We start from the raw sequence: 1153433 nt of genomic DNA, 5'->3' as shown, positions 1-1153433 counted from the left end.
TCGTATTTATGATGCATATTTTCGGCTCGTTTGTCAAACAATGCAGGGTGGTTGTCTAGTGTCTGCCAAACTTGAGCTGAAAATATCCATCGTAAGCAACATGTGAATTAAACTATTCAATGTAGTTTGTTTTAGTTTGGATTTGTATGATTAATGGTACGTATTTGTGCCGACTTTGCTATCTCTAGGTTAGCACTAGCTAAATAGCATTTTGCACAGCTGATTGCACAGCTTACGAGCAGCGGTGCTTGGTTTTGCTACAACCATGAATGAATCTGAATACCTGTAATTTACCATCTTTCTGTGTAAATATCTGATGTTACAACATGAAAACCTGCAGTTTATATTCAAGTGCGGCGTTTATATGTACAAAATGTATTTCCTTTTCAAATTTAGCTGGCGTGACCTACATTCAGGTACACTTAATAGTCAGAAATTTATGGTAATTGATGTTTTTGTGACTTTTTAAAAAAACTGTAAGCCTTGGTTTAATACTTATTGTGATAGTATCGTTAATTGCGATTATTTTGGCAAAAATAATTATGAGTCTAAATTTTAATATCCTATTTTAATGTCCCATCCCTAATTTGGACTGTCTGCCTTTTAGGGATGGGCCAATCATCTGTACATGTGTGCGTGGACATTTCGACCCAGGCCTCACAACATTTGGTTAATTACAGATATTTGAATGCTGTTTTTGTGTAGACACTGGCCCTGGTCTGGTCCTGGCCAGGTCCTGTTCTGGTTAATGATCTGATTTGAATGTAGACCAGGTTTTTATTTGCGTAATTAGCGTCAGATGCAGATTTTTAACCAAATTGTGTCTAAATTAAACAAAATGAACCGGTTTTGGATCTCAGAGGGAGGGTTTAAAAGAGTCTCCCCAAAACCAGAACTCAACCCAGACTAGGACTGGACTGATGTTGGACTTTGCACAAGTGTGAACTGGACTCGTCATGTCAAGTGGGAAAGCATCTCTCCTGCTTTTTATCTCAGTCGGCATCTTTGGGGTCCTGGCTGAGATTCGCAGGACTTTCACTTATGAAGAGGACAAGCTGAACTGGACTCAGGCTGTGGCCCGGTGCTTAAAGCTGGACTCGGTCTTGGCCTCGGTTCTGGACCTCAGTGAGAACTTTGTGGCTGCTCCTCCCTCGGGGAAAGCCTGGACTGGACTGAGACGGGCCTGGACCTGGGCTCTGGAAGGTGACTCGCAGCGACTGAACTCTTCGTGGGTCCTGCACTGGGCGGATGACCAAAAGCAGGACATGGGGAACTGCACCACCCTGAGGACCAGTGACCAAAAATGGGTGTCTCGAGACTGCACCGCAAAACTCCAGTACGCATCCTGCTACAGCCAGGTGGACCAAATGCATCATATTGTGAAAGAGTTTATGGACTGGGGCACGGCGCGGGAGTTGTGCCGGGCGAACTTTACAGACCTGAGCTCTGCCCGGAATCAGAGCCAGATTTCTGAGATCCTCAGAGCATTCAATGACCGATTCCCCAGTACAACAACTGCCCACACATCCACCACCACCTCAAACTCTCAAACCACTTCGGACTTCATCTGGATTGGTCTGAGCTGGCGCTGGGTGTGGTGGGACCAGAGCCCTGTCTCATGGAGCGGTTGGGAGTCTGACCCTGATGACCCGGCTAAAGGCTGCATGCTTCTGGAAGACAGTGGCAAATGGACCCAAGAGGAGTGCGACAAGGAGCACGAGTTCATCTGCCAGAAAGATGAGGAGCAGCCGGAGCCAATGAAGCTGACCAAAGTGAAGCTGCGTCTGAATCCAGGATCTGCAGATCTCACCGATCCAATGGTCAAACAGTCCCTGCTGAAAGAGATTGGTCAGAGGCTGCAGAGGTCAGTGAGGACCAATGTCAAACTGAGCTGGGGTCAGTGCAAAAATGAACCCACTAAAACGGTGACCTCCGCTCCCTGTGTGCTGAAGGTGCAGCCATGAGGAGGAGCTCAGAACCTTAAGAATATGAGGGTTTGTTTTTTTTACAAATATGAATGTAGAGAATGGAGATGCTCAGGACTGAACCAGGACTGAACCGGGACTGCATCACGACTGAACCAGGACTGCATCGGGACTCGACCAGGACTGCATCAGGACTGAACCAGAACTAAAGTAGAACTGAACCAGGACTTGACGAACTGTGCAGATGTGTGGAGTAATTTTATATTGTCCAACTCTCAATTGTGTTTTTCTTTTGTCTTTTGTTATGTCATGTCTGCATGTATGTTAATGCTATTCCGGGGCAAATGTCTCCATGAGTACCAAGAGTTTAGCTTGAGTCCACTTACTTCATTTGTGATTATATTTTATTACTACTACTACCACCACTGTTCTTACGACTACTACTGTCAGTACTGGGCATTTTCTTGAATGGAGAATCTGGTGGTTTAACAAATTTAACAATTTTAGAATAAATGATTGAACCTCCTGTTTCCCAAGTTTGTACCATAGGGTTTACTGGATATATGGAATACTATATTATATTTATTGATACTTTGCAGTGATGTCATGCTGGGGGTGTTGTGCATGTATGCCTATGTTGGAATCTTCTTCAGTTACCATGGTGGCACAATGCACACAAAACGTTTTAAGATCATCTGAAAACACAAGAAAAAATACAAAATCGATTAAACAGCACATTTTGCAGTGCTTCTGATCACTGTGAGTGTTCTTGATCTTATTGACGTTTTGATTTTGAACAAAACGATGAGCCTGACTGATTGAAAAACTGTTGGCTAATACTAGCTAGGGTGTGACTTTAATGTTATTTAAGAGGGACATTTTTAACAGCACAAAATCCTCTGACCTGTTGTAGTTCCAGTTAAGACTGTTTTTTTGTGGTCAGATTCTGTTAAATTAAAGCTTAAAGTCTAACAAAGCCTCAGACAGAGCAGTGCCTACAGTTAGAATCACACCCCTAGGCAATGTTGATGACATCAGCTGCAAAGTATCAATATACATCTGTACATTATATTTGAAATTTTGAGGTTTTTAATTTGTGAGCTACACACTTAGAGGTTTATAGATGTTTGATTTCACAATATGTAAATTCAGATAGATTTGAAGTCTGCAATAATATGATGTGTGTGTTTGTCAAATTCAATAAAAGACAATAAAACATTTCTTTTGCGTTTATATGAGACAACAAAGTCATGGAGATACTTTTCTAGTTCTTTTCTGCATAAATAAGTTTCTGCATGATGTCCCGTGTGGTTCCGTCTTGTGAGTGCTACTTGGGTTAAATACAATACATACTTCAATTTCAATACTAAGAAATAGGCTTTACACTCAGTACCTTTTCCCTTACCACGATGATAAAAACATCTTTATTTAGACAATAGAATGTGATCAGAAAGGTTTCAATTTTGTCATCTGTCTTTTTTAGTATCAATACCTGCTCAAAAGAGTGTCCAGTTTTGATACTAGCTTTAATATCTGATTTTCGATACTTTTGACACCCCTAATTACGCGCAACTAAATGGTTCGCCAGTTTCATGCCACTGTCCCCTTTAGTCGACTAATGTCAGAGAATCAGGAAGCATGCGTTGTTGTTATTAGCTTTAGTGTGAAAAGTTGTGAAAGATGCTTATAAACTTATTGCCGTGAGTTATTAGGATGATCAGAATGCAACTTTGGAATGCTCATATCCCAATGCAAAGTCTCTGTCCAGCCTAAAAAGTTTCTATGGTTTATTATTGAGTTTAGTGACTGAGCAAAATTGTTTTGCTATTACTACTGAAAACAAAACTGGTCCATATTAATTACTGGTGAACATCAACTGATCATTTGAATTTGGTAGGGCATCTGGGTTTCGAATAAAATGAGAGAAAATAAATAACCTACATTCATGAGGGATCGTAATAATGAGTTGTTCCAGCTAATTCCAGGAAGGAGCTTCCTTCCCCAACACAATTTTGTTTCATATTGTTTTTATATCCTGCCAGTAGTTCTTAATTATCCACAACAAAGATGACATTTAATATCGCTTTTGTGTCAGTAATTTGGTTGCACTGTTTCGTTTTGTATTTTTGCGTGTATTTCTGCTCTGTGAATGAACATGGGACTGGGATGGGATTTCCAACTTCTTGCTAATTTATTTTAATGCATCTTTTTTGTGTGAGTCTAATCATGCAACACATAAAGCAGGTGTGTGTGTTGAGGACTGAAGTATTAGTGCAAGTTCATTGAAAGGTATCACACTGCCATCTGCTGGGGCGTTTTGAATGTTACAAAATGAGCAACGAAATGAATTGATCTGTTCTCTGTAGTTATTGGTTTATCTAGTATTAAACTTACTCCATCTGTAAGGAGAAAAACAGATGAAATCAGCATATTCATTTACAGCTCAGATCTGTGGAGTGATGACCCTTTTCACGGCAAGAATGCAGGTTTTTCAGGGCATTTTTGAGCAATATAACATCCAGAATTAAATAAATGTAAAATAAGTTTAAAGGAGTATTATGCAAAATATTTTTTACCATCTTATAGCGTTGTTCTCTCATCAAAAACATGCCTGAAGAGGTTTTAGATGTCGTCCATGCATGTTTCAGTATTATTGTGATCTTTCATGGGTCTTATTCAAACCCTCCTTATGATTAACTTCTGTGCAAGACTCCGCCCACAATCCTACGCCATCCATGCTCCTACATGACATCATTAAATATACAAAAAATAAGATACAAAACAGTACATAGCAACTTGACAAACCTGATACAATGTGCAGTTGTGGTAGCGCTCTGAAGGGGGAGTGACTTAATGTGGGGAGCAAAGGGAGAGGGGATTCAGAGCGTCAAAAATGAAAGTGAAACTAATAAACCATGTTAATGTTTTTGGGTGAATATGGCATTTTCAAAACAAAAAGTAGCATGGTGATCTGAATATGTTATGTGTTACCAGTTAATAAATACCATAATTAAAATTAATAAATAGCAATAAGTAAAATACCCCCTCTTTAATACCCCATAGAAGTAAAATATCCCCTCTTTAATACCCCATAGAAGTAAAATATCCCCTCTTTAATACCCCATAGAAGTAAAATACCCCTCTTTAATACCCCATAGATGTAAAATACCCTCTCTTTAATACCCCATAGAAGTAAAATACCCCCTCTTTAATACCCCATAGAAGTAAAATATCCCCTCTTTAATACCCCATAGAAGTTAAATACCCCTCTTTAATACCCCATAGAAGTAAAATATCCCCTCTTTAATACCCAATAGAAGTAAAATGCCCCCTCTTTAATACCCCATAGATGTAAAATACCCCCTCTTTAATACCCCATAGAAGTAAAATACCCCCTCTTTAATACCCCATAGAAGTAAAATATCCCCTCTTTAATACCCAATAGAAGTAAAATACCCCTCTTTAATACCCCATAGAAGTAAAATATCCCCTCTTTAATACCCAATAGAAGTAAAATACCCCCCTTTAATACCAAACTGTAAAAAATTCTAAGCAAATCAATCAATAATATCTTGTAGTGTATATCCCACGAATCATATAAATAACATCATATTCCCTGAAGAGCATTTAGGTGAATTAAATTAGCTTCCTGAAAACTCTAAATAGTCACATATGATTCTAAATATATATAACACAGGATATCTCTGCCATCAGTGACACAAATTGCAGGAAATTAACTTTTGTTTTTGTCAGGATAAAAATACATCTAAAAGAGCAGCTTGGAACAAATAATAAGTAACAATAATGAGAAGTAAATAAGTATGCACATGTGTTTGTGTGTGCAGTCACCGGCTGGAGGTCCGAGCTCAGGTGGCACAGGCTTTCCTCTCCAAGTTCCAGCTGACCAGTGAAGAGATGGCCATTCTGAGAGGAGCCCGAGACACGCCCATCACCAAGGTACAATTACACTGCCTGTTTTACATCGCTGAACACATTTAACTGTCTATTGTCTGCAAATGAGAGGGTTGGAGAATATCTACTCATAAGGCCTTAAAGAGGAGGAAGTGGAGAGTTGAGGTGGCTCATGCTTGTGCTGCTTTGGTGGAGCAGGGACAAAGTAATTACAAAGGGTTACTAAAACATTTGTGAATGGTTTGCAGCCAGTTGAGGCACCAGGAGGGAGGGGTAGAGTGTGCATTTATATGAATGCGCTGAGGGGGCTGACCGAGAGAAGTCACATATGGATACACAAGTTTATATTGCTGAATTTGACAAAGAGTAGAGAATGGGTTATTTCCTTGCATTCATATTAAATCTTTAAAAACTTAAAAATGCATTTTGATATTCGATTCAATTTTATACCTTTCCATTTTTGTCCCAACCCAGGATTTCTTCAAAGCTCTGCATCGTGTGAAGCAGATCCATGAAGACGTTAAAGTCCTTTTGAGAACCAATCAACAGACAGCAGGGTAATCACTACACTCCGTATTAGGGATTTCAAAATATCACAATTTAGTGTAGAACAGATAGATCCCCATTCCTCTATTATGTTTCCAGCTTTATGAAATAAGGAACTGATGAAAGGTATTGTGGCATAGAGAACCAGTAAAAAAATGAAAATTGTGTAGATTGACGTTAAATTCCCATATGTCTGCGTATTTTGTTTATCCTTACGATTATATTGTGACCTAAATAATCAAGATTTCAGCTTTGGTTTTTGTATCCAACATGTTCCCATTCAAAATATGTAATATTTTCCTTGCATTGTTTATTGCCACGGCAATGGTCCTAACCTTTGGATATAAAACTGGAATGTTATACAGTCCTTACATTAGTTTGAATTCATTCCTATATATTTTTTCTGGCACATTAGGTCACATTACATTACATGAAGAGGCCCTTGAGTTCGTGCTGCTGTGCTGTGCATCCTGTGTGTGTCCTATACAAAGTGTGTGTTCTGTGTGTGTCCTGTATGTGTCTTATATGAAGTGTGTGTGTTCCAGGCTGGAGATCATGGAGCAGATGGCTGTGTTACAGGAGACCTCCTATGAGCAGCTCTATCGCTGGGCCCAGAGTGAGTCTCACACACAGGGCGGACTGTGCACATGTTTTACTATGGGACGTGTACATCCCAATGAGCAAGTTGAAGTTCAAGAGGTTCTGTTCTGTTGTGTATGAAGAGTTGACAAAAAATGTGGAAACACTCATAATGACCAAATTCAATTCAATTTTATTTATATGACACTTTTAAAATGCAACTTAAGCTGTGCAAAGTGTTTCACATAAGTCAACAAAAACAGATATGCATAAAATATGATACACAGGCAAACAATAAAATAATAAAACACCAAGATATCCTGCCTAGTTAGAACCAAATGCCCAGGAGAAGTGGTGCATTTTTAGTCTGGTCTTAAACTGCGCTACAGACTGAGAGGATCTGACAGGCAGAGAGAGGCTGTTCCACAGGAGCTGGTCATCTGACCTCAGAGCTCTGGGTGAAATCAAGTAAATCAAGAGGACCCATAGAGTGCAGACATTTAAACACTATCAATAACATTTTGAATTTCCCCCGATATGAAATAAGAGCCAGTGCAGACTGCACAGCACAGACGTGTCTGTGATGTGTCTCATCTCCTCCGTTTTTGTGAGCAGGCAAGCTGCAGTGTTCTGGACATTCTTTAAGCGCTGCTAGGAGCCCAGGTCAAAATAGTTAATTAAGAATGAATCACATTTACTAAGTACTCAATGAATACCCTGGCCTGAAGTGGTTACTGACCCCGAATTAACCCTAACACTATATTTGTTCATCTAATTATTGAGGATTAGCTATTAGAAAGTGGTACTAACAATACCAGTTTTATGGCCAGTTTTAATTTATTTTTAATTTGTTATATTCGTCGTTATTGTATCAGGGATTACCAAAGTGAACGAATTATTATATATAGTGGCGGATTTTTTATGCCACCCGCCCTCTCTTATCAAACAGCCGCATTACACTGACTGGAGTGGACTTTATTTTTTCGCTCAGCAACATAACTACAGTATGTGCATACTGCGTCTATTAAGAATTAAAAAAATGTTGTTACACTGAAAAGAAAATGCATGTATTCCCTTTTTTTGGTTAGAGCACTTGTCCTCCAACTTGAAGGTCAGTGGTTTGAACCTCACTGTTACCATGGCATACTGTTGTTGTGTCCTCGGGTAAGACATTTCAACATTCCAACTTGAATCTGAGAGAAAGTTTTGAGCATGTCATTAATTAGCTAAAAGTTTTAAAAAGTTTAAAGACCAATGTCAGCTTAGGAAATGAAGTACAAACAAATTGACATGAAAGAACCATTTCTATAATTCTTACCATATTAACATAGTTTGGCAAGGGTTTAGTTTGAATTACACTAAAAATAGGCTCTATAACATTGTGCGTTACTTAGAATGGAATGCGTCATCAAATATATACATTTTCCCCTTCATAATGCACATAAAATTATCTTGTTTTGTAGTATGTTTCTAGTTCCACTACAGACAAAACACCAAGAGGAGGGAACGCTCTGACCCAGATCCTCATTGTACAAGAGTAGCCATTGTCTGAACAGATCCACCACTTTTCTGGCAGCCCTCATGGCGTTGAAAAGTTGTCTTCTATATGTCTGGCTGTTGTTTTGTTTCTGCTGCAGATGAGTGCAGAGGACTGACCCAGGAGACATGTGACATCAGCCCCGTGTTGACCCAGGCCATGGAGGCTCTGCAGGACCGACCAGTGCTGTACAAGTATGCAAACATCCAGCCAAAGTTCTAATCAAATACAGATCAATACATCATGATTCATATCGTATTCTATAGTAAAAATGTCCGCACTAAAAAGGACTGTGAAGGGTGATGTCGTAAACTTTTGTGTGATGTTCCAAGACTACATGCTTTTACGATACCTTACAAATTCATAGGGCTATATAGTCTAGAAACCTGCATTCAAACAAAAAGAAGGAGGGATTGGCTTTTTTGGTATTGTGCAGGATGTATTGTGCATCAAGTAGTTGATTACAGCACAGTGTAGTGTAAAGTTATTTTTATTTTTTTTATTGTATGTTTATTGCAAAAACATAACTTTTTGGGAGTTTTTTCCAGTCAGAGAGGAATGTAGTGCTTGCTTAGTACGCAATGCTGCAATTCCACATTCTGTCCTTTAGAGGGTGCAAACCTACTGCAAGTATGCTATGAAACAGCTCTTTAGCAAGAACCTCACAATAACAGCCCTTATATATGTTACCAGCACAGTCTCACAATGTAGAGCTGAGAACTGTCATTTCTAAATTCTCATTGTGAATTATTATATATGTGAATCATGTGTTGTCTGAAGTAGTCTGAATGAACTGACAGTGGCAAACCTAAAAATAATCCCTGAATTTCTGGGAAGTGCATCTGTCACTTTGCCCAGAAAGCATCCAAGGTCTCGTAGTGACCCTGGAGAGATGGCATTCCCAGTATCTCAATTCCGAGCTATCTTCCATGTGTTTAGTCTGACTGCGGGCCCTAATTAAAACAACCTCATCCATCTCCGTCTAGCGTTTTGTGATTGTCCCTGCCTCTGTACTGTGACTGATGTTGTTTAAAGGTACACGCTGGATGAGTTTGGCACAGCCCGCCGGTGCGCTGTCGTCAGGGGTTTCATCGATGCTCTGACACGGGGAGGGGCTGGAGGGGCGCCACGCCCCATAGAGATGCACTCACACGACCCAATGAGGTACCCCCCATACATGCATTCAGGCTGGGTTTAAGATGGTGTTCTTGAATTAAAAAGTACACCGCAAAATTATAAACTGGTTCAACAGATGCAAATAAATGTTTTACATAATTTCAGTTGGGAAATTTGTAGTTCAGTTGGGGCAACAGCATGTTACAATGTTATTCCTTCATCAAAAACATGCCTGAAGTGCTTTTATATGTCATCCATACATGTTTGTATTGTAATGTAATGTAACGTCATGTCATTTAGCAGTCTCCCCCTGGCACTATTCAAACCCTTCTTATGATTAGCAATAGGAGTCTGTCCAATGCTCTGCCCACAAGCCCATGCTCCCACACGACAATTTCCCATAAATATATGAAAGCATGATACAAAACTGTACACAGCAACTTGACAAACCTGATGCAATGTGCAGTAGTTTCATTAGCGGGATGCACGCTGATTGTGATAACGCTCTGAGGAGTGACTTATTGCACATTTAGCATTTTCAAAACAATAAAAAGTAACACGGGCATCTAAATATGTTCTGCGTTATGTATAAAAAATTAAGCCGAATAAAAAAATCTGCATCTCAACAGTTGGAATTATATAGAGTCAGTGGTGAATCTCACCATTTCCAGATGGGTGTGATTTATATAACTTTGATTGACATATCTTTATTTTTACCATATAATTTAATCTGTTATGTAAGTTTCATATGGCTGTTGACTCCAAAAATGACTTGTTCTTTTAAATCGTTAATTTATTTGAAATCACTCTGTCCTTGGGCAAAACACTTCTTTGACCTTGCCTGTGTTTATTTAACTGTGACTGGTGTTTTTCACAGAGGGTAGTGACTAGGGCTAAAACAAGTTCACCCATTAATCGAAACTTACCAGTTACTGAAATAATTTTGAACTAATTTAGAAACTGAATTATTGTTAAAACAGACAGACTTAAATAGAGTGCAAGTGTATTCAGGATGTCTTTAAGTTGCATCACTTTAGCCTTATCTGGGTCAAATGTGGTAAAAATACCCAATTCACAGACTTTTTACACTTCAGCAGTTGAAATAAGTAATTGGAATAAGCGTCAGAAATTGATTAGCAAAATAGTTAGATTGCAAAAAGTCTAATTGTGAGTTTATTAAGTATTTCATTCTGTTCACTTGTAAACTCCTCCTGGACCATTAACATTAACTAATACATTAAAACTATAAAAATACAGGATATTTTGTTCTTTTCAAAGGACATGTTATTATCTTGATAATTGTTTTCAATTTGATGACTGTGCCAACTCCAGTTGTAATTTGCATATCTACTATTGGCCTACTATTAGTGTTTCCATAAAACTAAAATTTCAAACTCGATAAACTCAATACCCCGCTTCAGTGTGGCCTTATATCTGTGTAATCCCTAAGTCGTCCAAGTAGGTCCCATAGTGGTCTATGGGCGTATACTAGTCTGTGGTCTTATAGTTGTTCCGAAACAGCTCAAGATCATTCTAAATCTATTCAGGAAAGGTTCATTTTTGTCCTTTGAATATGGCTTTTTTAGTATTGGTACTTGCTCAAATGAGTATCTAGTTTTCATACATGTTTTAATATCGATTAGTATCTGATTTTCGATACTTTTGACAACCCTACACACTATTACACCACTATTGGTTTACACTTCCATGTCCAGCATCAGTCAGAGAGATCACACTTTTCATAACACAATACAACAATTATTTAGCAGCTCATTCTATTGATGACATTTTACATCATTTGATATTAGCTTTTGCATATTTCTTAACGTACCCATGTACCTTTAGTCAAACCAATCTTATCAACAAATCCCCTCCTCCTGTCCTTCTGTGCTAAATTTGTAATGCCATTGTATCTTCATTTCCTGACTCACATCTGCAGCCATTTTGTGCCCTGCCTAGGAGCCAAATCCGATAGTTTCCTCGAAAAGCCTCCATTTAAAACCCCCATCATCCAACACTTCTGAGAAAGTCCCGCTTTGTCTCACTCATATATCACTCCTGTCGTATACTGGCCTGATGTGAGTACGGTACATGTGTGTGTTTGTGTGAGGGCTGATCCTGATTATGTATGTTCCAGGTATGTTGGGGACATGTTGGCCTGGTTGCACCAAGCTACTGCCTCAGAGAAGGAGCATTTGGAGGCTCTGCTCAAGCAAGTCACGATACCAGGTGGGTTTTAACTTTGAGGATTCAGCTATCACTCATGTCTACTGTCCATGCTTATAGTATTAGACACTCAGACCCTTGTATTACTAGTCTGAGATAAAAGACGTATAGTGTAGATACCATAGGGTTGCCCAATTCTACTTGAGTTGCATACTTGTGTTGTGTCTCTGGTTAAAAACACATCCCTATTGCCCACTTTAGTCACAGTAATATTGCTGGTGTGACAGGAAATTCATCCGATCTAACCATTTTTGACATATTATTTGTTTCATGTTTACTTTTTTTAAGTTCAGTAAGTATGTAAGTAAGTAAGTTTAATGTTATTAAACCTATCTATCTATATGGAGACAAGCAGTTGTTGCCATCAGGCCAAGTTACAGGTCAGTTCTGTGGGGAAGTGAGCCCGCTCAGAGTAAAGAATGCATGTTTTTTTTAGGTATTTTTCACAATAAAAACACCTGTAATTGGATAAGTTTAATGTCATCATACTGTGGAATATAGCAGGCATGCAATAAGATCTGTAAGGAGACACGGTGACAGACATAGTGTACCTTTGAATTAGGTTGCTTTAGTTAAAAAATTATAACTGTCTATTTTTTTTTATCCTTTGTCACTGAGAATAATAATCTTATTTCATATTATTAAAAGAGTATGGGTCTTATCTAGACCTATTTGCGAAAGAGGAAGTATTATGTAAAATTGACTTTTTGGAGCTGTTCCTTCATCAAAAACATGCCCGAAGAGGTTTTATATGTCATTGATCCATGTTCGAGTAATCTGGTGATCTATCCTGGGCCCTGTTCAAACCCTCCTTACGGTTAGCAGTACCATCCTGCACAAAGCTCCACCCACAAGTTTACATCACCCATGTTCTCACACAGCAATTATATATAACAAGCAGGATACAAAACAATACACTACAACTTCACAAACCTGATGCAGTGTGCAGTAGTTTTATTTGCAGGATACACGCTGATTGTGTTGTGATGTCACTCTGAAGGGGGAGTGACTTAGCACAGAGAGCTAAGAGAGAGAGGGGGACTCAGAGCATCAAAAACGAAAGTGAAACTTATTAAACATGTTAATACGTTGTTTTCAGCAAATATAGCACGTCATAGAAGTAAAGCACCCCCTCTTTAATCTAAATATTTTATCCATCATAATCCCCATTTTTTTGACTATATATATGTATATATATATATATATATATATATATATATATATATATATATATATATATATATATATATATATATATATATATACACACACATATCCACACATATCCACTCTCTCACATTATAGTAAAAATGGTTCATGTGAAATGATCTGTGTTCTAGGTGTGGAGGAGAACATGCAGGAGGTAGTTGGACACATTACAGAGGGAGTGTGCAGACCACTTAAGGTGAGACCAGAACATCCTCTGTCTGAAAGTCTCTACGTATGATGCTGTTGTTTTTATGCTTCTTTACTGTGACATGTGCAGGTGAGGATAGAGCAGGTGATTGTGGCAGAGCCTGGTGCCGTTCTACTCTACAAACTCTCCAACCTGCTCAAATTCTACCATCACACGATAAGGTACTCTTTCATTTGGCATATACAGGAATGCCAGATATGTTGTATAGTTAATAGAGATTTGTACTGAGAAAAAGATAGCATAGTGTAGCATAGTTGGTTGGACCGGTAGCGAATTGGTGGTTTTTATATTCTATGATGTGATGATAATGGTCAAATTTTTATATAGCGCTTTTCCACCTTCAAGACACTCAAAGCGCTTCACATCAAGAAACCACTCACCTATTCACGTACACATTCATACACCGGTGTACGCAGACATGTTGCGTAAGGGGTTAAGTGGCTTGCCATTCAACCTGTGGCTCAGTGGATCTGACCGCTCGACTGGTAAGGATGTCATACTTTCAGATGGGGGCAAGAGACAGTTTTTTTTCTTTTGATTATATTGTACTTTGCTATGAAATATCCAGAAAGGTAAATTCACAAATGTTGAGTCTGATCATTTCTTTTAGTGATTGGACCCTAGTAGTCACCACATTACCACAAAAATCCCCTCATCTGTATTAAATATTATTGACTTATAGAATGTTGTGATGTTATCTGAAATCCAGCAACACAGCAAAAGAGGGATACGTTTCCAAACAGGAGGTGTAGCAGAAGACATGAGAAAAGATTTACAGTTGTATAGCAACAGAAATAAAAACTGTTTTCCAATTTTTTACTTATTGTCCTAAGTGTAATTTTTCTGACAAGCTATATATTTTTTAAAATCCAGATTCTCTTCAGGCTGCACAATTCTAATCCCAAAGCATTTCAGAGAAAACTAAAATATGACTAAACCAATACAAGAACGTTAGTAGAGGTCTTAAAGGGACATTATTTTTACTTTTCTAATGGAAGGGCCGCCACCTGCTTGTTACCACAATGTTGTTGCTTTGCCTGGAATGTTCTACAATATAGTATTAAACAACTACCTATCTAGGGAGACAAGCAAATGACACTACCAGGCCAAGTTACAGGTCAGATCTGTGGCGAGGCGAGCCCACATATGGCAAGAATATATGTTTCTCAAGGTATTTTAGAGCAATAAAACACCTGTAAAGACATACGTGCATAATAGGTAAGTTTAAAGGGTTCATACTATGCTATTTTCAGATCTTTGTTATAATGTTGTGTCCTCATCAAAAACATACCTGGAGTTGTATTTTGTTTCATTCACACATGTATAACACACACACACACACACACACACACACACACACTGCATATTCAGGCTGAGTTCTTCTCTCAAACTGAAAGCATGCTGTTCCACCTTGTGATGTCATGTGGTAATACTCCTGTATTGTAGGGCTCCACTGTGTTTTTAAACTCCATACACCTTCATTAGAATATTTGATAATTCCAAGGCAGAAATCATCCAGTCTACTAAAAGATAGAAAGTAGTTGTTATCTATAAAACTACCACTGCATGAAATCACAAGGTGGAACACAACATTTTGAGCTTTGGAGACATAGACAGACTAATACTCCAGGAAGTATGAATGATACAAAACACAACTACAGGTATGTTTTTGGTGAGTTAACAGCATTATAACATGGCTAAAAGCTCTCCATTCCATTTTGTGTAATATAGGACCTTTAATACCATACTGTGAAACATTTCATCAACATCTCCATACCATTCACCAGAAAAATGTATATTAATTATATATATAAGACAATATATATTTTTTGTTAACAGAAGACAATTGCAACTAGTGAAAGTACCATTTCGATTAGATTGTGATTAATGTTGCTGCCCTATTCCAGGCCGGTGATTCACTAAGGCTTAAGAACTCTATATATTTAATACTTTAATATATATATTTATAAACCCTGTCAAATGCATCTCTGGTTCCCTGTTTATTTAATGACTCCAAATGGACCTCATTCATATTTGTTCCTGGCTGAGATACAGTGGGATATTGCTTCTATTTCAGTGGTGCATTAGTGATAAGTGCGCACTGTGCTGACTATGGCCTGTGTATGTGCAGCTCCATCATTGGGACCAGCGTGGCCTCCCTGCTCATGACTGTGGATGAGATGCACATTCTCAGCAAAAAGATGTTCTTCAACAGCCTCAGTCTACACGCCAGCAGGCTCATGGACAAGGTATTCTATGTGGTAGTAGTAGTTTGGTGAAAATATATGTAGGATTACTTGAATGTTATAGATATTACTTGGTATCACTATAGACTGTATATATAAATTAACATAGCTAACCTGCTAGCCACTGCATTCCAGAAGCTCGTCATTTTGATCTTAAAATGTTTGCACTGACCCGCTCTACATGATCCTGGTATTTTCATTTTGTTATTGTGTCCGTAACTCAAGATATGAACATTAATAAGTGTAATAACTCCTAGTGTTAGCAACAGGTTTGATTGACAGCGTTGCTAAGCGCCCACCCTCTGCCAAACAGAGGGAAAAGGCCGTTACCTTCAAAAGCCTTGCTCCGGATTGGCTCCTTGGCTGCTATGATACTTGCGGTCAGAATTCCAACTTGGCTCCAAATTTGCCCCTATAATCATTATCCTCAATGAGCTTCATTTGGCTGTGAAACATTCCATCAACATCTCCATGGAATGTTTCACCCATAACTTTTTCCATGGAGGGTCACATATTGAAGGGGCAAAAAACTACATTCAAACAAGTTTCTTTTTTCTTAAGTTTTAAAGTGCTGCTGCAACTTAATTCAGTGTCAGAACCTTTCCATCAGGTCTGTCTCACATAAAACTTGCAGTAAAAAGGACTTTGCAGGATAATGTTGTCCAATTCACCAAAAAGCCTGAGTGCCAAGGAAAATTGAGCCCCAGGCCATAGTTTGGATGCCTCTGGGTATTAATATGATCATTCTTGATACTCCTCCTTGTTCATTACGAATCAAATCTGTGTTTATGCTTTATTGGATCTAATTAAAGTGTAGTTATTTTAAAGATGTTATGTGATGTGACAAAGTGGGCCTTTGTCCCTTTTAATAGTTTTATAATTTGGTTTGTGCACATGTCTGTTCATTTTCAATAACTTTTCAATACTAAACTAAATAGAACTATCCCGGGTTTGTTTTGTTTAGTTTTCAATCAGTTAAATCACCACACACTAGTTAGTTAAAATATATTTTATTTAGTTATTCAGTTCAATACAGTAATTTCTCTTACCTGCATCTCCACATGGTCCAAACGAAGAGGGGGCGTGCCCTATGTCAGCCATTTTATGGGCTTGAGAGGGGTCGTGGGCCGGACCATGTGGAGGGGAAAACTAGTTTAAGTTTGTTTATTTCTTTGCGTTAATGTCTTGTGTATTTTTGTTTCAATGATGTAACTGTTTATAGTTTATTTTGTTAAACACTTTTAGTAAAGGGACTTGGGCCCCGAGAGATGGTTTTATATGGAAAATACTGCTCATGTTACACCCGCAGCCCCTGGAGAAGAGATGGAGTATACCGGGGGAGGAGCTTCTGGTGCAGGAGAGTAATTTAGCTGGGGTAATTAGACAGATGTGGGACATCAGTGTAGCCAGGGTACATGTGGCCCTTTTCCCTTAGTTGTTAAAGTTTTGGTTGCTTAGTTTTCGTTGAGCACTGACAATTTTTGTAAATACGTATTATTTTTGGGTTCACGGGGTACCACTACATGGGTAATAAATATTGTCTGATGGGACTTCTTTTGAGTCTGCCTCCTATTTGATCACTTCAGGCCAGCTTCCCCACATGTGATTTTAAAGATTTCATGTAAATCTTCAGATGTAATGGAAACATTTCAGTTCTTTATTTTACTGCTCTTCACTTTGGGTTGCCAGATCTTAGGCCTAAACAAGCCTATATCAAACTTTTTTAGTCAAGTTAATTCTAAGATACCAGTTACAAATTGAAAAATGTTGCATAAATTGGTAAAAACTGGACCTTTCCTGGGTAGTTTTGAAATGATCTTGATCAAAATAACAAAACCACATAGTAATTTTAAGGGTTCTCTATAAAACTCTGGTTTTTAGCCCCTCCCTGAACCGCCACCTTAACGTGGTGGAGGGATTTGAGTGCCCGAATGATCCTGGGAGCTATGTTGTCGGGGGCTTCATGCCCCTGGTAGGGTCACCCATGGCAAACAGGTCCAGGGGACGGGTCAGACGAAGAGCGTTTCAGAAGCCCCTTATGAACAGAATTAAATCAAGGCAAGTTACGTCGCCCGGACCGGCATTACCGGGGCCCCACCCTGGAGCCAGGCCTGGGGTGGGTGCTCGACAGTGAGCGCCTGGTGGCCGGGCCTTTTCCCACGGGGAGTGACGTGGGGCCGTCCTCATGTGGACCCACCACCCACAAGAGGATCCGTAAGGGGCCGGTGCATGAAGATCTGGGCAGCAGTCGAAGGCGGGGGCCTCCACGACCGGATCTCTGGACATGGAGACTGGCTCTGGGGACATGGAATGTCACCTCACTGGGGGGGAAGGAGCCGGAGCTTGTGCGGGAGGTTGAGCGTTACCGACTAGATATAGTCACCTCCACGCACAGTTTGGGCTCTGGAACCCAACTTCTTGAGAGGGGCTAGACTCTCCATTTCTCTGGCGTTGCCCGCGGGGAGAGGCGGCGAGCTGGTATGGGCTTGCTCATTGCCCCACAGCTCAGCCGCTTCGTGTTGGGGTTCACTCCGGTGACCGAGAGGGTCGCGTCCCTGCGCCTCCGGGTCGGGGACAGGTCTCTCACTGTTGTGTCGGCCTACGGGCCAAACAGCAGTGCAGAGTACCCGGCCTTCTTGGAGTCCCTGGGAGGGGTACTAGACATTGCACCGACTGGGGACTCTGTTGTTCTCCTGGGGGACTTCAACGCCCATGTGGGTAACGACAGTGACACCTGGAGGGGCGTGATTGGGAAGAACGGCCTCCCTGATCTGAACCCGAGGGGTGTTTTGTTATTGGACTTCTGTGCTTGTCACAGTTTGTCCATAACGAACACCATGTTTGAGCACAAAGGTGTCCATCGGTGCACGTGGCACCAGGACACTCTATGTCGGAGGTCGATGATCGACTTTGTTGTCGTGTCATCTGACCTCCAACCGCGTGTCTTGGACACTCGGGTGAAGAGAGGGGCTGAGCTGTCAACCGATCACCACCTGGTGGCGAGTTGGAATCCGCTGGTGGAGGAGGAAGCCGGACAGACCTGGCAGACCCAAGCGTATTGTAAGGGTCTGTTGGGAGCGCCTGGCAGACCCTTCTGTCAGAGGGGTCTTCAACTCCCACCTCCGGGAGAACTTCTCCCTGATCCCGGGGGAGGTTGGAGACATGGACTCCGAGTAGGCCATGTTCTCCACCTCTATTGTCAATGCGGCCGCTCGTAGCTGTGGTCGTAAGGTCTGCGGTGCTTGTCGCGGCGGCAATCCCCGAACCCAGTGGTGGACACCGGAAGTAAGGGATGCCGTCAAGCTGAAGAAGGAGTCCTATCAAGCCTTGTTGGCTCATGGGACTCCTGAGGCAGCCGATGAGTACAGGCGGGCCAAGTGTGCTGCGGCTCGTGCGGTTGCAGAGGCAAAAACTCGGGGTTGGGAGGAGTTCGGGGAGGCCATGGAGGAGGACTACCGGACGGTCTCAAAGAAATTCTGGCAAACTGTCCGATGCCTCAGGAGGGGGAAGCAGTGCTTCACCAACACTGTTTACAGTGCGGGTGGAGAGCTGCTGACCTCGACTGGGGATGTTGTTGGGCGGTGGAAGGAATAATTTGAGGATCTCCTCAATCCTCCCGTCATGTCTTCCGAGGAGGAAGCAGAGACTGGGGACCCGGAGGCGGACTCGTCCATCACCCTGGCTGAAGTCACCGAGGTGGTTAGCAAGCTCCTCGGTGGCAAGGCTCCGGGGGTGGATGAGATCCGTCCCGAGTACCTCAAGTCTCTGGATGTTGTGGGACTGTCTTGGTTGACACGTCTCTGCAACATCGTGTGGCGGTCGGGGACAGTACCACTGGAATGGCAGACCGGGGTGGTGGTCCCTCTGTATAAGAAGGGGGACCGGAGGATGTGTTCCAATTACAGGGGAATCACACTCCTCAGCCTTCCGAGGAGTAAGGTCTATTCCAGGGTACTGGAGAGGAGAATCGACCGATAGTCGAACCTCGGATTCAGGAGGAGCAGTGTGGTTTTCATCCTGGTCGTGGAACACTGGACCAGCTCTATACTCTCCATCGGGTCCTCGAGGGTTCATGGGAGTATGCCCAACCAGTCCACATGTGTTTTGTGGATCTGGAGAAGGCATTCGAGAGTATGGGTCCGGGGCCCTTTGCTAAGGGCTGTCCGGTCCCTGTATGACCGGAGCAGGAGCTGTGTTTGCATTGCCGGGAGTAAGTCAGACTTGTTCCCTGTGCATGTTGGGCTCCACCAGGGCTGCCCTTTGTCACCGGTTCTGTTCATTATATTTATGGACAGAATTTCTAGGCGCAGCCAGGGGCCGGAGGGGGTCTGGTTCGGGAACCACAGGATTTCATCTCTGCTGTTTGCGGATGATGTTGTCCTGATGGCTTCATCGAGCCAGGACCTGCAGCAGGCACTGGGGCGGTTTGCAGCCGAGTGTGAAGTGGCTGGGATGAGAATCGGCTCCACCAAATCCGAGGCCATGGTTCTCGACCGGAAAAAGGTGGCTTGCCCTCTCCGGGTGGGTGGTGAGTCTCTGCCCCAAGTGGAGGATTTCAAGTATCTCGGGGTCTTGTTCACGAGTGAGGGAAGGATGGAGCGTGAGATTGACAGGTGGATCGGTGCAGCGTCTGCAGTGATGCGGTCGCTGTATCGGTCCATTGTGGTGAAGAAGGAGCTGAGCCGGAAGGCAAAGCTCTCGATTTACCGGTCAATCTACGTTCCTACCCTCACCTATGGTCATGAGCTCTGGGTAATGACCGAAAGGACAAGATCGTGGATACAAGCGGCCGAAAGGGGTTTCCTCCGCAGAGTGGCTGGGCGCACCCTTAGAGATAGGGTGAGGAGCTCAGTCACACGGGAGGAGCTCAGAGTAGAGCCGCTGCTCCTACACGTTGAGAGGAGCCAGCTGAGGTGGCTCGGGCATCTGCTCAGAATGCCTCCTGGACGCCTCCCTAGGGAGGTGTTCTGGGCATGTCCCACCGGAAGGAGGCCCCGGGGAAGACCCAGGACACGCGGGAGGGACTATGTCTCTCGGCTGGCCTGGGAACGCCTTGGGATCCCACCGGAGGAGCTGGAGGACGTGTCTGGGGTGAGGGAAGTCTGGGAGTCCCTGCTTAGACTTCTGCCCCCCCGACCCAGCCCCGGATAAGCGGAAGAAAATGTATGGATGGATGGATTTTACTGCTCTTCACTTTGGGTTGCCAGATCTTAGGCCTAAACAAGCCTATATCAAACTTTTTTAGTCAAGTTAATTCTAAGATACCAGTTACAAATTGAAAAATGTTGAATAAATTGGTCAAAACTGGACCTTTCCTGGGTAGCTTTGAAATGTTCTTGATCAAAATCACAAAACCACATAGTAATTTTAAGGGTTCTCTATATAACTTTTCTGGTGGAGGCGCTGCCACCTGCTTGTCTCTGTTGAGATGGTATACCCTGAAATGCTTCACAGTATGGCATTAAACTTATCTACCTTTTGGTTTTATTCAATTACAGCTGTTGTTAACATACCTTGAAAAGCGTACAACCTTACTGTGAGTGGGCCAGCATCCACAGATCTGATCTATTCATGTCTAAAAAGAGGCATTAAAATTTTGTAAAGTCTACTGACAATATTGATCAAACGTTGAAAATATGATGAAGATGTCACCCATGCCCTTACACAGCAATTCTCCATAAAAATAAACAAAAGCATGATACAAAAATGTACACAACAATATGACAAACCTGATGTGATGTGCAGTAGTTTCATCAGAGGGAGAGCAGGGTGAGGATAAACTACATTCTAAAGATGCCAGTTTGAATAAAAGATGTACATAGTTGGCCTCAGATCATGTAAATTCAGCAAAATATTTCATTTTCAAAACAAACGGTAACGTCGTGATCTAAATATGTTATGTGCAGTTAATACCCCATAGAAATAAAATTCCCCCTCTTTAATATTATTTAAATTTTGCAGTATCTATTTGCACACTTCACTTTCTACTACAACATAAAAAAAACACAGCAGCTTAAATTGTCCTCCAAATAAAGGCGGGCACGAGCAGGTCTCCTCCCTAGAGCGCTGGCCGTGTTCTGATCAATAGCAGTTCCACAGATTATCTCTCAGATCAATGTTAATCAGATTGGAGCTCCTGTAGGTTTCACGCTCTATTCCCCTAATCCCAGGAACTCTCATTTGTGTCTATTAGGCGCTCAGAGGAGGCAGGGCTCAGGGCTGTGTCCAGGGCCCGGGAAATGAAGAGGACCTTCATTACAAAGGACTGCTCTTCATCAGAAATGGAAAAGTCTCTCCCTTTCACAATAAGTGGGAGTGACACAAAAACCCAGCAAGGCAAAAAAGGCTATTTTAATTATATTTAGACTACTAAAAGTCTGGACACACACTCTCATTCAATGTATTTTTTTAGTATTTCTTTATGTTTACTACTTTCTACATTTTATATACAGAAGACATCTAATATAAGGTACAAGGCTTCTGGAATTATGTAGCTAAGAAAAAAAGTTGAATAAATAAATTTAATAAACAAATGCAGAAAGTTGACAGGGCTTCAAACTCTTGGCCCTCTCTCAATAAGCTTCATGATCACGTTTCCTGAAATGGTTTTCACTTCACAGCTGTGCCTTGTTAGAGTCAAGAAAAATCAAACCTTTAACTTTCTTTTTCCTAACTATCCATCATGCCCACTTACAAAACAAAAGGTATGGACATTTTGCTTTTTGAGAGAAAAAAAATCAGGTCCCTATGAATAAGGTAAGGGTTTAGGCAAGTAGTGACTCTGGTTAAGATTAGAATCAGTCTCCAGGAAAAGAATGCAATTACATAAGAAGTTAATGTAATTTCCCCACAAAGCATTGAAACTTAATGTGTGTGTGCTGGTATGTATGTGTGTGTGCAGGTGGAGCTCCCCCCTGCTGACCTGGGCCCCACTGCCTCCCTCACACAAACCTTGTCTCTGCTCAGAGAGGTGCTTGCCTCACACGACTCCTCTGTGGTGCCTCTGGATGCACGCCAGGCTGACTTTGCTCAGGTAATTGAACATGTAGGAAAGTTCAAACACTCGATCAGCTTGGAAAAATGAAATTCTTTTAAAGGTTCTATATTACGCAAAGTGAGTAAGTCATGTTAGAATACTGTTACCTAATCAAAAACAGGCCAGGAGTTGTGTTTTGTTTCATTCACATGTTTGAGTAATCCTTTCTTATTAGTCTGTCTACATCGCCACAGCTCAAAATGCTCTGCTCTACCTTGTGATAATATTAAGTGGTAGTTTTCAAGTTAACATATACCTTTTACCTTTTGTTCAGTAGAGATGGGCAATTCCAGGGCTGAAATTATCCAAATGATTCCAGTGAAGGTGCCTGGAGTTTAAAAACAGAGTGGAGCACTTCCTGTATTATCACTTGTTTTCAGTTTGAGAGAAGAATTAATTTCCCCTCTTCCCCTCAGGTGCTGTCATGCATCTTGGACCCGCTCCTCCAGCTGTGCACTGTCTCTGCCAGTAACCTGGGCACAGCGGACATGGCCACCTACATGGTCAACTCCCTGTACGTCATGAAGACCACCCTGGCTCTGTTTGAGTTCACCGACAAGAGACTAGAGATGCTGGAGTTTCAGGTAAGCCACACATAGTACTGTTTACATGGACACCAAAAATCTGATCATTATCTGATTACTCTCATATCAACAGTTCCATCTGATCTGAGTAATCTGATTTTGTTCTGATTGTTCACAACTTTGCACAGGTTTTGACAAGGAAAAGTACTCAAAAAATGGAAAACTTATGTAGCCAAGACAAAAATGAAAGAAAATGTTAAAGATTGAAAGTTATGTTAAATGTAATTAGATTTTTAGAATAACTTTGGTACACAAAGTACATTGAATAACACTAGGTACTTTTGATCTAATTATTGGGTTATGAGATTTTTCTAGTTATCTGATTTTGTGGATGGTGATTGTGAAAAAATCTATTTTATAATATTACTAATATTGAGCCAATCAGTTACCAAAATGAAAAAAAAAAAATCTGTTTTAGAATGGAATGGCACTTTTAGTCAAATTATCACGTCAAGCAGTCACAAACTACAGGATCATTTGCCCGAATTGTCCCCATTTGCTTCTCCCTGACATTGATGACGTGTGATCAGAGTTTGGATCTTCGTGAGTGACTATGCTCTGCGTGTCGTAATCACAAAACATCACCTGCACCAATAAAACAGAGCATCTATTTTCCAGTAGAATAGAAGCTGGCTTGCCCTCTCCAGGTGGGATGGAGAGTCCCTGCTCTTGTTCACGAGGAGGAAGGATGGAGCGTGAGATTGACAGGCAGATCGGTGTAGCGCCTGCAGTGATGCGGTCGCTGTATCAGACTGTTGTGGTAAAGAAGGTCCTGAGTTGAAAGGTAAAGCTCTCGATTTACCGGTCAGTCTACATTCCTACCCTCACCTATGGTCATGAGCTTTGGGTCATGACCGAAAGGACAATGTGGTGGATACAAGCATTCCAAATTAGTTTCCTTTGAGAGGAGCCAACTGAGGTGGCTCGGGCATCTGATCCAGATGCCTCCTGAGTGCCTCCCTGGAGAGATGTTTTGGGCATGTTCCATGGGGAAGACCCCAGACATCCTGGAGGGGCTGTCTCTTGGCTGGCCTGGGAACACTGTGGGGGTCCCACCGGAGGAGCTGGAAGTGTGGGAAGTCTGGGAGTCTCTGCTGCTCCCGCAACCCGGCCCCCCGGATAGGCGGAAAAAAATGGATGGATGGAGAATTTGTACTCCTTTTTGACTTGCATCTAAACTAGAAATGCAAAGCTATGATATTTGGAACAGCTTAGAGTCTCAAAGTGAGTTGTTGTTTTACTGTAGACGCACTCACAACTTTTAACTTGTCTGGTCTCTTCGCTTCAGTCTTTGCAAATCTCATACAATTCTCCTCATGTTTGTGGTGTGTGCTTTTTGTTGCATGCTTTAAAAGTATTTAAGATTGAAAAATCTTGTAGCATGTGGCGGGCTTAAGATAATATTTTGGCTTTCCAAGAAGCACTGTATGTAAACATGATGTAAACCCAGACTTTACCAGACTAAATCAGGTCTAACATTAGACTAAACCAGATCTAAAATGAGTTCTAAATATTGATTAACCCAAAGGAGGACAAAACGTAAATAGATTTAGAGTACTTTTACTCCAAATTAATATTACTTGAGTAGAAGTAGTGTTCCAAGAAGTCACTCCTGTAAGAGTAAAAAGTATTTGAGAAAACGTCTTCTCAAGTAAGAGTAATTGTAAACATTTTTTAGAATTAAATCATATCTGAAGGAACATTTGTAAGAAACACAAATCATTTCATATTGTCAGCATAAAGCTTTTGTCACTTACTCACAGTAGGAATAGTACAAGTAGAAGTACTATTATTTCAATGTAAAAAAGTATTCTTAGTTAGTACTCTTTATCCTTTTTGCATACAATATCCAAATCATGCCCCCATTTCCCATCTACGCGAGGTATTTTTCGAAAACTATGTCAAAATCTTGAAGGCACAATTGTCCATTCTTGCGTATGTGGTATTTTTTCCTTCTTTTTATGCGGATCCATAATCTACCCAAAAGATTTCATTTTGCCTCTCCGAAAGCAGTGCGTCATGCATTGTTGTGGTTTGAAAAGCGCCATCTAGCTGCCTATTTTTAGCGACCCCTTTGTAATTGAGCGGCACAAGAGCAGCCGTGGAAGTAGCACAATGCTTCTCCATTAAGGCCCAGTACAATTAGCTCTCATAGTGCTTTCATACGACTCTGCTCTCATGGACCATTCTGTTCCAATCTGTGCAGATAGAGGCTCATCTTGACACGCTGATCAACGAGCAGGCGTCCTACGTCCTGACCAGAGCCGGACTCAGCTACATCTACAACTGTGTCCAGCAGCACAGCCCCGAGCAGGTTACTATGGCTACTATGTTATAAAGTTTGCATTTGGGAGAGGTCAGGAGATTAGAAAATTGTACTTTTAAGAGTGTTGTTACTTGTGAACAGTATTACTCAAGCAAACGTACAAATTGATTCAAGACATTAATCAAGTATAAGTAAAAATGTATTTGTGGGAACTACTACTCAACTTACAGTGGTGCTATTTCCAAGTGGAAGTACAAAGTAGTGGTCCAAGAAAGTGTTACTTGAGTAAGGGTAAAAATGTAATTGGGGAAAATACTACTCAACTAACAGTGCTATTACTTTCCAATATTATTACTCAAGTGGAAGTGCAAAGTAGTAGTCTAAGAAACTGCTACCCAAGTAAGAGTTACTAAGTAGTAGTTTCATTACTATGTACTCTTACTTAGATAGTAGTTCCTTGGACCACTACTTTGTACTTTTACCTGATTAATAATATTTGGAAATAACAGCACTCTTACTTAGGTAATAGTTTCTTGGAGCATTACTTTGTAGAGTGCTGTTATATCCAAATTGTATTAATCAAGTATAAATACAAATACTGGTCCAAGAAACTTACCCAAGTAAGGGTAAATAAGTATTTGGGAAAATGACTACTCAAGTAAGAGTAATTGAAAGAGGAACCATCTTGACATCTGATTTTATAATTTGAAGTTTATGTAAGAATAAAACAGTAATTAATGCCTCATAATCTGGTATTTTCAAAGCATAGAATAACAAAAATGATACAGATTTAATCGTATCTGAAGGATGCAAGAAATACAAACATTAAAAGCTTTATATTGACAATATGAAATGATTTGGTCACTTATAAAGTAAACTGAGTAATATTGATACTGATCTTAAATACTCACTTGATCTTAAAGACTTGATCATAGAAACTGGTACATTGCCTTTGGATTCAAAATCTCAAAACTGATGGTGGTTATGTTGATTTGGCTAAATACATCTCCTGTTTTAATGGCTTTCTAAAAAAAACACCTTAATAAACATTATCAGACTTAAAAAATAATAATAAAACACAAAAACGTAAAAAAGTATTCATATCCATCTTTGAATTTAGAAAGAAGCTTACCTTACCTTGTGTCACAAATATAAAAAAATGCTACTCTTTTCTCTCACCTCCTCTACTAGACCACTAATAGGCCTTCATGTCACGTTGTCATACTACCATTTATGCTTTTATAATATCTATCACCATGGCAACCTTATGAGCAAAAACTTAACAGCATTTCTATCAGCTATCTGAATGAAAAATACGAGATTGAACCTGTTATTAAACTCCATTAAAATGAATATCCTACACTGAATCATTCCTCTTGTACACTCACACATGAGATAGTTGTGGCGGACTTGGGTCATACCGGGACACACCACACCCAAAGCTGCAAACGCTGTCATTTAGGCACTACTTTCTCACTCTTTTTGGGTGGCCTTGGAGCCTTAAATAACATGGAAGTCGCAGTCACAGTCACTATTATACCTATTTGGGAGAATTCACTTTTAGAAGAGATTTGAGCGGAGGTAAAAGTCTTACCTAAGAAACATCCTTGGTGGAAGTTTTCAGAGAAGTACAAACACTCGACAAAGTTATTATTATTATTATTATTATTATTATTATACCACCTGGTTGTCGCCATGAAGATGTTATTGCTTTGCCTGAAATGTTCCGCAGTATGGGATAGATTTGTTCCATCTTTCCTGCCTTTATACAATTACATTTTTTATTGCTTGACCCTCTGGCTTAAAGGGCTAAAAAAATGCATTCTTAAAGTGAGCTGGCTGTCTTCTCCACAGATCTGACATTTAACTCAGCCTGGTGCTGTCATCTGCTTGTCTCCACGGAGATGGATACATTTAAAGCCATACAGAGGAACACTTCAAAGTGTTCTACACTACTACTCAAATCACAATTTCAATACTTGCAATCAGACTTTTGCTTTTTAAACTTTTTGCAGCAGCCCAAACATATTCCTCACTTTGCTAACGTATTCCTGGCGTAATAATTATTCACCACAATGAGTTTATAAGCGCTTTTCACACATTTTTGTAGCCAGAACAGAGTTTTGCTGTTGTTGTAAAGCTAACAACAACTAGCGTGCTAACACTGCATCAGCATTATTTCCTGGTTCGCCACTAGTAAAAATAATAAATGTAATTAGAAAAGAAATTTGGCATAGCCCCTTTAAATCAGCTTTACAGTCAAACCAAGATTTAACAAATTGCTCTTACCACCACCAGAGGCCACTGTTAGCCCATCCACACATGTTTTGTCATATTTCCCTGAAATTGTGGCTAACCTGAAATAGGTGTAAATGTCCATCTGAATAGGCCAGTCACTTTGTATATACTGCATTACTGCTTAGGGCCACATGCTTCATAAACCCATGTGTAAGTACTGCTCTGCTGCTCTGACCCTGCCCTTAATGTGGGCCATTTAGGTCTTAAAGCTCAGCCTAATGTGGCCATTCAGGTAATCACGCCTGGTTAACTGCCTTAAAGGTACTTACTCCTTTGCTTACAATGGTGTATTCTGTCACGCTACCTTCAAGACAGAGGGAGATTGGTTTAAAGTTATGGTTTGTTAAAAATCATAAAATTGTCATAAGCTATCATCTATACTTACACTGTTTTTGAGAATTACAGGAACCTTATGTAAATTGTAAACCATCCGGTCACACTTTACATCAAGGAACCACTCACCCATTCACACATGCATTGACACACCAATGTATGTAGACACTGGGGGCATTTTGGGTTAAGTGTCTTGCCCAAGGACACAACAACAGCATTCATCTGATGGAGATGGACGCACCGCCAACCTGTGGGTCAGTAGTCCTGACTGCTCAACCAATGGTGTTTATGTTAAGAGCAGGAATTTCAAAATGCCAACCTTCTGATCACTGGGCAAACACTCTACCAACTGAGCTACTGTGGCCCATTACCATGATAGAAAGATTTTTACTTTTAATAATGATTATTACTGATTAATAATGAGAGTTGCTTTTTTAGTTCAATAAATTGTATGATAATATAAAGAAATTGGTGAACACAATTTTTAATTATCTTGATGACTAACACTTTTAGGGTGCCCAAAATCAACCCATTGTAATTATTATTATTATTATTATTATTATTATTATTATTATTATTATTATTATTATTGTTATTATTAAATTAACTAGGACCATTTATTTACAATATTTTTTTACCATGAAATCAAGAGCTAAACTTTTACAACAATTACCACAATGAGAAGGAAAATGTGCAATAACAACATAACTAACCATATAAGTCTGCTATGAACAAATTGCTCCTTACTCTTTAAGAGTTCAGTTCTTTGCTCATTGATTCTGCAGAAATCCACCATGTTTTTCATCCCCCTGTGATTTTTTTTCCTTTTTTGTCATAAGCAGTCATGATTTTTTGATAGTTACTGACCATGCACATTCCTGATTGGCTAATCCACCTGTCAATCACATCCATCTGAACTCGGGGAGATGCACCGGTGACCTGACTCCCATCTTCATAAAGTATTAATTCTAGATCCCATTCCCAACAATGCTCTAAGTTGTTCTTCCGCTCCTCACTTGTTATCGCTGTTATAATTCAAGAGTTTTTACCTCTGCAGAGCCTTCACAGTTTATTCAACAATTCAAATTATACTTCAGGTTTGGTCATGATTAATTTTCCAGCACTAGTCTTCTCCACATTATCCACATAACAGACACCCTTTAGCTGATGTTTTTAGCTCCTGTAAGTTGTTGATCTGTGTGACCTACATGGCAGAACAAAGGGCCCTGCTTCAGAGGCGGCCTCGGGGCCCTAGTCGGTGGCCCCTCTTTTGTCACGGGGGGCCCTCAAGGTTGACAGTTAACATTATGTAACCACATTTCTCCTGGGGTTATCCTGGGACGTGTACCTTCTAATTTCATTTCGAGCTGTTTTTGGCGCACTTGAAAGTCTCGCTGACAGTTTAAACTGATTAGAACCAAACGAAAGCCTCACATATTTTATTACGAGATAGAAGTGACTTTAACTAGAGGGTTGCGGAGGTATTAACAGCATTCCTATGACCTAGTTTTGGCTCCTGACACTTCAGTTAAGATCAAGTTGGAAAGACATTCTCAATTTCACAATTTAAACGTGGGTCATTGGGGTTGAGGTGTGTCAAACTGCCACAGTAGACCACTTGTCACATGTATTCCAATTTATTGTTATAGCCCTGCATCTGTCTCTCTGAAGACCATGCCAGAAGAATGTTTCAGAATTAAGCATTAGCCCCGCCTACTTAGTCTCTTCTCTCACTCTGATGTTCATCCATGACAGAGAAGCAACTGTCTGGGGTGGTCACAGGCAGTTGTTTCCACGTGGTTCTCATCTACCAGTGACTGATTGAATACAAATTGTTTCTTCTTCATAGTTCTTCTCCAAAAATGCATTTCTATGTGTCTGTGAGTGTTTCCACCAAATAAAATTTTATTTGATATTTTTGATTATGTGTTGAACTAAAGCCGTACCTTTGGTTCCTAGGGCCCTCTGTCCCTTCTGCCCAGTATGGACAACTCATCAGTGAAAGCAGCTATGGTATGTATCACAGCTAACCTGGCTCATGACAGACTGATGCGTGTCACTCTGAATTGAGTTGTACACATACACATATAATATATACTGTCAGGCCTTATTGCACCAGTGGGGACACACCAAGATGGATTCTTTTGAACTCACAAATATCGTGAGAATCTATCTTGCTGTGCAAGGTTATTTAACAGTGAGCATTTTTTCATTTGTATAAATATGTTGTTCTATTTTTCAAGCTCATAAAAGAAATTGTATTGTGCCATAGCAGCTTCACAACTTCCTCACCATTATGTTTTTTTTTATTTTTTTGGTTTTTTATTCCACCTATATTTTAGCCTGTACTTTTGTGTGTTTTTTTTTGTTTTACTTTTTTTTTGTTTACATTTTCCATTTGTGTGCACAGGTCCAGTTTGATCGGTACTTGTCGTCGCCAGACACTCTAGTGATGCCACAGCTCAACTTTCTGCTCAGTGCTGCCATCAAGTAAGTCCTGCCTAATGTGAATTTTACATTCAAATATTATTAAGGACACTTTAGACCAAAATAATGGAAACAAGTAGTAGTCAGTAATGTTTAAAAATAAGATCGTTACTGAAGTATTCACGAAAACATTACAATAAAGTAATAAAAGTTAAAAATAAAAAAGTCAAGTACAGTACTGGCCCCATGTTCTTAAAGTGCATGTGTCAGCTTAGTCTACACTTTTCTTTAAAGCATAGTTACCCTGATTATTTTTGAAAAAGACTAATAATTTGGTACAACAACTGTACTGTAAACGAGGGACAAAGCTTGTCTAATTTGCACAAGAGTGATATTTGATTAATAAAAATAATAATAATAAAATTACATGACTTGTTAAATAAAGGTGCAGTCCCACCGATCCAACTGTCAATCTCACGCTCCATCCTTCCCTCACTCATGAACAAGACCCCGAGATACTTGAACTCCTCCAGTTGAGGCTTGAACTCTCTACCCACCCAGAGAGGACAAATCAGCTTTTTCCGGTCAAGAACGATGGCCCCGGGTTTGGAGGTGCTGATTCTCATCCCAGCCGCTTCACACTCAGCTGCAAACCGCCCCAGTGCCTGCTGCAGGTCCTGGTTCAATGAAGCCATCAGGACAACATTATCTGCAAAAAGCAGAGATACGATCCTGTGGTCCCGGAACCGGATCCCCTCCGACCCCTGGCTGCGCCTAGAAATTCTGTCCATAAAAACAATGAACAGAACCGGTGACAAAGGGCAGCCCTGGTGGAGCCCATTTGGTCACCAGGAACAGAGCTGATTTGCTCCAGTCATAGAGGGACTGGACAGCCCTTAGCAAAGAGCCCCAGACCCCGTACTCCCAAAGCCACCCCCCAAAGGACACCACGAGGGACACGGTTGAATGCCTTCTCCAGATCCACAAAGCACATGTGGACTGGACCCAATGGAGAGTAAAGAGCTGGTCCAGTGTTCTGCGACCAAGACAGAAACCACATTGCTCCTCCTGAATTGGTCGGATTCTCCTCTCCAGTCCCTGGCTGAGGAGTGTGATTACCCTGTAGTTGGAACACACCCTCCAGTCCTCTTTAAAGCGAGGGACCAGTACCCCGGTCTTCGAATCCAGAGGTAGTGTCCATAACCAATCTCCTTCCAGTTAGCTGTAAGAGCCTGTCCAATGCTTTGCCCACAAGCCTAAATCACACATGCTCCTACACAACAATTCTCCATCAATATACAAAAACATGATAGGTTGATTGTGGTGTGATAACGCTCTGAAGGAGGGGTGACTTAACGCGGAGAGCAAAAGGAAGGCGTTAATACCTCATAGAAGTAAAATAAACCGTCTTTAATGGTCACTCAAATTAACATGGTGTTCTTGTCAAATATTCTAAAGAGGGTTTTCACCAGGCTGAGTTAAACAGCACATGTGATAAACTGGCTTTACAGTCCCTTTCTTTCACATGAGTATTACCATTATTAGCATCCAAACAAAGCACTCTGCTGCATGCATACTACATGTGTGTACAGTATGTGTGCTGCTTGCTCCCCCACTCTGCTCTCAAAATGCAATGCATTTAGCCTCATTCTCTCTGTTTCTCTACCTCTTTCTCCATCCCTGTTCTGTACCTTTATCCGCTTATCTCCTCATCTTTCTCCATATAACACTCTACCTCCCTCTCCATACTTTCTCTCTCTCTCTCTCTCTCTCGCCATACTCTACCCCCATCACTCTCTCCCAACCTTTGTCCATTTATCTCTACATCTCTCTCTCTCTACGTCACGTTCTGTCTCTTTCCATACTTTCTCTACCTCTCTCTCTCCATACTCTAGCCCTCTCACTCTCTCCTAACCTTTGCCTGTTTATCTCCCCATCTATCTCCCTCTACGTCACTCAACCTACGTCTCTCCTCATGCTGTCTCTACCTCTCTCTCTCACTCACTCTCTCAACCTTTACCTGTTTATCTCCCCATCTTACTCTCTACGTCATTTTTCTCTACATCTCTCCCCATACTTTCTCTACTTCTCTCTCACCATACTCTACCCCTCTCATTCTCTCCCAACCTTTGTCTGTTTATCTTCCCATTTTTCTCTCTACATCTCTCCTTCTCCCCCTCTTTTTATTTATCTGTATTTCACTACATCCTCTCTCATCCTTTTCCTTGGCCTTCTGTACCTCTCTCTATTCGTCCTTGTCTCTCTACCTCTCTCTACCTCCTTCTCTGTACCAGTCTTTCTTATACTCTCGTTATCTTTCTTGTCACGTTTTTCTGTCTCTCTCTCCCTTTCTGTCCCTCTCTTTTCATTCTATCTCTTTCCATCCATCTCTCTGTCTATATCTCTCCAGCTATCTCAACCTCTCTTCTTTCTTTCTAACTCTCTCCTCATTTAACTTTCATTATCCTCTCCCTATCTCTCTTTTTCCCTATTTTTTTGCTTTACTTCTTTCCATATAACCGTCTATATCTCTATATCTCAACCTCTCTGTCTCTTCTGTCTTTCTCACTCTGTCTATATATTCGCTTCTCTTTTCACTCTACCTCTTTCCATCCGTCTCTTTCTATGTATTCGTCTACATCTCTCCAGCTATCTCAACATCTCTACCTCCTCTCTTTCTCCCTCCGTCTATATTCACCTCCCTTTCACCCCCCTCCCTGCCACTCTTCCATCTCTCTCTCCCTCCCTCTCTCTATATTAACCTCCATTTCACTTCCCCTCTCTTCCTCCCTCTCTGTATATATTTACCTCCTCTCTCTCTTTCTCCCCCTCTCCTTCCCTCCTTCTCTCCCTCTATATTTACCTCCCTCTCTTCCCCCCTCTGTCCCTCCCTCCATCTATATTCACCTCCCTTCCACCTCCCCTCTCTCCGTCCATCCCTCTCTCAGTCTACATTGAGGTCTACTTTGTGTGAGTCACGTTTGTACCGGGAAAGCGGCGCCTGGCTCTGAACATCAGCTTAATGTTCTCTATTAATGGACTGATGCGGCCCAGGACGCCATTTAATTAGCTTCTGCTCCATTTCGCACTCCCCGGAATCGCCCCCCCAACCTCGCCACGCACCTCCACCAACCCACCAACCAACAACAACCACCTACCTGCCTAGCTGTAGCATATCTTATCTTAAAAGCAGATGAAAAACAGAGCTAATGCAGTGTGCTATTGTGCAAGCTTGGTTCTCATGGGGACCAATTAGATCTATGGAGAGAAGAGTGGGAGAGTGGCACAGGCTCAACCCTCCCACGGTGAGTTTGCATGACAGGAATCTCAGGGGGCGAGCAGCATCCTCCGCTATAGAGATGTGAGTGTGCGGACATTGTGGAAGTCGGATTGGATATCAAAATGAATATATTTAAATGTGTTGTCCATGATTTTTACCATCTTAAAAACTTGAAAAGCAGAATTAGTTCATTTTAAATGGTTTGCTGTGATCCAGTGTTATTCCTCACTTACCTTATGTGTTAAGAGAATTCTAATTATTAAAATTTTAAATTTTAAGCGCTTATAAGCTCGCATAGGCGAGAGCGGAGTTTTGCCATGACAGTAAAGCTGTCACCGTGCACTCGATTATAAGACAATAAATTAATAATAATAATAATAATATATTTTATTTGTATTATTGGATTTGGTGCCGACGAGTAAGAGTTCTGTTTTATTGCCGTTAAGTTTGAGGAAGTTTGAGGTGAACCAGGTTTGTATTTCTGTGAGGCAGTCTGTCAGGGAAGAGGGTGGAAGTGTAGAGTTGGGTTTACTGGAAATGTAGAGCTGGGTGTCATCCGCGTAACAGTGAAAGTGAATGTGGTGTTTTCTAAAGATGGAACCAAGGGGGAGAAGATAGATTAGAAAGAGCAGAGGACCGAGGACAGAACCCTGAGGAACACCTGATGTGACAGGGAAGGGATGTGAGGTGAATGACTTGAGCTGAATAAACTGAGAGCGATCTGAGAGGTAGGAGTGGAACCAGGAGAGGGGAGTACCAGAGACACCAATGGAGGAAAGTCTGTCAAGGAGGATGGAGTGTGAAATGGTGTCAAATGCTGCACTGAGATCTAGCAGGAGGAGGATGGAGAGTGAACCAGAGTCAGCAGAGAGGAGGAGGTCGTTTGTGATTTTCAAAAGGGCAGTTTCAGTGCTATGGAGGGGACGGAAGCCAGATTGAAATTGTTCGTAGATGTTATTGGAGGAAAGATGAGTGTGGAGGTGGGCAGCAACTGTTTTCTCAAGGAGTTTGGAAATGAAGGGTAGGTTTGAAATGGGACGAAAGTTATTGAGGTCAGAGGGATCAGAACCGGGTTTTTTGAGTATCGGAGTGACGGAAATTACTTTCTAATTAGATGCAGACAGCACACAGCAAACTTATTTTGACCTCAAGAGCTACTTATACAATATATCTGTACATGCCCTTTAAGAATAATCCAACTATGATGAATTACTCATTTGTATAGATGAAATGATTCAATGTTATGTAGGAATGAATGAATACTTTTTGAAAACATTATCAACCAAGTAAAGGCTGAAACATGATGACGGAAGATTTCCAGATAGACAGTTTTACATTATATATGGGTGCGTGGGCGGGTGTGGGTGTGGGTGTGTGTAGGTGTGTGTAGGTGTGTGTAGGTGTGTGTGGGTGTGTGTGGGTGTGTGTGTGTCTGTATATGTTGTTGAGTCTGTGTTGTCCAGATAACGATTATGGTTACCAAACTGAGATTACTTTTAATACTCCACTATCATGGTTTCCCTGATTCATCATTGCAGCCCTAATGTTCTATTTTGGAACACTATAGGCTGTATATGCATTTATAATTGTCCTGGTTTGGTCCTGGTTTAGAACCCTGTTTAATCCTAATATAGAATTGGACGATAGTTCTGTTCTAGTCCAGTTTTAGTTCATAAGTGGTCTTTGTGCATGTCAATGCACCCTTTATAAGCAGAACATTATTTAACAAGCTCGTTTAGGTCATATTACTCAAATTGAAGTACATTTAAACAACTAAAATAGTTTGTAAAAGGACCTGTACCTGATTTCACATCATGAGTTAGAAACATGTTTAAGTTTGAGCTTTAAGCCCTGATCACTTAATCTTTTGAATATCAGTTGAGCATTATGCATTGCATGAGTATTCTAGCTAAATTAACTCGTATGTATGTTCAGTGTTATTCCTCACTAACATAACATAATATTGTCAGATTGAACAAGTGTTTACAAGATGCATGTTGTACTTCACCACTCATTTCCACTGGAGTGATTATTATCATTAATGTAATAAATCACAGTTGAACTGGTATCTGAAGTGGGACTGCCCTGATCACCTCCCAGTTTGCCAGTGGTAATTACCAGTTCAAGTTCCAGGGGATTTTTTCAAGTCTGAGGCATGAAATATTCCAGTTACCAGTTGTTTGGAACGCACAGTTATCTTTGCTTAGCAATGCTGTCAATCAAACCTTAACCTCCCTAGCGGGAGCAGAATTCAGGGAAAGAGGGCACCTCATTGGTCTGTGTTCATATCTTGATTTACAGGCAAAATAGCAAAATAAAAACAGCAGTATCACACAGAGCTGCTTAATATGAACATTTTAAAAGAGAGGCAATGATTTTTTGCAATGGCCGTGCCAAAATGGGACAAGTTTAGCCCACGGAGCCGCTCCCATCACCCAGCACCTGACACATGCTTCTAATGCTAATGCAAAAGCTAAAGCGAACCACATGCACCACACATACTACACACACGTGGATTGACTAAAAACATTATGCTCTATTGATCAAATAGTCTGACCATGAGCCCAAGATATTATAAAATCTTATGACTAAAAACACAAATATTTAAAACTAGTGTAACTTCTATAAATACTTCAGCTAAGATTTAATGAAACTACCGTTACTCTACAATTAAATGAATTTTTTTTTTTTACTTCTGCAAGAAATTAGAAGTTAATGCGCACGCTACATAAGGGACAGCACCACACAGCATGGGCCCTGATGGAACTATAGGTGCCCCACAGGTCTTCTACAGGACCACCTCCTGCTCAATGACCCTGGACGGGGGACAATGGAGACATAACCCGATGCACTTAGACCACTCAGTATGTCAGTATGTTTGTCGAGGACGACTCGGCTAGCTCTGTCCACTGCCCAGTGGGATTATGGGCCTTATGTTTGGTCGGTTGAAAGTCTGTCTACAGAATCATAACCTATAATGACAAACACATTAAGCAAGTTATAGAACTATTACAGGTTAGGCTGAAATTGGGTTAAAAAATATTCATATCTACTGGACATTTAAAATGAAAGTCAGCAATAATACACATTTGAGAAATGCTTATTTTTACCCTTTAAATTGTGATTTCAATTTGATCGTGATTCAGCTCGCAGCCCTCATTAATATTATTACAGATGAAACATGTCCTGTACCTCATGACTGGATCTGCACCTCTCCAGTGTAGTGTTAGGTTCACTTTGTCATCTGCATTTGACCCATTTCACACATTACCTGTATCTTATCAGCCACCAGTTCTGTGACCCCAGCAGTGTTTTCTGTCATACAGAAGGCTGCAGACAAGAAAAGAAAATTAATATCAGACATTTTAAACAGTTTCCTCATTATTATACGATTAGGTGTGATGGGCATAACAGACAGACACAGGTCTTTAGTCTCTACATCAGTGTGAACACAGCTCTGTTATATTACTGTCCGTCATAAATCTGACCAGTTGAAACAGTGTTCTTTACTCCTTCATTTAAAAATATTCGGGGATTTTAAAAAACAAATAAACCACTAAATTAAATACATAAATACATACACTCACCTAAAGGATTATTAGGAACACCTGTTCATTTTCTCCTTAATGCAATTATCTAATAAACCAATCACATGGCAGTTGATCAAGACAATCTCCTGAACTCCAAACTGAATGTTAGAATGGGAAAGAAAGGCGATTTAAGCAATTTTGAGCGTGGCATGGTTGTTGGTGCCATGCACAACCATTTCTAGGGTTTACAAAGAATGGTGTGAAAAGGGAAAAACATCCAGTATGCGGCAGTCCTGTGGGCGAAAATGCGTTGTTGATGCTAGAGGTCGGAGGAGAATGAGCCGAGTGATTCAAGCTGATAGAAGAGCAACGTTGACTAAAATAACCACTCGTTACAACCGAGGAATGCAGCAAAGCATTTGTGAAGCCACAACACGCACAACCTTGAGGCGGATGGGCTACAACAGCAGAAGACCCCACCGGGTACCACTCATCTCCACTACAAATAGGAAAAAGAGGCTACAATTTGCACGGGCTCACCAAAATTGGACAGTTGAAGACTGGAAAAATGTTGCCTGGTCTGATGAGTCTCGATTTCTGTTGAGACATTCAAATGGTAGAGTCAGAATTTGGCGGAAACAGAATGAGAACATGGATCCATCATGCCTTGTTACCACTGTGCAGGCTGGTGGTGGTGGTGTAATGGTGTGGGGGGTGTTTTCTTGGCACACTTTAGGTCCCTTAGTGCCAATTCGGCATCGTTTAAATGCCACGGGCTACCTGAACATTGTTTCTGACCATGTCCATCCCTTCATGACCACCATGTACCCATCCTCTGATGGCTACTTTCAGCAGGATAATGCACCATGTCATAAAGCTCGAATCATTTCAAATTGGTTTCTTGAACATGACAATGAGTTCACTGTACTACAATGGCCCCACAGTCACCAGATCTCAACCCAATAGAGCATCTTTGGGATGTGGTGGAACGGGAGCTTTGTGTCCTGGATGTCCATCCCACAAATCTCCATCAACTGCAAGATGCTATCCTATCAATATGGGCCAACATTTCTAAAGAATGCTTTCAGCACCTTGTTGAATCAATGCCACGTAGAATTAAGGCAGTTCTGAAGGCGAAAGGGGGTCAAACACCGTATTAGTATGGTGTTCCTAATAATCCTTCAGGTGAGTGTATATTATATAGCGTAATTTGCACGTCAATATAAGTTTGTTAGGCATAATTTAAACAGTGCCTTCGTGTTATCCAACCTCCAAGCTTGACTGGCTAAGTGTTTAGTCCCATGTCCATGAAAACGCGGTTGTTTCCTCCTTGTAGCTTATTGAATTACTCTGTGGACTTCTATGCTCCTAATAGTAAAAAGATGATTAGTTTTTGTTGATCATCTGTCCCAATACAATAGTTTGAGCAGACATTTCACCGCAGATTACCAGTCTTTTAGCTTAACTCTACAAGGCTTACTCTGTTAATAACAAACTTCTTTGACAGTTTTGCGGGCATTATGGCCTTACGACATGTTTACATTTGTGTTCGTAATGATTTCATAAAGTTAAAGGAGTGTACTTACATGTCTTCTCCGCTCTTCACTCCGAGCTTTTCACTCCGTGTTTTTCGAACATGGGATATTGGAGGCTGCTCAGATGTACCCTTTGTTCCTGGCTGATCTCTCCTGGCCACATTTATCGGCCGCATTCGTGAGGGTGTATGAAATGGGACAGGCCTTGTCATGGTGAAAGTGACGTAAGTGGACTTCAAATCCAGCCGACAAAGGGTGCAGCCGTTGAATTGGGACACGGCTCATGTCTGAAACCTGGCAATAGAAATATAAAATGTTGTGTTTTTTATTGAAATGTGATTTATTCAAAGGGTTTCAGCTTACATATTTATAGTAATTTCTCCTAGTTCAAATTTGGGGAAGGGGGGACGTAACAAAACAAAGCATATTCCCTAACTTAACTTTGAACAGAATCCCATTATTAAACATAAATCACAAAAAGCAATTAGATATTTTTCACAAATCCTCCCGTCCTACTATATATAAATAGCAAGCCTGTCTAGACCTTTGGCTCCATAAATGGCTGTGTACACCATAAGCTGTCACTCGCATTGTCATACAAAATGAATGGAAAGCTAATCGGTGCTATTACACACACGCTAATCTCCAAGTGACGTATGACTCATTTATTTCTATGTCAAAGCGTACGGCTCGGAGTATGACCTCAAATCATAGAGCAAACTTGTACCTCATTACCCATAATTCCACTGTCTGTCTGCTGTACGCAAGCCAAACAAATCAGGGTCAGTTATTTTAAAATCTCAAATGCTTTGACAGGGCACATATTTGAAAGAATGTGGACTGAGCTGTGGAGGTGTGGCAGGATTTCAGTGTGCTGAGGTCACAGGTGGTTGTCTATAAAGAGCTCATATTACTCATCAGAAGTACAAGTACGTAGTAGTGACTAATACTGTGACATACAATACACGCAGTTTCCAGTTTGGTGTAGGATATTTGTTTTAAATTGCAGTCATTTGATGTATTTAAATTTGATATGCGAGATGATAACAAATCTATTACTAGCTACATTCCGTCTGCAAACCCTAAGATAGTAAAAGCCAAAAGTAAAATCTGTCAACTGGACAAAAAGTTGTAGGAGAGAAGACATTTCACTGCTCATTCAAGCTGCTTCTTCAGTTCTGGTCAGATATTTCTATCTGAAGGGAGGAGCTAACTACCCTGAAGACTGCCTCAGATGTACTTAATATATTCATTCAGGTCTTAATGGGTGCTTCCACACCTATTGGCATCCTGGCTATTTCTTTTGTTCTCTTTGTTTCCTTAATTTTCTTTGGGTCTGCGGATGGAGTTAAAGTTGGGGAGAAAGATGATGTCTTAGTCCACCATTCCTGTTCAAGGAAGGGTTGTCTTTCCTAACAAAAATTGCTTCTTTAACTCCTCTTTCAAACCTTTTCTTTTCTCTGGCTAAGATCTGAACCTCACTATCTTCAAAGGAGTGGTTAGTGGCTTTGAGATGAAGATGTACGGCAGACTAGGGTCCCGAGAAGCTCTGCCAATACTGTTGCGAGATCTCCATCTCAAAGCTACTAACCACTCCTTTGAAGATTGTTGCACATAAACATTGAACATTTGTCATAAATCAGCCTCCTTTACGTAATATTTTGCTGCAGAACCTTTCCCAAATTATCCCTTGAAATGAACGGTATTCCCACTTAACCACAAGTGTTACAAAGAAAGCGTGGTTTTGTCACATTTACAGCAAAAGTGGGTAGGGCAGAATAAGAACAATACAAATACACAAACTTCAGTGCTGAAATCCAGTTAGTTTAAACCTAAGATGCCTCTCTCTGAGCTGAAAGGTCACTACCTAAACCCCAGCACCTGCAGCCAATCATGAATCAGTGCTAGTGCAGCCTCAGGAGCTCAGTGAGTGAATTCTGGGGGTTCGGAACATTCACAAATAAAGACTAAACTAACTAACTAACATGAGCCATGGCCTGTATATATACTGAGAAGGCTCTAGCAGAGTACTTGCACTTCAAACTAATATTATACAAGTAAAAGTGAAAGTACAGTGTCAGAATTAGGGATGCACCGATCTGAAATTTGATTGGTATCAGCGCTGATCCTGATAAATTCTGATATCGGCTTACAATTATTGGTTCAACTGCTATTCTGGTTTGACATTCAACTCGATGTAATAAGACTATTTACTGGTTCTATTGGCCCAGAAAGTCTCACAATTAATTTTTATTTACACAGAGCTGTTCTGTAAATAATAGTTAAATAACATATCAGTTTTGGCATATTTTATTTTTTGTTTAAAGGAAAAAATGCTGTTTTCAGTCTGTGCTCTTGTTTCCATTGTTTCGAAATCGGAACTGAGAACGATAGATCAGTGTATCCCTCACCATGGACATTTTAATTCTAAAGTGCTAAAATGGTTCCCCTGTGTGTTGCAGAGAGCAGATCTTCCGTCAGTCCACAGAGCTGGTGTGCAGGGCCTACGCAGAGGTGTACGCCGCTCTCACAAACCCAGCCAACGGATACAAGGACGCCGAGAACCTGGTGCCTCGGTCGCCCCCGCAGGTCCAGACCTTACTGTCCTGAGACTCTGCTCCCCCCTCCTCCACCTGCTCTTCTCACCACCACAGCAGCAGCAGCAGGAGAAGCCAAAGACACAAGCACCACGAGGTTATTTAAAGAGCAGAGTGGTCGGGATGGCGTCATGACATAAATGTATAAAGTAAGGCGGGGTTTTCTGTGGGCCAGAGGGAAAGTACATTACATTCAGTATATACAGTTGTGTTAGATTGGTGTGGCCTGCTTTTTTCCGTTCCTGTTGCATGTCTATAGGCATATGAGTTCTGTTGTGCAAAGTCCTGTTTTTATCACTTCTATTGAACATAAAGTGAACTCATTAATGTAGTTTTGAATGAGTTTTTTTTCTTAAATACTTCACATGTCTATTGTGTGGTGAGCTATATAAATTGTCATATTCAGACTTGTCACATTCAAACCCCCGCATTAGCTTACTGCAATGGTGATGTCTGTTGTCAACAAGATGCTACCACAATGGAAGTGTTGAAATGATCAGTGTGTGTCCAGTCAAGATGCATTGACTTTAAAGTGGAACTAAACACTTAAACTCCACCCACAAACACGAAAAAGAAAAGAGTACAGAGGGAGGAGGGGTGCATTCTGGTGGTATAAGGAGGAATAGTGTGATTGTTTTAACAGGTAACCACACTTCAAACTCAGCCCCTGCAGCCAGGTGTTTGTTATCAGAAACACCTCCTGTGTGATGTCACTAACTACTTGAAATCACAGTGGCCACTGAAGGCAGTACACAACCAGTTTTTGACCGTTTTTTAACCAGAAAGCTACAGATTTACCTAGTTTGCGCTACGATTGTCAAAAAAAAGGTAACTGTAGATGATACTATTAAAACATCATATACATTTTAGCAGCAAGGCAAGTTTATTTGTATAGCACAATTCCTACACAAAGTAATTCAAAGTTCTTTGCAGAATAAGAAGGACATTAAAATCACACAAATCAAAACCTAAATAACCACAAATAAGCGTCATAAAATTAACATTAAAACAGAAGAGTGCAGAATGAAGACCTTTCAGTCATACGCACAGCTAAACAGTTGCATAAAACGGAAACACTGATTCCCCATGTTTAGTCCTGACTCTGGGCACCAGCAAGAGGTCTGACCCTGAAGTCAGCAAAAATTATGTAAAAATAGAATCTGTCCCCTTTTAGATCAAGTTGAAAACATTTTTGTAACTTCATTTATCCAACTGCAATGATTCATGGTTACTACCAACAATGTAAAAATAAAAACTAAAAATGTTAAAAAGCCGTTTTCTCAATTTTGCTATTTGGAACGTTGGACCTGTGACTTAATCCAATGCAACCCTGAACTGTTATGAAAAGTGTTTCCTGCTCCAATGACATAACTGACCACAGACCTCAGATGACAGGGTGAAGCGGCTCTGAGACTGTGCGCGCTGCTTCTCTGCCCTGTGGGTGACACCGGGGTTCTGCTCCTCCGGCTCTGTGCTCTGGGACTGGCAGTCCTTCCAGCGGTCAGCACAGAGGTCAGGACTTCCCCAGCTCTGCTCCTGTTCCACTCCTCTTCTGCCGTATGTAGTCACTCATAATAGTTCTAAGCTTGAAAAGAACAGACGTTTCCAAAATAATCACTGAACTAAATCACTAAGTGTTTCAGCATGGAGGTTTTAGTTGGTCTTTTTGTTGCTGTTGCTAAGGTAAGGTAAAATATACTTTGAATTTCCCTCATGATGGATTAATAATCTGCATTTGACCCTTTTTAAATAGTGTCATAGAGGCAACCTGCATTATACCTATGATGCAAGGATTAGCCAGTTGTTTTACTCAAATTATTGCTACTTTAAAATAACAAATAAGTGGAAGTAAATAAAAAAAGTTACCAAAAACTATTCAGAAAAAAGGTGAAAATTTGTACTCAAAAAACAGGATGTGTGTTTTTGTGGTTGAGGGTCTGCCACCACTTCAAATACAAGTGTTTTTATTGCACCTGGACATCTTGAAAAACATGCATGCTTACTGTGAACGGGTCACCTCTCCTTAGATTTGACCTGTAACCTCACTTGGTGGGGTCATCTACTTGTATCCATGAAGACAGAAAGTTAAATTATATGCTGAACATTTCATACAAAGCAATAACATCTCCATGGAGACAAGCAGGAAAAATTCCATAGTTCTCCTTTAATCAGGGACATATGACACAAATGTATGCAACACTGGTATTTACAGACATGACCTTTAAGATTTTCTAGTGGATGTGCTCACAGTGGGAATAATCAAAACTTTTTTTTTTTTTTTTACTTTGAATTAATATTATTTGAGTACATTTAATAGCATGATTAAAGTACTGACTTTTTACGGTTATTCCTCACTTATCTTATGCATTCCAAGTATCATAATTATTCACCACGATTAATTTATAAGCTCTTTCCACAGTTCTCAAACATCAGTGTAGAATATTTATGTGACTGTAAAGTTAACAACTAGCTTTCTAATTAGATGCAGACAGTACAAAGTAAAAAACAAGTACAGATCTTTAAAGTACTATGATAGAAGTACAGTTTCTTCAAAAAGTTACTCAAGTAAATGTAACTAAGTATAATGTAACTCATTACCACCTCTTGCACTCTTTCTCCCATCTCCTCCCCTGGCTCTGTGGATGTCCCGCGCTGATCCCGGGCCAGGACATTGAGTTCTGGAATATCTGGAGTAGCACAGAGCAGCGCTGCATCTGGCTCTGGCGCTGCGGCCCTTTAAATAGCCCTCTCTCTTTGGCTGGAGCCTGGAGCAGAAGAATTCCTCTGTGTGTCCCTCAGCAGTGTTGACAACAGACTGATTGAGGAGAGGAGCAGGTGTAATTCATAGCCATGGCCTCTAGTGGGGGTTTGAGCTCTGTCAAAATGTGGAAGTAAAACTGATTTCTCAAGAAATTAAAGACTGGGTACATATCTGATTTTAAAGATAGGCAGAGAGGCATTTTAGGTTTAAACCAACTGGATTTCAGCATGAATCTGGCAACACAAATGAAACTCATGTTGCTCATGCTCATTCTGCTTTCTGACTGGACAATGATTTTGAGAACCAAGACACCAAATTATGACATAAATAAATGGTCCATCATGTCCAGTGTTTTGTAACTCGGAGAAAATCATTAAAATTATCAGTAAAAGCTATATGAACATAGACAAGTTTATGACATTTAAAATCAAACTCTTACAAACAGCTCCTAAGTATTTATGTAACCTACTCTCTGATCTGAATGGTTACTACCTAAACCCCAGCACCTGCAACCAATCATGAATCAGTGCTAATGCAGCTCAGTGAGTGAATTTTGGAGGGTCTTTCACATGAGGCCTGTCTATATACTGAAAATGAGGCAAACGTCTGTGTGTCCTCAATCTGCAGGTTAAGGTACACAGGTTCAATTGTAATTGTAACACCTTTTTTAAAACTGTAAGAGGGCAGGATACACACAGTTCTCTACATTATATGACAAATGAACTGGAACGCTAGTATAAAGTCTTAACTGCCAAACTCTGCATATAAAAAAACTGCTTATACACAGACCAAACAAGAACTATACATCAAAACATAACTTGATATAGAGGCAGTGGTTCAGTATAAGAACTCTCAGCCACATTCTCAAAACTTTGTAAATGCTGTCGTTGTGTCCTTGGGCTAGACACTTCAACCACTGTGCCTATGAAAAGGTACCAGAGTGGTATTTCTGCTCCCCTGTTCCTCTCTCTCCTCCTCTTATGTCATTGCTCCTTTCATCTCTAATCCACAGCTCCTCTCTCCTCTTGGTTTCTCCTTTTTACATCGATAAAATCTGTTCTGATCAGCTCAAACTGCACACAGCAAGGGTTTTGCACACTTCCCTAAAGCTCCGGTCTTGAGCACAAATGTTATGTTGTCTCCAGTGAGTCATCAGTGATTGGGCAAGTTCTGAGAGGCCGCACACTGCTGTCACTGTGCTCTGGGAGTGAACAAATGGACAGTCTTAAGTGCATTCAAGAAAAAAGGCCACAATGGTATTTTACAAGCTCAGGTGGGAATCAAACCAGTTACCCTGTGGTTCATAAGGAATGGTCAACCTACTACACCGCTGCTTCCATATCATGAAGCATCTACAATTTCAATGTAAAGTCTTGGAATACAATTTATGTAAAAAAAAAAATCCAACAGCAGAATATGTCTAACAAGAAATGAGTAGTTAAATTCACGCAAGTAACTTTTAAAAATATTGTTTCAGACACCGTATTTGTACTCCTACATGTGCAAGATATTGTGCAGTGTAACAGTACTTCTACTTGAGAAAAGGTTGTGGTTCCTCTTCCTACTATGAGTAAATTTACAAGTGACAAATTCTTTATGTTGACAATATGAAATGATTTGTACATTTGTGTTGCAGCACTCCTTCAGATATGGTTTAATTTGTCTCATTTGTGTCTCTTTGAACATACCAGATTTTGTGCATTGTTTCATGTTTTGTCCCTTACATTGCAGTAACTTCAAATTCTAACATCAGAGGTAATGTCCAGGCAGTTCTTCATACCTGACTGATTATAAGAACGCTCCTGCACACTGTCTCACTCACTGTTCACTTAAAATGTTTCAGTCCCGAAACATTGTAAGTGAACCAAGACTTACTTGAGTACAACTTGCAGCTACTCTCCAACTTTGAAACTGTGTATGTCTAATATTTCATGAGGAACAGTGTCCACACATCAAGATGGCTTTGTCAGATGGTACCTGACTAATCTGTGTGCTGTCAGGGAGTGGATAGATTACACAGCCATGTTTAAAAATACATAACCCAAAACAATATTTTGTAACTTATTAAAAACATTGTCTAAACAGCTGTCAGTGTTTGGAAGTGACCAACCATGATGTATTTTTTCTAAACTTATCTTCTGAGCTCACAAAAATATTCAACTGGCACAACAAAACTGGCAAAATTAGAACAGACTATATAAAGAAGTGGACTAAGTGAGTGTGATGTCACCCATAGCGTTCGGCTCCTGCCAAATGAAGCTCATCAAGGCTAGGAGTTATAGTTGTTGCTAACACTAGGTGAAAGAAGGTGCCTGATTTGGTGATATCTTGAGTTACGGGCACAAAAGCGAAATAAAAAAACAGAATCATGTAGAGCGGGTTAATACGAACATTTTAAAACCAAACTGACGAGCCTGACAGCAGAGGTTACAGAGAGAGGGGTGACAGTTTTTTAACGTAAAGTGAATTGAAGCCAGTGCTCATATGGCACCTAGCAGGTTAGCTATGTCGAATTAGATATACAGTCTATGGTTGCGTCACAGGTAAAATTTCAAATTACGCCAATTTTAAGGCAAGGCAAGTTTATTTGTATATCACATTTCATACATAGACTAATTCAACAAAATCAAAATATATAGTTTTATACTTTTGACAGTACACCTTTGATATCTGCAATGTTTTTAGATGGTAAAAAGCTGCAGATGTTATTGATTTGATGTGGCTGTTAAAGTTCAAGTCTGAGTCCATTATTACCCCTAGATTTCTAGCCTGATTTGAAGGTTTTAGAGAGAGAGAATGGAGGTGACTGCTAACACTTTCTCTTTGTTTCTGTGGGCCAAAGACGATGACTTCGGTCTTGTCTGAGTTTAGCTGGAGAAAGTTGTTTTGCATCCTCAGACTGATCTGTTGGATGCAGTGGCAGAGTGAATCCCCTGGTCCATATTCACCTGCCGCCAGTGATAGATCTGAGTGTCATCTGCAACGGAAGCATGTAGAGAATGAACAACAGGGGTCCCAGAATTGACCCCTGGGGCACCCCACAGGTCAGGGACATTTTATCTGAGACACATTTTTGCTATTTCAACAAAGTACTCCCTGTCTTCTAGATAGGACTTGAACCAGTTTAGTGTGGTACCAGAGATGCCCACACAGTTCCCTAGTCTCTGTAAGAGGATCCCATGATTGACAGTATTAAAGGCAGCACTCAGATCAAACAGGATCAAGACTAAGCACATAAATCCTCTCCGGACTCATTCTGTGGGCAAAACGGGTTCACAACAAACACATGGCTCTAATAGCTGAGCGTTCACTGGAATAAGGAGGCCCTTGTTTGTTTAATTTGCTGTTGTTCATTCCCATTGCTGACAGAAGAGGGAGCTCTAACGCGTAAATACCTAATTGGAAACAGGTGAAGTTTATAAAGTATATTGTCCATATGCAGAAATTATTTTAAATTAGAAAATGTGAAATACTGATCCAAAGGAGACCAAAAAGTTTAAAAGGGAATTAAAGACACAAGAATGCATTTGTGTTCTCAGAAGTTTTTCATTAAGCTAAATTAACTTTTGTTATGTTGTTGTTGGGATGTTGTTTCCTCATCAAAAACATACCCAAAGTTGTGTTTTGTTTCATTATTCACATGTCCGTTTTAGTTATCCTGGTCAAAAACACTCTGATTCACCCTATGACATCATTAGGTGGTAATCCAGGAAGCCCCTCTATATGTTTTTAAGGTTTCTATATTTTGACAGGACTCATTTTCATCACTGCAATTGTTAAATTATCTACACTCACAAGACATCTCACAGTTGAAGCTAGGAGTCATTGTTTTTTAACTTATTTCAGCTGCTTCTCTCCTCAGTGCATCAGCAGAGGGCCAGTCATCACTTCCTGTTCAAAACCTAACCAATTACGTACTTGTTTTCCATATATTTAACAGACCATGAAATGTGCATTATGTAACGTTTAGTGGGGAATCTGCCCACTGCTTGTCTCCATAGAGATGGTATTACTTTGCTTGGAATGTTCCACTTTATGGCATTAATTAAATGGAGACAAACCAACAAACACCACTTGACCAAGTCACAGGCCAGTTCTCTGGAGAGGTGACCCTGCTCACAGTAAAACCAGTAAAAAGATGTAATTTGGTAAATACATGATAGATACGTTTAATGCAATACTGAGGAACATTCCAAGCAAATCAGTAACATCTTCATGAAGACGAGCAAGCCAGAAAAGTTACATAGCGAATCACTATCTCTCTCTTTTCACTCTATTCTAGATTTCTGTACTTTTGCCCGATACTCGCACAATACTTTGAATACTCAGTAAATACAGTGTGTACTTTTCTGACTGTTGTTACTATGCTCCAGGTGAGTGTTTCCAAACGAATATTTCCAGAGATAAGCAGCCTGCGTCGGAAGTGCTGGGGAATGAGTGACGAAACATGGACTTCGACCCCATTTCTCCCTGTGTACTGCTCCACTGTCCCATGTTAACTCTATGCAACTCCCTGTACACTCGACAAGCCTCTTTCATAATGTGGACTGGAGTTGTGGTCACACAAAGTGATAAAAATACATTGTGTAAGCAGTTTTTTATCAGGTTAAAAATAGTAGCTGCTATTTTCAAAATTACAGCTGTGTAGTGAAGGAACACGGAGGAGCACTTAAAGGCTCCGTACCTGATTTTCCCATGTATTTGAGCGAAATTTGTCTTGCCCCCGTATAAATATATTTCATAAGCAGCTCTTCAGGTCAAAATGTGTACACTGTGTACTGTCTGCATCTAATTACAAAGTGTTTTATTGTCAGAGAATCAGGGAGTGCACATTAGCACACTAGTTGTTGTTTGCACTACCGTGATGGCCAAACTTGGTCACTGATATTTGAAAAAAACACGTATTAAGTCATCGTGGTGAGTAATTAGGATGTTCTGAATGCATAAGGTAAATGAGGGATAACTTTGGACCATTGCAAACTGATAAAAATAAACAGGTACAGCGCCTTTAATGATGTCATTCAACTGAATATGCAATGAAAGATATAGTTTTATGTACAATTAGATTCTTTTATTTGAAAAGGGATAGTTTTTTCATTTATTTTTCTTCTTTATTTCCATGATTATTGACACTGTAGATTCTCACTGAAGCATCAAAATGATGAATGGATGGAGTGAAGTAAAAAAAAAAAAAAAAAAAATATATATATATATATATATATATATATATATATATATATATATATATATATATATATATATATATATATATATATATATATATATTGCAAAATGTTTTATAGATTTTTGTTTAAATAAAAGTAGCCACCTGGTATTTCTTGACCCTGACACAGCTCAACTGTGAAGTGAAAACCATTTCAGGAGACTTCATCCAGAATCCAAGTATCTTGAAATACTGAGTTATTTAACTTTTTTTCTTTGCCACATAATTCTATATATCTTACATAAAATATGCAATGTCTTTTGTCAAATCAATGAATTTACCAATAATTATGTAAAGGTGCGCTGTCTAATTTTTTTGGAGGAGGTATACCTGCTTATCTCCATGGCGATGCAATTTTTTTGTCTGGAATGTTCCACAGTATGGCATTACTTAAACTTGTATATCTGTGCAAAGTGGAAACATAACATGCTTTTATTTGAGTCTGTTTACTGGCTAGAATGGTACATATTGTACCAGGCGGGGAGTACCTAGTTGGAGGATTAATGCACTAGGATCTGTGTTGGAAGTCAAACTACTGCCTGATCTTGTCCTAAACCTGAACTGCACTCTTTATTCACCTTTTGTCAAATCCTCCATTTTAATCAAGGCTCTCTGCTCTTGTACTGTCTCTCATTAGGCCCACTACAATACTCTCTTATGTAACTACCTCCTCTGCATTATAACCCATGTTTTTTTTTTTTTTTTCAACATCCCATATCTCTCATTATCTCTCCTTTTTGTCATGCTGAGGTTACTCTGTGTCAACCCCCTCTCATCCCGGCCTATTATGTCATTGCTCTATTAGCGCAGGACGTAGGCCACTGCCAAGTACTGACCCAAAATATTCTTTAATTAATTTTTCTTTTCATTCTTTTTTTCTGGTTCGACCTCGCCACTCAAAGCTCTAGAAACCTGCTCGGAGGAGATTTTGACACCTACTTATTAATGCGCGCCCATCTGTGCTACGGACTGACCAGCTGCAAGGGCCAGGTGGCTAGATAAACAAAGCGGCGCTAGTGTTTGGTTTAGCTAGCTAGCAGTGGGATGGGAGCGCAGAGGCTGAAGATGACTGGTTCTCCCGTGTCCAGTGTCCAGCCAATAGGAAGGTTGACCCCCCGATGGTGCCCCAGAATGCCGGTACAACGCGGGCCGATGCTACGTTGTGTAAACTAGCTAGCTCGTGTAGCACAAAGTTGTTTGCATTGACAGAGGTGGACATTTTGTACTGAAGGCGATCGAAAACATGGGAAAGTTTGGGGTTGTGTCATAGTTGTATTGGGTCGGACGCCCGCGGTGCTGTTATGGTCAGTGTTGACATCAGAGTTGAGTAGAGAAGTCAAGTGTATTTAAGTCAGAGTACAGCGGAACAATATTGCTCACGTAGAGATACAAAGTGACCCATAAACTTAAAAGTATTTGATGAAAACAGAAATAAATATCCTATTAAAATTCAAATTGATTAAAATAAACACTACTACTACTATTTTTTTATAGGTAGAATGCTTCAGTGTGGTGTTGTTTTAATACTCATTTTGGCTCAGAATTCGCATTAGCGTTAGCATTGAGACACAAATACGTCTCTTTCTAAACACAGAAGAGTCATCTGATGAAGTATTTTATATGTGTAGTGTTTAACATGTTGTCAGTGACATCCACCCTGATCGTTTTATAATTTTAGTTAGTATCACTACTTTCTGTCCAGTTTTATCTCTATGTGTTTTTTGCCGAGTCACGCTAACAGTGAAGTTGTCGGGCGCTACTGTATACGCAGCCTATACCAAAGACACGTTAAGGGTCCACCAACTGCTTGTGTGATGTTATTCCTTTGCCTGTACAGCATTAAACCTTAGACTGTATGTATAGAAATGGACTGAGGGCGTGTGACGTCACATTTAGCCAAATGAAGCCAATGGAGGCGAGCAGTTATAGCGGCTAATTTGTAGCAAATTCAAGTATTGTTGTGTTTTTTCTTCTGCAAAGTTATGATATCTCCATGGAGACATTCCGATGATGGACCCCTCCACCAGAAAGGTTATATAGTGCAGTAACATAAATAAGTAGGCTGTATAAATTAGTTGATAGTGCAGTCAGATCCACTGTCAAAGATTGGTGGTTCAACCCCAGCTCCCACATATGAAAACTGTTGTTGTGTCCCGGGACAACCCACTTCACTCACTTCCAGTGTTCAGATTTCAAAAACTTTCAATTTTTCCCCATGTATTTGAGTAAAGTGTGTCTTGTCCCAGTACAGATGTTATATAAGCAGCACTTCAGGACAGTATAACTTCAGTATAACTTCGCTGTGTACTGTTTGCATCTAATTATTAAGCGTTTTCTGGGCCAATAATCAGGAAGTGTGCTTTAGCATGCTAGTTGTTGTTAGCGTTGGTCTCTGAGAGTTGAGAAAAGCTCTTATTAACTCATCAAGGTGAATAATTAGGATATTCTGAATGCATAAGGTAAGTGAGGAATAACTTTGGTCTACAGCAAACAGTTTCAAATGAACTAGTTCTGTTTTTCACATTGTAAGGCTTTAAAAATCGGGTACAGGTTTAAGGTACGTTACTTCTACATGCAATCCAAAAGCTGTGATGTACAAAAATAGTTTCATAAGCCTGAAAATTGTATTCTACTGGGCCATGGTCACATAAGGCACAGAGCGGGCCATTAGAGTCCACTCATCATGACTAACGCTTCTGTGACTAATCTAACTGCTGTCAATCATTACTCACTCCCGGCTCGTCTGCGCTCTCATTGGCTGCTACATTGCCATGTTGTGCCCTTTTGTGGTGTCCCGTCTCGTGACTCTGAACAGAGGGGTTGAGGGTTCAATTCCACACTTTCATGGGATCAGGGGACGGGGTATCTAAACTACTTAACCCCACACCAATGTCCTGATTCAGGGACTGTCAACAATGTAAAGGGGGAGGAGTTATGAGTCAGTTTTGGTCGCTTTTTAGTAGTTTTTCAGATTTAAAATATTTATCCAGTAGAAGATATGGCATAGTGGCAAAACCCTTTCTCACTACAAGGTCCCTGGTTCAATTCCTGGGCTGTTTTTTGGTTGTTAATCTCCAACCTGAAACATACACTTGCCTGTCCTCCACCTAGGTATTCCTTTGCATGGAATGTTCTAGAGTCTGTCTTTATACCTATAAATCTCCATGGAGACAAGCAGGTGATGCTACCAGACCAGGTTACAGGTCAGATCTGTGTAAAGGTGATCCCATTCAAAGTAAGAATGCATTTATTTTCTGTACCTTTGCTATGCTTTGAAACATTCAGTTCATTATGTAAAATCTAATTTTATGATATTTTAACCGTATTTATAACCACACACTTTATTTGGATTGATTCAAAATGATTCATGCATTATAATAATTTTGAGTTATATGTGTATGGTTCAAAAATGTTACGTTTTTTCATTCTGACATTATATTAAGCTTTTTTGAATGAGTATTGCAGTTTACAGTAGACAAATATAAAATGACATATGTTACAGCCAGTGATGGAAGGTAACAAAGTACAAGCAGTAACTGTACTTAAGTAGAATTGTTAGATATCTATCCTTTACTTTTTTTAAATTTTTACTTTTATTTCACTACACTTGAGAACAGGTATCTGTACTTTCTACTCCACTAAAAAGTGGAAGTAAAAGTAAAAAGTACTTTTCATATGATCTGAGGGTTTATTTTTACCATGGTTGTGGTAACATCCTGACTAAAGTTTTCGAGTTTAAGCTTAACAAAATTCAAAAGTAAAATTAAAAAACTGATTTATATTGTTAATATGACCAAAATATTACTAATTTTAATCAATATCATTTCATTTAGAACTTTAACAAATTGACAACGCTTTATCAAAGCCTGTGTGGAATACTTAAACTTTTTACTCTTAAAGTACATTTTTAAACGGGTACTTAAATACGTTTACTTAAAGCTGACCTATTCTGCAAAATCAACTTTTCAGAGCTTTTAACCATGTTTTAGTTGTTTCCTTCTCATTTTCCCTCTGCAGCTGTATTTGGAGTGATTTTGCATGTTTGAACAATATTTAATCATTTATTTTTAAAATATCATATTTCTTTTATTACATTTTTTTTAGATGAATATTGTGATTGAAAATGTGCAGATCCATAGATTATAACTATAGAGCATGTCTTCTTTAAATAGATTTTTTTTCATGTGATACTTTTACTTGACTTTTTACTTAAGGAATCAAAATTGAGTACTTCATCCACCACAGGTTATAGCCCCCCCAAAACAATGTCATATATAAATAAACGTAAACAAATGAATGAATGTAAAATGTATGAATGATGTACATGGCCTCGTTAGCCATACTGCACTTAGCCCATTAGCAGTGTTAGCCACGTTAGCAGAGAAGTGGCAGGTGTTGTGTGCACATTAGCGCACATCTGCTGGTATCGTTGCCGGACACAGCTCTAGAGGCCCCTGTTACTGAACAACCAGAGCAGAGGCAAGCAGCAGGCCACACTCACCTTTACCCTGCTGGCCCTTCACCTCCAGCAGAGAGGAGGGGGCAGAGGAGAGGAAGGGGGGAGGCACGTGATACAGGTTGAACCCTGGTTTCTCCTCACAGAGCTTTCTCAGTCTAACCACTCCCTCAAACCAATACACTGCCAAGTATTTTACACAATGGTAAAGAGTTCAAAAAGTAGTAGTAGTATTATTATTATTAGTAGTAGTGGTAGCAGGTCATATGCATATATCAGGCCAGTTTTGTGATTTTTCAGTTGTATCTACCTATTTTGCACATTTCCAAATCCTCTTTTTTACCTTATTCACTTTTAACCTATGAATAAAACATCATCAGCATATGTCTTTACAAAGAAAATGCTTCAGGATCAATGTAAATGTATGTTTATTGGTTTCTTTGATATTTAAAGTCTAGTATGTATTTGCACAAACTTAGACTAAAATAAAACCAGCTTTTTCATGGATGGAGGTTTTTATTGCACTGAAAAACAGAAAAACATGGATCCTTACTGTGAGCGGGCTTGCATCTCCACAGACCTGATTCTTATATGTTATTTAGCCTTGGGGAGGGCCTGCTCCTGCTTGTTTCCATGGAAATTATGTTCCTTTGACAATAATATTGCACAGGATGGCATGAAACAGATCTATCTCTATGTGTTTCCATGGAATCACGCAGGTCCCACATCCAGAAAGTATAAATTATCTGCTATCACTGTACTATGAAGTAGAATTTTTAAGTTGTAGTACCGATGAGGAGTATAAACCAACATTCCATTGGCATTTGTGGCCAAATATACAAGAGTCTATCAAAATTAAGATAAAAGCTCCGAATGACAAATGAGTGTGAGTTCCCATAAGTGAGCACAACACCTCTCCCTCTGATTGTAATGACACATGTGTGAGTCGTGCAGGGAATCCATGACTCACCACTCACAATAATGATGAGATTTAACATACGCAGGCCCTGCTTAAGCTACAGTATACTGCAACTCTGTATTTACACTGTAGTAACAATCAGAGCAGGAGTGGCAGTGACATCACTAATCCTGCTGCTAATGGGACGTCCCGCTCACAGACACCCCCCATGTCTCTGGTCCCTGGTTTGGCACAGGACTGGTCCAGTGTCCTAGGTACTATTTGACCTTATTTTACTACCTAATCTTATAAATAGATCTGCCATATTATTTGAAAGTGCAATAACTTAACATAAGACATTTTAATTTCAGGCAAACTTAGAAGTGTGTGAGGTATGACGCCACAATGCAGATTGCTGGTGTCCCACGTCCTGTCTGGTTTGGTCCACTGTCCCAGCCTGGCATTCTAGTCCTGATCATGAATCCACTGTGGCCCATGTGTCAAAAAGTTTGCCCACCCCTGGTCTAATCACTGGTCTGGTCTCTGATCTAGTCCTTGGTCTAGTCCTTGGTCTAGTCTCTGGTCTGGTCCCGGTCTGGTCCCGGTCTGGTCCTGGGGCGTGGCTGCTTCATGCTTTCCTCTAAACCCTGCTCAAACAGACACATTCCCACACTGCAGGGTGCGCTCTCTCACATGTCACTTTCTTTGTGTAGAAATGAAATACTGTTGTAGTAGAAGCAGGAGGAGGAGTGTCTGTGGAGGGGAGAGTCAGCCTCATATGACAATAACACTGATCAAAACCTTTCAGAGCTCTAGGATTGTTTTCAGCCCCCATATCAAGTGAACATATTATGGCCTTTACAGCCTATTATTCATTCACTCCACACTCGGTGGTGGTAAACTACTACTATAGCCACAGCTGTCATGGGGCAAACTGACAGAAGTGAGGCTGTACGATCTGCACCCCTCAGACCACCACCAAAACTCTCACACCACATTTAGCAGGATTTGATCCTCCAACCTTCTGGTTTGTGAATGAGTGCTCTAACCACTGAGCAACTCTCACCAAAGCTATTACTGATAACACTTGAAATGTTGATTTATTATCAACTTTACATATAAACTATTCCAAATAATCCAATCAGGGAGCAACATGATCTCTACACTCTGGATTGTCAGATCCTACAACTTAAAAGGCACCCTAGGTTTTATTGTTTTAAACTAGGAGCACATTACCATATAATAGTGGAATAATAGGTATATGAAATTATTATGAGATAACCCAACACTTGGTAGATTCTGTACCTGGGCCGGGTTGGATTTTGACTTGGGGTGGGTGGTGTGGATCAGAAAAAAGGTGTATCAATCCGCATATCGCTCATCCCCGTGGTGAAAAGCAGGTGATGAACCCTCCACCAGAAAATATACACAAGCACCTTTACCTTTATACTCCAAAATATTATTGAAATCAGAGCCGTGTGACCTCTTCATCCATTCCATTCTCCAAATCTTGTACTCCCACCTACTTCATATTTACTACAAAATACTGTTGTTAAACTCATATGTCGTCGGTGTGGTTCTCTTCTCTCTTCTCTGGTTCACATTGGTGCGGTGTTGACTCAGAAAGTGGATCAGGAACCTGCGGAGAGCCCCGAAGATCTGAGCAGCTGTCCCAACAAGCAACACGGAGGTCTGGAGATGAGGAGAAGAGGAGAGGAGAAGGAGGGGAGGAGGAAGAGAGGCCTGAAGAGGAGAGATGGGGAGGACAGGAGAAAAGGAGGGGAGGAGAGGGGAGAAAGAAGAGGAGAAGAGGAGGGAAGGAAGGGAAGCCCTGAACATTTGAGCAGCTGTCCCAACAAGCAACACAGAGGTCTGGAGATGAGGAGGAGAGGAGGAGGAGGGGAGGAAGAGGAGAAGTCTGAAGAGGAGAGAGGGAGAGAAGGGGAGGAGGAAGAGAGGTCTGAAGATGAGAGATAGGGAGGAGAGAGGAGAAGAGGAGAGAAAGAAGAGGAAGAGAGGAAGAGGAGAGGTCTAGAGAGGACGGGGGGGGAGAAGGAAGAGAGGTCTGAAGATGAGAGAGGGGAGGAAGGGAGAAGAGGAGAGAGAAAGAGGAGAGGAGAAGGAGGAGAGGAAGGGAAGGAGAGGAGAGGAAATGAGAGAGAGAGAAGAGGAGAGGAGGAGGAGGAGGAAGGAGAGAGGAGGAGAGGGGAGAAAGAAGAGAAGAGGAAAGGAGGCAGAGGCCCGGAGAAGAGGAGCGAAGGGGAGGAGAGGAGGGGAGAGGAGGAGGAGGAAGGGGGCCCAAAGACGAGAGACGAGGAGGAGTGGGGAGAAAAGGGGAGAAAGAAGAGGCAAAGAGGAGGGAAGGAAGATGAGAGGTCTGGAGAAGAGAGATGGGGAGGAGGAGAGGAAGAGGGGTAGGAAGAGAGCTCTTAAGATGAGAGAGGAGGAGAGGGGAGGGAAGGGAAGGAAAGGAGAGGAGGGGAAATGAGAGAGAGAAGAAGAGGAGAGAAGGGAGAAGTCTGGAGAGGAGACAGCGAGGAGGAGAGAAGGAGGGGAGGGAATGGGAGGATGAAAGGAGAGGAGGATGGGAAAGGCTAAGAGGAAGGTGGGGAGTCTGTATAACTATGGTGTGGGTACATTTGACAAAACTGCTGTAGAGGAGAAGGAGAGGAGAAAGGGATCCAGACTGGTTTTCTCTATATATTCTATACAAAAGCTCTCAGTCTTCCTCAGACGGTCATCCAATCAGGTTTGTGCATTTCAGTGACACGTGGGAAACTGAGGAGCTCATTAGTCAGCTATGAAAATAAAACTTCTTTCAGCTTAGAATTCATCGTTTCATTCATTGATTCCACATCGATTTCAATCATGTGATTTTTTTTTTTCCTTTTTTCCTTGTAAGCAGCCATATTTGTTTTGATACGACAGAGCATATATGTCCCTGATTGTGGTGGTTTATCCACCTGTCATTTGAACTCGGGCAGATAAACCGGTTAAGTATTAGAGAAGTGTGGATTCTTGGCTGGCTATTAACCTGCACACTACCAGGCAACGTGCATCTCTATTGGTTTAAAGTGAATGTGGACAGTGAATGAATGGACTTACGATAGGAACCACAACCAAAATAATCAAACATAAATTTCACTTAGCCTATGCAGTATAGATGTCAAACTTAAAGTGGGACTAAACACCTCAACTCCTGCCCAAATAAAACTCTAAACTGGACAGTACCTGGAGTACTAAAGGGGAAAGTGAGAGGAGAGGAGGGGCGGAGTCTAGAGGTGTAAAAAACAGTGCGATTGGTCTAGCATTTATCCACATTCAAACTCCGCCCATGCAGCCAGGTGTTTGCAATCAGTAACACCTGGCTGAATTCAGGGAAGTCATATGTGATGTCACCAACTACTGGAAATTACAGAGGCCACTGAAGGAATGACAAATTTTGATTCAGGCATTCTTGACCAGTAAGATGCAAAATTGTCCTTTTGGAGGTCTTCAGCATAGGGACAAGTCTCAAATACCAAGCTGAAAAAAACGGAGGCATTCAAAAAGTACAAAATAGTTAAAAGCCTTTTGTTTCAGCCCTTCTTTTGCTGACTAGAAGCTGTAGACAATCAAATACCCCCATGATAATATCTAAACGTCAGATATTAAAATGTTTTATTTCCAGGAACGATCAATTCATTTTGGTGGTTATAAACATCTAACCACAGGCTCCAGCTGACAACTCTGGCGCATGTGCAGGTACATGACGCACCAACCTCCCATATCTGTTACTGTAAAACAAGCAAAACAAGAAGTGTGTAGCGTGTAGCTAGCCAGCGCTTTCCGTAAAAAACACCGTACCCGCGTCCAGTCACCATTGCACGGCTCATTATTGTTTCTGAGTCCGTGGCATCATGGTAACACCGCAGATATTTCCTCCCATTCATTCATCCAAAGGTCCCGACTTTCTCTTAAGTGAGATCTTGGCACGGACTTACGCGGTTCTCCTGGTCGGCCAAGAATCTGGAAGCTCTGACAGGAAGTGGCAGTAGGAAGTCAGATAAAACGTAAGAATGGGCTATGGCCGGTGACCCAGCACTCTGTCACTGCTCCCTGCTCATGATTTATGGGTTTTTTCCATATCTGCGCCCTCCCCTCGACCCCCGACCCTGGTACTAGAGGTAAAGTGGTATAACTGTGTTTGAGGTCTGAGCACCTGCATGGTTTCTGTTATTCCAAGGACTGTGTTTTCATGAAAAGTACTTGTGGGGTATTGTGGAGCCCAGTTCCAACCACAACAGGAGGTAAGGTAAATACAGGAAGTAGAAATATAAATGTTGCTGTTAAAAGTGCTGGAAAATGAGTCATATATGGTAATTCTTCACTGGACACATCCGGATCATTTCAGAGCTTACCTTGAATGCAAAACATCTACATCTAGCTTCATGATGCTAATAGTCATGTTAGAAAGTAAACATGTATCCTATAGGTGTACTTGCCAGGGACATAGGCCTAACTCAATAAATTGTACTTTTTTTTAAATGCAACAAGCATTTTATTGTAGCTTACTTCAGTATCCTTATAGGTCTATTCAACAATCATGTTAATTCCACTTATTTAATGTAATATTTTTTGGTTTTCTCATGGTCTAAAGATGAAGTTGGTGTCTACTTACACACATGGAGAATAAAAATGAGGCTATAAAAATATTATGCAGGTAAATAGTATGGTATTTAGTTGTATACTAGGACCTTAGCTGAGTTTTGAGTATGAGTCAGTATGGCTACATCCAGATTTGTCCCAATGAAAGTCCTGAATATCAATGACAAATCTTTATATCCAAAGTCATCAGAGGAGAGGGTGGGTCTGTGTCATCGGAGGAGCACTGGTAATACAGACGCTTGTATATGTTCCATGGGTTTCGGGCGGTTTTTCAGCGACTCGTGCGGGTTTGGATGTTGAAACTTAACAATCCAGGAATGAGTCCACATGCCAGGTTCTACTTACTACTTGTGTGCTTGATGAGAGAAAAAGTTGTTTTGAAGGCACAAATGATGGTTGTCGTGGAAACAGTGTGTGACTTTAGTTGGTGCACAGAGCCGTGGGTGGCCCATAGGGTGAGTCAGCAAGTGCGGGCCAGTCCGCTGCATCTGCTGTCACGTCTGAGGTGCTCCATCTGACCATCTATTTATTCTCCAAAGAGCAGCCGTATGTCCACCCTGAGAAGTCACATACACTGTACACAGGCAGGGTTTGGGCAACTCCTCATTTCATTGGTCAGTGAGTGTACACCTAGCTTTTACTGATCCTGTCGGGAAATGTGTCCTCTGCATTTGACCCGTCCTTCAGTGTCCTGTCAGGAGCAGTGGCCATAGTGGTTTGATCAGAACTATCTTTGCTTAAGAATATTACCTGCTGTGCATGTTTTAGGTTGATCTGGGAAATCATAAGAAACCCATCCAGACACAGAGAACATGCAAACGCTGCACAAAAGGCACTGGACAGGCGACCGATTTAGATAAGATTTAGGAAGATCAGAGCCAGTCCCTTGTATTTTTTTCCTATAGCTTGTAAGCATTAGTAAAAAAAAAAAAAAAAAAAAAAAAAAAAGCTGGTACCAACCAATTGACCACATCTACGTGAGATCATAGCCTCATTAAAAGACAATGTTGAGTGTGTAAACTGTTGGTGTTCTATTTAGATAATAATTAGCATGTAAAACTAAGCTATATACTAGCTAATAGCTAACAGACTTTCAGTTGAGATTTTGAAACTTGTGTGCTTCTGGCAAGCATCTAATGACCGCAAAACATCCTCCTTTACAGAGACCAGATAAATGACTGAAATATCTTGAAATAAACATGTTATATAAGTCTACTTTAATATGGGGATTGGCTTCACCATTCATTTTTATGTGAGGGAATGTTAGGAGTGACGTTTATTAACTATGGTTGTACGTCCTATCCATAGACTGTATATATAAATGGACATAGTTAACCTGGTGGTAGCCTCGTCATTTGGTCTTAAAATATTTGGATTAACCTGCTCTACATGACCCTGCTGTTTATTTCACTATTTTGTCCGTAAATCAAGCTATGAACATTAATAACAGACAAATCAGGTGCCTTCTTTCCCCAAGGTCACTCCCACTAGCGTTAGCAACAGGTTTGATTGACAGCGTTGCTAAGGGCCTGCTCCCTGCTAAAACGGTGAGCGAGGAAGGGGCGTTACATTCAGCAGCCTTCCTTCAGATTGGCTCTTTGGTTGCTATGATACTGCTCAAAATTCGCTCCTGTAATTTCTAGATGAGCTTCATTTGACTGGAGTCGAACGCTATGTGTGACTCACTTAGACAACTTTTTTTATACAGCATATGGTCCCATCTCCTGTCTTTCCTGCTTTCTCTCTCTCTTTTTCTCCCTCTCTCTCTCTCTCTCTCTCTGTACCTATCTCTCTTGGGGAATATTGGGCCCACACACACTTGTCCAGACTTGCAGATGGAGTAGAACCTTCCTATCTCTCCGGTCAGGCCTGTTTGTGAACGCTGTAATTAGCACAGTGTCATGAGTGAACAAGAGCAAGTTTAACAGTAACACCTGAGTCTCCTGTAACGGCCGCACGGGTGGGGCGGCCTGCTTGTCTCCATGGAGATGTTATTGCTTTGCCTGGAATGTTCCACTGTACATTAACCTCATCTATCCCATATTTCTTTCTTTCATTCTTTCAGGTGTTTTTACTGCAAAAAGCTAGAAAATCATGTAGTCCTATTGTGAGCGGCTTGCCTGCTCACTGATCTGACCTGTCAATGGCCTGGTAGCATCACATGCTTGTCTCGTGGAGATACATGTGTTCAAAGGTTGATAAAATACTAGAAACATTCAGAGCAAATGAACACTGCCAGATAGTTCCATAGTGCACCTCTAAATGCATCTTAGGGTTTTTGTATTTTTTATATAGTCCCGTTCGTTAACCACTTGTGTTCCTTTCTTTCACCTCCAGCTGATGTTCTAAGTCATCTCCATACCTCCACATATCTTCACACCTTCACAGATCATGAGGTCTGTCTGTACGCTACATCCAGGTTAAAGATATTCCCTAACAGCCGTGACAAACGCGAGCCTGTTCTCCAGCCTGGTGCATCAGCTGGGAAAACAAGCAGTGCACATTCCAGAGTGATCCCGGTGCGCTCCAGCCTTCTCACGCTGCGTTCAGGGCCCGGCGTGAGCGTGGGAGAGATCTACTGCTGCAGACAGGTTGGCGGTTTGAGAGCTGAAAACAATAACACGTATAGGAGTGCTGTGATTGGCTGCGGATAGGGAGGCGGGTCTGTTTTTAGTCATGTGAGGGGTGGGGTCTGGTCAGGGCTGTGTGGTGGGATGGATGCTGACAGTGAAGCACGATCCTTCACATTCCATAAAATAAGATGTCTAATGGCAGACTGATATGTATCACTCTGAAAGGGTTCTACACACGAGGAACATCAGGAGGAATTGGTTGAAGTCTAATTGATCGAAGCGTCACAACAGCAGAACAATTAATGATCAGGAAAATTAAATTTTTGTTGCATCCAGTTGAGAGAAAAGCACAGATATCAAAAGTACAAAGTGTTTACCTTCTGCACATTTTCCACAAAGTAAATGCTTCATATTTCTGCTCAATAGTACGTCTATCAGATTGCCATGTTTGTTTAGGTTGGTTTGGGTGCTTCACCTTTGACTCCGCAGTCCCAATACTACAGAGAAAAAGTAGTAATTATTCCATTACAATATATTGAACGATAAGTCAATACAGTGATTATCATGACAGGCCTATGGTTAACTGGACAATCGCAGTAACAGGAAGTGGGTCAGATGGATTGTGAACTTATGATCTCACAAATATGAGAATTCATCTTGCTGGCCAGGTTACCACTTAAAGGGACTGTACCCAGTATTTTTCATGTACAAAAGTCAAATCTGTTTTGCCCCAGTACAGTAGATATATTGAAGTAAAAATGAAACTGCTGTGTTCTCTCTGCATCTAATCATAAAGCATTTTTATCATCAGAAAGTTGGAAAACAAGCCTATAAATGTATTGCGGTGAATAGTTAAGATAGTAGCAATGTGTCAAAGAAATAATTGTGGACCGCTGCAAACAGGTTCAAATAAAATGTTTTTCATGTTTTAGAGTAAAAATAAGGCCCAAGACCTTAAAGCATATCTGAAATCGTATATTTTTGAAATTGCAACTGTCAAAGAGACACTTCACAATGACCCACAGGTTGCCAGATATCCTGTGTTCCCAGTTTTGTACCCAGAGCTGATAAATGGCACCTGCAGAGGCCTGGCTCAGGTGTGGAGGTGCAACAGGTGCTGTGCAAAGATCTGACAGCAATTAAATGTACAAGTCTTTGATGAAGCTCAGGGGAACAAATCATTAGCAACACTCAGGGAGCTGTCCTCCTCCTCACACAGCCACAGAAGAAGAGCTGCTGCCATCACACTGCAATCACACTGTTACACTACACATTACACATGCCCTCAGTCAGGGCAAACAGGTTGGATCTCATGTCCTCAGGAAGCTAACATTGCCTGGGATCCAGAATACACACTCAAATGGGCGTGATTGACAGGTGGATGACGGATCAGGGACATGCATGGTTCTGAAAAACATTGTGGATTTCTGTAGAATCAATAAGTGAAGCACTAATCTCTGTTAATCTGAGGTGAGATAAATTTAATTTCATTTGTATATCACAGATGACCAATGTGCTCCTTTGTTTCACGTGTCACTGAAAAAACCATCTGATTTTTTTTGACCGGGCTTGAGACACAATGGAGGACGTGGGGACTGATATCAATCTTTGTGAAACAACAGATAGATGCCATTCTGAGGCAAGTTTTGTCGTAAATGTAAAATTATTGACACAAATAATAAAGCAGCAAAAATAATGTAGACAAGGCCCTCCACAACCAGGTGTACCTCCATTAAAACTTGTTGAACTTGGATGCAGCGCAGTTAAGAAAACTCCTGGTTAAAACACCGCCTGAGTTATATTAAAACCTTTAAGACTCAGCTTTCAGTATGTCGACATGAGTTTAATGCACCTCAGATGATGCGCTCTAGTGTGCATTGGCCTTAAGGTACTAGACTATAGATTTATATGTAGTAATACAAAATATAGTAAAAATAAAATATATGTAAGCTGTATACCAGAGGTGGCTGGGTAAGGAGACACACTGCTAGAAACTTAGCTGACTGCTAACCTGATTCGAGAATTAAGCATGAAAGCTAGTGTAATTCTTTAAATGAGCTCACCTATGACACACTACACGACAGCTTCATCATGTGATGCTAGCACTAACGGGGACGCCATGTTTAAAGAGGATGTGGATGGGACCTAATTGTTTCAAATGCACATGGTTCTTCACTGGAGTCTTCAGTGATTATGTGAGGACAGACAGCTAATGATCTCCACAACATTTGAACCTTTGCTACAGCTAGCTGCACTGTCCTCAACTCAGAGCCAGATGCTTATTTCATTTGTTGACACAAAAGGAGAAACAAAAGAAAAGAAAAAAACTTCAGTCATATGATTTATAGATTTATACAAAAACAGTTCTTATTATAAGGTTGTCAACTTTTGTTTTGGTCTTTTCTGGCAAATGAAGTTAGCGTTACTATGTACGCTATCACTGTGTAGGTTTATAACTGGGTGGATGAACAAATGTTTTAGACTTTTACTTTATTTTCTCTAACAGCCAATATTAATGTACTTCTGCTCAAATATATCAACTTCAGAACTTTATTTGAGACATAGAGGTCCAAAGTGTTTGGAATAGAATACACACTTCTCCAGTACTTTGAGTGTTGAATCTCCCTGAGTTCAGTGGGTGTGATTGAGAGGTGGATTAGCCAAACAAGGTCATGCATGAAGACACTTACTGACTTTAACTGTCATGGCTATATCCTTTGTATTTATGTGTCCATTATAAGAATATTTATATATTGAATATTATTAGATATGCATTTATGTGAATCATTATATATTCCCCTTTTTTTTTTTTAAATTAAATTCCACGTAAAGCACTTTGAGTTGTCTGTGGGCATGAAAGGTGCTCTACAAATTTAAACTGACTCAAAATTACTCCATTTACAGTGTAGGTGTGTAGTTAACATGAACACTTTTTAATATGCATTTCTGTAGATTCTTGACAACCCCTTCCTCCACCTCCCACCTCTCCCATTCTTCCTCCAACACTCCTCTGTCCCCTGGGCAGGCCATGTGTTACCTTTGCTGTACACTTACCATACACCTAACAAGTCCCGTGGGCCACCCCCCCCTTCCTTCACTCTCCTCCCTGGGTACTACCCCTCTCCTCCTGTGTGTCCCCCCTCTTCTCTCTCCCTAGGGGGCGCCCTGGAGGTGATGCTCTGCTTTGTTCTAATGAGGCCACTGACCCTTCCTCCTCCATGGGCCCAGGTTCCAGCAGGTTCACCCTCATCCCTCTCCATTGTCACAAACAGAGGAATGCTGCAGTCTACACCTGAGCCCCCGTGGCTCAGAGGTCCTGTGTGCTTTTGCCAGTGCATTTACTGTTATATTGTATGCTGTTGTATGGACAAAATGGGGGATGAATGTGAGAGGGAACAGTCTGTCTTTGTCAACCCTGTTACCTTAAAATAAAATAAATTGTATTTGAATTTGAATGGAAAATAAAAGTTAAAAAAATCTGTCAAAATTAAGCAACAATACTCCAAAAATATTCTATTTAATTTATGTATTAAAAAAATTCTTGAATATTAAAATTTAAAACTTTTAACCTGGGGGGAATATATTGTTGTAAAGAATAGGAAAATAGAAATAGGAGTTAGCCAGTTATGTCACTCTGTGCTTAGTTGGTAGAGCACTCACCCCTTTACCTGAAGGTTGTAGGTTCAAACAAATGCTTCATGTTTCCAATATGACTTAAGCATATTTCTACTTTGCAATTTTATAGTAGTTCACATTTCTATCTCTCCGCTATAATAGTCTTCAGAGTGCTTCAGAGGCAGCACAGAACAGCTCCTTGTGTACTGTTGGGAGAGTTGCCTCATGGGAAAGTGTTGCCGTGGTGATACTCCGGCGCTCCAGGTCCAGGGGCCATGGGGACTGCGATGATCCCAGAGGGGCCGCTCAGTGCTCAGAATGACTCCAGTGCACTTTAGAGTGACATAATCCTCTCGGTCTGTATGTGACATAACTATCGCCTCTTTAATACTCGTCTTCTGCACTGCTACAGTGTTGTGATAGGTCAGTTAGCAGAACACAACATCTGTGATTAAAGCCATGAATATCATTCCATTTCTAATAGTAAAATATGATTATTTTTGTTTAGGTCGGCAGGTGCATAAAGACCAGGCCACATTCCACCAGTGTGTCTGAGCTGGCCTCATCTCTGCACCCACTGGACTTTACAGGTGAACATTTCATGAGTTTAAAGATTGTGTGATAGACAGTTCAACAGAGTGGCATTAGAATAACACAGAGTACTGTTACACACATCAGTGCTGGAATACACCTGCCGATGAAGCCTAAAGGATTTTGGCACAGCTCACAGAAGCTGAAAGATCCTCATGTCTCTTCAGGCTATGTCTATGGACTTTCTATAGGCTCATTTACAGCTTTAAGTCAGTTACATGTGTTTATGTGTTTTTAACTTTCTTAAAAAGTTTCTTACTTAGTTGTTTTTTTATTTTTTTTTAAATAAAAGTTTGAAGTTTGAATCCATTTGAGCTCTTTGTCTGTCTGTTTTTATGACAGTACATAGTGTCATTATATTCATAATTACAGGGGATTATTGGCAACAAAATTGCCATTTAATACATGTAAATATGCTGTAACCTCCAGAGCAGTTATACTGTATACTTCAAAGGAGTGAATAACTGTAAAAAAAAAAAAATAATAATAATAATAATAAATAAATAAATAAATAACCCAACAAAATCCTGTAAAGTTTATCCAGCTGTCACCTGTACATAGATATGATTTACAGTAATTTGCAGAAATAGTACAGTCATTAACTGGCAACAAAACTGCCATGTATTTTCTATAAAATTTACAGGAAATACAGGAGATTTGCTACAGTGTAGAGTTGTACTTTGCTTAATACATCCATTTTTCATGAATTGAATGAAAGTTTTTTTCTTTATAAATCTTAGCCAAACTTGTTTTAAGCATTTATGCAGTCAAATTGTGTTCATTACAAGTGTGGGCTTATATTAACATGAGGGGCATGTTGCTTAAATTGCTAGTTTTGTCATTCCCACCGCAAATGTGCTTTCAATACACAGGCATCATTTTAAGTTCTAACAAAGATGAGAGCATGTTTATAGGCCAATAACAGTACAATTATTGCATGTGTGTCCTTTAAGTGAACTTTAATTAGCACTCTCGCCTCACAGCAAGAGGCGAGAGTGCAAGGTCCCAGACACCCACACGGCTCCTGACAGGATACCCCAGTGACGTTGACGTTCAAGGATCAAGACGTCTTTTTTTTTCTCACAAATGCCACTTTGAACTTATTGTATTATGAAGTACTGTCACGTATTCCTTAGATTTTTTGGAACATAAGTGTATTGTCAATTCCACCAAATGAAAGTGCTTAATAGGTGCGCTAAATGCAGTTACTCAAAATTTGTATATATGTATGTAGATACTTCCCAACACTGCTGCTATGATGACAACACTTCACGAACAAGTAGCACAAAACAACTTTTTTTTTTCTTGCAGAATATCTGTCCTGATGGAGCCTTTTAATTTCTAAGGGAAACTAGTGAGCAAATATGATATAACCGCAACCTCATAATTATTTTCCGTCTGACTGCCCTAACTTCTATAAAATCAGGGTTGCAATCAGCCTTCACCCAGCGTTTTTGCTACTGCTGTTCACTTGATTCAACACTTTCTTTGACCTCACATTCATCCCCCCTCCGCTGTATGCTTTATTACCCAGCATTAAGGCCCTGTGTTATTCAATCGCTCCTGTTTCCTGCGGCCTTCTCCTATTGGCCGGTACACTGCCTCCCCTCCCTTCTTCTCAGAATACGCCGGTCGCCCTAATCACACCGACTGAGATGCATGCCTTTGCACATGGCAGCACACATTAAAACGTCGCCCTAATTCCCTGGCGCTGTGCCCGGCCCCGTCCCGCCAATTACCCGAGACCACCCCCCGCACGGAGCGACCAGTAGGGGGCAGGATGGCTTATTGACGCCGGCTCCTCTGTGCGGCTACAGAGCTAAACTGGTGACACTGGAAACAGTACAGGACATGTGAGGAGCAGCGAGGGTCCAGTCATTAGCAGGGTTTGTGTGGGATAGAGGGAGGGAGTGGGAGTTTAGGCTGGGTTAATCCATTCAGAACCGCACGGGAGGGTTTCAACAAGAAGCTAAAAGGCTAGATCCAACTGTGAAGGAGCTCACTGAGGATCAATGACTTTATAATCTGGTCTGCAGTTTGAACTGAGAGGATGGCTTGTGAAATGTATATCTTCAATGTAGTACAGGGGTGTCCAAACTATCTTCACCGAAGGGGTTTTGATAGGTGGTTCACAAAGCCATTCAGGTGGATGCATTTAGTTTGCCAGAGCCACTGTACCTAAGGCTCAGAATATTACTCTTAGGTCTATATCACAGTCCCATGTGATGTTATTGAGGGTTTAGTAGTACAATTACTTGCCACTTTCAGTCATTTAGGAGGAGGAGGCCTGAGATGTGATCATGTGTAAGTTTAATCTCTGTATTTCCAAATGAGTTCTAATTATTACAAAAGAAGGTAGTGGTAAGAATTGATCAGATTCAGAAAACACAGGGCAATTTTGTGGTGCTTTAACTTCAAGCCCATGTTTTGTGTGTGTTTGTGTGTGTTTGTGTGTGTTAGTTTTCACATCTACACCGTTCTCTTTGACCATGCTGGATCCACATTCCAGTATGGTTGCAAGTTGATGTGAACCTACTTTATATCATATTTTAGCGTCAAAACTTTCCCCCCGTCCTCCATTGATATGAAAGGCATCCCCACTTAACTTGAAGTACCACCACAAAGAAAGCGCAGGATGGTAGCATTTACGCCAAAAGTGGGCGGGGCAGAAAAAGGACAATAGACAAACACTTTTTCTAACTAGTTGATCCTTGCATTTGTCCCCCCTATTTGCTATGGAGCGCCACTTCAGGTTAGGCGGACGTTGTATTTTTTTTAAACTTCAGTTTGGTTGGTCCACACACTAAATGAACTAACAATGTTTTCATCTTTTATTCATTAATCAAACCAATTCACTGGACTAAGTAAAAGAGATTTTTGTACGTATGACTTAGTCTTAAACTTTCTTTTTAATCAATGTTTTATTCTCAAATGAAACAAACCAAACATTATTTATATGAAAATTGTAGACCCAATTTTTGACTCAAATGAATTTAGAACAACAGTTAACAGCAGTCTTCAGAAGTCCAAATTAGAACTCAGAATGAATGCTGCAGTGTGCACCACAACAAAGTTCAGCCCAAAATGTATAAAGATTCTATAAGAGTGAAAAAATGTGTGTGGTTTCCTGTGCTTTGGTCTTTGGCACATGCATGTTCTGTCTAAAGAAATGAGGCTAAAAACATGGTGGTTGGTTGTGTAATGAAGACCACAGCTACGCAAATGCTCAGAGGAGTGTACATGTACAGAAAGCCCCCAGACTAAACCCAGACTAGCACCGTTTATTATTTCTGCAAGCTTATGTTAAAATCACCAAGTACAAGATTCTATTTTTAGCCCACACCAGGACATGTTATTGTTATGCTTTTCTAAAAATTAGCTCATATGATATTCCTGTAAGGCTATATATTGTTATTGTTATATATTGGGGCCTTTCTATGTGGACTTTGCATGTTCTGCCTGTGTATGGGTGGGTTTCTTTTATAGTAAGTCTAGGTTCATCAACCTAAAACATACAATAGGCTAATAATCCAGCTAAGACCTTTTGATCAAACCTAGCTCTAAATCTGAGATGGTCTTTGTTCATCTACTCCTTAAATGTTGCCCCAGTTGTATTGAAGAGAGGTTTAAATGCAGAAGATACCCCAAGACAATAAAGTATTAAAGCTGAACTATGTAACTTAACCATGTGTTCTTCCTGTGAGCAGGCTAGCTTCTCCACAGATCTGGTCTGTAACTTGACCTAGAGGCGTTGCTCGCTCATTGTCATACAGATAGACTTACTTAAACCTAGCACTCAATCTCCTAAAACCTTCTCAGAACATCTCACTCTTCTCCATCACCTCAGAACATCTCACTCTCCACTCAGAACCAGCCATATGTTCATATGCTTGGATATGAATGGGTGGGGTAGAGTGAGATGTTCTTCCACCACCTTCTCAAAACATCTCACTCTCCTCCACCATGTCCTCAGAACATCTCACTCTCCTGCATCAGCGCCTCTGAACATCTCACTCTCCTCTGTCACCTCCTCTGAATATCTCTCTCCTCCATCAGCTCCTCAGAACATCTCACTCTTCTCCATCACCTCCTCTGAACATCTCACTCTTCTCCATCACCTCCTCTGAACATCACTTCCTCTGAACATCTCACTCTTCTCCATCACCTCCTCTGAACATCTTACTCTCCTCCATCACTTTCCTGAGAACATCTCACTCTCCCCCATCCACTCAGATCCAACCATATGCTTGGATGTGAATCTCATTGTCCTGCATCACCTCCTCAGAACATCTCACTGTCCTCCATCAGCTTCTCAGAACATCTCTGTCTTCCATCCCCTCTTTAGAACACCTCACTCTCCTCCATCACCTCCTCTGAACTTCTCACTCTCCTCCATCATCTCCTCAGAACATCTGACTCTCCTCCACCCTATCGCCACCTGTTTTCTCATAGAATCCAATATTCGCACAATTTTCTACCAACATTTATTATCTTCTCACACATTTTTTTCATTTTAAATTCATCCATTTCCCGTTAAGTGCTCTCTCCTCTGTAATTTGGTCGATCCACCTGTATCTCCACTCTCATGGTGTTGACGTGGTGATGTGCGGAGTGTTGTTGTAGAGTGGGTTGTTTTGAAGCCTCCTGCTAGTTTGTTCTGGCACACATGTTCTCTGAATGCAGTGTCAGGTAACTGATACGTCCAACAGCAGAGAGTAAACAAGAGCCAACACTACATGTACTGCACCCGTGGAACATGAATAAACTTATGAGCACTGCTATCGCTATCACCGACGCAGAGGATGGGGAACAAGTGGTAAATAAAAGCTCTAGTGATAGTTCTGTATTCTTTAATAATGTAGAAGCACTGCTTCTTCTGTCAATTGCTATCACTACTACTTGCATCACATGCATTACATGCAGATGGAAGGGTTCGCATGACAAGGCCATGTATAGTAGATGATTCTTGAAAAGTAACAACACTGATAATGCTAATATATAGATACATATCTGCTTTTGTTCCACCCATATAGTTACATAAATAACATTAATTACTCACGCGATATTAGCTTGGTAGAGTGTTTGTCTGCTGATCTGAAGGTTGGTGGCTCTAATCCTGCTCTTGACATAAACATCATTGGTTGAGTGGTCAGATCCACTGACCCACAGGTTGGCGGTGTGATTCCAGCTCCCACAGATGAATGCTGCTGTCGTGTCCTTGGGCAAGACACTTAACCCACTGCACCCCCAGTGTCTGCATACACTGGTGTGTGAATGTGTGTGTGAATGGGTGAGTGTTTCCCTGATGTAAAGCGCTTTGTGTGCCTTGAAGGTAGAAAAGCTCTAGATAAATACAGCCATTTATTTAACATAAATGATGATTGAAGGTTTGACTCCTCGGCCTTTCTGTTCAGAGTTTGCATGTTCTCCTTGTGTTTGGGTGGATTTCCCCCATCAATCCAAAAAATATATACGAGTAGAAAAATCTTCAGCTAAGATGGTCCTGACCAAGCCTAGCTCAAGATTTACTTTTGTTCAGGAAAACACCGGTTAATCTCAACAACATCATGAGAGTGAGAGAACAGTCTGCTGGCAGGGCTAACAGTTTAGCATGAAATATGAAGGCTATATATACTAAATGAACTTTGTGTGAAACTTGACAACATATGGAGCAGTAATCCTGGTGAGTAGTACTATTAATAGTACACAGACACATTGTGTTGATTATTGGCAAATTCAAGGAACTGGGGTTAAATTATGTCTCTAAGCACCAGTGGTGGAAAGAGTACTGTAACATGTACTTGCATGGCTAAAAATGTACTCAATTACAAGTACATGTACTGCTTCCTAAAATTTACTTGGCAGCATTTTGGATGAGTATTTGATATAAATTGAACAGTTCAAAAACCATTACATTTAAAGCTGAATGTAATGGTTCAGTTTAGAAAGAAGCAGATACAGTCATGGATTGGGACGATTGGGACTTGCTGGATTCTGAACTCATATCATTTTAAATGTAACAAAAAAAATCTACACAAAAAAGTACAATTACCTAAACAACCTACTTAATTACACTCACCTGAGTATTTGTCATCAGCTACTTTTGACCTACAAGAACAAAAGTATTGCACTTTCTGTTTATGTATGGTTTTGTTTGCATAGTGTTTGGTTACTCTAATAGGACCATTCTGATGTTTTAACGTCAAAGTAGTAGTAGCAGTGACTCATTCCTCTGCTTCTCCTCCTCTGTGTTGTTGTTGTATTTGAGTCTTTACTCTTTTGTCCTCTCCGTCCTGCCATAGAAACCCTGTGTTTACATCCTGTCTACTCTCAGCTGCAGCCTGTTTATTCTGCAGAGCGCCGCGTGTGACTCTGCAACTATCACTGGCAGGAAATACCAGGAGTGGCGTGCCAGTGGCAGCTCACCACAAACCCAAAGTGGGCGGAGATGGGTATTTTTCATATAAATCATGGAATATGGCTGTGGGCAGGTCTTTGCAGCCTCAGTGAAGACCTACAAATAGACCAGAGCATGTCGTAACAGCTCGGAGCTACACAAAGGCCGCTGTATTGACGCTAGCCTGAGGTGGAGCTGCAGGAAAAAGACAAAATTATTATTATCGTGGTGTACAAAGTCATGGATATTAATAAGCTCTAGAGATCAGCTAAAGCTCAAATTAAAGTAGTCCAAATGGCTGACCATGAACCAGTCAGGGCACTGGGAGTCTAAAAATAGAGAGCATTTACATTCACTGTAATCTTATCTGAAGGATAACATACAATGTTACATAAGTAACCAAGAAATTATTCAAATGATTGTTATTATGGTAATCGGTATGCTAGTTAGTGGTTCTTCAGCTTGATAATGCTCACTAAGATAACAGTAATTAGGGGTATAAATAGAATCAAAATGTCTGAATACTTGTAAGGCTAGAGACAAACACCAGCAATCATGTAATGAAGCACTTACAATATTTACAATTTCTTCAATGACTGCAGTGGAAGCGATAAGACTTTGTAGAGACTAGAGTAAGCAAAACAGGTGAAGTGAGTTGCCCAAGGACACAACAGCAGTATGCATTGGGACACTGCTGGGAATACCAGGTAGTATGGTGGGGCGCCAGTGCTGTTGTGTTCTTAGGTAAGACACTTTACCCAGATTGTCTAGAATGAATGCAGTGTGAGAGAGTGTTGGTGGTTGTAGAGGCTGATGGCACAGAATGGCAGCTGTGGCACTTCTGTCATTCTGCCCCAGGGCAGATGTGGCTAGAATAGTAGTTTACCACCACCGAGTGTGAAATAAATGAATAATGCACTTTACAGCAACTTTGGGTGTCCAAATAGTACTATACAAACCCAATGCAATGTTGTTGTTGTTGTTATTATTATTATTATTATTATTATTATTATTATTATTATTATTATTATACGCTATACAGGTGAGGGTTGAACTGCTGTTACTGTTAAGTCTCTCATCTTGGAATATTTTGGGCCTGAGACAAGAGTGGTGTGAATGGAAACGAGAAAAAAATGTACAAAAAACATACCAGGAGTGTGCTTTTAGACACAAGAAAGATCTACTTCAGTGTTTTAGCCCCTTTGAGCTTCGAGGGCCTCTCCACATTGTGTTTAATCCTCTCTGAGCAGGCATCTTAATAGAAAACCACAGGAGTACACAAAGTGGAGTGGTCATGAAAATACAACGTCAACGTGTGGGTGTAGGAATGTCAAACAATTCGATGGGCGAAGTCTCTCCCAAGCACAACACCTCCAAAAAGAACCTTCTGTGTAACAGCTTTCAACTGAGAATAGAAGAGGACAAGTATCATATGGTACACAAACCATATGGTATACAAACCATACAGTGTATCAACCATATTGTATATAAACCATACTGTATACAAACAAAGGCACTTTCATTGTTTCATTTAGTTGTTCAATATATTTTTTCTTGAAAAAGTGTGAACATTCCAACTGATAATTACAAATAATTATTGGTGCAAAGAAGTGAAAGAAAAACACAGTAGAAATGTCCACCTGGGGGACAGACTGTGGGGATGAGAGGAAGAGGGAATTGACAGGATGAGGTGGCTCAACATTATTAATGACACTCTACCTGATTGTTACTGTCTTAAAATGAAAAAAAAAAACAAAAAAACAAAAACAAAAACAGAACTAGTTCATTTGAAAGAGTTTCCAGTGGTCTAAAGTTATTCCTCATTTACTTCATATGTGCTCCCAGCATCCTGATTATTCACTGCAATATGCCTATTCACAACCTTTAGATACTAGAGGGGAGTTTTCTGTCATGGTAATGCTAAGAACAACTATATTGTTGTTTGTGTTTTATAATTAGATGCAGACAGCATACATATGGGAAAAACGGTAGTCTCATCCTTCATTTGTTACACTGTCACAGAAAAGTTTTATTTTTGTAGTTCGTAACTTGTTTTTAGTACCATTATTGTCCCTTTGAACAGTCCGCAGCCCAGTGTGCAGAGATGTGAGTGACCAGAGTAAGTAAGAATACAGTTGCTTTAAAATAATATTACTCAAGTAGACATATAGACATATTATTTATCTGGTTGTAAGCGAAAATCACCATCTCTGATCACAGTTTTGCACCTGTGAACACCCTGTATGCTTCAAGAGTTGAAAGCAGGCTTCAGACTCATTACACTGCCTACTGTATCTACTGCTGTCTGCAGCTCCACGGGGCCAGGAGCAGGCCTGGACTGGCCCGCTGCACCTCACTCTGTCAGGGGAGCATCTCCACGGATCACCAGGCCGCACAAATAGGTCCCCATGCGAAAACCAGCCCCAGAAGACACCAGCAAGACAGGGCGTGTAACTAGAGAAGAGTGCCCGGGGTGACAGGGCCCATGGGTGCTATACCGGCCAGGCTTAGCTCCACTCAGCAGGGCATGACGGAGAGAGCTGAAGTAATTACTACACTACAAAAAAGTATATACTAGGAATTACATTTAAAATTGAAGTTGTTTGGATGAATATAGAATTATCTCACTGACGACTTGTTTTCAATTATTTGAGTGATTTGAACATGTATCGCTATTATTCAAAAATAATTTTTAAAAAAATCACATAAATAAATACAAATAGTGGAATGAATTTTCAAATGCAGATTTAAATTTTTATTTCTTTGAATCTACAAAAAAAAAAAAAAAAGTTATAGCCATTGGGAAATTATATGACAGATCATTAACTTTTTTTTTTTTTTTTTTTTAGAAAATTGTGAAATAAATAATAACTGGACAAGTTCTACAAAGTGTTATAGATGATTGTTTACAGAGCTGTGTTAGTTATTTGTGAGGAATAGTTAAGATGGTTAAAAAATTAAATTAAATTATTGTTTTATTAAAAAAAAATATAAATTTCCACAATTTGGCCATTTTTTAGGTTTAAACTTTTACTTCCTGGTTGGAAATCATTTCATAATTGTTACCTAGCAACCATGTTAAAACTTAAAGTAGGCTCATAGACTGTATATATAAATGGACATAGCTAACTTGCTAGCCGTCATGTTTCAAATACAAAGTGAGGATGGACGTGCTTCTGACTCTATCGACTCCAATTCTCTTTGCATTGAGAAACTGTTGCCCCTCTCTCTGTAACTGCTGCTGTCAGGCTCATCGTTTTGCTCTTAACATGTTCATATTTACCCTCTCTACATGATCCTGGTATTTTTATTTCGCTATTGTGTCCAGAACTCAAGATATGAGCATTTATCCCAGACAAATCAGGCGCCTTCTTTCCCTGAGGTCACCCCCTATAGCATTAGCAACAGGTTTGATTGCAAGCATTGCTAAGTGCCTGTGCCCTGCTAAACCAACAGTGCGTTACCTTCAACAGCCTCACTCCAGATTGGCTCTTTAGTTGCTATGATACTCATGGTCGTAATTCCAAATATGGTACTGGCTCCAAATTTGCCTCTATAACTGCTAGCCTTAATCAGCTTAATTTGACTGGAGCTGAACACTATGGGTGACATCGTTCTCCTTTAGGCCACTTCTTTATACATCCTATGAGTAGGCTATAAGAAAAAACATGTTTCTTACCTGGAAATTGTGCCTAGTGTTTGGATAGAACTCTCTACTTCCTGTAATTGTTAATTTGTTTTTCAACTTCTTTTCACAAATTACTTTTTGATTTGTACAAAACTATAATTTATACTTAGAATTGGCATTAATTCGCCAAAGTAAGTTCAAAATTATGGCCTTTTCTCCATTGTGTGTGTCCCTTTGCTACTGGCCCACTCTTTTTACTCATAGTTGTCTGGTTGACCTAAACATGTCTAAAATAATAGTTCATTGCATGTGATTTTAGCAGCACTCATATCCAGACACAATCGCTGCTCATTACCTGTGATCTCGTATGACGCATGTGTAAATGCAGGTCAGAGCTGTGTCCAATCGTGTGGCCTCTCCCCTGATTGGCTCATGTGTCTGAATTGGTTTTAGTATTGACAGTAGTGTTCATTTGAGTCTAAACATATCTGTGCTCCAGTTCCATCCACTGTCTGTATAATGGTCTATTTACCCCATTGTGATTCTAAAAGACCCGAACTGATAGAAAGAACCTTAGAATTTAGAAAAAGGCTAATCTAAATGACCGAAATACAAACAACACAAAACCAGTGTTAAAAGCTATTTGGGAAAAGGGAACAGCCGATGATGATATCTGTTTGAACGCACACACTAGTTCAAAGATCACGGTGGACGAATATCGATATTGGCTGATATGGAGAGGATTTTTTTTAAATAAGTTAGTATCAGTGCAGATGTCCATTTTATTTATTTATTTGTTCATGTGGGAACTTAAAGGTGCACTACGCAATGCTTGTTTCCATGGAGATGTCAGTCCTATTCCTGGACTGCTCCACAATATGGTATAAGTAATTAGACTAAACTCATCCATTCACTTTAAAGCTGCATGATTTTCAAGATATTTTGGCTATTAAGAAACCAAACCAACCTGTAACGTAAATAAATAACTGTAATACATATATAGATATGTTTCTTTCCAGCCCATATTTCCGCTCTACTTCTCTACTCCTCTACTTCTCTGCATCGCTAACCGAACAAAGCGCGTCTTACAGAAAAAGCTCATGACTCAGAACACCACAGCTGACCTGAATGCAGCACAGGCAGGTTAAAGATCCTGACTTGACCTCTTCGATAACGGTGTCAAAACGCACCATTCTCTCAGTTCTTTTATCTGCTGCCTCTGCACACCCTTCGCCTGCCTCGTGAGTAATTTAAGCGTCGCTGGAACCGATTAGCCCCGTATGACTCCAGGTTCGAGGTTAGCTACATTCCTCATCCGTCTGTGTGCTCCCTGGAGTGTTTGGACTGTCACATAATGTAGCCCGGAGAGGAGCATTTAAACCCTTTCAGATTTAAAGGATAGACCATTGAGATATGCTGTGGTTAGGTGGTATGGTCCAGACATAGAATGAAGTGCCCGCGTCAGTATAGTATCTGGTTATTAAAAAGGGGGTATTATGCTAAATCTACTTTTTTGAGCTTTCTGCCATGTTATAATGTTGTTCCCTCATCAATAACATGCCTAAGTGATCTTGCGGTCTCTCCATGGCCCTATTCAAACTTTCTTTTCCGTTAGGTATACGAGACCATGTGTTCCTGAAGATGTGACTATGTTTAAATCCAGGCTCAAAATGGTTCTGTTTAGCTGTTCATATGACCCTAAGGTTTTTATTCTGGTGAAATAGTGCGTCTCAAAGCTAACGCTAACTGGACTTAAACTGAATTATTACTGCTAAAATAGCAACACGATATGAACTATTATGCCAACAGAAACTTGTGTAATTGCATTTTATACGTTTTTTAATGTATTTCACCTTTAGGTTAGCATTTGTATTAGCGTTAGCTTCAATACACAAACATTAATAGACATGTCTTTCTGTGAGGTTTTTACACCATACACAAAGGTCGGTTTGTCTGTAACTTGTCGTTTGTCCATAACTCGCCGTGAACATCCTCAGTTGTCTCAAACCATAAAGAAATATACTTTCTCCTTTTCAGTACAGTTAAAAATGTAGTGGAGTGGAAAGTCCACATGCCTGCTCTGAATGCAGTGCAGTAAAAGTAAAAAAAAAAAAAAAAAATCATATAAGTCAAATACAGTTACTAAGTAACTGTACTACTTTACAGTTACTAGGTATCTCCGTACTTCCCCTGACAGAGAAAGCTTAAGAATAACCACACTGAAGGACAGATCCTCGACTGACTGGCTGGACAAGTTATCAGGACAGAGGAGTATAGTGTCAAGGCCATAAAGTCTCTATTATGGGGAACAATATCTTTGGAAGAACCTGCTTGGATCACTCGCCTCAATGTTGTAACACAAAGTTCAAGGGAATTCCCGTTGCTATTTTCAGAATGTGGTGTCTTTGTGCGCCAGACATTTGAGCAATAATCTGTCACATGTCAACACAATCAAAACCACCAGTGATTCTGCGGTTTATATTCACACAGGAGTTTAGAAGGTCTACAGGATGGCTCAGCTCAGACCGGGCTAAACTTCAAAATGAGGGAACACCTTTCATTTACACTACACAAGGCGGGTGACCGATTAGTTTTTTTTTGTTTTTTCTTTAATTTAAACCAAACCAAGAATACAACAGTGCTGTACATAGCTGGTTCACAAATTCATATGCCAATATGCTTTATACCTTACCTGTAAACAGAAATGTGATTGGTGGTGGTTTGGAGATTGGCAAATTGCCAACCTTCAGGTTTGTGGGGAAAAGCTTAACCATTGAGAATAGACTGTATATATAAATGGACATAGCTAACCTGCCAAGCACTGCCTTTCAAATAGAAAATGAGCAGGGGCATGTTTTGGCTCTGGCTCCCATTCACTTTCTACTGAAAAACCGTTGCCCTGCTGTTGCTATCAAGTTAATCATTTTGGTCTTAAAATGTGTGTATTAACTCCCTCTACATGGTATTTTTATTATGAATTTATTGTGTCCGTAAATTAAGATATGTACATTAATAACAGATAAATCACGCATCTTCTTTCCCCGAGGTTGCTCCTTCTAGCAGTAGCAACAGGCTTGATTGACAGTGTTGCTAAGCATCCAACCCTTCTAAACCAGAAGTGCAATTGGGAAGAGGCATTACCTTCAACAGCCTTGTTATTGATTGGCTCTTATTATCTTATCTCTTATGATACAAAAGCTCTGATTTCCAAATCAGGCACTGTACCTGCTAGTCTCAATGAGCTTCATTTGACCGGAGCCGAACACTATGAGCGACGTCACTCTCACTTAGTCCACTTCTTTACACAGTCTTTGCCACTGCCGTTACCACTTTACATAAAACTTTATATTAACTTTATTAACAACAAATCAGACATTAAACATCACTGTTTCTGTCATAACAGCACACTGGTCATTGTTCTTTTGGCTTAGAGTTTTTGTGTGATCTGGGGATGACAGGGATAGCATTAACACATGCTAGCACCCCAGGCATTTTTGTCTAGTTTTGAAAAAAAATCTATATACCACAAGGTTTTATGATAAACACTAATATAAAAGGTAACCTAAATGCATTCATATATCATTTCTTCACACATTCTCTCCCAAACACCTATAATCACATGAACGCTTTAAGGACAGTAACTCACATTGCACTGACTACAGCCCATGGTATGTACAAAGTAGTCTTGGCAAATATTGACTCATCCAGGAATGAGTTTGAGGCTGCCTCGACAATTCATTTTAATCTCACCTTCAAAATGGTCCATTGTCTAGAACTGAAGAATTGCATTTTTTGTTTTTGTTTTCAATGCCTATACAAGGAATTATAGGCTACAGAGAGAAGGAAAATGTAGACATTGTTATAATGTGTCCTGACATAGCCCTAGCGCCTATGTCCTCAGTTAAAATCACATGGCCTTTGGATCTTTGCTAACTCTGTTTCTTTGTGCTCAAGTGCTAATTTATGTTTGGCTATAGCAGATATTCTGACCACCCATTATCAAGGTTTGAGAAGGCCTTCTTCTTGTTGTCTTGATAGGGAATAGGGTGACCACTTGTCCCTCTTTAAGTTGTCTATGTCCCTTGTCCCACTTAAGAATTGCATTGATGTCACATGAATTGTATAACAGGTGAGATTTACATATAAAACATTACAATATAATATGATAATAATCTCACACAGAAATCAAAACTTTTTGGGTGTACTGGCTTTCAAGGTTGTTATCATGTCGGCACCTTTTGGTATTTGAACCTCTCCCTGTACGTTCTGACTAGAGGTGGGCAATATATCAAAAAATGTATCTCAATTGTTGCCCTAAAAATAGATAGACTACTGAGATTATTGTCTATAAATGAACCCATTAAACATTATTATAAAAAAGCGGGGTTATTGTGAGTTCCAGTGAATTGTTCTTGTCCATATGAAACACTTGTGTTGTGTTTGATTTTATATCTATTGTTCAGAGGTGGGACCAAGTCGTTGTGTTGCAAGTCTCAAGTAATTCTCATGTCTTTGGCCTCAAGTCCGAGTCAAGTCTCAAGTCAAAGACAAGCAAGTCCAATTCAAGTCCTGAGTCAGTGGCCCACAAGTCCATGTCAAGTCCAAGTCCTCTGAACTTCAAGTCATTTCAAGTCTTTAGACCGAAATATCAAATACAGCTCGTATTTTTGCAATTTGTATGCTTTTTAAACTAAATTGTACAACCTAAAACAACTATGGCAAGAAATAGGGATGTAATAATATCCAAATAAAAACATTTATTGTGACATTTTGATGAGGCTAACAGGATTGAAGATATGGTACTTTTTCCTTTTTAAATGCCTTGACAAGACCTTAGTGTGAATCACTATTGTCATAATCATGAGCTGTGTAGTTCCTTCTTCTTTTTTATTTTATTTATTTATTTATTTTTAAGCAAAACAATAACTTTAGGCAAGGGAGCTTCTAATTCAATTTATTGTGACAGCCCCCAATGTTATTGTAGAACATTTGACAATACAATATCACAGTAATTCAGTTATTTTTACATCCTGATAACAGAGAGGTACTGAAAGCGTTAACCTTATCAAGAAAATTTTTTTCTAAAAACATAATAATAATTTTTAAAAAGCATCAAATCATCTCGAGTTAAGCCAACTCCGAGTCATTGGGTTTCAAGTCCAAGCTGAGTCCAAAGTCTGAGTCCATTTTATCAAGTCAAGTCTTGCAAGTTCCCACCTCTGCTATTATTAAGTCCTAATAGTTATTATTTATCTTGATTTTGATCATATTTTCCTGCTGTTCTTGAACTTCGCGTTGCAGCACCGTAATTTCCCCCATTTTGGGACAAATAAAGGTTTATCTTATCTTACCATAAACAGAAAATGAGCAGAAACAAGTGTTACAGAATTTAAAGTGATTTTTGTGGATTTTTATGGATTTTTTTTTTGGTCCATTCACGTTTCATACATTTGATCTTCAACCAAAACATTTACAGCCACATTTTAGCACATTCCTGATGCATTGATATACTACAATGCAAAAAAAGAAAAATTTGTCAACATCACTCACTGTAGTTACAATTAATCAAAAAAATTTAAACTCAGTAAGCTCAGTATTAAGAGCTTAAATTTCCTGAGTCCATCCGTCCACGTCCCACCACATTCAACGTATGCTTCCTTGTAAACTATTTGAGGTGGTCATGAACTGTCACAGGATCAGCAGTTTTGTAGAGACTCTGGTCCATCATGCAAATTAGGTCAGACATGTCAATATCACTCAAATTCAGAAGACTCATTTTCCTTTAGGGAAACGTTTTTCCATCCATCCACTCAACCTTCAATACTCCTGACCAGGTGAAGAAGCATGTAAGCTAGAGGTCAGTGAAAATTGCAATACAGTACTTTTTGTAGTATCCCAATAATTAAGTTCAAACTATATTCTGTCAATGCAACAGAAATGTGTCGTTAAATGTCTTGGGTCAGGTTTAAGTAGCAGACAATGTTCAATGACCGGGAAATGACTGTGAAATATTTATTCTCCTATTTGGGTGTAAGCACATATACAATGGGCAATATACAGGCTATTATCCAACACTTAATATGGCACGCCCAGCTTACAAGTCAAATCACCTGTCAACAGTCACCATGTGATGCCTGATTTACGTTTGCAGTTAAGCTAATCCTATCATAGTGGAAAAGGTTAGATGACACGCAAGTTCACAAAGGTTTGCGTGCTCTACATATATAGTTGGCCTTCCAAAGTACAGTTTATCCAGGGGTAACGACGTGCATTAGCTTCTCAGAATACAAAATGTTATGCTAATGGCAAAAACTCTCTTAAAGGTGGTGTAAAACTAAACTAGTTCATTTCAAATGGTCTCCAGCTGCTCAAAGTTGTTCCTCACTTACCTTATGCATTCCGAACATCATAATCAATCACCACAATGAGTTTATAATGTCTTTTCACAACTTTCAGACACCAGAGCAGACTTTTGCCATATGACGCTAACAACAACTAACATGCAAATGTAGGCTTCCTGATTATTGGAGAATAAAATGCTTTCTAATTAGAAGCAGACAGCACGCAGTGGACTTATTTTGACCTCAAGAGCTGCTTATACAATATATGTGTACTAAATTTTGCGCAAATACGTGGAAAAAATTGGGTACAGGACCTTGTAAACATTCTTTGTCCACATCAAACACAGAAGAGTCTTTAAAGAGGAGTTATATGACGTAAAAATGCAAGCTACGCTATGTAACAGTTTAGAGTTGAGGACACATGAACCCAATGACTTATGCTACATCCCTGTGCTAACCCAGTGTCCTGATGTGGCCCCAGCAGTCTAACCGCTTTTGGACTGAACACTCAGGGGGAACATAAGGATCGCATATGGCCCTTGGCAGCAGTCCACACCCACATTCCTCAGCTATGTGCTCACCAGCGTCCTAAGTTCCCTCCCTCCCTTTAGCTTCTTCCCCTCTCCTTGTCTTACCCCTCCACGGCACCAAAAGCGTGGCACACTTCTTTTTCCTCCCCCTCTCTGCACCGTAAAAGGGCACTGAGTCCTTGCTGCGGCTGTAAACACGAAGGAGTGCGGTATTTTAAATGTATTTATTGCATATGTGGGCTCAGGACGTATGCAAGAGGTTCAAGGCATTAGCATAGTTTAAATCAACAAAAAACATTGGATTTCAAGTGAGCATATCAGTATCAGTAGTTGTGAGTAAAATGGTATCAACAGGAAAACAGACATGAAAGTGTATTTTAATAGTTGTAAATGTTCTGAGTGGTCATGCTTGTCCATAAACCTAACTCTTATTTGGCTTCATCCTGCTTGTTAGAAATGTTGTTTCTTTAGCTAGCCTATAAGGTTGAACAGTAGGGCATAAAACAAATCTATCTTCATGGAGAATGTTTTTAATTTTCCTTCTTCATGGAATCATGCAAGTGACGTGTCGCCTCCACATTCAAAACATACATATACATTGCTGCATTTTATAGGAGTCAAGGCAAGTGTCTAAGATACTGAATAAAATAAATGGATTTTGTTCTGTGACTGTATTGTGGAGTTGTTATGTGATGGTCAGGATGATCCTACATAAGCAAGTTGCTTCAGCCCAATGCTTTTTTTGTTGCAATTGATAAAGGAAATGTAAACAACCACAATTAACGTCATCTTTTCATAGGTTACATAGTTACAGTGGTTGTGCTTATTTGATCAAATTTAGATCCAATCAGGAAATGTGTAGGCCCAATGACAACTTAGAACCAGTGGTTGTCAAATTGTTACCACCTTGCAAAATATAATTACTTTTCTATTTGTATTTTGTATCCATTTAAAGGACAGTAGTCCACTGGAGCATGTATGTTTGTTAGCTTGAGACATCAAATTGTCAACCTTAGGCTGATTATAGACCATAGACTGTATAGAAGAAGTGAGTGTGACGTCACCCATAGCGTTCGTCTCCAGTCAAATGAAGCTCATTGAGGCTAGCAGTTATAGGGGCCAATTTGGAGCCAAGTTCCATATGGAATTCCAACTGCAAGTATCATAGCAACCAAAGAGCCAATCTGGAGTGAGGCCCCTTCCCGCACCGCTGGTTTAGCAGGGAGCAGGGGCATAACAACGCTGTCAATCAAACCTGTTGCTAATGCTAGCAGGAGCGACTTCGGACAGAGAAGGTGCCTCATTGGTCTGTTATTAATGTTCATATCTTGATATACGGACAAAATAACTAAATAAAATACCAGGATCATGTAGCGTGAATTAAAATGAAAATTTTAAGGTCAAAATGATGAGCCTGACAGCAGCAGTCACAGAGAGAGGGACGACAGTTTTTCAATAAAAAGGGAATTGGAGCCAGAGATGATGGAGCCTATAATCACTTTCTATTTGGAACGCAGCAGCTAGCAGGTTAGCTATGTCCATTTATATATATAGTTATATGTTAGGTTTTTTTTTGTTTTTTTTTTCAATGTGCTTTAACTCTAGCTCACTGTTACCAGATTAATGTATTATTAAACTAAAATTTGAGCAGATGAATAACAGTTTGCAATGCCATGGCACTGTATAGGCAGGAAATGTCACCTTTAAGAAAACAGCAACAATTAAGGTGACCTGTATCAATTCACTCATTTAAGTTTCTTGCTAATTAAGTTAGCTTTGACCAATAGCAACTGTTAGCTTGGACTAACGTCAAAAGCCCATGGAAATTTAGCCAAATGTACTGAGTCACCATCTTTATGACTGTATTTTGGCAGTGAGAACTGTGTCTTGTAACATATGGAATAGAACATTTTGTCTTATGGACTGGTTTGAAATCAAAATAGGCTACATTTAGCCCCGGCATACATTTGTTAGCAATAAACACTGCTCTAAATTGACTGAACATTGGGTACAAACTTTAAGCCGCTTCTCCAAATAACATTACAACTCCTGGCATGGCTTTTTGTGGGGAAGATTTTCCTGGAAGACGATTTGCTTCACTATGCCATATTAATTATAGCTCTATACATCCCTATACGTGGAGCAAAACACATTCTTTTGGTTTAAACATCCCGAGCAGTAGCAACAACTCCTGTGTGCCAGTTCTTTAACCATTTTATGAGACAAGCCCCTGGTGGGTTGTGTAGCGAAAGGTTATCTGTTAACTTCCAAGTCAAAGTCAAAGACAGGGGGGCTGCACTTTGCTGTTTGGGGTGAGTGGGTTCATTGGTGGGGGTGGGGGGTGTGTGGAGCGGAATGTGGCTCCGAGGAAAAGCCAGGAAGAATCATTAGAGAACCAGTGAGACGCCAGGACCGGCAGAGTGGGGAGCTTTCAGGGACAGTTAAGGCAAGGCTATGTGAGTGGCTTCTTTCTCTCACTCCCTCTCTGTGCTCTTTCCATTTGTAGATAATAGATCATGGAAAAAGCAATACATTTGGTTCAAACGAAATGCATTGGATTTAACATGATTTATTTCCAAAAGGGCCTCCTAGTGAAAATGAGTTGACCCAGGCTTTATAAGCTCCTTTCACTCAAAAGTGGTTCTGTCAGTTCCTCCAATATTCATAGTTTAACCAGCATCATGGCCCGTCCACTCATCTGCATAAAGCATGTTAATGATGAGTAATGGGTTTTCATTAAACAAAAACTGCCACAAAGCTCAGTGTCTTCACTGACAGCACACAGGAACTTGTATCTTTTTTTTTATATCTTAGAGTGGATGTCTGCGTACACAGCCTATAGTTAATTGGAAAGATTACCAAACACATTTTATACACAGAAGTACATTTATTTAAGTTTTAATACATCAATATAGAACAAGTTACATATTCTTTTGATTGCAAATCACAGAACACAGTTCCAGTTATTTCTGTATATGAGTTAATGTAACAGAATTTTGTTTTAAAATAGGCAACGGGAAGTCATCCTCTCAGCACGAGGAGCACTTTGTTATAAAATGTAAGCAAAAGTGCAAGAACTTTCTACTCTGAAAAATTATAAAACTTGGTCCAAGATTTCTCTGACAGATTAAACATGTCTCTATTGTGTTAAAAATGCATTATATATCTTTACAAATTGCTTTTTGAGGCTATTTCTAAAAACTGTAGCTAAATACAAGAAATACAACAATGTCAGTTTACAAAAAGCTTAGCATATCAATCACTGCATCATCTATTTCATCTCTAGATAAACTTCATTTTTCCCCATAGAACAATCTGGAACGTAGAGTCTGACACAAACAATAACAAGACCATATATAAGACCATATCATCTCACAGCGCTATGTTACAATAAAAGATCTCTGCAAAACAAAATGATGATATACAATGCATAGATTTAATCATTGAAAATATGGAGCTATAATTTTAAGTGAACCCTGTGACACTGACTACATGGATTCATTACAGTTTATTCTAACTCGAGTGACCGGCACAAATATATATATATACAAATCTGAACATATCACGTGATAAAAGGCTATAGATATATATGAGTTTACTATAAAAAGGCTGATTTGGCTGCACCATAACAGGTTGTGAAGAAATGGCAACACGTGGCACCAAAGGCAGACAGCAGCTTCAAAATGGCTTCTCTGCAGAGCTGCTTGAAATGTTTAATCTAATCTACATTTTTCACAGCTTTGTCATGCTAAAGAGTATGAGTGTAATGGTACAAGAAAACAAAAGATTCATTTGGTACACCTTAAAAAGTTTAACTTGTGTAGAAGGGAGCAAAGAGAAGCTAATTAGCCTTTCAAAGTGGATACTAACCAGGTCTCCAGTTGGTATCAAAATCATAACAGCTCCAAATGTGATGCAATTGTTAACATTATTCACTCTTTCTAGGTCTGAAGTAACCGGAATATTTGATTAAATATGTTTGGAATAACTACTAGCACTATGTAATGATGATGACGCTATATGTGAATGTAAGTTTATGTACAACTTTAAAGAACACATTTTATGCTAAATGGCATTAGTGTAATCATGTTACACTGCTGTCCCCTCATCAAAATGTACCTGGTGTAGTATTTTTGCTTCATTCATGTTTGTTTCATTAATACATTAATTGCCCAAATTTTGCCTAGATTGTGATGTCATAGGTAAAACTCTGGACTTGTCCTGCGCAGTTTTTAAGTCCATAAACCATCACTGGACTCGTTCTGCAGTCAAATTGTAATTGAAAACTACATTTTCCATATGCAGACATTATTTTAAGTTAGAAAATGTGAAATACTTATCCAAAGGTGACTAATGGCATGCTTAAAAGTGAATTAGAGCCACAAAAATGCATATGTGTTCTTGAATGTACCATTATACTCATACTCAATGTGTTTACAAATAATAATAATAATTTGCATAACTACTGACTTTAATTTAGTTTCAATAGGTAGTTTTTCAAACTTACCAGTTATCTTCATGAGAAGCCATCTTTATTTTACACAATTTGTGACTCTGCATAGTAAGTCACATACAGGCCAGCAGTTAGTACAGCAGTAAGAAAAGGCAAGTCAGGAATGCATATTTACAAGCATGATGCAATACTTAACACTTAGTGGCGCTTTTAAAGAACAAAAGACAAAACAATTAAGACGATACATTATAAAAACATTGGTGCTGTGAAGTCACATGTTCATCCAAAGTGTCCAAAACATATAGAGAGAGGTAGGAGGGGCGGCATCAGAGAAACGTATAGAGAGGTAGGAGGGGCGGCGTCAGAGAAACATATAGTGAGAGGTAGGAGGGGTGGAGTCAGAGAAACATATAGAGAGGTAGGAGGGGTGGAGTCAGAGAAACATATAGAGAGGTAGGAGGGGTGGAGTCAGAGAAACATATAGAGAGGTAGGAGGGGTGGAGTCAGAGAAACATATAAAGAGAGGTAGGAGGGGTGGAGTCAGAGAAACATATAGAGAGGTAGGAGGGGTGGAGTCAGAGAAACATATAGAGAGGTAGGAGGGCTGGAGTCAGAGAAACATATAGAGAGGTAGGAGGGGTGGAGTCAGAGAAACATACATAGAGAGGAGAAATATAAAGCACATGCAGTTGTTCAGTGTGATGTCACTTCCGGATCCAAGGTGCATCAGCTGATTGAAAATAAAGGACATGTTTACAAGTACCCCTTTTTTTTAGCGACAAGACATCTTGTAATAAAAAAAAGGATTGCAGTCATTTAACGCTAGCAAGGTTTTACTGTGAGGTAAGAAGTTAGGCTAGGCTAAGCTAGCATTAGCGATGACTAGAAATTAGTGAGATATACATACTGATAATCCTATGTTATTCTAAATTATTACAACATACTACATATTACTTACATGTTTGATACAGTTTTTGGTTGAACATTCAGTTTCAAATTGTAATTGTCTCTTGTTTGATAAATAAAGAACAAAAATAAAGCTAGAAATCAGCTGTGAAGTTCCCTGTTGGACCTGGAAGTGACATCATGACGTAACAACCCTATAGAGGGGGTAAGAGGGGTGGAGTCAAAGAAAGACATAGAGAGAGAGGTAGGAGGGGCGTCTTGTGAAAAGCTTAAAGCTGAGCCAAGCACGGGTGCTTTTGGCCTTGTAGAATAAACCGCACTAAGACATAGTCAGTTCCACTGGGTTTTCCAGACAGATGAGACGTGTAAAGGGACAGGCTCACAGTGTCTGTATGAGGGCTCAGATGCCCCGCCCTCACCTCAACATTCACAGTGCCTCCAAATGTGAGAAAACCCTACTGTCTACTTTACACAGGCTTGGCTTGAGCTCTGAAGAAAAGGTGAAGCAGAAAGAGAATCAATTCACTGTTACTTCAAAACATTGAGGATCTTCTGGACCGCAGATATTTACAATAAAAAGCCTTCAAGCCTGATATCTGCTCTGTAGGCACAATAAATAGGCCCCTGTGGTTTTAAGGTTTACAGGTTGAGACAAATAATAATAATAATTAAAAAAAAAAACCTTTCTGTGAGCAGGTTATGCACCAGCATAAATCTACACAAATAATTTAGGTCTCAAATATATAATCAATCTATAAATGTCCACATTATTTTAATATACATTCTGAAATATGTACAAAATGTCTGAGCCTTGTAGAAGATTCTCAAAGATCTGTTAAAAAAGGCTTTGAAATAAATGCATCCAGTTGTCAATTCTGCTGCCTTGATTTTTGCTTCTGCTTTGTAAACACTATTTACAATTATGGAAAATACACCAAGAAATGATTCAGCTGACAACAATATATATACATTTAGAGGATGACAAAAATTACGTAACATCATCTCGTCATCCCATGAGAACTGCCACTTAACCTGACAACACCAGACCTGCCCACGCTAACAACCGCTAGCTCCCGCGCCATATGATTACCTTTAGAACGTGTCTGTAGAGGCAGTTGGCTCTACTGTACAGAGAAGTAAACAGCACAGACTTTGTGCACTTGTGGATTGTGCTTGATGCTGATGAGATGTAGCTGGTACTAGTTTCAAGCAATGTTTCCACCAACAATTCCAATATGGCTCTGCTTGGATTGTCAACGAGTGGCTAGAGAATGAGCTTTTTGAACAATTATGTTGAACTAGCAGAATTATAATTAGTAACAAAGTACCATGTTGTAATTTCAGATTGGAAAGCTCTGGTCAGCAAATAAATGATAATTATTGGTAGGATGATATTACTACTGTGTGGGAATAGCTATGAATTGAAGGGAATCTTAACGTATTCCATGCAGAGATCAATACCAAAAATTTTATGTTGGAAAGGACAAAACTTTCTAGATTTCATTAGCATTCTTTAGCAAATTATAGCAACATGCCAAAAATATTACAAAATGATGATATGTCTATAGTTGGTGTTGAATGTGTTTGAATATGATATGTAGAGATGTATGCAGAATCTGATCCCATAATTGACACACAATAAAGTTAACCATAGTGAAACTGGTGGAAACAAGGCTTTACAATTACAAATTCTGTAGTTTAATAAAAAAAAAAAGAAGTTATTCAACCCGTGAAGTAAGTTCAGTTTGGCTTTCTTTTAAGGCAAAAATGTTTGGCACTTAGTTTAGTTTACCCAAAATAGAATTCAAATTTAACAGTTCTGGGGCCATTAGGAGTCTTTGCCGAGGTGATTTGTGAAATGTCGATGACATCCAGAGAATTCCCAAACAAGTCCTGGTCAGTTTTCAGCCGGACACCCAGCTGTGCGTGGTGGTCTTCACTCCGTGGGGGAACCCTTGCTGACCGACCACTGGCTCAAAGTTAAAGTCCAGAGAGTCCCCGTCCATCAAAGTGTCATGGAGGACTGTCTCCATGTCAAACTCGAACCGCTCAATCGACATGTCGTCCAAATCGCTGGGCAGTTTCTCTGAGTGCGAGGGAAGCGGAGGTCCGGGCCTACCGTATCCATTGGTATTCAGGGGGCAAAAGCTTCCAGGAATACCCCCTCCACCATGATGAAGCCCGTAGGGCATGTGCATGGGGGTCTTGACTGAAGGCAAGCGATTTTGGTTGAGGGACATAAGCATGCGTCCGTTCATTGAAGGGGGAGTATGGGTGGGGGGCTGGCTGTGCATATTATGTTGATGAGGGTGTGGTAGGCAAGGATGTCCATTAACCCCCATGATTTTGTGCTGTGTGCTGTTGTAAGGCGGGAGCATGGATTGAGAAACCACGCTGTCCACCGAAGGCATGAGTTCCCCGTGTTGATCCGTGTCCGTGGTGAGAAGCTCCTTCAGTAATCCCGCTGTGCAACCGTACTGTCCCATCCCACCACCAAACCCGGACTTTGTCTCAGGAACAGGCTGCAATGGCATAGATGGTAAGCTACCCATCCCTGCCTGGCCATACCCGCACTTCCGGTAGTCCTGCTGCGATTGGGACACCATATTTGGCGAACTGTACGAAGGGTAACCAGGGCTCTGTTGCATCATGGGAGAAGGCGACGACTGGGAGGAGCATGGAGTCGTAGCCCCGCCTCCGACCTGGGAGTTATTGGGCGAGAGCAGATTGAGGTTGTCCAGAAGGTTCTCCATGACATTCTCTGTGCTGTGTCCCAAAGAGCCAGTCATCTCGGATAGGCTGGGGAGCGTGGCGGTCATCTTTGCAGCAGGGGGTCCCGGGTAGCCCATGTGAGCGTCGGCTTCACCCAGGTCATCCTCAGGGACAAAGGGGGACAGGCGGCCGCTCAGTGTGCTGGCGTTGGAGCTGGCCCGGGGTCTGAAGCTGTTCCAGGCATCAAAGTCATCGTTGCTGTGGGAGTTGGGGCTCCCGGGCCACTTGGAGTACGAGCCTGGACTGTCCGCTCCCCCATCTGGACCTCCCTGCATGGACAGCTGTGGACACAAAAAAACAAACAAATGTATACATGGACTCATCAATGACTTTAGTTTTAGTAATAATAGTGCAATCATGCATTTTAAATTTTCAAATGAAATGAGATATTTTGAGGTTGTATTTTCAATCAGTCAGTTGGGACTACACAGAACTTGAATTAGGTCTTGATAGGGTGTTTTTTGAGGAAAAGTTTAACATAGTAAAGCAACACAGTGCAACTTTCTGAAGGGGCCCCGTTACTTACATGCTTCCATGGAAATATAAAGTTAAAACCATACTTGGGAACGCTTTCAGTCCAATAAAAATATCCAAAATCAAGAACATGCTTTTAGTTTTGTTGAGTAAAAAGGTATACAGAGGGGCTTTAAAGTTACCATCATTAAGTTTATTTTATGGCACTGTTACTGTTACTGTTACCCCCTCACCTGGCCTGGGTCATGTGTACTCTCTGGTTTTCTTCTGGCAGACTGAAATAATGATGAAGTGGGAGAATACAACAGAGGTGGGTCGGCCAATCTAATTATAGATGGCCGAAGTGAAACTATGTATTTTATTGATTGTATACAGTGGTATAGTCATGAACATTTTCAGAATTGAGAAACGTCAATTTATCCTCATGGCTTCACTAAAACACATTTTAATCAACAGTTGAATTGTAAATATACTATATGAGAATGAAAACATCCCAATGCTAATGTTTCTGTTTACTATAGTTTAATGATATTTTAATTTTTGTCACTGTCTGGATTCTAAATAATGAGTTACAAGGTTAAAAGTAGTTGAAAGTCTGTGTCTAAACCCTGTTTTAATTACATGGTGATTATAATGACTTAAGTGTAGTAACTCATTTCTAAAAATAGTCAATTCTGTAAAAAGTGGGTCACAAAACAACGATTTGCAGAAAAACTGGGTCCATCCATCAGACCAGTTTAGAGCCATTGTTTTCATTATGTTTTTTTCAGCAGACAAAGACAGAACTCAAACAATTTGCGTTGTTTTTTTTTATCTTCTACAGACCTTTGACACACTTTGACAAAGTTTGGCTTATCTTATATTCGCATAACACCACAAAGTAATGCTATATTTATCTGCAAATAAGGCCATGATCAAGTTCTAGAAAGTGCACCAGAGGGAAGATAACCTGCAGACACAAACAACTTGAGAATCACTTGTTGACCCTGAAGCACCTTATTTGTCTTGTAAGGAATAATCTGCAAATATGTCCGTTTAAACTTGACAAATTGGTTCAATAATTACTATAGAGTTGTTAAGTGATGATGTCACTTCCGGGTCCAACCAGAAATTTCATAGGTTTTCTAGCTTTGTTTTTGTTCATCATTCATCAAACAAGAGCCATTATCTATCAAAGTGTATGTTTAACCATAAATTGTATCAAATGTGTAAATAATAATAGTAGTAATAATCTATTTTAACATAAGATTATCAGATGACCAGATCCATGCTTATAAATGTAATTGCTCCAAATGACTTCAATCTCTTTTTAATGTGAGGTGTACTGTTGTTAAAAAAGAGGAAACTGACATGTTCATTGTTTACATTCAGCTGATGGACCTGAGAGACATCACACTGAACAACTTTATCAATTGTGGTCTGACTGGGTAGATTTCAAAATATGTATTTATTTTTAAGCAAAATGAAATAAAAAATGAAAGAATGCAAATCAAATTTAAACGTGCAACATGTAAGATTTGTCTGAATGTTCCATAGTATGCCATTACATTTACTCAAATACGGTTCTTTTTATTGCTCAAAAAGTACCTTGAACAGTGAACAGGGTCACCTCTCCACAGACCTGACATGTAACTTAACTCCGATGACATCACCTGCTTGTCTCCATGGACATGCATACTTTTAATGCCATACGGTGGAACATTTCGAGCAAAACAATAACATATTCCTGCAGAAAAGTGACATAATAACTTAACATAATAAACTAGTTGATCAGTGTTGAATCCAGCCAAATAAGTCTTTAGATCTTTTGAATTTAGACTTCATAAAATGAAACAGAATTCTGTCAGCAACTAAAAAAGACAAAGGTTTATATTCACTCTTTCACATTTTGACAAAACTTTTGAATTTGGTATATTAATATTGATATTAATGATTAATATATCATTAATATATTCTGAATTCCAGACACTGAAATCAAACCAAATCGATAGTAAATGTTTGAATGTACCTTTTTCTTGGCAGCGCGGCCCCGGCTCTTGCTGAACTTGCTGTTGTTGTCCATGGAGGCGGCTCTACGGCGGGGGGACTTGCCGCTCTTGCCTCCCTCTGGGTTTAACATCCACCAGGAGCTTTTCCCTGTGCCCTCGTTCTGCACACGCACAAAGCGGCTGTGCAGGGACAGGTTGTGCCGGATGGAGTTCTGCAAGAAAGAAACAAGAACAGAGAAAATAACATTAGTGCCATTATGACAAGGTGAGTTTCAGACTATGGGTGTTCTTGAAAGTGAAGTATGAACAGAAATCTGCAGGCCTACTGTACAGAACAGCCTAAGCACAACCTCAATTATTTTATTAGATACAGTTAAAACCATGCTAACATTCTCAATGGAAATAGATAAATTTCAGCGCGTACAGAGAAAGATTATAAAACAAACAAGCAGAAGGAGGCCTACATTTTGACCAAATAAGAGTCAAGTTTGTTGAGATAAGGACGCATGTTTGTCTATGTTTTTGCAATTAAAACAACCATAATGGAAAATAAAATACATATATCTGTCTATTTTTGGATAAAAAATTATATACTAACTGCAGTGGTGGATGATGTACTCAACTCTGTTACTTAAGTAAAAGTACAGATACAGAAGCAAAAAGTACTCAAGTAAAAGTAAAAGTATCATGTGAAAAAAATCTACTGAAGTATTTAAGTACCCATTTAAAAATGTACTTTCAGAGAAAAGTATTTCACACAAGTGTTCTTAATTTGTTAAAGTCTAAATGTAGTGATATTAATTACAAAATGATACATATTTTGGTCACAGTAACAATATGAATCGGTTTCTTGATTTTCTTATAAATTTAGTGTATTTATTTTTATTTACTCAAAGCCGAAGCTTAAATTAGAACACTTTAGTCAGGATGTTACCACGAACATGGTAAAGATAACTTCTCTACTACTAGTAGTACTTCTAGTACTTTGTACTTTTTACTCCACAAAATTTAGAACTGAAAAGTAAAGATACCTGCTCTCAAATGTAGTGAAGTAAAAGTAAAAAGTATTCACTGTAAAATTTACAGGTAAAGTACAGATACCTAAAAAAAATCTACTTAGGTACAGTACTTTGTTACCTTCTACCGCTGACTAAAATTTATGGACTAGGGATGCAATGATATCCAAATCTCACAGTATGTTGTAGATACTTTCTTCTTCATGTTGTCTGAAATGGAGCAAAGGATCATGGTCTATGAAGTTACCTGTGATTTTTTATCTTTTGCTGCAATAAAACACAGTATTATTGTTACATCTCCTTCTGACAGTGTCTCCTGTTAGCCAATCACAGCCAAGTGCCCAAGTGTCTCTCTCCCTCTTCACAGCCTTCGCCATGTCCACCCCAGCAGAGCCAGCAGAGTTCACTACAAGTAGCTTGAACCCACTGTACCTATTGAAAGACTAATTTTAGCCTTCCTGTTTAACGCAGAGAAACCATGATTTTATTCATCCAGCAACAGCTGCAGGGACTAGAAACAACTATAAAGGCACACTACCTGATTGTATAGTCTTAAACTCGTGAAAACAGAACTACTTTATTTTAAAGTGTTTGCAGAGCTCCAGTAATTATTCCCCGCCATCAAAGTAATGCTAACAACAAGCATGCTAACAGCTCATAAATATTATTTCCTGATTGGATAGAAAAGGTTTTACAATTACATGCAGAAAACACACAGAGGTCTCATTTTGATCCTGAGTTGCTTTTACAATATATCTGTACTGGGGCAGGAAATATTTACCTTTATTAGTGGATACTGCATTTAAATGTAGTAAATACTGCAATCTACATCCTGGTTTATTCTATTGTGACAGGACTTAACCAGCAGAACCAGTCATACAGTCAGATATTGTGGTAATGTTGTGGTAACGATGTGGTAAGTGTTGAGTTCAGACAATCATCAATTAATGAATTTCATCATCACTTTCATCATCAATGTTATAACTTTCTTTTGTGCGTTTCCTACTAATAGTGTATATCTTGCATTTCTAATAAAAATATGGTGACATAATATACACAAATTAAGGGTAGTATAGATTAGTTTAGGGCCTGGTCTTGTCCTGCTTTAGTCCTGGTTCAGTCCTGATCTAGTCCAGGTTTAATGAAAGCAACACTTTGTAACTTTCTGGAGGGGGAACATCACCTGCATGATTCCATGGAAATACAAAGTGAAATGTTGAAACATTCTCCATGGAAACAGATATGATTCACAGGAATTATATAGCGAAAGAAATATTTCCATGGAAGCAAAAGGAGGCCCTCCTCCAGGCCAAATAAGAGTCAGTTCAAGTTTTGTGAAGATGCAAGAATGCACACAGTAAGGACACATTTTCTGTTCCTCACTATAGTAAAAACATCCAAAGTAAAAACAAACAAACATAATTGTAGGGCTAAAGGTTACATGGAGGGGCATTAAGAGAACTGTAAATGGTAAATGGTCGCACTTTTCCACCTTCCACCTGTGTTGCCAGTATCTTAACCTGCAGGTAGAGGACATATCCAAGTGTGTCTCATTCTCAGTATATGGACCTCATTGAAAGCTCTGAACCTCCAGAATTCAATCTCTTTGCTGATTAATGATGGGCTGTAGGTGCTTGGTTTTATGTGGATTCAGATCAGAGTAAGGCATTTTAAGTTTAAACCAACTGAATTTCAGCATCGAAACTGGCATTCCAAATGAGAGATTCATCTCATTCTGCTTTCTGAATGGGGTACAGATACGTCATGTTTATGATTTTTATTTAATGAAAATCTTACATGCTGTTCCTTTAAGTCCCAGTTTAGTCTCATGTGGTGTTTTTGATTGTGTATGCCCCCTAAATTGTAAATTAACCTCCAACTTGTTTTATATTTTTCCTCCAACTAAACCAGCTTCATAAGTGCAGTATGGCCCAAACAGAGGTGTTATCTGCACATACACTGTACATGTGCACAACAACACTGGGGCCCATTATACCAACAGCACATTCCAGCTGACTACAGGCTCTGTCTAAAGCAGCGCTCAAAGACGTGATCTGTGCTCTTCGCCGACACATCAGTACTGTACTAGAGTGTTGCTTGGTGACACCCTCAGTGGAAAAACTCATTTCTGTGCCAGAAGCTAGTGGAGCATTATTAAAAGAGTGCAAACAAGAGAGCTAGAATATACAGCAAACATGTGGTGCACGGGCACACTGCATGGGGAAAGTGAGGCGTCCAGTCTGTCGCTGTGTTTTTCTCTGCTTCAAAGTTTCAAACTGTCCACTTAGCTGACGAGGGAAGACGGCTTTACTGTGATGTTTAAATAGTAAAGTGTATAAATAAGAAAGGATACTATGAGGGAAAAAACAGCCACTTTGACAACTTAATGCTTGTTTGTATCCCATGTTTCATAGAGTTTATGAAGTGAGTCAAGTTCTTGAAGCTGTAAAAAGAAGCAGTACCCATTGGGCACTTTGCATCCATTCACACACTCACATATACAGACAGAGACAAGGGGGTAAAGTGTCTTGCCCAAGGTCAAATTGACAATAGGCCTATACACTGGAGATCAAACCATTCATTATTGCAAACAGATTATTCATGCATGAGTTATAGGGGGATTGATCCAATATATCTCACTGACTAAGGTACCAAAAAATAAGGATTCTCATGTATAAATATCAAAACACACTGTTAATAATATTATAATAATAATCATAAAAATATTGTTATATGAACATAAAATAAATACGATAAAGATGAGGTCAAACTGGGTTGGAGCAAAGATAACAGCACCAATGTAAACACTTTTATAGCAGAGGAGTTTCAGTGCATTTAACACAAAATGCATTAGTATCAGTGTTGGATTTATATTGTGATACATGGCCATAGTATTTACTTTGTGTCGGATTGAAACAAAAATGACCCGTACACGCCCACCACTAGTCTACACACACAGGACATAGCTCAAATTCCATCGACCAATGGCCATATAAAGGTGTCAGCTTGGCAAGGTTCACTGACACAGGCCTACTTTTGACAAACTTTTGACTGATATTTGACCTACTTTTGACCTACTTTAAAGAAGGTGTCTAAATGATAGTGAGATACTTGAGGGAACAAGTTTTTGAGACCGGTTACAAAGAAAATTCCAAAAAAAAGGGGTAGTAGTATTGCTGGGAGTGGAAGCCATTGCTAGTAGTAGGCCTACTCATTGTAACTATATATAGCTAGGATCTACTTCAAGCGTAGAAGCCCTTCTAAGTGTGTTCTGTGTTACTGTGCATGAGCAAGTAGAAGTAGGCTACAGGTAAACAAGAGGTCCAAATAGTTAGAGGAAGTAACGTATCATTTCAAAAGTTACCATCAATATTTCCAATAAACCATAATATGCTAGTCCAGAGCTATTATTTTAACCACGGCCTACTTTTATTTGAGTCACTTCTTCCACCTCCATCTTCGTCCCAGATAATTTACACTCGGCTGTTTGCTAACACGAGGTAATGATCCTTGCCCAGACATTACCGAGCCCGGGTAAAGCTGCTTGTTTTGAAAGAAGCTCTCAGAGTCCCCACAAGCACCCACAGTTAGCGTGCATTAGCGTGTGTTAGTGTGCGCGGCATGCTAACGTCATCACGCGCGCCCCTGCTGTGAGTCACCACTTCTCCACATCTGGTTGGGTCTATTTCGAACCCGGAGCCTGTCTGCCCCTCATATGCGAGCAGCCAGGCACACGGAACCATTATGGATGCTTCTCTACACATTCTTAGCCATAATCAATGTCTTGTTTAGTCTGTAAAAAGAGGAAAGGAGCTAGCTAGCAACATGTGTCTGGCATATGTATTGTGATGAAGCGGGCAAAAATGAATATTCAAAATACCACCAATGTAGCGAGGGTTGCTAACTGCATGGGTGGCAATAACATGATTTTTCAAAACCAAAAAAATTCTGTTATTGAGTTAGAGGTTTTGTTACTGGAGAGACCAGTAGAGGGTGGTACATTACAGCTGTGTTGTCATGTTCTTTATGTAAATGTTTGGGATTGATTGAGAACAATGCCAATTAGGGCTGCATAATATATCGCAAAAGTATCCATATCACAATAACGGGTAACACAAAATTGGATATCACGACAATTACACCAAGGTCCTCCACCTCACAGACATGTACAGTCTTTTAAAATGAAAGTGCATTAGCCTTGATATATTCTTTTTTTTTTTTTTTTTTTTTGAGTTTAATTTTTTTGATTGTAAACTAGGACATGCATGTTTTTGTTTTATTATTGCTAAAATGATTGCGTCAAGAGGCATATTCAATAATGAAATATTAACAATATTGCACTGGGCAAATAGGCAACATAGTCACAATGTAGATCTAAGAGAAAGAGGAGTGTCGATGTGTCCAAGCTTACAGCTTTATTTCAGTCAAAAAAGCTCAAAATGATATGCAGACTGGGTGCTCTTTCTTCTTTACAATGAACTGTCCGCCTCCTGACAGGTTAATGTGTAATGTGTCTTTTAGTCCACCTTGTAAATGAATGTATTTTTTTTTTTATTGCCAGTAAATGTAAATGCACAAGTGCTCCCTGCCACGTATAAAGTGAATAATGAATGAATCGTACGTAAAGATGGAGAAGTGGAAATTAGAATAAGAAAAACTACTTTACTATTTCGGCCTATGTATGTATGTGTGAGAAGCAAGTAACATACTTTTTTGGCCTAGGTAAGAGCTACATATAACATTATAACAAAGATCAAATATATTTTTCACATTGTGAGTGAATCAAACTATCTAATTGTTGGTTTTTTTTTGTGTTTTTAAAGGAATGAAGAAATGATTGGTTTTAGCCAGCTATAGTAAATCCTGTCTATACGCATATCTACTTATTATTTATTTACTTACTTTTGTTGCATATGATTGGCAAACATGAGGGTGCTTTAACCGACAATTACGTCTAACTATAGCACTAGCTAGCTCCCATTCAACAGCGGATACACTTGGACGACCTTAGGCTCACGTGAAGCAGCTCTGAATCCTTTAACAAATGAATGCAATTACCCTCCAATCAAATGAGCCCACCCCACCGGCCAATCGCGTCGTTTTGGTTAGCATGATCCGAGCGACGGGACGGCCCACCGCCTCCTGCGCGATTAGCCTAGCACGCATTGCTATTCCCGGCCCCCCTCCTTCGGTGTCATCATGGGGCTGTGATGACAAAAGTCTGGTCATGAGTCTACTTCTCATGACCATGGAGGAGCGGGTCACTTCAGCCTGAGCAGTGGGAGGAATGAGAGCAATGTGAGCGGCCGATATAAGTCTAATGACAGGATGCACTCAAGTGTCTGCATACACGTCCTACATTTCGATGCACTATTTATACACGATACAGATGGGTAGATTAGAGACATATGGATAAGAATGATACGCAAAATACTACTATGTGTACAAAGGATACACGGATATTAGCATTACAGCAACAACCCAAAACATACACAATAAGTAAAATGCTCCAGCTAAGGTAGTCCTGACCAAGATTAGCTTAAGATCTGGAGATGGGTCAAATGCAGAGGACGAATTTCCATACAGGGACATTAAAGTGTACCTTAACCTTCTTGAACTTATTACAAGTATTTGCACTATTGCTATTACTTTGCCTCCACTATTGCCCCTTCTACTTTTACTACTTCACTACGACTACTGCTTCTACTACTTCTGACTGTTAGAAGTATCACTTAGTACTTTCATAACTGCTTTCATTACTAATACACCTCCAGCCACTACTATATTACATTACTTTACTGGAATTTTGCTTACTACTCTTTTTTACCAGTATCACTAACCCAACAACAACAACATCAACAAATACTACCACTACTAAAATAATTGCTAAAAACTACATTGAATTGGTGAGAAATACTGCTTGAAAGAAACTACCTTTTATTTATAAAAAATGACCCACGTATTGAAATGTATACAAGTATTATAATACTAATCGGCCTACCAGTGCCACAGTACTATCACGCTACTACTACCCATAACGCTTACTCTGCACTCTTCTGTTTTAATGTTAATTTTATGATGATTATTTGTGATTATTTATGTTTTAATTTGTGTGAATATTTGAAGATGTCTTTCTTATTCTGTAAAGCACTTTGAATTACTTTGTGTACGAATTGTGCTATACAAATAAACTTGCCTTACATTATCGACAACTAAACTACCGCCAATGCAACTACAGTATTAAAATTATATTGCTATTTTTATTACTACTTTTCATTTACTAGTATTATGAACTACTGCAAAACTACCAAAATGAAACCATATACTCAGTAGGCTACGTTTTGAGTATATTCCCAGTTCTTACTCATGGGATAGACCTTAATGCTTGGCCTTGTGTGACTGTCCCTGTGTGAGACATGTGATGATGACAAAGTTCATAAAGAGGTCATAATCTAGACTAGCAGGGCTGGCTGGAACTGGCTATCAAACTAGGCCCGATGGAAAAGACCCACAATGCCACAGTGTATGACCTCAATATTATGACCAACAGAAATGAACACAGTTTTGTTTATAATGGTTCACAACAGCCAGTAATGGTGGGGCTGCAGAAGACACGCACATCCAAAGACTATATTTATCAAAGGAGCCAAGAAAGTATAGATATTTTGGTGTGTTGACGCGGTTAAAACCATTGATTTGCTCTGAAATGAAGACTGGTGACGAAGCTGGTTTAAAATGTAGACGAAGTAATATTATTTAAGAAGAAGTACAAAGTAGAAAAGAAAAATGTTAATCAAGTAACGCTAAAAAAGTATTTGGGTAAACTACTACGACTTTGAGAGTAAGTGTAAGGGTACTGTTAGAATGTGAAGTTTGCTTTATAATTTAAAGTTCAGGCAGTTCTGGTATTTTCACAGGATAGACTGCAAAAATTTGACAAATTAAATCATATTTGAAAGTTTGTGAAAAGTAAATCTTATTGTTTCATATTGTCAAGCTTTTGCCACTTGTAGACTTATAATAGGAAGAATTGGGAAGAGTGGCTAAAACTTTTACTCAAGCATACATACCGTTACTTCAAATAAAAAATCATGCAGTATGCAAACTACTCTGAGATGTTCAATTTCTTTAAAAAGTGACTCAAGTAAATGTAACTCAGTACTACCCACTTCTGAGGATAAATGTGGGCTCTTTCGTGACTGCAGCGTAGGCTAAAACTTTTACAGACTTTTTTCTGTTTTGATTTGAGTGAAAATGGAAGAAAAGTTGACAAGAAGTTTGTTTTGGGAATGACAAGGATGGACAGAATTACACATCAGTTTATCAGAAGGACAAGCGATGATAGATAGGCTTCAGCGTATCAGAGTGTACGTTAGCATAGCCAAAACACACTGGTAAATACAAGCCTGTGTGGTCCTCTGTGAACTTTGAGACATTTTTGCTTCTAAAATGAATCGTTTTTCCGTTGGACCTTCTCTGTGACACATTTTTATCTCTGCCGTTTGCATGCTGGAATCTTCACATTCCAGCTAATCACGGTGTGCAAAGTTCAATCGTAATCGTGGCCAAATGGTTCGTATCTCTTAGGAAACAGTGAAGGCGGGATTCCCAGCCAGGCAGCCGTCACAATCAACATTCCTCTGTAAGGTTAGCAAAGCGCCTCTCGCAAATCTAGTCCTGATTACCCGGCTGCTGCTCCACACTCTATCTCAGCTTGGATAAAAACATAACAACAAGCCTTCCTCTGTCGCCGGCACTTGGGTACACGCACACAACTGCTCAATTTCTAGAAATGCAGAGTATTTATTATCACAATAATTATGATTCACAATTTTTTGCTTAATATATGAAAGTTGGAACAATATTTTTTGCTGGTCAATATTTATCGTGTATACATTTTCTTTGCACTACTGGGCAATTTTTGGTTATTTGTTGTTTGGCTATATTTAAGCCATAAAAGGTTCAAGGATTTATTATTCATTGCAGTTGCAAACGAAGTACTAAAGTGCTTCAGTTTGCTGTTTATTTATTGCAGCTCATGATTTTTTAACAATACTGTAGATTTAGAATAGTTTTTGTGGTATAAATCTGCTCTTGGGTTATTCTATCAGTGGCATAAATTAGTTCCCTTAAGCGATATATCGAACTTCAAAATTTGGTATATTCAGAATGGCTGCAAAGTTAGAAAAAAAAAAATCAAGTATTGCAATTAGATTTGTGATATATGTTCAGAGTGTAGCTTTTAAACAACTGAAATATGAACTCATAAAATAATAGAAGAATCACATGAATTTCAGAACATTTGATAATTATTGCAACTCAAATTGCAACTGAGATGTTTTGTGCATTTATATAGTTCATAGTTCATTGCATTAACACCTACATAAAGTCACAGTTATGATAACGTGATACTGCTATGACTACACATCTACCCACTCAGTGGTAGTAAGTTAGTAGTTTTTGTAGCCAGAGTTGCCCTGAGGTAGACGATAGAACTGTTTATCAGTTGTCTCCATGGAGATAGACAGGTTTACTTTCATACTGTGGAACATTCAAGATAAAGCAATAACATCTCCATAGAAATGAGTAGGTTGCAAACCCCCAGAAAAGTTAAATAGTGCACCTTTGATGAGTGCATCTGTGCTATAGGTTATGTTTTTGATCCTTCTGATTGTTAGCAAAGATGTGTATTCTCAGTTTGTTGCATAGAATTACATAGAATTGCACTGTCCAACAATCCAGCTAATTTCCAAATAGTGCCCTCCAAGTTATGCCCTCCATGTCTCATTCCATAGGTATTTTGGCATTTGATACCCCTTGGTTCCCTGAGTCAACACGACACGGCAGGGCTGGCAAAACATGAGGAAGTGACCACATGAAAGAGGCCAGTGACAGGAAGCAGAGCGAACTTCCTGCCGCACAGGAAGCCCGGCGGTAGTGGAGCTGGAGGGAAACAGCCGTGGAATGCATCGTCGTCGGCCAAGTGAGCCAACAACGTAACAAGTTGGCACCCCCTCCGCAACACTTCAACTTAAGCAGCAAACACTAATCCTTATGCTGTGTTTATGAGATAGAGTTAATGCATAGCTTGGTCATGTGACTTGCTTGCAGGCGTCTTGACCTCATCACGGGTGCACTGTGGTAGGAAGGTGGGGTGAGAATGTACAGTGTTTATATATTAGCATCTTACTGGCAAATATTATACAGTTTTAGCATTATTCACTCACTACATAATTCAGTGCCAGTTAATGTCATGCTGTTGTAATTCATGAAGCTCCGCGATGTTTTTAAAGTCCATACGACTTTCAGTGCTCAAATTGCCTTCACCGTGAACGGTTAACAAATCGTGAAAAACAAAACATGAAAAACAGAACTACTATTTTAAACAATTTGCAGTAGTCCAAAGTTATTCCTCACTTACATTATGCACTCTGAGCATCCTAAATCTTCACTAGTTGCTTTTCACAACAGTCAAAGACCAGAGCAGATTTTGCGGTTACAGTAAAGCTAACAATAAATAGCAAGTGTAATTCCTGATTATCGGACAATAAAACGCTTTATAATAAGATGCACACAGTATGCAGCGCACATATATTAACCTCAAGAGCTCTTTATATCTGGGGCAAGGTGACGTTTTATCAAATACATGGGAAAAAATGGTGTATTTCTGCAAACAGCAAAATATTATAAATAAAACTAACCGCTAACCTTAGAGTTCAGATCTCCACTAACATGTTCTGAAATGCATGGGATTCTTGTATTTGATTAGTAGTTCATATTATTATTATTCTACTATTTAAAAAAAATTGCAAATATTATCACATTCACAATTATACAGGAATAATCTGTCCAAAACTACCATACATCATTACCTACATCACCATATTGGCCATATTAGTGAAAGCACTTTAAATGTGTTGAGTGAATACTGCTTGTGTGTGACAGGCAGGGCAGGGGGGCGGCAGAGGAACGGCGTGTACCCGGTCAAATGCTTTTCCCGGCTGGATGTCTGAAAGGCCTCAGTGTTCCCTCTCCTGGTGCATCTTTCCTGGCAGCGTTACCTCGTCTCACCTCCCTCCTTCACCTCCGTCGGTCCTACTCTTAATCTCTCCATTTGAAAACGTTACCTCGGAATACCCAGCTTTAGCGTGCGTGACGTACAAAAATAGACATTGAGGGAGAAAATGGATTGAGGTTATAGGGCAGGTTAGGTTGTTATTGGGGAAAAAATAGCAAATTAGCAATCGAATTTAAGGATTTACAATTTACAAAAGGATTACAATTGTTAAAGCCCCCCCCCCACCCCCAACTAAAATAAAACAGTTAATAAATCAGAAAGTTACAAGTTACATTCACATAAAAATGATAAGCAGGATTAAAAAACTGATTTGCATTTCACAAAACACAACAATTTTGTATTTTGATATAACACAAGCTAAAGTAAAAAGTTCAGTGGTTAGACATGGGTGGCTGGTCCCATTAACTACACTGTGCACTGCCAATGTGCCTCTGATGTGTTTCATGTCATTTCCACTCTCACCCTGGTTTCCTGCCAAACAAATGACTTCTTAATAATGAAAAAAGCAAATAAGATGATTGTGGTGGTGGTTATTTGGGTTTGCAAGTAAAAATAGCTCAATTGCTTATAGCCAGGAAATGGAAATGGCAGATTACAATTTGACATTTGACAGTAAAGTTTATCTTCACTCATTTAGATAGAAGTAGTGCCTCATTTTCAGAATTGCATCTTTCTTCATTTATATAAGTCTAAATAATAGGCTATGGGTGACTGGTCAAATTTAGTGCCTACATTATCTAGTATTTTAAACTAAATTTTTGATAAATTGAAGTCTCACATCATATTCTTTGATCAGTTTTGTGATTTTGATGAAAATAAAATATATTTCCTAACTATTCTACACCTAGAGGTCTCAAGTCTGCTTATATGTATACCTTTATCTATCAAAAAAAAAGTAAAAATTATAAAAAAAATATAATGACAAATTATTATTATTATTATTATTATAATAATAATAATAATAATAATAATAATAATAATAATAATAATAATAATAATAATAATAATAATAATAAAAACTTAAAAAGATTAAATACTACAAAAGACTACACAAATCACCAACATAATATTAAGCTATATCCCCTTGGTTTGACCTCTGCAGTAAGGTTTTTCCACTTTCCCAATGCTAACTAGCTGCTGACACTTGAAACTGCCTGGCACACTGACCTGAGAATTTCATCAACCGTTTCAAAAGCTAAACTGAGCGCTCAAAGTGAAAAGTGAGTGAGAAAAATCCGATTAACCCATGCACACCACCTACATGCATGCTAGGCGCTTCAAATGGTGCACAAGCCACATGCGAAACCACCGTTCTCAGGTAACTTCGCTTTTAGCTGCACTCTCGCCTCGCCCACAACACACGAATTCAACGCCAGCAAGGTTCACATGTAGGGAGACACATGGCCCTGAAAGTGAAAGTGGTTTTTCTGTACTGTTTCCACTGAAAAAATGTTGCAATAGCAGTGTAGACCTACAGATTTGAATAGTTGACCTCCCTTGGTATAATAGGGCTCAACGAAGTAGTTTCTTTCTGACTGAATGGGTAGTATCAGTTATGAATTATTGACTCAAATGTGATCACAGTAATAAGATAACTGAATTTGGCATAAATTTTATGAAATACAAAAATCCTACAACCAAATTTTATGGCACATTGGAATTTTGATGATTTTGTTTGTGTAGCTAATGATACTTGAAGGAAACAAAAATTTTTGTATGATTTTGTATGATTTTTACATCAATGTTGTTACATCTTGACATAAAGAAAAGTTTGCAAGTCAGACAAAGATCAGATTCAAGTAACCCAGTGTGTCACTAGCTAAACTTGAATCTGCCAAAAAGCTAATTCGCTAGTGCTAATATCAAGTAGTGACAATGATAATAATAATCACTTCCAAATTAGCTTCTTCGCCCACTGCGCAGCTAGCTATTTTCTGCGTAATGTCTGACCTATAGCTGTTATGCTATGCTATTTGTTGCCCGCAGCATGGAGTAAGCGGGCCTAAAGCTTCAGCTAGCTCATGTCTGGAGAGGCGATTGCTTTGTGCTGAGTTTGGAACTGCGGTTAGGGCCCCAACATGCAATTAGCTTAGCACTAGCTCAGCAGTCTGCGTTGGAGATACAGTTGGGGCAGGTAAGCTAGCAAGGACTTCAAAGAAAGGGGAACCACGCGTGCCTTTTTAGATCAGGTTTTCCCCTTTGACACCATGGATACTTTTATTATGTGGTGAGATCTGAATGTAGACACAAATTTGTCATCTATATTAAACATGTTTTTAACCAGTAGGCCTAACGCTACCAGAAGCAATGGTTAGCTGCATAAGATCTACTATTTCACAATCACCGAAGCAGCAGTGGCATAGAAAGTTGAGTGTTAGCCCAGCAACCAGGTACTAGCTGGTTCAAACTTCACCACTACAACATGCAGGCTACTGTTGTGGCCTTATCCGTGGGTTTCCGAGGTAAAATTAGGACCATTGCCATAGTGATCAAAAATTTAAAACTAAATATTATATCTTTTGAGTTGGAAAGCCTTATAGCAAAAGATAAATTTTACAAGAGCCCAGATAGCTCAGTCAGTAGAGCATCAGACTTTTAATCTGAGGGTCCAGGGTTCAAGTACCTGTTTGGGCAGCTGGAGTTTTAAACAAGGCATATTTGTAATTAGGCCTGTCATGATAATTACTGTATCACAGAACTGAAAAAGTGGTTTGGATGAGCAGCAAAACATCTTCAGTCCTACAATGACAGGGGTCATTTATAAGTCTTTATAATGAGGTACAAGTCTTCAGTTTCAGTCTCAGAGTTTCAGCTTGAGCTCAGAGTTTCATCTTGAGCAAAAGACGAACTTTAAATCTGTCAACTGGACAGATTTAAAGTTTGTCTTTTGCTATGGATCAGACCTGGATGACTGAGGGATTACACAGTCGTTCAAGTGTTGTATAAAAAAGGAAGCTGAAACTCTGAGAATGAAACTGAAGACTTGTAACTCATTATTGACTTATTCCCCTGTCATTGTGCAACTGGTGTTCTGTGGCAACCGACACCAACTATTCACCAGTGTGACAGTGGCATAGACAAGTGTTAGCCCACTAACCAGGTGCTAGCTGGTTCAAACCTCGCCACAGCATCTAGTCTACTGCTGTGGCCCTATCCATGGGTTTCAGACTGTTACCGTAGCAATTAAGAATTTAAAACTAAATATTGTATCTTTTCAGTTGGAAAAAGTACTCCACGTGTAACAGGAAGCCCAATCCCATGAATAGGTACTACTCATAAATACTTTTACATAATTACATACTCCAGTCATAATATACTTTGGTTGGTTGTAAGAAAGGCATCTTGCATAACAAACAAAAACTTGTTTGCCAATGTGCAACTGGTGTGTGGCAACCTTGACTGACAAGACTAAAGTATAATAATTACTACTTACTACTTATTTTCGCATGTGTATGAGATAGCCTTTGTGTACTTTCAAAATAACTAATATCTTGCTTAATCTATCCATAATTTGGGACTTTATAGGACAAGACTACGCAAGTCAAGTGGCGTCTTATGGTTAGAGCTCATTAGTCATCACTTGTATTAAATGGTCTGAGCATAGCAGCATGATTAAAACACTACAATTCTACACTGACTAATCGTTTCTCATCAGCACAAAGTGGTTTCATTGTAATCCATCTAAGAGCACTATTTCATCTATGACTCACTTTCAGTCAACTTTCTGTTACTAGTGCCTCGTTTTATTTCAAATGTTCCAAACAATAGGCTCAAAATGATACGACTATAAACAAAAAACAAGGCTAACGCACCAGCTAGCTATTCGCAAACAAGATCCTGTCTCAAGATAAGTCTGACAATGGGAAAATTTCAAAATATTCATATAAGATGCACTTTGTAACTTTTCCAGAGTAAAGGTCAGATCTGAGGAGAGGCAAGCCTGCTCAAACAAAGACTTTTCTTCAAGGTGTTTTTGAACAGTAAAAACAGTAATTGAATGCATGTGAGATAGACAAATTGAATGCCATACTGCAGAACATTCCAGGCAAAACATCATCTCACATCTCCACGGAGACAAGAAGTTACACAGTGCACCTTTGAATATAATGAACAAATTTCTGCCAATAATTGTACCCGCTTCTCTCCAGCATAGCGGTGTGTGTCCACTGCTGGGAATTAACGGCCGACAATAATTACATAATAGATTGCGTAACTCGTTTGATGACTCAGCACGTTGGTTCACATGGACAGACTTCTGCTATACTCAGGGACTTCAGCGGGTGCATATATACGTTATCAACTCTCAAGAATGTCCATTTAAACCAGAGCGCTTTGAATTTCAATGAGCTATAGAGATTTGTATGTAGTTTTGTGTTGACACCAGGTTTACTTCAAACTTAAAATGACTGCGCTGACGTTGTGAAGTCCTTTAGAACTGTTCTTGTTGCATAATACAATAACATACATAATAATAGTAGTAGTTTAGGTGCAAAGACTCTTTAATGGAAGCCAATACACGTGACGAGAGGCACTAGTAGAATGTAAATGTAAGTACAAGTGGTAAAGTACTGACACATTTTAGGTATATGTACTTTACGTAACAACATTTTAAAGAGGATACTTGTTGAACAGGACTGAAAAGTAAATGCATGCTTTATTGTTGAGACCTGAGGGTTTATTTTTTATGCAATATATAACTTTTTTGGTGGTGGGTATGCTAACAGTATATATTTGTGTCTATGTGTTCTTGAGCAAGACACTTTGAAAAAAAATAAATAAAATCACTAAAAAATCAATCAGTTTAAACCACATGTGTCCAACTTAAGGCCTGAGGGCCAAATGTGGCCCGCCATGTCATTTTATGTGGCCTGCAACAAGGTAAATTTAAATCTATGTCTTAAAATGTCATTTTATCAGGAGTTACGCAATTACACAGACATATTTTTTATATCTTTGCAAATTTGAGACAAACCATTTTGCTGATGTGGCCCTCGGTGAAATTGAGTTTGACACCCCTGCTTTATACTAACTACACTTGAATCATTCTTAATAAACAAATTGATAATTATGAATTAAAGCCACAATATGTAACATTTTAAACCAATAACGAAGCCGTACCCATGTTTTGAGTGCTTTTAAGAATCATTAGATAAACACATTAGACGAATATAAACTGTAACATTATAATGCTTTGCTTCTATTTACCAAGCGTGCCAGTATTAGCGTACATCAGATATGATATTTACTCTCTGATAGCTTATCCTGCCCACTCTTATAAAGCCTGTAATGCTAAAAGTCAATGCTGCAATGAGCACGAGCCACGGGCTAAAACTGCTGCTATATCTGCAAAACTATTTGCACTAGAAAAAGAAGACGATTGTTATCATTATTGATCATTATTGTTGCCATAGCAGCCACCAAACAGTCCATGGCCTAAGGTATGAACAACCCAGAGTGTATCAATGTGTCACTGTTAGCTGCAGATAAAAAAAGAACATGGTTTCAAGTCATTTCTGTTTTTAGATCAAACTGGGAGTAAAACTAGATGTGACCTGGGGATGTAGTAGTGGTAAGCACACATGGGTTGTCTTGTCTTACCCTGTCCACTTCATTAGCCTGGAATGTTCAGCGGTATAGCTTTAACAGTCTATATCTTTCATTTATTTCATAATGGGTGCTTGTCTTACTCAAAATACTTAAAACATGGAGTTGGCTGTAACTTGACTTGGTGCATGAACAGCTTGGAGATAAATAAGTTTCATGCTATACTATGGGACAGTAGCATTGTCATGGAGATAAGCACTTGGGGGAAATGTTACATGCATTATGTACGCCTTTAATAGAAATACATCTATTTCACTTGAGTAAAATGTTTGGACTATCAGTGGCAAAAGGTTTATGTGAGATTAAAACATGTTGCGTCTCCTGGAACATTCCACTGTATGGCACTTGTAATAGAAAGTTTGTTCAGTCATTCAGTTCAGTTGTTGTGCTAAAAGACAGACCTGCATCTTACAGTGAAAAAAAACATTGAGCCCGGTGTCCACTGCACCATTTTGTTCATCTTGTTGTTGGATGTTACACTACATGACTTGAGGAGTTGAAATCATACAACAGCGCACAGACTCACTGCGATGCTGCTCACGATTAAACGAAGCCACGACCAAAGTTTGTTTGAGTGAATATCAGGCTCTAATTCCAGTGTACAGAACATGAATTGTTCTACATTTTGACAAGTCAATGAAATGTGTCTACAATAATGATATGAGTTGCTCTTGCTCCTTCTTCCTATGTTTGAATGAATACAAAGCTCCTCTGACCACTGCTGCCAAGAGAGCAGCTCAAGCGAGATGTGCCTTTCCTCTGCTTCGTTCTGCCACAACCCCGAGCTGTCAATCAAAGCGGAGCTCTGTGTCCCTGTGTCCCGCTGCCCGGCTCCATGCAGAGCAGGAGTTCTGGCGACTAACTTTAATACCTTACCAAAGTGGCACGATGGGATTATTGTGGTCATGAAATGAAATGGAGTTGATGACAGAAAAAACGTGAGGATGTGAGGACATTAATAGGACTGCAGACAGGGTAAAGTCACATACTTGCGCCTCATGTGAAGCAGCAGTGTAGCTATCCAGATCAAACCAGATCCAGGTCAAACTAAACTACAGAGTAGTCAGGCTGGGCTGATATAGCGAGAGAGCAAGGGGAGGGCAACTTGTGTTTACTGTGGATCACAAAGATGACTCAGACACAGTGAGAGGATGGTACACTCCAAAATATCACACATGTTTGATATCAATCACTGCTGGTCTTTGGTCATACAATGGTTCTAAATGTAATCTTTGTCCCGCTCTCACTCTGAGACAAAAGGCCCGCCATTTATATCCACGACTCAAGACTCTCACCACCATCATAAATCTTGTGCTTTAGATAGAGCAGCTTTAAGTAACTCACAATTATTGCCATATAAAGCCATATTGTTGAACAAGCAAAGCATTTACATCTCCATGGAGACAAGCTAGTGGCCGTCCCTCCAGTAGAAAAGTCACATAGTGCACCTTTAAGCAACATTATTTTGAAGCAACAATACTCAATACATTTATATACTCTACCCACCACTTTATATTGAAACCATAATCAGAACTTGTGGGCTCTCTTGTACTGCAGGAGAAAGAAGGAGCCCTTGACTGACCAGGCAGGCTGACGTCAACCCACAGGCAGTAAGTGGATTTGGGGCGAGGAGCGGGCGAGGGGCTGGGTGAGGGGCTGGGTGAGGACAGACCAGCACAGAGCGGTCACTGTGCGGCTAACTCAATTGACTCGGGCCCTGCCTGAGCCAAAGGAGCACCCGATGACTTTCCAAGAAAAAGCTCCCCTCACATGCTCATTGTCCAGACTGTGGCTGTCATGGAAGTCACAGGGCTCAGGAAAATCAGGATCTGCGTAGTCATACTTAGCGCAGCTAAAGGAGAAAGGTTGAACCATTTGGGAAAAATATCTCATTGTGATTTTTCTGACAAGCACTGTGATTAGATTTGTAATTTGTTTTAATTATAGTTCAAATTTCACATTTTAAATGCATCAAGAAGAATTTACAAAAAGATGAATGAATCTAAGAATGACATTTCAGAACATGTTTGCACAGACCTAAACTACAAGGTTAGCAGTTTTGATGCAGAATAAGACCGGAGGGTTTTTTGTGTGTGGAGGAAATGATGGTACTTCAAAAACTGCACCCTTTGTGGTTTGCTAATTGTGTCCATTTCGATCCCTCAATGGAGACATATTGTGCTAAATTGACTTTTACGAGCTTTTAACCATGTTAGAATGTTTATTATTCAAAGTTTGTAACTTTGGATAATCATATTGTCCAGAATAATAGGCATATGATTTTAGAAATAATTCAAAAACCTTTGAGGCTTTAACAATGCTGTGTTGTCATCATTTACAACTCAAAACAGTGTATTAATATTCAGTGTTGGCTGTGTGTGAGGAAACAGCATTTCCCAGGAGCACAGCCCTTGGTCAGTTTGCCATTTAAACTGGATGACAGTGGTTTACAGAGACCAAAATGTGTAATACATGATCTCCAAATGAAATTTGGCATCATTTGTGCCATACCTGCTTGTCAACACCGATATCGTCAGATCTCAGAAGCTAAGCAAGGCCGGGCCTGGTTAGTGCTTGGATGGGAAACAGCAGGGAATACCAGGTGCCACAATAGGGCTGCAGTGGTTTTGGTAGAAACTGTTGTTGTGTCCGTAGGCAAGACACTCCAGTCCAGTGGAGCCAGCAACCAAGTTTATAGGAATTTCATATCATTATTGAGGAAATGGTGAAAAAAATTGCTTTAATATCAGACATGACAAAAGACCTTATCTGAGCCTCCACTACACCTGCTGTATTAGAGCTTCAGAGCTGGAGACAGACTGCTTACCTAACCTCCAAAGACACATTTTAAACTCTGTGGCTTCCTCCTTCAGCACCTCTCCATAGTACCAGACCAGCAGCACTAGACCTATTAGAGCCACTTCCCCTCCATTGTAGGAGCACAGGAAGAGCTCTGGCCAGTCCTGATACTGGCACCACTCATACAGGACCCTCCAAGCAAAAAAAAGTTCAATAGGGTGACCTGACAGGGCAAAAACAACAATGGAACACAGCTACTTTTGAACATTCCAGTTTAAATGTATCAGTAACAATATAATATCCAAAACTATGTCTATTAAAGATACATTATGTAACTTTTTCTGGTGGGGAATCCATCACCTGCGTGTTTCCATGGAGACGGTATTGCTTTGCCTAGGATGCTTTACAGTATGGCATTTAACTTATCTATCACCATGGAGATAAAAGGTTACTTGTTTTATTGTTGAAAATGAAGCTGCTGCTGTTGGACAGAAGAAAGAAGTCAGTAACCTTAGAAAAATCATACTTATATTTGATAAGGATATGAAATTCTGAGCAGGATGAAGAACACAATGACCTGTTATTCAGCTGCCACATAGACAGCGATCACTCAGATAAAATGTATTAAAAACAGACATCCATCTTGAGCTGTGCTCAAGCTCGACATAATGGGATTTCTCTGTGCCTTCTCAGAGGTGTGTAGAGTAGAGTAGAGTATCGAGAAATTACAATAAACTACTTATACTTAAAAAATAATCTTACTCATGTACATATATAAATAGTGTTCCAAGAAATGACTCAAGTGGGAGTCAACAGGTATATGGGGAAACTAATACTCATGTAAAAGTAATTTAAGAATCTCGACTGGAACATCAGGTTTATAATTCGAAGTCAATATTTCTTTAGCGCTCTGAAAGGGGAGTGACTTAGCACAAAGAGCAAAGGGAGGGGAATTACATATTTAATACATTGTTTTTTTGTGAATATAACAATAAAATAATACAAAGTAACATAGTGGTCTAAATATGTGATGCGTTAGCTGTAAAATAACCCCTCTTTAAATGCAGACATGGTGTACTGTCGGCATCTAATTAGAAAGGGTTTTATCCTCAGAGAATCAGGAAGTGCACTGTTAGCATGCTAGTTGTTGCTACCATTACCGTAATGCCGAAGCTGTGGCCTTTGAGAGTTGTGAAAAGCACTTACAAACTCATCATGGTGAATAATTAGGATCCTCAAAATGCGTGCAAGGTAAGTGAGGAATAACTTCACGTTCACGTTTCAGGCACTGTGACAAAAGTAAGTAATATAGATTTATATGTCAAAAAAATTGGCAATTTTTTGTAATTTGTAAAAACTAAATGTAATATTTTTTTCTTATTCACCTATAGTGTCTCGTCTTCAAAAAGCTGCAGCCTTAGTAACGCTTTGGCTCCTTTACCCTCCTCTGCTTGTGCACAATGCTGACTTGCTAGTGCCTGGATGATGGAGCCTGTTTCGCACACAGACCTGACTTGTGCTAGCCCGTTGCGCCATGCTAAAATATGTGCAAGTAGCTACGAACCTCACAATGTGCGTTTGTGCCATACACAGAGGAGCGACTGTGGGTATTTTCAACCCTGATGATTGCCGGGGTGAGAGAGGGCATAGGGCGCCCGTGGGTCCGCGCTCGGCCGGGTGTGTGATAGGGGGCGGAGAAAGCCAGATGCCACGGTACGACCTGACAAACATGGGATATCCCCGAAGTTTTTCCACAGCTTCCAACGATCAGTCAGCACTACGCCTGGAAGCAAAGAGCAATCCTGATGTGTGCTGCTATTACACAACAAGCGTTCAAACATTCCCCCAGTTTAGAGGTCCACTATGTAACTTTTCTGGTGCTTGTCTCCATGGAGATGTTATGGCTTTCCCTGAAATGTTTCGCATTGAACTTATCTAACTTGCAAATATTCGATCATACGTGTTTATATTGCTCAAAAATACCTTGAAACACATGCATTATTAGTGCGAGTGGGGTTGCCTCTCCACAGATCTGACCTGTAACTCGCACTGTGGAACACTCAAAGCAAGGCAATATCATTTCTATATACACAAGAAGGAACTGTAAAAAGTGATACAAGATGGCTTCGGGGTTAGGTGTTAATAAGTTTTGTGTTGTAATAGCCACCTTTGCGATAAATACAGAAAAAAACAAACAAACCAAAAAAATACATGATTAAAGTCCTGTTTCTTTGCTGGGAAAAAAAAAATGCTAAAAAAAGCTAAATGCTAAAAATCTACAACATTAAGACTCATACACTGTACCAGTTAAGGTTGTGTGATATTAGTAGTAGTAGTATTAATATGTAGTGTGAAAATCTACAGAAATATATTATTTTGAGTGAAAAATGCCTAAAAAGAGTGTGTTTTTATTGCTGTATTGTTCCTAGCAGTAGAGAACTACGAGATATTGGTTCTAGAGAGCGACCGATATGGGTTTTTCCATGGCCGATGCCGATAATGACTGTTTAGAATACAGAGCAACCGCTGGCCGATAATCTCTGCCGATATTTTTAGGTCGATATGTTATGATTTACTGTAAACTCCCCCAAGCTATTTTTTTACCACAACCCTATAAGAGAGCTGTGTGGTCACATTTTGTGCAGTTGTCTCTGTGTTAATATAAAGCTTTGTGTGAATGTTCTAAGCAGTAGTCTGATCCAGGGCTGATAGTCGATACGCTCAAAAGTCCAAATATCGGCCAACCAATATATCGGTCTATCGCTAATGGATTCCAAGTAAAAACACAATGAAATCTTTCCATTAAATTTCCGTCATTATTTGCTCCAGGTTTTTACTATTATATACACGTAGCTGTTTACCGGCCTAGAATCAGCCTAATGCTTTCTCCGAACAGTGGAAAACGGAGTGAGAGAGATGCTGTGAATGTGACCCTCTTACAAACTCACTGCTATCACATATAACTGATACAGATATAGGCCATGGTTTTCTTTGTAATACACTTTAAAAATATTACAAACTAACAAACCACACTGAGACTGAAAACTTAAAGGTGCAGTTTGGAACTTTTCTAGAGGAGGACGCACCAGCTTCTTTATTTATATTTATATTTATATTTATATTTATATTTATATTTATATTTATATTTATATTTATATTTATATTTATATTTATATTTTCGCGGTATGGCATTACCCTCATCTATCTCCATGGAAACAGGTGACGCCAGGCCAAGTTACAGGTCAAATCTGTGGAGAGGCTTGTCCACTCACAGTGAGAATGCATGTTTTTTCAAGGTGTTTTTTGACAATAAAAATAAGTGCAAGATAAGTTTAATGCCATACTGTGGAACAATATCCCTGTGGAACGAATTAGGTTTAACACATCATTGCTAAACCATATGTTTCAAATAAAACTGAGCTATCATTCAGTCACAGCCTTCTATCTTTGCCTCTCAACAAATCACCCTCCTCTGCCTCACCTCCACCGCAGCAGCAGAACTATGAGCATCCTCAGCCTCTCTATCTCCTCGTCTTCATCCGTGTTAGGCCAATAAAAATCTACCACGTACCATCACTTTGGCATTAGACTTTAGGTCAGGGTGACTTGTTAGCAAAGCTTTAAGAGATTAGCTTGTATCAGATAGAAGAATGTGCTTATGTCACATCGCATGGGAGCAGGAGTTAGTATTTTCATAAAGACAAACATATACAAAAGGGCAGTACTAGTTTGCAGTACAATATGTAGCCTGCACTCTTACTCTTTAAAAAAATTAACGGGATTACAAGCACAACTGACCGTGGGTTGGGGATACATGCATGTTTTTCTCATTCTCAGTATATGGACAGGCCTCATGTGAAAGCTCAGAACCTCCAGAATTCACTCACTTTGCCTATTAACGATTGGCTGCAGGATTGAGATCAGCACGAGGCATTTTAGGTTTAAACCAACTGGATTTCAGCACTGAAACTGGTAACCCAAATGAAACTCATGTGAGACTTGAGAACCATCAAGTCTAATGCTTTTGTAATCGAGAATAAATCAACATTTGAATTGTTATTAATAAAATCTATAAGAACAAACATTGGTCCTGTCCTTTTTAAAATCTTACATACCCTTTTAAAACCCAATTATTATCAGTATAGTAATAATAAGTACATTTTTTGTGTGAACAGTTTGTCGGCTGTGAGCAGATTGGAGAGAAAGAAGGGGAAAAATAGCGGAATCAAAAACGGGGGAAGCCAGTCTGTTGCTTCCTGTGTGACGTGTGCACCGCTCAGCACTTCCTGTGTGACGTAGGCAAAAGTCTGCAGTTCCGCTCTCACCGCTGCATTGTGCACTAGTGTAAACCAGAAGAGCAGGTGGGCAAAAGTCCACCACAGTTCGCACCATCCATTATGTCACAATCTATATGAAATGAAAACAAAATGCACTTCAGAAATGTAATGGCTCTTGAGCTGAGTTATACGGGCTAATGGTAAATGGTCACATGTTTATATAGCACTTTTCATCAAGGAACCACTCACCCATTCACACACACACTCATACCCCAGTGTACACAGACACTGGGGATGAGGTGGGTTAAGTGTCACAAGGACACAACAAGAGCATTCATCTGTGGGAGCTGGAATTTTAAGATAAAAGAAGATAAAAATTAAATAAAATATATCTAATAAATAAAGATATCTAAATAAATTTTTAAAAATCTAAAATTTAATCTAGCTGTTTTTATTGGCTTATTTGTTGTAACTAAAAAATGTAAATTATATTAAAAATGTAAATTATATTAATTATAAACCCTCAAGCTTTTCTGCAATTCTCAAACAATAATAAAAAATGCCTTTACTTTACAGTCCAAAATGTAGTGGAGTAGAAAGTACAGATACCTGCTCTTAGATATGGTGAAATAAAAGTTAGAAATATCCACTTTAAAATTGACTTAAGTACAGGACTTTACTACTTTCACTTTGTAACGTTCCACCACAGCTAATTATTTACCAGAGCTGCTTATATAATCCATCTGTACTGGGGCAAGACTCATTTTGCTCAGATACATGGGAAATAAATTGTGCACAGTTAATGCATTTGAATGTAAAATTGTAGCGAAAATAGAAATACACTCCGCAATAAACGTTTTTTTAATGCCACTTTTCCTGATCATTTTGTAGTCACTTCCATTATGTAAAAACAAAAAACAACAACAATTCCAGTCCAGCGTCGTGCCTTTCCTTGTCAACATCCGAAAGCTCTCAAAATATTCCTGAATCTTGTTTCTCACCGTTGTTTTGGGAAAGACTGCCTTGAGCTACAGAATGTGAAAACATCCTGACCACGTCCTCACAGCCAAACTCAAACACACCCAGAGCAGACTAAACACTCACATGGAGCAGGTCTGTGTGGCGGCCATGTTGGGTAGGTAGAATATGTTATATAAACGTGTATCAGTGTGTCCTTGAGCAAGACACTTCACTGTATTTGGTCTATGTGTCAGGGTGATTATGTTGTTTAAATGTTTAAAGGTAGAGAAGGGGAAAAAAATGTAGATTATTGTTTTAATAATTGACAACTTGAAATTATTTGAAACCAACTCTAAGGAAAAACTTGTAAATACATGACAAATGGATTACTCTAGCCTGTAAAAGTGGCTCAACATGATGCCCTGTCAGGAGCTATTGATACTTTGTAGCCAGTCCACACTGGGGGACCGCATGTATGTCTATGATGGAATGTTCAGCAGTTACCATGGTGACACAATGCACGCATTAGCAAGCACTGTTGAATGTTTAACAGTACAGTCAATAGCTCAGTTGGTAGAGGAAGATTGGCGGATCGAATCTTCACATGAAAAACATCTTTGGCTGAGCAGTCAGATCCACTGACCCACAGGTTGGTAGATGAATACTGTTATTGTGTCCTTGGGCAAGACACTTGACTCACCTTTCCTCCAGTGTCTGTGTACACTGCTGTATGAATGGTTGAGTGGTTCCTTGATGTGTAGCGCTATATAAAAATGTGACCATTTACCATTTACAGATCAGGTCACATGTTGTTGCAGCCAAGTTAGCTCCTTATGGTCAAATTGTGTTAAACCAAAGCTCAGACTAAAGTCCAGCAACTTGAGTAACAGAGCTTCAGACAGAGCAGTGCCTCTAGTCTCTCTACTGTGCTCTCTCTGCTGCGTGCTTTCTCTGCTGCTTGCTCTGGTGCGTGATCTCTCTGCTGTGTGCTCTCTCTGCTGTATGCTCTCTTTGCTGTGGTCCGCTGTGCTCTCTCTGCTGTGTGCTCTCTCTCCTGTGTGCTCTCTTTGCTGTGTGCTCTCTCTGCTGTGTGCCTCTTTGCTGTGGTCTGTTGTGCTGTCTGCTGTGTGCTTTCTCTGCTCTCTCTCCTGTGTGCTCTCTTTACTCTCTCTGCCGTGTGCTCTCTTTACTCTCTCTGCTGTGTGTTCTCTCTGCTCTCCCTGCTGTGTGCTCTCTCTGCTGTGGGCTCTCTCTGCTGTGTGCTCTCTCTGCCGTGTGCTCTCTCTGTGCTGTGCTACTACAAAAGCCCACAGAAAAACACCATGAGTCACTCTAAATGACTGTTTACCTGAGTATGCCGCCGCCGACTGATGAGATCTGTGCTGTATGTGGGTGGGCTCCAAGGGGGTGCACAGTGGAGTAGTAGTAGTGGTAGTAGTGTAGAGTTGGATGCAGAGTTTGCATGTTCTTCCAGTGTCTAGGTGGGAGTTTAAGTGTACCCTGAGTCTTGTGTGTGTGTAATATTTGTAGTTAAAGTAAACGATGGAGCAGACTTCAGCAGACTCTCCTCTGGACTCAGCTGTACCCAAACAGAGCAGTGCGGTTACCATGACGCGCTCTGGTCTAGCCTCAGCCTGTCTGCTCCTGCCACACTGACCTGCTTCTGCGGGCGGGCGAGGGGGCGACAGAGGGATGTCAACAACACCATCAGAGAGAGAGGGGGAGAGAGAGGGACAGAGGAGAGAGAGGGAGGGATGTCAACAACACCATCGGAAAGAGAGCGGGAGAGAGAGTGAGAGAGAGAAGAGAGAGAGAGAGGGAGAAAGAGAGAGGAAGGCATGTCATCATCATCAGAGAGAGAGAGAGAGAGGGGAAGAGGGAGAGGGGAGAGAGAGGGGGATGTCAACAACACCATCAGAGAGAGAGAGGAGAAGAGAGGGGGAGAGAGGGATGTCAACAACACCATCAGAGAGAGAGGAGAAGAGGGTCAGAGAGACAAGAGGGAGAGAGAGGAAGAAAGAGAGAAGAAGAGATATAATCAGAGAGAGAGAGGGGAAGAGGGAGAGAGGAGAGAGAGAGGGATGTCAACAACACCATTGGAAAGAGAGGGAGAGAGAGGTGAGAGAGAGAGGGAGAGAGAAGAGAAAGGAAGGGATGTCAACACCACCATCACAGAGAGCAGGAGAGAGAGACTGAGAGAGGTGAGAGGGAGGGATGTCAACAACAGCAACAGAGAGAGGGAAAGAGGGAGGAGAGAGGGAGGGATGTCAACAAAACCATCAGAGACAGAGGGAGGGGGGAGGGGAGAGAAGGAGGGATGTCAACACTATCAGGGGAGAGGGAGAAGGGGAGAAAGCGGGGGGGGGGCAGGAGAAAAATGAAGGAGAGAAAGGAGGGAGAGAGGCATGTCAACACCATCAGGAGAGAGAGAGAAAGAGAGAGAGAGAGAGAGAGAGAGGGAGAGGGAGTGGGCAAAAGAGGAGAAAGAGAGTGAGAAGGAGGGATGTCAACACCACCAGAAGGGAGGATAGAAGGGGAGAGAGATACGGGGAAGAGAGGGAAATGTGAGAAGTGAGACAGAAGGAGAAAAGGTAGAAAAATGGAGAAAAGGGAGAGAGAGAGAAAGACAGAGAGAGGAGAGAAGCTTGGGTAGAGGTGGTACACATTTGGGCAGGACAGCAGCAAAACAGGGTTGTGAAAGTGGGTTACTCTGTTAGTTAATCTGAGTTACTTGAAGTTAGTCGGAGTTGCTCAATCCCGAGTGGCCACAGTGACGTGACAGAACAGTGTGGTGCGCACAGGCTGAGGGACACTGCACCAAAACAGAACAAGCATACTCCACAAACGCACATGTAGAGGAGGACTTTTAGTTTGACTTTATTTTTGCTGTAAATTTAATATTGGGATTTGGATTGATGACATTGTCCTCTTATTCTTTTATCTCTTTGAGCTTTTTAATCTCCATGGTGATCTTAATCCCCAAAACTAGACTCAACAGCTTTTTATCCAATTGAAAAACTACTGATTATTTTATTAACCACCTGCTTGTCTGAGATGAAATTGTCCCGGTGATCTTAGTGGGGGTGTATGGAGTTTAAAAACAGTGGAGCACTTCCTGTATTACCACATGACAGAGTGTTTCTGTTAGAGAGAAGAACTCAGTTTAAATATGCAGGGTTTGCGTGTTAAACATGTGTGAATGAAACAAAACACAACTCCGGGTATGTTTGCGATGAGGAAACAAAATTATAACATAGATCAGATAATAGTGTAATATGGGCCCGATTACAGCTCACCTGCCCTCCCTTACCAATTTACAATATCGCTTATGCGAGGCCCCTCCCCTTCACATCTGCTTTGGCCCCTCCCCTAACCATGACTCAGCATATAAAAGTGTCTGCGCCAATCAAAACAGGACCACGGTGGAAGTAGGCTCTGGGTTCTAACGTCTTTGGCACTATAAGACAGAGAGGCATCTGCTCTGGAATGCTCAATGTGTGTGCCAACAGAGGGCTTTAATTAACGTAAAACACATGCACACGCACGCACACACAGGTACACGCAGATATAAAGAGCTGCGGCAGAGTTCCGCTGACTAACCCGAGGCTCCAGACTTTGGCCCGAGGCTCCATGGTTCCAGTAAACGTCTGTCTTATGTAACTCCCAACAGTGTCACCGCAGCTATCAGGCTGCGCTCACACACACGCCCAATGGGATGTGTGTAGCGTTCAAACTTAAACTCTATGTAAGATTTTGATTTTAAATAAACTTCACCTCTCCGTGCCCTTACATACGTGGTAATGTGCAAATCAAATTAAGCTTTTACTGATAACAATTCTAATGCTGATTTATTCTCAATTACAAACACACTGAGCATGATGTCCCATTCATTGATGTTGTAATCAAGACAATTATCCATTAGGCTCTTTTCACACTGTTTAGTTCCGGGTCTCTCAGAAAGTATGGATCCACTCATCCCACTCCATATATGCTCTATTTAAATATTTAAATACCAGGCAGATATTTAGATAGTACTAGCTTCAACACACAAATACCTGCTTTTATGAACACACGTTTCCTCCAGTTAAGCGCTTACATCGTCTTACATACTGTCTGTGATCATCTGTAACTTGCAGTCTGTGTCCTGATATTGATTTACTTTAGCGAGACACAGCTAAATCCTTATAGAGAATGACTGGTGCGGGAAGAGCAAATCCGGACTTTTGAGAGAACCAGAACTAGCCGGCAGCAGTCTGAAAAGGACCAATCAGAAAGCAGAATGAGCCATGGACGCCAGTGAGTGAATTCTGGAGGCTCTGAGCGTTCACATGAGGCCTGGCATTGACCTCCAAACCCGCAGCTAAAATTGTGTGTGATTGGTTTGTTGTTGATCTGACCAAATGGAACTGGTAACTAATGGCGTGTAGAGTGCCACGAGCCTGTGTCTAGTCTCACTGATGGAATTCCACAAGCCTCATTTTGAATGTGCCCAGTAAAACTCTCAATGAATTTATGCCACGCTGTAAAACTTCAAAGTGTGTCTAAAAGTTTTGATTGGAAAATTTTTTTCTTTTTTGCTCAGTTTCCACAATCATAGCCGTAATAATAGTGTTTAGCTCAAAGTGTGAAGAACGCTGCTGTTAGTGCTGGAATCTGGAAAGGAAAGAAATGAAAAACAGAAATACAAAAAAATCTTCTAAAAGTAAAAATATGAATTGGCAGCATAAGAATAAAAAATAAATTAATAAATAAACTAAAACATTTCTTCCATTATTTCCACACTATTTGAAACATTTTAAATTATAAAATTAAAAAAAAAACATTAAAATACAATACGTTCTCAAGTCCAAACTTCTAATGCAGAAGTCAGTGGACATGTTTCTTTTATTAAATTGTTTTAGATGAATATTGTGATTTAAAATGTGCAAATTATAATATAATGATCCACGGATGTCACAGATTATAACTGTAGCAGACATAGGCACAGTATGTCTTCTTTAAAACCATTCTCCGGAACATTCTCCATGAAAATAGATATGTTTTATGCCTTACTGTGTGAGGTTATAGCCAAAAGAACAACATTTCTATAGAAACAAGCAACAGAAGGCCCTCCTCCAGACCAGGTAAGAATCAGGTTTGTGGAGATACAAGTCCACTCACAGTATGGATGCATGTTTTTCAGTGCGATAAACATACCCAAATGAAGCAAATATTTCGGGTTTTTTTTTAAATATTTTCTTTCGGCTACATATGGCCCTTCAAAATGAGTTATTGAGACAGGCCTAGCAGGAGACAGGGAGAGAATTCAGGTTGGGGAGGGCATCTGAACACAGCTGGCTCTTATGTCTTGGGGTCATGCCAGGTCTGGACACGGAGCTTGCCCAGGGGAATGACTGATGGGTGTGTAGGAACAGAGGAGGCGGTGTTCTGGTTAGCTGCTAATAAACTAATTTTCCCCATGTATTTGAGCAAAATTGGTCTTGCCCCAGTACAGATATATTGCATAAGCAGCTCTTGAGGTCAAAATAAGTCCACTTTGTAACTGTCTGCATATAATTATCAAGCGTTTAAGTGTCTGATAATCAGGAAGTGAGCGTTAGCATGCTAGTTTTTGTCAGTATTACTCATCTTTGGCTTCTGCAAGTTGTGAAAGCTCTTATAAACTTGTCAGGATGATAATTAGGATGCTAGGAATGCATAAGTTAAGTGAGGAATGACTTTAAAATGGTAAAAATCAGGTGCAGGGATGATGGTGGTGATATGACATTAAAAAAAATCAAAAAATCACTGCTTTGTGCTTGGACTGAACAGCCAGGTCACATCTTAAACTGTTTTCCTAGATTGAGGACACAACAGGTTATCTTGAAGACATAAATATGATAAAGGAAGTATACTGTTACTATATGGCCATAAACAAGGGTGTTATTCAATACGATAAGACCACATCACAAAAACAACACGGCATGGGATGCTATGGTTACACAGGGATTGCACAATAGGCTAAAGACATCAAAAATACTTCTATAGTGTTTATGAAATGCATTTATATTACAATATTTGAACTGTTTTTCAGGTTCCTTCCTCCTGTTTTCAGCCCCTCAAAACCTGGAGCTAGGCCTGTCATGACAATTACTATATTGACTTATCATTCAACACAAGATAGATGGAACAATCATTTTTTGGGGGGAAATATTTATTGTAGGGACTTTTTCTGTGAACTAGTGGCAACATTTGTGTTATTTTTCTATACTACAATCACATTTGAGGTGTAGAAGGTTGCGTCATGAACTTCTATGACTCATTGTAGATAAAAATTAAGTACATAAGAGTGCTGCATTCTGGTATATGTTCATTGCTCATATTTTTAACACTTTTGTACATTCAGAGGACTTTTTGAACATAATGCTGTTTTATGGTTTGGTTTTAATAGTATTATCATTTATTGTCCATATGTATTTCAACAATATATCACACTTCAAAGTCACTCCTTGTCTAATATACAGTGGTTTTACATCTCCCACATGTTAGTGCCATATGAACCATCTCACACTAAGAGGACTTCAGGGACGGGCCTCCTGCTGGTGCCCAGAGTCAAGACTAAACCAGGACTAAACATGGGAAATATTTCAGTTTAATGCAGCTAAAGGCCTCTACTTTGACAATGTTTAAATCCAGGCTCCAAATGGTTCTGTTTAGCTGTGCATATGACTGAAAGGTTTATGATGATTATTTATATTTTGATTTGTTGTAATGTGATTTTAATGTCTTTCTCATTGTGTAAAGCGCTCTGAATAACTTTGTGTATGAATTGTGCTATACAAATAAACTTGTCTCGCCTAAGATTGAGACACAAGTCATTCATATCTATGCCCGAAACGTGCTATAATCCAGAACATCATTTAAACACCAGAATGTAACAATAAAACATTTGAGTGTTTTGAAGATTGTGAAAAAAACAATCAAGATTTTCAGATTGTTCATTTATTGCCCCCAAAATCAAATAGCAGTGAAACCCTGAAACCCTACAATCATATTCAGATTTGTCAAAAAAAAGGAAAGAAAAAACACTTTGAATGTATCACATAAATGTCTTTAGACTAAAATCTCTAAGCTTCAAAGGCTCAAGTAATACTTCTATATACCCACCCACGTGTTATGCATGTAAAACACTTTTCTTTTATGCTTCCTGTACATGCATTATAAACTCACACAAATTTCATGACATTAATATTCACAAAGATTCAAAAGTACAGATCCAATACAAAGCAGTTGCAGCACTGGCTAATAACAATAATGAAAGTGTATAGGCCCTTATAACTTGCTTCTATAGTGGGAAAATGTCGTATTTATGCTTTTTCTTACATTTGTGAACACTTGTACATTGCTTGTTCCTCTCCCCCAGACTTTTCCCTAGTTTGACCCCATACACAGAGACCCAGATACTTTTCCTTGTAGTTCGGGTAGTGTTTACTTCCCACTCTATGTCTGAATAGTTTCTGTATATTGCCAGGCAGTTAGGCTGTGGAATATTGGACACAATCATTCAGTTGAAGTAATTTACAGTAGAAGAATAGACAACTGGTGTGCTCTAAATATCCAACTTTCTCACGACAACTCTCAAAATCTCAAAATGATCGTCTTTTAGTCCCTGTGATTATCGTGTGTCCCGGAGGATCATGGTTATAACACAGACGAATCAAACTCTGGATAGATGCTAAAAATGACTAAACTGTCGCTAAAGGGAGAATTGTCAGTAAAAACTTGAATACGAACCAACTATCACCACAACTGGCCATTTTTATATACATTTGATTTGAAGAAAGAAATCATAGACTGTATAAAGAAGTGGATTTCAGCAAGGCTAGCATTTACGGGGCGAATTTGAAGCAACGCTATCAATCAAACCTGTTGCTAACGCTAGCGGGAGCGATGTCGGGGAAAGAAGGCAGCTGATTTTTCTGCTATTAATGTTCATATCTTGAGTAACAGACATGCTATGAAAGCAATCTAACTCTTTTGTAGCCACAGCTGCCCTGGGATAGACCGACAGAAGCAAGGCAGCCAATCTGCACCTTCGACCACACCCAAAAACACACACATCACTTTCATACTAGGCTATGAAGTGTCTTGCCTAAGGACCTTTGCCACTGCTGCTCTACTGATATTCCCAGCACACTCATATCCGAGTACGCTAACCAAAACACAACTTCATTCTCCAATGCCACCTATCGCCACAACATCATACCGAGTCTGTCCCGCCTCACCCTCATAGACCTACATGTTCCTTCAGAGGAGTCACCAGGTGCACCGTCCCATGCCATTGACCCCGGTGCTGTACATTTAGCCTGCTTTGTCCTGTTTTTGTCCAGCACACTTTGTTTCCTGGAGGCGTGGGAGTGTGTTTACCGCATGGGCCCTGCTATCCCGGGTCAAGAGCGCATACGCACGGGGGAAGCTCCATCGATTGGCTGCTCACATCAAAGAACCGCCTTGTGGTCCCATTCTACAGTGGAATATTTACCCAGTGGTTATGTGCGTGTAGTGGACAAATACAGGACAAGTTGTATGGGAGTTGTGGAGAATTTGGGAAGAGTACAGTGATGGTTCTCAAATGGTGGCACAGGGTCCAGTGGTGTAAGTGGGATTTTTCGGATAGTTCTAAGCAGTTTTGAGCTCATTCTGGCTAAGGTTGCAAAAGTCAAAATTCAGATGCTAATCAATGCTAAAACTTGTACTGAAACTAGATACTCATTTGAGCAAGTATCAATACTGAAAAAGTCTCATTCACAGGACAGAAATGAACCTTTCCATGGGAACTTAATAGAAAGTACTTTTATTCAATATTGAAAATAACATATTGTCTAAATAAAGGGTCTTTTTAATTATCATCGTGGCATATCAGAATCATTATTGAGTATCGAGTCTATTCCTTAGTATTGAAATCGAGTTTAAAATTTTTGCATAACATTAATTCTGGCATCTGCTAGTCTCCATGGAGGAAGGTGACACAGTATAGCATTAAAACTATCTATCATCTACAGTTGCTTAAATTTACCTTGAAAAACAGGCATTCTTAAAGTGTGTAGACTCACCTCTCCACAGCGTTGATCTGTAACTTGGCATATTGGTGTGACTTGGTTGTCTATATAAAGCTAGATAGCTTGAATGTCATACTGTGGCACATTTCAGGCAAAGCCATAACATCTCCATGGAGATAAAAAAGATATGGATCCTTTACAAGAAAAGTAACTTAGCACGGCTTAGGTCATTTGTTATTCATGTTTGCGCATGAGATATAAGTACATGGAGATCATGACTGCAGCCTGGACCAGTCTAATGTATGCACAGTGAACAAAAACTGTGAAAGAACTGAGCCACAAGCAACTGTATTAACCATCAGAGGCACATTTCACTTTGTACATGGAAATATATAGGGCCCATATTATGTCACATGTAAGTTTTAACCATAAACCATATAAAGAAGTGAACTAAGGGAGTGTGACATCACTCACAGCACTCGGCTCCAGCCAAATGAAGCTCGTCGAGGCTAGAATTCCAACCACGAGTGTCATAGCAACCAAAGAGCCAATCTGGAGCGAGGCTGTTGAAGGTAATGCCCCCTCCGTGCTACATGATCCTATTGTTTTATTTGGCTTTTTCTTTCACCGAGGTCATTAGCTTTAGCACGTTTGACTGACAGCGCCTGCCCTCTGCTAAACCAAAGGTGCAGGCACTGTCAATCAAACCTGTTGCTAACATTAGTGGGAGCAACCTCAGGGAAAGAAATAGCCAAATAAAAAAAACAGGCTGATGTAGCACAGATTAATACGAACATTTTAAGACTGAAATCATGAGCCTGACAGCAGGATTTACGCCCTCTTTCTCCAAAAAGAGCTTCCTAAAGATGCTCTAATTGCTCACAAATACCTTGAAAAACATGCATTTCTACTTTAAGTGGTGTTGCCATGAAAATAGATAAGCTAACTGTAAAACATTCAATACAAAGCAATAGCATCTTCATGGAGACAAGCAGATGATGAACCCTCCACTAAAAAGTTACATTTTTTTAAATCTGCGTTATACTAATATTAACAATTATGCCGTATGTTTTTGCAGCTACCATAGTTGTTAGTGCTAACAGTCTGCTTGGAAACACACTTAAATATAACTTTCCATGTCTGTACCAGCGCTGCATCACCGCTCCTCCATCTGCCGGCTCTTCCCCTGGGCGAGGGATGGTGCCAGGGCCGATGCCAGGGCCGGTGTCCAGCTCCGGCCGGCCCCACCTGGCACCTCTGCGGCCCCATCATGTGTGGGCGCAGAAGGCCTGAGTCACAACACAGCCACGCAAACACACTTAAACAGCACATGTTAATGTACCAAGCCAGAGCCGTGATATATGAATACTCAAAAGAAAGTACTATGATTTAGTGCTGAAAATCACAATCTATTGGCCAAAAAGTGAGTGTTTTTTAAATCATCATTGTGGTATCGGAATTGGTATCAAGTATCGAGTCTATTCCTAAAGATCGAAATTGTGTTTGAAATTTTAGTATTGTGACAACACTAGTACTTTTCTGAAAAGTAAGTTTTCTGGTCTACACAGAGATGTTTTTGCTTTGCCTGAAGTGTTCCACAGTATGGCATTAAACACACACACAAGCAGGTGACGCCACAATGTAGGGTAACAACTCAAATCTGTTGAGACGGAAGGCCCCTCAGAGTAAAGAATGCATGTTTCTCAAGGTATTTCTGAGCAAAAAAGACACTTGTAATTGAAAAAAGCAAGATAGATAAGTTTAATGCCATAATGAGAATCATTCCAGACAAAGCAATGGCATCTTCGTGTAAGCAATCAAATGGAGGATTCCCCATGATAAAAGTTACATAGTGCATTAAACACTATCTATCAATTACGCGTGTGGAAAGACATACATTCTTACAGTAGATAGAGTTGCCACTCCACAGATCTGACTTGTAACTTGCTCGCTTTTCTAATTGGTGATATAATGTTTATTACCATGGCAACATTCCGGGCAAAGCAATAACATCTCCATGGGAACAAGCAGGTGGCAGACTCTCTACCATAAAAAGTTCCACAGTGGAACTTTAAAGGGGAGATATGAGGCCTATTGTGGGTTCATTTGAGGAGAGCCTTGGTCACATGGATAATGACTTTATAGAAGCAGAACACAGGGAAACACAGCAGACATGTCAGCTGTGCCAATACGACGCGATCTGGATTTGTACAGTTCAACAGTTCACAGGAAAGAGAGAGGGCGGCTTAGGTGACTCTGAGTTAGTGGTATGGAAGGACACTAAAGCTGTCCAAAGTATAAAAAAATCAGATACTAATCAATACTACAACTATTACTGAATTTGAGCAAATATCAATACTAAAAATGTCACATTCACAGGACAGAAATGAACCTTTCTTGAACAGCTTTAGAATGATCTTGAGCTGTGTCAGAACAAGTATAAGACCACGTAGACTAGTATGCGCCCATGAACCAGTATGGAACCTACCTGGACGACTGAGGGATTACACAGATATAAGACCACATCGTAATACGCTGCCTGGCAAAAAAAAAAAAGTCGCCACCAAAAAAAGAAAAAGGTCACACACACTAATATTTCGTTGGACCGCCTTTAGCTTTGAACAAGGCACACATTTGCAGTGGCGTTGTTTCAATAAGCTTCTGCAATGTCACAAGGTTTATTTACATCCAGTGTTGCATTAATTTTTCACCAAGATCTTGCATTGATGACGGTAGAGTCTGACCACTGCGCAAAGCCTTCTCCAGCACATCCCAAAGATTCTTAATTAATTAATGGTCTGGACTCTGTGGTGGCCAATCCATGTGTGAAAATTATGTCTCATGCTCCCTGAACCACTCTTTCGCAATTTGAGCCCAATGAATCCTGGCATTGTCATCTTGGAATATGCCCGTGCCATCAGGGAAGAAAAAATCCATTGATGGAATAAGATGGTCATTCAGTATATTCAGGTAGTCAGCTGACCTCATTTTCGAGCACATACGGTTGCTGAACCCAATAATTATCCAATAGGAGGCTCGTACCTATTTGCTTTGTTAAATCCAGGTGAAGCCTTTTTTTTTGGCCAGGCAGTGTATAAAGAAAGTACTACCATTTAATGTTGAAAATCACACTAAATCGTCTAAAAAAAGAGTGTTTTTTATCATCATAGTATCAGAAACAGTATTGAGTATCAAGTCTATTCCTTGGTATTGAAATCATGTTGACATGACAACATTAAAGGAGACAGGTTTTTTGTAATAAAGTATATGCACGAATGTAAACACGATGGGGCAACAGTGGTGTCGGTTAAGCGCTCACTTGGCACCTATAGGGTAACCAGTTCAAACTATACTATACTATTGCCATGTCACAGGTAGACTACGCAAACACAATGTTTTATGGAAACAAACATTTGAAGTAGGAATACCTTATGACCCGATATCTTTTGCAATACTTCAATAATTGGTGCACTGAGTACAGGAGGAAGGGTTATGTCCTGAGGGATGTTACCTTCCTTAAACTGCCCTGAGAGACGACGACTCTGCCTAACCAGACTTACCTCTTGCTACACAAAACTGAGAACTTTGATTGATTCTGCAAAAAAAGAAAACATAGAAACTATTGACAATTTTGAATCAAATTTCTGAACATTTTATAATCCGGAATGTTATCAGTGCATGTAATACAAAACCTGAACAGTGAGTACAGAACCCAGCTCTACTAATGACTTTGTATTAGTTTAAAGCCAGCAGACAGGTGGTACTCCTCAGCTCTATTGACTCCAGGTGTGGCTCAGTCAAAGTGGGTCACTGGGGAGCATGATCCTTATACAGTATACATGTGTCCAGCATCCTGTCACATTTGAATCACATTACTTTATTTTAGCCACTATTATCTCAGAACATTATTTTTTTACAGTGGGAATTCTTTTTATAGTGGAAAAAAGCCATTTCTTGTACACTGTGGAATTCAATACACTATGAAAAATATATACGGAGAATGAGTTGAATTATTCTGACTAGGGCTACAACCATGAGTAGTTGGGAAAAACACATGACTAACAGAAAATTATCTGGACTATAAAGACTCTAAAACACATGCAAAATGCTGTTTCACCAGAAAGACAGTGGCATTATTAAATCAAAATGAAAAAAAAGAAATTGTCAGTTTGGTTTTTGCCCCCTGCCGCCATATTGGTTTTAGTCGCTAATGTAAACTCCAAAAGAAACCTTCATTAACTGTCCAAATATAAGTATTAAACAAGTTTTTAGGAATTTTTTTGTTGAATGTATCGACCCTTCCCACCCCACCACTAGTTTAGCAGTCAATCAAACCTGTTGCTAACACTGGCAGGAGTGACCTTGAGGAAAGAAGGCGCCTGATTTGTCTGTTATTAATGTTCATATCTTGATTTACTAAGACAATGGCACAATAAAAATACCAGGAACATGTAGTGTGGTTTAATACAAACATTTTAAGACAGAAATGACGAGTCTTACTGCAGCAGTTACAGAGAGAGGAGGGACAATTTTTCAATGTGAAGTGAGTTGGAGCCAGAGTTGATGGAGCTGGGATAGCTATATCAATTTATTTATAGCCTATGATCAATACATATTCACATAGCTTTGAGTAGTTGACTAATAAAAAAAAAATCAAACAAACAAAAAGTCTTAAAACTTTTCGAAATCTCCAGAATTCAAATATTGCCAATTCACCAAACAACATGACCATAAACACCATACTGCGCTGTCCTCGTCTGCCAGTGAGTAGGCTACATTGTACCAAACCCCCCGGGGAGAACCAGGCGGAGGGGGTCTATGAGTACCTCCGCACAGCCGTTAATGGCACTCCTCTTTCCCACACCATTACTCAGCCTGCACCCCCCCCCCTCTGGAGCTCCATCAGTAGACGCCCATCGCACAAAGCCCTGTTCAAAAGCATGGGCCATAATGACAGCCTATAAGATATACATGGAGTAATGCTTATGCAGAATAAAAATTAGGGGTGGTTGCTATAGTGTTATGGTATGAGCACAGCAGGGGGTTAAGTCAGACCACATGCACTGATTTTAAATGTGTAAAAACTGTAAGGAAATTGAAAAGAACCAAGGTCAGCTCGTCTATTTGTATTATGTGGATAAACCTATAATGGACATACACAAGTTTACCAATCTACTATATATAGACTAATATAGATGCATACTTATAAATACAGACCAGAGCTTTTAGAGGGAGAAGAAGGAGATATGATACAGCCCCTTGACTGACTATAGCACCATGCTGATGTGTTTTCTGTCACAATAAGTACACTTAACAATCATTTTTGGATTTCAGTATTTATCCTGTGTACTTTTTCTTTACGCAACTGGGAAATCGTTGGTGATGTTGTGGCTTTATCAGATTTGAGCTGTAGAAGTTTGAATAAATAACTTCTATGACCCATTACAGATGCAAACAGTCCACCTCAATGCAACTTTTTACATATGGCACATAACACAGCATTCTAGCTTGAACTGGTTACCCTCCAATTGGTGGGTGAACACTCACCTGCACTACTCCACTGTCCCGGAAAGCGCTGATTACGCAATACTCTTGGACTATGGTTCCCAGTAATCTATCAGTGTAACTTTATTAACATGGCACTTAATGAAAAAAACAAATAAACAAACTAAACCAGGTCTAAACAAGGATTACAAAAGACCTAAACCAAGTCTAACCCGGTATAAATAAGACTGCAGAGTACTACCACATGACGACCGCGCCTCACAGTTTGAAACCCCCCTATATAGACCCTCACTAACATGTAAATGATCTACCAGTGTAATGTAGCAAAGTGTTCTGCGTAGTGCCTTACCTTAACTACCCTCTCTCATGTAAGAACATCATCAGGCTAGCAAGGCAAACACCGAGCTCATTCATCTCAAAGGTTAATCTGTGTACAGCTCTGCCACTTCTAGGTATTGTTATTGTAAAGACCCATACTACTGTAAAATGAGAGGAAAAATTACAGGAGGAGGCCAAATTGGACTATGAATAGACTCTCAAGATCATATATGTATATATAATATGTTAAAATTATAGAGCAGGTGCTATTGACATTTAAGGAAAAATCTAATCAAGCTTAATTCAAGCTGTATTCAAAATCAATAGAAAAAAAATGCAAGAAAAATAATAATAATAAAATTACAATAAAAAAATATATATATATATATATATCAAAAAAAATAAAATAAAATGTATGTAAATTTATTTATTTAATTACAATGAAATAAAAGTACTACAAGATTTCTACTGCTAATCAATCCATTTTAAAAAAGGTCCAAGAGCTTAGCCTTAGCTAGCATCTCTCCTGTCAGCCCATGACAAAAATGCTTCCAGCTTCTTTCTAATAGCCACGGGCCTCCGAATGAGAATACACCATCGTAAATCTGTCTGTGAGCTCCATTCACACTGTCATCAGACGCCACTGCAGTGTGTGAGAGAGCGGAGCACGCCCAGAAGGAGGGGGGAAAGGGGGAGGTAAGGAAGGAGGGAAAGAGACAGAGGGAGGAGGCAGAGAGGAAGAGAGGGTGAAGAAAGAAGAGGAGAGAGGGAGAGAGAGATGAAGAGAGGGAGGGAGGGAAGGGGGAGGACGAAGAAAGAGAGGAGGGAGGAAAACAGAAAGAGAGAGAAAGGAGGTGGGAGAAGGAGAGAGGAGGGGAGAAAGAGAAAGAGAGAATAGGAGGGAGGGGTAGATAGGAAGAGAGAAAGAGGCAGAGCGAGAGACAGAAAAGGAGGGAGAGAGAGAAGAAAGAGAACACAACTTTGCCTTCCCAGCCGGCACTTGCGTAATGTTTTGGACGCTCTTCAGGAAACATGAATGCTTTTGGTATCTGTGCGTTTCCGTACACAAAGAAGCGGAATTCCAGTTACAAACATGAGCGAAGTCACAGTCACAATGGAAAAAGTAGCATGTCATCCAAGTGCAAGTGTGGGCCATGTCTCTCTACGTCAAATTCTGTAATAACAATAGAATTACAAAGACTGTATAGAGCACATTTCTGGATACTCAGATCGAACTATATATAAATCAGATACTAAAAAAATCACATTCACAGGACAGAAATGAACCTTTACTAAATAGCTTCAGAATGATCTTGAGCTGTATCAGAACAAGTAAAAGACCACATAGACTAGTATACACCCATGGGACACATCCTAGGGTCACCAGCGCCTGGGGACCCATCTCCAGATCTTGAGCTAGGTTTGGTCAGGACTACGTTAGCTGGAGGATTTGACCTGCTGTGCATGTTTGGGATGTTGATGTGGAAACTGGAGGGCTCTCTTATTGCATATCTTCATACAAGCAGGCAGAAGTGTCTTGCCAAATAACATAACAGCAGACTGCTACACGATCCGCACAACCACAAGTCTACTTAGCCCAAACCAGAACTAAACCAAGGACCAAACAAGGACTGAACCAAGTCTTAACTCTCCCACAACTTGAAAACCACTACTTTAAACCTATTTTAGCATCATTACCCAAAACCTAATTCTATCCACTCATCTGTCCCTCATTGAACTGAATAGTCCAGTCTTATGTCCAGTTAACAGAAGGAGTAGGGGGCGGAACTTGAGTCAGCTGACCTATCCAAATCACATCCAGCAGGCTATGGTCAGATGATGCTTAGGTCACACCGATGGACACTCACTCACTCTCTGCCCAACACAAGTAACCAGATGATTACATGCACACTGTCCCGGACATGTGCAGACATCGTTCACCTCTTTTATGTCTGAAATGCATGTTCCAATCAGCTGCCAATCAGTAACGCTCCCTCAATGTCACATGGTTTACATCAGGGTCGCTAATAATGATAACGATGATAATTAACTTGTTAGTAATTATGATGTATTAATTGAGTTGACAAATTAATGCTATTGTGCTTTTGAAATAAGAACTGTTTTAACGTGAGGTTTAAGTAAAATAAGTGAGGAGACATCAATAGAAAATATACTTTAAAAAATATATTCAAGTATTTTTTAAAGTATATTTTAAAAATCACCAAAAGATAACCTGTCATTTTGTTATGCAGATTGTATGGGGAATGTATGATGTATGATATTGTGTGGACCAGATGACCACAGGCCTTAGAAGACCTGGAGTGACCTGCAGTAAAAGTGAGTGTAGCTTGTGGCCCAAGCGTAAAGATGGGGTCATGTAGCAACTGTGAAATGCATTTCATACAAGAACATATTCGGAGTGTGTGCGCCTCTGAACACGTGCAGCTGCTAACAGTGCACTGTGTTCTCCTGACAGGTCACCGGTGGAGTGGAGACTAATGTGTGACACTGAGTCTAAAAATGAGGTCATAAACAGACTGTGATAAATAGTCGTAAAAAACAGAAAACGCACAGAAAGTGAGACCAAAGCAAGAGCCCGCAGCGCGTTACAGTAACACACACGCACGCGCACACTGAGCTCCCCGTGGCCTCTGCTTGCACGAGCTCTCACGCACACCATGCACCCTCCACTCAAGCTGCACAGAGCGTAAAGTTACAGTCCGGACGTACCTTCCAGCCCGCGGAGCTGTTGCTGTCCCCTTTGTCCTTAAAGTAAGGCACGCTCTTCACCATCCAGTCATAGATCTGGGACAGAGTGAGCCGGTTCTCCGGGGAGCTCTCTATGGCTTTGGTGATGAGGTCTGCATATGACATGTTCCCCCAGGCGTTCCTGCGGGACGAGCTGCTCTTCCTCTGGGCAGCGGCGGCAGCAGCGGCCGCAGCGGCGTTGGAGGAGGTCCCGGCCGGAGAGAGCAGGGGCACCTGCGGCTGGGGCAGCTGGGGGCTCTGGTGCTGATGGAGGTGATGCTGCTGGTGAGGAGGGGGCTGGTGTGGGCTCTCCTGGCAGTAGTCCGAGCACAGCAGCCCGGGGTCCTGCTCGGGGAAGTCCTCGCTCTCCTCCAGCAGGCTCAGGTTGTTGATGAATTCGCTCCCGCTGGGCTCCTGCTTCACTGACGACACCGGGGAGGACGTGTTAGAGTCGCCCGGGGTGAGGAACTCCGGTCGGGGCAGGGGCCAAGTGCATGAGCGCGGCCGTGAAAGAGGCTCAAACTCTGGGTCGATCTCCACCAAGTGTGGCTGCTGCGGGACCGCTTCCGCCATGGTCCAGGAGTGACGGAGCCGAGTGTCCAAGTGTCAACGTGACCAAGTGTCCCTCAAAAATCCGCTTCCTTTGAGGAAAGTCCACCGGCAGAAAACAATAAGTCAGTGTATGGAAAAAAGCGATGTACCGGGGCGGACGGTCCGGAGAGTTACATCCCGCAGTGACTGTGATCCGCGGGGACAGAGGTGACTTTGACCCGGTGTCGCTGCTGGTCTGTGTCCTTCAGTCGTGTTGAATGTCGGTGTACTTCGGAGCGGCCGTGTGCGTGTGTGACACTGTTCTGCCTGTTGACTCTGGTGTACAGCATGTGAGCACTTACTGGAACTATCATTCGGCCACAGGTCCCACCCTTTCTCTGACTGACGCACAAGCCGCGCCAATAAGCGGCTTCAACTCTACTCCTGAATGTTGTTTTCATTCTTGAGCTTGGACTGAGCGGGCAAGGGAACGAACTGAACTTTTTTTTACCCACAGAAATACAGCATTCCAAAAAAACTATGGTTCCAGAGTGGACTTTACGCATCAGACGTGAACCATAACATAGTGAACTATAGGTTACAGTTGCGCACAGGTTACGTGTACAATTTTGCCTAATTAAACTTGAGCCTGTACTGTTCACTATTCAGCACAATAGGCTGACCATCACTTTACAAAGCCTACTCATCCATCTTATTTATTCCGTACCTGATACAATAAAAACAGCATGGCGCATGGGCCTTTCCCTGTAGATCCACACTGTGTAGGGGAGACAATGTTCATGCCAAGTAGTGCGGCTATATAAATGAATGGCACTTATAGAGTTAATAAGGATATATACATGAATGGCATTTATAGTTAATAAAATTGTATAAATGAATGGTACTTTTATAGTTCCCTAGAACATCTGCAATATAGAGAAGTATAATACCCTTGACTTCGGGTATAGTCCTAACTGATTCATGAAAACTTGAAAGAAGCAATTTTCTCTTGAACTCGAGTCACGCAAGCAACCAAAACCCACAAGTATATCTATATGCACTTCAAACTCTAGATTTTGCCGCCATCTTCTGGAAATTGTAACGTATTACGAGTTAACCAACGCGCACGCGGCTGATCCCTGCCGCTTTTGCAGCTCTCTCAGGGACGTGCACAGATAGAGCCCAGGTGGTGGTGCAGCATCTGCCCCTTTGCCTTAAGTGCCCTTGTGGTCAACATATATTTAAGGTTTAATATTTGCCATATGAAGACAGCAGATGCGTAAAAGATGTTTTAAACAACTATACTATACTAAAAAGACTTTCACAGCTCCTTCCATTTCTCTCTGCCTGCCACTCACTCATCTTCACTTCCAGTCCACCTGTGTGTCTTAACCTTAAGAGCACACAGGGCCGGCTCAGCCTATAAACAGACTAAGTAGCTGTTTAGGGTCCCAAGGCCACCAGAGGGCCTCCAAGAGCCCATACGTTTATATTGAAAATAATATACCGGTAATATATCAAGTTTTATTGGACACAGGGCTTGTGTGTTTCCAGCAGCCTAAATATCCCTCTAAAAAAATTACATTTTTTTTTTATATCTATAGTAGCAAAATATCTACTGCTGCCTACATTTGTTTTTGAGCCAGGCACAGGTGAGGGCAGCTATGTTTTTACACTGGTGCAAGAACCGTTTATAATGAAAATTTAAGCCAGCTGTCACCAACTAGAACACAGTAAAATTCACCAGAAATGAAGAAAAAATGTCAAGAATTTAAAAAATCTTGAGGCCCCTTATATGTTTGTCTCTTGCTCTTGTGACTATGGCAGTTGTGACATTCTGGATGTTTTTAGTCGGATGTTTGTCATATAAATACAAATATAATTGGTCAAGGTGATGAGAGCAGAGTCATAATGTTGTCAAAACGTGAATAATCAATAGCTGAGCCAGGAGGCATCCGCTGTCGGGGGCCAGAGACAAATTCAGCTTAGGGCCCTGTGAGAAATGTTAGTTTCTGATGCAAGCGTCAAAGAGGACTAAGAGACTGAAGTATAAGTCAGAAGGGTTTAATGAGTTCATCACAGGTAAAGTTAACAATGGAGCACCGGACTCTCAGGAAAGGATAGGAAGAGAGTCCTGAGATGTTTGTGTTTCCAGCTTTTATAGGTCTCCCAGAGGCGGGTCTTCTTCTCGTCAACATGTACACATTAAAAACCTTTTGGCAAAATCCAACAGTGTGTGTTTTTAAGTCAAACAATCTCATTGTTTTATGACCCTCTCAGAGTGGGGGTCACTCAGTCCTTGGTGAACAGGGCTACAGATAAGAAGTGGCCCTGATCATTAGTGTTATCTTCTTGGCCCCAGTGCTCGCAGATTGCTTTATGACCCTCTCAGGGTGGGGGTCACACAGTCTTTGGTGAATAGGGCTACAGGCATCTGGGGTAGTATTACATTGTTAAAAAATACCTTACAGCCCCCTGAAAGCTAGGGCCGGCCCTGAGAGCACATAGTGCGAAATTAAAGACTGTAAGGACAGTTTAAAGGCCACAAAGTTGTTCTACACCACCTGAGCAAAACAGCAGATGAAATAATATCTCTAAAGATTGAACCGGTGAGTATCAGCTGATTCTCTTCTAAAAGCAACATAACACATAAGTCTAGGTATCTGGACAAAAGTACGTTTAAGGTCTGGAGAGTTTATCCACAGTTTGAGAGACTGCAGCTCACAGATACAGTTGAAGCCAGAAGTTTACATACACTATATAAAAGACACATACACTTGGACAAAATTGTTGGTACCCTTTGGTTAATGACAGAAAAACCCACAATGGTCACAGAAATAACTTAAATCTGACAAAAGTAATAATAAATCAAAAATCTATAAAATTTAACTAGTGAAAGTCAGACATTGCTTTTCAACCATGCTTCAACAGAATTACTTACTTATTAACTCATAAAACAGGCCTGGACAAAAATTATGGTACCCCTAGAAAAGACTGAAAATAATGTGACTAAAGGGACATATTAATCCAAGGTGTGTCCACTAATTAGCATCACATGTGTCTACAATCTTGTAATCAGTCAGTGACCCTGTATATAGGGCCACAGGTTGTCACTGTGCTGTTTGGTGACATGGTGTGTACCACACTCAACATGGACCGGAGGAAGCAAAGAAAAGACTTGTCTCAGGAGACTAGAAAGAAAATTATAGACAAGCATGTTAAAGGTAAAAGCTATAAGACCATCTCCAAGCAACTTGATGTTCCTGTGACTACAGTTGCACATATTATTCAGAAATTTAAGATCCATGAGACCGTAGCCAACCTCCCTGGACATGGCCGCAGGAGGAAAATTTATGACAAATCAAAGAGATGGATAATATGAACGGTAACAAAAGAAAGAAAAACTTCTAAAGAGATTAAAGGTGAACTTCAAGCTCAAGGAACACCAGTGTCAGATCGCACCATCTGTCATTGTTTGAGCCAAAGTGGAGTTAATGGGAGACGACCAAGGAGGACACCATTGTTCAAAACAAATTATAAAAAAAGCCAGATTGGAATTTGCCAAGCTACATGTTGACAAGCCACAAAGCTTCTGGGAGAATGTCCTATGGACAGATGAGACAAAAATGGAACTTTTTGCCAAGGCACATCAGCTCTATGTTCACAGATGGAAAAATGAAGCATATTGAGAAAAGAACACTGTCCCTACTGTGAAACATGGAGGAGGCTCTGTTATGTTCTGGGGCTGCTTTGCTGCATCTGGCACAGGGAGTCTTGAATCTGTGCAGGGTACAATGACATCTCAAGACTATTAAGGTGTCAGAAAGCTTGCTCTCAGTCGCAGGTCATGGGTCTTGCAACAGGACAATGACCCAAAACACAAAGCTATAAACACCCAAGAATGGCCAAGAGGAAAACATTGGACTATTGTAAAGTGGCCTTCTATGAGCCCTGACCTAAATCCCATTGAGCATCTTTCTAACAAGCTGAAACATGTCGTCTCGAAAAGGCATCCTTCAAACCTGAGACAACTGGAGCAGTTTTCTCATGTGGGCCAAAATACCTGCTGAGAGGTGCAGAAGTCTCATTGACAGTCAATTAGGATTATCAAAATGATTTCTACTTGCTAAATGCCAAAATAATAATAGAAGGATTTTTCATTGCTTTCTTAAATGTCAGAAGATTACAGATTTAAACAATTTGGGAAAACCCAGATGATGATGTTATGTTTCATGTCATCAACATTTGAGTTAGAGACACATCTGTGGATGTATATGGGGGCACACTTGAAACATACTTCTTTGTGTAACATCATGGGAAAGTCAAAAGAAATCAGTCAAGATATCAGGAAGAGAACTGTGGACTTGCACAAGTCTGCACAAGTATAAACACTATGCAAATTTCCAGCCTTCATACCACTCAGAAAGAAGATGGGGTCTGTGTCCCTGTGAGATGAATGTGCATATCAATCCAAGAACAAAAGCTAAAGATCTTGTGAAGCTGGTAAGAGTGAGTCATTATCTAGAGTAAAACAAGTACTGTAATGAAGTGTGCTGAACAGTCACTCTGCCAGGAAGAAGCCATTACTCCAAAAGAAACATTAAAAAGGTAGATTATAATTTGCAAATGCACTTAGGGACAAAGACCTTCAGTTTTGGAGATATGTCCTTTGGCTTGATGGAACTAAAATTGAACTGGCCATAATGAGCATAGTTATGTTCGGAGGAAAAAGAGGGAAGCTTGTAAGCCTGACACCATTTCAATTGTAAAATACGGGGGTGGCAGCATCATAGTGTAGGGTTGTTTTGTTGCAGGAGGGACTGGTGCACTTCACAAAAAAGATGGCATCATGAGAAAAGAACATTATGTGGAAAATTGACTTGGCTTAAGGATAACAAAGTCAATGTTTCTAGTGGTCGCCACAAAGCCCTGATCTCAATCCTATTGAAAATGTATGGGAAGACTACCATTTGTCAGGAGGAATGGGCCAAAAGTCTTGTTAACTGTTGTGAGATGTTTGTGGAAGGATATTCAAAACGTTTGACTCAAGTCATACAGTGTTGTAACGACTGACAGGAGGGACTAAAGAGACAGAACTCGGGGAAAGGTTTAACAGTGTTTATTTACAAAGTGCAATATGAAGGCAGATTGATCGGTGAGTTGAGAGCAGAGTGTTTGCCGTGGTCCAGGGGTAGAGTGGGAGGAGCAGAGTCTGAGACGAGATGAACTGTACCAGTAGAGAAGAGCAGGGTCGGAGACTGAAGAGCTGAGTGGGTCCAGGGAGCGGGATCTGATGAGGAGCAAAAGTATCCAATTCAGCAGGAGTCAAAAAGTGAAAAAACATTAACTGAGCTAAGCAAAGTGTACCACAAAAATACACGGACAATCTGGTGCTGCTTCTTGTTTTACGGCGGTTGGCAACCAGTATATAGGAGCATTACCGCCACCTACTGTTCCGGAGTATGGGTCAGAATAGGCTCACATTCTGATGCGAAAGCAAATAAAATCAAGTAAAATAAAATATAATGAAATAAAAATAATAATATAGTCTATTTCTAGATCCTATAATAAACACCGGTCTACTTTAAAAAGGCTACCACTGCTCCTAGTTGGCCCTTACTACCACAGCCCAGAACACTCCTCAGTGAAAATGCTTGACGTCCCCGTTTTTCCAGCCTCTCCTTCAGTGATTCCCGTTCTACATTGTAGCCCCTACACCTTAAAAACACATGCTCCACTGTCTCTTCCTCTTCTTGACACACCTCACACAGCCCAGTCCCGTGCTTCCCTATCATGTGTAATGTCCCATTAAGCGCATAATGTCCCAACCTCAGTCTTGTGATCACTATTTCATCCCTCCTACACCCCCCTTGCACACTGAGCCCTGTCACCTCTTTTAATTTGATACAGATGTCTGCCCTTTACTCCAGTATCCCAATGCCTCTGCCACTCTTTAGTGATCTGTCTCCAGATCAGACTCTTTGCCTCCGATTTGCTGCTCTTGATAGTCATCTCAATACTCATTTTGTTTAGGAATCCTTTAGCCAGTTTATCTACTTTTTAATTTCCTCCAATACCTACGTGAGCGCCCATAAAAACTTAAGACATCCACAATGATCATGTCGGCCGGGTAAGGCGAGTGGGGTGTTATGAAAGAATTAATACTCCATTATACTGTTTAATGTTATTCAGCAACGCCACCTAGAGTTAAGGAGTCTAGGGCTCCGTTCTAAATTTCCAGCAGGTCACAGGGGTGAGCAATGAGTTAAAACCACAATATCATTTTATAACCATTTATTCAGACAAGGATTAAAAACCATAAAATGTTTCTAATAAAATGTCCACTGGGAAAAGTTAGATTTCTGGAAGGGCAACTGCCAGTGAGGGGGGGGCCGACTCACCGAGCTGGACGGTTTTTAAGAGCCGTCCAGTGTTAGTATTCGCCATAGGTCAGCCTGTCCTCCGGTCCCCCGCCTCCTCCGGCCGCCACACTGTGTCATTCCAGTTCTGTGCTCCGGGTTCCTCCGGATCGCCCGATGCCGTCTCCACAGGGCCCGGCTTCAAGCCCACGACTCGCGCTGTGCCCAGGCCGTCCTCGTCCGCGCTTCAGCGCTGCGTCTCGTCCCCCGTACGTCTTTCCTTTCCCCTGTTGCACCTGTTTCTTTGTCCGGTGTCACCTCCTTACTTGGGCTCTCCTGCCCACGCCCTCAGGCCTCTCCTGCCCGCACCCTTCTGTCCCCCTCTCCCTGCCTCTCTTCTCTGTCCGTGCCTTTGTCTCGCTCTGGACCATTTATCAAGCCCTCATTAGCTCCATACCTGCCATCAATGTGTTTCAGGTGCGTAGCACCAATGTCCCTCCTCTTGTGTCTGGCAAGGGTGGGGGCACGCCCAAAACATGCAAAAAACAACAACTACAAATTGGAAAAAAAAACATGCAATATTACACACAAAATAATGAAATGGGCCACCTTCTCACAATTAAGTCTGGTTATACTTATCAATATATCAAACAATATGTCTGGTCTAGCATTTGACTGAAGAGATTGAATACTAGAAAGAACTGAAGAGGAGTCAGAGCACACTAGCACCTGTTTCACCTTCGCCATCTCTACCCACTTTAGTGCCACCAACACAGCAACCATCTCCACAGTGTAAACTCCCAGGGCATCTAAAGTCCGCCTGCTAATCCCAATGTTTTTGGAAGGGACAGCTACTCCAAAACCTGTCACATCTGTATCTGGGTTTTTTGTTCCATCTGTGAATATTTGGGTAAAGCTATTGTACCACTCCTGGATGTGAAAGTGAAATGCTGCAACAAGATCAACTTTCCCTTTTGTCTCCCTCTTCAGGTCAAGAAGGCACCAATCAACAACCGGGGACACCTGTAACCAGGGAGGCACAGCAGGAAAGACTAGAGCAGGGCATATGTTTAAATCAAAGACGCAGCACTCCTTAGCCACAAGGTTTCCCACCTTTCCAAAATGATCCCTCTGACATTTTCCATATTCCCAGCAGTCTAAAAGCACTTCCTTGGTAGGGTGAGATTCACCATGACTCCTGAGATGAATCTAATAGTTAACAGAGATTTGTTTCCTCCTCAGGTCAAGAGGCATCTCCCCCATCTCAACTTGCAGAGCATTAACAGGAGAGGTTTTAAAAGCCCCACAGCACACTCTCAAAGCTTGTGCCTGGAGTACATCCAATCGTTTCAACACAGAGGAAGCTGCTGACCCATACGTCACACATCCATAGTCAAACACAGATTTTATGAGGGCTCGATAAAGTCTTCTCAACGCTGAGCAACTAGCTCCCCATTCTCTCCCAGCTACACACCTTATGACATTAATTATCTTCTTGCATTTAGTTTAAATTTTGTCAATGTGGGCCTTCCACATCAGATGTGAGTCAAATACAACCCCTAAAAATTTAAATGAGCTGACTCTCTCAATTTCCTCACTGTACAGCTTAAGCTTTAAGGCCTCATTTACTTTCCTTTTGGTAAAGAACATCATCTTTGTCTTTTCTACTGAAAATTTGAATCCCCAATTGAAGCCCCACTCAACCACAGCATTGATCGCATTTTGGACCTTATTAACAATGTGCTCAATACACCTGCCTCTCTTCCACAGGGCGCCATTGTCTGCAAAAAGTGACCTGCCAATCCCCTCAGGAACTGCAGAGAACACATCGTTAATCATAATAACAAAAAGCAACGGACTAATCGCACTGCCTTGTGGTGTCCCATTGTCCACTATGTATTGACTCGAAAGAGTTGCTCCCACTCGAACCTGGATTTTCCTACCAAAGAGGAAGTCCTTGATCCAGTTGAAAGTCCTGGTACCTACTTCCAGCTTATGAAGTTTAATTAACAAGCCCTCCCTCCACAGAATGTCATACGCTTTCTCAGTGTCAAAGAAGACAGCTAGTACTGATTCCTTATTTACCTGGGCTTTTCTAATGACATTTTCAAGCCGAACAATTGCATCTATTGTGCTTCTTGCCTTCCTGAAACCACTTTGAAATTTGGCTAACATTCCTCGTTTCTCCAAATCAAAAGTCAATCTTTCAGTTATCATTCGCTCCATAAGTTTACACAGGTTTGAAGTGAGGGCAATAGGTCTATAACTAGCTGGTTTGGAAGGATCTTTTCCTGGCTTTCTTATTGGTACTATAACTGCCTCCTTCCAATTGGCTGGGAGTTCTCCCTGAATCCATATCCGATTGATGAGACATAGCAACTTTTTGAGAGCCTCTCTACCAAGATTCTTCAACATTGAGTAACAGATTTCATCTTTCCCAGGAGCAGTTGTCTTTGTTGTCCTAAGTGCCCTCTTCATTTCCTCCACAGTAAATAAAGAGTCCAAATTATGGCCTGAAGTAGTCTTCCTCTTTAGTGCTTCTAGATTTTGTGCTTTGGTCTGCTCTAATCTTGTTTTTGCCATCTGTGATAAATTGTCAGAGCTGTGGACTGCTGCAAAACTTTTAGCCATAAGCTCCCTCCACTGAAGTTAGAACAGGGTAGTCCCACTCCTGTCTGTCTCCACCCATCCTCTAAACCATTCCCCACACGTCACCCACTGGTGTAGTTCTCCCTATTTTTGAACAGAAAGTTCTCCAGCTCCCTCACTTTGCCTGCTTAACTGTCCTTTTGACCAGTTTCCCAGCCCTCCTGAATTGTAAAAGATTTTGCATATCAAGTGTCTTTTTAAGCAGTCTAAAGGCTTTATTGCGATCCTTTACTGCCTGTTGGCATTCACTTGTCCACTAAGGAACCAATACTCTACAAGGTTTATTTTTACTCACGGGGATAGAGGACCGAGCTGCTTCTAACATTGCCTCAGTTAGCTGATTATTCATAAGGTCTATGCTATTAGACTCATCTATGCAAACCATAGATTCCTCACACAGCCTCTGAAACTTTTCCCAATCTGCCATGTGAAAGATCCTTTATTAGTGCTGTTACTGTGTGTTACCTGTACCTTGTCCATGACTGAACAAAAGACGGGGTAGTGGTCACTCCCAAGAGTAGTATCTGTTCTGACGGTCCACTGGCTTACTCCTGCAAGAACATTAGACACTAAAGTCAAATCCAATATGGACTCTGTGCCATTTACAGCATTATACCGAGTTCCCCTTCCATCATTCATACATACATACAAGCTCACACTCATCCATTAAATCCTCAATCACACTGCGATTGGTATCTGTATGCAAGCCCCCCCACACTGTGCTATGGGCATTGAAATCTCCAGACCATATAACATTACGACGATCCTGGCCTTCAACACTAAGAAGATGTTGTAACTCTAATCTGAGACATGGATTATAAAAATTAATTATCACTGTTGGTTCATTTCTGTCCCAAATTTCCACTGCAATATATTCCAAGTTGCCGCCTTTCCCTAATAGTCTGTATGGGATATCTTGCTTAATAAATGTAGCACAGCCCCCGCAACCTCCATGATCTCTGTCCTTCCTTATGACATAATAACCATAAATCACAAAATCCAATGAGGGCTTGAGCCATGTTTCCTGTACACAAATAACATCAGGCTTAACAGTTAGATCTTTAATGAAATGCTTAAGTTCCTGGCCATTGGCCAGTAAACTTCTAGCATTCCACTGAAGGAGGAAAACCATGATTAGGAGAATAACCATTATATTTCCTGACTCGACTGATGATTGAGGTTATCCCTCACCATACCCCTCTCAATCCACCAGGTATTAAAGTCCTCTGCCGGACATCAATGAGCCGCTGGACAGTAAAAGCCGGGTGACCATCCATGACCCGTTTGTTTGGCATTTTTAAATTGCATTTTTATTTTTTACTTTTGACAGAAACTTTCCTACTCTTAATTGCAAATGCAATGCATGCTTATTGCTTTTGAATGCTCCTGAAATTAAGTGTTGCTTGACTAGCCTATATTGAGGTGATGTTGTAATGTGTAAGTGGGACGTCACTGAAGGCTCAAAGGGGAAATACACAGCCCGCCACTGCTCAAACATGTGTGAATGAAATAAAACACGACTACAGGTCTGTTTTTGATGAGGTAACAGCATTCTAACAAGCTTGGGATGCCACATGTTAAGGGGAGATGATAGGATTTGAGGATTTATCGCCACAAACTTATCCCTGACCTTTAGATAAGATTTTATTCAATTTAAAGCTGATGAGAATATGAGCTGGCATGGGCATGAATCAAGTGTGTGTGATACACTAGCATCTGTACGTTTGTAGGAGATTAGGGGTGTCAATGACAAATCTGTCAAATATAAATGAAAGATCCTTAGACTGGTCAAACTGGCTTTTATGTTTCAGGACACATTAGGAACTCCTACAGTATGGGAGGAGATATAGCCTTGTTTCCAAAGGGCTGGTGCTGGAGCGTTTCCACTCCATAAACATGCATAAACATGTTAACAACATGGACAACATGGTGTGTGAAGTCTAGATATTTGTATATTGTCCTGTTTTACTTTATTAATATCTTTTGTTATTTTACATCATGTGTGTCTGTATGTTAATGCTGATGAAGACTGCTCTGAGCCAAAACGGAAAGAAAACCTGAAAAACCTGAATCCTGAGTGCCCTTAAAAAGTGCGTATTTCTCACTCCAGGGGTGAGTAGACGACACGGATAAGCAGCCTACACTTGGCTAAGATAGACTTGGCTTAGACTACACTGAATAGATCTAGTTTGCAACTCTAAGTACTCATTTTGGTGATCACTCCAGTGGTGAAGAGACGTCGAGACAGGTAAGTAGCCTACAGTCTGAATGTATTTATTTTACTACTCTAGCTTATTTATTCAAAATCATTTCTAAATTTAAGCAATAAAGTGGATTAATAGCCCAAGGAACACACTGAGCTGCATAGGAGTGCATATGACAGGTGAGAGTACTCTTTTCTCTCAAATACAGTTTGAGATTTTACAAAAAATGTTGCCTAGTCTTTTCTAGTTTGTAATTTTGTTGAAGTTTATAATTTGATTTCCTTCTTGGACATTGGCAGCAAATATTACATACGTATGTTACCTTGCAACTATAATAAGTTAAAACTGCAAGCAGTGATAAAGGGCCCATGCCACAGTGGGAGAGCTGTATGTCAGCCTTAGCTTGATTTGATATTTCCAGTGTCATGTTAAAGATAAATGTTTACACCCCATTGTAACTTTGCAGGGGGTGCTGGAGAGCCATTTTTAAAGATAAAATTTTAATCCAGCTCATCAAACTATACAGACGGTAAATTAGGTTTGTTTGAATCCGACTATGTTTGCAACGTTAAGAGCTTGTTATGTCCACACCCTGGGACATATGTAAATTCTTTAAACAACCTTTGACCCCTGATGATACAGCACCAGTTTGGAGTCTATCAGATAAAAGCTGTATGACAAGTTTATTAAAGTACGAGGTCTAGATTTTGGACATCTACACATTTCAAAAAGGCTGCCTTCACATTGGTGTTAGGGTATGGTCCCCATAGACTTTTTTTTTTTTTGCTCAGGATCACATAAAGGGTGTGGATACCAAATTTCATTAGTCTACAACAAACTAAAATTTTCGGCCTCATTTACAACTCTGCAGGGGGCGTTGGGGAGCTATTTTTAAAGATATACGCTTAAGCTGCAGATCATTATGTCCAGCTCATAAAAACACCACATTGGGGTTTGAATCTGAAAAGGAATTTAATTTAAGGATTTTTTTACTTTCAAAATGGTCACTTCATTAAGAGCTCGTCCTGACCACACTCTGAGACTTATATAAATTCTTGTAACAACTTTTGATCTCAGATATGTCCTGATACTGCACCAGTTTGGAGTCCGTCAGATAAAAACCCTGGGACAAGCTTGCTAAAATGTGAGGGCTAGATTTTGGACATCTTTTGACTCTAAATGGCTGCCTTCATATTGGAGATAGGTTGTGGTGCCTGTAGATTATTTTGCTCAGGGTCAGATAAAGAATGAGTCTACCAAATTTCCTTAGAATATAACAAACTTTTTTTCACTTCTCATTGACTTTTTTCAGGTGTGACCATGCCAATGTGGATGTAGACAGGGTGTGGTCTTCATTGGCTTTTTTGTTCAGAATCTCATAAAGGCTGCCTGTACCAAATTTCATTTGTCTATGACATACTAAATTTTTCTGTCCCGTTTTAACTTTGCAGGGGGTGCTGGTGAACCACTTTTAAAGTTTAATTCACACATCATTGTTTCAGTTCATAAAAATACACAAATGCTACATTGGGTTCGTCCAGATCTGACAATTTTTGCAAGAGTTACAGGGATTTTTAAGCTTTCAAAATGGCCATTTCATTTAGAACTTGTCATGACCACACCCTGGCTGTGTCCCAATTTGGCAAATGCACTGTTTGAAGTACCCTTCGACGTACCCTTTGAAATACCCTTCAAAGTACCGTTCAAAGTACTTCTCATTGTAGCCGCCATCTTGCCGAAATGGAACAGACCTACACCACCGAGCATACTTTAACCACTGTCTGTGCGCTTATGTTACATACGTTATTATTATTATTTTTTTATTTAATAGAAGAGGAGTTAAGCTGTCATCGCAGGTGTTTATTTCTGTTTAGACTGAATGAAGTAAGGAATTAATCTTTCCCTTTGAATATTAAGCAAATAACATATAAGGTGATTTTTTTTCCCAATTATAGCTACTACGTAACATTAAGAAAATATATCTTGTTAAAACATGATAACAGAGACAGACGTAACAATATCATTTTTACATTCATAGTCTACAAACCAGAGAACACTGATTGGTTGTACATAAAGTGGGATATTGGCAAGGCAAGGCAAGGCAAGTTTATTTGTATAGCACAATTCATACACAAGGTAATTCAAAGTGCTTTACAGAATAAGAAAGACATTAAAATCATACAAATCAAAACATAAATAATCACAAATAATCATCATAAAATTAACATTAAAAGAGAAGAATGCAGAATAAAAACCTTTCAGTCGTGTGCACAGCTGAACAGAACCGTTTTGAGCCTGGATTTAAACATTGTCAAAGTAGAGGCCTGTCTCACATCTTCAGGAAGACTGTTCCAAGTTTTAGCTGCATAAAACTTAAATGCTGATTCCCCATGTTTAGTCCTGACTCTGGGCACCAGCAGGAGGCCGGTCCCTGAGGTCCTCAAATTGCGAGATGGTTCATATGGCACTAACATGTCGGAGATATACTTTGGACCTACGCCATGGAGAGACTTATACACAAGCAGAGCTGCTTTAAAGTCTATTCTTTGAGCTACAGGAAGCCAGTGCAGAGACCTGAGCACAGGACTTATGTGCTCATACTTCCTGGTTCTAATCAGGACCCGAGCAGCAGCGTTCTGGATGTACTGCAGCTGTGTTAAGGCTCGTTTGGAGAGGCCAGTGAGCAGGCCGTTACAGTAGTCTAACCTACTGGAGACAAATGCATGAATAAGTCTCTCTAAGTCTGGCTTTGACAGTATACCTTTGATTTTTGCAATGTTTTTTTAGGTGGTAAAAAGCTGCAGATGTTATTGATTTGATGTGGCTGTTAAAGTTCAAGTCTGAGTCCATTGTTACCCCTAGATTTCTAGCCTGATTTGAAGGTTTTAGAGAGAGAGACTGGAGGTGACTGCTAACACTTTCTCTATGTTTCTGTGGGCCAAATATGATGACTTCAGTCTTGTCTGAGTTTAATTCAATTCAATTCAATTCATTTATTTTTGTAACGCCCAAAATCACAACAACAGTTGTCTCGAAGGGCGTTTAGCAGAAGAAAGTTGTTTTGCATCCACACACTGATCTGTTGGATGCAGTGGCAGAGTGAATCCACTGGTCCATATTCACCTGCTGCTAGTGAGACATAGATCTGACTGTCATCTGCATAGTTGTGGTAAGACACATTATTGCTGCGTATTAACTGGCCTAACGGCAGCATGTAGAGATTGAACAGCAGGATTGAACCCTGGGGCACCCCACATGTCAGGGACATTTTATCTGAGATACATTTTCCAATTTCAACAAAGTACTCCCTTGTTTTCTAAATAGGACTTGAACCAGTTTTGTGCTGTACCAGAGATGCCCACCCAATCCCCTAGTCTCTGTAAGAGGATCCCATGATCCACAGTGTCAAAGGCAGTACTCAGATCTAACAGGATCAAGACTGAGACTTTGCCTGCATCAGTGTTCAGGCAGATGTCATTTGTCACCTTGATAAGAGCAGTCTCAGTGCTGTGGTGGGGTCTAAAACCTGATTGGAAGACATCAAAGGAGTTGTTCATTCCGAGGAAGTTAATAAGCTGTTGGTAAACAACTTTATCGAGGACTTTGCCTAAAAACGGCAGATTTGAGATTGGTCGATAATTGTTCAATATTGTGGCATTAAGACTGCTCTTCTTTAGGAGAGGCTTGATAACCGCAGTTTTCAAAGCGCTTGGGAATGTTCCAGATTGAAGTGACATATTAACTATGTGAGTGAGTGGTGACAGCAAACTGTTGAGCACAGACTTTAGAAATTTAGTGGGTAACACATTGAGGCAGCATGTAGATGATCTCTAGAGACCGGTGACAATCTCTTGGACAGTTTTGTCAGTTACAGGTGCAAAGTGAGTCAGCTCTAAGTGTCTAGGTGGGTGCAGGGTTGTTATTTGCGTTGTGGAATTTATGGCATTTTTAATGCCCTGAACCTTGTCATTAAAGAATACTGCAAACTCATTGCACTTAGATGTGGAAATTAGTTAGTAGTTAGTTTGTTAATCTGTTTACTGTTGCAAACAGGACACGAGAGTTGTTACTACAACTTCCAATAATGTCAGAAAAATACCTTTGCCTTGTTCTACATAAACTGTGGTTGTACATGTGCATCTTTTCTCTGTAAATTTCATAATGAACCTGGAGCTTTGACTTGCGCCATTCCTGCTTGGCCCTCCGGCACTCCCTTTTCTGTGCCCTGACCGAGTCATCATTCCTCCATGGCGCTTTCTGCTTATCTTTAACCATTTTAACCTTCATCGGGGCAATGGTGTCCAGAACATTCAAAACACTCGAAGTTACAGAGTTCAAGAAATCATCAGAACATGAGGCATTTTGTGTATCATTTCCATGAACAGTGCACCTGTTTTATCATTTATGTGTCTCCTTCGAACAACTGCAGGACCAGCTGCTGGTTTCGGAATAACAGACAGGTCAAAGAAGACACAAAAATGATCAGAGCAACATCCACCACACTGACATTTGAAATATTTACTCCTTTTGTAATGAGCAGGTCCAGAGTGTGCCCTCTGTTGTGGGTGGGCTCGCTGACCAAAGGTTTCAAGGACAGAACTGAGCTCTTTCTGTCAAACACATTATTCACATGTACATTAAAATCACCTGTAATGACTAAACCATCAAAGTCTGTGCATACGACTGAAAGCATCTCAGTAAAATCATCAATAAAACTCAGACAGTGCTGGGGAGGTTTGTATATGACTAAGTAGAGTATGGAAGGGGATTGTTTTAGCTCCATTTTGAATGAAATATACTCAAAAGATGAAAACACTCCAAATGACAATCTGCGAGTAACTAAATTATCTCTAAAAAATGTACACACACCTCCACCCTTTTTGTTTACTCGTGTTTCAGATTCAAATTTGAAGTTGGGTGGAGTTGATTCCACTAGAATTGCATTACCTGTGTTTTTGTCGAGCCATGTTTCCGTTAAAAACATAAAGTCAAGACAAAAAGAAGAAATAAAATCATTAATTAAAAAGGACTTGTTACATAAAGATCTGACATTGAGCACAGCAAGTTTCAGATTAGTTTCAGTAGGACTGGATATTATCGTCGTATCGTATTACAGGGGATGTGAATTAAATGTCTCTGATTGGACAGTCTAACTGTCCTTCTGTTAATCAGTCTACGTGGTGTAACTGTAGATATAGATATAGCTCCATCACAGGGCCTCAGCATGATATTATTTTTATCATGACTGTATGTCCTGAGACAGCAGAGGCCCTGTGTGTCGTAGCTCTTGTTGATAACAGCTCTGGGGGAAGGCAGGGAAGGGCGAGGAGGGGGGAGTTTGGGTGAGGGACCAGGTGAGAGAGCAGGGGGGAGTTTGGGTGAGGGTGAGGGACCAGGTGAGGGCCGAGGAGGCGGAGCAGAGGGGAGTTTGGGTGAAAGACGAGGGGGGATAGGTGGGTACGGGGAAGAGTTCAGCATAGTTGATGCCAGAACTCTCAATCGCTCTATATTAGTTGTGAGGGGAGCCATCTTAATTCCTGATCTGATGAGACTTTCTAGATGGTCGGGAAGGGCCATAGGTGAAGGTGGGGAGGAAAAGGAGAGTGAGGAGTCCCTAGAGGTAGTAGATGTAGCAAAGGGGACCCAGGGCTGGTCTGTGGGCAGGGGAGGTGATGTGGGTGCTGTTGCGACTGAAACCTCTGCTGGGGCTGTCACAGACAGGTTCAAGGCCTGTGATGTGGGCCCTGAGGGAAGTGACGCTGGAGATGCATCCTTCACTTTTGAAGGTGGTGGTGATGCTGATTTGTTCTCTTGGAGAGGTGGTGGTGCTGCTGAATCCTTCGCTGGGAGAGATGGTTGTGCTGCTGGGGGTGACTCCTTCGCAGGGGGAGGTGGTGGTTGTAGTTGTGGTGCTGCTGGTGGTGCTGACACATTGGCTCGGTCTTTGGTTGGTGCAGCAGGAATGCTTCTCTCATTCCTCTTTTCTCTCACTGGCCCAGGACCCTGTTCAGGCTGGTTTCTCAGAGCGTGGAGGAGGTTATCCGTCAACACTCTTACTCCACCTCTGCTCAGGTGCGGGCCATTTCCCTTGAACAGGTCCTCTCGTTTCCAGAATAGATCAAAGTTCTCAATGTAGTGCAGTCCTCTGGCTGCACATTCGTTGAACAGCCATGTGTTCAGTTGAAGTAGCTGGGTAAATTTGTTCATCTTCCTTCTGTCTATGGTAGGAAGAGGTCCACTGTTGAAAGTCTTAACCTCCACTTTATCAAGCTCCTCAAATAATTCAATGAAATGCTTTTTCAAGATTTCAGTCTGATTCATTCTGGTGTCAACTGCACCCACGTGCACAATCAGCTGTTTAGCTCCTTGGTATGTTGACAAAACTTTTGGGAGGAGTTTTGTAATCTCAGAGACAGTGTGACTGGGGTTCAAGCAAGTTTGGATTCCTCTGTGAGTCACATCTCTGACAGCACCGTCTCCTAGCAGCAACGTATCTCTGACCTTGACATTTGGCACAGACCGCTTGTCTGCCGCCGCTCTTTTGCCATCTTCATTGCTCTTTTTTTGCGACAAAAATCCATTTTCTGTTTGTATATTAACATCAACATCAGTCTGTGACAATGGTAAAAATCAGTTTGTAAGCTGTATTTTGGGTGATGTAACTATATTAGCATTGCCTCTTATCAATTGTCGCATTGGCTTGAAATTCTTGTCTTTACAAAGTTTTGAAAAAGACACCGTATCACTCAAGTTTAAGTTGAAAGTAGCAGTTTTTTCACTCTCTTCTCTGAAAGTAACTGTAGGCTGCTTACCACTGGAAGTCACAGGGAGCGTTCGGTGAAGTCCTTTTTCAGATTCTAAAACAAATATCCGTGCTTGTAGCTCAATAATTTGTTGTTGATAGTTCCGACAGGGTTCGCAGAAAGAATTCCTTTTGTTTCTTCCCGAGGACATGTTGGTGGCTCGTCAAAAATTTTGTTAAAAAATGTGAAAATGGTTTAAAAATCTAGAGAAAATCATAACTAAACAAACTCCCAGCAATGGAAGAGGTAAAATGATTTAAAAAAGCAAAGTAAGGAGGAAGCAGCAGGAGCAAGCAAGGTTTGCGTCTGCACTCTTCAGAAGCAGGAATTAGTATTTTGGTATTTTGGCCAGGTTTAATTTGATCTGTGGCTAAATCACTTTAATATCAGTAGAGGACTCTGTTTACCTTCTATGCTGTGTGCCAGTTTATTTCATCTTATTATTCTTATTATTGCAATAATAATTTCTAATAATAATAATAATGTATTATTCTTCTTATTGTCTGCAAATAACAATAACAGCCCAAAAGAATGTACTGCCAAATAAACCTGAGGGTGCCAGTGTGGGAAAGATTTTTAATAATCAAACACATGGCCTGTACATATCTTTATTCAAATGTTAACAGTTTCATGTAGTCCTGTTGTAGGTGATGTAAACCAATACGAACATTTGAACATGTATTGCATAGCGCACACCACTTTTTTTCTCTTTTTTGCGTAGGCACGGTGCATGATGGGATATAGCAGTGCGTAAAGTGTGCCTGGATGCACACTTCGGTTACGGCTGATCTCCATGGAAACGCTGGAAATGCAAGGCACATTTGTCACTCCACTTCGAACGGTGCATATAAGGGCACTTTGGAGAATTGGGACATGGCCCCTGAGACTTATGTAAATTGTTCTTTCTTTTTTTGACCCCAGATATGCCCTGATGCCGCTGCCTCAGGTTGGAGTCCATTGGATCGAAACTCTAGGACAAGTTTGTTAAAGTATGAGGTCTAGATTTTGGATGTCTCAAGTTTGACCTCATATTTTTAAAATATTTTTTTTAAATAAAATTTATAGGGGGCACTATAGAGCCATCTTAAAAGATAGAGCCCTAATTTGCATGTCATTACATCCAGTTCAGAAATGTGCATATGTGCTTCATTAGGTCCATTTAAATTCAACAGTGTTTGTGAAGGATAGAATTTTTTTTTTTTTTTTTTTTTTTTTTTTTTAAAATCACCATCACAACACTTTATTTTAAAGTTAATTGATAACATTTTATTGTGCATAGGTTTTATGTTGTTTGGCCAAGTTTGAAGCATTTTTGATGAAAACTGTTGGAGGAGATGTTAAAAGATTACGATGAGTGATTTTGTCAATCCTGAGTTTGATCCAATGTGGCTGACTTCCTGTAGGGTTTAGGGCGGGGCCATAATATAATTTTTTACATGTCCTGACGTAACTTATTTTTGAAGCTAAGTTTAATTTGTGTACGATGACAATTTTCTGGGTCAGGCTCCCATTGGTGCAATGTAAATCATTTTTTGAGGTGGCGCTACTGAGTGGTATTTTAAATATTTCAATATTTTTTCTCTGGGTCTTTACTCAAAGTTAGAGATCATTGAATTCTAATTTTCGACACCTCTTATTTGTCTAAACATTATAGCTTACTGCTTGATTTTTTATATTTTCCTCAAAATTGTACAAATACAATAGGGCTCTTGTACGAGTGAGAGGCAGACGAGTCCCTTACTCACCCTCCTCGCACATTCATGCTCGGGCCCTAACAAGGGTTAAAACATGTCTAAATTACACAATAGTTATGATTTGATGAATATAAATGAACCTTTATTTTGTTAAATGTTTAAACTGTCAAAAACCGCCTCTCTCACACATAAATTATCTCTGCATTTTGGATGGAGTTGATGACAGTTGAGGACAGACGTAGAGGGATTGTTTTACAACTCACTGCTACTTCCTGTATGTTACAACTTTTTTTTGTTTTTTCTACATTTCTTCACAAAGTGCCACCTAGATGCTATCCCACCAAACTAACTCATAATTGGAAAAATGAATCTGTCACATGCAGTTGAAACCAGAAGTTTATAAACACTATATAAAAAGACACATTGTCTTCAAATCAGACTAAACTTTTCCCGTTTTAGGTCAATTAGGATTACCAAAATAATTTCTATTTGCTAAATGCCAGAATAATGAGAGAAGGATTTTTTTAGACTATTTTGTATGGTGTTAAGGAGCCAAGTTTGTAGACCGCTTTACTCGCACCTGCCCATACATTTTCAATAGGTTTGAGATCACGACTTTGTGATGGCCACTCCAAAACATGGACTTTGTTATCCTTAAGCCACTTTGTAACCAGTTTGGCAGTATGCTTCGAGTCATTGCCCATTTTGACAACCCATTTGCACTCAAGCTTTAACTTCCTGGTGGATGTCTTGAAATGCTGCTTCAGTTTTTCCACCTAATGTTCTTTCCTCATGATTCCATCTATTTTGTGAATTGTACCAGTCCCTCCTGCAGCAAAACAGCCGCCATCGCCGTATTTCACAATTGAGATGGTGTTCTCAGGCTTGCAAGCTTCACTCTTTTCCTCCAAACGTAAAGATGCTCATTATGGCCAAACAGTTTAATTATAGTTTCGTCAGACCACAGGACATGTCTCCAAAAATGAAGATCTTTGTCCCTATGTGCATTTTCAAACTGTAATCTGGCTTTTTATGTTTCTTTTAGAGTAATAGCTTCTTCCTGGCAGAGTGGCCTTTCAGCCCATGTCGGTACAGTTCTCATTTCACTGTAGATAATGACACACTCTTACCAGCTTCAGCCAACATCTTTGCAAGGTCGTTTGCTTTTCTTCTGGGGTTGATATGCACATTTCAGACCAAAGCATGTTCATCTCTGGGACACAGAACCCGTCTCTGTCCTGAACAGTATGATGGCTGGATATTCCCATGATATTTATACTTGTGTATAATTGTTTGAACAGATGAACGTGGCACCTTCAGGCATCTGGAACTTACACCCAAGGATAAACCAGACTTGTGCAAGTCAACAATTTTCTTCCTGATATCTCAGCTGATTTCTTTTGATTTTCCCATGATGATACACAAAAAAGCAGTGTGTTTCAAGTGTGCCTATCAGAAGCTTCCAAAGACATGACATCATCATCAAGGTTTTCCCAAAGTGTTTAAATGTATAGTAACCTTATTGTATGTAAACATCTGACTTTGAAGAAAGTAATGAAAAATTTCTTTTAAAAATCCATCTTTCATTATTCTGGCATTTAGCAAATAGAATTTTTTTTTCTTTTCAATTTTTACGTTTTTTTAATTAAATGATTTCTGACAACACTGCTGATTATTTATTCCCAGTGTTCACATTTTCCTTCTGGTTCTCCTGCCAACATCACATTGCATTTACATTTTGTCTCTTAGTGTGTCCTGCTCACAGAGCCTTGTCAGTGCCTTTTGAGTACAGTGTAGAAATATATTGAAGATATGAACATGTATTATTATCTACTTGATATGTTTGTGTAAAGCCATATGATCTGTCAACAGAAGCCATGTCCCACCCAATGATCCAACCCATCATTGACTTCTCAGCAGGAGCTTTTGGTATGTGAATTTGATCCCAACCCCATGTTATTTCTTGGCCTGGAATGTTCCACTGTATGGCATTAACCTGATCTATCTTGCATTTATTCAAGTGTTTTTTAGGCAAAATAAATTTTGCAAAAAGTTTTAGACAAATCAGTACCATCTCCAGGGAGATCAGAAAAGTTACAAACTGCATCTTTAAGCAGACATTTCTTTTCACCAAATTATTATTAAACGTGTTGTTTGACCTAAAATGCTGCATCTTACGTTTATGAGGACAATGATGCAATAGGCCTATGTGTTTGTAACTACTTTTTTGAAAATAAACATGAGTTGCATAAGAAATGTATTCAGACATTCAAATATTGGTAACTGGTTATTTTTTTTGTTTTTGACTGTGAAGAAGAGCCTATATTACTAATTGTGTGATCAGAAAGGCAGAGCATGCTATTAAAGTGGAACAAATAGACTAAATACACTTGTTTTGCTACTAAGCCGTGTATATGACATTCTAGTACTGTCTACTCTGTTCCAGGTCATTTTTTGGGGCAATTTTAGTGTAAACTATGTCAATTTGCAGCTTTGTGGTCAAAATGCTTAAATCTTTGTCTTTCCTTAAGGGGCCTCTATAATTTTCAGTAGTTGACATCACAAAACACTGCCCTGATTACAGCAAGGTCTACCCCTCCCCCTTCATCCTCACTCTGCCCTTAAGTTCTTTCCAGTTTAGAAGATCTATTTTGCAATGCGGTTATGGGCCGAGGTTTACATGTTTAGTCCCACTTTAAAGAGGCTGTAGTCCCATTTTACATCATCAGGAACACATTCCTCATACAACACCTATGCACTACAAGTTCATTAACTAACACTCTGTCCACTGTAGGGGGCACTGCCTGCGTTCTGAGTGGGCAGCCGTTTGACACCACCAAAGTGAAGATGCAGACCTTCCCATTGCTGTACCGTGGCTTCCTTCACTGCTTTGTCACCACCTGCAGGACAGGAGGACTCAGGGCTCTGTATAAAGGCACCACCCCAGCTCTGGTGGCCAACGTAACCGAGAATGCAGTGCTCTTCCTCAGCTATGGGCGGTGTCAGGACGTGGTACGCTTCCTGTGTGGCGTGGACCAAGGGGCGAAGCTTAGGTCAGTTGGACAGAGCCCGTTTTGTTTTTTTCTCAGGGGTATAAAATAGGTCACAACATTATTATCAATATTTTTTAATTAAAATTTGAATTTGAATTTAATTTATTATCATATTGTTATATGTGGTATTAGGTGCAGGACTTTGCTCATCCCTATGCTATCTGGCACTTTAAATTGGGTGAGAGCCAGGTAGAAACAATTGCCTGTCTGTCATGTTCATCTGTCTTTATCGGAGTTGGAGAAGTGGCTAAGTCATAGACTGTATATATAAATAAACATGGCTAACCTGCTAGCTACCACATTCCGAATAGAAGGTGAGCATGGGCGCACCTTTGGCTCCATCGATTCTGGCTCCAATTCACTTTACATTGAAAAACCTTCACCCCTCTCTCCGTAACTGCTGCAATGAGCCTCGTCACTTATTGGTCTAAAATGATTCCTATTTTGTTTGTAAATAAAGATATGAACATTTATAACAGACAAATCAGGTGCCTTTGTCGAGGTCGCTCCTGCTAACATTACCAACACGTTTGATTGACAGTGTTGCTAAGTGCCCACTCCCTGCTAAACCAGCAGTGCATGCGGGAAGGGGCGTTACCTTCAACAGTCTTTCTCCAGACTGGCTCTTTGCTTGCTATGATAGTTACGGTTGGAATTCCAAGTATGGATTTTGGCTCTGAATTGACCCCTAAAAGTGCTAGCCTTGATGATCTTCATTTGCTTTGAGTTAAGCGCAGTTTATGAGCAAAGTGGGTGGAGTTTGATGAGAGCCACGCAGGGGAAAAACTCTCTCTATCCCAGACAGTTGCTTGTCTGTTATAGCTCAACATGAAAGTGAGAAGGTGGGTGGGGTTAACTATTAAAACTAAAGTAAGTTCTTTGATCTTTAGTCATGTTTCAAAATTGGTACAGTACCTCTGTCTCCATAGGTAATTTCACATGGCCTGAGTAAGATCCTAATACATGTCATTTTATTTACTCTCAATACAGAATGACATGTACTTGGAATGTCATTCTGAATGACAGAATGTTCTAAACTTCAAACAGAGGTGGAGTTAGGCTACATCCCTGCTGAGTGGAGCACTCAAGTTTTATAGTTTCAGATAAATTACCATTAATTTTCGAACCAATTGCATATTAATAATAATAACACACATGGTGTTAAAGACTATCATCTTGTTTACTTTTAGCAATTTTTGAGCAATGTAATCATTTTGATAATAATAATAATAAATTTGTTTAGTGCAATCTGCCAGTCTGTGCCTTTTACTCTTCTGGACACATACTAATCACACATATCACAATCATAATAGGCAAGTTTGAAGTTTTGCTTTTGTAAAATGTTTTATAATCAGATTCTCTATGGGTGCATTTTGACACAATATTAGTTTCTTATATTTCCCCAGGTGGGAGGGCTCTATATGTATCCCATAGGAACATGTATATGACTCTTTCCTCTCCTGTGCAGTGATCTTCAGAAGGCCAGTGCAGGCTCTTTGGCGTCTATCTTCTCTGCCACAGCCGTCACTCCGGCAGGGCTGGTCAAGTGTAGTCTACAGGCCATGCATGAGATGGAGGCTACAGGGAAGATCGTGACAAGACACAGGAGGTGAGGGCAACAGCACTACTGAGGCTATGTCAAAATATTTAAGACAACACAATATGCTAGATTAAGTTTCAAAGTGGACATCTCATACCAAAGTTGTTCTGTTATCAAAAACATAACTTAAAAAAAAGAAGTTAAGTCTGCTCAATATATCATTATCAAGTCAAAATCACAATGATCAAATCACAGTGGTTGTGATTATAGATGGTAATTGCAAAGAGCAAAATATCCTCTGTCCTGTCTTGTTTATAGAAACATTTTGTTGTACCTGTACAAACATGTTTTGAAAAGCATGAGATTCATGTATTAGTTCATCAGTTCATATTAAATATGACTGCTCCTGGAGTTGTTACCAAAGTGTATTGTAAATATAATCACAGTTGCAAATTGCACTTTTTCTAATATTGTGTTGCCCTACCTGGAGTTGTATTATGCTTCATTGACACTTGTTTACATGGTCATCTTTCTCAGACCACTCAGAAATCACATGCTCCACCTGAGCATGGTTATTGACCATTGCTGTCAGCAGAGGGAGCTCTAACACAAATCAAACAGCTTTGACATGAGCTATTGTGTTTAAAGTGGGACTAAGCACCTAAACTCCTCCCACAACAACATTTCAGATAGAACAGTTAACTTGAGCGGTGCCTGTGGATTAAAGAAGAGAATGAGGGGGCTGAATGGGCAGAGTCGGGAAGAATAAGGAACAGTGTTAAACTCCAGTGTTTGTAATCAGAAACACCTGGTTGTAATCGGGGAAGTGATGCTTGATGTCATCAGCTACTTGAAATTGCAGTTTACACAGTTTACTAGCAAAAAAGTGACTTTAGTGTTTAATTTCAAGCGTGTCTGATGGAGCTATGTGCTGATACCATTAGCTGTGCTGTCTTGCCTCTTTAACATGGTTCACCCCACTACTGTTGCTTGCAAATTGTATGAGAGATATGATGTCTGCGTAAACCCTCAGTCATCCAGGTATGAGCCATAGTAAAAGCCTTAAAGTAAAACCTGTCAACTGGACAAAAAGTTGTAGGAGAGAAGACTTTTCACTGCTCATCCAAGCCGCTACGTCAGTTCTGGTCAGAAGGCACAGTACACAGTTAGTGTAGCTCAATAGACCTAGCCTACAAACAGAAACTGTAAACAACAGCTGTTTCCAGTTTCAGTGTAGTTAGCTCCTCCCTTCAGATACATATAAGGCAGTGTTCACCAATAATCTGACCAGAACAGAAGAAGCGGCTTGGATGAACAGTGAAACGTTTTCACTCCTACAGCTTTTTGTCCAGTTGGCAGATTTTACTTTTGGCTTTTACTTGAGACATATGATCCAAAAAAGTGAATTGAATTTAGAAATATTATAGGCTAGCTATTCCATTCATGTATGTATGTTGTTTCTTTTCTAGTACCATGTGGACAGTGGTGCGGTCAGTCCTGAAAGAGCGTGGACCTCTTGGAATGTTTACTGGGCTCTCTTCCACCATCCTGAGGGACATTCCTGGATTTTTCTGCTTCTTTGGAGCCTATGAACTGAGTCGTTCTACATTTGCAAAGTACATGGGAACAGACAAAGAGAGGATAGGTACAGAACAAAGTGTACTTTCTTTTCTCAGTAGATTCTTGTCTAGATCAGCGATTTGATAAAAAGTGTATGTTAGGTGTATTCAGAATTTTTCAAAGACCCGAGATCTTATGGTAGAATCCTGGTCAGTTGAATCCATATTTGTAAATATCATGCACTGATAAGAGCGAGGCTATCAGAGGCCAGAAAACAGAATTGTTGCGGGGGATGAAATTTTGAACAAGTAAACAGCTTTATCCAATCACAGTGAAGCACTGTGGCAGGTATTTGTTGATAAATTGGGATTAAAATCTGCACAAACACTCATATCATCCTTTATCATTAGATTGGGGTGCCCAAACTGGGGCTAATGGGTGAAACTTGTCCCTCCTGGGGGTCTAGTGTGTCTCCACCATCTAAAGTGAACCATATCACCGTTTGAGGGATCCGAACCATGGAACACTATCTCCCAGAAGACTCTGAGGCTGGTACGGTAAGTCCAGCTAAGGTGTTGTTAAAACAACCAAACAGATGATTGGCAGGAGAGAATGCAGACTCAATCAAAAAGCAAATATAAACATAAAATAACAATTGATCACCAAACGCTGAGGTGATCTTGTGATAAATCACCATATTTCCATTGATGGCCATTTATATGTTGAGCTAACATGCTTCACAAAACTAAGCTAGCATGTTAGCAGTTTATCGATACACGACACTCGTAACAACCTGATATTTTCAGAGTATCATGGCTCTAACATGCTCCAAACCCAATGCATTACATAACAAGACTTTAAAATGTGAAATGAAATAAATTCAGAAAAAGCTGGTGACAAAACGAAAGTCGTTTTGTGTTTATGCTAGCTTTAGCCACATCTCACAGCACCACAAACTTGGAATTACTAAACATCTTTTTGTGAATCACTGAGATCAGCCTTATGATTAAAAGTATTATTCAGCAGGGGTTCTGATATTTTTATTATATTCTGCACTAAAATTAGTATTGCCACACTTTGCTTGAAATCATTTCCCAGGACTTTTCCAAGACGTTTTTAATTATGTAATCACAGCATCTACAAATACATTACCCCCATTTTTTCTAATAAAGATGTAGTCTAACTATACCTGAGGTCCACAATGATTGCTAATATACCTACATTTTGGCCCAGTATGGAAGTTTGGACACTGCTGCATTAGATTAACAACATCATTTAAAGTTCAGATGTAGTTTAAAATTGGTTAAGGTTAGGGTTGGGTTCAAGGTTGGGCAAATGGTGGCTATGGTTAATGGCTAGAATCTGTCTCACTTTGAAAATCCCTAAAAATACAAATCTATATTTGATGTTGCTTCATGCCATTCCCTCTCTTTCTCTGTCTTTCTCCCCATCTAACTAAATATATCGTCATCAAATCATCTTTAAAGATGACTTAGCTCGACTGCAAATATATAATTCTTACACCCCTTATAATCGTACTTCCTCCTATGCCCTGTCATCCAGGTATGCTGCCTCTCGTGTTCAGTGGGGGCTTTGCAGGGGCCTGTTTCTGGACAGTGGTCTTCCCTATCGACTGTGTCAAGTCCAGGATCCAGGTTTACTCTTTAGCTGGAAGACAAGAGGGCTTCATGAAGACCTTTAGGGCCATCATACGCCAAGAAGGTGAATAAAAAACAAACAGACTTTATGATTGAGGCAGTACTTTCTACAAAATAAAACACATAATTAAAGAAAGTAAAAAAATTGGCCAGATGGTTACTTTTATGTAGTCCAGGGTGCTATACATTAAAGCTACCAGCTGTAATTAGATTGGCTGACTCATCTCTGTTGCATTCTCACATATCACCACTAGATGCGATCTCCATTACTGTTGTCTGATAGTGTGCCTGCTTTGACCTGACAGGAGAAGACCAGAGAGCACAGGTGATTCTGAACAAAGGCAAAGTGAGGGGAGGGGGGAACAGGTTTCACATCTGCCATCTACTGGTGAATTAAAAAATCAAATAAATATACAGATGGTACCTTTAAGTCTTCCTGTGAAAAGATCTTACTGTCCCTTAAGAGTACTGTATTTCCTGTAAAACTGTATTTTAGTAATATAATGCACTCACTGTCATTCATGGTCCTTCTTTACAGGTGTGGCAGTAATGTATTCTGGCCTGGCCCCCACTTTGATACGCACCTTCCCCGCCAACGGAGCTCTGTTCTTGGCCTATGATTCCAGCCGCAAGTTCATGATGGACCATGTGGGAGGCTGAATCAGTTGTAGTGTTCATATTTGTATTGTTGTGTATTTTGCACCAAATAAATGCAAGTAAATCACAGTATATGCTGATAATAAACGATGAAGCCATGCATTTTTTAATAAATACAGTTTTAGCATTAACTAAGCATCAAGGAATTACCAGTTTGCGGGTTCTTTTCTCTGTGTCTGGGTTGGTTTCCTTGTTAATCCTTCAGCTGTAGGCTACTCCTTACCAAGATGATGGCTCCAGATCAGAAGGGGGGACACTGTACTCGCCCACAGCTCCTCACATGTCTAGTATTTAGTATTAGTACAGTATTTAGCCATACAGAGCCTCCAAAGCAGAGGCCTGGCACATTGAAGTTTTTCTTACCTATCATATTCAAAGTCTTATTACAATATAGGTCTAATAACATATGTTTTGACTACTTGTTATCATCAATTTACTGACAATGTGTGGAGGATTAAAAATGTCTTTATAATTTTGTATGCACATAATTAATTTTAGTTATTTGTTTTGATTTGTTGAATTGCGATTTTAATGTCTTTCTTATTCTATAAAAGCACTTTGAATTACCTTATGTACGAATTGTGCTATACAAATAAACTTGCCTTGCCTACTAATCCCCCACAATTCTACCTAGTCAACCCTAGAGGACTCTGCTTGACTCTAGGGCCATCTCGTGGACACTGTCATGCATTACATCTACACCGCACCCACAGACCTCAGCCCCATCCGACCTGGTTAAACGCGCCTAGAAAGCTCCTTTTCTTATCATGGACCGGGACGTGTGTCATCGTCAGCCACGACAAGGACCATCCGAACTGATCAGTGACGTTAGGAAGGCGTAGAAGTGCTTCCTTTCATAGTTTCTTTAACATAGGAACCTCGGAAGATTCTTAATCAGCGGCATCCCACAATTCACTGCGCAGATCAAACCGAAAGTTTCCAAATACAGGACTTATTTACATCATACATTGCATCAGACTATAAATTAAAATCTTCTGCATACATAAACTCAACTTTACAACATATTAAGCATAACTACTGTAGAAACACATCAGCCTCTTTGATATTATAATGCGTTTAATGCAGATTTACGCATATTTATTTACGTTTTAACAAAGCGAAACTTGCCACGTGGCTTATTTGAATAAAAGCATTCAGCCAACGCCACTGTGTACCTATCCAGGAACTACTAAACTACTGGCTGCAGCACATAGGCACAGATTGACACAACGCGGTTATTTGCTCTACTTCTGTTGTGATGGTAACATTTCCTGCTCCCTCGTGTGACCCGACCCGCCTCTTCTTGGGAACTGATCTGACTCATGTGCGCGCGGACCAGTCATAACGCCGTCCTGAAGTTTCATCAGCCGGTAGAGAAAATGGAAGTACAGTGAAAAGATTTCAAAACGGACTATGACCAAGTTTAGGGTAAAATGATCATGTGACAGCGATACTTTCATATTGTTGAAAGAGGAAACTCTGGTTCTGGGAAAGTGCGCGTTTTGGTTATCATTCCAGTGGTGAGGAGACTTCGAGACGCGTAAGTAGCCCACACAAGTAACGAGTGAAGCTACGTCTGTATAGGCTAATTACAATTAGGCTAGAATTCAGAACATTTATATAAGTGTAATATATAGCCTAATTAATCTATTTAGTTAATTTACTACACCACTATCAGACAGGTTAGATGGAAATGAAACATTTGTGAGAAAAAAAAAAAAAGTTGAATCCAGTCACAATAGGCTCTGGGGAAAGTAAATGTCTAATAATACCTTGTCAAATCAAGGTTATTGGATCATGTACGCATATGTGACGTCAGCATGAGTCCTGTTATACAGAGAGCGTCTGAGTAAAGTAACAAATGATCGAAAAAGCGCTAGTGATAACGGAAAACGAGGACTAAAGCAAGATCAAGCCAGGACTCTGCCTGCCCTCTATTAGGCTCATAGTGAGCAGAAAGGAGCAGCAGACTACACAGAACAGCCACAGGAATAAAGGATTTTGATATTTTAAAAAAATGTTTCAGCTTCAGATGTTAAATAACATTCAAATCCTATATTTGAATGTAGACCTTAGAAAAATAATACAATGGGCTAATACAGAGTCTTTTGAAATTATTGCAGATTATTTATTTCCAGTATTTATGTTTTCCTTTTGGTTTTCCTACCTGCATCATATTGCATTTATATTTATTTAGTCATAAGGCACTGATGATCAGTGTCTTTTGAGTACAATGTAGAAAATGCACTGAAGATATAAACATGTATTATTATCTAATTGACATGTTTGTGTTTAACCATATGCTCTGTTAACAGAAGCCATGTCCCACCCAATGATCCAGCCCATCATTGACTTCTCAGCAGGAGCTATTGGTACGTAAGAATTTTGCATTTCAAACTAGAAAATACACATATGGACCAGTTAATGGAGCACTATAGTCTAATTTACCCTGTTTCATTTTGGAGTGGATCGGTATGGGCCACAAGTCTAAAGTGAACTGTACTGCCTTGTCCAAAGCAGACCCTGGGGTTGGTATGGCTCCAGGCATGGTCAAAACGACCAAACAGATGACTGGACAAGAACGCAGAGTCAGGCGAAAACAAGAAAGCAAAAAGGAGATATATGCTGGGTAAATCTGAACCTTACAGCAAGAGTATGTTAAGATGGATTCTCAAAAGTTTGTGAACACATAAATATCATGAGGGTCCATTTTGTTGTGTAAGGTGACCTATGCACTACATATTGATTTTATTATCTAACTCTTTTAATTCTGTCCAATCATGTGTGTGCAGGTGGCACTGCCTGCGTGCTGAGTGGGCAGCCGTTCGACACGACCAAGGTGAAGATGCAAACCTTCCCATCGCTGTACCGTGGCTTCATTCACTGCTTTGTCGCCACTTGCAGGACGGGAGGACTTAGGGCTCTGTATAAAGGAACCACCCCAGCTCTGGTGGCCAACATTACCGAGAACGCAGTGCTCTTCCTCAGCTATGGACGGTGTCAGGACGTGGTACGCTTCCTGTGTGGTGTGGACCGAGGGGCGGAGCTTAGGTCAGTTGGACACACCCAGTTTCCCTCATTTCTTAACAGTATTACTATAACATGATTAATCAGTGTTTATATCAGTCGATCTTTATTTGTGTTTCACTCTTTATACATTCAAATTCATATACAGTGATTAGCAACAGAGAATCAACCAGCAAAAGAACAACAAAACAATAAATTAAAAATCTCTCGAAGCTGTAGTAAGAATAAGAATTTAAGTATTCAAAATAGACATAAAACTAGGTTGAAATACATGATAAAATATAATTTATGGCATGTAAACGTTTTAATTAAAAGCTAAGCTTAAATGATGTGTAATACATAGGACTGTTACAAGCTTTATAAAACAATAAACATATTTCCACAGGGAGGGTTAGTGTGATGCAGCCGTGCTGCAAAGTTTTGGTGCTATAGTTTTCTTTTCAAGACCAAGAACAGATCATAACAGTGAGTGATAAAGTCTGCTTTAATGACAGACCTAATCTAATGTGTGGCTCAAATATAAACCTTTAAACTTTGAACCTTTGCACGCAACTGCAGTTGTGATAATAACTGTAATTAATAACAATAATTCAAACCTGAGTTTTGCACTGGTGGAGCTGGAGGAAGTTTGCTGTAAGGACTTCAGATCTAAAATGCACTTAAAAAGAGTGTTGATTGGAGTCTATTCACACAGTGTTATAAAGTTGGGTATCATCAGCATTTCTAAAGGTTTACACTATGTCTCCTGGTAACCAGTTCAAGAGGTAACATGAGAATGTTAAAAATGTAAAAATGTAAAATAGACCCATGGGGAACACTGCACCCCATTTTACATCTTGTGGGAGAGTTCTCTTCAATACTAATTTAAAATCTTTACTTGTTAAATACAATTTGAACCGGTCAAAAGTGTTTGATGTAGTCTGTCTAATAAAATACAGTGGTTTAGTACCAGGACTGATAGCCTTTTCTTGTTCATATTGGATCTTTTGTCTTTACCAGTGTAGTGTCTGTGCTGTGCTAAGCTCTAAAGCCACATTGGTAAGCTTAAAAAATTATTTGTAAATAATACAATCATTTACCTGGTTAAAAGTAATTTTCTCAAATATTTTGCTTAAAAAAGACTGTTGGACATGAGGCTGTAATTGCTCAATAGGGAGAGATTCAAGTTAACGTTTTTGAACAGAGGTCTGACCAGTCATGGGTGCTTTGAGCAATTCTGTCTGCGGTCAATAATTTACAATGTTAAGAAGATCCTGATATTTTTTAAGATTGATTTCAAAAAGGGATCTTAAACGGGGAACTAAAAATGAAAGGAAGGAATTATATTTGATGGATTTAAAATATGTTTGATTTGAACATACTGTGAATCATGTGCAGTGATCTTCAGAAGGCCAGTGCAGGTTCTCTGGCCTCCATCTTCTCTGCCACAGCCATCACTCCCACAGAGCTACTCAAATGTCGTCTGCAGGCCATGCACGAGATGGAGGCTACAGGGAAGATTGCAGCAGGACACAAGAGGTGAGGTCAACAACACTACTGAGGCTATGTCTGAGACTCATCCTGTATTATGCCATATTCACTTTTAAAATGTTGTTTTGAGTTCTGTTTTATTTGTGCGTGCTTCAGTAATCCTGCATATCTTCCTCTCTCTCTCTCTCTCTCTAAATACTCCAAAAGTGACTTAGGACTGAAGGCTTCATGTCTGAACATCCTAATCGAGAAGTTCTGTGTTGTTTTTATTGACGAGACATCTTCACCTATTGTTCTGATCATTTCAGTGCTATTATTATTTGCCTCATATGTTTTTTTTTCTGTATGTCTGTGTTGTTTGTCTGCCCCAGTACCATGTGGACAGTGGCGCGGTCAGTCGTGAAAGAGCACGGACCACTGGGGCTGTTTGCTGGGCTCTCCTCCACCATCGTGAGAGAGATTCCTGGATACTTCTGCTTCTTCGGAGCCTATGAACTGTGTCGCTCCACGTTTGCTCAGTACATGGGAACAGACAAGGATGGCATAGGTGTGTACAGAGATTCTTTTCTCTCTGTCCCTTATAAAATGATTACCTATGTGCTTTCAAACTGGTTGTTGGAATTTTTGTAATAGATTTAATTGGAAGAGGACCAATTATTTTTCATCAAAAGAAATGATTGGTGTAGTCAACGAAAAGAGGGCTTCGCGAAAATGGTCAAAACTATTATGATTTCACCATGTATCTGACCCAATTTTTAGGTTAAAAAAGGTCATCAGCTAATTCACACCATATATTCTGTTTTCCACTATAACTCCTTAAACTCTAACAAAAAAAGTGAATGGACCAATAAGAAATAAAAACTAAAGACCTACGTTAGATTCTTGGTTATTAGCTCCTAGTTGGAGGATTCAAAAATCCAGAAAAAGTCTAAAATCAGTAGGTCAGGTTTTCTCTGAACATTTCTCTGACTTCTAGACAGATGACTCCCTCTGATTTCACAGAAGACAACAGTGAGTCATGCAAAAAAGTGTCCATGCTTCTGTTTTCAGTCTGGTGGGGGGTGTAATTGTATTTGATTTTTTTTCACTACTGGTGAAAAACAACTTAATACAAGTACAGACGGAAGCTTCAGCATCTTTGTATGGAGCTCAAAAGTGCGTATTTGAAGTCAAATTCTTGCAGCCTCTTCCCATAATCTTGAAAAGGGGTTATTTTACTTCTGTGTGGTACTGACTGCTATCACATATCATATTTAGATCACCATGCTACCTTTTATTGTTTGGAAAATGCTATATTCGCTGAAAACAACAGATTAATTAACTTATTTCCTCTGGTTAAAATGACTAGTGAATTGGCCCTTGTCTCTCAGCTGATGGCCCTCTGTGCCCTGTCCTCCAGGTATACTGCCTCTAATGTTCAGTGGGGGCTTCGGAGGGGCCTGTCTCTGGATGGTGGTCTTCCCCATCGACTGTGTCAAGTCCAGGATCCAGGTTTACTCTTTAACTGGAAGACAAGAGGGCTTCATGAAGACCTTTAGGGCCATCGTACGCCAAGAAGGTGAGAACTCAGTATTTTGGGTCAATGAAAAAAAAAATGCTGTTAAATATTTATAAACAAAACAAAAATTTGCATGTCATTATATTTCTGCTATACTTCTATTTTTATTTTTTTTTATCATTTTGACACCGACACTTTCACTCAGCCCTTCGTTTCATAACAGGTGATGAATTTAACCCATCACTGTACACTCTATGAAAAAGTAAGTTTGCCATCGCTATCTGTCAGAAGGCTGTGTGAAATGTGTTTATAAGGGACTACTTTATAGACTGCTTGAATATCTCACTTGTTTTTAATACGGGAACTTTTAATACAAGCTCAACTGGATACTGTGGTGCTATGAATGCACTTTGTTTGTCAATGCACTGACTAAATCAGAAAAAACAAGATTAAATTAAGACATCTGGATTTCAGCATTGAAACTCATGTGAGGCTCATTCTGCTTTCTGATTGGATAATTATATCATAAATCACATGTTCGATGTTTTTGTATCCAAGAATAAATTAGCGTTCCTATTGTTACCAAAATCTTACATTCTGTTCCATTAAGATCAACTTTTGATTTTTGGGTTTGCAATGTGGCTGCACAATTTCAAGTATGACATTTGTACTTCAAATTTTACTTTTTGTTTTCAAATCAAGTTTAAAGAGTAGTTATCATATTACATATACATCCAGGAGCATTCATATTTAAGATAAGACTGAAATAGTAACTGCTAATATAATCCAAGAATCCCATGCATTTCAGAACATGTCTGTAGGCATCTAAACCGGATTAGCAAGTTTTTGTTTTTTTTATTGTATGGCCAATTTTAACAGCATTTTCATGGTCCGCCTTTATAGGTGTGGCAGCTCTGTATTCTGGCCTTACCCCAACAATGATACGCACCTTTCCCGCCAACGGAGCTCTGTTCTGGGCCTATGAAAACAGCCGCAAGTTCATGATGGACCATGTGAAAGCCTGAACTGATCATATGAGAAGCAACTAAATGTTTGAGATTTTTTCGAATGCTTTTTATTTTGCATGTATTAATGTAAATAAATAAAACTGCTGCACATAATTGTTCATATTGATTGATGATTTATTTAAATGAAAACAAAAGGTTTTTAATTATCGCTATTTAACACAAAAATAGTCAGAATTCTTAATCTCCACAGTATGAACTCTGCTCCAAACCACTTGTTTTTACTGACAGAGGATTGGCTGTGGACCTCTCCATTCAAATGACCCAAACTGATCATTAATCTCAAAGATTCCACTGCACTCACACTTCACTTTTTTCACAACTTGTTTTTACAGTTTGATGAGAAATAAGTCCATGTGGTGCTTGTGGTAGAGCCCTAAAGTTAGATAGAGCGTACAGCCACTAGAGATGTGACATTTGTGACCGAGTCGGCTCTTTTGAATGGTTCCTTAACATGAATGATTGGAACCGGATCTCATTTTTTAAAAGAACCGGATCTTTTTCCTTTTAGTTTATTTTGCATTTTTACACTGGTTAACACTGAACCAACACAAGAATCAGAACAGAAGCAGAGCAGCCAACACGTAAGAGATTTGTGCACAAAAACATTTGGCATCATATTAATAGTTAGTTTTAAAATTATTATTATTGCAGCGCAACGTTTTGTTTAGATTATGTATAATTTGAAAGGGTAAACACACTCTCTCTCTCAGTTTGAATCACTTTAAACACATCTGACTCTTGGTTGTTTCTCTCTGTGATTAGTTTGTTGATAAAAGTTCTCATACTGGCTTCTGTCATGTAAATAAATATTAAATGAGCCAGTCTTTTGAACAGTTTTTTTTATTTTTTTATTAATGGATCCAAAAGATTCGGATCCCATAAAAGAGCTGAAAATCCCATCACTAGTAGCTACCATATTCACCCCCTCGCACTGTAGTTCAGTCTGGTTGGATTACTCCCACTATTTAAGGCTGCTAGTTAGTAGGAGAAAGTGCTATAGAGTGTGGAGGTACTGTCTTTTGAGAGTGTCTTAAAGGGAATGTGTGCCAAATAAAGGACATTGTCATTCATACTAAGCATCCAAAGAAACCCAACAATCCCCCTGGTTTCTCTATTTCTAAATATACAGTTATAGTCAGAATATATAGTAGTTAGTTCTAGTCTCTGACTTTTGACTTTCATGCAGACCATCAAACACATCTGTTTCCTCTTTTAAAATTAGTTGAACATTACAAAACAAGTACAGAAATTTGCTGATTCTTGCTTCCGTTTTCCAATAATGAATGTTGTGTAACATATTTGCATAATGCGTCTACCTCAAAATAAGGGAGTAGACAGTAGCTCCTTCCTCAGAAGTAGTTTAGCTGTGTCAGGAAAAATTACCAGAAAGTCGGTAGTGTTTGCCCACTGATCACAAGGTTGGTGGTTTTAATCCCGCTCTTGACATAAACATTGACATTGGTTGAGCAGTGTTATGCAAACCTTTACTTTCAGTGTTTTATCTAATTTGTGCTTCATACAATTGACAGCTCACTTATATTTGAACATCACATCACGGACATTCATAAAAGAAGTCAACAAAGACTATCAGTAATAAGAAAACTCAAAGGACTCTATGTTTCTCCACATCTGTTATTACTGTTGTATAAATCTATCATTCAGCCCATCCTACTGTACTGTTCCACCTGCTTCTATAGCATGCTTACTGTTAAAAACCGGACCAAACTCATAAAAGTAACACACATAGCTGCTAAAATCATAGGACTCCCCACACCCAATCTCACAGATCTAAACAATCGGGCTATTGGACGCTTTGCACTCGCCATAACACAGAACGCCACTCACCCCCTCCAGGACCATCTAATCCCTCTGCCCTCAGGATGGAGGTACAGGGCGATTAAGTGCAGGAGGGCTTGGTTCGGTAGAAGCCTGGTCCCAGCGGCCATTGCTTTCTTAAACAACAGGCCCCGCTGAGGCATAATGTCTGTTTTTGTAATGTATGTTTATGTGAGTGTGATGTTTGGTGTTTATCTGTGTATATGTCAGACGTGCTCTGTGTATGTGGAAAGGAATCTCCCCCCGGGGACAATAAAGTAAAGTCTAAATATGGATTGTATATTGTGGTCTGTAGTCCACTGTCTGATGCATATTAGACAAACTGCTTATCCTATGTCCCAAGAAATGTTTTGGCCTTGTTGCCCCTTCAACAGGTCTAAACTGGTTTTCTGGTTCCTGTAATTCTCTGTGTGGTATAAATATGCACCATGTACTGACACTGACACATCTTAGGGTCAGATAACACTCTGACAGGGACAGACAGGTCTTTACAATCATGCACAATTTCTTTCATAAATCACACTCTTTGATTCAAAACAACTTCTTAGTTCATTTTATTAGCCCCTATGGGGAATAGGTCCTATTATTTCCATAAAAATTAGTGCATGGGCAAAGCAGAAGTAGATGAGAACTAAACCAGGAATAGAACTAGAACTGCAACCTGGTCCCAGATAAAACGGGAGAAAATGGATGGATGTTTTTGGTTGCCATTTTGTTTGTTTTGTTTGTTGTTTTTTTTTACTGCTAATCTATAGTTCATTTCTCCACTGTGATAGTAAACCCAATACCGTCCTGGCTCAGCCTGACCATTGGTCCAGCCATCAAGAAGAACTCCCACCGAGAGCTCCAACCCAAGAAGAGACCCCGAGCACTCACAAACACACACATATTGATACTTTGCAACTGATGGCATCAACATTCCCTGGGGCAGTGATGCTAAGTGGAAACTCTGCTCTGTCTGAAGCTCTGTTACTTAAGTTAGGCTTTAGTTTGAGTTTTGTTTTAACAGAATCACACCATAAAAAGCTGAGTTATTTGAAACTACTGCGGAAGAGAGGATCTGTGCTCTTCACTTATCGCATGCATTCAGAGCATCCTAATTATTCATTGCAATGAGTTTATAAACGGTTTTCATAAGTGTCCGAGACCAGAGAGGAGACCACTAGCATGCTAAAGCGCACTTCCTAAATATTGGACAATGAAATGCTTCATAATGAGATGCAGACAGGACGCAGCGTACATATTTTGATCTCAAGGATTGCTTAAACAACATGTCTTTTTTGCTTAAATACATGAAAGACAATTACGTACAGGGCCTGTAATCTAAACTTTAACCTATTTCAACCCATATCTGAACCATGTTGTTGAACTAATAATGCTCATATATATGCTATAGGTAAAAACATCATGGATAAGGATAACCAAAGCTTCTCTGTTCAGTATCCACCTCCAAGCACAGCTGCCTTTTGACTCTCCATCACCAGCCGCACTTCTTCGTTGTTCCTCTGGAGGTCGCTCTTCTCCACATAACTGAGACACATTTTGCATTGACTAAATATTGAGAATTATTTTCACAATATTGGCTGTATCTGGCAATTACTACTGATCTTTTTGTTTTTGTTTCGAATGAATGAAGAATATCGCCCAGTGTATCGGTTCTTCTTTTGTTTTCAGAAATAATAGGTGCAGGCTGATGGATCGGACTTCCACAGTATGGCCATAAACGTGCAAGCCAAGTTACACCTCAGATCTATGAAGAAGTGAGCCTTCTCACAGTAAGAATGAATGTTTACAGGAAGCAATAAAAACGTATGTAACTGAATAAATGCAAGACATACAAGTTTAATGCCATACTGTGGAACATTCCAGACAAAGCAATAACATCTCCATTGAAACAAACACCTGATGGAGGAGATTTCTAGTAGGCCTATTAGACAACAGCAGCGCCAACTTTCAACATAAACGACCAAAATAACTCGCTTTTAGCTCACGTTTCTAGTGATTATATGTTAGTTATTTATGCAGGCAGTCATTTAATCAAAAAAAGTTAGCTAATTTCCGGGCTAGTTTGATTGAAATGGAGGAGTATGATGCAGCGTATTGTAATGTTGGTTTACATTCGGGATGACGCACGGTCAAGCGGTGCGTCGGTACCATAGCAACTATAGCGCACTATATATACACTTGCGTTCTCTCAGTTGCACTCTTTCACTTGAACGCTCAGCGGACAGCTGTATGTAACTTTGGTATTCATCTGTTATTAACCCTTCGCGGGTTGTAAAACACAGTTACAACACTTTCTAAGTCTCTCATTTCACTTTTTTTGAAGGTGAAAACTCTCAACACTGTGGCTCGCCGTTTCGCCCACACGCTCGCCGTCTCCTCCCTACGACGGAGTATAAGGGTCACTTAAAGTCGAGGCCAGAAAAACTCGTAATATTACGAGAAAAAAAGTCGTAATATTCCGAGAATAAAGTCGTATTTTTATGAGAGTATAGACTGCTGTGCGTGAATGAGTGACCAATGCGTTATGCGTTATGGAGAATTTGGAGCATTTTGTTTAGATAAACTTTCAACTGGGGTTTACACACGATGAAATACTGTGTCTTTTAGCCCACCATCACCACACTATCATTAGTATAAGTACTTTGAAGGGACACTGCAATCATTTGAGTTTGTTTAGTCGAAGGAACCAGACAGATTTGGAAATAATTGCTATATCTGGACAAAATGCTCCAGATTCTTCATAACGCACTGGTCACTCACTCACGCACAGCAGCCTATATTCTCATAAAATTATGTCTTTATTCTCGTAATATTACGACTTTATTCTCGTAGCGCCTGCATAATTTATTTTATTTAACTGACCCTTATACTCTGTCGCTAGGGGTAAAAGGTAAAATGAGGTAAAATCAATCAAATATCATTCAATTATGATAAACTATGATAAATATTAACAACATAGCCCAAATACTTAATGACTTGAGAACAGTTCAGTCCAAATGCTACGGGGTTAAGGTTGAGCTCCTAATATAATCTAGTTCTCAGGTTTATGAAAATTGATAGCTACATTAGATGGGTTGAGACTTTTACTGGAAGATTTCAGTTTGGATAATGATGAATAGTTGGTGAAACTGGTCTAAATATATCAGGACAGTACAAAGTCAAGAGTTATATTCACATTTATGGGAAATCAGGTGTGTTTTATTTTGTGGGTGTCAAAATTCATCAGGGCTAATGGCACTTTTGAAACAAGATGGCGCCCGCCTTCTAAATTGAATTTAAAAAAATGCTTTGCTATTATCTAATAATAATAATGGCTTACACTTGTAATGCACTTTTCAAAGCCTCTCAAAGCGCCATATAGTAGCACTATAGTCATTATTCATTCATTTCCACACTTGGTGATGGTAAACTACTATTGTAGCCACAGCTGCCCTGGGGCACCTCAAAGTTTAGTGTGTTGCTCATTGAAACCCACCAAGACACAGGCAGAAACATGCAAACTCCACACATAAAAGCTCTATGTGCATTGTACACAAATGCTACAATAGTGACCTGTTAATCATGAAAACCAGGTACTGGAAGTTAATGTGTTATTGGTTTGTAACTGTTATATATATTTCACAAGAACTATTCCACTGAACAAAGTGCATTGAACACAAAGGACAAAAACACTCAATTGGCATTTCACAAGAATCACAAAAACAACATGTATGCTTTAAGAAAATATTATATTATTTGAAAGATTTGAAAGGGGTGGGGGGGGGTGGCGGGTTCATGTTTTAGTTGATGGGGGAAACCAGAGTACCCGGAGGAAACCCATCCAGACACGGGGAGAAACATGAAAACTCCACACAGGCCTTGCTGTGAGGCATGAGTGTTGCCACCGTGCTGCCCAAACACAAAAACAGAGAAGAGGGGTTGGTCTGGTCTGCTGCAGGAGGAGCCCTCGTCACCACCAGCTCTGTGGGAACAAACAAGACACAAGAAGAGGGGGAGCAGAAAACACAATATCTGATCCCTAACATTTTATATATGTTTTTTTGTTTGCTTGCTTCACACTAAAACACAAGAACCACACTATTTACATGCTATTTACAACAGAAATCACAGAATGATCACTAATACACACAGCACTATACTTAACAGGCATATTTTGGCAGATTTCTTAATAGTTTTTTTTTTTTTTTTTTTATTTCACACTAAAACACAAGAATCACACTATTTACAACAAAACACTTATGTATTTTATAATACAGTGTCATAGTTAGTTGGCATCTGTGGAGTCAGAAATGACAGAAAACGGGACATGGATGATCTGAGGGCCCCTGCAATAGCAGCCGCAAGTGTAGCAAAGGGAGCAAGGAGAGCCTTAGCAGGAGGAGCAATGCGGGGTTTAGCATAAGGAACAGGGCGGGCCTTAGCAACACGAATATGGAGTCGCTTAGCGGGAGGAGGACGGAGGGGCATGGAGGGGGCAGCAGGGAGGGGCATGGCGGGGGCGGAGGGGGTGGGCAAGGCGGTGGTGGCGGGGAGGGGCATAGCATGAGTAGCGGGGAGGGGCATGGCACAAGCACCAGGAAGGGACATAGCGGGAGGTGCAAGGAGGACCTTAGCAGGAGGAGCAACACGGGGTTTAGCATAAGGAACAGGGCGGGCCTTACAAAGACGAATACGGAGGGGCTTAGAGGGAGGAGCAGGGAGGGGAATGGAGGGGGCAGCAGGGAAGGGCATGGCAGGGGCAATGGGGGTGGGCATGGCGGGAGCGGACGGGGTGGGTATGGCGGGAGCGGACGGGGTGGGCATGGCGGGAGCGGACGGGGTGGGCATGGCGGGAGCAGCGGGGAGGGGCATGGTGGGAGCGGCGGGGAGGAGCATAGCAGGACTAACAGGGAAGACCTCAGGAGGGGGAGCAACACGGGGTTTAGCAACATGAATACGGATCACCTGAGCAGCAGGGAGGGGCATAGCACAATGAGCAGAGAGGACCATATCACGATGAGCAGAGAGGACCTTAGCACAATGAGCAGAGAAGATCTTAGCACGATGAGCAGGGAGGACCTTAGCAGGAGGAGCAACGGGGGCCTTAGCAAGACGAATACGGAGCACCTTAGCAAGATGAGCAGGGAGGGGCATCGCAGAAGGAGCAGGGTGGATCTTAGCATGTGGAGCAACGCGGGCCTCAGCAAGACGTATACGGCGCAGCTTAGCACGAGTAGAGAGGCGCATAGCACGAGCAGCACGGAGGGGCGTAGCCGTAGCGGTGGGAAGGGGCATGGCGGGGGCAGCAGAGGTGGGCATGGCGGGAGCGGCGGGGAGGGTCATAGCGGAAGTGGCGGGTAGGGGCATAGCGAGGGTAGCAAGGAGGGACACGGCGGGGGTAGGCAAGGCGGAGGCGTGTGTGTGTATTTGTGTAAATGTGTATGTCTGTATGTGCAAGAGTGTGTGAGGACTTAGCTCCTGATGTGAGGACGTGTGCAGGAGGTCTGGACGTCCGGAGCAGAGCTGGGCTTTGTCTCACACAGATCTGTGGAGAGAAACATTTGTGTCAGACACTGATGCTACAAACAGGGCTCACATACACAAGAATACAGCAAACCCAACAGAAGGAACCAAAATGACAAAACTGTAGAGACCAAAACGCTTCTCATGTTGGTTTCTAAAATTTCAGTTTATGTCAAAAGCTGAACGCACATGGCAAAACAGCAATTGTTGAGCTCTTTGCATACATGTTAAATTAGAAGATACTGTTTTGTTATGTTTTAATAAACCCAAATGCATGTGAATGTTTTGAAATAATACATTGGTAGTTGGCTTAACCCAGTTATTCTGGCCTCTCAGTGTCTAACATGTCTGCAGTACTAGATCAACAGTGATTTTGATCAACAGTATTTTGATTATTTATCTAACTCTAATGTATTACCCTGAACTAATATAGTGAATTTGTCATGTTTTAGGTCAACTATATTTGCAGAGTGAAGACATGTTACAGTGCTTTTATGCACAGAGGTACCCAGTACCTGCAAAGAAACTGCATTCAGCGCATCCTCACAGCGCTCGCGAGCGGAGCACTGGTTTTCTCACGCGCACAATACTGACCTTTGAAGTGAGTAGGTCAAAGTTCACCTTAACTTATCTAAACTTCACGTATAATGAACATATGTTTAAGATATTGTCATTTTTAAATCTATATAAACGCAAGGGTGATTAAAAAAAATAGCAACAGAATAAAATTAAATTTTAGATGCAGCTCATTAGTGAGTTGTGCTATTGCATCATCTATAACAGCCTGTAAAATATGATCTATAATGATTTAGCAGTTTTTGTTTTTTTTAAGAAAACTAAGATTACATTTAGTTATCACAGGATTACTGTCACTACTAACTGCTTTTAGTCCACTTTCATCCAGACTACTGCTCTTTGCTCCAGTAGGCCCAGGTGAAAGTGGCGCAGATACATGCCCCAGAATGGAATAAATATGATCAGGATAATAAATAAACATAAATCAGGAATAATAGTACCATACAGTGAATAGATAAGAGGATTAGAGCTGTGACTCACGGGGTCAGGCCCTCTCCCAAAATTAGCCAAGTGCGTTCATCTGCTGATAGCTAACAGTGTATGTACCAAGCTAACAGTATATGTACCAAGCTAACAGTGTATGTACCAAGCTAACAGTGTATGTACCAAGCTAACAGTGTATGTAGCCATGGTAACAGTACATGTGCATTATAGCCACTGCACTGAGAATGGATTAGCCCAAAAGTGAATTCAACTTATGAGTAGGCCAAGTACGTTTTACATTAAAACTAAATTACTCAAGTTGTTGTAAAGATACATAAATAATTACTCAAGTAAATACAGTATTATTATCTGCTGTATTTGACTACTGAGCACTACAGCCTCTGCCTGTGGCCTGTACACACAGACTAATCGTTTTCATTTTGTATGAAAAGGAAATCAAACACAGAAGGGCACACATTTCTTTGAATAAACTCACTGTAAGCTTGATCTGGGTTTTGTTAAAATGCCATTTTGATATATTGGTTGTATTCTGTGTAAAACCCCATAACGTGAACATGAAAAGTGACAAACCTCACCTGTTTTCCTCACAAACGTCTCTATTCCCAGTCAGGAGGCGGTCAGTAGACGTCTGGGTGAAGTCTGAGTCCAAAGTTAGGTCTCCTTTCCGAAGAAATCGTCAAATGAAGTCAACAAATGCAGATTTTTGTCGCAGCCGAGGTTTGCAAAATTTGCAGGGATACGGGAGTGTTTGAAACACGCGCTTGGCAACGAGAGGACGCAGGTGCGCACTGACGTCCCCACGCGCGCGTCTTTGCGTCATCTATAACCAGGAGAGGATGAAACGCTCAGTTTTGTTAAGTAAAAGTCCACATATAGGAGCAAAGAAAGTACCTGTTCAAGATATACTTAAAGAGTAAGAAGTCATTTTGCGCATATGTTGAGGTCCTGTAAGTCTTCAAATGTATTGATTTTGATTAATAAAGATTTGTGCTGAATTTTGTTCAATAAGAACGACTCCATCTAGTTGTTTTTATTTGTATATTTTTGTTTGCTCAAATTATGAACGTGTTAAAAATAAACCCTCAACCTTTTCAGCAGGGCTCAAACAATAGTAAGCATACTTTTACTTTTCAGCTCAGTTAAAAAATGTAGTAGAGTAGAAAGTACAGATACCTGCTCTCAAAGTGAAGTACAGGTAAAAAGTATCTACTTTAAACTTTACTTACTTATTTTCCACCAGTGTATATAACCCAAAGCCTGTTAAATATGATCAATAGCTCCTATTACATGGCATCATAGGCCGACCTGTCTCGATGTCGGGACAGCAGACTCTCTTTGACAATTTGCTGAATGTCCCTCTCTGTTCAAAGTCCACTAGCTTAAAATATCCAGGCTGAAATTAATAAATGTGTCAGATTTCCAATGTGGCCTGTTCATCTTTGTTTCCCAAACTAAAATAATCCAATTTCCCTGTTAGTACTACTGACGGATTGTACTTTGCTCCAGTAGAGGTGACAGCTGTGCAGATACCTGCTCTGATGTCCTCTGTGCTGTGGACACCTGTGCAGATGAACATGTGGACAAAGTTGTTGGTTCCCTTCGATAAGGAAGGTTGTCCAGACTTCTTATATACGTTTATTTTTAAAATAGTTCTGTTGAAGCATGGCTGAAAAGTAATGTCTGACTTTCATTGGTTAAATTTCATAGAATTTTTATTTATTATTACTTTTGTCAGATTCAAGTTATTTTTGTGACCATTGTGAGTTTTTCCTTCATTAACTGCACCTTTCATTAACTTTCATTTTCATTAGAAAATGACAAAAGACCATTTTAGAAAACAAATACATTTCATTTAAATTTGAGAAAATACACAAAGAAACCATGTACAATCTATATAGTAGTAGATTTTTATTTTATTTTTTGTTTGTATCAAAATTACTATGTGTATCACTGATTAAGAAAATAAAATTGAAGGTTGAAGTAAGTACAGAGCAGTGGGTGTAAGCCAGTAGCGGTGAAAACGAGAGTTGATTGGCAAGATGGTGACAATAAATAATGAAAGTAAGAGATTAAAGACATGCACAAACCACTTCAAAAACAAATTTGAGAGGGGAAATGAGAAGGAGAAACAACTATAACATGATTAGAAGCTCTGAAAAAACTATTTTGCAGAATAGGTCTACTTTAAAGAACACTTTATTGTCCCCATAGAGAAATTTGTCCTCTACCTCTAACCCATCCATCTACACCTCTTATGCAAGCTTCCAGGAGCAGTGGGCGCACAGTGCAGCACTTGGTGAGCCATTTCCAGATCTCCAGAGTTAGTTTTCGTCAGGGCCTTAGCTGTGCATGTGTGTGCTCTGTGTTGATAGTGGAAACCAGAATCAAACCCATAACCTTCTTGTTGTGAGGCATGAGTGTGAGCCACTCAGCCACCATGACACACTACAGTTTGTCAGGCCGTGCTGTCACCTATCAATTTGAACACAAGGAAAATTCTCTCACCTCAAAGTTTAGTGTGCTGCTCATTGAAACCCACTGAGACACAGGCAGAAACATGCAAACTCCACACATAAAAGCAGTGCAGTGTACACAAATGCTACAATAGTGACCTGTTAATCATGAAAACCAGGTACTGGAAGTTAATGTGTTATTAGTTTGTAACTGTTATATATATTTCAAAAGAACTATTCCACTGAACAAAGTGCATTGAACACAAAGGACAAAAACACTCAATTGGCATTTCACAAGAATCACAAAAACAACATGTATGCTTTAAGAATATTATATTATTTGAAAGATTTGAAAGGGGGGTGGGGGGTGGGGGGTGGTTCATGTTTTAGTTGATGGGGGAAACCGGAGTACCCGGAGGAAACCCATCCAGACACGGGGAGAAACATGAAAACTCCACACAGGCCTTGCTGTGAGGCATGAGTGTTGCCACCGTGCTGCCCAAACACAAAAACAGAGAAGAGGGGTTGGTCTGGTCTGCTGCAGGAGGAGCCCTCGTCACCACCCGCTCTGTGGGAACAAACAAGACACAAGAAGAGGGGGAGCAGAAAACACAATATCTGATCCCTAACATTTTATATATGTTTTTTGTTTGATTGCTTCACACTAAAACACAAGACCCACACTATTTACATGCTATTTACAACAGAAATCACAGAATGATCACTAATACACACAGCACTATACTTAACATCAGGCATATTTTGGCAGATTTCTTAATTGTTGTTTTTTTTTATTTTTATTTTTTTATTTCACACTAAAACACAAGAACCACACTATTTACATGCTATTTACAACAGAAATCACAGAATGATCACTAATACACACAGCACTATACTTAACATCAGGCATATTTTGGCAGATTTCTTAATTGTTGTTTTTTTTTATTTTTTATTTTTTATTTCACACTAAAACACAAGAACCACACTATTTACATGCTATTTACAACAGAAATCACAGAATGATCACTAATACACACAGCACTATACTTAACATCAGGCATATTTTGGCAGATTTCTTAATTGTTTTGTTTTTTTTGTTTGTTTTTTTAATTTCACACTAAAACACAAGAATCACACTATTTACAACAAAACACTTATGTATATTATGATACAGTGTCATAGTTAGTCAGTCATATGTCATAGTTAGTTGGCATCTGTGGAGTCAGAAATGACAGAAAACGGGACATGGATGATCTGAGGGCCCCTGCAATAGCAGCCGCAAGCGTAGCAAAGGGAGCAAGGAGAGCCTTAGCAGAAAGAGCAGAGAGGGCCTTAGCAGGAGGAGCAACGCGGGGTTTAGCATAAGGAACAGGGCGGGCCTTAGCAACACGAATACGGAGTCGCTTAGCGGGAGGACGGAGGGGCATGGAGGGGGCAGCAGGGAGGGGCATGGGGGGGGCAGAGGGGGTGGGCAAGGCGGTGGTGGCGGGGAGGGGCATAGCATGAGTAGCGGGGAGGGGCATGGCACAAGCACCAGGAAGGGACATAGCGGGAGGTGCAAGGAGGACTTTAGCAGGAGGAGCAACACGGGGTTTAGCATAAGGAACAGGGCGGGCCTTACAAAGACGAATACGGAGGGGCTTAGAGGGAGGAGCAGGGAGGGGAATGGAGGGGGCAGCAGGGAAGGGCATGGCAGGGGCAATGGGGGTGGGCATGGCGGGAGCGGACGGGGTGGGTATGGCGGGAGCGGACGGGGTGGGCATGGCGGGAGCGGACGGGGTGGGCATGGCGGGAGCAGCGGGGAGGGGCGTGGCGGGAGGGGCGGGGAGGAGCATAGCAGGACTAACAGGGAAGACCTCAGGAGGGGGAGCAACACGGGGTTTAGCAACATGAATACGGATCACCTGAGCAGCAGGGAGGGGCATAGCACAATGAGCAGAGAGGACCATATCACGATGAGCAGAGAGGACCTTAGCACAATGAGCAGAGAAGATCTTAGCACGATGAGCAGGGAGGACCTTAGCAGGAGGAGCAACGGGGGCCTTAGCAAGACGAATACGGAGCAGCTTAGCAAGATGAGCAGGGAGGGGCATCGCAGAAGGAGCAGGGTGGATCTTAGCATGTGGAGCAATGCGGGCCTCAGCAAGACGTATACGGCGCAGCTTAGCACGAGTAGAGAGGCGCATAGCACGAGCAGCACGGAGGGGCGTAGCCGTAGCGGTGGGAAGGGGCATGGCGGGGGCAGCAGAGGTGGGCATGGCGGGGGTAGCGGGGAGGGTCATAGCGGAAGTGGCGGGTAGGGGCATAGCGAGGGTAGCAAGGAGGGACACGGCGGGGGTAGGCAAGGCGGAGGCGTGTGTGTGTATTTGTGTAAATGTGTATGTCTGTATGTGCAAGAGTGTGTGAGGACTTAGCTCCTGATGTGAGGACGTGTGCAGGAGGTCTGGAAGTCCAGAGCAGAGCTGGGCTTTGTCTCACACAGATCTGTGGAGAGAAACATTTGTGTCAGACACTGATGCTTCACATACAAGAATACAGCAAACCCAACAGAAGGAACCAAAATGACAAAACTGTAGAGACCAAAACGCTTCTCATGTTGGTTTCTAAAATTTCAGTTTATGCCAAAAGCTGAACGCACATGGCAAAACAGCAATTGTTGAGCTCTTTGCATACATGTTAAATTAGAAGATACTGTTTTGTTATGTTTTAATAAACCCAAATGCATGTGAATGTTTTGAAATAATACATTGGTAGTTGGCTTAACCCAGTTATTCTGGCCTCTCAGTGTCTAACATGTCTGCAGTACTAGATCAACAGTGATTTTGATCAACAGTATTTTGATTATTTATCTAACTCTAATGTATTACCCTGAACTAATATAGTTAATTTGTCATGTTTTAGGTCAACTATATTTGCAGAGTGAAGACATGTTACAGTGCTTTTATGCACAGAGGTACCCAGTACCTGCAAAGAAACTGCATTCAGCGCATCCTCACAGCGCTCGCGAGCGGAGCACTGGTTTTCTCACGCGCACAATACTGACCTTTGAAGTGAGTAGGTCAAAGTTCACCTTAACTTATCTAAACTTCACGTATAATGGACATATGTTTAAGATATTGTCATTTTTAAATCTATATAAACGCAAGGGTGATTAAAAAAAATAGCAACAGAATAAAATAAATTTTTAGATGCAGCTCATTAGTGAGTTATGCTATTTTTAGAACCGGTCTGCGGGCGACTCATGTGGGGCTTGGGGGTGACATGGCGCCCGCGGGCACAGTGTTGGGGACCCCTGCTCTAAAGTGTCCTGTACAACACTGTATTCTCAGCTGCTGAAAGGCAACAATGCAAAAAGCAGTAGGTGAAAACATATGGTCTTCTGGTAGTCCAAGGTTAAATCCAGAAGGTTAATAGTTTTGTTTTGTTTGTTTTTTTTAAAGATAAAATATTGAATAATGCATAAAAAGTGGTATTTTCAAATGACAGACCACAAAAATAGCACAACGAAATCATATCTTAAAGAGTAGTGCAAGAAACACAAATGTTCAAATAATGTAGTACTGTCAACAAAAGCTTGTAATCTTACTCACAGTGAGAAGATAAAGTAGCCAAAACTTTCACTCAAGTAAGAGTACTGTTACTTCAATAATAGGTAAAGTAAAAGTAAAAGTATGCTGCTAGAAAAGCACTGTGAAATAACTACCCCGAACGTGAACGTGGAAAGTCACAAACCTCACGTTTTTTTCTCCCAGAAGTCTTGTTGTCTAGAAGTCTAGGTGAAAATGTTCAGAAGTCTAGGTGAAAATGTTCAAAAGTTATCTCTCTTTCCGAAGAAAATGTCCAATAAAGTTCGTAAAAACAGTTTTCTTGTCGCAGCCCAGGTTTGCAAAGTTTGCATAGATACGCGAATGTTTGAAACGCGGGCTTGGCAACAACACGTACACACGTACGCACGTACGCACTGACGTCAGCACGCGCGCATCTTTGCGTCATTTATAACAGCCTGTAAAATATGATCTAGCGATTTAGCGTTTTTTGTTTTTTTAACCAAACTAAGATTTCATTTAGTTATCACAGGATTACTGTCACTACTAACTGCTTCTAGTCCACTTTCATCTAGACTACTGCTCTTTACTCCAGTAGGCCCAAGTGAAAGTGGCGCAGATACATGCCCTAGAATGGAATAAATATAACAAGGATAATAAATAAACATAAATCAGGAATAATAGTACCATAGAGTGAATGATAAGAGGATTAGAGCTGTGACCACTGTTCCCTCTAAACTGCGCGCGTGCGCAATTGCGCACTGCTGACACAGGCCGTGTCCCAATTCGCCCACAGAAGAGAGTCCTGAGACGTGCAAAAAAATCTTCATGAGTTCCGTACATTCCATACGTCTGCACCCCCTGGTGGGCACGTGTTATTTACCTTAGTGTTAGTAAATCAAGATACTAGCTTGATGTAGCGCTGCACTGCTAGAAAATACCTTATAATAATCAGATGGAAAGAACTGGCACGGCATAGAAGGGAAACAGTGCCCTCTACTGTTAATAAAGTGGTGTAGCCACTGGACAAAATACCGAACCATTAAACTGCAATATCCCACTATATGTACCACTAATCAGTGTTCTCTGGTTTATAGACTATGAATGTAAAAATTACATTGTTACCTCTGTCTCTCTTATTACGTTTTCACAAGGTATATTTTGTTTAAGTTATGAAGTAGCTACAATTGAGTAAAAAAATCACCTCAAACGTTATATTTGCCCATTGATATTCAATCTAAACAGAAAGAAACGGCTGTGACGACGACATCTTGACTTTTCTTCTATTAAATAATAAATAATTAAAAATAACGTACGTAATGTACGTATCGTACGCTCAAAGACAGCGGTGGAAGTGCGGTCCGTGGTGTAGACCTGTCCCACTTCAGCAAGATGGCGGCTACACTGAGGAGGGCAGATTCTCGACCGGAACCTTCAAACTACACTTTGAAGAGTACTTCGAAGGGACCCTTCAAAGGGTGCATTTGGCGAATTGGGACACGGCCTAAGTCTCAAATCTGACAAAGCACGTGGAATAAGGCCGCCCCCTACTGGCCAACAAAAACACAGCACAAGTGGCAGCTACATGGGGCTACAACAGTGACTAAACACAGGCCGCATTAAGGAGTGCAATAAAATTGAAACAGTGATTTCCCATGTTTCGTTCTGAACAACAAGAATCATTTCTTCCATCCAGTGGAATTTGGCTTTTGCAGCATTTATTCTACCAAAGCTGTCTGCTGCTACCTGACAGAGCATTAGAGCAAGCTGCTGGTCTCAAGCCAATGAGAGCGCTCTCAAACCTCTCACATCCATCTACAATCAGACAGTAAAGGCACTTGATTAAAAAAAAAAACCTTCATTATCACCACTGTAATATCTTAAGTAAATGTAAAATGTTCCGTAAAATTTTATTTTGTATTCAAATCTCAGAAATGTATTCAAATTTATTAATAATGCAGCTAATGCAGCTCCACCTACATTGAAAAATAAATTAAACTTTCTTCCAAACAATCTACCCGATCCACTCAGTCCTCTGTGAACCGAAATTGCATAGTTCCAAAAAGATCCTCGGCCTTTGCTCAGGCAGCCTTTTCATTTCAAACTATCAGATAGTGGAATCAGCTTTCAGACTAAAATTGTCTGTAGATTTGAATAATTTTACTAATTATTCAGAATTAATGAAGCAGGCTTGAATGAAACAAAACAACAACTCCATTGAGGACTATTGACTATAGTCAATGATCAGCAGATGCGTCGACAGAATTTTGGAGGGCCCCCTCAAATATAAATGAATAGGAAGAGGGTCCAGTTCTGGGCCCCTAAGACCCTGGGGCTCGGGATAACAGACCCCTTTGGACCCCACCCCTCCACCTCCCTGATGATCAGCCTGTGTCCATGTGGTCTGGTGCAGAGTTCAGACTTTGTAAGGTATGGCACTGATAAAAGGAAATGAATGTTTTAAAGCTGTTTTTTCATTAGTTTTTAATAAGACAAAATTAAATAAAATTAGAAATGTATACTTTTCTTTACGGTTTTTTTTTTTTTTCACCACAACTGCCACTGAACAGCTGTAAAACTATGATAAACATTGACCACTAGGTACTATCCCACCATCATATACTTTAAGTTAGAACTTTAAAAGAAACCTACCCCAATACCCTCCTACTGAACCCAGGGTTAAGTTTCCCCGCCTGAACACTTCCTTATCATTTATTCATAATCTACGCTCCACAGGTGTCAAAGCCATCTACCAACCTTTTGAACTAAACTAAATTATCAAAACAAGTGTTAGTATCGAAACTAGATACTCATTTGAGCAGGTATCACTACTAAAAAATCACATTCACAGGAAAGAAATGAACCTTTCCTGAATAGCTTTAGAATGATCTTGTGTTATATCAGAACAAGTATAGGACACATAGACTAGTATGCGCCCATGGACCACTATGGAACCTACCTGGACGACAGAAAATACTACCATTTAATATCGCAAATCAGATTCTATTGATTAAAGAAAGTGTTTTTATCATCGTTGTGGTATCAGAACCGGCACTGAGCATCAAATCTATTCCTTAGTATTGAAATTTCTGGGTTATTTCCCTACATTCTCCTTGTTTGTATAGTGGTTACCTTAGCAGTGAGTGGGTAGGAGAGTGCATGTCATTGTCATGGTATTGGTCATGTGGTTTTGTTGACTAGATGGCACACCCTATAGACAGTGGAGGGAGGTGAGAGAGAGGAGAGAGGGAGAAGAGAGGGAAGGAGAGAGGAAGAAGAGGAGTATGGGCTCTGTTACACTGCCCAAAGTCACCGACTCCATGATTTCAACCTCGTCCAGCACAGCCGAGATGGTGACACAGGGAAAGCTTCAGATCAGCTCTATAGAAAATGTGGAAGGTTAGTGGAATTACATGCTAAGTATTTCAGGTATTGATAAATATTGTAATGATCTGATATTTTGTGTTCAGTTCAACGTTGGCACCTTTTGTTGTTACTGTAACTGTTTGTGTTAAGGTAACTGCTTTTGTATGTGACACTTGGTTGCTATGCTGTCACGCGAAAATGAAATATCACGATAAATAATAATGTTAAAGTCCACATTATGCAACTGAAAAATTAACCCAACCCAATAATCTTAGTTTTAGCTTGTTTTTATGAGTCGTATATGTTAATTATTCAACCAGCAAAACAAACAAACTGGGTAGTACTCAGTTACATTTACTTTTTTAATTAATTGTACTTTTCAGAGTACTTTCAAGGACTTTTTCTCATATTTTTATTCAAGCAACAGTACTCTTACTATGTTTTGATTCCTCTTCCCACAGTGAGTAAAGTCTACAAGTGACAAAAGCTTTACGTTGACAATATGAGATGATCTGAATGTTTGTGTTTCTTGCATCAGATATGATTTGGTTTTTCTGTGTTTGAGTCTATCCTTTGAAAAAAAACAGATTTTGTGCTTTAACTAATGTTTTGTCCTTCAAATTAAAATAAAATTCAGATGTTATGTCTGATACTCTTACTTGAGTAGTAGTTTTCCAATATACTTTTTTGCTCTTACTTGAGTAATTGAGTGATTTCCTGGACTACTACTTTGTACTTCTACTTGAGTAATATTATTTAGAAGAAACATTACTCTGACTGGAGTACAATTTTTGGCTACTTTACCACCTCTGCTGGACTTTGGCCTCGTTTTGAATAGACATAGTTCTGGAAAAGCTGTTGTTTTTGTTCTTGTTCATGGTAAAATAAAGAGTTTTTCAGTTGTAGTGAAATGAGGGAACAAAACATTTACTTCTGGCTTTTGGAACTACTTTCGAACACTCACCCTGGGTATTTGACAGTTATTTGTTGGCTTAAAATATAAAACTTTTTTTTTTAATTCAATATGTGAGTGATGTTTATTGATTATTCTTTGTGAATTTGTTTATTTTAAGTAAAGTAACAGTGTTGGGTGAAGTATTTCAGTCTCACAGTATTTGGAGTTGTAATATTAAATTGTGTGGTTGAAGTAGTTGTTGTAGCATTAATAGTGCATTAGATCAAATAAAACACATTTATTTGCAATACATTTTTTTTTCATTTATTTTGCATTGAGTTGAAAGTCTCATGAACGAGTGGAGACTTAGTTATTGGTCTGGAAGGATCTTCGGTGGGTCCAGCCATTCTGGGCTGCTTTCCTGAACGTTCTACTTTTTTTGTAATGGTTTTGCTTGTCGACCGTCTCCCGGGCCATTCCTGTCCTCTCCGGGTGGTTCTTCTGGAAGTTCCTTTTGTCATATTGCCCTCTCCTGACCCTCCACTTGCTACTTCTCCTGGGACCTCGGACAGTGTGTCCAGTAGTTTCCTGGAACCTCACGCTCTTGTCTTGGAGGGGGTCCTGAAGTTGGACTTTGATGACCAAATCTCTGGGCTGAGCAGGTCTCTGTGGAGGCTGAGGCTGTCTCTGAGGCTGAGGCTGTCTGTGCTGAGGCTGAATCTGTTGAGACTGAGCAGGTCTCTGTCTCTGCTGAGGCTGAGACTGAGGTTGAGGTTGAGTCTGCCTCTGTTTGATCCGCCGCTTCTGGACTGATCGTTGCTTGTAGTGCTTCACGATGTCCTTGTTGAAACATCTATGTTTCCGTTGTTTCTTGTGGATTTGATTGGCTCGCGTCTGCTGGGGCTGAGTTTGAGGCTGAGTCAGAGGCTGAGCAGGTCTCTGTCTCTGCTGAGGCTGAGACTGAGGTTGAGGTTGAGTCTGCCTCTGTTTGATCCGCCGCTTCTGGACTGATCGCCGCTTGTAGTGCTTCACGATGTCCTTGTTGAAACATCTATGTTTCTGGTGTTTCTTGTGGATTTGATTGGCTCTCCTCTGCTCTTGGCGCTTATGGATGTAGCCTTTTTGAATCAAGGACTCCATGAAGCTGTTATGTCTCTGGTCTGGTTTCTGCTCTGTCACTGAGCAGGTAGGCACCTGCCAGTATCCCCTGCCCTTTAGACTGAGGCCTTCAGAAATGGTTAGGTTCTCCATCGCAGACATCAGTTCATCCATCATTTTTGCCATCTTCTCTTTCTGAATAATGGTAGATGGTTCATTAACCTGCATTGTGAGAGTCTTTTTTCCTAAACCACTCCTCCCAGTTGGTTTGGAGTATGGTTTTTGGGAAGCGGCTCTCTGGCTCCTCCACTGGTGAAAGGCAGACATCTTGTTCATTTGTTCCATTGTCTTTGTCTTACTGAGTCTCAGCTCTGTAGTTTGTGGCGATCTGCTCGAAGGCTTCTGAAGTACTTTACTGTCTGTCTTTGCCTTAAAACCTTGCATTCTAGAATCTGACATCATCACCGATGTAACAGGTGATGTCACATTTCCATGACGATGGCTCATGGAATGGGTTTGTGCTGATATTGAATCAATTAATGAAAAAACAAAACAAAAAAACAAACATGGCTACAAAATATATAATAATAAAATAATAATAAAAAACATATAAACGTGGATAAGGAAATGATTACAGGAAAGTTACAAGCTATGTTTAAATTTTAAAATCTGGTCTAAACCCAAAAATATATCAACAAATAGCTTTTAAATTTGAATTATTAACTTTAATTCATGTTCTACTCTGCAGTGTAGTGCTTTTTCTAGTGCAGATAGTTTGAGTTCAAATGAACCCGTTTGGTCTTTTCTCCCATTGAAACGACTCACTGTCAAGGTCATTTTGTGTGTCTATTGTGCATCTTAACAATGATGCTATTTTCTTTTAACTTAACGTCATTTTGTGACGTGTTTTACTTCCTCTTTAGGATCACTTTGGATCAGACTTCATTAATATTGTACTACACATTAGAATTCTTTCGCAATTTCCCGCACTACCTTAAACTATAGTCATCAGAATTCTGACCACTAAAAGATTGTTTGAAAAGTTCCTTATAAAGTTTCTATTGCTTTTCAGAGAACCCTTGAGTAAATGCCTAAATGTAACTAAACGACTGTTATCAATCTCTCCCTCACTCTTCCTGCGGCCATGTGGAGAATGGTAATGTGTTGTTTTCAAACTGCACTGACAGTTAAGTGTCTGTCTGATATTATGCACAAATATAAGGAACTGCCTCATCATCTTTATCATCTTTACCATATAGCAAAGGTGGCAGACTCCCCTGGCATCTAATGACTGCCCCAGGTACCACTCCATTCACAGGAAAACTGGAGCCTATGGAGCTCAACTATTTCAAAGTCTCCTCTCCTCGCCTGGCTCTCCTTCTCCTCGCCTGGTCTTCCTCCTCCTCGCCTGGCTCTCCTTCTCCTCGCCTGGTCTTCCTCCTCCTCGCCTGGCCCTCCTCCGCTCCCCTCCCTCCTCCTCGCCTGGCCGATTTTTCTTGTTTTGTCTGATTTTTCCTGTTGTTTGATTTTCCTCTTTGTTTTTGTGTGTAGGCAGCACGGTGGCTGAGTGGCAACACTCATGCCTCGCAGCAAGAAGGTTTGGTTTGATCCCCGGGTCGCCCAGGCCTTTCTGTGTGGAGTTTTGCATGTTTCTCCCCGTGTCTGGATGGGTTTCCTCCGTGTACTCCGGTTTCCCCCATCAACCAAAACATGAACGCCCTTCGAGACAACTGTTGTTGTGATTTTGGGCATTACAAAAATAAATTGAATTGAATTGAAAGTCCACCCTGGTTCCAGAAGTCAATTTGCCATAAATATTTCCAATGAACTTTTCTAAAAATGTAAATATTAAAAGTTTAAATACACAACGTGGACGCTAACCAGCTATGTGGTAATTGATAAAGCATTTTTTTAAGTCCAAAAAGCAGAGCCAGAGGGTGTGCAGTCACTGTTTAGTTCCATATTTGAGGATCAATAATCAGTGGTGAAAGGAGTTACTTAAGTAAAAAGTACAGATGCCATAGAAAAATACTCAGGTAAAAATAAAAGTATCACATGAAAAAAATACTTAAGTAAAAGTATGAAAATACCTGTTTAAACATGTACTTAAAGAGTAAAAAGTAAATGTATTTTGTGTTTTAATTGTACATTTTTGTTTGCTTGAGCATGTTAAAAAGTAAACCCTCAGCCTTTTCAGCAGGTCTCAAACATACTTCAGGCCTGTTCAAAAATGTAGTGGAGTAGAAAGTACAAATTTTAGGTATCTGAACTTTACTTAAGTTCAGTACTTTACTGTGTTACGTTCCACCACTGACAATTATATAAAAAAAATGTAGACATGATTATATTAAGTATTCTTGCAACCATAGACTGTATGTATAAATGGGCATAGCTAACCTGCTAACTTCAAATAGGAAGTGAGCTCCAATTCACTTTACATTAGAAATCTGTGGACCCTCTCTTCATAACTGCTGCTGTCAGAATTGTTATTTTGGTCTTTGCATGTTCGCATTGACCTATTCTACTTGATCCTGGTATTTTTATTTTGTTGTTGTGTCAGTAGCTCAAGATGTGAACATTAATAAGTGTCAAATCCGCTTCATTTGACTGGAGCTGAACTCTATGGGTGAAGTCACACACACACAGTCCACTTCTTTATACAGTCTATGAGTGAAACATACAACGTACCATACAACTAATATAAATGCATGCAGGGAACTATATCATCTATATGCGTCACATAGAAAGCTACATTTGAACTGATCAGTTCTTTGTCGTGTGATAACTTCAGATTTGCTCCTATCTATGAAAAACAATGAAAAACACCATTACCGCTCCACTGTCTGGTCCTGTACGTACTGTGACTAACCTCATTCTAAACACATTTTTCAGTCAGAACTGTTAATCGAGTTTGGGGGCTGTTTTCCCTGACAAAGTCTTTTAGTCCACCTTTATCCATCTGATCATGTTCTCCCACATCAAACCTCGGGGGAGTACTATGCTCGGTAACACTTTAAAATACGGTCCGGGACTTACGGTGGTAGTTAGTAGATACTTGACTAGTAGTTACGGTGGTACTTACAGTGGTAGTTTGTGGTACTTATAGTGGTACTTACAGTGGTACTTATAGTGGTACTTACAGTGGTAGTTTGTGGTACTTACAGCGGTACTTATAGTGGTACTTACAGTGGTACTTACAGTGGTACTTACAGTGGTACTTATAGTGGTACCAGAAGTGATACTTAGACTAATAACTACTGGTACTAGTACTGGTACTTACTGCAAAATCATATGAAGTGAATGGTATTAAAGAATATGGTGTTATTAGGCATATGAATCATTGATTTCATTATACGTTCATAGAAAATACACAAGACAAAACACTGTGAAAACACAAACACTTTATTATGACAAATTTCACATTAATACGACAATCAGATTTAAAAGAAATTTCCAATAATGACAATAACAAATAAATGACACGTTTTAAATGAACATGACAGTGATACATACTGTAAAATATCAATACTTTAACTGCTATTTTAAAGCGAGACATTATGGTACTTGCACTATTAATTACTGGTACTTACTGTAGTTTATACTGGTAATTACTAGTACTTTCCGTGGTACTTACTGCTGTATGTACTGGTAATTACCATAATAGTTACTATGGTAATTACCAGTACATACAGCAGTAAGTACCACGGAAAGTACTAGTAATACTATTTATACTGGTAATTACTAGTACTTTCCGTGGTACTTACTGCTGTATGTACTGGTAATTACCATAATAGTTACTATGGTAATTACCAGAACATACAGCAGTAAGTACCACGGAAAGTACTAGTAATTACCAGTATAAACTACAGTAAGTACCAGTAATTAATAGTGCAAGTACCATAATGTCTCGCTTTAAAATAGCAGTTAAAGTATTGATATTTTACAGTATGTATCACTGTCATGTTCATTTAAAACATGTCATTTATTTGTTATTGTCATTATTGGAAATTTCTTTTAAATCTGATTGTCGTATTAATGTGAAATTTGTCATAATAAAGTGTTTGTGTTTTCACAGTGTTTTGTCTTGTGTATTTTCTATGAACGTATAATGAAATCAAAGATTCATATGCCTAATAACACCATATTCTTTAATACCATTCACTTCATATGATTTTGCAGTAAGTACCAGTACTAGTACCAGTAGTTATTAGTCTAAGTATCACTTCTGGTACCACTATAAGTACCACTGTAAGTACCACTGTAAGTACCACTGTAAGTACCACTATAAGTACCGCTGTAAGTACCACAAACTACCACTGTAAGTACCACTGTAAGTACCACTGTAAGTACCACTATAGGTACCACTGTAAGTACCACAAACTACCACTGTAAGTACCACCGTAACTACCAGTCAAGTATCTACTAACTACCACCGTAAGTACTGGTAAGTCCCGGACCGTATTTTAAAGTGTTACCATATATATATATATATATATATATATATATATATATATATATATATATATATATATATATATATATATATATATATATATATATATATATATATATATATATATATATATATATATATATATATATATATATATATATATAGTGGACAGTAGTGAACATATAGGAGCATTTTGGTTTCCATGTTTGTCTAGCGAGCTACAAAGGATGCATACATTATGAACTGACAGACTATTTCCTCATCATAGCAGTGGACTTCATTATAATCAGATACATTCATTTTTAATATCAATCCCATTGGTGAAATATAAGAAGATGCAGACCAGACACATGTATTATTTTTTATTTTATTTATTTTTTTCATAAAAGTAGGCATTACCCCATTCTCAACATGGTACATTTGCTTTAGCCACCAAAGTCGTAGAGATATGTTCCACAGTATTGCATCAGACTTATATTTTGCATTAAGTAACAGGTGTTTTTTTTTTTTGTTGTTGCTCAAAAAATAGCTTGAAAAACACGCATTCTTACTGTGAGCGGGTTTGCTTCTCCGCAGATCTGGTGGAAAAGCAACCTACGTGTCTCCTTGAACATATATAAGTGTAATGCCATATTGTGGAAAGCAATAACATCTCAATCAGGTGGACCCAGCACCAGAAAAGTTACAGAATGCATTATTGTGCAAACTGATGCTCACTTTGGACTATGGCCATTTGATATTTTGCAGTGTAGACAAACTTGATTCAAGGGATTCAGTTTTCTGCGTCAGACTATGAAAGTTCATGCACTCGTCTGCAGAATCTCCAGCTATCAAAAAACATTTACAAATTTGCTCCATCGTAACTTTGAAGAATCACTACTCCTTAATCCCAGATGAGATCAGATAACTGTTTGTTTGGAGCGTTTGGGACACTCTAGCCAAATAACAGACCCCACACTGCACTGGGAGCAGGTCGATGTGAAACTACAGTCTTGTGCTAATTACTCTCATGATCATTACACTGATCTGAAGGTTGGCGGTTTGAATCCTGTTCTTGACATAAACATCATTGGTAGAGCAGTCAGATCCACTGACCCACAGGTTGGCGGTGTGATTCCAGCTCCCAAAGAAGACTGTTGTCATTGTGTCTTGGTCATGACACTTAACCCACCTTTTTCCCAGCGTCTGTGTACATTGTTGTGGGTGAATGGTTCCTTTTTGTAACGTGCTTTGAGTGCCTTGAAGGTGAAAAAAACATTCACCATTTAAAACCATTGCTGCAAGGTTCAAAGAATATAGAAACTACATACTCATTTGAGCAGGTATCTATACTAAAAAAGCCACATTCATGAGACAAAATTTGAGCTTGAACAGTTATATAAGTTTGAGCTTTATCAGAGTGAATATACCTCCTGGTAAAGTACTAGTATTATTTTGTGTATGTAAATAATGTTCTATTACTAAAAAGGAGCATGTTTTAAATTAATTGTTTTATCATAATCAGTAATGAGTATTGAGTAAATTCCTTAGTACTTAAGTCAAGTTTAAAATTTTAGTATCATAACAATGCTTTATTACAAACTAATAACCAAGAGGGCTTTTGGCTGTTTTGCTACACAAAAATGGAATAGACTTCAAGCTAAATTGGATACTTTAGTGCCACAGTCACAACTTAATAATCTGGTAACGGACTTTATACACACAACTGTACCTGTTTTTAATGTTTTATATGGGCTTAGATACTTATTTGTTTTTTTGTTTTTCTGTTTATATTGTACTTTGAACAGGTCGCCCATGAAAAAGAGAGAACAAGTGCTCTCATTGGGTTCCCCTGTATAAATAAAGATAAAGAAAAAAGTGATATAGCCAGGTCAATAATGTAGATAAACATTTGTTTTTAATACTCTGCCTGGTAAAAAAAAAAAATAGAATGGAGTGATTTAAACTCTCAGGAGGGAGATGAAGAGATGAAAAGGGAAGACACAAAACTCAACTTTAGGTACGTTTTTGAGGAGGTAACAAAATTATAATATTGCATTATATAGCATCTTTAAACATATTTAAATAAAGAATCAACATTATGACTAACAATCAAAAGAGTCAATTTTGGATAATATGCAAGCTTTAGAGTTAAAAGTTCACTATATTGTACAGGGGACAGGAGTATGTTTTGCACAGGAGCAAAAACATGGTGGTGTACATTTACATAAGACTGGCATAACTAATCAACCATTACAACGGCAGGCCTCAGGTTACAAGTGTGTCATAGGATCATGTGCGCAGACCAGGTTGTTTACATGTGCAATGAGATGTGGACTAGGCTTCATATTAACATAATGACAGTTGGGAATATTGTATCTGTATGGAAGTAAAGGACTGAGTCAGAGGCCTTTGGAGAATTTCTGAGCTCCTGGATACAGCACCCACAGCGCCAAGATACAACAAACGACTTTAGATAAACATGCTTTTAAGCACTAAACTGTAGCTAGCTCAAATCACTGAACGTTTGCCAAGTAGGTTCACAATATTTTTGTATTTTTTTATATACAGGGATATCAGTCTGGTCCCCACGCCCTCCACTGCGCCTCAAGCCAGGCTCAAACGCAGCCGTCCAATCAGATTACTTTATTTCAGTGATGCGTGCAGTGACAGAGCCAGAGGAGTAGACAGGTTGGTCAGTGGCACCTCTATAAATGCCCCTGCCACCCCTTGTGACACCCCACTAGAGACACTGACCATTAATATGTTATAAAGGGCTTTGTTGAACATTTGTGATCGCAATCTCCAAATGTCCGTGAATGCATTCTTATACAGCCCCAGTCCGTGAGTGTTTTCTGTTGTTTCAGTGAAATGTAAATTAAGTGAGGTGATTATCAGAGTGAGTGAAGAAGTTGGACTGTTTATTGAGAAGCAAGTTAACCAAGGTCAAAAGAGTAATCAAAATTATCATTTTATTACAGAAGCAAATATTGTATTTAATAAATTACAGAAAAGAAATAGTGCAAGCCACCTTCCTATCCGTATTGGATTATGGGGATGTGGTACATGCAGACTTCAGCCTCTGCTTTGAAACCGTTGGATCCACTATTCATCATTGATACTGGAACATTTAATACCACGTGACTGAATAAGGCTAAGGACGAGCCGCACCAGAACTGAGACGGGAAAGAGGCCTTTTAGCTGTTTTGCTTCAGAAAAGTGGAATACACTCCAAAGCAAAAGTCGAATTTAATAATCTGATAACAAACTTTTAGACACACACCTGAACTTGTTTTTGATGTTTTACATGGACTTATTTGTTTTTGACTGTTTTTATTGTATTTTAACAACTTCAAACTTGTGTTTAACATGCAATAATTGTTTGCTGTTTATTGGTGCAATGTCAACTGACTGCAGGACTGTGTATGCAATATAATTGTTAATATTACAGCAGTAAGATGTTTCAATATACAGAACAGATTGTGTAGCTAAATTAAATCATAAGAAATTGAGGCATAGTGTTTACAGATATTTGCTGATCGTCACATGAACATAAGGCTACATTATAAACCTGTATTGGACACTGAGAATCAGACAAGTTAAAATGGACAAATAGCAGCAAAGTCAACAACCCAGGCCAAATGCAAAAAAAAATTCAAAATACAGGAAATTAAAGCTGCTTTCTCCCAAATCTCCCAGACCACCCCCCGTGCTGGAATACACAACGTACCTGCCATCAAAGGTGTGATGTCTTGATAGAATGATAATGAATGACAGCATGTTCATGTTGAAAGATCCTCTTGAAAAACTTTGACAGCTCCTGGCCACCCCCTCACATAAAAGTCTAGCTCTGCCACTGGATAAATGTGAATCGAAGAAGCTAATTCGTCAGCCATCATTTTGAACAGTTAGCGCTTCTCTCATTCATTCTTCTGTTATTTAGTCCCTTCTATTTATCTCCTCTTTCTCCCCTTATGCAGCCATATTAAGCACAGGTTCAATCTTCCAGCTAAGGTAATCCTGACCAAGGCTACCATATTTGGAATTCCCACCGCAAGTATCATAGCAACCAAAGAGCCAATCTGGAGCAAGGCTGTTGATTGTCTGTTTATATATACAGTCCACGGACCAGACTCACTTCTTTGTAAAGTGTTTCTTTGTGAAAGTATTTCAATCACACACATTCTAAATCTAAAACAGCTTCCAATCATGTACTACAAACCAATCTCAAACCTGTGCTTTATCAACTTTTTTGAAATGTTGGTTTTACATGTCACATTCCTTAAACCCATGAAGGTTAGAGGTGATTTGCCTGCTAATTTGAATGCTTGTTTTTTATATTTTGAATTATTTTACATATTCACGCTCCCTCTCCCTTTCCATAAATGGCCCTTCTTATCACTAATCAAGCCCTACACAACTATTGGATGACGTGTCCCTTGATGACGTGAGTTTTTTTGAAAATGCTCTTAAACATTGGTCTCATTTTGCAGATAAAAATTCGGGACATCTGGGCTGTTGTGGCTGGGTGCTCGTCATCTTCTCCCTCCTGATGGTGGTCCTCACCTTCCCATTCACTCTCATATGTTGTGTAAAGGTACGCGTTCTATATATAAATCTATCCATAGGACTGTGGCCAATGTGATAAACAATTTAAAACCAATCTTTCGAAAGTTAAAAAGCTGAAAGTCACGAATAGAACGGGCCAGACTTCTTTATCTCATATGTCAAATATGTGTTGTCTTACTGCGTTACGTGCCTCCATTTGCAGATAGTGAAAGAGTATGAGCGTGCAGTTATCTTCAGACTGGGAAGAATCACAGACAGAAAACCTAAAGGGCCAGGTGGGTCCCTTATTTATACATGTATTTTCAAAGCCTTATCTCTTTGAATGCATTGACAATGTTGGTGAAGTCCTGTGAGGCTGTTGTGATACTGGACAATGGTAAAGTAAGTGGAACTGAAGTCAGCCCAGAGACAACTGTCAATTTGCGAGAGTTTAAAGCAGGGCACCTAAACTCCGCCCACAGACATATTTCAAATAGAACTGCTAAACTGGGCAGTACCTGGAGGACTGAAGAAGAGAATGAGGGGGGAGGAGGGGCAGGGTCTGGACATATGAGCAACAGTGTGATTGGTCTAACAGGTATCCATACTTTAAACTTCACCCCTGCACCCAGGTGTTTGTAATCACCTGGCTATAATCAGGGTAGTCCTACGCGATGTCACCAACTACAGGAACCCATGGTATTTTTGCAAATTTACTAGCAACAATACACACAAAAAGTAGATTTAATGCTTAGTTCTACTTAAAAAAAACCCAAAACCATAAAATAGTAAGTAGAGATTGGGGCTCATTAAGTCAAACGACAGACAGTATTTTTAATATTAAACAGCTTTAATAAAATTTCTAAGTATTAGTATTAGTATTCTAGTATTAGTATTATACAAGATATAAACATCAAGTCTCTGCATGTGTAAAATAAGTACCTGAATGACATGTGTTTTTCAATAGGACTTTTCTTTGTCCTTCCCTGCACGGACACCTTTGTCAAGGTTGATCTAAGAACCGTTTCCTTCGACATTCCGCCACAAGAGGTCAGTATGACGCATGTTTTACACCCCTCAGTTATGCTCCTGCTCATATCCATTGTGGCTTTACCTGTGCAGATCTTGACTAAGGACTCAGTGACAGTCTCTGTGGATGGGGTGGTGTACTTCCGGATCCACTGTCCCATCTCGTCTGTGGCTAACGTGTCCAATGCCCACTCCTCCACCCGCCTCCTGGCTCAGACAACCTTAAGGAATGTTCTGGGCACCAAGAACCTGGCAGAGCTGCTGTCAGACAGAGAGGGCATATCAGTCAGTATGCAGGTGAGGATGACAGATGCTTCTAAAGAATGAACCACCAGGATATATATATGGTTAAATTGTGTTTTTCTTGTTAAAGGAAGCACTGGATGAGGCCACAGACCCCTGGGGCATTAAGGTGGAGCGTGTAGAGATAAAAGATGTAAAGTTGCCTCAGCAGCTGCAGAGGGCCATGGCAGCTGAAGCAGAGGCCAGTCGAGAGGCCAGGGCCAAGGTAAAACAGGGCTAAACAAATCTAAGGACTGTATTTTTACTTTTGACGTATTCCTATAATTGACTTGGATTGCTGCAAACTAGTCAGAGCTCACCAGTTAGTCACGTTTTATGGCCTTTGTGCCACATCCAGACACACACACTTCCAACTGTTCCAGACAAAGGCCCAAAGTGAACCATACCCGTGGACTGGAATGGAGAAAGTATCCTGCCCCACCCAGAGGAAGTTCCACTTAATTGGTTGACTTAATTAAAAAGGTGTCTTACAATATTAGCATAGCTGATTCACTGTGGAAAGTTTAGAAACTGATGCAGGAACTGGAGCAAAGTCAGAAACCTAAACAACTAAATAATACACATGACTTATGGAGCCCTCTGGCTGCTAGGTGAACCCAACTATACCCATCCAGCCATCTTCTTCATCTATCCATCTAATTTCTTCATCCATCCATCTTCTTCCGATTTATGTTGCATAAAAAATGAAGAAATCAATTTAAACTGAAAAGGAACCATATATAAACAAATAAATGTTTTCAACCGAATCAATCAAAGTTACAATGTCTTAATAATCACAAAGCTATGATATCTTAAGCTAGGATATGAAAGAGAAAAAAACTAACTATATTTGAAAATTGAATAATTCACATGTAAGAGCAAACCCTTTCCTGCAGCACAGGTCAAAAAGCCTGAATTGACTTTTAAATTGTACCACTCCTTTTGATAACAAACCTGTTGTGGTTGGTGACTTGTATGTGTTGTGTCGGTGTTTCAGATTATCGCAGCGGAGGGAGAGATGAATGCCTCACGAGCTCTGAAGGAGGCATCGCTGGTGATCGCAGAGGCTCCCTCTGCTCTCCAGCTCCGGTACCTACAGACACTCAACACCATCGCCGCAGAGAAGAACTCCACCATCGTGTTCCCTCTACCAATAGACATGATCCAGGCCTTCATGAGCAAACAGTGAAGCTTTTACATAGCACTTAGATAACTATACTCATGTATCTACCTGAAGAGCATACATAGATTTGCCCATTGCTTGATTTAACTATCTGCTGTTGTACATATATGTCATAAGATACATATGGCAAGTTATGTTAAGTTCATTAGAGTACAAAGTGTCTCCTCTCACCTCAGCACCACACAGATAGCAATGTCACTCACACATCTGTGTGATGTTAGTCTGGTGTTCCACATGTCTCCCCGAGATTGGGGGTGTTGTTTTCACATGTTGGGTTCATACTACAGACATGCTGTATCATCATAATGAAAAAATATTGTACTTTTTTATCATACATTACATGTACAAAAAAGGGTGGGAAAAAATGCAGACAAACTAATCAATGTAGTTTGTGATTTAATACTTAAATACAGTGTGACATTGACACTCGAGACATAAAGTCTTAATGGGGCACATTTTAAAAGCCAGTTCAGCTACAGCTGCATTTCTGCAAGACAAATAAATAAATAAATATACACTTAACAACAATAATAAAATAATGCACATGACGTCATTAAGACATGCGTTCTTATAAACATATCTTAGTCTGAATACAATCTTTGCAACTCAGGTCTTGTAAACAAGTAAACAACAGTGACATTAACACTTGTAAACAAATGTGTTGTTTAGAGTGAATAAACTAAAGATTGAGTGGATGTGTCATGTCCACAGGACACAGTCAGCCCACTACAGCCTGATACTTTACAGTACATTCTGCCCAGGACATTTAAATGCATTTGCTGATTGTTATATATTTATACTTGTTATTTTGCACTGACTGAGGTTATGTAAACTAGAAGAAAATAAATAAAAGTCCTATTGTATGGTCCTTGACACCTGAGATGACTTGGTCACGGTAGTGAGGTAAGAGCAAGCAACCATCATGCCTTTAGTTTAGTCCAAATGCGCTATTCTTTTTACAGTTTCATTCACATTTATTTACAGTTTGAATGGGGACTTGGGGTTACTTTACAGTTGTAGAAAATAACATAGTAAATGATGTTTTGCTGCAAAAATGCACAACAGAATGCTGTTTCTTATGTATAGTATGTATGTTTATGTATAGTACTTTTGCTGAGTTATCCTCATGCTGATGCTAAACTGACTGGTTACTTTAAAAGATAACTATGTATCAGATATAATAATAGTGTCTACTGTGGGTCAGCTAATGACTTTCTACCTTCTACTCTATTAAAGTAGCACTTCTGTTCTTTCCCTGCGTACAAGAGTAAGAGGAGATAGCTGGAAGACAGATCATGCCAAGCATGAGGATTTCTACAGTTTTCTAAGAAAAGAAGCAGAGCCCACAGCCCATACTGTCTCAAAGACAGTGGGACCATCTGACCATGTGGAGTTTATAGTTTGACAGTACGGCAGTACGCAGAGAGAGACAGAGGCTACAAGTGTAGCACTGCCCTGTCCTGTGTGTAACACTCACAGTGACCTCATGTCCAGTGTCTCATATACATGTGCAGTAGGTAGTTTTAGGCTGTGACAGACGCTGCTGGTGGAGAGAAAGCACAACCAAAGGCTTCTTCTGTGTCTCCTGCTCCATCGTCCTGAGCGTTGATCCAAATGTTCCATGTGGATGGATACAATTACAGCAGATGAGGCACTGTCTTCAGGTTTAGTGATTCCCCTTTAACACAGGTGGACTGAAATGTCAGTTGAAGATTGGAGCAGTCTTTGGTGGTCACTGGTGGTAGGAGTGTGGGCGGGCGGGGGACCCTGGGGCAGGAGAGGCTCGGTGCAGGGGGGATGAGGAGGGTGACATGCTGGGGCTGAGCTCTCCTGTCTGCAGCCTCCACAACAGCTCCTCATTAGTACGACTCAGACGCTTCTTCTCCTTACTCTCCTGCTCCACATGCACCTGCAGATTGGCATTCTCCTCCGACAGTTGTCTGAAACACACAAGATGTTTTTTATTTATTCATCATTACAAATTCATATGGTCTATTTCACCTCTTCACAGAACTGGATTCACAGAACACTTTGGAGCTTTCGTAACTTTCATTTTCACATACTCCCAATGCCACTAGCCACCCCACAGCTCTGCAACAGATGCTCAAAAATATTGCATAGCAGTTTTCAAAAAAATGTAAATGAAAATCTACTGTTTGCTACAGTGAAATGCTACTATGAAGTGGCAGGCCTGCAGCAGAGAATCAGTCCTGCAGTTCAGATCACGCCATTTTAGAACAATACTGCAGTTTACAATGATCCAAATGTTCGAGGGTCATTCAATAAATAAGGTGAATTTTTCGGTATAAGGACTTTTAATACAGTTAGAAGCTTACTTTTTTTGTTTGTTTGTTTTACTTGTTTTTCACATGGATTTAATTTCTTTTGCAGATTAAAAAAAAACTTTGAGAGTTTTGGCGATTAAAAAGATGGCCAACCAAAAACCATGCTCCAGGATTGAACAGCGGTCAGTTATCAAGTTTTTGGTTGCTGAAGGGTGCAAACCCGTTGAAATTCATAGGAGAATGTCAACTGTGTATGATGCCACATGTTTCAGCCAAAAAAATGTCTACAAGTGGGCTAAATTGTTTAAAGAAGGACAGAGCAGTGTTGAGGATGAAGGCAGGCCTGGGAGGCCTACAGAAGTGAGGTCTCCTGAGGTGATTGAACCATACACAGTTGACATTCTCCTATGAATTTCAACGGGTTTGCACCCTTCAGCAACCAAAAACTTGATAACTGACCACTGTTCAATCCTGGAGCATGCTTCTTGGTTGGCCATCTTTGTTAATAGCCAAAACTCTCAAAGTTTTTTTTTTATCTGCAAAAGAAATTAAATCCATGTGAAAAACAAGTAAAACAAACAAACAAAAAAAGTAAGCTTCTAACTGTATTAAAACTTCACCTTATTTATTGAATGACCCTCGTAAAATCATGATTTTGTCACATTTTATATTGTCTTCCCTCTACCTATTCAAAGCAATAACAAACATGTCCAGATAGTCATCTTAGTGCCCCCACACACTGTAGTCTCATAGGCCTGACCTGGAGACAGCGAGGTTCTTGTCGATGCGTTCCTTTAGGTCTTCGTTCTGTTGTTGGAGAACCTGCAGCCTCTCCTCCAGATACACGTTCTTTTCAGCCTGCTCAAAGACACACAGCACCACAGTCCAACTTTACATGGCCTTCAACACACACAGCATTTTTTGGAATAAAAACATGAAGGGGGCACAAGGGTATATACAAAACAGCATTTTGGAGCATACTAGTTTCTCCAGCTCTGTAATCTTCAGCTCCTGTTGATGGATCTGTTGGTTCTTCATCTCCAGAACTTCCTTTAGACTTTTCAGATCCTCCTCAATGTGTTTATATGGGGCTAAGGCATCCTGGCAAAGAACAAGACAGTTCTTTAGTAATCTATTTTGTACTAAAAGCAAAAAAAGCTACTAGTCTTGTGCGTTGACATTACCACTATCTGTTCATCTGTACTTCTGCGCAGAGCCTCCTCAAAGCGTTTGGCTCTGTCTCTGAGGCTGCGGTTCTGGAATGTCAGTGTGTCCACCTGGTCCTAAGCAGTGTGCACATGTATTATTAACCTGCTTATCTGTTATATGAAATAACAAACAAGGACAGTGTGGACAGAGACAGTACCTGCAGAGACAGCCTGATCTTTTCAAAGTCCTCCTCCAAAGACTTTCTCTGCTGCTCATGGGCCATCTTCAGATCTGACACAAAACCACATTTGAAATTCACATACTGATCACAGTTGTACTGAATCTTAGATATGCCATTATTGTCGTACTCTTGACAGTTCTGGTGTGCTCCTCATGTAGTGTGGCCAGTGTGTCACTGTGGGCTGATTCCATCTCCATCAGGGACGCTTCGTGGCTTTCACTCATTTCTTCAATCTGGGGGAACAACAGCATGTAGTTTACACTACTATTGTTTTTAAATATAAAATACATACTGTATATTTCCATGCCTTTAGAAGGATAATAACATGTGCAACCACAATTATGGATTTGTTTATTTATAACTCATAGTAAAGAAGGGGGTTCAGTGTATTAGCTGCGTTGTCTTATTGTTGTAAGGCAATATTGAGGTGTGGCCATGCACCTGCTGCTGCTGCCTGTGCTGCAGCTCCTGTAGCTCTTGTCTCTGTTCCTCCTGGAGTCTCTGTGTCTCCTGTGAGTGAGACAGGTTCAGTCTGTCCTCCAGAGCTCCCAGCTCTCTCTGCTGCTGTGCCCGCAGACCCTCCAGCTCAGCCTCAAAGCTCTGCTCCACGTCCTCCTTCTCCTGCTGCAGCTGCTCCCAGTGCGCCACGCTGAATGCTGTGTACACAACAACACTCTTAGCAAAGAGCTAACAAGGTAATGTGCACACCCCAGTATTTGGGGATATATGTATTTATTAGCGATGTATCAATACCATTATCAGTATCAGGTATAGGTTTGATACCAGGTTCCAGTACTTGTACTCATGCTGCTGATACCACTGTAACTGTGCTGCATCTTATTTGAGCTCACAATTCGTTTCTGAGCTGAGCAGTGCGCTCTGAGTAGTGACCTCTTTTAAACGAAACAGAGACACAGCAGCTCTGGTCCAAAATACAAGAGATGTTGTGGGTTGCTAAACAAACAAGGCCAGATGTAATGTTTGACACATGTCACCTGGCGTCCAACATTAAAAATTACTGCCCAGTCTATTCATGATGTGAACAAAGTGATCCATAAACTTAAGTCAGAGATAGTGACACTTAAGTTTTAGCACTGCTGATTTAAGTCTCGTTGTCTTCAGTGATGCTTCTCTTGGCAATCTTCCAGACGATGGTACACAGGGAGGAGTTTTGATTGCTCTCTTGGATACAGGTGGCAAGTTTTCCACTCTGTTTTGGCAGTCTAAGAAGATCAGACATGTGGTGACAAGCACTGTGGCAGGAGAAACCCTTTCCATGTCAGATGGTATAGCTCGTCACAGCTTGCTGACTGTCTGACTAAAAAGGGAGCTTCATCCCTTAGGCATCTCATAGCTCTAGATGAGGGTTCATGGTTACTGTAATTTATTTTTTGTTTAACCAAAAACTGTTCTGTCACTGTGCCACTAATACTTTTGTGTGCAGTTATTGTTCAGAAAGAAGCGTGTTTCCTTACTTACGTTTAAGCTTACCTTATCCCGCGGGAGGCACGATTTCACTGTTTTACCTGCATGTGAACATGGTGGCTGAATAAAAAACTTCTCTGCTAAAAGTGCCTCATTAGCAGTTAGCGTGGAGCGCAGTCAACAGAGAGGATACGGTTAATATTCAAGCCAGGTGCTTATCTATATAAATGATATGGGAATGATAGCCAACTACAGTGATGAGTAGTAATTCAGCCTCTCAAATAAGTATTCTAAGATTAGAAAGTAGGCTATACTATAAAAATCCTATAAAATGAATTTATCACTATTATCGAACACCTGTAAAAATAATGTGCAGTATCAGTACTCAGTATCTCCATCGCCAAGTACTCAAAATGAAGTACTCGTACTCGTTTTGGAGTGCATCCCTAGTATATATGTATATGTGTATACATGTACTGGTATATGTGTATGTGTATATGTATAAATGTATACATGTATTGTGTATATATTTATAAATGTGTAAATGTATAAATGTATTTTGTATAGATGGACTGCACCATCAAGCTGCAGTTACATTTTTCACCAATTTCCAACAACAAGTCTTAGCTAGTGTTTGTGTCAGCTAAAACATAGATAAAACTGAGTGAACAAAATGGCAGGCTGCCCACACTCCTGACTAGTCATAGTATCATTTATAATGGATGATCTATTGGAGCTGGAGCTGCCAGGTCCCTGTGGAGGCACAGAGAGTGAACGCTTACCCACTTCATCCCTGAGTCTGTCCAGCTCGAGAGCCAGCTCCCGCTCCTTCACAATGGCACTCTCACTCTGGAACACACAGCAAAGACCACTCAATACAAGCACTAAACAAGCACAGCACAATTTTGTTTCTTTTTAGTATAACATTTTTGAATTGGCCATATAATATGGGTGTAAATAAACCTGTTTGAGTCTGGGTCTACTCTGGACACTCTGGGCAGCGGGGGACTGTCTCTTTATCAGTGAGAGAGAGCCAAGACTCGTGACACAATCATTTCTCTAGAAATTCATATTCAGTATAAGATAAATATTTCCTAAAACGCAACAGATGTGCTTCACTTGTGAAATAACATTTTGACAGTAATCAAAATACTGAACACTGAAAATAACATTTCCGAGAAAGGCAGAAAAAAAAGAAGTGAAACATATCTCAGTGTCTCACGAGAATGATGTCACCAGGCTGAGGTCCTACAGGAGTCATCAGAGACGAGCCTACAGCCACACCTATCCTTTTACCCACAATGCCCCAGTCCTCTCAAACACCTCCCTGTCCACATCCCCAGAGAATATGTGACATCCATTATAAAGAGTTATCTCTACTGTGTAATCCATACTATCACAGCTAATGACCTGAGATCAAGATGATTGGTTAGTCTATACTGTCATTTTACAGACTAACCAGACAGCAGACACAGATAATTAGAATATATCTTAGACTGTATAAAGAAGTGGACTAAGGGAGTGTAACAACACCTATAGAGTTCGCCTCCAGTTAAAGGAAGCTCTTCGAGGCTAACAGTTATAGGGGCGAATTTGGTGCTGAGTTCCATATTTGGAATTCATACCACGACCATCATAGCAACCAAAGAGCCAATCTGCAGCGAGGCTGTTGAAGGGGACGCTCCCCTTCCTGCTTAGCAAAACTGCCAATCAAACCTGTTGCTAACACTCGAGGGACCAACTTTGGGAAAGTGCCTGATTTGTCTGTTATTAACATTCTTATCTTGATTTACGGACACAATAGTAAAATAAAAATACCAGGATCATGTAGAGCGGGTCAATATGATTGTAAAGTGAACTGGACCAGAGTCGATGCTCATGCTCACTTCTTATTTGGAAAGCCGCAGCTAGCAGGTTAGCCATGTCCATATATATATATATATATATATATATATATATATAGTCTATGGAACACATACACAAATATTAAAAATGTTTCTACATACTATATCTACAAACTTTGTAAAACATGAAAGATGTGATTGCTTTCAAATGGGTTTGATATGTGTCTCATTCAAGCTGTCTTTTTCCCGACTATCACAATGACCAACTCAAGTCTGACTTATCTGTAGGGTTGTAAAAATATTTAAAATAAGAAACTACCGGTAATCATAAAAAGAAGTATCGAAAGTAGATATGCATTTAAGCAGGTATCGATAATAAAAAACACATTCACAGGACAGAAATGAACCTTTTCTGAATAGCTTTATAATGATCTTGAGCTGTATCAGAACAAGTATAAGACCACATAAACTAATATACACCCAAGGGCCACTAGGAAACCTACCTGCATGAATGAGGGATTACACAGATATAAGTCCACATGGTAATATAAAAGAAAGTACTATGATTTAATGTTGAAAATTACATTCTATTTCTAAAGAAAGAATATTTTTATTATTCTTGTGGTATTGGAGTATCAAGTTTAACATTTTTTATGGCGACAGCACTACATATCTCTACATCAGATTTTGGTCAGGCGTTCTGTTCTAATATCAATCAGTGACCACAAAGCTAAGAAACAATAACAGTCCAGGTAAAGCAGGAAAAATTACTCGGAAGTAGCAACAGGATTCAGTTCACTTGTACACCACCCAAATGTAATACAACAAAAATAGCCTCTAGCGCCTCAGTCTTGGAACATCACTTCATTAACCTCTACAAAGTCACCGCCAAAGTAATCAGTCCAACTTCTGAGGGATCAGGAAACAGCCTGGATCAAAGAAACAGAGCTGAACAAACACAGAACAAGAGTCATCCAGTTCAAATCTGTATTATTTTGCAAGTTGGCAAATTACTGAGTTGTAATAAGCTTTATAAAATGCAGGTGCTGAATACAGTACATTTACAAAAATGTATGAATTTAATTAAATTTCAATTTCAATTTAATCTCAACAACCACTGCAAGGTTTTGTTTTTTTTATATAAAATTTTGAATTAAGACATTTTGCTCACTAATAAAAACATGTACAATAGGCTAGGTTTGTCAAAAGTATGGAAAATCAGATACTAAGCGATATTAAAAGTAGTACTGAACCTAGATACTCATTTGAGGAAGTGTCACATTCACAGGACAGAAATGAACCTTTCCTGAATAGCTTTAGGATGATCTTGAGCTGTATCAAAACAAGTATAAAACCACAAGAGACTAATATACACCCATGGACCATTATGGAACATACCAGGATGAATGAGGAATTACAGAGATATAAGGACACATGGTAATATAAAGAAAGTACTACGATTTTATGTTGAAACTCACATTCTATTGTCTAAAGAAACAGTGTACTTTATCATTATTGTGGTATTGAGGCTTTCACTTAGTAATGAAAAAAAATGTTGAATCGTGACAGCACTACAATAGGCAACTCCCCTCTTGTGCCAGGACTCCTCTGAAAAAGAGATTCCTAAGCTCAGCGGGACTCTCATGGTTAAATAAAGGTCAATAATAATTTAAAAATGACTTGTGAATTTATCAGGCAGTGCAATACCTTCTTGTGCACCTTATCCTTCTAATGTAAACATGATGACCATATATGTTAGACAAAGGCTTTGAAACACGAAAACATTAAAAGGCCATACTAAAGAACAGAGCGTCCATCTCGTATAGTGTTACATAACGTTCCAGCATATTCTAAGCCATGACAAGTACAGTGTGAGACATGCCATCTTTGACTCAGCATCTCAATCACAGATTTGGTCTGCTCCAGCTCTGTCTCTAGGAAACAGCTGCCTGCTAACACACATGCGCACATCCACCTATCATAGCATTAGCGCTACAAGCCCCCTCCCTACACAAGCATCGTTTTACCGCTCGCTCCAGGAATGGGTGAGGCAGGACGAGGAGCCGGCAGCAGCGGGGGCCCATACTCGGCTAACGATGGGCAGCATCCCTCAGCCGTGAGAGCCTCCGGAAGAGAGAGGAGAGAGGGAGAAGGAGAAAAGAGGGAGCAGAGAGGGAAGCCGAAGCGGAGGAGGAGAGAACATCCTACATCCTCACCTCAGCCCTGGTGCTGCCGTTTGCACCAGAACAAAGAGTGAAGCCACAGCTCAGCTTCGTCTGCCCTTGTGAGCGTCAGCGTTGAACGTAACGCTAAGAACAGACACCCACACGCATGGACTGTCTATGAGGAGGAGGAGCTGGGATCAATAAACGGCCGGCTATGTCCTCTCTCACTGTGCTCACTCCTGTTCACATGAAGAAAATCTAGTTTGTTATTTATCTGTTGCCTGTTGCTGTATGGTGGACAAATTTTTCACTGCTGTGACAAGATATTGTATCATTATGATTGATATGATGAGATACTCCAATAATATTAATTTTCATACAAAAACTAAGATGTGTCTTGATGCAAACTATACCTATACAGCAGCATTAGCTCGAGCTAATTCATATAATGTATGTGCTTCCACATTACACTGTTAGCTCAGAATCTAGGTTAAGACTAGGAGGTTTGGATTGTTATTCACTCTAGCTATTTGGGGAAACACTCTCTTTGTATAAGTTACCGGTAATTATTCTAGAGGTGACAGGAGGCACTGCTAATCAACAGTAATCTCATTATTAAAAAGTGAAAACAAGCACAGAATGTTTGTAATAGCAGTAACTGTGGCAGAAACCTGAGAAAATGCCCAGAGACAGTCAACGACAACAGGTCATCTTCTATTTCTGCTAGACAAAATATCGACACAGCACGCAGGAGGTCCAGCACACAGAGGTAATCACATTACTGCCCCCTCTGAGGAGCTGTGGGGGCCAGGAGGCGGAACAGCAGAGGGCGCAGGAAAGACATTTAAGGAGCAGAAAACAGAAAACGGCCACCATGAACAAAAACAGCACCAAAAGTAAGGACCCACATTCTGAGATTGAACAACATGCTTCAGTCTCTTTTTCCCAGAGCCAGGCCACAAAATGAGTAAAGAGCATCAAACTAGACCATCGCCCTGTCATAGCATTATAGATGACTTGTTGGATGTTTTGTCTGTAACATTATTAGTGATACACTATATGTAGATTCCATTATGCTAGTTGAGGTCAAGTACTTGAGTTAGCATTTACAAAAAATGCTGAGTGTGACCATTCTAGAAATAGTGTTTCACTTATTAAAAACATCAGATTTCTGTGGGGTTAAACCATTTTATCTAACAGAGGACACAACACACTGCAGCAAATCAGACTTGCTGAAGTTCCCACATAATCATGTTTAGTTGCCTGAACAGCCAGTCTCTCCTACTACTTTAATGCAAGAATTATCAATGTTAAATGAGTCACAGCAGTTTAAGGAACAACATCACAACATTAAATCACTGCAGTGACTTCTATGTAAAATTAGCTAACATAGAATGCAGCATTATGGACCCCTGGACAGCGTAACAGAAAGTCTTTTGGACATAGATCTGTCCTGAGTTGTATGTCACACAGTAGAATGCCACAGTCTTATGGTGAATGCACATTACCTTGTGGCAGAAGTGCTGTGTGGTGATGGTGAACACGTCCAGGCACAGGGAGGCCTTGTGCAGCTGAGCCTGCAGAGTCTGCAGCTGCAGAGCCTGCTGCTGACAGCGCCGCTGCAGCTGCTCCATTAGCTGTCTATCTGTGTCCTGAGAGCGCAGGGAGCCGTGCACCACCATTGTTCGGGATCGCACTTAACACACACACACAAAAGGAGGGGTGGTTATTTGACAGTAATAGAACGAATTTATGTTTATTTGTATCTCTTTATTATGGAAATTCCATTTTAATAAACAAATGCAATTACAGTGTACATATGCCAGATTATAGGAGAGGTGCTATGTCCATTTATTGTCCTGATAGGCAGGTAAAAAAAGACAAAAAAAAAATAAATTGCAAAGAAGACAAGATGAACACTGCGGGGGGTATGCAAGCGTTGCAGCTTCTGTATCCTGTTGCTATGGTAACAGGAGGCAGGCCTGTAGCATGGCTTTAATCAAATTCTCAATGAGCCCCCAGAGTACAGCTGTGCAATTTAAAGGTACAGTGTATGTTTTTGTACCACACAGAAATAATCATGCGTACACATCATAGATGTAAAATCATCATTTTCTAAAAATAATTCCTCTAAATGGCCCAGACTCCCCTTCCACTGCATGTTTCGAAGACTCCCACATATGCTGACTACAAAACTAAATCATTTCAATTTTAAAGCATTTTACTGTACTGAAATGTAACACACATAAACTCACTGGGAGACTGGGGTTTGGGTGAAATCATTGCAAATCTCTTTGGGGAAGCCTTTGATGGCAGCGCCGCCTCAGGCTCCTCTCTTTTGGATGCTGCAACACCAGAAAAAAACCCTATGTCAGTATTATTCTATAAATTCAAACCATTAGTAAGGTCAAATGAATTACTTAAAACATTTTTTATACTAAGTACCACAAGTTTCATTTTTTATTTATATTTGCACAAAAAGATCCACTGCATTGCATTACAAAATCTATCCACAAGCTGGAGTTGCTCCTCCACTTAAAAAAAAATGTAGTTCTACTTGTTATTCCTTATTGTAGCCACTGGGTGATGCTCAAAATGTGGTATATCCCCTGGAGGAAGCCAGACTGTTAAGATGAAAAGTAACAACAAAGAGGCTGCATCAGCAGACAGCACAGTGTGGTCTGTAACTGATGCAACATTCAGCAACTTTTGAACAGTTAAAATGTCATATCTGTATCATTTTGAGATGAATATTAATATTATTACATCCCTAATTATTACCATAGGGTTCCCTGCTCCACAATTCCTTCAAAATTTTGTTTCCTCATTACAAACATATCTGGAGTTTGTTTTGTTTCATTCACTCAAGCCACAAGCCCTGCATATTTATAAATAATAATGACTTACACTTGTAATGCGCTTTTTCAAAGCCTCTCAAAGCGCTACACTATAGTCCTTATTCATTCATTTCCACACTTGGTGATGGTAAGCTACTACTGTAGCGGGACTCGATCCTCCGACATTTGGGTTGGGGGACCAACACTCTAACCACTGAGCCACTGTCGTCCTGTTTATGATGAGTTCTTCTCTCAAACAAAAAACACCCTGTTGCACCTTGTGATGACAAGTGATAATACAGGAAGTGCTCCACTGTGTTTTAACACAGGAACACTTCTTGGAACACTTGTGTTGTCCTGGGGTAATTTATGACCACAAAAGCAACTCGGTCTCACCAGAACTCAGTAATTTCTTCATTAAGTGGGCTGAAAATTGGGTCAGTTGGTAATCTGTATGACTTTTATCAATAATAAAAACTTAACTTAAAAATGTTGATTGTATAATAAGGATTGTATATTGCATATATAATTTGAAAATTAACATTTCTACAGGTTGAAAACAAAAGCCCCAAGTTACACCAATAATGGACTATGATTCTCATCCCCTAAATTTTAGTCAAATGCAAAACCATTTTTGAAACATCATATTTTTTGATACAAATTATAAATTATTATATATTATAATTACAATTATCCTTCAAAACAGAGCTTAGCATCAGAATTTATGATCTTTGATGAAATGATTGAATGAGCCATCTGACTGTGCAGGTAAAAGACCAGCTAGGGTTTAGGGCCGTGTAAATCTATGGACAGCAGGACTAGGCTTTGTCTAAAACAGGATCAGGACTTACACAGGAATCAAATATCACTCTAAATATGTGGCAGGAGCTTTACAACAACTAAAATGGACAAATGGAGAGCTTCCTCTAATCGACAGCTCTGTTTGAAAAAGAAAGCTCCAAACAGACCCAAACAGACATCAGCACACTTTTTTTTACAGGTTTTTATCCTGTATGATTTTATCATCATTTATTATGTTTTCATGTTATTTGTGCAGTGTTTTTGACCATAATTACACATTTTGAGCTTGTATTTGGCAAAGGAAGTGTCACTCTCACATGCACCAAAAACACTTTTTCATTTGACCTGAAGTTGGCAAACCAGAATCTCTGTCCACTGACAATGGAATTTGTTTTTCAACCTGAGGAGTCAATCAAAAGAAGGTTCATTTTCAACATAAAATACATATTTATATTTTATTTCTTATCATGTAAACAAAATGGACCTCTGTGAGCACTTTAACTTGTCACTGGGTGCACTGATGACAGCATTTTTCACTGCACTTTGTCTGTCAGTGGTTGTTGTATGGAGGTACAGGTCTCTGTAGGAGGCTCTGGCTATGTTTGAATTGTGTGTTTTTAGTTCCAAATATCCAGTCATATATTTATATTTAAAGTAATATTTTATTCCTGTGTTAGTCCTGATCCTGTATTATTGTATCAACCCCGTCACACCCTGAGGACTTCAGGGACCGGCCTCCTGCTGGTACCCAGAGTCAGGACTAAACATGTGGAATCAGCGTTTCTTTACAGCTAAAACCTTGGAACAGTCTTGCCGCTAAAATCTGATATAAAGTATGTTCATTTGTGTGAAATGTTTAATGTTCATGGTCACCAACAAGTCAACACTGCACCGATTCTCTGGGAGGCTCTATTTCATGGCTGAGTTATAAGATTGGGGTTAAATTGACCGATGAGGAACTTCACTGGGAAGACTCTACTGGGAAGAACACACTAGGGATAAACTCCATACACCTGCTCCCTGAAATTGCAAATTTCTACTAAACTAAAGGTAAAAGGCAGCTGTTAACATGAACAACTCCAGGTGTGTTTTTGAGGAGGTAACATAACATAAAACGGCTTATAGCTCACAAGGGTAATTTTACTATTAATATTATATGTATGTAGGTGCAATTATAGGACAGAAGCACAAGTCTTTCACCAAAAGTTGAAGTTTCCTTGGCCTACCTTGATATTATGCAATATGGCTGGTAAAAGTGACGTAAAATGCTATTGCAAGTGAAAGAAACAAAAACAAAATGCATGCTTGCACCCAAGGATTAAGAAAGTGGTGAGCAAGCTAGCTTTTCAAGGCTTACAGATTTGAATTTCAATCCAGAAAATATACTGTAACTCTACATTTTGCGACAGTAAGCTCTTCTTTGATAGTTCCAACACTTAATCCTCACTCCACTGACTTCACTGTTTAATAAGCTGTACCATTTCAACTCCTACACTCAGAGTGGAGTTATTTCTGGGACCACCTTTGGGAAATGTAGATTGTAAAGTGTCTTACGCAGAGGGGAACTGCACTGAGAAGGCAGAGAGCGCCGATGCAGGCTGGGGGCGTTGGGAGGATGGGGACGTCCTGCTGTAGGGGCCGAGTCACCAGGGGATGCTGTGGCTTTGTGGTGAGGGGTGTCATCACTGCCACTGCTTGGGTCTGCAGAGAAAGAACACAAGAATAGATGAGTTTATGTCACACTGAAATTTATTGTAGCTGTAAACACTCACTTGTTCACTCATAACCAGCACATTTTTCAATCTTTCTCCCCAAATGAAATCAATGAGGTAATCACTTTATGTCATGTGGTTCAGAGAATCAATTTTGAAACTGCATACAAGAGGGAAGGGCAATATAGTAGCCTAAACTTTTGATCACGATAGGGTTGGGCGATATGGTGACAAAAATAGGCTCTGTGGACAGTAGCACGCTAGTTAGCTCACTGTGTCACAAAGCTAAGTCACTTTTAGTGAAATCAGTAAACATAAAATAAACAAAAATAAAATTAAATTAATAAAGACTATTCTATTATTTTTATATGTACAATACTTCAGTTTGTGGTTTTGTTTAAATATTTATTATGTCTCAGACTTAACATTAGCATTAGCACTGAGACACAAACATTTCTCTTTCTAAAAACAGAAGTGTCCTCCAGTGAAGTATTACTTTTATTTATGTAGTTTACGTGTTGTCAGTGACATTCACTCACAGTTCTGTGTCCACTGCCTGTTCTTCAAATATTTATTCATTTTAGAGTGACTTGGAAAAAAACGAGTTAAAAAAGAGTTACAATTGGACAGGATGTAGTGACACTAACAGTGAGGTTGCGTTGTTGTGTACAAAGCCTATTGTGAGTTGTTCCCTGAGACGATATGCATTTTTGACAGTTCATTCACACCTCCTATTGGTCAGCCTCAGCAATGCTCTGAGTGAGTGACATTTCAGTCTAAATAGTCACAATGGCCTGTGAACTTACAGAAGATGTTTACATGAATCGTGATAAAATTAAAGTAATGATTAATACTGAATTATTTACCTGTCCAACCAGAACCACACACTTTGACAAACTTTACAAAGACGAGTGGGACCTTATCATGTCTCCCCAATTTCAGTTAGGAGTGACTGACAGGTGGATTAACTAATCAGAGATGCAAGGTCCATTTAGGTGAAAACAACTGCATGGCAGCTTATGTTAAAAAAAGAGAAAAGAATAACACAGAAGACTGAGAAACAGTGTGGATTTCTGCAGAATCAACAATCAAAGCCAAACTCTCATTTATCTAAGGTAAAAGTAGTAATAGATTTTGTTGATGATGCTGAATGATATGAGGATATTTAGAGACTTTTGAGAGACTGTCGTAACATGACAGAGACACAAGATACAAATTAGTGGCGGAGGTTTTTTACGCTCTATGACGATACATTATGAGTGATATGATATGGTTAAACCCTAGCATACAGTTTAAAGTTACACCAAGGCACAAAAGGAGCTGCTCTTTCAAAGCAAATTCACAGTGAAACTGTGCCAACATCTTAGTTATTCATAGTAGCTGTATTTTGCCTCTAGCTGCGGAGAGTGGAGGAATTGGAGGTTCATTAGCAAAAAGTTACATTCATATTCACTTTAAGAATGATAAGCAAACCTCCATTTAGTTTGAGGCTTACAGGTACTAATACTCATTTGAACAAACTGCATCAGACACAAGTGCAATATTCTGTGTTGTCACAAAAATTTCAAACTCTCTTTTGATACTAACAAAAATACTGATTCCGATACCACGGTAATATTTAAAAACACTCGTTCTTTAGACAATAGAATGTGATCTTTAACATTAAAGAATAGCACTTTCTTTTATATTCATCAAGTGGCCTTCTATCTGTGTAATCCCTCAGTCATCCAGTTAGGTTCCGTAGTGGCCCATGGGCGTATACTAGTCTATGTGGTCTTATACTTGTTCTGATACAGGTAAAGATCATTGTAAAGCTTTTCAGGAAAGGCTCATTTCTCTCCTGTGAATGAGTGAGTAACTGAGTATTTAAATTCGAAACCAAATTCAATACTAAATTTGTTTTCGTATTGATTAATATTTTTTCACAAACCTAGTTTCAAGAAAGGTTTAGAGTCAAAGGATTACCATCTGTGCTCTAAATCAGTTTGGGCTGTGATCACAGATACAATTTCCTGTCATTAATTATTCAGTTCCTCGTGGTGATACTACTCTAGCATGGAACAGTTCTCAGTAACCACAGATAATATTGTAATAAAGAATGAGATCTGTGTTGACTGTTTTGATATAGTCTGCAGCAGTGGATTACTTAAGAGTGAATGCCCTGGGCCTGTGCGAAGCCTCCTGTGGGATGCGTCTTAACTGTACTGCTGCAACATAGTCTATTCTGCAGGGACTAGAACAAGCTTTGCTCCACATGCGACTCACACAGAAGAGAGGAATGGAGAAGGAAAGAGGGAGAGGAAGAGAGAGATTAAGAGAACGAGAGTTAGCTAGTTGTAACCTCATGAACAAATCTATACTCTGCTGCCAGCGCTTTTCATTAAAGCACTTGTTCCAACCTGCAAGCAACAGCCACTATGGACTTGAACAAAATGTGAAATAAATTACCGGTAATCATATATGTAAATGGAAGAAATGTACAAATACATGCAAACATACACATGATTCATCATGGGATTGCATATTCTAGATTTCTTTTTTTTAAGACCGCTCAAAGGACCTTCCTATTAAACTTTACTCCATTTCTGGTTGAGTTGTACTTTCCTATCATGCAAAAATACTGATAACCACTGATAATCACCCATTACTATGGCAATATACAGTGCTTTGTTCAGGAGCTCTTAGTTTTAAAAGACATTACTATTATTCTAACAGGCTTCAGTTCACATTGTGGTGCAAGATTATACTGCTGTTGTTAGTGTGTTAGTTGTCCAAAATATATAAAGAAAAATTCTGAGTTAGTTAAGTGTTCTTATGTGTAAAGCTGCTAGGATAAGCTGTATATCCACTAACCGAAAGCAGGATAAGTTGATAAAAAAGAATCAATAATCTGTTATTGTAGATTCCCCCGGCGACAGAAGTGTGAAAAGAGATAAATGAATCAATGGAGCTCAACATGATGTCACTTTTAGATGCTACTGTAGTGAAGCTATCACAATGCTGAATATTGAGACATCAAACAAACAAGTTAACAGAGCTTATAATATTGATATTGGTAACAGCAAGAATGTTTCAGTGCAAGACAAATTTTAGAACTTGATATGACAACAAAATGCTAAGTAAATTACTAAGAAAAATGAATGCCCTGCCACGTGGGGTGTAAAAAATAAGAAAGGACACAGGGCACGCTTGTTCCAAGTCTCAACAGAATATGGCTTTGCGGGGAATAGTAGCGACACGGGACACACCTTGGCATATGAAATGTTAATATTAGGTCTGTAGAGAACACAAAACATGCACCATGACAAAATAATGTACACTACTGATAGAAATCACAATCAGATGAACTAACTTACATAATTGCTGGCTTGGTTCTTCAACAACTGGAAAAAACAATTTCAAAAAATTAACTATGTATCTGAGTAAAGTATAAAAAGTACTTTTTTGAATATCAAAATTGAAAAAGAGGTTAAAACTGGATAGTTTGGTCCAAATCCACATTATGTGTCAGAGGGATTCATCTGCAGTGCTCATCTTTTCAAAAATAAAGTGAGCTTGTTCTAAGCCTCAAACAGGTTTCACCTCAGTAGTCCCACCCATTTAGGTACAGATACAATTATGAACAGAGAGGTGGAGGTGAGTGGGGTGCATCTACACACACATACACACACGCGCGCACCCCCCCCCCCCCCCCCCCCCCACACACACACCCACACACACACACCCACCCCCCACCCCACCCCCACACACACACACACACACAATAAATCTGTCTTTCACTCTAGACCAAACATGTTTCTTAATATATATTGTTTTCATGCACCAGTGAATAACATCCAGGAAAAAATAAGAAAAAGTTGAATGTGTAATTTAAAAAGAAAATCTTGCAGTTACATGCTAAACAACTTAAAAATCAAAACATGTATTGGCATTGTTTTGGTTGTGGCACACAATAAAGTCATATGTAGTTCTGTAAAAAAAAATATCATGCAAAAGTAACACTTCTGGATTAAGCGCCAATAGACAGAAGAGAGAGCTTAATGTGCCAAAATTCACATGGGAACAGAAAAAGCACAGAGCAGATGCCACCACTGACTTATCACATCTGCCCATCAGCAGCATTCACTTAACACCAATTCTGTGTTTTATCGGAGCACATCTTAAACTAAAAGGGAAAATCACATCAGCATAGTGGCTCTAAAATGACATAATTTCTGCTGCTATATATTAAAACCACTATCATGTTAGCAGTGGTACAGAGCCACCATTGCCATATTGCTTCAACTAGGTGGTTTTGGTGGTTTTCTGAAATGTATTTTATATTGTTGCATTGTGTAAGAACCAAATGGTTTTGTCATGTTCAAATTGGAAGGAGCAGACTGATCCCCAGCTATTCTTGTCATTGCGTCACATATTTGTAAAACCTTTTTCTTCTCTATTTCAGATACAGATAGAGGTAAGTATTTGTCTTATGAGTGACCTTTCAGACTGTACAGTAAAACTATTCTCTTTTACAGTTTATGTTATTATGATGATTTATCTTTTGATTTGTTTGTACTGTGATTTTACAGATCTTATTCTGTAAAGTACTTTGAATTACTTTTTGTACAAATTGTGCAATACAAATAAGCTTGCCTTGTAGTGCCTGTATTATGTTCAGCTTCCATCTTCTGTTACTCATGGATTTCTCAAGATATTTTAAATTGCACACACAGCATTAGGCATAGAGATGCTTTTGGAGACAGTTGAGACAATATGGACAATAAAAGATGTTTAAATTGTGTACCACTCATAGCAAATTTGAATTGCATTAATAGTAGGTAATATAATATTGTAGTACCAAAAGCATTGGTGTTATCTTTAAATGAGCTATAAACCAACCACAGGGAGCACAAGACTGTATCTTTTCAGCTTGTAGTCCAAATCTCAGATATATGAAGTGGGTATTTGTTAGGATGGGGACCTGGAGTCAAATGTCCAAAAGACTGGAGGCATATCTGGTATGTAGTGTAGCAGAAGCAGTACTCACGCTGAGAGGGTCGAAGGGAGTCACTGTGGCCACTCTCATTGGACTGGCTACTGGATACAGACGAGACACTGGAACTCCGAGTGAAGCCGAAGGCGGCAAGGCGAGAAGGAGGCAGAGCAGAGAAGCCAGGGGGGCGCAGACCAGACTGACCCGGCTTCAGCACCATAGGCTTGTGGCTGCTGTCTGCTCCTGACCGCCTCTGATCTCCTGGTGCAGCGAAGAATACAGGTACATGCACGTTTTTAAATAGTATATTTGTTTAATTTCCTTTTACATATATAATTGGGCTACAAATCGCAACTACTCATTTATAGAAATAATAATTAATTTAGTAATCAAATGATCGTTTTTTGGTCGCAGACTCCAAAGCATGTCATGAGAGAAGAGGTTTTAGAGCAAGGAGGAGCAGGAATTACATGAAAATGTTCTCCATCAGGATGGCAGCAAGTGAAGCCACTTCAGTTCATGAGCCTATTGCGTAATAAACAACTAAATATAATCAGTTGAAACAATAATCGCTGGATTCACGAATTAGCAAAAATAATTGTTAGTTGTAGCCCTATAAGCATTTCTGCAACTGAATGATTTCTGTTGAGAAAAGGCCAGCAGCGTCAAAGACTCAAAATTCAAAAGCACAGTGTAAGCCTTTTCTAAATATTCTCCTAACACTTCATTATCTCATTATATTGGGAAAGAAAACGGAGTCTCAAAAGCATCACATGCTCTACACTTCAAAGAGCTGAGGTGTCAGAAGGCAATATATGAAGCTGCGAGGGAAAAATATTGCTCTGCACTCAGAGGTTGGTTATTATGATTACTACTAAAAAAAACAGCATTACAGGGCCATAAGCAAGTGTATATCAATTTATAATGCAGCATGCGAGGAGCCTTTTTGTTTTACATCGGCATGAAATTATTCATTAAAACTGATATTTCCTCACCAGCTCCCTCATGGTAGTCCTGTGTAGGTGCAGTGTGTCCCATGGTTCCGGGTCTCTGAGCAGCCTGTTGGACTCTGCTCTTGGTGGCGGGCTGTCGGGCCCCTAACCCCAGCTGAGGTCTCAAAGTTCTCGGGGAGCGGGACACACTGCTACTGCCATCTTGGGAAACAATCTGCAGGACAGATCCTATTATTTAGTCACGTCTTTAGAAACCATGCGGCAATTATAAATACTTTTTTTTCCTCTCACCTTTTGATTACACTCAGACATATCTTCATGAAAACTTCCTGACTTGCTGCCCAGACGACTGGCCGTGGTGCCTGCTGTAGCCTTGTTTCCTGTCATGGACATCCCTGGTGGGTAGAAGCCTGTCTTCTGGATCTCCTGCCTGTATTTATCAAAAAGAATATTGGAGGATGTGAGCGCTGCTGTAGCCTTCGCTGGTGCTCCATAGTTGGGCATATCTGGTTTGGCTTGAACGTTCTTGCGCACATAGGTGATGATCTTGGGCCGTACGTTTTTCTTGGGTTCTTCTTTCTGAGGTGGTGTGAGTGCTTTGGGGAGACTAGTACTGGGACAAGTTTTAGGGAGTTTGACCATCTGATTTAGAGGTGACAGGCTGCGTTCTAGACTTGGTGCTCTAACACTCTGAACTTTGGCTGGTGAATTGGGTGAGGGCCTTCTTCTTGGTGAACTGGATGCATTTCTTGTTGTATTAGTTGTAACATTCCGAACTGGGCTCCCCCATGGCTTCCTCCCCTCTAAACTTGAATTACTCATGACAGCTGTATTTTCCAAAGAGCCATTCCTTTTGATACTGTTATCAAAGGACGGAGGCTTTTTCATGGAATTCTCAAACGAAGGCTGCTTCCTAAACCCGTAGCTGAAAGAGTTCTGTTTTTTCAGTGCATTATTATAAGTGCTTTGCTTATTCGTGGCTTTTGGTTCCAGTGAGGATTGGCTGCGTCTTATCCCAGTTTTGGCTGGACTTGTGCTGTAGTGCTGTACTGCTGGCGTTTCATCGGCTTGTGTACCTTTGTCCATTTTACTGTGGCTTTCCATGCTTTCTAGATTTGTTTGTACCTTATGATCACTTCTTACATTACTTTCATTATTGTTTCTACAACCAACAGTTTTGTTCTCCTGAATCTTCCCACTGCTAATTTGTGCTTTAGAATGTGCTGCTGTGTTCAAATTCATGTCCACATCTTTAGCTAACATTGTACTTTTTACAGAATTGTGGGGCTGAGATAGCTTGGTCTTTTCTGATACAGATGCTAGAGTCACGTCATCTGAAATAGTATTAGGGACATGCCAGGACTCGGTTGTCTTCCCAGCGGTTTCTACGGCTGAGATTGTAGACAGACAGGTCAAGTAGATATCTGTCTCTGAGCTTATTTCAGACTGTGCATGTGACTTCTCATCTTTATTACTTGCTGCTTGTGCTGTGGTATTGCTTTTTGAATCCAGCTGCTTCGGAAGTTCTTTGCGTTCTGTCAGTCCCACAAAATCTTCTCCATCCTCAAGTTCTTGACATTCCAACATTTCAAATTCCGCCAACTCCAGGTCCTCGCATAGGGAGTTCTCTTCATAAATGTTGACTCTTTGCTGCACAGTGCTAGTAGTCTTGAAGTCAGACAAAGTAACCGTATCTCCAGTCCTGGTTTCATTGTTTTTTTGGATGTCATTAGCATTAGCATCACCTGCGCTATCTTTGGGCCCCACATGATGATGGTTGTTGTTCCTCACCTCCCCCGGAAACAGAGGCTCTCGCTGATCACACATTTTCTGAGTTTATAGATCCATGAAGTGCTTGGCAAAGTCAATCAATGCAGACATCTGGGAAAATCAACTGTCTTCTACTCAGGTTTTAATTACATGGATGATGCTTGAAAGACCATTTTCTCTTTTCTTTCAAAATTCCATAGGCTGATCTTGTTGATGAGAAACCTATACAGAAATGACAAAACACAAAAAGGTAAAATTAAATGTTACACTAGGTTCTGATCTATGACATAATGTTGCTTTCTCATCAAAAACATATCTGGAGTTTTATTTCATGCACACGTTTACCACACAAATTCTCACTTTTTTGGCTCTCTCAAATACTCTGTTCCACCTTGTGATGTTATGTGGTAATACAGGAAGTGCTCCACTGTGTTTTGAAGATTTCATGCACCTTCACCAGAATCATTTGGAGGATTTCAACACCCATTCCAGGGTTGAAATCTTCCAATCTGTACTGAACAAGAGATAGCTGTTAGCTGTAAACTTGAAAATAAAATAAAATAAAACCGTCATATTTACAAATACTGTAATAAATCAGATATTGATTGCCTTCCGTATAGTCCAACAATCAAACAGTCTCATGATATCACAGCGTGGGGAAAGATAGTACTCTTTGCTGTGTATGTTTTTGAAGTGACTTTGACCCTGTGGCTAATTCTGTAGAGTCAAGTCATAACATGCTGGTTTAATGGAGACTTACAGAACATTCTCATTACATAAATCCACAGCTCACTCAGTAGGAAACCAGACGGACTGCTCCTCCTCACCTTCACACTCTCGGAGTGATTGCAGAAGCAAGTGTCTCATTTCCATTCACAACACCCTGCTGCTGTTCAAGAAGCCACTCTGCTGCATTACAACACGACAAATCATCAAACCACCAGGATGGTACTTACATTTCTGAATGTGCAGGAAATACAAGAGGGATCAATGACTGTGACTTTTTTTCTGAGCAGACCAGGGACACAGACAGGAGCTGTGTCAGCAGCTGCACTGCAGAAGCACTCAATGCAGAACCAGTGCATCACTACTGCACTTCTGCTACTTCAGATGCACATTTTACTGGGACAGGACAACAGGGACAACAGGGAGGGTTTCATTTGAAACTGCATTTGCATATTAAGACCACAACCACTTGCCGGATGTATTTTAAATCTGTAATAACTGATTATATCTTGATTATAATGATGATTGATGATGAGAGAACATGTTTTAGACTGATAACCAAAGCAGTAACATGAATAGCTACTATGTCTGAAATGTTGCAAGGACTAGTCTAAAGTAACATTTGAATGTTACCCAAGTCCTTTCTGTTTCAATAACACAAAGGAAACTTGACCAAAGTAGTAATTTTTTAAGACTTACTATTTAGAACAGAATGAGAAGTATGACAACACAACTTCAACGATGTCTTTGTTGTGTAGGCTACTGTCAAACACTAAATATATGACGTAAGCAGAGATTAATAAGAGGGGTTTTTTGTTTTTTGTTTTTTTATATTATCATCATTTTAAAAACATGCTTCCAACATGGCTTAATGATTCCAGCAGAACGCAATTTGATTAACACATCAGTTCCCTCTGAAGCTAAACAACTGGAGATACCAGCAAATGACTCTATACACTAATGAGCATGACAAGGACAAACTGCATGTATTTCCTTTAAGTGTCACTTGAGGATCGATGTGGATGTTTTCTGCCCTAGCAAGATATGTCTCCTCCCTTTATTTGATCTGACTCTAAATCAAAGCCAAGCTACAGCCACAGACTCCACAGTACTTGGTGGCATAGATATGATGGATGTGGTTCATTTATAAGGCTTAGAGGCTTAGAGCCTTATGAATTTTAGTGAAAGAACAAAACTGAGCTAAAACTCGATAACAGGTGCCACAAATGATTCTGCATGTTGGGAATTATGTAAATATTACTCCATTATAGGGAAAAACACAACACAAAGGAATTGTTTAAGCAACTACATAATTTTTGTTATTGATGAAGGCAATCATTTCAAATTAATTGCGCTAATTGCATTTATTTACTACATAATATAATAAATTATACATTATACCATCTATTAGCTCTATTTCAAATACCATTTTCTTATCTGGGAGTTCTTGAACCTTATCTCTTTGTTAGCATATCTAGTAGGACAGGATGTGAGTGCACCGCTGAATGTTACCACTGAGTGTTCATTCTTGCTGAATTGTGATATTAGCCATTCCAATATCCAACCCACTCTTGTTCAACACAGCCACTATACCTGCTCCATTACAGAAATAAAAGCTGAACTATTAGTTCCCCCTTAGCGGATTTGTCCACTGACCTGGAGAATGTCTGACATCCTTTCAGTGTGACGAAATGAATGCCACAGATGACAAAATTTGAAAACAGTCCCACTAGAACTACAGCTCCTCAGTAAGAGCAAGTAGCCTGACTGACTACACCACCTTGTGTCCCACTAAGACCAGGACTGAATCATGCCATGTCAAATCTAAAACAGCTGTAAACCAGGTATAAACCAGGACGAAACAAGGACTAACCTAAAAACAAGCAACCCAATCAGAGGTACACCCAATGAACCAGAATCTGGTTAAACTAGGAATATATCACAAATCAATGATAAGAACCAGGACTTGATCAGGCTTAAACACAACCAAAACAACAAGCAAACCATAACACTGATTTTAAACAAGATTAAACGAGTACTAAACTAGGCCTATACTCCAAGCCAAGCTGCTAGTGCTAGTCTAAACCAGAGTTAAAGATGGACAAAACAAGAACTTGCACCAAGATAAAGGAAGTCTAAAGAAGGAAATGAAATGGATCAAACTAGTAGGAAACCAGATGGACTAGGATCAAACTAGGTCTAACTGAATCACAACATTTAAATCCATATTAAAGTGTACATGACAGGTTAGTCTACTCATTTCACTAAACCATAGTAAACATCACTATATTTAAGATTTTACAAAAAATCTTTGTGTGCAGTTTATAATTTTACTTCCTAGCTGGCCTGTCACCTACCAACGATAATGTCAACAAGAGACAAAACATGTCTAAATTGCACAATAGTTATGATTAGACTAATAAACACACCTTTATTTTGTCAAAACTGTTTTAACTGTCAGAAAAAAGCGCATAAATTGTCCCTGCATTTTGGATGGAATTTTCAGCATTGATGACATAGACAGAGGTATTCTGTTTTAAAACCCATTTCTACTTCCTGTATTTTTGCACTTTTCTGCGCATTTTTCCCCACAAACTGCCATTTAACTCTTATAAAACTATAATAAATATTTACCACCGGTACTACCCCACCAAACAAAGGAATAATTAGCAAAACATGAAAACCTGTCATATGCACTTTAAATATCAGAGCAATTTTGGAACTACATGTCTATAGAAGTTAAGTATAAAGGTTATGTAGATGACATCACAACATTTTTTGAATAAGTAGCAACATTACATGAGTGTCAATGGTACGTAATGACATTCACTCCTGTAAGAGGTCAAACACTAAATCGAAGATGTGGAAAAGCTGCTACAGCTTAATAACAAACATAGAGGTCTACAACAATTTTGTACCTGACATCTAAAACTAGAAAATCAAGTAAACAGTCGTAGAAAACCTGTTAACAGTTAAACCAGCAGCTAAACAACAGCAACACTGCAGACTACGCTCACATTTATCACTGATACAGACTTTGGATCAGGCACAGTTGAACTGAACCTTTCTCTCCTTAAATAAGATCTTTCTGAGTCAGTGTGTTGAGATGAATTGTTGTGGGATGCGTTGAGGTGTTTTTTTTAATCTCTCCCTCTCATTAGCTAGCTAAACTTTGCACAGTCACAGCAACAATGGAGAAACTGCAGGTTCTGTTTTGCAGCTTAAAGCTAATTTTAGCTAAAAAAAAAAAACCAAAACAAAGAAACACATTTATTCACTTAAGCCACGCATAGTTGAGGAAATGTTGGGCAGCATCTTTCAAATAAAAGATGTAAGTGCATAACCTCTATACAAAAATGTACCATGTGACTCCATATTTTCTTGGAAGCTTGTACCCTCCTACTCAATGCCTACCACTGCCACTCTCCGCTCCAGATGAATGTGCCACATGTTCCCCTCTCCACTCTGCTGCTACAGTTGATAGCTCCCCCACAGTGACACCATTACAAGGACAGGGGAAAATTTATGTTCTCACTAACAACATGCTTCTATGTGTCCCATCCTCGTCAGGACCTCCCAGCCAATGTTCACCTCACCTTTACCTCGCTCTAACAACTTGTTTTGAACCAGCAACAAAAAAGGCTTGATCAGAAATACATGTGTTACATTATGAAGTGTTTTTTATAGGCTTCAGACTAGGGTCATCAATTATTGAAAGAGAAAGTGGAAATGGAAGGCTCCAAATGAAACGCTTGACTGCTCACACATTCTTTATGGAACCTACAGTGCTATATAATGAAATAGAAATCTACCATTGTAATTACTTGGAGGCACTTAATAAAAAAATGAATTGGCTTTCAGCTAGAACATGTCAATATCTCCTGAATTAACATTAGAGATTAGAGATTAGAGGTTAGATTAGATTGGTAAAAGGCAAAATGTACCTACAACTGGCCCTTTAATAAATCCTCCAGCCATTTTTTCAGTTAATTTAAGTGCTTTTATTTGCCTAAATATCATGCTATGTTTTACTAGGCCTAAATGTCAATAGGATTGTCAAAAGTATCAAAAATCAGATACTAATCGATACTAAAACTAGCATCAAAACTAGACAGGCAACTCATCTGAGCCGGCATCAATACTAAAAAAAAGTCACAGGACAGAAATTAACCTATCCTGAATAGCTTTAAAATGCTCTTGAGCTGTATCAGAACAAGTATAGGACCACGTATATAGATTACTATATACCCGTGGATCACTATGCAACCTACCTAGATGACTGAGGAATTACACAGATATTAGGTAATGGTAATACAAAAGAAAGTACTGTGATTTAATGTTGATAATTACATTTTATTTTCTAAAGAAAGATATCATTGTGGTATTGGAATCAGTATTAAGTATAGTAGTCAATTCTTTAATATCAAAATCTAAATTGAAATTTTAGTATCGTGGCAATACGAGCTTCTATTCACATTGCTGAAGTGCAAAATGTGAGTGCAACTGACCCTTTAATGAAACCTCAACCAGTTTGTTCCGCTAATTCAAGAGCTTTTATTCGCCTAAATATCATGTTTTACATATCACGTTGGTATACCTAGCCATATGTGTGGTAAGCTCAAATCAAAACAAAAGGAATGGCCAATTTTCTATAGTCGTTTATGCTAGAGGTCAAACAGTATCTGCTAAAAGTTATGAATTGGAGGAAAAGCAATCATAGTTGTCCCCCGTTCACACCAATTGCGTTACATAATGTTAGAAATTATACAAACCACATTAGAGGGCAGCTCTCCAGCATGACGTCCTAGCTCTCTGCACCTGACGATTCTACATGTGATTCTTCTGTTCTGTTGGGTACTGCAAAACACACGTACATGGTTTAGTCGGTAAATAAATAAAATGTATTCACCTGTGAACGAAAAAAACAAACAAGTAAAACATGCAAGCAAGCAGGCTAACCCGAAAGCACATGACCCAACTCCCAAAGGTAAAATTATCAAAGGTAACGATATACGACGTTTTCCTCACGAAGAAAATAACTGAAGCTGGCAAATTTTAGCGGTTTAAAATAAATTGTGCCAAAACAATCAAGCTAGCATCAAAGGGATTCGTTCGCAGTGCGTTGGAGACATTATCTCGTTAAAAGCGCGTTAAAAATGTGAATGCTTACCGTTCCGAGCAAAAACAAATGTATAAATAATAATACATATAAAATGTGAGGAATTGGTGAGGAAAAGAAAGGTCAGTTGTGGTGGGAAGAGGAGGAGAAGGAGGTTTTAGTCCGCAGCATCACTGGAGAGAAGTGGGAGTGGAGTGAGAAGAGGAGAGAACAGAGCAGAGGAGGAGGAGGTGAGCACGGGGCCAAGGCGCGAGGACAGGAGGAGGTGAGCACGAGCGCTCTACGCCCATATGTGGCGGTGCGCGCGCGAGATGGTATAGGGCTCCCCCTGTCGACCATACAGTGGACTAGTTTATCACACAATTTAAAACAATTTCCTCCTTTGAGTCTTAATATCAATGGTCATTTTAAAAAATACTTATTGAGAAATCAGATCCAAATTGTTACTGAAGGTAATAAGAATACTTCTAAAATATACTAGAATATAGACAGTTGCTTATGATATTTCATATTTTTCTGGGAATACGACAGGCTGTATGCACTGTTATATGTAATCATTTAACTACAAAGATGTGTTTATAAGAGAGAGAGACAGAGTGAGAGGGAGATAGAGAGTGAGGGAGAGACAGAGACAGAGACAGAGAGAGAGAGAGAGAGAGAGAGAGAGAGAGAGAGAGAGAATATAATGGATATAAATCGTATACATTTCAAACTTGAAATGTGGATAGGCTCAGTAATTTCATATTAACCACAAACTTTATTTTTTTTGTATTTAACAGTACATTCTATTCTATTCTAACAGTAAATCTTGTATTACAAACAGAACAGCTGTGAGGTTTGTCTCCTGTGTGTGTTCTCTTGCGTTTTGTGAGAATAAACTTATGAGTAAATGCTTTCTCACATAAAGAACAGATGAATGGTTTCTCTCCTGTGTTACTTCTCATATGTCTTTTCAGATCGCCGCTCTGGGTAAATCATGTATTATAGACATGACACCTGTAAGGTTTGTCTCCTATGTGTGTTCTCATGTGTTTTGTGAGTGTAAATGCTTTCTTACAGACAGAACAGCTGAATGGTCTCTCTCCTGTGTGAACTCTAATGTATCTTTTTAAATAATTTTTGAATCCCGATCTCTTTTCACAACCAGAGCACTGGCGTTTCTTCTTTGTAGCTCTTTTGGCTGTTTCTGACATGTCTCCATTGTCCACAATGACCCTGTTTTTTGATGCAGATTTGTATTTGGGGGATAGACCTGAGTTTTGGTGAAGTGGTGCTTTTGGCTCTGATCTGGACGTGGTTGTATTGGTCTCCATCTGCCTCTGTCTCCATCTGTACAGCTGAACAGCCAAATGGAGCTGATGTCCTGTCCCTGTGTGCCGACATTGACTTGACATTTCCACTTAGAAAAAAGTCAATAGCAGAGAAACGGTGTCTCTAGTCTTCTAATTGATGGAGTGGAATGTAAAGATCCTAAAACACTTGAAAAAGAAGTTTACAGGATTTATTCAAATGCATACTCTACAAAATTTTCAGAAGGAGACTGTGATGATCTCTTCAGTAACGTTCATCACTTGATTCCAGCAATGATGAAACTTACAGAGAAATGTCTGTGGAATCCCTCAGTCATCCAGGTCTGATCCATAGTAAAAGCCAAAGCTAAATCTGTCAACTGAAAAAGCGGCTTGGATGAGCAGTGAAATGTCTTCACTCCTACTAGGTTTTGTCCAGTTGACAGATTTAACTTTGGCCTTTACTACTTACAGAGAAATGTGTGACTCTGATCTGAAAATAGAGGAGTTGGATGCTGCAATGAAGAAAATGGCTTTGAATAAATGTCCAGGTACAGATGGTCTTACGGTTCATTTTTAAAGATGTTTTTGGGATGAAGTGAGAGTGATGTTATTTGAAGCCTTAAAAGAGTGTATCAATAGATTGATGTCAAGCATAAAACAGCACAATAACATTCATTTCTAAACCAGGAAAGGATAAAAGAGAGTTGGGTAATCTCATTTACATTACTAAACACAGACTGTAAGATTTTTTTTCAGGTTCAGTAGAGACTTAAGAAAGGAATATCAGCTATAACTAAATAAATAAATGCAATATTTGCTTTACCCAAAGAAAATATAAACAAACTGTCAAGGTGCGCCCACAATCTCTGATAGATACGGTTCAAATAGATATGTGAAGGCCCCATCATCCTGTTAACGGGTGGGTCTAGTAATCAGGGCCGCCTGTTCCCGGTGTCCCTGGCTCCATACAGGCCAGTCACTAACATTCTTTATCTCTTCTCTCCTCAAGACACCAGACCGGTAACCTACGTAATCAACAATGCACCTTTGTTTTTGTAAAACTTTAAGCTTTCTTAAACTGTAAAAAAAACCCAACGTTTTTTGTAGGTGTCTACATTTGTCATGACTTTTGATCCATTATTCACTAAGGTTATCCCTGTCATGAGCAGTCTTCATGTTGATGGTGTTCATACAGTAGAGTAGTCTTCGTGTTGATGGTGTTCATACAGTAGGGTAGTCTTCGTGTTGATGGTGCTCATACAGTAGAGTAGTCTTCGTGTTGATGGTGTTCATACAGTAGGGTAGTCTTCGTGTTGATGGTGTTCATACAGTAGGGTAGTCTTCATGTTGATGGTGTTCATACAGTAAAGTAGGGGTTGGCACTGTGCTGCACCGAAGGAGCGGGTTCGAGCCCCACAGTTGCACAATCACTTGAACAGGTTGTGAATGACTTTGCCATTTGCCGTTTCTTAAATATATCCTCCTGAGTATGTTTTTCGTTGATTCATAATTAGACCTATTACACGAAGGGAGAATGTCCAAACAAGCTTCAGTAAGCAAGTTATAATATGCAGAAGCAAAGAAAGATACCGCCACACAGCCAGACCTTTAAGTAGGCAGACGGCGCCCTCTTGTGGACAAAATATATTATTGCTGTGCTTCTAAAAGTTTTTTCACCACTGCAGAAATATATTTTTTAATATTTAGTCAAGTACTATAAACCAGGACAGGTCTAAATTAGGACTATACCACGTCTAAACTAACTAGGACAATAAAGCACTATAAGACCAGGACTTGGCCTAGGTCATTCTGCTTTTTGATTGGATGAAATTATCAACAACTTGACCAAACACTTGAGCAACTAAACAATTTTCCAATTTTGATTTGACTTGCACCTATCATGCATTCCCCAAAAACTACTGTGCGCAATATGCCAGATAAAACACCAACCGCATGCATCTATTCTGATCCAAAGTGTTTATTCAAAAACTAATTCTTGCTTTTACCAGAATAAGAAGATTCACACATTGTTTTCATTAAACATAAAATGAATGCACAAAGTTGAATTTTAGTGTTCATGATTATAAACACAACAATTGTTAATTGTGCCAAAATAAAATTACTGTCAATTATATTGATACAGCATGAAATGTGCATATTCAATTTGAGCTGAAAGTAACACATTGTTCCAGTAGTACATCCAGAAGTCATTTTCAATTTGGTACTGGTCTGAGACACTATGGTTTATAATACACTGAGCTAAAACATAGTTTTAAAGTGAACCTGGCCTGCCTTTCTGTACAAGCTACTGTCATTATGGGTCATTGTTCCCCTATTGCAGTTTTCCTTATGCTTTTAAGTGCCTGAGTGGTGTTTTATTGGCTTGATCTCTCACTTGACTAGAGCTGGAAAGGTGTATCTTCCTTAACCCACAATTTATGTTCAAAGAGGGATTATCTTTTTTCGCCCCACTTTCAAACCAACCCTTAAAATGTGCACCTCAGCAATATGACACTAGCAACAATACCCTAGTGTCTCCTAATCCTAGCACAAAACTTGTGTCAGTGATCGCACATCCATGATACCTATTTGGAAACGTCTCCTAGATGTCTTGTTGTTCTTGTTGGTCCCACTGGTGTTGGTTTGGATCAGATATGGACAGACACATACCGAAAGAGCTCTGTCAGTGTATAATATAAAACATAGAGGTTCCATTAGTTGCAGTTCCTGGCAAGTTCACACAGGTGCCAAAAAGTGTACTTACAGGTGACAGCACAGATTATGTGATGGCTCACACCTAAACCCACCAGTGCCCGGACACAGTCTCACTATCATCGACGTCGTCTCATCTTTAAGGTTCTCTCCTCTAGCAAAAAAGGGAGTACCACAAAAGGAACAGGGACATTTCATAGGGTTAGTGCTCTGTGGTCCAAGGACATCCCCTGGTGCTGTAACACTAAAGCAAAGCATTAGAAACATTGTATGCATTTTAATGTATGATTTTGTGTAGAGCTTGTATTAGGTTTAAGGTGATATGCAACTTTATAATCTATGGCCTATAAAGGACCAATTTCCTGAGTTTGAGCATGTGATGTGTGATGGTTTCACATAACAGGACATTATCCTGTTATGTGAAATGCCACATTTTCATCATGCTTTTTAATTACGACCTTTAAACAATGCAATAAGAAGCTAAACAAAGGAAGATACCATTTTATAATAAATGAATATAACATTCTTAAATGTGTTACTTCTGCAGATTAGCGTATAATGCTTGTGCACTTAACCCACAGTCTAATAGATCCTGACCTGAGCTGCGTAAGGCCAAGTCCGTCTCTCTTCACTGCGCCATTACAGACACCTGCTGGAGCATTATGGCATTACATGATAACGCAAAATTCAATCCACAGGTCAATGTGAGTGCAATGTAAGAGCACACATGAATAAACCAAAATATCCCAAAACAACATATCCTAATGAAAAGCTGTTGGGGCGACTTTTAATCCTTTAATTGAATACAATTCGGCACGGTGGCTGATTGGCTACCAGTCACTCCATAGCAAGAAGGCCTTTCTTTGCGTAATTTGCATGTTCTCCATGTGTTTAGGTAGATTAACCCAACACATGCACAAAAGGGCAAATCCCCCAGCTAGATTGTCCTCACAGGAACGCGGAGATGGGTCCCTTGCGCACTGCTCTTGAAATGCCCCAGTGGCGTTAAAGGGTCAAATGCAGAGGACAAATTTCCCTACGGGACAATGTGTTCACACACCATATCACCACATCATGCAACATCCTAGTCTGCTTTTTGTACACACAACAAATGTGGCTTTTGTGTTGCAGTGTCTGCTCTGCCATCAGCGTGTCTCCATGGCCATGTTATTGCTTTGACTGGAACGTTCCCCAGTGTGGCATTAAACTCATCTATTTTATTTCTAAAAAAATACCTTGAAAAAAAAATATTTCAGGTAAGCAATAACCACGGGGTTAGGTAGGTGGCGGACCCTCCACCAGAAAACTTAGACAGTGCAGCCTTTAACTGGCTCACCTGCCCTGACAATTCCGTTCAGGCTGGGAGAGCGCTGCGTTGTAGAGTGAGTACGCGTGTGGCTGGTGAAGTAGCAGCGGAGAAACGGAAGAACCGTGACCGAAGAGATGGAATACAACTGAAGCGCGCATTGGATTGTACAGCCAAAGTGACGCACCAGTTACGCACGACAAAAACGCTCGTCTGTATTAATTAAAACGGCTTTCATTTGTTCTCTCTTGTTTACTTTCTTTGCGCTCCTATCTCCCAACAATACTCGGTCGCTGCACGTGTTCCAGTGTAGACCTATGGAGGAGGAGATCGGCAGGAGGAGTGGGAGCGCCGTCTCGTGGTGATTAGGGCGCGTTGGATTTATGGCACGCAGCTGTTGAGTGGCTGACAGTCAAACGTGTGAGGAACGGCTATTCAAGCGAGCTGGCTCTGCTTACTGTAGCGTAGAGGGGCAAGAAGCAACGGTGAGTAGCTTTTTCCTGTTCAAATCTCTTAACTAAACCTTGCTTTTAACAACTGGACTATTTGCTTAGCTCACTAAATCTGACTAAACTTTCTATTTGACCAAAACATGTTATATTTTGACACTATTACCATCTCGTTTGAAAGACTTAGACATTTTACTATTTATGGACAGGCAATTCTGAAAACATTCGTTTTTATTTAAGCCATTGCACCTCCTCAACTAGAGTAGACTGAATGATTAATTTAATTTTGGTTGTCCACTTGTCTATGTCCCCGTGTGGTCCATATATTTAGTGCATTGCCAAGTCCTATTTTTAGACAAGAGGGCATCACAGAGTGGAGACAGTAAGGCGGACACTTCTAACCAGACAAACATAGACTGTCTGTTCTGAAGTGTCATTCCTGTACACTCCTTATCAGACGTTCTCCTCTGGATTAAAGGTGCATTATGTAACTTTTTTGGCAGGGAGACCTTCACCTGCTTGTCTCCATATCCGTTTTACCTTGAATGTTTCACTATATTGCATTCAACTTATCTACCTTATCACCAAATCATGTTTTTGCTACTCAAAAGCACCTCATAAAACAACTAAACTAAAGAGAGAAACATGGATTGCTTCTCCTCAGATCTGACTTGTGACGTGATTTAGTGGCGTCATCTGTCTCCTTGGAGATAAATAAGTTTAAAGCCATACTGTGACACATTACTGGTTATGCAGTTACACCCTCCTGCAGTAACACCCCTACTGCTTGGCTCAAAACCCAAGTCTGGATTTTCAATTAAATTTGGATTTCAGAAGATGTAATCCTGTACTGCACTGCATTTCCAGCTTGGTCAAACTGAAACTTTTGTTCTGTGAATGAGAGTTTCCACGCTCTTAAAGTGTATTTGGGTGAAATTGCACCATCCCCAGACAACGAGTTGAACATTCCTGGCACTTGCTCAGCAGCTGTTTATTTGGGTTGCTATGGAGGAGTCGGACTGTGGCCTGGGTTGGAACAGGAGCTCAGAGATCCACCCTCAAAGCAGTGGCCGCCTCTGCTCTCTCTGCTCCTAATGTGTTCTTCTAAACTACTGCTGTTATTCTTAAGCAGAGCCATTAGTATTGCAATCTAGGGTTCGTTCATCCGTGCGGCTGATTGGCCACAAGCGCAGACTGAATCATGCTGCACAGGACATGAGGGAATGGAGTTATCAGCTAATTCAACACTCATTTGTGTCTTTCATCCCAATTTGTGGCAAAATGAGCAGTTTGGAGTTGGCTAGCTAACTATAAACTGTAGCTGTTTTCATTTACACTGTAATTGAAAAGAAAAAGCTTATGTTCAACCACCAACAAATGTTTAGAAAGAATGAGTTGGGGAAAAGCAGATAATGCATTGCACAAGTAGTTTGGTTTCTAACAGTGCAAGTTTTGTTGTATAGGCCTACGTTTATTTTCATAGATATTTCGAAATGGCTTAAAAGTACAGGATGCAACTTTCTGGAGGTGGCACATCTGTATGATTCAATGGAAAAAGTAAGTTAAAACCATACTTTAGAACATTCTCTGTGGAGACACATTTTGTGCCATATATTTTCATGGAAACAAGCAGATGGAGGCCCACCTCTAGGCCGTTTAAAAGTCAGGTTTGTGGAGATGCAAGATTGCTCAGAGTAAAGTATGCAGGTTTTTCAGTTTAGTATATAAGTATATATAAATTAGGTTTCAATGCAATGATAATAATAATTCATTATAAGATCTAGGGGTGGGCAATATTCCAAAATATTACAATTAATGTAAATGCGTATATTTATATTAAAGACGTAACTATAGTCATCTGCTTCCTCACACTCCATTACAATTGGTTAAATCCATTCAGAGCATTCTTAAGGCTGACCAATATCAGGGGTGGGCAGGTAAAAGTGTGTGGTTGACTATATATGAATTGCATTCAAAATAAAATTTGAGATCAAGATATGGTGATTTAAGACAAATAACATATCGTCAAAGAAATTTGATTAGATTAGATTTTTTTTTTTTTTTTTTTTTATCAGCATATGGCCCTTCCCTAATAAGATCCACCATTGCCATTTCTTTATCTGGGCACCATATCTAATGTACATGATCTAACATAAGTGGTTTTGGACAGAAAAGGAATCTGAAAGATGCTTGCTCTCAAAGTAAACAATTTGAACGTTGAATCACCATTAATACAGTTTATTACATTTAGGCTTTGGGCACACTGAACACATATTATGCTAAATTGACTTTCTGAGCTTTTAACCATTTTTATACTGTTTATACTGTCCCCTAAACATACCTGGAGTTGTATTTTGCTTCATTTATGTTTCTTTTGATCCAATCCAAAGTTGTCTTTGCCCGGATTGTGATGCCATGTGTAGACATAAAGTCACTCAACTTATCCTTCAATATATGGAAGCTGGAACAATATATTTTGGGGTCAATATTTATTGTGTGAATAGTTTCTTTGCACTACTTGGAGATTTTGGGTTATTTTTTAGCTATTCGATACGATTTAAGCTGTAAAAGGTTGAATAAATCACTTCTATGACACATTACAGATACAAACTAAGTATTGAAGTGTTTCATTCTGCTGTTGTTAATTTGTTAAATTGCAGCTCATGATTTTTTAACAATATTCTAGATTTAAAATAGTTTTTGTTTTTGTTTAAATTTACTCTTTGTTTTTTGTGTCAATGGCATAAAGTAGTTGCAAAATTATCTTTTATTGTATATATTTACTTCAGCAATATACTCAACTTCAAAATTTGTTATCATGACAGGCGTAGCATAAAGTAAACCATCACCAGATTCGTTATGTGCTCAGACAAACACATGGCTCTATTAGCATAGCATTCACTGGGGATAAGGACTTCATGTGTTTAGTTTTTGGTTGCCAATGCTGACAACAGAGTGAGCGCTAACATCTAAATGCCCCATTACATTACATTACATTACACTACATTACATCAGAGGTGGATGAAGTACTCAGTTTTGTTACTTGAGTAAAAGTACAGCTACAGAGGTAAAAAGTTACTCAAGTAAAAGTATTACATGAAAAAATCTACTTAAGTAAAAGTATTTAGGTACCTGTTTAAAAAAATGTACTTTAAGAGTAAATAGTAAAAGGATTTCACACAAGTGTTGTTAATTTGTTAGTTTTAAATGCAGTGATACTGGATAAAAATGATACTCTTTTTTTTTTTTTTTTTTTTTTTTTTTGCTCAAACAAAAAAAAGCTTGAATTAGAAAACTTTTTAGTCAGGATGTTACCACAAACATGATAAAAATAACCCCTCAGATCATATGAACAGTACTTTTTACTTTTCAGTCCAGTTAAAAAATGTAGAGGACTAAAAAGTACAGATACCTGCTCTCAAATATAATATCTGCTGTAAAATGTACTTAAGTAGAATTTCTAGGTATCTATACTTCACTAAGTACAGTACAGTACTTTACTACTTGTACTTCATTACCTTTCACCACTGCATTACATTACATATTATCCAAATACAGACATTATTTATGTTAGAATATGTCAAACACTTTCCAAGGTGAGAACCATGTTAAAAGGTAATTAAGTTTGCATAATATGTTTTTTAATAGCAAACCATATTGGATGCCATGTACAACTTCAGGCGAACTTCATTCCGATGGAACAGCTTTTGTCTTATCCTTTCATGCATTCCGAACATTATAATAAAGAAAAGTGATCAAACATCTGGAGCTGTTAGCCGTTAGTCTGAAAACGTAGCATTAAAACACAACATCTGTCCACTGCATAAATCAGTGGAGAATCCCGCCTCTGTCAGCGCTCAAGCTCATTTTGATGAAACTTTATTTACAACTATGGCTGTTCTAATAGAGCTATCAGAGGACGTAGCAGCAGATTGGTGCCCCAGGTAACGTCGTGTTATTCTTCCTGTTTGTATAGTTTTTATTGACTTTATTATCAACAACTGACAACATTTCCCCGAGGCTACATCCTCTGCCAGCAGGCCTGTCTCGTGCCCTGGGGCTAAGCACAAATGCAAATGAATCAATCGAAAAGCTGTTGCTGCCTTAGACAATATAAGGCTCTTAAAATGGATCGAATCAATTATAAGTATTGATATTGAGTAGATGAGTAGTTTTTGCTAATTGTACTTTTGGGCATTTTAAAACTTTTGTCATGAAGTATATTTTTAGCCACAGTGACGTACTATGTTACAGTAGCTTTAGCTCAGTTGGTTGGAGTGTTTGTCCACTGATTTGAAGGTTGGCGGTGCAATAAACATTGTTGTTTGAGAGGTCGGTGGTGCGATTCCAGCTCCCACACATGAATTCTGTCATTATGTCCTTTTGTAAGACTCTTCCCCACCTTGCCCCCAGTATCTGCGTACACTGGTAAGCCCTTTGAGTGCCTCAAAGGTGGAAAAGCGCTATATAAAAATGGGACCATTTATTTACGCTGCATTTACACTTATTTCAGTGGCCCCAATGCACTGCTTTCTCTGCTGCTTTCTTACTTAAAAAAACTGCACTGAGCTTAAGAAAAGAGCTGATGAAAAACACAACTAGTTTATTTTATACGGTCGGCAGTGGTCCAAAGTTATTCTTCATTTACCTCATGTGTTCTGAGCATCCTAATTATGCACAGTGATGAATTCATAAGCATTTTTTACAACTGTCAGAGCAACTTGAAGTTTTGCTGTGACTGTAAAGCAACAACTAGCAGACTAACATGCAGTTCCTGGTTATCAGACTATAAAACGCCTAACAAATAGCGCACAGCTGACTTATTTTGACCTCCAGAGCCACTTATACAATATATCTGTGCTTAGCCAAAACACTTAAACCTGAAACTTGAACTTCAATGTGCTTTTCCACTGACCTGATCTGTAACTTGCCTGGTCTCCATGGCATTTCAGGCAAAGCAATGTCATCTCCATGGAGACAAGCCAGTGGCAAACCCTCCACCGCGAAAAAAGTTGTATTGTGTAACTTTTAAAACATGTTTCACTGTGCAACTGTACTTTTACTTATGCACAAATCTTCAGTCATCTTTCCAACACAACTCGGCTCTGCCCAGCTTGCTTACAGAGGCGGCCTAACAGTTTCCTGGTATCCCGCTGTCAGATGGGCCAAATGTGCTGACTTGGATGCTCAATAAAAAGCTAGCCCTATATGGAGCCGTACGAGCTCCATGCCCTTTTGTACACCAGAAATGATCGCTGCTTGTGTAACGCGCTGTGGGCTCAAATATGCTGAGTGCCATTCTTTTGGGTTTCTAGTCATCGATAGCTACCAGAAAGTATTGCTTCCTCTTATTTTTCTTTACTAAGAGCTGTTTTCCTTCTAAAACTACTGGAATCAACTCACTTTTTCCATTGGTGCGCAAAGCCAGAAAGTCACTGTTAGTACAATGTTTAAGAGTTTAAAAGAGAAGAGGTTTTGTGTTGAAGTTTATAGGCTTGAACTAATGCATCTTATTCTAATATCAGTTCTTCCCTTCTGTCTTGCTTGCTATATCTTATTGTTAGGCTGTTACATAATGGTGGGCGATATTGACAAAAATATCTCGCTATATATATATCATTGGTTGTTATGTACATGTTTATAGCATATGGGCTATCTTTGGTTGATGTTTTGCCACGGACTGCGTTAACGTAAAGCTTTATTTTGAAAATGTGATGAGGGTACCACACTAAATCCTGATTCCACTGCTCCATTATGGGTTAGTACTAAAACTGATTATTCAAGTGTTGTTATGCTCAGCAGTGCACATAGTGAGTCTGTAGTCATTTCAAATCATATATATTAGGGAAAATGATCAAAATTGGTCCTATATAACGTTCCTAGAATATCAACAGAGCTTCTTGAAAAAACAAAACAAACAAAACACAATGGTCAGTCATATAATGGTATTCCAAGGATATTTTGTCAATCCAACAGATATGTGCTAAAATGTGTCATTACATGGTAGAGGTTTTGGTAGAGGTTTAATGATGAGACAAATGTGAAAAACATTTGAAGGTGTACGGCACTATGTAACGTTTCTAGGGAAGAGCTGCCAACATGCTTGTCCTTAGAGATGTTATTGTTTATCTATTTCCATGGACACCACTAGGCAAAACCACATGCTTATACTGCCACAGATCTGGCTTTAGACCTGTCGATTTAAAAAGGCTTGGCCAATAACTGCGATCTGCAGACAATTAGATCTCGTTTGGATTACGATTGGCTTAACTGGCCAGCCCTCCTCTGACATGTAGACTACTCTCTGTGTTCCAGGCAGCAGATGGTGCGGGAGCAGTACATCACCTCGGCCCCAGGCCTGGGTCCTCCCAGGGCGGGGCCCGAGCACGTCTACAGCATTGGCATTTACGGCTGGAGGAAGCGCTGCCTCTACCTGTTTGTTCTGCTGCTCCTTGTCATCCTGGTGGTTAACTTTGCCCTCACCATCTGGGTCCTCAGGGTCATGTGGTTCAACCCGGTACAACCCTTTCACTTGTTCACTAATTAGAGTGTCATGCATGCATTTTATCACAGGCAATGGTCCAAAGGCATCTTAATACTTACAATAAAAGGTTTAATGACCTTTAAACTATGTCATTGTTTTTTTCTTTCTCACCATTGGCTTACTCAGAGTTGTATTTGATTAATCTGTGTATGTTTGAGTAATCTCTGTTTTAAACCTTCATTTCTCTGCCTATTCACCAGAAAAACAGACTTCAAACAAATGGGAGTGTGAAATATCTGGAGTTCTTTATGATTTTGACCTTTCTGCTAATGTCGAATGTTTCAAACAAAGATGATGCCATCTGCTTTAGTGCACGTAATATTCTCCAGCACTTTTCCTTCTAGTCTTTCAAAAGTAACACAATGGCATGCTGTCAATGAGGCCACAGACCTAATGAAATAATGCTCAGTAAATCAAGGGGGAGGGCTGTCACACCTCAGTATTTTAGTCCTTCATACACAAATGAATGATGTAAGTGGAAGTGCCCTGCAAAGCAGCCTGTCGCAGAGGTTGTGGGTTTTGCAAATACTGTTGTGTCCTTGGACAAGACACTTCACACAGATTGCCTATTTATAAATGTAGTGCTGGCTGGAAGTTGGAGTGGCCATTGGCGCAGATTGGCTCAGTCAGGCAGCTGTTGCTACAGTAGGAACACGGAGTGAATGAAAAATGCAATTTAAGGTCACTTTGATTATCCAAAAGGTTGATACAATATTTAGTCCTGTCACAATAATTACTATATCCACTTATCATTCAGTATATGAAAGATATGTTCCTGTGTCAGATGCCCTCCCTGTGTCTCCATTGGGTCTTATTCTGTGTAAAAAGCTGCCAACCCTATAGTTCAAACCTATACAATTGTGTTCTGGAATGAGATTCTTGGATTAGTTTAAAGTTCAGATTTCAGTCTTCTCTCAGATGTGAATGCAAATGTTTGTCAGAAAAAAAATCACAATTAGATATTTTGCAAAAGTCGCTCAGCCCTAGTATTAATTAGTATTAGCGTTACAGCTTCTTTCCTCCATCGAGCTTTCCATGCCACGACTCCAAACCAGGGCTGCTCTTTGTTTAGTATTTGCAGAGCGATCTTGTCCGTAAGCGGATCACGAGCTGCCTGTCCAAACACAGCGCTCTCTGCTTTGCTTGTTTCATACAGTCCTGTCAGCTCTCTGTCTCTGGTCCAGATGGTCAGAGTGGATTTACGCCCCTGAGTAAGACTCCAGCAACACCTCACATGCTGCCTCTCTGCTGCAATGTAAAGTAGGAGTATGTAGCCTACTTTATATATATAACGTGATAATGATTTCCCCTTCTCATTTCCCCACCCAAAGTTGTATTTAGCGTGATTCATGCTTGGTTGACTAATCTGTATTCGAGACATCATGGCTCCAATCTGTCCTCGTTTTCACCGCCACCGGTATACGCCCACTCCTCTGTACTTACTTCATTCTCCAATGAAGCAATCCAATTTTTTATTTTAATCAGTGATATGGGTAGAATTTGACTGTGTCGCGTAGTCTTTTTTGCACAAATGAAAAGAAAAAAATGGTGCAGCTGACGTGATCTGCAGCTTGCGACAGCGCTGCTCTTAGTTGCATGACTTTTACGGTGACATCAGCTCCCATAGGGCTCAGCGGACTTCTTTCTTTTATTAAGTCATTTATGATGAATATTGTGATTTAAAATATTCATATTATAACATAATGATCCATTGGTTGTCATAGATTATAACTGTATAGCAGACCCGAGCACCATATGTCTGATTTAAGTACACTATGTAACTTTTCAGGTACGGATGACACCTGCTGGTTATTTCTTTATCTGGAATGTGCCACAGTATGGTATTAAATGTATATATCTTGCAGGTAAACAGGTGTTTTTATTCTTAAAAAAGTCCTTGAAAAACATGCATTCTTATTGTGAGGGGGCTCCCCTCTCCACAGATCTGGCCTCTATCTTAGCCCTGTCTCCATGGAAATGGATACGTTTTATACCATACTGTGGAACATTCCAGGCATCTCCATGGAAGCAAGCAGATGGCAGACCCTCCACGAGAAAAGTTACATATTGTACCTTTTAAGATAAAGCAAATCTATAAATTTCTTTGTGTTTCTATGAGGAGTTTGCTATGGAATATTCCTTATGTGTTGTTCTTCCCTCCCCACAGGAAGGAATGGGCCTTCTCCAAGTCAACTCAGAGGGCGTTAAGCTGGAAGAGGGGGAATCTGAGTTTCTGTTCCCAGTCTATGCCAATGAAATCCACTCCAGGGAGGTAATTACGGATGCTAAGCAGGGAGTGTTGTGCTGTTGGCGATAAAGTGTTTGTTTGTTGGCATGACAACTACAAAAATTAATTTTTAGCAAAGGGTAGCCATAAAGTAATCCCATGTTTGGTGAGTCAGGACCACAGTGTGGATCTGGCCTTGTTTTCTCATAATGAAGTGGTAAAAGCAGTATTCTTTGTGGATTGTTACTGTTCTGAGATATAAGGGCTAAAGATCAGTAAATGCTGGAGGGATCGTCTTTCCACAACCAGTCACATATTCTGAATGAGTGGAGTGGACCATGTGCTACGTTTTGCCCAAGGACACAACACTGTGTGGGCACAAGCCAGCCCTCTTATTGTGAGTGCACTGCTAACCCCTGCGACGCTCCAGCCCCTTCTGTATGATGGATAACATGGCAAAATAATGTGTTTGTGGAATCTGTCAAAGTTTCTCTTTCCCCATATAACTTTGGGAAGTGTGTCAGAGCAAAGTGGATTTGGCAGACCCACACAGAGCCCACACAGAGCCCATACAGAGCACGTGGTGCTGCAGTGAGCTCCCATTAACCTCAGGGAGATTGTGGGGAAAGTAGTTTACGGGCCGCCTGCTAGCAGCAGATGGGAACACTTTCTGCTGTTGTTTACATGTTATAGCATTTCTGCTCATAGCAGCAATTCTTCCGTACTTTATGACTCTAATTAAGAACAAAATGTATTCATCTTTTTTATGCAGTCAATCTACAAGGCTGTCCATTGATTTGTAATGACAATCTGTTCAGTCAATATATTCACTGCCCTGATGAAAAGTAGTCATAGTATTAGTAGTAGTAACAGTAAATACGACTTTACAGTTGTTATAAATTGAAACAGCAGATATTTTATTAAAGAAAGCGATGATTTGACCAGATGAACTTGTAAATAACTTAGTGATGAGCGGCTTCAATGGAGCTGTTCAGTTAACACTGATGAAATGTTTATGCTTGTGTTCATCTCAACGCTTGTAAATATGGAACTGACAGCCTACTACTTGTTGTCCTTTATCAGGATGCTTCTCTGGTAGCACATTCAACAGAAGGCGTGTCCTTGAATGCTCGTGATGAAAATGGGGACGTGACGGGGAGGACGTCTGTGGGTAAGAGACACATGTTCAAACATCACTCTCATCACCGCCTATAGAGTTTGGGATCAAACTTCCAAAACTAGAACTGCATTAGCAAAAAGACATTGTACAAAAGTAAACATTATAGTGTAAGAATACTTTAAATCTCAGTTACATTAAAGGCCTTGTACCTGACTTTTTCCCTATGTATTTTAGCAAAATTTTGTCCTGCCCCTGTAGATATATTGTATAAGCAGTTTTTGAGGTCAAATAAGTCAGCTGCACGCTTTCAGCAGAGTTGTGTCCAATAATCAGGAAGTGCATGTTAGCTTGCTAGTTGTTGTTAGCTTTATCGTCACAGCAAAGCTCTGGTCTAGTCTTTGAGAGTTGTGAAACTCATTGCAGTGAGTAATTAGGATGCTTGGAATGCATAAGATACTGTAACTGAGGAATAACTTTGGACCACCATTTAAAACAAACTAGTTAAGTTTTTCACTTTGTTTGTTTTCCGAGCTTTTGACCATGTTATAGTTGTTTTCTCTTCACCATTTATTCACCTGAAGTTGTATTTGGAGTGGTGCATGTTTGAGCAATCTTTAGTCACTTATTTTCAATATGCCATATTGCTGATCACTCTCTGTTTTCACCTCCATTGGCATACATCCACTGCTCTGTACTTTGTTCTCCAATTTTCTTAATTTTATTTTAATGCGGGTAAGATTCGGCAGTCATTTTGGTACAAATGAAAAAAAAATCTGCTACTCGCTAGCATGGTGTGCAGGTAGGGAGGTGCACAGTCTTTGTTATAGATGAATATTGCGATTTAAAATGTGCAAATTAAAACATAACGATCCATGAGTTTTATAGGTTATAACCATATAGAGCACACAAGCACAGTAGATTTTCTTTAAGACAGTAAAGTAAAGGTACGGTGCCTTTAATTTGTCTGTAGTATTAAAATGTATAAATATTTAAATAACAAAAAACCTAAAAGACTATAATGCTTTGGAGATGTGATGACACGATCCTAGTCTGTATAACTGCACTTATATAGTTTAGTGCATATAACCCATGTTAAGACACACAATGAGCACAATGAAGACACATGACTGAATGAAGCCATGGGCAGTGTTGTAACCTGTTCCTCATATAAGTGTACATTGTAATGAATATGAGCCACTATAAAATCAGTCATGCACTGGTCCTGAAGCCTCTGCTCTACCCACATCTCCAGTGCTAAAAGTCATCCACCCATTTATAATCTGCACCATTTCTATCTCAGAGCCATTACATGCCACATTCCTCTGCTCTCTGGTTCCACTGCAGTGTTCTGTGTTGCAATCAGTGTATTCTGGTATGGTACTCTTTCATTTGGAGGTGTTCAGAAGATAGTTACTTTCCTAAAATTAAATCAAGACATGGCAGTATTCAATCACACAAGGTAGGCTTCAAACAACACAGTATAGTAAGAAAAATATGCTCTTGTGGTGAGTGCATGAGCCATTTAGGGCTGAACAATCTGAGAAGAATATCAAATTGTGATTTTCTGGCAAACATTCCAATTATGATTCAACTTACGTAATTCAGTATTGTATTACTAGATACAAAGTACTTTTCCCATCACTCATTACAATGAATACTTGCAGGATTATTATTTTTTTTGTTTTGGCCGACCAATGGCTTCATCGAGGTACTTTCACATAACTGGTTGCATTCACGTGATATCATTTAAATTCCAAATGTTCATAGCTGTTTTTTTTAGCTCCTTCAGGTAGTACTTGGACAGTTCTTCAGTTTGTGAGTTCATAGCCCTAAATTAGACCTGGAATAGTCCTGTTATAGACCTGGTTTAGATCTTTTCTTTGCTGGTCAGATTGCAGATTTGTTGACCTGGTTTATTCTTAATATCTCTGTAAGTACGAGGCCTATCCACATGAAATAATGGATAGGCAGTAAAAATAAACAAAAGTTAAATAATTTTTTCACATTACTCTCAGAATGTGACAGAATTATTCAACACCGACGACGAAATTGTTGTCAGCCGAATGGAGATTAATGTGGCAAGCTTGTGAACCCAATTCTTTCAATGTTTGTTTTGTATTTCTATTTTGGATCTTTTTTCTCCCATAGAGTTATATAGGTCTCTGCCCACCATCTGAAATTAAGTGATCATCCAATTCTAGACGACGACAAATGCTAAATGCTAAAAACTAATCGCGGCGCTCCACCGTGGATCATTAAGTCATGGGTAAAATGCGAGAGCTTGTTAGGTAGTACTGCAGCTGGCAAATTGCAAAGCTTGCAATTTTTGAAGTAGCATAATTTCCTCCTCAAACCAAAAAATATTCTTCCTTATTCTGGATTACAACTACTAACCCTGTAGTTTAGATCTGTACAAAATTGTTCTATGTGATTGTGTTAGTTTGTAAGTTCATATTTCAGTGTTTTTCAGTTCTTCTTGACATGTTTAAATAGTGAACTTTGAATAGAATCCTGTTATTAAAACATAAATCAAACCTTCCACTATAAAAAAGTACATTACACACAGTTCCATATGGTTTAAAAACGGCTCAAAAGATGCTACATCGAATTGAAAATGACATTTGAATTCTCAGCCAAAGCAGGTGCTCAGGTGTTTTTTGTCGTTGGCAGGTCCAAAGGAGGCCCAGGGACAGACTCGGGGCGTGCTCATGACTACGCTTAGTGACACCATGCTGTTCAGTGCAGATGGTCAGCAGACGGTGATCGGACAAGACAAGCTCCGCGTCACAGGTACAGAATCAGAGCCCACTATGGCACCCACCTGCACAGGCCTGACATACTCAGGCACACAGCAGGAGTACAGCAAGGGCAAGTGTGGGAGATCGTGCTGCAAGTAGTGAATGAATATCTGTAGAGTTAAGATGAGTTGAATTTATGTTATTGGAAAGTTCAAGATCCTATATTATGCAAAATTGCCTCTTGTGAGCTTTAATCCATGTTATAATATTGTTAACTCATCAAAAACATACTCAAAGTTGTGTTTTGCTTCATTCAGGCATGTTTGAGTAACCCTTTATTATTAGTCTGTCTACATCTCCAAAGCTCAGAATGCTGTATTCCACCTTGTGATGTCATGAAGCAGTAGTTTTTAAGTTAACAATTACCTTTAGTTCAGTAGAGATTGGCAATTCCAGGACTGAAATTATCCAAATGATTCTAGTGAAGGTGTATGGAGTTTAAAAACACAGTGGAGGCCTTTTGTACCACATAACATCACAAGGTGGAACAGAGTATTTTCTGTATGAGAAAAGAAACCTAAATATGCATGGTTTGTGTGTAAAACGTGTGGGAATGAACAAAACACAACTCCAGATTTGTTTGTAATGAGGAAACATTATAATATAGATCAGAAAATAATGTAATATGGAACCTTAATGGATCTAGATTATATTATTATCCTTACCCCACTGGCATTTTTTCAAACTTATTTATTCAGTAAAATATTCTATGTAAACCTTAACAGAGACATTTAACTTTTAACAATGTTATAAGTATAGTTTGCCACACTTACTCCCCTGTATTCAAGACGTCATTGCTCTGGAAATTCCCTTGTTAGCCAGCCTCCCATTCTCGCCCACTGCTCTGTACTTTTTTTTATTTGTATTTTTCTTTTCAGTGATACATGTAGAATTCAGCAGCATCATGTCGCCATTTTTGCAAAAATGAGAACAAAATAAATACATAAAATACATTCACTATCACAATCTACAGATATCCATAGGCAAGGTCATCCAGCAGGTGCAACTCGGCTCTGCAGTTTTCAAACAGAAATTAGTAGACTTGTTTCTTTCATTAAGTTGTTTTGGATCAATATTGCCATGTCCAATTTAGAATGTCCAAAATATAACTCGTGCCATAGATTATTATAACTATATAGCAGACAAAAGCAAAGTGTGTCTTGTCAAAACTACAGAAAATACAATTCTGAAATCATTCATTCATATTCACTTTTTGCAGTGTGGAAATATTCGCGACAAGTTCCATCTATAATTCACATTCAACAGTTTATATTAACATCATTCTAAATTATGCGGCATTCTACCCCACAAGTCAAGCAATGCAGCTCACTTCACCGTAAAATGTAATGGTCAAAAATGGTTGCATGAAAGATTGTTTCTTCACTGTACCGTCTCAAAACAGTCTGAAAATCACATGAAATCTTAGGATGAATGTGGTGTAGTGGTGCGCGTGGCTTGCCCTCCAGCCCCAGTATCAGAGTGTGGATGGGGGCAGGGGCTACACACTGGGCTCTCTGATGAATGGTGAAGGCCGTGAGGCTGATGGCTTCATCGTGCCCGGGGTCGTCTGATCTGCTGGAGCTGTGGGCACGAGCACCAGGGACGCTTGTCTGGATTCCTTCAAATGATAAATTGTTCCCGCAGCCTGTAGAACAACCACACTGGGGCCGAGATTAAAAATATTACCACAAGGACAGCACAAATCATATCATGACTGTCGTATTCGATTCTCGTTCTTACTTTTAAAAATAAAAGGAATGGATGTAGCTTTTGAACTTGGGCTGCAACAACTTCAATAGTTAAATAGTTTCTGTTGTACGTTGACCTTCTTAAACCATAATCTGGTTGTAAATTCCCAAAAACACGAGGATCTTGTTGCAGAGAAAATTTTATTCAGCCACCATCTTGACACACAGGTAAGAACCGCCAGAACCGCGCCTCTCGTGAGGTCTCGCGACTGAACACAAACTCACATGGGAAGTTAACAATATATAATTTAATATTTTAAGTGTGCTTTGGTAAGTTAACACCCTTATTTCAGAACAATAACTGCACACAAAAGTGTTAGTGGTAAAATGGCAAAATAGTTTTTGGTTTAACAAAAAAATAAAAACAATTACAATAACCACGAACCCTCATCTAGAGCCTTGAAAAGCATAAGGGATGAGGCTCCCTTTTTAGTGAGACAGTCGGCAAGCTGAGACTTGGCCTATGACCAATGGACCTCTTTTATTTCCTTAGATTGTAAAAGCTCCTGGATGCTGCTTATTTCTAGCCTGAGCCTCTTCTCTGTGACCTGCTTAGTAGACTTAAGTGCATCAAAAAGTGAATGGTTGTCGGTAACACGGATAAGGGGAAGAGCATTCAGACTTACATTTCCAGTAGTGAGCTCAGAGAACAGTGTGGCCAGAAACATTGCATTGTCTATACCATCTGACATGGCAAGGGTTTGGTAATGTTGGATGCTAGGCTGCATGTGCCAAACATTACATCTGGCCTTGTTTGTTTAGCAACCCACAAGATCTGTCCTATTTTGGACCTGAGCTGCTCTGTCTCTGTTTCGTTTAAGAGAGTATCCCTCTGCACAGCCCGGGCGGCCAGTAAATGGACTGGTTGCAGATTTTGTACGTAATTGTGCTGATGAACTAATACTTTATGACCAACTGTGGTAATGTCCATCCCCACATAAGAAAAACTCTCACGTCCTACATGAAAGGTAGATTTAAGTACAGGAATCACATTCGTTATAAAGTGCTCGGATCCTGCCCAAAGAAAATCATCTACATGACATGCCAGCAAACCTGTGACCTCAGAATGGTCATTCAGCCAATAGAACACTGCAGGATCAACCTGAGACATTTTACCACCAGTGTTCAGCATCAGTTCTTTAACCTTGTTGTGCATACACACATTTCTTTAGTTTCCACAGTACACTGTCCACACCCACTTCAGGTGGGGTTCGAATGTAAATGTCTCTCGAGAGTTCCATACCCTGCAAGAAGGCAGATTTAATGTCCATAGAGTGAACCTTCCACTTGTTTTAACTGGCAACAGCTAACAGCAATCTAAGTGACTCAGATGCACATGTGGGAGAGTCTTTCTGTAAACTCTGAATATTTACCTCTTCAAAACCTCTTGCTACAAGCCGTGCCTTTGAGACAATACCATTTGGCGTTTCTTTTAGTGTACAGACCCATCTAGTAGATACACATTTTTGACCTCTATCTGTGACTTCCTCAAAAACATTATTGTTTTGCCAATTTCTTGCTGTTTAGCACTATCAAAAGAAATATCTTTAGTAATAAGAACATCATTGTCCACATTTTCAGACTCAATGTCAAGGTTGTCAACATGTGACATGTCTAATGCTTGCTTTTGCCCCTCACTGCCATCTGGCTCAAGATATTGCACATTGTACCAATCTTTGTACTGCCCTTTTGCTTTCCCTGCTCTGCTTAAGACTCTGGCAGTGTACTGAACACCGTCTTCTCTGTTAGTAAATGTGACTTTCTGCCCTGTTTTCAGTTTAAAATGAGAAGTTACATAACGATCTGTTTCAGGAGGTGTAACATTAATTTGTCTGGGGTTTTCTGTCATTTCACTTTCACTGTTGTCATTGATTTGTTCTTCTTCTTCTTCACCTCTTTGTTCACCATCTGAACTTTCTGACACATCAATCGTCACTGTGTTTTTATTTTCTTTGTTGTTTTCAGGAGTAGTGTGCAATATCTGTTTCTCTGCATCTTGTGCATTCACTTTACTCAACCTAGACTGGTGCACACGTACAATGATCCCCCCATGTCTGATAAACACCACAGACCCATCCTGACCAATAACTACACCTGGACCTTTCCACTCTGTACTGTCAGCTCGTTTATAGTACACTCTGTCTCCTGTCTCATACTTGTCATCTGTAGGCCTAAGCTGCTTGCGTAGTGCCCTCCTTATTCTTTCTGAGCATTCCACCTCTGTGAAAGCTCTCCTGGAGGCATGTAGTGTGCTGCCCTACTCTGGTGCTCATAGTTGTGCCCTCTAGAGAAGGTGGCTTATCAACCAAAACAGAAGGGAGATTAGGATTTTGACCAAATATTAGCTGATGTGGGCTGTAACCATGCACATTGATCATACTGTTCTTAGCCATAAGGGCCCAGTCTAAAGCAATTTGCCAACCACACCCATTTTCCTTTTTCACCTTCATGAGGATCTCGGTCAGTGTCATGTTGTGTCTCTCCAACAACCCGTTGCTCCAGGGACTGTATCCTGCTATAGTCTTTATCTCAATGTTGAAGTTTTCTGCCATGTCTCGTATCTCCTCATTGTTGAACTCTCCGCCATTGTCAGTGTAGATCCGTTTTGGTGCTCCATGGATGGATTCCACGAGTGAATGAAAGAGTTAACAATCTTCGAAGGCTTCTTGGTCCTCACAATGTTTCCAGTGCTGAAGCGTGTGAATTGGTCGATGATGTGGAGGTACCATACACCAGGTTCCAGCTCATGTAGATCCATTGCCACTGTCTCATTGTACTCTGAGGCTAAAGGCCCTGCTCTCTTCAGGGACATTTTGCTCAATAAGAGAGGAATATCAGCAGGAACTACTTCAGTTTCAATGTGGCACTTTGTAGGTCCTATTTTGGCTGGGAGTTTCATTTTCTGTTGGAGTACACAACTTGGCCATCTCCAAATCTAAATGGTTTGTGGCTGGGAGATTCCGTTTGCATCAGTTTGTTTATTTGTCTTTTGGTAAGATCCTTCACGTAACTGTCCAGCCACTTTTGACCACACACAGTACGTGTACAAGCCGTGTCAATGATGGCAGAGCCAAATGACTCTGTTAAGAAGATCTCCGAGTCAGTCATAGCCGCTTTAGTAAACAGGGTAAACTTACACTCCTCCACATTTTCATCTTCAGTCAACTTAACTTCATTCCTCCGATGAGGACAGTCTTTCGCCCAATGGTACGTGCTCTGACAAATGGCGCATCTCGTTCGCCTGCCGTATTTGTACAGTGGATTGGTGCCTTGCTGTGGCCGCTGCCGCTGATGTGCGCTCTGTGATGGGCCACTACGTCTGGATTTTTCGGTCGGTTTTTGCTCCATGAAAAACGCTGTATCTTGATTTTCGTTGTTGTTCGTTCCACCTGTTGTCTTTCCACCAAAGATCCGTTTTAACGCTGACTTCATAGATACAAAAGTGAGCTCAGTGCACGCAGTAAGCGCGAGTTGTCTGTTTTTCTCCTCCAGACACGCCGTAACCAGGAGCTTGAATGGAAGTACAGCGTCAGGCAGTGTCATGTTGTACTTTTTCATTCGGTTGTATCTCTGCTCAAAGTCAATGATATAGTCTGCCATGGACACCGCACTGTCTTTTGTTATCGAGTCAAAATAAGAGTACGCTTCGTAAGCGCGGTCTTTTTCTTCTCTCAAAAACACCGCATCCAATTTTGCAAGTAACGTTCCATACCGTTATCCTTGTTCAAATCCTCCGCGGAGGTCTCGCGACTGAACACAAACTCACATGGGAATTTAACACTGGTGAGTGAACACATCTAGATAGAGAAGGACTAAAAATCTTTGCTAAGAAACCAATTTCATATCACCACTGTCAAATTCTTGAAACATATAATTTATTGAGCTTTGAAAATTTCAAACACTTTAAGTATGCTTGTACAATATATAAAATCCTCCATGGACTCGCACCACCACCACTACAAGAATTCATTCAACAAAAACCTACCACTGGCAGGAATACCAGGGCGACTACTAGAGGTGATTGTGAGGTTCCTTATAGACGTACCACCTTCGCACAGTCAGTCCTCTCAGTCAGAGGCTGTAACATCTGGAATAACATCGCTCACACAATAAGAGAATCCTCTACGTATAACACATTTAAAAGTCACCTTAAAAAATGGCTCAAATCCAATCAACATTGCTCCCATTAGAGCTGTTCAGACCTCATGTACATGATACATATACGTATGTAGCATTACCATGATTGTCTGAACAGACTCATATTTTACTGTTGTTGTGCGGTGCATGCATACATGTACGCATGTAGGCATGCACCGCATACATGTACCCGGCAATTTTTTACTGTTAATATGTAAATATGAATATATGTATGCATGTTTTAGGACCTGAGGGCGCTCTGTAAACTCCAGTGTCTTGGTCGTCTCTGAGTGGCAGGAGACGACTAACACATCTGGACTGAACTGGCTTTAAACTAAATTAACTTATTTACACTACACTACAGCACTCTAGAATTACTGGAAGCACTTTAGCCACATACGCACTTTATAAATAGGCACTTAGACCGTATGGAGTGTGAATTTTTTGTGATCTGTGGAGTTGTTTGATTGTTGTTTGTGTTGTCCTGTCTCTTGTCTCGTTTTAGATGTTGAGGGACGGCGTATGAAAATTAGCTGTGCAGCTAACTTCGGCACATTTACACGCGTATTCTTTACTGGTGTTTATTAATGTGCATTGGTTCTTTTAAATAAATATTTACAAATAAAGTGTATTACTGATAAAAATAAAAAAAAATAAAAAAATTATTTTTTTGAAATATTGATTTAAAAGAACTTTATGTAAGATGTTGATTTGATTTGGGTTGCTAGTTCCAATGCTGAAATCCAGTTGTTTCTCTGATCTGAATGAACCTAAACACCAGCGCCTGCAGCCAATCATGAATGAGTTCTAGTGCAGCCTCTGCAGCTCAGTGAGTGAATTCTGGAGGCTCTGAGCTTTCACATGAGGTATGACCTGTCCATATATTGAGAAAGACTTATATTTGTATTCTGTCTGCAGGTTTAGGCATAGGCATAGAACATGAGAGATGATGGCGTTGATGAAAAGCCCAGATTTAGGTCTTCTGATTGTTGTCTTTCTGTTTAGGACCTGAAGGGGCGCTCTTCCAGCACTCAGTGGAGGTACCTCTGCTCAGGTCGGAGCCACTGAAGGACCTTAGGTGAGTTAATTCTCATAAAATACATGTGATATATTATTCATGTACAACCCCAATTTCAAGGAAGTTGGGATGCTGTGTAAAACTTAAAAAAAAACAAGAAACAGAATACAATGATTTCCAAATCCTTTTCAACCTATATTGAGCTGAATAAATTACAAAGACATGATATTTAATGTTCAAACTGATAAACTTTATTGTTTTCATGCAAATATTCACTCATTTTCAATTTGATGCCTGCAACACATTCCAATAAAGCTGGGACAGGGGCAACAAAGTTAAAGAATGCTTAAAATAATCGTAATAGTCCATAATATCATCAAAAGATTCAAAGCCGAAAACCAACCAATTGAATACCCGTGACCTTCGATCCCTCAGGCGGTACTATATTAAGAACAGACATGAATGTGCAAAGGATATTACCACATGGACTCAGGAACACTTCAGGAAACCATTGTCAGTTAACACAGTTCATCGTTACATCTCCAAGTACAAGTTAAAACTGTACCATGCAAAGTAAATGCCTTATATCAGCAACACCAAGAAACGCTGCCGGCTTTTCTGGGCCCGAGCTCACCTGAGATGGGCTGACGCAAAGTGGAAAAGTGTGCTGTGGTCTGACGAGTCCACATTTCAAATTGAAGCTTCAGCAGTTGGTGTCCTCAGTTCCCAAACGTTTCAACGCTTCAGACATCAAATTGAAAATGAGTGAATATTTGCATAAAAACAATAAAGTTTATCAGAACATTAAATATTATGTATTTGTAGTTTATTCATTTCAATATAGGTTGAAAAGGATTTGCAAATCACTGTATTCTGTATTTTTTTTTAATTTTACACAGTGTCCCAACTTCATTGGAACTGGGGTTGTACATACTTTCTGTGCGGTGTTTGCATGTTTCTGTGTCTGGGTGGGTTTCCTCTGGGCACTCCAGCTTTCCCCCCATCAACTCAAAACAAGCAATATACCTCCAGCAAAGGTAGTCCTGACCAGGACTAGCTCAGTATCATGGAGATTAGTCCCTGGGCGCTGTAGCTCACTGCTCCTGACATGCCTGACACGTGTGATCCGGGAGTCTGATTTAAAAAGAAATCTTCTTCTTATGTTCTTATGATTTCCTATAAATAACTGGAGCGCTGCTGGGTATAATAAATGAGGAGCAGTCATGGGATTAGATATATGAATGCAAATCCCTTCTAAGTTACACATTACACACACTGCATACATATAGTGTCTCTTTGGGCAAAGTACAATTTTCACTGCTACAAACAAATAAATGCACATACCTTTTCCACAGATGAGGACATACCCAACATTTGTACCATTTCTTTTCTCTATCGCTTTCATATGAACCATCTTGTCAGTACATGATTGTGTTTCAGGCTGGAGTCTCCCACCCGCTCCCTCAGCATGGATGCTCCTAAGGGGGTGCACCTCAAAGCCCAGGCCGGGAACATTGAGGCGGCCTCCAACATGGACGTGCTCCTGGAGTCTACTCTGGGGCTGGTGAGGCAAACATAAATTGGCTTCAGTCAGAAATCTGCCAAACACAGTCTAAGCCTTCTCTGCTTTTTTCCTTCTTTTTCTTTATCCTTCCCGACGGATAAAAAATGTGACTGTAATCTCCAAGTCACACCTGGGTACTACAAGAGCAAGTGCACTTACAGTGGTTTTACTTTTAACAGGTTTCATATCATCCCTCTACTGGTAAAGAAAATCAAGTAAACTTACACATGGTAGCTTTAAGAGGTGGCTGTTTGTTTACACAATCATGCATAATAGAACAAATTATATTATATCCGGGAATTTATACTTTGATTAACTTCATGATAAGTCTCTTCATGAAACTAACTAGAACTTAATTTGTATATGTTATCAAGAACAACAGCAAGGCAAAATGGGTGTCTGCTCTATATCTGACCATACCATCCCATTTTTAATAATGAGGCACCCCCTCTTAGAACTATAAATAACTACATCGTTCCAGGAATGGCTTTGAAGTGCTAAGGATAGATGGCCTAAACTTGTCCTGACTAATAGGAACTCACAAACCCAGTGACTCACTTCACTGTGTGTAGACAATAGATATTACATTACTAGTTATCATTTCCTTAGTGGGCTGGTCCTGGTAGGAGCACAAAATGGACTCCGTCTATTTTCTAATGTCACATGCTTGAACATGGAAAGAGGGGGTTTTACAAGGTCTTGCTGCGTTTTCAGAATACCAAAGTTTTCCAGGCTCCAACTAGATCTTTCCAACCACATCTACAGCTACTGAATGTTATTTTTTCCCTTTGTGGTTTTGGAAGCCAAAACAAAGATTTGCTGCTACTTTGTAAAAGTTCAGTGCAAGTAAATATGAGTAGCCTATCAGACTTTCTCGATCATATTATAATTTTAACAATAACGTTATTTATTACAATGTATGTTATCTAACTTAAACCTTAATCTTGAAGGTGCACCATTTAATAACTTTTCTGTCGGGGGTCCGCTACCTGCTTGTCTTCATGGAAATGTTATTGCTTTTCCTGAAATGTTCCACAGTGTGATATTATACATTTATGTTTTGCATGTATTCCATAACTTATTCCATAACTTATTGCTAAAAGGATGCATTCTGCTGTAACATATGTCATATGGTAGTGTATCAGTCCCCCTCCTTTAAATGCCCTTTGTTTGCACACAGCTGGTCCTGGATGCAGAGACGGTGCGCATGCCCCGTCTGCCCCTGAGCTCAGAAGGGGTTCCTGGGAACACACAAGGGCTCTTCGAGGTGTGTGTTTGTCCCAGCGGCAAGCTCTTCCTGTCCAAGGCCGGGGTCACCTCCACCTGCAGCGAGAACCAAGACTGCTGAATGCAGTAGGACGGATAATCAATGTCCCGTCTGTGAAGGTCCATCTCCAGTGAGGAAACGAGCACAATGGTTTCTACGTTTACTTGATTCACAAAATCGCCCCTAGCATTTAAGACTCGATCAGAAAGTGCCTGCTGGCAACTCGCTGGGAATGTCAAGGGAAGCATTCTTTTAAGGGCATCTGTGGAGTTTTAACTATTCTTCGAGAAAGAAATTGGCAACTGAATGTGTTACTTTTTAAAAACATGAAACCATGGCTGGGCAATGAGGAGCTGGTTTACAGCTTACATCCTATGCAATATTATTGTAGTGCAATAAATGATAGTAGTGAAGAAGGGCTTGAAAATATAAGTGTAAATAAATATTTATTTTGGTTTGTAGTTCTAAAGCCCTGGGTGTGAGATGTTTGTTATGCATGTCATGTTTTTACTTGAGAAAGTTATATTTCCTTTGGTCTCCAAGTCTGTTTCTCCAGCACTCTGCACATTTGTTTGTAGAACCAACACTAAACAGCTGACAAGCTTTAAAATTAAGACTTTTGTCTGTGGCTTTAAGTCTGGTGTGAGCATGTAAACATGCCAGAAATAAATTTACCAAAACAACATAAATCTCCAGTCTGAATTTAAAAACAACTACTGTTTACAAGGGTGTTTTTGTGTTACCAATAACGTCTGTTTAGTTTTTACTAACTATATGCACTTGTACAATATGTGAAAAGTCGCACATTTATTAAATTTGTACAGAAAATAAATATTAGTATTCTTGTATCGTCTCTGTCCCACTCCAATGAGGTTGTAGTCATGTCATTTTTAACAGTGTTCTAGTGCACTCTAGTGGTAAAGATACACTACTACTACTGCTACTTCTACAACTTCGTTCATTTGAAATGACAGCCTGGCATGGTCCTTTCTACAGTAATACACACACTTTTCCTTCAGGTTCATTTATTTGGCCAAGGCAACAGTGTCCATACAACTCATGTGACAGTCCTCTCACATACAGTTTGACCCAGGTAACCCCTCCCTCATAAAAGGAGTAATGCCACAATGCACATTTCAGATACAGTTAATTATGTAACATGATATAAGAATGTATTAAAACAAAGCCCTTTAATAAAAAGGTTTCACAAAAGCAATACAGTATTAAAGGCAGAATTGCACTAAACATATTATCTGTTAATATGGTATTGAGAGATGATTAAAGAACAAAAAGAAACATTCATAAATAAGAATTACATTCACAGTTTTGGCTTTTCACACCTTGAAAACATAAGTGAACCAGTGACAGAGTTTAAAAAGTGCTTGCTGTTGTTAATCAACAGTTCAACCAGTAAAAACCAGTAAAAATACAAATAAAATGTACAATGATTGCATTGTGAAATAACTTGTGCACTGCATATCAGATCACATGGTAATCCCATTCTTCATTTTCTTTTACTTCCCATTTTGAGCATTGTTACAGCCATTTCTGTTGCAAGAAAATAATTTCATATAAAAATTTAAAGTAAAAAAGCAGTTTATATTTTCAGTTTTACACAAGATTAAACAAAAAATAAATAAATAAACATGACTTTGGTAATGAAATCATATTGCTGGGCATTTCTATGTACAGTCATTGTCTTAAGAGCAGATCTACATGAGCCAGTCTATTTATGAATGAAGCCCTGTGCTTCAGGTATCACTGCACCATGAGTCACAGCAGGAACATGACCTGTCAGCCATTTGTCAAACTTTAAAAACGCTATTGCTTTCCACAGTCCTTTAAGGGTAAATTCATTCAACTATTAATTATTTTGGAGGAATTAGAGAAGCAGACAGGATACAATTATAGAGACAAAATCCTATCAAATATTTGTTTATTCTTACGGTAAACCCTGTGTCTATGAGAACTCAGAAATCCAAATTAACTGAATAATAACCAATCATACCAAATATTTGTGTAATTTTAGGTCATCTTGGTGCCCCACAGAAGAAACTTTATTTCTTGATTTTTCAAAATATATACTCAATGGACCCAATATTTTTAGGGCCATCTCTCCATTGCTCTTGTTTACCTCTCTAATTGGGGAGGGTCAAGTGAATTACTAGCTGGTTTTATTGGATCATTCAATTAACTATTCTTTTTCTACAAAAGTAATGCATCTTTTAATGGCTAGACTTTCGCCAAGTTACAAACTACTAAACTTTTTGTTGCACAAAAGTTTCAAGCTTTATAATGATCCGTGCTGTACACTCCATCACTCTCATTGCTACTTCAGATGTGAATCGGTCGTTGGGAATCTGTGGAAAAGGTAGGAGGTCTGGGTAGCGAGTTCTGAGACTGTCCACCCCATAACCATCCAAGATCTGGACATCACTGGTGAGCCCTGCTAACTGGCTGTTATATTCCTCCACCTTTTGTGCCAGTGCTGTGGGCTTCACATCTTTATCGGACTTCCCTCTCACAGCATAGTCTGCTGCTATCAGTGCCAGCTTTGTTGCTAGGTAGCATTTAAAGCACACCCACTCATTGGCATTTTTATGGAGATCATTGCGAGCAGCAGAATAGTTGGCTCTAGCTTGCCTTAGCCATCGGCGGGCTTCCACTGGGTTTCCCACTGTTTTGAAGGTAGGGGGTACAAAGAAGCGATGAGAGTGGGAGGAGCCTGCATAGCTGGGGTTATGCTCCCTGAAAGTTTGTCTTTCCGATCGATGGCTGGTTGCTTCTTGGTTCCATGTGGAGTAATATCTTTGATAGGAGAACTTATCTGACTGGAAGCGTGTGGATGATGATGAATAGGATCTTCTAGAAGTTCTGTCAGTGTTTTGTTGATCTGTTAAAGATTGCTTTTCCATTCGACTAATCTCATTTTGTAGGTGCTTGAAGACCTCTGTAGCAACGTCCAGATTCTCTGCATTTTTGTCAGGATGCCATTTAAGATACAATCGCCGGATGATCTTTTTTCTCTCTGTTTCTGGAAGCTTCCATGCCTGCTCAATAACTAAGGTCACTTCTTTGAGAATCTCAGGCAATGCATGAAGTTTGATCTTTTTGGGTGACTGTTTTTGGGGCGGGGGTCTGAGGTTTTCCTTGCCTGTAAATATTGGAGGCATCATTCGAAGCGTTGATGAACGGATGTCGGGACTTGTTGGTGTTGACGGGGAACTAGTGTCTCTTACTTGACTGTTTTCATCTTGTCTTGAGAATTTGTACAAATCAAGAGAGCTGACAACTTTATATTCACTGTAACCAATATCAATTTGAAAACATTTTCCAAGAACAGTACCGTTTTCCTCTTCTTCTTTTTCTACTTCCTGCACAATGATGGCGTATGTGTAAGTTGGCTGATATGAGCCGTAAATGTCTCCGCCCTCTGAATCTACCAGGTAGCCGACATATTCTCCAGGATAGAACACATTCATTGGATCCATCAGTAAAGTGTGGTGGATCTCCGCTGGTATGGGAGTTCCAGGAAGTGGCAACTCTAGTTTTGAAGGCTCAGTTGAATCATACTTCACTCCAAGATTGTCCAACTTCTCTGTTATTCGATAAATGTCATTGCACCCTAACATAGCAATCAAATAGGAAGTGTCTGAAATCAAGTTGTCAGTGGCAGACTTGAGTGTCATAGCAAGTGCAAGTAGAAAATTTATGTCTTTGCTATCTGAATGCTGGATGTAAAGATGAATGACAGTTGTGCCGTATCTTTTTAAGAAAGCTAAAGTTTCACTGCGGCTGTGAGGGATAGGAGCACACCCTTTAACTCTCAGTGTCGTCTGGAGTTTCTCAAAACAAGACACTTTCAGTGCTTCACTAAGTGCTTTACAGAGACGCAAAGCTTTTTCCTCATTCACTAAATAGGCATTCTCATTTTCATGTTTCATTATTCGGATCAATCCAGTGATGAACTGCTCAGATGAGAGCAACAGCTGCAGGCGGCCTTGGAGAGAACAGAGTGCACCAAACTGACATATCTTTGGAGAGTCTTCATCAAGTTGTTCTTCAAGGATACTGCTTAGTAATCGTGGTCTAAGTTTCTGTGGAAGCAGCATTATTAGCTTCGTGTGGAAAGCATAGTCTTTGCCTAGGTAGCACTGGCTCAAGTCTACTAGCATCTGAACACCCACATTACCCTGAATTCTGCTTTTGTAGTGTGGGGCATCATCAAACACCAAGCCATTAGATTTGACTAATCGTCCATCATGACTGGGAAGATAAAATATTAGATCCCGGAGATTCTCTAGATCTTTGCGGATTTCCACTGGATCGTTATGCAGAGTTTTGAACAATCCTGACACAGCCCTCTTAACAGTTCTCATTTCATTTGGGTCAAGCTGTTTTCCTTCTGAACTTCTGTAAATACGTCCAAGTACTTCCATGTACTGTTTGGTTGATACAACATCTTCAGTCCCTAAATGTTTGAACAGCTGATGAAAGGTCCCAAGCTCTAACGGTAATTTATACAAGTAAGGCTTGAAGTCAGATTCATTGTCCAAATTAATTACTACTTCTTCTGGTTTCAATAATTTCCAACCATCTTCAACAATGACAAAAGGGACTCCGCGAAGCAGGTAGCGGAAATCTCTTTTATCTGCACTGAGAAACTCATAAGTTGATCTCAAGATTTTGTTCCGGGTTTTCACCATTTCATCATCTGGACTGGAAATGCTACAAATGTTCTTACAATTGATTATCACTTTTTCCAATGGTGGCTCAAGGTTTACACCCAGCATACTGAGTACTTGGTCCAACTGTTCCTGCCCACTCAGGGTGTTCCCTTTTTGATCATTTATACTTGATGGCGTTGCTTTTTCGGGCAAAATTGGGCATGATGTCCAGAGCAAGTTAATGATATCTGTTTGCTTGAATTTAGGATTGACTTGAGACCCACTGAAGCGAATGAGAGGAAGTGTGCCACCCACCTCTTGATACTGTGGGTGAAGTCTGACCAGTTCTTTTGGGGCTCTCTCAGGACAGAGGAATGGGACCATTGACAGTTCTTTAAGAAAGCTGCCTTGGAATAGATCAACTCTGTCTTTGAAAATGTGGTTTAGAAGAACATCAACTGTGGTTTGAACCTTTTCTTTGGCCCAGTTCTCAGTTTGGGACTTGATGCTGATTTCTTTTGCAAACTGGAGAATCTGCTGCTGTGAAACTTCATGTTTAAGGCCAATTGTCCGCAAAAAGGTGATCCACGATGTTAACTGAAGTGCTCCATTTTTTGGCTTTGAAATCTGTTCCACCTTCCTGAAAAAGTCATTTGGAATGAAGGACTTTTGAGGAAGCATAACTTCAAAGACTTCAACCGTTTTGTCAAAGAAAAACTTGGCTTGTCTAAGACGGGTGGAACTGTCATAAATAAATGACAGTCCTTCCAGCTTTTCATAGAGCTGGTCTTTCACTTCAGTAGAATCTTCAATAGACATGAGCCGCTCTTTTAAATGAACAATGTGCTCCACTTTTGCACTGTAAGTCAGGCTTTCAAACTTTGGCAATAAATGTTGAAGATAAATTTCTAGGTCATCAATTGGTGTGCAGTCCAGAAAGGAATACAGTTCTTTTAGCTGTGGGTTGTCAGCAAGAAACCCACAGGAAGCATTATGTGCCCACTTGTCTATGTCTGCTGCAGGTATGTCTTTAGCAAGAACATAGTTTGCAGTCGTGTTTGCAATGTTGATGTATTTACCACTGACAGATTTAAAACATGGGAGAAGTTTTAGACTTGCAATGTCTTGTTGTGATAGATTAGCCAGGTTGCAGTTGAAATACAATAACAAGGCCTCAAAGTCTTTGTCAGTGAAATGAAGAGATTTGAATGCATTTGTCTGTATCATATACTCAAGAGCTTTCAAAACACTTGAAGGATTTTCAATGTTTGCAGTGTGCTGAATCAGAAAGGGCAAAATGGGATTGTCTTTGGCACATATTTTGTTGACGGCCAATTGAATGCAGCCTGCTTTCATCAGTGTATGGAAGACTTTATCATTTTGGCCTTGAGGAAATATGGCTATGTTCATCAAACTCAGAGGCAAAAGCAAATCATGCTCAGGAAGGACGAGTTTTTCTCTTGCCATGAATTTGACTCCAGGAAGTAGAGCCCAGTCTTTCAAGATGTCAACAACTGTCTCAAAACCAGGTTTCATTTGTACCTGATCTTCCTTTACAGCTGTATTCTCACTGATAAAGTTCCACACATTTTTAAGCCAAGACTCACTCTGGAAAGAGTCTCTCCATCTCACTGGAGCTTTTGTGCGATATTCTCTGGGGAGGACAGAGCCAACCATTTCACCAAAGCTGCTGATGTCAAATGTTTTTGCAGCCCCAGCTTTGATTAAAATGTCACTGTATTTGATATACATTGCGTGCATGAACATTTCTTTTCTTGGTGGTATTAGTTCATGGTGTGTTGTAAGAAACTTTGGTCTTTTTATCTCAAACACCTGCAGCATGTTGTCCATTGTTACCAGCAAAGGCAGCCCTTCTATCTTGAAGTCTTCCTCCTCAATGTCCTTGAAGCAGTAGTCAACAAGGAGTTTTACATTATGAATGAGCTTGTAATTTGACTGTTGTAGACGGCAGGGCAGTTTTCCTATTTGGCACGATGTATCTGGGGCTGAGAATGTGTGGAGAAAGTTGCACACATCTTTTGGAGTGACATACACTACTGGTATCCCAGCATCTTCTAAACCAAGGTAAAGGTTGGCAGATTCATCACAGCTGTACACCAGATTGAAACCAATATCCAGCAGCAATGTTTTGAGTCGGTAGACATTTTCTGCAACAGATTTTCTTGACGTGATGTTGTGCTCTGTGTTTTTCAGATAGTGGAGCTCATCTTGCAGCAAATTATCAAAATATGCCCTGCCTTTGTTTACAGAAGATGTATTTACCCATGAAATGTAAATGACAGAATGCATTTCAGAGTTGTCCATGTGCGGAGCCCTGAGAACTGGCAGCAGACGTTTTTGCTCGGCATGAATACACTGATAGACTGCTTTCACAAGGCAATACCAATCAGCCTGGATGTCCATTTTATTGACTGGGAAGAAAAACAGGTATTTCCGTAGAGTGTCTTTCACAGCATGAAGCGGTGTTGCCTGTATAATAGTCATAGTGGGATCAGGGCCTGGGAAGTACAGCCGCTTTAGCTGAATGAGCAGTTCTACAAATGCTGGGGCAATAAGTGACGTCATTAAGTTATTGTTCCAGTCACTTCTTACTCCTACTCCATTGTCATCTCGCCACAAGTTTCTTCTGGCAGAGTCGAGAGCAAAATGTCCATTCACATGAAAAGGCAAACCAGTCTCTAATGAGAGGGGAAGAAAACAAAAGGCTCTGTGAGTCTTTTTGTAATTGTGACTAACACAAGCTGCCACTCCTCCCCTGGGAAATAGGGTTATATCCTCATTTTTGTGAGCTGAGATGACACTTTTTGAGACCATTTCAATGTCAGGAAAGCCAGATCGATTGCAGATCATCCATGTTGTCAAGCTACCATCTGAATCCTCTATGTCCAGTGTGTAGGTTATCTGCTGGGCTGGGATGGCAGACAGTGGCTTCTTTTTGGTTACACTATCGATCACTGAAGCATGAAACTGTTTGCGCTTTAGACGATCTCCATCAGAAATTTTAGCTGTTACTGAATACAGCACTTTCAACTCTCCTGTTGAGTTTTCAATTTGACAAATTGATATCTTTTCCATGTGATTCAGAAACATTAGCAGTTCAGCACCATCTGTTTTGAGTTTATCCAGCAGGTTTTGGACCATTCTGTCTGATGCTGGAACAGGACTAATCTCGGATGTCTTTGCCATCTCTGTCGAGCGAATAGGAAAGCGGAACATGGTACTGCGTTCCAACTTGAAATGAGCCCCTAAATAGAGATTGAGCACATCTGAAAATTGAGATCTAAAGTCTGAGTCTAAATCTCTGAACATTCTCCCAGGACTAACTGAGGTGGCACCAGGAGCAAACTGGGCATGTGGGTCAAAGATGCACAAAATGTCATTGTTTGAGATGAAGGATGGGCAGTCCGTGATATGATAGACAGAGTTGAAACCTATGCCATACTGTCCGGTTTTGCCTGGATTGGCCTCCTTTGTGCCTCTTCCCAGGTTCTGTATTCCTCTGATGTCATCCTCTGTGAATGGCTGATTGTTGTAAACACACAGAGCAGGACCTTGCATGGGAATCCACTTATCATCAAAAATTCTGTCAGTGGGGTGTGTTCTTGGATCAAATACAAAATAGATCTCAGTGGCTTTAGCGTCATCTGCATTTTGAAGCAACTCTTTTAGCATTTCTTTCTCTGATGGATATGCATTAAGGATACTCTTAATCCTGCTGGTGAGCTTCTCTTTTTGCCCGAACTCACTACCCAGGGTACTAAAGCATACGTTTGACGCGTACCTCTCCAAGGCTTTGTGGCGTTTTGGGACTGCACCGAGTTTAACCGCAACTTCTCTTGGAATATCTGCGTGACAGTACTTTACAGAAGAGTCTCGTACTTTGATCCAGGGGCAGTCATTGTAGCACAGGGACTTTGATGGCTGCAGAGTAAGCCCCGAGTCAGGCAATAGGATTCCACCGTAATTGACCTGGCAGTATTCTTGATTTTTATCCCTGATCAAACTCCAGATACCTTCACTGATAATGCGGCGACTTAGCTGGAAATTCTCCTCTGTGAGTGACTTTCGGCCACATTGTTGCTTCAGGATTTCAAGAACAGATGAGAAGTCTTCCACTGAGAAGCTGGGCTGTACTCCCACATTCTCAAACAACTCACGGCAACTGTTCCTATATTTATTGGGTAGCTGGTAAAGATATGGAGCAGCATCAAAATTCAAGTAGAATGCAACCTTAGATGGATTTACATAGGTGTTTTCCACTAAGATAGAGTTGAACGATGTGAGCTCATCCATGATTTGCGCCTTTGCTATCTCATCCTGCAACATTTCTTCATGCAGATATTTGTAACAGGCATTTGTTATGTTTTCTTGATAAAGTGTGACACCATCAAACGACTGGGACAATTTATTGAGTTGTTGGATGACCAATCCAACTGAGGGCTTTCTTATTAGCCCAAGGTAATCTTTCACAGCTAGTGATATCGCACCACAGCCTTTAAAAGATGGGGAGTTTTCATTCAGAATGGGTTTGATCAAACACACAGTGTCCTGGTGCTCAGTTGTAAAGAGCTCTTTAGCAGAAAACATGGTAGTTGGGGAAAAGTCATTTCCATGCCATGGCAGAGAGAACCCTGCAGGTCTTGTTAGAAATGGAAGAAACTTTGTCTTCTGTAGCTTCTCCAAAAGCTTTGATTCTCCAAGGTCACCCATTTTCAGTTTCTCATCTATTAGGCTAAGAAGGATGCTGCTACGAATACATGCAGACATGTGGTTGCTTTCATTGAGCTCACTTACAGACTCTGTACGTTCAGTAATGTCTTCCCATGACAGATCATCTTTCACCATACCTAACTGCACAAGCTTCACCAAACACACAGGGTTGAGGTAGTCTTTGGTCGTCCCTTCAGGAAATCTGCCATCATCAGGGTTGTACAGCTTTGCAACTCTTCCCTCTGGGTGAATCAGTCTAGAAGGTAAAACCAGCTCCTTTTGGGGGCTGGAACATGGTATGCAAGGGGTGACCCTGAGAATTGGGGCAAAATCTTCTAGTTTCTCATTTAAGACATACTGCACCAATGGATCTCTGAGCTCTTCATCAATTTCCTGGATATGAGGAAAGAACACATCCGTAAAGAACTGCTTTTCAGTCAGGGTGTTTTCCATGAGCTTTCCTTTACAGCCAGCATCATCGAATCCTTCTTTTACCCAATCAGGTAGCTCAACTGCACACAGATTTTGTGATCCACTTTTCTTGAGGTATTTCAGGAATATTTTGAAAGCGGATGGGCCGATGTCTTGTCTGCCAAGTAGTGCATCATCGAGGAATCTCACAGATTGGATTGAGACCCAGGTATTCCCATCGGAGAACAGTTTAGCCTGTTCACTGTCTCCTCCTTTGGCTATTTCCTGGTAGACCCCTTGACTGATCAGTGTGAAGTCATCATGCACTTGCCCAGGATCGGGCCATGCTGCGTAATAGTTGTAGTTAAGCAGTTCTCCATTCTCTGCCATTATTCGCAGCATTGTGAGAGCTGACAAATAAGCTTGTACAATGACGTGTCTCATGAAGATGGAATTCCACTGGCCTTTAGTGTCAGTCTTCCAGATCTCTTTGCGGTTTGATGTAACAGCGAAACAGCCATTTATGTGGACCGGCAGGCCTGTTTTCATTCTGAGAGGCAGGTAGCAAAAGACTTCTCCAATCGCCACTGAGCTGGTCTTTACTATCCATTTTCGATTTTCTTCCTCTGACAGCAATACAGCCACACCACCACAAGGCACTAGTCCTAGTCTTTTCCCACTGTCACTGAGAGAGAACTTGAGAGCTTCATTTACATCCATGCATGATGCAATGAGCCAGTTGGTGACCTCAATAGCTTTTTGGGGCATTTCATCTGTGAGTCGTTTCGTCTGAATTCCCTTAGCAGCCATCTCAAAGTACTGATTCGGGTCTTCCTCTGAACCTCTGAACAATGGCGAGTGAAGATCGACAATCCGTTTGAACACATTATGAAACTCTTCCACCACAACTCGTATAATGCAGCCTGACTTGGGAGCATCAGCTGGTACCTTGTTGGTGCTTGCGGCCTTCTTCATGACTTTAGCTGCAGATTTCAGGATACTTAGAGGTCCGTATGAGGCTTTGGATGTCCATACACTTTTGTTGATTGTTACTACATCTTGTGCTGCAGCTGGATTTGGTTCTTCATATTTGAGATACTTCAGGACCATACTTCCAACATGCTGAGTGAACAAAATGAAGCGATGGCCACATAAGCTGAACTCGTCAACCAAGGAATAAACATCAGTCGTGTTGTAATAGAAGCTACTTATTTCACTGACTGAAGCTTCCTGCTCTGTTCTGAAAGGTAGTCGAAAAAGTGTACCATTGAATTTGTAAGGGGAGTCCTGAGCAAGGGGCAACTGACAGTTGAAGACATTGATGAAAGGTTTGAACTGATTGGGGAACTTCCTTAACCTCTTTTGCTGTTTGCTCCAATTGATTTTGATGCCTGGATTGGATGGGTCTCTGATGTGCTTGCTGATGTGATTGATATTTGGGTCAAACATAATCATAAATTCCCTGCTCATGATTATTGGGATATCGGTAATGTGATAAACAGAATTGAATCCTAATCCAAATTTTCCAACTTTATCTGCTTCACATCTTTTAATTGATCCCCCGAGCCTTGTGATGTTGAGGAAGTCTGTGTCGGTGAAGACTGAGTTGTTGAAAGACCACAGCGATGCTCCATGGCAGGCAATCATTCCAGGGTCGAGAAGATTTTCACGAATATCCATGTTCTTCCGCATGTCAATAAGGAAGCTGCATTCCGTTGCACTTGCATCATCTGCATTCTGGAGTAGCTCTTTGAAAATGTCTGCTACAGAAGGATATTCCTCTAGAATGTTCTTGATCCGAACTGTTAATGGTTCTCGTTGGCCTGATTGTTCAAATCCAAGGTTTTCTGGATTAATCAATCTTGTGCTTAAACATGGTACTTTCAACCACTCTGCAGTTTTCATTGGAATATCATCATGCACTAGTATGATAGGCTCAGATGAATCTTCGAGTATATCGTTCAAGTCGTCAACTTTGATGTCACAATAGGTGCATTCATGAATAGGCTTCATGGCTAATTTGTTTGGGTTTTTATAACAAAGAATAGGCACATGCATGTTGGTGTCCACAGGTATCTGATTGTTGTACAGCCATCTTAGGACGTTGATCAAAAGGAGAATATTGTGTTTGTTTTCTTCATTTGTCATGTCTCCTTCTTGACATCTTTTATGGACGCTGTTTATGACATCAAACACATGATTGGGAACAACCTCTTCAATAGAGCCACAAAATTTGAAAAGTTTATGGAACTTTCTGATTGTCTTTGGCAAGGAATACAGATATGGCTGCAAATCGAGATCAGGGAGGGGCTTGAGGACAGTTTGGCCAGGGACTGAAAATGTTTTTCCTGTCCACACCCAGTCAAAAGACAGAGACTTAAGTGCTTCTCTAGCATCTTCAAGATGAGCCTGCATGAAGCCATAAATCTCAAACAGAATCTGTTGGAACTGATACCAGTCTTCTGTAGTGAAGGCCTGGGACTTGTGCCAGTCGTTCACTGCTTTCAAATGCTGTAACACTTGGTCAACCTGAGGATCTAATTTTAACTTCAGTGACTTCTTCATTCCTCCAGAGGTGTGTTCAGCAAGTGCTACAGAAGAACCCACAAGGACTGCATGGGAAATGTCACACATTTCAAGAAAGGAACATATATTGAGATGGTCCCCTACCCAAGCTAAGGTTTTGGGGTATGTTGGGGGTCTTTCCTTGCAAACAGGTACCCATTTCAGTTTAAGCAGAGATGACTGGACATCAGCAGATTTGATGAGTTTGGTCTGCTTGTTTAGGATTTGCAAGAGGGTTTTAGCTTTTCGGGTGACAGCAGCCCAATCTGGTTCTTTCTTGCTTTGTAAATCCTCTATTTTCTTTGCAGTATGAAGTACATCTTTCTCACTTAGTTGAACCTCATTCCTCAGGCCCAGTTGTCGAAGTGAATGCAAAATATCAGGGGATGATGTATACATGTTTGAAGGGAACTTTGTTTTCTCCTCCATATAAAACAGATTTTGAAGAATCTCTAGGCCTGGGTCAAATAGGTCTGAGGCCGTGACTGATTTTCCACATGGCAGCTGAATGAATTTAATTTTGGAAAGCCATGTAATCACAGCCGAGTTTTCATTCTTGAGAAATGCCAGATGTTTAAGAGCCCACAGCATGATTTGGTTTATGTCATCTGTTTGATAATATCCCTTTTCCATATCCTGAACAATAACCTTGAGACATTCTGTTGTTTTCACCTGCTCCACATTCATCATCTTTAAAAGGCGGATAGACTCCTCATCACGGCAGCTCACAAGGTTAATGGATAATTTCACATCTGGTGGGTATTTGGCCCTGTGATGCAGCGCTCTAGCCCCCCTGAGCGATATATATTTTGCAGCACCTTCGGAACAGCTCCCCACCTTCTCGAAGATGGAAAGTTCAAGCAGTGTATGTTTTTCCCTCTCTGTGATATCAGATAGTCCTGCCAGGAAGTTCCGTAGTGCAATTTTATCTTTAACCGAGAAAGAAGATACCAGGCTTGCTAAACGCTGTGTTGATAATCTGTCCATGTTTTGAAGCAAGACGCTTGGGGAGAGAGGATGGATGTAATTCTTTAACTGAGGGTGTTGCAAACAAGAATCCAGCTTTTTGATTACTTTGATTCCCAGTTTGTCCATGATATTCAGCAGGCTCTCGGAGACACCAACCTCTCCGTCATTGACATAAACAATAGGAGATGGAGTTTTGAGGCGAAGTAGAGTCACAGATTTGATGTTTTCGTGAAGTGGGACAAGTGGAATCAATGGCATATCATCAAAGGTGCTGAGGTCATCTGCAAATTTAATGTACAAATGTTTCCAAACCATTTTGAGCCAGGACACGGTTGGATGCTGCAGCTCTTGGTTTTCAGGTTCCCATTGGACAGTAAAGTCTCTCGTTGACCAGGCCTTTGTTAGAATCTCTTTGATGAGTCGAGCTGAGCGTTCCGGGGTCAACACTTGCAGCTGAGTACAGGGTCTTCCTGTCAAAAATAACATTGAGAGGTCAAATATACACATTGTAACAAACGCAATCATGTTTAGCCTTTAAATGCGTTTTGCTTGGACAAAATGCATATTTGTTAATGGCATGTGACAAATATGCAAAATATTTTTCAAAAATCCTGAAGGAAGCAAATATTTTCTCTATATAATGCAGAAGTGGGAATTACTTACAGTAAATATTCTTAAATATTAATATAATAACATATCATATAATAATATTAATATAATATAATACATATAATATATTAATATATTCTTAAATATCTAACAGCACAAACAGCACTCAAACAGCACAAACATAGATATTATTAGCACACAAAACAGTAATATGGTTAATGAAATGGTAACATTGAAAACATTTACTCGAGGTTAGGTCATGATTAGGGCTACACATTGTTTGGCCTAAATAATTCAACTGGTCTGACTGAGGGACCAAGATTTAAGTCCCAAATTCCTGTTAATGTAATCCATTTTTTTCTGTTTTTTTATCTCTATCTGTTCATTATTATCATATCATGGCGACTTAGAAATGTGTAGTGCATATACAGTCTTGTGTAGCCCTAATTTACGTCATGCTGGAACATGTTAATTGTCACACCTAAAACATATGGAAATGCAGTTACAGTGATACATTCATTGAAAACTGCACATTAGTTTGGGTTAATACAGGAACTACACTTTTAAAACCTACCAGAACAACCCCATAGGTACTGCTGCACTGAAAAGTAAGATTATTTGGTTATTAATATCATCACTATCTAAACTGTATCATATTAATAGAGGTTAATTTTTACCTCTGCTTTTGGCTGCTTTCTTCAGTCTGTCCATTACTGAAGGTTTAATATTTTCTAAGACAAAGCGACTTTCCAGTCCAGGGTACAGGGACCTACAAGACAAAAAACAAATGACATACAGATTAGAATGTGTGAAATATTTTATGTCAGTAAATTACTGGAAGGAGCGGTTGCCACTATTCATTATTTATTATGATTATGATGATTATTATTGATTATACATTAATCTATTATATTGAGGTGATTTTTTTTTTTAAAGTAAATTTTTGTAAGGAATTTCTTTTTAAGATCAGTTTGGAGCTCCCTGTGACTGCCAACTCACTAAAACTGGGTTTTCACGCTATCATCAAACATAATTTCAACCACAGTAGACAGTGATAAAAGAGCAAATTGTATATTTTGTCCTAGTTTTATTTGTATCAATAAATAAGTAATAAGTAATTTCCTTTGTGTTTTAATTTACTAACTGTAACATTTTACTCATAACTTAAGGCAAAGCAAGTGAATTGTTGCAGACCAGACATACACTTGTGAATGCTCTGTCTTCATCCCACAGGAAACTCTGTGTTGTTTTACCTGTCTTCAGTAAAAGTTGACTAACCCATGGCTGTGAAACAAGTCACTCTGCTTTGACATGTATGTAGCTTTGTAATTCTAGTATAAATACTCAGATGGTGTAAACCTTTTTGTACAACACAAAGTTACAGATCTGTGAAGAGGCAACGTTGCCCACAGTAAGAATGCTTGAATGTTTTTCAAGATATTTTTCAGCAATAATTTAACACTTGTAATGAAGAAATGTAAAATAGATACATTTATGCCCCACTGTGGAACATTTCAGCCAAAGTGATAATATTTCCATGAAGAGAAGAGGTGGTGGACTCTCCACAGGAAAGGTTACGTAGTACAGCAATAAACTTGAATATTTACAACAGTATGTAAATAAGGGAAACCTTATAATGACTAAACTAACAGTTCTACCTGGGATACTCCTCTGAAGCGATGTAAACGGCATCCTTCTCTGTGACTGAGGATGTGAACGTGGTGAAGGACTTGTCTTGCAGAGGCAGTAGCTCCAGACCAATTAGATCACTGTAGTTAGCATCACTCAGTGCAAACTCCAGCATCAGCAGCTTTTCATCTGCAGAACCCTTGTGTCTATGCTTCCTTATAACCTGCCTCAGCAAACAAGGGGTGGCTTTCTTCACTTCAGTGCCTTCAGGCGTGTAGGCAGCTACGGCTGAGTCCACCGAGGCAGGCACCTTTGCCACCTGCATCCCTGAGCTTTGGAGGTAGTTAATCACAGTTTCTGCGATGTCCTTTTCTGTGTCCAGTTCTGAGAAAACCGTCTGATCAACTCTGACCCAGCTCTCACTCAGAGAATAAATGACTTTCTCTTTCAACAGTTCATTAAACAAAGGCTGAAGGATCGGTTTCCAGCGGGATTTGATGCGTTTAGGATCGGGCCAGGCAGCATAGGTTCCTGTAGGAGTCAGCGCTAAGTCTTGGTCCTTTTTATTCTGTACTCTTTTGACAGTTTCAATAATAAGGGTATAGTAAGCGTTAGGTATGATGGTCATTATAAGAAGCTCATTCCATAAAGCTGCCGGATCCCTCCACTGGTCCACTTCACGCCATTTAATACTCCTTCTATTGTCTGTGAGCCCAAAGAAACCACTAACGTGAACCGGCAGTCCTGTCTCGCTCTCCTCACCAGGCGGGAGAGGCAGGAAGCAAAAAGCACGCCCAGAAAATCCTGCTGCGGCTCCTTCTTCATTCTCTTTGTCCATGAGGGGCATGGCGATACCAATTGAGGGCATGAACTTTAAATCATCTGCCAAATTATCCAAATCGGTACACATTCCTCTTCCCCCCACACCGTTACACACGAGCCAAGCCATCCTCTGTGCCTCCTTAGATGTATTGTCCTGCGTTTCAATGCTGAGCTGGTACGTGACACAGGTGATGGTAGAATTAGGGACCCCGTTGCTATAACTGTCAATGGCTTCTCCTAAAGTCTTCAATGCTTCGGTTCGTTCCAGTTTATCGTCAGGGTTTTCAGATGCTGTTACCTGATAAAGCACTCTCTCTGTTCCGTCGGATTCCCTAACATGCAATGAGATCTTCTGCACACTTTTGAGAAAGAGGAGTACAGTGTCCGCGTCGGCTTTGAATGACTCAAAAAGCTCTAGGACCTTTTCTTTGCTGTAAATGTTGCCGCTGAGTTGGGACGGTGATGTGCGAAGGGGGAAGCGGAAAAGTGTCCCAGGGAAGTTGCCGTCTTGCATAGTTTTTTCAGAACTGCCTAAAATGCCAATGTAGGGAGCAAACTGGTCGGCGAGCTCTGTTATCTCTTTCATGTCCGTCTTGAGGTTCCAACACTGACCGGACTCGTTGACCCCGAACAGCGTCTGGTGTGGATCTAGCATAGCAATTTGGTCACCACTGAAAATGCTGGGGACATCTGAAACAGAGAAAGAAAAAAAGAAATGTATTCAAATATTTAAGGTGTTTCATGATAAGTTACTATTAACTTTATAGATTAAAGACAAATGTTAAAAATGCCATATATTATAACTCACTTTAGTTAGTGTTACAATTACCTAAGACATTATGATTATTCATGATTACACAATGAAACCATGACCAAACATTCTATAATCATTAGAATATATGTGAGCAACTATATGAAATCAAACTTTTTGAAAGAATGAAGAAAATGTGAGTGTGACATAAAAAGTACTCTGTTTAGATAGATTCAACTGAAATATTTTTTTCATTTTCAGAATTATTATGCTTTAGTCTTTATGTTTATATTGTGATTAAATAATCTTGACAGTCACATATTTTATTCAATTGAGCCTAATTTGTGTATTACTGTTGACAGAATGATTCTCACCTGTGATGTGGTAAACAGAATTGAAGCCAATTCCAAATCTTCCGACTTTCAAAGGGTCCTCTCTTTTCCTGCTTCGTGCAATCTCCTGAATTCCATTCCAGTCTTCCATTGTGAACACTGCATCATTATAGACATACAGTGCTGTACCTGAAATACATTTTCATGTACAATTAGTAGGTATACAATTGCATTATTTAATGAATCAAAACATATTACTATTTTGTCTAAAATTACACTGTGGGTTGATTATAACGTCCTTCAATATTCTGAAGAAGCCTTAAAACATCTGGGATTGAATCTGCAAATTGTTCGCTCATAACCATAAATTTTGTGTAATGATTGGCGCAGTTTTTGTTTTCATTCTGTTTGCTCTTCCTTGTACAAACTTTTCTTCTGTTTCTCTACAGCACAAAGAACACACTAGTTTATAGCCAATGTGGCTTGATTATAGCTAAGAACTGATCATTATTTACATTAATCTAAATTTAGAGATAAGCAGATCACTAATCATTCCTTTACCTTGATGCTGAGCCATGTCTGGTGACCACAGTGACTCCACTCCATACTCCGTCTCATCATACATAAACCTGACTTCTGTAGCCCCGGCATCTTCAGCATTTTGAATCAACTCCTTCAAATAAAATTAGAAATTTATTGTGTTTTATTTGTGTTTTCATGTGAGACTCCATACTTACTTTGAGAATTTGTCCACCTTCAGGATATCTTCGCAAAATATCTTTCAAGAATTCCACTAGTGGTGGCGTCGTCTGCCCAAATCTGCCTGGAAATACAAAGCTTTGTAAGTCTCAATGTTTTCTTTTATAGTATATTCACATTTAAGCTTACCTCCTCCTTTAAGTCCTCTGCTCTCCAGTTTAAATGACACTTCTGTGCATGTGGCTGACAGCAGGTCTCCAATTCGAATGCTGTCATCAAGCTGTAAATAGAGGACAGAGAAAATAAGTACACTTATTATACTGTATTATAGGCACTACACTGTAAATGGCCCTCAGCATTCTAACATTTAAAAGTAAAGGTAACAAAATAAACTTTTCCTAACTTTTTTTTTACCATTACCCAAAACAGTTACAGGTCAACATTTGAGGATTTTTTAATGAGAAACCTTCCTGCCTTAGTGAATGGTAGTGTTGAACTATTTAACAGCATGGATAGATTTATATTATGTTTGCCTGGCAAATCCAGAATGACATCTCTTTGTATGTTTTATATCAGTCTGGTCCCCTCTTTGCGTCTCAAGCCCGGTCGAACTTGATCATGCAATCAGATGTCTTTGCTTTTCAGTAACACCTGTGAGACAAAGGAGGTCATTGGTCTCCTATGATATACAAATAAAAATCAAATTGATCTCACTTCAGATGAACATTTTAGTGCTCCGCCCATTGATTCTGCAGAAATCCGCAATTTTTTTTATTTTTTTTTGACCCCTCTGTGATATTTTTTCCAATATAGACGGACCATGCCTGTCCTTGATTCGCTAATCTATCTTGTCAATCACACCCATTTGAAAACAGGGAGATTCACCGGTGACCAAAGTTCCCTCTAATTTTTCACGAGTCTGAGCAAACACACAAACTTCCTGAGCGGTCCCATAGACCACTGTGAGCAACATCAGACCTGTGCACTGTGGTCATGCTGCATCACATCCATCCAAGTTAAATGGTTTATTAAAAGAATCAAATTGCCGCATTTACATTTCTGTTATAAGACTTTTAACTAAGTGCTTTAGCCCACTTATACAATGAAAATGACAAAACTCTTGCTCATGACCTGTGTCGTATGTTAATGCTATTGGAAGTATAAATATTTAATTTTAACTATGGCAAAACATGAGCTTCCAACCAAACCAAGCCAACTGTAAACTCCAATGCTGAAAACACACTTAACATTTCTATGATAAAGCTCTGACTTGTATTATGAGTATAAGCCATTGTGTGAAGCTTTTGCTGTGCACTGAGTGAGATTGTCCTACTGTGGTCTGGGAGACAGTCCGTTAACTCTTTTTCAGTATATGACACGATCATTTGATTTTTACAACTCATAAACTAGTGACAGTTTCAATGACCAATACACACTGAGGAATCTGTATCTGCACACCCAGCTGCTCTATTACTGTACATTTACATAACATATCAAACACAATATATAATGTGTATTTGTACATAAAATATATTCAAAACAAGTAGTATGGGTCAAAATAAATATATATTTACAAACCACACACTGCAAACAGTGAACAAACACACACTTCAAAATGTAAACAAACACACACTGGAAACTAAAAATACACTATACATGTGACAGTGTGACACTCATTCTGTGACAGAGGTTGGAGGATCGAGTCCCGCTCGGACCAACTTCTGTCATTGTGTCCTTAGGCAAGACACTTCACCCAAGTGGTGTGTGCGTGATGATTGGTGGTGGTCGGAGGGGGGCGCAGATTGGCATTATCTAATACTCTAGCTAATGATTACACATAATACATAATAATTTGACCCACAATTAAGTCAATAGCAGAATAAACCCCGCTTACAACATCCAGTCCATCAGCACATAAGGTCCTCTACTCCTGAGTCCACCATGAGATCTTCACTCGGTTCCACGAACCGCTCCGGGTCCGAGATGCCTCTAGTTTAACTTGTACAAACATCCACAGTGTCCTCGGTCGCGTACTGCCTTTGTTTTGTCCCTTTCGTCATGTTTAAAACGCAAAACTGCTGCAAAACAGTGCATAAAATTACGCAATTACGCGTGCGTAATTTTACGTGCGGATCTTTGCCCGAGGGCAGGCCGTCGGAACGTTCAGGGGTTAAACAGCACTTACAATCATTAGTGAGTTTTCACTCCACGTCGGCTAAAACTCTGGTAGCGGCACATGAGGACATAAGGACATGAGGACGCCTGTCAATGACGTTGATAAGCTGCGCAAATACGTATGTGAATCACATAAGTGGCTGGAGCAGCTATTCACCGGTCACACTCACTGACTCACATTGAAAAATAGCGCACAATGAATTGTTGTGTGTTTATTTTCAATTCCGGTTCGATTTTTTTGTGCGCAGCACAAATTTTCTGTGCGCGGAGACCGTGTCAGCACTGCGCAATTGCGCACGCGCGCAGCTTAGAGGGAACAGTGCCGGTGACCAGACTCACATCTATGTACAGTATTGAAGAAGTGTGTATTCTGGATCACACTAAAATTATGTGTTAGAGAGTGCTTTAAAATCAATGCTTTAGTGAGCCAGTGTCGGCTGCTGTTTGGGGCTGTTCAAGGTGACTGTGCATGTGACCCTGTGCACTCAGAGTCAGCAGTCTGTTTGATGTGCTGAGCCCTCCTTGTGTGCCTTCTCATCACCTGCTCACATTGCAATAATCACAAGTCATGTAAGGTTGACTTCTTTTGACTGTAGTAATGAATGCTCAATGTGACTAACGTAGTTAATGAATTATGGCTTAAGTGATACTGAACAGTTTGAGTGCTTTAAGTTCAACGTATTGCTTGGTGAAGCAGCAACAGAAAAATAAAGGTCAAATGGATCAGTCTGTTTTATTATTTTGAATTAGGGCGAAAACTCCAGACTTTGTGCACAATTAGTTTAGCTGCAATTTGAGGCAGACTGTGAGGCTGAATGTCTAAAGCATTTACCAGAAAAACTAGAGAAGTTTGTGTTAAATGGTCCATACTTTTGCTAAGGTCTGCACTCTCTCTACATGTCTACTGAGTATATAGTACACATTTAGTTAAATTGCATTGGATGGACAAAATGAGTAGAACAAAACCTCACATGAGGTCATCCTTTGTTATACAACATATACTAAGACATTAAACTATAAGCGCTACAGAGATAGACATGAACCCTTGAATTCAATAGGCATATGCTGCACAAAAACTACTGGATAGGCTACAGTCCAAAACTAAATGGAAACCTTTCCAGCTTGTAGCAATTCCTGGTAACAAAAATGTTTTTTTTCTGCACAAACAGATAAATGTTTGTAAGTTAAATATAATTCTTCACTAGATGACATCCACAAACTGTAGCAGACATGGAAGTACAGCATTTGTCTACTAAATACAGTGTCTGGCCCAGTGCCCACAGTAAACCGCTGCCAATCTTTATCTCCATGAGTGGGAAGGAAATTTGAAATCCATACACGTAAAAAACAGCATACTTTACTCAAATTGAATTACGAGAAAAACGCAGATGGCTGCAGCAGGATTAAAGTAGAATTAAAGATGTACTGCACACAATCTGGTTCTGTTGGGATAGCTACTTTTAGCAGGCTACTGTTGTTTATTTAGGTGGGGCTGGCTCATCGCAGAGGGCTACCACCAACTGACCACCACCTGCTGTTTTCAGTCACAGCCTCTTTGAGCCCAGGGTCAGCCTAAGCCAAGTGAGAAGCCATACCCTCAGCATACTCACTAAAGCTGCACACACAAGCTTTAATCACTCATGTTAAATGATAAGAAATAATTTAATTTGATCACTGTACAAATATAGCTGGTTAATTTGTTTGTTTTGCTTTTTCAAAAAAAGTTCATTTAAAGGTGCTGTACCAGATTTGTAGTGTCTTAAAGACATGAAAATAGAGCTAGTTCATTTCAAATGGTTTGCAGTGGTCCAAAGTTATTCCTCACTTACCCTATGCATTCTGAGCATCCTAATTATTCACCATGATGAGTTTTACCATAAAGCTAACAACAACTAACTAGACACAACAAATTAGGTGCAAACAGCAACAACTTATTCTGAAATCAAGAGCTGTCCATTTTGCTCAGACACATGGGAAAAAATATTTTCAATGTGTTATTTTTATATAATAATGTTTTTTGAATCTCAGTCATAACCAATAAAATGTACAGAATTTCCATTAATACATTTCCTGCCATAAAATACATTTTACTTCCAACAAGATTAATAGGCACAGAATTACACTGGAATCGATCTAACAATGAGACTACTGTACTGTTGATAAATAAGTATTATTTAATTTGCCGTAAGCTGAGGCACAAGATCTGCAGATTTGGGTTAATTCTACAAACAGCTCACAGTAATGTTGATGTTTTCCTGTAAAACTCACCACTTTTCCATTGTGTGACAGTCGCTGCTCCTGGACAGGCAGGCGTGTCTCCTCATAGACCAGCTGCTTCACCTGTCGGACACATGTGCAGGGAGACACCTGGAACCTCTTTGAGCCTATGTACTCATGAGCCACTGTCACCCATGGCAACCTGTGACGAGGATAATATGGCATCAAACATAACGATATTTTCTTTATTTAATGGAGTTTTGATGCAAGTATGCAGTCTAAACACTGAACAGAATCTAAAATGTGATAGCAACACGTAGCTGAGCTGTTTTTTGGGGAAGTTGTATAGTTGTATCAGTTTTGTTTAGTTGGTTGAATTAGTGGTCTGTGAAAATTTGTAAAATCATTTAAAAAATGTTGTTTTTAGGAAAAACAGGATTATCCTTGTATGTGTTAATATTATAATAAGCATTATTCAAGTTGAACATTTTAAGCATCTTTCGATAAAGGAACAATCTTGTATCATATTATTAACAACTATAAAACAGTTTTGATTATATATTTTAAGGAAAGTATTTTTTTTATTTTGGATATTGGCAGATACTCAACACTCAAGTATGGTATCTTGACTACAAAAGGTTGGATTGGTGCATTTAATACCCATGTCCAACATGTCCATACTCCAACCTATGCATCAATCTTGAAACAAAAATAACAGAATTGGAAGGCTGAACAGTCAAAGGTACAGAAGTAGTAGAAGCATTGATTAGAGACCTGCAGAATCAGTGATTTTCCTAATAGTTCATTTGTAAAGGAGGTGTATACTTTGTGACCCTAAAGGGCAGAAGAATATTAGTTACAAATTATTGACCACATTTGGGTTTCACGTAATATGAGTGTGATCACCTCACCAGGGCTCTGTGTGGGAGGCCCATTACATCCAGAGACGACTATTCGACTGCATTCGCCCACTTGGATTTCTCAGCAAACTGACTCCATCCTAAATTACATCTATTGATCCCTACTCAAATCCTAGATTTTGTGTCCAATTCATTTAACTTTTTGCATGTTTTGTTTCCAATTTTCCAAGCTGCTCCTCATGTAGACAATTGTAGACTGTGGCATTATTCCTCTGTAAGTAGAATAGCCAAGATAAACAGCCCCATGAAAACACTAATTAAGCTAAATATTCCTGCACGTTCAGCAAAGCAAAGCCAAGGGGAGCTCTGGAGCAATACCTCTTCTTACAGCACAGTGAGGCTGAGGTGGGTGTGGCAGTGCACGAGATTATCAAATCAGGATGGAAAGGAAGAGGAAACATGCCATATATTCATGAGTTTCAGTTTCCTATTATATGCAACATTTTGAGGATTTTTCTTCACTGAAATAATATAATATTTTCTTTTTAATTTATTAACTGCTATGCCAATGGCCTTAATTTTTCATCATTCTGAAACCGATAGAAAGGCCTTGTTGTTTTCAAATTAGAATGATTGACTCTCAGATAAGGGACAGGAACTAATATAGCCCAAAACGTTAATATAATCTTTAATTTGGTGCTACTAGGGTTATACTGTAGCCATCTAAAACACAGCCAGTGAGCTTTTTGTTTTTAATGATGTGTATTTATTTTACAAGACCAGACTATTCACACAATAAAACATAATATTATAAGCATATAAACTTTAAAGCTGGCACTGACACAGCATACTCACCACGGGTCTGGACATTTGGCCATCTTGACGCTACTTTGTGCCAGAGTAGCCTCCTCATTCATAGGACTATCTTCTGCAAAGCGCGCATGGATACACCTCCCGGAAAACGGCTAAGAAAAACAAGAAAACCGTTATTATCCCCGGCACCTGTTTCTTCTTATGAAAGGATTGACAATGACAGTGCAAAAGATAGACACACTGTAACAGAATGAACGACAGGAAATAGTTAAAACACAAATACGGACACAAGAGTTGTTCGCATAGCACCGTGGTTTGGATGAGCTCCTTGGTGCGTTATCCCCCGTTGTCCCGTGTAAACCCCCGCTTACTTGTGTCGGTCCGGTGTGGTCCCTCCTCGGTCTCTTCAAAACGCTGATACATTTCACGGTGTGCAGAGTTCCTAGAAAGAACAACAACAACAATAGCAGGTGACATGTTGTTCTCCAAGCTGAACCATACCGACTCCTTCAAAGGCGATGTTCTAATAATAATGAATTACACCGGAGCGTGATCGTAAAGGCTCAGAGGGGCAAGAGATCTCACTCCCATCTACTTCCGTGCACATCTAAATTCTATATATTTGATAGAGAATGTCTACTTAGGCTATAAAACATCGAAACATATTTAAGCCACTACTGAAAAGGTAATAATTATTAAGAAGCGACATAATATTACCGAGAAGTTTTGAAAACATCTTAATTAACAGCAGTGCATGGTGTTCTGGTTTGCGCATGCGCACATTTAAAAGTTATTATAGGCCTTCAATAAGATAGGCCAGATGTTCCAGTGCAAAAAATTCAATTTATTTGACCAGAAGTAGTATATCCAAACATAAGTATTCAATTACGTTATTTGTCTGTGCTACATGTAGTTTGGATGAAGCGGTCAGCAAAGAGTGTGAATAGATAATGATGACTCACTATGTATAACATTTACCGGTAATAGACTCCTGTTTTAGACCAATAACTTTAATATTTGCAGTGTAGTTCAAAACATGTGCAAATTATGTAAACGATATAATTACATAAATCGGCCTGTTCTTTTCCAGGTTGAGCCAATGCGTAGAGGTTCTTGTTTTTGTTTTAAGAGTGAAATGCTGCAACCTCGTGTGTTCTTTCTCAAGTTCATTGTTTTAGAGTTAGGCCTTAATACGCAGTAATAAATGTGGAGTATTGCAGTCTATTGCACAGTCTATCCTTCTGCTATTACTACAGCATTGCCAACATTTCTGAAAACGAATATTTTGCAGAAATGCTCAGCAACTGCAGTGACTTATAACAAACTCTGTAAGCATGCGCATGATGCATAGAAATTTGCTATCAAGTCAAGGACGTCCATTCATATCTGTATGTTAGAGAAGCTATAGGAATTAAAGAGTTTTAAAGTCTGAATGTGACCTTCACTAAAATTCTCGTTATGACTGAAAATACATTTCCTTATCTAAATCTACAAAGCATGCAAACTTACTACCACACAGTTGGAAATAAATCCGTTGTTCTTGTGTTGTTTCTTTTTCACAATTGATTATAAAATCCTACAATGCTCCCGTTTTAAAGTCTCTTCAGCAGGGCTCCATCGCCTGCATAGCACACATCCATATGCCGCATTGAAGAGAGGGAGAGAGAGAGAGGATACCCAGAGGAGGACAGCCTGTCAGCATCACAGCCTCCGCTCACTGTCCCTGCGTCATCAGTCAATAACAGATGAGGCTACCATAACATCAACAACGAACATTAAATTCTATCTCCGGGATGATCATACTCTTTTTTTAAAGAAGAATCCGTGGTTTCAAAAAAAACATTTGATCGCACTCTAGAAAAATGTGGCGTATTCAGAAATAAAATGTCTTGAGAATGTCGAGAGAAGATCTTTTATTTCCAATCACAATGCTGATTTACAAAAAAAAAAAAAAAAAGAAAAAGAAAGAAAAGAAAAGAAAAAAGAAAAATACTTTTCGCTGATAATTTGTGAATGTAATTCACGATATCAACCACTAGATGGAGCCAAGATTGTGTCCTGTGAGAAGCGGCTCGGGTTGAGGAGCATGCCAATCTCAGTGTTCTTGCATTCTTCACATGATTAGTCAAAATATAAGGTAATTTGTTAGTAATTATGCAATTACAAACTAAATGTAGGCCTAGACTAGTCCTCAGTCCTATCATTTCTTGACCTAGCCTGTACCAATAGTATTTACATTGCTACCAGGCCTTAGAGAAAACAACATTTTCAACCACACGATATTTAGAACAAACAATGACTGTGAAAAGTGAAAGAAGAGTGAAGTTTGTCCTCTTTAGTGGTTACATTGATTTTCTGGCATTGATCCTGAACATGCCCCGACATGTCAGTAATTGGCCACGCTTTTACTGCTGTGCTTTTGAACTCCTCCTGTGCGTTAGTAGAGTCCACACAGCACAAGTGTTTATCACGAAAGGTGATAATGATAGCCTACTTAAAGAACACTGAGACTATATCATATTCTAAAAACGTTGCCTGTGTAGAGAAATCATTGCTATGTATATCCATTATACCCTATGCAACCCAGCCAGACAGACACAGCAGTAGCGTACATGGCCTGTTTTGACACATCAAAAACATTACATTGCTACCTACTGGCTTGTACTGTTGCAAGGACATCGATACTGAATTAAACCAATCGAGTCTAGACCTATCCAGGAAGACATAACCTTACAATAGTGTATTACTGTTTTATAATCATATTTGAAGTGGCATAAAAACGCAACGTCTTGGAACCAATGGGCTAAACCTTTAAACACAAATATAGCCTACTACAATAAAATGTAATTGATTAATATTGAATAGCTTGGCAGGCTACTTGGTCTACTGAAATGGCATTACTGTGGGACAGTGTAGATTTAGATTTGAAATTGATTGCCTGTTGGCAGCTGTTTTAAGCCATGTCCATCGTCATTGACAGTAGGCCTATGTAAAGGTCAAGAATAGTCAAAACCATTCAAGAAAATACGTTCATTCATTCGATGCAGGATATTGAAATAGAATGGACTGGAGTCTTTGATGTCCTGTAGTTTAATGAAATAACCTAAAATATAGTCTACATAGTATCATTAATAAGTCAGTCAGTGCAGATTACGGAGACAGTCGGCGCCATGTTGGTTCTATTAAACAGTTTTTTATATGGCTTTTTGGCGAACTTTAACGGGAAGATAAAACCGGAGAGCTCAGTTTCTGGTTTAATAATCCTACTGTTGTTTGAGGAGTTGATGCATGTTTCCTTTACCGTTTACGTTTGTTTACATTAGCAACTAGAACCAATATGGCGGCAGGTGGCAAAAACCGATAGAAATAAGAGCAAAAATTCAGACGTGGAAATTAAGTGGTCTTCATAAAAAAATAAAAATACACGCAACAAACAACAGATTGTGTTTGTTTATTGACATCACTAGATTTTTGTCACATCCTTAAATGTAAAGAAAAAACGTATATAAACCCATGATATTCATATTTCACGTTGCCTTTGATGTCGCTGCGGCGGATCACGGGCACATCCACGCGCTCCTCTCTTGGCCCCACCCCCCCCCTCTCTCTCTCTCTCTCTCTCTCTCTCTCTCTCTCTCTCTCTCTCTCTCTCTCTCTCTCTCTCTCTCTCTCTCTCTCCCTCCTCTTTGATCTCGGCGCCGCTGCTCTGTTTGTCCCAGTGCTCTCTTTCTCTCCCTCTCTCCCTCTCCCCTCTCCCTGCAGACTCTGTGGTGCTCGGAGCAGCAGACTGTAGACCGGAGCAGACAGAGGAGCAGACCCGGGCTGACATGAGCGGAGGAGCGGACCGGTGCGAGATCCGTGCACGCCTCTCACCGGTCTGCAACTGTGGACGGCTTCAGTCCACTTCATACTAAATACACACGGATTACTGGCTCTTTTTGTGCAGGTGAGAATGTAAACTTCGAACGAGACCGCTGCTCTTCTCAACTTTAGGAGAAGACTTCAGGAGTTTTATATTAGCTTTTCAATTAAACAGGTAGGCTATGGTTGTCTTAGACCCTAAACATTAAAAGGCGACTTCAGAGGAGATTAAAAAAAACAAACAAACAACTACAGATTGTTTTGTAAAACGTAATCTTAAATTAATCAGTGTGGAGCCTCAACCTGAAATTTGGCATCAGATAGTATAGGCTATTGGACTGCACTCAAATTTTTGTGGTAATCAATTAATAAATGTATGTATCAACATTTTGAGTTGTTGCATACTACCAATAGTAGACAAGCACATAGCCTACATTCCCTAAAGTTCTATTTAAGTTCTTTTAATTAGACAGTTTATCAGATCATTGCATATAGCTATAGCTTAAGCCTATTGCATGGATTCATTGCAATATTGTCTCTTTTCTTGCAGATAAGTTCACGACATAAAGCTTTAAATCAAAATGATTTTGATATTTGATCCCACCATTTCACTAGTGCTGACACTTCATGTGATGTCTTCAACTCTGGTAAGTCTATATTCCGCCACGACTCTTATAAACTGAATAACTGCTAACAACTTGTGGCTACTTTGATACTAACTGATTATCAAAACTATATGCTAATTGAACAAGTATCAATACTGAACAAAAAACGTCCTGAAACTCACATAAATACCGATAGATCTATACCAGAACTAATGTAAGACCACCTTTAAATATTGACAAAACCCTTTGTTTTGTTTTAAAAATCTTTAATTTTTGTCTAAAAGTGTGTTTTTGTGTGTTTTTGTATCAGTGTGATATCAAAATCAGTATTGAGTACTGAGCCTTTTGCTTAGTATTGAAATCGAGTTTGAAATTTTAGCAACTTGACAACAACACTACTCTCTAACCTCCACCTAAAGCAACAAGTACCTTCTCAGTGTAAACTCTGGATATTACTTTACCCCTCTGCACTGTTATTGTCCTAGTTTGTTGAATCTGATATCTCCATTCTTTTGTCTCCTTCTGACCATCCCTGTATATCATTTCACTGGTATTCTACTATATTGGACCCTGCTTCGACAGCTAAGCCCTCTCCCCAAGGACTCATTAAACTGTCTTATCTCACCCCACAGTATCAGACTCAGTATCCATGAGTTCTATTATAGGACTCAAATATGATGCTCTGGAATAACTCAGTGTTTATCTGTTATGGAGGAAAATGGCGATGAAATACAGGCATTTTTTGACTATCCCTCTCAGATTCCCGCGGGGGCCGGGGAGGAGATACGGGACTGCAAAGAACAGGAGTACAAGGACCGCATTGGGAACTGTAAACCTTGTAAGCAGTGTGATGCGGGACATGAGCTTTCAAAGGTGGGTAGATCTTGCATCTTCATACACTCAAGTAGAAAACACCTAGTAATTGTTGAAATAATGGACTGAAGTAAAATGGCAAAAATACTGCAAGGGCTGTAGAGCTTCCTAGGGGAAAAAACAACAGCTATGTGTTGATAACATCTAAAGTAGGGCTATACTCTCAAAATACTGACAAGGCAAAATGTACTTCTTGGCAGTACGCCTATTGATATGAGATGCTGCATTGTGATGCTTTTAGGCAGTGTTCCTTCATTGTCAAGTGCTGAATTATACACTAACTATTTGCTTACTACTGCATATACCAGTAGAGGGATTGAATTTTGCCATTATTGTTTAAAAAGAATATTAACATAACGCTCAATGTTGAGCTCAAAAAGTGAGTTATTCATAAAATAACTGATCAATAAATTCAGCACAATAAAAACATACATTTAGTTAACTTTTAGAGCCTGTTTTAACAATATGCATGCATAGGTAATCATGTATTGTGAGGTACTTGTCAATGCCCAGCTCTGATGTCGAGTGAGCCAAAACAAAATTTAATTAAAAAGCAAAGATACATCTAGTTTAATAGAAAAAAAGCACAAAGCTAGGAGTTACATAAACCTTAAGAATAAAAATAAGAACAAAACTGGTAACTACCATACACTGAGAACTCCCACACTTGGATGAAAGCAGAGCAGAATTATGTGTATCACAAGGAAACTCCATTATTTATTGCTTCCTGTCTTTCATGGAAGTACCTGCCAAGCGGCCATTAGATTTTGTAGAGCATTGACCCTTCTTTAATCAGTCGCAGCCGTACTCCTGACCTCCTGTAGCTCAATGCCTCTCATTGTTCCTCCTCATGGAACCTGGACCAACTTATTGTCTGCAGTGATCGCCTCTGCTCTCCAAACTCGGAGTACAGGTGACTTTAGAAACTTATGGGGTGCTTAATATCAACAGGAATTAAGAAATTATAGGGTTTATTTGAGAAGCAAAAGACATTCCAGAGGCACAGATGGGACAAGATATCATGACATAAAATTGTGCATGCATAAGAAAAATTATCTTTTTTACACTTTTGTTTTCCAGTACAGTAAGGAGTGCAAAAGTGACTTTACACTGACTCCAATACATGCTGAAAAAACAGTTTCACCCTTGACATGTGTTGCACACATGTATTTAAGTCCAGCTTCCTTTAATCTGCATTTGCACAGACATGCTCTCTGTGGTTGGCTGTATGCTTCAGTAGTCCTGGCGTTCCCCTGCCCGCTCTGTTGCAGCACCCTGGGGTCCTGGTTAATAATTGGCTGCCTCGTTCTTTCTGTGAAAGTAGCAGGATGTGGAGCAGGGAAAGTTTTGAGTCACTTCTGAGCCAGTCTGTGGATATTCTGTGGACCGGTTCCTGGAGCAAAGCAGACATTTGGAGTCCCTCTGTGCAGCTGCCATAGAGATCCTGGAGGAATGTGCCCCAGTTTGCTCTGGAAGTTTGCCTCTGGAGGCTGCTTAGGCCGGCTGACAAACATCAATTAGCTCCTCTTCGCTAACTGTAGCTAAAAGAACCACCCACACAGAAGAGACGGCCATTACAGTCACTTATTCTTCCTCTGTCTCCCATATTTCAGTCTGGGCTTTATTGGGTTCATGAATAGCACGTTGCTTAGCCTGTTGTGTTGCATGAAGTAGAGGGAGTGAACTGCTTTGCAGCGCCTTCTGGAAAAGTGCCAAGAGCAAAAGGCAAGAACTCTTCTTTGATGTGTCAATAAGTTGTAATATGTAGCAAGACTTTAGTGCTGTATTTCCTTTTTTGCAGTTTGTTTGTATTTTTGACACAAACCACATCAGCAGATAATACTAGGACATTGACTGTCGACCACCTGCTTTTCAAATGTGTTTGCTCTGAAATCACATCACCTACATCAAAAATTCATCAAGAGTCGCTTGTGTGAAACAACAGTAGGCGCTAGTAAACATGTTTATCAGCTTAAAGTTTCATCACATTCCCATCGTTGTGCACGTGGCTTCTTGTTTTATGATACAGACTATGGTTAAACCATTTTGCCTAGCCTAGGTTTGTAAAAGGTACCTTTGTTAGGCCTGTGTGGCTTGGATGAAAAACAAAGAGATGGGTGGTTTATGTGGCTGGATCAGAGGGCAGAAGTTGGCTCTGTAGCTCTTTTGTCTGCTCTGGCCCACTTGTGTATATGTGGCATCAGCTCCTGCCCTGCAATGCGGTGCCCCATGAGCAGAGCTGTGCTTGGCCTGGTAGGGATTAGCAGTGATGACTGGTCCGGGCCACCTCCTCCATGTGGAAGTGGGTTAAATTCTCTCTCTATCAAAAGAACACTGATGTCAGTACTTTGAAAGAGCCTGATTTAAAGATCTAATGTTTCTTCCTGTGTGATAGTAGCATGAGCATATCTAATTCCTGTCAGAAGCCCTATCCCATGTCCTGTGTACCTCTGTGTTCACTCTGTATGAACTCTGGTCTTTTTTCTGTGGACCTCTCCTTCTTCAGCTTCTGCCCCTGTTCACATAAAGTCTTCCTCCTGGCAGAGGAAAAAGCCTTATATGGAGATCTCATAACAACAGCTGCAAAAGTCCTCGTTCCAAGCCTGGCCTGGGAGTTTTAGTGTTAGGATTATATGGGTTTCACAACCAAATTCTTCACTTTCTATCCCAACCTTTTGATACCATCAAACACTCACATCTTTGCATCTATAACATCCCTTTTAATACCTGCCAAAATGATTCCACTCCGCCAGCCCATGTATCAGAGTCCAGTGCCCACATTCCAGTCTGACTGCATGCCCGGGCAGTGAAAGGGGACACGGGTGAAGAGAGAGCAGAGCAAAGGAGCCCCGTTTGAAGCCGACCTTCACTTTAATGATATATGAGCCCCCTCCCAAACACTGCTAAGGGCCTGACATTACAGAGGGGGCAACACTGGGCTACACCAGGGCAGCTGTCTCTGAGCTCATAAGACATGATCCATCTATGAAGTCACCTTGGCACACATTTAACCCACACCACATACAGTCCCAGTCTGCTACAGCAGCTCTGCCCAGGCGCAGTTTTCAGAGGCAAATCATAAGGGGGCATCTGGATGTAGTTTGGTGGAAGACGTTTCATGTCAGATCTGCATTCTGACAGACTGTTAGCTAGAGAAGGAAACATCATCCAGCCTAGCACCATGTCCATAAGCCTGATGTTTTTACTCTTAACAGCTGCCTTCATCTTTAACACTATTAGTGACTTGCTTGTTGACAAAGAGCCTGTAGTATTTACAGCACAAAACTACACAACATTTTTATAATAACAATGTACATGTTCATAATTTTCATGTAGTGATTTGTATTTCATTTACATGAGTATCCAATGGATCAAAGGTTTGTGTTTTTAAATGGTTGGTGCAGAAGGCTGCCCATGGGGTGTAGCCTTTAGATCAGTCTCAAGGGAGGAGGACTTAGCGTTTAAGAGCTCATACAATAGTTCAGCAGCAGCAAAGACTTCCCAATGCTGCCTCATAAGCTCAGCTCCTTCCTCAAGTGTTCCTTTGCCAACACTAGGCCTCTCAGTCCACAGGACACTTAGGGAGTCTGTTGGAGAGCTGCTCAAACAAAAACTTTGCAATAAACTAGCAATAATACAACAGTGGGTGTCCCCAAAGGGCTTTCTTATTCAAATGACTGGTCTTTCTGGGTCTTGCAGCGGAAGGCCACTCTTTCATACCGAGAGAGTCAGGCAGATTATTGCCTGTGTAAGATGGACTCTCCAAAGAGGCAGCCCATTGTTCTGGGTTGATCCCGTGAGCCAAGATCATTCTTTAATTCCAGACCCCTGGTAGTCCACATTCAAGCCCCCTTTTCACACATCTCCCCCAAAGCTGCCAGCCCACCTCTCACCGGCTCTACTTTCTCCATTAATCCCTCCAGGAATGTGGCTTTGGTTATGGAGAGGATGCCCAGTGCGTGCCCTGCCGGAGCAGTCGATTCAAAGAGGAGCGCAGTCTGCAAAAGTGTAAACCCTGCCTGGACTGTGGCCTCATCAACCGCCTTCAGAAGAACAACTGCTCCAGCACCAGTAACGCTGTGTGTGGGGACTGCCTGCCTGGGTCAGACACCCACTCGCAACCACACATGTATACATCATTTACTCTTAAACTTACAATAATGTCATTTCTTTTGTGTGCCTTACAGACATTACAGAAAAACTAAACTAAGTGGTTTCCAGGACATGGAGTGCATCCCCTGTGGTGACCCACCTCCTCCATATGAACCTCACTGTAAGCACTTCTTAATCTTATTTCACACCATTCATTTAGACTGTTGCATTTGAGGATTTGGAAATATGTATATGCCTTTGCTTTGAAACCTTTAGATATACTCTTTCACTCAGCCCTTTGTTTTATTACAGTTGATGGGTGTGTTGGCCATCACTGTATGTTAGAAGAGAACAGCACTGTATGAAATATAAGCCACTACTTCAAAACTGCCAGAATATCTCACCTACTTTTTAATCATTGATACCAGAACATTTAATACCAAATCACATGGCTGCATAAAACTAAGAACTACACACACCAAAACTGATATGGGCTTTTAGTTTTGCTTCACGTAAATGGAATACACTTCAAGGAAAAGCAAAATTGGATTCTTTGATGCCATAATAACAATTTAATAATCTTGTAATAATCTTTTGTACACACACCTGCTTCTGTTTTTAATGTTTTATTTGGACTTATGTGCTTATTTGTTTTGTTCTGAACAAGTTATTCCAGCTGTGCACATAGGGATAGGTCATATTGGCAAAAATGAAGATGTCAATCAGTTTTGGATTACCCCGATAACAATGGTCCTATGTCATTGTATTAGTAGGTGTTTAAAGGAACTGTACGTAAGATTGTGATTTTAAATTTCATAAACTTGACCTGTCTGTGATTCCAGATATCATGAAAACTTGTTTGGAATATGTTTTCAACTGAAGTTTTTTTCTATTTTAATTTTTAATCAGCTGTTTTTGCAGCTTTTTAAAATTATAAACGATATATACAATATGCAAAATTCACAATATGATCTACATTTTGATAGTCTGCCCATGTCTATGTGCACACACTCAAAAAATTGCATGTGAAAAATTGTTATGTGCCAAAGGGATCGTGAGAGCTAAGAACTAGCTAAGATTTACAGATTGCAGTTTTCTCAGTTTGATTATCATGTACCCCAGCTTTAAAACTGAAAACCTGATCAAATCTTTCTAAACTATTCTGTTAATATACAGTACCCTTATTCTTTTGATTATAGATGTCTTTATGCCTTTACTTTTCATCACAGTTGCACATTAGCTTTGAGCCGGGGCCAAACCAAAACTCCTACCACAGCCTTTGCCGAAACATGCCAGCACAAGGCCAGAGTGTAACCAGAAACACAGCCTGTGGTGGGTGGAGCTGGCTGCTCATTCACCACCAGCATGTGGCATAAGTGAGAATAAATGGTGGGATTTAATAGTGCAGTAGTTGAAAAGCTGAAATTGATAGCACTAACTGTGCAAACATGAGATTAGTGTAGAGCTTTGAAAATATGCTCCGAATAATTGAGACAACCTGTTGAACTTAAACCTTATATTGTCTCTGTTGTTTTAGTAAGCTAAATGCGGTCTATGAAAGGTAACCAGTGCAGAAATAGCCTCGTGTGGCAAACCCACAATGATATCTCTCTGGGTTCCTTATACAGAGGGATACCAGTCTGGTCCCCACGCCCTGAGATCTAAAGCCAGAATCAAACATGATCATGCAATTAGATTTTCTTTTTTGAAGTTGAAGTTTTTTTCAGTGAAGCATTTGAAACAAAGGAGCTCATCATGTCTTTCACCTTCTTTCACTCAAAGTTTAGTGCTTTGCTCATCTGAATTAGCATGACTTACCGGTGACCAGACTCATATCTTTGTAAAGTATTGAAGAAATGTGTATTCTGGATCCCAAGTGGTATTGTCCTCAGGAGTAGAACATTAGCACATAAACCCAAAGGTTGAGGGTTCAATTATGACCAATGTATAGCTCCGCTGTGTCCTCCTTGGGCAAGACATTTCTTTTATGTATGCATACATAATCAAAAGTTACCCTTGAGTATGGTTGGGCTTTATGGCAATAAAAAATCTAATAGTGATCCAGTTCTCTGATGATATGCTATTTTGAGAAGATTTTATTTTTACTCAAACAAAAGCACCGTTAATCGCCCACTTCTCCTACTGGTGACAGGTGGAATTACCGCCACGTCATTTTATGTGGCCTGCGAGAAGGTAAATTAAGACTTGACTGTAATTTTAAAATAATACTGCTTTAATGTTTGCATCGACAATAAACTAATGAGATTTTCCCAACAAGTAACACTGAGAAATATTTGCAAATAATCATCTCAAATTGTTCAGGAAGATGAAAATTGTTGGCGTGGAAGGCAGTTTCAAGAAAGGTGCTAAAGGTGAATACAAGTTTGTGCTTTAAGGAGAAAATCTGTATGTTTTTTGTGTTATCAGGCAGGGTCGGTACAATCTACGTCGACATTTTGACACCAAACATGGAGCTAAGTATGCAAAAGTCAGCCTTCAAGAAAAACAACAAATTGCCCAATAATTAAAAAGCTGTTTTTGAAGCAGTGCTCTGACCAGATACACACTTTTAAAAATGTCAGTTTATCAGGAAATACACAGATACACAGAGTTACACAGACATGTAATATTAGCAACTTGAATAAGTAATAAATACATAAACAGTTATTTAACAAGTTTAAAAGTAGTTACATTTGTTTACATTTAGTGACATTTATCCTGCCCCATAGTTACATCTGGCCCTTGATGGCAGCCATTTTGCTCATGTGGCCCTCAGTGAAAATGAGTTTGGCACCCCTGTCTTAAAGGCAGCAGATAGCTTTAGATACCTCTTGATGGAGGGTAAAAACACACCCACTGCTCTAAAAACAACTGTGATGTATATTTTTGTTTTGGCATATCACCCATCCCTATCCTTGAGGCTATAGACACATTTACCTATTGCCTGCCTTTTTAATTCATATTGTGCATGGGACAACTTGGATCTGGCCCACCTGTGGCGCTTCCCTGTTTGATTCTGTAGAAAGCTGAGGACACAACATGGCCATTGTGTAGCAGGTAGCTATTTCCCCCAGCTGTCAGTGGAGCATTCCCAAATGTTTAAAGTGCTATCCCTCTCTGCAGTGTTATCATGAGCTGGTGGTGAAAAGTGAAAGGCCAGAGTATAGTAATGGTCTGCAGTGGCCCGGGGCTGAGCTGCAGCTGTGTGGGGGAGGCATTTGGGGGTGAATAGTAAATCTTGTGCAGTCTCCTTTCTTCCCTTGCCTTTTCCCCAGTGGCTCTTTGACTGAAGTAAAATGAGATGGTGTTTTATGGATTCCTCTAGCCTCATGAATGTGTTTGATCTGCTGTGTGGCTCTGGAGGGCTTCTCACATCAGCTCACAGATGTGCCCAAACATATATACCATGCATGGACAGATAAAGCTTCACAGTGCACTAATGAGAATCCATAGTTGTGACATCAGAAACTCAACTGTGTATTATTTGACTTTTTATGTAATGTATTTTCACCACAAACAAGAGGCCGTAGTGTCACAAAACTAAAACTTCCAACTCAATTTCGATACTAAGACTCAATACTAGTAATAATAGTAGCTTTTTAATATTACAATGTGGTCTTATATTAGTCCTGATACAGATCGAAAGAAGTATTCAGAAAAATGTTTGGTTTATGTGATTTTTTTCCATATCCATACTTGTTCCAAAGAGTATCTACTTTCGATTCTAGTTTTAGAATCGATTCGTCTGATAATATAGATTTTTTACAACCCTAAGTGGCTATATTTTGAATAATGACTTACACAGAGAGATATGAAATCAGAGGTTGCTCTTTTTCATTGGTATCTTTCAGTTATTTACAAAATGCTTAGTTAATTTATTACTACACCACAATATGCTGTGTTGCCCCATTATTATTAGGTGAAGCTATTATGTATGTATGTAGGGCTGAGCAATCGTAAAATCAGTTTGGTTCTTTTTAATGGGGGGATCTACAGCCAGTCCTCTGTCTGCAAAACATGTGGTTTGGAGCAGAGTTCAGACTTTGGAGGAAGAAATTACATTTTTTGCATTAAGTTGTATGGATTAAACTTCCATGAAATTAGCATTGAAAGCTATATCTGTGTGTTTACTAATGAGAAAAAATGGCAGATCAATACAAGTAATATAATCTAGATCATTTTCATTTTCATTTTCATTTTCAGTCCAATTGTTTCTGTAACCACAAATACTTAAGTGCTTTTATGTAAACAGTTACAGAAAGTGAAGTCAACTACTGCAAATGTAATGCCAGAATTTCTACAGTATCAAAGCCCAAAGTTCATAACAAAGTTTGAACGACATTCACAAAGTGCTGAATAAAGATATAGATGTCTCAACATGCAACAGATGATAGACAGCTCCAGACGATATTTGCCAGGAATGGGTGCAGCCAGAAATGGCTTTCTCAGAGTGCGAGGAAGCCCAGAGCCCTTTTTGCTTTATGATCTCCCTTTTCCAGACCAAAGTTAGATCATTTTAAGAGGTGTAAGTCGTGGAACTAGTATTTGGACTTGTGGCATTCCTTGAAGTGAGCAGGCGAGAGAGGCGTGTGTGAAAGCTGTGGTTTATACGGCTGCTGTGGGGAGATAGGATCAGCAGGTGAGGGTGCTTCAATGAGCCACTGTTTATGTGTTTGCTGCAGCTGCACAGACCCACAGAACACACTGCCTTTGTCTGAGGACTGGGGCAGGTGATCTATTCAATACAGACGGTTTGACCCGACACAGACACTACACAAACAATGGAAGCATTAAGGGCAATATGTTTACACAAGGAACACAGTGTATTACATCTGAAGCTCACAAAGACCAGGACCACAGACATTTCAAATTCAACTTTTGTTACACTGACAGGACGTTTTAGGGGGAAGCTGGAAGGATATTGTTTAAAGATATGTTCATTGAAATGGTGACTTCATAAAAGATTGTTTTCACAAAAATTTAATGAAATAAAGGTGTGTACTTTATTATGTTCATTTTCATGTCTCCAAACAAATGTGAAAAACATACATCCTTACAGTGGGTAGGCTTGCAACTTGACCTGGTGGAGTGCAGATCACCTGCTTGTCTCTATGGAGATGTTCATGCATTGTCCTGCCCTGGAACATTCCTCAGAATGGCATAAAACCATGTCGGTATAGAACGTTTTAAAGTTTGGCTATAGCTTTTTATATCTATGGAGTCATGCAGGAGGTGTGCCTGCCATGAATATTTTGTGGGGCGGTTTTAAAGGTGCAGTATGTAACTTTTCTGTTGGAGGGTCCACCTCCTGCTCGTGTCCAAGGTTGCCTATATTGTTTCACAGTATGGCATTATTAAACTTATCCATCTCCATGGAAACAAGGAGCTTATGGCAATAGGTAAAAATTTGTGGAGTGATGGCCCCCCGACTCACAGTGAGAATTTATGCTTTTCTAGTTGTTTTTGCAAATTTTAGCTATTTGCTATTTATATAAATGAATAAACACAAGATAGGCAACTTTTATAATACAAAAATCAGCCAATCTAACCTCAGTTTGTAAAAAGTGATTATTACCACAAACATACTGCATGCTGGAATAAAGGTGTCTTTCTTCCCAAAAGAAATTCTAAACATCCCATATATTTGTGAATTAAAAGTGACCAAAGCAGGTAATGTTTATATTACATAATAAAGAACCATTAGCTTTGAAATTGAATGCAGTTCCTCTTTTATGATGGATAGTGTGAAAAGCAAACACAGGTTACAGTCTCAGGGGAAATATTTATTAGAGTGAGAGTTAGGCATGTTCAATGGCCACTACATTCAACAGGTTTAAAATACCTGCTTCAACAGTAAGAGTTATGTTTAATGTCAGATGAGTCATGTGTAGAAATATGCTCCACTGATCTTTCACAAAGACACAACTGTCGGTGCTTTCAATGTGATTCACATCTGCAGCAAATCCTCAAACGGAGTCACCCAGCATAGAAACTGCCAATAAAATGTTGTTTATAATCAGATGTTTATAATCTTAAGTCATTATAAATAAGATAATTATGGTGACTAATGCTTGTAAAAATGTATGTCACTATTTCAACACAAATATTTAATGCTTGGTTACCTACATATTTGAGTGGTGGCCAAAAAAGGTGAGCCTTGACAAACAGAACAGAAATAGACAAATTTGCAGAAATTTCAATAAAATTATAAATCTACCTGACCAACAGGCTATGATTACCCTAAAAATGTGAAGGTCATTTTCTGTCATTCACAATATCTTTACACTAAATTTTAATTTTAATGTCTTTAAAACCTTACTTATCTTCCAGTATTGTTTATTATTTCATTAGAAGTTGCCGTTGCTATTTATTTCAATGCCCTATATTATGCAAACCTGATTCTTGTGAGCTTTAGGGCATTTTAAAATGTTATTACCTCCTCAAAAACATAGCTGGAGTTCTGTTTTGTTTCATTCACACTTGACTGAGTAACCCTTTATTATTAGTCTGTCGACATCTCCAAAGCTCAAAATGCTCTGTTCCAGTTTGTGATGTCATGAAGCAGTAGATCAAGTTAACAGCTCCTTTTGGCTTTGTTCAGTAGAGACTGGCAATTCCAGGGCTGAAATTATTCTAATTCTAATGAAAGGGTATGGAGTTTAAAACACAGTGGAACACTTCCTGTATGACCACATGACATCACAAGGTCGTGTTTTCTGTTTGAGAGAAGAACGCAGCCTAAATATGCAGGGCGTGTGTGGAAAACATGTGCGAATGAAACAAAACACAACTCCAGGTATGTTTATCATGAGGAAACAACATCATAACATAGGTCAGAAAATAGTGTAATATGGTCCCATTAAACATTCTCCACAGAGATAAATTTATGCCATACATTGTAACATTTTATCCAAAACAATACAATATAAAAAATATAAACTGTTGTGTTAGACTACGAAGTTTTGCCTAAAAAGTTACAGAGTGCGATTTTTAAATATATTTGCCATATATGTTGTCATCATTTATATTAGTTTTTTGTGCTTTAAGCTGTAATAAAACTTATTTTTCTGTATTTGTGGGGACTTGTATAGTTCTAGTTCCGACATGGCACCGTGTGTGAAGGCTCTTGAGGGTGTTAGAAAAACTGATGTCATCTTTGCTAAATAAGTTGAATCATGACGCTGGCTAGCAGACTTTAGCAGTCATTCAACTTCTGCACAACTATTTCTCTATGGACAAATGTTTTTTTCTGCTCTCTGAAGACAAAAATATCTCTATGTTTGTACTTTAAGTGGGATTAAACTGGGCAGTACCTGGAAGGCTAAAAAGAGAGAGAGGAACAGTGTGATTTGTGTCATGGGTATCCACACTTCAAATTCTGCCCCTGCACCCAGGTGTTTGTAATCAGAAACATCTTGCTTCAATCATGGAAGTGTTGCGTGATGTCAACAGCTACTTGAAATTGCAGTGGTCACTAGAGGCAGCACAATTTTTGACTGTTTTTGATCAGAAAGCTGCAAATTTACTTAGGCTGCACTGAAATTGGCAAAAAAAAAAAAAAAAAAAAAACAGTAGACAATTCTATTAAAACACCATATACACAGTTTAATTGCAAGAAAAAGTTGATTTAGAGTCTAGTTTAACTTTAAGCAAAAGTCTAAACTACGCATTAAAAATACTACTCACAGTTGCTTTTTCATGTAATTCTAAACACATTTTAGATGACTTTTTATACAATTATATGGCTAAAATTATATCAATAAGAAGTACAACTTTAAAACTCTACTCAATTAGAGTAACATGAGTATTTGTAATGAGTTACTTTTCACACCTGGACTTAAGCAATCGTAAAAATCATGCACAACAACGTCTGTAAGGACACATGTTTTCATTTGCTCTCTGCGAAGACGAAAGTGACTATAGCTCATGTTTGAAAAGCCTGATTAGCTTGTTAGTGTGTGGAAGTTGAGATAGCAGAACTAGCATAGCATGCAGAGGGCCACAGGCAGGGGCAGACAGGGACTGTAAATCAATCACAAACGCGTTGGATGGGAGCGAGGCATCACAGGCGTTTTCCCTTTGAACTCCTCTGCTCTGTTTCATTAGATCCACAGCTCCGGGCCAATAGGCTAAATCTTTGTCAGGTTACTGTGTCCTGATTGGCTGACAGCATTTGAATCATATGTACCGTGATTATAGGTGTGAAAGTTCATATAATAGACTTGTTCTATGAGCACTGCCTACATCATATCCTGTTACTATGGCTTACGTGTGAGGTTTGTGTACCTTACTGTCAGGAGGGCTCTTTCATGAGACAGCGCTGCTTCTGTATTAGCTCATTTATAAATTTTCCTATGGCCACCTTTTTCTAAGCGAGAATTCAGCGGGACGGTAGTGGTGCAGTGGTTTAAGCGTTTGACTGTATACCAGATGGTGACTGGTTCATCACAACTAAAGAATAAAACAATGAGTCTCCCCATAATAATACTCACATTATATAATCTGATTATATATTCTGAAAACTGCTAAAATGTTGCTGTGAATGTCTTTGTTGTTGAGTTATTGAATAAAGGAGGCACGACATGGCAATGTCCAAAGCTCTCAAAATTGTTAGGATCTTGTGCAAAAAACTACTACTGATATATATGTAAAAAAGTACCATAGCAGCATCCCTATAAGTGCAAAGTCAGATTACTCCACTCCAAAAACTTAAAAACTCAATCCATGCTTTCTTCTTCCTGCTGAGTTCCATTTAAATCCTTATAATAAAATAATAAACTAATTAGCAAATTAATAAAAATGTAGTTGTCTAATACCCTAATTGAAATTAAAAATAAGTGTAAAACTATCACTTTAAACCTCTGTTTGAATGATCACACTTCAAAGTTATTTATTTGTTTACAGACTATATACAAAACAGCCATTTTAATATTATCTTGTTGACGATTAACCGCCTCTAGCTGCTTGAACGCCCATGTCCCATTATCGTCATAGGCAGCGCATCTGCCATAAAAATAAAGAACCTTTCCACCATGTGACTTTGCAGTAAACTTGCTTTTGTTCCTCTAAACTACTACATACACACTCATTTGCTTGATCTTTTGCTTGTGTTGCAGGCAGCGGACGTGTGAACTTGGTGCCCCTGCCTCCCTTGGTGACCAGCCCCAGGGACATGGCCCTGGCAGCAGTCATCTGCAGCGCTCTGGCCACTGTCCTGCTGGCTCTGCTCGTACTCTGTGCCATCTACTGCAAGAGACAGCTGCTGGAGAAGAAACCCAGTGGTGAGACAGGCAAAAGCACATTAGGGGTCTACCTATCCATCTGTCTGGCTAGCAATCTATCTACCTACCTATCTATCTATCTATCTATCTATCTATCTATCTATCTATCTATCTATCTATCTATCTATCTATCTATCTATCTATCTGTCTGTCTGTCTGTCTGTCTGTCTGTCTGTCTATATAGCTACCTGTGGGTCTGTTTATTTGTTTATTTATTTTATTTATTTAATATTAAAACAACTGTATGCCACTGACACAATAAACCTAAAACATGAAAATCCTACAGTAGTATAATTCAAAACGTAAGTACATGAAATAAATAAATATCACAATGAAGCACTTCCCACTTTTTCCATGTATTTGAGCAAAATTTGTTTTGTCCCAGTACAGATATATTCTATAAACAGCTCAAAATATGTCAGCTGCGTACTGTCTGCATCTAATTATAAAACATTTTAGGAAGTGTGTGTTAGCATGCTAGTTGTTGTTATGGCAAAACTCCGCTCTGTGAAAGTTGTGAAAAACGCATTTAGCGATAACCTGATCACAGTGAATAAGGATGCTCTGAATTCATAAGGCAAGTGAGGAATAACCTTGGTATGGAAGATCTTTTTTTTCTATCAGATTTAGAATTTTTTAAATGCCTTTGAATTCCTCATTTTTAACTCTGCAAAAACATGTTTGAATAATTGATTGAACTGATTTTTAAGAGGACATTTTCAATGTTTTAAAAATTAAAAAGAAAAAGGTCCTTCTAATATTCAGCACAGATATTTTGAAATTCTCAGATTCAACAGTCAAAATTCAGTGTAATATTCACAGTGAAAAAATTTGCAACAAAGATCCAAGATGCCAAGATGTAAGATGCAATCGATTGTGTGTGACTGAGGAGAACAGAGGCATGCTGTTTCCTATTGGCCTTTTTTCTGTCGGCGGGGCTTTTAATTAAAGAATCAAATCATTTTTGATCTATCTTGTATCTATAATGGGTCATAGAAATGATTTATTCGACCCTCAACAAAAAAATCGTATTGTATTACAAAAAATAACAAGAAGTTCCAAAGTAGTGAAAAGAAAAATGACTCACAAATAAACAGTCCAAAAATATTGTTCCCTTTATTAAGTATAGTAATGATCGTTACAGGTCTATAGTTGAGCTTAATTAGAGGAACAAACAACAGGAGGGCAGTTTGCGATAACAGATTTTGAAAGATTTTATAATGTTACTGAAAATATTTAACTATACTGTACACTTTAAAGAGGGGGTGTTATGCAAAAGCATTTTTTAAGCTTTCTACTGTGGTATAATGTTGTTCCCTCATCAAAAACATGCCTGAGGTTTTAGATGTCATCCATGCATGTTTGAGTAATTTAGCGATCTCTTCGGGCCTTATTCGAACCCTCCTTATGGTTAGCATTGTGGTAACTGAAATCAAGTCCCCATGATGTAACTTCAATTATTAGAGCAACAACATGATTTAAATGTCAGATATGGGTTAAAATCTGTTAAGGTGAGGGTTATAAGGTTAGGCTATTAGTGATTATGATTATGGTTATAATCAGTCTCCAGGAAATGAACGTATGACAGTGTTATGTCCCCAAAACCCTGGAAATCCAACATATATATATGTGTGTGTGTGTAGCGGCCTCCCTGCGCTCTCAGGACTGTCCGTACACTGGAGCGGAGCTGTCCTGTCTGGATCCTCGCTGGCTGCATGACTTCCACCACAGACCCTGCTGCCAGTGCCACCTAGGCCCCGAGCACATCTGTGGTACGTTCAACAGACGTGTTTGTTCAACTTTGAAAAGAAAGCTGTATAAAGTGTCTTTGGTCTCGAGGTGGTCTCCATGTTGTTTTGTATGTACTCACTTGTGCTGCTTGTGCGTGTGTGTGGCAGGCCCTGTGCACTTGATCCCGTCTCTGTGCTGTGAGGAGAGCTGCAGTCTGGGCCACAGCCAAAACACCCCCCTCCATTCAAGCAGGAGCATTATTAGTATGGAGTGAGTGTCTCTGCCTTTTACACACATGAGGTGTACGATATATAGAGTGTGTGATGTACATACACAACACAAGCCATTTAAACCTTGTACCAGCTGTTTCATGGTGTGTAGTTAATAAAAATGTGTATTCATGTGTGCACGCTATCTTAGTTTAAATGGTCCGAGTCAAACAAAGAGGAAGGATGTAAACATGAAGAGAAGCTGAAAAGAACAGTAGATGCATAGGCAGATCTGGTATTTCACTGTGGCTTGGCACCATACCTGGTTTCTGGGTTCGAGGTCAAGTTCACTACATATTGTTCCAGAGGGTTCAAAGTTAGAAAATTAAAGTACATAAAACAGCAGCTCTTAAATAAGTTGAGTAAAAGTACTTGATCCGTGTGCGTGCATCTTCAGTAAACAAGACCACAGGCATGGCTCCACAGAAATGATGAATGTGCTGAATACAGAGTGACAAAAACAAGATGACTAAAGAGCGTTTCACACCCTTATAGTGGTAATTGCTCCACCGCCAGTAAAACTGGGAATCATATTCACTGAATCACACGATGCCCCCGGGGAGCAATCTAACTCCGGGTCTAAGCAAAGAATCAATTAAATGTGCTTGATTACTACCTTTGAAGTGTAAAAACTGAGCATCACGCATCAGTACAAAATACATACAAGGTGTGTCTGAAAGTAAAGATTTATTATCATCATTATCATCAATATTAACAGTCACCTGTATCAGACACACAGAGGAGGAGGAGCCCATGCAGCTGGAGACCACAGAGGGGTCAGAGGTCACAGCACAGAGACAGAAGGACCAGGGGGATGGAGCAGAGCACAGTGTGGACCATGAAGCTGGGACAAGTCCATTGCAAGAAGGTATGACTGAAGTGCATTGTACAACTTTGCCTGAAGTACAGTATAATATCGCAGACGTAGAGTCACAGCAGTAGAATGTGTATGAGAACAGTCGGAAACATTTCCTCATAAAACTGAATGAAGGCCTAAGTCCGACCCCTAACCCAGTAGTGAAGCCCGTACTCATCATGCTGTCCCTGTCTCATATGTGTCCCTTCTGCCCTAGGATGACAAGGACGTCTGCCCGGTGTTCCTTTGAAGCAGAGGCCAGAGCCGTGTCAAATTCCTCCTGGTCCCCCTCCCCACTCCAGTGTACAAGTTTGCTGCCCTCACAAGACCTCACAGGCCTCTTATATACACAGCACACCTGAGGGCACACATGAGGCCAGACAGGGGCCTGCAGGGGGATGAATGAAGTCTGACCAGCAGGGACTTTCTATGGATCTTTGCCTGAGAATGTCTTTGAGCATCTTCATTTGTAGAAGAAAATCAGTGAATGAGCCGCTGGTGTGATGAAGCTTTGTGTGTCCATGTAAACAGGTGTGAAGAATGACTATGTTGCACATTGAAGACAATCGTGACACTTAAGACGTGGAATGTTCACTCTAAATAAATATGCTGTAGATATTGTAAGATAGTATAGGATATTGTAATATTTTTGTAACATAGACCTCACATACAGTGTTACCTTTACTTCTCTAGAGTTAGGTTTGATGGCTGTGAAAAGTTGTTCGCGTTTATTCATGCTACAGATTTGTAAATAAACATGCAAAATGACTTTTTACATTCAGTTTTTGTTTTTGATCATTAAAAAAAAACAAAAACATTTTGCCTCATGTTTTATGTTTTCAGAAATCTCAAAGCATTTGTTACACATTTTCAATATTTGGCACATACTAATGTACTTCCTATTTAGCCCTTCTCAAACTGCAATATAAAATGTGTAATCGCAGCCTCATCACTTTATAAAACTAATAGCCTCTGTACACAATAGCACCTGGCAACCTCACTGTTAGCATCACTACTTCCTGTTCAGGTGTATCTCTATGAGGTTTTTCCGAGTCACGCTAATATGTAAATATCAGGCAGTGGACAGGGAGCTGTGGGTGGATGTCACTGACAACATGTTTAAAACTCAACACTTCACCAGAGAACACTTTCTGTTCTGTGTTTAGAAACATTTTTGTGTCTCAATGTTAAGGCAAATGCTAATTTTGAGGCTTTGTAACTATTAAAACAAATTGTATTCTACATATAAAAATAATTGGGTAATCTTTATTTAATCATTAGAATTTTAATAAGTTGTTTATTTTATGATTTATGATTTTAATAAAAGTTTTGAGACACAATGTGCTAGCCAGTGTGCTGCTGTGCACAGAGCCTATTTAAGCCTAATGAAATTATTATTTTTGTCATAACATTTAGTGACTACAATAAAAGAGAGAGACTTTGCCTGAGGTGCCAATGGAAAAGATTGTTAATAGAAACACAGCTGTGGTTAGAGCCGCCTAATTAGTTTGCAGATGGCGTGTTTACTGTACAGGAAGAAGCCAGCACAGACAACAGCGTGGGCCTGCAGTCGAGTCATGAAGCAACTTAAAAGACATTGGCTATATCTGATCATTATCTCATTTCTGGAGCTATCGGCTTATTGAAAAGAGGTAAACGGTTGCATCTGATGTGAGTGATGTGATCGCACGCACAGGTTTTGACAAGGAAATATTTACAAAAAAGCCCAAACTAATGTGGTAAAAAAAAAAAAAAAAAAGGAATAGAAATGAAATGTAAACAACTGAAAAAAAGATATTTTACAATTCTTTGTACTTCGTCTACTAAATAGAACTGATACTAAATAAACAGAGTATCTGAAAAGTGATCAGATTTATTTTATGCATGTAAAAATACACCAAAATCAGACCTTAATATTGAGTTATCAGATTATTGTTTTTTTACTGGTCATGTAAAAGTACCCACTGTCAGCAAAGTAAAATGAATGTATTTAAAGCCAAAAGATGTAACACTGCAGTTGTTAAATGAATACAATTATTGACAGACACTCTATTATTCAGTTTTGTGTCTAAAAGCAGGCAACAGCAGCTCAGTTGGTAGAATGTCTGCCTTCTGAGCCAAAGCTTGGTGGTTCAAATCCTGTTCTCAACATAAACATTAGTAGAGCAGTCTGATCTGATCTAAAAGATGATCCTATTATTTTTATTTAATGAAACTTTCTTATTTTTTATTTTGTGCTGTGCAACCAAAACATTATTTACATTTAGGCTTATTATTTGTAAATCACAAAAGCAGAAATGTCAGTTTCCCATTTCCCATTAATGGTTAGATTAAAAACAGCAAGAATATAAAATTTACTTATGACCTATCTAACTTTTCTGGTGTCTCCATGGAGATGTTTGTGCTTTACCTTAAATGCTACACTGTATGGCAATAATCTTATCTTGTAGGTAATTTTATTTTGTTGTAAACTCTCAGAAATGTTGCATAGTGCACCTTTAAAGAACACACTTAAAACACCATCTTTACAGTGAAAACATATTTATTAGATTAACGCAACAAAAGTGTGATGGCTTTCAAAATGGTGTTACAATAACCTCATAGAAATGCGTTGGTCTCCCCTGTAAACTCCAGACAGACAAAATATGTGGGGCGGCATTAATACATAACCATAACACTGGTCACATGACAGGAAGAGCAGATTAGCCATTCTTTCACATGCTGATTTGACCAGGAAAAAACAATGCTCCACTACTCACTGAGCTGAAAGCTGTTAGTAGAGATCAGGCCAGACCCAGCAGGGATCAGAACAGGAAAGTCTCTAGCCAATCATTGTTTCATAGAAGATTATAGGGGCATACATTTGAGAGGAGTGCTCACCATCCGACAAATAAAAAATAAAAATGGGAATTTGGCTTGTTATATTTGGTATGGCTAATCATATTTAATGAGTTGATGAATGTATGTATAACTCTCCATTTGAGGCTCAAGTGCTAAAAGTGTTTTTGTTGGCAACAACTTTGGACACACGATCTCATCTACTTTCTACATTGTAAACACATACGGAAGACATCAAATATATGAAGCAAGATATATAAAATTATGTAGGGAAGACAAAATGTTAAATACTTAAATAAACTATATTCAAAATCCTCAATGTAGCCACTCATTACTTTGTTGACAGTGCTACAAACCCTTGGCCTTCTCTAAGTGATCTTTACAATGAAGTCTCCTAAAGAGTGCAAGAGTACAAAGCAGGTATCAAAGCAAAGGGTGGCTAAAAATCTAATATCTAAACCAAATTTTGCATTGTTTTGATTATTAATTTTGTTTACTACATTCCACGTGTGTCTGTTCATAGTTTTGATGAGAGAATCAATAATCATGGAAATAAAGAAGAAAAAGAAATGAAAAGGTGTGGCCAAACTTTTGACTGGTTGTGTGTGTTATAGTTGAATACTAAATACCAATATGGATTGTTGAAGTTGTAAGAAATACTAAACTTGAAATGATCTCCTTATCTGCAAATTTCTTGATCTTAAAGCAAATATATTTCTGAAATCTGAGTTGCACATTAATCACTTGAACAGTTTCTCAGACATAAGCAGCAGGACTGGAACAGCTTATCCATTTTATACGGCTTCTTCTGGCTTCTTCTGAGTTGTACTTGTCCATTGTTTTCAGAGGTTAAAATCATCAGAGGTCGGTGGTGTCATAAATGTCTTGAGGAGCAGCCTGAGGAGCAGCCTGAGGAGCAGCCTGAGGAGCAGCCTGAGGAGCAGCCTGAGGAGCAGCCTGAGGAGCAGCCTGAGGAGCAGCCTGGATCTTCAGCCCTCTGAGTCCATGATGAAGGTCTCAAAGTTGGGCTTGAGTTCTGACACCAGAGCATCCACAAAGTCCTCCAGGGTGGGCCGTCTCTGCAGCATCCCTGTCACACACAAAATGGCAGATTAGAAACAAGTTTTCAGTGGTGACCTTCATTTGATTTAATAATGTATTTTCAGCTCTACTGAACAGATTTTTAAGGGCCTATATTGTTATAATGTTGTTTCCTCATCAAAAACATACATGGACTTGTGTTTAGTTTCATTTACACATACTCAACACAGAAATCCTGCATATTTTGGCTGTGTTCATTGCTCAAACTGAAAACTCTGTTCCTCCTTGTGATGTCATTAAGTGGTAATACAGGAAATGCTTCAATGTATTTTTAAACTCCAACTTTGCCTTTGACTTTGAAGTCACAGCTATTGTTTTATTCTCATTGAAACAGCTTTACTCCTCAGTGCATCAGCAGATATTGGAGACTACAGACCACTGGTTCCTACAGGGATGCATGATGTGGAGTCAGCCTGATGCAGACAAGAGCGAGCGAGAGATGGTGTGACGGAAAAGATGAAAACTCCCAGCTGATTTTAATCTCTCAGGCTAATTCATTTTTTCAAAAGCATTATTGCTCAGATGCTAATCCTATATTGTCATCAGTTTAGTAAGCCTACTCTCGGAAACTTTTCAGACTGAATCAAAACTGTAGTTACCGGTAATAATGACATTGCATTTCAGTGCGCAGCCTTTTTAATGGACACGGGGCGGGATGCAGGAGGGTTCAAGTAATAGATGTCACGAGACTCGTGCCCCACAATGCACTGACTGGTTGTATATGAAGGCGTGAATGTGAATGACAGGCAGGAGAGAGGAGGTAAGAGGGAGCGTACACACTGAGAATAAATAGACATTTTATTTATATGCGGCGATATGGGACTGTTTTTAGCCATCCCTGCGATACACTGAGGGAAAATGCCCAGCCCATTCACTTGGAAACTTCACTTGGAGCTTTGGGGATGCAGATAGCCTATTAATTCAGGATTGCTCAACATGTGTGAATGAAACAAAACACAACTCCAGATATTTTTTTAAGGAGGTAAATTACAGCATCATAAAATGGCAACAGCTCACAGCTCACATGAATCAGTTCTGAGTAATGTAGCACCTTTAAGAGTGCATCCTTTGATCAGAGTATCTGAGAGAAACACTGAGCCCTGGGAACCGTTTTCTCAAGCCTGTTAGCCTGTTAGCATGTTAGCCTGCTCATGCGTGGACGAATCCCTTGCTCTCTTTACAATGGAGCTGCACCGCTTTGAAGTCCCTCATTTCCCCTTGTGTGGCTGCCAATGTAAACAGCCGCTCCCCTCCTCATTCTTGTACTGTGCGGGTCACCTCCAAACACGTACACGGTAATCCACAACTCTACAGATCTACAAATGATGCACAAACTGGAACAAAACGACAATGATTTAAACACAAGGAGCTTATTGAGAAAGTTTGTGGTTCAATAACAGATTACATTTGAAGTAGAAAATCTGAGGGATTATGGTTTCGTCTTACCCTGCAGTCGCACCCTACCCCTCGGCTACAAGCTGATACCCACATACAGGGGTCCTGCTAACTAGAAGCCCCTGGATCCTGGGAACTGGACCCACATGAAAGTAGTGAGACCGGAACAGGAATGAGAGCCACCAGAATATTTCAATTTATGGAAATACTGAAGTAGTACAGGACCTGGGGCACAAAGACATGAACGCTCAAGACATTATGATAGTATTATCCATTCCAGTCTAGCACAGCCCAGTCTGGCTACGCATCTGTTGTAGGGAGTATTATACCTCTGGTGACGTAGGCCAAGATAACATACTTTAAATATACTTTGCCTGTGTTAGAAATCCAGTCTTGTGTCTCTTTTCTCCAACTCTTATCTACTTCAATTTATTCTACAGCAGTATTGATTTTAGAAACACAGAAAAACACCACCAAGTGACATCAGCAGGTGGAACAGAGTATATTGATCTTTTCAGAAGGAGATCAGCTGAATATGCATAACATGTATGAATTAGGGGCGGGTGACACTGACAAAAATTTAGATACTTTTTTTTTTATCTCAAAAATGATAACCAGGAGTTTTTGGGGGGTTTTTTGTGTGCAAATTTTCAGAAATGTGCCTGAAAATGTGTACCTGTAAATGTTTAACGTATTGCACAATGGATGGATGGATAGATGGATGGAAAATTTAATTAAATTTAACATTAAATTACAATAGTCACCAGAGCTGCAGTCAGGTGATCAAATACACTAAATAACAGGTGGTAGTAGTAGTAGTAGTAGTAGTAGTAGTAGTAGTAGTAGTAGTAGTAGTAGTAGGCTGTAGTAGGCTGTAGTAGTCAGTAGGTGATAGTAGTGGTAGTAGGAAGAGGAAGGTGAAGCTGGTAGGTAGTAGTAAGTAGTGGTAGTAATAGTGGCAGTAAGTACGCTGTAGGTAGTAGTAAGTAGAGCAAGTAGTAGCTGTAATAGTAGTGGTAGGCAGCAGGTAGTAGTAGGTAGAGGAAATAGTAGTAGTAGGTGGTAGGTAGTAGTAAATAGGCAGGAGAAGTCAGTAGGTAGAAGAAGGTAGTAGTAGGTAGAGGTATTGATAGTGGTAGTAGTAATAACAGTAGATAGGCAGCAGATAGCAGTAAGCAGGGCAAGTAGTAGCAGTGCCAGATCAATGCCTGGGCCTAGCTGGTGAGGAGTGGAGCCTCTGTAGAGGGGAGAACGGCACAGGAATGCACAGATAACCTCCCAGTCAAAACAACAGAGGGGGCTGCTGTGAGGAGACACATACAGGAGGGGTAAACTGCCAAACCCATTCAACCAAAACAGAAGAACACATTTAAGAAGCATAGTTTTAAAGGTGCACTACGCAGCTTTTCTTGTGAAGGGTATGGCACCTGCTTAGATATCGCTTTGCCCGAAATGTTCCAATAGTATGGCATTAAAACGTCTCAATCTCCATGGAAACAAACATGTGACGCCATCAGTGGAGATGCAAGCCGGTTTACATAAGTCTGCGTGTTTTATTTATTTATAAATTAATTAATGTAAGATAGACATGTTTAATGCCATATTGTGGAACATTCCAGGCAAAGTAATCAAACTTTATCAATTCAAACTTTATCAATTCAAGAATTTTCAGAATTTCGGTCACATTCAAACTAGGGCTACAACTATGTGACTCATCGTGACATAATTGAACCATATAGACTCAGAAACAAATGTAAAAAAGACCTTTTGCCACATAGACCATGGCATTATTAAATCCAAATGGCAAAAATAGTATTAAAAATTATACATTTTCACTTTTTGGTAAATATTCTCTACCCTGAAACCTTAAGTCACCATATTCTGACAAAGGTCTCATCTGTACATGTTTCTTGACAGCTCTTCTCTTGCTGGATAAAGCATGGGCAGATTTGTTTATTTCTTCAGAGGGTGGTGGGAGATGTCTATCGATCAAATGACCTATGGCTCTGAGCTCGGTTTGATGACGACTCTGGGGATGAGAAAAAAACAGCTCAGCCTGCAGCTTTGGCTCAAATGATCTGATTTTCCATGTATTTGCGCAAAATGTGTCTTGCCCCAGTACAGATATATTGTATAAACAGTTGAGGTTAAAATAAGTCAGCCGTGTACTGTCTGCATCTATTTGTTGTATTGTTCGATAATCGGGAAGTGCACAGTTAGCATACTAGAGGTTAGCATTCTGTGATGGCCAAATTCTGCTCTGGTTTCTAAGTTGTGAAAAGCGCTTTGAACGACAAAGTTTAAAATGAACCAGTTGTGTTTTTCATATTTTTAAGATGGTAAAAATTAGGTACAGCGTTTAGTTGTATGTTTAGCTAAAAAGTAGTTTATGATCAGTTTAAAAGCTCTGATGCAAGTGCTGATTTTGAGGCTCCGTTTACACTAGTCGTGGTTTTAGTCCTGATGTAGACTTCATTCAGTCCTGTTCCAGTCTTGGTTTAGTCTTGGCGTAGTCCATTTCTGACAGTCTAGTATTTCTGATTTACAATATATGCTTTGTTGCTTAACCAGTACAATAACAAAATTGCACTACCTTCACTGCTAGATTCAAGGTAAAGTGCACTCATGTGTACTCATTTTCCTAAAGCACAGTTAACGATTACAATTAAGATTTTACTGAAAAATATATTCTCTTCCCTCATCTTACAATTTGGGTGACGTTTATCATTTTACTTCATGGTTGGACACAGGCAGCAGATGTGATATATGTAGAAAAAAGTGAATGTCTAAACTGTCAGAAAAATCTGTTGTACCATGTATTTTGGATGTAATTTTGTCTAATTTTCAACTTTTTTTGAAAACTGCCACTCAACTGAAAAACTACACGTACTATTCTACCAAACCATAGACTGTATAAAGTAGTGGTCTAAGTGAGTGTGATGTCACCCATAGCTTTTGGCTCCAGTCAAATGAAGCTCAACAAGGCTAGCACTTATAGGGGTGAATTTGGAGCCGAGTTCCACAGGTGGAATTCCGACCACAAGTATCATACCAACGAAAGAGCCAATCTGGATCTAGGCTGTTGAAGGTAACGCCCCCGCCCACACTTCTGGTTTAGCAGGGAGCAGGAGCTTAGCAACGCAGTCAATCAAACCTGTTGCTAATGCAGAGGTGACAACAATGTAAAGTGAATTGGAACCAGAGTCAATGGAGTCGAAAAACGAGCCCATGATCACTTCCTATTTGGAACACGGCAGCTAGCACGTTAGCCATGTCCACTTATATATACAATCTATGCACCAAACAAAGTACCGTATTTTCCGGACTATAAGTCTCACTTTTTTTCATAGTTTGGCCGGGAGTGCGACTTATACAGGAAAATTATTAAAATATATAAAATATATATTCACATCTTCGTTATTGTCACACCGTATTGACAACCGTGCAAGGGCACTCTAGGCTTGTGTACCAGTATGACAGCCACGCGGAAGCGGTGCTTCATCTACTTCCAGAGTTGACGGAGTTCAGAAATGACACCGAGGATGAAAAATTCAATGGATTCAGTGATTTGGAGTGTGACTGAGAGTAAACTTGTTACCTTGTTTTTTATGCTTTAGTTGTCTGATTAACTCTTAATATCTTACATTAACATATCAGACTTCAGGTAGCTGAATAAATATAAATGTGTTACGTTAGCTTGCTGTACTGTTATTCAGCCTGTTGTTCTCTATTTTATTATTATTATTACAACTTGCCTTTAAAGATAAAATGTCTGTTCTTGGTCTCGGATTTTGCTAAATAAATTTCCCCAAAAAATGACCTATAGTCCAGTGCGACTTATATGTTTTTTTCTTCATTATTATGCATTTTATGGCTGGTGCAACTTATACTCCGGATCGACATATATTCTGGAAAATACAGTAATAATTAGAAGTCATATGAACTTCAAATCAGATTACAAGTACTATGAGGTCATTTGTACATTTTCTTTTAGTGAAATACAGTGCACGCATAAGTGCTCTTGACATGTTAGGCGTTCACCCGAGATAGCTGCAGGCATAGCTCTTTAATGAAGGACTTTGAAGTAGAGGAAGCATCTCCGACAAATCGCACTTCAGACAGGCTGCAGAGGCACTGACACAGCCCCAGAGCCTGTGTTCAGACCAACACTAAACACAAAGCAGAAAGCAGCAAGTAGTCAACAGACCATTGTAAAGGGAACCAGGATAGCATACAGATTAAAAAAACAAAAACAAAAAAAAACAAACATGATATATTAAAGGTCCTATATTACACAAAATTGATTGATTGTGAGTTTTAGGCTATGTTATAATGTTGTTGCCTTGTGTGTTTTGTTTCATTCACACATGTTTGGGTAACCCTTCATTGTTAGTCTGTCTACATCTCCAAAGCTCAAAATCCTCTGTTTCACCTTGTGATGCCATGTAGTGGTAGTTTTCAAGTGAACCTTTACTTCAGTAGAGAGTGGCAATTCCAAGGTTAAAATCATTCAAATGATTTTATTAAAGGTGTATGGACTGTAAAAATGCAGTGGAGTACTTCCCGTATTCCCACATGACATCACAAGGAGGAACAGAATGATTTACATTTGAGAGTAGAACATAGCCTAAATATGGAGGGTTTGTGTGTTAAATGTGTGAATGACACAAAACAAAACTCCAAGTATGTTTGTGATGCAGAAACACCATTATAACATAGATTACAAAAAAACGTAATATGGGCCCTTTAACACACAGACTACATGCATATCATACTCCACAGCAGGGCTGCACAATATTGGGATTTTTTGCAATGCTATTGCAATATTTTAATATACTTTTTGACTCAATAATTTCAATTACAATAAAACCAAAAGTACTTACTTTGATTTAGTCCAGATTTTTTCCCCCTGAATTTCAGTACATTAAGATCAATTTAAGGACATTTAAGGAAAATCATGAATAAAATCAGTTTTATTTAACATATTCATTAAAAAAATTGCATTTTTTAAATCAGATGGAGTACCTTGGTGTTATTGTGATATAGTTAGTTTGTAGCGATATTATTGTACAGTACAGTTATTGCATCAGCCAATATTGTGACTTGTCAATACATTGTGCATCCCTACTCCATACAACTCACCCTTATGTCATAGATAACCTTATGTTATGTCAAAGCTACCATCTCTGCATATATGTTTACGGTCTTATAGACAAGCAAAGGACTAGTTCAGGTTTTTGTTTGCTCAAAAAAGTATTTGTGTGTAAAACATCCAATACTAATGCTACAGTGTCCACAAAACACATTTGACAGGTTCTTTGAAGTAATCAGTATTCTTGATGGTTACCCCTGTGTTCAGGGGCTGATTCTGCCAGCGTTTACAGATTTGAATATTAACTGAAAGTTGTATTAGTAAGGTATGCCTGATAAAATGGCTGTAGCATATCTGAAAGCGTGTTGGAGCAAAGACAAAAAATGCAAACATTGCATTTCCATTTCTATATGACATTCAGAATGGCAGAGAGTAGGCTAAATGGCTAAAACTTCAGCTAGGTACTCCTGGCTAGGGTTGTTAAAAGTATCAAAAATCAAATCAGATACTAATTAATACTAAAACTAGTACTGAAACTAAATACTCATATGAGCAGGTATTGATACAAAAAAATTGGACCACTATGAAATCTACCTGGACAACTGAGAGAATACACAGATATAGGGCTGCATGGTAATATAAAAGAAAGTACTATCATTTAAAGTTGAAAATCACATTCTATTGTCTAAAAAAGAGTATTTTTAATTATCATTGTGGTATCAGAATAGGTATTGCGTATCGAATCTATTGCTTAATATTGAAACCGAGTTTGAAATCTTTGTGACAACACTACTCCTTACCAGGACTCTGCAGAAAGGGCCCATTGCCAAACACACTTAAATGCAGATAAAAAAGCTAGGTCTTAGGTTTTAAGCTACTTTAAAGGTGCACTATCTAATCTCTGTATTTAATTGTTTTTTATTGCTTTGAACTTTAATGCCATGGTGTGGAGTATTCAAATTGTATCTCCATGGAGACAGATGATGCACTAAGCCAACTTACTGGTCAAATCTATAGAAAGGCGAATTAACTCAGAATAGGAATGTTTTTCATGGTATTTTTGTGCAATAAAAGTAACTGATTGAATAAATGCAGGATTGATACATTTCACAATCTGTGGAACATTTCAGGCAAAGCAATAACATCTGCTCTCGTTGCTGGAGACAAGCAGATGGTGAACCCTCCACCAGAAAAGTTTAAAAGTGGCACCTTTAACCACCTTTTCAACAAGACCATCCAACATCACCTCATGTTACACTTCTCAGCCTGACATTTTAGGGTACAGTCTGACTTGTCCTGGTTTGGTCGTGGTTTGAGCCCAGTTAAGTTCAGATGTAGACTTGGTTTGGTCCTGACCTAGACCTGGTTTAGTTGTGGCCTAGTTTCTGCTTAGTTCCAAGTTTAGTACTAGTTTTAGTCCAGATCATGGACACTGCTAGCCACAGTGTTCCAAATATAAAGTGAGCATGAACGAGCTTCCAGCTCCATCGATCAATTTAATTTACATTGAAACATTTTCACCCCTTTCTCCATAACTGCTGCAGTGAGCCTCATCACTTTGATCTTAAAATATTCGTATTAACCCACCCTACATGATCCTGGTGTTTTTATTTCCCTGAGGTTGCTCCGACTAGCATTAGCAAAAGGTTCAACTGACAGCATTGCTACGTGCCTGCTCCCTGCTAAACAGCACTGTGGAAGGGAAGGGGCGTTACCTTCAACAAATTAGCTCCAGATTGGCTCTTTGCTTGCTATGATAGTCACGGTCGGAATTCCAAATATGGAACTCAGTTCCAAATTCACCCGTATAACTGCTATCTTTGATGAGCTTCATTTGGCTGGGTGAAGTCACACTCACTTAGTTCTTTATACAGTCTATGGTCACGATGCAGACTTGGTTTGGTCCTGTTATAATCCTGGATTAATCTTAGACCAGGTCTAGACCAGACCAAGTTTAGTTCAAAGATTAAGCCCAATTTAGTCCAGATGTAGACTTGGATGGACCTTAAATCCATGTTTAGTCCCATTTTCCTTATGAGTGGACAAAGCTATTCAAGAACCAAAGCAGACTGCTACAGTAGACGTGTATATCCATTTTCGCTTTGCTGTATTTGTCTTTGAGAACATACAGGCCCATGAAAGCCCCCTCTGTCGCACTAGTCCCGCTTCAACTCATTCATTCCATAACCCCTTCGCCCTCTCCTCCACTGCTCTACAGTCTCCCCTCTCCCTCTTTCTACATTTCAGGTTTACATTTCAACACTCGGAACATCTAGAGGCAAGCAGCCAGCCATTCAAACAGCTCACTCCGATTCCCCAGCGATCTGTATGTAAAAAAAGAATTATTACCAACATCAATGTGATCTGAAATGATACAAAAACATTGAAAAAGTGCTGGTGTTCTGGAAAAGATAAAGTTTTGCGTGGGATGTTGTAATAGGGATTCAAGATGGTGGCGGTGAACCGTATGACCCCACTGCAGACAATAGAGAAAGGATGAATGCTTCTGCTCATGGGCTGGTGCTTTGATGAAAACACCGATAAATTACATTCAAAGGTTACAGGAAATTGTTGAAAGTTAATAGTTTTGTTTTTGTTGTAATAATATAGTCTGGTCTTATAAGAATTGTGGTTAAAGGTCCACCATGTTACTGTTGGGAGGTGTGCAACCTGTTTGTCTCCAAGGAAATGTTATGGCTTAGACTGATATTCAGTAGTATTATCTTTTAAGGATCTTCTTCTCTTGAATGGAGACACCTCTACACAGATCTGACCTGTGGTTTGTCAGAGGGCACAGAGCCTCGCTCACCGGATATGTTTTGTCTCCTCACGGCTGCACTGCAGAGACCGAGGAGCTTGCAAAGAGCATGCCCAAACCACGAGTTTGTGAAATAAAAGTTCCCATTTAAAACCAAAATTAATATTTACTGAGTTCACTCATGCTTAAATCATGAGTCATTATTGTCAGTTTACACTTGTTTTTATCCACCACAAGGGTAATCAAGCATTAACATAGTATCAGAAACAGTGCAAAATGTGAGCTCCAGACCACCATGGTATTCCTCGTATTAAAGCCTATTCAAACAGTAATCAAGGCAGATCACTCATTCTTTGTAATGAATTAACTCTGGCAGCTTTCATGGAGAACAGATACAGACTGATTATGGGGCTATAGGAGGTCTGTACTGGTGGTTTTCTCCATCAGAAGAGCTAACACCTGATTTGACTGTTCACCATGCTTCTCCTTCCTTTGTCCTGTGTGGGCCTGCCTCAGTCTGCTGTGTGAGGAGGAAGTGATGGGAGGATGAAAGGTAGAGCCAGCATTTGTCTGTCACAGAGGATAGGCCAGATGCACTCTGGGAAATACCCTGAACTAAAGTGGAGCACATCATTCAACATCATCGTACAACCTATTTATTTATTTGCTCTGTTTGTTTTCGTTTTGGTGCTTAGCCTTTTGTTTCTGCCCAAACCACAACGCTGGCCTAGAACAGAACCTTTCACATTGCAGATAAAGTGAAAAAAAGTTGCCTCAGATATTGCTCTTGATCAGCTGTAGACCTTTAGAACTCCCCCTGTCTGTTTAAAAACTCAGGTCATTTGATGAGTTCATCTCAGTCATGTGGACACTTTTCAAAGTGTGTCTTTTGTCTTCTGTGCTTCTGCACTAATCAAGGTCCTGTTTCAGACTCTAGCCTGTGAACGCACTGTGCAGACATGCTGCCACTCGCCCTCCTACAAGAGCCACAGAAGTATCGTCTTTGATTTTCATATTTTTTTCATTTCATATTCACCATAATTTTTGAGACTCTAAAGAACAGCTTTAGTTTGTTCTATACTTATGGACACAACAGACAAACAGCTGTGTGTTCTTTAGTGTGGGAGCTTGAGCTGGAGGACAGAGACGAGGAGGTGCCTCTACCACTTATCTAAACACTTAAGAACTATATGTGCTTTGACCATGTCTTACTGTCTCAGACCTGGAGGTCATGAAGAACCTCAGAATTTGGGAAGTTGTTTTTGAGGTCTCACCACATACCTCCCAGCTTCAAGTCTGGTTCTGTTAAAGAGTCCATGTGTTTGATTGAAGCTACAGTCATGTGTCTGTTACACAAACCTAAAGCTCCTGAAAACTGCTCAGAGCACAGTCCTGCTCTGGTTCATGAGATGGGAGGTGGTACTGGTAGTCCTCCACAGCCTAGGTAGACCCTCCTTTAGCTCCCCATCACTGAGCATGCCCTCCAGTAAACTGAGCACTCCCATGATGGGACTGACCTAGGCCGTCCTGGTCAACCACAGACTGGACTCCAACCCCTCCCTCCTCTCCCCTTCACTTGTATTGTGTGCTGATGTGTGGTACTTGTGGGTTACCTTCCACCATCAGCATAGGCTCTTTGGCTCCTCCGTGGGCCAGCATCTCCCGCCTGTAGTGCTCACCCATCTCCCTGCACATACACACACACACACAGATTGAGTTACACAGACCTGTACACAGCACACCCCTGTCCTATTCTGATCCATGGCCCCACGGCACTGTCTGCTCATGTGACAGTAGACAGACATCTGACAGGAGCAGGAGAACTCAGGAGAGCCCAGCATCCCAGACAATGATCAGAGAAAAATGAAATAGTGCTGCAGGGTAAAGTCTGAGAAAAACTGTTTTGAAAAATGAAGGCAAGAATAAAGGAAGTGCTTGAACTCATATGACACAACCAAAAAGTAATGGATTTTACACTTGATGTCATTATTATTACTGTTTCTATTTGGCTCTTTTAAATAATTTGTCATTTTGGCATTTCATGTATAAAGAGTTATATTTATACAAATGCCATTTTGCATGACAGGCCCCTTCCATTTGAACATTTGAAGCAGGTGTATGATGCGACAGTTGGGGTGACACTAGCTCACTCGGTAGAGTGTTTGTCCACTTTGATTCCCGCTCTCGACAAACATCACTGGTAGTGCAGTCCGTTCCACTGCCCCACAGGCTGACGGTGCAATTCCAGCTCCCACAGATGAATGCTGTCAAGATTCAAGATTCAAGATTTCTTTATTTGTCTCCCTTAGGAGAAATTTTTCTTGGACCAATGGGCTGCTCACACCACAAAAAACAAACAAAACCATACCCAGGGTGCAGTACATCTCTCTCAACACACACACACACTCATTTCTACATAATTTATCATTTAACAGTTCCACCGAAACAGGTACAAATTAATGTCTATATCTGTTATATTTCCACCGTGGTACCCTGTACCTCGGTGGAAATGTAACAGATATAGACATTCATTTGTGTCGTTGTGTCCTTGGACACCCCCACAATTTGACCATTCTGTCAACAGTGGGGAATAAAGTAAATTGAAATTAGCAAACATTGTCAACATAATGCTAACAAATATACTCCATGTCGAAAGACTTACTGCCAAAGAGATCAGAATCTTGTTAAAGGCTCTGCACCCCATTTTTCCCCATGTATTTGTGCAAAATTTGTCTTGCCCCAGTACAGATGTATTGTACAGCTCTTGAGGTTTTATTGTCCAATAATCAGGAAGTGCACACTGTTATTCTAATTGTTGTTAGCTTTACGGTCATGGTAAAACTGGGCACTGGTATCTGAGTGTGGTGAAAAACACTTTTAAACTCATTGGGGTGAGCAATTAGGAGGCTTGGAATGCATAAGTTCCTTTAAGCACAAGATTGAAAAGTTTGGTGTACGTAGGTGTTACTAAAATGGCTGTCGAAGTTACAATGTCTCATATAAATCTATAGATGCAATGGAATAAAATCATCTTTAGGTCGTGATTGGACAATATAGTTTTCAGTTGAATGTTAAATAGAGCCAACTGACCAAAAAAAAAGAGAAGTTTAAGACTTTTGCCTGTAGTTTCTTGCCTTAAAAAAGCACAAAAGCAGACTGAATGGTCAGAAGAAGCAAAAATGATCAGGAGAAGTGCTTGAGGGTAAAGTCTTTTGAACACAAGCTGGATTCATTTTTCAAAATAACTCCTAAGCTGTGTCCAGGGGTGTGCAGGGGCGATAAGGCGGGTCTCCTGATGGACTGCAGACACCTGCCAAGTCGACAGGTGCTTCATATGAACCTCATGTTGTGTGTCAGGGCCCAGTCTGAGGCAGACTTCTACAGTATCCAGAGAGGGGCCTGTTAGCATGCATCTCTCCCACAGGAGAAGCTAAACAGGTCGGCCCTCTAGCTCGCATGGCACTGATGCTAACAAGTCCACCGTGTCAACTGTTGCATTTAATCAGACTTTACTGCTAAAAGCTGTACTTCTATTGCCAGAATAAATTGCTACAAAAACACCATAAGCAGCTGTTTCTATAGAGTTAAAATGTTGCCCAAAACTTGAACAATTCGATTCCAAGTAGGGTTGGTAGAATTTTTTTGTTCCAAATTTCATGATCAAGTTGTTGGTGTTTTCAGTTTGTGTTTTGGTTCATCCAATCAAAAAGCAGAACATCCAGTCAATCATTAACCAGTGCAGCTCAGTGAGTGAATTCTAGTTCAGAGCTTTGTCCCTATAATGAGAATGAGAAAAACTTCTATATTTGACAAGGACAATAGGTTTCAGTATCAGTATCGATCAATAACAATACCCGATAGTAATATTTTTGATCAGACTCATGAGTAAAAATGGAAATAGAAGAGTGTTTTATGGCTATATGTTCACACAAATATGTAACTATTGTTTTATACCCCAGATAAATACATTTTGTTATTTTTACAAAAGTGAATTTGTGATCTTTATATCAACTAAAGATACATTCGTGGGCTTTGCTATGAATTTTAAAAGCTAAATATCGTTATCGGCAAATAACGGTTATCGTCCAAAGCAACAGGCTCAAAAAAATCCATATGGACCCACCCCACTCTGCAGGTTATGGCACTGCCAACAAGTTCATCTGTTATTGTAATACCCTTTTTAAACCAGTAAGAATGCAGGCTACATATCCTAACTTTAATGTGACTGAAAGTAAAATTTTCCAATAATGTTGTACTTTTTAGAACAAAACCTGAAAAAACGCTTTCTTCTTGTGAGGAAAAACAGATGTATTTGTAAAGCAAACCTGATGAAGAGGAGGGGTGATTGGTTTTACTGAGAGTGAGTAGAGAAGGTCACATTTTGGGAGAGGAGGCTGGAAAAGCGGCCTCACCTGTTCAGAGGGTCCTGGACAAAGCACTGCTTCCACACCATGGAGGCCACGGCGCGGGACATGAGGTAGGAGTAGTACTTGGCACCATAGCCAATTAGGTGACTGAATCTCAACTGCCAGGCCTGTGGAAAGAGTCACAACACAGATCTCAATGCCTTTTTTTCACTTCAAACTTTGATTGCGATTCCACCTCCCACAGATGAATGCTGTTACTGTGTCCTTGGGCAAGACACTTACCCAACCTTGCCCCCAGTGTCTATATACACAAGGGTATGAATGTATGTGTGAATGGGTGAGTGATTCCTTGATGTAAAGCCCTTTGAGTGCATTGAAGGTGGAAAAGCGCAATTTAAAAATGTGACCATTTACCATTAAGCTTAGTGTATATAAGACTACTTTGTGTTGCTGTAGCCGTACTCTTAAGTGTCACAACTTTACTTCATTTGCAGATGCAGTTTAGTGCAATGGTATAGTGCTCGGGATTGAACATCAAAAACTTTCTGTTACAGGCCAGATGAGCAAAAAAAAACAAACAAACAAAAAAAACAAAAACAAACAAACAAATGTATATATACACATACACACACAGAGCGGTAGGTACATACAGTTACACCTGCAACCAATTAGAGCTTATTCCAACCATTTATAAGTTATGTTAATAGCTTTTAAAAATAGAGGTGGAAGTAAAAGTAGTAAAGTACTGTACGTGAGTAAAACCCAAAAAGTAGATCACTACATTTGAGAGCAGGAATCTGTACTTTATAATCCACTACAATTTTTAACAGGACAGGAAAGCAAAAGTATTTATTATTATTATTGTCTGAGACCTGCTGAAAAGGCTGAGGGTTTACTTTTATGAACTTCATAATATGACCAAACAAAAATTTACAACTACATCCAGCCAGAAAAAAATATCGATTCAATTGTTTCTTTTGGACCAAAGTCAACACAGATCTGAAGGATTTTAAGCTTTATTATACATCTTAAAATCGGCAAGAAATACGTTTTACTCTGTAAGTACATTTTAAGTTCATATTTTTACTCAAATTAAAGTACCACATGAAAAAAAATGTTGTATTAGAATTAGAAGTATTTCTTTCCTCTGGTAACTATACTTTTTACTAAAAAACAAAATTACTTCTTCCACCATTGTTTAGAAATAAGACACAGGTACAAGTATATCCAATTTCCAGGAGGGAACAGTACAACTTAGTGCACTGGTCTGTCTATGCATTTCTTCAACATTACAAGTATTAGTGAGCAATACAAATTTTCCCTTAATGTAAAAAGAATATTGTAGCATCTCTTTCATGACTGTTTGAGGACTTTGCCTGGACTAGTTTTTCAATGAACCAACCTCACTGCTGCAGAGTCAGAACAGCTTTCATCTTCTCCCATTGTCTTTGTGGTTGCCATTATACCCACTTGGCAAATACACCTTTCCGCTGCCATTCTAAACGCCAGAAAACCCCTCTTTTATTCTACTCTTTTCTGTAGTGGTGCCTTGAGGGCCCCTCTCCATATCTGTAAAGATGAGCTCTTTATGATATGAGCAAGTGAGAGGGGACTCGGGGGAATTTCAGCTGGCAAACATCCGAAACAGCTGCTGAAACAGCCTTCCCTCCTCCTCTCCCCTCACCCCTCCTCCTCCTTCAAATAAAAGTTCAAACGGGATAATGATTAACACTTCGGTGGCAGGTCCACTGATTGTGCATCCAGAGCGTTAAAAGCATTACAAGCATGTATACAGGGGCTGAGCACTGACCTGTACGCTCCACTGCATGGGTCTTTAATGCTCGCAACTACTCAGAGGCCAACTTCCAAATGGAGACCAAATGTGAATGTTTTCATAAAGGGGTAAACACTACAGTGTCCAGTCAACATCAGCCAACCATCCTTCCATTGTTATACTGGACTACAAAATTATTCTTGTTAATAATTAAAGGTCGTGTATTACACAAAACTGACTGTTGCAAGTTTTAAGCCATGTTATAATCAATGAAATAATGAAATACCTAATAAAAAAACATACCTGGAGTTGTGTTTTGTTTCATTCAGACATGTTTGAGTAACCCTTTATTATTAGCCTGTCTACATCTCCAAAGCTCAAAATGCTCTGTTTCACCTTGTGATGTCATGAAACAGTAGTTTTCAAGTTAACAACTACTTTTCACCTTTAGTTCAGCAAAGGGAAAGGCTGAAATCATCCAAATGATTCTAATGAAGGTGTATGGAGTTTAAAAACACAGTGAAGCACTTCCTGTATTACCACATGAAATCACAAGATGAAACAAAGTGTTTTCTGTTTGAGAGAAAACTTAGCCTAAATATGCAGGGATTGTGTGAATGTGTGAATGAAACAAAACACAATCCTGGGTATGTTTGTTATGAAGAAACAACATTATAACATAGATCAGAAAATAGCATAATATAGGTACTTAGATATTAGTAATAGCAAAAATGAACAGTATGTCTGTGTTAATACTGTTTCTGGTGATATCAAAGGATTTATTTATATGAATCGTTAATTATCTGATATGGGGGAAAAAATATAATAATAAAATTATTTAATTTCCCAGTCTCTGCATGTCCTCAATACATCAGATGTGTTTTTTACAGACTAAAATGGAAATAGAAGAACAGTGAAGCTAAGCTATATGTTCACACAATCATTATAAAAAACAAAACAACATGCTGCATTATATCCCAGATACATGCATTTTGTAACTTAAAAAAAAAAAAAAAAAAGTCAAAAGTAAATTTAAATTCTAGTTTGTGAGTCTTGTTATAGATGTAATTCTTGATAACAATATCTGTACTCATTTGTGTAGACTCTGCACACCTGACCGGGTGACAGGTGTGTTGGAGGAAAGGCACTTAGCTGTGAAAGGTCAGAGGAAGTGACACATTATAGAACGACAAATGGGGTATTGGGTATCATTATGGCTATTGTGGTAATTACATAAAGGTATGTACAAATGTAAATATATTTGGCAGGTATTCTTTCTAAAATATATACATATGATATTTGAATTGCTGCCTTTCCCAGCAGTTTTGGACATAAAAATGTTTATCAAAACTGCAGTCAGTATTTTTTTCAGACATAATTTTATCTGACATCAAAATAATAATATAAATTTATCTGTTTATCTCAATATCAGCACAGTCACAGTTTTATTGTGCATGCCAATAAAATCACATATATTCCCCACACTTTTTTGTGCAACCTTTAACAAGGCACTGACAGAGAGCTGAAACAAACACATGGCCATAAGCGCTGGAGCCAAGAATCGCAGATTAGGGAAATATCAACAAAAGCCAGCGGAACGTCTCACTTTGTGCCGTATATTTCCAAATATTATCCTGTCTCAAGGGCCACATGTGGTCTGGATTACACACAGCTGATGTGCACTCACATGTAGAGCTCATCTCTGCGCTCTCTAAACTATACATGTGTCAGCACGGCCCCACTGTTTACAATCTGAGGCTCACGTCCACCCATTAACCACTCCACTGTACCGAGTTACCGTGGAAACTTTTCCTCAACTGGATTGCTATAAAGATACAGTCAAGTAAATGGTATAAAAGTGGGATTCTTTCTAAACAAATTGGAAGTAAGCCTAAAGGTACTATGTAACTTTTACACCACCCACTTGCTTTGCCCAAAATGTTATACAGTATGGCATTAAACCAGTGTTATATTTCATGTGTTTTTACAGGCAAAATATCTTTAAATGTACAGTAACTTTCTGGAGGTGGCCCGTCACCTGTATGATTCTACAAAAATGAAAAGGTCAAACCATTATTCCGAACATTCACCATGGACATATATACATTTTATGCCATCCTGTAGAATATTATAGCTAAAGGAACAACATTTCCATAGAAACAAGCAGTTAGAGGCCCTTCTTCAGGGCAACTAAGTCAGGTCTGTGGAGTTGTTCAGTGTAAGAAAACACTTTTCAGTGCAATAAACACATTTTTATCTGTCTAATACTATGGTTACATACTATAGTTTTTAAAAAACGTGTATTCTTATATCAGGATGTCTTCTCTGCGTACACCTGACCTGAAACTTGGCCTGGTGGTGTCTCCGTGGAGATAGTAAGTTTTATGCCATATTGGAAAGTATTCCAGGCAAAGCACTAACATCTTTATGAAGAAAAGCAGAAAAGTTATAGACTGTACCTTTAAACAAAGAAATGGAGGCAATGTGTGTTTATGTCAAATTAGAATATTGTCAATAATAAAAACATTTTTTAAAAAGATGATAAAAAACACGGAATCTTACAAACATTGCTATAAGTCCTATTTCTACACTTCTGTGGTTCATTTCTTGTGGTCTAATCATACGTTAAGTAATACTTGAGCCTCAACAAAGACATTTAAAAGCATATTTGAGTTAGACATTTTTTAAATGTATATTATTTTTTGTCAATATTGCCCACTCTTACTTACAACTTCTGCCATCCCTTTTAACAGATCAGATCCCATATCAAAGCTGCACCATATGAACCATAATTTTTAGTGCTATAATTCCTACTATTCCTTCTAATTGCACATTTGAAGGGAGGGGAAGAGTATATCTATATCATAATCCACAAACCCCTGAAAAGACAGAAACATATACCGGTATATAAAAACTCTGAGGGCTTGAATATGCGCAACCCAGCACTTCTTTAATCTGTTTTCAAGATGCCTCCCACATAATTACAACCTTCACTGCTCCATGCGCACCAATCCTGACCAAGTTATGAGTGGATTTTGGACTCCCCTCTCCCTCCACAGCTGCAAAAGTGGGAAAATAGCTTTTAGGAGTCAGCTCTTTTTTGTTTTTTATTAAAGAACTGGGATTTCAAAACATTCCCTCGGGGAGAGCTCATTCGACTTCAAAAAGACTTTAATCCACTAATGGTGGCTGCAAAATCTTTAAAAGTGATATCAAAGGAGGTGTAATTTTGAGTTACAAAAGAAGGAGGTCGGATGAGGAAAAGTACCGTGTTGGGGACGTAGGGCAGGCCGTAGAACTTGTGCTGCATATCTCGAATGATCTCTGTGGTGGAGCGGTTCTGAAGGCCACCGTGGTAAATCTGGTCCAGGACGGCATAGAAGATCTGACAAGAGATCAGAAATAAATCATTTGCGGTAGCATTGAAGAATTAAAGAGGGTGTATCCAATATTTCCCTGTAACAAAGTAAAGACATTTTTGCCCCAGTACAGCTATATTGCAAAAGCAGCTCTTATGGTCAAAATAAGACAGTTGTGTGCTGTCTGCATCTAACAGAACTTTTCACAGTTGCTAAAAATAGATTGTGACATCGCAAAGCATTATGGAAAAACCCTTTACACAAACAAATGCTAAAGCAAAGCCGGTATGTTCTCCTTTATCAAAACAACCTTCGCATTTCCACTTCTAACATTCTGTAATATTCACAAAGTGTGTAAATGTAGAATACGTGCCATGTGCCATCTCTAAAGTAGGCTATTATAATGTATTTTTATCATTCACAAACCAGGAAGTAACACTAGTGCGCTGGTAGCATAGCTTGTTTTTAGCATTATTGTGATGGCAAAACTCTGCTCTGGCCTCTGAAAGTTGAGAAAAGAGCTTATAAACTCATTGCAGTTATTAATTAGGATCCTAGCAATGCATTAGGAAAGTGAAGAATACATTTATACCAATGCAAACTATCTGCCTTTAAATGGCATCTCTTCCAAAGCTTGTAGCCAACTGATGTAGCCAACCAGGTAGAACCAATAGAAATGAACCATGACAAAAATAATTCTGTTAACAACCTAATGTAGGAATAAGAAAAAAAGGTTTGTTTGAATAAAATGAAAGAAAGACTAGAACTGCAGAAAACCCTACATCAGAAGCAGCTTCTGCACCACACTTTGAGAAACACTGTTCTCAGTATTGTGACAGAAATCTCATAGTATACACTCAGACATGTATCTTTTAAAATGAATAAGAATATGAGTAGAGGTAGAGCGTCATTTGGCCAAAGTAGAGGTGATATTTGACAACTGTATTGTACTGTAACAATATAATAAAAAACCTACATGTCTAAAATAAAAACTTAACAGAGACTAAACCAAGACTAACTCAAGTGGGACATAATAAGGAAAATCATGAAACAACACTACATTTCAATAAAATGGCAAACTTAATTTTATAGTGATATATGATTATTGCATCAGTCAATATTGCGATACGGTGTGCAACCCTGCATGATGTTTTGAATGTTTTTGACTCATAAATGCTGTACCTGTAGTTGGGTGTCTGCAGCGCCACAAACTTTCTTGGACTCGCACAGTCGGGCCACCATGCTCTCCGGCAGCGGCTGGGGACACATACAATGGCTGTTAAGTGCTGAGGCACATGTGGTGCACTAGGGGCTTAGAAACAAAGAATCAGAGCACCTGTCCAGTTTCATAATGACGTGCAAACTGGCTGATGACTCTGTAGTCTGTGGCAAAATACTCCATCAGGATAGAGGGTACTTCAGCAAAATCCGTCGCACATCTAGTTCCTGGACAAGAGAGATAGCACAACTGAATTTCAAAAACATATTATGCTGTCCTAACAGAGTGTAAAATGTTAGATGGTTCCAGCCTTTCTGTATCAAATAGAACTTTAAGAAAAACATGCACTTTCAGTCAAAAATGTGGGCACATCTTCTCATTCAATTTGTGATCTTCATGTTGATGTTAATAAATAAACGCAAAGGATAAAAACTATTTTTCAAAATCTAAAACGAGTTTTTATTATTTTGCATTTAGTTCACTACACATTCCACATGTGTTCATTCATAGTTCTGACATTTTCAGTGAGAATCTACACTGTAAATAACCATGTAAATAATAAGAAAGCAAAATTGAAAGCGTGACTCCAAACTTCAGCCTGTTCGTGTATGGCAGTGTATGCTGCAATTCATTTTACCATTTACAACGTGATTGTTTCAGAACTACTTTATCTAGCATTTTGTTATAATAACTTTGAACCACAGTCGCCTTAATTAAACTCAGCCATATGTTAAAGATGTGTTTTCTAGTTTTAAATCATGAACTATATAGATAATCATTTACATTGTGTAATGCTGCTGAATATATTCTTTACTGCTGAATATATTCTTTGCTGTTGGCTCTGTCTTTTTATAGTATCATTTTACTGTAGCCAATAGCAAAAATTCTTATGGTTACATTTCTGACCCGCAGTCTAAATGTTTTAAAGAGCTACAAGTAAGAACAAAACAGTGGACAAGTATAAGTGATGTGCAGAAACTCCTCAAATTCTTGACAATAGAGGAATACTTAAACATGGGATAAATAACTCATAATTTAACTTGAGCTAAATAAATAAGACAAACATTACAGAATAAAAAGTTGATTTGGCATTCAAAGTGTGGTTTCATAATAAGGTAATAATGATAAAATAGACTGGAGCCCTCACACAACCTGAACCGAGTCAGTATCCAATGACAAGTCTGACAGGAACAGCTTATCAAGATTCTGCCCCGGGGCTTACACGTCAACAACCCCACGCTTTATTATAACCACCTCAACGTTAGAATGCTGCTGCTGACAATATTAAATGACACACTAATCACTTTTACAGCTCATGTAATCAGCCAGTGCCAGGCCTGTCACGATAACGCATTTGAATGTTCGATATTTCGCTGAAGTAAATATAGACGATAAACAATAATATTGTAATAATACTGACACAACAACTCAAGAGCAGATTCATACCACCGAGACAGTTTTAAATATACAATATAGTTATTTATTGCAGCTCACTGCTTTTTTAAACAGCAGAATGAAACACGTACGTAGTTTGTATCTGTAATGAGTTATAGAAGTTATTAATTCAAACCTTTACAGCTCAAATCTTATCATAAAGCTACAAAATAACCAACAATTTCCCAGTTGTGCAAAGAAAAAGTACACATGTTAAATGCTGATCCCCAAAAATTATTGCTCCATTTAAAATATATTGTAAGTCTAGCCAGCATTTTACTTCTGTGGGGTATTAACTGCTAACAAATAACATATTTAGATCTCCATGTTACCTTTTATAGTTTTGAAAATGCTATATTTGCTGAAAACAATATATTAAAATGGGTAACTGGCTTAAGTTTCGTTTTTGATGCTCTGAGTCTCCCCTCCCTTTGCTCTCCCCCTTCAGCGCGCTATCACAACACAATCAGTGTGCATCCTGCTAATCAAACAACTGCACATCGCATCAGGTTTGTGAAGTTGTAGTGTATTGTTTTGTATCATGCTTTTGTGTATTTATGGAAAATTGTTGTGCCGGAGCATGGGTAATGTAAGCTTGTGGGATGAGCTTTGGACAGGCTCATATAGCTAACTGTAAAGATGGTTTGAATAGGGCCTGGGAGAGATCCCTAGATTGTTCCCTCATCATTCATGCATGTCTGAAATAATGTTTTAACATGATAGAATGCTCCAATTTTGCGTAATAACCCCTCTTTAATAATTCCTTAAAAGCTTGTACAAATGTAAGGACCTGTTACATGCTGGTAGCGGGTCCGTCCCAGCATGGAGTGCATAGCGTGGCCCATCTCATGGAAGAGGTTCTCCATCATGCCCGGGGTGAGGAGGGTGGGGGCCAAGCGGGAAGGGGCAGGCAGGCTCAGCATCAGGACCACCACAGGGAGCTGGTACTGTCCTGAGTCCTCACACCAACGCCCCCCGCGGATGGTGAAGTGACAGTCCTGAGAGTGAGGGACAAGAGATTTTAAAAAGCTCACATCTTTACTGTTAGTTTGAAATGAAAACAATTGTATGTTTTCTGTAAACATGATGTGACGTGTCCACAGAAATGAGGACAAGTTCAAATGAAATATGGATTTGATTTACAATATCATATCATACAAGTTTAAAAATGAATAAACCATATCTACTACTTAAAGTCACTGATACCATAACCCTATAAGATGATAGTCCAAGTAAACCATACCATAAAGAAAAGATAAACATCTGCAAACTGCAATAAACATGTAAACTTAAGTAATCTTTAGTTAGTTAGTACCTAAAATGAGACATAGATGGGATATTTTATATTGAAAGTAATACAAAAAAGTTAACCACAAAGGGTGAACCAATTAATATTAACCTAAAAATATATACACTCACCTGAAGGATTATTAGGAACACCATACTAATACGATGTTTGACCCCCTTTCGCCTTCCCAACTGCCTTAATTCTACGTGGCATTGATTCAACAAGGTACTGAAAGCATTCTTTAGAAATGTTGGCCCATATTGATAGGAGCATCTTGCAGTTGATGGAGATTTGTGGGATGCACATCCAGGGCACGAAGCTCCCGTTCAACCACATCCCAAAGATGCTCTATCGGGTTGAGATCTGGTGACTGTGGGGGCCATTGTAGTACAGTGAACTCATTGTCATGTTCAAGAAACCAATTTGAAATGATTCGAGCTTTATGACATGGTGCATTATCCTGCTGGAAGTAGCCATCAGAGGATGGGTACATGGTGGTCATGAAGGGATGGACATGGTCAGAAACAATGTTCAGGTAGCCCGTGGCATTTAAACTAAGGGACCTAAAGTGTGCCAAGAAAACACCCCCCACACCATTACACCACCACCACCAGCCTGCACAGTGGTAACAAGGCATGATGGATCCATGTTCTCATTCTGTTTACGTCAAATTCTGACTCTACCATTTGAATGTCTCAACAGAAATCGAGACTCATCAGACCAGGTAACATTTTTCCAGTCTTCAACTGTCCAATTTTGGTGAGCTCGTGCAAATTGTAGCCTCTTTTTCCTATTTGTAGTGGAGATGACTGGTACCCGGTGGGGTCATCGGCTGCTGTAGCCCATCCGCCTCAAGGTTTCGTGTGTTGTGGCTTCACAAATGCTTTGCTGCATTCCTCAGCTGTAACGAGTGGTTATTTCAACATTGCTATTCTATCAGCTTTAATCACTCGGCCATTCTCCTCTAACCTCTAGCATCAACAAGGCATTTTTGCCCACAGGACTGCCGCATACTGGATGTTTTTCCCTTTTCACACCATTCTTTGTAAACCCTAGAAATGGTTGTGCGTGAAAATCCCAGTAACTGAGCAGATTGTGAAATACTCAGACCGGCCCGTCTGGCACCAACAACCATGCCACACTCAAAATTGCTTAAATCACCTTTCTTTCCCATTCTGACATTCAGTTTGGAGTTCAGGAGATTATCTTCACCAGGACCACACCCCTAAATGCATTGAAGCAACTGCCATGTGATTGGTTGATTAGATAATTGCATTAAGGAGAAATTGAACAGGTGTTCCTAATAATCCTTTAGGTGAGTGTATTGCAAACATAGAATTCAGTCTAATTAGAACAGTTCAACATGTTTCTTACATATATGTTAGAAATCAATATAAATATGCTATTGGATAGGAAAGACAATAATTCATTTGCAGCATTATTCAACATAAAACATACAGAAAAGGTAGACCAGTGTAGAGCTACTGGCTCAGTAAGCTCACAGTTAAAGTGAAAGTGCTCCTGTTTGAGTTTATCATACTCTGAAGTTTGAACTAAATCTGTATCTTCAAACGGAGCTGAACTCCAAACTAAACTCTCACAATCTCTATCTGATGCTCTCAGTATAGTTTACTGTGCCGAGCATGTATGTGAAATCTGAAATGTGGACACTAGCCTCCTCCTCTCCACTGAAGCACCGGGTAAAAGATGGTGCACTCAGATGTACTGTTCCATGATCTGATGATAGCACTTCTGCTGGTGGAGCCTTCATGACTACCAGCCAAGTGTATGTGACTGGGTTTCCCATGACATCACACCATTCTATAGGCCAATAATATTTAATACAGATGTAATACAGTGAGATTTTGGGTCTAGACATCAGGTTCAATGGTATTTCTTATTAAGTATTTCATTTGATTTTTTAAGCATATCTTTTTAACTTTGTGCATGCCATTATTTGTATTTGTATTTATTCAGTGTGTTTATGTTGCACTTTTTCACCGAAGAAAGTTCCTAGTTTGTGAACTGTGTTCACAGACTATGGCAATAAAAGTCTTCTGATTCTGATTCTGATTATGAGAACACCATGAAAAAAATAGGAGAAACTGGCTCTTGCCCCCATCTGAGAGTATGACATCACATTACAGACTCTGAAAACCACCAAAAACAGCAATCTTTACTCAGAAATATATCTGTCAATAATTACTATTTTGACTTATCTCTGATGAATTGCTATGCTAACATCTGAACATATTCAATGAAACCATAAATAAAAACTCAATGTTTTGGTATCTGACTGCAACAAATAAATCTCATGACTGGCGGCATTCCCATGTAAACCTTTTTCCTCAAAAGTTGTTGCGATATCTAAAACATGTCTTACAAAACTGTTAAGCTGTTGAAACTCAACAGTTAGCAGTAATTTAAAGCCACAGTATGTAACTTTTCAGTCAAAAATAGACCAAAATAAAAGCATGTTTTTATTTTTCATTTTAGTTGTTTTTATTGCACTGAAAACCATATGTCCTTACTCTGAGCGGGCTTGTATCTCCAGAAACCTGAATCCTGCTTGTTTCCACGGAAATGTTGTTCCTTAGGTTATAATATTCCTCTGTATCCAATATATCCATCTCTTGAAGAATGTTCTGTAGTATGACTTTAACTTTTGATTTCCATGGAATCGTGCAGGTGATGTGCCACCTCCTGAAAGTTACATACTGTACCTTTAAGACATTGAGATTCAGTCATTTTGACCATCAGATATATATTTTTTGTCATGACTGATGCTGATACCGATTCTTTGGAATCTAGAGGAACTAATGGTCGATGAGCTCTGCTGATATTTTTGGCCGGATATTATTAAATTTGAATTAATAGTACAAATTCATCCACAACCTCATTTTACTTTTAACAGTTCTCTTATCCGGTAACCGTAGTCACATTTTATGAAGTGCCCTCTTCACACAGAACTGTTCAAATTAAAATATTCTTGTTTTTCAACAGCTGGTTGGCCCAAACTAAGTATCGGCCTCTTCTGGAGAGGCCAATAGCCGAAAGTGCTATCGGTACATCTCTAATTTCTAATGATCAAATTGGGTCTTTTTAATGAAGAGGTCTACAGCCAATGCTCTGTCAGTAAAGCCAGTTGGTTTGGAACAGAGTACAGGCTTTGTTTCACACAAAAAATGTGAAAAGCTTCTCTTTCAGTCATTTTTAAATGTCTTTTGTTTATGTTCAGGTCATTAATATTTATGATAAAGCATTGTATTTGTTTTGAATAGACAAAAATAATGTTCAGATTGTAATTGACATTTTTTGGCTTGTTGCCAGCCCTAGTTAGCAGTTGGTTATTTGCCTTTGAACCTCTTCCAGCTCAACCTGACCTCACAGTAAACTTGAAGAGCAAGGCATAATAAACTTCAGTTATTGCATGTTCCTGCCTAATTACAACTAAATGAGTCTAAACGGCTGCATAACTGATGAGGGCTAGGTTACGGCTAGCATTACCTGACATGCAGCTTTTAGATACACAGACAAGCTAAACAATTACTAAACACATGACATAGCACTGAGGTTAGAGAACAGTGGCACACCTGATGAGGTTTATCTTGCCGGTGAAAGAAGTCACAGTAGATGTATCCCAGTAATCCTTCGGTCTCGTGTACCACAGCCTTAAAGAGACACACACAAAACACAACATAGACAAAAGCAGTAACACAATACACCCGACGTCAAACTCCTATTCACTGTCCTGTAATTCACCTGGGATCACATGGTTTTCAACAAAACACAAGCCTTATTTTACAGTAAATATACTGGCTTATGGCTAGGGATGAGAAAGGCATGCTTTCAGTTACTAATGTCCATGGTGAAAATAGTCAATGGGAAATCAATTTCTTTCAGTGTGTATTAAATGAGCATATCTAAATTACACAATCAAGTTTAAAGGCGCACTTGATTTTCTTAAAAAAAGAACAAAATTTCAAAACAGTTTGCAGTAGTCCCAAGTTATTCCTCACTTATCTTATGCATTCCAAAAATCCTAATTATTTATTGCAATGAGTTTATAGGCACCTTTCACAGCTCTCAGAGACCAGTGCAGAGATGGTAAAAGTAACAATTAGCATGCTAACGAATACTTCCTTATTATCGGATAATAAAATGCTTTGTAATTACATGCAGCTCCTTGTACAATATATCTGTACCAGGGCAAGAAACATTTAGTTCAAATACATAGGGAAAAAAATCTAGCTAAAGATGTAGCTGTATGTTTACACAACCAACATAAAAAGTACTAAATATTATATCGTAAATTGTGTGCTTATTTATTTAAAATGAAAAGTTATTTCATTAACTTTACTACATCTGTATTGAATATCAGCCAATAACTGAACTGAAACTGAAGGAAAAAAAAACACATCAGACCATCCTAATTAGAAACCTGATATTGTTGCTGAGAAAGAATTATAATTAACTTAACATTTCGTGACATTTACAACCATAACTCATAAATTCAAAATCAGTTAATCCTGACCTTCCTATTTACGGCTTTATAAAAATTGTATCCAAAATGCATACCAGTTTGCGCACGTCATCACTCCACACCTCTCCAGCTCTGGGGTGCTCTGACATGAGGGAGACTCCATACAGCTGAGAGAATAGGTTGTTTAGGCCCTCCATACACGCTCCCAATGACAGATATGGACTGTACAGACTGGGCTCGATGTTGTATCTGCCACAGCACAAACACATGGAATCCTATTGGTCAATATAATGATACTGAGCCAGATGCTAGGTTTACAGAATCCACTCAAATCATTTACACACAACTGTAGAGCCACTAGTGTTGTACAGGAAACTTTAGAATGATCTGTATCAGAACATAGTTGATCTGTATCAGAACATAGACTACTTTAAACCCATGGACCACTATGGAAACTACCTGGACCACTGGGGGATTACACAGATATAAGGCCACATGGGAATATAAAAAAGGTAATAGATAAAAGTGCAATTTTGAACATTAAATCATTGTAAAGTGTGTGTTTTTATCATCATTGTGGTATCGGAATTGGTACTGAGTATCGAGTCTCTTCCTTATTATCAAAATACAGGTACAACAGAACTTAAAATAAAATAATGAAAATCACATAGAGCCACTCATTGGAACACATGCTTTTCCTTTAACACCTCCTTTTGTTTTTGCTGGCCTGCTCTTTTCCTCATCTTGTACAAAATTCCCTGTGGTGGAATATAGAATTACACATGTCAAATAACAACCAACAATTGAGAGAGGAAACGATGCCAGACCTCTCCGCACGAAGGACACCGCTCAGGTACGGATGGTCCCAGGGCATCAGCTCCTAAAGGAAGAAGAGAACAAATGCTAAAGTTCACATACATTTCCAAATATGATTATACAGATCTAAACTACAGGGTTAGCAGTTCTATGCAGAATAAGACAGGAGATTTTGTTGTTTGTGGAGGAAATTATAGTACTTCAAAAACTGCACCATTTGCGATTTGCTTGTGTCTGATTGCGGTCAAATGAACAACTTACAGAATTGCGAGGGTTGAGTTTTTTCTTCATATCCTTCATCATTTGGAAGTCTTTTGTCGTTCTATGAAATAACACAAAGCACACATAAAAAAACTCAAGTTGTGCTAAGTGAGTGAAGGCGTTTGTTCCAGTCAGGGTCATCAGGGGCTATAGCCTATCCCAGCATGCATATGGCTGAGGGCAGGGAAACACCCTGGACAGGCTGCCAGGTGAACAGGCTTACGCTCATACCTGTAGGGAGTTCAGAGGCTCCCTTTCACCTCTCTGGCAAAGTTTGGGACCTTGGGACGTAAAGGAGGGATAGTGGGAAGTACAGGGAAAGGAATGTTACAAATCCTGAAACAATGTGGTAGCATGGTATGGCTCTCTAACCATTAATCATGTCATCATCACATTTTAAAATGTGGCTCTTTTAATCTCTTCAGTGAAATAAGCAGTTAAGTTAAGTTGTAGCCAGCAGTCATTTTGTTTTACTCTGAACACAACTAAATCTTACACTTCACATTGAAACACCAAATTAAAAGTAAATACATGCAGAGACAGCAAAAATCCAACTAAGCTCACTCCCCCTCCAACACCCTGTTTGTATCTGTACTAGTTTGTAATGACCTGGATAACTATAAATCCCCTCTATACACAACCGCAGCCTTTTTCGCTGCAATTATTTATGGACTACAGCATGTACTACACGTATGCACAATTCTGTGGAACATTTTTAGGCAACGGAAGGAAATGGACCAGTTGCTGTAAATAACCCACCTGTCTGCCAGTTTGTCTGTTAAAAGCTGAAGGAAACTCATGACCGTCTCTGAAAAACACCACACACAGAAGTAGACTTAGTATATAGTATAACATATACTTCCTTGTGAAAAATCCATGAGACGCACTGACCAGGCGTTTTGGCCATAGTCCCCTTCAGGGCCCGGTGTCCGTACGACTCATAGCCCACCAGTTTGGCCAGTTTATGTCTGCACCTGAGCAGCTCCTCCAGACACTCCATCAGATCTGCATTTGGATACAGGTATATGCGGTACGCTATCTCACGAACCTACCACAGTAAGACAAAAAAAGACATAGGAAGATTTAGGGCAGGGGCATTTCAGAACTAAATCATGTATTTATGGAAAATAATTTAAAGGAAAAGTATATTTAGGCACAGTACAGGCTATGAAAAGCCGACTTCATTGAACGACACTTCTACTTTTAAATATTGATAATACAAAGGGATACCAAACATAGTTCTACCAATTTATTTCTTATCTTGTTTAAGACTATCTATAGACTATTTTATTCTATATATAGGAGTATAGAATTAGAATTATTGCATCTGCTAGAATAGCAATAATGCTATGTGCAATAATTAAACACATGATTAAACACATGATTTTGTGTGAATATTTTTACCTCTAATTTGACAGTACTTTTACTTAGGTACATATAATGAGTTATAGCACCAATCCTTACGCGCTATTAAAGAGCCTAATTTGTTTTACCACAGCGCACCCTGCTGGCCTATCAAAAAAATTATTATGGAGACTAAAATCCCTACATCCTACCAAGTCATCCGGCGAATCTGCATGTAATCCTCCAACCTGGATGAAGCTTCCTTCATTTGCAAAATGGATGTGGAGATGTTCAGGGATGGCTGTTCTGGCAATTCGGTTTGGCATGTGTGAACCAACCAGGAAATCATTGTTCAGGTCCAAGAGCTTCACATGGAGGGCAACTGCCTGTTTCCTCTGCAGGGGTCATATAACACAAGTTTGTTTAGATATGATGAATGCTTGGGCAAAAGAGAAGAAATAAAATAACATATGTAAAAAAAGACATACATACTAACGTAAAAAGGTAAAAAAAAAAACAACAGCACCATAGTAGACTATGAATATGTTCAAATACATACCAGTTTGTCATCCAGATGAATTCCACTAATCTCAAAGTCAAACATGAACAATTCAGCCACACGTCTACAAACACAATAAGGAAATAAAGCTGAGAAAACATGTTCCTTAGTCTGACTTTGAGACCCAAAATTAGCTTCTTTATAAAATTAAACCACAGTAATAACATTCAGATCTTTGATGTTGAAGTATACCTTGTATCAGGGTCCAGCTTAGCTACAACTTCAGGATTGCCCAGCAACCTCTTTAAACTCTGACATAACTCAACATTAGTGTTTAACCTTGGAAAAAACACAGATACTTAATACAGATACACACACAAATATTTTGCAGTAAAACATACTGCCTACTTATTCAGTGTTAATTATAAATATGATGTCCCTCATTTACCTATATAGTTGTACTTTGGGGAAAAAAAGCTTTCCAAAGTATGTTTTTTTTTGTTGAGACATTTGGCTAACCATTCAGATGACTACTATCATGACCACTCTGGGACAAATGAGGGATTACATTGGTGTAGTTGTAGTTTGCATCATAGTATTATTGTTAAGTTTTATAACCATATATACTAGGCAAGCTTTTTGTCACTTACTTCTCGACAACAGTACCAATCTCTACACACGTCCTCTCTGCAGCTTCTCGAAACGCAGGGTCCGGATGTGCAACTTTCACAAAATCTGCCTTTTATAAAACAAGTACAAAATTACATCTCTCTCTCTCATATATATATATATATATATATATATATATATATATATATATATATATATATATATATATATATATATATATATATATATATATATATATATATATATATATATAAAATCAGCAGAGATAATAGACATTAATTCCATTTTACATTTTTAGCCAGTGCATGCCAAATAAAAGAAAATCCAAAGTGTGATTTATTACAATTTATTATTAATTTGTAATTTATTATTACTTATTTGAACATGTATTGATTAACAAAAATATAGCAATATAGTTACAAACAGGACAAATGTTGACATTTAGTTTTAAAATCATCCTGAACTCTATTAGAAACAGTAAAAGATATACAGTAGACACACATTTAATACATCCAATGGTAACATAAAGTACTTTTATTTTTTGTTGAAAACTGACTATATACTAATAGTGTGTTTAACACTGCATTAAACATAGTTACTGACTATTGCATGTTTTGTCTTGTGATGCTGCTGTGGAATATTGATATTACGGCTGCACAATAAGTGTAGGCTATTGTATAGTAACTCACCAGGTCCGCCACTTTACACAATCCATCAGAGAGCTGATCGAAGGACTCCACAGTCTGCACTCCTGGAGGACAGGTGCAGGCCTTCTTCAGCAGCCTCTCCGTATTCTTCAGGGCTTCTGCAGTGGCCACCTGAAACCCTGCAGGACAGTTCAGCTCAGCCACTCCAAACAAGCCCTGTGGAGGGAGCAACACCAAAGCTGGCTTCAGATACCGAGGCAAGGATGAGTTTACGTGGTATACAAAGCACATTGGCCAGTATCATAAAATGTATATTAAAGTGGGTGTTTAGAACTGTTCTCATCATGGAATACCCATTTTTGATATGTTTAGTTTGTATGTTGGTCCAAATCTGAGATGAAGTTTGTATTTGACTTCATGCAATTGCATCATACTCAGATTTTTTTTTTCATATCTATAATTTTGTTTCATTTCTGTAGAAGTCAAAAGTTTATGAAACTATGTTCTCTACTACATTTTAAACTTACTTGCTCCTATAGGGATGTTATTGCTTTGAACTTATCAATCTCCATGGAGACAACCAATAGACACCACAAGGCCAAGAGACAGGTTAGCTATATATATATATATATATATATATATATATATATATATATATATATATATATATATATATATATATATATATATATATATATATAATAAAATATTTCCATCGTGTTTAATGCAGTACTGTGGAGCATTCCAGGTAAACCAATATAGTTACATAGCACACTAAATAAAAAAAGAGACAAATACAACAATCTAACCGTGTCCATTTTTTATAAGCTTGAATAGTTTGTTCTGATATTACGATATGACACACCGTTTGTCAATCTTAATGATGTAAGACAAATCCTTACCACATTCTTCTCAAAGAGGTCTATTCTTCTGTGAGGTTTAGCGTTGAAAGCAGCTCCAACAGGGGACCAGGTAGTGACACTTCTGCCCACCTGAGTCCATAGAAATCTGCTGTGCTTTACCAAGAACAGCAACCTTATCCCCGCAGACATTTCTCAATTTAGATATGTGTACCAACTCGTTACTTGGCATTAATTAATTTCACCGCATACAGACAACATGGCTATTTACACACACAACTGTCTCCAAACTAAAACCTCGAGTATTTTTCTATCTTTTCAATTATAGTAATTTTGGTAAATATAATAAATAAATTGGAGGAGTCCTGTCATGCTGCCAGCCTGCTAGCTCCATATACAAGAAATACTGTTCGAAAGGGTACTTTCCTTAATAAGTTGAATGCTAATAATAATAAAAAATAAATGTGGAATATCGCCTTTATTGTTTACAATGGGTGCTGACAGTACGCGTCTAATGTCAACATATTTGCTCATTGTTTAAATTAAATTGTCCTTGTAAATGACCGCGCATGATTTTGTCGAAAGTGCTCTCCAAAAGAAAAAGGTAGATCCATGAGGTCACGACGTCGCAGGCTTCTGTCGTCACAAAAAATCGACGTAAACTTTGTAAACAACCGCAGTTACAGCTTAAGAAAATTTTAAAACGGACCTACTTTAACCTACTTTCAACCCATTTTGTGCACATCAAGCTTCCAACTTTATCAAAGCTATGTACACATTTTTCAAATTACAAAATCAATAAATAAAAACAAGATATGAGTGAAATGTTTTATTAAAAAAACAAAAACAAATCATTGCACTCCACAACCACATTTGCTTTAACAGTTTTCCTGTTTATTACACATGTAGTATGAAAAACATTAAGCAAAATGCCAAAAAGCGACTGTATTAAGAAACCTCCCCATAAACAAAACTAAATTCTAAGTGGCTGGCAAATCTGGGAAAATTAATTTTAATACTGACTGTACTTAACACAGGAATATAAAAAGTCTTCCCAATATGAGAAATCACAAAATTTTGCTTATGTACATTTGGTTACTTGTACTCAGCAAAAAGTACCAATGTGTGACATATGGCAAGACGAAAAAACAATTAGTGGGAAAAAATGAAGTCAGAAGGAAGGAACAAAAACATTTTAAATTAACATTTTGCTAGTATCTACACTAATTCACTAAATAATAAACTCACAAAGAAATGCCATTGGGGGGACTTCTATTCATTTGGCTCATTTTAATCCAGAACAGTGAAGTTTGTATGTGGAACTATAAGGGAGTGCTGTAGTCAAGTCTTCCCATAAATTAATGACTTGTTTTGTCCCTGTTCATGTGCGTGGACATTTTCAGACGTGGAATTGCTTTTATCTCTGCTCACAAAACCTGCGTGATTGAGACTACAGTAAACTTAGCTGACCCCTGAGATTCTAATGCAAAACTAGTGTATGAAATACCTCTGTACAGTGTCTATTAGTGCAAGCCAGCAATATGCTCGATTTAAACAGAGTAGGGCTGAAACGATTAATCGAGTAAAATCGAGTAATTTGATTACTAAAAAGCTTCGATTATTTTATTGCCTCGATGATTCATTTAATGATTATAATTAATTGTTTCCGCACGGAGCCTGCATTGCACAGACTGCATAACAGTGAAGAGAGCAGTGTATTCTAAATCCACGAGTGAGTTTAAAAAGCGGAGTTTAGTTGCGTGCGAGAGCACGGAGGACCGCGATGACGAAAACAAACCAGTTCAATAAAAGACCAAAACCAGAGGCAAAGACAGAGGCTAAAGTGAATGACACACGGAGCTACCCATGCAAAATAACTCAGTACAGTAGAGCACAGAGCTCAAAACACAACAAGGCAGGATAAACTCTTATCTTAGCTGAAATGATGAGACATAAATCTTTGTTTTCTATTAAATGAATTCATAGAAACTGTTACTGTGTTGTAAACAGGTCCCATTAATGTGAACCAAAGTCTGTTGACAAGTAAATTGTTAATAAATATTCCAGGGACATTCTGATTTGTTTATCCATTATGGAAGTGAAATGGTTGTTTTGGGGGCATATTGATATGCAATTAAGAATACATGTGTTATTTCAAGCAGCAAAATGACTTATTTGTGTTATCTATGAACCATAACCTAAAAAACAATTAATATACTTTTAAGGATATTTTATGGAAGTTAAAAGAGATTACTCTATTCATTAAAGGAAATAATCGATAAATTACTCGATTACTAAATTGATAGCTGCAGCCCTAAAACAGAGGTATATTAGATAGCACCCGAGCAGGCCGAATCCCCCAGAATGGCAACTCAGCTGACCATATTACAAGCTGTATGTGAGAAATAAGCATTCACTGTCCTTGTGAAAAACAGCAGCTCAAATGCTTGAATTTGTATTTCATTTATAAACAAGTTTTTCATAGAAAATATAAATAATATCCCTGAATGAAACAGATTCACAGCATTTCCTTTCAAAGACTCCAGTGCTACTACCATATTGTGACCATCAAGTGTCTCTTTGACAGTCTCCAGTTAATGTCTAAAGCTGCTAAGTATACGGCTATTGCTGTGGCTGAAATATTGGATGTATTAGATTTGCACATCATGTAAACATGTTCAATAATGCCTCTGTAAATCCACAAGACCCTCTAGGCTCTAAATTCAGACAGTTTTTATTTTTAAACATGCCATTTTAAATAGACACAGTTGTCTACAACTCAGCTATAATAAAATATTTCAAACCATCAGTTATTTTAATTTAATTTGTATGTTTCTGTGTAAACTCCGCACACCCGACTGGGCGACAGGTGCGTAGGAGGTGATTTAATTTAATTTGTATGGAAATAATGATCCAAAACAGACATGCAGATTAATAGGTGGTGGTCTGCACTCTAATTTAACCACAATCTGCAGCCTTCATTTTTGAGAGGAACAAGGAGTGATGGTCTAAACTGACTAGTCTACATTGTAGCCACATAGCTGTCTGAATTTAGAGCTGTGCGAGACAAAGATTTTATGCATTGACAGGGTCATTCCACACATTCACCAGTTCAGACACACAAATCTGAATACAAATTTAACTCATCGTTCAATAAGAGCCCCAGATGAAGTCCTTCATTCACTGTCTTGATAGTTGATAGTTCTTTTCCCCCTGTAGCGTGTATTCACCCGCGGGGTCCGTTTGCCGTACGTTTCATCACTCTCCTCCCCCTCAGAGGCAGCAAAGGTGCGACGCTGTCTGAGCTGGAGGCGGGATGTCCTCTGGGGCCGCCGGTGAGCCTGCCTTCTCTTTGGACTGCTGTGGGACCCTGAGCCAGAGAGTGAATGTTCAGAGACAGAAGACTGGTCACTTTCTGAGTGCGATGTGTGACTACTGCTGTTGCTGCTGTAGCTTTCCCTTCCCTTTTTACGGTTTGGCTGCTTTACATTCTTCTTTCCTCTCCCTGAACGGCCAGTGTCCTCCTCTTCTTGATCTACAGAATGAGAAGCAGAATCCTCCTCATTGCTGCCGCTATCCAGTGATTTGGATTTCCTTTTAGGAGTTTTGGAAGGTCCAGACCTGCTGTTCTTGTTCTTGTTCTTCTTGGACACAGGCTCCTCTTGCTTCTCCTCTGCCTCCTCAGAATCTGAAGTGTAAATACGTTTTCTTTTGGAAGAAGGTTGCGCTCTTATTCCATTTGATACATTTCTGTTTGATGCCTGCCTTTTCGGTCTGTTAGATGCTGAGGTGGAGATTCCGTTTGTTGCTTTCGTTTGGCTCTCAGAGGTGTCAGAAAGGGAGTGATCACTTGTGTATTTCTTTTTTGTTAAAGTCCTAAGTCTTGGCCTTCTGCTACTGTTGTCTGAATGATCAGAGTCCTCCTCTGAAGAGCCAGTGGAGCCTTTTCGTCTGGACTTGGTCCTAGGCTTGTATTCCTGGTTAGAGCTCTCTGAGGCAGAGGAGTTACCGCGACCTCGCTTCGATTTACCCTTGTTTCTAGTGCGCCTTAGCGAACGTGCATCAGGCTCAAACTCCTCACTGGAGCTTTCTTTTTCCTTTTTCGCACGTGTTCTGGATGTCATAGGAGCATCACTCTGCTCCTCAGAATCGTCAGCTTCCAGTTTTCTAGATGCAGCAAATTTTGGTTGGTCTTGGCCTTTTGATAACAATTTATTTGCTTTTTTCTTACGACTACATTTATCTGATTCTTGTCCATTTTGATTTGTTTGTTTCTGTGAAGAAGGACTTTTGTCTTTTTTAGGCGGCTGCCAGTCCTCTTCATCCTGCTCATCCTCATTACTTGAAATCCTACTTTTCTTCGCAGCAGTGATTGCTGCTCTTCTTACAGGTTTCTCAGCCTGCTCTTCATCTTCTTCAGAACTTTCTTCACTAGATTCCTCCTGGTCTGAACAATGTTTTGCGTCATGTCCATTGGCTAAGATATCTGCAGATAAAATTACAATTTCAATTTAATTCTTACCAAACTCATAAAAAGTGGTGGCAAAAGGCTACTCACCGTTGCTTTTTGGTTTTGGGTCTTGTCTTTGTTTTTTAGTGTTTCCATTTTGCTGACAAGATGAAGAGTTTCTGCTTTGAACCTCCTCATCACTGGATTCATTTGTGTTGTGAGAATCTGTAAAAGGATTGATGGATAAAACCAAATGTGAACTGAAGCAGTAGATCAGTCTGGGTAAATTCATGTTATGTTAACCTACCTTCCTCAGATTCCGAGCTGCTCTTGATTACTGCTGCACGTTTGTTAGTTCGAGATGGGTTTCGTAGATGACTATTTCTTGGTGACTGGTCTTGCTGCTCCTCCTTCTCTGAGCCTTCCTCTTCAGAAGCCTCTAACAGTTTGATCTTATTGACAGCGGCCTGAGCTGTCCTCCTCTTTAAAGCCCTGCGGCCTGATGCTTCCTCTTCCTCAGAGTCTGAGGAAGCTCTGTCAGACTCACTGCGTTGTCGCCTGTCCCTGAGAGAAGGGCGGCTGCTGTGGCCATTCACCATGGAACGCTCTGAAAATCATACAAGACAATGGAGATTTACACCAGAAAGTACAGAATACAGAGTGATAGAGAGATAAGAGGCACATTGAGCCACTATGCACCTCTTGCTTTGGAAAAAAAAAATGCACACACACAGATACAGACCTGACTGCCTTCTGTCTACACCAGAGCGGTTTCTGGTGAATCTTGTGCTCCTGTGACTGGATCTGCTAGGATAGCGACTGCTTGACATCTCCTCTTCATCACTAGCTAGTTCCTCTTCATTGTCATCATCACTATCACTTGCAGCTATGAAAAACATGTGAGCATGTATTTTTATAGGCATTTAAGGTTTAAGTACATTATTTGATGTGATTTATTTAATATTTGGTCATAAATATTCTAACTGACTGCGTGTTAACATCTCTAGAGCTTTAAATCTATTCTAAAAGTCTGCATTTGTGCAGTTATCTTCCACTACTAACCTTTGTTAGCATGTTTTGAATTGTTGCTTCTGGTGGGCCGTGTGGTTTTGCCTTGTTGTCTGGATGTTCTTGAGTGTTTGTCATCTTCAGACTCACTGGCATCGCTCTCACTTTCCGACTCTGAACATACAACCGATAATATATTGACACTACACCAAATGATTGAAAATGTCAATGTAAGAATGCTGTTTTGACAATGGCTGATGAATCAGCTTAAACTTGGCCCAGATAAAATCCAGTTTTGTTTGAAGACCCAGCTCGCACTTGTGTCCTGTACCTGAAGTAGAGGCAGCTTTAGCGTCCTCTTCAGACGAGCTGTTCTCAGAGCTGCGCTGCTTCCGACGGGGCCTCTCCAAGACACTCTTGGCTGAGGTAGAATTGGTCACTGATGTCTCCCTTTTTTCCTGAGTTTTGACAGCACCTTTCCTGTGACTTAACAAGATACATATTTTAAATCAACAAAAGCTATGCTACGACAGGTAGACCTTTATAAAGACCAACTTTGTATTATTGGTGGTTGATGGCTGTTCCTGTTGTTGCATCTTCTTGCGGAACCTTTGGCTTCGTCGGAGCCTCTCACTGCTCTTCACAGCCGTTTTGTACTCTGATATGATAGTTCGGACTCGCTCTTCAAAAAACGCAGACAGCCGCAATGTCATGCTGTAAATCTTCAAGACAAACAATATTATTTAGACAAAATGTATTCATAAACAATGACAATTTTGAGAATACTGTCAAAGTGTGATACCTTGGAGCGTTTGTTGGGAGTGTAGGCTTTGGCATTGGCAAATATTAACCGTGCATCTTTGCACAATTCTATGGGGTTTTCATAGTGGTCTCCCTCTAAAGTTCTCTTCACTGTGCCAAAGTCCATTGGTGTGTCGATAATGTCATGGTAGTCCTGGGCAAGTACAATATGTGTTATCAAAATATAATGTGGATAAAGATGCAATAATATCCCTATGTAATGTTGGAGGGTCTGTGTCTTGCCAGAAAACATTTATGGTAGCCCTAAACAACCTGTGACCAGGGGCCCGTACTATGAAGCTGGCTAAACTTATCCTGGATAAATCTTCCTTTTCCCAAATACCCAGACATCGAGATATGGGGATATTACAAACTGAGAAAAGCCATGTTTGATAGAACTATACCCAATGAAGCTGTGTGCAAACACAGCACAGAGGGAAAGGGGTCAACACTAACCATACTATTCTTCTCAATGGAAGTTAGCGCTGCATATTTTATACACAGAGGTGAACTTTCAATCATAAGTTCACTAAATATGACGAATTTTAAAAATGACACAAAACCAAACACGGTTGCTGCGTGTTTCACCTCAGTTACACCTGACAAACAAAATCCAAGACAAATGTCTAGTCTCTTAACATGACCTATAGGTACCCAAAAGGTAGCATGTATACCTATTTATTAACTGCAGAGTTGAGCAAAACAAGAAGGCTATGTATACAAACTAAAGCACATACTGGATAGTTGTCTGGATCCACAGGCTGTCTGAATGGCTCAGAGTCCTCGCATTCTAAAATATAATTCAGCAGACTCTTGCATTGCTCCTTCCAAGCATCTCGATCAGGAAGGACTTCTATAGAGCGCTAAAGTGGGAATACATTTTACATACATCAGCAGCAGCAGATGTGGATTTTGCTGAAAGGAAGCTCAAATGTAAGTTGTATTTATTTACCTGCCGCAGTCGATGTCCAGAAGATGTCCCTGGAGCCTCTGTGTCTTCCTCCTAAGAATGTTTCAAATGTCCTTAATGACTGACTGTTTAATGCTTACTTTAAAAAAATAAAAACTTACTTCATCCCCATCATCACCCATCTCCTCCACAGCATTATAAATCTCCATAATATCTGTGCAGCTTGGATTGCTACAATGACAAACACACAAAGTGAGTTTTGAGTACAATGCAGAGTTTGTATTCTTGTACAAGCAAAACTTACTTGATAAACTTCAGAAGAACATTAGTGATGATTTTGGCCGAGTCTGCTATTTTGCTTCTTGGCTCATTAAAAGTGCGTGCATTGGTTGCAATATATCTTGCATCCCAAATTAGTGCAGAAAGTCGTCTGTAGGATTAAATAATTACCATTTTGTTTTTTTTATAATTGGCACTTACGCAATATGCAATTTTATTTTACCTGTAGAATCTGCGCATGAGCCGCAGCTTGATGGTGCCCAGATCTGTGGGGTAGGCAATCACAGTGCAGTAGGTGGGGTACTGGGTGAGGTCCACTGGGCCAGCAAAGGGTGCAACAATGTCTATAGATCAAGTAGAGGAAAGAAGGGTAGATACACACATACTAAAAGTGCTATGGCACTGAGAGGCAGATTCACACAATACACGAGTCTAACACTACCAATGCAAAATCATCTCTTCTGCATGACACAAGATGTGACACAAGAGCTGAGAAGTGTTTTCTGCTGTAAATAGACATGCAGTAGGCTTCACGCACCAACACTGCTGAGCTGACTGATGCCTGTGATGATGCGTTCACACTCATTGTCGCGACTCCGTTCACCCCACTCTCCAGGCTGAGGCTTGTACATGAGTTCCCTCATCTCCTCTGGTGTCACTGGGATCCCTCCTCCTTCTGTTTCAGGCTGCTGGGCTGCAAAACATTCACCATTCTTACAATGGGCACAGCTCAGAAAGTAATAACAGGCTTTTCTGTAGACTTTAAATGTTTGTTTTACAAAGGAGGTTGAACAGTTTTAAATCAGAGGTATTGCCATTTAACAGTTTCCCAGTTCAGAAAATGGCTAATACAACTCCAAACCAAATCTTGATCAACTTAAAATTCTGGACATTTTAAGTAAATGGAGAAATATAACAACCAATCTAAGCAGTCAAATTAGCAGCTAGAGAAAGCTAAGGTTAAAGAAATACAAATGCTCCATACTACATTAGATTCTGACATTCAGACTCTTTCCGCACTGCCTCAAAAAGTGAACTTAACTTTAATTGTTTAAAAGGGCTGGACAGAGAGGGTTTGAATAAAACCTACTTTTATCATTGAGCCTGCCTTGTGAAAGAGACCTTTGGTCTGAAGGAGGTAATTTTGATGATGGAAAACTATTAGGAAAGCAATAGACAGTAGACTCAGCCGCTGAATAACATTTAAATCTATGTTTGGATAAATAACTGCTTTCTACAGCAGAAATGATAGACAACAAATTCTACATAACAAGAGTTTTTACCCTCATCAGAAATTAGCTCAATATCCCAAGGACTCAGCTTCTCCGTCTCCCCATTATCCCACCTGAAGTTAATGAAAAACAATGTTAAAAGATGTAGTAGCTAGTTAGCCATGCTGGTTTGACGTTTACTCACCTGACTTTGAAACACTGAAACAGGCTGTCTGGGTACTCTGGCTGATAAGGCTCTTGACAGACTATAGTTCCAAACCACCAAGCATCATCTATAACTGAGCGGAACCTGTCATCTGCACCAGGAAAGTGTCAGTCACAGCCATCTTGAATGGAAAATACAAACAAATAACCAGGTCTCAGGTTAGCTTACTTGGCTGCCAGTTCCTTCGGAGTGCTTCATCATAGCTTTGCCTTAGGACCAAGAAATCAATGACATCAGGCATGTCGTGATACCTGAGAGGAAAAGTAAGTAAATGTTATGTATTCTCATAAATGATCAAATAAACCATTTAAAAGATACTGACTTTATAGTAAAAGACTTGTCAGTGATTTTGCCAGTGCCAGTGTCAATAAGAGTCAGCTTCAGGCAGCACAGTGTTGGGGGGCAGACTTCATATTTAATCCCTGTAATCTTTACAAACTCCTGGTCCTGCACATAATAGTTCACAGCAAACAATAGGCCAGTTAGAAGCACTTTGTAGCAGACAGCTCTAACCCCACTAAGCAATTCTGATCCCATCAACTTACCCGTAGCTCCATTTTCTTCCAAGGCTGTTTTTCTAAATTAATGGGATACAGTTCAGTTCGGCACACAGCGTCAACATAGGCCTCATGTCCTTGGCGAAAGTAGATTACCTAATAGAATCACACAGTTGTTGTTTTTTTCACAATGGCCAAGACTGGGATTTTTTGGATGTGAACCTAGTGTTTTTGCGTACCTCATCCCCCATTTGAGGGACAAAAGGAGACTTCCTGGGAGTGACATCAGTAATCCACTGGGATGGTCTGAACTCATTGGATACTTCTCTGTTGATAGATGGCCTGGGTTTGGGTCGCTGAAAAGGTTTCACAAATAAAGAGTGTGTTTAGGAATGGAGAATCGCTGGATATTAACACTAACTTACCCGTGGGGACTTCGTTTTCTCCTTTGCTTTGTTTTTCTTCTGAGAGTTTTCCTCTTCGTTGTGCTGTTTCTCCTCCTCTTCATCATTCTCCTCTTCTTTTGTCTCTTCCTCCTCTTCTTCAGAGCTGCTGAGCTGCCGCCGCACGCGCTTTCTCGCTGACAGGGGCGTGGAGGGCTGCAGGTTTATCCCTGCATCTGCAGTCCAGTCCGAGTACTCACTAGATGAGTGGCTGTTCAGATAAATATTATCAACATAAAGGAAGACAAAACCACAACAAGTCACTGCATTGTGAGCAGGTCTCATCTTGGCAGTTTCATTAAATTTTGAGTGGATACAAACCAAAAAATATAATTTCAAGATTGTATTTCACATTGACGTCTAATACCTTGGGCTGTCACTATTCCACTCCTCGTCATTGGATGTGTCTAGGTCACTGCCGTCCAGTTCATTGTCCTGTGCAGGTGTTTACAACATTTGGGTCATTATGAAGAGATTAGCAGAAAATATAAACACAATAATAGTTGAGCATGCTACCTCAGTGTGTGCATCTGAGGAGGCCGTCTCCTCTCCGTCTTCACAGGACAAGTCCAAAAACTCCTGAGGCTCAGTGCGACTGTGGGACTTCTTCACAGGGGGTGGCTCTTCATCAGAATCATCCTGTGGCAGACACAACCCATCAATAACATTCTAACTTACTTAAATAAATACACTATGTATACTACATAAGATATTGTTTATATAGAAAGAAGCACTTACTCGACAGCTGCTGTACATAATACGTCTTTTGCGTGCAATAAATAGTGCAACTTCTTCATCTCCTTTAACACCTCTGATCTCCTCCTGATCCCTGAAAGACAAATCCAATGGTTTACATACTCTCACATGGATATATAAACTACCTTGTAGATACAGCAGATGTTTGCACCTATAGCAGCTGGGAGGCAGTTCAGGCACCACCACCCTCCGTCTCCAGGCCTGCAAGTCTCTCTCTGTGGCCATTTGGCTGCGCGGGGCATTCTGGTGCATCTGCCGCACACCCTCCACCTGACCACTGCGTCGCAATCCCACATTAGGAGGAGACTGCACATCAGCTCGATCATTGACCGACACTGCAAAACAATATATATGAGCAACACCATGTACAAGGCCTGCTTAATGTTTGAACAAAATTTGTTCTGAAGTGTCACCTCTGCGCGGGGTGCTGGGTGCAGGGACCAGCGCTGGACCCTCTGTGTGATGTTGCTGTGGTCCTCCACTCTCAGGCTGCGTCTGACGGTCTTGTTGTGCCTGTAGCTGTCGGATGGCCTCATCCAGGAGACTACTCCGCCTTACAGACACTTCCTCTGGCTCTGCAGTCTGCTGACTGATCACCTGCTCCACCACCTCACCATCACCTGCAGATAGCAGCATGTGTTTTTTTTTTATATATTAGAAGTTATTCTATAATGATTTTATCACATTTATATTTGGGCTTACTGGGAATAGACGTTCACATATAATATGTACAGCTTAAGTACTCAGACCCTACAGTTTGCATGATTCCATGATTCTTACTTGTAGCAACATATCCCAGCTGTGGAACCAAGTGTTCAGCTGAGATGTTTTCCCGACCAGGAACCAAGCGCTGATACCTACGGACAAAATTAAAGCATGATTAAGATTCACTTAATGGTTGTCAATTCCTTTCAAGTATTCCTCACACAGGCACTAGACCACACCATCACACCAACACAACCATTTAAACATTACACCAATAGACCTCAAAAACATTTTCTAAACCATGTTATAAACCTGTAGATTTGCTAAACACAGATCAAATGTTAAAGACTCTGGCAGCTGATGGACGTGGAAAGTACCATCTCCTGAATTAAAGGCCGATGTACCTGGGTGGGTGAGGGTTTCCATCTACATCCACCAAAAATGGAGGAGGCATGAGGTGAGGAGCCTGTTGTGTCTGTTCGTCCAGGACAAAGCCATTGGCATCTCTGATAAGGGGCCTGTAGTCTGTGTGAAAGAACACTTGGTCTGGAAGCTGAGGAGTAAAAACACACATCCACTTCAGAAGAGTGATCAGTGGATTTAAAAAAAAAAAAAAAGACATTTGTTCAATTTCTTCTTCTACTCGCCTTCTCGTATGGCTTAGAACTGCCAAAGCCAAAGATTAGCAGATGGCCATGTGAATCAGTGCAGGCAAAACGCTGTCCATCAGGAGTGAACTTACAGTCAAACACTGCTCCATGTCCTTGGCCCTCAATCTGTATTTAGTTTACATATTATTCATTACATATACAAGTAGCCACAGTGAGCTTTTTAAATCAGAATAGATACTAAAATTCATAATGTACCATATTGAAGTAGTGCTGAATGTTAGTTCCTCGCTGAAGGTCCCAAATGTACACATTCCCGTCATGGCCAGCAGACAGGATGATCCTCGGGTCAAAGGGATGTGGCTCAAGGACAAACACCTCAGCCTCATGCCCCTAAAAACAGTGTGATCAATTAGATCTAAATGCTCTCAAAGTTCCGTTTCTGCATAGTACAAAGAAATGCTGGTACTTTGAGGACATGCAGCAGCTGTCCTGTGTAGGAGTTCCACACTTTGACGAGATGGTTGTTGATGGCTGTGATAACTGTATTGTCATGGCGATCCCACGCAACCATGGTGACTTTGGGTTTGAAGTAGCTTTCTTCTGAATCACTCACTGGATCGGCTCTGAAAGAACAAACAGCATTCATTTTACTTGAATAACAGACAATATCATACATGTATTTCGTCAGTCTGCACACATGTGTTTTAATTGGATTCTCTTTACCACTGCCAGAGAAACAATGCAGCCCATCAGTAAAAAACTTAAGGTACATTCACATCTGTGCTGATTTGAGCAGAGTTTAATCCTGATGTAGACTTGGTTTGGCCCTGTTCTAGTCCAGATTAGCTAAGAGTTTAGTTCTAATTTTGACATTGTGTGTGAGCTAGTGTGAACATAGCATTAAGTCCTCCATACACTACAAGATTTTTCAGTCAAACGAGTTTTAAAAATACAACAAACAGAGCACTCCAGACCAGAGGAGAACAGTATCCCCCGAGTGCAAAGACTGCAGTGGGATATGGCAGTGGAGAGACCACACACAACAAGCTAAAAGTTGTGAGCCCACTTCTCGTCAGCTGTTTCCTGTCTGCAGTAAAACGACTCACTTTGAGACTCCAGAATGTTCAAAATATCATTGTACTTCTAGTTTAGATGCAAGTCAATACAGCATTAAATTATTTAAATTACAAATTATTTGTGAAATGTGGTGTAATAGTTCAGATAAATGCTTTTAATTCACAGAAGGCTGGGAATAAACTACACAGGAAGTAGAATGGTGTTTACTGTAGCAACAGCTTCACTCTGATCTGCGCTGCATGGATTTATGTAAACAAATATGAGGAGCTACTCTCACCTTTTTCCATTTTAAACAAAGCTTCAAACTGGATTAATAGCACTGTTTTGTGGGCTGAGTATCATTATTTGTGGAGGACAGATCCTTATGGATAATATGGATGATAATGCTGCAATTTAATTTTCAAACTTTACGAGAGCTGAGTAATAAAGTCCTCTAATTATCTTTGCAATTTTCTGAATTTGTCATTTGTCTGCCCTAGTGCTCCATTTTATTGGCTGTTACCATAGTGCTGCAGATGTTTTGTGGTCAAGATATGAAAAAGCAACTCAGAATCGGGCTGACACCACACACAAGCAAAATCAAGCAAATTCTCCTGTAGTGTGTCACGGGATTTAGACATTCTATGCCATATAAAGTGCTGTGAAAAAGTATTTGCCCCCCTTACCAAATTCTTACTTTTTCTGCACCTTTGTCACTCTTAGCCATTTCAGATCAACCAAAATTAAATATTAGACAAAGATAAAACTACATTTTGTGTTTACTTGTGAGTTAAGTGCCAATTTTATTTATTAAGGGAAAAGAGATCTGAAACTACATGGCCCATGTGAGAAGAAGAGAAATTGCCCCCTAAACCTAATAACTGCCTAAACCACCCTGAGCAGCAACAACTGGCAACGAATCTTTCACATTGCTGTGGAGGAATTTTGGCCCACTCTTTGTAGAATTGTTTTAAATCAGCCACATTGGAGGGTTTTCTAGCATGAACTGCCTTTTTAAGTTCATGCCACACCATCTCTGTTGGGTTCAGGTCTGGACTTTGACTAGGTCAATCCAAAACCCTCATTTTGTTTATTTAAGCCATTCAGAAGTGGACTTGCTGGTGTGCTATGGATCATTGTCCTGCTACAGAACCCAAGAGCACTTGAGATCACAAACTGATGGCTGGACATTCTCCTTCAGGATTTGTTGGGAGAGAGCAGAGTTCAATAACTTCAAGTCATCCAGGTCCTGAAGCAGCAAAGCAGCCCCAAACCATGACACTACCACCACCATGTTTCACTTTTGGCATGATGTTCTTTTTATCAAATGCCGTGTTCATTTTATGCCAGATGTATCGGGATGCACACCTTCCAAGAAGTTAAACTTTTGTTTCATTAGTCCACAAAATATTTTCCCAAAAGCTTTGGGGATCATCAAGATGTTTTAGGCAAAAGTGAAATGAGCCTTTATGTTCTTTTTTGTCAGCAGTGGCTTTCGCCTTGGAACTTTGCCATGCATGCCATTTTTGCCTAGTCTTTTTTTATGATTGAGTCATGAACACTGACCTTGCATGAGGTCTGCAGTTGTTCAGATGTTGTAATGAGTTCCTTTGTGACCTCTGGAATCAGTTGTCGCTGTGCTCTTGGGGTAATTTTTGTAAGCTCGCCACTCCTGGCAAGGTTCACCACTGTACCATGCTTTCTCCATTTGTGGATAATGACTCTCACCGTGGTTTGATGGAGTCCCAAAGATTTAGAAACGGCTCTGTAACCTTTTCCAGACTGAGACATGCCAATTACTTTTCTTCTTATCTGTTCCTGAATTTCTTTGGATTGCGGCATCATGTCTTGGGTTCAATAATGCCTACTTCACCTTGTCAGACAGGTTCCATTTAAGTGTTCTCTTGATTTGAAAGGTCTGGCAGCAATCAGGCCTGGGTGTGCCTATTGCACTGAACTCAGCTTTCCACAATAATATGATTAATCAGTTACCTCATCATTTAACAAGGGGGGCAATTACTTTTTCACACAGGGTCATGTAGGCTTCGATAGTATGTTTCTCTAACAAATACAATCACAGAAAAACTGCATTTTATGTTTCCTTGGGTTATCTTTGTTTCATATTTAAATGTGTTTGATGATCTAAAACAGTTAAGTGTGACACATGCAAAAATGTAAGAAATCGGGAAGGGTGCAAATATTTTTCAGAGCACTGTAAATATTTCCCCAAAAACTACAAATACTCTGTCTATTGTGAAAGTGTCACAATCTCACGTATCAATCATAAGTCATTTCACAATAGAGATCTCACAGAAATCTCACAGCAGTCCCTTTCTGAACATCAAATCAATAATTTAATTTCTGAGTCTTGCTGGCAGATGCACAAACCAAATTGTAACATCAATAATAAGTCTGCTCTCCTCTGTGGATAAAAGAATAGTGGTTACCCTGGCAGTGTAGCAGCCATGTTGAGCAGAATACATCTCCACTGGTGCCGGTTATGGAGCTTCCAGATACGCGCTGTTCCATCTCGACTCCCACTCACAAACCTGCAAAGAAAACACACATTGTTAGTTCTCACACAGTTACAGAATTTAACTTGAATAGATTTTGTGTTGATGACCACCAACCTTTCACTTGTATGGCAAAACTGAATGCTATCAACTTTATCCTAGAGAGATGACAGTAGCAAATTTAAATGTAGCAAAGGCAGCCAACATTTGATGGAAAACTTGATTAAAATTAAAAACTGCATTAAAATTTGTCTTACAGTGTGTTCATGGAGTTCTGATATTTTCTCAGGACTGCCACTTCCCAGGTAATATATTCTGATGACATCATCTGTGCTTCCTGTAGCTAGGAACATCCCACCTGGACGATTTGTGAAGGATGATTTGTGAACGGTTGTCAATAAAATTTTTGGGCTAAAATGTTAAGGACAAAGCCTTTACCTGGACTGAAGGAGGAGCAAACAGTCTGAACTCCTGGTCGTGGTCTCTCTGTGAACTTTATGGGTCGGTCACTAGAAATATATTTTTGGGAAAAAAGGAAAATTGTGGGAGTTACAGTTACAGTCACGCCATTTACATAAAAAAATGTTGCGACTGCAAAAAGTCCAATAGATGTAAACAAGTCTGAAAAAAGTGGCAATATTTTTTTTTACCCATCACTGTCCTAAAATGAGAGACTTCACTACTTGATACATTTTTACCAATTTTTTGCTAAATTCTTGCCCATTACTGTTAAATTCATATCCTAGCTTTGTCAAAGTGCACTGTACATATGCAGCAGTGATCCAGGTATGACTGTATGTTCTCTGGTTGATTGCAAATAAGAAAATTCAAATCACAACCCCTTGCAAATCAGGTTTTCCATGTTTACATGCATTTGGAAAACCTGTTCAAAATGAAGTAGGCTGGAGTGAATGTATAATTAAATGCAAAGCATTTGAGTGTCCAGAAAATACCCCATACCCAGTACAATATAAGCAGAATATCTTAAAAGCTAGACTCACCTAAAGTTGATGTTTTGAACATCCCACAGCCAGAAGCAGACAGTAGCATCAGTACCAGTTGACAGCATGTAACGTTTTGAGCCCTTGGCAAATGGTGAGAACTGAAAATACAATTGAAAATATTAAAATATTGCTAAATTAAGCAATTCTCAAATTTCACAGGGTGGACGTATGCTGTACCTGTAAAGAGGTAATGGATCCACTGTGTCCCTGCAGCACAGCTACAGGAGCACAGGTTCGAAGGCACCACACACGGATGGTTTTGTCACAGCTTCCTGCTGCTATCAGTGTGTTTTCATAATTCACTGCCAAATCAGTGATCTCAGCAGAATGTCCTCGCAACGTTGAATGAAGCCGCCCATCAAATGAAGACCATATCTTTACCAGACAGTCATCTGAGCCCTAAAAACAGAAACAATGGTATTCAATCACAGTGTCTTATGGTTAGTGTCAGTTGTCACCATGGCTGCCAAATCCAAAACTCAAATATAAAATGGCATCTTGTGATTCATGTTTTTTTTTTAAATAAAATCCCCAAATCTTAATTTCTGTTTATGAACCAATGGAAGAGACCAATGAAGATGACAGTGGGTAAAGTCTTACTGTGAAGATCCTGAGACCAGTGCGGTCAAAGGCGATACAGTATACTGCAGACAGATGGCCCAGGATGCGGCGGTGCAGACGCATGCGCTCATAGTTGCTGACAGGATTGATCGAGCTAAAATTCTGGACTCCAGTCAGCTCTCTCCCTCTGTGAACCTTCACTGTGAAGGAGAAAGGCACATACAGTCACAACTGAGAAGTAGAGTAAAAGGGAGGAAAAATATTCCAACATGATGTCACAAAGAGGACATTGGTGCAAAAGTAAAAGTATTATGACAGTTTTCACTTTGTTTAATAAATAATTGAAAGTTACAGGGAGTAATAGGAAGGAGGAATCCCTCCATCTATGTCATTGATAAACATCATCCATCCAAAATTCAGGGACGATTTACACATAAGGAACACATTTTCCTCACAGTCTAAACATTCATTAGGTGTTGTCTAAATTACACAAAAGTAATGATTTGATGACTTAAGATGAATGACAAGTTTCACTCTTGTTAACATTATGGTTGCTACATTGCAACGGATATAGAATTACCTCTATGAATGTCATATCCGCTGCCGTGTCCAACCGGGAAGTAAATTCTAAATGTCACCAAAACTGTGAAACTAGGAAAATCTTGACAAGATTTTTCTTGTTAAAGCTTAAATATAATTATGTTATCTATGTATCTATTATCTATTTTGCAAAATGTGTGGTCTAACCTGCCATATGCACTTTAAACAGTGAAAGTCAATCTAGCCATTTACCAAGAGGTGGAGGTTTTCTGCAGTTCAAAGGCCTCTCTGGTGGTCGTCCCCTGTGTAGGGCTGCATATGAAGAAACTGTAAACCGCACATTCTCGCATTCTAAAAAGAGCCCACAAACAAAGCGACATGTAGCAATGAAATATAGATGTAAATTTGTTATCCTGCATTGTTATCCATGTTTAGTAAATTGAACAGCAGGAATGCGTACCTTTTGCTGTCCGAAGCATGGATTGCTTTCCTGAGCCCAATAGTGAGTGTACACCTGGGACACATGATGGCACCTCTTTGTCAAGAAGTGGTCCGATTTGTTGACATATCTTAAGTAAATGGTCAGGAGCAATATGTCTGTTGGCTGCCACCTGGTAGGACATATTGAACCAAATGCATCAGTATTGTATAACGTTTTAATAGATCATAATGGATTTATTATAAAAGACCATCCCATTAGTCCCAGTTCTCAAAGGGCCTTAAATAGAAATACCATTCAAATTTGTGGACACACGCACAAAAAAAAAAAGATCTACCTTTTTTAATTTGTGAAAGTATGTTAACTGATGAAGCATTTGTTGTTGACATGTTTTTGAACCATTGACTTCTAAGCTCGTGTCAAAGGAGGTGTGGCCTATTATGCAAAACACTCCCTTTTTTGAGCCAATCAGAGCTCGGTTCACATGCAAAATAGTGCAGTGACAGTGAACCTCGCCATCTGATTGGCCAGAATGGCCGTCTCGACTACACGGGAGCCTACAACCCACCCTATCCGCAGTCCAACTGTCGGGCTAAATATTGTTAACCTTAGTCTATATCAACACATTTTTATTGCCAAGGTAATCTCCGTCTAAGCTCGTAACTGCATATTTCACAAAGATATTACTGTGAGTGCTGGTAGGTGCACCACAGGCAAGCACCGTGGTCAGAGAGAAGAACAAAGAGCGTAAACAGCCCAGAGCGTGAAGCACGGCTGTCACCAGACAATGCCAAACACATATGCAGTCAACTTTACACTCACCACATCTTCATATGATCTGGCGTGTTTGTTTCCCTGCCAATCCAATCTCCCTGGTAAGAGCTGTTGAAAACAAATAGGCCAAGTAAAGCCACACTAGAAACACAGGGCTAACATACGCCGGTTTGAACCCAGCTATAAACAATGATTGAGACGAATAGCGGACGTAAAATTGACTGAGTCAAACAACTTTTAATGCCCAGACTCAGCACAGACAAGCGGATAGCCGCTAGCAAAGTCAACACGGATACAGACCTGATATTCCTCTAATTCACTGGCCAGAACCTATAGTGGACAAAAAGGAATGGCTCACATTATAATGTCACCATTAACGCTATTATCACTACAGTCAAGTATTTTGAAAAACAAGAGACGGTGCCAGTCAAGACACGCCAGCTCACCTCAGCTGCTCTCCGACAGGGACCCGTGGTTAGAAAACGAGATACTAGGTAATACAGCTCTGAAATTTCACAAAGCGAAATTCATTAGAGACTAGGCAGTAGCTGTATCAATTAACCTTTGCGTTAACGAACTACATTGGACCACAATTAGGTTTACTTCAACGGCTTACCCGTCTCAAGGAGCGAAATGTTCCGATTTTTGGCCATGGAATCGGCCTTTAGTTGGAGAGTTCAAGTTGATTTTTACTCCAACTTTATGGCTGTGTGAAGATTGATATATTTAATTAATTGTGGTTGTTCCAGTGCTCTGGCCCCCTCCACAGTTGCTCCCGCTTTCTGTTGAGCCTGTTTGCAGTCGCCATTGGAAGGATGAGGCCTGAGCGTTCACTTACTTCCGCCACAGCGGAGTGCACAGGAACCAGGGGGAGGGGAGAGCAACAAAAGAATTATGTGCTGTCCTCACGGCCGCTTTTATCTTTTACTTAACACTTTAATCTCACACTTTAGCCAGCATACAATTAAAATTATCTACGAAAGTTAAAAACAGAAAAACATGTATAGAAATTAGTTAATTACGGCGCACGCCCCGTGACAAGGTCGTAAGTTCCATCATGACGTCATGCAGAAAATATCATTTTGATCCATGAAAAAAGAGAAATTCTGTCAACGGAACAAGAGTTTTAGAGTGAAGACGTTTCCCCACTCATACAAGTGGATAGTTCTGCTCAGAGTGCTGGTCGGACACGGCGTTCACTGCGTTATGTCTGTTTGAAAAAGCCGCTTGGATGAGCGGCGAAACGTCTTCACTAAAACTTCATTATTTTAAAACCAAATAGACTTACATTTCACTCAGATATTCAGGCTTACAAAATTAGACTACCTCAAATTTGTTTATTTGTCTAAGTCTGAAATGTGAGATCAAATAAAACCACTTTCCTTTTACAAAACCTAAGAAGTTTTTATTTTTTATTTGAAATTGTACATTGGTAGAGAAACCTCATAACCAGAGGAATTCCCTGAATACGATTATCCTTAAAGGATAAGCAATGACACATTTAACACATTTTAGGCACAGCTGAGAACATGCAGTTCATTTTTAATGTACCATAATAAATGCAAAGAAAATATTGGTTTCACAGCACCTGTGCATATTCATGTAATGCTCACAAAAGTATATAAAAAGAAAATACAATGATATGAAACCCTACCTCCAGTTGTTCTAAATACATTTCAACAAATTGTGTTGAAAGAAAAAAAGATTGTATAGTATACAACATTACTTTTCACCTTTCAATGATTCTAAAAAACAAAAAAAACAAAAAAACAACACACACACACTGGAATAGTGATGAATGTATTAAAATCAAAAAACATTACAGGTTACAAAAAACACCACCTCTGGAATGCCCTTAACCAGGTTTCCAAGTTCAGTGACAGATTTCAGATTTAAAAAACAGTAAAATAAAAAAACTAAAATCTAAGGCCACAAAGCTAGAAGTATTCCCAACACAAACATCCCTTCACTGAAACCACAAAACGTGAATTTGTAGTTAAAATATCCCTAAAAACACTGCTGTTTTAAGAAAATAGAGATTCTCTGTGTTGCCTACAAATAAGGTAGAAGGTGGTGAGTGACATTGAGAACTTAGTCAGCTGCCTTCTCCTCTTCAGCCCCGTCCTCTTTTTCATCAGCTTCAGCGTCAGCTTCTGGTGCAGCCTCCTGTACACAATTATACATTGAGACCAACCAGCCTTTTAAAATGTGTATATTACATTAAAGTATTGCAAACCTTCAAATGCAAAGGTCGTACCTCATCAGCTTTGGCGTCTCCATTCTCTGCTGGGGCAGGTGCTTCTTCCTCCTCCTTCTCCTCTACCTCAGGCTCCTCTGCCTTCTCTTCCTGCTTGGCCTTTGTTTCCTTCACCTTCTTAGCTTTAGCAGGTGCCTAAGAATTAATGATAGAACAATCAAATTACAAGCTCTAGAGGAAAACAACTGAAGATTTTTGTTGAAAGTTAGTCTTACCTTTTTCTTTTCTGGTTCAGGTGCAGGTTCTGTTTGTTTCTGCAACAGAAGACATTGTAGACATTATTATATTTGATTCATGTATGTATAAATAAACTCTGCCTTGGTTGAACGATATAAGACTTACCTCTGACAATCTAGCTGACTTTCTTCGTGGCTGAAAACAGAGCCAAGAACTGTTACTTAACTGAATACTACAAAAACATCTATTTGTATCTCTAATCACTCACGGTTCTCTCAAGGTTTTTAAGTTGCTGTTTCTTATGCAATAGTTTGTTTAAGTTTGTCCAAGACTACAGTACGTAATTGGAAGAGACTTTGTGCATGTGTTTTAATGTAATCATACTGTAATCAATCAAAGATGAATAATCCGCAATTAAAGCACTGGCGCCCTCTGCAGGTGCAAGTGTGCAATGAAAGACAAACTACAGGGCTGCAAAGTGTTAAAATGCATTCGTATTCTACGTTCACCTATGGTAGTATTCTGGTACATTTGAATAAAACGAAGATGTTAGAGCATAAAACTACTAAAACAAAGCTACTGGACCAAGTGTGACCGTGCATATCTGTTGACATCTGATGAGAACAAAATGTTCATTTGGGTCACAGTTGGTCATGTTGCCTCACAGAATGAAAAACTACATATGTATGTGTAATACATACCTCGGTAGCTGCATCAGCCTCACCGGTAGACTGTGAAAAGAAAAAGAGATATCATAAATAAGACCAAAAATAAAGTCTCATACACGAGTGGGTAAAAGTGGGTGTGTGAGGCTGAGGGGGGGATGGGCACTCTCTCCCTTAAGTCACAAATAAATTGTTAATCTGTAAGGAAGGAAGAGGGGGTCTGGCATTCAAAATGAATTTATTTCAATAGAAAATGCACTTTGTATTCCAGCCACGTGTTCGCCAAGCAAGGTTATTGTGAATAAACGAACATACTTTGGTCAACGTGTACACACACGTTTGTACAGTGGCACAGGCTATTCACGACTCCCAGGAGGGAATAAACGAAGGGAAATAAGGCCTGGAAAAGACTTATTTCACATTTCACAAGACTACTAAGACCAGTCGCTTAAAAACCCGAACAGTCTTAAGAGAAGAGCTCAAATTTAGGTGAGGTCGGTAGGCAAATCTTAACCATGCATATGAGCTTCTCAAATAAATTAAAAACAACTAGAAATGATTACTAAACACACAAGAGCAGCAGTAGACCTCAAACATTTGCATTCAATCGACAGATGAGGTTGTTAAGATGATCGAAGAAAAATCGAAATTGTAACGTGTCTCAAGAGGGGCAACACACCCCTTTGTTCTGAAGTAACAAAAAGCACAGTGTGTTTGAAAAAAACATCAGAACACACATCCTACGCGTAAGCAGGAACAGTCAAAGTACAGTAGATTCTCCCAATGCAGCGAGGCGCGCAGCTCTAAGTAAAAAGGCGCCACTTTCCAGTATGAGCAGCAGCCAGGGCTGACCTGAGCGCATAAAGGTGCACTGCAGAAACACGGAGCGTGCCAAACGATTTTGAGACCACTGCTTCACAATTATACACACACTAGATCCATTTAAAAGTTTAACACTTTTACCTGTCCATACATCTCTAATCGTCCATACTGTAAATACTTACAACATCCTGAAGATTCACTTACTTTCTTCCTCGGCATTGTAGCACAGGTTTTGGGTTTGAGAAAGGGAGGACAATGGACTCTTGAGCTGCAGCTGTGAATAAACTAAATGTAAAACCTGAGCCTGTGAAGAGGGCACCTCACATAAAAGCACCTCCCGAGGACTCCGTGTTACTTCACACACACATCCGAGCAGTACCAGAACTAGCTGAAACCGGATTGGATCCCCACACGGTATATTTTATCCTGTATCCTACCAACCCAGCAGGGAGAGCCTCCACCCGCCCCCTGTCTTCACTGATTGGCTTTGCGGTCGAGGCCACACGTTTTCAAACTATAACAGCTCACCTGTGTGGGCCGGAGCGCATGCCAATCACTGTGCTGCTGCCCATTATAATGTTCGTTTTCGACTTAGTGCTTCTGTCAATGCAACAACAAATTCGAAATATTAGTGTTAAGAAACATATGACCACGTGTTCAGCCAAGTATAATTTATTAAAAAAAAACTGCAGCGCCAACTATAAAGTACCACGTGAACTGTGCTTGTATGGTGTGGTTATGAAAGATTGGCAGGGTGATAAGAGCTTCTATTAAGGGTCCGTGTTGTCATTGCTATAATAACAACCATATCAGTGTGTTATCACCCATTAATTAGCAGGGTAAGTTAAACGAGTGTATGCCTGCAGCGGGATCATTGGCTGGCAGCTGGCCGCTGGTGTGTGTCTGTGTAATGCTGCTGCTGCGTACTGTACGGGGCGGAGAAACAAACATGGCGGCGGGATACGCTTGGTTCCTCGTGTTGTGTTCAGTTTTTTTTGTGCAACTTAATGAAAACACTCCTCCCGTCCATATCTTCGTTTGTGAGTAGGGCGTTTTGCTTCTCTGTGTAGATAGTCTCGCTAGACTGCATTGCTTTTTATCATGAGAAGAGAAGACTATCAAAGGCTGTATGTGCTAATACAGGGCTAGCACAATACCCTTTCTGTTATGCTAGTTGTGCTATGCCCTGAAACAGGCGGCAAATTGTACAGACTGTACAGTTGCAGATGCTTTTCTGCACCAGGAGGGTGTGGTTATTCCCACAGACCATTTACGTTGGCCCTATACATAGGAGAAGCTATGTTCCTTATGGATGTAGCAGCTTGGACATTACAGAAGGCTACTATCAGAGCAGGGCACTACTAGAACTGAATTATCTAAACAAAACTCTTTTGAGTTTTGAGACTATTGAGACAAAGACTTTGGCAGCATATGAAATCCAAACAATGGTTGCAATGAGCTCCTATACAATGCATATACAAGCTTTCCCTTTTACCCCAACAACAGTCCACAAGAATCCAATAAATATTGTCTTAATATGTGGGCACTGGGATAATAATGACTATAGTAATCAATGAATCAACAGTTGTTGTGTTTTGTTTCTGTAGCTATCCAAAATGGTGCAGAAGGATGCTGAGCAGGAAAGTGAAATGAGAGCAGAAATTCAAGATCTCAAGAGGGAGCAGTCCTCCATAAGCATGATGGATGAATTTGCCAGATATGCACGGCTGGAGCGTAAAATCAACAAGTTGACAGACCAGCTGAAAACACATGGTAAGAAGCCAGAGTGGTGACTGTAGCTGACACTGAGGTCTACAGCTTTACTGAGGGCATGTGTGCTTGTCAGCTTCTTACTACACAGATCTACTTGAGCAAAGCACAAAAGAAAGTGCTTCTGATTATTGTCGCCTCAAACCTCATCTGCCAACAACAGGTGCTATTGCACTGTTATTTTCTAATGCAAGGGAGTTCAAACTAGAGCTGGGGTGGTAGATGTAGATTAGACTTGAACCTTTACAGGAACATTCCTTATGCATTGTTAAAATATCATTTTCATCACCATGGACAGTTCAGCAAATATGAATGGCTGCATTTAATACTGAGTGCATTTAACATAGCTTTGACAAAGCCACTGTACATTTAATAAGGTTTGGAAGATTAACTTTAAGTTCGTATCACAATCCAGTGTGTTTATAATTGGAGGTTTTGTGGTAGAATTAGTTGAATTTGCAGTAAAAAGTGCTGCCTATGATAATTTAGGTGAATTCAGCAGGAGGCCTGAGGGCGGATTAAAAACAATGGTCTGGGGCCCCATTTGGCCCCTGGACTATAGTTTGGAGAACCCTTTTCTAATGTGTTAGACTATTTCAGTAGTTACAATGGCTTAGTGTAGCTTTTATAAGAACTTGTCAAATTTAAGTTGTCTGTTTTTTTTGTAGTGAAATCAAGAACTGCACAACAGGCGAAGATGAAGTGGGTGGTGAACATTGTATTTTATATTTTACAGGTAAGTTAATTTGCTGCTGATGTGATGTATTAAAAGCTGTGGTAGTAACTGTGAAAGGAAGAAGTATATATTTAAATATTATCCACAGCTGTAACTTGCTCCTTGCCACAAACTTTGGCACATTACTAGTATTTCTAAGTACATAGCTTTTTCAGACAGCAAGGCAGGATTTACTGCCATGTATAGAGATGTACCAATTTCCCAAAGCTCTTTTTTAAAAGTTTTAGATGCAGACAGCACGCAGTGTTCTGATTTGTTACAAAGTTCTGTATTTACTATATAATGTGGAAAATAGTTGATAATTTACAAGGAAAATTAGCTAATATGTTTTTTTGTTTTTTTTTACCCTAACCTGGTATTGACAGGTTAGACCTGTTGACCTGTTAGACAGGTAAAAGTTTGTACTGATGATATCTCTTGTTTTCAGGCCTCTCTGATGATCTCCCTGATATGGAAGTATTACTCTGATCCGGTCACTGTGGTCCCCAGTCGATGGATAGCTCCTGTGGAGCGTCTTGTTGCATTTCCCACAGGAGTGGCAGGTAACCCGTGTCTCTAGACACCAAAATTATTATGTAAAGTTATATACAACAAAGTAATTGTTCTTTTCTTGTAGGTGGTGTGGGCATTACATGCTGGTTGGTAGTTTGTAACAAAGTAGTTACACTGGGTCTCAGTGCTGTGAGTTAATAATATTATTTTTAGTCGTCACTGTTTTTTGTTTTGTTTGCCTTCTCTGGGTCAAAAACATGGAATATAGGCCTACTGACCTGAGTGTAATGTGATGGTAAAGCCATTTTGATTTTGCTTTGTAGTTGATGTTATTTATTCCTTTTGAGTATTGCTTTTAATAAAAAAATGAATTAACACATGAATGCTCTGCTTATTGTAGTCCTGTATCATCACTATTGGGTTTTACTGACATCGCGACTGAAATTCGAATTGTGTAGTATAACATTACTACAGTCAGAATATGATAAATCTTTTATGTAGCATACCATACTTTGCATGAGAATACTAATCAAGGCTGTGTAAATGTAGCAAATAACACCATCCAAACACCGCCGTTTCTCAGCCTGAAACTAAAGTCCAGAGCCTTCTCTGATCAGCGCTGTTTCTACCCATATATGAACTGGGCCAGGCCTGGAACCTCCTGTCGCCTGTGTCCCGAGCCGACAGACAGCTGAAGGTGCCAATCCGTGCGCCCGCTACAGAGCCACCAGGGACCAACCAACCGTGTCCTGATTGGTCTGTGGGGACAAAAATAGACTAAGGCCCTGCGTTTGTGTGTGCGTACGCGCGTTCACTGGGCTGTCTCAGCTCTGGTTGTGCTCTAATAATAGACGAGGCCGCCTGCTCCTTTAAGATCCCACTTGTTGCTCACAGTCTACGAAGCAAGCGCAACAAAATGGTTATCAAAGTATTTCTCGCCACTTCATCGGGATCCACAGCGGTAAGCGTGCGTAATTGTGTTTCAGATTGGGCATTAGTAGTTTAGGAAGTTCGAGTTGACGTGCCAAGGTGTAAAAGATCAGATCAACATTGGAAAACACTGGAATGATATTTGATGCTCATTTGTTGTTGAGTAGAAGTTATGTTGAATCAGTGTCCATGCTGAGTTTCTGAAAGTTGTATTACCCTTGTAGAACTTTTGAAAGGTCCCAAACTGAGCCTATATACTACACACCCTATATGTGACGCCTCGAAGGTTCCTTGAGATATTCGTACCCGTTTTCTTATTTTTCAGCATATTGTGGTGGATATTGAAGTTGTGTTTGTATTTTCTTACGCTACTACAGCCACCAAAAGCGTGATATTTTGTTGAGAGGTGTCATGGTGCTCTCTGGGTCACAGCCAGAGGGAGTCCTTTCATTTGTAAAGTGAATTAGGCGCAGTCTTCTCCTGACTGAGCTGATGTGGCTGCCAATTATAGACAGTAGGCCTTGCACAGTCCAACCTTTGCAAGATTGTGGAGCCTACTTGAATTGTAAAAGCAAAACGTAAAAACTGTCAACTGAACAAAAAGTTTTAGGAGTGAAGCTGCTCATCCAAGCTGCTTCAGTTCTCTTCTACAACTTTTTGTCCAGTTGACAGATTTAGCTTTTGGCTTTTACCATGGATCAGACCTGGACGACTGAGGGATTACACAGACGCCTATTTGAATTGTTTAAGGTGATAAATAATGGATCAAATCTATAGTCGGATCTCTTACTGTTCCTTTTTTGTGGCAAGACCTCTTGATTTTTGTCTGTGTAAAGTAGCCTAATAAAAAGTGTTTAGGTGTAGAAATGCAAGACAGTATTAAGATAATATTAAGGCCTGCTTATGAATGTGATTATGTCATTGATGGTAGTGGATTTGAAGCCACACTTGCAACATCAGGCTGCATCAGCGAAAGGTACTGGTAGGTCTGTCATGATAACATAGTTTGAAGTTTGATGTATTGCCTAAGTAAATATAGACGATAAATGTTAATATTAAAAGTAATTTATGCCACTGACAGAATAAACCACAAAAACTATTCTAAATCTACAACATTGTTAAAAAAAAAAGTGCTGAAATAAATAAATAGCAGAATTTAACAGTTTAGTACAGTACACACCTGCATCTGTAATGAGTCATGGAAGTTATTAATTCAACCTTTTACATCTTATCATATAGCCAAAAAATAACCAACAATTTCCCAGTAGTGCAAAGAAATTGTACACACGAGAAATATTGATCCCAAAATAATGTGTTCCAACTTTCATATATTGAACGATAAGACTATATAGTAATTATTGTGACAGGCCTAGTAATGGGATAATGTAATAATTTGAAATATAGTTGTTTGGTTTAGTCTGCATCAGTTGACACATGATTGTCCACACACCTCTTTAAGGTAAGCATGCCTATACATCAGTGATTTTTAAAGACGAGCATTGACATTACAGATCAAGAAAAAGCAGCAGGATGTGGTGGGCTTCTTGGAGGCTCTCCATGTGGACTACACTCCTCTGGACATCGCCTGTAATGAGCAGAACCGCATGTGGATGAGGCAGAATGTCCCAGAAGAGAAGAAACCCACCAATGGCATCCCTCTACCCCCTCAGATCTTCAATGATGACAGCTACTGTGGAGTGAGTGTGGCCAATACAACAGCACACATCTGTTGTCTTTAGATTTTGTTTGTAATGAAGCCAAGTAATGAAGTTGAATGAATGTTGTCACAATACTAAAATTTCAAACTTGATTTAGACTCGATAGACTCGATACTCAATACTGATTCTGATACCACAGTGATAATAAAAAACACTCTTTATTTAGACAGTAGTATGTGATTTTCAACATTAATCAATCGTAGTACTTTCTTTTATATTAACATGTGGTGTTAGAGCCATGTACGGTAATCCCAGACTCATCGAGGTACATGTGGACCAGTTTTGATACAGCTCAAGATCATTCTAAAGCTATTCAGGAAAGGTTCATTTCTGTCTGTGAATGTGATTTTTTTTTTTTTTGTATCGCTACTGTCAAATCAGTATTTAGTTTCAATACTAGTTTTAGTATCGATTAGTGTCTGATTTTCTTTACTTTTGCCAAGCCTATATTAAAAGTGGCATTTGCTGAATATGTATTAATGCGCATAATTACAACTGTTACTTTATAATTTCCTGGGCAGGATTACGAGACATTCTTCGATGCCAAAGAGGACAACACAGTGTATGCCTTCCTGGGGCTCCCACCTCCTCCTGGATCAAAGGTAAAACACTTTTTTCCTCTTTGAGAACAGCTGGATCTGTGTTTTACAGTGAAAGTGAGTACTGATCATTATTGGGAAATGTACTCTGTAATTTCTCACACTGATGATGTGCCAGTCCTGGACCTTTTATATGACCTTATAATTAGTTAATTTTGACCCAGTCTTCTTGACACAGGAAGCAGAACAAGAGAAGAAGGCTCACATAATGGAGAATGGGACTCATGCAGACTACAGTAATACAGACGGAGCTCCAGATGATTCAATAGTAACACTTTTCTTACTTTATTATTTCTCTTGCAGTTCATTTCCTGTTCCCCCTAACAGTTTCTCCTCATCTTTGTTTCATGTTTTTGCATGTTACCACAGTCACTTTTATAGCAGTAGAAATGTATTTCTATGTGTGTAGGTATAGTGATTAGTTGACCAGATTAATACACAGTGATATCAAAGCAACACTATGTAATCATTCAATTTCACTCTAGACACATTCATTATACTACATTGTAAGCATACATTTTGCTTCTAGTAACTGCTAACACATAACATTAGATCACCGCGTTACCTTTCTTTCTTTTAAAAATGCTATACTTGCCAAAAACAACATATTAACATGTGGAGCAAAGGGACGGGAGACTCATAAAACATGTTAAGACACTCCCCTTTCAGAGCGCTATTACATCAAAATTAACACAAATCCTGCTAATGAAACTACTGCACATCATCAGGTTTTAAAAAGTTGTAGTGTATTGTTTCGTATCATGTTTTTGTATATTTTTGGAGAATAGTCTTGTGGGGGCGTAGGCTTGTGGGTGGAGCATTGGACAGAATCTTACAGCTAAACAAAAGGAGGGTTTGAAAAGGGCCCAGGAGAGATTGCTAAAATACTGAAACATGCATAACTTCTTCAGGCATGCCTTTGATATGGGAACAATGTAACATGGTAGAAAAAAAAAAAAAAAAAATTACATAATATTCCATCTTTTCAAAAAATTACATAGTGTTGCTTTTTTAATTTTATGGTCATTGTGATAGATAGATGGATAGATAGATAGATAAATACTTTATTAATCCCCAGCCAGGGAAATTCACCTGTCCAGCAGCAAAACAGAGACACAACACAAATTGCACACAAATTGCACACAGTTATAAAATCACAAAGAATACAAAGATAAGAATACAAAGATAAGACAATAAAGTGCACCCAATCAGCAAGAGCTGTTATACAGTCTTATAGCAGCAGGAATGGCTGATCTACTGAACCTCTCAGTTCTACAGTGCAGCGAGAGAAGCCTGGTACTGTGGCTGCTTCTCTGAGCTGACACAGTCTCGTGCAGCGGGTTTCTGCTGTTGTTGAGGATGGTCTGCATCAGACTCCTCATCCTCTTCTCCACCAGCTCCCCTACAGAGTCCACCCTCCCACCCATCACTGACACACTTCCTGATTAGTTTATCAAGCCTGTTACGGTCCCGCACAGTAATGCTGTTTCCCCAGCACACCACTCCAAAAAACACAGCACTGGCTACAACAGAATGGTAAAAAGTATGCAGAGACTCATTACAGACATCAAAGGATTTAAGCTTCCTAAGAAAGAAGAGTCTGCGTTGTCCTGTTTTGTAAGCTGCAGTTGTGTGCGCTGACCAGTTCAGTTTGTTGTCAAGATGAACTCTGAGATATTTATAAGACTGGACAACCTCAATGCTCTCACCAGCAATTACAACTGGATGATGGGGAGGGAGTTTCGGTCTACGGAAGTCTACGGAAGTGATGATGCTGTGACTGATGCTGTGTAATTTTGCACCTTATCCTACTACAGTTCCTTAAAAATATGAAATCCGCTAAAACCATTCACTGCTGTTTCCACTGTCCTCTGCTACATAACCTTTACCCCCAATCCCTGTCATGCCGTTATGGGACTTATATGGCATCGATGTTTATGATTGTGTTTTGCTTACAACCTATTTTTTTTCCAAATGACGATAAGGAGGTGCCAGTGGAGGAGCGCAATGGAAAAGCCCACGGACAGGAGGAGCAGGCAGAGGATGGAGAGGCTGAGGAGGAGGAGGCAGCAGAAGGAGATGAAGAAAAGGTTGCAGAGGAAACAGAGGAACCGACAGAGGAGGTCACAGAGGACACAGTAATGCCACCCATCTCCATCCATCTTTCCTTCTGCCTCTTCCACCAAGTTTGAATGTGTCCCACCTCTCTAAAGCAGTTGTTCTTTGCCTCATCTAATTCTTCCACAACATTCCCAGTTTTCCTCCTTTTCTAGATTGATTTGCAACATTCCTCTTTTCCCGAACCACCTCTTTCTCCCCTTGGACATTAGATGTGCTAACGTCCCATACATTTTGCGTCTATGCATTATACTTATCCCATTTGGTATTAACGTTCATTAACATATCACCACTGTGTGTGTTTCTTCTTGAATAACCTTTTTCATATCCCACTGCATCACCTACATCTTCCACTGACTACTTGTTTGTTCATATGAACATACCTATCCTGCTTTATCTGAATCTCTAAATCTTCCTAAACTCTGTGCATTTTCACAAAGTAATACAACACATTTAATCAATAACAGTGTCTCTGCATTATACTTCTGTTGTATTTTGTATGTATATTTGATTTTCTATTCCTCATACATAAGAGACACCTTGACTGTTTACTAACATAAGCAACATTCCTCTCCTTTAGATCTCTTCCTGTAACCCATATGCTCTGTTTTATTAACACTTCTGGTTTGAAGGATCCCATACATGCTCCATATTTATGTTTTACATGTTTTCTTGTGCAGTTAGTAACACTTTCTTGTGCTTTCTTTCAGCAAGCTGCAGCAGATGAGGAGGAGGGACAGGTAAGCATCCAAATGAATATTTAGAATAAATTAATTATTCACATCTATATGATATGATTGCAATGTAACACCATTCACTTTAGATTAGTTTAGTTTGAACAATGCAAAAAAAACCATAAAATTCATAACATCTCATTGTCTCTCTTAACAGGAAGTAGAGGTAAGACCTGAGTGTTTACCCCAGCACATGCCCTGCACAAAACTATATGTCTGTGTGCCTACCTTAAACAGTTTAATGCTTCCACTTGTCTTATCAAAAATGTTAACATGCATTAGTGCAGTGGTTCCAAAGAGACAGGTTTGGACCAAACATGCTGGTCATGAGGAACATGCATGACATGCACGAGTTTTTTACATTACAAATTTTTTTAAATGATCATGTAAGTGGGCACAGTCAAACTGGTTAGGAACCACTGCTTTAGTGAATGTCGTCGGGTTCCTTTTTCCTTTCTTTCTTTCTTTCTTTCTTTTGGGTCATTTTTTTTACACTGTTTTTTTTTATTCATTTAATTACAGTTTTCAATTGCTTGGGTTGAAGTTTAACTTTATGCATCCTCCGTATTTTTTGTGAGCATACTAACCATATACATTTCTCTCTATAGATGCCACATGGGATTTTAAAACTCTTATTTCCACCTGTAGTTTGCACTGTTTAACTGTAGGTGGCCCTCTAACATGTGTGTGTGCCTCTTTCTTCACAAAGCAGCCCTTGTGATGGGAATGCATAGCACAGTATGTACCAAGTCACACCACAGTCGTTTACTGATGAATGATAACAGCAGTCTCTCAGACCCACTATAGTGCATAGATTAACACAGGCCATGTTGAGTGTCACATAAAACCATTCACATATCTGACTGTTCCTCCTGCACTTATATTACATCATGTGTGAGTTTGGCCTTTTCTCCATCTCTTGGTTTGCTCCCACAGGAGGAAGAGGAGTTGCATTCAGAGGTATCTGCGTGGCGGAAGTCTCCTGTGGTCTCCAGACCTATGGGTTTTGTGGTGCAGTCCTCAGTTTGGGCTGATCTATCTTTTCTTTCTGTTACTCTCTATACTTCAGTTTTACACCATGTCTTTCACATCCTCACATCACCACTCCTTCCTTCTCTCCTCGTCTTCCCTCCTCGCTAACAACCTCTCATTTGTTCCCAGTTCTGTTGCTGCCTCCTGACCTCTTCCACTATACTTTCTGTAATAACTCACCAGACAGTCTGTAGTGCATGTCTTTGCTGCGTGTTCTGCACCCTCACAGCTGGCTGACCTGCTCTCTGTCTGCCCCTCAGGAGGAAGATGAGCTGCAAGAGCTTGAGGTAGATTGTCCTGACCCAGTAATTTGAGTATTCTGTATCTTTCATTCTTTTACAGATTGCATTGGGTTTAGATACGCTGTAACTCTGCACCTGACAACGACACCACACACATTTCAGTAGTGCTTTATGTAGAAATACAGGCTGGTTGAGTAAGGAAATATCTAAGAGTCCTGCCAGGGCACATAGTTGTTTTACACCAGATCACTTGTATGAATATGTAAGTATGCATGATGGTTTGCCCAAAGTTTGTGTGTTCTTTATTTACAACTGACTTTTAGGTCAGCGTGAACAGTAAAATTTATTCATGAAGCCATACAATTCATTTTATAACATGCTATTGTACAGCATAATAATAATAGTATTTGTAGTTTTAATTTAGATGTGTTTTAACTGAGGCATATTAACAGTCCCTTTGATTTTCCACACATATTTTCACAGCAGGTCACTACATGGCCTACATAAAATGACAGTTATAGTTTTGCTAGTTTTGTTATCAGCATGTAGAACTACATGGCCTAAAAGCTAGAGGTCAGTCATTTTAGATGGTTGGCATCCCTGATTGCTGTTATATCTGATCAGATGTTTGATAACTTTTCACACAGTGTTACCAGTACAGTTTGATTTACTCTTACAAATTACAAATCAAAGTGAACAATATTTTATTTATTTGGGCAAAGAATAAAATTTAAAATATTAATTTAGTTGAAAGGCATAATTGAGGTTAACTAGCTATTTGTAAAATATTGTTTTCATAAGTTTGTGGTTTATAAAGTTTCAGAAATATTGATTTGAATAACATTGCTGGTCGTTTAGTTTAGTTTGAGATCCCATTAGAGGCTGAATAATCAGTCACTATTCAACTGGTATAGTCATTGGTTTCCACATAGCTGCTACATGGTACTCACTTTTTTCCCCTACTGAACTTTGTATATAAAGGTGTTTCTGATTACAAACGCCTGGCTGCAGGGGTGGAGTTTGAAATGTGGATACCTCACACTGTTCCTTAAACCCCCAGACCCCACCTGACCTTTCCCATCACTCTCTTCTTTAGTCCTTTAGGTACTGCCCAGTTTAACAGCTCTATCTGAAATGCAGTTGTGGACAGAGTTTAGGCGTTTAGTCACACTTTAAGATGGTGGACGGGACTCCACAAAGCATATGCAACATATGTACATATATACAAATACGACATTCTGAACTTGAAAACAGTGTGTGAAAAGTAAATGAACGCTATAGATATTGAAACATTCCACATACTGCCTGCTTTGCTTTGCCTTTTGCCTTGGTGTCCATCTGTGTGTCCATTTCTTTTACAGGAAGATGACCAAGGCAGCCAGGTAGTTTGTCACTTCTTCTCATCCTTCTCTTTCTCTATCTTGCATGTTCATTCTTTTCCACATAGACACACGGCCCGGTACACAGCATGACCATAGTAACTGTTTTTCTTATATATCAGCTGAATTCACCATGGTAACCGTTCCAGACACAAGCCTTCCTATATACCTATATAGATTTTGTCTTTACCTGATTATTTATTTTCTATAGGATGAAGAAGAAGCAGAAGTAGAAGAGGTGGGATGGCAGAATATGTTGAGCATGGTTTGAAATCACTGAAATCCCTGTTTGGACACTGGTTGCATGGCGATTTTATATTCATGTGTGTTATTCCTAAGCAGTTTGGGTCAAGTGGTCCTAGTATTTTGTTTTTAGTTGAAGTGGTCTGAGCATCTTGTAAAAATGTACTGTAGATTCTATTTGGAATATTTGCTGTTAAGAGCATTTATTTGTTGCAAGTTCATTTTAATATGGCCATGTGGGTTTTGCATTTGAATTATATATTTCTTCTTGTTCTTGCTGCCATAGCCACAAGTAAAGTTTGCCCTGCTTGTGTTATATGAGAATATATGGGACTTGATTTTGACTTTGAATGCAGAGAGCTGCAGTGAGCTGACAGACAAGGCACGAATGTAAAGGAAGCAAAACACCATGTGACGTACGCATAGTGAGATTATTACATAAAAGGACAAAACGGGGTTAACCATTTAAAGACGTTTTGTCTGTTTTTTTTTTTCAAAATGCCATGACATTTTAAAAGCTTTTATAAAAGTTTATTTAAAAAGCAAATGGAGGAGTTGCCAATAAGAAAACAGTTATCTCAAAGAAAAGTTTACAGTGTGTTTTCACTTGCAGTGTCTCACCTTAAACCAGGGCTCTCCAACCTGTAGCTCTCCATCCCATTTCAAATATCTCACCAGAGGATTTAGGAATTATAAATATGACACTGATACATAATTCAATTAAATTTGTTTCATTGCATGTCCATTATCATGATAAAAGTATGACTTAGATGTCTGTCTTTGCATACTGATAAATATTGTAGATAGGTTCATAAAAGGGATAGTTGTCTTCCTTTTATTGTTGGAAAAGTAGCTCACAGGGGGAAAAGGTTGGAGACCCCTGCCTTAAACCAATTAATTTTTATAACTTGTATTTTATATGAATTTGAGATAGACTTGAATCAGTAAACACTTAACGTCATCCTAGGACGTGCCTGAGTGAATCACTGGGACCACCGCTGCTCTCTTACTCACCAGCTGCTCCTCTTTCAGCTGACACGGCTTCCATTTTTAACTGTCCTCACAAATTCCTCTCACTTCCCTGCCACATAGCCTTCACTTTAGACCATAGTCATTATCAGAGGCATACGCTGTGAATGCAACCCCCTTAAAATGCATCTTCCCTCCATGTTTTCTTCCCCATTTTTGTATTTAATAAATACCGTAAAAATAACGTGCGAGATGTGTGAATTTGTTGTGTTGTTTTGGCAGGAGGAAGTGGCTGAGTAGTTCTGACCAGAAGGTGAATGGGATCTTGACTTACTACTGCCAAGGTAAAAAGATCACAAATGTTAAACTATAATTGTGGTCTAGATACATGTGTTCTTCAGTATGCAACCTATGCATGCCCCTCCACAGATCAGACTTGTCTTTGTGGAAATAGATAAGTTTAATGCCATACTGTGGAACCAGGCAAAGCAATAACATCTCCATGCTTGCAAATCCCAACCTGAAAAAAGGGACATCGTGCACCTATATTGGGATGCTGCCTTTTTCCTACCATACTGACCACCAACCCACATTGTAATGCTGGTACATCGTTTATCTTACTCCTTTTGGGAAAGTGATGTCGATAATAATAAAGCTAATCTTTGTAGTTTTAGCTTTAGTTCGTTTCTGATCTCAGTGTGCCCGGCCTGCCCCCCCACAGCTTCTGTCAGTCTGTGTTATGAGAAGCTGCTAAGTGATCCCCACATAATGGGGCGATTTGGGAGGCACAGGCAAAGCGGTGGTTGTGATGCTGGTTCTGCCACTTGACTCACTTTAGGGAGATATAGCTCACTGTGGATGAGTATGTGGATATGTGTGACCTAGTTTTGTCAGTTGTTTATTTGAGTGGCATAAAATAGAAATGAAAAATTATAACATTTGCAATTAGTTTGTTTAGAGAGCACATTTGAAATTCACCCTGGAACATTAAAGTTGGACCTGCATGATTGCAGAAAGTTAAAACTATACATACCGTACATTTTATCCCATACTATGCACATCCTTTTCCCGTAATGCGAGTGTTCCTCACTCTACTTCAAGCTCCTTCAGACAGACAGCCTCATCTGTTGCGCCAGATGAGGGGCTTTTAGGCAAAACAGCCGGGAAGAATGCCACGCTCAACAAACGCTGACAACACCTCAGTTTTGATTACTGTCTTATTTGCATGTTTGTTTGTTTCTTTCTTTCTTTCTTTATCTTTATACAGGGGAACCCAATGAGAGCACTTGGGCTCTCTTTTTCATTAAAATACAATATAACCAGTAAAACAAACAAAGCAAATAAGTACATAAGTCCATATAAAACATTAAAAACAGGTGCAGGTGTGAGTATAAAAGTTTGCTACCAGATTATTAAATTGCGACTGTGGCATCAACATATCCAGTTTTGCTTTTCCTGGGAATGTATTTCATTTTTGTGAAGCAAAACAGCTAAAAGCCCTCTTTCCCGTTTCAGTGACTACAATCTTGTAATGCTCAACTAAAAGGAGCAACTGATCCTTCATGCACCTATGAAAGGCTTCCAAAGTGGGTGCCTTAGCAAACTCATCTATCTCCACTTAAAATCCCGTAACTTACAATCAAACAAGGCATAAGCACAAGTAAAACAACCTATGGACAAAATAGCCTAGTACACCGAAAGACCTACTCTACCTGCCCAAAATGACATCACAAAAAAAGCTTTTACTACAACCAAAGTCATAACTTGCCCAATTATGGCATGATTGTGTAAGTGGCACAACCTTACTGCAAAAATCAAAGAAAAGGCAACTAAGAGCACGAAAATGATGAAAATTACATGTTAAGAGTTTTACATTTTTGAACAAGCCCCCATAAATATGTTATGACCCAAAAGCAGATCAAAACATATTTAATAAGAACACAGGAAACAAAGATAAGGGTTTGGTGCTTTATATTACGTTTTTCACTTTCTGTTTCTTCTTGATTTTAAAAATGTTGAAAAAAAAACCTTAACAAACCCTGTGCCCCCCCAAAAAAACTAAGTACCATGGGAAAAATACTATGGTGAGCAGGTCCAGTCCTATCCCGAAAAAACGAATGCAATGGTCAGATTTGTGGTAATGCAAGTCCACTCAGATTAAGGACAAATGTTTTTTAGTGTAATAAACACAACACAACAAAGAAAAAAATACTTACTGTGGCTTGAATATTTGAGGAAGGATTGAAATTTGAACTGCTAAACTAATACAAGAATCCCATGCCTAAACTACAGGGTTAGTATATTTCATACAGGATAAGCCATGTTTGTTATTTGAAGAGGTTATTTAATCGGTAAATTCACAAATGTTGAACCTGATAATTTTTATTAGTAAGTAGACCCTAAAACTCGCCATAAAATAAAAAAAAATCTTCATTTTAACAACATAAATTTTAGATGCCCCCATCTGTATTAAATATTATTGTAGAATGTTGTGATGTCATCTGAAACCACAGTCTTACATCTAACATTTAATGACTGTTTTTGCAGTTTTTGCTTATGTATGAATGGAGAGGTGTTGTCCCATAAATAATCATAATTAAGTTAAGTATTATGAATAACGTTTTTGATAATAGGCTGTATTTTAGTGCTATTAAACCAAACCATATATGATAGGATTGTATTATTATTATTATTATTATTATTATTATTATTATTATCATTAAGATATTAGTTTGAAGTAGCTTTTATGTGTTTTAGGGCTATTATAATCATTTGAACATTAATCACTTTTCACATATGCTGATATATTTCAGTTTAATTGTAGTTGTATTGCTCTGACCTTCCACTGGATGGCAGTGTAGCTTAATGCAGCGTGGACATTTATAACAGAAACATCCTTGTGTATGTTTAAATGTAACACAATTCATTCATGTGAGCAGATTAATTAAAATGATAAGGGTGCATTCAAGTTAGTGCTTTTCTGCAGCACTTTGACCCTTCTTTTCCGTCACCTTCACTTCTATTATCACAACATACAATTATTGTCTTTATGGGCTTTATCTGTAAATGGAAAACAGCATAAGGCTTGTTCTTATTACACTGCATATAAGCTTTATCAGTCAGGTTCACCTTGTATGTCCTTGTTCACTGTGTCTTGCATTCTGAAGCAGTGAGTAATAGCAGTAACCTTTTTATACCTTTGGCTTATTATTATTATTATTATTTTTTTTTTTTTCCAAAGCAGTTAGTACTTTTGCCGCCAAGGGATTTTTGTTGAATGCTGTGAACCCTCATTGGGAACCTGTACTGAAATATAGAATACATTAGTTGCATTCATCCTTCTGTCCTGGTTAGAATCTATGGTGTGATGGTTCTGATGTAGGTTTGGTTTGGTTCTGTTCTCATCCTGGTTTAGCCTTTATCTTGTCTTGATAAAAAACATGGGACATTTTCATTTCTGTAAAGAGACAACCTTTTAGGCCTTTCTATTCAAAGGGTACACCCAAGCTTGATTTGACAGATCAATATCGTACTTATTTTTAAAGGTACACTATGCAATGGGATGCTGTCTTTTGCCTATAGTAACATTACCATACTGACCACCATCCCACATTGTAAAGCTTTGTTTCTGATCTCATTGTGCCCGTCCAGCCCCCCCACAGCTTCTGTCAGTTTGCGTTATGATAAGCTGCTAAGTGATCCTCACATGATGGAGCAATTTGGGTGGCACAGGCAAAGCGGTGGTTGTGACGATGGTGGCGGCTGCTTCTGCCACGAGACTCACTTTAGGGAGATATGAATGTGTGTTAGCATTTGGACTTGTGTGACCTAGTTTTGTCAGTTGTTTATTTGAAGTGACATAAAATGAAAATATGCAAATCACATGTGAAATATATCAATAAAATACTATACTGCTTAAATAGAATAGAAGAGGTACTGTGTATTTGTGGGGGTTTAGTGATTTGTTTGCCTCCCTACAAAAAAGTCTGGGGTGTGTTTGTGACATTGTGTCTTTGAGCAAGACATTTCAATTTCTTCGCCTCCAGTAGAATCTACTCAGGTGTCTGAAAGAATGAAAGAGAGGGTGTTTGTGAGAGCAAGTGGGACACAACAGATGGTTAGCATACAATTATGACAATAATCCAGGTGTTGCTTTGATGTCACCAAAAGTGGATATACTTAAGCATCAGACTGATCAATCAATAATTATAGCAGCTCTACTTATTGTTATTTACAACTTTTCTGTGTTCCGTTTCAGGATCTGGTCACACCCCCCAAGCCCACTTACCCGACTGCCCATCCCTTTCCTGTTTGCTGGACCCACTGGCTACAGCTGATCAGGAGATGTGCGAATGTCCATTTGTGCCACTTTCGACTGCACTGTTGACTTAACTTTTATATTTTCTGTGAACATGCTGTATGTGCAGACTGGTGGCGTTGTCATTTAGTATTTTTTAATGTGCATTATTTTTTCAAAACACTGTCACATCTTTAACACATTATCTGATTTATATGGCAACCCTGAACTATATGCCTTAAATGGTCATCACTTCTCCAGCTAAATTAAACTATTATTAAGATTAACAGGCTCCACATAACACAAGTTCTATTGTGTACAAATGCCTTTCAGAACTAGACAATAATGACAAACAACACTTACACAGACGCTTCTCTTTTGTTTTGATGTTTACTTTTAAGTTGTGTAACATTATAGTACAACTACACCACTTGTAAAATGCTGCCAATAACACTAGAAAATGAATGCACTTTTTACATTGAGAAACATGATTACTAATTTGATGGGATCATTGAAATAAAGTAGACTGGTAACAAGAATGGTGTTATGTGATTTACCCTTACTTTTCCCTTACTGATCCCTAATGAAACAGAGAAGCATTAACATAACTATCAGTACTTTATACCTGATCTTGTCAGATCTCAGAAGCTAAGCAGGGTTGGGCTGGGTTAGTTCTTGGATGGGAGACCACTGGAAATACCAAGTGCCACAGTGGGGCAGCAGTGGCTAACAGAAACTGTTGTTTTGTCCTTAGGCAAGATTTTTCACCCACATTACATTGCATGTAAGTGGTTGGTGGTGGTCAGAGAGGCTGATGGCACAGAAGGACAATCTCACTTCTGTCAGTCTGCCCCTGGGCATCTGTGGCTACAATTGTAGCTTACCGCCACTGAGTATGGATTGAATGAGTGTAGTCTGGAGCACTTTGGGTGTCTTGAAAGCTGCTATATAGGTCCAGTGTATTATAATATAGCATCAGCTGCCCTGAAACTAACTGGTGAGGAGTGGCTGCTTTTCTGTGCCAATGGTCTCTTCAATCACCAAAATCAATTACACACTCATATATTTAAGATGGGAAAAGTCTCTGGCCAAAAGGACACCCTGACAATCTTAACTGGCATAATACTGGCAATAATCTCTGAATGTTTAGAATGCCCAGGTTAATTTACATGAAACCAAAATTGCTCCACAGAGTAACCTGGATGAGAAGAGGTCCCATTGTTTGTGTGGACTGACTCATGGGCTGTGTTTACATTGTGAGGCTGAGTTCCCAGCAACTTTGGTAATATTTAACATGAGATAGGATAGTTTTGGGTGACACAACCCAGAAGCACAAATCAAACACTGCTGCCATGGGAGGATCTTTAACCACTCTTTCAGTAGGACAATGCTGAGAGGTAAGCACTATGGGACACTTTTTATGTAGAAATTGATGTTTTTGTGCATTTTTATGATGTTTCAGGGGACTAATTTTGCATTTGTTGCTTGAAGTAAGGTTGCCCCAATCATATAAGTTATTAATAGCCTTCTAAAAGGGTCCATTTTGGATCAACAGTAGCTGACAAAACTATATAGTTCTGGCTAATATTTTTAAACCTCTGGTTGACCATATGCTTTTAATGCAATATAAAACAAAACAAAAAATGTGTACAGAGGAGTTTGTGAAGCTATGTGATATTATGGTGGTTGTTTGGTTGTTCATTTGTGAGGTGTGAGATGAAGGATTGTGGGAATTGTGGGTTAAGTTTAGATTATTTGTAGGTCAAGTTTAGATTATTATAATGTGAACGTACTGCAGACAGATTGCACTGGTTTTAAAAGGGTGATTTTATGCAGTTTACATTTTCAATTCAATTTCAATTCAATTCAATTCAATTCATTTATTTTTGTAACGCCCAAAATCACAACAACAGTTGTCTCGAAGGGCGTTCATGTTTTGGTTGATGGGGGAAACCGGAGTACCCGGAGGAAACCCATCCAGACACGGGGAGAAACATGAAAAACTCCACACAGAAAGGCCTGGTGACCCGGGGATCGAACCAACCTTCTTGCTGTGAGACATGAGTGATGCCACTCAGTCACCGTGCCGCCAAGACACAAAAAAAAAAAAAAACAGGAAAAATCAGACACAACAGGAAAAATCAGACACAACAGGAAAAATCAGACAACATAAGAAATCGGCCAGGCGAGGGGGAGGAAGACCAGACGAGGAGGAGGAGAGCCGGGCGAGGAGGAGGAGAGCCAGGCAAGGAGGAGGTCCAGCTGTCATCGGGGCATCTGAAAGAGATACACTCCACAGGGGGAGTGGGACAGGGGACAACATGTGAATAGCATTGCTGATGAGAAAATAGGACAAAGTAGAGGATAGTGCTCAGGTTGCCATACTTCCCCCAGCTAGTTACTCCTACTGCAGCTTATCTTATCCCGGGTTTTAATAACCCTAACTCCCTCACTAAGTAACCTGGTCATACGCTATACCGAAGAGGAAGGTTTTAAGCCTGGTCTTAAATACAGAGACTGTGGGGGCCTGTTTAACATCAGCAGGGAGTTGATTCCATAGCACAGGAGCTTGGTAACTGAATGCTCTCCCTCCCACTGTACTTTTGGACACTCTAGGAACCACTAATTGTCCTGCATTCTGAGAGCGGAGTGCTCTGTTTGGCTGGTACAGGACAATAGCATCTTGCAGATAGGATGGGGCCATACCGTTTAGGGTTTTGTATGTCAGGAGGAGGACTTTGAATTTGATTCTAAGCTCCACACTTTCTTCTTCTAACTAAATGTTTCTTTGTATCAGTCATGTTTAAGGAAAGTATTTTTTCTTCTTTTTGCAGGTCTTTCAAACACCTGTAGAAATGCAATGTTGAAACTGTTGAACTGTTGAAAAATGTCTCTTCTCCTGGCCCTCTTGCTGTACTGCACTTTCAGTGGTGAGTGTCTAGCAGCTCTGAACAAACATGTGAAAAGAGCCAGAGCAGGGATTGTTGTTTTACTGTGACATCCACTACTTCAAATTAAATAGCAGTATGCAACAGGCTAATTAGTTGGCTAATGTTGTATTATCAATTTGTAATGAATGCACTTCAAAATGGCAGGGTATCTTGTTTAATGTGAGCTCTAGCAAATGGTAAGGGAACTTCAGTGTCAGAGAGGTTCACCTTCCCTGTAGGGATATTACACTCTCATTAGCTTTATTACAAAAAATAGCTTCTCTCCTCTTAGCATGCAGCTTAGTTTAAATGGTAATTTCTGCAATAAATGGATTATATAACAGTATGGGCGCTTGTAGTTTTGGATGTAAAATTAGCATAGTGAAGACCCCCAGCTAAAAACACAAGCTGTTACTAAAGGATTTACAGTCAATTTTAAGTCAATTTTGCCAGTAGCCAGTATGTGGTGGCGGTGGCTGATTAAAGGAGCACTATGTAACCACCAGACTAAGTTACAGGTGAGATCTATGGAGAGGAGATCCCCGCCCACTCACATTAAATATGTTTTTCAAGGTATGTTTTAGCAATAAAATCCCCAGAAATTGACTAAATGGACTAAATGCTAGTTAAATGCTACTCTTTGGAACACTCCAGGGAAGGCCAAGCAATAACATCTATTTACAGACTAAAAGGTGTGCCCAGTCTGAAAAGCTAAATCTATAAGTGAAGACTGAGGAAAAAAGGATTTTCCACCTGAAAAGTTACATGTTGTGCCTTTAACTGTCAGATTTGAATTTCTTCTTTTTCTGATCTGCGCACACAGGTATGATACTAACTTATTTTTCATAGCAGGAGGAACTGAGATGATGCTGCAGCCTGAGACACTCACAGTCCTGAGCGGAGAGGAGGCCCGCTTCACCTGTACCACCAACCGTCCAGAGTGGGGCGCTATGGTCTGGCAGCTGAGTGGGAAAACAGTGCTGACCATCTCCCAACTGTACGGCCCAACGCCCTCCACAAACCCCAACATCACAGCTGAGAAGGTGTCCCAGGGAGAAGGGTGGAGTCTGATCCTGAAGAACACACAGAGGCACCACGAGGGAATGGTGACCTGTGACCTCCAGGAAGTAACCAAGAGGATGGCCCACCTCTATGTACAAGGTCAGCACACTTGCTAGGCCTTGGATTACGTTATTAACCTATTTGTTGCAATGTTGTCTTATGGTACTAGAAATGTCACTTATCAAAGGATTATGGTCTGTGTAGTTCCACTTGCTTTTGCCCATATTTTTGCGATGCATTTTTATTGTAACTTAAAGATCAACTATGTAATTTTTTTGTTGGAAGGGCCCCCACCTGGTTGTCTCCATTAAGATGTTTTTTTTTTTGTTTGTTTGTTTTTTTGCCTGAAATGTTCCACAGTATAACACTAAAGTTACTAAACAATCCTCCATTAAGAAAAAATATGACAAATAAATAAATAAATGAATGAATGAATGAATGAACAAATAAATAAATAAATAAGAGGCTCTCTAGCATCACCGGCTTGTCTCCATGGAGATACACAAGTTAAATACTAGTATTTCAGGCCAAGCGTCTCTATGGAAACAAGCACATGGCGGATCCCCCAACAGAAAAATTATATAGTGCACCTTTAATGAGACTCTTATTACCATGTTATTGATACCTGTTGTATACTGATATCAACACTATTAACGGTTACCATCAGCTTTTACCCTGATTAAAATGACTTCATAGACCTATTGATTTTGCATATAAATATTCTTAGGTTGATTTATTTAGAATTTATATCTAAAAGCTGTAAAAGTATAGGTCTAGGTCTTTGGGTTGTCCGAATACAGCTAAAAACATTTTTTTACGGAGGTGCAGTTTGCCATTAGGGAAGAGTGCAATGGTTCTCAGTTTTGATTGCTTCAATACTAACTTATTTTTTACTAAATTTCACAACATTTCCTAGCAATTCATGCACCAACGATTTTTAAACTAACTTTAATCGGTGACAATCCCACCCCATTCACCGCCTCACCTCCCAAAGTACACATCCTAATGAACTGCCCTTGATTTATGAGGTTGTGGTGGGCCGATCGATATGAGAAAAGTTTTTTGTGTTTTGGTCAAAGCTGCACCTTAGGGACCCGCGATGAGAAGCAAATCATTCCAATCTCTACGGGTGAGTGTTTGATGGCCGCGCTCAAATTCTTAATGACAGTAGGGGGTGTCTAGGGGGTCCAAATTGATCGGCCACTAGTTATAAATACCAGGTGCAAAGTGCTGGACTCCTCAGCGGTCACAGGAGGTTGGATTTACGGGCTGCAGTTGGCCCCTCCTTACCCTGGCTACACTTTGGGTCATCTCTGCGGAGTGGAGAGAAGATGGAGATAAGAATCAGCTGTGTCCTGCACTTCTGTTAAATGGTATTATCTTCAAAAGCAAAGCACTGCGGAGGAAATCTGCATACTTACATGTGGGAATTCCCTATAGTAATTACAGCCCAATAACTAAACCTGCCCAGAGGGAAGTCTGATCAATACCATGCCACTTGTGCATATTTTCCAACAAATTACTATACAGTAGGCATGGGGCAATGTCTCTTTGTGCACAGCAGTGCTAGTTAGCTCCCTGTGTCTCAAAGCTAATGCTTACTTTTATTAAAACGTAAAATATAAAAGGAATGACCAATTAAAGTTAAAGTTAAGACTAACCTTTTGTTTTTATATGTAGATTTACATTAATGTATTATTCCTTGGGTTAAGTATTCACCTCATTTGTAAAGTATTTAAAGTGTTCTATTCTGCAAAATCAACTTTTTCTGAGCTTTTAATCATGTTATAGTTGTTTCCCCTTCTTATTTACCTTCTCAAAGTTGTATGTGGAGTGATTTGTGCATGTTTGAGCAATCTTTAATTGCTTATTTTCAAAATGCCATATTGCTGATCAGCTCCTGTTTTCACCGCCACCGGTATATACCCACAACTACTTATTTCATTTTCCAATTTTATTTTATGTATCTCTTAATTGGTGATACACATAGGATTTGGCAGCAATGCGTAGTCATTTTGGTACAAATGAAAAGAATCCACCACTCGGTAGCGTGATGTGCAGCTATCCATCGGGGGTGCTCTCTTGTGATGTTGTTTATGGCGTTGTCAGCTCTGATTGGACACCTCAGTTTTCTAAGTCGTTTTAGATGAATATTGTAATTTAAAATGTCCAAATTATAACATAATGATCCACGGGTGTCATAGATTAGAACTATAGAGCAGACACAACCACAGTAGGTCTCTGCTGTCCACTGCCTGATCTTTGAGTAGACCTATTTTAGTGTGACTTGGTAAAAACTCCATAGATACAATTGGACAGGCCCTGGCTGTTGTGCACCTATCTAAAAAAGAACATCATGAGTACATTTTTTCTGCACAATCTGTTGTTATGGCATTTTTACAATTATTTTTATTATTACGGTATACAAAATGTACCACAAACTATTATTGTCAACCCTTTTTTCTCATGGAGGTGTGTGGTAAATGAATGGAGGTTTGGTTGAAGAAACAGTACTATGATGATGCTATGAATATGACCCCTCTTTTCTAGCATTTTGATTCTCCTGAGCTAACTGAATAACTAAAGAAGCTGCTTGGATGAGTGGTGAAGCATATTGACTCTAAAAACATTTGTCCAGTTGACAGATTTCAACCCTTTGCTATCCCTGGCATAACACAACAAAATAGTAGTAGCCTTGAGTTTGATATTGATGTTGCCTGTGGAGATTTGTTACAAGGCAGAATACACAGTAAGTAATCTGGAAAAGTGGGTAGATAAAGCTGGACACTGTGTATTACACTTTTATGGAATATTGTTAACATACAGAAACATATTGAGATCACCATGTTAACTTTTATTGTTTTGAAAATGCTACATTCGGCAAAAACAACGTATTAACATGTTTATTAAGTTTAAGTTTTGTTTTTGATGACTGATGAGTCCCTGCTCCTCCTATCTCCATTACTCTCCCTTCTCGCGCTATCACAATACAATCAGCATGCATTCCGCTAATGAAACTACTGCACATTGCATCAGGTTTGTGAAGTTGTAGTGTATTGTTTTGTATCTTTAAAAAAATATATATTTCTGCAAAATTATCTTGCAAGGTCAGGCAAATATTACTAACCAAAAAAAGGGTTTGATTAAGCCCGGGGGTGATCACTAGATCAGTCAAACATGCATGGATGACATCTAAAACCATTTCAGGCATGTTTTTGATGAGGGAACAATGTTATAACATGGTAGAAAGCTCCAAAAAGTTGATTTAGAGTAATACCTCCTTTTTAATGCTATGTTTCCCTTGGCAAAATGCCATCTGCATTTGACCCATCCTTCAAGTAACATGACAAATTGCAGCAAATTTTCCAAAACGTTTTAGAAGAAGCAGCCTCATAACCAATTCCATCAGTGACCACTGTGACAAAGTGGGCCTTTGTCCCTTTTTAATATTACTGTTCATTTTCAATAATTTTCCAATACAAAGTTAAATAGAACTATCCCGGGTTTGTTTTTTTTTAGTTTTTCAATTAGTTAAATCACCACACACACTTGTTAGTTTAAACATATTTTATTTGGTTAAATGTGTCAATTCAGTTTAATACTGCAATCCACTTACCTGCATCTCCACATGGCCAAACAGCCCTATGTCAGCCATTTTTATAGGCTTGGGTGTGGTTGCGGGCCAGACCATGTGGAGGGGAGAACTGGTTTAAGTTTGTTTATTTCTTTGTGTCAGTGTCTTCTGTATTTTGTTTCAATGTTCTAAGTGTTTATAGTTATTTTGTTAAACACTTTAGTTAAGGGCCCCTCCCCGAACCGCCACCTTAACGTGGTGGAGGGGTTTGAGCACCCGAATGATCCTGGGAGCTATGTTGTCGGGGGCTTCATGCCCCTGGTAGGGTCACCCATGGCAAACAGGTCCTCGGAGACGGGTCTGACTAAGAGCGGTTCAGAAGCCCTTCATGAAGAAAAATACAACAAGGCAGTTTACGTCGCCCGGACTGGCGTTACCGGGGCCCCACCCTGGAGCCAGGCCTGGGGTGGGTGCTCGGCAGCGAGCGCCTGGTGGCCGGGCCTTTCCCCACGGGGCCCGGTCGGGCCCAGCCCGAAGAAACGACGTGGGGCCGTCCTCCCGTGGACCCACCACCTGCGGGAGGAGCCATGAGGGGCGGGTGCGGAGAGATCCGGGTAGCAGTCGAAGGCGGGGACCTCGACGACCGGATCTCCGGACATGGAGACTAGCTCTGGGGACATGGAATGTCACCTCGCTGGGGGGGAAGGAGCCTGAGCTTGTGCGGGAGGTTGAGCGTTACCGGCTAGATATAGTCGGCCTCACCTCCACGCACAGCTTGGGCTCTGGAACCCATCTTCTTGAGAGGGGTTGGACTCTCCATTTCTCTGGCGTTGCCCGCGGGGAGCGGCGGCGAGCTGGTGTGGGCTTGCTCATTGCCCCACAGCTCAGCCACTGCGTGTTGGGGTTCACTCCGGTGAACGAGAGGGTCGCGTCCCTGCGCCTTCGGGTCGGGGACAGGTCTCTCACTGTTGTGTCGGCCTACGGGCCAAACAGCAGTGCAGAGTACCCGGCCTTCTTGGAGTCCCTGGGAGGGGTACTAGACAGTGCACCAACCGGGGACTCCGTTGTTCTCCTGGGGGACTTCAACGCCCATGTGGGTAACGACAGTGACACTTGGAGGGGCGTGATTGGGAGGAACGGCCTCCCAGATCTGAACCCGAGCGGTGTTTTGTTATTGGACTTCTGTGCTAGTCACAGCTTGTCCATAACAAACACCATGTTCGAGCACAAGGGTGTCCATCGGTGCACATGGCACCAGGACACTCTAGGTCGGAGGTCGATGATCGACTTTGTTGTCGTGTCATCTGACCTCCGACCGCGTGTCTTGGACACTCGGGTGAAGAGAGGGGCTGAGCTGTCAACTGATCACCACCTGGTGGTGAGTTGGATCCGCTGGCGGAGGAGGAAGCCGGACAGACCTGGCAGGCCCAAGCGTATTGTGAGGGTCTGCTGGGAACGTCTGGCGGAGCCCTCTGTCAGGGGGGTCTTCAACTCCCGCCTCCGGGAGAGCTTCTCCCTGATCCCGGGGGAGGTTGGAGACATGGACTCCGAGTGGGCCATGTTCTCCACCTCTATTGTTGATGCGGCTGCTCGTAGCTGTGGTCGTAAGGTCTGTGGTGCTTGTCGCGGCGGCAATCCCCGAACCCGGTGGTGGACACCGGAAGTAAGGGATGCCGTCAAGCTGAAGAAGGAGTCCTATCGAGCCTTATTGGCTCGTGGGACTCCTGAGGCAGCTGATGAGTACCGGCAGGCCAAGCGTGCCGCGGCTCGGGCAGTCGCAGAGGCAAAAACTCGGGGTTGGGAGGAGTTCGGGGAGGCCATGGAGGAGGACTATCGGACGGCCTCAAAGAGATTCTGGCAAACCGTCCGACGCCTCAGGAGGGGAAAGCAGTGCTTCACCAACACTGTTTACAGTGCGGGTGGAGAGCTGCTGACCTCGACTGGGGATGTTGTCGGGCGGTGGAAGGAATACTTTGAGGATCTCCTCAATCCCACTGTCACGTCTTCCGAGGAGGAAGCAGAAACTGGGGACCCAGAGGCGGACTCGTCCATCACCCTGGCTGAAGTCACTGAGGTGGTTGGCAAGCTCCTCGGTGGCAAGGCTCCGGGGGTGGATGAGATCCGTCCTGAGTACCTCAAGTCTCTGGATGTTGTGGGACTGTCTTGGCTGACACGTCTCTGCAACATCGCGTGGCGGTCGGGGACAGTACCTGTGGAATGGCAGACCGGGGTGGTGGTCCCTCTGTATAAAAAGGGGGACCGGAGGGTGTGTTCCAATTACAGGGGAATCACACTCCTCAGCCTTCCCGGTAAGGTCTATTCCAGGGTGCTGGTGAGGAGAATCCGACCGATAGTCGAACCTCGGATTCAGGAGGAGCAGTGTGGTTTTCGTCCTGGTCGTGGAACACCGGACCAGCTCTATACTCTCCATCGGGTCCTCGAGGGCTCATGGGAGTATGCCCAACCAGTCCACATGTGTTTTGTGGATCTGGAGAAGGCATTCGACCGTGTCCCTCGTGGTGTCCTTTGGGGGGTGCTCTGGGAGTATGGGGTCCGGGGCCCTTTGCTAAGGGCTGTCCGGTCCCTGTATGACTGGAGCAGGAGCTGTGTTTGCATTGCCGGCAGTAAGTCAGACCTGTTCCCAGTGCATGTTGGACTCCGCCAGGGCTGCCCTTTGTCACCGGTTCTGTTCATTATATTTATGGACAGAATTTCTAGGCGCAGTCAGGGGCCGGAGGGGGCCTGGTTTGGGAACCACAGGATTTCATCTCTGCTGTTTGCAGATGATGTTGTCCTGATGGCTTCTTCGAGCCAGGACCTGCAGCAGGCACTGGGGCGGTTTGCAGCCGAGTGTGAAGCGGCTGGGATGAGAATCAGCTCCTCCAAATCCGAGGCCATGGTTCTCGACCGGAAAAAGGTGGTTTGCTCCCTCCGGGTGGGTGGTGAGTCTCTGCCCCAAGTGGAGGAGTTCAAGTATCTCGGGGTCTTGTTCACGAGTGAGGGAAGGATGGAGCGTGAGATTGACAGGCGGATCGGTGCAGCGTCTGCAGTGATGCGGTCGCTGTATCGGTCCGTTGTGGTAAAGAAGGAGCTGAGCCGGAAGGCGAAGCTCTCGATTTACCGGTCAATCTACGTTCCTACCCTCACCTATGGTCATGAGCTTTGGGTAATGACCGAAAGGACAAGATCGCGGATACAAGCGGCTGAAATGGGCTTCCTCCGCAGAGTGGCCGGGCGCACCCTTAGGGATAGGGTGAGGAGCTCGGTCACACGAGAGGAGCTCGGAGTAGAGCCGCTGCTCCTACACGTTGAGAGGAACCAGCTGAGGTGGCTCGGGCATCTGCTCAGGATGCCTCCTGGACGCCTCCCTAGGGAGGTGTTCTGGGCATGTCCCACCGGGAGGAGGCCCCGGGGAAGACCCAGGACACGCTGGAGGGACTATGTCTCTCGGCTGGCCTGGGAACGCCTTGGGGTCCCACCGGAGGAGCTGGAGGACGTGTCCGGGGTGAGGGAAGTCTGGGAGTCCCTGCTTAGACTGCTGCCCCCGCGACCCGGCCCCGGATAAGCGGAAGAAAATGGATGGATGGACTTTAGTTAAGGGACTTGGGCCCTGAGAGATGGTTTTAAATGTAAGAGACGGCTAATGTTATACCCACAGCACCTGTGGAAGATATGGTGTATACCAGGGGGAGGTGCTTCCTGTGCAGGAGGCTATTTAAGCAGGGTTAATTAGACATTCAAGAGACTTCAGTGTAGCCAGGGTACACGTAGAGTTGTCCTTAGTTGTTTAAGTTCTGTTGCTTAGTTATGTTGGGCACTGTTAATTTTTGTAAATATGTATTTTTTGTCCATGGGGTACCACAATGGTGCTAATAAATTTTGTCTAATGGGACTTTTTTGAGTCTGTCTCCTACTTTGATGTCATAACGGGTGTGTGTAGCGGACCAAGGGATGCAGACTCGGTGCAGATTTACAGTATTTATTGTAAAAATGGAACAAAGTACGAACAGCGGGTGATCCGGAGGTGAGCAGGAACACGGGAACACAGGAACCGAGGACATGAAGGGACGACAGGAAGACAGGCAGACCAGACGGGCGTAGGGCAGAGCGGGCAGGAGACATCCAGGCCCGGAGCATGACAGGAGCACAGGCACACAGGCACGACAGGAACAAGTGAGGACGACAACGAACTCGCACTGAGTGTCTTCTCCCATCTCCCTTTATCCATGGCAGGTGTGGTGATTAGCCAGATGGAGAGCAGGTGCGCACGGGAGGAGCCGAGAGCTCCACCCAGCTCCAGGTACAAGCAGGTGAGGGAGGGGGAAGAGCACACAGGGAGACAAAACAAGAACAGAAAAGTCCACATCATGACATTCGACCACTCCGGGCCAGCTTCCCCACAACCCCAATGGATTATGTTGTCATATTGGCTGTTTTGGTTACAGCAGGACCCATCTATCATCATTTGTACATAGATTAAACAGCATATTTTACCAGATACCATTGTCCTTTACAGAAACACATCCAATTGAGACCTCATCTTAAAATGAGTTAATGAACGACTATTGCCTCCAGTGAAAGTGAATTGCGCTTGGACCAATGACCCTCTCCTCCCAGTATATCACGGGGAGGAGCATCTATAGCAGTGAAGGCCACAAATCTGCCCTGACATAAGCAGCATTTCCCAGTGGTGTGTGGGGCATCGGGGCCCATGTGGACTCTGCACCATCAACAGGACCTGACACAGCCCCCCCCCATTAATTGTCCATGCTGGCACACCCAGTTAACAGTCAGCAACTCTGGCTTGATTTGTGCACAGCAGAGCCCAATTTACTGTTGGATGGGGCCCGTAAATCCAGCCAAGGCCCCTGGACCATACAGTGCACACCGTCAGTCCTGCTTCCACCCGTCACGAGTTAATTGTCCAATATGAGCCGGATGTAAATATGAAGAGTCACATGGATACACTTAGCTACTCGGGACACACTGCAGAAATCAATATGGCCGCCACATGGGCTGCTGAGAAGGAACAGAGTCTGCAGTGGAGCTGTAGAGAAGAGAAGGCCTCTGTGATATAAATGTTAGATGAGGGAAGAAACAAATCTGGTGACTGGACTATTGAAGTCAATTTCAACTCAAACTTTCTCTGCTTTCTATAGGGAGACAAAAATCTTAAAAGATGGAAAATGTGTAGTTGACATGTAAACATCCTTGTTGACTTGACAAAGATTTTAAGGAAATGAACAAATACAATGAAGAAGGCAGTTACAGCACATAGGATCATCAACTTTATGTTTTAGTCAAATACAGAACCATTTTAGATGAAAACCACCATTTGTACCATACCAATACAATATCCTTCCAGCAGTAGAAACCTTATCAGCAGATTTAACATGTAGATGCATAGAACTGTTGCACATATAACATATGCACTAAACTAAAAGGATAAAATATATATATATATTTAATTAAACATGTAAATCTAATCTAAAAATACTTTCTAAATACAAATTGTTTGGTTTTGGTGATACATATAGCCTGGCTTGGTCCTTGTTTGGTCCTGGTTCAATCCTAGTTTAGACTTGGTGTAACCTTTCATTTATTTGATGTATGTTATTTTATGTATTAACATTAATTTGGGGACATTAGTATTTTGTTTATTGTCTTGTATTTATTTTATTAATAGTTCATATTTATTTATTATTTTATGTTGGGTAAGGTACATTTACTTAATAATAATTTTGGTTCCTATTGTTTTGTTTCGGTACAGCTCATTTTGGGGAGCGCACCAAGGAACGCGCATTAGGGCGCGCACATGTTAAGTTGGGGAGAATTGAGAGTTGCTGAAAAAAAACAGTTGAGCGGTGCACTGTCCTGCCGTGTTGGTTTTTGGGTAGCAAGGGAAACAGCAAGAAGAAGATAACACATACTATATCTAACTGTAACCCGGCATATCCACAGCCTCCAGAGACTGGTGAAAACAAAATATAAGGGTTACATTGGGATAGTTTTGGTTCGACCTGGTTCACAACCTGGTTCAGTACTAGTTTAGGCCTGGCATAGACCTGGTTCACTACTGGTTTAGGCCTGATTTGGTCCTGTTTTAGCCCTGGTTTAGTACTGGTTCAGTCTTGTTTTAGTCCTGGTTTAGTTTAGTCAAGGTTAATCTTGGTTTGATTCTGATATAGCATAGCCTCTTAATGTTTTTCGAGTCCCTGGGCATGCTCGCTCAAATCCAGACACAACCCTGACATCTAATTTGAAAGACAACCTCATCAAACCAAATTACTTTATGGGGTTTAACATCATAACATGATTAACTGCTGAAGAAAAAAATATTTAGTATAATGGGTCTACAATTGTTCCACCAGTTAGACAGCTTGCTTATGTTGACAAACCTCATCTCATATCCCACAAACAAAGATGTCCACCCTCCCATCATCTGTCAATCATCTCTACCTCCTCATCAATACACGGCAGACTATTGTTCCCATGTAAAGCTTTGTTCCTTCTGTCTCTTCCAAGCAGCTCTCTGTTTCACTGTATGTTTATGACAACAAATCAACGCTCGGAGGAGAACAGCGGCAGCCAATAACGCGCTCACAGCATCAGAAGCTCTGACGCTAAATCAAGTCCGACATGTCATTCCCGACGACAGTACTCCCCAGCTTCTGTAATCATCTCTTGTCTATAGCAATCGTCCACTCCCCACACAGCCAGGGCCCGTAGATTCCACATACGAGCTACTGTAGCGAGCACGGACCTAAGTGGCTTATTTGGCAGAGAGAGGAGGAGAGAAGAGGCAACAGATCAATCACCAAGATAGACTGAATATAAAATCATTCTCAAGTGGCAAATGAAAAGTGATCCCTTGGTCTTTACTGTGTGTTTTATACACAGAGCAAATGTCATCAAATAAAGGTGTAAAAAGCTGTTATTGATGGATTCAATTAAAAACTTTGGTGTAAACTCATTGGAGAAATAATTATAGTAAAATGAATCACAGCTTACAACGAAGAAATTGTGCAATAGGGACAGTGATATCAGTTTGGGATTTGAATATCTTTATCAGATATTGAAAGATGTCTAAATATTTAGCACTAATATTTTTGGCCCATGTGTATGTTTCAATTTCAGTGCATCATATGTGTCTTTTTAAACAGAGTGAGTGACTTCAACTGTGTATAGAGCAAAAATTAAGTTTACTAAAGATGCAGCAATATGTGAACATGATCACACAAAATATGATTGTGCAGCCGTACATTGCAAATAAATACAATTTGTAACTATTTTTGCAAAAGTTGAAAGATATTTTGTGAACTGCACTACAATTCTAATTACAGGTCCTGCCAAAATGTCTTGTCTTCTTGTTATTATTGCTTGGTCTAGTATATTTGTTAGTATAGTTTTGTTTAGTATAGCTGTGAACTTCTTTACAGATCTGACCTGTAACATGACTTGGTCACTCGTGTCCATGGAGATGAATTTTAGAGGGCCAATATTACTTTATTTTCTGATATATGTTATAATATTGTTTCCTTATCAAGACATACCCGGAGTTGTGTGTCATGATGCCTGCATTGTCTGTCTCCCTGTGTGCTCTCCCCCTCCCCTACCTGTCTGAATCCGGAGCTGGGCGGAGTTCCTACTCCTCCCGTGCGCACCTGGAGCGCATTAGCACAATCATCACCACCTGCTGTCGCGTATATGAGGGCTCGGCAGATGACACTCGGAGCCAGACCGTCCGCGTGTAAACGTGAATGTTCCAGCTCAAGTTTGTATCTCGTTACCTGCCTACTCGTGTCTTACTGGATTTTGTTGTTTCCCAGATTCCTGCTCCCTCGCTCGCTCCTGCTCCTGACCCTGCGCTCCAGCTCCGGTACAGTCCACTCCTCGTCTTCGCCTCCTGTCCTGTCTTGGTCTCCGGTCTGCTTCTCGTCTCCTGCCCTGGTCCTCGCTCTCTGGATTACTCCTGCCCGGTTCCCCCTGGTCTCGTCTCCGATCCTGTCTCGCTCCGGCCCTGGCTGTCTCCGTGTCTGCTCCGGACTACCCCCGCCTGGCTTGCTCTGTTCCTGAGTCCGATCCTGTCCTCGTCTGGTCCAGGTGTTACCCGTTTCTGCTCAACGCCTGGTTCGCCTCCCGTGTGTTTAATGAACTATTGACTCATATTATTTCACAAACTGTTAATAAACACTGTAAAACTCCCCCTAGTCTGCATTCCTTGGTCCGCTCCTGTACCTGCCGTTACGACATGTTTAATACACAAATTCTGCATATTTTTTTCCTCTCATATAGAGAGTCATGTAGTAATACAGGAAGTATTCCACTGTATTTATAAACTCCATACACCTTCAAAAATTATTTTGATAATTTCAGCCCTGGAATTTCCAGTCTCTTCTAAATAAAAGGTAACTTAACTTGTGAGACATCACAAGGTGCAACAGAGCATTTTGCACTTTGGAGATGTATACATACAAATAATAAAATATTACTCAAACTTGTGTGAACAAAAAAATACAGCTCCAGGTGTGTTTTTCATCAGGTATCAACATTATAGATTCAAGAGTTATTTTTAGGACCTTTAATGCCATACTGTGGAACATTCTAAAAACTAAACATTAACGTTTAACTAGCAGGTGTTGTGCCTCTCCAGAAAAGTTACAAAGTGAACCTTTAAGTAAACTATATGTTTTGACTCTTTCAAATATCTAAAAGTTAGTTTGGACTTTGGGTCAGAAAGTCTCTAGAGCAACAACACCAAATTACCATAGATTTAATTCTCACAGAATGCTAGTATTGGAGGGCGCATGTCAATCAAACTATAGCCCGTTATAATAATACGTGACCAAAATGCAAATATTCTAATATGCGTTTTTTTCCTCCCAGAAAAGGGCAGAGTGAGGATCTTGGGGCAGTCGAGGATGGCTTTGAAAGAGCAGTCTGTGGAGTTTGAATGTCAGGCAGCAGGATGGTCCCCTCTGCCCACACTGCACTGGAAACTCAACAACAGACAGGTACAAGCACTACTTACTATATAAGGTTTGTGCGTAAGCATATAGCTTAAATGAGGTATATGTTTATCTGTTCCACTTGTCAAAACATACGTAAGTATAATCTATGCCTTGAGTAAGCCTGTATTCTTTGGAGCTGAGTTTCTTAGGCCGTATCACTTGCTTGATTCAAAACTAATGTTATTAACAGTATTTGTGGATGCGCCACCCACTTCTATATGTGTATTATTACAAATGTTTTTTTTATTTTTTTTATTTTAAACCTTTAAACCTGGGGGCTTTACTATAACATACTCTTATTGTTCAGAATAAGTAGGAGGCTATCCCCCAAAACCAATATTATTCTAACACCTACTACTATTAAGTGTGGACATTTACTCAAAAATTTCAAATGTTTTTTAAAAGTATTGGATTTCATAAGCTGGGGTGGTCAGGAATTGTCATACATTTGCCATAATGTCATGCTCTTAGCCCCAAAGGTCCAGCACTTACCAGGGCTATAGTGATGTGTCCTTATTGGGTTTCCTTTGTACACTCCGATTCCCCATCAACCCAAAACATGTGCAGTAGGTAAAATTTTCCTGCTAAAATAGTCCTGACCAAGACTAGCTCAACATGTGGAGATGGGTCTGCTGCTCTTGACAGGTTGCCTTAGCAGTATTGAAGATGGGTCAAATACAGAGGACAAATTTCCCTATGGGGACGACAAAAAGTGTATCTTAACCTTAACCTTATTGTGTATATATGTAAGTGTGTGTGTGTGTGTGTGTGTGCGCAGGTGAGCAGTACTGATTATAACCTGAGTTCCGAGCAGACTGGACAGGGCCAGTTCTCCATCAGCAGTAACCTCAGTGTCAAAGCCTCCTCCAGCTGTGACGTTCACTGCCTGGTGTGTGTGTCAGCCATGACAGAGCCACTCAGCAGCACAGTCCGCCTCACTGTGGGTATGAAACATCAGCCTGGCAACATCAGTTTATGAAACATTCATCTTGTAACAATATACTTATATAGGAGCCAATAGTGGCTCAGTGGTTAGAGCACTTCTCCACCAACCCTGTCATTGTGTCCTTAAGCAAGATACTTCACCCCCCTTGCCTAGTATGTTTGGAGTGTGTGTGTGTGTGTGTGTGCGCGCGCGCGCGCGTGAGGGATTAGTCGAAGAGGCCGATGGTGCCGTGTCAGCCTCACTTCTGTCCGTCTACCCCAGGGCAGCTGTGGATATAGAAGTATCTCACCACAACCAAGTATGGAGTGAATGAATAATGGCTACAGTGTAGCGCAGAGCAATTCAACTCAATTTTCCTGAGGGTCAGATTTTTTGGAGTGTCATGACCTCGGGGTTGAAAAATGCACCACACTTTAAACACAATTTGGAGTCACACAAAATATGAATATATGTGAAATTGCTAATGCAGTACTGAGCCACCATCAACTAGACAACTGCCAACCCGGTTTGAACCAGAACTATTCCAGCATCAAACTAGGACTAAACTAGGGCCAAACCAGGACTAAACCAGTAAACAAGAGAAATTATATTTTGTGGTATGGCAAATTTCCTTTTGCAAGTCATCAATTACCATATGTCATCCATCCATAATTTTAATTTTTCATATATTAAAATGTCAATCAAAATGAGTTGTATGGTAAAGTACGCTGTTGTGCCAAACTTTATCTGACACTGATTTATAGATATTCATTTATGTCATACAAGACAATATTATAATTCCCAAAGGTCCCTTTTAGAGAACTGGTAATCAACATTTCTCAATTAAATCCATTCATTATTCACTCCTCAGTCACACTGAACGGTTGTATCAGTGGATGAAATGTCTTGCTCAAGGACATAACAAACTAGAGAATAATTTGAACCATCAGATAATCATTTCAAACAAGACCAAAGTTAAAGAAAAAACTGTTGTTGTTATTAAGTTGTATAATATAATATAAATAAGAGTTGACTCATGAGTTTGGAAGCCTGCAGTTGCATTTTTTCTCTCCTGTCTGATGTTTAAACATGCTGATTTTTAACCTCAATTTGATTCCATTTGCAGCTGCACTTGTACCATTTCTAAAGCACTTACTCCACAAAACTGCTGCCTGCCTTTGAATTAGAATGAGAGAATAAACAACTACAGGACACTATTTGCACTCAGATCTTAAAGGGCCAACACTAAAGCCTTCATTTACTGATCTATGTTATAATGTTGTTTCCTCATCAAAAACATATCTGAGTTGTGTTTCGTTTCACACATGTTTAACACACAAACTCTGCATATTTAGGCTGAGTTCTTCTCTCAAACAGAAAACTCTGTTCCACCTGGTGATGTCATGTGGTAATACAGGAAGTGCTCCACTGTGTTTTTAAACTCCGTACACTTGCTGCTACCTGACATCACAAGGTGGAACAGACCATTTTTGCTTTAGAGATGTAGACAGACTAATAATATTGTAAAAACAGCTCTTAAGGTCAGAAGCATCCAAAATTTAGATGCTTGACATTGACTTTGGTACGCTGTAGTATGATCTTTCTTTGGTAAATGGTGCAAACTTGAAATAGAGTCAAAAATATATATTATAGTATGGGGATACAAATGGAACAGTACCCTAAACAAACAAAATAAAATAAAATAACCTAAACATATTACAAAATTACAATATATAAATGCATTAGTAAACAAAACATGGTTAGACAGTTTTATATTATTGACTGAAACTGTACAAAAGAGTCAAATGTAAAATCTAACCTGCTAATTAGGCTAGTTGAACTGACTGTGTTACAAGCCTAAATTAAAGATGCACTACATAACTTTTCCCGTGGATGTTCTGCCAGTCCCTTGTCTCCATGGAGATGTTATTGCTCTGTCTGGAATGTTGTATGCCATTAAACTTATCTATCTTTCATTTAGAAAAAAAACTAAAAAAAACTAGGGCAGGGTCACCTCTTGATCCCGATAAAATCACCTGGCAAAATCCCAGGCAAAATATGAACAGTTGGAGAAGTAGATCCCATAAGCCCTCCCCAAGAAAAGTTACATAGAGCACATTTAAATTGCACCTACATTTTGTCATGTTAGTCTATGTGACGTCTCTATGTGTGTGTGTCAGTTGCAGAGGTGCTGGAGGATAGCGACTGCAGCGTTGCCGTGGCGTTACTGGGCTCTCTCTCTGCCCTGCTGTCTCTCGCCCTGCTCTGCGTCGCCACTGTCCTCTGCCTCAGACGAAGGGGACGAACAAGTAGGCACTTTTATTTCTCTGCTTAGATTACCGGAGGTGAGAAAGCGTTACCTCCCTTCGGTTATATAGAGAAAGTGTGATTAAAGTATAATGAGGCAGACAGGAGGATACACGCTGTGGCTTGGCACTGCCCCATGCTGGCCTATTCCAAGGGCATGCAGTATTTTTCTGACAAAAAGAGAACAGTTGTTGTCAGCACAAAGCTTCCCACCGCAGGATACAGCAGACAGGTCAGAGAGCAAGTGTTAAGGCCCAATAATGATTTCTCACCTCCTGAACCACTGCTGTGTTAGCCCGAACAAGCCATCATGTTTACAATGTCATATATAACAATTACAATGGTATATAATAGATAGAGGAGTACTGTGTGCAATTAGCCAGCAGGGGGAGTCAAGAGCTGATGTATACTGTTTGTACAATGAAACTAATGCAATACCAAGCAACCTTCTGAAGGTTCAACATCACCTGCATGATTCCATTGAAATCATACTACGGAACATTCTCCATTGTGATAGGTAGCCATACTCTCCATTATTATAGGTTTGTGGAGATGATTGTTCTATGTATTTCAGTGAAAAAATATGCTGCAATTTTAGATGAGTTTTAGGCTAAAAACAAGTTTTAGGCTTTAACAAGTAATAAAGCCAAGTCGATCAAGCCTGAGGAGACTACTGGTTCTGCTGCTACAATGATGTAATAAGATTGGACAGATGAAGGTTGTGGCACATAACTGGATGAACTAAGGAGGGGAAAGGGAGTGTATTTATAAGATGTTTTAAAATTCAAAAAGTAAAAGTAGCGGGGTATGACTGGCTGATGACATAAACTGCGGAGGGACAGCCAGGTGTAGATTTTTGCTAGTATTTTTTCTATATGTTCTGCTGGTTTTGCCCATACTAAAGTTCTTTACAAAACTAAATGTTGTGTTGTGTTTATACTAGAGTAGAGCAGGTCTGTTGTGTGAGAGATAACCAACAGCTCACCTCAGAATGGACTTTGTAATCCCTGTGACTGATTCAAGGCGCGAGGGATTATCAAAAATAGTGGTGACCCTTTCTCCCCCACTGCCGATTCTCCACCTGAAACTTCTAATACACTTGTCCTCGCTCTGCTGTCACGCCTGGTAGAAGTTTGTACTAAAGAGAACAGTGGCAGAGTGGTTAGCGCAAGGAGCATCAACACCAGGATTGAGGGTGGGATCACTTGGATGTCAGTGTATAATATTGTACGGACCAAAAAAAGGAAAGATGCCTTGTACCAGTTTATAGTACAAAATACACATTTCCACCTGTATGACATATAAGGACGTATTGATATTCATTTTTGCTATTGCTGGGAAAATTATATAGCTTTTGAGCCCACAAAGAAATAAAAAATATATTTTAGAGTATAAATTATTATTGCTATATTTTCAAAAGATTTAAGTCTCTCTGTCAGGCTTTTGTCCATGTGGTTGAACAAAATGTGTTTTGTCCCAGTACAGATGCATCGCAAAAGAAGCTCTTTGACTCAAAATAAGCCCAAAAATGTATAAAGCGTATACCATCTGAGAACCAGGAAGTGTGCTGGTTATTGTTAGCTTAACCATGATGCTTTGGACTCTGAAACCTGTGAAAAGCACTCATAACTCATCGCAGTGAATAATTAGGATAAGAGGAATGCGTTTGGAAAGTGAAGAATAACTTTGGACTGCTGCAAACCGTAATTGCAAATAAAGTGGTTCTGTTATTCACATTTTTAAGACTGTACAAAATTAGGTACAGTGCCCTTAAAACAAAAAAACTGTTAAGTTATAATGTTTTTTTAAAATATTGGATGTACTGTAAGGATCATGCAAAGGATCATGGTCATGGATCATGTAGTTTCCTCTATGTTTAGCCATCAAATCATGCAGAGCATACCATTCAAATTGGCAAAGTCAATGATAATATTATACAAACACTGCAATTGCTAGATCACAGTACAGTGTTACCAATTAGCTTGTCCTTTTCAAAAACATATGGACAACACACCATATGCTGCCCTTCTACAGAAAGACTTTGGACAGTATGGCAGCAGGGATGTGAATATAGCGACCACACCAACCCTTATTGTGTAAAAGTAGTTTGGACATCTCCCTGGGCTAGCTCCATCTGCGCCTATATTATCGTGCTTTTGTAGCAGCCTTAAGGACCTTTGGCAACCGTGAAGCAGCCTTACAGAACTCATTAGCGCTCCTGCATTCACTTTCCAATCGCAATTCACTCCAGGCTAACATATTACTGCTAAGGCTAATGCTAATAAACGCTAGGACATTTACAACTTTTGTCACGGCGGTATAGATGAAAGAACAACAGCGTGGTCAGTGAATAAACAAGTGATGGCTCATTTTCTTTTCTTACTATTTTTCAGAACGGGGCCTGCAGCAAGCCATAAGGTAAAGCTAGCCATTTGTTTTACATAAAGCAAAATTGGTATCTCAGTTTGCACATGGTCACATTTGACTAAGCAGCACAATAAGTCAATTTAGCATGCTCGGCTAATGCTAATTTCTCAAGTTAATAGGCTTTTGTTTTCTCTCATTATAAAAAGATTGAGACATGCATTTTTAAACCATACATGCATTAAATATAAAGCCTAATTACAATTCAAATAGCCAATATAAGAAGTAGATATTGTATGCTAGTTTATGGTTTTGTATTTGTCAGCCATTTTCTACACCCAAATGCGTTTTAAGCATGAGTAATTTTGATAGGTTTAAAATAAAATAAAAAGGCTTATCCCCCAGGGCACTAAGAAAATAAAAGGTGAAATATTGTCATTTTGAGACTGAAGAAAATTACTTGCTACCAAGTCTCCCACAAAATGACTGTAGGATGTCTTAGTTAAAGGTTAGTTCATCTGATTGGACCATTCATGTGGACATTTTACAGGTTCAGCCAATCAGAAAACGGGAAGATCTCTGTTGCTGGGGCGGGAGAGGGGAAGGTCAACCTGGGATATTCTACTGACAGAGGTGAGCAAAAGATAAAAAAAAAAAATAACAAAAAAGTTATAGAGTTAGATTTGAGTTTGTGAAGGGTTACATTGTACATTCCAAAGATTCCAAAATGTGTCTGTTTGTGAAATGCTCTGAAATATGGCTCAGTGGTTAGAGTGTTCATCTAAAACCCAGTGGTTGGTTGTTACATCCGTACCATAGACTGTAGAAAGAAGTGGACTAAGGGACTGTAACGTCACTCCTGCTCCAGTCAAATGAAAGTCATTTAGGCTCGCAGTTATGGGGTGAATCTGGAGCCAAGTTGCATATTAGGAATTCCGACTGTGAGTATCATAGCAACCAAAGAGCCAATCCAGAGCGAGGCTGTTGAAGGTAACGCCCCTCCCTGCCTGCACTGCTGGTTTAGCAGGTAGCAGGTGATTAGCGATGCTGTCAATAAAATCTGTTTCTAATTCTAGAGGGAGCAAACTCGGGGGAAGAAGGCATCTGTCTGTTATTACCGTTCATATCTTGAGTTACGGACACACTAGCGAAATAAAAAATACCAGGATCATGCAGAAAGGGTCAATATGAACATTTTAAGACCAAAATGATGAGCCTGATGAGCAGCAGTTACAGAAAGAGAGGTGACAGTGTTTCAGTGTAAAGTGAATTGGAGCCAGAATCAATCAAGCCGGAAGCGTGCTCATGCTCACTTCCTGTTTGGAACGTGGCGGCTAGCAGGTTAGATATGTCCATTTATATATACAGTCTACGATCCTGACTCATACATTTTGTGTTCTTGTGCAAGACACTTCATCCACGTTGACAGAAAATCCCAATCAGTCTCCCCCAAGTCAGCTCTGGCTACAGATATAGAATGTAGAATGTTATTTATGGCTAAATTGTTAATGGTATTAAAACAAATTATGAAATATCTGATATATTCTGTAAAATACTCCAAAATAAACAATAGAACATATTTTAATAAACTACATTGGCATAATAAACTAATTATGCAATGTACTAAGATAATTGTGCACTTTGTTTTACAGCACTTCTTCACAAAGAAAATAAACCCAATTGCACGCTAGCATGCTATCTCATTGTGATGTCAGAATACATTATGCTAATTGCTTTTTCCCTATTCACAGATACCTTCTTTAATGAACTCATTATTGGACCGCCCATCCCAATTACGGCCTCCAACTCTCTTGATAAGGTAAGATACACAACAGGCTAAACATGTAGTCATTTATTTATGAATTTGTAACACAATTCATGCTGTAAAAGCTTTCAGAACAGGGTACAAAATCATGTAAAGATGCATGAACACTGAAGAAGGCCTGGTAAAAAGCGAATGTGAAAATTAGTTTTTTTTTATAACTGTAATCTCCTTAGTCCTGCCCAGTGATCGGAGATTGTCGATGTTTATGAGGTAATTGTACCGCTGAGGGTTGGACCTAATGGATTTATTGATTCAGTTGAGGGGTCTGTATTGATAAGTGCGTGGTAATATCCCAGCATCTAATAAAGAACGGAGCAAGGTTGGAGCATATTTGTTCAAGGTCACGGGAGTAGTCTACTTAAAGCTTTTTCAGCATTGTAGGAATCGTTTGCAGTTCCAGTAACTCTTTTTTTTTTTTTTTTTTTTTTAATATTGCCCCTATTGGTCTTTCACAAGTCTTTCTGGCACTTGCTTTCTTTGGTGCAATGGAAAATTGCTTTAGCTTAATGGGGCTACGTGGGTCAGATTCTGTACCTTATTTTCCAAAAAGAACCACGACATATGGGGTCCTACAATGACTGCTACAAGAATCTATACTGTTCTGCTGTCCCCTGAAGGATGAAAATTACAGCCATCTAGGACATAAAGTAACAATATATGAAATCAATCAATTATAAAAGAAGTCAATAATCAGCCTTGACATGCATAGTCAAAATCCCAGAATGTTCCAAGAATATATACCGGTAATCTTTATCTGGCAACACTTTATAGCTACACATTAATTAGCATTAATAGTGTGTTATATAGGACCTTTAAACTTGTCCAGTTTAGAATCAGAATTACACATTTTCTATCGTTATGGAGCCTACCTGGTTGACTGAGGGATTACACAGATACTTAATTAGGAATAGAATTAAGGTATTTACTAAGTACAACTAAGCCTAAATCATTCTTAATAAACAATTTGTTCATTATGAATTAAATCTTTGTTCATACTTTTTTAAGACTAATTAAGGTGTAGTTATCATATCACCATATCTTTTTTGTTTCTACTCAGGTTCCTGATGTGATCTCTTCAAGCAGCCAGTCCTTCCAGAGTGACACACTAAGCGAGCAGAGCACCAAGCAAGTGCGCAGCATTACAACAGTTTGAAGTCTTATATGCTTAAAACTATCTAGCATTAACTTCTATATGATATAATGTCATAGCCGTATTGCATTTAATATTGTTTGTTTTAATATGTTACAAGCCTTATTTTCACTGCAGGTGTAGATTAAATATACAGATGTGAAAATGGTATGATATTTGTGGGCTCAGTGGGTGATGATAGCATGCAGTGTAGGATGCTGTCTACAGTAAACAACCCACCTGGAGACAGTTCATTATTGCACGTGTGAGACTAGCTCCTGTTGATATGATGTAATAACAATGACTTTCTACTTTTTGTATAATATAAAACTATTGTTACAGTGTTTATAAATAAAATGATTCATATTGCATTTACTGCTGTAAAAAGTTTCACTTTCACCTAATTTGGTAATTTGACAAACCAGAAATTTTAAAATGAGCTATGACAACACAATTGTTTTTTGTTTTTTTTCTTTCATTTGGCTATAGCTATATGGACAGGTGAGCCTCATTTTTGCTGTTAGCATAATGAAAATGCTAATTTTGTCCACACGCTACAGAAGGAATGCATAGAATATAACCATAACATCACCAAACGTTCACAATATGCCCCCTATTGAATTAACCCTTTAGACACCATCCCCCAGTATCTATTCTACAATAACTTACAATTGTGTGCATGAACCATGAGCACAATGACAGATTTATTTCATGTGTGGCGGGGCTGACATAACATTTGCATTTCATAATAGTGAGGAATGGAGGCGAGCGCAGAGCTATAGACCCACTGTATGAATCTCGGTGACATTTTACAGCACGGCTCTTATCAAAATGAGCTGTCCAAATAATTCCACGCTTGATGCCAAAAAAAGAGCATTGTCTTACCGTTTTCTTTTCACAGTAGTTTACAATGTGCTGATGTATCCCTGTCTTCTGCTATCTACTGTACAGCCTCATTCGTTTGACTCAAGGCTAGATCTTCTTGCCATGACACTTTTTTAGCTTCCCCCGTGATGTATTTGTGCTGACAAGCTTAAACAGGCGAATATGACTAAGAATAGCTCACCGAGTCAATCTGGTAAATGGGAAAGTGCTTGAAAATGAATGCGTTCATTTGCAGTCTACTCCACAGTGTGCTTACATGTTTGCCATTAGAAAGTAATGAATGTGTTGTGAGCTTAGCACATGGCTCAGTGCTGCAGAGAGCATGTAGAGGTGACAAGAATGTAAAGGGCCAATGCTTGGGGCTTTCAGGAGAAAAAGAATGCAGGGATACAATATTTGGCCAAAAACAAAAATAGTAACCTCTTTTACATTCAAAATGCTCCTTGTGGTGATTGCAATGTCACAGTTGTTTGACCATGTTGAGAAGAACTCTACTACTGGCCCGGAATTCTTCAGCAAGATAATTTCTAAAACCAAATGGATTGTTTCTGCATTTGTACAATGGCTACCGTCATATGCACAATTCAAAATGTTCCAAATACAAGTTACTCCAAAAATCCAATAGTTTCCAATGGTGGACACAAGTCACCAATTTATTTCTCTTGGGCATGTAACACACAGTAAACATCTAATACAATTTTGAGGTTATGTAATTATTCTAGTCATCTGATATGGCCCAGTTTCAAGAATCTTGTGATTCTAGGAATGGACTTGACGATTGGTGACCAAGTTAAGTCAATATAGCAGAGTATTACATAAAATATCTAGATCCTTGAACACATCCACTGAGTATGAATTGTAATACAATTTTCCCAACATTGCTTGCAGTTTTCATTGTAAGTGGTTGGCACTTAAGTTATTTACAAATCAAAGTAGGCCAACTTACAATACATCTCAAAATATTCTATCCTATCCTTATCCTAACAGCATTGTATTTTTTGTGTTTCCTGTGACCAGTCCCCAGCTGTGTGAGTTTTTCATCTTCAAACGCAGTGATTTTGACATAGCGTGTGAAATGTGTTCTTGAAGTGTCCGTGATGTAGCGACAGCCTGCCTCCCTGCATTATTGACTACAGGCCTGCTCCTCGGCACCAGATGGCTGACACAGATCTGTGTGGAGGAGCTCACATCTCGCTGTCGACGTGGTGTGGAGGGGGTCTGTCTGCTCTGGTTCTCACTGGCTTCTGTTTTCCTGCTCTGTGGCACTGGAGCACCATGCAGGCTGTTAGCTAAATGAGGCGTCCTGCAGCGGCTAGCAGTGACAGGGCTATTACATGAGGCTTTTTGTTGTGCTGCTTTAACCTCAGCTGTCCCTGGGGCTGGCTCAGGGCTCTGTGGTGTGGGTTACAGTCACATAATGCTGTCTTCATATCAGATACTGCACAGAGGCAGACAGTACAGGTAGCACAGAAGAATTAGCTATCTATTCTCTGTTAGCTGTCTCTTCTGAGCAACAAAGTGAAAGGCTGTCACTCATATGCAATCAGCCACTAGAAAAGGTCATCTAGAGGAGCTACTCTGAGCTCCAGCTAGGTGACCAAGTACATCACCTGAACCTTGAATCAAAGCGATATAGTGTGCAATTGAAAATATGGAGTTTTGTGCACCAGCAAGCTTGCAACAATACACATTTGAGGAATACAAATACAGTCTATGCCTTGCCAGTTAATCTGTATCTGTAATATTAGTGCTTTGTTTACTGTAAATAATATATAATTGTTATGTCGCTGAGCATGACACTTCACACACAAAAACTAAAACCTGTCAAATCACTGCACATGCAACTGGCATTCTACAGGCAAGCACCTTGAAAATGCCCAATGTTGTCTTGTCTCAGGCGTTAAAAAGGAGTAGTTGGATGGAAGACTGCTGGGTATAGCTGATACTGTAGGGCAAGGGCGTCAAACTCATTTTCAGCGAGGGCCACATCAGCAAAATGGCCGCCATCAAGGGCCAGATGTAACTGTGCGGCAGTGTAAATGTCACTAAATGTAACCGAATGTCGATGTAGACTTTACCGACCCCGCCTCATAACACAAAAAATATAAAGATTTTTCTCCTCAAAGCACAAACTTGTATTTACCTTCACCTTTCTTCCTTCCAACAATTTTCTTCTTCAAAAATATTTTGTGATGATTATTTGCAAATATTTCTCAGTTCCACTCGCTGGGAAAATCTCATTAGTTTATTGTCAATGCACACATTAAAGCAGTATAGACTTATTTTAAAATGACAGTCCTGCCTTTTAATTTATCTTCTTGCGGGCCACATAAAATGACGTGGCGGGCCGCATTTGGCCCCCGGGCCTTGAGTTTGACACGTGCTGTAGGAGGACAGAAGTGGCTCTAGTCTACTGCGTACTGTGTGTCTTTGGGCAAGACACTTAACCCACCTTCCCTATGTATGTTGTGTGAGTGAGTGATTTGTGGTCAGGGGACAGATGCCACATTGGCAACCTTGCTTCTGCCAGTCTACCCCAGGGCAGCTGTGGCTGGAGTAGAAGTGTTTTTTGAGTATCTGTAAAACGGCTTTAGAAGACTAATGCATTATTACTCTGTAGCTGTGTTGTCTCCACTGAATTTACAAGCAAAAATACTACAACAAATCCACCTCTTTCCTAGTTAATACAACAGGTTAGTTTATACTTTTACTTCCTGGTTGGACATTGCAGCAGATATGATATACATAGAGGTAAATCACTTCCATAATTTCCACAATAATTATGATCTGAAAAATACAGATAAAGGACAATATCTTTATTTTGTTGAATCAATGTTTACTGGATTTTGGATGTCATTTCCCATGTTGATGGTATTTCAGACCTCAGCAATACTGATGCACTGTATTTTTGCTATCAACTTTTTCACAAACCGCCACTTAACTGATCCCACCAAATCAAGTCATAATTAGAAAAACATGAAAACCTGTCATATGCACTTTCATTTTCTACCTTACGTTTAGTGTATTCTTTCCTTAAGCATCTCTATGACTGAACCGCAGCAGAGGACAGGAAGTGAGCCACGACTATAACAAGCCACTGGAGACCTGTGCAGCCCGTCCCTCTGAGATCCATTACAGTGTCTTTCCACTTATTTATCCATGCGCCCAGAACAGTGCAGCGGCCACGGGCTAATTAGCAGAGGAAAGACACGAGTTAGCTGGAGAGTTAGCTCATGTACTCCATTGGGTTGTTTGGTGCGGTGAAGCGTGGTAACACAGGATAACGCAGAATCTGACACAGCTCGACAGGGCAAGGCAAGGCAAGTTTATTTGTATAGCACAATTCGTACACAAGGTAATTCAAAGTGCTTTACAGAATAAGAAAGACATTAAAATCACACAAATCAAAACATAAATAATCACAAATAATCATCATAAAATTAACATTAAAAAAGAGTGCAGAATAAAAACCTTTCAGTTGTATGCACAGCTAAACAGAACCGTTTTGAGCCTGGATTTAAACATTGTCAAAGTAGAGGCCTGTCTCACATCTTCAGGAAGACTGTTCCAAGTTTTAGCTGCATAAAACTTAAACGCTGATTCCCCATGTTTAGTCCTGACTCTGGGCACCAGCAGGAGGCCGATCCCCGAAGTCCTCAAATTGCGAGATGGTTCATATGGCACTAACATGTCGGAGATATACTTTGGACCTAGGCCATGGAGAGACTTATACACAAGCAGAGCTGCTTTAAAGTCTATTCTTTGAGCTACAGGAAGCCAGTGCAGAGACCTGAGCACAGGACTTATGTGCTCGTACTTCCTGGTTCTAGTCAGGACCCGGGCGGCAGCGTTCTGGATGTACTGCAGCTGTGTTAAGGCTCGTTTGGAGAGGCCAGTGAGCAGGCCGTTACAGTAGTCTAACCTACTGGAGACAAATGCATGGATGTCTTTCTAAGTCTGGCTTTGACAGTATACCTTTGATTTTTGCCATGTTTTTTAGGTGGTAAAAAGCTGCAGATGTTATTGATTTGATGTGGCTGTTAAAGTTCAAGTCTGAGTCCATTATTACCCCTAGATTTCTAGCCTGATTTGAAGGTTTTAGAGAGAGAGACTGGAGGTGACTGCTGACACTTTCTCTATGTTTCTGTGGGCCAAAGATGATGACTTCAGTCTTGTCTGAGTTTAGCAGAAGAAAGTTGTTTTGCATCCACACACTGATCTGTTGGATGCAGTGGCAGAGTGAGTCCACTGGTCCATAGTCACCTGCTGCTAGTGAGACATAGATCTGAGTGTCATCTGCATAGTTGTGGTAAGACACATTATTGCTGCGTATTAACTGGCCTAACGGCAGCATGTAGAGATTGAACAGCAGGGGTCCCAGGATTGACCCCTGGGGCACCCCACAGGTCAGGGACATTTTATCTGATATACATTTTCCAATTTCAACAAAGTACTCCCTGTTTTCTAAATAGGACCGGAGATGCCCACCCAGTCCCCTAGTCTCTGTAAGAGGATCCCATGATCCACAGTGTCAAAAGCAGCACTCAGATCTAACAGGATCAAGACTGAGACTTTGCCTGCATCAGTGTTCAGGCGGATGTCATTTGTCACCTTGATAAGAGCAGTCTCAGTGCTGTGGTGGGGTCTAAAACCTGATTGGAAGACATCAAAGGAGTTGTTCATTTCGAGGAAGTTAATAAGCTTTTGGTAAACAACTTTTTAAAGGACTTTGCCTAAAAACGGCAGATTTGAGATCGGTCGATAATTGTTCAATATTGTGGCATCAAGACTGCTCTTCTTTAGGAGAGGCTTGATAACCGCAGTTTTCAAAGCGCTTGGGAATGTTCCAGATTGAAGTGACATATTAACTATGTGAGTGAGTGGTGACAGCAAACTGTTGAGCACAGACTTGAAAAATTTAGTGGGTAACACATCGAGGCAGCATGTAGATGAACTCAGACTGGTGACAATCTCTTGGACAGTTTTATCAGTTACAGGTGCAAAGTGAGTCAGCTCTAAGTGTCTAGGTGGGTGCAGGGTTGTTATTTGCGTTGTGGAATTTATGGCATTTTTAATGCCCCGAACCTTGTCATTAAAGAACACTGCAAGCTCATTGCACTTAGATGTGGAAATTAGTTCTAACGGCAGTGGAGCTGGGGGGTTTGTTAATCTATTTACCGTTGCAAACAGGACATGAGAGTTGTTACTACAACTTCCAATAATGTCAGAAAAATACCTTTGCCTTGTTCTACATAAACTGTGGTTGTACATGTGCATCTTTTCTCTGTAAATTTCATAATGAACCTGGAGCTTTGACTTGCGCCATTCCCGCTCGGCCCTCCGGCACTCCCTTTTCTGTGCCCTGACCGAGTCATCATTCCTCCATGGCGCTTTCTGCTTATCTTTAACCATTTTAACCTTCATCGGGGCAATGGTGTCCAGAACATTCAAAACACTCGAAGTTACAGAGTTCAAGAAATCATCAACATCAGAACATGAGGCATTTTCAAAGTATTTCATTTCGATCAACAGTGCACCTGTTTTATCATTTATGTGTCTCCTTCGAACAACTGCAGGACCAGCCGCTGGTTTGGGAAAAACAGACAGGTCAAAGAAGACACAGAAATGATCAGACAGAGCAACATCCACCACATTGACATTTGAAATATTTACTCCTTTTGTGATGAGCAGGTCCAGAGTGTGTCCTCTGTTGTGGGTGGGCTCGCTGACATGCTGAGTCAGACCAAAGGTTTCAAGGACAGAACTGAGCTCTTTAGCATGTCAAACACATTATCCACATGTACATTAAAATCACCTGTAATGACTAAACCATCAAAGTCTGTGCATATGACTGAAAGCATCTCAGTAAAATCATCAATAAAACTCAGACAGTGCTAGGGAGGTTTGTATATGACTAAGTAGAGTATGGAGGGGGATTGTTTTAGCTCCATTTTGAATGAAACATACTCAAAAGATGAAAACACTCCAAATGACAATCTGTGAGTAACTAAATTATCTCTAAAAAAGGCACACACACCTCCACCCTTTTTGTTTACTAGTGTTTCAGATTCAAATTTGAAGTTGAGTGGAGTTGATTCCACTAGAATTGCATTACCTGTGTTTTTGTCGAGCCATGTTTCAGTTAAAAACATAAAGTCAAGACTAAAAGAAGAAATAAATTCATTCATTCAATCATTAATTAAAAAGGACTTGTTACATAAAAATCTGACATTGAGCACAGCAAGTTTCAGATTAGTTTCAGTAGGACTGGATGTTATCATCTTACAGGGAATGTGAACTAAATGTCTCTGATTGGACAGTCTAACTGTCCTTCTGTTAATCAGTCTACGAGGTGTAACTGTAGATATAGCTCCATCACAGGGCCTCAGCATGATATTATCTTTGTCATGACTGTATGTCCTGAGCCAGCAGAGGCCCTGTGTGTCCTAACTCTTGTTGATAACAGCTCTGGGGGAAGGCAGGGAAGGGCGAGGAGGGGGGAGTTTGGGTGAGGGACCAGGTGAATGAGCAGGGGTGAGTTTGGGTGAGGGACCAGGTGAGGGCCGAGGAGGCGGAGCAGGGGAGAGTTTGGGTGAAAGACGAGGGGGGATAAGTGGGTACGGGGAAGAGTTCAGCATAGTTGATGCCAGAACTCTCGATCGCTCTATATTAGGTGTGAGGGGAGCCATCTTAATTCCTGATCTGATGAGACTTTCTAGATGGTCGGGAAGGGCCATAGGTGAAGGTGGGGAGGAAAAGGAGAGTGAGGAGTAGAGGGAGTAGATGTAGCAAAGGGGACCCAGGGCTGGTCTGTGGGCAGGGGAGGTGATGTGGGTGCTGTTGCGACTGAAACCTCTGCTGGGGCTGTCACAGACAGGTTCAAGGCCTGTGATGTGGGCCCTGAGGGAAGTGACGCTGGAGATGCATCCTTCACTTTTGAAGGTGGTGGTGATGCTGATTTGTTCTCTTGGGGAGGTGGTGGTGCTGCTGAATCCTTCGCTGGGGGAGATGGTTGTGCTGCTGGTGGTGACTCCTTCGCTGGGGGAGGTGGTGGTTGTAGTTGTGGTGCTGCTGGTGGTGCTGACACATTGGCTCGGTCTCTGGTTGGTGCAGCAGGAATGCTTCTCTCATTCCTCTTTTCTCTCACTGGCCCAGGACCCTATCCAGGCCGGTTTCTCAGAGCGTGGAGGAGGTTATCTGTCAACACTCTTACTCCACCTCTGCTCAGGTGCGGGCCATTTCCCTTGAACAGGTCCTCTCGTTTCCAGAAAAGATCAAAGTTCTCAATGTAGTGCAGTCCTCTGGTTGCACATTCGTTGAACAGCCATGAACAGCTGAAGCAGCCGGGTAAATTTGTTCATCTTCCTTCTGTCTATGGTAGGAAGAGGTCCACTGATGAAAGTCTTAACCTTCACTTTATCAAGCTCCTCAAATAATTCAATGAAATGCTTTTTCAAGATTTCAGTCTCATTCATTCTGGTGTCAACTGCACCCACGTGCACAATCAGCTGTTTAGCTCCTTGGTGTGTTGACAAAACTTTTGGGAGGAGTTTTGTAATCTCAGAGACAGTGTGACTGGGGTACGAGCAAGTTTGGATTCTTCTGTGAGTCACATCTCTGATAGCACCGTCTCCTAGCAGCAGCGTATCTCTGACCTTGACGTTTGGCACAGACCGCCTGTCTGCCGCCGCTCTTTTGCCAACTTCATTGCTGTTGTTTTGCGACAAAAATCAATTTTCTGTTTGTATATTAACATCAACATCAGTCTGTGACAGTGGTAAAAATCTGTTTGTAAGTTGTATTTTGGGTGATGTAACTATATTAGCATTGCCTCTTATCACTTGTCGCGTTGGCTTGAAATTCTTGTCTTTACAAAGTTTTGGAAAAGACACCGTATCACTCAAGTTTAAGTTGAAAGTAGCAGTTTTTTCACTCTCTTCTCTGAAAATAACTGTAGGCTGCTTACCACTGGAGGTCACAGGGAGCATTCGGTGAAGTCCTTTTTCAGATTCCAAAACAAATATCCGTGCTTGTAGCTCAATAATTTGTTGTTGATAGTTCCGACAGCGTTCGCAGAAAGAATTCCTTTTGTTTCTTCCCACGGACATGTTGGTGGCTCGTCAAAAATTTTGTTAAAAAAAGTGAAAATGGTTTAAAAATCTTGGTTTACTTAAGAGAAAATCATAACTAAACAAATCTCCCAGCAATGGAAGAGGTAAAATTATTAAAAAAGCAAAGTAAGGAGGAAGCAGCAGGAGCAAGCAAGGTTTGCATCTGCACTCTTCAGAAGGGCTGTGGCAGACAAATGAGTGAGGCATGATGAATGGTTTATTTAAAGGTGCTGTATATAATTTTGACTGTCTTAAAAACATGAAAAATAGAACTAGTTCATTTTAAAAGTTTTGCAGTGGTTCCAAGTTGTTCCTCACTTGCATTGTAAGCATCCTAATTGGCTCTGTGCACAACACTGCCTGGCAACCTCACTGTTAGCGTCTCTACTTCCTGTCCAATTGTATCTCTGTGAGGTTTTTGCCAGTTCACACTAAAATAGCACAATTAAATTGAATACTTCTCCGGAAGACAGTTCTGTGTTTAGAAAGAGAGATGTTTGCGTCTCAGTGCTAACGTTAATGCTAATTTTGAGGCATCATAAATATTCAAACAACCCCACAAACAGAAGTATTCTACATATAAAAATTATTGTGTACTCTTTATATTTTTTATTATAATAGGTTGTTTATTTTATGTTTACCAATTTTAATAAAAGAGACTGTTAGGTTTGAGACACAGTGGCACAGATTATTCTTCACCACAATGATTTTATAAGTGCATTTCACAACTCTCAGAGACCAGTTGGGAGTTTTGCTGTGACGATAAAGCTAACAACAACTAGATGTGCACTTTCTGATAATTAGACAATAAAATGCTTTCTAAATAGATCAGACAAGACATATTGCACTTATTTTGACCTCAAGAGCTGCTTATACAGTACATCTGTACTGGGGCAAGACCGATTTTGCCTTTAATGACATTGGTGGTTAGATCCTGGCAAGTAGAGACAACTCTAACCATATTACAATGGTGTTTCAGTCCCTCGTCATTAGTATATTCAGACTTGTGTTTTGATGACATATTTTAGTTTTTCCTATTGCATTTGAGACTTGAGTCCCTGGTTTCATCTACCCCACTCAGTGCTCTGTACCTTTCAATAATTCCAAAATATCTGATTGGCAGCTTGTTACAGTGAAATGCCACAATGAAGAGAAGACACCTTTGCATGGTCAGGAGTACCTAGCTGGTGGATTAGTTGAACATGTAAAATCAACTTGAAAGCCCTGGACCAGGAATCAAACCTGGTATTCTGTTGTGAGTCATGAAGTTTTATGAGAACTTAAAACAATTTTTTTCATTAAGACATGAATATACATTTTTTCAGTATGCAATCACTTTAATAGTTGACTTTGTTTCTAGACCAAATGAAGCACTCACTTCCCAAAAGCTCTATAGTCTATGGGTTAACATCAGGTTATAGATAAAGAAGTTGGCACTAACACTTATAGAGCCCTCATTAATTAGATGCTTAAGCGTAATGCACATAATGTAACGAGAACCGGTGTTAGCAGCAGAATCTACAGCCCCTGACACAACCTTGTTAGCATAAAGGCTATTCTTTATTACAGCGTTAGTGCAACTCAGCAAGTCATTAAGCAGCTAATAACCAGAACACAGAGCTATGCATACTCCACTTTAAAGGACATCATTTTTGGGAGACTGTGATTGGCTGAAATACTAGAAGCTAAGTCTGTCTAGATTTCAGTTTTAAGGTAGTATATCATGAGAAATAGCTCTGTATTTTACATGTTGTCTATTTTGAGTTGTATATATTTATCAAAAGTGACTTCATAATAGAATTGGGTCACAGACTTCCCGTTCAGAACTGCAGAGCTGATTCTCTGTATGCTAGCTAGCACGGCATGTCACTGTAGAAAGCAATGGGCTTTGGATGGGTTTCTTATATTTGAAAAATGGCGGCACAATATCCATCCATTTTCTTTGGCTTATCCAGGGCCGGGTCACAGGAGCAGCAGTCTAAGCAGGGACTCCCAGACTTCCCTCACCCCAAACACGTCCTCCAGCTCCTCCAGTGAGACCCCAAGGCGTTCCAAGGCCATCCGAGAGACATAGTCCCTCCAGTGTGTCTGGGGTCTTCCCTTGGGGCGTCCTTCCTGACACACCTCCCTAGGGAGGAGTCCAGGTGGCATCCAGAATAGATGCCCAAGCCACCTCAGCTGGCTCCTCTCAACGTATAAGAGCAGTGGCTCTACTCTGAGCTCCTCCTGTGTGACAGAGCTCAGCCACCCTGTGGAAGAAACCCATTTTGGCCGCTTGTATCTGTGATCTCGTCCTTTTGGTCATTACCCAGAGCTCATGACCATAGGTGAGGGTAGGAACGTAGATTGACCGGTAAATTGAGAGCTTTGCTTTTTGGCTCAGCTCCTTCTTTACCACAACAGGCCGATACAGCAACCGTATCACTGCCAATCTCACACTCCATCCTTCCCTCACTCATGAAAACCCCCGAGATACTTGAACTCCTCCACTTGAGGCAGAGACTCTCCAACCACCTGAAGAGGGCAAGCCACCTTTTTCTGGTCGAGAACCATGGCCTCAGATTTGGAGGAGCTGATTCTCACCTAGCCGCTTCACACTCGGCTGCAAACCGCACCAGTGCTTGCTGCAGATCCTGACTCGAAGCAGCCAACAGGACAACATCATCTGCAAACAGCAGAGATAAGATCCTGTGGTTCCCAAACCGGACCCCCTCCGGACCCTAGCTGCACCTAGAAATTCTGTCCATAAATACAACGAACAGAACCGGCGACAAAGGGCATCCCTGGCGGAGTCCAACTCGGAACCATCCTTCCCTCACTCGTGAACAAGCCCCCAAGATACTTGAAGTCCTCCACTTGAAACAAGGACTCTCCACCCACCCGAAGAGGGTTAGCCACCTTTTTCCGGTCGAGAACCATGGCCTCAGAAGAAGAAAATGAATGGATGAATCAATCAAAATACAACTGTGAGTAAGATAAAGATGAGGGAAAACCATTATGACGCCATAAAAGCTCATGATGTCCCCTTTAAAATCATTTTACACAGAGGTCCTTCCTGGCACTAGGTTTGTCATATTTTGTCACATATCAACAGTATTTCCATACCTCCTTCCGGATTTGTCCTTGTTAATCCCATTTCCATCTTCACTGAAATGTCTGGACATGAGCATATGAGACACGCCACCTCAGACTCTGAGTGTTGTACCCGCCCACTCTTCATCTGCTGCCATCTGCCCTGTATAGTACATATATAGTATAGTACATATAACTGTGTGTGTGTATATATTTGTGTACACGAGTATAAGTGTACAGGCACTCATCACATCTCCTCACTCTCAAGGGCAAGGTGGAGTTTGTGATGGTCCAATGGGAAATCACAGATATATTAAGGGGAGGTCAGTGCAGTACTCCAGGTTAGCATTTGAAAATGTATTATAGTTTGACTAAAGGTGAATGGTAGAATGGCAGAAGGGAGGTTAGAGCGTCAGGCAGAAAACTTAAAGGTCCCCTTTAAGTTTTATATTTAAGTTTAAGTTGTATATGTATGCCCCTAAGTTTTATATGTATGCCCCTTGCCTCTGTTGTGGAAAAATACTATATCTTGATGAATAATAATCAATTAGCAAAACCTGGTGAGTTATGAAATACAAAAAGGTTTATTCTTTGTTACAACAGATATGAACAGGACATGGCCCAGGCCTGCCCTGGCCACAGACTGGCCACCTTCCGACATCTTCCGTCTCTTCCCCGAACATCTGCTCTAAGTATTTATACCAGAATTACAAAGCTACATACATATCAAAGCAGAGTGACTTTTGTTTAACATCCATCAGTTAATCAGCGTTTACACTCAGGCAGGTAAAACAACAAGTTTCATATGTGATGGGTACAGATCATTCACACATGGTCGGGATCTGACAAACTGACACAGATCAAATGTATTAACACAACGACATATGATAAGAACATACGTGCATACAACTCATCCCTCAAATGCCCTTTTCTATCTTGTCTTGTCTGTTTTTTACATAAGCAGAAACAGTACCTGTGCCCAGTGTATATAATGCATACAATGTATACAAGGATACAAGGATACAATGACACTACGCACTGGTCATAGGGTTTGAATAGCTGTCCTTCACATTATTACGCAAGCATTATTACGCTAAGCACTCAGGAGGGCAGAATGATGTGGGAAAAATTATCTAATTTTTCTGGCAAATATTGCAATTGTGGCTGAAATGTGAAGTGATAAACTGATACAGAAATCAGTCAATGTCAATGTCAATACAGGGTTTTTGTGTTTGTGAAGGAAATGACGGTGCTTCAAACATGGCAGCTTTTGTGAATTGCCAGTTAAGTCCAATCAAATTGCGATTTCGATTTGAGAGATGAATTTTGCAGCCCTACCACCCAGCTACTATTACGTCATCTCAGTCATTAAGCACCATAACGCTCCACTTGAGGCAGTTATCCTGGACAAACCCAGAGTCCCTCTAAGATTTAAGGATATGTCATAAGTGTCACTCACTTAGATAGAGCTGTCTGGTGAATGGGAAATATCGTATATATAAAACTTATAGCGATAATGGCTACTCATAGTCCCTAAGCCATGGACATTGCTCTGCTCCGGTGCACCAGGTCATTGCATTGTTCAGCCATTTCATGTGTCATAAAGTGCAGGCTGAAGTCATGGAGGAGTACTTTTCCGGTGAGTCGAGGAGCACTCAGAGCTTAGAGCTGGAGGTATTAAGCAGTGACGGATGGGACAGGCCTCTGCTCTGCTGCTGATGCTGACTAGGCTCCACTCTATCAGCACAAACACTAGTCTAATACTGTGAACTAGTGTGGGGCGATGTGCTGGTTGCAATGAACCCAAGAGAGAGCAATCTTGGGGAATTTACTTTGAGTGTTAAGTAGCCAACCTCTGTACCAGAATAAGGGCAATGTAAGGTCAAAGGTGAGGTATACTTTATAACTTCATCAGCATTTGATAGCTCCCTCAAAAATTCTCTTATTATTCAAAACTAAATATATCACTTCTTTCACCTAAAATAAATTAGTTTGATTCTTCAATTGCTGATTTTTTCCCCCATTTTTTACTCCATGTTGTTTTTTACTGGAATGGAGCATGCATGTCTCTGATTGGCTAATCCACCTGTCAATAATGCCCTCATGACTTGGTGAAGCAGGATGCGGCTCCAGACCATAGAATGTATATATAAATGGATCCAAACTGTATGGGTGACATCACACTCACTTAGTCCACTTCTTTATACAGTCTAAATTTCAGAACCGTTCATGGAAGTTGTGTTGAAGTGTGTCGTTCTGGCTGGACAGGAAACATTTGAACCATACTTCAAGCTTCAACAGCCTATCAGGAGCAGTGGAGCAGTGCAGCACCTGTGAACTCATCTCCCGATTTTGAGCTAGGCTTGGCCCGGACTACCTTAGCCACCCACCCAGACAGAGGGAGAACATGCAAACTCTGCATTGGGAACCTAGGACCTTCTTGCTTTGAGGCCACTATGCCACCAGTACTGTTACTTCAAAATATAATGACTCTAATTGAAGTTCAAAGTAGTGGTTCAGTTGTTACTTAAGAGTAAAAAGCATTTTGGAAAATTACTTCTCCAGTAAGATTGAATTAAATGACTTTTGTTGTGAAAAACAAGATTCCCTGATCTGTCTGAGTGATATGAGGTTATATGAGAGTGTAGGTCACCTTGTCTCATGTCACTCTCATTCTGTCAGAGTGGCACCCAAAGGTCGCTTTTCAGAACATGGCTATTGTTCCAAAAATTGTTTAAATGTTTGTGGTTTTGTTTTTGAATCTTTCAGCATATTCGTTCCCTTGTACAAACCACCAAATGCACTGCCAATACCCCTCACTCATCCATCTTAGGTGCTGAGAGGGCACTTTGGGCGGGCCACGCTCCACTTCTAATACAATTGCTATTGATCACGTGCAGACAGGGGAGGCTAATTGAATGCACTTGTACATTGACGGGACAGGCCTGGTGGGGTGGATCCACTGGGGGCATCATCACAATATGTGTTTGTACTGGCACAGGTGAATGGACCCTGAGGAGATAGGAGTTGCCAAGTCTGCTTCTTTATAGCAACTTTGGGCTATTATTTTGGAAAGTTTCTTTTTCAGAATTTTGCTCTTGAGAGGGATGTTATAAAAAAGTTTGATTTTCTCTTCTGCTGTAATAGACCCAGTAGAGAGTTAAATACTATCTGTTATTGCTCTTAAAGGTGCTGTAGCCTTAAAATGTTTAAAACAGAACTCATTTTAAACAGTCTGCAGTGGTCCAAAGTTATTCCTCTGTTGCCTTATGCATACTGAGCATCCTAATTATTCACCATGATGACTTTATAAGAGCTTTTCACAATTCTTAGAGACAACAGCGGAGTTTGCTGTCACATCAAAGCTAACAACAAATGACTTGCTAATCACATAATTCTTATTTTGACCTCAAGTGCTGCTTACACAATATATCTGTACTGGAGGAAAACAGGTTTTGCTCAAATACATTATTAAAATATGCACACTTCACTTATGAGTTTGTGCAATAAATCTTAATTCTTTATTTGATTATAACTGACCTTCAGAAGTTTAAAGGTGCACACTGTCACTTTGCCACATGCTTGTCTCAATGGAGGTGTTATTGCTGGAATGTTCCACAGTACGGTGCCAAAATATTAAAAATATCTATTTTGCATTTATTCAATTATAGAAGCATTCTTACTGTGAGTGAGGCTGCCTCTCTACAGATCTTACCCACAACTTGGCCTAGTGAAACATCAATAAATATAGAGAAAGTGTGAAACATGGAGAAAGTGTTAGCAGTCACCTTCAGTTGCTCAATTTAAAAGCTTCAAATCAGGCTAGAAATCTAGGGGTAATAATGGACTCATACTTGAACTTTAACTGACACATCAAATCAATAACATCTGCAGCTTTTTACTATCTAAAAAACATTGCAAAAATCAACTGTGTATGGTTCGATCACTTTAGGAGACCTCACTTCTGTAGGCCTCCCAGGCCTGCCTTCATCCTCAACACTGCTCCGTCCTTCTTTAAACAATTTAGCCCACTTGTAGACATTTTTTTGGCTGAAACATGTGGCATCATACACAGTTGACATTCTCCTATGAATTTCAATGGGTTTGCACCCTTCAGCAACCAAAAACTTGATAACTGACCACTGTTCAATCCTGGAGCATGCTTCTTGGTCGGCCATCTTTGCTAATCGCCAAAACTCTCAAAGTTTTTTTTTTTTATCTGCAAAATAAATTAAATCCATGTGAAAAACAAGTAAAAAAAAAAAAAAAAAAAAGTAAGCTTCTATCTGGATTAAAAGTTCTTATACCGAAAAATTCACCTTATTTATTGAATGACCCTCATACATCTCAGTGCCATATGAACCATCTCGCACTCTGAGGACTTCAGGGACTGGCCTCCTGCTGGTGCCCAGAGTCAAGACTAAACATGGGCCTTTCAGTTTTATGCAAATAAAACCTGTAACAATCTTCCTGAATATGTGAAACAGGTCTCTACTTTGACAATGTTTAAATCCAGGCTCAAAACAGTTCTGTTTAGCTGTGCATATGACTGAAAGGTTTTTATTCTGCACTCTTCTGTTTTACTGTTAATTTATGATGATTATTTATGATTATTTATGTTTTGATTTGTGTGATTTTAATGTCTTTCTTATTCTGTAAAGCACTTTGAATCACTTTGTGTATGAATTGGTGGGCAGAAGATCAGCAGTAGATTATACAAAAAAGTTATATTAAGTTTCGAAAAATGTGATGAAATATGACTTAATAACCTGGTCCAAATAAGCTGTATAATTCTGCTATTCAGTGTTAGTCAAAATACAATCAAACTTATAAATATATGGTAAGTGAGTTTTCTCTTCCCTCTCAGGCAGACAAACCCTTTAAATGCAACTATAAAAGTGAAAGTTGAACTATCTACCTCTTTGTCCATTCAAAGTAGCTGTGCCCAATGCAGTTACACACATTATGCGCACAGACTGCTCATGTGTAGAGGGGAAAGGGCTGCAGAATTTTGAAGAAAAATCATATTTTTCTGACAAACATTGTGATCTGATTTGTGATTTAGGTTTTCAAATTCAGATTCACACACCCAGGAGCTATTAATGTGCAGTGATTTTTCTGGTGGAAATTCTGCTGTACCTGCAGTGTTCAGCTGTATGGCATTAAACCTGTATATCTCTAATTTTCATGCCTTAATGTGTCACATTCCAAGAAAATCAATAATATCTACATGGAGACAAGCGATGGCCCTCGACTCAGAAAAGTTACAAACTGTACCTTTAAACTTTATTAATATACTTCATCTTGAGTAATATTACTTTGAAGTAACAGTACTATTACTTAAGTACAATTTTTGGCACGTCTTTTCACCTCTGCTGATGTGGTCCCTATATTCTGATGTAGACTGGTTTCATAGCCCTGGTGCAGTATTTTAGATTACAATTTGGTGTGCGTACAAATGTGAACTCCATGGGTTTCAGAATTTAATTAGGACCATTGCCATAGTGATTAACAATTTAAAACAAAATATTATATTTTCTGAATGGGAAGTCCTCAAAATATTGCATATAACAGGAACCTGAAACCCATGAATTGGTAGAGACACTTGCCTAGTAACCCAAAGTTCAATATCTTCTAATTACACCAAATTCTGTTGTGTTCTTGAGCAAGACATTCTGAGATGTTAAGGATTTTTCTATTAACTGAAATGTAACTATATTGTACAATACCACATCAGACTCACCTCAGTACTTCAGATCACTCAGATCAGTCTGGCATCTCACCCCATGACTTCCACTGTTGTCTTCTACTGTTTCTTATTGTTTGTAAAGCGACTTTGAGTGACCAAAAAAGTGTTACATAAGTCAGATGTATTTTATTATTATTAGAGGTGTTAGAGGAGGTAAAGATCGGACATGTCTATCTTAACTCCTCTTGTCGTGTGTTGTGCATGTGTGACAGGTGTGGACAGGGCTACAGAGGAAGACAACAAAATGGCAGGCGAGCAAAATGGTAGTACATCTGAGAGAATGGGAGGCCAGTGAGAAGAGCTGACAGCTTTTCACCACATAAGAGTTCATTATGCAGTGGTCCGGGCCGCTGCCGCTGCTCCGATTAGATGGAGCTGCCAAGTACAGTCAAAGAGAAGGAGGGAGGAGCGCCTTTGGTTCTATAGTGATAGTGTATTTGTTCATTTTAGTTTATACAATGCCAATGCACGCAAGTCTGAAAACACGGTATAAGTAGGGCTGTCAAAAGTAGTCAAAAGTTAGACTGCTGTGTGCTGTATGCATCTAATTATAAAGGATTTTATATTGTCCGCAAAACCATTAAGTAAGGTTGGTGTACTATTAGCATGCTGGTTGTTGTTAGCAAAACTCAGCTAACACTGAGGGGCAAAATTAAACCGCGTGTGTTCTGTTTGCATCTACTTACAAAGTGTTTTTTATTGTCCACAATATCAGGACGTAAAGCTGGTTCACTATTAGCATTTTAGTTGTTTTTAGCAAAACTCCGCTAATTCTGCTGTGTGCTGTCTGCATCTAATTACAGTGTTTTTAATTGTCTGCAAAACCAGGAAGTAAGGCTGGTACACTATTAGCATGCTAGTTGTTGTTAGCAAAAATCCACTGACACTGAGGGTCAAAATTAGACTGCTGTATGCTGTCTGCATCTAATTACAAAGTGTTTGTTATCGTCCACAAAATTAGGAAGTAAAGTTAGTGCACTATTAGCATGCTAGTTGTTGTTAACAACGAGTATAGCAGTATATACAATGTTAGGAGCATGAACCCCCAACATTGTCCAACATCTCTTCTTTTACATCGTTCTACATGTTTGTCCTATACAACCCTGCAGCTGCCATTTGTGGACATAATATCCAGGAATTCAAAGGGAAAGTTAAAGCACAACTTTATAGTATAATGATGTATTTTTTTCCATGTAGCCTGAGTGTGTCCCTCTAAAGGAGACTGGGGTCATAGTTGTGCTTCTTCTGATCCATCTGCCTCTCTGGGGTCCCTGTCTCCGCTCACACACTTCAAAGTTTATAAATATCAGATGAGAGTCAGGCAGAAGCACCAACACCACTGTGACTCTGGAGGAACAACAAACCCCCAAATAAAAGTGGGCTGCTCAGGGACACGGGCTAACTCTTTGAAGTCACACACAAAAACATGAGTGACAGAAACATGTAATAACCTCATTGTCCTCGTTTGAATATAAAGACAAAATCAAGGCCTAGTTAGCATTTATTTACATAAAGTGTGTTTGTGTATGAAATGTCACCAGTCAAAGTATGATTGTGTGATAGTAAAAACTTGAAACAAGTATTCTGTCATGAGGCACGTATTATCTGCCTCTCTTGTGTCTCCCTGTGTGTTCTCCCCCTCCCGCACCTGCCTGAGTCCGGAGCGGGGCGGAGTTGCTGGCTCCTCCCGCGCGCACCTGGAGCGCATCAGCGCTATCACCTCCACCTGCTGCGGAGCTTAAGATGGACGAGCTTCAGACACTCGGTGCCAGACCGTCCGCGTGTCAACGTATATGCCTCAGTCTAGCTTTGTATTGGTGTTGCCTGTCTGTCCGTTACTTACCGGATTTCTGCTACCTTCCAGATTCCTGCTCTCGCTCGTCCCTGCTCCTGCCTCCGCTCTCCAGCCCCAGTACAGTCCTCCACACTGCCTTCCTCCTGTCCCGTCTTGGTCTCCGGCTTGCTTCCCGTCTCCAGCCCTGGCTGTCTTCCTGCCTGCCCTGGACATCTCTGCCTAGCGTGCTCTGGTCTCACCCTGCCCTGTCTCCCACTCTCTGGACTATCCTTGCTGGGTCTTCCCTGACCCTGTTCCTGGTCCCGTCGTGCTCCGGCCCTGGCTGTCTTCGTGCCCGCTCTGGACATCTCTGCCTGGCGTGCTCTGGTCTCACCCTGAACCTGTCCTCGTCTCGGTCCTGGTTTCCCGTCCCCGCTCGGCACCACTCCCGTCTGGTTCGCCTCCCGCTCCACGCTCCCTGTGTGTGTGTTACATGAACTAATAAGACTGAACCTTTCACTAACTGTAAATAAAACACTGTAAACCTGTCCCGTGTCCTGCACGTCTTTGGTCCGCTACACCCACCGTTACAACATATTCATACTTTATATTAAAATGCACAAGGTAAGTTATGGAAAAAATAGAGTAAGGGAACTACTGGCATGCATTTTAAAAAGGAAAGCTGTTCCTTGAGCCCATTAAATAATGCTCAATATGATGCAAAGATAGATAGATACGTAGATACACGTGGGAAGAATGATTTGAATGATGATTGATTTGATTTTTGAAAAAGTGGATAAAATTGCACATCTTGCAGCTTTAAGAAACCATACAAGACTAAAACCCAAATAATAAAATATGGCCTGCTGTCATTAAACCATTATTACATTACATAACATTAAGTGTAAACTTTAAGTATATGTTTGAATCCTTCCACTCTCCACATGCCTCACCTCTTGGTACCACTTTAACACATACTGAGCCTAAATATGTGAATACACAAAAGCTCACAAGTACCCATCACTGTAAAGCATTTTGTGATCAGGTAAACAAACATACAGCCCTGTTCTGTCTCCTATAGCTCCCTCCTCTATACGCGCTCTGGTGTTTACATGCACACAGCCTGGAGGTACGTTCACTGCCTGTACGGAATCACCAGCTGTTTCCCAAAATGCTGCTCCGCTCTTTCCTCCGTGTTTTAACCCTCTCATAAATATTTCACGTTTTCCTTGCGGTGAACAAAACCAATTACATCTCCATCTCTTCTACTTTTTGCATTAGCATTTTAATAGCTGCTGAACACCTCTATGCTCACTGAAGACGCAGTCTGGTGGAATCAGATGTTGTGTTTACTGAATCGGAATGGACTAATTGTAACCATGTTTTTATTAGCGAGTTGTCAGAAAGATAATTGTTTTGATTAAATACACGTGCAGGCAATGGCTAGTTTAGCACAGAGCTGTACACAGTTTTTAAATATGATATGTAAGATGAAATAATTTGTAAGTATTGAAAAGTGGTGGCATTATAACTATAGACTGTTTAAAGAAGTGGACTAAGTGACTGTGACATCATGAGAGCCAATCCGGAGTCAGGCTGTTGGAGGTAACGCCCCTTCCCGCCCTCAACGCTGGTTTAGTAGGGAGCGGGTGCTTAGCAATGCTGTCAATCAAACCAAGAGCGACCTTCATTTATCTGTTATTAATGTTCATATTTTCATTTACAGGCACAATAGCGAAAAAAAAAAACAAAAAAAAAAACAAACTAGAATCATTTGGAAGGGGTTACTGCAAACATTTTAAGACCAAAATGATGAGGCTCACTGCAGCAGCTCCAGAGAGAGGATTGACAGTTTTTCAATGTAAAGAGAATTGGAGCCAGAGTCAGTGGAGCTGGAAGCGCCCCCACGATTGCTATTTAGAAAGTGGTGGCTAGCAGGTTAGCTATGTCCATTTATATATATATATAGTCTAGGAGTTATTTAGTAAGGCAAAAGTGTGAACCCAATCCAAACCCTAACCCAAAATACTAGTGGAAAAAAAAGTGTAGGTACAAAAGAACCACTGACCCATTCACCAACACATTCATACACCAGTGTACACAGACAGTGGGGGAGAGGTGGGTTAAGTGTTTTGCCCAAGAACACAATCACAGCATTTATTTGTGGGGGCTGGAATTGCAATGCCAACCTGTGGGTCAGTAGATTCAAACCGCCAACCTTCAGATGTGTCAGAATCGTAGCTGGTTCTAAACCTGCAGATAGAAGAGGACACATTTTTCAAACAGGTCACGCCTCATGTGAAAACTCAGAAACTCCAGAGGCTGCACTAGCACTGATTCATGATTGGCTGCAGGTGCTGGGGTTTAGGTAGTGACCATTCAGATCAGAGAGAGTTTAAACCAACTGGATTTCAGCATGAAACTGGCAACTCAAATGCAACTCATGTGAGGCTCATTCTGCTTCCTGATTGGATCTTGGATCCAATCAGGAAGCTGATTGGATCCTCTGTCTTTCTCCTGTCCTCCCCAGTATACTTCTCTCCTCTCTCCCTCATTTACTCCTTCCTGCTCTCTCCTCCTCACCTCCCTCTCTCCTCTCATTCCTTGTCTCCTCCACTCCTCTCCCGAGTCACTCTCATTTGTCTCTTTTACTCTTCTTCTCTGCTCCTATCCTCCACAGTCTTCTTCTTTCCTGCCAAATTAAAATTTTAGGACGTGATCACAGCCTCTTATAAGCCGTTTAAAGATGCAGAGTCACTTGTGTCTTAATATCTACTGAATAATTTATATGTTTCTGTTCATCCGATCATAGGTCTAAAAATTGGGCAGTTTTGTTTCCAACCCTTCTCTCCACATTTCCTGTTTGGGAGCCGGCGTTTTAAATTTCGTTTCCCAGATTGTGTTGTATCTCCACAAACTTTCTGAGCTCCTTCTGAAGCCTCACCACCATCTGCTGCTTCTGGCAATGCTAAACCCCTCCCTCATGTGACAACTCTCTCTCCTCCTCTACATCACTCTCTCCCCCAAGTCACACTCCCCTCTCCTCCTCCCTCTCGCACCCTTTTCATCTCCTCTCCTCCTCTGCATCCTCCTCTGCATCTTCCTCTGCATCCCTTTCTCTGCTCCCATCTCCCTCTCTCCTTTCTCTCATTCCTCTTCTCCCCTTTCCCCCTTTTCCCCCTTTCCGGCCCCTCTCACCCTTACTTATCTAATCTGCATTCTATCATCTCCTCTCCTCTCCTTCTCCTCCTTTTTACCTTTTCTCTTCCTATATCATTTTCTCATCTCCTCCCTCTCTCCTTTCCTCCCCCCTCATCTCCTACCTCTCTTTGTCTCCCTCTGCCCTCTCTCTTTTTCCCCTCCTCCCCTTCCCCCTTTTCCCCTCTCCTCCCTCGCTCTCTTCTCCTCCTCTCCTTCCCGATTTTCCCATCTCTCTTTTTTTTTATTATTTTATTTATTTGATAGGGACAATGCACATTGTCCCTCCTTCTCATCTCTCTTCCCCTACCTGTCTCATCTGTATTCTGTATTCTCATGTCCTCCGATTCCTCCTTTTCCCCTCTCCTTCCTCTCCTCCCCTCCTCCTCCTCCTCCTCCACCCTGTCACCTTCCTCTCCTCCCCTCCCCTCCTCCTCCTCCTCCACCCTGTAACCTCCTACTTCTCTCATCTTCATCCTACCGCCCCTCTCCCTTGTCTCCCTCTCTCTCTCTCTCTCTCTCTTCCCCTCCTCCCTCTCACCTCCTTCCTCTCTCCTCTTCATCCTATCCTCTTCTCTCTCTCCTCCTCTTCTCATTCCCACCTCTCCAGACATTGGTGACAGGTACCAGGGGACTGCAGTTGGCCTGGGTTGGGGCAGAGGCCTCAGAACTCATTTGTAATAGCTGTCCACTGCTCACATCTGTCAGAATTCCTGAGGGACCTGAACGCCTCACCAGGACAAGGCCAAGCCACTACATTATAGACAGCGTATTTTTGGGCTCTTTCCATTGAGACTGAACAAATGAATGTATGGATTAGTCAACAGGACAATTAGTCAACACTTTGAGGAATTGACTGAAGGCTTCAGATTATGGATTGGGCACTTTCCCCATTCTAGAAAAATATATTTTTAGTTTGGAAAAATACAAAATATGATACAGCAAAGGTATGTTTTGGCTGTTTTAGATAAAATAATCGAAAATAAAATACTAATTGAAACTAAAACTAGTATTGAAACTCGATACTGATTTGATCAGGTATCGATACTACTTTCCTAAATAGCTTTAGAATGATCTTGAGCTGTATCAGAGCAAGTATAAGACCACATAGAATAGTATACAACACCACATGGGAATATAAAAGAAAGTACTATTATTTAATGCGGAAAATCACATTCTACTGTCTAAATCACATGTGTCAAACTCAAGGCCCATCATTTTATATGACCTGCAACAAGGTAAAATTTATGACTGTCTTAAAATGTCAGTTTATCAGGAGATACACAGTTACACAGTCATTTTTTTTTTTTTTACATCAATGCACATGCATATGCAATATTTGTAAACTGAATAAGTAATATTAATGTCATGTAATGTCATGTCATGTAATGACCAAAAGGACAAGATTGCGGATACAAGCAGCCAAAATGGTTTTCCTCCATAGGATGGCCGGGCACACCCTTAGGGATAGGGTGAGGAGCTCGGTCACACGGGAGGAGCTCAGAGTAGAGCCGCTGCTCCTACACATCGAGAGGAACCAGTTGAGGTGGCTCGGGCATCTGCTCAGGATGCCTCCTGGACGCCTCCCTAGGAAGGTTTTCCGGGCATGTGCCACCAGGAGGAGGCCCGGGGAAGACTCAGAACACGCTGGAGGGACTATGTCTCTCGGCTGGCCTGGGAACGCCTTGTGGTCCCACCGGAGGAGCTGGAGGATATATCTGGGGTGAGTGAAGTCTGGGAGTCCCTGCTTAGACTACTGCCCCCACAACATGGCCCCAGATAAGCAGAAGAAAATGGATGGATGAATAAGTAATAAATACAGAAACAGTTAATTAAAAAGTTTTTAAAAATAGTTAAATTTACATTACATTTGGTCACATTTAGTTACATTCATACGGTTTTACAGTTATATCTGGCCCTTTCAGGGAAACCATTTTGCTGATGTGTATGTGTATCATCATGGCATCCAATATCAGTTTTGAGTATCAAGTCTATTCCTTAGTATTGAGTTTGAAATTTTCGTATCGGGATCATAGGCTGTTTTATATATTGATTAGTACCCTTACATTGCTATGGATTATATTAATTTGGCACATTCAGTTACTGAAAAATCAATGCATAAATGTTCTATATTATGCAAAATGGATTATTGTAAGCTTTTAGCCATGTTATAATGCCATTACCTCGTCAAAAACATTAAAAAATACTAGAAAATCTAATGTTTGAATTTTTATGTACACAAAGAGGTTCTGTAGTTTTGTTGTAATTTGTATGCCTTATTTTTCTATTAAACCATCTATAATTGAAAACTCACAAGACAGATATGTTTAGAAACTAGATGTTGCTTAAGTAAAAGTGTAGTAAGTGCACAACTCAATGCACAACTCAATTCAGTGACAAAAAGACTGAAATCTGAACTGACAAACTAAAAGAATCTCATTTCAGAGCATGTTTGTAAACTACAGGGTTAACAGTTTTTATCCAGGAAAAAGACAGGACATATTGTTATTTGTGGAGAAAATTATGGTTCTTAAAAATGCACTCTTATGATTTGCTAGATGCTAGATTAAATTGTGATTTTGATTTGATTTCAGTTACCCTTGCCCTAATCTAATCATGATTACATGCATATGGAATGTTGCTCAGAGATGTTCAGTAGCAGTATAGGTGGAGTTATCCATGTCAATGTTTGTGTGGTTATGTGGCTACTTCTCTTCTCCTGTTGGCAATGACAAGCCTAGAAAACAATAACATCAAAACACAGTTACAATTGTCTCAGTGAAGGTTCTGCTTTCAGCCCACTGTATGCGCCTGTGCTGGTCTTGTTCCTAAGCTCTTCCTCTGCTCCTCTGCTCCTCTGTGGTGGAGGGGCTCACTCTGACGATAGTGGCCTACATGATGTGAAATAACACTTTGTATTGATGCTGTGATGAACCGAGCATGAAATGTCTCCCAGAGCGGCATTTGGGAGCCAGTCTGCACCGGCACCAGTGCAGCATCCTCACACACGCACACACAGGTGCACACACCCACACACACACACACACACACACACACACACATTTGTACACACACGTGCACACACACACACACAGATACATGCTTAATAGAGCCATTATAGCAATACAATTTAAGGGAATGGCCCGCAAATATGTATCTATCACTATAACATTATAAAACAGAAGTGGCAGCAGGCTCTTTGACCTTAAGTGCTTTCTAACAGTAGGCCAACCCAAGTGATGGGACAATACCACATTTTTTAAAACAATACAGATAAATACAATCAATACACATTTATAAATCACAATAATAATATGAATGTTATTATTTACAGAAGGCTTTCAGATCTGAAGGACAAACAGAACACTGACACATATGGGTCGGTCCAATGTACTCCTGGTGGAGGTGTTTTTTACACAAACCAATGAGAAGTGTTAATAAGTAAATTAATACATGTATTGAGAATATGTATCCAGAATACTAATATTGAGTAGAAAATACAGCTACTTTCCTAAAATTAAAGGTATACATAGTGGTACTTGATCACACAATAGGCTTCAGACAGCATCAGATCAGTAAGAAAAATAGACAGCTCTGCTCTTGTGGTGTGTGTGTGATTTTACTTTCTCCAGTGAGTGATAGAAATTCCAGAACAAACAGTGAAACAAACATAAAGCTATTTTTAATCCTGTTACATCTTTACACTATAATTTATGTGCAATTCTGTGTGAAAGTGTACACATTCAGAATACAGGACTCTGATTGGACAATGTATCAGAATACATTTTAATTCAGGTATTCAGTATTCTGTACATAGACATATTACGTACATATATGTACATAAGTATTATTCCCATCACTGGCAATGAGTAAGAGGTGCACGTCTATCTTTAAGAGGTGCATGTCTAACCTTAAAACATACATATAAATTAGTATTGATATTTGCATGTATGTACATGTATCGATATCCAAATAGTAAGTATTGATATACAGACACTTGGTACCAATACTCCCATCTCATTGACACAGTTTCAGTTATGAAAATTGCACTGCCTGGAATGCCATTATGCCATTTAACTATCTATTTTATTTAATTTATAGTAGTAAGTAGTCTTACTGTAAGTACGCTTGCCTCTCTCAGATCTGATCTGTAACTTGGCCTGGAGGTCCCATCTGGTGTCTCCATGGAGATAGATAGGCTTTAATGCAGTTCTGTGGATCCTCCACCTTTATATTAAACTAAAACCAGGGTTACTTAATATCTTGCCTTTACCCCATCAAAACCTGAAACCACCCCGCATTACATTACACTACAGCCTATTATTTCTCATGCGAGAGTTGATGGGTGTCGACTTGGGAGACACGCTCGCCCGCGGCGCTCCTATTGGTGTTCGGGTGACGTGATGAGACGGAGGAGTTGGCCGTAACACTTTAAAAAGCGCGTGTGTCTGCGGAGAGTCTCCTACACAAGCGATACGAGCGCTACTACTCCAACTTCTCCGCGTAGTGGAAGCTGACAGCCCGACCCATCCGTGCAACATGAGCGAGGTAGGACTACGGACATTTAAGAGCGATTCTCCCAATTACGCACATTACGCACGCACTTTTACTCACTGTTTACTCACTTATCGGATTCTAGATTTTCCATCGCAACTTAATTTATTAATCTCACGCTGATTGTTAAGAAATAATGGTGATGATGACAGCGTGCTCATTCGCGTAACATCCTCACTCATTTTCATCTCTGCGTTACAATTGTGCGCGTAAAGATTCAGGCTAATTAGGAAAAAAATAGCTTTATATGAGTTTTAACCTCGTGAGTTGGATGATAGATGCGTTCGTTATTTCTCAGGTTATAAACATTAATTTTCCACCGTAAGTCAGCAGCCAGAGAATAGTAATTCTTACAATCAAATTCATTTCTAACTACTACAGACCACACAGCGTTACTATGCTCCAAAACCCCGCTCTCATATTCACAGAGCTACGGGAGAACAGGGATAATAATAGCTCTTTTATGTGATTTTCCTCGGCGTAAAGTCACTGTTGGATCTCTGGTGTGAACTTGCAGGGGGTTAACATTGGGCTTAAACAATGTATATATATATTTTATTTTATTTTATTTATTTATATATTTATATTTTTTTTTTTTTTTGAGAAAACGTGAATTGAACGATAGCTGTGTCTTATGAATTACTTGTTTCTTATTACAAGATGTAGGCTAAATATATGTTAATGATTTAGTTCTTTCCCAGGTGACAGTTTGGAGGCTCGTTCCACAGTTACCACTTAATTTGCATATTTACCTACATAACGAAAGGAGAACGGGAAATCAGCCAGGTGTCAAAATCAAAATGAAAAAATTCAGTTACCTATAGGCAAATCCATGGAAGGTGTTACTACTTTGCCTGAAATGTTCCACAGTGTGTCCACAATAACAAATTTTCAAGTTTGATATTTTCTGAAGTAAATTTAGACGATAAACAATAATATTGCAATTTTTTTTTGCCGCTGTCACAATAACCCAAAAGCAGATTTAAACCACAAAAACTATTCTAAACGTACAATATTGCTAAAAAATTATTAGCTGTAATAAATAAAGAGCAGAATGAAACACTTCAGTTCTCAGTTTGTATCTGTAATGAGGCATGAAAGTTATGAATTCAACCTTTTACGGTTTAAGTCTCATCATATAGCCGGAAACCTACATATTAAATTTAATTTTAGGTGTTCTATTGTCTTTAAAAACTTGCACTCTTGCTGTGAGCGGGGTCTCCTCTCCAGTGATCTGACCTGTTACTTGGTTTAATGCCATACTGTGCAACATTCCAGGCCAAGCAATAACATCTACAAGGTGACAAGCAGGTGACACCAACCTCCGCCAGAAAAGTTACACAGTGCACCTTTAGAGAAAGAGAAATTCCTGTCATGCTGCAAAAAACAAAAACATATAGCCTCGTCTTTTCTGATAGCAAAGTGGTTTCAACACTGGTCCCATATGACAATCCTCCTCTCCCCAAGTGGCAGAGTGTGCTGAGCTCCCTGCTAGCTGTTTAGAACTAGTCACTCCATCGCCGCCTCCCTAAGTGATGAATTCGGGGGGCGCACACAGAACAGAGTATAACAGCTTTTGAATAATTAAATCCATAGCCGTGAGCAAACTCGGGAAGCCTTTAGTTTGACATACACAAACAAAGATCTGCTGTTGATTAAAACACAGTGAGGGGCACTTTACACAGCCGTGGAGTAGACTCAATCAGGAGTGAACGTGTGTATGAAGTCGACTTGTGGAATAGAGTAGCTTGGTATAATGCAAATAGATAAATCAATCTTGTAGTAGTTATTAAACAGTTGCTAAAATGGATGTTGGTTGGTCATCTGATCCAATTTGGGAGTAGAGAAGTCGCATTGGTAAACATAAGTGTTAACATTGTTTAGAGAAGTAATTTAAAGGAGCACTATGTAAGTTTTGTGGTTCTGATCCATTTGTCTCTATAACGACAGTGTAGCCTTGCCTTGAATGCTCCACATGTGGCATTGGCATTAAACTTATTTAGTGAGCAGTGTTTTAATTGATGAAAAAAATGCTCTGAAATGCATATATTTTTGCTTTAAGCGCATCGCCTCTAAACAGATCTGACATGTAACGTGGCCTGGTGGCGTGACCTGCTTATCTCCATGAACAAGGTCAAGTTTAATGCTTTCCTGTGGAACATTCCAGACAAAGCAATAACATCTCCACAGAGACAAGCAAGTGGTAGACCCTCCACCAGAAATGTTATGTGTCATGTTGCAAATTGCTGTGGTGCTATTTTGCTAATCTGTGTAATTCACCATTACTACCAGCAGGGGGTGAGAAGAACCTAATCCATATGGTTTCTGCAAAGTGAAAGGTGGTTCTGGCCACAATGTAACCTGTATAGATTTTTTGTGTAGGACGAATAGCACATTTTAGAGGCACTGCTACACCTGACTGAGCTCATTATATATCTTGTCTTGTTTCTTTCAACAGACCTACACAGTTATGCTTGCTCAGGAACTGTAGCCCCTTTCACAGATATAACTGATATGCATAGGATTTCAAAAAACACCTCCAGAACTGGTCCATACTCCCTTCTGAGCAACCTCCCATCAAAGGCTGCGTGCCGTTTGATCCGCAGATGCGCTGATACAGAATATGTTATGCTATACGTGTACATGCAGATGTGTATACAGACAGAAATGAACATATTCTCTCCATATTAATTTTTATGAACTGCAACATTTTGGAACAAATTGGTCCAGATGGGACTAGTAAGAAATGCTAATTAGTTTCATAAGATATTAGCATAAGCAGGCTTCTCCGAACTGCAGCATATTTACTAGCGCATGGTGAGCTCGCGTGCTGCAAGCCTGCTCCTGTGCCCATAAAATGTCATTTTACATCTGTTTTATGTATAAAGTGCCACAATGAATTTCATAAAGGGATAAATTGTTCTATAGTACCCTGAATAGACTCTGTAAAGTGGTTTGGGTAGCACAGTTGCTAGAGCTCACACCTGACAGTAAAAGATCCCAGTTTGATTCCTGGCCAAGTGGAGGCTTACTGAGTGGAGTTAGCATGTCCTTCCTATGTATTCTTAGTGGAGTTTTGCCAAAAAAAAAAAAAAATACACATTAGATTAATCCTCTAGCTAGGTAACCCTAACCCAAGCCTATAGCCTCATATCTAAAGATGGGTCAAATATAGACACACATTTACGATTTGAGGTGGGTTGTTTTGCACATGTGGCCCGAGCTAAGTTGCAATACATAATGTAGTAGACCTGCTTTTGAACAAAATCTCGCACACTTATGATTTTATTTTTTTATGATCATCTCACAAATACTTCTCTCATTAAAAGTATAACTGGAGTTGTATTTTGCTTCATTCACGCTTGTTTCATTAATCTTATTTGCAAGGTGATCTTATTCTGAGCCTTAGAAATCACAATTAACATTTTCCTGGATAGTTATGTCACAGGTAGAAATCCGAGGGTGTCCTGCTCAGTTTTTGAGACTCACCAGCCTTGTTCTGAGCATTTCTGCCATCAAATCCTATCCATTAAAACCATGTGCATATATAAGCATGCCAGCCACAATGCTTGAACAGCTAGCTTTTGTTTTTTTCATGATTCATTTTCACTGCTGCCAGTAGATTATTTTTTAACATCATATCCAAGTAGAGGAGCGCAGATGGGTGGTGATCTGCGTTTTCTAAACATAGGAGTTATAAAAGATGAAATGCCAAAGCAAAAGTACTCAAGAGCATGTTTACTAGCCAATAACAGTATAAGTTCTTTCAGGCAAGAAAATTACCTTGCCACCCCTTATCTATGGAGTGCCATCTATAGGCCAGTCATGATAATGCATTTTGAAGGACGATATATTGCTACAGAGATATACTGCGATAAACGATAATATTGAAGCTACTTTATGCCACTGACACAAAGCAGGATAATCCCAGTAAGCCAAATATACAGTACAAATATACAGTTATATTAAAAGGCCTGAGCTGCAACAACAAAATAGCAGAATGAAGCAATAATTAACCATAAAAGTTACTTGTTCAATTCTCTCCAACTGAAATCTTATCGTATCGTGTCGTACAACAAAAATAACAAAAAGCTCCTCATTATTATTAAGAAAATCCCAATGAAAAATGTTGAACCCAAAAATATATAGTTCCAGCTTTCATGTATTGAACGAGAAATTGATTTAGTAATCATGATGACAGACCTAGCCATCTACAATTCCAGTCTCACCACTAGGAGCGAGTAACAACATCTGAATAGCAGAATAAGCACCCATAATAGCTCTGAATGTTATTTAATCTATCTGAGATTAATGACAGAACTTTCCACAGTGACCTGGTGCAGTGTTTATTTACAGCATACAGAGTAATCAAATCCATTTTACTTGTGTCCATTATTTTAAATTTGATCTAGACAAGTGATATCAGTGAATCTGCGGTGGCAATAAGATGCTTAGTCAGTGTGAGTAGAGATTGGCATTCATTGGCAAAATCCAGAAATAATGCGAGTCCTTGGTGCTGGAAAAACTGGTGCAGTTGAACACTTAAGAAGCTTTAGGGTGCCCGTGGTGGATTCTGATTTATTATAAGTTGACCTTAATAGAACAGACCAGCGATACATTACATAACAGACTTGCCATGGAGCCCACTTTGACATGACTGCTCTTGAGGCTATGAGCGTAGACCTGCAACAATAAGAAATTTTGAAGTAAATATAGACAATAAAAGATAATATTGACGCTAATTTATGCCACTCACACAATAACCCAAGAGCAGATTTAAACCATAAAAACTATTCCAAAATCATGAGCTGCAATAAATAAAAAACAGAATGAAACGCTTTAGTAGTTATTTTGCATCTGTAATGAGTCATAGAAGTTATTCATTCATTTGGCAGCTCAGATCTTATCATATAGTCAAAAATAACCCAAAAATTCCAGTAGTACAAAAATATATTGAAAGATAAGTTGATATACTGATTATTGTGACAGGTCTGTATGAGCACAATTGTAATAGTTCTAAAGTGGTTCGCAACATGTGGTGCAGTTTTGTTACGGAACATTTCTTGCATTTTTTTTGCCATTCTAGTTACTATTACAACATGATTTTGTAGTGAGCTATCAATGTTGATGAACCTGAATCCACAATGGTCCTTCAAGATTGTGTCTGCTAATCGTGTAGTTGGGTTTATACTAAATACCAGCTTTTGGGGTGCATCATGGATGTGGCAGAAAATAATGGATTTTGCTGAGGAAAATATTACTCCCTGGTGAGTGATGTGAGACTCAGGAGGCTCACGGTTCTGCTGCGGAGGAGGAGGCTAAACTGTGTTATGGCCCAGAGTCAAAATGACAGAAAGGAAAGAAACTGTATTTTTATGAATGACTTGAGCCAAAGATGGCATGTTGTGATTGGCTGTCATACGAGTGACAGAAAGAAGAAAATACACACACGAAATGCTAATCCTGTGAATTATTTTAAAGGTACACAATGTAACTTTTCCACAACTGCTTGTCTCCATGGATGTTATTGCCTTGCCTGAAATGTTCAACCATATGGCATTTAATTTATCCATCTTTCATTTATTCAATTAAAGGTGTTATTGTCTTTAACCTAAAATATTTAAATGAAAAAGTTGGCAAAAGTATTTAAATAAAACTCAACATTTTATTTTTTTAGTTTACTTTGTTTATCTTTATCTTTCTAACATTAAGTAATATGAGTAGGAAGCCTTTTGGAGTATATAACTTTTGTTTAGTAGGCTATCTCCAAGTAATACATACATAGACTGTATAAAGAAGTGGACTAAGCGAGTTACATATTTGGAATTCCGACTGCAAGTATCATAGCAACCAAAGAGCCAATCTGGAGCAAGACTATTGAAGGTAATACCTCTTCCCGCCTGCATTGCCTGATTTGTTTGTTATTAATGTTCATATCTTGATTTACTGACACAATAGCGAAATAAAAAATATCAGGATCATGCAGAGCGGGTTACTATGAACATTTTAAGACCAAAATGATGAGGCTCATTGCAGGAGTTAGAGAGAGAGTAGTGACAATTTTTCAATGTAAAGTGAATTCGAGCCAGAGTCGATACAGCCAAAAGAGCGCCCATGAGCACTTCCTATTTAGAACGCCTTGTCTAGCTATGAGTACATAGAGACACAAGGCTGATCAGCATCCATACAAAACGGAATGGAAAGAGAAGCGAAAAGTATGTCATAAATTATAGCACATTAATTCAGCATCGGTCTTCTAATTCAGTTGTTTTTGTCTACACAATTATCTCTCACAGACGTAGGCTATAACGATTTCTCATTTATTATCTCCACATTATAATTCCTTTGCAAATCAAATAAACTAATCCATCATCAACAATGTGTACCAACAGCGATGAAGATACAAACGAGAATTGGAGTGAAGCATGGCACCGTAAATCACCCGCAGTGACACTAAGCTTCCAGTAAAACTATTACACGCTGGGTGGTTAAAGGAGAGAGAGGAGTTTTCAAAATGGCTGTGTGCTTGTTGTCTTATTATTATGCATTCATAAATCTTGACGGGCGCAAAGTGCTCCAGCTGAAGAGGCTATGTATACTGAATCAATAAAACCAATTGACAACTTTATTAAACCTTTGCCAGATTGGATTTGAAAAGTTGACATGTATATAAAATGGGCCAACATCGGAATGAAAAACATCCCTCGTTTTGTGTTCTGCCTAGTCGCGTGTACGCTAGGTTTTAGCTAACGTCAGCATTAGCGCGTATGTTTTCCGAGTTAGTCACTTGAAAATCTGAATGAGTAGAGATCCTGAATTAATACGCGTGACATTTCCATGGCATACGGCAAATTTACCTCACACAAAATCATTACACTGTCACACATGGAAGATTTGAGGCGCAGAAGTACACCCAAGGGACTGCGGGAGACTTCAGTAAGCTAAATAAAAAGTAGCTTAGCAATTCTGATGACGTTGCACTTTTGTCCATAGAGGTAAACATTAACACATGAGAGTATTTTTCCTTTTTTATTACGGTTCGAAAGAGCATTGACGTTTTTAGAAGCAAATATAGCAATAATATACCGTAAACGTTTCAGGGCCATTTGTAAGGGAGCTAGTTTAATTTGGGACGGCAATAAATGTCACAACTGACGAATGGGAAGAGTTGGTCAATATGCTGTAAACGTATTAGAAGAAAAGATGATTCATGTCATGGAAATGTTATAAGCTAAATGGGCCCAGCGCTTTTATAGAATTGCTTGAAAGAAAAATCTGCTTACTCCAGAAAAATGGCCCTGAAGTTATGAGTTCTAATGTAAGCTGATATAGCCTAAGTGCATAGAGCCAATGGAAACTAGTAAATTTACAGCGTAGACTGGGATAGAACAGTGTTTCTCAAACTGTGGTGTGTGTGCTACCGGTGGTCACGCTTTGCATCTGACTGTGTTTTATTTAGGGACAAATGCATTCATGTTTTTTCCTTGATTGGGTTAATCATTGTCTAGATCAGGGGTGTCCAAACTATGGCCCGGGAGCCAAATGCGGCCCCCAATTTTTATTGGCCCTCAGGCCTTCAGTTGAACTGGCCCAATTGATCATAATCAGTACGTTTTATGACAAATTTGAGTAATCCTACAAGTATAACCTAAATAACATCACATTGCATTGTCATACAGACCTAATATTAATATTTCAAGCCTTATTTAAACTATGTTAAATGCACCATCTTGTCATGATGTCAGTTTCCCTGTCCTCCCGTGCTCTCTCCCCCTCCCCTACCTGCGTGTCTGGAGCTGGGTGGAGTGCCTGACTCCTCCCGTGCACACCTGGGGTGCATCAGCCTAATCACCACCACCTGCTGCTGAGTACAAGAAGGCTTGGCAGTCTACACTCGGTGCCAGACCGTCCGCGTGTAAAACGTGAATGTTTCTTGCTAAGCTTTGTTATATGGTACTTTCCGGCAAATGCTCATTTGGATTTATGCACCCTCCAGATTCCTGCCTCTACTCGCCCAGCTCCTGCCGCCACGTTCCAGTCCCGGTATCGCTTCCAGCTCGTCTTGTCTCCTGCTCGTCTCGTCTCCTGCTCGTCTCGTCTCCTGCTCGTCTCGTCTCCTGCTCGTCTCGTCTCCTGTCCGGTCCTGGTCTCTGGTTTGTCACCCGCTCCCCGCTCTGGTCTTCGTCTGATCCGCCTGCCCTGGTACCGCACCTGCTTCTATCCCCGTCCTGGTCCTGTCCTGCCCGCCTCTACCTGCACCGCACCCGCCTGACCCGTCTCCCGCTCCCCGGTTCCTGTACCTGCTCTTGTGACCTGTTTAAAGACTGCATTTTCACCGCTGTAAATAAACACTGTTAAAACTGCTCTGGTCTGCATCCTTTGGTCCTATCCGCACCGTTACGACAGAACGGTCTGGCCACTATGGACCAAGCAGGCTCAGATCCGGACCAGATGCGCCGCCTCACGCACTCTCACCCCGAGGCGGTGCTGGGTCAGCACGAACAATCCATTCGAACTCTATTGGAGCTAAATCAGACATTGTCTCAGCAGGTGGCACAGCTTAACCACCAGGTGGCCGCGCTCCTCGTCACCCCGCCTGCTGCAGCTGGAGCGCCACCATGCCTCCCGGAGCCGAGAGGCACGGATCCGGAGCCGTATGCTGGACAACCTCACCTCTGTCGCGGATTCCTGTTCCAGTGCGAGTTCATGTTCCAGCAATGCCCTTCTCGTTTCAGCTCGGGGGCCACCAAGATCCGATATATATGTGGATTACTCCGGGGCAGAGCTCTCCAGTGGGCAGAGGCGCGCCTAATGAAGACGTCTGTGGATAGCCTGGATTTTAATGAATTTGTGTCCACGTTTAAGCTGGTGTTTGACCACCCGCACTACCAGGACAATGCTGCCTCCCGGTTATTGACTCTCAGCCAGGGCTCCAGGACGGTAGCGGATTATTCCATTGAATTCTGGACACATGCGGCGGAGCTGGACTGGACGGACAGCGCGCTGCGGGCTGTGTTTGTGCGGGGCCTGAACGAGACTTTGAAAGATGAATTGGTTTCCCGGGACGAACCCCCCGACCTGCGGACCCTCATCTCCCTCACTCACCGTATAGACAACCGCCTACGGGCTCGTCGCCGAGAGAGACGCCGGTCACCGGTCCCGCCGGAGCCACGCGCTGCCCCGCCCCCGCCGGATGAGCCCATGCAACTCGACAGGACCCTTGTGTCGGCCGAGGAGCGTCAACGGAGGCGTCGTCTGGCCGGGGCTTGCCTCTACTGCGGTGAGCGCGGACATTATGTGGTCACTTGCCCAGTTCGGCCAAAAGGGGGGGCCCACCAGTAGCACTGGGAGTACTGGTGGGCGAGCAACACATCCTGGACTCTTCTAATAGACTGCGGCTCAGCGCCACCCTGTGCGTTCGCACAGAGACCTTATGCGTTTCCGCCCTTATCGACTCCGGGGCTGAGAGGGACTTTATTGATGCCCAAGTCGCGGAGCAGCTCGGGGTCTACCTGGAGCCCCTCGAACGCCCCTTAAATGCCCAGGGGCTCAATGGACGTTTTCTGGGGCACATCACTCACATCACAGAACCTGTCACCGTGATTCTGTCCGGCAACCACCAAGAGAACCGTCAGTTTCATGTCCTGTCCTCCTCCGCTTCTCCTCTGGTCCTTGGTTACCCCTGGCTACGCGCCCACAACCCTGTTTTCGATTGGGCCAGGGGCGGAGTTTCGGGCTGGAGTCCCGATTGCCACGCCAAGTGCCTTCGGTCCGCCCTCCCTCCGGCCGGGAGGTCCGTTCCTGTCGCTGATCCGTCCCCAGACACCCCCAATCTGTCCTCGGTGCCTGCTGAATATCACGACCTGGGGGAGGTTTTTAGCAAGAGCAAGGCCCTCTCTTTACCGCCCCACCGTCCATATGACTGCGCCATTGACCTCCTGCCGGGTGCCCCACTACCATCTAGCAGGCTATATAACCTGTCTAAACCTGAACGCGAGTCAATGGAGGACTATATCCGTGGGTCCCTGGCTGCCGGAATCATCCGCCCGTCCACTTCACCCGTGGGAGCGGGGTTCTTCTTTGTGGCTAAGAAGGACAAATCCCTGCGGCCTTGCATTGATTACCGGGGTCTGAACAATATAACTGTAAAGAATAAATACCCGCTTCCCTTACTGGACTCGGCATTTACGCCCCTCCACGGTGCGACCATCTTCTCAAAGTTGGATTTGCGGAATGCGTACCACCTGGTGCGCATCAGGGAGGGAGACGAATGGAAGACGGCCTTCAAGACACCCCTGGGACATTTCGAATACTTGGTTATGCCCTTCGGTCTCACCAACGCCCCTGCCGTATTCCAAGCCCTCATCAACGATGTGCTCCGTGATTTCCTTAACCGATTCGTCTTTGTTTACTTGGATGACATCTTGATTTTCTCGCGGTCCCCCCAGGAGCATCATCAGCACGTTCGCCAGGTTCTCCAGCGCCTCCTCGAGAATAAACTGTTCGTGAAAGCTGAGAAATGCGAGTTTCACGCAGAGGAGGTCAGCTTTTTGGGCTTCATTGTGGGGCGGGGCCAAGTAAGAGCTGACCCTGAAAAGATCCAGGCTGTCACTGAGTGGCCCGTTCCTACCAGCCGGAGACAGCTCCAGAGATTTATCGGCTTTGCCAATTTTTATAGACGTTTCATCCGGGATTTTAGTAGGGTTATCTCGCCCTTAACTAAACTCACCTCTCCTGCTTTGCCGTTTGCCTGGTCTCCTGAGGCGCAGACAGCCTTCGAGAAGCTTAAGAGACTATTTACCTCCGCTCCCATCCTGCACCAGCCCGACCCTTCACGGCAATTCATCGTGGAGGTCGACGCCTCCGACTCGGGAGTGGGGGCCGTGCTTTCGCAGAGGTTCGACCCCCACAACCGCCTCTGTCCCTGCGCCTTCTTTTCCCGGCGATTGTCCTCGGCCGAGGTCAATTATGATGTGGGGGATCGGGAGCTCCTTGCCGTAAAGCTGGCCTTGGAGGAGTGGCGCCACTGGCTCGAAGGGGCGGAGCAACCATTCATCGTCTGGACCGACCATAAAAACTTGGAGTACATCCAGTCCGCCAGGCGCCTCAATCCCCGTCAAGCTCGTTGGTCCCTCTTCTTCAGCCGCTTCAACTTTCTCCTCACCTACCGCCCCGGATCTCGGAACGTCAAACCAGATGCCCTCTCCCGCCAGTTCGCCCTGGAGGATAGCCCGGTCACCGCAGAAACAATTATCCCCTCCTCGTGTGTGGTGGCCGCGGTCCATTGGGATATCGAGGACACCGTCCGAGAGGCCCAGACCAACGACCCCGACCCAGGTAACGGCCCTCCAGATAAACTGTTTGTTCCCGATTCTGTCCGGTCTCAGGTGCTCCAGTGGGTCCATGCCTCCCGTTTCGCCTGCCATCCTGGTGCCGGTCGCTCTCTCTCCCTCCTCAGGAGACGCTTCTGGTGGCCCACGATGGACACAGACACCCGGGCTTATGTCGCCGCCTGCCAGGTATGTGCTCGGGCCAAGGCCTCCCACTCACCCCCTTCTGGTCTCTTGCATCCTCTCCCAGTTCCTCGTCGCCCTTGGTCCCACATCGCCTTGGACTTCGTGACGGGCCTTCCCCCTTCCCAGGGGAACACGGTGGTTCTCACCATTGTGGACCGCTTCTCCAAGGCCGCCCATTTCGTTGCCCTGCCTAAGCTCCCCACAGCCAAAGAAACTGCCGACCAGCTGACCAGTCATGTCTTCCGACTCCACGGCATCCCGGTGGACATCGTGTCCGACAGAGGGACCCAATTCACCTCTCAGGTATGGCGGTCTTTCTGCGACAGTTTGGGGGCCACGGTTAGCCTCACGTCCGGGTTCCATCCACAATCTAATGGGCAGACGGAGCGGGCCAACCAAGACCTGGAGTCGGCCCTACGGTGCACAGCCTCCGCCAACCCCGCGACCTGGAGTACTCACCTACCCTGGATAGAGTACGCTCACAACTCCCTCGTGAGTTCCGCCACTGGTATGTCCCCCTTCGAGGCATCGCTGGGATATCAACCCCCTCTCTTTCCCACGGAGGAGAGGGACCTCGCCGTCCCGTCTGTTCAGCGCCATCTCCAGCGCTGTCGCCGGATCTGGAAGAAGGCCAGGGCGGCCCTTCTTCGGGCTGGAGCGCGCACTAAGGCGACGGCCGATCGCCACCGTGTCCCGGCGCCCGTATACCAACCTGGCCAGATGGTTTGGCTCTCCGCCAAGACGGTCCCGCTGAAGACGGACTCCCGTAAGCTGTCCCCCCGATTCCTGGGACCGTTTAAGATCATGAGGATCATAAATCCATCGGCGGTGCGCCTCCAGTTACCCCCGTCTCTCCGGATTCATCCGACCTTTCACGTCTCCCAGGTTAAACCAGTCCGGACCAGCGACCTGTGCCCTCCGGCCGATCCCCCACCGCCCGCCCGAGTCATTGACGGCCACCCGGCGTTCACCGTCCGCCGCCTGATTGACGTTCGTCGCCGTGGTAGGGGCCTCCAGTACCTCGTCGATTGGGAGGGTTACGGTCCGGAGGAGCGATCCTGGGTGCCCAGGGCACGCATTCTGGACCCCGATATGGTGAGAGACTTCCACCGCGCTCATCCTGACAAGCCTGGGGGTCCACCAGGAGGTGGACCTTAGGGGGGGGGTACTGTCATGATGTCAGTTTCCCTGTCCTCCCGTGCTCTCTCCCCCTCCCCTACCTGCGTGTCTGGAGCTGGGTGGAGTGCCTGACTCCTCCCGTGCACACCTGGGGTGCATCAGCCTAATCACCACCACCTGCTGCTGAGTACAAGAAGGCTTGGCAGTCTACACTCGGTGCCAGACCGTCCGCGTGTAAAACGTGAATGTTTCTTGCTAAGCTTTGTTATATGGTACTTTCCGGCAAATGCTCATTTGGATTTATGCACCCTCCAGATTCCTGCCTCTACTCGCCCAGCTCCTGCCGCCACGTTCCAGTCCCGGTATCGCTTCCAGCTCGTCTTGTCTCCTGCTCGTCTCGTCTCCTGCTCGTCTCGTCTCCTGCTCGTCTCGTCTCCTGCTCGTCTCGTCTCCTGTCCGGTCCTGGTCTCTGGTTTGTCACCCGCTCCCCGCTCTGGTCTTCGTCTGATCCGCCTGCCCTGGTACCGCACCTGCTTCTATCCCCGTCCTGGTCCTGTCCTGCCCGCCTCTACCTGCACCGCACCCGCCTGACCCGTCTCCCGCTCCCCGGTTCCTGTACCTGCTCTTGTGACCTGTTTAAAGACTGCATTTTCACCGCTGTAAATAAACACTGTTAAAACTGCTCTGGTCTGCATCCTTTGGTCCTATCCGCACCGTTACGACACATCTAAATTATCCACTGTACTGACCACTGGTCTGTGGCCCTCCATGTCGAATATTTTTCAAGGTATGGCCATCGGTGAAAAGAGTTTGGGCACCCCTGGTCTAGATCTACCTTATATGTGGTTTCAGTTTATTTTAGACCATGTTTAGTGCAGATTTAGATCTGGTCAAGCAAAATATTATGTTAGGTGGTATGTGACTTAGTGTGAAAAGTTTGAGGACCACTGTGATATAAATGTGATGCGAGCTCCATTCTGGCCTCTGAAAGTTGTTAAAAATGCATAAACTCATCATGGTGAATAATTAGGATGCTTTGAATCATAAGGTAAATGAGGACTAACTTTGGACAACTGCAAAAAAAAATTCAATTAACTATACATAAGTGTAAGCTTTTTGTGACAACCCAGTAAACTGCTGGGTCACTGCTGATAAATCTCCATCATTTTAACAAAATTCTGTGTTGTGTTACGTCACAATCCCGAGCTCTATTACATTTATAACCACATTTATTTATAAAAGTACTAATTTATTGGGCCAGGCCATAAATTCATCCATAGAGCTAAATGTAAAATCCACTTCTTTTGTCTCCTCTGTACTTGGAACTGTGTGGGCTTCAACATTTGCTGGTTTCAACAATGTGACTCATGCAGTAAAACAAAGACAAAAGTGTTGGTGCCACTTTTGGGTTTTTTGGATTCTTAGTGGCTGTTGGCAATAGAACTTCTCAATGAAATGCAAATTGCCATGGTTAAAAATATCCCTGCAAAATGCACGTCTGATTTTTAGGTACTTTAAGCAGGAGGTACTTCAGTTAAGAGGCAGTTTGTGCAAAAAAAGTTTTGAAGAAAAGTACAACAATACAGGTAATGGTGAGTTGTACCTTTACCTTTGCCATCAACACAGAAAAGTCCTTCAAAAATGTAAGAACAATTTACCCATAAGGAAGGCATTTTTCTGGCAGATTAAACATTGATTTAACAAAATATCTATTATTATAGCTATTTAGAGAAGTTTTGGCCCTTGTTTATTGTATGGTTGCTAAGTAACACTTATGTTATTACATCTACATTTCATAGTTCTGTCCATTTCAGTCCATGTTAAAGGTGTTAGCTCAAATTTTTGTACTAAAAATGTACTGTTTGCAATTCTAGAATAATGCTGCCTAGCAAATCCAGCTGATATCTTTCTGTATCAGTCTGGTCACCATGCTCTCCGTCACGTCTCAAGCTAGACCAAACATGATCATGCATAATTAATTTGTTTGGATACGAATGGACCATGCGTCTCCCTGATTGGCTAATCAGCCTGTCAGTCATGCCCAAATGAACTCGCGGAGATTCACCTGTGACCAGACTAACATCTTCGCAAAAGATCTTTGTATATTCTGGATCCTGGGCAAAGAATAATGTAGATGTTGGTTCATCCATGTGCAGTTATTGGTCATGTTTGTTACTGCTAGTCTCAGGTGGGACAGGACAGCAGAGGGCAGATTCATCATTTCTCATAATTAGGCTCCTAATTTTACCACGTTGCTCTTTGCAGTTCATTTGCGTACTCTCCTGCCGCTTGTCCCACAAACGGGAGACTGGAGCATTTTCTGGGTCGCTGCGGTTACGTGGGGTCTGTTGCGTTATGTGGACTGAACTTGCAGCTGATCAGGTCTTGGCAAACTAACAGAGCACGAGAGGTCTGAAATGGTGATACTGAGCCAGGCAAAAGTGCAAGCCAAAACATCAATCGTGGTTTGCCATGCTTATGAAGGTGTAATTACAGATGATGAAACTATAAGAAGTTTTCAGCGAATACTTTGATTTTTATACATTTTTTTTTAAGACAATGTGCTGGATATAAAAAGGCACTTATATTATAAAGCTAAACATAGAACTGTTAGCAGAAAGTTTGGATGTTAGCTTGTAATTCAGTAGTTCTGTATTTGTAACTTTGATTCCTTGTGGAAACACTGACCATACGACTGCCTAAATATTCCTCATTTCATCCAGGGGCAACCTGTCTCAAAGTCTTAAACTTAGTCAGATGAACTGTTCCTTAACATAATCCTAATCCTAACCTTAATTTGATTGCGATACATTTGCTATCATAGCCGCCAAGGAAAGAAAATGCAAAGAAAATGTCTACAGGAGACTAACTTTTATTCTTCTTTGTCATAAACGTGTTTCATATATCTTTTTGTAGCTTTTAGTGCCATTGTCTTTCCCATTCCCATAGCAATCTCACAGCACCCATAGTCATATGAAATAATTAGCACAGGCATCGCTAATGCTGCAGTAAAAGAAACTTCTCATTTCTTAATTGCACAGACTGGTCTGGAGTATATTTATTCCCAAGATGTTTTGCACAAAAATTATTAGTTACTTTGGTGGGAGGAGAAGTACAAAGACTGTCTCTAACCTGTTTCCTAGCCAATTTGCTAACTCTGTTTTGGGCTAAATTAGTATTGTCTTGTTTAAAGCCAAAAAGTAGCTCTCTTCCACTTAGCAGGGGATTGAATTAGTTGTGGGCAGAACAGCTTGTATAAATCAGTAGCTTGGTGCTCAGAAGCCCAGCCGAATCACAAGGGAAGTTCTGAATCTGGGCCGGCCCAATAGTTTGTTGTTCATTTATTCACTATTGCTCATGAAGGCAGTTCTCGTATAGGCTACAATCCTGGAGTAAAGCAAGCATTCCCCTGAGGTTGGAAACACCTACAATAATGAAAAAAGAGACAAAAAAATTGAATCTCGCCAATTTCAAGGCTCATTAAATTGAATAACAGACGGACGTTTCAAAAAACACTTTATAGAGGTAGATCTAATCAGTAATGAATGAAGAATTTTAACCCGAGCCAAAAACATTGGCATCCTGATAATGTTCACGTTTGCTAGTTTGAAGTTGTAAGCTTTATCTTTGCCACACTATTTTACAGCAACATTGCAAAAAATATTATAGCAAATACTGCCTGGTAACATTTTGGTATGTATGACAGTTGGCCCTGCTTTTGCTTAGCCTTGTAATTTTAGAAAAAGCAAAAAAAGCAAAAGTTTGTCAGGCAGTGACAGAACAGTGCATGTGGTGTGCAATCAGCAAAAATATCCAGGGTTTGTGAGAGAATTAGAAAGAAGCACCAACCTTGGAGAGCTAACGTGGCACTGACACCAACACAGTCTCCCATATCTAGTGATTATGTAGCTTGAGTTTTCCTATGAAGCATAAAGTTTGAAAGGAAAAACTTCTAAAAATAATAGACAATTATAACTAAATGCACATTTTTTTCACTCTTGAAGGTCCTATTTTATGCAAAATTTACTTTAAGCCATGTTGTAATGTTGTTACCTCCCCAAAAACATACCTGGAGTTGTGTTTTGTTTCATGTTTGAGGAACCCTTTATTATTAGTCTGTTTACGTCTCCAAAGCTCAAAATGCTGTTTTGCACCTTGTGATGTCATGACGCAGTAGTTTAAGTCAACAGTTACCATTTATCATATGTTTAGCTCGGCAATTCTTAGGCTGAAATTATCCAAATGATTCTAGTGAAGGTGTGTGGAGTTTAAAAACACAATGGAGCACTTCCTGTATTACAGTATGACATCAAAAGGTGGAATGGAGTTTTGCAGAATTTGTGTGAATTAAATTAAACACGGCTACGGGTACCATAAATTGTACAATGTGTAATGAGGCAACAACAGTACAACATAGAACAGAAAATAGCGTACTATGAGCCCTTTAACTCAAATAGTTGCAATTAAACTATTGATCTTTTGATCTCTTTTGTGTTTGTTTACAGACTTTAAACCCTCCAAGCTCATTCCCTATTCCTTATTATAATATGCTTTGAAAGTATTGTGATAGTAGTCAATTACTCTCTGTTCTGAAGATTAGATTTTCCAGCAAAGTCCAACTCCATCTGTAATTATGTCTCGGGATAATTAGCTGTGAATCATCACAACATCTTTTTTCTTTCTGTTTAATTATATCTGCAGTGGCCTCACAACAAACAGATTCCATCCAGTTATTGACCCAGGACTTGTGTGTCTACACTTGAGTCAGTGTGTTGTGTGTTTGTGTCTACTCTTAAGTCAGTGTGTTGTTGCTCCAATGGGGTGGGGGCTGGGGGCTGCTGCAGAGTGGAGTGATCACATACTTCACTCACTGGAGCACCGGACGAGCTGGAGGCGGACTGAAGAGCTGAGGAGGCACAAGTATCAGTCAGACATCTGACAAACTGTGGTTTATACTGTTTCTATCCATGGAGAGTTCACAATAACATTCACAGTGACATTGATTTGTTGCTGTACATTTATATTTTATGGGATATAGTAAAAAAGCTCTACGTGTTTTTTGACAACAAAAGTGTAATGAGATTCTTTCTTTTTTAAAAGCTCCATAGGCTATTTGGTAGACTATTGAAATGCAAGAAATTGTAGCAAATGTCAGTGTCTCCCCAGATTCCTACACTGCCCAGTGCCTATTGACTTTAGCTTTCTTGTAAATGGTTTACTGTGCACTTCAATGCATAGAAAGGTTTCTCTTGTTTGTTGGTTGCTCTGCCATGATGGAAGAGGTAGGAAGTAATTGCAAGTCATTTTACAGCTAAGTGGAACATGTTGCTTTCTTGTGAGATTTAAGACTTGATGTGGACTGGATTTATGTACTTTTCCAAATCTCAGCTATACTGTTTTTCCAGGTGCTTAAAGTTACATTACAATTTCATGCATTATTCATTCACTTTCTACACTTGGTGGTTATAAGCTTTGTGTGGATTGTGGATTTTATGGTCCAAAAGTGTTTCTAGCAAGAGTACGTTAGTGTTCTGCCTTTAAATGAACCGCGCTGGCAAGTTTGAGGGGTCCGAAGTGGACCAGGGGGGCACTAGCTTTCAAAGTGGTCTAGCCCTCAGACCCCTGGTTCTGGAGCATGGGGACACAGTGGTGGCCAAATAGACTTGTGGCAAGGCGGCCACTAGCATACCGTGCCCATTGAAACGTGGTGTGTACTGACACAGTTGCCGTGGGAAAAGTGATAGTACTACACACATGGTGGTGTCTTGCCCAGGAACACTAACTTACTCTTGCTAGAATTGAACCTCCATTCTTTGGGTTTGAGAGAACTCCCTAAGTCACTGCATCTCTGACTGGACTTGCATTTTCTCATCATTCACATTTTTACTCAATATTCAGTATCCAGTATGAGCTGAATACAATTTAATGGACAGAATGTCTACGAAGTAACAAACCTTCTGTAAAAAACATTTTTTAATCCACTGCAAATGACTGCATTGTGAAAAGAGTCTGTGTACTGTATCCCACAGTGCCTTTCATGTCCTCATTTTTTCATCCCTTCCCTATTGATATTCATATCCATTTGTAGCTGAACCAAGAACGGCTCTGCTGCCTATATGTTTTATTGTGCTGGCTCGTCTTCGCCTTTTAACCCATGAACACAGTCAGAGTGCACAATCCAGATTTATAACACCAATATCGTAGTCAACAGTGCATATAGGATTTATCATTGTCAATTATATCTACACACATCAAGTAGGTTATCAATATTCATGGACAGTTTGAATCTTTCAGAATCCATGTCGTAATAGTCCAGCCTTGGACATATGAAACAGCATCTGTCACTCTACATGTGTCTTAATGTGAGGAGATTCTCTGCTCCATCTCCGGCAAGCAGATGAAAATTGGATCTAAAGTGTTATTTTTCTCTTGGCGTCCATTAAAATGTAAATGTATAGAAATGAATGGCTTTAATTTCCATACTCATTTACAAGATATGAAATAAAGTGATGGGGGAAAAGCTACAACTTGGAAAAGAAACATCTCTGGATGACAAGAACAACTTGCAGAGTATTTTGGCTTAAATCCAGCATAATTAGGGTCATTCTGCCTCCCATCACCGTGCTTCCATTTGCACAGTAAAAATTAAAACAGCATTAAGCCATCCAGTATGAGCTTTTATGGAGTGGAAGGAGACTACGATAAAAGACGGTCCAGAATGCAGTGTGTTACATTAAAATCAAGGGCTTTATGAAGTAAGCAGTACAGGTATTCTAAAAGCAGCTCTCCGGGTTGTTAAGTGTTTTTATCATCCCCCAACCAGGAAATATACTCCATTCTGGCTTCTGAAAGTTGTGAAAAGTGCCCAGAACACGTTAGGCAAGTGGTGAATATGTTTGGATAGCTACAAACTGTTGAAATTCTTCTGTTTTGCATGTAAAATGTCTGGTAAAATGATGCCGAACTCTACAACTACAATGTGTTGATGGAGAAGAGTGTTACAGTGGTGATAGGGAGGAAATTTTCATTTGACGAGATGGTCCTCAAATAGCGTTCCATGGCTGAGTTAGCGAATACGGCGTATATGACCCTTAGGTGCTGCTGGGAGGAGGAAGCCCCAAAGCTAAAGAGCTGATTGAGTTGGGCTATCCCATGGTTTAGGTGGCAATTTGGAGAAAGAGCTTGCAGCACTAATGCTAATGCTAGTGCTAATGTATATGGCTGTTCCCCTGCTGAGGTGGTGATGAAGGAGGCTCGTAAAATGGTTATGGGACAGAATTGTACGACGTTTATTCTCGTATGGTGGAAATGGTCGCTATACCATAATTGAGTTTTTTTTCAAGCATACTGCAGCATACTATTAAACTCATAATTCTCACTATACTAAACTAATTTCACTGACAGAAATATGTTATTTACTTACAGCAAATACAGTCTCTCACTATTTCATCTTTCTACAAAAACAATCCAACTGTATCTACTTTCTCCATGTAATGAGAACAAGCCTCTCCACCCCCCACTGTATCCTCTGATCATCCATGTTTACATAGGTCTATCTTCAGAAAGCACACATCTGCTCTTTCTGCTCCACTGACCCTCCATCCCGTTCCCCTTCGAGTCTTGTAATTGAAAGCCCTGCAGCTATACGAATATGGATGCGTCCTCTTTGGCGTTGTTTACGTGTGTATTCACTTCACTTTAAGGGTAGATATATATAAAAACAATGGTTGACCTTGAGTCCCTTGAAGACACTGTACATCTCTCTGTTGTCATATAACTAGAGTACTGAAAATCAGATAGTAATTAATACTAAAAATAGTATTGAAACTAAATACTCATTTGAGCAAGTATCGATACTAAAAAGGCACATTCACCGGACATGAACCTTTCCTGAATAGCTTTAGAATGGTCTTACAAAACAAGTATAAGACCACATAGACTAGTATACAACTTAGGGATTACACAGATATAACACCACATGGTAATATAAAAGAAAGTACTATGAATTAGTGTTGAAAATCTCATTCTGGTGTCTAAATAAAGAACCTTTTTTAAATTATCATTGTGGTATCAGAATTGGCATGGAACATTGGGTCTATTCCTTGAAATCTTAGTATCGTGACAAGACTACGTATAATTATTGCACTTTCGATGTGATTGGTTTCTATGGTGCATGTGTGTGTGTGTGCGTCCACAGGTGTCCTAGAATCTGATTGGTTGAAATGATGTAGTGTATATATACCATGTTGTGTGATTGTCTCCATCGGGAAAGGCTTAATCTGTGAAAAGAGGATGGCCCACTCCCCTCTGGTAATCTCCCTCATCGAGCTGCTGTTATTGCAATTTACACTTGGCCCCGAGCCCCACAGCCACTAAAGCAGAATAGCTTTGAGAATGGCTAGCCTCAGGAGCGCCATAGCTTCCTCTAATGCGGCAGCCATAAACACAGATAGGTGCTAACCCTGGTCTGGTGTGGGAGGGTTGTTACGGCTCTGATTAGGTTGTTTACAGACAGGACGTATAGGCAATGTACTTTTAAAATGGCATCAGAAACTATTAGGAAATAACTTGTGGTAGTTTAATTAAATAGATTTTTCAAAATGTATAAATGTACATGAATGATTTTGTTCCAGGACCGTTTTTTCCTGATTAAATTAGCAATATAAGTGTTCTGAGAAAGAGTCTACCATCTGGTGTCTCCTTGGAGAGACTAAAAATGTACTTCTCCAAACAGCAACACTTCCCTAATATGTTTACCCTGAATTCTGTAACTCATGGTGCGGAAGGTATTGGACCATCCACATGAAAATTTCCGCATTGCACTTTTAACTATAAGAGGATGGAGCTAGATTAGGCACCATTTCAAGATTGGATATGTTAAGTGCTGATGGTGTTTTTTTCCTATTAGTAGAGCTAATGAAATACATCTCAGCGGGCATTAACCTTCTCATTCTGGCATTGACAATATACCACTGAGAGTGTTGGGATGTCACTGAATACATGTACGGGGAATACATATTCTGAACACTAGTGTTGAGTAACTGTATTCTTGTACAGTTACGTTTTCATTTGGTGGTGTTCAGAATACAGTTACTTTTCTAAAATCAAAGGAATACATTATACTCTTTGATCATGCAATTTAGACTTCAAACTACACAGTATGTGTGAGAAAAATAGACAACTCTACTCTTGTGGTGAGGCAGCTGTGATTTTTCCTTCATTAGGTTTGTGATAAAAATGCTTTAAAAACCGTGAAAAAAAACATAAAGCTTTTTTTAATCCTATGTTGCGTCTTTACCCCATAAATAAATGCGAGTGGATGTAAAAGTATTCAAAGTATACAGTACTTTGATTAATCCAAGTATCAAAGTACGTTACAAAATACATTTGAATTTGTGTATTCAGTATTCTATAACTAAATACATTTTCAAAGTATTCTTCCCATCACTGCCCACATACAATGTGCAATGGTATATTACTTCATAGACTATACAACAAGGGGAGCATTCGTCTGAAGAAGGATCAAAGCACAGCAAAAGTAAATCAATCACACTTCTATATAATAATTAGCCTGTATAAATTTTTAAAGTCTCAATAGTGATGGATAATGGATCAGCACAGATTAGTCATTTAAATAACTCAAACGCTCTGATATCCATCTTTCAAAATAAATGACAAATCAGACCATTATAACTTCAGGATATAATCATTATTCCATAAGTACGCTGAACGCACCATGCCATAGTTACAGAATTCAGGGTAAACATACTTAAACATGCTAAAATTGTTGCCATTTTGAGAAATACATCCTTTAGGTGAAATGGTTCCCTCTGGTTTTGGTTGTGAAGCAAAATGCAAAGCAGGAGCATTGCCTCGGCACATCCCCAGATTACTCTCAATGGCATTAATTCAAAGTAACTGCACTGGAAGCATGCGATTATGACTTGGAGTTGAAGAATGGAAGTCTGCACAGATGTGATAAAGTGGATAGAAAGGAGCAAGCAAATATAGCATTTTCTCCACCTAACCATAACGCACTGAGACGAGCTCTGAGAGGGGAGCTGCAGAACTAGTCCAGGCCAGATATGATGTGGTGCATTTTTCTATCTACTATCTGATCACTCGTATCTATGGGCTCACACAAGTAATCATGGGTGGATGCTCTTGGGGGATTGGACCACCAGAAACAGCAGAGGTGCGCCAGCCATGATTCACGAGGGGCAAGCTCGAAGTTGTGTCTGGACAATGAATAGTGTAAGAGTTATCTAGTTTATAGGTGAATATAATCGACTGGAGCTTCCGTGTTATGTTAAATCAACGTTTTGGTGGTAAGCTGTGGAAAAAACATGTTGGTTCATTCATTCATATTTGAGTGATCTTTACATAATGATCAATTAGAAATTAATCTTTATTCTCTGTACGTTCATTTAAAACATCAATGCTGCTCTGTGATTGGTCCCCCAACCCACAGCCAGCCAGGTCCTATCACACCAGCGTGAGAATGAAAAAAAAAGATTCCTGTCCAAGGTTAGAGGTCCACTAGCTGCATCTACTGTAACTTTTGTGTCATGCTGTAATTAGCAGTGGTATTGCTATTTTGCTCATTAAGCAATTTTTAATGTACAATTTTAGCTCTCAGATGCGAGAATAAAGAGTGGTATAATGGAACAAAATCATTATGCTGCACATTTTTTAGAAAAACTCTGCAGAGATATCGACGTGCAATAAATAGAAAGGTAAAATGTTAACAGTTGGTCCATTAGTGACTAAACCCAACATAATAAAATTCATTATAAATTAAAATTAGAGGGAGAAAAAATCCCAAATGTGTCTGCATTAACAAAGACATGTTTTTGTATTCTTAGTTTTTGGATGTCCCACTTGCTGCTTTCATTTCATGGCCTTTACAGCAGCCTCGTCTCTTTGAACTGGGATTAGAAGCCGGAAGAACAAAAGTGCGCTCTTATCTGACTGTGCTGTGTGTGTTGGGATTTTCAGAGAACGCAGCTAGGGGACTCCACAAAACCATCCCACGGCCGCAATAACTATTTAAAAAATGTATTTCCTTATTTTTTACAACTCCAACCTGGTTCTTTGTCATTTTGCTGACAGGTAAACAAACTCCTGTCTTCGCAACTCAAAAAGAAGCCAAAAGAAGTCAATTGAGGCCGTCTCTCTTTTCCTAAAGGCATGTATGCGAGTAATGTTTGAAAAAAATTGTGCATCAAAGGGTCGCCACAACAGCATTTGAAAACCATCGAAAGGGTCGGATTAATAATGCAGAGAGGAGTGGTTAAAAGAGGACACAGTCTGCGTTATTACGACATGGAAGTCCTCAGAAATTTCCGGTCTGGGCAGATTTGCTGAATGAAATGTTTTTGCGATTGTGTTCCGGTGCTCTATCTATGGAAGTAAGAGTGTTCACTGAAACTAAAGCAATCTGTAGATGGTGGGATTAAAATACATTATTAATAAGGCTTGTGTGATGCAACAGTTTGGTGAGAAGCATAGCAATGCAAAGTAAGCAAACCTATTTTACTGGGACTTGTGTATCTGCAAACTGTACCTGGATCTAGCTCTGTATGCTAATGGTCAAATGTTTTGGTCGTAAATTCACTTTCTTACTGCAGCAACAAAATGCTTTCTCCCCCTTGCATAGCTGTGCGAGGCGTCATCATAAAGAAATAAATGAAGTCCCTTTATGTGTAGGCTAAAGTGAAGTTTGTAGCTGGGTAGCAGGTAAGGGTCTTGTCTAAAGTAAAAAAGAAAATGGAGATGATCATTTTCGGCAATGACTATTTACTAGTAACTAGTTACTTATTGTGACCTATTGTGCTTTTGTCTGTTACATAGTCATAATCTATAACACTTGTGAATCATTAAGTTATATTTTGAACATTTTAAAGCACAATATTAATCTAAAATGGCTCAATAAAAGAAACAAATCCGCTGACTTTGGGTTTGGACAATTGTGGAGCTCAATAGGAGTCGGCCCCTCCTATGGATAGTTGCAGATCACACGAGAGAGCAGCAGATTTTTTTAAAATTTGCAACGTCACAGCCAAATCCTATGTGTATCACCGCATTAAGAAAATAAAACAGGAGAATGAAGTAATTACTGAGCAGTGAGCACATATCACCTATAGCGTTTTATATTTACATACAAACTGAATAGTTTTAGCAAAATCAACACTACAGACCAACATGTTGGTTCTACAAAATATTAGGCCATTTGCATCAAGCCATTTAGCATATCAACCATCTGTTCCTTAAATCTCCAACATTTAGGTTTATTTAAACACTAGTGTGAAGAGGGCTCTGCCAAAAAGTGACCGCACACCTTACTTATGGATTTGCAGTGAAATATGGTTGGGAAATTGGTCTACGAATTGTCCAGAAAATATCAGCATAGCTAATCAACCATCAGTTGCTCCGGTTTCTGAAAATAGATATATGTATATATAAATGGACAAAGCTAACCTGTGAGCCGCCACATTCCAAATAGGTGATCATGGCCGTGCTTCCGACTCCATCAACTCTAGTTCCAATTCACTTTACATAAAAAAGTAAAGAAAATTAGTTCGCAATTTTTTCCGTAAATCAAGATATGAACATTAATAACAGACAAATGAGGTGCCTTCTTTCCCTGATGTCGCTCCTGCTAGCAACAGGTTTGACTGACACCTTTACCTTCAACATCCTGGCTCCAGATTGGCTCTTTGGTTGCTATGACACTCTTGGTCGGAACTTGGCTCCAAACTCGCCCCTATAACTGCTAGCATTAATGAGCTTCATTTGACTGGGGGAATGTGACATCACACTCACTTAGTCCACTTCTCTGTACAGTCTATATTTCTAAACAATTGGTCATGAATGACTACTAACAAGTTACTGCCTACAACAAAGCTGGCGGATACCAATACCAGCAAATTTATGGCGATCCATCCTTATCTCTAAGGTCCTTTTCTAGCTCCACTTTCTCATCTTACCATTCCAAATTTCTTCATATGGAAAAACCCTGTGTAGTTCAACTGACATTTTCTCATATCATCACTTATAAAACTGTTTTTCATAGCGAATCCCCAATCCTCACCTCTCCTCCTCTCTCTTCTCTTTCTCATTATTCCTCTCTTTCACTGTGATGTCCAGATTCAGGCCATTTATCTTCCCCTTGTGCCAATCTTTGTAGAAATAAGTACATTTCAAGTGCAGAGCGAGGTATCGATTCCACTCCCCATCACCACTCCACTGGAAACTGAACAAAAAACATCATTATTAAAAGAATGAGCCAGTGGTAAAGCACCATGAGTGATACTATTTGCGCTGAGGTAGTGGCAGTGACGGAGTATTGCAGTTTACGGTAGTTATGTGCGCACACTAAACGGAGCCTTCTCATTAGTTGTACTTTGGAAGATAAATGGGTTAGCAGGACGGTCCCACGAACACAGCAACTTCATCTGATGCTGAATTCATTAGCAGCAGGCGGATATAGATGGGAATAAACAACACAGATCTGTGAGATCCAGGGGTCTTCAGGGTGGTATTCTCTGGGTACTTTCTTCTGATCTTATACCATGATAGCTCAATTTAAAATCCTTTTCAGTAGGCCTATATCTGGTGAGTTGAAAGTGCTCTCATGGTTAGGCAGCCTGGTATCCACTGCAAGATTTTTATATATTTTTTGTTTTAAAAGATTTTTGGATGTCATACTACACAAAGTGAGGAATTTAAATTGTAAGACAGGGCACACATGGTACACTGTATGATGGTGCACATAATCTGTAGCTACGACCAAAGTTTGTCTGAAAGAATTCCATAGACTATATAAAGAAGTGGACTAAGGGAGTGTGACGTCACCCACAGCATTCGGCTCCAGCCAAATGAAGCTCATCGAGGCTAACAGTTATAGGGGCGAATTTGGCATTGAATGGCAACCTCGGGGAAAGAAGGCAGCTGATTTGCCTCTTATTAATGTTCATATATTGATTTACGGACACAAAAGAAATATAAATACCAGGATCATGTAGAGCAGTTTAACATGAACATTTTAAGACTGAAATGACGAGCCTGACAGCAGCAGTTACAGAGAGGGGCAAAAGTTTTCTAATGTAAAGTGAACTGGAGCCAAAACTGATGGAGTCAGAAACGTGCCCGTGATCGTGGCTAGGAGGTTAGCTATGTTAATTTATATATATGGTCTATATTATGTATACCTGGACTTAATCATTCTAGTTCATGTTCACATCTGTAAGTTGCAATAAAAAACGTAGCTGATCTGCTTAAACCGAGCTCTCCTTTTACCACACTAAGCATCCTACCACAGAGTCTTAGTGCTCCACACAAGTTTGTCCTTTCCACTTTGTTTACCTTCTCTCGCTCTACTGAATTTTTAAAAGCCGTATAATAATAACACCCTAATAATAGCCTCATCTAATCTGTTTACCTGGATAGAGTGCGTCCCGTACGCTCCCTCTCACAACACAAGTGGGATTAGCCTAGCTTTGAAATAAATCTTTAAAAGCTGTAGACAAACATGGATGTATTTTTAAAAGTGTTGATTCCTGGCAGTCCTTTGTGCTCCATGGCTTTCCGAAGTGGCTTGGACAAACAGCGGAGCATACATCCACACATCCAGTGATTTCTCCCGGGATCTGAGCTGTTTGCACTTTAATGAACGGAAAGAACAGGCAATATGGTGCACAACAAATGGCTGTGGACAAAGCGGCGTGACATCTGGGATAAATAAATACAGCAAAAGTAATAAAAGAGTTGTGTTAGTTCTCCAGGCCTAAGTGGTGTGGGAGTATAGGCCACATGTGCACAGGTGAAGGGCCACATGTCCCGGTTGAAGAAAATATTACAATTAAAAAAATGCAATATATAACTTTCTTGTGGAGGGTCTGCCTGCTCCTCTCTATGGAGATGTTATTGCTTCAACTGGAATGTTCCACAGTATGGCATTAAACATATCTATCTCAATGCAGACAAGTACGTAATGCTAACGGGACCTGGCACATCTGAAGAGAGCCAAGCCTGCTCACAGTTGGAGTCCATGTTTTTGAAGGTATTTTTGAGCAATGAAAATGCCTGTAATAAAGTAAATAATACATAAATATGTTTAATTCTGTACTCTGGGACATTTTATACAAGACAATAACATCTCTATGGAGACAAACAGGTAGCATAAAGACATCCACAGGATGGCTTTTAACTATATATCTAGCATTTATGTCATGCGTCAAATACAGGGAATAACATGCAAATAGGGAGCCTTAACTGGAAAAGTTACAGTGTGTCTTTAAGCAATAGTAAACACTGTGAGTAGTTAACGGCACGATGGCAATGTGAATTTGAGTTCAGTTTAAAAGTTGCTTTGCTCATATGACATATGACTTACTTTGAGTTGTCTGCGGTAGTAAAAGTGACAGTCGTGCTTTGTCAGGACTGGTTATACTGTACATGTCCAGAGGCCTCTGGTGTGATGTAGTGAGAACGCTCTAAGCCTTCAGTGTGGTCTGTCAGGATCAGCTCCCACAGGGGCTGACGCGTCTGCACAGGATGTTATGTTGGTCTTTAGTAGTAGCTGATGGACAGTACAAGACTCTAATGCTTTTGTTTATGTTCTTTTTACAGAGACAAGGATCCGGAGCAGCTGCTGGGAACAACAAGACATCTGAAGCACAAGGTAAAACATGGATTTGTACAAGTACAACATGTGAAAATTTTATAAGGAAAATCGGTGACTTTGAATGGAATTAAGTGGCTTGTTACACCCAATGAGTGAACATACATGTTTGGGTAAGCAATATAATGCCCTATACGGTTTCACAATTTTAAGATGAAGCATTCAACCAAGATTTAAACAGATTAAAAAGTAACTTTATTATTAGACATTTTAGGTAAATTCTTTTATATACACATGGGTTTCCATTGCATTTTGAAGGACTTCTTGAGGTATTTTTCCCATTCAACAGATACACTTTTTAATTTTAATTGTTGATTGCTATGACACTCTGAAACCCATGGATAGTCAAGTCAGTTTCCACAATTGTAGTAACCCACTTGCTTCTACACAGAAACATTAGAACAAGATATATGGTAGTAAGGGTAAAGGTTAAGATTAAAGGGGTCGTGTTATTATATACTGTTGCATTGAAATGATGGAGGTTGGCACTTGGGTAATGGTAGGCTACATTCAATTAATGGCACTGCAAAATAAACCGTTAACAATATTAACATTACATAGCTCATTATATGCCAATAATAACCTCTAATGGACAGTTGCCTTGAGCTTATACAGTAAAAGTGTGAAACTACCAGAAGGTGTGCAATCAACATAATTCAAACTGTCATGAAGGACAATCTAGCAGCCAACATTAGACTATGTTATCTGTAGTTTTTAGAATGCAGATTTTCTAGATTGAGTTTCATGTCTTGACCTTTAAAATAAAACTTTTGTACGAGTCAAAAAATGCATGGTGATTCATTTGGGCTGCTCCTAAAGCAGCTCTATTACATTTGAAGTGAGTGGGTGCTGAGGTGCTCTCATAAATCACACAGAGAGGTGGGATTGGGGCACTGATCTAATGTCCTGACTCAGACACTCAAGATACCACAGAAAAAGCGTTATCCACCATGTGAAGACTGTTTTGGCTCAGTCCTCGGGGGAAATAACCAAACTGAAACAATAGGCCGATAACCTTTGTAAAAGCCCGAATGCCTGCTTTTCTGCTAATACTGTATTATATAGTGTAGTTCTGAAGATTCATAGACTAATCTACCCTAAATAGTTTTCTTGCTGGGCTCACAATGGTAGACCACAAACAAAACAATTGCCAGCGAAACTGTCTATTCAGTGGTGGCAGCTAATATAGAAAATACAATATGGGCTATGCTTTTTACTTTTTACTGTCATGACTATGAAACTAATTTGAAACCTATGAATAGAGATTCTACTTTTGTGTTAATACGCTTGTCAAAATAACGCTTTGGAAGTTACTTAAAAGTGCTGTACCTGATTTTTCCTAGTTCATTTTAAATGGTTTTCAGTGGTCCAAAGTTATTCCTCACTTACCTTATGCATTCTAAACATCCTAATTATTCACCTCAATGAGCTTTCCAGAGTAAGAAAGACATTAAAACCATAACGAATCATAATAATACAACAAATCAAAACATAAATAATCTTGATAAAATGAACATTAAAAGAGAAAAGTGCAGAATAAAAACCTTTCAGTCATATGCACAGCTAACCAGCTTGCAATGGTAGGCATTTTCAAAGAAGACTGTGAAAATAGTTGAGATGACAAAAGTTGTAGTTAACTCCGCACAAAGCACTTACAATACAAACTGTCATGAAAAATTAGCTGTATTGAGTTTAAAGCAGGACTACATAGAGGTGTCATTTGAACCACGCTCTGGGTCGCAATGTGCTGTCGAAAACGTGTGTGTTCAGCGATGTTTGGATGCACCAGCAGCACTTTGAGCTCACACTGAATCAGCAACTGGAGATCTGTGATGTTATTGCACTCTTAACCTACAACCCAAGGTAAAAAATAAATAACTCATAAAATAACTCACAAGTCAAGTATATGTAAAACTAAATACTAAAATAAATGATTATGTATATTTTATAATGAATCCATAATGAAATATATAGTAATCATAATAAGCATAAATTAATACCGACATACATAATAAAGTACCTGCTTGTAGCAATTGAGATTTTATTGTTTTGCCTGGAATGTTACGGCAGACAAGAGACAAGCAGATGAAGCCACCAGGCCAAGTTACAGGTCAGATCTGTGGAGAGGGCACTCCACTCAAAGTAAGAATGAATGATTTTAATGGGATGGTCACATTTTTATACAGTATTTTTCCTCTTTAAAGCACTTTACATCAGGGAACCACTCATCCAATCATACACCAGTGTCTGCATACACCAGGGGCAAGTTACGGTTAAGTGCCTCGCCCAACGATTCATCTCAACTAATGATGTTTACGTCAAGAGCGGGATTTGAACCGCCAACATTCGGAACAAACCACCTTAGTGAACAAACACTCTACCAACTGTGCTACTGTTGTCTATTCGGGATTTGAATAGATGTGTGTTAGATGCTTATTGTGGAACATTCCAGATAAAGCAATAGCATCTTGATGGTGCAGATCCCCCATCAAAAAAGTTACATAGAGCTTTTAATCAACACTATAGCCCATATCCACACTGAGAAGTTACTTTGAATTCCTGTTAAGTGTGTACTATTTACTGAACTGTGTACAACTAATTAGCACCACTACTTCTACTTAATAAGCAACCATATTGTTGAACAGTTGCCTCTTGCATTTCAATACCAACCCTATCTATATTATTCACCCAGAGCCAATTACTGCTACATCCACTTTCTTCTACTATTATAATGCAGGAGAGCCATTTTCTCTGTTTCAGTATCCAGGTCAGCTTTAGAAATACTTGGAAGTAGAAAAGTACACAACTGTCTGCATACATCCAGTGCGTGGCTTTGTTGTTTGACCTTGGTAATTAATTTGAGACCTGAAAAGAGTGGACAGGACGTGGTAGGTAAGAGAGTACCATTAACTGTGCCCACGCTGCATACACTAACATTGGAGAGGCTGAAGGACGCACTCAGAACATGTCAGTCTGGACAGCTGCAGCAACGAGGGAGAGGAGGTGAGGAAGGTTACATCTGTGTTGGCTTAAAATCAATTTGATAAAGTTAAAGTTTCTAAATATTTTGAACTTACTAGTAGATTATAGGGTCTTGAATCTACTTGAAAATTTTAATCGGGTTGTCAAAAGTATGAAAAATCAGACACTAATCTAGTACTAAACTAGTACTGCAACTAGATACTCTTTTGAGCTGGTTTCACTACTAAAAAAGTCACATTCACAGGACAGAAATTAATCTTTTCTAAATTTACAATGATCTTGAGCTGTATCAGAACAAGTATAAGACCACATAGACTAATATACATGCCCATGGACCACTATGGAACCTACCTGGACGACTGAGAAATTTGAACAGATATAAGGCCACATGGTAATATAAAACAAAAGTACTTCGACTTAATGTTGGAAATAGCATTCTATTGTCTAAATAAAGAGTGTTTTTTTATTATCATCGTAGTATTAAAATGGGTATTGCGTATTGACTATCAAAATCAAGTTTGAACTCTTAGTATTGTGATTGTTGAACAGTTTGAATTGACTGCATATATGGCATATGTAAGACACTATGGAATATAATAAGGGATATAATTTCACTAGCTAGATCACCTCTTGACACTGAACGTGACTGATTTCAAACGATTCTGCAAACAGCTGCACACACAATCTGAAAAAACTGGCTTGGTCAAACCACTGAGCGACTACTGGCCCGAATACACTACAACACCCATATATACATATTTTTCTCATGCAATTGCACAGTGTAAAGGAACAGTGACATTATGAAACTTACCATCACCTGTTCACCCGTGCGGAACAGTGCTTTATGTAAATATATACTGTCTAACATGGACTCTATTGGCAGCTGTCTAAATATGCCTCTGCTAACCTCCGCGATCCAAGCCTATAATTAGCTGATGACACTCTTCTAACCAAGATGACCCATTTTCGTACACTTTTTAATTAGCACTACAGTACTCAATCAAACTGCTAATGAATTTATCTTGCTCTGTCAAATATTGTTAGTGCATGCACCGTTATTAGAGCTGACAGCATCGTCACATTTTTAGATCCTGAAGCCCCTTTCACAATGCCAGTGAATGCAAGAGCGGTTTATTGATTGAAGAGGTTTGTCTCATGCTTCACTGGCCTGTGGAGTGATAAGGCCATAGGGGTCGCTACCTCTCTAAGCAATGACTTTCAACTGTAAACCTGAGGCATACATGTTTATCAAATGATCAAAGTGTAGAACCATTTTAACAATAAGAACATGGCAAAGCCATATTAAATTAAACTCCTCATTCTTTGCAAACCATTTAAAAATATTAAATGATAATAACTTTTATGAGCTTTTAACCTGTTCTAATGTCGTTCCCTCATTAAAAAAAGATGCTGTATTTTGTTTCATTCACTCTTGTTACAATAATCCTGTTTACAAGGTGCAATGTTGTCTTGCACTGAGCCTCAGAAATCACTACTTTTCAATTTTCCCTGGATAGTTACATCACAGATCAGAAACTCAACCAGTTTTTAAGTCCATAAACGTCACATGGAATAATTTTGAGCATTCCTGCACTCAAATTATATTGACATAGCACACACATGGCTCTATTAGCGAAACAGTCATGTTGCCCTTTCTTAAATTTTTTTTTTCCATTGTTCATCTGAAGCAGAATGCCTAAATACGATTTTAAAGGATGTTTTCCAAATGTAGACATTATTCTATGTTAGAAAAACATGAAATACTAATGCGAAGGTGACTAAAAGCATGTTTAAAAGCCAATCAAAGCAACACAAATGCAAGATATGTCCACTTTAAAGACGAAGAGTTCTTTACTATGATAGGAACCTACATATAGACCCAAATCAGACCACATAGCAAGCCCCAGCTGGCAGTGTTTGCGAGGCAGCAGTTCTACCTTAAGCTACCTCTATCTGATTAAATTCCAGCTAAAATTTACGGGAAATGTAAGAAATTGAATTAAAAAAATAACCTTGATGTCACAGCAAATGGGATATTCTTCAATGCCCTATAAGTACGTTTTCCTCCACGGTCGACCCATTCTTCAAAGAGAACCACCAGAACCAAACTCTGGAGGTCACAGCGCTAACGTGTTGTTCCACAGCGGTACCCATGAACATTTGTTTTCAATAGGTGACCGCTTGAATGTGAATCTTGAACAAAACATCGACCTTGGTTGTAGGTCTACTAGTCCTTCTCCATGGCTTCCCTCCTCACCTCAAATCCCTCATATGGATAACCGGGATTTAAGCTCAAAAATCAATACGACTTGGCACCGTGAGGGATGTTTTCAAAGACTTCTGTCCCTGAACGCTCTTATCGTGTTAGAGTATGCACCCTTTTCATCTTAAAGTGCCTATATTACGCAAAACTGACTCTTGTGAGCCTTAAGCCATGTTATAATGTTGTTACAGCAGTTGCCAATTATATAGTACATTAATATTAATACTTTAAGGTAGTGAATTGAGGTGTGGAAATGTCAGGGTGTAGGTGCTTGTGTGATAGTCTGAGTGCGTGTTGTAGGGTTAAATTAGATAACTAAAACGCAAGCACAGCCAGAGCCACTCCCCAGCTCCACCTGCACAGACCAAAACAATTAAATACACGACCACAAGGGGCAGCCAAGACGGGGCCTTTGACAGTAGAGATTGGCAATTCCAATTATCCAAATGATTCTAGTAAAGGTGTATGGAGTTTAAAAACAAAGTGGAGCACTTCTTGTATTACTACATGATGTCACAAGGTGGAAAAGATTGTTTTCTGTATGAGAGAAAAACTCAGCGTAAATATGCAGGCTTTGTGTGTTAAACATATGAATGAAACAAAAGAACTCTGGGTATATTTTTCATAAGGAACCAACATTATAACAAAGATCAGAAAATAGCATAATACGGCCCCTTTAAAGAATGACAGGAAAGTTGTAGCGGTAAACTGCACCTTGTGTCTACCTCCAGCACACACAGATTTGTCCTGACAGATTATAATGTCAGATATTGTGCTGCTGTCAGGGGGAGACAGAGGCACTCAAATGCTGCCACAGGTAATGCAGTTGAGAATGTGTGGAGCCGGAGGAACCGGATCCTTCACATTGAGAGGCTATATGTCACTGTCATATCCACTGGACCACCTGCTGCTGTACATGATGACTGCGGACACTTATTGATATTCCCAGCTTTCCCTATGCAGATTTATGAGGCTCGGAAAATGAGATTTGGTTTGCATGTATTGACAACTTGAAACAAAAGGATATAATTTAATCTAGAAGTTGTTATCTGTCGTATTTGTGTTGTATCTGATTTAAAATTTGAAAAACAGAACTGGGTTATTTAAAACAGTTTGGAGAGGTCAAGTGTTTTCTTCAACTTTCCTAATGCGTTTGAAGCATCCTAATTATTCATCGTGATTACTGTATAAGCACTTTTCACAATTTTCAGAGGCCAGAACTTAATGCTAAGAACAACTACCATCTACCAACTACTAGCACACTTCCTGGATTGGTTGGGGATATAGGCTTAACACTTAGTAATTAGACCAAAACACCACACAGAGGTCTAATTTCGACCCTAACAAGTGCTTTTACAATATATAAAAAGTTTTGATCCGTAGTGATAATAAAATGCAATAGAAAACAGAACTGGTTGTGGCAATGTTTTTATAAGCACAATACAAATTCACACAATCTACTGTGGCTGTCAAAAACTAGCACTCTCAAGTTGTTTATTTCAAAGACAACAATCTTGTCTTGCCCTTCTGTTCAAGGCCCTGCAGGAAAGGCTCACCTGAGGCTGCACTCTGCCGCTGTAGCGACGCTTTATTCTTCTGTGTGAACACATAAAAGAGATTCCAGATGTAATCCACAGATCAGCACAGCACAAACAACTTAAGGACTCCCCCAGCCACTATAAAAGACAAGCTGTACCACTGTGGAGTATGTATGAGAGCTTTTGTGAGCTTAACTTCGGCTACTGTTCAGAGGTTACCGACAGTCAATGTAATCATTTGTCCTTTGACTATGACATTGATTCATACAGTTTGTAATTCGATATGATCAATGCGTCGTTCCCTAATTCCATAATCAAATTATGTGTAAACCTCTAGTGGAAGAGAGACGCCACACCAATGACTTTTTTTTGCTGTGGATTTAACAGAAAACACAAAATCGACAAATTGGTAATAGGAAGGGCTACAGTATTATTGAGAACTTTTCAAATGAAAAGAAAAACCATGAATAGGGTGACATTGCTATTGGGAAAAGTGCATTAGTCAGGGCTCCATACAAATCTCTATATTAATGAATGGGAAGCATACTTATGTTCCCACAGCTCTATAAAAAAATCCATAACTTCCACTCTCACCACTGCCATTCGGATGATATTATTTTGCATGGGGCTGTTGATCTTGACAGCAAATAAGTTCTATAGGGACTACAAGACCGATTTAAAGCCTCCCAGAGAATTGGAGGATTGTTGACTTGTTTGTGAACATGAACATAGAATGTTTTGCGCAAATGAACCTACTTCAGATCTTAAACTTTACCCACATTATCCATTGATACATCCCTTAATAAACCTCACTGTTCCTTTGAAGCTACGATCCTCACATAATCCCTCACTCAGCATTTCCTTGTCCTTCCAGATGCGTCCAAGACAAACGTTCCCGAGGACTTCGACATCGACATGGACGACCCTGAAACGGAGAAGGCGGCAGTGGCCATCCAGTCGCAGTTCAGGAAGTTCCAGAAGAAGAAAACTGAAAAGTCCTAGTTAGCACCCAATGCTAACGTGAGCGTTTGCATGTCAACTCAATCCACTCTGTTGGAACTCCAGGGGATTTGGGGGCTTCGTGGGAGAGAATGCAATAGCCTGTACAACATATGTCTGTGAATTCAACATACTGTACTATGATTTTTCAATTTTATGTTTATGCTCAAAGTTAAGCTAGTTCAAAACATTTGCTTTGTGTGCTAGTCTATGTTAATCTTACTGTGCAATGTTGATTTTGCAAAAAGTCAATTTTAAACCATATTTCTTACCTCCACTTTAAGTTGATGCTCCATGTATCCCGTTCTAGCTGTTTTAGCATTTGTTTTATACTTAGCTGTTTCTGTGCTATAGGTAACGTGAAGCTAACCATTTAAAATATGCTAACTGACAAAAAGAAAAACATTCTTCATTAGCAAATATTATTCATGTTTGTATCTGTAATTCATGTTTTCATTCTGTGTATCAGGAACAAATGTTTACATTTGTTAGGTCACTTATGTTCTAATTCAAGATAGCATTTTGAAACGGGCTAATATCGTGTCTATTCTTTACCCCATTTTTCTTACCCGCATGATTCTAAAGCTGTGTGTCATTGTACATTGAATAAATAAAAAGACAGTGTGTGGAATATGTGTGTTCTGGAAATCTGAAATCTCCACTGGCCTGGCTCTGTGCTCTAATGTATTCTCGGCATGGATCGCACTGGGACATATAGCCTGATGGCACACTAAAAATAGACGCCTCCACAGACTCAAGTCGGATGAATCTATTCCCCCGCCCGGCTCCTGACCTTCTCGGAACAGGGTAAGCGAACGATTCCCAGGGAGCTTTGCAACATAAGGTGTCTTAATGAGCATACGGCTACGCAATAGGCTACAGGTGGTTTATAAATGATACAACTGAAATACACAAGTGTTTATGAGGTCTGTGAAGGCAGAATTATGTAAATATAGGTATATTGTAGACCTATTTGAAACAAAAAACACTATGGAAGTAAGCAGTTTTACATTTGGGACCTTGTCATGAAAATATATCTTAAAAGCTATATTTTGAATTTGTTGTCTGATTGGTTTTGTAATTACATTCAAACAAAGCAATGTCACAATGTATAAAATACATTGGGAAGATTGTATGGCTAGCCAGGCAACATTTACCGTTCACACATTCATTTAGACAGAGCCAGAGGTAATCATTTTATATAATTGTGATTTCAATTATGTGCCAATTAATCATGAGAGAGACCTAATCGAACAGCCCTATTGCATTGCACTACATAAATGTCTGATTCAGCCATCCAAAAGCAGCAGTGTTCTTCACTATACACTCTCCATATCCCAAATAACATCACACACAGTGCACAGCATGTAGTCTTACTGCCTGCCAACACTGGACCGGGCCAATACAATGCATATGTCAAGTTAATAGTGTATTTGAGCTGCCATTTTAAGTCCATTCTCCAGTGCACACAGTTGTGTTTTTGGAGAGACTGGCCCTAGATGACTGATGCATTGGTTTGTGTTGTGCCTTCTATGCTTGTTGCAAAGCAGATGACACTGTGCATTGTAGATGATTTATACTTTATACTTATACTTGCAATGGTGTATCTTTAGTGTAATACACAAATGTAATTGTAAATACTCAACTGGTACGTTGCACTATGCAGCTAAATTGGGGGTACACGTTTGTGGAGTGTGGGACCTGACTTTGGAAAAAAACTAATTAATAATGCAAGCTCAAAGCTTATTTATGTAAAACTACATTTGATACAGCTTCATTAAACTTCATTATATCAATCATTTGTGAACTGGTTAAGACTGTGTCTAGACTGGTTTAAAATTCTTCTGACTGGTCCAATCTAGGTCCATATACTTAGTTGGGTTTGGATTGGTTCATATTGGATCTGGACAGGTTGTGAATGGTTTTGGACTGATTCGGACTTGGTCTGGATATGTATAGACTGGATTTAGAGGGATTCTACAAGTTCTGGTTAAGTTTGAATGAGTTTGAAACTTGGGCAGATTAAGTCTGGATGCCTTTTAACTGGGTTGGACTGGTTCAGATTGAATCTGAACAGCTTTTGAATGGGTTTGTACTACTTCTGAATGAATCTCAACTGGTTCTCATATGGTGTTTCAGGAGTGGTTCGCAATTGGTTCAGACCAAACTTACCAGGCCTGGATTAGATCAGACAGGGTCTAGGCTGGCTCTGACTTGGTCTAGGCTTGCTCAGACTAGATTTGGATTGGTTTACACTAGATATGGACTGGTTCAGACAGGGTCTGAACAGACTCAGACTGGGTGTGGTTATTACTGGTTTTGGACACTCTGACTTGCAATAAAAGTCCTTCATTTAAGCAAAGCGGACAATGCTGACATGCTTTGCTTAAATGCTTAAATTGCTTTTAATGTTTGATTTTATGTTGTAAATTTTGTGATATTTTATTCTTGTATGTAATGTGAAGCGACTTTGAGTGTCTTGAAAAGCGCTATATAAATAAAATGTATTATTATTATTATTATTGATGTTTTGAAGAAGACCGTTTTCATGGTCGAAATGCACTGGCATGGCTTTGCCCAAATAAAGGACTTTTATTTGAAGTCAGGGTGACTTGGATCCATGGATTAGAAAAACTACATTATATTGGAAGGAGTGGTGCTAGAAAGAAATGTGCAAATCATATTGTCAACCTAAACCTTCATCTGTCACCTGTAGGCTTAACCCACAGTGGAAAGAGTTTCAGAGTTACTTCAATAAACATTTTACTCAAGCAGGATTAAAAGAATGCTGCTAGAAAAGTACTCTGAAAAGTACAATTTACTGAAGTAAATCTAACAGGTACAACAGCAACAGCATATTGCAATAGACCTGTTTTGTCTCCTGTAGTTCCCCTCCCTATTGGTTACGAAACATTATCTTCAGCTTTGGACCACACAAGAAAGATCTACATGTTCCTGAGGTGAACCTTCAGAAGACTGACAGCAGCAGCTTGTTTGTTTCTTCTGCTGATGACTCAAACCTCCAAAGAGAATCACTGTGTTTCCCCATGCTAATAGTGCTTTTTCTGCACTGTTCTCATACCAACCACCCCATTAACATATGCAGATTACTTTGTAACTCTAACTCTACAATGGGCATCAACACTGAGGCCCTTGGGTGGCATTGAAAGTTGAAAGAAAATTGTAAGTTTTTGGTTTGCAGCAGAGCAGTACACAGTGAGATATTACTACAGGGCGGTGGGGTTCTTTGGGGACAGCGCTGTGTTCTAGTGAGAGGTGTAATCAGATGGAGACTTATGTACTACCTGCTCTGGGACTAGCATGACTTGATCCTACTGCCAAACTCACCAGTGCCCCTCCAGGTATTTTGAGAAAGACAATTTACAAATATAAATGTGTGTACATTTGGGAATAAGTTAAACAGTATGGGTAAAAGTTTCAAGCAATGATTAATGGACATAATATCCCATGGAAAGAAAAAAAAAAACCTAAACATTGGAACAACTTGAAAACCATACATTCACTGTGTGAGTGGGGTCGCCTCCCCAAAGAATCTGACTTTTAACTTGGCCAGGTGTCATCACCTGCCTGTGGTCAATAGAGATTAGAGATGAGTTTTATGCCATACTGTGAAACATTCCAGGCAAAGCAATAACACCTCAACAGAGACAAGCAGGACTTTAACACAAAGTTTCTGTCAAATAAATATGACATTAAGAGGTGGTATTATGCAAAATAAATGTTTTGGAGCTTTCTACTATGTTATAATGCAGTACGATTCCACCCAGCGCCAACCCACAAGCCTAATCATCCATGACTCTTGCACAACAATTTTCTATAAATATTCTACAACTTCACAGATCCGATGCGATGTGGCAGCAGTTTCATTACCAGGATGCACACAAATTGTATTGTGGATGGCGCTCTGAAGGGAGGGTGACTTGCTAAATATGTTGTTTTTGACAAATATAGCATTTTCAAACCAACAAAAGGTAACATGGTGATATGTGTTTAGCAGTTAATATTCCATTGAAGTATTTAGAAGAAGACGTAGTTTAATTTTCTCAGGTTTTTCCAATTTACTCAATGTCAAAATAAATTAATAATTAGATCAATCATGTTGATTTTCAAACAGCTATAGTAGTGATTCATTGTAACGTACTGTCCAGTAGTTTGCAGCAATATGGGGTTGTTATTATCATGGGACATAACTTGGGAAGACGTAGTATTTGAACAGTACAGATTTTGTCTTCTGTAACATACTAGCAAAACAGCATTCAGTCTGCCTATACCAGTGTAAACCTCTATATAAAATAACATGAACCAAACATGGCTGATCCAACTCCCTTTGATTTACTGCAATTACTTGAGTCATCTGCCGCCTGTCAGTAGAACCACAGTAGAACCGTAATGAGGGATGTGCCTGGAAGTACAAAGTCTGAAATAACGACCCGGGATCGAAGTCTTCTGCAGAACTTCCCTTTATCCAAGTTCCAAAACCGTGTGAGTTATCAGTCTGCTGTCTCTGTCTGAGCTCAAAGAACGAATGTGTGATGATGATTGGAATTGGGTTCATGCACAAACCAGCCCCCCGCAGAGAGAGGGTGAGGCAACACTCATTTTCACAAGTCAAACTTCACCAACTGTCAGGCCAACGCTCAGATTACGAATTTATTCTCTGTCAGAAAAAAAACCCAACAAAAACATCAACTTGAAAGTAAAAATAGTGGGTTTAGATGTGCCTACAGCATGTGGAAGTATAACAAAAAAATGTGTTAATGAGAGACACATTTGCGAGATTGAATGAAAGAGGAATTGGAAAAAGTGCTTTTGGTGAAGATGACTAAAGTTGAGAATGAAAGTCATGGTTGAAAAATAACCTGGCCTGAACGAATTCCTGAGAATCTATTTGGCGCCCAGACAAACCAAAACAAATATGGATACGCTGAAGGACATACTTCAGCCTAATTTAGTAGAAATATTTATTAATTATTTGTTTTTGAAAATCATGCAGAAGGTAAGTGTTTTATATATCTGAGGATGGGGGAAATGCTTTTCTTTTGACTGGATACAACAAGTTTGATTTCTCGGCTTGCTCCGCTGTTATGACGCTTCGATCAGTCAGATTCAAATATTCGTCATGACGTACAACCTTCTACTGACCACTTTCAGCAAGAGCTGTCCCAGATTGATAGTGTAGAACTTGGAGCTGAGAGTGATGCACATATCAGTCTGGTGTGAACCTGGTTAGTTGAAAATGGTGCCATGACATTTTTAAACCTTATGTGTATGAGTCAAAATTTCTGGACAAAGTAAGTACAGAGCTGTGGGCTTAGATAAGACTGGGCACAGACATGTTCTGAGCACGAGCCTCAAATGCAGGGCAATACTGGATTACTTGAACAAGCATGAATCAATCAATCAATCAATCAAACTACAACTCCAATTAAGCTAATTATAAAAGAACACCAAAAAGCTAATTTTTATAATATCTCCCCATTAAGCTACATAAAAAGAAATTTGTCTCAGCTGAGAGATTTTAAACTTTTTGGAGCTTTCTGCCATGTCATAATGTTGTTCCCTCATCAAAAACATACCTTTTAGATGTCATTTATGCATGTTTGAGTGATCTAGCGGGCCATATTCGAACCTTCCCATGCTCCCACAAGGCAATTTTCCATAAATATACAAAAGCATGATACAAAACAATATGCTATAACTTGACAAACCTGATGCAATGTGCAGTAGTTCCATTAGCGGGATATGCACTGATTGTGTTGTGATAGTGCTCTGAAGGGGGAGTGACTTAGTGCCAGGAGCAGAGATGCAGAGTAGCAAAAACAAAAGTGAAACTAATGAATCTTATTAATACATTGTGTTTGACAAATATAACATTTTCATAACAATAAAAGGTAACATGGTGATCTAAATATGCTGATGTGTTAACACTTAATACCTCATAGAAGCGCAATACCTCCTCTTTAAGTATATTTATATTTCACATTTGATACAGAAAGCTTACAGCAGTGTGAGACAAGTCCAGTGTAAGAGGACTGGTCAGGGCCTTCAGCTGCAGTGTCCACAGTTCACTCTGATGGAGGCTGTGTGAGCGTGGAGCACATCCAGACACAGGGGGCCGCAGGACACCACACTGCCCTAGGACAGGCACATGATCTGGGCTACAGCGGTCAACACACGGGGAGGGGTGGAGAACATAACTGCAGAGGTCAGGCTAAGGGAATGGTTAAGGACAGTGGCTCTTGAGATGGGTTACTTTAATATATTCACAGTTCATGTTGATAGTGGCAATAAACGAGCTGTCATCTAATTTAAATGGTTAAAGCTGTACTATGTGATGGCTGATACTACCATTTCACGAAAGTCTCAACCTACTCTCTCCCCATTTCACGCTACAGCCTTCAAACACACAATCATCACTGCAGGATTGAACAGGAAGTGCACAATCCCATTTCTATTATCAGTTGTTATTATTAGTTGTTACTAATTTTAGATCAGTATTGCTGTTTATCATGAAGAAAATGTAAAACCATGTTATATTTCATTGCATAATACGCAGAAAAACATAATATGTCTTTAAAATAATCCCAGCTTTCACAAGGACAACCCCCAAGCTAACACTATATCTGAAACACTGAGCTTCAATTGTTGACAATGTACCACGAGTGCTGCGCCCTGTAAACACGTGTGCCGGAAGAACAGCAGCGAGGTCAAAGGTCATCAATCACTGCAGGCACTAGATACAGTTATATACAGAGCAGTACTTGTAAAAAGTGTCCTTCAGACTGCGTCAACATGCCTATGCTTTACATTTATTTAATCTACAGAGACCGGTGTGTTTGTACATTTTAAAATAATGTTTTTATATTTTTACAGCAAAACATGAAGAATGTTTACTTAAGTATAAATTGTAACGAGAGAACATTATTTAAAGTTATTAAAGGGCCTGTACCTGATTTTGCCCATTGTATTTGGGCAACATTTGTCTTGCCCCAGTACAGATATATTGTACAAGCAGCTCTTGCGGTCAGAATATGTCTGATGTGTACTGTGTCTAATTCTAAAGCGTTTTATTGTCCGGAAGTGCGCAGTTAGCATGGTAGTTGTTGTTGGCTTTACCATAACAGTAAACCTCCACTCTGGTCTCTGAGAGTTGTAAAAAGCGCTTATAAACTCATCATTGTGAATAATTAAGATGGTCAGAATGCATAACGTAAATGAGGAATAACTTTGGACCACTGAAAACTGTTTACAATGAACCACTGGTAGTTCTGTTTTTCACATTTTTAAAACGATAAGAATCAGGCAGATGGTCTTGAAGTCGCAGAGAGTATAGAAGAGCCCCTCGTTGTTGGCAACCTGAAAATGACCTCAGCAGGACAAAGATTGCAAATACCATGTCTGTCTCACATTTACAATGATGGGAAATAAACAGCATAAACAAACATAAAACAGGACTTTATCAGGACAAGAACAAGATGACACTAAGGATTAAACATGAACTTTCCCACCCAGTCCTCCTATTGGTCAGCCTCTGTCTTGTTCCGAGTGAGTGACAGTGTTTAACCAACCAAGGATGGACCCCAAGCTCATAGTTGATGTGGTTTCACTAGTGCTGGAACCTAATGAAGTAGAAGTAGTAAAGTATTGTACTGTAAGTATACATTTTAGGTATCTGTACTTCAGTTCAAGTACATTTTAAAGTAAATGCTTTTTATGTTTAATACATTTTTTGAACTGGTCTGGAAAGTAGAAGTATATTTTATTATTGTTTGAGACCTGCTGAAAAGGCTGAGGGTTTATTTTAACACGTTTGTAGTTTGAGCAAACAAAAATAGGCAAGAAAAACAGCTACAGCAAAAAGATTGATTCTGTTGAACAAAATTCTGCATAAGATCTGAAGAAGGGTACCTAGTTCTACAATGCAGACTCCCGCTGCTTCTGACATGTTGGTTGTTCTACAAATTTCCCTGCAGGGAGAAAAGAGTACATTAAATCTCACAATATGGCAGTATATACACTGTAGCGATACAATTATGTGGTTAGAGTTATACTGAACATTTAAAGCCACTGTATCTCATCAAAAACAGAACAAGCTCATCTTAATTCGATGTAGTTTAGCACATTCCGAGCATCCTAATTATTCACCATGATACATCACAGTAATGCTAACAATAACTAGCATGCTAACAGAACAATCTTCCTGAAGATTTGAGATAGGCCTCTACTTTGACAATGTTTAAATCCAAGGGCAAACGGTTCTGTTTAGCTGTGTATATGACTAAAAGGTTTTTATTCTGCACTTTTCTCCTTAAATGTTAATTTTATGATGATTGTTTGTGATTATGTTGTGATTAGTTTGTAATGTGATTTTAATGTATACGAATTGCGCTATACAAATAAACTTGCCTTGCCTAAATCAATCAAAAACATTGTGACTGATGTGTGAATGAAGATCCATCTTGACACATATTGAATCTTCTCTCCAAACAGCACGAGCTCTTCTCAGCACCTCTCTGAGTCTAGACATCATGAGTGTACAATGATGTAACCCGCGGCAACCATTGTAATGTTTAATCCACTTCCCCTCCTCCATACACACATATATGTGCTGTGGATTTTCAACTTCCATGAGGAGGTGGCACCACTTTGAACACTTTTTACAACTTTGATCTACTCTGCTCTTCCCTACAGAGACCGGCGACAAATTATAATTGTGATCAACCTTTGGAGATAGTAAACTCCTAAAACAAGCCTATACTGAACTGTGGCCATTCGCTACATGAGATGCACCAGTTTATGTATATAATATAAGTCTGACAAACCAAAATTAAGTTAAAATTGAGGGGAAAACTGTCAAATTTCTATATTTCTTTTCTAATGAGACAACTGCAATATGAGGTTGTCAAAATCAAGAACAAGGCTGATTTAAATACTAATTTAAAAAAATAAAGTTAGAATTTTAGTGAATTTTTAAGCCATGTCAGATAGATAGATAGATAGATAGATGGATCACTCTGCTCTGTTGTTCTGTGATGATGAAATGGTCCATTGCCTCAAAGTATTTCCTCTGCCACATTTGGTGTAAGAAGCCAACATATGACGAAAAAAATCTGTAGCATCTCAAAGGTCCTTAACTAGCCTCTTACACGGTCTCCATGGATACACAAACAAACAGCTCATTTCACACAATCCAACGGTCCCTTACTTGTGTCCTTTGATCTGCACATGCTGCACATCTTATTTAAAATACCAAGATATGATGTTTAAAACTGAGCAAAAAAAAAACTTACAAAAAATGCTCAATGTGTCAGCCAGGTAGCCACAAGAGCAGTCAATCACTCCTTTGCTCTATCCATGAGTTTCAATCAATTGAGGACCATTGCCATAACGATTACCAATTTCAAACCAGAATATAATCTCTTGAATGGGCAAAAATTCTACAAAAGTCCTTCAAAACAGGAACAAAAATATATTAATGAAATCTGCAAATACACTGACAACACATAGGTCTATTTGCATCATCAGGTAATAATGGTTAAACTCAGCAGAAACATAGCCTCATATATAGACTCATATATAGGCCCCATATATAGACTTAATATGAAATGTATGTCTTTTACTATGTAATGCATGCATCGACTAATAGGAATTAATGATTATTGTCTTTTATTATTGATTATGTTAATCTCCACTGTGTAATTTTTTTCTTCTTTTTTTTCTATTGTTTGTCAGGGACTGCAGATGAAAACTAGCTGTTTAGCTATAATCTGGTGCAGATCATCTCTGTTTTATGAGCATAATGTCTCTGTACATTGTCCCTTCTAATAAATAAAGACTAACTCATATAGACCCATATACAGACTCATATATAAACTCATATATAGAGTCATATATAGTCTCATATATAGACCCCATATATAGTCATAGCCTCATACATAGCTTCATATATAGACTCATATGTATACCTTAATAATAAATAAATAAATAACATTATTAAGGACAACTCCCACCCTGGCTTCGACCTGTTTCACCTGCTGCCCTCGGGAAGGCGCTACAGGTCCATCAAAGCAAGGACCACCAGACTCAAAAAAAGTTTTTTCCCTAGTGCCATAACCTTTTTGAATTCACGTATGCACTGACCTCTTACTTGTGCAATATTTAATATAGTGCAATATTTTTATTGAGTGCAATATTCAATATTTAATACAGTGCAATATGTTTGACTGAGTGCAATATTTAATACAGTGCAATACGCTTGACTGAGTGCAATATTTAACACAGTGCAATATTTAACACAGTGCAATATTTATCACAGTGCAATAGCTAATACAGTGCAATACTTGATCAAGTGCAGTATGTGACTCTGCAGTATTTACTACTGGGTAATTGTAAATTTAGTTTGACTGAGAGTTGTAGTTTGGGGTGTTTTAATGTCTGGCACTAGCACTTACTTATTTATTTTAGTTATACTGTGTTGTAGTTGTCCCATGTCTGTATTGGAGGGTGAGTTGTTTTTAATCTCGCTGTGCATATGTATGGTGTTGTACATGTGTATAGTGACAATAAAGGCATTCTATTCTATTCTATTCTATTCTATACCCGATATATAGACTCATATATAGCTGAATAGACAGACTCATACATAGATTCATATGTAGACCCCATATAGACACATATATAGCCTCATATATAGACCCCATAAATAGACTAATATAGAAACTAATATATTAACTCATATACTGTATAGACCCCATATATAGACTCATATATAGCCTCATCTATAGCCTCATATATAAACTCATATATAGACTCCATAGATAGACTCATATATAGCCTCATATAAACTCGTATATAGACTCACAGCTGTTGCTTATATATAATTGCTCCGATTCAAAGACACTTGAAAGTCTCAGAGTCAGTGCAGAGTTGGCTGAGGCTGAAGGACACAGTGCAGTATATGAAGTATAGCGCCATTGCTGTTCACATGTAACACACAGCAGCTCTCAGGGGACACATGAGAGAGGTCCAGTCCTCCGTCCTCCTCTCTCCTTTGTCCCTCTGTCTGCAGATCGATGGTGACAGAGCAGAGGACAGGAGGAGAGGGCGTCTTTCGTCTGTCATACTGCACCTGGTTTGGAAGTTTGTTTTAAAGGTGCATTATGTAACTTTTCTGATGGGGGTCATTCGCCTGCTCGTCTCATGGAAGTGTTATTGTCTGGCCTAGAATGTTCCACAGTTTATTAAACGTTTCTGCTTTGTATTTGTTCAATAACAGTGCGTTTATTGCTAAAAAAAATCTTTGAAAAACATGAGTTATTACTGTGAGTGGGGTTGCCTCAATTGTGCTAGTTTGTGATGTTAAAAATGAAGAAAGTGAAAGTTTTGTGAGCTTTTAACCATGTTGTAATGGTTAAAAGCTCATCATTAGCTACTCAAGTGATTCATACATGTTTGAGTAATCCTGTATTGTCCTGCATTGGAGGCTTGATTGCTCAGAAAATGTCTGTTTTCACCTACCATCCCTGTACTTACTTGTTATGGTTCAAAAAAGGTAAATATTTCAGCAATAAAAACATTTAAAATCTGAAAATCTGCTGCTTACTGCAATAAAATACCAATGGACCTGTTTCAATTAGTAGGTCATTTTAAATCTTTTAAAACTTATTCCATCTACTTCTTCCTATACTTTTGTTCCCCTGTAATAGTTCCAGATGGCCCTCCCTCCGTCCCTCCCACTCCTCCCCTGCAGTGTCTGTATTCGTGCACTTCAGTCACACAAGGGTTAGCTGAGGCTTTGGTGACTGCACTGAGAGCTCTGCGTGTAGGCACCGAGCTCCTTAAATGGCCCCCCTGTCACTTCCTGCTCCTCGGGCTCCTCGTTATGACACTCTTATGGGAAAACTCATCCGTGTCCTGATCTCCACGTCACCTCGCTCTCCCTCTGTGCACTGAGGTAACACTGCGACAAACCCTAGGAGATGAAGGACTTCTACAGTAAATTAGAATTGTTCAGTCCTGACTACTTTAACATGTGAAACAACTTTTTGAAGTAGTTGTGTACTTTTTATTTGTTGGCTAAATAAATAATATTATTTGGAAGTAATTCTACATTTGCTTTAGTAAAGTTAGAGTAGGATATACATTTAATTTATAAACGTATAAAGTAAGTAATGAAACTAGTAGGTTTGTCCAACACCTGCTTGTCTCCATGGAAATGTTGCTGCTTTGCCTGGAATTTTCCACAGAAAAGCAGTCAATTTCAAAGGCCTAGTTACAGGTCAGATCTGTGGAGAGGCGGCCCTGCTCACAGTAAGAATGTTTGTTCTCTCTGTAAAAAAAAACAAACAAAACCTGCAATTGATCAAACGGAAGATTCATACATTTAATGCTATACAGTGGAACATTTCAAGCAAAACAATAACATTTCCATGGTGTAAGAAGGTCAGGACTTCGGGCAAAATTTGTCTTGCTGTTGAGGTCAAAATATGTCCGCTGTGTACTGTCTGCATTTAATTATAATGCGTTTCATTGACCAATAAATAGGAAGTGCAAGTTAGCATGCTAGTTGTTGCTAGTTGTTAGCTTTACCGTCATGGCAAAACTCCATACTGGTCTCAGAGTTGTGAAAAGCACTTTTAAATTCATCCTGGTGAATTATTAGGATACTCCGAATCCAGGAAGTAACTTAAGTTTTCTTTCTGGAAGACTTCAGCGTTACTATTTTCAAGTACCTGTACTTGTACAGGTACTTGTACAGTTTGGGGCTACTACCTTTCTCTCCAGGGGGGTCAGTGAGTCCAGTCCAAGTACTTCTAATGTGAGAGCCAAGTGCAAGGGTATAAAGAGGAGGACAATCCATCTTCATTACAGACACATGGACCACACACACACACACCTGCATACATACCTGCACACATACCTGCAGATAGAGGCGATGATTGTCCTGCACCTTGTAAATCTCCCTCCCTCCAGAGTGCACGCTTTGGAGGGTCCATTAGAAGTGAGGGTCGTGATGGAGGAGTGTGCTGACATGGGGGCAGTGAAAAGTGCTCATGAAGTCCACTATAGGGAACGAATGGCCATTTGCACTTATATGTGAAAGTCAAATACAGTTGACACAAATCAAACTGAGCAAAGCAAGGTTAATGTGTTTTTGATAATAATATATAGCACAAGTTTTATTCTGGGTCAAATGATGTAGGCACATTAATCGATATTATTAAATTAATAGCAATGGTAATTGAAATTTAAATGGCTGCAATTCACAAATCCCAAAGCCTGCGGTTTTCAAAGTACCATCATTTCCTCAATCTCCTCATGAACAACTAAATACCCTGTCATATTCTGCAAAAAAACCAAAAACAAAACAAAACAAAACTGCCAACCCTGTAGTTTAGATCTGTACAAACATGTTCTGAAATGTGATTCTTGTATTAGTTTGTCAGTTCATATTTCAGTCTTTTTGTCAGTTCTCTTGGATGCATTTAAAATATTTGTACAGAATCCTATATTTAAAACATAAATAAATTGCAATGCTTGTCAGAAAAATCATAATGAGATTCTTCTTGTTCCAGTGGCATATCAAGTGACATAGGCAACCATGGAATCCTAATCGGTCGTCTCTCTTGTTTGTCACTCTCAACAGTTGAATGGTGTTCGTCTGGTCCAAGCTGTAATACTGCTGAGCAAAATTCATCTTTAGCATCCTCCGTCCCACTTTCCCTTTATCTTCCCAATGAGGAAGAGAGACTCCATCCCCTCCTTCCTCATACAGTGTCCCAGAAAGTCTAGTTGTTGTTTTTGAATCTGATTCCAGCTCTGTGTAATACTGTGTCATTAGTTGTGTGGCTTGTCCACTGTACTCTCATCATCCGCCTTAAGAACCACATTTTTGTTGCTTGCAGCCATGGTCATGTGTTCATTTTCACTTTCAGATTACAAGGGAGAGTGTTCATTTTCAAGAAGGCATCTTTTTCCATTGATATTCTCCTTGTAATTTCTTTCTCACATTTCTCATTTGAAGTTATCCAGCTTTGGAGATGTAGACCTGCTTCATTTGTTGTTGTTGTTGTTGCTGTTGTTGTTGTTTTTTACAGGGGTGCAAAAGGGTGCATTGCAACCTTATTTAAAATGATGACACTTAATGGAGGAGTATTGTCTTTGCACCCATTTAAAACTCCATTGCACACTCACTCAGTTTGGTCTGGACCCAATGCTGGTTGTAACCCAAACCATCTTTTGTCATTGTCTTCTAAGTTACTCCCAGGATTTCTCTTCTCTGGTCTTATGGGGTCTGTCCATAGAGATTCCGCAGGGCAAGTGAAGAGGCGCTGTGTTGTATGAGATGCTTGGCCACACTCCGGACTGAGGTATGAGTTCAATAGCCGACTGCATCCTGAGTGCAGCTGGGCCCCTGGAGTCTCTGGGCAGCTGCAATTCCTCAGTGTTTACCCTTGAGACAGGATCAGCTGAGTGTTGAGCCAGGACAGAGGGGGCGTAGGCTGCAGCAGCTTGTATAAGCCCACTCCACTCCTGTAAATGTCTTCATTGGTATTGGTGGTGGGAAGACCTTTGACCTGCTCTCTCCACAGGGTGCTCAGTGTCTCACTTGCTTCAGTTTGTCTCCACTGATGTCAAAGTTGCATTCAGGGATGTTCTTTTTCTTTATAACTACAAAGCACACATTTTTTATGGTTGATGGAAAGTCATTTTTCTCATTTCCTGTCACACATTTGTTGCCAATTTGCTGTAAGTGGGGTTCTAAGGTGGCTATGAGAACTGTATCATCCACGTACCTTAGGCTGTTTAACGTTGTCCCTCCCATCACCACACAAGGGCATCCGGTCAGCTCTCTCAATATCCATTCACCATACAGATTGAAAAGATCTGGAGAAAAGACACATTCTTGCAGCTCCTTTCTTCATTTCTAGTTCTTTAGTTCTTTAAGTCTTGGTAATGAGTGGAAACTGAAATGACTCTCTTCATAGTGCATTTCACTGCAGCAGAAGACTATTTAAATTCATTTTTTCTCTTGAAAAATAACTACAAAACAAAAAAATGTTCTCTCCTTCCAAAAAACGTAAATAAGTGGAGAACTGTGGGTGGACAGGTGGAAAAGAAAGGACCTGCAAAAGACTCAATTGTACACATAACAAAAAAATAAAATACAGAATTTTTACATCTGTAAGCAATAATGAATCATGTTTATTTATCATTTGTGTAGGCATGGGTCTACTTTTTTCCATCTGATCTGGGCCGGTCTCTCACTGTGGCATAAATAATTCACTTCTGCCTGTGCCTGTGCTTTGCTGTATTAGTCCTTGTACTCTTCCTCCTCCTCCTCTAGTGCACCTTTAATTGAGACTGAAACTGTACACTGTTATAGCCTCCCTGACCGACAGACATGCACTTGATAAAATTGATGTTTTATTTGTGCTTTCTGAGTCTCCTCTCTTCACAAAGTCACAAAATCATAATCCTACATCTACTGCTTCGTAGAAATCATTCAATCCTCTTTGGTGAGAAATGACAAAATTTGGTGACTGCACAGCGCCCTCTGTTGATAGTATGGGGATACTGTAACAATAGCATAGTGGTTAAGCCAGAGCACATATAATGTCTGTGAGTTTGAAACCCAGCCAAAGTGCTGAAACACAATAATGAAGTGTTTAGTCTACTTAACTTTAAAGGTGCGCTATGTAACTTTTCTGGTGGGTTTGTGGCATGTGCTCCTCCAACTGTTTGTCATGAAGATGTTAGTGCTTTGCCCAGAATGATCAGCAGTATCTTTCTCCATAAAGACAAGAAAGCCAAGTCAGATCTATGGATTAGCAAGCCTACAGTACCGATGCATGATTCTCAAATTTTTCTGTTTTTCTTTTTTGATTGAGTAAATGCAAGAGAGGTATGTTTAATGCCATACTATGGAACATTCCAAGCACAGCAATAACATCTCCATGAAGATAGCATCTGGCGGACCCTGCACCAGAAAAGTTAGTGCACCTTTACAGTACTTTAGCTCAAAAACCTACCCCCCGTTTAAGATAAACACATAGGTTTACGAGCCAGTGTGATGGTCCCAAACCTGGATAAATAAACAGTGTGGTGTCAGGAAGGGCATCTGACATAACACTTCAGGATTTTATGTGGTGTGTCTTCAAAAGTTCCGTGAAATAAACAGACAGATTTGTGCAAACATGACTAAGGACTTTATTAATCAAATCATTTCCCCATAATATCCACAAATAAAAGTGATCTCTTTATATATATTCACATTGTATAACTTTATAGTGTGACAAAAATTCTCTTTTTTGGATTTCCAGCCATTCCTATTAATTGTCATTTATCAGTCGCCATGCAGTCACCGGGAAGGTTGAAAAACAATACGATTGGTCAGCATCGGCGCTCCAGTCCGTGTCACTCTTATACTTGTCCCTCATTGGCTCTTCAGACCCTCTGTTACCCAATCACAGAATTCATCACACTGCCACAAGAAAACCAAAATAAATAAACCAATTCCCCTGCAGACTACTCCACATAGCTCCTCTCTCCCATCTGTTTTTAGAATATTTTCTGCTTTTATATAATAATAATAGTAATAATAATGACTATAATTGTCCTTGATATAAATTCAATAGCATTTTTTCTCTTTCTGAAATTTTTAAATAAATCATTTTGGCAATCCTCATATGTCATCACTTTAAAAGAATACTCAAGTACAAAATAAAAACTGTGAAAATCCAAGGAGCGAGTGACAGAATGAAGAGTGCAAAAGCAACAGAGAGGTACGGTGGCCCGAGAGGTTCACTGCACTGAAAATAAACATGATGCATTTAGGCAGACGTGAGTGTGCTGTTAGCGTTAGCATTGGAGACTTGGTTTGTTACATCTGTGCAGGAAACAAGAGCTGATGTTTCCGAGATAACTGCAGCTTTATCATTGTGCATGTACTTTCTGTATTATCAACATAGTGAACCCTCTGGGCCACCGTAGAGAAAAGCGACAGAAAGGAAGAAAAGAGAGAAAGAAAGAGTGAAGCATCCACGTGAGACGCATGTCAGAGCTGTATGTACAGAGTTCAGGGGGAGGGGCTGGCTGAGTCCAGGGCTGGGCCAGACTTATACCAGTGTTATACCAGGGTGTAGGACTTGGCGTAGGGGTTGTTGCTCTGTTTCAGGTGTCCTCTGGAGTCCAGGAGAGACTCCTGGGAGGTGCTGAGTTTGGCAGCCTGTGCTTGGGCCAGGTCTCCTGACTGGGGTCCCTCTGGCCGGACCTCTCCCCGGGCCTCTCCTCGCTCCCCTCGGTGGGGTAGGGTGGAGGCACTTCCGGGCTGCCACTGCTGCAGCTCTCTGGCGGAGGGCACCTCCATGGTGGGCTCCATGGGCGGGGGCCTCTTCAGTGTACGGCTCCTCTGGGGCTCCAGACAGGCCTGGCCCATGGCTCCTGCCGCTCCCACAGGCACCACGGCTCTGCTCTCCCCTGTAGCACCGGCACCTCCGCTGGCTCCCGCTCCTCCTGCTCCTCCTCCGATGCTGCTGCCACTGCTGCTGCTGACCGCCCCTCCTCGAGCGGCCAATGGCACGCCTCGGTTCAACAGGAAGTCCATGCGAAGGTAAGGCGGGAGGTGCACCAGCTCACCTGCTGAAAGGTTTCATCACAGAGAAGAGTCAGTTCTGTTGTTCACATTGTAATGGTACAATTTGACATGAAATGACTCTTGGGTAGTGTTGTCTTTGCACATAAACTATTATGAATGATTATTAATGTGGGGCCAGAGCTTTAGTTTGACAACAGCTCAAATGTCACAAAGAGTCTGTGGAGAACAGGTTTTGAGCTCGCAGCAGGAATAATCACATTTACTCTCCCTTAGGTTCCTGTGTAGAGCCAGGATCACTCTGCTCCCTGCTCAGCTCAGACATCACCTTGACATTTATGCAAAGACTATTATTTTAACCCCAGTCGAACAAGACTACACTGAGAGGAAAAATCCTTTTGATTTGCAGCGAGCAATATGGAAAAATTATATTAATCTGGATGTCAGAATTGATGCAATGTTAAAAGTTCAATATAGTCACAAAAACATTAAAGTTTGTAGAAATGCAGTCTTGACAAATGGTATGGGAAATCCTGATGGGTATAAAACCAAATGTATGAACTATATTATGACACTGACTGACATTTTAATTATAACTGTAAGCAATGACATGGCAGAAACCTTTTTCAACAGTTTGAAAAATAACTAGCCAATCAGGATCTTAACTTGCACTAGCAATACATAAGAATAAGAATAGCTCAAATATAAATATATCCTTGTTTGTCCAGTCAGTGCTACTGTCCAGCCCTGGGTATGGAGTTATACAACAGCAGCTGTCCACTTGTCTTCAGCCCGTTGTCTTAATAGTCTCCCGTGTATAGACCATTTACAGTGAGCTCATTACATATTAACCACAGCAAATTGTCCCAGTGCCTAGAGTATTGGATTGCAAGGTCAAGTCTGCACTGAACCTCAGAGTGACTTCGAATGAGCTGCCAATCAGTTTCTACTCCCCAAAGACATCCAAATGTACCCATCCATGAATTCCTGCATGTGAGTCAAAGATAGCAATAATTATTTGAAGTCTATGTACACTGTAGTCTACAGATAGCTACAGTCTAGTCTCATGTTGGAATAATGAAATGTGCTCTATAATAAAACCTATTAGCAGCAGCAGAGATGATGAATGGCCTGGACTGGCGATTAAATTAAATATAGATTTAAGTGGGGCTCAGGGAGTTTGTTGGAGACTGAAAATTCATGAGGCTTTAAAGTGCAGATCATTGTGTAATCAGACCGTCTGTGAAAATAACAGAGTTTATCAGAGCAAAGAGGCAGCCATTTGGCCTTTTAAAACTTCACTGTCTCTCTCTTTCAATATTTCACTCCAAGCCGCTTTGCATTGCATTATTCATTCACTTCCTTGCCACCCTGGGGCAGACAGAAGCAAGGCAGCCAATCTGCGCCTTGGCCTGTCATGATAATTACTATTTCGACATATTGTTCCATCAATAACAGATGGAACAATATTTTTTGAAGGTCAGTATTTATCGTAAGTACTTTTTCTTTGTACTAGTAGGAAATATTTGGTTAATTTGAATATTGAACTTCTATGACTCATTACAGACACAAACTAACTACTGAAGTGTTGCATTCTGTTATATATTTAATGCAGCTCATATTTTTAACAATATTATATATTTAGAATACTGTTTGTGTGATCATTTTGCTTTATGGTTTGGTTTATATTATTGAGTTTTTAAAATATACTTCAGCAATATATCGCACTTCAAAATTTGTTATCGTGACAGTCTTATCTGCGCCATTGGCCCCTTTGACCACCAATCACTCACACATGCTACAAATTCATACAGAGGTGACATGGGTGAAGTTTCTTACCCGAGGACACAACAATAGTATGTTCTGAATGGAGTCTCAGGCTTTTGGGTTGGTCGGCCTCTGAGAAACTGTTTGTTCTCATAACCCTGACTTGAATAAATGACTAGAAAGGGGAACATAAATATACAGTTGCCCACGTAGGATCCATAGCTAAAAAGGATTAAGTCTATCAACTGGATAAAATTTTTTATTATTATCATTATCTGTCGAGTTCATAAAAAACAATCTTTTGCTATCAGAAAAGAAATAATAAAACATCCAGTGACATCAAAGAAACACTGATTTCACTATCCCTAATATAATGTGATCCCCAACACCTGGTTTGAGATTACAAAAGGCCCCGTCATTAATAGATGGCCATGGCACATACTTTGCCAGCTGATAGTTTTTGAGAGTAAGTCACACCACAGCCATGGGACCACACGCACAGGACTGTGTGTCTGGGGAGTCTGGCCCTGACAATAGGAGCAGACAGGCTGATGAGGCGGCCCGAAGCTGCCCTCTGCTCTGTCCTGGGAGCTGAGGGTGCGAGGGGAGCCCACAAATGTAAGACAAGTCTGGACACGGTGACAGAGCCGTGGCCTCCAGGGCTGTGGGTCATCTCAGGTAAACCAAACACCTGCACTCACTCAACTTTTTCCGGCTAGTATCTCTTCATTTCATAGCAGAAGTACTTATTAGTTTGATAATATTAGTATTTATTAGTTTGATAATAGAAGTATCCTGTGGAATTAATGTAATTGTGTTTGATTTTAATAACACTGAAAACTGAGATCAAATTGGAGAGTCACTTTTTACAATTTACTTCAGTGTATAGTATAAAGTACTAAGCATGCCATACATTATATTAAAGGCAACAGTGGCACGATTGGGGATTAATTGTCCTATTACCGGAAGACTGGCAGTTTAAAGCCCTCTCTAGCCAGCTTATATTGTTGTTGTGTCCTGGAGCAAGACACTTCACCCACTTCCTTTGTAAATGTGTCCAATGTAACCAAAATGGTTACAGAGGAGAAAGTAGTGGTGGTGATGGTGTTCTAATGTATTCTGTTTAAATGTATGTACACACAGTACTGCCAAGACTGATTTATTGTCCCCTTAAAATCATAAGGTCTTGTAATTATTGAAATTTGAGCTATTGATATATTCTTGTTTCTGAATACCTTCTACACACTACATTCAGTTTATATATATATATATATATATATATATATATATATATATATATATATATATATATATATATATATATATATATATATATATATATATATATATATATATATATATATATATATATAAATCAGGCATGCCCAAACTATGGCCTGGGGGCCAAATGCGGCCCTCAGACCAATTTTCCTTGGCCCTCAAGCTTCCAGGTGAATTGGCCCATATTACATTATTAAACATTACTTTTTACTGTATATTTCTGAAAATCTATTTTACCAAGCCCATATCAAATATTTAATGTGTACCACTAAGGATGTAAGCATGAATAAAGAGCTAGTGGTTCAGTCTAACTTGTAATAATAATGCAGATTTGAAGTATTCACTGTATTGGTGACCAGTATGTCACCCTCAATTGGCCCTCAGCTTTGTCTGTGTTTTTATATGTGGCCCTTAATGAGAAAAGTTTGGACACCCCTGCTCTAAGGCATCATTTTGTGTCTGTGAGTAGGTACCAACCAGGTCTGTGGGCTTTGGGCACGGCCATGTTCATGACGCGGCTGACATCCTGAGGTTTGGGCGGGGAGGCGGTGAAGCGACAGATGCCCGACTCGGAGGGCGTGCTGGACGTCATGCTGTCCGTGTACTCATTGGTCCCCGCGGTCATCTGCTCTGACGACGTGTCCGAGATGAAGCATTCAGTGATGGTGAACTTGGCGTGGCGCAGCTGTTCCTCCATCTTGGCGTGTTCATAGGCCCGGGCCAGCTCCTCGTATGTGGAGGAGGCGCTCTCTGTGGACACCATACTGCTCCGCGCTCGGTCTGGGTTAGAATGGTTAGAATTATACATATGTCCTTTGATAGATGTGTGTGTCTGATTTTTAGTGTCTTAAAAATGTCAAAAACAAAACTGACTAATTTTTTTTTTTTTTTGTTGTTGTCAAAACGTATTCCTCATGGGCATTTCACAACTTTCAGAGGTCAAAGTTGCAATACTAAAAGCAACTAGCAACCTAACAGTTAACTTCCTGCTTTGTTGCTGATAAAAAGGCTTAATAATTAGATCCAGACAGCACCCAGAAGTCCTTTGTTGACCCTAAGAGTTGCTTTTATAATATATCTGGGACAGGAAATAGAAGTCCAATTAAGATAGAAAAATCTACAGTTCATAAAAATACCTCACAATCTCAAAATAACCATAACCATGACCTAAACGAGTCTGTACCTGTATCTTGTGAGGGGCTGACGCTGTAGCTGTCGCTCTCCTTGTCCACAGAGCCGGTGGCCCTGGGTGTGGGCAGTCTCCAGTCTGTGGTGAGGGTGTGAGAGGAGCTGGTGGGGTGGGGCCGGTTCAGGGTCCACTGGCTGGCATAGCGGCTTCGGGCGGCGGCAGGACCAGCTTTGGCAGTGCGTCTGGCAGTGGGGTCTGGACAAATGTACAATTACTACATTGTAATTACCAATTATGTGGTCAGTGAGTATTTTTGGTACATCACATAAACATATATAGTTTGTTGCTACATTTAAGACTACATAGACTAATATAGGCCCGTGGACCAGTATGGAACCTACCTTTACGAACGAGGGATTACACAGTTATAAGGCCACATGGTAATATAAAAGAAAGTACTACCATTTAATGTTGAAAATGACATTCTATTGTCTAAATAAATACTTTTTTTTAGTATAACCATGGTATCGGTATCGGTATTGACTAACAAGTATATTCCTCAGTATCAAAATTAAGTTTGAAGCTTTTGCATTGTGTGAACAGTATCGCCTACATATAATACACTGAGCTAAACTAGCAGATGACCCCCCTCCTCTCCACGCACCCACACACTGGTCAGACCAGAGCACTGACACAGATCGCTGTTCTTCATCAGTTCTGCTCCAGCGGTGCATGAACTCTGGCGCCCACATCTGCACTTTCTGTGTCACTGCATTCTCTCTATCTATAAGACTATGATCACAGGAGGGAAGGTTGAGCAGAGAAGGTATTTGATCTGAGGGAATCTAGATGTATGGGCTAATTTAGCTTAGTTAGCGTGTTTGAACTGACCTGAAAATGTCCTTACAGTGACTTTGTACAGAGGAGTGGGGGCAAATATTATGACTAATAATAATAACTTACACTTGTAATGCGCTTTTTCAAAGCCTCTCAAAGCACTACACTATAGTCATTATTCATTCATTTCCACACTTGGTGATGGTAAGCTACTACTGTAGCCACAGCTGCCCTGGGGCAGACTGACAGAAGCGAGACTGCCAATCTGCGCCATCAGCCCCTCCAACCACCTATCATTCGCGCACCACTTTCATACTAGGCAATGTGGGTGAAGTGTCTTGCCTAAGGACACAACGACAGAACTTGGTCTGAGCGGGACTCGGTCCTCCGACCTTCGGGTTGGAGGACCAACACTCTAACCATTGAGCCACTGTCGCCCCAAATATATGAAGACATATGATGTAATCTAACAAAATGCTAGTTCAGTGGTTCTTAACCTGGGTTCGATCGAACCCTAGGGGTTCGGTGAGTCAGTCCCAGAGGTTCGGCGGAGGTCAAGACACGCACCCGACTCATATGATTCGCGGACTGCGAGCGTCTCCAGACGCTGGCCGTGTCCTAATTCGACAAATGCACCCTTTGCTGTGCCTATCAAATACTGCTCCCTCCAAGCTGCGCGCGTGCGCAATTGCGCACTGCTGGCACGGTCTCCGCGCACAGAAAATCTGTGCTGCGCACAAAAAAATCGAACCGGAGTTGAAAATAAAATAAACACACAACAATTGATTCTGCGCTATTTTTCAATGTGAGTCAGTGAGTGTGACCGGTGACGAGCTGCTCCAGCCAATTATGTGATTCACATACGTATTTGCGCAGCTTATCAACGCCATTGACAGGCGTCCTCATGTCCCGCTCCCAGTGTTTCAGCTGATGTGGCCGATGTGGAGTGAAAACTCGCTAATGATTCTAAGTGCTGTTTAACCCCTTAAATGTTTGGACGGCCCGCCCTCGGGCAAAGATCCGCGCGTAAAATTACGCGCGCGTAATTGCGTAATTTTACGCACTGTTTTGAAACAGTTTTGCGTTTTAAACATGACGAAACGGACAAAACAAAGGAAGTACGCGACCGAGGACACTGTGGATGTTTGTACAAGTTAAACTAGAGGCATCTCGGACCTGAAGGTCTCATGGTGGAGTCAGGAGCAGAGGACCTTATGATTTGATGGACTGGATGCTGTTCCTGATCGGTAAGCGTGGTTTATTCTGCTATTGACTTAATTGTGGGTCAAATGTGTATTATGTGTAATCATTAGCATTAGCTAATGCCAATCTGCGCCCCCCCTCCGACGACCAATCATTAACTCACACACCACTTTGGTGAAGTGTCTTGCCTAAGGACACAATGACAAAACTAAGGACACAATGACAGAAGTTGATCCGAGCGGGACTCGATCCTCCAACCTCTGTCACAGAATGACTGTCACACTGTCACATGTACAGTGTATTTTTAGTTTCCAGTGTGTGTTTGTTCACACAATAGCAGTGTGTGGTTTGTAAATATATATTTATTTTGACCTATAGCACTTGTTTTAAATATATTTTATTTACAAAAACACATTATATATTGTGTTTTGATATGATATATAAATGTACAGTAATAGAGCAGCTGGGTGTGCAGATACAGATTCCTCTCAGTGTGTATTGGTCATTGAATACTGTCACTTCGAACGGCATAAAAACATAAAACGACATAAAAACGAAGAAAAGGAACAGACTTTGCTGTGAAAATGACATGAGAGTGGCACTTGCCAAGGGAAAGCCCTGCATTTCTGAACTGGTCTCTCAAAGGCAACAGCAGAAGTCACACTGATTTGCAGTAAATATTAATTATTATTGTAGCCTGGTGGAAATTAGGTGATGGGTGTGTGTTAAAATGTTAAAAATAATAAATAGCATAAATACAATAAGTTCATTATTGGAATACATAATACAATAGAAAATTAAAATTATTTCAGTGTGGTAGTGTTAAAAAAAGGTCATGTCTTTGTGAAAAGGTATGTATGTAATTTGTTGTGAGTTCATACATTGTATTGGTTTTATTCTTTTAACACAGTGTTGTTAATGCACGATTTATTTTGTGCACCAGTAAAACACACATATGTATGGAAGCCCGTTTCCGCCATGAAAAAAAAAATAAAAGCCCCACAGAAAGTCGAAATTACGAGTTTTAAACTCGTAATTATGAGTTTAAAACTCGTAATTATGAGTTTAAAACTCGTAATTATGAGTTTAAAACTCGTAATTATGAGTTTAAAACTCGTAATTACGAGTTTAAAACTCGTAATTTCGACTTTTAAAACTACTAATTATGAGTTTAAAACTCGTAATTAGGACTTTTAAAAGTATGAATTATGAGTTTATAACTCGTAATTTTGGGAATGTAACATTTACAAAAAGTGAACCTTATCAATTTTGATTAAATGAATTTGGTATTTTAATAATTTCCTCAATAAACCAGCGGGGTTGTGACCAGCTGGCACTCTGCTCAGACCAGGAAAACGAGCGCTCACAGACACAGAGCACAGCTCATGAGTGGTCAGAACAGCACTCAGGGCCCACTGATTTGTTCAAGACGCCAGAAACTTTACTGGAGCTTAATTTATTCATTTTTTAAAAGTATGTAGGTGATAAACATAACAGTCCTCCTCCTGTCTCCTCTGCTCTGTACACTCAGTTGCAGTGTGCTACAAGCTCAATTAAGACTTTAAAAGTTCTAATTACGAGTTTTAAACTCATAATTAGTAGTTTTAAAACTCATAATTACGAGTTTTAAACTCATAATTAGTAGTTTTAAAAGTCGAAATTACGAGTTTTAAACTCGTAATTACGAGTTTTAAACTCATAATTACGAGTTTTAAACTCATAATTACGAGTTTTAAACTCATAATTACGAGTTTTAAACTCATAATTACGAGTTTAAAACTCGTAATTTCGACTTTCTGTGGGGCTTTTATTTTTTTTTTCATGGCGGAAACGGGCTTCCATACATATGGCTTGAATTTGAAAAAAAAAAAAAAAAATTCAATAAAGAAGGGTTCGGTGAATGTGCATATGAAACTGGTGGGGTTCAGTACCTCCAACAAGGTTAAGAACCACTGTGCTAGTTAGTCCAAATACACACAAGTATTTTCCATTGAGTAGTATGGTATGGTATGGTCAGTTCAGTGCAATTTTATATGCGTTTTGTATTTTGTATGAGATCTAAATGCTGTAAACAGTATTTATAATCAAATATTTCTCTGCATGTTTGAAAATAGATGTGAACTTCATACTTTCTAATTGCTTGTACTGATTATATAGAAATTATTACAGTGTTATATGGGCAAAGAATGTTTTTTTTTTTTATTATGAAGAGGCATATGGTGCTGACTCTGTGTAAAATTCCCAAACAGCTGTAGCATTTAAATACGGTCATTAAACGCTAACTGTAGCATATCATCTTATTTCACTCAACTGATCACTAGCTCCAAAAAGAACTTAGAACAAGTGTTTATACCAAAAGTATTCTGGTACTACAGAGGTGTACAAGTGTGTATTTGCCAGTAGTGACAGAGCAGTTAAAGGTGCACTATGCAACTTTTCTGGGGGATCCGCTTGCTCTGTGTCTCCAAGGATATGTTAGTACCTTGCCTGGAATGTTACACATATATATGTACACATGTATAGCTTGTACAAGAAAAGTTACACAGTGTACCCTTAAGTTTAAATTTCTCAACAAACGTATTTTCTTTTGTTATATATCGTTGTGCTATATGGAAACACAGAAACACATAGTATTGAAAATCAGATACTAATTGATATTGAAACTAGTATCGAAACTAGATACTCAGGCAGGCAGGCATTGATACAAAAAAAAGTCACATTCGATGAATTTCTCCTGAATAGCTTTAGAATGATCTTGAGCTGTATCAAGCCCATATCAACTAGTATACACCCATGGACCACTATGGTTGATGGCTGAGGGATTACACAGATAAGAGGCTGTGTGATACTACAATAAAATTTTGAAAATGACATTCTATTGTCTAAATAAAACTTTTTTTTAAATGTATGTGCTATTGGAATCAGTATTGAGTATCGAGTCTATTCCTTAGTATCAAAATCGAGTTTGAAATTTTAGTAACAACACTGCAACGGAGTCTACTGTAGTACGTACCCAAACCTGAACATCTTAATCAATTCCTCTGCACTGACCTGCCCATACTACTCCACTCTTATGAAAACATGTTATTGTTAGTACCTCGATACACACACAGACAGTAATAGTAGTAGTGTTAGTAGTAAAAGAAATAAATGTTGAGCACTGACGGTGGAGGGACTCACTGGTTCCAGGCCTGGCATCGGACACGTCCACCAGGGGTCCGGTGGCCTGGGACAGGGACTGGTAGTGCACTGTGTGGGTCACTGTGGATGACTTCTGCTTGTTCGTCTCCCCAAAGTCATTGTCTGTCAACAGCACCGTAGACCTGTCATCTGGGAGACAGAAGAAAAAATAAGACTTAGAGATAAGAATTTGTGATTAACCCTAGAGCACTATCGCCGGGTGATTTTCACCCGAGCAAATGTATTTACATGATTTTCAATATGTTGCATTTTTCTGAGTGTTATGAGTCCCTGGGTAGCTTCACCATTGTTTTTGACATCTATGAAGGTGTGGGTGTTTCCCTACCCCAAAGCCCACTTTTTCCTACAGGCTTGCTTTCGGGTGATTTTCACCCAGCAATAGTGAAAGAGGGTAATGTACGTTTTGGGTGGATTTCACCCAGTGATAGTGTTAGTGTTTAAAATCAAGTGATCCTGCCACATGTCAAGGGTGACAACATTCAGGCTACTTCATCTGCCACACCTGATGAGGCCCCTGCAATGCATGATGAGGTCCCTGCCACACACTATGAGGTCCCTGCCACGCATGATGAGGTCCCTTCCACATCTGGTGCGTTCCCTGCCACACCTGATGCTGGTCACAGGAGGAGAGGACGTTTCCATGAGAATGATGGTGAGGCCAATATTGTGAGACTTGAACACAGCTCTTACAAAAGTAGTTCTGGTTTCCAGTGGAGTTCTCGGCCTCAGACATTGGCAGCTACCAGGACAGCTGCACGAAATATTATGCCTGCTTTTGCACCATGACCAACACCAGAAGCATCAAATGCTGATACCCCTGAGAAGTGCTTCACATTATTTTTTGAGGACCAAATCAAGGTGTGCTGATTGCCCCGCAGGCTCGGACAGGAAGACACGGCACAGGTGCCATGTCTGCCGTCGACCGATGTGTCCGCGCCATTACTACCCTGTGTGTACTGACTGCATGTAAGGAATAGGTAAGTAAGAATGTTCTTGGAATGTGTATGCTAGCCTTATTTAGTGCAGTGGTTATGAATATATATCACAAAGTGGTGATTTCAAAGTGAATTCTTATGGTGAAAACAATATTTTAATCAAGTGGTCATTTTTACACACTGAAAAAATACTATTTTTTGTTCCTCTCTCTTGTAGCTGTTTGCGTGCCAAGGAGTCTGTGCCTTCACCAGGGAAGTCTCACATGTCTCAGGAATGGGTGGACCAAAGACCAAGATTCCTATATCATTTTTTTTTTTTTTTTGGAATTTTTTTGTTCTCAAATTCCACATTTTTCAGTAATTTTCGAGCATGTTTGTAGGATCTTCCTATGTTTTTACTTTCCATTTTGTTACACATACCACAGTTGAAAATAAAAGAAAAGCACTCTAATTTATCAAGTGTTGTCATATTTTGATCTATTTTTTACGACAAGTACTTTTTGTTGGGTATATTATATCGGGTAAAAATTACCCGGCAAAAGTGATGGTGTAACTTTTTATAGCGAAAGTGTTCTAGGGTTAAGGGGAATTCAAACAGCCTACATTACACAAAATGGGTTCTTGTGAGTTTTAAGCCATGTTATAATGATGATACCTCGTCAAAAACATGGTGTGTATATATATATATATATATATATATATATATATATATATATATATATATATATATATATATATATATATATAAAACTTTTTTCTCTGTAGTTTAGACCTCTACAAACATGTGTTCAAGAACATATGATTCTTCTATGAGGTTATCAATTCATATTTCTGTGTTCAGTGTCACTACTGTGTTTAAAAGGCAAACTGTGACCTCAATCTTTTTATAACTATCAGCAACTTTAATAATTATCGTGATATAATTGTTAATCACAATTATTTTCACATAATATTGTCCCATGCCTAATAGAAAGTAACATCATTTAAGTTATGCTCCAGATTAATAGTTATGTGCTTATTCATTTTTGAGTTGAAGAGTTTGCTAACTGTATTACTAAAAAAAAACCTTAGTACCTCTCATAAAAAAGTAAAAGTAATTTTCTGTACTGTGAGATGACTTAAGATACATTACCTTATTTCCGAGTACCTAGGAGGAGAATTATCTTACAATGCATGCTTCAGGACAGTGTACAGTAGTTACCAATTGTCTCCATGGTGTCTCTCTCCTCGATGAGCAGCTGAGCTCGGGGGATGTCGATGTGCATTCGGAGCGGCTGTGGCTGCTTGTTCACCGTGTCGGGCGTCCTGGTGTTTTTACTGCCAAACATTAACAGGAGAAATTCATTACACTCCCCGGTGGATGATTTTGCATTGTATTGCACAAATGCTAATTCAATTCCATTTAAGTTGATAAGTAGTGATAAGCAGGCAGTGGAGACAGCGTATCCACTGAGCAATATATCTGATTTTTAGTGATAGCTAACGTAACTGCCGGCGTACAGTGATTTATGTTGGGTGTTCGAGGGAAAGCGGTGAGCATAAATTAAAATTAAAGCTACGTACCTCATCAGCATTTCTGCCAGGCTCTTGGCATCTGTGAAGTCAGCAGAGAGGCGGTTAATGCCATAATAGTGCTGTCCCCTTTGATAAGCCACAGCAGCGGAAATACACAGGACAAGTACTTTTGTATGGTGTTAGCAAAATGTGGGATGAAAGGACAACTAGACAACGTTCAAATATAAAGTGAATGTTTCTCAATAACTGGACACGTGAAATGGAGTTAGCTCAATATGAATGGTACGTTCATTTGACAGAAATCCATTGCTTCCATGTAGGTTCTCATAGTGTTTTAAAGATGGTGACAGCTGACAGATTTTTATATATATATATATATATATATATATATATATATATATATATATATATATATATATATATATATATATATATATATATATATATATATATATATATATATATATATATATATATATATATACATATACATATATACATATATATATATATAATGTGTGGTGGTATGTTCAACAGCTAGCTAGTACAGTGGAATAGATTAGCAGCCAAATTTCACAGCAATGGACTACTTGGCTACAATAAATGTCAAGCCTTACAATAAAGTGATCAAGTATAAAATTGCAGATTAGATGAGAGAAACAATAGATTGTATGGGTGCATGTCTTTGGTTCTATTTTTATCATGAAACAAAAGTCAAACATTCAAAAGTGACAAAACCAAAGATTAAGTCAAATATTGTGTCCCAAAAGTGTGTTAAATCTAAGATTACCTCTGAGCCTCTTGAGCCTCTGCTCCCTCCTCCTCCTCTTCAGCACCATGAGCATGATGAAGACCAGTACGGCCACCACCAGGATGGATGTGATAGTCACCACCATCTTCAGACCCCCACTGCCCGACATGTTGTCTGAGATAGGGTCTCCAGTCTTCAGCAATGGCGGGATGGTACCTACACAATAAAGATTTAGAGTTACATCAATGCATCACAGGAAATTATGTCATATTCATGTGTTGGAGTGTGCCGTCCTTTACTTGTGACAATGTATGGTTTATTGTGTTCTACATTTGTCGAGAATAAAATGAAAGACACCCACCCGTATTTGCTCACCAAATATGGCAATTCCCTGTCTGTACATGAGCAGTCAACCAATCATTCAAATAAAATGTAACTTGATTTACATTCATCCATTGCTGTTTCTTTAGTTATTTTATTTGGAACTGTCTTCAGTGCTTACTTTTGCATGCTAGCGCAAACTGTAACCCATTTTCTCTCCACTCCAATGTTGTTTAGATCAGTACTGAACGACAAGCTAGCACTTGCCAGCCACAGCCTTAAAAATGAATGTAATCCACAGTCCCATAGAGCCCTATAGGCTTTTGGTATTACTGGTACAATCTCCAGCCTTAGGCACCGAAGCTATCTCTGTTTTTTCCCCAGATTTATTCCAAGAATACCTGTCAGCAGCATGTTACAAAAAAGCTGACAAAACAGCCTACTTCTCAGAGACTAACGGAAAAAGACTGAGAAAGAAAAGTAAAAAATAAAATGTGCAGTGTTTGCAGAATGATTGTATTGTTAGCATGACTGCAATGACCTGATGTACACAATCCCCCCCCCCCCCTTTTCTTTTCTATTAAAAACTTTTTCTATCTCCACTGTAATTGTTTCTGCAGTATTTTGCTGAATAGTAGAAATAGCTGTTTGTGTTTGATTGGAATGTATAAATATGTTCATGTAAGTGTTATATGTGGCTACATTAATAGAATAATACTACTGTGGAGAGAAATTCACCTGCTAATCCAAAGGCTGAAGGTTCAAATACTGCAAGTGATAATGCTTGCCACCATTGTGTCCATTGGCAAGACACTTCACAGACTTAATGTACTTTCACTACTATTTTAGGTTACTATACTATTGTTGCTCCCACAAGACATTATTATCATAATATTACTTTGAATATATAGGATGGGATGTCATATGTGAGTGTCTCTCTCAGAGACACGGGGAAAGTGAGGAATTTAGGGGATGAACTTTCAGTCCAATAGTTTTACAAGTTCACTGTATAATAGTTGTGATTTTCCTATAAATTATCCTATGTATAAATAAATAAATAAATAAAGGGATGTTTTGGTAACACATAATGACTACACTTTAATTATTATTCTTAAAAAGTAAATAATTCCCACTCCTGACCCATGATTATATAGTTACAACAACTGAATCATAAACCATTTGTCCATGATGAATTCAATCACTGTCCCTGCTTCATTAAGTAAAATTTAGATGTAGATATTACAAAGTGCTACCACTCTTTCCTGTATTCCTGTGGTGACTCCCAAACACACACTTACTTCCGTCTGCATTGAGCGTGGCAAACGTGACCCTCTTCTCCGCAGAACCGGCGCTGTTGGTGACCTTCATCTGCAGCTCGTACCACGTGGCCTCCTGCAGGTCGTAGAGAATATAGCTCTTGGTGAGGGAAGTGCGCTGGGCTGTGGTCCAGGCAGTTGAGTCCACTGCTCTGTACTCCAGGATAAAAGAGGTGATGGGGCAGCCGCCATTGTTCCACCCAGCCAGGTTTAGCCGCGCCCTGCTCGCGTTGATGCTGGTGAACAGCTCGTGCTCTTTGGCGAACTGGGGTTCTGTGGAGAAGGAGAGATTGCCAAAATTGACCAGATAGTGAGCAAATGTGGCAGATGTAGATGACTTTTAGTATTATAGTGTCATAATGTTAAAACTGTGGTATTTGGGGTGGATTTTCCCATTTAGTCATGATTAGGAATGGGACGAGACACAATTTCCACAAAATGCAATGAGACACAACATTGGATCCACTAGAATGAGACTTTATGAGATTTTAAAAAGACTTTGACATAATTAATAATACTTAAATAGTGCAATCCAGTGAACAATTTTGGTCTCACAATGTTTTAATTATTTTACTGAATATTTTGTTGTCATTGTATTTTTGGAACTTCAGCTTCTCAAGAGGTGTAACTAGCACATAATCCTTTTTATGTCTATATCTATCCATCTGCAAACACATGGAAAACAAATCTCACAAGATCAGTTTCCTCATGTGTGTGTTATCTCGTGAGATCTTGTGACACAAGATCTTGTCACATCCCTAGTCATGATGCATTATTTTTAGATTAGGGGTAATGTAATGTAATTAACCTATAGGGGGCCACAATAGCCTTATCTATTAATAGGAAGGATCAAAGGACAACAACTAGACAATGAATGTTATGGATATTTCTCTTTAAATCCACTGGTTCCATATAGATTATCATAATGTTCTTAAAGATATGAGCAGGCTACCATAATTAACTCATAATGAGGACTTGACAAAACGTTGTTTTTAGCCCTGACTTAGATTGGGCTTAGTTCCCACCTAGTTCACATTTACATCTGATTAGATACACAAATACACAAAACGCATACCACAGAAATTGTAGTTACCCACCAGTGTTTCCCAAAGGTTTATACTGAGACTATGGCCGCACAAGCGATCCATATTTGAATAATTTTATTTAATACAATTTTGGAGTATAAATGCCACTTACTGCCACTACTGATCAAAAAGCATAAGTATAAGTTGTTGGTAGATTATGTGCAGTGTTGAATGGTAATGAAGTACAAGTAGTAAAGTGCTGTACTTAAGGAGCATTTTTAGTTATCTGTACTTTACTTAAGTCAATTTTTGGATATTTTTTACTTTCACTTCACTCTGAGAGCAGGTATCTGTACTTTCTACTCCACTTCATTTTTGAACTGGACTGAAAAGTAAATCATATGATTTGAGCGAGTTATTTTTTTTGGTAGATTTTTTTCATGTGACACTTTTTTCTTACCTCTGTATCTGTACTTTTACTTCACTTATGGGGGAAAAGATCCATATGGGGCATCACAGTATTAATGGTAAATACTGCTCACATAATTCCTACTTAATTTTCAAACTTTTTTTTTTTTTTTTTAACAAATATTATAAGGAAGGTTAAAGCTTCCCATCATTCTTGGTTCAAAAGAGCTCATTTGCTTGTCTCCTCTTTTCATTGTATTATTGCTGTTAAAAAGGTGACAAATTTTGGTAGTTCCTTAGTTCTCTGAAATACTAACAAAATTAGTATCAAAGTGTATAAGGTCTTGAATAAGCACCTTCTCACATTGTGTTAAAGTGCTTACCGATGCAGTGACAGCGCTTCTGCATGATGGGCCTACCTTTCCCATGAGTCTTTGCTTCGATGATCTCGCTGATGCGCCCCGGTCCCACTGCATTCTGAGCTGTCAGGGTAAATTTGTACCAGGTGCCACACTTGAGGTTCTCCAGACGGTAGGAGCGCTCGCTAGGACTGATGGGAAAACTGCCCCACTGCTCACTGTTGTCCTCTGAGTACTGCAGAATGTAACCTGCACCAAATAATACTGGTTAAACATGTAGACCTTTATACAGACCAGAAGGGGGTAGAGATGTCAAAACATGGTGAATGTGGTGAATGCTACTGCCATTATTATACTGTTTGTACTTGTGAAATCACTAAACAAATACTGCAACAACATGAAAATAACAGCATTTCTAACAAAAAAGGATGTGCAATTAATATTAGTCACTATGTTACATATTTCTTAAGTATTACACAAATAACCACTGTTACTGTTTATTTTATTCATGTGATTAGTTTGTTTTGTTTAGTCTTTGAATAACAGGAAATAGCCTGTACATCCTGAGGTTCCAAGGCCTACAAAAATAAGGCACTTATCTTATTCAGACAGATAATGCCTTATTGTATTGATCAGAGATCCGAAATTTGTTTCGCAATGACACAGCAGCTCTGTCACACACAGACATAAACACGACGGACAACTGTACAAAGACGTCTTCTGTTCATCATGGCATCATTGATTTTATGGATTAAGCTCCTCATTTTGCTTCAGGATAAAGTGATGTATGAAGGACTGTTTGAGCCTGTTAAAGCATAGCATATAGTATCTACGCCTGCAGGTAACAGCACATATTCTGTGTTTAGAACATGGCTCGGGTCAGAGGTGATGTTCTTGACCAATAGCATGGTGTTATTGTGGCATGCAGCCTCAAACAGTCCATCCATGGGTTGTCTCATAGTCTTTGCAATCTTCACTTTGAAATGTAGATGAATATGCCATACTAATGGTTTAGTGTTACCATATCAAGCAGACAGGGCATCATTGCTAACCAGTGACTATTACTGAGACTACTTGTGTAATATCATCAACTATCACTATCCAAACTAAGTTTCTTTTTTGTAAAATTTTATGTGAAATTATATAAAAATTGTACTACCACTCTTTACCACACGCACTGCACACTTGTCTTAAAGATACATTCTTAGCAGAGACAAACCAACATTATAATGAGCAGTGCTGAGATAAAAGATGTTTGATCAGGAGCGATGATAAATCACCTCCAAAGGCTGTTCTTTAAGATGGAGCGTTTTAATCTTGTTCTTAAACACTTCTAATCTGTTCCGCTGTTTTTAATCTGCTTTTTAGGACTGCACGCTTTACCACACCCACTGCAGCATAATGACAAGAGACCAACTCAGGTCTCAGAGGAGGTCAGATTGTAGATGGTAGAAAAAGGAATGGTCTTCGCATATCAGACATAAAAAGAGGTGGGACAAGTTGTCAAAAAAATCACCTTTTACTTAAAAAAGATGCATTTGTAATGTGAGCGGATTGTTGACCAGTAAATTGGCCTGGTTGCCTCACCTGCTTATCTTGCTTAAGTTTAATGCCATACTGGAACAGCAATGCAATTACATCTCCACGAACACAAGCAAGCTACTTTGACCACCTTTAAATCAATATATAGTTTTGTCACTTGATTTATTATGAATTGCAGCCGACTCAATACCCAAGAGTAGTGTTACTTCTAAATATTACTTTAGAAGAAGTGAAAAATATGAAAATTAGTTTCGAAGCTCACCTCTGATGGAGCTGCCTCCGTTGTCCCCTGGTATCCAAGACAGCGTGATGGATGTAGTGGTTGTCTTGGTAACAGTAAGGCGTGGCTGGTCAGGAGGGACTGGGTATGATAAACACATCACAAGTTCAATATAATGTGACAGGATTCTTTACTCACTTTGATGCCTAGCTATGACTTGAATTCTGAACAATCCAACTGAAATACTCAGACCTCTTTTGAGAAAGTATTTTTAAGTCATTACATGTACTGTTATTAAACCCTGTTACTGTAGAAGTAAAAGTAGTACTCCCCATATTTGGGGAAACCATCAAAACCTGTATCTCTAACCTTGAACTTGCAGGTTGAGCGTGATCTCATCTGAGCCCCAGTTGTTGCTCGCCACACAGCTGTAGTTCCCAGAATCCTCAGCTTTCACAGTCCGGATGGTGAAGCTGCCGTTGCCATGGACACTGCGCCGACCATCCACCAGGACAGGTGTGGGGGTCCCATTGGTGCTGCATGAAGGAAATATACTTTTATTCTCCTGAATTGTTCACAAAATGTGACAAAGTGAGTTTGTGATGTACTTTAACTTGAGCCACTTGATGGTGGGAGGGGGGTCGCCCACGGCTTTACATGGCAGTACAATGTCTTTCATCCAGGGGGTGGTCACTGTGCCGTTGAAGGTAAGGATCCGGGCTGGAGCTATAAGCAAAAGACCTCTGTCAGTTACATTACAGAAAAGAACATGCAATTAGCTACAGCTAAATATGCAGAACCACGGTTACTACAACCATTGCTCTATTAATGAAGATTTATTAACTATTATTGTAACCAATTCACAATATCCTCACTTATTAATGTTTAAGTAGTTGTCTGTAGGGTAAAATCTCAAAAATGTGTATAGAAAATCAGACAACAAAAAACCCAAGGCACTCTATCTGTTTAGAAAAGCTAATCGTTGACAATCATGCACTTTTCGAAACAGATTGAGACACTTTGTTTTTTGTCTAATTTTCTAAAAGCATTTTTGAGATTCTACCCTATAGACAACTTCTTAAATATTTTCAAGTTAAAAAGAACCCTTTCTAAAGAGCACTTGTCTACAGAAGTTCGGGAGTTTAATACTGGTTCAGTCTCTGCTGTGTATTTTGTGTTTTAAGCCTTTTTGGTATATTTCTTATATTTCTTTATATTTAGTCATTATTTAGTCGTAGTAAAGGTCAGGAGGTACAAGCAAGAGTATATACAGTGACTGTGATTAAGTGATGTGTGAGCGTTCTCCTTAGCACCTTTGGCCAGAGGCTCCACTGTTATCTTCTCGCTGTTGTTGCCATGTCCAGCTGCAGTCACAGCCACCACCCAAATGTTGTATTGTCTGTTCCGGGCTAGGTTTGGAATCCTGTAGAAGAACGCATCTGGAGATGCCTCGAACTCACTCATCACCTGCAAATGAGAGAGAGAGAGAGGAGGGAATCATGTACCACTGTCAAACACCAGCAGTTTAAAAAGGGTAAGGGAAGTAAAAGGAAAAAACAGCAACATAGTACTTGGACAATTTCAATAGAAAAGCATGGATTTATAATGAAAGCCTCCGTGTTAGACGGGTTATGCTTGATAAGACTAATGTGGGTCCTGAGCTTTGGGTTGTGAGATGACATCAAGATAAAATTCAAGATATAATCATAATTAATTTAATATATTTACATGAAATTGCAATTTTGTATTATTCAGTTAAATTTTATTATATTTTCCTTCAGCCACCTTTAATGTCAGTAAAAAAAAAAAAACAAATATGTTGATTAAGTAAATATGAACCAAATTTTAACTGTTTCGCTGGTTAAAATGATTGGCAATTAAGAGCTATACATTTTATAGAGGGGGAGGATTGGTCCTAAAGATATCAGGTAATTTCACATTAAAGATGCACTATGTCACTTTTTTAGGTTTGGGGATGCTGCTTGCTTGTGTCCATGGAGATGTTACTGGTCACTATTAAAGAAAGTATTTAAAAAAGAAAAGCCATACTGTAGAACATTTCAGGTAAAACCATAACATCACTATGGTGACAAGCACTTAAACACTATCACCAGAAAAGTGGCATAATGCACCTTTAAAATACAATAACATGACTCAACATGAAATGAAAAAGTAGTTCGGCGATCTCGTGGTATACAAATGCTATTACCATGGGGTGCAGGTTGGAGCAGAACACAATGTACTTCCTGATGATTCCGTTGAGTTTGAGCGGAGGCAGCCAGGACACGAAGACTACAGAACTACTGGATGCCGCTGCTTTCACCCCCGCGGGAGGTCCGGGCACTGCAACCAGACAGACCAAGCACCAGTCACACCAGAGCCCCTCACACAGCAGCTAGAGAGCCTTGCATGTGTGCTTACCATCCTCTTTAGTGCGCACGTAGATCTGCTCGCTGCGCACCCCGTCACCCGCGTTAGTGAAGGCCAACACCTGGATGCTGTAGTTGGTGTACTTCTCCAGACCATCCAGCTCCAGAGATGGCATGCTAGTGGTCACATTACGGATGTCACCCAGTTCTGAAACAAAGAAGGTACTGATTAAATAAGACTATGAGGGAGATTGTGATGCACTTGCCAACCAACCAACTGACATCTTTGGTTTACATAGCTGTCAAATAACTAAGCAACTTGTTCATAGTATCTACTTGAAACAGGAAAGGGAAAAACCAAAGTACCTATAAAAGAATAACAGATGATTCTAATTTGCAAAATATAGTAAGCTATTGTTTATATAGCACCCACTTGGTAGCATGATGGGCTACAGTATGCCTTGTAATTCTATATCAGATAATATTTATTTTCATTTCATTCTGCAAAATCTTAAAAATGTAAAATGGGCCTCCAGGGGGTCAGATTTGTAAGGAGGAATATCTATTTTGAGTCAACATGCACATTGAGAGCTCCTTACAGTAACTGATTACAATTTAACCGTAAGTTATAAACCTTAATAATATTATATTATGTCATGGACCACCCCTGATCTACACCATGGAAAGAAACACTAAACATGAGTGAAAAGTAAATGAGGTGTACCACAGTGTTGGATTACAAAGGCTTGTATTTCTGTCAACAATATTATATCATTCTCTGACCTCTTTCTTCTTTCCTCCCTCCTGTCAGTCAGCGCTGAGGCAATCCTCCTAGTCCAGTTATTGCACTGTGAATTATTGATGGACACCAGCCAGACTGCAGGCAAGATCCTTACCACAACACACCAGTGTAGTACATTAAATATGAAATCTTATGAATGTCCAAGGCATTCTACAATAACTAGGTAGGCTTTCTTGGTTAATTGTATTAACATTTGTATTAGTATATATTTAATATATTTTGCTGTTATTTTAACTTCAAACAGTTTCTGTACTTCAATTGTTTATTGTCTAAATTATAATAGAATGAACTGAAGCCATTGATATTAGTAGTAATTTCCTTTACAGCACTTTACAGCTGTTTTAAAGGCACACTTTGTAACTTTTCTGGTGCAAGGTCCACCAGCTGCTTCTCTGCTTGTCTCACTATTACTGCTTTGCCTGGAATGTTACACAATATATAATTAAACTTATCAGGTCATTTTTGTACTGCCACGAGTTAGGTCGATGTAAAAGAGCATTCACTCTGAGAGATGTGTGCTTGGACCAGTGTAAACCCTTTTTCTCTTTCCACAGGTGATAGAAAAGACCACTGCCTTCACCTATAGCACCAGGGGAGTGAGCGTAGGCGTATTCACGGGCTCTGGCTGCTTGAAGCACATTGTCATGGAAATAAGTTTGGCAATCAGCTGATGCTCATGGTGTTTGGGATGAATCATGCATGGGGCATGTGAACCGACCCAAAAGTGAAGTAAACAAACCTAAAACCAGTGGGTACTCAGGTCGGTCCACAGAGCGCATTAACAGGTGTGAAAATGACCAAAAACATAGTTGTTAAGTTGTCAACAATTTAGCAAAGAGAATAAAAAACAAAAGAATGTCCATTTTCGCCCTTTACATTTAACAAATCCAATTGTAGCCACCAGCCTGTAACTACATGAATCAAAGCTCCATGTAGCGTCGTTTAAGCTGTTACCTCCATCAGGCAGGTTGGCCCAGTAAATGACCCTGTAGCCCTGCAGGTTTCCGTTCAAAGCCTCTCGGGGCAGAGGCATCCAGGACAGGGAGATAACCTCTGGGGACTTAGCCACAGCCAGGACATTCTCTGGGGGACGGGATGGGACTGGACACAGGAGAGAGAGTATAAATGTGAATTACAATACTAATAAAAACACAGAATGAAAGAAAAAGTATTGAATATATAGATTCTATAAATTCAAAAGATATATGTTTACAATTTTTAAAATAAAAATATACGATAGGAATACTACATTAAACAACATATAACTAACATATCACTTACCATCACAGACTGTAGGTTTGCAGAATGTATGAAATTGTAGATTATTATTATCCATTAGGTATATATTGTTTGGATATTGGTCTATTAAAATAATCTTGTCAAGTAGTTTCCTAGCTGTCCACTAGATGGCAAAAGACACCATGATTTAAAGGGTGGGGTCCAAAGGCTCTCAAAGAAAACAAACAAGCCAAGTTTGTCAGTGTGTGCGTTACAGTCAAAAAAATTGTTAAAAAAAGTTACGTTTTCATTATTATATTTTTAAGGTGTTTTGGTACAATAGGACTTTATTGTGATTTGATTACTTATAGTATTGTTATAACTGACATATTATATAAATCAATATATTGAATAATTGTATGCGGCTTTACCAAAAACTTGCAAGATTTACAAAAAACAGCCATGTTCCTACATTGTAAAACCAAAATATTGCTGGTTCCCGATGACATTGCAGCTAAAATGAAGTTTATTAAAATGCATACTTTATTAAAATGCATACTTATAGGATCTAGTTACTTGCCCCCCATCCTCACATTCTAGAATCTGAAAACCACCAGCAGAACATGAGTAAATTCTTACCATCCTCTAGTGTCTTGGTGACCACCTGCTGTGATGAGGGGCCGGTCCCTGCTCTGTTGGCAGCTTGCACCACCACACTGTACTGGGTGAACTTCTTGAGGTTGTCCAGGATGATGCTCTCGGTGGTGTCCCCTGTACTGTCCACACTCAGGATGATGAACTGGTGACTGCCTCCAGGACTGTACTCTCTGTAGCCCACCTGGTAGCCCCGGATCACCCCGTTCTGGAGGTGTTTGTGTGGAGGCTGGAGACGGAAAAATGAATATAGAAGTATTAGTCTGGAATATAGTAATTATAGTGTCCACATATAGTATTAGTAACTTGTAGTACATAATTGCTTTGGTAAGCTTAAAGTTTATATTCTTTTGTAGGTTTTTAATCCAAATATATGTTTTTATTTTATTTAGCTTTTTTTGCTCATTCATCTAAAATAATTAGATCATTTTTGGCATTTACCTGCAGCTGTTACTTGTTCTACACTTATCTGGGCCAAATCAGATTATCTTATTTACACTAAAGAGTGACCCGTACACAGCATATACTTATAAGTTGTGACCAGTCAAATACAAAAGAAAAAGGCTTTGTAAAAATGATAGTAAATAACTACTTTAATAGAGTAGACCAGACCTGTAAACCATGGCTGGGCCTAGTTTTCAGGGGCCCTAAGCTGAGTTTGTCTCTGGGGCCCCCGACAGTGGATGACCCCTGGCTCAGCTATTGGTGATTCACATTTGACAACATTATGACTCTGCCCTCATCACCATGACCAGTTATATTTGTATTTATATGACCAACATCACACTGAAAACATCCAGAATGTCACAACTACCATAGTCACAAGAACAACAGACAAACATATAAGGAGGGGCAAGATTTTTAAAATTCTAGATAATTTTTTTTCTTTGTTTCTGGTGGATTTTAATGTGTTCCAGTTGGTGAAAGTGGGTTTACATTTTCATTATAAAGGGTCCTTGCATCGGTGTAAAAACATAGCTGCCCTCACCTTCGCCTGGCTCAAAAAAAATATAGGGAGCCGCAGATATTTTACTACTATAAATATAAAACAAATGCAATTGTTTTAGAGGAATGTTGAGGCAGTTGTAAACACATCAGCCCTGTGTCCAATAAAACTTTATATATTATATTATTTTAAAGATAAATGTATGGGCTCTTAGGGGCCCTTTGGTGGCCCTGGGGCCCTAAGCAGCTGCTTAGTCTGCTTATAGGCTGGGCTGGCCCTGCTGTAGACACTGCTATAAACACAAAATCAGTGTAGTAAATAGTTTTTATACAACTTGAATACATACATGCAAATGAGTCTAAGTCCAAGTAAAGATAAAAATATGGAGTTTTTAATGTCTGGTGGTAATATTCAAACATACCTTCCAGGAAACCTTGATGGTCTGTGGTGAGGTGGGCTCCAGTGTCACATCTTGTGGTGGACCATCAGGAGCTGTGAGATAAACAACATCCATCATTGTTATTACCACAGTATTCACTAGATGGTGCTGTTGAGCCACAAATACGGCTCTTTCCCGAATCTTGGGTGATTTACACACCTGCTAAATCCTGAGCCTAGTCCATAAGAATCAGACAAGCTCGTAACACCATCATCAGCTTAACCTTTAATTATGAGGAAATGGGTTTTATTACTCTATTTTTAGCAATGAATTCTGTGAAATGGGCCATTTTAATGTGTGTTTTGCCTGTGGGGAACATTACCAGCAATAGAAGAAAACTGAACACTGATTGAGATGACTAAAGGCAGATATGTATCCTGACATAAAACATTGTTATCATATATACAAGGACACTTTAAAACAATAATTGAATTGCCATGTGTTTATGAGCCAACCAAATATTTTCATGCATGGGTTAAGCCAATTTTGTCACAAAAAATCTATAAAATTAAGTTGTTAATTTGAACGTAAGAAATCTAACAGGAAGCACAATGAGTTTGCAAAAACAGTGGCACAGGGGGTAAATTCTAATGGAATGTTTATAATACTTTATAAGCTGTTATTGGTCTACAAAAATAGAAATTAAAAAGTGAAATATAAAAAATTGTTGTGATCAAGAATTTTCTAATATTTTTACAAAAAGATAAATGTCACTGAGCTTTGTACCTTGCATATATACAATTACATTTGAAAATCAAACATTTTGTGCCAATAAAAAAAGTTAAATAAATATGTGTTTTGTTTGCCTGTGTGAAATAGCAGCTTGAATGTCCCTGCATGCTTTTAGTCTGACCTGCTTCGTCCGTGGTGATGGTGAGCTCGTTGCTAGGGTTGCTGTTGCCGATGATGTTCTTGGCGACCATGCGGATGTTGTAGGTGGAGGAGGGGTGCAGGTCGATGATGGTGGCTTGGTTGAGCTGTGGTGACACGTCTTTGGTTACCTGGGCTGACAGCCACGAGGCTACAGGGGGCAGAAAAGACAATGGCTGGGTTAATTTGAGGTCTAGTTAATAAATATAGCGGTACTAAGTGATAGAATGTACAGTGAATAAACAAAGTACTTATTTTTAACTAAAGGTCAGATTTGATGTTTTTTACCTACTCTACATTTTTTGAGTTGGTATGAAGTGTAATATATTCAAAATTTTACATTACTACTCACATTTTACAGTTGTCCGGCCATCTAAGCACCTGTATCTTATATTTTGAGTTTTATATTATGGATCTTTTTTGAAGTATTTACTTCCTTGCTTTTTAATATTCAATTTTAGTTTTTCAAACTAAAATTCTGTTTGAAAAAACTTTAAAAGTATTTTGCTGCAGTTTTTATTAGAAATGCCAGAAAAATAATACAAAAGGTTACATATTTTTTCTACTACTATGAGCATGTCATGTGAAATTGTGATATTTTTTCCTCAAGATAATTCATAAAATGTTTTAACGGTATAAAGTAAATTTGAAAAAAAGTTTATTTTACCTCTTCTATATTCTATGAGCAAGTCTAGGGATTGGTCTACCTGATTTGTTTTTGCACTCAATGTCATATCCTGTGATGGGGCTGTTGCCATCAAAGCCCATAGTCCAGCGCAGAGCAATGGTGCGATCTTTGACCTCTCGGATTTCCACTTCTGGAGGGTCTGGTGGCTCTGAAAAATACATCAACAAGACATGAGTAGATATGTTTGTGTGGAAATGTAGCAAAAGAAGGTTGAATTCAGTCAAGGGGATAAAGATTTTAGAGTGAATATGCTGTTAGCAACATGCCTGCGGAATCCCTAAATTGTCCAGTAGAATCCATAGCAAAATTCTGTCAATTCTGAATTTTACACTGTAGGTAAAAATGCTGGTACATTTCATTTTGGTTGACAAGCATAGGCCTGTCACAATGATTACTCTATCGACTTGCACATACATGACAAATGGAACAATAATTTTGGGGAGTAAATATTTATCATGGGGACTTTTTCTTTGTACTAATTGGACATTTTTGGTTATTTTTCTGTATTATAATATAATTTGAACTGTAGAGATTTGGATGGACTCATTAGAGATACACATTACTTAACTGTTGCATTCTGGCATTTATTTATTGCAGCTCATGTTTTTTTAACAACAGTGTACACTTTTTGAGGGATAATTCTGCTTTATGGTTTGGGTTCAATATTAACGATTATCATCTATATTTACTTCAGCAATATATCCCAGGTCAAAATGTGTTATCGTGAAAGGCCTAACAACGTATTCATTCAGAAGTCACAGTAGCTACTTGATTTTGTGCATAACCTACAAGGCCTTAACTTTATATCTAAACCTGATATTATGCTAGCAATTCCTGCTCCCACAGATGAATGCTGTCATGTTTTTGGGCAAGACACTTAAACCACCTCGGCCCACAGTGTCTGCGTGTATGAATGAATGGGTGAGTGATGTAAAGTGCTTTGAGTGCCTTGAAGGCGGAAAAGCGCTATATAAAAATGTGACCATTGACAAAGAAACTCTAAGATACTCTAATAATAATAATAATAATAATAATAATAATAATAATAATAATAATAATAATAATAATAATAATAATAATCTATTAAACTTATTCTACCCTGCTAAACACACTATTTGTTATATTTCATACAAACCTGCTAGTTAATGTTATTAGAAATGTATGGAAGAATTGTGCCTATTAAACCTCCAGTCCCTGATAACTAGTCAAAAATAAAACATGTGTAAAAAAAGAAAAAATATATGAAGCTCCTCAAATAGCATAGCAGGCAGACAAGACAGATGCATCAGCTGAATCGTGTCTGCTCCTCTCCCCAAAGAGCAATCACAGGTAGGAGTGCACAGTATGCAGCAGTCAAGCTAATAAATGAATGGATTACATAACAGATACAGGGGAACATTAGCTGTCCAGGAGGGATTTGGGAGAGCTAACTAAAGCTGAAATAGGCGTGAGAGTGGAGAAGGTGTCCAGCGGGGGGCGTACCTTGCACTGTCAGCTGAATGATGCCTCTGTCTTCACCAAAGGAGTTGATGGCATGACAGGAGAAGAAGCCTGAGTCCTCACGAACAGTCGGCATGATCTGAGAGCATAGGGATTATTTATTACACATGCAACTTACCACTAATTTTTTCATGTGTCACAGCCAAGAAATAGTACATTTCGAAAGATACTATCTGACTTTGATACCCTGATGATGTATAGAATGTGCGATAATCCGAAAAGGTTTTTAGAAAAATGTATTTAAGGTAAAAAGTTTACAATAGATAATTAATTCTGCCATACAGACTAGAACACTTGTTTAAATCACCCATTCTGTAAACCGGTGGATCTCTCTATTCAAACCCTCCTTCAAGTTTAGCAGTACGATTCTGTTCAAGGCTCAGCCCTCAAACCTGCGCAACCTATGCTCTCATATGGCCATTGGTCATGAATATACAAACGCATGATACAAAACAATACACTACAACTTCACAAACCTGATTCTATATGGAGTAGTTTGATAGCACTCTGAAGGGGTAGGGATAAGTGGGAAGCAAAGGGGGGGGAGGGGCTCAGAATATCAAAAAATTTGTATTACGTTGTTTTCAGTGAAAATCACATTTTCAAAACATTAAAAGGTAACATGGTGATCTAAATATGTTACGTGTTAGCAGTAAATTTCCCTACAGTTGTGTAATACCCCCTCTTTAAAGTTGTTCTAATTTACATTTGTCTTAACTGTTTTCATGTTTGTTCCAGAATCAGTTTGCTGCATCAGTTTGTAACCTTTTCATAGTGAATGGCCCACAAATGGGTGATCCTGGTTTAGCCTGGGTCGTTATCATGCTCCTGCATGCATGGGCCCACAACAATATTATAACAACAATAAATACATGGTAGAATAAACATAACTGATAACTATTTTGCTGAGTTAGGGACTGTCGTTATCCATTTTAGACCCATGTTTGTTAAGTTAGACCCACAGACATGAGAAATATGTCATGCCTTTACGTCATGGCATATTAAGAAAAAAAATTCTCTGGACCCAACTTCATGTCCTCCTCCACAGACATGACGCACTCACCACTAGAGTAGAGACGACCTCGTCGGCCACCTCCTTGACGGTGACCACGTAGCGGCTGGTCTCAGGGTTGATGATGCGCTCTTCTTTCTCCCAGCGCACCATGATGGGCTTCTCCCCATGGGCGATGCAGCTCATCCTCTTCTCCTCGCCCTGAGTGGCCAGAGTGGTGTTGGGGTATGACGTGATCATGGCAGGGACTGAGTGGAGCAGGGACAAAACACAAGAGAGATATAAGGTTAGAAGAGAATCGGACAAATTATGAACCCTCACTCATATGTAGTTCATTTTGAAGAAACAGTTATATACGAAAGAACAAATTATAAACACTGTTCTAGTGTCAACTGATTATGCTTATGTTTGTGAATACCAGGTGTTAACAGGTGCATTTACATAAGTGACAGATACTGAATCATTTAATAATATATAACTATTAGATCAGTGGTTCACACCACGTATACCACGTAAAAAGAAATATTAGGCCTTTGGAGTACCACCAAATCTTAACCAGGTCTAAAGCAAGACAAGTCAAGGTCTAAACCTTAGGTTAAACCAGGCCTAAAATACAACTACACATCTGCTAATGGGGACTCACCTAAAGCCGACAAAAAGTTTACAGAGGACTGTATCAGAAAGTCCTTGCATACCCCATTTTGAGAACGACTGAATTAGATCATTCCAAGTTTTCTTTTACCCAAAGTACCAAATCTATTGGTGTGGACTTCAAACTGAACTTAAATCTATATTGGAGAGGGCAGACATAAGCATAATAATAAGTAAAGAGTGGAGAGAGACATTCAGTTGATCTGTGATTCTGTGCAAGAACTTTTTACCCCTCCTCAAGATCTCTAACCAAAACTGTTTATTGACCTAACCGTTTATTGACTATTTGCAGATCAGATTCAACTTGCCACTATATATCCATAACACATTGCTACCAAAACAAATACTGACAACACATTTAAATGCTTTCTGTCATCTTTTGTAGTGAGCTCCATGGCCTGTCTCTCTTTGACTGGTAGAATAAAAGTGTGCTGTGTAGGTACTCCCGTGCAGCCTTTGATAGCAACACATAGCGCTAATGTGATGCTAACTGGAGGAGAGGCAGAGGAAAGCCGTGACTCCTGCCTGAACTCCCCTCCCTCCCATCGGGTACGAGACGGTCTGGCTGTACCGGGTAACCACACACCAGCCTCATTAGCAGCATATCTCCTGCTCTGTCAGAGAAAGTGTGTGAGGGAGAGAGAAAGACAGAAACAAAGAGAGAGGGAGAAAGGGAAAGAGTGAGAGCAGGAGGAGAGAGTGATTGAAAGGAGAGAGAGTAGAGAGAGAGAGATGACTTACAAATGTACTAAGCCTCCATTAAGCTGGAAAACTGTTTCTCCCATTCCGTCATTCAAACACAGACAGTAGTGGTAGACATTTTCAAGCAATATTATAACTGTAAGCAGCTATAATGTGCCAATACAAGTTATAACAACCCAGGCTGCCTGCAAAAAGGACATTTGGCTTAGAATCATCACTCGTTCTCTTTTTAGGATGCCAGATGAAGAATGAACAAATGTAAGCAGAACTAGTCCATTAAAACTAATTATTCATCACAATGAGTTTATAGTAATTTTTCACAACTTCCAGAGGCCAGAGCAGAGTTTTGCTGTCATGATAATTCTAACAACTAGCATGCTAACACTGCACTAGTGTGATACTTCCTGATTCAAGTTGCATTCAGTATACATGGATTACATTTGCTCTTTTTATAATCTGAAACTAAGTATTTCCTGTTACGTAAAATCAGCTTTTCAGAGCTTTTAACCATGTTATAGTTGTTTCCCCTACTCATTTACCCTCTACAAGTAGGATTTGGCAGCATTGCATAGTAATTTTTGGGTACAAATGAGAAAAAAAAACCTCTACTAGCTAGAGTGACATCAAGCTATCCATCGGAGGTGCTGACAACTCTTTGTTTTAATGACGTTTACGGCAACGTCTCTCATTGGGCACCACAGTATTCTAACACATAAGTTAGCGGACTTGTTTCTTTTATTAAGTCGTTTTGAATGAATACTGCGATTTAAAATGTGCCAATTACACGATCCACAAGTGTCATAGTTTATAACTACATAGCAGACACAAGCACAATATGTCTTCTTTAAAATACCCCAGTAACTCCACTTTAAATACTTTGCCATTGAGCTGAGCACCAATGGCACCAGTGTCAGTAGACCTCAGACTGGAGTAGGGCTCTTCTCCCATGAGCGTGTGTGCTGTTGCGTGCATATTCATGACTGTGATATTGGAGTCTGGGGAAGCTAAGTGGTACGCGTGACACTTCTCAGCCACACTACGCGGTGTGGAGAGGACCCAGCTTGTACACCTGCAGCGCTGACTACCCTACCCCACTCTCGGCTCTTCTCTCCCAGCGCCACGCTACACCCCAGCCCCCCTCCTCCGAATCCCTCCTCCAGCTCGCACCACGACACACATGATTTAATGATGAGAGGGGGCTTTGATTATTCATACAGTGAGGAGCAGACAGTGCACTGGCCAGGCCCCGTTGTCTCGCTCGCAGATATATGGGAGGAATAAGACATGCCGAGCCATGCACTTTTTAAAAATAAACTGTAAGAGATATGGCTCTCAGTAGGACCGTAACCATGTTTACACACGGAGACAAAAGCAGGATTTAGGGACACGCAGGCGGAAGCAAACAACAATGAATTAATGGGTCTTTTCTGATGATAATACTGAGTTATACAGTGGTTCAGTGGTCAGACAGGCCCATGTTTCTTAATTATGATAACAGTGTTTATAGAAATTAGATTAGAAGGTTATCCTATTTTGTATTTGAGGAGATCTGTTTCTAGAATGTGAGCATGCCATATTCTCATATTTCCCTATTGATTACATTGTACTTTGCCAAGAAATATCGAAAAGTTAAATTCACAAATGTTGAACCAGGTCCTTTCTATAAGTGACTACCCCTTATTACTCCATCTATCCATCCACTTTCTTCCTCTTATCCGACGCCAGGTAGCAGGGGCAACAGCCCAAGCAGGGACTCACCAGATTTCCCTCAGCCAGGACACGTCCTCCAGCTCCTTTGGTGGGATCCCAAGGCGTTCCCAGGCCACCTGAGAGACATAGTCCCTTAGCAAAAGGCCCCGGACCCCATACTCACGGAGCATCCCCCAAAGGTACCACCAGGGACACGGTCAATAAGTCAGAATATGTTCAAAAACAACTCGGGACAGATCTCATCCAACCCCGAAGCCTTGCCACCAAGGAGCTTGCCAACCACCTCAGTGACTTTAGCTAGGGTGATGGACAAGTCGACCTCCGGGTCCCCAGTCTTTTCTTCCTCCTTAGAAGACGTGACAGCGGGATTGAGGAGATCCTCAAAGTATTCCTTCCTACAACATCCCCAGTCGAGGTCAGCAGCTCTCTGCCAGCACTGCAAACAGTGTTGGTGAAGCACTGCTTCCCCCTCCTGAAACGTCGCATGGTTTACCAGAATTTCTTTGAGGCCGTCTGATAGTCCCCCTTGACAGAGGGGTCCGCCAGGCGTTCCTAATAGACACCCACAGTAAGCTTGGGCCTGCCAGGTTTGTGCTCCACCAGCGGATCTAACTCACCACCCGGTGGTGATCGCTTGACAACTCTGCCACTCTTTTCACCTGAGGTCAGATGACACGGGAACAAAGTCGATCATTGACCTCTGACCTAGGGTGTCCTGGCCACATGCACTGATGGACACTCTTGTGCTCAAACATGGTGTTTGTTATGGACAAACTGTGGCTAGCCAGAAGTCCAATAATGGAACACCATTCAGGTTCAGATCAGGGAGGTCGTTTTCCTGATCACGCCCCTCCATTGTCATTGCCCACATGGGCATTAAAGTCTCCCAGGAGAACAATGGAGTCCCCGGTTGGTGCACTGTCTAGCACCCCTCCCAAGGTCTCCAAGAAGGCCGGATACTGCACTGCTGTTTGGCCCATAGGCCGACACAACAGTGTGAGACCTGTCCCCAACGGGAGGGCGCAGGGACCCTCTCGTTCACCTGGGTGAACTCCAACACGGATCCTCTCGCAGATGGTGGGTCCACGGGAAGACCGCCCCAGGTTGCTCCCTCCAGCTATGCCTGGCCAGGCCCTGTAAGGAAAGTCCCGGCCACCAGGCACTCGCTGCTGAGCACTCACCCCAGGCCTGGCTCCAGGATGGGGCCCTGGTAATGCCAATCCGGGCAAGGTAAATGGCCTTCTTCTTGTATCTCACCATGGGGGCTAGTACTCGTTATATGTAAATGTTTTATATTAAATATTATTGGCCTATAGAATGTTGTGATGTAATCTGAAACCCAAGAAATGGCATCTCATCTATCTGTTGAACCTATGTGAAATCAAAGATGCTTCCTCAGCTATACTTAAAAACAGATTTGTGACTTTGCTAGCCTAAAAATAGCTATATATGGTCACATAATCGATTTAACTAGATCGATAGATTGGATCAATTAGGTCAAATTGTAGACAAAAAAAAAAAAAAATTGTGCCAAGAGTAACCAAGTCTTTTGGACTCTTGGTAGCTAATTATGTAGCCCAAGCTAAGTAAGACACAACACATTGGAAAAGTTCTATAAATCTAATCTCCAAATTTTAATGACAGTAATTTTAGAATTGAAATAAAAATGAACCTTGAAACACAACATTCCCATGGACCACTTTCAAACACACTCGATTAGGGAAAAGCCACCTTAACCCAATTTTCCAAAGACAAAGCGTTGCCTATAAAGATGCACAATAGATGAAAATGGAAATTAACATAGCAGATAGAGTTCCTTGAAGCATCAAAGCTGGGCTGGTGCATGTACGTCCTTCTTTGTGCCTGCTAGGCCTGTCTACAGTAATGCGTTTAAGCCCCCCTTTCTCCCTTTCTATCCCTCTCGTCTCCTCCCCTCTCTCCTTTCATCTCCCCTTCACTCGCTCCTTCCTTCTCTCTCTCCCTACCTTCCTCAAACCCTTCCTCCTCTTATCTCTCCGTCTCCATTCCTCCCTCCCTATCTCTCTCCTTCCTCCACTTCTCTCTCCATCCCTCCTTCCCTCTCCTCTCTTGCTTTCTCCATCCCTCCATCGCTCTCTTCCCTCCTTCTCTCCCCTTCTCTCCTTCATTGCTTCCCTCCCCCTCCATACCTCTCTACCTTCCCTCTCTCTCTGCTTCCCTCCCTCTCTTTCTCCATCCCTTCTTCTTTCCATCCCTCCCTCTCTCTCCTACCTCCGACATGATGGAATGTGTCAGACCGGGACCTCCGACGTTTAAAGCTCATCTCTTATTCACACACCCCCCCCCCCACCTCCTCACACCATCATCTTCCTCTCTACCACCCCCGTGCAGGAAATCGCTGATTTATTTTGCATGGCAACTATGAATTTTAAGTGACTCCTATTAAAATAGTCTCCTCAGCCCCTTCTGTAAATGTTATTGCTCCTTAACAGCCGCTATTTTCTCCGTCTAAATCTGGAGCTCTGGCAACGCGCACTAATATCAGGAGCTCATTCACACAATCAAAAGGAGGGCACGTAATGATGCTACACTATGTCTGATCATATTCTGCCCTATATATACTGTGGTCATTCAAATATGCACATGCAGGGACATGTAAGTAAGCAAAAATGTGACCATAGTTCCACTGCAGCAGAACCATCAGCCAGCATAAGACATTTTCTGTGACAAATATAGTCTTTATCTGTCTGCTGTCTATCTGCTTAAGTCTAAATGCCAAAGTTGAGCCATGCAATAAACTATTCATTGCAACTCATTCTTGTCTGTGGTTAAGTCTAGATCGAAAGTCCTACAAACCTTTGAACTACTAATGGGATTTGAACCAACAAAATCATAAAAAGACTTAAAATCTAATGAGCAGCTGTTAAGATTAAGATTAAGATAAACTTTATTATCCCCAAGGGGAAATTTGTCTTGGGCTCACTGCCCACAGTTTAAAACGCAGTTATGCTCATACATCACACTACACTCAGCCAGAGACAACAACAGTCAGAGCTCATCAAAAAGAAGGCAAGTAAGTGTCCATTATTAATGTCCATTGCCCATCTAGTGCGCTGCATGACCATAAAGTGTCCTAAGTAATTAATAACAATCACCAAGTTCAACGCATTCAATTTCACAGATCCTGAAGCACAAGGGACAATGTGACTAAATTGCACCTTTGTTGAGGGCAACAGAAGTTGGCATAAATGAGAGTTTATATCTGTTACTTTTAAAGTTGCACTTGATAGCGCTAGCCTGATGGAAGAATTTCATATTCACCATGCAACAGGGGAAAGGGATTCCCAACAATCCGTCTGGCCTGAGCAAACATAGAGTTTTGAAAAATGTCCTGCAAAGAAAACTCTGCCACTCACAATCATGGCCATATTTACCACTTTTTAGGGGTAATTAAGGCCAGTTTAGGTTTAGTTTTACATTGGACAATTAAAAGAACTGAACCAGACAACCATACTGTAATGTATAAGACTCTCCAGAACAGCACTGTAATAACAGGTCATGATTTTTGTGCTCCCACCAAATAGCCTAAGTCTCCTTAAAAAGTGGAGCCTCTCGGACAACTTCAAACAAAGGAAATCAACATGTGCATTCCATTTGAACAAGTAGTCAATATACACACCCAAATATTTTAAAAATGCAAACTGCTCAATTTGTCTACCATCAATGACAGCAGGATCAAGATTGCAGAGCTCAGAGGTCAAACACCATCTCCATGGTTTTGTTCACATTAACAGTTAAGTGATGCTCGTTGCACCAAGATAGAAAAGAGCTTATCTCTTTATGGCAGGTGGAGATTGTTAAGAAGCCTCACAATTCTGAAAATGTTATGATTTTTTGCCTGACTGACTGTTCCAACATTAATTTGTATACAGGATGAACATAATAGGGGAACTTGCTGCACCTTGTGGCACATCTGTACTACATTTTTTTTTAGCTTTAAGAGGGAGTAAACCATTTCAAGTGCAGGGCTTACATTCAAGACAAAGGGTTTTTTTTGGAAAAAAAAGATTGGGACGTATAGTGTCAAATGCAGAACTAAAATCTGCAAATAAAACCCTTGCATAAGGAGAAAGTGTTTACAGATCAGGTGCGACCGACTGATTGTGTTCACTGTACTAAAGCCCTGTCTTTACACAAATTACAACGGGTCAAGATAAGGAGACAATTCAGGTTTTAGTCTGTTGACCATTATCTTTTCTAAAACATTTCATCACAATTTGTTTGGGCTACAGGTGTATAGCCTGATTTAGTTATTTAATTAATTAATCAGCATTATTTTAGCCTAAGCAAGATGTCTTTGGAATTAGTACTCCCATTGACTTTTTCCAAAGACCAGGATCAGTACAATTTTCTACAGAAGACTAAAGATTGGATATCAGGCCTGAGACAATTCCTGTGCACAGCTCCTGATTAAAAAAAAAGCAGACAACCCATCTGGGATTTTTTGGGACACACTTTGCTAAAAGTAGCCTGTATGCATTGCAAATCAATATTAAAACCATCCAAGTGTAAATAATCACAGTCAAATATTAAAATAGGATCACAGTCATTTTGCTCATTTCATCTTAAAAAAGTAATTGAGATCATTAGCACTTTCCTCATCATTAATATTTATCAACTTATCAATAGTGTTATCAATAGTGTAGCATGCTGCCACATGGGTCATTTTTTCATTGAGTCACACATCTTTTATTGTCATGGGACTTAAAAGCTCCCCTCTAAAATGACCTTGTGCTGAGCACACCATGTCCTTGTCCCTATATGCAAGCCTCTTTTCATTAATACAGGATTTATCCTCCTTGGTTATGTAGGGCTTGTTATTTGGGAAGTGCTGAACTGTCTTCTTAGGGACAACTGTGTCAACACAAAAGTTGATATAGTCTGTCATTGTCTTTGTGGCCTCATTTAAGTCTAAGCTGTGGAAAATACTCCAGTCAAAAGAAGACAAAGCAGCCCCTCAAAGTTTCCACACTGTCATCAGACCACTGTCTTCTTTTATGGTTGATGCTCTACGTATTGTGTTATACGAATTTGCGAGGGGTGGGAGGGATTTGGCCCTGTAAGCGTTTTTTATATTGCCGTTAGCATTTGTCAAGAACTTTATCCTTACGGTTGCTGGCCTTAATGTAAAGATAAAAACCATGAAGTGCATGCTCCGGACGGCAATGACTAAAGTCTCCCAAGACAAACACAGGTGCCTCCAGTGTGCACTCCAGTTGTTTCTGAACATATTCTCACTACTTGCGGATTTTGCTGCATTCCCGTTGGGGGGTCTGTATGCGGCGCAGATGACAACAATTGCCCAATTCCCTTGGCAGAAGGGACGCATAGACAAGCAGAGCAATTACAAATCAGGACTACACGACATTTCCCGGACAGTAACTTGCTTGCGCCAGTCATTTTTAATATAAACACAAATTCCCCCAAAGATGCAGTCCTATCTGCGCGCACACAAGAAAATCCATCCACATGCATCAAGTGGTCTGGTCAGAGCCATGTCTCTGTTAACACCAAAACACATGACTCGTGGTAACGGTGGCGGCTGATAAGACGTAACTCGTCCATCTTATTTGTCAGGAACTTACTCAGGATGATAGGTCTGACTCTTATGCCTGAAACACACTGCATGAGCAGGCAAGAGCAGCAGGCCCTTCAGCGGCCGAGCTGCATCGTGGCGAGCAGAATGATGACATGCAGGCAGCGACCACAGAGGAGCAGCTATAGCTATTGCCTCAGTGTTTCTCTATGGTAAAGTCTAGACCATATTATTGCTGATAGAACAGATCTTATCAAGAAAAAGTTAGCTTGGGATGGTACACAGCGGATCTTGCAAAGCCAAAAGAAAGTCCACAGTGTAGGCAAGGTGTAGAAGTTTGTCAACCACCCAAACCAAAAGCAACAGTGTAGCCAGCAGCCGCACTGCTGCGCTTTTCAGTGCCAATCCGGTCACACTAGTATACACACAGGGCCTCCAAGAAGATTAAGGCCAGCAAATAAACATAAGCATAGACTGTTGTTGTCTCACTCATACATCACACAAAAAGTCTGTTATGTTATGCATGTTAATGAGTATGTGTAATGAGGAGCAAATACATCAAAGTGCTTTTCAATTCATGTGTGACCTTGGACCTGTATAACGCATGAATATTTATTATAAACATATTAGATTGTCCATGTATTCAATGCCCATTTGTAGCAGACATCTCCTCTGCTAAGATTAACCTCACTGGTTTGTGTGAAAGGCTGAAGGAGGCTCTGGTGGTCCTCCTCATCTCTATGCATCCACTGTGGCGCACTTGCTAGGCCCCGGGCGAAACCTATTCTTTTTGATAGTCCATAATTGCCCGGCTGATGTATATTTTTTAATATCCAGCAATATTACAGGGGCTGGTAATAAAACAAAGCCGGGTGTAGAGAGAGTGGGAGAACAGGGGAGGGGACACATGAGGGGAAGCTGAGGAGTGAAACCTGATGGCTCGGATTAATGGAGATGTACCTGACTTTTACTGTCTTGAAAACATAAAAAAGAAGTACTTCCATTTTAAACAGTTTGCTGCGGTCCTAACTTAGTTCTCACATCCTAATTATTCACAGCTTTTCCCAACTTTCAAAAGCTAGAGCAGAGTTTTGTCATCACAATAATCCTAACAACAACTAGTATGCTAACAGCGCAACAGCCTTACTTCCTGGCTTGCAAAGGATAAAAATGTTTATACTTACATTCAGAAAGCAAAGAGGTGCTTTTACAATATATTTGTACTAGCGCAAAATGTATTCATTTCTTATTAATTAATCTTTCTTGATGAAAAAGGGGTACATCGCTTTAACGTACGCCTATGCTACACATTTTCAAAATCTACAAATAAGCTATATGCTACATAGCTGTATATCACATTATGTATTGTATATCATTTTAGGTATAGTAAATACAACAGGGAATGGCATAAAAAGTACATTTTGTATCCTACTTTAATTAATAACACAGTTATAACAAGTAGAAGTAACCAAAGCTTAGTCACTGAGTACTTTTACATGTGCACGAGTATCCTGGGTTATGAGGCTTATCCTGGTTACGACCATGTTCTGGTTATGAAGTTTACGTGCGCTTAGAGAAACCAGGATACTAATATCCCCGTATACATGTGAAATCTGAATATTCCGGATATTTAGAGGGGTAACCAAGGCAACTATGGCCAATGTTCCCTCTAATTTTTCACGAGTTTGAGCAAACACACAAACTCCCTGAGTAGTCCCATGAACCACTGTGAGCAACATCAGACGTGTGCACTGTGGTCATGCTGCATCACATCCATCCAAGTTAAATGGTTTATTAAAAGAATCAAATTACCGCATTTACATTTCTGTTATAAGACTTTTAATGAAGTGCTTTAGCCCACTTATACAATGAAAATGACAAAAATCTTGCTCATGACCTGTGTAGTATGTTAATGCTATTGGAAGTATAAATATTTAATTTTAACTATGGCAAAACATGAGCTTCCAACCAAACCAAGCCAACTGTAAACTCCAATGTTGAAAACACACTTAACATTTTTATGACAAAGCTCTGACTTGTATTATGAGTATAAGTCATTGTGTGACGCTTTTGCTTGATTTTTACAACTCATAAACTAGTGACAGTATTCAATGAGCAATACACACTGAGAGGAATCTCTATCTGCACACCCAGCTGCTCTATTACTGTACATTTATATATCATATCAAAACACAATATATAATGTGTATTTGTATATAAAATATAGTCAAAACATGTGGTATGGGTCAAAATAAATATATATTTACAAACCACACACTGCAAACAGTAAAAAAACACACGCACACACACTTCAAAATGTAGACAAACACACACTGGAAACTGAATTAAGTAATTAATTAATGAAGTAATAAAGCTTTTTAGATGCATTATATAATTCATATATCATATCAAAACATAATAATTCATATATCCTTTGAATATTGTCATGTAACCACCATTTTTATACTGAATGCATATATTCTTTGAATGTTATATCCTTTTGAAGGTTGTTTAACAAGCACTATTTTATACTAAAGTTTGCGCACGGGTTTGATATACTAACACTGAAACTATTCATTAAAGTACGCGCGCGCGTAAAATTACGCGCGCGGATCTTTGCCCGAGGGCGGGCTGTCGGAACGTTAAGGGTCATTAGCGAGTTTGCACTCAACGTCGGCCAGATAGGCTGTGTCTCAATTCGCCAAATGCACCTTTTGAAGGGTCCATTTTCTTCAAAGTGTAGTTTGAAGGTTCCGGTCGAGAATCTGCCCTCCTCAGTGTAGCCGCCATCTTGCTGAAGTGGGACAGATCTACACCACAGACCGCACTTCCACCGCTGTCTTTGAGCGTACGATACGTACATTACGTACGTTATTTTTAATTATTTATTATTTAATAGAAGAAAAGTCAAGATGTCGTCGTCACAGCCATTTCTCTTTTTTTAGATTGAATATCAATAGGCAAAAATATAACGTTAAAGGTGATTTTTTTTTTTTTTTTCAATTGTAGCTACTTCATAACTTTAACAAAATATACCTTGTGAAAACATAATAACAGAGACAGAGGTAACAATATCATTTTCACATTCATAGTCTATAAACCAGAGAACACTGATTAGTGGTACATAATGTGGGATATTGCAGTTTAACAATTCGGTATTTTGGCCAGTGGCTACACCACTTTAATAACAGTAGAGGGCACTGTTTCCCTTCTATGCCGTGCCAGTTCTTTCCATCTTATTATTGTGAGGTATTTTCTAGCAGCGCAGCGCTACATCAAACTAGGATCTTGATTTACTAAAACGAAGGTAAATGACACGTGCCACCAGATGGGTGCAGAACTATGGAATGTACTGGAACACATGAAGATTTTGTGCACGTCTCAGGACTCTATTCTGTCCTTTCCTGAGAGTCCGTTGCGTCATTGTTCACATTACCTGTGTGGAACTCATTAAACTCTTCTGACTTTATGTTTCTCTTGGTCTTTGACGCTTACAATAGAAACAAACATTCTTACATTATTCTTATTGCAGTAATAATTTCTAATGATAATAATGTCTTCATATTGTCTAGCAATAACTGCACATTCCTTTATTCCATATAACTCCCCTCCTTTTTAATCATCAAACACACTGTACAGATCTTTATTCAGATTTAAGTTTCATGTCGCACTGTTGTAGGTGAGGTAAACCAGTACGAACATTTTAACGTATATTGCACAGCGGACTCCATTTTCTTCTGTTTCTTGTGTAGTCGCGGTGCATGATGGGATACAGAAGTGCGTGAAGTGTGCACAGATACACGCTTCGGTTACATCCGATCTCCATGGAAACGGTGAAAAGGGAAGGGCAGGTTTGTCGGGCGCATTCAGTAGGGTGTGTTGAAATGGGACACCCCTTGTCGTGCCGGATATTAACGAAACTGCCCTTCAATGCACACTTCCAATGGTGATTCTAAGGCCAGTTTGGCAAATTGGGACGCAGCCATCGGCGCATGAGGACGCCTGTCAATGACGTTGATAAGCTGCGCAGATCTGTATGTGAATCACATAATTGGCTGGAGCAGCTCGTCCCCGGTCACACTCACTGACTCACATTGAAAAATACCACAGAATGAATTGTTGTGTGTTTATTTTATTTTCAACTCCGGTTCGATTTTTTTGTGCGCAGCACAGATTTTTTGTGCACGGAGATTGTGTCAGCGGTGCGCAATTGCGCATGTGCGCATCTTAGAGGGAACGGTGACTATGGCACAGATATGGAAAAGCGCTAAACATGCCTGCAACTTTGCCATATTAAGGCTTTTTAGGATGTTTCTAACATCAAAGAAAGAAAAGATACACTCAAATAAGAACATAAGAGTGTGGGGCACTGTCACTGTTCACTAAAGGCAATATTAACAGTAGAAAAATACAACATACAGTACCCATTTAGTTCAAGAGAAGCCATAGAGATTAGCCCGGTGTTAAAAGGTGGTTGTATTAAAAAGCCCTTGTAGAAGTTTGGGTTGTTTTGGGAAAGTTGCTGCTCCGTATTTGTTATGTGTGAGAAATCAGGATACATGCCGGATCCAGGTTACAGTGTCCTGGATAGAATATCCCAGTGAGAGTATCCTGATTTCTCATAACCAGGATACTGCTTAATCCAGGATACAGAAATCAGGATACTGGATCTACATATAAACACACAAAACCAGGATACTCAAAAAACCTGATCATAAATGGGATGCTCATGCCTGTAAACACACTCACTGTTACACTGTGAAATATATTACAGTAAAAGTACGGTGTCTGAAAACAACTCATAGAAGAACTATTTTATTGCGAAGTAACTGTAAATATACTTGTAAATGTACTTGAGTAATTGTATCTGAGTACTACCCACCTCTGGATGTAGGACTATGTAAATATGCGCAGATATGTACCAACAAAAAAAAAAAAAATCTAATAATGAATTTACGAATATTTTACTTTGAATTGCGCAATTATTTCTGATTGCTATGCAAATAATTTGTATGTTCAATATCATCATATCATATGTTCAATTACAGTTACAATACATTAAAAAAACATTTTAAAAAATGCCAGTCCATTTTATTATAACTTAATAAAATAAAAGGGCACAGAGGAGAAGAAAATGAAAGCTACAGATCAGCAGGCTACATTTCACATACTAAAGCTTCTATGTTAATGCGTTTACACTGAGGGTCCATTTACACTACCAAGGACGCAATTACTGTAACAGAGTCAGAGGTGGAAAGTAATATGATACTGTTATCTTTACTTTCATTTTACTACTCTAGGGGTTGTACTATTGCCAGTAGCATTAGCACTAAAAGTACTTAGTCATAGTAGTAACAGTAGAAGTAGCGGTGGTAATGTAGCAAGTAGTAGCAGCAGCAGTTGTAGTAATTTTATAGTGCATGTATTTGTAGCAGCAATATTGGTGTTGGAAGCAGCAGAGGCAGCAGTAGAAGTAGTGTTGGTAACATTAAATATAGTAGCATCAAAAGTATTTGTTCAGTAATAGTAGATAGTAGAACTATAGTATTAGCAGTACTAGTAGCAGTAGCAGGGGCTGTAGTAAAAGCAGTAGCAATAGAAGGAGTGAACAGCAGTACTTATAGCCACAGTATGTAACTTTTTAGCCAAAAAATCGAGTAAAATAATCATTGTTTTGTTGTTTTTGTTGTTTTTATTGCACTTAAAAACATGTGTCTCCACACACCTTATTTTTATTTAGTCAGGATGAGTCCTCCTTCTTGTTTTGGCTACAATGGTATAAAACGTATCTAATTTTATGCAATCATGCAGTTGACCAAAATGTCACATACTGTACCTTTAAGTACAAAATTTGATTACCTATCACTTAATTAGCATTTCTGGTATATCTTTTAAATAATTTTCCCCTATGTATTTCAGAGGTGCCTGTGTGAAGAATATGGTCTCCCACTCAGCACTGCTTGTGTTGTGTGCTTGTGTAAAATGGAGGCAGGGATGCTTGTGCAGCCATAGGTCAACTCGCTGCATAGCAACTGGGCCCAGCCGTACAGTCAGACTCAGCACAGTGATGTATGGAAAAGCACAGGCTGTGCTGCTGCTGCCCAGGAGAGGCCTGACACTGCACCAACACATGGGATACACCTACAAATTGTATATTTACTACATTAAAATAAATACATTCAGAATTATTATCATTAATCATTTCTTACATGTAAAGATCAGTTTCATATACTCTTGTCAAGTGATTATGCTGATATTTAAATCTATAATATTGTAATTAAATGCAGCTGTAATACAACAGTAAGTAGCAATAGCAGTACAAGTAAGTACAATAGCAGTAATGGCAAAAGTTGGGACAGTAGTAGTTTTAGTTTTGGAAAATGCAATAGTGCAGTGGATACAGTTGTGGAAACTATTCCTGTGTACACTCCTAATTGGAATACCCAGTAGTACAATATCTGAACCCATCCAAAGAAAATCACTTATCAAAAGTGCCCCCTCCTAATGTGGTTCTTACTCTTGACATATATAACGGTACATGTGGTACTCTTGACAGTGGTGTAGAGTATAGTGGTACATGTGGTATTCTTGACGGTGAAGTACAATATAGTAATACATGTGGTACATTTGACAATGAGGTACACTATAGCAGTGCTTGTAGTTCTAATGTGGTTCTTACTCTTAAAGCTAAGAAAATTACAGTATGAAAGTACATGTGATACTTTTGATGGTAAAGAACAGTAAATGTGGTACTTACTCTTGACAGTGAGGTACATGGACTTGCTGACGTCAGCTCCCACATCGTTGCTGACTTTACATAGGTAGAAGCCGCTGTCGTCCTCCAGCACGTGTTTGATCAGCAGGGAGCCGTTACTCAGCAGCTGGATCCTGGAGCCAGAGTTCAGGGGGATGGGCTGGAACTGGGGCACTCCTGCACCTGCAATACACCAGTCATACAAATACTGTTGATCATAAAAAGCATTAGTTGTATTTAGCTGTTTTGAAACACTCAGTGCCACTTTAAAATATGGGATTGTTAATAACAAAAAATAACTAGCTAAGAAGTGCAAAGTCAATTCACAACTTTTTCTTGCAGCCAGCATCAATTGAAATAAAATAGCTAATTATGAATAAAATTGACTGAAAAGAATGTCCATCCAGACATGAACTCTTTAGCTAGCATAGCATATGGTTTGTAACATACTGCTGACCTTCAGACTGAGCATGTATGGACGTGGATGCATGTTCACAGATTTGATGACAAAGCCTGTCAGATTAGGGCCGGATTGAAAACATGTTTCCCCACACCAGGCCTAAATCCTAGGGCCGGTAAACAGCTGCGGGAGCTGAGGCGAGGCAGGGCTGTGATGCAATCAGAACAGACATAATACTCATGTTTAACAAGGCACCGCCACAGCAGGCACAGTTACAGCAGGCACAGGGGAGCAGAGGACACATGCAGCCTTGGACTGAGGCCAATATCACAAGGCTTTTTCTCATTAAGAAACCATTCATTGTAAAATGAATAAACATCAGTAATTATGAGGCAAGCCTAATGTAAGCTACAGCAAAAAACAACATCATATCCCAGCTCTTTAGGTTCAGGCTAAATTAATCTATTACATCCATCAGTGTAGAGAAGATAGGGAGTGAACTCACCTTGGAAAATGAGTGAGCCATGAGGTGCCCGCAAGGAGCAAACAACAACCCTTCTGTATGTACAGTATATACTGTATGCAAGGAATATAATGGTAATGTTGATTGATTAAAAGATAATAATAATAATAATAATAATAATAATAATAATAATAATAATAAAAATTAAAAAAAACTTTATATGATGAATGTAGAGAAACTCCACCCAAAAAGGCCCTAAGTCCAGCTAACTGGATAAAAACAAGCAGGTTTTTAACATATTTCATTTTAAAGTAGGGTTGTACTACTAATATATACTAATTATTACTAACACTTGTATTGAAACTAGGTACTCATTTGAGCAGGTATCGGTACTAAAAAAGTCACACTCATAGTATTTTTTTTTTTATCATCCTGGTATTGGAACTGATATTGAATCTACTACTTAGTATCAAAATCGAGTTTGAAATTTTAGTATCGTGATAACAGTATTTTAAAGTAGGCTAACAGTAACAGCATGAATGTGCAGAAGTTTACATTTATGCTAATTGTACATGTCCTCCTCCTGTAATGATAAAAGTGCCACAATCCGCCGTGCTCATCTACTATTAAACATATGTGTGCACTGTGGCACACGTCACATTAGCGCTGTGTTAGCGTTACCGTGTAGAGATTAGCTCATTTAGAGCTGTGGGTTTTTGCCTTTAATTAAAATGCAGTCAAGTGGCCGTGGCAAGCAAAGGGTCAAGTGGTGACTTTGTTCTGGTTCCCCTGGCTCTGGGAGGGCGAGAGGGAGAAAAGAGGGAGAGCCCAGCCCAGCGAGAGGGGCTCTTCCTTGAATTATGGATTTTGCATATCCAAATAGTGCTAGTCGTTATGCTCATAGCAGTTGACCTTTACTTACTGTTCCATATCTCCCAGAGACACTCATCTGGCTCCTAGCTAGCATGGCCGCAGTAATAGCAAAAGGCAGCCATTCTGTGGACAAACTGCAGTGAGTCTTACAGCACATTAGACAATGGCGTCCCATGACACCTGCCCTGGCCCCACACCGGCTGCTTTTCATTACTCATCTCTTTAAAAAGAAGCACCACAGCCCTGCATGGCTTTCTGTGTGTCCACTCAAACTAGCTCGCCCTTTTAATGGACCAATTTTTTTTTTTTCTGAATTAAACCTTCATCTTTTCTTCTTGAATGATGGTTTGTATACACATCATGCTTGTTTTTATTTACAGATATAAGGTTGCATTGTAATATAAAAAAAAGTACTATGATACAATGTTGAAAATCACATTGTCTATAGAAGGAGTGTTCTTAACAATCATTGTAGTATTGGAATTGGTATGAAGTATTAAGCATATTCCTTAGTATCAAAATTGAGTTAGTAATAGTAATTTTATTCTCAACACTTTTCAATGAAATTCCAAACAAAACCTAATTTTTACTGACTCTTCTCCCTGTAACGTTAAAGTTACCAAACAAAACAAGATGTATTTTTGATCCCACATACATGGTCTCCCTCTTTACTACTGCTAACCATAAGCACTTCCGTATTGGTCATATAGTAAGAAGCATCCGTGCAGCCTGCCTGTTCTGTCCTCCATCTAGGTGTGCACAAATCCCATCAAAGGTTCAAAAACACATCTGATTCTGTTCTTCCTTTGATCTGGAGGCTAACCCACTGCCCCCTCTCTTCCTCTCTCCCCCGACACACACACAGAGGCAGCCAAGCTCATTGGCCGATGCCCTGCTCCTGGTAAGGCTTTCATCCCTGTTTTATGGTTGGGGGAGCACACACCTGGGGCCCTCTCTTTATGGGGCCTGTTCGAGTGGCTGCATGGACTCACCTGCTGCCTCCTGCTCCTGTCTGTATCCCTGGCCTCTTACTCCTTTGTTTAGCTATGCGTTTTTCATATTAATAATCATTGGTTTGTTCGCTTTTGAGCTAAAATATAGACGTGGGCGGATCAACCAACTCCAAGCTAGAGAGCAACAAAGGGTGGGGTTGTCAAAAGTATTGCAAATCAGATAATAATCAATACTAAAACTAATATTGAAACTAGATACTCAATTGAGCAAGTAAATTTGAGCTTTCCTGATTTTTTTTTTTTTTAGCTTTATCAGAATGAATATAAGAACTCATGGCATCAAAGTACAATTATTTTACAATGGCAATGTATTCGATTACTAGAAAATCTTCATTAAAGTAATTGGTATCGAGCACTGAGTGAATTCCTTATTATCGAAATTGAGTATGGAATGTTTGTATTGTGATAACACTAATAGTAAGTAGTACAAGTAAGAGTAAGGAATATTTTGCCCTGTCACATATTAGGTACCACGTCTTAATCTTAACTGATAATGCCCTTATGACTAAAAGTATTCAAATCCAGGTTTATGTAATAAAAAAAAGGTTGTGCATGTATGTTGTCTGTTTTAGGGCTGATGATGAATGATCATCAGTTACACAGTTGGGTCTGGAGAGGTCTACAGCCAATCCCGAAAAAAAAGTCCATATTGAAAGCCATTGTTATTTGCCTTAATGTAACTGCCCATCTTGAACAGCCCTAGTCAGTAGCCAACCTCATTCTCCTGGACTAAAAATGACACACTCCAAAATGTATTAACCCAAACCAACTCAGCCTGAGCCACAGGACCAGTGGAAAATAAGATAATGTCCCACACAAAACTGTCTTAAGTGGAGCTGCTCATCATGTACTTAGTGTACCTTTGGAGTGCTCCCAGACGATGGTGGGCGGTGGGTAGCCCTCTGCAGAACAGTTGAGTGTCACTGTTTTCCCATAGATGCCATCTTGATCTTCAGGCTGGACCACAAACTGAGGAGGAACTACACACAGACACAATGGTAATTAATACAAATGACTAGGGATACCAGGTCTAATTTAGAGCATCAAATACTGCTGTAAATAGGCCAGTCATGATAACAAATTTTGAAGTTTGATATATTGCTGTAGAAAATATAGTCGATAAACGATTATGTTGAAACTAATTCAATTCACTTACACAATAATCCTAAAGCAGGATTATTAATAAAGATTTGATTTGATTTATATATATATATATATATATATATATATATATATATATATATATATATATATATATATATATATATATATATACACACACACACCCCCCACACACACATACATATTGTAATTATTCCGACGTTAATCCCACTGTTAGAGAACATTCACACTTGAGCTCTGTTTAGTCCTGAAACAGAGTTGATTTGGTCCTATTATAGTTCTATTATTATCTCACCTCTGACTATAAGCTGACTCTGGTGCTCTACGACAGCAGCCTCGTTGCGTGCGATGCAGGTGTAGTTCCCGTTGTGGTCGGGGGTCAGGTTGTTGATCCGGAGCGAGCTGGTGAAGTCAATGTTGTCCACGGTTACACCCAAACTGACCGGTATGGGGCGGCCATCTTTCTGCCATGTGATGTCTAGTGGTCGGTCGCCTGACATGACCACACAGGGGATGAAGACACGCTGGCCAATGGTGAAGCGCTGGAACTCAAAGGGCTGGATGTATGGAGGCACTGTGCGTGTAGGAGGAGACAGATAAGATGTGAGCTTGAGTCTATGAACAAGGTCATTCTCCTCAGAGTGTGGCAGGTAGAGTTTTTACACTAATCCTCGTCTAATACTTTAAAGAGGTCAGAAAAAAGGGGGATATGAAAACCTGACATGCCAGCAGGTCTGGTGCAAAGAGCTATCAGTGAAGCCTAAATGTAAAAATCAAGCTAAAAAAAAGACAGCTAAAAAAAAGACATGTGACTGGTGTGATTGTGGAATACTCATTTCATGATCAATATATTATCTATAGTTGACTATGTTGGTCGCTATTGACAACAATGTATGTCTTGATCGTTTTTGTATCATCTCGATAACAATATTCAGACAGTATTTTAACAGTGCATCACAAGTGTACTAAAATGTGTGTGCAAATGTCTTGGTTATCCACATAAAGGCAGAAATATTACTTTATATTCTTGTTTAGGAGATTACAAGACGTTTCTGTCTCTTTTTGCTGTTCCATGTTTAATTATAGCCAATAGACTCGATATTCTAATTTTGCATATTTCCAAAACAACAATTATGACATTGTCATTTTTTCAATCTACCTACGTACCTACCAATGCTCCAAAAGGAACATTTGACCAGTGATGCCAGGAAACCTGTCAGATCTTGAGCTACAAGTTCATAGCCATGAGTCAATCCAGGACATTATTGTATATAACTTGACTGAAGCAGACTAATCACTTTGGTAATCACTTTGTTTATACTAATTATACTTATTTAACTTGTGTAAATTTGATTTAAAGGTCTATCATTATGGATAATATTAGTATATAAATCTATAATAATTCACTTTATATTATCTAATAAAAACAAATACAATTTCAAAACACAATATTGCCACTTTGCCAGAAAAATCTACAATTTAAAATTTATTAAAGGCGCTACACCTTCTGCAGCGATCCGAACATCCTAATTATTCACAATGATAGGCTTATCAGTGATTTCCAAACCCTTAGAGACTGTTAGCGTGTCAGTAAAGCTAACAACAACTAGCATGCTAACACACACTTCATGATTATCAGACAATAATAATAATGGAGACTGCACACAGCGAACAGATTCACATTTCAAGAGCTGCTTATAGAATATATCTGTACAGAGGAAAGGCAAATTGAGCTCAAATACATGTGGAAAGATCAGGTACAGGGCCTTTGATAACAATTACACATCTCTATAAAAAAAAAAATAATAAAAAAAAAAGAATGAATTGATAAATTTCATTCATTTGCATTCCACCAATTATATCTAATTGATCTCCATAACTACCAGAGGGATCTAAAACATTACAAATTACATTTATCTTTTACAAATTATCTTTAAATAAATTAATCTTGTTAAAAATGGCCAGATAAAAATCTAACAATAACAATAATCTAACCATAATTTTCCCTCATTCTCACAACACTTAAATCAATTACATTCCATTAATTGTATCTCATTCAGTCACATAACCGGCAGAGTGAGCCCTATTGAAAGAGCCATGCGCTTTATTCTACGAGAAGCCTGGATCACACCAGTCATCCGTGCCTGAGTGTCCAGCCAGTTCAAATAACAGTGAAATAAGCAGCACTTTAGCGGCTTATTTAATTCACAACAAAGTGGAGATAATGGACTACGGGGATCCCCAAAGACACTTCCGCATTTTAAGCACGAGCCCAGTAAATTAACAAATGCACTGGCTGGCTACGGCACCACTGGGAAGAGGAGTGAGCGGTATCATTGCATTGTGGTTGTCTCTCTATAGTGTCGTGCAGAAGGGGAAGAGGGAAGGTGAGGCCTGGTAGTGTTCATGTTGGAAGGTCTCTGTGGATAGGCCTGTCACAATAATTACTATATCAACTTATCATTCAATATATTATAAATGGAACAATAATTTTTGGGGGTCAATAGTTATCATGGGTACTTTTTCTTAGTAGTAGTAGTAGTAGTAGTAGTAGCACTTCAGAATTTGTTATTACAACAGATCGATCTGTGGAGATTAGTTCGTGCAGTTGAAGATGTACAGAAGATGTTATTTTGTGAATACTGTGAAGTGTAATCTGTTTTCTGTGTAATTCTGTAATCTGCTTTTTTCTAATGATAAAATAGGGTGGTGTCCTACTCCACCATGGGAGCAGAGGTCATAGTACTAGGTCAATATGTTCATGAGTTTTAAATTCCTCTTTATAGGCAGCATTTTGAGGACATTTGACCATTCAAAAGATACAACGTTTTGTTTTGAATTGTCTTGAATCATCACTCTTGAACCCATGGATAAGCTACTGCATTTTGAATATCAGAAGTGAACCCAAAAATGACAGTAAAGAAATGTATAGATACTTAATTAGGTAAGGACCTGTACCTGATTTTTTTACCAGGAGTGTAGAACATGTTTCAGAATTAACTGTCAGCCCTGCCCACTTACTTTGATTAGTCGCAGGCAATTGTTTCCACATGGTTCACATCTGAAAACATCTCTGCTTAAATTTAATCCATGATAGTTCCTTCCCTATGGTTCTCATCCAACAAAATACATTTAATATATAGGCAATGTTATTCTGTCTTTTTACTTGCTTTTACTATACCGGAGTAAAAGCCGTTTTCCTTAACTAGAATAAATGCAAGTCTAGGCGCTTTAATAGAACAACAACCTAGTATAGTATATATAACAGATTAAATAGTGTTACAAACCAAACCAACAAAACCCTTTGAGCAGACCCACCTCTCACTCTCAGATGCACGCTCTGAGAGTCCATCCTGTTCGGCTGCACCATCACCTTACAGTTGTATTCGCCGGCGTCGACTTGCTGCACGTTAGTTAGCTTTAGCGTCCCGTTGTTCTCAAAAGCTCTCTGCCGATGGTTAAAGGGGAGGAGAGCTGAGTTCTTGTACCACTTTATGGAGTAGTACGGGTAACCAATGACGCGACAGTGGATGAAGGCGTCTTTCCCTGCAATGGCTGTAATGTTTTTCAATGGTCGGATACTTGCACGGCCTAAAGGGAGACACGCATTGGAGAAATTACCTTGGTACATAGGCATTTGGGTGTGTTCAAGTCACAAAACATGAATTGTGTGTCGACAAACTTACAGAAAGCACCTGTAACTAAAAGACTGTACAAGGGAGATTTGCGGGCTTAATCCTTTTGTGGTTTGCTCAGCGCTGAGAGGAGAAGGCGTGAAATGCAAAGTAGATTAAATATGAGCTAACCATCACCGGGAAAGCACAATATTTAAAGCCAATAAAGGCGTTCAGTGCGCCGCTTCTAATAACTGCGCCCACGTTATATGAAGCTATTCTGTTGAAAGGAATAAAAGTACATAGCTACATCTGACCTGGGACGGCTAGAGTAAACACAGACATTCAAACAGCTCACACATATAAATATAACAGAGAAATGCAGAGAGACTATCCTTTTCTATACTCATTTGGCATTAGGGCTGGGTAATTAATCAAATTAATTTGTGTTTTTCATTATTGAGATTCTGAAAAATTGCAAAACCATGAAATCAAGGATTATTATGAAGCAAGTTTACTCCTGAATTTCTTCTTACTTGCAAAACAGGATTATTGTGCAATTTAACAACTGATGTAAAAAAAAACTAATTCTAATTGAAATTATTAAAATTACACTACATATCTATACAAATGTAATTGAAGGCAGTTTAGAATTTCTTAAATAATAGGATATGATAAGAATGAACATGGGAAGAGCTTTACTTGTCAATCTCTCTTTTAAATCTTAAGAAATTAGCATGACTATTGGAGTAATGTGGATTAACTGATGTATAAAAGTTGAATAGTTCAGGTCACCAATGTGTACTTTTTGGGTGATAATAGTCAATACATTTTTCAGAATAATCAGTGTATGCTTTTAGTCATAGGACTGGGAGCCTTGGACTGGAAAGTACGAATTGGTTTAGAATTCGTATTGTACTGGACAGTTCTGTTTTCATGGTAACTGCAACTGTTGGGTTGATATTGTAGTTGTAGTATATTGTCTTGGTGTGTGAGTGTGGAATTACTCCATTGTCTATGGTCTGATGGCCTATGTTGTGTTTTGTTTTCATCCAGTTTGTCCCAAAAAATCTAGATTTTATTTTTTGACCATATCGCTGAGCAATATTTGGAATAACCTTATATGCTAAAGAAATTACACGCAAGTAAGGAAACTAACACATTATTTTGGCAAGCTGAACTTTTTGATAAACCTTTTTACAGTACAATTTATCATTTCACCACCTAATATATTTTAAAGGCTGAATTAACATATTTAAAATGACTATGGTTGACTATGATCTTAAATAATCACAAAACTAAATGTGCAAAAAATGTTTCTGCACTTACTCTATAGATGTGTTTCCAGCCACAACAGCCTGTGACCCACTTTTATGTACCAAGAATGCCTACTTTAAAAAACACAGTCAAATCATCTGTTGTAGTCTGCATAAATTGTTAGCCTTGTAGTTTAGATCGGTACAAACATGTTCTGAAATACATGATTCTTGTGTAAGTTTATCAGTTCATATTTCAGTGTTTTTGTCAATTCTCCTGGACGTGTTTAAAATGTGAACTTTATAAATCATAAATCTAATTATAACTACAATTAGATATTTTTTCCAAACCGTTCAGCCCTTCTACATTTAAAAAAAAAATCTAGAAATATTTTAATCTCGTAAATTGCAGCTTCCTAAAGTTCTACAATGAATACAAACAACACAGCCTAAAAACTATCAGGGAATAACCAAGCCTAAAAATAAACATTGCTAATTTCCTGCTATCATCACAGCACATGCACTCGTGTCCCACTCACACAGACAGACTTGTATGTGTAATGTTGTTCTTGGAGGAGCTGATTTGACAAGCACCTCTTACGTTTATTCGAGCCTGGTGGAAGGCGGCCCCGGCGGAGTTGGCGCAGGTGCAGCGGTACACGCCCCCGTCAGTCACCTGAGTGTGGGACACGTTAAGCTGGCTGAGCACGTGGCCCTCGTGGGTCTCGTAGTGGCCCAGGTGATGGTGGCTGTCCTTGATGACTGGGTCGTCGTCCAGGCTCCAGCTGCAGCGGGGCGGGGGCGTGCCCTTCACCTTACACATGAGGAAAACCGGCTCGTTAGGGTTCACCACCTTCTCGCTGAACGAAGCCAGGATTTTGGGGGTGCCATCTGTGGGGGAGAAAGAAGAGAGATGAGATCTTGATATGGCATTACATATCTTACATTTTGGAGATATCTTGTTATGGCTCAATGATAGTAGTGTATTGGTTTGATAGAGTGCTTTTTGAAGTCTCAAAGTTTCTTTACAGTAATGTATTGCATTATACATTTATACTCCACACACACTGGTGCTAAGCTTCTACTGTAGCGTGAAGCCACTGGTCTATTAAAGCTGCACTAAAGAAAGTGACGAGGGAAGAGGGGCGTGGTCTGGAGGACTAAAGAAGAGAGTGACAGGGGAGGAGGGACGGGGTCTGGCCGTAATCAGGGTAATCCTGTGTGCTGTCGCGTACTACTTGAAATTGCAGTGGCCAGCGGAGGCAATAGACACAGGCAAACACAAAGCTGCAAATGTACCTAGTTTGCACTAAAACTGCCAAAAAGGACTAGAAACAGTTTACAAGATGTACTATTAAAACATAATGTACTAGTAGCAAAACAAGTTGATTTAGTGTTTATTTCCACTTTAAATAGTTGTAGAAGAGAACTGAGATGAAAAATATGTTTGCTAGCCTATTCTACTATCAGGCCGCCATATGTGAAGATATTTTATGTCCTGGCATAGTATAAGTGATGTAAATATAAGTTTTGTATGACAGTATTGCATGTGATATAAAGACCAACACAAAGACAGTCTTGTCCTTCTGCTGCAGCTCTGATAATCTCGCACCCCTCCACATGATTATAGATGATCAATATGTGCTTTTTCCAGCCCAGGGCCACAGGAGACTGTTGCCAGAGTAACGCTGTCCAACGTAAGCTATAGGAGTGAGTGTGCATGTATTTGTATGTGGTGAGATCTACGATCATACTACTATACTATCCTACTATCATACTATATAACCTTTAAAAGTCATTCACACACAGTAGTGGTGTTTCCAATTACAATACTACATTCAGTTTTTGAATAGTATTGGGTGGTACTTTCCAAGTACTGGAAATGACAAGGTACTTCAAAATTCAATTCCACAATTTCACAATATTCAATAATTCCCATGAGAAACAAATAGTACAATGCACCATAATTTTATGAAATCCAGTTCTTCCAATTATCAAAATGGTTCAATATTTGTGGAGTTTTGAATATTTCTTTTGACTGGGATCCAGAATAGGCAGTTCTGTTATACTTTTCAAAGATGTGAGTCTGGTCACAATTGAATCTCTGCAAGTGGGCAAGATTAACAGGAGAATTAACCCATCACAGTTTGTGTGTAACCAAAACAAATATGGCTGCTTACAAGGAAAAAGACAGGGAAAAAATGTGTTCAAGGCACAACGGAGGCTTTGGGGACCAGGCTGATATCCCTCTGATAGATATCATTCTAGAATAGCCAGTCAAAATGTATGTGTAAATCTGCCTTGTTAAAAGACAGAAAAATACTGAACCTTCTACTTTCTTTGATCCAAAACCAACCAGTACACATACCCTCTAGGATGACTTGCACAAAATCCTGGGCGGACATCTTGGCCTTCCTGGCGAAGCATTGGTAAGCCCCTCCATCACTCTTGGACATGCCCTCCATGATGAGGTTCTCCCGGTTGAGGCCGGTGAAGCGCACATTGTTGCTGGGATAGATGATCTCTCCGTTCCGGTACCAGGAAAGCTCGTACTCCTCTGAGCCGCTCACACTGCAGGACAGAGACACCTTACCCCCCACGCTGCCCTTCACCTTCCGAGGACTCACCACCACCTTCAGTGGCTCTGCAAGGACACAAGAAGACAGATATGAACACACTTGCTAATGCTCTACAGATATAACACACTAGCTAATGTTCTATATCCACTCACTGACAGAATGCCAAGAGTCTAGAATGTGACCCATAATCCACTTTTCTGAGGTGACAGCGAAGCCATGAGAAGGAGTTTGATATTTTTAGACATTTTAACTTAGAGACAGAAACTAACAAAGTTTCAAATTAATGTGTATCGTATATAGTAAGGTTATGCATATAGAGAAGCTTTATTTGATCCATCCTTCAATTCTACTGAGTGACCAACATACAGCGTCTAAGAAATGTTCTTTAGATCTTGAGCTTGAAAACTTGTGAGTGAGCTAGTTTGTACTATTTTGAGGTACGAAAGGAATCTACACATTTCTATTAAATTGCATGAAAGACAACTTTGCATGTGCATCAATGGACACAGTGCACACAAGCACTGTTCCCTCTAAGCTGCGCGCGTGCGCAATTGCACACTGCTGATACAGTCTCCACGCACAGAAAATCTGTGCTGCGCACAAAAAAAGCAAACCGGAGTTGAAAATAAAATAAACACGCAACAATTCATTCTGCGCTATTTTTCAATGTGAGTCAGTGAGTGTGACCGGGACGAGGTGCTCCAGACAATTATGTGATTCACATACGTATTTGCGCAGCTTATCAACATCATTGACAGGCGTCCTCATGCGCCGCTACTAGAGTTTTAGCCGACGTGGCCGACGTGGAGTGAAAACTCGCTAATGATTCTAAGTGTTTAACCCCTGAATGTTCCGACGGCCCGCCCTCGGGCAAAGATCCGCGCGTAAAATTACGCACTAGTAATTGCGTAATTTTACGCACTGTTTTGCAGCAGATTTGCGTTTTAAACATGACGAAACGGACAAAATAAAGGAAGTACGCGACCGAGCACACTGTGGATGTTTGTACAAGTTAAACTAGAGGCATCTCGGACCCGGAGCGGTTCGTGGAACCGAGTGAAGATCTCATGGTAGACTCAGGAGCAGAGGAACTTATGATTTGATGGACTGGATGCTGTTCCTGATCGGTAAGCATGGTTTATTCTGCTATTGACTTAATTGTGGGTCAAATGTGTATTATGTGTAATCATTAGCATTAGCTAATGCCAATCTGCGCCCCCCGCCCGACCACCACCAATCATCACGCACACACCACTTGGGTGGTGGCAAGTGTCTTGCCTAAGGACACAATGACAGAAGTTGGTCCGAGCGGGACTTGATCATCCAACCTCTGTCACAGAATGACTGTCACACTGTCACGTGTACAGTGTATTTTTAGTTTCCAGTGTGTGTTTGTTTACATTTTGAAGTGTGTGTGTTTGTTCACTGTTTGCAGTGTGTGGTTTGTAAATATATATTTATTTTGACCCATACCACTTCTTTTGAATATATTTTATGTACAAATACACATTATATATTGTGTTTTGATATGTTATGTAAATATACAGTAATAGAGCAGCTGGGTGTGCAGATACAGATTCCTCTGTGTGTATTGGTCATTGAATACTGTCACTAGTTTATGAGTTGTAAAAATCAAATGATCGTGTCATATACTGAAAAAGAGTTACCGGACTGTCTCCCAGACCACAGTAGGACAATCTCACTCAGTGCACAGCAAAAGCTTCACACAATGGCTTATACTCATAATACAAGTCAGAGCTTTATGATAAAAATGTTACATGTATTTTCAACATTGGAGTTTACAGTTGGCTTGGTTTGGTTGGAAGCTCATGCTTTGCCATAGTTAAAATTAAATATTTATACTTCCAATAGCATTAACATACTACACAGGTCATGAGCAAGATTTTTGTCATTTTCATTGTATAAGTGGCTAAAGCACTTAATTAAAAGTCTTATAACAGAAATGTAAATGCGGTAATTTGACTCTTTTAATAAACCATTTAACTTGGATGGATGTGATGCAGCATGACCACAGTGCGCACGTCTGATGTTGCTCACAGTGGTCCATGGGACCGCTCAGGGAGTTTGTGTGTTTGACTTTTGACTGAAAAATTAGAGGGAACATTGCACACAAGTCACAGTCTGCTGGCTGTGATCTTGTAGCTTACTAATAAATGTGGTGATCAACCTTTTCAATGAGTCTATAAATAGCTGTTAATTAACAAACTTCTACCAAATGCACTTGAAGGTCCAACTGTAACTTTTATGCATGGAGAGGGATAAGTTGAATGCTATACTGCAGAGCATAGAAAAGTAATAACATAGAGACAATAAGTTCATGGACCCTCCAACAGAAAAGTTACATAGTGCACCTTTAAACCTCAAATATCATCCTTTGCATTTAATATTGCCATACTCACGTTTGACATAGAGCCGGCCCACCACCTCTGCGTTGCCATAGCTGTTCCACACCTCGCACACATACGTCCCTGCATCGCTGGGCTGTGTGTTCTCGATGAGGAGGCCGGAGACGGTCTGCCTAAAGCGCATGTCGGGCTCCAGGGGGCTGTTGTCTTTGAGCCAGCGGTACTTGGGTGTGGGGAAGCCCGAGGCCTTACAGGGCAGCTCCACTCTGTGATTTATCATCACCTCCCTGTGGTCAAAGCCATCCAGGATGCTTGGCTCAGCATTGGTGGGGTCTGGAGAGGATAGTTAGTGTTAATGAGAGCAGAGGCGTGCCAGCTGCGTGACAGTATAATCTCATATTGATTCTAGAGGTCAGGATTCACTTCTGTCTATGAAATATTTGGGTATGTGGGAAAGAAGCATTCTAATAGTAGTAGTAGTAGTGGCATTAGTTGTACTGGAAATCAGAACGATTAACTCATTAATGTATGATTGTTTATAATGCACTGGACTCATGCAGCACCTTTCAAAAGAGTCAAAGCATTATTGTTGCATTATTCATTCACTCCATGCTACTATTGTAGCCAAAGCTGCCCTGAAAGAGAGGCTGCCAATCGTCTCTCTGACCACCCCCAATCACTCACGCACACGTTTATAGTAGGCAAGGTAGGTGAAGTGTCTTGCCTAAGGACACAAGGACAGTATGCAGTAGAGCTACTGCTCACCCCACTACAGCACATGGTATTCCCATCACTTTCTCATCCAAGTACTAACTAGGCCCAACCCTGTTAGCTCCTAAGATCAAACTAGATCAGGCATTTACAAGGTGTTATGCCTTAGTTTCTACATATTCCTAACTAGTATCAAAAATGGTACTTGGTTAAAGTCTTCCATACAATTGAGTTATAAATATATATTTTTAAAAGTCCAATGGTCAGGTATACTAAGTATAAATCTACTGAAATATTTAATTTTCAGAACAAGTAACTAACTGAAATATAGTGATATTTCAAATGTACACATGCACTACTACTGAATTAATAACAATAGTACTGAACATTTAGCTCATACTATTCCATCCCAGCCCTTGTTATAGAGTTTGAGAGCAGTAGGAGCAGAGCTTACCTGACACTATGAGCCTGGCACTGTTGCTCTGCCGTGTCTCTCCGGTGTAGCGGTGCCTCGTGGTGCAGCGGTAGTTGTTCAGCCCATCCTCAGGCAGGACATCCACAATGTACAAGGCTCCAGTGGATGTGATCAGATATCTTTGACCTGGGAAAAAAACGACACAAAACAGAAGATTGAAGTGTGCTGCTTAAGGACACAACAGCAATATGCACATGTCCAAGCTGGGACGGTTTGTGGGTCTATCACATCTGACCTTGGAATTATCTTGGAATCTTTTGAATAATTATTACTGAAAATATTTACTAAAACGTGCACCATGCAAGTTTTCACAAGGAAGGTCTGCTACCAGTTGTGGATGTTGCTTTGCCTGGAATGTTCTACAATCTGACATTAAACCCATATAAACCTTTATTCAATTACAGGTGTTTTTTATTGTGCTAAAATACCTTGACAAATATTACACTGAGCAGAGTCACCTTTCCACAGATCTTTCCTATAACTTGGCCTGGCTACATCACCTGCTTGTCTCTGGATATATGTTTATTGCTATAATGGGGAACATTCCAGGCAAGGCAATAACATCTACAGACCAGCAAGTGCCAGATCAGACACTATGAAGTTACATAGTGCACATTTAATATAAGAGTTATAAAATTGTAATTTGGGAATCCCAAAAGTAAAAGGTTGCGAGCCACTGGATTAAGCATTTTCCCTGTTCCTCACTGCACTGTTGCTTCTACCAGACCTGCTTCACAAAGACAATCTCCTCCTGTCACTGAAGCTTCATGCGTGCAGTAATATTATGTTAATTCTGCAGATCAAACCGGGCTGAGTGGAGCTGTCAACATTCATGACTCCTCTCCACCACGTGCACAGAGACCCCCAGTCCCACAGGAGCACACGCATGTCAAAACTCATCCTACACGCAATTTACAGGGCACTGTCTTCACTCAGGTAATATACAGGGGCAAATATAGTAAGGATGAAATCTCAACGAGATGGACTAGATGGACTGCCACTGAAATGAGGGGTGAGAGGGGAGCGACAAGGGCTGGGAGTTGAACCCACAGCCAGTGGCGCCCTTGATAATTACACCAACAGGCAGCAAAAAGGTAAGGTAAAATTTGTAACTAGGGAAGTAATGTCAGTCCAACAAACTGGTTTGAAGACTGGTCTTTTGGTTTCTAACACAGTACTTCAATATCATGCTTTTAAGTCCAGACCTAATTAAATCAAGACCTAATTTAATTTGTAAATTGATTCTGAATTTATTGAAACACAAATAAAATGAAGGGACAAGCTGATTAGGCACCTCTGGTTGGCTGCTTTTCCTCCGGCTAGGTATTTCTGACCATGAACCAAGCTGATTCCATGTGTTACCCCACAGTCATAACCGCTTCTGCCCAGCTGCTCTGAAGGGTAAGGCAAATGTAGTGAACAAATATACAGGGACCGTAAAATAGACCTCAAGAGGGACATGTGTGCAAAATTGTAAGAGCTTTTAATCATGTTATAACAGTGATCCCTCAACATTAGTTTACTTGTTGTATTTTGTTTGATTCATGCAATGTTTGTAATCTTGTATTGTCCTGCACTGTCCACTTCTCTGTACTTACTAGCAGTTATTTTTAAAAAGCCATATATGTCAAGTTATTTTTCAACCACAAAAACACATAAATTAAACCCACTGCTTGTTGCAGTGGCATTTTACTATAAAGAAACAGTTCCTATACATTCTGCAGTTTTGAACAGAAAGTCAAATGAACCATTTCAATTATTAAGTCATTCCAGTACAACACTGTAGTTTACAGTGAACAAAATGTAAAATTATCAACTGTTAATACTAAATACCTAGAAAAAAGCATAAAATGTCTTATTTAACCTAACCCTTTTACAAGAAAACCACCTTGGTACTTTTGGTGTTTAACTTCATGCGTTTTGCTGATCTGTGGGTCAAAACTGATTAAAAATGTATATGGTAGCAGGTGCGCATGTCCCCCCTGTTCTGTTTGACTTGACAGCAGTGCTATGGAGGTCACGTTCTCTCACATCACGCCTTCTAAACACCATAATGTTAGCTCCCTCCTCCTGCTGCAGTGTGGGGCTGCATGCGGCACTTATGTCAACCACACCGACGGCCACTGTTTCCAGGTAAACTCTACTGTTAAAGGCACAGTCTGGAATCTTACATCAAATACAACAATTTAGGGCTGCAAGATTAACAGCACTAATCAAATTGAAATCACTATCTGAATGGATGCAATAAGATACAATTTTTTGAAGTATTATCATTTTTCTTGACAAACAACAAAATATCCTGCCAAATTCTGCATAAAAAACAAGCTAACCATTGTAACCCATTTTCTTGTCCCAGTACAGATATATTGTATACGCAGCTCTTGAGGACAAAATAAATCTGCCCTGTGCCCTCTGCTTCTATATTATAAAGAGCTTTGTTGTCAGGAAGTGTATGGTTAGCATGCTAATTAAAGTTAGCATTACCGTGATGGCAAACTCCACTCTAGTCTCTGAAAGCTGTGAAAAGCGCTTATAAACTCATCATGGTGAATAATTAGGATGCCTGGAATGTATAAGGTAACTGAGGACTAACTTTGGACCACTGCAAACCATTTTAAATGAACTAGTCATGTCTTTCACATTTTAAGACAGTAAAAATCTGTATAACACCTTTAAGATCTGTACAAATATGTTCTGAAATGTGATTGTTGTATTAGTTTGTAAGTTCATATTTCAGACTTTTTGTCAATTCTTCAGGGCACATTTAAAATGTGAATTTTGAACAGAACCCTAAAACACAAAGCGCAAATCTAGTCACAATTTCAATGATTGTCAGAAAAAGCGCTGTTCGATTTTTTTTTTTCCCTAAGTTGTTCAGCTCTACTACAATTCAACATGATTTCATATTTCCCCAGAGAGTTATAGAAAGAAAGATGGAGGACGTTACATATGCATTTTGGTGATTAGGTATGCAAAAGGAAGACGAGGGAGATGGGGCAAAATAATGCACAGCTGTTGTAAGCACTGACCTAGATAAAACAACAACACGTTCTGCAGGCTCCAAGGGTCTGACTGGTGCACAGGATAGACCAACCAGCAGTGTGTATCACAGTGACAGGGGCTGCAGGCACTTTAAAACAGGGCTGTAGTTTATGTTCAGGCCTGAATAAGTACATACCATGATCTACATGGATGAAAGATTACTCAAAATGTGAATGTAATGGCTAACTGAATGGTTTTAATTGCCAAATTGAAGAGATAATTGTTTTCAGAATATGATGATTGCATTAAAAGGGTTGATAACAAATGGCCAACAAACGCAGTTGCCATTGTGCAGAAAAAAGTGATTTATTCATGATGTTTTCTTGTAAATCGTTATTGTTTTCACTTATGACAAAGTACATTTCTATAAAAGTTATTTAAACATTGACACAACAAATGATCAATACGACTTATGTATCCATAGGATCCACCTAATAAAATATAAGACAGAAGGATATAAAACCTTTTCACCGTATAAACCCTGCCTCTAAAGTCAGTCCAGCAGTGGCCACTCCCCAAAGCCCTGCTCTGCTCGGGCTTCTCCATTTTGATTGTGTTTTGCTGGTCTGAAATCTGGCTGTGGAATCCATCTTGAGTGAGACAAAATGCTATTTCACTCCGGCACTGTGAGCTGCTGCAATTTTCTCCTCAAGCACCTCTAGCTCCTGCTCAGCCTTCAGTCGTCAGGGCGGGGCTGTGACAGGGGCTGTGACAGGGCCACGCCAGACAGGCACTTGGACTCACCGCATTGTAATGGGTTTCTGCACCTGTCTTCAAACCCGTCCTTTCTCCATTTGTTTATAAGATATGCAGTGATAATATCCAATGTCGATATAAGATAAGGATATTTTGCCTGATTCTGGACCATGTGTTATTCCCAGATTGTCCTCAGTGCATGTAACAACAAATTATTTTATATCCCAGAAAAACACATTTTGTCATTATCTTTACAACAGTGAAAAGGTAATTTGTGACCTTTGCTTCAACTTAAGATGAATTTGTGGGCCTTGCTATGGGAAAAAAAAAGTAAAATGAAATATCGGTACTGGTAAATATCGGGCATCGGCGAAAGCAACAGGCCGAATATCAGTACCAGCTCCCCACAAATTCATACTGGTCCATTCCTATTCAGCAGGATAACCCCAGTAATCCTTTTCTAAATTAACAATATGAGCTGCAATACATAAACAGCAGATTGGCACATTTAAGAAGTTAGTTAGTATTTATAATTTGTCATAGAAGCTACCTCAACAGATCAAATCTTTAATTTTAATAAACCAAAATAATAATAACTTATAACTGCAAACTAGATAAATTTACAGCTTTCTGGTCAAAAATGCCTAAATCTAAGCATGTCTTGCCTTCAGTGGACTCTGCAATTTCCAGTAGTTGGTGACATCACTAAAGACTACCTTGATTATAGCCAGATGTTTCCGATTACAAACACCCTCCTCTCCCCTCACACTCTTCTTTAGTTCTCCAAGTACTGCCCAAGTTAGCAGCTTTATTTGAAAGGAGGCTGTGGGCGGAGTTAGGTGTTTGGTCCCACTTTAAAAAAACAACTAGCTAACTAGATAGAGAAATCATATTTAAATGTATATAATAATAAATACTTGTGACATATGATCACACTGGAAAGAGTAATTAGCTGCATATGAATCATCCACGTCTACATCAAGAAAATGTTTTGATTGCATATTTAAAATAGCCACATTTTCCCAAACAGTAAGTATAATACTCACAGAGGGTAAAAGTCTCACATAGAGGCCCTGAATATGGCGTGATTGTGTGAGAGTGGAGTGTAAAGTGAAAAGAGCTCCACTGCTCCAGACACATTTATCTAATCACAGCCACTTAAGCACACACACAATCTAATATGAGGCTCATCGCTCACTCTGGGCACACTCAGTAAAGACTAGTGTGCACAACCTGAGCTGCTACTGCTGCCGTTACGATATGGATGACCACTTCCAAACCATAACATAACATTAACACATAACTACATTTTATATAAAATATAAATATAAAATTATAATATTAGTTAGTTAGTTAGTTTATTCAGACACACACAGAAAATAAATAAAACATTGTCACAGTCACATACACATATAAAATTTGTTCATTGTGTCTGAAAGGCATAGGCTGAAGCAAAGCTTATTTATGCCTGCCTGATTCCACATCTAAAGAAAAACATACAGTATACAACAAAAGAAATACATTTGTTTTTATATTCTTACAATTAACTCTGGATTTATATTTGTATATATAATAATCATTAGTAGTCCTTTTTTATCCTGATCATAGATGTTATTTTTAATCATCAAAATATTATTATTATTATTACTATTTTGTTTTCCTATTACATAATTCATATTATGTAGTAGACAAAGTTTATACTATGTTCTTTAATGTTCAGTTCAGTTGTCATAGTAACAGTTATACTATTGCTCTATATTTTTCTAGAATTTTTAATTTATACATTTTCTTAAATACTTTGATTGATGTGCAGCTTTTTAATTCATTGTCCAAACGATTCCATAAGTTAACCCCTGTAACTGAGATGCACATAGATTTTTTTGTAGTTCTTGCCATGGTTGTTTGGAAGATGCCAGTTCCCCTCAGGTTATAGCGACTCTCTCTAGGTCTAAACAGCTCCTGGATACAGTGTGGGAGCATGTGGTTATGGGCCTTATACATAACAACTGCTGTATTAAATTCAACCAGATCGTTTAGTTTTAATGTTTTTAGTTTAATAAAGAGTGGGTTGGTGGATGCATAATATTCTGCCTGATTGACAATCCTAATCGCTTTCTTTTGAAGTAAAAAAAGAGGATTCATGTTCGATTTATAATTGTTCCCCCATATTTCCACACAATAATTAAGGTATGGAAGGAAAAGAGAACAATATAATATAAACAGTGATTTTTGATTTAAAATAGTTTTCATTTTACACATTACAGCAATAGTTTTTGATATTTTTGTTTTTACATTATTTATATGTACTTTCCAGCTTATTTTACTATCGATGGTGATACCTAAAAATGTAGTTTCATACACTCTTTCTATTTCTATATCATTAATTTTAATTTTAATTTGTTTGGAAATTTGTCTATTCCCAAAGAGTATATATTTGGTTTTACTTAAGTTAAGTGATAGTTTGTTAATATCAAACCATTTCTTAATTATTTTGAGCTCATTTTCCACTGTATCCAGAAGTTGATCTAAGTCTCTTCCTGAGCAGTACAGACTGGTATCATCTGCAAACAAAATACACTTTAGGTTTTTCAGTATGTCACATACATCATTTATATACATAATGAACAATTTTGGTCCCAAAATGGAACCTTGTGGAACTCCGTGTGTAATCGTCTTTTTATCTGAGTTAAAATTGTTCATATGCACATACTGATGTCGGTTACTAAGATAACTATTTAACCAGGTGAGTGCAGTGCCTCTGACACCATACCTTTCCATTTTTTTCAAGAGTATTTTATGGTCAATGGCGTCAAAGGCCTTGCTTAAGTCTATGAAGACTCCAACTGTGTATTGTTTGTTGTCCGTTGCTGTTGCTATCTCTTCCACTAGTGCCATGACTGCCATCGAAGTGGACCTGTTTGATCGAAACCCATACTGATGGTTACTTAAGTTATTTTTCTCAATAAAACTATCAAGCCTTACTGCAAACAGTTTTTCTAATATTTTTGAAAATTGCGAGAGTAATGAGATGGGTCTATAATTAGTGAACAGGTGTCGGTCACCATTTTTAAATATTGGAATTACCTTGGCTGTTTTCATTTTACTTGGGAAGATGCCGGTTGTAAAGGATTGATTACAGATGTAAGTAAAAGGTTTAACTATACAGTGTATGATGTCTTTAATCAATAACATATTTATATCAGAGCAGTCAGTAGATTTCTTATTTTTAAATGTTCTTAATAATTTCATCTTCGTGTACATTCCTTACAAACATAGAATTTGTATTTCGTTGAATAATCTCCTCATTTAACCCTTCCTTTTCTCTGGGCTCTATAATTTCATTTGCAAGGGTGGGCCCTACATTTACAAAAAAGTTATTAAATTCATTTGTCAGTTCTTTGATTTTATCTATTATTATACCGTCCTTGACAAAATGGTTTGGGTATTGGGCTTTTTCAGTCCCCTTTCTAATTATTCTGTTTAGTATTTTCCAAGTCTCTTGGATATTAGATCTATGCTGTTCCAATTTTTTATGATAGTAATCCCTTTTATTTAATCTTATAATATTCGTTAATTTATTTTTGTATGTTTTATATCTATGTTCGGTTTCTTTTGTTCTATATTTTATAAATAATTTATATAAATGATTTTTCTTTTTACATGCATTTTCTATGCCCTTAGTGATAATAACTACACTTAAAAATAGTTGTAATAAACAAAGATGAACAAAGATTTAATTCATACTGAAAAAGCTAAATTCAGCTTTGCGTAATACTGTAATCCTAACTCCTAAACCAAACTAGATTATTTAACTAACTATGTAGGTTTGACAATATAGTAATAGAGAAATGACTATGGAAAGTGAATGGACAAAAGCTTGAAGATTCAGCACCATGGACAGCACCAGTGCAATCTTGTGCTTTTTCCTATCATGGTCAAATAGCAAATGTAGGATTGCGCAACACATTTTGACCAACTGTTTCTAATCATCTCTGATATGTTGATGTTGATATGGGACTTCAAATAAGAGGTGTTGTCTTACAGAACAGGAGGGACTCGGTAGTATCAGATCAACAGAGACCGCAGTGTTACAAATAAGGCTGGGCAATATGGTAATAAAAATCCCTGACGATCTGTTATTCGCAGTTTTTTGTATTTAATGCTACTATCTGTGGAAATACAGGCACTTTTCCCCACCCACTTCTCTCATTGGCCAGTCTCTGCTTAATCACACCTGTCACTCACTCAGATCCTTACAATCACAGTGAAGTGTCAACTTTCAAAAAAAGACGACTTTATTCACCTCGTAAAAACAATACAAACAAAGTGTACATGAATCGTGAACGTTCCATGTGTGCATTGTGTTAACTTCCCTAGCCCACTTCTGATTTTCTGATCCACTGCGAGCATCATGCCTAAATTAAAAATGGATAGCTGTCAGCCACCTGTTCCCCCACACATACAGCATCAAAGGTGTAGTAGTGACGCAGAACAGCCTACAACTAAAGACATAAGCAAAGACCATGACTTGGAATCACATAATTGACTTGGAATTCACACCTGTACAAACCATCACTTAGCACTAAAAATGCTTTTTGTCGCAACATTTTTATGGGTTTAAAAAGCCATAATTCTCCCGTAAATGACCCATTAAGGTCAAACTCCAAAGCTAATGCTAACCAGGTCGACTCAATTAGCCCAGAGCACCTGTAAAGGGCGTCCATAAAAATCTCTTTCTGCCCGGGCACCTGCTGAGTGAATGGAGGAGCCAGGACCAGGGGAGAGGACAGAGCCGCCATTCAAGGCCTAGTGAAGAAGGTGTTTGAGGGGCATGTGAAGAGGCTGTGTCCCCTCCTCCAGTCACAAACCCCACTGTGTTCCTGTTGGCTCAGAGCACTTCCTCTGCTGCTGCTGGCTCCCTGTGCACTGCATGCTAAACACTGCTGGATGCTAGGTCAATACTGCAATGTCCACTGAAATGTCCATGCCAAAGTCTATGTATAAGACACAATAGGAAAAACATAGAAAAAGCAAGGATCAAAAGTGACATCTGATTTTGATGTTTACTAAAATTTAAACAAGCTTAATGCAGGTCAAATGTACTGCTGTATTACTGTCCCAATTCACTATTTTTAACAGAAGACAAAACAAATGTGCGTTCACATATGCAGTCATCATTCATTGTATTTTGAAATCCAACTTTTCTATCTCAGACAAGCAATTTAAACTTTTGGATTTAAGGGTCCTATAGAGGCCTGTCACGATCATTATATCGACTTATCGTTCAATATATGAAAGCTGGAGCAATATATTTCAGGGCTCAGTGTTTATTGTGTGTAGATTTGCTTTGTAAATGTGGTGAGATTTGGGTTACTTTTTGCTGTAATACTATAACATTTGAGCTGTAAATGGTTGAATAAGTGACTTCTTTGGCTAATTATTGGTACATTCTGCTGTTTATTTGTAGCAGCTCAGGCCTTTTAATGTCTATTTAAAAAAGGTTTACTGTGATTATCTTGCATATTGTTGTATTGTGTTGTATATCGTGCATCAAAATGTGTTATTGTGACAGGTCTAGCCCTATATTATGCAATATCCAAAACATACCTGGATTTATGTATTGTTTCATTCATACATGCTTGAGTAATCCTGAATTATCGGGCTGTCTACATCTCCAAAGCTCAAAATGCTCTGTTTCACCTTGTGAAGTGTGAGTTTTAAAGTTATTTTAGCCTCAACTGGACTACTTTAGTCTACAATACACTAGAATAATCTGATTCGGTTGCCATTTTAAAAAATGTTTTTGTTTTGTCTGTTGAGATTGCCATAGAAAGTCTCCAATACCTTCTGGTGCACCGAGAACTGGAGAAATTTCAAAAAGGCTAAAACAATAGCTTCTTCAAAGTTTGGAGCATCCAGGGCTGCAAAATATTCAAATTCTAGAGAAGTGTAGTCCCTTTAAATAACAACAGTCATAGTAGCTAGCAATGCACGGCCATTTACAATAGAATCTACGTTTTTGTAAGAAATGGAAGTTTAGAGCTGTGGGCAGGGATAGGTGATGGATATAAAGCACTCAAGCCACAAACTCAGGACAATACACAATGCTTCCATCTGGGCGACGGTTCAGTGTTCCACGATTTAATAAAGTTAGGCTGAAGCATTCTTTTGTTTATCAGTCAATCCTTAAAATAAACAAGGAGCTTAATCCATAGCTATCAAAGTGCTAGAAAGTGAGTAAATGTATGTCACTTGAATTAATGTTTGTATAGCGTCTGTGTCGCATGTGTTGTGATGTTAATGTGTAGCAACGGAGCCACTGTTTTTATGTGCAAGACAAATTTCAGATCTCTGATCTGACAATAAAGTATTATCTATCTATCTATCTATCTATCTATCTATCTATCTATCTATCTATCTATCTATCTATCTATGAATCAAATCAAAGCACAACAGATTAAGCTAATGATGAGGGAACACCATTATAACATGGTTAAAAACTCATAACAGTCAATTTTCAGGAAGAATATTAGTACAATATTATTATATACAATATTATATACAATATCTGCAATTCCCAGTAGTTGGTGACATCACTAAAGACTGCCTTGATTATAGCCAGATGTTTCCGATTACAGACTAGATACAGAAATCATATTTAAATGTATATAATAATAAATACTTGTGACATATGATCACACTGGAAAGAGTAATTAGCTGCATATGAATCATCCACGTCTACATCAAGAAAATGTTTTGATTGCATATTTAAAATAGCCACATTTTCCTAAACAGTAAGTATAACACTCACAGAGGGTAAAAGTCTCACATAGAGGCCCTGAATATGGCGTGATTGTGTGAGAGTGGAGTGTAAAGTGAAAAGAGCTCCACTGCTCCAGACACAGCCCAACAGACTCCCCAGTGTTTGTTGAGGTCTGGCTGAACAGAATGAAATGCAGTGACTGCTGGTGTTATACCTTCATGCTTTTAAATTAAAAATGTCGTTTCATTCATGCTTAATAATGCATGCTCTGTAATCCATGCAAAAAAGCTCCAACTGCCATGAGAAGACTGATGCATATTTCATAAACAACTGAACGAGGGGAAGATGTCTGCTTAATAAGTAATGGAGCCACTTCCCCACTGTGTCAGGTCTGCCCGGCAGCTCACATTAAACTCGGACTGCAACAATTACAGCTACACACATTCTACTTATTCACAGTTATATCAATACAAATGAAGAACTACATTTTTATATAGCAAATTCTAATATGATGAGGAAAATCTAACACTGTTGCCATAGCAATTAACAAATCAAAAACAATTATAAAATATTATATATTTTTAAATGGTAAAAATCCTCAAAATATCACAATAAATGATAAGCTGAAACCCATAAGTTGAAGCTCCTCTGTGTTTTTAAAGTTTGTAAACTTGTTCAAACGTTGTGCTCAGATTGGCTCCACCATGCCACTAGCCTAATTTAACACTAGCTACAACTGCTTTTGTGTTTTTTTAGATTGTTACAAACTGTTAACTTTTTCAGTGCTCCAGATTCAAACATTGCTCCCCTGCAATCATTTTATAAACACACACATCTAATGCCTGGGTATATTCCAGACACATAAAGTGCTTTTGGTTATATATATATATATATATATATATATATATATATATATATATATATATATATATATATATATATATATATATATATATATATGCAAAAGCTCTGTGTATAAAAATAAGTCTATTTCTGCACCATATTTGTCCTTGACTGTTCAATTATGATCAATAACGTGGTATAGACAGAATAATGACTTTTTACAGTAAATCCACATATGTTCCACATATGAAGAGGACTTTAGCCACTCATTCCATGGTTTGTGTGTGTGTGTGTGTGTGTGTGTGTGTATATGTGTGTGTGTGGGGGTGTGTGTGTGTGTGTGTAGCATGTGTAGCAGTCTGCCATCATAACCTAATTATTGCAGCAGCTTAACAATAGCAATTAGCACATTTCCATCAGACGACGTTAATTTGTGAATTCCATTCCAGCACCATTCAACACTTGCACACATCCACACAGGCTGAACTCAGAGCAGAGAGGGGCCAGTGGCTAAGCTAACCATATCTACACACCAGGGAGACAGCTTATGGTAATGAAGTTTAATGTAAAATGGAAACTATTTGCAGTCAATGCCTCGTGACCCTTTATGCTGCTGTTATGTCCTTCGGCAAGACGCTTCACCCAATTTGATGTATGTGTAGTAGTGTGTACGTACAAGGTTGCAAATGAGAAGTGAATGAATATATGCAAGGCTATGTAAGTGTACATAAATGACCAATAGTTGCACTACAATTACATATAGTTTAGTTTTACAGTTAAATTTTAATATTTCCATCGATTTCACCTTCACACAGTACTGTAAAGTGCTTATAGCTTAACTAGATAATGCCATTTTTCCACAAAACAGGTTTGATTATAGTCATCAGAAAGAGAACTGAGTAAAATAATAATGAATGGATATGTGTAGTCATTGCCCAACAAAAATTAAAAGTTTTTTTGTCATTGTGGAGTTTTTGTAGAGACTTTAGAAAAAATAGTCCCCCTGACCCTCTCAAACACAATGGATGTAACGTACCAAGGCTGTCAATAGCTTGGGGGTGGTTTAAACAAAATAAATAAATAAATAAATAACAGGGGCAACATTTCAATATAAAAATATCTAAGTAATAAGTTCAGTCTACTGTGCACTGTCTGCATCTAATTAGAAAGCATTTTATTCTCCGAAAATCAGAAAGTATGTGTTAGCATGCTAGTTGTAGTCTCTGAGAGTTGTGAAAAGCTTATCGTGGTGAATAAAAAGAATGCTCGGAATGCATAGAGTAAGTGAGGAATAACTCTGGACGACTGCAAAAATTAACCGGTAGTTTGTTTTTTTCACGTTTTAAGACAGTAAAAATCAGGTATCTTTAAAAATAAAAATAAAAAATCTTCTGTGTACTGCCCCCACAACCCACCTGTACTATTCATACCCCTACCCCCCTTCCTTCTTACCACCCCCTCCTACCCACGCAGGAGCAGAGGCGTGCGTTGAGTGATAGGCCCGTGGATGGGTGCGGACAGTGCGTCTGCGGCCCTGCTTTTTAATGGGCTTCTGTTCCCAGTAATTATGCTGACACAATTTGATCAGCGCAAGCCTAAGTATCTTCATCTGAGGGAGATCGGGGGGAATTAACGCTGATGTAATAAGTACAATTTGTCACTATTAAGACGGAGGTGTTGACAGGAGGGCTGTGGTTGTCAGGGCAACCGCTGGTACCCCCTCCATCCTCCATGTATTCTACCACATCAGCTGTCAGAGGCCCCAGTGATAGATCTACTGAAATTACACACATTTGGATAGTGTACCTGCTTAAGAACACTGGCAATCTTGGATAATAAAAGAGTTTCGTGTCATAGGGTTGTCTAAAAAGATCTTTAGTGAGTTGGGTGCAAATTCATTTGTTTTTTTTGTCAATGTTTTAAAGGGCTACTATGTAACTTTTCTGGGGGGAGGTCTTGGTTTGTCTTCAGCTTGTAACTGTTTTAGCTATTTCTTGTGATTGTCTAAATGTATCTGGATGTATTGACTGATCTGTCAATATCCTGGCCAGCTGTCTTGGCCAGGGTCATTTCAATGGGACTTTTCTGGTTAAATAAAGGTTAAAAAAGTTACAAGTCAGATTTGTGGAATGGCGACTCTGCTCACAGTAAGAGTGCATGTTTTTTCAATGCAAGATAAATAAGTTTAATGTCATTCTGTGGAGCATTTCAGGCAGAGTAATAACATCTTCATAAAGAAAGCTTGCGGGGGACCCCCTGTCAGAATATATTGTACATAAAGTGGACCTTTAACATTATAATTAAGAAGAAAAGATAGAGTATATAGACAGATATAAATTACAGACTTCAATTTATGTCAACATATTTGTAGGCTTAGACCACAGTTCAATTTATTTACATAATTAACATTTTAAGAGTGCATTTTAAGTCTGTGATTTTTTTTATTTGAGAAAGATTAATCGTGTTTGTTTACTTTGATGCTCACAGATTTGGCAAGAAAAGTGAAGCTGCTAGGGAGCATGTTGTGAAATACTGCCCTAAGCTGTGTTGAAACCGAAAGAAGTAAACATGTTAAACTGCAGCGAGAGAACTTCAGAATTTTTTTATATATATATATATATATATATATATATATATATATATATATATATATATATATATATATATATATATATATATATATATATATATATTATATATATAATTATATATAATTTATAATTTAATTTTTTTTAAATAAAAGCCTGTTTAATATATTGGGATTGTATGAAAATAAAGTACACGGTCACTGCTAGTAACCTGGTGTAGCTCTCTGTATTTACTGTTGGTGTAGGAATCTTGGGAAATTGTACCTACCTGGAGTAGCATATTGTACATTAAGCTTTAAAGTATAATTATAAATATCCTCTATTACATAAAATTGACTCTTGTGAGCTTTAAGCCATGCTAGAAAGTTGTTACCGCATCAAAAACATATCTAGAGCTTTGATTTGTTTCATTCACACATGTTTGAGCAATCCTTTATTGTTAGTCTGTCTATATCTCCAAAGCTCAAAATGTTCTGTTCAACCTTGTGATGTCTAGAAGCAATAGTTTTCAAGTTAACAGTTACCTTTTACCTCTTGTTTAGTAGAGTTTGAAAATCCCATGTCTGAAATCCTCCAAATAATTCTAGTGAAGGTGTATGGAGTTTAAAAACACAGTGGAGCACTTGTATTGCCACATGACATCACATGGTAGAACAGAGAGTTTTCAGTTTGAAAGCCCAAATATGGAGGGTTTGTGTGTTAAACATGTGTGAATGAAACAAAAATTTATTTCAGGTATGTTTGCGATGAGGAAACAACATTATAACATAGATCAGAAAATATCGTCATGTAGGCCCTTTAACTACAATTACAATTCTATCTATTCAATTTCATGGCTACCTATCAACATGATAAGCAGGTATTTTGTTCAGTCAATTCACCCTTAAGGATCCAGTCAATCTTCCACTATGCTCAGTTGCATCAATTTTTCATTCCATTCTAAACTAGGTGAAGAACTTTTGTAATTAAAGGTGGCTATATTCTCGCCCATACATTAAAAATAATTGATTGAGATTGCTGTGAACTCATTGCATACAAAATGAAAAATAAACTGAAGAGGTAGTGGAAGTAGAAAACCTACAACAATATTACCAACCCTAACTGACTACTTGATCAAACCACCTTCAGATTTGCTGTACCACTGATGCAAAAAAACCAACCTACAATTCATGTGTTCAGTCTAAAAGAGGCAACTAAACTCATCTACTGTTTCTAAAAGTTCACACTTAACTGTGATTGGCTAAATCCACCTGTCACTTACTCAGAACACGATAGAGGTTGACCAATAGGGGGAGTGGGTGGGGAAAAGTGCCAATTCTTAAGCATAGAGCTGTATTAAACAAAACAGCAGTGAACCACAATATGATGATATGACCAAAAATATCCACTCCCTGTGCTATCAGATTAGTGGCTCCATATCACATGTGTCTAATCAGAAAGTGCATGTTACAGTGACCTAGCCTCTACTAGGTTTTGCATTAGTAGCATAAATACCGCAGTATAAATCTGTGCATTGATTGTGTCACTGACAAAGACATGCTATCAGACATATTGGCAGCATTTCCCATAAATTTAGCTGAGAATGGAAATATAGCATTATTGATGGCTGCCCTTTTAAAAGCTTTGGGGAAAGGTCAGCATTTACAGGGCTGGGAATATGCAGCAGCAACACAAACATACAATGTGTAGTTGACAGATCAGATCATATGTAGGTATAAGTATGGGTGACTTTAGATACTGTCAATAGGCTAAATTCAGTGGTTTCCAAACTTTTCATACCAAGTACCACCTAAAATAATATTTGACCTGGATTAGGTCATTAGATCAGGTCAAAATTAGGAATACACATGAAAATGAGACTAAACCAGGTCTAAGATGAGACTAACCCATGGATAAGGTGGTTCTGTGACTGACCGCAAAACAAACACATTCATAGATTTGTCCTTAAAAAAAAAGAAGAGAAACCACAACTACCACCAGAAGCTGTTTCATTTCCCAGTTTGAGAAACACTGCTATATATTTTTATTTTGAATTTATTCCTTAAAGACCCTGTACCAAACCCAACATGAATAAAAAACACAGTTCAAACTTTTAGTTGAAAGAGAAAGACCTAACCTAGATAGTCACATGCGGTTGTTTATACATGGTCCTTATTCAACAACATGTCAGACTGGATAAAAACTAGTGCCACAGGCTGTTGCTTCTATATGGTTCTCATTCAACAAATTGCCTTTTAAAATTCTAATAACAGGCTTCAGTCTCATTTTCTTTGTTTGACCTGTAACTTGGTCTGGTGGCATCACCTGCTTGTCTCCATGGATATATGTAGGTTTAATTCCATACTGTTGCCTCGGATGCAGAATACACACTTCTGGTCACCAACAAATCTCCCGGTTTTGAAATGGGTGTGACTGACAGCTGAATTAGCCAATCAGGCGCAAGCACTGTCCTTCCAGAAAAATAAAGGAAAATAATATCACAGGGGGCTGAAAAACATTTTTTCTGCAGAATCAATGTGCAAAGAACTAAACTCTGTTAATCTCAGGTGAATTTTACTGAACAGTAATTTAACATTTTAAAAAAAGAGGCCTTTCCTGTCACAACCAGCCAGATAGATGCAAATTCCATATGAGACTCCAGCATACATTACCATGTGTTTGTTGAGACAAAATGTTTCTGAAATTGTTCTTTTGTAAGCAGTTTTTTATTGATCTGAACCATACATAACCTCTCGTCTTGTCCACACGTCCTCTCATCCTTTTGTCTTCTCCTCCAAAGTTCTCCCTGCTGAAATATTTATGCTGTTGTCAACTTTAATGGATCCATTTTGGCTCCTAAAATGGAGGCTCCTTTCTTGTGCCTTAAAATGTCTCAGGATTACCAGGAAGACTATAACATTCATTCACACTATCTGAAAACCAGCAAATGAATTATTATTAAAAAGATGTATAATTATATACACATTTACTTCTATTATATAAAAGTATCTATAGGGTTAGCCCGGCAGTGATATAATGATTTTGATTAAAAAAACAAACAAAAAAAAGGTTAATTTGAAAGAAGTGAAGATGAGCACAGCACAGCAACACAATGAGGACAACTTCTATTGCTTCAAGAATCAAGAATCTATACATAGTAATATTGTGAATCCAGTAGAACAAAGTATTGACTTAGAAGTACGGTTGTCAAATCATGCAATATGTACGTGTTAATGTACATGTGTTTTGTTTTGGGGGTTTTTTTAAATAGGAAAGGCTCAACAAGAATCTAATGGTACAGTATGTAACTTTTTAGGGGTGGCATGATGCGACAAAAATTGTTAAAACACTTGGGAACAATCTCCATGGGGATAGATAATAATTTTTGTGCCCTACTCAACTACTACTATGCTAAGATTTGTAGTGACCAGCCAACTATGAAGAGCAAAATTTCATTCTGATTTATGAATAAAAATATATTTTGAAGTCTCATTGCATTCCTCTGTAAAGCTCCCTGTCATGTTGTCCTCTCAGGCCACATAAAACCTCTGACGGGTGACACCAAGGAAAGGTCACCCATAGACTCCTCCTACAACCTCAAAGCGATTCACCATATCATCCAATCACAGGTCAGGGTTCCAAACCAAACAGGAAGTGATACGGCGTCGGGAGCTGGGCAGATCTGAGCCATGATTGGGTGGTGTTGTGACATGCGGGCCGAGGGCATTCTGAACACAGACTTCATGAGGTAGTGTGGAGTGACTCGCGGTGAGGAGAGAAGTGGGCTAGTTCAAAGTGACAGCTAGCGTGTTAGCGGGCACAAACACACTGTAATGTCTGAGGGTGCTGAAGGAGACAGCTTGTAAATGAAACAGATGCAATGTCACGCATGGACAGAGCTGCCAACAGATCGGATGAAGTCAATGGTAGAGTTTAGTAATCATTCAGTCATTTATGTTCAAAATGTTTTCTCATTATGCTGGAATATACAATTCTATGTATGTGAGGTTTGCAATAAAAACTAAATTGAAACTAAATCTGGATCAAATACACTGGTTCCTTGTGAATTTGATACCAAAATATAGCTGAAACGGCTATTGACAAACCCACGGTAGGACTAGCCTAGAGAAAGTAGTATCTCCAAGGCATAAAAATAAAATAAAATACAAATTCTCAAACACAGACACATTTCCACACCTTTTCAGAACTTTCAGAAGAAGCAGATTGCTTTTGTTACCACTTCAAAGCAATAGAAAGCTCTTGGTGCACATGAACCATGATAACATTTTAATAGTGGTCTAGGTCCTCACAAAATCAGTGTATGATTTTTTGGCATATCAACCACCTGTACTCCCAAATTACACCATCTCCCATATCCTTGACAAACAAGCTTAAAGAAGACATTTTGTGCTTGTGTCAGTTATATAGTTGACACCTGTGGATCATTATGTTATAATTTGGATATTTTAAATCGCAATATTAATTTAAAACAACTTTATAAAATAAACAAGTCCACTGACTTCCGCATTAAAAAACTGCAGTGCCCAGTGGGAGGTGACGTCATAAACGTCATCACATGAATTTGTCAGCACCTCCAATGGATAGCTGCACATCATGCTAGCGAGCTGTGGATTTTTTTTTTATTTGTACCAGAATGACTACATGATGCTGCAAAATCCTACATGTATCAAAGATCAAGAAAATAAAATTGGAGAATGAAGTAAGTACAGAGCAGTGGGTGCATACCTGTGGCGATGAAAACGGGAGTTGATGAGCAAAATGACTAAAGATTGCTCAAACGCGCATGAATCACTCCAAAACACAACTACGATAAGGTAAATGAGAAGGGGAAATAAGTGTAGCCTGGTTAAAAGCTCTGAAAAGTCAATTTGACATAATTTAATTCATCTACTGGTGTACCTTTCAAATACTGACACAATATTAAGTGCAGATGAACCAGAATGCACGGTTTTAAGAACAAAGGTATACAGTATTTCCATACTGTATATATGTTTCTTGCACATATAGACTGTATAGGCAACCTAAAGAATATCTAAATTGTGGAATAGAATAAAAGAACGCATATTTGCATACCTGCCTAATTACCTAAAATTATATAATTATGTAAAGATAGTCATTTAACACCTTACAGAGCTAAATAAATCATACACACTTATGACAATTAAGGAGTGTTTCAAAGGTTTGGGGGGATACTGTGTCCTGCCTTGTACAATAACAGCAGTATGTGTCTGTGAATGTCAGCACTTCTACATAGGACAGCCCAGCTCACATCAGGCTCCTCCTGCACAAGCTATTCTTACTTCCATGTTTCACTGCAATGGGTACAAACCTATTTTGCACATTCTACTTGCTTATTTTATTCCAAGACATACTGTAAGAATTCACAACAAATACTTATACGTTAGATGGAATAAATATGTTTGAGTAAGTCTCTTTAAAATTTTGTAAGCAATTCCATGAGCCAAACATGGAATTCTGTTAATTGGGCTTACTACTGGTGCTTATTTTTAAATTGACTTATTTATCAATCTGTTGTTTTCTCTCACGTTGCCTTTCTGACTATTATAACGTTTGCTTAATAGATGACATGTAGATAATTAGGTAAAGTGTATGTCATAAATAATAATGCCATTAAGATGCGGTAGTGCAGTAAAATGAAGCACTGGTAGGTATACTAGCATATTGTCTATGTAAGGCTCTATACATCTTTATATTTGTGTATGATCGAGTGTTGTAAAAATCCCAAACTCAGTTTGAATACTAAGAAAGTTGTGTCTAAATTTGATGACAATATAGGCTGTAATTTTCAACACAAAATCATAGTACTTTTTATGTTTCCATGTGGTCTTATAGTAGTTCTAACAAAGCTCAAGATAATTCTAAAACTTTCCTGCTTATGTGATTCTTTTGTAGCAATACCTGTTCAAATAAGTATCTAGTTTTGATGCTAGTTTTGGTATTTGCTTTTCGATTCTTCGATTTGATTCTTTGACAACTCAAATATGATCTCTTTACATAGCCATATTGCTTATGCGAAAAGCTATCCCTGTGATGTTGCTCCTGTCAATTTGACCAGCCACCTCAGCCTCATTCTCTCCATCCTTCCTCTCCTCCCCTGCTCCCTCCCGCTCTCCTCTCTTCTCTCCTGCTTCCTCTGCCTCTCCTCAAAGCGCACACTGCCTCTCCTTGTCCCCCGTCCCCTTACAAAGCCCCCTCTCTGTCCCTGTCCTGGCCGTTTTGGAGTCTGCTCTCTGGCCACGTGGCTCTACAATGGCTCATTTCAACCTCAATTTCCCTCCAAATGAATGGGAGCCCACCCCGGTTGCACGCCGCTTGCCTTTTAATTGGCCCGAGTTAGATTCAAACCATTAAGCCAATGATGTCGACAGCCCTACCCCCCTTCTCTCTCCACACACACACACATCCCCACAGACACACATAGATGCACACGTTGGGTTTCCAATCTTCTTGGGGACATTACATGGACTAACATTTATAACCATAGTCACAACTTGCCTAACCTTAACCTAAATGTTAAAGGGCCTGACCTGATTTTTATTTTTTTTCCCCCATGCATTTCAGTAAAATTGAATCTTGCCCCAATACAGGTCTAAATAAGTCAGCTGTGTACTGTCTGCATCTAATTATAAAGCGCTTTATTGTCCGAGAATCAGGAAGTGCATGCTTAGCTTGCTAGTTGTTCTTAGCATTAATGCAACAGCAAACTCCACTCTGGCCTCTGAAAGTTGTGAGAAGCTCTTAAAAACTCATCGCTGTGAATAATTAGGGTGCTTGAAATACACAATACAACACCTTTAACCTATTTTAATCCATAGCTGAACTTTAAACCATGTTGTTAATCAAACAGTAAAGGATTGATATCATGCGGAGCTAATATTTGTCCCCTTAAGGAGGCAAGTTCCCGTGATGAGGGTTTGTGTACAGATTTTAGTCCCCACAATGTGATAAATACCCCTCTGCACACACACAAATTACACACCTTTTTTCCCTTCTACCAGAACATAAATGTCTTATCTCGAGGCCGCAAGCAGACGTCATGAATATTCAGCGAGCAATCTGCGTTGGTACAGACAAGAGTGGAGCCCACAATAGGCACATATACATAGCAGAAAGCAGCATTCTCTGCGAGCGGCCATTGTTTACGCTGTACTGCTGAGTTGAGTGCGTTCGCCCTAGCTCCTCATTTGCCAGCAGTGTATATCTGAGAACTATTGATTAGGAGCCGGAGAAGAGGCACAGAGCGCTCCTCACTGTGGGCGCGTATTAGATATTCTTTCCTCTACTTTTTTTATTAGAGAATATCAATACGACTTACCTTTAGGTGGGAGAGTCAGGGAAAGCATGGAACACAGAAATACAAAGGTTAGATTTGAGTTTGGTCATTTGATTATTATTAGATTCTCATACAAATCAACAATACATATTATGAAATATTCAGATTGTTAAAAAACAGTTTAATTCGAAAAAAGACAATGACATTTGTATAGAATATATGTTGGTCTGGCAAGAATTGTGCATTTTATATAGTATCGTCCTACCTGGACGACTGAGAGATTGCAGATTATTACAGATATAAGACCGCATGGTAATATAAAAGAAAGTACTATTCTTAATGTTGAAAATCACACTCTATTGTCTAAAGAAGGAATTTTTATTTTCATCGTATCGGAATTGGTATTGAGTTTCAAGTCTATTCCTTAGTATCAAAATAAAAAACTAGGGAACATTATGAACATAAACATGAACATTATACATACATACATTATACATAAAAATATGTATATATGTATGTATGTATATATATATATATATATATATATATATATATATATATATATATATATATATATATATATATATATATATATATATATATATATATATATATATAGTCTATACCATACACTGACAAATTTCTGGCTATACCATCACTTGTTTCATTCACAATCACTTATGCTACCAACACAAAAATCTATCTTCTTCTCAGTAACATCCAAATAAAAAAAAGAAAACAATGATCAAGCAATTTCCAGATCAAACACCATTATTACAGACTAATCCCTTGTAATTATAACAGGGCAAAGGCTCAACGTATAATCAATGTATAAGGAATAGAATTATCCCACATTATACTAGAAATAAGACAAGGGGGAACTCACATTGTAAGAATATATACACAGACGTCTGGTGAAATGTGGCACAAGAGCTCTCCACGTGTGTTTGAAAGTGAGAAGTGCAAAATGGCCGCCACGTGTCCCAGGGCAGCTATGGCTAAAAGAACTAGCTTACCGAGAGTGAAGAGTCAAGAGTGAATGAAAAATGCATCTGTAAATTGAGTCACTAGAAAATCACTATATGTAGTTCAATACAGAGTATTATATGCCATACAGTGTGTAATGTAGAAGCATATTATGGGATCGAATTACATGGCACAGCATTTTACAAGTCTATAGTAGCCAATTTAGCATGCTATAGCTAAGTAGCAGCATTGATTTTTTTTTTAGCTTTCTGCTTAGCTTCTTTTAACCAAGTCACATGAGGAGTTTGATTTATTTTGTTATTCATTCTCTCCCAACAATAAAAGGCCTATCTAGTGCTTGACTTGTTTCTTTAAAGTCACACTATGTAACTTTTCTGGTTGAGGATCTGCCATCTGCTTGTCTCCATGGAGATCAAATTGCTTTGCTGAATCTTCCACTCTACAGTATCAAACTTATGTATCACCTGGAGACAAGCAGGTGGTGCTACAAAGTTACAGGTCAGATCTGTGGAGAGGAGACTCCTGCTTGATTCTCAGCATATTTTTGGCAATAAAACAATCTGTAATTGAAAAACATAGAGAAGCAGTTTAATACCATACTGTGAAACATTCCTTGCGAAGCAATAACTGTACAAGCAGGTAACATACCCCCCTCCAGAAAAGTTTCATAGTGCCCCTTTAAGGCAACAGTAAATAATACATTTGAAAGATAGATCACTAGAAGCAAGTATCCCTACAGTTTTATCTTCACTATTTATGAATGTTTGTCTGGATATGAAGTAGCCTTTAATTTTAAGGTTTTGTGAGTGTAGAGCGAAAGCAAAAAAAATCAATGCAATGATCACAATTGACGCCTATTCTTTAGTAAAATCATACAATTATCCATGTTCAAATTATAGGTAGGCACGTTTCATGTATTTGCCTTGAACCAGCCCCTGCCTCGGCCCTGTACTCCGGCACCCTTTGAAAAATTTCACTCCAAATTCACAATACCCCAATCCCCCTGTGGATGTTGTCAAAGATGAAAGAGGCAGCAGGCTCTGTCCGCATACATCACTCTCTCTCTCTCTCTCTCTCTCTCTCTCTCCTTCTCTCCCTCTCTCTGTCTGCCTCTCTGCGGAATACACAGCACAAAAAGAAAGTGAATACTCAAACAGCTCCCTGCACTCTTCAACCATTTTACACCACCTGCTTTGATCTGCGCGCGCCGCCATCACACAACCACCGTCGCGGCCCTTGTCTTTGTATTAAGCGGAGAGCAGTCGTGGCTTGGCGTTAGCTTAGTTTGACTCTCGCGCATTTATTTGCTCGTCCAAATTGCTCTGTCTGGTCTCGGGGCCTCCAATTGCTCGCGAGGAAGGAGAAGAGGAAGAGGAGGGGGGGGCTTTTCCTGTTCGTTTAGCTCGTTAGTGTTGTGGCGCTAGCTGGCAGGATCAATTACGGGGGAATGTGAGCGCGTCTCGGTATCATTACCCAGCAAAAACTATATTAGCGCGGTCTGAGGGGAGCTGATTATTATGGCAGCTACTGTTCCCTGCACTGTCGATCTTCAGCCGCTGCACTGGCCCCGCACAACGTCGTTATGAGGGGAGATACAGAGGAGAGGGTGTTAGCTAGCATCAACTCATTTCAGATGACAGCAAAGACATAAGCCATTTCTGAATGACAATAGATAAGACTAGACTAAAGCTAAAATACAGCTACTTGAATTGTGCATAATGTAAAGTAGGAATGACAATATCTGTAATGTAAAGGTATACTCTCTTCTGTTTATGGTTTGATTAAACACTAAATACAAAATGAAGACAGAGAGGTAACACAAAACCTATCTGTGTGATAATCAATGTTGTAAGCATCTGCTGTAAAATATCAAAAATATTGATATATTGCAATACTAAATTTGGTTATACAGTATTGTGGCCTGCTATATCAATGTGTAACCATGAGTATATTCTTGTATATTTTACAATTTCTTTTTTGTTTAGAAAAAAGAAAACTTGTTTATGTGATATATTCACAGTTTTGATGATTAAAATTGATGTATTTCATATTATGTTTGTGCAGGTAGTGGTTTAACAAAGACATACTGTTGATAAAAAAAGGTAAAAGGTTTTTTATTCTGCCCTCTTCTGTTTTACTGTTAATTTTATGGTGATTATTTGTGATTATTTATGTTTTGATTTCTGTGATTTTAATGTCTTTCTTATTCTGTAAAGCACTTTGAATAACTTTGTGTATAAATTGTGCTATTCAAATAAACCTGCCTTGCCCTGACTTAAAATGCATTGTTAAAAATGACTGATTATCAAATACATTGCAAAATCGTGATATTATATTATTGTATCATGAGCCAGTATTGTTTATCTAATCATGAGGAACCCTGATTCCAGCCATAATCTGTAGTGCTTCCCAGGCATCATTGAGCTGCTGTGGATGCTAGCATTAGCCCCAACAATGCAGTACATGGAGGACACTTCTATTTGTGCCCTCTTTTCTAAAAACTGCACAGATACATTGCCCAAAGATTGTCAATACCGGTATAAACAATTTAAAAATCAAATCTAAAGAAATCGGTCCAATTTCACATTACATAAGCATTGCAGCCAACAGATATGAAATCCAAGTGTTCTCTATGAAAAGGAAATCCCCAATTTGTAAAAAGGAGCATTAAATCAAGTTATCAATCTGAAGTAACAATAACCTGCTCTGTGTTCAAAAGTAGTCCTTTAATGATTTTTTTCGATTGGATGGAGAAATCTTGCACAATTCTATCCCCCTGCTACTAACAAACACAAACACTATTTATTTGCTGGCCCTATAACGTCTGCTTTCCTCGTCCTAACTCTCTTTGTTCCCTTCTCACTTCCTGTCCCCATTTTGGCTCCTATTTATTCAACATTTCTTTGTGTGCTTCCCTGTCGCCTGTGCCTCGGAGGGCAGACTTCAGGGACTAATCCAGCCTTCTAGACATCTACACATCACTCACTCTCTCCCTCTCTCTCCTCCTTCCTTTCCTCGCATAGAAAGGGTGCCCAGACTGCCTCCAATGGCTCCTATTCGAAAGCTAATGCGCGTCATTTAGTGTCAGCCCCAGCCACAGCCAGACTTCATACTTAAATCAAAATCATTTTCCTCTTAAGAGACCAGACGTGATTCAATAAACAGTAGATCTTTATAATGCATTCGGTAAAGTGGAGAGGAGCTGAGGGAGGGCGAAAACCAGCTGGATATTAATTCTATTTTAAGGGTTCCATTGCCGTACTGATTACCATAATGTTTACCCACGAAAATGAATACGGAAATAGCGGGCTAAAATAAAACCACTTATCATTCTAATCTCTAAGCGGCGATATTGTTGGTGTTATTGTATAATTGCACAATGAAAGCAGCTGCTAATACTTGTTTACCCCAAGCTTAAAGAGGTCCATAAACACTGAAGGAGACTGTGGAATAGACCGTGGAGTAGCTGTATACCTGATTTAAGCAACATTACAATAAGAATAGGTGAGGATGATACTTAATAGGATCTCCTAAATAATCAATGTTTTGTTGTTAATGTTAATGTTAGCCTTCAGCTGTGTACTTTTTAAATTAAAGCTTGTTCAACCTGATATGAAGTTGTATTATGAATAAACTATAGAGTCCAAACCAAATTCCAGTTATAATTATTAATGAAAGTTAAGAGAACCCAGAGTTTGAACCTAATCGCTGGTATAAGGTCCTGGGTTCAATTCCCAGACAAAGTAAGGCCTTTTCTAGAGTTTGCATGGTCCTCTGGTGTCTGCATGGCTCTGGTTTAACCTATTCATGGGTTTCAGCTTTCTGCTTACAGGCAACATTTCAAGGACTTTTAACCATTCAAAAAACAGAATGTTTTGTTTTGTAGTGTTTATTATAGTAACCCATGTATATAACATAAGAAAACCTAGCAAAAACATTAAGATAGCTTTTTTATTACCATTTTGAATCATTTCTGTTAGCCAAAGTACATAAGTACTTATATAAGGGTTATTTTCAAATTGTCCAACACACTCATTCATTGTCATTAGATCTAAGACTGATACACAAAGAGACGGCTTAGATGCATTCTTATAGCAGGTGTCATTCCCAAATTCCCTTTCATACTCTCGTAGGTGTCAAGCCTGCATATCTGTGGCTGTGTGTCTGCGGCTGTTTGCTGTCTCTGCCTCCTTCACATGGTTTATGCATCCCTCATGTGTGCAGCGAGAACAGCAGAATGAGGGGATGAAGGGCGAGAAAGAGGAGCCCGGCCTGAATTTTAATGACCAGGAGAGTGGATGGAAACCTACACCTCACAAGGTCACAGCGCACATTCACCAAGGTGCTGCTCCAGTCCGGTGCAAAGAGGAGAGGAGCAGGGAAGAACTTTACAGAGCTGTGGTAAAAAGTAAAAGAGCGCTGGAGAAAATTGGTTATGCGTGTTATATTAACTGGAAAACATGTCTGCACAGTGAACAAAATATAATATCTATATTTCTGCGTATTAGCATAATACGTCACCATAAGTCACCAATTAGACATTAGCTAATTGATACAACAGCAACATTAGCATTCAGGAACATTGAATACACTACATTACTAAACCTTAAAGGTGAAAATTTAAAGATTAATATACTGGTAGTGTGTTGTGAAAAAATTATTTTACTTGAAAATATGTTACCAAGTGTTACCAAATACTTGTATAAGTTTGTACAAGAAGTAAAAGTTCAACTGTGTTTTAGACAGTGTCTGTGTAATCCCAAGTCTTTCATGTAGGTTCCATAGCAAACATTTGTCATTCTAAAACTTTTGTCTCGTTGATAGAATTGAATTTTCTCTTGCTATGTTTCAGAGGATGAATATTTTAGACCAGGTTTAGTCACCCTGTCATGTGTTAAAGATGCACCGTGTGACTTTTCCCAGCTACCTGCAGGGCGGTGCCAGCCATTTTTGATTGGAGGAGCTATGGGGGTGTTAAGTTCTTCAATGGGGCGCTCACTTAATATGTTAATTTAGTCTTAAATGAATGGGAACACACCCGCTCACTCTACCATGTCTGCTTCACTGTTTTAAAGAAGTTTAAATGTAGGTAGCCCCTGTAGTATTTAAAAGTAATATGGAATTCTTGTTTTATTATAGTCTCATTTGGACCACTCCATGGTTGACGTTTGAACATTTTTAATCAAGACTGAATGTGCTATGAAACTGAAGAGCTATAGGGTGAATTGGCCATTCTAGGGGAGGTTAAGGCCCCCTCAAGCCCCCCACTCCCCCGATGCTGCTACTGTCTACCTGTTGTCTCCATGGAGATGTTATTGCTTTGCTTAAGATGTTCGACAGCAATCATATTGCATTAAGTTAGATACCTGTGGATTTATTGCTAAAAAAACACCTTGAAAAACATGCATTCACGGATCTGGCTTGCAACGTTTTTTGTTTTTTTTCTTCACATAAATAGATACACTTAATGCCATACCATGGAACATTTGAACATTCTAGTCAAAGCAATAACATCTCCGTGAAGATAAGCAGGTCACAAGCCATTTACTAAAAACATTCACTTAGTTTTAGCATTTTAGCATCATCCAAATTATCCCGTTATTTACTTTTCTCTCTCTCTACCGCAGACCTAAACAGCCACTTAACAGGCCTAAACGGGGAGATTTCCACTGTACGATTTCATTTGCCTCTGATGACGATCCTCCTGTGAACACTCCATGCTGAAATAAGACAGACTAGGAGCTCACATTATTGCCACGGAGACGATGGGGAGAAAAGACACTCCAGTATTTGCATAGAGCCTAATTTGATCTACTTGAGATTGCAACTTCCTTCCACTTGATGTAATTAAACCCAGAGATGAGACTAATTAAGTTGACGGTGAGAAATAGGAGCGCGGAGAAGGCGGCGGATGCGCACTATAGTAAATATTGACAAGGCGGGTTGATTGGGAGTGAGCTGCGTGATGGGGTGTGGAGTATTAAGAAGTACAGTCATCATTCACACATAGGAAAGAGTGAATCAGCAGCTACAGGCCACATGAGCTGTTGGTATTATTAGAAATGGAGAATTCAAAATTGTAATGTGATGTGAGAGATATTTCTTTCTTTTACTATGGAACCTACCTGGATGACTGACGGATTGCACAGACGTTATTTATAAAACTAAAATGCTACAAAAAATAAATAAATAATAAAAAATAAAAATAATAATAATAATAATAATAATAATAATACATTTTAGTTAAAAACACATATTTACAGAACAAATACATTTTACTAATTACCAAACTAACTTTTTATAATCTTGTATTTTACGTGTGGTGGCATTTTACATCTTGCCATAGGGACTGCAGTTGGAAACTAGCTGTATAGCTAATACTGGCGCATTTACAGAAATGTCGATTAATGTGCATTGTCCCTATTCAAATAAACTAATAAATAAAAAATAAATAAATAAATAAATTGATAAATATAATGTAACAAGCTTATGTATTCTTTTTTTTAAACAAAGTGATATCTGTGCACGTTTGTGTATAATTTTAGTCTTTTTGCAACTGTCTGATACTTAACCTCAGCTGATACATTTAAAGACTGCTGGATCCACACATCCAATCCAGTCACATTGCTTTGACAGGGAAGGGCATCCACCGTAGGAATGTTACTAAATAAATTCTATAACTGCACATCTCTCAAACAATTTCCCTGGAGACAACAGCGCTAATGCTGCACAGTGAGTTACAACAAATATATTTCAATATAGTATGTAGTATCATCATATTGTACAAGTTTGCATTGGCAGACAATACAATTATTGAAAAATTATGACTTCAGCAATGAGTTGCTGAATGTCTCTCCACACTCTTTATCCCTATGTTTATATGATCTTAATAAAGTCAATAGGCCATAAACAAGTGAGTGACGACTACCTAGTAATAGCTAAAGTTTTCAAACATCTAAAGACCATTTAAGTTCCTACATACAACATCAAGCTAAACAGTGTTAGCAAGGTGAGAAGGTAGCGTTACTTTAGCCGTGCTTGGAGTTAACCGCGGGGCCATACGACTCATTTAGGAACGTAATGACTCCCAGTGAAACAAACTAATGACACGAGCAATTAGCTAGCATTGTAAAGCAGCCAGTGATGGGGCCCTGGCTAATCACCAACGATAATAAAACAGTAAAATGCATCAGGCGGTAGATCCAAATGATGATTACAGATTCAGACCTGTTGCCTCTCTCTTATTACTGTTTGGCAGATGTGTTTTTCCCACGTTCATTTGGCCGTCGATCTGGGAGAGCAGAAAGTGTCCAGGAATGTTAGGGTGTATAATTGCCAATCTGTGCCTGGCCCAGAGGCCTAGTTTCGTTCACAGTGTGGAAGGAGGACTTTTATGGCGAGGCAGCAGATGGGGGGACTTTATAAAAACATGAGCGAACAGCTGTTAACAAGCCGCCGATCTGGAGTGCTTTGTTTAAACCTGAATGCTGTGTCAATGTTTTGAATCCACTCAGCAAGAGAGCATAAATGAATTAGTGTTACACTGGCTTCAACATATGTCATTCCACTACTAATGTGTATTTATTTTCAACACCTTATTTTAGGTAAGTAAGATTTTATGTTTGAGGAACTGTCCTTTAATAAAGAAAGATTTCCAACGGCGATCACTGATATGTCTGAATTTTTGATTGGTCCATACCGACCACGGCCGATACCAATCACACATTTGAAACAAAAAAAAAAATCAATCAATCAACATCCCCTACAACTTTAAAAATCATATAAAAATGTCATATTTTTGCATATTTTCTCATGTGCAGTTATTATTAGACTCATGCAATCAGCCTAATGTACTTTAAATGGAGCCACTCTGCTTAGAACAACAGGCCCACGCACACATTTACCTTTAATTGAATTTTAATCTGTGTTCGCGGTCACAAATCATGCAGTGCCCGGCTAATTACCCACTAACGATAATGTTATTGGATTTATATGGAAATGCCCAGGCAGCAAAGTGAACTTGGTGTTGTGGTCATGAGCATAATCACAGGATGTGTAGCTAGCAGCCTTGACTTTTTCTTTTTTCTTTTTTTTCTTAAACGGATGGTGCTTGAGGCGAGGGAGAGTTGGTGGTGTGCGAAGGCTGTGATGTATGTCCGCTCTCCCGGTGTCCTCCAGTGGTCTCATTAGGGCTGGACCGAGAAGGGAAGGTGAGATGGTTACTGTGACAACGGCACAGAATGACGGGCAGACAGGCAGGCAGGCAGCAGGGGAGGGGCTGACAATGCACAAGGATGTTCAATCAAAAAGGCTGTGTATATAGACAAGGAAACAGTGGGCATTGATATCAAATAGGCTTGTGCAATTAGAGCAAAAACAATTAGTTCCATAAATGTCTGTAAGTCTGATATTCAAATAAGGTTCTAAAAATTATATAAATGACACTGCTGCAGGATGGCCAAGAAGTTAGGCCGTATTACATATACTAGCCTCAGTGCCAGCCTTAGTGTCATCAGATTGATTCTCAACACCCATTATGGAAATTTTACCCCATTTACACATCTTACACAAAATACTATTAAAAAAGGTTAAAGATTTGCATTAATAATTAATTATTTTGAGTTACTTTCTTGATAAATTCAAGCAAAGTTGTTTTGGGGAAGCACAATATGCTATAATGCAAATGTATGGAAGTCAAAATATTGACAATGTTCATCATAAGCATGTATCATGTATCAGAATGATCTTGTTGTCCTCTGACAGAGCATGTCAACATAGCTGTTCAACTGAAGCCACAAATCAAATCACAAATCATCGAGCTGACCGGAACAAAGTTTGCGTTTGTACATCTACATGTTTATGGAAATTATAACACATTTGCATTTTGAAATAATAAAAACATATTAAGCACAAAATCCAACACACATCAACACCAGAAAGAATAGGTTTAAATGGCAAAATGTGTACTATTCCCAAAGCAAAAATTCCAGACATGAGCAGGGAAAGAGCAACCAGTTGTTCAGTTAAGAATTCATTCAGTATTGTTTGTTTAAAAACATCACATATGTAGGTTTGTTCCCATAGTGTTTGCAAATGACCGCTAGAAGATGCCTGATTTTCTTGACTAAAACCTAATAGCGAATCTCTGAGGCCAAATATAGACCAATCACCATCTGAGCACATTTGGGACAACACCACGTCATTGCATAATTGAGCAGGCGGTCCACTTAAGTCTTTATCTATCTGGGGAGAATTAGACCTCTGAATCTGCTGGCTGCTCCGCCGTGCCAGGAAATGATGGGCAGCACTGAGGGGCAGAGCTAAGATTAGAGCCCGCTTGATTGACAGCTTGATGGAGCCAACTGGAAGCGTGCCATGCCTCCCTTAAGATAGTCTCCTTACAGTAATGAAGCAGGGAGAGGCGGGCCCGTGCACACCACACCAGGGAGATAATGAGCCAGTGGAGGACACAGCTCTGCCACGGTCACAAACTGCCATTTACTGAGTCATTGGGACAGGAAGACGAAAGTGCTACGGCAAATGGATTGTAATAGAGAAATTGACCAATGACATTTGTGATTAGGAATGGGCAATATATCGGTTCCAACAACTATATTGGACCATATCTGGGAAAAACTGCCTATATTTTTTGGCCCTGCCGCAGGGAAGTTGATTTGTGATCTTTACTTCAACTTACGATAAATTTGTGGGTCTTGAGTTACATATATTTAAGTAACTTTTTAAAGAAATTGTACTTTTCAGGGTACTCTAGCAGCATACTTTTACTCCCACTCTAGTAATATTGTTATTGAAGTAACAGTACTCTTACTTGAGTAAAAGCTTTGATTATTCTTCCCACTGTGAGTAAGTCTACAAGTGTTAACAATACATGTTAACAATATGAAATGATTTGAACATTTGTGTTTCGTGCACTGCTCACACATAATGGACTTTTTGTCATTTCTGTGTCTATCCTAAACACCATATTTTGTGCATTAGTTAATGTTTTGTCCTTCTAATTACTAACTTCAAATCATAAATCAGGTGTTACTTTTTAAGTTACTCTTACTTCAGTCATTTCTTGGACCACTGCTTCATACTTCTATTTGAGTGAATTTATTTTAAAGTATCATAACTATTATTTGAGTGCATTTTTTGGCTACCCTACCCACCTCTGAAACCAGCAAAAATCTTGTATGAGTGCTCAGTTTCATCTATCATTCATCTACCATTCATACACTTACTTGCGATTCTTTCCAAAGATCATTTCTGTGAATTTAAGCTGTAAAATAAGTCTGCTGCGTGCTGTCTGCATCTAATTAAAAAGCATTGTATTGTCAGATAATCAAAAAGTGCATGTTAGCAAGCTAGCTGTTGTTTGCTTTAAAGTCATTGTATTAAACAATTAGGATGCTCGGAATGCATAAAGTAAGTAAGTAATAACTTTGGAACACTGCAAACAGTTTAAAATTAACTAGTTCTGTATTTCACATTGCAAGTACAGAGCCTTTAATGATAAAATCAACCATACTATGGTTAAGAATACTTAAGAATAACTGTTCCGGACAGAAGTTTGGTCAAATGCACATATGAGAAGTAGTGTATGCTGCCTCCTGTGGCGTGGATGACCTTTCCAACAGCACACATCTTGGTGAGCATGTGATCGTAGCAGCTGGGAGGTGACAAAACGCCCTTGTGTGGACTCAGTGTGAGCTGTGGAGACGTACAGGAAGATGAAACGCACACGAGGTCCACAGCAGAGGCTAAGGCAGGTCACACTTCTCTCTCTCCGCCTGACAGCAGGGGAAGAGAGAAATTCTGGGTCAAACTCTGCACTTGTTAGCTATGCACAATGCTAAAGACGGGATGCTATGTATTAGAGTTAAATAGATCAGGTTAGAAACTGGATGCTCTTTACATGGACTCAGTATTGTTCATTGGTGAGGAATATCAGCTGGTTTGGGGAGATGTCGAGAGCTGTTAATGCTACAGTATATGTAACTTTGGAAATCTAAGTATGGTTTAACTTTCTATTTCCATGGAATCCACCTCCAGAAAGTTACATACTCTACCTTTAATGACCAGACCAGTAAACAATGATAAAGTCAGACTCTAGATCAATCTTGGAGAAAAATAAAATTAAATAAATGAGACAGCAAAAGAATTATAGAAAAAATATAACATTTCTACAATAATACAATTATTTTGTATAATAGTTGGTCAAGTATTATTTTTTTTTTTTCTATTGGCACAAACAGGTAGTAACATATCTTTATTAGCGACACTGTTCAGAAGAAGCAAAAAATGGTTGTAGTCCACAAATGTATTAACCATCCATTCATAGAAATATTTCCAAATAAGTTACTAGGGCAGCCCTTAACCTTTTTTAACTAAAATCCAACTAGCTACTGGCAATTATTACTACTACTACTGTTACTCCTACTACTACTACCCCTACCACAGATACTCTGTTATGCTGACTACTATTATCATATTCATAAAAATTTAGTACAATATTAGAAAGTACACTTTCACAAGAATCTTAATTAACATGTGAAAAATGAAAAATCTGCTGTGATAATGTGGCCCCAAGGGAAAGCCAAAATGCATTTGGATGAGTTGCTTTTTAAAAAATGTCCTTTTCAACATTAATTAGCTTCAGAGGATTCGGCGCAGGGGAGGAATGTAGGAGCAGATGAAAGATCCGGGATGAGACGACTACATTAACCAGAGCAGAATATGTGAGCGCACAGCTTGTATGACACTATGCTGCCTTAGCCTGTCTGTGAATTGGTCCCAGTCAGATCGCGGCTCCTTCTGCTTCCTCAAACGGAGAGCTAGGTTCACACAAAACTCCCACACGTGCTCTGAACAAGATGGCCAAATCAGACAAGTAATCGGATTATGGAGCAGATGTCGCGTACACATGCTGATATTTGCAATGCCATATGTACGAACAGTTACAAATGATGATTACAGAATTATATATAGGTCAACAGTGAGGCAGAGGTAGTTTAGGGTAAGAAAATGAAGCCATACTGTCTTAAATACATTGAAAGAAAAAAACTTTTATTTATATAAACCAATTGAATCTATTGGCAGTAGTGCAGTTGGTTGTGTGTTTACCCATCAACCTGAGATTAGTTGGTACCACCTTTAAAGCACATAACAAACTCAAATGATCATGCAAGTTCAAAACTGCAATTTTGAACTTGCAATTATAGATAATGTCGAGAGCAGGATTAAACTGTATTCATTTAATACTAAGAGTTAACCCTGCTTGTCATAGAGTTTATGTCATTATGTGGAAAATTAAAAAGAAATGCAATAACATCTTCATGGAGTAGGACCCTCCCACCAGAAAAGTTACATAGTGCACCTTCAGAATTCTTATTCTGTTAAAAAGAATATGGCTAATCATGAAATCATTTATAAACAAAGCAACCACACAAAAATGACAGCATTTCCAATAAAGAATATATTACACAATGCAGCAATAGTTCTTGGGATGCCATGGTCCAAGGTCCTTCGGGTGGCATGAGTCACACTATTGACACAACACAAGCGACAGGTAATGATAACGTATTAGGAAGTGTTGCCTTTTTAAACGTTATTGTCTGACCCAGTGAATGTAGGTGGGTGCACTGATCGCTATTGATTTCCTCCTATGATGTCCACTTGAGTCATGAAGGACAAAACTGGATTATAAAAAAAGGAGGGAGGCTACGCTAAGACACGGCTAAGAAATTGAATGTGCAAATCAGGCAGCTCAATAACGTGGACTTGTATGCGCTGATTGCACATTATAGACAAATGCAACAGGGTAGACGCGCACTAGTCAATAGTACATACTGGATGTGTGTCTGCCATTTGGAAAGATATGCAAACAGCATAGCCACCCATTCCTGCCACATATCTCATCGTTTTATCCAATTTCTTCTCATATCGCAGCTAATGGAGAAAAATGGAAATGCGCCGGCAGTGAGCGAGGCAGTGGTAATATTAGGGCTGAGGATTCCCCCTTCTGTGTGATAGTGACGGATGAGGGTTGGGCCAGTCAGGAGCTAAATTGATTTGGTTTAAAAAGAAATTATGTAGAGTTTGCATATTCTTCCTGTGTCTGGGCGGGTTTCCTCCGGGTGCTACCCCATCAATCTAAACAAGCACAATGATGGCCTGTTTATCATCGACTTTCCACTGTTTTTTTCTGTCATTGTAGGGTTAAACTAATAAAATGTAATCAAGTTTGATTGCGGTTGCATATTACATCCTAAGTTAATAGTGTTTCCAACTTTTGACAATTCCTTTTATTAATTTGGAATGTCACTGCAAACTGGGTGCACAGTGTCTTCACAGTGTTGAAGCCAGATGCCCTTCCTGCAGTGTCTGTCATAGTATATTTTAAAGAGGTTTAAAATGGTAGCCTTTTGGTAGATGGATGAACCGAATGTGCCACTGAACACCAAATTTTTTAGCTAATGCTCTTTTTTAGATGTTTTTTAATTCTTCTTAGAAAATAAAAATACTACGTGTTACAAGTTAAAGTGGTGGGTAATACTAAAAAAAAAAAAAATCATTTTACTTCTCAGAGGTATTTCAGACAACATATTTGCGTAAAGTACAGCAGTACTCAAGTAAAAGTACTTGAGGAAACAGTCCCAAGTCTACACGTATTTATCAGTCATCATAAGTCATTTGAACATTTTTGATTCTTCTACTCCTTCAGATATGATTTGGTTTTCAAATTTTAGTTTTTATCCTTAGATAATTGCACCACAACCTTGTACTATTTTGAGTAATATTATTTTAAGGTAACAGCACTCTTAATTGCGTTACTATGGCTAGTTAAACTTTGAATCAAATCAAAAGAACACATAACAATAGACATGCACTATGCCTATCTAGTCATATTATCAGAGCAGATTCCCTTTCTGTGCAGTGGTGAAGGATGAGCCAGCCCCTGTGTCATTTGGCCAGTCCAGACAGCAAGTCAATCAGTCAGCATGAGCTTGAGTGGGTCACATAGTTAATTAGTGAGCAGTGTTCCTTCTACAGGCGGTCAGCAGCAGCCCGCGAGCCGCCCGGCCACTGGATAAGCCTGCTCCTCTCTCACTCATTTAGATGGCCAGCCAGACAGTCAATTAGAGTCAATATGTTAATCAGTGACTGCTGTCAGTCAGCCAGTCAGCAGTCTATGAAGGGGATGATGACAGGGAGATCACATACACAGGAGGCTACAGTGTCTCCATCTTAGGGACTGGAACAGAGAAGAGTAGAGACTGGTACAATGTAATTGTAATGTAAATGTAATGCGCATTACAAGTGTAAGCCATTATTAGGCCCGAGCCTGGGACTCCGTCCCGGCGAGGGACTCATTAAAACCGCGTCCGAAACCCGGAAAATGGCAAAAATCAAGTAGTAAACATGCCCCAACATGGCAGTGAGTGGTGTCAAAAATTAGAACTCGACGAGCTCTAATTGTCACAAAAGACCCCGAGAAAAAATAACGAAAGACGACTCGGTAGCGCCACCTCAAACTTTGATTTTCATGGGGCCAATGGGAGCCCGACTCGGAAAAAAGTCAACATAAAAATCTGAAACTCACATCAAAAAATAGAACATGTCAGGACATGACAAAAATTATATTATGGCCCCGCCCTAAAATGTACAGGAAGTCGGCCATATTGGATCAAAACTGTGAACGACAAAAGTGCACACGCTCGCATTCAGGACATTTTCTCGCACAGTTTTCATCAGAAACACGTCAAATTTGGCCAAATCCCACTAAACCCATGTGTGATTAAAGATTATCAATTACATTTTGATTATTACTTTGGGTGTGGTCACGGTGAATTTTCAACAAAATCGCAAATTTTGGAATATTTCAAAAAAAAAAAGTTCTCTTTCACACATTTTTTGTTGGGAAAACGCTAATACAGCATTTATGCACATTTGTGAGCTGAACGCAATGATATGCAAATCAAGGCACTCTCTCACACAATGGCTCATTAGCGCCCTCTTCAAATTTCATTTTCATAAATTCATAGAAGACAATCGATTTGTCGTGGACGTGTGAAAAAATTCACAGGGGCCTTATTTGTGATGGGGCACAATGTGAGAAAGTCACATGACTGTAGCTGTTATGGCTTAGGAGAAAAATAATGAGTGGAAAATGCGTTTCCATTATTATTATGATTATTATTTTGGTGGCCGAATTGAAGCCACTTTTGACCCCCTGAACGTTAACGAAAAGTAAATTTTATTGCACCCAAAATTCAAGGTTTGCGAAAAATTTATTATTTTGATGTTTAAAAAAATTTATGTTTCAAAATGACTCAATAGCGCCACCTCAAAATTTGAAATACATTACGGCAATGAGAGACCTTTTTCATCGTAGACAAATGAAATTTGGTATAACCTTAGAACATACCAAGACAAGTAAAAAATTATATAATGACCCCACCCTAAACCCTACAGGAAGTCGGCCATTGTGGGCGGAACCTCATTTTTTCAAAATTTTACCTCTCACATTTGGATTTTTTGCGCCTTGGATTTTCATTCAAAAAACTTGCAAATTGGTCAAAATGAACTAGACCCATGTGGGATTATAGGAAACTGTCTTGGATTTTTCTACATCATAAAATGTGGGTGTGGCCTGTCTTAAAAAAAAAGAAGCAATATTTTGAAGTGTTAAAGTGCGCATAACTCACACATGAAGTCCTATTTCCCGGCATTAATATACTTTTTTTTTTTTTAAATCTTCATCGGCACCAAATGATATACAATTTGCATATATCAGAATTTTTTTTGCTCCACAGCGCCCCCTTGAACTTTTGAATTGGACCAAAAAAATTACTTTGACATAAACATTTGCAATTCGGCATGGACATTTGGCTTGGCAAACTGAACAAAAAAGCCAATGACAACATACCTCTATCGGCAACTATGTTACCGTGGTAACATAATAAATGTGTCATTGAAATGAATGGGGTTCAGAGTACTGGACTTTGTTGTAGACTAAATAGATGCTCTACACTCATCAAACTATGGCCTAAAATTCAAGATTGGTAAAAAATGTTGTATTTTGATGTTGATGAAGACATACCTTTATTTTAAACCGTGCAGGTGTGACAATGTCATAAATGGTCTCATTGGAATGAATGGAGTAGTATTACTCAGTCGCTGATTTTGGGGGGAGGGGCGATGTAAGCGGGAACGAAAGGCAGGATCTGCACGGTGGCGTGTACCCCGCGATCGCAATGGGTGGCGAGGGCCTTTATCACTGCTTGCAGTTTTAATTAGGCCCGAGCCTGGGACTCCGTCCCGGCGAGGGACTCATTAAAACCGCGTCCGGAGCGTGGAAAATGGCAAAAATCAAGTAGTAAACACGCCCCGACATGGCAGTGAGTGGTGTCAAAAATTAGAACTCGACGAGCTCTAATTGTCACAAAAGACCCCGAGAAAAAATAACGAAAGATGACTCGGTAGCGCCACCTCAAACTTTGATTTTCATGGGGCCAATGGGAGCCCGACTCGTAAAAAAGTCAACGTAAAAATCCGAAACTCACATAAAAAAATAGTGCATGTCGGGACATGACAAAAATGATATTATGGCCCCGCCCTAAAATGTACAGGACGTCGGCCATATTGGATCAAACCCGGGAACGACAAAAGTGCACACCCTCGCATTCAGGACATTTTCTCGCCCAGTTTTCATCACAAACACGTCAAATTTGGCCAAATCTCACTAAACACATGTGTGATTAAAGATTATCAATTACATTTTGATTATGACTTTGGGTGTGGTCAGGGTGAATTTTCAACAAAATCATAATTTTTGGAATATTTCAAAAAAATATTTCTCTTTCACACATTTTTTGTTGGGAAAACGCTAATACAGCAATTATGCACATTTATGAGCTGAACGCAATGATATGCAAATCAAGGCACTCTCTCACAAAATGGCTCTCTAGCGCCCTCTTCAAATTTCATTTTCAAAAATTCGTAGAAGACAAACGCTTTGACGTGGACGTGTGAAAAAAATCACAGGGGCCTTATTTGTGATGGGGCACAATGTGAGAAAGTCACATGACTGTAGCTGTTATGGTTTAGGAGAAAAATAATGGGTGGAAAAAAAATTTCCATTATTATTATTATTAGGCCCGAGCCTGGGACTCCGTCCCGGCGAGGGACTCATTAAAACCGCGTCCGAAACCCGGAAAATGGCAAAAATCAAGTAGTAAACACACCCCGACATGGCAGTGAGTGGTGTCAAAAATTAGAACTCGACGAGCTCTAATTGTCACAAAAGACCCCGAGAAAAAATAACGAAAGACGACTCGGTAGCGCCACCTCAAACTTTGATTTTCATGGGGCCTATGGGAGCCCGACTCTGAAAAAAGTCGACGTAAAAATCAGAAACTCACATCAAAAAATAGAACATGTCGGGACATGACAAAAATTATATTATGGCCCCACCCTAAAATTTACAGGACGTCGGCCATATTGGATCAAACCCGGGAACGACAAAAGTGCACACCCTCGCATTCAGGACATTTTTTCGCCCAGTTTTCATCACAAACACTTCAAATTTGGCCAAATCCCACTAAACCCATGTGTGATTAAAGATTAACAATTACATTTTGATTATGACTTTGGGTGTGGTCAGGGTGAATTTTCAACAAAATCACAAATTTTGGAATACTTCAATAAAATATTTCTCTTTCACACATTTTTTGTTGGGAAAACGCTAATACAGCGTTTATGCATATTTGTGAGCTGAACGCAATGATATGCAAATCAAGGCACTCTCTCACAAAATGGCTCTCTAGCGCCCTCTTCAAATTTAATTTTCAAATATTCGTAGAAGACAAACGCTTTGACGTGGACGTGTGAAAAAAATCACAGGGGCCTTATTTGTGATGGGGCACAATGTGAGAAAGTCACATGACTGTAGCTGTTATGGTTTAGGAGAAAAATAATGGGTGGAAAAAAAATTTCCATTATTATTATTATTATTATTATTATTATTATTATTATACTTACCGCTTTTAAGTCATTTTTGACCCCCTGAACGTTAACGAAAACTCAAATTTATTGGACCCTAAATTCAAGTTTGGTGAAAAATTTATTATTTTGATGTTCAAAAAAATTATTCTTTCAAAATGACTCATTAGCGCCACCTCAAAAATCAAAATGCATTACGTCAATGAGAGACCTTTTTCATCGTAGACAAATGAAATTTGGTACAAACATAGAACATGTCAAGACAAGTAAAAAATTATATTATGACCCCACCCTAAACCCTACAGGAAGTCGGCCATTGTGGGCGGAACCCCATTTTTTCAAATTTTTACCTCTCACATTTGGATTTTTTGCGCCGTGGATTTTCATTCAAAAAACTTGCAAATTGGTGAAAATGAACAAGACCCATGTGGGATTATAGGGAACTCTCTTGGAATTTTCTATATCATAAAATGTGGGTGTGGCCAGCCTTCAAACTAAAAAGCAATATTTTGAAGTGTTAAAGTGTGCATAACTCACACATGCAGTGTCCTATTTCCCGGCATTAATATACATTTTGTTTAAAATCTTGATCTGCACGAAATTATATACAATTTGCATGTGTCAGAATTTTTTTTGCTCCGCAGCGCCCCCTTGAACTTTTGAATTGTACCAAAAAAATTACTTTGACGTAAACATCTGAAATTTGGCATGGACATTTGGCTTGGCAAACTGAACAAAAAAGCCAATGAGAACATACCTCTGTCTGCAACTATGTCACCGTGGTAACATAATAAATGTGTCATTGAAATGAATGGGGTTCAGAGTACTGGACTTTGTTGTAGACTAAATAGATGCTCTACACTCATCAAACTATGGCCTAAAATTCAAGATTGGCAAAACAAGTTGTATTTTCATGTGGAAAAAAATTAATGTATCAAAATGCCCTTCATGAAGAAAAATACAACAAGGCAGTTTACGTCGCCCGGACTGGCGTTACCGGGGCCCCACCCTGGAGCCAGGCCTGGGGTGGGTGCTCGGCAGCGAGCGCCTGGTGGCCGGGCCTTTCCCCACGGGGCCCGGTCGGGCCCAGCCCGAAGAAACGACGTGGGGCCGTCCTCCCGTGGACCCACCACCTGCGGGAGGAGCCATGAGGGGCGGGTGCGGAGAGATCCGGGTAGCAGTCGAAGGCGGGGACCTCGACGACCGGATCTCCGGACATGGAGACTAGCTCTGGGGACATGGAATGTCACCTCGCTGGGGGGGAAGGAGCCTGAGCTTGTGCGGGAGGTTGAGCGTTACCGGCTAGATATAGTCGGCCTCACCTCCACGCACAGCTTGGGCTCTGGAACCCATCTTCTTGAGAGGGGTTGGACTCTCCATTTCTCTGGCGTTGCCCGCGGGGAGCGGCGGCGAGCTGGTGTGGGCTTGCTCATTGCCCCACAGCTCAGCCACTGCGTGTTGGGGTTCACTCCGGTGAACGAGAGGGTCGCGTCCCTGCGCCTTCGGGTCGGGGACAGGTCTCTCACTGTTGTGTCGGCCTACGGGCCAAACAGCAGTGCAGAGTACCCGGCCTTCTTGGAGTCCCTGGGAGGGGTACTAGACAGTGCACCAACCGGGGACTCCGTTGTTCTCCTGGGGGACTTCAACGCCCATGTGGGTAACGACAGTGACACTTGGAGGGGCGTGATTGGGAGGAACGGCCTCCCCGATCTGAACCCGAGCGGTGTTTTGTTATTGGACTTCTGTGCTAGTCACAGCTTGTCCATAACAAACACCATGTTCGAGCACAAGGGTGTCCATCGGTGCACATGGCACCAGGACACTCTAGGTCGGAGGTCGATGATCGACTTTGTTGTCGTGTCATCTGACCTCCGACCGCGTGTCTTGGACACTCGGGTGAAGAGAGGGGCTGAGCTGTCAACTGATCACCACCTGGTGGTGAGTTGGATCCGCTGGCGGAGGAGGAAGCCGGACAGACCTGGCAGACCCAAGCGTATTGTGAGGGTCTGCTGGGAACGTCTGGCGGAGCCCTCTGTCAGGGGGGTCTTCAACTCCCGCCTCCGGGAGAGCTTCTCCCTGATCCCGGGGGAGGTTGGAGACATGGACTCCGAGTGGGCCATGTTCTCCACCTCTATTGTTGATGCGGCTGCTCGTAGCTGTGGTCGTAAGGTCTGTGGTGCTTGTCGCGGCGGCAATCCCCGAACCCGGTGGTGGACACCGGAAGTAAGGGATGCCGTCAAGCTGAAGAAGGAGTCCTATCGAGCCTTGTTGGCTCGTGGGACTCCTGAGGCAGCTGATGAGTACCGGCAGGCCAAGCGTGCCGCGGCTCGGGCAGTCACAGAGGCAAAAACTCGGGGTTGGGAGGAGTTCGGGGAGGCCATGGAGGAGGACTATCGGACGGCCTCAAAGAGATTCTGGCAAACCGTCCGACGCCTCAGGAGGGGAAAGCAGTGCTTCACCAACACTGTTTACAGTGCGGGTGGAGAGCTGCTGACCTCGACTGGGGATGTTGTCGGGCGGTGGAAGGAATACTTTGAGGATCTCCTCAATCCCACTGTCACGTCTTCCGAGGAGGAAGCAGAAACTGGGGACCCAGAGGCGGACTCGTCCATCACCCTGGCTGAAGTCACTGAGGTGGTTGGCAAGCTCCTCGGTGGCAAGGCTCCGGGGGTGGATGAGATCCGTCCTGAGTACCTCAAGTCTCTGGATGTTGTGGGACTGTCTTGGCTGACACGTCTCTGCAACATCGCGTGGCGGTCGGGGACAGTACCTGTGGAATGGCAGACCGGGGTGGTGGTCCCTCTGTATAAAAAGGGGGACCGGAGGGTGTGTTCCAATTACAGGGGAATCACACTCCTCAGCCTTCCCGGTAAGGTCTATTCCAGGGTGCTGGAGAGGAGAATCCGACCGATAGTCGAACCTCGGATTCAGGAAGAGCAGTGTGGTTTTCGTCCTGGTCGTGGAACACTGGACCAGCTCTATACTCTCCATCGGGTCCTCGAGGGCTCATGGGAGTATGCCCAACCAGTCCACATGTGTTTTGTGGATCTGGAGAAGGCATTCGACCGTGTCCCTCGTGGTGTCCTTTGGGGGGTGCTCTGGGAGTATGGGGTCCGGGGCTCTTTGCTAAGGGCTGTCCGGTCCCTGTATGACCGGAGCAGGAGCTGTGTTCGCATTGCCGGCAGTAAGTCAGACCTGTTCCCAGTGCATGTTGGACTCCGCCAGGGCTGCCCTTTGTCACCGGTTCTGTTCATTATATTTATGGACAGAATTTCTAGGCGCAGTCAGGGGCCGGAGGGGGCCTGGTTTGGGAACCACAGGATTTCATCTCTGCTGTTTGCAGATGATGTTGTCCTGATGGCTTCTTCGAGCCAGGACCTGCAGCAGGCACTGGGGCGGTTTGCAGCCGAGTGTGAAGCGGCTGGGATGAGAATCAGCTCCTCCAAATCCGAGGCCATGGTTCTCGACCGGAAAAAGGTGGTTTGCTCCCTCCGGGTGGGTGGTGAGTCTCTGCCCCAAGTGGAGGAGTTCAAGTATCTCGGGGTCTTGTTCACGAGTGAGGGAAGGATGGAGCGTGAGATTGACAGGCGGATCGGTGCAGCGTCTGCAGTGATGCGGTCGCTGTATCGGTCCGTTGTGGTAAAGAAGGAGCTGAGCCGGAAGGCGAAGCTCTCGATTTACCGGTCAATCTACGTTCCTACCCTCACCTATGGTCATGAGCTTTGGGTAATGACCGAAAGGACAAGATCGCGGATACAAGCGGCTGAAATGGGCTTCCTCCGCAGAGTGGCCGGGCGCACCCTTAGGGATAGGGTGAGGAGCTCGGTCACACGGGAGGAGCTCGGAGTAGAGCCGCTGCTCCTACACGTTGAGAGGAACCAGCTGAGGTGGCTCGGGCATCTGCTCAGGATGCCTCCTGGACGCCTCCCTAGGGAGGTGTTCTGGGCATGTCCCACCGGGAGGAGGCCCCGGGGAAGACCCAGGACACGCTGGAGGGACTATGTCTCTCGGCTGGCCTGGGAACGCCTTGGGGTCCCACCGGAGGAGCTGGAGGACGTGTCCGGGGTGAGGGAAGTCTGGGAGTCCCTGCTTAGACTGCTGCCCCCGCGACCCAGCCCCGGATAAGCGGAAGAAAATGGATGGATGGAAAATGACTCAATAGCGCCACCTCAAAATTTGAAATACATTACGGCAATGAGAGACCTTTTTCATCGTAGACAAATGAAATTTGGTACAAACATAGAACATGTCAAAACAAGAAAAAAATTATATTATGACACCACCCTAAACCCTACAGGAAGTCGACCATTGTGGGCGGAACCCAATTTTTCCAAAATTTTACCTCTCACATTTGAAATTTTTACGCCTCGAATTTTCATTCCAGAAACATGAAAATTGGTCAAAATGAACTACACCCATGTGGGATTATAAGCAACTCTTTTGGAATTTTCAAAGTTAAAAAATGTGGGTGTGGCCAGCCTGCAAAGAAAAAATACGTTTTTTAAAGGATTTAAATGCGTGTAACTCACACAGTTAGTGTCCTATGTCCCGGCAGGAATATACTTTTTTATTCAAACTGTTGATCTGAACACATAGATATACAATTTACACAGGTCAGACAATAAATTGCTCCACAGCGCCCCCTTGAACTTTTGAATTGGACCAAAAAAATTACTTTGACATAAACATTTGAAATTTGGCATGGACATTCCTATTGCTATACTGAACAAAAAAGTCAAAGACACCATACCTCTATTTTTAAATGTGTTGCCATGGCAACGTCTGACATTTCTCATTGAAATACATGGGTTTTGGATAACTGGGATGAAAAATTATTACTTTGTCATAGACCATTGAAATTTGGTACACATATTCCTCTCAACATACTGAACAAAAAAGCCAATGAACACATACCTCTATTTACAACCGTTCAGGCGTGAAAATGTGATAAATGGTGTCATTGGAATGAATGGAGTAGTATTACTCAGTCGCTGATTTTGGGGGGGGGGACGATGTAAGCGGGAACGAAAGGCAGGATCTCCGCGGTGGCGTGTACCCCGCGGTCGCAAGGGGTGGCGAGGGCCTTTATCACTGCTTGCAGTTTTAATTATTATTATTATTATTATACTTACCGCTTTGAAGTCATTTTTGACCCCCTGAACGTTAACGAAAACTCAAATTTATTGGACCCAAAATTCAAGTTTGGTGAAAAATTTATTATTTTGATGTTCAAAAAAATTATTCTTTCAAAATGACTCATTAGCGCCACCTCAAAAATCAAAATGCATTACGTCAATGAGAGACCTTTTTCATCGTAGACAAATGAAATTTGGTACAAACATAGAACATGTCAAGACAAGTAAAAAATTATATTATGACCCCACCCTAAACCCTACAGGAAGTCGGCCATTGTGGGCGGAACCCCATTTTTTCAAAATTTTACCTCTCACATTTGGATTTTTTGCGCCTTGGATTTTCATTCAAGAAACATGCAAATTGGTCAAAATGAACTAGACCCATGTGGGATTATAGGGAGCTGCCTTTGATTTTTCTACATCATAAAATGTGGGTGTGGCCAGCCTGCAAAAAAAAAATCAATAATTTGAAGTGTTAAAATGTGCATCACTCACACATGCAGTGTCCTATTTCCCGGCATTAATATACATTTTGTTTAAAATCTTTATCTACACAAAATGATATACAATTTACATATGTCAGATTTTTTTCTGCTCCACAGCGCCCCCTTGAACTTTTGAATTGGACCAAAAAAATTACTTTGACGTAAACATCTGAAATTTGGCAAGGACATTTGGCTTGGCAAACTGAACAAAAAAGCCAATGAAAACATACCTCTGTCTGCAACTATGTCACCGTGGTAACATAATAAATGTGTCATTGAAATGAATGGGGTTCAGAGTACTGGACTTTGTTGTAGACTAAATAGATGCTCTACACTCATCAAACTATGGCCTAAAATTCAAGATTGGCAAAACAAGTAGTATTTTCATGTGGAAAAAAATTAATGTGTCAAAATGACTCAATAGCGCCACCTCAAAATTTGAAATACATTACGGCAATGAGAGACCTTTTTCATCGTAGACAAATGAAATTTGGTACAAACATAGAACATGTCAAGACAAGAAAAAAATTATATTATGACCCCACCCTAAACCCTACAGGAAGTCGGCCATTGTGGGCGGAACCCCATTTTTTCAAAATTTTACCTCTCACATTTGGATTTTTTGCGCCTTGGATTTTCATTCAAGAAACATGCAAATTGGTCAAAATGAACTAGACCCATGTGGGATTATACGGAGCTGCCTTTGATTTTTCTACATCATAAAATGTGGGTGTGGCCAGCCTGCAAAAAAAAAATCAATAATTTGAAGTGTTAAAATGTGCATCACTCACACATGCAGTGTTCTATTTCCCGGCATTAATATACATTTTGTTTAAAATCTTGATCTACACAAAATGATATACAATTTACATATGTCAGATTTTTTTCTGCTCCACAGCGCCCCCTTGAACTTTTGAATTGTACCAAAAAAATTACTTTGACATAAACATCTGAAATTTGGCATGGACATTTGGCTTGGCAAACTGAACAAAAAAGCCAATGAGAACATACCTCTATTTTAAACTATGTTGCCGTGGTAACATAATAAATGTGTCATTGAAATGAATGGGGTTCAGAGTACTGGACTTTGTTGTAGAATAAATAGATGCTCTACACTCATCAAAGTATGGCCTAAAATTCAAGATTAGGAAAAAATGTTGTGTTTTGATGTTCAAAAAAATTTACGTATCAAAATGACTCAATAGCGCCACCTCAAAATTTGAAATACATTACGGCAATGAGAGACCTTTTTCATCGTAGACAAATGAAATTTGGGACAAAAATAGAACATGCCAAGACAAGTAAAAAATTATATTATGACTCCACCCTAAACCCTACAGGAAGTCGGCCATTGTGGGCGGAACCCCATTTTTTCCAAATTTTACCTCTCACATTTGGATTTTTTACGCCGTGGATTTCCATTCAAGACACTTGCAAATTGGTCAAAATGAACTAGACCCATGTGGGATTATAGGAAACTGTGTTCGATTTTTCTACATCATAAAATGTGGGTGTGGCCAGCCTTCAAAGAAAAAAACAATATTTTGAAGTGTTAAAGTGCGCGTAACTCACACATGCAGTGTCCTATTTCCCGGCATTAATATACATTTTTTTCAAAATGTGGATTTGAACACATACATATACAATTTACATATGTCAGATTTTTTTTTTTTCCTCCACAGCGCCCTCTTGAACTTTTGAATTGGGCCAAAAAAATTACTTTGACATAAACATTTGAAATTCGGCATGGGCATTTGGCTTGGCACACTGAACAAAAAAGCCAAAGAAAACATACCTCTGTCTGCAACTATGTTACCGTGGTAACATAATAAATGTGTCATTGAAATGAATGGGGTTCAGAGTACTGGACTTTGTTGTAGACTAAATAGATGCTCTACACTCATCAAACTATGGCCTAAAATTCAAGATTGGCAAAACAAGTAGTATTTTCATGTGGAAAAAAATTAATGTGTCAAAATGACTCAATAGCGCCACCTCAAAATTTGAAATACATTACGGCAATGAGAGACCTTTTTCATCGTAGACAAATGAAATTTGGTACAAACATAGAACATGTCAAGACAAGAAAAAAATTATATTATGACCCCACCCTAAACCCTACAGGAAGTCGGCCATTGTGGGCGGAACCCCATTTTTTCAAAATTTTACCTCTCACATTTGGATTTTTTGCGCCTTGGATTTTCATTCAAGAAACATGCAAATTGGTCAAAATGAACTAGACCCATGTGGGATTATACGGAGCTGCCTTTGATTTTTCTACATCATAAAATGTGGGTGTGGCCAGCCTGCAAAAAAAAAATCAATAATTTGAAGTGTTAAAATGTGCATCACTCACACATGCAGTGTTCTATTTCCCGGCATTAATATACATTTTGTTTAAAATCTTGATCTACACAAAATGATATACAATTTACATATGTCAGATTTTTTTCTGCTCCACAGCGCCCCCTTGAACTTTTGAATTGTACCAAAAAAATTACTTTGTCACAAACATTTGAAATTTGCCATGGACTTTGCTATTGCTATACTGAACAAAAAAGTCAAAGAAACCATATCTCTATTTTCAAAGGTGTTGCCATGGCAACGTCTGACATTTCTCATTGAAATACATAGGTTTTGGTTAACTGGGATGAAAAATAATTACTTTGTCATAGACCATTGAAATTTGGTACACATATTCCTCTCATCATACTGAACAAAAAAGCCAATGAAGACATACCCCTATTTCCAACCGTTCAGGCGTGACAATGTCATAAATGGTCTCATTGGAATGAATGGAGTAGTATTACTGAGACGCTGATTTTGGGGGGAGGGGCCATGTAAGCGGGAACGAAAGGCAGGATCTCCGCGGTGGCGTGTACCCCGCGGTCGCAAGGGGTGGCGAGGGCCTTTATCACTGCTTGCAGTTTTAATTATTATTATTATTATGATTTGAAGTCTGTGACATTGATTGTTTTGAATGTTCTTTAAACCACTGTCCCGATGAAGGTTAAAATAGTTAAAGATAAGCACAAAGTGCAGTGGAGGAATGATGACTTGGTCAGGGCACAGAAAAGGCACTTTCGGAGGTCAAGTCAAAGCTCCAAGTTCATTATGAGATTTACAGAGAAAACACAGTTTATGAAGAACAAGGGAGAGGGATTTTTCAGACATTATTGGAAGTTGAAGTAACAACTCTTGTGCCCTTTTTGCAACAGTAAACAGATTATCAAACCCTCCAGCTCCGCTGCCTTAGAACTAATCTCCACATCTAAGTACGATGAGTTCAGGGCATTGAAATGCCATCAATTCCACAAGGCAAATAATAACCCTGCAGCCACCTAAACTGACCACCAGAGTTGACTCATTTTGCACCTGTAACTGTGAAAACTGTCAAAGAGAGAGTCACCATTATGAATTCATGTACATGCTGCCTCGATGTGTTACCCACTAGATTTTAAAAGTCTGAGCTCAACAGTTTGCTATCACCACTCACGTGCATAGTTAATGTGTTACTTCAATCTAGGACATTCCCAAGAGCAGAACAATTACTGACTCATCTCAAATCTGCTGTTTTTAGGCAAAGAAAAAGTTGCTCTTTTCAAATGACATCCCCCTGAAAATTTATGCAGGCAAAGTCTCAGTCTTGATCCTGTTAGATCTGAGTGCTGCTTTTGACACTGTTGATGACAGACGACAAGAGGACTGGGTGGGCATCTCTGGTACTGCCTAAAATTGGTTCAAGTCCTATCTAGAAGACAGAAAGTCCTTTATGAAATTGGACATTGTGTCTCAGCTCAAGTGGCCCTGACCTATGGTGTGCCCCAGGGGTCAATCTTGGGACCCCTTTTGTTTAAGCTCTACATGCTGCTGTTAGGCCAGGTAATACACAGTCATAATATGTCCTACCACAATTATGCACATGGCACTCAGCTCTATGTCTCACTGGCAGCAGATGAATATGGACCAGTGGGTTTACTCTGTCACTGCATCCAATTGAAGTCATCGTCTTTGGCCCACAGAAGAGTGGGTTAGCAGTCACCTGCAGTCTCTCTCTCTAAAACCTTCTAATCAGTCTAAAAATGTAGGGGTAGGCTTGAACTTTAACAGCCATTTTAACAGTTAAATCAGTAACATCTGCAGTTTTACCACATAAAAACATTGTAAAAATCAAAGGTATACTAACTATACCAGGCTTGGAGAAACATATCTGTGCGTTCCTCTTCAGTAGGTTAGACTACCATAACGGGCTGCTCACTGGCCTCTTCAAATGAACGTTAAGACAGCTGCAGTACATCCAGAATGCTGCTGCTCGGGTCCAGACCACAACCAGGAAGTACGAGCAAATAATAAATAATAATAATAAATCCTGTGCTCAGGTCTCTGCAATGGCTTCCTGTGGCTCAGAGAATAGACTATAAAGCAGCTCTTCTTGTGTACAAGTCTCAATGGCTTAACTGCGGCCCAGGGGCCAAATGCGGCCCTCAGACCAATTTCTTGGCCCTCAAGCTTCCAGGTGAATTGGCCTATATTACTTTAAACAGTACTTTTTACTGTATATTTCTGAAAATCTTCTTTAGCAAGCCCTTATCAAATATTTAATTCGTCCCATTGAGTATGTAAGCATGAATAAAGGTGTAGCGGTTCAGTCTAATTTGTAATAATAACACAGATTTGAAGTATTCACTGTATTGGTGACCAGTCTATGGCCCTCAGTCGGCCCTCGGCTTTGTCTATGATTTTATATGTGGCCCTTCATGAGAAAAGTTTGGACACCCCTGCACCAAAGTATATCTCCTACATGTTAGTGCCGTATGATCCAGAGCTAAACCCTGGAACAGTCTTCCTGAAGATGTGAGACAGGCCTCTATTTTAACAATGTTTAATTCTAGGCTCAAAACAGTTCTTTTGAGCTTTGCATATGACTGAAAGGGTTTTAACTTCTTTACTTCTTTTTAATGTTAATTTTATCATGACTATTTATGTTTTAATTTTAATGTCTTTCTTTTTATGTAAAGTACTTTGAATTACTTTGTATATGAATTGTGCTATACAAATAAACTTGCCTTGCCAGTTTTTTTATAGCTAAAATATAACTATCGTGATGTATATCCCATCTCTACCGGGAAAGTTGTCCAAACTAAATATTTATTTGATCAGAATGTGGTAGCCTAAAGGAGTAGTCTCTTCTATATACAGGATTATGGGCCATATTGATCCTTTGGAAGGATCCTAGCTAAAGGAGCTAATAAGAAGATTAACAACTTTTGACACTAAATGAAAGTTGTTTTTGTCATAATAAACACCTAACAGTCAAATTATAGGATTCTTCAGATGATGATAATAGATATCATTTGCCACACATACACATTTCAAGATACTATTACATTAAGTTATTGCCTCAAAAAAGTGCCAAAACAGTGTGGTTGAAAAATAGGGGTAGAGAGACCTGCTCAACTACCTGAACTACAGTAACATAGCTATCTCTCAATGTAGACCTCTCGGTTATACAGAGTGTACTGTTTTGGCATGGTTAACGAAAGAGTTTTGGCAACAACAGAGCAATAGATGAGGGTATTGATGTGATGCACACTGAGGGTGCGTTCATAGTTGCACATTGACTACATCAACCACATCAAAATTGGGACTAAATTAAGACTAACCCTGGAATAGACCAAGTTTAAGCCCAAATAATGACAAGTGTGAACTCAAGCTGAGAAAGGTAATGGTGCCAGCTAAAAGGTATCACAATGGAGAATCAAGTAGGTATTGTTAATAATAAGGATGGGTGGTATATATGTTTCAGTATTCCTATCAGTGCTATTGGAGGGGGTTTCACAGTATCTACCAGATGTAAAGAATTCAGCCAATGTTTGGTCAATATTTTTTCTCAGCTGCCTCAGTCTGTGCTCATCTTTTTGAACAAACTAATGAGTAAAAAGGGTTCTGTGGTTACAAAATCATGACACAATATACTTTATACTCCACGTACATTTTGTTATTCATAATTGAGTTAATTATTGAACCACTACAATTTAACATATTAATATATTTTGTGAGTCTTTCTATGGATCTTAAAATAAAATAATATTGGTTATCAGTCACAGAAGAAAGATAAATAAGCTAGTCTCTACTTTAAGCTAAAAAGAAATAGCATATATTTATATAATCCTAATATAACGTTTTTGTACTGCAAATTAAACAGGATTCTACAAAACAAACAACTGTCAGCACTCTAACACAGAGCACATTTGCCTAGGAAGCACCTGCTCACCCGACGATCAGAAAGAGAATTAGTGAGCAGCTGGAAACTATTTGCCTTTGTCTACTGTGAGTGTTCCCTTTTGCAGCAGGGGCGGGTAGAGCCAGACTATATACTGCTGACAAGAGAGAGAGAGAGAGAGAGAGAGAGAAAGGAGGAGAGGCAGATGAGCGGAGACATGAGGTCCCTCTGATCACATCATCAAAAAGTATCCAAAATATATCAGTCGCCAAAAACGCTAGCTAGCTTTCATCTGCACTCGGGAATAACGTCGGGAAATTACGTCTGTAGTGCGTATTTAAAACTACACAGGGGGTGGTCGCATTTACAAACAGAATGGCATATGGCGCGCAGCTCTGTGGCAATCATAAGTGACAAGTGAAGAAGGCGGAATGCTGTTACGGGGCACGACGATGGGAGGCTTAATGATCTCGTCTGCCTGTGTGTAAAAAGTCTATTTCTGCCTGCGGGCAAAACCACGGCTCCATGCAGATGAGTGCGTGGCGGTTCTAAGCGTTTAGCGCAGTTACATAAATACATTAGGAACAATCGCGAGCGGGAACCAGACGTGCCGCAGATCCGAGCACAATGTCAACAGTTACCTGAGGGCTTGTTCGCTGCGCACACAGTGTAGATCCAAAGATGAAAATGTCTCTACTCCAGTTCCACGCAGCTGATGTACAAACAGACCGCGTGCTAACGTGCTAATTATCAAAGCCACCAGGCACACTTTTCTGATTCGTTAGCTCCTGGATCCAGCCTGTACGGGTTGTTAACAAGCGCTGACACCTTGGCTAAATCATCAGTTGACACTGGATGATAGTCAAATGGGGATTTCAGTGTCATAAATTCATAACAATTACTCTATATTACATGGTGCATATCAAACTGTGAAAAAGTGTATTAACTATTGCATGTAGAAAATGTAGATGTAATGTTCTTTTATTATCTTCAACCAGAGGTAATAGTCCTGCTGCTTCAATAATAGTAATTGTACAGAACAGTCATAAATGTGAGTTGATGTGGGTGAACAATTTTGAACACTTTCTCTAAAAAATGTATCGGTTTTCAACAATAACAATATCACTGAATTATCATTAAAAAAAATGCAGAAATGTACCATTTCATTTGGTAAAACATGTTCTGATTGTGGATGAGCATCAATGTATGTTTGAAATAAAAGAGGGAAAATCTCAGATACTTAATAATTCCTATAGTGTCCCAAAATCTAAACCCCTTTAAGTCAGCTCTAGCTCGCAGTAATGTGGAAAGAATTCTATTAGCTAGCGTTAGCAGAATGACAGCTATTCTTCTTGATGTGCCTGGCCGCCATGCTGATTGCTGCCTCACTGTACATGGCCCAGGCCTCCTGGATAATAGGAGACTATTTTTAGAACTGCAGAAGGGGGAGGCAAGGAGGGGGAGGCAGGGGGTACTGAAACAAAATAGCTGAGAAGAATAGGGATGAAGCACGGGGGGAGAAGGAGGTGAGAGAGGGGGAGAGGCCGATTGCATTGACAACAGTGCAACACTATAGCAGCTGAGGAAAGACAGGAAAATGCTATGGGCAACCAAGCAACTAATAAGCTTGAACCTCGGTACTCTGCATAATGCGACAGCTCATTACCACCCAATTAGGCATCACAATGGCTTGCTTACTGAGGTTTATTGATGCAAATCAAGCAGGAAAAGATACTCCGATGCCAAAAAAACAGGAGGTAAAATTGGCCGAGAATTTGTCGAAAGTACAGGCTCTGTGGCAGTTCAATCAATTTACAAAGTCTCAGCGGGAGAGGTTATCCAAATGACTATGTGATTGTGACAATGTGGAGCTGATTCCACGTATCAGCCCCCTTGTTACCTGCCCATTGATGCTCTCTGATTATAATATGATGACCACTTTTGCAGCGATAGGCCACTGTTTCCTTTGATGTCATTAAGGATGCTGTACGTGATTTTAAAAATGTGAAAAACACGTTATTCCTCACTAACCTTATACATTCTGAGCATCTTAATTACTCAACACAATGAGTTTGCAACACTTTTCAAGACTTTCAAAGGCTAGAGCGGAGTTTTGCCACCAAGGTAATGTTAACAACAACTACCATGCTAACAATGCACTTCCTAATTATCTGACAATAAAACACTTTCTAATTAGGCACAGATCGCACAGAGCTGACTTATTTTGACTTCAAGGGCTGCTTATACAATTTATCTATACTTCACTTTGCTGAAGTACATGGGTGTTTAAGCGCACCACCTGGCTACTTTTATCGACCATTTCTTACAAATTAATTTATTCATATAGTCTATAATATTATCTGCATCTCATCATACAACATCCACACTATGTAAATCACTGAAGCATACATTTATATAAGCTTCAGTTCAGAAATTACAAACCAACTTTCTCTCATCATTAAGAGATGCCCTCAGTGTGTCATAAAGCAGTCTTATGTTTCTCCACGGACAGCCACTGGCACACTTTAATTTCTTTATTTTTTTTCTTAGGGTCTTCTAATTCCCGTCCTCCTCCATATGCTGCCCACATGGATTATCACATGCTACTAAACTCAGTCTGGATCAAGCCTGGGGTAATTACTTTAAAGACATAATACTACACTACGTGTGTGTGTGTGTGTGTGTGTGTGGGGGGGGGGGGGGGGGGGGGGGGATGGTTGAAGCGTGTTTCAGTGGGATGTTGTCTGGACATTTGCAGTCCTGCTGTGCACTGCTTTTATGAGGTCAATATCAATGCAGAGGAGTGTATTCATAATCATAACAGGGACATGAATAGCTCTTCTTTAACATTAAAGGTGAGTGACACTGGTGGCGTTAAAGGTGCACTGTGCAACTTTTTTGATTAAGGATACACCACCTGCTTGTGTTTTGTTGGTATTGGCATGCCTTGCCATACTGTTTCAAAGTATGGCATCAAACTTATCAATCTCCATGGAGACAAGAAGATGAAAAAACAGGCCAAGTTACAGATCTGTGGAGGCCTGCTCAAAAGATTTCATGTTTTTTGTTATTTTAGAGTAATACAATGCTTGTACTTAAACAAATGCAAGACTACATAAGATCTGAAATTTGGGGCAAGTATATTATAATATAATAAACATGAAAAGTGGCATATTAAAGGTAAAGTATGTAGCTTTCTGGAGGTCGCATGTCACCTGCATGATTCCACAGAAACAGAAAGTTCAAACCATACTTTGGCACATTCTCCAAATAAATTTGTTTTGTTTTGTTTATTGCCAAAGAAACAACATACAGACCTCCTCCGGCCAAATAAGTCAGGTTTGTGGACCTTTTTCTATGTTTTTCAGTCCAATAAAACCATCCAAAATAATAAAAAAAAAAGAATCATTGCTATATTATTTTACTCTTTTTGACAAAATGAAAGTTACATAATGTGGCATTACATTAAAGTCAATAGAACATGTGACCTAAATTATCATTTATATATTTATAAATAAAGATAAAAAAGGTTGTGTTCAGGCCTTCTAAATTTGAACACCTGTGCACAGTTACTCTTCATTAACACCATTCTCAGGCTGCTATTGACACTGTATTAACATATCAAGATACTGTTAGCTTTAGCACAATACAGAATTAAATAGAAAATGAGAAAGCTGCTGTTTTGGCCATATGAAACACTATCTATGAAAACCAAGTGTGCCAAGTATAAGAAATTTTTCAACATTTAATTGCTAATTGTGAATGGCTAATTAAGCTTTGCATATGTGAATTTATATAACAAAGTGTTTAAGGTCAGTTCAAGTAATGATAACTTTGATCCCATGTTCATTTATTTTCTTAGGACATCTCAACAGTCCATGTAGTTGTATTATTTTATTTTATTTTTTTAATCTCAAAATGGCACAAATTATTTTTAAATAGCAATTATTAAGTAAAAATCATGCTATCACTACGATACACAAAAGTTAATAGGAAATGAATAAGCAATAACAACATGTATTTTAGTGGAGACTATAAAGACAATCATTTAAAGGTCCTATTTTTGACTCCTGTGAGCTTAAGCCATGTTGAATGAATGGTGTTACCTCATCAAACACATACCTGGTGTTGTGTTTTGTTTCATTCACACATGTATGAGTAAACCTACATTATTAGGGGGTCTCCAAAGCTCAAAATGCTCTGTTCTACCTTGTGATGTGATGAAGCAGTAGTTTTCAAGTTAATACCTAAATTTCATCTTTTATTCAGTAGATCAGCCATTCCTGCTGCTATAAGACTGTATAACAGCTCTTGTTGATCGGGTGCACTTTATTATCTTATCTTTGTATTCTTATCTTTGTATCCTTTGTGATTTTATACCTGTGTGCAATTTGTGTTGTGTCTCTGTTTTGCTGCTGGACAGGTGAATTTCCCTGGCTGGGGATTAATAAAGTATCTATCTATATCTATCTATCTATATCTATCTATATCTATATATCTATATATCTATCTATCTATCTATATCTATCTATCTATCTATCTATATCTATCTATCTATCTATATCTATCTATATCTATCTATCTATATCTATCTATATCTATCTATCTATCTATCTTATTGTTCAGTTGTAATGGAAAATTCCAGGGCTGAAATTATGAATTAATTAGGAATCTGTGTTTGTATGGACTAAAAACATAGTGGAGCCTACCACACCTAGAACACTCATATGCAGGGCTTGTGTGTTAAACACGTGTAAATGAAACAAAACTCCGGATATGTTTTTGATGAGGTAATAACATTATAATATAGATTAGAAAATTGTGTAACATGGGCCCTTTAAATATTGTGAGCAATTACAGGTACACCCATTGAGGCCTTCTAAAACAAAACACATAACAGAGCATCAGGTTCAGTCAGCTTCCACCATTCTTTGCATATGTGTGGCCCAATTACATCTGTTTGCATTTCAATTATTAACTCAGTAACTACTGTACTCATATGTCTGGAGGGTTGTTTAATATGACTGATTGCACTCTGCTTTGCCTGTGCTTGCTTGGGTGATTTCTTTAAGAGGAGGGAGACAAAGCAGAGAAAAGACTAGTCTCCATTTTGTTTTTTCCACCCAAGGACACAGAAGAATGACAAGCAAGAAATTCCTCCCCAAATATGTCCCATCTGATGAGCGCTATTCCACTCCGCGCATATAACACGGGGGCATGGTGACTGAAATGAACACATATATTGAGAGAATGGCACACACACACACACACACACACACATATACACACGTATAGTGAACCATGGGTCGAGCTAATATTCGTGTGTGTCATGTGGAGCAGTCCATTGGAGGTGAGAACAGGGGGGTGCTTTTATATTAACGGGACCGGTGGTGTAGTCCGATAAAGGGCAGCCATCTATCTGCACCCACCCAGTCAACTCTGACACTGTTACCACGGAAACGCCACCCGTGGGAGTACGGAAAGGGAGGGTGAGACCTTGAGGGAGCGTATTCGCGGTGTGTGCCGGGAGAAAGGAGATGGAGTGATGGAAGGATGGAAGGACGGAGGGATGGAGGAGGAGATAGGGGAGGCATTACAGGCAGAGGTGGGGAGAGAGGGGGGTATACCAGCCAGCTCACGGGGTTAACTTTAATCAAATATGACGTGCACACACCCCAGGAAAAAGCAGTGACAAATGCAACTAGAATCACACCCTATACCAGACACAAACATACTGTATGCACCAGTCATACAGGCCAGATGCAGCAGAGAGTGCAGTACTCTCTTTACACACCATTTTGTTTATACTTGCATTAAATCAGTGGTTCTCAAATAGTGGGGAGATGCCGGGGGGGGGGGGGCGCGTATGACTCCGCATATGACACTGTAGTACTGTACGCAGCGCGCACGCAGCGCGCACACAGCAAAGAGCAGGAGAGAGCGAACAGACCGTGACACAGGGCAGTGAACAAGAAACACTTTTGCTAAAGAGACACTATGGAAAACATTTTAACAGGGATGAAAAGAAAGGCTGAGATAGACGGAGGTAAAGTCACCCGAAAAATAAGACGAGGAAGTCTGATGAAGCGTATTTAGCACTTGGCTTCACCGTGACTCCGGTGGGACATGTGAACAGACCGGTGTCTGCTGTGTCTGAAAATGTTGGCAGCGGACAGTATGAAGCCAAATAAGTTGAGGCGCCACCTCATTACACCTCAGTCACGCTGATAAGACGCTGGAGTTTCTTCAGCATAAACGTGCCAAATATCGCCAACAATCATCCCGCTTTGTAAATGTCACTTAAAGCAGCAAGCACTGAGCATCATGTAAGGTGGCGTACCAAATTGCTAAATTACTTGTGTTAATTTGATATTTAATTTTAATGTATTATTTTGATATTTATTTAATTTTAATGTATTCATTTGATGTTTATTTAATTTTAGGTTGTTTTTTTTTATATATTTAATTAAATTTCATTATATAATTTAATTTCTTTTATTTTTTCGGGGGGGGGGGGGGGGGGGCATGATAGAAAATAATTGAGAAGCACTGCATTAAATAAACTTAGAAAGTAAACAATCTTTGTCAAATTAGAGATTACAAAATGGGTTATCTTTCGGCTTGTCCTTTTAGCAAATTAGGTGTAGCCAAAGTGAGGCACATTTGGCAGATTGGTAATTTGATGATTTTTTTTTATGCCAGATGCCCTTTCGGCCTCACATGAGACTGTAGAAACTAATCTGGTGTTTCTTTAGGAGACTAAAACTCTCACATTGTTGCTCATTGTATTGGCATACAAATTAAGTAACTATTGGTATTGGGCCCTTGAACAGACCTCTACCAAGGCACTGGACACATCTAATGATAGTAAACTTATGGCTGTAAGACGTGGATTGACTTCAGGAGTAACCGCTTAAATAGTAACAAAGCTAATGACTCCATTTAAGCCTCCCTTTATAAATGTGTATAGCCCTAATCATATCTTTGTACTTTGATCCCTTGTAACCAGAGGAAGTATTTTTTGGTACTCTGAAGCCATGGCATAATGGGTATACACTTTCTTGCTAACTTACATATTAGTATCATATTGCATTACATTATTTCAGAATTACATTATCACTTTGCAGATATAATTAAATATGTCAAATCAAAACCACACCATATGCATAAGCATTAGCCTGAAGCTAACATGGGCAAATCTGCGTCATCATACTTTGCACTTTCCCTCTTCTCCTCTCACACTGACACGCAGCCAGGCCAGATATGGAAACCCAGGCCCACTGTTTCATCATGATGGCACTGTCACCTCCAATAATGTCAGCCGCTAACAAGCTAATCAGCTATCATATGGGCTGTGTCAGGTGTTTGTTTGCCCTGATTTATTCCCATGCAGAGAGGAGCGCTTCTGGCCCATTACGCACACTCAAATATTCATGTTCGTGCTGAATGCTGTGAAATGTGAAGGTGTGAGATGATGGTGTGTGGTTTGTATAGGGGTGAGGGAGAAGCAGTTTGAACATATATGACAGCAATACAATTAATGTTATTCGTTATTGTTGTAGAATAAATGATGGTAGCCTGAGAGTGGAAGAGAAGAGGTATGACACTGGGGTTCATCCGTACGGGACCCAGGACCTGTAGACATGGACCCTCAAGACAGTATGATAGTGTTGTCTAGTCCAGTCTAGTGCGGTCCTATCTGGCAATGTTTCTGTTGTAGGGAGTATTATATCTCTGATGACAAAGGCTTTGCCAACTCAAAAACGGAATTTCTCTATCTATTATGTAAGACTACTTTGTAAAGACCACTACTACAGAATAGTGGGATAAAGAAAGAGGATGATTGCCAAAGGGTTGGACCCATAAAGCCAAAATGTAATTGTCAATATTACACAGAAATAATAATATATCTTTCCAACAAAGTTTCTACACCCTTGTTTGTGTTGTGGTTTAAATGACACACACATTTCTATTTTACTCACAATCAGATGCTAGCTTCCAATAATCTCGACTATTTATACATATTACTGTTAATACCCAAGTGCTTGATGGTGGTCTGTCATACTTGTTGTTAACAAAGTTCATTCTATCAGTGTAGAAATTAGGTTATTTCTGTGTGGTAATATTACGGTTATGGGAACCCACACAAAGTTTAGGGTTCTATGGCATCATATTTCACTATGTTTGCACCATGACATTGCCTTAGAGCCGTGGTTCTTAACCTGGGTTCGATCGACCCCTAGGGGTTCGGTGAGTCAGTCTCAGGGGTTCGGTGGAGGTCAAGACACACACCCGACTCATATGATTAGCAGACTGCGAGCGTCTTCAGACGTTGGCTCAATCCAACAAATGCACCCTTTGATGTGTCCATCGAAGTACCTGCCCAACTTAAATGAGCCGTTTGAATGGCATAAAAACATAAAAGGACATAAAAATGAACAAAAGGAACAGACTTTGCTGTGAAAATGACATGAGAGTGGCACTTGCCAAGGTGAAGCCACGCGTTTCTGAACTGGTCTCTCAAAGGTAACAGCAGAAGTCACACTGATTTGCAGTTAATATTCATTATTATTCTAGCCTGATGGAAATTAGGTGATGGGTGTGTGTTAAAATGTTAAAAATAATAAATAGAATAAATACAATAAGTTCATTATTGAAATACATAAGGTTAAAAATTTAAATAATTTCAGTGTGATAGTATTAAAAAAGGTCAAGTCTTTGTGAAAAGGTATATATGTAATTTGTTGTGAGTTCATGCATTGTATTGGTTTTACAGGTTTTACTTTGAACACAGTGATGTTAATGCACGGTTCATTTTGTGCACCAGTAAAATATATATATATATATATATATATATATATATATATATATATGTTTTTGTTTTTTTTTCCAATAATCAAGGGTTCAGTGAATGTGTATATGAAACTGGTGGGGTTCAGTACCTCCAACAAGGTTAAGAACCACAGCCTTAGAGACTATTTTGCTTGCTTCTTTGACCTAATGCCCTATGTAGTTCAAATCACACTGCATAAAACAACTGTTAAATGCTTAAAATGATGCTTTAGTTATTTAGAATATTCTTCTTATTTTTGGTATTACCTTGAGAATACAGCTGCTTTGACATAATGCCTTTTGTATTTAGAATCACATTTAGCATTAAAAATCCATCACTAAAACAAATTACATCATTTTCAAATACATTTTTTTGCTGAGTCAGCTGTATAGCATTACAATCTCCCCTGGGATCAATAGGAATATTAAGCCCATGTCTGAGTGCACTTGACTGGAGCATATATAAACACACTATGCTAAAGTCATTATGCTTGTTATTACACATCCACACAGCATGAAAAGAGTGGACACAGCACTAAACTCCATTGAAGTACAGCAGCCCACAGCAGCTAGCACCAATTAGAAGGTGTAATATGTGCACATCTATCTGCCAAAAGGCCTGGGAGCAAATGTTGAGGCCAGACAGAGCTGGAGAGAGCCAGGAGAATCCCCATTATTATGAGAGGAGAGGACTGTTAGACCTGTTTAAACACGGTCTTTGATTACCTCAACTCTCACATTGTATTATCTGGTCAGGGGGAATGTAAATGTAAAACTTGTTCTGTGGGTGCATTTTGTAGGTAGGTCATTTGGGGTATTTCTTGTAATGTAAGACTGCAAGATTAATCACAGTTGAAATCTCAATCTGAATGGACGCAATTGGCAAATTGCAAAGGCTAAAGAATAATTTTCTCCACAAACAACAAAATATCCTGTCTTAATCTGCATAAAACTGCTAATCCTGTAGTTTACATCTGCTCTGAAATGTAATTCTTTTTTAAGTTTGTCAGTCCATATTTCAGTCTTCATGTCTGTTTTCCAAAATGTTTAAAAGGTGAACTTTGAACAGAATGCTATAATCAAAACATACAAAATATGTACTGCTTTCTGATATAGGAAGTTATACATAGAATAGACATGTGGCATAGTGTTTATAGTTAAAGTATTTATAATTGAAATACTCTAAATGCAAATAAAACTCACAATGTGTTCTTAAAGGAGAACTATATAAAGTCTGACTAGTGGTTTGCAATGTAGATTTTTAAAAAGGGAAATAAAAGTAGAAATTGACGGTTGGGCAGATATTGATAATTTTTCACCCCTGTGTTAATAGAAACCACAATGTATTACTGTAGTCAAATATTGTATTCTGTAGTCAAATCATCAACTGGCAAACATATCGGAGATTTGAATACCAGTTAAAAATAAAAATATCAACACAATACATATAAAGTCTCATATGAAGTAATACAACATCTGCAGTTAAACATGAGTGTAGGAGTGGTTTGCTGTGCTCTAGTAAAAGTGAACCATCTGAAAGCTTCTTTTCTTGTCTTTGCTCACTATGCTGTCATGCTGCTGATGACTGTCTGTGTTCTGTCTCAGTGCTCTGCTGACTTAATGTTATTTTGCTGGTGCAGAGCCTGCAGCGACCCAGATGTCCATATACTATAATCTAATCTAAGATGATTGGGCCTGTGGATTGGCTAATCCAGCCCAACTCTCTTTAATCTCACATCTAATAGACCACATCTGGAGCAGACCACATGAGCATAACCTTATTGACTTGTTTGGGTGGATTATTTTGTACAGTAAATTTAAATGCATGTTTACAACAGAGCCACGTGTCAATACTTCCACATAAAGCTTCAGGGGGAATTTATTATTGAGGTTAGGAGGTCAAAAACTCACATGGTGAGGAGACCTGAATGAAATACATATATAGCTTCTTTCTTTTTTTGCAAGGCTTCCGATATATATAGCCATCTGATATAGAATTTTTATAATTGTTTTATCTAGGCCCAAAACACATGTTTAAAGCTTGTGAGCAAATAGTCTGAATTAGAATTGGTTAGGTTATGCAATGCAAAATGTTGCAGTGTTGCAGTTGTGAGTAATGCCTAATAATCCACAAACCTCTTCCACTTCCTTTGGGCACCTTTAAATTCAAAATATCTTTCAAAGTGAATAATACAAAAGTAAATAAGTAGATTTGTGGATAAATACATTAGCTAGTCCCTTTCATGTGTGCGCAGACAGCAGTGCATTCACACCTCACACCAACTGGGCCTGGTAAGAACGCACACACACGGACCTATTTCTGCTGGTGTCGACACGTTCCTTTGAGTGTCTAATGGATCAAATCATCAATAATCAATAGAAAGTGTCACCTTAGCAAAGACACACCCCCACACTCGCTCACCCACTCTGGAGGTGTCACAGGACAGAGCACAGGATCCCAGTCGCACGGCCCCATCCTCTCATCCTCAACTTAAGCCTTCTCAAAGAGCATAGCAACAGATCTGTCTTCTCAGTAAAAATAGGCTTGTGAACTCGACTCCGTGGCACAGCACACACACACACACTTCACTTCATTGATTATGCCCCTCCCTCTCTCTCCCCCTCCTCCTCACCCCTAGAGCCCATGCAGTTTTACAAGTATTCTCTCTCTATTCTCTGCTTCTCGGTCGCCTCTTCTTCTCTCCTTCCTCTCTCTCCACTCCTCGTCTCAGTCTCCTCCCTCCCCTCTCCTCCCTCTCCCCAAGTTATCCCCTCTCATCTTCTCCCTCTATTCTCCTTCTTCTCCCCTTCCCCCATTCTACCTTCTCTCTCTCTCCTCTTCTCCCTCTATTCTCTCTCTCCTCTCCTCCGCTCTCCTCACACTCATCTTCTATCTCTCTTCTCCTTTGCTCTTAGCTTCTCTCTCTCCTCTCCTCCCCTCTCCTTGGTCTCTCCATCATTCCCATTCTCACCCGGCGTACAGATTTGGAGCCATTAACTTTGCCACCGGTCTCATCAATATTTGAGCACGTCTCAAATGCGCACTTGCCATTTTGGGTACAGTTGCGTAGCGTTGGGCGCATAATGAAATGTTAATGTTATTTGGGCACGGGAGGCCTACTGTAAACACAGACTGGAGGCAGACATGACACAAATCAGGACTTTACTTATGCGGGGAGGATTTCAGATTTTCAATTCCTGGCTGTTTTTTTCTTGGCAATTCAATAATATTTTTTGAGAACGTTATCAGTGTGGTGTAGGTAGCTTGTCTTGTCTTTGTCTTTCACAACTGCTCTATTATTATTCTTGCCATTGATACAAGCTAAGATAAGTAAAAGTGAGTTCAGTGGTGTTTTACTAACGATGCTTTGGAAAAATTTGGTAACCTTTTATAATAACTGCACGCTAATATGTCTAAACTTTAGACAAGAGTTTAGACATAAAGAGTCTCCTTGGGCAAGACACTTTAAACTCTAAAGTGTCTTGCCCAAGGACACAATGACAGCATTCGTCTGTGGGAGCAGGATTTGAGCCGCCAACCTCTGTAGTGCACAAACCCTAACCTTAACTCTAACCTCTACCAGCTTTATTAACCCTATTGTGACGGATGCTATAGTCGCCGATGGGGCGCGGTTGCGGACTTTCCATTACTGTAACTCCACAACCAGTTATGCTATCATGTAAATTCAAACTGCACCTCAAAGCAGACGCATGGGGCTCTTTAAATATTTTACTGTCATTACGGTAATCTGCTTACATTGTCCCTCGAAGATGATGAATCAGAGCGCAGGTGCCGCTGGGATTTTCCCAGTCAGTTATTCGATGCGCCAAAGGAAAAATATGGATGAATACGTAAAATAGACATAGTTGTGTGAAAAAATGCAGTACATGCTGATATTTCCATTAACATGATTTTTATGGCTAAAAAGAATAGTCTAGTCTAGGCGAGCTATACTGGTCTAAAATGTGCTCAGTCATTAAAGGGTTAAGAATGATTCAGGCTTAGTAACTACTTAATTGCCAATTAAGGTAAGTAATCATTATGGTTAATTAAAGTGTAGTAATATAAAATGTTACAGAATATACTAGTATTTTGTTTCAGTAAATTGGCTGTGGTAGGAAAATTATACATAATATGTTAAGATAATGGTAGCTAGTATTGCGGTTTGCGTAAATCTATATTCTGTATGCTATTTATAAAGCATAATTTAATAAGCATAACTTATCATATCTTATTCAGTTTAAAGCCAAAATGTGGAGTCTTGCTAAAATCTATGTGAAATCTGTGTGCATTCTTGACCACTACCTCCTTTACCTCTGTACCCATGCTAATGAAGGCTATAGTGGACTCTCCCAAGCCCTGCTCTGTCTCTGAGCAGCCGTCTGTCCCTGTGTACAGAAGAGGCGCCCGGGCCGAGGAGGCTGAGCAAACAAACTGGCTCAGACAGGACAGCACAGTATTGGAAGCCACTGAGTGATGTGGTCATTGTGTGCTGCTGTTGCCTGCACACTGCACTCTGCACACCAATACTCGACCGGGAGGGGGGGGGGGGGTCGCTGATAAGCTGGAAAATGGAAAACACAGGAAGGCAGAATAAAGATGATCTGGGAATTTCAAAGGGAAAAATATATGGACACTTAAACTGATATGATGTAAAAATAAATACAAAATAAAACAAAGTAGATTAGTAGATTATATTAGAACTAGTATAAGACCACACAGTAATAAAATATATTATCATCATGACATCGTTATATATAAAAAAATCTTTTCCTTAAAATAAAAATTGAGTTTTGATATTGTACCAAATGTATATTAGGGTTACATTTTGTTTGTTTACATTTTACAGTTCCTTTAAGACAATTCCTGCAGTTCATTATTACTGTGCATCTATTTGTTTCAAATTGCGATGGTTTAACTCAAAGCATTTATTTGACAGTTCATCATGATAATGACTGAACAACTGATATATATTGAGAGATAATATTTTAGTAGGGATCCATAGGTTGGCAGTCTGATTACAGTTCCCACAGATATCGTTGTGTCCTTGGACAAGACACTTGACCCGCCTCACCCCCAGTGTCTGCGTACACTGGTGTAGGAATGTGTGTACGAAAGAATGAAGGGTTCCTTGATGTAAAGCTCTTTAAGTGCCTTAAAGGTGGAAAGCGCTATATAAAAATGTGACTATGTGGCCCTTACCATTTAATTTCATGCATTTCACTAAGATACAGTATTTATTTCCCTTTAAATTAAACAGTAATATTCTAAAATTAATGTTTACAGTTATTGATGTTATGTAGATGCTCATATATTGGGCTATTTCTCATGAAAGCCAAATAGTTGACTTAAATGACTGCGGCCTACATCAACAATGCTAAACATTCTCATGGCTGTATAATGAGCTTGATTTGGGAGCTCTGATTATTAGCTCTTGTGGATTACGCCGAGGCCTCACTGCACAAACACTTATCAGTTTCATTTCTTTGTCCTCCCCGTGATAGTCATGGCAAATCCCACTGCGCCCTATCTTTGCTCACAGCTGGCAAGTGTAACTAAAGGATTATGCAAGCAGCTTCTACCAGCAAATAGATTTCTCCCTACTTCAGAGCAAAGTGCTAGTTATGCAGCGCCTATCTGTCCGCCAGGCATGCACAAAAACATGGTTCGCATTTCCATTTTCTTGATTTGTTTTAACGGTGTGCTGTGGAGAGACGTGGAGGGGGAGTAGTCCTGTACAGTAGACCTCTGCCTGACATTTTGTGAAGGCTGGAGTAGTGTTGGCTGGAGCTCAGTGCATTGAAGGCTTAGTACAGTAAATGTGAGCCAATAATATACAGTGGAATACGACAGGACACGAGGAGGAGGGGTTCATGCAGTTTTCATGGGCTATTAGCTAAAAGAGCTGACACCTAAAATGTAACTTGAAATTGTAGAACTAAAGTCAGTTCATATTAAGGACTGCATTGTTAAGTAAGTGGTTTGAGTAAATGTTCAAATGTAAATAAATGGCTTTAGGACTAGTAGGTTCTATTATGTATTTTAATAAAATACTACACAAATAATAATAATAATAATAATAATAATAATAATAATAATAATAATAATAATAATAATAATAATAATAATAATAATAATAATAATAATAATAATAATAATAATCATCATCATCATCATCATCATCATCATCATCATCATCATCACAATAATTATGATGATGATAATAATAATAATAATGATTATTATTATTATTATTATTATGTGTGTAGTATTTTATTTATTCATCAAAATGGAACCATATAACAGGAAAAGCCAGAGATAAAAATGTATTTTGCTGTATTTGTTGAATTGTAATATGTGTTCCTTGCTAACTTTAAGACTTGATTTGAAACTTTAGAAACACCCTCACTAGTTTTGCTCCGGAGGTTAATTGTATACAGGTCAGATGAGTCCTTGACATATTCCATAGCATTGCAAGGCTACATCAGTATACGTTTATGTAAATGTGTCCTTAGCCGTGTCCCTGGTGTGGTCCATGTAGAGATGAACCTTGGCGGCCATTTCTGATTCTCGCCATGGCCTCCCTGCAGCCGCCCCTCAGGGACAAGTCTGTTTAATTAGCATTGATCTGGAGCAAGAAAACACAAAGCGGATTGGGACAGGTCCAATGCTAGCACACATTCAAGGCTATAGTAAAAAGCACCATGCTATAGCCGATATTACTTACGTTTGTTTATGTTTAGATATTCCTTTATTTGGATGATTGTCTAAATCATGACTAAATTATCTGTGTGCATTTGGCAAGGATTGCAATCATAACATCACGTGTGTAATGCTCACACAGAGGAAGTGGAACATCAAGTAGTTTAAACATTTATGTAGCTGTATCATTTATAAGAGCAACTTCAACTAAGCTAAATACTAAATGTTCCAAAATGCTTAAAAAATGATATGCTACATAACATATAGTCCACTTTGTAACTATCTGGAATATTTGCAATGATAATATGACTAACACTATTGTGACAGTAGTAAACATTAAAAAATGAAAGCTTCTCCTTGGAAGTCGCAGCTTGTTGCAACACATACTCAATGGATTGAAGTGTCTTGCTATGGGACACAACAGTAGAAACATACATTTGTATTAGTTTGTGCAGTACATTCATGATGATCTATTTCATTGTTACCTTCAAATACCTCATTGTTTTTATTCCTATCTTCAAATTTAAATAATAGATTGGACACAAATCACCACCTTTCCACTCCTGTGTTTTTCTAGATCCGTAGTCTGGAGCCCATAGTAATGTGCAGTAAATGTTTGGAGATGGACCTGCTCTAGTGCTGAGGCTGCATCCTCACGAGCCATTAGGCTGCACATGTGTGAATACTCTGGCCTCTGCACACAGCACAATGGGCTGATTATATGGATTTTAGATTAAAACAATATCAGGAGTCAAATTGTGGACTAGAACACTTCCCCTGCATGTCAGATGAGCCAGGAGGCCTCATTTTCAAATCTGAGCTGTATAATTAAATTCCAGCTAAAGTTGTGACACAGCAGTTTTTTATGATTATCTACAAATATAGTTTTATTAAAATTGCGGCTCTCAACGTCATCTTGATATGCAAGTTTTAATAGTTCTTTGTTTCAGTTGATGTCAGCTATACCAAGTTTCTATTTAAATGCAGGTTTATTTAGTCAAAATATTATTTGATTACAATGAAGTAACACCACTATCAGTTTGAGACGTTCTTCAATACACAGTGATAAACTGATTCATATATGCTCAGAAGTACAACAATAATACATTAATAATACATGAAGTGATTGGTCCAACTCTTATTTGCACAGTACATTATCAGGGTTAGGGTTACAAAATGTATTTTATATAATACTAAAAGATACTAAACTAAGATACTAAAACTAAAATTGAAACTAGATACTCATTTGAGCAAATATTGATATAGCAAAAAATCACATTAACAGGACAAAATCTGAACATCCTGAACAGTTTTAGTGTCATTATCAGAACTAGTAAGAGACCTTATGGTAACATAAAGAAAGTACTATTATTTTGTGTATGAAAATTACATTCTACTACTAAAAAAGGAGAATGTTTTAAATTCATTGTGGTATCGTAATCGGTATCGAGTATTGAGTGAATTTCTTAGTATCATAAACAAGTTTGAAATTTTAGTATCATGACAACACTAATCATTAAGTATTATGTAAGTCAGAAAAGAACCAAGATAGACAAATGTGTTATGTTAATTTACAATTATTTGACCCAGTGCAAAATAGATATAAGCCACCTGTCCATTCAAGAGTAAGCACACACAGAGCAAGGCGAGGCTAGAGACAACAATTACACTTGCCCTAGGAGGCTGAGGGAACCTGACCATGTTGCCATGGAAACTCAAGTACAGCAGAAAGTAACAGGAAAATCAATTCAGACTGAGCTTATCTCCTCCTCTCTCTGCCTCTGTCTCATTTCACCGCGACTACACGCTCGGATCACACTGGCATTACCCGCGGCCCAGCTGAGGCTGCACTAATAACAATACAAAATGATTAGGTTCTTTTCTTTGCTTTTCATTTTCTTAAAGGTCTTATATTACACAAAATTGACTCTTGTGAGCTTTAAGCATTGTTATAATGTTGTTACCTCATGAAAAACATAACTGGAGGAGTTGTGTTTTGTTTTATTCACATGTTTGAGTAACCCTTATTATTGGACTGTCTACATCTCCAAAACTCTAAATGCTCTCTTTCACCTTGTGATGTCATATAAGTTAACAGCTACCTTTTACCCTGTTATTCAGTACAGATTGCCAATTCCAGGCCTGAAATTATTCAAATGATTCTGGTGAAGGTGTATGAAGTTTATAAAAACGCTAGGACACCGTATTACCACATGACATCACAAGGTAGAACAGTGTTTTTTTCTGTTTGAGAGAAGAGCTCAGCCTAAATATGCAAGATCTGTGTGTTAAACATGTGTGAATGAAACAAAACATGAGGAAATAACATTATAACATAGATTTAAAAAGTAGCGTATTATGAGCCCTTTAGACATGCCTTGCTACGGTAGGGCAAATATGTGAGACAAAGCGTCTTCATGCGTGTGCGCACTCAGAGTGGCGGTGGCTGGGCCCAGGTGATAAGCACACAGAGGGCTCTGATTGGCTGACTCCACTCCTACGCTGATGTGAAGATTAGAGGCTGCAGCGCGCATCAGTCAAAAGGCCACTGCACGGGCGGGTGTGTCTGTGACGTCAGGCGGGCCAATGACAGGTCCTCTGGTGGGGCTTACAACTGTTTTGTGTGTTGTTTTTTTTGTTTTGTTTTTTATAGTAATGCTGCTGCTATACTGGTGGGAAGTGAATATTCTGTTTAGGAAATATGGGCTTTTTCTATTTAAAATTGACTTCAAGGCTAGTTCAGTTAGAATTCTTCTCTATACAACAATTACCTAAGATTTTGAAAATAAAGTAACCATTTCGGGATAATACATTTTTGCAGTCAAAATGAATGATGTTATATAAAATTAATTGTTATAGTAAATAGTAATGAGTAATGTCAAGCAGCCAAATCAGTGAATAAATACTGAAATAAAAAAATGTGCTTAAACAACTATATTATAATATCAACATGTAGTGGATGCCCTTTCTACATTTTCTATTGGAAGTCCCTCCATGGAGATGTTATAGTTTTGGCTGAAATGTTCCACAATATGGCATTAAATCAAATATCCATCGTGAGTTTAAGCAATTGCAGGTATTATTAATGCTCACTGTAACCTGCAATTTACCCTGGTGCTTGTCTCCATGGAGAAAGACAAATTTGGAACTGTGGAACATCCAGGCAAAGCAATAACATCTCCATGGAGACAAGCATTGTGCCTGCTTGGCAAATCCAGAATGATATCTCTCTGTATTTTTTATACAGATTGATATGGTCCCCATATCCTCTGTTGCGTCTCAAGCCTGGTCAAACGTAGGGATGGGGCGATATACAATAATATTCAAACAAGGTCCGCAATTAATCGTAGTAAAAGCAAATTGGTAATTGTTGTTTTATTGACTTAAAAAAAATAATCTAAACCTTGGTTTAATAATTATTGTGATAATATCTTTAATCGTGATTTTTTTGGTAAAAAAGTCTAAATTTTGATATCCCATCCCTAGTCAAATGTGATCACGCAATCAGATCTCTTTTTTTTAGTTACACATGTGAACCGAAGGAACTCACTGGTCACTTATGATTTACAAACAAAATCTAATTTATTTAATTTCAGATTAACAGAGATTAGTGCTTCACTCACTGATTCTGCAGAAATCCGCATTGTTTTTCTAACCCCAATGATATTTTCCTTTAAATTTTTCCGATATGAATGGACCCTCCATGTCCCTGATTGGCTAATCCACCTGTCAATCATGTCCATTTGAAAACAGGGATATTCACTGGTGACCAGTCTTTTGATCACATCAAATGTGTATTCCGGATCCCAGCAAGAATAGTGCATCTGGTTAAATGTATTTCACAATTTTGTTCAAGGTAAACATAACAACATCACATCATTAGAAAAATACATACAATAATAAACATATCCATATCCAAATTTTGGGTATATATAGCTTTTGGAGCAAAAATGGTGTAACCAAGACACCCAATCACAATTCCCACCAGTATACATGTATGTCATATGCATTTACTCGTATGTCCACATTATGTTAACATAAGAATCCAAAATCCATACATTCAAACCCAGACCTTAACATAGAGTAGAATGTAATCAAACTCTTTTCCATATTGTGCTATATACTGCATATAGGACGAGAGAAGAAAGCATGAAATAAAACCCTATAGTGAAATGCTAGCCTTTGTTTTTATTGAGAACAGACCAACATGTAATGCATCTCCTAGTAGTCCTATTAGTGGCCCTCTCAGATCAAAACAGCACACAGTGGAATAAGGTTAAACATACAAAAATGTTTCCAGTTTCCAAGTCTCTCCTTGCAAATGACACAAGTGAGACTTGAATTTTTTTTTTTTCTTTAGTCTATGAGGCCATCTTGCCTGGGGTTACAATGTTCAGCAGCAGCATAATCAAATTATTGAAGTTACGATTTTGATACTGGCATTGGATCCGATCCATAAGGATAAGGTCGCAGGTATTGATTCAGAACTTAGACTGCTTAACTGGTGCATGCTATAATATGCATAGTAATATAGAGGTAGTATAATACTACTACTCCTGCTGCTGCTACTGGTGCAACTCCTGCTGCTGTTGCTATTACTACTCCTGCTGCTACTACTACTACTACTATTATTGCTCCTGCTGCCACTGCTATTATTACTACTTTTACTACTACTCTTGCTCTCCTCCACCTATTACTCCTCCTCCTACTACTACTATTACTCCTATTGCTACTACTAATATTGTTACTTCTCCTCCTACTACTGCTATTCCTGTTTCTACTACTACCACTCCTCCTGCTAATACTGCTACCACTACTATTACTCCTGCTACTACCACTATTACCGGTACTACCCCCGATGCTCCTACTATTGTTACTTCTACTACTGCTGCTCCAATACAAACAAAGCATTTCAAACTGTTATGAGTTGCTGCTGTTGTGTGCAAGACCTGTGCCACACGTCTGCACCTGATCCTACCGGCAGACGGTCTTATAGAAGATGACATCTTGTATGTGTCATGTGGCCGTGCATTTGTGACTTCACTCTAAACTGCACAAAAGCAGAGCGGAAATGGGCTAGCAGCAGAAATAATGATGCCCACTGCTCCATACATCAAGAGGAAGATAGACGGACGGACGCTCGGTCACCTTGCTGGAACGTGGTCATTACCTGCCGGGGAAAGCCATCTGTCAAGAATCTGCAGCAAATGAAAACCACTCAAAGTCTCATTACGGGACTGGCGTAAGATTTATCTGCCATATTTACGACTGTAGCTAATGCAACATACCATATGTGCAAAACAGAGGATCACAGAAAATAGTTGAATTAAGTACTATTTGAACAAAAACTGTAAGAAGTACATACACTACCAGTCAAACTTTTGGACACACCCACTCATTCAATGTTTTTTTTGTTTCTTTATGTTTACTACTTTCTAGATTTTAGATGCATACGGAAGACGTTAACTATATGAAGTAAGATATATGGAATTATGCAGCCAAGAAATAACTATAACTTTAAATAACTATTCTCTATGTTCAAATCCTCAAAGTAGTCACTCTTTGCTTTGTCAAAAACTATTTCAAGTTATTTAACTTTTTTCTTTACTACATCATTGCATATATCTTCTGTATACTGCATATCTAAAATGTAGAAAGTAGTAAAAATAAAGAAAAAATCATTGAATGAGAGGGTATATCCAAATTGAATAGTAGTGTAAGACATGAAGCTATAGCTAAAATGTGTTATATTGTGTATTGTTTCTAATCACTATATCAATTTATCATTCAGTATATGAAAGCTGGCACAATATATTTTTCGGGTCAGCATTTATTGTGTGTACATTTTCTTTCTACTTTGGTACATTTTGGTTATTTTTTGGCTATATAATGAGATGATTTAAGCCATAAAAGGTTTAAATAATTAACAACTTTCAATAACTTCTATGACTCATTACAGATGCAAACTAACCACCAAAGTGTTTCATTCTGCTGTTTGTTGCAACTCAAGTTTTGTTTTTTGTTTTTTTTAACAAGATTGTAGGTTTAGCATAGTTTTGGTGGTTTAAATCTGGTCTTGGGATTTTGTGTCAAAGAAATTTAGTTTAAATATTATGGTTTATCGTCTATATTTGCTTCATCAATATATCAGACTTCAAAATTTGTTATTGTGACAGGCTTAAGTGTTACGATTAATGACACTTTCATTTCCGTTATTAAACATATTACAGTTTGTGAGCTGGCTTATGACATCAAACTTTCTAAATGAAGATGCAAAGTTGTGCTGACATAAACAGATACAAAAGCACTTTACAGTAATTGTATTTTATGGGAGTATGCATTTAATGTAATTAAATGTTTATTTTGCTTCTAAAATTGTCATTTCACTGTAACCAGCAGCATATTTTCATCATTTTTTTTTATTGTTTAAAAAGTCCAAGCAGCATTTTATGTTATGACATATGTCACAGCATTGTATAATTAAAAGTTCTGGGTCAACATTGGTAAGTAAATACTACACACACATTTATAGGCTCAAACAGGATCTGCTTAACCAACATCCTGGAAACGAAACCCAACACAGCAAAGTCAATATCCAATACAAGTATCGGTGCATCCAAAGTAGTATTGTCAAAAGTATCAAAAACCTGACACCAACTGGTCCAAAACTCAGCTGCCCGCATTATCACACACACACCCTCCCATCACCACATCACACCTGTCCTGCAACAGCTCCACTGGCTCCCCATCACGCACCGCATACACTACAAAATCATACTCCTCACATACAAGGCTCTCCACAACCTGGCCCCTCCATACCCGTCTGACCTCATTCACATCTCCACACCTGCCCGCTCCCTCCGCTCCTCCTCTTCCCTGCACCTCACTTTCCCTCCTGCCCGTCTTGTCACTATGGGGAGCAGAGCCTTCAGCTGCTCTGCTCCCCAGCTCTGGAACTCCCTCCCCCATGACCTCCGCAACACACACTCACTCTCACACTTCAAATCTAAACTCAAAACTCATCTGTTTAGAAAGGCCTTCTCACCCTGACCACTCTGACCATAACTGCTCTGTCTTTTAATCTATATTTGCTTTCTATATTGGCTTTTAAATGTATTTTTAATCATTTTACATTGTTTCAAAACCTTGAGAGCCTTGAAAGGCGCCTAACAAATAAAATGTATTATTATTATTATTACTAATCAATACAAAATCTAGTATCAACACTAGATTCTCATTTGAAGTATCCTATATCTACTAAAGTATACTAAAAAAGTCACATTGCCAGGACAGAAATGAACCTTTCTTGATTAGCTTTAGAATGATCTTGAGCTGTATCAGAGCAAATATAATCTATATATTATCACATGGTAATATAAAAGAAAGAAAATTGAAAGTGATATTCTGTTGTATAAATAAAGATGTTTTTTATTATCATCATGGTATCAGAATCGGCATTGAGTATAGAGTCTATTCCTTAGATTGAAATCGAGTTTGAAATTGTAGTATCTTGACAACACTACATGGAAGGTATCTTGCCTTCCCCAACTCTATTGCAGCACCAGAACCAGCCTCCTCAGCCTCTCACCTCTCAATTTCCTCTTCTTCAAAACTCAGGTCTATTTTCCCTAACTTACAGTATCACTTCCTTCATTGCACCACTCAACCTGAACTAAGTTTATATATTCAATAAACAAATCGTTTTTTCCAAATTCAACAATACAGGGGCTCAGACTACCTCAAAGTTCAGTTAAAGCTAAGTTTGTTTATGAGCTAAATATGCAACACTTCTTCACTCCAAGATATGAAATAGACTATGTTGACACGAGTCTGTAGAGCTTCCTCTTACGTCTCATCAGTGTCATAGCGTCGCAGCAGGAGACTCGGGAGCCTGCCGTGTGTGAAAGTTTCAAGGAGCTCAGAGCGATTTCATGTATTTTGCAGATTGACCACCCTGGGAGCAGAATTAGAGCACCCATTAATCCCTGATTGGACTGGAGACGAGCGAATGAGAAATCCTTATTAGGTGGGCCCAGTGATTGGAGATATTAAGTGCCTTTCTTACTCTAATCAGTGACTTTTAAGATGGGATCAGACACTCTTGCATTATTGGATGTGACTGAGATTCCCCCCCTACTTTAGCTAAGCATTAGCAGGCAGCATATGGGAGGATGCTGTGTGAAGCAAGCCACCTGTCACAAATGGTACTGGTCGTTTGCCCTAATGCAGGAGAGTTTATAAATACATTTAATCACTCGGTCCGGCAATAATTAGCTCACTATGTTTATTACTAATCTGTGTATTGGACCGGAGCCAAGTGAGGTCTAGCTCCAGCCCATCTCAGCCCCCCACGGGGCCACAGTAATCCACCAGACTGGACAAGATGCACCATGCAGAAGGGACACCACTCTACTGTTGGAAGTGAATAGTTTCTAACCTGGATTGGATATATGAAAAAAAAACATCAATTAGGGGGTGGATAAGACCACTTATTTCAATTTTTAGAGTGCATATTCCAGGCTAATATATAAAAGTATATAAAGTAGTTGACTTTTTTCCATCTGCTTGCCACTGAAGAGATGTTTTGCTTGGAATTTTCCACATTACTGTATTAAATATGTTAATGTCCACGAAGACAAGCAGCTGAAAACTTCTAAGCCAGGTCACAGATTTTATCTCTAGAAAAGCAGGTCCACTCACAATAAAAATGTATGATTTCAAGGTATTTTTTAGCGATAAAAACACCTGTGACTGTATAAATGCAAAAATAAGTTGAATGCCATACTGTGGAATATTCTATAAAGCAATACCATTTCTATGAAGGTGGCAAAAATCCCACTAGAAAAGTGGCGTAGTATCCTTTTATCTGTATTATTTATCAGTATTTGGGTCCTTGAGATGCAGACTAGGCCCATAATATTTGAGCAGATTATGTAAACATATTAAATAAAGGCAGACTGCCGCTGTCCTCTGAGTGTACTGTACCAAAACGAGCCTTATTTAATCTACTGTCTTCTGCTGCGGATGAAAACAAAAGGGCTTCCCCATCACGCAAAGCCAAATTGCCTATTAAAGATGAGAGCGTGTTCAGTCTCCCAGCGCGCCCAGCCATCACCACCCAAATCATTGGCTGCCTAAACAGGCTAATGGCTGCCATATTGTTGGAGTTTATTGGTAAACAGTGATGGAAGGGCGCCCGCTCCAACAGTTGTTGATTTTGTCTTTCCGTATGGAGTATCAGCTGGGAATCGCAGCCACTGTGCCAGAATGTGTCTGCTGCTCACTCTCCCATTACTAAACAGATTGCCTTATTGTTGTGCATAGTGATTAGGATGTCAGTGATGGCTTAATAGGATGCAAAAAGCGACGCTAAAACAAATCAGACCAGTGTAATCGGCTGTCCGTATGCCACTTTCTCAGCTAGATTGTTTTACTGATTTAATATGGCACAGAGTGTGAGAATAAAATGAATAATTCTGTCTTTTATCTGCAAGTGAGGCAGAAGGTCGCACCAAACCCGACCTTAGCTTTAAGATTCTTTTGGGAAGGCCGTTGTGAGATCGATTTCCCTCCATCTCTGTCTCAGTAACCCTTCTATCGATCCTTATCAAATATGTATCATGTCCTCAAGCCTTCGCCGCAGCCCCGATGGAGACTTCAAACAGGCACGGCTCAAACACAAAGTCAGAGGAGGAGACCCTTTTTTATCTTGTGCAAATGGCAATCCTCACAGCTGGGGGTAGATGGGTATAGAAGGAGCACAGTGATGTAGACTACATTACAAAAAAACATGCTATAAGTGTAGGGAATAAACACTAGGGCTGCAAGATTAATCGCAGTCATATCACAATTTGAATGAGAACAATTAGTAAATTCCTAAGGCTTAATTTTTTGGAATTAGCAAAATATACTGTCATATTCTGTGTAAAAACTACTAACGCTGTACTTCTGAAATGCCATTCTTTAGTTAGTATCAGTATTGTGTTATATTATTGTATAGTCAGTTATAATCAGTTAGAGCAGCATGATTAATCATGATCAAATCAAAATTGCAATTTGAATGGACACAATTAGCAAATCACAATTTTTAAGTACAATAATTTCTTCCACAAAATATCCTGTCCTTTTTTTTTTTTTTAAATGCTAACCCTGTAGTTAAGATCTGTACATGTAATGAAAGATATTAGCTTGTTTAGTTTGAGTCTTTTTGTCAATTCTCTGGGATGCTTTTAAAATGTGAACAGAATTCTATTATTAAAGATGCTGTACCTGAATTTTGGTCTTAAAAACATTAACAACAGAACTAGTTCATTTTAAACAGTTTGCAGTGGTCCAAAGTTATTCCTCACTTACTTCATGCATTCTGATCATCCTAATCCATGATGAGCTTAAAAGTGCTTTTCACAACTTTCAGAGGCCAATGCAGAGCTGTGCTGTCACAGTAATGGTAACAACAACTATCATGCTAACAGGGCACTTTCTGATTATTGCATAGTACAGCACAGATTTATTTTGGCCACAAGAGCTACTCATACAATGCACCTGTACTAGGGCAAGAGAAATTTTGCTCAAATACATGGAAAAGCAAATTGGGTACAAGATCTTTAAAACATAACTTGCAAATCTAATCAGAATTACAATGCTTGTCTGAAAAATCCCAATTATCATTCATCATCAATCATCCATCCCAAATAAAAACTATACAATGACGCGAATGTCTTGAGATGTGCATAAGGCAAAGAGGGCTGATCTCCGGCCTAACCCCACTCCACACTAAAAGGGTCTTCCAATTCCCCAAACTCCCCTTCACGCAGCACTCATATGTTGCAAATGCACAAAATGCATCCTTCAGCTCATGTTCCCATAATTCTCTCTGGCAGCTGCGTGATTAATGCGCACACATATTGATTTTTTTTCTTTTTTTTATTTCTTTCAAGAGAGCCCCCCACCCCTCCACCCCCACCACTACCCTACAAACACTTCAATGATGGGGACGCGACCCAACTGTACGTCCCCTGTAGAAATGTGTGAGCGGTCTTGAAGAGGAAACAATAACAAGTATGCGTGTGTGTTTGTTTGTGTGTGTGTGCGTGTGTGTGTGTTAGTGGACTGGGAAAAGGGGTGTGGGGAAAGACAAGGGTCAGCATTTCACTAACTGCTGATGTGTGTGAGGGGGGAGGAGGAGGGAGGAGGGGGGGACAAAATGATAGCCTTGGTTGTTTTCATAGGTTCTGCTGCAGGATGGGTGGGGTAGTGTTAAAAAAAAAAAAAACATGTAATAACTAGGTGTAATAATATGAAGAACTGTGTATTCAAACAGAACATTTAAGAACCCACAAATACATTTACTGTACTGCTGAACTTTTTTATCCACCTTACTCTGCCTCCGCACACTTTTACTTCCATACTTCAGTTTTTTGAGTTAAAGGGCCAGAACCTGATTTTGAACTATGAACCAGGAACATATTTTAGTTTGAACTTTTAGCCTTTTATTTCCCTTCTGCAGCTGTGATAGTGTGAGGCAGTTGTTTCCTTATTGTTCTCTAATGTCTGCTCACTATTTGCTTTTTTGTAACTCTTGAAAATGCCCCATGACAGAAACTCACATGTCTGGAATAGAGTTGGGCAGTTGGTTGCCCATGAATCTCAGTAACGATTAGATGAAAAGAGGTGACCCCGTCAGTAGCTTTTGTGTTTGTTATTAATCAATATAATGCTGAATGAATAGATCATATATTTTGCAGCTTTTACCATACAATGCATGATGTAAAGAGCATTTATTAAAACATCAAAATCAGGTACAAGCCGTTTAAGTGGGAACTAAAATATTATATAATATAGGGTGATTTGTGCAACATGTTCAGTGTTCATGTGCACCAACAAGTCAGCAATGCTCCCTGTCCCTGTGTGGCTTGAAAAACCTTTGTAGTCTGTATCTTATGCAAGACCAGACAACCATATAACAGTAGCATCTAGATGTGTGCCATCCTCTCAGATGAGGGCCATAAAATATCTAAAAGGTAAATTCACAAATGTTTAACCTGATCAATTACATTAGAGGTTACATCCTAGGTCTAACTGTATTACAACACAAATGAATTCATTTTAACTGCAGCCCATCTGTATTAAATATTATTGGCCTATAGAATGTGATGATGTGATCTGAAACTCAGCAAACCGTTCCTCAGTGATATGGGTACTACTGGTGGCACAAGCATTAGTTTGAATCCAGCCAAAGAACACAATTGTATTAACTATTACAAAGGGGTACCATCTTTAAAAATTCCATAAATATGTTTATGGTTGTGGAGAGAAATATCTGACCTCCACATAAAAGTATTAAATCTTGGAGTGTGGTTACAGTACACATGGGCATCCTGCTGCTTGAGCCATGACCCAATTTCTAAACGGCTCACAACAGGATCAACACAGCCTGTTTTTGTAAGACACACAAGAGGGGGCGATTCACAAAGTGTCACCAGCAAACAAACAGGAAATACAAGGAATAACACTCAACCTTACACTACAACTACCAAACATTGTATAAATTGGCACTGTAGTTCATGTAGTTATCTTTTGCCCAGATTGTGGCATAACAGGTAAAAATCTGCACTTTAAGTTTATAAACCATGACCAGATTGCAGTCATATTGTATTCACAACAAATGCATGGCTCTGTTGCCATAGTATTCACATGACAGCAGATGGAGCTCTAAAGCCTACACACCTATTTGGAAACTGAGGTGTAGTTTATAAAGTGTGTTATATGTAGACATTTTGAGCTAGAAAATGTGAAATACTATTCCCAACATGACCAAAAGCATATAAAGGGGAATTCAATTAAAGCCACAAGGCGGCATATGTGTCTTTTACTTATACCAGTGTTGTTAAGTACACCACAAAGATATTGAAATCTTTTTAAAAATATGTTGCAGTACAAGTTCAGTTTTATACTACCAGGACACTATACAGTTGTATCATTTCAATATTTGTTATTTGTATTCAATAATCTATTGTACATTTAAAATGAACTGTATTTTTAACCTTTTTGTTATTTCCTCTTTCCATAGGTCCCTGTTCCTACGAGCTGGTTCTCAGTGCCGTGCCCTCCTCTCAAGGTTGGCCTGACTTTGGGCGTGTTGAATTTACAGCTGCATCTTCGCCTGCCTCTCGATGCCCTCACTGTCAATCCTGGTGAAAAATGTTACCAGTGGCACGTCATTGGCATGATAAATTCTCGCAGAGCAGTGGCGCTGTAAAGCAAAAGCCTACATTTGGCCTCTTTCAACAAATCCTCAACTCAAAATACCTTTACTGTGTCACTACTACTCACAATGATGAAAACAACACATATCTATTCCTACATGCCAGCTGTTTGTTGCTGTCACCCAATCACAGGATTCTATGTTTACCCCCTACCCAATCACCCGCCTTTATAACTGAATCCTCTTTCCTTTCCTTGTCAATACTATATGCAGCGATTCTTCTCTATTCTATCTTTACCGTAGCAGTATCTGCCTCCTCAGCCTTTATCTTTTTCTCTTCAATACCACCAGTGTCTACGTCACTGGGTAGATGAATTATTTTTTATCACAAACTTTCCACCACAGATTGCAAAGGGTAAGAAATAATTGGGCAACACGTTAAACTTATAATAGCCTTAATAAAGAATGACTTAAGAAGACTTAATTCACAATGAACAAATAGTTAGTAACTACTTAATTAAATGTGCCGTACCTGATTTGTACTTAAAACATGAAAAACAGAAGTTGCAATGAGTCTATAAGCATTTTTCCCAAATTTCATGTTCAAGTTTTGCCAACACAGTAATGCTAACAATTAGCATTAGCATGCTAATGGTGAACTTCCTGATTATCAGACAATTTATCTTTATATGTTTAGATGCAAACAGTATGCAGCAGACATATTTTGACCTCAAAAACAAACTTGTTCACATACATGGAAGAAAATCGTCTACACGGCCTTTAATGCTGTAACCCTAATGCTTAACCCTAATCTCTTAATTAAGCAGTTACTTAATCTGAATCATTCTTAATAAACTATTTCATTAAGGCTTATTATTTGGCTTATATTAGATGATGACTGTACATTCATATTTTGAGCTCTCACCTTATGGACATATTTCATGGATTAAATAGTATCAGAAACAGGCTCGATTGGATGCTATGTCTGAATCTATGATCAAACTGTTTAATTAGGCTGCATAAGCACTTCCACAGCCCAGGAGAGGGCGAGCAGTCGGCTGGAGCTTTCATTACTTAAATGCTAAACACACAGTTGGGAGAAGCCAGCATAAACGCCACTGAAAAATACAAGCCTTTTTACTGATGCCCTGAGTATTGAGTGGACTCATTTGCATAAAGTAAATAAAAACAATCATTTTTCACACAGGAGGAAATTGACTAGAATGCCGAGCCAAGCAGGTTATGCAATGAGATAAAAGCAGAGAAGGGACAAAGCAAAACACATCTTTGATATTATTAATGGTGTAACAGTAGTATTATTGTGAATGTGGGAGAATTTTGTACTGTCTCATCTTCAGGTTTTACTATAGTGGCCACGGAAAATAAAGCTGATGATTTGCCATATTCAAAACAAAATATTCCACTATTTAATTTTCTAATACTTACAATGTCTTTTAACGATTAAAGGTTTTTACTATTAGAAATTCCACAACTAAACTAAATATCAGCCTCTGCTGTAGATTTAAGGCCGATAGCCGATATGCTACAAAGTGTAACTATCGGCCTGATATGTTGATATATCGGCATATCTCTAATAGTCGCCTAATCAAAAAATGCATTGCTCAATAGTCAACTAAAATAAAACCACCGAGCATTTTAACCTGTTACAATTCAAAGCATATATCCACCATCAAAGTAAGGGGACTTGTGTATTTTCCCTCTTTTGTGTAAACAGAAGTGGCGCAGTAGAGTAACATCTCTCCTCTATCTTCAGCCTAATCTCAGCCTGCCAGCATAAGGACCAGCATCACCCCCTGCATGTACACAGCCTTATCTGTGTCAGGCTTCACAGTGCAGGCAATACCAAAGCAATGTGCACAGCTGCAACACACCAAAACACAACCTTACTTACACATTTTGGAAACACACTTCAGCAGAGCGGTTAGCATTTGCAACTCACCACAAAATCACATAAATTCTCAACATCTTTTCTATCACGACTTCTTGCCACCATCAAAATTATTTTCTTGGGGATTAATAAATGCAATGCCGACTCTTGTTTATGCATAGTTTGTGAACAGGAGGCTGTCTATTGAATGTTTTGTCTGTTTTTAAAGGCCATCATAATGCTAGAAAAAAAATGTAGGGCTGAAACTGTTAATTGTTTATTCCTGCTAATTCTTACTAACTAATTGATAATTGAGATAAGATGTTCAGATATTTAGTAATCAAATAATAGTTTTTGGTTTTATGATAAAGCAGCAATTGCATCAAAATGACAGAGTAAGCATGGACATCAAATTAATCTCATTACAGCCCTGAAAAATCAACATATCTATATATTCTTCATATAAGTAAGCACGTAATTTGACTATTTGATATTTCTTGCATGTTACCATTTTCTTATCATGTGTAGGCTGGCCAAATAACATGACAACACTGAAGCACCCTCAAACACTCATAGACAAAGACCAGCGCTAATTGCATCTTAAGAAGAGGGAGGCCTTGGTGACAACAAGATGTTTATTGTATGCTTTTTTTCTCCTATCTCCGCACTGCAACCAAGGCCAGGCCGCTCATTACGCTGTTCCCTCTCTGAATGACCACACAAAGGAAGGTAGATGGAAAAGCACCAAAACATCCATGCTTTTTTCTTCCTGTTGAAGACACTTGACACAACATGCACATGAATTCGGGAACATGGAAAGACAAAGGTGCACTAACAACAATGAGCTGATGAATAAAATCATCTTTTCATTTGTCAGTTGCTTTCATCTCTCTATTAGCTCTGTCAAATGTTTATCAAAAGCGACGTGGTTGCGATGGTGGCCAGCCCGTTTGATAGCTCCTGATTGGTTTTTAAAATTCATGAGGGGTTAATGCTATGTTAGTGGCAGCGTTAGGACCCCGCCAGATCCACGGCGCCACACAAGTCCATTGAAAGCAGGCTGCTTCAAAGTACTACGCAGGCCTCATTCGGAGAGGTAATTCATATTGTAATTAACTTTTCAATCACAGTTGATTAATTAAGACGGGCCCAGTCTGTAATTATGCATCTATTTTTGACCCTAATGTGCAGCCGTAGATGTGCATTCACAGAGAGGCTAATCTGGTCGCTACATGTGAGATATCGCTGTTGAAAGTATTGTGCAATTGTGACTCAAAAATTATTATATAATTATTATTATTATTATAGGACAATATATTTACTAATTATCAAGTCATTCAGTCCTTTCTGCATAGCTTCCATATTATTAAACTCAATAAAAAGTAATAATATAAAAGACCATAAGGAGGTGTATCAAAAATGGTCACAAATTCTGTCACTTTAAAAGGCGACACAATTAGGTGTAATGTAATGTTTAGTTTCTTTTTACAACAGTGAAGCTCACAGTTAGCAGCTGGAAAATGTCAAGAAAGTAACTGTATACTGTATATCAAGGCTTCATAAATAAATTAAACAATTAAAACAAGTTTAAAGAAGACAAAATGAATAGGCCTTCTTTTCGACTACTTTCTATTTTGATTAATTTAAATAAAATAAATTGAGATTGAGCGTGAGATTGACAGGCAGATTGGTGCAGCGTCTGCAGTGATGTGGTCGCTGTATTGGTCCATTATGGTGAAGAAGGAGCTGAGTCGAAAGGCAAAGGTCCCGATTTACCAGTCAATCTACGTTCCTGCCCTCACCTATGGTCATGAGCTCTGGGTAATGACCGAAAGGACAAGGTCGCGGATGCAAGCGACCGAAGCGGGTTTCCTCCGCAGGGTGCCAGGGTGCTTCCTTAGAGATAGGGTGAGGAGCTTGGTCACACGGGACGAGCTCGGAGTAGAGCTGCTGCTCCTACACGTTGAGAGGGGCCAGCTGAGGTGGCTCAGACATCTGCTCAGGATGCCTCCTGGACGCCTCCCTAGGGAGGTGTTCTGGGCATGTCCCACCAGGAGGAAGCCCCGGGGAAGACCCAGGACACGCTGGAGGGACTATGTCTCTCGGGTGGCCTGGGAGGAGCTGGAGGACATGTCTGGGGTGAGGGAAGTCTGGGTGTCCCTATTTAAGCTGCTGCCCCCGCGACCTGGCCCCCGATAAGCGGAAGACAATGGATGGATGGAAAATAAATAAATTTGTATTATAGTAGCAGCGTGTTTACTTTTTAAATTTATTGAGTACTATTAAACACTACTATTAGGTATGCACGCCTATTTAACCTATTCACTTCCAATAACACATATTGACAAAACTGACATTAAAAACATGTGAACATCGTATTTTTCCTCACAGCATCTCTTCACATTGTTCTTGACAGAGCTAGTGCGAGGAAGAATACTTTTGATGTTACCGTCTTCAACAAAAACCTGACATTAATAATTCAGTGCAGCTGTAGGATAGCTTTATTTTGTGTCCACCGAGACAGAGACTTCTTTCATGAAAAATTGAAAAAATAAAAAATTAAAAATTGAAAGTTGAGGCTAGTGACTGGTGCCTGAATCTCCACTGGGTCAAACTGCAGCTTCGATTGCCATTGCAGAGTCTAGTTGTCATTCTCGTGGTCTTCTTCATGCTCTTTCTCTCAGTATTGTCACACGTATATATTGTAGCCCCAGCCCCCCCCCCTCTCCATAACAGTGCGAGGTGGATCCGCTCATGCATCAGAATCCACCATCAAATATTTATGGTGGAGCAGCAGTGATTTTGACCGTGTACTCATGCTTTTGACAGCACCAGCCTGCCGCAATACATACTGGAGTGAAACAGGACAATCCAATATGGGTGTTTTCTTGAACGCTTGGTAAAAAGGCCAACAGCACAATAAGATCTATCAAAACCCAACAGCAACAAAAGAGTAAGGAAAGTCAGTGGCAAAACCTAACTCTGCATAGTTTTAATTAAGGGTTGATTTTGCAATAATGAAAGACATTTCTTGACTTGACACAAAAAGGAAGCATTCGACACCTCCTCTGGACTTTAATATAAAAATAGGGACAGCACCCATTTCTTGTAACAATAATCCTACAGAAACTATCGTTGTCACCATATAAATATACCCATGTCCTGTTTCCATAGGTTTTGAGTATGCGATTCAGTATCTTGATAGCATTGTTTGGTACTCTTTCAGTTTTTTCATCTTTAATTTAAATCTATCTACTCTCTCCCCGTCACTTGAGTAAATAATAAGGTCTTAGTAGCTTCTATTGTGCCAGTTCAAGAGTTAATGTCTAAACAGTACCTAAAAATATTCTAATCATGCTGTATTACATATCACATATTTTGGTACATATTATGCAGCCTTACTTGGACATGAATACTTTCATAACCATCTCTCCTCATAAGAACTCTTAAACCCCTGCTGATCCAAACCCAAGCTGGTCTCCTGTCTCCATTCCTCCGCCTGACAGTGCACTGACATGCTGCTCTGTCGTATGCCTGAGCTTGCGGCGACGAGCAGCAGTAACCTCCAGTAAATAAGTGCGGCGCATGGATCAGGAGACACATCTTCATGCTCGAGCAGACCCATTTAAAATGCCACCAAAACATCGTCCCAGATTCTGCCCTCAGTCAAATGACATCAAGTGCTCACTTACAGGTCCCCCAACGCCCCTATGGAGGGAGGGAAATCAGCCAGCGGGCAGTACCAGCGCAATCACACAGATAAGCAGCCCCATTCGCTAACATGTTCTGGTGCCTTATGCCATCATGCTGTGCCAATTGATTCAAACAAGGAGGGTAACTAGGTCAATGATGCCACATAAACCCTTCCACTTTACCCCTTGCTGTACTCGAAATGGGAGTTGGCTGCGTATAGGAGGAACTCGGTGATTCAATATGACAGTTATCAACGTCCTCTGGCGAGTAGGAAGGCAAGGAACAACATGGCAACAGTAATGGCTGACTACAAGACGATACAGGTACAACATGCACAGCACAGCACAAAATATTGAGTAGGGAGGCACTTATAGTGCTGTTTGCCAGGGTTTTTCTAATGAGGAAAGAGCCCAAGGTCTTACCTGAGCTGAGTGAGACGGTGTCTTTTTCCCATGACACAACAGCGACATAGGCCTCCACAGAAGATGGGATAATGCACTTGAAGACAGCAACACTGCCTCTCATAGCCTTCTGGTCGGCCACTCGGACTGTGTAGGGCTCTCGTGAAACTAGACAGGAAAACAGAACAGATCAATGGGACCTACTAAGGCTGCGTTCACACTTGGTCATGGTAGAATTAGTTTGGTTCTGTTCTTGTCCTGGTCTAGTCCAAGATCAGTTGCAATTTCGATGTGGTGTGAATGCAGCAAAATAGCAAAGCATCCACATTGTTTTGGTAACTTGAACTAAACCAGGAAACCAGGAAGTAATGGGAGTAGTAATTTTGGTGAATTATATTTTATATGCTGAAAGTTGAATCTACTGAAGTCAATACTAAAGCATGGCATGGCACCCATAGCATCCTGACATTCCTAGGATGCAAACAGACACAACTGAATTGTTACCATTATACAACATTTTTCCCCTACCCATTTCACCATTCAATACTTGCGCAATATTTTTTTGTTTATTTTGAATTGATCATTGCCATGGCACTGTTGCTATGGCAGTTATCAATTCAAACAAACAAATGTTGAATATTTTGAATGGTGGAATGTCATCAAAATGTCACCCGTAAAGAGGATGTTGAAAACCTTGAATACATCTTCAATAGAGCTCTGCACTACATGTACAAGTCTGGCAGTCCCTCCATGCCCCACTCAGTGAACCCACCAGCTTTGATGTGGACATCCTGGCTCCGGATCTTGCCGCTGGGGTTCTCGGCGGTGCAATAGTACGTGTTGTCATGGATCAGTTTGCTGAAGCTGGATGGCAGGAAGTTGAAGATCTGCAGGGTTCCGTTGGGGTGAACGTGTCTGATGCCCGGCACATCGTAGATCTCCTCTCCGGTGGCCAAGTACCAGCGCAGCGAGGCAGGGGGCGCCCCACTGGCCGGACAGGGCACCGACGTCCCTGTTGTGCTGGCAAATACTACCTCTTGCACAGATGCATTGACAAAGTATAAGCTGGAATGGAGATCCTCACTGAAAACTGCAACAGAAGAAACAGATAAAAAATATTAGTGAGGATACATTGTGGTAAAGGGGTTGGAATTTGTTGGAAAAGAGAAGAACATGTAGATCAGATCCAAAGAACCCTTATCAGTTCAATTCATTCCATCACCTCCTCAGAACATCTCACTCTCTCCCATCACCACTTCAGAACTATTTCACATTCCTCTATCTCCTCCTCAGAACATCTCACTCTCCTCCATCACCTCCTTAGAACATTTCACTCTCCTCCATCACCTCCTCATAACATTTCACTCTCCTCCATCACATCTTCAAAACTATTTTATTCTCCTCCATCACCTCCTCTGATCACCTCCAGAGCAGTAAAACCATCTCAAACTGTTCCACCCAATGACATAAGCAAAAATGCTAAATTTTAAATGTCTATCTCACAAAAGTTGGAATTTATTCAAGATAAAGCATCTTAGTCTGCTTCCCAGATAACACTGAATATATATTGAGAAAATGCTATCCTTCTCATTCTACAACCAAAAAAACAACCAATTCTGTCCACATTTATTTTGCTGTTTAATATGTACCCATTTCAGTAATTTTCCATCTGCTTATTCGTTTTGATTCATCCCTCTCTCCCTACAGTGGGACTTATTAACATAAACTACTATCAATTATGAAAGAAGGTCAGATGCTGTAATCGCGTTCAAGTATAATTTAAGCCATCATCACAGTGAAGAGACTCGCACTAAACGCTGTTAGTGCACGAACATCTCCGGAGAGGGAAGGGGTTAGAAATGTCAATGTTGTACCAATTAGCTTTTAATGCCATAAAATCAGGCCCATTCAGCTCTGTATGAAATGAATTAGTAATTTTAGGAGGAATCATGTCTTTGCACTCGAGCCAGAAATAAGTCCAACATACAAACAGTGTTGCTTGGCATCCTAACGTGCACCAAAACCCGCAGGCTGTGCACTAAATGGCTTACAGTGGCACTGGCAGCTGGCTCAAAACCTCCCTGGGGAGAAAACATTTTAGCACTTCATAAATTCCTAACAAGGTTTCAGATTGCAGACATTTCCATCCTGTTCTCTGCTCTAGTGACTCCATACCAGCAACCAGCATGTATATGGACACTGGATATACATTTGAATTTTTTGATTATCAGACTTATTTTCAAATAACTTTCAAAATAAAATAAATTGTTATGTTACAAAGAACTACAAATTCAAAACATTTCACCAATGTAGTACTAATGTTGTCCCGATACTAAAATTTCAAACTCAATTTAGATACTAAAGGAAAACATATTTGAGACTAATTGCAAAACTGCAATGAAAATAAAACATCCAACTCCATCCATCCATTTTCTTCCACTTATCCCTTATTCCACTTTCATCCCTGCGACCTGCAGGGGCAGCAGTCTAAGCAGGGCCTCCCAGACTTCCCTCATTCCAGACACGTACTCCAGCTCCTCCGATGGGACACCAAGGCGTTCCCAGGCCAGCCGAGTCCCTCCCTCAACATAGTCCCTCCAGTGTGTCCTGGGTCTTCTCCGGGGTCTCCTCCCGGTGGGACATGCCTTGAACACCTCCCTAGGGAGGTGTCCAGGAGGCATCCTGAGCAAATGCCCAAGTCACCTCAGCTGGCTCCTCTCAACAAGTAGAAGCAGCAGCTCTACTCCGAGCTCCTCCTGTGTGGCTGAGCTCCTCACCCTATCCCTAAGGGAGCGCCCAGCCACCCTGAGAAATAAACCCAGTTCGGCCACTTGTGTCCGCGATCTTGTCCTTTTGGTCATTACCCAGAGCTCATGACCATAGGTGAGGGCAGGAACATAGATTAACCAGTAAATCGGGAACTTTGCCTTTCGACTCAGCTCCTTTTTTACCACAACAGACCAATACTGCAACTGCATCACTGCAGATGCTGCACCGATCTGCCTGTCAATCTCACACTTCATCCTTCCCTCACTCATGAACAAGACCCTGAGATACTTGAACACCCCCACTTGAAGCAAGGACTCAACACCCACCCGGAGAGGGCAAGCCAACTTTTTCCGGTTGAGAACCAGGGCCTCAGATTTGGACAAGCTGATTCATTCAACAACATCCAACTCACAACTGACAAAAATATTACATTGTGTTCTGTACAATTAATAGGAATCAAATTGAAATCTCAATTTGAATGGTCGCAATTATCAAATCGCAAAGGGTGCAATTTTTGAGGTTCCAAAATTTACTCCAGAAATAACAAAATCTCCTGTCAGCTAACCCTGTAGTTTAGATCTGTACAAACATGTTCTGAAATGTGATTCTTGTATTAGTTTGTTAGTTCCTATTTCAGTCCTTAAGTCAGTTCTTCTGGACATGTTTAAAATGTGAACTTTGAACAGAATCCTTTTATTAAAATGCAAACCATAAATCTTATCACAATGCCTATAAGAAAAATCACAATTCGATATTTTTTGCCAAATCGTGCATACCTAGTCCTATTTATGTGAGTACTTTTTGTAATACTAGTTTTGAGCAAAATTATATTAATAAGCATAAACATATAACTTTATACATCTTATTTTTTTATTTTTATTTTTTCATGTAGACTGCTATACTATAAATTCAAATGGCTTGGGTCATAAACAGTCATTATTATTCCACATTTGAGAGAGCTTTATGCACCCAGCTGAAGACTTCTTATATGAGACATTTGGGACCAATCTGGATGTTTCCAAATGCAATGAGATGGTGCTTCGAGCTCTGAGTAGGTACAATATGTGGCACCGGCCCAGATGAAAATAATACATCAAAGTCATTCTGATTCTGGCTCTTTTCTCTGGAGCTGGCACTGGCAGTATCAATCTTCTGTCTGTTGAGAATGCAGACTGTAGTCGTATGCACCCAACCCACATGTGCATGGCTAATACTCAAGGTTAGTGCAAGAGAAATTACATAGTGTTTGCCTTATACTGCTGCAAAAATACAGTGCCCAAAGCCAGATTTGTTGATGCACTAGTTTAGGAGTAAATGCTCTATACATACAGACACAAAAAAAGATCAGTCCTGTGGTAAAAATCCATCAAAACCACATTACATTTTTTGCTTTCACTTAACTTTTTATGGCTCTATCTTGCAATAATAGGTGTCAAGTGAATCACAATACTGAAAATTATTTTTTGTTATCATGCCAGTAAGCTAACTAGCCTGCCATCAGAAGCAAAAGCATACTCAAATGCAACAATTGTAATTTCAATCAATATAAGCCTGGGTGTAGTGGTAGGCAGAAGGATCCGAGGAACACCGTCAAAGTGGATTAAAAGTCCTTTATCAGGATACCTATGCATTTTGACCAAATCTGTCTTCTTCAGGGCAGCCTCAGGTTGTCTTGATGAACAACTAAATGAATTCCATTTTGTTTATCTGGTAGACATTCAATTATTGAAGCTGTTATCCAAAAATGTAACATAGTTCTTTCAAATTCATTTGTTTAATCTAGTCTGCAGTATTCATCAGGAGCCTGAAATTATGGTTTAGACTCCAAAAAATAGATTAGTTCATTTTAAATTGGAACAAAGTCTTGAGAAAATACATTTTAATTTTTAGCTAGCTATAAGGCTGGTGGCTAAAAAGGAGCAGATCAAAGAAATGTGTGGTTGCTTGAAGAAGTCTGCTCCTCAGCACGAGCATTGGAGAAATTGGATTAGGATTTATGTCATGGCTATTTTGATTTTTCACAAAACGAGAAGTATGTGAGAGCAACTCGATTTAGACGGGCTGAGCGATAGCAGGCTTGATTTAATTAAAATAAAGAAATGAGGAAATGGATTCTGTTGAAAGGCTGCATAGCACAGTACAAGTGTTTTTCCTAATTGAACTAGTGGAGGGGCCAGTGACGCAGGTGGAGGCTCCCACACTTAGTTTGTACCATGGCCCGACAACCGCCAAGGGCCCCAAACGCTTACTACATTGCCCGAGAGAAAATGGATAATTGGCATAATTTTTCATGAGCTCAACTGTAAAGGTGAAATAAATGACACTGTTCAATAATGTATTATATACATCCATAATGGACTAGGATTTACCACAGGAGAGAACTTTACTTTACTACTACTACTTTACTACTGCATAAGAGCAAAAATACATGGATAAAATATACTTTGAGAGCAAAAATGCATGCAAAGAATAGAGGTCAGTTTTAGTATCAGATATTTGGTGATATTTCGTTGCATTTTAGTTTAAAAGTACAAATGTAAGTGCCAGCAACCCAGGATTGATGTGTTTCAGTGGCATCACACTGATGACAAAATGCATTTAAAAGTGCATTATGTAACTTCCACCACTTCTTGCTTGTCTCCATAGGAATGTTATTGCTCTGCCTGGCATTGAGCTTACTTATCTTGTCTTGTCTTTAGTTACAGGTGTTCTTATTTCTTTGTCAGTCAATTCGTTCTGGTCAGATTGTGTTAAAACAAAGTTCAGATTAAAGACTAATTTGAGCAACAGAGCTTCAGACAGAGCAGTTACTCCAGTTAGCTTTACCCCCCCAAGGAATGCTGATGAGTTTTAATTCTCATCATTTTCTTAAAAGCACACATTGATTCATCCACCTCCTCCATCACAAACAATAATTAAGCAATAGCCTTACTAGAATACCAGTAGAGAGCATACCTTTCACAGGGAATACAACATTATATGACTCCAGAATTTAAACCAACATCCTTGAGCGTGATCCCAAGTGTTCCACCACTAATTATCCCTGTTATCACAAATGTAAATAGGCTATCATAAGTGTGTCCAGACATTTGTCCTGTGCTAAATGACAAACAACACAACTGTGATCTGATCAGCTGACAGGAGCTAACTAACCATGACGGTGTGCTTTCCAACACTACAGGGCTGCCTCATTTAATCACTGCCAATAGGATAACAAGGCACAATGATGAGAGGAAGTACAGGCAAAACTGGATAGGAGTAAATCTGCAAACTTGACACCTGATGAAAATGTGCTGGAGTTTTTTTTTTACATGTATGTAGTACTTGTGAATATTCTTTGTCATGTGGGAGGGAGATGACAAGTTATTAAACCTCATTTCATAATTCATTTATCCTTCAAGCTGTAGTGTTTTTAGGTGAACTCTCTGTCACGGTGAGACAGAATATCAGAGGCAAACATGAGCATGTGGAGAGGGTGGAGACAGCACATATCAGAGTGCGCCCCGGCTGCCACAGTGTTGGCTTGTCATTGGCACAGTTGGTGCACAGGACCCGGGTGACAGCGTGACAGCAGGAGCTTCTGGGTAATTAAAGCAACCCCAGTGCCTTATGTCCTTAGGGTGACTCTGTCTAGTATGACCAGATTATACCTGCTCACTACTATAGATTTTTAAACAAATGTGACTGTATGTAAGTGTATGGTTTTACAAGTCACAAAATATTGTATTTTGATCTAAAAAAGAACAATTTGTACATATGCATTGTTCTGTTATACTCATACAAAGATACATTCGACGAGTGTATAGGTTTGGATTTTGCAGAAGCACAGCTCCACTGTATTTTAGGTGGAGGGTGAGAACATGCAGAGTTAAGAAATGCCTTGGTGGGTATTAAAAAATAATCAAGAAATAATTACACTGCTTCTTGAAAAGTTTTTTGTCCTTGGTGACCTTGAGAGATAAACATTTTTTTGTCTCTAAATTCACATTGTAGATTATACAAAATATACTGTACAAGCTTGATGTCAGTGCTCAATTCTATCTTATCTTAAAGCTAAGCAGAGTTGGGCCTAGTTAGTACTTGGATGGGAGACCACTGAGATTGTCAGGTGCCACAGTGGGGCAGCAGTGGCTCTAGTGTAAACTGTTGTGTCCTTAGGCAAGATACTTCAGTATGATTGTGGTTAGTGAGTGAGTGATGGGTGGTGATCGGAGGGGGCGATGCCGCAAATTGTTAACCTCACTTCCGTCAGTCTAACTCTGGGCAGTTTTGACTACTGAGTATGTAATGAATGAATGATATACAAAATTGTGAAGTCACTTTAAGGATCTGAAAAAGATGCATTGTATGTATGTGATCTACAAATAAGAGTATTTACTGTAAGAACAAAGACACTATGAGTCCACAGAGATCTTTGGAAGATGACCTTGTAATACTCACTCCATACAATAGTTAAAGCTGTAAATGCCAGTAGGCGGGGAGTGTAGTGACTACATTATGCAAGCAAACACAGCCATGTCGACAGTCTGAAATTACTGGCAGCTAAAAATAGTCCATTAACCTGTACATGACCCAATTTCTGTTTATATTAGATCTGATTAGAGACACTGCAAATCATATTCTGGCAAAGCTAATATGCCAGCAGCCATGAATCTGGATATAACATATATAGAGGGTCCAATCTGCCAAACGGATATGGAGACGAGCAACCAGTGCCAGGCAGGCCAGTGTGAGTAAGCATTCCCAATGATGTGATCTGCCCGGCGGCGATACACCATGCGCCCAAGTTAAATGACTGTCTTCCAATTTGCTCTCATGAATATTTAGGGCTGCTGTGACAGTAGAAAGGCTTGGCTGTGTGCAGGCTGCTGATCCGCCCCAACAGATCTGTCCTCTGATGTCTAGCAGGGAGGGGGAAGCATTGCTAAAAACGAGCCCCCCGCAGCATGCACAACCCTCTCTTCCTCCTCCTCCTCCTCCTCCCCTCTCCCCAGTCTCTTTTTACATCTTAAATGGGCCACAGTGGCTGCATGTCTCATAAACGCGAGCCAGTGAGCGTGCGGTGCTTTTTCACTTAACCAAACTGAGCACTGATGTCTAAATGATGGTGTGTGTGATGATGATGAGTGCGGAGCGCGCGGCGATCTGATGAGCGATTAGAGAGGGGAGAACTAATGCAGCTCCTGCTACTGTTGAATAAACACTTACACTAACATAAACACTACAGTCACTGTGTACGGAACTTGATAAAAGGGTCCAAATCTATTTTGAAAAAGAAGTAGGCAAAAATAATAACTGTCTTATTATCAAATTAGCACAATTTAGAGGCAATACAAATCTGTGTGGTCATAAGAAGACATGTGTTTACGGATATATTTGGACTATTCTTGCACATAACTCAATCTTTGGAAGTACTTATGTATGACTCACTGATGACTACTTTACGATACACAGAATGAGCAGAAAGGTATAGTGGGGGTTCTGATTTAAGATATGTGATATATTTTATTCACCTCATTACAAAAGTTGTCATGGGTGCTGCCATTGTCATTCAGGTTGTATTATTTTATTTTGCATGGGGCTGCCAATCTTGATACCAAATAAGTTCTATATGGACTACAAAGTCGTTTTAAAGCCTCCCAAAGAATCAGTGCAGTGCTGACATGTAGGTGACATGAACAATGAACATTTGACAGAAATCAATCTACTTTATATTATTTTAGCTGCAAAACCTTTCCCAAATTCTCCATTTAAATGAATAGGATTCCCGCTTAACGAGATGTGCCACAAAGAATGTGTGGTTCGCATTTACGGCAAAAGTGGGCAGGGAGGAATAATCAATCAATCAATCAATCAACGTTTATTTATATAGCACTTTACAACACTCAAGGTGACCAAAGTGCTTTCCAGTAAAATCTAATTAAAAAAAGTTAAACTCAACAGTAAAATAGGAGAATAAAATAGAATAAAGTACATTAATATAACAAATTATAAATAATGATAATGTGTCACAACATTATTAAGTGTTGAAAGCCAGTCTGAATAAATATGTTTTAAGCCTGAATTTAAAAAGACCAAAGTCAGTAATGATGCGCATATCAAGAGGCAATTTGTTCCAGAGTTTGGGCCCAGCCACAGAGAAGGCCCGATCACCCCAGTGTTTGTATTTAGTTTTCGGAACTTCCAAAAGGAGTTGATTAGATGACCTCAAGGCCCGGTTTGGATTTCGAACCACCAACAGTTCAGCCAGATAGGGCGGGGCGAGGCCATTAAGAACTTTAAAAACAAAAAGTAAAATTTTAAAATCAACTCTAAAAGAAAAATAAAGGACTGGGGTGATGTGTTGGCGTCTGGATGTGTTGGTTAAAAATCGTGCTGCAGCATTCTGCACAAGTTGGAGGCGACCCAAGGACAACTGAGAGACACCAACATAAAGTGAGTTACAATAATCTATTCTAGAGCTAATAAAAGCATGAATCGTTTTCTCAAGATCATTGCGATTTAAAAATGGCTTAACTTTTGTTAAAAGATGCAGTTGAAAAAAGCTTGCTCTGACCACGCTGTCAATTTGTTTATCAAATTTAAAAGTGTTGTCAAGAATGACCCCGAGATTTTTAGCAGTTGGTCTGAGCCTTGAGGTCAGTGAGCCAAGATTTAAGGGGGCAGAATCACCAAACAAAATATATTCTGTTTTTTCTTCGTTTAAGTGCAGAAAATTTTGTCCTAACCACAACTTGATATCTGCAATACAATTGAACAACGATTCAAGCACGTCATGTTTCCTTGACGTTACAGGTAAATAATGATAAGGATAAGGATGATAATTCACCTATCTGTACTGAAAAGGTCCTTTTGGTCAGGTATGAGGTGAACCACTCAAGTGCTGCACCGTGAATGCCAACATGGTGGTTTAGCCAGGACAGAAGGACCGAATGGTCCACTGTATCAAAAGCAGCTGTTAGATCTAGTAGCACTAATACAACAGGACATTTGGCATCAACAGAAAGGGCAATGTCATTGTGAACTTTCAGCAGTGCAGACTCCGTGCTGTGGCGTGATCTGAACCCGGACTGGAATTTCTCTAGAATGGAGATTTCTTCTAAAAATGCAATTGTATAAAAACAATTTTTTCAAGAATTTTTGAAATAAAAGACAAGTTAGAAACAGGTCTAAAATTGGATAAAACTGAAGGATCCAAATTAGGTTTTTTAAGAAGAGGCCTAACTATGGCATGTTTAAAAGCACTTGGGACACACCCTAAACTAAGACAAATGTTAAATAAAACCAAGAGGGACGGCCCAACAATGCTGAAGACCTTTTTTAGCAATTTGGTTGGTACAAGGTCCAGCGGACAGTTTGTTGTGCTCATATGTTTGACTACATCAGTGAGAAATGAAAGTGAGACTGGTTCAAAATGGTCAAACACAGCAGAATGAGCGGCAACAAAATTAAAAAAAAAAAACAAAAAACAAAAAAAAAACAATAGGTAGGTCTAAGCTAATGCTGCAGCAAGTTAGCTGTTGAACAGACACCACTTTGTTAACAAAAAAGCAAAGGAAATCTTCACAAGTGGAAACTGAGGCATCAGTCAAAGGAAAGGTGCCTGGATTCACTACAGAATCAATTGTACTTGAACAGCACTCAGGGAGAATGACCATTGCTAGATATAATATCAGACAAATATTGGGACTTAGCCTCTTTCACAGCTCTCTGATAATGAGCAAGATTGTCCCTCAGTATGTCCAGAGAAACATGTAGATTGTCCTTTTTCCATCGTCGTTCTGCCTGACTGCAACGCTGCCTAAGAGCACGAGTAGTGTCATTTAACCAGGGATCGATCCTTGGCTTGATGGACCTGTGCTTAAAAGGAGCAATAGTGTCCAGGATCCCAGAACATGTTTTATAAAAAGATGAAAGGAGGGTGTCTGGGCATTCAGGTACAGCACATTCCTGGGTAAAAAAGTGTGAGTCTATAAAAGCAGCAGCAAACTCCTCAGCTGTAGAGGATGTGATGATACGACGGCAGGTCAATACTAAGTCAAAAAAGAGACAAGATCTGTACATTATACTAAATCATCTAAAGTCAGTGATAGATCTATGTAACACAGAGTCACAACATCAAGTCATGTGAACTATGTAAATAAATGTCTATTATTTCAACAACACAGACGAAGTTCTAAAGTATCCATATGAACGAGAATAAGAAACTATAACAATACCCCATAATGATCATTTCTGAAGAAGTACAGCACTGTTTCTAATCATCACCTAATTGATTACAAAACATGTCTCACATTTATAGACGGCAAATGCTAATCCCATTGACAAACAGTCCTTGGTGAATTTGTTTATATAAATAGCTGCTGCTTTGGGAGATGCATCATTGAATGTTGGCAGATACAAGTAAAATACTAAAATACTATCAAGTACAAGCCGTCGTCTATATCTAAAATGATTTGATGGACTTATTTATAAAGTCAGTGTTATAGGGCTAAACATATTTCCTGTTATATTAGAAATGGTTGAAAAGGAAACTTCAAATAGTGTGTGCTATTGCAAACCACATGCATTCACCTTATTCTGGAAGTTTCTGTGGGCGCTGCCTTTCTGATTTGGGTTGTATTATTTTGCATGGGGTTGCCGATCTTAACAGCAAATAAGTTTTATATGTACTACAGAGCCGTTTTAAAGCCTCCCAGAGAATCGGTGCATTGTTAACTTGTTGGTCACATGAACATTTAACATTTCACACAAATGAAACATATTCTAGCTGCAAACTTTTCCCAAATTCTCTATTGAAATGAATGGGATCCCTGCGTAACCGGACGTGCCACCACAAATATAATGCAATTTAGTCACATTTATGGCAAAAGTGGGTGGGGCAGAATAAGGTCAATAGCAGATCAGAAAAGCTTTTTTTTTCTTTCTTTCTTTTAAAAAAAAAAATATTATGTGTAAAGAAAAGAAATTGTATATTTCAGAATTAACCACTGACAAGCACCTGCTCTATAAGACTGAAGAAACTGAAGTAACTAACAAGCTGAAGAAACTAGGGCTTGGCCCAATCATATTGTTGATGATACATTGTGATATACTGTGATATATTGTGAGGCAGTGATCTTGTTCTAGTGCTACCAAATCTAATCTTAGAGTGACTAAACACTGACTGTGGAGGTTAAGCAGAGGCTAAAACCTGTAATAATGAAAGAAACAAGTACAAGTAAATATTACGAATGAAACCATTAAGCAGAGTATATCAAATACTGTATATTGTCGTTGCAAATTTTCTCTTATATGGTGATACAAAAATTTTAGACCCTAATGAGAACCACAATGAAAAAAAGCAAAAAAGCAACCTATCTTATTCTCACCTGTTTCTTGGTGTCTGCCAATCATAGCCTTTGCCCGTCAACCTTTAATCTCTCAAGCCATCCATGCAATCTATATAAATGTACAATTGCAGCAGAACCATCAACCCCCTCAGAATCTCAATCCACCTTTCCTCCCTTCCACTTAGGAACCACTAGCAAATTTGTCATACTCCCCTTTCATTACATCGCTAATGTCTTTACATATCAGGTTGAAATATTTTAATAGCGTTAGCTAATCAGAAACATCTATATATACACATCATATATTTTTCCATGGTCTAGTACAAAGGCATCATCACAGCTGAAATTGCATTCTATATTGGACATACACATCTTTTTTACTATTATACTTAACATGTCTGATTGAGACTGGAGTGGATATAACCTAATAACACGTAAGCTAATCCAATGTGCGGCGTACACTGTCTCTCTGCGTAATGTGATTAAGCAGCAGAGCTTGCACTGTAAAGATGCCTGTTGGCAGAAGCCTTGGCCGGCCCAGACAAGTCGACATGGCACATACTGGACATCCAACCTTATTATGTCAACCACTATTATGGTTAAGGGCCTTTAAGGGGCTCTGGTGACACACTGTGGATATGAGAGCTGTCCACCTGCATGTCAACCCAGCGAGCCAGTGTCTACAAATGTTCATGGATCCAGCACCGGACACATGGACAAACACAAGAAACAAAATGACCTGACATGCAGCGTCTTCAGGCTTTGAGATCGTATTACACTTGTTACAAATGGGTTCATTAGATAAGAGTGAATACACCTGATCTGTCATTTGTAAAGGTCACATATATTGTAGACTTGGAATACATTTAAAGAGTATAACTTTTTGCTTCAATTAGTTATGATGGCTTGGGTGGAGCTTAAACATTTGAGTCAGTTTAATAATTTGACATTTTCAGTCAAATGTGCATTTTCAAAACTATACTATACTGTGAGGTGGGGTGGCTGGATCTCAGTCATCAGTATTAAAAATAATTATAAGGCTGTTTAGTAAAGTGCAACAAAATTTTGAAATTCAGCCAAGCCTTCATCCCAAAACACAGACAATAGGTAGTCCTGACCAATCCTTGCACAAGATCCGGTGATGGCTCCTGACAGGTTACCCCAGGAGGGCTCCAAAGATGGGTCAAACACAGAGGACAAATTTCCCTATCCTACGGGGACAATAAACTGTACCTTAACCTTTTGAAAACATTTCTTCTAGTCTTCTTGCATGTCTAGACTATCCTATTTAGCCTGCTTTTCTTGTACTGTCTAGAGTTTGCATCTGATAGCAGTGATGACAAGTAAACCCAAGGATATCCCTTTGTTTATATGGAACAGTTCCATCACAGCTATTCAGTCGTGTTCTTTGTGCATCAAAATGCCCTAATTCCTTTCATCAGCTCAAACATCTGTTGATTTGAATGTATTTTCCTCCCCTTCACTTCACAGCGCAGGCACTTCAGACAGTATTATCCCTGTAATATTGGGGCTGAACAGGTAATAATGTGATTAGGAGTCCACGGCAGCCCTCTGAAGACGTCCCACTGTCCTGGTTTTGTCCCGCACACGTCTGTGGCCAGCAGCTGTGCACTGTGCTAATGCTGATGTCACAGCAGCTGGCGCCTCTCATCCTGTTAGCTCTGGCTGCCATTATCAGCCTCCTTACCCCTCCTCCTCTTCCCCTCCTCTTTTCTCTCCTCCTCTCCCTCATCCACCTGCTCCTCTCCTCCCCTCTTTCCTCTGCTCCCTCTTCTGCTCCTTTCTATTCTACATCTCTTCTCCTCCCTTCTTCTCTCCCTTTTCCTCTCCCTCCACCCATGCTACTACAGCCGCTGTGCTCATTTTAATACTCCAGACTCATTTGAGCGTCTTTATGGACTTATCATATTAAACATTTATCGCAAGCCATTTGCCTAAACCAGCATGTTTATTCAACACTTAGGGGACCACAGCACGGCTCCTTTCCCCCCTCCTCTCCTGCTACCCAAGGCAGAAATCGTATTTATTATTTCTATTCTATAAATTAAAACAGCTCATTGTTTCTTTATGTACAAATGAATATAGTTTACATAAAATATAAACATATCTTTTTTATATTTTGACAGTTAATTTTTTGTCAGGGGTTACTGCAATGAACAAAACACATAGAGGTAATTACACCAGATGCCCTTCCTACCATGACCAGATACAGTCTCTAAAGTGAATGAAGATGGAGTCTATTACCTGGGACAAAGCAAGAACAAAAGTAAAGAAATTACAATTCCATGACTTTGAGCAAATGGTAATCTCTAAAGATCTCTCCCACTGTCCATTCTCCATCATAATTCCCTGGTGTGCTAAATCTACAGAATATCAGGGCAACAAAAACATAAATGTTGAAACATAAATTAAACTTAAATTGAATGTCCAATGAATGTAATGTATCTTTTCATTCCATACAATGCCAATTTCTCTCCCTCTCTGGTTATTTATGGCTTTTGTTCTCCATCAAACAAGGTGCCAGGGGAATGGCTGTGTGAAGCCAGGCGGCTAAACGGACACAAATGTATTCAGAGCATTTAGTACTTTGAATGAATGGAGTTTTAATTTAATCATCTGATCAAACACTAATTAGCATAATCACTTGTGGGGATGGATGGGTGCGATGGGGAGACAAGGAGCAACACATAATAGGTCTGGTCCTGGCAACAGTCTATGGAGATACTTGGCCACATGTAAACAGCTGCACACTACTGGGTACAGAGCAAACAATACATTTTACTTAATTTAGACCTTAGGTATTTTAAAACATACAATAACCTTTCATCTAAACAATATGGTGGACTGAACGATATGGAGAAAAAAAAAAAACAAGTACATTTTTATCATGATTTTGGGGGTTGCAATGAATCTGAAAGACAAATTGTCATAGTATTTTTTCAAGTTGTTTCTAAACCTTGTTTATACGACAAACCCTAATCTTAACCCATAATTATGTACATTTTCAGTGTCTTTGAGAAAACTAAATGCTTTTTGTCTTATTGAGAGACTTGTACAGCACTTTGGGTCATAAAATTGGAAATGTACTTTATAAATTAAATTGGCATTACACAGAGTATTATTGATTTACTATTACTACTACATTTTTTACTACTACTACTACTTTTTGTTTAAATAAGTTTTTAGTTTTGTGCTCAAATTGGCATTATTTTAGAAAAGACCACACTTTTTCACATTTGCAAATTGTAAAACAGTTTGTGACAACGCAATTTCGAAATATTTCACCTTTTTCCTGTAGCCCCATTAGCTGATTATGTCAAAGCATCACCGCAACAACCTGCGCTTCCACATCACACAACCCTGTTCAAACAAATGTCTCCAGTTCTCCTTTCTTCCCTTTTGAGGTGGAACAACATGGCCGACTGCTCCAAGCTTCACACCTTATAGTACAGAGAGAGCAGGGATGAGGCCTGGGAATTCTAGGAATACCATAAAGTGCTAAGATTATTGACAATGCACTCAGTCTCACGCGAGGCCGGGCCGATCGATGGCGGGCTGGAAGGACATAAATCAGACTCGCTGTGGCTCAAACTCCATATCACGCCCTGACCCATCCTAGCACACACCCACCTAACCTGCTTTCCAATTAAACACACGCACACCAGCAGCAAGCAAATATAGGCGCCTGCTACATGCTCGTAAAATGCTAGCTAGCGGTCCACACCTCTCTAGTGCATTTCTTTTTTTTTTTTTTTTACTCAACTCCAAGAAGATGACAGCGCTTTAAAAATGGCCAGCTAAAAATATCCATCACTAACTTGGTCTTAAATCTCAGCATCTGTGCCAGGTTTAAAAATAACAAGGTGGTGTCGAGAAACCGAGCCGGACCCATTTGTCTTTCTGTCAGTGTCTATCCAGCTTTGCCTCCACGGTTATGCCGTAGCCTACTTTGAAAATGTAGCATCCAACACACATGTGAACACAGGGGTAAAATAGAGAGAGATCACTTCAGCTGAAATAGTTGTGAAGCTAAGCATAGTATATGGTTTTATGGCTCTTATAGCCCTAGGTCCTATTGTCAAGTTCAAAGTCCAGCCTGTTGTATTTGGAGAACTGGATTAAGAGCCAGTATTTATGAGGTGCAATTTGATACTTTGTAGTTATGGTTACAAAACCAAATGCAGTTCACCTGTCTCCTCCAAAGAACAAAAGCCCTAGTGTGGAATGAGCTGCGTGCAATGTACGTGCAGTGGGATAGAGGGCAGTAATCATCAGTAATATACACTAAAAATAGGAACGAAATTGTGATTATTATTTCACATCTCATTTGCATAGAAATTGATAATGAGCCTGCATAAAACAAATGGATATGTAGTCCATACGGAAGTCATTACAATCAAAAGTAAAGGGAAGGCAAGTTTATTTGTATGGCACAATTTGTACACAAAATAATTCAAAGTGCTTTACAGAATAAGAAAGACATTCAAATCACACAAATCAAAACATAAATAATCACAAATATAATCATCATAAAATTAACATTAAAACAGAAGAGTGCAGAATAAAAACTTTTCAGTCATATGCCCGGCTAAACAGAGCTGTTTTGAGCCTGGATTTAAACATTGTCAAAGTAGAGGTTAGTAGAGGCTACAGGAAGCCAGTACAGAGACCTGAGCACAGGACTTATGTGCTCATACTTCCTGGTTCCAGTCAGGACCCGAGCAGCAGGGTTCTGGATGTACTGCAGATGTCTTAACGCACGTTTGGAGAGTCCAGTGAGCAGGCCATTACAGTAGTCTAACCTACTAGAGACAAATGCATGGATAAGTCTCTCTAAGTCTGGCTTTGACAGTATACCTTTGATTTTTGCAATTTTAGATGGTAAAAAGCAACAGATGTTATTGATTCGATGTGGATGTTAAAGTTCAAGTCTGAGTCCATTATTACGCCTAGATTTCCAGCCTGATTTGAAGGTTTTACAGAGAGAGACTGGAGGTGACTACTAAAACTTTCTCTATGTTTCTGTGGGCTAAAGACTATGACTTCATTCTTGTCTGAGTTAAGCTAGAGAAAGTTGTTTTGCATCCACACACTGATCTGCTAGATGCAGTGGCACAGTGTCATCTGCATAGCTGTGGTAGGACACATTATTGCTGCTTATTAACTGGCCTAATGGCAGCATGTAGAGATTGAACAACAGAGGACCCAGGATTGGCCCCTGGGGCACCCCACAGGTCAGGGACATTTTATCTAAAGCTCCAACCAAACAGAATTCTTCTAAATCCATGTCAGAACAAAAACCTCTATGGTCTCATGAAAATACTGAGTGCTAAAATATAGCAAGTTACAAAAAATGTGCTGTTTATGGTGAAAACAGTTTGATTTATAGCTGAAAATTAAATAAAGCAATAAAGTACCGGTAAACAGAATCAAAATACGAATAGACAGGCAAGCAAAATGTTTATTCTAATATCTGATAAAGCAGAAAACAAACAAGACCTAATATCTGAATAATGTGTGGCCATACTTTATTTTGTGTTTTTCTAATACATTTGGAATTTCAAAAACACAGATCAATCATAATCTGATAACAGCTATATAACAGTTTGACAAAAGAAAGTCTGTTAACAGATTCAAATTAAAGAGAACAAAATTTGGCAACTTCCAAACCCACAACATTTTATCCAAAAAGATCATTATGACTATTTAAGACCATTTTTGATTGGATCCTCACATGACTCCATCACCATCTCAAAACAGTAAACTGCATTAAACAGCCATATAACATAACCAGTCGGTCTGCCCTACAGTACAGTGCAGTATGCCACAATAATCCAACATGCCACTTTGACAGGTGCTGAGTGAATTAAAAACATCCGGTATGAAAGGGAACCCCCGCCAGATGTACGAGTACAAACTCACTTTGCACGCATGATCAAACGCCTACATCTGTGCGCCCCGGGCTTTCCCGCTCTTCCCCGCAGATGTTAAATGATATCGTTAACATTTTAATGCAAGAGACATTTACACGCGGGCTTGCACAATTACACCTCTGATTCCGTATAATCCAGACAGACACAGTGAGATCGGTAATTAGATTTTACATTGGTGCATGTGCGCGTCTTCTCGTGCACGCCCGGCCGTCACCAAAGCTTCCTCCTAATTAGAGAGCAAGACAGGCTTGAGGAGGTACGGTACAGTGGAGTACCCCTCATTAGAACTGCTAGGATGTATGAACAAGGGAATATCTATTATGATCACACATCGGGGTATCCATTAGCCGACATTAGCTGCCCTTTCAACTGGAATCACACACGCAGTTCGCTAAGTAACCCGGCAAACCCTCGCTACTTGCAAGTGTTAAGTGGGCCTGTAAACTTAATTTAGCCCATTAGATATTCATAACAGGGTAGGGCTGCATGAGATGATCTATCACTTGACTGTATGCCGCTGGTTTGTGTTGGGAACTTGAATTGCATGAGCTCTGGTGAGATTTCAGCTACCAAATCCTGATGAGGGATGATTGGTAAACTGGCAAATGGTTGGAGGAGTTGGAGTAAGCTTGGTCAGGTTTCAATGCATATAGTCAGTTCTACAGGGATATGGATCTGTAATCAAAGGTGCAGATGGAACTTTTCTTGTGGAGATTTAATAACCTGCTTGCCTTCATGCAGATGTTATTCCTTTGCCTGGATGTTCCATTACACTGTATGGTATTAAAATAATGTATCTCCATTGGCACAAGCAGGTAGTGCCATGTCACTGGTCAAATCTGTGGAGAGGTGAGCCCACTCACAGTAAGCTTGCTGCCACATTGTGGCAAAGCACTAGCACCTCCATGAAGACAAGCAGGTGATGTACCCTCCACCAGAAAAGTTACATAGTGTACTTTTGAAAACACAGATTATGCCTGACAGCAAAAGTCTTCCTTAAAACACAGATTAATTTAAATGGTGAAACATCACTGGTTGGCTAGCTTGTAGATCAGATGTGTTTTGTGTGGTCATGTCACAACTTCAGTAAATATATAAAACAGAATTTGCCTTTTACTGTTACAGTATATTCAATAGCTACTTGAAGAGAGTAGAAAGTCTGGAACCGTGTCAAGCCAACAGTCTCAATCTATATAGAACAGACTGACTCATTTGATTATGTTAGCATTACCCATGCAGTTAAAACACATAAAACTCTGATCATGCATCGTTTTCAAATCAACTAATCACATATGACTTCAATCCGTTCTGCCACAATTTTATATCAAACTTGACCCACAGAAATAGAATCCATTTGTAAATCCAAATGTTCCTCTTCTTCAAATGTTCAGTAATAGACACACACACCAAGGGCGTAGTTTGAAGTCACACACACCCATTGTGCTGAGCTGTCGGCAAATCATTGCGGTCTTCATGAGAACAGTGCGAAGAGCCCTGTCTTGTTATATCTTTGCGATGAGAATTTGAATAGGCTGCTGTGGTTTTGCCTAGAGGCAGCCTTCAAGGAGAGATAATATATATGTCTCTCCTCCGGTACTGACGACTGGAATGATTTAACTGTGCTATGCCAAAATTCAAATGCTTCACTCAACAAATACCAAAAATATGATATACCTGCAATTTCATAATTTCAATTAAATATAAGACCAAGTATGTTATTATTCACTTATACCTTTTTTAAATAATTCTATGGCTAAGTAAGCTAAAAGGTGATCCTCATGCACATTGATGGTGGAAAGGAGTGCGTTTGTTGCTAAGTTAATTAAGCTGACATAAGTAGATGAAGGTGTGAAAGCAAAGCAGGTCAATGGGAGTGCTATTTGCCCACTTAGAATCAGCGATGCTCTTTATAATATAGTTTTGTATCAGTTAGTGCTCATTAAAGCATAAGATGTTTGTGTGGTGTTTCTCAAACCGTGGGTAAGGCAACTGGGGAGGTATTGTTTGACTATGTTTGGAATAAGATTATTTCAAATCAGAAAGGGAGGGAAAGCACAGTATTACAACCAAAAATAATATCAGCAGCACCATGTCAAAGCAACTAGTAGTAACTAGTAACTAGTAGCAGTGTCATTTTTAAGATGTAAATTTTTTTTAGATGTCAGTATTAAGTTCCTTCGAACATGAATAATGTTTTCATTAGTTTGCATAATTATGTGATGGACCCTGAAAGTTAATTTGCATGAATAATTTAGCTTTAAATTCAAAAGTACTCCCCTTAAATAGCTTTTCGAGATTTAAGTCAAGAAGAGAAAAATGTAAAAAGTGGACATAGCTTAGTGGTTTGCCATTTCGTCATTCTCCAAATACAGTACGATATAGCAGCTAACACCCAGCCAAGAACTACAACTACCATGATGCATCAGGAATTACCCCAATAATAGAGCGTCAGATTGGGTTCTGTCAACAGAATCCAAGACAAGCCCCATTTTACAACACCCTATACCGAATGGCCAGCGATTTCGGAAACTGCCGCTGACAGCCATTAAGGAGGTTACCATAGAGACAGCCCAGTGAGCTTGTGATAGGCCTAAGTCTCAAACAGCTCGAATTGTCTGGAATCCAATCGCTGCGCTGGCTTCCATCTACAAGGTCATTCATTCTTTCTGACAACGCCTGTTCAGCCGACAACACCTTATTTTCATTGGAATCAACAAAAGCTCTTGGGACAAAGTTGTTTAGCAAAGATATAAGGATAGGGCAAATCAGTAATGCAAAAAATATCTATTGGTAACAACATGTTCCAACCAAGACAAATCATTGCTTTCCAATGACAGACCAAAAGCCATAATGTCTGCACACCACAGTGCCTAATCCCTATCAGTTGTTTGCCACAGGCCTATTCAATAATCCCCTATGCAATAAATCGGCACAATCTTGTGTGGCAGTTGATGTAATGTCAGACTCAGATGACTATGATTAATGAGTATTCCTTATTGTTCCTTTATGAGTTTGGGAACAAGCTGGACTGAGCGAGATACCATTTTTATATGGTGTCCATGTCAATAAACACCAACGACGAAGGGTGCCTCATCACAAAAACACACGACACACACAAATTAAAATCCATCCGCAGTCTTATTTTATCATCCCGGCCAGAAGGGAAAATCAATTTTGGGTGGCACTCAGTATCACATAGCCCCTTGTCCAGAGGTAAAATAATATTTTTGTTGCAAATTTCGTAACAGATAAGAATTTTGTTTATGTTTCAGACCAAAAACGCGTTGAAAGGACGCCATATTTTGAGTCTCATTTTGCTGCCTTCGCCCCCATCTCCGCCTCTGACTCTTCTCCCTGTTTTCATACACACCCAGTCGGCCATAATCCCTCCCTGTAGAAGGGGCTCTGGCCAATAAGTGAATGCAATAAACTGTATCAATTTTCTGCTATTGATTAGAAGTACACAAGCACACAAATTCTGCTCTGCAATATGCGCACATGCACACTGCCAGTCTCATGCATGTCTGCACATATTGCAGCTGCACTTGCTTTCAAAAACACATAAGTACTTAGGAACCATATTTTGCGGTTTGAATAGGATTTGAATGAGGACACTAACGGTCTGTTTATAATAGCAATCCAGTCACTCTGTTTTGGACTTACAAAAAAATATTAAAATATTAATTAAAATGTTGTCTTGTAAAACATACATGCTAAAAATATGTGAAATTCTTTTAAACAGACTGCTTTTGCACAGCATATCCATGGGTCTGGTTTGCTCTCTGTTGATGTATTTTTGTCAAATTGTATAAAAAATGAACAATAGGCAAGTTAGTGGTATTTGAATAAACTCTTAATTTATTGATGTCAATTAATTGTAGGCCTAATTGAGATTACTTTGAACTTGAAATGAGCTGAGAGTGGGGGAGGGGGAAGGGGTTAAGCCCAATGTCCATTATATCAAATACGTCACTTATTACTAGGGGCCACGGTGGAACAAGGTAGTGACAATATTATCAACGTTTGGAGTCATATTTGTAATAAAATGAAGTGGGATGAACACAAGCAAACACAATTCTAACTTAGATTCCAATTACTAAGTCCCAATTAGTGAATGGAATGGAAAAGGTGATTGATGAGCGCGTTTATGGGTGGATGCGTAAAGGCCGGAGCTGTGTCCAATGGCTGTGTGGATTGGTTCAAACGCGCTCGCCTCGCCCGTGTGTCCGCTTCTATCAAGGGTGTCAGCCTTTTGACAAGCGGATCAAATCCATTTCATGTGGGTCACAGGTGACCTCCATCCTCCCTCTGCACTCACTCCGCCGGCCGCTTCCATTTCCCTGCCTCGTTAAGTAAATGAGCAAACTGATTAGGAAACTTACCATTCAAGATGCTCTGGAAAAAGATAAAAGCCAATATCCACATGCCCTGCTCCGTTCAATCCCCCCCAAGCTATGCTTTCTCGTCTTCCTCCGACCGCTGCCTCCCTGGGTTTCTCGTATGGGCGCTTGGGCTAAGGTTAAACATTTGCCACAGTCTTCAAGCAAACCGGTCCCAAAGTCTCTACTTTGAATATCTCCTCACTACTTTTTACGGCGCTCTTTCCTCTTAGCGCGCTCGTAGCATAAACGATCCTTGGATTGTCTTGGGGAAAAAACGTATTGAGTCTCCTCCACTGCGCGTCTTGCTTGTCCCCGCTATTCAGAGGGGATGCTGAAGGGAAGGGGTGAAGCCCAGGTGTGTGCGGTGCTGCTGAGTCAGAGCTGGCGATGCGAGCGGCTCCAGGAAGAAAAAATGTGCCTAACTAAAGCTTTCTGAGTGTCACCAGCCCCGATTTGAAAAAGGCAAGACTCGCAGGTGGAACATCCTTAATTAAAAAAGAAAACTTAAATGGCAAAGAAGCAAAGGAAACTGATAAGGCGCGCGGATAGGAATGGAAAACAGCTTTTGTTTTTGGAACTCCACAGTCAGATCATCTTCGTCGCTGCCTCCGTGCGTCCAGCAAGAGGCGAGCAAGCGCATCTTCCCTCCGCCGCCGCTTTCTAATCGCTGAAGACACGCTCTGAGCAGTGCGCGGAGTAGCCCTCTTCCCTGCCCCTGCGCGCGCCTTTATTCCTCATTGCCTTAAAGGAGCAGAGGCGGGTACCGGCCGTGCAGGGCAACGTGCTGCTGTGGCAGAAAAAGGGAAGACGGGATGGGGCATTTGTGTTAAAACGGGAACAAGAAGCACATGACGCACACCAACACCTTTTACGCACCGTCTACTACGGGTTCACGGTTCATGTAGAGTGTGTGGACGTGCACGTGCGTTCAGATAATGTACGGTAAGTATGTGTCAAAAGCGGGATGGATTCGACCAATCGAGTGTCTCTGTTCAGAATATGGAAATAGGTAAGTCTCCCTAGAACTGGGACGAGTGCCAAAGCAAATGTATTAATGGAACGATTCCAAAAACGTAGAGAGATACTGAGGTAGACCTAGATTATGGACACCAAAAAGTCAATGTCAACTTTACTCTCCATGAGTTATGTGCTGAATATTCACAGACAGTGTCCTTTAAATATCCTCACTGGCCCTGCAGGCCAATACTGAAAACAAAATTGTGAAACACAAATTTAATTAGCTGAGATATCAATAAACCTTTCCTAAACCAAAACATTAGATGCAGTAGGTATTCATTGTTGATTTTGATTAAAAATTGAATCAAACCTTTGGCTATTACTCATACCTGATATTCTTTGAATTTTGTGCACATCATAAGGTCATGCTTGTGTTAATCATTCAACCCCCACTTCCCATTTCCTCTCTATCTTTTGTCACTAATAGTGGAGTGGGTCCGGACCAGTAATATACTGACTGTGAGGCCGAAGCCACAAGGAAAGTTATACAACATGTGCTGTAGGTAACTGATAGAAACATTTAAGTGTTATGATAATGGTTGAAAAAACAAGATCCAAAAGTGAATAATGTAAAGCATATTTGTCAAAAATATATGCAAATGTAATCCCCTTTGGCTGGTGGATGGTTTGGCAACTCAAGGAGGAGAAAGAAAATAGTGTTCGAAAATACATACATACGTACAACAAGCAGTCGGTTTTTTTTTATATACAGTGCAACTACTGGCACCGGAATACAGGGGTTAAAAACAAGCACCTCCACCCCACACAAACATAACCCAGTGTATGCTCCAGCACCCTCCATTTTAATGCTTGCTTTCAGTCTAGGGTGTAGCTGTAGACGGTGGTGGGTGCCTGTGGGTCTGTCCTCATACCGAGCAACTCCCCCTTTGGTACAAAAAGCTGCAGGGAAGGTTATAGTTCAACCACCATGCACCATGATTTGTTTTGTCCAAACTTGCAACTGCTAAAAATATGGCATCTTACAGTTGAGTGCCACTGGTCTGTTGAATTTTCATAATAACAAACTCAAGTGTAAATAGTGGAGGCTATCTGCTGTATAGCTTCAACTGGCACTAGCGACAGAAATGGGTTTCAGAATTGATATCAAAGAGTTTCTCAGATACTGGTATTGGCCTAGATTTTTTTTTTTTAAATCTATATTTTTTCTGCACTGCCCAAGTCTCTGTGCTCTGTGTGTTTTTCCAAGTTTATTCTGCTATTATGCTATAATATGGCTCAAAAAGTCAATTTCAGAACGTACCTATAGCAACTTGTTTCCCAACAAAAGTATTGAAAAGGCTAAAAACAACAAACTGACTTAATAAGTGGCCAAATAGAACTAACCAGCAATTATTCACCTGAAACTAGATTAAGTTATAAGAATTAAAGGAGCTAGAAGTTAGCATCTTATCCGTTTAGTCAGTCAGGGTTGCTGCAATGAACCATTTACACATTATTCATCCAGATGCCTCGACTGGAGTGGGCAACGTGGATAAAGTCTTTCCCAGGAACACCCTGAGTTTTGAACCCTTGGTTGATGGGCAAATAATTAACCCTCTATAGGCCCAAATATTGCAATGTGGTGGCACTGTCAAAATGTTAATCTTCACGATGCTCTAGTTGCTAATATGATGCATTATTTTATTTGTTTTATGACATGCAGCTGAAGCCATCATCATTTCTACATGTTTTTGCTTGTACCTAGCCTGTCTTCTGTTACCATGTCTGTCCACTTGTCAACCTGCCTGCCTGTCTCCTTCCCTTATGTGAGCTCAGGAGCTGCAGACAAACACCAATCCAGCCCTGCATTACTCAAGTCGATATGAGAACACGCTGTTCCAGCTCGCCTTAAAAACACCACCAAGGATCCACTTTTGGGCTCAGCTTCGGTTTATTTAGAAAAACAGTGTTACCTAATCCCAGATGTTGAACCATGCTAACTCTTGATTACCCAGAGTTCCTTTGGATGCTAGATAAGACTGTGGAAGTGGATGTCATGGTAGGTAAACAAGGCCAGTGGGTCTCGACCGTAATTTTAAAGGATTACATGGAAAACAGTGGTTGGCTAGGACAGGTTCATTAGCTGCATAAATAAAGCATAAAAATAATACGGTAGTATTAATGTAGACATAAAGTTATAGTTAGTAATATAGTAATTTCATTGTGTGTCTTGCTAAAAGGCATATTTTTAATCGTGTTTCTTGAAAAAAAAAAACAAGTAAAAGTATACATTTGTGTGATCATGCACTAAAGATACAGCTTTTTAATAGCATTAATAGCCTCCAGATTAGGGATGGGACAATTAACAATAATATAATTTATCATGATAAAAACGTCCGACAATAATCCTTGTGGGACATTTCCAACAATGATAATCATCATTATATGCCCAGAATGTGCAGAACAAACCCACTTCATAATGATTTCTAGATCACTGTATTTTTCACGTACAACAATACAATATTATAACAGTTGTTTGAATATGGAACCTATTGATAATATTCAAATTATAATTATTCACATCAGGAACATTTTTAAACTGTCAGCAACTTTAATAATTATCATAATATAATCCGTAATTGCAATTATTTTCGTGACACCAAACTTCAATATCGTCTCATGCCTACTCCAGATATTATATTTCCTAAGTATTTTATATTATTAAGTATTTATTCTTTTAGGTCAGGATATTGTTTACTGAGGGTACCTTACAGTACAGTGTGTGTACAATACATGTGTACAGTGCATACACATACTGCTGTATACACACTCCATATTTGGGGATAGTCAGTGTAAGCACAGCATCCCAGAGTGTGTTTAACTACAAACAAATCCTATGCAACTGTCCGAATGACCTACAATAAGCAGTGAGGGAGAGGCATTTGAAGTGTTAAAGAAACCTTATACCAGATAATCACTAGTATGGTTTCAATGAAATGGACAAACTCAAGTTAAAATCAAAAGCATCATCATTTGTACCTACATCTTACAGTTTGCGAAATTTCTTCCATGCCCTGCTGTGCTATCCCCAAAATGTAAACAAAGTTAAAAAGTTGTACTGCAAATATATATACAAATTATTATTTTATTAATGCTATGAAAACACATTACAAAAGTATTTTTAATATTTTTCAAACAAATATCTGCCTTACATTTTTTTAATCACAAATCTTGTGCTGGATAGTGTGCATGTTTTATATTAACCTATGTCTAATTACTGTTTCACCTCAACAGTTATAATTAAAATATAATTGCTTTTTATTGCTTCCATTTTAAAATCAACCTCTGTAAGAAAACTACAAGCCATGCCCTAGCATTTTGGTGTGAAACAAACAGTAAGAACAGATGTAGCATAGCGTGGCACTTTGAAGGTCCCATTTAGAAAGGACTAAATGTTCTGTGGTACTGAGGGGGATACTTCTATCTTCACACAAAACAGGTGCTCCTAGTTATCGCTTCTGAAGAACCGGCAGCTGGACAATTGGTGAGGCTACTTGAAATGTGAAAGACAATACTTTGATTTTCACTCTAAAGACAAAAGCCTTGACCTGATGACCAGACATTCCTGCTAGTCAGTAAGCTAATTCTCTTAAATTATATTAGGTTAGCTATAGGCTATGCTGCTGAGGACTCAAGATACTCCCAGGGCACAATCCAGTTCTGATTCAATAGTAGAGAAGACTCTACAGGATCACAACTATATTTTAAAACATTTCAAATATGACTTTTTTTCTTAAGATAAGTGGTCAGGTAATGAATTGAGTTCAAACATACTACACTGTGCAATATTGCTGGATTTGATATGACGCTTTATGAGCAAAACACTCGCTATGAGCAAAGATTGCATGAACTAAGGGCAAATTTAGGGCAGTTTGTCTCTTTATACAATGTCACGAAGAGAGACAAGACATTAACACCACCAGTCACAGGCACTGTAAACTAGAATTAAACTAAAATAATTAGAACAAAAGAACAAAAAATACATACATATGTCATCATATATAAAAAAGGATTTAGCAATTGTGCAATTATTTTTCTTTTTGTTATTGCTACTGTAGAGGTCATGCATTCAAACAGTCCTCTTTACCATTCAAAAACACTACACACATTGTCATTTGCTGCATATGTCTTTATAATCTCATGATAATCTCATATAGTGTCCAATCTTGTAAAATATTAAGTGCACTTGTTGTTATTAAGCTCTGTCTTAAAATAATCTTTGAATTACATGAGCAGGAACATTAATCTGAACATCCATGTCTGGAATTACAGAGAGGAGGAGGGGGCAGCGTATACGGGGGGAGAGGGTGCAGTTCATTTTAGCCCCCCAGCATGACGCCTAAACAGTAGTAAGTGGATGTGACAATGAGGCCCCAGGGCCGCTGCACACGCTCCTGCCCTTCTGTGTGTATCTGTGTGTGCCACCATGTGTGTTTGTGGATACAGTGAAGTGGAGCACATATGAGAGGATTCATGAACAGTGCAGTGCCAAGGTCATGAATCCTCATATTGTAATACTAACACTGGGATGGCATGGTATGTGAGCTCGCAGCTTCGTATTTTACTAGCAGCTATATCATGAATAATAACAGGGAGTGACTGGAATAACTGGGAGTAGTAAATACTCATGTGATGGGAGCTTGCATTATTTTCTAAACTAATCATATGCCGTAAATATATTGTGTAAAATTAAACTGAAGGGACAAGCGGTAAAAAAGTAAAGTGCAATAATGAAAGTTGATTATTTTTAGCTCAAAGAATTGAAAAGATATTTCAAGAGCAGATAATGAAATTTGTGGGTTTAACATAAATTCAAATAAATAAACTTACCTGAGTTTTTATTTACCACATTTGTAGGAGAAAGGCCACACATATGCTCAAAAACAATAAATGTAATAATGCACTATTTTTGTAGTATTTGAGTACTGGAATATTTTCCTTCCTATTAAAAAACAACAACCGAATATGACTTTTAGTATGTGGCATAGTCAAATTTGAAATTCAAATGTTTACTACATCTGCTACGTAGTATATTTTCAGATATTTTGTGTATTTTGTCAGGATTCGGGATGTCTGTGCCTGGAACTGGGCGGAGTTTCTGACACCACCCACTACACACCTGCAGCTGATCAGCAATCAAGCCCACAACCTCTGAGTACAAGGGGCTGCTGATCGCTACACACAGAGGCCAGACTGTCTGTGTATCTTCCGTGGTATAGTTCTGCTTGGCCCAGTCTGTTTCTTGTTTCTGTTTGTACTTAGTTTGTTTTTTCTTGTTTTTTCATCACCTGTTTTTGAACCCACCTAACACCTCAACTTCCTATAATCAGCTTCCTACAACCAGGTTCTGCGTTTTTTGTTTATAATAAACTATTCAACTTTTAATCCGAGTTTGCATCTTTGATCCCCCAGTCGTTGCAACATAATTTAAACAACAGGGTTTAAGAACTCTTATGCATACCTGGTAAAAATGAAGGTATCTCCTGTTTCTCTGGTACATTTGTAGATGGAATGTCTCCTATAAAACTGATATACTACAATCCAATATGCCCATTGGTTACCCTAAATATTATGAATTTAGCTTTTGTTGTTGAATCATGATATTCAAATGTCAGCACCTCTCACTCTCCAGAGACATCTTTACCAACTCTTGCCCCTCCATGCCCCTGTGTCCGTTCCACCTCGTCCTGGCGCGTGTGCAGGAGACCGTCTGCTGGGTAATCCCTCAGGATGGGGTCTTTCTGTTTTGACAACTCCTATGAAGCCCAGTGTCTCTTACAACAACAAACGGGCCAGTCTATCATCAGCAAAATGTCAGGGCCCGGTGCACTCCTTCGTCACCCTCAGGAGTATCAGGTTGCCTTCTACACTGTGTGACCCATTAACTCAGAATAGCAACAATCTGGGCTTCCATATAATGATCCTTTTGTTTGCTAGGACAATGACATTGATAAGAGACGTGCTGTTCTCCAAGTGTGGGTAAGGTTTCAGGTTGCTAGGCTAAGAGTGATGCGGGCCCCTAAACACAGGAGTTAAGGGTGGCATGCACTTACTCTCTACTGGTCCCCGAGGGGTGGACAGGCGTTCGGGTCAATCAGCAGCAGACATATGCACGCTCCATATACACGGACGTTCCATCGTAGAGAGGAGGGCTGCACCAACTGGGTCACAGCACGCGTTGGGTTTAAAAAGTGAACCTGTCACACAGATCAATGATGAATTGGTAAGGAGATGGGATTGTGCAGGGGTCAATGGAAAGGCCACATCGACAACAGTTAGAAATTTGATTACCTTTTCTGCAGGGCCACCCATATTCAGTCTGGCACACAACCTGTTTGGAGAGTGAATGGTTAATACAATTGCTGCATTTTATGTGTCTCCTGAATTTCATGAGTAAGTACATTTTAGTAGTATGTATACCGGCAGCAGCATTGGAGTAGTAATGAACTCTATTTTATGCATTTTTGTTGTTCATTGTATTCTTACAGAACTAGTTTTATGGGTAGCTAAGCTCATATTTTGCAATGATACATGCTGATTTTACTTATTTATTTTCTAAATAAATGTGCAGAACACTGTGGCTTTAACCAACTCTTCCTGAGGCAACAAGCAAAGGGCAACATTACAATTTCATCAGTAAGCCCTTCTTCACAAGTTTTGGTGGACCTAAGGGACACTACTCCCCCTGCTGTCAGTGCTAAACAACATATTTCAGCTTATATTCAATTACATGTGTCCAATTATAGCATATTAGGATGTGTGCATTTTTCACCACATTTTAAGTTAAAGCCTGGACATTCTATGCACTTAGCTGAACTTGCACTGCTATAACCTTCCCCTGCCTCTTCCTCCATTCCTGATGCCAACACCGTATAGCCTGCTACATCGACCCCAGTCAGTTTCCCATTGGTTAGCCCCTAAGGCGCAGAGGAGAATATCTGTAGCCAACCTTGACGTGCTAAACTAGGACGCTGAAGGGGACCGAAATGGGAGGAGAGGCAGGGGAGTGAGAAAGAAGAGAAGGGTGAAAAAAAAAAACATAATGAAAGGCTGTTGGAGGAGTGGCAAGAAGGAAGTGAGGATGGAGGGAGAGAGAGAGAGAGAAAGAAAGGAGATTGTAGGTAAAGAGGAGAGGGCGGTGGTTTGTACTCTGGCTGCATAGTATGGTCTCCTTCACTCCGCGCTCAAAAACTGGAAAAATCAATACCCCCACAGTCTAGTGTATCCCCACATGAACCGAATCATTACAAATATATAATGAAATGCCGCGACCGCCATTTTTCATCAGCGCCGTACCATCACCACATTCGGTCGGGTATACGGATGTGTCATCAACGCGGTTCTGCAACAATGTGATAACCCCAATCAATGGCCTCGTAATTATTTCAGTGGGTCGGTTAATCGTCCGGCTCAAGCGATCCCCTCAGCCTTGGCTCGGTATAGGCGGGATGCTTGTTAACAAAACAGCAGAAGCAAGTAGAAGCCCTTTTGTAATAAGAATATCTGACTTTCTCGGCTTCACAACTCAATCCAACTCAGGGTCGCACTGTTGCCTAGTAACGATGGCACACTACTGACCTTATCTATGTGGTCATAAAAATGTATGAAGAGACCCCCCCACACACGCACATGCACCACCTCCACTATCCTCCCCTCTGCTCCTACCTCACCAGCGAGCTTGTGTTTGGTCCTGCCTACCACATATACACCCTTATCTCCATCTAGCCAAGGGGCAGGCACCCTCCGAGCTCTTTCTACCCCAGCCTAGGCAGCTCAGCGGTGGGTGTACACTGCCTGGGAGCACCTTTCTCTTTCTCTGGAAAACATACATATTGTTATTAATATTAGTGAGAAAAACAATAATGCTTTCTACATGTACACAGAAGAGGTAGATAGGACTTTAGTGGGTGGGTAGTGGGAGGCTGGTAGGATGCAGATAGCGCGCTATGAAACTGATAGATAGCTGTAACAACAGAGGGACACAGTCAAGCGCAAAGGAGACTGGGTAGCTCGCTGCAAGGTTAAGCGGTGCACCAGCCTTCATCGAAATATTACTCGAATTTTAGCTCAGCTTGAGGTGGGCGGAAGGAAGCATGAAAAAGAAGAGAACATAGGATTTCATACATAGGATGTATGAAAATAACAGTAAACACAATAAAGAAATCTATACAGTCAAAGAATGTACTGTAATATGTGTTTATGTATTATTCATATATTATACTATAAGTATATTTTCCAAAAGCAAAGCTGGTTTGATTCGCAGAACACAAATACTAGACATCAGAGTTACATATAAACTATTCTTATCTTTAACTATGTAGATTATTATTTCTTATTTTTAAATGTGTTTTCATGCTGCCCTTCTCAGAATGTATTTTTATTTTAACTTTTTTTGCTAATAATTTGTACTGTTTTACTGTCTAACATCATTAATCAGATCTATCATTAAGTCTAGATGATAAAGATTTTGTTCACAAATGTTTACATGCATAGACTATACACTTGCCAGAAAAAAAACTGCAGAAAGGCTGCTGCAGAACTACAGTCACAGTTAGTTGAGATCAAAAAGTCTTCAAAACTATTCATGGGTTTCAGTTTCCCTGTTAAAAGGATTTTTTCCCATTCAAAAGATAATATTTTGTTTTAAATTTTTACTCACTGTGGTAATGGTCTTAATTTATCATCATTCAGAAACCCATGGACAGCTACATTATAGATTTGAGGGTGTAGCATCAGTGGATGTCACAGTATTTATTTGGTGATTTCTTTCACTGCTTATTTTAAATGTGTAAATGTGTTTTTGCTCAGCACAAACACATTATTGCTTGGATTATCACTGCCCATTCATGATTCAAGAAACACTACAGACAGACTTTAAGCTAATTACAATAATTAATTGGAACATGGGCCACATTAAACTCTGTCTCGCTACAAAACCCACCAACTATGTCAACAAACAGAAGCTGAATTATGAGGCCAGTCGCCACCCGCCACCACTCGGCTGCCCACTACCACAACAGCATCTGCTCTGTGGCACCCGGCGCGTCAGGTGGGAACCAACACAGATGGCCTACAGTATGTGACTAAAGATGCTGGTGTGTGTGTGCGTGTGTGTGCGCGTAATGCCCTGAGGTGAGGAGGACCCACCGCGGCCTGTTCAAAAGACAGCCCCTATGACTCACACTTTGGCCATGAATGAACAAACACAAACAGATAATGCCAGTGCTACCACCGCTACGGGGGAAATGTAGAGCAATTACATGGAATACTCGCATGAGCAAACTAACTCCTGGAATTGTAGTAGAAGTATTCCTGTGTATGGTAATTACAAGTAATTGATTTTAATAAATAACATAAACAAATGTGTATTAAAACTGTGTAGTGTACCCCGGATAAGTCCGTAGCTGCTGGGTTGTCTTATATTCTTAATAACAATTGATTTATAATTAAAAGTTCCAAGATGAAAGACTAACCAATGATTTATCTGGAATTTCCAAAGAATAAACAATAAAATGTGTAAGTAAGATTCAGTGTCATTTTCTGTCATTTGAGATGGGTGAAAGTTAAGAAAAAGGAATATTTAAAGGAGCCTTCCTACTGGGATTGTGTTAGTAAACCCAGTCAAGTAATCTTTATACTATTACAATATAGTACAAAGTGCCCTGACAAAGAAGGTAGATCCTGCTCTTATTTCTAATCATTATGTGCTCATCCAGGCACATATGACCAACGCTACCTCAAAAATGATACAGCCTCAAGGATGAGGGATGAAATATCTCAGATTCTTATCCAGTTGACTATCTTTCCTAAACCTTATGGTAATGCAAAAAAGTTTAAAATAATTATATTTGGATGCATTTGCATACATGACCCTTTTTTGAGACCCAGCATGACCTGTTTAGGAGCTAGCCTGTGACTCACGTCATGTCACTAAAGCTTTTGCCGTGAATGAACAAACAGATACAGATAGTACCAGCGCTACCACTACTGTGGAGAAGTGTTGTGTAGGTGTGCACATGGAGACTTGCATGAGCCATCCTTACTCATACTCCCGGGCTGTCTAAGCATTCCCATGCAGTCACAAGTAATTGATCTAAAAAATTTTTACAAAATATATCAAAAGCGTCTGTCTTTCATGTAGCAGGGGAAGTGTGTGGGGACTGAGCAGTGATGTGGAGTCGAGCACCTGTTGTCTGGAGCCATCTTCTCATCTCAGGCAGGTTCTCCTCATTTGGCTGGCTCTTCTGGAAGACAGCAGCTCCAGATATGTGTGCCTTGTTAGGAGTCTGACAGTTCTGGCGAAGGGAGAGACAGAAAAGTAGCTTGTTATGAAGAATAGACTAACTATATGTCAATCCTTGCTATGCACAGGGAGAAGCACAGGCTTGGGATAAACAAGATTGCACATTTGGAAGAAGTTCATAAGTGGTTTGATTTCAACAAACATGTAGTTAAATGTGTTTTAATTAGTGTTGTTTCAAACTTGATTTCAATACTTAAGAATAGACTCAATACTTGATACTGATTTTAATAGCCAAATAATAGTTTTTAAAGTTTTTAGACAATATTCCATCCATCCATTTTCTTCCGCTTATCCGGGGCCGGGTCGCGGGGGCAGCAGTCTAAGGCAGTTTTAGACAATATTGTTATTTTCAACCTAATGTATGTGTTTATTATACCATGTGATCTTACACTAGTTCTGATAAGAAGTTACTGTTTAAGAAAGGTCAAGTTTTATCAAATTGTGTTGTTTTTTTTCAGTATACTGAAACTTGGTTAAATGAGTATGTAGTTTCTATACTAGTTTTAGTATAGTATCGATTTAATAGTATTAAATAAGTAAGTATTAACTTATCATCTTAACTGATGTGACTGACAATGGCTTTTTGACTGACACTGTAAAAAGAAAAAGGCTTATTTAAAATCTAAAATCAAGAGAGTAAAAAACATAAATTTTGAATGTAAGTTCAAAAGTTGTATGAGTCTGGCTAGTCATGCATAAATGCATGTCTCCAAAGTCTAGATGATTTTGACAAAGAAGCTTTTTTATATCTAATTCAGCTAATGGACTCCAAACACTACTCTAGACTCAATTTTACATTAGATACATGGATAGTCTTTGTCATTACAAGCTGCCCAAACTGTAAACCCAATTTGCAGCTCATCGAGGCCTGTCATGGCTGGGCTGTAATTACACCGAGTCCAATATCACAGAGAAATGCTAACAGATTTAACAAATCTCTGATAAGCATTATAGACTTACAGTGATTGGGCTGTCTGCAAGGCTGCTTATCACAAGGATATGGGTATGCAAAGCAGGCCGGATGCAGATTCTAACTTTACTTAAGTTAGGGGATTAATTATATTTTGGGGATGTAATGCAAAATGGTTTAACTAGGTTACTATGAGAAATGTAATAATTATGCAAAACAAATGCTAATAGAAATACAATAAGTTCAGTTAAAACATGTTTTTTCCAAATATTATGATAAATGTATTTTGGCTATCTATATTGTGTGTACTACTGGTACTTGTGATGGTATTTCCTACAAGCTGAAATAATTATTTGATTAGAGAATAATAATAATTGATAATTATTATTTATTAGTTATAATCATTAATACGCTTTAAAATGTGACATGTAGGGCTGTAAGCTTTCATATGAACTGTCTCACTGTAGAGCTGAAAACTGACACTAGCACATTTAGGCTTACATGCAGGTAAAAGATGGAGTCCCTTCCCGTGTCTTCTGATGTAATCATGAGAGCAGTGAGGATTAGATACCAGCTCCACACTAAAGGAGCTTTGCACGTCCAAATGTAGGACCATGGCTGCCTGTAAGCTTCCTAATATGCTCTGTCAGAAATTATGCTGCTGCTGCCTTGCCCTCAGATTGGATTAAGAGTGCAGGAATGGTGTAGAGCGCCTTGCTGTGGTCATAAGGGAAACTGCAAAAGAAAGATGAAACACACATGTTAAAATAACATTTAAAAACATGCATCAGTGATAGCAAAGTCATAATTGAACAGGAAAAGTTACAAGTTACAAAATAAATAAATGTATATCATTAAAGCTAATACTGCATATGTCATAGTATTAGCAGATAGTGATTTTTAAAAAGGGTTGGAAATACCATTAACTTATATTCTGGACATACTGGCCGATATGTTTTGTTTTTATCCGTTTTAGAACTCCTATATACATTATTTGAACATTTATAATATTGTTATAAATAAGGTATTAACATTTTACCAGTTTAAAAACATTCATAAATAAATGTATGATTGCATGGTACATGACCTCCAAAGAAAATAACGGGATATCCATCATATTCTAAAGAGGTCAGGGCTCATCAAACTTCTACTTTTAGCAAACAAAAACACATACAAGTATATTGTGAATGACTCTAAATAAAAAAAAAACAAACACAATGCATTCCATCGCATTCCAGCCGCACATAGTTTCAGGCGAAGGAACCATCTGAGACTTCTAGGAAAGAAACAGGAATTGTGCTTTAAAATGGGTCATTCACAAGACCAAATGCATGACAACAAATACCGGAAAGAAGACATTTTGTGGTTACAGCCGTTCGCTTGCCACATTATTTGCAACTGTGCTGATTAACTTCAAGGAGGGATGCAGACAGACGGAGGGGGCAGAGGAAGCAGGGGGAGGTAGTGCTGACCATGTGACAAGGCAAATGTGGACTCGTGAAGAATTTTGAGCAGGACAGTGGATGGCTCTGTGTGCACCCGGCAGCATGGAGAACGCCCGTGACATCGATCTGGTCTTACCACTAAACTTCCTTCTTCCTCCTGTTGCAGAATGGCATTGTAGCAAACGCAAGATGAAACATACCAGTACAAAACACCATTAGACGTACTGCACATGCAAGGCTTGAAAGTACAGTATGCAGCTGAGTTAGAATTTAAAGGGGCAGTATGTAACTTTTGTAATGGAGGGTCCCCACTCATGGAGATGTTATAGAGTATATCCATCTTCATGGAGACATGTAATCAGCGCCACCAGGCAAAGTTAAAACAGGTCAGATCTATGGTGAGGATAGCCCATTCTCAAAATATGTATCATTTTCAAGGAATCCAAGCTATATATATATATATATATATATATATATATATATATATATATATATATATATATATATATATATATATATATATATATATATATAATGTTTAATGCCATGCAAGCCTAGCAGCAATATATTTAGCAGACACACAAAATTTGTTAAAAATGTGTAAACATTTACAACAATTATATTAAATTATTGAGAATATGATTAGGCATTTTAAAATATTGCTGTTATTATTTACTGAGCATATAGTAGAGCATTTTAGCAAAGCCGCTAACACAATTTAGCGACTTTCAAGCTAGCATACGTGAACATTTCTACTGATTTAAATACAATTAAAATCAATAAATGTCTGGATTCTCAGAAAACTAGATGGATAGAAAAAATAAACAAAAGCCACAGACATTAATATGTGAAACCTCATCTTGTAGACATGCTCATTTTGGTTATGTCCATCCAAATTATAAGTCATTAAAAACTGTCGCCCATCAGGAAGTATTTTACATCAGAATGACTTTCAAAATAAATTCAAACACTCGGTCAAATCATTTTTAATACAACATAAAATAAAGTGAACACGAAGAACATAAATCCCAATTCTATGATGTGATGTGATGAAAGTGCCACAAACAACATGGTAATTGTTTACGTTTGACAGTACAGACCGGAAGTCGATAGAGACGTTAATTTTTGCTTTACCAAAAAGTTGCAGAAGTTGATGGATGGGCGCAAACTTGCAGAGGTGTGTAGATAACGCGCACTGTCGTCCGTGTCAGTTCTCCGCGCAAAATGCCAGCATGTTGACATTCCGTAGGACGGTGAAGTGGCAGCGTGTCCGTTATAGAGGACAACACATTGCAGGCGTCTCCATGATGAAAACTTAATGAACAAAGTTTGAACCTCTCTTAGCTATCGATCTGCGGCATCATGGCTCACCACCACCGCGCTTCGCTTTCCATTGTCGCATTTGTTTTAACTTTGTGCGCTGGCGTCTCTGAGTGTTACTTTGCAATACCACTCAAACTAAACGCAGGCAAAGTGAATGTTTCTTCGACTTTGATTATGGCTTCGCTCCGAAGCCCAAGAGTGGATGGAAAAGGCTTGTCACTCGCCACGGACCTCACTGGTCCAGTCAACTTTTTGGACTTGGTCAACAACCTGCAGGGGGACTCTGGGAGAGGCTACTACATAGAGATGACAATTGGCACTCCTGGTCAGACGGTACGTGGCAATTCAATAGATTGCTCTAAATAATCTTTTCAGAATGAAATCATAAACAAGGTTGGAAGTTATGACATTGATCAAAATAATTTGGCTTGGTGGCCCACTTACATACATTTGGATTAAATTGCGTTATTACATCAGATTTTTGAGACAGGCAGGCCTAAGTAATATATAGGCTATAATGTATTACTTTGCTGAAACATTAATTTGCAGTGGCTTAGCCTGTGGACTAAAGAACACAACAAGGATTTAATTGTAACCATGCTCCACACTGTTCTCCCCCTCATTCCTTTCTGTTTCTTTTTTAGCTATGTATTTACTCATGGTCATGAGTTCCATACATGAGTGACTGATGCAGCCTTTTGTCTGAGCAGAGTCTGCCCACCATGTGACCACTGAACAGGACTGTCAGAGTGTGCCACTGGGTTGTTGTAATGTCCCCTCAGGCTGTCTATAAGATTTAATTCATAAGTCAAACTGTACTTGTCACAGAAAGCTCTGCCCGGCATACTTGGCCTGGTTGAGAATAGATGAATGAAAAGAATTATTTATTCAAGTGTTGTCTGTGATGAGCTGATCAGAACAGGGAGCTCTTATAACTGCAGGGGTCCATACAGAGCTGTAGCCTTGGGGAGTGTAGGTAGACTAAAGGCCTGCTCACATGCACTCACATGATGTGGCCTCACTGTGAGGACCACTGAGTCTTACCAGGCAGCTGACCGGGATTATGAGGCTCCCACTGAGCTAAGAACTGCCCCACAATTAGCACCCTTAGTCTACAGGCCTGCATAAAGAATTGACCTCTGTGTAGCATCTTGAAGTTACTACAGCAGAGTACGGATGACGATTCACAATATATAAAATGACATGTGCCATAACAATATTTGTGTGAAATTTCAATGTGATTCATTTGACACAGTAAATTAAAGAAAGATTTAGAAAGATTAAATCAAAAGCGTGCATCCTTACTGTGAGTGGGCTTTCATCTCCACTAAACTGACTGCTACTTGTTCTGGAGAAGGACCTTTTCTTGCTTGTTTACATGGAAATGTTGGCTATAATATTCCACAGTATGGCATAAAACTCATGTATCTCCATGAAGAATGTATAATTTTTAACTTTCTGTTTCCGGGGAATCATGCAGGTGATATGCCACCTCCAAAGCTATTTGATTTTTGTTTCTTGTAATGTAATTTTATTGTACTAGATGATGATGTATAAAGCAAACAAGTCTTTTCTCTTAGGGGATGTTTCCAATATTAACCATAATTTCTTGTTCTGAGCCTTCCTTACAATATCTCATTAAGGATTAACTAGGAGCAGCAGAAAGACGTTTACACATTACAGTAAAAATTTACACTGCTTCAAGAAAATGAAGGCACTGTGCTACTAATGGTTTAGAATGTATTAAGTGGCTAATTGATTCATGGGAGACGTGCCCTTTGAAGAGTTCTCAGGTTAAGAGCAGGGCTTTTAGGATCCTGTGGCATGCCTCCAAACACCAGCTCACTGAGGCTTGTTAGTACTGTCCATGTGCCCGCTGAGCCCCAGAGGTGACTGATGGGGCTCGCCAAAACTACACTGTTCCCACACAACTCTCCAAACTGTCGAGTGGAAACAGAGCCATGCTAGCACTACAGTAGTTTAAGATTACCAAGTGAATCCACTGTGTACATATCTGCTGTTTGTTCTCTGGGTGTGATAAGGTCAGACTACAGTGATGACCTATTGCACCTAATTCTTCTAAACTAAATAAAAAAAAAAAACACTGCTTGGTATTGTTGGAGTTCATCAAGAAATTCAGTTAATTCAATTTTGATTACAAAAGCGTACAACTATTTCTTATTTGACTAGAGTTGTCAAGGAAATTGTTACCTAGATACTATTTGATAGTAAAACTTTGTAGTATCAAAACTATAAATTGAACAATTATAATACAGAAAATTGAAATACTTAGTTTTTATACTATTACTATACTAGTTTTAGAATGGTCTTGAAATAGTAAGAGACCACATGGAAATTCACAAAAACAATAATTTTGAGAAAAAAGATTTGTCATATTATTGTGGTATCAAAATGGTATTGACTACTAAGCATTTTTCATTTTCATTTGATTGATTCAGATGTATTAAAATTCTAATCTTTCTGATCAAATTGTGTATTTATGTGTACATTCCTTCTAGCCTGAATGTTACAATTACCATTAAGTTGTCTTTTTTCAAACCATCTTTTCCCCATGATTCAAAAATATAGATGTACTTTGGCAGTGCTGTCCTGGAATGCCTCAGATCCATTACAGTGGAGTCATACTCTCAATGTTACACTTGTTAGACTGTGATTACATAAGCGTGGTGTTAAATGAGGTACTATTCTAATGAGTCGCTAATTGGCACATCTGTTAGCATGTGGCACAGACGGGCTGAGGGAACGTCTGCCGCACTTCACATCTGTTGATTGTTACAAACAGGTAGCAGATGCACGATGCTCTATCAGGCTGTGCCAATTAAAGCTGGAGCACTGAACTAGAGGCGAGTGCAGCCAGGAGAGAGCTCTGCCCGAGGCTATACACCAACTACAGGAACATGTGGGACTGAAAGATGTGTCCCTGAGAGTATTCCCAGGATGAAAACATATGAGTCATTTAGGCTTAATTATGAGTAGGGTTGAAAGGATTAGGTAAAATAACGAATTGCATTGTGATTTGATTTATGTTTTAATAATAGGATTAACAATTGGATTTTGTTCAAAGTTCACATTTTAAACATGTCCAGAAAAATTGACGAAAAGACTGAAATATGAACTGACAAACTAATATAAGAATTACATTTCCAAACATGTTTGGACAGGGTTAGCAGATTTATGCAAAATGTTTGCGGAGGAAAATTATGATACGTGAAACTGTGGCCCTTGCGATTGCTACTTGTGTCCAAATTGTGATTTCGATTTGATTAAGATCAATCTTGTTGACTTGGTTTGGTTATGGTCAAGTCGTAGTTTTGTCCTGCCCTAGTATTGGTTTAGTTCCAGGATTAGTCCCTGTTTAGTCCAAGCTTTGATGTGGTTTATGAGCAAAGTCAGCGTTTTGTGGGATTCTTTGCTTGTCTAAAATTGTTCCTCTTCATTTAATTTTTTTAACTAGTGCTGTAATTCTTTAGCTGTTTTGTTGATTAATCGGTCGATGCAGTCTTACTTGACCAAAATTTGTTTTATTCGACTAATCATTTTATTTAGATAAGTGTCGTAACCGGTGGAGTTGGGTGGACCAAAGACGTGCAGACTCGGGGCAGATTTACAGTGTTTATTTACAAAATGGGGAAATACAGTTCAAACATAATTAATCCAGCGGGGGACAGGAGCCAGAGTCCAGGGCAGGATCCAGGAGCGGAGCGCGCGGTACGGCGCTGGAGCTAGGTGCAGAGGATGAGCCGGGATACGGGAACGTGGGCCACAGAGGCAAAGACCAGTAGACCAGAGCCAGGGAAAGGAGCAGAGTGCAGGGCGAGGTCCAGGGGCATAGTGTGCAGGAGACAAGGTGAGTCTGGCCCCGCATGTCTGGTCTGAGATGGTCCTGGAAACAGGGTGTAGGTGAGCAGAGTGAAAACGAGCAGACGATCTGGCCCCGAGTGTCTGGAGCAAGTCCCTCTTATCCACCGCAGCAGGTGGTGGTGATTGCGTTAATGGAAGGCAGGTGTGCGCAGGAGGAGCAGAGAGCTCCGCCCAGCTCCGTGTTCAGGCAGGTGAGGGAGCGGAAAGCACACAGGGAGACAGAAAATGCAGGCATCATGACAGATAAGGATTTATATGGGACAACTGCAGAAAGTGAGAGTTAGCTGAAGATTTGTATTTTGGGGTATTTGTCTGTAAAAATGCAGATTAAACTCAAATTCACAAGTATAGTTTGTATTTATACAAATACATCGTTTTCCTAGTACTTTTTTCTGCAAGGGTTGTTTTTGCATGAACTCCTGTGCAGCTGTAGTCATGTGAATGCAGTGTGGGTCAGCTTTTGCCTAGCCCCCTTTTTGTTCGACTAATCAATTGGCCAGACATACAGTCTTTGGGTGCTATTGCATGCTCTTTTTGGCCCCTGTGCTGTGTCAGATAGTAGAGTTGGAGTACTCGCCCGGATGAGACCTGGGCCTGTTCAATGAGGGGGAAGTGATAATGCCAACCCAAGCTTGTCTTTCCACGTCTCACTGCTCGGCTTTATATGTAATCATTGTCAGGGTGGAAGTTAAAATGCTGATTTCAAGTTATTTACAGAAAATCATTAACATATTGTGTTCCACTAAGGTGTTTAAATGTAAAATGAAGAGAATGTGAGAAAAATGCCTGCATTAGACAATTGACGTTTGGAATTTTTTGCTTGAGTTTTGAAAATGTTAGAATATAGTATATTGTAGTATTTCCCGTGGTTCTCCTATGTGGTCTAAGTCAGTGTTTCTCAAACTGGTGCCTGTCCCACTGGTGGTATGCAACTCTTCTGTTTGTGAGTTTGCCTAATTTAGAGTTCATTTCATCCACTTTTGAGTCCTCCTTTGGATAATTTCTTGTTTAGAACTACAGTGGAAATGATGTAATCCACTTTTAGACCTGGTTTAGCCCTATATTAGACCTGGAGTAGTCCTGTTATATAGGCCTACTTGATTTAGATCTGGTGGTACTCGGAAAACCAAATCTTTCTTTGATGATAGTACTTTGTTGAGAAAAGTTTGAAAACCAGTGCTATCGCATGCATGATCAAATAACATTTAATCTTCTAATCTAATGTGTAAGAGCCATTTTGAGACCCTTGTGTATGTTTGCACTGGCAGCCATTGTGTGGCATTGTGCTTCCTAGTTGGTCTTGCTGGGTGTGCCCAGGTGTGCGTATGTAAAGGCTAATTAATGGATGAGCAGTGCTACAGAGCAGAGGCATACAGTTTTTGAACGTGGTTGTGTAAGTGTAGAAAAAGTATTCTTCACTGAACACACAAGTATTGGGTTCTAACACCTTTGGGCTCTGTTAGTCTCGTAGTTGGTGACAGAGGGCCGCTGGCCGCTACATAATGCTTAATTTGTATTTCTTCAGACAACAAACAAACCTAGCTTTTTCTGGTTATGTTTGCTTAAGTAATAATAAAATAATGACGATTGATTAGCCACACCCAAGCCAACCAGTACAGGCATTTATACACATTAGAACCATCCCCTTGTTATTGGTGAGTCATCAGGTTTCAGCCCCACATTGGTGAGGAACGCTGAGCTGTGGAGGTGACAGGAGTCCACTGGATAATTAGTTCTTGCTCGTCCACTTTTTGCTTGGAGACAACATTATGTGAATCTGCTGTGGGCCATTCTCAGCTGTGTCAATAACACTACAGAGGCGGTTGGGTGGGTCAGACAAGTCATGTTATAACATATCTTTAACTCATTAGAAAGACAACAAGGAAAGTCTTTCTTCATATGCGGTGCAATTCTAGCTCCCACAGATGAATACCATCATTGTGTCCTTGGGCAAGACACTTCCCTTGAACGTAGAAAAGTGCTATATAAATGTGACCTTTTTCGAGAGAGAGAGAGAGAGAGAGAGAGAGAGAGAGAGAGAGAGAGAGAGAGAGAGAGAGAGAGAGAGAGAGAGAGAGAGAGAGAGAGAGAGAGAGAGAGAGAGAGAGAGAGAGAGAGAGAGAGAGAGAGAGAGAGAGAGAGAGAGAGAGAGAGAGAGAGAGAGAGAGAGAGAGAGAGAGAGAGAGAGAGAGAGAGAGAGAGAGAGAGAGAGAGAGAGAGAGAGAGAGAGAGAGAGAGAGAGAGAGAGAGAGAGAGAGAGAGAGAGAGAGAGAGAGAGAGAGAGAGAGAGAGAGAGAGAGAGAGAGAGAGAGAGAGAGAGAGAGAGAGAGAGAGAGAGAGAGAGAGAGAGAGAGAGAGAGAGAGAGAGAGAGAGAGAATGAGAATGAGAATGAGAATGAGAATGAGAATGAGAATGAGAATGAGAATGAGAGAGAGAGAATGAGAGAGAGAGAATGAGAGAGAGAGAGAGAGAATGAGAGAGAGAGAATGAGAGAGAGAGAATGAGAGAGAGAGAATGAGAGAGAGAGAGAGAGAGAGAGAGAGAGAGAATGAGAATGAGAATGAGAATGAGAATGAGAGAGTGAGAGAGAGAGTGAGTGAGAGAGAGAGAGAGTGAGAGTATGAGAGAGAGAGAGTGAGAGAGAGAGAGAGAGAATGAGAGAGAGAGAGAGAGAGTGAGAGAGAGAGAGTGAGAGAGAGAGAATGAGAGAATGAGAGAGAGCTTTTATAATGATTAGTTTTTTCTGGTGTCTTCCAAAATATTTTTTTTTTAAAACATAGAAATATTAACATAATCTTTCTAAATAAACAATATAACCATTGCATTGCATTTAAAACTTTCAGGCTGGTTTATGTCATATAAATAGTGGTAGAACAATCTTCAAATCATATACAAAAATAAATATTAAGAAAAGTAGTCTAGTCTACCTTAAGTGAAGCAGTTGTATGTCAGATCTGGTGTACTGTATTCCAAATTATTATGCAAATGATATTAATTTTGCCAAATTGTCAATATAAATGATCATCATAATTTTTAAATCATCAATCTTTAGAGTACAATTCAAATAATATTGCAGAAACCTCCCAATGATAAGAGTATTTTTTCAAAAATAAAAAAATGCACCGTTCAAAGTTATTATGCACGACACAGTTTCAAACCATGTTGGTATGTGGTAATTTTTCATTTTTCAATTAGAAGCATTAGCATATTACTGAAATCAAAAGCAATTTCAATCAAAACATCTTAACAGGTCAAGTTACATTTTTACATACACAGTCTGGCCAAAAAAAAAAGAAGTTGTCACAAGATTTATTTCCATCCAGTGTTGCATTAATTTTTCAGCAAGATCTTGCATTGATGATGGCAGAGTCTGACCACTGCGCAAAGCACATACCAAAGTTTCTCAATGGGGTTAAGGTCTGGACTCTGTGGTGGCCAACCCATGTGTGAAAATAATGTCTCATGCTCCCTCAACCACTCTTTCACAATTTGAGCCTGATGAATCCTGGCATTGTGATCTTGGAATATGCCCGTGCCATCAGGGAAGAAAAAATCCATTGATGGAATAACCTGGTCATTCAGTATATTCAGGTTGTCAGCTGAGCTCATTCTTTGAGCACAGACTGCTGCTGAACCTAGACCTGACTAACTGCAGCAACCCCAACCTATTTGCTTGGTTAAATCCAGGTGGTGACTTTTTTTTTTTTTTTTTGGCCAGGCGGGCAGTGTAGGACCCCTTATTTGATAGCAGCTTCACAATTCTTGCATCCCTTGAACTTGTGAGTTTGTGGAGAGTTCCTGCTTAATTGATTTTGTTGAGGTCAGGAGAGGATGGGGGCCACACCATGAGTTTCTCTTCGTTTATGTCCATAGCAATCAATGATGCGGAGATATTCTTTGCAGCATGAGATGGTGCATTGTCATGCATGAAGATGATTTTCCTACGGAAAGCATGGTTCTTCCTTTTGTACCATTAGAGAATGTGGTCAGTCAGAAACTCCACATACTTTACAAAGGTCATTTTCACACCTTCCGGTACCCTAAAGGGGCGGACCAGCTCTCTCCCTATTATTCTGGCCCAAAACATGGCTCTGCCACTTCCTTGCTGACATCACAACCTTGTTGGGACATGGTGGCCGCTCACCAACCATCCACCACTCCATCCATCTGGACCATCCAGGGTTGTATGGCATTGATCAGTGAACAAGACTGAAAATTAGTTTTCATGTGTTTCTGGGCCCACTGGAGCCATTTCTGCTTGTGAACATTGTTAAAGGGTGGCTGAATGAAAGGTTTATGCATAACTGCAAGCCTCTGGAGGATCATACACCTTGATGTTTGCGGGACTCCAGAGGTATCAGCAGCTTCATTACCTGTTTGCTGCTTTGTAATGGCATTTTAGCAGCTGCTCTCTTAATCTGATATTTGTCTGGCAGAAACCTTCTTCATTGTGCATTTATCTGCATGAATCCCTGTGTGCTCTAAATCAGCTACCAATTTCTTAATAGTACGATTATAACACTTAAGGTTTTTGTGAAATATCTAAAGTTTTCATACCTTGTCCAAGGTATTCAACAATTTCACACTTTTCTGTACTAGAGAGATCCTTTTTCTTTCCCATATTGCTTAAAAATGGTGGTCTGCTTAATAACGTGGAATGTCTTTCTTAAGTAGTTTTTCTTTAAATTGGACTGGCAATTTAATTTGCACAGGTGTCTGAGATTGATTTCACTGACCCAAAGAGCCCTGAGACACAATACCATCCATGAGCTTCACTGTGAAACAAAAAGTTTTGCCTTTATGACACTTAAACACAATTTGCATTATCATTTGGAATGCAGTGTAAAGCAAATATGTGTTTTACAGGTAAACATTCTGGTGGACACAGGCAGCAGTAACTTTGCAGTGGCGGCAGCTTCACACCCTTTTATCACTCACTACTTCAACACTGCGCTGTGAGTACACACACTCCCACACATACTGTTATGACCACAGCCATTTTTGGCCAAAAAAAAATATGAATGAATTATATACTTAATGAGTAGTTGTTCTGTTGAGATAATAAAAATGGGCCAAAATTGGTTAAAATACTCTAAATACACTATGGTGTTTTTTTTCCAAAATGTTAAACTACCTTTGAGCACCTTAGCACCTTTGTGAATATTAAAGCATCAAACAGCATATATATAAAGCAAGAACAAATAATATTGACTTATATATTTATTTGGCTCAAAGTAAAGGGTAATGCAATTACAATATTGAGTACTAAAGTGGGCAAAATATTCTTCTATGCCAGTGATTCCCAACCTGGACAAAAATGTGGGTCTTACCAAAGATTCTTGGGAGGTCCAGAGGGGTTACTGGGTAACTGCTTCTATAAAGTAACTTATAATGATAACTATTCTGTAACATCTTTATTAACCATAAAACAATAGTATTTTCTTTTATAAGACAGTAGCTTCTCAGCATATCAATGGAAGGAAAAGGTAGAGAACTACTGCTCTAGGCTTATTTATGTATATTATCACTCTCCAAAAACTCCATCTTAAGTGTCAGTGTTAATTTTGGTGCATGCTGTTTAGGTCCAGTACCTATGTGTCAACGGGCCGAACAGTGACTGTCCGCTACACCCAAGGAAACTGGGAGGGTGAGCTGGGGATTGACCATGTGTCTATCCCCAAGGGCCCCAATGGAACAATTACCATCAACATAGCAGCCATCTTATCATCGGAAGGATTCTTTCTCCCCGGGATCAACTGGCAGGGTATTCTGGGTCTGGCCTACCCCATGTTAGCTCGGGTAAGACACACTAGCAAGCAAGAGACAGTGAGGGGACATGTAACAACATGAATTTACTACAATTTGAAGAGTGCACAGAGAACAACCTTCCCAGATAGTGTCATGATCTTATCGACTCCCAGTGCTCTAGATCTGAGCTCACAGCTCAGCTCATAAAGAGTAGCTTATCAGAGCTGAGTCATGGACAGTTCACATGACAACAAAAAGGTTCAATGTTTATGATTTATTTTCATTACCAAAGGCTATAATGCTTGTCATTTCTTTGTTAAATCATTCAGTCTTAAAGGTGTGGAAGGGAAAACAGTTGCCTGGTCCAAACTGCTATACCAAACTCAATAAGAGGCAGCCATGAAGCATGTTTAAAATACATTTCATGTAATATTGTGGGCATGATAGTTTGGAGGGTAATGTCAGTTCAAAGTTGAACAAGAGCTGCCTGTGTCTGTAGAACCTTTAGTATGAATTACCAGTGACAGAAGGACAGATACTGATACACAGGGCTCTCCTGTATGCCTAGGTTTAACTGACCCCCTATGACATATTCAATCAAAGAATAAAGGAGCGAAAAGACAGAGGACACACTGCAGTTCAGTCAGTGGCATACCAGTTATGTTTCACAATCTGACATTCACATGGCGGCCATTATGTATGTGGTGCAGTCAGTGAAGTCATACGTTTTCCCTTTGATGAGCTCTGTTATAGTAAAAGTATGTGACTTTGAAAAATCAATATCATTAACATTAAAATGCATTTCTAACAGCAGCTTTGTTCCTCTCTGCCAGTTGTATTTATTCTGATGAGTTGAAACACATCACACATACTTATATACCAACCTTAAACATTACATGTTTTACCTGAGTGTTCCATAATCACAGTCATTAATTTTGTTCAGTTAAACTGTGCCAGGTCCAAGTCACTTCTACACCAGAATATCTAATCTATCATCTCTTGTGTGTACTCAGCCCGACTCGTCAGTTGAGCCCTTCTTTAACTCGGTGGTCAAACAGCTGGGGATTCCTGATGTCTTCTCCCTTCAGATGTGTGGAGTTGGACTGTCAGCCAGCAGCTCTGCAGAGACTCTGGGTGGAAGTTTAGTTAGTATTTACTCTATTTAATTATTGTTGGTTTACTATGAAAGTGGTCATACGTGCACACTCATGATGAGTGTCATGGTGGCATAGCAGTAGCAGCCTTACCTACCTACCTTACCTTGTTTGGAGTTTGCCTGTTGGCCTATGTTTGCCTAGATCAGACATGGTCAAACTACGCCCTGGGGCCACACACAGCCCTTTGGGCTTATTAATCCGGCCTGCTGAATGTGACCAAATTATATTAAAATAGGTAAGAGTAAACCTTCCTCAAAATTTTTCTGCTGTGTTTATTTAACTGAAATTTAATAAATTGATTATTCATTTAATTGATGCATTTGGAAAACAATTTGTAAAATAAGCCTTGCATATTTATGTTTTGCTACATGTTACAGGCCAGATCTCTAATGGAATATATACATATTTATATCCTGGCCCAGCCCCTCCATCATGGCCCGTGTATCAAAAAGTTTGCCCACCCCTGGCCTAGATGCTCTAGTTTCCCCTACCAGTAAAACATGTACAAGTGGATCCCCTAATAGGCTGCATTCCAGACCATACATTTTTGTAAAGTGTTGTAAAAGCATGTAGTCTTGGCTCGCCAAGCAAGGACTATCCTGGTTAGGAAAAGTACAGCTAGATTGTGCTGTGTGTACTCACAACCTAACAGCACTAGCCACATAGCTTTGTTGTACTGTAATTATAAAATCAGTTTGTCCAGGATCCTGGTGATAGCAAACCTGTTCCTGACATAAGGCCCCTGTGGTGCTGGATGGTTACAGTGACATAGGCAGATGGATATGTTGGCAAGAAAGCATTGTACAAGTACTTATATGTACTTATTAATAGTGAGTTTATATTGAATCTTGTTTTTTTTTTCCCCTCAGATTATGGGTGGGATTGAACCAACTCTGTACCGAGGGGCTGTGTGGTACACACCGATCCTAGAGGAGTGGTATTACCAAGTGGAAGTGTTGAAGCTGGAGGTGGGAGACCAAAATTTGGACCTGGACTGCAAAGAGGTACAGTAGTTCATATTTACTGTTCCCACAAGTACAGGTAATGTACTGATGTTTTGATGTCAGTTTTGTCGTGTAATCTTTTCTTTTCAGTACAACATGGATAAAGCTATAGTTGACAGTGGAACGACTCTGCTGCGACTGCCCGTCAATGTGTTCACTGCAGTAGTGAATGCCATAACACAGAGCTCTTTGGTATGGTTACTGGCAAACATCAAAATGCTATGTCTATTACTCATGAGGATTGTCTGTTCCTTTTTAGATCCAAGACTTTTCTGCTGGTTTCTGGGATGGTTCAAAACTAGCCTGCTGGATGAAAGGAGAAACACCATGGAGGTTTTTTCCCAATCTGTCCATCTACCTAAGAGCCACAAACACCAGTCAGTCCTTCCGCATCACCATCCTGCCTCAGGTACTCTCGCATAATACATCACCAACCATTTCAGACTGGAGTCTTTCACAAGCCCTGTGAAAACTCAAAATGACCTAAAACTATAAACTGTGTGTGCAGCTGTACATCCAGCCGGTCACAGACATAGATGGCACTCTTGACTGCTTTCGCTTTGGGGTGTCGTCTTCAGCGAATGGCCTGGTGATTGGAGCTACTGTGATGGAGGGCTTCTATGTGGTGTTTGACCGCATCCAGCGAAGACTAGGCTTTGCACTTAGCAACTGTGCAGGTAAGGAGTAAGTCATCCTGGAAACTGTTTTGTGTCAAATCATACACTCAAAGATTAGGGAAGTTGATAGTAGATTGCAATACCAAGTCTAGTGTAGTCATGCAGCAATCTCATTCACCGCTGCTACCAAATTTCCCCTTGATAAGTTTTGTACAGTGGCGCTTCCTTGTTGCTTAATATGAACTGGCCTCTCCATTCTTAAAGACAAAGATGACTGTTGTTTGTTATCGCATAAAGATGCTTGTGACATTTTTTTTGGCTTTAGTTTTGTTTAACATGATTAGTATTTGATACTATTTAAAGTGCAGTTCAACTACCGGTAAATGTTTGTATCGCTTTTTTTTTTTTAATCCAAATTGTAGCTATACACAATACAGAAAACACAGAAAAAAACCCACATAAAACCTGTATCACAAGTTTAAATGAACAATGTAATGTATTTCTCATATTAAGATTAAGGTACACTTTATCTGTCCTTTGCATTTGACTCATCCTTCAAAGCCACAGGGGTAACCTGCCAGAGGCAGTGCTTTAATTTTGTTCATTTTTGTTTCATTAGCTATTATGATAGCTGGTTCAACTTTTGACCATGCACACTCTGCTATTGTGTCCTTGGGCAAAACACTTCAGCCCTTTACACGCTCTAGACAAAGTAATATGTTTAGTTATTATCCCATGCAACTGGTGGTTTGCTCTGATATCTGAAAAAAGGTAGCAGCTGAAACAAAAAATGATGAAACTAGACATTTGCATTAGATTTAATTGCAATTTTCTCTGTTGATATTCAGAACCCATACACATTATATTTAATGTTGTATTTTGCAGTGAGTGGTGGAGTGGCTCTCTCGGAAGTAGCAGGACCCTTCTCTGCAGCAGACGTAGCAGCTGACTGCTCCACTCGGATGTTCAAGGAGTCCATCATGTGGGTGGTGTCCTATGCTCTGATGGCCATATGCGCCCTGGTCCTCATCATCCTTCTGTTGCTGCTGGTGCTGCCGTACAGACGCAGGCACCGGTCAGGTGAAATCACTGATGAATCCTCACTAGTACGAAACCGGATCAAGTGACTGAGAGGGAACATGCGAACCAACAAGGTGAGCAGGGAGGTGTGCACTGAGCAAAGCACGACCGAATCGGTGGAAAAAGGCATTAGCCTAAGTCCACACCAATCTGGTCCCACAGACTCAAAACTGCACACAACCGCTTGTCCCACAGAGGTAGATGTAGAGATTTGTGCTGCCTCTTAAAGGGAAACGACACCCTGAAATTCTACTGCACTCTTCAAACTTTGCAACTGATAATAAACGTTTCGGGCAACTCCTGTATATCTGAAATCAAATAGTGCTCTCCTTAAAAATGGTATTGGTCACCATCACTAAAATGATTGTTTGGTTATTTATTTGTAGCTTGTTTTGAACAAATGTCTACCACAGTTCTTTAATCTTTAACATTGTGTGCATTAATTACAATATTTGAACTAGAAATGCGAACTACTCTTGAATTTCATTAGCTGATCAGTTAATATTTCTGCCACACCCTAATTAGGCAAATTAGTGTGTTCTTCCAACGTTTAAAAATGTATTTACCCTAACTCAATCAAAAATGGGTATGACTTCCTCCTGATAAATATTCATATTTGCGAACAACTCCTAGAAACTCGTATTACATAACTGCATTATAATGCATTATAATGCTCTAATAAACCAATATTAATGTGTGAAATGTGATGAATAACTACCGGTACATTTGTCTCTAGACATATATTTGCAGTGCTTTAAGTGCCTTCTCACTGTTAATATAAAAAGTTGGTTTGATTGTTGGTAGCAGTAAACTGAACTTTTTAATGATCAAAATTACATGCTATTTAAAGGTTTAAAAGTGAACTTAAACCCCATATTTTTTTCTGAATAGTCACATATTGTAAGTGTACTGTAGATGTGTTACAGATTTGTAGTAGAAGGCCTGCAATGGAAGCAAAAACAAACTGCTTATTTTTAAATTGTTGCTTGAGAGTACACTTGAATCTTTGAATGTATAATTATTTAAATATAATTCTGCGCTTGTATTTGTAATGTCTGTAAAAATTGTGACCAAATAGAAGTGATATTGAAGCAGATTAAGGTTGCTTTTAACAAGGTGAGGGCATGGCGGCATCTGGTGGAACGAAATAAAATTGCAATATTACACCTCAGGCATCAACTAACTTTATAATCCTTTGGGTATTTCTATACCGTAAACAATAAAAGTGTGTGAAACCTCCTACAGATGACAGAACTCGGAAGTCACCGTATATTTTTAAACGTCAGAATTTTAAGATGGGACAGTGTGATAATGACAAGGTAGCAATGCCTCGTACAGGCCTGTATCAGTTATTTCATCACTAGTAATATACATAGCATAACAGAAAATAATGCAATATTATTTTTCAATATACATTTCAATATACATTTGAATAAATAAGTTTCATTTTCAACACTGTATTTAGTTTAGTTCTTTACTTGAATTAGTCATTTTGATGTTTCTGTAAGAGACAAAATAAAACAGTGTTACTTTGTGACATGTAATTGTGTAAAATATACTTTTACGTACCTTCATCTTAGAGTAGATCCAGTCCAAGTAGAAGGTGACGTTGGCATAAACATCTGGTTTATAGTCTTCAGTGCAGTGTCTACCCCAAAGATTGTCTCCTAGCAGCCACCATCTGCCATCCAACAAGGACATGAGGGGCCCACCGCTGTCAGTCTGTGACAGACAAATGTGCTTTATTTTCTCATTCTTTTCTTTTCATTTCTCATTCTTATTAGTGACTCTACTATTATCGTAACTATATGAGACCGAATGGGAGGGGATGGTGTAGACAATGGGCACAGATCTGGCCAAAACGTGATCCTTCTTTTACTTGGGCAATATTGATTATGTATGTTGAAAAAATATTGTAATACTACTACTACACTTTTGCAGTGATTTTCCCCTTGAGTTCTTGTACACCTAGTGCCTATCCACCTTACAAACGGAGTTGCTCTTGAACTTCTCAAAACTCACAATAGTCTGCTTTAAGAGCATAAATAAACATCTGCTCCCTTTGTGCAAACTTTGAGATGGATAGTTTTGTTTTTTTTTTGTACAGGGATTCGCTGTCATTATACATGTGTAGCATTATCAGTATTTACACAGAGGGAGGAGGTAGAATATTCAGAGGGAGTTGAGTCTCACCAGGCAGCGGTCTATGGCCGTGTCCTTCTCACTGGTACACATCATGTGCTTTGTCACTCGGCTGTTGTAATCAAAGGAGCACTCTGCACTGTCCACAAGTGACACCTGGGCTTCTAATAGGCTCAGTACATCTGTCAGTGGGTAAAAACAGAACACAATATCGCTGTATGATATATGGAAACATTAGAATGGAAAAAAATGTAGTGCATGTGTTTTGGATCTTACCTCCATTTAAGTTGTAACCAAATTTCGTTATCCAGAATGACTGTGAATCTGCAATATTTAAGCCCACAGTGGGGAGGCATATTGGTCGAATATTGTTGGAACCTGTGAGCATCAAATGTAGGGAAAAGTGATAATAATTTACCAAAAAATAATTCTGTTTTTACAAACTGTTTCTTGAGCCTACAGCCAGAATCACCTGTCACATCCAGAGGATTAGCCAGCTTCACGAGAGCGATGTCATTTTGTTGTATGACTGGATCATAGTCCTGGTGGGGGAGGATGGCGCTCACGCTGTGTACTGGGTTGAACAGAGTCTCTAAGTCTCCCACTATTCCAGCATACACCTGCCAGCTCTGCGGGGAAGGCAGCCTGCAGACCAGATACACATGAACTGAGGCTGAGCCAATAATACAAAAACTGTTTAATTGCCTCTTTAGCAGCTTTACCCCATGTATAGCTCAAGTAATTTTATCATTATCAATAGTAGGCATATTTTTTTCAGTTTGTATGAAAATAAATATAAGATACCACACAAGTATCTATATACAATGTAGTACCTTATTGTTATTTAATAATAATAATAATGATAATGATAATGATAATGATAATAAATTGGTTTTCAATCCAGTGAGTCCACATGGCCTCTCACCTGATCACACAGTGTGCTGCTGTGAGTATCCAGTAGGGGGAGAAGAGTGCTCCTCCACAGCGGTGTGTACCTTCTATCTGCAAACTGACCTGCCAGGGCCATGAGCTGGGTGCCGCCTGCTGTCTGCTGCTACTGGAGTTCAGACCAATGCCACAGTCTGAAACAAAACCAGCGCAGGATTATGCAGTTATATTTAATATTCCTGTTGTCTGGATCCTTGTTAAATTCTCTGATACAAGAAATGCTAATTCATAGGCCTACCTGTACAGTGCAAGGTCACCACACTGTTGTTGGAACAGGTTTCACTGCAGATTCAGAGCATATTTTTAAATATTTTTATTCATATATTTTTGGCTTTACAATCTCACTGAGTGATTACTAACCTATGAATAAGCTGTTTTACAATGAAAGTGTCAGGTTTAATATCAGCCTTAACAACCAGAAATCCATCACTACTGTTTGACATCTGCTGTTCTGATTTATAATACGTGTTCCTGTTGAAGAATGAAATAATATCCATTTAAATAGTGTATTAAATAAACTATAAATTCACTAAAATATGTGACAAACTGATCTTACTTGCTGAATCCCATCTGCTGGCAGCTGGCCTTGCCCTGCAGGTCTGTCCAGCCGTGAGCACACACCGTCCTCCAGCTCTTACTCTGAGGGCTGTAGATCTGAAGGAGGAAATCTGACCCATGCACCCGCACTGCGCACAAAATAAGCATATTGATTTGGCATTATGGGAAAGGCATGAGGTGATGCCAGCTAGAATCAATTTTAGGACTCTGGAGCTACATAATACAAATAAAAACACAAAGAAGATTGCTAGTTTTAAGTGTTTTATTACAAATGTTTTCAAAATAACAATAAATCTTTACAAAAAGATTCCCTTATATAACATGGGGGAATCAAATTGTGTCTAATAATAAACAATCAAATTAGTAATCACATTAATTGTTAACATGTGCAAATTATATATATATATATATATATATATATATATATATATATATATATATATATATATATATATATATATATATATATATATATATATATATATATATATATATATATATATATATATATATATATATATATATATATATATATATATATATATATATAAAATATTTTGGTCTATTGGCCAATTTAATGAAACTGTATGACTATGCTCTTACCATTTTAAAAAAGGTTAATACTATCGCAGCTGACACTAGGTTGCCAATGCCTTAAGCTGCATATAGAGGACACAAACCGGTACTAGTTTTTCTCATCCTCAGTATATGGACAGGCCATACTTCATGTGAAAGCTCAGAACTGCCAGAATTCACTCACTGAGCTGCAGAGACTGCACCAACACTGATTCATGATTGGCTGCAGGTGCTGGGGTTTAGGTAGTCAGAGAGAGTCCTTTCAGGTTTTAAGAAACTTCATTTTAGCATTGAAATGAGAAATTCTAATTAAAGACTAATATAATAACAATAACAACTTGGCCATCATGTCTAATGTTTTTGCAATTAAGGAAATAATCAGAATTGCAATTGTAATTCTATATTTCATTTGACCATGTTGGGGATATGTACGGCACAGATAGATCATGTTTATAACATGAACTGTCCCTTTGACAAAAACATGCGTATAAACTGCATGTACAATTTGAAACTTGATGCTAATTACCACAGTCAGCTTCGTCCTGCCCCCCCCGACAGTCTACCACCCCATCACACCACTGGGACTCCCACACGCAACTGCCATCTCCACACTGCAGCCCATGGACACAAGAGGAAGAAACTGGGGCACCAAAAGACAAGTGTTTCAATGTAAAATGTGATTATGGTGTATGATAGACAGAAGGTAAACAAGTACTCACAGTAGTAACCAAGCAGGATGGCAATGATGATCAGGAGTAACAGTAGACAGCACAGGCCTGTTATCATCACGTTAACACATTTATCTTTGGCACCTAGAAGAGGAACATTAAATGTTGAGCACTAAGCTTACAGTTTCCAGAAATTATTGTCCAGAAATTATTCTCAAGAAATTAACGTTTTGCTTCTTGTTTGTGGAAAAATCATGTTACTATATTGTGTTGTATAGTCAAACAAGCACTCAGGTGATCACTGACTAATATTTATAGCACACTGATGCACCTTCAAGAAAAAAAAATCTCTTATGTTTTCTGAACTGAGAGTTTACTATTATACAAATAATACATTTTTCCTCATTTGAAATCAAATTAGGCCATAATTTCTTCGCACATAACATTAAGTGAAATATTAATATAAAAACAAAATGTTTGGTGTTTGTTTTATTTCCCAGAAGGACACATGTTTAAATTCCCAATATGATATAAGCCGATTGGTCTTACTTTTTCTGGGGACGGAGTTTGTTATTTCAGGCGGGGGCGGAAGCTGGGCGATATGGTGGATGTACTGGGGTTTGATGTCCATACGACTGGGGGGTCGTTTCTCAACAAGCACCAGGCTGGAACCCGAATCCTCATACTGTGATAAAATAAAAAACATCAAAAAGAAGAATGGAATCATGCATTTTTTTTATGCATGTACCTGATTTGGTCTAAGATTTTACATTCCACAAATAATAAATAAGGGCATTGAATATACTGTATGTTGTGCTTACCAGATTAGATGCCATTTTCCTCCAAAGATGTATAAATAATCCCCAAATATTTCAGATTGCAGTAATTCTTTTCCAACTTCAACTGACTATTGGTAATACTTTCTTTGCAACTTGAGACTCTGTCCCCTACTATTCTCTGTATGATCCCTAATAGTTTTAACCCTACCTAACCACACCCCTTTGGCCTAAGATCCACCCTATTCTTTGATCCCTACTCCATGAACATCCATCCATCACTGCAGAGACCTGCTTGGACTGAACTGCCAATGAGTCAATGAGTGACCAGTGGAGAGGCCTGAGGATTTAAATCAGGACAAACTACAACAGTTTACAATATAATTTTCACGAATTTAATATTTCTAGGTAGTTTTTATAACACACAAATTGTACATTTTGAACAAATTGTGAGTTTATGGTGAACTTCAAAACCATAGAGACAAAGCTACCAGGAAAAATACAGGAATATGTAAAAAAAAAAAAGAAAAAAGAAAAAAGAAAAGATTATATATAAGGCATGTAATGAATTGTGAATGGAATTGCATATTCACAGCTTTCATCGATATCAAATTCATCACATCTTCATGGGCAGAGAATCAAATACAGCAGCAGATAAAAGTGCATTATGTAATTTTTCTAGCACAGGGTAACAACACCTGCTGTCATTGCTTTACCTGAAATGCTCTACAGTAAGATTATTACTTATTATTTTTTACAACTGTGACAACCAAATGACACCACCAGGCCAGGTTACAAATCAGATCTGTGGAGAAGTGACTCCACTCACTGCAATTTTATAAATGCAAGAACATCCCCATCATCAATTTAATTTAATACTGTAATCCAAACTGCATGTCTTTTGGTCAAATGTCTGCCCAAATGAGTGCCCAAGGTGTCTTCATTCAAAGGGGAGTGCAAAGCGGCATAATTTCAAGTAAAACGTTTGGAGCACTTCTCTCTAGTTCTATGCTGATAACACTGTAACATAAACACAAAATATACAATAACGTAGGGATGGGTAATATGGCAATGAAAACCGTAATGTGATCTGATCCCGGTGTCGACATTCTGTTTGGTGTGAACTCTCAGAAGAAGCAGGTAGTAGTAGTTAAAATCTACTTCATATACATGAAATTGTGACAAAACAGAAATAGTGACTGCTCTCTATGAAAATTGTGATCATTTTTTAGCATATCATCCACCTCTACAACAATGTGCACATTGGGTGAGAAAAGGTAGCCTGTTCAAGCACCCTTCTTGTCAATCCTTTTGCATCCTACACAAATATTTAATCTGGTCCCAGTTGTTTTGAGTTGATTGAGTTGATTTTAAGGATGTAAAAAAAAAAATTGAATCAAAAACAATGCAATTGAATTAAAATTACATAGAAACCAGAATATCACTATGTCCCTGATCTTTGGTCCTAGACCCAGGCCTGCCAGCCCGGGAACAGCCGACTCAGGTTCTTGGGGTCCATGGCTTGTTGGATGAGCAGGTTGACTTGTCCTCCCACACTGAGCACTGTACCCTCTTCCACGCCCTTCAGTTTCTCCTGGAGCCTCAGCAGCACTCGCTCGGCTACTTTGTTGGAGCTTTGACTGTCACTGGAAAAAAGAAAAAGATATTCAATGGATAATGACCATTAGGTTCACAAGACATTACAGCATTTTAGAATATCTATAGACGTTTCTGTGTAGACCCTACACACTTCTCACTCCTGGTTCACTTTTATTCACACAACGTTTCAGTCCCACTGACCTTCCTCATGTATGAGGACAGCCCCTTCCGCTTTCCTTATACAAGTATAAGAGCCACAAGATCAAGTCAGTTATTTTGAAACAATGGCACATTTTAAAGAGTGAACCAGAACTGACTCAAATATTTAAAGATCCAGTGCTGTAGAAGAGGCAGAAACCTGAGAGACACCTTGGTACATTTGGACTTTTCCTACGGCAGAAACACACGAAACCCGCAAACTCTCATTACCCCTCTTCCTAATGGTAATTATAGAGGTGGCAGTTGCGCTCAGTGCCATAACACCACCAAGACTTCCCATTTCTGTCATCCTTCTACTGGAAAGAAATTCCCCATCAGGAGTGTCATTACCGGTACATGTGTGTCAACCCATGTGGTTTATCTGTTGCTCTGCCCATGCGGTCTTGCATATGTGGGAAAGACAACACGAAAACTCAAAACCCACATAAGTGAGCACAAAAGTGCAATAAGACGCCAAGACCTGGACTCTCCTGTTACTTGCTGCTCATTTTAATCAGTTTAAACATGATGTGTCTTCATTTACTTTCTATGGGGTTGAACAGATGCCTGCTCCACCGAGGGGGAGCGACCACGACCGTGTGTTAAAAAGATGTGGCGCCTATTGGAATTTTACTTTACAAATTCTTAGCCCAAAAGGCTTAAATGACAAATTATTGTTTAATGTAATGCCATGATGTTAAAAGGGTGCTCTAATGAAGAGGTCCAATTGTAAACTGTAAATGAGTTTTCTTAACCTGTCAGAATATCTATGGATTAACCAGGGTTAAAATGGGGTTTAACCCTTTGCCTGAAATCATTTCCCAGGACTTTTCCAGGACATTTTTAGTTATGCAATCACAGTATCGACAGACAGATCCCCCCTTTTTATACGGTTTATATTAAAGATGTAGTCTAAGCCTAAGGCTGTACACAAAGTCCACAATTATTGTAAATTAATTATACACCAAGGTAAAGAAATATTTTGTTAAGTAAATTACCCACAATATTTTCAAATAACTCAAATTAGATGGAGAGCACAGTGAACTCAATCATATGGACTTACAATAAACAAGTAAGTGTTGACAAATCATTGTCAACTCATGTGACTGCAAGGTCCCGCCAAGCAGGTAAGAGAAAAAGATGTAAAGGGATTTAAAGGTCTTCCCCAAGAAATTGTGTACGAAATAGGTGTGATTTTGTGACATTTGGTTGATTTTAGGTAGTAACAATAAGTTTAATTTGATATCCAATTATACAGCAAAGCAAAGTGTCCATGTCTGGTCAAATCTGATCTGGTTTATGGTTAATAGCTGGGTCTATCTATGTGAAATCAAAGTTCAACTTCTTCTCTGTTGGGACAAATAAACATGAATTATATTTGTTTCCAAATATCTTCAGAAAATTTAGGCAGTTGTCATTTGAAAGAACTTTAAGACAGAAGATTTATGGCCAGTTTCAAAACAGTTCATCTCCCATAGAGTTAAGTCTTGCATTTGAAATGAAGACATCAATTACTAGAACATGAACAACACCTATTTATCAGCTAGACATGACATGCTAAAGGTTTGTGTTAAAAGTTGTCAGGAACATTCAATATGAGTGACTGGAAATAAGATTGGAGGGCATATGTCTTTAAACATGGAGATCAGAGAAGACCCAGGGAGAAACCTATACCTTGATTTGCGGTGGTTGTCCAGGTCATCTGCTCCCATAGTGGAGCTTAGAGTTGCATTGAGCTCCTGTTGCTCATCGTGCTGGAGGCAGAAGGCTTTCAGAGGGTTCATGGTCCAATCGAACAATGGGTCATACAGCAACACCTGAATGAGACACAGTATACAAAGTGTAAAATACACACGCAAGAGAGAAATCAGAAGAGGCTGTCACTTCAGCTCTCCTACCTCTACAATAGTCAGTAAGGCCTCTTGGGAGCTCCTCATCACCTCCATGGTCTTTTCACAACACCTGCCCACAAGAAAAATCATTATATTGTATTATGATTGATTCATTTATTTCAGTCACGTGTGCTTTCAGACATTACTCCAAAAACAGTAACACTTGACATGCACAAAGACTGAAAAGGTGTAGGTTGAAGTTTATGCTTATTAGGCCTGCACTTCATACCTTAGTCTCAGTATAATTTTGAAACTGTTCATGATTCATAAAAAGTGCATCTGCTCTTGTACAGTTTCCTTTCAACGTACAATGTAGCATAAACTAAAACTTCATATATCTGTTCAGTGTTATAACATTTAAACAGCTTTTCAAAATGGAAGAGTGGTCCATAATTTAAGTTAATCTGTACAGCTGTTCCAGAGATCTACCCCTTCATTATGTATTTGTTCTCATTTTCTTTTTATAAACATTGCCATTCCTCTCAAAGCACATATTGGAGATCTCAGGTTTTGTATATGTAATGATTTTGACATGTTTTATTTTAAACAGAATTTTCAGTGTGGATAAGTCCACCAAATCATAGAATGTATAGTTCTAGACATAATACAAATACTTATATTTTGTTTACTGACCTTCTAAAAACTCCTTCCACACCAGTGATGCCCATACCATCCACAATGTCTCTAGACAGCCTGAATGGAACCGTCTCTGGGGTGGGGAGGATTTTCCCTTGCTCAAAGGCAACACCTGCACACACGCAATATTACAAGAAGCAATTAATACATTTTCCTTACAACACAATTAAAACAGTAATATAATCATAAATAAAACATATTTTGTATACTACTGTAAAAAGTACCACCTTTACCTAAATCAATGTGCACCAGTTCAGCAGTTTGTTCATCCACCAGGATGTTCTGAATGTGTCTGTCCCCAAGACCCACAATGTATCCAACTGTATAAAGAAAAACACTTTAAATATTATTGTGCAGACTTGGTTGTGTATATAAATTTGCATTATATCACTGCACCTATAGAGGAAGTAGCGACACTCCGAGTGTAGGCCAGTCGTTTCTCCATCCACACAGCGGGGTCCAGAAACTTCTCCATGCAGAAGTACCTAAAGACCGGCCTGAAGTTACGGCACACCTCCAGGTAGGCCTGGAGTTTCTCGTCAAAGGCCATCTTATGGGCTTCCTGCAAAAATTCAAACTTTACTTCTATAGCAGATTTACGACCACCGTTGACCAAAAGTGATAACGACATCGGACAGAATTATACCAGGATGAAAACATGTTAAAGTCCACATGGTTTTGTGACTATTACTTTCATTAATTTAGTGAGATAGTTCCTGTGGTAAATATTTACAATATTAAAGTGTGTGACAATGTATGAAGAAGAATTGAATGCAAAATGAAAAAAGTAATCTACAAATTTGTGAAATAAGTAGTCTAACAAGTCATATGCAATTTAAACTGTATAACATTTTCTTTGGAGCAATATATAAATTTTTTACAATTTTTTATAATTTTCATACTATCATTTTCTTGCGGCAGGCCAGGCTGGTCCAGTCTTGAGGTCGAAAGCGTTTGTGGGCTCCTTTGTTGGGGTCAGCCAGAAAATCCCCAATAGGAACTGTGCCCGAGCACCACTCCAACACACCACTGCGCTGAGAGAAGGGTACAACCTACAAGAAAATATGCAGTTACAATTGGATTTTAACACATAAAATACATGTTTGTACAGTTTTTAAATCAAACCTTGTATCGTCTGATGTTGAGCTTTCGTTTTCGAGTGTCTGTGTTGCGTTGTAGAAGCATGGAGCACATGCTAAAGACCTGCTGCATCACTGCATCCTGTCGTAAATCGTCCTGACCCTGTTAACAGAAATAAATAAATAAAAACTAAATGTATGTAATTTAGAATAATTTGGAACACATGTGAATCCTCTGCATTATTTCTGCATTCTGTTTTTCCTATGTCACAATATAATTCAGCAAACACAGCAAAGTGAAATTAGTTCCTTATCATAAAGTTAGCATATTTTTGTTGCAGTGATTAATTGATTAATTGTGACTAGTCAAATAAAAAATAATCAGTTGTATTTTTTGATAACTGTCACTATCTAATCACTATCTGGACTATACAGATTTGAACACATACGGAAAGACCTTTTTATTATTAAGACAGAGGCATAATTCAATCAAAATGTCAAAATAGAATAAACAAATTAAGATTTTCATAAATAAATTTTTTGGGGATAAATATTCTCTATTTAGATGCTATTGATCACCATATTTCAACCTTCAACCCAAGTCTCTATGTACAGAAATCACTGACTAGTCGACTACAAAAAATAAAATCATAGTTGCTGTTCTAACCCTGTAATAATTTAAGGCTACCATTAAGGTTTTAATGACACTTCATGTTATCATTTGACAAATACGCAGCACTCTTTTCATCATGACGGCACAGACTGGTCTGAGAGTGAATTATTAGCCTTCAAGTGGCTGAAAAACCCAGAAGAATGTTCTTTTCACAAAAGATGTAAAAGAACAAACTTGTATTTGTTTCCATTTCAAAAACAGGATTAATCATTACCAATGGCCATAGGGAAGTGGAAAATAACAAGAGTCTACTGAGATTAGTCAAATTTTAAAGCCACAATACTGCTGATATATTGTTTAAAGAAGTACTTGTGAATAAGGAAGAAATACTTTTACTGAAGAGGTCAAATGAAAATCCCATAATATTAAGACCCACTTACTTTAACCAGCTGCCTTCTGCTCTTGCCATCAGATCCCACACAGTCAATGATCTTGGGCAGGTTGACTCCTCCAGCCAGGTGATATTGTGGAAGAAAGCCGTTGATGGTGACTATGTCTTCATAGCAGCCGGATGGGTCAACCTAAAAAGACATAATATAATAACACCTTAGTTAGAAGCCAAAAATAGTTCAGCATACAATGCAAAATCTCAAACACGTTAGATTTGGAATATCCTATTGACATTTTAGTACAAATACAATAATTTTCATTTTGCTACCCTCATTTATATATATATATATTTATATATTTATATATATATATATATATATATATATATATATATATATATATATATATATATATATATATATATATATTTGTTGGGACTGTAGCTGTAATAATTATTCATATTCTACCAAATCTTTCACCTTTATCTCCATTGTTGGGATCGCAACCTCATCCAAGTACTTAATTTGCATGATGGGCTGGTCAGCAGGAATGGGAATAGCTTCTAAAGAAAACAAAAAAGGGCAAGGCTTGTTTGAATTAAAAAGAAGGCAACATTCAAGCTATAAAGTTGAATGAATGTCCAGTTTTGTGGATACTTTTCTCTGCCTTGTGTCGGCTGGCGTCCATGTAAGCCAGAGTGATGTAGGCATCGCACAGGCGCTCAATGCTCTGGATCATGTGGGCTCTCTTCTTCTTGATAGCGCTGATGATTTTGAGTGCAACGTTTGACCTCTCCTGTGTCAGAAATAAGGCAATTTCTTTGATAAATAAAGTTTGCTTTAACTACTGAAATTACTAATAATCACCTACTAGGAAAAAAATGTATGAGTGCATATAGATTTCAATAAAACATGTAATAGTAAACAGTAGGGCTGAACAATATACTGCAATCGCCATGTGAGCTGTAGCTTAGACCTCTACAAACATGTTCTAAAATTCACAAGATTGCTACATTTGTTCATCATTATGTCTTTTCTGAAGTGTTTAAAGGGGGGGTATTTTACTTCTATGGAGTATGAACTACCAGCACAGTTTAGATCACCATGCTACCTTTATAGTTTTGAAAATACTATAATAGCCAAAAACAACATATTAATGTTTTATGTGCTTCATTTTCATTTTTGAGGCTTTAGAGTCTTCCTGTCCTTTGCTCTCTGTGCTCAGTCACTACCCCTTCAGAGCACTATTGCAACACAATCAGTATGCATCCCGCTACTGAAACTACTGCACATCACATCAGGCTTGTTAAGTTGTAGTGTACAGTTTTGTATCATGTTTTTGCATATTTATAGAGAATCATTGTGTGGGAGCATGGGTGACATTGGCTTGCGAGTGGAGCATTGGATAGAATCTTACAGCTAACCATAAGGACAGTTTGAATAGAGCCTGGGAGAGATCGCCAAATTACTGAAACGTGCATGAAATATAAAACCACTTCAGCCATGTTTTTGATGAGGGAACAATGCTATAAGATGTTAAAAAGCAAAAAAAACAAAACATCTTTAATCTTTAATGCTCCTAGAGTTTTTTTTTTTTTTTTTTTACAATCAATCTATTTTTAAAACAGTGTCCGGGTGACAATATATTGCAAATGTCATCATAACCGCTGTACTTTCCAGAATTGTGCAGTCTTAACTACCAATATTCAAAAAGTGACATAGAAGACATCGATCCTCACCAGGTCAAACTGTGAGGGTTGTCGTGGCGCACTCTTGGATAAGCGAGATCGACAAATGTTCTCATCTTTGTTGGCGTTTACCAGAGCGAAGATGATGAACAGTGTGTGATGAGGGTGCTCCAGTGACGAGCGGCAAATGAGCTGTAAATATGACAAATAAACATAAATAGGATCTGCCCAAGAGTATTAGTAGAAGTCTGTATTCAGGCTTTACCTCAGTGAGAACATCATGAAAGCCCACATCTTCAATGGTAGTAGTGGTCATTCTGGTTCCCATCCGAGCTGCCAGCTGATACATAAGAGGCAAAAACTTGTAGGAGGGAATTTTTTTTACCCCTTTCTAAAACACAAAAGGATATAGTGGATTAGGGTTAGGAATTCTGCTTTATTTCTTTGTTACTAGAAGGTCCACGGTGTGAGGAACTGACTTTGCAATGGGAAGGTTTTTGTATATAGATGTATACAACTGTTTAAGTTTTAACTTTCTAGATTTAGATTTAATTAAGGTTTTTTCCCGATGGCTAAAGTAAGTGCTAGTGACCTTCATCATGTCATTCACATCCTTGTGGTCTTTGTTCTTGAGCCAGAGGGAGGCCAGTCTGAAGACCCAGGTGTCGTGCTCCTCGCCCTGCTCTAAACACTGGATGTAGTTCTCAACAGCTTTACACAGGAAGCGCTGTCGGTCAGTCTGCAGATTAGACAGTGCCTTCTGATCGAGCTCCAGCTCTCTCTGGACCTTTATTGTGTACCTTTGAACATACAATGTTCAACAATTGGTATTGTTGTGAAATCAATTATGATAAAATCTCCAAATTAATCAGTACTCCATTTATGTTAATAGATTATTTTTCCACACCAAGGTTTAGTTTGTTTTCAGACAGCAACATCACGTCACCACTAGTAAGCAGTCAAAACTGTGACTGTCCATGGTTTTGCCACCATCTTCCTACCTGTGAAGGATGACAGCACCATCTGCAGTCCAACTTCAGGACAGTGTTCCAAAATGTGTGAGAGCAAAAAGACCCCCTCGTCCCGGCTGAGTCACATGGGCATGTTTAGACATTTCAGGACTTTAAACCAGGAGGAGGGGATATTTTTACTCTCACGTGTATTTGTCGTCCTACCTCCGTTAGGAAGACAGCACCAAAACCTGTTTAAATGAGCTGACCGGAAACGTCACAGCGAGAATCTATGAAAATAAATTACTAGAACCTCATTGGACAATTAATCAGTACTAAATTATAATGCCAGTTCAAAGGTTAGGACCCTTTTGACAGGGTATATTCTGCAAGCTAAAGTTGTAATGACTGAAGTTATGCGTACATTCTCTTCTATATACTAAAGCTACTCCAAGATCCAAAAATTAACTAACACTGTCACAGTGTTTTTGTTAAGCTTTCTTGCATATAAATACACACCAAAAAATCTGTTCTAATTATTATCTGATTATTCTAGTTATCTGATTTTTATGTCAATGCTCCCAGTAGTGTTGAATTGCTTATTAATATGGCATTATTTATCACAAGGGACTTGAACTAACTAAAATAATCATTTAATTTCCACAGTAATCATGGACAACGAGGACACTCCCCCAAAAGGACATTTGATTTCACAACAAAAAGAACAAAATTTAATTGTGAGGACTGACGTACCTGGAAGAACACCATATTGCACAAACCTGTTAGATGTGACTTTGCGCTGTCTCATCAAATCCACCTCCTCTTTGGCTTTCTCTAGCAGGGCTTGCTTGTTCTCAAACTCAGAAGAGCTCATGTATTTGTCAATGCTCTGGTACTGTGCGTCAGAAAAGCGAGCCAGAGACAGAAAGGCCTCTGTCCTTTGGCTCTGAAGTCGCGAGTCTTGTGCTTCGGATCTACTCTCAATGACTTCCACAGCCTGGAAAACACCACACACAAGACAAAATATTTATAGTACCATCAATAAAAATCAAATACATATATACATGTTTTATGTTTTATATTTTATATGAGACACCAGACTTAAACCTAGGATTACTATGTACTAACTATATAATTTAAATGTGCAAGTTCAAACATGCTTATAATTTTTATATTGTAAAAAGTTTGTTTTTACTCTCTCTAGGTACTTCTCCAGTATAACTCCAGGACTTTCCAGACAGGTTTCAGCCAGCCAGTTCCCACACAGCCTCAGACATTCAGTGTAGACTGGGACAACTGCAGGGTTAAAATCCACCTTCAAAGTAAAAGTGATAAAAATATTTTTTGCTAGGATGAGAAAAGATATTGTTATCATACTGGAGTATTCTCCAAATGTGTGAGCATGTCTGACCTTCTCCTCTAAGTGGTGTATCATCTTTCTCAGCAGACCCAGAGCCAGCTCTTGCTCTCCTTTGGCCCAAAACACCTGGGCCTCCTCCAGTTGCCACGACGCTATACAGTTTGATTCCCAGGAAACACCACTACTGTGTGGTTTCATTTGAAAAACCGCTCGCTCTGCTAACTACAAGAATATTAGCAATTATTTGTTTGTCCACAATAACATTACAGAGATTAGAAGTATAAACTTCACCTGTGTGTTTCCAGCCCTCCGAGCAAGCCGGCACAGCTCCATGAGGTGGTCCGTGAGCACAGAGCTGAGGTACTGGACACTATCTGGTTCCTCCAGTGTAGAGAGCAGAGTCTGATGGGCCACAGACCGCACGGCCAGAATAGGCTCTACTAAAGAGAAGTCACTGTCCACTAACAACTGCAGGTGCTGCTGCCACTGGCTGTACACCACTTTTAGGGCTACGTCTGAGAAAGGCCTGGGAGAACAAATATAACACCTTAAACTATTATATATATATATATATATATATATATATATATATATATATATATATATATATATATATATATATATATATATATATATATATTTTTTTTTTTTTTTCTATATTAACAGATATTTCTCTCACCTAGAGAACAGGCGTTTAGCACCCTCTAGTTCCCTGATGGTTTGCAGATTTCTTAAAGCAGGATATAAAGAAGACACAGCTTCTAGACTGCCTCTGCACAGCTCCTCCACCTCTGCTCCTCTGTGGAAACACATACAGAGTTCACAGGGACCAGTTCATGGATTGTAGTGCCTTGTCAAAAGCAATAGTGTCCTACCTTGCATCTTTTATGCTATCATCAAATACTGAGAATTCTTTGTCTCTCAAGGCCTGCAAGGTACAGAACACAAACTCGTGGAAGCCAAGTTTTGTTTTGTCACTTCTAGAGAAAAAGAAAATAAACAACATATTGTATATATTGTATATACATATACAATTTTGTGTGTTCATATGTAAAGTGTTAAAGCACTGGTTTACTGACTTCTCTGAAATATCAAAATCCCACTGAGTGTTCCTCCAGGCAGCCTGAAAACGTAGCTCTCTGAGCTCCGCCCCCCACTCCTGCCCTTCACTCTCCAGGCCCCTCATGTAGGTGGACAGTATACTGCTCAGACCAAAGTTCTGCAGCCCCTGCAGGTCACACAGAACATTAAAAGCAAAAGAGACTATTGTATTGTAGAAAATTTGTGTTCACCACTAAAATAACATTTACCTTTACAATGCCTACTTGTCGTATGGCTTCCGGCAGAGAAGAGTGAAGATCATATGATGTCAAGGCCTTACCCCAATTTGCTTCATGCTCATATGTTCGAATCCTACAGAAACAAATCAATAACAAGGTATTTATCATGAAATTTTATTTTATTTATTATTTAAAATAACGATATGGATGTATTGTTTTTTGATTATATAGTTAATATTTTCTTGATAGGTGATGCACCAGAACAAACTTCATGTAAATGAACTAATAATTGAGGTTTTATCATAACATACAATGAAATTAACATTTATTTTCATTTGGCTTTATTTTACCTGGTCAAAGAACTGGTCATGGTCTCCCCTCCACAGCCATATAGACTGTCGGGCTCTCCAATGCTGCGGTACACTTCAATCAGCAGGTCCTAACACATTTAGAGTAAAAGCTTGAAAACCTCTGAGGTAAAACATTTGAACATTCACTGAAAATATAGTTATTATAATACACAAGTCTGCTGACACACTTACCTGTAAGTTGATGTTTGTGTCCTCCATGCTCTTTTCAGTCAGGCTAGAGATGGTCAAATTCTGACTGTTGTCTTCAAAGTTGATTCTACGTGTTGCTTTGGGTCTGCTTCTACAGAGACAAAAGTAAGGAGAAAAAAACTTTAGTTTGTGTGCATTTTCAAGGGAAGAAATAAATAAGCATTACCTTTTATTGTCTTCCAAGTTAGCCTTGATTTTATCGACATAGATCTCTGTGTAGAGAAGAGCAGTGAAGTGAGCTGAGCAGGACTGTGCTGCTTTGGCCACCTCCAGGTAGTTCAGGTCCAACCAGAAGTTTGAGTGACAAATCGTGCCACAAGAGTTACTAAAGGAATTGCATACATGTACATACATTTTCAAATGCTTTGATTAGGTAAAATCAAATACATTTTGCACATTACAAATTACCTTCCAGATGTCAGAGGTCTTGGTTGATGTCTCAGATAGTCAATAACTGATAACATTGTACGAAGAGAGGCTTTGTCATAGAAACCATGACTTGCAACATCTGACACTAAAGCAGTAGATTTAATTACAACAAAAGCTTGCCATTTTATTGCTGTAACAAGCACATTTGGAGTATCTCACCAGGGCTAGAGTTGATGGGTGTGGCAGAGCGACTAGACCCTGTGGTGCTTTTGGAGAAAAAGCTGAAAAAGTCTTGAATGCGAGGGGATAGAATTGCCCTCCATGAACCACCTGGATCATCCTGCAACACTGAGTGGACAAAAAGAGACAAAAACTTCTGACAGCTGGACACTTTCACCTGAAAAAAACAAACACTAGTCACAACTTGTTAAGCTTACTTGAAATCATTGGTAGTTAGCGTAATTTAATTCAATGCAAGATTAAATTACACTCTCACCAGGCACAGAGGTCGTGTCAGCAACAGTGCCTCATTCCTGACTCCTCCACTGTCAAGAAGGGCAGTGCACAGAGATGTGAGCCAGGCTTTGTGTCCTCCTACCTCAGGAATCCAAAACCCCTGATTCTGCAGCTTCTCTCGGGCATCCTTACGTTGTTCTGCACTCACATCCACAGCCTAAAAAGAGAGAAACATTCTAAAATGGCAGTGGCCAGGACTTTGTCTTTATGGCTTTCCTTCATAATTTACTCATAATAATTTAAGATTTGTAATTTGATTTATTCATTAATCTTTGAGTAAACCTAAAATGTCTGGAACTTGCGACCTAAAAACTGACCAAAAAAATTCCATTTTAACCTACCCCTATCCCTACCTACAGCTCTGTACTTACTTATGTCATACACAAAAATGTACTATTACTAACCCATTTCTTTTTAAATATTTCTGTTTACAATTAACAAAATGAAAAACTACAACATGCATAGACAATGTATTACCAAGTAAGTATGGTAATAGCAAAAAGCTATATATTTATATATATAATATATATAAATCTGCTGTAGCCACTCCTCCAGTTTGGGTATCACTACCCCAAGCACTCCAATGACCGAGGGCACCACTGATGCCTTCACCTTCCAGGCATTCTCCAGCTGTTCTTTGAGCCCCTGGCATTTCTCTAGTTTCTCATGTTCTTTTTTACTGATGTTCCCATCACTTGGTACTGCAATGTCCACCACAATGGCTTTGCTCTGTTGTATATCCACCACCACAGTGTCCAGTTGGTTCGCCATCACCATTTTCTCAGTCTATATCTGAAAGTCAAACAGGATCTTGGCTCGATCATTCTCTACTACCTTTGGAGGTGTTTCTCACCTTGATCTTGGGGTCTCCAGTCTGTACTCTGCACAGATGTTTCTGTATACTACGCCCGCCACTTGGTTATGTAAGATGCAGGGTGTAAGATGCTGCTCCATGTATGCTCAGCATCTTACACCTGGCAGTTATGTGCTGGATTGTCTCAGGAGCCTCTTTGCACAACCTACACCTTGGGTCTTGCCTGGTGTGGTAGATCTGGGCCTCTATCGCTCAGGTGCTCAAGGCCTGCTCCTGTGCAGCCAGGATGAGTACCTCTGTGCTGTCCTTCAGTCCAGCTTTCTCAAGCCATTGGTAGGATTTCTTGATATCAGCCACTTCAGTTATGTTCTGGTGGTACATCCTGTGCAGGGGCTTGTCCTTCCATGATGGTTCCTCCAGCACCTCTTCCTCTGTGCTCCACTGTCTGAGACATTCACTGAGCAGGTCATGGATCTTGGATGTTTCATCCTAGACTGTGGCTCTCACACTAGTCCTTGGCCTCCTTCTTTACGGCTCATGTACAGTCTCAGGGTGCCGGATTTGGGATGGATTTCCTCCTTTGATGATTTCTGCTGGGTATCCGATTACTGGCAATGCGTAGCTGTTTATTGCCTGGGTCTTGTTCCTGCCACTGAGCTGACTCCTTAGGACTTGCCTTAATTGTCATAGGTATTTGGCTGTGGCTGTTTTCCTTCGTCAAGGTTGCCATTTGCTTGTGGGATACCAAGGTACTTGTAACTGACCTCAATGTCTGCCATTATTCCTTCTGGGAGTGAGACCCCTTCGGTGTGGACTACCTTCCCTCTCTTTGTCACCATCTGGCTACATTTCTCAAGCCCGAATGACATTCCATTGTCTGTGCTGTAGATTCTGCTGGTGTGGATAAGTAAGTCGATGTCACACTCATTTTTAGCGTACAGCTTGATGTCATCTATGTAGAGGAGGTGACTGATGGTGGCCCCAATCCTGAGTCACTATCCATAGCCATATCCATAGCCATATCCATAGCCATATCCATAGCGCTGTTTATGATTTGACTGAGGGGGTTAAGACCTATGCAGAATAGCAGTGGAGACAATGCGTGACCTTGGTATATGCCACATATGATGGTCACTTGTACAAGTGGCTTGCCATTGGCCTCAAGTTTGTAATGAAGGCTCAGTCCTGCTAATGTTGTACAGTTCTAGGCATTCAGTGATCCAAGTGAGTGGTTTTGAGTCATAGGCTTTCTTGTAATCAATCCAGGCGATGCACAGGTTGGTCTTACGAGTTCTGCAGTCTCGGGCAACTGTTTGTTTACCAGGAGCTGGTGGTTGTCTCCCCTGGTATCAATGCCGATGCCCTTCTGTGCTGTGCTCATGTATTGATGATGCCGGATATAAGCTTCCCTGTTGTGGAGACACAGGTTATTGGCCGATAGCTGGATCAAGATTGTACGCCCTGGTTAGCCATTCAGGGTGAGTCCCATCCCTTAGCAGCTGGTTCATTTGTGCTGCCAGGAGCTTATGAAGAGCAGTGAGTTTTGTTAGCCAGTAGGCATGGATCATGTCAGAGCCTGTTTTTTCGGTCCAGTTTTTCGTACTTGAGACTGTTTCCTGGATGTCTGCCACTCTGATGGTGACTGGATTCTTTTCAGGGAGGTGATGCTTCCTTCTCCCATATGCTTTTCCAGTACTGTTGGGTTTCCAGACTTGGTGGGTCTGCTCTGGTGTTATTCCCTTGCCATTGAGCGTACACTTTCACCAGTTGTGTTGCGAACAGACAGTTTCATCCGGCTTTATTATCTTGTATGTACCTCTTTGGGTAGCTGGCTAAGGTTTGGAGCCTTTGTTTAGCAATTTCTAGTGCTTCCAGTATGGGCATCTGGCTGCACCTCTAGTTGCTTAGGCGTAAGCTTGGAATAGAATGGTATGATATGATATAAAAGAAAGAAAAGAAATAACCCACATACCTCCATCTTAGTCTTGCGAAAGGGGTTGAGGTAGGCTAGCATTGGGTCTCTGTTGTCCTTGTATTCCTCCCAGAAGTCCACTCCACATTGAGATGCCAAAATGTTCTTTGCACACTGGGCTGAGGCCTTTCTCACCTCAATCCTATAACAAAACAAATATATAGCTACAGTGATGCCCCTGGAAAAGCAGGAACTTGGATAGCAAGGCAGAAGTACCGTCGGTCAGTGAGAGTGTTATTGATGCAGTTGAGGATGATGTAGATACACTGAGAATCAGAGGAGCTGACGTCAGAAGCAGCCTTATACAGAGGATCTCTGCCATGAAGCAACGCTGTGGTAGAAAAGTCAACTGGGCCCAATTCTCCAAGACAGCTCCCAGCAGCAACTGTGATAAAAAAAAAAAAAAAAAAAATAAAAAAATACAATAGCAGTGGTGATTTGGGAGTAAAACAGTGTTTACACTCAAAATTAGATCTAAAAATTGTACCAAGAATGTCCATTCCTTCAGGGTGATTCACTGCTAGTTTACAAAGATTAAGAAGTGAAAGGACCAACTTCACCAAGATGCTATCTGTGGGGTCACCTACAGAAAAGAGCAATGCTTATAAAATATAGTACAACTCAAAATGTTCAGTAGCCTTTTGAAAAATACTTGTCATACTTTGACATTCTTTGAGAAGCTCTTTTATTTGTGCCTTGTTGGCATGCAGTTGTCTGGTCAGTTCCTTCAGACCCTCTAACCTGGTCAGAGGTAAGGACTCACACGGTATCAGTGACAGAAAGTGTGCAATCTCCTGAAAGTTTGAGATATAAGATATGACAAGATACTGAACAGACTGTGATAGTCTTTTTGAATAATAGTGTTTCTCTTTTACCTGTCTTAGTGTAAATGTCCCAGTGTTGTATTTGAGCTTCTGCTGTACTGTCCTCAGCTCTCTGAACTCTGGCAGGTCAGGAAAAGGATCCAGCTTGCAGATCGCTCCTTTCAACTTCTGCATATTGTCTACTACTAAAAGCCGCAACAGACTGAGAACCTAAGCCAAAAAAGCACACAATTTAGGAAACATAAAACTAGAAACAATATGGTAACCGGCAACCAATGTCATTCACCTGTTGAGAAATGCTAGGTTGGGCAGTTACTTGTGCTGTAAGAGTCCCAGCAATGACCTGCAGGTGGGAGTCTAGTGCATCGTCACAGAACTGAAGGGATGCCTTGCAAACTGAAGTCAGAAGGTCACAGCACAAAGCCAGGCTGCGCCCAGACACCTCATCACACTGCCCTGGCCTAAAGAAAACCAAAAAACAAAACATAATACATTTTTAAAAGGAATTATAAGGAAGAAATCTTCAGTTATACTTTCATCCTTCCAAGTATCTTGCAACCAGTCAGTAGAAGCAGCAGTGTACATTTTGACAAATTCATAAACTATTCTATTGTATTATATGTATATTCATATACAGAAAAATGATTTATTTTTTTTAAATAGCATATACTGTTGTTGGCTTATATGTAAACACACCTTGGACTTTACAAGAGGAGCATGATTGAGTAGCTTCTTCCTACTCCTTTTGAGAATCGTGGACTGGACTCCCTAGCATATTATGATTGATTTATCACATCTTTATCCATTTTCTACAGTCAATGTCATGAACTAAATGTTTCCTTGTGTGTTTTTGACTGGTCCTCAAATTAAAAAAAATATAATAAAATGCGTCGATTATGTCTGTGTAATCCCTCAGTCATCCAGGTAGAGAATTGAAATCTCAACTGGACAAAAGGAACTTATTCACTCCAAAAAGCTTGTGTCCCATCAACAGAATTAAATGTTCTTTTGTGATTTGCAACTTATATTTAGCAGATTGTTCTTGAGTGCAGTAATAGTAAAATCTCACGGGCTGCTAAGGTGGTGTATAAGTGTGTAGATGATGTCTCTGAGCACAAAGGCCCAGGCTCCGCCCAGCCCGTCCTTGACCTCCTTCAGGAGCAGATTCACAAACAAGTAGTACATCATCAGGATGCGGTGGCGCTCATAGTTATTGGTTGTCTCTGCAGCCTTCTCACACACACAGAGCAATATTCTTTGGATTGAACTCTGGAATGACATAAAATAATTCTGTTACTATTACTACTAGTCCTACTTGTCCTACTGGTTCTCCTGCTCCTTCTGCTCCTACTACTAGTACTACTTTTTATCATAACATTATATTGGTAATATTAGTAACTCACAGGGTTTTTGGACAAAATGGCTACCAAGGATTTATGGTTAGCACTGTGGCACTTGCTAAGGTAATCCAGTGTAGCTCGGATGACATGAGAAGTAAAGTATGGAGGATTTGGTACAGGATCCAGTTCCCTAAAAACAACAACATCCAAATTTACAAAAAGTGAGTAAATCCTATATAACAGTGAAAAAAGGATCCTCACCCAGTGAAGTTTTTCAAATCACCTACATCTCCGTCTCCATCGGCACCACTTCCTTCATATAAAGTCATTAGAAGCTCTACCACAATATCGGCCAGATTACTGTGGATTAGGTTGTCAATTTGCTGAAGAAAAAATACAGTATGCAGTAAGTACTAGTGGTCCTTCAAATAGACATTCCACCATATATGTATTTAACAAACCAAACTACCTGTTTGCCTAGACAGTTGGGTTCCTTGAGCAGGTCATATACTCTGTGGGCCTTCTCCCTCTGCTCTGTCACCTGAGCGTCTTGACCAGGCAGTGCAAAGTACGGCAGGATGTTGACCATGATCTTTGGGAAGCAGTCAGCAAGCAAGTCTCTCCAGTCCTTATCCACGTATCTGCTGATAGACTTCACTTGCTCAAAGTCATCCAAGAAGACCAGGTGGGGTACCAACACAGGATAGCTAGAGCTTCATGGAAACATTAAAAAAACTGTTAATTTCAGACTCCAGGTATGGTATCATAGAGACAGCAGATTATCTGACTTGTAAAACTCCTTGACAGTGTTATGATCCAGAAGGGTGCTTGGAAATGAACCCAGAGTGTAACGATCATCTGACACTCGCAGTGTTAGCCACTCTGCAATCAAGTAATGCAGATGAGAGGTAACCATTGTTTTCACATTTTTATAGCCCAACTCGTTAGACACGGTGCACAACATCTGCAAAAGAAAAGGGAATAAGAAAGATTATTTTCTGACAAGTAATGACAATTTTGACTTACCACTCCCGTACCTTTTTAATCAGCTGTTCTTCAATATCATTCTCCTTGTATGACTGCAGCAAAGCAAACAATGCCTGTTTTTCACACACTGGACTACAGCACAACACTGAGGACAGAGTTTTTAAGAGAGCAGCTTTACGATTAAACATTTCATCTGGTTTTTCCTCTGAAGAAATGTGTCTCTGCATGAACAGATATGAACAATGTTAAGAGTTAAATGTTGACACCAAAGTATCCTTCACAAAAGCAACAGCATTCCACAACTTACATGGAGTCCCATGGCTTCTTGAGCCTTCAGATAAAGGTTTTCAAATGCTTCCTGCTGATTTTTTAGTGGTAACATTTTTAGATTATTTTGTCTTGTGTCCACAAATAACCTGTTCAAAAGGTTATGCTGTAATTGCAATTGTAAGAACTACATATGAATTCTTATCATTAAGTTAGCTGTGCAATGTACCTTTCCACTGACAATGCTACTAGCATCCGGACTTGGTGATGTGAATCTGCCAGGTGACATGGAAGAATAACAGATACTGGATTCTCCTCCTCTTTAACACTCAGAATGGCCCATTTGCAGCATGGGTCAGTCTAAATAGGAAAAAAAGAAATCTTAATTTAAAAAGTAATTGGGGAACTGGGGAAGTTAGTTGCTTTCAACTAAACCTTATGAATCATACCTCTAAGAGTGCAACAAGGCATCTGATCAAAGCTGTACGTACAGTAGCCATGCATTTCCCAGTTTGGCTGAGGAAACTATAAAAGAACATATTAAAGCATGGCATTCTTCGAAAATATAAAGTAATTTAAATATAATTCTTAAGCCCAGAAAATGTGTGCTCACCAAAACCCAGACAGAACTTGTAGTAAAGATCCATTAACATGCTTCATCTCTTCTGGCGTGTACTGTGTCCTGCCTAAAGTTTTGATAGAGGGCAGTAAAGCCAAGAGAACTGCAGCACAAATCTCTTGGTCCTGTCGATACATTGAGCACAGGTCTCTACAACAGGATCACAGAGCATTATGTGTTACAATGGTATTACCAAATAAGCTAAATAAGCTAAGATTTACAGATGTAGCAGGAACAGCCTTGCTACTTACGCCAGTGGACTGAGCAGAGAATCAAACTCCTCTGGTGTAAGTGAGTCCTCAGCAGGAAGCTTTTTTAACAAGACAAGATACTACAACACACAAATTGTTATCCAGCAGCTCAACTACTATATATACATCTAGATAAGCTGACACTTACCATGTGAAGGTGGAGTGGTTTAGTAAAGTCAATATGTCTCAAAAGTAGTAGCAGCCTGTGTCGTACCTCCTGTGGTTTAAAGAGCAGGCCATGGACAGTTGGCAAGGACGCACACACACACAGGAACTCCAGGATGGGGAGAAGAGCCTGGTCCTGGAGAGCCAGGCTGTTGTCTGCTAATGGACATTTTGCACCTAAATTGTGAATAAAACATCAAGTTAAAGTGTCATCTTAAACTGTTGTATTTTACAGTTTTGTAAACAGTTTGCTAAACTGCTGTACTACTGTACTGAGCGCTAGGGGGCAGTGCTGCAAGCCCTTTGTGCATTCACAAGCCAGTGTAACCATAATTACATTTCTAACTATTGAATTACCTGGCCCTGTGGAGGTGTCTGCATCTCCCTTTGGTTCATGAGTGCCATTGGCGCTGGTATGAGGATTCTCTTCATCCTCAAATAAGTCATTGTCATCTCCATGTTGGGTTCTAGTCATGTTAAATTCATCTTCCATGGGATCATCTTCCGCCACCGCCCTCTTGGAAACACTGCTCAGCTGTGAGAAAACAATCAGTCAGTTTGCTGTAAGCCTGGGAGATGTCCTATGTGTAGTAGTTTATTACTCACCAGTAACTTGCAGAGCTCAGCAAGTTCACTCAGGAGACTCCCAGGTAATCCCATCATGAACAGCCTCGAAGAAATAAAAAAGGCATTATTCTAAAAAAATAAAACAAAGAAAAACAGTTACTTACAGCAAGGGCACAAAAACATGGCTAGATTGTCTGATTAAGTATGAACCTTATTTTTGCTTTTGGCTGATTCGGCACAAAGCTTCATGACAGACATCAGTGTAGTCATGGTTCCTTCTTCTGTCAATTTCACCTTCACATTAGAAATAAAACCACTGAAGTCCTGTGCAACAGCCTGAAAAAAGAAAACAGTTATCCAAAATACACACATTGAACAATGCACTTCTAAATATAAAGTGTACTTTTGCTTTGTGGAAGAGAGGAGAGCAACATGCATCCTCTTCTGTCAGAAATCCAGTGGCAACATAAGCAGCTAAAACACTGGTCAGCAGACTGAAACATCGCACCAGACACTCTGGAGGAGTGGATGAGGACTGCACGAGAAAAGGAATGGTTTCACTTATCATGCATCATATCAGTAGGTTCTTATGTTCACCTACATCTGGTGAGTAGCAGTTGAGTAGATTGTCAGCCACAAAAAGTAAGGATTTCTCCAACTCATTTCTAGGACCAGGAAAAGCAGTAAACTGGCAAGGAGGTTTTTCCTTTTGCTTTTCCCCACTAAATTCTTGTTTTTCCAGGTGGGTGCTGTTAAAGCTAAACTGTACAAAGAGCAACTCGATCTCCTCCATAAGGTGTGTATTTGGTTGTAAATTATCCTGGTTCACAGTTCTGGAATATAAAGAAAATAGACTGGTATCTGCAAAGTCTTTATAGTTGTGTTTTCATTGAGCCTTACCTCTTCACTTCATCCCAACTAAGAAGGAACCTGAGCCCTGCTCTAGTGTCTTTAAAGGTTAAAGACACTAGGATACTTGCAATAAGATAGTCAGGGAAGTCTCTGTACATGAAACAATTTAGAGGTGAAAAAACAAATACATGTCCATGCTTTCTTTTTTACTTTGGCACACCTGCAGATGATGGGGTGAGGCCTAGAGTTGTCCTCAAGTTCATCACTCTGGTCACTCATTAGAAGCCATTCAGTGATAGTGTCCTTTAGGTTTGAGGACACAAGTCCATCCACCAGCCCTACACTTGCCCATCCTCGACCCCCAAGAAAGACGTTAGGGACAGGCCAAGTCATCAGGGCCTGAGCCAAACACTGGGCGGCATGCCTGTGCACAGGTGCAAAGCAAAGATAATAAAGTAATGACTCAAACCTATATAAAGCTTAAAATACAATGTCTGTCTCTCACTTTGAAGGTTTACATGCTGATCCAGAGAAGAGTTTCCAGAACTCTCTATCCATATTAATCAGTTCTCCATGGACAATAGATGCTAGCAGATCAAGACTTGGGCCCTCTATATGTGTTGAGCTGACCCTCCGTAGGGTCAAAGACCAAACTTTACACCAGAGTCTGCTCAGCTCTGCCCTGCACGTGTGAAATCTGCTAGGGTCTTTGGCCTGACAGGAGGCCACTTCTTTCAGACAGCGGAGTACATACAGTCCCCTCTCCCCTCTGCGCTGCTCAGCCAGCAGCTGGTACAGCACTGACAGCAAAGGGGCAAGCTCCTGAGCAGGTACCACTGACGAATACTTGGAAATAAGCAGTGTGGTAATCTGCAGCCTGAGAGGCAAAGAGGGGCATTAATGTACAGCAGAGACCAAATTATTAGTAATTTCACCAATAATTTTTAAATAATTTTCACCAAAGAAAATTATCTTTCCTACCATGGTATAATATCAAAGTCCCTTTGCTGAGGCAGCAGGCGGTCACGAAGGACCTCCCAGCTTAGTTCTATGCGACGTCGTTTACTGGCTGCTCCATGAGTGGGACTTCCCATTTGTGTGGCTCTAAATGAGGTCTGAGTCACCTCCAAAGACTGCACATCATTCCTCTCGCTAAAAAACTACACAGTAAACACATAAGACAAGAGAATATAAAAACAAATAAAAAAAAAAACAAGAAAGCTTACTTGAAAGTACTTAATTTTTCTTACCATGTGACATATGTCAGCTGTAAGTTGTACTAGACCGTCTTTGAGTGCAATGTTTCGGGTTCCTGCAAGGTATTTTCCTCTGCTGCCAATATCACTGATCTCTCGGACTAAAGTATCATACATGCTGTACAACAGGCCGTGCCACCTTGTCCAGTCCTCAGCATGGGCACCTAAAAGAAAATTAGATACTGTCACTAATTTAACACTTTAAATTTTGTGAATATGAGACTACAGTTAAGATGCGAACTCTAACCTGTCTCCTGTGTCCTGGCCCCTTTGGGATGGTGAACACAGATTTGTAATTGACAGAACTCTACAATCTCCTCTTTGAGATTGGCACTCGGTCTCATATCTGCCCACACAAACAGCAAAGGTTGCAAAAGGTCCTCTCCCAGGCGGCATACCCTCATTCGGGAGTTCATTGAAGCAGATTTCAAAAAGATGTTTAAAGCTGAGACCAGATGTTCTATAACAGTCAGGTGCTTCTCTTGCCTTAAATAAAACAATACAGAATTATAATAAGGAGAGAACATGTGTATTTGTATTTGAACAGTGTTTATATCTTTACCTTGCATTCAGAAGTGCTTTGGAAAAAAATGAAAATAGGATGTTGTCAACCCCATCTGTCTGCATGCAGCAACCCTGGACTATGGTATGAATAACTCTACTAACTAACACGCGGTTGATGGACTTGGATGAAGTAATAAACAAGCCACAGTAAAACTCCAAAATACCTGAGGATCATAAAACAAATTCGTACAAGTACATTGAATGTCTACACAGTATCATTCACATTATTCACTCACTATGCCACTGCTGGGGAGTGATGTCACACCAGTACTTGCGGACAGAGAGTATGTCCTTGTCCAAGAGGCTACTGTAGTCTTCACCATAGAATGAACAGCTGTATGAAGACTGGAGCACATCCATTACATGTTTTAAGAGCTCACTGCACTTTAGCCGGGGCCCACCTGTAAAACAATATGGCCAATAACATGGTTATTATTATGCTATTCACTTATTATCTCAACAAATGAGTAGTAGATTTATGAACATCCACAACTCACGTTTGTTTGCATAGCGTATGAAGAACTTAATCAAACTACACATCTCTGCCATCTTCTTTTTGCGTGTCGCCAATGTTGTTGATGTGACATTGGCTCTGCTGGACTGTATGCTTTCTGTTTCTCTCTGGACATAACGCTGCAGAAATCTGGTGTGCAAATTTTTTATAATTAAAATCAATGACAGCATCTTGCAACATGTATAGCATTCATATTACACCTAAATAGAATAGTGGATAAATTCACCTGAAAACAGCATCCCATGTGAGCTGCTTAGAGCCTTTATTTTTATCTCCAGATGTACGATCCAGCTCCTGTACAATGTCTGGGGAACGGAGAAGTCTTCTAAAGCGGTCAGCCTCTTTCTGTAGGGGTGGACAATTTATTAGGTGTAGTATTAATTTCATCAGCTATACATACACTGATTATGTGTTAATGGAATATTACGCAAAAATAAAATGAAAGTACTTTTCTTTCTGTTGCTTTGTCACTCTCCAGGCCTTTGCAGCACACCAGGAGCTCATGAAGTGCCAGGCTCATTGTGCAGAGCTGTATGAATAGTGAGAGACAAGAGTGAACAAAAATGCGGCAGTTATTAATCTCTATTTAATAACAGCAATTATCTAAAGGCATAGCAACTTAGCTCGAGCAGCCCCATGGAGTGTGAGGATTTAAACACGTAAACAAACATACCACTGACCTTTTAGTGTCTTTGTAACTTCTGGTACCCAAATCTGTTAGATGTATGCCTGTATGCTACGTGGTTCACGACTAGGAAGATGAAGTAGTGTCCACAAACTTGCTCTCCTCTTGACAACTTTGCATGTTGGCGTGCGTGATCAAACCATGCACGTATACGCAAAATCTGCACAGGAAATTCCCGCCCCAGACAGCATTCACCACTGGATGGTGTCATAACTTCCTGGCCATATGGCTACACTAACGTGTTCATTAACTTGGGTCAAGTCTTCAAATAAAAGTTTACTTCAACTCATTATTTACGGACACAGTATTTGTAGTTTCTTGTATTGCCTACATTCTAAATAATACGTCAAAACATATGGTATAAAGATGTGGTTGATAACAGCCAGGGTAAACATTTTAAGCCGGACTACAACGACCATGAGCCTCAGCAAATATAAGTAGTCCACTTCCGGGTTGCAGGTGCTTGAGTTCCCCGCCTTTTAACTAAGCTGCAGTGCCCTCCAGACGTCGTACTCATATCAATACAGCTGATTCTCTTGCCTTTGGAGGGACTTCTACCTGTTTACATTATACACGCGTTAAATATGTTGCCATATCTTTAGTACGGTGTATTTTTATAAACCAATACGGAGTGATGTTGCTACCTTCAGACATTGCACGACTTGTTTTGGGTAAGTAACGTTAGCCTCAACGCTAGCTAGCCCACAACGACAATAAAACATAACAACGCTGGCATTGTACGTGATGAAGTTTCTATTATTGACCTATATTGTAACACTTACACTGTTCGTTGGTTCATGTCTTAACAGGGTATCTCCAAGAGGAAGGATTATCTGATACAAGCCGAGCTTTTATTCACGAAAGTCCAAACCTAAAGGAGTATGCCGAACACAGCTCCGAAGATGGAACTATTCCTGCTTGTGTATTTGTAAGCCTTATTTCATTGAAGCCCAAAGAATACACACACTCGGTCGTAATAATATATTAATAATGCTTTTATTGTCTACAGTCTATTTTTGGAAAAGGGTTAACGACCATCCTGAACGATTATGTGGCTGTCAAAACAAAAGGTTAGATATTTTGCACTCCGTTCAACGTAAATATAATTAATACACTCATCCTTTATTTCTTGTTTCTTTCTCTCAAGAGTCCAATCACCAAGTACCACCTATGATGTCATCTTTGTGGAAAAAGCTGGATTTTACACTCAATCAAATCAAGTTAGTGATTGCATCTAGTTGTGTACCTTTAAAATGTATTTACTTGTATATTTATTATTAACCTATACATTTCTAGGTCACTGCAAAATTCTCCAGCATTGTCAGCCTGTCAACGGGGTAAGTGATCATAAAACAATACAGGTTATTATAAAGCATTTTTCTGAAACTTGATTTCTTGATTTTCAGTGCGTTCTCGTGTTGGATTGGCAAATATAGCCAGACAGAGAGCATTAACAAACTCTTCCAATGGAATAGTGTGCTCAACTGTTTCCGAGACCATCTCAATTGTCAGCCCTGCACAAACTTCACATTGTATTCTTACACATTCGACACCTGTAAGCTGCAGTGGCCAGCACAGATTTGCGCCCAGCAGTGCTCCACATCAGCAAAGCCATGAAGCCAGTCGACTTCTTAACACACCTAGTAAATATCCTGTACCCTGTATTTATACTTTTTGGTCTGTTAGATTTTGTATATAAGTAATACACATAATTGTAAATGTATTTTTCAGGGGAATCTCCTATGCATGTAACAGAGCATCGCCTAAATCCAGCACCGATGTCTCCCGGAAGAAGAAAGTGGTAACATATTTTTCTTTTTTCAGTTTACTCTCATAAACTTGTATGTCATAAATTGTATTTGAAACATGCAAAAAATTTAATCAACAGCTGAAACTACCACGATCTGAACAAATTATTGTTTATAAAATAGTAGTATTGTGCATAAAGTGACCATATGTTTGGCTTGAACTCCAAGCCTTCATAATATTTAGTATATATCAAAATGCTTTATTATAATGCATTCATTTTCACTTTTGAAATAAAGGAAGAGAACTGGTGCACTGGGTGGATCAGTGGGTTCTTCGAGACCTGTTCCTCTTGGTGGGATCACTGTAGAAGAGGAAACCGAGGAGATTGTTGATGAAAATTTTCCTGTAAGTAACTGCAATTTCTTTATTGTTAATGTGCAAGAAACATGCATTTTAAACTCCACACTATTTATTTGCTTTACCACAGCAACTAGTAATTCAGAATGCTCGTGAGAAAATATTAGGGGATAGATCTTTGCAAGAAAAACTGGCTGAAAATATCAACAAAATTCTTTCTAGGTGGGTTTTTCTCCAAGTTTTCATTGGGCTTTACTGCAGGTTGTACTATTCAAATAATCAAAATATATCTTCCTTCTTACATCAGCGAGCCTACACCTCAGTCATCAAAAGCTGCTGCCAACATGGTGGAACCTGATCAGTCCATCGATGAAATTCTAGGACTGCAGGTACACTTGCATGCAGCCATATTTTGTTATGTATTGTTAAAATGATTTTCTTTATTGTTTATATGTATTTGTGTTTGACGCAGGGAGAGATCCATATGACCGATGATGCCATTCATGACATTTTGGAGCAGACAGAGTCTGATCCAGCTTTTCAAGCCCTCTTTGACCTTTTTGATTGCAGTAAGTGCTTACCTGTGTACCTTTGATTAACTGTCTCTCCCAAAACAAATGTTGAGTTTTTTGGTTCATTTTAATAGATAAAACTAGATCAGCAGATGGCGAAGCAGCAGATGGAAATATGAGCAGTAGCCCAGAAGAAGGTCATCCTCCTGGACCTGGACCATCATCTGTGACCAAGCCCAGTCAGAGTTTCGATTCAGGTTTCTTTTATCTTTGATCTTCAGAACAGAGTAGTTTTGCTAGTAGTTCCATTTATTTTAGGGTGGGCTTCTGCAATTTGCTTGAATTGTCAGTGCAGTCCATAGACCATGTATTCAATTCAGAAACTGTATTTTGGATCATGTTGGTGTGAAATTAATTATTTGACTGAATATGAAAATTGGACATCATTAGATCTAGTTTGTGTTTGCATGTATTAACATATACTGTATATTGTTTTTAGGTACCATACAAAAAGAAGCTTCTGAATCGGTTTCTGTGAAGACAAAACCTGCCATCGAGCGTAAAACCAGGAAGTCGGCCCCTTTGTTAAAAAAGACTATTATTGTCCCGTGCAACAGAAGTTCCAGAATTGAAAACAGTTCTGCTAGGTTATTGTCAGTGATGCAAAGTAGTGAAGAACCCCAAGGAACTTCATCCTCAAAAAGAACTGAAAAAAACCTTTACTCTGACACTGTAATGGCTATGGACATTGATGAGCCTCAAGCCACAATAGCACCTACCCCAACAAACATTTCCACCACAATTGTTGCCCCCACATCTGCTCCTGCTGCCTCTAATAGAAACCTGTCACTACCGCCAACTACCATGGCCCCAGTTGTGTCAGAAACTCCTAACTTAAATGGACATCATGAAAATAAAGAGGCCCAAGGATCCTCTGTGCAGCCGATGCCTACCCCAAATCAAAAAGACAGTTCAGCTAGTTCAGCTACTCTGCAACCTGTACCAGGCTACTCCCCATCACCAGGACAATTGTCAAGCAGTGGGAGAGAGACACAGATATGTCTGCTTATCCATTATCATCTGAAACATCCATTGCTTCTACTACCACAGTCACCCCCACCATATCACAATCATCAAAATCTTTAGCACCAGCTACTTCAGCGTCACCAGTGTCAGTTTCCTCCTCTGTATCCACGGCAATGCCCCAAACGTCTGTACCATCATCCTCTCTTACGGAGTCTACAACTGAACCAACCTCCTCAAACAAAACTGGAGCAGATCCCAGCAATATCATGTCACTGAAAATCATTATTAGTGACAACCAAGAGGAAGATTCTACCTCTGACACAGCCTTGAGTCAGGCCATATCCAGCATCTCCAGTGACAAAATTCCCACTATTTATCTTTCCTCTCCAGCCAAGTCCCCCGTTGTCCCTGGCACACCTAAAGGCAATCTGGACGAGGCCGCACAGGCAGTTAGTTGTTTACAGAAGTCTGAGGCAGTTATCGCATCTCCCCTGACTGGAACCTCGCAGCCCCAGCAAAGCTACATCATTCAGCTGCCTTTTGATGGTGCTACCACAACTGCTGCAAGCTACTTCCTCGTAACTGAGCCTCCTACGGGAGATGTGCAGAACAGACAGAAAATAGTGCCATCTCCTGTGTCCAAGGGACAAGCCATCGCTCCCACCCAGTTTGGTGTAACCCCGCATACTCAAGGATTCACTACTGGTAAGTGGTATCTGATGATTGATCAATGAATGAATTAGGACTTCATAGACTCACAAATACAAAATCTTCTTGTTCAAGGATCAGCCTTCATCCTGCCATCACCTATAAAACCTGTGGTGCTTCCATTGTCTGTTATGGGTCAAAATACTTTGGGAAATGTTCAAATGATGTCTAACCAGGTAATTATAATGTGCAAGAAAATGGAAATTATTATTTGTAATCAATAGCAAATGTATTAATGTTATGAATGTAAATGTATCTGAACTATCTGCATGCAATTCAACTTAAAAAGAAGAAAATAATAACTAATAATGACCACTGTGTTTGCAGTTATCACATCAAATTAATTACACAATAATATTGATTCATTGGATTTTGTGTTGCTTTTCTAGCTTGTTGCCATACCAAGCCCACCAGTGGTACAACAGAAAGATACCATGAAGTCAGTACCTGCTGGAGCTGCCAAACCGTCTACCACTTTAAGTAAGTCATGTGGTCACTAAGCCTACTTTTGTTCTCTAGACTGGATGTCTTAATTAGCCTTGGTGTGTGCCTCTTCTGGATATAAATACCACATAAACCTTGTCTTTCATTTTATGTTTCAGCTTCTGAGAAAAATGTCGTTTCACCACCAGCACCAAGTTCAGGAACTCAAAGTGTATCGACAAGTTCCAGCCCTGGTCATAGAAGGATTCTTTGTTTTGATTCATCTGGTGAATCACAGACAAGTAAAATCAACACATCTCCATCTGCTTCAAGCGTACAGCCTTTACCTCCAAAATCCCCTCGGACAAAGCCTGCTATCCTCACCAGCAACAAGCCCAAGAGAAGGATAGAGACTGTTAGATGTTCAGACTCCACCATTTCACAGCAGAACCAGATGGAGACTGCTAAAAAAGGCTCCCGCAAACAACAATATAATGTAGCTAATAAGGAGTCCGGTGGAGGAGCGAACATCATTGACATAACAAAGCCATCAGAATCTAGTCGAAGATCTTCTGAAAGGAAACAAAATCATGGGACAGAAGAGAGTAACAATAGGGAAAAGGAGTCTCGTACTTCAAGATCATTGTCCACTGACTCATTCCAAAAATCTGGGAGTAGAAAAGAAAAGGAAGCTACAGATAAAGTAAAAACAAGAGAGGGTCGCTCTGAGAAACGGACTCAAGAGACAACCAGTATTACAGCTAACAAGGAGAATGAACTGAAGGGTAGTGTTCAAGAACAACAATCCGCAGCCTCATCCCCCACACCCGCACAACCCAACACTCAGTCCAAGTCCTCCAAACCTCCTTCAAAAACAAGTGCTCTTGCCAAACAGGCAGCCGAAATGCTTCAGGACCTCCAAGCACTCAACTCCCCATCTACCCCTAAAGGTGCAGAGCTTAGCAGCCAAGAGGAGTCAGGTAGTGATTGCCCCAAGACTCCTACACGAACAAGAAAAAGTAGAGCTAGTGAGGGCACTCCAAGACACCTAATGCCACCCAACAGCTCTGACATGCCCACCTGTAGCCCCGCCAGTGAAGCAGGAAGTGAAAGCAGCATCAACATGGCAGCTCACACGCTCATGATTCTGTCCCGGGCTGCACTGGCCAGGACCGGAACGCCGTTGAAGAATAGTCTGCGTCAGGAAGGGGCAGGGGAACAGTCGCCAACATCCTCAAAGATGCCCAAGAAGCGCAAGCAGCCCACTCCAACATCCAGTCCCCCAGCAAAAAAAGAGCCAAAACGGACACCTAGAAAGAAAAAAGTGAGTAAATTGGGATTTGTTACATGATTTCAATTAATTTGACAGTAATAAAGTTGTATTTTGAGTGATTCATGCAAGTTTGAGTAATCTTTATTGTGCGACAGTTACACCACCACTGGCACACTTGTTCTCAATACATAATATGTGTAGTATAGAATGCTATACTATTGTTGTATTTGTAATTAAATTAAATTATTGGATTGCATTTTTGATATGTGTTTTTTTTTTTTCATTTTAGGAACGAAAGAAATTGGTGGAATGTTTTCCTCAAGACTTGGATGTGGATAAGTTCCTGTCTTCTCTTCATTATGATGAGTGACGCAACTAATGCATTAAAGGACTCATACCGTACCACGACCTACTTGAGTTACTAACCAGGAATAGAAAAAGCCATCTGCCAGTGCCTGACAGACTCTGGTCCTATAAGCTGTCATGTGAGCCCATGAGTGAAAGTGAAGTTGTCTGTATGTTACTTTTCACTATTATCTTGGCAGCAGTGGACCAGTTACTTTTGATTCGCTATAACTCTTCTTTTGAAGTAAAGTTTGTTTTAGCAAATTACAAATGCAGTGGATAGCAGCTCAAATATGTACATATTCTTGGTCAATATTTGACTAGATTTTACTGAATCCAGCCAATAATTACACTCACACTCTTGATTATATTGCAAAAGTTAGTGGACTGGTTGAAATGTGATTAAAATGATATATAATGATTATATTTAGTTTTGAACATAAATGCAAACAAAGGAATTTCTGGTTTCATGTATTGTTTCTGGTTTCATGTATTGTTTTCAATACGATATTGTAATAAATCAATGGAGCACTTTTGTGTCCCTCTGTATAAAATTACCTGTATTTCTTGATTTGAACAATGCCCCTAAAAGCTATGGGAGGCCGGCATTACTATAATGATGTTTAGATTGTATTCATACATTTCTCAAATTATTACAGAAAAATTCATGGAAATTACATAGACCGTTATTTATGGAGAGACCAATTCGCTGTAATTTGTTGGATTTGGCAACACCTGATTGGCCCACTATTTACAACTGATGGACTCACGTCATTTCAGGACTTTCAAAATAAAACCGCAGACGGTTTTACAACAACAATTCATGATGACAACGTCAATAACTTAACATAAATCACAATTTAAGGGAAGTGGTTCCAAAAGAGCTTAAATTATGGCATATTGTGTCAAGCTTAAAAAGGCTTTTTTGTCGTTCTGGGGAAAAACAAATCTCTAATTACCACAACAAATCTAAGTTTTGTGTTATTTTGAAACGGTCCATATTTGCTTCCGGGTGAAGAGGACAGGCGAGAGGTATGCTTGTCATTTCATTTAAACAAATGCCGCTTCGTTTCGTTATTTTCACCAGGTCATTGTATACATTTACGTGTTCGTGTTGAGAAGTATTTTACACATCGCACAGTAAGTGAGTCATTTCAAAATTTACGTAAGCTTTTGTTATTTCTGTGGTGTTCGTGCCCTACTAGCTTAACGCGTTGGCTAACCGGTTAGCATCAGCAGTCTACTAAATTCCTCGTATTAAAGCATCTTTTTGGACCGATTAATATTGTGTAAATTTTATGTGATGGTTACATAGTCAGAGAAAATTTCTGTACACTTGGCCATCGAACGACTCTTTTGGTTTGTTGTCCCTAACCTAAATGAGCATGGGAGTCAAAAGGACAGGGTCTGTCTTGGCCCCTACGGTACTCTCACATGTCACAAGTGAGGCGCAGTGCCTTATAAATCCACTCTATGTATACATCTCAAACTTTCAACTAATTTCCCCCCGTTTTCCATACAGATAGACTCATCTGTTAAACATTTCTGGACATGGCAGCAAATGGGGACAGTTGTGAGCAGTCCCAGAGACGTTCAGGAGCTAAGGACAAACAGAATGGCAAATCTGCAGGTAAACATTTGCAAGAAAAGATGTCTGTGTAATTCCTCAGTCGTCTGGTCTTCCTATTTGCAAGAAAAAAAAGCCAGTAGATATACATTATACATACAGTTACATACATTTCTCACGAGTTTGGGCTTTGTAACTTCCTGATGACACGGAATGATAACAAAGCTGTTATTTTATGTTTATGCTTTAACACACTACCCTTTAACCTTTGGCACTTGCTTAGTTTTGTTTTATAACATTACTAGTAGGATGACAACAACAGGGGAACATACAGTGGAGTGTGCAGACTTAAGACCAAGCATACTAGAAGGCGTTATAATGATCTCCCCCTCCTCTCCAGACTCTGTACTAAGAGACAGACGGCTAAAAGAGAAGGAGGAGCGTCTCTCGTTGGTTTTATGGAGGAAGCCTGTCACTACGCTGCATTACTTTCTCCTTGAGACCCTCATCAAGCTAAAAGAATTGACTTTGAAGTAAGCAGCGGATCCAGTTTTTCCTGTTTTAACCGACCTTGTTGCTAATGTTGTTTTTTCATTTTCCACTGAACTGTACCAATGAATAAACACATTGACCAACACATAACAGGAAAAAATTTATACATCTTTCAATAATAGTTGTCATTAATGTTTCAATTTTTTCTTGTGTTCATCCATCAGGCTTTGGCAAAGGCGAGGGGTAGTGCTCTTATTTTTGTTGGTTTGTTCTCTCTTCTCAATGGCCTACTCAACTGAGGGGGGGCACCAAGAGGTATGCATTGTTTAGTTGTTTTCTTTGGCTTGTTAATTATCAACTGTAGTAACACAAGTCAGTTTAAAGGTTAAAGATAAGCCAATGTTCGTCATCACAAACTATCTACAAGAAGTTATGTTTTGGTATCTCTAACTGAGGCAGTTTTTACAATTTTTGTTTAGATTAAATTCAAGTTTTACAACAACCCCTAAATGTATTCAGTGTGTTCAGATTATTCTATTATCAAAAGCTTTATAATGATTACGTTATATTATCTAATTTTAATTTGTGAGTGCATGAGTGTAAGAATGGTCCATTTTCATGAATCCCTCTTGACCCAAAGCAGCTGATAAATGGCTCAATCACTCAACCTCAAACAGGATTAGGGAATAAAGAGGATTAATCTAAGAAATGCCATGTGTTGTAAAAATGCCTGTACTTGCCTTTTATGTAAAATACAGCCCTCATGATTCTTTTTACAAATGTGTTCAAAAAGCTAATATTAACATGACACCCTTGTCTGTGCACTGTCCAAGTCTGCGTCCTCAAATGTTGTGTAGAAGTCATATCATAATGACAATATTCTCCATCTTGTTTGCTCTGTTACAGTATGTAAAATACCTGGAGAAGAAGTTCCTATGGTGTGCCTATTGGGTAGGCCTTGGCATTTTGTCTTCAGTAGGCCTTGGCACCGGCCTACACACATTTCTTCTTTACTTGGTAAGAGGGCAATCTTTTACTCTCTTTTAATACAGTTTTGTGATCCATCATCTTCAGGTTAAAGCAACAACTTAAGTAATACAGAACACCTTTAAATATTAAGTAAAAGCTGTTTTCTACTGTGGAGATTTGTCACCTTTTGTTTTTATATAATTGCATATTACTAGTAAATTAACATTTTGATGCACACTTTATTTAAGTGGCGATTTCCCTTTCTAGAAAACAAATTTGATCTTTAACATAATTTTAAAACAAGGTGTCACCATCACATGTCACCAAAAATAGATTTTGTCAACCAGTACTAAAAGGAAGTTAATTTCATGACTCAAATGTTTCAGCCATGACATTGGTTAAAACTGCTATGTGGCAAATACAAATACTAAAGTATAGGCCTGATGAAGTTCCCTGTACTGATGTGTTACAGCTGACCTAATCTTTTCCATCATAATGCAACAGCTATGACTGTTACTATTCATCCTGTGCTGATGTAGTCATATTAAGTGGGAAGAAATACCCAGTACTGGTATAGTAAAAATAAAATGTAAGGTGTGTAAATGGGTTGCAACAAGACTTGTGCTTGTGCAGACTCAAAGGGTGGGTTATTTCTTTTAGTGAGCCATTTCCTGTGGTGCAAGAACAAAGTAAATAAAGGTGTTGTGATGTACTTTTATACTAATTCTCTTAATAATAATTGTGAGAATTAGATGGGCAACTGTTAACTAGCAATCATACTGTAAACAGTGTTAAAGCTCAAGTCCAACCAGAAAGTAAAATTATAAAAATTCACCAAGATGTTTTAACCCATGCAACGTTAAAACAGCTACACATGTTTGACAGAAACAAGATCTATAATGGACCCTTGCATTTATATTAGTCATGAAAAGATGATCAGCCCACTCATGCATGAGGTGATGTCACCTATGGCCAGGAATCCCCAGTGTATTTTCTTTATGAAATCCCACATTTCCCACCAGATGAGGTAAGCTCAAACCTCAAGTATTTATTGCTGTGAGGATGACCTCACTGTGTACATGGGAAGGGGAATCACTCACCAATGTGATCACAACATTATTCACACTGACTTTTTTCAGCAAAAATGCTTAACTAGTTCACAAGTGTGCTCACATATTAATGATGCAGGGTAAACATTATCTCATATCATTTGTCTGTTGTGTTCTGTAAATGAAGCAACAAAGGGACTTAGGTTTGTGTACACCCACACATTTAGTATTTAGTGCAAAGTCCAACAATTTACTTTATTAAATTATTCATGTTTTTTCTACAATTGTGAAGTTTTTTGCAATCCCTCAATGAGATTCAAGACAATAACAAGCTTCTTTGTGTCTATTATTCCTGTCCACAACATTGCATACAGAAATGTGAGAAATAAGACAGTCATTTTTAATGAACCAATAAATGAACAGTAAACCAGTAAAATGCATGTATCCACATTTAAAATATATAAAGTTAAACTAAACTAACTGTGTTAAAGAGGACTACTGTGTAAAGAAGCCAAACTCCCTGTCCTTCCAGTCCCAGAGATGTAAGGCAGGTTTCATATTCAATACAGCCCAGTAGTGCACTGTCTATCTGCCCCAGAGTCACTCTAAGCACATATAATGGGGTGGCTGTTGTGGTTCCAGGTGGGCCTACTGTTAATGAGACCAGGTGGATCAGACTAACCAAGTATGATAAAGGAATCTTCTACCTGTCAGGATACTGTCCGATTCAGCTACTATCTGTGCACTATGCATGTTATTGTATGTGTGCATGACACAAGGGAATATGCATTATTTAAGAAAGTTAAATGGGAAGAATATTGTTCAAATTGATTAAAGTTCTTCAACAGACAAACATCTGTTGTTCTAGATGACATACAATGCACAAATGTAACATTAACACATTTAATGTTACACATTGGCATTATTGCACCCATGCAACGTTTTGCATTTGTGTAAGCTGAATACACTTTGTCATACCTTCTCATAGGGGCCTCACATAGCCTCAGTGACTCTGGCAGCTTATGAGTGTGGCTCCACAGACTTCCCTGAGCCTCCATACCCTGACCAAATCATCTGTCCTCCTGGTGAAGAGGCTGATCAAAGCATCTCCCTCTTCACAATCATGTCCAAGGTTCGTCTGGAGGCCTGCATGTGGGTGAGTACCAGCTGCAAAATAAAACAAACATTTAGGTCAAATGTTCTGAACACTAAAGACGAACCTGGACTCGGATCAGGGGGCCGGGACCGCCATTGGAGAGCTCCCTCCGTACTTCATGGCCCGCGCTGCTCGTCAGTCTGGAGCTGACCCAGAAGATGAAGACTATGAAGAGTTTGAGGAGATGCTGGAACAGGCACAGAATGCACAGGTCAGTCCAGACCCTTCCATGTTTGTTGCCATATTATTGACTATGAGCACAATTGAATTAGATGCACTAACTACTGATTGGCCTGTGAGTGTCATGTGACTTCAGTGAAGCTACTCCCCTTGATTTCCAGTAAATGAGTGTGTCTGCGGGTGACTCACCCAAGCCCTACTCCCCCTTTAATCATCCCCCGGGCTTCTCTGTTCCCTTCTTTCTTCTGCCCGCTCTCTAATTTGAATGACAGGCTGTCCTGTCAGGAGTTCACATGACTACTGTCTGCTCGGATCAGATGCTGAGTCAGTACAAGACCAGCGCTGGGCTATTCTATCACCTTCTCTCACTTCCCTGATTATCAAAGGATTAGACCCAGTGGGTCACCAATAATTATTTCTTAACTCAAGACATTGAAGGAATTTTTTTTTTTTTAAATTGAAAATCAGACTTTTTAGACCAACAAGTGTCAGAGTCAAGATGCAATGTATCGTATTTTTATTTGTAACCTCTGAAAGCACTTAAGTTTAATTACTTACTTGAAATGATATTGGTCAAGTTTTTCTTTTTTAATGTCCCTTTTATCTTTGTAGAGCTTAGCCTGTCATCTTTCAGTGTCACCACAGACAACCGGTTCTGCCCCCATGAGATGAAGATAGAATCAAAGAAATCTGTGACCTCAAGCCTTTGACAGCACTTTCACTACATTCCTCAGCCTAAAATGGCAATATTACATAGACTTCAGATAACTTACACAAGTGACTATAGCTTTGTTCTGTAAAATGACCAAGTGACAAATGCATTGGTTTGATTGTGTTACATGGGTGACAATATGAAGGAATATTTTTGGATATAAAATTTGCCTTTTGCAGGATTTTGTTACAAGAGCTAAACTTGGTGTCCAACACATGGTCCAGAAAGTGGGTTTCTTTGGCATTCTGGCTTGTGCCTCAGTAAGTACAATTCTACATATTTCTTTTAAAATGGCACTATTGATTGTACTAATCTGAAGTTTGTGTTGTAGATCCCTAATCCTCTTTTTGATCTGGCTGGAATAACATGTGGGCATTTCCTCGTCCCTTTCTGGACCTTCTTTGGAGCCACTTTGATTGGAAAGGCCATTATCAAGATGCACATACAGGTTTGTCTCTATTTGGGTGGCGGAGAATGCATAATTGAAACCAGCATTACGAGCAGACTGTATTATATGAAAGACTTTCTTTGGACTTGATTAAAACCTATTCTGAACATGTTTGAATTGTTGAGTCTGCCCCATCAGTGACTAATATAAACTTGTCTATGTTGAGAGCTATGTCTGAGTTGCACACACTAAAGTAATCTTGTGTTGGTGGTACCAACTCATGATCTCAGTGAGGGCCATGAGAGCAGCGGGTCTTGTGGATGGAGATTGGACAGGAGAGGTCTGAGGGGGAAGTGAAGCAGACTAGAGAGGCTGCAGGGGGGGAAACCCTTTGTCTCGCTAAAGCACTTGGATATTACGTGTCATGTCCTGTCTGAATGTGTCCATGTGTCATGATTTTGTTTAATGTATCCTCAAAGTACTAAACATTTTTTGTGGGGTAACTCCTAATTACTTTACTATTTAAGGGTTCCTTTAATTTGAAATGATTATTGTAGAACACAAATCCTCAAAGGCAGCTTGGGCAGGGTTAATGGGTATGGATGGAAATTGTTTATTTCAGGTCTAATTTTGGATTTGCAATTTATCCAATTTTAATTGATCAAGATTCAGTCTGCTAATCGTCAGTGATCAGCTTGGGTCTTTTTAATCGAGAGGTCTACAGGCAGTCTTATCAGTAAAAGTACGTGGTTTGGAACTCGGACTTTGGTGGAATAAATGTCACTTTTTTGTGTAAAATTGCAATTTGGAAAATCTGGAAATTTATATAAATTTTTATTTGTTTTGGATTAAAATTACAATGAATAAAAAATCTAGATTGATGGAGAGGGAGGCAATCACATTTTTCTTTTGTCTTATCCACCCCTAGTTCTAATATAATGCTTTTTGCTAAATAAAATTATAATGGGTTATATTTGTCTACAAAAATATATTATATTATATACATATGCATTATTATATTTTATTAAACATGTTGTGTATATTTTGTCTCTCTACAGAAACTTTTTGTCATCATCACCTTCAGCAAGCACATAGTGGAGCAGATGGTGTCACTCATTGGGTAAACCTTTTTTTTTTAATGGAGCCAATGAGCTTGTGGCTAAATGCCTTTGTTTATGTATATTTGCACTGCTGATTGGTATCTATGACTGAATACCTCACTGTGGGGGATCGTGCAGCATTTTTCCCATGGAGGTATTTCTTAAACTCGCATATGCAATCAATCTCCTGCATTAGTGGTCAGGCATGTGAGGTCCCATTCAAACTTTCATGATGTGACTCATTGGTATCAGCCTTACCCCAAAGAATGCCATTAAACCCAAGACACTTTGTCCTTGTTCAAATGTAACAAATTCTGCTGCAGCTAACTTCATACAGAGATGGTGGATTGTTTCCTAAAGGTCACACGCAATATCGTGAAAGCAATGCATTTGTATCTAACATGTATCCACATAATGAAGTAACAGCCCAGTGCTCTTGAATTATGCAGTGGTCTTGATGATTCACCACCACCACCATCCATAGGATCCTTCAGTTACAATATCCGAATTAAATTATACATTTTTAAATACAACCTTTTTGTTAAATTGTTACAGTGGCACAAGTGCTGTTTTTGTTCATATTTGGGGCAATTAGTACAACCAATTAAAAAAACAAATTCAATTTACTTAAAAAATGTAACACTTGCATTTAGTTTATTTATTCATTAATTTTTAATACTTGTAATACTTGGCTCTGTTTGTATGATGTGAGTTTAATTCTTAAGCAGTGAAGTGGAAGATGGAATTTAAAATAAATACTAATGGGGAGCACCCATGTGAGTACAGCCCTCCTATAGTGGCCTAAAAAGGGCTTGTCAAGCTGTGATTCCACCCTAAAAGCTGCAGTAGTGGTAAAGGTGATGACATCATGTCGACTCACTTCCTGGTAGAGAGGCTGACATAGGTCTCTACACAGAGCGAGGAGTATAAAAGGAGCACTGTGGCCTTTGTGTTTCATTGGTCTGTGGTGCTCAACAGCACAGGAGCTCTCAGCTGCAGGAGGAGGACCCCTCATGGTGTTCACATGCCTCTCTTCTAGGTGAATGGGTGAGGTGAGTAATTATGTTTTTGTGATTTTAATTCTAGGTCGGTGCCCAAAGTTGGACTTTCACTCCAGAAGCCTTTCAGTCAGTACCTGGAAGCACAGCGGAACAAGCTGCACCATGCTGGAGGAAAGGCGCCAGCTGTAAGTATATTAACATAGTGTTTTATTTAAATTTATTTTTTATCTACACAAATTATCTAAGATTTGCTAGTCTTAATCTGTATCCATCTTTAAATTGGGTTTGCAAAGAGATTATGGAAATGTAATTTACAAACTGTTAGGCCTGCCAGTCATTTGATAGAACACCAAAAAACTATGCCTGCTAAAAATGTGGGGCATTCAGAACCAAGACAAAAGGCTGATTATGTCATAGAATGGTAAACCAGTAACAAAGGTTTCATAAACCTCTCACCCCTGCCTTTCAGGATGAGAACTGGCTCTCGTGGATCTTTGAGAAAGTGGTGCTGATCATGGTGTGCTACTTTGTCATCTCTATTGTTAACTCCATGGCTCAGAGCTATGCCAAGAGGCTCCAGCAGCAGAGACACTCAGAGGAGAAGACTAAGTGATGAGAGCATGGGGACTGTGGTGGACTTTGCTCCAGCCTCAGACACTGAAGAACAAACCTCATCCTCCTCCGTCTGGGGCTGGACTCAAACCAGGCACTGTTGAGTGTGTGCTTCACGGGACGGATGTGATGGACGTTTACTGTATGTCTTTCAGGTTTTATAGCTCTTCCTCTCATCTCAATGTAGGTATGTGTAGTGCGATTGGTTCCACTGCTGATCTTAACATGTTACTATAATTTAATCTGTTCATTGACCTCACACGTAAAGCAGCGGTTGGGTCGGTGGCTGCTGGTAGGGGGAGTGCCCCTCAGATGCTATGCCTTATGCAAGATGGGAAGGTCTCACTTCCCCAGATCCTAAATGTTCACTTACAGACTTGATTTTTATTTAATTTTGTAAACTTGTCGTGTGGATGGATCATGTACAGTGTGTTGCCAGGATAATTGCTATGTATGGTTGTTTCAGGGTTTCTTTGTCCTCATGTCTCTTAAAACAGCAACACCAATGTCTCTTTGCATTTGGGGGAAAATAGCAATATCAAATTAAGAAGTGTGTTGACAGTTTGCACATTGTGTAAATATCTTAACCTTTTTGACAGTATGAGCAGATGTATTTCTATTCAACTGTTCTGTGTAATATAAACCAACCAAAAGAGAAGATGTGATATCATTTGTAAAGTGATATTGTATTAAGCTCACTTGTTCCATTTCTCTTCTGTACAGTAGGTTGAAACTTGGATAAGATCATAAAGTGTAAATCATGACACTTGATTTTATGTCTCATTTGGTCTTTTTTAAACTTGCAATATCCCATTACAATCAATGGTTGATGTCCATTTCCTCAGAGAAAGTCCTCTTTAAGGTAAGTACAAATCTGGATCATTTCATACTTTAGGAGCACTGACTTTCACATCCTCCCTGCATCATGGCTTCATTTCAGGATAATGAAATGAATCAGATGGTAAATGGCTCCTTCAGGCTTTTTAAAAATGTGTCTTCATCTTTTCCCACCCTGTCAGCTAGCTTATCTGACTGGTGTTGGCTGTTTTAATACTATGGCAGCAGCGGTCTGTAAGCTGGCTGAAGTTTTGGGCCTAACACCACAATCAGAGACTTAACATTTTTGAATGATTTTATTAAAAAAATGTACTGTTGTGTCTTAAGTCATAATAAAACTATAAAACCTCTGAATGTGAGTATTATTTCAACAATTACAGTTTTGTAGTCATATTTACATATTTTACAACAAATGTTCAGTGCTGTTGCTAACAAAGATGACGATAGCTTGAGATGACCTGCTCCAGTGATGTGAAGCTCTCTAAAAAATCTTCCTCTGTGATCCCATATTTGGTGTACTGATGAACATAGGCCCTGTCAAAAAATACATGCTATTAATACACTTATCAAACTATGGAATATGTAAGGCTAGCGTACCTGGAGGCGAACATATTCCAAGCTTTTTCTACTATGTTATCCAGAGGTAGGAGCAAAGATTGGCTATTATTAACCAATGTGGCTGACTTTTCATATTTATCAAAAGGCACAGTTGACTTCCATGCGTTAAAAGCTTCATTTGATGGCAACCAGGAAGTATAGAGAGCTGGTTCTTCAAAATTACCTACATTATATTATATTACAAAGTTATTCAAAAATGTTAAAATTATACAACCCAACTTGTATTGATTTTACCTGTCTCGGCACTGTAGACATCTTTGCCTCTGAGTATGAGGAGATTGGCCAAAGATCTATTGAAGTTATGAGTGGGAAGGCCCCTGGTTCGTTCAAAGTTTGATGGAGGGCGCACCTGCCAATCTATGCCTAGAAAGGTGTACAGATCTTCAGTTTTTGTTTATTTTGATTGAATGGAGTAGATTACATACTATACCTTCCTCCATCTTAGTATTTGAGACAAGCATTTGGCGGAGGTGCTTCAGTAGTCCCGGCCAGGTGAATGTGCTGTAAGCTATAGATGAACTGGGCATTTGAGGTATAGTGTACACACCGAGCAGCTTGTACTCAGGGTGGCAGACCAGGGACGTCACCAATTCACCTACAAGGCAAAAAAACTAATGAAGATATATTTGATTGCAAGTATTTTATAATGTATCATAATCCATTTTATACCTAAAGGATTTCTGCTGTAGGTCCCGTAGGAGTCTTGTGTGAGTGCAGGCTGGAGAACACTGCCTAGCTGGTGTGCGATAACTCTGTTTACGTCACTGAATGTGATGTGCTTAATGTTAAGCAGCTGGCTACAGATTCTGTGGATAGTGTTGTTCTCATGCACCAGTATGGCATCGGACAGCCGGTAGAGTTTAGCCAAAGTTAGCACAGAGTTATAGTTCTGGACGATAACCTGAAACACAAGGAACTGAACATCTTCATACAGAATCACTGGTATATTTCAAGTGGAATTTTTCAGTTTTATGACAAAATAAATCTTCATAATTTTTTTATACTGAGTAATGTGTTTTGTCAAGGCGTTTAAAATATATATTATTATTATTATTATTATTATTATAGTACGGTAATATTTCTGGCTGTGGGCCAGTGTTTGTAAAGGTGCATGTAACTTTTCTGGTGAGGAATAAGCTATCTGCTTGTCTCCATAGAGTTGTTATTGCTTCTGTCTGGTATATTCCACCAGAGGTGTTCTTATTGCTCAAAAGTGCCTTGGAAAACCTTATTATGAGCTGGATGCCTCTCCACAAGACCTCTAACTTGGGACTGGTGGACATGGTTCATCTCTATGGAGATAGGAAAGTTTGATGCTATACTGTGAAACATTCCAGGCAAGAACAAAAATATCTCCCTGCAGCCAAGCGCATGAAGGACCCCCACTAGAAAAGTTACATATTTATTTAAAATAGAAATGTAGTGATTTCTAAATAGTTGTAGCCATACCTCCCCAGTGCTATAGGGCCACATGAGATGGTTGAGAATGAAGCTCTTGGGGAAAGTGTCCCTCAGACATTGTGTTACATAGGTGCCCACTCCTGACCCAGTGCCTCCTGCCACACTCATGATGGGCATGAGTCCAGCCAGACGCTCACAACGCTCCACCTCTCTCCTCACCAGCTCTTCCACCACCTCCTTATTTCGGGGCCCATGGACACAAAATCTGGGAGAAAAATTCAAGCTGAATCACTGGCCTCAATGGGCTGTGTTCATTTGGTGTGTGGTGTGTGGTCATAATTGAATTGGAGAACAGGAAAGAAATAACTGCATTATTTACTGAAAGATTTCAAATGGATGTCACTGGTCTGTTGTTATAAGATTTAAGACTTAATATAGGACATAAATTAACATAACATTAACATAAAACAAAACACTTTAACAATTTCTGTCATTAAATTGTCTTTTTTTTAAATAAATTTGATACTTTACTCAACTTATTCAACTTTTACAACAATGCACTTTTGCAAATGTTTCTGTTAAATATATTGTATCATCCATATAGTCATACTGGACACTGTGGGAGATTTTTGTTGTGCATCAAATTCTAAATGAGTGCATCATGTGACACAAGTACTTTGTGTCTGAACAACAAAGTCTCACAGAATCACATAATAAACCATAGTATTTTCAATTACCCGTTTGCCCAGTTGTTACCAGAACCCTGCTTTTGACTGAAGTGGGACTTTTCCCCATATCTCCACTTGCCAGACTTAGCAGCCTTTGTCATACTGTGGTTTATCACTTTGGGCTCCATATCAATGAGCACTGCCCTGGCCTCAAGCTCTGCAAAATGGACACAAGATGTAAACGTTCACGAACCATACACAAAGACATCTCAATATAGTATGTTGCTCAGTGTTTAATGTACTGGTTTGAGAGAGAAAGTACCTCCATTAGTAGTTTGATGGAAGAAGCGGTCGTAGCACGCACTACCGTATGTCCTCCTCTGTGCCTCGCGTGCGTCGTTGGAGATGACATCAAAGAGCTCGAGCCCCACTTGGTTACCGCACTGTCCAAGCTGAACCGTCACCACAGACATCACTCCTGTCTTACACTTTACACACTTTGAGCTACATTTCTGAATTGTCCTTCTCTATATCCATAACCATCCACCTAACCGTAGAATTACTATCAAAAGGACGTCAATTAATGAACTTTCTCCAGAGTTTTAATGTGCAGCAAGTGAGCAGTAAGAGCAGAACAGCCGGCGCCAAAAGAAGTTAAAAAGTAACTTCCGGTTTACAAAATAAAACAAGTGTTTTAAGTGTTATTTCACCTTATTTAACTATGACAACGACTATACAATTCATACATGAACCACTAATGTAGATTAAAACAAGTGAAAAAAAAACAAACATCTAAAATATCAAAAGTATTTCTGAGTGTGTTTATGGATATCAACGACAGGTCGCCGCCCCTCAGGAGGATCTCCACACTGCGCATGCTCAGTGTAGTAGCCGGTTATGGCGGCGGAGTGTGTTTGTCCATGAGGCGGACGCCTGCAGTTCTTGTGGTGTTTGACAGAGTGGTACGAGGAAAACCTAACTATGGCGGGAGTGTTTGACATTGATTTGGACCAGCCGGAGGAAAATGTTTCTGATGATGAGATCGAAGAGGTACAATAATACGTCAGACATAATTGCATTAGTTGTCAGAGCTGAAACTCAGCTGCACAGAAGGTCTGAGCTGAGTTAGCCTGGTAAGCTGCCAGCAGCCACAGAAGGCCTGCTTCTGCAGCTCAGCATCCAGGCCTAAAACAGGCTTAGCAACTTTAGCTGCACAGGCTAACGTTAGTGCTGCACCGTGAGCCTGACAGCTACCACAACAGAGTGTCAATACTACTCACCAGTGTAATTTAAGGCCGTAAACCAAAGAGCGAGCGTGCACTGTTATCACCGTAAATCTCGTTCTGCAGCACAGATTAGCTTCAGTCTGAAAAACACTGCACAGATAAATGTGCCTGTGTGTGCAACAGTTTATTATGGCTGGACACTTTTAGACTAGAGAAGACTGTTGCACTGTTTATTTTATTTTCTAAACGCACTAACACCACAATTATGTGCTATGTGAAGCATATTTACAAATATTGCTTTATAGATGTATTATCGGCGTATTGTTTGTCTTGTACAGTAAACTTGACTAGTAACTCTGATCCTAATAGATTTCTAAATAATAGATAAACAACTATTTTGGAAAGTGCCCTTTTTATTTTCATTTTCTCACTATGCTTCTTCTGTTAAATGAATTCTGTCAAACGTGTTGCTTCATGTCGATGTGTATGTAGCAAATATTGGGCAATACTTATATAAGCCCTTGCTTCTCACAGCAAAATCCCAGCACCAGAGGGGCAAAAATAATCGTATGAATGTATGAATGTATGTATGATGGTGCTGTAGTTCTTGGTTATTTTGATGAACTATTATCATAAGCTTGTGACTTTTTTCCAGTCTCAAATCAATGACTTCATGGATCAATGCAGTGGATTTGAATTGTAAGTAACATTTTTCATTCAAAGTAAGTGAATTATTGTGTGGGGAAAAATGTTTGCTCACATTGATCTGTATCTCCAGTAACATGGAAGGCTGTGAGAAGATTGAAATATCTGAGGACAATGTGAACCAGGGGACGGAGAACATCAGACCAGAGTGCTTTGAGCTCTTGCGGGTTTTGGGGAAAGGCGGTTATGGAAAGGTAGTATCATAGACCTCAGTGATTTCTAAGCTTTTTCAAACTGATCATGGACTCAATTCTTCTTGGGTAGGTTTTTCAAGTTCGAAAAGTTGTTGGCGCAGCATCAGGCAAAATATTTGCCATGAAGGTCTTAAAAAAGGTAAGGATTTATACTCCATTTACTTCATTATGCTGCTATGACTCATAAGGTGTTTGGAGAGTGAAATAAACATTACATTACATTACATTACATTACATGTGTCTGTAAATATCTGAAAGTAGTGGTGGGGTAAAGTTGTGCTGCTCCTTGGTACATTGCTATCATCACTGCTCCACTGCAGCCAAGGCTTTGCCTTTTAGAATTTGCTAGTTCCAGCCTCTGATTGCGCTTGGTTGAAATGACCTGAGTGACACTGTGAAGACTGGGCATCTCAAATACTTAAATATCAATTAAAATAGCAGAATCATTATAAACTAGTAAGAGTGCGGTCTGGCCTTGTATTTTCCCAAGAAAATCTGTCCATACTTGTCTTTTGAAAGTTATGTAGTAAAAAATGTAAAATGATTTAGAGAGCGCCATAGCTTTTTTTGCACACTGGTTGACAGTAGTAAATATATTTAGTTAACATTTTGTATTTATTGGTTGGTTATTAAACAAAGGATATGATTAACAGAATAAATAGAATGGACATAGAATACTGGCAGAACTACAATATTAAAACCCAGTATATGGTAGACACTGCAGTATGTAAGGCTTACATACTTCACTCTGCATATCCCCTTTTTATGGCTTTAATCATTATGCAATAGGTGTAATGGCCTAAGAGGAAGAATGTAACAGGTTTTTACAGTTAGATTACACAGTGCCAAAGAAGGCTGGGGGTAAACTGTTTCTCTTTTCACATTTACTTAATAAATACTACAATAGTGGCATATATGTTAAAGTCTAGCTGTCTTAACGTAGCTTTGTTAATTAACTTTTCAGCTTTTTGCTAACAGTTGCAGGCTCATAGCAACAGCAGTTATAACCAGTTGTATATTACCAAGAAATATAAGTTAAATACAGTCTAAATATTCAATTTTAGGGAAAATAAACACTTAAAAGGACCCATATTACACTATTTTCTGATCTATGTTATAATGTTTCCTCATCAACAAACCTACACGGAGTTGTGTTTTGTTTCATTCACACATTTCACACACAAACCCTGTGTATATACACATTGTGATGGCATGTGGTATGCAGGAAGCTCCCTACACCTTCACTGGAATCATTTGGATATTGGAAGTGCCAATCTCTACTGAGCAGAAGGTAAAGGTTAGCTGTTAACTTGAACTGCCGCTTCATGTCACAAGGTGGAACAGAGCATTTGAGCTTTGGAGATGTAGACTAATTAGACTAATTAGAAGGATTACACAAACATGCATGAATGAAACAAAACACAACTCAAAGTATGTTTTACATACATTATAACATGCTTTAAATCTCACAAGAGTCAATTTTGCATAATATAGGACCTTTCAATTAAATATCATATTTTGTTTTAATTGTTACATTATGCTCAAAAATAACTTCAACCATTGATGCTTGTGTTCAGGCTATGATCGTCCGTAATGCCAAGGACACAGCCCACACCAAGGCAGAGAGAAACATCCTGGAGGAGGTTAAGCATCCTTTTATAGTCGACCTCATTTATGCTTTCCAGACTGGAGGAAAACTCTATCTCATCCTGGAATACCTAAGTGGTCAGTTCACACAAAGTTGTACACATTTTTCCAACATACATATTATTCCCTGGTCTTCCCTAACCGGAAATCAACCTATTTTTACCAACAATATTTACACTATGTATCATGTTTCAGGTGGAGAGCTTTTCATGCAGCTGGAAAGGGAGGGCATCTTTATGGAAGACACAGCCTGGTAAGCAACATCCATCTTCTAGGAAGTCATATGAAAAAAAATTCTATGTTTAAAATGTTGTTTGCACTGGAATCTGTTTGTACAGTTTTTACCTGGCTGAAATCTCAATGGCACTCGGACACTTGCACCAGAAAGGCATCATTTATAGAGACCTAAAGCCAGAGAACATTATGCTCAACAACCAAGGTTTGGCAATGTTAGAGTGTATACTTAAGTTTAATCTTATATTTCTGCTGTAAAACACAATCTGCTGACACAAAAATGTATGTGTTAATTCCTCACCTTAATGCATTGCTTACTCTGTACAAATCCATGTTTTTTATGGCTTTATTGGCTTATAATGTTAAAGAGATACTACCATGCAAGACAAACCTTAAGAATACTACAGAAACGGCTTTTTACAGCAGTATGTTATCCTTGTAATTAGTCTTCTCTCTTTGCAGGCCATGTAAAGTTGACTGATTTTGGCCTCTGTAAGGAGTCAATTCATGATGGCACTGTGACGCATACATTTTGTGGGACTATTGAATACATGTAGGTAAACCATAAATTATAACCATACTTAACAGAAACACGGATGAGACTCTGTAAATGTCGTTTTAGGGCTCCAGAAATCCTAATGAGAAGTGGACACAACAGAGCGGTGGATTGGTGGAGTTTGGGTGCTCTGATGTATGACATGCTTACAGGAGCGGTCAGTTTCCATATATATGTTTGTTTAAAGCTGTCGACAAGGAAATGGCAGTTAAATCAAATTTTCCTATTCAGCCCCCATTTACTGGTGAAAACCGAAAGAAGACCATTGACAAGATCTTAAAGTGCAAGCTCAACCTCCCACCCTACCTCACACAAGAAGCTCGGGACCTCCTAAAACGGGTATCATAACATTCATTTCAGTTAACTTGTACAAGACGCATGGTTTAATGTGTTTAAAATAAATGATCTATGTTTTAGCTGCTCAAAAGAAATGCTTCATCGCGGTTGGGTGCTGGGCCAGGAGATGCCACTGAAGTACAGGTGGGCACACACCAGAGGCCACATGAAAGTTAGTTTGAGTGGCCTATTGATTTTAATTGTAAATTTAGCTCATTATTGTAGAAGGAAACCTCATAACCTGTTTAGTTTGTTTAATTCTAGTTGAATTTTACAGCAGAATGCTGGTCTTGTTGAACTTTTTCTGTCCCATTTTATAGGCCCATCCTTTCTTTCGACATATTAACTGGGAGGATTTGCTTGCTCGTAAGGTAGAGCCTCCTTTCAAGCCCATCTTGGTGAGTAAAGGAGAGCATAACAGAGCAGAACAGCATAATATAAGATGAAAAACTCTGTTGATGTTTAAAGAACCAATATTAGACATTAATAAGTGCCTGGAAAATACTTAGCAGCCCTGAAATTATTGTGTAAAATCCAGCGGAAGGCGCAATGTATCAGAATGCAGGAAATGTACAATTGAAGGTACAAGAATACATCATAACATGATTCAAAACTCAAAAAGTCAATTTTATATCAGACTTTTTAAAATTAATTCCTGTTTTGGTGGGCTTTTACACCATTGTTTTGACATATATACAGGCCAATTCCACTGTAAAGAGCAAATTCTAGTGTCCTCTTTTAACCGATTCTATTTTCCCCTCAGCAATCAGCAGATGACGTGAGTCAGTTTGACTCTAAATTTACCAGTCAGACACCAGTGGACAGCCCTGATGATTCCACTCTCAGTGAAAGTGCCAATCAAGCTTTCCTGGTAATTGGCTTAGTGTGTTACAAGATAGGAATGTAGACATATTTTTCAGATAAACATGCCTCTCTTTTCAGGGCTTTACTTATGTTGCACCATCAGTGTTAGAAAACATCAAAGAAAAGTTTTCATTTGAACCAAAAATCCGGTCACCGCGGAGGATTATGGGTAGTCCAAGAACACCTCTCAGGTATGCTGCTAACAGTTTGTCTGTGTCTGTGTCTGTTGAGTATGACGTTCTGCTTTGATTCAGCCCAGTGAAGTTCTCTGGCCCAGAATGCTGGACCCGCAGCCCCCTGCTTACAGGGGTAGGCTCCAGTGTGCCACAGCCCCCTCAGGACCAGGCCATGGAGGTGTCCACTCCGGAGCAGATGGACGTGAGCAGCAGCTCGGAGGCCTCTGCTCCTCTGCCTATCCGTCAGCCCGCAGGACTTAACCTAGCCCAGATGAAGCAGCAAACCTACCCAGTGGTAGCCAAACGGCCTGAGCATCTACGTATGAACCTATGACCCACCTGCTTCATTAGGGATTATCACTTCATGACTTTCTTCCTTTTGATTTTTTTAACAAAGCAAAAACGGGGGATGCTATAGACAATGAATAATCAAAATTGCACATCCTTACACTACATTTACTGACAGCCTGGAGTTTGTGTTAAACTCTGTTCCGGTTAAGAGCTAGATCTTTATATCTTTGGCATCATTGTGCTAAAGTCACATGACCTCAGTCTTCTGAATCTCTCCAGGTGTCAGCAAAACTGAGAAATGGAGAGGAAATCCAAGACAATATCTGAAGTGCTTTGTGCTATTTGAATGAATGCCAGTAATATCTTCCAGTAGGGTTGTTCATACAAGAATGCTTCTTGGCTCTTGTGTGAGGTTAAGTGGATGTAATGTGAAAATAATGACACATTAGTGGTCAGTTTGCAGTTAAGAAATTGAGGGCTATAGTTTTGTTTTAAGGTGTGTTGCAAACTGGGGGCATCAACTATGCCAGCCATCAACAATTAAATAATGAAGAGCCTAAATCACCAGTGCTGGTAATGTGGATGCTTAGTGAAACCCATAAACTATGTGGGCTTGGTCATCAGATCATTCTACAATGGAGAGGTTCCCTAGAGAACAGTTGACACATCACCAGACATCAGTCAGCTTGAGGCAGCTCTGCGCTCACTCAAACCCAGGCTGATGTGGTTGAGACGCGGATAGTCCAACGCACAGGCCTGCAGTGGATCTGACACAGCCTGTGTCACAGTTTTAGATGTGAGGCTTTGATATTTAAAGCTGGAGCACAATTTTCCAGCCACTTGCATCAGCATTAACTTGTTTAAGAGGGACATTTTAGAGTTCCTGAAAAGCAAGTCAAAAATAAATTTCTTTAAATACTCTTGTGTGTCCATTTTTTTCTAATTTGAAAATTTTTAAGTGCTGGTACAAATAAAAAGTGTGAACAGCACTGAAAAGAGCATGTTGTCTTCAAGCAATGCTAGGGGGTCCATGAATTATCAAACACCCCCCAAAACTATTGCCTTGTTGGAATTTCTTTGTAGATTTTGGTGTATTAATTCACCAAAGTCTGCAAACGGCAACAATAAAGGCCGATGCAGCTCCAGCACTATTTTCATTTATGACTGAAAATGTATTTATTTAAACACTCGATCTAGTCACTTGATGTGACTCAGCTGCTAGCCATCAGAAGTAATCAGGTGTTCTTACTACTTGAATTTGTATATAATTAATTTTGTATCATGCTTTGACATGTCTGAGATTACAGAATACATGACACTATCACAATTTCATGAGTTTTCATGTTAAAACATGATACAGCTGATTGGGAATGTGATTGTGAATAAAAAAAACAACTTTGAAAACTTGAAAGGCTTTTAATGGTATGACTTCATTTTTTTATGAGTGCACATTTCTAACATTTTATACGCAATATTTTTAGCCCAAAATTTGTCAAGCCAGAAACTCCTATAAATGCAACCAAAGGCACAGTTTTAAAAAGGCCTGGATTGTACTAGAGCTGAGACAAAGACAACATCTTTGACATCTTTGTAAATATTACCATAATTCCTCAAAAATATTCTCATGATTTCCCTTTGGCATTGAATCACTACTCAAAATAAATAACCATGAGTTCTGTACAGATGTCATTGTCTGGATGCACTCCTTGATTAAGATGTAACAGTTAAATATGTGATTTTGAAAGCAAATGTTTAAATGCATAATTTAAAATTAAAGTACACTTTATTATCCCTGTAGAGAAATGTGTCCTCTGCATTTGACCCATCTTTCAGTGCTGCTGGGGTAACCATTCAGAAGGAAAGTGGACCTGTCTCTAGAATTTCAGCTATACTTGGTCAGGACTACTTTACTGGTGGAGAATTTATCAGGCTAGAGGAACAATGGATTCAAGTATGTGGTGACAATAATGATATAATTCATTATTCTCTTCATGGTGGAAGCTGAAAAGTGCATCATATTCACACAGCCGTTCCTTACATTGGAACAGTCTTTAATCTCTACATCTCCAAGCAGCAGGACTCTCGTCCTGCAGCTGCCTCATTTTCTTTCCAAGCCACATCCACCAGATTATACCAATCACAACGCACACCACAGACTCCACATAGTAGCCATCTAGCGTTGTAATACACACTCCACCATCCTGTGCGCACAACTGTGGATGGGATGTACAATTATTATTTGTGATCAATAAGTCATATTTAAAGTGGTCTTCTCACTTACCCCAGCAGCTTCTGACGAAGCACAGCTCTGTGCAGAGGCCCCTTGGCACTCCTTAGTGGTGAGTGGATCCACCAGCCACAGAGCCACAGTAGAAGGCCAGTTGCCTCCCAGATTAGTGACTGTGTTCAAGAGAGTCATATAGGTCCCACCTATAAGTGGATCACTTACTTTGGCATGGAAGGCCATGCAGGCTACATACATACTGTACACCGCCACCTAGTGAAATTATTTAAATGTTAAAATACTACTGAGAAATAGTGAACCATATAAATGAAGAAATTTTAATTCATATTACATTATGCATGATTAATTTAATGTTTTGCAAGTACTTTTAAGTCATGTCTTTCACCTTGGGGCCAAATTCACAATATACACTATACATACACCAGGATTTGTGCATATGCAATCAGGCCTAATAGACCTTGTGCAATCCCAAAACCAGGTGACAGAAGCCAAAAATACTCAACAAGTCAACATAAGTTTAACAGAATGGTCAAAAAGCATTACATTTATGTATGCATGTGCAGGGATGGCCAATTATATACAGGTGAAAGATCTACTATCCTATGTGATTTTGTCAGACTATGTACATTTGACAAAGGAAAATAGCAAACCTGATGCAGGGCGTAACTAAGAAGTATTACAGCATAGTAATAAACCGGAAATCCATTTTCATGTTTAACATTCGGCGTCCACCACACTAGCAGAGCGTACTCCAACCCAATGAGCAATCTGCAAGACCCCACACTTTTCAAAACTGTATGAAACATTAAGTAAATCCATAGATAATAGTGAGTTTGAAACAAACCTAAAAGGAAAAGCTTTGTAAAAGACATCCAGTGGCCGGGGGCCAGCTGTGTATTTACTGATGATAACTGGAAGCAAAATCTGCAGGGGCACCAAAGGAACAGCCAACAAGGCCAACTGCTCCTTAGGAACTCCTTCTTCAACCAGCTTTAGACCTGTCACTGCATCAGCTGCTGAGAAGCCAATCTGATACAAATAGAAGACATTTTGAAAATGATGGTTCTACTGCATTTCAAATTGAATAATTTGTCAATTGGAAAGTACCTTGGCTGTAAGAAGCAGGATGCAAAAGGTGAAGACAGTAGGCATTTTAATTATAGTGAAAAGTAACTTGTAGGTTTCCATGACACTCTGGGTTTCCTCCTTCACTCTTTTCTTCCCTTTGATGTGTCCATTTTCTCTTTTTAAAATGGCCACCAGTGTTGTGGACACCATGAATATCACACCCCAGAAAAACAGGAAATCTGCAAACAGAGAACATTAATACCTTTTTCTTACACCTGTTTCACTATAGTGCAAGTATACAATATCCATCTGACACACCTGATAAAGTGACAATGCCTGTGTCCTTAGGTTCTATCCTGAGATATTTGTTGCAGAAGTCAACAGACTCTAATGCCAAAAAGAGCACATTACCCAGGAAATAACCTGCTGTTTGGCCAACAGAGTTACAGGTGGACGCATATCCCACATTTTCCCTGGACAACATCGTCAGAGCCCAGCCATCAACAGCTATATCCTTAAAAATAAATAATGACAGAGATTTAAACATAAAGCTCATTATTGTGCTTCCAGTATAACGTTTTTTTCACATTCTATAAATACCTGTGTGGCAGCCAAAAAGGCTAGCATGAAGAACACTGATGTTAGTGTCACAATATCAGGTCCACCCTCTCTCTGCAGCAGTTCATTAACAGTAAATGATAGCCAGATCATGAAGATACCAAGAAGGTATTGTGTGGGCACCAGCCATGACTTTCTGTAGCAACGTGCAGAATTTGAGAATTGTAAAATGTCCATAGATAATAAATAAGAATAAATGTAAAATGCATTTACCTTCTACCAAACTTTTTAAAATAGAGTGCATCCACTAGAGGCGCCCAAAAAAGTTTTAGACTGAAAGGCCAAAAGACAAAACTAAAAAAGGCTTGGTCTTTATAACTAACATTTTTACCCTGTAGAATAAGTGGAATGCTACCAGCAAGTCCTAAAGGAATCCCCTGCAGTACATAAAGAAATAAAAGCAACAAAATATTTCCCATCTCTCCATGAACTCCATGTTGTGGTCTGGCACGCCTCCTGAAAGAGCTTTCAGAGTCTGATGATTTAATTAAACCATCTGAGTCTCCCTCCATCTCAGATTCAGAGGAGCTTATCTCCGTCCTGTCACTGTCCTTTAAGTTTTCAGACAGAAGTGAACCAGCCATCTTCCTCTGCCGCCCGTTCTTGCGAGTGAGAAGATCTGAGTGCTCCATGTTGACATCAGGCTCGGCGTGCCCTGCACCAATCTAGAGGCGAGAAGACAATGTTATAGCGACTGCTATTCATATAATTATATCTATATTGAAGTAACAGTTTTGTCCACAAAGTAATTTTGACAAATCATTCGGGAATAAAATATCCTGGTTTGAAAAAAAAAAACTCAATTAACCAATCATTTCAATTTATATCTGAGGAACATTCTCAAAGATAAAGCATTTCATGAGATGCCAGGGGACTTTGTGGCTTTGAAATGAGAAGCAGTAAGTGAAATACGCAAATAGGTGTCAGCAGACCGGTGCACTGCTAACAAGAGACACGGAAATCAGGATGATAACTTAAATTTACCTCAATCTTCACCAGCGTTTCATTTCGAACACTAGACATGATGAAAACATGCACAAGTAAAATCTCTAGATGATAGCATGCATACCTGGTGATGGTGATCGCAAACTAATCAACATGCCAATTCAACACAATCGAGTTAATCTAGAAATAAAAATCATGCTCATTTCCCACAACAACGTAAAATCGACCGATGATTTAAATGAGTAGAAATAAGGCAACAAACCCGAGAGAAAACAAAAGTAACCTGATTTAAAAGGTTACTTCATGAATCAACACAGAACAGTCCGGAAGTGTTTGTGTAGCGTCAAAACTAGTCCGACAGCTTCTAGCTGACGTGTCGCAACTACATTAACAGAGGTTCCGCTGTTCTCCTCACGAGTCACCCACGATGGCGTAATGGGCTTAATGGACTCCAAAATGATCTGGCCAAAGTCACGTGCTATTTAACTGGCATTCTTTTGAGTTTGTGACTGAAATAAAATGCTGTATTACAAGCATCTAAACAGCACGCATGAATGTAGGGTTCCTTAAGAGGTTGTGGGCATGGAAGTATATGATGCAAGAACAGTCACAAAGGATTCGTACTTATTATTTAGAAGAAGTATGAAAGTCGTTACACCTCTGCTAGATGAACTGCAGACAGACCGCTTGTCCTAGTTAAAGTCATGATGTATGCATTATGCAACTTTAGAGAAAGGGCTAATGAATAACCACATGCTTTTCTTTGTGGTGGCTGCATGTGATACTACTTTATTCCATGTGACAGCGGGATAAAGAGAGCTAACTAATGTTGATTATTTTAATATAAATATATATGGCATTTTATGAGAAACAGTGCGCTCTTTATGTGACTTTTTTCTTTTCTCTGCCGAGTTTTTTTCTTTCTTTTCTCGTAGGTTAAGATTATGTCCACAAGAGGACGCAATTACAATTACCTTTCACGTGATCCTCCCATGCATAATTGGAAAATTCTATCCCACTTAGGGTAATTATGCACGTGAACATCAGTCAATAAGACCACGTGAACCTGTGTCACCTACATTTATGTAGGTTTAAAAAGTTTGGAAAGACTTTCTAAATATGTTCTTTTTCTTTATTTTTTAATAACAAGGTATATTGCTAAGAATGTACAGTTTGAGTTCCTATGAGCCTACCTTTACTAAGAAAATTATGTAATAGTCGTGAATGCTGTGAATTTTGAACCCTAACTGTTACGATTCCTTTTGGCTTTCTTCTTTGTTGTTTTCCAAGAAGCATGCACTCTATTATTAAAAATAGGAATTAATATGTTATGTCAAATAAAAGTTGCTATAGGAAATGTGTAAAAGTTGACAGTTTCTTGCTCAGTAGTTTAGCTCTTTGTAAGACAAAACAGTAGCGTGTTAAAGAACACACAGTATTCTGTCACATACCTGTTACCTGAGAAGTTTGCACACTAGCAATATTGTACTTGGCTTATGCAATAGTACCATAAACTGCATCAAGTCAATTTTTCCAAATTTTGTAAAAAAAAAGAAAACAAAAAATAGGTTAATAGCCAGATTAGGTTAGGTCTAGGTCTTGAGGTTCTTATATATAGAACTCAATTATGAGTGCTAATTATGTTCATATTAGCCTTGGTGGCATTAAAGCCCGAAAACGACTTAAAGTAATGTGCTTTTAATGTAGGCAACTTTAATTTAAAACTAAACCTTGTAAGCTATTTGTAAATATGGTTCATAATTTATGTGGGCATACTGAAATAGCCGCAATGTGAGCTGATGGATTTATTCTTAGAATCCCATTGAAAGCAGGATTATAAACGACTTTCATTCCCTTAAAAATTCAGCATTTTGTCAGGTAGGAGAAGGGTAAGTTCCACCAAACTAAGGAGTCATGCAGCAGGAGGAGCCGTCTTCTTCACAGCAATTTTGTGATTCTGTGCTCCACCCCCTAAAGACAGTCGCATTTATGCACATGTTCGGAGGGTCAAAGTTTTTTTTTCCCCAAACAAGTGAGAGTACGCCAATTCAAGCCTAAAGAAGTGAGAGCACTCGCCTGCCTGTCCACTGAGTGTCCACACTGCATCGCTGCTCTTTCGCAACAGTAGTCGGCGTGCTGAGCCACAAGCGGACCATCACAGCTCTCTCTCCGGGACTCCGAGTGAGGCGCACGGAGAGCTCATTCCACAACACGTCAGTCCTCCATGGCTCTGTGCAACGGAGACAGCAAGGTCAGTGTAGAAAGGCGTACTCACAGGCACAACCCTGCTGTCGTCAGCTGGGTGACATTATGTTCCAAAGCCCGGGTATGGCTGGCATCCCCGGGTAAATGATGGCCTCTGTGTATCTCTGGAGAAAGTTGTGTTGCATGCAAGAGAGGCTCGGGCTGCCGAGGGAATGAGCACGGCGTAGTAAGCCTGTTGCAGTTTTACCGCCACACTAACATGCTGTTTGCATAAAGACACTTAAATCGGACAGTATTTTAGTTAAGCTGAAGTGAACAGAGAAATGTCGGACGTTGGTCTTAGATCACTCGGTTGTGTTCATCTCACGGGGACTGGCAATACCACCCTTTCCCCTTTACACCACCGCGTGGGTTTAGCTTAGCTCGGCTACATACGTGCTGCTAACAGCTAGCGCTGCGTACTACTGTTTACCTGGGAGCTAGCATGCTAATTTGCTGCTTTAAATGCTTAACGCTAGCTAGATTTGACCGGGCTGTCAAAACAAAAACAAAAAAAACAACACAGCGGATCATGTAAAACGGATTTAAAGTAAAATTAAAAGGCAGGTGTGTGATGTGATAAACTATGGGAAGTGTACCGGAGACTTGACTCGCGCCAATGTCACTTTTATTTGAGTTGATATATCTGAGAATGCTGTTAAATTCATCGAACCGGCCTGACATGAGACACTTCTAACCTCTTTTTAGTTGTGTCTGTTTCGTTCGTAGTTGTACTGTTCAATGCAGGATCCACGCCATTATTCCCTTTATGTAGACTGTTTTTGTTAAAGAATTACGACAGATGTCTCGCTCTGCCCAGGTGTTTTCGAGAGTTTCACGGCGGAAGTTTTCCACAACCCACGTGGGCTCTTGTTTCCACTTTTACATCCAATTCACATCTTCGTCATTGTTTGTTTTCTCTGTAACTTCCAACCAGTACTGAACTACTAAGCGTTATATCTGCGCGAATTTGACATAACCCCACTGATTGGATTGTAACCTGTGGGTTTCATGTGAATTTACTTAGTGACTGTGCGATTTGTAGTGACGCTCACATGACTTAATTGTGTTAGGGTTATTGCCTAATTTTTACACTAATTTCGAGATGCGTGACTGGAACACACATTACTGTCTGATACTGTGTTTTTTGTACAGCTGGAGATCAGCCCTGCCGAGCAAAATGGGTCATATGAGGGGGCTGTTGCGATCCTGGATGCAGGGGCCCAGTATGGAAAAGTCATTGACAGAAGGGTGCGAGAGCTGTGTGTCCGCTCAGAGATCCTCCCCTTAGAGACGCCAGCCTTTGCTCTGCGAGAGCAAGGCTACAGGTGACACATATCTTTACATTTTTATTATCTTGATCAGTGTTTATTTAAGTCTGCTGTATTTTAAAAATGTTGTCTTTTCTCAACTAGAGCTATTATAATATCAGGAGGGCCAGCCTCTGTTTATGCAGAAGATGCCCCCTGGTTTGACCCTGCCATATTCACCATTGGAAAACCTGTCTTGGGGATTTGCTATGGGATGCAGGTATATTTAAACTTTTTTCTTTATGACTTTGCTACTGTTTGGCAATTTTTCAATTGACATCAGCTGTATGAATATAAAATATATTTTTTCTATCATGTTTAGATAATCTTTTTAACTGCATGTATTTTTTTAATTTTTTTATTACAGATGCTGAATAAAGTCTTTGGTGGCTCGGTACATAAAAAAAGTGTGCGAGAGGATGGCGTGTTCAGTATTGGCTTGGATAATACCTGCTCTCTGTTTAGGTAATATTGAGAGTGTCACATGTTTCTTGTGCGCTCTTATAATAATAGCATTATTACATTCCTTTTATGGTAGTCTTTACCAGTTTGCAGTGGATATGTTTTGAACACCTGTATTTGTCTATCAGAGGCCTTCAGAAAGAGGAACTGGTTCTCCTCACGCATGGGGACAGTGTGGATAAAGTAGCTGATGGCTTTAAAGTGGTCGCCCAGTCTGGAAATATAATTGCTGGTGCGACAAAGAACATTTATTTGAATAATTTTTTTCTCTTTGATCTGTCAAAATATTTGATCCATCCTGCTTTTCCTCTGCCCGTCAGGTATTGCTAATGAACAGAAGAAGCTTTATGGGACACAGTTTCACCCAGAAGTAGACTTAACGGAGCGAGGCATGGTTATGTTGAGAAACTTCCTGTTTGACATTGCAGGATGCACAAATAATTTTACAGTGTTGAACCGTCAACAGGACTGCATCAGAGAGATTAGGGAAAAAGTAGGCACGTCAAAAGTTCTGGTAAGTAATTACTGTTGACTTTGAGTTGGGTATAATGGTGACTGTTAAGTTAAGGTTTATTTGCTTTTTTTCTCCAGATGCTTCTCAGTGGAGGGGTTGATTCAACGGTGTGCACAGCCCTTTTAAACAAAGCCCTGGACCAAGAACAAGTTATAGCTGTTCACATTGACAATGGTTTCATGAGAAAGAGAGAAAGTCAAAGTGTGGAAGAGGCCCTTACAAAACTTGGAATTAAACTCCGGGGTAATGAATTAACAAGTGGGATGAAACATTGAATTATAATAATTATAATTGTGACTGATGGATTGTTTTGCAGTGGTGAATGCAGCACATACCTTCTATAATGGAACAACCACCCTTCCTATCTCAGAAGAGGACAGAACACCAAGGAAGCGGATAAGCAAGACATTAAATATGACCACCAACCCAGAGGAGAAAAGAAAAATCATAGGAGACACATTTGTAAAGGTATTGCAAACATTGTTTTCAAATAAAACAGATAGTAGTAATGCCATTATTTTTTTGTAAATCTGTAGGTGGCAAATGAAGTTATAGGTGAGATGAATTTGAAGCCAGAGGAGGTCTTCCTGGCTCAGGGAACCTTAAGGCCTGACCTGATTGAGAGTGCCTCTCATTTGGCCAGTGGCAAGGCAGAGGTCATCAAAACACACCACAATGACACAGAGCTAGTCAGAAAACTCAGAGATGAGGTAAAGCAACCCTGCGTCACATGACATTGAAATGGGCATTTTATAATGCTCCAGAACTTAACTTGCAGTTCTGTTTTATTTTATTGTTGTTCTTTTATGATTAGGGAAAAGTAATTGAACCACTTAAAGATTTCCACAAAGATGAGGTCAGAGCTTTGGGAAGAGAGCTTGGCCTGCCAGAGGAAATCGTCTCTCGCCACCCTTTCCCTGGTAAGCATGGTATACACCTGACCTGTGTAATGCAACAATGGATCCTTGTTTAACCTTCGCCTACTATTATTTATGCGTCTCACATGTTAGCACCTTCACTTACTCTCTTGGCTATTGTTGAATTTGTCTTTTCTGCTTGCAGGTCCTGGACTGTCAATACGAGTGATCTGTGCAGAGGAGCCTTACATCTGCAAAGACTTTGCAGAAACAAACAATATTCTCAAAATTATCACAGACTTCTCTGCCAGTGTCAAAAAAGTAAGTATTTCTTCAGCATTGTATCATTAATGTTTTTCTTTGTCTTTTATGATATGGATATGCTTAAATAGCCATTATCCAGGATATACATATTAAAATACTTGACTGTCCTCTCTAGCCCCATGCCTTGCTTCAGAGAGTTAAGTCATGTATATCAGATGAAGAGGAGGAGAAACTAATGCAGATCACCAGCCTTCATTCACTCAATGCCTTCCTTTTGCCCATCAAAACTGTTGGTGTCCAGGTAATGTTTGCTTTTTGCCTGCGAAATGCTTGTCTCAGATTTGTTTACTTGACCAGTTTCCAGTGTCTGAATGACTTTAAGAGTGTGTGTTGGTTTAAAATAGTACAGAGTGATGTTTTCGTCTTCTCTGTGGTTAACCACAATGGCAATTTCACCCAACTCCACCCACAAACTCAAGCATGTCAATGTAACTCTGCTTTGTCTTGACTCTGGATCAGTAGCTGTAGGAGCTGAAGTCACAATCGTATGGTTACATACTGTTCTTCACCCAAACACTGGTGTCTGAGAGTGAGTGTACAGTGGGTGTGTTCTCGTTGCTTCCTGTCTTTTCCAGACGGTTAAATTTGGCCTTAACCTCAAACTATGAGTCAGGCAGTCAACAGCAAATGTCTTCACTGAGTTTGTAGCTGTGAAAGGCACACGGCTTGAAAGTTAAACCTACTTTGTTTCATATAAATTATTCTAATATGTGACTTGTTCCTCATCCAGGGTGATTGCAGATCGTACAGTTATGTATGTGGTGTCACAAGTAAAGAATCTCCACACTGGGAATCTCTCATGTTCCTGGCCAGACTGATCCCGCGCATGTGCCATAGCATCAACAGGTATAGATGTCATTCCAGTTTAAAGAATCTATTGGTGTGAAAATAGCCCTTGGTACATTTGTCTTTTCTGTCCAGAGTGGTGTATATTTTTGGGTCCCCTGTAAAGGAGCCTCCGACAGACATTACTCCCACCTTCCTGACCACAGGCGTTCTGAGCACGCTCAGACAGGCTGACTTTGTAGCTCACTCTATCCTCAGAGAGTCTGGTAAGTGTGGTCAAAGTCAGGTTTACTTATAAACTGCACTTAACAAGTGCCATCACTGCACAAGATATTTCATAATGCATACATATGTTGAAATAAATAAAACATTCAACTGTAATTTAAATTACAGTTGAATTACTCACCTGCATGTCAATCATTGATACTGGAACATTTAATATCACATCACATGACTGCGTAAGGCTAAGGACTAACTGCACCAAAACTGAGATGGAAAAGAGGGATTTTAGCTGTTTGCTTCACAAAATTGAATACACTCAAAAGGATAACGCAAAACTGGATACTTTGACACAATCGCAATTTAATAATCTGGTAACAAACTTTTATACACACACTTGCATCTGTTTTTAATTGTTTTATACAGACTTTGTATACTTGTTATAATTTGGTTTGTTTGTTTTTTTTCTTTGTATTGTATTTTAAACAGGGCGCCCATGAAAAAGAGAGCACAAGTGCTATCATTGAGTACCTTTGTATAAATAAAGATAAATAAATAAAATATAAATACATATAAAATAATGGTCATAAAAACCTATTTGCATAATGGCTCATCTTGTGATGATACATTTAAATGTTTTTCTCTTTATCAGACTACTCCAGAAAGATCAGCCAGATGCCGGTGATCTTGACTCCGCTGCACTTTGACCGCGACCCTCTACAGAAGCAGCCCTCCTGCCGGCGCTCTGTGGTGGTCCGCACCTTTATCACCAGCGACTTCATGACAGGAATTCCTGCCATGCCAGGCAGCCATATCCCAGAGGAGGTACCAGATGAAGACACAACCGATAGTCAAGGACAATTGCAATGTTATTGTAGCATACCCTTTCATGTGTCTTTGTTTTTTTGTTTTTTGTTTTTCCAGGTGGTTCTAAAAATGGTGAATGAAATCAAAAAGATCCCAGGGCATATCCAGAGTGATGTATGACCTGACGTCCAAACCTCCTGGCACCACAGAGTGGGAATAGTGTGTATGTTGACAGGAGAACACACACTTACACACAATTGTACACAACTACACACACAATGCACAAACACTCTCAGAGAAGGCATGCCCTTCTCTCCTGTCCTTCCTCTGTTTGTCCACTCCAACACATTCCCATGGAAGGGCAGATTGTACTGTGACAAAGACAAAGTCTACTCCTCTGACTTCACATCTTTTGGGTCTTAATGTTTTGCCAATAAGAATTGAATAATGTTAGTAATCGATAGTTGTCATTTTGATAAATGTATGACAATGAAGAATTTCTCTGAAACTGCTGCTTCTTTATGGTAATTTAATGAAAAAGCGAGCAGCTCCATGCTGTCTCCGTGGAGGTTCCTGAGAGTGGACTTTGATGTTGTGCCTCAGATTGTGAGATGTGTGATATATAAAAGCTTGTTATATTCAGTATAATGATTTTAAAATGGAACAACAGCAAGGTGTCATTCTTTGTTTTTTGTTTTTGTTTTGCGAGTATATGACAATGTTCTCAGCCTGAGACGATCCCCTCTGCCTGTATACTTTCTGTCCAGGGTAAGTAACCTGCACAGAAAATCCAATGCGACCAATTTCCATGAGGCTTCTTTTTGCCAACAGAATATGTTGTACTACGTTACTGAGCTCGGTGTACTCCTCTCCAACTTGAACTGAACAGTGTTGAAGACATGAGAGGCCCAGGTTCATATAGCTTCACCAAAAGTCAGTATGATGGCTCCATTTTAGATGTGCCTACTCATATTTTCTTTAAGAATTCTGTGGTCTAACTTTCCTGGAGATTCTCTTTATGCTGCAGTCTTTCACGAGGATGTACCAATGACAGATAATTACATTTAGATTTTGTAACGGCATTGTCTGTAAAACTTGTCATTTTGTTTGCTGCTGTTTTCAGTGCAGAGGCAATTTTGCACACCATTTAATTCTCTGCTTCTAAAAGCCAGGTCCCAAACAGAGTTCAGTGTGATGGTCAGGTAGTGGTCAGGTTGAAATGGCTGTTTGTTGCTTCAACACATTTTCACTGTGTTTTTCTCAAAGACATTACAGCTCCATGTTTCTGTTGTAAACGTTACAATGCACATCTTGACTACCACTCATCCTTCAGCCCTCTGTGAGTGCTCAGGTTTTTCTGAGCTTAAATACTGAAATACTTGTACAATTTTACATGTAATCTCATTCCATCACAATAGATTTGTGCTTGTCATCCCATATTCTACACATACCATTAATAGAGATAATGGCAAATTCAAACTGAATTATTTTCTAACATGTCTTAAGTGCTATTTATAGTGTTCTGCTTTTGTTCAGCCTTATTTGTGTATTTTGCCATCTTCATTGAAATCATTGGCTTGTCGATTACCTACAGTTTTTGTAGTTGTAATTTAACTGCAATATTGATAAGATTAAGTTATGCAATTAATGTGTTTTTCAAATTGGTTCTCCTTAGTAACGTGCCTCAAACCAAGCCACTGCATGCAGTTTCAACAACAGTGACATTTGTACAATAAAAAACTGAGCTTTAATAAAGATCTCCATGTTGAAATGTATTTTTGTCATTTTTTTGCATGTTGCAATGTTCTAATGTATGTATGTATATAGACACTTAGAGCCGACTCACTTTGCACCTGTAACTGACAAAACTGTCCAAGAGATTGTCACCAGTCTGAGTTCATCTACATGCTGCCTCGATGTGTTACCCACTAAATTTCTAAAGTCTGTGCTCAACAGTTTGCTGTCACTACTCACTCACATAGTTAATATGTCACTTCAATCTGGAACATTCCCAAGCGCTTTGAAAACTGCGGTTATCAAGCCTCTCCTAAAGAATAGCAGTCTTGATGCCACAATATTGAACAATTATCGACCGACCTCAAATCTGCCGTTTTTAGGCAAAGTCCTCGAAAAAGTTGTTTACCAACAGCTTATTAACTTCCTTGAAATGAACAACTCCTTTGATGTCTTCCAATCAGGTTTTAGACCCCATCACAGCACTGAGACTGCACTTATCAAGGTGACAAATGACATCCGCCTGAACACTGATGCAGGCAAAGTCTCAGTCTTGATCCTGTTAGATCTGAGTGCTGCTTTTGACACTGTGGATCATGGGATCCTCTTACAGAGACTAGGGGACTGGGTGGGCATCTCTGGTACGGCACTAAACTGGTTCAAGTCCTATTTAGAAAGCAGGGAGTGCTTTGTTGAAATTGGAAAATGTATCTCAGATAAAATGTCCCTGACCTGCGGGGTGCCCCAGGGTTCAATCCTGGGACCCCTGCTGTTCAATCTCTACATGCTGCCGTTAGGCCAGTTAATACGCAGCAATAATGTGTCTTACCACAACTATGCAGATGACACTCAGATCTATCTCTCACTAGCAGCAGGTGACCATGGACCAGTGGATTCACAACTTTCTTCTGCTAAACTCAGACAAGACTGAAGTCATCATCTTTGGCCCACAAAAACATAGAGAAAGTGTCAGCAGTCACCTCCAGTCTCTCTCTCTCTAAAACCTTCAAATCAGGCTAGAAATCTAGGGGTAACAATGGACTCAGACTTGAACTTTAACAGCCACATCAAATCAATAACATCTGCAGCTTTTTACCACCTAAAAAACATTGCAAAAATCAAAGGTATACTGTCAAAGCCAGACTTAGAGAGACTTATCCATGCATTTGTCTCCAGTAGGTTAGACTACTGTAACGGCCTGCTCACTGGCCTCTCCAAACGAGCCTTAACACAGCTGCAGTACATCCAGAACGCTGCTGCTCGGGTCCTGACTAGAACCAGGAAGTATGAGCACATAAGTCCTGTGCTCAGGTCTCTGCACTGGCTTCCTGTAGCTCAAAGAATAGACTTTAAAGCAGCTCTGCTTGTGTATAAGTCTCTCCATGGCGTAGGTCCAAAGTATATCTCCGACATGTTAGTGCCATATGAACCATCTCGCAATTTGAGGACCTCAGGGACCGGTCTCCTGCTAGTGCCCAGAGTCAGGACTAAACATGGGGAATCAGCGTTTAAGTTTTATGCAGCTAAAACTTGGAACAGTCTTCCTGAAGATGTGAGACAGGCCTCTACTTTGACAATGTTTAAATCCAGGTTCAAAACGGTTCTGTTTAGCTGTGCATACGACTGAAAGGTTTTTATTCTGCACTCTTATCTTTTAATGTTAATTTTATGATGATTATTTGTGATTATTTATGTTTTGATTTGTGTGATTTTAATGTCTTTGTTATTCTGTGAAGCACTTAGAATTACCTTGTGTACGAATTGTGCTATACAAATAAAGTTGCCTTGCCTTGCCTAATGTCACATTAGATCATTTCATAAGTGATTCAAATACTACTTTCCTACCAGAGATTTACCTAAATACTCAACATGATGGATGGCGATCTTTATTAGAATACCATTAAGAAATGGTTCGTTTTGCTCAGAAAATAGAGAAGAGTAGAAGCAAACCATGTTTAAACAGGTGTCAGGAACAACAGAGGAAAACAAGTCCCAACATTATTTAAGTTATGTGCAGCACATCACAATGATTTCTTGTTCAGGTCAGGAGCCTTAGTTTGTGGTTCATGTTCCACTTTGACCAGAATATTGAAATAATATTTTTTTCAGTTTCAATTTTAAATGGAGACTCAATTTTAGCAAAAAAAAGTAATAGAAGTGCCAAAAGTAAAATTAAGAAAGAATTACTCAAGTCAAAGGGGGACAAAGTTCTGTTAAACACCTGTAAACTTGATAGAATCTGCAAATGGCTGGTTTTGCAAAGTACATTGGGTTTGTAAAATGCATTTCAGTACAAACTAGCTTAGCTATTGCTAAGCCAAGTGCATTATTGTGGCTGTTAACTTTAATCTTATATAATAATAGATGGCTTGTGCTAAAGAAGGGCTCAGGTGTAGGCCACTGTAAATACTGTAAGTTAGTCTCCCAGGGGACTATCAAACATGACAAGACAAGTTGAGTCACCCATCAGCAAGCTACAGACCTGCACCCAAGGGACCCCAGCCTTTTTGGAACAGTAGCAATGCCACAATGTTGTGCCAAGCCTGTGCAAGTAAACACATGCAGCTGCCAATTAGCATCTATAGCCTGTGGCACCTCAGTAAACTGACACAAGAAAATATATATATATATAAAATGTAAAAATTAAATATACAATTTGAACTCAAATTTCTTAGAGGGTACGGTATGCAGCATTCTGAAGGTGACACATCAGCTGCATAATTCCATGGAAATAGAAATTTAAAGCCATGCAACATTCTCCATGGAGATACTTTTTATGCTATACAGTGGAAGGTTGTTCCATGGAAATGTTGTTCTTTTGACTACAAGCAAGAGAAGATCCTCCTCCAGGCCAAATAGCAGATATATTTATAATTAAGTATATAATTAAGTATAATTTAGTTTATTTTTTGACCAAAAAAAAATTGATTTAACTTGAGTATTTTATTACATTTTTATAATGTGCAATATTAATCTAACAATATATAAAAAGTGAAAAGTCGATTTGATAAGTTTATATGATATTGGCGCTTGTGATTAACAACTATAGAATAGTCCTTATTTACACACATATCCCTTAACCCATAAGAACCCACAGTGACACCAGTGTAACAAACACTGCAGAAATGTGTTCTATGCAGTCTACTTGGTCTGTGGTATATCCCACATAATTTTCCTTTAAGGAAAAATGGGTCTGGGTTCTTATGGGTTAAATTCACTTTTCCACTTTATATTACTGATGTGTGCCTTCAAATAATTACATCTGTATAAAATTGATTATAGAGCAGTACTTATTTAACCTACTGTTCTTTGCATTGGCTGCTGTGTAACTTCCAGGCATTTCCCCAGAGATGGTAGTAGACACCTGTCACACTTGCATGTTTTTCTCTACCTATCACATCCAGCACTGGAGCGTTCACACAACATGGAAGTCTGGCTCTGTGTTCTATCTTTTTGTCTGCTTTCTTTCTTCCCTCTCTCTATTTCGGCAGAGGCCACCTGCAACCTGAAGGCCAAGTTCAACCTGAGTGGATACAAGGATATCAAGAAGAAGGTGGTGATTGGGGGCATGTTTCCCATTCACATGCGAATAGCCTCCAGTGATGGTAACACTTCGAGGGTCCCGGTGTCTGCTGGCTGTGAGGGGTAAGACACAATATAACCTATTACTACAGCTATTTTTTTGAATGCTTCAAGAAATGTGATCCAATCTTCATTTTTTAGTTTCTGAAAGATGGTTAGCAAGACATTTTGGGGCCTTGGCGTCCTCTTCCATTGTTTTAACCATTGCTTCCGTTACCCACCTTCCTGTTTCTTCCCTTTTGGTTTCCAGTCAACTATGACCTTGAATCCTGGAATCTTTCATATTTCTTCTTTCTGGCCAATACTTCATTCTTGTTTTTGCAATGGTACTCAGAATTCTTGGGCACTTGCATCTAATTCTAAATTATTCTAATGTAACATGAGCACTTATAGGAACACATTACTACTACTACTACTACTACTACTACTACTAATACTACTACTACTACTACTACTATTATTATTATTGCTACTACTACTACTACTACTAGAATATCCTATACAGAGAACAAACTATCCCACCTGCATGGGTCTTATTATTATACTACACCTGTTTACATATGTGATGAGATTTTTGTTAACAGCAGTGCACGGAGGCCTATTAGTGCCATGCCTTGTGAACTGATTTATTTGTTATATAAAAAACAAAATCAATTTAATGTTTTAGTCATAAGGGTTCCTTGCTGATTTGAAGGATTTGTCATGAACAATAGCAGTAACGCAATTCAAAACTAAATCTTTTGAATGGGGAATAGCGTTACAGTATCATATCAGGAAGGAATCATTTGTCTCAAACCACGAGTTGCTATATCATTTCTAATAAAACCTCCCCTGACCAAGGACAGAGACTTGACAATATCTTCCAGTTTGCATTAGCTCACTCATATGAAACAGTTCTTGGTATTACAAAAGGACAAAGAGCAGAACCCCAGGGGCCAATTAGCTGCTGCAGCAAACATGATTCATAATCATATATAGACCTGATGTCTCATTTGAGAAGTGCTGACGCATTACCGTTTATGGAGCATTTCAAACATTGTCTTTGCTTTTCTTGTCTTTAAAATGACATATCTTAATGCGTAAAGTTGATTTCATGGGTTTCAGTTTCTTGTTTGTGGGTGCCTTTTTGATGACTCTTGGCCATTCAAAATGATTCTTTGCTATGGCAGCACTTCTAATTTTGCATTACTCTGATACACATGGATATGTGTATGAAGCATCCTCAAAAAAGCAGTAATTTGATCAAGGCGGTCTGACTTTTCTTCATTCAGAATTAAAAGCAAACCAATGCCATGGTGTTGGTGATGGGCAGTTTTGTTTCTACCTCTGACAAAACCACCCGTTCCTCTAGCTTAAGTGGGCTGTGTGGGTGAGTCAACAGGGAGGAGAAGCCCAATAGGCTGGGTTCATGTGACATCACAACACGTGTAGTTTAAAAGTGAGCTGGAGGACAGCTCTGTGCTAGAATTTCCTGTATAACAGTCAGATTACAGATTTGTTTATGGCTTCTGATTAATATCTGTGTAATTACTGGGCCTATCCACATGAAACAAAAACTAGCACAAAGTTCAATGTTTTCTCTCTCAGTATAAATAAATAAAAGTTATTTTCTTTTTATATTATAGCTTCAAAAAGTGGTGCTATTACTCAAAGACGTTACTGTCGTCAATCAAAAGAACTTTAAAGCTACCATCCGTAATTACACTGTTGATGTAGTCTGATGACAGAAGACCTGAGAGCACAGGTGAGGTGAAGGGGGGCGGTCACATGTGCTATCTACTGGTAGAAAAAAAAAAATCAAATAAACTTATGTATGGTACCTTTAAGCCATGAGATTAATATGGCAGGTCTGTGAATCAAGTCACAAATAAATAAGGTTCTACATTTGGGGATCATAACATTTGATGTTTCTTTAAATCTCCCGTAAAGTTATAAGCCCTTGCCCGCCATCTGAGATTATGGTATCATCAAAATCTTGAACATGAACATGATCTATAGAAGCACTGAGGCTTTAATATTTGGCAATTTAAAAAAACAAAAACATGTGCTAGAGTATTTGTAGAAGTTGCAGTAGTGTAGTTGTGGCTCAGGTACTGACCCTACAAACCAGAGGGAAACCAGTCCCAGTTTGAGTCCTGTCAATGTGTCACTTACTGCTGGGATATTCAGACTCCCACACTGCTCCTTCCAGACATAAAAACTGACACATATAAATCACTTTTCACACACATAAGTGCCTCACAACAACAACAAAAAAAAGAGAAATACAAAATACAGTCACCTGGGCAACTGGTCCCCTCTGGCAAATAGTGAAATGAAATAAAAAAAGAGCTGCTGAATGGAACTCGTATTTCATGTTCTTGATGTCGTATATGACAGAGTAGATTATACGCTTCACTAAAACATAGTTAACTCAAGTATATATTAAAGTTTATGGAAAATAATTGACCTAGTTTTCCATAATTTTTACATTTTGGTTAAGTCTCTAATTTTGCTTCCTGGTTGGATATGGGCAGCAGATGTGACATGCATTGAGGTGATTCTGTTACCTAGCAACCATGACTCATCTAATTTACACAATAGTTATGATTTAACAACTGAAAATACTTAACAGCAACACTGATATTGCATAATAAATGTTTTAGTTGTTGGAAAATTGTGGTCCTGCATTTTGGATAGAATTTTGTGGATTTATGACATAGAGGTATTCTGCTTTAGAACTCTGTGCTACGCCTACTTCCTGTATTTTCATTTCTTTGTCTTTCAGTTTTTCTTTACAAACTGACACTTAACCAATGTAAGACTATGATAAATATTTACCACAGGTACTATCCCAACAAAGCAAGTAAGAATTAAAAAAACACAAGAACCTATAATATACAACTTTTATGTAGAACTTACTTGTTTATCTGCATTTTACATTTTCAGTTTTAACTTTCGGGCGTTCCGCTGGACCCAAACTATGCTTTTTGCCATTAACGAGATTAACAACAGACAGGACCTGCTCCCAAAGACTGACCTGGGCTATGTCATCTACGACTCCTGTTTCACCATCTCCAAGGCCGTGGAGGGCACCCTCACCTATCTGACCGGACAGGATGAGGCTGTACCCAACTACCGCTGTGGCTCTGGCCCACCCTTGGGTGCTCTGGTGGGGGCAGGAGGATCTGATCTCTCTATTGCTACAGCCAGGATTATGGGGCTCTATCATTTTCCACAAGTACGTGCACAATTACCTGGACCAGGCTATGTTTTTTATCTGTAGTGTATGTGAGGTGCATTTTGGAGGCTGTAGGTCTTTAGTTGTTTAGTCGGTCAATGGAGTTTTAGTCAACTAATTGCTTTATTTAGATTTATATTATAAGTTTAATATATCTTTATATAGATGCATGATGCATAAAGAATAGTTTCTGCATGAACTCCCATGCAGGTGTGGCCTTGTGAGCTCATTTTGGATACATGAAAGCTTTTGACACCCCCTCTTTTTAGTCGACAAATTGATTCACAGGACGTGAGCTTAATCAACCAAGAATTCCTTTACTCGACAGCCCTACTGTGTATCATAACATAATCACAACATTCTATATTCCAATATTATAAAAGCTAATAGACATGGGGACTGCAAAAATGTATATTGTTAAAATTTCCATTTTTGTGTAACAGAAAGTTGATGGGTATAGCCACAAATTGAAATGATCAGGTTCAGCATTTGTGAATGTGCCTTTTCTATATTTCATCGGTATAACATAATCACATTCTAGAATCTAAAAAAACACAAATTAAATGAATAGTAACTGTATGTATGAATGGTATAATTTATTTATTTTTAAAGTTTGAATCATTAAATCTCTATAGTTGGATTTCAGATGACATCATAGCATTATATGGGCCAATAATATTTAATACAGATGAAGGGAAGATAAAATTAATATTGCTGAAATGCTGATTTTTGAGCGGGTTCTTGGTTAGTCAGTGATAGAAATTGTCAAACAGTCAAAGTTCAGCATTTGTGAATTTACCTTTTAGATATTTCATAGTGAAGTACAATGTAATTAATAGGGAACTCTGGTTCTTGCCCCCATCTGAGACTATGACACCATCACATTATAGAATTCTGAAAATCACTTTGAATGTAAACTATGACTTGGGTTGGTTGATTTCAATTGTTAACAGTTGAAAATTACTATAACAGGTCACCACAAGGGGTCACCATTGGACTTCTTGTGCACTCCAAATTTCAAATGTACAATAAATCAATTGTTACAGTCCTTGATTATTTTTTTCAGTTTTTACATAAAGGCACTTACATATTAGAATACACATAATATTGGTATTTCTTGTTTGCAGATCAGTTACTGCTCAACCTGCAGCGCTCTGAATAACAAGTTCCAGTTCCCCACTTTTCTGAGAACGGTCCCCAATGACATGTACCAGTCCACAGCCATGGCCCAGCTCGTACTGCACTTTGGCTGGACATGGGTGGGCACCATCGCTGCGGACGACGACTACGGCAAATACGGCATCAAAGATTTCAAAGAGCAAGTGGAGGAAGCTGGCGTCTGCATCTCCTTCTCTGAGATTCTACCTAAGGTTCACACATACTCCAAGTGTTTTCCATATGCAGATCCATAGGTTTTATTTTCAACAATAGACTGGTGTAACCAAGTAGGATTCTTAGAGTCTCCTTTAAAGTAAAACTGGCATTAACACTGTAAAGATACAAAGGCATAGTGGACCATTGTATTTGAATTATTAGGTTGACAGAGTTGGTATTATTTTCTGAGATCATACACTGTTTCTATTAAAATATGAGGACCTTTTAATAAATAGGTTACATAAAACCCAAAGCACAGTGTAAACCTTCGCTCAAAACCTGTCACACCTATATCACTGCATTAAACAAACCCTGTCTCTCTATGCCTCTCTCTAAATCACATGTGTCAAACTCAAGGCCTGCGGGCCAAATGTGGCCCTCCACAGGGTAAATTAAAAGGTGTGATGGTCATAAATCTCAATTTATCAGGAGATACGCAGTTATACAGCCATGTTTTTAGTAGGCAAATGCATATGCAACATTTGTAACTTGAATAACTAATAAATACAGAAACAGTTAATTAACAAGTTATAAAATTTGTTAGATTTATTTTACATTTGCCCTTTGAGAGCAGCCATTTCTGATCTATTTATCTATCTATATCATTTGGCCCTCGGTGAAAATGTGTTTGACAGCCCAGCTCTAAATAAATTAATAAATTAATAAAGTATTGCTCTTATGGATCCCACACAACGGGAACCTGGTATTTTCTTAAACATGTGTTACATAAAAATCTGGTTACAAAGCCAAATTTACGGTCCATCTCACTCCGTTTATACAGGGCTCATTGTTCCTGTGTTTAGGTGCACTCTCCTGAGGACATCCAGCGCATTGTCGAGACGGTGGTAGAGTCCACAGCCAAGATCATCGTGGTGTTCTCCTCTGAAGTGGACCTGAGCCCTCTGATCGGAGAACTGCTGCGGCACAACGTCACCAATCGAACCTGGATCGCCAGCGAGGCCTGGATCACCTCCGCTCTCATCAACCAGCCTGGGGTAAGATCTGCGTCACTGCTCTTTATTGTCATTAAATTGCAATAGAATTTTCTTTGAGAGGAAGCCTTAAAATAACTGCATAGTACTCAATAGAATTCTAATTGATCTTTTTTATAGTTGTCAGTTGGTAAACATTACTTGTTACTTAAACCAGTCTCCTTCTACCAACTCTTTTTTAATATTTTTAGCATATAAAAAAAAGACCATATTTTTTAGTATTTTTAGCATATAAAATTTTTTTTTGGCTTTTTGTTTATTTCTAACAAGACCCATGAGCTTTACTATAGCATCTTATATAGTCCTATATATAATTATAGGATCTAATACAGGGGTGTCAAACTCAATTTCACCGAGGGCTGTCACAGGCTTAACTTGGGAAACGTGGAATGTCGTGTGGATCCGGCGAGACGGGGGTAATTGGAGCTGCACCGCGGCCGGGTTTATGACCTTCTTAATTTTAAAAGGCCCATGGAAACGGGGAGACAACTTGCGGGAGTTGGTCTTTAACGGGATGGTCTTTGATGACAGCCACACTTCCTGGCCGGGTTGGTATGCCGGGGAACGGTGGCGATCCGCTGCCGCTTTGGTGCGCGCCCCTGCCCGAAGGAGGGCAGCCCTGGTTTTCCTCCAGACCGTGCGGCAGCACTGGAGGTGGTGCTGGACGGAACCGCGAGGTCCCCTTCCTCTGTGGGGAAGAGCGGGGGCTGGTATCCAAGGGAGGCTTGAAAGGGAGACATGCTGGTGGCCGAGCTCACTAGGGAGTTGTGAGAATACTCTATCCAGGGCAGGTAAGAGCTCCAGGCTGCAGGATTAGCGGAGACCACACATCGGGGAGCTGATTCAAGGTCCTGGTTGGCCCGCTCCGTCTGCCCGTTGGACTGCGGGTGGAAGCTGGATGTGAGACTGACCGTAGCACCCAATCCCTCACAAAAGGCGTGCCACACTTGGGAGGTGAACTGGGTCCCCCTATCAGACACGATGTCCACCGGGATGCCGTGGAGACGGAAAACCTGAGCGATAAGCTGGTCAGCAGTTTCCTTGGCTGTCGGCAGTTTAGGCAGGGCAATAAAGTGGGCGGCCTTGGAAAAGCGTCATCTAAATACACAAAGACAAAGGGGTTTAGAAAGTCACGCAGGACATCGTTTATAAGTCATAAGGGCGGTGCGGAGGTAGGGAAAGTGCTCTGTCCTTGCTAAAGACCTCCCCGAGGTCCTGATACTCAGCCAGGACTGCAGACAGGTTCGGGACGTCCGAAGAGGAACCGGCCTTTCCCGCGGGGGACATGGCGGACAGAAGACACTGGGCGTGGCACTTGAGGCTCCATCCAGAAACTCTACCCCGGTCCCAATCAAAGACGGGGTTATGCGTGTGCAGCCAGGGGTAGCCCAAAACCAAAGGGGAGGCAGAGGAGGAAAGTACATGGAAACATCTGGTTTCACGGTGGTTGCCGGACAAGACCACCGTGACAGGCTCCGTAATGTGCGTGACGTGGGCCAGGAAACGTCCATTAAGAGCCTGGGCGCTAAGGGGGCGTTCCAAGAGCTCCAGTTTGACGCCGAGCTGCTCCGCTAATTGGGCATCGATAAAATCCCTTTCTGCTCCAGAATCCACGAGCGCTGAAACAGGTAAAGTCTCTGAACGAACACAGGTTGGCATTGAGCCTCAGTCTATTATTGTTCTCTGGGATGCCGGTCTCACTCTCTCTGGCGCGCCCGTAGCCGGTTGTCAATCCGGTGGGTCAGAGTAACAAGGGCGCGTACGTCAGGGGGTTTGTCGCGAGACACCAATTCGTCCTTCAGGTGCTCGTTAAGCCCCCATAAAAAGGCGGCACGGAGCGCACTATCCGTCCAGTCCACTTCCGCGGCGTGCGTCCAGAACTCGATGGTGTAGTCTGCCACCGTCCGGGACCCCTAGTCAAGACTCAGCAGCCGGGACGCAGCATTGGCCTGATAGTGCGGGTGATCAAAGACCAGTTTGAAGGCGGAAATAAAGTCATTAAAGTTCAAATTGTCTATCGGTGTGTTTGCCAATCGTGCCTCTGCCCACTGGAGAGCCCTTCCCCGGAGTAATCCACAAATGTAACGGATCTTGGAGGCCTCTGAATTAAAACGAGTGGGGCACTGCTGGAACAGGAACATGCATTGGAACAAAAACCCCCGGCAGAGGCTGGGCTGACCTGAATATGGCTCCGGGTGGAGCTCCGGGTGCAGCAGATAGGGCAACGAGCAGGGCGGCAACTTGATTGGTAAGCTGGGCCACTTGTTGAGTTAAAGTCTGATTAAAATACAACAAGGTCCGGATGGATTGATCATGTTGTCCAATAATCACACCCTGGTGGGAACACGCTTGTCGTAGTGACTGGTCTGGGCCTGAGTCCGCTTGGTCCATGTTTGGGCCAGACCGTTCTGTTGTAACGGCAGGTACAGGAGCGGACCAAGGAATGCAGACTTGGGGCAATTTTACAGTGTTTATAAACAGTTTGTGGAATAATAAGAGTCAATAGTTCATTAAACACACGGGAGGCGAACCAGGCGTGCAGAGTGTTGAGCAGAAACGGGGAACACCAGGACCAGACGAAGACAGGATCGGACTCAGGAACAGAGCAAGCCAAGCAGGGGTAGTCTGGAGCAGACACGGAGACAGCCAGGGCCGGGGCGAGACAGGACCGGAGATGAGACCAGGGGGAACCGGGCAGGAGTAATCCAGAGAGCGAGGACCAGCACAGGAGACGAGAAGCAGTCTGGAGACCAAGACAGGACAGGAGGCGAAGGCGAGGGGTGGACTGTACCGGAGCTGGAGCGCAGTGTCAGGAGCAGCAGTGAGCGAGGGAGCAGGAATCTGGGAAACAGCAAAATCCAGTAAGACATGAGTAGGCAGGTAACGAGATACAAACTTGAGCTGGAACATTCACGTTTACACGCGGACGGTCTGGCTCCGAGTGTCATCTGCCGAGCCCTCATATACTCGACAGCAGGTGGTGATGATTGTGCTAATGCGCTCCAGGTGCGCACGCGAGGAGTAGGAACTCCGCCCAGCTCCGGATTCAGACAGGTAGGGGAGGGGGAGAGCACACAGGGAGACAGACAATGCACACATCATGACACTGTGTAACTGCGTAACTCCTGATAAACTGACATTTTAAGACAGTCATACATTTAAATTTACCTTGCCACAGGCCACATAAAATGACATGGTGGGCCGCATTTGGCCCCCGGGCCTTGAGTTTGACACATGTGATCTAATATCTCACAATCGTATAGAATTTTCTAATAAAGAACAAAACTCTTTGTACCCTGAGGAAGGCCATACTGTGTTCAAATGCTTTATTTTATGTCAATTGCCATGCTATAATAGAGGCTTTTTAATTTTTTAACTACAGAGTGATTTTTTTATTTTCGGGGGGGGGGGGGGGGGGGGGGGGGAATTTAACACATTTAACATGAACAAAATCTGCTACACATTGTACCCAAAACAGAGCTGCAAAGAACCACCTCTATCTCCAACTGAGCTGTTTTTGAAAATCTTTCAAATTTCTGTGGACTCACGCAGCACGTTTTATTCAGGACAAAAAATTTGATGGGACACAAATGTCCAATTAGCATCTGACCATGTCCAAATTCTGTGCATGGAAACTAAACTGTCTAAAACAGGATTCTGTCATAGATCAGAAAACCTCTAACTGTGAACTAACACTATCAGGGTCTTGTCAAACTGTACAATGGAACACAAACAACAACATGGAGATAGCGTACAGCAAAAACATTCAGTATTTGTGTCTCAAAATGGTGCGAAAATAGTGAAAAGATTGCATACAGTGCCATCTACTGGATATGAATTTACACCGCAACTGATAAAGGTTCATGTAACTTTTCACACAGGGATGGTCTACACAGAGTATAAGGGTCACACTGAAAAAATAAAATATGCGAGCAGTGCAACAATATTTTATATAGCATTTTGACATTAAAGTTGTAATTTAATGAAAATAAAGTCACAGCCAGAAAAAAATCGAAATTTTAGGAGAATAAAGTTATAATATTTTTAGATTAAAATAGCCGCACACACACAAAAAAAAAGTAATAGAAGAATGAGAAGTAATTTCACTAAAAATAAAGTTTATATATAGTAATTTAATGATTTAAGGGTTCATGCTGAATCAAAGCGAACACAGACCACAAAAGACTGGCACTTGGATGAATGAAAAGCTTACATAAATGCCCATTAAGGATATCAAACTTTGAAATACTGACATTTTACACATTCCAAATCAAATGTTTGTGAGTTATTAGACAGATCTGCACCATAGTTTAGCTGCCACCTCTCTGCTTGTGCACATCAATCACAAACTGCTGAATGAAGTACATTGTCTACATTGTCTCCTTGGAAAAGCTTGCAGTGCATGGTGCTCCCTGGGGCTCATAGGCAGGGAACAGGCTGTGGTCCAAGCTGCAAACAGATGGAGGAGTCTTCACCCCTACGCCACTCCGCTCAGCTTTGCTTATCTGCTGTTTTAAACATGGGCACTTTGCACAAGCACCGTTCAAAGATGTGCTCATTGTGGATAACTTAAGCCCCTCATTATGGGCATGTGGAGCTGTGAGAGCACTGGTTTTACACAGCGATAGTTTAATTCCAGCCATATTAAATCAATAACATCTGCAGCTTTCTAAAACATCTATCTAAAACATTGCAAAAATCAAAGGTATGCTGTCAAAAACAGACTTGTAGAGACTTATCCATGCATTTGTCTCCAGTACTGGCTTTCTGTAGCTCAGAGAATAGACTTAAAGCAGCTCTGCTTGTGTACCATGGCCTAACAACAAAGTACATCTCCCACATGTTAGTGCCATATGAACTATCTTGTGCTCTGAGGACTTCAGGGACTGGCCTCCTGCTGGTGCCCATAGTCAGGACTAAACATGCGGAATCAGTGTTTCAGTTTTATGCAGCGAAAACCTGGAACAGTCTTTCTGAAGATGTGAGACAGGCCTCTACTTTGACAATCTTTAAATCCAGGCTCCAAACGGTTCTGTTTAGCTGTGCATAGTTTTTATTCTGCACTCTTGTCTTCTCTTTTAATGTTAATTTTATGATGATTATTCATGTTTTAATTAGTTGTATTGTGTCTTACTTATTCTGTGAAGCACTTTGAATTACATTGTGTACAAACTGTGCTATACAAATAAACTTGCTTTGCTTGATTGTCACATGGGGGTCATTCCAGGGGAAATGATTCAACAGTTGTTAATGTTTAAAAGACCAGCAATATAAAGTTGCAAATCCATTATACATAGGTTTTAAGCACCATTCTTCTGCACTCTGGTCATGGGACTGTCAATACACAACAGACCAAATTGGTCTGCAGTGTATTGACAGTCCCTAAGTAATAAAATGTAATCTTTACCTTTACTATGATTTTATTCTCATAAAATTACGATTTTTACTGGCTTCGACTTTATTCTCATAAAATTGTGACTTTATTCTCGTAAAAATTACGACTTTACGACTCTGCATAATCATTTTTTAAAAATGTGCTGCTTATACTCTGCTGTAGTTACCGACTTGTCTCCATTATCATTGCATTGCTATGAATGTTTCTTAGCATTACATTAAACTGATCTAACATGCATTTACTGAATTACAACGGGAAAATACATTTAAAAAAACAACAAAAAACATGCATTCATACTGTGACTGGGGTTACCTTTCCACAGATCTTACTTGTAACTTGGGTTGGTGGTGTCACCTGTTTGCCTCCATGAACATATATAAATGAGTGATATACAGTGGAATTATATGGAATTATAAGCAAAGCATCAATCAAAATCCAAAAAAATACATTGTGCACCTACATGTGAAATAAATCGAATATTATGACAAATTGTAAATCAAAATGATGACTGACAATAGGAACACAAAGTACCTTCATCAAATGCTTAACTTATGTGATTGTGATTCGTTTATAACCAGGTGAGCTCTTTGCTTGGTGGGACCCTGGGGTTTGCAGTGAAAATGGCTGATATACCTGGTCTAGAGGAATATCTGCTGGATGTGGACCCATATGATCCACTTACAGAGGAATTCTGGGAAACGGTGAGTGCCTTTTAAGCATTAACCTGTAAAGATTCTGCCCACAAAATGATCGAACATTGTTTTGCCTTGCAGTACTTTCAGTGCACACTAAGGTTCAACAGTGCTCTTAAGCAGTCCAGGCTATGGGCCAGTCAGGGCAACAGCACACTGTCCCGAGCGGGAGTGCCTGGGGGCATGTGCTCAGGACTGGAGTTACTAAACAAAATCAATAACACATACTGGGACGTTTCACAGCTACGAATCACCTACAGGTAAGATCCATAAGACATGTGTACTAGGCAAGGTATTGTTTTAGAATCTTTAGACTTTGTCGAACATTTTGACTAACTATTTTGTTTGATATATCAAGAATTATTTGCACAATTTCATGGATAAGAAACATTTTAGAACATGTGTCAAGTAAAAAATTACTAGTCATTTATGCTAAAATAACTAGTGGTGGAACTTAACAAAGTAAAAGCAGTAATGTACTGTATTTTGTAAAATGTGTAGGTATCTGTACTTTACTTGAGTATGTTTTTTAGTGGATACTTTTTTACTTTTACTTCACTACATTTGAGAGTGGGTACGTTTGACTCCAATACATTTTTAACTGAACTGAAAAGTAAAGGTATTTTTTATATAATTGTTTGGGACCTGCGGAAACAGTTGAGGGTTTTTTTTTTGTTTTTTTTGTTTTTTTTTTACACATTTGTAGTTTATATATACAAAGAAAAACAGTTACATTAAAAAGATCGATTCAGTGGTTTCTATTAAACAAAATTCAGCACAAATCTTTATAGAAAACACTACATTTGAAGCATTATAAGTTCTCAGAATACTTGTACTTTTACTCTTTAAGTACATTTTTAAACAAGTACTTTAATACTTAAATAATTTATTTCATGTGATACTTTTACATTTACTTGAGTATTTTTTGCTCCAGTATCTATACTGTTTACTTCTTTCACCATTGAAAATAATGATGATCTATGCTTTAATAGTATTTGAGGCTGTATGATTATGAATGAAATTGCATTGGTGTATTCATTACATTACACAAATAGTGTCTATAAAGCAGTCTATGCTGTGGCCCATGCGTTACACAACCTGGAACATTGCGAGGAGGGCAAGGGGCCATTCACCGGGAACACCTGTGCTAACATATCCAGCTTCGAACCATGGCAGGTAAGGCCCATAATGTGTTTTTACATTCTTTATAATACCCACATCCTCCCTATGTTTTGTCTTTTGCTTCGTTCATGTGCATCACCATTCCTTTGTATTGCAGTTGATGTACTACATGAAGAATGTGGAGTACACAGTGCCAACAGGGGAGAGCATCTACTTTGACGATGGAGAAGTGGAGGCCTACTATGACATCATTAACTGGCAGGTAAACAGTGACGGGGAGGTCTTCTATGTGACTGTGGGACATTACAACGCCTCAGCAAATAACAGCATGATCATCAGAAATGACTCAATCATATGGAACAGCCAGGAGCCCACGGTCAGCTCTGCACCTCTTTAAATGCAAATGTATTTACTAGTTTGTATTCACCTGAGTACATTTTGTTTTAGCCTCCAAAGTCAGTCTGCAGTGAAAACTGTCAACCAGGCACCAGGAAAGGAATCCGCCAAGGAGAGCCGGTCTGCTGCTTTGACTGCATCCCATGTGCTGATGGAGAGATCAGTAACCTGACCAGTTAGTAGATGAAATATGTTTTTCGACTGTTTATATTTATTTCTTAGTAGTAATATCATTTCAAGTAAATGTTTCAGTTTATGTCTTTAAATAACCCTTATTAGGAATAAGCTGAGAAAAAATGATTCAGTCAGTGACTCATTTTCTTCTACCGTACTGTATATATAACATTTATATTTATACAGTCTATGTCATCTACTGACAGATGCTCGAGAATGCATTCTGTGCCATGAGGACTACTGGTCCAACAAGGCCCATGATGAGTGTGTGCCTAAGATCATTGAGTTCTTGGCTTTTGGAGAGCCCCTCGGCATCACCCTCATCGTCATCTCTGCGTTTGGGGCCTTCCTCACCATCGCTGTTGGGGTGAGGTTCACTGGCTCTATCTCTTACCTATAAATAATATGAACCATGATTTGGACACACTAGATTTCCTGTGTTCTGATTGTAGGTGGTGTTTATAGTTAATGTGAACACTCCTTTGGTGAAGGCCAATGACCCAATGCTGAGCTTCAGCCTGCTTTTCTCTCTGGTGGTGACATTCCTCTGTTCCATTGTTTTCCTGGGAAGACCTCAGCACTGGAGCTGCATGACCAGCCAAGTGGCCCTGGCCTTGGGCTTTGCTCTCTGCTTGTCATCCATCATGGGTAGGATCATAGACTGCATATATAAATAATGTGTATAATGTAATTTAATAATATGTATATATACAGTAATATATATTCTTTATACAGTCTATAGGTAAGATAGAGAAATCTCAAGCTAGTACAGCAGTCACATCGACTCTCTAGATTAGATTTACCATATATTACAATGCAGCTATGAGTGGGCCATATTGACAAAAAAAACAAAACAAAACACAAAAACAATATTCAGATAATATTTGAAAACATCAAGACTGTACTAAACTGCACCTGTAAATGTTTTGGTTGAGTTTTAGATATCACACAAAAAGTGAATGGACCATAAAACTAACCACAAAAGTTGAGAAATATTACTTTATACCCTTGTTTGGTCAATAATTTTACTTATATTATATTCTACATATTCTACTTTTGGATATATCAAATATAATGATTCCGATATTATAACATTTTCAATATGCCTCCCACCTCTACTCAAAAAACATTTGTGTGTTTTTAAACAGGTAAGGCGGCGGTGCTCATGCTGCGTGCGCTGGCCTTGAAGGCTTCCCGGGCCAGAACCAAAGCAGCTGCTAAAGCAGCCAAAGCTGCAGCTGAAGCAGCAGCCAGCAGTGGCAGTCCTGACGTCATAGTAACCAACACTAACAACAACATCGATGTGAGCGCAGTCCCAGAGAAAGACAAACTTACGTGTGGCCACCAGAGGGCGATGGCTGTTATGGCTACTTTATTACAGGTATCACAGTCTAAACAGTAATAAGGCCCAACTGATAGAGGTAGTCTGGTACCATGAAAATACTGTCTATAGTCTGCTTATAGCTGGAAATAACAATATATCTAACTATATTCCTTTGTCCCCAGGCCATAGCGTGCACTGTGTGGCTACTGACATTCCCCCCTCACCCCATCAAGAACACATCGGCTCAGAACATTAAGATCATTCTTGAGTGTCATGAGGGCAACGTGATCTTCATATGTTGCATCTTCGCCTACGACATCCTGCTGGCTCTGCTCGCCTTCATTTTCGGTTTCATCGCCCGCAAACTGGAGGACCACTTCAAGTATATATTTTTCCATGTATCAAAAATCACCATTGCATTATTATTTATGCATTTTATTTATTTGTTATTGTGGGGTAACAGTATACATGCAATAATGGGTAAAAGAGTTACAAAGCTTTAAGTTTCTGCAGCAATGTTTTAACAGAAAAAAATGTGTATGCCTGATTCCCTGGCACCATTTAAAAAAAAAAAAATTGAATTAGTTTGTTTGTTAGTTTTAAATTTAACATTATGGTTACTGTAATTTCCAGTATTTATTTACTAGTAAAATGCTGTCTTGTCACTCGTTACCCCATTCTTGAGTTATAAATCCATGGGTTTCAGAATGTTGAAAAACATTTTAAAACAAACTAGCTTAAACCCATGAATAGATGCAATAGAGTTTAGTTTGAGTATAAATTTATTTATACATGTCTTTCAGTGAGGGGAAGTGTGTGACATTTGGAATGCTGGTCTTCTTCATCGTTTGGATCTCCTTTGTCCCAGCTTACCTCAGCACAAGGGGGAAGTTCATGGTGGCTGTCCAGATCTTTGCAATTCTTGCCTCCAGCTTTGGACTGCTTACATGCATCTTCTTACCAAAGTGCTACATAATCCTAGTTAAACCCGAACGCAACACTGAGGCACTGATCAGAACGCGCTCCAAACCCCGGGACTCCGCCCTGACTGGGACCTCTGTGTCTCTGGGCACAGCAGCCACTGACATCAACTCAACCATCGCCTCCACAGCTATCGATGATTAGGAACTGTGCATATGATTAGACTATGCACAGTAGGTTAGACGACTAATTTCACTCAGATATAATACATAATTTAATATTTAAGATTTAACAAAAACTCTAGTTTTTTACTTTTATTTTGGCAATGTTTATAGCCTGACTTTACTTCCTGAAGTTATGGCCCTAAGCCTTCAACTCTTTTCCTTTGTAGTATCGGTCTGTTATGTTTTGTGTGAGGTTAAATCCTGTCCCCTTTCCCCATGGAATTCTAGCCGTGCAAGCTCTCGCTGTGGATTGGAGGACTGTTTTCCCACTCGGCCAATCCCTATTTAAGGAGATTCTCCACACCTGCTTGAGGCTGCTGGCCTTTGTGACCAGTATGCTATTTTGTATGTGTGTCACTTGTATGTGTCAGTCCTTTTGATGTGTCTGGCTTTGTGTGTTTGAGACATTAGTTTACTTTGTTTATTTGTACTTCATGCGTGTCTCGTGTTCATTTGTCACTTGATTCTGTTTATAGGCTGTGATTTGTTTTTATTGAGACTTGTAGTTTTTGTGTTTTTTTAAGTTTAGTTGGTTATTTTATTGTACATATTTTACCTCAGTTTTGTGAAGTTATCTTTTACATTGCTATTATTTTACCATTTTTCCATCTGGTTTTGGTTACCTCCCTGACCCTAGCCGAGTTGAGTAGCAACACTGATTGGGCACAAACAGCAGGTATGCCATGAAAAACATGAAAACCTGCACTTTTAATGTTTTATTTTTTACTTAAAGGACCCATATTAGGCTATTTTCTGATCTATATTATAATGTTGTTTCCTCATCACAAACATACCAGGGTTTCATTCACACATGTTTCACACAGAAACCCTGTAAATTTAGGCTTTGAGTTCTTCTCTCATACTTAAAACACTCGTAATACATTGTAATACAGGAAGTGCTCCATGGTGTTTTTAAACTCCATACACCTTCACTAGAATCATTTGGATGTTTTCAGCCCTGGAATTGCCAATCTCTACTGAACAAAAGGTAAAAGGTAGCTGTTAACATGAAAACTATTGCTTCATGACATCACAAGGGGGAACAGAGCATTTTGAGCTTAGATAGACTAACAATAAATGGTTGCTCAAATATATGTGAATGAAACAAAACACAACTCCAGGTATGTTTTTGATGCGTTAACAACATTATAACATGGCTTAAAGCACAAGAGTGAATTTGAATTTGTGTTATATAGGACCTTTAACAGAGTATTTTGTGCCTTTTCCCATGTTATAATGATGCAGGTGCAGCTGTGCCTACAATGCCGTAACAGAAGCATTTTATATTCTCTGGTATTGTTACATTGCTAATAGCAATGGAGTTATGCTATGTCCATTTACCAGCATTGGCAGTAGAGGGCAGCAGAATTCTTATCCAAGCTTTGTCTGCATTAAGAAACAGCTTTACAGAGATGTCTGTTTTCCATGCATATTGAATTTGTCAAAAAATAATATTAGTGGTAGTTCCACAAATGACTTGCACTAATGATAACCCTCTTAAAGCATTGTGCATTTTTTTCCTAAATATAAAAGAAAAAAGAAACAATTGAAATTTAATATTTTTGATATAGGTAAGATAATATGTTGAGCTGCTATTTTTCATACTGTGTGCTTGTGCACATTCAGGGCCTAGGATTATTTAGGTAACCTTAACCAGAACATAAAACCTCAAAAGTTTTATTATGGAAATATTTGATATATTTGTGTTCTACCAAAAATGACGACTATGAAACTGTGTTTTGTAGAAGTGGACCACACTGGTCTACTCTCTTCTATTACATGTTTAACTGTGTCATACTAACTCATTTTGTCCATTTTGGAAATAAACTTGTGGCCAAACCTCCTTGTCATAGCCTAATCTGGTCAGATCTTAGAATCTAAACAGGGCTGGGCCTGGTTAGTACTTGGATGTGAGACTGCTGGATTTCCAGTACCGTAAAGCAACTTGAGCATCTGGAAAAGCACAGTATAAGAATAAGGCATTATTAAACTAACAAGACTAGCCACAGGTGTGACTTTCTTACTCGGGCCATGGGACAGGCCCCTCAGAGAGAAACCCAGTGAATAATTCAGGTCTTAATACTTGTCTGACCTCTTGGGTACTTATGTCTGGCTGTCTGGACATGTGGTCATTGTGAGAGGGCCCTTAAAACCTGAGAGCCTCCACCAGCGCCATTATTATAATTATTATAATGCACATGACTGGTCTTGTCTTACATCTCTTTTACTTTTTTGAAGCTTTGATCTTGACGACAGTGGAAGGTGCATACTCACACTCAGGTACATGAGTCACAGTTGCTGGAGGAAAATAGATCAGTCATAGTACTGATAATAAGACTGGTATTAGTGCTATGTTCATTTCGCACTGAGATGACATTAAGCATGTGTGCCCTACAGCATAGTAAATATTAGCATTAACTGTCTCATAATGTTTGCTCTTTACTGCAACATTTGTACTACAACATGAATTTATCACTAATTAAAAATGATGGTCACTGTTAAGACTAGAGTCTAAATCACTCATAGTGATTGCCACCAGATTGCATAATATTAAACTTTGCACACAAGTTAAGGTTGAGAAACTGGTTAAAGTACGCTTTGTCCCGTGTGGAAATTTGACCACTGCATTTGCTCCATCCTTCAATGTGGCTGGGGCACCTCATCTACGCACCGACACAACCCGAGAAGTATGCAAACTGCACACGGAGAACCCAGAACTACAGTGAAGTAATGACGTTTGCCACTCAAGCACCAAGAACAGAGCTGTTAACTGCTACTTTTGACCATTCCAAAACATATACTACACGTTACAGACTCCCCATGTGAAAGTACTGGATTAACTGGATCCACCTTAGCCATCACCAACCCACAGAGACAAACTATGTAATGATATTTTTCCTACTCAAGTAATGAGTCTTAGGACAAATGGAATAGTGCTAAGACCCCAAGACTCTCTAGTGTGTAAATATAGAGCTGCCCCTTGTGTCAGCACTGGTAATGACCTGGACTCATCTGCTGATACAAAATGGTCTGTTTTATTGGTTTGAACGCTCTAGTGGAATATGTTAAAGTTGCTTCCTCATCTCATCATGTTTCATTCACATATGCTTAATGTGTTGTCATGCAGCTTCACTATAATCATTTGGGTAATTTCACCCCTGGAATTGCCAATCTCTACTGAACTAAAGGTAAAAGGTAGCTGTTCATTTGAAAACTTCAGCTTGAACATTTTGAGCTTTTAGGATATAGACAGACTAATGCAGGGTTACTTGTTACTACAAAACACAACTCCAGGTATGTTTTTGGCATGGCTAAAAGAACAAAAGAGTCCATAAAGAGTACATAGGAGCTTTAGATAAGTCTCATCATTGGCAATGTATAGATTACATTCACTATTTTTGTTTCTTATTTTTCTGTGTGAAATGAAGCTTGTTTGAAAGCACAGTCCATGGAGTGTGCCCCTATCACGTTTGCATTGTGTGAGCGTGTGAAGAGATCATACTTGGCTCGTTCTTTTTCGGCTCGCACTGGCTGTGACGGGACAAGCAGCCTGGGATCCTGTTTCAGCCAGGATGAGGCTATAAGAGACCTGAGACCACAGAGGACGCACATAAAGACAGCACAGTGGAAGAATAGCAACAAGTTGACACCAAGAAACCGTGACGAGAAACTAGTTACAGGTGCTACAGGTCAACACAGGACAGGTGGAGATAGGAAAGATATTCAGTGGAGAAGTTCAGCTGGAGTGGATCAATAAGACGCCTTAGGACTTGCAAATATTCGATCTATACTTTGCAGAAGAGATGAAAGATTAACAAAATAAGTTAATCTGGAGTGGATGAAGAAACATCTGAAAATCTTGCCTTGACCTCTTACCTTGAAGTGGGAGTGCAAGCTTGAGGGCCATGCTAGCGGCCCGGAGCAGCGGTGGTGGTGTCCAGCCTCCCCATATTCATCGCAAACACTCAGTAGCTTCTCTGAGCAGCACCAAGCGACTCTCCCAAGAAAAGCGCAATGCCTCTGCCGGGAAAGTGCAATCCCAGACCCGCAACAAGGCCTCCCTCATCCGGGAGATCGAGACCACCTGGTACCTGAAGATGTTTGGCCTGGGCAAAGAGGAGACGGTGGCGCACAAGACTGGCATGCCCTACAGGTGAGTCCAGTGCACTTTTTGGCAAATCAGCTATTGGACTTAAATCTTCTATAAAGGTCCTATATTACACAAAATGGAATCTGGTGAGCTTTAAACCATGTTATAAAGCTGTTACCTCATCAAAAACATACCTGGAGTTGTGTTTTGTTTTATTCACAAATGTTTGAGTAATCCTGGTTTATTAGTCTGCATGTATCTCCAAAGATCAAAATGTTCTGTTCCACCTTGTGATGTCATGAAGCTGTAGTTTTCACGTTAACAGCTATGACCTTTAGTTCAGTAAAGATAGGCAATTCAAATTTAAATGATTCTAGTAAAGATGTTTGAAGTTTAAAAACACAGTAGAGCACTTCTTGTATTACACATGACATCACAAGGTGGAACAAAGTGTTTTCTTTTTAAGAGAAGAACTGTGTGTTAAACATGTGAATGAAACAAAACAAAACTGTTTAAGCAGCTCTTGAGGTCAAAATAACTCCACTGCGCGCTGTCTGCATCTGACTGGAAAGCATTTTATTGTATGATAAGTAGGAAGTGCGGGTTAGCATGTTAGTAGTTGATAGCTTTACTCCACACTGGTCATAATTAGAATCTCATACAATTGTTGCCTCAGCACAATCATGGAATTTGAAAATGAAAATTTCTTGCACAGGTTTGCATTTTTTGCTAAGTGTATACATCAGATTCTTGTTTGCTATGTCCATGTGAAGTGATCAGAAATTGGAATTGGTGATGATGTCATAATCCCAGGTCAGGTGGAAGAGACACTTTTTCCTGTTGATTACACTTGGCCATGAAATATCCAAATAGTAAATTTACAAATGTTGAACCATATCAATTCAATTTTTGACTAGAACCAAGAGCTCCATGTATTAGAACAAAAATCTGCATTTTTAACAATATTCATTTAAGATGCCCCCATCTGTATCAATTAAGTATTAGGCTATCACTGGCCTATAGGATGTAGTCATCTGAAACCCAGGAGTCTGGTTGCATGTTATACAGTGGTGGAAGAAGTACACGATTTTGTTACTTAAGTAAAAGTACAGATACTGGAGCAAAAAAAACATGAAAAACTCTACTTAAGTAAAGTTGTTTAAGTAACTGTTTAAAAGTGTGCTTAAAGAGTAAAAAGTAAAATTATATCTCTCTAGCATATCTTCTTAAATGTATCTATTCCTCCACTATAGCATCTATGCAGTTTTTAGAGGACATGAACATGACTTTGTTGTAATACTGTATTGTCTTTATTATGAACTGCCTCTTTTGTCTTTTACCAAACATAGAGCCCATCCGTGTATTGACTGCGCTTTGTCTGACCCCATGCCAACACCCAAGCCTTTTCTGACCTATTGCATCACTGGCACACTTAGGGCAAGCAAGTTCTATATCAGGTGTTGTTTGGATTTCTTCTGTCCACATGTTATTGAGTTGTCCTAGTGGAGTTTGACCTTTCACCTTTGAGATTCCATTGCAGAATTAAGTAGTTTATAAACTAATCTACATAGCCTTTATAAATATGGATTTGAAACTTTTAGATTCTCCCACTTTAGATAAATAAATAAATAAATAAATAAATAAAAAATGCTAATGGTGCCAATCCTTAACAAAAACTTATGTAGATCTCCCACTTATGGATTGTGGCTGACTCCTTTAAAGGGACACTATGTAACTTTTCTGGTGCAAGGCCCGCCACCTGCTTGTCTCCATGGAGATGTTATTGCTGCACCTGCAGTGTCCTGCAGTATGGATTTAAACATTTCTATATTGATGACAACCAGTCCAACTTGTAGGCCGAATCCCGCTACCAGCAAGAATGCATGTTTTTCAAGGTAGAGTAGTAAAAAACTGTCATAGAATAAATGCTAGATAGAGGATCTTAATGCAATACTCTGGAACATTCCTGGAAAACAATAACATCAATATGGACGCAAGCAGATGCAGGCCTCACCACAGGAAAAGGTACAGAGTGTACCATTAATATGAGAAAAAGAAACCAGACAGACTTCTTTATATATATTTAATCGTTCAGCTCTAATGTGCACACAATTATCACATTTGTCACAAACACATGAATAGTATTGTCAGCTCTCTCAGTCATTTGTGGGCCAGAACAGCCTCGGGCTCAGACTTGTGTGTCACCTGATCCGCTCATAATGCTAATAGCTAGCATCTGTCTTACCACGTTAGCTTTTGTTGACATCTTCTAACGCCATGGTGACACAACAAATGGCTGGGTGTGTAAACTGTTTTGATTCTCATCTTTGTGGTATTGCCGTAATAGGCTCCATTCTCCCCAGTAACAGCTCAGCCAGTGCTTATGTAGACTTTTCTCACGCGAGTATTTCAGTCTGCCGGTCCTCGTCTTTCTTCTAAACAGCTAATCCGTGCTTGCTCTGTTCCAATCATTTGCGATTTAAGCCTCACATTCAACTGCCTATCAAGTACTTTGCTATCTCTCGGATTCCCTGCTGAGTCTGGCATTTTCACTATCTATTATAGTCAAATGGAAAGTTAATCTAGAACCAGTGTTGTTAAAAATATTTCCCAATGGGGCCGTGCAGTTAATAACATTTAAATCAAGACTCAGTTATTTCTATTCACCTTGATCAGTGTGGGTGTTTTTAATGGAGAAGTCTACAGCCAGTCCTCTGTCAATAAAAACATGTGGTTTCGGCAGAGTTCAGAATTTGGAGGAAGTGCTTGAATTTTTTGTGTTACATGTGATTATTATAAGTCTTTGTTGTTAAAAATAATATTGAAGACCATTTTGATTTGTTTTCTTATTCCAGAGGTTGTCATTGGCTACGACATCATCTTTGGGGTTGTATTGTTTTACATGGGGCTGTTGATGTTGATAGCAAATCAGTTCTACAGGGACTACAGAACTGTTTAAAAGCTTCCAGAGAATTGATGCAGTGTTTGCTTGCTGGTCACATGAACACTGACCATTTTACACCAACCAAGTTTATTGACAGGGGTGGCGCCAGGGGGATACTGGAGGGGGCACTAGCCGTCCCTAGAATGGCCAATGCTCCCCCACAGCTCCCCCAAAGACTGATATTCATAGCACATCCAATCTTGACAAATATGTTCAAATGGCAACTACAGAAAAAACAAATCCATATTAGTTTTTATAAATCACTGCAGAGGCTAACTACATTTAAACTGGTTTAAAACAGTAACTCAAACGTGGTACAGGAAGGAGGGGCGCTCATGTCCATATAAGACTCTAAATAAACATGTTAAGTGTGCGCTCCCACTAAAGAACTTAGCTCCTCAAATGATATATCTATCGCCGCCCCTGTTTATTGATGGTTATTGAATGTGATGATCATAGTCTCAGATGGGGGCAAGAGCCAGTTTTTCCTATTGATTACATTGTACTTACCATCAAATATCCAAAAGATAATGTCCATATATATACAGTTTATGTATATACAAGATAAAGTTTATGTACATACAAATGAAATAACTAATAGTTGTGGTTCATACGATTATACTGCAACCTGAAAAATCCCAATAATTATGAGACCATATTCTTGGCATCCCTATTCCTGATTCATATGTGTAAATTAATGTATACTGGCTGTAGACTGGCCCAAACAGAACACACTCAAGTCAAACGCTCCGTGGACAGTAAATCAACCTTATGAACTAATTCATATATGGCTTTTTATACAAGACAGAGTCCTTTTTGCATATGAGTGGTCATGAGTATTGACTGTGGCTTGTATTACTGATAGGGACAGGCAATATATAGGTTTCCAATATCAGTATTGGCTGATACAGGAGGGGCTTTGCAGATATTGGTCTTAGCTCATATTGATATTGCTGATATGCAGATGTTTGACACCGATACTTTTTAGGTGCTACTCCAGTCTCTGTGTGTCCAGTGTGTCCTCAGTGTGTCACATTTGTCTTTTTGAAGAGACTTAAGTAAAAATGGAAACAGAAAAGCCAAAAATATGACTATAACAAACATATAATCAGTTATCTTATATCCCTTATAAATACATTTTGTTAGTATTGTTAGTGAAAAGGTCATTTGTGATATTTACTTCAACTTAAGATATACGTGTGAGGCTTGTGGATTTTAAAAGCTAAATATTGGTATCGGCAAAGATCCATTTCATGGCCAGCAGCAAGCCAAATATCGGATATGGGTATCAATAAAAAAATTCATATCGAACAGCATCATTCTTAATAGTTGTTCATTATGAATTGAGTATTTCTTTTGCATTATGAAGGCTTTATTACAAGCTTAAGTTGTAGTTATTTATTATGACGTAAATGTTCTTGAGTGTTATGCATTTTTAGAAATCCAGTAATCTATTTTTCTTCAAATGTCCCGGAAAGCATAATTTAGTGAGCGTACAGTGAGCAAAGCATGCATCTAAGAACCAAAGGGTTGCAGGTTTCATTCCCGTCCACTTTTAGACACCCAAGTATTGTGCAGGGGTTCATTTGTTTTGGCTCGGGGATGTGTTGAGTGCTTCCTCCACGTGCTGTCTATTTAGAGCAAATCCAGCTTTGACAAAGGCAGTGCTGAGAGACTGACAGGTGCAAGTGCAATTGATGATGTGTTTAATAGTGCGACAGAATCATGGGCACCCAATCAAAATGGCTGTGTGAGTGATGGTGTGAATGCTACGGGATTAGAATGACAGGCCGCCTATGTGCTCATAAAAGCTGATGTATTTGGAAGATATTCAATGTTTCAAATGGCAAGGCAAGTTTATTTGTACAGCATAATTGAAACTACAGAATAAGAAAGACATTAAAATCACAATACAAACAAATCAATACATAAATAATCATCATCAAATTAATATTAAAAGAGAAGATTGCAAAATAAAAAACCTTTCAGTCATATGCACACCTAAACAGAACCGTTTTGAGGATTTAAACATTGTCAAAGTAGAGGCCTGTTTTAGCTGTATAAAACTGAAACACTGATTCCCCATGTTTAGTCCTTACTCTGGGCACCAACAGGGGTCCGGTCCCTGAAATCCTCAAAGCGCAAGATGCTTCATATGGCACTAACATATGGGAGATGTACTTTGGTGCTAGGCCATGGAGAGACTTGTACACAAGCAGAGCTACTTTAAAGTCTAGTCTCTCTAAAGTCTATGTACAATGTATTGTACAAGCAATAGGCAGTCTGTAAACATGTAAGAATCATTGCAGTGTTTAGTGGCTTTCTATACACATACTACTAAATAAAACACACTAATAAACACTAATAAAAATAATATAATTTCTCTAATAAAATGTAATTTCTTAGGCAATTTTCAAATTCCAGAATGTGATCATGTTATACTCTTAGATGGGGCCGAAGAGTTAGTTTCGTGTTGATTACATTATACTTATCCAAAAGGTAAATGTATGACTCACTAGACACAAGAACTCACAATTTTGGGAAAAAAATAAAAAAATCAGCATTTTAACAATATGCATTTTACCTGCACCCAGCCTTACCTAGCAATTGAAATGTAAATTCACAAAGCACTTTTGTCTTAATTTTATACTATCACCAGCAGAGGGAGACCTAATCAAGTTGCCCAGGAGTAAAATGAATGAAAGAACACACTGTCCACATTGTATGCTGTGAAAACGTAAAATTCTAATTGAAATCTGTCTGAAAAGGTGGACTAGGTGACTGGTACATCACGTTATTGTCTCCATGGAGATGCTGGTCCTTTGCCTGGAATGTTCCACAGTACTGCATTAAACTTATTTTGTGTTAATTCACTTGCAGGTGTTTTACTTTCCAAAACCTTCAAAATTATTCCACAGATCTGACCTGAAACTTGACTTTGTATTATTGCCTGTTTACTTCCGTCCAGGTGTCTCCTCCTCCATAAAGGTTACATAGTGATCCTATAACACGGATAGCTTTAGTTGATAGACCTTTTACATTACATGTCTGAACTGTTCTCATTGTGAACCAATAGTGTGCTCCTTGCCATGCACAGAGACACGAGGCCAGTGTGCCAGCTCCGCTCTGAGCCTGATGAGCCCAAATACCCACTGAAGTCTGGATAACCTCGCTCTCATTACCACTTCAACAATTACTGTGATTCTGGGCTCCCGTGTGAATCTGCATAATAAGTGGGACAGAATCGAATCATAGAAATCCCTGGCTTTACCACGTCTAAAAATAATTCCTGCACTTTTAAATGTTTTAAGTGGTATGAAGTATTGAGTGGTATTATTTGCTAGGAGTATCTGTATATTTGATGTCACAGTATATATCTATCATTTGGTTGCTATCATTGGTTTTGCATGCATTCTTACTGTTAGCATAAGAATGCATGCCTCTCCAAAGATCTGAGCTGCAACTTGGCCTAGTGGCATCATCTGCTTATGTCCATGGAGATGAATCAGTTTAATGGCATACTGTGGAACATTCCAGGCAAAGTAATAACAATTCAATGGAATTAAGCAGGTATTACACAGTACAACTACATGAATAGCTTTTTTTTTTTCTTGAATTGATTTCAGTTCACTTTCAGTTATGATTGGAAGCTTATGCTTTCCCTGTTGCTTCACATCATCAGGTGCTAATTCATGGTGCGTTATATTGGACTTAGCTGTTGGCCTTTGGGAAAACCATGAGTAAGGTTAATGGAAGAAGCCATGATCGTCAGAGCTGCTGTATCCGTGGCTCCTCTCAGTAGGATTAAGTTCACACTTCCCCACTGTGCTGGCAGCAAACACAAGGCCCAGGTGCAGCAACATGAGCCCTTTCTGTGTGCCCTTAACCATCTCCTGTAGACAGAGCCCTATCCGTGAGCACTTAACCATCTCCTGCAGACAGAATCCTACTACAGACAGAGCTCTTAACAGTTTCCTGCAAATAGAGCCCTATCCGTGATCACTTAATCATCTCCTGCAGACAGAGCTCAACCCGAAAGCACTTAACGGTCTCCTGCAGACAGAGCTCTATGTGAGTGTGCTGCAGATAGAGCCCTACCTGAGCAAACTTGACCATCTCCTGCAGACAGAGCCCTACCCAAGTGCACTTAACTGAGTACACTTTCTGGGCAGAACTAAAGAAGCCACTTTGTTGAATGGCTTTTGAACCTAATTGGACAACTGAAGGATTATACAGAATAACATGTCATTATAACTACATCTTAATTAGCTGTAATTAAGCATTCAGAAAGACTTAATAATAAACAAATAATTTATTAAGAATGATTCAAGTTCATTTTAAACAGTTTGCAGTGGTCCAAAGTATATCCATCACTCATCCCTCATTTCAGAGGGCAGATCGGAGTTTTGTGTGGCCACGGTATTGCTAAGAACAACTAGCATGTTAACTGCACACCTCCTAATTATTGAACAATAAAACTTATAATTAGATGTAGACAGCACATGGCAGACTTATTTTGATCTCAAGAGCTGCTTATACAACAATATATAACAATATATCTGACCTAGGGAAAGACAAACTTTGCTCAAGTACATGGACAAAAATTCGGTACAGGGTCTTTAAGTAGTTACTAAGACTGAATCATTCTTAATAAACAATTTGTTCATTAAGTATTAAGTATTTATTCATGGTTTACTATGGCTAATTAAGGCATAATTATAATAAACTGTTACCAAATGTTCTTGTATTTTATGTACCAATAAGGTCTTCAAGTAAGTATAATTTCTAATATTGTGTGCATGAGTGGGGTGATGGTGGTGTAGTGAGCTAAGCATGTCTCTATGAACCAGAGGGTTGCAGGTTTGATTCCCACCAACTTCTAGGCACATACTGTTGCTGTGCCCCTGAGCAAGAATACCATAATGTTATTAGATGTTTCACCTTTAAACACTTAGCCTATTGTATGTAGTGTGATGTGCCATTGGCTGTAGAAGTCCTGTGGTGGAAATAATGGGATAATAGTGGAGAATGTAGGCCAGCACATTGGTTAAACAGGAGCAGAACAGTCCCTAAGGGCATGGGCTGATCATTGGCGTAATTGTTACTGCCTAAAATCATGCCACATAAGATCACATTGGGAAAACTGAAATCTTCACAAGCTTTGGTGATGGAAAAATTATAGTACTTTTTTAGATTCTTGCAGCAAAATCTTAAAAGGTGCACACTTGCTGATCCACTAATTAGATTGGTTGGTCTGAAATCTAGAGTATATAAGGAGAAGAATTGACTTGGGTAATGGTAAAAAATGTAGTATAAAGTCTTAAGATACATTTTACTAATCTGCAAAATCCTTACATACAAATTACTTGTTGCTGTGCCCAATGATTAGGGTGACCAGACGTCCCTATTTACCCAGGACAGTCCCAGTTTTGAGCCCTGTGTCCCCTGTCCCAGCAGATTTATCCAAAACCAGTGATTTATCCCAGTTTTATACAAGAAATGTCCCAGGTGTGCCTATTTTTGACCAAATTGAAACCCACCAACAGTGAAGAGGGACAGAGATTGTAATTTGTTGCTAAAATACAGAAAATCTTACTTGAAAAGTCCCTCAGATCATGATTGACCCACAACAAGTGAGTCAATGTTATGTGCTCTTTTCACAATTTTATTTATACCAATTAATCCAACCTGGGTCCTTTTTTTTAATTTGGAAAATTTGGTCACCTTACCAGTGACGAAAGTTAAAATACTTAACTGAGTTCTAGATATTCTTAAAGGAACTGTATGTATTATTTCCATGCAATAAAGTAAAATATTTTGTAATAGCAGCTCTGCAGTGTGCTGTCTGCGTCTACATACAAAGTATTTTTCGAAACCAGGAAGTAACACTGGTGCTAATTAGGAGTTAGAGGGGCACAAAAACTCCGCTTTGGACTCTGATATTTGTGAAACACAGCTATAAACTCATCATGTTGAATAATTATAATTCTAGGTGAGAATCAAAAATAAGGTAGTTCTGTTTTGCACTATTTTAAGACAATCACCTACACCACCTAGAAGAGGTCTAGAACTCTGCAAAGGCTAAATCAATCCAAACTTGTACTAGATCAACCAGGACTATAAGTATAAACAGGACTAAGGTCAGGACTAAGATGGATCTAAACAATGGTAAGTTGCAAGTGTGACATCAAACATAATAACTACAAAGACTCTAGACTAGTAGTGCCCTTAACACAGTTTGGGAAGCACTCAATTTTTGCCCTCTCTCATTTGTGACTCTTGGTTGACCCATCTCCATCTGCCCATGTGTGGAGCAGCTTGAAATTGGACTTGTAAACACCAAACACACATCGAAAATCAAAGGGAAAGTCCACACAGGTCTGAATGAACGTCTGTGCCCCTCGTCCAGGACATGTATAGGCCTAGCTGCTATAAATACTCTGCAAACACATGGCATTGCATAAGGTCAGCTGACATTCCCACTGCTGCACGGAGCACTACTTTCCAGTCAGTCTGATGGACAATGGACCCAGCTGCCTTCAGTCTGTATTGTCCTGTGTGTCAAGGCTGCATCACTCTTCTAAATGTATTCTGCAGCGGAGTTTCTCAAACAGTGATGTGTGTACTGTTGTAGCATATATTGAATTGGCCTGAAAGTTGGAAGAAGAGGTATGAGGCTGAAGTTCTAATGCAGGAGTGGTTTATTTACATCAGTACAGGACCCAGGACGCAGAGACAAGAACCCTCAAGACATTGTGTTGTCCATTCGAGTCTAGTCTGATCCAGTCTGGCTATGCTTCCATTGTAGGGAGTATTATACCTGATGACGTAGGCTAAGGTAATAAGGACTGAGCTGGCAGGGTGGGGCTGGAGCAGCATAGACACATAATTTCTCTGTCATATACCACTGGTCCCACATGGGGTCCTCTACAGTTTGAATATTTGTTTGTTTTTTGTTTCTTTTTTAAAGACACATCTGTCTAACTATTTTTGTCCTCCTTTTGGTTAACCATTATCGTTATTCATGGTTTAATCTCTTTTAGACATGGTTTATCCTGATATCATCCGGATAAAGCTATTCATACCCAGAAAGTTAAATATTATCTAAGAATTCTATGCTGAAAACACTGTTCTACAGCAGAGTGAGCATAAGTGTTAGACAACAAGAACAACTAAAACTAAGATATAAACAAAAAATTGATGGTTTATATTGATCCCAAGTCCAGATAAATGTGGAGTGTTTCATGTTTCAGATCATTTTGTCTGGCTTCCCATGATCTGTTTGATCCACACAGCTGCCTGGTCCATCAAGAGAGTGATGCTAGAAACAACACGCACCGATCTATTTTCTTCCTCTTATCCAGGCAGAGTCACAGGGACTCCCAGACTTCCCTCACCTCAGACACTTCCTCCAGCTCCTCCAATGGGATCCCAAGGCATTCCTAAGCCAACGGAGAGACACACCAGTGAGACATGCAGCACATATACAATAAAATCAACATGTTTTTAAAAAAAATATATATACATATATAAATATGCGGTGTAATAAAGTATATATGAGGTAATGTTTTCAGCGTTCTCTACTTCACAAACATCGTCAATGGGAAAAATTGTAGGAGGGGTACCAGGGAGGCTGTCTGTCAAGGGAGTCATTCAAACCAGAACTGCCACTGGCACTGTAATATTCAGCAGACTCTGGCTAGACTATGACAAAAACAATTTAATGGAAATTGTTCTAAAATGAGGCTATTTCACTCCATGTGCAGAGCTGTAGAGTTGTGATCATGTATCTTTATCTAATTCTTGTGTCACTGCTGTGTGTACCTCTCCTTAAAAACACTGGACTCCACAAAGGTCACTATGAATGACTGCTGTGCTCAGTTCTTGTGCCACTGCCTTTTTCAAACTCCTCTCTCCTGATATGGGAGAACAGCATTCCTCTGTATTCCCATAATCCACCAGAGGGCTAGACGTGATGTCAGTCCCTGTTCCCAAAAGGACCCATACTCTTTGAATGTAAACGTCTTAAAGTAGCATCAGATGTAAGAGGCTTCCCCATGTTGCATTTTGTGGTTCACTTCCTTTCAAAAACTGCCTTGTGACTTTGTGCAATTGTGCGTACCGTGCTGCCGGCTGTGTGTGAGCCTGTGCACGATTATGTTAGGTGTTTATGGGTGGGCAAAATTCCAGAGTACACTTTGTTTAGTGTAGGGGAAGTGGAGACTGGAAAGATGCAATGGATTAAAGGTGTATGTGTTGCGTTGTTGCCATGGAGATGTTATACTTCCACTTCTATATTATACAGCCTGTTTTCCATTTGTTCAGTTACTGTTTTTTAATGGACAAAAAATACCTTGAAGACATGCATTGTGAGCGGGGTTCCCTTTGCACACATCAGACCTATAAATAGGCTTGATGGAGCCACCTAATTGTCTCCATGGAGATATGCAAATTTAATGCCATATGGTGGAACATTCCAAACAAAGCAATATCATCTCCATAGACAAGTAAAGTAATGTATATGAATATCTGAAGTTAGTTCCAGATTGTTTGAAAAAGTAGCATTATAAACAGAAAGGAAGAAAAATATATAGAAAAGAGAGCACTTTAGACAGGAACTGCTCTGAGAAAATTTTGGAGAGGATATCGGTTAATAAGTGAAAAAAATCCTTGGTGACATGCGGAATACTGCGAGACAAAGGAAGGATGATAGCGATGGATATGAGGGGGTTGGAGCAAAAGAAAAAAAGATGAGAAGAGAGAGAGAGACAGAGAGAGGGAGGCAGGCGGGAGGGGGAAAATGTCCCAGATTCCCATGCCATTTAATAGGAAGCCAAACCAAAGTGAGCTTATAATGTAGACAGGCTGGGGCAAAGAAGTGACAGCATGGCTATAGGGGGCATTCCTCGGGTTTGCCTGGCTTTTCAACATGGAGGACGATATTGCTTTTTGATGTGGATACTCTCCCAAATGCGCTTCTAACCCGGATTAAGCATTTTACAAATAACTGTGAGGATAAACAGCATACTTGACTCGTGCCATATGTTTAAGTGACTGGAGAGGCTGGAAGTATGTATCTCTACAAGGGTACCTGCCCAGAGATTACCAACCCCAAGCAGAAAGGAGGGGGCGCCAGGGGTCAAGTCGGATTGCCGGTTTCGGGCCCAGGAGTAGGCGGAGGGGGTCAAGGGAGACTGGTGAGGCGGACATCAGCTCCCATGGGACCCCAGCCGTTTGCACCTTGCATGCTGTGGACACCCAGTAAACAGAGCTGTCTAGCGGAGGTGAAGCAGCTAGAGGAGTTTCTGAACTTCCATGCTCTGTCGCTGCATGATACGGTGAAGAGTCGGACGGGCATGGTGTACAGGTAATGATCAGTGATGGACTTTTGAGTCATGACAAGTTTTCACACACATTTGGACAATGTTGTGACAAGTGCCCCGATGATTTTTATAACTTTGTCTCTTAGTTCAAGGAGCAGGATATTTTCTCTTGAATGAAGTGAGTGGGGTTCTAAACTTTGTGCTCTGGTTCTTTAAGTGCATCTACTCTGTTTGTCTGTCTGTTTCGTCATTAATCCAGGATGGTGGTGCCAGTTGTGAGATTGTAGAGGTTCTCGATGTAACTCCAACAATTTCTGGTGGAAAACAGGTAAAATCTAGAAATCTCCAGCACAATTTTTAATTTTTAAGTCCATAAATCACTTGACTTGGCCGGAGGATTAAATTAGTTTTACAACAACGACGTGCATGTATTAGCATGCCTGTCATGATGCTACATGCTTGCTTTGTTGTTGTTTTAGTAATGCCCATTGCTGTCTACAGAGGGAGCTCTAATGTGAATCCAATCGCTTGGTCCTAAATTTCTTGCTTTTAAAGTGTGTTTTCCAAATATAGACATTAAGTTCTTCAAAAAAAAAAAAAAAAAGATTTATAAATTATGCTTTAAAAGTCTCAATTTGAATGACATAAATATTGTGGATTTGCAAAAGGTTGGTGTCTTTGGTTTGGTGAATCCACAAAGTTGCCCATTTCAGGTCTTGAAAACATGCCCAAAATGGCTATACAAATATGTGTCATGTTTTAATAGAGCTCAAACATCTCCATCCATCTGCAAAATCACGTAGGTTCATTCCATTTGGGAGATGGGACTGTTGTAAACACACCTGGCCCCGTGGCCTCTGACCAGCTGGACAAACTCAAAATAACTGTGTACTAACTTTTATCTGCCTCTCTCTTTAACTTCTGCGACCTGTGATTGGCTGTGCGCTACATACAGGTCAACCAAATGATGCTGTTGACTGTTCATTGTTGACTAGAAAAACAATTGGAGAACAATATGAGGATTTATATAGTAATTTAAGCCATTTTCCTCTTTTGTTTCTGTAAATGTTGGTTGGGTTAAGTGTAACCATGGCAACATTTATAACAAAGAACCCCTCCTTGCTGCTCAGATGTGTGAGCTTTTGGACAGCAATCTTGGCCATACCTGCTTGTCAATCCCAAATTGTGTCAGATCTCAGAAGCTAAGCAAGGCCAGACCTGGTTAGAACTTGGATGGGAGACTGCTGGGAATACTGGGTGCTGTAGTGGTGAGTGTGGGTGATGGTTGGGTGAGCGATTGTGCAGATGGCCACCCATGCTTCCATCAGTCTACCCCAGGGCAGCCGTGGCTACAACAGTAGCTTACCATCACCAAGAGTGGAGTGAATGAATAACGCAATATAAAATGCTTTGTGTGACAGGTGTTCCATAAATCCAGTGTGTCATTATTGATCTTAGGGGAATATTTGAATCACTCAATTCTCAATATGCAATGGTTTAACACAGGATTGTCCTGTATTCTTTTGGCTGACAATAGTTAAGGCAATACTGCAAACAATTTTGTCAGATGATATCATTATCTGATATTGGACTTTGTCTGGCATTGGTCTTTTCAGTGGACCTATCCATTCATGCACCATTGCCACAAGTAACTCACAGGAGTTGGCGCTTGCCTGCTGCGTACTTTTAAAAGCTCCAGTGAGTCGGGCTGCTGTTTAAATTTGAGCTGTGATCCTGAGGCGGCCGGGGGATCCTCATGTGCTGGATGTGTTTTGCCTCTAGTTTGTCATCTGTGACTAAGCAGAGTGCTGGAGGATTTGACTGAGTGTGATTGGGATGTTGTGGATCACTGCTCAGCCTGAGGCTCCACAAAGCTGCCTTCACTATATTATTTTCTAAATTTTTGTTTTAGTTTAGTTTTGCTAAAAGTCTGCAGAGAAAAGTTTAGAGTGGGAAGCACTGTGCACTTTAAAAGCAGACCTCTGACAAAGCACTACAATCTGATGATGTATGAGACACCCAACAATCATATGTCCACAGAACATGTTGGACCATGTGCCAGTTTTTGTTTCATAGGTAATTCAATATTTAAGCAATTATGGAGATATGGAGACATCAACGAAGATGGACCAGTTCTTTCCAGTAGATGACATAAATAGAAAAGGTTACATACTTGTGAAGCACACTTGTTTTGAGCTTGTAAGCTTTATTTGACATGACAGATATAGCGTAAAATAAAAGTAGGGAGAGCCAGAGAGCCAGGAATCAATGATCTCGAGATGATGTGCAGTGCAGCATTAGTACATGTCATCTAGTTGTAGTGCACTCAGATGAAATTTTTGTATTTTGTCATAAAGCTGTCAAAAGTAGGCTCAGCGAGATACTAACTGATACTAAAACTAGAACTGAAACTAGACACTTATTTGAGCAGGTCTAAAGCCAAAACAACAGGACAAAACAGGCTTTAGAATAAGCTTTTTCAGACGTAGTACAAGTACAAGACCACATGGTAACATTTTTTGTCTTATTGTCTAAAAAAACATTTTAATTATCATTGTGGTACAGAAATCTGAATATTTACCATATACATTTAAATTTGAAATTTTAGGATTGTGGCAGCACCAGGAGTTTTAATTAATACAATTTTGAATTCACTCATGATATTTTTATTACAGAGGCTAGACTTAACTTCTATCCCCTTCTTGAATCTTCAAACATAATAGCATATATGCACTCACTCACCACAGAGTGAAAGGTATGACCACCCAGCCCCATGTGTACTGTACTTTATATTTGGAGAGGGGCAGCTTAACATTTCCATGAACTATATTTTGGTCATCCCTTCCGTAAGCCTTCGGAATTAGCGAGTATCTGTATTAAATTACAAACAAAACAAGCTTTGGGCTCCCTCATGGCAAACAAACAAGAGAAATCCCATCATATCTTTTCTCCATTAGCAGGAAAATCAGTAGCAGAAAACATACAGCTGTCCGAGTAGAGGCATTTTATTATGGGATGTTGACATGATAATACATGTGTTCGTTACGCGTTGCCAGGGTAACTGAAGAAAACAGCTGCCCATATGTTCTTTTCCAGGTCACTGTGTGGTCAGCCGTTTAGAATATTTCATGCATATTAAAGTGTTGTGACCAGTGGAAAGTCACTCTGATATTAGCATTAGCTTTAGTCATTGTTCTGTGCCATCTACACAGTGTGATTGATGACAGTATGAGTTGCACTGTACAAAGCCCTGTGGCTATAGTCCCACTTTCCTGCTCTATGTGTACAGCCAGACCCTATGACCTTTTCCTAGAGTCCAGTATCCCTGCTCCTGTGGTCTAAAGCTTTTATTCCAACTGGCCTAACTGATCCTGACCTGAGGCTCCGCAGCTGTCTGGCTGTTTCTAGACTTCGCTGTACATTAAGAGACGTCCCTGGACTCCTGGTTGTTTTATATAGCCCCAGTGCAGTAAGCTAATGTCTTTCTGCTTACGGCAAGTGTTGAAGTGAGTTCCCAAGAATGTGTTTTTGTTGTCTCTGTACAGTTACATCAACATGTGTCTTTTTGTAGAGTCCATGTACAGTTACTTTGTACAGCAACATCTCAAAATAAATTCACTTATGTAATGTTGTGGTGTGTAGTGATTATATATATATATATAGTACTCTCAATCTCTTCTCACATTCATTTGAATGTGAGAAGAGATTGAGAGAAGAGATTGAGATTATATATATATATATATATATATATATATATATAGTACTATATATATATAGTACTATATATATATATATATATATATATATATAGTACTATATATATATATATATATATATATATATATATATATATATATATATATATATATATATATATATATATATATATATATATATATATATATATATATATATATATATATATATATATATATATATATATATATATATATATATATATATATATATATATATATATATATATATATATATATATATATATATATATATATATATATATATATATATATATATATATATATATATATATATATATATATATATATATATATATATATATATATATATATATATATATATATATATATATATATATATATATATAGTACTCTCAATCTCTTCTCACATTCATTTGAACCTGGAGAGACAAAAATGCCATTCCTTGTTCGATTGACAAGACTAGGTTGTTCCCAAACTTTTCAAGCATGGGTCCCCAATATAATCATGCAACCGAAATTTATGCTCGTATGGTAACCTAAATGTAATAAATAAATAAATAAATAAATAATTAGATTAAAAACAGTGTCATGACTTTAAAGGTCCTATATTGCACAAAATAGAAAACATTCATGGAGCTCTATTTTGTTTCATTCACACATGTTTAAGTAATCTTTTATTATTAGTCTGTCTACATCTCCAAAGCTCAAAATGCTCTGATTCCACCTTGTGATGTCATATATAGGGGCTATAGGGCTTGTTTTCAAGTTAACAGCTACCTTTTACCTTTTGTTTAGAAGAGATTGGCGATTTGAGGGCTGGTATGATCCAAATGATTCTAGTGAAGGTGTGTGGAGTTTAAAAACACAGTATAACACTTACTACATTACCACATGACATCACAAAGTGGAACAGAGAGTTTTCTGTTTGAGAGAAGAACTCAGCCTAAATATGCAAGGTTTGTGCTAAACATGCGTGAATGAAACAAAACATAGCTCCGGGTATGTTTTTGATGAGGAAATAACGTAATGTGGGCCCTTTAAAATTAAATCACCTTGAAATTATCTTGATCCCCAACTCAGGCCTTGCGACTGCCATTTTGGGAACCATTGTACTACTAGAGTCTGATGGGATTTGTTAATATATGTTACATGGGGCCTGTACAAAGGTGGAGGTGAAGAATTTGGAGAGGCTGAGGTGGCTAATGATATTGCTGCTGCGGTGAAAACAGAATGGCACAAAAAAGGAGGAAGGGATAGGCAAAGGTACCAGGCTGGGATTGGCAAAAAAAAAAAAAAAAAAATACTTCCAGCTAAGTAATTCTGTGAAATCTTAATAATGTTTACATCATGTGCCAATCTGCCAAGATAATCTCACAGATGATCACAAATGACCCTGCTCTCTGGTATAGTTCATAATTCATAAGTGTATGTGTGTTCTCTGGATGTGTTAGGGATACACTCTGCATGTTCATTGTGTGGTTAATGTGCGCTTTAACCACACTGGCTTCCTGTTTCAGAACATATGCATTCTGCCATCGCCTCTGGGAAAATGTGACAAATCTTTACGCTAATTATCTAGTCAGGGCCGGATACTGCTGCTCCCGCTGCTGCTGTGTTATTTGAGCATGGGGGAAACGCTCCAATTTGGATAAAAAGGCTAACTCTATTGCGTTATAAGTATATAAATGTTGATTTGGGGGGGTTGTTTTTACTGTGATACCTTTTACCTTTTTGCCATTGGCCTGGTCTTCTTGAATGGCACAAATGAGGTTACATCTGTGGTATATTTGTTGCATTGTGGGGACTAAAATTTGTATCATGGGGACCTCACTGCCTCCATTATAGGGATAAAAATCAGCTCTAACAATATTGGCACAAATTAATATCTGAATGTGTCTTGGAAAATCTCCATAATATACAGACAATATAATGTGAGATCAACAGAGATTTGTTAAAACCAAAGACTGCATACATAAATAGACGTAGCTAACCTGCTAGCCACCACATTCCAAATAGGAAATAAGCATGGGTGCGCTTCCAACTCCAGCGACTCTGGCTCTAGTTTACTTTACATTGAAAACTGCTACCCCTCTGTCTGTAACTGCTGCTGTCAGGTTTGCCATTTTGGCTTTAAAATGTTTGTATTAACCCACTTATTATTTCGCTATTCTGTCCATAAATCAATATACGAACATTAATAACAGACGGAAATCCACTTCTTTATACAGTCTATGGTTAACTATGGAAATTAATGTAATTGTAATGTGAGTAAATCTTACTTTCATTTTGTTTGTTAAGAGATTAATGGGAGAAGTCTTGTTCGGTTGCTTTCTTTTCCAAAGCCTGGATTCCAAACTCTTCCAGTACAGGCCTACAATAATAAAATGGAAAAAGGCGATGTAACATGTACACTTAGGTTCAACAACTTCTAGAGCACATGTGTCAAACTCAAGGCCCGGGGGCCAAATGCGGCCCGCCATGTCATTTTATGTGGCCCGCGGCAAGGTAAATTTAAATGTATGACTGTCTTAAAATGTCAGTTTATCAGGAGTTATGCAGTTACACAGACATATTGTTTATATCTTTGCAAATTTGAGATTAACCATTTTGCTGATGCGGCCCTCGGTGAAATTGAGTTTGACACCCCTGTTCTAGAGCAATGAATTTACCCCAGAGGTGGGCTACAGCCCGGGGGGCCACACATGGCACGTTGGGCTCATTAATCCGGCCCACCAAATGTGCCAAATTATATTAAAATAGGTAAGGGTAAACCAATTTATCTTTCCCCTGTAATGCCAGCGGTTTCCCAAAAGATGACACACTCCAGCTACATCAACCTTGTTCACGTGTATTACTCTCTATTCTCTTTTCAGCCCTTCTGCAAAATGAATTTATCAAAGAAAAGAAAAGTGGATAGTTTGCGCCAAGTGTTTAATACGGAGTGGACAACAATTTATTTATTTTTTTGCTGAAGTCCGCTGCATGCCTAATATGCCAAGAAACTGTTGCGGTTTACAAAGAGTACAGTATCAGCCGTCCCTTTGCTGAACTGAACTTTAGTTTTTCTGCTGTGTTTATTGATGCACTGGCAATAAAAAAGATCAGCAAGTTGTTGATCTTTTGGCACTTGATAAAACTGAATATGAGTTTTTCTGCTGTGTTTGTTTATATATTCAAATTTTAGAATCCATTGTGGCCCGTGTGTCAAAAAGTTTGCCCACCCCTGATTTACCCCAATAGCAGGTAATATTACTCACTAAAGATGTCTGTGTAATCCTTCAGTCATCTGGGTATGATCCATGGTACAAGAAAAATTCAGAAGAAGCGGCTTGGATGAGCAACGAAACGTCGTCACTCCTGCAACTTTTTGTCCAGTTGACAGATGTGAATTTTTCAGTGTACAATTACTTACTAAAATAAAGTCAGAATCTTTCAGTGTCTAGAGGTAGGCCTGTCACAATAACACATTTTGAAGTTGAATATATTGCTGAAGACAATAGACAAACGATAATATTGAAACTAATTTATGCCACTGACAGAAAGACCCAAGAGTAGATTTAAACCACAAAAACTTTTCTAAATGCACAATATTGTTAAAAAAATCATGAGCTGAAATAAGTAAACAGCAGAATGAAACATTTTACCACTTAGTGTACATCTGTAATGAGTCATAGAAGTGATTTATTCAACCTTTTACAGCTTAAATCTTACCAAATAGCCAGTAGTGGAGTAGTGCAAATAAAAAGTACACATGATAAACACAAATCCAAAAAGTCCATATAGTATTTATCATGACAGGTCTATCTAGAGATACCAAACATCCATAGAGATACATGTACAAAAACAATATAAAAGAGCCACGGAACAACCCAGTACACTGCTGAGGTCACTACTGCTCAGAACACAGTCAGAGTCCTTGTACTTCAACATTTACTTCAACCAAAAATGTTTATTTAGCACCTCCATTGATTTAAGCTCTATAGACATACATGTGTGTTTTCAATTTTAAAATAGATTAGAAACAGTGTCATAACTTTAAAATTAAATCTCGAAATCATGTTGCAGCCCCAAGCTCATGCATCACCGACCCCATTTTGGGAACTTTGTACTACAAGAGTTTAATGTTTGTTTGTTGTTGTTTTTTTAAATTTTTTTTTAGTTTAGTTTTTTTTTTTTTTTTTTAGTTTTTTTCTTTTATTCTTTATTTATCAGGGACCAGGTACAAATTCATTAATCTTACAAAAAAAAAAAAAAAATAAAATAATAATAATAAAATAAAAATAAAAATAATGATGATTTGTACCAGATTTAACAACTACTGTCAATCTGCAGTCCCTGGGCAATTACAGTCCCTGGGCAGGTGAACACACATTAAAAATACACATGTCATTAAAATTACATTATAAGACACATAAGAGTTCATCATTAACATTAGCAGTAAAATACAATAAAATGTCCCCATGCCCATGTTTCTACAGTGAAAACAGAACAGCACAAATTAACGAGACTAATGTGGACACACCTGATTATGTAAAATGTGTTTTTTTCAAACCTCTAGTAAAATTATTAAGTTTATTAATCTTTTTGGGTTCACAGAAGAACGAGAGGATTGGAAAGTTTGTTTGGAACAGAGCTTATCTCTTCAAAAATGGAACATTGTTATTGGCTGTCCATCTACACACTCAATGTTAACTGCACTACAGAACATAATGTGCTCCCAGATCTGACTTTAGATGGGGTCTTAATAGCTGAAAACACATTTTGTCTGAAAGCTGTTTATATGTAATGATTGGAGCACTAATTGCAAAGCTAGTGCAGGACATCCCCTTTTAACTCTAATCCCAATAACCGTTCGCCCTATGAAATGCCTATGACCGTGATATAATTGGAAAGAGAGAGGAGCATGCTGGGTAAAGGAGTGGCAGCGTGGAGGGGGGTGAACAGACCACCAGGGGGCAGAAGGTCAGGATAGAAGCATATGCCATGTCCTCCCGTGGGCACAGAAAGAAGACGTGTGTGTGCAGAGGTGACAGGGATTTCACACTTTACATTGAGTCTATAGAAACACTTTATGATAATGTAATATGTTGGTGTACCTTTAAACCAGCTCAAGAAATGAACTCACAACGATTAATGACATTAACGTGTAAATACATGGTAAATGGTAAATAGCCACATTTTTATATTGCGCTTTTCCACCTTCAAGTCAAGGCAAGGCAAGTTTATTTGTATAGCACAATTAAAAACAAAAATAGTACACAAAGTCATTCAAAGTGCTTTACAGAATAAGAAAGACATTAAACAAATCAAAGCATAAATAATCACAAATAATCATCATAAAATTACCATTAAAACAGAGGAGTACAAAATAAAAACCTTTCAGTCATATGCACAACCAAACAGAACTGTTGTGAGCCTTGATTTAAACATTGTCAAAGTAGAGGCCTGTCTCACATCTTCAGGAAGACTGTTCCAGGTTTTAACTGCAAAACTGGAAAATACTGAAATGATGATTCTCATTGTTAAGTCCTGACTCTGGGCACCAGCAGGGGCCAGTCCCTGAAGTCCTCAGAGTGTGAGATAGTTCATATGGCACTAACATGTCGGAGATGTACTTTGCTGCTATGGAGAGACTTGTACATGAGCAGAGCTGCATTAAAGTCTATTCTCTGAGCCACAGGAGTCAGTGCAGAGACCTGAGCACAGAACTTATGTGCTCGTACTTCCTGGTTCTAGTCAGGACCCGATCAGTAGTGTTCTGGATGTACTGCAGCTGTCTTAAGGCTTGTTTGGAGAGGCCAGTGAGCAGGCCATTACAGTAGTCTAACCTACTGGAGACAAATGCATGGAAGTCTCTCCAAGTCTGGCTTTGACAGTATACCTTTGATTTTTGCAATGTTTTTCACTTAAGTCACTCAAAGAGCTTTACATCAAGAGCTTTACCCATTCAGACACATGTTCATGCACACATTCACACACACATTCATACACCAGTGTACGGAGGCACAAGTATAGCAAAAAATGAAGTAAGAACTTTTTTGTACATTTGACTCTCATACATTTTGATCATTGCAGTGCTTGAAGTACAATGTTCTGCTTTAACCCTCTTCTGCTGCCAACAGAGCTGATCTAAGCCTTCAAATATAAGCTCATAAAGAAATGAGAGGAACTCTTGGTATTAAAAAAAAATGCTACAATCGCAACTGATCCTGCAGATCTGAATCACAATCAGTTTAACTGCCATTGTCACTGAACAAAATTCACAAACTGGAACTTGCTTGAGTGTTATGGTGCAATATAAAAGGGCATGCATTAAAAGAACGTAAATAGACTTCGATATTCAAATACAAAATATACAATGCTAGTATTAGTGCAAGTAGGACAGGTGTTGTAGAGGGACAGGTATTGTAAAGCAAAAGATGTTATAAAGCCACAGGGGTTGTAGAATGACAGGTGATATAGAGTGACAGGTGTCATAAAGAGACAGGTGTTATAGAGTGACAGGTGTTTTTAGAGTGTCAGGTGCTGTAGAGTGACAGGTGTTATAGAGTGATAGGTGTAAAAGAGTGACAGGTGTTGTAGAGTGACAGGTGTTATAGAGTGATAGGTGTTATAAAGTGACAGGTGTTATAAAGTGACAGGTGTCATAAAGTGACAGGTGTTATAGAGTGATAGGTGTTATAGAGTGATAGGTGTTATAGAGAGACAGGTGTTATAGAGAGACAGGTGTTATAGAGTGATAGGTGTTGTAGAGTGACAGGTGTTATAAAGTGACAAGTGTTATAGAGTGAAAGGTGTCATAAAGTGACAGGTGTTATAGAGTGATAGGTGTTATAGAGAGACAGGTGTTATAGAGTGACAGGTGTTATAGAGCGATAGGTGTTATAGAGTGACAGGTGTTATAGAGTGATAGGTGTTATAAAGAGACAGGTGTTATAGAGTGATAGATGTTATAGAGTGATAGGTGTTATAAAGTGACAGGTGTTATAGAGTGACAGATGTTATAGAGTGACAGATGTTATAGAGTGACAGATGCTGTAGAGTGACGGGTGCTGTAGAGTGACAGGTGTTTTAGAGTGACAGGTGTTATAGAATAACAGGTGTTTTAGAGTGACAGGTGTTAGAAAGAGACAGGTGCTGCAAAGTGACAGGTGTTGTAAAGTGACAGGTGTTGTAAAGTGACAGGTGTTGTAAAGTGACAGGTGCTGTAAAGTGACAGGTGTTGTAAAGTGACAGGTGTTGTAAAGTGATGGATGTTATTAAGAGACAGGTGTTGTAGAGTGACAGGTGATGTAAAGTGACAGGTGTTGTAGAGGGACAGATGTTATAGAGTCACGAGTCTAGCAGAGGGTAAGAAACTGCTCTTGTGGCGAGAGGATCTGTTCCAAATGGACCGGCCAGGGGGAGGGGCTTCTGCCTGGGGGGAGTGGTTTCTGTCTGAGGAGAGTGGCTCAAACAGTCCTTGTCAAGGGTGACCTGCTACCCCCAGTCCTGGAGATGTACATGTCTTGGAGAGACAAAAGGCTGCAGCCCATCACCTTCCCATTGGAGGGCACAATACTCTGGTGCAGTGTGTGTGTTTCCCTGTGACCTTGGCGCACCACCCCATGATGGAGGAGGTGGGGATGGACTCAGTGATGGCTGTGTAGAACTGCACCATCACATGGGCTGGAGCTCGGCTTACCTCAGCTGCCCTCTGGAGAAAGTACATCTTCTGCTGGGCCTTCTTGATAATGGAGCTGATGGTGGGCTATATACCCATACACATTTTCCCTCATTTTCAGTATATAAACAGGGCATGTACTGCAGCACATGAAACCTCAGAACCTCCAGAATTCACTCACTGAGCTGCAGAGGCTGCACTAGAAGTGATTTATGATTAGCTGCAGGTGCTGGTGTGAAGATACAGATCAGAGAGAAGGATTTCAGGTTTAAACTAATTGGATTTCAGCATGAAACTGGCAATCCAAATGAGAGATTCTGTGTTTTTGTAATTTAGTAAGAAATCTGCATTTGAATTCTTTTCAGTTAATATACACTAATAATCAAAAGTCTGGACACACCATCTAATCCAATGTTTTCTTTTGTTTCTTTATTCTTACTACTTTCAACATTTTATATACATACAAAATAGATACATTAAACATATGAAGCTATATCTAGCAAACAAAAAGTGTTAAATAACTCTACTAAATATTCTTTAATGTATATTTTATATTCAAATCCACAAAGTTGACACCCTTTGCTTTGTCGAAAAATATTTAATAGAGTTATTTAATTTTTTTTTTTTTCTTTAATACATAATTCCATATACATTGCTTCTCATATTTGATGTAGAAAGTAATAAAAATTAACAAAAAAAACCCCCAAAAACATAAACATTGAATGAGAGGGCGTGTCCAAACTTTTGACAGGTAATGTAGGTGTGATTTGAACATGTTTACCTAGTATCTGGTGAGACAGATGGGTCCTGTCTGTGAAATTTTAACTCAACTCTTACATACCTTTAATGCAATAACAACACAGTCACTTTAAAGCATATGTCTTCTCACTGAGATTAAACCTTCTTATTTTAGTATGAATCCTAGAACTCATTGTACTTCTATGGAATTTGAACAGTGTAAGTGAACAATAGAAGTCAGATCAGTCCCACTCTGCCTGACTCCAACTGCACAGTGTTTGAGCTGAGACACGTGCCTATGTAAGGACATGCTCTCTCAGTGCTGCTTTGTTTATTAGCTCCTATAAAGAGCGCATTACAAGAGACAAGTGGTGATGAAGCAGAGGGAGGGAGTGCGCTGTTCAAGTCTCATAAGTGTTTTTAAAGTGCATATGACACATTACACTACTCAGTTCACTAAAACAGTCAAAGGGACTTAAAAACATCATCCAGTCTACTTTTAAATGGTTTGCAGTGGTCCAAAGTTATTCCTCACTTACCTTATGCATTCTGACCATCCTAATTATTCACCACAATGAATTTATGAGAGACCAGAGTAGAGTTTTGCTGTCACAAGAACTAGCAAGCTAACTGTACACTTGATTATCGGACAATAAAAGGCTTTATAATCAGATGCAGACAGTACACAGCGGACTTGTTTTGACTTCAAGTGATACTTGAATGACTGAGAGATTGCACAGACATATTCACTTCAAATGTCTTGGGTTGCTTTTGTTTATATGTGTTGAGTAAAGCAGTGGCCTGTGAGCTGTCCACAAAGTGAAAATGAACAGCAATGACTCACAGGCGTTTACACACACGTTCTGTTAAATGCGTCAGTGGCTCATCCCTTATTTATTTCGGAAAACAAGTGAATATTTAACATGGAAGCTGGGATCCTCACTAAATACTTCATAGAGGCATCCACACCAATGTCTTTGCAGCCTTATATGCAAATGTCCATTCTGTTACGTCATGCTGTGCCATATGAGGTCATCAGCTGTACATACACTCTACTTAGACACATCTAAAGTTACAGTATTTAAATACTGCTAATCTGCTAGCCTCCAATTCACTTTCTATTGAAAAACTATTAGCCCTCTGTCTGTCTGTACTGTCTAACTGCTGCTGTCAGGCTTGTCATTTTGGCCTTAAAATGTTTGTATTGATCTGTGCTACATGATCCTTTGGCTATTTCGTCCGTAAATCAAGATATGAACATTAATAACAAACTAATGAGGTGCCTTCTTTTTCCGAGGTTGCTCTGCCAGCGTTAGCAACAGTTTTGATTGACAGCGTTGCTAAGCTCCCGACCCCTGCAAACAGCCTCACTCTGGACTGGCTCTTTGGTTGCTATGATACTTGTAGTCGGAATTCCAAATATGGAACTTGGCTCATAATTCACCCCTATAAGTGCTAGCCTCGATGAGCTTCATTTGACTGGAGCCCGACGCTATGGGTGATATCTCACTCACCTAGACTACTTCTTTCTACAGTCTATGGTATTTTTATATCACACTTCAGGTGATAATGTTGTGCATAACATAAAAATTTCAATGAAGGCATAGCAAAACATATTGGTTGTAAACACAGCACTGGAGGCATCAGTGCAGGACAGATCCAGTTTCACCTTTGGCTCCGAAGCACTGGTGTAATAAAGGACTTCACATAGACTGGAGTGTGGAGATTAGCTCACTTTGTAGGCTAATTACATGCAGCATATTCAGGCCACCCAGTTGTGCAGAATACAAAGAGCCAAAAATCCAAACAAAGACGATGTGCAGGGATGAAAACACTGAGTGAAACAGACACAGGGAGAGCGGTGGGGCTGATGGAGCAGGCAGCTGTCCAGGCCAATATGCAAAAGATGAAGGTGTTCTTTTACAAAATATGAATTACAACAAGACAGTGGTGGAAGAAGTACTCAATTTTGTTGCTTAAGTAAAAGAGCAAAATAAATAAATAAATAAATAAACTATCACCAGAGAAAATATACTTAGGCAAAAGTATTAAAGAACTTGTTTAAAGAGTATTTCTTGCAGAGTTTAATATATAATATAGCTTTGGATGTAGTGATTTTGATACAGATTTTGCTGAATTTTGTTCAATTTTATTTGTAAATTTTTGTTTGCTCAAATTATGAAGTTGATAACAATAAACCCCTCAGATTTTTAGTGGGTCTCAGACAATATAAAAAAAAAACTTGAAAAATGTACCGAAGTAGAAAGTACAGATACCTGCTGTAGTGAACAAAAAGTATCCACTTTAAAATGTACTTAAGAAAAGTACAGATACCTAACATTTTTACTTAAGTACAGTACTTTACTACTGTGAGTATCATAGCAACCAAGGAGCCAATCCAGTGCGAGGCTGTTGAAGGTAACACCCCTTCCTGTCTCCACCGCTAGTTTAGCAGGGAGCGGGTGCTTAGCAATACTGTTAATTAAACCTGTGGCTAATGCTTGTGGCAGCAACTTCATGGAATGAAGCCGCTTGATTTGTCCCTTATTAATGTTCATATCTTGATTTATGGACACAATAGTGAAATAAAAACACCAGGATCACATAGAGCAAGTTAATACAAACATTTTAAGACCAAAATGAGAAGCCTGACAGCAGCAGTTACAGAGAGAGGGGCCACAGTTTTCCCATGTAAATGACAAATGCAGTCCACGATTACAACGTACTGCATTTTAACAAAATTCATTTGAGCTGTCTCCATCTGTAATTGAATACTGGCTTATAGAATGTTTTGGTGTCATCTGAACCCCAGCTATTTCACAGATGTATTCTCTGTTAGTGTTGTCAACATCTGCAGAGCCTCCACAGTCAGTGTTTTTGCTGCTAGGTGTATATCACAGTATTCCACATTTGTTCTCAGTTGGTAAATTATTCTCACAATGTTGCACTGCAGTCTATAAAGCAGGGACAATAGACCACATGCTTCTATCTTCTCATCTTTTTTGAAGTCACCAAACCATATTGCACAGGAGTTTTTCAAGTTTTACACTGGTAAAACTGCTAAAGGAAGGAATCATTTATAATTGAGACAAAAGGGAAGTGATTTCATTAGTGCTGGTGTACCCAAATATATTCTTGTAAAAAATGAAACTGCTGTGTGCTGTCTGCATCTAATAATACAAGTACAACCCCAGAAGAAAAACTAATGAACTAACTAATGATTGACTTGCCCAATCCTGTCCAACCCTTCTTCACTTTGCCCACTGAAAAAGCAGTTTAAAACCTTCACACGCAGCCAAAAAATGATGCTCTCAACTCCACAGAGCTATTCATAGTATTGATATTGTTATTTATATACTCCAATCTGGTCTTTAATCACCACACACACATATGTACACACACACACGTGCACACATATCACAGCCGCACACACACAGCGATATCACATCTCCAGTTCATTAGCTGCCTATTGAGTAAACTAATGCATGTTATCCCCAGTGCGTGCATCAATAATCCAGAGCTAACAGGCCGAAGTGTGCTAGCCAAGAGCATGGTGACTGTATTCTAATGTGTGTGTGTGTGTGTGTGTGTGCACGCGTCTGTGTGTGGTAGCACACGTGTATCCCTGATCGGGGCTGTCAGTGGTCAGTGGGGCCAGAGCGTGCCCTATTGAGCAGCTGATGTAGAAGAGGCAAACTGGAGCTGACTGCTGCGTGCTCCACTGACCACTGCTGGAGAGGCCGCAGTGACAGAGTTACACTTCTGATGGAGCAGTGCGGCTGAATGGGACAGTTTTTGCATAAGTAAAGCCAGCTAGCATCTTATGAAAAAGTACTTTCCATATATATATATATATATATATATATATATATATATATATATATATATATATATATATATATATATATATATATATATATATATATATATATATATATATATATATATATATATATATATATATATATATATTTTTTTTTTTTTTTTTTTTTGTAGTTTCCTTTTCAGGAAACTACAAAAGTATAACAGCCTAGTTCATGATTTATTTTTTTATTTATTGTAAACAGTGATACTGATCTAAAACAAGTTGATAATAGAAATGCTTTTTAAGTACCCCTTCTGTATTACCTTAAGTCTACATTTTTTTCAAATAATTGCATGGAAAAAGAGAAACTGTGAACTGTGAAAACTGAGATTTTCTGAGCGCTCAATCTTCAAATGCTGGATAATACAGGATTACTCAAAGATGTAGGAGTCCATCACAGTACAACTGTGAGTAAAGTTGATGAAAAAACATTGCAACATGGGTAGAAGCTTAGAAGCTGTTTGGACTTTGTCCACTGAACCGAACCTAAACCCCAGAGAGCCTCATAAAAAGGTTTAACAATACACAGTTTTATACACTATTTGTACTTGGATTTGAGACCGCTCGATTACCAGGTGCCACAGGAGGGCAGCACTGGGTCTAGTGAAAACTAACATTGTGTCCTTAAGCAAGACACTTCACTCACATTGCCAAGTAATGTGCTGTGTGAGTGAATGTGATTGGTGGTCGGAGAGCCACTGGTGCCTTGGTCAGTCTGCCCCAGGGCAGAATAAATGAATAATACAATGTAAAGTGCTTTAGATGTCTTGACAGATGCTATATAAATCCAAAGCATTATTATTAATTTTATATATATACCTAAATAAATACCTAAATAAGCCTAAAGCCTAAATAATATAGAACGCATGTATTCCACTTGAGAATGCCACAGTACAAACAGCCATTTTGTCTTAGTCTCTTGTGCGTGTCCGTCTGAATGGCTCATCCCTTGTGTTTGTCAATAATAAATGAAGGAGGATAAGCAGCTACTTAAGAGGTCCTGCTGCTGCTATATCCCAAGGGAAGGTCGCTTAAGGAGAAAGCTCACCATGTTCACTTTTTCCCTAATGCTTTAAGTCATAGAGAAATAAGCCCTATGAGATACAAGTGTGATAAATATCTATATATCTGCTATTGACCTCAAGGTGACTATGTATAAGAGGTGAGTATAGAGCCAAATACTGTACTGAAGAAAGTTTAGTAATGTTACTTCAAACAAATTTTGCAAGTACAAAACTGTGGCCAAAGAAATTATAAGTAACTCAAGTAAAAGTAAAAATGCATTTGGCATGATACAACTGTAAAAGTAAATGCATGGAAGTAACATCATCTTATTTATAATTTCAAGTCAATGTGGTTTGGAGGACAAAACATGAAATTCTTAAAATCTAGTATTTCCGAACCAGAAAAATTAGACAAACTAAATTATATATAAATATACAGTATAATAATATACCTGTATAATATATATATAAATTATAGAGTACTGTTACACTGTACAACATATTACTCAAGTAAGAGTAAAATGATGGTGTTTGGAAACTAATTAGAAAACTACATGTTCCTCAAGTAAATGTGACTAAGTAAATGTAACTATACTTACCATACCATACTTTTGACCATAAAAGTCCAGGAAAGTTATTCCTATCATTTAAACAGATTGCTAAAGATGGACCCAGAGTATACTGGGTAGATTTTAAAGACTGCTTGGAGAACATGTGGGTGGGGGAGAAAGTGCAGTTGTGCCTCAAAAGGTGTCCTGGGACATACAGAAATAGATCAAAAGAGTCACTTTGTTACATTAAAGTTGTTTTTCCCTCAGATTGAAAGTCAAGTCATTTTACTAACATTAAGATCCTGATTTAAGCGTGATTACAATATGACCAGTAATGCACATGATTAGGCCTAAGAATATACATGTTTATGTTTAAATAAAATCTTTTTTTGTGTGCTTTCTACCATGTTCTAACCAGTAACTTTCAGTACAGTTACTGTACCGAAGTTACAGTTACTGTACTGAAAATATATATTCTGAGTGCTAATTTTGAGCAATAGCATTCCAGTACAATTACGTTTTCTTTTAGTGGTATCCAGAATACAGTTGCTTTCGTAAATTAAAAGGAATACAGGGTGGTACTTCATCGGCAATTTTTACTGTGATCTACACGGTATTAGTGAGAAAAGTAGAAAACACAGCTCTTGCAGTGTGTGAGTGAAATAATGCTATCTGTAATTATATATATATATATATATATATATATATATATATATATATATATATATATATATATATATATATATATATATATATATATATATATATATATATATATATATATATAATGCAACTAGTGCAACAAGTACTCTGATTGGACCATGGATCGGAATACATTACAAAGTACATTTTAACGCAGGTAGTCAGTTTTCTGTAAGCCTAACTAAATAATAATAATAAACAAAACTCTTCCCATCATTGGTTATAGTGTTCCCTCATCAAAAACATGCCTGAAGAGGTTGTAGATGTCATCCATGCATGTTTGAGTATTTTAGAGATCTCTCCCGGGCCCTATTCAAACGTTCCTTACAATTAACTGTAAAATTGGATGTAATTCTCAACCCACAAGCCTACGTCACCAGTGCTCCCATTCTCCATAAATATAGAAAAACATGATATAAAACTGTACACAGCAACTTTCACAACAAGTTTCATTAGCAGAATGCACGCTGTGTTATGATGATGCTGTGAAGGGGGAGTGACTTAGCAGGGAGAGCAAAGGGAGGCTAGACAAAAGATGAAAGCTAAACTTATCAAACACATTAATACCTTCATACATTGAATTTTCAAAACAATAAAAGGTAATGTGATTAAATGCCCCCTTGTTAATGCTATAGCACTGGGACATAACATCCTATCCGCAATCCAGTTAGCCCAAATATATAAAGCTAATAATAATAATGTGTACCTTATTTTATATTAATGCCACTGTTGTTCACTGTAAGACATGGCTTCTTTCTAAATTATTTACTAACATTTAAGATAGTTACAACACATTTAATTAAGAACTGGTATATTTAAAAATGTGTTTAAAAGAAACAACAGAAATGTGTTCATTATTATTATCTTGCAGTGCTACTTTGGTGTTTGCCCAACAGGGGGAGCTGTGGACTCACTGTCATACTGCAGAACTATTACAGGACCACTGGAATGCTTTTGTAACGATAGGAGTTGGATGTATTAAGTTAAACTGTCATCTAAATCATCTTCATCATGGTCAAAAGTGGTAGCATGATTTTAGTTTTTAGTTAGGGCGTCCAGTAGTAGGCTACGTCATGCAAATCACTTAAAAAATTGAATTAAAATATTTTCCATGTGTGAAAAAAAATCCTCATGCCACAACCTCCAAAGCTTAGGTTACAAAACTAGTGTCAGTTGTCAACATGGAATGCAAAGTCAATATATAGGTTCCAGCTTACTGTTATATGCAACATTTTGAGATATATTTTGTTTTATGAATCGCTATGGCAACCATCCTTATTTTCATTGTGAAGCTCATGAGAGTTGAATGCATTCTTATTCTTATGATTCTTCTGCAGATTCATAATTTGCAAGTTGTCATTTGCTAAATCCCTCCAAAGAAATCGTTATCGTGCATTTTGTATGCAGTCCTCACTCTGTCTCATTTACATTTTGATAGCTCTGATTTTTGCACTGTACTTTGGAACTGTTTAACTTTTGCATAGTCATCCTGGCATTGGACATTCACTGTTATATGCTCTCTCCCCAGCTCTCCTCCTCTGCTCCTCACCTCCTCTCCTCCTCTCCTACAGTGACTCAGAGAAAGTTAGTGCCTCCTCAGATCAGCATTTCGGGTCTGTGCTAAGAAGATAACATACAGTCTTTAATCCTTGCCATCCTTCTGTGTATTTCTGTGGTGATCTTCCAGACTCTGAGAGGTGAGAGAACAAGGGATAGTAGCCTTTTTGAGATTGGCACAACAATAGAAACTTATCAGCAATCTTTAAAGGGCCCATAATACGCTGCCTTCTAATCTATGTTTCTATGTTCTTCTCTCAAACAGAAAACACTCCGTTCCACTTTGTGATGTCATGTGGCAATAAAGGAAGTGCTCCAATGTGTTTTTAAACTCCATACACCTTCACTAGAATCACTTTGGAGATGTAGACAGGCCAATAATGCAGGGTTACTCAAACATGTGTGAACGAGACAAAACACAACTCCAAGTATGTTTTTGAGGAGGAAACAAAATTATAACATGTCTTAAAAGCGTGAAATAGGACCTTTAAATGCAGTTTGTGATGTGGGCTTATACATTTTACATTATTTTTGTTCTATGATTGTTATGTGAATAATCACTATTATCGATGAACCAAATCATCTTGACAGTGGAGTGTGAAGCCTGAAGGCATTATCTTCCCTACACACCTGTGTGGACGTTCACATTTGCATGGACTGGCCTTTAGAACTGCTGTTGTTGACTTCAGTTTGGACATATTATCACATCACAGTGGTGTTTGAGTCTGGCTGATTCTGGCTTTGTAATTTCAAGAAATGCAACACTTTGTGGGTGTTGTATGATTGTTTATAATAACTGCTCATTTTTATTTATCAGCACTTGCTTCATTATAAAAACAGCTGATAATAAACTGAAAATAGTTTGTGCTATGAGGGATGAGAGAAACAAAATATGTTCCCTTTAAAGGAACTGTATGTAGTCTGCACTCTTACAGTTTTTAATTAATTAAATTAATATTATAATCACAGCAGAACTTGGGTTGCCAGAGTCTTCAACTGCAGATAGAGGGCATGTACAAGTTTTTGTCATTCTCAGTATATGGACTCAAAACTTCCAGAATTCACTCACTGAGCTGCAGTGGTTGCACTAGCACCGGTTAATGATTGACTGCAGGTGCTGATGTTTAGGTAGTGACCATTCACATCAGAGACAGGCATTTTAGGTTTAAACCAACTGAATTTCAGCATTGAACCTGGCAACCCAAATGAGAGACTCATGTGAGGCTCATTCTGATTTCTGATTGGATCATCACCTTGGGAACCACAACAATAAATTATAACACAAACAACTTAGCCACCATCATGTTAAATGTTTTTGTAATGAAGAACAAGTCAGCGAGAGAACTGTAGTAACAGTAAAAGCTATCTGGGGACACAGTTAGGCCATGCGTATAAATTTGAAATACAAATCTTACATAAGGTCCCTTTCACAATTTATAGCAGACCCTTGTGATCTGGATCAGAAGTGGTGAAACATGCTCCTTCTTTAACCCTATCAGCTCTGCACTGAGCTACACTCCCTGAACCCAAAAGCTGATGAAAGAGTAACTGACTTTTGATATAGTATTTGGGTCATTTTTGACATTTCCTGTTTTTTTGTTTTGCTTTTTATTCTGAGGCACCTCTCTTTTAGTCACAGGCACAGTACACACATATCCGCTCTCCTCTGCTCTGTCTCACTCCTACTAGCTGTAAAGGCCAATTTTATTTCCCAGCATCATAAAGGTCAGAAAACCAATCTGGGGGAATAAAAGAGCGTGCTTTATTCCAGTTTCCACATCATTACTGCAGTCTGTGAAATCACTGGAGCTCAGGGCTTTTACAGGTTTGTTTATATGTGATTAGTTAGGCTTTTGTATTACTCCAGCATGCACCATAAACTTCTATAAGATGGGTGTTATGCAGGAGATCACCTTAATATTTATTTTACTGCTAAAGCTTTCCACAATATTCTGGTGTGTGCACTAGGATGACATTAGCTTTGCATTAGCCCTGTCATAAAGTCCAGACTCTTTCAGTTGAGGCTTCTTGCTAAAGTAAAAGCCTTTCCTTCCACAGGCGGATTTTGAAAAAGCAATCCACGCATTTGTAACGTTGCATTTGGAGTATTGCAATTCTTTGTATGTGGGGCTTGACGAGGACTCCCTGCAGCGCTTACAGAATGTCCAGAACTCTGCAGCTCATTTGCTGACAAAAACTAAAAGATGAGTGCACATGGCAAGGCAGGTTTGTTTCTATAGCACAATTTGTATACTTTTATTTTATAAGTGCTTTATAGAATAAACGTGCTTTACAGAATAAAAAATACATTAAAATCACAATACAAACAAATAAAAACATAAATAATCATAAAATTATCATTAAAAAGAAGAGTGCAAAATAAAAACCTTTCAGTCGTATGCACAGCTTAACAGAACAATTTTGAGCCTGGATTTAAACATTGTCAAAGTAGAGACCTGTCTCACATCTTCAGGAAGACTGTTCCAGGTTTTAGCTGTATAAAACAGAAATACTGATTCCCCATGTTTAGTCCTGCAGCAGGAGGCCGGTCCCTGAAGTCCTCAGAGTGCGAGATGGTTCATATGGCACTAACATGTGGAAAATGTACTTTGGTGCTTGGCCATGGAGAGACTTGTCCACCAGCAGAGCTACTTTAAATTATTCTCTGAGCCACAGGAGCCAGTGCAGAGACCTGAGCACCGGCTTCCTGTTTCATATCGGGTGAAATTAAAAATGTTATTGTCTTTAGATGTCTGAACTCTATGGGTTGTCTTTATTTGAGGGAGTCACTGCAGCCCTGTACTCCACCCAGAGCCCTGAAGTCAGCTGACCAGCTCCTGCTGTGCCCAAAACCAGGCTCAAGACCAGAGGTGACAGTCTTTTCTGTGGTAGTGCCCAGACTATGGAACAGCGCCCTCTTCCTGTCAGATCCTCATATTCTATAGCACAGTTTAAGACTAGATTGAAAACCCACCTCTTCTCCCTGGTATTTAATACTAGCTAGGCAGTAGTTTTATTGTTCTTTTCCTTTGCATCGTGTTATTTGTATTTTCTATTTTTGTTTTTGTTGACTTTTACGTGGAGCATTTTGGGCAGCTGAAGTTGTTTTAAATGTACTATATAAATAAACTTCAATTTAAAAGTGCAATTAGTTCACTGTACTATACAAAGTGTAAGTTTTCATCAGCTTTATACTTATCAAAAAACTATTTCTTTCAATAACCCTGCATAAACCTGTCCTTACACCTTTCCCATACTTAAACTGCCACCGGCGTGCAGCTTAGCAACTAGAAATTTCAAGAAAAACATGGGCTGTGGGAGAAGATAGGAGGAAGGTGAAAACGAGAATTATTAGAGCGATGGCACCAGAAGAACAATGTAATACATCACTCAAGTGCATTAATCTTATGCAATGCTTTTACGCGGTGGTGTCATGCTCCAGGCACAGCTGCCCTAGGGTAGACAGACAGAAGCAGGCTGCCAATCTGCACCACTGGCTGACCACAGTCCATGCCTCACTCACATACCACATACATACATGATGGATGAAGCCTCTTGCCTAAAAACTCAATGGCAATATGCACTAGAGACACTGCTGCCCCACCGTGGCATCTGGTATTCCCAGCGGTCTCCCATCCAAGTATAAACCAGGCCCAACCCTGCTTAGCTTCACTAAGACACTTATTTGATCTTATAAACCTTGAAACCATAGTACCCTGAAATAATTGAAAAAGAACTATAATAAAACCCTAATATTAAACTTTCAATAAACCTTCATGTTACTACCTGTCTCCCCCCTATCCTCCGAGAGCACACACTGGCCCAGATGCCGCTCGTTCCTGTGTCCTCCTTATTTTGGCCTGCTGCTTTTTCACTGTTCCTTTTCCCACACACATTACGCCCCCATACGGTTTCCATAGTGATACTGTTAGCGATGATGGCGCGCTCCTCGTGTTGACTATATCCACGCTCACTCGAAAATCGCTCGAGTGTCCGTGTATCTGAAGAGACTACAACCCAGCAACCAGCGCCGCTATGGGCAACCAAAGAGCTATAATTGTAGCGCAGGTAGTGTGGGAGGAAGTGCTTATGGTTAAGATTATGTCACAGACTTGACACTGAAAGTTTGTTTGATTGTGGTAAGGACATCAACAGCTTAGAGGAAGAGTTTCCTAGGGGAGGATTTGGTCATATAAGTAGCCAGAGTTGCGGGAATAGGTGGACATTTGGTTTCCAGGCTTCTTATAATGATGCTCTTTGACACCTGCAGGCTGATGTACCAGTCTACATGGACCCAAAGGCAATGGACATGTGTTTGGACAGTGACTGATTTAAGGAAAATACCTGTCGCTCACTGGGAGCATGACAGAGGCTGACCAATAGGAAGTGTGGTAGGGGAGAAAGGAGGAAAAAAGTGTCTATGTTTGGGCATATAACACCATTAACCTATTAACATCATCCTAAAATTGTGCCCACCCTCCCCTGGTGTCATTTGCTTGTATTTCTCGATAGTAATAGAGCACTTAGTCCAAAATGCTTTTGTAATGTTGTACGCAAAAAAAAAACAAAAAAAAAAAAAATTCTGTTGATATACACGAAGACAGTGTGTATGGGTCTGTCACAATGATCACTATATTGATTTATTGTTCAATACATGAAAGCTGGAACAATATATATTGTCCTCATTATTTATGGTATTTTTCTTTGCTAAACTGGGGACATTTGGAGTATTTTTATTGTAATACAATAAGGTTTGAGATGTGGAGGGGTCAATAGAACCCTTTTATGCCAAATTATTGGTACATTCTACTATTTATTTGTTGCTGCTCATGTCTTTTGATGAAACATTCTATTTAAAAATGGTTTAGTGGGATTATCTTGCATGATTTAAATCATAATTAGTGACGTAAAGTACTTTCAGTATCATTTATCACAGTATTTCTTTGTAGTGTGCTTCAAAATGTGTTATCATGACAGGTCTAGTGTGAGTCCTCTTGCTAACTAAGTTACCCAAAGCTAACCTAGTTAGCAAGAGGATTTATCACATTATTTGTGACTGGCCCTCCCTGTTGTGATTGCCTGGTTCAGACCAATCACAGGACAGCATTGTTGTTTGGGCAGAGCTAAGAGTGAAGCACCCAAATGAACAAAAACAAGCATGTGGACACAGACAGATACACTTCAGCCGAAAACATGGACTGTAGAGGCAGAGGGAAGTGCTGTATGCATCTGTGGACAAGAGGCCTGTGCTTTTCTCTCAAAGGTGAATGCCCTCCTTGCTCTTCTGACCAGTGGTGAATGAAGTACTCAATTATGTTACTTAAGTAAAAGTACAGATACAGACATAAAAAGTTACTTAAGTAAAAGTATTTAAATACCTGTTTAAAAATGTACTTTAAGGGTAAAAAGTAAAAGTATTTCAGACAAGTGTTGTGTGAAATAATGTAAATGTTAAATGTAGTGATGCTGATTCAAAAATAATACATAGTAACAATACGGATCAATATCTTATTTTTTCTTATGAATTAGATTTCTGTGTGCTCAAAGCCAAAACTTGAACTCGAAAACTTTAATCAGGATGTTACAGCAAACATGGTAAAAAAATAACCCCTCGAATCATATGAAAAGTACTTTTTTACTTTTCAGTCCAGTTAAAAAATGTAGTGGAGTAGAAAGTACAGATACCTGCTCATGAAGGTAGTGAAGTAAAAGTATCCACTGTAAAATTTACTTAAGTAAAGTGCAGATACCTAGAAATTCTACTTACAGTACAGTACTTTACTACTTGTACTTTATTACCTTCCACCACTTTATTTGAAAATGGCATCACATGATCAGTCTTATATCATTTCGAATAGCAGCAGCCAGCCCTTTGTTCATATATTACATGTGTATGTGGTTTGATACATATTACATAGTAATGGAGTCATACTCAATTCTTACTGTTCACATGAGTGTTAGAGAGTCATCACCTTGAGTGTCTTGCAGTGAGTTGGTATTTCACGTGAGCACTTGTGGTGGGGTAATGTTCACGACCTTTGACCTCTGAGTCTGCAGCTGCTGTCTCAAGTCTAAAGAGGTGCAACCTAATGCTCCTCTGAGGACAATGAGAGCTGCTAAATGTACTGGACATGCTGACCTCACAATGACCTGTCTGTCAGGTTATGGGATCAGATATCTTTCATCGTTTTATAGTTACTAAGTCTGAAAAGTTTTTTATAAACTATGGGCTACTGTTGTATCGATATATCACCGTGAACATCTTTACTTAAGTAATATGCATTTAGTGGTTTGTAGAAATGCAATTGTAAAAATGTTCCTTTTAAAACATAATTTAGAGTGTATTGTTTATAGTTTGTATTGCCATATTGTGATATTATTGTATTGAGCCATGTATCGTGTGTCATATGGACTTGTGAAGGACCTTGTGATTCACAGCTTTAGTTATTACATATGGGATAACAGATTTCTTGAAGGCCAGTGTGGTTTCACGGCATCAGCAGAATGATGGAAGAAGTAATACAATTGAACTAACACTCGGAGGGCAAAGATTTATCATGTATCATATGCCTAAAATTTCAGTTACTCAAATCAAATCTATTGCAGACTCCTAGTGTCCTCAGAGATGTTTAGCAGTGCTGATGTTGTGAGCAGTAGATGGATGGCTTCATATCACAGTGTACCATTGCAGTAAGTGACAGGAGCACAGCCCTCAGGCAGAATTATAACCCATCATTTCCAGGATTGCAGAGCAAACACCTCCAGCTCACTATATATATATATATATATATATATATATATATATATATATATATATATATATATATATATATATATATATATATATATACTTTTTATGCCTTCTTGTTGTACCTAGTCATACATTGATTATAGGCATTCAGAGTTGTGTCTCACAACACGACTACGCTTGGGTACCCTGTGGTTGGTGGGTAGTCAGTCTGATCCACTCAGTCCACTGCACCATTCATTTCAATGTGGAAGAGTTTAATCTTTAAAGGCACAGTGCTTGATTTTTGCTTAAAAACTTGAAAAACAACAATTTTTGCTGCTTTCCAAAGTTACTCTGGTCAGGTGCTGGATGAAGTACTCAACTTTATTACTTTAGTGAAAGTACAGATACAGTGGTAAAAGGTTACTCAGGTAAAAACATCACATGAAAAAAATCTACTTGAGTAAAAGTATGTAAATACCTGTTTAAAAAGGTATTTTAAGAGTAAAAAAATAAAAGTATTTCATTCAAGTACCCAGTTGTAAAATTTACTTAAGTAAAGCACAGATACCTGAAAATTCTACTTAACCCTGGAGAACCCAAGAACCCTTTTCTTCTTTGAAAAATTATGGACAATGCATTAAATTACTGCTATAAGTTCACTGAACACTGAAATATCCACCTTTTCAATTTCAACCCTTTATTCCCTAATTTAGGGAATAAGGCCAAATTTGGCCCTTAAAGAATTGTCATGATCCTGCATTTCCTGTCCTCCTGTGTTCTCTCCCCCTCCCCTACCTGTATGCCCGGAGCTGGGCGGAGTTCCTGACTCCTCCCGCATGCACCTGGAGTGCATCAGCACAATTACCTGCACCTGCTGCCGAGTATATGAGGGCTCGGCAGAAGACACTCCGGGCCAGGTCATCTGTTCGTCTTCCCCACACCACCCTACACCCACTGTTACGACAAGAATATAATTTAACCAAAAGGAATATAAAACATACTTCTAGACATTCTGCAAGCTATTGCTAAAAAGATTAACAAAAAAACACAATCTTACCAACCACTGGTTTGCTGAGAAGATGATTTTGTTTGGGCCATTGTTCAGCTCAACAAAACAGCATGTGGTCATCCATCTTGTCACTAACACTCTGGCTCATTTTAGTTCAATATTCATCTACTAGGTGTCTCTATGCAGGGGTCAGAAGTGACAGTCTGAGCTTTTGAAGTTAAATTTGACTTTTTTTGTTTGTTCATTTTGTGTAACAGCGATTAACTGTGGCAAAATTTGACCCCGTGGGTTCTCCAGGGTTAAGTAAAGTACTTTATTACTTGTACGTATCTTCCACCGGTCCACAATGAGTTTATAAGGGAGTTTAGCTTTTAGAAGCTAAAACTGAGCAGAGTTTTCCCATTATGCTAAAACATCTAACATTCTAACAACACGACTTCCAGGTTCACAGAAGATAAAAAAAATGCCTTATTGTTTAAAAAATTGATACAGCCCCTTTAATATTTTATAACATTTTGACATGGCTTAATTTTCTGATGCACTTAGCTGCTCCAGTCCAGCTGCCTCATAAACTTTCCCAAATCTCAGTAATCCATTGTCATTCTTCCAGTGGCGCCCTCACAAGACCTCTTATTCAGCGCTTTCTTTATCTGCCAATGCAAGATATTTTAGGCCTGGATTTGCAGAAGTATTAAAGAACTTACCAAACTCATCGCCTCAGAAAGTTAATGACCCATTTCTTTGTGAGACAATAATGCTTTGCCAGGCATCGGGATTAGGGTCCATTTCCATAAACTTGTGGATAAGTGGAAAGACGTTTGTGTGTCAACCAGTAGGGGCACGAGAATGAGAATCAAGCACTGAACACTGTTAATCAGCCCCAGGACAGCTGTGGCCAGAGTAGCTTACCACAACTGTTAGTGTTTAACTACTGTAAAGTGCTTTGTTTGTTAAGTAGGAAAAGTATGTATCATTAGTATTGTAAGTTGGAAATGCTTTCTTCAATCGCCCCCTTTTTTTTATTTAATATACCACACATTTTGACACAAAACAGCTGGAACTAATGTTGTGATCTCTTGGAATGAACTCATCTAGGTTTTCTATATTTCAACAGCATGAACGAGCCTCCTTCACACTGTACCCAGGGTCCAAACTAACTTTGCTGTCCATAGAAGCTGGCTGGCATTCCTCAGTCTCTGCAGTGGGACGAGCTCAGCCCTTTGGCCATGAGCTGAAGCGCTTACAGTGTCTGCCCTGTCAGCTTATGTCACTCTAACACTATAGGCCAGGCCGAAGGGAAGACAACTCTGCATCACCGAGCTAATCATCATGAGCGCACACGTTAGAATAAGGCCATGTGTCTGCAAATAGTGCTTGGATTATGTTGACATTGAAGAAGACATATGTTGCTTTAGTCAGACTTTTTTTTAAATGGGGTAAATCTACTTTTTTTTTATTTTTAAATTTTTTTTAGCTTTTCTCATCAAAAACGTGCTTCAAGTGGTGTTCTGAAAAATTCATGCATCTTGTGGTCTCTCCCGGGCACTATTCAAATCCTTCTTATGGTTAAGTATACACAACTGCGTGTCTTGTCTAAGGCTCAGCTCACAGGCCTATGTAACCAGGAGCTCTCTGCAGTGCTCCCCATGCTCCCACCACACGGCCTCTCAGTACTCATCCTCACCCTTCCGAGCAGCAAAAAGTTAAAAACGAAAGTGAAACTAATTACATTTTTTAATACGTTGTCTTTGGCGAATATATTTTTGTTGGCACCCCTCGCTTGTAACAGTGGGGAGTGATACACACAAAACAGTTTACATTTCATATTTTTTATGATTGGGTATCCCCCTGCTGTCTCTAAGGAAATGCCATTGCTTTGCCAGCAATATTCCACAGTATGTCATTAAACATAGCTATCTAGCATTAATAAATTATATGCGTTTTTACTGCGCCAAAATACCTCGAAAACATGCAATTTTACTGTGTAACTTGGTCTTGTAACTTCACTCACCTGTCTCCATGGAGATAGATAAGCTTAATGCCATATTGCAGGTGATGGACCCTCTAAAATGTTATAAGTATTGATTTTACCTTTTTAATCTTCTTGCTAAATACTGTATTTTTTAAATATTAGACTGACAAACCTCATATTATCACTGATATATTACATATCCTCAATACTAACTCCATCCAAAAGGGGGCACTAAAGGGTCAGGGGCAGGAGACATGTAGGCTAGAAGATGTGTCTTCCAGACTTTGTGTTGTTGCTAGGTTCTGCATGTATGTGAGGTGGCAGAATGCACTGTGATGAGTGGCAGAGCGTAGCGTGCAGAAACAGAGGCTAAATTAGCAGGTGCCAGCTAAGCGGGGCTGACAGATTTACAGCTGATCTAGCATTGTTGTCTTGTCTTTTTAGGTCAAGCTGTGTACACTCACTGCTGATGACATCATTATTTAAATGTATGCTCTCCAACAAGGTACACTATACATGTGGCAAACGTCTGTGTGGATTTACTGCTAGTTTTCTATTTTGATGGTGGGAGTTTCCAAATGAATTATTGGTGAAGGCAATATTTTTACAGTGGTTATTATGCCTACAGTCAGCACTTAGTTATATATAACTGTTCATGTTCCATTGTTCATTATAGTAGCTTGAAATGTATGTAAACACTTCAAAAGTGAAAACGTCATACGTATCCATATTTAAAAGGAACATATACAAAAAAAAAAAAAAAAAAAACTTTTGTTGTTTTCCTTCGCATACCCACTGTGCATACTCAGTTGAAGTTGTAATTAGAGAAATTCATACATGCTTAAGTCATATTTATCTCCTTGTAATCAAGACACCATTGCTCTGAAATTCCCTGTTTTCACCAACCACCAATTGAGATAAGTATTTCACATTTTTAAACTTTAAATAATGTCTGGATTTGGAAAACATACTAAACTACACCTCCATTTCCAATGAGGCACTTACGTGCTGGAGCTCTCTCTGCTGTCAGCAATATGAGTTAACATTTAGAAAGTCCTTTTCCTCCATGAATACTATGCTAATAGAGGAATGCATTTGTTGTGTGCACAATTTGACCACAGACTGTGTCCAGTGGTGGTTTATGGCCTTAAAAACTGCCCATGAGAAGTCGGGGTTTTAGCTACAATGCAACTAAACAGCCAATATGCAAACTGAGCTTTTTTGAGTGCTCAGAGAAGACTGCTAATTTGTGCTTAATGTTTTTAGTGTATATTTTGCATTTTATAATAAACCAAAACTAAACTAAGGCAACTTTAGATTAATGGATTATTGAAACAAGTGTGAATGAAACAAAATACATGTTTTTGAAGTTTATGGAGTACATGCAGGCGCAAATTAGCTCTGCAGTTTCAGTGGACTTGTTTCTTTTATTAAGTTGTTTTAGATCAATCTTGCAGTTTACAGATATCCAAAATATAACGTAATGATTCACAGGTGTCATGGATTATAAATATATAGCACAAAAAGAACATCCTACTACTATTGGGTCATATTGTGAGTATACACAGCTCACTGGGGGAGGTGCACCTGAGGACTGAGACAGTGGTGGAGTATGACACATGCAGAGCAGTATGCGGTGCAGGTGGATAAGTAGGCCGCCATACTGCCTCCACTCTGAATGATGAGAGCCTTCGTAAGTGCTTACAATGCACCTGCTACTAGCAGTAACACAAACAACTTCTTACTAATTTCAACCTGGAGACACAAACAAGTAAGTGTGGCGCCATAGAGAGGATATTGAATATAAAAAGTTTGGCGCTTGGACTGGTAGAGATACCAGTGGTGCAAGAAGTAGAGAAAATGAGTTAATACTTGCAAAATGTACTTAGTTGAGCTTTAACCATGTAATATTGTTGGCTCTCCAACAAATATCACATGCCTGGAGTCGCCATTTCTGAGCACTCAAAAGTGCACCGTTTGCATTTTGCTCAGATTGATGCATCACAGGTAAAAATCTAAACATCTCCCATGCAGATTAAGCCCCTAAACCATCACTGAACTCGTTTTGTAGTTCTGTGTTTAAAAACAAAATCACAGCTCGATTAGCATCACATTTCCTTGGCCTCACAGCTTCATTTGTTTACATTCTCATTGTTCATTCCCATTGCTGATGGCAGAGGGAGCTCCAACACCTTAATGCCTCATTGGAAGCTGAGGTGAAATTTATAAAGTGCGTTTTCCAAATGTAGACATTGTTTTAAGATAGAAAATGTGAAATGACAATCCCCAGATGACAAACAGCATGTTTAAAAGGAAATTAAAGCCATGAGAATACATACTATGTGTCCTTTAAAAATATTTCACTAACAGAGGTAAACAGGAAGTGGCTGATAGCTGAAAGTTTGTGGCCTTGGAATGGAATAATCGGGGGTGGGGGGATTGACGAGACAAAGGTAGCAGTAATTGGTACTTCATTAAAATCATGGCATTTTCCAGTTGAAGGTGCACTATATGTAAATTTCTGATGTAGTGTCTCCATAAAGATGTCATTGCTTTGTGTGAAATCAGCGGACATCATCAGGCCTGGTTATAGGTCAGGTCTGTGGAGAGGTGATCCACCTAACAGAAAGAATGTTTTTACAAGGTATTTTTGAGCAATAATTTAATAAATGCAAAATAGATTGGTTTAATGTCATACTGTAGAACATTCTAAGCAAAGCATTAACGGTTCCATGGAGACAAGCAAATGGCAGACCCCCAACTGGAAAAAATACATAGTGCACCTTTAACATTGTTCTTTTCTTGGTTCCAATCTAAAATTAGCTGTGATAGAACAGTGTGGTTGTATTTGACATATTGAAAGAGTGATGTCGCTAGAGTTTTCACCAAGAATGTGGGAACATGGGCACAGTGTCTAGTGTGATCACACTGACTTGACACATGTGAGGAGATGTGCCAGGATCCAGTTACAGCCTGCAGACAACTATTCACAGCTCTAACACAGGTAGATAGAGACATGTGCTGCTGTTGTTGGTCTATTTCTATTGATGGATAGCTGTGAATGTTTAGTTCACAATTATAAGTACTTTTTTGCCCATTTTAGAAGCAAAACAAGTCATTTCACTTTGAAAAAACTGTACTACAATGAGATTTGAGGCCAAAATATTAACTTGTATGACTCGTTACAGACACAAACTACTACTACTGCTACTTAAGTGTTGCATTCTGTTATTTATTTATTGCAGTTCATACTACATCCTTAATGGTAGGCAGGTTATTACAGGGTGAGCACATAAATTCCACTGTGATATTCGTTTTTTGATGTTTGTGGTGGAGGATTCCGTCCATCTGCTTGTCTCATAAATATATTATTGCTTTTGCTGGAATATTCTACAGTATGGTTTGAACTTATCTATCTTTCATTTCCTCATTAGTTCCCTGCTTGTCTCCATAGAGATTGCTTAGTTTTATGCCATTTTGTGGAACATTGCAGGCAAAACGCTAGTGATGAGACTTTCGGCCCTTTTACAAGACCCAAATCTTTCGGATCCATTCATTTCAAAGAGCCATTCAAAAGACTCTCTTTTAGTTTTTATTTATATGACAGAAGCCAATGTGAGAACTCATTTACTAATCAGAGAGAAATGACCAAGGCAAAACTGAGCGCTTACCCTTTGGAATCATTAAAAATCTAAATTCGTTATTACGATGCGAAATATATATTGTGCAGCTCTCATTTGTGTTGCCTACTCTGCTTCTGCGTAGATTCTTCTGTCAGTTAAGTGTTAATAGATACAAAAATGCAGACAAATTAGAAAGAAAAAGATTCAGCTCTTAAAAAATCTGATCCGGATGCAACTGTCACCTTAAGAAACCATTCAAAGAGCCAACTCATTCACGTAGGGCTTATCACTACAAAACACTTGAAATGGAGAAACGAAAGGTCCTAACAATCCACCTAAAAAGTTACTCTGTGCCCCTTTAATGCAGCTTTCAAACTGCGATAGATTACAGTGTAGCATAAATATAACCACTTATAAAACTTTGGAGACATTTTTAGTTTAGAAGCACTTTTGAAACAATGGCACTATTGTCTGAAAATACTTTGTAAACACCTTGAATAAAATTGCAATTAAAACCAAATACTGAGGAGGGATGCGGGGGAAAAAAACAATGCAATTACTCAGAGAAAGAAGCACCTAAAGCTGTCAGGGAGTTGTTTACTCATCTGTCCTGCTCCTCAGCTCGAGTTTAGACAGTGATGGATGCAGATCAGACAGCGGCACTTGCTCTGTAGAGTCCTGCAACCGTATACCAACCTCTTTCACTCAGCACTTTTCTACTTCCCATTAGGAGCCTGGGATTAGGGGCCGGGGAACCTAAGCCCGTCTGAATCCTCCGTGCGGAATTGTTTGGGAATGTCCCCGAGGAAAAGTCGGTGCATCGATCTGGAAACAAATGCACGGAGGCATACACTTCCATTAGCTGTGTACAGGCGAGGGGGAGTAATACCGTCAGGTTACTTTGAGAGGAGCAGACATGGTTTGATCTATGACTTTTCAGGTATCGAACAATGGAATAGGTAAAGGTTTAACAATATGTCTTTGCGTTGTGAAAAATCTAATAGAAGTACTTTTTCAGTTTTAGACAATGGACTCTAAGCTCTGTCGCTACCATTCTAAACCATTCTTTCCCCAAAGACGTGTATTGAATGAATCCGGTGCACTATTCAGCTTGGTAGTTTTCTCTTTGCAGTTTCTCAGCCAACTGGGAATACTCTGCAGCAGCAGAAGAATTCAAAGAGTTTTGCATTGTAGACATTTTGCATTCATGTTCTTTCACTAAACTCTATTACTCCAACTAGCCCAGATGTTTTACTTTAGCAGTGATGCTTGTTAAAGTAATCCCCCATTCGCTTAGGAGTGGTCCATGGTATAAAAGTTAACCCCTCTTGCGTTAAGAAGGAGATGGTCTACTTCAGGCCCACAATCAGTTGTCCATCTTCATCTTAAAGCAACAAATTATTCAACTGAAAATGAGACGATGAGATCTGAAAAATGGGATAGCTTCAAGCTTCTCAAACAAACACTTTCAGATTGATAATGTCTTACAGATGCCAGAATAAACAGCTTGATTTAAAAGAAAATGGTCATATGACTAGGTAGTATTTTTTTTTCCTTCTTCAATCTGACAGCAATACTCTGTCTTAGCTCCCAATGCCCGGTTCATTATTGAGACGTTTTTTAGTTATTGACCCCTACAATCGCCTTTCAGTGTTTTTACTTGTCTAATCCAATTTTTTAAAATAATAGAAACCCTGAACAGTGATCACACTGCACACCCGCGGCAGATCAAACCTCCACTTATCTCTCAGACTCATTTTCAAAACAAACAGTACATTACAAAGTGTTTGCTATGCTATTTTGAGGCTGCAGAAGAGTGCAGTGCTGACATTTGCATCATCACTCGTCACTCACTCATCTGAGTGTGTGAAAAGTGATAAAGAGTTAGCCTGCAGCTAGAGAGGTCCAGAGGACTCTGGACCCCAGTCCGCCGTGCATCTCCATCTCAAAGCCACTAACCACTCCTCTGAAGATAGTGAAGTTCAGATCTTAGCCAGAGAAAAGAAATGGTTTGAGAGAGGAGTTAAAGAAGCTTTTTTTGTTAGGAAAGAGAATCCTTCCTTAAACTCCTGTTCCTTCCTGTTCCTGTTTTATGTGAAGCACTTTGGTCAGCTGAGGTTGTTTTTAAATGTGCTATATAAATAAACTTGAATTGAATTGAATTGAATTGAATTGAATAAACAGAAATGGGGGCCTGAGACATAATCTCTCCCCCATCTACAACTCCATCCTCAGACCCAGAACAATGAGAAAAATAGAAGGGTCGTTAAGGGCTGAATAGGGTAGTTTCAGCTGAAATTGGAGACAATAGCTGTTTACAGTTTCAGTGTAGTTAGCCCCTCCCGTCAGATAGATTTAAAGGCAATGGCCACCAGCATTCTGACCAGAACTGAAAAAGCGGCTTGGATGAGCAGCGAAATGTCTTCACTCCTACAAGATTTGTCCAGTTGACAGATTTAACTTTGTTGTTTGCTATGGATCAGACCTGGATGACTGAGGGTCTACACAGACAATGTACCTAAATATCAAAAACTCTACTCAAAAACTAGCCCAATCAGACAGTCAAACTCAGGCCCACAATCAGCTGTACACCTTCATCCTAAAGTCATAAATCATTATTTTGAAGACAGTGAAATGGAGATTTTAAGCAGGGCAAAGGATTTGAAAAATGCAAAAAAATAGAAAAAAAATAAATAATAATAATAATTCCTTGAACAGAAATGAAAAGAAAATCACTACATACTTAAATATCAACACTGCAGAACATTGAATTTGTTGTTGTCATGGCCTTAGTTTTTACTCCTGTTTACGCTTTGACGCACTGCTCTCTCGTTCCTGCACCCCTCCTCCTTCCCACCATCTCTCCTCCACTCAGCTTTGATTTGCTGATGCCTATGGGGGTTGTATGTACATTAGTGTGTGCTGGGATTTTGGGGCAAAGAAATGTTATCAGCAAATGTGTAGAGGCGTAAAGAATCCTTATTGAATGGAAGTGAAAAGTGCATGCCAAACGTGCTGGCTCTGAACTGCCTATTACACAATGTAATATAATGTGAGGATATAACAGCATCTGTTCTGTGCCAATATCAAGTAAAGAGAAGAACAAAGGGTGGAATTGTCCCTCTGAGACCTTGCACAGTTGTAAGATGCAGCTCGAAGACAGCCTGCCTGATTTAAGTACAGAATTGAATTGAGCAAAGAGCACTCAACAGAGGTGGGTATAGATTTTAGAAAGATGAAAAATTAGGATGGTTGCCAAAGCGGTTAATCATATAAAACTAAATATTATATGTTTTAAATGGTAAAAATCTCGCAGATAACAAGAAGCTGAGACATATGAGCAGTCAATTTTGCAACACAATAGTAGACTTTTTTTTTTTTTAATAACGAATAATTTACTCAACTAAGTATTAAAGTTAATGATTTTGAGTCGAGTTGATTTTGAGTGTAATAGGAAAAATATTGCCAAAATTCTGGTTTTACAAAAAAAAAAAAAAAAGCATTAAAGGCTTCATATTATGCTATTTTCTGATCTATATTATAATGTTGTTTCCTCATCACAGACATACTTGGACTTGTGTTTTGTTTCATTCACACATGTTTAACACACAAACCCGGCATATTTTGGCTGCGTTCTCTCAAAGTGAAAACACTCCATTGCACCTTGTGATGTCATGTCATAAAACAGGAAGTGCTCCACTGTGTTTTTAAACTCCATACACCTTCACTAGAACCATTTGGATAATTTCAGACCTGGAATTTCCAATCTCTATTGAACAAAATCTAAAAGGTAGCGTGAAAACTACCACTTCATGACATCACAAGGTAGAACAGAGCATTTTGAGCTTGTAAATGTAAATGAAACAAAATATATCTCCAGGTATGTGATGTGATGAGGTAACAACGTTCTAACATGGCTTAAAACTCACAGCCGACAATTTTGCATAATATGGCATCTTTAAAATAGAAAAAAGATCATTTGTGAACATAAAATGGATGTTATTATCTTTTAAAATGATCACCATATAGCTTTTGTTGTTTATATACTTACTCACAGTGGAAAGAGTAACCAAATCTTTCATTCAAGTTGCAAAAATATTGATAATGTAAACACATAGCAACCCACCTCTTCATGAATAAATAATCAAAAACACATAATTAGTAGTGAGTATTGATAGCATTTAATCATTTGCCTCTACTTGTGTGGTTCATTCTGCCATTCTATCCTTGGGTAAAACACTATAATTCACTTGCCATGCCTCTAGTGTCTGAAACTGCAAGTACATGAACACTTGAATGCTTCCTTAATGTGCTGTGCTACATCAACTCTCCCACCACACAAACCAGAAAATATACGCAAAGAAAGGTAGAGGATCTAAAACCCCAAAAAACAAGAATTGACAGAAGTGGCTAAGTGTTAAGTGTGACGATGCACCATGCTGTCTCCCTACTGTCTCCTCTCATCGCCTCCTCCTCCCTCTCTCTCGCTCTCTCTCTTTGCGCTCTCTCTCTCTCCATCTCTCCGCTCAGCCTGACCAGCGTGCCTCAGTCACAACACAGCAGCTCTACGGCACTCTTCTCTCTCCTCCTCTTCTCAGTTTGGCATCTCTCCCATTTTTGCATTCCCGCAGCCCATCCACCAAACTCTATGTGCTCATTCTCACAAGCCGGACCTTCCAGCCAACAAGCAATTCTTGAATTTTACTTGACAATGGAAGACTTCTCGTGGGCGAGCAGTTTGTGGAATTTGCTTTGAAAGTTGCTTCGAAGGCAATGCAGACAGGTGCGCAACTCCAGAACTAAACCTAAAGACCTGAAAGGATTCTGATTTGAAGATTTTGAGAATTTAAAAAGTCAACATGCAGGTGTCTATAGCCTGTACGGACCATAATTTGAAGAGAGGGAATGGGGATCACGGCAAACAAAGTGCTACCAGTCCCAACGTGGTAAACCAAGCCCGGGCAAAGTTCAGAACGGTGGCCATCATCGCCAGAAGCTTCGGCTCTTTCACCCCTCGGCACATCTCGCTCAAAGAGTCCACCGGCAAGCACACGGGAATGAAATACAGGTGGGAGCGAGCACTTTGTCAGCAGTCAGGCTGTTGTTCTTACCGAAAGTTTAGTTATATCTTAATTAGTCTTGTTAATATTATGAGTATCTCTTTAGTTATGATTAAGTGCATCAAAAGTGGTACCAAACGTTGAGCTAATGAAGGAGAATTCGGATAGTCTGTTGGGGATCTTGTTTTGCTGCCATTGCGTCATTTCTTGTATTTAGTGTAAAGCTGCACTATGTAACTTTTCTGCTGGAGGGTCCATTACCAGCTTGCCTTTATGAAGAAGAATGAAATGTTCCACAATATGGCATTAAAGTGATCTATCTGGCATCTATATTGTTAAAGGTATTTTCATTGCTCAGACAACTTGAAAAACAGGCATTCTTACTGTGAGCAGGGTTGCCTCTCCACAAATCTGACCTGTAAATTAGCCTGTTGGCATCACGTGCTAGTCTCCGTGGAGATGGTTTAATGCCATACCAATGAGCTTTCCAAACAGAGCAATAATATCTCTATGGACAATCCTTGGTACATTATACACATTTATACTTAGATCAGCTTGCATGGACTGGGACGTAAGGATTTTTACGCATTTTGGTAAAACAATCGATTTGGGGTTTTTTTTCTCCATATTTAGGACTCGTTGAAATCTTTTTTCAAAGCAAGACTCATGATAAACAGTCAGACCTTTGAAATCTTAAGCTTTTGTTGCATACATAGATTGATTTTCATCTTTTTGTTGTTGAACTGAAACACTTTGTTTAAATTTGACTGACATTTGGAGTCTTTGCTATAGATGTTTTTGAATTCACTCAGATGGCCTGCCGTCACATTTCTAACGGGCCCCATCAGAGGCGCTCCTCCTGGGTTGTTGCGGGTTTTGTGCTCCCTGTTTCAAAGCTACGTCCACTTTTACATCATACACAAGATCTGGTTGAAATAAATCTAACTGTGGCCCCCAGGCCTGTCTGTCTGTTATTCAAGAAAATCAACTGTATTTGTGCACTCAAAAATTAAAACAACCCTGTCTTGTAAGAACTTCAAATAACATTTTTTTTGCAATTGTTTTTTTAAATATCAATTTCTTTCAAATTGAATACAGGTTTAATACAAGACTGGTATTCCAACCTAGGCCTCATACTTGTGTACTTTTGGTTATTTTTGGACTATATGATAAGATTTAAGCCATAAAAGGTTGAAGGTTCTATTACTCATTACAGATGCAAAGTACAAACTAGTGTTTCATTCTGCTTATTCATTGGAGCTAATGGTTTTTAACAATATTGTATATTTCTGATCATTTTTGTGGTTTAAATCAGCTTTTGGGTTGTTGTGTCAGTGGCATAAATGAGTTTCAATATTATTGTTTATTGTCTATATTTACTTCAGTGATTTATCATACTTCAAAATATGTTTTTGTGGCAGGTCTATTCAAACCAACTGGCAAGGATATAACACTATATTTTTCACAAATGCCAAAGAAAATAATGACGTTACCTGAACATGTGGAGTATGACAATTATATAATGCAATTTTACAAAATACAGCTTTTGTTACTCCTAGTTTTACTTTAATCAAGAGAAAACTTTGAAAAGCAGCCATCTGGGAATTAAATAAGAAATTGTTGTCAGAAGGGGAACTGGGTTATTTCACCATGTGGGATGCAATAGAAGTAATTAAATAAACAAAAACTAGAGAAGAAGAAGAAAAAAAAATACTACTGCTGCTTCTACTATGCTAATAATAATTCATAAAGTTTTAATACAACTTTACATTTTGGTTTAATTTTTTTCATATATTTTATGAAATAAAAAAATAATAATAACAGTGAAATAGAAAAAAAACAACAACAAACAAACTTAAGTATGAATAAAAACTGAACAGCAACTTAATCCAAGCCAGATTTTATTATGTGGTTGTAACTGTGGGAACTTTTCCCATGGAGTCTTGGCACTCCCTTGTCTCTCCCTTGTCTGTCCCTCTGGCTCTTTTGGGCAGAAGCAGGGACACATTCCACATTCCCAGGCCTGTGGACACGCATACCCCCCTCATGTCCTCATGTCCTGGATTGGCCCTTTCCCAATGGGACCTGCCTGGTACAGCTCCCAGGAGAGGTGTTCAAAAGGAAGCCAGAACAGATGCCTGACTCCCCTCAGCTGGCACGCAGCTTTAACACAGTTTTGTCACACAGCGTACTTTCCTTCATTATCTTTTTGTGAGTGATAAACTGCAGAGAGGAAAAATGTATCTTAGTCATCCAGGACAGTAATTACTAAAAAATGTATGTAATGTAATGTTTTGGTGCAATTTACGTAAGCAAAAGAAAATAGAATTCTGTAAACTAGGCAAAGGTTTTTAGGGATGAATTTGTTTCACCACTCCAAGTAGTTTCTTCAAGAGCTAACTATGAAACTAACACACCCTAGAGTGTTAGTCAGTTGAACTTCCCTAGGGTGTGAATAGATTTTTTTTTTTAAAGGTGCTTAAAGTAACTTTTGTGGTGCAGGGTCCAGTGGAGGCTCTGAGGTGGTATTGCTTTGTGTGTAATGTTACATAGTATACCATTAAACTAATGTATCTTATTCATTAATTTAAGTATTTTATGGTTAAAACATGCATATGCCTTAAGTTTATTTTAAAGGCCAATTCATACATAGGCAAGGCAAGTTAAGGCAAGTATATTTCATCCATCCATCTTCTTCCGCTTATCCCAAACTGGGTCGCAGGGTCAGCAGTCTAAGCAGGGACTCCCAGATTTCCCTCACCCCAGACACGTCCTACAGACCTACCTCTGGTGTGACTCCAAGGCATTCCCAGGCCAGCTGAGAGACATAGTCCTTCCAGCGTGTCCTGGATCTTCCCCGGGGCCTACTTTCAGTGGGACATGCCCTGAACACCTCCCGAAGGAGGCGTCCGGGGGTATCCGGAATAGATGCCTAAGCCACCTCAGCTCGCTCCTCTCGACGTGGAGGAACAGCAGCTTTACTCTGAGCTCCTCATGTGTGACCGAGCTCACCCTATCGCTAAAGGAGCGCCCAGCCACTCTGCGGAGGGAACCCATTTCGGCCGCTTGTATCTGCGATCTTGTCCTTTCGGTCATTACCCAGAGCTCAGGACCATAGGTGAGGGTAGGAACGTAGACTGACCTGTAAAACAAGAGCTTCGCCTTTCGACTCAGCTCCTTCTTTACCCCAACAGACCGATACAGTGACCGCAGATGCTGCACCGATCCGCCTGTCAATCTCACGTTCCATCCTTTCCTTACTCGTGAACAACACCCCGAGACTTAAACTCCTCCACTTGAAGGCATACACTCCCCAACCCGGATGGGTGGGGAGTGTATTATTTGTGAAGTACAATTGGTACACAAGTAATTCAAATGCTTTACAGAACAAGAAAGACATTCAAATCACAAACAAATCAAAAATAATAATCATAAATAATCATCCTCATAAAATGAACATTAAAAGAGACAGTCATATGCACAGCTAAACAGAACCGTTTTGAGCCTGGATTATTGTCAAAGCAGAGGCCTGTTTCACATCTTGTTCATGTTCTTGTTGCAAGAACAAGAACAAGTTTCTTTTGGATTTGGACATTTCTCATCAAAACTTCAGCAGCTGAATCACTCTATCCCTCTGTGATCTCAAACAGATGTAAGCTGTCCTGTTCCTATGGAGATTATCAGCAATACAGTGGCAGCACCGTTTTCATGTTTATTATATGCTAATCAGAATGGCTGAAATAGTTATTTGTGATGTTATTTTCACAAAAGAGATTTATAATTAACCATGCCCACTTTGAAAATCCAATCAATCACAGTGCAATTGTCAGACCCATGTGTCAATAACAAGCTGCAAGAACAGCAGCTCTATAGGTGCAAGAACAAACTCCTTGCCTCTTATGAAGTATGAATTTACCTCTGCCGTTTACATATTTCTTACATAAAACATGGTGCTGTGACTTGGTTTCAAACATCTTGCAGAACCTGGACTGTGCAGTGTCTGTGTGGAGTAGAGCTGACAGACTCAATGTAAATAGTCTTATGGAAGAGACGGAGGAATTAAAGCTCCTCTCTGCGTCAGCCCGATTACACAAGGCACGCCAGACCTTGCTCCTAAACGCAATCCAACAGAGCGCCGGGTGGAATTCACTGCCATTTAAGCCTAGTCCATGTTGGTTAAAGCTGCACTATGTAACTTTTCTGGTAGGGAGTTTGCCTCTTACGTGTGATTAGACTGAATGAAGAATTGGCAGGTGGCTGATAGCTTTGCTGCTCTGCTGGAGCTGGGGCAGCCGGTCGATCAAATTAAATGCTCAAGCAGTGACTGGTTGAGAGGCAAAGCTAGAGGAGGCTGTGATAGGCTGAACTTCATCTTAATTTTACATCCTTCAGGTGAACAAGGGGACCTTTTGACATCTCACCAAATGAAATTAAACTGTTTTTTTTTTTTTTTTTTTTTTTTTAATTAAAGAAGACACAAAAGGTTTTTACATTCACACACAACAATTTTTTCCACAGATGATTCTTTTGTAATGTGCTGTTTAGGGTTAAAGGTGCTTCATGCAACTTTTTGGTGGAGCATCTGGCACTTCCTCATCTCCATAGAGAGGTTAATGCGTTGCCTAGAATGTTCCACAGTATGGTATTAAAGTATTTGAGCAATAGAAACACTAGTAATTGTATAGATGCAAGACATAAATGACAATATGATAGATAATACAGTGGAACATACCTGGTAAAGCAATAACTTTTCATGGAGAAGAACAGTGGGCAGCCCTTCAGAAAAGTTACATAATGTGCCTTTAAGAAGAATTTACAGCCCGATTCTACAAGTGCTTTCAAACCGAATGCACTGCAGGCTCTTGTAACATTATACGTGTACATGAGAGGGTGTTTGTGTGCTGAATGCCACAGCAGCGACACAGCTGTCCTGTCACATCGGCATTAAAAGTTCAGTAGGCAGATAGTGAAAATAACTCCTCCTCACAATACACGCTCTTGAGTTTCTCCTGCCTGTGCTCTGCTAAACAATGAGATAAAAGAATGACAGGAGAGGGACGGAGAGGGACGGAGAGGGAGGGAGAGAGACACAGAGGGAGAGAGAAAGAGAGGGAGACACAGAATGGGAAAGAAAGCAAGAGAGAGGGGGGAGAGACACAGAGAGAGAGAGACAGAGAGAGAGAGAGACACAGAAAGGGAAAGAAAGCAAGAGAGAGGGGGGAGAGAGACAGAGAGGGAAAGAGAGAAAGAGAGGGGGGAGAGCGGGAGAGAGACATAGAAAGGGAAAGAAAGCAAGAGAGAGGGGGAGAGACACAGAGGGAGAGAGACAGAGCGCGAGAGAAAGAAAGAGAGGGGGGAGAGTGGAAGAGAGAGACAGAGGAAGAGAAAGGAAGACAGAGAGGCAGATAGAGAGGGAGAGAGACACAGAGGGTTACAAACAGAGGGAGAGAGACACAGAGGGAGAGAAAGAGAGAGACACACACAGAAAGGGAAAGAAAGCAAGAGAGAGGGGGGAGAGACACAGAGGGAGAGAGACACAGAGGGAAAGAAAGAAAGAGAGGGGGAGAGAGCGGGAGAGAGACACAGAGGAAGAGAAAGAAAGAGAGGCAGATAGAGACAGAGAGGGAGAGAAAGAGGGAGAGTAGAAAGCATGGCAAAGAGCAGAAAGAGAGAGAAAGAGCGTAAGAGAGAATAGAAAGAGAAAGAAAGAGAAAGAGCGTGAAAGAGAAGTGAGTGTGAGAGAGTAGAAGGAGAGAGAGAAAAGGAAAAAGCGAGAAGGTAGAAAGGGAGAGAGTAGAAAATGAGCAAGAGAACAGAAAGAGAGAGTAGAATAAGAGAGAAAAAGAGAGTGAGAGGGAATAGAACACCGAAAGGGAAAGAGCAAGAGAGTAAAATGAGAGAGAAAGGGAGGAAGAGAGAGTGGACATAGGGTGAATTAATGATGAATCAAAATATAAAAATTGCAGTTTGAATGGTCACAACTTGCCAACTGCAAAGTGGCCAGTTACTTAGATCATTTAACAACAATATAATGTCATTACAAACCTGCTTCATTTGAGCAATGCGGCGAGGAGAATTTTTACTTTCTGTTAGATCAATGATACAATTATTTGGAGAATAGAGAATAAAAATCACCAAATCATAAATGAACAAAATATTAGAGAGTGACTGAATATTTATTTCAATTTGGCCAATTCATCACATGTTTTATTTGTGAAATAAAATATTATGCAAATGTAATCATAACTGTAATCTTTTTTAAAAAAGAAGCTGTTTTTGATTTGTTTTGTAAAGTAACCTCAGTGTGGGCTTTGACTCTCTGCATGTTTCCTCCTGAACACGACACGAGTGGCCCAGTCTAAAGGGTCACAACGTTAACTATTTATCACTTTTGTAAAAGAAAAAACTGAACGCTGCAGCCTTTTCAAGCATTTAATCAAGACTGAGATTCAGTCGTTTCTAATCATTGTGCAGTAACCAGCTCGGCTCTTTTTAATGCCGACGTTTATCAGTCCTCTGTCAGTACTGCAGGAACAGCACGTGGTTTGGAGCACAGTTCAGACTTTAGAAGAAGAAATGTGGTTCTTTTTGTGTTAAATGACAATGTTAAAAGTGTCTAGTGTTTAGGTTCAGGAAATCAATATTAATATGCATTTTTATTTGCTTTTAATAAGACTGAATAAAATCAAATTCATGTTCATCAATACAAAAAACAATCCAGATAAAAAGGCCGGTGCTACAGGAGCATTATCACAGATCTACAGCCACACAACAATGAACTCGTGGGGATTGGGACTGAACACAGAGCATGGAAACACAACTTGGCTGGAGTTGCTGCTGGTCCTCAAATGACTGCACGGGGGCGTGACTGGCACCGTCCCCTGTGACTTGGTCCCAGGTCCCAAGTGTTCCAGACCCTTTTGGAAGGTAGTACCTCCAGCGGTCCGCTTTATACAGTGGAAACACTCAGGGTCCTCACTGTACCACCCCTATGGAAATGAGGCTCAAGGTGGTCCCAGACCATCCGAGGGACCTCCAGAATGTACCAACAACAAAACAAAAAAATAAATATTTCGTCATAATGATTTGGTAAAGGTTTAAACAATTGGCCCTTTGATTTGTGGGCTTAAAATCAGCCCACTGCACCAATTTCATCGCATTGTCATTGTCATATACATATTATATTGGTTCCATATTAGGTCATTTCTATATGGTCATTTCAGCATCTAAGAAATGACATTCTATTTTTATTCTCACTGGAAACATCGTGACAACCCTACTAACAGCTAATGCATTTAAGATCCTTCACCTCTGTGAGCACCCTATTGGGGCCTGTTGTGTGCAGGCTTTCATAACATTCATTTGACCTCTCGTAAACCGTTTCACGTGTCGTTGGCGGGTCATTTAAATATTTAAGAGTTTCTGACCTCAGCAGCAGCAGGCCTGCTCTGTACCTCGTCACTGACATGCACGGCTCCGCTCTTGGATTATGTGGACTTCGGTCTATAGAGAAAACTGCTCTCCTCATCGAGTTTTCAACATTGAATCTGACATCCCGCTGCTCTGCCAATGCAACGAGAGTTCATTGATGATAGCAATTTCCATTTATGTAGAATGTGATGATATCATTATTTCAGAGGGTGGGTGGGGACTATGTAACTCTATGGGAGACTCTGTTTTTGAAATAAATCTCCAGACCTGAACCTTATCATTATTAGTTTGGGATTGGCGCCACAAACTTGCCATATTAATCTCATAGCTTAAAGTTCAACTATGACATCTTTGGGGCTGAATAATGGCACCACTTTGTGCAGCTACTGAAAACAAAAAAAAGCACCAATGTTTATAGCTTGGCAGAGAAGATGTTGCACTTTCTACCAGTTTTAGTTTCATGTGGATAAGCCCAATAATTACAGAGATATTAACCATGAACCAGGTAAAATTCTACCATAGAATTCTGCCTTAACTCCAACTCAATTTAAACTATAGAGACTGTAGAATATTTGAGGTAGTAAGTCTCTCATACAAAATTGCATCAGTTAGTTCTAGAGATGGAGAAGCCAGCCCACAGCATATATAGTGCATGTGGTGTTGAATATGTACATTTAAAAACACAGCTTTGGGGGTCCAGTGTGCCAGTGGGGGCTAAAATAACGAGCTCAGTCTTGATAAATTCCTCATTTGTGTCCTTCTCAATATGGATCAGAATATTTTTATTTTAATTTTAGATTCATTAAGGCTGAGGACCTGATTTTTCCATATATTTGAGCAAAATTTGTTTCGGATATTTGTCTCTAGAGGTCAAAATAAGTCCACTGTGTGTGTGCAATGTCTGCATCTAATTCAATATGGGAAAGTGCATGGTTAGCATGCTAGTTGTTGTGAGCATTACAGTGACATTAAATTCCCCAAACACCAACCCTCCACCGGGACACAGGGCCCAGTGGAGAGATGAGGCCCAAACACCAGTCTTCCACCAGGACAAAGGGCCCAAGAGAAAGATGAGCCCCAAACACCTCTACCAGGACATAGGGCCCAGGGGAGAGATGAGCCCCAAGCAGCCCCAGCAGGCTGCTCCATAGATGAGGGCCATGCTACTGGAAAGACATCTCTCTGTGAGTGTGTTGTGACTTTGGAAATGACTAGGAGCCTGCTGCCGGAGGAGCGCAGGGTCCATGAGATAAGAAGGCCCACGACCATTAAGAACAGTAAAAGAACTCCAAAGTCAATCCTGAAGCACACAGGGAGCCAATGCAGTGGTTTTAAAACTGGTATAATGTAGTCCCGCCTTATGGTCTTAGTCAGGACATGCATAGTATATTTGTAGTAATTGTAAACCTGAAATATGCTTTTTGAGAACACCAGAAAGCAGGGCATTACAGTTGTGTATTTGAGTGGTGACGCATGCATCAGCGTCTCTGTGTTGGCTCAAATGAGAATGGGGCAGACTTTGGCTATGTTTTTTTAAGTGATAAAAACCTATTTTTGTGATGTTCTTAATGTGTGGGATAAAAGTCAGCTCAGAGTCCAAATGGCGCTCGGGATTTTCATTTGTGAAGATGGGTTAAAATCCTGTGCTTGTAGTTTGGGTAAAAGTTTTTCTCTCTGAGCGTCAGGACTGATGACTGAAAAAAAGTCTATAAACTCTTTTTGCAGGGAAGCATTAGAATGCTCTGAATGCATAAGGTAAGGAGGATAAGGAGGAATAACTCTGGACCACTGCAACACCTTTTAAGTTGAATTAAAATTTAAATGAAGCCTTTGCTTTTTATGGTACAGTGCCTTTAAGAAAAGGGGGAGTTAAGACATTCACCAATAAAACAAATGAAGTCAGTACAGCAAGCTAGTCCAATATAAAATTTAGTGTTATGGTTATAAAGAAAACAAATTCCAATTGTCCGATTAATCACGAGTTGAAAAAAGAGGCATGAGGCTGAAGTTCTAACATAGGAGAAGTGTATTTACCATCAGTGCTGGAACTCTGTGTTACAATTATTGTGAGAAAAAAATATCACAATTTAAGATTATTTCTGATCTTTTACACCATGACCAATTTTTTTGTGTGTGGCTAGCTTCATGCAATCAAACCTTCTGAATGATATTGTCAATATAAACAAACCAAAACCAAATGTTTAGTTTTACTTGGGTATAGTTTAAATTGAAAAGACTTATTTTTGCATCTAAAATGATCACACAAACGCTTACCATAGAATCATGCCCTTGGCTCTGGTATGCACTCACTCAAGCTGAAGCACTTAAAATGATATACACAGATTATAACGTGATGTAATGTCTCATAAATGATTCAAACTTTGGTCATCTTGACAAAGCATTCATGCACGTGTAAGTGCAATTTTAATGTTGATGCACCCACATGGAGGCAGTAATTGTGACATATATTGGACACATTTTCATTTGTTTTTCATGTTTTACATTTAAGAATAATGTGTTCTTTAGCTGCACATTCTTTCACTTTCTTTTTAGAGGCTAGCACTGGGTGTCTGTGGCTTTCTTCAGGCGAATTAGCAGCAATGCTAGTGTGAACATGACAGATGCTACATGCTTTGTCATGAATACAAGCTGTAAGATCATGAGAATGAGTCCATGAATGAGTGATGGAGTTGGGACTTTTTCGTAGACTTCATGAGAGGTGCAAATTTCTGAAAAAGTCCAAATTGAGTGCTTTCAGATACGTCACAAAAATGGATTACAGTACTTAATTATTAGAGGTCCACCATACCAGGTTTTTAAGTTCAGATACCAATACTTTTACTCAAAGACTCCATTATCAACGGGTATCTGGGTAGAAATAAAAAACAAAAAAAAACAACTTACTCCAAATTTCTTCCAGCAAAATACAATCCAGTGTGCTATGTTTTTTTTTAAATGTTTTTTTCTTGTGAAATAAAAGGTTTTTCAAGTTTTTGACAAATGAATCGGCAAAGTACATTTGTTTTGCTTCACCTAGTATATTACATTACTTGAGTACTTGATCACCGTATTTTTATCGACCATTAAAATATCCATAATTGTAATGTGATAATCGTAATCGTTAACTATACAATCGTTAACTATACAGACTTTAAAGCACATGCCAAAGTCACAGTTTATAAATTGTGTTATATAAATAAGGAAGATTGGATTGGATTGGAAAAGACCTTTTATAACATACAGCAACATTATTAAATCAAAATGTCAAAACAGAATAAACAATTTCTGATTCACATCTATAATAATAGTCAAATGAATCTCATCAAGGCGCAGTTATAGGGGTGAATTTGGAGCCAAGTTGCATATAATTAATTCCGAACGCGAATATCGTAGCGAACAAAGAGCCAATTCGGAGTTACGCTGTTGAAGGTAACGCCTCTTCCCTCCCGGAATGCTGGTTTAATGCTAAGGGGAGTGACCTCAGGCAAAGAAGCCGCCTGATTTGTATATTATTAATATTCATATCTTGAGTTACAGACACAGTAGCGAAATAAAAAAACCTTGGCAAAAATGTAGCTATTAAACATGTCAACAAAACTTAAAAAATACTTATAATATAATACTAAAAAGTCTAGCATTTGCCTCCTTTCAGCCTTATGTCACCCCTGCTGGTCTCTCTAGAACTATACTTGGAGTCTCTGGTTGTGTCTAAGCTGCTTCATCAGATGCACTGTGTGTGAGCCCAGGCGATGCCCTTGGCCGTCCCACCACACTCTCATCACACTTATAATTGTGACAGTTCTGCAGCCGTGACAAATCTGCTTTGACATTTCATGGATTTCAACTTCCTATTTTACACAACATTTTGAGGACTTTTCCCCATTCAGAAGATGTAGCATTTTGTTTTAAGTTGTTAATCACTAGGGAATGGTACTCTTTTGTCATTATGAAACCCATGGAGAGATGATTCTGTACAATAAGTATGAAAGTGTTTTGCGATGTTGTCTTGGCTTCTTTGCTAAACCCTGTGTGACTTTGGAGTTATGGGTTGAGTTTTCGCTCATCCATTAGAGAGTTGTCAGTTCAACTCACTCCCAAATACATATTGCTGTGTTACTTGCCAAGACACTAAATTGCCCACTCCAGTTACAATGGGAAGGGCATTGGGCATAAAAAAAAATCTTTACAAACCATTCAACTCAAAATAAAATCTTAAAATACTAAACTAGCAGACTTCCTCTCCCCAGTCAGCTCATCCCAAGCCCGTGGCCAACTAAATAGCAGTATATTTATCACAGATAAACCAAAAATGTATTTATAGCTTGTTTACCCGTTTCTACTTTCTGTGACCAATCTCTGCCTGCCCATTAGCCTCTCAACCAAGCACTGCTCTAGCCCCTGAACATTTTTCAAACTTGATTTCGATAATAACAAGGAGGCGACAGTAGCTCAGCTGATAGAGTGTCCAATGTTCCAAAGATTGGCAGTTCAAATCCTGCTCTTAACATAAATATCGTGGGTTGAGCGGTCAAGTTGGCGGTGCGATTCTAGCTCCCACAGATGAATGCTGCTGTTGTGTCCTTGGGTAAGACACTTAACCCACCTCTCCCCCAGTGTCTATGGTCACTGGTGTATGAACGTGTATGTCTTCCTTGATGTAAAGTGCTTCGAGTGCCTTGAAGGTGGCAAAGTGCGATATAAAAATGTGACCATTGACCATGTGGCCAAGGCTAGATACTCGATACCAATTTTGATGCCACAGCAATAATTACCATATTGTCTAGTTAATAGTCGTTAAGTTAATCTAGTTCTAATAAGCAAATGAGTAAATGTCCTTAGTTAATGTGATTTTTTTTTCTCGCAGTATTGATACAAATTAGGATTGGGTTTTTGTTACCTCCTCAACCTCACATCTCCTCCTCATCACTAGCACCAGTCTCTTGGCCATAGCAGACATTTTCCCAGACAAACTTGTTCCTTTCTCTGTCTCAATTCAATTCATTCATTACAATACAATGGCTACAATAACATACATATCAAAGGGTTTCCAAGATGTCAATATTGGTTTGATATTGAAAATGTAACTGATATTTTGTTCTTATTTTGTTTGCCTTGAAGTTTTGCATATGAAATAGGCTTAGGGATACTAGTTGTATTTGAATTTGAAAGGGACCACTTTGACGCCTAGGGATTAGGTTTGATAGCAATATCGATATCAACCTAGTTACACAAATTTCTGTCATGTTTGCGGAACTCCAGACTCCCTGCTAAGTTCCAAACAGCATTTTTTCTCCATTCAAACTCTTTGTCACACTTCATTCATAAATGATTGAAATACTAACAATGAGAATGTGCTTATGTGTTCACTAAACGTAGACCAACAAGCATGTTATTGTAGTGCACATCAAAGCTCCGCGTGGATGTTACAAGTGTACCAGTGCACGGAGCCAGTCCCTTTGTGAGTGCATCCATATGAAGGCCATATAATTGACTCCTGTCGCCATGGAGATGTGGATGAGAGCAGAAGCTGTGAGCGAGGATGTAGTGTGGGTTTATCATGGTGTGTGTGGTCGGGTTTCATACGGCACTTTGGAGCACTTCACAATCTATTGTCACCTATTGTCTCTGCAACATTGCACATATGTTGATGTTGTAGCCATTTGAATAATGTAAATGGAAACTTTCATAGTAAATCATGATAGGGCTGATCGATATGGTTATAAAAATCGAATTATGATCATATTCCTGTGATAATATGCTACTATGCTACTTTTTCACACCTAAACCTCTTATTGGTCAACCTTGTCAATCCTCTGAGCAAAGGACAGATGGATTTGGCGACAGTAGCTCAGTTGGTGTTTGTCCACTGATCTGACGGTTGGCGGTTCGAATCACGCTCTTGATGTAAACATCATCGGTCAGATCTACTGTTCCCCTGATCACAGGTTGCCGATGCAATTCCAGCTCCCACAAATTAATGCTGTCATTGTGTCCTTGGGCAAGGCGCTTAGACCCTCTGTGTCTGTGTACACTGATGTATGACGATGTGAATGTATGTGACCGTTTACCATTGGTCAGTCTTGAGTGACAGATGGATTTGACTAATGGCAAAAGTGTGAATTTTTAGAAGTTCACATAAATCGTAATAAAATCAAAATTGTAATCTGGCTCTCAGAATTTTTTTTTGTTGGCATATCGCCCACCCCTAAATTGTGATTCAGAGCTTTGGAGCAGTTGGAGCAGGAATGTGATCGTGGGTAGTTCATGCAAACAACAGTGAACATCACAGTGATGGATGAATACTTTGACAATGTATAGTCAGAATACTGAATACCTCCTTTAAAATATTATTTGTGAAGTATTCCATTAAACTGTTCAATCATCAGAGTACTTCATTCTGAATGGAATACATTCACACTGAGTTTCACTATATTATAATGTAAACATGCATTATTATTATTTATGCATTTATTTCTCACTGACTTGAGAATGAAAATTGCACATGCATCACCACATCAACAACATTTTCTAGTTTTCTAATTCTAAAGCCTTTATGTATTTCTTTGATTTTTAGGAAAGTAAGTGTAGTCTGAAAACAGCCAAATGAAAAAGTAACAGTATCAGAATACACTTAGTCAAAACTGGTGTTCTGTATAGATTTGGTACATGTATTTAGTTACTTCACAACCCTGACTGTATGAACGTCTGTGCTCTCAGTAATTCTGTAGCCCCTGATAAAAATCTATGGTGATATAACCTGGTAACCTTTGTTACTTTTCAAGATAAAACCCAACCCAAGACAAGCACAACAGGCAAAGTCCTCCAGCTGAGGTAGTCCTTACCAAGACTATCTCAAGATCTGGAGATGGGGCCAGTGCTTCTGACATGCTGCCCCAGTGGCATTGAAGAATGGGTCAAATGCAAAGCACAAATGTGCCATACAGCAGCAATAACTACCTTAACCTTTAACATGTTGTACCTGATTTCTAATCTTTTAAATGTCAAAACCAGAACAATTTATTTTAAACAGTGGTCCAAAGTTATTCCTCATACTATATATATTTCGAACATCCTAATTATTCACTATGATGAATTTATAAGAGCTTTTCACAATTTTCATAGGCCAAAGCAGAGTTTTGCCATCACAGTAATGCTAACTGCAACTAGCATGCTACCAACACACGTCCTGATTCTCGGAGGATACATTTAGAATTAGATGGAGACAGCACACAGCAGGCTCATTTCTATCTTAAGAGCTGCTTATACAATATATACCTGTACTGAGACAAGACATTTCATTCCAACTTCACAGATAAAATTGGATACCGCCACTTTCAGAGTAAGATGGACAGTTTTCCAGCAGCAGTTCCATTTTTCTGAATCATCTTGGCTGTATTTGGACGTGGTTTGACCATTTTTAGTTATCGTAGACTTGACGTTGAAAAGTCCTGTTTCTTCAGACTTACTAATTTAAGAGAGACACAGAAAAGGGCAGTGGTAGACTTCTTAAGCATACAAAAATGCAATTATATTTAAAAATACATTTCATTTTAATTTCAAATTTACAACAAAAATGCTACTCCATAACAACCCTAAGAATGCAAGTGCCAGCTCGACGATTATACAGCTAGCTTGATCTCCACAACCATGAAATGCAGTTAGAAAATAGATTGTACCAAAACCAATCATGAGTGCATAAACCACACATCCCTATTTGACATTTCAGTGACACAGAATTTAAAAAAGGATAAGGCCAGCGCTGATGTCCTCGCTACTGTTTTACTCATTGTACCGCATGTACCCGCCAATGTGTTCAGCGCTTTGATTCAATTTAGAGAAAATAAAGGTTAATGGAAGCAAGCCTGTGTTAAACCAGAGCTAACAACATGACCTTTACGTAACTACAAGCGGGTTTTGTAACGGAAAATAAACAAAAGAACATGCAATCGATTAGGGCGGACGGGTAAGTGCTTATGGATAGAGTAGTGTCCCCAGATGGTACAAATAAAACATAATGGTGTGCACATCTCCTGATATTAGTCTTATTGGTACATATACTGTAGCCAAGTGATTCAATGCCACTGTGTAACCTGCCAGTAGTGGGTGAGCAAATTGCAGGGAGATGGAATGGAACCAGGCAGAAGTACAAGCACTACACACAGTAACTTAAATGTGTGAGACTTGATCCAAGATTAAAACAAAATTGGCAAAAATGAATGTATTCCATGGTTGTGCCTGCGTATGGAAAGTTAGAGATTGGTTCCATGTGTAAATGTGATAGTTGCTGCTGTACATCCCTTAAAGGTACAATATGTAACAATATGTGGAGGGTACCCGCCTACTTGTCTCCATGGAGATGTCATTGGTTTGCCAGGAAATGTTAAAAATGATTTATCTCCATGGTGACCCCGTTCACAGCAGGATATTGCTAAGCCGTAAAAACAGCTGTAATGAAATAAATGTGATTGATAGCCTAACTGTAGACTCGTTCCCAGAAAAAGTTTCACAGTGCACCTTTAAGTACTGGAATTATAGCTGCAATAAAGAAGTTTAAACTGAGCTGTATTAAGTCTTGGATTTATATTGAATCTTTCAAAACACAACTGCCCTGGGACTGACTGATGGAGGCATGGCTGCCAATCTGTGCCAAAAGCCTCTCCACCAGCCACCAATTAAACAATTACGCTTACAAATGAACACACACAATGTGGATGGAGTGTTTTGCCCAGTGACAGTACGCAATGGTTATGAAAATGAGATTTGAACCACCAACCACCACTTCATACAATTTATTTTGCATTACATGTATTTGCAAATTAAAGCAAACATGTTTTAAAATGCATTTACAGCAGCTGGTCTTAACCACAATCTTATGCAGTGAAATGAGCTGATATACTCACTTAGGGTCCTCGGCGCTCCCTCCATCCTACATTATTCACTATATACAGTAGAGCCGTCCGACCATGCACCGCACTGCAGCAGCCTGCCTCATATTGCCCTTACTATCACACTGCTTTGTCCTTAGACTCTTTAGTTTTAGTTGCCAAGTTTTTAAGTTTCATTTGCATAAATTAATATAACAGAAACAAAAGATCTGCTACGCTTGCACCATAATTCAACTGATTATCACCCCCCGCAGTGAGCATGCTAGCAGCGATAAGCCATGCATACATTTCCCTTGGGATGTTTGCACTAGTTATCATTTGTCCATGCCAAATGTTTAAAGGTACACTATGTAGCTTTTCTGGTGGTGAGTCCTCTATATTTGTTTTTTTCCATGGAGATGTTATTGTCTTGCCTGGAAATTCCCACAGTATGGCATTAAACCCATTTAGCTTCTTGGATTTAAAACTCATTTAGGTTGCTTGGATTTACTTTTAGCAAGTACATTTTTTAGCAATTTACTTGCTAAAAATGTATGCAATCTTTGTGTGAGTGGGGTTACCTCTCCATAGACCTGACCTGTGCCTTGCCCTAGCCACATCACCTGCTATTCTCCATCGGGCTAAATTTAATACTGTACTGTGGACTATTCTAGACAAATTAATAACATGCCCATGTAACTTTTCTAGTGGTGAGTCCACTATACTTCCTTTTCAACATAGAGATTGTTGTCTTGCCTGGAATGTCCCACAATACGGCCTTAAACTCGATTACATTGCTAAAAAATCACAGTGTGGTTACCCGGCCATCGATCTGACCTGTACCTTGCCCTAGTGATGTCACTCCATCTGGCTTCATTTAATACCATCCTGTGGGACATTCTAGGACATAATAGGATCCCAACCCTCTACCAGAGAAGTTACATAGCGCCCCTTTAAAGAGTAAATATCGTAAATTGATAGAACTAGCTGTGTCAAATAAACAGATATTTAGCACATCTCTAGAACGCAAAGCTTGAATATAACTCAGATTGGACTTTTTCATAATACTATCATTAAAAATGTATTGGTTGGGACTTTGGTGACCCCTTTGCCTCCATTTCACTGCTTTCCAATTGGGAGTTTTAAAAGAGGGTCTCACTACTGCAGGAAAAACAGCATGACAAACACAGCTGTAGTGAAGGACAAAGCCAGAGCATTAGATAACAGGGGTAATTACAGTGCCTCCAAACTGGAAATGCTAATAATCACATAGAGCTGCTATTAGACACATGTTGTGTGTAGGCCTAATGGCACGTTTCCTAAAGGAGAGGACAGTGAAGGCATGAGGGCAGAGACGGGGTGATGCTAAAAGTATAGACGGAGAATTGTAGTTACTACTGTAGTCACATTTCAACAACTTAAGCCACTTCCTGCTTGTTTCCATGGAAATGGTACTACAGACTTTTACATAAAACGTATCTATCTCCATGGAGAATGTTCCGAAGTATGGTTTTAACTTTATATTTTCATGGAATCACGCAGGTGACTTTCCACTACTTACCTTTAATGTGTAAAATATAGGAAATCACCAATACTCCTCCTCTTGCCTACTACACCTTTCAAATGGTGGTGTTGTTAAAGGTGCATTACATAACTTTTCAGGTGGAAAGTCCCTCTCCATCTTATTTCCGTGATGATGTTATTGCTTTGCCGGAGTGTTCCCAAGTAATGCATTAAACATACCTACTTCCATCCCCGTTAACAGAAATTTGGGGGCCTGGGGCAACAAGCCTCACATGGCCCCCCTCTAATATAAATGAATAGGAAGAGGGTTCAATTCTGGGCCCCTAACACCCACATGTCCAGGACAACAGACCCCACCCGTGTTGACTCATCTATCTATCTCAATGGGATAAGTAGATCTTGCCACCAGTTCAAGTTACAGGTCAAATCTGTGAAGAGTCAATCCAGCACACACAATTAATTATGTTTTTGCACAGTGAAATTTAATGTAATTGAAATGAAGTATATTTAATGCTATGTGAAACATTCCAGGCAAAGTAATAACATATCAAGCCCTAGTACTTTTTTCCACCCGACGACGTCATTAATGATGACAGCAACAATACATTTTTAATAGAAACAAAATAGCATTAGCTTGCCACGATATCAAATTAACACGCTGAATGAGAAAGTCAACTATGGTATCATTTTACTCATTCCATTGGATACAGCAATGACCAAAAGACAACATTTTAGCACTTTTATTTTTATTTTGGGACAGTAATAAACTTTCATTCTGCGAAATCCACATTACAGTGATTACAATGCGGTTGGGTTGTTGCAGAAAGCTAACTCAGTTTGACTCCCCAGCAATAAAAGGTAATCACATTAGGAAGTATAGCATTCTGAACACCCACTATCTCCACTGGACAGGTCAAGAGGAGGGCTCCCATTACTTCCACAGCTTTTCTCTCTGGAGGTCCATGATTGCTGCCTTTAGTGAACTGGATTTACCTGTCAGTTGCTAACAAAGATGAAAAGACCAGAACCAATCTTTCTGCTTGTATAAAACCCTAGCAACAGAGCAGAGCATGTTTGTGTGATGGAGGGTCTAGTCAGCGGCAGTTTTTGTCCACTGACCATGACATGGTTTTGCTCATTACTACGCCGATCCAAGTGTACGCTCACAAGCACTTTTCAATACCCACTTTCATTGCATGCGTGGCTCTCAACACTGGCAGTTATTGATGTACATGTCAGAGCGGTAAGAATGGGTCCACTCTAGTTTAACTTCACCCTATGAAAAAAGCACTTCCATAGCCATGCCCCAAATGTAGTGCATTTGAATACTAATAATGTGTCAAATGGTTTATGAGAGCTCAAAACTAGTTAGATAGATATTAATACAGTAATACAGTCTTCCTTTTACAGTTTGAAAATCAAGTAACTCTCCATACCTGATGAAAGAAAGAATGGTGGTAATCTTTTACTCCACAAGAGTTTATTATCTTCTCAAATATAGATGGAATGGGCCAATTCTTACACAGCTATATAACACGTTTGAATCAGTTTGGTCTTATGTTATTTTTGTTTTAGGTCATTTTCACATTGCCACTAGTTAGGTCAATGTAAAAGACACACTCTGAACCAAAGTAAACGGCTGGTCCAAGACCACATGATACAGGAGGTCTTGGAGCAGCTCCACCCTCCCTTTGGAGCAGGGAGAGTGTGGCGTGGATGTGGATGACCTACACAGTCCGCTGTGACAGTGAGCAAAAAGTGCTCAGATCATGTATGTTTGTGTGAATGAGTGCTGCAGAACTGCTGTTTGATACGTTTGTCTGACGAGGCAATTTGGATGAGCTTAATATCAGTGACCTCCTGTCTCTGTCTGCACAGGTGAGCCTGGGTCTGTCCTTATGTCGTTCAAAAAGCTTTTTCTCCTCTGCCACCAGCACGTAAAGTCTTCATGGTGTGTTTAGTCACAGGTGATAGAAAAGACCACCACGTATAGGGGAAGCGGATGTATGCGTGTGTATTCACAGGGCTGTCTCTTGAAGTGCGTTCTCATTGAAATAAATTCTTTGATAAGCTGATGGACTTACACATGGCTCATGGTGTTTGTGGTGAATGCATGGTGTATGTGAAAAAGACCGCCCAAAAGTAAAGTAAACAGAACTAAATCTAGTACCACTGGAGTTATTCCACTGAGTCACTAACGTGTTAAAATGACCTTAAGGAAATAAATGCTATTGTTAGTCTCTGTACTGGTATGATATTGGTTATAGGCAATTACTCAAAGCCATAGTATTAAAATCTGTATCAAAGCTTAAAATACCGGATAGTTTTTAGATAAATGACAGATTCATGCAAAACTTCCTTGGCCTCTCAGCCCTCACTGACCCTTCAGGTTGTATCAAAAGCCTGTTTACCCGATGAGTCAGTGCTCATTTGTGGTTAAAAATTCAATGATCTATGGTCAGTCTTAGAAAATGAGCAAACTGCCATTGGAGCAGTGATATTCAGCAATGGACTAGTCCTTCAAAACTTGTGTAAGCTTTAAAGATGGGGCAGTTTAGTTCTATGGGGTATTAACCTCTAACTCATAACATATTTAGATCACAATGTTACCTTTTATTGTTTTGAAAATGCTATATTCACTGAAAACAACATATTAACATGTTTTATAAGTCTCTGAGTCCCCTTTCCCTTTGCTCCCTGTGTTAGTCACTCCCCCTTCAGAGCGCTATCACAACACAACCAGCATGCATCCTGCCAATGAAACTACTGCACATTGCATCAGGTTTGTCAAATTGTAGTGTACAGTTTTGTATCATGTTTTTGCATTTTTATGGAGAATTGCCATGTGGGAGCATAGATGACATAAGCTTGTGACCATTGGACAGAATCTTACAACTAACCACAAACACGGGTTGAATAGGGCCCGAGAGAGATCGAGTAGACAAACATGCATGGATGACATCTAAAATCTCTACAGGCATGTTTTTGATGAGGGAACAACATTATAACATGGTAGAAAATTAATTGTGCATAATACCTCCTCTTTAATCAACGAGAGAAAAACTACAGAGAAGGTTTTGTTTTTTTAACCTGCTGATCAAACTGAGGTAAGTGTGGTGCAAAAAAGAATTCATTTTTAAATATTGCACATATTAGTTATTTCTAAATTCTGCTTACTGCTATATCTGGAACAAATGATGTAAACTTGATAAAACTATGTGCTAATATGGTCAAAGCTGCCGCTAGATATAGTGTCTCCATTTTTATGATCCTTTTATAGCCCATTGCATTTTTATAGCATGTATTAACTGTCCATTTGAACTTTGTCGGCAGTCTATGGCAGGGATTGTAACTCTTTTGCATATACTTGGCATCAATGTTGCTGCTTATGTTTGTGTGTGTGCAGTGAAGTCTATAAAGCCGCAATTTACTGAAAATCCATTGGAGCGTTGTGCTGTAGCGCGGACTTATTGATTGAGTCCCAAGCTGCAATGTAGAGAGAAAAGTGCTGGCTCCGCCTTTTCCTGCCTCCCCCGAGTGCATTTGAACCATGTGTGCATGAGGTGTGAGCGTGTATAGGCAGCGGGAGGTCTGTATAGTTAATGCGCCATTCAGAATATCCAGTGTGTAAAGAACTGTTACACTGCTACAGCTTTAGCTTCTGAAAGTGTACTTCTATCATGAATGAACAGGTTGGTTGGTTATTTGGCCACTCTTAAGTCATTTATATTAATATGTTTATCAGGAAACACCATCACTAAGTGTTAGTGACCATTTTGCTTCAATATTACCTACCATTTTGCTTCAATATTTTTTGTTGTATTTTTTATTTAAAACCAGACAGACATACAAGTTAAGCATTTCTAAATACAACAGTGTAGGTCCAAGACACATTAATAATAAGACATACCGATTCAAATAACAAGACAGAAAACGGGGACAGTTTGTAGACAAGACAAAAAAATGATAAAAAATACAAATAAACCATGAGTATTTATGTTGTGTAGAGTGTGTGTGTCTGTGTGGCTAAAGCATGTTGATGTTGAAGGGAAGAGAGAAAAAACAAGTGAGAGGGGTAAGTGAAAAAAAGAATAAGAAAGGAGTCACAAAGATAAGATTAAAAATGATAATGATAAAAAAAAACACACACACTTGGCACCACGATGTGTCCGTTGGTGTCACAGATCCACAGACTTCATTTCTTCTGCAACTTTCTTCTTAGTCTCCTTCTGTGGTTCAATGTTTTCTAAGTATATATATATATATATATATATATATATATATATATATATATATATATATATATATATATATATATATATATATATATATATATATATATATATATATATATATATATATATATATATATATATATATATATTGCGTCACTCAATTCAATTCATTTTATTTTTGTAACGCCCAAAATCACAACAACAGTTGTCTCGAAGGGCGATCATGTTTTGGTTGATGGGGGAAACCGGAGTACCCGGAGGAAACCCATCCAGACACGGGGAGAAATATGCAAAACTCCACACAGAAAGGCCTGGGCGACCCGGGGATCGAACCAAACTTTCTTGCTGTGAGGCATGAGTGTTGCCACTCAGCCACCATGCTGCCTACACACAAAAACAAACTGGAAAATCTAACAACAGGAAAAATCAGACAAAACAAGAAAAATACTGCCCTATGTTAACACTAAAAGGTGTCAATATGTAATCCTTGCACTCTGATAGAAAGTGACAGAGAAAGTGCACATTTTCTATACACATTATATTGTATCCTATATTATTTCCGCATGAGGAAAATTCTTACTCTATCCATCCTTCAGCTAGTGCCTCTGAGGCAACCTGTCAGGAGTGGTGAGCTACTGCAGTGCCAAGTCCAGGAAACCAGATCTTAAGGCAGTCTTAGTCAGGACTGCCCATAGCTACGGCCAGTTATATCTGCAGTCTCACACAAAAGCTCCAAATAGGAAGTGCTCATGGGCTCGCTTCAGGCTCCATCAACTCTGGCTGTAATTCACTTTACATTGAAAAATTGTCACTCCTCTCTCTGTAACTGCTGTAGTGAGCCTCGTCATTTTGGTCTTAAAATATTCATTTTAACCCACTCTACATGATCCTGGTATTTTTATTTCTCTATTGTTTCCGTAAATCAACATATGAACATTAGCAACGGACAAATCAGGTGCCTTCTTTCCCCAAAGTCACTCCCACTAGTGTTAGCAACAGGTTTGACAGTGAAGTTCCCGCTCCCTGCTAAACCAGAGGTGCTGGTGGGAAGGGGCACTATCTTCAACAGCCTCGCTCCAGATTGGCTCTTTGTTTGCTATGATACTCACGGTCGGAGTTCTAACTTGGTTCCAAGTTCACCCCTATAACTGCGAGCCTCAATGAGTTTCACTGGACTAGAGCCGAACATTATGGGTGACATTGCAGTCCCTCAGTTCACTTCTTTATACAGCCTGTGGGGAGGAGGATTGGACTTATTGTGCATGTTTCGGGTTGATGGGGAAATCTGAGACACAGAGAGAAACATGCACACATAGAAAGGCCCATGGGGCATAGGAGTCAAACCCGGAACTTTCTTACTGTGAATGTAAAAGCTCTTAATGTGTTTCCAACATTATTTGAAAAAGACTGCCGTACATTGACACTCATTGAGTCCTTTCAAATCCAGTCCTTGGATTGTTTGCCACAAAAAGGATTCCTCTGGCCACATGTTTTCTTCTCTCTCCTCCCGTAGTAAAGCGTCTTCTAGGTCAGATATATAAAGCACTATGACTGTGTACGCAGCAGCCCTGAAAAGACCTCAGAGTAATGAGTCCACCTGCTTTAGACCGGAACCTGCTTCCTTTTCTCCACGCCCTTTTTATTCTCTGAAAGGGTGAATGCTCCTTTCTAAATTATATGTTTTATGTGCTGGTTTTGCTATGCTAGCTGTAGTTATTTTAGAACAGCAATGTACTTATTTCAATCTAAATGTCAAACAAAACAAAAACTCCAGGTATGTTTATAATGAGACAACAATGAACAGAAAGCCATAGAAGAGCCTTAAATCTATAAGCCTTGTGTATAGACCTGCATATCGTTCAATAAATGACAGAATGGACACAGGTTTTTAGGGGTACATTTTTATAGTACTTTGTTTGTTATTTTTGTGTACATTAATAATGGAGCTGTATTGAGTCTGTGATACTGAAATATCAACATTTTATTTCTTTGTAATATTTATAAATTGCATGTTTTTTATGGGGAAGCTATATATTCTTTCAGGGTTGTAGCACCAAATTTTGGGCCCTGGGTAGAAATCATCTTGGTGAGCCCACACTACATGTTGTCTAATGAAAATGCCTATTACAGACTTTGTAAAGGGCCCTTCCCTGCACTGAGCCCTGGGAAAGAGTACCCTTTACCCCCCAGTCTGACGCCCCTTTGTTCTTTAAGAAAATCGTTTACTTTGATTATAATTATTTAGAGTAATAATATCAGTGATTTTTCAATACTATAGTTGTATGTCGTGATATTGTACATAACAACATATTGTACTTCAAATTTTTTTATTGTGACCAGCGTACTTGTACAGGACCAGCACCAGTGTAGCCTTGTAGCCCATAATTCACATGTGTGTTGATGCGTTTGCTGGAGCGTGTTTGTAACTGTACTAGAGCAGCTGTTGCAGGTTGTAAGAAACAAATCAATGTGATTGATTTGCTAATGTTTTGCTAATTTATCCAGAGGATTGCTAGCCTGGCAGATTAGAGACTTTCATTTTCTCAGTAAATGAGGGAGTCTATGAGAGGGTCGACAAAAATCATTCATGGGACATTTTAAATCGTGAGAATCGCTAATCATCATTATCACCAGAGAAAACAGTTATCTCTCCATGATGTTCTCTTCTATTGTTGTTCTCACATATAACAAAGTACAATACTGTAACAGTTGCTTAAATATGAAACCTATTCACAATATTAAACTTATAATTACTCATCCATAACATTTTGTCAGCAACCATTATCGTATGTAATTATTCAGTTATTTTGGATATAATAATGTGATACCAAATTTCAACATGTTTCCCACCCCTACAGACAGGTCCTGCTCTTCGGAAAACACCAGTAATGTTTCACAAATAATGTATGGATGGAGATGTTATTGCTTTGCCTTGTTTCACAGTGTAGCATTAAACTTACATGGCGACAAGCAGGTGATACCACTGGGTGAAGTTATGGGTCAGATCAGCGGAAAAGCAACCCTGCTCACAGTATGTCACAGTATGTGATTATTTAAAATGTGTAAATACACGTAATTGAACAAATGCAAAATAGATGTGTTTAATGCCATACTGTGACTCTCTCCAGAAAAGTTTCTTATAGCACCATTAAAAATAAAAAGGATACTAATGATTGAAGTGCACTGCATAAAGAAGTGAACTAAGTGAGTGTGATGTCACCCATAGCGTTCAAGAGCAAATTTTGGAGCCAGAGCGAAGGTCTTGCCCACACCAATGGTTTGGCAGGGCCCGGGTATCAATCAACTTGCAGGACTGACCTTGGCAAAAAAAAAGGGCAGCTCATTGGTGTGTAATTAATGTGAATTGTTAAGTGAATTGGAATCAATGAAGTCAGTGCACTCATGCTCACTTCCTGTTTGGAATGTGGCGGCTAGCAGGTTAGCTATATCATTTATATATACAGTCTATGATGAAGCCCCTCTCTGGCCATTGCCGTTGTACTTTTATTCTTCTCTTATGACTGGACACTGACCTGTGGTAAAACCCTGTGAAATACTGAATTAGCAGCAGCTCCTTACAATCAGAGCCAGAGGATCAGAGCTGTTTGTCTGCAGGTGCATTCAGCCCAATGCAGGCACTACATTTGTGCTCTCAAACTGTGAGACCAACTCTGTGAAGTGGCTGTATCTTTGTTCGCTGTGTAATTATCTGTAAGTGAACCACATGAATACTGTACCTTCTGATTTCTGAAGGTATCCCTAAAGCTGTGGGGAATACTGGAATACATTTTTTCATTTTCACACTATAATCAACAATTTTGATATGATTTGCTACTTGCTGTTCTTGCAGCACTTTTCAGGAGTTTGTGGAAAAATGCAAATTACTTCAAACAATCACTATGTACGTTTTCTGTAGAGTTTTTTTTTTTTAGCCTGTAAAAAAGTCACCTTGTCTCCACGTGGAGATACAATACGCTTTATTCTGTGGAACATTTCAGACAAAACAACATCTGCTCCGTGGAGAAAAGAAGATGTCTTGGTTTGTTCATAAATCCAGTGACAACTTTAGCAACTATGCAGATAGCCTCCTGTGGGTGGGGCAGATCCTCCATCTGTCTCTCTGTTGGATCCTTGAGTATCTGAGGTGGTTTGTTAAAATGAAGCACTAACAGGACTCTTAATGTTATGAATGAATGAATGTCTGCAGAAAGAACATAGAGTTTTCTGCTGAAAACTATTGTGAGCCCATTGAATAGACTGTCATCAGAGTACAGCCTGTTCCATGCAGGTGTGTAGTTCTAGATGATTAAAGTGTGATCTGTGGTTTGGTTATTTTGACAAGTAAAATAACTTTACAAGAGAACCAGGAAGTGTGCTGTTAGCTTGCTAGATGTTAGCATTATATGGCAGCAAAGCTTTTCTCTGAATATTGTCAAAAGTGCTTATAAACTCATCATGGTGAATAACTAGGATGCTTAGAATGCATAAGGTAAGTGAGGAATAACTTTGGACCACTGCAAACCATTTGAAATGAACTATTTTTGCTTTTCACATTTTTAAGAAAGGAAAAATAAGGAACAGCTTCCCTAATTGTCAATTGAGCTTACTGTATATTGCTAACATCAGCTAACCATGCTTGTATTGTTTACCAGGACTTCCAGCTACACTCCCTCACATGTAGCTTACAGATGCCCTTTGCTTCCTGCAGTGTTTATGAAGACAGAAGAGTTAGGGGTCTCTGTGTGTCTTCAGTGATGTGCTGACCTTGGAGCGAACACTTTCCTCTGGCCCTTGTCTCCATTCATCTTGGTTATAGTGCTGTGCCAGCTCTCTACAGCAGCGCCACTGTCCCAACAGACAACAACAAATCAGCCAGCCTCACCACAGAAAAGCATACTCATCACCTCGCAACACACATGGAGTCTTTAGTCATTTAAAGCTTCACCGTGAAACTTTTCCATGGAGATGTTACTGCTTTGCCAGGGATAGTCCAAAGTATGACATTAAACGTAACTACATATCTTGCATTCATTCAATTACAGGGGATAATTGCTAAAAATACATTGAAAAAAGCATTTATACTGTGGGCTGACACTCATCCCACCTCACCCCCAGTGTCTGCACACATTGGTGTGTGAGTGGGTGAGTGGTTCCTTGATGTAAAGCGCTTTGAGAGCCTTGAAGGTGGAAAAGCGCTTTATTAAAATGTAACTATTTACCATGTAACAACTCCAGAAATGTTCACAGTTGTTGCTTTTGAAGAATAAGATAAGAAATGGCAAATTGATTCCTGCATTCAGTCGAAAGCAATGGTTCATGGTCTGTGGCTTCATCAGATTTTTTTTTACCTGCAGCAGCAAACCAATATAGGTTATGTTCAGTCTAGATCAAGACTAGAAGAGGATCAAACCAGAGCATCTTGATTAAAGCAAAACAATATAGGTTGTGTACAGTCTAGGGCCTAAGTAGGACCAAACAAACAGAGAATTGGGTTGACCCTGTAGCTTAACATAAAAATCCATACAAACTTTTGCTTTCCCTATAGTAGCTGTGAATTTGTGTGAAGTGTTAATGTTCAGATGTGCTCAGCTAAAAACTGTAAATACCCGACAGAGCTGCTTAGCAACAACTAACAGTGCAGCATGTTGTAATTTGTCCCAGCGCAGTAATCCCACAGTATGTTTAGTCCTCCAGCAGATTGTGAGAGCAGCTGCTAGAGCAAGTGATCAACACATTCTGCGTCCAGGCTGGAGCTGAGAGAAGGGAGAGAGAAGAGAGAGGGGAGGAGTGAGGAGGGGGAGAGGAGTGAGGAGAGGGAGGAGGAGATGGGTGAGGGGAGGAGATGAGTGAGGGGAGGAGACGGTGAAGAGGGAGGGTGAGCATAATGATTGCAATTAAATTTAATGCGATTCAGTTCAAAGTTCACATTTTAAACTCTTCCAAAAGATTTTACAAAAAAGACTGAAATATGAACTGAGAAACTAACACAGGAATCACATTTCAGAACATGTTTGATTACAGTTAGCAGGTTTGACAAAGATGTGTAATCTGAGTAGGGATGAGTCAACACAATACCGATATCAGATATAGGCTCCATGATATCACTTCAATCGATATCACGTCAGTCGATATTACTTCAGTTGATATCACGTCATAGGTATCTTGTCAGTCGATACCTCGTCAGTCGATATCTTGATTGAGCCTGTAATCAGATGTAATATGACTATTTACTAGCTGATAGGCCTAGAACGCCTCATAATGTGTGATCTTCTAAAGCGATTCTGTAGTTATTTACAGGATAAATAACAGTTACACAACACAACTGGATCCATTTTAATAAGTGAACTATGTTTGGAGGGAATGCCATTTCAGTTCCTGCACAAGTACCAGTTAATATTGGGTATCAACAGTATTGATAACAGTATTGGAACTGAAAACCTGGACTGGTGCATCTCCAAGTCTGAGCACCTGTTCAGATCGGCATGATTGGATTAGCCAATCAGGGATGCGCATGCCCTGATGATTTTGTTTTGATCGATGACCAATGAGCTTGTTTGTTTTCCAATTCTTTGCACGGCTCCATTTGAGTTTGGCTTGAGACACGAGGAGGAGGTAGTGACCTGAGATATCTTATAGAATATATAGGGACAACCAATTTGGATTCCAGGCTATATGGTGAGGAGGGTGGGGAGAAAGATGGAGAGATAAGGAGAGAGGAGCGAAGGGAAAGATCAGAGAGGGTGTAATGGAGTGAGAAAAGGAAACACCCATTTTGTTTAGGTCAAAAAGGAGAGAGAAAACAATGGAAATATGTCTGGCTTATAATTATTGATGGGCAATATGAACAAGAATGAATATTTTTTGTAATAACCCAGTGACAAGGTTCAGACAATGTTATAATCCACCTGAGATATGAAAAAAACAAACATGTAAAGTCCCTGTTCAAGTACTGAACAAAACAAGCAAAAAGTTTCCTTGTTTGAAAAATCACTGCAACTTTTTATTTATACTCAGCTATTTTTGCCTTCTTGCTATTACAGATTATATGCTTCATTTTGCACATCTCCAAAACACCTAATGTGACAATGAACACACACAGTCTTAAGAGTATAAGCGTTATAATGGTTTACAATGTGTTTATATAGAACTGTTGTTTGGAGTCTATTGTTTACATGTGCACACCTTAATTCATCACCACAGTATTTACAAAAGCCCTGTCTGGGATGTGTCAGGAATCCACATGGTATTTGTTCTGTTTGTGTCCGGGCTTGGAGCCAATCACAGCGCAAGGCCTGGATAGTAACAACAGCTAGAGCCGCCATCATTGTGTTTCCATTCAAATAAGTATGAGAACGTGTTCATGTTCAATAGGTAATCTACTAAAAGCTGCACTGTGTTGCTTTTTTGGTTGATGGCCCACTGCCTGCTTGTCTAGTCTTATCATAGTGATGTTATTGCTTTGCTCAGAATATATTAAAGTATGGCATTTTCTCCAAATGTGTCTTGCCTGAGTAATGTGATTTAAAGGTCATAGCCTATTTTGTCTTTCTCCAGTACAGACATATTGTGTAAGCAGCTCTTGAGGTCAGAAAGACTCCAGAAATTCTGTCTACAGCTGTGTAAATTGTCCGATAATAAGGAAGTGCGCTGTTAGCATGTAGGATGTTGTTATCTTTTACCATGTCAAAAAAACTCCGATCTGGCCACTGAAAGTTGTGAAAAGAGCTTATAAACTCATCATGGTGAATAATTAGATGCTCACAATGCATGATTTTCACGTTTCAAAGATAGTAAAAATTAGGTAGTTGTTTTAATATGATCAGTGTAAGCAATTTAGAAATAAACACTAAACATTTAAACAAAGTAATTGTTCTGAAGTGGTTCAGCCATTGTGTTGTTGTCTAAATTCAAAACAACTCTTTCTCAAGGCTGATTGTGATCCATTTGCATTTTAGCTAAGAAAAAAAAAAAAAAGCTGCAGTATTTTTTCTCTCACAGACCTGGGAAAAGGCATTGTGTGTGGGAGGAGGGTGAAAGTGGTGAGTGTCGCTGCTTAAGCATCCATAATAGTTAGCATGTTTAGCTGTAGGGGTCGTATTACTACAGTGGTATTTAAGCTTTCTGTCCACAGGCTCCAGGTTTTGTGGGAGCAGTGATAGGCAGTGCAAAAGTAGGCAGTAGGACAAAGTGAAATAGTACTTAGGGAATAGACATAACTAATCACATGTGAAATATTTACAGTTTTACCATTCAAGTATTCAAAGAAGACATATTGTGCTTGTGCCTGCTATATAGTTATAATCTATAACACACGTGGATTATTGTGTTATAATTAGGATATTTTAAATCGCAATATACATCTAAAATGACATATCTGCTGACTTCCATGTTAGAAAACTGTGCTGCCTAATGGGACCTGATGTTGCCGTCATAACAACAAAGAGCCGTGAAGCTGTCGGCCCCTCCTATGGATAGCTGCACATCACAAAGGATTATGTGGTGCTGCCAAATTCTACAAGTATCATTGATTGAAAAAATTAAATTGAAGAATGAAGTACAGAGCAGGGGGCGTATACCGGTGGTGCTGAAAACGGGGATTGATCAGCAATATGGCATCTGGATTAAAGATTGCTCAAACATGCACAAATCACTCCAACTACAACTTCGAGAGGGTAAAAGAAAAGGAAACAACTATAACATGGTTAAAAGCACTGAAAAGTAAATTTGGCAGAATAGATCTGCTTTAACATTGTTGTTATCAAAAAGCATGCAGCAAATGTGTTGAATATTTTAGGCTGGGATAATTAAAGTGGCCGTATCCAATTTTAGTCAAGTAAAATTTGTCTTCCCCCAATATATATTGTAAAAGCATCTCTTAGGGTCAAAGTGAGATCATTGTGTGTTGTCTACATTTAATTAGAAAGCTGCAAACTAGGAAGTAAGCTGTTAGCATGCTAGTTGTTGTTAGCAGGAAGCAACAGCAAATCGATGCTATTGGTATTAGTTCAATACTAAAAATGTAGCCACTATTTTTCTATACCATTGTGTGCCAGATGTGTCTTTCTAAACAGAAGTTTTAGTTAAAATGAAATAGTAGGACAGCAGTTAAGCTAAAAAATGTTTTCGTATGTTAACCATACAATGGTTTTAAAATGGACTCCTATGGCCCCTACCTCACGCCTCCATTCCTCCCTCACACATGGACTAGCCCCACTGCTGAGATGGCGGTTTACTTGTGGAATCCTCATCCAGGTGCAGCCGGCTAGAGCACACACAGTATAAACAGTGTGTGATGTATTCATGAATGGGAGAGCCAGTACATAAGTGTTATTACATGAATATTACATGTGTGTTTGAAGGGTGAGCTGATTAGATTTGGAGTTGTTTGTTGATTAGGAGTGCTGGGTGAGGAGGTACTAGAACCCTGGGACAGAAAAGCGATAGTGTTTATCCACTGATCCGAAAGTTGGCGGTTCGAATCCCACTCTCGAAATAACATCATCGGTAGAGCGGTCAGATCCACTGACCCTCAGGTTGGAGGTGCGATTCCAATTCCCACAGATGAATGCTGTTGTTGTGTCCCTGGGAAAGACACATAACCCACTTTGCCCCCAGTGTTTGTGTACACTGGTGTATGAATGAGTGAATGGGTGAATGTTTCCTTGATGTAAAGCGCTTTGTGCCTTGAAGATGGAAAAGTGCTACATAAAAATATAACCATTTATACATAACATTTTCAGGAAATGTGAGCATAAGCATCTAGTGAACAATTTTTTTAATGTGTAAATACTTCTACAAATATTTATTTATTTATCTAAGATACATATGGGCAAATTTTATCTTTTAAACATTGCATTAAAAAATACATTGATATTGGTTAGAAAAATGTAATAATATTATCAATTTAAGTTATGACGATATCATATATCAGTAGGGAATTAGCATGGAATTTTATAGTGACCGGAAAGTTTAACCTACCTTTCCACTCCAATGCTGTTTACTAGTACTTCTCTGTACTATATATATAATCAGTGATGGGAAGAATACTTTGTAATGTAATTTGATACTTGGCCGATCAGAATACCGGTACTGTATTCTGAATACTAAGAATACTTTAAAACCAACTTGCATTATATTATAGTGTAAACATGATATATAATTACAAACAACTTTATTTTTGTTGTACTATTTGTTCTGCATTAATTAGAGACAAAAAAACGCAAGAGCTGTTTTTCTTTATTCTTACTAATACTGTGCAGTTCAAGGTCAAAATTGCATGATGGAATACCCCAATTCCTTTGATTTTAGGAAAGTAACTATTCTGAACAACACCAAATGAAAAAGTAACTGTACCGGAATACAGGTACTCAAAATTAGTATTCAGAATATGTATTTTTATGTATTCTGTTACTTCTAAATAATGTCTTTAGTCAATTATAGCCCTAGTATGGCCTACTGTGTTTATTCACCAAATTTGGAATAGCATTGCAGGATACATGGTCTTTCGCCTGTTGCTTCCGGAAATGTGAATAAACATTGTTCTGGAAGAGATGCTGATCGACATGCAACAGTTGCCATAGTAACCCATCATCTTTTTAAGTCAACCAATGAAGGTACATTAGCCCATGGCAGTTAACAAGAGGAGTGCATGCTTGTGTGATTCAACCTTCAAAAGAGCCTGTTTGCACCATGTTTGTTTGTTTGTTTGTTTATTTGTTTGTTTGAATAGGTCAAGGCTAGTTCCAGAGCTGGTTCTAGCTATTAGCAGAATAAGCACAGGCACAGGGCCACACAAGCCATTAGGAGGCCCAGAGAAAAGTTGTGGAAAAACTGCTGTGTGTTATGTTGAAAGTTGTTTTTAAGGTGAGACAATGCAGCTGGATAGGAAATCAATGTGAAAAAGAAGTATCACATGTTTTTCATCAGGTTAGGTTTTCATATATGAATAAGGCATTTAAAGTGTAAAAATGGCCAAAAGATATTTTTTGTATTTGAGTAAACTAGTGTTGAGCTTTCCAGTTTGAATAAATAAATATTCCAGTTTGAAAATATTTTCACATTGGGTAATAATGTTATTATTATCTTAACATAATATTATATTATAATTTATGTGGATGAAAATTGTCTCCATTACAGTGGGACTAAACACCACCCACAACCATATTTAAATAAAGTACCTGGATCACTAAAGGGGAGAGTGAGAGGGGAGGAGGGGCAGTGTCTGTGGCTATAAGAACAGTGTGTTTGGTCTAACAGGTGTCCACACTTTAAACTCTGCTCATACAGCCAGGTCTTGTAATCAGACCCATTTATGGCAGGGAAGTCCTGTGTGATGTCACATAGTACTTGAAATTGCAGTGGCCCCTGGAGGCAGCACACACTTTGCAGTACAATTGCCAAAAAACACTAGGAAGTACAGTGCAGGTTGTATTAAAACATCATATGCAGTCTTTAGCAGTTTAGTTTAGTTTGGTTTAGTTAAGCTTGACATAAAGCTGGTTAGATGTTATTAGATTTGACATCGATGTTCCAGCAATAGTTATCACTGCTAACACCATTCTGTCTTCTCCTGTCCTCTGCTGAACACATGGTGAGTGTTACAATACACTCGGTGATAAAGTGAAAGAACTGATCCACAAAGACGCCGTGTGGTTATCAAGACATTACCTGACCATATTGTTTTGAGTCTGTAACACAATAGTCCATGTTTATTTAAGACTTAATGGCCAATCAAAACTACACTTTACATGTAGGCAACAAGCAAACTACAAAGGCCACAGTTTTTCTGTTATTAAATGTGTCTCCTGTGGTCTTATTATGTGTAAAACCTGCTAACACTGTACTTCAGACCACCACATGTTGAGAAATGTGATCCTTATATAGTTCATCACTGGTTATGTTTACATACACATCAACAATATGCTTTTTATCTTATTTCTGGACTTATCAGATTATGTAAACAGCTTCATGTTATGTGAGTAATCTGATCACACCTATGCAGGTTTTGACAAGGAAAATTATGCAAAGAATGGCAAACTAATGTGACCAATAAAGATTTAACGATATCCACATCTCACTGTACAATATCATCACCATGTGTACATGTATCTCACAGTCGGATATTTATTGCAATATTTTGCAATCATTACTGTCACAATTCAAAGAATTAAGATTTAAAACTCCTTAAATATTGTTATTTCTTCATGTAGTCTGCAATGGAGCAAAGGATCATTGTTTATGTAGTTCCCTTAGTTTTTTGTGGTTTATGTAGTTCCCTCTGTTTTTTATTTTGCTTTTGTCCCAACAAAAGCGATTTAGGAAAGAAGCTGATTTGATATACTATGACAGAATATTATTGTGAGACTCTTAATGATACGATATGACTATATTTCGGTTATTGGTACATCACTAATGGCAAAGAGGAAAATGAAAGAGAAAATGGTACAGATTTGAATACGCCTGTCTCAATTATGTCTGTAGTATTAGGTCTTTGTGATGACATTTGAGTTGTCAATTATCCAATATGTAACTTACATGACACATTATAAATACTAAAACTAACTACGTCAGTATTTCACTGTATTATTTATATATAGTTGGCCACATTATCTTTAAATGATTCACTTGGAAAAGGGTTTACTGTGATTAATGTTTTAAGCTTATTGTGAAAGTGGTATTAATTCATTTCAATATTATTGTTTATCATGATAATTTCAGAATCAATTTATCGTTCTTCAAAATGTGTTATTGTGACAGGCCAAGATTTGAAGAGTTATTTTAAAATCACTGTACTTTTTCTTCCAAATGCAACAGTTGATCATTGAGTAACTGGCACATGTCACTAGGTGTTTTTGATGCTCTGAAAATACACCAAAAACCAGATGGAATGATTGGGTTATATCATTATAGTTATGTGATTTTTACTGACCATAAATGTACCCAATTCTAAATGCTTAATGCTTTGGCTCATAATGTGCACTGTGAATCCATTCTCCATTTAAATTATTATTTTCTCTAATCTTGCAATAATTTGTCAGTAAAAAGACGTATTATATCAGTTAACTACTCTCCAGTCTTCAGCTCTGCTTTTCTGAAAAGTCCCTGCAGGTATTTTAATCATTGCCAGATTTGTTGGAGAGATGTAAAAATACAGAAACCACTTGTGGGAGTCATTTGAAAGTATAATAAATGTGTGAGGATTTGCAAAGTTGAAAAGGATGTTTTTACATGTTTTAGCTTGTGAACCTCAAAACACAACCAAAATATATAAAAGAAACAACAAGAACAATTAGACTAAAAAACTATGGCTGCATGTTAACACAATCATGCAACAAATAGTTTTATATCCTAGATAAGTGAAATATCATTTGTGAACTTTACAGTAACTTAACATATATTTATGAGCATTATTATAAGGCCTTATAATAATAGCCTTATTATAAAGGTACTGCAGCAGCTGGACCCAGAAAGAATTATCCAATAGGGTGCAATGTATTTTTCTGTGAAATCAAACTGCTTGTATTCAGCTGACAGTCAGGACATCGACAGCCTTCACAAAGGTCAGACTTTGAAACAATTTTTCTCTCTAATGGCCGCTAGCTCTTTTTAAGGAAGTAATGCAGAATAAAAAATCCTTTTTGGCATCATGTGGCACAGGCCATTGAAACCAATACAACACCATCTTTGGTTCATTTTCCAGAGCTTTTTCTATGCTTAACCTTAGCCCTCAGAATGGTCTGAATATGATTTCTGGGTTGTGTCTAATAATTTGTTTATCAATTTTTGTCATCTAAAAAAATCCATAGGGATTATATATCCCTACGGATATATAACACATTTATAACTTCAACTGAAGAGTATGTAATAAACAGTGAATATTTTACATTTTTAGGAACCTTAGCCCCTTCTTGGGTCTTGCATTTCTTGCTTTATGCGAGCCGATTTGTGGTGGCTACTTGATTTTCCCAGTTACAATTACTCAGACTTTTAAATATTGAGAGTTAATGAGCACTCACAATCTGATAATTATCTACAGATGGCTCTCTTCTGTCAAACCAAGCCATTAGCATCCCAGTGCTTTGCCAACAGGAACATTATGCTAATATATGATTACATTTGATTGCGACTAATTACTTAAGTGCTCGTAAGATCTTTCTTCTCTTGGATTCTTTACATTCTGATCAGAAAGGACCTCACTGATATTACCTTAGTTTTTCTACGCCGATGTAAACAAAAATGTCATTAGTCATATATAGGAACTACATAAGCACATTGTTTGCTTACATTGAACTACACATACTGTGCACACTATATGAACTCAGTGGGGTATAGGCAACCATGTTTTTGATGTGGAAAGCAGTGAAATTAAGAATAGATACTGCTGTCCATTTTGGTTGACAGATTGAGTCCTGACATAGATCTTGAATATAATTTGTATTTCTCGTAAAGTCTTTTGTAACATTCAATTCTTAATATTGCTTCGTAGAACTAGATTGAGGAGGATTAAATAACTTCAAATTCGTTTGGCTCCTGACTTATTGAGAATGCCTGTGTAGTCTGATCTTGGAAGCTAAGCAGGGTTGGGCCTGGTTATTACTGGGATGGGAGACAGTTGGGAATATCAGATGGATAGTGTAGTGGGACTGCAGTGTTTCTAGTGCATAATGTTGTTGTGTTCTTCACATAGACTGTATAAAGAAGTGGACTAACTGAGTGTGACATCACCCATAGTTTTCGGCACCAGTCAAATGAAGCTCATTGAGGCTAGCATTTACAGTGGTGAGTTCCACATTTAGAATTCCAAGAGCGAGTATCATAGCAATGAAAGAGCCAATCCAGAGTGAAAGTAACCCCTCTTCCCGCCCACACTGCTGATTTATAGCACGGAGAGGCAGCTTAGCAACACTGTCAATCAAAGCTGTTGCTGACGTTAGCGGGAGTGACCCCGGAGAAAGAAGGCGCCTGATATGTCTGTTATTAATGTTCATATCTTGATTCACAGGTTCATGTAGAGTAGGTTAATACGAACATTTTAAGAGCAAAATGACAAAGCTCACTGCACCAGTTACCAAGAGAGGGGTAACAATTTGTCAGCGTAAAGTGAATTGGAGCCAGAGTCGATGGAGTTGGAAGCATGCCCATGATGATTCCTAGTGCGTTAGCTGTGCCCATTCACACGTACAGTCTATGGCAGTGGTCCCCAACCTTTTTATCACCGCGGACCAGCCAACCACACACTGCAAACAATCAACAAACACACACACACTTCAAAATGTAAACAAACACACACTGGAAACTAAGAACACACTGTACATGATTGTACAGTGAGACAGTCATTCTGTGACAGTGGCTCAGTGGTTAGAGCTTGTCATTGTTCACTTCACCCAAGTGGTGTGTGTGTGATGATTGGTGGTGGTCAGGGCAGATTGGCATTAGCTAATGCTAATGCTGATTACACATGATACACATTTGACCCACAATTAAGTTAATAGCAGAATAAACCATGCTCCAGTCCATCAAAACATAAGGTCCCTCTACTCCTCAGTCCACCATGAGATCTGCATTCGGTTCCACGAACCGCTCCGGGTCCGAGATGCCTCTAGTTTAACTTGTACAAACATCCACAGTGTCCTCGGTCGCGTACTTCCTTTGTTTTGTCCGTTTCGTCATGTTTAAAACGCAAAACTGCTGCGTAAAATTACGCAATACGCGCGCGTAATTTTACGCACGGATCTTTATATCCAGTCTCGTCTTTTTACGCGCACAGGAAACTCCGTCTGTTTACAGTAAACCACTGCATGTCACGCATCAGCGTGTTCCGCAGTTCATGGGCTTTAAGAGGAAAACATCACTAAACATGTGTAATGTAACAGCTTGATTCTACAAGGGGGAGAGTGGGGCGTACCCTGTATCTGTACCCGTCATCTGTAGCTCTCATTCATTGTCCGTGGCTCCAGTAACCCACAGCCCCCACCTTATTGGTCAACTTTGGTGTCAATCACAAGCTAACAAGTTTGTTTTGCGCTGAGGAACAAAGTTGGCGCTGTCAGAAGTTTATTATGCCTGAAACTGACAAAAGAAATGCAGAGAAGTGACGGAACAGATTTCACTGTCCTGCAGCAGATTGGACATGGAGGCTCTAACTTCCTTTGTGGACATAATTTCTTGACTGGATTATATTCTCTGGACCTTTACGGAACGAATGAGACCAACTTTGTGTGAATATGTTGATGTTTGACAGAACCAGAGCGCTCAAAGGTAAGTGAAGTCCAAATCCACATTTCTGACTTCTCTGTAAAAACGGCTTTCCTGTCAGCACTGTGGTGATTAGAGGTGTAAATGCTTTACATATTCAGAAAGATGAATGCCGTAGCTTTCATTTGATGTGTAGATTGTTTGTGTGGGTGACGCAGAAATACACGTACATTGCTGTAAAGTTATAACGTAAAGCCCGCGGGCCGTCGGAACGCTAAGTGGTGTTGTCGGCGCTCAAGTGACGGAAATGTAACCGAGAGAATCCGGTCATTTTTCAAAATAAAAGATTTTTCAAAATAAACGATTGTTCAGACTCAGATAATAAATACAACGGAAATAATTAATTATTTCTTGGACGGCCGGTGGCCCGGTACCAATTGATCCACGGACCGGTACCGGTCCATGGCCCGGTGGTTTGGGACCACTGGTCTATGGTTCTTCACCCACCTTGATATGAATGCAATGTGTGTGAGTGTTGCTGGTGATTAGACAGGCCGGTGGCACAGATTGGCGGCCTCGCTTCTGTCAGTTCGCCCCAGGGCAGCTGTGGCTAATGACTTCAGCGCTTCATAGCTTTGGATGTCTTGGAAGGAAGATGGAAGATGCTGTAAATCCAATACATTATTTATTTTTTATGAATTACTAAAAGCATTTAGTTTCAGATGCTGATGAACTTGAATGATTGAACTGTTGGCAATGGCAGTGTGGTAATGCAGCCACTGGTGTAGTATGTTGTCAGTGCAGATCTGATTACATTAAATGCTTCACTGATCCCGAAAGTGATCTCTCTGGACACACACAGAGCACAGTAGCACATTCACACCTTGGATTCTCTCTGGTCATATTTGATCTCGTCACTCTTTATCTAGTCTGACGGCTTCAAGACTGTCTCCACCTGATATGTCACTGCAACCGGGACAGACAGATGAGAACAAATGAGTAAGGTACAGTGAATACACCCCAAGAGGTCAAACTTCACTTAAATAATACATGGGACCACAGATTTACAGAAAAAAAATGAGCGAAGGAGAAGGAGGCTGATAGTTCTGATAGCTGATCTGTAAGAAGGACTTTGTATATAGTCTATCTTTTACATGGCTGAGCTGTAGCTGTGGAATCCCCATCATGACGCTGTGTCTAAATATAGCCACAGTGAGGTCTGGCTCAGATCCTTATGTAAGCATCGCTCCTCTGATCTCCCATCGGAAAATCACACTTTCAGCATCGACACATCAAAGCACGAAACATCCCATTTTAAATATTTTAGCTTGCCTTCAGAGCATATATTACTATGTATGTTTCTGTCTAATCTTTAAGTTGGCTGTTGAATTTGTTTTTATGACAGAAGTCCAGAAAAAGGGAGTTGGAACTAGAAATGAGAAGATAGTAAATTCTCATCAACAATGCAACATTAGCCATAGCTACATAATCTTATTGTTAAGTTGAGTAACTAATCTTGGTAAGCAAATCACTTTTACTGGCCATGCAAAGCTACACAAAATCTTCTTTCCTTTCTTAAAATACACTAAAATGAAATAAACTGACTTATTTTAAAAAGTGAACAGTGTAACTTTTCTGGTTGAGAGCCTCTCATCTTCTTGTCTCCATGAAAATGTTATTGCTTTGCCCAGAATTTTCCATGGGATTGCATTAAACTTCATGGAGACAAAAAGGTGGAACCACAAAGCCAAGGTACAGGTCAGATCTGTGAGGAGGCAACCATGCTAACAGTAAAAATGCATATTTTAAAACCTGCAGATAAGTTAAATAGAACTGTAATGTGAGTGTAATGCCATATTGTGGAACATTCCAGACTAAGCCATAATATCTCCATAGCTACAAGCAGGTAGCAGGCCCTCTGCCTTTAATGTGAGCACAAAGTTATCTTTTGGCTTGCATAACCTTTCTTGTATGATATCAGAAACTCCCCCCAAAGCAAACAGTGCATGTCATCTAATTTTGGGCTATTGTTTTGGAGCTCAGGTGGCCTGGAGCACTCCCCCGCCTCCTCAACCCCCTAGTCCCACTCCCTCCACTTCTTCCACCCCCTCCACTCCTTCAGCAAGGCCATGTCTGCTGCAGAAGTGTGTCAGACCATCTCCAGAGGGCCCCAAGTGTTTTTCTCGCATCATTACAACCTCTTCAGGTTAAATTCACTCATAAGTCAGACTTAAGTGAGCCCAATCCCTCTGGAAGGCCTTCACCAAATCATTAAGGAAATATGAGTCGCTGACCGCTATCAGGCGATAAGAGAGAGCCAAGTGGTCCCACTGCACTCCTCACAGTCTGTCACAGTAAAGAGCTTCATTTGAGAGCTGTGGACCCAAATGTGGTGGCATTATGGAAGTGAAAATGGAAGAGATGTTAAGAACCATTTCATAAGATTGCAAATGCCAACATGTGTGCAAACACAGTACACTACTTATGTGTCCCCTTCAGTAAGAAGAGCACTCTAAACCCTGTAATCTGGCATGGCTATTAATGAGGTAACATTGTTTTATGAGTACAATCTGTCACATAATCAGTTCTTGTCTTTGCAGGTCTAATTACAGTAGCATAGTATAGCATATAGTAAGTGCCCTATAGATACTTCAAGTGTTCAGAATGTCGTCGTTTTGGAGGCCGGTACTGTTCCATGCGTTAGCTCTAATGTATTTTAAATGGGGAAGACATTAAAGACTATGAGAAACCTGGGCTGTTACAGCGACTGACAACCACTCGATGATAGTGATCTTCTGGTCTAGAACTCATTACTGGAAGTGTTTAGTGTAGTTTTATTGATGTAATGATTAGCACCAAAACTAGCATAAATGATAATTATACCAATATGGTTTGCAAAGTGCATAAAACAAACAGTTTTGACAATTACTTTTTTTTCATCAGCACTACAGATCCTACATATATTTAGAGAAATGTATTGAATGGAGCTGGAGATAACAGTGACTCTTAATAGGCCTATCATATATACCATATACAGAGACATCCAGTCTGGTTGCCAGGTTAGAGGCGTTGTGCATTAAATCTTCGCCCACCCACCTGGAGAGCAGGCCAAGTCGAGCAGTTCATGAGCCTCAGCTTCTTGCTTATATTTCAAAGACGTTTAATCATTTGAAAGATTTAATATTTTGCAAAAAAAAACAAAACAAGAAGGGTAAGTCCATCAATGGGTAAAATCAAATGTTAGGCAGGTCCTCTTTGAGTCACATACAGTGAAAGTCCTTTATTTAAGCAAAGAGAACATGCTGACACATTTCGACCACACAAGTGGTCATCTTTAGGGCAGACATGAAGATTTAACAAGCTTTCAGGTGACCTTAAGTGTAGAAACATGATCACTTGAGGTGGTCATGTGAGGTCAAGAGACCACCCAATCATAAAAAAACACATCAATACATTACAATAATGTATGTGACCAGGTTCCTACCCTTACACTGTCACAGTGTCTCAGATCTCCTTTTAGTTTTTCTAGGTATAATATTTTGTTTTGAATTGTTGATTGCTTTTGCAGCGGGGTTTGATTTTTATCCTATCCCTGAAACCCAGGGATAGGCTACATACCCAGGGATAAGCTACTGGAGTAATTGTTTACTCCAGTCCAAATATTGTTGGTTTTCTCAGGAAGGGTATCTGGCTTAAAGTTAAATACATAAATATACTATGAAATATGGCATATGTATGGCATATTTGATTCATTCTATTACTTTTGTAGTCATTATAATATTGAGATTATGTTTGTGGCATCCTCACAAAACGTGTCATGGCCGATTATGAAACAATTTGCTGTCCTTAAGAATCTTATGCTTCATCCTCTCACATCATGCAATCCACTGTGTTTGGGGACCTTTGGGTGCTAGTGCTGTGGGAGTGGGTGATGCTGATGATGACTGCTGACATGCATAGGAGACAGAGGCATGAAGGAGAGGATAGCCGAGCCGTGCAGCCGGGGTATTAGAGGCACTCATTACTGTCCATCAGAGCCTAAATGAATAACGTTTAAGTGAGATGAATAGGCCTATTGATGGGGCAGGCTTGTTATGGGAGATCTGTTGGGAAAAGTAGCAGCGGGGGGTTCATTTTTCAATAAATATTTGATGGGCTTGTGAATGTGCGTTCTTTATGTGTGTGGGGGAATGCAGAGTGCCAGAGATGTTTGTAATACTGGTCTTAAAATGAAATGGCCTCTTTATCCCGAGGAACTCTTTCTCATTTACTGCTTTTCCTTCGAGAAACCTTATCACATATAAAGCGTTTTAATAAGCTTGTAGTAATGGTCCATTCAAGTAACGCTTTTTAAAGTAGATACATTTGCATTAGCCATTTTTGTGTAACTAAAGTACACCAACCAATTAGCAGTAATTGATGTTAGTGAATAATCTGAGACATTCTTTATTGAGTTTTGTCATTACTTCAAATCAAAATCATCTCAAAAGTGCGGTAAGTAACTTGCTTGTCTCCATGGTGATGTTATTGCTTTGTCTGGAATTTCCCACAGTGTGACATTAACCGTATCTGTCTTGTATTCAGTTATTGCTACCATTTTTACTGTAAGCAATAGTGCCTCTCCACAGATATGACCTGTAACTTGGCGTAGTCGTGTCACCTGCTTATTTCCATGAAGATTGATCAGTTTAATACTGCAGAGCACCAGAAAAGCGGCATAGTGCAGTTTTTAAATAAAACTTTAGAACTTGGGGATTTGGAAATGTATTTATTTATTTATATATTTATTTGACAGGGACAATGCAATCAGACATAGTTACAAAATGAACATTGCAGCTGATGTGATGCATACAGAGTTTATAGCAAGAGCTAATTTTCAACTCCCGTCCCTGGTTGGGCTTTTTTACAATTTACTAATATGCAAAGTATATTAAAACACTTATCCCTTAAAATAGTTACATCAGTGCCCAAATATACATTTAACACTCACACTTTCTCTCACTCACCAACTGTCATACTACTTATTTGCAAGTGGGTACAGTATTGACTCATTTTCAGCCAGTTCTTAGCCTTAGAGGTGAACATTTTTAACTCAGAAATGTTCTTTATTTCAATGGGCAGTGAGTTCCACAGTTTGCAGCTCTGGTATGAAAAGGCAGACTGTCCAAAAGAGGTTCTGCATTGTGGGATTTTACAGTTCTTGTTTACGGTGCCTCTTGTCACACTGGTGCTGTTTAGCCTTTGTATAAATGTACTGAGTGATTCTGGGGCCAAGTTATGAATACATTTAAACATAATTTAAGAAAACATAAACTAGTAAAACTTTCGAAACTTAATAGATTATATTTTTTAAGGCTGTGACAATGATGAAAACGGATTGGCTTTTGATCCATAATTTTGATTGCTTGGTTGTACAAAGAGTAGTTTATAAATAGCATTCAGACTTGTGCTGAGCATGTGAGTCACAATCATGTTTGATAAGTTTAATTTGCTTTTTTGTTGCCATGATCAGCCCCTTCCGTTGCTCTCAGTGCTAACTCACTCCCCCTTCAGAGTGGTATATTACAATACCATCAGCATACATTCCGCTAATGAAACTTCTGCACATTGCATCAGGTTTGTGAAGTTGTAGTGTAATGTTTTATATCATGCTTTTGTATATTTATGAAAAGCTGTGGGCCGAGCATTGGATAGAATTGTACTCCTAACCATAAGGGGGGTTTGAGAGATCGCTAGATTACTCAAACTTGCGTGGATTATATATAAAACCTCTTCAGACATGTTTTGTTTTGGGTTTTTTTTATGGGGAAACAACGTTACAACATAGAAAGCTCCAAAAAGTAGATTTTTCTTAATACCCCCTCTTTAAACATGCTTGATTATTGAGAGTTTGTGTATGCTTGTATATAAAGCATTTGTGTAGTTAATAATGCATTCTATATTCTACATTCTTTTTCCATTGTTTTGCTTGGGAGCGGTGCTTTATAAGTGGCTTGTTCCCAAAGTTGGAGCCATCCTTTCAGTGTAGTCATAGAACAGCAACAGTCGGTGCTGAGTCAGGGCCTGGACACTTGGGCCATTAGTGATGATGTGGCGTTCTGTGGTGGGAGCGTGAGCGATGAGCGTACAGGTGCACCCATTTCAACTCACACAGTGAAAACTCCAGCCCTGTGCACTGGGACACTATGTGACAAAGCAGAAAGCCATGTACTGTGGAGAGTATAGAAACTATTCAGGCGCTGGTTCTCTTAAAGCACTGCTAGCAAGTTGTGTATGAGCAGAGGTGAGAAAAGTAACCAAAAAATGTACTCACTAATATTACTCAAGCAGAAGTGTAAGTATGACTCATAACAGTGAAAATTTATTGAGAAACTTTTGTAGGAAGAGTGCTGAAAAAGATGACTCTCCGACTTAATATCTGATTTATAATTCAAAAGTTACAGGTGCATTATGTTCTCTTGCTTGTCTCCATGGACTTGCCTGGAATGCCTTGCCACAGATTTGACCTGTAACTTATTTTGCTGACAAGGCAAGGCATGTTTATTTGTGTAACATATTTCATACACAAAGTACCAAAGTTGCCAAAGTAGAGGCCTGTCTCACATCTTCAGGAAGTCTGCTCCAGAGTTTAGCTGCATAAAACTGAAATGCTGATTCCCTATGTTTAGTCCTGGTTTAGTCCTGGTTTAGATCTGGTTTAATCCTGGTTTAGTCGATATTTAGTCCTGACTCTGGATACCTGCAGGAGGCCAGTCCCTGAAATCATCAGAGTGCGAGATGGTTCATATGATACTAACATGTTGCCGATGTACTTTGGTGCTAGACCATGGAGAGACTTGTACACAAGCAGAGCTGATTTAAAGTCTATTCTCTGAGCCATAGGAGCCAGTGCAGAGACCTGAGCACAGGACTTATATATGCTTGTACTTCCTGCTCTAGTCAGCACTGAGCAGCAACGTTGTGGATGTGATGGATAGATAAGTTTAATGCCATTCTTTGGGACATTCAAGGTTAAGCAAATCATCCCCATGGAGACCATCTGATCAATGTGAGAAAGACACAATGCACAAAATATGACACAAATAGAATGAATCCATTAAATATTCTTAACATACAGCTTTCTCCGCACCTCTCTTTATTCTTGATAGTATGAGTATAAAAACAGAGTTGTAAACTGAGAATGTTTAAATGATTTTCAGAAAAGTTGCAATTTTTATATTTTTTCCCAAATTGTCCAGTCTAACTTTTATCTCTGGTTTAAAATAAATCTGGTAAAATGATATAACCTGATCCAAAGTCCAAAATACTTAATAATATCAAATCAACTTCACATCTCCCATATTTCCATTTGACATATTTGACAATGGACCTGTGGTGCCCATCCAGCCTCCTTTGAGAATATTTACCGTAAATTTCGGACTATGAGCCGCGACTTTTTCCTCCACGCTTTGAACCCTGCAGCCTATACAACAGTGCGGCTTATTTATAGGCAAGGCAAGGCAAGGCAAGTTTATTTGTATAGCACAATTCGTACACAAGGTAATTCAAAGTGCTTTACAGAATAAGAAAGACATTAAAATCACACAAATCAAACATAAATAATCACAAATAATCATCATAAAATCAACATTAAAAGAGAAGAGTGCAGAATAAAAACCTGTCAGTCATATGCACAGCTAAACAGAACTGTTTTGAGTCTGGATTTAAACATTGTCAAAGTAGAGGCCTGTCTCACATCTTCAGGAAGACTGTTCCAAGTTTTAGCTGCATAAAATTTAAACGCTGATTCCCCATGTTTAGTCCTGACTCTGGGCACCAGCAGGAGGCCGATCCCTGAAGTCCTCAAATTGCGAGATGGTTCATATGGCACTAACATGTCGGAGATATACTTTGGACTTAGGCCATGGAGAGACTTATACACAAGCAGAGCTGCTTTAAAGTCTATTCTTTGAGCTACAGGAAGCCAGTGCAGAGACCTGAGCACAGGACTTATGTGCTCATACTTCCTGGTTCTAGTCAGGACCCGAGCAGCAGCATTCTGGATGTACTGCAGCTGTGTTAAGGCTCGTTTGGAGAGGCCAGTGAGCAGGCCGTTACAGTAGTCTAACCTACTGGAGACAAATGCATGGATAAGTCTCTCTAAGTCTGGCTTTGACAGTATACCTTTGATTTTTGCAATGTTTTTTAGGTGGTAAAAAGCTGCAGATGTTATTGATTTGATGTGGCTGTTAAAGTTCAAGTCTGAGTCCATTATTACCCCTAGATTTCTAGCCTGATTTGAAGGTTTTAGAGAGAGAGACTGGAGGTGACTGCTGACACTTTCTCTATGTTTCTGTGGACCAAAGATCATGACTTCAGTCTTGTCTGAGTTTAGCTGGAGAAAGTTGTTTTGCATCCACACACTGATCTGTTGGATGCAGTGGCAGAGTGAATCCACTGGTCCATATTCACCTGCTGCTAGTGAGACATAGATCTGAGTGTCATCTGCATAGTTGTGGTAAGACACATTATTGCTGCGTATTAACTGGCCTAATGGCAGCATGTAGAGATTGAACAGCAGGGGTCCCAGGATTGAACCCTGGGGCACCCCACAGGTCAGGGACATTTTATCTGATATACATTTTCCAATTTCAACAAAGTACTCCCTGTTTTCTAAATAGGACTTGAACCAGTTTAGTGCCGTACCAGAGATGCCCACCCAGTCCTCCAGTCTCTGTAAGAGGATCCCATGATCAACAGTGTCAAAAGCAGCACTCAGATCTAACAGGATCAAGACTGAGACTTTGCCTGCATCAGTGTTCAGGCGGATGTCATTTGTCACCTTGATAAGAGCAGTCTCAGTGCTGTGGTGGGGTCTAAAACCTGATTGGAAAACATCAAAGGAGTTGTTCATTTCAAGGAAGTTAATAAGCTGTTGGTAAACAACTTTTTCAAGGACTTTGCCTAAAAATGGCAGATTTGAGATTGGTCGATAATTGTTCAATATTGTGGCATCAAGACTGCTCTTCTTTAGGAGAGGCTTGATAACCGCAGTTTTCAAAGCACTTGGGAATGTTCCAGATTGAAGTGACATATTAACTATGTGAGTGAGTGGTGACAGCAAACTGTTGAGCACAGACTTTAAAAATTTAGTGGGTAGCACATCGAGGCAGCATGTAGATGAACTCAGACTGGTGACAATCTCTTGGACAGTTTTATCAGTTACAGGTGTAAAGTGAGTCAGCTCTAAGTGTCTAGGTGGGTGCTGGGTTGTTATTTGTGTTGTGGAATTTATGGCATTTTTAATACCCTGAACCTTGTCATTAAAGAATACTGCAAACTCATTGCACTTAGATGTGGAAATTAGTTCTAACGGCAGTGGAGCTGGGGGGTTTGTTAATCTGTTTACCGTTGCAAACAGGATACGAGAGTTGTTACTACAACTTCCAATAATGTCAGAAAAATACCTTTGCCTTGTTCTACATAAACTGTGGTTGTACATGTGCATCTTTTCTCTGTAAATTTCATAATGAACCTGTAGCTTTGACTTGCGCCATTCCCGCTCGGCCCTCCGGCACTCCCTTTTCTGTGCCCTGACCGAGTCATCATTCCTCCATGGCGCTTTCTGCTTATCTTTAACCATTTTAACCTTCATCGGGGCAATGGTGTCCAGAACATTCAAAACACTCGAAGTTACAGAGTTCAACAAATCATCAACATCAGAACATGAGGCATTTTCAAAGTGTATCATTTCCATGAACAGTGCACCTGTTTTATCATTTATGTGTCTCCTTCGAACAACTGCAGGACCAGCCGCTGGTTTGGGAATAACAGACAGGTCAAAGAAGACACAGAAATGATCAGACAGAGCAACATCCACCACATTGACATTTGAAATATTTACTCCTTTTGTAATGAGCAGGTCCAAGGTGTGTCCTCTGTTGTGGGTGGGCTCGCTGACATGCTGAGTCAGGCCAAAGGTTTCAAGGACAGAACTGAGCTCTTTAGCGTTCCTGTCAAACACATTATCCACATGTACATTAAAATCACCTGTAATGACTAAACCATCAAAGTCTGTGCATATGACTGAAAGCATCTCAGTAAAATCATCAATAAAACTCAGACAGTGCTGGGGAGGTTTGTATATGACTAAGTAGAGTATGGAGGGGGATTGTTTTAGCTCCATTTTGAATGAAACATACTCAAAAGATGAAAACACTCCAAATGACAATCTGTGAGTAACTAAACTATCTCTAAAAAATGCGCACACACCTCCACCTTTTTTGTTTACTCGTGTTTCAGATTCAAATTTGAAGTTGGGTGGAGTTGATTCCACTAGAATTGCATTACCTGTGTTTTTGTCGAGCCATGTTTCAGTTAAAAACATAAAGTCAAGACTAAAAGAAGAAATAAAATCATTAATTAAAAAGGACTTGTTACATAAAGATCTGACATTGAGCACAGCAAGTTTCAGATTAGTTTCAGTAGGACTGGATGTTATCTTCTTACAGGGAATGTGAACTAAATGTCTCTGATTGGACAGTCTAACTGTCCTTCTGTTAATCAGTCTACGCGGTGTAACTGTAGATATAGCTCCATCACAGGGCCTCAGCATGATATTATCTTTATCATGACTGTATGTCCTGAGACAGCAGAGGCCCTGTGTGTCCTAGCTCTTGTTGATAACAGCTCTGGGGGAAGGGCGAGGAGGGGGGAGTTTGGGTGAGGGACCAGGTGAATGAGCAGGGGGGAGTTTGGGTGATTTATAGAATTTTATTGGATAACGGCCACCGGGGGGTGCTCTCTAGCTGTAAACGTAAAAGTGAGACAGATTCTGCTCTGAAGAATTCACTAGTTTTGATTTTGAACGATCATTTTGCGCATCATGAAATGGATATGATGCAGTTTTTAAGATAAAGAAGGAAATAGAGCAGGGGTCGGCAACCTGTAACACGCAAAGAGCCATTTGGACCCACCTTCCACGTAAAATAAAACACTGGGAGCCGCAAATACTTTTTGACATCTAAAATGAAGATAACACTGTATAATAATAATAATAATGTAACGGAATAATGTAGGTTTTATTTTCACGGACAAGCCTTCTACACGTGGCAGATAAATATGGCAAAAAGTGCATAAAAAAATACAACTCACCAAACCGCTGCATCAGTGTGAACCCTGCGCTGATTAAGTGATTATGTCTACTCTGCTCCGCAGTTTCTTAAAAAAAAAAAACAACCTCTAAAGGCATATCATTTAATCCCAGGTGCTTAGTCTCCATGTGCCAAAGCAGTTTTGAAGGTTTTATTGCCTCATTTGCTTTTCCCGTATGTTACGCAGAGCGGACTGCGCGTGAGAGTCACCTGTAGCGACAAACCCAGATTTTAAGCAGGTATTGTCTGTTAAATTTATCTTTCTTTTTCTTGGAGGTCGTAGTCTCCTCTTCTGGCTCCTCAGTTGTCCTTTTCCCCTTTGTTAAAAGCTCTCCAAAGACTTTTGTTTTGGCTCATTTCCACTCGCTTGTGGCTCTACTTTTGGGCGACATGTCTGATGTGTTATACGTGATACGTCATCGCGGAGACAAGAGCAGATAATAAACTTGCTACTACATCAAATAGATTTCTGTGGCGATTTCCAGCAGGATTTTCATGATACATCTACGGATGAGCTTATTAGTGTGTCATTAGGGACGGGCGAAAATTGCTCCTGACCCCTATGCGCACAGCGTCTGAAAATCAGGGCTCTTTACGCAGGACAGTGAGCTGTGTCAGTGAGACGTGAGCGGTGTTTGTTTTGAACATTGTTCCGCAAGTGTGACGCTTATTTTGAGCAACGAAAAATAAAGAAAATATAATTTTATTTTAAGATCATAATAATCTTCCAATTTAAACCACAACAAAAAAGAGCTAACACAAATAAAATACACTTCAATTAAATACTTAAAATGTATTTTCCCAAGCCACGCAGAGCCGCAGCATAAGGCTGAAAGAGGCGCATGCGGCTCCGGTGCCGCGGGTTGCCTACCCCTGAAATAGAGCCACTGCACGTAAGCTCGGCATCAATGAATCCAACTTGGTCAATGTAAAAAGATGACAAAAGTGTTCAGAGGAAATAAAAGTAGATTTTCCGTGTTGGTGCAGCTTTATTTTCTAAACCTGCAGGTGTGTTCATCCCGTGTTGATGTCGTGTTAGTGCCAATTTTCAGGCACAGTTTTTAAAAAAAGCGTGTCGGTGCATCGTCTTTCTGTGTAAATATCTCATGTTGAAAACCATATTCAGGAGCGGCTTATATATGTACAAAATAGGTTTTCTTTTCAAATTTAGCTGGTGCGGCTTATATTGAGGGGCGCTCTATAGTCCGAAATTTACGGTACTTTGGATGATGAATTGGTTTTGCAGGGGGTGAGGGGTTGGGCGGGGCTGAACTGCTCGCCTCGATTAAGTGTTGGAATATTGACGAGACCTCCGCCCACACGTTTGTAATGAGAAGCTAAAGCTCTCCTGACAGGTGACACCTGGCTGACAGCTGTGAGAAATGCCCTGTCTGATCAATACTCAGAGCTGAGCCAGAGTAACTGATATTTGATGATACGCCCTCTCCAGGTTATTTGCTTTAGTACCTTTCCTCTGACCTCTGCAACCAACTCACACACACACCACCACTTCTTCACTATATTCTGTGCCACAATTAATGAATTTCAGTATACTTTTAAGCAGTAATATCTTGTCGGACGCTGTCAACAAGCTAGTTTTGAGTCTCAGCCAATTACATTTCATTTCATTCTTTTGGCTATCTCACAAATATATCACAAACATATTGATATCACATTATTAGCGAGTCAAAAAACTGACAGTAATTTGAAAGTCCACTGTAAAACACATCATTTTGTTTTATAAGTCCTAGTTTATCCTTGTTGTGGTCTGGGTTTAGTCTGTAAGATGAAAATTATATTAAAAAAATGTTGCAATAATATCATTTACTATATTTATTTCAGCAACATATCGCACTTCATTTTTTTATTTTATTTTTTTATTGTGACAGGCCTATACAAAACATAGTGATCATTATCATCATGTACGCCTGGTGTCCACTGCATGATTATTTCTCATTTTTGACTGTCAGATGTCACACCAAATGACGAGGAAATTAAATCGTACCACAGCACACAAGCAAACTGTGTGATAGTGCAAACAATCAGTCATGGAAAAAAACAAAGTTTGTCTGAGCAAATATCAGGCTCCAGGCTCTGAGTGGTAACGTCTTTGTAATTGTACCAGTTAGCTGAGGCTAGCGCTACATGCTAGTGGTTATTCCATGTTTGTAAAAGTGAGTAAATGAAAGGGCATCAAGGAGAAATGGTCCGTTCACGATGGAACTCTTCTGCTGTTGCCGGAGCACTGTGTTTACTGTTGGCGCAAAGATTGATCACAGACACAATGAGAGGAAGGCTCACTCTGCACCAACACTCCAAACTATCAGACATGTTTGATCTCAGCTGCAGCTCGTCTTTGGCCGTTTAAGATTGATCTTTATCCCTATGACCCACCATGTTTAGCTACGACCCAAGATTTTTCCCCCGATCACACGTCTTTCATCACAGCCAAAATCTCCCATCGCAGCAGTGGAATAGTCAGCCCCTTTATCTCCTCTTCATCACCAGGAGGAGATTTGTTTATTACCTAAAACTATAATTGCTTGCAAGTAACAGGCTACGTGTTTGATTGTACTAAACAAACGCCCTATCTAACAGTGTAGTGAATGCACAGCTGGAGTACACACTTTCTGCTTATTTTCCCTATATATTGTGTAAAACTGATGACGCACATATGGAAGCCCAATTATCGTGTGTAGTGTTGTTTCTAGGGCAAATGGAAAAGTGCAGACCCAACACTCTGTGACTCCTCCCCCTGGAAAAGTGTGGCACCTGTTCTCCTATTGGCTGACAGATGGAACTACAGTTTTAGCATGCACCTGCACAACGCACTGCAATCTAATCAGTGTATGAATACTGAAAAATAGTTCTATTTATTTAGACAAGGTTTTTTTTTTTTTTTTTTTTTATTTTAAGTTACTTTTCATTCACTATGTAACTTGGATCTTCCCATGGAGATGTTACTGCTTTGACCTGCACTAGGACAAGTAAGTCACATCACCATGCCAAGTTACAAGTCAGATCTATGGAGAAGCAAGCATACTCATAGCTGTGTTATGTTTGAATTTAGTTTTAGCCATATAAACATCTGTGGCTGTATAAATGCAAGATTGGTCTATTGAAGGTTAATGTCACTGTAGAACATTTCAGGCACAGCAATAACATCTCCATGGAGACAGGCCCTGCATCAGAGAAGTTACACAGTGCAGCTTTAAGTTTTGCTGATTTCACTCTCCCAAAAGCTAATTAAACCTGCAGATACAGATACACTGTATGACACAGAGCAGTAATAAGATAATCACTCATGAATAAACAAGGGCCTGAGCTAATGCAGTTATCAACCTTTTTTCAACATTTTAAAAGCAGCTCTTGGGCAGTGAAAATGTCAAGTTTAATCTGTAGCATTTAGCAGTTTAACATCAGTGTGTGAATAAACCAGGCTGCAACAACACACATACAGTTGAAACCGGAAGTTTACATACACTATATAAAAAGACACATGCACTTTTTTCTCACGATCTGACATGAAATCACACTAAACTTTTCCTGTCTTAAGTCAATTAGGATTAATAAAATGATTTCTATTTGCTAAATGCCATAATAATGACAGATTAGACTATTAGACTGATTTCCTTACTTTCTTCAAAGTCAGATGTTTCCATACAGTAAGATTAGTATGTGTAATTCTTCCAGGTACTACAGACACAAGTGGTTTCCTCTACTGATGAATTTATTGACATCCATCATGCACATGAATACAAATAAATACACTTGTGAAAACTAAAGAAACACATAGACAAAACAATAATGAACTTAATGAACAATAAAGACATTCGACAATTACCCTTTGAAAATAAAATACGGTAGACAAACTAACCTCGTTGGCTGTATACCGAGAGGGATTAACTGAGATATCTTCTTTCTTCTTAAATGTATCCTTAAACTGCAACCCAATCATCTGCTTTTAATCATGCCACTTTTCTCATTTAGCTGAGATCGCTTCTTCTACGCGACTAGCATTGCTTCATGTGTACACAGACCTTAAACTCCGCCCTCTAGGCAAGGCAAGGCAAGGCAAGTTTATTTGTATAGCACAATTCGTACACAAGGTAATTCAAAGTGCTTTACAGAATAAGAAAGACATTAAAATCACACAAATCAAACATAAATAATCACAAATAATCATCATAAAATCAACATTAAAAGAGAAGAGTGCAGAATAAAAACCTGTCAGTCGTATGCACAGCTAAACAGAACTGTTTTGAGTCTGGATTTAAACATTGTCAAAGTAGAGGCCTGTCTCACATCTTCAGGAAGACTGTTCCAAGTTTTAGCTGCATAAAATTTAAACGCTGATTCCCCATGTTTAGTCCTGACTCTGGGCACCAGCAGGAGGCCGATCCCTGAAGTCCTCAAATTGCGAGATGGTTCATATGGCACTAACATGTCGGAGATATACTTTGGACTTAGGCCATGGAGAGACTTATACACAAGCAGAGCTGCTTTAAAGTCTATTCTTTGAGCTACAGGAAGCCAGTGCAGAGACCTGAGCACAGGACTTATGTGCTCGTACTTCCTGGTTCTAGTCAGGACCCGAGCAGCAGCGTTCTGGATGTACTGCAGCTGTGTTAAGGCTCGTTTGGAGAGGCCAGTGAGCAGGCCGTTACAGTAGTCTAACCTACTGGAGACAAATGCATGGATAAGTCTCTCTAAGTCTGGCTTTGACAGTATACCTTTGATTTTTGCAATGTTTTTTAGGTGGTAAAAAGCTGCAGATGTTATTGATTTGATCTAGTGACACTCCACAAAATTACATCTAAATAATATAAAACATATGAAAACTAAAAAGTGGCAGTTACAGTATGCATTAAAAAATATTGGGAAAACCCAGATGGTAATGTCATGTCTTTGAAAACTTCTGATTTTATATTTTATTTATAAGCACCTTTGTAATCCCTACTTCATTTTACAAATCAGAAAACACAATAAAAAGAACATTAATGCAACTACAAGAACATAAACACATTAGGCTAATCTAATAAGGTGGGTAGAGAGGTAAGATGTGTTACAAATTTAAAATGTATTGTGGACCTCAGTTGCTCAGGTCTAATCCATGGCAAAAGGCAAAAGTAAAATCTGTCAACTGGATAAAAAGTTGTTTCCTATGTTTGCTTTGGGTCGGAGGATGGAGTTATATAATGTGGAAAAGGTGATGTCTTAGGCCGTCATTCCTGTTCAAGGAGAGATGGTCTTTCCAGTAGTGGGAGTCAATGCACTCCGGGTTCACAGTACTTAGAACGTCACTATTATGTAACTAACAAAAGTCACTGTCACACATTTACATGTCTAAAGATGACAAATGGTGTCAGAATGTTGTTGTTTGCAGCTTCAGCAACAGTAGCCCATGTGTGTGGTTCATTATTCAGGACAGAGGGAGGGGCAGGAGGGGGGCTCATATCAGTGTACTGTCAGCATGCCCTACACAGAGACAGAGGTCGCCAAAGGACAAAGGAAACAGAATTGATTACACCAGGTTTTAGATTAAGAATGGTACATGAAAACAAATGAACAAGCAGAAGGAACACTAAACTACTATTTTTAAATGATAAAATTGCCATTGAATCAGTCAGTTGAGTTATGTCATTACAAGCTTTTGTGTCATCCTTTCACAGCAAACCAGTCGCACAATGATTTGATATGCTTGGGTTTCAGAGTGATGAAAAGTTAGGACAGTTGCCATAGCAGTTAACAATTTTATACTAAACATTATATTTCTGAAATGGTCACACATAACAGGAAGCTGAAACTAGGGATAATTGAATGCAGTGCCCAGGACCATCTCCATGATCTTGTTGCTAGGCTTGGTCAGGACAACCTTAGCTGGAGGATTTCACCAATTACTGTGCATGTTTTGGGTTTATGAGGGAAACCAGAGGAAACCCACCTAGAGAGATGTAAAATACAACCAAATGAGTGAGCTGTAACTTGGACTGTTACGGACATATGAATATACAGGGTGTCCATAAAGTCCCTTTACAATTAAAACTGTGTTACAAAGGTAATTAATAAGATATCTTAATAAGACTTGTTCTATTGGTGGTTTCCAAAGTTTTTACCTCATTTAATACACCTCTATATGGGTTCCATTAGTCGCATGAAGCACATAAAGAGGTACTGAATTTCTTGCCATGTTCAAGAACTCTAATCAGTAGCTGCAATTGCATCTGTTAACTTTTGTTTTAATTCAGTAATGTCCCATACCTTTGTTCGATACACATATCTTTAACATAGCCCCATAGAAAGAAATCCAAAGGTGTGATATGGTTATGAGGCAAATGCAGAGGGCTGTGATTGGCTGACAGCAACAGAACAATGTAAATACAGTCTTCTTGGTTGATTTTAAGCTTCTTGAATATGGACTTGTTGAACTGAACTGTTACTCCATACCTATCCAGTCTGTCATCTCTTGAATGTATCCTCTCTTATCTTAAGCTCATAAATGCACTAATAACCACCATAGCTCATCTCTATGGGAGGCAGATTGTGTCAATACACCTCTCTTCATCTCCACAAGGGAAGCTGTTTTTTGCTGGAGTGCTGTCAGCTGATTACAGCTGATCTTGTTTTATGTATTGTCTTAAAATGGAAGCGTTCATTTATGTTTATGTATATTCTTGTGTGTCTTTGCAGAAACCTAGGGAAGTCTGGACTGCGAGTATCGTGCCTAGGACTTGGTAAGTACACAGATGTATTTTATGAAATATGGGATTCTTAATGGCGCATTGCGGAACTTTTCTGGTGATGGGTAGGCCATCTATACCTTGAAAAACATGCATTCTTACTGTGAGCAGAGTTACTTCTCCACAGATCTGACATGGCCCTTTTTATTTCGCTATTTTGTATGTAAATCAAGATATGAACGTTAATAACAGACAGGCACGTTATTTCCCTGATGTCACTCCCGCTCCCTGCTAATCCAATAGTGCGGGTGGGAAGGGACATTACCTTCAACAGTTTTGCTTCAGATTGGCTCTTTGGTTGCTATGATATGCTTGCTATGCAGTTGGAGTTCCAAATATGGAACTCAGCTCCAAATTTGCCCCTTTAACTGCTAGCCTCGATGAGCTTCATTTGACTAGAGCCGAATGCTATGGGTGACATCACACTCACTTAGTCCACTTCTATTATACAGTCTATGAATGGTGTTTGGGTGGACAGAGCCGGTATGAACTGTTGGACTGAAGAGGTCTTTAGATGGGTTGTATGGTGAAGAGGTCTTTGAGATACTGAGGGATGTTTTCATGCATACACTGTTGAGTGAGCAGTCTGGCATCTGGACACTGTTTTTGAAATCAACTTAAGTTATATTCAATTTGATGGTACTAATCTGAGAAACAAGGATTTATACCACTCTGAGCAACATAAATCTGCCCTAAAAATATGTACAGAATAATTTTACATCATGTATATTGTAAACCACAATATAAATTTCAAACATTCTAACAACAGAAGCGGGACCATTTCCTTCTTATTCAAAATCGCAGTGCTGATAGGCCCCACCTCTTCGTAGTGGCATCTCACTTTAACAACAGGGATAACAACAGGGATGGACTAGGGGGTTGGTGAGAAAGGGCATTTTCTGACCACTCAAGCCTCAAATACAGAACCATTACTCAACAGGCATGAATCAATCCCATTTTCACATCATGTATCTCCTTTAAAATGTACTTCAAAATCCTAAAATGAGTTTGCAGTATTCAAGGACAACTTTCAACAAACATATCCCTGTTATAGCTCTAGTAAAGTGACTAATGCTTCATATTGTGAATTGCATTGCTTGGTTCCATGTTAGGCTATGGTGGGCGGCTGTATAAGTTCCTCAGAGGAGTCGAAGCCAGACCCGTTTTAGCTCAGAGTTTAGCCTGTGAGTGGGAGCAGACAGACCACACAACCCACTCTCTAATACAATACCTTACCGCAAATAAACTCTACTTTTTGGCCTGTTTGGCAGTTACCAGTAAGAACGTTGGCGAGGTACATAAGCCTGTCATGATAAATACAATATTGACTATCGTGCAATATACAGTATAACAGATAGAACAGTTATTTTTGGGGTCAGTATTTATTGTGGGGACTTTTTCTTTAAACTAGTAGGACTATTTTGGTTATTTGTCTGCACTATCATGAGATTTGAGCTGTAGAATCTTGAATTAAACTTGCATATACAAACTAACAACTTAAGTATTGCATTCTGTTATTTAGGCAAGTTAAGGCAAGTTCATTTGTACAGCACAATTCATACACAAAGTAATTAAAAGTGCTTTAAAGAATAAAAAAAGGATATTAAAATTTCAGAACTAAAACCTTTCCGTCATATGCACAGCTAAACAGAACAACAGTGTTCTGGATGTACTCTAACTTTCTTAAGGAAAGTCTGGGGAGGCCAGTGAGCAGGCCATTACAGTAGTCTAATCTACTGGAGACAAATGCATGGATAAGTCTGGTTTAGACAGTATACCTTTGATTTTTGCAATGCTTATACATGTTATATATAAATGTTATATGTTTATCTATACAAATTAACTAGTCTTATTTATTTATTGCAGTTCATAATTTTTAACAATACAACAATTTAAAATAGATTTTTGGGGATAATTCAACTTTAGAGTTTCATTTCATCATTATCATTTATCATATGTATTTACTTCAGAAATGTCTCACTCTAAAATGTATTATCATGACAGGGCTAGAGGTACAGAGATATAACTCCTCCGAAGCACAACACTTGAAGTGTCAGCAGTTTGTGTATTTTGCTGGTATCTCTTTTAGGGCCATAAACACATGACCTGTGCATTTCTGTAATAGTCTGCCCCCTGAGGGTTGGAGGTCTAAGCTGCTTATATCATCATATTTACTGTACCTTTTTACAGTTCCACACCACCACATACCACATACTGGGATCAGCATGTGGACTTAGGCAATGCATTACGTATAGAAGATGTGGAATGGACTTATTTTGTTTTTGGTTATTTTATGATGTAATGGCATATATATAGGTGACTTTGTTTAGACTTAGTTTTTGAGGTGTTTTGCCAAGGAAGTAGTTGTAGTTCCCGCTTTGCGTTCTTACTGTAAGTAGGCTTCCATCTCCCCAAACCTGACTTACTTGGCATGAATGAAGAACTCCTGTTTTTTTCCATGGAAATTATGTTCCCATTATGCACTTTTAGGTTTTTAAGCTCTATCTTCACTGGAATAAATTTCAGCGATAAAATTTGGTAGGATTTTAAATGATATGACCTAAATGTGTCCCCAAAGATGAGGCAATGATGATGTTAAAATCAAAGATTTTACTGATAAAAATTCTAATGCTGATTTGTTTTTAATTACAAGCACATTGTACATGATGGTGGCCAAGTTGCTTCTGTTATAATTTGGTGTTTTCATTCTTAAGACGATTATCAGAAAGCAGAATAAGCCCAATGTGAATCTCTCATTTGGGTTGCCAATTCTGAAATCCAGTTAGTTTAAATCTAAAATGCCTCTCTCTGACCTGAAAGGTCAGTACCTAAACCCCAGAACCTGCAGCCAATCATTAATCAGCGCTAGTGCAGCCTCTGAAGCTCAGTGAGTGAATTCTGGAGGTTCTGAGCTTTCACATGAGACATGACCTGTCTATATACTGAGAATGAGGCAAACTTGTGTGTATCTGCTGCTTAAGACACTGGCAGCCCAGGTTCAGTTGTGACTGTAGAGCCTTATTTAACAAGTAAGAGGCATATAGGCCTGTCATGATAACATATTTTGAAGTTCGATACATTGCTGAAGTAAATATAGACAGCAGAATGAAACACCTAAGTACTTAGTTTGCATCTGTAAAGAGTCATAGAAGTTACAAATTCAACCTTTTTCCAGCTTCTTATCATGTTATCAAAAAATAACAAAAGATTTCCCAGTAGAGCAAAGAAAAAGTACACACGATAAAAACTGACCCCCAAAAAATATAGTTCCAGCTTACAGTAATTACCCTGTGTCATGCTGAAATAAGTCCTGCTGCCATTTTAACACAGTCCAGTAGTAAAGTACATGAGTTACTTTCATTCGTTTTTACAACTCAAAGCAAGTTATTCAGGCAAGCAGCGGAGCCAAGAATTTCAATAGACAAAATCTGATTAAGCCTGTTACCGACTTCAGTTTTCAGTTTTCATTTATGTTGTGTCTTTTTTCAATTTCTATAAAACAATAAGCCAAAGTTTCATGTCACTGGGGAAACAGCTCAAAAAGTTGATTAAACACCGCCACACCTGCTTTTATATAGCCTGAAGGTGCTGTCGGCTCCTTGAATAATAATGTGTTTGTCCACTGTTAAACTGTCGACTTTACTGCAGAATTAGCATAAATGTTTGGATGTGCACATGTAAAAAGCATTGAAAATCCCCCAGAATCTGAAATATGTGCATTAACCGCTGTGGTGCTGTCATCTGCCAGGTATTTCAAAGAGGATTAATAATGCCTGCTTAAAAGGCTGCTGATAGTAAGTCTATGGAGAATAGTCTGAATTTTTATGCATGATGCCCTTCCTGCCACAACCAGTCCCAGTTGGAATGTGATATATAAGAAATTTTATGTGACAGAAAAAAAATAATAATAAAAAAAACAGAAACAGAAACATGAAACAAAGTGTGGAGGTAAACATGTTCAAATCAAGTATAGTTTTTACTGTTACTGTATAGTTTTTACGCATGCAGCTTGACAAAAACGTGTATGTTATTGTTAATCCATAAACAGTTGTGTGCCAATCGAATCTGATCTTCATTTATGACAGAATACAAGTTTTATCAGAGTTTAGCCTTTAGACTTTTTTCTACCCAGATGCCAGAGTCATGTGACCTGAATGTAGAGAGGTGAGTGTCTGAATTGCTCTGTGAACTAGGCTCTGTAAAGTCCATTAAAAAGTGCGGGGTGTGTAGTGAATGAGGAGTTAGAGGCTGTGTAGTGAATGAGGGGTTAGGGAGTAGGGGGGCATTCAGATAGTGTGCTTTTTGTGGTATTTATTCTTGAACTATAACATACCACGATCATTATTTTACTTTGTGCTCATTTTGTTTTTGATTTGTTCTTATACAATATATCTGCACTAAAATACATATTTTGCTGAAATACATCATAACAAAATCGTTTACAGGGCCTTTAAAAGTAAAAAAAAACAGTTAAAGAGAGGCAAAAATACAACAGCCACTAGTGACTCAACAATAAAAAGTGAGCATGTACGTGAGATGTGGTGAAGCATGTCTGCCCTGCTGGTCCCTAGCTGTGCTCCTCCTGTGAGTGCTGTGTACAGGCCTGCTCTTTGTACAGTCCTGAGAGGAGGAGAAGGTCAGGGGAATGCCAGCTCCCTGCTCCACGCTGAGCCCGGAGCAGACAGGGAGCCACGGGGGACCTCTGCCACAAAATACCAACCAACAACATCACTCCAGGAGCAGGGCATAACTAAGAGAGGATTAGAGTTACCACAGGCTAAAAACAACAGCCTATAAGTTCAATGTGATTTATTAACTTGTTAGCTGGTAAATGTCACATATTCATATAGGCTTGAGGAAAGTCAATAATAGATGATTAGTGTGTATTATGGATGTCACAATATCACATTTTAGTGATGATTATAGTGACATTTAGCTGAGCTGCAGTGGAGTAAGAATAGGTGCTGGGGTTTAGGTAGTGAGGGTTCAGATCATTGAGAGTCCTAATGGCTTCTAGTCTAGGATGCTTATATTTTCAAAATCAAAAAATTGGGACATGCCCGGTTTGGGGTGGTTCATACTAATAAAATTCTGCATTGTGTAATTAAGGAAAATGAATATGCAGTCAGTTCATTCATGACTTATTCACGACTCACTTGTGAGTTAGTATGTCATTAGAGACTTCAGTGAGATCATTTCTTTGTGTTCTGGTCATTTTCAAGCACATTTTCTGTATTTGGGCGAAACAAATGACAATCTCTGCCCCTCTTCACTGTTGATGGGTTTCAAATTGGTCCAAAATAGGGACATCTGGGACATCTCTTGTATAAAACTGGGACAAATCACTGGTTTTGTATAAATCTTCTGGGACAGGACACACAGGGCTCAGGGACTGTCCTGGGTAAATAAAGACATCTTAGATTTTATATGCTAATTGCTATTTGTGCTAAATTAAAAAAAAGTCTAAACTTTGACCTTATACTGTGATTAGCTGAAACCACCATCAACAAATAATAATTTGGCCTATTATTTTAAATGTCTTAAAAGAAATCCAGTGATAGAGTGAACCGGACTAGCTTAGGGGCATCATGCTAACTCCAGCCCCAAGAGGCATACCTTCAGCACTGCTAATTGGATAGAGAATGCATGTGTGTTTAGTACATCTCCCACATGATTTCACTGGCTGACTAAAGTTCTAAGGAGAAACTATCATGCAGAAGTTGCTGGTCAGCACTCTCCAAAAGCCTCATCAGTTCCCCAGTGTTCCTCTGTCCTATTAGAGAGCACTCTCACTACGGGACAGAGCACACAGATTCCTCATGTACTTTTAATAGCAAGAACTCTGGGATATTCATGTTTAAATCACTGTTCCACGGGCTCTGTTTATGCACACTTTAGATCCAAGACAACAGTTTACAAAAGGCACGATTATGTCAGAAAATGTCTTAAACAATCAATCAAACTATTTCCACATGCTGCAAAAGATGAGAAATGAAAATGGAAAAAAATTGACAAATGGCCTAATTTAAGTTACTTTGTAGAATTGCAATGCATCTTTGGTAACAGTAATAGCACAAGAATTCATCATCATTGAGATCAACATTGAGATATTACTTTTGGTCAGAATTGCTCAAATATACCAGCAACCAGGGGGTCACGGGTTTGAACCTTGACAGAGCATCAGTATATCCCAACATTAGATAGCTTTTTACCTTAAGTATATGCAAATCATTTCTATTTAATTTTCACTTCCACAATTATTGATACTCTTGCTTCATGGTTCTAGACAGGTTAATGTGTTTCCATGGCACCGATCATAAGAATAAGATATGCCTTTATTAGTCCCACAGTGGGGAAATTCCAGTATTGCACCGCACAGTTAAAGAACAGAAGGAAAATGGTACATGCAATAAAACAAGATAATAGATAAATAGTTTAAAATAATTTAAAAGATATACTTAAAAATAAAGTAAAAATAGACTCTAATATAACATCTTCATAAAGTGACTTAAGTATTGCACATAGGTATGGATGAATGACCCATGTTCAGTGTTAACAGCGTTCATTGTACAGTCTGACAGCAGCAGGAAGGAAAGACCTGCGAAACCTCTCCTTCACACAGCGAGGGTGAATCAGTCTGTCACTTAAGCTGCTCTCCAGGGCAGACAGAGCATCCTGCAGGGGGTGAGACTCATAGTCCAGCATAGAAATGACCTTAGCCAGGACCCTCCTTTCCCCCACCTCCTGCACTGACGTCCAGCTTCTTCCTCTCCCTCTCTGTGATGCTGCTGCTCCAGCAGACCACACCGTACAGGATGGCTGATGCCACCACAGAGTCATAGAAGGTTTTCAGGAGTGGCCCTCTCACTCCAAAAGACCTGAGTCTCCTCAGGAGATAGAGCCTGCTCTGGCCCTTCCTGTACAGTGCATTTGTGTTGTGAGTCCAGTCCAGTTTGTTGTTCAGATGAACACCCAGGTACTGGAATACTAGAATGCTGTTGATAACGCTGAGTGTATGAGTTTTACAAGAGATGATTAGTTTGCAATAGTAATTTTCATCACGTTATATTGTGAGGTAATGACTATGCACACATTCACTTCAATGAGGAACATTTTTGTATCTTACATTCAAAGCTCTAAAACTTATTCAAGAAGACGCATTCATTTTCCCGATGTAATTAAAATTGAACTATTACACATTCAGGTCATTATTTTACAGTTTTTATTTTGTAAACTACAATATTTGTCCAAAATAGCTTAATACTAATGCTTATGAATGTGGATGGGGATAGGGGGTAGGTGAAAACAGACATTTTCCACACTCTCAAGCCTCAAATGAAGGACAGTGTTGGATGACTCAAATATGGCCACATGGTCACATTCTTATATAGTGCTTTTCCATCACCCATTCACACACACCGGTGTATGCAGACACTGGGGGCGAGGCTGGTTAAGTGTCTTGCCCAAAGATATAACAACAGCATTCATCTGTGGGAGCTGGAATTGCACCGCCAGCCTCTGGGTCAGTGGATCTCACTGCCCTACGAATGAGGTTTATGTTTAGAGCGGGATTCAAACCTCCAACCTTCAAAAAAGTGGACAAACACAGTGAAGAAAGAGTTAAATGCTTGTAATAGTAAATTTTGGGTAATATGTACTTCTACTTTCAACACACTAAAAGTAAAAATTTCTTGTGTAAAGGACAAAAATACCAAGTTGAAGTAGTTTAAGTAAATCCTTAGAGGTACTATTTATGATTATGATGACTCTTTCAGTTATTAATGTTTTTGACGCTGAGAAGTAGTAATATTATTTGGGGTTTTCCAGTCCTACCTGTTCTCTGTATCGCTTCTTATCTATTCTTGCCGTTCTCCCATGCCTGCTGTGATCGATGGCTTTCCGATGTGCATCCAGCGGAATGTTCCTATTTGTTCCTTTATATTCAGGAGGTGTTTGGCGGCACTGCAGGAATTTGACCCTCAACCTGTCATGTGTCACTTCTCTGGGACAAAGTGAACAGCTACTGCACTCTTGTACTGACTCCTACAGAATCCCAATGTTATTATCCAAAAACTTCCAAAAAGTTGAACTCCATTCTGAAGTTTTCATATTTCATTACAAGTTGGTGCTGAGGTGAATTTCTTATTACTAGACTCATTTATTTTAAGATTTTCAGAGCGTGGGGGCGTAACATTTGATTTTGAATTTGAAGTTAATGTAAGTGGAAGGTCAAAAGACAATGCACAAATCTGAATAGACAAAAAAATGAGAAAAACAACTTTATCTGAAGGAGCGGTGCAAAAAACGCAACTCTAAAAACATTTTCAAGACACAAAATTGCTGATCAACCTGTTTTCACCACCACCTGTATATACCCACTGCTCTGTACTTACTTCATTCTTCAATTTAATTTTTTTAATCAATGATACCCGTAGGATTCGGCAAATGAAAAAAAACAAAACAAAAACAAAACATCTACTGCTCATTAGTGTGATGTGCAGCTATCCATCAAAGGTGTCGACTCTTGTTATGGCAATTACGGCGACGTCCCCTCCCACTGGGCACCACAGTTTTCTAACGTGGAACTCAGCGGACTTCTTTCTTTTATTAAGTCATTTTAGATCAATATTGTGATTTAAAACTTGCTAATGATAACATAATGATCCACTGGTGTTGTAGATTTTAACTATATAGCAGACACAAGCACAATAGGTCTTCTTTAAAATTGTCACTTTGTCACTTGTAGACTTACTCACAGTGGGAAGAGTAAAAGCAAAACTTTTACTCAAGTAAGAGAACTGCTACTTAATATAAATAAAAATATGAAGTAAAAGTATGCAGCTAGAAAAGTACAGTTTCTTTAAAAAGTGATTCAATTATATGTAACTGTAACTGTAATTGAGTACTATCCACCTCTGGACATGATTAATGTATAAACAGAACTCATACTTTTTAAATTTTTTGACAAATATGGAAAAATATGGAAAAGGTTGTAGCATGGTGGATGTAGTTAAAATCCATCGTGCTATCTGCAATAAGCCAATTTCTGACAAGTCTGAAATCCTTCTCCAGTAACAGTAATTGTAATCACTTTTGTATAAATATTGTGCTTGTCTCATTGTTATGCATGGAATATTTGTTTACACATCTTAGTATTCAAAAGTGTCTTCCATATAGAAGTTTTTCTGTAAAAAAAAAAACACAAAAAAAACAACAACTGTCAAGCCTCCACTTCGGGACAATACAGGATTACTTCAACATGCATAAATCAATCAAAACACAAGTAAGTTAAAGTGCCCATATTATACTGATTTCCGATGTTTCTTCTGATGTTTGTTAAAAATGTTGAAAATTACAGCTTAATGACATTACAAGGTGAAACAGAGCATTTTGAGCTTTGTAGATGTAGACAGACTAATAAAACCAGCATTACTCAAACGTGTGAATGAAACAAAACACAGCTCCAGGTATATTTTTGATGCGGTAACAACATTATATAGGACTTTTAAGTATTGAGAATCTTCATTTCATGGTCTAAACATCCATCATTAATTTCTTCGCTTACATACTTGTCCTTGTCATTAATGAGACAACTTTTACAGAATGCAGACTGAAACAAAGTGGCGTCATTCTTACACAAAAGCTATTCAGTAAAACACAGCTCAAGGTTATTACAAAAGAACATTTTCAAAAAGTCTTACATTGACTTTTCTGACCTTCTGTTTCGCGCAAAGTTTTACAATCTCTCAAACACATTTGCTTATAATTAACCACCACACCTATAATGAGTTGCTATGCCAGCCACTTAACAAACACGCTGATGTCGCAATTTTAAGTACCTTATATCATCCTATGTTATATTTAATACTGTCATTATGCACCCTCATGTATCCTTAGGGTGCCGTGCGTGTCCTCTGTAGGGTGATTCAGAGCTGATGGGCTGAGAATGTAATGAGGCGTGCCCTTGGTGATGGCAGGTGTGCAGGGGGCAGATGGAGAATGGGTCTTTATCTTTGTATTCATAAGGTAGACTACTATTTGCTTTATGGCAGGAGAGAGGAAATTAGGTAAAGTGAACTTCAAAATGTGCTGCTTCTGATCATGTACTGTAGAAAGTTTTAATTAATCTGGAAGTTAATCTGTTATAACTGAACATTTTACATTCATTTCAAGCATGACTGTGCAAATCGATCAAATTAAATATTGATGTATCGATAGCAAAATGAGTATTGAGTATTTGCATCAACACTGAAGTGTTCAGATAAATACTTTTTGCTTACATTATTTATCTTATTTCACCTTACAATTTCTCACAGTTTTGGGTCATTTGATCAGCCAACAGCTCGTCTCTATCACCGGTGATCTTAGCCCTGTCTCTTTCCTCCTTGCTCAAAGACTATAAGACTATATGGTGAGACGAGGGAGAGGAAGGAGATGTCCTCCACTGAATCAGCCTGAAGTTATGTGTCTGGAATCAACAAAACATTTTAAAATCATGTAAAACAGATTGTACATTAAGTCCCATTTGTGTTATATGAAAATGTCATAATATCTAAAAATGCACCATTTCAAAGTAACTGTGCAGCGCTTAACCATATTCGAATGCTAAACCAAAGTAATTTTCATGCCTGGTGAAATGGCTCCTCTCAAACCAAACCTGCTCCCGTAATGTGGACTGATGTGCGTCTGGAGAGGGGGTGATGTTCTGGAGTGAATAAACTGATGGATGATTTGGATACTTTTATGATGGTCTGGTTTTCTTTGTATATTTGATTTTATGAAGTACAAGTTCTACAACCTGGTACAGTTAATGCGTATTGTGCACTGTCCCTGTCTCATTAGATAACTAAACTAATCAAATTGGTAGAGGTATCAACACAATTATTGAAGACCTGGAATGTCATTAAACCACAGAATGGCATTAAACTTATTTTTTTCATGAACTCCAACATACAGTGAAAAAAATGCATTCTGTTGATGTTGAGTGGTGTTCCCTCTCATAAGATAGGCAAAGTATGGATTATGTAACAAAACCTCATTCAGAAAACTTACATATTACACCATTAAAATAGATACAATACATCTATCCATACAGTATATTTTTGCATTTGTATTCAGTCAATGGATGTCTATTTTTATTTAATTTCATTTTATGTCTTTATTTTATCACTTTTATTTTATTTTATTATTTTGTTGTTTTATTATTTTTATTGTTTTTATTTTAACTTTTATTTTATTATTGTTTTTATCTTTGTTTTATTTTGCAGGAAAGCAGTTTGTGAATTTTGTTTTGATTCTGCTGGTGCTATAATATTTTAGGTTCACCTGTGATCTCACACCTGGGATTTCAGAACATTAAACCCACAGTTGTAAATACTAACAGGTGTGTGCAAACCTCCTGACTACAAATGACTTTCATGCTGTGAATAAAAAGTATGTATAATTCAGTGAGGGCACGTTCGGAGGATCTGGAATCCCTTGGGGCAGCTGGCTCAGGCTTTTGTCCGCCTTATCTACACCGTTGGTAAGGCAATTAGAAGCGTGCGTCTCTATATAATGATGATGTGAGACGACACAAGGTCATGGGAGTGTGCATAGGCCAGTAAACACGGAATCTTACACAGTGAAAATAGTGCCAGTGCTGAGTTTAGTATTTAAAATGTAATGAAATGTGGTGGCAAAGTGGTTAAAAATCTCTCATAGTAAGACGTAGGCTTGGGCAATATGGTTAAAATGTGTTTTGTTTCTGATCAATCATAGCTTTCAATTTTTCTTATTAAAGTGGGACTAAACACCTAAACTCTGCCCACAAACACATTTCAAATAGAGCTGTTAACTGGGCAGTGCCTGGAGGACTAAAGAGGAGAGTGAGGAGTTTTCAGGGTGGGGTCTGGAGGACTAAAGGGGAGAATGACTGGGGAGGAGGGGTGGGGTCTGGTCCACTCTTCAAACTCCGCCCCTACAGACTGGTGTTTATAATCAGAATCATTTGGCTGTACAACATGATGTTTGAGTTAGTGATAAGTTAGTTAGGTGTTTCAGGAAATAAAGGCCTGATTCATAAGTGGCCAGGTTTCATAAGCGTAAACAAGACTTTTAATAATCGCCATTTGATACCAGGATCCAGTCATTTTTGATTTGAAATTAATTGGATCTTGATTTGACTAAAATTAGATTCCAATATAAGAAGGTCACAAGTTTTACTACCAGACCATGTGGAGTTTGCATGTTCTCCCCATGTCTGAGTACTTTTACCCCGCACCCTAATGGTACAATTCTCCAGCTAGGTACTTCTGATCATGCCCCTATACCCAAGATCTAAAATAGGTCAGCTAACCAACTTAGGAACGGTTGGGTCAGAAGGGCAATTAAAAAGTAGGTCAAATGCAGAGGCTACATTTACTTACAGGAAGAATAAAGTACACCAAACTCTTAAAATGTAAAATTAAAATGTTATGTTTTTCTCTTGCAGGAACATGGGTGACGTTTGGTGGACAGATCACAGATGAGGTAATACACTGCTTTATTATGTTTGCACTAAATTACATGTTTTGCATTGATAGTTGTAAGCTTTTGCCATTAGCTTTAGCATTTATGCATTATTTCTTGCTCAAGGACTAAGTTGTCATAATATTACAGTTTCAAAGCTGATTTCAACCAATTTCTTTAGACCATTATGTTATTGTTAACTCAAGTCATTTTAGTTTATTTAATGTTATCCTGTGGTATTATTCTGATATAAATCAACGCAATTCTAAACTTGTTCAAATAAGCATGGTGGATGAAGTTCTCAATTTTGTTACTTGTTAAGTAAAAGTATAGATACAAAGGTAAAAAGTTACTCAAGTAAAAGTATTTAAGTAGCCATTAAAAAATGTACTTCAAGAGTAAAAGATAAAACTATTTCACACAAGTGTTAAATGTAGTGATACTGGTTTAAAAAAGATTCATATTTTGGTCAGTAACAATACAAATCAATTTCTTAATTTTTCTTATGAATTTTATTTATTTATTTTTGTTTGAATAATAAAGTCTAAGTCCAATAAAGTTTAAATTAAAACTTTAGTCAGGATGTTACTACGAACATGGTAAAAAAATAACCTCTCAAATCATGTGAAAAGTGCTTTTTTGTTTTCAGTCCTGTCTAGAAATGTAGAGGAGTAGAAACTATAGATAAATGCTATACTTAAAATTTGAGTAAAAGTAAAAGTTAAAATTATCTACTGTATCTACGTGAGTAAATACAGATACCTAGAAATTCTACTTAAGTGCAATATGTTACTACGTGTACTTCGTTAACTTCCACCACTGCAAATGAGTATCTAGTTTTGATTCTAGTTTTAGTATCTGGGTATGTCAAGAGCTGGTTCAGACATAATACAATGTATAAATGGAAAATTGCAAAGCTGTTTGAACATGTACAAGTATTATTAGCAATGGGATAATATTTGATACAAACTTAATACAATGTTGACTGAGCACTTCACTCTCCAGACAAGCTGAAGCATAATGAAAGATGGTAAAGGAGATTAGAACAGCACTAATAAAACATGACGTCTTGTAAATGTGTGTCGTCCATCACACTTAAGGACTGAAGACTCTGTGACTATAAAGATGAAACATGAAACGCTTCCATCTTGTTCTGTGCCGACAGACGCATCTTTTGGTGCAGTTTAATCAGTAATCCTCACAAGAAAGTGAAAGGAGGAAACTGATAAATGTGTTCTGAGAGGAGTGAAAAATGTGCTCCTGTGTACTAAAGGTTATTCCAAGTACGCATGCAACTAAAGTTATAGTGCTGCTCGCATTTTGGAAATACTTGGGGTAATATCAGTACATAACAGAAGCTTATTAGGTTGAGTCCACTGAATTAACGGTTTGTGGTTTGATTCCTGTTCCTATTTTCCAAGAATATACCAACCATTTTTGCCTGGAGATTTACAATGTGCATTATGGGTTAGACGTTTGAGTTATATTGAATAGTATTAGGATTGATTAAGATTGAGTATATACTGTGCTATTACTGTGCAGTAGAATAAAGTAATTTGTACATTTATCAGTATTGCAAAGTCTTCTTCTAAACCTCTGGGTTAATGGACACATGTTTTACCATTGAGCCTCTGCTGATTCTGATATTGGTTATTTCTTACATATATTTTATTTTTATTTATTTATTTATTTGATAGGGACAATGCACATTAATGAACATCTGTTGTGAACAAATGTAAATATGCCGGATTATAGCTACAGAGCTAATTTACATCCGCAGTCCCCAGGCAGGTAAAGAGTACAACAAATACATCACATTAGTACAATATACAAGAGTTAAAAAGTGAGAAGTAGAGTAAAAAAAAAAAAAAAAAGGTAAGAAAAGTAAGAAGGGAGGTCCATGTATTGATTAGTGATCACATGACTGATTTGATTTCAGCCAGAGTTTGAGTTGAGTTTTAAAAGTGGATAATGTGGAGCACTCTCTTATTTGAAGTGGAATGCCGTTCCAGATCTTACTCGCCTTCACAGAAAGAGCATTTTGTCCAAAGGCAGTTTTTCTATAGGGCACCTCACAGTCTCCTCTGGACGAGGCCCTGGTCCTCATGCTTCGGGTGTTTTTTGTTTTGAAAAGGTCTGACATATACATGTTGGTGTAAAGAAAAAAAACAGAACACAGCGCTTCAGAGGATTTTCAGACAGCATGAAATTCTCATCTATTTTAAACTTACAAATGCGCACCCACATCCCAAGTCACAAACAAATGTTGTTTTTGTTTAGATTTAGATTTGAGGATGGATTTATAAATAGGTCATAAATGGAGTCCAAGTCCTCCATTTCTGTTCAAAGATGGACTGTCTTGCAAAAGTAGCCTCTTTAACGCCCCTCGCATACCCCTCTTTCCTTTTACTAGTATCTGTACCTCACTAACTTCAAAGGAGAACTTAGTGCCGTTGAGTTGGAGATGAACAGCAGATTGTTGTCCTGAGGTGCCAACATCATCGCGAGACCAGCTCAGGGACCCGAGATCAGTAATGTGAATTTCTCTATTGCAGAAATAAAAACAAAAAATGCTTAAATAACATTGTAAAGCAAAAAAGAGCTGAGGCACTCTAGGGATTTACAAAAATCTTGAAAGCCATTATTATTTCATAGCAATAATTTTTTTAAAAGGCAGTGTGTTTCACCCTTGCTGGCTGCTGTTAGCTTTTTGTGAATACTTTAATAAAATCTTGCACTTAAAACTTTTCTTCATCGACTAGTATTAGCTAACAAACGTCCCTGGTTTTGTGATAACCTTGCGTCTCTATGCTGCTGGCTATGTGACAGACGAATACCTCCTGACGGCTCTCTTTGCCAGCAGCACTATCTCTCTCCCCATCTCTCCCATTGACTCATGTTTTATTAAGGCTGTAATGGGCCACTTTGCAGACATGAAGTACAATCTCTAACAAGACTTTTGGCTGTGGTGACGCAGCTGTAGTTTGAACGTTGGCCTTGCACACAAAGAGAGGACAGAGGGGTCATGTATTTGAGCTATGGGGGCTCTGCAGTCACAGTGTTGGGGAGGGGCGGAGCTAAACTTGAGTTACATAACTCATGGTGCACTGTTTTGCATTGTTCCCTCTCTAATGCTGTTTAATATATATAGTCTCTCGTCCTTGTATTTATGAGGTGATTAAAAGCGAAGGATGCGTCAGAGAATTTCCCTCATGAGGAATTATAAAGTTAGAAAGAATCTTTCAAAGTAGCATAGACTTTAAAGGGCCCATACAATGCTATTGTCTTATCTGTGTTATAATGTTGTGTGCTCATCAAGCATACCCAGAGTTGTGTTTTGTTTCATTCATACATGTTTAACACACAAACCCAGCATATTTAGGCTTTGTTCTCTTCTCTCAAACAGAAAACCTTCTGTTCCAGCTTGTGATGTCATGTGGTAATACGGGAAGTGCCCCACTGTGTTTTTAAACTCCACACACATCCACTAGAATCATTTGGATAATTTTAGCCATGGAATTACCAATTTTTACTGAACAAAGGGTAAAGGGTAACTGTTAAGGTCAAAACTACCGCTTCATCACATCACAAGGTGTAACAGAGCATTTCGAGCTTTGGAGATGTAGGAAAACTAATAATAAACAGTTACTCAAACATGTGAATGAAACAAAGCATTTTAAAATAAGCTTCAAGCTCACAAGAGTCAATTTTGCATAATATAGGACTTTTAAAAACACGGTGGAGCATTTCTGAATTGGCACCAGATAATGTGTGAAGAGGCAGAAGACACAGTTATACTTATGGGAAAGGTGCTGTTTATCTCACATTGTAAACACACACAGACCTTTTTGCTAGAGAGCCTCATTGGGGACAAACCTGAGGCAGTTCTAGCAGAGTGTTGGCATCTTTTCTGCTTTTGGGTTTAAAAGTCCGCTATTGTCCTCACCCCAGGTCAATGTCATAGTGAGTCCAGCCTGGAGACACTGTCCTCTGCTCTCTGCACTGGTTCTGGCCTCATTAAAACCACAGTGTGGCCTCCATGTGAATGCACCAAGCAGCTGTTTACAAGGACAAGTCCATGTTAAACTCTGCATAAGCCATTAGGTGCAGGGATGGAGAATATCAGCAATATCAGAGATGTTTTTTAATTTATCAGTATGGATCTCATATATAATGGCACCAGTATATTGTGGGTCAAATGGAAACAGAATAGCTCAAATATGGCCATCACAATGTTTGGCCATAACAATGTTTAGACAATCATCATAAAAATACATAAGTGATTCTATATCCCAGAGGAAAAGAGAGGAGTGCACAGCAGTCACCCACAGGTAGCCAGGTATCAGGTATGGTTCTGTGGGCAGCGTGTGTCTGTTTGATCTGGAGAGTATCCTCAACTCTGGAAGGACTCACTACTGTGTCACAGGAGAAGTTATGGAATGTGGCATCAGGTGTGGACAGTTTGGTCAAAGGAGCACTCTGATTGGTCATGAGTTTCTATCTAAGGAACAGACGGCAGCACGTCATGGTGAAGAAAACACAATTTGATGGGAAACAGATTATGTGTTTTTTAAGCACTAGTAATTCAAGTCGAGTCTCCTCCTCCATGTCACAAGTCTGCTTGCTTTGTATTAGTTTAACAGTGGGGAACAGAGCAGCTCTTCTACAATAAAATGAATGTTTTTACGTCATGGAGTTTTCTGTGGATGCTGAGAGTATGTGCCCGCTCAAGCAGGTTTGGATTTTGGTTCTCTCACCTCAGATTAACCTCAGAGTTTAGTACTTCACTCATTGATTCTGCAGAAATCCACTATGTTTTTCAGTACCCTGTGATATTTTTACCCTTTATTTTTTCCAATATGGACGGACCATGCATGTCCCCAATTGGCTAATCCGCCTGTCATTCATGGCCATTTGAAAACGGGAAGATTCACTGTTGACCAGACTCACATCTTCATAAACTACTGAAAAAGTGTGTATTCTGGATCCAGGCAAGTATAACCTGATAATAATGCTAATGTACTAATGTGTTTATTGTGAACATAACCACATAAGGGCAGCGATATCACACCTAATGCAATTAGAACACATGGATGCGTAACGTTTGTAACTGTTATTGACAAGTAATCAAAAGGAAGTACTCGCTAACTTCCTCGCAACAACAAATGAGCAAAATATTTAGCACCCTCACCATAACTGTGGGCTGATCATGACTGCACACTCCTTCCTATGTGGTGGGTAGATGTTTGTCTTAGCTGGAGCCCAGACTGAGAGTTCACAGGGCCAGTGCGGATGCTGCTGCTTACTCATCCAAAGAGCCACAAGTGTAACCATAAATCACACATAACTCTGAAGAAAGTCTCTCTCGTCAGCATCGCGATGAAGGGTGATCCGGTGCAGTCATACAGCGTTCCAAGGTTGTGTGGGCGGAGAGTGGGAGGCGGCCGTGTGTGTGCGTGTACGTGTAAATATGAGTTTTTGTTGTGGGGAAATTCTTTGAGAAATGTCAACAAGTGAAGCATAGCCGGAGGGGATGGAGAGAGGTTGACTCAAAGGGATGCAGGTGTAACAAGCAGAGACAGAGCTGCACAGGTCAAATATACAGGAACATAACAGAAAAATGTGCTGAGCAGAGCACTGTAGAATGTTGTATCATTGTGTCCTGCTGAAGTAGAGAGCTGCACTTTGGAAATAGCACTTTAACACACTATTGATGTTACTACTACGCAACTGCCAATACTACACCTAATACTTAATAAACCTTCATTTGGGCACACACAGTAGATGAATTGAACCTATGAGCTTCTGGCTATGAGGTAAAAATGTATAGATGTGTAAATGTTTTAGTTATGAGCTATTTCAGGGAGAGAACTGTAAAACCAGTTGCCTAGGATCCAGAATACAATTAATTAAAAAGAAAGAAAGTGCTCGTTAGCCTGCTAATTGTTGTTGGCTCTACCATGATGGCAAAACTCCGCCCTTGAAGTCATTAACAGTGTTTATAAACTCGCAGGGAATAATTGGGATGTCCAGACTACATAAGGTAAGTAAGGAATAACTTTGGGCCACTGCAAACCATTTAAAAGGAGCTAGTTCTGTTTTTCATGTTTAAGACCGTATAAGTGAGGTACAGCACCTTTAATGTAGTAAAAATACTTTATCTTTTCATCTCCTGCAAAAATCGTTTTTGAATCCACCTCAGCCAGACTCCATTTTGAAGAGAAAATCGTTTGATGAGTCAGCGTGTGAAAAGTTGGACCAAATGAGTCACTTTGTTCTTGGATGTAAAGTCTTGTTCACTGCAGTCTAACTAAGACACCCTGCAGACCATTACAACTGTCCTACACTCATCAAACGGACACTGAAATAGATGAATCTAGCTTTTTTCCAATGAAATCTATGTTGATCCAAAGTGACTGTTTGAGTTATTTATACTTAAACTTAACTCTGTACTCTATGCTTTTAAAATAAATAACGTGCATGATCCAGGAGGCTAAGGAGCTGGGCCTAGTTAGTTTCTGGATGTGAATACCAGGTGCTACAGTGGGGCAGCAGTGGCTCTAGTGTCATTGTGTCCTTAGGCAAGACACTGTGATCTAGCTTGCTTATTATGAATGTGGTCAGTAAGTGTGTGATGGGAGCTGATCAGAGGGGCTGATGCTGCAGATTGACAGTCTCGCTTCTGTCAGTCTACCCCAGGGCAGCTGTGGCTACTACAGTAATTTACCACCACTGAGTAGAGCAGGGAAGAATAATCTATGACACCCGTGGATGTTATGTTTGGACATTTTAAATCGCAATATTGATTGAAAAGTCCATTTTGCAGAATCGCTTTAAAGGTGCATTATGTAACTTTTCTGGGAAAGGCTACCCCATCTGTCTCCACGAGTTATTGCAAACCTATTATTCTTGCATTTAATCTTTTATGGCGAAATAATACTTTGAAAATGTGCATTCTTACTGTGAGTGGACTTGCTTCTCCAATAATCTGACATGTAACTTGGTCTGGTGGCGTCACCTGCTTGTGTCCATGTAGATAGATAAGTTTAATGTCATACTGTGTGACTTCGGAGATAGTTTTTATTTATTTATTCATTTATTTATTCATTTATTTATTTATTTGATAGGAACAATGCGTGCTAATGAACAGACATAATACAACATGAATGTAAACACACCAGATTATAGCCAAAAACTAATTTCCATCCGTTTAATGCCATACTGCAGGACACTGATCTATGCATTGGCACACTGTAATTTCCCCACTGTGACAAATAAAGCTTATCTTATCTTACTCCAGGTGACGTAATAGTCCAGCAGATGGCGGACTCTCAGCCAGAAAAGTTACATAGTGCACCTTTAATTGATGTACTATATTTTATGCGTAACTATCAAAAACTATATATATAAATGGATATAGTTAACCTGCAAGCCGACTCATTCCATATAGGAAGTGATCATGGGCACACTTCTGGCTCCATCGCCTCTGGCTCCAGTTCACTTTATATTGAATAACTGTTGCCCCTCTCTCTGTAAATGTGGCAGTGAGTCATTTTGGTTTTAATGTTTTTAATGTTCATATTAACCCGGGATCCTGTTTTTTCTTTTTTTAATTTCACTATTTTGTCCATAAATCACGATATGAACATTACTAACAGACAAAACAGGCACCTTTTTCCCCTAAGGTCTCTCCCTTTAGCGCTGGCAACAGGTTTGATTGAGTGCCCATCCTCTGTTAAACCAGTGGTGCATTACCGTTAACACCCTTGCTCCGGATTGGTTGCTACTTGCAGTCAGAAATCTAAATCTAAAACTTGGTTCCAGATTTGCTGCTAGCCACAATGAGTTTCATTTGACTGGAGTTGAATGTTATGGGTGATGTCGCACTCCCTTTGTCCACTTCTTTATACAGTCTATGGTAACTATATATCAAGTTCTTGATATATCAACAACAATACCCATGACATTCCCCATATCATGTGCAACAGGTAACTGCACACTGTGTTATCAGATCTGGGCTTCTCCTTCAGCAATATTAGTTACAGTATAAGAGTCCTGAGCTGAACCCCTGATTCCACCAGGAGCTATTATTTAAAAGCCCATTCTCTTAACATTGTGTCAAATAGAACTGACCATTTTATTTGACCTTCGTGTCATTCATATCTTATGGGACACGTCAGTATGTGAAGAAATTATTATCCCAATACCAGAGTTTGTGATAGCAGGAATATAGATTTAGGGGTGCTGGTTAGTAGAATATAAAACAATTTGAATAAAAGAGTTTCAGTTTGATCTGCAGCATATTTGTTCAATAGTTTTGAAGTTAAAGTAAAAAAAATGATTTTATGTTGATTATCTTCATGTCCAATTTGATGTTGTTTGTTAAAAAACAACTTCAATATTGACACTTTTAAATGATGTGAGTGAAAACATGCTGAGGTTCAGCTAATGTACAGATGGCCTGTTAGCAGCTAACTCAGCTAAACACAAAAAACATTGATTTAACTTTAGTTTGTGATTTTATTTTCTACAGTCGGCATTTTTAAGCACTCAATTGAAGTTATACAAATGACCAGTGTTCAGCAAAAATAATTTGGGATCATTTCTCTACTACTATCTACAATACTATTACACTACTACTATATCTACTACCTATCTGCTCTCTCTGTGTAATAGTAATAGACTATAATGCTAATGAAAATGCACAAGTGAGCATTTTTTTTATCTTTATGAGACTATGGTTGAATCATTAAAAAATAAAAACAACACAAAATAATATCAATACATCCATCGCTTAATTAATATACAGCTTGATTAGCTGTTACCCTGTTTAGCTGCAGAAATCCACTTCTATCGTCAATCTGGAGATTGGTAAATCCAGTAAAAGGATCTGTCTTTCTTCTACTCTTGATATTGTTTACATCCCTGCGTGCAACAGTAATCACTAAAACGCCCATAAAGTTTGTTCATTATTGGCGATGTTAGTTTCTATGGGAATTCTTCGCCACTACCCCTTCTAGTGTGGCGTTCGGAGGTGGATGTTGAGATTGTGTGATGACTACTGCAGGATCTCTATTAATTTTCAACAAATTGTCCTTTGTTTGTTTTTGTTTTTTTCAAACAAAGGTTTAGTTTGTGTTCTTACCTCACAGTTTGGACTGCTCACTAGCGCTCTTCCTCAGAGTGATCACATGACGTGTCTGTGACGTGTCAGCTGATTTAAACAAGTTTTGGCACTGTCTTCCTACTGGTGTGAGAGAGTAAAAAAGCCCCCTTGTCTTGGTTTTCATGGGCGCGTTTCCGTATATCAATTGTCCACGCCACAGCAGCATTATGTGACCACTCTGAGGAAAAGCACTAATGAGCAGTTCAAACTGTGAGGTATGAAAACAAACTAAACCTTGGTCTGGAGAAAGAATCTATAAAAATACATTAACAGAAGACCTCATTGGTCTGTTCATTGTTTTTAGACACAAATATAATGACTAACTGAGACCTAACTAATATCTGTCTTGCGTGTGTGAACAGGTGGCAGAGCAGCTCATGACCATCGCATATGAGAGCGGAGTGAACCTGTTCGACACTGCAGAGGTCTACGCTGGGGGCAGGTCAGTCATGTGACCTTACATAGATAAATGCATATCATTAACAGCACTCTCGGCTATCATTGGCACCCTTGACATCTACACCAAAACAAAATAATTGAATACATGTTTTAAACTTTGATTTATTTTTGTTACAAATGCAGACAAAAGAAATAAAAACTAAACTAAACATTAAAACAAATTAGCTTCGAACTTTTCTGGTGTTTTATTTCTTTAAAAAAAAATCTACCTAAACTATACCTTTAGAAACAGGCATTCTTACTGTGAGCACCTTCGCTTCTCCACAGACCTGTCCTGTAACTTGGCATGATGTCATCCCTTCTTGTCTCCATAGATACCTTTAATGCCAAACTGTGTAACAACCCAGGTAATAACATCTCAATGAAGACAGGAACTTTCAAGTATATTCCAAGTTTAATTTTTTTTTCATACTAAAACATCCAGTACTAGCGAGGTGGAGAAATATTTTAACCAGACTTCTAACACCAGAGGAATACATGAATTTTAAGTAAAGTGGATGTTATGACCCTGCCAAGAAAGCATATGTGCTCTCTCATCTTGCTCCAGTGGGCCAATACATCTCCACTCACTGCTGTGGTGCTGCTCGAGTTGGCCAGGTCTGAGGGTCACAAAGATACCAGAACTTACATCAGCATAGACCAGTGCTTCTCAGACTTTTCACACCAAATACCACCTAAGATAATATTTGACTTTCCTCCAGATCTAAACATAGTCTAGATCAGGTCTAAATTAGGTCTAAACTAAAATCACGCTAAACCAGGTCTAAAATTACACCAAACCATGGATAAGGTTTGGTTTACTAATGATTAAAGGTACAGTGTGTAACTTTCTGGAGGTAGCATGTCAGCTGCTTGACTCCACAGAAACAGAAAGTCAAACCCATACCATGACATTATAGCCAACCAACAATATTTCCATGGAAACAGGCAGAATCATATTTGTGGAGATGCAAGCTCGCTTACAGTAAAGTTTTTTTTTCTGTTTTTCAGTGCTATAAACACAATAAAAATGAAAGTATATATTATAATGTTTCCTCATCAAAAACATACCTTGTTTTGTTTTGATTTATTCACACAAAACCCTGCAATATTTAGGCTGTGTTCTTTTCTCAGACAGAAAACACTCCACGTCCACCTTATGATGTCATGTGGTAATACAGGAAGTGCTCCACTGTGTTTCTAAACTCCATACACCTTCACTAGAAACAGTCATGGAATTGTCTACTGAACAAAAGGCAAAAGGTAGCTGTAACTTGAAAACTACTGCTTCATGACATTACAAGGAGGAACAGAGCATTTTGAGCTTTGGAGATGTAGACAGACTAATAAATAATAAATTACTCAAACACGTGTGAATGAAACAAAACACAACTCCAGACATGTTTTTGATGAGGTAGCAAAATTATAACATGGCTTAAAGCTAACAAGAGTCAATTTTGAGTAATATAGGACCTTTATTAGACTTGACTCCAAAACTTCGCAGTACCAGTAGTACACATACCACATTTTGAGAAACAATGCCATACACTTTAGTAAAGGTCCCTGTGTAGGCCAATGCATATCAGCTCTTTCACTCTTACCAACCGCTCGTAATAATTCTCTATGGAAAAAACATTGAATCAAAAATCAATTATGCCTTCCAAATAAATAAATAAATAAGATGGCTTTTCATTAGTGCTGCAGAAACTGTTTATGAACTTACATAACTGAAAAATGCGGTCTGGTTTGTCTTTGCCTTGCAGGGCTGAGATCATTCTAGGAAACATCATCAAGAAGAAATGCTGGAGGTAATGTGCTTGATTGGTTCGGTGAAATATTAAACACAACGATGAAGAGTGTGTGTTAGAGCACAAAAAGACTGGTGGCTTTTGATTGCACTGCAGATGTGAGGCTCTGTGGTGCGTAGGCTCGTGTAATGACATGCACACATACATTTAAAGATGTTCTGCTTGTAGTCTAGATGAGGAGGTGGGAGTTACATCAAATGTGTTACTGACAGAGCTTGTAACTATGAATAATCACATTTAAAAATACACTTGTTATGATAGTCTTTAAACAATATTTTTACTGTAGATGATATGCTTAATTTTCATTTTGCTTTTCTCAAATACAACTATTGTTTATTCATTTTTTGATCAATCTCCTATTTCTAGTTGACATATAAAATGCTTAGTTTTTACCTACAGTTGAAATAGTAAGTCCCCCTGCATGTGTGCAGTCACACATGTATGCTAAACTTGTTCTAATCATTTCTTGTATGTAATATTACTGTGTTGATGGTAGCCATGCTGCAACAACACGATAGCTGAAGGTTCAAATTCCGACATAGTCGTGAGAGAGAGAGAGAGAGAGAGAGAGAGAGAGAGAACGAGAGAACGAGAACGAGAGAGAACGAGCAAAAGCCCTTCTTGAATTTTCATCTTAAGTTGCAAAGGCATGTTTCTTTTGGCCTATTATATTCCCAAAGATTGAAACTGTGGCTATTGTTGGATGAAAACAATGCATGCCGCTGACAGGAGCCTCAGTTGCCTGGATACTTTGAACAGAGCTCTAATGACAGGCTCTTTACACTGTGTGGAATACCTGTTGGACTAAACACAGGATGTATACATTCACAGTATAACAGACTGAGTCACTTCTGACCAAACAGGGCTCTCTGCATTTGTGATGCGTAAACAATGGCTTTATGTTCATGTATCTATCTATGTGTGTTTTTCAGGCGATCCAGTCTTGTCATAACAACCAAGCTTTACTGGGGAGGAAAGTAAGTATGAGTCATTTCGCTTCATAGAAAATATACAATGCAAAAATTAATATATTTAGATTGGAGTAGAAATTGAATGCTGAAATAAAAATTTTCTATCTGTTATGTGCTAAATTAACTTCTGATGAATTGGTTTTCTTCTATAGCAAGGGTAAATTCACTCAAAACAATGAAATGTTGTCACTTCATACTAGTGTTGAAACAAAACAAAAATTTTAAACTTGATTTTGGTACTAAGGAATAAACTTGATATTTAACTCAATATTGATTTCAATACCACGATGATAATAAAAAGCACTTTCTTTAGCATAATTATATTGCAAAATTTCCAAAAGAAGTAGTCTAGTGAGCCGGCTCCTCCTACCTTCTTTTCAACAATCTGGTGCCTTCTTCCTTTTACCAAATTAATCCGTGCACCCACAAGTTTGACACAGAACCAATCACAGTAGTTCATCTGCATGTTGATAATATCCTCATTTAGGTAAATTTAAGAGAAATTAGTACTTCTTCCCTGCAAGTGCTTTTTTGTGTGATTTGTATTCATTATGCAAGCTGAAATGTTTGTTCTGGCTCAGAATACAAGCGCACATTTCATTCACTACATTTATAGGTAGGTGCAAACAGGGGACTAAGAGACTTTCACTTTAACATAGCAGACCAAAACAATGAAACAACACTTGCCAGTCTGCAGTGAAGGGACTAATCTAAAATGAGCACATGTCCCTGGGTGTTTCTTACCCAGTGCAGTTGAATGCCTCTCCTAGTATGTGCCTAAAATAAATTGGACTGCACTGTTACAAGCAGCAGGGATCTGACTATGCACAGACTTGTTATGGATATGTTATTGGCATCTCTGAGATCGAACCAAGGGAATCGTAGAGTATTCGTTCTTCCATCAAAACTCAAGGCAAGCAGCAACGTTACCAGCCTATCTTTATTTTTATAGAATAGGTAAACAGTTCATTGTGGCTGACCAGGCTTTGACAGAAAATTTCTAACAAACCTAGATAAAACAAGTCAAATCTTTAATTATTGGACTTGCTTAGTTTAGAAGCTAACTTTTAGCTACGAACCAGGTAACTAAATGTTGTAGCTTACACCTAGAACACGCATATGAAGGATGTCCTGAATCTTTTTGATGTAACTAAAACGTCACAACCCATTGATCTAGTGAGAGTCAAAGTAAGGCCTATCAACAGAAATTTGGGGGCCCGGGCCAAGAAGCCTCACATGGGCCCCCCTCTAATATAAATTAACTGGATGAAGGTCTAATTCTGGCCTCGGGAAGACCCAGGGCACATTGGAGGGACCATGTCTCTCAGCTGGCCTTGGGACACCTTGGGATCCCACTGGAGGAGCTGGGGGAACTGTCTGGGGTGAGGGAAGTCTGGGAGTCCCTGCTGCTCCCATGACCTTGCCCCGGATAAGCAGAAGAAAATGGATGGATGGTTCCTAAAGAGAGGCACAACAGACCCCTTTGTCCCCCACTGTCTACTCCCCTGGTCACAGTCACCAATACAAGACCTGGTCGCTAGTGAAAGTTCGGATTCTAACCTAAGTATATCCAGACGTTTTAGTTTTATTCTTTTACATAAGTCCAAATCTTTCCTGACATATTCCTCTGTCTGTGTAGTTTCTGTTCGCCAGTTTTTACTGATAACTGTCTCAAGCCCTAGTTCTTTCCCTGCTCTTCCTGGTAGTTATATATACCCAGCTCTCATTTGCACATGGGGCCGCAGTGGTCGGGTTGCCATGAGGTCAGACAGTGAGGAGAGTGATTGATGGTTCTACTCCAGAGCGTTTTATTGACGCTGTTTATCTCTGTCTCATTTAGGGCCGAGACGGAGAGAGGCCTATCACGAAAGCACATTATAGAAGGTAAACACACACAATATGCAGCAGCTGATACTGGGCTAAATAACATGTGATTTATGGCTGATATCGGTTTCTAAAATTAAATATAGTATAGCAGGTATATCTGAAGTGCCAGGTAATTGTGGATGGCATGTTTGATGAATCTATAAAGTGTACTAACTAATTCAGTGCCATTTAATTTTTATTCTTGTCATATGTAGGTGCCAGAAAGGTTTTTGTAGAAAGATTGCACGAGACAACACCTTTCTATCCAAGTGAAGAAAATTTCGTAGAAAAAAAAGGAAAAAGGCAATGGAGAATTACAGAGAGAGTTTTAGTTTTGACTGTAAAATGTTTAAATACAATTAAATAAAAATATTCTCTCTCTCTCTTATCTGTGGTATCTGATTTTTTGGTCTGTCTAAAAAAAAATAATTTAACATTAAAGCAGCCATGTGTAATTAGATTGGCTGACCCACCTTGTTGTAATTCTCACACTCCACCAGTAGATTCTATATATGTAAATGGACATAGCTACCCCACTAGCCACCACTTTCCAAAAAGGAAGTGAGCATGGAAAGGTTACATATCTGCCATCTACTGGTGAAAAAAATAACATACAGACAGTAGTTTTAAATGGCATTAAAGTTGTTCTCCTGTATAAATACTTGCCCAATGAACTTAATAAACTCATACAGCAAAAATGTGGTAATATTGTTAAACCAACAAGTTAAAAATATGCAAATGTATCCTAGTGGCCCAAACATGACATCTTACACAGTAGTTGTATAAAAATGCTTGTCTTTTAAAACTTCATTTGTCCCAACATTGCCTTGGTGTGTGCCTTGTGTCTTCAGGTCTGAAAGGTTCTCTCCAGAGGATGCAGATGGAGTATGTGGATGTAGTTTTTGCCAATCGCCCAGACAGCAACACTCCCATGGAAGGTACACTTGTCGCTCACTTTGTCTTTACACATCCTAATCAAAATATTTCAAGTCCACTTTAAAGGCACACTGTGGAGTATCCATCATCTGCTTGTCTTTTTATGTAAATGTTATTGCTTTGTTGACCAGAGTATGGCATTGAACTTTTCTATCTCCTTGGAGACAAACAGGTGATGCCATCATGCCAAATTGCTCATTTACACTGAACATGTAACTGCTTTACTTAGGTTATTTGCTTTCTTCTGAAACAATAAACACTGTGAAGCTTAGGTAGTTTTAACTTTCACTTTAATGTCGCAGACGAAAGCAGTGAAACAAAACATGCTAGTCTACAAAACGAGGGCTGTGGTTTTTAATCCCTGCTAATCTAAAACGAGTCCACATCCAAACACATGTTAAATATTTATTAATCCAATGGAATTTGGTACACAATGTTTATCTGACCCTGAGCAAAAAATTCTATGGGGACTACACCCTATCTCCAATGTGAATGCTGCCATTTTGAATCGAAATATGCAGATGTCCAAAATCTAGTCCCTGTATTTTAATGAACTTGTCCTAGTTTTTTTTTTACCTGACAAACTTCAAACTGAGACAGCAACATCAGGATATCTGGGGTCAAAAGTTCTTAAGAGTCTCAGGTTGTGGTCATGATGAGCTCTTAACAAAGCGGCCATTCAAAATATTCCATCCCTTTGGAATCTATGTAACTGATTTTGTATGTACTGATTTTAGGGAGCAGATGTTTAAATGTATTTATTTATTTGCCAAAGAACACCTGCTGGAGCCCTTTGTTGCCACGCTCATTCTGTGGCTGTCATCAGCTTTGAATCTGGACATTATAATATATCATTACATTTTGGGCATGTGGTTTATTTTGGGCATTTGCCATATACCTTTCACACATTTTCAAACATTAGCAAGGATGGGTTGGTTGTGTTTAAAAGCCAGTGGTGAAGCATGGTCGCTTTAGAGTATTTCAATAATAAGCTTTATTCACAATATGGCAAGACATGCATAATACTTGTCTCTTTGGAGAGGTTTTTGCTTTCCTGGATCGTTCCACAACATGACTTATTATTATTAACAACAATCAAACTTGCTGACTTCTTGTTGATTGCCCTCTGGCTCATTTCTGTGACTGTAAGTGAGTTTTGTGACTGGACCATACATGTTTTAATTGTCTTTTAAAAAAAATTTTGCATACTCGCAACTTTAAAAATTAGTCCGCTCATCTGTGGACAGTGTTGCCAGGTCCATGAAAAAAAGAAAAATAGCCCAATATTCTCTAAAAAAAAAAAAAAAATAATAATAATAATAATAATATATATAAAATTGCCCAATTAAAATAATAATAATAATAATTTAATCCCATTAAATTAAATATATTTTTCTTACAGCTTATACTAAAAGCATTTACATAGGCCTTATAATCTCTTGTAGCCTGCTGAATTTGTCCTTCTTCTCCTACTCCTCTCTTCTTGTTTCATTATACATAAATCATATATGTATTTAAAAAATATATATTTATTAAGGCTATAAGTTTGTCCCTCTTGTCAATGTTTTGCCACTTGTATTTGAGCATTTTTTTGTTCATTATATTATTAGGGCCTGAGCACATATGTGCATGGCATCTATAACAGAAGGGTGATTTTTTTTTTGTTACGTCGACTGTGGTCGTCCTCACAACCAAGCAACAGTTTGTTTCTTCCATGGACGCCAACATAGAATATGGTCTTTTCCTCAATCTCACATTTTTTCCCAAAAGTGCATCAAACATTTTTTTTACTTCCCAAAACTGCATCAAACTTTATTTTTACTTCCCAAAAGTGCATCAAACATTTTTTTTACTTTCCAAAATTGCATCAAACATTTTTAAGTTCACAAAACTGCATCAAAGCAAAATATCAAAGAATTTGAATTCAACAGACCCCAAACTGAGGCAGCATCATCAGGACATACCTGAGAGCAAAAGTTGTTAAAACAATTTACATAGTGTAAGTCTCAGGGTGTGATCATAACGAGCTCTTAACGAAGCTGCCATTTTGAGAGGATAAAAATCCTGGCAACCTCTGCAAACATCATCTGATTTAAACAGACCCAAAGTAGCGTTTGTGTATTTTGATGACCTGGATATAATGATATATGAATTAAACTATATCTTTGAAAATGGCTCGTCAGCACCTCCACCAAAGTTCAATTGGAACTGAAACATTTATCTCAAATGTGACATTGTCAATTTTTATTATTATTATTTTTTTTTATTAAATATCAAGCCAGGGTTGAGAGACAGCCTTCACACTGTAGTACGCTCTCCAGTGGTCGCAAGGGTTGTGAGGGCCCTTCATCCCTGTTTGTAATTTTAATATGGTTTACTCTTGTTCATGCCTGCAAACCTTGACAAAGACTAATTTATTTGGAGGCCAAGTCTGCTTAAGTCTGCTTAAGCGCTGCATGAAAACAGTGATTAAACATTATTCTTTAGTATGTGTTTGGTTCTGATTAAAAAATGTACAAATAGATGATGATGCAACAAGTGGAAATGTGTGTCCTGTGACTGTTGTTTAGTGTGGCTGGAGGGTAGCGGTGTGCAGTGGAGCCAGGAAGAACAAAATCATAAATCTTCAGAACACAATGGTCCCAAACACTTGCCTGTGCATTTTTCATGACCTGCTCTCAGGAAGTGTCTTGTTTCCACTGTTGGATATTGCAGGATTTAGCAAGAAAATTAGAGTTGCACTATTTATGATAACAATAACAACAGGCCTATCACAATATTGATAGGCCTGTTGTTATTGTCAACATGGCAATGAACGGAATATTTTGCACTAAGTCTGACACAAAATGACTTTTTATCAAATGTAAATGTTTAGCCTTGTTTGGGGTAATGGCCAAAAGGACAAGATCACTGATACTAGTGGTCAAAATGAGTTTCCTCTGCAGGGTGGCTGGGTGCTCCCTTAGCGATAGGATAAGGAGCTCAGTCACACAGCAGGAGCTCGGAGTGGAGCCCCTGCTCCTCCATGTCGAGAGGAACAGGGATCAAGCATTTTGTTCCTGGTGCCTCCTGGATGCTTAGGGAGTGGTTTCTGTGTGTGTCTCACCAGAAGAACACCCCAGGGAAGACCCAGGACATGCTGGAGTGACTGTGTCTCTCAGTTGGCCAGAGAATGTCTCGGGATCCCTCCAGAAGAGCTGGATGAAGTGTGTGACGTGGCCCTATTTGAGCCCTCCTTACGTTTAGCTGTAAGAGTGATCGTGTTGTAATATCGTTCAGAAGGGGGAGTGACTTAGAGCAGAGAACAAAGAGAGATCAGACTCAGAGCTCTTTTTGTCAAAAACAAAAATGAAAATTATAAAATCTGTTAATACGTTGTTTTCAGCAAATGTAGCATTTTCAAAATAATACATAGGTAAGTAACATGGTGATCTAAATGAGTTACGTGTTAGCAGTCAATACCCCAGAGAAGTAAAATACCCTGTTTTTTTGTTTTGTTTTTTTGGACAGTAAATTAAACCATGTTTTAATTCAAATTAACTTATTGTGTCAAGAAAAGTAAATAAGAATAACATGATAATCGAATATTGCATTTTTGTTTTTTTGGATACTTAAATGACTATTCACATGATAGATATAGTGGTGTAAGTCTTTGGTCACTTTGTTGATTAATCAGTGTCTTAATTGATCAACTTTTTTTTAGAGGACTTACTATATAATTGGGAGTTGAAGGATTTAGGCTACACTGCAGAAAGGAGAGGGCATGGAGTGAGGAAGCTTAAGTGACTTGGGAGATTATTCTACCTTATTACATATAAGTACAGAGATTTTTTAGTAATTTTTGTAAACATAGTACTAGCCTTTTGATCTTGTGCATTCATGTAAACAACCTTTATTTATGTCCTTTAAAAAGGAAAAGCTTGGAACTATGTTGTTTCTTTTAGCTTGTGGGAGACGGAAACGAAGACAGCCAGCATTTAGAAGTGTGTTAGTTTAGCATTCTACCTCACATGACCCGCCCACAACCAAAACATGAAAGACAAATTCACAATTTACACTGCTAATTCCAATGTCAGGATGCTATTTAGCCATCTTCTGCATGCTGCTAGCTTGTAATTATTAGCCAGCTAATTATTTTCATTGCCAACCATTTCTTACTAATTCCGCCTTTGGTTCGCCTACGTTAGCTTGCTAGAAAAAAGTTAGCCAGTGTGAAAAGTAAAAGATTGCCCTATAATTGAAACAGGCCGAGATGATGAATAACACTAGTTCTAATCATGTTTTTATCCCTTTTTGGCCCAGGCTATTGCTAGCTCAGGGCTAATTGCATCATTAAAATGCAGGGGTGAGGGGCAGATCAGAAGGTGCATTGTAGAAGCTTGTTATTTTGGCGGCAGAGTGGTTAGTCAGGTTTTGTGACACAGGCAAAGTCCTTGAGGAGAGTGCGGTAAAAAGTTGGGATGTTTGTGAGTTGTTTTTATCTAAGGATTTTCTATACCTTTTCAAGTGTGATGCAGCTTTGAAATATCTATTCTGTGCACAGATAAATAGCTTTTTCAAATCCACAAAAGTTGCGAGCCTAAAATTTACATTAAACTTATCTATATTGCATTTATTCAAATACATGTGTGTTCATTGCTGAAAATTACCTTAACAAACAGGTTTGCCTCTTCACAGATCGAACCAGTAACTTCCACTTTTCTCCCTGCAAATAAGCTTAACATTTACGATGGAACATTCTTGGCAAAGCAATAACATCTCCATAGAGATAAGCATTTTCACTAACTTTCCACCAGAAATGTTACAGAATGAACCTTTAACTACAATTTCAACTTCAATTTTTATGATCCATAACTCAGAACCACTGACTGTATATATAAATGGACATAGCTAACCTGCTAGCTGCCACGCTCCAAATAGGAAGTGATCATGAGCACACTTCCGGCTTCATTGACTCTGGCTCCAATTCACTTTATATTGAAAAACTGTTGCCCCTCTGTCTGTAACTGCTGCTGTCAGGCTCGTCATTTTGGTCTTAAAATGTTCGTATTAACCCACTCTACATGATCCTGGTGTTTTTATTGAGCTATTTTGTCCATGATTCAAGATATGAACATTAATAACAGAGGAATCAGATGCCTTTCTTCCCCGAGGTTGCGCCCGCTAGCGCTAGAAACAGGTTTGATTGACATCGTTCCTAAGTGCCCACTCTCCGCTAAACCAGTGGTGCAGGCAGGAGGGGCATTACCTTCAACAGTCTTGCTTTGGATTGGCTCTTTGTTTGCTATGATACTCGCGGTCAGAATTCCAAATTAGGAACTCAGCTTCAAATTTGCTGCTATAAATGCTAACCTCGATGAGCTTCATTTGACTGGAGCTGAGCGCTATGGTTACGTCACACTGACTTAGCCCACTTCTTTATACAGTTCATGCTCAGAACATTTTATTATTCTATGCCAATTCAGAATGAGCATAACCCTGATGCTAATCAACAAACAACCCCATAGGACTCACTGGGCCCATCCACTAAACTAAAACTGTGTCCATGAATGTTGTGTTGTGATTTGTTGAGCTCATACCTACACACTTATACTGGCTCAAAATACTATCACTAAAACACTGCTTTTGTTGTAATTGCAGAAATAGTTCGGGCCATGACTTACGTGATCAACCAGGGAATGGCCATGTACTGGGGCACGTCTCGGTGGACAGCTATGGAGATAATGGTACATCTGATTTACTTTTATGCAAATATAAATGATATGGTGAAGAACAGGTTCAGCTAACTGCATGATCAGAAATATAAGCAGTAACGGGAAGAATAATTTGAAAATGTCTTCAGTCACAGAATACTGAATACTTGCATTAAAATGTATTGTAACATATTCCAATACATGGTCCAATCAGAGTACTGTACTTACTACATCACGTTGCATTTAAACCGTAGTATAATAGGGGTATTTTTCGCACTAGTTATGTGCAGTTTGAAGTCTAAATGTGTGACCAAGTACTGTAATGTATTCCTTTTGATTTTAGGAAAGTAATTGTATTGTGAAAACCGCCAAATGAAAAAATAACTGTACCAAAATGCCGTTACTCAAAATCAGTATTCAGAATATATATACTGAGTACATGTATTCAGTTATGTCCCAACACTGAATATATAAGATCAGATCAGAAAGAGCTGGGTAACAAATACAGCTCTGAGGATGCACAATATCTAACCTGATCTGCAGTTCTTAAAAGTTTGATTAACAGTAATTTTAAAGAGCATATATTACACACATTTTTGTCCATGTTATAATGTTTTTTTACTCATCAAAAACATACCTAGAGTTCTGTTTTGTTTCATTCATACATTTTTAAGACATAAATCCTGCATATTTAATGTGGTCTTCTCTGAAACTATAAACATTCTGTTCCACCTTGTGATGTCATTGAGTGGTGATACAAGAAGTGCTCCCCTGTTTTTTTAACTCCATATTTGAAGCTACATCATACACATGTTTTAGCCTCGTTGAAACTTCTTCTATCCCCATTGCACCAGAAGATATTGTAGGCTTTCTGTGACCATCTCAACTGAGCAAAAGGTAAAAGGAAATTATTTTTAAAAAAGCAATAACGTATGCATTTTGAGCTTTGGAGATACAGACTAATGCAGGATTATTCAAACATGTATGAATGAAAAAAAACTCAACTCCATGTATGTTTATGAGGCGGCAACCACATTCTAACATGACTAAAATCTCAGAGTCAACTTTGCACATTATGGGATCTTTAAAGAATACATATCATGCTTTTTTCTGGTTTACAGAAATATTTTACAACAACATAGATAACTACTTAACATTTTGTTCATTTTAAATTACAGTATTGATGTAAATTAATATGAACAAAACGGATTCCTACCTATTTACGCTAGGCTACGTCAACCTAAGATTACTAAAGCAGTAATAAATCACTCAAAATACAACAATTTTTGCAGAATATATCTTATTTAAACAAGAGCCAGGTATTCAAATTTTCATAACTTAGATTTTGTGAAATGTGAAAGTTACAAGGTTGTACAGGCTAATCAGCTTTGGAGTAACTCACTAGAGTAAAACATACAATTTAAATTCAAACATACAGCTGGAGCTTGATTAACTGCACACTTCTGAATACATTTAAATATGTCTGATTGAAATGCAGTATGGTCATTAGTTACTCCATCGCTGATTAGACTGATTCGTGCTTGCAAACTCTTAACAGTATGAAAATATAATTGAAAATTTGGAGTTAAATTTGATTTGAGGGAACAGAGGTGGGTGTGCGCTGTAGAGCTCCAATATTTCAGGCATTAAAACAATGTGATTATACAAGACCTGTCATCATTCAGTCCAGCTGCTAGAACCTGACTCATTCACATATCAGCGAGTAACTACGCTTCTGGATATTATTTTGTGTTATAAAGAGCAGATCATGAAATAAAAGCTGAACTGTGTAATTTTCTTGCAGGTGGGTTCTCCATCGAGATGTTATTACTTTGCCTAAATTTTTTTAATGGATAAAATAAAATCAGTGTTGTCACATTTCTTCCAATCAGCTTGATTTACAGGGTGTCCATAAAGTCTCTTAAAATTTAGTTACAAAGGCAAGTGATACAACATATTAATTGGATGTTGTTGCTCCATTGTAGTTTTTCACATTAAGGTCCGCATTTTTGGGGAGTTCCTCAGTTAAACATTTCCAGACTGTTGGATTGTAAGGGATGGATCAATTCCGTTTGCACCACGTTCACCAGATATCACATCTCTGGATTTCTTTCTGTGGGGCTATGTTAAAGATTTGATGTATTGAACAAAGACACAGGACATTACTGATCTAAAGCAAAACATAACAGATACATTTGTAACCACTGATGAGGCTATGCTACAGTAAAGAAGCAAGAAATCCAGTACAATCTTGATGTGCTTTGTGCGACTAATGGTGCCCATATAGAGTATATTAAATGAGGTCAAAAACTTTGGAAACCACTGAGTACAACAGAAGAAGTCTAATTAAGATATCTTATCAATTGTCTTTGTAATACTTTTTTAAATTGTAAAGAATTTGTCCTGCCATTCCAGATTGATAATGTGTAGAACCTGTTAGCCAGGATACCGTGGCGGATCCTCTACTATAAAAGCTCTATATTGGACCTTTTAAAACCCTACACATTCTCTTAATCATAACCATGATCAAGTACACTGTGCCTGGAGGACTTCTACAGATTACTTTTGATAGCCTCGTAACACTGGGTTTCCTACAAGACCCTCCATCCATCCACAGCTTTGTTCTTCTTATCTCGTTACGGTAATGAAAACACGCTGTGCTCTGGGCCACATAAGTGAATTGGACCCCCACTGTGCCCCTCTCCCTCCTCCCTCCTCCCTCTCCTCTTCCAATCATCCTCCCTGCCGTCCATCACAGCGAACATATAGAGACCATGTATCTCAGTAGAACACAAGACTACACGAAAGAAGAGCAATTTAGATAGCATCGATAATGAACGTGGGGTGGGCAGAGCAGAATAGAGCAGCACAAAGCCAAGGGGCGGCCTGCCATTTGTAACCCCAACCACAGCATCGACATTAGAACGCTACTGTACCATTATGTGGAGTCCCGTGGCTACACAATGATATAGTAGAGGGTCCCATGGAGAGAAAGGGACAGTTTGAATGGAGGCTTGTCATGTAAAGTGTAAAGTAATAGCTGATAATGATAACACTTAATATTGATGTGAGGGGAATGGCTCAAATGTGAATTGAATTGGCAAAGGGTTGTTAGGTTTTCAAAATGATTTACTCAAAAAATAACATATAAAAAAGTGAATTCACTATCATTCTCTGATGTTGTGCTTTTTGTGACATCTACAGTAGATTATTCTTGACATCCCAATCGTGAACTGCAAGATTATTTGATAACTTTTCATAACAACAACACTTTAATTAGCCTTAAGAAAGCATGAACAAAGATTTAATTCAGAATGAAGAAATTCTGAATCGGGAGGGAGCAGAGGACTGGGGCTCCACAGAGAATACTGACAAAGGAATCTGACACAAATGATCAGCATATCTAAAATGGAAGTTAATGATAAGTATGTCATAAAAGTAGGCCAGTTGTTATAGTCTCATAAACAACTGACTGTTTTGAATGTTGGAGAGAAGTGGCTTCAACAAATGGGCCTATATCTCATTATTCTGTATCAGACTGTTAAAAAAAATAGAATTTCTCCACCTAAAACACTCCAGATTACAGGAAATTACGTTTATTTTATCAAAAATTTCCAAGGAGAGGACCTCCAATGCCCCTCTCATGATCTTTTATTTGTTCTGTCTCTGTTTTGTAATCTTGTTGGTCCTTCAGCTTATACACTTGCACAAAACTTTGCTACTAAGGTCAGCAGCCGCACACCTAAAAGTAATCTGTAGAAGCAAAATCATATTCTCTTACTTAAAAAACAAAACAAAACATGAATACGTTCATTTTAAGTACAGTATATGGAAAGGAGTCCTTTTTCTTGGTTGTGCACCTGCTTCTCTTCTCTGAACTGTTACCAAGTTTGAATCATTCTTAATAAACTAAAGTCTGATGGCAAAGGCAATGCACCTCATAGAAAATTCAATTCCTCAGCTATAGATCTTCTGTTTGCTAAATCTATATAGTTTTAGCTATTTAAATGGATTCTTAATATGAGTTGCGTGTATTCATATCGAAAAACGTAACCTGTATGTTCTCCTGTTGTCCTGTAGGAGGCGTACTCCGTGGCACGGCAGTTTAACCTGATCCCACCGGTCTGTGAGCAGGCCGAGTACCATCTCTTTCAGAGGGAGAAGGTGGAGGTGCAACTCCCCGAGCTCTACCACAAGATAGGCAAGTACTACAACAGAAAAATATCTACACAGTAAACACAAACACATTATACTTTATCAGATATTTGAATGAAACACACATAGATCATTGTATTACATTTTGTTCATTGTAAAATGTCATACTCATTAAAAATGGCTTAATAATAATAAAAAAGTTGATTTCCTGTTCAAAATTGCAGAAAATGTATGATCAAAAGTCAGACGTTTTAAAGAATATAAGCTCAGAGAAGTGGGTGGAGATAGGGGGTAAGCACAGACATTTTCTCAGCATTCAAGCCTCAAATGTAGGAAAATATACAGGCTTACTCAAGCACGCATGAATCAATCAAAATACAACTTTGCGTAAGATAATGGACCACTGCTGTAACATCATTAAAACTCAAAGTCAATTTTACATACATTTTAAACTTTTCAAAATTTGCAAAACATCACATAACGCTAACTCTGAGACAATTTCCTCTTTTTCCCTTTGAGCATTGTGAGTTGATGGTTGCTTAGTTAGCTTAGCCGCAGCACTGTTGGTCCATTATTCAGTGGTGCGTGTGAGCTGTGAGCAGAGTGTTCTTTCTGCTCATACATTTTCACCTGTCACTGCATCACACTCACACCTCTCCATCTTCTGATTCTTCTCCTCTTTGTGCATTGTGCCGCTGTTTGCCTCCGGTCTCCATGGCGATGTGCGGGCAGGAGTCGGAGCCATGACGTGGTCCCCCCTGGCCTGTGGAATCATCACCGGGAAGTACGAGAACGGCATTCCGGAAACTTCCCGAGCATCCATGAAAGTAAGTGTGGCAGTGGACAAAATACAACTCCCCCATAGACCTGTACTACACACTATTCTGTCTGGAGAACTGTTGCATTTAACATTATAAAAATAAAAAGTACACTACGTAAATTGTCCCTAGTGGAGATGCTATTGCTTTGACAAGTGTTCCACAGTATTGCATTAAACGTATAAAACCTGACTTGTAACTTTACCTTATGGTGTCACCCGTTTGTCTCCATGTTGATAGATTTTTATGGCATGCTGTGAAACATTACCGGCAAAGTATTTAGCTCACCAAAGAGACAAGAAATTTGCAGAACTCTCACCAAGAAAAGTTACATAGTCCAGCTTTAAAATAATGTATGAAATTATTTGCTCACAAAACTCTACTGTTGTCACTGAGGGGCACAAGGACTTGTTCTATGCTGATGATCTGGAGACTGAAGCAGTTAAAATGAGGCTAAAAGCAATGACTTCTAGCTTCAAAGTTTCTTATTAGCCCATGATGCTTTGGAGTGGAGGCAATTTGAGTGCTGAAATTGCGAAGGTGGCAATAGTTTGGTTCTAGCCAGGGAGACATTTTAGATTTGATTTGGTTCTGACTTACTTTAATTCCAAGAAGCACATTTTAAAACGCAAGATCTGGCAAAATATTTCAATAACTTAGAGGTTTATAAAGTTTCAGAAATAGATTTTAGATGAAATAATGCCACACTAGGCACTTTATTCATTAAACCCTTAATATTACAGGCTCACTTTCTCTTTATCTCTTTATTTTCTCTTTCTCTTTATCATAATTAGGACCTATACACTGCCATGAATACTTTGACAACTTTCACTTTAGTTTCACATTATGATCAGGTTATTTGTGTTCAATAAATGCAAATAATTAGCGGGTGCTTAAACATTAATATGCATATAATATGTGTGCAAATATACAAATACATTAGCATAGTGCATGCACAGCCTGTTCACAGGTCATTCACTGGACCAGCAATGGCAAAAGAAGCTTTTCTCATTATCAACCATAACCCGCTGCAGACTAAAGTTGCTACTCGACTTGCTTGGTCTGCATAAAGGAAGATCTAGCCCTGCTTGTAGTCATTAGTTGCCATGTTACTGATTAGCCCTGAGCAAGGTTTCAAGTTTTAAATTTTTTTTCCCCAATAGTCTATGAGAAAAGTCAATTGGAAAGGTACTTCCAGAACCAGGGCGTGTGGTCACAGTTGAGCTCCATATTCAATTGTACAAAGCAATGGGCAGTGTCAACAAGACAAAGACAAGGAAAGAATGTAAAAGTGAGACATGAGCATGTGGGAAGGTATTTGGACATGTGGAGAGGAAGAGGTGAAAAGAAGTATTTTCAGATTAGAACTGTCAATCAAAAGGCCCAGAGGAAACCTAAAGAGAGATGTATGAATGTAATGAAAGAGGACACAAAGAGAGGATGCAAACGATAGATGGAGCAGAGACAGATGTGGCAGTGTCTGAAAAGAAAAAAAACTACACGAGGCAAGGAAGAAGAATGGATTCCAAAGTACAAAGTGCAGTTACCTTTTGTGACTCTAAATCAAAAGTCCATTTACTATGTGCAGCTTTAGGAGCATAGCTGCTCATGCACAGAATCAGTGTTTGAAAGTTTGAAATGCAAGAAGAAATGCTCATATGCATGTTTCAGTCATTAAAGGGGCACTATGTAACTTTTCTGGTGCTGTTTACCTCTGCAAGAGGTGTTATACCTCAGAGATGTTATGCTTTGTCTAAAATGTTCCATAGTATTGATTTAACTTATCGATCTTGCTATTACTCAATTACTGGTGTTTTTATTGCTTACATTATTGCTTTATATATATATATATATATATATATATATATATATATATATATATATATATATATATATATATATATATATATATATATATATATATATATATATATATATATATATATAACCAGTTACATATAATGAATGTGTTCCAATAGCACTGTCATTTTGATGCAGGGTGCTCTATTGTCCTGTGCTACTCCAATGAAAGATCATCAATGTTATGCTCAATAGGTCCCACAGTCTATATGTGTCCAGTGTGTTTAGTAATTACAGAGAAAGCCCTGTAATTACTAAACACACTATTTTTCAGTCAAAGTGCACCTGGAGTAGTATTGTGTATTTGTGTCATTCACACATGATTGAGTCATTTAAACTGTGTAAGTGCTCAAAACAAATTTGAGGAATTAAATAAAGAGAATCCTGAGAAATGATAAAAACGCAAACAAAACTGAACAACATCTATAACTGAATACATGAAAGATAGATAAGTTTAATGTCACACAGTGGAACATTATTGGCAAAGTAACATTTCCATGGAGAAATAACTATGACTCAGATATAACATTTTTCATACATATACATTAGAAGTTATACACTATGAAAGAATTAGGCTCCCAAAGTAGTTTAAGAATTGAATGTCAATTTTTCCTGGAATAGTTTAGAATTTGCTGAGTGTCTCCCGGCTCTTTTCATGCCTGACTCGCTTAACTGATTTAGCACTGAGTCCTTTTGTGTGTGTGCAGTCGTACCAGTGGCTGAAGGAAAAGATCGTGAGTGAGGATGGGAGGAAGCAGCAGGCCAAGCTCAAAGAGCTCCACCACATGGCAGAGAAGCTGGGCTGCACCTTGCCCCAACTCGCAGTAGGTGAGGGACTGCACTCAGTAACACACTCAAATATATGAACTTTCATTTTGAGAAGTTGGAATCTAGTTTGTCTGAAGGAGACACAGAAGACACTAGCAGCAGAAGCACAACAGGGTACAATGCATTTCAGCTGGCAGTTTTGGTATATAGTATAGTATCTGAATTCCCCAGAGTGGGACTTATAAAGGATATCTGCAAATATGTCAAAATACTTCAGGCAGAGGATAGAATGCTAATGCAAAAATGCAAATGCTTTTAATCTATATGAATGTGTGTGGGAAAAGATTTTTTTTAAAGACTTTTATCACTTCTTTACACTTTTTAAACCTTAAATTGACTGAGGTGACTTGGTCTCATATAGCTTTGCCAGGTTGGCATGCTTTTAAGTCAAGTGGTTATAATTGCTGTAGGAATCAGTGGCCCACCAAACAGGTCCATGTTACCCCTTTAGTGATCCTTAGGGACACTGCAGGAGGTCCCCAAAAAGTGTCAAAAATAATTTCAGAATCAGTTATGGAACAAGGCCGAAGACTTAAAGTAAGCACTTAAATAAGCAGTGGACATTATGTGAACATGTCTTTTTCAGCCTGGTGTTTACGTAATGAAGGAGTGAGTTCAGTTCTTTTGGGAACCTCTAACCCTGAGCAGCTCACAGAGAACCTTGGGGCCATCCAGGTGAGAGCATGCTTTGGTCAGATATATATTTATATAGTTATGTGCCAGGACCTACCATGAAGTATGTCCCATTGTAAGTCTTTATTTTCTAACTATTCTAATATGTTGTTTTTTCTCAATATTAAAGTGGAACTAAACCCTTAATCAACTTTTTTGCTACTAAACTGTGTATTTAATAACATTGTCTACTGTTCCTAGTTGCAATTTTAGTGCAAACTAGGTACATTTGCAGCCCTCTATTCAAAAACAGTCAAAAAGTGTGCATGTGCTGCCTTCAGTGGCCACAGCGATTTCAAGTACTACGTGACATCACACAGAACTTCTTTGATTACAGGCAGGGGTTTCTGATTACAAACACTTGGCTGCAGGGGTGGAGTTTGAATTAAAGTTGTCCCTCATTTATGCAGGTTTACGTTCTAAAAATAACCCGCAATAGGCGAAATCCACAAAGTAGTCAGATTTATTTTTTACACATATTATATATGTTTTAAGGATGTAAAACACCTCACCACACACTTCATACACTTTTCTCAGACAGGCATTAACATTTTCTCACATTTCTCTCTAGTTTAAACACTCTCAAAGTTCAAATCTCCATATATTATATCCTCTTTCCTCAATGATTGCTTTAAATTAATTATTCACATATGTCTCTGCTCCAGCGGTATCTGCAGAGGCCGCCTGTCCATGCAGAGAAACACTCCAAAGCGTTTCTGAATTTTGTCAGTGCAGAACGTTTCATAGACAGTGTAGGTTTTGTCAAGGAGAAAACTTGCAAACATACAGCACTTCAGAGTCACACTGCGATCGAACATTTATGGAAATTTGGCTGAATTCATTCTGTACTGTACAGGAGACACGGCACGGAGGAGACTGCTTAACAATCAGGACACAGAACATAATGCGCATTCATACACTGTAAAACAAAAGCATGCAAAATTTCACAAAAAAAAACAAAAATTCCAGCTAAACCGCAAACGGTGAACCGCGATATAGCGAGGGATAATTGCACTGATGTTAAACCAATTCTACTGCTCCTTTAACCTGCAGACTCTGCCCCTCCTCTCACACTTTTCTTTATTCCTTCAGGTACTTCTTAGTTTAGCAGCTTAATATTTTGATATAAATACTGATATGCACTATTGGGTTCCTACTGTCCTTTTCTTCTGCAGGTCCTCCCTAAGATGAGTTCACATGTTGTCTCTGACATAGACCACATCCTGGGAAACAGACCCTACAGTAAGAAAGACTACCGCTCCTAAACATAGCTGACCCAGGGCTGGTGTTACGGTCAAATGTGTCCCCACTCTCTGGTCTACTCCTCTGCCTTTGAGACATGTCCTCCCCCTGCTCCGCTCTGGTTCCTCAGGTCCTGTCCAGCCAAGAACATCAGTGCTTTCCTCAGCCTCCAGAAGCTGCTTTGTGGAAGTCTTACTACGCTGTACATCTCAAGTACTATGCACAGCTTTAGCTACAGAGAAAATTTAAAGCAAAACAATGTAACTTTTCAGGTTGTGCATCCAGAGCAAAATGCAAAAAAATATCATCAAACTTACTTATAAGTTATTTTTTTTAATTCTGAATGCCAACAATCTTTTAAAACATCATATCCAACTCACAGATTTAGGGATTTTAATTTTGAAGCAATTTAATAGAAATCATAAATTACTACCTGTATTTGTCTAGGCTGGTGCTAACTTTGAATGCTAAACAACTAATTTGCTGCATATCTTACATGTATTGTTTATGAAGCCTGTATTTAGGCTACACAAAACTTAAACAATTCAGTTTTACATAAAAAATTCTAATGGATTAATATTAGATTAACATTAATACTATTTAAATCTTAATTAGACTTAATGATTTGTGCTAAAAAGTTACACTGTGTTGCTTATAATGCTTCTGTTTCATAACACAACTCTCATTTGTGATCAAAAGAATAAAGTGCCTTGCTCGGGGGCACGTTCTGCTAATATGATGATCGTACTACAGTCTATTTTGCATAAACAACCACAACTTATTCTTTGAGCACAAACCTCATGTTGGGGATTGTAAAGTGCCTGTGACAGGTTGGATTGCTTATTGTACTGAAACACGGTTAAGATCATTATATTTAAGATTTCACTAAAAAATGCAACTTTTCTTTCCCAGTTTGGCATTTTTTTGGTTTTTGAATTTTACTTCCTGATTGGTAATTATGATACAATTGGTAACTCCATTACTGTTACCTAGCAACCATGTATATAGGGCCAATACTCCTCTAATGTACTCAGAAATTATTTGACAAAAAAATACTGTATACACCTTTATTTTATTAGTTTTAAATAATAAAAAAACAAACAAAAACAAAACATGTTTCATGTAAATTGTACCTAACGTTTGGATGGAAGTCTGAGTCTCCCTAATGTGACGTCATCATTATGATTTAGATCTCACATATTTCCCAGCTGTTCTTCGCAAACTGCTATCTGATTGGCGTAAACATATCATTTATATTTACAACATATATCCCACCAGAATAAGGAGGTCCAAAGTTATTCCTCACTTACCTTATGCATCCTAATTATTCACCATGATGAGTTTATAAGCACTTTTAACAACTTTTAGAGGCCGGAGCAGAGTTTTGCTGTCTTGGTCATACTAACAACAGCTAGCATGTTACCGTGCATTTCCTGATTATCGAAACAATAAAATGGTTCATAATTAGAGTTACAGACAGTACACAGACTCAAGTACATGGAATAAAGTCACATCAGCCCTTTTGACAGATTTAAACTTCAACTTTTGCCCTTTCAGTCAAAATGAGAAAATCCAAAAACCCTGTCATACGCACTTTAAGCGTGTTGTCAAACTATGTTAGCACCTTAGCCTGATGAGGGGCTCTCAGGACAAACTACAGTTGCATGATGGACTAGGCCAGTGGCTGTTGCTTTGATTCTTAGCTATGCAGAATGTCTTGTTTTGGCATTAGAAGAGTGCCTGCACATACTACTGAACAACATGGGAAACAGCTTTATATGAATGAGGCCTCTGCTTTTTCCCTGTTGGCTTGAATTCACTTTAACTACCTAGTATATTTAACCCCATTTTAGATAGACTTAGAATATATACGGATACATTCTATTGAAGGCTGCAAAGTCTGAGTATACGCATGTGAGCCTATAGTCTGCATTTTTGTAAAAACTGGTTATTTTAGAGGTGTTTGATTCAGAAATAGAACACATTTGTAAAGTGTCTTATTTTGCATTTTCATGTCAATTGAAATGTTTTAAGTCCTGACTAAAGCCCAGCAAAATGTGTGGACTACTGTAAATTATATAACTGTCAAAAAAGAATTCCAAAAAAACACCGCACTGTGTTTTGTGGGTAAAATATTTGATAAACCTGATAAACCTGTGTTAAAAATGTACTTTGTCACTTTTTCTGGAGGATACGCACCTGCTTGTCTCTATGGAGATCATATTGCTTACCTCGAATGTTCCACAGTACAACGTTATACTCATCTATCATGCATTTATTCAATTACAGTTATTAATGCTCAAAAATACCTTAAAAAAAATCACATTCTTACTGTAAGCAGGGTCACCTCTCCACAGATCTGATTTGTAACTTGGTCTGGTGGCGTCACCTGGTTGTTCTCATGGAGCTAGATTAGTTTAATGCCATACTGCGGATCATCCATGGAGACAAGCAGGTAGCGTATTTTCCTCCTGAGAAGTTACACAATACAATTCATTTCTGGTTAGTGCATTTTAACACATCAAATTTAAGACAGCAAAATATGCCAAATGACACTTGCCCTTACACAGCGGGATTGTATGTTTGGAGTCTCCCCCTTGTGGTATTTTAGAGCAACTGCAGCCCTCAGTGAAATGGACTACTATTGGACTACTATGCTTTATGTGTACTCTATTTAAAAGAGCTGTGGCTCCCTCTTCTGCCTGTGAACTGAACTGCATTGTTGTTGAAAACCTGCAGATAGGCGTCTCCTCTACTGTATAGTCTCATGACTGACCTCTTGACCTGTCTTGGCTGTATTCAAGATTTCTGTGAATGGGACAATGTAAGTTGAAAAGAAATCAGTATTTATTCTAGAGTAGTTATAAAATATTACATTTATTTTGGCATTTTGTTGTTTATTTGTCTGGAGATGGACGTGCTGATTCTGTGTATAAAGTGTAACATAAGCTTCTTTCTGATTGGCTGTAAGTTGTAAATACGACGATGCTTTTGTGCTCCAGCCTCCATATTTCAGCTGTTTATAACTGTCTTAACATGTGTAACCTTTCTATTTGTTATATGTTTTTGTTTGTGACTTTAAATATATACAGCATACTGTAAACTGTGATGAGAACAACTACGCGAAGTGAAGTGGCTGTTGTGAATCTCGTGTTCATTTTATGCATTTAAACTTTTGCATAATTATTCTTGGAAAATAAGCCATTTCAGAGGTCATGGGAAAGGCTGGCCACGTCCTAATAGAAGCACTACAAACTAATCATTTTTTCAACACTTAGAATTTTTTATAAAGCTGAAAACAGGGGCGGCGCCAGGGGTGGCTCTGGGGGGCACTAGCCTCCCCTAGAATGGCTAATTCAGACCCATAGCTCCATCAAAGTTTTTTGCCTCACTTTCATAGCACATCTTGAATAAAAATGTTCAAAATGAGATTTCCATTAAGAAATAACTCCATATTAACTTTTATAAATCACTATAGGGGCAAACTAGTTAAACTTGTTTAAAATTCAAGGCCAAAATCACAACAGCATTTGCCTCTTAGGGAGGAACATGAGAATTAATTTAACCAACAGAAAGTCAACAATGAAAAAAAAAAAAAAAAAAAAAAAAAAAAGCAAATGGATAACTGTCCCAGAACATCCCTTGTCCTTAGACCCTCCTTCTCGGCAAGGAAAAACAAAAAAAAACAACTTACCTCCTCTACAAAGTGCATATGACAGGTTAGATTACTAATTTCACTAAAACATACGTATATTGAATTATTTAAATCTTGCATAGTTTTTTTTTATTTGGTGATATGTATAATTTTACTTCCTGGTTGGACACAGGGAGCAGATATGACATAGACATACATAGAGGTAATTCTATAACTGTTACCTAGCAACTACAACGTAAATAAGGGCCAAAAACTGCAAACTATATTGCACAATAATTATGATTAGACTAGTAAAATGAATGACAGCACCTTTATTTAGTGAAATGAATGTGTAAGCTGCCAGAGAAAAATGTTCCTTCTGCATAAGCTGGATAGAATTTTTGGCATTGGTTGGGCTCAGTATTTCGAGTGTTCTGTATTCTGTAATATTCCATAGGTGTAATATTGCGTTTTGTGTTTTAGCATCCCACAAACAGCAAATTAACTGTGATAAAAAAAATAACCATAGGTACTAGCCAACCAAACCAAGTCATAATTAGAAAACCATGAAAACCATCATATGCACACTGGCCTTGTTTGCTATTTTTACCAGCAAAGTCTGACCTAATAACTTCCTACTGAGTTGAGGTGATTCTGTAGAGTGATAAGCCTGCTCCGTGAAACAGAAATGTGGATATAATAAGACAGATAGACTTAAATGAGGAGTTAGCTTGGATCATGGAATTGCCCACACATCCCCATTCAGTGAACCTATTGGGAAGTGGTCACATGATGTAGAATGAACCGGTGTATGGAGTGCCTTGACCCAAAATGAATTCAGGGAAGACGATTTAAAACATTGAGCTGTTCAGAACGTGTCTTCAGTATTTCAATGAGAATTAGGATATTATAAATGTTTGTCAGTTTCTTGCCCATATTCTGTATCAATAGTTTTTTTTTTAGTTAAGTAAAGGAGTGTAGGGATGTTAAAGTCAAATTTGTCATACAAACAACAAAGGATGGGTATGAAAAAAGTGTAGTCTGTTATTCATTCATTTGCATTTATCCTGTTATATTTGTCTTCTATATGACGCAAAAGGGATCTCTCCAAACTGATTTATTCATTTGAAGCATTTGTTTCATTAAAATTTGAAATAGTTGATGCAAAAATTTGTGGAATCATAGTTCATTGGAAGAATCACTTAAATCTAACATCCCAAGGCCAAAACAAAGCTAAGTTGCATTACAAAATGAAAGAGTGCACTTTTCTTGTTTGATCTATTGCATAAATCTATATTATCAAATGTACTGTATGTAATTTACTCAACATTATAAATCATATAGACAGTAGTGACAGTATTCCATCTATGTATGTGTCATCCATATTGGTTTGTTTGTAAATAATATAAAAAGTGTGAATAATAAACGCATTGCCAATTGAAATCAAGTCGTGTGCATAGATACTATTGAAAAAAAAAGAAGTATAAAACGATGTACAAGAATTCCTGGTCACTTTTATTGTTACAAAACATAGACAAAAAACTGGAGAGAGAGCTCCAGACATTGGTTCATGAATTTCATGAAGCTGAAATGTAATCTTCCCTCCCATTCAAACCTCCCTCTGAACCTGAACATAAAAAATGCATTCTGTATATAACCGTCTCTTCCCAAAGAAAAACTGTATGTTCATTTGGTCTCTCTCTTTACTTGGAGCCTGTAGACAGCAGAGCGATGAGTCCCGAAGAGGCACTGATGGACAAGATGTAGTTGCTGTAGAAAATAAAGTTAAGGCAAAACACAGGACAAGTTTCTTTTTATAAATAAATCTTCATCCACAGTGGTAGGACCTAGTTGCAATATAACTGTCTGCTAATTATATCACATTGTTACATTGACAAGCTTTTCAATGTGTTAGATTTACTAGTTTTGTAACTACAGCTTCACTGAGCTACAATGACGAGGATGTGTTTGCTTATCTTTGCAACTAGCCTCTCAGACCACTACCACTAATTTCACATAGGACTCAGTGGGCAGAGGGTCTGTCCAACTACTAAATGGCAGCATAATGTGGCAAGAGCTGGATACAAACCTGACTAAGAACCCTAAAATGTCACATTGTGGTGCTGTTTAAATAATAACAAAATTATGTGCTCAAAAAAACTGCAGATCTGTTCTTTCTTTTCTACAATTTTTGTGTTTGGACCCAGCACGCACTTGCAGTGTTTTATCGGCTGTGCGCGTCTCTACCTACAGGTACAAACCCAACAGATTAGATTAGAACAGAAAAATGATTTACTGCGCAACAATTTACGATATTGTCTCCCTTCATTCTGTATTTCTCAGCTACATACTCTCAGTTGTTTTGGCAGGCCAATTATTATTTGAATAACTGGTTTCAGCTGTGATCCAAAACTTAGAAGAACATAAGTGAACGCTTATTGTTTTGCCTGGAATGTCCCACATTATGGTTTAAAACATTTTGAGCTTGTATTTAGTCATTTGTATTGCTCAAACCTACCTTTAAAAGCTCCCTATGAACACGCGTTGAGAATACAACACTTTAAACAGTGCATCTGGATTAACCCAGCGTAATTGTTGCCAATGTAAATGTCTATATTATATAAACAATCTCTGATAAATATCTCTATATAACAAAGATGTATATATAAATACTTACATAAATGTGAGTGAGTTCACCTCTCCACAGATCTGACCTGTAACTAGCGCTGTTGAAGTTACCTGCTTGTTTCAATGGACATATAAAAATATAAAGCCAAACTGTGGAACACTCTCCGCAAAGCAATAATATCAAGGAAGTGCACCATTAACAATGAGACTATTGCTTTGGTGAATCTATGGGGATTGACAAAGGATACACTGTGGGGTTGAAATTCTTGAGCAGAAAGAAGGAGGCAACAATAACAAGCACCAGGAATAGAGTGTTGTTGTAGAAGATGGAGAAAGTGGTGGCCTCGTAGTCTGCCACTTCATTCTTCTTCCACAGGATCCTGGAGAGAAATACTTCCTTTAAGAGATCAAGTAGGTAATATTTGCTAGTTTCACTAGTGCACAAAGACTACTAAAATTGTGAATGTTACATAGGAAATACATTTTTACTAAGAAAAAAAACAAATACGGCACCCAATTATGTGTGTACGCTTGAAGTTTAGCATTTTGTTGACAGTATGTCCAGGAACTTGCACGTTACCTCTCATCTTTCTCCTTGCGGGACATCTTGCGGTTGTCAGCTTCAGACAGCTTCCTGGTCACCTCTTTGGACACTGCATCCTCACGCTTCTGGGCAACTCTGTAGATTAGCAAAACGTAGGACTGTTCATTAAACTACACAGGTATAAAGCACCTCTATAACACTCAAGATGTAAAAAAAAATGTAAATACCACATAACTGGAACCTACTTGTGTTTAAGCACAAACTTGACGTTCTTGTAGGCAAAGGCCACCAGATAAGTGCTGACCAGAGTCATCACAGCATAAAGAACTGCAGACTGCACCAAGTCCATGTGCCAGATCCTCCAGAACAACCCTGCACAAGGAAAACACAGCTTTTCAATCAATGTATATATACTCATTAATTTACATACATTACCATCAAAACTGTGTAGCCCTACTTAATGAAATAAACTATGAGTGACCTTAACAGCAATCATAAGCCCTCATCATAATACAAGATATCACAGGTACGTAAACTGAGATTACAGTAGTTTAAGGCTGAATCAGTTATTCGATTTCAAGGCAAATGGAACACTAAGGTTTATCGCATCAAACGAATAGTAACCCAATCAAGGCCACGTAAGCTTTGAATAAATGGCCAAAGTTGTCAAGTAAATACTCTTCTTGATAGTCAGTCGCGATGAACCTAGATAACACAGAATGTCTACACACTACATCTATAGAATAAATCTGATTCAAAATTAGCTGGAAAAGTGCATTTGCCTTCATTCATTTGAAATATGCATGTTTTTATCGATTCAAATTAGTAGATGAAGCTTCCAGATAGCCGGTAAATTAGCAGTTAGCCCGAGCACTACTCACAGATGGGAATAGCGGAGACGATAAGCGCATTTCCATAGAAGAGCGCGGTGGATTTGGCGGACAGGTTCCTGCTGAAGTCCTGGAGGAGCAGGTCTTCCTCAGACTGCTGCTTGGTGCTGCTTTTCGGGGGCATGTTGTCGGCAGAGTGAGCGGCCCGTGTGCTGCTCTGTGCGGGCAGAAGCGAACTGACACGTCGGTGAATGGAGAGGAGTGACGCGTCAGCATAAACCCGGAAGTGGCGCTGCACAGAGCTTCTTCTTCGCTAGGGAAAAATGGCGTGTTGGAGTAATTGTCGCCCTCTGCTGGTTGATATGGGAACTGCAGTTTGGGTTCGTTCAACATACATGTTCTTGAGGTAAATTTTGGTTACTTGGCTACATAAAAATTGTTTTCACTATATACTTATGGGACTCGAAGCGTCATATATTTCCTGATTATATTAATTGTATCTGGTTATGGATTTTACTTATTCTGAGACCATTCTACAATCTTAAAACAACCTCAGCGGCGGTATGGGGGTTGGTTAGCTAACGAAATCATAAGACTTTTTTTTTTCCTCTGTGCAATGCACTTTTATTGTTTGCAGCTGTACATATACGTAAACAGCGGCTTCATTACAATGGCTGTGCAGTCTAGACTGGAACACGACCGTCCTGGAATAAAATAATTGCAGTGTAATGTGATCAGTCTGTTTAACCTGTCCTGATGCAATGTCACAGGCTGTTTGTTATTGCAGAGTTTGTTCACAAGAGGGCAATGTTTACCGTGAAGTGACTGGAAGAAAATTGCTCTTTTTTATATGCGGGACAATATATAGATTGCATTGATCTCAAAGAGAAAAGATGCTCTGTACCAGATTTAGTGAGTGGTGGAATGTACTATACTGTAGTACTATATTGTAGTACAAATTTTAGGTACCTGTACTTTACTTAAGTACATTTTAAAGTGGATACTTTTTACTTTTACTTCACTACATTTCTGTGCACTTTAAAAGATAATTTGTACTTTCTATTCCACTTTTTTTTACATTGAACTGAAAAGTAAAACTTTTTTTTTAATTGTTTAAGACCTGTGGAAAAGGCTGAAGGTTTATTTTTAACACATTCATTGTTTAAGCAAACAAAAATATACAAATAAGAACGTAGTAAAGTAGTAAAGTACTGTATTTAAGTAGAATTTTTAGGTATTTGTACTTTACTTAAGTTAATTTTAAAGTGGATCCATTTTACTTCACTTTATTTGAGAGCAGGTATCTGGACTTTCTACTCCACTCCATTTTTGAACTGGACTGAAAAGTAAAAAGTACTTTTCATATGATTTGAGGGGTTATTTTTACCAAGTTCGTGGACTAAACATTTCGAGTTCAAGCTTTGGCTTTCGGCCAAATATAGATAAACACACAAAATTCATGAGAAAAAAAAGAAATTGACTTGCATTGTTACTGTCGACTAAAATATTAATAATTTTTCAATATAATATAAGTACAATATAAGTAATGACACAAGTAGTGACACTTTTAAGAATTAACAACACTGTGTGAAATACTTTTACTTTTTACTCTTAAAATACATTTTAAGGCTACTTTAATACTTTTACTTAAGTAGATATTTTCATGTGATACTTTTACATTTACCTCTTTACTTGAGTAATAATATTGAATACTTCATCCACCACTGGTCATTGGACAAGTTTATACAAAAGAGATCAAACACTTACATAAAAGCACCTCTTAAATACACCATATCGATCAACATTTTTTCTCTAGAAATGCCTCCAAAAGATTACAGCCTCATAAGGGAGTATTTAAACTTGTTGTCTTGTTGTTATTATCTTCTAAGATGCATAACATTTGTTTTAGCCCATTGAAGAAAGTATGGTAGTTAGTACAAGTTTTAAGATGGAAGTGTGTGCAGTTTTTAACAAGTGCAGTTTAACAACAGTTCATTGCCTAACTCCACTGAAAAAGAATATTGGCCATATCTCAGTCACTGTTCCATATCTTTGGCATCATATTTGTTTGGAAAGACTGCACATCAAGGTATAAGCATCTGCAGAAGTCTTCTCCTCCTCCCACTGTCATCTCTTCTCATCTGAACTGACCTGAGACGTTTCGGGTATGCACAAAAAGCAGACAGATATTTGGCTTGCCTCTGCTCTCCTCTGCTCCCCGCTGGGCTCTGTCTCTGTGTGAGATTCAGAACGCAACAGGACTGCAGGTTCTCGTGATACCTTAGTTTGTATATGGAAAATAAGGTTTGGTCATTACAGTTAGTGCACAGGGATGAAAGATCAGATCAAAAACACCATGCTGTATGCTATCATTTTTGTCATCAGCCTCAGGCAGTTTGGCTTTTAGTGTTACTTTGACAATAAGGTAAATAGACAATCAGGGTTAACTTTAATAAACCTTTGTTACATAAAACACAACTTTCTGGTGGGAGATCTGCCATACACGCTTGTCTGGCTGGGGATGTTTTTTTGCATTGCCTGGAATGTTCCAAATATCATCAAATATATCTTGCATTTATTCAGTGTCTGGCATTTTTATAAATAGTACTTGGAATACATGCATTCCTATACTGTGAGTGCCGGGTTAGCCTCTCCACAGATCTAACCTGTAACCTGGCCTAGAGGCGTCACCGACTTGTCTGGAGATTGATATGTGGCTCATTTCAGGCACAGGCTCATTTCATGGTTGGTGGTTCGAATCCCACTCTTGACAGAAACGTCACTGGTTGAGCGGTCAGATCCACTGACCCACAGGTTGGCGGTGCGATTCCAGCTCTCACTAATGAATGCTGTCATTGTGTTCTTGGGCAAAACACTTAACCCACCTCTTTCTTTATTTGTCAGGGACCATGTACAAATTCATTAATCTAACAAAAGAAGAGATTAAATATACTAGATTACCTTCCATGTGCAGTCCCTGGGAAGGTGAACACACATTAAAATACACATTTCAGAGCAATTACATTATAAGACAAACAGATTTATCATTTACATTATAAGTAAAATACAATAAATGTCCCTGTGTCCAATACAATATGTTTGCTATAGTCCATACCAATTTAAAAAAGTTAATTATGTGCAGGTTTTTACAGTGAGACAGTGCAATACTAATTAACAGATGTGGACATGTTTTATTATTTTTTATTTATTTATTTATTTTTCTTGGGCAAATAGACATCTTTTCTCTTGCATAGCCTAGGCAGCCACAATCGATGTCAATCAACACATGATACAAGAGACAAGGAAAAATAAACAAAAACAGACAGCAAAACACACAAAAAAAAGAGTATCTCCGATTGCCCAAAAAGGAGTGGGAAGAAGAAAACTTATTTAATCCCACCCCCTCTGCTATTATTTCTTAATTTTAGCATACTTTACTTCCTTTTCATGATTGTATTACATGATTACATTGGGGACTATGAGTTAAACTCATGCAACTTATGTGTTACATCATATTGGATAAGGTGCCAACAATGGTAAGGAAAGTTATTAATACCAACAATGGTAACGGACAGTAAATACCAACAATGGTAATGAACAGCAATACAGCAATAGTAATGGACAATAAATACAACAATAGTAATGGACAGCAAGATACAACAATGGTAATGGACAACAATACCAACAATGGTAATGGACAACAAATACCAACAATGGTAAAGAAATGGCAGATACAAAGCCAGCATTACAAGATTACTGAAATTATATTAAGACTCTTCCTCTAGATACTGCGACCAGATCATATTTTTATATCGATGCTTGAACGTACTGATACTATGGCATTGCTTGATGTGTATATCCAGACTGTTCCAAAGTTTAACACCACATACCGATACACAGAAACTTTTTCGAGTAGTTCTAACTTTAGGCAATTTGAATTTCTCATATTCTCTAAGATTGTATGTTCTCTCTTTGGCTGTAAACAAAACTTGCAGCGTTTGATTATCTAAAATGTACTTTTTCAAATTTCTAGTAAAATTATTCAAATCTACAGACCCCAAAGTAAAGCGTTTTGAGTGCTTGAAGATGGAAAAGTGTCATATAAAATTTTTCCCATTTACCTTTTTTTTTATTTTTATTAATTTGTCAGTAAACTAGATTGTATTACAGCCAAGTGCAGCACCAAACTGAAGTTCAAATTTCATCTGTGTCATGTGTTCAAAAAAATAAGGACTTATTCTTAAACAAAAAACTCAATGATTATGGCCAAATCTTACATCATTTCACACAGCTGCACAAGGACATTTGGCATTATGAGGCAAATATACACACAACCATTACAGCTTCATAGCAGGAATGGAACTATACAATTGCTTTAGGACGATTGGCACCACAGGCCCAGTACGTGCATGCAGTCATAGCAAATAACTAGCACGATGCTCGAATAGGAGAATGGCGCAATAAACCTCTCTCTGCGGGCGATTTGACACCACCACAGGGTAAACGCATACAAACACGTAGCACACAATGGCTGCTGGCATGACAAAGGCTTTAGCGCACACATGCACCGCAGACTGCTGTGAGGCCCAGGCACTAGAATCGTGTTTCAGAGCTCCACGGTCAGACCCTGAGGAGGAGGAGGCAAGATAAATCACCTATCACCAGCCTAATGCTTTCTGAGTTCTCTGAGCTGCACTGTAGGCTACTCTTGTGTTTGTGTGTGTGCCAGGAGCAGTCCAAGCTACTTAACATTATCAAACAGGTTCCTTTTTAATAATTAGTCAAGTAAAAGATCATAGCCTATTATATTTTGAATATATGCTTCAGTGGATGAATGTAGATAGTGTTTTATTGTCACACTATGGAACATTATAGGCAAAACAATAAAATCTCCATGAAGAACTTTAAAAATCTATATAAGGAACTGCATAGCCCTCTTGTCCAATGAGTTTGTAATTAAGAATAGCCTAAATCAGCCTGAGAATTGTCATCAGTAAAAGCTATATTTGATTTTCCTCATTGTTAATGATTGTCCCTTTAAAATATTTCATTGCTTTCGGTTGAAATAGGTAATCAGTTCATTTCAAAATATTTCTAAACTCCCTGGACATCTCCCTGGAGAGGTTTTCCGGGCAAGTCCCCCAGGAAAGACTCCAGGAAAAGCCCCAGGAAAGACTCGGGGCACACTGGAGGGACAAGTCTCTCGGCTGGCCTGGGAACGCCTCAGGATCTCCCCAAAAGAGTTAGAGGAAGTGTGTGTGGAAAGGGAAGTCTAGGCATCCCTTCTAAAGAGGAAGAAAATGGATGGATGTTTCCAAACTTGTATAGCTGATAGAAGTATTGTCAGGGTTGACCATATAAGGCGCCCAGGAAGCTGTTTTGTCATTGGTTAAGGCATTTTCATCACTCACCCCACTCTAGTCACAGTAGCTTATTTGTCTGGTTTTGACAGGAAGGGGATCTTGGGTAAAAGGATTTGATTAATGATCTGTTAAAACCTCATTTTAACCCACCTCTGATCAAAATACCCATGCACTTACTTACTTACACTTACATTTCCATGCACTTTAAACGATAATTTGTACTTTTCCTGCGTACATTGGTGCAGTGTGTGATCTCAGTTGTGAGTGGGATCAGAGGAGCAGCCTTATGAATGTTTTATCACTCACATGTGGCACCACTTCTGAACAGGACTTTACAGTTTTTCCCCTCTCCTCCGCCGGGTCGTGGCTTTCACATTCTTCCAAGGACACACTCGCAAAGAAGCGGAACAACACAACACAGCTATCGGTAAACTTTGAATCAGCAACCAGGAACTATTAAAAGATCATTGGGTTATGTTTTAGGTTTGCCCAACTGGGAACTATCATCATTTGGGAGGCGACAGTAGCTCAGTTTGTGCTCAGAGTGTTTGTCCACCGAGCTGAAGTTTGGCGGTTTGAATCCTGCTCTCGACATTACCTCATTGGTAGAGCGGTCAGATTGAGTGACCCACAGGTTGGTGGTGCAAATCCAGCTTGCTCTGATGAATGCTGTTGTCGTGTCCTTGGTCAAGACACTAAACCTAACTTGCCCCCAGTGTGTGTGTGCATTGGTGTGTGAATGTGTGTGTGAATGGGTGAGTGGTTCCTTGATGTAAAGCGCTTTGAGTGCCTAGAAGGTGGAAAAAATATATATATTAAAAAATATATATATATATGACTTAACATTTCTTTGTACCAAGTGTCCAAACAATACTGGGTATAATTGACTATAATAAATACAATAAAATACTAAACATAAGCCGATTTGTCAAACCTTTTCCCAACAAATTTTGAATATCACAAAAAAATGTACCTAGGATTCCAGACGTTATAGCTTTGCCTGTAATGTTCCACAGTGTTGTATTGAACTTATCTAACATAATTTATTCAATTAAAGGTGTTTTTAATGCTCAAACATTCCTTTCAAAGAATACAGGTTTGCTTCTCCACAGACCTGACCTGTATGGTATATTTTTGTATACTTATACTTATACTGTGCTCTAAACTTAATGCCATACTGTGAAACATTCCAGGCAAAGTATAATTTCCCCATGGAGCAGGGGCGTCAAACACATTTTCATCAGCAAAATGGTTACTCTCAAAGGGCCACATGTAATGCAAATAAACTACTTTTTTTAACTTGTTCATTAACCGTCTCTGTATTTATTTCTTATTTGAGTTACAAATATTACATATACATTTCCATAGATGTAAAAATATGGCTGTATAACTGTATCTCCTCATAAACTGACATTTTAAGACAGTCAAACCTTTTAATGTATCTTGTGGGCCACATAAAATGGCATGGGGGGCCACATTTAGCCCAGGGGCCTTGAGTTTGACACATATGCCATAGAGACAAGCAGACGGCAGATCCTCCACCAGAAGATTTATGTAGTGCACCTTTAAATGATCAAGATATTTGAGCATATTTGACCAGATGACCATGTGGCTGTACCTGATTGTGTTCCATAGTTGAGCTAAATGTGTCTTGCCTGATATATTGTAAGCGGCATCTGATTATAAAGTTTGTTCTATTGTCTGAGAATCAAGAAGTATACTGTTAGCATATTGCCTTACCATGACAGTGAATGATTACAATACTAAAATGTGTAGGGGAAGTGAGAAATAACTGAACTGGTTTTGTTTTTCACCTTTTTAAGACAGTGAGAATCAGGTACATCACCTTTAATATATGAAACTCTAACACATTTGGTTTGTTCTGAATGGGTGGATGTGGAGAGAGGGAGAGATACAAGTGCGTGCAGACAGTGTGCTGAATGCCCTGCTCCTGTTACAGTGGGCTGACATCACCTCTGTCCTGTCATTCCCCCACCCCTCCTCCACGCCTCCAGGCCACCATACCACTATCCCCACCTCTGACTTGAGCTCATTCATCTTGATTTTAGCAGACTTACCAAGATTCTGTGACACATATGTGTCAACATTGTGAAACTTTTTGGAGGGGGTGCGCCACTTTTATGATTCCATGGAAATAGAGAGTCAAATCCGTCTTTTAAAACCATACTTTGGAGAATCCATGGAGAATGGGATATGTTTTATGCCATACTGTGGAATGTTATAGCCAAAAGAAGAACATTTTCATGGAAACAAGCAGGAGGAGGCCGTGTCCAGGTCAAATAAGAGTCAGGTTTCACTCAGGCTAAGGACATATGTTTTCTCTGTGTAATAAAAAACTTCCAAAAGAAACCCCCCCATTCCAAAAAAAAAAAAAACGAAATGTGGTTTTATTTGAGTCTATCTTTTGGCTCTAAAGTTGAGCGGTGGGACATACCACCCTTGCCTTCTTCATATGTGCTTCCTTCACTTTTGTGTGGGTGATTTATGTCCTCCCCAGAGCTGTGTAAATGTGATCCAGGAGAGGTGCACTTCACAGGGGCAGAGGTGGCAGAGGAGGTAGAGGACAAGGCTGGAGGTGTGGGCTAGAGCAGAGGACAGGAGGTGTGGGCTAAAGCAGTGGGCTGGAGGTGAGCCCGTTGCATCCTTCTGACAGATGGAGGTGAGGAGGACAGAGGAATTTGTCTTTTCAAAGTGTGCCAGACATATGCTTACACTCTGTGCCCATTTTCACAGTAAATACATTACCCGTCCACAGCAATGAGAGTGCATGTGAGTGTGGATGAGAGTTCACGTGAGGGTGGATGAGGGTGCTTGTAAGTGTGGAGGAGAATGCACGTGAATGTGGATGAGAGCGCTTCTGATAGATGAGAGTGCACGTGAGGGTGGATATGAGTGCACATGAGTGTGGCTGAGACTGCATGTGAGATTGAATGAGAGTTCTTGTGTGTGTGGATGAGAGTGCACATAAGGGGGGATGAGAGTGCACATGAGTGTGTCTGATAGTGCTCATGAATGTGGATGAAAGTACATGTGCAGGTGGATGAGAGTGCCTGTGAGGGTGGATGAGATTCAATTTCAGCCTTATTGAGTATATATTATAGTAGGATTTTTTTTTTTATTCCCAGGATTGGGTTGTTAACCCTGGACACATATGTAGAAACAAAATGTCTTGTAGATTGGCATTATTTTTTGCCCAACCAGCCAGTCCTTTCTACATTCTGAATCCACAAGGGTTTGGAATTGGACCACAGAGCGTGAAAAACTTTTGTCCTAATATGGGACAGTCCATCTACAGCCAGTCCAGTGACAATACAAGTATTGCCTAATATTTGTCCTTTAATAAAATGAAATGTAGTCGTATATTATACACCACGATATCTTTTCTTTACTCTAGACTAACCTTTACATAATCTAACTAGCCTCCATTTCCACACTGTCTGCGGCTGCTGTAGACATCATCAGTGACTCATGCTTTGGTGTAGATCAGGTCAGGCAGCCCAGTGTATCCTACCCGGAGTTACTATGACCCTCCTGGCTGCGCTATGTCCCAAAACAAGCACCCATTCCTCCACTCTCAGCACCTCTCATATCAGCGCAGGCAGAAACTACAATTGATTAGACTGTCCAAAATGGTGTTATATTTAATAGTGAATAATGCACAGGGAAATATATACTGCCAACTTGGCTCATTCCAGTTGCAGAGCCGGAGCAGAGGATGTTGACATTTTGGGGTTGTGGGGGGGGCAGAGTGGCCAGCTGTATTGGAAGGTCAGAATGGTCAGTGCTTTGTAAGGGTCCAGTGGGGCTATGTTTGTCCTTGTGCCTGCCAAATTCATTCATTCTGTGTGAAAAGAGCACCGGAGATGAACAAAGACACTACAAGTGCCAGGATGAACCAAAAACAAAATATCTTATCCAACCTTTCTCCTTTGTAAGTCATATCTACATTTAATCAAATAATTAAATAAATCTATATACGACTATACCATTGCGCACTCAAAGCAAGTTCCTATTTAATGCTAAACCAACTCGTAGATTTTAGTCATGTTTAGGCTTGTTTCTTCATCAAAAACATACCTTGAGTTGTGTTTTGTTTTATTCACACATGTTTGGAGTAATCCTTTCTCTTTCTTGGTAATCAGGAATCTGGCGGTAATCTGGAAAGCACTCGTCCATGTTTTTTAAGTCCAAACATCTTCACAAGACTCATTTTCATCATTTCCTTCATTTGAATGCACCTCAACTTTTAAACAAGTGGCTATGTTTTTTTTGTTTTTTTTTTGCCTCATTTAAAATGTTCCCACCTGAAAGCGAATGAGTAACTATGCGGGATAAAAGCGTTGTAAATCCTAATCATAGTCTTTCTCTAATATCACATTTTGAAACGCATAGTTATGTTATTCTTAAATCATTTTTATGTTTCCGAACCTTCAGCTGAAAATAAAGACAAAATACTGGTAATCTGGAAAGCCGTCCTTCATGTTTTTATAGTCCAAACACCTTCACCAGACGGGTCAATTTGCCACTCAAATTACCTTCACCCAGATGCATCACAGCTATTGTTTTAAGCCTTATTTGAACTGCATAACATCTAATTGCACATTGTCTGCTATTTATGCCAACTTTTAACCATTTACAACCCTATAATCCCAACTCAGTCTAGTCTACACTTCTGCTGTAAACAACAGTGAGTCGCTTTACATTGACTTTGAATTGGCCCTTGTGAGACCAACTGCTGCAGCCTGGTATCAGATTACATGGGAGGCACGGACCTGTGGGTGAACTTGGCGCTAGCATGATCCCGGACATAATGTATTCTCTATGTGTGCCACTTGAACAGGATTTATAACCTGTGCCAATGGAAGCCGGTGTGAGTGCTTATCCACAGAGCCAGCAGGTGTGTGAGGGACTGTGCCAAAAATATGTCCAGTGCCATCCATAGTGTACATCTACAGGCTCCGTGTTCATTCAGAAGAGTTTAAGAGGTTATTGCGTGTTGGTGAGTGATAGCAACAGACCGTGTACCCAGACTTACAGTTTTATAATTATACAATTCTAACTCTAATGTGAAACGAAGGAGCTCATAGGTCACCATATACTGTGTAAAGAAGTGGACAACGGGAGTGTTATGCCACCCATAGCGTTGACCAAGGCTAGCAGTTATAGAGGCAAATTTGGAGCCAAGTTATTTGGAATTATGACTGCTAGTATCATAGCAACTAAAGGGCCAGTCCAGAACGAGGCCGATGACAGTAAAGCACCTTCCCAGCCACGCCGCTGGTTTAGCAGGGAGCGAGCACTGTTAATCAGACCTGTTACTAAAGCTAGCAGGAGTGACCTTGTCTGTTTTTAATGTTCATATCTTAATTTACTGACACAATAGCAAAATCAAAATACCAGGATCATGGTCAATGTTCCAGCTGGTCAATACGAACATTTTAAAACCAAAATGATGCAGCTCACTATAGCAATTACAGAGAGGGGGTGACAGTTTTTCAATGCGAAGTGATTTGGAGCCAAAGTCGATGGAGCTGGAAGTGCGCCCATGCTCACTTCCTATTTGGAACATGGTGACTAGCAGGTTAGCTATGTCCATTTATATATAAAGTCTATGTAAGTCATGTATCATTTATATATTCAAAATGTCATTTTTCTCACCTAAGATTAACAGAATCCTTAGCGCTTCATTGAAAAATCCATATTTTTCAGTTCCCTGTAATATTTTTTTGTTTCTTTTTTCCTCAGCCGAAGCAGCAATATTTGTTTTGATACGGTGGACCACGCATGTCTCCGACTGGCTAAGCCACCTGTCAATCACACCCATCTGAACTCGGGGAGCTTCACCCATGATTAGACTCACATTTATGTAAAGAATTGAAGAAGTGTGTATTCTTGATCCCAGGCAATAAAAATGCATGAATCACTCTAAATACAACTTGAGGATGGTTAATGAGAAGGGAGAACAATTACAGCATGGTTAAAAGCTCTTAAAAGTCAATTTTGCAGAATATGTCTCCTTTAAGCGTGAGTTATTTTGGATGTTCGTGGTTGAAAAATGCCAGAAGGTTGGAAAGTGCACATTAGTGACAGATGAGAGAGCTTTTATACAATTTACAATCATATCTGTGAGCTTTGAGGATATATGAGGTTGCCATGGGCGCTATGTGTCATGTCATGCAGGGGATATTACTGCTTGGTTGCCAAATAAGTGCTCTGTGTTCACACCTGTGCTTTCATTTCCACTGACACACTTGGATCAATAACATTAAAATAAACAATATGCAAATGAGTTGTTTTCAGTTTTGTTTTGTTTTTTTGTTTTTTTTGCCTCTATACCATCTCCCGGCCTCAGATGACACCCTAGCCTGTGTCCGTGCCTGAGTTAACTGTTAGTCTCTCTCTCGCATGTAAGCTCCCCTTGCTCCCAGCGCTGGTGTGCGGGTTGGGGCCAGCAGTCGCATGCTAATAAAACACAGATTTGCATGATTCCCTCTTCTCTGCGTGCTCTGACGTGACTGCATGACAACCAGCGCCAACATGGAAGCACTTTGTCTGGTGTGCATGCCACTTTGATCATATGGTCCGAGGTGCATGTGTGAACCGGGGTTGGTAGTCCGATTACCCGGCCGCGAGAGGTTGACATTTTGGCACGGCACAGACTGGAATGCATGTGTTAGTGTGCCATGATGAGGGAAAGGCTGTTAGCATGCGAGGGAGCAAGTGTTGGTGTTTGGTACAGGGATTAGCTTAGCGTGTGGGAATGTGCAGCTACATGTGTGAACAGTTTGGCTAATGCTACAGTGCAACCGTCTGGCCTTGAGGATTTAATATGATTTTATTTAACCAGGACATTCTCCATTTATAGCTTGATGTTGTCAATATGGCCACTTCAAATAAAAAAAAAAATAGATAATAGCTCATGGTATTTTGGTACAATTATGGTACATTTAAATGATATCGCTCTCTACATTCCACTCCACGTCTGCTAACAAAAAACGAATTAGCCACAGCTGCCCTGGGGTAGACTGATGAACTGGCCTCACATAGGCAAGGAGGGTGGAGTGTCTTGCCCAATGAGACAATGACAGCGTGCACTGGTCACAACTGGGGTTGAACCACTGACTTTGGTAGGATGGAAAATGCTCTAACCAACCTAGCTAACCTGGCTCCAATTCACTTTACATTGGAAAACTGTCGCCCCTCTCCCCGTAACTGCTGCTGTCAGGCTCGTCATTTTGGTCTTAAAATGTCCATATTAACCCGCTCAACATGATCCTACTATTTTTATTTCGCTATAGATCAAGATATGAACAGAGCTCGATGGGCTTCATTTGACTGGACCTGAACGTTATGGGTGACGTCACACTCACTTAGACGACTTCTTTACACAGTTTATGGTTGTAGGGAGCATTATACCGCTGATGACATAGGCCAGGCAACAAGGAGTCAACTACAGGTTTCCTTGGTACAGTGAATCAGTGTTTGGTGATGCTTGCAGTATTTATGGTACATAAAGCACAGTGAAACTCATAGCTCCTCCCTGTAGGTTTGTAACACTTAGGGACAAAACACAGACCTTGAACCTGTCACCTGTCAGACCCTGTCATTGTTGAACCTGTCACCTGTCATTGTTGAGAGAAAACTATGTCTGATAAGCTTGGCAAACATTTCATTGTGAAGTATGCGTCACTATGTCTGGTCACATGCATTAGTCATAAAGATATTGTTTACAGAAATCTTTTACACTGACTGGAGTTCAGTTTCATTTAAAGTCACCGTAACCATGTCACAACAAACAGAGATCAAAACAACAAAACAGCATCCTCTCACCTCTGTCTCCATCTCTCTCTCTCTCTAAAGCTCTCCCTCTCTTTCATCCCCTCCCTTCCCCTCTTTTTCCATCTCTAACTCCCTCACTCTCTGTCCCCTCTTTCCACCCTCCACCTCTTTCTCTCTGTTTCTCTCCCTCTCTTCTTCCCTTCCTTCACCTCTCGCTCACTCTCAGTCCCCTCTCCCCTTCCCTCAAACTCTTTCCCTCTATTTCTCTCCTTCTCACCTTCCCTCCCTTCACCTCTCGCTCGCTCTCTCACTCTCTGTCCCCTCTCTCCTTCCCTTCACCTCTTACTCGCTATCTCTCTCCCTCTCTCCTTCTCCCCTTACCCTCTCTCTTTCTCCATCTCTATCTCCCTCACTCTCTGTCCCCTCTCTCCTTCTCTCCCTATCTCTCTCTGTCTCCTTCTTCTCCCACCTCTTGCTATCTCTTTCCCTCCCTCTTTTTCCCCTCTCTCTCCATCTCCCCCTCCTTCCACTCCTCTCTCTCTCTCTCTCTTCTGTCTTCTCCTCTCCCCAGCTGGCTGGCAGGAGCACCCAGACACACATCAGACACAGTTACGGTATAGGCAGCAGACACGCACATAAGCGCTAGGCTCAAAGGCACGCAGGCAGGCAGGCAGGGAGGAGGTCACAGAGACAGAGACACAGGCGGAGCTCACATGTGCCTCGGAGCATGAAGAGAACAATGGAGTAAGAGTGTGGAAACATGTGATGGAATTATGAAACTGGCCAATGAAAACCAAACTAACTTTAATTTGTATTTATTTATAAATTTGAATGCCTTAAAGATACACTGCGTAACTTTTTGGGTGAGGTCTATACCTGCATGTGTCTGTAGATGTTGTAAGGTTCCACATTATGGCTCTAAACTGACCTACCTAGCATTTATTTCATTACAGGTGTTTTTATTGCTCAAATAAACCTTGTAAAATGTGGATTATTTTGACTGTGCACTACGAGTAGGAGTTGCCTCTCCACAGATCTTACCTGTAATTAGTCTTGGTAGTGCCATCTACTCTTCCCCATGGAGATAGATATTTAGTTTAATGCAATACTGTGGTGTGGAACACTCCAGGCAAACCAGTAAGACCTCTGTGGAGACAAGCAGGAGGGTCCTCTTCAACAGAAAAGTTACACAGTACACCTTTAAGTTCTTGTTGTTATTTTAAAATATCTTTCTGTGTTATATATATTTTATTTTTATTTAGTTATTTCTATGTATGGGGCAACAGTAGCTGGTAGAGTGTCCATTGATCCAAAGGTTGGCGAATCTCAATGCCTTGACTGTGGAAAAGCGCTGTATAAAAACATGACTATTTTATTATAATGCATTGAATAAAAATTTAAACAATATTTCTTATTTTGAGATTTTTGGAAGCTGTGTGGTATAGTGTATTAAAAGGATTATCCAAATGGGAATATTCATCCACCTGATTAAACCTGAATGTAAAAGACTAGGCATTGCTCCACTATCCAAACCAAAAAATAGGTCAGTATAAAGGCAGAACTGAAAGTGATTACAGTCAGGGGTTAATGATGCTTTTCCACATTTAAAAGGGCGGAAACAACATGGAGGTTCCTGTATTTGCTCCACCTCCTCTGCTTGAGTAGGCGTGGCCTGTTTGACTGCACTGTTGTTGTTGGGCGTGGTGGGATTATCCCTTTTCTCTGATCCATCCCAACTGTGAGAGCACATGCAGGCTTTATCTGCACGTACACACCAGTATGGAAAATCATGTACAAGGTTACTACTACTGCTGATATTACAACTACTACTACTACTGCTACTACTACTACTACTACTGATACTGCAATCTACTACTACTGCTGATACTACCACCTACTATTACTGCTGATACCAGTACCTTACCACCTACTACATACTACAACAACTACTTCATACCACTACATACTACTACTATGAGTAATATTACTGATACTACTGCCTAACCACCACCTACTACTAATACAATTGCTAGTGATACCACCACCTACTACTATTTGTACAACAACTACTACTACTACTACTGATACTGTCACCTACTACTACTACTTGTACAACTATTATTACTACTACTACGACCACAGCTACGACTACTACTATTACTAATACTCTCACCATTACTTAAGACTCTTTCAGCTACTACTTCTATCACTTGTCTCTACTGCTCCCACAACTAATACTGGTCTTACAACTTCCAAACCTCCTCCTACTATTACTTGTACTACTTCCATCTACTACTACAGCTGATACCACTACCTAACCACCTGCCAAATACTACAACAACTACTTCATACCACCACATAATACTACTAATAGTACTGATACCACAACCTAACTACCTATTACTACTACTACTGCTACTACTACTACTACTACTACTACTACTAATGCAATTACTACAATTACTAGTGATATCACCACCTACTACTACTAGTACAACTACTACTACTGATACCACAACCTACTACTACTAGGCCAACTACTACTCCTGATACCACCACCTGCTACTACTAATACAGCTATGACTACTACTACTACGACCACAGCTACAACTACTACTATTACAAATACTCCCATCACTACTTAAGACTCCTTTTCCTATCACTACTGCCTCTACTGCTCCCACAACTAATACTGGTCTTACAACTTCCAAGCCTCCTCCTACTACCATTACTATTACTGGTACTATTACTACTACTACTACTTTTACTTCTTGCTACCACCTACTACTATTGCTACTGCTACTACAACTACTAAAAGCATTTGTTAATAATACTGCTCCTACTACGAGTACTACTACAAGTACTTCTACTCTTGCTCCTACACAAAGTACTCCCCAGTCACGTAGTCCTGCAGCTGTGTTCCAGATGGCTCCTCCGTCCTTCACTGACTCACACAGCAGGCAGCACATTTTCCATACAATACCAGCTCCTCTCCTCTGCTCACGGCAACCGAATACTTTTATTTAATACTTTTTATTTAATTATTTATTTTAATCTATTCAAGTTGCCATGTAATTCATATATGCATTTTCAAATATATGTTACTACACTATACTATAGCCTGGAGAAGAAATTGTATCTATGTTTTTTTTTTTCTCGGTTGTAATAGCTAATAATAAATCTGCCATCTTCTTGTCTTCCATGAAGCTGTTACTGCCTTGCCTGGAATGTCTCACAGCATGGCATTAAACTTATATCTTACATCCATCCAATTGCATGTGTTTTGATTGAGAATCCTATCATCTCCATGGAGAAAACATTACAGGCAAAGCAATGACACCTTCACCACAGATGCAAGCAGGTAGCAGAAAAGTTGCACAATGCGTCTTTAATAACATTATAACAGCTGTAGTATAGGAGCAGTAGTAGCAATACCTTTCACACTACATTATATACTTTACTTTACTATACTTTTAAGCACGTACACTTTAACTTGAGTACTATTTCTTGTACCAAAATAAAAATACTGTGACGTAGCTTGTTTCTTTCTGTTTTCCTCTCCAATTATGTGAAACTCTATCTCTGTGTCTTCCTCCTCTGTGTTTCCCTCCCTTGTAATTAATGAGTGCATGTGAAAACAAGGTGTGGTGCGTTCACACAAGAATCAAACCGCTTGGTCCGCAAGTACATGCTCATGTTTGGATAGATAGAGCAAACTAGGTGCACAGCTGATCACTAGGGGGAGCTAAGGGGCACGTGGTAGAGGTTTAAAGTGGACTGTTGAGTGGGTGTTGGTAGAAATCAGTTGTTTGGTAGATTTGTGGATTCCAAAATGTCTAAAACATATGGTAGTGTATTTTTTATTCAAATTCAAATTAAATAATAGAAAACTGTGTGGGGGAAAAAAGGCCTTACCCATTTACCACAATGCGGTAACTCTTCATAACGACTAATTAGCCATAATGAAGCATACACAAATAGATAAGAATGATTAAGGCTGGGTAACTATTTCATTATTACCCCAACTCTTAACCTTTTATTAACCCTCTGATTATCCTGGCAAAGTTTCATATTGAAAAAAAAATCATATTCAGTTTTTAAACAACAAAATAATTCATTACAAACAAAGCATTCAAAGCTCCTTCCACTCAAAAGTATTTAAAACCAGCGGACATGTTGAAACATTTCTCTTTAATTGGACATAATGTAGGCCTATGCGTAATTTACAGCCTCTGGCATTAGCAGAAGCCCAATGCTAACAACTTATGTGCTGTATATTGTGACTACGTGACAAGAAAATCTGATGGTTTCAATCCAAATGTATTAATTGTAGAAAATAGGGTGAAAATCAGATGTCTCATCCTTCTGTCATGGCTGTCAGTCGCACATGCACAGGAGCACCAGGACAGGCCGTCCCTCCACCATGTGTTCTAGAATTGGAGTGAGAATTAGCTGCAAGAAAAACAGCTTGCTTTGAATCAGACTGATCGCGTTTTGTGTTTGGTGTTTGCAATGTGGATAGTTACTAAGACAGACTCTCTTTAAAAAATGTTTTGTCAAAACATTGGCGTCATTATTGTCCATTTCCAAAATACGAGTCAAGGTGAAATGATGATGAAAAGTGAAAGTTTAATGGAATATTCTAACCAAGTGATAACATCTCCATGACGACAAGCAGGTGGCGCATATTCCGCCAGAAAAGTTACATAGTGCACCTTTGAAAACACAGAGGAGCACTTCTGGATTTCCCCTAGTGACGTCACAAGGTGGAACGAAGTGTATTGAGCTCTGGAGAAAGAGACAGATTAAATATGAAAGATTTCTCTATGAAACAAAACACATTATTAAATGCTTTTTGTAGAGAAAACAACATTATTTCATGGTTTAAAAAGTCCATCTAACTTTATATATGACAGTTAACCAATTCTCTTGTAACTAAACTCACCATGTGTCTTACTACCCCATCCTCGGTAGCTTAAAGTTCAGCTCTGGACCAAGCCCTCCTCCTCCCGCCAGCTGCTGGTGCACGATGGGTTGCTCAAGGACACGTCGGCAGAGGTCGTGAACCCCGCCGGCAGGAAGTCACAGTCAGTCTTCCCCCACCTGCTGCGGACCTGTGCGCTTGGGAGTCACGGGGAAATGAGGTGATCGGGTCTCTATTTGGACACAAAGCGCTGGGTTGTCCCTCACTTCCTGCAGAGTGAGCGGAGGGTGTGAATTTGAGCTTGTGCGTGTGTGAATCACTTGTGTACTCTACAGAGGGGCCCTGGTGCTACGCGTGCTGAGGGCTGAGCTCTTAAAAACACTGGCACGCACACACCGGGAGCCACATGGAGCCTCAGACCACAGCAGTGTATAGATGCTGTGTTTACATGCATGTTTGGCCTGGGCTGTTTAAAAGGTTGTTAGCCCTCTCAATTTAACTAAAACGTCTGATGTAGTACACTGATTAAAGCATGTAATTATTCCGTCATTTAAGTAGTCTAACACACCTCTAGCCTCTCTTCCAAAACATTATTCTGTTACATGTCTTCAACCCTTTGACTGGAAATTACACCTCAACCTCTTTTGCAATTACTTTTCACATCTGTAACTAGTTTTTGCAAATAACTGAAAATTTGACCATAGACTTCAATGTAAATGACTCCCCCTCTTGGACACCTCTGCAGTTCCACAGTATGTATACACTTCATTAAAACACTTTTCAAGCTTTAACTGTTTATTGTTTGATATTAATACCTTTTTTTTTTTGCTTTCCGCATAGCTTTCAGAAGTGTATTTCTAAGACAAGTGAGTGAATGATGGAGGTAAAGAATAAGAAAGGGTAACAAGGTTGATGATTTCCTTGCTGTGGTTACACTGATATATCCGTAACTTGGCCTGATGACAGGAAACTTCACTTTATTCCACAGTAGAGCTTTAACTTGTGTAGGTCCATGGAGACAACTGCCACCTAGTCAAATTTTTCTTGGTATTTTCACAAATGTTGAACCTGATTGTCCCAAACGTCACTGACAGTTGGAAAAAAAAAACAAAAAAAAAACCTTAATCCTTTCTAAATATTTTTATTTTATTTTTTCAGAGCATTTAGAACTACCCTTCTGACATTAATATGAGAAAATATAGCACACAAGAATGAACCCTCATTGTACAGTGGTACTTTGAGTCACATGGGTTCAATTCAGAAACTCAGCGGTGTTACTGTCGACATTTTAATACCAGAGATGCCCCAAGCGTAAACGCCATTAAAGGAATAATAAGTCGTTTTCAAAGACAGGGAGGAGTATGTGATCTCCACAGACCTGACTAGTCCCGATTTCTTCCTGTGGGGCTATCTTAAAGAAAAAGGTTTGTGAATACTCAGACAATAAACGACTTAAAACATAATATCGAGGATCAAATAAGAGCCATAAGCCCGGAAATGCTTTCAAATGTTATGCAAAGTGTGTTGGATAGGACTATTCAGTGCGAAACCGAAAATCACACTTTATTTTTAAAAATTAGGTCATTTTTATTTCCCTTAGTTTAAGTAGTGAGAAGTTCAAGTATAAGTGAACAATTTTTAACCGCATATATTGCGAAAAATCTTGGATGATTCAGTTTACCTACCGCTAAAATTTAGTGAGTATAACTTAAGAATTATAGGAGCTATTGAAGATTTAAAAGTGTCAGTGACTTTTGGGCCACCCTGTATAAGCAACTAAACCCTAAAACCCAACAGATACGGCATTAAAAACCTGCATTTTAACAATATTAATTTTAGCTACCCCTATCTGTATTGAGTAATATTTTGTTGTCATCTGAAACCCAGCAATTGTCTCCCTAGGACAGAAATGTAGTTAAGGCTTAATGATCACACCATGAGTATAATTTTACTTAACCACTGCGTACTGCGTGTGGACCGGTTGCCATGCGAGCTGACACCTGGTGCGTATACGTGAGTGAGTTAGCAGGACAAGTGCTAAACCAATGCTCTTTCCTGGCAACAAGCTGTTTTCCTGTCAACACCACGATCTCCGTGCAGCTGACCATTTTTCCAGACACAAAGATACACTTAGCTCCATCTCATTCCACCTCTCTGTGACATGCTTTCAGTCAATAGCATTACCATCCTAACGCTAGCACATGATCCCGCAGCACTATTCTCTCTCACACTCGGCTTTATCCGCTCCGATATCCGGGACTGCGCTCTGCTCGAGTCTGTGTGTGCATGTCATTTTGGGAGATAGATGTTCAAGATTGAAGGAGAACAAGGAAATGTAATGCTATAACATGGAAGCAGTGGGAGAATGGAGTATCAGAGATCAGTGGGATTTGGAGAGACACATGTGAGTTAAGCCATAGAACTAATAAACCAAGATGGTGTAAAAGGCATCCAGAAGGGTAAAACCGCTGTTATTGGGTTACTGCTACTACTGTTACTACCACTGTACTATTTGCTCCATTTTAACTTGATACAATCTACTCCTACTTGAGATATTTTAGAGTACTTCTGACCTAAAGTGTTGGTTATTGTCAGGGGAGTTGACCAGGGGGACAAAGAAGTCTGTTTTCCTGGGCCCCTAAGAATTGGACACTCTTCCAATTCATTTATATACTGTAAGAGGTGGGGCCCATGTGAGGCCTCTTGACCTGGGTCACCAAATATCTGTCGACGGGCCTGGTCACTGCTTCTACTGTGATTAAGTCTATGTCACAAAAGCTTTGTGTTGATATAATATAATAATATATAATAATTTGAACGTGAAGTTCCTTCACATCATTAATACATTAACAATTACTTTTTCTTAAGAAGTTTTTTAAAAAAAAAATACTTTCACTCTTACTTTTGTAGTATATTGGCCCACTTTTGTATGTTTAGGAGACTATGAGGCAAAGAGAATGATGGTTGTATATTAGAGAAAGTCATTCATAAAAGTCATTCATAAAATTAAAGTGATTGAAGTGTCTTGCCCAAGGACAAATATGTAAAGCTAAAGAGAGAAGCAACCTTCTAATGACCAAGTTGCTACCACCACCGCCGCCACTACTACTACTACTACTACTACTACTACTACTACTACTACTACTACTACTACTACTACTACTACTACTACCAGTCACCCATCTGTGAAAAAGCACACTAACACCACCACCAGTAGTACTACTATCTACTACCACTGCTGCTACTACTACTACTGCTTCTAGTACCAGGGCTACCAGTAATTCATGTGTGAAAAAGCATACTACCACCACCACTACTACTATTACTACTACTACTCACTACTACTACAACTACTACTACTACTACTACTACTACTACTTCTACCAGTAACCCATGTCTGAAAAAGTTTACTACCAGGACCACCACTAGAATCACTGGCTACTACTACTACCACTACTACTACTACTACTACCAGTAACCCATCTGTGAAAATGCAATTTACCACCACCACCACTACTACTATTACAAATACCACCACCACCACTACTACTACTACTACTACTACTACTATTACGACTACTACTACCAGTAACCCATCTGTGAAAAAGCATACTACCAGGACCACTATCACTACTATTACTACATCTACCACAACTACTACCACTACTACTACTTTTACTACTACCCACATCTGAAAAGGCCACACATAGTGACCCAGCCGGAGCCAGTGGACCATATGTGAATAGTACTTCCTCAGCAGTGTTTACCCAAAGGGCTTGTGTCACTTCCAGCCTAGATAAGACTAACTGACTCCAAAACACTGATGTCATCCACTTACGTCCACTCAGCCAAGCAACAACTGTAAAACCAAAGTGTAAAACCTAACTCTAACCCAACGTTTCCACACCTCATCGCCATATATGGGCAGAGGTTGAAAGGAGGAAATAGAGTGGGCATTTCTTCCAGTATGGGAGTTTTCTGGGAACTCATTGTCTTATGTAAATTGGAATTACTTGCATTTACATCGAGTTGCATTGATTGGTACCTGGAAAATGAAAAACAGACTTCGGGAATCATTTAAGCCATGTGACTAATTAACGTAACTACTTACATAAATATTTTTTTGGATGGTGAGTCGGGTTAGTAGCTTCAGATAAAAGTGGTTCATACGTGGGAAAATAAACAGCAATAGTACAACAATACAAAGTGTTATTGTGTCATTGACCAAAGCACCTTGACTGTAAATATGTGTTAGTATTAAAGGTAAAGGAATGATGGAACGTAACAAAGTAACACAGTAGTAAAGTATTGTACTTAAGAGGATACTTTTTATTTATAAAAATAATAATGATTTATACTGACTGAGAAGACATTACATTTTGTGCTAGTTTTAGTTTCATATGGATACACCCTAACCTGGCCAGCAAGATTCTCGTCATATTTGCAAGTTCAAAAACAAACAAACAAATAAAATACATATTTGAACATTACATCTACACTGTGTTTTGATTCTTGAGGGTGAAGTGTCTTGCCAAAGGATAAAGAGGCAAAATGCACTGGCAGTATCGAACAAAACCGCTGCATCACTACATCTGAGAGCAGGTATCTACTTTCTACTCTATTCATTTTTTTAAGTGGACCGAAGAATAAAAGCATTTTTGTTTGAGACCTGCTGAAAATCCCGAGCAGTTTATTTTTTAACATGTTCATAGTTTGAGCAAATAAAAATATGCAAATAAAATTCAGCTCAAATCTTTATCAAAATCACTACATTTGATGCTTATTAGATCTCAAACTCTGCACAAAATACTTTTACTTTTTACTCTTTAAGTACATTTTAAAACAGGTATTTTAATACTTTTACTTAAGCAGTTTTCTCATGTGATACTTTTATGAGTATTTTTTGCTCTGGAATCTGTACTTTTAGTTAGCTAACAAAACTGAATACTTCTTCCACCACTGAGGTAAAGTACTGTAAATAGAATAAGGAACACTTCTTCTGAAAATTTGTCCTCTGGATTTGACCGATTCTTCAGTGCTGATGGGGCAACCTGTTAGGAGCAGTGGCCCCATCCGCAGATCCCAAAAAACATGCATTTGTATTGTAAGTGGGCTTGCCTCTCCACAGGTCTAACCTGCAATTTGGCTTACAGATTAGGAAGAACATTCAAACTGCACAGAAAGGCCTGTACATATTTTTTTTTAGATTAGACAATAGATAATAGACAATGCCTTTAATGAGTTTGAGTACTGGTTGAACGAGACTGTGGTACTAAATGTGACCTCAGAACTGTAAGAGTCTGTGTGGTCTTTGAGGAATCCCATCACACACTGAGTATTGATCAGGCCAGATGTGCTGACAGCCGTCAGTCAGGAAAATCGCTAAAGTCTTTCAAAACCAAAGAGAGGGAATACTGTACATGTGAGGCCAATCTGCCCCAGTCAAAGATACTTCTACGTGGACAGATGGGCACTCGGACACCGCTCACATGATTGACACCACCACCCTCAGGTCAGTGCACCCGATCAATATTCAACACCCCAGCTAGAGACAGTGGCATTTGTGTTAAAGCTGTCTTGAAAGTGGTCGATTTTGATGTGATCCCATAGTCCTGTGCTTGCTAGCCTGCAGCGTATATCTTGTTTGGATGCTAGCTTTCTATTTGTAGTAACTTAGCAATGACTTTTTAACTTCCTCAGAGGAGACGTTGATGAGGCAAAAGAGAATGACGGTTATATATTAGAGAACATTTGCAAGTCATTCATGAAATTAAAGTGATTGAAGTGTCTTGACCACCACTAATACTACTACCACCATCACTACTACTACTACTATTACTACTACCAGTAATCCATGTGAAAAAAGCATACTACCACTATCACCAGAACCACTGCTGCTACTACTACTACTACTACTACTACTACTACTACTACTACTACTACGACTACTACGACTACTACTACTACAATTTCTACTAGTAACCCATGTGTGAAAAGGTATAATACCACCATCACTGCTACTACTACTACTACTACTACTACTACTACTACTACTACTACTACTACTACTACTACCATTACCATTACTACTACCAGAAACCCATGTGAAAAAACATACTATCACTACCACCAGAACCACTGCTGCTGCTGCTACTACTACTACTACTACTACTACTACTACAATTTCTACCAGTAACCCATGTGTGAAAAGGTATAATAGCACCATCACTGCTGCTGCTACTACTACTACTACTACTACTACTACTACTACTACTACTACTACTACTACTACTACTACTACTACTACTACTACTACTACCAGTAACCCATGTGAAAAAACATACTACCACTACCACCAGAACCACTGCTACTACTACTACTACTACTACAATTTCTACTAGTAACCCATGTGTGAAAAGGTATAATACCACCATCACTGCTACTACTACTACCAGTAACCCATGTGCAAAAAAGAATACTACCACTATGTCACACTAATGCAAACAATACCTAGCATGCTAATGGAGCACTTTGATTATCGGTCAATAACATGTTTTGTGATTAGATGCTGACACAAGGGACTTATTTTGAAATCAAGAACTGCTTATACAATATATCTGTTTTTGCTCAAATACATGGGAATAGGATTTTTAAGCTATCACAAAGCTAACAACAGCATGCCTGATTGCTTGTAAATGTAACCCGCCCTATACTTACCAATTGATTTGTAACATTTCTAGGTCTTTGGCTGTCTGCTGACTATTGCATGTGTGGCACATACAAGTGCACTCTGGTTAACACTCTTTAACAAAGCATGTGTGATCATATCTATGCATATTGGTCTTGTTTATCAGATGTACCGATCTCATTCACTGTACACAGATGCACGCACAACAGCACCACATCGCTTCCTCCTTCTGCCTCTCCATGTCCTCTTTTCTGCGCGGTCAACCATCACTCTAAACTTTCTGTGGCCACCTCCTCACGCTATGTATGAGCTGGGTTTGAGCAGCAATGGAGGCAGCGATTTGTCAAGTTCAGATATTGGTCAACAAGCTCAACTGTGACACCAGAAGGCAGCTGATGAGAAGGAAAATGAAACTTGTTCTGCATAAATTGATGTTATGATGACCCTGCCAGAATACAGTTTGTAACTTTACTAGTAGACCACATGCTTGTCACTATGGAGAAGTTAATTCTTTAATTAAAAAGTTGCAGTATATGGTATTAAATGCATCTGTCTGCAGGAACATAATTAGGTGATGCCACTAGGCCAAGTTACAGGTTATATCTGTGGAGAGGCGAGCCCACTCACAGTACAAATACATGTTTTTCAGTTTGATTTTGAGAAATAAAACACCTGTAATTGAATAAATGCATGATATATAAGTTTAAAACTATATTGTGGACCATTCCACTAACATTTTTATGAGAAAAACAGGTGATAAACCCTCTACGAGAAAAGTTCCATAATGCAGCTTTAACACTCTCAAACTTAAAGGTGCTGTGAATGATATTTAATACATTGAAAACATGAAAACACGGACCATTTGCAATGGTCCAAAGTGATTTCTCCCTTATCTTATGCATTCTGAACATCATATGATTATTCACCGCGAAACCAGAGCGGTCACGGTAATGCCAACAACAACAACAACAACTAGCATGCTAACCACGCACTTCCTGATTATGGGACAATAAGACGCTTTATAATTAGACACAAACAGAATGCAGCTGCCTTATTTTGACCTTAAGAGCTGCTTATACAATATATCTCTACTGGGACAAGAGGACATTTTGCTCAAATACGTGGAAACATAATCAGGTACAGGGCATTTAATCATCATGAAGTCTTTATGATTTCCTTTTGAAATTGTAGACATGTGAACAATGGATTTATTTATTAGTTTTTAGCACATAAACACTAAACACATTGTAAACCTTTCAGTGATCAGACTTTGGAAGACTGCTCCACTCTGCCTGGAAACAGAGAGGGAAACTCCCACATGCACCGAGCCTCATTCACTGCCCCAGCCTGCTCCAGCCTGAGTCAGGAGGAGACGTATGTGACAACAGCCTGGATAGTCACAGGAACATGAGCCAGTCAGCAGGCCATAGGGAAAGGGAAAGAGCAGAGTCCAGGCTCTTCTGTTATCACTGAAATGAAACTTAAAGCAATCATTAGCTCTATGGAGGAGAGGCAGGTGTAAACAAACACCAACTAGAAACAAAACTAGCCAAAGCAATGTTCTGAAAGGTAAGCAAAAGTACAAACATGTTTTAGATGTCATAATTTTGGCAGTGGTGGAAAAAGTACTCAGTTTTGCTACTTAAAAGTCAAAATACAGATACAAAACAAAAAATACTCAAGTACAAGTATAACATGAAAAATATCTACTTAAGTAAAAGTATTAAAGTAGCCTTTAAAAATGTACTTAAAGAGTAAAAAGTAAACAAAGATTTTGAGGTCTTATGAAGCTTAAAATTTGATTTTGATACAGAATTGTGCTGAATTTTGTTCAACAGAAACAACTGAATCAATACTTTTTTTCTAGTTGTTTTTATTCGGATATTTTAGTTGCTCAAACTGTGAACTCCATAAAAATAAAACCTCAGCATTTTCAGCAAGTCCCAAACATAATAAAAAAACTTATTTTAATTTTCAGTCAATTCAAAAATATAGTAGTAGTAGAGTAGAAAGTAAAGATACCTGCTCTCATGTAGTGCAGTAAAAGTAAAAAATATACACTTTAAAATGTTTACCTAAGTACAGTACTTTGCTACTTTTACTTTATTGTGTTCCACCATTGAATTTTGGGTAGAAGGCAGAAGACAACTTTGGGGGATACTGTTTTTGGAACTATATGAGCCATAAATGTTGAACCATATCATGATTTGTACAGTATGTATGAATGTATATATTGATCATATGGCTTTATGAAGCCATAAGATCACTTTTTGAAGCTATTGTGAAAAATAATAATGATTTATACTGACTGAGAAGACATTACATTTTGTGCTAGTTTTAGTTTCATATGGATACACCCTAACCTGGCCAGCAAGATTCTCGTCATATTTGCAAGTTCAAAAACAAACAAACAAATAAAATACATATTTGAACATTACATCTACACTGTGTTTTGATTCTTGAGGGTGAAGTGTCTTGCCAAAGGATAAAGAGGCAAAATGCACTGGCAGTATCGAACAAAACCGCTGACCTTTTTAATTTAGGGGTGGACTGACCATGAGGACCAATAAAAAAATGAAAAAAACAATGAGTAACCAGGCATTCCCTCTTTTACCAACATATCTGTCTGCTTTCTTTCTCTTTCAAATTCCTTCTGTCCTCTCCTTCCTGATGCCATGGCAAAAACAACAACCGAGCAACATTTTGGCTCTAGTCCACATGCACAGCTCTGCTCTCACGTGCACACTCCTGGTATCTCCGCTTAACACTTGCTCGTCACCAGCCAGGGACAGGAATCTGGAAGTGAGTTAGCCTCCTCTGCGCACCTGCACCCTGATAACCATAATAGCATTCAGGTTAAAATGTAGTTCCACAGTTTTGTAATGGAAAAAAACAACTAATCAAAACAATACATGTATTCATTCTATCATGTCAAAAATGAAAGAAAAGAAAATATGAAAAATTAACTTGTTAGTTTTGATTCAGATACAATTTTCTAATGCTCTTTACACCACGTAACTTGTTTGCTGGAGGGTCAGCTTGTGTCCATGGAGATGTTGTTTTGCCTTGAATATTACACAGCATGGCATTAAACATAGGTATGTCTGTGGAGAAAAGTGGGTGGCACCACCAAGACAAGTTGGTTGGGTCAGATCTGTAGAGAGGAAACAAAAGTTCTTTTAATGTATTTTTGAGCAATACAAACGCTGATAGTGAAATAAATGCTAGATGGGAATGTTTTATGCCATGGAACATTTCAGGCAAAGCAATAACCTCTCCATGGAGACAAGCTGAAAACACTCAAAGGCTTGGATAATGGATAATTTGATAACAGGGCTAACATGAAGCTACAGATAGATGTTTTATGTTGAGGCCAAATGAAGTTGTATGGATTTCATTTCTATACACTCAAGTAGTCATAATTAAGAAACATTTCAAATCCCAAATACAAGAACTATATAATGGCAACATATTTTATGCCATTGCAAGATAGTGTAAAATTAGGGGCCATGAAGTAACACAAATTCACCCATACTTCACCAGTGGGCTCTGAGTGTGCAATTTTTACCAGCCACCAAAACCAATTGCGTGATAGGGTCAATGCTTTAGCCACCACAACAACAACATTGAAAGGTGTATTTTTTATAAGAATAGAATCCCCCCCCCCAAAAAAACGCCACAATCTCTAAACCTCGCTGTCTGCCTGTGCCCTGGTTTTGTCCTCCTCCATTGTCTCCTTTACTCTCCGGGCTGTCCGTGTCTCGCCTCCCCTCCGCTGTCTGCTCAGGCGTGTGCAGCCGTGTCACTCCTATTCACGTCTCAAACACCAAACCAAGTGAGCGTCAGTTGGGCCTGCCCAAACGCCCAGCTCACCTCCTGTTTGGATGTCTGCTGCCAGATCAAGCCGCAGTCAAAAGACAACCTCCTGACCCTGAAACCAGGCATGTGCGTAAGCAACCAAAGCTCCTCTCCAAACACCACAGAGCAGGCAAACAGAATGATATTGTAGGAGGGATGTTATGACAGCTACTAAGTCAAATGTAGAAAGTAGGACATAAAAATAATGAATAAAAAAACAATACTTAGGAGTGCTTCTGTGTCCCTTCCGTATCAAGTGTGGGTGAGGGTAGAGAATCTGAGGCACTCTGATAGATTAAGAGTCCTTTATTATAGAGGAAAGTATGCCTAAAAATATGAATATGGGTTAGGATTTGAAATGCATGTTATATATTTAAACAGGTTCAACTTTTTTTTTCTTTTTACTAGGTTTAGTTTAGCATACTTTGAAGTACAGTTCGGTTTCAGTTGGTTACTTTTAGCATATACTTTAAGCTATATATTTTCAAGACAAGACAAGAGCTGTGGCATTTATATTTGCTTCTTTTACTTAATCAAGGGAGACATGGAATTTGCATCATTAACTGGCTGACTCTTTTCACACCTCCAGAAGAGGGTGCCTGGCATAACATATGAGGCCACCTACTCTTATCTTGATCTGATATCGAAAAACATATAGATATTAGCTGTGTGGGATTTGATTGATTAAAATAGAAGTGTTAAAATCCAAAACCTGGACCAAAGGAAATAATAAATGTAGAATACACAGTGTTTATTATCATGCCATTGATAGTACTCCCTCCAGCCAGTAAGGGCAGCAAATGTATGCATAATTTACCATCATACTGTTCAAGAGCCCTTGGTAAACATGCATGAAATTAAGCCTGCTGAGATGCGGAGTGCTAGGTTATTTGTAGGTATTATTTGTATTATTTGTGCTGAGTGCAGGCAGGTCAGCTGAAACCTCATTTTCATTGAGTCGCTTTGGAGCAGATTGGTCTGGTTCGCAAGTGCCTTCACCGTTTACAGTGAACCATACCACCTCATCTGAACCAAACTCTGGAGGGTACTAGCTCCCAGAGGGGTCTGAGGCCGGTAAAATGACCAAACAAGATGATTGGACAATAGAGAAACCACACTTAGGTGAAAACAAGATGGCAAAAACAGATATCACCAGATCCACCAGAGTCTGACTTGATCTTATAATAAACTGCCCCATTTCCAGTGATGGCAACTTGTTTGTTGAACTGATATGCTTCACAAAACAAAGCTAGCACGTTAGCAACATCTGTTTCCTGTTTATTGATGGAAAGCACTTGCGTTAAGATAAAAAAAAAAATCTGACACTGCAGTGCATATTGCATCTAACATGAGCCAAACCCAATGCATTACATAAAGAGACGTTAAAATGAAAAGTGAAATCATGCAGAAAAAACTGATGATAAACTGGAAGTAATTTTGTTTTTATTCGAGTTTTAACTTTAGCTTTACCCACATCTCACAGTGCCACAAACGTGGAATTACTCAATGTCTTTTTGTGAATTGCTGAAATTGTCCATATCATTAAGAGTACAATTCAGATACGATTTAGATTTATTTATGAAGAAAACATGAGTTATGTTTGAGTGACGTCAGTTTTTCACATAAGTAGCAGAGCCCTACTTTGGACCACAAGCGTGGGGACACAGGTCGTGCCAAGTCACATGTGTCAAACTCAAGGCCCATGGGCCAAATGTGGCCCTCCACATCATTTTATGTGACCCTCGACAGGGTAAATTAAAAGGTATGATGGTCTTAAAATCTCAATTTATCAGCCATATTTGAACACAACCATATTTTACGTCTGGGCAGAGGCATATGCAATATTTGTAACTTGAATAAATAATAAATACAGAAACAGTTAATTAACAAATAAAAAAAAAATTGTTAGATTTATTTTATATCTGGCCCTTTGAGAGCAGCCATTTTGCTGATGTGGCCCTTGGTGAAAATGTGTTTGACACCCTTGGTCTAAGTGAACCATGCTAATGGGAAAGAGGCTTGTAGGTACAAAGGAGGAGCAGGTCCGTGTGTGCAGTGGTGCCAGTGGAGCGCATTTTGCGTAAAGCTAAATTGTTAGCTGCCGCGCTGATACGTCATCACACTCTGCTTCAACTACTCTGCCTGAAGCACATGGATATGCTCATCTTGTGCGAATATGCAAAATAGTGAAGTTCCGCCTCAAGCTGACATACATATACTGCACAGAGTGGGAGACAAGACGCACCTAGTGACCAACCAGGCGTTTGTAATAGGTTAAGGTCATTTACCCTATAGGCAGTGATGTGAAAACATCCTCCACAACTGTTATGATAAATCAAGGAACACATTCATGGCTAGGTCTTGACAGCTCTAGTTTTTGGAGGTGGGCTCAACTTTAGCTTTACTGACCCATAACTCAGCACACATCTCCTCACAAGATCACACTCCCTCCCGCTGTAGCTTATCCCCTCTCCCCTCCCTTCCATTGGCCCTGAGCCTTTCTTTGATCACCACTCATTGTCCGGGCACACTGGGTGACCTGTGTGTAAGGGGCAGACACATTTGAGCTTTAGCGGGGGGGGGGATTGGGGGTGCATGCTAACCTGGAGTGTATATTGTATGAGCTACTTCCTGCCCCTTATAAGCCTTGACCCGGGGAAGCAGAGCCAAAGCAGCCTTTTGTTTAGTCGCCCTTCAACCCTGGCCTATGCCCTGCCCCCTCCCCCCTTGACTCCTCCACTCTCCTTTCTTCTCCTCCCTCCCTCCTCCCAACCCTCACCTCAGTCCTCCTTGAACCTTGAGCATACTCCAATGCCGAACTCTTGGAATCGATCATCAAAGAGACCACCAAAGAGCATGCATTCCTCTTATGATGTTGCCATAGTAGCAGATTCCTGATACTCTCCCGGGGCTTTGAACATGAGTCTGGGAGGGTTCATTGTCACCTAAGGGGCTATTCAGACGTAGCAGACGGAAGAGCTCCTCAAAGGTTAATGTATGTTGCGGATTCAAGAGGTATGTGAAGGGTATGGGACAAAGGTAACAAGCTCCAGGGTATGATATGATTAGGAAGTCTATAAATGGGCCATGCGCAGCTGTCTTCAAACACAGACCTTTGGCTACCTGACTCCAAGTGCAAATATATGTTGTGCAGAATATTTCTACTGTGTTATAACATTGGTCCCTCATCAAAAACATGCCTGAAGAGGTTTTAGATGTCATCCATGCATGCTTCAGTAATCCCTTCCAGGGCCTATTCGAATATTTCAACTGTTTTATGGTTAGCTGTAAGTTTCTGTCCAATGCTCAGGCCACAAGTCTATGTCATGCATGCTTGCACATGACAATTCTCCATAAATATACAAAAACATGATACAAAACTGTACACAACAACTTCACAAACCTGATGCAATTTGCAGTAGTTTCAGTTTAGTAGGATGTACACAGATTGTGTTGTGATAGCGTTCTGAAGGGGGAGTGGCTTAGTGAACAAAGGGAAGGGAGATTCAAAGCGTCAAAAATGAAAGTGAAATTTACTAAATATGTTAGCATGTTGTTTTTGGCAAATACAACATTTTCAAAACAATAAAAGGTAACACGCTGATCTAAATATGTTAAGTGCTCAGAGTTCATACCCCATAGAAGATTGATGACCCCTCTGTAATCTTTTCACACCAAGTACCACCCAATATACGATTTGGCCTAAATTTGGGCTAAACCAGGTTAAAATGCAACAAGATAGACATATCACACATAATAGACTTGTCTCTAAAACAAATACTCAAACTGTCAGTCCATGTACCACCAGTGAAAACCACAGTTTGAGAAACACTGTCCTAGCCCGTTTGCCAAAAGCAAGTTTAAAATCATAAAGCTAACGAAAGCTTCATTGATGAATTCATTTTTCCTTAACAGCCTATGCTTCTAAAAGAGGTGAGGTATGTGGAGTTTATTTAAAAAGTGTCCAAACTGAACAAAGGTGGAACATGGCAGGTTTAGGTCAGTATCAAAGCATTCCCAAAAGCACCCTCCTCATTTCAACTTTAAAAAACCCAGAGCAATTAGATTTAAGAGCAATCCAACACAAAAAATGCAACAACTTTGAATGTATGCAGCTGATGTGCTCCATATGATTGAGGGATTTCTTGAACGGATACATGCCTGCATTGTCTGTCTGTAATTTCTAGCTTTTCATTTCCAGGCTTGTATGTAATTTTGGCTGGTATGGGTTAGTCCTGGGGTTCTTTTAAAGTGTGTTTTATTATAAAACTAGAGAGTAAATGAACCTGCTAAAACAGAAGACATGAGGTAAGTTTAAAAACTAGGGCAGGGGGTTCCGGCACATTTTCCAGTGCACTGTTGTTACATGGCCTCACCCCATTCTACCAGTTCAACAAAGAAATCCAATGTTTAGTAGTGGCTTGCAGAAAAAAGGGTTTGTCTATTTGCTAGTTGGAAATCGCCTGTCATTAGACATGCCAAGATAATGCCGGCACAAATGAATACATAACACATTCTTTAAACACGAGTTAGCCAGTACGCTAGGATTCAGGTCAGGTAACTTCAACCATGTTTGTCATCATAGCTATGCAGGGTATTTAAAGTCCCATAGCATTCGTACAGAGAGGATGTTTTAGACTAGCCAGACTGGTTGGATGACAACAATATAAGATGCAGTCTGGAGTAAGTTTGTGGTTATACATTTGGAGGAATTTGTTTGCAAAAACAAATAGCCAGTAGGAAAAAGTACAAAATAAACTATAATGTAACAAGTAACACAACGATTAAAATATAAAATGTTTCTATATGTAAATAACATTCTTATGTGAGCATACAGGCTGCAGGGTGCTCAGTAATGTGATCTAGTTAGGTAACGCTCGCCTGCTTTTTACAATCATTCTTTACAATTGACAGTTTATGTAATGAGGAAATGAAGATATCAGTGCATAAAATCTGAAAATATTAAAACATAGTCAGTATAACTACTATACGGTTTCGGGCATGTGTTTTATTGTATAACTTACACATAGAACACTGTCCCCTTGTAGTACACAAAGTGTTTACATATCTACAATTTGAAGCAAACTTTATTTGAATCAGGTTTCTGGGGGCTATTTTTTTTTTTGTTTTATCTTGAAGCATAATTTTATTTGGTGATAAAAAATTTGGCAAGCCTACTTAAAATAACATTGTTAAATCATTACTTAAACCATGTAGCATTGCACCATTACCGTTGACACATAGTACAGTACAGTACTTTACAAACTTATAGTAGAGTAAATTACAAATGTATAGTAGAGTACATTACAAACTTATAGTAGAGTACATTACAAACTTATAGTAGAGTACTTTACAAACTTTTTTGGGTTAATGTGCAGTAAAACCTACTCTATTGTCATCAGTGAAATCCCTCCATCGCACAGACATGTTGACTATAAAACACTATACAGTTCTCCTCAAATATACCCCCTCAGATTCCAGTGTGAAAGTAGTGTCTCTCCTATGATTCTTATAAAAGAGGAAGATTACTGACCAAAATGGCAATAATTACACAGCACCACTTTCATCATTGTTTATGGCACCCACGGGTGCCTCAGCCAGTCCAACACCAATTACATGAGCTGAGTGTATTTAGATGTTTCCATAGCGTGGGAGTGCATTTGCGAAGCAGGCGTGTCCATGCTCAAGGCTTGTCAGGCCTAACTGATCTACCTCCAGTAACATTTGTGCTGAATACAGAGTGTGAAGGCTGAGAAGATGAAAGATCAAATGATGCTTATCTTTGCTTTGTCAACATCTTTCATGTCAATAACTGACCCATAAATTATATGAATAACATATTAGCATTGTCATAACGTTTATAATGGTCTTTAACCATTGATCTTGACCTACTTGTCAAAATATGAAACCTTCTGTTTGTGAAAATGTCTGTTAGCTAAAAATGCTCTGTTGAGTCAGAGTATTGCCTTGTTAGCAAAAGAAAAACTTAGACCAGTAGCTGTCAAACCTTTCACACAAAGTACACTACCGCCAAAGAAAATATTTGGCTTTCCCTGTACCACCAGATCAAAACCATGTAGTATTCAAAGTGTAAACTAGATCTGAGACTAGGACTGGGAGTAGGCTATATTTAAAAGATTGAAGCAATGTTCCAATCATTAAGATTTCAAACCTGACTAAGGAGCATCATGTGGCCTAGCAAAGGAGTCTGCCTCTAATGGTACGATACTTAGTCATTGAGATATTATATATACAGGCCTACTATACTTTCTTCACTGACATATTTTGAAAAACATATATGACTATGGTGACCTTCCATAACTCCATGACAACCCAGACCATATAGGCCCTAATGCTAATCTAAACAGCACAGAGGACTAGCCTACCTGCCGAGTTACTTTGATAGAAAGGTATTTCCCAGCTATAGATCTAAGGTGTGGTGTGACTGTTGATCTTTATTTGCGTGGTTAGCTTGTCAGCCTATCCCGTATTCCCTTACCAATAATATGTGTCCTCTTCCTGACCCACCTTCCCACTTGTTGTCTGTCAGTTTTAGGTGCATGGATGTTAATACTTGTTACTTCATGTGCCTCTCGTCACTCATGCTCCTTTGTGAGAGGACCTCAGAGCTGCCATTGGCAGGCTGGTATCTCTTTTTTTATAGAGACAAGTCCAGGCCTGAACAATAGAACATCGTTGTGCACGTCGGCCATGCTGGAATGCCGGGGATCCATCGGTATGCAACCAAGCAATTACTCACAAGTACGTCAGCTTCAACAACAAGCCTGCAATTTCCCAATTACTAACCCTCATTTGAACTGCTTTGACGGCATTAGGCTTTTTATCGCACAGATAGTTGTAGGCATTTGCGCTAATCTCTTCCCTGTAGTGGGGAAGGGCTGAGATTGGTAGTTCCTATAATACTCCGGGTGGCCACTAAAATGCCAAAATTACTCACTGGAAAGAAGTTGCTTGGAAGGGTTTATGGAAATATTAAAAACTCACCTATAGTTGTTGGTACAAGCATAAAACTGGTTTGCCAAAAGCTGAAAGGCACTGTGCCTGATTTTTACTGACTTAAAAACATGAAAAACAGAACTAGTTCATTTTAAAAGGTTTGATGTGGTGAGTTATTCCTCACTTACGTTATGAAATGAGAGCATCCTAATTCTTCACTGCAATTAGTTTATACACAATTTTCACAATTTTCAGAGGCCAGAGTGGAGTTTTGCCATCATGGTAAGGCTAACGCCAACTAGCATGCCAACACACACTTTCTGATAAATAAATAAGCAGACAATAAAACACTTTAGAAGTGGATGCAGACAGCACACAGCTGACTCTCTTGAGTTTATACTATTTTACTTTGCTCAAATACATGGAAAAATCAGGTCTTTAACACAGTCGTAACAATATTTTACTAATTACCAAACTAACTTTTTATAATCTTGTATTTTACGTGTGGTGGCATTTTACATCTTGCCATAGGGACTGCAGTTGGAAACTAGCTGTATAGCTAATACTGGCGCATTTACAGAAATGTCGATTAATGTGCATTGTCCCTATTCAAATAAACTAATAAATAAATAAATAAAATAAAAATTGTAACTAATACCAAAATCGTAGGACCTTATTGGACTGTTCTTGTTTTAACCAGTTATTTTCACAGGAAAACAAATCACATATTCTAAGAGGTTTTAACTTCATTGCTGTGAAATGAAATAGGTTTAGTCTACAGACCTATTTCTGGATGCACAATGTGCATTGTCTAATTCTTTCTTCTAATTGTTGAGTTGCAAAGTTGTATGTTGTGTTAACACAATAGATTACTTATGAAAAGAGGAAGACTGCTAGTAAAAAATGGATCATTGACTTGAGAATATTCAAAGGTATTTACCATAAAGAGAAGTCTCTGTTACTCATTTATCATATGCTCCTCACACAATGTGGTTTCCATATGTTTGACTGACATATAGAAAGTTCATCATACTGTATGCATGTGTCAACTACACAATGATAAGCATTAGCACTTTGTTTACATCTTTCTTTTTTTTTAACCTATACTGTAATTTAAAGCATATTCTTTAAAGCTGTATTCTTGCAGTTATTAACACCTTATATCTTCCATGATGTAGGCCTTTGTGAATTATGTTTCTTTACACATTTCCAACTAAATTTGAGATTTGAATCAGCTACTCTCTATATATATGTTTATTATATATGTTCATCTTCTGTACGCTGAAACTGAAACTAAACTTACTAACATAAAAAACCATACTAACTAACATGAAAATGTGAAATGAATATTGTTGTTACAAAAAGTCCTGTATTGTATTTCCTCCATGGTAATCATTAGCAGACAATAAACAAATTAAATAAAGCTTTTCCGCCTTAGTAACTCCCACAATGCCCCAAGGGAAGCTGGAGTAACTTAATTTTCCTTTCAGTTCATGTGGAGACATCCACTGTTTGATGTGGTCCTTAAAGGTACAGTAAGTAACTCTCTGGAGGTGGCATGTCGCACGTATGATTCGATGGAAATAGAAATTAAAATGATACATCCTAAAACCATACAGAACATTTTCCATGGAGATAGATACATTTTATGTATGTGGGGTTTTTTGGTTTTTTGTTTGTTTGTTTTTTATTCATTTTTCAGTGAAATCAAGGCAAACAACATGATTTTAGTGTTGTTTAAAAGCCTTTTTTAAAGGTTCATAGTGTGGCTTTAAAGTTATAAAAATATATAGTCCGATGAATAGGCTTTTCTGTATCACAACTATAGCAGCTCAATGCATTCTCTAATATCTGGTGTTTCCATATAGCTTCTATATAGCTTGGTCATTTTGCAGCATGACCCACCCATTGTGGTTGGTATGAGCAGATATTGAAGCCTTGTCATGCAGAAACCAGTAGTTTTGAGAAGTCCTCTGCAGAGAGTGGAAACAATTTGGTTAAGCAGGCTCGAGTGTGAACAATGAAACTCACGCCGGAAGAACGCATTGCAGCGTGGCTGGTTCCTAAAACTACTTCTGGTAAAGCGAGGAGCGGAGGAAAGCTGACTCAGCACACAGTCAGTAAACAATACATATCCCCATATAGAGAGAAGTGATCAGGTGACCCCTGAACACACCCCAAACACAACTAGCTCATATTAAAAGGTTTGCAGTGATTCAAAATCATTTCTCATTTACCGTATGCATCCTAATTATTCGCGGGAATTTAGAAGTGCTTTTCACCTCTTTCAACAACTAGCATGCTAAGGCACACTTCCAGATTATCAGACAATAAAGCAATTAGATCCAGACAGCACACAGAGCTGCTTAATATTATATAATATACTGGGGCGAAATAAATTTTGTTCAACTACATTGGAAAAAAATCTGGTACAGGGCCTTTAAATAAGGCATTTTAGATTTTCATCTTATTTGGCGTTTTAGTTAGGCTGGCTTTCATAACTACTGTCCATCCAATTACTGTATTGTATATTTTCCAAAATTCCTATTATCCCCAGGGCTATTGCATATATTGTTTCTTTTTTTTTTCTCAAATCCCATGATTATGTTTAGCCTATCGCATTAGTTGTATGATGCGATAAAAAAAAAAAAAAAAAAAAAAAAAAAAAAAGTTTAGTTCCCATGCATTCCCTCATAGCTCCAGCAGACGACTCCCTCGGTCTCTGAGCGACACAGGCCCCGCCCACCCGGGTCTGAGCAGGTTAGTGGGCGGAGCGTGCGCGCGCGGACCCGGCGGTAGGCAGAGAGAGAGCGAGAGCGTCATTCTCCACAGCTGTGCGTTTGTGCTGCTCGGCTCTTTGTGGCTCTGCGCTGCTCTGTCCGGACAGAGAAGGATACAAAGACACGGGCACACAGCATGAAGTAGAGAGAGCATGAGAGCCACGGGGCCAGCAGAGGGACACCAGAGGGACACCACGAACCCGAGCGGACTATAATCTAGTCCGCACGCGGATACTATTTCCTCCGAGTGGATGAGACCCTGCCGATGTACGCCCTGGATTTTACCCAGCATAGAGTGTCGAGAACGGGGGGAGTGGGGCGGACTTCAGCGCGCAGGTACGGTCTTGTCGTCTTGGTTCACGAAATATGTAGTGTTCCTTTTCCTTAGGACTGCGAAGACTGCGGCAGGTCGAGATGGATATACTCCAGTATGCCGCTGCAGGTAGCTGCGGGCTCAGGCTGTAGTGTTTTTGGACAGCTTTAACTCCACAGCTTCGACCCTCGCTGCTAAAGGAGCGTGTAAGCACTAGAAGCGCTGTGATGTGTCGTTGTGTTGTGGAGCTTTTGGGCAACAGTGTTTGCGGTTGCTCCGCCGCAGTGCTGTTGGTGCTATTGGTGCTGTTGGTGTGTTGTGTGTGAGACTGGAGCCTACGTGCAAACTTGCTCGGGCAGCGTTGTGTAAGCTGCACGTAGACGGCAGGGGCTGCGTATCGGACTCCCGTGATCAAAATACATAGTCCCGAGAGAGAGAGAGGTTTTGTTACAGTAATGATTTTATCGCTCCAGCCTGGCGACGCAGCTGTAATTGCTGGCATGACGTTAGTAAGAGACCAAAGACACACGATTCAATGTTTATTATGGAGGTCTATTTCACAGAATAGACGTAAACCAATCTACCTGCGCGGCGGCACTTTAAGACAATGGCTTACAACTAGGTTAGTCCTCTCGTATTTGGGTTTCAATGAGCTACAAGTTTTCCACATACACAGAAGTAAATCTAAGCTTTGGCATTCCTCTTGACAACTACCCAGCGCTGATAGCAGTAGAGAAGTGTTGCTCTGTTCAGCTGCAGTTGGGATAGTCAGAATTTGTCGCAGGACAGGTTTCGTTTCGGCTCAGACAGGGCGAGGGCTGTGCTTGAAGAAAGGAAAGAGTTTTATGGCTTAATAGCTCGTCCAAGTAACTGTTAATCATAGCGTTATGCGCCATGATGACTTCACCTTGGAAACTGAGCTTATAGGATTATATGTGTTATCTTTGATGACTACTTCTTTCTCTCTCTTTCTCTTCTCCCAGGGCTGTCTGGCTTTAGAAGGGGATCATGGATAAAACTTTGCACATTCTCCAGAAATCAGCAGACGGTGTGCCGACTGGGCTGTCCCTGGATATCAGCTTAAACATGGGTGAAGGGGACGACTTCACAGAGAACCAGATTGTGGGTCTGTCTGATAAAATTCCTTTGGTGAAACCTTTTTTCAAAAAGAAGCAGAGAAAATTGGATGCCAAATGTCTTCATCGAGCCTTGGAGGACCCTATCCTGACCACTCTGCTCAGCACAGACACTCTGGTCTCTGGGGACGGGGTGTTTGTTCCCCGGAACCAGCCGAACCGGACCCCTGGCAGCCTGTGTGCTGCAGCAGTTGTCAAACAGAACTGCATGGACCAGGACTGTTTAAAGGACACATCTACTGCTGCCGATGGCACAGCAGGCCTTATGACCCAGGACACTGATGTGGAAATAGCTGATACTACTGCAGAACTGGAGGAGACGGAGCACACTGGGGAGCTCCCCAAAATCACTGACCCCACCTCAGACAATAGTCACTGCTTTCAGGTAAAACCAGGCCTGAGGCCGGCTGGGAGCACACCCTCCCGCACGGATATTCCCCCCATAGTTAAAACTCAGACCCCTCTTCAGGACTGCTCTCACAAAAGCGATGACCTTCTAACCTCTGTGGCCAAAAGCCTGCCGCTCAAAGACTGCACTGCTGTCCAGGAGTCCCATCCCCTGCTTTTCCCCATTGCTCAGCCTGACAAAGGAGAGCTATTTCAGGATAAGAGTGAGGAGGCTTCTCTGGACCTGGTGTTTGAGCTGCTCACACAGCTGCAGTACCACACGCACCAGGCCGACTCTGTGGACATTTGTGTAGATTTCCTTCAAGGACTATGTGTTTACGGCAATGACTGTGCCCACCACCACACGGTACTGCCCTACCACTGGCAGATCCGCAGGAGCAGCACTCATAAGTGGCAGAGTGTAGCCGATGAATCCCAGGAACAACTGGAGAGACTCTACTGCAACCCCGACAATGAGCAAGTGCGGCTCAAGTATCAGTAAGTACCGATCCAACCACCTGCGCTCTTAATCAGGTTTATTTAGATGTGGTTTCAATATGGGGAAAGAGATACACTTAATTTCCTTATTTCTCTTTTGAGTGACGTTTTCTGCTTTCTGTTCTATCAGTTCAAAGCAGGAACCAGGCAATCACTCATGCATTGTGGCTAATAAATATTCCTAATCTTCCTTAAGTAGGCCTCCAAGAGCATTTGAATGCCGATGTCATTAAACAGGCGTACCTTACACCAGGTGAACAATATCCCATTTTGGCTCTACAGAAACTCTGCTTTTAGTGAAGAATACAGTTGACAGTTGGTTGCATGCACAAGTGCATTGTGGTGTTAGTGAATGGGCTGGAGTGTGGTAAAGCGATAGGTAGTTTTCTTGTGACAAGGCAACAATGGTGCAGTAAGCAGATAGGCTTCTTGTCGTGGGTGATAAGCTACTTCTGTGTTGGGAACAGTAGAGCGCAGAGCCAGAGCTTCCTCTTTGGTTTCAGCGACAGGGACAAAACTGAAAGCGTCAACACTCCAGCTGCTCTGTGTGTGACGGATGGACCTGAGCCAAGTTAATGCACTGCTAATAAAGGACACTTTTACATGTGCAGCTAAGCTGTGCCAGCCACTACAGTTACGTAGTAGGAATTAGGAAGGATAGTAAGTGGTAGTAAGTAATGGTTATTGTAGTCAAAGTAGTTGTTCCCATAAAAATATGTTCTATTGATTATATAAATGTAGTAAGATCGAAAAGGATTGAAAAAGTTGTCCAATTTGAATTCATGTTCACATTTGACAAAGGCTCTTGGATGATGAAGTGAAATATCTACAACTTAAAATCTAGTTGTTAAACATTGTGTGCTTATTCAATTAGTTTAAATTCCTGAGAGAGCAGTTCCACATATCTGTGCAGTTCCATGTATCTATGCTAAAACACTAATTTCACTCCTGCAGTGGTGAGAGAGTATTAAAATATCCAGATAGTTCTTTCTAAGACGTGCAAAGTTAATATTAGATTTACAGGTCATTGACTTTTGAGTCTTACTTGAACCTCAGCCAAGATGTTTACAGCCGTGTTTGGCACTCTTCCGATCAACTGCAAAAATATCATATGATTATTGTTATCAGAATTTTTTTTTTAAATAAGAGATATTCAGTGCGAATAGTCATACATGGAAACATACTAATAACCATATTAAACTCACTATCACATTGACTTCCATGGCCTTTTATCTTCCTTCTGATTTCACTTATCCATTTCCTGTATTCCCCCCTCTCTGCGCCTGCAGTGGGCCAGAGCACACTCCCGAGCTGGACTTAACAGCTCTCACGTCCAAAAGCTGTGAACTTCCCTGACCCTCAGTTGCCTTGTGCGGTCAGCGACACAGGCGTGCTTGGCAGCTTCTCCCCTCTCCCTCCCTCTCTCCCCCTCCCTCTCCCTCTCTCACACACACGCACTAGCTTGTGTACACCGGCACTTGGCACGCAGGCGCTCACACGAAGCGGCTAACACAGAGCGCTCAGTGGCTCGGGTTGCTCACATGCACGCCTCCTCCTCGTAGACAGATAAAGCCTCTTTTTACGAGCTCTCTCACACACGCACACACACACACACACTCACGCAAGCATTTGGCAACAACTCGTGGGCTGACATAAAGGAGCATGCAGCGCTTCCTGTCAAACTACTGTATGTTCACACACAAGTGTATCACAGCCCAACGGGCCCATGACCTTTTTGACAAATAAAGTCCTGTTTGGACAAGGAGGTTACGTCACATTCCCGTGTCGAAGTTTGGACTGTGACGCGATTATATGAGGAGGACATGAGGTTGTTTCAGTTAGTTATCGGGTTTCATCCTCTCTTATCATAAACAAAATATGAAATGGCTAAAGGGAGGGCTGTAAGATTAATCACGATCAAATCGAAATGTTCATAAACACCAAAATATCCTGCATGAAAAGCTGCTATTCCTGTAGTTTAGGTCTGTGTAAACATTTTCTGACATGTGATTCTTGTATTAGTTTGTCAGTTAATATTTCAGTTTTTGTTATTTCTTCTGAACATGTTTAAAATGTGAACTTGGAAAAGAATCACATTATTAAAACATAAATTGTAAATCTAATTGCAATCTCAGTGCTTCACAATTAGATACTTTTCCCAAATTATTCAGCCGTAAAGAAAAGATCTATGGACTAACTTCAACCAGCGTGTTTTGTAGAGTTAGCCAGTTTAGCCCAAAGCATGTGATTTAAACAGTGAACATGGATCACTGTATGCAAAAAGATATTCATAACATCCAAATGTAAATATTTGACTAAATAAGCACTAGCTCTCATCTTGCGCTTGGATAGCCAGGGTTGGAATAAATCTATAATTGCAATTCCTATCAAAATATTTTTTGATTAGCATATCATTAATTTAAAGTGTGTGAACCACATCTATGTTGCTGATGACATATCTCTGTGACCTTAAAGTCAACCTAAAGCTGCATGTGCTATCTATACAGCGATACGGCCGTTCATTTGAAGAATCACCATTTCCACTGAAGGCAAAGTGCAGCTTGCTCCATAAACACACAGCCCCACCTGGTGTTGTCATGTTTTTCAAAGACCTTAGGCCACGCAGCTCTTTAAACAGAGCAGTGCTGACGTAGTGTAAGGTCCCATATTATGAAAAACTGACTTTGACCTTTTTTCTATGTTTAATCATCTCTGGAATTGTTTGGTTTCATTGGAAGTGTTTGTGCAAAAAAAGTAGGGTGCCACTGTATGATGTAAAACAGTGGAACTGAACATTTGCTTTTCTTGAGAATGATAACTCAGTTACTGGAATTATGAAGATCTTGCGGTCAGTAAAATCCATCCCATAGCGTTAAAAGTGCACTATGTAACTTTTCTGAAGAGAGAATCTGCCACCTACGTGTCTCCATGAAGATGCCATTGAATGTTTCACAGCATGTAACGTATTTTTAATTTGTTCAATTAAAGGTGTTTGTATTGTCAAATTACCTTGAAAAATATGAATACTTACTCGCGGGGTCGCCTCTCCACAGATCTGACCTGTAACTTGGTTTTGTGGCATCACCTGCTTTTCTCCATGAAGACGAGGAAGTTAAATGCAATACTGCTGAGCATTCTAGACAAAGTAATAACATCTCGGAGGGGACAAGCAGATGAAGAGTTACATGGTGCACCTTTAATGCTTGTAGCTATTTTCTTTTTTTTTAGCCTCATTTACTCTGCCTTATGCCTGCCACAGGTGGGTGTTTTGAGCAGACTCCCACTTTGATCAATTCTCTCCACTTGAATTGTCCCTAAGTTTCAGATTATGGTTCACACGGTGTTTGTGAGTTTGGCAACCCTGACCTTAAACTGGTTTGACTGTTTGGAAATGGCTGACGTTCAGTGACGTTCATCATATTCACCTCAGAAACGCATGACTTACCTGTCACAATAGACACAATACTTCAGGATACACTGTTTTTCACTCATTACATGTTAACATTTTGGCAGTAAGAAAAACAGCAATTTGTGAATGCCTTTAAGTTAAAAATGTTGCCCTTGTCCACCAGATTGTAATTGTTTTATTGTTAGCCAGATAAGCGCTGAGTCATGCGTTAGCCCATTTGACTTTCATTTAATTTACATGCAAATAGGGCCATTTGCATTATGTACTTACTCTTAACCCATTTCAAGTTGGTATTATTTGAATTTGGATTAAAGAAATAAAAATAAAAAATTCAATTTACGCATGGCTTTTCTCAATTACCTTTTAGAGGTTTTAATTTAGTTTATTTAATGTTAGCTGTATGCTAAGCTAATGGGGAAGCTTGAGTGTTAAATTCAGTTGGATGACTCAAGCTAATGATCATTGCCTGTCTAAGCTAGCATGTAGCGTTCAGCAGGTTGTAATTGTTTTATTGTCACTAAGCGATCGGGCGATACTGGGTAATTTTAGCTCGCTGACTCACCCATAACTAAAAGGCTAAGAGCAGACTGTGTAATTTGGTCATTGAGCCATCATTTTAAGTTATTTACCGAAGCTTTGTGTCGGGCTAGGCGTGTTAGGAGAGCTCATCTAATACCCCTCCGACATAATCTGTCCCTTTCAAACACACTTGCCGTCACCGCGGATACCGGCAGCACATGATAACATCGTTAGTGATCTAAAGAGCAGCAGATGACTTAACAAGCGCTAGCGTCGGTATGGAAACGCAGCCTTGTTTTTTTTTCTCCCCCTCCTCACAAAGACGAGCACATGAGAATTTGGGCCTGCCTGTGTGTGATTACGAGCCGGATTGTGCATACGTATGATCCAATGCACAGGTTAATCCTATCCATATGATAAGCGGCGATGGAAGTCCAGCTAATCCGCCTTAGTCATGAACTCAGCAGTACAGAGGAATGTCCCAGTCATCGAGAAGGTGCTCCGCGCTAATCTAACGTTAGCCCATTTATGTTTCAGGCTCCTTCCTGTTCAAGTGAAGTGTGGGAGTGTAGGTGAGAATGAAAACACTTGCACTTGTTGAAGTTGGTCATTTCCTAACTCAATTTTCACAAGTTACTGCTCACCGCAAAGAGTTGTAAACAGGAGTGGACGTTGTCAAGCTTAAATCATAAACAGGTGTGTAGCTATGAAAACATAAGATTCAGTAAATTGTTGAGTTGCAAAATAGCTAGGGCCAGCTTGGCTAACTAGGTTATAGGATATGTATACTAATATACAAGTGTTTATTATCATTGTGAAATAGTTTGAAATTTTGGTATTAATGAGTTTCAAGCTATACCAATTATGCAATTTAAATAAAAAAAATATTATGAGGAAAAGTCTTCACAAAATCACCAAATCAGGAAGGAATTGTTATCCAGGGTGTAAAGTTCCATTTGTTAGTATTAGGATTGCCAACAGTATTGAAAATCAAATACTAATAAATATTAAAAGTAGTATAGAAACTAGATACTCATTTGAGCACATATTGATATTAAAAAAATTCACATTCACAGAAATTAATCTTTCCTGAATAGCTTTAGAATGATCTTGCACAAGTATAAGACCGCATAGACTAGTATATACACATGGAGCATCATGGAATGTGACAAGACTAGTTGGTATAGGCCTATATAAAATGTTACAGAAACGGCTTTAACTCTAGCTACATTCTCTTGACCTACACACCCAAGTGCTTCATTAAACATACATATACACCATTATTTTCAAACCTTTTTTTTTACTCTCTAAAAAGATCTGTTTTTGTTGACTGCCTGCGCCAATGCAGTTATTTGTTACACACGATACACAAACTTGAGTCCACTTCTCCATGGGACCGAATGGCCTCTCAGTGACTCGGTGTACCCGTTCAAAGGGCTGCACGTGAGTGGCTCTAGCACAAGCACTCCTTTTGTGTGCAGCAGGTGTGGAAAGGCCCGCTCGTCATTAATAGGCGTAAAGAGTCACTGTGCACCAAGGGCAGAGCGACCTGACACCGGCCTAACTTGTGTGTGTATCTTTGTGTGTGCGTGCATGTGTGTTGATATTGCCGGGGATTCCGTGTTGGCTCTTTGTGTACAGTGTCACGATCCAGAGAAAATAAAAGGCGAGGTTGTGTGTGTGTGTGTGCGCGTGTGTGGGTGCGTGTGTGTCAGACAGCCCTGTGCTATGAATCAGCCAGGCGAGGTCTGGGTTACTCACACTCACTGGTATACACTCATCTACCGTTCTTTGTAATACTGTTTGTTTACTATTATCTTTTTTTCCATTCTTTACATTTCTTCCATTCGCTAGTTTTATTAATGATTACTTTTGTCAGGACAAAAGTCTGCGAGTCCTATTCCTTGGTACATTAAAGTAGAGCTGAATGATTTGGAGAGAATATGTAATTTTTCTGACAAGCATTGTGATTAAATTTGCTATTTGTTTCAATGATGGGATTCTGTTCAAAGTTCATATTTTAAAAAGACTGAAATATGAACTGACAAACTAATACAAGAATCACATTTCAGAACATGTTTGTACAGCTCTAATCTGCAGGGTTAGCAGTTTTTATGCCGATTGAGACATTTTGTTGTTTATGGAGGAAACGGTGGAACTTAAACTGCCGCCATTTGCTGATTGTGTCCATTCAAATTGTCCTATAATAATAATATTATTATTATTATTATTATTATTATTTCAGGTCACAAGGCATTTTTTTTTCTAATTTATAATAATTCAGGCAATTTTAAAATATGCTATGCATTTTTCTCACAAAGATCACAGCACTAATATTCCACATTCTCCCCACCGCTCCCAGCACAACCTTTACCCTCTTGTATTTACCCATCCCTCCTCCCCTTTCATTCTCCATAACAACTTGACTATTTCTCGCCTTTCTTTGACACCCATTCGCTTTTGTTTGCATATCCTTTTCATTTCTAATTTGTCCCTAGAGGCACTAACCACACTCAAGATAATGGTGTACTAGGCCTGTGTTCTCTCCACTCCTGCCATTTTTTGTTATTTGGACCATGTTCCTCCCTCTTTTAGGCCGATTTGTACAGTCTGCTCTTTCTCAAGTGTTCTGAGGCAGGTCCATTTATCTTTTCATCTTTTCATTCCGTCTGTACTTTCGAATGGTTTAAATATTCAGACTAGAGGGATAAAGGACACACACGACACACCTTAGAGTTAAGCTGGGACACACTGGGAGAGCTGGGAATATCTTGTGTAATTTGGATAAAATACTGGTTCTTGGCACATAAGCTTAGTTTCATTAGTACATACTTTAGATCTTTTATTACACAAAATCGACTCTTGTGAGCTTTTAGCCTTGTTAGAACATTGTTACCTCATCAAAAACATTCCCGGAGTTGTGTCTTGTTTCATTCACACATGTTTGAGTAACCCTGCATTCATTCCATGCTCAAAATGCCCTTTTCCACCTTGTGATGTCATTTAGTTTTCAAGTTAACAGCTACATTTTACCTTTTCTTTAGTAGAGAAATCCCAGGGCTGAAATTATATAAATGATTCTAGTTGAGGTGTATGAAGTGTATGGACACAGTGGAGCACTTCCTGTATTACCATGTGACATCACAAGGTGATGTCATGTGGTAGAGTTTGTGTGTTAATCATGCATTAATGAAACAAAATACAACTCCAGGTATGTTTGTGATGAGAAAACAACTTCATAACATAGATCAGAAAATAGCCTAATATGGGCTTTTTAAAAGCTTACTTTCTGTCCAACAGGTTTTCTCACCTTTTGATTAAAAGAAGCAAGAGATTTTTGTCTAAAGTAGATTTGGTGAAAGTGTAAACACCAACACCACAGTTCATGATGGAAACGTTTCACCAGAAATCTTAAACTTTTTTGTACCGGTAATTGGAAATTCACCTCATATTCTTCCTTCCTTCTGAAATATCTGTGTAATCCTTCTATCTGTGTAATCCTTCAGTCATCCAGGTAGGTTCCCTAGTGGTCTATGGGTGTGTACTTGTCTATGTGGTCTTATACTTGTTCTAATAGAGCTCAAGATAATTTTAAAACTATTCAGGAAAGCTTCATTTCTCTTCTGTGAATGTGACTTTTTAGTATTGACACTTGCTCAAATTAGTATCTAGTTTTTAGATATAGTATCAATTAGGATCTGATTTTTGATACTTTTGACAATCTGAATCAGAATCTGAATCAATCTGAAATGACTGATGATTATCAGAAAGTAGGCTTCTGAACTAGAATGATTACCTTGAATCAACTTTAAATAACAAATCCAAAACAGGACATTAGTTAGTCAGAAGTTGGCAAAAGTTGCATATTAATTGAGGAAGCGAACCCATGACGTGGAGGTGCCAAGACAAGCTTCGTCAGCAGATTTCCCTGACGGGCTGAGTCTGACTTATCTGGACATAACTGGCTGAGGATTGCGTGTACGTACATGAATCTGTCAGAAGAATGCCTGCGTGTTCATGTTCTTTTTTTCTCTTTCTCCCAACTGTGTGACGTGCACAATAGCATGACTGATGCTGATATGCGGGTCCCTGTACCAAGAGCCGTGAGAACACTTTCAACCCGCGTGTATGTGTCAAAGCAACGCCGCACGAGGATCAGCCGCCATCTTGACAGATCCAAAGTTTTCTTAACCTTTATTTATCCTGGGTTTTGCTGAGCGCTGAGAAATACAGTCTTTTTATAGCGGGCTGATAAACATATTCACTCCTGGGAGCTTCTTAAATGAGCCGAAAACAGGTTTGCAAGTGCCTTCTCAGCTCCACCTGACTTGTTTTCTTTCACCCTCGGCACTCTGGGAGGAAAAAAAAAACTCTAGCAACTCGCACCAAGTACGTCAACAAGTCTATTCCCACTCCTGTTTTTCTTGTTAAAATATATACTTCTTTCTTGGAGTTATCTGGTGACCTTTCCTATCTGGAGGCCACTGTTGCTTGGAGCAGCATGACATTTCAAGCCAGGTCTTGAGCGCATAGTGCCAGCATGGACTTGCTGCGTGTCTCTCTCCCTCCATCACTGGATTGGCTAACACAATCAGAGCGCACATACTCATTGCACTTAATTTAACCGCTGGAATTTTATTTTCTAAGGCCCACGAACCAATCTGGGAGGGAAGATGGGATGGGACTTTGAAAGATCAGTTCGAAGAGCTGTTCAAAGGACCATTGCACCAGTGTTTCCCACAGGTTTTACCAAGACTATGGTGGCAATTCATATTTGAATCATTTTAATAAAATTTAGGTATAAATGTCACCTATTGCCACTGCTGATAAAAAAGAACTGATTACAGATTGAACATGGTTACGTAAATCTGTCTGTTTAAAGGGCCTGTATCTGATTTTATGTATTTGTGGAAAATGTATCATTGTATAAGCAACTCTTGAGGTCAATATAAGTCAGCTGTATACTGTCTGCGTCTGACTATACGGTGATTTATTGCCCAAGAAATAGGATGTGCAGTTAGTGCTAGTTGTTAGCATTACTGTGATGGCAAAACTCAGCTCTGGCCTCTGAAAGTTATGAAAAGAATTTATAAACTCATTGTGATGAATAATTAAGATCCTCAAAATGCATAGGGTAAGTGAGGAATAACTTGCAAACTAAATTAGTTCTGTTTTTCACATTTTCAAGACAGTAAAAATCGGGTAAGCTACAGCGCCTCTAAGACAATACTACAATGTAACCTATCATTTGTCAAATTTTTTCAGCTTATTTTTAGACTATAGGTGTAAAAATAGACAATTGGGGACCACCATAGTCTTCTCTATCAGTGGGAAACACTGTTATCCATTTAAAAAAAAAAAGAAAATTAATGACTCATCAATCATAAACAGCCTACAAATAGTTTCACATGATTCTTTATCTGTTTGAGAAAGCCAGACTGACCCGAGCGAGTATAACCGGGGTTGACTGCTATCAAGTCTGTCCCCGTGTCACAAATGGGCATATTACTGGCAGCGGCATGTTTGCCTGTGTCACCGTAGCGTGGCAGGAACACACTGTTTGTACTCCAACACCCTGCCAGTCACAGGTGAATCCCATGCTTTCTCTTTCAGACAGAACACAAACAGACCAGGAACACACTGTTAGTCCAGGAATCGAACTTGGCACTTGCCTCCTGCGTAGTGCACAATCTGTGTCTTTCCATGGGGCACAGCTGATTTATACCGGGGCACGTGCCCCAGTATAAATCAAAGGAGTTACAGGGAGTGCTCTCGGGCAAAGGTGAAATAATTTACTGAGCTTGTGTGCCACTCCTATTTGCAATTTGTTTTTCATATCTTTTGTCATTTTGGGTAAGCCAACATATAGTATGTAAATGCATGCATTCAAATCATACTTCTTTAGGCTCAGAATGAGAACATAAGCAAATAGTTGAAGGAATAAGTCATTAGGGATGGCTGATGCATTGGTTCCAAAATCACCTGTGATATCAAAGGGTGTTTCCAGATATTGGTATATGGTTAGATATTGGAAAATTTGCAGATATTTAGCACTGATAGTTTTTCTAAGATGGCCCGGGCACTGAGTGCCCAGATGTCAATCCTAATTTGTCCTCAGTGCATCAGATTTTCATTTTTGATACAGACGATGTGATGCAGAAGAACAATTAGGTAAAGCTACAACATGTTAAGTCAGGAAGCATGCAGCTAATGGCAGCGTCATCAATGTTAGCAATAGCAATACAGCATACAACAAAATGTTACTTCAGCAATTAGGTTGTTTTTTTTTTACAAAACAAGAAGTTAATGATGGGCTTTGGCTTTTCGGTAACCTGATGACCAGCTGATCGCCTCGCTTCTTCTCATGCAGTCAAATAAAATTTCACTTCCTCTTCCAGTCATGCCGTCACATAATGCCTTAGCAAAGCCCGCCCTGAGCTAGCATCTATATAATTAGCTTTGCCCAGAAGATGATTCGGCAGTAATTATCACCTCCTGAGTGAAACTGCCAGTGTGAGCGCACAACCCCAGTGACCGGCACCACATGCAAATGAATACAGAGAGTGTAGCATGAGGTTTCACTTCTCCAAGCTGTTTGCACAAGCTAGCAAGTTGTTAGTCAGGACTAGCAAGTCACCACATTCACACATTCCTGCACACCTAACATGAAAAAATAGACAAACACTGTGAAGTTGTGACCGGCCCGAAACAACACACACTTTCAATTCACAAATTATCATAGATTGACCTTTAACCCCAGAACCAATTAGTTTTCCCCCAAAAAATCAATGGGGCCATTAAGAGTGGAAGACTGTGTGCGTGTTTTCACTATGTGTGCTAATCCCCGAGCACATATAGTCCGAGCGCAGGGCTGCTGTCTGCTCCTCATGTCGGTAGCGTGCCAGAGCCATGCCCACATTCATGCAAGGGCTATGTCTGACCCAGAAAGGATTTGCCAGAGGCCGTATGGCGCAGTGGAGCAGTGGAGCAGAGACACTGATGTGCAGAGAGGGGATTTGACCCATGATGCCCAGACTGTGTGGGGTTAAGAGAGGATATACTACTACAACCTCTTATTTTTACACACATTTAGCAGGTTCTTTGCTGTTTTTTTTTTTGTTTTTTTTCTTTTTTAAATTTCCTTTGGTGTCAATAAAGCCAGTTGATATCATGAGAAGTTTCTGTTCTGTAAAATAATGATTAATAAGAAAGATATTCCGAAGTTCTTCCATATTTCAATTGTGGAAATACCAATAAAAACTAATTTTCAAATGACTACAGCTGTACTTTCTATTGGGTTTATAGGCCTATATTCACAACTAGCATAGAGGCTAAAAATTTACAAAGTCATTGTGATATCTTGGTATCATTTTCGTAGCTACAAAAGTGAACCAAAGATTTTGGTTGTCGGTGTCAGTAACTGTTAGGACTGTATTCCATATTTTCAAATATAAAAATCATAAGTAAAGTAGAGAAGCACAGTATTATTGAATGCAGATACAAAATTAACTTGGCTGTTCATATCCAAAATGAGTCATTGAGCAAGCAGTCAGAATCTTGGTCATCTTCCTCCTTGAGTCTTGGGTCATTTACATTTGAATCAAGCTACACATGAGGCGCAGTAACTAATAGAAAAATAAGCCTGGTAACAACAGGGTTGCCATGCCATGGCCACAGGAAGTCTGTCCCAGTGAATTATTTAGATTTTTTTTGTCTTATCATTTATTTGCTCTCCTCTAGGGGCCGTGTCTTCTCTCTTGATTTCGGGGCGATGCGAGTGTGCGACCTGGAATTTGACCGCGTCCGACGGCTGACCACACCCCCTGGCACCACAAATCCTGCCCCCTCTCCCAACTGTCACACCACGTGGAAGTACTACTGTAGAGACAACTTTGGCTGGAGGGAATACTCCGAGGTAAGAGAGTGTGACATACAAAGTAACTGTGCTCGCCAATCAATCTCGTCGTCTGGCAAAGATCAATTCAGACAGACACGCTCTGAAATTCACAGCTGTGCCCTCCCTGTGGCAAATTACTTTACCCTTGGCCTATTATTGGCTCTGCTTTGAAGAGTGTTTTGTATTTTAAATAAAAAAGACAAAATTGAAGGCATTTTTCACTGGACCCTCAGAACTTCCCATGCAATCTGCTTATCCACACCACAAAATAAAAAAATGCTTTACACTGTACTAAATTATATCCATATTTTAATTAGTTCGCATTTGCATTGTCTTTTTTGTTCCAGCCTGTAGTGAAGCTCATCGAGGAAGCTAGCGCCAGGGGTCTAAAGGAGGTGCGCTTCATCACGCTCCAAAACCAGTACATCCTCAACATCCGGGAGGGCTTCCAGCAGAACGCCGTGTTTGGCTTCAGGAGGCAAATCAAGAAGCGACCTATGTACATGTCCTCGGTGGTCCTCACTCCACACCTGCAGTACGTATCCCCAACACACATAACAATGTCCCTGGCAAAAGGTGTTACCGGGAACATCTCCAGGGGTGAGACGATAAGCCTCCTGTTTTTTAGAGTGCCATTAAAACCACATTCTGTTATGGAACATTTGTATTAGTGATGGAAGCTATTAGAAAAACAACTCTTTATTGTTGCTCTACTGTGGTTTCTTGACATTTGCAAAGAGCTTGATGTCATATTTACAGGTGCAGGAAGAAAAGGGCTAAGTAGGCTTTTTGTAACAGATACACAGTCTGCTTTTCTATTGATGTATTGTATGTTACAGCTAAACATAGAAACATTTGTGTTTGATTATGTGACCAAAGGTGATACCAAAGTGTATCACTGTTACTGGACACATATTCTCTAGGGATGCAACTAACGATTGTTTTGGTAATAGATTAATATGGCAACCATTCTTTCGATTAATTGTTGTTGATTATGAAAGTCCCGTGAATATGAGATAAAGCTAAGGAGATGCCACTATAAAGAACATGTTCGTAAATTATATACAGCAAAGTTGGTAGTTTGTTAAAAACACATTTCCTGTGTCAATTTGGGGTCACAAAATCTCTTCTCTAAGCACATTGCATGTTTTGTGTATAGTCTAGAAAATTTTTAATACATACATACTGACTATTTCAATAATCGATGAGTTACTTATTTCAGCGCTAATACAATCATTGTGTCCTTGCAGAAAACCCTTATACAAGTGATTGTAAAAGGCATTTGCAAGTGTAGTTATGATGTATCACTATTAATGTCTTACTAACACCAATTTTAAAAGTGCTGCCGTATGCTAGTTTGATGCTAGGCAAGCTAACTTCCATTGTTGGATCATAAGCTTCCATTTCTCAGATAATAATAGTCTAGACCAATCCATTGTGCTAGACAGGAGATATTGTTGAATTGGAGGACATTGAAAGAACAAAATGCCAAAATTCCTCATCAAACAACAAAGATGGGGTCCAGTACATTTTGATAATGGGCATAATGTGATTCTATTAGCGGGGATATGTCGAATCCAGAACTTTGTGGAATGGAATGTGTTTTTACTTGGCTAAAGCGCAGATGGAAATTTAGATAATGAGGAGAGCAAGAACAGATGAGGTCGAGGAAGACAACTGTGCAACAACAACATGCACCTAATCCAGATTCATGGCTTGTTATTATTTGCACTGATAACATAATTCTCCAATAGGAAATAGATTGCATTCACATTACGTCACAATATTCATGCATCTTTAGTTTAAAATTGAACAGGAGGACAGGTGAGAATTCTATGGTGGAATTTGCTTTTGTTGATTTGGTTTATGGACTTGGTTGACTTGGTAATTTAAATACTTTGTTTCACTATACAGTTGTCACTTCCGGGCCCAACCAGAAACTTCACATCTGATTTCTAGTTTTGTTTTTGTTCCTCATTCATGAAACAAGAGACAGCCACCTTTCGAAAAAATATCATTAACCACAGATTGTATCAGATATGTAAATAATCTCATAATTGATTGGATTACATCTAAGTGCCAGTCAATGCTAATACTATCGTAGACAAGCTTCTTACCTCAGCATTGTACAATTATTGTCACGCTTAAAACCTTTTAACAACTCCAATCCGTTTTAAATATGAGATATCCTGTCGCTAAAGAAAAATAAATTAAAAAAAATATTCAATCAACTGATGCACCTTGGACCGGGAATTTCCATCATATGGCGGTGCCATTATTCAACCCCAAAGATGCGATTGTTGTCAGCTGAGAGGATCATAAGATTAATATGGCAAGTTTGTGGAGCAAATCACAAGATTTGTGGATCATACAAAAAAAAAACAACAATCTCCCATAGACCCCTGCCCTCCATCTGTAACTATGACATAATCCGAATCTAGAACGTGACCATAGCCTATTGTTCTAACACTTTTAGATACATAAGTGAGGGCAGCAGATTGAAACCTAGCAGAGCTATCTGAGTCTATTTTCAACATCTTGTCATATCTTCAACCATTCTTTTGGAACGCAGCGTCCTAACAAGCCCCGGCAGTCCCCGAAGTCCCCAAAACGGAGCGCCAGACATGGGAGGAAAGGGATCCGATTAGGGCCAGTACTGGGAGATCAGAGAAAGTGCGAGACAGAGAGAGGGAGCGAGAGACAGAGAGAGTGGTCTAAAATGGTTTCCAGACTGGCCCCACAACAAAGGAGACGTGAGAGGAGAGGGAGAGGAGTGTGAAACGCCACTATGGGGAGCTGGGGTCTGGAATGAGGAATGCGATCCTGGGACTTTTCCATCTGTTTGTTGTGTGTCAGCGTAATCGCACTGTACGCAGTAATAATCCCACAGCACAAGGGGCAGAATAACTGGGACACCGAAAATCAGGGTTGAAACAGGTAAAGATGTACAGTGATATAGTCACTCGCCTATGAGTAACTTGATTACTTATTACTATTATGCATTATGAGTCTGTCTACGTCTCCAAAGCTCAAAATGCTCTGTTCCTTCTTATGATGTCATGAAGCAGTAGTTTTCTTTAACTTGTCCTTTAAAGCTACCATCTGTACATTTGTTAAATTTTTTTAAATTTTTTTTTAACCAATAGATGTGGAATCTGTTCACCTTTGCTCTCCTGCTTTTCTTCTGTCAAACCACACTAGCTGGCAGCAGTGTAGATGACATCTAGCACTCTAATTACACATTATTGTAAGATGATGTTAATTATGAATTTCGGGGCTTCTTTACTTGCATGTTCTGTAGGGTAAATAATTTGTTAAATGTTTTGTGTTCTCATCTTTACACACTGAAAGGACTAATAATGAGAGATTCTATAATAAATGCCTTTGTTTTGGTTGCTGTCCTTTTTGACATCACATATGTACGACAGTGATGTAAACAGTTTAACAAAGTGAATAACAACAACATGTATATCAGCATGTCAGGTTAGCTAGAGCATGCTATCCTGCTATCTATTATCTAAAAGATTAGTCATGACATTTTACAAGCCATTGTGATTTGGATGTCAAACTAATGGCCCATCAAATGCATCTCGAAATGGGAACCAGTCTGACCAGTGGAAGTATGAGCCTCAGATAATATGTTAATGCAATTTTAAAATGTTTTTCGTGCTCCAGGGGAATCCATACATCTCCATTATAATGTATCTCTTGTAGTTTTAGGCAGGGCTACTATCAAAGCAGGTTAGCTTAACAAGGAGAAATGGCCTACTTAGATTCTCCCAAATGCTTTTAGGCTCAGTGCTGTTTGTTTTATTCCAATGTCATCAGAGGGAATGTGTGTCAGGCCATTGTCCCATGTGTGTTTGTGCATGTGTGTGTACGTGTGTGGGCGTGTTTGAGGAACAGTCTGTGCCCATCCCAGAGGCTGCTGAGGTCATTAGTTTGATTGGCAATCTGCTGTCCATCCCATCTCCTAATGTTTATTATAAGTGCCCTTTCTCTTTTCTCTTTCAATATCCTCTCATCTATACTGCATATAGTAAACTATATGCAGTATATATATGCAGAAAGTATGAAGGTTCATCTTGGTGATACCTATTTTAGTCCAGGTTTGGAACTGGTTTAGACTTGTAGACCTGGCATAGATGGCTTGTGGTTCTGTTTTATATATCTGGTTTAGTTCCGGTTCGGACAATGGTTAAACCTAGCATAGACAAGGTTTAATTCTAGTTTAGAGATGGTTTATTTCACATTAAGTCCTAGTTTAGACCTTTAGTCCTGGATTAGTCCTGTTTAAGACAGGATCAAATTCTGGTTTAGATATGATTTATTCTTGCCTTGTTAATTTAAGTTTGGACAAGGATTTAGTTCTGGTTTACTCCTTGTTAATAGTAATACTGCTAATTCAAATCTAAACTAAAAGAGTGTTCACACAGCTTTAGTCCTGTAGGCTTAGTTTGATCCTGTACTAGCCCCGATTTATTCCAGTCCCGGTTTAGTCCCAGTTTTCATGTATTGGCGGTTATTTATCACATTCGGAGACACAAATCAGTATACACTTAAATTCTGGAGAAATGCCTCCCTGCTGGGGACAAAAAACAGGAGTTAAAAAAGGTTAAGTTTATGTCTTAACTTAAGGAATGGGCAGGTAATGACTATGGTTAAGGTTAGAATCAGTCTCCAGGAAATACAATTCAATGAAATGTCCCCATTGAAGCATAGAACCCGACAATTGTGTGTGCAAGTGTGAACACAGCTTGTAGACTTGGTTTGTTTTGGTTCAGATCTTGTTTTAGGCTCGTGATCTGAAGAACTGGCTTAATCCTGGCTCAGTCCTTACCTGGAAAACCACTATGATCCACTCTTCTGTAACCTCCATGGTGCTTAGACTATATTCCCCCCTCTTATCCCTCCGCCCTCCCTCTCCCCCTTTCCCCTCCCACCCTCTCCCCTTGCTCCCTCCCTCTCTACCCATCCCCCCCTCCACCCACCCCACCCCCCCTCCCCTCGCTGCCTGTCCCTTTCATTTCACACTTGTTTTCTGCCACCGTGTCTCAGAATCTCCGGGGGACCAGAGCCATCGATCGAGGCCTCATCCACACCAGATAAGAGGCGCAGACATGGAGATATGACAAACTGTTGCAGCGATCACTCCTTGACAACCCCACACTACCCCCCCCCCCCCCCCCCCCCCCCCCCCCCCCCCCCCGTTCTGATAGGGCTAACCATATTTACACCCAGTCACCGATAACATGACAGCCAAATATGGTTATCCACAAATGGCATGCAACGCAATGCTTTTCTCGACACATCTGTGACAGCTCGGCAATTGGTGCTGTATTCTTTCTCTCCTCTCTCCTGTTGTGATGTTTGGTGTGTGGATTTCATTTTCACACCATCCTGCTGTTTGGATGGGGCTCTGACGGCTCCTGCAGAGTTTCACCGCTTCACCGCGCTCACACGGTGGCGAGTTTGTGGGATATGATTCGGAGCGTAGGCGTCGACTTCACACAGTGTTTTATTTTAGTGTTCAGTTCAAATGTGAAAGGCCAGATATGATGAGTTCAATGTGATAATGTTATTTGTGCTTAAGTTTGGATTTGTGTAGTTTTGAACTGGTTGGTGTTGGGTCACAAGGCTTGAAGAAGTTTGGCTGGGGCTATATTTATTTACATTATTTTAGTAATTTAAAGGTGGCACAAAATTTCTCTTTCTCCATTGAGCTAAGCATGGGGAGCATGTAATGTGACCAGGTCAAGTTGCAGGTCAGATCTGTGGAGAGGCGACTCCTGCCACAGAAAGAATGCATAATTTAGCAATAAAAACATGGAATTGACTAAATGCTAGATAGATAAGTTACTAGATAAGTACTAGGTAACATAGCAGGAAAATGAATATCATCATCATGGAGATAAGGAGAAGGCAGACCCCCTTTCAAAAATGTTACATATTGGATCTTTAAGGAAAAACACAATTTCAGTAACAGAAACATTAGAGTTCCATATTATTCTTCATGTAAACATTTGACTAGTGTGAAGTGTGCTTCCGTATTGATACTTATTCAAATTAGTATCTAGTTTTGGTATTTGTGTACTTCCTTACTAACAACGCTACCATATATAAACATGTAAAACCTTCATTCTGTCTCTTGTCTGTGCAGGACCCTGGGAGGCCTATCTCTCTCCTCTTCATCCTCCTCCACCTCCTCCGCAGACCTCTCCTCACCACAGCCGCTCTCCCCCACCTCCACCTCCCCGCCCAGCCTCTTCCCTGAGACCTGGCTGCCCATGAGCTCTAGCCAGGACTTCCTGCAAGTACCCGTGTCCCGGGAGGACCGCAGCTACCGCACCGTCTACAGCCTCTTCCACAAGACCGTGTCCGAGACCAAGTTCCGGATCATCAAGATCCTCCGTGTGCAGAACCCCTTCCTCTGGGAAAAGTACAAGAGGTGAGCCAGATAACACATTATGAAGTGTGATATACTGCTGAAGAAAACAATGATAAACGATAACATTGAAACTAGATGATCTCACTGACACAATAACCGTAAAGTAGGTTCATCCTATTTAACTCCTTTATAAATGCATGACCTGTAGTTAGTTTGTATCTATAATAGGGTTGTCAAAAGTCAAAAGTTAGATGCAAAGCTAATATCAAAATTAGATGCTTCCTTGAGCAAGTATTGATACAAAAAATTCTGTATCAGAACAAGTATAAGACCACATGGACTAGTATACGCCCATGGACCACTATGGAACCTACCTGGACGACTGATGGATTACACAGATAGAAGGCCAGAGGGAAAATACTACGATTTAACTCACATGCTATTGTCTAAAGAAAGAGTGTTTTTATTATTTATTTTTTTATCACCATCGTGAATTAGTATTGTGCCTATTTCTTAGTATTGTAATTGAGTTGTGACATCACTATGCTGTGTGTCAAGTTATTTATTGAACCCTCCACATCTCAAATCTTGTCGTCGTACGGAAAAGTAAAAGAAAATCCCATTTGGAAAAATGAAAAAGCACCCATGATAAACATTTACCGGTAAAAATTATTGTTCCATTTATTGAGTGATAAGTCGATAAAGCATCTATCATGACAGTCCTATGGCGCTACTTGGAAATGTGTACTTCCAGTTTCTGTAAATATTTATTGGCTTGCAGGTTTTGTGTTTTGCATTTTTTGGCTTAACATCTGATTTCGATTCAACTTTGTGTGGTATTAGTTGCACAGATATTATTTTTCATTTTGCCAAACTGTTGATGTTTTGAGAATGAATAGTTTGTTTGGAGATTCTGGACGACTTCTTCTCTCAACCACATGAGGGTTACGTACTAACGAAGGAACACGTTGTGCCTTCATGATTTACAAATCATACTTATACTTGAGTGTGACAAATATTATTTTGAAGTAACATCAGTAAATCATTTGGCTTCTTGGCTCATCATGAGCAGCTTAAATGATAAATGACAAAAACATCATGTTGATATTAAGATGAGATTTCCATTTGATGTACCTTACTATAATTTACCCCTACAAATTTTATTAATTTTTTTACATTTATTTAATTACCACTTTTACTCCTACTTAGAGGTGGGGAACATGAAAAATGTTATGTAATACTGTGGAACAGTCTACGCAAAGCAGTACTACCATAGAGACAAGCAAATCAAGGACCCTCCTGCAGAAAAGTTCCATAGTGCAGCTTTAAGCTAAATGTATGTAAAGTCTTCTGTAAAATTCTGTATTACGTAAAACTCTTGAGTATTATTTTTGGATACTACTCTACCAACTCTGATGATCTGCTTATGTTATTGGTTTATTCCGAACCCTTCCCGATTCCATCTTTAGTTTAGTTTATTTGTTTTTGAATTTCGATCCGCGCTATGTTTCTGGCCTCATTTAGCAAAGTTATCATTATTGTACACACTTCAGAACGCCAAATAACAAACTCTGTACTGTTTATCCACCTTCATCCGGTCCACATTCAAATCTTTGGCTTGCACTTTCCACCTCTGAATACTTTCATATCCAGATTTCTGTCAGTCATAGGGAACACATAAACTCAGCTGGATGGGAGAGAACAATTTGTTAAAGGTTCTATATTACACAAAATTTACTCTTGAGCTTTTAGTCATGCTAATGTTGTTACCTCATCAAAAAGGTTCCCAGAGGTGTGTTTTGTTTCTTTCACACATGTTTGTGTAATCCTGGTTTATTAGTCTGTCTATGTTGCCAAAGCTCAAAATGCTCTGTTCCACCTTGTGACCTTGTGATGTCATGAAGTGGTAGTTTTCAAGTTAATGGCTACCTTTTACCTTTATTTCAGTAGAGACTGGCAGTTCCAGGACTGAAATTATCCAAGTGATTATAGTGAAGGTGTATGGAGTTTAAAAACACAGTGGAGCATTTATTTTATTACCATATGACATCACAAGGTGGAACAGAGTGGTTTCAATTTGAGAGAAGAACTCAAGGTTTGTGTGTTAAACATGTGTGTGTGAAACAAAACACAACTCCAGGTATGTTTTTGATGAGAAAACATTGTAACATGGCACCCGGACGAGTGCTAGCTAGTTTTGTCATGGGGGAAGTGAGGGCTGAGAAGTAGGCCAGGCGCGGCAGCTGTGTGGGGCTTCGTGAGAAACGCTCGAGGTGGTTGAAGATGTGTGCGGGTGGGGCCAGATCTGGTGGTGCCAGTGTTTTGTCATGTAGGGCTGCGGTGGAAGCAGGACCCGTAGCATCACCTGGAACGGATATCACAGTTCACCCGGATAGTTTCAATATGACTACAGTGTGGTTGTGAACAGATGTTAGAGATGCTGTTATGTTGTGTGTTTGAGTCACAATAGAGCATTTTTGTATATCTACTATAAATAGAAGTATTTACTTACTTTGTATACTCATCTTAAAGGGACAGTGTGAAAGATTTTGATTTAAAAAAATTACGTCATATCTGGGGACACAGATGGGTCAAGTTTATGTAAACACGTTCAAATCAAACTTAGCTTTCACTGGTAGAAATTATAATGTTGATTTATTCTTCATTACAGAAACATTGGACATGATGATGGCCAAGTTGTTTTCTTATAATTTGGTGTTTTTGTCTCAAGACGATTATGCAATCAGAAAGCAAAATGAGCATCACATTCAATGCTGAAATCCAGTTGGTTTAAACCCAAAAGCACTGTCTCAGTATATAGATAGGTCACTGATCAGATCAGAAAATGAGCAGGTTATGGTACAGTTTACACCACGCAAATCTGAAAACTATATAGAAACCCAAAGACAAATGTTTCAGTGGGCATTATTTTATGTGGAAATCTATACATCAGTGTGTAAGAAAAAAAAAGTGAGAAATCTTTGAGTATACAATTCCACATTTTAGTCTATGCATGAAAGTAGACAATAAAGAAAACATTAGTGTAGTTAGGACATGTTTTTCAGCTGAAACCAATGTGAACAGGGCCAACTGATACAAAACCTAAAATTGCCTGTAGTGTCTCTTTCTCCTTTTAAAGAAAATGTTAACTGCAATTTTAAAACAAATACCCCTGGAGACTGAATGTTTGAGCTATAATGAGCTGTAGTGTTGTAGTTTTTCGTGTAGTTGGATTATTGCAAGATTATGGACCATGTCACCTATTCAGATTCTGACCTGACTTTATTCCTACATTTCTTATCACGATAAAGGGGCATAAGAATATTTATACTCACTAGGTCTGAACGATTTGGGAACAAATATTTAAATGCACTTTCTTTGAAGTTTTGCAAATGCATTTAGATTTGTGATCTATGTTTTAATAATACGATGCTCTTCAAAGTTCACATTTTAAATTCTACAATAATTGACAAGACTGAAATATGAACTGACAATAAATGCATAAATCACATTTCAGAACATGTTTGTATGAATCTTAACTATAGGGACTATTTTGTTATTGTAGAGGAAATTATTTACTTCAAAAACTGCTGTCTTTACCATCTGCTCACTGCATTCATTCAAATTGCGATTAATCTTGCAGCTCTAGTACTCAGCATTATATACATTGGTATATTATACTATCTGAAAAGCCATATTACTGTAACCAGTTCGTGCGTAGCGTCAGCTGGTTATGGGCTTGTAGTAAAGGTTACACATGTACAGTGCAAGCTCGGGGTGGGCGCTCGTGTGGGTGCGTGCGGTGCCAGTCAGGCAGAGGTCACAAGGGGTCACAGCTCGGTCACAGCCATCTGCCCTCATGCTCCATTGATCCACTCACACGAGGAGGGCTGCGTGTGTCTGCATCGCTCAAGGAAAGGATTACAACTACTACAGTAAACAATGTACCGCTATATACAGTACTATGCGTGTAGTGGTAGACGTGCTTTGAACAACTGCATTTTTTATTTTATTTTTTATTTACTCTCTGTGAAAGTTGTAATCAGTGTCTTTTCTATTTAGTTTTAGTTCAGAGACTGTAACAGGACAATTTAGCTAAGAAGTCAATGCCATAAACCCACTGCTATGAGTAAAATCTATATTATGTTTAATTGGCAGAAGCTAGATACATAAAGTTGCATTGGCTACACTATAAAAAAGCTGACATTTCAGTGATGCTAAAAGTTAGAGAGCCACTGCTTTAGAAAGTAAACTGTTTATAGAGTCTATCTATAGAGCTCCTAAATTGCAAAACGTCCCTGAAGGTGCTGTACCCTTAAAAGTGTGAAAAAGAGAACTAGGCCATTTTAAACCATTCCCAAAGTTACTCCTCACTTTCTTAACACATTCCTAGCATCCTATATATTCACCACAATGAGTTTATGAGCACATTTCACAACTAAGAGAGGCCAGAGTGGAATTTTGCCATCACAATGAAGCTAACAAAAACTAGCATGCTAACAGAGCACCAACATTAGGCATACTTCCTAGTTCTAGGAGGATAAAAGCACTTTATTAGATGCAGAAAGTTCACAGCTGTCTCATTTTGACCCTTAGACCTGCTTTTACAATACAGCTGTACTGGGGCAAAATGGATTTTACTTAGTTACATGAAAGGTAATTTGATAATTACCTTTGATATTTTAATATCAAATTTTAATTTGAATATTTTTAAAACCAAAAGAACAGATAGAAGAGTAGAAGTATTGTAGACTAATCACATCTCTATAATTACTCCCACACTGACTTGCTTTCAAAGGCATTTACCCCATATTAAATGCTCTCTCTCTCTTTGCCCCCACAGGAAGAAGGAGTACATGTTGCGGCGCATGTCTGAGGTGGACAAACTGCTGAGCGAGCGGCACCTGTTCCATGGCACCTCGGCGGATGTGGTGGAGGGCATCTGTAAGCACAACTTTGACCCGCGCGTGTGTGGTAAACATGCTACAATGTTCGGACAGGGCTCCTACTTCGCCCGCAAGGCCGTCTACTCCCACAACTTCTCCAAGCGCTCACCCAAAGGAGTCCACTGCATGTTCCTGGCCAAAGTCCTCACTGGCAGGTATGGACTTGCGGTTCAAAACAAGCATTGTAGACAGTGTTCATTTTGGGTAAGGCTAAAATGGTTTGTAGTCATTGGCAAACTGTTAAAATATAGAGTAGCCTTCTGAAGTACCTTTTGGACCAGTGGAAAAGCTTTGTGGTCTTGCATTTAAAGGTATTTAAGGTAGTATTTGTGTGTAGTGTAGTGAGTCCTCAAAAAAGAGTAGATGTGTTAAAATCAAATCTTATTTTACTTATAGCAATTGTAATGATTTATTCACATTTGCATATTTTATACATATGTAAAAGTTTTGTGGGTTTACATTTTATGCTTTGGCTCTCAAGCTGACTGTCCTATATATCGGGCTTTATTTGAACACTTTAGTCCAAAGAGGTTACTGCAAAAATGTGACTACTCTGGTCTCTTATACAGTTTGTAGTAAAATAAGGTCAAGGATGAGTTTGTACTAAATGCAAATTTGATAATTTGGAGAAAATTACAAAACAATTCTCCCTACACTTTGACCCAAAACATCGGCAGAGCTTATCGGCCATCAGTTTCTCTGGATTCAAAACAATCTGTATTGGCATCGGCCATAAAAAAAAATCTGTAGAATGAGCTCCTCAATTTGGGTTGCCAGACTAGGATTAAAAACAGTAGGATCTGGTGCATCCTCAGTATTTTTCGGCTAATGTCAATCCAGGCTCTGTTGTGGTTGTAGTCCCCTTTTTCAACCATTGTAGGCTAAGAGCATGTTTTTTAATAAATTAACTAATAAATATTGCTCAGTGTATTTATATACTGCCATTTAAATATTAAACATAGCTATTGTGATTTGGAGCTGTTCAAAATAACTTAAAAGCAATAAAACACACCATTCAGATTCCTTGGTGCGAACAATTATATTCAATCTAAAGTTGTTATTGTCAGATGTGAACTGGAAAGTACCATCACTTGAGTCCAAAAGGCCGCGTGTGTCCTCTTCCCTCTAGGATCTGTGTGTTTGGCTCCGTTTATCTCAACCACCTTCTATCCAATGCACAATGTCTGTCTTTGTCTGACCCCAACGTTTCCTACTTACCGCGAACCCATTTCCAATTCGATTTTCACAATACATCAATGTCTATTACTCCGGAGGTGCTTTTCCATAAACCATCCCTCACTCATTCAATGCAAGGCAAATGCAGAGGAAAACATGTAAAACAACTCATTTGGCTGCACCCATCACTGGCGGAGGGATACACAAGGCCGAACTGCACCTGGATCTCATCTGTGCCAGTGTGCAGACTGAGACATTCAAACCAGACCTGAAGAAGATGTCTGCTCTCCCTTCTCAACCAGATCTGGCACACACGTCTCTGCCCGCTGTTCTGCCTTAGGGGGAAAAAAAAACAAAAAAAAACTCCATTATTTATGACTCTGGAAAAGAGGAACAAAGGATGATGGATTACAGGTTTCCGAGTCTGGACTTAAATATTTTAGAAATGCAAAAAACAAACTTGGAACAATGCAATGGGTGTTTTATGTTGTTTACTTTAGGCATGTGAGTTCCCAGAATAGTAGCAGTTGTCAGTTGTGGTGAAAAGTGACTGGATGGCTTTAGATGTTGGGTATTGTGCTATACAAGTTAAACTCCAAAATCAAAGATCTGGATTCTTTGACAAAATGTTTGATTTCTTTTACTTTTAATAGTACTGGCTAGCGTTTGATTTGGATACTAAGGAATAGACATAATACTAAATACCAATTCCAATACCACAATGATACTAAAAATGTATTTGGACAGTAGAATGTGATTTTCAACATTAAATAATAGTACTTTTTTTTCTTTCATCATGTGGTCTTAAAGCAGTGCAATCCTTCAGTCATCCAAGTAGGTTCCATAGTGGTCCAAGAGCACATACTAGTCTGTGAGGTCTTATTCTGATACGGCTCATTCTAAAGCTATTCCTGAAAGGTTCATTTCTGTCCTGTTGATGTGACTTTTATTAGTATTTATACATGTCCAAATAAGTGTCTAGTTTTGATTTAGTATCGATTAGTATCTGATTTTCAATACTTTTGACAACCTTAGTACTGACAGCAGTACATCAGTATTTAGACCAAATTTACAGTAATGACCAAATGGAAAAAAATAAGGATGGAAAAAAAAATACAAAGATGGTAAAGACTTAATAGAATGATTCAGGCTTAGTAACAACTTAATTAAGGGGCAGGGTATTATTAAGTTATTAGTAAGCCTGAATCATTTAACTGTTTGTCCATTAAGTTATTATTGCATTACTGTATTAATTCTATTATTAGTTAGTGTTAATTAGTGTTAACAAAATCAAAATAGTGTGAGGAGAGAAAAGGGGCGCTTATTTGTCTGGACATATGAGGAGCAATGCGATTGGTCTAACAGGAATCCACACTTCAAACCCCGCCCCTGCAGCCAGAGCCAGGTGTGTAATGTAATGTGTAATCTGGCTGTAATCAGGGCAGTCCCGTGTGTCATCACCAACTACTGGAAACTGCAGTGGCCATTGGAGGCTACACACAAACACCGTTTTTGCCAGTTTTTTTTGACGAGAAAGCCTCAAAATGACCTAGCTTGCACAAAAATTGCCAAAAAATGACTAGGAACAGTAGATAATCCTATAAAAACACCATATACAGTACACGTTCAGTACTGAAAAAAGTGGATTCAGTACTTAGTTCTTCATTGAAATAGAACTTAATTATGAAAGGAAAGTAAAAAACCTAATGATTTTGTTTTAATTTTCTGTGTTTGTGCAGGTTTACAGTAGGAAACCCCTCCATGCGACGCCCCCCTCCCATCAACCCCCGCGACCCCTCCAGTGACCTGTATGACTCGTGCGTGGACAACTGGGTGGACCCTCAGATCTACGTCATCTTCAACGACGACCAGAGCTACCCCTACTTCATCATCCATTACGAGGAAGTACCCACCACCGTCTCCGTTTGATCGCACCTATAGCTCTTCATTTTGGACTGTTAAGAGTGCCAATAACTGCTCAACTAAAAATAAAAAAAATCATACTTTTTCTCAATCGATTTTTGAATGGATTGATCTATCTCTGATTCAAATCGAACTTCACCAACGGAATACTTGAAATGCTTTGAAAGTCTTGGAGAAGCTCGCAAATGGAACACATCTGTCGAAATCGGGATCCAACGCGACTGGACCGCATCAAGGAGGAGCCGACCGGTGCAAACCAGATTGAACTGGAAACAACTGGACTCTAAACAGACTATACCTACCACGAGACTAGCGTTCGGACATTGGACACAAAAAGCACTCGCCAACCTCTCTTGAATCCTCTCGACTTGGTACTTTTGGACTCTTTGACTCCCAAGTCTCTGCACTGCTGTAGACAGTAGCATCTTGCCAGTACTGTGAATGAACAAGTGGTTGTATTACTCCGAGGAAGCGACAAGCAACCGATTAGTGGCTTCCAACTTTTCGAGAAACCCTTTTGTTGTTGTTTTTTTTCTTACAAGTGTTTACCCATGGCCCTTATATTTTGTGCTGCGTGTTTGAATCTTCTTTAGTGGACATGATTCTTGTGGCCTGACTAAGATGAGCTGATAGGTTCGTTTGCATGCCTTGGCTCGCCCTCCTTCTTGGGGTCGTTGAGGGGGTCGGACACTGGCACCGCGCTGCTGCTGCGGCGTGGTGCACCCAAGTGGAGACTGTGGTTCTATTGAGACAAACTGTACAGATGTTCTCTTTGTTTATATTTGAGCTGTGTGCCTTTTGTTCATAAAAATGTTTATTTATGTGAAATGTAAACATTGATTAAATAAAAAATCCAAAAGAGAAAGTGACCAAATGGCTCGCATGTGCTTTATCCAAATAACGTTAACAGGCTGTGATTTCTGCGAGCGGTTCTGTTTATGTAATTACTTCATCCCATTGGGTTTGTGTTTGAGAGGGAACACAGAGACCTCTCCCTTGTTCCTCTACGTCTGGCACACCCCGTACACTCCTCCTCCTCCACTTTTCACTCCCCCTTTTCTCTGTATCTCTGCGTTCTCTCTTTTCGTGCCCCTTATTCTCTCTCTTTCTGATCTCTCTTCTATCTTTAACCCCCTTTTCTGTTCTCTCTGTGCTATTCCCCTCCATTCTCTCCTCTGTTCTGTTAACCACTGCTGCCCAGTCCTCTCCTCTTTTCTATTCATTTTCGCTGTTTTCTCCTCTACTCTTTCCCTCTGTTCTCTCACTTCTCTCCATTCTCTCCCCCTAGTTATCTCTCGCTCTGCTTTCTCCATCCCTCTTGTCTTCTTTCTCCCCCTCTGTCCATCCCTCTCTTCTCTCCTCCCTCTGTTCAGTATAGAGTCTTACATGAGCTCCGTGCCTAATGCGCTCCAGAGGCAGGCCTGGATTGCAGACCTGAGACAGACTGCACCTCAGCACCACACTGACCCCCAGCACCAACTAAATCCCGATGTCTTTTTCTATTGATTTCTTTCAGTCAGATAGTTCAAAGACTATAACATTGATCACAATTCCAAAGTAGCTACGGTTCACTCAAATTGTACAGCAATATATCAGTTTAAGCTACAGGGTATTGTGCAAATCAAAGAGGATTTCTGGTCTCCAGTTTTAAACATAGATTTACTTTCCCTATATTTAACAACTAGCATGCTTTTTTAATCCTCCATTTACTTTGCATTCAAATGACCTTGGTAGCTAGCACATAGTAGCCACAGCTGCACTATATCAGTTTAGGCAATATTGAATAACTCGTAGCAGCCATTATCAGATTCCAAATTTGAATTAGATTTCTGGTCTCCATTTTTTCATTATATAGTTTTCATTTCCCTAATATTTATCCATTAGCATGTTTTGAGTAGATTTTATTGCTTGTTTCTTTTTTTCTAGCCTACCTTTTATTATGATAACAAGCTGGCTAGGCTAACTCCTCCTGTCTTCCATCTATTTTGCATTCAAATCAGATTGGTAGCTAGCAGAGAGTAGCCAATGTTAGCTGCAGTTAGCTTTCCAAAACTGCCTTACAAGCACACCATTTTTTATTTAGTTGAAGAAAACATGCCTCTTTTTTATAGTTAGTATTTAAGTATAACACAAGTAGTAGTTATATTTTGTTCATTGTAAACCTCAAAATTAATATGGAAGTGGCAAAGGTAAAGGTTTAGTGTCCCTATTTACCCGGGACTGTCCCAGTTTTGAGCCCTGTGTGCCCTGTCTCAGTAGATTTATCTAAAAACCATTGATGTGTCTCGATGTCTTGATGTGTTTTGTTCAAGAAATGTCGAGTGAGTAGGCTAATGATAAGGGAACCCAACTATTAGCATGGTTCAGCATTAGCATTACAGCTAACAATCTATTTTTGGCATTTGTTGAGTTCTCAGTGCGATAAAGAGAATTTAAATACAAAAAGTACCAATCCCTCTGCGTACAAGACTGCATAGCTTTATTTTACCCCTTATTTGTCCCCATCCCTCTCCCTATGTCTCCCAGTCTCTTCCACTGTTGACCCCTTGTAATCTCTCTTCCAGCCTAGAACTTTTTTAAACTTCCCCTTGGCTCATCAATCGTCTTCACATCCCCGGGCATAGGCATCTTAACGATTCTGGCCCCTCTGTACTGGCTCTCTGAATCATGCGGTGCTGTGCTGGTTGGGGTTGGTCTGCCTGACTGCCCTCCAGGAATGGCTTGTGGCTTTATAGAGAAGTAAAAATAAGGGGATTAAAGAGGAGAGATAGTCAAATGTCTGTGAGGAGACAAAGACATAAAATAGTCCCATCTGAGCAACTGTGACAAATGATTTAGTCAAACACGAGAGATGACTATTGAAGTTTGTTTATTACTGAAATGAAGATGCCCTAGGTACAGAAGGGAACTGAACATTCTGTTTTTCTAAGGTTGTTGTTCAAAATGATAATTCACCATGGAGAGACTGTGTTCATAATTGCACAACCACTAAAACAATTGGGACTAAAAATGGAACTAAATCAGGACTAGACCAAGAATTAAGTTTACACTGGGCTTAAACTAGGATAAAACCAGGACTAAAAGAGGACAAAACAATTAGAAATGATTACGGTGCAATAAGTGGATAAACTGCTTGGATAAGTGGCTGAGTAGGCTGCTGATTCTGCTGCTGCGTGGGAGAAGGTGTGCAGTATGAAAAAAGCAAGTTGGGGAGTGGGAGGGTTTAGAATGGCTGTTTGGGTGTTAAATTATACTTTCCTATAGCTTAAATTGTAGTGTAATTTTGTCAGTAAATAGGATTGAGAACATTAGCTGAGTGAGAAATAATGGCAAGATGATTTTAAAAGGCCCCTCCTTGAACTGCCACCTTGACATGGTGGAGGGGTTTGAGCACCCAAAGGATCCTGGGAGTTATGTTGTCAGGGGCTTTGTGCCCCTGGTAGTGTCACCCATTACCAATAGGTCCTTGGAGATGGGTCAGACTAAGAGCGGTTCAGAAGCCCCTCATGATGAGCTCAACATTGAGGCCAGTTACGTCGTCCAGCGTCACCGGGGCCCCACCCTGGAGCCAGGCCTGGGGTGGGTGCTCGACAGTGAGCACCTGGTGGCCGGGCCCTTCCCCACGGGGTCCGGCTGGTCTCAGCCCAAAGGAGTGACGTGGGCCCATCTTCCCATAGACCCACCACCTGCGGGAGGCTCCGTGAGGGGTTGATGCAAAGAGATCTGCGTGGCAGTCGAAGGCGGGGGCCTTGACAACCAGATCCCCAGACATGGAGACTGGCTCTGGGAACACGGAATGTCGCCTCGCTGGGGGGGATGGAGCCGGAGCTTGTGCGGGAGGTTGAGCATTACCAATGAGATATAGTCAGCCCCTCTGGAACCCAACTCCTTGAGAGGGGCTGGACTCTCCATTTCTCTGGCGTTGCCGGTGGGGAGAGGCGTTGAGCTGGTGTGGGCTTGCTTATTGCCCCACAGGTCAGTCCCCTCGTGTTGGAGTTCACACCGGTGAATGAGAGGATCGCATCCCTGCGCGTTCGGGTCAGGAACAGGTCTTTCACTGTTAGATTAGATTAGCCTTTATTGTCTCCCTTGGGAGCCAAACAGCAGTGCAGAATACCTGGCCTTCTTGGAATCCCTCCCAGGGATTCCAAGGCCAGAAGGAGTCCCCACTGACTGGGGACTCCATTGTTCTACTGGAGGATTTCAACACCCACATGGGCAATGACAGAATCACCTGGAGAAGCGGAGGTTGTCATCTGACCTCCGGCCGCGTGTCTTGGACACTCGGGTGAAGAGAGGGGCAGAGCTGTCAACCGATCATCACCTGGTGGTGAGTTGGATCCGCTGGCAGAGGAGGAAGCCGGACAGACCTGGCAGGTACTGTGGGGGTCTGTTGGGAACGTCTGGCCTCTCACCTCCAGGAGAGCTCCTCACAGATCCCGAAGGAGGCTGGGGACATGGATTTCGAGTGGGCCTTGTCCTTGGGCTTACAGCTTGTGCAAAATGCAAACATGATCACATCACCCCTGTCCTGTACTCTTTGCACTGGCTCCCTGTCCACTTCAGAATTCATTTTAAAATTGTAATGTTTGTTTTTAATGCACTAAATGGCCTTGCACCTTCTTATCTATGTGACATTTTGACCCCTCACCAACCCAGCAGAGCTCTACGATCTGCTGGGCAACATCTGCTGGAGGTCCCCCGGTCCCGGTGCAAACAGTGGGGTGATCGATCTTTTGCAGTGGCGGGTCCAAAACTCTAGAACTCATTGCCCACAGAGTTGTGTTCCATCTCTGACCTGCCTCTGTTTAAAGCCAAACTGAAAACTTATTTATTTAGAATGGCTTTCAGCAATTAGTGGCCCTGTGACTCTTTATTTTAATGATGTAATATGCTTTGTTGATTTGTATGAAGTTTATTGTTTTTAATCGTGCTTTTTAACGTTGTACAGCACTTTGGGCAGCCTGGGTTGTTAGAAGGTGCTATAGAAATAAAGTTTGATTGATTGATTGATTGTTCTTCACCTCTATTGTCAATCTGGCTGCTTGTAGCTATGATCGTAAGGTCTGCGGTAATTGTCGCTGTCTTGGCTGACACATCACACATCGTGTGGCGATCGGAGACAGTACCACTGGACTGGCAGAACGAAGTGGAGGTCCCATTGTATAAGAAGGGTGTTCCAACACTGGACCAGCTCTATATTGTCAATCGGATCTTTGAGGGTTCATGGGAGTTTGCCCAACCAGTCCACATGTGTTTGGAGAAGGCATTCGACCCTGTCCCTTGTGGTACCCTTTGAGGGTTGCTCCCAGAGTATGGGGTCTGGTCCCTGTACAACCGGATCAGGAGCTGTGTTCGCATTGCCGGCAGTAAGTAAGACCTATTCCCAGTGCATGTTGGACTACACCAGGGCTGCCCTTATTATGGACAGAATTTCTACACGCAGCCAGGGGCCGGAGGGGGTCCATTCGGGAACCACAGGATCTCATCTCTGCTGTTTGCAGATGATGTTGTCCTGATGGCTTCATCGAGCCAGGACCTCCAGCAGGTCTGGTTGGGGTCCCACCAGAGGAGGTGGAGGATATGTCTGGGGTGAGGGAAGTCTGCTCTTGTGGTTGTACCGTCCCAAGTTAGGATGGTGGTCATCCTCTATGGTCTGATTCCAGAGCCTACTGGATTCAAACAGACTATAGAAGGGTCAGGCTGCTCAGGCAAGATGTGAGGTGGAGAGGTATGGTCTGCATTCGAACAGAATTAAGAAGGGCTCCCTCCCAGACAAGCATTGTTTTAACAATCTCCATGGAGACCACCAAACCGAGTATATTTTTGGTCATGAAATCGCTTGTAATTGCATGAATTAAATATACATCAGTTTATTCATACTGTGGAAAGTTCTCAACCAGAAAAAGGTGGTTTGCCCTCTCCGGGTGGGTGGTGAGTCTCTGCCTCAAGTGGAGGAGTTCAAGTATCTTGGGGTTTTGTTCATGAGTGAGGGAAGGATGGAACATGAGATTGACAGGCGGATTGGTGCAGCGTCTGCAGTGATGCGGTCGCTGTATCGGTCCATTGTGGTGAAGAAGGAGCTGAGCCGGAAGGCGAAGCTCTCGATTTACCAGTCAATCTACGTTCCTACCCTCACCTATGGTCATGAGCTCTGGGTAATGACCGAAAGGACAAGATCGCGGATACAAGCAGCCGAAATGGGTTTCCTCCGCAGGGGCGCACCCTTAGGGATAGGGTGAGGAGCTCAGTCACACGGGAGGAGCTCGGAGTAGAGCCGCTGCTCCTACACATCGAGAGGAGCCAGCTGAGGTGGCTCGGGCATCTGCTCAGGATGCCTCCTGGACGCCTCCCTAGGGAGGTGTTCTGGGCATGTCCCACCTGGAGGAGGCCCCGGGGAAGACCTAGGACATGCTGGAGGGACTATGTCTCTCGGCTGGCCCGGGAACGCCTTGGGGTCCAACCGGAGGAGCTGGAGGACGTGTCTGGGGCTGCTTAGACTGCTGCCCCCGTGACCGGGCCTCGGATAAGCAGAAGAAAATTGATGGATGTGGAAAATTCCAGGTTAAGCAATAACACTTTCAGGATAGTAACAAATGGCGAGTTTTTAACTTTATATACTCTTAGAATCAATTAGCATTAGCAGCTAGTTTTAACATAAAAAAACACAATAGTGTGAAACCACTAAATCACAAGGCAGATCAATTGCCATAGCAACCTCTCAAGTTGAAAAGAAGAAAGAAGAAATCACAATCTTATCGCATACACTTTATTTTAGTATTTTCTCATCATTCTCTTATTTATGGTGACGCGTTGCTTCCCTTTGGCGCGTTGCACATATTGGATTACCAATGTTTATCTTTTACACACAGAGGCAAATGAGCATCCCTTTGCTTGCATTTTGAATCCAATCTTTAGCTTGTTACATAAACACGCTAACATGCATGCCCTCAACGTGTGCACCCCCACCCACACTCTCACTCTCTCTCACTTCCTGTATTAAACCCAGCCCATATTACCCCAACCCATGCCATCTGCAACCAATAGACATTCCACTTTTCCCCCTCTCTCTCTCCTTCTGTATCATTTCAAATTTCAACTCCAAAGTCTTTACCAGGGCAGAGCCGGCAGCCAAATATGGTTCTGCTTGTGTCGTGAACTCTGAGTGACCCTTCAAAGCAGTGTAGGGGTCATGACCTTTAAGACACTGGCTCGGGGCAAGGCTTTAGGCAGGAGATGTGCATGACTATGGTTGGAAATGGGATGCGTGCGTGAGTGGAGAGATTGGGATAAGTTGCTGGTTAAAGTTCACGGTGCGATGACGTTGTAAATAGCGGTTTCATTTAGACGTCCGCTTCGGCGCAGTTTATGGCTTCCTAATTATCTCCGTTCTCGTGTTTTATGGCTTCCGAGTAAAAGCTATGAAGTTGGGAGGAAGTGGAAGCGTGCAAAGTGAAGTGCTTGTGCTAAGCAGGTGCAGAATTTAAGGCGTGCTGGTTGGGATTTACTTTTAAAGCTGCAGTACCTGATTTGAGTAAAAACTAAACCATGAAAGAGGAATAGGAACAGGAAGTAAGAATATAAATCTATCTGAGCAGTTCGTAGTTCTCACAAACCCTTTGGCACATGTAGTATTCACGTGTGGACCAGCATGAAGGCGGGTGAATCGCCAACCAAGGGAGTGGGACTGGAGGCGTAAAGGGTACTGTTTACCCAGGGTCCAGTGCAGGAGGGGGCCCCTAAGAGTCTGTAATATTTTTCATAAAGTGCCCCCCAAGATAACTTTTATCTAGGGCCCAGAATTTGGTGTTACACATCAATGATGCTTTTTCTTCCAACTTTGCTATCAATTTGCGGTCGGCACACAACATGGCACCCATATATTATTTGTACTTATATGGCAAGAAATACCAATGATAAGGTGTCAAAAGAATTTCCAATCAGCAGTATTAGGAGTTTGAACTGTTTCGATTGCTAACACATATCGCTAAGTCCAAGTGGCTGTCAGTTCAGCAAATTCCTGCCTATTTATGACAATAAAAAATTTTTCTCATCAAAAAGACTTTTTACCTGGAGAGCTGAGTTAAGCCAAAGCTAACATTGTCTGCACAGTTAAACATCTCAACAAATATTTGATAGTTAGGAATAGTGCTGATTGGTTTTATTTTATTTGTTTTCTATTGGATATTTTGAGACAAATTTTTCTGTCCAATTGTTGACAAGGAGTTTAGACCACCACATGGTTAGTTAGTACTTGCCTGGCAAATCAAGAATGATGAGCTCATTGGTCAGCTATGATTTACAAATAAAATCACATTACTCATTCACCGGTAATCAGAGTCACATCTTAGTAAAGTGTGTGTTCCAGATCCCAGGCAAAGTTAGGCCTGCATTTGGAAACTGAACTTCATTTGAATCTGAAAAATCTGCGATAAGATCATTGTTCTCTACATACAGAGGCAGGATGATTCATGTGATGAGTGTAGAGTTCATTCATAAAATTGATTTGAACCCTTTCTCATGTCTCTTTTCTACCGTCAATGCCATAATTATCCCCATGCTTCTCCTCATCATTTCTACATCTGCAGGAACTAAGGAGCATCCTTTAAACATATCGTACCCTCACAAGGTCGTCGGCTCCTCGGCACACCGCATTCCTCTCCACTCTTATCCAAATGCGTGAGAATCAGGTAGCTCGTGCTCTCACCAATCCACCCATGGATAATGCAGCCTTTCAAGGAAAAGACAGGAGAGATGGCTGGTAATAAAGGGCTTATTTGGACCAGGGACCCAAGCACAGAAAGCGTGGCGTGTGAGTAGGATATGTGTATGTGTGTATGGGGGTCGCGGTTCAAAAGGTTAATTGTGCCATATGGAGCGTGCATGTACAGCCACATATAGGGCCGAGTGCATGCAAACGCCACTTGTCTGACTGGGTTCAAAAGGTTAGCTGTGCCACGCCGCTCACGATCCTGCCTTAATAATTAAAGCTTAACAAGCACAAGGTAAAAACATCATGATCCCCCCTTCCCTCCAGTCACTCATTCACCGAAACCCAATTATCCAGAAAGGGCTGATGGGAAAGTCTTATTTGGATATGATATTAGAGGGATCTAGCTTGTTAACCATCTAGGAAAAATCAAAGGTATATTTTTAAAGGTACAGTTTTATACAACAACAACTTACAAGTACAAGTACAACTTTTATAATCCGCCACCTCCTTGTCTGTCGTTGCATTAAACATATATATATATCCATTGAGGCATGTAGGTGACGCAACCGACTCTAATGTCTATGGGATTTTTGCCTTGTGACCCTAAAATCAATTGAAACTTCTGTTTGTCGGTACGTCTTTGGCCGTGTCCCAAATGGACACTTACGTAACTTCCTGTGTGTGCCTGTCCCATTTCAATGTACCCAACGAATGCGGCTGACAAATGTGCCCTGCGTTTTCAGTGTTTCCATGGAGATCGGCCATGAACGAAGCATGCATCCGAGCACGTTTGTACTGCTATATCCCATCACTTACCACCGTGACTTCTTCTGTGGGAGAAACAAGGTATATATATTTTTTTAAAGTTAAGTAATACTAGCTACAATTGGGAAAAAAAATCATCTAGAACATTATATTTGCCTATTGATATTCAAAGGGGAAGATTTATTCCTTACTTTATTCAATCTAAACAGAAATAAACGGCTGTGACAATGATACATTGACTCTTCTTCTATGAAATAATAAAGAATTAAAAATAACACTGTAATTATTTCAGTGTCCATTTTACAGCTTTAGGTCATGAGTCAACACCTGTATAGCTCATTAGTCAGCAGCCATCACGTTTGCTAGGTGATGCTAGGTGAAGTGTGCAATCGTCGAATTGGGACATGGCCTTTGTGTCTCAATGCTAATGCTAATGCTATCTTTTGTTAAATATAACAACATAATTCAATTTGTTGTAAAGACAACCTGATTATTTGTAGGTGTAGATTATTTCAGTGTGTGGTGCTATTTAAATATTTATTAGGCTCAGAAATTAGCATTAGCACCAGCATTAGCACTATCTATATAGACTTCCACACAAGAGTAGACCTATGCTGTTACTTCCAAGTTAATATTACTCAGATGCTAATTGTATGGTGCGCTAAACCTACCCATCTCTTCTCTCTACTTTCAATGTACTAATGACTTTGCCGGGATATTTCCGTTCAGTTCATATAAAATTAGAAAGCCCTTGAGCTGAAAATGAATAGGCCCGCTCCCATCCAGCCACACACAAAGCACAGAGCAGCTTTGATCATTAGTCTAATTGTCCCATTAAAAGCACAAGAGTGAAATGACTGCAGCGATTACATGCTCTTGCAACCTGTCTGATGTAACTGTTACTTTACAGGAAAAGAACTACAAATGTATAAGCAAAGCATGCACTCTCAATTACTCTACCCCTCCCTAATCCCAGTCACCATGGCAACCCTATCAGGACTCCCGGGTGCAGCCCTGGGCCCGGATCTGGGGGAAACAGCCAATTCAAATGTGATCAGGGGAAAACGGCCAATTCAAATGACCTCCTAAATAAACAGGTTTTTTTTTCCTTCTATTCAAATGCTGATGGTTACAAAAGAACAGCACGCCATGCACTGCCTCAACTTGTAAGAGTAAGTCACTTCAAAATGAAACTGGGGCATGTATCACACTGAAAGTTGCTACAGTGCAGTTTTGTTTTTTTGTTTTTGTTTTTTAAAAGCAAAACTTTTTATCACAAATGTGAAATAGCAGATTTGTATATTTTATAGCTCTGCATTTCTGCCCTGAATCTGAACTCATCTGATCATTGTTTGCTTGAGATATAGTGACAAAAGCATTTTTCATAAGTGCAAGTAAAAAAATCAACTAGCTTGATCCTAACATGCATGACTCATATTAAAGTCAGTGCAGCCACAGCCATGAGAAGTGCATCAGAACAATACTGAACTGTTCCGTCCCACACTGTGTCCACCCAGAGTGTTCTCCGTCTCTTTACATTTCTCAACATAATGGAATCATTTCTATCACAGACCATTATTTAGGCTATTATTAACCAGTATATGTAAGAATGTAATCATCTACCCAAATCAGAGTCCCAGATGTGAGTGTTGCTGTGGGGTCTTGATGAGGAGGTCAGGGTGCAGGATGGGTGGGGGTCCCATACAGGGCTCAGTGTACACAGGTGGATGGAGGGTGAGACCACAGGAAGAGAGGCACCTCCTCTATAAGGCCGTGGATTAGAGCTCACACTTTTCAGGAACTCAACCTAAAGATACTCACCAACTGTGGAAGTACTCAGTTCTGTAGAAATACAGCAGAGTGCAACAAATGTATCAAGTAAAAGTATCATGTGAAAAATGTACTTGAAGGCACAATATGCAACTGTCTGGAATTGGCACATGATTGCATGATTCAATGGAAGTACAAAGTTAAAACCATACTTCAGAACAGTCTCCGTGGCAACGAATAGGTTTTATGTTAAAGTGTGTAATATTACAGCAAAAGGAACATCAGCCTCATAGTAAGGACACATTTTTAGACAATCAAACCAAAATATGCTTTTTATTTATAGTCATATACTGTGACTTTAAGAAAAATAACTTAAGCACACATTTTAAAAAGTACTTTTATAGTAAAAAAGTGTTTTTATCTGTATGTTTTTGTATAATAATAATATAATAGAATAAGTAACAAAAATGAGTTCTTCTTTCAAAACTGGTATTGGCCTACATGGATTGTTCTTGAGTACAGTACTTTTACGTTTGTAGTATAAAAAGTACACGTGAATAGTTTTGCATACTCCATACTGCAACACCAAAATCACAAAATCTGAAATGTTGCACCAGTGACTGACAATAGTACAGTTATAAAATGCACTTGAGTTGAATCCTGTGAATTCCTGTTTAGTCCGACTCAGAGCACAAAGCCCAAACAGTTTATGGTCAAATAAAACAGGAAACAGAGTCACACTGTAAAAACTGAAACCAGAACAAGCTGGGCTTTGAGCACACATAAAAGGTGAAGTGTTTTAAAGGGTGCATGCAGCCTAATGGTAAATGGACTTGTTATAATGTTACCATGTCAAAACATACCTTGAGTTGTATTTGAGTAATAGTGCATTTACCCTGTCTCTGAGCTCTAATTGCGCCGTCCCACTATGTGATGTCATCAGGTGGCAATCCAGGAAGTGCTACATACCTTCACTGGAGGCATTCTGATCATTCTAATGCTCAAGATGCCTTCACTGAGCAACAAAGCAACTTCAGTGCTAACAGCTCTTGTTTTTAACTGCATTTAAACTGCTTCACTCTTTAGTCTATCTGGCAACCCAGCTTCAGTTGTTATTGTAAACACTATATATATATATATATATATATATATATATATATATATATATATATATATATATATATATATATATATATATATATATATATATATATATATATATAAAGATTCCAGGCTACATATTCCAGGCCATCAATGCTGTAAGATCCACTGACCCACAGGTTGGCGGTGCGATTCCAGCTCCCATTGATGAATGTGGCCATTGTGTCCCTGGGCAAGACACATAACCTACACTGGTGCATGAATGTGGCCATTGTGTCCCTGGGCAAGACACAAAACCTACACTGGTGCATGAATGTGTGTGCGAATGGGTGGGTGGTCCTTGAGGTAAAGCACTTTGAGTGCTTTGAGTGGAAAAGTGCTGTATGAAAATGTGACTATTTACCATTTATCATATCCTCCCTAAGCTGATTCAAAATTTGCCTATGCATGTATTATCACTGTGTCCCCGGGCAACACACTTCAAACACATAACTCCTTCTAGGCATAATGGATGTAGCTTTGTCAGGAAGTACACCTGGCTTAAAAACCTGCTAAATCACAGCCCCAAAGAATGCTGTGAATGCCCTCTGCACTCTGCATCACAGTTTGTACCGAGCAGCAGCTCAACATTTCCTGTACTATATTTGCACGTGTTCTTGTGTATGTAAATGTGGGTAGGAGTGGGCACTGTAGCAGACGTAAGGGAGGGAGGGACGGGGGGTAGACCAAAGGGTGAGCGGGTGGGGGTAGAGGTGGGGCTGCGTACGTGCGGTGCCGAGAGTGAGCCAGGAGGAGCCCGCTGGAGGTGGGGATGCCCGGACAGGATGCACGGCTCTGCAGGAATGCGGTGGTGGCACGTCTGTGAAAGTCATTCTCTCTCTCCCTCTCCTCTTCTTCCTCGTCCTCCTCTCCCTTTCTTCTCCTCTCTATCCTTTGTCTGAATTGAGAGAAAGAAGATCCATAAAAATGACAAGAGGAGCCGGGGGGAACAGTAAAGAATGGACAGGGGCAGACAGGGGTGGACAGGGGCAGACAGGGAGCAAGAGCTGGGATAAAATACTTTGCCGTCTGATGTGGGGATATTGAAAGTTTATATTAGCACAGAGGCTTTCAGATGGAGGTGTGGATGTCATTGTTGGAAGGTGGAGTTGTAGTGTTTTTAGATCTCGTTTAACCCTTTTGTTATAGTCTTGTCTGGTTCCTAGTATCTGTTTTCCATAAAAGGTACAAACAGTGGAAAAAATTAGGAAATTAATTAACAGATAATCTCTCTCCCTCTCTTTGTCTATACCTCCTTTTCTCTCTTCCCCTCTCTCTCTTCCTTCCCACCCTGTCTCTTTCTCTCTCTCCCCTCTCTCTGACCTCAGCTCTTTCTCTCAACTCTCTCCTCTCTCTCTCCCTCCTGTCTCTCTCTCTTCCTTCCTCCCTCGTTCTCTCTCCTTTCTATGGCCCCTTCCTCTCCTCCACCTATCTCTCTCTCCCTCAGCTCCTTTCTTTCATTTGTACTCTTTACCCCCCTCTACATATCTATTCCCTTCTCTCTTTTGGTCTCCTTCCTTCATCCCTCTTTCTCTCTCCTTCTTTCTATGGCATCTTTCTCTCCTCCACCTATCTCTCCCTCTACCACCCCTACTTCTTATCCTTTCTTTCTTTTGTCCTCTATACCCCCCTCTACCTAGTCCCTCCCTCCTCTCTTTCTGTCTCTCTTCCTTCCATCCTCTTCCTCTCTCACTCTCTCTTTCTTTGTATGGCCCCTCTACCTCTACCTATCTCCTTTTCTCCCTCTGCCACCCCAGCTTCTTATCCTTTCTTTCTATTGTGTGTCGTACCCTTGCTTGACCTATCTGCTTCGTTCTCTCCGTTTACCCTTCTCTCTCCACTCCCCATGTTCTATCGCCCTCTCTGTCCATCTCTCATTGTCTCTCTCTCTCACTCTCTCTCTACTTCCCCATCCCCTCGCTATCTCTCTCTACTTCCCCATCCTCTCTCTCTCCCTACCCCTCCATTCTCTCGCTCTCTCTTTCTCACTCTCTCCATCCCCTTACCCTCTCTTTCTCTCTACACCCCAATTCTCTCTCTCTCTAGCTCTTCATCCTCTCTCTCTTTTACTTTCTCTCTACCAACTCCTACCATCCTCTCTCTCTCCACCCCATCCTCTCTCTCTGTCTACCCCTCCATTCTCTCTCACCCTTTCTCTGTCTCACTCTTCATCCCTTTACCCTCTCTTTTTCTCTACACCCCATTCTCTCTCTCTACCTCTCCATCCTCTCTCTCACTTTCTCTCCACCCCCATTCCGCCATTCTCTCTCTTTCTCTCTCTCCACCTCGCCACCCCCTCTCTTTCTCTCTCTCTCTCTTTCTGTCTCTCTCTCTCCTCCACCACTCCATCCTCTCTCTCTCTGTCTCTCCACTTCTCCAACCCCTCTCTCTCTCTTTCTCTCATTTCTTTATTCTCTCTCTCTCTGAGCGTGACCTGGGAGTCCGGCAGCAGACACATGAGCTTGATGACTCTGGTGTTTGGTCACGGTGCTGCTCGCTGGGTTCGAGCTCCATGATTCACATTGGCGCATTCTCCTGGGAGCCCCACAGTGCTCACGACTCCACTGCTGCGGCTGATGACCTCCCCTCGCCATGACGACGCAGCACTCTCATATGTCTCCCCGGGTCCTTTAGGAACCTAAAAAAAAATACTCCACAAACTCTAGTCGTGACTTTCATGCACTTAGTATTGCCTTATATGCTACTGCAACATCAAAATCCAGACAGACAAACTTCTTCAAGACAATCTGCTTTTCCTTGGTAATAGATTTATATCACTGTTTAGAATTTGATGTTAATGCTAAAGACAAAAGGTAGGGTGAGGTTAAGCACTCACCCACCAAGGTCAGTAGTTTACACCTTGCCTACAGCTGTCACAAACAAAAAAAACTAATATGTGAATAATTTATGAGTGCGGCAGTGTCTCTGTGTTACTGCATTCTTTTAGTAACCCAAACCTGACTTTCCTATGCCCTCAATACATTCTGCTGTTGTACCTTTGGGCAAGACACATCGCCCTCATGTGCAGTGTATGAATGATTTTCTTTTTTATGACTAAATTGTTCTTTGCTGGGTCCCTCAATCCGCCACGTGCTTGTCCCCATGGAGATGTTGTAACTGATTGGAATTGCAAACTGATATTGTACTGCTGTGCCGGCCATCATAGGTTATAATGCTCGCTAAAATGGAAGCATGGGCAGGCTTTAATGGACGATACCACAATGTGTGAGTGTTGAGTTTCCTGCTTGTCTTTACACCGTTGGGCTACTTCAATAATTCTACACAGTTGTTTAACCTGGAATGTTCCACTGTCAGGCATTAAACTTATCTATTTTGCATTTTTGTCAAATAGTGACAAAAAAGTTAGCCTGTTTTTTCTTTCCAAGGAGATAGTTAAGTTTAAAGCCATACAGTGGAACATTACAGGTGAACAATAACATCTCCATGGAGACAACACCTAACAGCTGATAGCCTGACGCTTCTTTCCCATAAATTTGGCTCACATTTTTCTGCCACGTTAAAACTCCAGCTCACCCCTTGACTCTACACCCCGTCCATCTCCCCCAGTCTCCTGCCCCTCTGCACACAGCTGCTCCCCATTCATTCTGATTACCTTGTCGACCAGAACCAGGGCCCGGTGTGGAAGTGAGACTGGCAGGCTGCATGTTATGTACCATACCCCTCCACGCTGGGCCGATAACCAGCCACAGCCCCCCGCATTCCACCCGGGCCTGCAAAAGTTTACTACGTCCAGCTATAGGAGCCAGGGACCTTTCATGGAGGATCTGTCTAATGACCGCTGGAGTGGAAGTGGTACAGTCTGGAGCTAAGGCGGGTTAGCGTTTCCGACTATGCTTTCAGAGCTGTGGAGGAAATGTAATGTGAAAACAGGATTATAGCGCTGGTGTGGGCAAATCCCCTCCATGTGATGCTGAGAACGGGAAAAGATTTTGTGCTACAATACAGCAACTTAGCACAGTACTTGTTGGTTATACTTTTCAAGTTTTTTTAGCCATGCAAAAGTGACTTCTGCGTGACTGAAACTTCTCTTACCGTTATCTGGCCAGTGCACGTATACATCACGCTGTGTTCTGCATGTATGTCTATGGCGAAATGCGGCGCAATTTCCATGGTGACACAATGCACACATTAGCAAACACAGCCTAAAAAGTTTTAAGATTGTCTGAAAAGTCAAGAAAAATGCAAAATGGAATACTTTTTCAGGTGCCTGTCTTCAAAACGAGCATTCATGGTTCAACTGTTTTATTTTCAACAAAAAAATGAGCGTGAGTAACTGAAAAACTGTTGGCCAACACTATGTAGCTTGTGCCTGTAATGTTATTTGAGACAGACTTGTTTAACAGTACAGCTCATCTGTTGTGGTTCCAGTTAAGTCAGTTCTTTATGGTCAAATTGTGTTAAAAAAAAAAACTCAGATTAAAGTCTAATTTGAAAAGCAGAGCTGCAGACTGAGCAGTGCCTACAGTTAGTATCACTTCCCCAGGAAATGTTGATGATCTCAGCTGCAAAGTATCAATAGGCTATGTTTTAATTGTTGCCTTTTGTGAAATATGTGTCTCATTGCAAAAAGCCACTACACTACATGTATTTAAAAGTTCCTTGAATGCCCATGAACCTATAAAAGTATAGTAAATACAGCTTAAAAGTAGCTGCTATTTTCCAAGTGGAGTTACTGTCACTGCTTCAAGCCAAAAGAAAAAAGGTGATGCCCAAAGTGTGGTGTACTGTAAGCAAGGCAAAAATAATGGGGAGCTAATATATAGGCCCTTTTTATTTTTGTTTTATAGTTTTGTTTTGTTTTTTAACTAGTTGAGTCCTGCACGCTGCAAAGACTCTGGGATATGCATGTTCTCCCTTCTCCTCTCTTCATACTACAGTTGCAAGCCAAAGTTTTAAAAACACAGAGGAGCACTGCTTCCTGGATTGCCACCTAATGGCATCATGCAGTGAAGCCAAGCATCTTAACTCTGGAGAGGGAGACATGGGAGTAAATGTTATATTACTCAGACATTTGCAAAGGAAATATAAAACATAGTTAGATCTCCATATTACCTTTTATTGATTTGAAAATGCTATATTCACCAAGTTTCAGTTTTGTCTTTGATGCTCCCTCTGCTTTCCACACTAAGTCTCTCACCCTTCAGACTATTATCACAGCAAAACAGGGGTGCATTCCTGTAATGAAACTACTGCACATAGCATCAGGTTTGTGAAGTCGTAGGGTACAGTATTTTGTATATTAATGAATGAGCATTGGACAGGCTCGTACAGCCATAAGGAGGGCTCAAATAGGGCCCAGGAGAGATCATTAGATTACTTAAACATACAGGGATAAAACCTCTTCAGGCACATTTTTGATGAGGGAACAACATTATAACTGGATCGAAAGCTCCAAAAACTTCATTTTGCATAATACCCCCTCTTTATCTCCAGGTATCATATTTACTACTATTATTCACTGCTATTCTGATTTTGAGGTGTGCTTTTAGTCATTTTAACAACCCTGAAAAACTCAATTTACCGCAATAACAAACCTTCAAAATATGGCTCACAATATAGCCTTGCTTTTTCCTAGCATAAATAGCTCTATACTTATTTACAACTCAATACAGGAGAGGTATGGATCACTCAGAGCATAATCATACAGGCAAATTGTTGTTTCAAGGTCTCAGATGATGTTGGCAATCTCTACAAAGAAAAAAAAAGACTAAACATTATTCCATTGTTTTGCATTCCATCATTTCGGCGCACGCTATGAATTCAGAATAGTGACTTCCATACACGGCCTGATATTGAAAGACTGCATTAGCATAATAAATGTGTTTGGTACTCTCCAGTGAATGCACGTCTGGAGTCAATGTAAATGTATAAGGCCTCGATCACATGACGCAAGAATGACCTAGTCAACATGTTTCATATTGTAAACCATTGGGCTCTGTGTATGTGACTGATGAGGGAGGGAGAAGGATATGGAGAAGGATAGATTAACAGGAGTTAAAATACATTCGATAGATTCAATGTTTTCTCCTATTGGCCATAAAATTGACTCTTGGGAACTTTAAGTCATGTTATAATGTTGTTACCTCCTCAAAACATATCCAAAGTTGTGTTTTGTTTCATTCACGCATGTTTGAGTTATTATTAGTCTGTCTACATTTCCAAAGCTCAAAATGCTCTGTTGCACCTTGTGATGTCAAGTAGTGGTAGTTTTTAAGTTAACAGCTACCTTTTACCTTTTAAGTCAGTAGATACGCAATATCAGGACTGAAATCATCCGAAAGATTGTAGTGAAGTTGTACAGAGTTTAAAAACATAGTGGGGCTTTTCCTGTATTACCACATGACATCACAAGGTGGAACAGAGTGTTTTATGTTTGAGCAAGGAACTCATCAAACATGTATGAATGAAACAAAACACTCGTTTGTGATGAGGAAACAATGTTCTAACATAGATCAGAAAACAGTGTAATATGGGCCATTTAATGTAAAATAAGTAAATTAAAATACAAATAAGTAACCGACTCACCATTCAAAGCCATTGTACTGTTACCTATAATACTCTTAATGCAATCAACAACACCATTCCTTTGTTGATTGCTTCTCCGCAGACCAGAGCTGTGGACTGATGGGACCCAGACAGAACAATCCTCTCCGCTGGTCTGCACCGCATTAGCTGAGCGCGTGTTTGTCTCCCGTAACCATGACGACAGGCCTGCTGGGCGTCCCGGTCTGCGGTCGAGGGATATTGTTCTGGGCCACTTGATTGGAGCTCTCACTTGTATGCAGACCTATGTAAGGAGTGCTAAGGTTTGACTAGGTGTTGACGTTAGCTAACAGGATATTAGCGGGGTCAGGCACCTCTGGGACATGTCCCACACACGTCCTAAACACGGCGGGACTACTTTAGCTGCATCCTGTTTCTATTTAGTATACCAAGTGTGGAGGCCAGGTGTGGGAGCTGTTTGGGTTTAAAAGTGATAACATTTGAATCAAGTGAACTTCTTAAGACATCAGTATGTAAATAAAGTTGCACTGCGGAATTTTTTTTTGGCGTATGTGTGTGTGGTGCTTTGAATGCTCCATAGACAAGCATCTACCTTGCAATTATTCAATTAGGGCAGTCAAAAATACCTTGAAAAACATCCGTTCTTACCTGTATATCTGACCTGTAACTCGGCCTGGAGGTGCACAGAACAGACAGAGTGATGACATCTCCATGGAAACAAGAAAAGTTACTAAGTGCACCTTTATGTAATCTGAGAAAACAATCTGACCACTTTCAGAATGCTTGGGTGTGTTTAAAAAATGCGTGTGATCACTTTTGAACAAAGCTGATAATGTAACTGAAACTGAAAGTGGAATTCCTCTTCTTGAAGGTGATATAATAAACACATATTGTAAAAGTGTGTTAGCATGTCCTTCAGCACTTTTACCACTGTCTATAATTACATCATTAAGTGAGACACGATTTGCCATGGCCACACTGCAGAAAGCAGGTGGGAGCGACATGGGCGCATTCCTGTCCTCGTTCTCTGCTCCTGCATCATGTGCGCTCTGCATCCCAAGGACACGCTAAAATAACAGTAGAAAAACGTTAGTGTGTTGTCAAGGAAACCCTCTCTCTCTTTTTCTCCCTTTCTTTCTCTTCTCTCTCTGTCTCTCTGTCTCCCCCCTACCTCTCTCTCCCTAGCTCTGTCCCCCACACTCCCTCTCCCTCATCTCTCTTTGACTCTCTCGATCTCTCTCTCCTCTCTCTGTCTTTCTCTCCCCCTTCCTCCCTCCCTCTCTCTCTAATCTTTCTCCTTCTCTCTCCTCTTTCCTCTCTCTATACCCCTGTCCCTTCTCTCTCCCTCCCTCTCTCCCTCTTCTCCCTCCCTCCTCCTTCCCTCCCTCCCTCCGTCTCTCTCTTTGTCAGGTTGAGTATAGTGGCTGTGTGTGCGTCAGTGGATCTCTGTGTTAGCGGGGGAACCTTTCACGACTCTCTCCTGTGAGTGGGAGGCTGAGTTTGGCACGAGTTGTTTGTGTTGTTCTACGTCATGGTGTCTTCAGACTCAGAGTGGTGCCCTGGTTTAACGTCCTCCATGGGCCTTTATATAACTTGGAACCATGATAAAGATACAGTTAAGTGTATTTGCAACTGCGGTAATACAAATTGGAAACCTTGGGACCATTGGGCACTCCCATCACATCAAGGACTCTTTAATTTCATTCACACACATGTCAGTGTCTTGCCCAAGGGCACATGCAGTAGTATGCACATTTGGCCCCAAAACTTTTGAGCCAAATGTGGCTTGCCCCAGTACAGATATTTTATACAAGCAGCTCTTGAGGTCAAAATAAGTCCACTGTGTACTGTCTGCATCTAATTATAGAGTGTTTTACTGCAGGGGAGTCGACAGGATCTGTTGTCACGGGCCCCAGGCTCTTTGTCTATTAATTTAAATTAGAGGGAGGCCCATGTGAGCCTTTTGCCCCGGGCCCACAAATTTTTGTCGACAGGCCTGTTTTACAATAATCAGGTAGTGTGCGTTCGCATGCTAGTTGTTAGCTTTATCACAATGGCAAACCTCTGATCTGGTCTCTAAAAATAGTTCAAAATCGCATAATAATATCATCAAGGTAAGTGATTAGAATGCTTGGAATGTACAAGGTAAGTGAGGAATAAGTTTGGACCACTGTACAGTACAAATCAGGCACAGCACCTTTAATACAATTACACTGTTATTATGGTACCATTGTTATACGTTACATAGCGCACACAAATATCATGTAAATATTTGTGTTCACTATGTGTATATATATATATATATATATATATATGAAGCAAATAGCTACTGATTAAGATCCTACATAAAAAAGACAATGTTGTAATAATAAGGTTGAATTTATTTATTTATTGTCTCCTGAAATGTGTTCTCTCCGTTTGACCCACTCTTCAGTTCCTCAGGGCAATCTCTTAAGAACAAGAAAGAAATCAATCCCAGGACCTTCTTGCTGTGAGGTGAGAATGTTATAGCTACACCATAGCGCCAAAGTACTGTCATTTTTCTAACCTCAAAAATTGCATACCATTCACCACTTAAAGACACAAACTTCAAACCAGATCTTCTCAGCCACATCACGGGCCTCCTTAACTTTTCAACTTCTTTCCCATGTGTCATCCATGTCACATGACCAGCGACAGTTTAAACGTGTGGGCGTGGATGGGCTTTTCACATGCAAATGCGGTGAGAGTTAGCGACAACCACGGGTAATACAGTCACACACAAAATCCAAAACAAATGCCTAATTAGTAGCTGGGGATTGGCGCGCGGCACGTTTTGAAGAGTAAAGCGTTGGGAGAGAGCAGAGACGTGAATGATGTGCTAATGTGCACTTTGAGCTGCAGAGGCTCTGGGCTGTGTGCAGATCAAGTGATGGGTTGAATCTATGTGGCCAGGAAAATGCCTTAACTAACTGGGGTATGAAGTAAGATTTGTATAAGGGATCAGCAATAAGAATTCACAATTTGTTCTTAAAAAATCATATATATATATATATATATATATATATATATATATATATATATATATATATATATATATAGCTCTTGAGGTCAAAATACATCTGCTGCAATTGTCCGTGTATAGTTGTTGCTTTACCGTCACAGCGGAAGTCTGCACTGGTCTAACTTTGGACCACTGCAAACTGTTTCAAATGAACCAGTTCTGTTTTTCATGTTTTAAAATCAGATACAGCATAAAGACTGTATATATAAATGGGCATAGCTTACCTGTTAGCCGCTGTGTGTCAAATAGGAAGTGAGCATGGGGGTGCTTCTGGATCCATCAGCTCTGGCTTCAATTCATTTCCCATTCGAAAACTGTCGCCCCTTTCTCCGTAACTGCTGCTGTCAGGCTCGTCATTTATTTCGCTATTGTGTCAGTAAATCAAGATATGAACATTAATAATGGACAAATCAGGCCCCTTCTTTCCTGAGGTCGCTTCTTCCAGCATTAGCAAGAGGTTTGATTGACAGTGTTGCCAAGATACTCGCGGCCGGAATTCCTAATATGGAACTCGGCTACAAATTTGCTTCTGTAACTGCTAGCCTCGATGAGCTTCATTTGACTAGAGCCGAACGCTATGGGTGACGTCACACTCACTTAGACCACGTCTTTATGCAGTCTATGGTACAGCACCTTCAAGCATATGAAAAACAGATATGTTCCACACGAGATTAGAGCTAATTGCCTAGTTTCCATTTGCAGTCTCTGATTTGCAGGAATAAAATGTACAATGCAATTACACCCAATCAGCAAATAGAACAATCCACAATGTCCACTGTTTGACCCATACACACTCATGCATAGCTATTTAAAAATGCACTATGTAACTATTCTAGTACAGGGTCTGCCACTTGCTTGTCTCCATGGAAATGTTATTACTTTGCCTGGAATGTTCCACAGTGGTCTATCTTTTTTGTTTTTGTTGTGTTTATTGCTCAAGATATCTCGCTTCTTCACGGGTCTGACCTGTATGTCTCCATAGCGATATATAAGTTAAATGTCTTGTGGAACATTCCAGGCAAAGCAATAGCATCTCCATGGATACGATAAGATGGCAGATCCTCCACCAGAAAAGTGACAGACTGCATCTTTAAATACACCAGACCAAAACAATAATATAATTTGTACCTAAAGTGTCTTTACTTTTGCGTATATGTTACTAATTATAACTTGAATGAACAAATGACTGCTTTTCACTTGACCAGCGTTAGCAAGTCCACATTATACAGGAAATAATACGCCTTGATGAAGTCGCCAGCAAACAAGAGACACAACAAAATCAGAGGATGACTTTTACACGCTCATGGTCCCCTCTCCCTCCACCCCTCCGTAACCCACTCCATTGGGCCCATGCCAGCTCTCATTTTTCCCCTCCGCCTAGTGCCACAGCAGCGAGTGATCTTGATTAAGATACACACCCTCCGAAGGCGCCTTATCACGAGGTTAGGAAACGAGGAAGGAACTATGGATACAAAGGGTGGGTGGACGAGACGTGAGCTCCGATTGCTTTTCGTTCTGACAGTAGTAACAAGGAATTGTCAAGTTTGGGGTTGGGGGAGGTTCGATTAAGGCTGGAGACGTATAGAGTTAAATTTGAGCTCAGTAGTGATACAGTGGGTGTGACAAAATGGGCCTTTGTCCCTTTTAATATCTTTAATACCTTTAATTTAATCATCAAACACACCTGTTACTTTAAAGATATTTTATTTGGGTATATTTTCTCAGTTCAGTTTAATACATTCATCTACTTACCTGAATCTCCACATAGTCCAGATCAAGAAGGGGCATGCCCTAGGTCAGCCATTTTTAAATGGACCATGTGGAGGGGAGAACTGAGTTGAGTTTTTTTTTTTCCTTTTCGCTTTAATGTCTTTTTATATTTTGTAATGTTTAAGTGTTTATAGTTTTATTTAAACACTCCATCCATCCATCTATTTTCTTCCGCTTATCCGGGGCCGGGTCGCGGGGGGAGCAGTCTAAGCAGGGACTCCCAGACTTCCCTCACCCCGGACACATCCTCCAGCTCCTCCGGTGGGACCCCAAGGCTTTCCCAGGCCAGCCGAGAGACATAGTCCCTCCAGCGTGTCCTGGGTCTTCCCCGGGGCCTCCTCCCGGTGGGACATGCCCAGAACACCTCCCTAGGCAGGCGTCCAGGAGGCATCGTAAGCAGATGCCCGAGCCACCTCAACTGGATCCTCTCGACGTGTAGGAGCAGCGGCTCTACTCCGAGCTCCTCCCGTGTGACCGAGCTCCTCGCCCTATCTCTAAGGGTGCGCCCAGCCACCCTGCGGAGGAAACCCATTTCAGCTCCTTGTATCCGTGACCTTGTCCTTTCGATCATTACCCAGAGCTCATGACCATAGGTGAGGGTAGGAACGTAGATTGACCGGTAAATCGAGAGCTTTGCCTTTGGGCTCAGCTCCTTCTTCACCACAATGGTCTGATCTAGTGACCGCATCACTGCAGACGCTGCACCGATCCGCCTGTCAATCTCACGCTCCATCCTTCCCTCACTCGTGAACAAGCTGATTCTCATCCCAGCCGCTTCACACTCGGCTGCAAACCGCCCCAGTGCCTGCTGCAGGTCCTGGCTCGAACAAGCCATCAGGACAACATCATCATCCGCAAACAGCAGAGATGAAATCCTGTGGTTCCCAAACCAGACCCCCTCCGGTCCCTGGCTGCACCTAGAAATTCTGTCCATAAATATAATGAACAGAACCGGTGACAAAGGGCAGCCCTGGCAGAGTCCATCATGCACCGGGAACAGGTCTGACTTACTGCCGGCAATGCGAAGACAGCTCCTGCTCCGGTCACACGGGGACAGGACAGCCCTTAGCAAAGAGCCCCGGACCCCATACTCCCAGAGCACCCCCAAAGGACACCTCGAGGGACACGGTCGAATGCCTTGTCCAGATCCACAAAACACACGTGGACAGGTTGGGCAAACCCTCAAGGACCCGATGGAGAGTATAGAGCTGGTCCAGTGTTCCGCGACCAGGACGAAAACCACACTGCTCCTCCTGAATCTGAGGTTTGACTATCGGTCGGATTCTCCTCTCCAGTACCCTGGAATAGACCTTACCGGGAAGGCTGAGGAGTATGAATCCCCTGTAATTGGAACCCACCCTCCGGTCCCCCTTCTTATACAGAGGGACCACCACCCCAGTCTGCCATTCCACAGGTACTGTCCCCGACCGCCACGCGATGTTGCAGAGACGTGTCAGCCAAGACAGCCCCACAACATCCAGAGACTTGAGGTACTCAGTGTATTTAAACACTTTTGGAAGTAAAGCAGGATAGACTGAGATCCTGCTAAAGTTGTACCTACCATACCTGAGAAGTAAATGGTGTTTACCTGGGCGAGGTGCTTCTGGGTATAAAAGCAGGGCAGGCCAGTCTTTCATGGAGATAATCAGTGTAGTTGGGTACATGTGGGGTATTTCCTCAGTTTCTCAATTTCTGTTGCTTTTTGCTTAAGTTTGCAAACTGAATACTGAATACTCTGGTATGTTAACGTAAGATATTAGCAGTTTAATCAGATAACTAAAGCATAAAAAACAAGCAAACAAGTTTACTCTTGATCTCACTCCAAATCACTAAATCCATTGAATTCTTTATTCTCGGTGTCGCTTCTGAAGATGTGAAATTATATACTTTAATAATTTCACATATAAGCCGCATCTGAGTATAATTCGCTCCCCAAACTATGAAAAAAATTGCGACTTATAGTCCAGAAAGTACAGTAACTCAGTTCCGGTACAGTTACTCTTTCATTTGGTGGTATTCAGAATAGTCGCTTTTCTAAAATTAAAGGAATACATCACAGTATTTGATCATGTAATTTAGGCTTCAAACTGCACAGAATCAGTGAGGAAAATAGACAGCTCTGCTCTTGTGGTGAGGCAGGTGGGTTTTTTTACTCTTACAGCTAGTGATAAAAATGCTTTTAAAACAGTGAAACAAACATAAAGCAATTTTGATCTTATGTCACATTTTTACACTATAATTAAAATTCAACTCGATGTGGATACAGTATTCTGATTGGACCAAGTAATAGAAAATATTACAAAATACAATACACATCAATATTCTGTAACTAAATACATTTTCAAACTATCCTTCTCATCACTGTTTATAGCTAGAAATGACTCTGGTTTCTCGTTCTTAGCATTAGTATTCTGTATAGCATTTCAATAGCATATGTAAAGTAGGTTTGCTGGATACACTCATAAAGCCGTGATAAATACTTGTATAAGAAATATCTGGCCACTCACTAATCAGTCCCATCCACTAAAAGCTTGCATACGCACTCAGATCACATTTACTCACTGCGGTGTTAGGATTAGCACATCAAATACAATGTTATGACCTCATCTCTTCCCATACAGCTTATGCACAACACACTATAAATGTCTGCAATAACGGCATACACCTGTTTGTATTTTTATAGCGAGTGTTTAAAGGCGCACTGTGTAGCTTTTCTGGTGGAGCGTCTAAAATATTCCACTGTATGACATAAACTGATTTATTTTGAAATATTCAGTGTGTTTTTATAAGTAATAAATGCCTTACTGGATTGCCTCTCCACAGATCTGACCTGTAACTTGGCCTAGCGGCATCACGTGCTTGTCTCTATGGAGATACATAAGTTAAATGCCATACTGTGCAACTTTCCTGGCAAGGCAATAACATCTTAAATGGAGCAGGATTTATCCATTAGCACCATGTTGACAAAAGCTGTGCTGCTTATTTGCGTTTTCAAAATTCTTCACTCTCCACTGTTGCCTGCAGAGGGCATCCTACGATATTTTGCATTTGAATTCATAAAATAGCGTTGTAAATATGTACCAAAGCATTAAATAGCCTCTTATTAGCCTGTGTCGCCTTTAACAATGCTAATGAAAGCTAAGCGAGCAGTGAAATAATGTGTGTCCTCCAGTCTCCAGCAGCAGGGTGGTCCTGGCTGTAGATAACCCAGTGAGACAGCCTGTGATACAGATCAGAGTGAGATGACTAGACTGCAACACACACGCTCAACAGAAAAGAGGGGGATTAAAAAGACATCGTGGGCAGAAAAAGAGAGCAGGCCTGTGTTTTTGTTGTTTGTCAAGAGTTTCAACAGAAAGAATGGAGATAATCTTTGATCATTGACACAAACATTTTAACATGCACAATCTGCCAAACCAGTGAAGAATTCCTGTGATGTGAACTATACTAGTGGCGGTATAAGGTACTGCAAGATAACAGCATGCAGTGGTGAAATGTAACAAAGTACAAAAGTAAAAGTATGATATTTTACAGTGCAATTTCCAGGGATCTGTACCTTACTTCAGTATATTTTAAACTGGATACTTTTTACTTTTACTTCACTACATTTGGGAGCAGGTACATGTATCTGTATCAAAAACATACCTGGAGTTATGTTTTGTTGATTCACACTTGTTTAACACAAATCTTGCATAATTAGGCTGTCTTTCTCTCAAACAGAAAACATTTACAGGTCTCAGCTCATTTACAAGAAACATGGTGTAATTATGATCTGCTATGTTAGTGTTGTCATTGGTTACGAATATACATGAAAAAATCTATGCCAATATTAAAACAATATCATAAGGTACTGGGCAGTGGTCTAGTGATTTATGGATTTGTGTGTGTTCCTATCTCAGTGTTGTGGGTTCACTTCACAGCCTTGATTGTTTACTGAATGTCTCTACCCTCTCTACCCCATTTCATGTTTTAGCTGTCATGTCCAATAGGACTACAGATGGAAAGTAGCATTATGCTAAATCTGATGCGGCCATCTTTTTAATGTAACTGCACATTGTCCTTTAAATAAATAAATGAAATAAATAAACCCTACAGAAAGTCATTTAAACATAAAAATAACATAAGAACTCAACAAAGCCCGTCTTTTTTTTTGTTGTCTTTTTGAAGTTGATCTATAATGTCGTAGTGTTCACATTCAGCAGGTACCACACATTCCCCTGTCACAGTGCCTGAAACACTGTGGTGACTTTGTAAAGTGCCCCTCTTCAAACATGTCTGATTCCTCTGATAAAAATAGTCCTCTCTTTGGAATGTGAGCGTGAGGGATTAGCCCGATGCTGTTTTTCTATCTTTCCATCATTATCGCAGTGTGCTTTGACTTCTGTGCCAGAGGTCATTGTCTCCAGGTCCAGACTGTTCCCAATCAGGTTCTCAGCATGACTTCTTTAATCTGCCGTAATTACAATATGTCTCGCAGTCTGCTGTTGCTATTTTCTCCTTTTCTGCCCCCCGCTAACCGTAGCACCCCTGATGAAATCTAAGGTAAAGTATTAGTGAATAATTCTGACCTCAAAACCCAGTGAATGTGTACTTTTAGGCCACTGGAATTACACACAGAAAATTAATGATATTAGTAACTGACTTGTTGTATGTGGGGATACTTCCTGTTTAGTGTATAATATAGATCTATCAAAGTAAATGGTCATAATTTTATTTAACGCTTTTCCACAAAGGCACACATCTAGGAACCACTCACCCATTCACCCCCCCCCCCCCCCCCCCCCCCCACACACACACACACACATATTCATAGACCAATGTACATAGACACTGGGGGCAAGGTTGGTTGAGTGTCTTGCCCAAGAACACAACAACAGTATTAATTTGTGCTAGCTGCAATCGCTCTGCCAACCTGTGGGTCAGTGTATCTCACTGCTCAACCAATGATGTTTATGTTGAGAGCAGGATTGGAACTGACAACTTTTTGATCAGTGGACAAACACAGTTCTAATTGAGAAACTGCGGAAGTACTTTAAAGATGATATATTATGATTTTGTCTGCTATTCATAGCTAAGACCCCGAGATACTTTAACTCCTCCACTGGAGGCAGAGACTTACCACCCACCCGGAGAGGGCAAACCACCTTTTTCCGGTCGAGAACCATGGCCTCGGATTTGGAGGAGCTGATTCTCATCCCAGCCACTTCACACTCGGCTGCAAACCGCCCCAGTGCCTGCTGCAGGTCCTGGCTCGATGAAGCCATCAGGACAACATCATCCGCAAACAGCAGAGATGAGATCCTGTGGTTCCCAAACCAGACCCCCTCCGGCCCCTGGCTGCACCTAGAAATTCTGTAAATATAATGAACAGAACCGGTGACAAAGGGCAGACCTGGCGGAGTCCAACATGCACCGGGAACAGGTCTGACTTACTGCCGGCAATGCGAACACAGCTCCTGCTCCGGTCATACAGGGACTGGACTATAAAGCTGGTCCAGTGTTCCACGACCGGGACGAAAACCACACTGCTCCTCCTGAATCCGAGGTTCGACTATCGGCCGGCTTCTCCTCTCCAGTACCCTGGAGTAGACCTTACCGGGAAGGCTGAGGATTGTGATTCCCCTGTAATTGGAACACACCCTCCGGTCCCCCTTCTTATGCAGAGGGACCACCACCCTGGTCTGCCATTCCATTGGTACTGTCCCCGACCGCCACGCGATGCTGCAAAGACATGTCAGCCAAGACAGTCCCACAACATCCAGAGACTTGAGGTACTCGGGACAGATCTCGTCCACCCCCAGAGCCTTGCCACCGAGGAGCTTGCTAACCACCTCGGTGACTTCAGCCAGGGTGATGGATGAGTCCGCCTCCGCGTCCCCAGTCTCTGCTTCCTCCTCGGAAGACATGATGGGGGGATTGAGGAGATCCTCAAAGTATTCCTTCCACCACCTGACAACATCCCCATTTGAGGTCAGCAGCTCTCCACCCGCACTGTAAACAGTGTTGGTGAAGCACTGCTTCCCCGTCCTGAGGCGTCTGACGGTTTGGCAGAATTTCTTTGAGGCCGTCCGATAGTCCTCCTCCATGGCCTCCCCGAACTCCTCCCAACCCCGAGTTTTTGCCTCTGCAACCGCACGAGCCGCGGCACACTTGGCCTGCCTGTACTCATCGGCTGCCTCAGGAGTCCCACGAGCCAACAAGGCTCGATAGGACTCCTTCTTCAGCTTGACGGCATCCCTTGCTTCCGGTGTCCACCACTGGGTTCGGGGATTGCCGCCGCGACAAGCACCGCAGACCTTACAACCACAGCTACGAGCAGCTGCATCGACAATAGAGGTGGAGAACATGGCCCACTCGGAGTCCATGTCTCCAACGTCCCCCGGGATCAGGGAGAAGTTCTCCCAGAGGTGTGAGTTGAAGATCCCTCTGACAGAAGGCTCTGCCAGGCGTTCCCAACAGACCCTTACGATACGCTTGGGTCTGCCAGGTCTGTCCGGCTTCCTCCTCCGCCAGCGGATCCAACTCACCACCAGGTGGTGATCGGTTGACAGATCAGCCCCTCTCTTCACCTGAGTGTCCAAGACACGCGGTCGGAGATCAGATGACACAACAACAAAGTCGATCATCGACCTCCAACCTAGAGTGTCCTGGTGCCACGTGCACCGATGGACACCCTTGTGCTCAAACATGGTGTTTGTTATGGACAAACTGTGACTAGCACAGAATTCCAATAACAAAACACCACTCGGGTTCAGATCAGGGAGGCCGTTCTTCCCAATCACGCCCCTCCAGGTGTCACTATCGTTACCCACATGGGCGTTGAAGTCCCCCAGGAGAACAATGGAGTCCCCAGTCGGTGCACTGTCTAGTACCCCTCCCAGGGACTCCAAGAAGGCCGGGTACTCTGCACTGCTGTTTGGCCCGTAAGCCGACACAACAGTGAGAGACCTGTTCCCAACCCGAAGGCGCAGGGACGCGACCCTCTCGTTCACCGGAGGGAACCCCAACACGAAGCAGCAGAGCTGTGGGGCAATGAGCAAGCCCACACGAGCTCGCCGCCTCTCCCCTCGGGCAATGCCAGAGAAATGGAGAGTCCAGCCCCTCTCAAGAAGTTGGGTTCCAGAGCCCAAACTGTGCGTGGAGGCGAGGCCGACTATATCTAGTTGGTAACGCTCAACCTCCCGCACAAGCTCCGGCTCCTTCCCCCCCAGCGAGATGACATTCCATGTCCCCAGAGCCAGTCTCCATGTCCAGAGATCCGGTCGTCGAGGCCCCTGCCTTCGACTGCCGCCCAGATCTTCATGCACCGGCCCCTTACGGATTCTCTTGCAGGTGGTGGGTCCACATGAGGACGGCCCCATGTCACTCCTTCGGGCTGAGCCCGGCCGGGCCCCGTGGGGAAAGGCCCGGCTACCAGGCACTCGCTGTCAAGCACCCACCCCAGGCCTGGCTCCAGGGTGGGGCCCCGGTAACACCGGTCTGGGCGACGTAGCTTGCCTTGATTGAACACTCGTCATAAGGGGCTTCTGAACCGTTCTTTCTCTGACCCGTCCCCCTGGACCTGTTTGCCATAGGTGACCCTACCAGGGACCCTACCCTACCATGAAGCCCCCGACAACATAACTCCCAGAATCATTCGGGCACTCAAACCCCTCCACCACATTAAGGTGGCGGTTCAGGGAGGGGTCTTTATATTATATTATAAATTATATTTCAAATGACAATATTGATTTAAAAGTACTTAACACAAGCACATGTTTTGATCATTAAAAAAATGCAAATAATAAAGAAAAAACAAAACAACTTAATTAAAGAAATAAGTCAGCTGTTTCCAGTTGAAAACAGCGTCACAGATTTCTGCCTGCCCATTTAGGGCTGTTGCCATAACTGAAAAACTGACTAAATAGCAGTGTATGGGAGAATACCTGAAATCAGGTATTTCTGAGCAATGGTGTCTTGAATGCAGGCAAATAAAGATTACTCAAAATTGCTTGAATCACTCAAAATAGGAATTATAACATGGTTAGAACTAACTAAAAAAGGGATTTTGTTGAAAGGTTCTATATTACGCAATACTGAGCCATGTTATAATGTTATTACCTGGTCAAAGACATATCCTGAGTTGTGTTTTGTTTCATTCACACATGTTTGAATAACCCTTTCTGTCTACACCTTCAAAGCTCAATATGCTCTGTTCCACCTTGTGATGTCATGGGCTGATAGTTTGCAAATTAACCTTTTACCTTTAGTTCAATAGACATAGGCAATTCCAGGGCTGAAATCATGCAAATGATTCTAGTGAAGGTGTCTGGAGTTTAAAAACACAGTGGAGCACTTCTTGTATTCACAAGGTGTTTTCATTTTGAGAGGAGAACCTAATTATGCAGGGTTTGTGTATTAAAAATGTATGAATGAAACAAAACACAACTCCAGGTATGCTTCTGATGAGGAAACAACATATAACATAGATCGGAAAATAGTGTAATATGGGCCTTTAAGCTATAAACTCAACAATATCAACAACAAGCAGCATTTCAGTTCAGTTGGCAAAAGCATTGCTTAGAGACCGGCTGAATCTCTGCCACTATCATCATTGCATCATGCTTTTGTGTCCTTGGGCAAGACACGTCATATACTTGCATGTCGGATTTTATTACTATCATATTATATTGGCGAGAGAGTGAATGAAAAATGCAAAATAAAACTCTGAATATAAAAACGTACTTTATAAAGCTATGGAATTATTTTTATCATTCATGAGCTTTTTTACTGCCTCCCTCGCTCATATTAATCAAGGACAAAGTTAGTGGAGTGTGAGAGCCTGAGGGGTGTGTGTGTGGACATGGCGTGCTTCCATACTGTCACAAAGCCCAGGGCGATTCTTTTACACCTTAGTAGGATCAGAAGTAATGTGCAGTCGTGATGTCCTGGGTATAGAATGCAGTGTGGAGGTGAGGGTGCAGACATACCCAAGAGCTATGCCTCTCTGTAGCTTTGATGCATGCTTCTATGTGGTGTCATAACGGCTGGACCTATTCATGGGGTTCAGTTATACCATACCATTCGGAAGATATAATATTTCATTTTGATTTTTGCTATGGTAACATCCTAACTTTGCATGTATACAGTGACAACAATATCTATCTTTTCAATAAGGTGATGAATTTTGTGAACAAAGTTAAGATTAAGGTTATTGCATTTCTCCAATGTTTTGACTGAAATGTTCCACAGTATGAGATTAAACTTATATGTGTTTTATATCTTTTATTGGATTCATTCAAATTACAGGTGTATATATTGCTAGAAAATACCTTGACAGGTGCTTGCTCTAGAACACCCACCCCAGGCCTGGCTTCAGGGCGGGGCCCCGGTGACGCCAGTCCGGGCGACATAGCAAACCTTGTTCTTGTACTCATCATAAAGAGTTTCTGAACAGCTTTTAATCTGACCCATCCTCCTGGACCTGTTTGCTAATGATGACCCTACCGGGGCATGAAGCCCCCAACAACGTGCTCAAACCCCTCCATCACGTTAAGGTGGCGGTTCAGGGAGGAGTAATTACGGCCATACCAACTTGAGAATGCCCGATCTCGTCTAATTTATTCCACTGATGCAATAAACCAGCTCACACAAGCATTTTGATCTTTGGATGTACACCAAAGTAAAGGTTATTTCAGTAGAGACATTTGAAACAAGACAAATATAATTACTGCACCACAAGTCAAATCTGGAATCATCATTAAGAGCATGGGCTTAAAAGCACTTTGTGGAAAAGTAAGTTAAATCACCAAGGGTAAACAAGTAAATTATCTTAATTCTTGAGACAACATCAATAAAAGTAAAAAAATATACATCTACTTCCATTCAAGTGACTATTCTTTCAATATTGTTGTGTCAAAGTACTTCAATTGTGTTAGTACTGTAATAATGTATTGACAAAGTTACCAAAATGAATATAGTAAATTTGACAAGTTTTTCATTTCTTTGGTGGCAGTTCTTTTTTCAGTCACAGTTGCCCTGGGGCTAACGAAACCCACAAATCACTTAAACTGCCATGCCACAACACTGAGACTTGTCATGCAAACTTGACTTTTACGAGCTTTTAACCATGTCGTAATGGTTTTCTCTCATCATTAACTTACCCAGAGTTGTATTTTCATGCATGTTTGAGAAATCCTCCACTGTTTCGCATTTCAGGTTTGAGTGCTCCAAAAAGGTTTATCTACCCCCATCCCCGCCCACGACGCTGTTCTCACTTGTGATTCTGTGAAAAATGTATTATCTGTGTCATGCAAAAATAGCCATCATACTAAAATAAAATAAAAAAAAATGCTGCTTGTTATGGTGAAATGCAACTATATAGAGGTGGTGATAATAGCAGAGAAACAGAAGCAAAACAGGAAGTCAACTGATCTGGTTCTGCTATTAAATTATTAGTTTTAGATCACTGCTGTCTTTTATACTAAACAGAATGTAAAATGAGGAGTTAAAACTGTCAGTCTTCTACTACAGTAACTACCAGAAACTCATAATATGTCCCTAAGTGTATTGCCAAAGGGCATGGCAAGAATATGCAAAGCTGAGATCAAATCATACTTTAGTGTTTCAGGTCTATTTCAGTCACCAGAATGGGAGCGTAATTATGACGTCCCATGTTCAGATATTTTTGCCCAAGTAATTAGCTTCAGCTTGGCTCTATTGATCTGCAGCTGTAGGTATTGTTCCAGCTCATTTATATTAGGGCCAACCATGTCCGTCAAAGTGAACTCTGCCTCACCTCACAATACTCATAACAGAAGAGGCCTGGGCTGTACCGGACCAACCTGCTCCTCCTGAAGATAACACTGTCTGACTTATGTGTGTGTGAAACTGCTCAGATCATTATGTATTATTGTAGTCTTCCTCTGACAAATTGGGATTATTGCTCTTGGTGAAATGTATGAAAACTAAAATATGAAAGCTGTTGAAATGCTTCCTTAAACACACACGTATTAGGTCACTTCAGTAGTTTCAATTCATCACAATAATAAAGCCAGGTGTCCACTGCACAATTTTTTGGATGGTGGAAATGCTTAAATGAGTCTGGTAATTATCTATGGACTTAAAAACTGCGCAGGGTATCTGTCTGTCATGTCACAATCTTGGGAAATTTCAAACTACGTCTTTGGTGACTGCTCAGAAGCAAAACACTTTTTACAGAGGATTAATGAAACCAGTATGATGTGAAAAACAACTCTAGATGTGTTTTTAATGAGGAAAGAATATTCTAGAATGGTTTAAAAAAACAAAACAGCTTTGCATTATCTGTGTTGTGTAATATGTTCGGATGTCACACTACAAGATTTATAAAATTTAAAATCATAATCATATACATGCAGTGCAAACTGTGAGATGATCATTCGTGGCTATGATCCAGTTTTGTCTGAGTAAATATCAGGCTCGAGGCTCTGTATGGTGGTAATGTCACTGTAGTTGTAGTGGTTAGTAAAGTTAGTAAATGACAGGGGATATGGGTCTATTGTTGTGTTTCTGTGTTTACAGCTGGTCAGATGTTTGACACAGATTGATCGCAGAGGTGAGGATGGCTCACTCTATATCACTCTAATATCAGACACACTTAATACGAATCACAGCTCGTCGTTGAGTCACCTTTGACTCTGTCTCACTGTACATCTGTTGTAGACCTACAAGCCATGTTTTTGAGCTACAACTCAAGATTTTCTCCACAATCAGTTTCCTCCATCGACTTTCTTCACTGCCCTTCTCTGGTTGGAGTTAGCAACTTGTGATCACAGATGCAAACATCTGCAGTGTGGTTCAATGATGCATCTACAGCGCATATGCAAAGTTACCTTCTTCCTATATATGTCACTGAATACTATCTTCAACAATATACTGAATTCTGCAATCACATATTATTAACTGTAAAATCATAAAACCTTATTACGCTCTTGTTGTTTTCTGTCTTCTACCGTTTTGATAACTAAACATTTACCCTGCCATTCCTTACTATATTTACTTGACTAACACTGTTGTAACAGTCTCCTGTTTCACTATCCCTCCTCAGTCATTAAACTTTTACAACCCTCCAACCCTTGCTGTATCCCTCTCCCTACAACCTAAATAGTCAATAGTAGTATGCGCACAAAGGCTGTCTGAAAGCGTGCTTGGCTGCTTTCACACACACACACACACCCCCACACACCCACACACACACACACGCACCGCGACGCAGACACACAGAGCGCATGGCCCTTATTTAAACTGACGCGAGTGCTGTCACGACATCCGACTAGTCCTATTTGTTCCACAGAAGCCTTGGCGTGAGAGAGCAGGGTCACCCCACTGGCTCTCATGCAAATCCATTCAATACACACACACACACACACACACACCCCCACACACACACTACTAATAGATAAGCAGAAAGAGAGAGGGAGATGAGGAGGGAGGTGTAGAAGAAAAGAACAAAAGAACAGAGGAGCGGACCTGAGGAGAAGGGAAAAAATGAATGGTCTTATTTGATTATGCGATCATGAGGAAGCTGCAAGCAGGAAGTCAGCTGGTTCTTAAGGGGAATCCCGCAAGTACTGTATGGGAACAAGGAAGTATAGGGATGTCTTGGAAAAAAGTATGAATATAAACACAATGAATATAGATTCGAGGAGGAAGACTGGGTTGGTGGAGCACATGAGTTACTAGCAAAGATTTATAATATGCAGTATGAGTGCATTTTAATCTTTTGTACTAGCGTTAACAATGAAGCTCCCTTGGAAATAGTGTTATCACTATACTAAAATTTATATAAAAAAAATACTAAGACTCAATAAGGATTCTGATACCACAATGATAATAAAAACTATTACTCTTTCTTTAGAAAATAGAATGTGATTTTCACATTAAATCATAGTACTTTCTTTTATATGGCCATGTGGTCTTATATCTGGTAGGTTCCATAACGGTCCATGCGTGTATAATAGTTCATGTGGTTTTTATACTTGTTCTGATACAGCTCAAAATCATTCTAAAGCTATTCAGAAAAGGTTCATTTCTGTCCTGAGAATGTGACTTTTTTGTATTGATACCTGCTCAAATGAGTATCTAATTTTGATACTAGTTATTGTATTGATTAGTATCTGAATTTCGATACTTTTAAGAACCCTACTTGGAAGGTTTGAAAACCAGGAGTGCATTAATCCGTGATAGCCATTAGCCACAACTACAGCTAACACAACACATTCAAAAGAGATCTGCCTCTTGCTTATTTCAATGGAAATGTTTTTGTTTTGCTAGAATGTTCCACAGTTTGGCATTAAGCATATTTATAATTTATTTTAGTACAGGTGTTTACAATGTTTGAAAATACCTTGAAAAACATGCATTTGTATCGTGAGTGGGGTTGTCTCTCCACAGATCTTACTTGGCTTGGGAGGTTTATAGCTCCATGAAGGCAAGCAGATGGCTGATCTTCCACCAGAAAGTTACATGGTGCAACTTTAAGTAATATGTAACCAAAGAGAATGACTATATTCCAAAAAGGTTATTCAAATTACTTTTTTGTAGCACACCTCGACATGTTTGGGCTGCTTGTCTGTGTTCTGATGATGACTACAGACAACCAGCTGAAACATGTCAAGGTAAATAACAAACTGGTCTGTTAGATGAAAACAAAAAGTCATTTAGGGAATGAGCGTGTTATGCAGATAATATACGGATGTGAAAATTCATCCAGGAAGACCCCATCCTTGTTATTGCTTCCTGCCACCTGTCTGTTCCTGTCACACAATCACCGCTTGCTTTTTGCCTCTCAACCAATCAACACTCCATTCATATAAATATATTCATCTCTGCCCTCTTCTTCCAAGAGTTTTTGTTAGATTGGACCAGAGACTGTATAAAGAAGTGGACTAAGTGAGTGTTTTGAGCTGAGTTCCACATTTGCAACTGCAACCGCGAGTATCATAGCAACCAAAGAGCCAATCTGGAGCGAGGCTTTTGAAGGTAATGCCCCTTAGCAAGTAACTTAGAAACACTATTTATTGACATAGCTAAATAAAAATACCAGGATCATGTAGAGGGGGTTAATATAAATATTATAGGCTCTCTAGAGCAGTTACAGAGAGAGGGGTGACAATTTTTCAATGTAAAGTAAATTGGAGCTAGAGTTGATGTAGCCGGAAGAGCGCCCATGAGCACTTTTCTATTTGGAAAGCGGCGGCGAGCATGTTAGCTATGTCCACCTATATATACAGTCTATGGATTGGACAAACCGTCCCACCTACTTTGCCACAGCAACAGAACTTCAGCCACCTCAGCCTCTCCGTCTGCTTCCATTCACTACTAACAGTGTCATGGCCCTGCAGAAGATCATTTTAGTATTTTAATTGTATCTCGCTTTATTGTCTGTCATACTTTCTGCTCATGTTAAGTTACCAAATTCATTCGACATGCTATTTATTTTAGATAGGCACACAATGTAATACCTCCATTTCCGCATTGGCGCGTTGGCTGTTATGTGATGTAATGAGTACAAGCTGATGAAACACAATATTGTGTTCGGATTACTCATCACATTATGAAAGAAATATTTTTGGGTCCACTGTTTTTTCTCAGACTGAATCAATCTAATACAAAAATGATGAAATTATAATACTGGTTACATTATTTTTCATATTGAGGAATGATTTACCAATATGTTTTATGTTGTAGCCTTCGAATACATTTTTTCTTGATTTGTTTTTTCGGAAATGTGTACTTTTTTTTATCAATTAAAGTAGGGGTGTCCAAACTATGGCCAAATGCGACCCTCAGACCAATTTTTATTGGCCTAATATTAATATTTCTAGTGTTATTTAAAGTATGAAGGCAAAACTATGTTAAATGCACCCATTTAATTATCTATTGACCACTGGCCCTGCGTGTCGAATATTTTTCAAGGTATGGCCCTCGATGAAAAGAGTTTGGGCACCCCTGAATAAAAGCTTTACTAGAGATTTAAAGGTGCTGTACCTGATACTTACTGTATAAACTGCTACTCTACTAAAATGTGAAAAATAGAACTAGTTTGTTTCAAACGTTTTGCTGTGGGCCAAGGTTATTCCTCACCTTCCAAACATATTCCGAGCATCCTAATTATTCACAGATATTCAAAACTTTCAAAGGTCAGTGCGGAGTTTAGCCTTCAACAACATGCTAACAACAACTAGTATGCTAACAGTGCTACTTTCTGGTTAGCGGAGGATAAAAGGCTGTATAATTTAATGCAAACAGTAGGCATTGGTCTGATTTTGGGCCTAAGAGCTGTTTTTTTACAAAATATCGTACTGGAGCAAAACAAATTTGACTTTATTACATGAAAAAAATGGGTACAGCTCAGCCCATACACTGTATACATAAATTAACATAGCTAACCTGCGAGTCACTGTGTTCCAAATAGGAAGTGAGCGTGGAAGCGATTCAGCTCCATCGACTCCAATGCACTTTCTGTTGAAAAACCATCCACCCTCACTTTGCAACCACTGCTGTGAGCCTCATCATTTTGGTCTAAAAGTGTTCGCATCAGCCCGCTCTGCATGATTCTGCATTTTTTATTTTGCTCATAAATCAACATATGAACATATATAACAGACTAGCCAGGTGTCTTCTTTCCCCAAGGTTGCTCCTGCTAGCATTAGCAACAGATTTGACTGACAGGGTTGCTAAGCTCCCGTCGTCTAGCAACAGTGTGGGTGGAAAGGAGCGTTACCTTCAACACCATCACTACTGCTTGGCTCTCTGGTTGCTGTGATACACGTGCCTTGCCATTATCCTTGATTTGGCTGAAGATGAACGCTATGGGTGACGTCACATTCCCTTAGTCCACTTTTCTATAGTATAGCCCCTTTAAGACTGTCCTTATTGTACTGCTAAACTATTGAGCTACTGTGGGCAAGTAATTTCCTGGGTGGATCAATAAAGTTTGTCCAAGAGTCTAGAAATATCACTTGTGCACTTCTCAAAGTAACAACACACTTTTATTGCAGGGTTTGATCATCACATAACACATCTCTACAGACATAAATCTACATGGGAGGCTGTAAGACTTGTCCTCCATAACCTAACCTAAATACCCAAATATGTCATGACATCATTAGTCATTCTAAGCCCAAAAAAGAAAAGAATAGTAATTCATACACCCCTCCCCTTCCTCTTAACACCTCACCCCTCCCATCCCTTTCTCTCCCTCTCTCCATCTCTCCCTGCTGCAGGCTTCATTGTACACAGGCTCACAAAGCAAAGCATAGCATAACATAGCGTGCCGGAAACTGAGTCAATAGATGCCAAACCCGGTCCCTGCAGGCTGGCTGGCCCTCAAACAGAGAGTGCACCTTCCCAAATTAGGTTAATTTGTCTTTGCACAGAGGCTGCCCAAAATACTGTCATGCAGGCAAGATACCGGATATGAGCCCCAATAGGCTTATCTTCACTAAAGCAGATATGATTGTAATATCGACTAAAAGATAAAGGTTGCAGAAATATTGAATGAACTTGATATCAGGAGACTATTTTGTAATATATCTCTGATTATTCAAAAGGGCAAAATGTTGTAGTTGCTTTATTTTTCTCCAGACAGGGATTAATTGAGGTTTTGGGGCCACTAGTTTGGAACTAACCCTAAGCTTTTATCAAGTTTTCACACATGTTTTGTTAACTTTTAGGTCAGTTACACACTCATGAGTACATTGGTCTGTCATCAGTCACATTTCAAGCCCGACCAAACGCAATTGCACAATCAGATTTAGTTTTTTCAGTGATGCATGTGAAACGATTGAGCTCATTGGTCATCTATCATTTACAAACAAAATGACGTTTCTTTCACCTCAGCGTTTTGGGCTTTGTTAATTAATTTAGCAGAAATCCACAATGTTTTTCAGTCCCATGTGATTTTTTTTTCCTTTCTTTTTTCCCCCGTAACCCACCATAGTTATTTTGATAAAGATGGACCAGGCATTTCCTTGATTGGCTAATCCACCCGCCACATCTGAAAATGGGAGATTCAACAGTGACCAGACTCACATCTTCATGAAGTATTTAAGAAGTGTGTATTCTGGATCCCAGGCAAGAAAAATATGGACTGTAATAACATTTGAACTGTATAAATGGAATTCCCCTTGAGATGTAAGCTGTTACAGAAATGTCTGTACTGCACTGAGGGCTCTCATTGCCAGCTCAGTCCCTGTTATCCTGTTATCTTAGCCTGCGTTATTAGAGGTATAATACTCCCTACAACGGACGCATAGACAGATTGGACTGTACTAGACTGGACTGGACAACACTACTATAATGTCTTGAGGGTTCATGTCTCCGGATACTGGGTCTTGTACTGATGTTAAATAAACTTACTTGTGTTTGAAGTCCAGTGTAAAGCCTCTTACCACAATTTATTCTACAACATAATCTACAGTCTAATTTTTAAAGGTAAAGACAAAAGTAAAGACAAAAAGTAAAGCCCACAAACTCTTTTTGTCAAAGACCTAATTACGCCTCTGTAAAGCAAGTGTGATAAAAGTGATATTGAAATCATGTGCGTCCAAACTTAACCACTGTTGCTATGGTGGAGTTATTTATGGATGTGACTACATAGCTTTTTGTGGATTTGTCGTGCATGAAACTAAAAAAGCACAGTAGGAGGATAAGACATGAGTGGGAGATCCATTTGCATCAGCCTGTCTGTATGATGAAGTGGCATACCCAGAAATATGCATCCTATCAGAAGTGAGATCACATGTTCCTCTGCTCTCTGCGTGAGTGAGTGGGAGAGAGAGTGTGTGGGCTGTGTGTGCTTTGGTCGCTCAGCCAAACACGAATGAGAGTAATGATATCATGTAAAATACATAAAAACTGTCACTTCAAACATCTATTACCACAGAATGATCGGCGGCGTAAAAACCCCTTTGGGAATGTCTGGCCATTATGTCACAGTAGTCCTGATTCTGAAGTGAGTAAAATGCACATTGGACAAACAGGACAGGCTGAAACATGCAAACAGACTACTTATACTAATAATCTATTTCAAATAAAGTAGTATATTTACTGTTCTTTCTTTCTTTATTCTTTATTTGTCAGGGACGATGTACAAATTCATTAATCTTACAAAAGAAGAGATTTGTACCAGATTTAGCTACTGCTACTTTCCATCTGCAGTCCCTGGGCAGGTAAACACACATTAAAATACACATTTCATTATCATTACATTATAAGACAAACAGTTCATCATTAACATTAGCCGTAAAATACAATAAATGTCCCCATGTCCAATACAGCATGTTTCCTACAGTCCATACCAATTTAAAAAATCCACCATATGCAGATTCATTCAAATACAATATTCTTCAAGTAGGCCTAAGTACTAGTGTATATAGTTCCCATGAGTTTTCTACATAAGATCTAAAATGTCAATTTGAATTTCACTACAGTAGTAGATATTATAAAACAGAATAAATAAATTGCCAAGTATTTTAGTTAATTTTTTTTCCAACACTTTTCCAGCCTGTTACATAACAATGTAAGATATTAAATTGTAATTACAGACATTAATAGCCTATAAAAATAAAGTAGTATGACATAAAATGTAGGGATAATTAAATTTAACAGTTTAATTCCTTATAAATGGCTACCATGTAATTAACTTTATATTCAGGTTTTTTAGTGTTTTTAAATAATACTTTAAAATGCATTTACACTGGCAGATATTGGTGCTGTTATCATTCATTTATTTATTGATTTTGTCCAGATTCTTAAAATTTTATTCAAATACAGTGCAAGAACAGTACGTGACGTCACACGTCGTAACTATAGTAACAGCTAACATGCTCGCGCACCCTGCCCTCCTGCCGTGGGGAGAAGAGGAATCTTTAAAAATTGTGTATTTTGCGTCAAACCAACACATGTTTCCGTCACTTTTTATACAAAACAAAGACTGTTAACCATGGGTGAGTAAATGTTATATTTTCAGAACTTCTAACACATGTAGGAATGTAAGGCTTACACAAATGTACAGATTTATTTATTAAAAGCGCTAACAACAGCAACCCCTTGTTTAATTCCTCTTTGATAATTTCGCTAGCTCTTTGCACCTCGTGTTTTCTTTTTTTTTTTTACTGTTTTTTACGAAGTGATAAGTGCATTGCGTATTTTAATGGCCTATATTACTGTCTGTTGTAAATATGCCACACTTAATTTCAGTTTTATTGCCCTATCAAAAAGACGAAGACATATGCCTGAGTGCGCCAACTCTTTAGCTAACTAGCTAGCCACAGTTAATAAAACAAGTAAGATACAATGATAAGCTAATAATGAAACAAATAGCTCTTTGTTGTAAGTACATTAACACCACGTTTTATGCGTGTAGTTAGTCTGTCATCATAGCAGTTGTAATAGCGGCTAACCTGTTTGTTTTCTGTTCTGTAACTTTAACTTTGAATGTTTTTATCTCTAGTGTTCAGTTAGCTCGACAGCAGTCCTGCAGCTTGTATCAGTCGCATTCAGACTCGTGACTTCGCCGCTGCTGTGAATGCAATGTCGTGTTGTCCTCTCACGACTGCCCCCGTCCATGCAGAAGAGACGTGTGGGAGCAGCTTGCCTGACATTAGACTGATTAATAGTTCAATCAGAGCAGAAGTGGGCAAAGGCACAGGGGACCGGTTGTCATGCAAAATCCCTCATTTTCCTCTGCTGTATTTTTGCTTTGGAAAAACAAGCTGGGAAAATACAATGAATAGGAGTATTCTTGACTCAAAGGTGTAGGGATATGATACAATTGCATGGCCTGTTCATACTGGTCAACTACTGTAGTTTGCAGTAATCAAGTTAATTAATTATCAAGTTTTTAGTGTAACTGTAATAATACAATGGTAACCGTGTAGGAATATCAGACAGTGTTATCACAGTCCTAAAATTTCAAACTCAATTTTGATACTAAGGAATTGGCTTTTTCTTTAGACAATAGAATGTGATTTTCTTTTATATTACCATGTGGTTTTATATCTGTGTAATCACTCAGTTGTCCAGGAATGTTCCATAGTGGTCCATGGGCGTATACTAGTCTATGTGGTATGGCTTACACTTGTTATTATACAGCTCAAGATCATTCTAAAGCTATTCAGGGAAGGCTTACTTCTGTCCTGTGAATGTGACTTTTTGGATACCTGCTCAAATGAGTATCTACTTTCGATACTATTTTTAGTATCAATTAATATCATATTTTTGATACTTTTGACAACCCTAGTATCAATAGATATCATGAGATAGCCATGTAGTATCATTTACATTGTTCAATTTGTATTGTGTATGTATGTATGTACGGCGACCTTGAGAGCCTTGAAAGGCGCCTAACAAATAAAATGTATTATTATTATTATTATAGTATAAAAAAGTAGAATTTTTAAATCTGGGATTGTGATTTATTTATGGTAATTACAAAAGATATTATATATATTTTAAGCCTGAATGCAAGTGATATATTAAGTGTTTCTTTCATCATTTTTGCGGTGTTTCTAATGACATCACAACATTCCATAAGCGAATAATTTTTAATACAGATGGGGGCAGCTAAAATGAACATGATTGCAATGTGGATTTTTGTGGTTGTCTAGCCAGGTTTTGGCTCTTGTCACCAATAGAAATAATCAGGTTCAATTTTTGTGAATTTACCTTTTGGATATTTGATGGCAAAATTAAATGTTATTGATTGAAAAAATTGGCTCTTGCCCACCATGTGAGAGTATAACATCACATTCTAGCATCTGAAAGCTGTCGGTTGTGGGAGTTGTATAGCTTTATATTGCAGTTCTTGTGTTATAAAGCAAAAATAATGATAGCAATAGTGTTGTCATGATACTAAAATTTCAAACTCGTTTTCAATACTAAGGAATACTCGATACTGATTATGATACTATAGTGATTACAAAAAACACTCTTTATTTAGACAATAGAAAGTCATTTTAGACATTAACTTGTAGTACTTTCTTTTATATTACCATGTGGGCTTATATCTCTGTAATTCCTTAGTAGTCCAGGAATGTTCCACAGTGATCCATGGGCGTATACTAGTCTATGTGTTCTTATACTTGTTCTGAAACAGCTCAAGATCATTCTAGTCTATTCAGGAAAGGAAAGTGACTTTTTTAGTACCAATTAGTATCTGATTTTCAATACTTTTGACAGCCCTAAATGGTACCACAAAAAAATTCTTTTAACACCCCTATTACCCTCTCTTTATAATAGAAGCACTTGTTTCTACCATCTTTTATCAGTTCTCTCCTCTCTTCTCTCACTTAAGATCCAGAGGCCATTTGAATCCATCCAAGCAGACAGCCACACACCCTCTGATAGACCTGACCTGCTCCCTCAGAGTTAGCCAGGGGTATTTAAGCCGAGGTTAAGTGTCGCGTTGACGTGATGCTTTTTTCCCCTTGCGCTAATGGTGAGCTAATAGATAAAATGCCCCATGTTTTGGCTCGTGGTCCCGCTCTCCTGTCCTCATCCGGCCTCACAGACTAAAATGGAAATTGCTTCACAACCTTTATTGACCATAGACATCAGGGTCAAACAACACATAAGGCTCGTTCCTCTCATTTGAAAGTAATTGCGGAAAGTGCTTGTTGAAAAGTTCCCCCCTGCTTCTGCTCAAGCCCTTTAAGACTCACCCTGGAGGTTTTGTATAAGATTAAAGTGCATATGACAGGTTACACTACTCATTTCATTAAAACTGTCCCTGTATTTTGGATGGGATTTTCAGCGTTGCAGACATCGGTAGTGGTGTTGTCATGATAATACAATTTCAAACTTGATTTTGATACTAAGAAATAGACTTGATACTCGATACCGATTCTGATACCACGATGATAATAAAAAACACTTTCTTTAGACAATAGAATGTGATTTTCAACATTAAATAATAACACTTTCTTTTATATTTCTACGTGGCCTTATATCCGTTTAATTCCTCCATGGTCCTGGTGGGTTCCATAGTGGTCCATGGGCGTTTACTAGTCTATGCGGTCTTATACTTGTTGTTCTAAACATATTCATGAAAGGCTCATTTCTGTCCTGGGCGTGTGACTTTTTGAGTATCAATACCTGCTCTAATGAGTATCTACTTTTGATACTAGTTTTAGTTTTTCCTAGTATCTAAATTTCAATACTTTTGGCAACCCTAATTGGTAGAGGTATTCCGTTTTAGAACTCAGTGCTACTTCCTGCATTTTGTTACTTTTTTCCAGAAACTGTCAGTTAACTGATATAAAAATATAATAAATAATTACCACAGGTATTATCCTACCATACCAAGTAATAAATCGAAAAACATGAAAAATTGTCATATACACTTTAACCTATGGGGAGTCTGAGCCGCAAAATGCCATCGTCTAACGTATATAGGCTTAGACCCCATAAGCTTTCCTGCTTAATCTATTGAATTGAGTGTCGCGCAAATGGGTTTAATATGGTGCACATCACGCTAGGGGATTTAACGTTCACCTCGTAGGTCATTACTTTCATGATTTTTCCCAGGTAGTTTTCCATCTATGCACGTACAGCGGAACATATGACTGACATTGCATGACATTGTTGTAAAGGTTAGCCCATATGGCGTAAATGAATACAGCACGGGTTGTTCTATTTCTACTACACAGGACAGAAAAGACAGCCTAAAGCAGCAGTAACTTACAGGTGGAGGCAGCGTGCCAAGCTGTGCAGTAATGAGGCAGCCAGGGAAAAGAGGGAATAAAAACTAAACATGGCCCTAAACATACAGGATGTAGCCATGTGTTTTATGGGGATGGACCTGATGCTTTTATATATGACATTTCAGTTGATAGTTATACATGTAAACACAGAGCGGACTCTGAATATAAGAGTCACAAATCACAGGGGGCATTGTGGAGTATAAATGAAAAAAAGCCTGTGCCATAGTAGTTACAATAGTACTATATCGACTTATCATTGAATGTGAAGGAGAACTATGCGTCCTGTAGAGTGCAGCTCATGTTAAACTATCAAGTATATTTAGTAAAGGTCTTCATTTGACTGTATCATGAGGTTACAGTGTTGTGTTTGTGCAGAGTTAATCGATCATTGTGAGTACTCAAGCGGTCACAATCAAAACAACAAATTTTTCAGATTTTCATTTCTGGTTGTATAACTCTATTACAGGCCTAGTCATAATAATTATAATAGTATCAGGAGTTTTTGTAGTAGACAGGATGGCTGGGTGATATGGACACAAATATAAAATCTTGATTTTTTTTGTTTTACAAACACTAGACAATTCAGATTTTAATACATTTTAATCAATTTTAAATTATTTTAAACAACTTTAATTGAAGTCAGAACAAGGACTCCAAGTCTTTCAAACAGAGGAAGCTCTTGTTCATTCTTATCATACCCTATTATTTTAAAGATTGTAAACTGCTTTCCATCACATTTGTATAGATATGTAATATCGTTTTAATAGTTTCAATTAGAAAGAAATTTTTGTTTTACAATGTCAATTATGTTTAATTGCACAAAACCCCTGCTTTGCAAATTAGAACATCAGGAGTAAACGTATATACTTATATACTTATATATAATAATCCTTGATTTAACGAATTATCAATTTATCAAAATCTTAATGATTAAAACCCAAACACACTTTATAATGAAGGAGAGATGTCGTCAAGCAGCATAACCTCATTTCCTCTTAATGACCCAACAGCAGTGGAAAAAGATACATTTGAGTTTTTCTGTTCAAGTGATTCATTGATTTATATTGAACTTTTGTGTCACAATTTTCATTGCAATGAACAATAATATTAAATATATATCATATAAATATTTAAAATTGTAGATGGTTTAAGAATGCTAAGGGGATATTCTTTAATGACATAATTATGTTAAAAAGACATTCATAATTAGCTTTTATGAATACGTTCTGTATTAAAAACGTTTTCTTTTGGAACTTTTGTCATAAGTGAAAACAACAATGATCTGGAAGAGAACATCATGGATAAGTAGCTTTACTGCTGCACATCTGGTCATATAATGTGATTATGTTTGTTGACGAATATATCACAATTATACAAAATGTACCACAAACCATTTTGTATCCCTTTTTATCAAGTTTCTATCAATATTATTGCTTATTGTGCTATAGGTTCTACTATAGCCACATAATAGCAGAAGAGGACATTTTGAAGCCTATTGTGTGCTTGTGGTGCTGTTGTGCTAGCCTCTCCAGTAGTAGTAGCACTATTCACTTTGATTGCCTGACTGCTTTAGTAATAGAAATCTATTTGGCTCACAGTGTGCTGCCTTTTACCACTGTTTTGAAAGCTCCCACTAATCAATTGCTTGTCACAGTGGAAGCTTTGATTATTACTCACTGAGGTTGAAAAATACACAACAAAAGCAAAGATACAGATATGTTGAAATGAAGAAAGCAGAGTGGATGATGTGATTTCAAACTATTTCCGCTTTATTAATACTCAAAGAACATATGAAGTCATGTTGTGGCCGTCTTGTTTCTAGGCGACGAGCGAAGACCTTTGGAGGCATCTGATGAAGAGGAGCAAATGAAGGTGTCTATTCACAGCAGCCCCCGCCCACTGCCTGACGCCATCATGAAGGTAGGCAGCAGCAGAAATAGCCTTACTGGAAACACGCTATTTTAGGTTACTTCAAAAAGACAGGAAAATACATGGTGGTATATTTTTGTTTTGTTTAGAGTGTAAGTGTGTGAAAGCAACAATGAAAGCATTAGGGCTATAGTGCTAGTCGATTCATCTGTTGATGGAATCTATTTCCATGGACATGCCACCTCCAGAAAGTTACATACTGTAGCTTTAACCAAGAATTTGTTTAGTGGACTATAGTCCTAGAAAGAATACAGACTAGATAGAGTACAGTAACGTACAGTACTTTGTCAGGGTAGGTCCTCAACTGGTTGGTATGGAATGCTTGTTTTAAATAAAGGTGAGTGGTGCTTGGATATTAAGTTATAGTTTAACTCACTGACAGACTTTTCTATTTAGTATTGTGATAAAAGTAACTGTATAGTAGCACAGTATTATACATATCTGATCATATGTGTTTTCATGTGTTGCCATGGTAATAATAAGTGTGCTGCTATCCAAGTGTCATTGAAGTTCTAGGCAAAACGTCAGTTGCAGTATCAGTGGGTGAGGAAAAGAAATGTTGTATTTGAGCACGGAGCTGCATTCAAGAGAAAAGCACCAAACTATAAACAATCTCCTCACTCCTCAATGATATGAAATGGCTCCCCTCAGTCCACAGAGCTCACTGTAATGAAACAACATATGCCAGCCCTAACTGCAGCGCGTCCACATTTGATATTGTGATTAGCACATTAACTGCAGCATGTATTCCATATGCCACAGTAATCTATATGATGTGAGGATGGGCCAGGACAGTGCGTCTTCCTTTAATCTTCCATCTGCTCCATGTGTGGAGCTGCAGGAGACACGGAGGATGACCTAGCGCCTGTCGACCCTGCCTGGGTTCTGTCAGGTGCTCTTTACATTACCATATGAGGTGCCATATGTCGCAGATATGAATTCAACTGCCTCTTTGTGGTGTCACGAAATGTGCAAAATATAAAGATTCGTTAGCAGTTATAGTGTTTTACAACATTGAATGCTTTAATCCAGACATGTCACAGTAAGTACTAAGTATTTTAATGTTGCCTCTTGTACAAATCTGGGTGATAAATGTTCACTTTATATTTGTTTGCTCATAGTGATGAACATAATGTATTGTAGGAATTATCCGATTTTTTTTCAACGTACAGTGTGTAGTGTAAGTTGGTATTTTAATGCTTAAAAAAAAAACAACAACTAAAGTTTAAAGAATAATCTGTGCCTCCTGTGTCCTTGAAAACCCATTTGTGAAAGTAGTACATTAATTTCATACTGTTAAATTCTCTGTATTTCACTCCTTTATCCAGTGTCACTAGGGCAAGCTCTTAATCCGTAGATATGACATACTGAGCCTCAAAAATAATATTATATATTATGAATGTACTGATTATAGTACTGAAGGGCCAGCTCTGCAGTGTTGAACATAATGTGGTTTTTAAATGTAGAAATTATGCTGTGAAGGTGATGAATCTGTCCTTATCTTTTTCATATATTTTTATTCAGTTGGATTTGCAAGTACACCAGATGCCCAAACCTAACTAGTTCTACGTTCACTGGAATGAGCAGTCTTGCTAAAGGACAGCAGTATGCGGTGACACCACTGTCGTCCCTGTGAGCCGCCTTATGAATGATGCATCTAATTTGTTTTACAACCCCTCTCATTGTGTCTGTTTATGATTTGTCACAAAGGGCATGTGATTAGCGCAGCAAATCAGCAGCCAACAAGGGACTGAAAGAGAACCCTCTGACATTTCACCATTATCCCATCTCCCTCCCTGTGTCCGGCACTGCCGTTGGAGTGGGCCTGTAAACCAGAGGATGTTCTGAGCTTAGCCCCCTGCTGGGAACACATAACATTTATTGAACCAAGCTTAGGTGCCGAGTACAGAGCAAGTGCAGGGCTGTGGGCAGTGCCATGTGTAGTAGAGTAGTCATTGTGGGAGTAGCTAACGCAGGCATTTAAGTGCTGTTAATCCCGGTGCGCTGGGAGAGCACTGGCATCACACTTTAATAGTGGGCTGCTGGGAGGAGAGCTCTGTGGTTACACTCTCTCAACCTGGTCCCACCCACACAGGCACACAGGGCCATCCAGGTGTTTACGAGGAGCGCACTCAAACATGCAGCCTGCTCACAAATGACTTTTAGAGGCTGTTTGTACTGTGGTTTACAGTCTAAAAATAAAATGGGTAGCAGTGTAGTTTTGTCAGTTGGAGAAAATAGTTGGACTACTTGAATTGACGTAGCCTGTTTTAGGGTGTGCTGTCATTATCAGTAGGTGATTAGGTTGTCAATTTGTAGTTATTAACTAATTACTATTAGTTATTATTACTCTTTGTTTTGGAATGCTGAAGTACTTTGTTGGACTAATAAATTAAGTACAAATAACACTGAGGAAGTAGCATTTTATTTGTCGATACTGGTATTCAACACCAGTATTTTCTGAGCTCTATGTGCCCTTTTTTACTAATGAGTAAAAATGGAAATAGCTTGTATGGCTTTATGCTCACACAAATATTTAACAAATGATTTTAAATCCCAGATAAATACATTTTGTTATTATTTTAACAAAAGTGAAATGTTTATTTGTCACATTAAGATAAATATATGGACCTTGCTATGGATTTAAAAAAGTAAATAATGGTAACTGCACATATTGGTTTGGCCACAGCAGCAGGCCAAATATCAGATATCAGTATGTGCCCAAAAAATCCATATCACCCCTTTCCTACATTTTATATGATAGACCATTAAGGACAGTTTGAATTTATGACCCAAGCCCCACCAACCATAAACCCACTAAAGAAATGTATGTGGCCCCTGAATGCGATGTGCATATTTTAATAGCATATTTAACGTTTCAGGTTTTATTATTATTACTGTCCTATTTGACATTGCTAGCTTAATATTTTTTTTTTCAAAATTATTATTTTATCTAACCCAATTTTAGCCCAGTATAAATTTCACCTTTTCCTCCACAAACACGTCTCATTCTGTTGTGCTTGGCAGGAGTTTCTCAGAATTGTTAAAGTGGCACATTGACTTCCAGATGGCGTTCTCTTTGTGCTATCACGGTGTTCCGGAGGTACGAGTTGTTTTGAACGCCGCAACCCAACTCTGAGCAGCCCCTGTTCTCTGCAAGGCCGCTCCTGCCTTTTCACTTCACACTTGTGCCACAGTCCGACACATGGCGTAACAGGACAAGGCGTACACCACCCAGTGAGAGACAAAGATGCAAGGGAGCGGGGGAGCGAGGAGCAAGAGGAGCGTAGGGACCGCAGGGACCGCTAACTTCTCTACTGTTGTGCTTTGTAAAGAGCGGCAGACGAAAACACTGTGTAACAGCACAAGATGTTCACTCTGCAGATAATTACAGAGCCGAGGAGCAGATTGCTATGGCACCGCGTTCAAAAGAGAAGTGCTTTTTAGTTGTATTGGGCCCGAAAGAGGCAATCAGTCAAACAAGGGGTTTTTATTGGAATAGATTTTTTTCTAATGATGCTGAACAAAACAGCTTTTATTCTGTGCTATTTCACAGTTGATTATTGTTAAAGGAGGCTTACTGTTTCTGTGGCAGATATGTATTAAAAAAAAACAAAAACGTTTTGGAGATAATATAGAAAATTACAATATCTAGTTTATTGTCAAATATAAAAACATTCAGTACTATCTGTCTGCAATTTTATATTGTGTTTTCTAGTCTATTCACGTTTTGTGCGATACTTCAACCTTAACCAAGACATCTACTGGCATGTTTTAGTACATTTCAGACCATAAGATTGTATATCATCATAATAATATTATAAAAAAAATGAAAAAACAACCTATTTGTTTTTAGAAACTCATTCTATGCTACAAGTGGTTTGGACTCAATAGGTTTGATGCTAGGTAATACGTAGTAGTAAAGTACTATCATTGTGTCCTGAATAATTCCTCACTAGTATGCACGCTTTTCTTCCTGTTGGCTCTTTGGATGTCAAGAGAACTGTTTTATCTTCTCAATATATAGTTTATACATCTAGACTCATCAAGACTTCCTAGAGGCATCTGAACTCGGGCTGAACGATTTAATAAAAATATCGAATAGAATTTTGCGATTAGATTTATGTTTTAATAATGGGATTTTATTCAAAAGTTCATATTTAAACACAATCAGAAGAACTGACAAAAATACTGTAATGTGAACTGACAAACTAATACAAGAATCACATTTCCAAATGTATTTGTAAAGATCTAAACTACAGGGTTACAATTTTTTTTATGCAGAATAAGACAAGAGATTTTGTAGTTTGTGGAGGAAATTATGGTAGTTCAAAAACTGCAGCCTTTGCTATTTGCTAATTGTGTTCATTTAAATTGCAATTTCTATTTGATTGAGATTAATCTTGCAGTCCTAATCTGGACAGAGTTTGAGGGCTATATACATACACATTGTGCTTGTTCGTCTCAAGTACATGCTCCAAATCTATTCTCTTTGTTCTTTTTTGTTTTTTTTGCCCCTCCAAATATCTGATATTTTATGTTGTGCAACTCCGGATATTGAATTAGGAAAAATAAGTCTTGATAATAAGGAGGAGATTAGTGCTTAATACAGACTTTTGGAGCTGGACGGGCTCATAGCTGTGCCACACTGCCCTCTGTGTGCTGCTACCTGGACTACTGTGGCAATCAAAAAATGAAATAGGTTTATTATTTAGGAGAGGGTGTGATTTGTGGATCAGTGTATTTGTCACATATTGTACTTCTTCCTCAAATCAATGTGTTCTCCATTTTTCTATATAAACAATTCAGGTCTTTACAATCCAACATTTTAACAAGCAAGCACACAATGTGTTTTTCATTGACAGAGATGATGATGTTGACCTTCTGAATAATTCATCAAAATCAAATTAAAATCACAATCTGTGTTGTCACAGTTGACAAATCACAAAGACAAGGATAATGTCTTTTGCAGAGAACAAAATATCCAAGACATTTTTTGTAATGCAGTGAATTCTTGTATTGATTCTGCAGTATTTGTTAGTAGCATAGTCTATTCACTGTCAGTGTTTATATGCTTCAATTTATGGAAAAACTTTATTCTGAAACTGTCCTGTCAAGTGAATGCATATGTGGACGTGACGCCCATTTTCGGTGTTATCACTTTAACTGACTGTCTGTCTAAATAATGTTTTTCTTTCTTGAAAATGAAATTCAACAGTCCACAAATATGTATTCTATAAATTACACATTGTTTTAGAATAAAGTCGAGTTTCATTTCTTTGTATTAAACAAAATAAACAGTTAAACATTAACATTAAACAGTAAAATATCCTGTGGTGTGACTGTACCACTTTTCCTAAACATTCTTGAATGAGTCTCTTGTGTCATATTTAGTTCATAAAGGTGTTGCATAAAGGGAAGCATGTAAACATTATTTAATAAAATTACACATTTATCGCTACTATACATCAATAAAAGGTATGAGCTGTAATGCTGTAATCCAAAGGATGTCCTGCCGTGTGATATGAAAAATCACATATTTAAAAAGACAGTTACACAAAAACTAGCAGAAGGTTAGCTTAACGGTTTAAGAAACAGGTCAAAATTAATCATTATAATTTTGTTATTTTTGCAAAATCTAACTTTTCTGAAAAACTTTGAAAATGCTGCATTTTGATGTCCTGTGGTGTGACAGCTGTACTGTATTTCCTGAGAAAACTACCATTCTAATTGTTAAAATGATATTCTTTATGATGGGCCAGTTACATAACTGAACTAGCACTAGAGACATATTAAGTCATTTATTAAATCTAGAACATGGCAAATTTACTCAATTGATTATGTAATGTTTGTGAAAAGGCTTTCTTACAATTGTTGTAGAATTGATTTGTTTTTCAAAATAATTTTTGTATTTTGCTACAAAGGCGTGTAGAACTGAAAAGAGGCGTGACACCATAAACGTCAAGTACTCATCTGCTGTTAAGAATAATTGTGTTTTCCATTAATACATACTGAACAATTGAAGTCTTTACAATGCAGTGTCTTCGTGAGCACACATAGAAATGTGTTTCTCATTGACAAATTACAAGAGGATGATGCTGCTCTTCTGAATAATTAATCAAAATGTAATTGAAACCACAATCCCAATGGTTGCAGTTGACAAATCACAAAGACAAAGATAACATCTTTTGCAGAGAACAAACTATTCTAGACATGTTTTGTAATGCGGTGAATTCTTGTATTAAGCAGTATTACTTATTGCAAAACATAGTCTATCCAGTGTCAGCTTTTATACTCTTCAACTTATGCAAACTCAAACTTCCCTCTGAAACATGTGTCTCATCAGGTGAATGCTTCCCTCTGAAGCGTGTGTCTCATCAGGTGAATGCTTCTCTGCTGTTCCGACTGCGAGCCCTCTGGGAGATTATTGTGCAATATTGTCACGGGTGTTGTCTGCAGCCCGGTAATGCAAAGTGACAATGGAGCATGATAATCCACAGGTCAGAGCAGGGTCACTGTTGCTTTTGTCAAGCTGTTGCTATGTGCTAGCTAGCCAGCATAACAGTTATTTTGTAATGTAACTCACAGAAGCAGCTAGAGAGACCTGACCTACACCAAGGCATTCACCCTGTCTCGCAATGCTTAAGATACTGTGCTGTGTGCAGACTTAGCTTTATTCTAACTCCAAGAATAACTAAAAACGTAAAAGAGGCATTATGTGTATTGACATGGGATAGGGATTTCTAGTAATAATAATCAATTGGTGCCATAGATGTAAATGACCACCGTTACCATTAGTCACAAAATGAACACTGTAAGATGATTTTCTGCAGTTTTTGTGAATGTCGATTGCAAACTCACTTCTTATAGAGCAATGTGAAGATAACCTAATCACTTTTTCTTAAACATTCCAGTCAGACTGAGAAGAGGACTTTACTTCACAGACAATACAGAAATCATAGCAGATACTTACATACTTTATACTTTATATATTTATCCAAGTCAAACAACTTGTAGAAGTCATATTTTTTCCCTAAGTCCCTACGTTTTTACGATATATTTTACTCTACAGGGTTTAAAAATAGCTGATGTTAACAGTAGGACTGCAAGACTCATCACAATCGAATCAAAATCACAGTTTGAATGGACACAATTAGCAAATCGCAAAGGCTGCAGTTTTTGAAGTACCATAATTTCCTCCACAAACAAAATATCAAGTCTTTTCTGCATAAAAAACTGCTAACTATGTAGTTCAGATCCGTACAAACATGCTCTGAAATATGATTCTTGCATTAGTTTGTCACTTCATATTTCTGATGGATGCTTTTAAAATGTGAACTTTTAACAGAATCATATTATTAAAACAGATTGCGAATCTAATGGCAACCGCAATGCTTGTAAAACATCCTTAGTTAACAACTCTGGTTTAACCACGGTGAGATAATCCTACATGATTATTATTATTACTCTTAATTAATTTTGGCAAATACACCAGATATTCATGCTTTGCTTTTATTATAAACTAGCTCAATGCAGTATAAATTTGAAAATGTTTTATGAATAAGATGAATTCAGTCTTCAGTCATAAGCGTGCGTGTCGCGGTCGAGCAGCAGTTGGGCTCCACAGGCAGCCTCACTTGTTTTCTCTTGCTTTGGAGGTTAACTGAGGTTGGATTTGCCTACGCTCCACTGACTGTCATCGACTCTGGCATTATGTCGTCTAAGTCTGGACCCGTCTGGACCCGTTCAACTCCTCAATCTCCTTCAGCTCTATTCACGTCGGACACTGTGCCCAGATGGACAAGCAACATATTGACCCGACTATACTTTTGGCTATTTATATGACACTGAGAAAGGCTAGTTACATTAGGATCATTGCAAACAGATGATAATGTAACTAACAAACAAACAATGCCCCTTATTCACATTTTTCCGGAAGGTCAGTACCACTTGCTTATGGTTTGATGTTGTTTGTTCACATTATTTCCACAAACAGCTTTATACATTATTCAGAACATGTTATCTTTTCTGTCTTATCCCAACTTTACAAAATTGGGCATTGGATTTTTTCCCCTTTAAGATGTTATTTTTGCATCATTAACCTAGTAGTGTTGTCACAGTACCATTTTAACTCAGTATTGGTACTTAGGAAAAGGCTTGATCCTCAATACTAATTTCCATACCACAACTGCTGGGTTTCAGATGACATCACAACCTTCTATAGTCCAATATTATTTAATACGTATGGGGGGAGCTAAAATTAATATTGGTATTAGGCCTGTCACGATAGCAAATTTTGAAGTTTGACATACTGCTGAAGTAAATATAGACTATAAATGATACTGAAACAAATTTATGCCACTGACAGAATAACCCAAGAGCAGATCTAAACCACAAAAACTATTCTCAATCTACAATATTGTTAAAACATCATGAGCTGCAATAAATAAATAGCAGATTGAAACACTTTGGTTCTTAGTTTGCATCTGTAATGAGTCAGAGTGGTCACGTGATGTTGCTGTGATGTGTGCGGTCAACTGATTTAAACACGTTCCTACCGGTGGAGAAAGAGGCCCCTGTGTTCTGTGAGATTGATACAACGTCTTGTCGTGTCTGCCGGTGTGTGTACTGATGCGTACATGGGGCTAACAGGAGCACATGTGCTGTCTGCTCACTCTCATTAATGTCTACACTCCTTTGTCCACTGCCCTGCTCTTACCTGAAATACACGTCTGAAGAGAGTGTCTGTGACTGTCTTTTGTCATCCAGGCAGATTCCTGCCATAGACTGTATAAAGAAGTGGTGTAAGTGAGTGTGACGTCACCCACAGTGATTGGGTCAGGAAAAGAAGACGCCTGATTCGTCTGTTATTAATGTTCATATCTTGATTTACGGACACAATAGCAAAAAAAAAATACTAGGATCATGTACAGTGGTTCAGTGTGAACATTTTAAGACCAAAATAACAAGCCTGATAGCAGCAGTTACAGAAAGGGGGGCGACAGTTTTTCAATGTAAAGTGAACTGGAGCCAGAGTCAATGGAGCCATAAGCACGCCCATGATCAATTTGTTCAATACTTAAGTAACATTATTAAATAGGACTAAATGACATTTACACATTTTAAAATATTGAAGTCTTAAAATGTCTGTGTAATTTGAATTTTTCTTTTACTATTGAAGTCTTAAATCTTTCTTCTGAATTACGTAATGTTACTTATGAATATTAACTTGGCTGATTTTGCAATACAATACTTTAGTAATACATCGCGCTGCCCAAACTCTAGCAATGGCACTGTTTTACCAACACTCCAATGAGCATAATTGGACAGTTAATCTCTTAATCCGCTCCCTGGCCAATTTATTAGTTACACTTTGTACCTAATAAAGTAATCCCATCTGCTCTAAGGTTCTGTGTGTTCTCAACTGACCTTTACCATAACCCACAAAGTTCAGAGAGGTTATTTGACAAAGCCTGGCTGGTTTAGCATGAGCTCCCATACTTCTGGTACATTCATGTTATGATTTTAAATACCTTAATGTTGGTGCCAAAATTTCAGATATCTTCTGACATTTTGCACTAAAACTTGCCAGTATAATCTGAATTATTTCTGGTGAGAACTCTGAGAACTCTCTAGGGAAAAAATGTCAAGACTCATTGCTGTTATGTGATTAGCTGAGCAGTTGATCAGGTGTACCAAATCACTTAGACAGTAACTTAAGTTTGCACATAGTAAGGCAGAAGTAAAATAATAATTCAAATCTGTCAACTGGACAAAAACTGTAAAAAATTGTAGGAGTGAAAAGTATAATAAGGCAGACATTATTAAGGCACACTGTCTAATAAAAAAAATCCCAAATATAAATATATAAAAATAAATATATAAAAATCCCAAATATATTCTAAAAAAAAAAAAAAAAAAGGGTAAAAAAAAAAAAATCTAAATTAGCCTCTCCCCCCAAATCCAGTTGTTTTTATGTAGTGCCCTGTGCCGTACCATGCCGTGCGGTGAGAGCATGGGAGCTGATGCATGGCTGCACCTCGGGCGAAGCAGCCATAGGTGATTCTTTCCCTGCCACTGCCCTTGCCCCTTTCCACGCACACAGAGAGGGAGGTAGGCGGCCAGCAGTCGGGACGAGGTACATCAGCACAGATAGGAGGAGGACCACTCAGGCGACACACATGCAAACCTCAGTTGTAGTCCACAATAGGTCAGATGTTGCATTATTCACTGCATGTATCACAAGGACTTAGACAGGTGTAAGCACATATCAGAAAGCTTTTCTACTAGCTACATTGTGCTATATATTTTCAAAAGTACTGTATTTTTAACTGTATCCCAAAGACCAATTTATAAAACTGTATAGTGGTAGTGATGCTTAAATTGTATAGTTGCCACGTTTGTAAAAATGTTATTAAATTCCTTACCTTTGATGGACAAATTTTAGACAAATAAACACAAATGAACAAAAATATGACAGGACAAAATGTTATAGCTCATGTAATATTTAAATGATGGAACTTTTAGGCCAGTAGTAGTAGTAATTTCCATGTATTTGTTTAGGATTCATCACACAACCACACGATATAACCAAAGATTTAAATTATGAACATTTTATTTTTGGAAATTTAAATTAATATTTTTTTTATGTATACTTTCATTCGATCCCTGTCACCTCTAAAACCCTCAATTATTCACTCTTTTTGTCTGCTGCGATCTCTCCACAATGAAATCATGTGACATTCATTTTCTCATGGGAGTGTACATTATGTCCTGTAGGCCTATGCCCATGATCTGTCTGGACCCCCCTTCCCCAACCTCATGTTCACTTTGACCCTCTGTATCCTGCCCACCCTCGCTCATTTTATCTCACCCCATATACATCCAGATATTCCAGATATTACTAACCAACGGAAATGTACCCAATTCACTCAGACACGCTGGCATTGTTGTGCTGGAGCCCCCGTCACCAATATCCTCCATTCTGTGCCTATCGTAGACGGCACAGTAGCGGCCGTCATGTGCTGTGGATAAGTGGAATCTCGGCATTGGCTCGCGCTACACTGAGCACTGCAGGGGGGCTTTATGCTCGCAAAAATCAACAAAGCCACAGTCACGAATACACCATCACTCCATCTCTCTCTCTGTCGCACGCTTTTGTACACATGCACGCCCAAACAGAGGTGTGTAGAGTTGCCAAAAATCATACTCAAGTAAGAGTAACATTACAAACTTACATTGACAAACTAAATCGTAACTACAAGAAACAAAAATTTTCAAATAATTTCATATTGTCAACATCAAGCTTTTGTCACTTGTAGACTTACTCACTCTGGGAAGAGTAACCAAAACTTGTACTCATGTAAGAGTACTCTTACACTGTACAATATATAACTCAAGTAAGAAACTACTTAGGTAAGTGTAACCACCTCTGCTCCCAGATATTACAAACAACACACCGAAGCGCCTTGGACTAAAACACGTGCACTCAAAGCTCCCAAAAAAAACCCTAAATCCACACGCACGCACTCACTAAAGCGGCAAAGGCATTCTGGTTTTGACACGCAATGTCACAGGCACAGCTGGATGGTGAATACGGCACGCTTGCACACAGAAGCCAAAAAAGAGAATATTGGAACTTTGGGGGGTAGGGGGTGGGGGGGAATTTGTGGAAAAACAAAGATAAGTCCCTTAACTACTTAATCCCTTCCTAAATGCTTGCGTGATCTAAAGTGTGTGATTCCAGGGATGGGGCAGAAGGAGGATGGAGTGCCAGAGAAGGAGATAGAGCATGTGGGAGATTGAAAGTGGAGTATATTGTGATACCCAATGTATAACTTGGCCTGTCACGATAACTAATTCTGAAGTACGATATATTGCTGAAGTAAATATAGACGATAAATAATAATATTGAAACTCATTTATGCCACTGATAAAAAAAACAAAAAAACAAGAGCTGATTTAAACCATGAAAACTATTTTAAATCTACAAAATTATATATATATATATATATATATATATATATATATATATATATATATATATATATATATATATATATATATATATATATATATATATATATATATATATATATATATATATATATATATATATATATATATAAAATGCAACAAGCTGCAATAAATAAACAGCAGAATGAAACACTTTAGTGCTTAGTTTGCATCTGTAATGAGTCATCTTTAATGACGTTACAAATTCAACTTTGTACAGTTCAAATCTTTTGGCCAGAACCAAACATTTCCCAGTTGTGCAAAGAAATAGTACACACGATAAATATTGACCCCCAAAAAATATTTTTCCAGCTTTCATATATAGAACCATAAATGCATATTGTATTTATCATGACAGGCCTATGTATAACTTGATTAAACACCATCTTCATAATTTAAAAGTTAGAAACCAAAAATAGTAAAGTTTTGGAATTTTGGAGAATTTTTGAGGGGTGTGATGTAAGACTTTGAAATATGTCATCACTTGATGAAACTCGGCTGGCCTGGGAGTGTCTTCGGGTCCCACCGGAGGAGTTGGCGTCTCTGGGGTGAGGGGTGAAGTCTGGGAGTCGCTGCTTAGACTGCTGCCTCTGTGACCTGGCCCTGGATAAGCAGAAGAAAATGGATAGATGGATGGATTTATTGAACACAATCTTATTACATTTATCATTTATGATCTTGAAATGAAGTTTTTGAGGATGAAAGGATTATAATACATTGACATTGTGAATAATTTGAAATCTTTTGTTGACAGTAATTAAGGACAAAAAACATCACAAAGCAAAAATGTTACAAAAAAATATATACACTTATTTCAACCCATATATTCGCCCCTAAAACCTCTAAACATTCACTTTACCATATTCCAAAAAACTGCAGCTAAAACCATCTTTACAAAGGCCTTATTTGAATAGCATTTGTGCTAACCAGTGACCTCATTTGACATCTTTTTGCTTTTATATCTATATCCTATAAGTGTATTAAACATTCAGCTGTGGACACAATGTTTGCCTGAGCTGAGAACATAAAGCTTTATCCCTCATCTCCAAATCAGACAGAACTCGTGATGTGACACTGGGACGTGCATGCTAATTTGGAGCTACAAAAGAGGCCCGGGCGTTACATGTGACCTTTGAAGTGGGCTGTTTTTTCACGCTACAGTGCGCTCAGTGCAGTGTGCAGTGGGCGTGACATGGGAGACCTCTGTGGCTCTTGGTCAGTTTTTGGCCTGGTGCTTGAGGACAGAGAGTGTAGAGTGTGTTTGGTTGAAGGTAGAGTTTTTTTTGTGTGTGTGTATGTTTGTGTGTGTATGTGCGTGTGTGTGCAATAGTGACCCACTTCTGCTGTTTTGATGAGCCAGATGGGTCACGGCAGCTGTACGAGGGGGCGGAGGCAGAACAGGGAAAAGAGACATGGAATAGACTGTGTATTGAGGAAGTCCTAGATATTTTACCAATAGATTAGATTTCATTTTGTATCTGTTTGTGTGTGACTATTGTGTTACTGTGTTACAATTAGGGATGCAACAATAATTAATAACATTGTTTATTGTGGTAAAAAGGGCTAACAATAGTCGTTTGTGGGACATTTTTTTATATAATCGTGAGAATCGCCAACAAAGATAATCATCATTATATTGCCAGAGTGTGCAGAAAAAAAACTTCTTCTTGATGATCCCTTCTAGAAACGCAGACCGTTTTCAAGATATGTGTTTGTTGCAACACTGATTTGTTATCTGTTTAATATTTAGGTTGTTGTTTTGATGGCTTTGTTTCAGTCTTAAGCATGTCCATGACCAGGATGACCTAGAACTGGTTACTTTGCACAAACTCATGTTGAGTGGCTCACACACGCAAAATCTGATTATTGTCAGATTTTGGAAGTTAATCAGATAATAATCAGATGTTGGTGTGTATGTAACCACAGCCACTGATACAATTAAGAAGGGGAAAGCACATAGTTCAGTAGTTTATGAAGATGCTGAAGCTATTCTCTCAAATAGATCTGGCCAAAGTTAGATTTATTAGCTCACCCCGATGTTGTGACACTTCGCACAATCAACTTGAAGCATTCAACTTAACACTTCGCCTTTTCTTAAGAGCGATCCCAAATTGATGTGCAGAACTCTACTCATATAAATCTGACTTCTGTCATGTTTATAGCTGGAGCATTAGCCTATTGTTCATGTTATAGGCTGATAGGGGAAACCGGAGCCCCAACAGGCAAACCCCACACTTAAAGGCCCCACCTGGAATCGAACCCTATCTTACTATGTGGCAGTGATTATGGACAATAGCAAGGAGTTGAATATCAGACTTAGATCTTGTGTGTGCTGTGTTCCCTCCCTGTTTAGAACATGAGACAATGAGCGCTGACATGTGCACACTGCCGCTCGCTCAGACAGTAAGGGAGTTAAAAAGCCTTCACTTAAATAAATGATGGCTCTCGTCCGGGCAAGACACCAGCCATGCCACCCCCGCCCCTGTCCTGTCTGCACCTGCCCCGCTCTACCCAGCCTCTAGCCCTCCTAAATGTTTTAGACCAGAGGTAATAGCTCCATGTTTCATTGATGGAGCATGGGGGCATTGTGCTGGGTACATGATGGGGTGAACAGGGAATCACAAAACGCACTCCTGGTATCTGTTACATGTACTGGGACAAGATAAAGTTAGCGTGCGCTACCATGGTAATAACTTAATGGATTCCAAACAGTGGCCTTAGTCTTTGTTAAAATATCAGTTAATATTAGCAAGCTAGCAGTTTAGCTCATTATAATAAAATCTTAAAGATGCACTATGTAACTTTTCTGGTGAGGATTCCACCACAGTATGACATTAAACTAATCTATGTTTCATTTATTCAATTACAGGTGTTTTTATTGCTTAAGAAAAAAAAATGTTTTGAGTGGGTTTGCCTCTCCACAGATGTGACCTGTCATTTCACCTGGTTGGGTCACCTACTTGTCTACATGAAAAGAATATCATACTGTGGAATATTCCAGGCAAAACAATAATCTCCCTGGAGACACGTTACATAGTGGACCTTCAATGAAAAAATGTATTTGATCAAAGTCAGAAGTTTATATACAGTACAATTACTATACTAGAGGATGGACGGATACCAGTATAGGGTATTGGCCCAGTAACAGGTGCCAGTGCTCGTACTCATACTCATCAATGGGCTGCCGATACCAAGAGCTAATGACTCTTTAACTCAGGGTCGTCAAACACATTTTCACCAATGGCCACATCAGCAAAATGGCTGCACTCAAAGGGCCAGATTTAAAATAAATCTTAACTACTTTTTTAGCTTGTTAATTAACTGTTTTTGTATTTATTACTTATTCAAGTTCCAAATATTGCATATGCATTTGCCTAGATGTAAAAATAATGGCTGTGTAATTGTGTATCTCCTGAAAAAATGACATTTTAAGACCATCATACCTTTTAATTTACCCTGTCGAGGGCCACATAAAATTATGTGGAGGGTCACATTTGGCCCCCGGGCCTTGAGTTTGACACATGTGCTTTAACTGATTTCAGTAGAATTTTAAAACAGCCACTCAAATAAGTATTCTAAGTAAAAAAAAATAATTAAAAAAATTGCCTTTACTATAAAAATCCTATGAAATGAATTAGATTTACCAGTACAATCGAGCACCTGTAAAAATAATGTCTGGTATCAGTACTCGGTATAGGCGCACGTCTAAAATAAAGTACTCTTACTCGTTTTGGAAAAAGCAGTATCGGTGCATCCCTAATCTAAGACTATTTTATTTTCTTTCTTTTTTTAACTTTATACATGCCCTTATTTTTACTTATTCAGTGTTTTATGTTGCACTTTATCACCAAAGAAAGTTCCTAGTTTGTGAGTTGTGTTCACTGACAAAGGTATTAAAAGTCTTCTGATCCGATCTAATTTACAGTTACCCTACTTCTGTCAGGAGGAATGGGCCAAAATATATCCTATAGAAATACATTTAGTAATCCTAATTAATCTAATTAATCTTAATCCTAATTAAATTTAGCCTGGTTTCATGTCAGGCAGTGAGAAAAAAAAAGCATATGTGTCTTTTTATATAGTATATGCAAACTTCTGGTTTCAGCTGTATCTTCCCTTCAGCACTTTTAGTAGCATTTTTGACCCACATCTTTTCACATCCCGGCAGTAATTTCAGAAGCATGCTGTCACCTTCAAACAGTAGCGGGATACCTTCTTCTCTTTCATCCCTTTGTTTCGGATGGACTCTCCTCCTCTCCTTTCACTGGCAGGTATTTTTAGCCCCGTGGTTGGTGCATGTGTGAGGAGAGCGTGGTTTGAGTGCTAAGTGAACGTGTCAGTGCCCAGAGCCAGTGCTGTCCCCACGGGGCCCGGCTCGGTCACGGGAGCACACGGCCCACTGGTGCCACAGACCGAGGGCCTCCGGCTCACACTGTCTGGACAGGGAGACAACAGCGGGGATGGATGCTCATGTGTGTAATTTTACCTTTGCATAGTGGTGGGTTACATTTTGTGGAGGTTCAGTATGTTAAAAGAAGCATTTTGGAACTTTTCTGGTGCAGAGTCCACCACCTGTTTATCTCCATGACAATGTTCACTTCACTTACACTTCTCTCTTTTTTTTTTTTTTTTTTTTTTTTTTTTGCTCTGTATTTCTCAATCACTTGGGAACATGGATAACATAGGCTGAGCACTGGACAAAATATTACAGCTAACCGTAAAGGGGCTTCAAATAGGGCCTGGGAGAGATTGCTAAATTACTGAAACATTCATGGATGATATCTAAAACTTCTTCACTCTTTAAAAGCATGCATTAGAATTTCTTTCTGTGAGTGGGGACACCTCTCCACAGATCTTTAATGTTATTTACCATTTCCCAACATGTAATTAAAGTTCCCAAAGCAAGAGGACTGGCTATTTATTTTATTACTGCCTCTCCCAGTTTCAAAAACCTATTTACAGGTGAACAGGTGTTTACCCTGCAGTCCCTGGCAAATATCCAGAATCCCTTTACAAAACTGCATTTCTGTCCTCAGAAAAGCCTTCTCTGCAGAACCTAAATTTCACTTATGCAAACACAATCACCCTCCAAAACATGCAATGCTGTACTAAGCCATATCACGTACTCAACAGCACCCTGAGGTCACTTTTTACCGTACTTCCTGACTTGTTCATGACTACAGCAGCCACACGCACTCCGCCTCACACACAACCCGCAGACAAAGACACATTTACTTGCATAAGCGTTTTAGGAGCATAGCCACGGCTCTCTTGTCCCAAAACTAACAAACTGGAATAATACATATGCCTGCCGGAGAGGACGACAACTACACAGTAAATACACAAACCCCCAGAGCCTCCATCCCAAATATTGCACGCACTTGCACGCACTCTTGCAGCCGTTTTCCATGCCTCTCCTCTTTCTCTCCATCTCTCTTTCTATCTTTCTCTTTCTATCTTTCTCTCTTTTTCTCTTTGTCTCTCTCTTCTATCTTTGTCTTTCTATCTCTCCCTGTTTTCTCTCTGTCTCACTCTTTCTCATTGTCTCTCAGTCTCTCTCCTTCTGTCTTTCTCACCCTCTTTTCTCACTCTCAGTCTCTCTCTTTCTCTCTGTCTCTCAGTCTCTCGCTAATATCTTTCCCCCTCTTTTCTTGCTCTCAGTTTCTCTCTCTTTGTCTCTTTCTATCTTTATAGTTCATTCTCTCCCTATTTTCTCTTCTCTCTTCTCTTAGTCTCTCTCTTTCTCTCCATCCTTTCTCTTTTTCTTTGTCTTTATCTTTTTTCTCTCCCTCTTTTCTCTCTCAGTCTCTCTCTCCTTCTCTCTCATCTTTCTCTTTTCTCTCTCAGTCTCTCCTTCTCTCGCTCCTCTTTCTCTCCCTCTGTTCTCTCTCAGTCTCTCTTTGTTTCTGTCTGTCCTCCTCTTTTTCTCTCCCTCTTCTCTTTTTCTGTCTCTATCTTTATCTTTCTTTCTACCTCTTTTCTGTCTCTCTCTCTTTCCCTCTCCCTCTTTCTTTCTTTCTTTCTTTCTCATTTCCTTTCCCATTCTTCCCTTCTTTCTTACCTTATTTCACTCTTACTTTCTTTCTCTTTCTCCGTCTTCCCTCTGTTTCCAAACAGATAATAGGCCATATTCTCCAGAGCACCTTATGCTGCAACACAGCGTAATGTATTGTTGTTGTGCCGGTCGCCCACGCTAATATGCTTGCTCTCTCTTTCTGTCGACAAATTGTGTGCCATATCTTTTCTATCTAGTGTTTTTCATCAGGATGTGTATCTAATATAGTCATTACAGAAGGAGCCAAGAATAACAGTCTTATAAAGTACCTGTGCTGACAGATGGGATTATATCTGGCTATCCTGGGAGAACACTGTATTCTTTCACTTGTTGTTTGTTGTCCATATTGGTTGTTTGGAGATTCGAAAATGAGATGAGAGTTGCAGGAGTCGGTAATCCTGCATCGATTTATCCAAATAATGATCCAAATGAAACAACCCATAATATGAATGTTGTTTTGAATATGCAAAGTTTGAATACCGGGTAGATCATTTATGAATTCTCAAGGTTTAGCAAATACAGCTGACAGCCTTCTGTTGTCATCTCTCAAACAATGTCATATGGTAAAATGTGCACTTTTGAGGCAAATTTTTGTGTTTTGATAATTTTTCCTGATACATAAACCTCAGGTAAAATATTTAAAGACACCTTTAGCTGTAATCCATGCATTTATTGAAAAATATCTTCTTCAACATATTTTTACATCACTGGGTTTAGCCATTTATGGCTGAATTAGCCTGAAAGATCAGTTATTGTTTACATAGCATTTCTGTGGAGCATTTCTTTCTCCACAGATCTGACCTATAACATGGCCTGGTGCAAGCGAGATCTAACCCTGACCCTAAACCATAGGCTGTATAGCTAAATGGACATAGCTAACGTGCTAGCCGCGTTTCAAATAGGAAGTGATCATAGGTGCACTTCCGGCTTCATCAACTCTGGCGCCAGTTCACTTTGTGTTGTGTTGTCACTTTGTACTTTCAACAGCTTCGATCCGGATTGGTTCTTTGGTTACTATGATGCTGGTGGTCGGATTTCTAAACATGGATCTCGTCTCCAAATTCATCCCTTGCTGTTAGCCTCGATGAGCTTCATTTGACTGGAGCCAAACACGATGGGTGACATCACACTTCCTTAATCCACTTCTTATACAGTCTAAGCCCAGAAAAGACCAGACCAGTAAAGTTGCACAGTGCATCTTTAATATTCGTGGTGTAATACTATATGCACTCCCTATACATGTAACTACATACATCTCTCCATCAGTTGTTACAGTGTATGTTCATAAACAGCAGTCATAGACATAACACTTGGATTGAGTTGCCATTGTGCGCACATTGGTTTTATTTGTTTACAGCTTTTCTCAAAGGACATAGTCGTTGTCTGTCATTATATCACGCATGTACCAGCTGTCTATGTGCCACCACTCAAAACACTGGGGGAGGCAATCTGATCTGTCACATGAATCAAACATGGAAGGGAAGAAGCAGATACACTGACAGTGGAATGGTATAATTTTAGAAGGACTTTCTTTTTGCTTTCCTGGCAATGGAACAGGATGTGATACAGAGATTAGAGCATCTTTGTTTCTCTGCTTTGATGCTGACAGATAAAAGGCGCTTTGGGCTAAAACCAGTTTGGAACGCTCCTAGTTGTCATTCACGATGTTTTTTATACACTGCAGCATGGTATAATATACAAGATGTTTGCTATATACTGACTTCAGTTAAAGATTGACGAAAGATTCACAACGGAACTAGAAGAATGCACTTACTTACAATTGATCAGGCAGTAAGAAATACTGAGTGAATGGACAAGAGAGAGAAATCTTCAGAGTGTAAAATGGTGCATGTTAGCACACCTCCTTTTAGCAACATGATGCAAATAGATAGATGATTCATAGGGAAGGCAACAAGTTTTTAAGGTTAAGGAAGCACTCAGGGACCCATCTCCAGATATTGAGCCAGGCTTGATCAGGACTACCTTAGCTGGCAGACTATTGTGCATGTTTTGGGTTTATTAGGGAAAGAGTGCCAGGAGAAAACCCACACAGACAAGGGGAGAAACACACAAAAGTGAATTTAAAAAGTAAGTGCGAACAACATTAAACCAATTGCTCAAAGCTAAAACTGATCAATTACATATGGGAGATTATAATCAATATAAAAGTCATCGTCATATTTAAATGTAGTTAGTTGAATTTAGTTGATTTCATGTATTTTGTTTGCAGATGCCGCATAGTGATACTGTGTGCCGTTACTGTGGAGTCAGCTACCTCATCTACAGTGAGTTCCATAAGCTCAACACCAGGATCGCTCAACTAGAGTCTGTGCTCCATGAAGCCAGGGAGTGTGCTCTGAAGGAGAAGGCCCAACGAGAGGCACTGGAGCTGGGCATGCAGGAATGGGAGAGGGCCCTTCAGAAACAAGCTGAGCAGAAAGAGACGCACATGAGAGAGGAATATGAAGAAAAATTAAGGCAGCTCAAACAGACAATGAAGAACGAGTTTGAGGACAAGTTTGAGAAGGGTAGACTCTTAAGAGAAGTGGACACGATGCAACAACTTCGAAGAGAAATGAAGGAGGTTCAGTCTCGCAAACTGGCAACACAGAAAGCCGAGCTGGAGGCGAGTTCGGCGGAGAGGGAGAAAGTTCTGGATGACGCACTTCAAAATGCCAGTAAAAAGCTCACAGATAGCAGAGAATACGGCCAACAGCTGGAGCAAAGGTGAGTTTGTTTGTCCTCGCTGTGAAGTCATCTGTAATGTTAGGCTTTAGGTGGCTTGTTTTCCTCTGACTCATCCTGCTCTCCCATAAACACTAAAAAACAGTCGGATCAGGTCCTCGATCATTTCATACGGCGACGTGGATAGCGGTGATAAAAAAAACATGCTAATTATGCTAATGTTAATAAGACACATTTGATACTAGGTTATTTATCAGTCAATGTAAATCATGAACAAAACAAGAGGATGGTGACTTTTATAAAAACATGACATAGCCAGTGGCTGTGTACTTAAAAACACAAATCGACAGTGGCTCAGTTGGTAGAGCATACAGTGTTCACTGATTCGAAGGTTAGCGGTTAAAATCCCCCTCTTGACATAAACATGATTGGTTAAGTGGTCAGATCCACTGACCCACAGGTTGGCGGTGTGATTCCAGCTCCCACAGATGAGTGCTGTCATTGTGTCCTTGGGCAAGACACTTAACTCACCTCGCCTCATTTGAATGTATGTGGATGGATGAGTGGTTCCTTGATATAAAACACTTTGAGAGCCTTGAAGGTGGAAAAGCGCTACATTAAAAATGTGACCATTTACATATCTAGTCATAATTTACTCTCTCAAAATATTCATAATTTGAGTAGCTAAAAGTATTAATACTGCTGAAAAATCTAAAACTAAATCTAAAAACTAAAATAAAATAAATAATCGGAAGTACAATCTCACTTAAATGCAAGCCAAAAAACTCTTTTACAAGGTTTAGCTTGTCTTTTGTAGCTTTGAGTATTACAGACAAGCTCACAGCTGGTGAGGATTCTTGTTTACTTACTTCATATAAAGCTGTCAGTAAACTACCAGCACAGCTCTGTAATCAAACCAGCGCCTTAGCCATGCTCCCGGTAAATATGTGGAGAATGCTTCCATGCCATGACTCACCAGAATACTATGTCAAACTTTCCGTTTGCAATGACAAATCCTAATGCCTAAAGTCATGCGCACACACCTGCAGCCACACTCAAATACCAGGGTAGGCCTTAGATAAATCAAGGGATGCCACAAACCAGGAGTGTCAAAACTTGTGAAACACTGCTGAGCAACCTGACATTCAAGGCCATTTAGTTGACTGACTAACTAATTAACTTATGATGAATGTGTATTTTCTTTATGACATTTTACTTCATTTTTTAAACATCTCATGATAGATAGGGTTGCATGGTTTACACACATCCACAAATATTAGCTGCTAAATAATGCACAAATCTCATGCATTTCACAACAGGCTTGTGGAGTTCTAAACTATGGGGGTAGCAGTCTTTGCCCCTATGCTATAAAGAACATTTATATTTTTATTGCTAAATAAATTATTTTTTTTTGCAATTTCATAAGTGCATTAAATAGTGGTTCATTGTTTAGCCTAGATGATTGGCAAGGTCAATTTGTGAAGTGAAATTTGTTCTAATTGTTGGAACTCATTCCTGGTCTGGAGCCAGAATCTTGGAGATAGTATTGCTAAAAGTGATGAGTATTTACACTGCAATTAGATGGACTGTGGTTGTGCTAACCTTTTGACCTTCGTGGCAATTACAATATCACTATGTATATGGATTACACTCATAGACACTTGACAGGTCATGTGCAATAATGATGTGTGTTTGATAGTCAATGGATTAATCTGCAATCTAATCTGATAATCCTACACTATTATTGTTGCTCATAACATGCAACATACTCTGCAGCCAAAGGGTAACACAGGGGTCATGAGTTCAGGGGTCATGCAGAGGCCACAGTGCCAACATCAGGACACATGTGAGGCATGTATAAGCTATGTATATTATAAACACGGATGTACACCAAAGCCTCCACTATACACAGTTCTATCCCTCGTTTCCATCAGGCTTTCTTTATTTACTTATTTTACTCCTGCTTGGTCAGGATTCTAAACCAGGCCACGGTAGCTAAGTGGCTAGCAGTCTCACCTCACAGCAAGAAGATTCCCACTTGGGCCTTTTTTGGTTGTGGAAATGGGACTTCTGTAAAATGTGCAGTGTGTAAAAATGTATATGATTTATTAAGTTATTACCATGAGAAGCAGCTATAACACAACTACTGGGGCATAGTAACATGGCCACATAGGGAGCAGTGCAATATTAACTGCATTTTTAGGCCATGTGGAAGAGTGCAATAGAAACTGTACTTGTATATTATATTTTTTTGTGCCCTGATGTCCAAGACAAACGTCTCCATACAGACAATAAAGGCTTATCTTATCTTATGGATCCGACATCAGACATTGGTGGTTCATTCTAGTGTTATTATAGTGCTAACATTTCATGCTAAGGAATAGGCTTGATACTCAATAACAATTCTGACACTCATTCTTTAGACAATAGAATGTGATTTTCAACATGAAACCCCAGCACTTTCTTTTTTATAACCATGTGTAATCCCTCAGTCGTCCAGGTAGGTTCCATAGTGGTCCATGAGTGTATACTAGTCTATGTGGCTCACGATCATTCGAAAGCTGCTCTTAAAGGTTCATTTCTGTCTTGTGGATGTGACTTTTTGCATAGATACTTGCTCCAATGAGTATCTATTTTTGATCCAAGTTTTCGTATCGATTAGTATCTGATATCCGATACTTTTGACAACCCTAGTTCATTCAAAACCTTAACCAGTTCTAGATAAAAGACCATATAAGGACCCTCACTGTGCCATCTAATTGTATACTTCTAACCCTTGTGCAAAAAGAAGAAAGCAGAGAATTGACTCAATTTTCATAGTTTTACAAGCTAGTACACTTCTTAACACATTCACATAACTTCTCTTGGCCACCTACCCTTGTTCTCTTCCCACTCGTTTCAGAACATTACACTTCTGATTTGACAGAGAACTGCTTCACTTTCCCACCAGGCAGCCTTCAAAACGATGAAAAGCCAGGTGAGGTAGCATGTGTGGGAGTCAGCGCTCAATCGCTTTAGCTGTTTTTATGCCCATGACCGACAGACTTATGTAACACAATTTAAGAGATTTCTTGTTTTGTGATTTCTTCGATCTCCAACTTAGCATCTTGTTGTTTGACATGTTGACAAGTTGATTGAATTTTGCGGTTAGAAGAACAGGTCAGACGCTGGCATGCTAATGGAAGCCGATGATGTCAGGAAGTATGGCTTCTGTCGGGATCTGTGACAGTGGAAGGCGAGGGAAGACGGATGGAGAGGAGCAGGGTGCAATAAAACCTGCTTTTAAAATGTCACCCGTGAGACGTGTCCCGACAAGGATGAGCCCGAGTTGTTTGGATTTAATAGAGAGGAAAGGCCTGCAGGAGTCAATAGACAGCTACTGTGAATTTTGGGCCAGTTACAGATAACAGGGAAATGAAGTCTTTTCAAGGTCAGTGAAATAAAATGTGGAGTTTGTAGTATGCACAACATGGGGAAAAATGTCTTGTATAACTACTGTAAATATTGTGTTAGATTACATGCCTATTTTGACTTAGTTGGCTGATTACAGCATAGTGGGTTAATATTGTTTGTTGCAACTACAAGGGCATCCACTTTAAAGCAAACATATAATGCAAAATTGACCTTTAACCTTGTTATTATGGTTTTCCATTACCAACACCTCAGTCGTAGTTGTATTTTGAATGATTCATGCTTGAGTAATCTTTATTGTGCTGCATTTAAAGTGCGATTGCTCTGATACAGCATATATATATAGGCCCATGGCTCGTTACCTGCTTCACACTTTTTTTCACATGAGTTTTCTGAAAAAAAACAAAAAAACAAAAAACATTTTCAACAATTCTGTTGCGCAAGTATTAAGAAAATGTCAGCTTGCTACTGTGAATGAGGCCTCAGCATGACCCACAAGTGTGCTGCTTTGTAGTGATGACGTTTACAGTAGTATACCATAAAAGATCAGGCATGAATTAGTTCTGCTGTTTTGAAGTCAACGGATCATTTGCATTATTGGGGTGTTTTAGATCAATATTGCCATTGAAAAATAACATATATAAATTAATAATCTCAGTTGTTTCAGATTATTCCTAAATACTAGGAAAAAGTGCCCCATGTGCACATGTCATAGCGTTGCATAGTTTCCAGTCCAGCTTTAAAGTATACTCTAGCTCCTCCAAAGCATGGAAACATTTAATATGGCTCTTTTTCTACAAATTACGCTTTACCATCGTATTAAACATGCAAATGAGTGTACATAAGGAGATGATTTAAACACTTGGTGGGATAGGCAGGAAAGTAAAATAGTTGCACATTTTGAATCCCATCCTGGCCATTTCCATATGTGCTTGTAAATCTAAACCAGGTGTGATTCTTGGTAAAGTCATCTCAAGTGATATGCATGCCACTTTGATGTGAACCGCACCCGTCAAAATCTGTGCTAGTCATTGAAACCAACCAATGGAATCAAATTAGAGCCTTATGGTGCGTTCATAGCTCTCAAAAACCTAGGAAAATAAACACCTGCTTAACCAAAACCGTCAATATCCTGTTGCAAATATTACATTATTTTGTTCAGTATTAAAATTCCAAACATCTAAGCCCTTTTACTTTCTATCTCAGAGCCATCCTGAAGGCCATAATTATATTGATGTATATGCTACGCACGCGGTTGTTGATAGAAAATTCTTTAAAAATGCTGGAGGGTAAATGTCTGGGAGCTGATTCATTATAAGTTGCCTTTTAATTTTTCGCAGGCTGGGACTGCGGTGCATGTCAGGGAAAAAGATCACCACTGGCAACAACATGTTTGAAACATCCACTCTGCAGCTGCTCCAAACTGTCGGAGCACTTTTGACAGATGTAACTTACGCAATGCTGATGTCTAGGGCTGTGGAACATGGTAAAAATATTATACTGCATATTTTTTATACTTATATATTAAAGCATGTCATCATAGCAGAGCATAATATGACTATGTCTATTTTCATAAGACAATGTCTAAAGCCAAATATAGTTACTGAGCATGAAGGTGCATGGCATAACTTGTCTGGTGAAGGTTACACCACCTGCTTGTTCCCATAGGCGTTTTTTTTTTTTTGTTGCTTTGAATCTTCCACAGTATTGCAATAAACTTATCTATCTCCACAGAGATAAGTAGGTCCCGCCAGCAGGCCAAGTTACAGGTCAGATTTTTACAAGCGAGCCCCTTCACACTGAGTCTGCACGGACCAGAATTTCCACGTTGGCGTCCTGGAAAAAAAAAATCTAACTACGCAGACGGTCTACGCGGATATGAGCAGTATTCCCTAGTAGCTAGTTTTGATTTCTGCTATCTGCAGCCACATGGGCCACGCAGACTATAAATACTGGTAATGTTTCCTCTGCTTGACTCCGTGCATCTAACTTCCGTGTTGAATCTGCTTGCGGAAAGTATAATTCAACCTTAAAGATGCATCTTTTTCAAGTTTAGTTTGAGCAATAAAAACACCCCCTATGAAATAAATGCCATACGTATGTGTAATGCCATACAGTGGGACATTACAGACAACACAATAACATCTTCAGAGTGACAAGCAGAAAAGTGCATCTTTTAATAAGGTGTCTCTTGGTAACATTCAGTGGCAACAGTGCAACAGAGCATCTCTTTCTTGGATCTAAAGTCTTGTTGCTCAGAGCAGTAGGATTGTATCTGTAACACCGCCAGCTGGACCAGTCGTATGGGATTAGCGACAGTTGGGAGTGCTTAAGGTTTGTTCTTAAACGCCATTCATGTACCACACAGGTCATGTAACTGAAAAATGTAACATAGTACACTGAACATAGTCATTCACTAATTGCATATGTAATGTAGGCATTCTAGATCTTAATCATCCATGCTAGTTTTTTTTTTTATCTTGTCTTGAAAACTGCACACCTTTCTTTTCTTGCTACGACTCAAGCTCGACTTAGCTCAATGAGAAGCACCTTGAGCAGTTTTGGCTATTGCAATGCACAGTGTAATTTATTTGATTGATCTCAACTTTAGTGCAATGCCAGGGAATCCTTCTCCAGAACAGATCTTGATCAGGAGTACCTAGTTGGAAGATTACCCCATTGAGAATGCACATGCAAAATGGAACACGTGACTTTCTTGCTGTTGGAAGTAAATGCCAACCATACAGCCAAGATTACATCCTTGAGTTGCCTTTATTAGCTCAGCGAGTGTACAACCCGATGCACATATTTATCGTTTACTGCGAGTGCAATAACAGAAATGAGTCTTGGCAGTTTTGAAGAATGAGTGGTAAAAAAAATACACCTGGAGCTGGATGGCATGTGCAATAAGACGGCGTGCAGTTGGGAGTGCGGCGGTGACAGATGACGGATGACAGACACAAGAGCGTTCATTTGTGACAAGGAAACACTTCTGGCTCAATTAGCCCCGTCATTTGATTCCAGTTTCAGGTGTCCAATAGCAACTGGCAGAAACAACAAATCTCCTTCTTGTTTTTGCCAAACGAGTCATATGTCAAGTCAACTTTGTGCCGAGTCAAGCAGCCTCAGGAGTCACCAACACCGATCCAAACCTCAGGAGTTCACATTACCACATGAAAGGGCCACACAGCAGCGGTCTGTGTGTGCGCTTGTATCATTCAGTCGCCTTGGAGCAGCGGCGAGAAGCAAAGGATGACCTGTATTCAGGGCTAATGGTGGCTCCGCTTCCCTGCGAGGCAACAACAAGATAAACAAACACACTCGCCACAGAAGCGTGTATTTGGTAATCTGATGTAGCATAGCAACCAGAGTACACAAATGGAACACAGAAAGTGCTTTTGAAATTGAATTCAAATTTACTGCCCGAACGACAGAAGAATAAACAGTCCCATAATGACAGTCATATGATTATTAGTGGTTAATAGTAGTGTATACAGACCAGCATGGCAGACCTCATCTGTTTTCATTCTCGTTACGTGTGTTCGGCATTGCTGTTGAACCATAAATGATTTAAAAGCACTGACTGAAAGTACTTTGTGTTCCCAAATAAAATACTTAATTTCAACCACTAATTAAGTAGTGTAATGGCTCTATAACCATATATTTTACAGAAAGTAATCATAAAATACACTTTTCCAGCATATTGATTTACAACTACGTAGGGATGTAATGATCCAAATCTCATAGTCAAGTATCACTTTTTTTTTTTTTTTTTTTTTTTTTTTAAATTTTCTGTTCTGCCAATAATAAACATTTTAGGATGCTTGCTACTTTAAAATCAGCATGAAAATGGCTCTTTTGTTTACTTTTTTACTTTGTTTTTGGCTAATGCATCTCTATGGACGTTTTGGATGCTTGCAATGTTTTTTCGATGTTTATTGTCAATCCAAAGCTGTACTGTAGAAATCTTTTCCTTTAAATTGGCTATTCAAAAAAAGACACATTTTTATCATGTATGCATTTTTCATTTTGCTGGAACAAAACAATGAATTCAGATATACAAGACTGTGATTTCAAATAATGTATTAGTCCTATTTAGAACGAGCATATACCAGCTCATCTCTTCAGTAACAGTGACGAGTTAATTTGGTTACATGTAATATAACACTTTTGTTGATCTACCGCTTTGAACTGGTGTGAGTGGTGTGCTCTGTTGTGATGATCTCAATCACTGTTGTGGTATCCTCAACATGGTTACCAGATAACTGCAAACAAAATACACGCAGGGCGCCTTTACGTGTCACTCACTCTCTTTTCATTACTGGATTATTGCTGTGACTGATCTCATTACAGCTCTCCACTCCACGCATGCATCTTTAGTTTTCAATTTCAACACACTTTACGATTCTTTCAATGTCAAACAATGAAACACTTTTATTTGTTTTTATTTAGTTTTTGGTTGGAAATGACTCACTTTTAACTTTGAATGTCCTTCAGTTGGCGTTGATCAAAACAGCCTTTAAACCGGCTCACATGCCTTTGCACGCAGTGGGGAGAACAGATGACACTTTGATATGGGGAGCCTTTTATGTCACTTCTAATGATGACTGAAATGTCAACAGACGCACAGTCCCCACATCAGTTAATAAGTCAGTTTCAAAAGGTTTGCGACTTGAAATGCTGCTTCACATCTACTCATTTTCTACACAAAGCTCAGATCTGCTCCTAGTGGTCAGAACAGGGACACAAACAGGCATTTTTAAAATCTTTCAAATGAAGCCGTGGAATAGATCTGAAAAAACTCATGACTGTGTGTGGGTTTTAATTGATTTGATTTTGCACACAGCTGGAGCATTTCAAGGATGTGTCAAGCATTCATTTGGTCTTAGAGAGACGACAACACAGGCAAGCATTTTAAAAACACGGCAAGATGAATGTTGATATGCAAGTATCTATGGGTTTCAGAGCGATGAAGATCTAGTTGCCATAGCAATTAACAAATCAAAACAAGATATTATCTCTTTTGAATGGGCTAAAGTGCTCATATATACACCTATAAACAGGAAGCTGAAAACCATAAATAGCTTGACAAAAGTAAACAATATTTTATAATATGTTTTTGTGAAAATGTATATTTTTAAATCTTGCTAATAATGAAAATAGTTGATTTGAGTATTTTGAGGGATAGCAAAATATTCCTTCCAACAATTGAAACCTTCATCTTGACAACTTAACTATGTCAGATTTTTATGAAATACACGGAATGCATGATTGTCTAGGTTGGTACATTGTGGAGTGGAATAGGAATATGCATATTAAAGGGTTCAGAATTACACTACAAGTTTTGTAAAAAAAAAACTAAAAAAAACAACAGCTTAAAATTACTTGCATTATCATACCCATCACATGAGATTACACTAAAACCCTCATGTTAAGATTTCACCTTGAATGTACATATAGCCCATGCAGTAACCCAACTTGCAACCTTACTGTTTTTTCCTGTAAAAAAAATGCAATCCTCGATCATGAAACATCTATGTGTGCGTGTTGTTTGTGACATGCCGACAAGGCAGTTGATTTGGGTTGCTGCCTGGTAGGGGGTACGCTAATCTAGCACGCACTCTGGCACTACATAGTTCCTCCACTGACAGCCACACAGCGCCGCATGGGAAACGAGAACAGTCCCAATCCGGCACGCACACATCCAAACACACAACCTCCAGGTCCCGCGCTCCTCTGATCTGGCCCCGGGACTGGCGAGGACAGATGGGCGAGCAGTGGGGAGTTCAGGGGCGGCCGTGGCGGCTACTGCAGAGACACGCATGGCACAGACAGACAAACAAGGATCAGAGGCTAATGCTGTAGACTGGATTGGAAAGTGGCAGACCCCAGACAGACAAATAGGCTGAAATACTCACGGAAAAGATCTCGCTTGCACATGAGGGCAGCAACAGAGGATCAAGACATGCATGCAAACTTGTAAACATGGGACGGAATAGCACAGTTAAGGCTGTACTGTACATAGATAAAATAAATTTTAAAAATTAGCAGTTTTCATTTGATAACTGAAAACTCTTTACTTCATCATGAAAACACTAATCCAAAAGCATCTTCTTTAACATAAACATTACAATTTATGACACACCACCACCAGACAGGTGACAGTTCTGAAGATTGCTCGCAGCTAGCAGTCAAAACATGTCAGCAAGGTAAAAATATCTCCTGCTGTATTAAAAAAGAACCAAGTTGTTCATGTGTTATTACAGTGTACAGTGTGGTTATTTGGTGGATTTTAAAAGAGATTAAATGCTTGGTATGTAAAAAAAATAGCTGAATTTTCAGTGTATAGGATATCATTTGTTGGCAAGAGAAAATTGACAAAAGTTTTTAGAGTGAATATGTTGTGCCGCCCAAGTAGTGTCTTCAGTTCTGACCATAGAGTGTATATATAAATGAATGTTCCAAATAAGAAGTGACATTGAAAAATTGTCACCCTTCTCTGTAACTGCCACAGTGAGCCTTGTCATTTTGGACTTAAAATGTTCGTATTAACCCGCTCTACATGATCCTGTTATTTTTACTTCTCTATTTTGTCCATAAACCAAGATATGAGCATTAATATAAACTAAACAGGTGTTTTTTTTCCCCCCCCGAGATCGCTCTCACTACCATTGGCAACGGGTTTGATTGACAGTATTGCTAAGTGCCCGCTTCCTGGTAAACCACAGGTGGGAAGGTCACTTGCCCCCGTAATCGCTAGCTTTGATAAACTTCGTTTGGCTGGAGCTGAACGCTATGGGTGATGTCACACACTCTTAGTCCACTTCTTTATACAGTCTATGGTTCTAACCAGCTACTATTAAGCTTGGATGAATGACGAAACCTTAGACTGTATATAGAAGTAGAATAAGGGAGTGTGATGTGAACCATAGAGTTTGGTTGCACCCAGCTGAATCCAATCAAGGTGAGCAGTTACAGTCACTAAATATATATCTTACTAAATTCTTGTTTGCACTACGATAGAAGAATCCTTTTCAGTCTATTAAGCCCTAAGAAGGCATTTTGTGATTTATCTCATACACACTCATATTGCGCAATGCCTTTCAACACTCAAAAAGAACCACAAGCCAACCACCAAGCAAATTGTTGATGCTTTTGATATCCAAAGGGAATATGTCAAGACAAAGGGAAGAGTGGAGGTTGAATTATCTACATTTTTGGTTTTGTTCAAGATAGATCAGATTCAAGATACCTGCCACACACCTCCATCCCACTTCAAAACTGGGTGAGAGGTTGCACCAATTAGTATAATGTAGGACAAAGTTTGCATTAGAAATCCCCTCACACAACGTGCTTCAAATTGCACGTCTGGATGAGCTTATTACCTGTCTGCATTTAGCCTTTATTTGTCTAGTCATGTTTACAGCATTTTAGTGGGAATAGGATGCCGGTGTTTTGTGACTTCGAGTGCAGGCCAATTTCTAACCATAAAAAATTGCTCCGAGCTTATCCAAAACCAATTGAACCTGTGCTTTTATTTTGTGCTTTAATCTCGCTAAACCGTGCTTAATATTTAACCTCATTAAAACTTGGTCGGCTGATTCTGTTCATATTTAAATTGTCATCCATTATGCATCGGATCACACTTCCCGTTAGATCACTTACCTTAGAAGCGCATTTTAATTTTTCATTTATTTTAATCTCATCCAGATAATCCACATCTTCAAAGCTGCGAGATCTATAATTGTTCTACCCCTTAGGAATGTGCTGGTGTAAAATTTGACATGGCTCTTGTATTCTCTCCTCCGCAGGCTGGCTGAAGAGGTTGCCATGAAGGAGAAGGCAGAACAGCAGTTTGAAAAGGAGAAAAAGCAATATGCTAATCTCAGGTAACTCAAATTTATCAAATCAAAGTATGAATGTGATTTGGAGTGTAAGTATTGTATCCATTAAGCCATACAACTGCCAAGAATGTACAATAGTAAGTATAACCCAACATTCAAATTCAATAATTTCATATTAAAATAATCTTAACTATAAAATCAAGGATTCAAATTTTTTGTTATAATCACTGTTGAATAAGAACCTCCAAAAAAGTTGTTAGTTATAGTTACTTTTCCCCCAAAGTAATTGCTATTATCTATTAAATTACAAAAAAATATATTTTCAGCCATATTTGTCAACGTTATAAACTATTCTCCTTCACTGAGGTCAAGCACCACAATGAACTCACAATTGTACAGTCACAACAACGCAGGCAAAGCACTCAGCAGACTATGGCCGAAAAGCCCATTTACCAAACACACAGATATTAGAACATTACAAACATGTGCACACCACATGACAGGGCTTATACACGTGTAAAGCCAGAGCTGAACTGCCAAACAGGTATTAAATTAGCTGCACTTATGATAAGTAGAGCTGTACATTCTCTCACAGCGTTGTAAACTCTGATCTGTAAACTCCAAATGCTTCTGATTCTGATTGGTCACATTTATATATATTTATATAAGAGATCTCTTTTTTAGCCAATCACTGCTTCTTATACCTCGTTTTGGTCTTGTTTATTTCCCAAAACAAAGGGGGAAAAAATTGCAGCTCCTCTGAATGAGAAGAGTTTTATTTTACAAAAAAAAAAAAAGATATTTTAAGTTTTTTCACATGCCAAATCCTTAATTTACATTTATGACCATTTCTCTTGAATATGACTTACTTGCATGAAATAAAACTATACAATTAAAATGTAACATAAACAGTCAACAGTTTAAATTTGGCTGACATTTTTTGGTAGAAATACAAGTAAAATCACAACTTGTACTTTTGTGTTCACGATTATCTGTTAAGATGTCTTAAAATTGTATTGTGAAAAATTACAGATTAATTCTGACATCCCTAAAACAAGTGTTTTTGGTTATGCTTTTTTTCCTTGCTGACACTGACTCACTACTGACCAGATCAAAAGCAAATTTCAGGACACGAATAATCTGTGACCCAGATTATTTGTGTCCTGGAAAAGGGAACATTTTATTTTGATTGCAATGCTATACTTTCATAGATATTACTTATAACCTTTGTATTTGACATGTTCAACCACTAAAATGAGATCAAAATGATTGACCTTCTCTTCTTACTGCTTCCTTTAAAAAAATAAAATAAAATCTCAGAACATCCCTTGAATGAGGTTTGGACATATTAGATCTATGCATGTCACTCAGACATATGCCTCTGGACCATGTATGATAGTAGCTTTTGTTGACAGTAACCCTCCCCATACAGAACAAACAAGCACAGACAGTCTGCCACAATTATATAAGATAGCTGGAGAGCAGGACAAAGACTCACTGGCCGAAATGGGGTTAACATTGAACACTAATCCAGAAAGATGAAAAAGACCAGGCCGGAATTTTGCTGTGATCTGATTGGCTGCTCATTTTTAACCAGATGTACCACAGGAAAAGGCCAGGGCAGATGGGGAACAACTGCGTGGGATGCTATGTAAGAGTCAACAGAGACAAACAAGATGAAGTTAAAAGAAAACATATTGGATTTTATTTCATCCTTAATTAACAATTTGCAGTTTTACTCAAAATGTTTGGAAATTGTATTTTTTTTTAAATGCTTGTTTTCTGCAATGCCATCTACAGGCAACAGTAGGGAGAGAATTGGTTTTAAATGACAAATTAGCAGCATGGCTATTTTACCTGCTTAGCATTTATGAAGCTGTGCAACATGCTCACTACACAGGATCATTTAAACAAGAAAATAAACAAATAAATAAATAAATGGCAGTCATCCATGGGGTCTGTTCTCTGGGGGAAGAGAGAGAGGAGAAATGCCATATGCCACATATATGCCTGTCACAATAACATATTTTGAAGTTCAATATATTGCTGAAGTAAATATAGATGATAAATGATAACATGGAAACTAATTTATGCCACTAACACAGTAACCCAAGAGCAGGTTTAAACAACAAAAACTATTTTAAATGTATAATATTGTAAAAAGAATCATGAACTTTAGTACTTGGTTTGCATCTGTAATGAGTCATAAACATTATTAATTTAACATTTATGGCTTAAACCTTATCATATAGCCCAAAAATAACCAAAAATTTCATAGTAGTACTATGGAAATGTAGACATCATAAATATTGCCCCCCAAAAAATATTGTTCCAACTTTCATCGAGACAGGCCTAGCCATATAGAAATGCTCTGAATAACATTATAACAATCTCTCTAAATTAACGTATATGATAATATTGCATTGTTTTTGAGTTGCATATAACATATCATGTTTGCTTCATTCTTTTGACCTTGGCAGACTGCAGAGTGGAGGCAGTCAGGTAATGGCCGCTGACGAGGCGAGGAGAATGAGCAGATTAGACACCGGGGGAGTGAGTGTTTTTAAAATGGTTCCGCTGACATTGAAAGTTGCTAAATGAGTGGTGCCCTTATTTTAGCAGAGGCACACAGTTAACCGCCCCCCACCCGCCTGGCTGCGCTCCCTCTGGCCGAGCCTTATCAGCCGTGACAGATCTGGCTCATATCTGCTCCTCCGTTTGGTGCTGTCGGACGTATGATTTATGTCATCTGACGTTATTAAGGCGCCTCTCGTGACAAGCAGCGCCCGCGTTCTCCTCCACTGCCCCATTCACACACATCTCTATTAGGAGGCAGACAGAGGCCTCACATACCCTCTGTCATATCACTGTGAATTGACGAAGACAATATTGGCTTTTGATAAATAATATAACATGCCATGGTTTTATACTGTCGTTTATATGAAATTCAAGTCTTATATCTATATCTTGACTTTTAGAACTTCAATTTACCAAATCTTAATGCAACTATAGGATTTAACATTTATTTAAAATTAGCTCACTGTTAAGACTACTTTCTGTCCAGTGATATATCTATAATGTTTTTGTCAAATCATGCTAAAATTCTTAACACACCTGTGGGCAGACGTCACTGACTCCATGCTAAATACTTTACAAATGACACCACAGGAGGCTTATAAAGGCAAGTTTTATGTCTAAATGCTAACGCTAATGAGCTAAATACTCTAAATATTAAAATAAAATAATATTAAAATAACGCCACAAAATGTATGCTACATATAAAAACAATCTTTACAATACTTTGCATTTGAATTGTATGTTATTTATACTTAATTTTATTGTTCTGATAAAAGTTAGCATTAGCTTTGAAACAGAATGAGCTAGCTACTGTGTTGCTTTACATATTGGAAATAAGCTTGGCCCATGTTTGCTAAGTTTGTGGCTACAGTTGATTTTGAAAGAGAGAAACATTGGCACCTAGATATATTCCAACAATTTGATCATTTCACCAAACATTTGTAGTCTACATTTGAACTACTTGATTGAGAAAGCATTCCTTTGACATTAATCTGCAGTTACACTTCAGTAATGATAAATTGTTTTTATTTTATAATTGGAAGCTAAATTATACATAATGAAGCCTATTACTAACCATGTAACTGATAGCTGTGATAATGAAGTGATTGTGTGAATAATATATTAGAGAATTCGACAATGTGCTTTCACTGTGGCTGTAAGTGCTCTCTGAATAACACAATGTTCTATTCAGACATGTGCACTTTGTGGGCTGCATGTGAGAAGAGGAGTGTTTGTGCATGTCGCATTAGAAGCACACTGGGTTCTCATGTTTAAGCACAATATCTGAAGAACCACTGTTTACAAATAAGCCTCAATGTAGTTTTTTGAAATTCTCATTCATTATCACATGAATGCACTGCAGTTTTATGCTTGAAAACAGCACATGCCCTTAATGACACATTCTCTCAAATCTGACCTACTTCCACAGATTTTGGCATCATACAAAATACTCAACACTGTTGTGTATTTTAGGTTAATTGCTGCCTACACTGAATGTATTTGTTACTAATGTTGGCTCTGGTTTAAAATGTTTTTTCACTTGTTTTAGATGTTTTAGTGCAGACACAGAAAGCAGCATGGTTCAGGTGTTACTGTTATGAAGCGTACTATAAGATTTCATTGATATGGTTGTTTGTATTATGATTTCTGCAAGAAAGTACACATTTTAGATTGCAATAACATACATACACAAGTAGTTAAATGTACTTGAATTGTACTTGATGGGACTACATTTTTTGTGCCTGTTCATGAAACTGTTGAATAAGTCATTGCCACAGTGAAGATGATTTCAAGTGGTGTGCTATTTTCAGTTATTTTCTATTGAGTTTAGAATAGAAATTACTTCCCTGAGAAAGTCTAAATCGCTGTACAACTTGTTTTGTTGAACACACATTTTATATTTTGTTGCTGTTCAACAAACTGACACAAATAACAAACAGTTTCTGGTGAGTACTCGATTTTATTGGAGCTACTGTCAGCCATTATTGTGTTAATGCAATACTATCAGCTAATCAAATCAGAATTTAATTTCGCAAAAGGGCCTGGCTCAATCGACTTAATGAAATCTCCCAGTTCATCACTTTAATTTTATCTTTTCCATTTGCAATATTTATAGTTTCCCAAAGATCTTTGAACCTGTTTATTAGGCCTGCCCCTGTGCGGTCATGGCAACAGAACTGAGTGATTCAAATACATGAAAGCAACGCCTGTAAATCAAGCCAGTCGAGTGTGTACAATTAGATCTGCACATAATTCTTAAAGCTACTCACTTGTCCCCGGAGGCTGGCAAAACAAATGCACTTTTATTGGCGACACAATCAATTGCACTACTCTTTGAATCTGGAACTATATACACATGCACCTTTTTTATTAATCTACAGTTTGGATTGCAAAATGTTTGTATCATTCCTTAACAAAAGTAAGTTAAAAATTGAGGTTCTGATCTTTTAAATTGGCTTAGCAGTTCTCCTTACTTCTTCAGCCCATATAAATCAAAATTCAAACACAATTTAATGTCCGCTGAAATAACTTATACAATTAAAAAAAAAAAAAATCATCATATTATTCAGTCTCTCAAACCTTAAGATCAAGTTCAAGCTTATTGATCATATGTCCTGGTGTGCATTTTCCTTGAGTTATGTCATTATCCTAAACCTGGTTTTATTTAGGAATTTCTGTATTTGAGTCTTACTTCCTGTCATATTGATTGCTTGCCCCGCCTTAATGTGTTTCAACTGTCGTCCTCTATTTGTTCATATGTATATGTGTTCTCCTCTGCCCTTTGTTGTCCAGTCTCATGTCTTGTAAGTTTCCAATTTTGGATTTTTGTGTTTAGTTTTACTTCTGGTCTTTGTTTAAGTTGACATTAAAGAGTGTTTTCAAGTTTCAAACGCAGTCCTGTATTTTTGGGTCCTTCCTCTGTGTAAAACGTGACATCATTTCCCAAACCAAAAGGTTAAACATTTAGAATTTTCAATTTAGATTATTTTTCCTTGCTGTTCATCCATCCTCCTCCTAGACTTCCCTCACCCCAGACATGTCCTCCAGCTCCTCTGGTAGGAACCCAAGGCGATCTCAGGCCAGCTGAGAGACATAGTTCTTCCAGCATGTCCTGGGTCTTCCCCTGGGCCTTCTCCTGGTGGGACATGCCCGGAACACCTCCCTAGGGAGGCGTCCAGGAGGCATCCTGAACAGATACCCAAGCCATCTTAGCTTTCTCCTCTTGACGTGAAGGAGCATCAGCTCTACTCTGAGGTCCTTCCAGGTGACCGAGCTCCTTACCCTATAAGGGAGCGCCCAGCCACCCTGTGGAGGTGTATCCGCATTCTTGTCCTTTTGGTCATTACCCAAAGCTCATGACCATAGGTGAGGGTAGGAACGTATATTAACCGATAAATCGAGAGCTTTCCCGGCTCAGCTCCTTCTTGTTGTGGTGGTAAACCATGTGGACACCGGAAGTATGCCGTCAGGCTCGAGAAGAAGTCCTATTAAGCCCTGTTGGCTTGTGGAACTCCTGAGGCAGCTGACGAGTACTGGTGGGCCAAGCGTGCTGCAGCTTGTGCGTTTGTAGAGGCAAAATCTCGGAATTGCGAAGAAGAATTCGGGGAGGCCATGGAGGAGGACTATCGGACGGCCTCAAAGAGATTATGGCAAACCATCCGATGTCTCACGAGGGGGAAGCAGTGCTTCACCAACACTGTTTAAAGTGTAGGCAGAGAGCTGCTGACCTCAACTGGGAATGTTGTCAGTGGACAGTGGAAGGAATACTTTGAGGATCTCTTCAATTCCCTGTAACGTCTTCCGAGGAGGAAACAGAGACTGGGGACCTAGAGGCGGACTCATACATCATCTTGGCTGAAGTCACTGAGGTGGTTGGCAAGCTCCTGGATGGCAAGGCTTCAGGGATGGACCAGATCTGTCCATGATCCCAACTAATTTCTATTACCCATTTGTGTTATTTTTGCAGAGATGAGCACAAACAACAACAAAAGGTGCTGCAAAGAAGCCTCTCCTTGCTGCGCTCCTTTGGCAGTAGTCTTACAGATGTACGGGATTTCCTGATCACACTCGCAGGGACTTGGCAAACTTTCAGTTGTCAGTTCCAGCAGCAGAGCGCGCAGGTGGTGTCAGGTAATTCTCACCTAAATTAGTCCCATGCAAAGACATACAAGGTTATTTATAGCTGAATAGTGAAGTGAGAGTTTGCTGATTGAAACATTAGGTGCGGTTGTGTGGTTCTCATTAGCGTTAAGGTCATGCTAAGTAAATAGGAAAGCTAAAAGTAGGAATGCTAAAAATGTCTTCTAATTATTTGCTTGCAGTTATTTTAGTGGCTTCTGTGAGTTTTTTATCTACACGAAATACAACGTGTACTATTAAGTTAATTGCATACCTAACACACAAACTAAATGTGCAGGATTTAGCATGCTATCTAATTTGATTAAACTGAAAATATTTTTTAGGATTTAGATTGACTTATCAACCTATCGTTCGATACATGACAGAGGAAACAATACTTTTTGGGGGTCAATATTTATGGTGGGTACATTTTCTTTGCACTAATGGAAAAAATTTGGTTATTTTTTTTGTACTACGATCAGATATGAGCTGTAGAGAATTGAATTATTAAGTTATTAACAATATATAATAATATTCTACATTTAGAATACTTTTTGCAATGTTTGGTCCTACTCAACAGTGGAAAAAAATGGAAGCTAGCCTACAGCTAACTAAAGTGAAAATTGATTTCCCTTGTAGCTGGAATGCCTAATACAATTATAGAATTAAGAGTTAAGCCTAGGTTAAGACCGAAATGAATTTATGTTTACAATATTTTACATACAACTAAATGTCAATGTGTCATATCTTTAGTGTGAAAATGCTAGTATATTAATTATTTATTCTACCAACAACATCTTGACAAAATGAACACAAACATATGGTTGAGGTACTATTTGTACTGTTTTTTTCATAAAACAAAACAGTACAAATAGTACTTTTGTGTAAGCCTGACATCACCCCACAATTACTACATGTTTTCATTCATCCGCAGTTCCATTACTCTTTTGGCTCATACTTAACTCACTGATTGAGTTTTACGTTTTCATTTATTACTTAAAAAACACAAGAAAAAATCTCAACCCATAATGCATGTTTTTATAGCCCCAGACGAACTTGTCATAAAAGGACTTCAGGAAAGAGGGTGCGTCTGCTTGCGTATGTGTGAGTGCTATGAGAGATATGTCTGTTAAAACAATACAGCCGTCCAACTGGCGCGCAATCAAAAGCAACAGAGAAGACCAGCGGACGAGTGCGGGCCATGTGTGCATGTTTGAAGGAGCGCCGTAACCTCCCGATCACCTCATGGTCGGGGCCTATCCCTTCACTGCCGCACGTTCCACACAGCTGGAGAGAGGGAGCAAAAGAGAGAAGAAAAGAAAGAAAGGGAGGGAGAATAAAAAGAAAGTTGTGGTGCTGCCGTGTCAGTATGTTTGCATGGTGACGTGAGCATGTGAAGCAGCTGCCACACAGACCCACAGATGTAGTCTTATCCACACCCAGGAATGCAGGGGTGGGTTGTAGTAATGAGTTGTATTTTGGATTACTTTGTATTCTAATAGTATTTTCATTACAAGATACTTTACTGTCTTAAAAACGAGAAAAGAACAACTGGTTCATTTTAAGCGGATCACAAGTGGTGGACATCCTAATTATTCACTGCAGTGTGTTTATAGACACTTTTCACAGCTGTCAAAGACCAGTGCAGAGCTTTGCAATGATGCTAAAGCTAACGAAAACTCGCATGCTAATGTACACTTCGTGATTATCTGACAATAAAATGCTTTATAATTAGATGCAGAAAGGACAGGATTTATTTTTACCTGAAGAGCTGCTAGAATAGGACCTAAAAGGTAATAATAAGTAATAATGTTCACTGTGTACAGTTTGGAGATACCAAAATTAGCAAATCGACTTTGTGTTGACATCAGTATAGATGTTATGTCTAAATTGCTACTCTGCACTTCAGTATTATTGTCACCCAATACTTTTTAAACTTTTACTTACTTATTTTTAAATTATTACTATTATTTTGAAGTAACACTTTCTGCCAAAGTTTTCCTGATAAGTGTGACTGTAGGATTAGATGTGATTATTTTGTCTGGGGACAGTTGCAGTACAGGAAGTTCACGGCCTTCATGTTGTGCAGCTTCCACATAATCGGCTCTGGTGACAGCATGTTGTGTCTAGGTTCCAGGGTGTTGCTTTGTTCCTCTCGGTGACACACTTTTCAACAGACAGTGACAAGTGTTGAAATGCAATGAAAAGTGCAATGATTGTAGATGTTTAAGAGAGAATATTTGTTTCTTGCCTCCTTTTATATTATTCAAACTGTACTTTTTTGAGCCTTTAACCATGTTACATTGTTGTCCCCTCATCGAAAACATACCTGTAGAATATTTTGCTTCATTCACACTTGTTTCATTAATCCCTTGATTCAAAGTGATCTTCTCTGAGCATTCAGAAATGCTCACTTCGCTTTTTGCTCAAATTGTTGCATCACAGGTAAAAATCCAGACTTCAGTTTTCAAGGTCATGATGGTTCTTAAAAGAGAATTAACACACAAATGCATAATATGTCCTTTAAATTGACCAGACATTGTTTATTAAGCTCTGTGACCATTTCAATCCAATTAAACAGCAGCTACATGTCAAGCTGCTTTATTTATTGTTTGAAATAAGATCTGAAACATTTATTTTATCTCACAAATTCCCTTTCAATTTGCTATTTAAAAACAAATGTATCAGCACATTTTCTGTAAAATTGAACTAAATGTGCTATGTGGCTTTTATTTTTTGAGTAATTCAAAAACTTAAAGCTTTTGAGCGCCCCCTATTGTCTAGTTGTGTAGTATTCTCTATGCACCTGCACATCCTACCATTCCAGTATTGCTCAAAAAACCATTAGTTTCTTTTATAGTGAGCTCATAGCCTTAGGACTGTGGGCTGGCTGTGTCCAAGAGAAAAAAAAACATACAATGACGACAACATCATAGGTAATCCTTTTGGTAAAGTAGTTTTTTCAAATCTTCTATTACCGTAAGCATTCCCAGATCAAGTGCAGACACTGTACCACCTGTCTGCCTCCACCTGATATGGGCGTTTTCCTGCAATTACACCTCCATATCTCTGTATTTGTCAGACTTTTGTGGTAATCACCCAGGGACAAAGTGAACACGTCCTTAAAACCGCCGTATGACTAATCTGAGACCGTGAAATAATGTTTACTGTTACAATGACTAAGAAATTGGGTGGATTGGGTAAGGCAATATCTTGATGGAAATTCTGACCATTAGGTAAGCCACTAAAATATAACATGTAAGTGATTGGCAAAGAAATGAAAACACATAAAGCAGCGTAACACATTAGTAATAAAGATGTATGCATTTGTGACCCATATTTGAACCATATTCATCCACCATCACCTCAGGCCATTCTTTCAAAAGATGGCGTCTCATTCCTGGAACTTTGCTGACGTAAATTTCAATATTAAAAATCAGGACTATAAAAAAACATCTAAAAAAAACAGCAAGATTGCAGTCAAGTGTGCAGTCTACACATGTGTCTGGCGGTCACGGTACAGTCAAGCAGTACGCCATGTTAAATATTTACAGGGAACATGCACAGGGAGGGTTGTGTAAGGTAGGGAAGATGTAGAGTACACTTAAACCACTTCAAGTATGCACTCATTCAACCTCTATCTATCCCGTGTTATTAAAAGTTATTTTTATCTTTTGGCTGCTCATGGTTTCGTGTGGGGTCGCCAGGGTGAAAGTTCTCCAGTGCCTCTGCAGGGTTTTAGTCAGATGCCCTACTTGTGATTGGGGTAGACAGGCTAGGGGAAGTGTCTTTGCCCAAGGACAGAATTAAAATAACAATGTAACTAGAGGGGTTTAAACCATCGACCATTTGTGGGGAGCACTTTTTTTCATGTGTTATAAAATGTAGGGCTACAAAATACATCGCAATGGGAATCGTGGTTTCAACAGTTGCAAATTGTACTGCATTTATATAGCTAACATAAATTTCTTGGCAAACTATAAATGATTCTTTCTTATTCTATAAAAAAAAACAAAAAAAACTGCTAACCCTGTAATTTACACCTCTACAAACAGCCCTAACAAAAGCTTTTGGTAGGCCTGCCATGATAATTACTATATTGACTTACTGTTCAGTACTTTACAGATGGACAGATGTCAATATTTATCATGGGGACTTTTTCTTTCTACTAGAAACTACTACTTTGTTGTTTTTTCTGTTCTGCAATTAAATTGAAGTTTAAGAAGGTACAATGAATAACTTCTATGATTAATTACGGAGACAAACTAACTATGTAAGTGTTGCGTTCTGCTATTTTGTCATTGCAGTATTTTTTTTTTTTTTTTACAATATTGTACATCCCCTCCCCGAACCGCCACCTTAACGTGGTGGAGGGGTTTGAGCACCCAAATGATCCTGCGAGCTATGTTGTCGGGGGCTTCATGCCCCTGATAGGGTCACCCATGGCAAACAGGTCCAGGGGGACGGGTCTGACTAAGAGCGGTTCAGAAGCCCATCATGAAGAGAAAAACAACGAGGCCATTTACGTCACCCGGACTGGCGTTACCGGGGCCCCACCCTGGAGCCAGGCCTGGGGTGGGTGCTCGGCAGCGAGCGCCTGGTGGCCGGGCCCAGCCCGAAGGAACGACATGGGGCCGTCCTCCCGTGGACCCACCACCTGTGAGAGGAGCCATGAGGGGCAGGTGCAGAGAGATCTGAATGGCAGTCGAAGGTTTGGACCTTGACGACTGGATCTCCGGACATGGAGACTAGCTTTGGGGACATGGAATGTCACCTCGCTGGGGGGGAAGGAGCCTGAGCTTGTGCGGGAGGTTGAGCGTTACCGACTAGATATAGTCGGCCTCACCTCCACGCACAGCTTGGGCTCTGGAACCCAACATCTTGAGAGGTGTTGGACTCTCCATTTCTCTGGCGTGGCCCGCGGGGAGTGGCGGCGAGCTGGTGTGGGCTTGCTCATTGCCCCACAGCTCAGCCGCCACGTGTTGGAGTTCACCCCGGTGAATGAGAGGGTCGCGTCCCTGCGCCTTCGGGTTGGGGACAGGTCTCTCACTGTTGTGTCAGCCTAGGGGCCAAACAGCAGTGCAGAGTACCCGGTCTTCTTGGAGTCCCTGGGAGGGGTACTAGACAGTGCACCAACCGGGGACTCCGTTGTTCTCCTGGGGGACTTAAATGCCCATGTGGGTAATGACAGTGACACTTGGAGGGGCGTGATTGGGAGGAATGGCCTCCCCGATCTGAACCCGAGTGGTGTTTTGTTATTGGACTTCTGTGCTAGTCACAGTTTGTCCATAACAAACACCATGTTCGAGCACAAGGGTGTCCATCGGTGCATGTGGCACCAGGACACTCTAGGTCAGAGGTCGATGATCGATTTTGTTGTCGTGTCATCTGACCTCCGACCGCGTGTGTTGGACACTTGGGTGAAGAGAGGGGCTGAGCTGTCAACTGATCACCACCTGGTGGTGAGTTGGAGTCCGCTGGCGGAGGAGGAAGCCGGACAGACCTGGCAGGCCCAAGCGCATCGTGACGGTATGCTGGGAACGCTTGGCAGAGCCTTCTGTCAGATGGGTCTTCAACTCCCACCTCCGGGAGAGCTTCTCCCTGTTCCCGGGGGAGGCTGGGGACATGGACTCTGAGTGGGCCATGTTCTCCACCTCTATTGTCAATGCGGCTGCTCATAGTTGTGGTCGCAAGGTCTGCGGTGCTTGTCGCGGCGGCAATCCCCGAACCCGGTGGTGGACACCGGGAGTAAGGGATGCCGTCAAACTGAAGAAGGAGTCCTATCGAGCCTTGTTGGCTCGTGGGAGGAGGCCATGGAGGAGGACTATCGGACGGCCTCAAAGAGATTCTGGCAAAACTGTCCGATGCCTCAGGAGGGGGAAGCATTGCTTCACCAACACTGTTTACAGTGTGGGTGGAGAGCTGCTGACCTCGACTGGGAATGTTGTTGGGCGGTGGAAGGAATACTTTGAGGATCTCCTCAATCACACTGTCACGTCTTCCAAGGAGGAAGCAGAAACTGGGGACCCGGAGGCGGACTCGTCCATCACCCTGGCTGAAGTCACTGAGGTGGTTGGCAAGTTCCTCAGTGGTAAGGCTCCAGGGGTGGATGAGATCCGTCCTGAGTACCTCAAGTCTCTGGATGTTGTGGGGCTGTCTTGGCTGACACGTCCTTGCAACATCACGTGGCGGTCGGGGACAGTACCTGTGGAATGGCAGACCGGGGTGGTGGTCCCTCTGTATAAGAAGGGGGACCGGAGGGTGTGTTCCAATTACAGGGGAATCACACTCCTCAGCCTTCCCGGTAAGGTCTATTCCAGGGTACTGGAGAGGAGAATCCGACTGATAGTCGAACCTCGGATTCAGGAGGAGCAGTGTGGTTTTCGTCCTGGTCGCGGAACACTGGACCAGCTCTATACTCTCCATCGGGTCCTTGAGGGTTCATGGGAGTTTGCCCAACCAGTCCACATGTGTTTTGTGGATTTGGAGAAGGCATTCCACCGTGTCCCTCGTGGTGTCCTTTGGGGGGTGCTCTGGGAGTATGGAGTCCGGGGCTCTTTGCTAAGGGCTGTCCGGTCCCTGGATGACCGGAGCAGGAGCTGTGTTTGCATTGCCGGCAGTAAGTCAGACCTGTTCCCGGTGCATGTTGGACTCTGCCAGGGCTGCTCTTTGTGGCGCAGCCAGGGGCCGGAGGGGTCTGGTTTGGGAACCACAGGATTTCATCTCTGCTGTTTGCAGATGATGTTGTCCTGATGGCTTCTTCGAGCCAGGACCTGCAGCAGGCACTGGGGCGGTTTGCAGCCGAGTGTGAAGCAGCTGGGATGAGAATCAGCTCCTCCAAATCCGAGGCCATGGTTCTCGACCGGAAAAATGTGGTTTGCCCTCTCCGGGTGGGTGGTGAGTCTCTGCCTCAAGTGGAGGAGTTCAAGTATCTCGGGTTCTTGTTCACGAGTGAGGGAAGGATGGAGCGTGAGATTGACAGGCGTATTGGTGCAGCGTCTGCAGTGATGCGGTCACTGGATCAGACTGTTGTGGTGAAGAAGGAGCTGAGCCCAAAGGCAAAGCTCTCGATTTACTGGTCAATCTACGTTCCTACCCTCACCTATGGTCATGAGCTCTGGGTAATGACCGAAAGGACAAGGAAATGGGTTTCCTCCGCAGGGTGGCTGGGTGCACCCTTAGGGATAGGGTGAGGAGCTCGGTCAGACGGGAGGAGCTCGGAGTAGAGCCGCTGCTCCTACACGTTGAGAGGAACCAGTTAAGGTTGCTCGGGCATCTGCTTAGGATGCCTCCTGGACGCCTGCCTAGGGAGGTGTTCTGGGCATGTCCCACCGGGAGGAGGCCCCGGGGAAGACCCAGGACACGTTGGAGGGACTATGTCTCTCGGCTGGCCTGGAAACGCCTTGGGGTCCCACCGGAGGAGCTGGGGGACGTGTCCGGGGTGAGGGAAGTCTGGGAGTCCCTGCTTAGACTGCTCCCACCGCGACCCGGCCCCGGATAAGTGGAAGAAAATGGATGGATGGATGGAATATTGTACATGCAGTACTATTTGTACATGTAGTATTATCATTTGTCGTCTATATTTTCTTCAGCAGTATATCGTACTTCAAAATCTGTTATTGTGACAGGCTTGGTTTTTGACCCTACAATACCTCTCAATAGAATAGAATCCCACTGTCCTCAGTCCTCTCTCCATGTCCATCAGTCTCCATCAGATGAAATGTAATGTCCAAAAGGGTGTCACTTTTAAGATATATTGTATAATTCAAACTTGAATAAAGCACTCCATTTTGAATTGTTACTTAGTCCCTCTTTTCTCTCTGATGTTGAATTATGACAGAGAAACAACTGTCTGGGTTCATCTCAGGCAACTGTTTTCAAATGGTTCTCGTCCAGCAACAACTCTGATTGGATCAAGTAGTCTGTCCTTGGTAGTTGCTCTTTTATGGTTCTTATCCAACAAAATGCTGTTTAAAATGTAGGAATATTATTCAGTCTCGTTTTTTTCAATACAATACGATGTGTTGCAAGGAACAAAAGATGTTTTCCTGAACTAGAAGAAATAAAAGTCAGGTATAGACCCTTTAATCATTACCAAAATGTACTTTATACTTCACTATAATGGCCCTATAAGTATTGTGTATTATGATGGAATTTTCTCTGCTTCTCTGTTCTATGGCATCCAGAACTGCCACATGCGGTGGTTTAGCCTGCCAGACAAATAACGTTACATAAATGAATTATGCATGGTGCTAGATTGAGAATCGTCAAATTATTTATTACAGGGCTGTAAATCAAAGGTGCGGTTTACACCTTTGTGGCAGATAAAGGCATTTAAGGAACTTTTACTACCACAGTCATAAGCTTTCTCCCCATAGGCCTGCCCATAACGTGTCTAATTTATATGCATATAATTTACATAATGCAGTGAGGAAGACATGTCTGACCAGTCGCCACCGGTGTTCTTAAGTCTGCATCACGATAACACACTTTGAAGTGTGATATATTGCTGAAGAAAAAATAGATAAACTATATATATATATATTATATATATATTATATATATATATATATATATATATATATATATATATATATATATATATATATATATATATATATATATCAAACATATTGAAACAGAAAACAAAAGTATAATTGTATACTGTATTGTTAAAAATGCAGCAGTACGTAAATAGCTGAAAATTTTGTATCACATCATAACAACTACACCTTAATTAACCTTAATAAAACATGAACAAAGACTTAATTAATTATGAACAAATGGTTTATTAATGATTAAGGCTTGGTAAATTCTTAAGGGTCCTGTACTTGATTTTTTCCCCATGTATTTGAACAAAAAACCCAAAACAGAAATAATGTATAAGCAGCTTGAGATCAAAATTTGTCTTCTGCATGCTGTCTGCATCTAATTACAAAGCATTTTATTGTCCAATAATCAGGATGTGAGCATTAACATGCTAGTTGTTTTACCACTTTACAGTGATGGTCTCTGAAAGTCATGAAAAGCACTCATTGCTGTGAATAATTAAGATGCTCATTTACAATTAACTAATTATGTCTATGCTCATGCTTTATTAAGGCTTGAATACATAGTAATATTGTTGTTGCCAAAAGTTTGAGTCATAGAAGTTATTTATTCAACCCTGTACAGCTCAAATTGTATTCTAGTATAAAAAGTTCCCCACTAGTACAAGAAAAAAGTGCCAACAATAAATATTGATCCTGAAAAATTATTGTTTAATACTAGTTATCATGACCTAAACAGCCAACATATTCACAAAAACCTAGGCCAACGTGCTAGCCTGCCTGCACCTTGCTTTCACTTCAAATCCTCTCAGCTCACTCAACTATTTGCACAACTATTTCTGTTGAGCCTGGTGCACTTGCCATTATTTGTGTGGGTGTGTGTGTGTTGCCCTACCCTCAAAGACCTTGTCATGTCACAGTGACCAGAAAGCAATTATCGGTATATTGCCACTTTGAGCTAGACTCCCTCCTCCTCCTCACTCCCTTCTTTTGAGAGAGAAAAACACAGAAAATTAGCGCTGGGGGAGAGAGAGCTGGAGGAAGTGGAAGAACAAAAAAACAAAAATAAAAAAAGAAATGGAGAGAGTGAATTGAATGGTAAGAGCTAGAGAAACAAAGAATAACCCCAAGGCAAACAAGAGGGCAGAATGTCAGGCTGACATTGCTGAATCAGGCTGAGAGCTTTCTCCATAAAGCTGAGCCAGAGTGCCCCTGCCCCGCGCTCAAGGACCCTCACAGACGTCTCATTCAAAATACAGTAGACACATGGGCAGACACAAGCACCCACGCTAACCATTCGCACAATAGCCAAGTGCACATGAGTCCAGGTTTGAGTTCTAAGCCAGTGGTTCTTTCGGTCCAATCAGTTTTGAAGGCTTACTTAACAAAGCTGGGGTAATTAAAACAGCTGCTTAAAAGAGTTTTCTTAATATATTACAACTAACAATTTTCCCTCTGATCTTATTCCAACTGGCATCTTGATGTTCTTGTTGAATTATAGCGCATATATATTAACTACATAAATGCAGACAACATATTTATACAACTTCATAGCACATAATATTATTTTCACGAAAAATTCAAACTCGATTTCGATACTACGGAATTGACTTAAGACTCAAACTGATTCCAACGCCACAATTATAATTAAAAACATATGCAAGTGGCGTACAACCGTTACCAAGTCTTTGTCAGTCTACCCCACAGACTGTATATATATAAATGGGCATCGCTAACACGCTACTTACCACGTTCCAAATAGAAAGCGAGCATGGGTGTGATCCAGTTCACTTACAATGAAAATTCTGGTATTTTTATTCCCCTATTTTGTCCATTAATCAAGATATGAAGATAAATAACAAACAAATCAGGCACCCAAAGCATTAGCAACAGGTTTGATTGACAGCGTTGCTAAGCGTCCGCTCCCTGCTAAACCAGCGGTGCAGGCGGGAAGTTGTATTACCTTCAACAGCCTCACTCTGGATTGGCTGTTTGGTTGCTATGATACTTGCAGTCAGAATTCCAAATATGGAACTGGGCTCCAAATATGCCTCTACAACTGCAAGCCTCAACGAGCTTCATTTGACAGGAGCCGAACGCTATGGGTGACGTCACACTCTCTTAGTCCACTTCTTAATGCAGTCTTATTAATGTAGTCTATGGTCTGCCCCATGGCACTACCACTGAGTGTTCATTAGCTCTGTATTCTTAGCACTCTCAGATCCAGTTTTCTTTTATTGCATTGCGCCTAAAAAGTATAGCACATAAAGTATCATTACCTTTCCACATTTTATTCCATTTTCGTTTGCATGCTTGCTTCAAATTTCCACTGGGGTTTTGTAAATTATAGTGACATAAAAACAAACAACCACATATTTTATTAGTTTTCCTACTATTATGATAATGCCTGTTTTATTGGCCACCTATTGGCTGTTACCATAGCAAAAATATTATCCTGATGTACTTTTGGTCTTTCATAAAAGTAACTACTCCTGAGAAAAAGGGCAGCACATGTTAAGGTGAAAACACAACCTTAAAAATCATTCTAACTTAAACTGGGAAGGTCAGAAATTACAAAAATAAGATACACATTGGTACTAAAACAATTCATAGGACAGAAATGAACCTTTCCTGAATAGCTTTAGAATGATTTTGAGCTATATCCAAACAAGTAAACATAGACTATAAATGAATAACTTCTATGGACATGGACCACTATGGAACCTACCTGGACAACTGATAGATAACAGATATAAGGCCACATGCTAATATAAAAGAAAGTACTTAAAGTTGAAAATCACATTCTATTAAAGAGTGTTTTTTTTATTACATCGTGGCATTGGGATCAGTATTGAGTATCAAATCTATTCCTTGGTATCGAAATCGAGTGTGAAATTTTAGTATCGCGGCAATACTAACTTGAATTTTGTCATTCATTTCCATAAAAGCTATACATATATTTATTGACATTATTAAAGAGCTACACGTAATATTAGCCTAATATTAGCGTTTTCTGACACCTGTTTTCTGACATGGCTCTGTGTGCTGTATTCAAGCTGTCAGCTAGACCGTGAATAGAACAGTAGCAGACACTTTGTATTGACTTGTTAACAACACATTCTGGTGTACAATTTCAAACTTTTCCCAAACCGATGTGTCCGACATGTTTACCTTTCTTCTATTTGTTGTCACTTCTTTGAACAATTTCATCAAGTGTAGAATTCCTTATTTTTTTTTACAATGCTCTACTTTGCCTGCCGTACCTGTCTGTCAGTGGCTTCTCCGTCTTCGCTCTTTTGTGTAAATCATACTGCATTTTAGCCGCGGGTGACAAGTCTGAAAAAGTGCCAACACTGGAGTGCTTTTGTCGACTTTTACAATACCTTTCCGCTGTCAAATCAATTTTTCCTATCTGTGTCTTTGTGAACAGGGATACGGCACGATTTGGCACATTCCGCTGGCGAATTGCAGAAAATGACACTGGAAAAAGAACGGCTAAGTTTGCAGCTGATGTAAGTACACACCGGATTGGAATCATCGCAGGTGCTTTATGGTATGTGCGCTATGCTATGTGAGGAGCAGGTCAGAGCAAGGCTAGGGCTCAATTGGCTCTCTGTGTAATTGCCCAAAACCAATAGAAATCTACTGCACAGCCTCTAAGCCCCGCCCAAACCAGGAAATGCTCACGTTCCACATACCAGGCGGGCTAAGCTGCAAAAACACTGGATTTAATGTGCACAGAGGTCTAGTCAGGGTTATTGGGGAGTGTCAAAATAAAGTGGTGCAGGGTGGAGAAATAAGTTGCTGAAAAAGGAACATTTGTGTAAGCACTGATGAGGTAAGCAGGAAGACACTGTTAGCAAAGACAACACTTTGAATTCAGAGTTGGATTTAGCATCTACCTGCATACATTTGGAACAGCTTCTAGTATCTTAGAGAAAAAGAAACCACAAATCCCTCTTATGCAAGGCTGGTATATTTGAATTCATCAACCAGAATAGTCTGGAAACTGGTCACTAGGTTCATTTACATGGTCAGAAAAAACATCTAACATGTATAATAATCAGATAACCCCATAAAATTAGATGTCATTATTGGTGTGTGTTACATGCACAAATGAAATCTGATCATCAAACAGTTACAGCTGAATTTGGAAAACAAAGTACCATGAATTTTAAAATAAACTTTTCAACTTTTTGTTATTAGTTTTCCCTTTACCTCGTCCACACCTGCACAGCTGTGAACAATCAGAAAGAAATCAGATTATTTTCATCAGATATAACTATTTACATGGCGTTTCAATAATCTAAGCTTCAATAATGATCAGATTTGTGTTGTTTGTTCATATAGCCACTGTTAAATCTATATTATCATATTTAGCATCCATGGCAAATGAGATAATCGGGTTAGTGCATCCAATGAGCTATGAAAGATATTATATGTATATTATACGTATTTCCTGAACTAAAATGCCATTTATTTTCTTATAAAACAGTTATCCAACACACTAGGTAAGAAGCACTTAAAGACTGGAGTAGAAATGGCTTTACAGACTGCAATCACTCATTTGCCAAACACCTGAGTTAATTAAGCGGCTTACATAATGGTCATTTACTGACATTATTAGCTGTCACGGAATGACCCCTCTCCAAAGTATTATTTTTTCTTACTTCTAGCAAATGGCAAGTACATCCCCTCCCTCATGTCCTTAAAAAGATATTTACATCTTTGCCTACTTCTATCAGTGTATCAAGGTTTATTGATAATGGGTTATTACTAATAGAAAATTAGTATGCTTATTATGTCATTGATATAAAGTTGAGTAATCTTGTATATCCAGCCGGTCTTCTGCTCTATCAAAATGCTCCATTTCATCCTGTGATGTCACGGTCCTGATCATGTCACCATTCAATGTCTCATGTGTAAGTGTGTGAATGGTGGTGGCAAGAGGGCTGACCCCGATCCCGGTGCAGATTGGCAGTGTCACTTCCTTCAGTTTACTATGGAGTATATAGATTTGAAACTGCTTCACTCCTCAGTGCAACAACTAGTCCTTGTTATGTCTCGCAACCACTTTTGTTTTGTTTTTGTTTGCTTCCTTTTTTCTGAATGATGCATATATTTGTTCTGAATAATATGTGTATATTTGAAAGGAAACAATCTGTATCTTTCTAAAGTATTGGAAAAGCGTGTAGACTGTTTTATAAGTTCAGTCTTTATAATTTGTTGTTACATTCAGAAGATACAATATGTTATGGTAAAATGTAAAATAGAGAGGTGGCCAAAAGTATTGTTCACAATCCTGATCTATGACCTATAAGAGCCAGTGAAAAGGGATGATTTTGTGTAGTTCCAACTATTATCTGTTGAAAGTGGCATGTGCTTGGAGCTTGTTTGTGTGTGGACTCGGTATGTTTATCCCAAGATTTAGACGGGTGGATATCCTGGATGCTTGGTGTCTCACGCGACCCAGAGCCAGACATGTGGACATATGTTAGGAGGAGAAAGACTCTGTAGGCCATGTTGCATGATAAGATGTGTGTGCAAGAGGAGGCGATGTCAAGAGCAGCTTTATTGGATGATATGGCATGTGTGAGACAGCCTGTGTGCAGAGGGGGGATTGGAGGCCAGGGAAAGCAGAGGCATGCTCTAATCTCTGCAACTACTGTTTGACTGTGCAACCACATTATTAAAGTTTTTTAAGTGCAATCTCCAACTACTATTTTTGCCAGTGCCTCCATGTCACAGAGGTCCAGACCAAAGGCCAGATGGCAGGGCAGACTTGATTGGTTAAACCTCATTTACTGGTTGCTCTCTTTATTTTAAATCCCTGGAAATCCATGGATTTTAGTTTTATTGTTTTCTCTTTTTTCTTATTCGCTTTTGACATAGTTTATAATATGGACTAAACAAGCATATAAAGTGTCAAGTGGTTATTTGATTGTTAGGAATAGAGTTTTGCAAAGAAAAAGTGTGTGAGAGTGAAAAGTTTACATGGCAGAGTCATTGTCAGTGGTCCATAGTTGCAAGGTAAATTCTAGGCACTGCCACAAAATGAACTGAGGAACCTAAAAATAATTAGAAAGACACGTGCTGCCCTGTTTTAAAATTAGGGTAAACATTTTTGAACAAAAAGCATAAGAAATACCATATGCCAGAACCTCTACCTTCATGTTAAAATGGTTATAAAGAAACCAACATTCATGCACATTCGTGCACATCTGACTGAACATGCAGTAGGGTTAGAAATATATCAGTGTTCAAAACCAACAAATCAAAACTTAAATTATCAGTTGAGCACTCTGCTGAGTTGCCAGATTTTAGATAAAGAAATCTATTAGTATCAAGTATCAGCAGAGCTCCCAAACCTTTGATACACTTTAAGAAAAAAAAAGTCCAAGTTTGCTTATACATGATCCGTTGCTATGACAGCTGCTTGAACTTTGACCTCCTCATCGATCAAACATCAGTCCTCTGCACCTGTTGCATTTTTGCGGCGCCAGTCCGTTTCCATAGAAATTGTGATACACATATACATACACATATAATTCAGAGGTGGGCTAAGGACATAGCAGCTGTGGAATCCCTGTGATCCTGACAGGAAATCTGATTGGAACGTTAAACACTTTCAAACTGCATGCTTGCTCATAAATATCAAACACACGGTTGCAGTTGAGTGTTCTATCAGCTCTGCTTCTAAGAATTGATATTTTATATCTACACCGTGCTATGGCATTAGCCTGGCATAACATGAGTCTCTGCAGGCCAGTTTGTATTAGTTTTACTTTTTTTGCGATAAGAATGTGCCACTACAAGTATTAGCAATGATTTGAACAGACAATATAATTTTACAATCTGTCATTTCCTTATCTCAAAACACTTTTCACTGCTACTGGGACAGTGGCTATTTTCAAGGGTTAGTCGTTAGCATGGATTCTAAATGCTTTTACAGTATGCTAATCTCTGCTTAGTGAGACAAAACGATTTGAAAAATGTTGACAAAAGCACCCGTATTACAGGAAGCTGTTCTGTACAATAAATTGTTTTGTTACCACTCAAAATATATATTTTTTCTAATTCCTCTTTAGTTTAATTGTATGAGTCTCATCTTGATCTAGACATATTTTGTTACATTATGTTCGGCATGATGTTATTTGAAGCTACGTCATTTCACTTGTGTCAAAAATTGTGAAGCCTTTATAGCTCAGCTGTATAAACACAAAACAAAATTAGTACTCATTTTGTCATAATTGTATCTGTCAACAGTTTCTCTCCAATTCGAGAGTTTTCCCTCCACCCTCACACTGCGATGATGCCTGACACTTTTGCCAGACCATCCGAGTGCTCACACGGACAGTGACAAACTGCTCCGTGCGCTCCTGCTTCCGAGCGTCCTGCTGGATTGTGATTGGCAGGAAATGCTGAGCTCATCCTTTCATCAGGGGCTGAACACACGGAGGCGCCACGCACAGGTTGAAAGGATGGATTAGGACGGGAAAAGAGAGCTAGATGAAAGACAGGATGGATGCACGCGCTAACGGAGAGATGAAAGAGCGCCTGATGAAATAAGTGAAGGTCAAGAGAGAAAGAGCAAAGCGCCGATGTGATTGATGTGATACGTTTTTAAACAGCACCCCGGCAGCTCGCGACCATCTGCGCCTGTGGACGTGTAGCTAAAAAGTAACTATTGATCTCAAGGGGCAGCTGGGGACATGGTTTTTGGAACGTTCCCTCCACCTTTTGTTCCTCACCTTTTGATTCCCTCTTATTAGATACAATCAACTCTAGAGGAGGGAGTTTGGCTTTCATCGGTCCTACTGTTCTATACTCTTTTCCTCTTTTCATCTACTATCATGAAAGCACATACCTCGTGAGAATCAAATTGCAAATGCTTTAATTTATTGCTTGACTGTTTGCTCTCGCCTGATTGGCTGCTCTTGAAAGTGGATACACAAATGTTTATTCAGCAGGAGAGTTTGGCGTTGGCCGCTTGTCAATTAAAGGCTTTCATTATTCATTTATTCATTATTTATGTACCACTTATCCATGTGCGTCAGTCAGAGTTGTGTTGGAACCTATCCCAGCTGCTTGTGTTGGGTGCACTCTGGAAATTGGCCAGTTAATTGGAATGGGTGGCACTACTCCCTACTTACTGCAGGGAGAAAGGTTTGATCCTTAAGTTGTCTGTCTCTGTGTCTCTACATGTCTTGTTTGCTACGTTGGGACTTTGATTTGTACAAGCATTCGGTTAAAGATATGCATGCAAATTGGTCTAAAGTGTATAGGAGTCAGCTTTATATTCCCACAGCACTAACTTCCCACTTTTGGTAGACAATTTTGAAGAAAGGGTCCTATGTTAACTCATTTTAGGGATTTTATTTATTATTTTTTTGTAGTTTTTTGTTGTAGGGTTATAGCAAAGGTGTTGTTGTTTTTTCTTAAGGCATTTCTGTAGGATAATGGTTCATTTTAGGTCTTAATTGTATGATTAGGCAGATTAGATATATAAGACTGTGATTATGGCTAAGGTTAGAGCAAGGGTGAGAGTGGGGGTTATGGATTTACTTCCAAAAATCTCTTTTAAATGTGTTAAAACAAGGCTGTGGGAGCATCAAGCTCTTTTTTCAAAACCTTCTAAGAAACGTTTCTAAGGGCTGTGGGAACATAAGTACGCTCAAAGTTTAGACCACAGCACATGCTAGGGACTAAGAATCTGTCCTCAGCACGGTATTCCCAATTTCGGCAGTTTAATGAATGTCACTCCTCACTCTTCACTCCCATTTCATGCTTAGGTTTTTCATGTTAAGGCCCTCACTTTACAGGCGAGGAACACAGAATTTTGCATCAATATCGAGAACTTTATTCCCAACTTTGACAGTTTTTTTAATGTTACTCCTCACTCTTCACTCCCATTTCTTGCTTAGGTTGTTTCCTAATCCTTACCCTGCCATGAAAAAACTCACATTGATTTTTACAATAACAAATGCCTTGTCCTTTGTACCACTGAGTTTTGTTTGCCCGATATTTTATCCTCACTTTCAAACTATCATCCTCACTTGAATTTATGGCCAGTGCTTGGTGTCCAGATGCACTCTCAGATAAATAAGAACACTTCATGGACTTGTGCCAACAAATAAAACTTCACAAAGTTATCTTGTTTTGACATTGAATATTGAAGTTCTGTGACCACAAATAACCCACGCAAGTAGGATTTTCTATCGGATACATCATTTTTATTGCTCACTGAAGCATATTGTTCTGTGCTCCCAGACACCCTGCTTTTATTTTTATAGACACAACAAAACCCAATAGGATGATTAATGTTTCTTTCTTATCAACACATAGCAACCTAAACAGCTCCTTAACTCCACAGTCAGCCAGATTAGGCCATCAGGTATGCCCTCCATCTGTAATTTGAATGATGTGCATAGTCAGGCTCACGGCATCAGATCTTGTGTAACCACTCTGCTTTTCACATTGAACTGCAAAACTATTTCCTGGAAAATGTCGGTCCATTGGTAACATATGACTGCACATGTCTTCCACATGCCTGAAACCACACAAATATTTCTATGTACTTGAACCTTGTGCCTCCAAAGCTCTGGAATACCAGTGTCTTAGCCCTGCTTCCTTTCCTCAGCAGATCAGCCTATTGGATAAAAGAATTGCACCAGAGAGTCAGATATCATGTCATTTCCAACCTTGAGGAGCAGAGGATGACAGAGCGTGGATGGGCCCGGCTGGTCGTAAAGGTCAACAGTAGGCTGCAGCTAAATAGCAGCACTTACAGGCCTGCTTTAAATCACCATAGATCTGACAGAGCAGAGCAGAGAGGGTTTAGGGAGAGAGCAAAAGGGCAGTGGAGAGGAGGATACAGGAAATGAGATGAGTGAGTGTATTACCTTTAGCCTATAGTCACAGAGTTTTGGTAAATGTATTGGGAGTGCATTTGTGGGGCTAACCAGCAGCACTGCACTAAATAAGATTATTTGGATTTAACACTGTGTTTTAATGAAGATGTTGGGAATCAGGAAGTCTTGTTTGCCTTCCACGGATGTATGATAATATTTATTCACATTTACATAATTTGTGCCACTTCTCTGCTTATGCAACTGTAGAGGCAGCCGCTACATTATAAATGACTACTGTTGTAAATTACAAATCATGATTTTTATCTCATGAGTGATAAAAGCAGCACAGTTGCTATTGCAATTAAAAATAAAAACAAAAAGTTGTATTTTTTGAATCAGCAAAAGTCCTCAAAATGCCACCTATAAACAGGAAGCTGGTCATAAGTAAAGAAGATTTGAATAGTAAGAATTATTATATTTTGCTTGTGTAGACTAACAGGCTCTTCTAATTGACAGTGTTTCCTGTGCTGGGTTTAGTTCAGTCAGTTACCTGCACGTACATGTAACTCAGCTTTAACCCTATTAGGTCATGGTTGATGCATATAGACAGTAAGTAGATCCCCTTAAGGCCGTCTGCCAAGCATTAACTAACGCACTCCTCTAGTTCTTCTTTGTCTTGATTCTAGAGGAGAAATGCTTCATTCAGGGTTCTTAAAATACTTTTGGTCAAATACTTTGCTGCATAAGTATGAGCAAAATGTTCTCTGATTTAAGTATGGATGACTTTTGGCTCTTTCATTATGGGAGTCTAATCTTTGGGAACTGTTCATCGGTTCTGAACACATGGTTTACTCTAAAAAAAAAAAGGGTGTTAGACTTAGTCTCAGATGTATTCTACTGTTAACTGTGGGTGTGAACCACAGGACTGAAAAAATTTGTGGTCGACTAAACTTCTATCAGTGTTGTTCACCTCATTTGCTAATTTTACATGCATCCTAACCATCTTAAGTTTTCAGATCAGAAATAATAAATTATAGCTATATTAAAATGTTAAGCTGCAACAACTGTCGCGCTGACAAACCAATAATCGGTCACAGTTGTCAAAGAAATCTGTGATGGATCTGAAGCAAGCCCCAGTTGCGTGTGGGGGCAAGGTCACAGGGCTAGACAGGCAGACAGAGTCTCACACACTCACAAACACATTAACTGATCATGCCGCCACTGGGGGATTAGTGGAGAAGCCGACAGGGTTAGGAGAATTAGCCCAAAGTCTGCTGTGCCAGAGGATGTGTGCGCACAAAGGACCGCCATGGCACGCAGAATACGAATTATAAGTGATTTCCAAAATGACTTTCTCAAGAGCAGGGCAGCAGCTGTGGCCGGGAGCAAGAGGTCAAAAACATAGTCATACAAGCACATGTATAGACCAGAGAATTAAAGGAGGCATGGTATGAGGGTAAATCAGCATCATGAAGTGTGTAGTGTAGTTTTTTATTCATGCATGTTGAGTAATCCTGTTGTAGGGTTGTTGTGAGGTTGCTGTCTTCAACTGTTAAATGCATTTTCACAAATCTCTCTGTAACCTATTCAATTCATCTTCTGAGCCTTGCTTTCACTGTAAATCATCTACCTGTCTTGTTGGCATTAGCTACTGGGCTATTTTTCATTTCAAAAACAAATTCCTAACTTGTTCTGTGTACATTATTTTAAGATGTATTGATTTTATTCTGGAAGTTGCCACAGACTCCGCCATTATCATTCCAGTTCATTTTGCACTGAGCTGCCAGTTGTGACAGCAAATACGTTATCCTGTTTTCAAGCCCCTCAGAGAAAAGGTACGGTACATTTATTTACTTGTGAGGACACATGAAAATTAGACATTTTACACAATCAGTTTTCTTTCTATCCACCTTATTCAAGAAGTTCAACCTACTTTATTTCATATTTTAGTGCCAAAACTTTTTACAAATTCTCCATTGAAATGAATGGGCTTCCCACTTAACTGTGCCTCAAATCCAAGAAACTGCTTCAGTTATAAGTGCCACCACAAAGAAAGTGTGCTTTAGTAGCATTTACAACAAAAGTGGGTGTGTGGAATAAGGTCAATACTATTTTAGCAACAAGACTTTTCTCAAATTCTCCATTGAAAAGAATGGGCTTCCCACTTAACTGTGCCTCAAATCCAAGAAACTGCTTCAGTTATATGTGGGAGGGTGAAGCATCATCTATTCTCTTAGGGAGGGGCAGGATTTTAAGCTTAAAAACCTGCCAATGCCAGTACAACAATAACAAATGATAACATATGTCCCCTTTAATACATGTACGTGGCTCTGGATAATGCATCATCCAAATGAGTTGTAAAAATGGTACGCCAAACTCCGCAAGCCAAGAGTCATAACATCCAGGAAACAATGCTGAACTTTTGCTGATCCCACAGGAAGATTCTGTTAGTGGCTTCTTCCACAGTAATGTCGGAGCGTAGGAGGACACACAAAAGCAGCTGGGGCCTTTGGTATGCGGCTCCAGAGCTTGTAATTGTAAAATATCCCCCCACGGTCACCACTGTCAGAGGGCTAATGCTTCTGAAATGTGCTTTAAGAATAGGTTCGAACAATCAGAGTTACAGACTGCTGGGTAAGTGGTGGGAACATGGGGGATAAGACAGTTAATCCTCTGTATTCTTGTGTATGGTGGAAGCTATAAAAAGATAAGAAGAATTATGAAAGTACTAATGACATAGTGCATTAGCGTCATAGTGTTAGCTGAAAGCATCTCAAGATAAAGGCAATGTTTAAGGGGGTTATTGCTGTTTTAAATTCACCACTGCAGTAGTTCATTGACTATATATGAAGATGCTTAGAAAAAAAAGACTGTAGGAAATGAAAAAAACAAAAACTCAAAGAAACTTAAAAGTCCTAAAAGAATTGAAAGTAACTGTTTATAAAATTGTATTCTTATCTTTCTGTCTTCAGGGAGCAGATGAGACAAAGCGAGGAGCAGTTGGCGCTACACAAGAACTCAGAGATGGACTACAAAGCCACAGTCCTAAGGTATAGTCTTCTAATTCCTGTAACACTCCCCATTCATCTTCTTGTCCAGCCTGGCCACAGTGCCCACAGCTACAGCCCCCCTCCCTTCTACCTCCGGTCTATCAGCGCTCTTGTGGAGGTGGGGATATTAGTGTCAGGCCCGGTCTGCCCTCGGATCACTTGAGAAGATCTTAGGCTCCAGAAAGTGCCAGTGACACAGAGGAGAGTCTCGTGTGAGGCTCGGGCAGCAGATGGAAGCACTTCTTAGCTTGGCGCAGTCTAATGTTTCTCACACACACTCTTGCAGCATGCCGTATACAGCCGTGATATGTACGCAGACACATGTGCACTCACGCCCATCCCACAGACAGCTATCAGCACCCCAGTCCTATCATCTTTCCACTGAGGCGTTGGGCGTGTGTATTTCACATACTATCTGATGCTATTCTTTTGCCAAGCCAGTGGCAGCCCTGGTGTGTTCAATTACGCCAGCAATTTCTTTCCCCTCCCACACAGCGGCCTCTGATCTCACCCTCTGGCTCATCCGCTGCTCAGCATATGATAGCACTCGGGCCAGGGGGGTCCAGCTATTTCAGAAGACATAAGAGGTAGGGGGGAAGCACCTCATTGCTCACACAAGTGTAATGGGACACAACTATTGGGGAAATTGTCCGAGACTGGACACCATTATGCACAGGTCATTAAGCAGATTGTGTGGGGAAGTGTTGTGTATGAATCAACTGTTTTTAAGCTATTCCTTGAATGCTCTGTTGTACAGGATGGATGTGACTCAACCTCACTCACTTGCTGCTGTAATATTCTTAAGTAAATCTATGTACCATTTCTAAAGACATAACTCTTTCATATTCTTTGAAAAGATAAAGCCACAACATGTTCAAAAACAAGGCAGGAACATGAAGTTGGACTGGTGTGTAAACAGAGTACAGACAGAGAGACAGTATTTCTGGTGCACACGGGCTGGGGCAGTTTGGTTTGGTGACCCAACATCCATTTTTTACGTAGCCTTGTTGGCCTCATTAAATTACAACCATCATGTTCTTTGGAGGTTGAGTGTCGAGAATATGCTTTGGATGCGCCCTGGATTCCTCCTTCTGGGAAGCTGTTCTAGGCATGTTTCTCTGGTAGGAGGCCTAAGGGTCAACTCAGGACTAATTGGACGTGGCCTGCTGTTCAATTTCAATGCTCCAGAATAGTCCAAGCTAAAAGGAAGAGTCTGTGGAGAGGAAGCTTTGAGTTTCTTTACTTGATTTGTTTCTTTTACTGTCATAGACAGTCTATTTCACAGTCTAATAGACCCCAGTGTTTATAAACAGAACGCCTGCATTCTTAACTGTTCCACACGTTAGTTCCAGTGTATTTTCAATGGGGGAGTTAGCGTTAGCCTTCAAACATCACAAACTATGAAAAATGAGGACTGTTTTTGTTTTGACAACCACTTGACTGCATGCAAAATCACCAAAGCCTTCTTAGAAAACATCACTGCATTTAGCACTGTTTTGATTAGATTATGAATGTTAACAGTTAGCACTGAAATTAGCATACATGCTAATGACCAGATAATAAATAGTTCTTAAAACTATTGTTATGCTGTGCAAAAATGTACCAAAAAATAATACAATTTACTTTTATTTCTTCAAGCACCATAAATCCTGCATATTTGTGAACTTTAGAAAATGGAGCAGCAAGTTTGATATTGACTGTTATTGGCAAATGTAACAAACATATGCAACAACCATTTGTCTGCGCCCCTTACAAATGTCCAAATTTATGTTTTTATTTTGCAGTCCTATTCAAATGAATGGGATAGAATGTTAATATCAGTACCACCTGCTTAGCAACAATTCTAAACATGTCACTTGTGGAAGGATCTATATATTTTCATGTGCTTGTATAATTTGCGTCATCTTGACTCAAGCACATATTTGTTTCCTTCTGTTTATTGCCGACAGGGTGAAAAGTGAATTGGAGAGGACACATGAGGAGTGGTTGTCAAGCCAACGGAGATGTGACACATTACAGGAGCTGTTATCCACATGGCAACAGAGACTAGAACAAACGAGTGGGAAGTACCACGCAGCTGAGGAGGAAGTGACTGGTCTGAAGGAGGCTTTGGAGAGGGCAGAGCGGGATGCCAGAGATGTGCGCCGAGACAGGTTATGATTAATGTCCACCATGTCTGATCAGTCCACGCTGTTCTGCTCTGACGGCGTCCAGCTCCACTCCCCATGCAATAAACAGCCCATAGATCACTCATTAGGCAGGGATAAACATTACATCAGGACTGAACCACTGGCAGTCCAAGAATCATTCAAGTCAAATTCTGACATCTGTATGATTGTTAGCAGAAAGGGGTTTACTTGTCATGGGCCCTGCTTAAAATATACACAATAGGAAGTACTGAGAGATTTGAGATTCTTCTAGTAACACAGTGTAAGCAAATCTAAAAGTCATCTCCTGTTTTGACTTTATTTAAATCAGGCTTTTGAAACTAAATCTGGTCTGTTAAAGTTTATTACCACTCACATAGTTTTTGTTGACAAGAATACAAAGTGCTGTATTCCAGCCTGATCACTAGTGAAACCAATAACATTAGGAGATAAATGTATGCACGTATGCGAATGCTTGCTTGTTACAGCCTTTGTTAGCTTAAACAATTACATAAGGATCATTACTGACAGTCAAGGAGTTGGATCACTTCAGCTGTTTCAAGTATGAAAGCCAAAGATAGCATTGTGCTAGCTCGCATTTTTCTGACAAAAAACACAATGTGGCTGAACCATCAAAATAAACTGAGGTTACTGTGAACTAATATTGACAGTCCCTCAGTGTTACTTACAAAAGGCATTTTCAATCCAAGCCAAACTATAAAGCATGTACCATGTTAGCAAAAGCCGTGGTGCATGGAACCTTTAGAAAAACCTTAAGTTCTTGCTGTTGCATAGAGCATCTGACACCTAATTCACACATTTTCAATGAAAGTGCTCATTTAGAATTTTTTTTCATTATTGGAACTTAACTAACTAAATAGTCCATAGGTGCAGACACATTTTATGAAACCCTAATTAACCAAATAATTTAAGAGAAATCTCAAAAAATGTCTTTGAGGCTATCCAAAACAGAAAGTCCTCTACTTTTATGGCACTTATTAGTGATGATCAAATAACACTTGCTAACAGGCGCTGTGCCACTTGTGCTTTCCTCTCAGAATTACAATGCGCCGTGGGCTGTTCTGTCCCTGCTGCTCTAATAGATTGTTTTGTTCTGACACTAAATATTTACAACGCCTTTGTGTCAGAGAGGACGCGAGGTGAGTACAGTCAACAATTCATGGCCAGCATTATGAGTCTATTCAGAGCCTTCTGTACTGCCTCTCTGCACTGGCTGAGTTGATCTCTTTTTGGGAGGTTGGAATGCTGCCCAGAATCTTACGTAAGCTGTTACCTTTTTTTTTTTCTATGTGACCGGTACATTCTGGCAAGCACAAGCAGCGCTGAATGCTCTAACATAGCTCTTTATAACGGCTTGGTACTCAGGGTGCAGCTTTTGTCCTATTCAAAATGCCATACAGAATAGCATATGATTACTCAAAAGGGCAACATTAATCGCAAACAAATCGTGAGTGTAATTTCAATGGACACAATTAACATATCACAAAGGCTGTCATTATTTAGATAATACTATGTAGTCCTCTGAAAGAAATTTATTATATCTATTATTTATTATTGCTGCTAAGACCTATACAGCAGTGATTTTCAACCTTTTGTGAGTCATAGCAAACTTTTTAGTTGAAAAGTTTCTGCAGTATTATCAACTAAAACTTTACCAAATCACATCTTTTAGTAAAAAAACATTTTATATTATGTTACAAATAATGTCTGTGCCATTCTCTGGTTCTTTAAATTTGACAATGCGATTGTTTATCCTTATTTGGTGCAAAAGTTCACTCAGGACATGCCAAAATGACAATACCTCAAGCCACACTAGGGTTCCCTGGCACACGGGTTGAAAAAGGCTGCTATACAGTATGTTTTGGAAATGATGGATTGTTCTATTAGTGTAGTTAGTGGTAGTTAATATTTCATACACTTGGACATCCTGCACAGTGAACACAATTTGAAGTAAGCTCTCCCTCATCTGGATTTGGTGTTAGTGTTCTATTTACTGGCAGCAACGTTGATTAACCTTGAAAAAAACAATAGGTAGCTACTTAAGCAACTTGAATGGCATGCTAATATAAGCATTCCGTCGTAATGATCGCAATTTGATGGCAGGAATACTCAGAATGCTCTTGGATTTAAAAAAAGTCCAGGAGTTCTACCTTTGACATAACAATCTGGGGAAATTTGAAATGGAGTGATTATGAGGCTCAGAGCTTAAGGACCTTGTAAACAGTATTAATGAAACAAGTGGGAATGAGGCAAACTATAACTCCAAGTACGTTTTTGATAAGGGATCAGTGCTATATATGTAGTTAAAAGCTCAAAAGAGTCAGTTTTGCAGTTCTCAGTACTTTGTCTTCCATATTTGTTCAGCTTTATTATTCAGTATTGGAGGACATGATATTGATATTTGGATGAGATGTTACAATTTCCGTTAGAGATGGAGTAAAAGTCACAGAATACGTCAGATTCAGATGCAGATAAGAGCGGAATGACGGAGCTGTGTTTTCTGCATGCGTCCTACAATAACCTCTCTATGGAGCTCTGAATAAAACAGAGACCACACGCTACTCTCTGCTGATGACCTCTGGTGAACTGCGTTGACTTGCTGGCGGCTTAGCGTGCAGTGGATGAGACCAAACATTCCCCACATCAAATAAAAGAGACTGCACTGCATAAAAGGAAGATAGTTCAAATGACTTAAATTACGAGAAATTGTATTGGATGGAGTAGTTTTGGCTCTTTTTAAGTATGTCAAATGCCAAGGTAAGTCGCCCAATCTTCAAACTAAAATAGTAAGTTATTCCAGCAATATTAATGACTCTACCTTTTTCAAGCAAATGTTCTATTCATGTGGTTAAACGTCTTGTGGGACATGCGCTTATGTGTCTTTGGTTCAACTGAATTTAAAACCAAATACCAGTAATAGAAAACACCTTTTTGGATATCGATGAGCACTAGACTACGTAATACGCTTTAATAATTATGCTCAATTCATGTAATTTTGTATTATTTTTTGCAGTGTTCTGGACTTCTATATATCTAGCTGGCTAAAAAAGTAAACTTAACCACTTCTCCTGTCTGACCTCCAGTGGCCCATGAAAGGATGGACTCTGTAGCGCATACATACAGTCTAGCGCGGCCTCAGCTTCCTCATTTAATCTTTGCCTGACCTCACCTAACCCCATTACTCTTCACACACATCACAAAACATCTCTCTTTTCAAACTGAAGCACTCAGGCGATGTTAACAACAAAAAAGTAGCCTAGAGCTCATTTTTTACCACGGTTGATTTAATTTCTTATAACCTTTGAATGAAATGGCTTATTATTGGAAATTTGTGCTGTGCATTTAACCTGTCTGCTTGGAAACTCTTCAGGTCCTTTGTGTATGCTCAAGGCAGATGAATGGATTGATTCCACAGTATTCAAAAATCAGATAATTGATAGTAGTTTTATCGATTAGTATCAGTTTTTTCGGTACTTTTGACAACTAGAGTGATCATTTGAACAAGTATCACAAGTGTAACAAGTCACATCAAACGAACAGAAATGAACCTTCTCTGAATAGCTTTATTATTGTTCTTCTGTGGCAATAACTATAAATAAATAAATACCAAATTATGATCTTGAGCTGTATCAAAATTAGTAATCAGACCACATAAATTAGTATACGCCCATGGGCCACTATGGATCTTAACTGACACTACTTGAGTGCAAAAGAATCCCTGCAATTCAGAGCAAACTTTATAAAAAACATCTCTAATTTCTGATTTACTAATTTTGAAAGCTTCAGTGGATGTCTGATTGTGTATCTGATCTGGTTTATTCATCAGAACTTGAGAATTTGGGGTTAATATGACAATGCAGACTTACATTATAGATTAGTAAAAGAGTCTTGGTCTGCCTGGCTAACACGGTCTGGAAAATGAACCTAGGATCTTTTTAATGTGAGGTGAGGGTGCCAACACCTTTCTTACTACCATGCAAGCATGTCGGTAAATGATTTCAATTTGTTTAGCAATTTTCAACCTCCACTGGGCCTTCCAAACACTTCACTTTTTGCATGGTCTGGTTTGAATCTGTCATGAAAAAGTAGTTTGTACTGATGTTGTTTTTTACTGCTTTTTCTGTCCAAGATATTCTCGAGGGTGCATTTTTAAAAGAACACAGTGTGACTTCTGAGCTCAAAATACATTGCTTGAAATCAATAAAATATCAGGAAAAACTCACCTTTTATGAGAAACAAAGTGTACCTGTTATGAGAGATATCAGTCTGTCCATTGCAATTGTGAGAACGTGCCAGTCATAACTATTTGTCTAAAGCATAGACTGTATAAAGAAGTTAACTTAAGTTAGTGTGACATCACCCATGTCATTCAGCTCAAATTTCCATGTTATGAATTCTGACCGCGAGTACCACAGCAACTAAAGATCCAATCCAAAGCCAGGCCCACACCATTGGTTTAGCAGGGAGCGAGCGCTTAGCAACGCTGTCAATCAAATCTGTTGCTAACACTAGCAGGAGCGACCTCAGGGAAAGAAGACACCAGATTAATGTTCATATCTTGATTTACAGACACAATAGTGAAGTAAAAGTTGCATGGTTATTTAGGGCGGGTTATACGAACACCTTAAGACTAAAGGACACTCACTACAGCAATTACAGAGCGAGGGATGACAGTTTTCCAGTGTAAAGTGAATTGGAGCCAGAGTTGTTGGAGCTGGATGCATGCCATTGCTCACTTGTTATCTGGAAGGCTAGCAGGTTAGCTATGCCAATTTATATATACATTCTATGATCTAAAGCACGTGTGTCAAACTCAAGGCCCGCGGGCTAAATGTGGCCCACCTTGTCATTTTATGTGGCCCACAACAAGGTAGATTAAAAGGTATGACTGCCTTAAAATGTCAGTTTATCAGGAGATGCACAGTAATACAGCCATACTTTTTACATTTATGGACATGCACATGCAATATTTGTAACCTGAATAAGTAATAAATACAGAAACAGTTAATGAACAAGTTAAAAAAGTAGTTTATTTTACATTACATCAGGCCCTTTAAGGGGAATCATTTTGCCGATGTGGCCTTCGGTAAAAATGGGTTTGACACCCCTGATCTAAAGGGAGGCAGGTTTTGTGCAATGCTTGAGCTGTTTAAGAGGCTCCCGTGACACATTTATTATCCCTTTATTGACCCTCACAATCCTCAGGATTAATAGAATCGCCGACAAATAATCACATTAGGACAATTCCAGCTCCCACAGATGATTGCTGTTGTTGTATCCTTGGGCCAGACACTTCACCCACCACACACCCAGTGTCTGCGTGCACTGGTGTATGAATGTGTGTGTGAATGGGTGGGTACCTTGAAGGTGGAAAAGCGCTATATAAAAATGTGACCTTTTACAGTTTAACACATTTATCTATGAGGCCAATAAAGTTTACCTTTACCTTTAAGTGCAGAACAATGCAAGAACCATAAGAATGTGTTGCGTTGTGTTTTGCATGTGGTCTGATGTCCTTGTTGTCAGTTCTTAGAATAACTAATTTCTCAGTTCCTTTAAACTTCATAAAGTACAGTCAACAGTTTTGAGAGTTGAACAGCCAAAGTATTATGGAAGTCTGTTTTTGAAGTGACACTTGAGAAAACCGCTGTAGCATCCAACGTGCAAAAGCCTCCTTCAACGCAGTTGCAATTAAAGGCTGGTGGTTAGAAGATAAACACGAGCGGTGACAGACGAATGAACGAGGGAGTCTTCGGGAGGAGATTAGCCACTGACGGAGAACTGGAAGGGTAGAAGAGAGGGAGAGATCTGCTGCCTGCGGGTCATACAATATTCTATACGACTGACACAAAGTTCAAAACAGAGGCAAGGAGAGAGGAGTGAAAGTGGTGCAAAGTGGATTTAGAAGTCAGGAGAGGTCAGAGAGTGTGTGCTGTTCCTCATCCATCTGCTAAATGTGAGAGGACTGGCTTCAAGTGCGTTTAAGTATCGGGGGAATGGGTTCGTGACAGAAATTATGATCCCAATATCAAGGCTGCACACTACAGCACAAATCTGTCACCAACACAGTAGTGAAAAAAACAAAAATGACCTGAGAGCTTACTGATGATATGTTCCTGGGCAAGACGCTTTCTCTCAGACTGCCTATTCTAGTCACAAAAGGACAACTATAGGAAGTTCCATTCAATAACAGGCAAAATAAATGGGATAAAGGTACCAGAGAAGCACCAAATTATGTTTTCATTTAGTGTCAATGATTAAATATACAAAAATGAATGAATATTTGTATTGTATTAGTTTTTTTTTTAAATTATTATTATTTTGTTTATTTATTTGAATAGTTTTGTGTTATCATTTATGACCTGTCAAATTTCAAATAAAAAAGGCAGTTTTTCTTATTTAAAGTGACATGTTTGATTAATTTTTAGTAACTGTAAAATGAAATTCAACTGTTTCACATCATGCAATTTTTACATATTTTAAATCACTGATTTTAATACAAGGGTTAGGGGTTAGGGTTAGCCATAGACTGTACAAAGAAGTGGACTAAGTGAGTGTGACGTCACCCGTAGCATTCGGCTCCAGTCAAATAACGCTCATCGAGGCTAGCAGTCATAGGGGCGAATTTGGAATCGAGCTCCATATTTGGAATTCTGACTGCGAGTATCATAGTAACCAAAGAGCCAATTTGGAGCCAGGCTGTTGAAGGTAAAACCCCTACCCATCCATTCCGCTGGCTTAGCAGGGAGCAGGCGCTTAGCAACTCTGCCAATGAAACCTGTTGCTAATGTTAGCGGGAGCAACCTCAGGGGAAGAAGACACCTGATTTGTCTGTTATTAATGTTTATATCTTGACTTACAAGTAAAATAGTAAAATAAAAACACCAGGATCATGTAGAGTGGGTTAATGTGAACATTTTAAGACCAAAATGACGAGCCTGACAGCAGCAGTTACAGAAAGAGAGGTGACAATTTTTCAGTGTAAAGAGAATTGAAGCCAGTCGATGGAGCCGGAAACATGTTCCAAACGTGCACTTTCTATGCAGAATGTGGCGGCTAGTTGGTTAGCTATGTCTATTTATATATACAGTGTATGGGATTAGGGTTAGAGGTTAGGGTTGCATTACTGTGTCAATACAAGTTAATAGGCAGGTCATATGAAAATGATGCATTAGACAATTTTATACTATTGTATGGAAAGCAGTTATCATATCACAAGTCACATTTTATTACATCTTTGATCAATAGCTTTTGCATTGCCCAGTATGTCTGGCTCATATTCCACTGACAAATTCGGCTCATGTCATTTAGACTTTTGTTATTTTCATTACCAGCACATCACCATCACTTACATATACTTAAATATTCTCGCACACTTTTACTGGAATATGGCTTTTGTTTCTGTTTTCCTCCACTGTCCTCCAGAGTGGAACATATTATATCATCCACGTCTGGGTCTGCTGCACTTTTATTGTTCTTTTTATTCACTTGTCATAAATAGCCATAGTTGTAAATTCATATGTCATATTTTTTACAAGCTGTCTCACTGCTGCTTTGAGCGGACGAATGAACGCGAGAGAATGGAGGCTTTGAAGATGTGAATCATTTTCCCAGGTGACTACCATGATATCATTGTTATAGGGAGAGAGAGAGTTCAGAAAGACCCATTTATTCTCATTGGCTTGTGGTCACATGGTTCATAGAGTTGCAAACAAGCCATGCTCGTCATCTGTTTGAGCCTAAGTGAAACAATGCAGCATCTGGGGAATATGTTGCGCTGTTTTCATTACTCCCAGGGATAAAACTTTGCCTCAGCACCATCTTGTCTTTGCGTTAAGCCTTTAATGTGTTTATATGCTCAATACTGTGTCCTTCTTTAGCACGAGCAAGTTCATTAGCTTAGCCATTTGGTAGCCAAGTGGTAGAAATGGAAGTATAGAAGCTATCGAATTTCCACAGTATGATGATTTGGATCCACAATAATCCAAATCAGATCAAATTTAAAAAGGATGTATGATGTTGTAATCCATACAACTTGACACTCTTATCAGTTCAGCTTGTTTGCTTGTTATTTACTCACGGTTGCCACAACAAACCTGTTGCATGGTAATTTGTTGCCTCCATGAGCGATGCATTGCTTAAAATTATCCATTGTGGGTGGATTACAGTATATTGCCTAAAAGACAGATGTCTATGCGTTTTTTGAACAAGCTTCAGACTGATAATACAGAGTTGTTGGCATATGCTTAATCGCTCCACCCACACTTTATACCCAAGTCCCTGTCACTGGTTTTCAGGTTCCAGGATATGATGATGTCATACTTCCTGATGGGAGGGGGAGTTTTCCCTATTGATTAGTTATCACATAAAACATTTTTTAAAGGTAAATTGACAAATGGTGAGCCTGATCATTACTATTTGTGACTACATCCTGTAACTTGCTGTATTACAATACCCCCCACTCCTCCATTTGTGTATATTATTTATTCATTATTGATATTGTGATGTTTCTAAGTTTTGTTGTTTCATTCGTATTAACTTTATATCGTTCGATAAAGTTCTTGAATGGAGTTTGGCAAATTAAAAACATAAGCAGAAAAGTTTCACTTTTTTGGTGCCACGTGACTTGGCTGTATGACAGTACTGTGACTAAAAACTCAACCTCTGACTCTGACAGCTTATTCATATGCAATAAAACTGCAATATGACATTATTTCAACTGCTGTGACCTGCGTTGACTCGAGATAATATCAGCATAAAAGAGAGGAGGGGACTATGGCTTTTTGATGAGGCAGCATCACACACACAGTTCACGCATACTCAGATTACGCACACTCCTGTCTGTCCTTAAAAGCAGCATGGCGTGCGAGTGAACCAGAGTGCTCCCACATTTCCCCATCATGCCTGCCTGTAATCCCCCCAGACCTGGCTCAGGGGCTGAGTTTGCACGCTCCTTCTCCCTGGGGGGTAGTCCACACGCACAGAGACACACGCAAAAACATCCCAATTCATCCATCCACTTACCTTTCTCAAGGAGGCTAGTTTTTTGGTGACGAGCGGAGGATACCTGACATGGAGGCACGCGAGCATCCAGACTAGCTCAGATACGCTCATATCTTATGCATCAGCAGACAGTGCAGTGGATTTGGAGAGACTGTAGTCGGGTCATTTAACAAAGAGGGTAAAAACACAGACAGACACGATGCTTAATAACTGTATCTCAGTGCAAAATAAATGGACATGTATGCACAATATTGTACATGGTAATTAAGAAATACAGAACTAGTTTGTTTGAAACATTTGTAGCGGTTCAAGTTATTCCTCACTTTCCAACCATACTAATTATTTACCACAATGAGTTTATATGCACTTTTTATACCTTTCAGATACCAGAGCGATGCTTTTCAGTTATTGTAATGCAAACTGCAACTATCATGCTAACAGCGCACCACAATTACTTTCTGTTTGCTTTATAATTAGCGTTCTCATTTTGACACTAAAAGCTGATTTTACAACATATCTGTAATGGGACAAGACATATTTGACTTAATAATAATAATAATTTTCTGCTATGTTGCAGTATTTACCTAACGCGATATCACAAACTAAACTTTGATTAAAACAGTACAGTAATTTGCTGACTTCAATGGATTCAATATTTGCAATTTGCTTCCTGTTGTTGGGTCTTTGAGCAAAAAAATTTTTCACTCCCATGCATATGTATAACTAATACATTAATATCAGGGTTCACAAGAGCATATCCCCTTAACTAATGGCCCTAATACCACCTTAGACAGTGGCCAGCTACTCGCAATTGAAATAAAGAGCTATATCACTCTCAAATACACTCACAATTTAGACTACACATTACTCTCTCATGCATTTTTGGTAAGAGAAATTGAGAGTTATTTTGCTCCACTTCCCTCAAAGGCAACATTATAAAGTTACGATTTTGCAATAGCATCACATGTAACGTAATCCTTCCTATTCTTTCAACTCTCCATCCCAAAATGCATTCAAATGAGTTTCCGAGTCAGATGTTGGCTTCAAACAGGCTCTCTTCAGGGTTCATTCATGCGTGCGTGTCTGCCTGCTCGGCGTATGGGAGTGAGTGGGCTGATGTGATTAGCCAGAGCCAGTGGAGTGGATAATATTGTGTCTGCCCTGGCTCTCAAGTCTACTGCTGCTCTTTATCACATTCTAGAACATCTAATACTTTATCACATTCACTGTCAGCACGCCACTAACAGCCTTTAAACTTGCATGCAATATTTCTCCGCTCATTAGTCTGTTTTAGGAATACACTACAAGAACATGGAGGAAAATGAGGTCTTCATTTGTAAACTTCTGGATGTTGATTTCATAAGATAATGTAGTAAAAACAGATCTACTGGCAGTTGTGTGTGTCATTCACTGATCAAAAACAAGCTCTTAATAATTACTGACATTTTTTACTTTGAGCTTTCACTATAATCCAAACAAAGCTGAAGTCATATTTTGCTACATTCACACTTGTTTCTTTAATCCTGTTTATCTGGTTGTCTTACTCTGAGCTTCAAAAATCACTTTACATTTTCCCCTGATTGTTAAATAACAGGTAGAAATCTGTAGATTTCCAGTGCTATTTTTAAATTCATGAATCACTCGTTCTGAGCATTTCTGTTAACAAATGGCATCCATTACAACTGCATGCTAATATTGGCATGCCGGTCACATTGCTTAAAATGATAATATTCAACTTCCTAGGGGTGGAAAGTCAACTGTGTGATTCCATGGAAATAGAAAGTTAAAACTATAGTACGGAACACTCTCCATGGAGGTAAGTTTTATGCCAAACTGTGGAATATTATAGCCAAAGGAACAACATTTTCATGGAAACAAGCGGGAGGAGGTCCTCCTCCGGGCCAAATAAGAGTTTGTTTTGTGGAAATGCAAAACAACTCAGAGAAAGGACACATGTTTTTCAGTGCAATAAAAAGATCCATAAAGAAAAAAAACATGCTTTAAAGGGCTAGCTTTTGTATTTTTTATGGTTAATTCTTACTTTTACCAGTGGATGTTAACACATGTTTGAAGGTCAATAACAGTACATATAATGCATAATATCTATCCTTTAAATTACATGGGTTGTTATCGCAGGTGCAGATCGATCCCCTGATCTCATATGAACTCTTATTTTGTGCGCTTACAACATTGTACTTGTAACATAGTGTATGTCTCTCTCTCTCTCTCTCTCTCTCTCTCTCTCTCTCTCTCTCTCTCTCTCGCTCTCACTCTCTGTCTCTCTCTCTCTCGTTTGTTGTCATTTCAGTCACTGTCAGTCTGATCTTTGACTGGGGCACCTGATTTCCCTCTTGTGATAATGTTTTAATCCTTGACTGTGCACAAAGCAGGGATCAAAAACAAAACTTTACAGCCTAAAGGCCTAAACGAACACTACTCACTAAAATGCAAGCCAACAGTCAACAGTAAAACTACCTGCACCTGCTGGTCAGTGAAATCCCCATGTGGAAGGAAACACACGAGACACACGAGAAACACGGAAAAAGTGAAATATATATCCGAGAGTGTGCAGGCACTGAGCATTACTTAAAGAAACATAAATAATGCCTATGGTTGTTGAAAATATTACCTGGAGTTGTTTTAAATATACTCAAACAAATGAGTATGGTCCAGTGAATAGTATAACATCTCCGAGGAGACAACAGACACTGCAGGTGGAAATGGGGTGGAAGTGGAAGGTGACAAGAAGCAGGAACATAGTTGAATTTATAGAATGGGACCCATGTTTTCATCACAAATGAAAATAGATTACGTACAAAAATAAATTATAAAATGCTCAGGCAGGAATGGAAGGAATACTTTGAGGATCTCCTCAATTCCCCCGTCATGTCTTCCGAGGAGGAAGCAGAGACTGGGGACCCGGAGGCGGACTCGTCCATCACCCTGGCTGAAGTCACCGAGGTGGTTAGCAAGCTCCTCGGTGGCAAGGCTCCGGGGGTGGACGAGATCCATCCCGAGTACCTCAAGTCTCTGGATGTTGTGGGACTGTCTTGGCTGACACGTCTCTGCAACATCACGCGGTGGTCGGGGACAGTACCACTGGAATGGCAGACTGGGGTGGTGGTCCCTCTGTATAAGAAGGGGGACCGGAGGGTGTGTTCCAATTACAGGGGAATCACACTCCTCAGCCTTCCCGGTAAGTTCTATTCCAGGGTACTGGAGAGGAGAATCCGACCGATAGTCGAACCTCGGATTCAGGAGGAGCAGTGTGGTTTTCGTCCTGGTCGTGGAACACTGGACCAGCTCTATACTCTCCATCGGGTCATCGAGGTTTCATGGGAGTATGCTCGACCGTGTCCCTCGTGGTGTCCTTTGGGGGGTGCTCCGGGAGTATGGGGTCCGGGGCCCTTTGCTAAGGGCTGTCCGGTCCCTGTATGACCGGAGCAGGAGCTGTGTTCGCATTGCCGGCAGTAAGTCAGACCTGTTCCCGGTGCATGTTGGACTCCACAGGGCTGCCCTTTGTCACTGGTTCTGTTCATTATATTTATGGACAGAATTTCTAGGCGCAGCCAGGGACCGGAGGGGGTCTGGTTTGGGAACCACAGGATTTCATCTCTGCTGTTTGCAGATGATGTTGTCCTGATGGCTTCATCGAGCCAGGACCTGCAGCAGGCACTGGGGCAGTTTGCAGCCGAGTGTGAAGCGGCTGGGATGAGAATCAGCTCCTCCAAATCCGAGGCCATGGTTCTCGACCGGAAAAAGGTGGTTTGCTCTCTCCGGGTGGGTGGTGAGTCTTTGCCCCAAGTGGAGGAGTTCAAGTTGTTGACGAGTGAGGGAAGGATGGAGCATGAGATTGATAGGCGGATCGGTGCAGCGTCTGCAGTGATGCGGTCGCTGTATCGGTCCGTTGTGGTGAAGAAGGAGCTGAGCCGGAAGGCGAAGCTCTCGATTTACCGGTCAATCTACGTTCCTACCCTCACCTATGGTCATGAGCTCTGGGTAATGACCCAGGACAAGATCGCGGCTACAAGCGGCCGAAATGGGTTTCCTCCGCAGAGTGGCTGGGCGCACCCTTAGGGATAGGGTGAGGAGCTCAGTCACACGGGAGGAGCTCGGAGTAGAGCCGCTGCTCCTACACGTTGAGAGGAACCAGCTGAGGTGGCTCGGGCATCTGCTCAGGATGCCTCCTGGACGCCTCCCTAGGGAGGTGTTCTGGGCATGTCCCACCGGGAGGAGGCCCCGGGGAAGACCCAGGACACGCTGGAGGGACTATGTCTCTTAGCTGGCCTGGGAACGCCTCGGGATCCCACCGGAGGAGCTGAAGGACGTGTCCGGGGTGAGGGAAGTTTGGGAGTCCCTGCTTAGACTGCTGCCCCCGCGACCCGGCCCCGGATAAGCGGAAGAAAATGGATGGATGGATGCTCAGGCAGACAAATGCAATTGTTTTATTTGTTATTTAAAACTAATATTGATTATCCTCTGTATTGGAGCCTAATAGAATCCTCTCCTCTCTCAGCCCCTTTGAGGTCTCACTGGAAGAAGTGCTAAGCCTATTCATCCCAAACACTGTCATCCATTCCTCAACACATCCCTAATAGTTTTGCTTCCTGTCTTATCAGCCAAAGCAGCTGCTGAAATGACACATTACTTTTGGCCTCAACATCAACAAATCAATGCTCAGTGTAGCCTTGGTGCTTATCTGTGCTCCATCTCCTCTCAGCAGCGGCGAGCTTTTTATCTGCACATTTCAGACACTTCTTTGCAGCCCTCGCCCCTGAGACTGTGGGAGTGCGTGTGTTAAATATGCTTTATGCTGCCTGACTGGCTGAAAGGGTCATTACAAGAGTGGCATGTGTAAATATTGTGAGAGCATTCTGTGTCGTGACTGATAGATGGAGTCGTTGGCATGCTCCTCTGGATGTTCAGGTGCAAAGAGCTTCTGGAGAAGTCTGTTTGGAGATTTGTGTAGCTCACACTTCTACTGGAGTCATTCATTTATTTAGGTGGGCTTAGTGTGTGCCAGACCATACCACCTTGAGAATCCCTGATGTTGTCTGTTCTCGAAAGCTAAGCAGGGTTAGTTAGTACTGGAATGGGAGACTGCTGAGAGCATTAGGTGCCATGGCATAAAGGAGTAGCAGCGGTTTAACGCATACTGCCGTTGTGTCCTTAGGCAAGACACTTCACCTACCTTGCTCATTTATGAATGTGGTTTGTGAGAGAAAGCTAGATAGACTCTAGCAGTGCATCTTTAAGCATCCTAAAAGTGCTATGTAAATAAAATGCATAATTATTATTTCTCAAAGTGTATTCTTCTACCAAACATTTCAAAATTTTTAATGGAGCGCTGTTTTTCTGGTGCAGGGTACACTGTCTGCTTCTCCATAGAGATGTTATTGCTTTGCCTGGATGGTTCCCCAGTGCAGCTGCTATCTGTGTTTGTTCAATTTAGTTCTGAGGAAGAAGAAATTAAAGCATTCAACCCCTATAGATTAGGGGTCATGCATTTCACCTACTTTGACTTTGACTGCTTTTTAAAATGTATTTTTTAAATGTTTTCAAAAACAGTTAGCTGGATGTATCAGACAAAAACATTAAAATACAAATATATTTATATCACTTGTAGATTGTAATGTAGAGAAGGTTTCAAAGGGCCTCATCCAGACTGTTTTTGCAATCAAGGCGTTTCAGCTCCCATCCAGAAGTCATTTTCAATTTGATTTGAGACACTGGGATTTATACGACACTGAGTTGAATAAGTTCTACATTGGACCCCTCATGGACAAATGAGGGAGTACAGTGTCTAGTCAATTGTAGACTTTTATCATATGATTTATTCTCATTCTTATGTTAAGAGGTTTGCATGACATTCAAACTGCTACCGAAAGTTCTTATGTCCTGATGCACTGTCATAATGAAACATGTAAGTGTGAAATAAGAGCCGGGTTTTAGCCTGAAGATTTCCTGTGTACTTTCAAACGTTGCCGTTGACCTGACCACATTTTCTCTATGCATGCTTGACATTCTTTTATTTTTATCAGCACAAAGCATGACCAGATATTTGTCAGTGCACACTATTCATGTTTTTGTCAATGTTTTTACAGGGACATGTTGACAGAATCACACCAGAGAGCCTTGGACAAGCTGAAGGACGACTACCAAAATAACTTAGCCTTAAAGGTAATTATCACAGCTATAACAACAAATGAAGAAATATGTTTTTTCCTTTACTCACATTAAATTACTGCAGACCAATTTTATGCCTATTATATGTAGTTGTTCATAGGGTTTTATATATATATATATATATATTAGCTTGGAATGGAAACAGCTCCAAATATTTTTATGTCTGGCCAAAGTAAAAGTTCAGAATTGTTCACCATAACAATGCTGTGTTTTGTCTCAAGGGTCCTCAAAAATCTTGGGATTCTCTCAGATACAATTTGGGGAATCTGATAATGAGGTGCCATTGTTTGTAAGCACTTTGAAATGTTGTGTAGATGTGTAGCATCTAGCATCTCTGCTCACAGGTTTATTTTAACTGGTGTTGGTTGACTTCCAAAGGCTCTTGTTTAGACTAGAACACCAATGATTCAGCATTTAAGTAAACACATTACCTTCAACAGTTTGTGAACAAGCTTCTTTAGTTGATTTTATTTAGTACGAATTAGGCAACAGTTAAATCCTTCACTTTCATACATATCTTCTAACACAGGGGTGGGCAAACTTCTTGACACATGGGCCACAATGTGTTCTAAAATTTGACAGAGGAGCCAGGCCAGGATATAGAGATGTATATATTACATTAGAGACTTGGCCTGTAACATTAACAAAATATGAATATGCAAGGCTAATTGTACAAATTGTTTTCCAATTGCATTAATTAATTCATGGATAATTAATTTATTAAATTTCAGTTAAATAAATACAGCAGAAAAACTTTGAACAAGGTTTACCCTTACCTATTTTAATATAATTTGGTCACCTTTGGCGGGCCGGATTAATAAGGCCAAAGGGCCGTGTGTGGCCCCTGGGCCATCGTTTGCCCATGTCTGTTCTAACACATTGACTTTACTGTGTGGAACAATCAGATAAAAAAGTACATTATATTTGGTTTATTTTATGTGCATAGATTGAGTTGAACTTATTTTTGTTTCATTTATTTTTTTATTTTTCAGTTCTTACAATTACTACTGCCCATAAATACTGTAAATTTCGGACTATTGAGCGCACATGAAAATAAACAGCCCCAGCAAAATTTTAGAAGGAAATTAATTTTGTACTTATACAGGCCACACTCGAATATAAGCCGCATGTTACAGATATGTTGTAACATGAGATATTTACACAGAAAGACAGTACATGGAGGTTTTTTTTAAACTGTGCCTGAAAATTGGCAGTACGGCTGCAACACGCCATGAACACGGGATGAACATACCTGCATGTTTAAAAAATAAAACAGCGCAAAAAACATCTGCTTTTATTTCCTCTGAAAACTTTGTTGTCTTTTTACATTGACTAGGTTTTTCTTGCTGCTGCCTCCAATGTCGCACAATCGATTCCTTAATGCCAAGCTTATGTGCAGTTGCTCTATTTCCTTCTTTGATGGCCAGATCATTTGCCTTTAACTTAGAAGCTGCATCATATGCATTTCTTCGTCTGTTTTCCATGATGAGGGTGACCGTTAGCCAGTAAAAATCTATTAGCCGCATCTTTGTATTGGTCGCAGGGTTCAAAGTGTGGGAAAAAAGTAGTGGTTTACGAAATTTACGGTAACTCGAAAAACATGACTATATATATATAAAAGGATGTGCTCATGGGTGATCATTCAGCTCCATCAACTGTGACTCCAGTTCACTTTATACTGAAAAATTGAGTTTGAATTTGACTAGAGCCAAACGTTATGGTTGATGTCACACTCCCTTAGTCCACTTCTTTATACAGACTATGATTCTTACAGTGAGCAGGATCGCCTCTTCACAGATCTGACTTTTAACTTGGCTTGGTGGTGTGTACCTTCCTTCAGAGAGTTACATAGTGCATCTTTAACCCCCAGATCCTCTCCCTCAGCTATTACTGTGAAAATGCACATGAAGCCTCATTGTGGTGAATATTACATATCTAAACAGTGTCTTAGGGATTTGAAGAGTCACTGAAAATGTAACACGCTAAGGGCTGTAAAAATGTCATGTGTGCCCTGAAACCAAACAAGCTGTCATTTTTATGTGATCTGCCCACTACATAAGAAGACCATATAATCCCTTTTCCCATACCGCATTTTGCTATAGCAACAATGCAATAGTGTTCACGTATGAGCTCATGTGTTTTGCCGTGCCCTGAGGATGTGCTTTCAAATTAGCTGCAGTAACCGGATCAATATGCTGCATCATTCACTGTTATCATTATGTGTAATTAGCTGAAGTAAATCTCCCATAGAGCAGCGTGCCAGTGTGTGGGGTTTGGGCCCGTGTTTAGTTCTTGGAGGGAGCAGACGGCGGGACGGCTTCCAAGTCATTGTCACACTCTGTAGAGTTTACGGAGGAGTGGGTAGACATGCCAAAATTGCACTCAAGTAAGGGTGTTGCATCAAAATAATTATGTATAAACAGCATTTTCATTTTTTTTCCCAAACGATAAACAATAAAAAGCAGGCAGTGAGATGACAAAATACTATCATCGTAAAATCAGATTAAAGAGATTTGGGGTCTGATTCCTATTTTCTTGGTGTCTGAGTGGGTTTAACCTAGTTCCGAGGGCCAAATGCAGCCTTCAAACCAATTTTTGTTGGCTCTCAATGAATTGGCCCAAATTATATTTTTACTGAAAATGTAAGTATTTTTACCACTATAACCTCAATAACATGACAGTTCATTATTATACAAATCTAAAATTATTACTCCAAGCCTTATTAAAATTATGGTAGCTCTGTCAAGGCTATATAAAATTCATCCACGTGAGTAATGCATAATATTGACCAGCAGCCTGTGGCCCTCCACTTTGAATATATTTCAACCCTTGCACATTTGACCCTCTGTAAAAAAGAGTTTGGACATCTCTGCTCTACTTAGTCAGTTAGCCTAGTTGTTAGATCTTACCTCCCTGGAATGTTTCACATTAAACTTATTCTCTATGATAACACATTTGTGGCACTTCCACGGCAAGTTATAAGTCAGATCTGTGTAGAGGCAAACCTGAATGAATGGATGTTTTTCAGGGTATTGTCTGAAGAAACGTTACATAGCACACGTTGAATTAATCAAATAAGGACCCAATATCAAATTTTCTCACATTTTGCCAAGGTAGAGTTCCAAACCAATACAAACGTGGTACATTAGGATGAAGCAGTCAGAACCATATTACTATATTTTTCAAATAATTATTCATACAGACATGAATTACTATATAGCACATTTTCTTGGCATCTTTAACCAACAGAAAATCTCCAAACCATGAGATCACAGAAAGAGAAACTTGGACATAGTATGGTAGTGTGGATAAGATTAGGAGGCTTCAGGACCACCAGTCTGAACAAGATAAATTAACTCTACTCTCCATATCACATTCAGAATAAGGCAATCTGTCTCTTATTAGCCCAACAGTGGAGCAGTGTCTCGGCCTGCGCTGGCACAAAAAGCTCCAGAGGTTCAGCTATAGACACAAATAACATGGGAATTAATAAATCAGTTCCTTGTTGCAAATGTTCATAACTGTTATATTTTCTTGCCATTATTCTGCATGCTGTTTAAAGTTTAAATTGAGCGACAAACAAGTAATTAGGAAAAACAGTATAAAGGTTTATCTAGACATTGTTGAGTTTGACTTTAAAATGTTGACTGATTTTTACTGCATTAAAAACTTGAAAAACAGACCTAGTTCATTTTAAACTGTTTGCAGTGGTTCAAGTTATTCCTCACTTGCCATATACATTCCGAGAATTGTAACTATTTGTAAGTGCTTTTCACAACTTTCAGAGACCAATGCAGAGTTTTGCCGTGACGATAAAGCTAACAACAGTTAACATGCTAACACATACTTCATAAGTATAAATGTGAATAGTTGTTATGTATTTTCAGCGTGTACCTGCCCAAAGCGTTCATTTTTATGGGGTGAGCTCTGGTTACTTTATAAGAGGAAATAGCAAGGAAAGGCTCTGTGAATTAGGGCTGTGCAATTAACTGAATTTCAATCATGATTACAATTAAGCTGCAATAAATTTGAGAAATGGTGTAGAAAAAAAAGGTTATTCACTCTTCTGAACATGGGCACTAATCTACAGTTAGTGGCTTTAAAGCAGGAATAACTAAATATTACTGATTTGTGTCTCTATAATCTACAGAATAACTTTATCATTATCATTATTTCAATTAAAACCCAAGTCGTAGTGATTATAATTTAGATAGATAATAAAGATAGATAAATGTCATTGTTATATAGTCCGACAGGAAGAAAAGGCTTGAGGCTGGAGCTCTAATGTAGAAGAAGTTTATTTACGATCAGTACTGAACTTGGAGACATGAACCCTCAAGACATGTGATAGTGTTGTCCATCCCAGTCTAGTGCAGTCTGTTTATGTGTTTGATGTAGGGAGTAATGATTGATGAGTGATTTTATACCTGATGCCCTTCCTGTCTTTAGGAGGGGAACGACAACAGTACACTTGCGAGACTGGAACCATTGTCATAGTTTTGGAAATCATACACTAATCGATTCTAAAACTAGTATTGAAACTAAATGCTCAAATGAGTATGTAGTCTCAAAACTAGTTTTAGTTTCTGATTTTTAATACTACAACAATGGTTCCAGTCTTGCACAAGTCTTGATATTGAAACAAATTGCATAAACAGAACACAATTTGACCATAGCAGAACAGTTTTAGAATGTTCCTGAACTTTGTCAGATTTAGTATAAGATCACGTGGTATTGAAAATGTCAGTCTATTGTTTATATTTTTATAATGATTATTGTGGTATTGAAATCAGTATTGAGTATCAAGTCTATTCCTTAGTATCAAAATTGAGTTTAAAATTTCAGTATCATAACACTTTTTAAAACAAGAATTTGAGAAAAGCTAATCTTACAGAAATGCAAACCTTACATTAACAATGGCCAGGCACCTTGAATTAATCTTATAGACTAAATATTGTGTTCTTTAAAAGTAACTCGTTTGCCTTAAGACTAAAACTGCCCTGCATTGATCGATATACACTTAAAGCACTCACTCATTTGTTCCTTACAGTTATGTTTCCATTATGGGCTTTCCCGGCCGCATATGGCCCCATCACCAAGCAGAGGAAGTGGTCATTGACATGCAACATAAATGGCAGCTGTGTATAGAGAGCTAAAGGATCGTCACCCTCTGAATCCTCCACGCTCTTTACATGTACACATTTGCACAGAGGAAGTGGTGTCTTCTTCTCCTGTCTTACACACACGCAACACACACCCCTCTCCAGCCCTTAGCCCCCCTATGCTCCGCTTTATTCACACGCTACTCTCACACCCACAACCACCACTGCTCGTCTGGGACTCTCTCGCACGCACACATCCACACACGCGCTCACAAACAATGGCTACACATGAGCAGTCTCCAGCTGCAAGCCGAAAGAAAACAAGGTGTCCCCAGCTCGGTCTGTCACGATATCACATTTGTAAATGAGATATACACTAATTAAAAGTTGGACACATCTTCTCATTCATTGTATTCTTTAGGTTTACTACATTTGTACATTGTAGATACACACTGAAGACAAGAAATTTATGAAGCAAGATGTTTCCAATTATGTAGTTAATGAACAAAGTGTGAAATGACTCTAAATATGTTTTATATTTTAGACACGCTTTGCTGACAGCACTGCAATCCAGTGCACTTCACTGTGAATCTGTGAACTGTAAATATTCATGAAAAGAAAAAAAAAAAAAACAGATTATGTAAAAAATGTGTCCAAACTTTTGATTAGCAATACAAATAATAAACAGTAATACTGAAAGTGATTTATGCAATAACACTAAAGAACTCTAAAAACAGAAAAAAAAGAAACAGGAACTGCGCAAAAAGCAGAATTAATCACTAACTGTGAGTGATACTAGTTATATATATTCAACCCTTTTCTCCTCAAATCTTATGTAGAACCAAAAAATAGCATTTGTTTTTCTTCCTTCTACCATTTATTGATATAGTAAGTTGATATAGTGGTTATGGTGACAGCCCTTTCCATGTCCAAAACTTCGGCTCTGTCACACAGCAAGTCCCCGTGGCGACCCACATGACAGTTTTATAGTTCCACTTGTTTTTCTTTTACAGTGAAAGATGTGACATGCAAACCAGTTATTCTGCCGCCATGGTTACGACCCATGACAAGAATGGTGCTTTGCACAACTCACAGTGAGCACAACTTGCGTGACCTTCAGTGCATATTTGGAAGTAAAAGTGCAATGCAGTGCAGAATGTACAGCCACAAAACCAAGGTTACATTTTCCCCTTCACAGCCTTTAAAACAAGCTGTCAAAGATCTCAACTCTAATTTAGTTTTGACTCATTCTATATAATGCTATTTCATGTTTTTAGGGTTAAGATTGTACATGTTCTATTGTCTGTAAATACTAAATGTGCGTGAAATTATGCTGCACTACAGTGCTGGAAAATAACAAAGTAAAAGTTTTTATTTATGTTTTAAATAAATGTTTTAGAAGTACAGTAAATTAACACCTGTGTGAAATACTTTTTACTTTTTACTCTTGAAGTACATTTTTAAACAAGTACTTAAATACTTCATACTTAAGGATTTTTACATGTGATACTTTTACTTGAATAACTTTTAGCCTCTTTAGCTGTACTTTTACTTAAGTAACAAAATTGAGAACTTCATCCACCACAGCTGTACTATAGAGCCAAGTCTAGACTCCATGTTTTGGTTATGTGATCTTATTCTTTCCTGTTTACATCAAATACATTTACATCATTGTCGTGGATATGGGCTGCATTCAATTTCTTTTTTTTATTTTTACCAGGCATAAAATTCAAATTTAATTGAAAACATAGTGCTTAGGTCCCTAAACGTGTCACTGGCCACTTTCACATGGTGAGCTAACAAAATTGAAAGTAACATTCAAGTCTTGTTCTTGTGATTAAACTTTATTAAAATAGTATTCACCTGGATGGGTTTTAGACAGCAGGCACAGCTTTAGAATAGTTTTTTCATCCCAAAATGTTGTATGGCCACAGCTCTTTCTCCTGGGTTTGTAATTGATAATGTGTTTCACAACTGATACTGAGCTGATACATAAGCTAATGTCATCAGTATTCCTAGGGGGTGAAGCTAGCTCAAGGCATTTCTCTGTCTAAGGTTCTATTACTCAAGTTAGACTTTAATCTGAGCTTTAGTTTAACACAGTCTAATCATTAAGACCTTACAACTGGAACTACAACATGTGAGCTGATTTGCACTGTTAAACAAATCCCTCAGTCTTAAATATAATTAAATTCAAAAGCGAGCATTAGCCAACAGTTTTTCAATTAGTCGCTCACACCTTTTTTGGTAAAAATCAAACATATAAAGAGGACCATGAATATTTATATTGTTAACAGGCTCCTGAAAATGTGTTGTGTAAATGAATTTTCTATTTTTTCATGAGTTTTAGATTATTTAAAAAAAATTTAGTAAGCTGCACAGTATCAAAAATTAAGAGAACCATCAGATTTAGTCACACTGTTTACAATATAGTCTATAGAGAAACAAAACTGAATTGAATCATTTACAAGGGTATATTTACGTACTCCAGCTTCAATGTATAGCTTTTCCTTATCCTTTTGCTGTAGCTGAATGAAGCCCTGGAGAAGCAGCGTTTAGACCATGTGGCCCAGCTTCAGCAGCAGATGTCTGAGGTCCACCGGGAGACCAGGCTGGAGCTGCACATCCACTCAGAGAAGAACCGCGCTCTACATCTGCAGTATCAGCGCGACTCAGCCCGGCTACAACAAAAGGTCAGCACATCGATTTTCATTTGAAGACCGCTTTCCCATTCTGCCCTCTTATGTGTGCCATTTGAGACTATATAGTTTGATGCTCAGCCATGCGCTTTGAAGTAACGGTTTTCTCCAGCTCACATTCTTTTGAGGAGGGTTCCCAGAGAGTGCACTTGCTGTATATTTTTGTCCGTGTTGGGTTTACAAAAGCAGTAAGTATCTCTATGCTTTGACCTCAGCTCCAGCCGCTCCAGTGTAAACAGCCTCGTGGTGACCTGGTGAGACACAAACATACATTCTGCGGTGGGGATGGAGGACAGTGAAGACGAGACCAATGAAAACAAAGAAAAACTTCCAGATTACATTTTGTTACTAATAGAACGATATCCGTGCTTACCAAACAATTCAGTGAAGAATTAACAACAGTTCCCGGGGCAAGAAGTCTCACATGGAAGCCCCTTTAACATAAATGAATAGGTTGGAGGTCCAATTCTGGGGCCTTAAAACCCTGGGGCTTGGTGGGTCGTCCCCCACTGTCTACTCGCCGGGTTGTGTGAAGAATTAATGGACTACTTGTTTTCATTACATTGCATTACAGTCCATTACAGTTTGTCTTCTTGTTCATTTGCACTTTGTCATAATTTTGTGTTTGTTGGATGTTACAGTTGGCTGAGCGGGATCAGCAGGTAGAAAGGCTTCAGACAGAGCTGGAGGAGTATAGAAGGAGCAGAGAGGAGGAAAGGAAGTCTGAGGAACACCAGAACAGGAGACAAGAGGAGAAGATCCAAGAGGAGAGAGACATGTGGAGACAGCAGCTGCATCAGGCTCAGACCGAACTGCAAACCATAACTAAGAGCAACCAACGGCTGGAACAAGAGGTGAGCTCAAAACACTGTATTGATCAAAGAATAGGAAAATTTGCAGCTAAAACCCTAAAATACCAGTCTCATACTGTTATCGGATATCTTCGTCGATACTGGAAAATTTGCTGGATCGGGTATCAATTCAGCAAATATCCTGGTTGGACATATAAATTGATGTAATAAGCCCCAAAAACTCTAAGAATGTTTGAGTATTTTTTCTTTATACCAAGCTTTTCTGTAGTTGCATGAGGGAAAAATATAAGCTGCATAACACATTTGGAGTAGTTATGTCTTATTGTACTTGACATCGCTTGATATCGGGTATTGGCAGTATTGAAATCAGTATCAGAACTGGCAAAGCAATTACATTCCCATGAAAACAAGCTGATAGCATCATCAGAGAAGTTACATAGTGCTATATAATATTACTAAATATTTATGATCCAGTACTGAGAATTTTGAGAAAAGTTAAATATTTATTATGTATTTGTTATTGTAATATTAATATTTAGCATTACAAATATTAGTTGGCATTTTTGACAGCCAAGGCTTCGTGACTTGGTGCATGGGCTATCTCTGCTGTGGTCCTTGATTCTCTTCAAAACAGTCACACAATTGGACACATTTTGCAATAATATTATTCTGATCGTTCACTATGCAATAATTCTGTCTCCATTGTCAATCATGTGTTTGTTTTTGGCTGGCCCCACTGCAACACTGTTTCCTTGAAAGAGAATAAAGAAAACATTTGAAGAATTGTCTCACAGTTAAAACAATCCACTTCTTCAAAAAGATTTTCCTCCCACATTTTTTGCTCGCTATATGCCGCTGGTATGTCAATGCTATCCAAACAAAAGTGGATTAAATTTAGTCGGACTTGAAATGTGGTAGGAAGTGACTGGGAAAGACGGGCAGCTCTTATTTGCTTTGGCAGCCGAGTGCGCCGTGATTGATTCTTGTGCTAGATTGGACTAAAAGGGACCTGGGCAGATAAAAGAGAGAGGAGACAGGAGAAGCGTGCGCTGCGATGTTCTTATAAGGAGTGAGGAGGAAGTGTTTGCGTGCTGTCAACTGGGAACGGAATACTGACAGAGCTAAAGTCATTTATAAACCAACACAGGAAGCACAGTGGGCATATTGAGAGTTTTGTTATGGATGTGTTACCAAGGAGAAGTGGGTGGGTGACTAACTGGTTTAAAACAGGAAGGTCAATTTAGCTTAAATAGCAGATAAGACTAATTCCAGGAACTTTTTTCTGACTGGACAAATTATAAGACTCCTAGAACGCTGTATCAGATTTCTGCTACCAGTGTATGTTTTTCCTAGATCAGCCCTTTAGAAAATGCCCTTTTACCCGATGCAGTGTGTCAATAAGGTATTTGTGAAAAAGGTTGGGTTTTTTTGTAAGCACAGATTAGCAGCCAAAGTCAGTCAACTGCCTACTGTAATAGTTTGCTATTGCTATTAAAGGGATTTTTTCATGCAAAGTAAATTTGTCTTTCCCCGGGCAGATATATTGTGAAAACAGAGCTTAGGGTCAAAATGAGACAGTTGTGTGCTGTCACAACAAAACTCCGCTTTTGCCTCTCAAAGTTGTGGAAAAACTTGTATGCTTGAATTGTGATGAAGCTAGGAATATAATGTAAAACGAGTAATTACTTTGAACAGCTGCAAACTGTTTAAAATGAACTAGTTATGTTTTTCAGATTTTTAAGATGATACAATCAGGTTAATATAAAACTTGAAGCTTGTGGGTCCCAAAACTTTTTTTTTCTTTTATGTACAAAGCAGTCATCAAATGTTGTATTGTGAATTGCATGTAATCCATCAACATTAAACAGACTGATGTTGTATGGCCAAAACACGACAGCTGAAAGAAGTAAAAAAATTTTACCCTTTTACTCTTATAATACTTCCCACTTGTCCATCCAGATCGTGCACTTATGTAATTTAATACATGAAATATCTCTGTCTAGATTAACTGAAAGTCACTGCCCTCTTCTTGTGTGTCTTCTGCTGGCCTTCTGTCTCTGGGCTCACATCTCCTCCATTCCTGCTTCACCATGGACCCACCCACTCTCTACTTTTACATGCACAGAGGACTCCGAGTGCGATAAACAACCAAATTCAAATTGTCTTTACTCCAAAGCCTGTTAGACCACTTTTGTCCTTGTCTACATGCAGGCCAAACAGCCAAATGGACAGTAAAGAGGCATTGAGGCTGCAGTACTTGCTAATAAAAACAGCTACAGCTATTTTTTACTTTATTACATATAACCACACTTCTGGCAGACATAGATAAGCAGCATCTCATTTACATTGTGCATTTGATTTTCAGGCAATGTTTTATTTTTACTTTCACTTTACTTTTCACATAGATCAAAACAATAAGTGAGTACACATCCAAACACATGTCTAATATTCTCTTCTGTTTCTTACCTCGTGCAGTTGAATGCCTCTCCTAGCATGATCGGACACATGCCGTGAACATCTGAGTACTGGGTTATGGGATCTTTGAGATTTGAACCAAGACATCTAAATGTAGTTGTATTCACTGGGTTTACATGCATTTTCAAAAATCTGGTTAAATTGGACAAAGACAGTCCGGATTTCCTGGCATTTCCTGGCGCCTTGTAGCCTGCCCAAGATGGCTCCTCTCATCAGTTCAAGGTGCCCTACTGCCTCTTCCATAACAAACAACATCTTATATGTCTTTCGCTCAACTCAGTCAAACCGTTCCCTCCCTTCAACCGACTTATTTTGAAATATCTTTGTAGACTCTGCTCCTTCTTTTTTATCTGCTCCTGAATCTATAACTGGTTCCTTTATAAAGCTCGTATTGATCTGTGGACGTGAGTGTGTGCGGGTGCCAGATAATGAGGTTTTTGATCTTGACCTTGTGATGTCTTCCTGGTTTTCCGATGGTGGGGATTTGATCATTGGGTGTTAGATTGAAAGAACGACCCCTTTTCACTGAAGTAGAAAAAAATCTCAAAGGTAGTACACTTTATTACTCTCACAGACGCTCACAAGGTTACACAGAAAAGCATTAGTTTCAAAAAGAATATGCCTACAGTGCCTTTTAGTTCTCTCTCTCTTTGTGGACGATGTTACTCACCACCCACTCTACAAATATCATTATGTCATGTTTTAGAATTTTGATTATTGTTTGAAGAAACATCATAAGTTTATGATTATTCACTATTATTCACTATTTTTGACAACACAACAACATTCCACAAGTATGTGACCAGCTTTATGAAATCAAACGTTCTTAATGATCAAGAAAAGTCAATGTGATACAAAGAGCCAGACAAAGCACTTGACATTTAAAGTTTAGAGTAGAGAACATTTAGGGTTAAATTTTGTAATTTTATTAAATTGACTTAAGATTAACTTGTGACCAAATTACAATTATCACTCTCTGGAATGATTTAGCCTCTACTCTTAAATCCATTTCCACACTGGATTCTTTTAAAAGACATTTAATTCATACTATTTCTGTTTAAATTGCAAGAAAACAAATCTACGGTTGGTGTCTGATTAAGGGAAGTGAGTGTTATTTAAGTTTTATGAATACTAATAAACAAACCGAATCTAATGTGTCCAACTCACATTGTCTTCGTCATTTCCGATTCACCAGTTCTCAGAAGAGAAAAAGAAAGAAACAATTCATCATCATATCGTGCATATTGTACAGTATAATTCATTCCTTTTACTGCTTGTCTATAATTTGCCAGTCTACTTCTGTATTTGAACTTTTTCTGCTTCCTCATACTAATGGCTCATAATCAGACAGAGACACACACAGTACCCAAACCACTGGAATCGTTCTTCTCCCCCTCCTTTGCCTTCGCCTCGACTGCAGATGGCTCTGACCAGACAGGAGGTAAAAGGTCATTCTGAGAGGAAAAGATCTATGACCTTTGACCTTTTGCTAACAACACGGTGCTCGCACACAACCCACAAGGTCAGACTGTCTGCATTAAAAGTTTGATCAGAGGGATGGTATTTGTATCCAATCTACACCGCCACACTGCAAAAAAGAATATTAACCAGATTTCAGTTCATCATTTTCCAAGTTTAATCCAAAATATATATTTCACTAATTAAATAGCAATGTCTTCACACCATTTGCTTTGAATATTATATTATTAAGTGATAGTGCTGGTTTCAGTCCCTGTCCTTGAAGGATAAGAATAAACTGCAGAACATTGTTAAAACCTGCTCAAAAATTACAGGGGTTAAACAGAGGGAGCTGCATTCTCTGTGGGAGGAGCGGGTGCTGAGCAAAGCCAAGTGTCTCCTGGCTCAGCCCCTCCATCCTCTGGCTCCTGACTTTATCAGGATGCCTTCAGGGTGTCGCTTTTATGCTCCAATAAGGAAAACAAATTGTTTTTCAAATTCTTTTGTGCCCTCAGCTATTAAATTGCTAAATTCTAAAGGTAGTGTTTTTTGAAGTTTTGCACTGTTTTTTATGTATGTTCTTATATTGTGCTTTGAGTTCCACTGTAAACTGTAATGGACTGGCACACTGTGTGTTTGCGTGTATGTTAGAGTGAGAACTGCTCGGAGAATGCTGCAAATGAATTGCCCTCTGGGATCAATAAAGTTTTCTGAATCTGAACCTCAATCTCAATCTGATAATGTATTGCACATGCGTTGCACAGTTCAAGAACAGCAGGAGAACAGAAAAATGCAATTAAAAAAAGATAAAGATAAATCACTTATTTATATGTATATGTTTGACTGTTTTACATTTACTTCATGGCAACAATATTTTACATTAGTTAGTGCTTACATGTTGTAACCCTTACCCTAACCATAACCAATTTCCTAACATAAACTATGACCTAGTTCCAAAATTTCATCACTTCGAAAGACCAATCAGAGCTGTCCGTCCCTCTGGATCTTACTACATAATATTAACCATTGAATTTCCAAAGTTTAATCTAAGGTATTAGACCTATTCATGGGTTTCCTGATAAAGATTTTGTGAGGACTATTCCCCATTCAAAATAATTTTTACATTTTAATTGTGTGTGGACTGTTGAACTGAGGACTACTGCAAATCCATGGATACAAGAATCACATGCATTTACGAACATGTTTGTAGAGGAATTACAGGGAATGCATGAGTTTCCATGGTGACGGGATATTTGGTTCTGCTAATGGTGACTTTTTTTTTTTATCGAGTGTAGACTTCTGGCTAAGAATCTAACCCCAAATCAAATCCCTAATATAACCCTCTCTCAGTTGTCTGTTACTGTTGCTGTACTGTTGAAACTGTTGAATGAGTTTTAAATACCATAGATTACACAAGTTCCAGTGTGCGTGTGACTTCCACCTAATAGCCCTATAATCCTGCTGACGGGGCCCCTAATGATGGCTTCCCCCTCTCCATACATACACACACGCACACACACATACACACGCACAACATATTCACAACATATAAAACACATGTGACCATAGGGACTGACGCATGCCTGCACAAACACACAGGAAGCACACTCCCTCTCACGGTAACAGAGAGGAGGAGGAAATGTAGTCACGCCCGCATGGACAATGAGGGCATACAGGGCACAAGGTGTGATGGGCTGTAAATGGGATATGTCACTTACGCAGCACTTAATACATGTGTAGAGTGGGTACTGAGGAAAAACTTAAAATACACTCATATATCACAAAGTTCTGTACTTAAAACATGAAAAACAGAACTAGTTCATTTTATATGGTTTGCAGTGATTCAAAGTTACTACTTATGCATTCTGATCATCATAATTATTCACCACAATGAGTTTATAAGCACTTTTTACAGATCTCAGAGACTAAACTGATAAAGCTAACAACTATTAGCATGCTAACCATAGACTGTGTATATACATGAACATAGTTTCTTTCCCCGCAGTCGCTCCTGCTAGCATTAGCCACAGGTTTGATTGACAGCGTTGCTAAGTCCGGGCTCCTCGCTACCTTCAACAGTCTTACTCCAGATTGGCTCTTTGGTTGCTGTGATACCTGCGAATTCCTAATATGGAACCCCTATAACTGCTAGTGTCGATGAGCTTCATTTGACTGGAGCCGAACGCTATGGGTGACGTCATACTCACTTAGTCCACTTGTTTATACAGTCTACGATGCTAACGCTTACTATCAGACAATAAAACGCACAATTAGATGGTGAAAATGTTATTGCTTTCCCTGGAATGTTCCACAGTATTAAATAACACATATCTTGCATTTTTCAACTACAAGTGATTTTTATAGATATGAATGCCTTCAAAATGTATTCTCTGTGCAGGGTCGTCTCTCCTGTGTTCACAGCCTGTAACTTGCTTGTTTCCATGGAAATAGATAAGTTAAATGCCATATTGCTGAGTATTTTATACAAAGTAATAATCTGAAGTCAAGGAGGCAGAGCCTTTACCTTTTTCTATTAAGCTGTGTACATAGCCTTTTTCTAGCATTGTCTACTGTTTCTACTCAGTTTAGACATTTCAGTGTAAATTGAGTTAATTGGCAGCTTTGTGGTCTACAACTGTCCAAAACTATGTGTACTTCCCCAATGGCCATATGTTTGAGTGCAGAGGCCTGTGACATCATACATTCTGCTCTCATTAGAACTTTCTTTCCTAGTTTTATGTTTTGCAGCACCAAGTGACTAAGAACAAGTTCTATTCATACAGCAAGAGAAAAAAAAAGTTTCAGTAAAAGCAAATTACAACATGTATAATACAGATTTTTTTTTTTTTTTTTAACAAACTCCATTATTAGTGATCCTCCCAACACCACTTCTTCTAAATATTGAAACTTTGGTCACAATCAGTTGGACATGCGCAAATATTATAAATAAAACAGACCGTTACTCCAGGTATGATTAAAAAAAATACATGGTCATTCTGCCAATAGTGTATTAAGAATGGTTCAGGCATAATAACTGCTTCATTAATGTCCTAACCTGAAATCTTAATCTTCCTTTAATTAAGCAGTTACTAAACCTGATCATTCTTAAAGGTGCACTGTGTCCCACAATATGACATTAAATTTGGATATCTCTATAGAGACAAGGAGGTCACATCTGCTCACATTTAAAAATGCTTTTTTTTTTTTTTTAAATACCTCTAATTGAATATGCAATAACATAATGCCATACTCTAGAATATTCCAGGCAAACATGTCAGCTAGTGGGCCCCTCAACAACATTATTAGGGTGCAGTTATTACAGAGTGCTACAAAATAACTTGATCTCCCATATCTTATTTTCAGCAGCGCATGACTTGGAGAAGTGTACTTAACTGTAACACTAGACGACATACGATTCGTTCCAAGATGGTACAAATCCACACCAGTGACTGTCAGGAAAACTAATGGCCGCCCTGTGCCACGAGAGGTCAAAGGTCAGAGCATCTTCTCTCGTTGTGAGGATAGAGCACGTCTAGCACACCTCGGATACACCGGCAGTCGTCATAGGCTCACATTGCACTGCATGGAGACTCACAGATGGATGCAGTCTCACCTAGAACTAAAAAGGCCTCATGTTCAATGTACTAAAATATACCATATACGAATATATATAAATACGCAAATTATGGAATACTAATAACATAAATAAATAGGTATTACATTGTCGTAACGGCAGGTACAGGAGCGGACCAAGGAATGCAGACTTGGGGCAATTTTACAGTGTTTATTAACAGTTTGTGGAATAATAAGAGTCAATAGTTCATCAAACACACGGGAGGCAAACCAGGCGTGCGGAGTGGTGAGCAGGAACGGGGAAAACCAGGACCAGATGAGGACAGGATCGGGCACGGGAGCAGAGCAAGCCGAGCGGGGGTAGTCCAGAGCAGACACGGAGACAGCCAGGGCCGGAGCAAGACAGGACCGGAGACGAGACCAGGGAGGGCCGAGCAGGAGTAATCCAGAGAGCGAGAGCCAGGGCAGGAGACAGGAAGCAGGCCGGAGACCAAGACAGGGCAGGAGGCGAAGACATGGGGTGGACTGTACCGGAGCTGGAGCGCAGGGTCAGGAGCAGGAACGAGCGAGGGAGCAGGAATCTGGGAAACAGCAAAATCCGGTAAGACACGAGTAGGCAGGTAACAGGATACAAACTTGAGCTGGAACATTCACGTTTACACACGGACGGTCTGGCTCCGAGTGTCATCTGCCGAGCCCTCATATACTCGACAGCAGGTGGTGATGATTGCGCTAATGCATAATACATGAGGAATCAATGCTTAAAAAAAGAGAGAAATCTGGTCATCACAGTGGTTGACTCACAACTAGAAGGTCCTGAGTTTAATTCCCAGACTAGACTTGGTCCTTATTTTAATCTATGTTCGATTTGAGTTGTGTTATGTAATTATTGAATAATATCAATTGAGTAGTAACTAGAGGTGGGCAGATTATTCTAAAAAGTATATATTATATTTTGGTGTTTTTGAAGATGAGCAATATTTGATTTTTAACCTCCTGAGATCCGAGCTCAAGAATTATCTTTTTACATTATGTAGTTTCTGAGAAAAAAATATGTAAATCAAATGTCCTTATATGTGGACATTTTACTCATTTTGATAAAACATTTGAATAATGATTTGCAAAAACTATTTATTAAGACCCTGAACACAGCAACATTTGTCCTGAATGTAAAAACAAAATGAGAAACAACAATTGTGCCTCTTGGAACAATGTGTCTCATGTGAAGAGCTGCTGACAAGAGCAGGAAGAAAAACAAAAAAAAATAAAATAAAATATTCTAAACATTCTAAACTGTTAAAAATGAATATATATAATTTATTTACATTGTTGCTGTTCTTGTATGCTGTTATTCTTCATCTAATAATTTGCACTGTGGCCTAGACAGGCCAAAAACGTGTTGTCCACATATGAGGACGCCAGGTCTCAGGAGGTTAAAAAGAGACAAAAAACATATTTAGTTGTAAACTTACAAATGGCATTATAAAGTTGTATTTGTGCAGTTCTGTGGGTAACTTTACACTTAGCACTCCACATGTGTTTGATGCTAAACAATGACATGATAAACACTGTTGGAATGAATGTTGTTATTGGGATGCGCTAATAAAAAGCCCTAATAAAAAGTGATTTCTCATACATCTTTTTCCACATACTGGATACTTTAATTCAGACTGCACTTGCAATTCTTATATCAACAAAACATCATTTATCTGTGTTTATAAAAATGAATCACATTTTTTACATTTCAAATACACATGTCACGGCAACCTAGCAACCTGAGTCTCCATCAAAAAGCTGCTTAGATTAAAATATTTCCATTTTGTATGTTTTGCTTTAATATTGATGAAATTCAAAATCGTACTGCAGTATTTCTCCAAAATACTACAGTACGATGCCATGCCTAAATATCAGATGGAGTGGAGCAAATTAAGGGGATCAAACTAGTCCACTGAAAAACATAACATGTAACATACTCAAGGCATACTTCTTTTATTTGGAGATGTAGTCGGATGATAAATGCAGAACATTTCAAGGGCATGTGTACTGCCAAATGTTTGAGAGAGCACACACACGTACAACCATAAACTGTCGGTTGCTTCTAATTGTGATGCACAGGCCTAATGTTTTGTTGACTGTTCTCTACAGCTAGAGACCATCCAGTGCAACACGGGTCGGTTTGTAGGCTAAATTTAATTCTAACAAAATGATATGATGAATAACAATAAGATAGAAATTATGATAGAAATTACAACAATAACAATAGCACAACTTAAAATTAAAATGGTGTTCTATTGTCTAAATAAAGAGTGTTTTTATTATCATTGTAGTATCAGAATCAGTTTTGAGTATCAAGTCTGTTACTTAGTATGTGTGTGTACTGTGTGTATATTGTGTCCTGCATACATAGAGTTGTGTGTATATTATGCGATGTGTGCTTTGTGTATACTTGTGTGTATATTGTGCAGTGTGTTTATAGTTTTGTGTACATTCTTTACTGTGTGTATGCTTGGCTGTATTTTGTGTACTGTGTATACATTGTGTAGTGTGTATTGTGTATACTTGTGTACATATTGTGCAGTGTGTTTATAGTTTTTTGTATATTGTGTACAGTGTGTATGCTTGTCTGAATTTTGTGTATGGTGTGTACATTGTGCAGTGTGTGTAGTGTGTATGCTTGTATTTTATTGTGCAGCGTGTTTGTGCAGCGTGTTTGTAGTTTTGTGTATAGTTTGTACTGTGTGTATACTTGTCAGTACGTTGTGTACTGTATGTATTTTGTGTACTGTGTGTACATTGAGGTGTGTGTATTGTGTATACTTGTGTGTGTATAGTGTGCAGTGTGTTTATAGTTTTGTGTATATTGTGTACTGGGTGTACTTTATGTACTGTGTGTACATTATGCAGTGTGTGTATTTTGTGTACTGTGTGTACCGTACATTGTGTAGTGCGTGTAGTTTGTGTACTGTGTGTATACTTGTGTGTACTTTGTGTTCTGTGTGTAGATTGTGTAGTGTGTGTATTGCACAGTGGGCTCCTGGATCAGCCTGACTGTGTGGGGTCTCTCTGACCGAGCCTGTCTGACTGTGCCAGTGTGTGTCACTGTGCTGCTCTCACTGACCTGCTGTTCTCTCTCCACCAAACAAACTGATGCTAATAACTCAGGGGACAAAAACCCTCAGGAGATGGGACTGCTCAGCTCTACTCTATATGTACTCACTGTGTAATATGGCCAGTAGTTAAAATATTGAATGCGTTTGACACAAGTAGTATGAATGACATAGATTAAACATGAAAATATTTAATCTATGTCAATGAAAAAAAGCTGCTTCTCCTGCTGCTCATGACATGATTTTTAAAAGCATATTAATTTATTACTGAATCTGAAACCTAAGATTTCCTCATTTCAATATTCTGTAATTGGCTTGTCTGGTCTTATATTTATGACTTTTTAACGTAGTAAATTATTACTACTACTACTACTACTACTAATAATAATAATAATAATAATACACTGAGATATTTTCTTGTACAACCTTCCTAATTGCCTAATTACAAAATGAATATGCTTGTTGCTTAGGCATTCTTAAATTTGACAACTATATTATTGGCAAATACTATAAGAATAAACCCAACAACACTAGAGGTATTCCAGTTTTACCCGAGATCTTGTACTAAACATGAATAACTTAGTACATCCAACAATGTACTTTAAATTAAAATTAAAAAAATAAATTGTAAATAAATAAATACATCATCTCTTTAAAGGTAAACTATAACTTTTTAGTGGAGTGTCTGTCATCTGCTTGTCTCCATGGAGATGATGTTGCTTAACCTGAAATGTTCCACAATATGGCATTAAACTTATCTACTTTCATGGCAGACAGACCTGAGCACATTACGCGTCAGTGCTGTGGACTGGCAAGGTTGGTCACAATAAGAATACATGTTTGTTCATTTATTCATTTTTGAGCGATAAAAAATCTGTCGCCTAATTGAATAAATACAAGCTATGTTTAACGCCATACTATGCAACATTTGATTTAAAGTAATATCATCTCCATGACGACTAACAGAAAAGTTACAAAGTGCATCTTTAAACTTTTGAATAGTTTTTGTTCAATTTGACATTTCCAACCACTACCCTGCATTCTCTATCTGTGCCTGTAGGTGGCGGTCCTGGAGGAGACAGTGCGGAGAGAGTGTGAGGAGAGAGAGGAGCTAACCACAGCTTTGTCCCGCGCTCAGGAGCAGCTTGTAGCCCTCCACTCCCCTTCACCCCATCACACCTCCAAGACCAGAGTACCCCTCAGTCGCTCCTCCACCCCTCCCAACACTCTGCGATACTCCCCCCACACAGGCAGGGGGCAGGGCAGGGGTCCAGGAGCAGCCGTGTCCCGGGACAGTGGGGAGGGGAGGGGCAAAAAAGGGAGCCTGCCAAGCATTGCAGAGGGCAGAACGGACGGAGTGATGCAGAAGATCGGTCTAGTGATGAGATTGAATGAGATGAATAAATAGAATGACAGCAAAAAGTGAATTGGGAACTTTATAAATAACAATTATGTTTCAGAAGAAGTGTTAGACAAATGAGGGAACCACACCGACTGGTTTTAATATGTCACATCTACTGCCCATTTTTAACAAGAAACTAAAATCATAAAGGTGCGTTTACACTTCCACATATCAAAATTGGGAGTAAACCAGGAGTAAACCAGGACTAAACCTGAACGTAAACCTGGACTAGACCAGAGATAAACTGGGACTATAACAGGACCAAACCAAGTCGTGGCTTCAAACTAGGATCACCATCGTCGTTTAGATTTTATTATTTTGGATGGGGTTCCCGACAGAAAATAAGTTCTATATGGACTACAAAGTCGTTTTAAAGCCTCCCAGAAAATCGAAAATTTTACACATCAACATTAACCAATTTATATCATATTTTAGCGGCAAACCTTTTCTCAAATTCTCCTTTGAAATGAATGGGATGGGATTCCTGCTAGTGCCATCGCAGAGCCTTTTGTCAAACTAGGTAAGATTTTAGGGGAAAAAAAGTGTAATGATTACGTTTTAGTGAAATAGGATGTCAGATGTCAATAACTGTGGCCACCACCATGTTTCCTTCTGGAAAGCTACTTCCAAATTATAGGATAAAAAACATCTGAGCAGTCATGTAGTCAGCTGTTGGGAGTTAGAGCTACTCCCTAGACACTCTGTGACAAACATGCTCTTGTTTTCTCACTATCTCCCTCCCTGCCTCCCTTTCCCTCTCCCTTTCGTTCTCTCTCCCTCGCTCTCTCTTTTTCCCCTCCCTTCAGTCTCAGCAGCATGCACACACTTCTACAGGCAAACACCCCAGGCGGCCTGTCACTGTACCCCGTACAGAGGGGTACGACAGAGCATCCCCTGCCACAGATGCAAAAACTGTACACACGAGTCACCCACAGGCATGGTGTGTGAGCCTAGTGGGCAAATGACTCAACTGTATTATTTAATGTTCCCCAGTCAATCTTTTAGATGATCTGTCATCAGTATCTTGCGTTTATAACATTTGTAACAATGCGATATCTGCTAGCAGGAAAGTCCATTATTAATTACCTCTTTCTTTGTATACTTTTGTGACATACGCATTTGACAAATATTTGTAAAAGCCTGAATTCATGTTTTTCACTGTATTTAAAATTAGCAAAAATCATTAGCCCACTGTACTACAGCTCTCCAAAAATAGAATTATGAAGTTACAGTGAATGTACTTTACTGTGTGTTATTGACCTCATGGCTTCGTGCATGCTCAGCCTTTGGCATTGAGTACCATGATGGGAGAATAGTGTATTTCCCTGGCACACATGCAAAGATTTTTGCTCCGACTTCCCCATTTTCCATGTCAGACAATGCCTGTGTAAGTCCTTCACTGCAGAACTCCAGCATGATAACGGCCGTGTCCTGCCAACGCTTCCTCTGTTTGCCACAACAGTCTGTATCTGGGAGAGACGCAGAGGATGTCGCAGCAATGCACAAAGTGTCATTAAAAGTTCATCCATTTGGGACTATGGGGTTACTTTAGCTACACTGAATCATCCAAGTCTGATGCTTTTAACATGTGGCAATATACAATGAAGTGGTTGCGGTAAACGTTTGAGCGAGTGTCTGAGAGCGTAGTAAACAGTTACATTTATGTGTTTACATGAGGAGCTTTTTGAAGAAATTGTAAATCTCTGGATATTTTCTGACACCATACCTCTAAGATTTAAAGACTGAAAGACTAAGTAGAACGTGCAATACTGGGATATAATATTATTTTGAACGTATTGGCAGTCATACTTGAGTACAAATGTTGAGTCTCTCTCCACCTTTGTGCCTTGCATCCAATGTCTATGAAATTCTATATTTAAGTTGTTGTTTTTTTCATGTTCGTTCACATCACCTGTCAGTGTCACAGCTTGCTACCTTTCCCTAAACCCATCAGATCTCAGGCAATACTTTCAAACCTGTCACCCTTCTTAACTTATTCGTTTTTGTAATCCATGCAACACGCCTACATAGACATTGCATACACAAAATGTTAGCAATGTTTTTGAACGTTACTCTGATGTTACTCACCATGTGGTCGAGTATAAATCGACAAAACATCTCTGGGTTTGTTTGGTGGCTATTACTAACTAATTGAAAGTGTGTATGGAACGTTTGCAGCCTTTAGAATGCAGGCGTTCTGCTTACACACTAGAGAGGACTACTGGTTCTCCATATATCTCCTTGCAGCCTCAGAAGTGACCGACTGTGAGCTGGGGCCTTCCTGTGTTTCAGAGCTGACCTTGTGTCCACCATGTGACCATTGTGAGGCCATGCGTGTGCGTGTCAGCGATGAGTGATGCTTTTCCATGTGCCCCCCCACCCCAGTTTAATCACGTCAGGCCACCGAAGGACAGGCAGTGTGGACCGCCTGTCTCCACTGAGCTGCACATGATGAAGTCACGCTTTTGAAGACTTCTCATTGACCTGTGTGGGACCAACAAATGTTGGATGTTATTGGACACGGTTATCATTTTGTTTTCCCATCAAAAATCTAACTGGAGTGTGTTTTGTGCATATTTGTCTATTGACTAATTGACTAATGTCTAAATGTGTTTCTCAAACTGTGGTATGCAAGCTCCTTTGGATAGTACATAGAGTCCACTGCAGTTCAAGTGTTTGTTGAATTTAAAGTCCATTTAATCTGCATTTTTGACCTTGTCTTTGTTTAGGCTTAGACACGTTTAGGACTATAGCAATTGTGTAGGCTTATTTTAGACCAAGTGTAGTCCTGGTTGGTTTAGATCTGGTGGTACTTGATGAGAAAAGTTGGAGAACCACTGGTCTAATAATTGAATAAGAAATATCAGATGTAATTTAATGAAACTTTATAGAAAAATGCTACAAAAACTTCTGTGTGTCTTAAAATAATTTATTTGTTCACTAAGTTTTGCTGTGTGCACAAAAGCATGTTAGCTAGCTCGCTATGCCACAAAGCTAATGGTCACATTTATCAAATAAACAACCAATTCAAATTTATGTTTGTGGTGTTATTTTAATGTTGTTTATGTCTTAAAATTAGCATTAGTGTGAAGACACAAACTTCTACCTGACTCAGCCAAAACTCCATAGCCATAAAATTGGAAGAAGTAGTAGCGCTAACAGTGAGCTAACCAGGTGCCGCTGTGCACAGAGCCAATTACACAAACAATGCATATATTTTCAGTTCCATTTATTCTGGGCCTGGCTTGTGGTGAAATTCTTTGATTATGAAAGTACCCATTCCACAATTACAAACAGACTACATTTTTTAGCCTTGTATTACTTAACCTTAGATAACAGCAGGTATTTCAGAGTGCTCTGGGGTTTGACTCACTGGCCAGGCCCATGTAACAGTTGGTGAGTAAGACCTTCTCTCACTAGGCTGTGACAGAGTAACAGTGCAGTGTGAGCACAGTCATGGAAAGAACCTCTTCTCTGGACCAGGTCTGTGGACTTTGATTTTAAAAATGGTGCAATGGGTTTGACAAGTGTTTGTGCATCTCTGCGACAGATGACCTATATATGACCCTGGAAGATTTTCTTTTTCCATGAATTTTTAACATCTTAAAAATGTGTAAAACAGAACCACAGTTATTCCTCACTTACCTCATGCATTCTGAGCATTCTGATTATTCACCGCAATTAAATTATAAGCACTTTACACAACTTTCAGAGTGGAGTTTAGAATAGAACTGACTTATTTAGACCTCAAGTGTTGTTATGCAATATAATCCATAGACTATACTCCTAGGATCAACCACAATATTCATTTTCCATAGATTTGATAAAACCTTCACCCAAACCACATCATATTGGAAGCTGAAGTCCCAGTATTACACATGCTCAAGCATCTTTGCTATCAAAAACCACAAAGTTGTGACAGAATGCTTGGTTGTGTAATCTGGCAAATTTGGATTCTTTTCCTGTGCTTATATTCTCCCAGTCTTTTTGTCTTTCACTAGTAATTCAGGCCTTGTGAAGCTATTATTTTGAATGTAGTCCTCCATCTTTCTTGTGCCCTGCTATTTTAATAGATCCATAGCCCTGCTTGGTTGTCCTTGTCCTGGGGTCCTTCCTCGTGCATGTTGTGTGGTTGCTGGTGTTGGACCACAAGCACTGAACCATCTTCAGTTCTGACAGAAAAAAAAACAAAAACAAACCAAAGACAAGATAAATTATATTGTTTTTCCATCACAGACCTTCTTGCAGTCTTGTTGTTATTTTAGACAGGTTTTCTGTGCCATGAGCTGTTCTTCAGGACAAGATGAAAGGCATGAGAAAACATGTGAGTCCTGGGTTACTGTGAGATTGTTTCTTGATGGCCTTTTTTATTTAACATTTTTGTCCAAAGTAATTTTTTTGTTGTTGCTATATTCATTGCTACATTTAGTTAAACATAAACTTTTTGGATGGCAAACAGATTTTTGATCCACATTATTATCATCAAGTTGTGAGATGAAGGTCCATCTACAAACAACTTCAAATATAGCCCAAACGCATACTGTTTCTGTGTCATTGGGCTAGACACCTAACCTGCATTGCCCACTCCAGTGACAGTGCATGGGGGATGGTGTCCTGACATGGCAACTTGTCTAATCAATGCACATTCTCCTTATTTACTGTTTGCGTCACAACAATCTCCTTTTACTGACTCTTTTGTTTTACCCGTCCTTAATAAAAGCTGATCTGTACATTGAAGCATGCCATTGACATAGTGATGCTCGGAGACCAGCGTGCACACGTGTCATGGCAGAATGGCGGTGCGTTGCTCGTAAACACACTTGTCTCTGGGAGTGGCGTGTGTGTGGAACTAATCCGCCGGTACGCCACTCCTCGGTGGTTTATGGTCTTTCCGGAATTCCGTTGTCCCATGAGCCGTCCCACACCCCATAATTAGTGTCACCCAGGCAACAGGAAAAAGAATGCTCAGTAGGTTGTGCTCACGGGGCAGGGGCTCAGGGTGAGTGGGTGTTAAGTAATTACGTCATGCTTTTTTAAATATATTTTTTTAGGCTATATACGTTTATCCAATTAAAATGAATAAATAAAAAAGTAGGTGCCATAAATGCCCTTAACAACTTGTGTATAATTTGCCTTTCCTTGGGTTTTAGAGAAGAAAAATTCTCAAATAGCCCTACAAATGGCATCTATAACTGGAAAATGAAACCCAATAGCACTATTATAAGTAAGTGGGCCTACATTTCTCACGTTCTCTCAATTCTGCCTTTAACATGAACTTGAACCACTGTGCCTGGGCCTTGTCTTGTCCTGTTTGACCACATGTTCATGATACAGTATTTAATGTGGCTCCTGCTTAAAACCATGCGTTTTATTGATCAATGCTAAACTTTTGGTCTACTAATATGATAAACGTAGGCTATATGATATATTTGGGCCAAAAAGCCCCCTCTTCAAATCAAAAATCCCCAGCCCATCATATGTTCTAACATGTCAAAACTAAATAAAAGCATTGGTTTCATTATGGAAGTTTTTATTGTACTAAAATAGGCTACCTCAAGAAACACATGTATTTCCTGTGCGCCCAAGCCCATGCTTGCCTTTTCACGGACCTGACTCATAACTTGCCTGCAAAAGGTCACATGACACCCGCTTGTCTCCGTCTTGTTGCTCTGCTTGAAATTCACAGAAGTGGTTTGCAGATAGCGGCAGGCAGTGGGGTTTGGGAATGCATAACACAAACCCTTGAGATTGATTATTCATTTAATGGTAGAC

General features: G+C 39.6%; 30 protein-coding genes across 52 annotated transcripts in view; 18 read left to right on the top strand and 12 right to left on the bottom strand.

The window, feature by feature from the left end:
* cog6 (component of oligomeric golgi complex 6) overlaps nt 1-43257 on the top strand; it is a 62341-nt gene extending 19084 nt beyond the window's left edge. Inside the window, exons 5-19 of the mRNA XM_033977142.2 lie at nt 5771-5882; nt 6312-6394; nt 6929-6999; nt 8600-8693; nt 9535-9663; nt 11753-11844; nt 13182-13246; nt 13328-13419; nt 15390-15507; nt 22406-22537; nt 22957-23124; nt 25331-25438; nt 29981-30034; nt 30432-30511; nt 41256-43257. Coding sequence (XP_033833033.1) covers nt 5771-5882; nt 6312-6394; nt 6929-6999; nt 8600-8693; nt 9535-9663; nt 11753-11844; nt 13182-13246; nt 13328-13419; nt 15390-15507; nt 22406-22537; nt 22957-23124; nt 25331-25438; nt 29981-30034; nt 30432-30511; nt 41256-41403 — 1546 coding nt within the window. The 3' untranslated portion in view covers nt 41404-43257. The remainder of the gene's footprint in view (nt 1-5770; nt 5883-6311; nt 6395-6928; nt 7000-8599; nt 8694-9534; nt 9664-11752; nt 11845-13181; nt 13247-13327; nt 13420-15389; nt 15508-22405; nt 22538-22956; nt 23125-25330; nt 25439-29980; nt 30035-30431; nt 30512-41255) is intronic.
* A 42661-nt stretch (nt 43258-85918) lies between these two features.
* Nucleotides 85919-136870, bottom strand: foxo1a (forkhead box O1 a). Its single transcript, XM_033976727.2, has 3 exons — nt 135970-136870; nt 93665-93856; nt 85919-91463 (listed from the first exon to the last, which is right to left on the bottom strand). Exons 1-3 carry the CDS (start codon nt 136558-136560, stop codon nt 90315-90317), a joined length of 1932 nt encoding a protein of 643 aa, XP_033832618.1. The 5' UTR covers nt 136561-136870; the 3' UTR covers nt 85919-90314.
* A 21242-nt stretch (nt 136871-158112) lies between these two features.
* On the top strand, nt 158113-164749 carry LOC117380675 (mitochondrial ornithine transporter 1-like). Its single transcript, XM_033977506.2, has 6 exons — nt 158113-158156; nt 159022-159280; nt 160749-160889; nt 162290-162465; nt 163944-164102; nt 164577-164749. Exons 1-6 carry the CDS (start codon nt 158117-158119, stop codon nt 164696-164698), a joined length of 897 nt encoding a protein of 298 aa, XP_033833397.2. The 5' UTR covers nt 158113-158116; the 3' UTR covers nt 164699-164749.
* A 1294-nt stretch (nt 164750-166043) lies between these two features.
* LOC117380754 (mitochondrial ornithine transporter 1-like) lies at nt 166044-172530 on the top strand. Its single transcript, XM_033977588.2, has 7 exons — nt 166044-166235; nt 167011-167067; nt 167488-167746; nt 169100-169240; nt 169564-169739; nt 170592-170750; nt 171594-172530. The coding sequence occupies exons 2-7, from the start codon at nt 167016-167018 to the stop codon at nt 171713-171715; spliced, it is 909 nt and encodes a 302-aa protein (XP_033833479.1). The 5' UTR covers nt 166044-166235; nt 167011-167015; the 3' UTR covers nt 171716-172530.
* A 16809-nt stretch (nt 172531-189339) lies between these two features.
* stoml3a (stomatin (EPB72)-like 3a) lies at nt 189340-203141 on the top strand. Its single transcript, XM_055225948.1, has 7 exons — nt 189340-189479; nt 200365-200468; nt 200643-200715; nt 201387-201469; nt 201542-201745; nt 201822-201956; nt 202728-203141. Exons 1-7 carry the CDS (start codon nt 189365-189367, stop codon nt 202917-202919), a joined length of 906 nt encoding a protein of 301 aa, XP_055081923.1. The 5' UTR covers nt 189340-189364; the 3' UTR covers nt 202920-203141.
* Nucleotides 203142-203293: 152 nt separating this feature from the next.
* On the bottom strand, nt 203294-230626 carry mtus2b (microtubule associated tumor suppressor candidate 2b). Of its 2 annotated transcripts, none has more exons than XM_055226065.1 (15): nt 230569-230626; nt 223592-225292; nt 223343-223514; nt 222402-222608; nt 217215-217361; nt 214278-214367; nt 213531-213718; nt 208796-208862; nt 207030-207244; nt 206716-206821; nt 206565-206638; nt 206383-206481; nt 206180-206299; nt 205959-206059; nt 203294-204853 (listed from the first exon to the last, which is right to left on the bottom strand). In XM_055226065.1, the coding sequence occupies exons 2-15, from the start codon at nt 225125-225127 to the stop codon at nt 204646-204648; spliced, it is 3330 nt and encodes a 1109-aa protein (XP_055082040.1). In that variant the 5' UTR covers nt 225128-225292; nt 230569-230626; the 3' UTR covers nt 203294-204645. The 2 variants fall into 2 exon arrangements, with proteins under 2 accessions (XP_055082040.1, XP_055082041.1); XM_055226066.1 differs by having other exon boundaries at nt 203295-204853; nt 205959-206056.
* Nucleotides 230627-236271: 5645 nt separating this feature from the next.
* On the top strand, nt 236272-417205 carry sgcg (sarcoglycan, gamma). Of its 2 annotated transcripts, XM_055226069.1 has the most exons (9): nt 236338-236710; nt 242990-243191; nt 245386-245490; nt 246529-246616; nt 249236-249355; nt 256254-256326; nt 257707-257830; nt 259011-259206; nt 417193-417205. In XM_055226069.1, the coding sequence occupies exons 2-8, from the start codon at nt 242997-242999 to the stop codon at nt 259176-259178; spliced, it is 873 nt and encodes a 290-aa protein (XP_055082044.1). In that variant the 5' UTR covers nt 236338-236710; nt 242990-242996; the 3' UTR covers nt 259179-259206; nt 417193-417205. The 2 variants fall into 2 exon arrangements, with proteins under 2 accessions (XP_033832582.1, XP_055082044.1); XM_033976691.2 differs by lacking the exon at nt 417193-417205 and having other exon boundaries at nt 236272-236710; nt 259011-259823.
* On the bottom strand, nt 261181-283802 carry sacs (sacsin molecular chaperone). Of its 2 annotated transcripts, XM_033976690.2 has the most exons (11): nt 283719-283802; nt 283390-283499; nt 281726-281876; nt 277472-277562; nt 277321-277406; nt 277145-277256; nt 276626-276772; nt 274708-276190; nt 273727-273818; nt 273624-273650; nt 261181-272910 (listed from the first exon to the last, which is right to left on the bottom strand). In XM_033976690.2, exons 2-11 carry the CDS (start codon nt 283449-283451, stop codon nt 261356-261358), a joined length of 13806 nt encoding a protein of 4601 aa, XP_033832581.1. In that variant the 5' UTR covers nt 283452-283499; nt 283719-283802; the 3' UTR covers nt 261181-261355. The 2 variants fall into 2 exon arrangements, with proteins under 2 accessions (XP_033832581.1, XP_055082039.1); XM_055226064.1 differs by lacking the exon at nt 273624-273650.
* LOC117380242 (tumor necrosis factor receptor superfamily member 19-like) lies at nt 287100-305690 on the top strand. Its single transcript, XM_033977009.2, has 10 exons — nt 287100-287293; nt 287759-287855; nt 288573-288686; nt 292610-292788; nt 292874-292959; nt 301895-302059; nt 303703-303831; nt 303958-304060; nt 304791-304927; nt 305133-305690. The coding sequence occupies exons 2-10, from the start codon at nt 287790-287792 to the stop codon at nt 305135-305137; spliced, it is 984 nt and encodes a 327-aa protein (XP_033832900.1). The 5' UTR covers nt 287100-287293; nt 287759-287789; the 3' UTR covers nt 305138-305690.
* Nucleotides 307443-341488, bottom strand: mipepa (mitochondrial intermediate peptidase a). The gene is made up of 19 exons (XM_033977469.2): nt 341123-341488; nt 340263-340436; nt 339594-339682; nt 339196-339282; nt 339004-339067; nt 338657-338839; nt 337992-338148; nt 337860-337908; nt 337101-337161; nt 336851-336903; nt 336119-336272; nt 335134-335211; nt 331043-331250; nt 328936-329045; nt 328782-328856; nt 327509-327625; nt 322512-322633; nt 319713-319786; nt 307443-308843 (listed from the first exon to the last, which is right to left on the bottom strand). The coding sequence occupies exons 1-19, from the start codon at nt 341270-341272 to the stop codon at nt 308743-308745; spliced, it is 2106 nt and encodes a 701-aa protein (XP_033833360.1). The 5' UTR covers nt 341273-341488; the 3' UTR covers nt 307443-308742.
* Nucleotides 341895-360725, bottom strand: brwd1 (bromodomain and WD repeat domain containing 1). Its single transcript, XM_033976496.2, has 44 exons — nt 360481-360725; nt 360311-360369; nt 360165-360194; nt 359913-359972; nt 359112-359262; nt 358904-359002; nt 358151-358311; nt 357728-357949; nt 357548-357648; nt 356985-357055; nt 356804-356904; nt 356664-356704; nt 356481-356582; nt 353444-353600; nt 353233-353367; nt 353014-353142; nt 352771-352919; nt 352442-352518; nt 352075-352281; nt 351813-351996; nt 351644-351734; nt 351422-351544; nt 351273-351340; nt 350888-351116; nt 350702-350818; nt 350511-350618; nt 350288-350412; nt 350134-350216; nt 349945-350056; nt 349812-349873; nt 349067-349222; nt 348752-348872; nt 348554-348679; nt 348411-348480; nt 348292-348342; nt 348077-348202; nt 347341-347493; nt 347094-347260; nt 346870-347024; nt 346593-346712; nt 346273-346416; nt 345838-346137; nt 345639-345755; nt 341895-345566 (listed from the first exon to the last, which is right to left on the bottom strand). The coding sequence occupies exons 1-44, from the start codon at nt 360515-360517 to the stop codon at nt 344257-344259; spliced, it is 6507 nt and encodes a 2168-aa protein (XP_033832387.1). The 5' UTR covers nt 360518-360725; the 3' UTR covers nt 341895-344256.
* hmgn1a (high mobility group nucleosome binding domain 1a) lies at nt 361252-364226 on the bottom strand. The gene is made up of 6 exons (XM_033976849.2): nt 363990-364226; nt 363000-363029; nt 362464-362493; nt 362337-362375; nt 362122-362256; nt 361252-362030 (listed from the first exon to the last, which is right to left on the bottom strand). The coding sequence occupies exons 1-6, from the start codon at nt 364002-364004 to the stop codon at nt 361956-361958; spliced, it is 324 nt and encodes a 107-aa protein (XP_033832740.1). The 5' UTR covers nt 364005-364226; the 3' UTR covers nt 361252-361955.
* On the top strand, nt 364735-367038 carry get1 (guided entry of tail-anchored proteins factor 1). The gene is given in 6 exon segments (XM_033976848.2): nt 364735-364776; nt 364778-364825; nt 365393-365558; nt 366224-366291; nt 366719-366833; nt 366908-367038. Coding segments are annotated over 6 exon segments (513 nt in total). The 3' UTR covers nt 366982-367038.
* Nucleotides 367597-381583, top strand: sh3bgr (SH3 domain binding glutamate-rich protein). 11 transcript variants are annotated; one of them, XM_055226071.1, is made up of 9 exons: nt 367597-367744; nt 369225-369410; nt 369953-370033; nt 370209-370298; nt 372016-372153; nt 372859-372888; nt 375747-375773; nt 377030-377091; nt 381006-381031. In XM_055226071.1, exons 1-8 carry the CDS (start codon nt 367700-367702, stop codon nt 377045-377047), a joined length of 615 nt encoding a protein of 204 aa, XP_055082046.1. In that variant the 5' UTR covers nt 367597-367699; the 3' UTR covers nt 377048-377091; nt 381006-381031. The 11 variants fall into 11 exon arrangements, with proteins under 11 accessions (XP_055082046.1, XP_055082047.1, XP_055082045.1 ...); XM_055226072.1 differs by lacking the exon at nt 375747-375773 and adding an exon at nt 374175-374201; XM_055226070.1 differs by having other exon boundaries at nt 372016-372168.
* Nucleotides 383946-470247, top strand: pcp4b (Purkinje cell protein 4b). Of its 2 annotated transcripts, none has more exons than XM_055226068.1 (7): nt 383946-383974; nt 384824-385135; nt 397497-397624; nt 398400-398561; nt 400733-400855; nt 461783-461834; nt 469492-470247. In XM_055226068.1, the coding sequence occupies exons 2-7, from the start codon at nt 384838-384840 to the stop codon at nt 469617-469619; spliced, it is 891 nt and encodes a 296-aa protein (XP_055082043.1). In that variant the 5' UTR covers nt 383946-383974; nt 384824-384837; the 3' UTR covers nt 469620-470247. The 2 variants fall into 2 exon arrangements, with proteins under 2 accessions (XP_055082043.1, XP_055082042.1); XM_055226067.1 differs by having other exon boundaries at nt 400727-400855.
* Nucleotides 470248-485822: 15575 nt separating this feature from the next.
* On the bottom strand, nt 485823-655903 carry dscamb (Down syndrome cell adhesion molecule b). Of its 3 annotated transcripts, none has more exons than XM_033976925.2 (33): nt 655023-655903; nt 633358-633675; nt 632607-632753; nt 545782-545928; nt 544671-544949; nt 542040-542315; nt 540266-540562; nt 538120-538392; nt 535097-535375; nt 534540-534659; nt 530934-531113; nt 515590-515786; nt 514509-514605; nt 513046-513174; nt 512322-512489; nt 511451-511521; nt 510069-510312; nt 509166-509312; nt 507462-507617; nt 507250-507383; nt 506354-506507; nt 505649-505766; nt 505410-505576; nt 505083-505181; nt 503339-503527; nt 501469-501759; nt 499889-500065; nt 499147-499177; nt 498785-498900; nt 496613-496777; nt 491462-491662; nt 490756-491058; nt 485823-487277 (listed from the first exon to the last, which is right to left on the bottom strand). In XM_033976925.2, the coding sequence occupies exons 1-33, from the start codon at nt 655063-655065 to the stop codon at nt 486766-486768; spliced, it is 6225 nt and encodes a 2074-aa protein (XP_033832816.1). In that variant the 5' UTR covers nt 655066-655903; the 3' UTR covers nt 485823-486765. The 3 variants fall into 3 exon arrangements, with proteins under 3 accessions (XP_033832816.1, XP_033832818.1, XP_055081851.1); XM_033976927.2 differs by having other exon boundaries at nt 496628-496777; XM_055225876.1 differs by lacking the exons at nt 485823-487277; nt 490756-491058; nt 491462-491662; ... (20 more) ...; nt 534540-534659; nt 535097-535375 and having other exon boundaries at nt 538237-538392; nt 540273-540562.
* A 13943-nt stretch (nt 655904-669846) lies between these two features.
* Nucleotides 669847-685076, top strand: bace2 (beta-secretase 2). The gene is made up of 9 exons (XM_033977308.2): nt 669847-670353; nt 678770-678858; nt 679486-679702; nt 680665-680796; nt 681678-681812; nt 681903-682004; nt 682072-682221; nt 682321-682489; nt 683315-685076. Exons 1-9 carry the CDS (start codon nt 670060-670062, stop codon nt 683554-683556), a joined length of 1530 nt encoding a protein of 509 aa, XP_033833199.1. The 5' UTR covers nt 669847-670059; the 3' UTR covers nt 683557-685076.
* On the bottom strand, nt 684914-689337 carry LOC117380672 (transmembrane protease serine 2-like). Its single transcript, XM_055226080.1, has 13 exons — nt 689223-689337; nt 688951-689086; nt 688453-688545; nt 688260-688373; nt 687156-687285; nt 686960-687070; nt 686838-686881; nt 686577-686733; nt 686124-686296; nt 685928-686029; nt 685703-685833; nt 685079-685231; nt 684914-685010 (listed from the first exon to the last, which is right to left on the bottom strand). The coding sequence occupies exons 1-13, from the start codon at nt 689235-689237 to the stop codon at nt 684993-684995; spliced, it is 1377 nt and encodes a 458-aa protein (XP_055082055.1). The 5' UTR covers nt 689238-689337; the 3' UTR covers nt 684914-684992.
* A 215-nt stretch (nt 689338-689552) lies between these two features.
* atm (ATM serine/threonine kinase) lies at nt 689553-714104 on the bottom strand. Its single transcript, XM_033977313.2, has 63 exons — nt 713979-714104; nt 713747-713827; nt 713525-713643; nt 713282-713427; nt 713021-713185; nt 712783-712948; nt 712468-712706; nt 712215-712384; nt 711946-712124; nt 711470-711841; nt 711185-711388; nt 711013-711114; nt 710714-710945; nt 710516-710647; nt 710323-710448; nt 710152-710241; nt 709903-710080; nt 709529-709722; nt 709381-709460; nt 709124-709279; nt 708960-709035; nt 708740-708870; nt 708551-708659; nt 708294-708464; nt 708045-708220; nt 707726-707969; nt 707518-707639; nt 707320-707446; nt 706986-707185; nt 706203-706377; nt 705968-706126; nt 705754-705886; nt 705580-705675; nt 705309-705477; nt 705093-705234; nt 702287-702463; nt 702010-702187; nt 701830-701935; nt 701588-701746; nt 701404-701512; nt 701212-701300; nt 700892-700994; nt 700661-700809; nt 700457-700561; nt 700261-700380; nt 699873-700107; nt 699633-699803; nt 699417-699536; nt 699001-699218; nt 697864-698071; nt 697537-697662; nt 697323-697463; nt 696241-696379; nt 696064-696146; nt 695635-695775; nt 694628-694744; nt 694405-694554; nt 693899-694064; nt 693736-693822; nt 693500-693614; nt 692873-692936; nt 692649-692791; nt 689553-690823 (listed from the first exon to the last, which is right to left on the bottom strand). The coding sequence occupies exons 2-63, from the start codon at nt 713816-713818 to the stop codon at nt 690643-690645; spliced, it is 9252 nt and encodes a 3083-aa protein (XP_033833204.1). The 5' UTR covers nt 713819-713827; nt 713979-714104; the 3' UTR covers nt 689553-690642.
* Nucleotides 714105-714444: 340 nt separating this feature from the next.
* Nucleotides 714445-720891, top strand: npat (nuclear protein, ataxia-telangiectasia locus). Its single transcript, XM_033977502.2, is given in 18 exon segments — nt 714445-714654; nt 714793-714911; nt 714993-715053; nt 715131-715203; nt 715280-715320; nt 715390-715626; nt 715715-715784; nt 716029-716137; nt 716220-716311; nt 716397-716478; nt 716562-716658; nt 716736-716858; nt 717101-717750; nt 717753-718332; nt 718411-718511; nt 718725-718815; nt 718938-720082; nt 720321-720891. Coding segments are annotated over 18 exon segments (3789 nt in total). The 5' UTR covers nt 714445-714617; the 3' UTR covers nt 720402-720891.
* Nucleotides 720892-721372: 481 nt separating this feature from the next.
* Nucleotides 721373-730373, top strand: vmp1 (vacuole membrane protein 1). Of its 5 annotated transcripts, none has more exons than XM_033977310.2 (12): nt 721373-721408; nt 721899-722006; nt 722344-722476; nt 722660-722750; nt 723342-723452; nt 725442-725609; nt 725689-725820; nt 726681-726761; nt 726833-726949; nt 727948-728009; nt 729076-729175; nt 729460-730373. In XM_033977310.2, exons 2-12 carry the CDS (start codon nt 721928-721930, stop codon nt 729601-729603), a joined length of 1218 nt encoding a protein of 405 aa, XP_033833201.1. In that variant the 5' UTR covers nt 721373-721408; nt 721899-721927; the 3' UTR covers nt 729604-730373. The 5 variants fall into 5 exon arrangements, with proteins under 5 accessions (XP_033833201.1, XP_033833203.1, XP_055082029.1 ...); XM_033977312.2 differs by having other exon boundaries at nt 721391-721520; XM_055226054.1 differs by lacking the exon at nt 721373-721408 and adding an exon at nt 721447-721520 and having other exon boundaries at nt 721903-722006.
* A 354-nt stretch (nt 730374-730727) lies between these two features.
* On the bottom strand, nt 730728-733729 carry tubd1 (tubulin, delta 1). Its single transcript, XM_033977081.2, has 8 exons — nt 733449-733729; nt 733196-733343; nt 732507-732723; nt 731727-731958; nt 731488-731652; nt 731292-731420; nt 731037-731220; nt 730728-730973 (listed from the first exon to the last, which is right to left on the bottom strand). Exons 1-8 carry the CDS (start codon nt 733597-733599, stop codon nt 730868-730870), a joined length of 1332 nt encoding a protein of 443 aa, XP_033832972.1. The 5' UTR covers nt 733600-733729; the 3' UTR covers nt 730728-730867.
* Nucleotides 733730-733994: 265 nt separating this feature from the next.
* rps6kb1b (ribosomal protein S6 kinase b, polypeptide 1b) lies at nt 733995-740275 on the top strand. Its single transcript, XM_033977560.2, has 15 exons — nt 733995-734176; nt 735008-735051; nt 735131-735251; nt 735322-735390; nt 736829-736976; nt 737094-737151; nt 737237-737337; nt 737595-737685; nt 737755-737845; nt 737920-738027; nt 738106-738168; nt 738345-738422; nt 738788-738895; nt 738967-739079; nt 739143-740275. The coding sequence occupies exons 1-15, from the start codon at nt 734108-734110 to the stop codon at nt 739396-739398; spliced, it is 1518 nt and encodes a 505-aa protein (XP_033833451.1). The 5' UTR covers nt 733995-734107; the 3' UTR covers nt 739399-740275.
* Nucleotides 740276-740754: 479 nt separating this feature from the next.
* slc33a1 (solute carrier family 33 member 1) lies at nt 740755-744432 on the bottom strand. 2 transcript variants are annotated; one of them, XM_033977559.2, is made up of 9 exons: nt 744271-744324; nt 743500-743951; nt 743269-743422; nt 742987-743182; nt 742708-742907; nt 742445-742629; nt 742251-742368; nt 741637-741852; nt 740755-741568 (listed from the first exon to the last, which is right to left on the bottom strand). In XM_033977559.2, the coding sequence occupies exons 1-9, from the start codon at nt 744307-744309 to the stop codon at nt 741407-741409; spliced, it is 1722 nt and encodes a 573-aa protein (XP_033833450.2). In that variant the 5' UTR covers nt 744310-744324; the 3' UTR covers nt 740755-741406. The 2 variants fall into 2 exon arrangements, with proteins under 2 accessions (XP_033833450.2, XP_055081761.1); XM_055225786.1 differs by lacking the exon at nt 744271-744324 and adding an exon at nt 744356-744432 and having other exon boundaries at nt 740817-741568.
* Nucleotides 744433-746171: 1739 nt separating this feature from the next.
* On the top strand, nt 746172-753529 carry gmps (guanine monophosphate synthase). Its single transcript, XM_033977558.2, has 16 exons — nt 746172-746482; nt 747631-747803; nt 747891-748005; nt 748153-748250; nt 748376-748479; nt 748568-748761; nt 748839-749004; nt 749078-749229; nt 749298-749471; nt 749576-749681; nt 749824-749939; nt 750058-750183; nt 750673-750788; nt 750864-750994; nt 751600-751772; nt 751872-753529. The coding sequence occupies exons 1-16, from the start codon at nt 746456-746458 to the stop codon at nt 751932-751934; spliced, it is 2034 nt and encodes a 677-aa protein (XP_033833449.1). The 5' UTR covers nt 746172-746455; the 3' UTR covers nt 751935-753529.
* Nucleotides 753530-756912: 3383 nt separating this feature from the next.
* LOC117380668 (vomeronasal type-2 receptor 1) lies at nt 756913-772884 on the top strand. Its single transcript, XM_033977499.2, has 14 exons — nt 756913-757133; nt 759999-760290; nt 761418-761660; nt 762468-762659; nt 768630-768752; nt 768825-769003; nt 769799-769919; nt 770023-770241; nt 770313-770436; nt 770642-770802; nt 770888-771083; nt 771584-771816; nt 771942-772141; nt 772563-772884. The coding sequence occupies exons 1-14, from the start codon at nt 756913-756915 to the stop codon at nt 772882-772884; spliced, it is 2826 nt and encodes a 941-aa protein (XP_033833390.2).
* Nucleotides 772885-776536: 3652 nt separating this feature from the next.
* kcnab1a (potassium voltage-gated channel subfamily A regulatory beta subunit 1a) lies at nt 776537-930203 on the top strand. Of its 2 annotated transcripts, none has more exons than XM_033977601.2 (14): nt 776537-777057; nt 883549-883592; nt 896071-896108; nt 905616-905695; nt 907455-907499; nt 908432-908476; nt 910311-910354; nt 911188-911274; nt 916913-916998; nt 921046-921166; nt 921853-921947; nt 924506-924626; nt 925213-925301; nt 926474-926821. In XM_033977601.2, the coding sequence occupies exons 1-14, from the start codon at nt 776810-776812 to the stop codon at nt 926561-926563; spliced, it is 1233 nt and encodes a 410-aa protein (XP_033833492.1). In that variant the 5' UTR covers nt 776537-776809; the 3' UTR covers nt 926564-926821. The 2 variants fall into 2 exon arrangements, with proteins under 2 accessions (XP_033833492.1, XP_055082131.1); XM_055226156.1 differs by lacking the exon at nt 776537-777057 and adding an exon at nt 826966-827486 and having other exon boundaries at nt 926474-930203.
* A 1465-nt stretch (nt 930204-931668) lies between these two features.
* Nucleotides 931669-934468, bottom strand: ssr3 (signal sequence receptor, gamma). Its single transcript, XM_033977248.2, has 5 exons — nt 934228-934468; nt 933592-933718; nt 933383-933481; nt 933051-933182; nt 931669-931944 (listed from the first exon to the last, which is right to left on the bottom strand). The coding sequence occupies exons 1-5, from the start codon at nt 934358-934360 to the stop codon at nt 931878-931880; spliced, it is 558 nt and encodes a 185-aa protein (XP_033833139.1). The 5' UTR covers nt 934361-934468; the 3' UTR covers nt 931669-931877.
* A 38099-nt stretch (nt 934469-972567) lies between these two features.
* On the top strand, nt 972568-1002012 carry tiparp (TCDD-inducible poly(ADP-ribose) polymerase). The gene is made up of 7 exons (XM_033976824.2): nt 972568-972882; nt 973843-974880; nt 986549-986723; nt 987053-987240; nt 992866-993153; nt 997937-998194; nt 1000955-1002012. Exons 2-7 carry the CDS (start codon nt 973868-973870, stop codon nt 1001142-1001144), a joined length of 2112 nt encoding a protein of 703 aa, XP_033832715.1. The 5' UTR covers nt 972568-972882; nt 973843-973867; the 3' UTR covers nt 1001145-1002012.
* A 67973-nt stretch (nt 1002013-1069985) lies between these two features.
* lekr1 (leucine, glutamate and lysine rich 1) lies at nt 1069986-1147667 on the top strand. Its single transcript, XM_055226205.1, has 10 exons — nt 1069986-1070317; nt 1081498-1081575; nt 1088075-1088238; nt 1100206-1100287; nt 1109599-1109676; nt 1111626-1111829; nt 1126952-1127027; nt 1134664-1134828; nt 1135476-1135688; nt 1147320-1147667. The coding sequence occupies exons 1-10, from the start codon at nt 1069986-1069988 to the stop codon at nt 1147665-1147667; spliced, it is 1740 nt and encodes a 579-aa protein (XP_055082180.1).
* Nucleotides 1147668-1153433: the final 5766 nt, after the last annotated feature.

The sequence above is a fragment of the Periophthalmus magnuspinnatus genome, chromosome 13 (assembly GCF_009829125.3).
Source record: "Periophthalmus magnuspinnatus isolate fPerMag1 chromosome 13, fPerMag1.2.pri, whole genome shotgun sequence".
NCBI classification, from domain to species: Eukaryota; Metazoa; Chordata; class Actinopteri; order Gobiiformes; family Gobiidae; genus Periophthalmus; species Periophthalmus magnuspinnatus.
The sequence above is the reverse complement of the archived record's forward strand: the minus strand, read 5'-3'. Positions and strand labels throughout refer to the sequence as shown.

Bases quoted from the DNA above. Each gene is read 5' to 3' on its own strand.
- foxo1a (XM_033976727.2), bottom strand. From the start codon at position 136,560: ATGGCGGAAGCGGTCCCGCAGCAGCCACACTTGGTGGAGATCGACCCA. The intron at 93,857-135,969 runs GTACGTCCGGAC...TCTTTCTTGCAG, and splicing joins ACAGCTCCGCGGGCTGGAAG to AACTCCATCCGGCACAACCT. The intron at 91,464-93,664 runs GTACATTCAAAC...TTGTGTCCACAG, and splicing joins GCCGCGCTGCCAAGAAAAAG to CTGTCCATGCAGGGAGGTCC.
- LOC117380675 (XM_033977506.2), top strand. From the start codon at position 158,117: ATGATCCAACCCATCATTGACTTCTCAGCAGGAGCTTTTG. The intron at 159,281-160,748 runs GTCAGTTGGACA...TCTCCTGTGCAG, and splicing joins GACCAAGGGGCGAAGCTTAG to TGATCTTCAGAAGGCCAGTG. The intron at 164,103-164,576 runs GTGAATAAAAAA...CCTTCTTTACAG, and splicing joins GGCCATCATACGCCAAGAAG to GTGTGGCAGTAATGTATTCT.
- LOC117380754 (XM_033977588.2), top strand. From the start codon at position 167,016: ATGTCCCACCCAATGATCCAGCCCATCATTGACTTCTCAGCAGGAGCT. The intron at 167,068-167,487 runs GTACGTAAGAAT...ATGTGTGTGCAG, and splicing joins CTTCTCAGCAGGAGCTATTG to GTGGCACTGCCTGCGTGCTG. The intron at 170,751-171,593 runs GTGAGAACTCAG...CCGCCTTTATAG, and splicing joins GGCCATCGTACGCCAAGAAG to GTGTGGCAGCTCTGTATTCT.
- stoml3a (XM_055225948.1), top strand. From the start codon at position 189,365: ATGGGCTCTGTTACACTGCCCAAAGTCACCGACTCCATGATTTCAACC. The intron at 201,746-201,821 runs GTGAGGATGACA...TTCTTGTTAAAG, and splicing joins GCATATCAGTCAGTATGCAG to GAAGCACTGGATGAGGCCAC. The intron at 201,957-202,727 runs GTAAAACAGGGC...TCGGTGTTTCAG, and splicing joins GTCGAGAGGCCAGGGCCAAG to ATTATCGCAGCGGAGGGAGA.
- mtus2b (XM_055226065.1), bottom strand. From the start codon at position 225,127: ATGTGTGATCAGCGAGAGCCTCTGTTTCCGGGGGAGGTGAGGAACAAC. The intron at 214,368-217,214 runs GTAAGACACTTT...CTGGTGTTGCAG, and splicing joins TCAGTGCAGTTCCCCTCTGC to CATCCAAAAGAGAGGAGCCT. The intron at 204,854-205,958 runs GTCAGGCCTATG...TGTGTGTTTCAG, and splicing joins AAGAACCTCGCTGTCTCCAG to ACAACTGTCGGAGGAGAATG.
- sgcg (XM_055226069.1), top strand. From the start codon at position 242,997: ATGGTGCGGGAGCAGTACATCACCTCGGCCCCAGGCCTGGGTCCTCCC. The intron at 246,617-249,235 runs GTAAGAGACACA...TGTCGTTGGCAG, and splicing joins GACGGGGAGGACGTCTGTGG to GTCCAAAGGAGGCCCAGGGA. The intron at 256,327-257,706 runs GTGAGTTAATTC...ATTGTGTTTCAG, and splicing joins GAGCCACTGAAGGACCTTAG to GCTGGAGTCTCCCACCCGCT.
- sacs (XM_033976690.2), bottom strand. From the start codon at position 283,451: ATGAATGAGGAGGCTACTCTGGCACAAAGTAGCGTCAAGATGGCCAAA. The intron at 277,563-281,725 runs GTGAGTTTTACA...CTCTATTTACAG, and splicing joins TGTCACACAATGGAAAAGTG to CTTGATGACAGCATTCGAAT. The intron at 277,257-277,320 runs GTAAGTATGGAG...TTTTATTTGAAG, and splicing joins AAGGTGGACAAATTCTCAAA to GAGTTGATTCAAAATGCTGA.
- LOC117380242 (XM_033977009.2), top strand. From the start codon at position 287,790: ATGATTTTGATATTTGATCCCACCATTTCACTAGTGCTGACACTTCAT. The intron at 292,789-292,873 runs GTCAGACACCCA...TGTGCCTTACAG, and splicing joins TGTGGGGACTGCCTGCCTGG to ACATTACAGAAAAACTAAAC. The intron at 303,832-303,957 runs GTACGTTCAACA...TGTGTGTGGCAG, and splicing joins AGGCCCCGAGCACATCTGTG to GCCCTGTGCACTTGATCCCG.
- mipepa (XM_033977469.2), bottom strand. From the start codon at position 341,272: ATGTCTGCGGGGATAAGGTTGCTGTTCTTGGTAAAGCACAGCAGATTT. The intron at 340,437-341,122 runs GTAAGGATTTGT...CTCCCTCCACAG, and splicing joins ACCTCTTTGAGAAGAATGTG to GGCTTGTTTGGAGTGGCTGA. The intron at 328,857-328,935 runs GTGCTCTGATTC...ATGTGTCCCCAG, and splicing joins GTCATTATGAAACTGGACAG to CCGCTGCCGGAGAGCATGGT.
- brwd1 (XM_033976496.2), bottom strand. From the start codon at position 360,517: ATGGCCAAAAATCGGAACATTTCGCTCCTTGAGACGG. The intron at 348,680-348,751 runs GTAAAATAAAAT...TTAATCCTACAG, and splicing joins CTCATGCGCAGATTCTACAG to ACGACTTTCTGCACTAATTT. The intron at 348,481-348,553 runs GTAAGTTTTGCT...TTGTCATTGTAG, and splicing joins GTTCTTCTGAAGTTTATCAA to CAATCCAAGCTGCACAGATA.
- hmgn1a (XM_033976849.2), bottom strand. The intron at 362,494-362,999 runs GTATGTATTACA...CTCTGTTTTCAG, and splicing joins AGGCTGATGCAGCTACCGAG to CCACGAAGAAAGTCAGCTAG. The intron at 362,376-362,463 runs GTAAGTCTTATA...CTTCTGTTGCAG, and splicing joins AGTCAGCTAGATTGTCAGAG to AAACAAACAGAACCTGCACC.
- sh3bgr (XM_055226070.1), top strand. From the start codon at position 367,700: ATGGTTATCAAAGTATTTCTCGCCACTTCATCGGGATCCACAGCG. The intron at 370,034-370,208 runs GTAAAACACTTT...TTCTTGACACAG, and splicing joins CACCTCCTCCTGGATCAAAG to GAAGCAGAACAAGAGAAGAA. The intron at 372,889-375,746 runs GTAAGCATCCAA...TATTTTCTATAG, and splicing joins CAGATGAGGAGGAGGGACAG to GATGAAGAAGAAGCAGAAGT.
- pcp4b (XM_055226067.1), top strand. From the start codon at position 384,838: ATGATGCTGCAGCCTGAGACACTCACAGTCCTGAGCGGAGAGGAGGCC. The intron at 385,136-397,496 runs GTCAGCACACTT...TTTTCCTCCCAG, and splicing joins GGCCCACCTCTATGTACAAG to AAAAGGGCAGAGTGAGGATC. The intron at 400,856-461,782 runs GTAGGCACTTTT...TTCTTTTTACAG, and splicing joins CAGACGAAGGGGACGAACAA to AGACAAGGATCCGGAGCAGC.
- dscamb (XM_033976925.2), bottom strand. From the start codon at position 655,065: ATGTGGATATTGGCTTTTATCTTTTTCCAGAGCATCTTGAATG. The intron at 506,508-507,249 runs GTAATAGCATTT...TCTCATTTGCAG, and splicing joins GCTCCAACCTGCACCCCATG to GTGATGAGTGAGTTCGAGGC. The intron at 491,663-496,612 runs GTCAGTGCTCAA...ACATTTGTCCAG, and splicing joins AACCAGTGAGTCCCTCCACC to ACCCCACTGCCAGACGCACT.
- bace2 (XM_033977308.2), top strand. From the start codon at position 670,060: ATGGCTCACCACCACCGCGCTTCGCTTTCCATTGTCGCATTTGTTTTA. The intron at 682,005-682,071 runs GTATGGTTACTG...GTTCCTTTTTAG, and splicing joins CCATAACACAGAGCTCTTTG to ATCCAAGACTTTTCTGCTGG. The intron at 682,222-682,320 runs GTACTCTCGCAT...CTGTGTGTGCAG, and splicing joins GCATCACCATCCTGCCTCAG to CTGTACATCCAGCCGGTCAC.
- LOC117380672 (XM_055226080.1), bottom strand. The intron at 686,297-686,576 runs GTGAGAGGCCAT...TCTGGTCTGCAG, and splicing joins GCAGCACACTGTGTGATCAG to GCTGCCTTCCCCGCAGAGCT. The intron at 685,834-685,927 runs GTAAGATCCAAA...ACCCACTGACAG, and splicing joins TGGTTACAACTTAAATGGAG to ATGTACTGAGCCTATTAGAA.
- atm (XM_033977313.2), bottom strand. From the start codon at position 713,818: ATGAGCCTGGCACTTCATGAGCTCCTGGTGTGCTGCAAAGGCCTGGAG. The intron at 710,946-711,012 runs GTAAGGCTCAAT...TTTATATTCCAG, and splicing joins AGTTGGGATGAAGTGAAGAG to AACTGTGAACCAGGATAATT. The intron at 710,648-710,713 runs GTAGGTGAACAT...TTTCTCGTGCAG, and splicing joins TCAACTGCTACTCACCAGAT to TCCTCATCCACTCCTCCAGA.
- vmp1 (XM_033977310.2), top strand. From the start codon at position 721,928: ATGGCAGCAAATGGGGACAGTTGTGAGCAGTCCCAGAGACGTTCAGGA. The intron at 722,477-722,659 runs GTAAGCAGCGGA...TTCATCCATCAG, and splicing joins CTAAAAGAATTGACTTTGAA to GCTTTGGCAAAGGCGAGGGG. The intron at 723,453-725,441 runs GTAAGAGGGCAA...ACCTTCTCATAG, and splicing joins ACACATTTCTTCTTTACTTG to GGGCCTCACATAGCCTCAGT.
- tubd1 (XM_033977081.2), bottom strand. From the start codon at position 733,599: ATGTCTGTGGTGACGGTTCAGCTTGGACAGTGCGGTAACCAAGTGGGG. The intron at 732,724-733,195 runs GTAATTGAAAAT...TTTTTCTCCCAG, and splicing joins GGTAACAACTGGGCAAACGG to ATTTTGTGTCCATGGGCCCC. The intron at 731,653-731,726 runs GTATAAAATGGA...TTTGCCTTGTAG, and splicing joins CTACAGCAGAAATCCTTTAG to GTGAATTGGTGACGTCCCTG.
- rps6kb1b (XM_033977560.2), top strand. From the start codon at position 734,108: ATGGCGGGAGTGTTTGACATTGATTTGGACCAGCCGGAGGAAAATGTT. The intron at 734,177-735,007 runs GTACAATAATAC...ACTTTTTTCCAG, and splicing joins CTGATGATGAGATCGAAGAG to TCTCAAATCAATGACTTCAT. The intron at 737,338-737,594 runs GTTTGGCAATGT...CTCTCTTTGCAG, and splicing joins CATTATGCTCAACAACCAAG to GCCATGTAAAGTTGACTGAT.
- slc33a1 (XM_033977559.2), bottom strand. From the start codon at position 744,309: ATGTCTAGTGTTCGAAATGAAACGCTGGTGAAGATTGAG. The intron at 742,908-742,986 runs GTGTGTCAGATG...CTCTGTTTGCAG, and splicing joins AGGCATTGTCACTTTATCAG to ATTTCCTGTTTTTCTGGGGT. The intron at 741,853-742,250 runs GTTTGCTATTTT...TAATTTCACTAG, and splicing joins TTAGTTACGCCCTGCATCAG to GTGGCGGTGTACAGTATGTA.
- gmps (XM_033977558.2), top strand. From the start codon at position 746,456: ATGGCTCTGTGCAACGGAGACAGCAAG. The intron at 749,682-749,823 runs GTAAGCATGGTA...TTCTGCTTGCAG, and splicing joins CTCTCGCCACCCTTTCCCTG to GTCCTGGACTGTCAATACGA. The intron at 749,940-750,057 runs GTAAGTATTTCT...TGTCCTCTCTAG, and splicing joins TCTCTGCCAGTGTCAAAAAA to CCCCATGCCTTGCTTCAGAG.
- LOC117380668 (XM_033977499.2), top strand. From the start codon at position 756,913: ATGGAAGTCTGGCTCTGTGTTCTATCTTTTTGTCTGCTTTCTTTCTTC. The intron at 761,661-762,467 runs GTTCACACATAC...TCCTGTGTTTAG, and splicing joins TCTCTGAGATTCTACCTAAG to GTGCACTCTCCTGAGGACAT. The intron at 771,817-771,941 runs GTATCACAGTCT...CTTTGTCCCCAG, and splicing joins TTATGGCTACTTTATTACAG to GCCATAGCGTGCACTGTGTG.
- kcnab1a (XM_033977601.2), top strand. From the start codon at position 776,810: ATGCTAGCGGCCCGGAGCAGCGGTGGTGGTGTCCAGCCTCCCCATATT. The intron at 907,500-908,431 runs GTAATGTGCTTG...TGTGTTTTTCAG, and splicing joins ATCAAGAAGAAATGCTGGAG to GCGATCCAGTCTTGTCATAA. The intron at 921,948-924,505 runs GTAAGTGTGGCA...GTGTGTGTGCAG, and splicing joins CTTCCCGAGCATCCATGAAA to TCGTACCAGTGGCTGAAGGA.
- ssr3 (XM_033977248.2), bottom strand. From the start codon at position 934,360: ATGCCCCCGAAAAGCAGCACCAAGCAGCAGTCTGAGGAAGACCTGCTC. The intron at 933,183-933,382 runs GTAACGTGCAAG...ATTTCTCTCCAG, and splicing joins CGCAAGGAGAAAGATGAGAG to GATCCTGTGGAAGAAGAATG. The intron at 931,945-933,050 runs GTATCCTTTGTC...TATTTTCTACAG, and splicing joins AAGAATTTCAACCCCACAGT to CAACTACATCTTGTCCATCA.
- tiparp (XM_033976824.2), top strand. From the start codon at position 973,868: ATGGATAAAACTTTGCACATTCTCCAGAAATCAGCAGACGGTGTGCCG. The intron at 993,154-997,936 runs GTGAGCCAGATA...TTGCCCCCACAG, and splicing joins CTCTGGGAAAAGTACAAGAG to GAAGAAGGAGTACATGTTGC. The intron at 998,195-1,000,954 runs GTATGGACTTGC...GTGTTTGTGCAG, and splicing joins GCCAAAGTCCTCACTGGCAG to GTTTACAGTAGGAAACCCCT.
- lekr1 (XM_055226205.1), top strand. From the start codon at position 1,069,986: ATGCAGGAATGGGAGAGGGCCCTTCAGAAACAAGCTGAGCAGAAAGAG. The intron at 1,111,830-1,126,951 runs GTTATGATTAAT...ATGTTTTTACAG, and splicing joins AGAGATGTGCGCCGAGACAG to GGACATGTTGACAGAATCAC. The intron at 1,127,028-1,134,663 runs GTAATTATCACA...CTTTTGCTGTAG, and splicing joins AAAATAACTTAGCCTTAAAG to CTGAATGAAGCCCTGGAGAA.